Raw genomic sequence first — 1153433 nt, 5'->3', positions numbered from 1 at the left:
GGAGCGCTTTGAGGAAATGCTGTCTTCATTTGTTGTCTCAGCCGTCCTAACAGCACTCCCCCCTGCGTCCTCCAGAAAGAGGAGGAGGCTGAGGAGAACCGACTGTCGGAAGAAGCGGAGCGGACCTTCGACCAGCTAGAGTCTCAGGAGGCGAAGGGCGAGCCAATCGCATCGGCGGACGCGCAGGAGGAGAAGGCGGCGGCGGCGTCCGCTCGCCCCGACGCGAACCGTCAGCCGGAGAACGAGAGTCCGGTGGGTCCGAACACGATCACCGTCCCGGTTGTCGTCACCGCGACCTAACCCTTCCCGAGAGAGAGGACATTTTAGTGTTTGTTCGTCAGTAAAGAAAAGAACATCACCAAACTGTTTGGTTTGTGTATAACACGGCTTTTAATGGGCAGATCGGATTGGACAGGTGGGGCGCGTCAATGTGGGAAATTGGAAACCTTTAAACACATGCAGTCGGGCAGATTTTAGGGAATAAACGCCACTGTAGGTTGCTACAGCAACCCTCCACTCTATGCTATACAGGGAGGACAAAGTGTTGCTCCCCTGTGCCTCAGATTGACCACACAGTGCCTAAACCACCCATACAGCCAGTGCCAGATGTGGGCTGAGCATCTGTTTAACCCTGACCTGATGACCCTGCGGACGGTTTACATTACCCATCTCAAGGTTTAGCAGCCGCTCACGTCTACGTCTGTTAGCGCTGATGTCCTGGATCCACCTGGCTGCACCAAAGAGCTGGCCGTTTTAACGTTCCTTCACCTCGTGTCCATATGCATGCTGTATGTAGACGTGTTTTAATATTACATGTTCAGGCTTGTGTTGCACTTACTGTCTGTGGAAGCACTGAGCACATTAAATGGTGGCTACATTTTAGCCACAGGGTAGGCTAACATTTAGCTAAAAAGAAATGGTGAAAAGTGGGTGTAAGGGTTGTGTGTTGCTGTTTCATCTGCTTTATTTGCTGTGAACATTAAAATAATCTTGTGTAATCTTATGGGTAAACAAATGATGACACTAAGTCTGTTTAAGGACCTACAAAGTTACATTTTTAACCACTTGTAAGCAGTTTTTTACACTTATTTATTTTCTTAACTTATTGAGCTGTTAATTTGAACATTTTCTATTGTTTTTGTAACATGACAATAAACTGTTAACTGATTTTTTTTGTTTAACCATGACTCTCTTTTTAAGTTTTGACAGTTGTCTGCACAACTCCATGTGTATAAAATTAAAATCTTAAAATGTCTAATATTCAGAAAGAAATGTAAATAGTCTTTTATGTTTTATTTGTATTTATTAATCAGTGACAGTATCTGAACACATTAATCTTTACAAAAACAGATTCTTTACATCGGATTTAGCTCAGAAGGCAGGGCATAATTTTGGAATATCTGAGAGGTTACATTAATATCGTAAATATTGTCGTGGCAGGATTATTTTACCGTATGTTTGAGTCGCGCGCAGACATCTTCATTGCGTTCTGTTACTCGAGGCTAGCTGCTAATGTATTCATGCTAGCTAGCCAGCTAGCTTTTCTGCGTCTGTCACGGGTTAAGAGCAAATTTTCTCACTGGTTGACGGACCGACGTTTGTTTACGCCACTGGCCCACTTCTGTTGCTAACGCATACAAAGCTAGGCGCATTATGTGGAAAAAAGAAATGCCCCCAAAGAACAACTACTCTAGCTTAGCACTATAAATTTGATTTGCTGAGACCTACAGATACCCTGTTCACATGGAGACGCGGGCTTTATCTTACCAACGTCACTCGTCTCAGCCATGCTTCGCTTGTGTGCTTGTTCAAAGACTTGGTGCTGCTGTGCAGCATGATTGATGTGAGGGCTTGCTTTGTCAGTGGCAACAAAAGAGGCTGTGTCACTGTGTGCGCAGACTGGCCTGAGGTCAGGGACCCTGTCCGCCCGCCGTACAATGAATCCATTCTGAGTGCAGCGTGGGTTTCTGCGTGCCACGACGACCTCCTCAGCAGTCCTAACCTCGCCGCAGTGGACATGCAGTGATGCTTTAACTCCACTCTGCAGTGAGTCACGGTCAAACAATAGGTAGAGTGCTGGCTTTGAAAGACGAGCTGGCTTCTACAGCTCTTAGGAAGAACTCTCTCCCTTTTCAAACGCATAAACTAGGGAGAACCACATTATTGATAGGTGTTGCTTCTAGCGGTTAGCGCCTCAACCGCTGGCAAATCCCACTGGTTTGCTAACTTTTCAACTTCTACTAAGGACTGACTCCATCTTGTTGAGCCTCGAGTAAAACATGAGATATTAAAATTAGCATCCCTGCAGAGTTTCCCCTCTGCTGTGCTTCTCCAAAGTCTTCTTGCTATATACAATCACATTCATTAAATATGCATTTCTCGCCTGTCTTTATGGTAATAGGAAGCAAATGAACAGACGGCAGAAACATTCCTGTTGGACAATCAGCTGCACTATGGCTGATCTTAGGCATTTATCCGATAAGACTGAAAAACATGATGCCATTTTTGCATTTCGTCTCCAGAAAGCAAACACTTCAAAGACACCAAATCTTACCAAGTGTTTCTGGTCTACTTTCTACTGAAAATGGTCAACTTGAAATAAGACAAGCTTCTAAGCTGGATGTTGCAGATTTGTGTTTTTGTTTATGAGCAGCAGTGAAACCTGTGAGCGCCATGCATCCTCCGTGGTTCTGTTAATGAAATCCTTCATGTTTGCTTGGTTTTTGCGTTTCATTACTTTTGAGTTATGTACATATTTATTTTTGTTTCCGCTCTCAAAGTCTGAGGCGCCGTCACTGCGGTCTCAATCTAAGATTTTGTTTTTGCAAATTAATGAACTCTATTTTTTTGTATTTTTTGAGGGAGCCTTAATTTTAAAATTTATTTTGAAAATTTTAGCCCCTGTTGCTTTCATACCCCCAAATAAAATTGATAGGAATTAACTACCTTCTACGACAGAGGATTAGGGACATACTAATAAAAAATAAAGTCATAAAATTGTGAGACTAAAGTTATAAAAAATACCAGGATAAAACCTGACTTGTAGCTTTCAGAAGTCACATCTTTAGTAAATAAATTCAGAGACGTGCCCTGATAGACACTAGATGGCGCCAATGCACCTGCTCTTTTTTCCACTGGACAAAAAAAAAAGCCCTTCTGAAATAATAGCTTTTTTTTCCTTTCGTCCTTTTGCAGTGCTTGCTGTGAGCCCTAAGCTAGCGATTCCAGATTTTAAATTCTATATCACAAAACCATGGATTATTTTTCTACACACTGAGCGCAAAGCAATTTTCTTTTCTTTTTTTTTTTTAGTATTCTGTTCCTTTTTTTAATGAAAATTATATGAAGAAAATTGTACAAAATTAACGTTGAATGTTGCAACATAAGTTTCATGCTGGTGCTTATTATTAGGTAACGTCTTACGCTTTCTGTCATGTCCTGTATGACGTGTTCACTGGTAAAATAAAAGGTCTAAACTCGTTTAAATGCAGGCAATATTTATAACAAACGGGGTAGAATCCACATAAAACTTCAAATTCAGTTTAGTCCAGGTTAATTGATTGTTTTAGTCTAATCTAATACGATTATTCAGCGATACAGAACCAAACCAGCCATAGTTTTATGCTGTCAGATCTTTATTAAGTCCCTCAGATTCAGCAAAGCGACATTTCACAGCAAGTTGTAAAAGAGGCAAGTACCGCAACCAGCCCACAAGAGGGCAGTATCGTCTTAGATAGGAAAACTCACCGTGCTCCACTTCATGCAAGGACTTCGGTGTGTAAATACACACATATATAGTATTATACTACAAAACAATGACAGCAGTTTGTTTCACTGCTCATCAGTAAACTAAGCATACAATTAAACACGTATAGAAGTATCTTTTTTTCTGCAGGAAAGGGAAGCTTAAGTCATTCTAGATCCAAAACATACGTTTTTCACATTATTAAAAAAAGACATTCAGTTTGCAAATTCTTTAAAAAATGTTTGCATTAAAAATCAGATTTGGGTTCTCTAACATCTGTTTCTAAGTCAGTTGATAAATATTGTCCTATTCACAGTGAAATTAAAGAAAAAGCAAAAAGCATGGTTATTAAAAGAAACGTACTTTGTGTTGTACTTAATATTTTCCATTGTAGAAAATTTTAATTTGTTAGAAATTTGCTCTAATTAAAGCAAAGAATAAAAAGTCTGCATTTGCATCGGCCATCGGTTGCGGCGGGCCGCGTTCACACCGCCCACGTTTAGTCCGCTTTAATCCAACACCGGTTTGTTTGCCTCTACGGTCCAGTTCGGTTGCGGAGGTGTGAATGTGCATGTGGTTTCTGATGCAGACCGAAAAAGTCAAGTCCGGTTCACCTAAAAACACCGAGGTCTCGGATTGGTTGAAGTGAATTCTGTCGAATGCATATGTGAACGCCAAGCGTACCAGAGATCATTCCAAAAGCAGCAAGTGTGCTATAGTGCAGGGCATTTTGGGGTAACTACAACCACAACAAACTCGAGGCTCTAGAGCTAATGGAAGAAATGGCTTGTGGTCTTTCACCAACGACAAAAAAGAATGCAACCTCTAAAATCTGACGCCACTCCATTTTTGTGTACATTTTGTGAAGAAGGACGTAGCTCTCAGTGTCGCCTTCAGAGGTTTTCATGTTGTTTAGTCTCGGTGGTTCTTGGCGCAGCGCCACCACAGGTGAGGAGGGGTTTGAATCGTTTGACACAATGTAGTGTGAAAGAGAACCTCAGCAGCTGAAAATGTCACAAATGTTGCAATTTTGGTCTCCAACCGAAGCGAGTCTACGGAAAACACCCAGAGTCAAACGGCCGCACTTTGGACCCCCCTGGTTTAGTCAGGCCTGGAAACCTCTGAGCTATTTCCTTCCACTTAAAGTACAAAGACAAAAACGGCTCCCCTGGAGTGGGAGAAACCCCTTGGTGGTCTGTGTATCTGGCCCCACAAAGTGGAAGACCAGAAAGGAAACTGACTGACCAACCGGTGCAGCATCCAGGAAGTGTGAGACACACGGCCGTCATCGGACAATCCCTGATTACGAGGGAAAATCCGGAGTCTGAGGATTCACAATGCTGTTCCTTGTGAGTCCTCCGGTCCGTCCCGGAACTATGGATGCAGGCACGTGCATCCACAATCGCACGGCTACGCATCTGCATGCATTAGAAAGAGTCGTTTTTATCGCCCCCCGGCAACCCCGGTCCGCCTTCAGAGTGTCCACGCGTCGCACTCCAGCTCTCCGCTGCTTGGTGCATACCTGACATTTTTGTTGGTTTTGAACCGTGGGGGCTGGGATTAAGGGTGTTAAGTGAAGCAACGTTTTCACTTCAGATTTAGTCAGAGGTTTTAAAGAGGTCTAACCACAAGCGCTAAAAATGTTCTCCAGCCCACCTGACTACCATATGTGCTGCTTCGTCTGATCTGTGAATGATAATAGAGGGGGGGTTTCGATAAATTTACTCACTCTAAACTGCAAAAGCACAAAACCTTGCTAAAGTATTTTTGGTCTAGTTTCTAGTGCAAATGTCCCAGTGCACTTGAAATAAGACAAATTTCACTTACAAGTAACTTTTCAGTAAGATAAAGGAGCTTGTTTTCCTTAACCTTGATGAAAAGGTGCCACTTCCACTGGCAGTTTGTGTCACTTACACAGTGGCTTGCAAAAGTATCCACACCCCTTGAGCTTTTGCATAGTTTGTCACAACCACAAATACAAATATATTTCATTGGAATTTAATGAGAAAGACAAACACAAAGTGGTATAGAACCATGATGCAGAAAGAATATTATACATGATTCAAAACAGTTTTTACAACAAAAAGAAGCTGAAAGGTGCAGCAAACTAAACTTTTCTTTGAGTGCAACCAGTTGTCTTAGGAAGTTGCCTGATGGTTGCTAATGACTAAATAGAGTAACTTGGCAAAGTTACTCTATTTAGTAACTTTGCCACTGGCGGAATAATCCGCCAGTGGAACTAGTACATCTTTATCAATATTAAGAATTATCGACTTAAAACAAGCTAATACATCTTGCACTTATCAGCTAGTTTTGTCTTATTTCGAGCGTCCCAAGATATTTGCACTAAAAACTAGGCCAGAAACACTTGGTGATATTGAACGTATTTGCTGTGTAGAGTGACTCGGACCTTACTTGGAGACATTCTGCCCCGCGGGGACCTTTCTGCACCCGCCTGGTTACGGGCATGCGGGAGGGACGCCGGAGGTCGTCGAGGGTCAGCGGCTCTTTAAGAAACAGCTGCCAGAGTGTGAGAGGCGGGGACGTGTGCTAATGGAAAAAGAAGTCAGAGGGGGTTAAAGAAGCAGATAGAAGAAGATGGGTGGTGGGTTGGAGCGGGGTGGGTTGATGAGAACAGCAGCAGCCCCTTTGATGTGGGCCTCGGCTAGGCTGAGAGAGCCTAAGACGACGCAGACTCGCTGAGGCTGAGGGAAGGGGATTTCCAGCACCAGCGCTGCCTGGGCTCAGTCTCACCCCCTTTTAGTCTGCGCTTCCTTTGTGGGCTTAAAAGCACACAGAGTCTCTGCAGCCAGAGGCTCCTCACTCTCTCTAACGTCAGGGTATGGAACTAAAATGAGGTTCCACCGGTTGCGTCCAATGCAGGTCTTGGCATTGCAGCATCGGTTTCTGGATTTCAGATGCACCAAATTTCATTGCACAAGTGCAAATGCACCTTTGGTAAATTGATTTTTTTTTTCTGTGTGTGTGTTTTTATGAATGTGCTTGAACTCACTAGCAACGGTTGCTGCAGAGAGGGAACCTTCGCCGCTTTGCGACAAAACTGCATCAAACATCCTCGAAGCTGAGGGTCCCGGCGGCTTGCGTGCGCACATCTGCGGACATGACGATTTCTCGACTTGATTCTCTGCAAGAAAACCATCAGAGAACAAAGTGAAATTCCGCATGAAGTACAGGGATGGTTTACCGTCAAAACTACTGGGTCAGGAGTCAAACGTGTGAAAACGTCCTTAAAACTTCTTCCAACACTCCCGAGTCCGATCGGCGCGTTCCCCAGCGTGACAAGGTGTCACACGGCAGAAGCGATAAGGAAGTGGGCAAAAGGATCATAACGAGGAAATTTGGGATTTATGGTCGAGAAACTCCCCTAGATCTCCAACTCCTTTCAGAAACTCTTTATCAGTTCTGAGAAGTCGACAAGCTGTGACTCAGACGCTATTTATAGATCAACACAAATCAATGATTTTCTACTTTTATCTGATAAAACTTCTCAATTGTACTCTGTTTTATTTCAGTCCAACACAGGAGCCTTCGGTAAAATCTATTTTGGCTTGTGGTCATGAGGGAAGAAGTGGGAATAATTTTGCAAAACACTGAAAAAAAAAAAAAACAACCCATAAAGTATCTAATGCAGGGTAAGATGAGGTAGGAAAATCTCCAAATGTGCCACAGGATTTCTTTTATTCTAGGTTTGCATGGGGCCTCTACTGGCTCTGTGCATGATATTACACTGTTGTCCTTCAATAGTCGCTGTTTTTTTGTTGTTGTTTTTTTTACATGCATGTAAAGTTTCCGATGCACACGATTACAGAATGGCCTCTGCTTCCCAGTTTCAGTTCATTTTGCGCTCACAGTATGCTCACTCTCCACATGTAAACACACATGCAACACAGAGCGAGAAAAAAAAAAAAAAAAAAAAAAGAAGCCGTGCGCTCTTATGTGCACGCACGCGCACCACGCGCACAAAAACACACACATCCTCGCAGTGTGTGCGGTGGAAAGTCCCTGGCACTCACTGCCTCCTATCTCACATGCTAGCTTGACGCTACAGGTGGCTGCCACACGGTGACTGCAGCGCTGAGACAAACCGTGACCTATGAACCTCCAGCTGAACCAAACGTGCACATTTCCACTGACGCTGGCTCAAGAACAGGAGCTTTGGAAAAAAATGTAAATAATTGAGGGTGGAAGACGAGCTGTTGGACATTAGCTTCCTTAGCTCATTTGTGCAGAGCTGCTTTCTACTTTGAACTCAGCCTTTCATTTTCATTTGTCAAGCTACCAAACACAAAAAGATCAAGGGACAGTTTTGAAAGCACACACACACACACCCACGCACAAAATAAGTCTTCTCTTGACGAGTTCACCCTTTTTGTTATTAAAAAGTTTCTGCAATTATCTTTGAATCCATTTGCACATGAAAAGGCTTGACCTTCATGCAGCCTTTCTTTGTAGCTCACGTCTTTTTATTGCCACCTTCCTCCTGTTTGCTGCCGTGGTCCGGCTCCACGTTGCCTTTCTCTCCGAGTGGTGCAAAAAAACTTTACACAGTGACTAAACCTCCTGTGTCCTTGTCTTGATGAATGCAGGCTTGCCGTTTGCCTAAAGTCCCAATTTGAACCTCTTTCCAGTTCATTTCAATAAAAAAAAAAAAAAATGTAACTTATCCTAAAAGGAAGTGAAATGTTGTCATAACTCTTGCGGGGCTGAAACGATTAATCTGACTCATTGTGATGAATCGATCAAAGAAATTATCGTCAACTAATTTAGAAATCGATTAATCGTTAGCAGCAGCATACCCACTAAAAATAAAAGCATTTGCTTAAGATGAAAACATCTTTCTTTGTAAATATGTTGTACCCAAAACTCCACAAGCGGTGTAGTTGTTGCTTCACCCGGTTCAAATTCAGTCAAAGAATGCCACGTTGTTGCATTTTAGGCAATAAAATTCTTTATTTTATTCATTTAAGAAAAGGAATTTCGTTATTTGTTTTAATATATTTTAATGTATTTCTTAAATAAAAGAGGCTTAAGTGGTTAGGTAAAAAAAAATCTGTAGAATGTGGATCTTCTTTGATCTGATTAATCATTTAATGGTTCGAATAATCGATAACCAAAATAATTTAGTTTTGAAATATGACCAAAAAAAAGTTTGAGTCTTTTTAACGACAAGTGCCATTGTTTTCTCCTGTTGCATTTTGCAATGCAGTGTTGCCCCTCCTCCACTCGTTGCTTCCAGTTTCCTTCATATGCTGCCTGTTTTTGTTTTGCACCATTTTTTGGCCACAGTTTTCATTACCACTCTGGCCCTGGAGGGCAGGTACCGACGACATCATTTCTGTCAAACGGCATGAAGTCACCTTACGGAAGCTGGCATGAATCAAAGGAGAAGGAAGTTTGAAAAAGTTGCAGTTTACATTTCTACTTAACTGTTCGTTTTGCACAGGATGCCGGGAAAAAAAGTGCAACAGCTGCCTCTTTCTGGAAATTTGTGGTGCACCGAAGGGCAGCTAGCTAAAAGCAGGACGCTACGGTTTTCCAACACTTCGATAAAACAGTAAATGTAACCGTTTGGAGATATCGCCAGCAATGACAAGCGCAGTAAAAACAGTCAGTGTGAAAACTGGGAAGGCTCATACATAAATAACAACAGTGGCAGCCTACAGGCTACTTGTTAACAAGCTTAAGGTGCTGTATTGGTATTAGCTAGCCATCTTTTAGCTAACGTTACCTGCATGGAACAGATTTACTCAACTCAAGTCGGTGAGTTTGGAGGAAAATCTGTGCAAAGTTCTTTGCTGGTTTTGCTGCCATGATTCTAACGCACCTGAGCAGCTCTGCACAGCAGCAGCAGGTCTGCGTCGCTGCCGCACAGGTGGAAACCCGGCGCGAGCGTCTTAGCGCCCGTGTTGCGTTTAAATTCGGCTCGGAAAAACAGGTTACGATTTGTCAACAACGGATTAAACAGTTTTAACTGCTGAAAAAACTGACAGAGGGCACAGATATGGGAAGTGTGGAAGCCCCTACTGTATCAAATTGATATAGGAATAACAGAGAGTTGGACACTTTAATGTAAAAACAACAAACAGCTTCCAGGGAGGGGGGGCACGGCTGACTCTGTGGGCGGGCAATGCCCCCTAATGCCACCCAATGCCCCCTAATGCCCCCTAATGCCCCCCAATGCCGCCGGGCCTGGCTCCAGTGACAGTTGGGAAGCCGTGGCACGTCTGGTGGAACAGACAACCTGAATAATTCACCGGCTGATATCTGCTTCTTATTCTGGAGTCACTCTCCAGACGAGCAGAACTTAAGAAAAAGAAAAGCTTTTCTGTGTCATGAAATCAGCATTTTAGCAGGACAGAATAGATACTTTAAATAAAAAAATGAAATATTACACACACATGTACTGTATATACAGTATATATGAATGTTTCAGGTTTTTTACCATGTTGTCAAAAGTTTCACTAAAATAAAAAATACTGCCCAGAAGCAAATAAATAAATAAATAAAAACAAAGCAATTTTTAAAAACCTGTATCATAAATTATATGTCTAAAGTGGGAAAACCACACCAATGAACTCATTTTTGTTATAAAACTGGAAATAATACATATTATACGTCATTTATTTTCATGAAGTTGGGAAATTTTTTATAACAGAAGCTAAATTAATCTGGATTAAATTTGTTTTGTTTTTTTTAATTTCACAAAACAAACGAAAGAATTTTGCTGTAATTTGTAAAAATAGACATTCAGACATAAACGCAGCATTACTTGAATCTTTGGGTTAATTCAGGTACAGGCGCTGAAATAAGTTGTGAGATTTTTTTTTTTTTTAAAGTAAAATCATATTTTTGAACTTCTCTTGACACTCATCCTTGCTTGGAACAACAACAAAAAAAAATGAACAAAGCTTCTGTTGTTTTTTCACAAAACATCAGAACTTCTTGGAAATGAAATTCTAGGAATAATGAAGATGGAAACGGAGCAAAAACAAACTGTATGTGCGAACGGCATGAATGGGATATGCAAATGAATGATCAAAAAGGGGATGTAAACGTACCACTAAAGTAACCAATAAAAAAGTAATGCCATGCCAAACTGATGCAGCGGAAAGAGGAACAAAGGTCCTGTACGAAGAGATGCGAACGGCCTGCGACGGCCTGCAGCAGCTCTAAAAATAACCGCAGCTGCCACAAAGGATTGATCAGATGGACTTTGTTTGTGTTTGTTTTTGGTGCCTCCCAACTGGGCGAAGGAGCTTAGTTTAAATCCAGGGTGTGAACTCACATCTTAATCTCCCGCGTTAAGAAGTCGTCATTATGCAACAACAAAAAAAACCACACACACAAAAAACGGACGCCGTAGCAACAAGTCGGGTGAATTGTCTTGAGAAGAATCTGACCAGTCACTGGTCAGATGTTTTTCTTTTGTTCTGCAGGGTGGAGGCCCGCTCTGTTTTTTTTTTTTTTGTCAGAATGGCTTATGTAACCGCTGGTCAAGGCGAAAAACAGAAGTGAAACATCCTCTGCAGAATAATGTGTGTGCATGGGCGGAGTGTGGCGCTGCAAAGGACACTGGGCCTAAAAGTACAATTTAGGTACTTTCCTGGGTAAAGAGTAACAACCACCCCTCCCTCCCATGTGTCTGTCACTCTTCTCTATGTCTGACACTCAGCTGGATGTAACCAGAGAGTTGAAAAAAAGAGGAAAAGATAAAATAAAAAAAGGAAACCCCCCTCCTTCCCCTGCAACAAGTAAATCTGACTGAGGTTATTAAAATTACTACATTAAAGAGCCTCAAAAAAAAAGTTTTGTTTTGTTTTTGTTGCTATGGCACAACCACCAACATGAAGGTATTTTACAGGGATTTTATGTGTGACCAACACAACGTAGTGCAAAAAATGTGAACTGAAAGGAATTTTTTTTTTTTTTTTTTTAATTGGAAAATCTTGGCCTGCATTTTAAACGATTCATGATTTCATAACCACGTTTGGCGTCTAAATTGGTGTGGGGGCCATTTATCGTATCGCTTATCATTTATCGGGATACATTTCTTATCGTGGTAACAATTTTGATTTATCGCTGTCACGATAAATTCCAAGCAATAATGTTTATTAAAAAAAATAAATAAAAAATTGTCCTTAACCATTTGGGTTGTTAGTTTTACTATTTCCTCTGCGGTTTGGTCAATAAAAGTATCAAAAAATTACCAATAAATTTGAAAATAAGGTTACTATGTGCAGATCAGCGATACAAATCACACTTCTTGACACGTGACACTCAGCAGCTGGCAGAGCCGCAAAACACCTGGGCGACCCATATCGGTGTTTTGCGCCATTTTGTAGTAATAATTGGATAATATGTAAGATGAGATGAAGGCTTTGTACATGTCTAGCACAGAAAATCATTGTCTGTAGCGTCTTAACGTTTAGAAACTTTTTATTCATGATTTTTTGACACATGCTAATGTGTCACGCGCTCCGTGTTAAATCGCCCCGCGTCCCCTGCTTCCTTAATGTTCATTCGATGAAGCTCGTAACACGTTCGTCCGTTTAACATTTGTGATTTTGGAGCTAAATCTGAACTCCAGAGTGGAATCAAAGGCGAGCCACTTCCACAAAACGTGAAGAGAATCTGGCGGCGCGACATTTTGGCATATTTACAACAAAACAAAGACCTGTCCATATTATCTCATTGTGCCAGCAAAGGAAACGTTTCACCTTCCTGCAACGTCATTTTCTATATATGGTAAGGAGGAATGTTTTTACCATCTGGCTCAAAATGGGATTAAAAATGTTTTTTTTACCTACTTAGCCGTCTTATCTCTTCCTTTTCGTTTAGGTTGGTTTTGAGGTGAAATAAATTACAAATAGTCAAAGACAAGGACTTTAAAAGTCAGTAAAATTAGTGATAAGTGCCTTATGAGGGTGTTTGTACATGATATGGGCACAATAAACTGAATAAAAATGTGTTTTCATGTAACTGAGCTCAATCTATGACTAAAATAATTCAACTGAAATTAAATGTAGTTTGTTTTGTAAATTTTAGTAAATTGTTGCTGCATAAATATATCTTCTACTTAAAAAAAAGAAAAAAAAGAAATAGTCATCTCCAAAACACCCAGACAAGAGTTACAAAAGGTAAAGTTCAAGTCAAAGGAACGAGGATGGGAGTCTTCAGGGACGTCGCCTCCAACAGGCCACACCTAACGAACAAGGAAGAAACCACCTGCATACACACAACAGGACTCGGTTTCCCAGAAAGCCGTGGCTGGGCCAGGCGGCGTGTGACACACAAGGTCATTCTGTCCCAGCGCGAACCGGACAAAGCGAAGAACCACGTGTGCCTGTGAAATCCAGGCACCGAGGCGCATCGACGCTCAGGACACCGTCCGCCAGAACATCGCGTCCTAAATCTTGAAATGCAAATAACAAGGAAATTTGCTCGACATCCTGGTGGCGGTGAAACTCCCTGCTTTTGTTGTGCCGCGGCCGGCCCACGCAGCAGCAGAACAATGGGTATTTTTAGCGCCTTTTGTTAAATATACCGCAGCCACCGGCGTTGCAAAAAAAAAAAAAAAAAGTTTTTATTTTGGGGGCCAAGCGGTGACCCGTCTCCGGCTATAGCCTTTCATGAATCACTTGAGGCTAAAAAAAAAAAAAAATCCACGCGTGTTTTTCCTCCTACTTCTTCTTCTTCGTCACACTAATGACGTGTGTGGCGAAACGAACTGGAAGACAGTAATAACAAACACCGGCCTCGCGAGAACCCACTTGTTATGTCTGCGTCTCGCATGCAGAACGACGCGTTTATAGAAAAGATGAAAGATTCAGCTCTTTCATCTTTTGAAATTTCCTCAACACAAAGTCGGGCCCGGCCTGTTTTTGTCTTGTCGTGACCCACACACACCCACACCCACGCACACACACACACACACACACACAGAGAGAGAGAGAGAGGCAGCCATTAGAGGGGAGAACAGACGGGAGGTGGTAAAGCGTTCACTCCCCCAAGATGAGGAAAAAACACAAGGAGAGGAACACCGAACGAGGAATTTCCCCAGTAAGTTCAAATGATTGCAGATGTGCTCCTGGCTGGCTGCTACCGCCGCACATCTGGACCACAAAGCTCGCGGGCCTTCGCCTTCTGGCCCTCGCGAGAGCGCTCGCGACCTGCGCCCCCATCCTGGAAAAGCGCTGAGGTCGGGAAACTAAGCTCGCCAGGCGGCCCGTCGGCCCGGCTGCGGCGGATCCGCGGCAGGAGCCGGGGGCCAGACGACAGGAGGCCTGAAAAGACCATTATCTCTCTCCGTTCGGGCAGCTGGGAGGAGAGACTTGGCGCGGGGAAAGTTTGGGGGATTTCACAAAGAGGTAGAGAGGCGGCCTCAAATTAGCCAGGCTACTGAAGGTCAGCATCTGCAGAAGCAATCCTCCGCAATGGGGGATTCGCATTTTCATTTCTTTAAATCACTTCTCCTATTCGGTGCCTTTACAAAAAATAAAATCAGAACCTGCTACACATTTTTCCTTCCCCCACAACCAGACATTTCAGAGTATTGTTTTGGGGTTTTAAGCGATAGACCAATAGAAAAACAAAGATTTTCGTAATATTTTATTGCAGAAAAAAACGGCATCATGAAAACCAAGAAACACCACAGACCTGAAATACGACAACTCTTTGATATTTTGAGGTGCAAAATGTACTTTTCTTTTGGGATCAATACAGTGTTTTTGATTTGAACTGAATTTGACTAAATAAGAGACGATAAAAGCAGCGTTAGGTTACAAAGCGATCTGCACAGTAAGGATTATTTCCTTTCAGTTTCGTTTAATCTAGCACGCGCCTAAATTAAATGAAATACAGGCACTTTGCTTTATAATGTCAGTAATCCCCCTTCCACACTGCAGCGTTATTTATTTTCTAGAGTGGGAACTTTTTTAGTCATTTGTGCCCCACGTCAATACGGAAACACAGAAAACTGTTTAAATGGGTTTTTTTTAGGAGTTCCAGAGTGAAACCTTCACCTTCACGTGTTCATATGGACAACAGTTTGTTGACGTGTTACATGTCAACATGTGGGTTACATGTCCACATTATAGATTTTTAGTTTTATAATCCAAGAAGAAGCCCGTCTTCCTCATCACTCCGCGCTCCAAAAGACTCCGCTTTGTTTTTCGCCATTCTTGTTTTTCCCGTTGCGTTTGTCGCTGACGTCACCGGGAGGCGTTATCCACTCGCCCCGTAATCTATGGTTATAGCGCCACTTGCTGGTCTGGGGGAGTAAAAATAGCCTTTTGGGTTGTCCTTGGCCTGTTTTCTGTGTGTGGATATAAATATTTCTGGAAACGATCCGTGTGGACGCAGTAGTTTTCAAACCAGTTGTAGAAGAAAATGTTCCCACGTGGATGAGACCTTAGTTATTGAACAGTGTTGGATTGTGTCTAAGCAGAAAACTCTTTACAGTTTTAATTATCAAACTAGTCTGTTATTTATTTTATTGCTACCTTGCTTAAAGTACCTCTGTTGAATTCATAAATAATACGTATAATGCATAATTTTCAAGTGTTTACCTCAAGTACTTATTTTTTGTACTGTTCAGCGGCCATGATTACTATTTACTGTATGTGTCAAATGTGCTACCCTGGTTGTCACAGGTCTAAAGTTGAATGTGGAACTTACAGCCCAAGACAAAATCCCTCCAAATTGTTTTAATTTTAATCAATACCCAAAACTTCGGGCATCTCACAGAGCGACGTTCAAATCAACATTCATCGTGAATAAGAAGCAGAAATGTAGAAGAAGGAGCTCTGGTCGGATGAGTTCAAGATGAAATTCTTTGGCCTGTGTGCAAAACGCTGCAGAAAACAAACACAGCACTTGGCGTTGTTGTTACAATGCTGTGGGATTGTCTTTTGGCAGCAGACCAAGTTGGTCAGAGTTGATGAAAAGATGGCTGGAGGTAAAGAAAGGGGGCAGAAAACCTGTCAAGAGGGTCGCAAAAGATTCCAGTCAGGAGTGAAGGTTCCACTGAGAAACCTTTTTAAAAGAAATGTACCCAAGTTTCTGCCACCTCACCGTCGCGCGGTGCTTTCCCGAATCCCAACGAAACGCAAATGTGCAAAAGGTTGAAGGGGTATTTCTTGCAAATCCACATAGGTGCAAGTTTTTATTTTTGAGAAGTTGCCACTTGGGTTCCAAAGAAGTTGATTGGAAGGTTTTAAAACAAAAAAACAAAATCTTCATACCAATAGGAATGGTATGGGGGGAATAACCTTCCTTCTTCTGATGAACAGTACAGACCTGGTCTTTATTGAGCCTCGGATACAAACAACGGCTTTTCGGCACGTCTCACCTGACACACACACACACACACACACCCCTGCACACGCACACTTGTTGTCCTCCTCGTAGAGACATGCGCACCTGACACATTCACTTTTGTTTATGCCGACTCAGAGTCATGCACTCAACAGAGGCCGGAGACACACTGTGCGCAAAAGCATAACACACACACACACACACAGAGTGTGGGAAATTCCCAGCAAAAATTCCACTCTAGCAGTCGTCTTTGAGTTACATTCCTGCTGTTCCTAACATCTCACAGCTGAAATGAAAGTCTGGATTTGCAGCCGTGAAGCGGTTCGGCGGATCCAGCGTGCCCTTGAGCAAGCCGTAAATCTAAATGTCAGTGAACCTTTAATCCGATCACCTTTAAGCTTTTTTTTTTTTTACTCCAGCTGGATTTCCTGCATGAAGGAACAAGCAGGCACAGGACGGGACCGCACAAGGAATTCTTTGAATGCCAAAAAATAAATAAATATACCCAGATGAACTTCAGTTGATGGTGTCGGTAATTGTACTGTGATGTTTACCGATGTGTGTGGGGAGACGGGAGGGGACGGAAACACAGCACGTATATCAACCGTTGGATTGAAACGGGACAGTTTTCCCATTCCAAATTTCCCCCAAATTCCCTGCAATGACTTACCATCCTGAATGTGGCTATTTATTCCCGCGAGCTGTGAAATCAGCCGGCGAGACCGTGTTTTCCATTTTTGGATAACGCGGACGCTCCTCTAATGACTTCAGAAGTGTGTGTACGAGAGGGAGGGGGGGGGGATTTCAGAGGCGCGCATTAGTGTGCAGAAAATGAGTCACGTTTGCGGCGACGAGGTCCATTCCTTCCTTCACTACGCCACAGGCATGTCACTCAAAGCTGCGGCCTTCTCCTTCGCCGGGACCCCGACGCGACGTTCCAAGTGTGCCCCCCCCCCCCTCCTCCGTTTTGTTTTCCACCGACCCGGTTTGATCTCCCTCTTTCGTCACGGCGTATCTTAAACGGTCCGAGGGTTTGTTGGTTTTGGCCGAGGCTGCATGGTTTGCATTGCTGCGGGGTGTTTCCTTCTCTTTCTCGAGCTTTCGTTAGATTATGGACTTGACTGTTATTACTGAGGTCACGGGGGAGCCTCCCGCTCTGCACCAACCCCTTCACCTTAAAACCGTCTTTGGTTTTCCATTTGCAAAGACTATAATTTGCCTGAGCCAGTGGAAGGGGCTTCCCGTTCTGCAGCTTCACAGCTTCTTTTGAAGACTTCCCTCAACAACACCTCCCACCTCAACTCTCCTGAACTGCCCAACACGCCTAACTTGAACTCGCTCTGCACCTCCTTGCAAGTCCCGCTTGCTGTTCAGTGTCCTTTAATCAGACGGGAGCTGATCCTTGCAAGACGGTTTGTCATAAGGCTAAAAGTTGATCCTCCCTCATGAGTCATTTGGTTTAAAAACGACTGTGACTAAAAGCAATGCCATGTCGAGTGAGAATCGGCAGAAAAACCCCTTACTTGGCTTGAGAATTTCCTTTTTTAAATATGACAACTGAGGCAACAAATATGCAGCAAATGATCGTCAGAAGTACTCCCACTGCAAACAGCAATGATCAACGATCGATCCATGTGAGGGTATAACTCTCTTTGTCAGGGAGCATAACTTACACACTTCATGGAAAAGACGCAGAAGGATATATTTCTTCTTAGAGTCAAAATATTAACACTTCAGCTTGAGAATGATTGACTGAATTGAAGGTTTATTTAGCTGTGCAATGCAGGAAAGGTACAAAAAAAAAAAACTCTTGCAAATTTCTGCAAAATGTCGCAGAAACACTCAGAAAGGAAAAGAAAAAGATTCATTCCAACATTTAATATCCTCCACATTCTGGTGCTGATCTTGCAAAAAAAAAAAAAAATTAAAAAAATCACATTCTACTTTGGATTATTAAAAAAAAAAAAAAGCAACACACGAGCACAATCTGGCTTTTTGTTGGGTAGGCAAGAAAAGTGACATCATTGCACCAGAACGGTCTGGTTTTCATATTAAAACATAAAAAGCTCACAAGCGAAATGGTTTTCATAAAACTTAGTTTCATTTGACTGGCAACAAGCTGGCCCGTCTAGACGAGGCACAGGTGGCACAAGTCCTACGGAGCGGTTGCCAGAGAGTCCGACGAGTCGGTCTAAATAGTGAGTAAAAAACGTGATGGAGTCACAGTTTGGGTTTGGATTACTCCTCGTATTCTCATCACTCAGCTGCCTGGCAGCTCGGGGTTCAGACATATAGGTGATCCGTCCCAGATCTTCATGAACCTCCACTGGTTCTGAGAGGAAGTTTAGGTCCTTAACCTGCAGTCATTCAGCAGAATTAAGATGTTTGCTGTCTGTTTCACCTCCAAAACGCTCCAAGTCCTCGTGGCATGGATTCAACAAGGTGTTTGAAACACATTTCCCAGAGATTTTGGTCCATATTGACATTATAACAAGGAGTTGTAGTGAGTAGTAGATAGCTGCGTTTCCATTACAAATGAGCAGAAAGCTTTGTCTACTGTATATTCTGCCAATGTTGTGAAAGCACAATTTCACAATCGCTGTGTTTCCATTACATATGAAATTGTAATCATATGCGAATAAGCTTGTCCACACAGTAAGTCGTTAAAAATAATGGCAGAGACTAATGCAAACAGTTACATGAGATATATTTATAATTCAGCCGTTGGAGAGACGAGCCCGCTTTCACTTGGGCAACTGCAGTGCCCAAGCGTTACAGAAGCGTTACGGATTCAATGCATTAGAATGACACAAATTTTTTTTAACCGTGCGATAATGCGAGAGCTCAGGTGGAGCCAGCTGTACGTTGTCCCAAACAAATAAATAAATCAGCCTACTACTACTTCCTGTCGCTTCTGCGTTTTCGCCAGTAGTGCCCTTTGGCTGTTGCTAAAGTTGCGCAAAACGTTTTCCCAAACATGAGGTTTTTTTTCTAAATTGGCATGCTTTCATTAAGCAAATGTATTTTTGCAATTTCAATTTGCGGCAGTTTCATGGAAGAGGAGGAGACTCGTGAACAGGTAACGTCTTTCCAATCTTTTACTGTCTCATTTGGGCGAGTTCAGTTCCCCAGAGTTGGCCTATAAAGAAATCGTTCCACCTTATAGCCGTCTGATGCTGTTGTTCGTCTGGTATTCGACATACCTCGGTTGTAATGAGTGGTAATTTGATCTACTGCTTTCAATCCATAACAAAATCCTCTGATGCTAAGTTTGAACTCAATCACCATGTTTGGACGCCTAAATGCACTGAGCTTGTTGCCATGCGATTTGTTTTGTTACTTTTTGCGTTACCAAAGCCATTGGATGCATGTTCTCAATAAAATGAAACGGGGGGGGGGGTCTGGATTTGCAAATCAAATCCAGAACCAAGCCAGAGCTACCAGTTTCCACGACGACGTCGACTACAGCTCTGACAAAAGCACAAAGTGCCAAGTCAAACCTTTAATAGCGTAGTTATGCAAATGCTGTTCACGCAGCTTATGTTTGCTTACTTTTGCTAAATGATCTCAGAGAGCCTGAGGGGAAGGAGTAAGGTTGCCGTCATCCTGTTAGTGAAATACCCAGAGAGTATCCCGCGTGTCTGCCTGGCGCTGGTAACCAGAGGGATAAAAGGCTTTAAAAAGGTACACATAATGAGGCAGCTCAACATGAGACATCACCTAATGCCACACGGGGTATGAGACATGGCTGACACTCCGAAAAGAACCCGAGAGTTAATGCCTGTCTGAATCCGCCCGGCGCTGCTGTGATTTAGGTTTCCTGCCGGTCCGGAGGGAGGCATATTGACTTTCTCCTGTAGCTGATTGAAAAGAAAGTGCGGTTAAAGTTGTTTTTGTTGGTTAAAGTCACTGTTTGCATTTCAGATCTGGTTCTGCTTTTGTCCCTTTCTTTCTTTCTTTCTTTCTTTTTAGCACTCAGGTTCTTTCATGGAAGCCTGCAGACAACGTGTCTGGTTACAGGATCTACTGTGACCGAACATATTCATCCTGCAGGACGGCTTTGAGTGATGCTGAGCATAAATGGATGAAAGAACTGCTGGCCAAGCTAACCTACGATGCAGCATTATTACACATGGATCTTGTTCACGTCTTGTCACGATACAAGCAAAACATCCGTGTGCATCTTATTTGATAGACCGGCACAAAGAAGTGCATAGATGTGGAGTGGAGGAAAAATGATAAGATAGTTTGTTTTTAACATTTGGGTTGTACAAACTAACATGGACAAAACTGTTGCTGCCCCTCTGTTAATGAGCAAAAAAACTCGCAACTTGAACCAACTTGAAACTGACAAAATTGTTTGTTTTTGATTTTTTTGGTGGCATAATTTTAGTTTTACATGCCATTCCAGGTGGGGCACACAAAGACGTTATATATATGTCTGTATCTATTTTTTTTTTAATGTATTTTTTGGTAAAAACTGAATCACTTTGTGACTGTAAAACCTTATCTTATGTTTCAAGTCGCTTGGGGATTTCGTGGGCCATTTTTCTTTACATGTTACAGGCAAAAACCACGGATACCCGCCCACCTCTCGACTCTCCACAAACCACACCAGCCCCGGTGTTCACACCTGTTCCAAAATGATTCACTGAGTGTAGCAAAGATAGCAGTCAGATTTACTGGAAAAAAAAAAAAAGAGAGGAAACGGCAGAAAGAGGAAGGAGTGGCTGTCACATGCTGACGCTAATGATGCGTTTTTCAAAGGTCTCTGCGAGATAACTTCACCCAAAGCGCCGGGCGATGGAGATCTGGTGGTTTAAAGCTGGAAGATAAAACTTAGCCTGAGAGCTAATGTGAATGTGGTTTATGGGAAAGATTATTCTACAAGTTTATATTTGCTACTGGAAAAAAGGTTGAAAATGCACATTGAAAAACACAGAAGTTTCACGAATGTCCTTCAAGGCTTAAAGGGGAAAACTCATTGTCCAATATGCACTCTGGTGTAAAGATATTGGGGTTACATGTCACCTAAGTTGCACTTTTAGATAAGATTTTAAGTTACATTTTATACAATAAAGGGAAGCCAAATGGCATAGCATGGCTTTCACAATGCTAATTTCCCTACAAATCCAGTAAGAATTATTTATATTCTTACTTGAGGATTTTTTTTTCGTTTCAAAATTTTTCTATGATGACAAAATAATTTTGCCTCAATTACATGAAAATTTTAAGCTAAACATTTCAGGTAAAGCCTCACAGAAATCCTACTTTCACAGAAGTCTGAAAGGTCTAATTCCAAACGCCACAGCTAAAAAAAAAAAAATATCCCATACGTTGAACTAATCTGGATAACGTGTCCGATTGTTTTCGAAGCGTTTGGTAGTCAGTGTGGCGCGGTCGCATTTTCTCCGACTTTGTTGTTGATGTGAGACGTGAATCATGATTACACGCCAGGAGAATCTAGACGAGGTAAATCCATAAGTAAACAATGTCTGAAAATCATAATTATTAACTTAAGGAAGAAGTCTGTGTTATCGAAGCGCATCACATCACATTCCCACCACTCTTTGTCTCTGACTGCACATCCAAACAGACTTTCGCTCCAGAAGTTGCAGTCAATGCTCCAAAGAACGCCCTTGCTATTAGTTGTTCTTTTTTTTATTATTTTATTAGCTTTCTTTGTCTTATCATCTTGTGACAATACTGCCTCTGTCTCATTGCTGAATAAACTTTCAAACTGATTTATAGCCGTCTACTTCCATTGCTGCTTTTGTAAGCGGTGTGAAGTGTGTGTGTTATTCTTCTGCGCATTCGGGTCGCTTCGTGACGACTTTCGCAACGAAGTCTGATGGAGGTCGAGTTTGATCGGTAGTACGAACCACCACGCAAAAAAAAAAAAAAAAAAAAACAGTCGGATTTTAGCAAAAGAAAATCGTAATGGGCTCTTTGCACCTGCCGCGCTGACGTCACAACCGCATGCGCAATTGCGGCTCTCTTTTTTCCGCTTTGAGTTACCGTGACAGCTAGCAAAGACAAAGTCGTATTTCACACGCAAATAAAACAATACTATGAACATTGCTGTCTTCCTAATATAATGGGCTTTTAAGTTTTCATCGATTTCCAAGCGGTCCTGAATTAAGAAGACGGTGGCTTGTAAATATTCGTGGCTACCAGTTAAAGCTAACGCTGCACAGCAAAGTTTACAGCCTTCACTTCACTCCGGATCAGCTTCTTCAGCCTAAAGGAGAAGGTAAAGGCTTCCTGTGTTATTTCCATGGAATCACTTCTGTATTCAGCCTGAAAGAGAGTTTATGGGAACCAGAGAGCAGACCAGAGCCAGACAGCCAAGCTACTGATCCGCCTGTACACACTGCTGTAAACACCGTCCTGCTTCACAAGAAGCATGCAAAACTAATAAAGCGAAGTAACACGGAGACCTTAAGGAACACGGCCATATTTTTCTAAAAGCAACAACTTTGAACCTGAACCGTCAGCTGAACTAGAACTCCGACACCAGAGCTGCTCTACTGTTAAGCTATGGGCTTGTTGTTCCTCAGGCTTCAGAAGCAAAAAGCCTGAACCGTAAAATCCTCCGTTACTTTGTCTCTGACACTAACGACAATAAACGCACATAATATACTTGAAAATATGGTAAAAACATTGTCCGTTAGAATGGATGAAAAATGTTTAGATACTTAAATAGCACATTTTTACAAGAAAAATGTCCGAGAATATTGCCTACTAGCATAAGCTAAAGCTAATGTTAGCCACAAAGTTTAAAGAAAGTAAAACTCACCTTTGTATCTGTGAACGTATAACGAGGCAAACATCTTAAAACCTTTCTCCAGCTACTTGTTGGGGCTTTGGATTGATGTACATCATTAATTGTTACCTTGGACAAGCCCTGCAAACACCCAGTGGAAAGAGTCATTTTCAATAGATCGGAAACAATTGAGCCGCTTTTCCCCGAACGCGGAAGCTGAGGTGCAAAGAGCCCATTGTGCTTCAAGACCTGACCTGTGAATGTAGCTTAATAAGTAAGAATATATCAAATTTTTTGTAGTGCTCAAAGATGCTTAAAATTCTGTTGAATTTCGACATATTTTCATCAACTTGAATGTCTGGTCATGACGTTTAACAGAATGTAATTTGGGACAGAGGCATGAAACTTTATTCATATTTTATGATGCTGTTTGTATTAAGTGAATAAATGAAAAAAAAAAATCACAATACATTCAAGCTTGTTTTTGTTGCAATCATTAAAGTTGTGTGTTGTATGATCATTTCTCCCAGGAGAAAGAACAGGTAAAGATGAAACATTGAAAGTGATTCATTCAGAGGCGAGGATTGATGAAAGCTTTGCCCAAAGCTACATCCTGCTTTCTGTTTTAGGTCATTTACAGTCAATTTTGCATGTTAGCACATCCAAGTTTCCTGCAGCTGTACAGTACAATAGTAGAGCAGCACAAAGGCCAAATTAGTCACGACATCAAAGTTATAGCCATGCGAAAGTTAAAAAAAAAAAAAGAAAGCTAGCAGTGAGCTTCTTCAGGCAACGTTTTAGTATATATTTATTTCAAGAATGATTTAAAAGTTGAACCAGTTTTCATTTTCAGCTTCTGCTCGGTTCCACACTACAAGCATATCTGACCTCTCCAATCTGCCGCTGCTCTGCATGTTGATCTGTGTAAAGTCCCTGGTTGTTTCAGCCCTAATCTTCCACGTTACTACGCCCAAAGTCCCGTCCACACCCAGGTGCTTCGCATCCGTGGAAGAAAACCGGGATGACAACATTCTCTTTCTTTTCCTATTTAAGAACACTAAATGTCCGCGTAATGCCCCGAGGCGCCGCCAACGTCTTGAACTTCAAGACGCTCCTGGCGTGCGGTGTGATCGTTTGATTGGTTTTAACATGCCAACCCGCAAGATAATTCACTAGGAACAAGATGCAAATTCAAAAGAAACTGGTAGTAAACGGAAGCCAGCTCCAGGTGTGAGCGCACGCGTCTTCAGTGGACTTGGCTTTATCGTCTTTGCTCCGCTCAGCACTTTCGTCCTCGGCAGATAAGCAGTTCTTAGAAGCTGCTCACAGTCCGCAGGTTCTTAGAAACCAAACGCGTCATGTGTGCATGAAAACCGACCGAGATGTTGTGTTTTAAAGGTATATTATACATTTGCTTTTTAAAAAAACCGTTTGTACAGCCCTTTAACATTTCCATTTTGTCAAACTTCAATGAATTTTATGTGACAGAGAAACACACAAATGTTCATAATTGTGTGTAATTTTGCAACCAAACTCACTGAAAGTGTGACAAGTCTTCCCCCCCTTTAACCTTTCTTAATTCTGGTATGAAATAGTAAAACAATCTTGAACTTCAGTTCAGTTCATCATTAAAAAACAGAAGTATATGGAGCAAGTGCAAGGATACTAGGACATGGCTGTCCAAGAGAGCATTTATCGGCGAAACATTTGATAAGAGGTTCGGTGCTCAGGTAGAAGAGTCTCAAATATTGCCTGGAAACTCCACAGATTTAGTATTAAAGGGTTTTTTTTTTTCAAACCTGACAGACTCAGTTCGATTGGGGGGGAAAAATTGCAACATTTGCTAGATTTTCGGCTGCTGCAGTTCTCTTTCACGCTATTTTGTGTACAAGGATTCCGACCAATTGAAAAACTTGTTTCCCTCCTCGCCTGTGGTGGCGCTGCACTGGAAGAAACGACACAGAAACCTCTGAAGAAGACTTGAGCGCAACTTCCTTCTTCGTAAAACGCAAACAAAAATGGAGGGTCGTCAAATTCTAGCGGTCGTAGGATTTCTCTTTCATCTTTAATAAAAGACCACGAGCCTTTTCTCCCACTAGTGGTAAACTTGCGTGTTTGTTTTGGTTGCATTTACCCAGGATCCTCTGCGCTGTGGTCCGCTTCCTGCTTTTGGAGCCGTCTCTGGTGCGCTTGGTGTTCACACATGCGTTCGAACTGCGCCAGCGTTCGCTTCACCCAAACCGAGACCTCGGTCTGCTTTTTTTTTTTTGGTTCGCGTCGGAGTTCAACTGCGCATTCGCAGCTCCCCAAACAAACTGGGCTTTCAAAGCAAGTGAACTAGAATTTGATTAGAGCGAACTCAATAGTGCTGCCTGTGAAGAAAGAGGTTTGCCACAAGCCATTCAGTGGACACATTCAAGGCCGGATCTACATGTGGGGCCGCTTCACGTTACAGTCAAGCGACTGAGAAGCTGGAAGCTGAGAGTTCGTGTCCGGGATTTCTTTTCTTTTTTTTTTTTTTCTGTAAGCAAGCACTTCAAAAAATCCATGGTTTCGACTTTTGAAAGCTTTTCACAACAGTTTCTAGAAAATGAGTCACAACTGCTGCGTTCTGTCATACCTAAGAGTCCAGTCATGTTTACCTTTCCCCCTCCCTGTTGCCTAACATCTAAACTTCTGAGCTTGGAAAACATTAGCCACCATGGTGGCTTTGCAATGTGACACAGTATTTTCATAAATGGTGGAGATCCCCCCCCTGAGCACCACCACCACCACCACCTGACACGCTCTAGATATGCCTCCCACGCCTTCTCTCAACGCAGCGCGGGTGGGGGTCTTTCTGGTCTCAAGATGTGAACAGCATACAGTACGATCTGATACCTTATGAATGAGACAAAGTAAGAACAGAAGCGGTGAGGGAGAGACAAAGAGTTGAGGTGGGCAAGAGAACAGGAAGGGGGGAGGAAGGTGAGGTATCAGGATGAAGGGGTAATAATTGTGGGGGTGGGGGGAGGCTTTATGTCTCACTTATGAAATATCAAATAAGCAGTTTTGTGTTTAAACCCATAAACTAAATCGCCGGAGTTAATAATAGATATTGCATTTATGTAAACTAGTGCTTTGCATTCGTTCTGTGTCGATTCAAGTCTAAGCAACTCGACAGGAAACCATCAAAAGCTGCGTTTCCATTCAGAATAAAGTTGCGCTAATTAAAATGACAAAGATAAATTATTTTTGTATAATTGGAATCAAGGGAATTTTTCGGGGGTAAAAAAAACCAAAAACATGTTTTTTTTTTTGGTTTTTTTTGATAAAACAAATTGCGCCAGGATGAGGCGGTTTTTCAGCCGCATCGAAACTCGCGTCACACGAGTCTTGTGATCAACAGCCGGGTGCGAAGAAAACGACAAGTAGCAGTGGGAGGAGGACGGTTCGTGGTTTTTTTGGCTTTTTTTCCTTCTTCTTTTTCGGACAATGTGAATAAAAAGTTGTGTGTCATTCAAACTCTTTTGCAAAATCGCCAACTACAATTTCCACAAAACGTTGCATACTCCAAAGTGCAAGGGGCTTGTAGCTCCAACGCCCGAATGAGACGCCGACGTCTCCTCTGATGGCTGATGAGAGCTACCACCACGGCTGGACGATGAATAAGTCTCTTATTTAACCGTATACATCCGTCGCTGCCATGATTTTTGATAACTCGTCGTTTGAACAAGCTCATTCAAGTGCGATTTTAATTCAATTCCTTATTTAACGGAAGCAACACATTTGCAAACTTGTGTGGTTTTTTTTCCCGACTTTAGCAGGATGGCGACGAAGATCTGTGCACGTTTGCGTCGGAAAAGCAGCTAGTCGTTTGCGATTATAACCCAGTTCTGCACAACGTGTAAAAGAGTCAAACAGGAAGTTGAGACTATAACCAGCAGCCGGGGGACTTTTTGCCTGGAAGTGATCATCAGAACCTTTTAGCCGCGATTATCGGCAGGTGCGTCGCCGAGTCCAGATTCTGCTGATCGCACATCCTGCCACCTCACCGATCCTCCCTCGTGAGTCATTATCCGAATAAGTAAGTAACTTATAAAGAGGAAGCCGACATCCTCTATGTGGCTGCGTTATCTACCTGCAGAGGGAAAATCCCTGATGACACACAGAGTGGACATTAGAGCAAAGGAAGAAGGAAATGGGATTTGGGATTTTACCAAGACACAACAAGTGATTTCTCCTCCCTTGCAGATGACCCTTTGACCTTATCTACCCTGACCACTAGCCATCTGCAGTTATCTATAACCTTTCAGTCCATTTATCCATGAATAACTCTAGAACAGAATGAAAACTTCTTCTCATGCCAGCTTTGAAGCGCAAGCGCGATTATTTACAGTATTTGTTTACAACGTTGTCTTGTAGTTGTGCGGGACGTTACTTAGGCCTCAGTGTTTTGCTCTCGCAGGAAATTGTAACACGCGTCGCTTCCTCATTTGGGTTCCCACAGACTCTTGCGAATACACGGTTGCATACTTGCACGCCCGACGCATGTGCATGCAAATCGGTATTTTTATTCGGCCATCGCAGGCAGCGTCGAGTGAGAAACAATTGAAAAGGACAACGTGTCAATCGACAGTCACCGTGAGGTCGGACTGTTTCTGCATGAGAGTCGCTCGAGATCAAATGTCAGCGTGTGTGAACCGTGTGACTTTTTTTTTCCACTTGTTGGCCCTGAAGTGCTTACTGGAAAAACACCGGGGCTTTTTTTTTTTTTAAAAGACCTTTAGCCCCATATGTGTCTTCTGGTCTGAACCACTCTGTTAGTAAATTGTAAAAAGTCACAGCGGTTGCTGCTCACAAACAGGAACTTTTGTTTCCTCTGCAGCAATAAGCACGGCATTGCAACACTGCAGGTCTTTAAGAAGCTGAACTGGGTCGTAAAACACCAAAATGATGTGAGTCGGTTTAAAAATGACTGCAGTTCATTTGGGATGTATCTGCTAAAGCAGCTATTTTAACGTTACTTCGTGTAGATTGTGTTTCTGAGTGACATTTTGCAAACTTTCCCTTGCAACCTTGCAACTTTACACCTGCCAGAGACTCACTGAGAGCCATTTCGATTCACTCCGTCATATGCACTCTCTTCTTCACCTTTATGTTGCACTCTCACCTTCACTGTAATCTGTCTTGCTTCTTCTTCTCTCCTCCACCTTTCTTCTACCTCCTACTAAAGATTACAGCATCATCTGCAAACATCATAATCTTTCAGACTGCCCTACTTCATCCAGCCACCTTTCTGTCACCAGTAGTCTTAAAGGCAGTGTTGTATAAAGTACTGAAATCTCAGAGTCAAGTAAAAGTACAAGTACCTCTCCAAAATATGACTTTGGTAAAAGTCCAAGTCACTGACTGAAATGTTACTTGAGTAAAAGTCTTAAAGTATTTGAAACTTCTTGTACTTAAGTATGGAAATTACTGTAAAAATGGATGTACTCAAGTAATGTAATGAAAAGTACAAGTAAAAAGTAAAACAAAGCAAATGCAGTTTGAATGACATTTTTTATATTTTGGTAAACTTGTCAAATACACTTAAAATAATGTACACAACCAAGTGCAGGCAAAATTAAACCTGCTAATAGATATGCCTGCAGGCATCATTTAGTTAAGAAAATTAGGTGCTTTACCTATAGCACAAGGTTAACTTAACCGGCTTTACAACTGAACCAGCTTCTTAGTATACCCTCCAGGACAGAAAATACAAAGTTTTTGTAAGCCTTAAGTTTTCCCTTCAAGTAAGGTCAGTGCTGAAAATGAGAAAAATAAATAGTACAGAAAATGCGGCCAACATGAAGAAAAAGATCTGTTACGATTACTCTACTTCACAAATCAGTGAATCAGTCAATCCTACAGTCAGTAGGTGGTGCACACAACTGGTCATTATGCAAAAGAAAAAAAGAACTGGGAGGAAAATGCAGCTTATTGGCATCTGTAAACCTGGTTTTGAACTTGCTTGCCTTTCCTATATTCGTTAAATTTAGTCTAAATTGCTATCGCTATGGCTTCTGTCCCCCCTTGAACAGAGGAGTCTAGGTAGCCTGCTACAGTCAACATTAGGCCTAAGCTAAATACACCACGTGTGGAACTGAAACAATGCCAAACAAAGTTCATTTATGGTCAAGATTTCACAATACAGTAGTGCCTAGTGACCAAGCTATAGTTACTGAAACACGAGGATTATAACCATTTCATAAGAAGTTACCTCGATGTGTTTCTTCAAGTTGGACGGGGAGTTTTTGTAAGATAGAATTTCCATGTGACTGCTACTGATTGCGAGACTTGCTTTGTGTTTAATGGGAGAAGCGAAACAGGTGTATCCTAATTAAAAGTAAAGAAATCAAGAAATGGCAAAAAATGTGGAATGAAGATAAGAAAGGAAGAAGATTATATGAAGTACAAAAGTCAGTTTGAATTCGAAGCATTAATGAACGAAACAGAAGAGAAGAAATAATAATTAGTAGATTAAGAGTAGGTCATACCTACTTAAATGACATGCTTTATAAAATAGGGAGGAAAAATAATGATAAATGTGAGAGATGTGGAGAGAAAGAAAATGTAGAACACATATTGATGAACTGTAAGTCAAATGAACTCAAAAGGGAAGAATTAAAGAGAATAGTTAGAAATATGGGGCATGAATGGAATCTTAAAGGTATATTAGGAAATGAAGGAAACATAACAGATATTCACAAATTAAGGAAAGCATTGTTTATTTATCTTAAGAATACAAAATTAAAAAGTAGAATTTAATAGATATGAAGTAATGCTTCTACACACTCATGTACAGTAGGTGGCGGTATGCACCTTAAAGTTGCTTGTGATCCGCCATAATAGAAAAGAAGAAGAAGAAGAAGTATCCTATTGGTGGTGATGAACAAGCCCAGGCACTTTGTTCGGTAGCCTACTTGCTACTTGCTAATCAGTAGGTGGGGTCAAAACACTTGCGTTTCTCTCTCTCGCTTTTTTGTAACGAGTAACTAAACCACACATTGAAAATGTATCGGAGTAAAAGTACGCAATTAAGTTCGGAAATATAGTGAAGTAAAAGTGAAAGTCATCAAAAATTTTCATACTCCAGGAAAGTATGAAGTACTCCAAAATATACTTAAGTAAAGTAGTGAAGTATTTTTACTTCGTTACTATACAACACTGCTTAAAGGGTCAGAATTATGTATATTGCAGGCACCTAGTTCCATTTTATAGCACACTCAGGTAACTGCGTTACCTTCAGTTGTTATAAACATGCTACATATTAAAATATGCCTTGAAAGAAATTTGAATTTGCAATTTAATGCCTTGAAATTGGGCGTCTGTCTTTTAATTTAATGGTCATTGACAAAAGTGACAATAACAAAAAATTAAATCAGGCAAAAGAAACATTTTACAAATATTTTTCAATAAAAAAACGTACACAGCTTTAACAAAAACTGCAGGTGTGTGTGTGTGTCTGAGTCTGGTGAATTTTCGGTAAAAACGTGTTTGTTATTCTTTCAATGAAGTTACTCAAGTAAAAAAGTAAAAAGCCTAGTAAAAAATATTCCTAAACGTAAATTTTTTCAAAAAAAAGTTGCACAAGTACATGTAACTAGTTACCACCCAACTCCTGATACCCATAAATATAGTTTATAAAATGAAACTAATTTGTTAACATGCTAAAAATTCCCTTTCATAAGTGTAATCACGTTTACACCGTCATTCGTCGGGTTTTTTTCTACTAGAAACCAATAACGCGCGCCGACTTACTTGAATCGCCATGGTAACGCGGCAAGACCTCTCACACCGGATGAAGTTACTCGGCCCCTCAAATCAGTTTCCGGGTGGAAATATTTGTTCATGAAGTGAAGTCTGCTTGCAAATTCATTGGGGGGAAACGAACTTTCCGGACAAAATTTAAGCTCGCAGAATGTCCCGAGGCTCGAGTGCAGGGTTCGACCGACACATCACCATCTTCTCTCCCGAGGGGAGGCTCTATCAAGTCGGTCAGTATCCTGGAGCTGTTCACGTTGGTAGGAGCCGCTTCGTTGGCTCACTTGTTTTCTTGCTAGCTAAATGCTCTGTCATGGTTCGCTGAGGCCGGCTCCTGGCTCGCATTTGACACCCGCCAGAGTGAAAGCAGAGTCGCTTATAAATGTGAAACATAAGGTTAGAGTGTCCGTGCTGTTACATTTGCGTTTCCTTTTATGACGCTGATATGTAACAAAGTAGCGAATGTTAAGAGCGAGCCTGCTTGCTAGGCTAGTTAGCATAGTTAACATCACACTTTACATGGCTTATTTACTACAGAGACAGCTTGCATTTGTGTTTAATATTTAATATTTGGATTTCTAAAGAGTTTATTTTATTGTAGTGTTTTCATTCTGTGAAAAAAAACGTGAGGTGTTTATTATACAGTAGTTGAAGATCTGAATTAGCCCTTCGCCTCTGTAGCCAGTCATGGTGCAGTGTTTTCAGCTGTATGACAATCTTTTACTTCATTTTATTTCTTCATCTTTTTCAGAATATGCTTTCAAAGCTATAAACCAGGGTGGCTTAACGTCGGTAGCGGTCCGAGGGAAGGACTGTGCAGTTGTTGTAACACAAAAGAAAGTACCGGTGAGTGGAGGGATGCTTGCAGTTTCCAGGTCGATAAAGGATGTAGCCATGTTGGCCATTTTCTCACTGCTCCGGTCTTCTTTCTTTCGACAGGATAAGCTTCTGGATGCCTCCACAGTGACCCACCTCTTCAGAATAACAGACAACATCGGATGTGTAATGTCTGGGATGACGGGTGAGGAATTGAGCATTAAGGTCTAATACGTAGGTGTATACAATAAGTAAAGCTTAGCTTAGCATGAGTAGCAATGAGTTTTTTAAACCAACAACATACTTTCATATCAATAACCAATTGATATGCACATAACAACCAGTTATGTGCATGGATGTAAAGATGTAGGTACAAAAACTCCATTATCTTATCTAATTATCTTTCCATATTCCACCCTTGTTTGTTAAGTTTAAGTTAAAAGCAGAAATACTCAACATTTGCTGTATTAGAGACACAATTTTACAATATTGTTTAGTTTTGCTCTTTAAAATAAGACTTGGGTTACTCAGTGAAACGCATCATTACCTAATACATAAAGCTAACACATTGGCAAGAAATATGGGGAAAATTGGCACAATTGAAACATAGAATTTTACAAGACCTTACTGAGCTGTTATTTTGGACACAATTGACTTTCTGCGTCAATTGTTTTATTTATGTTGACATGATGTAGGCTTTTTAACATGTAAAGGAAACATATGAGGCAGGTACATATTTTGTTAAATGTGTTTTTATGCCTCCTCTGAGACACGTAGACTAGCACAGACAAGTAATTATGACTAGACTGTCATTTCTCCTGGTAGTTTAACTGAGAGTTTGTATCTAGTTAGCTGCAGGATTTTGATGAGTCACTTTCTGCCATTTTTATGGGTTCTGATGAAATTCCTAATTCTGAACCGTCCCTTTGGATGTGAAACCACAGAAAGCATCATTTTCAATGTGAATGTGAGCAGGTATGACGATAAAATCGTTGAGGCAAAAGTACCGTATTTTCTGCACTATAAGGCGCACCACATTATAAGGCGCACCTTCAATGAATGGCCTATTTTAAAACTTTTTTCATATATAAGGCGCACCGGATTATAAGGCACACTCTCGGCTTTTTGCCTTATAGTGCGGAAAATACGGTACTCATGGGCCAAGAAAGAAACAAAAACAAAAAGCATAAAGTCAAGTAGATATGGTTGTCCAAGTTTTTTAAATTTATTTATTTATTTGCAGGAAAGGGATATTTTAAGAATTTTGCACGTTTTCTGTTACGTCTAGTTTTTCAATTCTTTTAGGCTTGGTGGAACAAATGTAATCAGTCATTCCAACAGGATTTGGATCGCTTACTTTCAAAACGTTTCTCATATTTAGCTGAGTTTAATAGATTCAATAAAAGTTGATTGATCAAGTGCAGCAAAGTCGACTTTTCGGTAACAGACGTGGTTCTACTTATTATACAAGTTTGCTTGTATAAAGACGGGTACGTGTGTCGTGTTTAACTTTGTAGAAAAATTATGGAAATAACTTTTGACGTAAATCCCTGAAACCTATATCAATTTAAACACATACAATTTTTTTTAGCCTGTTTCAAAGTGAAACTGGAAGCGAATCATGTTTTGTTGTCGTCTCCTCCCTACAGCTGACAGCAGGTCTCAGGTCCAGCGAGCTCGCTACGAGGCGGCCAACTGGCAGTACAAGTACGGTTACGAGATCCCGGTGGACATGCTGTGCAAGAGGATCGCCGACATCTCGCAGGTCTACACGCAGAACGCAGAGATGCGACCGCTGGGCTGCTGTGAGTTGACGCCCCGCGTCCCTGCGTGTTTTTGACCCTCGGAAGCTCCGCCCGGGAGTGAACGCGGGTGCGTGTCCGTATGATCGGCAGGTATGATCGTGATCAGCGTGGACGAGGAGTACGGCCCGCAGGTGTACAAGTGCGACCCGGCCGGCTACTACTGCGGCTTCAAGGCCACCGCCGCCGGAGTGAAGCAGACAGAAGCCACCAGCTTCCTGGAGAAGAAAGTAAAAAAGAAACTGGACTGGACCTTCGAGCAAACGATCGAGGTGAGGTTGTTCTGCCGACGTCGCGCAGGTTAATAAGAAAACAACTTGAATGTGAAAGCAGCTTGCGTAACTTGTGGTGGTTTCCTGCCTTCCTCTAGCACATTATATAACCATCATGTTCTGTTGATAAGAAGCAGAAAAGCACTAAAGGTGTAATAAATCCACATAACTGTGATAAAATGAAACCTGACACTGCTCTGTCTCCTAAACCTTTTTTTTTGTTGTTGTTTTTTTGCTCCGCCTCAGACGGCCATTTCTTGTCTTTCGACTGTCCTTTCCATTGACTTCAAGCCCTCTGAGCTGGAGGTGGGCGTCGTGACAACACAGGAGCCCAAGTTCAGGTACATTTGCAGCAGATGATTGCTTCTCAGAAGTGAAATCAGAGCGCCTCAGAGGCAAACAGCATTACTGTCAGGCTTCTTTGTTTTAAGAGTCTGTATTTTCTCATCAGTCTTGCACAAGTATGAATTCACTAGAGGTGCAAATCTTTCAGTGTAGCGATTCTTAGGGTCACGATTTGATTCAGAAACCATTTTTAATCAGAAACCAGTTTTTCTGTTTAAGTTATGTGAAAGGAAAAGACAGGGTAAACAGACCATTTACTGAAAACATTTCTATAATAACGTTTCATACTGCATCATATTTCTATCAGTTTATATTTAGACAAAAATAGGTTTGTGTATAAAATTCTGTCATTTAAGTTCCCAGTGTTAGGTTAGCTTAGCTGCCTGGTCTTTTCTTAAATAAAGAAAAATCTCATTCAAAATATAATCTGACAAAAAAAAAATATGCAGACTAAAATTGATTTTTGAGCATTTTGAATCGATTCAGAAATTCCAGGACTAAGAATTGCTTTTTTATTTTACTTTTGTCCAGAAACGTTTCTATATTTTAGTTTTTAGAACTACAAGAAAAGGAATTCATAATTTCACACACAAAAAATTATTTAGAAATCTGAATTGTGTGGCGTGCTCCTGTTTTCAATCCCCCTCAATCTTATCCTCCTAAAGTTTGCATTCAGAATTCATAAACGTTTAATTTAATCTCATGACAACTTTTTGACCTTCTGAACTGTGAAAAGTGGCAGTGGCAGCATTATGGTGTGGGAGTGCTGTCCTTCAGTAGGGTCAGGAAAGAGCGATGGAGCTAAATGTGGGTCATGCCTGCAAGAAAACCCTTTAGAGGCCTGATCAGACTTAAGACAAGGGTGGAGAAACAGCCTTTGAACATGAATAAAGGCATATTTATGTGTAAGAACGGCCTAGTCAAAGTCTAGACCTAAATCCATTTGGTCTTGGAGCTTAAACTGCAGCCAGAGATGTTTCTATGAACAGTTGAAAGCCATGTGTCGTTTTTCTTCTGATTTATGACCATGAGTTACTTTGAGTAGGCCAATCTCGTGAGATTCGTGGTTGCAATTCGACAGCGTTCAAGGGTTATAAACGCAACCTGGCGTTAATCTGGGAATCCCACAAACGCCGCCGACCGTCTTTCTGCCGTCGTTTCCTGCAGGATCCTGACAGAGTCTGAAGTAGACACCCACCTCATGTCGTTGGCAGAGCGGGACTGAGCGGGCGCAGAGACGCCACCTGTTTGACTGACGCAGAGCATGATGGGAAGTGCAGTTTTCCCAGATGGAGGCTGGTGTTTATCTTTGTTTGCTGTACATTTATCCTTTCTCTCCCCCTCTCCTCCATATGATTTCATTCAACAATAAAACAAGTTTTTGGAGTAAAACATATTTTTTGTCCTATTTATTGTTCAGCATGCAAGGCTGTATTTAATGTTCAGGTTTGTTTGACAGAAGTGGAAATGGTTATGGGAACATGCAACTGGGCTTCCTGTTGTGGCTTTAGTCATATGACTCTGAAGTTATTTTACTACACTGTCACTGATTTGACCTCTTTTTTTTTTTTTTCTCTGAAGTACATAGATCATGACAAAAGTAGCTCATTTACAACGAACAGGAAACGTTCAGCTGAAATAGGGGAGAGTTTCTCTTATTAGCTCTGAATGGTTTTGTCTCTAAGTTGACACGTGGGCTTCCTTTTAACTGAGAAGGTTCGGGATTCTTATCAATGAACGCATCGAGCTCGGCTCATTCTTTGGCTATTCTGTCACCGGGATTTATCAGAAATTCAAACAATGTGTCAACTTTCACGACATCCACTTTTCTCCTGTACTCTCTGCGGGTGCATTTTTTTTCCATTTTGGTACAGGATTATGAAATTTATCCCAGGAAGCGACCGACACCAGGAACCTGCGGGGAATCCAACGTTTAAGATATTCCAGCTTATCTCCAACAGGAAGTCTTGTACTTCCCAGACTTGAACAGTTTCCCTGTTATGATACAGCAGTAAATCGACTCGGCTTTCTTTTCCACTCTTGCAAAAAAAAAAAAAAAAAAAAGGAACATTTCCTTGTTGCCGCGACTACCCAGCGGTGCCAGTTCCGCGGCTGCCGCTCGGAGTGGAATGTGAGCACGCCGTGTTCCTCCAGCCCAGGGACTTTTCAGCGCGGTGACTCAGAGACCCGCTGACCTCGCCCAACAAAGGAAATCCCATACTGTTCCTACCGGGGCTTACTCTGATCTTTTTTTCTCTCTTTCTCTTTCTGAGTGACTCGGCCTTGTGGTTTTATTGTGAGAAATGACGCTTCTTACAAAGTTTTGGAAAGACCAGCGAAGAGTCATCCTTCATATGGAGGGAAATTCAACTATTGGCTCAGCTGAGGAAAAACCACGAGTCACAACTGTTCATGTTCATAGACTTTTTTTTTTTTTTTATTTGACTTTTTTCAGGATAATAGTGTTTAAATTCACACTTAGTACAAAAATAGGATCTCTGTATTTACAATATGTTACATAGCTTGCATTTATACAATATATTTATATTTTTACACAGTTGCGGACCATACGGAGGTCTCGCCGTGGTTGTTTTTTTCAGCAATCTTGACCGTACAACCATCTTCGTTCCCCGTTTTGCAGTCTCGGGGGGGCCAGCACCCGCGTGCCTGAACCGTTGGAGGAGGGAGCGGGACATGGAGAGGGGGAGCTCGACCGGCTTCTGTACCCCGTTGGGAGCCGTTCTTCGGCAAACCCGTTAGCAGCTTGACGTTCGCACCATGAGCGATGAGGGTGCCTTTTCTACTTCCCGAACACTATGTCGTCATAGACCTAAAGAGATGCAAGACAAGAACTCATGAGAAATCCTGCTTTACTTTGGAAGATCCTACTATATGAGAAGTGTTATCTCAGCGGCGCCAATCCGATAAAGACGCTTACCTCATCCTCCAGCAACTCCAGGTCCTCCATGTCGCTGTCGTCTGACTCGCTCTCGGGCAGCGCCCTCAGCTCCAGCGCCGTCCGCTCGTACAACTGGCAGCGGATCTCGTCGTTCTGCCGCCCGTACGTAAGGTGGTACGGCGTGAAGCCTCCGTAGTTCTGGCAGTTGACCTCTGCGCCGAGGTCAAGAAGGCATCGGACTAGCGTGGGGTTCTGCAGATCGACAGCCAAGTGGAGCGCTGTCCGTCCACTGCAGGGTTCCTGGAGGAAAACCGTAAAAGCCAACAGTTAGATCCGTGTTCGGGTAGCGGTTTCGGAAAGACGTTGCGGAGTTTCGTCTGGACCGAGACCTACCTGTTCGTTGATGTTCGCTCCCAGCTGAACGAGGCTTTCCACCAAGGAAACGTAGCCGTTAATGGACGCCAAGTGGAGGCAGTTGTGTCCTGGGAAAGGCGGAAGAGAAGCTCTGTTAGGGACCCGACTTCGAACACGTTCGATCGAGGTGCAACAGCTCGCACAGGTCGATGCTTACCACTGTAGTTGGGGACGGACAGGACGGAGGTGAGGTGGCGTTGGCAGTTCTGGGTGATGACCCCGAAGCACGCCATGGAGCCGCGTCTGCAGGCGATGTGGAGCGCCGTGTTGCCGCTGTTGTCGGTCAGCAGCGGGTCAGCGCCGGCTTTCAGGAGACAGTCCACCAACTTGGGCTGCTCGGTGATCACTGCCAGGTGGAGGGCAGTCTGAGGAAGAGGACACAGTTATTTAGGCGATGCATGAGACTTAAGATGAGGAACATGTAAGGCTTCTGATCAGCTCTAAAGGGGATGATGTTGATTGTTACCTGTCTTTGGTGGTTCTGTTTGTTGAGGAAAGAGTGACATCTGGAGAGCTGGATCATCTGAAGGGCATGTTCAGTGGCTTCATGAATGATGGCCAAGTGGAGCAGCCTGTTGAGAGGAGGAGGGGGAGAGGGAGTTTTGTTAAAAGAGAGCTTTTAAAAAAAGAAACTACACACAGGGGGAAGTGGTTTCAGTCATATAAGAGAGAACAAAGGCTGAACAGCGGAGCGTTTCGCAACAGTGGAGTTTTGTCGGGTTATTTCCACCAGTTGTGGCTTGACACATCTGATGCTTTATCAGTTCCTGGCATCGGGCCAGGGACTTTCCTGAATGCGCAGAGCGGACTTTAGCACCGCCCCAGACTGCGCGCACACCCCGCACTGCAAAAACTCCTCAATGCCAGTTTGCACGCACTTTTTTTTTTTGTTGTTGTTGTCGTTTGTTTAAAACTTGCACGGTTTGTGCAAACTTTAACCTTCCCAGTGCGCTTTTCTTGTTTTTTGCTTAAATTTGTTTTGCAGCTTTGATCAAATCGCATCCGCATTTACCAACTTCTCCCCTTTTTGAAGCAATGCGCGCAAATTTCCGGAATTTAGATGTTTGTTTGTTTTTGCTTCTCTTTTTGTTTTTTCTTTTGCGCAGATTTGCAACAAAAAAAAAAAAAAAAAAGCAACAAGTACAGTTCAAAACTCCACTTACGTGTCTCCGTCCTCGGTCACCGCGTCCCTCCACGGCTCCCACTCCTCCGTGTTCTCCTCCTTGCATCTCACAGTCAGGTCCTTAAAGTCCTCGATCATCAGGGTTTCGTCCTTTAAGGAGTCCACGCCGCTGTCCAGGCGGTCCTCCAGCATTTTCCCCTGCTTGCTGTCCAAGCTATAATCCATTTGTCCGTGCATTGCGTGAACGGCCATGTTGACGTTGAGAGCGCGCTTATCGGGTCCGCCGCGTCGAGAGGTCAGGGTAGATGTGTCTGCGGAGGGAGACGACGAGCCTTTTTGTGCGCTCTCATGGGCGGAGCCACAGCGGGGGATTTCCGACTGAGTTAGAAACGGCACAAGGGAAATCACATCGGAGCCGTGCTTTTGAGAGAAAAATCCCCCCCCAACTCTCCAAAGGAGACTCAGAATGAAAACCTGTAGTTTCCTATTAGACACCTATTTTCTACCTGCCCTGCGCGTTTGCTCGGGGGCCACATGTCTTCAATGAGACGCGACGGGCATGAATGAGAGGCAAAGACAGCCCCTGACTGGCTCTTGAAGAATTCCCTTCGCGCTCGGGGGAAATTATGTGTTTCAAGTGGCTGACCGAAATGCAGCGCAGCATCATTTTTCCTCACTTGCCGAGTTTAAAACGCGGCGACGCGAGACGCCAGGGGGCCCCGAGTTTCCAGACTTTGACAATTCACACCGACAGTGTAGGAATAACCCGAAGCCGCATCGTCTGCCTCTCTGGTTTGCAAAATTAGTTTGGGTCCAGCGGTTGCCGCAATCACCAAATCACCAAGTGGATTTTTTTTTTTTTTTTTTTACAGCAAAAAGGAAGAAAAAAAAAGTGTGATATTGGGATTGATTCCATGAGCAGTGCATGTTTTGGTAAATGAATTTTCTCCATTTATACGGATGGAGAAAATCCATGTTTCCGAATTTAACATTTTGTGTTGTAGGCCTACATAAAGTTTTTAAATTCAAAAACATGCTTTTGTTTTGTGATCAAATCAGATGAGCAAAAAAAAAAAAAATGATTTTTTGGTTCCCCCCCCTCCCCATAGGCGTAAAAAGTATAAAATAATAATAAGAAATGTACCATTTAAGAAATACAAAAATCGTCCTTGTGACATCAGTTTAGTTCAAATCAGATTCACATTGCGATAATGTAAAAAAAAACAGAAAACTTTTTTGTGCAAACACCTGAACATTTTATATATGTGTTCATTTTACATATTTATTTTCTAGTCGGAGGGGAAAAAAAGACTAGACGTGCATTGGATGGTTTCTGTCTAGAACATGAAAAATTGACACATTTTTTTCTTTTCTTTTTTTTTTTTTTTTACTTGTGCGCTTTACCAGAATTTTGTTTTAAAAAAAAAACAAAAAAAACAACCTTTCAGACATTTCAAAGATTTCACGATGCCATGCACTACAAAGGTTCTCAGGGCCTTTGAAAAAAGAGGAAAAATTCCCACAGCATCACAGATCCTCCGCTGTGCTTACAGCAGTGGGCCTGAGGTGCTTTTCAACAAATTCACCTTTTGTTGAAAGGTGAATTTCAACAAAAGGTTGAAAGTGACAAAGTCACTTGAAAAATATCTTTAAAAAAGAGAAAATAGAAAGCGTTCATCTTAGTTCCATACAGTTCCAGTTAAATTCTCAGTAGAGCTTATAGGAAACTCCATACATTTATATGTATGTGAACTCTCTCATCAGCCTGCACAGTGTTCTTAGTGGTAAAACAAATATGGGTCTTTTGGCTTAAAAAAAAAAAGGTCCCTTGTGTCACATCATATATATACCCAAGTGAAACAGGAACTAATGGAGATGGTCCTGGAACCTCTCATCAACTTACTAAAACATGGATTTAAGGGAATATTTAGGAGTATAGTTGTTTCACCTATATTTTCCAATTATTTCTCAGCATGGGGTCCCCCCCCCCCCCCCCCTCACCGACCTTAACACTCCAATATGTTTGGATTTTTCTGAATTTTCCTGTGTAAAATTATGCTGCTGCAGCAAAAGTGGAATTTACTTTCAGGGGTTGCGAACTGATGTGTCACAGTCAATTTCTGAAAAAGTTCGTCCAGGGGACAAACTGCGTGCTTACATTTCCATGTGTTCCTTTTGTCAAATAGATTTGAAAAAAATAAAATAAATAAATAAAAAAACACACAGTGAAGCTTTAAAGAGACAGAGGATTTCCTCACTTCTCCTGCTTCTTTGTTCTTGGGAAAGAAAGACAGACAGCTGGTTGCTGGGGGTATTCTCTAGTTAGTGGCGCCCTTTTGAAAGCAACAGCTGTTCCACAATGGTGACGGTCTGGAGTTACCCACCTAGTCACGACTTAGTTCCAGCTCGAGGCAAAAACCTGTGCAGGAAAATACTAAAAGTACAAGCCAGAAATTATTTCTTTTGGTAGGAAATTCAAACATGTCCCTGATGTGTGTATATATATATATATATATATATATATATATATATATATATATATATATATACAGTACAGACCAAAAGTTTGGACACACCTTTTAATTCAATGAGTTTCCTTTATTTTCATGACTATTGACATTGTAGATTCACACTGAAGGCATCAAAACTATGAATAACACATGTGGAAATATGCACTAAACAAAAAAGTGTAAAACAACTGAAAATACCCCTTATATTCTAGTTTCTTCAAAGTAGCAACCTTTTGCTGTGATTACTGCTTTGCACACACTCTGCATTTTCTTGATGAGCTTCAAGAGGTAGTCACCTGAAATGGTTTTCACTTCATAGGTGAGCCCTGTCAGGTTAATTTTATATATATATATATATATATATATATATATATATATATATATAATCACAAATGTTTCCCCTCCTGCAGAAGGAAAGCCCTCAGTGTTCTTAGTTCTAGTGCGTGACACAGCTACCTGTCTGGGCTAACCCACATCCCTCTTGACATTTAAGATTAAAAGAAGAAGAAAAATTCCCAGGATCACTTTTTGTTTGCTTTGCGCAAAAAGAGAAAGAAAAAGGTGAGGCTTGGCCGTAAACATAGCAACGGTAACCAAGGAGCGCGATGCAGTCGCACCTCTGTGAGACACGCACACACACACACGCACACACACACACACACACCTTTGCCACACTAACCAGAACGCACGCACACGTCGATACCCGCCCAGAACGGGGCTGTGGTTACCCTGAGATCGCGTCTGACATCAGATAAACGTCAGTTATGTAAGCACGCGCCGTCTCCTCTCTGTCTCCGCTGAATTCCGCACATTCTTGCGCCTCCGCCAACGATCATAATGAGGAATCTGGGGACAAACTGTTCTCTCTCTCTCTCTCTCTCTCTGCTGTGATTTTTCAGATTGCCTGCTTTCATTGTCAGATATTCAGCCCACATGAGAAATACTGGAACTTCCACTTGAAAATGTTTTTTTTTTTCTTCGTCGTCGTCGTTTTCAAGTGTCCCTGTCCATATCTGCTTTGTTTACCCCGCCGGTTGCCTGGATACAAGCAGCTGAGAGCGCAGGTGCTGAATCAGTTGTGTAAATGTGCTGCGCATTGCCCCCTATCTGCGGACTGGGGAAGTGCCGCGTCAGCATTGGTCAGCTGATGCAGTCGGCTGACCCCGTAAAATACTGTAAAAAATAAAAGAACTTTCCCAATTTTTCCCTCATATGGTCAAAAAACAACCACAAGCGTACTTGACTGCTTAAATTTTCAGCCACACAAACGGCTTTTTTGTACTTTGAGACTTTCCCATTCACATGTTGGACTCTTGCAAAAAAATAAAAATAAAAAATTGCCTTAGTTCTATGGCACATTCCATAAATATGAAACTTAAACTTTGAAAATGTCCCCCATTCATAATGGATGTATTACATTTAAGTGAGAAAGGCCAGGGGTGTCAAACTCATTTTCAAATCAAGATCATGAATGTCCTTAAATTGCTGCTTGTGCCAGAATGTATTGATAAAAACCTGCAAACAAAACAGCTAAAATATGAGTCAATTCTTAAAATTAAATAATATTGAAAATCTTTTCAGTCCCTCCAGGATTTTGGAATTGTTTTTGTGAATTTTTTGCAATAAAAATCAAAGTGTTTTTGGTACTAATTTAGAAATGTTTGCGCTTATGTATGATGGGTAAGTGTGACTTTATTACTAACTTGATGTCAAGTTATGGATTATAACTTGACATCAAGTAAAGCAGACGCAGCTGGAAGAGATACTGCCATCTGCAGGTGGGAGTAAACAGTCAATTTCCACGATAATTCGCAAGAAACTGGAGGGGCTGATTGATGTAATTTGGCAGTAAATAAATAAAAACTGCTTTGCTTTGATTGATATAATAATATTTCAGCACAATGTTATCTTGACGGTTCTATTTATGTGTCCCGTCAGTCCAGAGGGCCACGTAAAAACGTATGGCGGGCCGGACATGGCCCGTGGGCCTTGAGTCATTTCCAGGATTAAAGGACTGATGTCTCAGCCAGATCTAGAGAAACTCATCCATGCATTCATCTTCAGTCGTATTGATTATTGCAACAGCGTCTTCACAGGTCTGTCCAACAAATCAATCAAACAGCTGCAGCTGATCCAGAATGCTGCTGCTCGCGTTCTCACTAAAACCAGGAAGATAGAGTACATAACACCAGTTTTAAAGTCCCTCCACTGGCTCCCTGTAGCTCAAAGAATAGACTTTAAAATACTGTTGTTAGTTTATAAATCACTGAACGGCTTAGCACCACAATACATTAAAGATCTGCTTTTATTGTATCAACCTTCCAGACCTCTCAGGTCTTCCGGTTCTGGTCTGCTCTGCATCCCCAGAACCAGAACCAAACGAGGAGAAGCAGCTTTCAGCATCTATGCACCACAAATTTGGAACAAACTTCCAGAAAACTGTAAAACAGCTGAAACACTGACGTCTTTTAAATCTCGACAAAAAACCCACCTGTTTAGAATTGTATTTGAAATGTAATCAATTACAAATTTATTGATGGAACTTGACTTAATGCTTTGTTTTGATTGTTGATTCCATATTGCATTGTGTTTCTGTGTTTGTAATGATGTAAAGCACTTTGAAATGCCTTGCTGCTGAAATGTGCTATACAAATAAAATTTGATTGATTGATTGATTGATTGAGTTTGACACACGTGAGATAAGCGGATATAGAAAACGAAGTGGTTCGATTCTGTAGGGGGGAAAAAATGTGCATTCAAATAAATAGATAAATAAATAAATACAAAAATGTTCTTTTATTTCAGTAACAAACATATGGCAACAAGTGAAACACATTATATAGCTTAATTAAAGAGAAACTGATCTTGCAGATTTTATTTTTATTTATGATGCTTTTTACACACAAAGATTTGCTTATATTTGTAATCAAAATGCAGCTAATATGGCATTAGCATAACTATAAGATATAAACACAGACAACTGCTGCAGTCTACCAAAGACCAGCTCAAATGCTGCAGCAGTTTCCTGACAACATTAACCTCATGTTACGCTATGCAGACACTCTGTCTTCACTGACCTGCTCCAACCGATAGCAGGTTGACCTACTTTCTGTTTAATCAGGCTAACAGTTGGGGATACTTATTGGAGTATTGAGCGCTCACAATACTCCAAGTGAAACATTTGAGTTGTACCTATGGAAATAAATGAACTAAATATAAGATGGTGACATCATCTTAAAAGCAGCACACACCCCATCCTGATGCAGTGACATGCAGTAAATTCGGCTTCATCCGTCCCAGTACGCACCTGCCCGACAAAAGGAAGGAGTGTGAATACGAACTCATCCTTGAGAGACATGATGCAACATGATGTCGTACAAAGTCCACGTACCGTTCTTACCCACGTAGCACATGCTTTCCTCATACGCCACAACGGAGCGGCAGTAAATCTGCAGAGGCTTTTCTCAAGAAGAGATGATGACAAGCCTTACTGACACGTAGAAATATCACATCATGTATTATGTTAGGATATTTTTGAACACGGCTTGTATTGCTTTACGTTTGGTTATATTTTGTGTTAGCGATAATCGTACGAAGCTTGGTATCTTTTTGTCAATAACCAAACAACTGCAAGACTCGAGGGGTTGGGGGAAAGAAATTGAAATGTGTTCTTTGATCACTCATTTCGCTCTACTGATTATTGAAGATTATGATGCAGTTACATCGTTCGGTTTCCCTTTTTCTTTTCTCTTCTTCTCTTTTTCCAAAGGTGGTAAAATTGTGAGTGGGCAGGGTGTGTGTGTGAACGTATATCTATTAATACTGAAATTACATTACTGCATCATGGTTAAATGGTGAAACTGAAACATGTGTAATATCTGGAGAGCACTGACTGTTGTCACTTCAAGGAACACATTGACATTTGTGAAATAAGTGAAAGACTTATTCACTACCCAGCTGTTTATCACCATCCCTTTTTTCACGGGGTGCTAAAGTTAGGTGTGAAGATGTAAATGTTTGAATACAAGGCCGTTGAGATACAGTTAGTTTGATATTTAGATGTTGGAGACTTGATGATTGAGCTTTTTTTTTTTTTTGCTTAGAAGAATTCCTCTTTTTTGGTTGAGTTTTAGAAGTTTTGCTCTTTGGCTTCAGGACTGGACTGAGAATTGCTGACATAATCTGGATTATACGCAAATATTAGATTTAAACTAATATATGCAGCCTTCTATAAAACATCTGGCATGTATGCCAGATGCTTTATATATATGTATATATACATATATATATATATATATATATATATTTTTTTTTTTTTTTACATGGATTTTTCTGAAGAATAAAGGAAAAATACATAAAACATTAATTATTCAATTTATATCGCAAGAAAAACTGGAATTCAGTGTCTGAGCAGCTCGAAGAACAATTTGTGAATTGTCTCAAATGGATCATACAAAACAGTTTAACTGTGACCTGGAGCTCATTTTCTGTTTTAGCATCGAATTATTAGCAAAGGAAGTGTCTAAAACTAGACAGACAATATAATTAAAACAAATAGGCTTTTTGTTTTTTTTAAAAAACCCTTTCCTTGATGCAAATTTTCTAAACTACGTAGTTAAAGGATTCTTGCATAATCCAATCATCCAATGAGATACGTAACAGTATTTGTTTTGTTTTGAACTCCTAGTTTTTCTGAAACTGCCTTAAGGAAGTCATCACAACATGGCTCCACTATTAACCCTTTAACAACGATTTTACCAGCGTTGCTCCAGAGACATAGCTTCTATAAAAAGCTCAGGTGGTGCACAATTTCACCAGGTGTTTGCTAATTGCTGCTGGCTAGTCTGAAGGAGCTGAGTGGGGAGTTGGATGCTTGGAAACTGCAGCTCCAAGGAGAAGATGACGTCTTGAAGGTGGCGCTACATCCACCAGGCGTTTTGCTCAGCTGCATGGTTGCCATGGAGATTAAAAGATTCCTCAAACATGCAAGAAAGTATCAAAGCAGCACTCCAGGTATGTTTTTGATGCAGAAATAACATTATAATGGGATGTAAAGGTAAAAATAAAAGTAGATTTTACACAATACTGCCCCTTCAAGACTGATGTCAGAGAATTTTGTAAGTGGAAATACTTTTAGTAATAACAGCCAATTTTCTTTCTTTTAAGCTAGGAAGCCTTCATTCAGCCAGCTGAATAACTGCACATAATGATGGACAGGGTAGAGGTTACACACAGCTAGAAGTATTTCATTAAAATAAATTAAAAAGAAAGGATGGTTTAGTAGATTTGAAGTCTGTCTTGTGACACATGATCCAGTTGCTACTTTAGTCCAGGCTACTAGGATGCTAACAGGCTAATAAGAACTCTATTTCAGAATGGCTGTAAACAGAAGTTTCTGTCCATTGTAAAGAGCCCAACTACTTAGCCAGCATTCTGAGGAGCCGAAAAAGAAACAAAAAAACTGTGACTGATAAGTTGTGATAGTTTGTAAGCATGTAGCTAAGCATTAGCGCCTAATGACCCTTCACAGATCCCCATCTGAGCTAAACTGGGGCTGTTTCACAGCGTTTAAGAAATCTGGACAGCAAATGTGCACTAAAGGTTCAAAATTTGAAATAGGTAAACAGTTGAAACCTGAAAATTGCACAGTGAACACAGAGGACAAACACGCAAAAACAGAACATTTCCATGTTTTTCTTTAGCATTACAAACATTCCAGAATTTGCCAGAGAAATTCTCACACAGTGACAAGTGTAAGGTTTAGAATATCCTCTGACACCATTACGTTATTTGAATGACAAAATATTTAAAAAAAATTTCCCTAAGGAATATTTGTCTTGGTTTTGCAAAGCTAGCATCATGTGTCATCTTGCTATCTAGATGTATCATCACACCCTTGACTATTACTAAAAATGAGTAGCTACAGAGAGTGCTGGGTTAGGATGTTTTCATCATATTTTTTAAATATCAAAAATAGATTTCGGCTTGATTAGTTATTTAAAGATTATTCACAGTCCTGTCTGATAATTATTTTTTCTTAAAGACAAGTTCCTCCCTCAAGTAATATCTTATTGTTTAGTTTTAGCATCTGCTTTACATGTTTCCTCCTGCCTCCAACCTAACATCCTCCCAGAGCTAGTGCTGGAATTAGCTTGTTAATAAGTCAGTGATTCTTGAGATTAGGGACAAAATGGGTTTAAATTTTTAAATTTTTTTAAAAAAGATTATTCCTCAAGCTTATGTACTCAAATCTGACAATGTTTTGGAAATGTAAAGATGCTAAGGTGCAGGCTCCCAGTTGCAAATGTTTTTTTGTTAGTTGAAAATTACATTTTTAATGCACCTGAACCAGAACTTTGTCAACACCATGTGACAAAAATAAATATAGCATTATTTTTAATAACCCTATTAGTGATATTTTTTACTCAGTTTTACAGACAAACGCTTCTCAAGAAACAAAAAAAATATTATTTAAAACAAGATTTGTCAACACTATAACTGAAAGAGTCACACCGTCAGTTAAAAACTCTGACGAAGTTGACAAAATGCCAAACTACCTCAATTTATACGACGTTACTCTGAAGGAGGCCATATTGTAGCTCGGCAGGTCCATGAAATCTTTACAGTTTACTAAAATTAAGCATTTAGTTCACAAAATTTCATCCAAATTGTCAGTTATGGTGTTGACACATCATGGTTGTAACGAGCAACTTAGGAATAAAACGGAAGAAAAAACTAAAGAATAACGTAAGCTAGCCAGAGCTGCTTAGCCCTCTTAGCAAAGGAAGAGAAAGAAAGACGTCATGGGGTCCTCAGAAGTTCTGATGCCCCCCAATAATGCCTGAATTTTTTTTTTACATTCTTTTTATGTCTGACGGTGTTGACAAAAACTTGGGACAAATTTTAATTGAGTTGGAAAATATAGAAAAATGATTTTTAATTAAACTTTTTGATACTTTTGTAATTATTTATTTGAATACTTATACTTAATTGTCATAGTAGTATTCCTTTATTTGTTTTAAACTATTATAATGTATTGAGTTCTGCTCCAGGACAAGGGCTTTTACAGACACCATCCACCTACAACATAGTTTAAAATAAAAAAATATTCTGCAAACACCAGGAAGACATACATTGTTGCACTGACATGGCCCAGGTTAGTTTAGTCAGATATTTGAAAAAATTATACTTTGTGAATATTTTATTCAAATTTTGTGCTTTAGCCATAGGACCTGTTTTATCCCTCTTCTCAAGAATTACTGAAGCACGTTTTGAACGCGATGACTGTAGCCACCTCCACAATATGTGAGATCTTTTTTATTTTTAATCACATTTCTGAATGTTGCTAAAAACAGCTTCAGCTTCCCAGATGTGTGCATGTCATTCATGACAGATTCCCTCCTTTCAGGAGGAAGCTTTCGCTCCACCTTACAGTAACTGACAGTCAGCCCAAGCCGGTACGTTTCTGGTGTGGGTGCCGTGACACAGCAGTTCAACACCCACATCTTCACAACCTTCACACCCATCTGATAAAGTGAAAGGAAGCAGTGTTTTTTTTGAGGAATGAAATGTTCGCGTCCCTGCTGCGTGTTGCTTGTATTCAGGGGCGCTTCGGGGGAGTTTTTCAAACGGCTAGCCCAGTGAAAACCACTTAGCATCTTGGAGTAGCAGAGGAAAACAGAAAAGAAAACAAAGATTCAACTGCTTAAATCTGCTCTCATTAGATTAAAAGTATAAATAAAGTGGAATTGGGATGAATGAATGAGTGAAATTTAAAATAGACACTGAAGATGATTATGTACTAAGCAGAAAAGGTAAGAAGATTATGTTTGTGTAATGCTTTTTAGCAATAAATCTTGCTCCGTTGGAAATCCTGTTTATTCCCCCTTAAACAGGGCCACACTTTATAAACACAATGGATTTTTGGTCTGAGCAGAAGAGTTGAGTTTGTTGGTTTTATCGTAAAAGATGGTCCAAATCCTCTCTTAGCTTATTCCGCATTTGACTCTTGTTTGGTGTTACTTGTTATCAGATCAGTGAAGTTTAAAGAAAGAGAACATGTTTTGTTTTGTTTTTTAAAATTAATTCATACATTTAACAAACAGGAGGGGAAAAGCACAAAGTCACAACAGTGTGGCACCCGCTCCACTTCCTGGTCACTACCTTGGTCAGACACTGCTGTGGGGTCCCCAGCGGATCCCCCGGGTGTGCGATGGGGTTGAGGTGAGTACAGGCAAAGCCGTCCGCTGCTCTCCCAAAACATGAGAACCAATGATGAACCCGGCTCTGCTGACATCTTGGAGGATAGATCTGCTTAACAGACAAATAGATTTTCCTTACAAATGTGGGATCATATGTAGGAAAATAAACAGGCTGCTCAGTAGCATAACATGTAGCGTTACAAAGCATTGTTGCGTCATAGAAATTAATAGACTTGGCATGTTGTGCTGTTTATTTTAAATAAATAAGTAAATAAAGATATTTATTGTCTGTTTAGGAGGAAAGTGTATGCTGGACATTGGTTCTTGCCCCCTGGCCTCCTCGTGTACGGGGGACAAAACTGACATGATCAAAAATAAAAGCATATTTTTTGGTTCACCTTATAGATGCGTTTTCGCCTTTTAAATTACTTAATCAATTAATTTTCCCCGTGCAAGTATTTCTACTTCCATGTGTTGCTTTTAGCCTCCTGGTTTTACTTTACCGTATGCAAATGAAGAGGGGCGGAATCTTAAGGCTTCAACTTCTTTACATCACACTTTACCGGCCTCAACCAAGATGGCGACCTACGATTAGTTTATCAGATAGCTGAAGCTTAGCAACTTTATTCGAATACAACGCTGCAATTCCTGACTTTATTAGTTTTTATGTGGATGCTCAGACGTGTATAATTTTACTATTATTTTTTAGTTTATGTCCGTTTTCATACTCTTGATCTGACCCTGCATGTTGACGCTGCACAAATTCATCATAAGTAGCAGTTTTTACAGGTATTGGACCATACACTTATATCAGATGCTTATTGTGGGTGATCATGTGACCTTTATATTTATGTCCTTCCAAGAAAAAGAAAAAAAAAAATCTGTTATAAAAGACGCTGACTTGAAAGAGGCAGTTCAAACAGGTTTCTGAACGTGTGTTCTTTATAATGGACTGTTTTCTTGCTTCCTCCTTTGTGTCTCCTGTTATGGTTTTGAAAGCATAACAGGAGACATCTAAGACTCGGTGCATAGATCGATACTGTCAAAGTGAGGCTGAAAAGAGAAAACTGCGACATGCTCCCTCTCTGAAGACTCAGTTTCATGCTGAATGTGCAAATGCATATTTTTTCGGGGAAGCGTGGGCGTTATTCGGAGAAGGGGTAATACCCTGGTTTCCGTCCCGAAGCATTCCCACGGTGTGATAGAAGCTTTTTTTTTTTTTTTTTCTTTTTTTTTTTTTACATTTCCACAGACACACACATACAGTTGTTTGTTTGTTTGTTTTGTTGATAGAAGCCCTACTGAAGACTGTCATCCTTTACCACAATTTTATATGCGATCTACTGGAGCATTTGTAAAACGAGTTGCACGACGCACCACGATAACTTCCTTTACTGCCATAGAGACATGGCTGAAACTGAAACGACAACAGGTAGAGGTGAATGTGTCGAAATGGTAATCTCAATGCAAATTTTTACGCCAAGACAGAGTGTATGTTTTCTTTTAGGCTAAAAAAAAAAGTCAGATCCTCCATATGCAGATATCCATTAAATCTGACAGTCTAAACTTTTTTTTTTTTTTGCCCATTTGCATTCCAACCTTTTAAAATAACCGCCAACATTATGCATTTTATGAATTTAGTCATCCCCCATTACATATTCATCTCTTTATTAAGAAATATGAACATACAAATCTCTAATTCATGTGTTTTTATCTCTGGAAAAGAAAGTGGTCGATAAAGACGTTCTTGCGATAAACGATGACGTTGTTGTTTTGAGACCATTTTCAAGTAATATAATGGCAACGGCATAATAATGCAAGAACATGTATCCTTCAACTTTAAATTCTATTGAACATTTAACACTGGAGAAGGAAGACATTTTAAATATCCAAAAATAAATACACAGAAACAGCCAATGAAATTCATCGTGAAGTCTCTGTAAACAAAATTGTCCTTAACAAAAGGGCTAGTTGAGACCAAACACCAAACTGAAGGCTTTTGTCATCCAGTTTTTGGTAGAAAGAGAGATGCAAATGGAAGTTATTGATTGCCATAACACTTTTATCTTCATGCTTCATATATGATAGAGTCTTTCCCTGGAAAGGCGTATTTAGTTTACGTCAAACATGTCCTCCGTTCTGGTGTCTAAATATGTAAATTCCAGTCCGTCTTTGTGGTTTTATATCTTTAAGCATCTTGCAGTATAGTTTTCTGGGTGAACCCGCTTGAACAGTCAGACCCGGGCATGTTGACTAATGCAGCGCACCGAACTTAGATGTCTGAGGGGCAAAACTCCTTCAAAAATGCAAAGTAATGATGTGTCTATTATGCACACAGGATGTGATGCCCTTATGTGTAACTTTGGGCATTTTGATATGGAATAAGTGTGGGGGCGTTCTAATTTATTTCTCACTAGAGATGACATGTTCAATTACACGCTACAGGCGATGTCAGTTCGGTCTTCTGCTTAGTTTTTAGTGTTGATTTGCACCAAAATCTAACCTGCAAAAGCAGAGCCGGCCCAAGGCTGCTCAAGGCCCCAACACCACCAGGGGGCCCCCAGGAGCATATTTTTTATTTTATTTTGTGGTGATGGATTGAATGCTTGGCACATTTTACACACCTGGTCCAAATTCTAAAAATAAAAGATATTAAACTTGCCAAACCTGTTGTAATGTCTGCAGATGTAACTTTCAAGTAGTTAAATTAATACGTCACAATTAAACACCACTCTGCCTTTCAAAATGATAATTAATTAGAGCAGCCTTGCTTGTTTTTTTGTTGTTGTTGTTTTTTGTGTTGCTTTTATGGGGTGAAATATCAATAACCATAATAGCCCCAGCTAATTACAAATGACAAAGGCTCTCCAACATAAAGCGTCAGTCTTGTTGCCCTAAGATACCCATGTGATTGAGCCAATATGATAATAATCATTTACAGTGGTACCCTGGTGTTCTCGGGGGTCAGGGACCACAACCGCCCCCGAATAGCTGAAATTCAAAACAATTCTCGAGAGACCTCTAAAAACATTCATTAGTGCCTTTTTCAATTGTTCAAACACCTGAAATACCTCAATATGCAGTAATTCACATAGTGGAAACCCTCTTTGCACTGCTATAGAAGCTTATCTCAGGGGTTCAGCACAACCCACACATGGAGGCCTTGGTTCTCGACGTGACAGTCGCAGGTTCGATTCTCGGCCTGGAGACCTCTGCCGCATATCTTCTCCCTTCTCTTATTTCCTGTCGATTCACTATCAAATAAAGCCCACTAGAGCCAATAAAACCTTTAAAAGAAAAATCCAGCTTGCAATTTTTGTTTAATCCTTTTGACGTGCTCTACGAAAGACTCTCTGAATACGCAAATTTTCCACGAATAATTTGGAGCCATGTTTCACAGAACAGCTGGTCCTCAAGCAGGTGTCCATTGTAGTTCGTTAGCTTGGTATTTAACTTGTTAAACAGTTCAAATTCATAATATTGCTTGAGTAAAAGCAGGAAGTAGCCCAGTTTGTAACGGTAAAGTTCGACGGAAACAAATTTAAGCCGACCACCTGAAAGTTCTTTTGGTTTTTCTTTTCAAATGTGAGGAACATTTGAGGAAGCTCAAGTTCAACTTTAAAATCCAAAACGACTGTTTTACATTTAGACCCTGTGCAGTTGTGTCTTCTTGCCTTTTGAAGCCACGGTGTTGGACACTACTGCAGTGACAGAACATAAATGCAGTTGTTTTGGTGTTGTTCTTGTTCAAAAGTCTGTACAGAGCAACCATTTACTCCTGGAAATCTCCGGACTATGTGAGGTATTCATACCTTAAGGATTAAAATTCGAGATTAAATGGATTCAGCCAAGTGGAGGATTTTCTTGATTTCATTGACCTACTTAGTTCAATATTCTAAGGAAAAACCCCAAACAAATATGTCCTTTCAGACATGCAAACAGTGATAACTGTGGTGTTTTTGCCTTTCTGAACAAATGTAGTGACTGGTTCTGTGCAGACTATGTATTTTTTCTGTGCTCAGAAAAGCCGTGTACTGACCAACCGGGTCAGCAAGCTTCTCTGGTTTTTGCACAGGAACAGGTCAAACCAGAGAGTTCCCCAACTTCAAATTTGGACAATGATACAGCACCTTTTATGAAACACATATTCTATATTATTAAACTGAAAAAAAGAGAAATGTTTGAGGGGGTGCACACTTCTGCAGCTAAGGTTGTTGCCGGTTTTTTGGGGGGGATTTTCCTTCTCTAACCCTTTTGTTGGAAGAAGTTGTTTTAAACTAAATGATCAAAACGGGTGTGGAAACGTTTTAAATCCACTGTTGTCCGTACAGAGCTGATGCAGATGAGACAAGAGCACAGTTTTAGATTGCAGAAGTAATTAGAGTTTAAAATAGACTCAGCTGACTATTAGTCACTCTCGTCTTATTTTTAACCTTTCTCCTATTTTCCTCCTTTATTTGTGGCGCACAAATGACAAATGATGAATGACAGTGTGGGGGGGCGGGAGGGAGTGGTGTGAAAAAAAAAAAAACACCAAATGAATCCTCAGACTTTCTGATTCCACACTGTAGTGACCTGGTTACATATTTCAATCACCAAAGTTTCCTGACAGGCCCTGCGAAAACGGACAGGGGCTGGCACAGAATCGCTGCGGCGGCGGCGAGGCAAACCACAAAATCTGCTGAGCAGATTCTTACTGCCGTCTCACATTCTTCTTGTTTTGATTCGACGAGGCCCGGGCCTACGTATTCTGATGCTGTAGGTGTCGCTAGTACCAAGTGGCACAAAGTCCCAGGCTTTAGATCTGATTGCTCTGATTTAATCTGAACTACTTGATCACAATCTGTTTCTAAAACCCCTCAGTAGAAGTCTGAAAATAAGTTGATGGCTTGGGGGGGGTGGGTTACATATTTTGTGCATGAATTTATTTTTTCTCTTTGTTCAGTCCTTTTTACATTATTGATTATTATTATTTTTATTATCTTGAGTTCTTTTGAACTTATCTTACTGTTTACTTTATGACTTGGAGAACAAACTGCAATCAATAGGAATAATTAGAGCACGCATTGTACCCTTCTAAGTTAAAGATCTTGACCGCCCCCATGTGGTAATAATCTAAACTGCAGGTATTCAGGACCCCTGTTACACAGCGCAAATTTAAACTTTATTAGAATTAAGCATTAAAAAATGTAATGTGTCTATTAAAACCATAAGATAACATAACATAACATAACATAACATAACATAACATAACATAACATTTTTTTCCACATTGTAGCCCAAAACCTCTTTGTGTTTCAGTGGAATTTCATGGAACAGACCCAGAAAGTGGTGGATAATTGTCATGTAGCTGGAAATAAAACTATTGTTTTCCTTTTATTTATTTAAAAAAAAAAAAAAAACCTCAATGTTCAATTGTTTTCTGTGTCCCCGCCCCCTCTTTATTGTAATTTCCTCAAAAATCCTTTGGAAATTTGCTACATTCGTGAACAAAAAGCAGATCAGTTAGAATAAAGCTGTGAGCATTAAGGCAGAGTTGGGCTATAAAACAGTATTCCAAGTTTTAGACATGTCACAAACGTTTAGTCCATCAAACGCTTGTTTCTTTCGCCCATCACTTTCAGAGACAACGCCAACATCTCAGGTCTCCATCAGGCGTCAGTCCGTCCATCACTCTGACCCCGGGGCACTACGTGCCTCTTCCACTCTCTCTCTCTCTCACCTCTGCAGCCGCACCTTCGCTGTGAAGACCTGCTGTCACCATGGTGACTCAGCTCCTGTGATTCACTCTCTTTGGTGCTCTACCTTTGTTTTCACCTCCACTGCTTTCAGTTTCCAGCAGGAATACAAACAGATCACAGGCCACACAGTGAAACGCTGAAATTAAAATGATATTCAAAGGAGAAAAATAAAAAGGGGGGTGGGGGGACTTTTTTTTAAAGCTGCGAGTAAAAAAAACATCTTCATATGTCAGATTTACGATGATTTGCATCTGGTTGCCCTCAGGAGAACTGGGGTCTTCTGACTATAAGCACGCCACGCGTTTGTAAATCTGATTTGTTTCATGATGCTGAAATGCGTGCGTCGCTTTTTCCACTTCACAACGACGTCGCTTTTTGTGTTTTTCACAGAAAATACAGAGAAGTGGTTTTACCTTGACAACATTTGAATAGAGTATTTTTACAAAACGCAGCAGAGCAAAACCCTTAGTTTACACTGTAACCCTTATCAGACAAAAACTAAGCAGAAACTCTTCTTAGATTAGAAATTCTTCCTAATCTAAGAAAGAATTTCTTTCTTAGATTAGAAAGAAATCTAAACACTATTGAACATATGAAAAAAAGGGGATCTACAAAACGGCTTATAAAGCCAAGAAACCAGCAGATAAAAGGCATATAAAAGGTTTTCTCTTACTGAAGTATTAACTCCAAGACACAAAGTCTTAATGTTGCAAAACATATTAATAGCAGTCGTTGCAGCCATGATTGAATCCAGAAGGAGAAAGCATTATTTTACAACCAGCTTTAGCCAGGAAGATTTCTGACAGAGCAGACTGTATTTAAAAAAAATTTTTATTATGAAAGCAATAGGTGAATTGCTGAGCTGCAGTGGCATGTGTGCAAGACTCATTACGCAAGACTCTGTTGCTGAAGAAAAACATTAAACACTCGTTTAAAATTCTCAGCAGAAACTTTGGACGAGCCAGTGAAACACCGGCAGAAATTTGTCAGGTCAGATGAGGCCGTAGCTGATCTCTTTGAATGTTTTTGTTGTTGCCCTGCTTGGAATTTTCCAAGTTCCCAGCGGGAGATGCGCAATTCTCCACAATAACAGTTTGATCTCATAAAAGCGGTACATAGAGTACTGTACAACCTCTTTCGGTGAGCATGCTCCTTTTTGTGTTTGAATTCAGAAAATAAAATGGAGATTTTGTAGATTGTAATTGATTCATAGTCCTTCCAGTTACCAGCACCCCATTCCTAGATGCTATTTTTGATTTAGATAGTATAGTATCGCCGATTTACTGAGACCGAATTTGTCTGAACTGTTAATGACAGTTCAGTTTTCACTATTTTAATTCCACTGCAGCCATGATGGACACCAAACCTGCGGTAACTCTCATAACCTCTGGATTTCACCGTCAGAATTCCTGCGATTTTATTGTAGTGACGTCAAGCTTGGAAAATCCTATTTCTAAGTATATCCAGTTGCTTGTAATAAAAAATTATATTAAAAGCTTAACATTTTTGTTTAAATTATACTGAAAAAGACAAACACTTTCATAAAAAAAAAAAAAAAAAAACTGTACAATTTAGTCTTTCTTTAAGAATTATTTAGGTAAAATCTTTGACACTGTTGTCTAAAACATCCAACTACTGCAGGACTCGGCCAATAACAACCATAACAACCATAAACATAAATACGTTTATTCAAGTGTATGCTAACAACGCCTTCGGCGCGTGCACAAACTGTTAACTGTCAGACTCCGGTGCCTGACGCTACAGGACAAAGGAATAAAAACTACAACTCCCCTCCTCTCCGCTCACGTAAGCTACTTCTAATGCCGGCAGCTCATTGGCTGTCATGTGTAGAGTCTGCTGTGATTGGTTGACGGCTCCCATGATCGTGTGTCCAGCTGGGAGAATGCAGAAGAGCGAGGCTGGCTAACCGGCTAGCAGTCTGAGCCGCATTTCCCCTCTTTCCTGGAGGGGGGCTAAGTGTGAAGCCTTTGCCGCGCCGTCAACCCCGGCTGTTCTGATAGCTGCCATGCCGGTCCACTCACGGGAGAAGAAAGAAAGCAACCACGAAGAAATGGAGGTGGACTTTGCGGAGCAAGACGGCAGCAGCACAGACGAGGAGGACACGGTTAGCTCGACCGTGTCTGAAGATGGAGACAGCTCTGGTAAGACGAACAGGCCCTAAACACCAATATACGCCGAAATTAAAATGAAAATGACCTAGGTGGGGTTTTTTTTGCATATGTTGCTAAACAAAATATGTTTTTCCAGCTTTAATTTGTAGGAGTCAGTAATTGAAGGTGTAGGTGGGGGTTAAGAGAGAAACAGTTGATGCGAGGTGATGTCAGACTTGTGATGCGTTCACGTTCACAGAGATGGATGATGAGGACTGTGAGAGGAGGAGGATGGAGTGTCTGGATGAGATGACAACACTAGAAAAACAATTCACCGACCTGAAGGAGCAGTAAGTTATTACATATATATACAGCCAGAGCAAATTGAAGATGTTTGTTATCTCTTCATTTCTGTCAAATGGAAGGAAAACGGTAAATTCTGAAAGGTGTGGTGTGACTTGTAATTCATTTCGTTAGTCTGTTGCAGGTAAATGACTTTAAAAGTAACCTTTAGTGCTAAAGTTTCTAATTTTTAGTGGTTAAAAATATGAAAGCAGTGTAAATTATCTTCCAATTATGCACTAACTTTTGTTACACAGTCACTTACATTAAAGTTTGTGGATGTAGCATACAAAACAGATACAAAACATGCACTGATAATAAATCCGCCTGTTTTCTGCCTTTAAGGCTGTACAAGGAGCGCCTCAGCCAGGTGGAGATAAAGCTTCAGGAGGTGATGGCCGGCTGCGCCCAGGAGTACCTGGAGCCTTTGGCCAACCTGCAGGAGAACATGCAGATCCGGACCAAAGTAGCCGGTCAGTCGAGATGGGGGTTTTCCCCCTTTCAGCGGCTGCTAACCTCAAACAGTCTAACCGCATTCATGCTGTATTTCTAAAGGGATCTACAAAGACTTGTGCCTGGAGTCGGTGAAGAACAAATACGAGTGCGAAATCCAAGCTGCTTGCCAGCACTGGGAGGTGAGAGGTCAAAATGCGGTGGAAAGTGGAAAACATGTGTATGTGTCGGCCTTGTGAGGGGTGTTTTGAAGAAATAGTCAAAGTTTTGCCCTCTGTGTGTATTTTCAGAGTGAGAAGCTGCTGCTTTTTGACACCGTGCAGAGCGAGCTAGAAGAGAAGATACGAAGACTGGAGGAGGACAGGCACAGTATTGACATTACCTCAGGTAATAACAAACCACCATCAGAATAGTTGTACTTTATATACATTTATTTTAAATTGGGGGAAAATGCAGAAATCCAACAAATTATATTTCAGAAAATATTTTTATTTACTTATGGATACTAGTGTGTGATATGCTGTCAGGGTATTTTAAGCCAATATTAAGTTTCTGTGCTACCAATACCATTGAGTCTCGTCAAATTTAAAAAATTTGTGAAGCATTTCAGATGACTGGTCCAGGTCAGGAAAGTTTCCTGACAGAAAGAAAGTCATTATAATGATGCTAATTCAGTTAGTGCCTTTCCTCCTCACAGTTTAGCAAACTCCACATGTATTTGAGCTTTGGATATCCAGTTCTACGTCTCTTACCATCCTCCTCGCTGTGCAGGGTGGAAAGATCAATATTGGTTCTCGTCGATAAGAGTTGGACCTCTGTGTCACATCTAATTAATACCCTAGGAAAGCAAAGGTTCCTAGGAAACCTTGACCAATTTAAAATAGAGAAGTAGAGAATGGGAACTGTCTTTTCCCTGCCTTGGTTGCAAACTTCTGTGGTACTAGTCATAAAATTGTTTTATCTTTCCTCTTTGCCCTCCAGAGTTATGGAATGATGGACTGCAGGCTCGGAAAAACAAGAAAAAAGATCCCTTCTGTCCCGTCAAGAAGAAGAAGCCTGTTGTCGTTTCTGATATCCTTTCCCTTCGCTCATCGCACTCCTCTCGATGCTTCTCATGTGAAGACCGTAGCTTTTTCCTTAGCTTTAGCTGTTTCTACGGCCTTATATTGTTTACATGCTGCAAGACCTGGATATTCTTGAAGACTGGACGGCCATAAGAAAGGTAACATCCTAAAAGCGGACAAAGATCACAGGCGCGAAGGCTTTCTGATCTCTTCCTTTCTTCCTCCCTCAAAGGCGATGGCGTCCTTGGCGCCGCACCGGGTGAAAGTGGATGGTAAGAGTCTTCCCTCGTCCTCGGCTACAGTCAATACCTGGCAGAGCGCCGACATCGACCCAAGCTTAACGCTGGAAGGCTTCACTCAGTGCTTTGTACTTTTTTTCCTTTTTGTTTCACTGGAAAGTCCCTGCAGTGAAACCGGACAGACATCACCATGTGGCGCGCTCCGAGGAAGGTCGGCTTTTCTACGACAACCAGTGGTACTGCAGGGGACAGACCATCTGCATCAACAGAAAAGACGAGTTTCCAACCAGGTACGAGGGGAAGGTGTCGAGTTGGTGAGCAAAAAATAACTAAAACAACAAAATTTGGGGATTTTCGGATTGACAAGAGGTCAGAATACTGCCTGTTGTCTTGTATCAGCCATGTGCCGATATATATCGATCCTCCTCCCAATCATTAAACCAAAGCAACCTTTGTTGTTCTGCTATATGTGATTGAAAGTCAGAGACAGAAGCATAGCTGCAGTAGAAAAGGTGAGACTTGTTCACTCGGCACTGACTATTGAACACGGCTAACCGTACGGGACAAAAACCACGGTTCACACGTTTCATCTGTTGATTGTAAGCATTCAACTTTTCATGTTAAGAGTTCCTACAGTAGAGTAGATGAAGCAGGTGAATGAGGAGCTGCTAGTTCCCTGGAAAATGGACAAAAAGTGTCACTTGATGAGTTTCCATTGATAATACAATTGTGCTAATTGGAATTAAATAAATTTGCTTAATGGAAACAAGGCAATTTAAAAAAAAAAACAACCTCACATTTTTTGATAAGATGAGGTGATTTGTTTTTGGCCTTAAGGTAATTGGTGTGTTTTGCAAAACCTCAATGTAAATACTTTTTTGCATCACACGAGTCACTTTAGGAACAAACAGATACTGGCAGAACCAACGAAGACGATAAGAGGAAGTGATAGGAGGATGAAGGTGTGCCATGTTTTTTTTAATAACTTATTGTGTAAACAAACTTGCTCATGCGTGATTTAAAATAAAAAACAAAAACATTATTTGTTGGAAGCACCACAATTGAAAATTGCAGTTTTTCAACAGTGGAATATCGAAACATTTTTGCCCACATTTGCAGTGAAAATGCAGCTACTTACAATCAAAATTTGGTCTTCCTTCTAGCCATTTTTTCAGGTACTTGCAAGCCCGGAACTTTGTAAAACAGCACCTCCCCCACTATGAAACCTTACCGGCACAGCATAGTTTCTACGAGCTTATAAGAAAGCCCTCTACCTCTAAAAACCTAATTTCTCAGTTTGTTAATCTTTTCAGTTCATCCCCATCTACTAGGCATATAAAAGAGGCCTGGGCTTCTGATCTACTTGGTGAGATTTCGGATGAGCAATGGGATTTGTCTCTTTCAAGAATCAAGACCTGCTCCATTAACTCTAGACTGCAACTTATTCAATTCAAAGTTATCCATCGGCTGCACTTTTCTAAAACTAAACTCAATAGGCTATTCCCCTGCGTCTCACCAAAATGCGACAAATGTAAATTAGATGATGGGACTCTGGGTCACATGTTTTGCTCCTGTCCTAAACTAATGGACTTCTGGTGCAAGATTTTTGAATTTTATAGCAATGCTTATGGCAATCCTCTATGTCCGGATAGGCATTTGATCATTTTGGGTTGCTCTAAATCCTCTCTTGCTCTTCCCATGTCCCTACAACAGTCTCTAATGTTTGGTTTAGTGGTAGCAAAGCGGGTTATTCTACGGGAATGGAAATCCTCTACCCCGCCTTGTTTTAAGAAATGGCTTAATGATATGGTGTCCTGTATCTATCTTGAGGAGATTCGATACTCTTTGTCTGACAATCATCAGAAGTTCCTGGATGTGTGGGGTCCTTTCAATAGATACATACAAAATAATAGGCTAAAATAACTGTCGTTTACATCTGGACCTGTATTTTCTAATAATTTATTTTACTCATTTACCGTTTCGTCATGTTTATTGTGATTATAACTTGTGTTCATCTTTTCTTGTTATTCCATATTCCATGGTGGGCTGTTTGTTTCAATGTCCTCAGAAATGTCTCTTACTCGCTTGGACTCTGTCTCATGCTCGATAACACTCTACAATCTGATGTGCATTTTATCCTCTTATCAGACCCTTTGTTAGCTGACAGTGTTTTGATTGTTCTGTTCTGTGGATTTTTGTTTTGATGATTCTGGTTAGTTTTTTTTTATTTTTATTTTTTTTATCCTTGTTTTGTCCTCTAATTTGCCTGTTTATTCTTGAAAATCATAAAAAAAAATAAAAAAAATAAAAAATGCAGCTACTTACATTATATTTGATCAGAATGCAAAACATGAGAAATCAATAAATAGTCCCTCCCAAAATTCATGCAAAATCAACAGATCCCGACATTTTTTGTGCTAGTGAAAAATTATTAATTCATTGCAGTTTTTACACAAACTGGCCAAAAATGTTGGGTTAAAGTTATGCTCACTCCCACCTGCAGATGGCAGAATTTCTGACTTCTGCTGCCACAGCCTTACTTGAAATCAAGTTATAGTTTGTGATCGAGTTATTTAGGTTCTTTGAAGAATAAAAATGTTTCTGTGTCCAGTCTATCTGCTTCTTAGTTTTTCTCATTTTTTCTCCTACATGTAGATTTTGGAAGGAGTTTAGTAAGGAAAGCATATTATTTATGAAGAAGCACCATAAAATCTGTGATTTTGATTGCAAAAACAATCACTAAAACAATTGCAAAATCCTGGAGGAACTGAATAAATAAAGGGGATCCTAAATAGCCAGGATGCTCTGGTTAGCTTGTTTGTGGTCGACTACCTTTATGTTTATTTTGACGTGCTAACATTGACTCTAGCCAATTGGGATGTAAAGTGAAGGAAGCTATAAGACTGGCACATTTTTATATTGTGTTCATCTTCCTCTCTGGAACAGTCATTATCTATATTCAGAGGAACCAGCATCGCGCCGCACTCTCCATAAACCAGGATTTTACACATATCATAAACTCAGGACCAAATTATTACAGTTTACATTTCGTTCTCTCTTTAGAGAAACTTTTTGTTTTCCTAACCATAAACAGCAGAGATACTTCATTTCTGAGATATCAGGCCAGAATAAACTCCATTCATGCTGCAGAAAATGCAGCTTAATTTTCAGATGGTCATTAACGTGTATATTAATCATGTCTGAATGGTTTGATGCGTACAATAAAGGAGCAAAGCCAGATGAAATACAGCTACAGTTTACAGCACAAACTGTGAAATTAAACTGCAGTAAAATGTTCTTTTGGATTCATGAAACTAGTTATGTAAGATCAACACGTTTCTGCAGAACCTCACAACCTTCTGTTTGAAACGCGGCGTTTTAGCTCTTCGTTCTGCTCAGATTGACACCCGACAACTCTAGAAGTGCTGGTGAGAGCACTGTTAAGACTTCGATATGTGCTCAACGTGTGATTAAATGTGCATTAGGCGAATCCATGTGGAAAATGGAACGGCAGAAAACCCGCGGACTAGAGCCAGGGCATGTCTGAAGCGTCCGTGGGAGAGAATCTCAGAGCTCTTAGATAAACAAAGGGAGAAACGTAATGTGGCCATTTTGAAAACTATTCACTTCCTCACAGACATTCCTCCTTAGATAAACACCCTGTTGTCCAGTTGGATTTCAGGGATCCTTCTTTAGCTTATCTCTCTGTCCAAATATGGTCACATGTGGCTCCAGGAAGATAAAATCAGCAACGCAGAAATTAAACATAAATGTCAAAGGTCATGCCTGCATAAATTTATGATGCACTATGAGGCAGGCTTATGTTCCTCGCAAAAGTAATCATACGCTATCAACTTTTCCACAGTTTGTCTCATTATTTATCATTTTATTAAAATTTTGTGGGATAGACCAACACAAAGTAGCAAATTCTTGTGAACCGGAAGGAAAAAGATTCATATTTTAAAACTTTTGATTTATTACAACAGGCTTACGTCATTCAAGCCTGTAGTGGCTAAAATGATTAATCAATTGTTGAAATAATTGTGAACTAATTTAGTCATCGATTAATTGTTAACTGGAGTATACAAGCTTAAGCAAATGGTCATCTGCTGAAAAAAAACAACCCATATTCATAACAGTAATTAAGCCAAAACTTTACAAAAAGTTTATACATTTTGCATTTAAGATAAATTCATCTTTGTAAGAATGTTTTATCCCAAACTGTTCAAGTGGAAAATTCACTCAGTTCAGATTTACTAAGGGATTGCAAATTTTGTCGCATTTTAAGCAATAATATGTTTATTTTCTTATTGTGTAATAGTTGTGTTTTTTTAATGTATTTCTAATAGTTTAAAAAAATACTTAAATTAAAAATCTGTAGAATTGTTATCCGACTGTCAGAATAATTGATTAAGCAGTTGCTAAAATAATTTAGTTGCCAAGCTTTTTTTTTTTTTTTTTTTTTTTTAAGATTCTCATTTGTCAGACACTTTGAAAACCTTAAATAATTTACGTTCAACTTAGTCGTTTGTCTTGTTGTTGTTCTCTCACTTAAAATCACACAGGGTGATGTTACAAAATTTGAGAAAGTTTCAGGGATACATTTTCAAGGCACAATCATAATACTGATAATACATAGAAAAACATTTTTGTTTATTATCTTGGGTAGCAAATATTCCAGAGAATGTGAGTACATTGATGCTTTTTGCAGCTTTGAAAACCAGTCAAATTCCCAAACACCATAAAATGTTGGTCTAGATCCAACTTTTTATTTTTTTCTTCTCCCGTAACCATGGCAAAGTTTCCGGTGGTTGTTTTCCCATGCAAATACCCAACAATGGAGGCTGAGCACTTAATGGGAAAGTGACTGTCTGTGGTATCACATGCTAATGCTTCGGCTTGTCCTTATATCTGTGTGTGTGTGTGTGTCACCCTGCAGCGCCATCATCACCACCATCAACAACGATGAGGTGTGGTTCAAGCGGCTTGATGGCACCAAGTCCAAGCTGTACATCTCCCAGCTGCAGAAAGGCAAATACACCATCAAGCACTCCTAGAGGAGGCAAGAACAACACTTTAACACCCTCTCCCTCCCCTTTCCTGTATTCATCTCCGCTGTGTCTTTCCTCCATCTTGCATCTCTTTCCATCCTACCACACACAGTCTAAACGCTAACACACACCTACTGACGCTCTCCGTACGAGAGGATCGTCCGTGTTCACGCACGATTCGACACGCCGTTTTCACAAAGCGTCATTTTTCCCTGGAGCGGAGATCAATGCGAAGTGCTGCTAATGAGAAACAAGCGGGGGAGAGGGGGAGTTTTAGAAACTAACTGTGAAGCGCAAAGCTCAGTCGAGTGCCTTTCCGGGTCGGGACGCCGCCGCTGACGGCTGGTGGGAGGGAGGAAGGAGGTCTCGACCTTTCAGCGCAGCGAAGCCTTACTCAGTGCTGCTTTCGCCACCAGGAGGACTGAAGCGGGTCAGTGAGCGTGTGGAAGAAAAACCCTCTGAACTTGAATTTCATGCTCGTAGAGAAATTTAGTTAGAATCTTATTTGGGCAACAAACAGTGTCATAATGTTGAAATCAACTTAGGAACCTTTGTGTTTAATGACCTCTTGATGTTTTTAGTGGAACTTAATACCATTTTCTGTCCTCTAAGCACTACTACCCCTGTACATAGTTGTGTTTTGTGGCTCTTCTTTTCGTCTTGTAATGTTGCCAAATGGCTAATGCTAATGGTACCTCCGCTTTGCGATCAAAGAGGTGGAGTTAAAAATTAGGTTGCGTTTCTGTGACCGGATGTGTAAAGCTTAGTGCCATTCTGCTTCACTTGCTTCGTTCTCTTTCCTGTTTTACGTCATCGTCTTTGTTTAAACTAAAAAAAATAATCCATAAAGCGCATCTGGTCAGAGAAGGAAAAAATACGGAGGATTAAAAAAAAAGAAAAACGTATGATTCATCCATCCCTCCAGCCTTCCTGTGAACATTTATTTGTTTCTTCAGAGCTTTATCTGACTTTGATTTGTCTACATCAAGTATTACCTGCCAGCGGTATTGAACTGAGAGGTATTTGTGCATAAATCATAAGAAAAGTTATACAGGAAGCCTAATGTGGCTTTTTCTGATGAAAACTTTTGACACAAAATCTTGTCATTTTTACTGGGGTTTTTTTTTGTTTTTTGTTGTTTTTTTTTTTACTTAATGCATCATGATTTCTTGTACATGAAACAATCAAAAATAAAAACCTAAAGTCATGCCTATGCTTGTATTAATCATTGAAGATTGACTAAAGCGGGGACACTCAAAGGTTTACAAATGAGTAAAAAAAAGAAAGGGGTGTCTTTACACCCGACAGATCCAAAGCCGTGTCACACACCACAAAACACCCTCTTAGTTTTTAGTTGTGATCGGATAAAAGCACAAGGTAGTTGCTTCTATTGGTGTAACGATGCCTAATCTTCATTATCAGCTCATATCCCGCGTTCAAGGTGGCCTTGCACTTGGAGAAGATTCTGTGCTTTGCAAAACTCTGCTAGCATCATCTAGCTAAAAGCCTCTTCACTTTTTTTCCCACATTACAACTGAACACAATTTACTTGTGTAATACAGCAGGACAAACTAATGCAAAGTCTAAAGATGGTGCATGGATTTCAAAATGTTTTCCTAATGGTAAAAAGTGTTGGCACTATAATGAACGAATTTTTCCCTGCTGTTTCAGCTGCAAGTTTTATCTCCAGCAGCTCTGCAGAAGTCTGGATCCAGACATTTTTATCCATTCCTCTTTCCAAGGACCACAGGCTAAGTTATGTTGGTGGGAGATAATCTTGCCACAAGATTCTTTTGTCTCTCTGTATATACTGTAGGTTTGTATTTTGTCAGTGATGTGCTTTAAACTAAACAATTTTACCATAGGTATTTTTTACTCTCTTAAAATCCCTAACTCTAACCCTTCATTCATCTTCCCATCCACTCTGAACGACTTCTCTGTGCTGAAGAGAAGCAATCCCCCAGCATGATTATTTATACAAAAGAGAAAGACAAGATTGAATTACTCTCAAATATTCGGGACTGGTTCTTGCTAGTAGCGCTCTGTAGCACCGACCTGAAGGTAAAAATCTGCAGTTTGTGTCCAGAATGTGTGGAATCTGAAGGGACGTTAGCTGCACCTTTTCCTGACCCTTGACCCGTACAAGTCCAGGATGGAGGACAGTTGACCGTAATGATCCTCTTGTGCACACCTAGCTACAGTCAGGTCCTACCTGCCTGCCTTGTGGCAGACTATTAAGAGGACTTTCAACAACTTTCTTTCAACAATGCGCACCATTTTGTGTTGGTCTACAACAGAAAATCGTAATACAGTATTTTAAAGTTTGTGGTTGTAATGTGGCAAACTTTTGGAAAGGTGCTAAAAATGACCAACTGCAATGATAACTAAGATATATACATATATATATATATATATATATGTATAATCTTATGTAATAATGCAGTTTAGCAGAGGACAGAGTTTACATCAGTTCTCAACCCCAGTTCACCCCTGGAGTGTGCTGAATCCTGGCTACACTTCACTCCAACAGAACAAGAAGGTTGTGTGTGGGTGTGTGTGTGTGTGTTTGGGGCGGAGGGTATTTAGACGAAAAATGCTGAGCTCGTCCTGTTGGATAATGGCTCGTTTGGTCTGCTGCGCTGTTCAACCTCTCAGTCACCTCTCCCTGCCAGGAGGCCACTCACTAAATTAGCACCACATTCAGTTATCGATTCACGCGCTGCTGTCTTGAAATTCAAGAGTCTGCGGCAATTAGTTGAGATTAATCAAGCTCCGCTTTTGAATACCGTAATTTATTTGGACATGCTTTCACTGAGTTGACACCACGAGATCTGGTTGGTGCCTTGGCTGTGACCAGAAGGTGGCAGTAGAGCTTCGCTGTTGGAGAGGGGTCCAGCCTCTGCACTGGATGGGAGGAGGGGAGGTGGTTTGTTAATCTGGGGCATCCTGCTGCTGAAGCCTTCCAGCTGATGAGAGAAGGAAAGCAAAAGAGGAGGGATGAAAGCTTTTTTTGATCACAGCTCGCTGGCCACGTTTGCTGCTGCAACGGAGAGAGAGTGAAAGAGGAAAATCCCCATCGCCTCGTCAAAGGAAGAAGCAGAGAAGAGAAAAGCAACCTGCCTCTTCTCAGTCCTTGCAGCCCTGAAGCAGCTTCCCATTCTCTTCTAACTTTGCACAGGAGCATGCTTAAATATAGTCTGCAATGAATACAACACAACCTGGAGCAATAGGAAGGAGCTTGCTTTTCTTTCTTTAACCAGATCTTGCTGGGGTTCTGGATGGTTCTGCCGAGCCTCCTCCTGTGACGAGTCAGATCCTGACGGCTGAGAGAGGCTGGCCGTCTTCAGCTCCATCCATACTTAATGAGCAACCAGAACTGCAGGGCCATTGTGGCGTGTTTACTGCAACACTGGGGCTAATTAGACCGTGAAAGTGTCACAATGTGCTAAATTACTTATATCCCCTTTATTCCTGTGTGCTGTCACGCGCAACTCTGGCCAAGCGAGACCCTGCTTGCGCTGTGTACTAAGGCCAGTGCGTTGGCATGGACTTCTGTGGGGGGTGAAAAGATGGTAAGCATACAGTTATCATCAAAGGCATGAGATGAGCTGCCTATCATGGAGGTGATTTTGTCTGGAGCAGCCAGATGAGACCTGTGTCACTTCTCTGAGGGCGTCGGTGCCCCAGAACTGGCCATTAGTATTCAGTGCACTGCGCCATCTTCACCTTATGCCCTCTAAACATTTCTTGCATCATCTGAGCCTTTGCTAAGGGATGTGTTTATTTTCTTCATCTTTGGGATTCAATATATAAACAAAGCAGCTTTCCATCTAGGATACATTAGACATCTATTTTGGTCTCGTGACAGATCCTCAACTGGATTTAAGTTTGGACTAGGGTAAACATCTGCCCCAGGCTCAAGTCTTTTGCAAATCTCTCACAAATTTTCTTCTAGGAATGCTCTCTATTGAGCTTCACCCATTTTCCTAGAAACTCTTGATCACTTTCCCTTTCTGCTGTGAAGACAATCATCCCCCCACTGAGATGCCAACACTGGGTTGTAAGATAGCAATACTCTTCCAGGCGAAAAGGTTGTATGGTTGCCTCATCTGACCAAAGTGCCTACTCTTTCTTCTTTAGTTTTTATTTTTACTTAGAAATTGCGGAGTACTTATTACTTTTACTAAATTAGAACATGCTTTGAAAGTCCAGACATTACATTCTCACTTGTACTTTAGCAATCCAGAACAGGGATTAAAACAAACTTAGAATGCAGAAAAACTCGGAACAGGAATGGATTATCAACATTACTAGATTCTTTCTTTTGCTCTTTCCTTTGGTTTGTTAGTTTGTTTATATTTCCTTTTTAATTTATGTAAAGCACTTTAAATTGCCTTGTTGCTGAAAATGTGCTATATAAATAAAATTACCTTATCTTACCTACCTTAACTTCCACATGTTTGCATTGTCCCCGCATCTCCTCCAGAGTTACCATGGGTCTGTTGGCTGCTTAAGTTTAGGTTAGCAGCCATGGCTTGGTAGGTCTTGAAGTCATGCCATGCTCTTTCCACTTTAAGCTGATGGATTCATGAGATATCCAAAGCTTAGGATATTGTAGTACTAACACATCTGCAATTAGCTGTGCTTACATTATATCATTTCAAATGCCTGTCTTGGAATTTGCAGTCCAAATTACTTCCCCAAATTATGCAAATCTACAATTTTCATTGGGTCTTATCAGAGTTCCTTAGACTTTTTACTTTGTCACTGGTGGTTTTTGATGTGGACAATGTTTCTCATTCTACAATGGATCAGCATAAAAAGAGAGTTCGTCAATCATTAGTTTTCTATTGGTCGTTCCGATGTTCAATTGATTGGTCACGTGTGCCCATTGTTTTGCGCATGTTGCAAAAAGTATAATAGATTACCGATAATTTATGCTGAAGTTGATATCTAATTCATAGATTGTGGCTCAAGACTCCATTTGAACATATTAAATTAAATATCCAAGCTAGTAAGAGCTGCGGTTGGGGTCAGAGTTAGAAAATGAAACAGAGGTCACTTTAAGTGACCTCTGTTTCAGGCTGGCAAACCTTTGCGGAAAAAAAACAAAGTGTTGACTTTTTTTATAACGATTAATGTGTTTTCTGTCCTTCTGGATGATGGAAAATGTTATAGAAATGGGGAACAGCACCTAACAGTGTCATATCTGTGATCAAATCAAGCGCATAAACAATTACCTCAGTGAAGAAGCTGCAGTCGATTTAAATAATGGAAAGTTGAACGACTTCAATAAAAGTGACAGTACTCCAAGCAGTCGTAGGTGATCTGAGGTGAAAGTGGGCATGACTCACAAGCGGAGCTTCACTGATGGATAACCAAATCTTCCCAGAAGCCAGGCTCTAAGAGTTCACAGCAGTGTACAGATTTCCTGCCACTATAGGGTCAATCAGGCTTTGGAACAGATACTTGGGCCGGGCATCGGTCCATGGCCCTGACCTGACCTGACTCCACCCCCTGCTGGGGTGACTAGCAAGAGTGCGCTCACACTGAGACAGTTTGTCAGAGCCTAAATCCCGGCACAAAACGATCCCCTGAGAGGTCTGGTCTGAAAATATAATCTGGACGTCATCAGCTCGGCCTGTCTGCAAGGTAAAATGTCTGCTCTTTTAGAGGCGGAATGATTCAAAGAAGAGAAACTGGTTTGTGTTCCTTTCCTTGTCTGTCACATTGTGCTCTTAAGGTGTATGCATCACTGATCTCTTCTGGTCATGTGGGGCTTGGAAGGAGTTTATTTTTAACCACCCTCCTCTGAATTTGACTGAGGCGGCTCCATCCTATGCCTCATTCCTAGTTTCTACCTCCTGTTGGCACATCTATAGCCGTTATCCGTCAAACAGTGGCAACAGAGCAAACATTCTCATCTTTTGTACCACCCAAACAGCTTTTATATACGAGGCGGTAGGATGTTGTGTAAGCTCACAGTGACGTGGCTTCAGGACTTTCCCCCTCCACCCTCTGCCCCCTTTACTCCACCAGGACACAGAGAAAATAAAAATAGCATTGTCTGTGTCGTGCGTAAGCTTTGGGGTGATGTGCAGCACTTTCTGGGCTGACTTCCGAGCAGACCCCCCTGAGGCTCTACCAGTGGCCGTGCAGAACTATCAAAAAACCCCTCGGCTGTCTGTGTCTGCATGAAGAGGAGTGCAGCAGCAGTGTTCTTGCTCAGAGAAACATCTGTCCAAACATCTGTATGTTGAGTATCCAGTTAAGACTCTGGGAGCACTTTATGAAACGTTTGTAGATCCTTCAGTGGTTCCAGGATTTTTTAAAGACTTTGTCAGATCGTCCAAATCAGAAAAGTCGATAAAAAGATACATGGATTTCTCCAGTTTTTACAAATAAAATACAAGCATTAACTTTCAGCCCCTTTTAATATAAGGCACCTAAATAAAATTCACTTGAATCAATTTCCTCAACTAACTTGTCGGTCTTGAAAACTACCATATCTGTATAAATACAGATCCTCAGATCTGAGACTCTGTTTACAGGGAAACTATTAGTTCCTGTTTGCAGTTCTCCATGAACCATGTAAGAGAAATACTTTAGAGTGGCGCAGAGCTTCACCTTCCAGCAGGACAACAACCCTAACTGAATAGCCAGTGGTACATTGGAGTGACTTAGATCAGGGATCGCCAATGTCCTACAGCTCCTAGATGTGTCCCAGATGTGGTAGTCAAGACCACAGAGTTCAAATACCTTGGCTCGCCGATCACCTCAGAAGCAAACACTGTCTGATGCCCACGGGTGATCCCAACAAGGCATGGCTTAAATGGTGACAAGTCACCAGAGTGCTGTGAAATAAGAAGATGCCGAAAACAAGCAAATCCACAGCACAATAGAAATGAAGGTGCTCAGGTGGTCTGACCAGATTCGACCACCTCATGAACAAGGATGCGAGAGGAAGACTCAAAGTAGCTCCCATCACTGCCAAGATGAAGAAGGACTGGCTGTAGTGGTATGGCCACGCCATTCGCAGCAGTGACGAGTCTGTGGCTAAGACACCACTATGCCTCAACCCTATTGGAAAAAGACGATGTTATCACCCAAAGAAATGCTGGATCACTGGCATTATGCATGACACAAAGACAGAAGACCTAGCCCTGGAGGACACTAGCAACAGGGCCAAGTGGAGACAGAGGACCCTGCACCCCTACAGACTTTAAATTGACAGGAACAGTGTGAGCAAAGAGAGTCTGACTGAGCTTGACCTATTTTGCAAAAAAGAAAGGGTTCCGTCTCTAAATGTGGAAAGCTGGTACAGATGTAATTCTTTCCACTTCATGTTTTCTTCAGACGCAAGTTCTCAACAGCAGTTCTACATTGAGACAATACGAATGCTTCCAGGTGCTGACGATAAAGGTTTAGACCACAGCTTCCTGAGACGGGTGGTCCTTGTCTGCCGCAGCCATCTCTGATGTCTGAAGTTACAGCTCCTCCTTACTCGACAGCCTGAAACTGAGGAGCTCCAACAAGGGTGGTGCTCCTCTGAGTCAGATTTGTTTAGCTGGCCAAACGAGGTGGCAGTATCACCTTCCAACCCCACACCCAACGTCCTCAGACACCGTACAGTATCTCCTCATTATGTCAGGTCTGATATGCAAAGTAACTCCAGGAGCCACTGTTGCATGGCGGTGTCTGACAGGAGCAGCAATTATGAGACTGTGTGTGTGACCTTGTATTTGATACATTGTAAGGACCACTATTCCAACAAATACACCAACCAGGTGTAGATCTTCTTGTGGGATCCTTACAGATCCCACAAGAAGAGTTGCTGTTTTTGGTTTAGGGGTTAGCTTTAGGACAAAGGTGTGAATAGAACTTAGGGTTAGGGTTAGGGTTGGGCATGTACTGATAATGGTTAGGCATAAATGGAGTTACTAAAATGAATGGAACTCATTACAAAGCCTTCAGTACATATACAAGTACAAAGATATGTGTGTGTGTGCCCTTTCCCGTTTCATATTTTCAATGGCCTCACAAGACAGTGGGTCGTGGGTCAAAGACTTTACATGGAGTTTACACCCAGTTCAGCATCATCTCACTGCACCAATAAACAGACACATCTTATCCAGCTCTGGGAGGCTCTTCTTAGTCCCGATCCAATATGGAAATGTAGTCAAATGGTCAACCGGCGCTGGATACTGCCTGGATACAGACACTCTGCACAGTCAGGACACCCCTCCTGTTTCTTCCTCTCAAGCTGTGTTTGTTTACACCTAAAGCACACGTGCGAATAAATCTATGCGGCTACACTTTGTTTAAGCTGAATTTCCACTTGAGTGCTCCTCGGGTCTTTGTCACTCTTTCAGTTTTCATACATCAGGGAAAGTGTGCTTTGTGCTGAAATCAGTGGAGGGAGAAAATCAGCCAGCCATTTGGCTGCAGTCCTAATTGGCAGCGTGTCTGTTGACGGGTTGCTGACGAAGCACAATGCACAGACAGGTCTGGCCTCTCTCTGTTTCTCTTCTCCACTGGGGTTTATAAAAACACGCATCAGAAGAATCTCCTACTAATCTTCAGTAACAAAAAAAAAAACCAAGTGGATCCCTTTGACATTTTGAAGAGGGTGAAAAAAATGGAACAGAGGGTCTAACCAAGGTTGGAGAAAGGCCATCCCTAATGAGGTTGGAGTGTTGGAGTGAGGTTTGGCGTTTATGCTCGGGCCAGTTTCCTGTGTTTGGGTTGACCAAGTTTTTAAAACGTTATGGTTTCAGAACCACTGAAATTAATAGCGTTATTAAAGTCTAAAGAGAAAGAGATTGAGCAACTTTAGTTCTGTCAAGCTAGCCAGCTATGTCTGTTGCTCCAGACGTAGCTGGCTGAAAGAAGGCCAATACAGTTTTCCTTCACTTTCAAAACAAATGCGACTGATGTTGTAAAAATAAAACTCGCCCATTACTGAATAGTAGTTTAATAAACCAGCTACTTACGGTGATGGAAACGTTACATTTTCATTATCATATATGCTGATTTTATTGAGACTCTTGAGCAACAGAGAGTTAAAAAAGACTCAATACAAAGTAACACTCTGGCCCCACACACGTGAATCAGAACATTACAAATTTCAATGTATTTTATTGGGATTTTTTTTTTTTACAAATTAAATATTCATACATATTGATTGAGGCAGTTTGAAGCAGTCTAGTACAAACTATGTTTGGGGCACAGCAAACATGGAAGAAGTCACTCTGACACCGATCATACCTCCACCTGGTGGTGGCAGTATCATGGTGTGGGTAGACTTTTTTTGTTGTTTTTAGCTGGCAGTCCATCAAGAACATTTGTTAGAGGCTTTAAATGAGTTAAGACATTCAACTTTGAGCAAGTTGACCCTAATCGTACAGTGAGAGCAACCGTTGAATGGTTTAGAACTTTGCATGACTGTGGTAGAATGGCAAAGTCAAAGTCCAGATCTGAATCTCATTAAATATATATGGCTAGACTTGAAAATTGTTTTTCAAAGGTGCTCTCCGACCAATCGGACTGAGCTGGAGCTGTTGTCCAATAAAGAATGGACCAAAATGTCAATGAGCAAATAAATATGCACCAAGACTTTCAGCTGTTGAAGCGAAATGGTAAAGAAGTTGGAGAGGAATGAATACTTTTGTGAGGCACTGCATCTCCAGTCAGTCCTCCTCCTCTTCTCATCCTTTTTTACAGTGTTGTTATGTAACCAAGACTTTCAGGCTCTTTGTAAAGACACAAACTCTTCATCTTTGTTGCAGAGTAGGTTCATTTGATGGGTTAATCTGTTTAAAGGTGCAACCAGATGTTGTAAGCATGTCGTTGCCTCTTGTGTTGGCGCACTAACAAAATTTGCACTCTGGACAACCAATAAAACACAGCAAAAAGTGTGCGACAGGAATCCGTCATTAGTAACAATAATTGTTTGCAAGTGTGACAAATAACATATTGTGTTCCAGGAGTTGTTAACGCCATGCCTCTTTCAAGGAATGTTCTAAGAAAAATAAATAGAAGATTAATGTTTCAGGCCCACGGGGGGCTCCGCTTTGAGATCAGCTGAAGCGTTAGTAACTCCTCTAAACGGGAGGGACGGGGGGCGAGTTTAAAAGGTGAAACTGGCTCTTGGCTAAGTGCAAAGGAGAAACAGATGAATGTTGGACCCATCAGGGAATGACCCTACATCTTAAAGTACAGTCTGTTGTTGCTCTGCAGTCCACTCACACCGGCTCTTTTAATGTTACATCACTGTCCTCATGCTGTGAGCGCTCTTTCAGCAGCTCAAAAATGCAGCTTACATTGATGTGACGAAGTCGAAAATGCCAGTGGTGGGTTATTTATTTAGCTTTTTTTTTTAGCACTTTTTGACCCCTCCGGCATAATTGGTAAGGAAATTATCGACACGTCCAGCATGCATTCTTCCTCAGCTCTGCAGCGGTATGAGCGGGGGTTTTCCCTCTGGCGGTGGCGGTGCAGGCCTCTGTTTTTGGTTACGGTCGCACTTGTTTTGCAGGATGTGGTAGTTTCACAAATGCAAATTTAATACTATAAAAAGTTTTCTGTTGACACTATTTGCCTAAATTGACTTTCCGCAACTCCTTGAAACTAAATGTATCATTAGCATACCTTTAAAAAGAATTGGAAAAATATAAGGGTTCTTGTTTAAAAACAAGAAGTTAAAATGGTAAAGGGGTTGACAAAATGTGATGCTAGGTAATGAAACTTCGGGGTTGCTACAAAGCACTATTCCAGTCATACTTACCACTTATTGCACTGTTACGCAAATGATATTCATCTGTCACCACTCAAAAAGTGAAGTTATTTTGTATAGCACATTTCAGCAGCAAGGCAGTTCAAAGTACTTTACATGATTAAAACACAACACTATAACCAGTTACGAAACATATAAAAACACAACACTATAACCAGTTATGAAACATATTTTTTAAAATGCCGTCATCAAACACTTCAAGAATAATCATCGCCAACGCGACTAATGATAAACGCATGGATCAGTTTCTCAAGATTTTGCTGGGAAATTGGCCCTTTAGATGTTCTTCAGTTTATAGAAGGCCGACTTTGTAATCGTCTTTATGTGTGTCTGAAGGTTCACACCAATACACCCTGAGAGGGGGAGGCTGGAATCAAACTCACCAATGTCCGGTTGTCCGACACACAGCTCGTTTGCCTGTTGGGCCTTTCTCAACAGTTCACCAGAAAACTTCAACTTGAACAGATGGGGCAGGTTTTTGTGATTGATCAATTTTTTATGCCAGCTAATATTGAACCAATACAATCAGTACATCATCAGCGTAGAAAGTACTCTAGCTGTTTTACCAGTAAAACATATTAAATTCAATGTATTTATACAGTTTTACATTACATTTTTAAAATTTCTTGTCAAATTTTATACTTAAAATGTCTGCACATTGACAACAAGTTGTAAGTTAATTTCCTTGACCAATAAACTGGATTCTGATTCTGAAAAAAAAATAATAATAATACTAGGGATTTAATTTGTCTTTTTTACTATTGGAAGTCTTGTAACAGTTTAGTTGGTGAGGTATTTCTGAAAAAATATTTGTTTTTAGATCAGGGCAACACTAGTTGTGTCTAGTGCAGTACAGGGTGAATACAGAGATCCTAATGGTGAGGATAATTCATACATCATACAGCTATTGGTGTGTTCCCTGTGCTTGGTAATCGGAACTCGGCTTTGGGAATGACTTCGCATCCACATGCAAGTTGGAAAACCATCGAGATACAAATGGTTGTTTTCATTGGCCAGGCTAGCTGCTATTAGCAAACCAATGATGTATTTCATTCAAAGTCTGTAGCCTCACTATCACCAACAGGTTGTATTTTATTCTTTGTGAGACAAATTTAATGAGACAAAAATCAGCAGAAGATTAAAAAAAGTTTATTGAATAAAGCTGTTGGTATATGTTCGTAAATTAACAGATACTGGATTTCAAGTGGATTTGTGGAGCGACGTCAATGTAGTGGAAGCCAAGGCTTTTCAGATTGTGAAAACTGTGTTTATTTTATTACTCTTTATCAGCTTTGAGGGGAAATGATTTGAGAAACTTTAGGATTCGGGGTTGTCTGGTTTTAATATCCCCCAGACTACTAAGCCTTCAACTCCTGTTACTATAGATAGGCTTAGCATTTTGAAATATTCACATGTCCTTTCAATTTTAATAAACCTCTGCCATCAGAACTGTTAAAACCTACTGTGCAAATAGCATATGACGTGTGAAATCCCTTGGGATTTTCTGTTTCTTCCCCTCTGTTTTTACATGGAATGTGCAGTAACTTCCAGAAGTGTTTGGATTCATATTTTGCATAAAAACGGCTCGCAGACTATAGGATTCACTTAAAATAATTAACTTTTTTTGTCAGATTTGCTTCACCTTAAAATTCAGTCTCATACTTGAAGTTTTCTCATTTCTTGCCAATAATAGTAAAAGATATTTAAACCTTTTTATCAGTCATTGTTTGGACCACTGAAAATAAATGTCTGGTAATAATCATTGGGACTTTTTTCTTCATCCGTTTCCTTTATTTACATTATTTACATTAATACTAAATAAAGTACTAGTGGAAATAAAAATAGGAGGGATTTTTGACACGTATTTAACGCTGATGTCCCTTGTCTTCAAGAAGTCAGTGCGACGCCTTGGTCAGCAACATTTCTATCTCCACAGTAACCGAATGTTATACTGGCTAATGGAGGCTGAAATGCCCCTTCGTTTTAACTTGTACGCACCACAACAACAGGATATCTGTTAGTGGACCCACTGCTCTGTCGTCTGGACGGAGGTGTTGCTGGCTGCCAAGCTCGCAGTACAAGTCCAGCTGGATTCCGACGTGTTGCCATGGAGAGAGTGATAAACAAAAACACAGCAGTCTCTTGCATACGGACGAAAACGCTGTGTGCACTCGCATAGTTTCCATGGGAAAAACATGAGCAGGAAAAAGCAGCGGTCTAGGAGTGTCCAGCTAATGGTCCTGCTGTCCAGCCTCTGTCTTCAGGCAACTCGCATTCAATTCAATTCACAAATATGTTCTACCAAAACGAAATGAAATGTTATCATAACTCATATCATGCAAGTATCTTCAAAGAGACGCTGTGGGGCAAGTAGGGTCTTCGGTAGCAGGTTGTAGGTCAGGTATTTGAGTTTTGAGATGCAATACCTTGTTGCCATGGTTGCTTATTAAAACAAAAGTTAAAAAGTAAAAGCAAAACTCTGTCCAGCTCCTCAGCAGCGATATAAAGAACAAAGCACTTTATTAAATAAGTGTTTGGTAGATTTAACATGGAAGTATAAATCGGACGTTTCAAAGATTTGTCTCATAGGGTGACAAAGTTGTTGTCACCCTACGAGCAACAATTTTGAGATTTTGGTCACATTCCATTTCATTAATGTTTGACTGAATGTTCACTTCTGGGTGGGGTTGTGTGGTGAAGTTCTGTTTCTCTACCCTTAGTGATGTCAAAAGGTTGGTTAAGGGGTGGACTTAACCAACCAGTGGTGTGAGAGTAAAGGTTACGGTAGGAACCAGGAAGTAGTCAGGTGGGGACAAGATATGTGGTATTACCTGTTGTCAGTCACCTTAGTACACAGGTGTCAAACTCCAGTCCTCTAGGGCCGCTGCCCTGAAACTTTTAGATGTGCCTCTGCTGCACCACACCTGAATAGAATAATTAGGTCATTAAGGCTCTGGAAAACTGATCTACACAAGGAGGAGGCAATTAAGCCATTTCATTCCAGTGTTTTGTACCTGTGGCACATCTAAAAACTGCAGGACACCGGGCCCTCAAGGACTGGAGTTTGACACCCCTGCCTTAGGAGCATTTTCACCAATCTTCATATCCATAATTAAAGCATTAATACATCAACTAAAGGTATAAACCAATCATAATGTTATCTAGATGGTTCCTTTCTCCAAAGGCAGTTATCGTTTTCAGGATTCGTGTTAGCTTGACTAAGGATGGGTACATAGTTTTCCGTCTACTTACTAAGCAGGTTGAGCACAAGATGTCCCTGCAAATTTCAAAACCTTCACTATTTCAGTATCTAACGAGGCCACGATGTTTTCCGATGAAACCTGGTTGGTCTCGGTTGAGCAGCTACAGCAGTCCAGCAGTTCTTAGCAGCTCTCCTATAATTGCATTTTTCATTAATTAGATGCCGAATAATCATCTGACTCCAAGTGTCGCATGACTCACCAATGTTTTAATCATTTCTCATGTACGTTTGCTGCTGAAAAATAAAAATCCACATGATTTCCCAAAGGAGCATGTAGGAAGAGAAGAACAACTCATTCGAAAGATTGCGAGAGGTCGAGTGTTCATCGGTCTGGCATACAGTAAACAAAACATCACATCACACGGATTCCACAAAACGCGTGTTTAGCTGTAAATGACTGATGCTGTGAGGAGGATCCAGAAGTCTTACAGGAATCGGAAGACAGTTTTCAATCTCTGCTTCAATCAGCCTCACCTCATCCCTTCTCCCAAGACCCTCAGCTGTTGAGAAGTGATTGCTTGATGGAGTTGTGAACTCTTTTGAGATTTTAAATGTTACCTTTTCGCTAACATTTTCCTGTGATGTATGTAATGTGGCAGTTTGACGCAATGAAGCTTACCGGAAGTCGCCTGCTCTGACTTTATTGATTGCTGGGAGTGTTGTTACAATCTTGTTGGGCTTCGGAGATTATGATTGCCCTCCTTAGTTCCCTACTACAAGTGCACAGGTTTTAAACTTTTAAACATTCATGTACAACTGAAAGGGCTGTACGCAACATCTTTTGTATGAGTACATACATCGCCACACCTCTATTATATATGGTATCAAAAGATAGATAACATAGATATCGCACGATGGTATGAAGGTACGATGATAAACACATCCAACAATATGTACTTTAACGCGCTGTTTTTATTGCAATACATTTCAAAACAACGTAGCTGCACAGAAGCCAAATGAGGATCATCTTTAATTCACTTAATTTTCATTTGGTTTTCAAACTCCAAAGTACAGTATATGTAAGAACATTTAGCACTGCTTTTTGGTGTAATAGTACTAATTGGATTTGGCAGGTAAGAGAAGTGGAAGTCAGTCTTGGCCTGAAAATGCCCGATTGGTCCATCTCCAGATGCAGCAAACTTATTCATCATCTTTAAACAGAGAAGAAATGACTATTTTTTTAAGTAATTCAGAGATATGAATTAGATATTCCCAGTGCAGAAATAATAAATATGAGCAACAAAAAAAAAAAGCAGTCGTTCAGGGGTGGATTCATTCCAACACCTTAAACCTGAATCGCACCGATCAGATGGCGTCAGCCTCTGTACCCAGACATCCTTGGAGGAAAAGTGAGGATGCGGACGTCGGGATCCACCAGCCTGAGCCTGTAAACATGAAAGCGTGTGGGAGGGTTGGATTCTGGGCTTGCGTTTTCAGCATTTAGATGTGCGTGGGTGGGCGAGCTGTTAAGAGGAACGAAGACAGAGGGAGAGAGAGAACGCCCCATGATGCCTGCGTACTGTACTGAGCAGCCCGACTGATCTTGGGTCCTGTTGTTACACAGCAGGGATTTCTGCTGATCTCAGCAGATTCTGTTACGGCTCTGGCAAAGTGGGCCCGCTGAATATTCATGAGGCTCTCTTGTTTTTTGGTAAAAGCCTCGGGTCGTTCCGTGGAGACCTTTGAAGGATCGAGTGGAGGAGGCGGCGGACAGGAGTGGCTCAGGCGGTGGAAATAGTGCTCTGGACACGGATTGTCTTCTAGGAACCCAAGGAAACCCCGTGAGGGTGCTCTCTGGGTACAAGTCTGACAATTTATTCGTGTTCATCTAAAAGCAGACTTTGAGGCCCCTTAATGATTAATCCATCCAGCAATGTCAATCTCTGATAGGGACAGCAATAACAGATTTCAAGACCTATGAAGAATTTACACTTGAAGCTGCTGTAGCTAGCTTATGAAATTTTTCTTTTTACATTTGTTGAAACGGTCACTATGTCATGATGGTATAATATGAGACAGATAATCTGTGACAAAATCAAGCTCCACTGCACATTTAGCAGCACATACATGAGAATGATTTACAGTGCTAAGACCCTCCTCCTGTCTCTGATTGGCTGCTTTTTTGACTGGGAGTGGTGTAGGACTGCAGGTGGCAGTAGGACCACAGAGAAGAGGCAGAAGAGTTTGATTTTTCCGCAGGTTATCTATCACATTATATACTGTCATGACAAAGTAAAAAAAATTTAAGAAATGTGTAAAAAAATTATAATTTATAAAAGTTACATACGTCAGTTTTAAGTTAGACATAGTATTTTCATACAGTGGTGACACTAGCTATATTTCTATTATAAAGGTGCCGACAACTTTGTCAATATTCCACTAAAGTCGAAAAACCACAATTTCACAACTGTGACGTTTCCATTAAGCTAGAACCGCAATGAAAATCACACGTGTGTAAGTTTGTTCACTCAATAAGTCATTAAAAAACTCGGCACTCTGTCATCCTAGCGCACTTCCTGTTGTTGTTTCTTCTTTGTGGTTTGTGCCAAAATCCCGGTGTTGATCATGTGACTCGTGGGACGAAAATAAACGTGTTTCCATCGCTGTTTTGCTAAATAAACCAATTTTGTTCTAAAAAAAACAAAAAACAACTACCTCGTTCTAGCTCTTTTCACCGAAAAACAACAGTTTTTTTTCTAAATTGGCGTGAGTCCATTAAGCAAATTTTTTTCCCCAAATGTCAACTTGTGCAATTATATGGTCAACGAAAACGCAGCTAATGTTTATTAGTGCCATTAAAAAAAAAGGTTCTGGTGTCTTTGTTTGTTTCCGGCCGTTCTGGTCAGGCATTCTGGCGGCCAGCAGATGTCCCGGTGCCTCTCCAGCTCCAGCCCTCCTCTCACACTGTGTGGACGTACCTTTGATGCGAGAGGCACCAACAGTGCTGGTGTGTCTTCCTCTTCTTCTCTTACATAACTCTCTGAAGGAGACTGAGCAGAGGAGCAGGCTCGCTGTCTTTCCACGCCGGCTTCACCGAGCCTCAGTGTTGAGCCTCAGTAATGTATATTTCCTATAAATTAAAATTAAAATGTGAAGGATTTTTGAATTGTATTGTGTCGGAAAAACATCCAGAAGAAAAGAATGAAAAAGATTTTTTGATACTTTAATCAGAAATGTTCGAGTCGTTTTTGAAATTTATTTTGCAGTTTTGATGTTTAACTGTCCAAAAAGACTAGCAAGCTTGCAAAATGAAGAGATTATCAGCATCAAAACATTTTTAAAAAAGGAGAAAATATGGATGCACCTCAATAAATATTAACTGAATTTCGGTAATTCAATTCACAAAGTTAATCTCGTAAATTACAATGAATCATAATGTAGAAAAGAAAGTTAAAATGAGGTTAATTTCCATTCATATTTTTTTGTTTAGAGATTTTATAATCCATTTTATTTATAGTTTTGTGCAGATTTTGTTTTTGTTTTAGTTGCATGGGTTTTATTTATTGATTTGTATTTTTTTTATTTTGTATTTTTAATACAGAACGGCCGGTTAATATATACTGGGCCGAACCCCGCAGACTGGAACATGCATAAAGACAGAAGGCCCTCAGAGCATGAGCACAGCTCTGTCCTCCCAAACCCATCCATCCACATTGTGTTTAAAGCGGAAATGAATAGGTTACGTCTATTTACAAGAAGCAGTTCTCGTTGCTAATGCGCAGAGCTGGAGAACGAGGGAAGCATTGCATCCTTTAACGGATGACGAAACAACTTCCATGAGCGGAAGAGGAAAAGACCCACTAATGGAACCTGAGCATCATCCAATAATTTCCAAGAAGAAATGATTCTTGTAAAACCGCCTCTGCCTCCGGGGCCATTATAATCACACACAGTGTGATGTAACTATTCCTTATGACGGCGTAACATCGGGTGGTGCTCTCCAAAGCGGTGGTTGGATTTTCCAATGAGGTTACTGAGAGGGCATCTGCCCCGGTTAATATTTCATTGGGTCAGCGATGATGGCGACAAAGCCGGGAAATGATAGCCAGCCTCTCTTATTCTATTGTCTGAACAAAATAAGGAGAAGAGGTCAATTCGGGTTTAAGGCAGAACATTTTTCCACCACTGATTAATCTGTCAATGTTAAAATTGCATTTTCCACCTAACCAGTGGTTGTAAGGGATGGTGGCGGTTTTGTGCTGATTATGGTCTTAATTTGATTGGTCAATGCTTAATTTTAAAGCGTTTAGACAGATAAGATCCATTACAGATTCACTACAGTAATGATCAGAGAGAAGGTACATGGCGTACAATAGAGCCCTGCTTGTTTGTGCTTCAGTATTTATGGATTCACCGATACCACGTTGTGTTTACGTGGATTTTTCTGATCAACAGCTGAATGTTACTACTGGTGGAAGCGACAAAGAAGATGACAGGAAGTGGTAGGAGGATGATAGTCTTTTTTTTTTTTTTTTTGGACAATGTGCAGCTGACTCCACCAGAGCTTTTACAGCATTGCGCAGTTCATAAAAATTTGTGTCAATCGAACATGTGGAATCCATTACTCTTCTGTGAAATGGCCGACTACAATTTCCCAAAAACACTGTATACATAGCCGCTCCCAAGTAGGTGGGGCTTGTCACTCCAACGCCTCAATTAGACACCAATGTCTCCTCTGATTGGCTGATAGGGTCATTGTTGAATTATGAACATAATCTCATTTACATCTGTCGCTGTCAATGATTCTCATTGACTTATCACATGAACAAGCTTTTTCACATGTGATTTTTAAGTTTATTTCTTATTGAATGGAAACATTGCACTTGAGAAATTGTGTGGAGTATATATTTTTTTACATTAGCAGAATATAGACAGAGATTTGCGCACGTTTTGTGATGGAAACGTAGCTGGTGGTACTGACCCATGCCTAATGCTAACCACCACCACTCAGGTTCAGTGACCAGCCGATAACAATCTTCTTTGTCTGGGTCTCTGCCATCCCTTGACCTTCGTGTGGCCCTCTCTCCTGTTGCTCTTGTTGAGTGTGTAAACATTGACCTGTGGCTACCCTCCTCCTGCGTTGAGCTCTGACAGCAGCACAGTGACTTCATTTGTCTACGCCCAATAAAAGCCCCTCCATTATTCAACGGCCATCTCACATCACCCCTCATAAACGCCGAGGTATCATTTAGGATCCAATGTCTCATTAGTGGTCCCTTCAGGATCCAGAGGTTCCCTTCAGCTCCATGCATGTACTGCTTGTCTGACTCCAGCAGACCGCCTCGTAGCTGCTGATGGATAACTTTGGGGTTGCTGAGTTGCCACTGCCTCGAATTTCTTAACCGGATCTTAAAGACTTGTCAGTTGACGATGGTGCACCATCTCACCGCAGGTGTTCAAGTGGATTTATGATGTAAACGATCTGCACGACCTCTAGAAATACAAAGTAAAGTTACCTCATCCGCTTTGTTCCAAGTCTTTGATCGTCAGTTGACGATCTGCTTCGGCTTTAGTTTCCCAGGCCACTGCGCTCTCAACACTCATCAACTCTGTTGCCATGTTGTCGTGATGACTTAACTAAATCATGTTTATATGAACAGTGTCAATTATTCCACACAAATGGCCAATAAAGATCTTCTCTAAATTGCAGTCTTTGCTTCTGTCTTAAGCCCGTTTCCCTTCGACTCACCCCAAGGGTTTGTCTAGAGATTGTAAGTGTTTTGACTGAGACGGCCATATAAAAAAAAAGAGGCTGAAATCATGTCTGGTGAACAGTTTTCCAGCAGAGGCCAGCAGGTTTCTACTAAAACATCCTGGTGTTTCAAAAATGTTTACAATTGAATGCACTCTTACAAGTAACTCGTTTTGGAAGGAAAACAGCCTCACAGCATTACACATCCTCCACCATACTTAACAGTGAAAAGGAGATGATTAGTTTCACACGAGCGTCTGTTAATTGTGTCTAACTGTGTTTAAGATTTGCAAAGATAAAGATATTGCTTACCTGCATTGACATTCTGCTTTCTGTTTTTAGTGGCAGGGTAAACTTTGGTCCTTTACTGACTCAGTTCCAGTTGTTTTAAACATTTTAATTATTCCTAGCAACAAGCAAGTAGCCTTTTTGTTTTATTTATTTTATGACCAACATAGTCAAATTTATATCCCAGGACAACAGACCGGCATGGATTTCTCAGTGAAGAGTCATAGACACTCTTCTTTACTTAAAAGATATTGTATTAATTACAAACATTCTTAAAATAAATCAATATAATTTAATTCAATCACATACATTCCAATTATCAAGCATTACAATAAACTAAAGCTAATTATTCATAGTAGTAATGGTTCAGCTTTCTCAAATAAAATAGTAATAAAAGTAAATCCTTTGGTTACATTTGTTTAAACTGGAATCAGTTGCTCAGCTCGTGGTTTTATAAAAAGTAATAAATATTTCTTTAAGTGGTCTATTTTTAACCACTAAACAAATGCAGTCAAATTAAAGGTTGGACTTGTCACACTTTTTCAATGCGAGTCGATGCTGCTGCAGTAACAGACGGATTCATCTGAGTGCGCTGTACCTTTAAGAAAGCCAGTGCCATCCTAAGAGTCTGAGCCTTTCCCACCTTAAATCCTGATGACGTAGTATCGCTGCTTTCCACTTTACAGTCAGTATTATCAAAGCAGACAGTTTAAGGTAAAAGATGTCTATGACCCCCCAGACGCCCCTCACCATCAGTCTGATAATGGCTGCTGCCAATTGTTTCTTTTATTAGACACTATAAAACAAAAACAAGCCAGGGATGCTGCTAATGAAGGATCAGACTGCTGTTTGTATTTAATGAAAGAATCCTCCTCATTAGTTTGCTGGGCAGTAATTAGATGAATTGCAGAAAGATAAAGAAATTAATAACCAAAGCTGCCTCAGCATTAGATGTTGAACACTTGCCACTGTAGAGCTTTTTGTAGACTGCTTTTAGTCCTTTATCGGTTTTAAAATAACAACTTTGGGCCAGATGCCGCCTTTTTGAGGGGATTTATTTGTAGCTTTTTTTGGTCTGAGAGAATGTTGAACTGCTGAAGTGTTTGCAGATTTTTCTGTGTCACTTTACAGGGATTTTAGATGTAATTAGGAACTTTGTTTTTGAGGCCACCCAGTGTTCATTTTTACAGCGGCGGTTCTTTATTGGTCTCCCTTGGCAGAAATTTATGTTGGACAAAGGGTCCAAAGGGACAAAGATGTACCAAGCCACATCAACCGCAACAATAGACGCCAGTTCAAAAGTTCATGATAGAAATCTTGAGTCTGTCGGCTAAAATGTCATTTCTGTTTTTTGTTAAAATGGAGTCATATTGGGGCGTGCTGTGGTGGCGCAGGGGGGTTAGCACGCCCCACGTTTGGAGGCCTTAGGCCTCGACGCGGACGTCGCGGGTTCGACTCCCGGTCCCAACGACCTTTGCCGCATGTCTTCCACCCTCTCCTCACCCTCCTTCCTGTCTGCCTACTGTCTAAAAAAATACGAGCCACTAGCACCGCAAAAACTCTTCGGAGAAGAAAAATTGAAAAACGAAAAAAAATGGAATCTTATCAGATTACTAAATATTATTACATTTAAGTCAACCAATTTGACGCTTTAACTAAATTCTTGTTTTTGGTTTGCGCCAGGTTGTGGTTGCTGATTCTTTAAATGTGACTGTTTTTCCACAATGGTCCAAATTTTCTAACTGCATTTTTTAGGATGAATCTTCCCTGAAAACATGCGACTTCCATCACATAACTGAATTCAATTATAGATGACGTCTTAGGGTGTTACCACCATTTAACTCCATAATTTATGCAAACACTGAACTGCAATGAAAAAGAGAATGTGTTTACAAAGTGGTTTGTATACAGTAAAAAAAAAAGAACAACTTACTGAGTCGTGGTTTTTCAGTGTGCTTGATCCTGATTTATTTCATGGCGTTGGGACGGTGTGGACAATCGGCCACCCACCGCCCACCTGGTGACTGGACCTATGAGTCTGTGGCGCTGCATGGTGAAAAGGTTGTTGATGCTTTTTTCAGTGTACAGTACAGAGTCACACTCACATTACAGCTGTGATGCAGTTCTACGCCACTTAAAACATCTATAAAACCTATTTTAAAAAAACACACATACTAAAACAAGCTGGTTTATGTTTAAAGAAATATAAACAGTTAAATCCTGGAAGAAACCTGAGAAGCTGAACAACACCTGAAACCGAAGTAGAAATTCACCTTCTAGATATCTTTAGCTAGCAGCCAGAGCTACAGTGTGATGTACCGGTATATCTTCAAGCCACCATCTCAGTATCCTAAAATACTAAAATAGATTCATTATTTAATGAAACAGTACGTTTGTTAAAATAATGTTTTTATCTCCACTTCTATTTTCATTGTGACCTGGTTGTTTTCCAGTTGTTGTTCTTTATTTAGTCTAAAGCTAATCTTTGTTAGCTAGAAGCTAATCTCGCCTTATTTTCAAACTCTTCAATATAAACGTTGGCATTTGCAAGCATATATGTTCATATTGAGCTGCGGTATTACCATATATCATTCAATAAGATGTTTTTATTGTCAATTATTGATTTTGATGATAATTGCCCTAAGCAATTATATATAATTATTCATAACCTATTATTCTGCAACGCCAATCCCTAAAAACGCGCATCAGTCTGAGTAATGTTCTCTTAAACGTTAACATCCTTTTATTGTCATTTAATAATTCAGCAAAGCCAAACATAAAACGGCCTGCGCTCTCTCAGTGCTGCCAGGAACGATTCAATGATCCAAATAACGCGTCGAGACAGATTGGTTTCTGCTTACATCCTGTATTTGACTTGTTTTCTATGGCCGACAGCACCTTCGTCTCTTAATTCCACGTTAACTGTACATCTGCGTTCCAAAACCAGCAGAGACAACCGTCCGACTCAGACCTTTTTTTTAAAATAAAAATATCATTATTCTTATTGGCCGTGATCAACTGTGGGCGACATTTTGTGCTGTGTGGAGGTAGAGAGAGAGAGAGAGAAAAAAAACAAACAAAACAACAGAGAAAAAGCTGCTGTCAAAGAGGGTCGCTCAGAGGCACAGCGGGGAGAAATGTGACGGGAATGCAGAGCCCCTGAGTTTTTGGCTGGTATTTTATGGGAAAGATGCTGACAGGCGACAGGATGGGAAGGGCACGGCGTTCGTTCCCCGGATGGGTCAGTCAGCCAGCCGGCTGTCAGTCGTAATCCAAAGCTGTGTTGAGTGACGGAAAGTCAACCGTCAGCAAGTAAAAACAACAACAACAAAAAGAAGAGAAAGGGCTTTGTTCTCCTCTGCTCGGCGGCAGGACCCCCCCCTCATTACCTGACTTTCCACAACGGCTCTTTATAACTCTGAGGACAAAAACACAACCAATTTTTCAATAAATATTGTCACTAAAGATACAGATCCTGCATTTGTGAAAACATGTTATTTTTCTTCTCACTGTATTCAACCATATGCTTTGTTTTTCTCTTTTAACATAATTTTCTATAAATACTATCTTATGGCAAACCGCTTATGTTTTCACTAACACCCCTTCTCCTTTTCAGACAATAAACACACAAACCAATATTTTAGTTTTGGGTCCACACCGACCTGCACGTCCTTTTACCTACCAAAGAGTTATTCGCTTAATTAAAATATATTCATATGCAAAAGCTTCCTATAGCTACCTGTTGAAAATCAGCATGTTTGCTATCACGCCTAAAGAGATCTGGTTTACACCACTGTGTTAGTATTGTCCATATTAATTAAATACATTTATAGATAAAATAGTTTATTTTTTAGCAAATAAATACTTTTCAGTATAACTTTAGGTTATTTTATTTATTTATTTATTTATTTATTTATTTATATATATTTTTTCTGGCCCACAAGTAGTTTGTATATTGTTGTTGCAAAAATGCGTCATACATCAAATATGACGTAAACAAAATTTTACTTTGTAATTTAACACCTTGAATTTGGGTCTTTGTCTCTTTAAGAAACTCCTGCTTTTTTCTGAAACTCCGCCTTCAGGACGTCATCACAACATGGCTCCTCTATTAACCCTTTCACAACATTTTTGCCAGTGTTTCAGTGAAATGAGCTCCTATAATGAGCTCAGCAGGCGATGGTTCCTGGTTCCACCAGGTGTTTGCTAATTGCTGCTGGCTAGTCTGAAGGAGCTGAGTGGAGGAGCAGAGCCGCTGTGTCAGGCATAGGCTTAGAAAATGCAGCTCAGAGGAGGAGCTTCGACCTTGAAGGCGGAGCTAGGTCCACTCATGGGAGATTCAAGGATTTCTCAAACATGCATGAAAGAACCAAAGCAACACTCTGGGTTTTTGATGAGGGACCAACATTATAACAAACGAGTCAATTTTACATCCTACCGCCCCTTTGACTTCTGTAAGCCGTCCCCATGTTGCAGCAGTGACTTGCTCTGCCAGAGGTTCATCTGAGCCTCCTTGCTTGCCGTTCAGGTGGCGGTCATAAATAATTAAGACGCCCAGGCCCGCGTGTGCAGATTTTATGAGGCAGCATTTAAGAGCCGCTGAATGTTTATGTGCTGCTTAGAGGAAGGAGGGCTTGTTGTTGTTGTCGTCGTCGTTTGCGCTGATGTCATGTCCGACCTGCCTGTCTTCTGACGGCGACAAGCCGCCGACATTCTCACTTTCATTCGCGGCATCTGTTGCAAATTTCAATTACATATTAATAAGGAGCGTGCATTATTCCTTTAGATTCACCAAGGTCACCCTATGGGGCCCTCGGTGAGCAGCTTCCTTCTCTTGGACGTCCTTGCCGTGTCTCATCTGCAAGGCCCCCACCCCTCCACAACCCCCACAACCCCAAGCCACTGCATTATGTTGCATTTGCATCGTATTTCCTCCGCACTGCCTCTGCAAGCCTGGCCCTGTTTTGCCTGGCCCTGTTTTTGCTCCTCCGTCTTTCTCTTGCCCTCTCTACGTCTCCCCCTCTTCTCCCTTGTCAGGCCGGTGCCAGCCTGTTGGGTGTGTGTGTGTGTTGGGAGGTGGAGGGGATCGGCAGTGAGCTGTCAGGCGCAAAGGTAGCGGTAAGGACAGGGTTTGGGTAGCCTGCACAGGTGATGGTGCTAGGGAATTGGAGAGGAAATGAGAAATTAGCTTAGCAACAATTGCGTTGCAGTAAAAAATAATAATAAATGAAGAAGAGGAAGAAAAACGTTTGTTGGGAGGACTTGAAGGGGAGAGGGTTCATCATAGAGAGGAAATCCCAAGGAGGAGGATTCCATCTCAGCGTTTTCTCTGACACATTCCTCCTCCTCCTCCTCCTCCTCCTCCTCCTCCTCCTCCTCCTCCTCCTCCTCCTCCTCCTCCTCCTCCTCCTCCTCCTCCTCCTCCTCCTCCTCTTCTTCTTCTTCTTCTTCTTCCCTTACTCAGCCTCATTTTCTCTCCCTGCTTCCTTTTTCCTGTGTGTTAGAATTGTAGCCGGATTGAGCTCTTCATTTGGGTTGGTGATAGACCCTCGGTCTTGGCCCCACCCCCTCAAATTTTGTCCACAAATAGAAAATACCAGTTGACTACAAAATGTAACAGAGCCAGGGACGTGACCGGGTTTTGTTTTTTTTTTTTTCCTTAATGGAGCGAGGTGCTGTACCGGTCCGTCGTGGTGAAGAGAGAGCTGAGCCAAAAAGCGAAGCTCTCGATTTACCAGTCGATCTACGTTCCCACCCTCATCTATGGTCATGACCGAAAGAACGAGATCGCGGATACAAGCGGCCGAAATGGGTTTTCTCCGTAGGGTGTCTGGGCTCTCCCTTAGAGATAGGGTGAGAAGCTCAGTCATCCGGGAGGGACTCAGAGTAGAGCCGCTGCTCCTTCACATCGAAGAGCTGGAAGAAGTGGCCGGGGAGAGGGAAGTCTGGGCCTACCTTCTGAAGCTGCTACCCCCGGAACCCGACTCCGGATAAGCGGAAGTGGGTGGGTGGGTGGGTGGATGGATGGATGGATGGATGGATGGATGGATGGATGGAGAGGCACAAACTGTTGAAGGTGTCACTAAAATGGCAGTTTCATCTAAATGAAATCTAATCTAACTTAGATTACAATGATCAGTGACCAAAACATCAATACAAAATTATTTATTTACCTGAACAAAACACATGGATCTGTTCAGCCTGCAAAAACAATACAATAGATTTGTGTTTTTTTTTTTTTTTTTACAGTGGCCTAAGACACAGGCTAGTTTTTTTTCAGTCCCATGATTAGCCTGTTTAGCTTAGTGTAGCTTAATAGTTGGGGCCTGCCATGCAAAGCAATGGCAGGAACCTATTGCTATTCTCCCAATTCTTTATTTTTTATCCGTAACCGTTAATGCGGCTCGTACCGCTGCGTGCACACCTACAAATGAGGTATCAAAACGTGCAGAAAATTCACGCCATTGGAGCTATTACTTTTGGTGGGATTCGGGGTTAACGTGGCGACATAATTCGCAAAAAACTACGAAAAAAACCCCATTATAAGTCAATGGGAAAAATCCTTCAAATACCGTACTTTTGAGGATTTTCTGTGTCGTCACGAATTCACGTAGAAATGCCATTCAAATTTCATTTTGTAGATACGTCTGTGATCTCTTCGAAAGTGAAGACGGCTCGTCGATACCAATTACGGTTTGTCCACAATTTGTCTCTAAGCGACCCAAAGTTTTTCATTTTTCCTAAAATTAGAGTGAGAGTCAGGGCCATTAGATCTCGGCTAGAGTGAGAAATGAAGAGAATTTTTCACCCCAAAATAATTTTGAAATCGCCATCACGCCCACAAATATCGCACGATTGGTATCAAAATCGGTCCTGACATTGATACGCCTGTCTGCTCCGGTAAAATGTTTTCGAAATTTATCTAGACCGTACGGTTTTCTGTCACGGTGCTTCAGAGCAAAGTCATGCGACAGGATTTTCTGAGGCTCTCAGCCTCTCTCACTAGCAGTTCACACCTTGCTGAGAAACTTATTTACCATAGCAACGGAACTCAAGAGGCTATTGGCTGCTGGTTAGGACTACAAATACGCATCACTGTAGTTCTATCTATCCTCAGTTGAAACAGATCAGGACTGAACTGGCCTTTAGAACTACTTGCTGCTATGGGCTGTATATAACTGATTTAACTCAGTAACTGTTACACATGGGATTAGTTTGGAACTTTAAAATTAAGCATAATAATAATTTCAAAATAAAAGCCTTGAATATTTTTAAATCAGGTTATTGCTCTGTTGAGCATTATATAACTGATTTAACCCAATGACTGTTACACATGGTATTAGTTTGGCCCTTTCAAATGAGGCATACTGAAAATTTCAAATTAAAAGCCTTGAAAAGTTTTAGATCAGGTATTTGCTCTTTTGGGCATTATGTGAATTTTTTATCCAAAGCACTGATACACATAGGATTAGATTGGTGCTTTGAAATGAAGCTTAACAAAAATTTCAAAATAAAAGCTTTTAATATTTTTACATCAACTACTTGCGTTTTCAGCATTATATAACTGATTTAACCCAATGACTATTACACATGGGATTAGTTTGGCCCTTTGAAATGAAGTTTAACAAAAATTCCAAAATAAAAGCCTTGACAAATTTTAAATCATACTGAATGGTGCACGTCCACCTTACTTAACGTTCTTGTGATTCTCCACATGCTATTGATTACATTGCAGCGTTCTTTAGCATCGATGCTACTTTCTAGCATGACAACGCCGGGCCCATACCGACGGACACGCTTTGGCAGGCCCCGGCTAAATTTCTTCAGACATTTTCTAGTATACAACTCTAATTTTAGCGTTGCTGTTTTGCTAAATCCGTTCAACTTAATTATCGACTTAAAGTAAGAATTATTGCGCAATTATAGAGCAAAGATTACAAACAATGTTTAATTATCCGCTTTTCTCCTTTATGATGAGTTTTCTGCGCGATTTGGTCGTCTTCTTACTAAATATTGTAAGCTGCGTTTTGATTACACAATGTGTGCAAAACCTTGTCAATAATGTTGAAAAAACACAATTTTGTAATTGCGGCGTTTCCATTAAAATTAGCAACGCAATTAACGTCACACATGAATACGTTTGTTCACATGATTAGTCGTTAATCAACATGGCCGCTCCATCATCCTCCAACTTCTTTGTTGCCAAAGAAGTTGGCAACAACTTCTTTGTTTGTGCCAGTGGAAATGTCCGGTTGTTGATCATGTGACTAGTGTGATGCAAAAAATGTGTTTCCATTGAAGTTTTGTGAAATAAATCTATTTCGATATGGTCAGAAAAAAAAAAAAAAAAAACATAGCGGCAAAAATGTTTTAGTGAGTTGGTTATTTCCCAATTGCCATTGGTTGCAGTATGTGAATTTATTTTCAAAATGTCAAATTGCACAATGAATGCCGCAACTGGATTGGCTGCTTTGCAAATGTTAGCTGTATCAAAAAAAACTTTGCTAATTTGCACTTATGGTTGAGAGGCAGATTTCGTCTCTAGTGACATCTGCTGTTCGAAACGATAACTGCAGCGTGAGTCGTCAGCCAGAAGCAGCAGATTGAAAGGCATTTCGAACCGTAGATTCCCTTTTTCATTCCTTCGACAAAGTGCTTCTTAAACTGTCTAAATCCACCTTTCTGATTTCAACTCCACAATCAAAGCAGTTGGAGCAGCCACAAACCTTTCCTGGCCAGATATTACTGCTCATCTTTAGTCAAACTGTATTTGTCACTAGCCGTGACATGCGGTACTTGTCTACGTTTTGGACCAATGCGGTGGATTTGCGGCCTGAAGAGCAGACGAGTCGGTGAATGGTGGTGCCCTCGCAGTCAGGCGCCCATCGCTGAGTCACGGGGACTCTCAGCTTCTGCCCAGCGCCGGTTAACTGCACTCCCGAGATCAACAGGGAGCAGGCTGTTCTGCCCGGCCGTTATTAAAGAGCTGTTTGTATTGCCTGCTGTTTTTTTTTCATTAGCAGGAATCTTATATCATCGCCTCTGAATATTGCATGAGGCTCCGAGACGCTCGGTTCTCGTGACAACGCAGTAATTTTTCACAACAATCAAAGATGGATGAGCCTATTGTTCTAGGTAAATAGAGTGAGGCCTGGAGCCGGTGACGGCGACACTGACGCAACCATAAAGCGGGCTGGAGGTTGAGCAAGAATGATTGGAATCTATAAAAAAAAACCACACACACGCACAAAGTGCACCGTCAGACAAATAGAGCGGGCTGAGATGAGGCAGCAAGGTAAATGAGGGGGAAAGAGGAAGGGAGAGGACGAGAGAGGGGGAAGCAGAGCAAGAGATGAAGACAAACATGAGGACACGGCAGGGGGTCGGATTATAAACTCAAACACACCAAAGCAAGAGACGGAGCTTTTGTTGGGTTGGGAAAGTGTTTGGGAGAGAGCAACGCTTGCTGCCAGTACTTGCAAAGGCACCATGACGGGAGCTTAGAGGGTGGAGGTGGAGGGGGCCACGCTGCATTGCAGAGTACGACAAGCAAGACGTGCCAAACCCCTGCGGTGCTTTGCTCCACCACCTCTACAGCTGTCATTAGCACAACATGGAGAAAACGACCCTCCAAGGACCAAAAGAAGCTGCCAGACTGCAGAATCATCCACACCAGCTAACCACTGACAATGCCTCCCATTCTTCTTCTTTTAGCATGAAAGGTGCAGTAAAACACAGAATCATGAAGAATTTAAAAGAAGATGCAATATGATAGTGATGCTGGGTAAAGTTCTCATTGCAGAAGTTAAGGGTGAACAGATAACTTAAGACATAAAGACAAACACTCATACTTCAGAATTTAGTACCCACACAGAGTTCCTGCTGAAACCGAAAGACCCCCACGTTGGGATTTGAACCCAGGACCTTCTTGCTGCAAGACAACCTACAGTTTGTAGAACCACCATTTGCTGAATGTGTAGGGGCGCGCCCTTCAGGGTTTGCCTACCAGCTTCCTGGAGTCTGAAGTTTTTGCCTGTTTTTCTTTGCAAATTAGCTCCTTCTAAGTCAGATTGCGTAGAGAGCATTAGTTGACATCTCTTGTCAAGTCTTGCCACAAATTCTCAATTGGATTTAGGTCTGTATGTTGTGTGAACCTCTTTACTGGATGAATATCTTCAATCTATATCAACAGAACTCACAACTTTGAAATGTGTTAAGATACTTCAAAATGTCCTTCCAATCCACTCATACATACATATCAATCGTTCTGTTGGAGTCTGGACCGTATGCTTAGGGTGAACTTTCCACCCTTCGAGTCTTCTACAACCTCCAACTGGTTTGCTTCAACTATTGTCCTATATTGATGATTCTGGTGCCACTCAAAGTTTTATAGGCCCAAAAGTACAATCTGGGTCTCATGTGGCAGAGAACCTTCTTCTACGTGTTTGCTCTGTCCTCTGTTGTTTGTGGTTAAGCATTTCTTTTATGGCTTCTTGCCATTCGTCTGTAAAAGCCACCGAACTGTTCTTGTGGACAGTACAGCAAAAATCTGTCCATATGCAAAACATTTAATCTTCTTTCCACTTGTTGTTCACATAAAGTCCCAATACAATGTTGATAATTCCATAAAGTATGAATACCTTTACAAGAATTGTATTTGTTTACTGTATTCGCCCATTGCTAACAGAGGTTGGTAGAAGGTGCCAGACGCGCTCTTGTTTTGAAGCTTTGACTGTCTGAGATCATCCTCATCCATTCCCTCGACACGCTAAAGCAACCCAATGCTACACCAACAAACAGAGCTCCACGTCTCTAACACACACACACAGTCCCCGACTCCACCCTCCTCTCTTGCACACGTGTACTATTTGCAGGATGTGTCCTACACAGGCAACACACAGTCACACTGTATGTCATCTCGCAAGCGGGCCTGTTCTTTCCAGGGGTGCTGCTACGCGATAGCCCTGCCCGGTCAGTCCCTCTCACGTTACCGCCTCCACAGTGCGCTGCTTCATTTACACATGAAATATTGATGTTCTTAATTTAACCCGCAGGGTGCTCGGATGTCCCTTCCTCACCTGAAAGGAAGGGACGCCTTTTCCAGGGAACCCATAGCCTCATTACCAAAAACCACACCCTGTCTGAGCCCTCATTGGTTGACGGGCTGTGTTTGGGGTTTGTTTTTTTCTTAATGCTTGGCTGCTGCTGGTCAGTGCAAGCAGCTGGTGGTTGAGAGAGGTGGCACACCCTTTTTTGTACAGGTTCTAGCATGCGCTTGTGTTTGCAAGAGCCGACAGGTGACCGCATACTGTTTTCTCACTGGAGTGTTAGTGTTGCAGAAGTTTCTGAAATTACTTGAATTTCACACTTAACAGGGTAAATGGGTCCAAACAGGAGCTACATAGGAGTGTTTAGGTTCAGGTTGACAAGACACATCCAGGCTTGATTATTGCCCAACCTGTGTGGTCAAGAAATGACTGAAATAGAAGGGAAGTTCATTGTGTTAGTCTATTGCCCCAATGGCTGAAATTACTGGATGCGGGGTTTTTGCGGGTCTCATTGACTCAAATTTAACACTTTTTAAAACCATAATGAATTTATTTTAATACAGCAAAAATGTACAAAAGAAGATTTCATGTTTTATATAGTAGCACCAAGCTTCTGGCAACAGAAGTGAACCAGTGGCAAAGATGAAGGTGGTCTGGCCAACTTGCAATTATTTACGATAACAAACGCAATAAAAAGCTAGCTAGCAGCTAACAAGGATTTATTGGCAGCTAGTTAGCGGTAGCCTCTCACACTAGCCAGCAGCAATAAGCAAACACCTGGTGAAACTGCACATCTCTTGAGCTCATTATAGGAGCTGCTTCTCAGTGAAATGCTGGTAAAAATGTTAAAGGGTTAATAGAGGAGCCATGTTGTGATGACTTCCTGAAGGCGGAGTTTTAGAAAGAGCAGGAGTTTTTAAAGAGACAAAGTCCCAATTTAAGGACAATTAATTATGTAATCAAATTTCTTTTGATTGCATAACATACATAGCATTTTTATAACAACTGACTTTTTACTTAATTTTAATATAAAATACAATGTGACTGGAAAACACATAATACTGGACACTTAATAAAAATAATAAAAAAAAGAATTTAAAACTCAAGGACACACAGGCACCCTTTCCTTCACCCTATGATTTGACAGAAGTATTAGAGATCATAGAATCCATATTTGTTCCCTTGAAAGCCGAATCTCTCCTCTGAGTGGCTTTTCTTCCTCTCTTAAAGGCATATGTGTTTCCTTCTCGCCGTGGCGTGGGTGGCGAGCCGGCCAACACATGCTCAAACAACACTCCCTTCACAGCGAAAGTGATGCGACTCTTTAAGTTTGTAGATATTTAAGTGCAATGCCCTGCAAGTGTTGCAATCAGTGCAGAAAGGAGGATAATGACGAAGCGCAAACCCAGTAGTGCTTTGGCCTGGTTTGCCTTACTAGGACAAGCCAACATGGAGTCATCAGCAGAAGCAGAAAGGTTTATTCAAACTCCCACTTGTCTTTCCAACCTCTCCACCCCCCTACTCCTCCTTCAACATCCCAGTACCAGCATGCTCCTGTTGCCTAGCAACCAGCTGGGTCTTCTTAAAAGGGAAGAGAGCTGGCATAGATGCGTGTGTGTATCCACAGTTGAATGCGAAGGCAAACACACTCCCTTCATAGTTTGACACAGCACAGCTCACCCAGACACATGGAGCTGATTGTAATCGTTTTATTGTTGACACATTTGTCTAGTCAAATAAACATACAGACTTGTTATGCTGTCTTCAGTTATCGCTTTCATAATCGAGCATAAGAAAAATGACATAACGCATGATAAAGTTTATGGTCTTTTATTTGAAAAAAAAAAAAAAAAAAAAATTAAAGACTAGCATGTACAACTTGGAATGAATGTAAACTGAACTCAGGACGAACAGTCGCGCAGACCTGGTGCGGCGCCGGCGAACACAGCGCCGCACCCTCACTATGCTCCCCGTCTGAGTCGAAACAACAGAAGAATAAAAAAAACAAAATAAACGTGAAGGCCAGTGATTCTCTCTTGCAAGAAAAAGAGGACAGACACTCCATCTCAGCGAAAAGAAGAAGAAGAAAAAAGCTCACTGTAAGACTAACTCCTCCCCTCCTTTTGCGTAGGGAAGGACAAACGACTACTAAGATGGCCGTCCGAATAACATAAAAACATGCCAAACGCTTTAAAATGTCATTTTTTTGTACATTTTTTTTTTCCTTTTTTTTATCTAGCATACAATTAAATCCCATTCCACTTTAATGCTTTTGAGTTAGAACCTGGTGTATTCTCTCAACTAACAGTACAGGGTTCCTCTGCGAATACAAAAAAAAACAAAAAAAAAAACTGTACCAAACCAACAAGAGGACAGATTATAGTGGAATCAGCACGCTCTGGTAGTCCGGAGGAGGACGGATGAGTTGGGTGGGGGGCGGAGGGGGTTAGTGCTCCGGTCTCAAGCTGCATGCATGAAGAACAGAAAACAGAGAAGAAGAAGAAGAGAGATGGCCAGCCCAGACGGTTACCACGAGCATATGGAGCTGGGAGGAGTTGGCCCGATGCTTTAAATTTAGTCTGAAGGTTGTAGTTACAGGGTTTGTTATTGTTTTTACTCGTACTGATGCTGAACTGATCTTCATGTTGGGGGGCGGGAGGGACAGGAGAGAGAGGGCAGAATCACTAACCATCATTTTCATGCATTTTTTGTATTTTTTTTTTATATATATTTTTCCTGTGTGGACAGAAGGATATTTTAAGTCAACATTCAATTATTTTCTATACAGAAACAGTATGAATAAATGAACATTTTCTTCCAAGAGGTAAGTAAAACATTTTTTTTTCATGTTTTTTGTTTTGTTTTCTTCTAAGAGGGGAGGGCGAGGGGGGGGTCAGGATGGGGCGGGCAAGCTTCACTTTGCGGTCATCATCTGTACAAACTCTGCAGAGACAAAAAAACCCAAAAAAAACGGACAATGAGGTCACCAGTTTCACAGCTCTGCCGCGATGGGCAGTCACCTGCTAAATTCTTAAATGCTTTATTAATTTTTTAATCAAGCTGAGCAGGTTCAGAACACACATCCTAATTACTGACCCCCCCCCTCTTCCAAACAGCTTCTGCGTTCGGCTCATTAAACCGCCATGATTAAAAATGCAGGGCTTTGTGCACGGGGCGGCGGGGGTACACACACACACACACACACGCACACACGAGCTAAAACGATAAACGTCGTAGAGAACATGCGCCAATACGGCGAGACGGTGCCGCGTTACGACAATGCGTTGTAATCTGGATGTTATGCAACAGAGAAACTCAAAGCAGTGCATAATCGTGAAGCTTTGGTTTCTGAAAAGTATAATATTTAAAACTAGAGACACACTGATCCGATACCGATATCTGTATTGGTTCGGATACAGAGTGTGGCAGATCTATTCAGTCTAATGCTATGGTTTGTTCTGAGCGGTGTCATTCATTATTTATTTTACATTATATTTAGAATTCCTAGTTGGACTTTCTGAACTATTTACAAGAAGGTTTGTTGCAGTGTATTTCTTTACATGTTTGACCAAAGTAGTCAACACAGTTTTTTTGATTTATTTTTGTCAATTTCAGTTTCTCTATTATTGATTTTCCATTGGCTGTTATACTTCTAATTGAACTGACCGAAAAAAGTAAAGTTGTTTTTACATGTTGGACCAAACTTATAAAGCTATTGGTGTATTTAAGTGTGCTGTACTGGTGCAGGATTATCAAATAAATTTGTAATAAAGGAAATGTTTTAAGTTAATCCAGCACTGTTGTATTGGATCGGCATCAGTCGATACCAAACATCAGATATCGGTATCGGAAGTGAAAAAAGTGGATCGGTGCATCCCTGGTTAAAACTTAAGTGCGTGTTCAGCTCCATCCAGCTTCCTCGTCCCTGCTGTAGGAAAGCATTCACACAGCATGATGATGCCACCACCATGTTTTACAGTGGAGAAGGAAGATCAATCCTTTTGGTTACTTTTTAATAACGCTCCTTTTCCAACATTTTAGTTGACGATTACTACTGGGAGGTTTGTACTTATCTCACATTTTTGGTTTTGTTTATTGATATCAGCGTAAACTCCCCCCCGCCCCCAAAAAAACGAGTTAACCTAAAAATCTTGCCACCCTTTCCAGATTCCCACTTCCTCCTCCACAACTCTGCACTACTTTGTATCAGTATAGAAAACATAAAATCCCATTAAACTCTATGGTTATGTGAAAACATGGTGGCTTTTCTCCAAACTTTGAGCGGCAGTTTCCATCCAACGACGGATTCAGGTCACAGTTAGCTTGGAGAGATGAGCCTCAGTCTGATCCCCGTTTGTTAAAAACTTGTGCGTTTCATTTTCAGTGATCCCATACCTTCATAGTTGACCTGTCCGTCTCCGTCGATGTCTGCTTCTCTGATCATCTCGTCCACCTCCTCGTCTGTTAGCTTCTCCCCGAGGTTCGTCATGACGTGGCGCAGCTCTGCGGCGCTGATGTAGCCATTCCCGTCCTGGAAGGAAGTGACAGAATTCATCTTACAGATTATTGTTTAGTAAAAAGACAAAGTTTGCAATGATTTCATGACAAAAACACCAACAACTTTTTCTCTTGTTTTCTTTCTCCTCAAGTCACAGCCTCCCAGCAGAGGTTCTCCTTGCGATATTTCCGTACCTTGTCGAATACCCGGAAAGCCTCGCGGATCTCCTCCTCGCTGTCTGTGTCCTTCATTTTTCTGGCCATCATGGTCAGGAACTCAGGGAAGTCGATGGTTCCGTTACCTGGAAAGGAGTGAGTCAAGGAGGCCTGTTTAATCATCAAAAATGGCAATCAGTTAAAAGGTGACTGATCAGCCGAAATAATGACATTATATCAGCATTTGGCTGATGAGAAGCAGCCAACTGAAAATGTTCATCCAGTGGTTTAGCTCTTTAGAGGCCGCAGCTCTGGATCTGATCCATCACCGTTGCGAATTGGAAGAAAAACGACGCACTGCTCTGAAAATGTTGAAAAGTGTGGCATGCTTTTTTTTCTTTTGCATTTGTCTGATCTGGTTTTAAATCTCCTTGTTTTTTTTAAAAGGATTTTCCAAATGACAAAATATTTTCAAAAAGTGGCTTTAATTGTCCCCTTGTGCAAGTTGTACGACGAGCCGTGCTGTGTTAATTTTTTTTTTTTAATTATGAGAATTTAGTCATAGCATCAAAAGAATAAAGACGCAAATTAATTAGGATGTCTGGAAATTACAAGAAAGTCGTATGGAGGAAAAAATAAAACAACCTTAAATAAAATATTTTTTCCTTGGCTTATTTCAGTATTAAAGGTAAAATACTCATTTTGGATAATTACTATTTTATACTCAATGGAGTACGTCAACATGCTAGTGATACCCCACGTGCTACTGACAGCATTTAAGCTAACCCTGGCCTTTTGACTAATTTTAGCTTATACACTAATGTTTGCATACTGAGTGATCTTAGTCACTTTTAGTCGATGTGCTAGTTGCTCTACATGCTAGTGATAGCCCCATGCTAACATTAGCCTTAAATAACAATAGCAATAACAATAACAAACAACAACAGTAACAATAACAAATAACAGCTAAAATAACAATTTTAGCTAATTGTTGATATATTAGTCACATATACTGTAGCTTACTGTATAGAGCAAGTCGATGAGCGTCCACATTGGTATTGACTTGCTTGCTACCGACACGTCAGACACATGCTACTGACACAATTGAAGCTAACCATAGCATTTTAGCTAATTTTCAGCAATAAAATGCTGGATTCCGATTGACACGCACAGAAATTTTGTAATTCCAACACCATTCTTTTAACATGACATTATTTTTGCATTAAGAAAAACAAACCATTTTGGCCTGACTCTTGTATTTTGTCATAAAGTTGACTTGAATTAAAATTCAAAACAAACAGGTTTGTCAAAGAAGATGGGCTTGATTAAATCCCTCAGATGTCTAGAAACACACAGTGCATTAGTGAAAAAAAAATCCAGATTTTCCAAAAATATAATCTTCAAAAACCAAAAATCTGATTAATGAATAAACTAGATTTATCGCCCATTCCTATGTGTATTCCTTTAAGGGTCTTGAATGAATCGGATCTGGAGAGCAAATCATCGCACACAGGATTCTGCACTTCGAACCAGATGCTACAGCTACACATCCTCGAGTCTTTCCATATCAATGCGAGAGCCAGAATGATTGAACGAGTGGCGGCGCTTCAAGTTGCCCTAACGGCAGCTGCTGTGCCGGTAGTGTCATATGTGTGTACTGTCGGATTAATATCCATGTAGCCGATGTCACAACAGGATTAAACTGGGATCAGACTCTCCTGACTGGAAGGAGCTCATAGGCTCCACGGCAGGAGGGGGAATCTAATGAGAGCTTCCTTTTATCTAGACCTGGAACTGTTAACCATCATAAAATATAAATAAATGGAAAACAAATGCACAGAAATACAGGGTTTTTGCAAGTTTCACCCCATTTTGTGATTCTCTCCAGCCTTAATCATTGTTGCCAAGCTTTTTTGCACAGAATCCACCTAGCTTCATATGGGCTGGCAACAGAAGGTAGCCAATGGCATATGAACGTCATCAAGCCATGACAGACGCAAAAAACCTAGTTAGCAACAATAGATTAGCAGCTAGTTAGCGCTAGCATCAACCAAGTTGAGTCACAGAATGCAATGAAGATGTTTTTGCGTGACTCAAACTTTAGCCAGACGGGAAAAAAATTTTTTTTATAGATTAAACAACGCTACCATGACAGAATATAAGATCTATGATTAGGGCTGCAACTATAGATTATTTTAGTAACCGATTATTCTATTAATTATCCTGGCGATTAATTGGATTGACATTCTACAGATTTTTCATTTAACCACTTATGCCCGTTTCATACAACATCAGAAATACATTAAAAGATACGAATACACAAACAATTCAATTCATTTTTTGAACAACAAACATTTTATCATCTAAAATGCAATAACAGCATTCCAAGATGTCCTAATGCCTTAATTTTAGATAAACGTATTTAAGGATGCATCGACATCCTGAATTAGGTAAAATGTCTGGAACACGAATGAATTAAAGGAGCCAAAACGATTGGTTCTGGGGTGGGCTTGTTTGGCTGATTAACCAATGAGAGCAATCTTTGCAAGACATACAAGTAACTAACTAAAGAGTGTGTGTTTGTGTGTGGAACAAAAAGGAATACGGTGATGTGATGGGGGGCAGATGGTGATCTTATGGCCAGGGGTGATTGTCTGAAACGTAGCAACGAGGAAGACTGGGAAGACTGGTGAGGAGATAACGGTACCAGCTCAACTGGAAAAACACAATCTGAGGGGAAAGGAAGGGAGACGGGAACGCTTCGCTGTTTGATCTGGATCGGTGAGGAAGGATGAAGATGGGGACGAAGGCAGACTAGGAGAGAGAGAAGATGGTGGAAGAGAAAGAAAAAAAAAAGGAGAGAGAGGGCGGAAGGAAGTGAGTGGGCGACAGAGATGTGAAGAGGAGAGAATATAAGGAGTGAACCGAGTGGGAGACGGTGCGATTACACATAAGAGGTGCTGACGCAAACTATAGATGGTTGAGACATCTCGGCACACCCGTATGTGCGGTCATCGAGCTAACCCCCCTCCCCCCCACAGTGGTGGGATTGTGTAATGGAGAGTGATGCGTTTTGGGGTGCATGTTGCTTTATCGCATGTTAACAGCAGGTTGTGTAACAGAACGGCCGAAACCGGTCAGAAACCAGCGTCCGCGTTTCTTCCCAGATCACGTTTTCCACTAACATCGCGCCGCTTCGTCCGTCTTGCTTGGCGCTCGTCATCGTCCGCTTGTTTGGTAAATAAAGCTGATTTTCAATGGACCGGCTCACATCCAATGGGGTACTGGATGTACAGCGGGCAGAGAGGCCTTATGTAACCACTTTTATTTTCCATTACTAGTTTCATTGCCGTCTGACCTAGATTGCATCAGCCAAGGGAGGCAGAGGCAGAACAAGGGAATGTGATGGTGTGTGTGTGTGTTGGCTCTTCAATGCAACTCGTGAGGGTGGCAGGATAATCTATGACTAAAGGGGCAATTGATTCATTCTGATCAATGTGGTTCCTATAAGCGGTCGCAAGGCGAACGCGTTTGGGGAATTGGCATGTTTCATTTTCTACATTCCCTACTTTTTTCATACAGTTTTTGTATCATTCTGCATATCTGGGTACAAAATTTTGGTTTTGGATTCACAACATAATGCTTTAACTGGACATTTGTTTAGCTGTGGTTTTTGGCACCTGGGCCTGCTCTGTCTCAGAATCCACTACCCTTGTACCTGCCTAAAGACGATTGGAGCATCCTGCAGCAAATGCAGATTCAGACAAACAAAAAAAAAAAAAAATCAAAATCACCAGCAGTGGATCATTGTTTGGGAATTTAGCCAAGTTAAAAGCAGAAAGTTGTGAAATGGTACTTCTTCATTCCTAAAAATCGATTTTAAAACCAAAATACTGATGGGTGAAATGATAACATGAAACATTGACGGCAAATCACAGATAAAATAAGTAATTATTTTAATTAACAAATATAAATTCAGTAAAAAGCAGAATTTTGGCCATTTAGAAAAACGGAGAAAGAAATCCTGGGAGTTTAGGCATTTTGCGAATTGATTTGACGTGATTCAGAAGACTAAGATTCGATTACGAATCCGCTGATGGATCGATTGCACAAAGACATGTTGAGTTTAAACGTAGTACATAGGTAGAAATGGATCAGCTGGGCCTCCACCAATTGTCTTTCAAATAATTTTTATCATTCTCTGAAGTTCAGGGCTGCAGCTAATGATTATTCTGAATTTTGTTTTTGCCATATTCTGCAGATTTCTCGTTAAATCACTTCAGCCTTTTTATGCAATATTAGAAGTACATTAAAAGATGCAAATAAAGAACTTAATTCTTTTAGTGTATGTTTTTTTAAACCATTGTTTTAAATGCAAAATGTTTGTATTTTTGTACAGTTTTAGCTTAATTACTGTTACTTCAGCAATTACCTCTTTTTGTGTCCAGTTAATTAATCTATTACTAAATTAGTTGACGACTTCAATAATCAATTAATCATGATTAATCGTTTCAGCACTACTGAAATCTGACGTAGTGATTTTTATTAACTGGAGCACCTTTTGGTTGAGTTCATGTGTTTTGTTGTTTGAAGTGTTTATAAACCGAACATAGATTAGTTTTGTTACAGTTAATAATTTGAGTGTAGGCCTGTCACAATAAGCAATAAATTAATTAATTGCATAATAAATTAAAACAAACACAATTCCCATTTGCATAGTTTATTGGTTTTCTCTTTTCTCTCTTTCTACCAAAAACTGTTTGACTAAAATCCTCAATCTGGTGCTTTGGTCTCAACTAGCGGTTTTTTTGAAGGACACCTTTTTCTTCATAATTCATTTTATTTGTTAGTTTATTTTAAATATCTAAGATGTCTTCTAGTTCCAGTGTTAAACATTGGTTGGAATTTAAAATTTATTGATCTTTGAGAATTATAATGCCATTGAAAATGCTCTCAAAAACCCCCCAATATTATCTTTTATCACAATAACTGATCTCTGGCCGATCCATTAACGCCTTCCTATAAATTAAAAGCGCTAATTCCTAGTACGGCGGCTGTGATCGTGCGGCGCCGAGAAGCAACGCCGACTCTTTGACAAATGGCTTGTTCTGAAAACTCCACCTGCTCATCCATATCAATGACATTGTGGACTCGGATGGAGTCGAACGCGCAGTGACTAAACTGCTGACACAGAGGGATACGTCATCTGACAATAAAGCTGGCCCGCCAGTTGGCTCGGACAGTTGGCGAACAGTTGGCAGAGAAACGCAGGGAGATGGGCAACAACACAGCTGATGTGTTTGGAGGCAGGACAATAATGGATGCCTCAGCTAATCCCCTGTTCTCTGTAACGGGGGGGTTTAACCACTAAAGTCACGCAATGACAGAAAAATCACAGCCGTATCCCTCAGACAACAGCAGCAACTCAAATTAATTCCTAAGAAGAAAAATGGGTTGGGAGCGCTCACTTTCTGCGCTCCTGTAGCAGCTGACAGTCGTTTTGCAGATTAAAAACGAGGGAGCATCATATTAACCTAAATATTAAAAAGCCTTCCATTTCGCTTGCAAAATTTGAGTAAATTTGGGGATTTGCCAGCATGTGGGCCAGAGCAGAGCACTCGCCGTTTCCTGCAACACATTTTGGTTGACTGAACATGACCCACGCAAATGAACCCAAATGGTTCCCGACGCGCCGAAAAATGTTGGCATCAATTATTTTCAAGGTAAATGTGAACAGATGAACTGAACCAAGGAGGAGTTTTGGTGGCAACTTTTGCTGAGTTCGAGTTGCAGCGGCATTCAGAAGTTCTCGGAAAAACATCAAAACCAACTTTAATGAACCAGCTCCCAAAAAAACCCAGTGGGATTCACTTCTTCATATGGTCAACTACTTTTAATAGCACTAGCAACATGTTCATTAAAGGAGGCTACACAGTACTTTGTGTCTATTTTCTATATGCAAGGCAGCCATGTTGGATTGTGGTGTTGGTGAAAACTGCAAGGAAATTTCAACTCCTACGTAACTTTGTTCATTTTTACAACTCCAAAATTGAAATGTTCAAATTTAATAACATTTTTAAACAGTTTATTGAGCCCAAAGGTAAATTAGATGTTATAGCTCATATTAGCCAAGATTCTTTAAGGAGTTATTGTAGAAGCTGATGGGTGTGGGTAGGCTGGATCTCCTGTAGCAGTTTTTATTACAGGGGTTCTACTGAAGCCTCTGACTGAAGACATTCAATTGTAGAACAGGATGATTGTCATTTTATTAATTTGATTAAGAAAATTGTGAAATTCTGCTTACAAAATGACACTAGGGATACTTTTATCAATGAAACCAGACATTTTTCTATAACTGGCTCCAGTCATCAACCCTTCCTTCCTTCCTGTCCATTTAATACATCATTACTAAGATTTTCAGTCTATAAATGCTCCAACTACACTGCAAACTCTTACAATGTATTTTTGGTCTAGTTTGTAGCGTAAATATTTTAGTACACTTAAAATGAGACAAAAATAACAGGGAACTTTTCAGCAAAATGTAGGAGCTTGTTTTGAGTAAATGATTCCTTAACGCTGATGAAAAAGTAATAGTTACAAGTGAAATAATCTAACAGTATAACTATTGTTTTTCCATCAATATAAATGAATTATTGACTTAAAACAAGCTCCTATTGTCTTGCTGAAAAAATACTTGCAAGTTTTGTTTTACTTCAAGTGTACCAAGATATATATCCGATTTGATAAATGAATAAGAATCATATTGTAACTTCTTCATTTTTGGTGCGATTCCAAACTTCCATCACAAAACCTGCAGCACGTTCCTGGCCAGGAAAAGCTTGAGAACGAGTAACGACAGTTGAAACGAAACGAGCGTGTGCCACTGACCGTCAGCATCCACCTCGTTGATCATGTCCTGCAGCTCGGCCTCTGTGGGGTTCTGGCCCAGCGACCTCATGACGGTGCCCAGCTCTTTGGTGGTAATGGTTCCGTCGCCATCCTTGTCGAATAAGGAGAAAGCCTCCTTGAACTCTGCGGGGTCAGAGGAGGGAAACGTGTCTGAGTTTTAGGCAAACACAGTCAGGTGACGCCAGGGCTTTCCAGCAGCTAATCGATTTCCGATTGGGATCGTCTGGAACGCTGTCGTGAATCTGATGAGCTTTGACTTTCTGTCCCCAGAAATCCGGCTGACATTGTGACAGAAAGTTTTAAAAACAACTAAATACATGCAGCAGGGAGGCAGTATGGAGCTTTAGCCTTGGGGGTGTTAGTGTCAGCTAATTAAGCACAAAATGGGGTTCGGCTGAAAAGAAACAAGAGCTTCCAGTTTTAGACCAAAGCGCCACGTTGCGTCTTTATGGTGAGAACATAAAGGTGCTTATTGTGTTTGAAACCAATCAGAGGCCTGGACAGAAAAGTGCCTATTCAGTGCAACTTTGTAGGTTGCAGTTGTGACTCATAACTGCTGTGAATTCTTCATCCCCTTATGTCCTGCTCATTTTGAACAGCTAATGATCTGCCAAGGGAAGAGAAGGGAAGGGAAAGGACAGCCTGCTGCCAAGTCCTTCAATGTTCTGTTTCCCTTCATGTTGATGTGGAAGCAGCCAGAACGCCTAATGAGAGACATTACCTTACACGACTGCTGGACTTTATTGAATAACGCGGAGCTGGATTTAATCCACCGAGAGCTGGTACACAAAACAACAAGGAGGAAAGTTTTGTTGGGAGTGGAGGGAGTTCTTACCTGCAATCTGCTCCTCTGTTAGTTGGTCAGCCTGTGGTTGATTTTGGGGGGGGGGGGGGGGGGGGGGGGGGGGGGGGGAAGAGAGGGAGAAGAGACGGGTTAGTCAACAAGGAAAGCATTTTAGATAACAGAAATTCCTCATGAAGCCCCACCCTGACCGGCTTCACTGCAATCTAAGGAGGCCCTTAGAGGTATGCGTTTGACCTTTAGGGAGGTCAAACACATACAAAAGCAAATATTTTTTAACAAGGCTGAAAGAAACTAGTTTTTTTCCAGCCGTAGCGGTGAGGATGGATTTCTCATATTTGGAGGCTACAAGTCAGAGCAAAATATCTTCACTCAACCTACTTGCTTCAAAATAAAGGCCACAAAAGTATTAGTTTTATATGCAACTGCAACTAACAATTTAGTAAGCGATTATTCAGACTATTAATTATTCTGACAATTAATCGGATAAAAATTGGCGCAAACTGCAAGATTTGTCATTTAACCACTTGAGCCTTTTTTATGCATTAAAAATACACTTAAAAATCCCCCCCAAAAATAAGAAAATAAACATTTTATTGCCTAAAACACAATGACATTATTTATTTAGTGAACGCCTGATCATTTGTAGAAAAGGATGCATTGATTAATGTTTGGATAGCAAAAGATGCTTAATGAGTAGAACATATTTACAGACAAAAGTCTTATTTTTTTTTTTTAAACTTATATGGAAAATGTGTATACATGTTTACAGTTTTGGCTTAATTACTGCTCTGAGGTATGTTATTTTTTCAGCAAATATCCTTGTTTGGAGTTTGTGTACTCCAGTTGACAATTTCTAAATTAGTTGACGATTTCAATAGTCAATTAATCACAATCAATCATTTCAGCCCTACATTTTGGGCTATTTTTGGTCTCAAATCAGCAATAATCAAGAGCCTGACAAACTGCTTGGTTGTTGTTCATCTCCATTTCCCCAAATATTTCTAAGCAGCTGAATTTATATTCCTGGAAAGCAAGGGAGAAATAATAGAAGCTTTCCATCAGCTAGCAGTGCACAGCAACAAGTAGGGGTGGGGCAGTGCTTCCAGGCAAAACCAACTCCTCCAGTGCCAGGTATTTTTGCCGTTTTGAAACAATTTGTCTCCAGTCCAACGTTGGCATAATAAAATAGAATCAGTTATCGGACCTGGCTTGCCCGGACAGTAAAGGCTCATCAAAGCAGTTTCTGAATAGCTGCCTTGTTCGAAAGATAAGAAAAGGTAGATATTGACAATCAAAAAGAAAAAACAAGCAGGCAACACTTCAAGATACTGTAACAAAGCTGTTAAGTTGGCCTTTCACAAGAACAAATTTTGCTGGACAATACATAACCCAAGTAATTACTGCGATAAACGATAATATTGTCGTTTTGAGACCATTTTTAAGAAGCATGTTGACAATGGCACAATTATTCAAGTTCGCTCTCTCAAATTTTGTAAAGAACTTTAACTCAGTAACTGGAAGATATTTTAAACATCCAAAATAAATAAAATAGAACAACCAAAAAACAAACAAAAAAATGAAATAAACACACAAACGAAACCAGGAATAAAACAAAACTGTGTCTGTAAACAAAATCTGACCTTCCAAAAATACTAATCGCGACAATGGAAACGACTGAGCTCATTTTAATTTATCATGTGATTAATTGATGAATTGCTTATGGATAAAGCGTTGCCTCCAGACCAACCAGCTGGCCTGGTCGTCCCCCTCTCACCCCGACCATTATGGCTTCCATCATGCATCAAGCTTCAAATGCTTCCAAACCAGCTTGCCCCCACCCTTTCTTTTTAATCTCATCAAAAAAAAGAAAGAAAAGACTAGAATAAAAGTGTGAAGAAACAGCTAGTGGTGTAAATGACTCTGAAGATATTTTTATTATTATTGTTAACAGACCAGTCTGACTGACATCCGTGTGCTTGGCAGTAAAGAGGGGGAACACACACAGAGCAACTCTTTTATATACACACGCAGTCTTCCTCCACACCAATACTTTCCATCCCTGCGTTTCCTGTGAAGCGCCCAGCCCTGCTTCCATTGTTACGTTTGCGTGTTTATGGAGTGTTTCTCGTGCTGATGCAATGAAGAAATCATCCCGGAGTCCTATGACTCCCGGAGACCAGAACCTCGTAACGAGCGCGGCGCTCCATTTTGGAAATTAAGTCAGCAAATTGAATTTGTTGCATAAGGGTTAGATTAGTTTAGGCTGGGTTGGCATTTAGCAGAGCGCCACATGACCGCGCTGCCAGCTGACCTTTTGCTTCCTCTCAAACAGAGAGGCGTCTCGTCGCGGTGGACCGGGCGGCGGCAGGTATCCATCGGCATGTAGTCGAGTTTCGAATGATTAGATGACCTGACTGAATGAGTCCAGGGTTTCTGCAGGCTTCACCGACGCAAATTTAGGAAAGTAGAGTATATTTTGAGGCCATTAACAATTAAATTTAAGATTTGTATCACAACAGAATTGGACAAAAGAAAATCACAAATTTTATATAGTAGTAGTTTCAAGCTTTTAGAGCAAGACTGTATGAACAGCATCGCACAACAGAAGTGAGCTGATGGCTCAAACATCTGGGATAAATTTGCACTTTACTGATGATAGATGCAAAAAAAAGCCAGCTGGCTAGGTTATAGCAGCTAGTTAGCGGTAGCTGCAACTGCTTCAAGTCTCCGAACACAATGATAATGTTTACAGGTGACTCCAACGTTTGCATTTATGAGATGCCACAACCACATTTAAAGGGGACAATATTGCGTTTTAGAGCTACATGGTGACATTTTATAACATAATCAAAAGCTATGCTAACTTCAGTTGTAATAGAAATGATGTCTATATCAAATATGACTTAGATTGTGCAGTAAATTTTCTTTTATCTTGAAATTGGGATTCTGTCTCTTTGAGAACCTCCACCTTCAGGAAGTCATCACAACATGGCTCCTCTATTAATCCTTTAAAACATTTTTAAAAGCTTTGCACTGAGAAGTAGCTCCTGTAATGAGCACTATACACTATAATGGACAGATGCGCAGTTCCACCAAGTGCTAATTGCTGCTGACTAGTCTGAAGGGGTAGGGATGCTCTGTAAGCTTGGAAACGTCACGTCCTCGAAGGTGGAGCTAGGTCCACCCAGGTGTTTTGCACAGCTGAATGGTTGCTACGGGAGACTAAAGGACATCCATGAAAAAAACAAAGACAACATGTTTTTGTTGAGGGAACAACATTATATCGTGATGTGAAGATTAAAAAAAAGCACTGCCCCTTTAGGACCTGTGATTTAAGTTTTTAAGGCCATCTTACTTTTTCTGTGTGAATTTAAGACATTTTAAGCCCTTAATTTTAAATACATGACTTTAAAACTTAAGGGTGAGGACAATCTGAACTTACAATAAACACAACAATGTGACTGTTTGCTCCGTCTCCATGCAGCCAAAATGAAACAAACCAGATTCCATCTGTGTATTTTCTCCGTCTACCTGGCTCTAAAAAACTGAACAGGGTGTGTGTGAGGGGGGGAAGGGTTTGGTGACTCAGCGCTATGGTTCCTCCCCTGGCTGTGACCCAAGCTGCCGAGGGCTTCTGGTGCCGCAGCAATGCCGGGCCTATTTTTTCCCCCCTTTTCCCCTCTCTGTGTGGCGGTGGCTCTTACTGTTCAGAGGAAACTCCCTGTGATTCACCGTCCGTCGGCCTAAATAACAGCTTGTAGGGGAACAGGAATCTGTGTGTGTTTGTGGATGCTGGCATGACTGGGTCGACCGCATACCCTGTTGCCCATGGCAGCAGTCCAAACAGGCAGGAAGCAGCTCCAGGAGCCGGTAGGGAACAGGCATGGGTTGGTTCCTATTAAGGTTTTCCAAGGTCTAAAAGTTCTTGCTTTAATCTGCGGCTGGGCTACGGATTAAAATTAAAATGTCAGATTTTTTTTTTCCCAGTGCAAGTTAAATTTTTCTTTTTTAAAAGAAAAAAACTACTGAAAACATTTTCAAAAAGTAGTTTTGTTTCAGTCACCCCTTCTCCGAGTTGTACGTCGGAGAATTAGGGCCAGGCTACGAGAATTTTTGAATAATTGTATTAGGAGGAAAAAAAAAAAAAGAGACAATTTCACCAGAAAAAAAAAAAACATCTTAAAATTGCAAGACAAAAAGTTGTTGATGAGAAAAAAAAAGTGTGGTTGTCAGGTTCATGTAGTTCTCTCTTTGACATATACACAGTTGTTTGCACTATTTTAAGTCCTGCTACCAATAATGATTTGATGCTGATGTGTTAAAAGTGTCATCTGTAAAATGTATACCAAAGTATCACTTCACAAGGTGGCTCAAAAATCCTCATCTTAATTTTTTTGTTTTTCGTGTTGAGTTCTACTTCATTGTTATAATATCACCAATTTATACTGATGGTATTATGACTTCACTCTTGTATTAGTTCGACTTAAAAGAAAACCAAATCTTAGCCCGAAATCTGCCACGAATTTCCCATCACAGAATTGACCTGAATTCAAAGTCTAAATAAATGGAAGTTGTAAAAAAATAATGCTCGTCAAACAAGATGGCGACCTTGGGCGTACTAACCTGCACTCGTGTTTCCTGAACTATGGAAACATGAGTGCATTGGTAAAAAACAAAATCCTATTTTTTCAAATATTAACCAATCAGAAACCAAAAATTTGATTAAGCAATATTATCGATTTTTCGCAGTGCCCTACTTTAATGTCTTTCACAGACATATCAAAGGAGCTGTTGGGAAGTTTTGTAGCATACAGTGATAAGCCCCTCCCCCTCCTGTAGCTGCACAATCCAGGTCAGCCAGTCGAGGAAAAAATAAAATAACTAAACTACAGTTTGGTTTTTTTCCTGATATTTTCCGTGATTTGGAAATATTTCAGCTCATAAAACCAACGGAGAGCTAACAGCCACTAAATAGTTGTAAAGCTAAGCTAACTCCTTAGCAGATAGCCACAATAACCAACCAGCAAACATCAACTTGTTAAACCAGAATTTTCCCTTCACGGTGATTGACAACTCATATTTCCTATTTCCTCAAATACGCCAATCATGTTCTCCTGTTAACACATCAACAAAGACTTGCATTGATGCTCTTTTCCCCCTTTCGTTCTCTAGTTTTATTTTGTTTTTAATCAAACTCCGATCAAGGAAACTGCAGCACAGTTCATCCTTTTAACATACAGTTCTTTTTAAGCACACAAAAACATTGTTTTTGTTGTCAGCATGAAAATTGAGTATCAGATTACATCGGGCGAAATCTAAAATATCAGGTATAATAATCGTTTAGTCCGGCCCAGCATTTCTATTCAGCAGTGCTTGTATCCCACAGACTGATCCACTTGTTAATGAATGGGTCAGTTGTTGTCACATCTATTGTTCACTATTATTCTCTGAGTAATATGACTTGATCGAGCCTTTTTCTAGCAATCAACACAACATATGTAATAAAAGTATTTTGGATTGATGTTGATATTGTATTGGGAACGTATCGGCCATTACTCAAAGTATCGTATCGGGAAGCAAAAAAATCGCATCGGGCAAGCCTGCCGTGATAAGCAATTAATCACACATTAAAATGAGCTCGATAATTTGATGATTAATATTTCTTGAAGGGCAATTTTATTTAAAGACCTTAAGAACCCATTTTATTTATAGTTTTGGTTCTGTGTGTGGTTTTTATATCCGTTTTATTTATCGTTTTTCTGGTTGTTGTGTTTTATTTTGAACATATAAAATGTCTCCCAGTTGCAGTGTGGATTGTTCTGTACAAAACTGAAGTTTGTAGATCTTTAAAAGGGAGTACTCGCATTATTGTGGCATTACCGTTATATTACTCAAAAATGGCGTCAAAACGACAAGGTTGTCGTTCATCGTAATAACTTCTGGAACAATTTATCGTCTGGCAAAATTTGTAAATTTGTTACCGCTAGCTAAAGAAAAGAAAAACAGGAATTTGTGTCGTTCAGGAAGAAAGAAATAACAAAAAACAACAAAACATCAATGTTAGATAACTTTAGCAGCAGTAGGGAAATGTGTTCCCATTCTGTTGAACATGAAACCGACTGAATCCTGCTAGTTTTTTGGGGTCTGAATCTGTGTGAACACCATTACACACCAGGGTATGTTGGTGACGTTATCACACTGTGAGAATCACATTCCATCCCAGGCCTCTTTTGCTCTTATGTAATTGGCATTTCCTCCTTTAGAAAACAAGCGTACCAATCACGGATCGTCCTTTCTTTTTCTGTGATCTACTATGGAGGTGGCCGACCAGTTTGTTGAGCTGGATCAAAGCAGCCATCGCCCAGACAGATGGGTGTGACGAGCTGAAACATTCAGGAGGGAAACAAAGACTCCAAGTGTGTGGGGGGGTAGTAGCGGCAGGGCGTTCATTCCACTGTGGGGCAATTCTCTTCATAGCTGGACAAAAGACAAAGAGGCCTCAGGCCCAAGCAGCGCCACACACGCGCACACAGAGAGATGGGGTGTGCAGTGTAAACAACACCACGGTCCTAGGGCGCAGCGACAAGACCCGGTGCACCATATGGCTTGTAGTGGCAGGTGACGGGCTCTCCGCGCCGCAGACGGGACACCGTCGCTCCGAGACGCATGGGGAGGAAGGGGGGGAAGGTGTAGGGCAGGGCTAGGTGTTGCTGCCAAATGCATCAATTATTCACCACGGCGTATCGGATGCGCCGCGAGTTACTAAACATGCAGCAGCAAACAAGAGCCGAGCAGGAACAAGATAGGGCCTCGACACACTTACTCAATACTTCCACCTCAATGCTGGTGGTGGGGGTGGGTGGTTGGAGCGTTTCCACCTGAGTGGACTCAGATAAGGTGATGGTGGGGGGGGGAGGTTTGGAATGAAACTTTTCATGGATTCTGGTGGGTTTATACTCCGGTTGCTGCAGCGTGTTGCAACGTGAACCTGATTGGAAGCTTGATACTGTACAAGGGTCATCTGATCGCGGTGGAGCTGAAAGGTTTACGGCTCGGAGAGGCTTCTGTGCAATATGCAGATTATTTCCAGTTCCTGCGCTGCAGATGTCAAGCTAACGTGTGTACCAAAAAAGGAATTTTTTTTCTGCAAGTCATCGAGGCCTACGGAGATGACCAGAAAGTCAGCTGCAACAGAGTGACATGCAGAATGCATAATTATTAGGAACTGTACAGCAGGGTGGCAGCTAGGTGTGCAGAAGAAGACGAACAAAAAAGTTGATTCAACTTGTTTCCACCTTCTGTTCATGTATTTATTTACACAGAGCTTCTTGCACGAGTCCCACAGGTGCCATATTTGCATAACATCGAGAAATTTGCAAAGAGGCAACCAAATCAGCAGACATAAGCACAACTAGATAACCCAGCCTGCCTGCGATAAAGCCTCGCAGGGCTGCGGGACACCGTCCGATAGCGACTCGTTTTCGGCTCCGACAGCTCCCCTCCTCCCGCTCCCTTCGCTGGAGATGTGACCTCTCAAGTATACGGAGTAGTTATGGTCAATTTCCGTTGCGGAACAGCGACGAGAAGCGCGGAGGTTCAGGCGCGGCAAGGCAAGGCGAAGCTAGGAGGCGGCGGCGCGATGGTGCAACCCCAAGAAAAAAAAAAAAAAAGTGGAAACCAAACATGTTTCTTCACCCAGACTGTACCTTTGTGTGTGTGAGAGAAAAAGAGAACGAAAAATGAAGCATATATTGAGCCGTGTGAATCCATGTGAAGGAAAAATACCAGCGTGTGGCTTCAAGACGGTTTTTTTTTTACTCTCTCAACACGCCTGTGTTCCGGAGGCGCGTTGTGAAAAAGAAGACAAAAAAAAAAGTACCGTATCGCTCATGAACAGAATTATCCCATTATAACCCAGAATAGCTCACCAGTTTCTCCCGACACCTCCAAATGTCGTCCAAGTTTGAATTCGAGCTGCAGCATGGAGGAACTAGCTAATTGCGCAGTTATCAAGCATAGAGTCCACATATGAAGTAGAGCACATTTACAGGCATAAACCCGCAAGGAAAAGGCAAAAAAAGAGGCGAATATTAAGGCCATTTTAATATTCGAATCGGCTGAAACACAGTATGCGCCTCCTGTACGGATACGAGTTGCTCATAACAGGAATCAATGAGTGAACATTGAGTTATAAAGCAAAGGCTCCGACCAGCACGCAGGTGTTCCTACACTTGAAGCGCCATTTTCCCTCCCCTAACGCAAAGAATGAATGACTATACGTACCATGTCGGACGGGTTGTGTGCTTGTTGGTCTGTGGAAGCAGACTAGGAGTGTGCTCGTTCCTTAGATGGAGTTCCACTGGCGGCTTTTGGAGTGGGTATATCGGCCGTGGCCAGAGCGGGGCGGTGGGAGGAGGGGGACGCGGGTTTGTCTTGTGTATCCCTCCGCCACGCTAGCACGTATCACTCACTTCCTTATTGCGATTCAGAGCCGCCTGCGGCAGCGCGCGCCTCCAGCAGCCCGGCGCGCCAATCAGCGCGGCTCAAACGTCTGCAGTGCACAGAAGAGGAGCATCCTGCTGCCCATTTTGACCCGCAATTAATTATTGATCAAATTATCCTGCTTGGACTGTGTTTTCCTCGTGATTATACAGAAAATAGAGCACATAATAACAGCACAAAGAAGCCTGAATTGAGATAAGGAGGAAAATGTATAAATAGTGCGACGAGTGATCTATTGAGCAGTTTTCATATTATTAACACACCAATAAATCTGATATAAATCAAGTTCAAACTGGTGCAATGTTTTAATCTATGCATCTAGACACCGAATAAGTTGAAATAAATGTAAACCTTTTCAATATAGTGACTTATTTTCTCAGTAATAAAAACTAATATTGCTTGTTGGGGTTGCTTGGTAAACATTGACATTTCATTAAAATAGTTTGCCTATATAGCTAGCACATAGTTGTTTACATCTGGAACAACTTTTATTTTGTGGATTATTTCTAATTACATTTAAAAAAAACCACTTAAATATTAATTCACGTTTTGCTAAATTGTCTTATTTTTGTAGCTGTATTTTACTTCATAGCTTCTCACAAAAAAACAATCTCTTCCTTTACATTTTAATCACAAACTTCAACTCCTGCAACTTAACTGAGTGATAACATCCACATGTAAATAAATATCATTCGCTTCCGAGATTAAAAAGAGAGAAATTGAGTTTCTTCAACCACTTCTACGTTTTTCGTGTTTTTTTTTTTTTTTTTTTTGGAAGTTACAATCTCTTGACACAAGGCACTAGTTCGTAGCTGCGGAAGGATAACGTAAAATCTAAGAAGCGCGCTTGACACATGAGATTTTGCTGCGCCTGTATGTAAGGACCTCTCTGATTGGCCAGTGCAGACCTGCAATATTACATTCTGTGTGCCGGACGCATCGATTGGCTACACGGGACCTGCATTGCACCAGGCAGTGGTACTTGATGGAAACGTAATAAATAAAAATACTGGATTTTTTTTTTTTCTTTCTTTACGTGAAAAGCTAAACACTGCTTAATTCCGTCCGCTTAGCGGTATCCATGACTGTTTTATAGTATGTTAATGTTTTTATAACGGAGTCGGATAGAAATGCGACAGGTCTTGTGTTTGATAGGCTCGGTGAAAGAAGTGCGCACATTCACTTTGGACTGGCGAGGCGGTGTGAAACGAGCCATAAACCACGGCAGGACTGCTGGTAGCTTAATGGTACACAAAAACGAGCCTTTTTTTAATTAATATGTAGTCTCGTGGAAATGGTAATTCTTCCAGTCTCCTCAATCATAGGTTGTAACCTGGATTGGTAGAGTGACGATGCAGAAAAGGGGAAAGTAATGTCTCCCCTCACAATTTGTGACTAAAGCGCCCCCTAGCGGACAAATTAATGGAAGCTTTACCGCGTCTCCATTAAAATGAGGGCGCTTTAGTATCTAATGGACCGTGAGGAGCATTCCTAAATAAGCAACAAGGAGCTAAAAAGATTTCTGCTTCTGCATCCCAAAGATAATGTATCTTCAATATTACCATACGATATTTGTTTGTTGCAAAAATGTTCAATTAGCTGTGTACTTTTTACACACTTCAGCGTATTTTATTGTTTTATGTGATTTAGTAACAAAGCAGTGCTGCTGATTGCAAAGTTGAAGCAACATGCCACATTTCCTCTTTGAAACAAACAAAAAAATTTGCTCAGCCTCAGCCAGACTAGGTGAAGAATGGCTGTAAACATTAATTTTTACATCTTGAATTTAAGTCTAGGCCATTCTAACACACAGAAATGCGTCGATCTTGATGTTTGACATGTCACTTTGGCTATGATTCAGCTCCTCACAAGGAATCCACTTCTGAAGGACTTTATTTAGGGCTATCTGAGGAAAGAGGGGTTAATGCAAAAGCATATCAGTTTTCAGTTTTTAAAAAAAAAGTTATTTAAAAAGAAAACAGCTAGCTAGCTTGCTAACTCAGGTTGAGACTTTTTTTTTCTGTTAATTTGCTGAAAGCTAATCAGAACTTTTTGCTGAAATTATTCCGTTTTGCTTCGTTTATTTGCTGCCGTACAGATTTGGAAGCACGGACCTGTTGGTAACCATCACATATTCGATATGACCACATCTTCGCTTATCTCAAAACCAAAGACGTCTAGAAAGGTCTGAACTGGATCTTGGCTCCCTTGATGAGACTTTAAAAAAAAAAAAATTAAGTCTGGTGTGGAGAATTAGTGAGGCAAATAATCAACATTTTGTTTATTCTAACTAATTCAAATAAAAGGCATTTAGGAAGTAATCGAGGACGAACTTGTTGTGATTTATAAAAGTCCCAAAATTTGCCTTGAGCCAACAGGACAGACGCCTCGTTGGAACCAAAACCCATCTTCACAAAGCTGGTTGCAGCTGCTGGGTTACAAGCTACCCCTAACGGGTGCTTGAATTATTATTATTTTTTTGTCCTGAATGTGCTGCATTTAAAATGCCTGATCATTTTTGGATGAGGGTCCTGCAGTGCAGCAGCAAGGGCTCAAGGCCGGCCCTGCATCTTGGCCCGACGCTTGCTGCATGGGGCCACTTTCTGCTGAGCACTGAGTTCCACATGGTTCCACATCAGGGGGAATTAAATCAACGCCGCCGCTGTCCGCATGTCAAGACTGCAGCAACAGCAGCTTGGCTGGATTTACTGAAGTTATGCATCCGCCTACTTGCTTGTAATTGCGCATATAAATGGAAACATGCACAAAATCTTTGCGATTTTTTTCTTTCTTTGAAGCAGACCTTTGTAAACATCTGAGTGTTAATGCTTTGACATACATAATGCAGCTCTTGTAGGTAACCACTAGATGAAATGGTGGATTCGAGTTTTTAAATTACATGCGATCATTGAGTTTATGGCTGTAATATGAAATATTCCAGAAATGACTCAGTAGCTACGTTTCCATTGACCATAAAACTCAGCAAATTGGAATTACAAAAAGAAATTCACTTATTGGAAACAGACCTTTTTTTTTTTTATTTCATGTTTATCAATAAATGTTTGCGCTAGCTTGGGGCGGTTTTTTTGCAAAACTACGACAGAAAACACACCGCATGTCAACGAAAAATTTTCTTTTTATTCTACAACGGCCATTAATTTATTTGTTGTTGATTGTTTCAACATTTTTTTTGTTTTTTTTATAATGGGACATTTCATAGTAGCATTATAGTCAAGTGGTTAATTTCTATCTCTAGTCCCATTGGTAAGCTGATGTATGGAGCAGCGTTTTGAATCACCGTACAATTGCAGCAATTTGATATTTCAAAAATAAATGTGCCAATTGGAAACATGCCAATTTAAAAAAAAAATGGGATGAGGTGTTTTTTGTGGCCATATTGAAATTGGCCACAAATTTTGCAAAACTGCGATGAAAACAATATTTTTTTGGCATGACACGAATCACAGGATCAGCAACCAGTTGTTGCCACTACTGCAATTCACGAGAGGAAGTGGTACTAGGATGATGGCGGCGTATGATTTTAACGACTTATTGCGTGAATGAACTTATTCACGCGTGAAATTGTGTTTTTTTCCAAAATTAGGGGAATATCGACAAAGTCTCACGCACAATTGCAACAGAAACGCAAACGGACACCACTTCTTTGGGTTAAACAAGTCCAATAAAACACGTCGCATTCGTTATATCTGTGGTTATAACGTGACAAAATGTAAAACAGTTCAAAGGAAGTGGCTACAGTTACTACTTTCTACAAAACTGAATGTATGAAAATGATGCAATCCTCCATATGCAGGACGTAAACGTCAGCAGACGGTTAAAGTGCTCCTGTGACCGAAGCTGTTAAAAAGTGATGACTAACACCCCACGCCTGGTTCTATTCATCACTTTTATTAACTGTTTCAACACATAACGGTAACAGGGAAGAGGGGATGGAGCAAGACGTGCACAAGACGTATCAAAGCTTTTTGCTGACGAGCCGAGTCAGCTGCTGCCACTCTTCCACTCGCTAATAAATGACAAAAGGGCCAGGTGGGGGGGTGGTGGGGGAGGAATAAAGAAACAAAAACAACAAATAAAGGTGGGAGCGTTAAAGGTAAAGGCCCTCCGGTGTGCCCTCCTGCTTCTTGTACAGGACGTTCTCCTTGGACTTTTTGAAGTCTTCGTTGGTGACTTTCATGCGGCGCTCTCGCAGCGCCATGAGGCCTGCCTCTGTGCAGATGGCCTGGAGGAGAAACGAGGAAACGGGAGAGGAAAAGTGTCAGACTTGTCTTGTGATGTTTTTTTTTTGTTGTTGTTTTTTTTTAGGCAGCAAAGATGTGAAACAGAATGCAGAAACATAGCCGGACGTGTGTGTGCGGGGGGTTCTATATTTTCCAATGAACTACCACAACAGGAACAATGGTTAGCTTAGCGTGTTCAGCAGGCTCAGCTGTGCAAAAACCTGCTGAAATGTTGAAACAAAACACTACTGACCTGTTCAGTAAAGCTGTATGAAGCGCACATAAATTCCTAAATGTTTCAGGGTTTTTTTTGTTGTAATTCCATCATGTGCCAAGAGATGGCAGCAAAGCCACAGCAGCGACCTGAGCTCCAGCGGAGAGATGCTATTGAATGGAAAGTTCACTTCACCTAATTAACTGCTGGCATCAATTAATTACAAAGCCAGCCGTAGAATTTTCCGTTTGAGCCACTTTGCCTTTGCTCCCCGCCCTCCGTTTGGATGAGGTTGGGATATCTAATCAATAAGTGACTGCAGCGGTAAGCAGAAACACACCAGGAAGAGCAGGAAATACAGAACCAAACACATTCCGGCTGATAAATCCCTGCAGATTACCAGACTGAAAGTACATAACTTTCAATCTGGTAAATAACGTAGAAAGAAAGGTTTTCTACACTGGACTTTTTCAATTTTGTGTGGAGGTCAATGTAGATGCTAAATTTTAATTTGAAGAAGTGCAGCTATGGTGCAGTACATGCCGACAGTTCCGCCTGGTTTATAAGTAAGCAATAAGTCAGTTAATCGCATGATAAATTAGAATAAACTGGATTGTTTCCATCCAGGCAACAATTATTGAAGGACGCTCCCGTTTCATATGGCTGAAATTTTGAAAAATGCTGTAAAACATTTGATTTGCTTCAAATGTCCTTTATTGATCCTGAAGGGAAATTAAATTATTCAGTACTAAGTAAGTAGTTTGCACTGTTATTTTTGTTTGGCAAAAGTCCTACCTGCCACTTTTGCCTGTTTTCCCCGTCTAATCTCAATGATTAAAAACGTTTTGAGACGCAATTTCGGTTACAGAGACTTCGCAATCCATTTTAATAATTGCAGTTTTTCTTTATTTATTTGGGGTACTTAAAATGTTTTCCAGCTCCAGTGTTGAACGTTTTTTTTAGAAATTAATGTGTTTTTTTGATCTTTGAGAGGGTGCAGTCACATTAATGTGCCATTCTTATTATTATATTAGATGAAAATGGTCTCAAAATGACAATATTCTCATTTATCGCAATAGTTTCTGGGACAATTTATCATCCAGCAAAATAGGTTATTGTGACAGGAAATCAGACGTGTCTGGTTCCTGTTTCTTGAGGACGTCTCACCTTAATGTCTGCTCCTGATAGGTCGTCTTTGGCCAAAATGAGGTCGTCCAGGGTGACGTCGTCTGCCACCGTCATTCTGCTGGTGTGGATCTGGAAGATTCTCCTTTTGGTCTTCTCATCCGGCAGAGGAAACTCGATCTTTCTGTCGATTCGCCCTGCGTGTGGAAACAAAAACGGATTAATAACATCTTTACGCACACGGTGCATTTACTAGCATTGAGTCTTTTGGGAATATCTAAGAAATAAACAAGATTGGAGGGGTTGCTATTTAATCTGCAGGATTTTGCTCTTTGTGACTAGATTGTGGAAAAAGAAAGAAAAAATACCTCCCTCTCTTAAAGAGAGCTGTTGATAATGTCAAGTGAATGTAATTCCTGGTGCACGTGACAATCTTTGTTTAAAGGAGCGCTGCCTTAAGGGAACATGCATTATAAATTCACATCTCAAAGCAGAGAAAGGGAAAAGCAGAAGAAAAAAAGACTTGACATTTCAATTTCCCCCTCCCTGCCATGACTCAGCAGAATGGAGCCATTTCCTGAGTGCCAGACAGATTTACAGTACTGCAGATATGAGAGCCAGAGCCGGGCGGCCTCTGAGCCAATCAGACGGTGTGCTGACCGGGTCTGATGAGGGCCGGGTCCAGCGTTTCTATCCGGTTGGTGGCCATGATCACTTTCACGTCGCCCCGCGAGTCGAAGCCGTCCAGCTGGTTGAGCAGCTCCAGCATGGTCCTCTGGATCTCCCTTTCGCCACCCGAGTTGGAGTCGTACCTTAAAAAAGACAGAAAATATGTTTTACAAATATCTACACATCAGTGGAGCTTCAAACCGAACCACGCCTGGTTCGGTTTGAAGCTGATGCCTGAATTATTTGGTACAAAACTCATAAAATCATGAATATTCAGACACTTCCAGCTCTGCCTTCTGCTTGCTTTGTTTCTTCCACTCTTAAAAAATATTTCTAGATACCAGTTGTGAAAATTAATATATCAGTCTATATATATATATATACCTAGAATTTCAAGATACAAGTGCAAGCTTATTTAAAATTCTTCCTCAGTATCAAAAACAATATAACTTTAGCCTATAATGTCAGAAATGCTGCAAGGCAGGTTTTTATATTATAAATGATCCAGGAAACAGAGATTTTGACCAGGATACTTAAATGTTTTTAGCAAATGTTGAATTAAACATATCTTCAACAAGACAATAAAAAGAACAACGCTTGCGCTCTGCATCACCTCGTCTTGTTGAGAATTGGACACAAACACAGAGATTATTTAGTGACACCAATCCAGCACCTTGACATCAGCGCAGGTGATTCATTACCGCTCTCGGTCTGAGTCAGCGCTCAGCAGACCTCCGCGTACCTCTTAGTGCCGATGGCGTCGATCTCGTCGATGAAGACGATGGACGGCGCGTGCTCCTCCGCCACCCGGAACAGCTCCCGCACGAGCTTGGGTCCGTCTCCGAGGTACTTCTGGATCAGCTCCGAGCCGACCACACGCAGGAAGGTGGCCGACGTCTGGTTGGCCACGGCCTTGGCGAGGAGCGTCTTACCTGGGAACGGCAGGACGGAGGTTTAAAACAAACCCTGACTCCAATAGTGTGATGTACGCTCCTCTGATCTGGGACAAACTTCCAGAAAACTGCAAAACAGTCGAAACGCTGAGTTCCCTTTGATTAATAATTACTGGAACATTGATCAATATATTTGCTGAAAGCATTTGACAAAATGTAAAGTTTATTGCTTGTTGAAGCAGTTACTGTGTTATGTTTTTATGGTGTAAAGTGCCTTGTTGATGAAATGTGCTCTACAAATCAACTTGGCTAAATTAATCAGCGTCATGGCGACCAAGGCACACAGCATAACGCATCACAAGCTGTGAACATCTCACCCAGAACGGCTCTGAGAAAGGAAAGAGCATGGCACACCTGTACGGCTGGGCGTTTATCGTATCGTTTAACATTTATCGTGATAAATTTATCATCATGTTAAGAATTTTGATTCGTTTTTCCATTAAATTCAAATTACATTGTTTAAAAAAAAAAATCCCCAAACTGTCAGTTTCGTCACAATTTCTATTTTTACCACTTATCCCAGCGTTTGTTCAATAAAATTGTCAGTCAATACCAATAGATTTGAAAATATGATTGAACGCAGTCATTGTATTGATACAAATCACACTTGTTTGTGTGACTGGTGTGGTAAATTTGTGTATGTGAGGCTGTGACCTTAAACATAAAATAATAAATGGTTTTTAGTGTTACTTTTATCGTTATCACAACTATATCACATAATATTGTGATAAAACTTTAAGTCCATATCGACTGATTACAGAGTTAATAAAAGTTAGCTTAAATCACAAAACCCTCACTTAGACTTTGTTTTACAGGGTTGTACTGAAAATCTTTCAATTATTTTGTGTTGGTTCCTTGCGCCAAAAACAACAAAGAATGTTAAAATGAACAGACCTGTGCCGGGAGGTCCGTACAGGATGACACCTTTGGGAGGCTTGATGCCCATCTCCTCGTAGTATTCAGGGTGTGTGAGCGGCAGCTCCACAGACTCCTAACAGCAAACAGTCAAAGTCAAGACAGCTTTATTCGTAGAGTATATTTCATACAAGAGAGAGATTCAAAAAGTTTTCCCTTTTGTAATGTCGGGCTAAGGTAAATGCTACAAACTGAATTCAAAGTTGTTCCTTTTCTGCTTAAACGCAGAAGGAGCCTAGCTTAAAAAGACACGACAAAAAAATAACTTTGTGTATTTAAGACGTTCGTTTGACTGCGTGCCACGCTGAACCTTAATCTCCTGGATCTGATTGTCCAGTCCTCCTATATCAGCGTAGGTTTCTTGGGGAGCTTTTTCCACTTTCATCACCGTCACCAAGGGGTCGGTGTCGTCCATTAGCACCCCGATCACAGCATGAACCTGCAGGCACACACAACTAGCGTCTACTTTACCGTGGAACAAACATAGATACACACCAGCTGAGGCTTTGCCCACACCTCACCTTGTGGTTGAGCAGAACGGAGCAGCCTGGCTCCAGCAGATCCTTATCCACGAAGGACAGGATGCTGACGTAGTGCTCCGATCCCACCGACGTGGAAACGATGGCGTGGTTGTCGTCTATGATTTCTTCCAGGGTGCCTACCGACATGGGGGTTCCTCGCAGGTCGTCCACCTTTGACCTTTCCTCCTGTTAAAGCAGGAAGGGAGCAAACACTCACACACGTGATCGCCAGAGAGACGAGACAAGAGGCGAGCGTCGGAACGAAGGCTGACCTCCTGTTTCTCTTCTAGAGGCTTCATCTGCTCCTGGTTCCTGATGAACTCCTCCTCCATCAGCAGGTAGTCTTTGATCCGTTCCTGCTTCAGCAGCTTCAAGCGGCACTGAGTGTGAGGTGTGACTGGAACACAGACAGACCGCTTTGTGTGAAATAAACTGGGCTGAAATGATTCATCCGATTAATCGTGATGAATCGATTATCGAATTAATTGCAAACTGATTTGACGATAAATTACTTGTTAACTGGAGATTAATCGTGATTAATCGATTGTCAAAACAATCATCTACTAATTTAGATATTGATTAATTGTTAACTGGTGTTCGTAGACTCAAAAAAGACTAATTGTTGAAAGGACAACACATTTAGAGCAGTAATTAAGCCAAAACTGTAATCATGATGAATCAATTGTTAGCGATTAATCGTTAAATGGAGTAGAAAGACAAAAAGACATAACCAACTGCTGACAGAACAACATGTTCCGGTCAGCAATTAAGTCAAAACTGTACAAAATAAATACATTTTACATTTAAAGAAATAGCAAAAAAAACTCTTCGTCGTCTGTAAATATGTTTTACCTAGATCTTAGCAAATGGCTTATTTTTAGCATTACCTGGTCCAAACTGTGTAAAAAAATTTTTTAAATCCTATTAAGCACGTTCTTCTATCCAATTATTAATCAGCTAATACAAAAATGAATCAACAGATCATCCCTGCTCTGCATTGATGTTAAGTCAGGTGGAAAGGGCTGAACGTTTTGACATTAGAAGTCTTTCTTAGCTGTTTTTTTGCTACAAATGATCAAGCACTCAGTAAATGAATGCTGTTGTTGCATTTTATGCAATAAAATGCTTATTTTCTTATTTTAAAAAGCAATGAAATTATTTGTGTATTTGTATTTTTATGCATTTCTAATACTGTATAAAAATTTGAAGAACATACCAATTTTTAAAAAATCCAATTAATTGATTAATCGTCACAATAATCGACAGAATAAATCACCCAGATGTTGACTTAATGGTTTACTCCTACTTTATATGGATGGACAGTTTGGATTTTAATTTGGACTCGTTCCATTGTAATGCTGCATGCAGCCAGGTTTTTGTACATAATGCCAAAAACGGACATGTTGCCAGATAACAGTGCGTTTTCACTTCTTTACCTAGTGGAAGTTTGCTAGCGGCATCGGGACCCTTTGTCTTCTTCTTCTTCTTCCCCACTCTGGTTGGAATTGGAGGTTCATACTTCTTCTTTTTATCCTTTTAATAGAAATGAATGACAGCAAAATTTTAAAAAAAAAACCCTGTTAAAGACTTGGCAACAGAATATAGTAATGAAGTACTTAAGCGATCACGCTTCACAAAAAAAAAACAAGGATACATAAGTAGTTTATTGTTTGTAGATTTACTATATTGACTGTTTAATTAATCTTCTGCATATAAAATTTTGCTAAATCATTTTTTATGTTGTGTGTTTTCCTACTGAATGGAAGTGGAATCATTTTTACTGTGGTCGATTAATCGACCAATGACGACAGTCTACTCTATAATTTTCTATTATTGTTCTTGTGCTGAAGCAAGTTCAGAACCAGGACTTGGCATCTCAACACGCTGTCCACATGTATTACGATTCTGAAGCTTATTTTCGGAGCACAACTGTTGTGTTAAACTGTTGTGTTAATTGAAGCCAACACCGCAATGTGCGCGATTTTCAGCTGTTATAACAGTTTTGATATGTGCACCAAATAGTAATATCTACCACAACTGGTAGCAAAAAGTCACCTTGTCATCCTTCTTGCCTCCTCCCGGACCGTGACCTCCACTCTGGCTTTGACCCTGGGAAAATAAACAAGATCCAGTAAAGCAGTAATTAAGTTCAGAATGAATTGCCATGAATGTGTTATTTTTCTAAAAGCATTGTTTTCCTTGAGAAAGCTAGCTCGTTGCTATCTGCAACCTGCCAAGTCAGAAGCGACACTTAGCTTTTTACTGTAAATGCAAACTATAAAAATTGTAAAACTATTTAAAAAAACATCAACGAAAACAGAACATTTAATAAAAGTAGAACAACAGACTATAAGTGTAGTTTAAAAATTAATAACTTAGTACATGAAAAAGAGAAACACAAACCCCTCTAGCTAAAAAGAAGCTAATGCTGCTAGCTTTAGGCTAAATGATCGTTTGCTGCCTTTAAAATAGCTAGCCGCTTCACAAATAAAATACGCAGCCATAAATATCGACTACGCGGTGTAAACTGTGACGCTAAAAGTGAAGCCATAGTCACAAAAGTAGGTTTTAGACCACAACTGATATATTAATTATCCGTGGCAAAAATTGCTTGCTCACTTACCATGGTTGCTTGTCGACTGAATGTGACGTCACGTCATACGGCAACAACACAGGGCACAAAAAAAGGCGCCCGTCCTGTCAGCCCACGTGTGTATTGAAACAGTCGTGTGTATCAGCACCGCAAGCCCGGCTAGCTCAGTCGGTAGAGCATGAGACTCTTAATCTCAGGGTCGTGGGTTCGAGCCCCACGTTGGGCGACTGCATTTTTAAATTTGTGATTATGTTGTGACTGTAGTTAGCTTGATAAAATAATAGTACCGTAGGTAATAGTAATAATACAAGAACTCTTTCAAACCCAGTAAGACAGGTTTGTCTAAAAAGATTTGATATTATTTTTGGACATTTTGATGATTATGGCTTACAGATAATAAACTCCAAATCCAGCGTCCCAGAAACCTAGAATATCATATAAGATCATGTAAAACCATATTTCAAACATAAATGTCAGGATTGTACAAAGTATGCTTAATTCTGTGCACTCTGGGTGCAAGTTAAAATGTGGAAAAGATTAAAGGGGCATGAAGTCTTTTGCAATTCACTGTAATGCACTTTCTGTAGAGAATTGACAAAAACGAGGAAAACTTCAAGGTATTGACAAGTGTGTCCTCTATTGGGGTGTGTGTGTGTGTGTGGGTGTGTGTGTGTGTGTGTGTGGGGGTGTGTGTGTGTGTGTGTGTGTGTGTGTGGGTGTGGGTGTGTGTGGGCGTGTGTGGGGGTGTGTGGGCGTGTGTGTGTGTTTCAGCCCTGCATATTGGATGCAGCCCTGCTATCAGTGACTCTCTTGGTGCTGCCGTGTCTCAGAATGGAGCCTCAACAAAAGAGTCTTTGTATGCCAGTCCGAGTCTCCGCTGTCCCACATGCATACATGCATTAGCACATGACATGCTCATTGCACACAAACTGGAGCTAGCAGCACACAGGCACTGGTTCAAAGCTATTATTATCTGTGTAGGCACTGCTTCTCTGACTCCCTGTTAAGAATAATTTTTGAGCTATTCCGTGTGAAAGAGTTTGTCTCCGTAGTGAAAAGGGGATCTTTCAGAATTCAAATTATTTCGGGGCGTTTGTGCCCTGGTGTCAACGCTGAAAAATGTATCAAATTTTCTGTGCTTGCAGGAAGAGAAAAGTTCGCGAAAAAGTTTGAACGTGAATAAAAACAACAGGGATTCACATTGACAGCTTGCGACTGCGGTCCGTAAAGACAGGTGCTCAGCATTGTGCTTGAAATCTTTGTCGTCTTGTCTTACGCCTCCGTTGATTCCCACAGACAAGTGTATAACGGTTTTCACTCAGGGCATCATGTCGTGTTGGAAATTGCTGCTCCTGAGAAAGAACACATTTCGAGTGCAGAGATTCAGCTGCAGCAAAGAAGGCTTAAGGACAGGGGCGTCCAAATATTAGGAACGATTTTTGCGCCAGTTGAAGAACAGAGCAAATGTGACACAGCACAAGCGTACGGTTGAAATTTTAGGTTGTTTAAAAATGGAAGTTATCAGAATTTTTTTTTAAATTTTTCATTAGACACGTAGCTTTAAACAAAAAAAAAAACAACTACAAACAAATGTCAGATGTTTGTGAAAAGTGGTGCCACAAACATTTGGCAACTTTTAACAAAGAATCGACCTTCGCCTTTTCAATTCTTCCCCCACTGTTGTTGACAGAAGACTGAAAACACAACCCACGAAGTCTTACTTTTGTCTAGTTTCATCCTAGTTCACCTGAAATAATTCAAAACTAACTCATAAGTAGCTTTTTAGCAAGATACAGGAGTTTGTTTAGAGTCAATAATTCCTTAATGTTGATGGAAAAGTTCTAGTTCCACTGGCAGATTATTTCATTTAAAACATGGGAACATTTCTTGGCATAAATGAAATTATCTGCCTATGGAACTAGTATGTTTTCATCACTATTAAGGAATTTTTCCACTTACATCAAAGTATTATATCAAATGCTGAAAATGTACTTGTGAGTTAGCTTAGTTTCATATATTTATCAAGTTTTCTACTAATTCTAGACAAAGACCAAGAAAACAGAAAGCCTTCTGTTGTGCACCCAGTTCTTGTTTATTTTACTGATTCTCAGTTATATCTTGTAGTAACAATCCACCAAAACATAGAAATAACTACACAAATCATAAATAAATAAAAAAAACTACTTTCATATGACATTCACATGGAAGGATCAGAACATCATCAGCAACAGAAAGAAAGAAAAAAACTAAGTTCATGAGAAGAAGAGATTATGGTGCAAAATCACTTTATTCCTTTTTCGTTAACAACTCATTTCTTCTTCTCTTTTTTTTTCTATACAAACACTGCATATAAGCCAGGCATTATCGCCCCCTAACAGGCTGTAGTGAGAACTGAATTCTGTTTTTGACCGAAACAACAAGGCTCTTAAACGTTTCTGACACAACATGCCCCTCCCCCTCAGAGAGAGATATTAAGACAATAAGTTAATGATGCCATATATCCAATCACAATGTATATTAAAATACTTGGATAGATTTGAGGTATTTATTTTTATTAAATGTCCGACGATCTGCTTTCGCTCTTTGGTAATCAGAAGCACTTCAGCTCAAGTCTCAGCTGGAAAAGCAAAACGATGGCGGCTGGAAAATGGTCCAGTCCAAGTCACTTCAGCATCTTGACCGATGAAGACAACTGTGCCGCCAGCTCTTTCAAGTGTCAACAAGTCATTTTCCATTTTTTTGCGGTCAGCGACTCCACTGACACTTTAACAACCATCGGGGTCTTCTGTGGTTTTCTGCAATCAGAGCGAGACCACTGGAAAAAAATAAAAATAAATATATATATATATATATACAGTATATATATATATATATATATATATATATATATATATATATAGTTGTGACAAATAGATTGTGCAGGTTTTCAGATCGTATAAATAAACCTGAAGCACTTGGACAAAAGGTGTTGTGTGGCGGGATAAAGGAGTTTTTGCACCTCAAATGGCTGCCATTACTTTCATCGATTGCTCTAGTTACACAGGGAACCTAATGAAATGTCACCAAAATAAACCACGAAATGAAGAGCAGACAGATCCAAACATAAACTCTTTTACAGTTTTTGGTGGCATTTTGAGGAACTAAGAAAGTTGTTTTGTTCAAGCACTTAGGAATTATTATTCCTATGATGCTTTAGGAGACGTTTGTCATCCATCTTTGGGAACGATAAAACAAATCTGACCCAGAGCTCAAACCAAATATACAAAAATATACATATATATGCTGCCGGCTCGGGTTAGAGTCCAGACCAACTGGGGCTTTGGGCTCCTCGTGAGCCGCTAGCAGGCGTTCGTGCGCCGATGCGCCCTGGACAAAGCGAGACCCGGGCGTGGAGGCGCTGGGCGTAGCAGCTGAGGAGGTGGGGGTCTTGTAGGCCACAGAGGGCTGAGGTGTGAGTGGCGTCTGGGGGAGCTGGCGGCGCCCACGGGTCTGAGCGCTGGTACCAGACAGCGGCTTCGTCACTGTGCTTCCCTGCTGGGGAAAAACAACCACACTGTCACTTTAAGGCAGGCCTGGGCAATAATCAATAAGAATATAAATCGCAATAGACACGTGATCAATATCAACGAATAATACGTCCGAACCGCACGGCATTCTGGGAGATCTAGGGAGAGGAAAGGCTTTAGCTAGCTAAGCTAGGCTGGTGGAATCAACTGACTCACTCCCTCTTTGGTTGCCTAGCAACAAAATGCTGGGTAAGAAGCAGTTTCATTTGACAAACTAAGCCTTCAGAAATAAAAAAAAAAAGAAAAAAAGAAAGCAGCGGATTGAGGCGGTGTGAGCTTCACACAAGATGCGCTAAAAACAAAACCTGACGGCTGCGGACGCCGCAAAGCTGCGGGAGTTGCGCCGGGCGAAGAGAGGCGATCAGTTTATCCCAACTGTAAATAATTTAAATAGTTAAATAGATAGTCTGACATGCGCAGTAAAGTGGCTGCTGACGCAATGTGACTTCTTACGTGACGACATAAGGCTGCTGTGCGGGCGGGTTTGATGCCTATGACGTGTGGACGGACGTCATAAAGTCAGGGTCTTTATTTGCTCGTTCTCTTTCCCTAAACGTCACTTCGCACTCGTTCCTTGCAGAGCCGGTTGTTGTAGCAGAAAACCTAAATCTTAACTTCAAACCTGAGGAATAATCATGCCAAGTAGACAGAGTTTGCCATCCGTAGAGACCCAGACCGTCACCGTGGAAGCCCTGATGGCTGCGGTCGACCCGTTTTTCAGAAACATCACGCCGAAGGAGTGGTTGGGACTGGCAGATGGAAACCCAGAACCCAGCACCACCTGTGCTCTGCGTGAGCCTTTTGGAGACATCTTGGAGCTGTTTACATGCAACGTTCTGCATAGTCTCCACAAGGAAAGCTGCACTATGAAGGACTTGAAGGCGGGCGTGGGCAACAAAGTTCCCGAAACCTTCGCTAAAGTCCTGGAGATCGACGAAGACATCAGTACCGAGCACACACAGAATTTAAACAGGCTCATTGTGCAATATCTGCTGGCTAGAGTCAATCACAGCTTGGACTCAGGTGCTCCAAGAGATCATGTTGAGCAAGCACCTTGTATGTCAATAATCAGACATATGGTTGATGAAACCAATTTGGTCATGCAGGACCTTTCGGATAGATTGCGCGCATCTGGTGAGGAATTCAAGAAACCAGCCGACGGTAAAACTTGTGAGCCGAAATCTAAGATTAAAGGTCTGATGGGGAAGATCAAGAAATTTTTCAGAAATTTCACTGGTAAACATTCATCGAAGGTGGCTCCAATGATCATCCAGGAGCAACCAAAAACCTCTCTGGCTGAAAACAAGTACACGCTGAGCATCCAGGTGGAAGATGTCGACAACCTTTCGGACATTAAAGGATGTATAGCAGAAGCTCGGCCGGCCAAAGACAACAACAGAACTACGGCCATGGCAGCCGTTATTTCTCTAGAAGTCCAGGCAACCGCAGAGTTACACAAAGAGCCTAAGGTTGATAAAATCTCACCTGCTGAGCCGTTCGTTCCTCTTGATGTTGCAGATGTGGAGAACTCTGTACCAGAGACTCAGTCAACCAAAGATTCACAGGAAATAGAAGGGAAGCCAAAGTTGGTTGAAATCTCATCCATGGAAGCCTTCTTTCATCCGGTGATCTTGTTGACTGAAAATCTGCTGGAAAACGAACCAGAAACAGAGTCCATCAGCAAACCAGAGGAAGGCCAGTCTGAAGAGGTAGAGATGAGAAAAACGGCCGTGAGAAGCCTGGTCAGAGATGTGATCAAGAAGATTATTGACAAGTCAGGACACAAATACTACCTCTAGAGGAATACAATGCTATCTGTGACCGACTCTTTGAGAAACTCTGGTCTGAAACCAAACCCAGAGTCCTCACCATTAGCCCGGACAAGATTACACACCAGGGAAAGGCCATCTTCAAGGATCTGCTGAAGGTGTGCAACAAGGCAAAGAACATCCTCCTTCTCCTGCAGGCAGGTACACCTGCCTGCAGGAGGTGTACCTGCAGGTGTACACCTCCTGTTGTCAGTACATAGAGAGAAATGTACTGACAACAATGGAAAACCGACTTCAGCCTCGGTGGAAGACGATCAGTCCATTAAAAAGGCTTTCAGGGAAGCGGTAGAAAACCTCCAAGAAAACCAACACAGGCTTTACATTTGGCTGTAATTCATTTACAGCCATATGTAATTCTGAGGGAAATTTAGTATAGTTAGTTCATTTTAGATTTCCCATTGATTTTTCTCCTATTTCAACTCTGCCAGTGCCCATTATGACGCTTTTATATGGCAGCCTAGAGCTTCCCCCTTTTGATTGACACCGCATTCAACCAATAATGTTTTGAAATGGCTTTTACTGAGCCAATAATATCCAGAGAGCGGTTTGAGCTCATTTTGACATGCCTGTATTCTTTCTGGAATATTTCTGACGGGTCAACTCGGAGTCAGGCTCTGTGCGCCCTCATGCGTAACGGAGTTTACAAAACCTTTTCTCACCAACGGAGAGCCACGTTGTCAGAACGTGTCAAAACTGGACGCATTTCTTAAATAGAACTTCAACACAACTCACTGGAGTGGATAATTATGGCCGTAAGAGTGCTGCTAAGTTTTGGATTTTAGAATACCGGAAGCTTTTAGTCATCCGCTGCTACAGTCAGAGCGAGGTGGGTAGAGCGTACCGTACGAGCGCGCGTGGGGGGAGGAAGTAGAAGGTACCGCTAGAGAGCGGGAGAGAGGGGGGGCAAAGTCAGTACGGCTCGAGAGCGGGCCGGGAGGAAGCGGGGCTTATGTACCGTTAGCGGGTTAGGGTTAGCCCTGTTGTAGGGCTAGAAACTGTCGGAACTCTGTCTCATGCCGTCGCAATCACGGAGTTGTCCCATATTTGGCCGTTAAGTGTGCGTCCCGTATTGAACCGATACATAACTGTCCGATAGACACGCCTATAATACACACACCAACACTATGTTTAATAATAATGACCGAAATAAAACACAGGAAATATTAAGGTCAGCTACATTCTCGTGGCGGGAGCTGAAAGGACCCCAGAACGCCGCGCACCGTCGCTGAACGTCACGGTTGCCTAGAGACGAACACTACGCAGCCGCGGTGAGCTGCTATCAACCCGCGTCTTTTTAAAACGTCCACTAACGGATTCCATGTCCTTAGAAGCAAAAACGCTTTCAAAAATACAGACGTGAGTGAAAAGACGCGCATTATGAGCTGAACAATTTCAGAGAGGATGGATACCGTGTACATCGAAAGTCAAAAAAAAAAAAAAAAAAGTGTCCGTCGTGGCGCAGTGTGCTGGACAGAGTGGATCAGGAGAGGAACTGCAGACCCGTCAGAACCTAAAGAACCTGAAATCAGCGTCTCTTCATCTTCAATTATCTCCTGAGGCTGATATGGTACAGAACATTTAGCTATGATTTTAGTTTCTTATTGTGATTTTAGTTGATTTGAGTTTGATTATTATTGCTTAGGATGTTGAGTTTGGATATTTAATAAATAATAGCATTAGCCAAAATAAGTGGCCATTTAAAGAACAAATCATACTGATAGATTAACACTAAATAGATAAATAGTTTCTACATTACATTACTTTCTGTGTGTTTTATTCAAAAATGTTGATATATTTTATAAATAGTTGTCCATTTAATGTATTACTTCATAAATATTTTATTAATGTGGTTTACCAGTTTGGATAATCTGACTTCCTATCAATGAAGAAAAAACATGCTAAGCAAAAATGCACCAGTCTTGCAGGCCAGGGGCTAAGGGGGGTTCTAAAGAAATTATACTAAATAAATGTCTTTTTTAAATATTCAGTGGTAGATATTTTTTAAACTTTCACAATTTTATTTCAACAATGAATTAAAAATTATAGTGCTGCACTTTTAGCTGCTGTATCGAGAAAGAATCACACTTTGCACCTGCTAGATCAGGATCTGCAACCTGAATCCGCTTTTCCATAGATGGACAACATTCTTATATAAAGAAAAAAGGCCAACAGCCATTACCCTTATAAAAAGAAGGGTAATGCAATTTCCAAGTATGATTTTCAAATAAAGTTGAGGTTAATGTCTCATTTTCACTAGTCATTTACCTGAACTTCTACCTTGATAATAAACTGGTTTTAGTCAAATGTTCTTCGAATGACTGGAAATGCATAGTGTTGAGTAGATTTTATTTTAATTTCTGGGGCAGCAGACCCCACTAGGACTGTGTCACTCCACAGCTGCATGTGTCACATTAATGTTAGCAGATGTTGGCAGGCATGATGTGGTCTTGAGATTCTGTTTCAGAGTTTATACACCTCTGGAAAAAATTAAAAGTTTCTCTGATTTTACTCTCTATAGGTATATGTTTGAGTAAAATGAACATTGTTCTTTTATTCTATGAATTACTGACGTGTCTCTAAATTTTGTTTGTGAATGTATGTAAATAAGCAGTTAGATTTAGAAAACCGCACCAACGAATATCTTTTCATGGGTCTTAGACCTGCTGGGGGCTAAGCACCCCTAAATGTCAGATCCTAGAATCGCCTCTGACAGATATGCTATTTTATTTATATAATTATAAGTAATTTCCACTATCAGTAATGTTTGGCCCAACAAACATTACTTGTTCATGTTTAGTAGTTAGGTCATGTGTAGGAGGATTGGCAGTTTCTTTTCGCTTTAATAGATTTAAAAAAAAAAAATGCCAATAGACAAATTACTTATGTGCATTAAAATATCTGAACATAACATCCCAATGGCTGTATTCGGCATCATTTCATTTCCTGAACATAAACCATGTTTTAAACAGACAAACCCAGGATGTTGCGTTTAGGTGAGAAGGAGCTCACAAAACGAAACTCTAGGCAGGCTTATTCCTTTTTTTTATTTATCACCATGGAAACTGGGTTCATCACCAGGGAACATTCCAGCACTCTGGTCCGGATGAAAGATTTCAGCAAACTGACACGGAGTCAAGTTCCTGAAAGGAAAGCGGACAGAGATGGATTCGCTTGCGCCTGCTGAGAGGAGGCTGCTGGGGGTAGAGGGGTTCAGTTAGCCCACGCCCGCCTCGGACTCTTCCTCTTCAATCTTCTGTATCTGTTTTTTTTTTTTTTTAAACAACTCCTTATCTGTCCACGCTGGTCTCTGCCAGCCGGTTGTTCATGATGCCCAGGGCGCCCACCCCTCCCGAGAAGCCGTTCTGATGCGAGCAGGAGCCGCCGGACTGCCGCGGGTGTCCGACCGCCATCTCCGACAGCTGCTTCTGCATGATGGCCAAGTTCACCTGCGGGGGAGGAGAAACTGGTCAGCACGGGAGGGGAAGAAAAAAAAAAAAGCTTGCTTCCTATGTACAGAGGCTGCAACATCCTCCTGTTAAAGCTTCAGTATGTAACTTTTACAAAAATACGTTTTGTTTTTTATCCCCCCCCATATTTATTAAAACTGTGAGCATGGACGTTGTGAGACAGGTAATCTCTGAGCTACTGTTGAGGTCGGAAAAAAATTCAACCAATCAGAGGCAGGAGGAGGGCTTTGGCGCTGTCAATCAACCTCCTGTATGCTAACTTGTGTGCTAATGGCGGAGAAACAACTTACCGTTACAGGGAAACCGCTTATCTGCCGTCATCGAGGGCTATGCTAACTAGCTAACTAGTGTTAGCAGACTACATTATGGTGAGCCAGATATTGATTAGCAAAGAGCAAACAGGAAGGGTGTGAGCATGAGAGTGATTGACAGCGCTAAGACCCTCCTCCTGGCTCTCATTGGTTGTTTCTGACTGGTGTATTTCTGCAGTTGGTACTGGGAGCTCTGGGAGAAGGCAGAAGAGCTTGATTTTCTCAGATTATCTGATAATATATTATACTCTTCAACACAATAATTTTAACAATAATGTAAAAAAGATATTTTTAAAAATAAAAGTTACCCACTTCATCTTTACACCTGCAGAAGCAGATGAATACAAAGTGTTGACACATAGCACGTCCTGTTCTCACAGAAGATATGTAAAGTACGCAGATCTTTTCTTTGCTTAGGTGCGACGATCTGACTAGACAGGAAGGTGATAAATGCTAAACAAGCTTCAGCAGAGGCAACCAGAAGTTGCGGTTCAACAAGGCAACGTTTCGTAGCTCCACATAGAGAAGGACAAGGCGCTAATTTCTTCCTTACGAATATGTTTAACAGGAGCCGGCAGGATGACCACATGGGGAAAGTCTTTAGTTTGCATTCCACCTGACATTTACATTTTTTCCCCCGTATGTTTCATAAAAAGTATTTCCGGCAGCGTGACATTTGTTGCAGGCGCTTATGCTCTGCTTGGAATTTCAATAATAATAATAAAAAAAGGTGAGCAAAGAAGATAACTTGGCTTTTTCTTTTCTTTCTTGGCTTTACCTGGCTAGGCTAGATTTAATAAGGTACACATGCGCTGCTTACACTTCATTATAGTCTGATATACCCATATTTATCTTATTGTAAAATAATTTGCCCACAACTTTGCATAAAATTGTAAGTATTCGAAAAGGTTTTGTTAGAATTGTAATCGTCCTTCTGCTCATCTGTTTAAGGATCTACATATTCTTACTACCAATTTGTATTTTTATGGAATTTATGAAAGTCAAAAAGACTTGAGTGTTATTTTCCTAAATATCACACCAGCAGAAGTCAATTTTTTTCTCTGCTGCAGAAGGAGCTAAGCTTTGGGGTGACGTTTAGCCCCTGGTCTGAGAACTAGCTTAAACGGTATTGGAAACGATACTTAATTAAAGAATTGTGATGAAAATTAAACTTTGTCCACACACAAAACACTAAGAGTAGAACAAAACGAACACGCTCTTCCCCACCGGCATCATAAGGGAAACTGGGCAGAGTTGATGGAGCTAAGTAAAGGGGAATCCATTAGGCAGCGCGATGGTGTAAACATGCAAACAGAGACACGTTTGAACGGTTCTCTGTGGATGAGTTTTTGGTCTCTACACATTGCCTGAATAAACTACGGAGAGGAAGAACCGGCCGGCTTTTTTATAACTTAACAGCAGCAAAGTATGACTCAAAATACAGACTCAATAAAAATGTATGACACACTGTTTAGGTTTAGTTTTTTTTTTTAAGTGTTGTGTTTGTGTCTATCATAAAAATTAAAAAAATACGCGGGTGGTTTGAGGGTAGCGATGTAACAAAACATGAAAAAGGGGGGTGCTGTGGTGGCACAGGGGTCAAGCGCAACCCGCATAAGGAGGCCGTAGTCCTCAACGCGGCCGTCGCAGGTTCGATTCCCGGCCTGGTGACCTTTGCCGCATGTCTTCCCTCTCTCTCATTACCTACATTCCCGTCATAGCACTTTCAAATAAAGGCCATTAGAGCCAAAAAACATGGAAAGAGGTCAGAGGTATGCATGTATACTTTTGGATGGCTCAAATGCTTCAAGCTGAAATACCACACGTTAAAGAAAGCAACGCTTCGTACGTAAAAGTGTTCAAAACACAATATCAGAGAAGGAAAATCAAAAGTGCACAAACTCGTATTTCTTACATCCGAAGGACAAAATCGATGTTGTTTTCCTCGATGTAAGCATTGAATCTAATGAAAGGGCCTTCACTGAGAATGCGGAAACTTCTTGTATATTTACAGTAATACTGCCTTTCAAAAATAGTACAGTGCTTTGGAGACAGAGTGAAACTTAGTTTACATTCAAAATATGAAAACAACTACTACAAGATCTATCAACACAGACAAAAGTCATATTTTCTCATTGAGCATCATAAGGATTTTTTATTTATTTTTACTAACATAATAGCTCTTTTTTTATTGCTTCGTAAAATATTATCATAAGTCAAGAGCGTCCCCCTGGCTCTGATTGGTTGTTTTTGGTAGGGAGCGGTGCACAACTTCAGAGCGTGACAGTGTCTTGGGAAGGAAGTGGAGGAGATCGATCTTTTCACAGATTATCTGTCTCATATTGTATTGACATGACCAGGTGACAGTTTTAACAAATATGAAAAAAAATTTTTTTTTTTTTTTTTATAAGACACTGCAGCTTTAAGTTTTCTTAAGCCTAACATTAGTTAAATATTGGGCTTAGGATATTAAACGTGATAATTGTATCTCTCAGTACCAAGGAATTAAGCTAGAGAACAACAACATTTTTGTTAGGTCTAGTCAGAAAACGAAGGTGTTGGACAAAAAAACGTCTCTGAATGCTCACGCTGCTTTCAGTTGTCGCTGCTCTCACTAGTGACTTTTTGAAAATCAATACGCAGCAAATTGTGTTCTGGGGACGGGTTGGTGGTGCACTGAATGTGTTTTAATTGAGTCTATTCACACGGTTTAAAAAAATATATGTAATAAGATAAAACATAATAAGAGAAACAACAGCTTTAATGAGACCAGATTTGTTTCTGTGTGGGAGGTGGGCTGATGTGAGCGGGCTTTAATCCCTTCCCGGTAAGCGAGGTTGTTGTTCATCAGAGCCTGCTGTTCCTCTGTTTAAATTAAAGCTAGAGTGACCTTCAAGCATTAACTCGTATTCCACGAGAAAAAGAGATTTTTCTTTTAGAGGTAAAACTTAAATTAGAAATTAACTAGAAAGGAGAAATTCAGCTAAAATGCTGGCAACAGACATGCTAGCTTTCTTTCACCCCGCTAACATTAGCAAACAGCTGTTATCTTTCCAAAATTTTCCACCATTATGTTACAATACTTGGGTTGTTTTGCTGTTGCTCAGTTTGTGACTTTATGCCAGAGTGCGGTAGGGTTATACAGGAGATAAATTGTCAAAGCACACCAGAAGGTTCAACTGTGAATACCTAAAATAAGACAAAGGGAAAGTTTTGGACTCAACTCTGACCTTAAGAGACCTCCATCCTCAAAACCCCTTCAATATAGCTAGTACAGTGGACCCCTGCCTATTTGCGGCTAAGTATTCGCAGACTCATCTATTCTTCTGTGGATCATAACTCCAAACTATTTGCGGAAATCCGTCGCCGCCTATTGATGAATTTTGTCCGACAGCATTTCAAAAATATTTGAAGGAAAATTCAGCTCAGGAAGTAGAAATACCACAGGAAACTGCTACTTGACATGTCATTGGCTAGTGTTTGCAAAGCAGCCAATCCAGAAGTCCCATTTATTTTCCTTGCCACTGATTGGCTGTACCCTCAAGAGGGTAAGGAAGACCTTAGATGTTAGCTTAAGCGCTAAGATGGTTTACCCTCTGCACAATAATGCAAATTAAGATACATTTAGTATTTTAACTATTAATATCGGCAGTTAGAAACACTTTTAGAGAAGGTCTTAAGTATTTAGCTATTCATGGGGAGCTGTGGTTCCTAATCCTTTGAGACTACCCAGGTTCTACTGTTCAAACCTGCCACATATCTGACTTAAGATTAGCGTGATTCCATTAAAGGCCCAAGACCGGATGTAAGGCATCTTAAGTTGTTCCTGACATAAGGTTTTCACCTTGTTGGCAGCCAAGAAGTCCCTCATGGAGATCATCTCTCCAGACATCCTGCGGCCCGGGTCGGTCTCGCTCTCGTTGATGGCGTCCGTCTCAATGGAGGGGTCCCTGCGGGCACGGAGATGTCCCGGGGCCACCACGTTCCGGCGAGGGTGCCGGTGTGGGTGAGGACCCTTCCTATAGAAGCAGCAGTGGCAAGAGGCTTCCAACCTCCTGAGCAGCCAATTGAGGACCTGCTTGATGACGATGGAGATGACATTGAAAAGGGAGTAGATGCAGCAGACGCCGGTGAGGATGAAGAAAAAGTTTCCGACCCGGTACGCAGCCGTGGCGTGACCCTCGTAGGAGACCCTCTGACTGCTGACCATATCCCCGAACCCAATGGTGCTGAAGGCCACAAAGCAGAAGTAAAGCGAGTCCAAGTAGCCCCAGCCTTCAGCCGCCGAGTACATCAGCGAGGCGCAACAGGACACCAAGATTGCCGCCGCTCCGAGAATGAACATGACGCAGTAAACCGAGGGTTTCCAGCCGGCGAGGGCCTCACGCTTTCCTACTCCGCCCGCCTCGGCTTCGCCCACCTTCTCGCCGTCAGACGCCCGGCGTCCATTCTGCGGCAGCACAGCCTTGTTGCGGCGCCGTTCATGGAAGGACTTGAGGACAAAGGCGATGACCGTGATGACGCGCTCCAGAAAGAGGTTGAAGAAGAGGATGGTGGCGGCGCAGCCCAGCAGTCCGTAAAACATCAGAAAGATTTTTCCTCCAATGGTGGCGGGAGTGGTCATCCCAAACCCTGACAAATGCACAAAGACATTCAGTAGTGAGTGTTAATCCAGACTACAAGGATTGTACAGCTATCAGTGAGACAAGGGGAGGGGTGGTAGCTTAATTTGAATCTTTGTTTCTCCACAGCATACATAAAAGACTAAAGAGAGAGAGAGAGTAGGACAAAGAGCATTACTGTCTCTAGACAAACACAATATCTAAAAAAAAAAAACCTCCATTTTCATTCACGCACACGGTCTTGCAAATGAATCGCTGCGCTCCTAGGAAACAAATTGATTACTTGCACATAGCAGAGGAGAAATATAACCACTTCCTGTTGCTTTGTCATTTGAACTAAGCATAAAATCTCTTGGCAATGAAAACAATTACCCAGTTACAATTAGGTATCCTCCAAGTTTTAAATTGGATGCTTCCCTTAATGATTCTGACGAGCACCTAAAACGGCTAATGTGATTGAGTCAAGGCTCGTCTCTTTAATACATGGTGGGATTCCAGTTTTCTGGAACTTATTTGGATTCTGTTAGCTAAATAAAAATATTTTTTTCAGACTTACGGTACTTTGAAAGAATTTCCAAACTCCTTGAACCGTTTCACTGTTTGCCATGTTACAGCCACAAACTTCAGTGTGTTTTCACTGGGACTGAATGCAGCAGAGCAACAAAAGGTAATAGCTGAAGCTGTCTGATTCGTAGATTGAGTCCAAATATGTATGATTTTATCTAAGTAGCGGCTAACAGGTGGCAGATGATGCTCTGGTCAGGTGAGAACCAAAGTGAACGTTTGACCATTGCAGTAATCTGCAGTGGAAAGAGACAGATAACATTTTTGCTAAAACACGATGTCACATTTCCATACAGTGAAACTCCTCCTTTTTCATCCTAGAACTGAAGGTGGATTACTGCAGTGCATTCTGGGATTGATCGTTTTTCTACCTCTCTCTTTGGTCCCCGTAGGTACTTCAGTTCGTCATTACTGGATCCCAACAAGATCCAATGCGTCAAAGCATGTTCAGACCCACTTAGAATGTTAGAATGGCCCACTTAAAGTCCAGACCGATTTTAAATCGAGTCTTTAAAGTTGAAGGAGAACAATAAGCTCAACCTGAGTGAGTTTGAACTTCATCACGAAGAAGAATGGGGGAAAATGTTCAGCTTCTAGCTGGTAGAGACACACTCTAAAGACCTGTAGCTCCAGTTACATTGACAGATGGCTCTAAAAAGTATTTACTAAGCTATAAAGTACACTGAAGTATATTAACAAGAAACTTTATGTCATATGATTGAGTACTTTCTGCAGTTTTTGCCATCTAACACCTTTGCTGACGTCAACAGGTACAGTAGCTGTGAATGTGTGCGACGCACGAGGCCTTTTCGGATGGAAAAAGGGAAATTAAATGTTGCGGCCCTTTCTTTTTCTCAGCGTTGAGACGGAAAACAAAAGCTTCAGCCTGACTAATTGGCTGCGCTACACGGTGGCTTCTTGGGGAGCATTTGATTGCCTCTTGATTCAAATTGGTTGTCAAGGTGCTAATTGAGCCAGAGCTTTCTCCCAAACACGACGATAAAGCCGAATGAGCTGGAGTTTATGACTTTGTTTTTCTTCTCTTTGTGTTTCAGGATATCATTTACATGAATGTCACACGCTATTTGACCCATTTAAGATACGGTGGTGGTAATAATAATATTGCAGTCAGACAGACATGAAAGGAACTGCATTATGACACGAGTCAGGATGAAACTAGCTGCTGTCGGTGACGGTTTCTGAGTTGTGCTGCTAACGTCCTAACATCCATACCAAAGATTAACCATGGGGCTCATTTCGAGCTTTAACTCTTGTATTTTTCAGGCAGCTATAGATTATTTACAGAGAAATAGCAATAGCCACATAATAAAGACTTCCATGCAGCCACTGAGGTCATAAACTGTTTGAAAACCAATCTTCAAATCGATCGGCCGGTTAAAGTTGTGGTTGGGCAGAAGAAAAAAATAATCTGAAATGGTAGAAGTAGGTGATAAAATCAGTGGTCTTAGATCTAGTTGACGGAATATTTTATAGCATAATATTTTATAGCATAACCAGGACAAAAAGAGCCATACCTAATGGCCATATTTCAGACATATATTCAATCTTAGACTTTGAATATACGTCTATGATTCGGCTTTAGATACAGATTTTAATTCCTGTTCCAGAGGGCAATTAATTTTACAGCAAGTCACACTAAAAACAACAATGCACCAGCAATTAATACTTAGCTAGAGGGTGTGGCTCTAAATCCTACTGCTTCAACCAATGAAGGATAAAAACACCAGAGTCGTCGATCAAACAGGAAATAAACCAATAATAAACACATAATGCTTAAAAAAATCTTAGTCCCGCTTGAGAGTTAGTTAGAGTTAGCTTTGCTAAATTTAATGCATAGTAGCCCATTGAGCTCCTATTAGTGTAGCATTGGTTAATTTGCATGAGAAATAAATAAAAAAAATCTTAGATTTTTACTCTTATTAAAATGTCACTACATTGAAACTTAAAGGGGACAGTATTGTGTGTTTTCCAGGCATTTTTAAATATTATCAGAACTATCTTACCTTCTGGTGTTATAAAATTGCTACATATATCAAATGTGGCTTATAATAAATTCTACTTCCTGATTTAACACCTTGAAATTGGGCCTCTGTCCCTTTAACAACTCCGGCTCTTTCTGAAACTCCGCCTTCAGGAAGTCATCACAACATGGCTCCACTATTAACCCTTTAACAACATTTTACCAGAGAAGTAGCTCCTATAATGAGCTCAGCTGATAGCAAACACCTGGTGGAACTGCACTAATTGCTGCTGGCTAGTCTGAAGGAGCTGAGTGTGGAAGGCTGCTTGATGAGGAAATAACATTATAACATGATGTAAGTCTTTAAAAAGTCTATTTTACATAACACTGCCCCTTTAAAAAAACAACACATGGAGTTTATACTGCTGCATGTGGTCCACAACTTTTACACATCTTTACCATATTCTTATGGTACAGGTTCTTGTGAACAACCAGATAACACTTTAGAAAAGATCAACAGTGTTTTAGTTCTTTAAAACTATGCTTAGTATTCTCACTGGCAATCTTTCAGAATAAAACGAATGACAAAATGGTTAACTTCTGTGTGTTTATTTTAGAATAATAACTTGATTAGATCGCCTGTGGAGGAAAGGAAACAGTAGCGCCTTAGTTCCTTGTGACTCATCGCCTTTGTTTACCATGTTCTCAAAAAGCCCTTGCTGTTATTTTAATCTGCAACAAAAACAGAAGTCGAAAATATCACTAGATAAATAGACTTGTTTTAATAAGTCGTGGTTGCAGCAACAACCTCTGCACAGCTAATCACTTTCCTGTTTCATGCTTGCGACTTCACAAACCGACGTGTTTGTTGCAAGGTTGGAAATGAAAATAACAAATTCTGACAATAGATATGATTCAAATCCAAATATTGAAATGGAGCCGTGAAAGTGGATTGCTCATGACAAAGACACAGTGTGCTTTTTACTCGGCGCAGTCTCACTCCAACATTTAGAATCCACGGCAAACAACTCCGGTGGAGTCCCGAGCCGCATTGTTATATCGCCATCTGAAGTTGGAAACAGGAAGGAAAAGGTCAAAGCAACAAACTCAGGCTGAATGTTTGCTGATGAGACTGACGCAACTGAAACCTTCCAGTCTTAACTTACTCCTTAAATAACTTGCATACGTTATTTTTTATTACGTACACAGACGAATTAATCGACTGGCACATTTATCCCAACTTAAGACACAAAACAAGGTGCTCTGGTGTTCCGTTCGTGGTCCTTAATAATGTAGGAATTTTCATCTACATAGGATTTTCAGAAGCTTGGCAAAATACATGGCTTTTTATGTTTGTTTGTGTTTTTCTTTTCTAGAGCATTCATGGACTGGAAATGGGTTCTGGTCGCCAGTGTGTCCTGCTGGTTGTCATTTGAAATGGCCTTCAGTAGACAACGGGTGGATGAATTCCATATCACCTCAACTAAATTGGCAGCGAATGGGGATAACATTGTTTCCAAACCAGATAATTCTCCATTAAAATGTAGAAAGGTAGAGAGGTAGAGAGGAAATGCACGGGCATTAAGAGATGCTCTGTGCACTAATGATACCGTCACAATGCAGCACTCTGCTACTGTATGGCACATCAGCCTGTCATGATGCATGCAGTGCTTTTAGAGAAGATCCAATAGGACAGTTTATTTTAAAAAGGCTTTATCAAAGTAACAAAGTGAGAATGGTACGTGGGATTAAAGAGTAGACGAAGGAACAATGAATAAAAGATAAAATTGACCACTCTGCCGTCACATACTGAGCGCCTCATTACTTTTCACTGTCTGAACCCCTTGGACATACACAAGCATTTTGTTCTGTGTCCACACATAGAACATCTGTTTAAATTTTTTTTTTTTTTTTAACTGAGAACTTAATGTAAATGCTTCATACACTTCCTGGTGAAAGTATTCCCAAAGCACTTTCAGATTTTGTCACATTAAAACCTCATATTTCAACTTATTTTGCTGGGATTTTGTGTGATTAGAACAACATGCATTATCAGGGCATAATTCTGAAGTAAAAGCGGCACATATAAAGGGTGTGGCAGCCAGTGGTTCACAGATTGCAGTTTTCTGGCTGGATCGCCAATTACCGATCTTTTAAAAAGCCTAACCTGCCGATTCTGATTTTGGCCGATACCAATTTTTTATATATATATATTTTTTGTCTGAAATGTCGCTAAATATAGCAGTAAAGTAACTGAATTGGCAACAGTGGGGTGACTGTTGTTAACTGTAAACGTGCAGATATGACCTGGTGGGCCGGTCCGTCAGTCAAACCTCTCTGACAGAAGAGCAGAAGAGGACAGAGGTTGATTTTTAGACCTTTGCAGACGAAGATAAGATCGGTGGATAAGATCCGCTTCACATGTAAAAATCTGCCGCTCACCGATATCCCAATAATTAAGGAAATCGTCCGGCCGATAAATCGGTGGCAGCCTCTCTTCACCGTGATATCACTAAATAAAATCCAGTGCATCCAATCGCTTTTCAGTCACGTAATTATCCAGAAGCCTCCATCTCATTTAATACAGCTGGAAACCTAAACCATAAATACTAGACATGTACGATATTGGATCTTTGTTCGATATTCGGTACGCCTATATACTAAAACTAATTTAGCCTATAACCAATACCAATACTGATATTTATCCAAAGCTTGTAGAATGGACTGCTGGTGAGTTTTTTTTTGTCTTCCTGGTTAACCGCTCTCTCACTTTCTCTTTCGGCCACCATAAACTCATCGTAATGGTCGGCACGGCGGTTCTTGAGATGGTTAATCAACTTTGTTGTCTCTCCTCCTCCTATCACCGATGCTGAGCAGTCGAGGCAAATAGCGGTTCTGCTATCAGTTTCCGACACTTTAAAGAACTTCCACACCGCTGACATTTTCACTTGGTCCTGCTCTCCCGCCGTGATCAGATTAGTTTGGCGTCATAACGTCGTGCTGTGCTGCAGGCATCATTGTCACTGGTTTGTTATATAAAAACAACACCTGGTATATCGGTGAATTATTTTGACCTGAATGGCCAATGTCTGGTATTAAAATTTTCAGCCAACATCAGCCGATGCCAATATCATGCCGATAATGTTGTAGTAAATACAACACGCTGCCACCACCATGTTACGGGATGGAGACTGTTAGAACATTTTAAAATGTACCGTAAGCCAAATTTGGACTTCTTGGCATACATTCAAAACCCAAAGTACCGGTAGATGCTTTTCTGAAGAGTGAATATGTGAGCTTGTCAAAGTTGATAGAAGTCACAGGTAGCTGAATAAAGCACCAATCATGACGAAAACCAAGGCTGCGACGGTTTGGGCCAAGTGCAAGACATATTCGCACATCCACCTCGGCTGATCCCTTTCCGATGGGGCTGTAAAGGCAACGCGTGAACAAGTTTGAAGGATTAACCGATGAACTCGTCAGAGAATGATTATTTCCACATTTTAAGCAACATGAGTCTGTGGGGTTCACACCGTGTGACGCAACATGTCTGAAGAGATTGTGATGACTTCATGGATTTCTCCCTCATACACGCCCTGAGCCTGCTATCGATCAGAGGCCCTGCCACGCCGTCTGACGCTGACTGTAAATTTGTTCCAACCATGGCGCTGGAGCGAAATGGAGACACAAATCTGAGGAGAGGTTGTGACAACACAGGATCAATAGTGACAGTTGTGACGGGTTGAGCAGATCTGAAGGACTTCAGGGCTTTGTCTCCGTCTCACACCGACACCAGCGAACCCAGGACTCTGACGGAGGCTGACGGTTCTGAGAATTTTACACAAATACGTCGTTTTTCCATTCCTTTGTTCGCTGCTACTGAGCTATTGAAGGGGATTTCATGGATGGACAGAAATGACAGAACCTTTTCTTTTCTTCATTTTGAATTCAGGTAGAAATTTAGTTCTGGGATAACGACGGTGTTTGTAAAAGGAAAACTGTGAAAGAACAGAACTCAAAGGAAGAGGTGTATAGTTAGAAAACCGCACTGTGCTATTCCAGATTATACTAATAGACTACCTTGTACAATACTGTAGAGCTGAAACAATTTACCAGATTAATCGTGATACAATATAATTGACCTGACAGCAGATGCTTCGTCACACATACTTGTTTGAAGAAGCAAAATGAGCTTCTTCTTAACTGAAGTGCCAAAACCAACCTGCCTTCGACCTGCAGTATTTTATTTATAAAGTGTAAAAGAAAAAAATATTTTTTGACTTTTTTTAAAATCAAAGTTGCACAATTTGGATGGAAATCAGAAACACATTCTCTGACAAGACTTTTCTCTTTTTGGCCGCATCTATTTTTGTAAATCTTAACTCTGTTGAACACAAAAGTTGCTTCTGGTTTCGTCTTCTTCACTTAGACTTTGTTGCCAAGCAATGCGGCTAAATGCAGTTCAGACAAATTCTCATTCTGCGTCCATTTTACTTCATGCAGTAAAGGCGACTGTTAGTGTGCCTCATACTGAAGCACACTGATGATATTACAAAAACAAGAAAAAAAAAAGAGAATTTGGTCTGTTTTGTTTTTTTTTAAATGGTAAATGTTTCATTCGGTTTCCCTTACAGTCTATACAGTCCGCACCCAGAACTCTGAATACAAATGCCTCCATACTTCTCTACATGCGCACCTATTTATAGATCTGTGTGGCCGTCAATTACTGACTGTAATATCCAAAGAGAAGATTTAATAACTTGTTCACAATGCGTTCATTCTGCGGCCGTCTTTGATCCACGTTCCTCTTTTCGAGTAACCTGAGAAATTTCCACAAATCTCTCGATGTCAAACAGTCGCGCAGACCGTTCCTGTTGTCAGGGCTGTTTGGGTCCATCTGAAACACCAACCCTTCTATATTTAGAAACAAGTCGTTCCAATTTACATGTCGTTTAGCTGCCGGGGTGATAACGCCCCTACAATAAGCACTAGTGATGGCACTTATTGTCCACTGTTGCTGTGTGCTGAGGAGAGATAGCGCTGTGCACCGGAGGCCGACTCTTCCCTGTCCCTGGAGAGTTGAGCAACACGTTTTGTGAAAATAAAATAAAAGAAATGCTATTCTGTGGAGAGCGCATTGAAAAACTTTGATTTTGTGAATTCTGTTTTTTTTCTATGTCAGGCTTTTTTTTTTTGTTTTGTCCAAAGCTTGAAATTACGAATGAGCAATGAGTGTTTTTGCGAAACAAAATAACCAAATTGCTTTATAAATTTCAGATCCAGAAATATTTTATTAATCAGACAGGGAATTGACATGTTACTGTAACTCGTATTAGCCCAGGTTTTTAAATGCTGATTGCTGTGGGCAGGAAGGATCTCCTCTAGCAGTCTGTACTACAGCGACTCTTGAAGAACCCTCTGACTGAATGCAACCATCTTACAAAGTCTGAAAATCTGGAAAGTGCGGTGCGTATTTGAATCCGTTTTGCGGCCTTAAGCAGGTTTTCCATCCTCCCATGTTCCCATCAACCAGGCTGAGAAAAGCCTCCCCACAGCATGACGCTGCCACCACCACGTTACGGGATGGAGACTGTTAGAACAGGAGCAGACTCTGTCTTTGTACTTTGGTTTCCACGTACAAATTACATCTAAGCATAATCTGACTGTTCCCTCCTCTTTTCAACGTCAAACCTGATACTTTACTTTGACTGGACTTTAATCATTTTATTCTAACGGTTGTATTTCTACAACGTTATGGCAATGAGTATATTATTTACAAACCTCCCACTATTAATGTTTTCTAATCCAGAACACATTTTATGGGTAGTAATTGTTCTTTTGCTGTATAGAGCAATATACAACAGAACACAGGCCTTGCAAAATTTATGCACCTATATCTTCCCATGTGTTATTTGCTAATTGCTAAAAAAAAAAAGGTTCAGAAGAATCCTCCCATTCCTACACTGTAAAAAAAGTCGCTGTAGAATTTACAGTAACTTACTGGCAGCAGGGTTGCCAGTAAGTTACTGTGATTTTTACGGTAAAGAAATTACAGTAACTTTACGGTAATTTTTTACAGTAGCCTTACTGTAATTCTATTACAGTTTTACTGTAATTTTATTGCAGGTTTTCTGTCATTTTTTATTACTATCTTACTGTAATTTGATTAGTGTTACTGTAATTTCTTTAAAATAGCACAGTAATTATATAACATGGTTACTGTGATTTCATCCCATTTTTATTAAAATAAAATTACATTAAATTAAATTGTAGTAGAATTACAAAAAGTTGTCATTTTACAGTAGTTCATAAAACTGCATACTTTGCTAGCTTTTAAAAGTTTAAATGTGAACTTGCAACATAATTTACCAAACTCACAAAAACTGTTTTATTTTTCTAATTTAAAAAATATACATGTATATTTTAAAATTGCTTTATTTTACTGTCAATTTAACTGTACATTAAAAGTTTACAGTACAGCTGTAAATTTCCGCACGTGATCCAGCGGTCCAATCACGTCCCATATACTTTCCATACGCGTTTCAGATCACAGTGAAGAGCTGTATTTTCAAAACCCAGCCACCTTACTGTATTTTCATGCTGTAGTTTTTACAGCCATTTGTTACAGTGTATATTATGGCAGAGAGTTGATAAATGTGTGAACAGAATCCAAACTATAACTTTTTTTCAAACATTTATAGTTTTTAGCCATTTTCCCCCCTGTGTCTACATGGAAAACACTGTTTTTCTGGGGGGGGGGGGGGAGGGATGACGAAGAGGTTTAAATACGTTCCACAGTGAAAATTTTGCCCTCTCATTCTAATGTGGACAGCAAAAACACATAAAAAAAAAAAAAACTCTTATATATATTAGCCCAACATCTAACCTGATCTATAACCCTAAACGAGTCATACATAACAACAATCGCATATTATCCACTCAGCATCGCACCACTTCTGGTTTGGGGGGAGTAAATACTGCTCTGGGCCGTTCTCGGTGTTTCCATGTGGACGAAAAGATTTCTGGAAACGGTGTGGAACTTGGTGTTTTTGAAATCTGTTGTAGAAAAAAAAAAAAAAAAAAAGCATTCCTTTGTGGACTGTGCCGGGAGGGGAGGCGGGTGAATCTTTCTTTACAGGGAATCAATTATTCATCAGAGCATGTATGAACATTAGATTGAGTGAAGTTGCACAAAAAAGATCAGTAAAGCTGCAGTTTCTAACAACTTTTATTGCTAATTACTGAAGTTAGCATTGGCTAGCTGTAACAGAAACGTCTACATATGTAATTCCTACATTGTAAATTTTTATAACTAGTGTGAAAGCCTTCCAACTGGTCGCAACATACTTATTGTACTGTGGCAGAAAAAGGTTAAAATGTAAAAAAAAAAAAAGAAATGAATACGTACGGAAGCAGTTCTGTTATACGGTTAGCTTTCCTGTTAGCTAACGCTCCTTGTTGCTCCTCTTCAGAGCTACAGTTTTAATGTCAGTTATTATTACTGTAACAATCTAAGGTAGGTTATAATGCTTGAAATGTTTCCATAAAACACATTTTAAAAACATTTAGTTTAAGCTTTCACCATTTCAACACCAAACTATATGCTACAAAGCTAATGCTAACAGGCAGAGTACGCCCTCTGACACCAGTCTGACATCTGCAGGTCTGAACTTTATGTAATTTGTTCAATGTACATAACACTATACAATGAAAACAATCATTTTATGTAAAATAAAAATAAAAGGTGAGATTATTATGTTTATTGAAGTGTGTGAGAATGCTTCTGACTGACAGTTTAACCTGCGTAATCTGGTCAGTGATAGTCACCCTATCAGCCAGACATCAGATTCAGAAATACAGAAGATATAGCAGGCATTCAGAAATAAACATTCGATACCAGTGCTGGATCAGATCATCTCTGCTGAGACCAAATTCCCACTTAATGCCTTACACTAAGCTCTGGAAACCCCACAGTAGGAGAAGCAGTGTGTTTACCAAAAGCAAAAAAAAAATCCCAGAACTTTGGTCGAGACCAATGTGAGAACTACCAATGTAAGCAAACCAGAATATCCTCTCGTTTACAGTCAAAATTATAACCAATTATAACTGATATTGTTATTTTCTGACAAATTTGACAGTTTGACACGTAGTCAAGATGCTTCAGAGCTGTCGATTTATGTCGGATTGATTGTTAATCATTGAATTACTCTCGTATGTTTTAATACTTTTGCTGCATTTAATGACACAAGAATTAATTTATGAGACTGACTTTTCATTTCCAAGTCACTGTCAGCTGTGCCAGGCTTGCTCCTCCCCAGTAATGTGACGAGAAAAGTTAAAAAAATACATTTGCAGCACAACTTTGTCTACGAATGAATGACACAGCTCCCTGCTCTGGGAGGCACAGCAAGCAGGGGGCTGGCACAAGATTTCCACAACATCAGTTGCGCCTTACATCCCAAAAGTGAGTATTTCATTATGTCAACAGGAAATTTGCATAGTTTCCATAATTTGCATAAACGAGGAACAAACTATAACACAAATTAAAGGAATGTTTTGCTGTTTATGAACAAGTCTGTGCTGCATGCTATAGCTAAAAATCTGAGTTGCTTCAACTACTTAAACTTCAGCCAAGTCATTTTTAGACCTGTAACAACAATTAATTTTGCAATAAGTTATTGCGATAAACGATGATATTGTTGCTTTGAGACCGTTCTCAAGTAAAAATAATGCTAGTGGCAGAATATTGCTCAAAGTGTCAGGATCTGTGTTTTTCTGTGTTCATTTAGAGTTTTTTGTGTCCTTAAGTCTCTTCGTTGTCCTGTCCTCCCCTTGATTGTTCCCAGGTGTGTCTCGTTTCTGTGATTACCCTCCCGTGTATTTAACTCCACCTGTGTTCCTTGTTCCTCGTCGGGTCCTCGTCAATTTTTCGTCAATGTTTCGTCAACGTCACGTCAATGTCCAGTCTAGTCGTCCTCAGTGTTTCCTTGTGCCTGCTGTTCGTTGTTGGACTTATTCATCATTCATCTAACCTGGGTCCGCTGCCTCTGCCTCACCACCTCACCCGCACCACTTCATGACAGTAGGACCCGACCATACCGAACGGTGAGAATGCAGCATATGGCCCAGCACGACCAGGAGGCATGGTTCCAGCAGCAGTTGGAGTTGGCTCAGCGGGATCTCTACAAGGACGTAGAGATCCTGCCATCTCCGCTGCTGCTGGAAGAGATGGGACTGGTGTCGGACTACACCCTGGCGATTAGCCAACGCCAGATGCTACCAGTCCCCACCCCAAAGCCCTCCGGATTCGGCCCCCGCCGTTACTCACGCCGGGGGAGACAGCGACGTGAGCCGCCGGTGAACCCGGCCCCTCGTCGCCTTCCGGATCCGTCACCTCCGCTGTCAGCCCGGAGACGGCGACGTGAGCCGCCGGCAGACCCGGCCCCTCGTCGCTTTCCGGAGCCGCCACCTCCGCTGCCCGCTCGGAGACAGCGACGTGAGCCGCCGGCAGACCCGGCCCCTCGTCGCTTTCCGGAGCCACCACCTCCACGGTCAGCCCGGAGACAGCGACGTGAGCCGCCGGTGGACCCGGCCCCTCGTCGCCTTCCGGAGCTGTCACCTCCGCAGCCGTTTCCAAGGCTTCGCTGCGGCTCGCCCCCGCGGCCGTTTCCAAGGCTTCGCTGCGGCTCGCCCCCGCGGCCGTTTCCAAGGCTTCGCTGCGGCTCGCCCCCGCGGCCGTTTCCAAGGCTTCGCTGCGGCTCGCCCCCGCGGCCGGTTCCAAGGCTTCGCTGCGGCTCGCCCCCGCGGCCGGTTCCAAGGCTTCGCTGCGGCTCGCCCCCGCGGCCGGTTCCAAGGCTTCGCTGCGGCTCGCCCCCGCGGCCGGTTCCTAGGCTTCGCTGCGGCTCGCCCCCGCGGCCGGTTCCTAGGCTTCGCTGCGGCTCGCCCCCGCGGCCGGTTCCAAGGCTTCGCTGCGGCTCGCCCCCGCGGCCGGTTCCCAGGCTCCGCTCCGGCTCACCTCCAGCCGGCGCACCCGAGGCCGAATCAGCCGGCGTTCCAGCCGGCGCACCCGAGGCCGAATCAGCCGGCGTTCCAGCCGGCGCACCCGAGGCCGAATCAGCCGGCGTTCCAGCCGGCGCACCCGAGGCCGAATCAGCCGGCGTTCCAGCCGGCGCACCCGAGGCCGAATCAGCCGGCGTTCCAGCCGGCGCACCTTCCGAGACTCCCAGTGTTCCTTCCGAGACTCCCAGTGTTCCTTCCGAGACCCAGACCCCCAGCGTTCCTTCCGAGACTCCCTGCGTTCCGACCCTGACCCTCTGTGTTCCTCCAGAGACTCCCTGCGTTCCGACTCAGACTCCCTGCGTTCCTCCAGAGACTCTCTGCGTTCCACCCGAGACCGAGACCCTCTGCGTTCCACCCGAGACCGAGACCCCCAGTGTTCCACCCGAGACCCTGACCTTCTGCGTTCCTCCAGAGACCCTGACCTTCTGCGTTCCTCCAGAGACCCTGACCTTCTGCGTTCCTCCAGAGACCCCCAGCGTTCCTCCAGAGACTCTGACCCCCAGCGTTCCTCCAGAGACTCTGACCCCCAGCGTTCCTCCAGAGACCGAGACCCCCAGTGTTCCGACCGAGACCCAGTCCCTATCCGTTCTGACCGAGACCCCCAGTGTTCCACCCGAGACCGAGACCCCCAGTGTTCCACCCGAGACCGAGACCCCCAGTGTTCCACCTGAGACCGAGACCCCCTGTGCTCCGACCGAGACCCTGCCTCGGGGGGCTCGTCGTCGCCGTCTGTGGGCGGCCCCCGGGACTCATCATCGCCGCCTCCAGCGCCGCGGACGGCCGCCGGACCGCCTCCGTGGTTCCCGCCTCCAGCGCCGCGGACGGCCGCCGGACCGCCTCCGTGGTTCCCGCCTCCAGCGCCGCGGACGGCCGCCGGACCGCCTCTGTGGTTCCCGCCGCCGCGGACGACCGCCGGACCACCTCCGTGGTTCCCGCCTCCTTTGCCTCCGCCCACCCTGTGGGTAGTTTTTTGTTTCTTTTTGGACTCTTGGCCCTTCCCGTGTTTCCGCCCGCAATGGTGGGTTGTTTTTTGTTATTTTGGACTCTGGCCCGCCGTCCAGCGCCCCTCCGCCCACCCTTGTTGTGTTTTTGTTTTTTGGGCGTCTGGTAGCCGCCCTTGAGGGGGGGGTACTGTCAGGATCTGTGTTTTTCTGTGTTCATTTAGAGTTTTTTGTGTCCTTAAGTCTCTTCGTTGTCCTGTCCTCCCCTTGATTGTTCCCAGGTGTGTCTCGTTTCTGTGATTACCCTCCCGTGTATTTAACTCCACCTGTGTTCCTTGTTCCTCGTCGGGTCCTCGTCAATTTTTCGTCAATGTTTCGTCAACGTCACGTCAATGTCCAGTCTAGTCGTCCTCAGTGTTTCCTTGTGCCTGCTGTTCGTTGTTGGACTTATTCATCATTCATCTAACCTGGGTCCGCTGCCTCTGCCTCACCACCTCACCCGCACCACTTCATGACACAAAGATCAATAAACTTACAATTTTAATTAATATTTTTCACTGAAACTGGTAGACATTTTAAATGGCAAGGCCAGGCAACTTTACTTATATAGCACCTTTCAGCCATAGACAATTCAAAGTGCTTGCACAAGAAAATTTACAACAAAGTCAAGCAGATTAAAAATAAACATTAAAATGTTTAATATAGTGAATGAATAGAATCTAAAAAATGTAAGAATAGGTAATGTCAAATGAGGTTTTTAACCTTGTTTTAAATAAACTCAAGGTAGGGGCAGTCTTACAATGAGCAGGAAGCTTATTAATATCTAAAATAAATAAACAGAACAACAAATAATTTTTTTTTATAACGTTTCATTCTCTAAACAAAATAGTTCTTAAAAAAGGCTAGTTGAGACCAAAGCACCATGACTGAAGAGTTGAGAGAGAGAGAGAGAGAAACGGTTAACCATTTAAATGGAAATTATTAATTTATCATGCGATTGATCGATTAATTGCTTATTGCATCTACGGTTGGTTGTGCAGTTCTGAAGGGATACGAACAGATTTTTCTCTGTGCTTCTCTGTTTGCTCAATCCATGAACAGAAACGAGAGAGAGAGAGAAAATATTACTTTTTTTCCCCTTTTCTTTTTTACATATTTACATTTTGAATTTAGAGGAGACGGCACATTTCACAGTTGGGATAAGTTTGTGCTTATCCCAAGAAGGAAAAGAAAAAGAGTGGGGAAACAAACATTGACCCAAAAGCCGGTTCGGTCAACGCGTTTGACCTGAAACGACCGGCCGGTGCGTGACAGGTTGCTGCAAAAACCTCACCGATTGTCGACACCACGGTCCCCACGAAGTAAAACGCTCCCGTGAAGTCCCACCGGGGTCTGACCGTGTCCACGCGGATGCCCGCCACGTTCGCCTCCTCGTAGCTCCTCAGGAAGTCGCGCAGGTCCCTCCTGCTCAGGTTGTGCTTCAGGGAGAAGTGCTCGAACCTCTGCGCCCAGCGCGCCTTCGCCTCCCGCTCCTTGGGCTGCTCCAGCGCCGAGAAGACGGCGGCGCCGCACAGCAGGTAGAGGACGATGAAGAGCGCCAGCAGCAAGAACCGCGCGTTGTCCTCGTTGATGGGGCCGGAGGAGCCGCAGCAGCAGCCGCTCCTGCGTGCCATTATGTTGCCGTTGTCACCGCGGCGAAGGAGCGGCGGCGGCGGCTGTGGGGGACCGTACGCGCTCCACGGAGGAGACGGAAAAGTCCATCGCCGTGGACTTTCATTGCGTTTCTGGCAACAACCGGTTCCAAAAAAAAAAAAAAAAAAAGTCAAACAAGCGAGATGTTTGCAGCAGTTCCAGAGGCTGGATCTGATCAGAATTAGAAAATGTCAGAAGATATGAGAGAAACAACCTGTACACGCAGCGCGTCGTGCTGTTGTGCTCTGGGGGTTTTTTCTACTGATGCGTCTCCAAAGCTGTCCCCGCCCAGGAGCGCGTCTTTTACGCACCAGAGTCTGATCACCTACTGCTCAGCTGGCGCGCGCTCGAGAGAGAGAGAGACAAGATAATGAGCCTGAACGCAACACCGCCGTCATGTTCGACCCGAGCCAAACTTTTGGAGGTTTGATTCCGACTTTATAGAGCGTGTTTGGGATCGATAACACTTGACCTTTGCGGAGCTCAGATGACCGCCGCATCTTCACCCCGGGACCGCGTGAGCAAATGTCACCGCGGAAATAAATTATTCAGGATCAGAGAGAGGCACCCAAAGAGCTATTTCTGGAAACATGGACGGTCTGTCTAAACAGCCAGGAGCCAACGGACAAGTTCTACCTCAGGTTGTGGATTGAAATTTGAAGTCCTTAAGTTGTGGGAGTTGTTGTAACACTGCAAAAACACAAAATCTTACCAAGTTATTCTGGTTTAGTTTCTTGTGCAAATAAATTAATAACACAAACTAACTTATAAGTAGCTTTTCAGCGAGATAGAAGACAATCATTTCTTAATTTTGACGAAAAAGTGCATGTTTCACTGGCAGATTATTTCACTTATAAAATAGGAAAAATGTCTCGTTATAAAGTATATTTTCATCGTTATCGACTCAAAACAAGCCTCTATATTTTGCTAAAAAGTTACTTATAAGTTAGTTTTGTCTTAAGATATTTGCACAAGAAACTAAACCAAAATAACTTGGTAGGAGTTTGTGTTTTTGTCGTGAATAACAAAAAGTAACAATTGCCAAAGTACTTTTTCCATATCTTATGAAACCAACTTAAACGTCGGTGTACTTTCTTTTTTTTTTTTTTTTACGGCATATTAGTGACCAACACAAAGTAAGACATAATTGTGACGTGGACACAAAAATAAAACTCGGTTTTCGTTCAAGAATAAGTTTTGTTTAGAGATAAAAACCTTAAACTTGTAGCATGGACTTGTGTTTATCACTCCTGATTCGGAGTCACAACTCAACTCAGATTGGCAATTAGTCGATTCCTTACAGCGGCAGTGTACGCTATGTATCAGACTTCCCTATGTTGCATTCCAGTAATCACCTTCCCAGGATTTGAGCATCTCTTGTCAGATCCTTCTTCTGAAATGCCTGGTGCGGCAGCACAAAGTTGATCTGTTTGTTTTAGTAAAAAAAGGAAGAACAGAAACATACGTTCCTTCTGGTCTACAAGCCTGTGACGCTTTGTGTTGTTCTGTCACATAAATTCCCAACAAAATACGCCTAAGACTGTGCTTCTGACATGGAAAAAAAACAAACAAACAGGAAGACGCACAAGGATTAGAAATTCTGTTGAGCATGAATCGAAAAAAATCAACAAAAAAAACGTTTTTTGTGTGTTGGAATTCCAGACTGATAAAGAAACATTTATATTTGTGTTTGTCTCAATAAATTGCGTGAGTCGACAGAAGCCTTTTGACAACGGCCAATCAACGGAGGAGACGAAGGCTAATCGTTTATGTCGGCAGCATGTCCGTTTCCATGGCACTCGGGGAAATTAAGACATTTTGCAACCACAGTAGCAGGTCTGCTGTATCTTTTCCCTTATTTGACTTTTATCCGTAGATTTAGATTCTTCTTTTCGCCAAACTCTGGAAGAAGGCACTTTGCATCATTTCACTCCTGTTTACAAGCACCATGATTAAGCCCATGCCCTCATCTTTCCCCTCTCACACACACACACGCACGCACACACACACACACCGCTAACACACGCACCGGCAGGGCTCTCGGGTCTTTGAGTTTCCACACAAAGTGAAACATCCTCAAGCGGCGTTTCCAGCTTCCCCAGCATAATTGTTGCGCTTATCGTGACCTTTGAACTCCCCTCGGCGGGCGGTGATAAGACACTGCGGGGGTTTTTTTTTGTTTTGTTTTGGGGTTTTTTTATGATGGAGTCAGGTCGATAGGTCAGAGGAGTTTGAAACACAAGCATCCCAAAGGACGAGGCCTGTTCCGCTTTTCAGTCGGATTACGCAGAAACAAAACAAAACAACCGAGGCGCTGATAAAAAAAACAACAACATCTTGATGTTTACTGAATGAACCCAAACGTTAACGAACGTCTTATCTAACTAATTCATTTAATGGTTTGCTACGTGTTCAAGTCAGTTTCTTGTACAGTAAGAAACGTTTTCAGCAAAACCTACCCCACTCTTTCGGCAAGGTGAATCTGAAGCATTTAAGTGGTTTTAATTTCTCTTTCTGGGTCAATCAGGGGGGTTTGGCCAATTTTAATCAGTAGCTAATCTGTAACTTTCATTTCCATTTTCGTAAATGTGACGCGACACGGCATTATTCTTCTAAGACGCCATCCTAGTAAGGCAGATATGTGTTGAACAAACAGAAGAAAATAGCTACTTGTGTATGTTTGATCGAATCTTTGGCCAGAGAAATAATTAAACGTTTATATGACGATGCAGACAAGAATGGACGAGGACCCACGAGAGTCTTGCAGTTACGGAAAGCGACAAGGATGGGAAAGAAGGAACTGCTAGAGGACTAGAGCAAAAAGTGCCAGCTTCAGGTCGCCATAACAACCATTGTATGATTTCTAAATCTAAAAGCCTGTGAGACAACAAAGGGTGTTTCCTGAACTACTGTAACAAAAGTAAACATGTGGAGTTTGCTCAACTCTCACAGGGCCTTAACTGAATATCCTTCCCTCAGTCAGATGAGACTAACTCACTCTCTCTCTAAATGTTAGCGGTGTTGTTGTTGGCGAAACAAAATAACAGCAGCAGTAGGGAAGCCATTGAAAACGGCACCGGTAATTTTGTCAAAAACATTTACTTCTCCCCACTGAATCACTGTACTCAAACTAAAAGGTTATTTTCTTTATTCTCAGTTGTTTTTGGGGTTTTTTGCCGTAGAAGTTTCCATTCTAGACTTTTGTCACTCATCTTGACCAGCGAGGTCAGTACCTGTTGAAAGCAGTTACTGACTACAAACTCCTAAGAGTTTTTGCAGCGCTAGTGGCTCGTATTTTTTGCAACAGTAGGCAGACAGGAAAGAGGGCGAGGAGAGGGGGGAAGACATGCGGCAAAGGCTGCCAGGACCAGGAGTCGAACCCGCGACGTCCGCGTAGAGGACTAAGGCCTCCAAACGAGGGGCGTGCTAACCCCCCTGCGCCACCACAGCACAACCTTTAATTTAAGGCGATGGTTCAGGATTTATATGTAAAATGTTCATAATATTTCGGCCTTTTACACCGCTTTACTTTTCTGTCAGGTAGTTGCACTAAACAGAAATGAATTACACAAGGTGTCGCCGCATCCTTAAGTCTGAAATTTAAGTCCTTAAATTTAGTCCACCAGTTGGTTGGACGAAGTTTGTACTTTTTCTGTGGGGATACGGATTTTAAATTCCATTCGCAATGGCCTTGTAAAATCTTTAATTTAAAATTGATTCATTTTAAAAAGTCAGTTGGCCTTTAAGATATTAATCACACATCGTGAATTTTGTCTTGACGGGACAAAATCTCATATATTTAATGTTATTTTTGCGGGGATTTTCTTTCAGGCAAAAGTTTGAGTCGCACATCTTCATTGCGTTCTGTGACTTGAGACGGTTGAGGCTGCCTTTGCTAGCTGCCTAGCTCTCTAGCTAGCTGGCCTTTTTGTGCCTACCTTGGGTAAATGCAAATTTGTGGCTAGCTGTACATTTCTGTGGAGACATCTATGTTAAATTCCATTCATAATGGTCTTAAAAAGTCTCAAGTTTGAGTTTATGAAACCTGCAGAAACTCAGTCTTTGTTTTGTTACGCTCATAATAGCGTTAGCATGAATCACTTGATTCTACACAAAGCAGCCATGTTTGTTTTAGTCTGCTCACTGTCTCTGCTCTTTCAAACTGAAGTGTGCTGATGTTTTAAGGAGCAGCATTTTTTTTTCTCAAGCTGAATATTTATTTTAAGTTCAACTGTTTTTATCAAAAAATAAAACAAAGATACATGCTGAGCTTCGACGATTATTAAAAATACTAACAATGCCTGCCCTTAACTACAACAGATTAAACACTTCACCAGTAGGAGTCAAGTGAGAGATTAAACTGCTCATCCTGGACGGCCTGATGACTTTACAGGTCAGTAAATGTGTTTTCTGAGAGGACAAAAAAAAAAAACAGAGCAATTGAAATCTTATTTCACTTCAGCTAAATCACGAGATGAAATTGAATTTTGGCGAATACAGTCGCAGTGCACGTCTCCCACTATCGATCTTAAAGGGAGGGGAGATAGCCGTCCTTGCGGCGCAGGGTAACCATAGTAACAGGGAACTAGGTTACAAAGGACAGTATGTAAACAAGAGTAAAGTAGTGCTCAAAGGTGTCAGAGCAGCTAATATTCCGTCAGGAACACGGTCACGAGAAGGTCTTTATCTTCTTTGTCCGTTTTTCTTTTTTTTTTGTGAAACATGGAGAAACTCCAAACTGCAGGGGCGGCTCTACAAGGGGGGGTGAGAGGGCCACTGACACCGTGTTTTAGAGCCTTCCTACCCAGTTTTCTTGTCCTTAAAATGAAACTTGTAATAACAAGTTCAATTTTTTTTTTTTAAATGGGACAATATATATTTATTTACATTTACTGTATATGTACATATATGAGATTATATCCAGGTGGCTAATTTCCATCCCTAGTCGCATTGAAACTAAAAGCAATAAAACCAATCACTTGTTTGTCAAATTAAATATAAATTTGGCAAAAATATATAATTGTAAATGTAATGTTAGGTCCCAGAAAAACACACGCACTGCAGTGTGCGCTGTCTGACTCTCGTCGTTTTTGACTCTGAGAAAAATGTCCTGGAAGCTGTACGATTCTTCATTTCCAGGAAAGACTTTGTGCATTCATGTCCGGCTCAATAAGAGGATCAAAGATGATTGAGTAATTCCAATAATATTGGTCGCGAAAAGGTGATGGGCTTGTCGCTATGTTGGATGTAAAAGACTTCTGGGCAGGTTGTCTCCAGGAACGAGAGGGCTGGAGAAAATCTTACATGAAGCTAATCCATAAAAAGCCGCAGGATTACGTTCTAAGACAGACTTGGATTTCACAGCACTCTCTTTGGGGAGACAAAGATTTTGTCTGTGCATCAGCTGGGGTCATTATAGGAGCTACGACTCAGTGGCAAAAAAACGTTTTTAAAGGGTTAATGTGGTGATGACTTCCTGCACGTGGAGTTTCAGAAAGCGCAGGAGTTTTTAAAGAGAAAAGCGTATGAACAGTTGAGAACAAAGCAACAATAAAACAGCAGCAGCATCATCACACACATATAAAAAAAATGAATGAAACGTATTTGTGACAATTCATTGGACAACATCACTCGGCAGACTAGTCTAGGGAAGTTTGAGGAAGTGATTGCGTCCTTTTCATATTGCCTGCGAGTTTAATTTGCAGAGAAGCCAACTCTCCTCCGGCCTCACCCTTTGAAAAGCAAACGGCTAACCGTGTTGTGCGACAAAGCGCCTCCGTCACCTTCTTCCTCATCCACTGCGCTGCTGCGAAATCAGCAGACTTTATTGCCAGCCGAAGACACCCAGAGGCGGGATTAGCTTGGAGCCAATTAGCTGCTGCAGGTGTTGGTGCTGCTTTAGTGCCAGAGTGAAATTGTACCTCCGTGAGAGGTGTGTGTGCGTGTGTGTGTGCGTGTGCAAAGTTTGGTGGTTTAAGTGAGAGTGTGAAGGACCTTCATCTTCATCATTTGATGCCTCAGAAAGATATATAGGCACCCTTATGACTAAATTTAACCAGTGGAGTGATTTATGGCCCTAATCATTAATTGCTTTTAATTTCCGGTGACCGGATGTGTTCCCCCCTAAAATAAACATTCCTTCGACATCTGTTAATCCCATCTTTGTGACACTTTGTTTTGGTAAACTCCTTCTGACCTCTGAGTTTTAAGAGTAATACAATTAAAGTATGAAAAACAATAAGTGTTAGATAATCAAGAATAATATATATACAGTATAGCATATACTATACTAAGAAAAGTTTAAATAGATTCGGATGTTGTATTTACCTCTGGTTTTAAACAGAAGGTCTTCCTGATACACAGGTGGGAGAGGACTGACCCCAACCCTGCTCAACATGCCATCTGTGTGTGTGTGTGTGTGTGTGTGTGGGAGTGGTCAGGACATTTGCTCACCAACTTTTGTGACACTTTGTTTTGGTAAACTCCTTCCAACCTCTAATAAGGTCTGGAAGCTACAATTGAAACGCCACCACAGGATGATTCTCATGACCTCTGGGGAAAGGTCGATGGCAGTGGTGCTCAGTGTACCGGTGTGTAGGCGCGTGTGGGTGGTGTGTGTGCATAGGTGACCACGTGTGAGGGGTTTAAAGTACAACACATTTAAAGTATGAAAAACAATAAGTGATAATCAGTATCAAGATTATCACATTTCCCAGAGAAGTTTAGATTTAGAATCCTGTAATTACCGAAGGGTTTGGTCACCAAGCCATTTGTGCGTCCGTGCGCGTCCCTGCGTAAGAGTAAACACAAACCTCTAAAGAAAACCTACAGTTTAACTGTTTTACTACATTATTTATGGTAGCACGATTAGCCAGTGCTGACTATGAGTTTGTGATTTCCTTCATCCGTCCCGAAAACTGTCACTTAAATTTGAACCTCTTATAGATTTGTTTTTCTGTAACACTTGCTAGTGTGATACATGTCGGTAAAAGTTCCTCATCTGTAAATTTATTTCTGAAGAATATCCGACAGGGACTTAACAGGCCTAGGTGAGGATACTCTGAGCAAATGCTGTTTGTTTGATGTATTTCACCATGTCCAAATTACAGACAACTATAGACATCATTGTTTATATATATATATATATATATATATATATATATATATATATATATATATATATATATATATATATATATATATATTTCATATATGTGTGTGGGGGGGTGTAATGTACCAATTTCCCTTACGATTAATAAAGCATATATTTGTATTGTAATAAATTCAGCCAATAAGATGGCGAGAAAGCTTACAAGCCCACAAGAGAACCATCACCATCAGTTATGACATCACAGGCCTTTTCATGCATCATACACAAGAATTGTGTCTTATAAAGGCACAAAGTTCCATAGAAATCTACCCACTTTTCACTGTGCGGCTTGTGCGAATTGTGCGGATTTGCGGATTGTGCGGAAAACATTGTTTTGAGCAAAACCTGTTTGAACAAACCAGAATGCAGAAACCAATGGCCTATCACCTAAACAACGAGCTCTTTGACATTTTTCAGCAAGAGATCAAGGAGCTGCACCAAGATGTTGCGGCCATTACGATGGAGAAGTTAGACACAGAGCGCTTCTATGAAGACCTTGTCTCAGAGGAGAGGGAGGAGAAGCAGGCCCTGCTTCTGGAAATCCAGGAGCTTAAGGAGAAGCTGGAGAAAGCTGACTCCAAGAACCAAGGCCTGGTGGGCAGAGATGAGACAACGTGCTGCCCCACAATACAGGAACTCCAACAAGAGTTAAAGGAAATGCAAAAGAAACACCGTCAAGAAATTGAGATGCTCACCATTGAGCATGAAATTGATCTCGCTGTGGCTCAGAAAGAGGTAAAGGAGCTCCAGGAAAAGCTGAAGAATCAAATAAATCTTGGTGCCAAAGGGGAAGCCAGCGAGATTCCCCTACAATTCTCTAGCCACAAGATTCAACTGGAATTCCAACAGCTGGAGAAAACTATCCAAGGAGAAAAAGCACTCAGGGTCCAGGCAGAGAATTTCTTGGAAATATTGGAGAAAGAACTGAAAACAGAACAAGAACATAGAGCCCAAATTGAGGCAGACAAATGGGAAGCAGTGGAGATTGCAGAAAAACTGATTGAAAAGCTTGAGGACGTGGAGAAAACGTCCAAGGAGGCTCCAACTGAGACCAAATTTGAACTGGAACTCCAAAATTTAGAGAAAATGCTCCAAGAGGAGAAACGACTAAGGGTCCAAGGAGAGACTAAAAATGCGGCTCTCTTGAAAACGGTAGAGATCCTTCGGCAGGAAACAATCAAAGAACGGCCGAAACCAGTGGCCTATCACATCAACAATGAGCTCTTTGACATTTTTCAGCAGGAGATCAAGGAGCTGCACCAGGATGTTGCGGCCATTACGGCAGAGAAATTCAATACCAAACGCGACTATGAAGACCTTGTCTCGGAAGAGAGGAAGGAGAAGCAGGCCCTGATTCTGGAAATTCAGGAGCTTAAGGAGAAGCTGGAGAATGAGAAAAATCTTGGTGAAAAAAGGGAAGCCATCAAGATTCCGTTACAATTCTCCAGCCACGGTGAAGGACTGAAGAAAGTTTCCACCGAGTATTCAACAGGAATCAAAGTTCAAGATGAGGACATTCCTTATCCTGATATCCAACAGCTTCAAGAAATGCTGCAGAGAGAGAGAGAGCTCAGGATTCAAGCTGAAAATGAGAACCTGGATCAATTTCAATGTGCGGAGGCGTTCTTTGAAATGATGGAGCAAGAGCTGAAAACCGAAAGAGAACTTAGAGCCCAAATTGAGGCGGAGAAACAAGAAGCCGTGGAGATCGCAGAGCAATTGATCAAAAATCTTGAGGACGTGGAGAACATGTCCAAAGAGGGTCCCACTGAGATCACTTCAGACGATAAGGACAAGATTCAACTGGACCTCCAACAGCTTGAGAAAACCATCCAAGATGAGAAAAGACTAAGGGTCCAGTCAGAGAATTTGTTAGATATATTGGATCAAGAACTAAAAACAGAACAAGAACATAGAGCCCAAATTGAGGCAGACAAGCAGGAAGCAGTGGAGATCGCAGAACAGCTGATTAAAAAGCTTGAGGACATGGAGAAAACGTCCAAGGAGGCTCTATCTGATCGGGACAAATTTAAACTAGAACGCCAAAATTTAGAGAAAATGCTCCAAGAGGAGAAACGACTAAGGATCCAAGGAGAGACTGAAAAAGCTTCTCTCTTAAAAACTGTAGAGTTTCTTCGGCAGGAAGCAATCAAAGAACTGCGGAAAGAAAGAGCATTGAGAGAGGAGGCAGAAAGAGATAAGCTGGAGCACGAAAAGGTAAGTGACAAACTTTACCAGGGTTTCGAGAAAGCCTGCAAGATGACAGAGGCTCTCTCAGCTGAGACAGTACTCCTTACCGACAAGCTTCAGGCAGACGACAAGACACAAAGATCTCTCCTCAAAGACATCCAGGAACTCACCCTCATGCTGGAAAAGGAAAAAACCCTTAGGATCCAGTCAGAGAACTACGAGATGGAGGCCACAGAGATTCTAGAGGCTTTGCAGAAGGAAGCAAAATATAGAACACGGAAGAACAAAGGTTTGAAGAAGGAACGCCATCACATCAAAGTTCAACCTTTTTAAAGTTATATGAATTGCTCCTCGTTGTTGTTAGATTATTAGCACTTTAATTTATGTAAAAATAACTCTGTTATAATCTGTTTCACCACACCTGATTCAAACGATTGCATGACCTCCTCTGCAGCCACCAAATACTGCAAAAGTCTGTAAATCAGCCATTTGAGTCAGGAGAAGGAGACACCTAAAACATGTAGGGCATGAGTACTGGAGGACTAGGGTTGGGAATCACTGCGACGGCGGTCGATTCCCCGTCTGTCTACCCTTTGCCGTTTCTTTTCCCACTTCACCCACCTTGCCTGCTGGTGTTGGTCAGAAGGGCCAATGGCTCAAGAATTTGCAAGCCTCACTTCTGCCAGCCTGTAGCTACAATCCAGTAGCTCGCCATCAGCAGAGTGTGAATGAGTCCTTTAAGATTAGCCCTTTTTCCACTGCAGGGTCCGGCCTGGCCCAGCCCGGCTCCGTTCGACCCGGTCCTATGGCCCCGGTCGTTTTGGATTAAGCGGGATCGTCACGTAAATCGAATTCTGTCTAAAGCTACTGAGGCGATCTCCCCAGCGACCACAGAACAGTTTCCTTCTTGGTTCTCCCGTCCCGCTCTTTCTGAATGCGCTCATGAGCGAGGAAGCTGAGGGAAACACTTACCTCAGCTTTACATTTAATGAAAAAAAGTTACAAAATCATCTGAATGTCGTCTCTGAGCTGAACTACCGCTGTGGGTGGTGGGATTTCCCCGCTGGAGCGACCCTCCTTCACAGCTTTTACGACTTCTGATCGGTTCAGCTGGAGAAATGTTATTTCCATTTACCATTAAAATCTTTGGCTGAAGAGGCGATTGTAATCCCAGTGTAGGGTGAGAATAGATTATGACGAGAATTTATTGATGCAGCATATTGAAATGGCGGCCATCGAGAAAGTCTAGTGCTCCTCTGACCCAGAGATCTGATCTTTGTCCCGCCAATGAACCAATCGACAGCTAACTCCAAACCGGCCCGGTCTGGCCGGCCCGATTGGAACCACAACTCTCGTGTGGTACATGAGAGTCCCACACGAGAGTTGGGACTCTCGTGTGATACATGACACACACGAGAGTCCCTTCAGATACATGAAGTGGCCTGAAACACGCCACACAGTGTCATTTTGTTTTAAATGTTGCAAGTTCTAAGTCAATGTTTCATTGTTATTGTACTTTTTTATATAAAAAAAAATGCTTAAAAACAAACAACAACATAAAAGGAAAGGACAGTTGTTGGTTTTTTTTTACTTGGCATTCAGCCTCTTAATTGTAATATAAATAGGTTCTTGTGTTTGTTTGTGTTTTAAATGTTGAACGTTTTACATCATTGTTGTCTGTATTCAGACTCGTAATGTAATGTAATGTAAATAGCTGTTGATTGTGTTTGTCTTTCTTCGAAATGTTGCAGGTTCTGTGTCGATGTTGCATTTTTATTACGTCCTTTTTGTACAAACAAACGCTAAGAAACAAACAACAGAAAAACGACTAAACAAAAATGGAAAGGTTGGATCTATTCCACCTCTTTACAGTAATGTAAACAGCTTCTTCTTGTGTTTGTTTCTGTTTAAATGATGAAAGTCTTACATCATCATTCCACGTATTCAGACTTTAATGTAATGTAAATAGCTGCTGATTGTGTTTGTCTTTGTTTTAAATGTTGCAGGTATGTTGCATTTTTGTTATTTCTTTTCATTTTAAAAATACACATGCAAACGTTATGTGAATCACGACTCTTTACTCAAACTCTTACAGAGATGTTCAATGCTGAAAAAATAAATAAATACATCCAATAGGTAATTGTCACCATAGCAACCAAGCTTCTAAAATTGCATTTGCTTTGTGACGTCACGAGTTAAAAATTCCCCGTTCTACTTATCAAATAGTGCAGCAATTTAAATGTATTATTTAAGTTAGTAAAAAAAATAGCAGAATGCATCATGTCATTGACTTGACTTGTTTATTTGCTTCTCCCTCTTCAAATGACTTTTACCCTGTAATAACTGATTTTATCCATATTTTCAGGGGAAGCCGGTGGAACCAACATGAACATTTGCTGCCTTCTTTCTCTGTTTCTCTCTTTCTTAGACTAGGACCACAACAAAATGAACAACCTCACTGATCGAGCTCTGAGATTAATAAAAAGTCACTCAGTTAATCCTCCAGCTACATCAGCACAACGTTGACTCTTTCCATCTTTACGATGACTAGAACAAACTCCTCACTGTTGAAGCCAGTGAGGAGTTTGGCTTCAACAGTGCCAAACTCCTGTTGGCAACATCATTATTACATCATTAATAATGATGTAATAATGATGTAATATGTAATGATATTACATCATTATTACATATTAATGTAATGATGATGTAATATCATTACATATTACATCATTATTACATCATTAATAATGATGTAATATGTAATGACATTACATTAATATGTAATGATACATATTAATGTAATGATCTGTAATAATAATGATATTACAGATCATTATTATCTGTAATATCATTATTATTACAGATGATAGTAAATAATTGGAAATGTAGAAATGTAATTCTACCAAGATAGAGCTTAATCTGCTATTACTGGACACTATTATGGAGTATTATGGAGTTCCATAATACTCCATAATATTATCACTTATTGTTTTTTATACTTTAATTGTGTTGTACTTTAAATCCCTCACACGCGCACCCCCCTACACACCTACACACAGGTACACTGAGCACCACTGCCATTGACCCTTCCCCAGAGGTCATGAGAATCATCCTGTGGTGGCGTTTCAATTGTAGCTTCCAGACCTTATTAGAGGTCAGAAGGAGTTTACCAAAACAAAGTGTCACAAAGATGGGATTAACAGATGTCGAAGGAATGTTTATTTTAGGGGGGAACACATCCGGTCACCGGAAATTAAAAGCAATTAATGATTAGGGCCATAAATCACTCCGCTGGTTAAATTTTGTCATAAGGGTGCCTATATATCTCTCTTGCCTCATTGCTGAACACGTGAAGGATATATGGCACTGTGACGCATTAGTGTCTGAAGACAGCGGAGACCACAACCTCCTGAGTCCAGTATAATTGGCCAGAGGAGGGATAACGAGCTTGTTCTATGTGAAGAACAGCTGATTGGCCAAAGAGACACACAGAGAGGAACCTTTGATATCAAACCAAAATCAGAGAGACGTCTGCTTCAGTTTTGGAAACATTAAATTGTTTCGACTCTCCAAACGAAAAGGTGATTACTGGTTTTTTAGTGATTGGCGACCTTTAATCATGTTTTAGCCGCCATTTCTGTTCATGTTTTGGGCTAGAAAATGGAATATGATAGGATAAAATTGAACAATTTGGCTTGCCAATATACTTGATAAAGTAAGATGGAGCAAAAACACCATCCTGATCAATTAGTCCCTCGTCCTACAACGTCTGAATCAACAGCAGGTACAGGTTTTAACTCATCCACTTCTTGTAGCGTTAGCCATAGTTCTGGACACAGGCTGATGCTGTTTTCACATGCAAAATCATCAGGAAACACACCCGCATATTTTCACTTTTATGTAAATGGTACCCAGTTCTAGAAGTCGATTAAGCCTGAGAAAACTAATAAAATGCAGATCTGTATAGCAGATGTAAAGTCCTGTTTGACGATAGCTAGTCTTCGCTAGCCTGGCCATTGGCGTCCTGCACTATTCTGCTCAATTCAAATCTCACTTAAAGCTCAGTAATTGAGATTCGACTTGGATTACTCTGGTGGAAATTCTATGTGTCATAATGGGTTTTAAGTTCTTAGCCCACATGCAGAACAAGCACAGGAGAATAGTAATCAGTTAAATGATTTTATTTGCACAAAATGACAAGATAGTTGAGAGAGAATATATCCGGGATTAGGCTCACGGAGTCGTCGACTCACTAAGGAACAACAGAGGGAGAAGATGAGTTTGTGGTAATGGGAAAACAGAGTTGCGAACAGAATTGGACTGGTCTTACTTTGTGAGATGGTAGGTTCAGTCTGGGAGAGAGTAACTGCCAGTTCGGGTCTTGGTCCACTTGGTTGTGGTGGAAGGCGGACAGGTAAGTTCTGAGCGTGAAGGAAGGGAAAAGGAGCGGTCTGACTGCCAGCTGGGGAAATCTCCGATAACTGTTGGTGATCTGGTTGAGGAGATGACTGTTGGGCTTGGGCAACCAGTGGGTAATTTCCACGGCGTCACGAGGAGTGGAAATCCAGAAGGCCAGAGCTGGGTCTTCACAACGAGAGTACTCAGTATCTCAAGGAAAACACCTGAGAGAGGAAAAGGACAAGGAGAAATTACTCTAGGTATCTCTCAGAGAACCAAATCTCAGACAGGCTCGAGGTACCATCACTGGCAACACTGAGGCGCTGAAGTGCAGGCAGTCCACTCCTCTTAAGCTTCAGGATGATTAGAAGATGAACAACAGGTGCGCTGAATCACGGGCACACCCATCCTTAGAGGCTGCCTCTGGCGCCCTCAGGTGGATGAAATGAGGAACCCCCGATAAACAGGGAGAACAGAAGAAAAACCACAAACAGGGACTAAAAACGCCGGTTCCCAACACTATGGGGCAAATCAGCGGGAAAAAAAGGTGAAGTTGTTAACGTCGATTTTCTGTTTTAGAATTGTGGTCTGACTGTAGTTTCAGCGATGGCAGCGGAGGAAGTGAACGAAGCCGTTCAGTCCCGGTTGGCCAAATGTTGAATCAACATCAACAGCCATGGGGTTTGAGTCGATGCTTCTCTCTGTGCAGTGGAGGAAGGTTGTTTACAGTCAGGCAATTTCTGGTTCGCCTCGTAGCTTCGTACGGGTGCATTAGATAAGTAAAGTTCAAACATTAATGATTGGGTAAAATGTACGACTTCAACAGAGTCCACAGTTGTCTCTCAACAGCCGAGGGTCCAGACCCTCTGGACGGAGCAAAGTACAGTTTCGTTTTTACCAGGCTAAGTCACAGCAGCTCCATTGGTTAAAATGGAACTGTGTCTGTGTTGCCGGCAACTTTACACATTCTGTCACTCAACCTCCTTACGCACCTGCTTTAAGGTTGGATGTGTTGTACATTTGGTGATGGCAATCCTCGTGCATCGGTTGTAAAAAGGGCTCATCTGCACTACTTTCTATCGCCTCATATGAGTCTCCTCTATTAACAATGCCAGGCATTTTAGCCCACACGATTGCCATCAATGGGAGATTTTCTCTCTCTCTCTCTCTCCATCTTTTTTTGGCTTCTTCTTTGTAAATCTGAGAGACTATTGTGCGAGAATCCCAGTAGACCAGCAGTTTTTCTTGGGTCGCATATTGGTTTTTCTTTTTCAAAACAGAGAAAATGAAGAAATGAACTGAAAGAAATCGATTCCTCATTACAAACTTTACACAGCTTGAATGTATTCGTATAACGAAGGGACGAACGATCCAAACATGAACAACAACGAAGTCCCTGAATGCGCCAGAACTCAAAACGTTTACGTCACGCCGGCCTCAGGTTCAACGGGATGAACGAACACAATGGGATGTGAATGAACTTCGGAGGGACCAGACAGGATCACCTTCTCTTTTAAGTGTTGCAGCAGACAAAACTTTGACGGAAAATAAGTAGACAGTACTGGCACAAATGACTGTAAAGCACCAAAATGATTCATACCCCTACCTGCCTCAAAGTCAATTAGAAAATGTTGAAATATGGGAAGTTGCATACAAACAGCTGATCAGTAAGTATAAGAAGGATTTGGTTGCTGTAACAGAAAATTGTGCTTTCTTTTATTATCTTTGTCGAGGCCCTTATGTTACCAGAAACGAACATCTTGATTGGTTTGAAATATTTTGGGCTCGACTGTTTGTTTTGTTTGTTTGTTAACAGAATACAGGGCATAATGTCAAAACTTTTGTCTTACATATTCAAGGGAATGGCTTATAAATGTTCCCGCTCTTATTCAACCATTTAATCTTACATACGAACTAAACACGTATTTAATGGTTAACCCATCAATTTAGTGTCTATGTGATTTTAACTAGAGTGGAAGATCACCCAATAAAACTAAACTAAACAAACCTCCACTAGCATCAGTAACAGAAACACCAACAATTATCGATTAATAATATATATCACAACCAAAAATAATAATGTGTTTATATGATAATTTGAACAGTTTTATGTTTGGACATTGTCTAAGTTTAATATTCAAATAATTCCACTTACTGATACACAAAGGTTTTATCTAGTTGTGATTTCCCCCTTAATTTCTAAATTTGCTACTTTGTCTTAAGCAAATTTTTCCTGCAATAGTTTACTTTTCGCTTCGCAAAGACCTACAGGAGAGCTGTCTGTAGTTCTACATGAATGTTAATCATTTAGATTTTACAAGCAGCGTGTCAGCATTTTCTAAATTTTCCACCTCTTGGATTATTTTTCTTGCTCTCTTCTGGAGTGTTGCTAACACTGAATGAGCGTCAAAGTCGACTTCATCACGTCCTGAGCGTCCAAACGTTTTGTCACATGGGCCAAAAATCATGGAGTTAAAAGTGAAATGGCCAAAATCTACAACTTTTTTAAAAGCTAAAACCACAGAAATTTTATTTTTTTCTTTACTTTTACATACCCGACTATAAACTAAGCGTGCAACATTTTAACAAAACAGAGACGTAGTTTTCGAAGGAAAGCAATGAGTAGATGAGACCTGAAAAAGAATTTTGCATGTTTGTTGTGTAAAATCTAGTTTTTTGAGCTTTACATCACGTTATAAGGTTTTTCCCTCGTCGTAAACATGCCTGGAGTGTTACCTTCAGTCATTCATGCATGTTTGAGAAATCCTTCAATCTCCCTTGGCAACCATTCGTTTGTCCAAAACGTCTAGCTGGACCGAGATCCGCCTTCGAGGACGAAGCTCCTCCTCAGAGCTGCAGTTTCCAAGATTCAGAGCTTCTGCGTCCCAGAGCAGCCCCCCCCCCCCCCCCCCTCCACTCAGCTCCTTCAGACTAGCCAGCAGCAATTAGCAAACACCTGGTGAAACTGTGCATCTGCTGAGCTCATTAAACAAGGCACTTTGGAGTGAAACGCTGGTAAAAAATATTCTGGAAAGGTTAATAGAGGAGAAAGGCGACTACTTCCTGGAGTTTCAGAAAGAGCAGGAGTTCTTAAAGGGACAGAGGCCCAATTTCAAGGTGTTAAGTCATGAAGTAACATTTCTTTTTAAGTCATATTTGATATATGTAGCATTTTTAGAACAACTGAAGGTAACAGTTTTTTGATTACACTTTAAAATGCCACTATGTGCCTGGAAAATACATAATACCGCCCCTTTAAAAGAAAGGCATCAAGTTTGCATATTTAATTACATTATTTGGGGGGGAAATAGTCTATTCTCAGCACAAGAACAGGATTTGGTTCACCTTACCTCAGAAAACATTTGCTGTAGTTGGTTGAGCTTAATAACTGGATTAAATGTGTTTGGATGCGTTAAAGTCTGCCTTAGAGTAAAAATCCCAGGATAAATGTGGTCAGACAATAAAAATGAAAGAAACTGCAAAAAGACTTATCATTAAAGCAAATATTTTGCATTGAACCTAACATTTTTTTTGTTGCATCTCTGATGGGGGGATAAATTTGTCCTAACATTGAATTACAGTAAAGGGTTGTAGAAAATCAGTCCAGAGCCGCACTCTGGACATCCCTGAATTACACTTGGAGTGAAAACGCTTGTAAATTCTGTCCTTCCCATCTCCAAAAAAACCACATCAAGTTTATTGAAGTGTTTATCAGATTTCATCAACGATTCTCCAAGCATGTCCCCTCTGGTCTCCATCGCTGCAGCTCCCGTCCTGCTGATTATCGGTTTTTTTTTGGAGCGATTCCACTGTAGCTGCTCGGTGAGGACACCGACACATGTGACACGCTTGCCTCCGAACAGGGCGGGGAATTCATCGTGGGCTGATATGCATATAATAGAGCAATTACACTATGCAAATCCTGTGCTCTGTGTGCGTCTGGTGAGGATTCAACACAGCGCTGACGGAGCGTTTTGCCCACGGATTCTCATTTAGAACCGACAAAGGTTTTTGCCGCTCTTGTTTTCTTTCTCCGTTTTCTCATGAAGTTTGAATGCACCTGCACTAATAAAGGCAGCTTTAGAGCTTCCATCTTGTTTTTCTAACCCATCGCCACTACCGGTGCTCCAGCTTGACCTTCAGAATCGTGCCGGTTCTTCCTCTATGCATGCTGGCACAGGAAAGTCTTGTCTTCTACAGGCCTATTTGTGTATTTTTGCTAAAGTTCCTCGGAAACACTTGACCGCGAGATGTTCTTGGCACATCCGAAGTTGAATGTGCTAATGAAAGCGCTAACCCTCTGCCTCATTAATATGCAGTTACATGTAGTGGATACATTAGACACAGGAGTTAGAGGGGCAGCACAATGTGTATTCCATGCACAAAATGCCACTTTATTTCACAATCAAGTTACTATGTTAACTTCAGTTGTTAAAAGAAATGCTATAGCTATGAAATGTGACTTAAAAGAAATTCGGCTTCGTAATTTAACGCCTTGAAATTGCGCCTCTTGTCTCTTTGAGAAACTCCAGCTCATTCTGAAACTCAGCCTTTAGGAAGTCATCACAACGTGGCTCCTCTATTAACCCTTTAACTACGTTCTTACCAGCGTTTCACTGAGAAGCAGCTCCTATAATGAGCCCAGCAGTTCCACCAGATGTTTGCTAGTGGCTGCTGAAGGAGCTGAGTGGGGGAAGCGACAGTCGGGATTTGCTCAGAAGCTCGGACACTGCAACTCAGAGGAGGAGCTTCGTCCTTGAAGGCGGAGGCAGGTCCGTCCGGCTGAACGGTTGCCATTGGAGACTAAAGGCTTTCTCAAACATGCATGAAAGAATCAAGGCAACACTCCAGGTACATTTTTGATTAAAGAACAACATTATAACATGATACAACCGTTAGAAAGTCAATTTTACATAATATTACACCTTTAAGAACATTTAAGTGTACTTTTATATTTTGTTTAACCAGCAGTAGTTGGCTATTAGGCTGTTATGACATTAAGCTACAGAAGGAGTCTAGTAAAATATATTTTGCTTAAATACAGTTCAATAATCATGCATATTTTTGCTGTATTTTGACATATCTCTATTGTATCCACATGATTCATTGGTTAAACTATCCCACACAATTCAAAGAGCCGGACTCTATCCTTTTCTTCTGTGCCAGTGAGTCAAGCCTAATATGAAAAAGAAATCCCAAAAGACCACATACAGTGTTTTGTTGCAATGTCATGGTGAGGATGACTGGTTGCCATGGCTACCTCCAGCAGCTGGGCCCTATGATCTGTCAGCCAGCTTTCCCCCCCATCCTCCATGAATGTTTGTACCGCAGCGGCCACTTTGGTAAACCGGACAGAGCCGCGCTGTGACAGGCGCTTTTTGTGCTCTGCAGCTCTGACCTCGAACTCAGCGAGAACAGTGGAATAAGTTCAGAACTTCAACATGTTGTCTCCTCAGAGGTCACAGATAGCGAACCGTGATGAGGTGAGGGCGATCCGAACGTCCGACCGAACTGTGTCGCCGCCAGTGCAGAGCTCGCTCAGACAGCAGCAGGCGGCTGTCAGCTCAGCTGAATGAGCAGGGAGACGAAGCCTGAACAAAAACATCAAAATGGACGACAAATAATGTGAAGAAAAGCGACAGAATACAGTGACCAGGGCCGGATTTACAAGGATGCCGGGCCCTGGGCTGGAGACAGTTTTGGTGCCCAATGTATTTAAGAAAAACTCTTTTACCAATGCAAATTAAAGTACATTAATAGGTACTTCTTTACGTTAGTGGGTATGAACTGATGGCTGACATAATCAGGTTTTTTTTTTGTCGTTAAAAAAGTCATCATGATCATCAACAACTTTATTTATAATGTCATTTAACTCCAGCCGCAGCTAAAACAAAGTCCTGTAATAGATAAATAAGTAATAGGTAAATAAGATAAAGATGGCACTTTAAAAAAATGCAGTTAGGGCGTGCTGTGATGGCGCGACCCACGTTTGGAGGCCCTGAGTCCTCGACGCTGCCGTCGCGGGTTCGATTCCCGGACCTGGCGACATTTGCTGCATGTCTTTCCCCCTTTCCTGTCAGCCTACTTTCTTATAAGGGACACTAGAGCAGTTGCAGTTAGACAGATAATATCAATACCAATAAAACAAATGTGTTATAACTTCAGAAGTTTCAAATACTTGAGAATTGTTTGTTTGTAAAAAAAACACAAATATTTATACCATTCACCTGGGTATGCGTCTGAGTTTTATATAAAGTACAATGTTGGCAAAAAATGCATTCATGAAAAAGAAAAAAAAAGTTAAAAACATTTCTCTGGACCTTGGGCTACTGTCCTCGTTAGCCTAGACTGGCCCAGACGATGATGCTGCCTCTACCGTGTGTAGACTGCAGGTTTGACATTCTTTCATTGAATCGCAGTTGTTTACTTGCACAAGAATAACTTTGGTGAATGACTTTGCGACATGTAGAATCTCTCGGGCTGTGCAGACGTCTCTTGCCCACGACCGTTTTCATCAGGTTTTCCGTCGATTCACGTTTTGGACTCTCAGAATGTTTCTTTCTGCTTCAGACGCCGCTCCTTCGCTTGTTTGGATGCATGTTTGGACTTGTTGCGATGCTGGAAAATAACATCCCCCATTTTGGTTCCCCAGCAGTCCAGAGAGGGTCAGGGGCGACGCTAACTGGTGTTTTTGTTCTTCATTTGATCCTTTGCAACATTTCTGCGAGCCATCGTTTCGGTGAAAGGAATGGGAGATGTCGGCTCAGTGAGACTGGAAGCTAAAAATGAATCCAAAGACTTTTTACACAGAATCAGATGAAGGGTGTCCATACTTTTCCAGCCGGGTTATGTGATCATTTTCTTCCCAAACATATTGATTTTTCAGAAATACTCCACCTCACATTGATGGTGGGAAACGGTGAGGTAACACTTCATCATCGTCCCATTTTTAATTTCACAGCCAACATGTAATTTATGGGTGTGAAGATGTCAGAGAGTCGCTGTGAAAACGAAACCTGTAGAGATTGAAGGCATAAAAGGCGCAAATTGGGAGAGAGATAATGGTGCCGCTGAGCATAGACAGTGAGAAACTCTTTCGTTTTTATGATTACTGTAGAAGAATATGTCATGTTTTTAGTTGGGCAGCCATTAGGTTTTTTTGGAAAATATAATAAATGTTACATCAGAGACTACAGCACCAGCAAAATGAGAAAGAGAGTAAGCAGAACGCCCCGAGGAAGAGATTCAGAGTTAATTACAGTGATTGATTGATCACTCTTCTGTCAGCAGAATACAAAAATAAATAATAATAATTTATACAAAAGAACTTAGCAAATGAAGAGAGAAATGTAGGCTTTAATTATGCTGCTCAAACACCCAATCAAAAATGTTCTTAAGCAAAAAAAAAAAAAACCAGAAAGAAAAGGATTTAACTGGATTTCATTCTCATTCAGTTTGAGGCTCATTTTCAAGTGCGCGTAGTTTCAAGTACAAAATGCTAACGATGCTGGAAGCTGGAAGAGCCGCAGCTTGTTGCCGATGTTCCTCAAAGAACTTCTCTCTTGTTTGTAAAGTTCAAACATTTTCCATCTGAACGCGAGTTTTTACAGAACAGAGGCCGGAACGCAGACATCAGCTGAGAAAATAACCAACAGATTACGTGAACTGAAACAGAGTCCCCCAAAAGCTTTCCATTAATTTCTTACAGGAACATGCAAAGGTATGAATGACGTCTGAATATTAAACGTCTTGCCTTGTAAGGAATAGGAAGTACTTTAAGTAGAGTTAAGAATGCTGCATACTGGTTTGTAAAAGATGGATTTATGAATGATAATTTGGAAAAGGTATTGATAAGTGGCTTCACAGGGCCCCCATGCCACCTAGGGTTTCTTTGGTTTGGTTCCTCTTGGTTTCTTTGGACCAAATTTCTCTTGTGAGACAGTTATTTTTTGTTTTTAAGCATATGCACTGACTGATGGCACATTTTAAATTTCGTTGTCCTTGTGACAATGACAATAAAGATTTATCTTATCTTATCTTATCTACCAAGGGTCCAAACCAAATCATGTTGGTTTGGACCAAACCAACATGATAGACAAATATACATATATTTTAAATAACATTGAATATGGCAAACTAAATGCTATTGCACATGGAAAAAACAATTTATGTATTATTATTATTATTATTTTTTATAAATAATGATTCAGATCTTCCTGTTGATGGCTGCTGCCAATGTTGGGAAAATATAAGTTATTAAATTAAGTGTTTATCAGCGGATGTTACTTTCAAATAGTTAAAATAAAATGGCACACTTAATCACTTAATTTTTGCATTTCAAAATCCAAATAAGGTTAGTTCCCGCATGTTTATATTTTTATATTTTATAGTTTTTTTGGTTTTTTTTTTACTGCATTACTCCTGTAAGGTTAAAATCAATAGCCATAATGGCACTGGTATAATGTATGCTAATTACAAATGATGCTAATGATAGTAGGCGTCTTATACACATTGGAATTATAAATCATCTGGTGTTGATGTGAGGGCCAAAAAACAAAAAGCTGCTTAGGGCCCCATAAAGGCTTGGACCGGCCCTGCCCACAAGTGAAAACATGATTACACTTGAAACAAACAGCCTGTCCTGAATCATGAGAAATAATCAAACACTTTGCCAATAGTACTTATGTTAAACTTAGCACACATCAGCTGAGCAGCTCAGCTTCATTACCATCATATTTGCTGCATCCATCCGACATTAGAGACGATCCGCCTCCCTTCTTCGGTTGCCACGCGCTCGGCTACGGCTCTAAATGAACGCATCCTTCACTCGCGCGCGCTCAGCACCAACACGAAGCTGCGACGAACCTCATCAGGGCCCAGGGGAGGGAGCCGGAGCTACTGGACCGGTATTGAAAGCGGTGAGGGGAAGAGTTATCGACTGAGTATTCTCCCGACAGTTGGAGACTTTTTTCTTTCTTTCTTTTTTTCGCTCCCGAATCGCCGCTTTGAGCAGCGAGTGAACAGATGCGACCGGGTGTTGGAGAGGATCTTGACTTCTCCGTCTCTGGCCACGTCACATTTGACTCACCTGCTGGTTAAGATGCGTTTCAGGTTTGGTTATCGATTGAGCGTAAAATCACTAATGTTTGTGATTTGCTGATTTTTTTTTATTTTTATTTTTTTTTATAGTGTGTGTTTTTGGGCCCCAACTTCTTGGAGTTTGCTCATCTGGTTGCCTGGCAACCATTAGAGACTTTGGGTGGTGTATCGATGAAACGAAGAAGATGTTGCTTGCTAATTAGTGTAGCTTTGGAGGAGTCTTGAACTTTGTGACCTTGCTGCTGTTTGCTGGGGAATAGATTCATATTTTACTGTGTAAAATCTATTTCGCATTGTGATCTTTAAACTTTACTTGTATATACACACAGAGCAACGCCAACAAAGCTGTTTTTAAGTTAAGTTAGGTTGCCATAGAGCCGGTCCAATAAGGGATGTGAGTTCAATTAATCAACCAGCTTTATTTACACCACTAGGAAGATTTAGTTACAGTGAGGCGAGTCAAATCTATTGGAACTACAGGAAACTCTACATCAACTCAACAATAAATAGAAACATAACATAATTCAAAAGGGGCTGGTGCTCAATACTTATAAATATTAAAACTTATAAAAACAACAAAAACTAAATGAATAAGACTCAAATACAATATCCCCGTTAGAACAAAATCAAAAAATAAAACAAGATAAAATGAAACGATATTAAAACTATGCTGAAACGAATTATGGAAGCTTGAGCAGCTGCTTAGAGCATCCACACCACCAGGGGGCGTTCAAGAGCATCAAGCTGGCATAGATAGATAGATAGATAGATAGATAGATAGATAGATAGATAGAAGCAGTTTCAGATAACTTTATAACAACTTATCTATAACTTTAAAAAAAAGCATCCTAAGAGGTTTTCAAGTCGTATTGATCACCATGAAAGGTTCTGTGTACTTGTAGAGTCAGCCTGCAATGCACATTTTGGTTTACAGTCCTGACTGTCTCAGATTGTTTCCTTAATTCAATACAAGCTAAAAGAAACGAATGAAAGCCAGTCGTTTTATTCGTCTCACAGGAAGTTATGATAAACACTCAACTGCCTGCATGCGTTTCTAAGATCTTTACCTGTGAAATTTGATGCTTGCATCAGGTGACAGAGTGTCTGCTTGTTGTTTTGCAGTGTAAAGGCTGTCTGAGCCGACACAGCAGCTGGCAAACAGGATGAAGGGGTGCAGTAGAACACAGACCTTTAAAATATCGATCCGGCTCAAAATCGCTGCTGTAATTATGAACCTAAATCATTTCCATGTAGCAAGAAAACGGCCCATGAACAACTGCACAAGCTTCTCAATGCAGAAGCAGATGCTCAGTAAAATTTAAGAATACAGCGGGCGTAACTCCAAATTATTTATGGAATATTAGTGAATTTGTTTTAGAAGACCATATCTGAAATATTCGAAAGGAAATCCAGCTTGAATAGCTAGCCGTGACGCTAACTGGCACGCTATTAGCTATAGCAGGGGTCTCAAACTCCAGTCCTCGAGGGCCGCTGTCCTGCAGTTTTTAGATGTGCCACAGGTACAAAACGCTGGAATGAAATGACTTAATGACCTCCTCCTTGTGTAGATCAGTTCTCCCAGCCTTGCTAATAACCTAATTATTCTGTTCAGGTGGTGCAGCAGAGGCACATCTAAAAGTTGCAGGACTGCGGCCCTCGAGGACTGGAGTTTGAGACCCCTGAGCTATAGGATTAGCAAAGCATCCAATCCAGGAGTGTCGCTTATTTTCGTTGGTACTGATTGGCTGAACAAAAAAAAGTATAGAAATCTACAACTTGGATCTACAGCTTCCACTGTAGATCCAAGATGGCTTCCACTGTGTTCATTAATGCAGTATGTTCTGTGTTTGGACTATTAATATATGGAGTTGTTTTTAGAGGGAATCTCAAGTTTGTCAGCTATTCACAGTCGAAGTCGACTTCCTGTAGTCGCTAACGTTAGCATTAGCATTAACTTGGAGGTAAATGGAAACCAGCAGAGACGCTATATTTTCAGGAGTTTCTGTCTCCTGCATGTTCTGCTGTTGATTTTAAACTGTTGTGTATGCAGTCCATGTTTCTGGCTGTTTATATGTATTGTATGTGTATTTATTGTCCGTTTGGGCAGCTGCTACTATGCAGTAAGCACCCTCAAGTCCATGATAAGTGGAACCTAGAAGTCAGGACTAAAGAAGAATAAAAATAAAAAAAATACAGAAGTTAGAAAGCCTCAAAGTGCAAACCAGAACCCTTCTTGCAGGGAAATACAAAACATATCATCAGTGGAGTAAAAAGAATAAGTGCACAAATCCATTCATTGCTTGTAGTTTAACACAAGTAAATAAAATCTTTTTCCATGCTGCTGTTATTTGGAAACATACGTCCAAGTCAAGAAAAATTGTGTTACAACAAAAACACTTTGTCAACTGGCAGCTCAGAATATATTTCATCTGGTTGCCGTTTCCTCTTTGCCAGAGGCAGAAGGGCTTCTGTCGGTGTAAAAGGATTTCGTATTTCAGCCCTCCAGACTGCTGCAACAAAAATAATGATAACAGCAGACTCGGTCGGACCACTGAAGGCATTCCCGACGCCGTTATGGTGAGCTGTTTCGTGAGTCAAGTGGGTGTCAAGAGGGAAAGGTACTTGAAGAAACACGCTTGGTTTTAATAGAGTGAAAGTTGCTCTTTCAGGCAGCATTTTTATTGTTTTGCTCTATATCTCCACCGTTTTATATTTATAATTTATTTAGAGTACCGTTTTGTTTTTGTTTGCTGGGGCTGTTTTGTGTCCGATTGGGTATTAAGAACCACACATTTTAAAACCTTTATGTGAGATCACATGTATCGTTTCGAAAAGTTTGTGCTTTGGGGAAACTTCGCTACACATTTTACACATCAGTTTGCTGTGATACACAGAAATCTACAGAGCAGGGACATCCATTGAGGAACTGAGGAATGATGGGAACAAAGACGGGAGGTTTTGTAGCGACAGCGCAAATCTAATTGGGCTCCCACTGTGTCTGACTACCGACTGGGACTGCAGGGAAAAAAAAGATTAAAAAGCTGATCTGGGTAACAAATAGAGTGCTGAAGGCTTTTCGTCTGCCTAAGCCTCGCTTCCCTTTCCTCCATCCACCTAGCCACTTGTCCGCTCGTACTCCCACGCAGTCGTGAGGAGGCGACGTTCCCTGGCAACCTTTGGGGCGGGAGGTGGGATGGCAACGCAGAGTATGGCGTCAGGGAGGATTCAAGGTTGCTGTATCCAAGAAATACAGAAGTGTATTGCAAAAGTATTCAGCCCCTTTTCTCCGAGTGCAACCAATTGTCTTCAGAAGTTGCCTGATGTTTGCCAATTGGCAAACACAGTCCGCCTGCGTGTCATCTAATCTCTCTACCAATCCGGCTGCTCTGTGTCGGCCTCGGAGGTTGGTTAAGAGAATATTGGGGGAGCGAACGGCATCATGAAGTCCAAGAAACATCCCAGACAGGTTAAAGAGAAAGTTGTGCAGATGTTTAAAGTGGGATAAGGCTGTAAAAAGACTTCCAGAGCATTGAACGTCTCGCAGAGCTCTGTTCAATCCATCAATGGAAAGAGTGTGGCACAAATGTACGTTGTAATGTGTGCTTACTTTCACCCTACAAGTGTGTACTGTCACACTTCTAACGACTTCACATTTGAGTAACACTGGGAGATCAATAAACACTTCTGTCCGTCACTCCTGCTCTCCTCAATTTACTTGACTGAAGCAGAAATTGGCTCAACGGGAGCATTCTGCAGCTCTCAATAAAGCGGTCTGTTTTACCCAACCACTGGGTTATTGGGAGCTGCGGAGCCGTGTGCGTGGAAGTACAGCAGAGGCCCGAAAAGAAGCAAAACAGGTGGGAGACGAAGAAAAGACGGCCGAGAACAAGCTGGCGAGTGATTGCGTACAGGCAGACGCAGATGACTCTCACGCTGGGGAAATGAGTCTGCCTGCGAAGGACGCGGGGGGAGAAGTCGATCTTGTTGCTGATAGAGCCGCGTTAGTGCGAGTGTGAAAATGCATGATTTAATGCAGCTCAAGTTCTATTCACAAGTGCTATTTCCATCTTCTCATCCCTCCAGAGGCTCCGTTCCTGAAGGACCCCCAGATATAGGCTATGCGTATCTTGACAACTGTGTTACTGTGCCAATGTTTTTTATAGGCTTTCACCTCGACTGGCTGCCAGATCGACGTCTTCGTCTCGTGACATTGTGAGAAAAAAACAAAACAAAAACGAAGGCTCTTATTGGCCTGTGAGGTCTGGAGTGCCATGAAACGGCTTTTGAGCTTCAAAAAGTCACAGGCAGTCACAGCGGACTAGAACCATGATTTACCATCTGGAGTGTAAATGAAATGCAAAAGGAAGGTAAAAAAAACCCCCAAAAAACTGAAGACTTGTAAGTTGTGAATATCTGCATGGAGATCAGCAGTGGAGCGCACACGCCAACACACAGGTGTTTAGATTCAGGTGTTTGTCAGATACACACTCAGTTGGACTGCGGTTGGCATGAAATATATCTTGTTTCCAATGATGTTCTAACATTATTAGATGTATCCATGTCCATTATTAGATATTGTTTCAGTGTTTTGGTTTTGTTTCCTCTCTTTCTGCAGGTTTAGAGGCAGACTTCTAAACCTCTTCCCTGCCTTTCTCTGTTTTTTATCCTTCCTTCTTCATCTATACGTGTCGTTTACATTTGAAGCGAACCCAAAGAAATTTCTAAAAAGGTTTTCTGTGGATATCAAGTGGAGCATTAAAAGGTGGAAGCCGTAATGCTCCACTTGTGTAAGCAAACATGTTGGGCCTCAACCTGACAGTCGGACAACATTTGGGAGTGCCACACCACCAAACAGGACACGTACAAAAACTAAAAATAATAATAATAATAATAATAAAAGATGAGTCACCTAAGTGGCTTATTTCTATATCTGGACTACTCTCACTGGTTACTAAAGGTTGATTTCATCTGAAGGTGAATTCTTGACTTTTCCATCAAGTCCTTCACAACGGCAATCTTAATTGAAGAGGAAATTTCTTATTATTGTGGTTTTTATTACTATTGCTAGAATAATCAGCAACACTTTATTTCACGGAGTTTGCACAAGACTGATATGACACTGTCATGAACACGAAGGAGTCTTTCTGAATGGTTATGACTGTTGTCATGGAATGTCATTCGATAAATAATGACACTTTTAATATAAAGTTGATTCTTTAAATGGTCTTTTAATGCAGGTTTTAATGTAACTTTACATTAAAAAGTGTCATCATTTACAAAATAATGCAAAGTTGACACTTTCAAATGAATTTTTATGCAGGTTTTAATCCAACTCTGCAATAATAGTGTCATTATTATACATAAACATATATAAAGTGTTACCGAATAAACAAGAAAAACAAAAGTTTACAAAACAACATTGTCACAACCTTCACTGTTCCAGCTAATGCAACTCTGCTCTCTCAAAAACCTACAGACTTAGACTTAGTAAACTCTTAACAACGGAACTGCATGACATTTTAAACTTCCCAAATGAGGCAAAACCAAAAACAAACACACAAAATGGAAACAAGAAAACCCAGTAATGAAATGGTTTATGAATTCTGTAAGCAAAAATGATTTGAGACTGGAAATGATTGAGCTCATTTTAATGCGTCGTGTGACAGACTTGGTTAAGTCTGGTGTTGCTCCCGTCCTCTGCTGGCTGATCGCCGTGACCTGTGACCTGTGACCTGTGCCCCGTCCCATCATCTCCTGCTCTGCTCTCACTCAGTGTTGGATTGTCAGCCGTCCTCTCAGCCTTCCAGCGTTCATGTCTGCCACCCCGATCGTGTATCTGACCGATTTGCTGTCCTCTCTCTGACTCCTGAGTGTCTCTCTCTCTGCCTGTGCTTCAAGCATCTGGATATTGATTACAGCTTCATGGATTTTGGATTTGTTCTGCCTCATTGAGCCTCTTTGTTGCTCCGCTAGACAGTTTACCCGATCACTGAACTTTGGATCATGAGAAGATGAGAATCCCTGAGCAGAAAGGTTTCTGTATCTAGGCATTCTTTTGTGACATACAGAATGCGTGTGATTCAGTTGCTCATAAATAAAAGAAAGAGATAACGCGGCATCACAGGTACAGTGAAAAGAAGAACTCCGCGAAACCATGAAACAATCGAGAAGGACGCTTTGTGATGGTAGTGAGAGAGCCCAGCTCTCCATAAGATGGATGTGTGAAAGCTCGGTGGAAGCATAAAAGGCTGGGTTTTACATAATGCTTTGAAAGAAAAAAAACCAAAAAGGAATAAAATGCTCTAAAAGTTGCTGGAATCCTTTTCTAACTGGATGGAACATGAATACATCGTAAACATAAGCACCTTTTTTCACAGCCTTTCATGCGGGGGAGGAAAAAAAAGGGGGGAAATGACACATTTTATTATTTTTCTCCACACTGTGTTTTTCCTCTCAGCTCCTCTGTTCTGCCACTGATGCGTCCTTTGGGCCTGTAATGAGTGGGACACGAGACAAAAAAGGTAGAAGGTTGTGACGGTAATAAGTGTGACTGTTTCAGACGAAGGCGTCCGCAGAACAAAGTGTTGCAAAAAAGGCTAGGACTAACGAGCCTCCCGTTATTTGAAAGCCATTTTGGGTGACGTGGTTTTTTTCATTCCCTTGGAGTTTAAAAGGATAAGAACTATTTTCGACCCCTGTTTTTTTAAAAGTGCTTAACGCACTCTGCGAGAGGATTCTTAAAAATGGAGTCTCATTTGTCAGATTAAAAAGCACCTTTTGAATAACCTAAATAACCTTTTTAAATTTTTTTACTAAGCCCACATTTCTGTTATTGGTCTAATGTAAAATTGTAATCATGATGCTTAAAGAGGCAGGATTATATCAAATTCACTTTTTTCTTTTAGCTTTACATCATCTTGTGTTCTATTCCCTCATCAAAAACATAGCTGGAGTGTTGCCTTGATTCTTTCACACATGTTGAAGAAATCCAATAATCTCCCGTGGCAACCATTCAGTTGTGGCAAACGTCTGGGTGGACTTAGCTCCGCCTTCGTGGCACAGCTCCTCCTTGGTTTCTAAGCTTCTGAGCATCTGTCCTCCATTTCTCGCCTGCTCAACCCCTGCAGACTAGCTAGCAGCAATTAGCAAACACCTGGTGGAACCACATGAGCTAATCCTCAGCGAAACGCTGGTAGCAATGTTGCTAAAGGATTAATAGAGGAGTGATGCTGTGATGGCTTCAGAAAGAGCAGAAGGTTTTAAAGAGGCAGAGGCCCAATTTCAAAGTACTAAATTACAACGTAATTTTTTATTTTTTTTTAAAGTTGTATTTGACATAGCATCTTTATAACAAGTGAAGGAAATGTAGTTACTTGATTGTGCTATAAAATGGTGCGGAAAACATATAATACTGGCCCTTTAAGAGACGTGTTTCACTTGGTGACGGAGTTACAGAAATAAATAGATTTTTCTATATTATTCTAAGTTACCGAATGGGTCTGTGTCAGTTATGAAGTTGTTTAGAGAAATAATAAAAAATATATATATATATGTTCTATATATGAACTAAAACATTTAAAACCTAGATCAGAAGATCTTTAATCTGTTTTAAAAAAAGGAAGAAAAGTCCCAAAATGATTTCCTGAACACTGTAGGATTCGGTAATCCAAAGGGTCAGTGCTTTATAATTAACGAACGCATCTTCTGTCTTTGAAATGTTCCAGCTACCTACGTATTTTCTGGCTCTGCACACTACAGATAATGGCATTCACCCTTAAAGGTCAGATTGAACAGTCAAATTTCTCTGTCTTTTACAACAGCTTCCCAAAACGTACAGGTAATACATTTGGTTAGGCTAAAATCTGGTCCCCTGAACCGGACTGCCAAACTATTTTGGTGCTCCAACACGTCCACCTTCCAAACAAACAAACATGGATGCACAGAGGTAAACCCGCTCCAAGTAATCATCCTCTCTCTCTATTTCTTTTTTTTTTTATATAGGTTTGAGTTCTCAGAAAAGTCTTGCTCTATTCAAGTAGTTTCTTCTTCTTATGGAAAAAACAAACCGCACAACAGTGATGATGAAAAATGTTGGTGTTGGTATAACCCCGCCTTACGCAAGTAATAATCCATCACACAACAGTTAATGCGAGTGAGATTTATCAAAATTTTTGGGAACGTCGAAACGTTTTGCAGCTCACATTTGTACCACTGCTACTTAAATATGACATCAGTGACCCAACAGTAGCCGCGTTTCCATTTACCTTCAAATTACGAAATTTGACGTTTCGAAAATGAATTCGCTTAATGGGAAACGCGTCAATTTCTCAAAAGCTTGTACGAAGAGAGGTGTTTTTTTTCTGGCCGTACCAAAATTGGTGTGTTTTTGCAAAACTGCGACCGGACACACTTTTTTTCGCATCTCGAGTCCCGCGATGAACAATCGGACGTTGCTACTGGCGCTAACCACAAAGAAGAAGACCACAGGAAGTGCTATGAGGATGGTGTTATTTCTTGAACAAGGTTGTTCACGCGTGACTTTTAATTGTGACTCTTGTCACAATTAACGCAATTGCGAAATTGTGTTTGTTTTTTTACTTTAGCAGAATATAGACAAAGTTTTGAGCACATTTGTTATGCAGATGGAGCTACTAGCTGTATTTACGTCCACACAGTCCTATGCAAACGCTCATTCTGCGCTGATGAAGATTCATTACCTTTGTGACGCCGAATCTGAATTCAAACCGAATCCGATGTACAGTTGATCTGTAACAGGCCAGCTTGGATTTTTAAAAATAATAATAACTTCATTTACAGTAGAAACACAGATGTTGTTTGGTTGAACATCCCAGGAACCAAACTTACCGACGGCCTTTTGTCAATTTGTGAACCATTGATACATGGCCTTAGCGTTGCATTTCTGTGATGTGGATAATTTCAGGTTTTTTGTTTTGAACTACTAAAATGTGCTCAAGCAGATTCTGTTGTCAATGATTAAAAAGTGGAGCAAGGTTTCTGTGGATGCTCCTAATTGAGATATAAAAAAGAAAAATATTTTTGTGTAGTAAAGAATTTCATTAAATGACAAATTCCTTGTAAAAGGTGAAACACACTTACATAAAAAAACAACAACCAGGAAACCACTAAACAGCCAAAAACAAAAAAAAAAGTTCCCTTGTCACATGACGTGTTTAAGTTGTTACAGTGGAATGTGTGAAGTGGTGAGGCAGAACGCGGTGGAACCAGGATAAGATGAAAAAATGTGGTTTTAATGATGAGAACAAGGTGCAAACAAATCCAAAACAGCCCAAAATCCTGGCAGCACAGCAGAGCGGAACGGAAGGCAGAGGCTCAGCACTGGTAGCAACAGGACATACGAGGACAAACGACAACACACGACTGCTGAGACAAGGACCCGAACAAAGACGCAGAGACACAGGTGACACTAAATACAAAGGAGGTAATCAGGGAATGAGACACACCTGAGAGTAATCCAGGGGAGACAGGACAACGAAGAGACTCAAGGACACCGAAAACTCAGAAATAAACACAGAAAAACACAGATCACGACATTTTTTTTCTTTTATTAAAACTGGTATTGTTTCTGTAGCCAGAGGCTGCTGTATTATTTATTAGACTGATGCCAGAATGTGGGTCAAAACCAAACAGGAGAAGAAATCCACGTCTTCTTTTAGATTTGTGGATTATTTCAAATGCTTTAGTAAATTTTACACACAGAGAAAGAAACCAAGTTGTGATAAAAGTGGTACATCTAAAAGCTGAGATATGTGTTTTGTTTTGTCTTTTAAAAAAACATTTTTCCTCAGTAGTGGGTAGATATCAAAGCACAGCTAAAATATGAGTCGAATGAAGACATGTTAATATCTGAGCGGCCCCTTTTTAGCATTTTTCTTTGTTTTAGGTTGGAGGTTTTGTTTGTTTACAAGCAGCAACGAGCCCATACCGTCTCAGAAACCTCGAATAGTAGCCAAGTTCATTTATTCAAGGTTTCCCAGGCAGTGGCTGCAGCAACGCTGACTGTCTTAGGTTCTGTGAATCAGTCCAGAAGCAGCTGTAGTGCAGGTTACTGTTGCCACCTAGTGGAGAAACGTTCACAGTGCAGTTCAAGAGAAATCCCAACATCTAAGCTGTAATTACAAAATGTCTTAATTAGGTTTATTATGAGGTTTTATGTTAAAGTACCATCATTATCTGAAGGATCATTCTAAATTATTATTTGCACCATTGCTTTCTATCATTTCTTTCAATATCAGGGTCATTTTATTATTTCGATATTTCTGATGATCGCAAAAAAGGAAAAATAATAATTTGTGACTCAATAATGTGTGTCCAAGTCCAGGTTTTTCTCTGACTTATAGACATTTTTTGGGTCTGCCTGCTGCTGTGATCTCTCTCTTTTGCAGTTTTTCTTTTATCTTAGCAAATAATTTGCTAGTCGTTACATTATAGTTGATTCCTTTGTCTGCCATGGCAATCGAACACTTAAAGACAAATCTTTTTGAGTATTTTGAGCTTTCATTGCAACAACAACCCAGAAGTTGCACCGAAGGAAGTGATGTAATGTTAGTTCTATTTACGTTCACAGTCTCAGTGCCCCAAGTTTGCAAATAATTATTAGATGAAACGCTCTGTAAGCCGGTAAGACCGCCCTGCCGTGGGAGCCACTCCAAGCATTTGGCATGCTGACGCGAGTAAATATTTCAAGTATTGGAGGTTTTTACTAGCACACGACTTCAGGACTGATTTCTTATTCACCAGTTTGTTGTCAGGTTATTTCCAAGAAAGTTCTTCTAACTTTGCATCCCCTGACATGAAGATCAATTTACTGTATACACAGTCATTACATTTAAATTCCTTAAAGCTGCAGCATGCAACCTTTATGAAAAACATGGTTTTTTTTACATATTTGTTAAAATTTTCATTATGTCGTGACAGTATAGCATGAGACCGATAATCTGTGTAAAAAAATAAATAATAATAAAAAAAATCTAAAATCTGCCTTCTCCCAGTGCTCCCAGTACTAACTGTAGAAACACAAAGCTCGGTCAGAAACAACCAATCACAGCCAGGAGGAGGGCGGTAGCGCTGTCAATGAAGCTTGTGTACATGCCGCTCACAGCTTCCACTTATTTCTAAAACAACAGAGCCTGCCATCAATGCTAGAGCTAGCTAGCCTGGCCACCGATGACGGCAAGTAAATTGTTTTCCTGTAACTACGAGTTGTTTCTCCGACATTAGCACAGTGAGCAGCACATACTAGAGGATGATTGGCAGCACCCAGACCCTCCCTCCTGGCTCTGATTGGTTGTTTTTGACCTGGATCGGTGTATTTCTTCAGATGGTAATCTGAATCATATTATAGTGTTACAACATGGTGACTGTGACAAATATGCAAAAAAACATACCTTTGTAAAAGTTACATACTGCAACTCTAGTGCATTGTAAACTGTCTAAATGATTTTCAAAGAACTGGTGAGCGAATCTTCTCTCATCATCAGTGCAGACAGAGCGTCTGCACAACAAAGCATGAGGTTAAGTACTGTTATTATCATATTTCTGTCTGTGAATGTCAAGGAATATTCAGATGTGGCCATAAAACAGACAGGTTAAGATGGGAGTCAAATTGTGCCGGACAGTAGTAGGCGTATAGTAAGTAAATGCTGGAGTCTTACACCTTCCTACTGCAGTGAAACCCAAGGCAGATCCATGGTAGTCTGATGGGGGTATTACTGAGAATGACCTGTAACCTTATTTCTATTTTTTTAATATCAATATGACTGTGCACTGCATAATTCTAGAGTCTAGTATTTAGATCAAACAAGAAAGCTCTCTCCCAGCACCTCTCCAACCTTCATAGACCTTGCGTCTCATTTGTGACCTTGCCCTCTCCCGTCTGGTGGGATGACTCCGTTCTGCTGCTTCTTCAACCTCCTGCTGTGACCTTGACCCTGAAACCTGGAGAGCGTTTCCAGTTACTCCGCAGTGTCAGTCCCGATGACTTGAGTCCAATCCCCCTCTGGACATGTGTGCCTACCGTCAACTCAGACACTCCATCAAGATATCCTGAACTTGTCCATTGCTCTCTCCATCCACAAGAGGGCGCTGAGATCCTCTTGAATAGCCTTAAATCTCTCAAACCAAACTAGTGTCTCCTCGTTCTTCTTAGCGTCTCTCTTTGCTTTTTACTTTTCCTCTCACTTCTCTCCGTTTCTCTCATGTGTCCACCTCTTTAAGCATCTGTGTGTTGGAGTCGCCCGGCTTGCGTGCCGTCCATGCGTGTGCGCGCGTTGCCGTACGCCCGCACGTGCCTGTTCCGCTCTCTGTTGTGGAACAAATTACACAGCGGCTGGGGAGCCAAATGACTAATCAGTGGTACACAGATTAAAATCCAATTGCCGCAAATTTGAAGCCACACAGGAGCAGTATGAGAAATTAACTGTAACAATACAGCGTCTGCGCCGCTGCCCGCTCCAGGTGAACCTGATGGATGTCGATCTTTTAATTAGCGCCGGGCCCAAAAGAAACCCGCGGATTGAAATCTTGAGATCGGTCGGCCCCGCAGACTCGACGCCTCAACAACCCGACGACCGAATCGAGAATAATTTACGACGTCTAGAGTCCCCCCCGCCCCCCCATTCGCCATAAAGCACCTAGAGCCCTGATTGATGAGTCCCCCGGGTTCCGGGGGTTTAATCCAAGTATGAAATAGAATCAAAACGGTTAACAAAGTTAGAGGAAGGCCACAGATTGTGCTTGAATTCCACGCGGACCCATCCACCAGAAGGAGCGTTAAGAAGATGAAGTGTTGTGTTTATGACAGGATAGGAAAATGGGAAGTTGTCTGCAGCCTCTCATTAGCCGTCGCCGTATCATTCCCTGTTCACAATAACCACCTATCAACCACGGGCTAATGCGGCCATCGCCGGGGCTTTACCGTCTCCGACTTGGAAATAAATTGATAGCGGTGGCTGTTTATTCTGAACTACAGCCTGGCAGACAATTCATTTCTGCCCGCGCAACGGCGTGTTCAGGGGTGTGTGGGGAATGAATGATGTGAATAATGAGCAAGAGCTGGCCGAGCGTGCTCAGCCCTGTAGGTGAAACCAGGCAATTGACTCCTGGTTTTATTACATTATCCTCTCTTCTTCTTCTTCTTCTTCTTTCTTTCCTTCTTTTTTTTTCACCCCCACCTTTTCTTGGATGTGCAGAGCTTCAACAGGCACCCAAAGCAGGACGGAGACACAACACCAGAGCGCTCGGCTGGAATAATCTCAAAGGCAGAAAATAATCTCATTTTAGTCTGGAAGTGTAAAAAATCCCGTTTGCATGGCTGTGGCGTGCGTCTTTGTGCCCGAGTGTCTTATGGCAGGCAGGAGACGGGCGTGTGTGTGTGTGTGGGGGTGGGGGTGTGCGTGTGCGTGTGTGTGGGGGGGTGGGGGTGTGTGTGTGTGTGTGTGTGTGGGTGTGGGGGTGGGGGTGTGTGTGTGTGTGTGTGTGTGGGTGTGTAGGCTGATGCTCAAAGCCTGACAGTCACGCTGGAAGATTTCACTGGAAAGAGCCGGAACACGACAAGGGCACTTTATTATTTTACACATGCGACATGTTTTAGTTGTGCACACAAAGAACAACCTTGTGGTTTCTTTTTTGGGTTTTTTTTAAGACTGAGCCCCGAAAATGGCTGGAAATGTCAAAAGAGCACCTGGTAACACCGATGTTAACCCTATGAAAAGGCTGACTGAACACAACACCAGGCCTTTTTTCTTTTTTCAGCCGCCCTGCATATCCTCATCCAGCCGCCAAACTCGGCACACTTGGGGAGCTGTTACAGCCCCCTTTGGACATTGAGCAAGTCCAGTGGAGCACATCTGAGCTCATACGCCGTTTAAGGATTTTATGTGTTAGGCTGCTGACGGTGTTTATGGATTTTTACCGCCGTCATCAACTGTGTTTTTGAGGAAATGGGGAAAGCAAAGCGAGATCAAGTTATAAGGATCATAACAGCATGAATGCAGTTGCTATTCATTGTGGTTACAAGCTGAAGTTGAGGTACCTGGAAGGCCTCAATAAGTACTTGTTACAATACCAATAAGTCACAATTTAATATCAAAACTACATCTAAGGAGAGCACACTGAATTTCTCTCATTTATTAGGTACGGTTCACCTGAAAGGACCAAGACATGTCAGATTATGGAGAGTCAATGCTGATTTAGCGAATGAGCATAAAAGATATAAAGCGTTAAATAGTGGAAGTATTACTCGTGAAGACATACGAAGGTATGTGCTGGGCTGTTGGTTCTAAACAAATACAGTACGACAAAGAATGAAAAGTTTAATCTTGGCAATTGTTCCCACCTGTCAGTCTGGTAAGGATTATAACAATGGTACACTTACTTAGAGTCCTGGGTTGGCCTTGGGATGAAAAACAAAAGACTCTAGTCTCGACTTGGCCTTGTGATGAATGACTCTAGACTTGACCTGAACAGGAGTTGAAAGACCATCGTCTTGCCTCGGCACAAAATGCTCTAAACTTGAGTTTGGTTTGGGTTTAATTCACAACACCTGACTCAGACATTGGTTATAAGATCTTGACATGACTTGGATTTGAGAAGAAAAACTTGAATGGGAAGAAATGGAGCTTGACTTGTGACAAAAGACTTTAGACCTGACTTGGCAAAAAATGCTCTAAACCTGACTTTCACTTTTTGAGAAGATTCTAGACATGACTTGGGATGGAAGACCAGTTGACTTGAAACTGGGATACAAGAAGTCTCGACTTCAGACTGGACTTGGGATGAAACATCTGGACTTCACTTGAATGTGGGAAAAAGACTTTGTGAACATTTGTGTCAGCACAACAACGTCCAAAGCTGAGCACTGAATCCGACCGACTAGACCAGGGGTGTTAAACCCATTTTCGTTTTGGGCCAAATCTAGATTACGAATGCTCTTAAAGGGCCGGTTGTGCCAGAATGTATTGATAAAACATGTTCACAAACTGTTAAAATATCAATCAATTCTTAAAATTAAATAATATTATTGAACATCTTTTCAGTCCCTCAAGGATTTTGAGATTCTTTTTGTGATTTTCTACAATAACAATCAAAGTGTTTGTGGTAATAATTTGGAAATATTTGCACTTATTTATGATGGTATATGTGAGTTTCTATTACTCACCCTAAAGATCATGGACTATAATCTGACATCAGCTAAGACTGAGGGGCAACTGTCAGAAAGTTTTCGACAATTTTTGAGAAAAATCTGCAATAAACTTCCAATTTTGTACTAGCCCTAAAAAGTGCGGGGATTTGGTGATTTTGTACGATAATTCTCAAGAAACTGGAGGGATTGATTGAAATAATTTGGAAGTAAACAGATAAAAGCTGCATTTATTTGACTGAAAACATGATATTTAAGCACACATGGACAACAAGTGATAAAAACTATTTAAAATTCTCTTTTGATAAAGGTAAAAAGAGGTTCATCCATGGCAGAATAAGAGTCATGGCACTCCCTTTCTGAGATGATCCTTTTGGACACTCTTGTGCGAGACTTCAATCGACAGATCTGATCATCTTAAAATCTCTCCTGAACTCGGCAGGATTTCCCTAAATGCCAAGCTACTCGCAGAATGTAAAAAAATTAAAAAATTAAAACAATATGTGGGCCAAATGTAAATTCAGCACAGCTCGATGATCCCAGCCTGAGGATTGTCCGCTCCCACTTCAGGGAAGCCGTTGCAGCTGAGCAGGACTCACTTTGTGGGCGATGACGTTTGTAGAGCTTCCGATTCACCTTGACCGCTTTCGAGTTCTGTGAACGACACCGGAGAGACATACACGGCAGACACGCATTCAAGCTTTTGAACTTCATTTTTCCACCTTCAAAAGTCTCTGAAGTTGTGGTGTTCTGGTGTCAGTGGAACCGGCTGACCCTGAAGTGCTGCTGCTTGTCGTCGAGGGCTATGACGTAGCCCCGGTAACCTTAGACCGGTGTTTGGTTTCTCAAACCTCAAATTTGGGTGATACCTCGTACATTACACGCACTTGATGTAATGAATAGAAGCTTTAATTTGGATGTAGCCTTAAGGCTTGCCGGCGTCAATAAATCATTAAATCACTGTAACCTCAAGGCTTGGTCAGAGATGCATCCGAAAGCCATTACTCCAGATGGTGCATTAGCATGACTGTCATAATGATGATATCATCCCCCACAGGTCTGTTCTTTCTCTCTCATTCTGTCATGTTTTATGGCCGACCATCACCACATCATTTTTTCGTAATGATTTGTAACTCTCGCCGCACGCTCTCATCTCGCGCCACGACCTGCAGTCCACGCTGCAGCTCCTTTCTCCGGTTGTGGTTTAAAGTCGTTTTTATTCTGAAATTTTACACAGTGCGTTTTCTGCGAAGATGGCATCAGCGGAAAAGTGAGTAAAACCTAAGAGCGTTGGAAGGCTAACAGTTAGCCAGAGGGCCCCGCTGACTTAAGCAATTTAACACAACGCAGACTGAAATTGTCCACGCCGAGTCGAGATCAAACTTCTGTGCTTACAGAAGAAAGCTGCTAAGCTTTCAGCTACAGAATGACTTTTTTTAATCACGTAAAGTTCAGTTACAGAAGTTTGTTGTATCAATCTGCCTGAGAACAAATGACTTAGCAGTCCGCAATAAATCCACTAGGGATGTAACGGTACATATATTTGTACCGTAATTATGTAGAATTTCCTCATCAGTTCTTCACATATACCCAACAAATTCAGCACTGTTTTATATCTGAACATATGCAGAATTTTTATGTGTGGAACTAAGAGTGCAATGGAGCGTGCTTTAAAAAGTGAGACCAAAACAAACCTGCTCTTTGGGAATGTTGATTAAGGTTTTAATGCCGTTAACCGTGGAGAAAGAAAGGTGAAAGAAAATTGTATGTCTGCATACACGTCTTCCAACAGCAGTAAGGCACACAGCTCATTTTGCAAATAGGTGAATTACTCACTCCAAGCGAAATCAAGCCGGACGCAGCATCACTGCTACTGGAGAAAAATCAGATTGCATCCAAATCCAGCAAATACCTGCAGCATGTAGCAAGTCCCAAACATTACACAGCAGAAGAGATGCGACAACACGCCGGGATTTCCCCAACAGCTGACCTTTCATGATGCGTTCAAGTGCATCCCATGCATGGGATTGTCTGGACATCGAAACAATTTTAAACTGATTTAAGCCACTTTTATTTGAAAATGTTGGCGCAGTTTTAGTAAAGGACAACTTTGCGTCATCTGTCAGACATAAATCTGAGCAAATTTATTTGCTCAGATTTAGTTTATATAGATTTATAGATTTAATAAATAAATAAATAAATAGATTTATTTCTATTTAGTTTATAGAAATCTATAAACTAAACTTTGTTTCAATGTTACATTTCTTCAATAGCTGGATCAAAATGTATTTTAACTTAATATAAGATGGGCAGAAATCACTATTTTGGTCCCAAAAAGAAGACCTCAGACATGAACTTTAATAGCTCCACCTGTTTAGCATCTCTGGTCAGAATTTCCAATGTTTCCCACAAATTTACTGACATATTTCTAATCCGGGTAAGGGAACTATTACTGAAATGAAGTAAACAAATCCTCATTAAAAAGAAAAGAAAAAAAAAACAACACCCAACTAATCCTTTAAACTTCTTTAAGGTGTATTAGGGGAAAGCTCTTTCTAAGTCTCGACAGAAAAAGAGAACGATTCCTCGGGGTGGAACCATTTCCGACGATCTCTTCCATTCTCTTTTGGCCATATTTCTAAATTTATCCATCCATTAGCGGGAGACGCAGAAGAGGACAGGGTTACTCGAGCTATTAAGAAGGCTTCTTCTGCTCTTCATTGTCACGCTCCGCTGGGCTTCAAAACACTCGCCGTCCTTTTGTGTCTTTATTACGTCTAAAGCCGACAGAGAGACGGAGGTTGTCGAGTCTTCGTACGTGTGCGGTTGGACAAAAAAAAAAAAAATTCAGGCTAAATATGAGTGGTGCTGTGTGTGTGTGTGAAGGAGGGGGGCTGGTGGTACTTTGCGTGTGTGTGTGTGTTATGTCCCAGTTATCTACAACATATAATTGATGCGGACAAGCTTGACTGAAATCTCTGTGACAGCGACAGCCACGCTGCGTGCTCGCAATTGATGGATGCCCGTGTCAATCGTTCTGACCCCGTCACCCTTCCATTCATACACACACAGACACTCGGGAGGGGGGGTGGGTGGGGCCTTTTCAGCAGGCCACAAAAGGAGCAGCTTTCCTGGCACGCTGGCAAGGAGCTGAGCTTAAAGAGAAGAGTGTTAAGTGGAGGAGGGAGGGCAGTGGAGGCAAGAAACGCTCCGTTGGAGAAGATGGAGGGAGATCCTGGGACGATATTAACGAGGAAGCGGAGGTATAACAAGAGGATTGATGGAGGGGTGTAAAGGCCGTTGAAGTGAGGTGGCTCAGAAAACCCTACCGGGCCACGCTCCCCGGGAGCTTGCCGCCGCTTAGCATTCCTCCTCCCTCTCGAACTCGGCACCAACTTTGCAGCTGACTCAGCAGCGAGTGCGCAGACGTTAAAAGCGGCGTGATTAATTTGGAGAGCGGTCGCGTTCGGGCGCCCACGCAAGCCAACATCTGCGTCCGGACGCGAGAGGAATCGGTTTGCAGAGGAGCGTGATCTGCGTGAGATCCGTCAGCAGCGCCCCCCCCCCGTTGGAGGGCCAGAGTGACACAAATGGGAACCGCAGTTCGGGCTTATCCAAAGGTCGCAGCCGTGCTTCTGAGTCAAAAGGCTGCTTGTAGGAAAGTCAAGATGAGATGATTGTTTCCGCTCTCGACGCTGCACACGTCGACAAGATATGGAGCTCCCGTGGGTGGACGGTTGGTGTCATTATTATGAAAGCAGGGGAAACTACGATCCTGTTCACACGGAGACACTATTCAGTTGAACATTTTTGTTGCGATGCAGCTGCTCGTTTACACAACACCAGTGACCGGAGTCCTTGACACCGGCACCTTCTGAAACCCGGTCTCATAGGTGTGACGTACTCCCCGGACGTGAAAGCGTACATACGCAGAACGCTCAGCTGTAGGGTTTGTTTTATGCACCGATGGGGAGATAACAACAAAATCAATTGCAAACAATATTGGGCTGTTTTTGCGCTACTTGACTTGTTCAATTTGACACATTTTCATAAGGACACGTGTTACATGAGCACTGCATTCATGGGAGATGATGACGGGTTACTGTTTACAATGAGGTGGAAGCTAACGGTCAAAAATGCATGCGCGTACGATTACATGCCAAGATCATAGCGCTGTCTAGAAACATCTGGAAATTTTGCACATGCAAAAGGACTATTATTTTATATGCCCATCCATAGCCACGTTGCCACAGTAAAATTAATTCTGTGTAAATGAAACCTGAAGATGTAGGTATTATTAATTTAGTGCCGTGCGACACAACTAATGCAGAACGACTCAAAACCATTTGTATCCTTTTTGTCCCCCCTCACGCCACACGCAGATCCGTTGTCATAGCAACTGACTGGCAAGAGCTCCACTAATGTATCAGGATTCAACACCAAAAAAAACCCCCAAACATTTCCCACACAATGACCAGAACACTCAGTCCACTACAGTGTTATATTTACAGGCTTGATGTTTATTTTGTGATTATTAATTAGTGATTGTCTGAACGCAGCTGTGGTTGATTAGCCCATTTAAACACCTGCTCCACTGATGATCAGTCGGGATTGGTGTGAGGTAAAAACACAACAAATTCCACAGCATGTCTACATGTTGAGGTTACGAAAGTCAAGCTAGCCCAACTGACCTACTTCCTTCTCCCTCGCTAGTTTCTTTAAAACTTTCTCCTGACCTTGTTTCCTAATTGTTGTAGTGTTAACAACTAGTATCAAAGCACCGCACCATTTTTCTTTCATAGAAGTACATTTAAGATTTAGTGCGTTACGTTGACAACTTGACAGCTGAAACCAATGGGTAAGTCTTCTTTGGTTGAGCAAGATCTTGCACGCATAATGTCATGTTGCAACACGTCTACAGTGGTCTGGCATGACGGCTACAGCTGACTCTTGGCGTCGCTGTCTGAACATGGAACTTGTCCCACATCAACATCTGGAAATACCAGCAGTTTCTAGGAAGCGGTCTCATATAAACATAGCATAAATCTTTTTGTGTAAACGCCAGAGGCCATTACATTACCTTCTACCTGTATACTTTTGGAACAGTACAGTGACATATGACAAAGTCACAGTCTACCTTGAACAAAATTGCTAAATAAAGAAATGTGGGTTCTGTGTTTCTGCATCTGACTACAGCACTCCGGTTTTGCTCAGTTCAGTTTTGTTGTCTGTTAAACAGGAATTGAAGAAATTAAACATGTTTTAAGCAACGTCTAGGACTTTTACATGTTTGAAGTGGAAGTCTCACTTTGCTGCTGTTACTCCTGAATTTCCCCATTTTACTCCCAGAATCCCAATAAAACACGTTTTACACAAACAAACGCGACAGAAATAACTTCCATGCCTGTTGCTCACGTGTTCAGCCACCTGTTGTCGCGGCCCAACGCTTAAAGCGCCAAGCTCCTCTGATTCTCCCAGGCCATCCTCCAGCCATTGAACAGACACAGGGAATTGTGGAGGAAGTGCAAATCCCACCCACATTTCTTTTGGTGACTACGGTGCGAAGTGCTGCGAAAAGCCGGACCCTTCTTCTGGCATTGGTGGCGTTTGTGTTTGTGCTGCCACAGGGGCCTGCGGCGAAGTTCAGGCCTTGCTGGCAGGGCCACGGAAAAAGGCCCATCTGTTGTATGAGATTATTAGGAACCAGGAGCAGCAACCAGGATGTCACCTGTTTGGAGAGACTTGGGGGAGGTGGGATTATGGCGAGTAGCAGGCGGGTAAAAAAGGACGAATTTCACAAAACTGCATCGGTTTGAGTTGCAATCCTTAAATGAATGAGAGCTTACAGATGTCATTGAGATCTTCTTTGAGTTTATAACTGTGTTGCTTTCTGTTAGCCTAACCTAGAAACGAAAATTTTTATTTTTTTTTTAAATTGAAATAAAATGCACATAGCTATAATATTTATTCTAAACCAACATCTGACTTGGCACACAGGGTTGCAAAAAGCATCAATAGATGGGCACCTTGCTCTGAAGTGATAGGCAACTTTGCTACTTTATTTAGTTTAATTAGTGGAGACTTTTGGAAAGTGCGGTAGGAAAACATGCATCACTCTAACGAGCATCAGATGTTGCCGTGGTCACCACCTCCCTCCGTCTCAAACCACTCACAGGCATCACGAGGCCATCGTACCCAGCTGCACCCAGAGTGCAGATTAATCATTCTTTTGCATCGTTGTTGTTGTAGGTTGTTAACTGGACCATGCAAATCAAAATAGACAAAAAAACAACAAAAACTAATAAATACCTAGCTAACTCTGTTTTGCTAAATGACCCACAGTGAAGACAGAGCGGTAGAACTGTGACCTTTATAGAAAAAAACTGATTGACCATTAAAGGCTCAGTTGTCGTTCTAATATTCAGTGTTTTATGCCTCATAGTTTCTTTACTTTGCTTTCACAGCTTTATTCCTCCCTCCTACAGCAGATGGCTAATTACATGCAGATGGCTATTAACCTGCAGACGGCTGATTATGCAAATCAGTTGGTCAGTTACCGATTTATATTAACTTTTAAGACAACCAGTTGCCAGTGGAAATCAACATTTCCTAACTCAGGTTGGCGACACTGGGGCAAGTGGAGCTTGTGTCCTCTCAGTTTCCATGAAATCTTGGATTTATTAATGACTGGTTTTGTAGCAGAAACGATGCTATGCTCCCACAAGGCCGTTGGTTTGGACTCTAAGCGGGACTCTAAATATACGGCTTGAGATCTAGTTTGACTTGCTGCTCAGTCTGGATCAGAGTCCAGACTTTGAGAATTGCTGATGTAAATTGCATTCAGGAATAGATTAGACTTCATTAGTCCCTCAGGAAGGTTCCCTTGGGAAATTTGGTTTCCAGCAGCAGTACATCAACAGAAAAAGCTGCTTATCAATATATATATGAATAAAAGAAACAATGTAATAAATATATAAAGAGGAAACTACAAAGACATAGCAGCAGTATTTACACCAGATCTTAATGATCTGTGTGCTTGACATATAAAATATGTATAATGTGTATGCTAATGTACAATATGAATACATATATATGTATACACACGCCTACACCCATACATACAGCCACATACATAAAAAGTACTTGCGATCAATACATATATTTAAACAATTGCGGAGGAGTAATGCAGCTAATGCACTGTTACTATCTGGGTTTTCGTTACAAAAGTGCACAAAACTGTCGATATTACAATGTCGGGGGAAAAAAACACAATTTCACAATTGCAGTGTTTACAGAACATAAGAAATGCAAGTAAAATCACACTTTAATAAGTTTGTTCAAGCGATAAGTTATTAAAAATCAAGCCGCACCATGATCCTCCAAGAACTTCCTGTCATCGTCTTTTTCGTGGTTTCCGCCAGTGGCAACGTCCGGATTTTGATCAGGGGACTTGGTGTGATGCAAACAAAAAAAGAGCTCCCACTGCAGCTTTGTGAGATTTTGGAATGGCCAAAAGAAAACCACTTTATCGAAGAGCCAAAAAGTTTAGTCAAAATTGGTGTGTTTCCCTGAAGCAAATTTATTTACAAAATGTCAAATTGCGCAATTACATGGTCAGTGACTATTAACAGTGATTAGCCGTACACGTTTGTCCCCCACATTCCTATTCACCCCAGGTAGGAGTTAAAAAGTATGATGGCATAAGAGACAAAAGAGTTTCTGAGTCTGTTGGTCATGGACTTGTGGAGAAGCAACCTTTTGCCAAACAGGCTCCTTTGGTTGATCCGAACCGATCATAAGTTCGGTCCGGACTTCCCCGAGTCCATGATGTCTTCGGTCTGTGAGGCAACACAGTTCCTCACCAGGTTCTCCTACTTTGTCCTGTCCTTTTCTCTTGCTTCACACCAGAACAAAATCATCTGTTCTCTGTACAAGATCATTGCTGGTGCGATGTCTTCTACTATTATTCTTTAGGTGAGCTACAAACAAATATAAGCTGTCAGACGGAACCCCCAAAGGCAGGCGACAAACGTCTAAAAGATGAGCCGCACCTGGAACCAACTGGAGAGAATGGCCCAGGAAGGAAGTCTCTGGATAGTTGATCTATTTTCAGACCAGAACCAATGTGGTTTCACAACGTTTTCTTTCAAAATAAAGGCATTTTTTTCCACATCAGCTTTGTTCTCATCTGGAGTTTTAAAAAAAAAGAATCCTGCATGTTCTTTAAAACATGAATTACAAGCGGATGAAACACTCACTTATCTTTTCCCCATCTCCTGATTTCAAGTGGGCTTTTTTTTAATGTCGGCTCAGATTTAACTCTTTTCTATTTTTAAACAAAATGCTAATGCCATGTGTGTTTATGTTTTGATAGGCAAACTTTTTTTTTAAATTTAGGCTCTAAATGCTATTTTGCATATTTCATGAATAGCAACACTTTTACATATATGCATGAGGTTCATAAATGATTAATTGAAGAATCTCCTCTCTAACAACTTCAATGTAAAATTGCACCTTCTTTTTCAAGTAACGAGCTTAATACACTAACTGCTTTTGTTGTTGAGTTGTCACTATTACGCCACAGTGAGCACTATTATTGAGCAACAACAGGAGGCTGGCACGTGGAGATAAGGAGACGAGAGGCTGTAATTTACAAATGACTAATTTCTTGTAATTCACCATTATCACTTTGTTCAAATTGCAGTGGTTCCAGCTACGTGTTAGAGCAATCAAGTAGGCAAAGGCTCATGTTTTAGGTGATGGAGGGGCCAGCAGAGGGCGAGCTGCTGGTGTCTACCTCATCATTCACAAATCATTTGAAGGAGTTTCTCTTTCTCCATACTGCAGTAGCTGCATTTCTATTACAAATGTGCACAAATCTTTATCAATATTCTGCTGATGTTGGGGAAAAAAAACAACCCCAAAAAACGCAATTTTGCATTGGTGTTGTTTCCGTTAAATAAGAAATTAAGTTAAAATCGCTTAAATAAGTTTGTTCATGTGATAAATCACAAAAAATCATAGCAGTGACAGATGTAAACATTTACAAAAAGATAAAAGTTCCTAATCTTAAGATCTCAAAATGTAATGGGCAGCATAAGACATGCAAGTGTATTTCCTTGTGATAGTTAAGGGGTAAAAGATCTGTGGTCAGCCAGAAATCCTCAATCAGTGAAGCTTTGTTTAAAATACCTCTGGATAATAATTTAGTTCCAGAACTTGTAATTGTTATTATTATTTATTCATCTACCAGCCATCAGAGGAGATGTCGTCGTCTTATTCAAGAGCTGGAGTGACAGCCCCTGATGGTTGGGAGAGGCTACGTTATGCGGCGTTATGGGGAAACTGAAGTCTGTGATTTTTATAGAAGAACTATGGATTCAACACTCAAATCTTTAGAACGATACACAAGTTTTTATGAATTGTCTGATGTTGTGAGAGCGCTGGTGGAGCCAGCTGCACATTGTCCGAAAAAACAAAACCAAAAAAAATAACAACCCTTCAACCTCCTACCACTTCCTGTTGTCGTCTTTGTTGTTTTCACCAGTAGTAGCATCTGATTGGTGACTCGTATGATGCCAAAAAAGTGTTTTGATACGACTGAAAAACCACAATATCCAAAAAAGTTTTTTGTTTCCAAATTGCCATGTTTCCATCCATCCATCCATTTTCTGTTCATCCTTTGTCCCTAATGGGGTCGGGAGGGTTGCTGCTGTCTATCTCCAGCTACGTTCCGGGTGAGAGGCGGGGTTCAGCCTGGACAGGTCGCCAGTCTGTCGCAGGGCAACACAGACAAAACAAACAACCATGCACACACACACACACACACACCCACACACCTAGGGAGAATTTAGAGAGACCAATTAACCTGACAGTCATGTTTTTGGACTGTGGGAGGAAGCCGGAGAACTTGGAGAGAACCCACGCATGCACAGGGAGAACATACAAACTCCATGCAGAAAGACCCCGGCCGGGAATCGAACCCAGGACCTTCTTTCTGCAAGGCAACAGTGCTACCAACTGCGCCACTGTGCAGCCCTGCCATGTTTCCATTAAGCAAATTAATTTTCGGAATTTCAATTTGCACAATTGTGTGGTTAATGGAAATGCAGCTAACTGTTACTGTTCAATCCATGACAGTAATCTTTTCTAGGCAGTGATGGGAGGGAATTTGTGGTTAGCTATGGCCGGGTACATTGTTAGCATGACATTAGTGTCTGTATTATCAAACAGGACTGCCTTAGACATTGCTTACTGAGTAGATAAGGTCTGAAAAGACTAAAAAAAGTTGATTAGTTATGATGCCAAGGAAGATTTTTTAACTATGAGATAAACATATTTAACTCTCCCGTAGTTTTAGCGTGATGCTCAGGTGGAGCGAAGCTAATGTCACGGTCGGACAGCGGGGAAATGTGGCTGGGGGGGGGTTGTCCCGCCAGACCATCAGTTCCCAGAACCACACACACAGAAACCTTGTAAAAACAACAAGTCAATGTTTTTTTTTTCTTTTACATAACAGCCACTGAACACTAATAGAAATCTGAAAGTCAAGCCCACACATAAAAACCGGAATATAGAAATCAGCCACCGATCTCCAATGTCTTAATCTTAAAGTGAGGAAGTTGTTTACTTTTGGGGGGGAATTGCATCCGAAAATGGCTTCTGAATGCAGTAATAAAGTAGTTCAGGATATCAAAAAACATCAGGATCTGAAACAAGGCAGAACACCTCGGAGCGAGTGGCACCTTCAGCCAAGGTTAGAGTGACACACCAGCCGCATACTAATGGCTGCAAAGCAGACTCCCTGTCTGCAGGTGATGAATGAGTGTCATGTCAACAGGGAAGGAGAAGGTGAAGAGGAGGAGGAAGATAAAATTTGGCTCCAGAGATGGTGCCTGCAGGACGCTCAGGCACAGACTTCAGGAAGCCCTAACCCATTCACTTTGCCATCTGTGGCTCAGGGCTGTGTGTTGGTGGGAGTGTGTGTAGGAATGTGTCAGTGCGTTAAGCTCTCATGCTTCCCTTCGATGGCAACCAACAGGAACACTTTGATGGCAGCGTTTGGGTCTTTCTCTTTACATACAGCGCCCTTGTGCCTGCGTTTTTCTTTGGCTTTTTGCCATCGCACCGCGCGCACAAACACACCCAGCAGCTCCGCCACCTCTTGCACCTCCGCCGAGCAGAACAGATGGGAGAACAGGAGAGAGGGTTCCCACGTCCGCTCCTCCGCTTCGTCCAATCTCGCCTCGCCTCATCTCATCTCGGCCCTGCCCACCTCAAACCTGCCGGAGCTGCGGTGACTCAGCCAAACCCGCGCCCACCACACGCACACCGCTGTTTGGACACACAACAGGGCGGGGGATAACGTGTCGTGCTCACAGTTACTGAAAGTGTATTGTCATGCAAAAAAAAAAATCAACCAAAAAACCACAAACGCATGAAGCCAAAATGCGTCATGTGTACATTAAGCACACATGAAGTGCTTTGGCTCTCTGATGGTCCAGAGAGACACTGGAGAGCCAAATTATGATGAGGTAATAAAAACTGCTGTTAGTGGCAAACTATTCCCCATCTATCTTCAGGTATGAGGCAGTCTGCTGCAAAAAAGGCAGGAATAGTTTATTGCAACCGAGTAGTTGGAAGCAACTTTTTTTTTTTTTTTACATCTCATTTAATCTCTTACTTTAAATCAGGAGCGTCAAACTAATTTCCATTTTGTGCCATATCAATCTCAATGTTCTCAAGGGCCCGTTGTTCCAGAACGTATTGATAAAACCCATTGACAAATTGCTAAAATAAGAATAAATAGCTGTCTACGTATCCAGTGAGTAAGGTTGAACATCTTTTCACATTGACCAATACCTTCAGGATTTCACACAATTGTGTTTGTGATGTTTTTGCAATCAAACCCGTAGATTTGTGATGCTAATTTTTAAATATTTGGGAGGAATTTTGCGATGTTTACGCCGATGTATGAAGGCAAATGTGACATTTTGTTACTCGCCGCATCGATCACAGACGATAGCTTAACATCAGGTCAGGCTGAGGCAGTAGTGTCTTAAAAGTAAGAAATACCGTCACCTGCAGGTGGGAGTTAGTCACTTAAGCCCAATGATGTTGACCGTCTTTTTGTGGAAAACTTTCATTAAACTCCCAATTATGCATTAGCGGCAAAAAAAATAAAATAAAATAAAATAAAAATGCAGAGATCTATTGATTTTGCCTGAAAGTCACGAAAGACTAGAGGGACTAATTGATGTAACTCATGTGCAAAAACTGATTTTGCACATGAGACCGTCTCATATTATGCCGTCACATCATGGCGACTCTTTTAGCAAATATGGAAGAACCATATTTTTGTCAAAAGTTAAATACTGCAGCTTTAAGGCTATCAGAGAATACAGTCAGATTGTTCCCAGTTTCCCCATAAGCCATGGGTACACCCTGTCTTTCCGAGGAGCAGAATGGTGTCACCGTCTCTGTGAATCAATGGCTTTTTCATGCAGAAAACCTCGGTTTCCCTCCGGCTGTTTTGTCACCTCCCATGAGGCGAGACGGAGTCCGAGGGACAGCTCGGGGACGGCCGCCAGATATCAAGGAATCGCAGCACACGGCTGCAACGGGGCGGTAATCGATACGGAGCTGGCAAAGGGCCGGGGCTCGGGATAAACAGTGGAGATTGCTCAGAGGGGCTTGCATTGATGTGTGATTAAAGCCAGAGAATTGCCACCTCTCCCTCACAACACCACCACCCCCACCAAGCTACCGACCTGCTCGGAACTTGTGAGTGAGATCTCTGACGGCGGGGTAATTGGTCTCAAGAAAAATCAATGGATGTGGTGAGTGAGCCGGTCACACATTCCCGGGCAGCGCGGACGTTTTCACCTGCGGCTGAACTTGACATTTATGCTTGAATATGCTCAGGGCCTGACCTGACCCAGCTTTATGCAGCTGGCAACAAATATTACAGAGGAGAATAGCTGCCATTGTGAGCACCTTGGGTCGCTTTCGCCTCAGTTATTCTCCTTGGCAACCTGTTGGAACAGTAGCGTTTTCATGCTGAAATCTGGATGCCGTTTCAACCTCACACAGGACAAAAAAAGGAGCACTTCTTAAAGCCTTTAAATATCCGATTTATGCCAAAAAGATTCCCATGTCGCATCCTCTAGTGAAATGAGAAATTTGTGACGGTAACCGGCGACGAGTGGAGTCAGGTCGAATGCTTGATTTGTACAACTGAGGCGCCTCACGCTGTGTACAACAGGACGGCCCTGTGCGGCGCGAGCCTTCGTTTTTCAAAAAGGTCACTGATGATGCGGGGACCCATCAGCGTACATCCCACCAAATGACAGCTGTGCCTGGGAGCCATCTCTCTCTTGCAGGGCGGACCAATTAGAGACGTTCGTGTATCAATCAAATATCAAATAGCATCTCATCACAATGCCTGTCTGTTTTTGATTCCCCCCCCTTCTCACACACACACTCCCACACACCCAGGAGATTCAAGATCCTCCAGCAAATCGCCTTTTGACCCCACAATTCTTTTGGGGTTTTTTCCCCCCCAGACATCCAATAAAAATGGTCGATTGCAGATGCGTAATGGACATGCAACATGTTCTGCAGAGACACATACACACATAGAGAGCAGGTGACCAAACCAATTAACACCATAATGAGGTGGTCTCCAGTCGCAGTTCGACTCTGTCCACAAGCACAGCAGGACGCGTGGCTCTCATCATCTTGGATGTGACACCAATCTTACTGGAACAACTCAACCCTAATGGCTAAACTGTTCTAAAGCAAGAAAAAAAAAGTAATCTCATCATAGAAGGTGAAGGTAAGGTTTAACATTTTAGCACAAAATCAAACAATCTCTTTTTTTCTAAAGATGTACCAACAGAGATCTTTAAGAGCAGAAAGTTGCTTCTTCACTTCTTCGTACTAGTGTGCAAACAAATACAATCCTACATATTTTTCTTCTAAATACTGTACAACGCTTGTTCCTTGCGGTAGCTGCCTCTATGTGTCGTATCAAACTCAATAACTGTGTGTTAGTTCAGGCTCAACATGAATTAAAAGTCCTTTAAAGTCTCGTTATTTCACTACAGCGTTGACTTCGACGTTGACTATTTTTTAAAGACATTTTCATTTGAACACCATTTACTAGTCCCGTCATTTCTACCTTAAGCTAGGTGGCACTCTACCCAACTTTCAAAAAAATCACAAACTTACCAACTATACTTCATGAGGGATAACAGACTACAGGATTTGTCAAACCAACTAAGGCCAACTGGAAGAATTGAACTGGTAAGCAAACTCATCAGGATGATAGTGTGAAGGGTAAATGAAGATACCAGTCAGCTGTTTGCCAGCTGCCAATAAACCATTAAAGAAGAAAAAGTTGAGGAGGAAAAAGTACCCAAACGTACATGAAACTTGGTGTAGAGAACACCTGTTTGCAGCTGGGTGGGGATTTTTCCACTACCTGATTATAAAAGTCGCTGTCCCTACCCGGATTGGCTACTTAGACGTGGCTTCATCGCCATCTTGGTCCCTTCAACACCAAGTGAGACTTGGCCTAAATACATCTGGAGCAACCTACAGTGTTTTGATAAGAAAAAAAGAGGCTTAAGCTTGGAGAGAAAAAAGCTCCCCTGCAAACGGTTATTTGTCTTCAGTAACATCCCTCATCCATGTTCGCTTCTTCTTGCAGGGTCACAGGGGAGCTGGTGCCCATCTCCGGTGGTCGTTGGGTGAGAGGCGGGAGTCACCCTGGACAGGTCGCCCGTCCATCACATGGACAAGGCAGACACACAGGACAAATGCACACACACTTAACTAGAGTGTGTGAGAGATTGGACAAACCTAACAGACATGTTTAGCGAACTGTGCGAGAAAGCTGGAGAAAATGGGGAGAACAAACTCAGTGTTTAGTGCTAGTAACTCTGCGCCATGGTGCAGGTTAACTTTCTTCCATTTCATCTAAATTCTCTAAGTGTTTGTCTTATGTTATGTGTTTGTTTTGTCTTTTTTTACTGTCCTGTATATGGTTTGCACCAGTTTGTTTGAATTACTTTGTCACAGTCTACACAATTTTCCTTTTTCGCCCAAAAGGAGAACGAAGCACAGAGGGCAACAAGGCAGTACTAATTGTTTTTGTAAGAAGCATGATGAGAGTTCACTACAGCCCTTTTATATTTGAATTTTTTTTTTAGATGAAATGACGAGGATGGCAGCTTAGTCACCAAGTATTATCTTACTTACAGTATCAACCTGGTGTGGCCCAATGTGTCACTGGGGCCCCGTAATGCATCCAGGACCACTGCACCATCAAATCCTTCCACATGTTTTTACACTCCGTTTAGCTTAATGGGACGTTTGCTGTGCTCTTCATATGACCCTGAAGACCATCTACATTCTTGCTGCATCTTGATGTCCTATCAAGTTCTTTATCCTCTCTGAAGGAACAAACTTCCAGAAAACTGCTAAAAAGCCAAAACACTGAGTTCCTTTGAATCAAGGCTAAAACCCCCCACCTGTTTAGCGTTGCCATTGATTAATAATAACCGGAACATTGACCGATATATTTACCAGGTACCATTTGACAAAATATAATGTTCATTGCTCATTTCATAATTGGTTATTGCATGTTGTATTTTGTGTGTGTAAAGCAGTTTGAACTGCTGACATGTGCTATGCTAATAAACTTGATTTGAAATGACTTGACTTGAAGAGGGCGTTGAAAAGTTCAGGGCTTAAAGTTGTTCCACTGCTTCTCATCTTGCCATGTATGTTGGCGTATCAAAAATACTGTCACATGTGACTTCATATGGCCTGCCATGTTTAGTTTGTATACATTTGGTTACAGTGTGTAGAATAAACATTTAGTTGCTTTTTCTAAATTTTCACGGTGCCTATAATATGGAGTTGAGCTTTCTATGCATAAGCTAGAGCCTCCAAGTGGTCAAATAATCACTGCAAAAGTAAATAAGGTCAGGCTGTGGTCAGTTGGAGCCACGTCAAGCATCTAGCATCCAGAGGTGAGTGAGTCTTAATCAGAGTAGTCTGTATAATGGGTTTAATAAGGGTTATTTTCAGGGGATTGCTACAATATCCGATTAGTTTTTGGGTAAAATCCCTAGCAGAGATGAATATCTGAATATTTTTGAATGCCTCGTGCCCCCACAAAATAAAACAAAACACTGTGGCAAACTGGTTTAACTGGTGATGGTGTATATTATAGTAATAGCTGTGCAGGGAGGCGATATTAAAACAGCTTCTTGTGCCACTGACACAGAAGTCGCAGAGTGTAAAGTGACAAATTAGGTTCTTTAAGACATCAAACGTGTCTGTCAAGCTCAGGCTCATGGCTGACGGGCAAGAAAGTTACTAAACTGAACCTAATTAGCATTTAGTGTAGGTTGAGGACACCCTGCTGAACACAACAACCAACATCTGCATTCTTTTTTTATTTAATCAACGCATGCAATGGCGGTTCAGTTGGTTTTTTTTTTTTATCTTGCGAGTCTTTAATCTAGCAGCAATTTTCTACATATCAAACACTTACGGACAAACAGAATAAGCCGCGCTGTGAGTATGAATAATCTCTCAAGCACAAGGCAAATCACAGAAGTGTGTAATAGAGTTAGCCAGCAGTGTGCCTTGAGAATTTATTCAAATATCAAATAAAGATTAAGAAAATACAATAATGATCAAGCTTTGGCTAAATTAGGTTACTCGCTGCGTTTGTGCCAGTTCGATAAACCAAACAGATCTCTAGATGCCATCAAATTGATAAGTGCAAGAAAATACAGATGTAAGTGATATCAATGGATTTTATCAGCCGTGTGGGTAGTGACGGCGGTGCAGTCGTGGCATTGGGCGTCTTAAGAGTTTTGCAGCAGCAGCAGCACACAGAGGCGGCGCGATGAGGAGGGAAGATGTTACACTTGAAGTTTTTTCGCTGCTGAAGAAACTTTTGAATCTCTCGCTTGTGATCAAAGAGACAGTGTGAGTCAGTGAGTCAGCCCGAGCTTTAGTTTATCCATCTGGTCTCTCCTCAGAGTTGAAACACAAGTTCGCCCGGAATAATAATAGCACCTTGACGACGCTCCGTGTGGCGCACTGCAGCATCGGGGCAGGCATCTTGATTCATGGCTCTGACAAAAACCCTCTTGTTTATGATCACACAACATCTGTTGATGCTGAATCAGTCCTTGTAATCAGCGCTCGGCTGCCATTTGATCGTTTTATCAGTCCCAACGTGGTGCGACTGCTTCCAGGCACTTTACAACACAGGCTGCCTAATGGGAGGTGTTGTATTTACTGCTATCCAAACAAAAGCTATGGGTTTATGTTCGCTGGCATTTTTTGTCTAAGATGAGCAAGGCCACAATCAGGGTGCAAAAACTGCATAGGAAGCGTTTTTTTTCAGTAAAAACCAAGAAGACCTTCAAGTTTTTTTATTTGTTGTTAAAGATAACTAATTATTCTTCCATGAATAGGTTAGGATAAGTCTACAGGCTGTACGTGTTCATTATGTTTTTGCGCAAAATAATTTCTATGCAATTTTGAGCTGTTTTAGTGTCTATAGTCTCTTTAAATCCAAATAAGCCGCTGATGGCCACGACCACCCAACTCAACTTTTACACTTTCGCGTGAAAATGGCTGCAAACAGACGCGCAGTTATGCAACCGGACGTCTTTGAAAAGCAGAAGTGGAGCTTCCTGCACAACCAACGAATGCGCTAAGTGTCTTCTGGGCGGTAAGTTGGCAACAAAACACTCGTCTTTACCAGCAGCCATTTTACGACGGGTAAAACCGGCTGACCATACCTGCAGGAGATCAGGTTGCGTTGCTAGCTAAGGGGCGGGGCTTCACTGGGGTTGCTAGAGTGACTCGACAATCAGGAGGTTTTCCAGACACCAGAAAATATTAACTTATTGCAAATAAAAAAAACAGCTGGATGGTTTTTGGGCTGTTTTTAGAAGCAGTGAGACCCAAACGGAAGTATAAAAATGTGCAAAATGGGAATTTTGCATGTCACTTTCCCTTTAAATAGATTTTCAGCTGATGACGTTTCAAAATACAGGGAACGATGCATTAAAGGTTACAGAACAGAGCCGAACATATAATGTTGAATCTACCAGGCAATGGCGTGCTTGATCCCTGAGAAACCTCGCAACATGGAGAGAGGCCTTTCTTCTTCATGTGTGTGTTTGCTTTTGTTGTTTTTTTTGTGTGTGGGGGGGGGGTGTGCATGGGTGTGTGTTCTTCCAGTAACGTGTCTCACTCTAAATCTTCCGCTCCCGGTGGAGTCTGAAAGCAGACTGCCAAGCGAGGCTGAGGGGCCAAATACAAGAGACCTTGATCCAAAAAAGCTTAGCCATCAGCCTTCTTGAGGGCTGTCACTGGCCTCCGACTGTGTATGTGCTGAAGTGATTATCTGTGTGGCTTTTATTCTTATTCTGGGCACATGTTGGTGCTAAATGATCACCAACGTGGTGTTTCGCAGAATTCTGCCATACCAATCGCTTTACCACGCTTTAGGAGTTGCTTCGACCTCACTGGACTTGACTCGGGATAATTAGAAACGACTGTAAATAATAGATTGAGACATTAACCTATGGGGATAATAAACAAATCTATATAAAAAAAATTAAAAACGCCATCTTAGCCAGTGGGCAAACTAAGAAATTAGACGTTTTGAATTTACACGGCTCGGCGGTACAGAATCGGGTTTTTACATTTGACACAGTTCATAGTTGCAGGGAAGCTGTGCTCTCATCTTTGTAAACTGCACATGTGATTTTGCTAATTGAATTTCGAAGCAGTGCCTTCACACTGAATGAACATGATATTAAGAAAGAAAAGCTTCCAGAATGGATGACCTCAGCAGAGTCTTCAGGGCTGCGTCAAAAACTCAACGGGCTTCTCACGGCGAGTTGTGTTTATTGTTGTGGTCGCCCTGGGGACAGATGGACGGACACAGACACCAGCACTTAAAGGAATTATGGTGCTTATCATAGCAAGGTTTGCTTCCCTTTAACAGCTTGCCTGTTTATTCTGCCAGATTACCGAAGGGAAAACGGTGGACTTGGATCAAGGTGTGCAAACACACACACCTAAATAGATAACAAACTTTTTGCCCTTTAAAAAAAAAAAAAATGTGAACACTTCCAATTATTTAATTGCTGCTCCCAGAATAATATGTTGATAGTTACACCTGTAATATTACTGACTTAAACATTTGTCTGGTTTTTTGGATTTTACGTGTCAAAGTGTGTGTGAACACGTGTTGAGTCAAGTCAATGAAAATGATTAGCAAATGAGCTTTTTCAGCTAGATTGATTTAAGAATTAACCATTTCCATCACAAGATGTGAGCTACACTTAAACGTTTCTGTCAAAAAATAATTAAAAAAAATAGTCCATGTAAATCTCAAAATGTAGTTAAAGATTTTATATGATTACAATATTAGCATAGTTAGCTAGCATGTTAGTTTGCTACTCAACATACCTGAGGATATAGCATCTTAACATGCTAGTAAGTAAGTAAACTATTTACATTTATAAACTTACAATATTAGCTGGTTAGCTTGCTACGGTAGTAGCACAGTTAGCTAGCATGTAGTTTGCTGCTCAACCTACCTGAGGATATAGTATCTTAGCATGCTAACTGCCCTTTCAAATTAGTTTTAATTTAATAAGAGTGACTGGTGTTTTATTTGACACACCCTGACTTTCCAAATGACCAACTTTGCGTCTAATAAACAAGAGTAGCAGCTGGAAGTGGGTCAAAAAGCAAGACCAGCACAGTCAATAAAGGCAGGGAAAATATTTCCTTTGCTTGGGGTTATAAAAACGAGAAATTTCACACACCACAATAACTCATGTGCACAACTCCTGGGAAATCCTCATACAGTAGTTCCCTCCTAATGTGGCCTTTGTTTATAATAGTCAGAGATAAAAACAAGATGACAAGGACAAGTTGCAAGAACTTTCAGACCTGAGCGACAAGAACACTACGAGGTAATTTTGTTTTGCAGCTCCAGGAGAGAGGACACATCTCTCTGTTCTTGCAGAGTATGTGGTTAAAGAGCACGAAGTTCCTAACCTTTCTAGTTCTGCATGGTGTAAATGAACAGTCTGTGTCAATATCATGACAAAATGTTTGTTACCTTGTGGGTGTGTCTTTCGTGGCAGCCATCTTGGGTCCCTGCTTAAAGAGGTGCCCTGCCTCAAACCTTCCTCTTTTAAAGGGAAGTGCGGCGATAAGCGCTGGAGTCTGATTGGTTGAAACCTAAAGTAATTAAAACAATAAAATGACTTGGAAATTCCCTGATGTTTTACTATTGGCAAATAATTGTTAGAGTTTACATGATGTATGTGACCATTAACCTGGTTTCCTTTTTCCACTCACTGTGGAAGGCCGAGGTGATTGGCCGATTTAAATTGAGAAGGCGGAGTTTAACCTGTACATAGGTGGATTGCTGGATGTGTCAGGAAGACTGACGGGAGGGCCGCCATTTTGAAATCAGCTGTGTTACCTGAGAATAAATAAACCAGCTTTGTTATGAGACTGTTTGGCTGATGACTTGGAGCACAGAACTGCTCATTCCAGAACTTTCTCCTGCATCACAATCAGCATCAGCTTTAATTCACCAAGTTTCTGGGTAAAAACAAGGAACAGCAAAAGGCGCGAATAAGATTTTGTGCGCAAAATATGGCCTCCGCGGTTCGGAAAATACATCAGAATAATCTGTTTAGAAAAGTACTGCCGGCTGCCAATGAAGGTTTTCGAAATATAATGATTGTTGCTAAATAATACAGCCAGGTGTTAAAGTTCCTCTCTCTTGTAAACACACCTGGTTTTATGTTATGATTTCCAACGATGTGCTTAGAGTGAACACAGAACAACTGACCTTAAACACACTTACGCATAAAAAGATGCAAACACGCCAATATTGAGAAATTCCTTCAGTTGACATGACATTGATCTGGATCATCTTTCCTCATTAGGTCGTCCAACGCAATCATGTTCGAAAGATTCAATAAAGTTTGAGTGCTTTTAAAAGTTGTTGATCTTTTGTCTGCTGAGGTTAAAACTCAGTCGAACAGATGGATTTGAAAGATTAGAGACTTAAAACAACATCATGTTATCTTTAATAAGACTAATTCAGTTTTAACACACACTCATGCTTCCCATACATCACGGAAGAGGCTTTATTCATCCATTCACTACGTCTGAAATCTGTTCCTTATTTTCCTGCCCAAGATCCGACTCAGCTTGCTCTCATTTCTTTCTTTCCCCTGGTTGGATGCTGGTGAAATTTGAAAATAAAAATCCCAGGACAAACTCAAGAGAACAGTTTAAAGGCGGAGGACAGAAGGTTTGCTATGCTGTGGGACTTTGTACGTTCGCTGTTCAGTTTCTGCAGATCTTTCTGTGGAACATTAATCCAAATTATTCACAAATTTTCCTAGTTTTTGTAGAGCCTATCTACAATAACTAAAAAAAATACAGCAGCAGGGGAAACTGAGATAAACTGACACAAAACCACATAACATTCTACTGGCTGATGTTTGCAAATCAGCCAATCCAGGAGCACCATTTTACCCCCCATGGCACTGATTGGCTGATCCAGTGTTGCTAGAATGTTTTTCACTGTGCCTATTAATGTATAATGCAGAATATTGTGTGTATGAACCATTAAAAAAGGAGGTTGTAAACATTTTTAGAGCTATTCTCAAGCAGCTGTTATTCCCCAACTCCCATGAACCTCTGCTTGAACTTCCTGGGCCGTGTCTATTCACTGGTGTTCAATTCAGTTAGAAAAATATTTTATCAATACAAGAGGGAAAGAAAATCAGTAACATCTAAAGGGAAAATATTGATTTTCACAGCAAAATCTAAAAAGTCTGTAACATTTGAAAGCGGCTGGGTAGCATAGATCAGAATAAAAACAGAATCCATATTCATAAACAAAATGCCATATTACAGTTAGAGAGCCACTGATCCTATCCTACTGCTTTTACTCCAAAACAGTAACATTTAGTGTTCATGTCAGTTCCAGTGTGTTTTAAAAAATAATGTTTCAAGCTGAAGTGGTTATTGATATTTTGAAATGATTGCGTTACAGTGTGAACTTTTCTCAGCACGAGTCGGCGGGAGTTTGTGAAAAACAGCAACTTTTGCACATAATGACGTATATTGGAGCAGAGCTGCACTGTTTGTTCTCCTGGGTCAGGAGGCAAACACTTTGTTGTCGTTGGATGCAGATTTCCGACCGCGCGCGCAGTCTGGTCTCCTGCATGAAAGTCAAATGTACAGCATTCCCTCCTTCTATTAACCCACTTGTAAATGCACTGCATCCGTCCCTCCTTTGTGAAAGACTTGCACTGCTGCAGTGCGGCGACTTTGGGCGTCTGATCCGAGGTGCCGAACAGTCCAAGGAGATCCGGGCCGACGGAAATGAATCAAGGATTGAGAAAGAACAGAAAACTCCGAACCCCAACTTCTACCTTTTTTAGTTGCTGAAAGACGTTTTGAGCTGAACGTTCGCCATCCCTTCACACACATCTTTGTTTGTCAAACCGTTTCGATGTTAGATGCCATGTCGTGTTTGTTTCATTTTTACTGTCAGATCTCACCCTTAGGTGGCTCGGGCATCTGGTCAGGATTCCTCCTGGTGAAGTGTTCCAGGCACGTCCCACCGGGAGGAGGCCCCGGGGAAGACCCAGGACACGCTGGAGGGACTATGTCTCTCGGCTGGCCTGGGAACGCCTCGGGATTCCCCCGGAAGAGCTGGAAGAAGTGGCAGGGGAGAGGGAAGTCTGGGCCTCCCTTCTGAAGCTGCTACCCCCGCGACCCGACCCCGGATAAGCGGAAGAAGATGGATGGATGGATGGATGGATGGATCTCACCCTTAAAATGAAAAGGTGAATTTTACTTTCTTCCCTTGGAAACGCCAAGTGCTTCTCGTGACGTGCTGGTTGTATCTGCGGTGAGGCCGGCAGGCTTACAGTAACCGTGAGTGAGCTAAAGTACAACTTTGGGAACTCTGCAGTGCATCAGAGCGATTCTCTGAGGTTTATGTTTAGACATGAGAAACCCCCTGAGGCAGAGGTTTGTTTTCTTCAACAGGGACTACAGTTAGGCTATAAAGCCGTGATGAAAGGGTGTCACAAACACAACGGGGCCCCGCTGTGATAAAAGACCCTGACTGACAACTTCACTGGTAAAGAAAAGCGGCCTCCTGCCAAAATATCAGCATTCTGCGACACTGTTCCAAAAATATTACGATGTAAAAGTTTTCTACAGTACGGCTGATGTTTGAGGGAAAATAAATAATCTTGGAGCATGTGTGTGTCGTGGGATTTTTGGTCGTTCGCTCGTGACGGCCAGAAGATTTGCGGCGGTCCAAAGTGTCTAAAAGCGGAAAAAAAAAATCAAATAAAATGCTGCTGCGGTTCGTTTTGGACTCGTCATTCAAAACAGATACAAAGCGAAACATAATTGGCCGTGTAATCTTGGTGTTTGGTTTCTGGTTTTCCTCATTTCCTTAAGATGGTTCGGCATGTTCCAGGACTTACTGAGAAACAAAATACGGCTTCGAAATAGACACTAAGTTTGAAAAGCCCCACCCCAAATCTTTCATGTTTAATCTTGAGTTATTGTCAACATCCAAACTAATGGCCCCAGTGTCAGGATTTGGGTGTGTGAGTGTGTTTCTTGGTTCGAGCGTGAGTCTCACCGCAGAGATGATCTCTGTTTTCTTGATGCTGCGCAACCTGCACACCTGCAGCTGATTCTGTCATCAAGCCTTTGAGGATAAAAGAACTGTTCAAATCTGTAGAATAGGTGTTCCTCAAAGATCCATTCTGGGACCACTGCTGGTTTGTGTACATATTAATAGATTGCCTGACAGCCATAAAAAAAGATTTATTGTACCAAATTTGCATTGTGAGAAAGAGAGAAAAAAAAAAGAAGCCTTGACAGAAAATTACCAGAATATTTTCCATTAATTGTATGAACATTTCTATCAACTCTGAAACAGATTTTTACCAGTTCACCATGTTAAAAATTTTCCCCCCACATCTTTGTTAAAATTTTCCATATTTTATAAACCATATCTCCTGAGACACTCACAAAAATCTGGTGTTTAAAAACCAAAATCTTCTACATTTTTACAGTATATCTCACTAACATTGACATAAATTAGTGAATACAGGAAGTTTCTTTGCCTTTCTACGGTACATTTACCCAATTTTTATGGACTTTTTATTTATTTATGCAGATTTCAAATATTTGGGTGCGTTTCTGGATCCCCAACTCAAATTTCAAGCTTATTTTGGGAAAGTTTCTAAAATTGATTGCCGTCTTCTGATAAGATCATATTTGTCTGTAAATTGTGGTAATATTTTCATGGTTTAATTCTATCAAACCATTTATATATTGTGTGACCAAACAAACCAATCAGTTTTGAAACAGGCATTGTTCTTATGAACACAACCGTTGGGTGTTTTAGATCAGAGACTAATGAAGTGCCATTGTTGTAAAACCCAGAAAACGTATAATCGCTTCAGCTTAGATAGCTTTACACTTCTATCTTTTATTAAATTGACTCATAAATGTGTTTAGAAACTCGTCTCAGAAGTGATTAGTCAAAGGATTTCGAAGCCACCCACAGCAGGAGTCATAAGAAGGAGAGAAGTAGATAAAGATAGAAATATAGGAAGATGCAAAGCATCCTTTGGGAAGTCATCTTTTTCATTTAGTTTGCCACCAATCAGTTTGTAGAGCTAGCTTTAAAGGATAACTTCTTAAAGCTCATCTAGGCACTGAACCTACAAACTAGCCCCTTTGCAAGAGGATCAGTTGACGAGACAAAATATAACATTATTTTTTCACCTTTCTTCACGATTAAGTAAATGCATAAAGCTTCTGTCCGACAGCTGAGACGAATACCGACGTTGTTCGATACATCTGCGAGTCTTGGAAGAGCAGTGGGCATATTGGCACCGTCCGGTCAACAGACAAATCACTCAGCGCTGGAAGCACAGGCATGAAAATCTGCGCACCACCTGGGCCGACTGCAAGAAGGCCTCAGGCTTGATACCACCCACGTGGATCCCCGAACAATAGAAACAGCAAAACATCAACAGGGACACTCCGAGCCTTCATAAAGACCTCAGCGGGAATGTGAGAAAAAAAAAAAATCCACGGGCCAATCCGAAGCCAGTCGCACAGGTTGCCCTCAGGTGCTTTACACCAAGGTGACTCTCACCGCTGAAAGACCGTCACTTCAAGTGGCCGTGGATATGAGAAACGGACTGCAAATGTGCGTGACATTGACTCAGTGGGCACACAGCGGCACCACGGGAACGGCATTCAGACTGTGAATGTTATTCGACAGAATGTGTTAATCACAGCTCAAGGGGTTAAACTGCTGGCAACATCTGGAACTGCAGCTGTTCTGTGCAGCGACGAGTAATTTGGGATCCCACACGCCAAAGAAGAACGTTACGTTCACCTCGCCGCCGCAGAGAGTTTGGCCCGAAGTCCGACATCCTGACGCTGAAGACGAGTGACACCATTGAACTCTGAGCTACAAAGGGAACGTTTTAAGAAGCAGAAAATTCAATGAGGATTTTGATGAGCAAAATGCATAAAAATAGAAATGAAAGTCGCTGTACAGAGTTCAAAACTGGCACAGAAAGTGACTAAAATGGAAAAATCTAACAACCAATGGGAAAAGACCATACTGAAGGACAGCATCACTGTTTAACAGCCAAAAAAAATGTCTGGGGTTTTTTCAACTGTTTTAGGGTAATTTTGATGTGCCAAATTCAAAAATCTCGTTGGTTCTGCTCAACCAGGTCAACTTTCTGAAGTATGGAGCAACATGAGCATCAAAATGCATGACTTGTTCTCATATATGGGTCGGTTACCTGAGAGTCTGGGATCAATGAGTGATGAGCAGGAGAGATTCAACCAGGACAGAAAAGAGACGGAGAACTTAACACAGTGAAGACGTAATGTTCAATTTACATGGACTTACCCTTATCAGTGTTTACTATTCAATTTACAGAAATCCAAGTTTGGAACATTTAATTAACACATTCTGCTGGAAAACATGTTTTTTTTTTCCTCCTACAACCTTTTTTGGATGAGAAATATTAATGGAAATGAATTGATAATGTCACAAAAATGTCATCGATTTAGCAAGAAGATCGGATTTCTCTGGATCAAAGTAGAATGAAAACCTGACCTCGTTGAGAAAAATGGTCGTAATTCGGTTGAAAAAAATATAGACAACGTCCAAAAAGTATTGTTTTGTAACCCAGTGTTATCATTGCAACACAAGCCACACGCATCGCATTTCTATTAGTCAATGAGTGCACAGTGTAGTTGTGTCTGTCCAAAATACTCTAGAAGTGCAAATGGACATTGGTCAAATAAAGTAGCCCAGTTTCTGCTTGGATCGAGCTTCGCTAAAAAAAAACAAGCACATTTGCGATGCATTCAAGTAGCTCGGACATCCCGAATGTGTCCTACAGGGGTCTGCTGTAGCATTTCGCTTGACTTTTTTTTTTTTTTTTTCCACCTGGAAACATAAATCAGAATAAAGCCACCAAAGCAGACATGTCTGGAGAACTTTCTGAACACGCTCAGGTGGATTCAGAAGGCAGTGGTAATACATCAAAAAACGTCTCGTACAATCCGCCATCAAAGTTCTTCAAAGAGATTTAAACAGACGCCCTCGGATGGTGCGCATATCCACTCGCCACTTGTCTTCTCTTTATCCTTCTCTCTGCTACACATCTCCAACTTTACCTTTATATGTATATATATATAAGTAGAGCATTATAGTGAAAGAACTGGACTGGATTTCATTGTTGATTCTGTGCATTTTGTTAATATTTATGTCAAAGATATTAAGCATAGAAACGGTTAATTTGTAATGAACACGTAACGTATAAGCTGAAAAGCTTCGCGATGCACATTTTCAATCTACACGCCACTTATGAAGTATTTTGATTTTGATTTGGATTACACTGATTAAAGTTGGAGTGTTTGACTGCAACAACTATTACTGTTATGATGGGTGTGTGCTTTAAATCTAAAACTAGACCTATAAAATCGCCAAATTGCCCTAATGAGATGAAACAATTGAGCAAGGTAGCGTCTGAACAAAACTAATGTGAGCATTGTAAGTCCAGCAAACTTGCCCATATGTAAACGTGAATTTTTCACTAATTATTTGGAAAGGCATTTCCTAATATTGGCTGCAACCACAGCAACAAAGAACACTACTGTCTACCTTTCCATCAGGTAAACATAAGTCGTTCTGTACTTCATTAATCATTGTCCTTTGCCACAAATTCAATTTCAATTTTCAACATTACTGCAGCTTCTTGTGTTTGGAATATAATACTAACACAGTTTGTTAGGAGTTCGGACCACACCTCGCTGTTTTGGGCAAGTTATCTCTTTTAATACATGCACCACATCAGTCTGTAAACATATTCCCAACACCAGATATCACTGTTCACTGCACAATCATTGCTTGACCAAGCAGTCCCACGCATAATGTGTTGTGGATACCACAACTGTTCCCTGCAGAGTGTTTCAGCACTTTTTCACCAAACACTAAAACTATCTTTACATCTCCGCTGCGCCGATTTGACAGCAACACTCCGAATGAGAGACACGAGCGTCAGCAGGAGCGTCAAGCAGAAAAACCGGTGAAGTAAACTCTTTCTGGCCGGCGGTCATTCAAAAGCGTTTCGTCAGCATCCGCTGCCAGCTGTTGCTGATCTGGCTCGGGGGCTGAAGCTGCGTCACGGCAAACGGCTCAAACGGTGTGGTGAGTGGCAGGTATTGAGTGGGTGGTCAGCTTGACCAGCTAGAGCCGGAGGGCAAAGCCGATAACAGCCTTGAAAGCGCAGAAACTAAACCCACATTGATCAGACGCAGCGTTATGACAGGCGGGGCGAAGAACGCCGATCACCACTTGACCGCTACATCTGTTGTGGACGGGATGATGTGACGGCAGTTGATGTGTTAGAAACAGGAAAAAGCGGGTAAGGCTGAGGTTTTGACCGGGTTTAACAGATTGTGATGCCTGGGTTAAAAACTCTTGTGGGGAGTTCCCCGGTCTGCAGAGGTCAGTGACTTATCAAAAGCTGTCCAACGGTGACGAACCAGCAACAGGGTCAAAGGTGGCTAAGGCCTGTTGATACATGTGGAGAGCAAAGGCCACACAGTGTGATCTGATCCACTGTAGCTGAAACTGCTGATTCTGGTACAGAACAGCAATAGAGTCTCTAGAAGCGCCACAAATTACAACAGTAAAATACCTTTTTATAGGACAGACACTCTTCTCTATTAGGAGTTGTAAGCTTTGAAGACCATAACTCATACCAAGCCAATTCAAGGCTAAAGATCTAGATGAACCAGAATTGTACTCAATTTTAAATATTGTAATTGTTTTGATTCAGTAGTTTTAAATACATTGTTTTGCTTTTTTTTCACTCCATTATTTCATTGCACTTACTTCTGATTTTAACTTTTCATTCAACCCAACCTTCAAATTAGCTCCAAATGCAGGAAGCTAACGATAGTTCTATTCTGTTTTGGTTCTGTTGACCCGGTACGAGTTCGTACCGGGTCAACAGAACCAAAATAAATGTGCGAGTCTAACTCTACGTGGTCTTTTCTCAGAGACAAAAAGGAACCACTAAGGTCTCACTCCACGCCATTTATGTTTACATTTTGCGAAGAAGGAAGTTGTCCTGGTCTTCTTCTGAGGTTTTTGTGTCGTTTCCTTCAGTAGTCCTTGGTGCAGCGCCACCACAGGCGAGGAGGTGAACAGGCCTTTCAATTAGTTTGAATCGTTTGACACAATGCAGTGTGAAAGCGAAACGCACCAGCTGGAAATGTAACACATGATCCAACTTTGGTCCCCAATAGAACCGAGTCACGCGCACCATCAGGTGTGAAAACACCCTGTGACCTCTGACCTACTGCTAACGTTTTAGTACCAGATACCACAGCGCATCTTCAGGTGTCTAGTGTTGCAATATTAGACAGCTGGTCAATGCACTACATCTAATCAGTGTATAACCAAGAGTTAAAGTTATTACATTGGGACCAACATTGTATTTAAAGTAAAAAAACCCCACAAACATCAATCTTATTAAATAAGGTTAAAATAATTGTCTTGTTCTCGTTTTAAATGAGCCAGCGGGGCAAAAGACTTGTTCCGACGGCGACCTGCTGTAACGGCCGCTTCGTAATGAGAGAAATATTACAAAGCTTCTCTGACCCTACTTTAACGCCAAGGACTTCATGTGCCTATTTATGACCACTTCCTTCCTGGGTGCAGCAGAAAGAAGAGCTGGCGAGCCGGCGAGTGCCACTGTGGCTCTATCACTCTATTAACAACGGGAGGACACACAGCAGAGGAGCACATTCATCATCCAGCCAACAGCCGGCCCAGTGGACGGGGGGCAACACACACCGCGCTGAGCTCACGTTTGCTCACCGCGCGCTCAGTGTGTTTGTGTGCGGCCCGATGACGCCGGATCCCCTGTGTAGTTGAGGTAAGTGATGGCGACACCCCACAGATCCTCTCCAGACAGCTGGGGGAAACTCTAATGAGTCCGCGAACCTGGCGAGAGGTGTGTGCGTCGAGCGTCAGCGGACGAGTGAGGGCGTGCGGACATAAATCATCGCTGTTTAAAGAACACCGCTCCCCTCACATCCTCTAAATATCTCTGTAAATCTGAATGCTGAATTCGTCAGGACTGCTGCATCATGCGGTTCCCACGGTAACGCAGGATCCTGTCTGCTTTTCTTTGCACTGTGCGGGTAAAAAAAAAAAAGAAAATCTTCCTTTGCAGCACTTTTTAGTTACCACAGACTGGATAAGTGTGTGTGGCTTATGTTGTGTGTCACTCATGACAGGCGCCCAGCAGGAGGGGACCACGCGCTCCATCTTGTGACCTTCGCCGGTGCGAACGGCGTTGCCATGGCAGCACTGCTTGATGCTTTCTGACAGTCCTGATTCGTCCTTGACAGTAATACAGCTGCAGGCCTTAACGTCCTTCCATTGTCCTTGTCTGGTCTACAATATATATATATATAGACATATATACATATGTAGACTAATATTCACACATACATTCAGATGAGGAAAAGAATTGTTAGAAAAATGCAAAAAGCCTTAAAAGTCATAAATATCTTATTTTAGTGGCACAATCTTACGCCGATTTACAAAATTCATCCTATAATTTGAGCAGTTTTTTTTTTCACTGGAGAAAAAAAAAGCCATATTAAAAAACACAGAATCATTGCCGACCCAGTTATCCCAAACAGTCTATTTCAAATAAATTAAACTGCTTTTTAAAAATAAGACTTTTAGCGGCTCCCATATGTGCTTAAATGTTTTAAAGGGGCAGTATTGTGTAAAATCAACATTTTAGAGCCATCTGATGATGGAGCTAGCATAAACACACACACACACACACACATAGCACTTCCACCGTCACGTCTGCTGTTAATCTCTGTCCGGGCTGCATTGGGACCCTTAGCGCACAACCCTGACGTTGACAAAAAGCTTTGCATGTTTTTGGCGGACCCCCCCCCCAGCCATCCCCAACCCCAGCTACCTGCTCCACACTTTATCAAAACCACAGGAGCCAAAATGGCGAAGGATCCATCAACGTCCCCTGCTGAGAGATGATGTCATCAGTGAGAAACGTCTCCTGGGGGACAGCCGCTGATGGCTGACATGCGTCAGAATCCCAAAGAGCGGCGGGAACCTGGAGACAAACAGCAGATGAAGGTAAAAGCACGGCCGTAAAAATACCCGCTCTCTTCGTGTGCGGAGTAGTTTTTAAATCTCCAACACCCCACGGAGCGAAACTTTCCAAAAGAAAAAGTTTGCAGGCGAACCTAAAAACAGAAAAACATCTTTCTTTCTTTTGATGGTGTAACTCACTGTGGGTTTTTAAAACAAACAAACAAACAAAAAACACTTAAAAATGAGGGAGAATTCAAATACAATCTCTCCAAAGTCACAGAAATCCACAGGAACAAAAATGTATATGATTGAAAACGAGTTCCAACCACACAATAATGAGAAGTTAAAATGATAAACCAAGGAAATGTATATACAAACAGAACATTAAAAAAATGAAAATTAACTATCAAAAAAAAAGTTACTTTAAATATGAAATCCTTTGCTAAAGTTTGCTGTGTCTCCTAAATGTTTTGTGGTAATCTGAAAGTGGGACATATTTGTTTTCTCAGCAATAACTTTGAAATTCTCCCTGGCATAACGGTTGTTCCTTAGTCTTTATGAACCTCAACCATAAAAAATCGGTCAAAATGTCAAAAGCTTCAAGGGAGATGACCATTTTCAAGGTGCTGTTGTACTGAAGTCCACCATTTTGACAGAGTAAATCTGCCATGATCCAAAATAAACCAATTTAATCATTTATTTGCAAACAAAATGAGGAAAAGATTTTTTGAAATTTCAAATGTTTTTTTTTTATTTTTACATTTCTCCTGCATATGTCTAACTGTAACTATTCATTAACTGTTATTTAATGAGTCGCTTTAGTTTTGAACCAGATTTGTTCATATTTATTTCCTTGACATTTTTCACCCATGTATTTATTTCTTAATTAATTTTTACCCTCTCTTCAAAATTTCCTTCAGTTCTCTTCACCAGGCTCGTTCAGCAGATCTTCAATAACATTTGTGACAATTTTCCAAGTAGCTTTTAATTCATAAATAATGTCGTCTGACATAACACCAAATGTCCATCACTAATGTAACAATGTTTTTAAAAAAAAACATACTACAATGACAGATCATGTTCAAGATGAACTAAAATGGACGCTTTATCAAAATTAGCTCAACAAAATTAGCATTTTAATGATATACCAGTAGCAAAGCGTCACTATCAGAGTTGGGATAACTGCTAAAGCTGTGCTATGAATATTATTGCTTGGATAACTAGAATATGGTGGATCATTAATGGAAATTCTCATCAGCAATACTTCCAAGCTTGATTGGCTGATCAATCAAATAAAACAAATTATGATTGAGTTTATTGGTTTTATTTCAACAAGAAAAACAATAGATCTGCTTTAAGACAAAGTGTTTCCTGGTACCTGCACACAGGAATGTCTGGTAAATTTCATACAGTTTTTTTTAAAATTGAGATGAACCCCTTGAATTATTTCTATTGACTTAAATTACAGTTAAAATGCAGTTATGTGTTGTTTTTGTCTTAGCTCTGAATACATGGAATACTCTGCCAGCCTGCCACTCGTATACTACATATTGCCTTTGCGCTCTGATTTGTCTGTTTTCTTTCTTATTCAGGTGGTAATTTGCTCATTTTGTGGCGCGCCGGAAAACGTCTGCCACTGCCTGTGATTCCCTAAACAACAGAACGTAACCGGAAGTCACACTTCAGCAGTGTAACAGTAACTAAGATTGGAAGAGTTAGCTTAGCATTAGCTTAACGTCACATGCACTCTTAAAAAAAACTCGTGGGTAAAACAGGCTTCAAAATGCCCTCGTGTACAAGTAGCTCTGTCTTAATTGCTAGCCCAACATTGAGCTAGCTAGGTAGCTAATAAAAAGATATTATGGGAAAATTAAACAGCACTAGCTTACCCACCATAAATGCAGCATTTATGGATAGCCTACAAGAGCTAACCAGTTAAGCAGAGGCCAAGATCCTTCTTCACACCAGTCAGAAACTTGTGTGAAGAAGGATCCAACCTACCTTCTGTTATAGGTTTATGTTGCTGCTGGTAGTGTGATGCTCTGGAAGTTGTCTTAACACACTTTGAACCCCTACCAATTGATTAACATTCTATGCCACTGAGAAATAAGGCAGATCCGAAGGCAAAAGGAGGTCCAAGCCAGTACAGGAAAAGCGTACCTAATAAAGTGGCCAGTAAGCATAACGTTTCAAAAACAGACCTAAAAGTGGCTCAGGAACATTCAGCCTTCCATAAGGCCTAGCATGAACCAGCATGGTGAGTTTTTGGTCCTGTATCTGGGTCAGCTGCATTCATTAGCATTGTGTGTGTTTTCCACGTGTCTCAGGCTGAGATAAACTTCTCTTAATTACGTGTGTGTGTGTGTGTGGGAGGGGTGAGGATAGTGAGCATAGTACAAGATGTTTATGGTGCTTTGCTAGAAGATGCAAGATGCATTATTCTATGAAACAGCACAGGATGAGCAAGAGGACCAGGGGTTGGTCCTAATATAGGAAGCTTAGAACCTTCAAGATGTGTTGATTTTATCTTGATTTTAAAGAATTAATAAACAAAATGTGTACCTCCTTCAAAAATAGCTTCTTTATCTTACTGGACATATCTTGCTTCTATTTTAATAACCTACTTGTATTTATTTTGAAATAAATTTAAAACAGAAAATTCATAGTGTGTTCCAATAAATTATCTTTAAAGCGAAATAAATGTCTCATTGTTGACACAGGACTTGCATTCACTGACCTGGAGCTAGCATCAGGTGTTACCTTGCTAGCATCAGGTGTTACCTTGCTAGCATCAGGTGTTAACTAGCTAGCATCAGGTGTTAACTAGCTAGCATCAGGTGTTACCTACCTAGCAGCACATGCTACCTTGCTAGAACCTGTACCTGGCTAGCACCAGGTGCTATCAGTTTCTAGCCTTTTCATCGCTTTCTTCACCTTGCTAACTCTAGGCTTCGTTTTGTCTTCAGAACTGCTTTTGTCCCACAAAGTGTGAGAAATATTCTTTGATTGTGGTCCATATTGACACCACTGCATCACACTATTCCTGCTGATTTGTCGTCACCACATCCATGATGAGAATCTCCTGTTCCACCAAGTCCCAAAGCTGCTTTGTTGAACTAAGATCTGGTACCTGTGCAGGGTTGGTGAACTTATAAGTTTTTTGGGGTTTCTAAATAAGTTTTACTTAGAAGTTTTAAGTATACAGTCATGTTAAAGACAGTAGTTTGATTTAAGTTTTGTGAGATGGTGCATTATCCTGCTGGATGTAGAAAATGTGTGAGCTGAGGTCATAAAGGACGGATGTGACTCAGGAAGGATGTGGTAATACTCAATTGATACTAAAGGAGCCATAGTCAAGAAACTACCTCCACACCATTACATCATTCCTGAACTAATGACACACCCAAAATTTGATTCTGCCAGACAGTGTTTCTCCAGTTTGTTATTGTCCCACTCTGGAGAGCTTTTGTGAATTGCAGCCTCGATTTTCTGTTCTCTTGCTAATAGGACGGTCACCCAGTATAGTCTTCTGCTGCTGCACCTCTGCTTCAAGATTTGACAAACTGCACCTTCAAAGATGATAATCTGTACCTCTAACTCGTAACGAGTGGTCATTTCAGCCACTGCTGCCTTTCTGTCATCTCCATCTTCCTCATAACTGCGTCTCGCTGGATATTTCCTCTTTTACAGACCATTGATTGACCAGATGATTGAGAATTAAGACTATGCCTTGTTCAAAGTCTCTTAAATTTTATTTCTTCCCCATTCTGATACTCTGTTTGAACTCTTGAACAGTGTCAGTCGTCAAGGACCGGCATCCTGGGTATTTTGGTCCCTACCCAGGTTCTACACAAATGAATCAAACGATGGTTCATTAGCAGGCCTCTGCAAAACTTTGACATGTTGAGACGGTAGTTTGACCATTTGAGGACAGTACATCCACGATCTTCCCCATGTCCAGTTGCCTAATGCACTGTGTTGCTGCCATGCGATTGGCTGATTTGCGCTAAAAAGTGACGTAACGAGTTCTTTATGGAAGATCAGCCAGTTCTTTGTTTACCAGTTTAAGTCACAAATGGTTGTGTTGACCTGAGACAGCAGTGAGTAACTTTGTTTGTAGTTTGATTACTGGCTAAGTTGAACAAGTTGTAATTTTATAGCCTAAGCAAGGACAGAAAACAATGCCGCTTGTTCTTCTCCAACTGAAATTAAAAAGAAATAGAATTAATTAAAATGAATGAAGCAAATAGAGGCTCATGCTGTTCAGTTTGAACTCACTTGTGTTTTATCGTGGTGTGATTGCTGCCAAGTGATTGATGCAGTATTTGAGTAAGTGACCCATTGTACAGGTGTAAATAAATAACTAAAACAAGAAACAAACAGTGCTCCTCTGCTGGATTGTGAAGTATGGAAGACTAGAACATGACTGTGTACTCTGTAGTATTGAATAATCTCTTACTATGACTGCTATAAATCCTATTTGAGGTAATGTACAACACTTTAAGGCTCCCTAAATCCTCTCGCTTGACATTCATCCTGAATTTGCGTGTTACTCTTCTTCTCCTCTTCTACAGTCTGTCTCTCTACGTGCCATTCGTTTAGTTGCTCAACAGTGATTTCCTTTCCATTAGGAAATTTAAAAAAGATGCTCTTATTACAATCCAATTACCGGAGCCTGCGTCCTCTTCATCGGCATTGTCTCTCTATCGAGGGTGTTCTGGCATGTATTTATGTGTACCTGTGCATTCTCCTCCTCACAAAAACAGTTTGGATCCCTCCAGCTCCGTTCTTCAGTCCCTTAATTGACATAATTACAGGATTACGGTGTAAAGCCGCTGCTCTGTCACTCCCGCACTGCAGCCGGCGAGGTGACAGCGCCAAGGCGGGAGATCCGCGCAGCCTCCCGCTTTGACACCAGCACCCAGAAGGACAACAAAGATAAGGACGGCTGGAGGGAAAACCCTCGTTCTGACAAGAGCAAATTAACCTACTGTGCCACAGAGAGCTGTCGCTTTGCCCCGTTCAGACTCCCTCCGTCTCTCCCTCCCTCCTGCCTTATTGCCACATCTCCTCAGGGCTTCCTTTGAAATGTTTCACAGAAACCCTTTTCGCCCCGTTTGAACAACGACAGCTCCTTTTCCACATCTTGCCACGTTAATGTTATTTACGCACAACACCGGTCACATTAACATCGGTCTCGGCCTGTGTTGGTCCTTTTGCAGCATACCGGTATTGGTGCGACAAGCAAAATTATGTGAATCTCCGATGTTTATTTCCATCTTTTCCAACAGACCAAACTTAATGGTTTAGATTGAAGTGCGCTCTTGTTTTACAATGGCCTAATCCAAGCAACCTGTAGCTCTTTCTATCGCCCACTGTGACTTTTCAAAACTCTATAATAATAAAAAAAAACTAGTTGTTTTTATGTAAGACATACAAAGCATTTTCACAAAGAATAGCACTAATAGTGCAAGAAATAATCTTTTTTTAAAAAGTCTTTTGTTTGGGTGCTTTTTGGAAATAATTTACTGTTAAAAATTTTTCATCACACTATAAAATTGTGTTCATTTCTTCTATGTAAAAAAAAACAACGTATTATTTTAAAACCTAAAAAGAAAAAAAAAGTGCTTTTCTTTCACTTTAAAATCAAACCATCTTAATAAGCTGAGCTAAGTAAGCTAACTTGTTTCAGGTGGGTTTTGTGGCTCTGTGGCGGCGCTCGTTCCAACCAGGCGTCTTGAGCAGCTGAATGGTTGCCATGGGAGATTAAAGGATTTCTCATGAAAGAATCAGGGCAGCACTCCAGATATGGTTTTGATGAGAGAATAACATTATAACATGATGTAAAGCTCAAAAATGTTGATTTTCCCAGTCCTTTAACTGAAGAGTTTTCTGTTAAAGCTGTCAGTGAAGTATGCGCCGTCCTTCTCGTTGTTATGCTACTGAATAATCACCTCCGACCTCCTCTGCTCGCGATTTGTCTCTCCCACTCTAGAGTTTAATTTGACCAAATTGTCCGCCTCGTTCTCGTCTCATTCCAGGAAGCGTTTCATTTCCCCGTGAGCGGACCACTCCCTCCGTCCATCTCCGTATCTCCTCTACTCTTTGTCCCTCTCTAGTCGTCTGCGAAGCGTTGCAGTAGCCTCAGGCGCCTCACCTGGCGCGGTTCTTTACTAATCATATCCTAGAGCTAAACAGACTGGAAATCTCATCTTTATCAAGCCTTTGTTGTCCATAATACCTCTGCAGCATCTGAGGCTTCGATTCGATTTTGATCTGTCCCAGGGAGTCTGCTTGTCAGGTTGGTGCTCGTCTCCACAGGGGAAGCCCAATCAAGAGATGGTACATTCATGGGGAAAAAGTACACCTCATGATAGAATGGCTTTTAAAGATACCCGGTAGATAGCTGGTTGCAGCCTGAAGTAGTGGTTTTCTCTCCAACTCTATCAGTCTCTAATTTACCAGAGAGGATTTTGCCCCAACTGTTCAATACTTTGACTTGCTAATTGCAACATCCGTGCATCCTTTTCAGCCACCCTGTGGCAAATTTGCTGTTGTGCTTTAGAAGATTATCCTGTGAACACATAAAGACAATTACAAAGTCGGTCTTTGTAAAGAACTTTTCTAGGTTTAGAGCACGAATGTCCCAGCAACATCTAGAGAAACTCATTAATGTGTTTATCCTGAGTCACATTGATTATTGCAACATTGTCTTGAACTTTAACATTTAAAGCTAACTATCAAGTCTCACCAGGAGCTCTTGGGGTTTTTTGCAGTTCCTTTGAGTAATTCATACTCTGCAGTACACTCCAGGGAAGATTGGCGAGTTTGAGTTGAGATTGTTTGGAAATGGCCTTATAGCATCTTCCAATTGATGGGCACCAACAATTGTTCTTTAAGGTAATTGCTGGTGTCTTTCCTTCATGCCATAGTGTTAAACCCCACCTGTATGCACCAGATCAGCAAACATACTCCCAGCATGCAAGCTTTTATGTAGGCGGTGATGAATGATCAGCTACATTTGATCACCTGCACCTGGCTACTACTATCCCACTGAAATCCAACAGGAGCCCTTAAGGGTGTACTTAGTTTTGGGTTAAAACTGCTCCACTCCTCTGTCGAGCTCACAATTCCAAGCATGAAAGCATCACCACAAATTCTCCTGCAAACATGTTCACCGTGCATTCCCTCTCAGTTCATTGCACGGGTCTTTTTGACGTCTCTAACTGTGAGATGAAGGTTGAGAAAACATCTTGATGGCAAATATGGCTTACGACGCATAAATTAAAAGTTTCAAAAGTCATACATCTTCAAGACTTCTTCTTTTAGAGTAAAAGAAGTCCAGTTCTGAGAACTTCTGTTGCTGATTAAAGGTGGTTCCAGATTCCCAAATGTCTTCTATTCCAACAGCTGACGGACCCCCATCACAATAGAGAAAACCGTGGAAAGGAAAACAGGCGCAGAGCACCTACAGCTGCAGTCATCGTATTAATTATTTAGGACCTTTGGACTGAAAAGTGCCACATAATGCATCTCTGCCTAATGTTCTGGTAAGAAAGTAGCTATACGTACGTAGGCCTTTGATTATCATAGGAGTAATGGTTAAAGTAAGACAGCTCAATAGTCAACCAAAGGGAATTTGGTGAGGTTGGACGTTCCATCTTGGACGCCAGCTAAATCTCCGGATGCACTCAATCTCTCTCCGTTACCTAAATCGGCGCCGCTGAGCCAATCTAAACAACATCCATTCTTTTTTCTCCCCTCATTCTCCGTGACTCCAAGCGCTCACTCGTCTCCTGCTCATCACGGCCACACGCGTGTCCGGTGTCACGCCTAGTTCGGTCCGTGCGCACTCGGCACGGACATGTTGATTAGCGACTGATGAAAGTCTACAGTTGGAAGGCTGAGCTGTTTGCGTGCTCATCCACGTTCAGGCTTGAAAAACAATCACAATCAGTTTCCCAATGCCTATCGTCATGCAGAAGAGCTAGCAAGATGTCTGAGATCAAATGTACTTTTACATCAGACTGACAGTCACTTTATGCAAGCTTTAAGGAGCGGTAGGCAGAACATAAAGGAGACAGTGAACATTACACTGGATCTCATCCCGTTCTGCTGATTTGTTGGAAAATTGCCGCTCCACAGAGATGGGTATTTACTGTATGTCCTTCAGCTGCTGACAGGTGGAGGTAGCCAAGGTACAATGTTAGCTCTTGAGACTACAAGCGAGTTAAAGGCCATTGAGGCTTTGTCCACATTTGTGCGGATGCTTTCTGAAGTGGTTTTTAAAAACACTTTCCAAAGAGCAGCTTTTTAAATGACCTGTTTGCGGACTGGACATCAGGAGGCCTACTTTGTGTATGTCCTTTGTTCCTTTTTGTGCTAAAAAGTGAATAAGTAGAGCCATTTTTATTGGTGTTTCCAAATCTGTATTGTTTAAGTCTCAAATTAATTTCCAATAAACCTTAATTATAAGTAATAATATTCTTAAACAACTTGCTAACTTCTGGAGCAACACTATCTGGAGCGCTGAAGTCAGCCATGAGATTCCCTAAGGAGCAAATTAACACTTATTGAAGGTATTGGCTGTATCAGAACATCCAAATAAATGTCAATTTTACACATTTTTCAACACTAAAGTCTAAACCAGCCTTCTCAAGCTCTAGTCCTCGAGAGCCAGTGTCCTGCAACTTTTATATGAGCTAATATTGGAGGCAGGTGTGCTGAAGCAGAAAGAAATCTAAAAGTCGCAGGAGACCGGTCCTTGAACACACTTCAGCCAAAATTTGAACTAGAGACCACACACCATTGTTATTTTAATTCTAAACTCCAAATTCAACTTTGTGTTTTAGTTTGCAAAGCAGTTATAAGCTTTCATTCAAAAATCTCTGATTGGGGTAAAAATCTGAAACTATTTCAGGCATTCGGTCATTTTGACTGCTGATTGGTGGTACATTCTATCTGAAAAAGTCAAAATGAGAGGGCATATTAATATAAAATACATCTGAACCAGTGGGTGTTTACAGCAGAAACAGGATTTCCTGTCTCTGGTGAGTTATTTTTGGACATATATGGACTTGTGCGCAACATAATATCATATCATGTTTCTGTAAATTTAAGAAATATGAATCTATGTTTAACGTAAGCATCTCTCTGGTTCCTAATCTGCAGAAGATGTACAATTTATTCTTAAAAACAGGGCAGGAAAGGGAGCGCTTCTGGCTCGGGTACATAACAGAAAATCTTAGTTTGAAGTTACAGCCGTTTTGGAAAAAACAAAAAAACAGCTTCTGCGTTTATCCATTTCTTTTTTATTCCTTCTTGTGTGTTGGATCCAGTTTTGAGATCCCACTGTGATTGCTCAGAAAACATCTACAGCTTCTGAGAGAAACCAAAAGGCCTCCTCATCGCAGACACACACACACACACACACGCAGACATGTGTTTAACCCCGTGCAAAGTGGGGGGTCGCGATCTTCTTGACACGGCCACGTTTGTATTCGGAGGCCCTGCAGCATCAAATCTCATTCTGCCTTGTGGCCTTTTACCCCGACACGGATTGTGTTTTTTCACCTTTCCTTTAACTTTATTCTTTCATATTTTTTTTTGTACTCAATCCCTTGGCTTTCTTCACTCAGCATGATGACTCCAGATAAGCAAAGCCTGGCGATTACCGATCTGAGTCAGCCATTACGGTTCACGCCTCTGCTTCTTTGACCTACATCTTGACTGACAGCTGTGATTCTGAGCAGAGAGACATGATATATATATTCATGTACCACATGGTTCTGTAGAGTTACCTTCCTGGTACCTGCTGTGCTCCAGTGCCTTGTCTAAATATTCCCACTCCTTGAACTTTTCTACACGTCCTCACACAGGATTAAAACCCACAAACCCGTGCCTTTTGTCAGGCATGACAGAAACATGTTTAAGTAAAATTCCAAAAATACGGTCGTTTGCTTGGCTGAGCCTAAATTTGAATCCACTGAACTGCAACCACGGAAAAAAACATATTATGGCAAACTGTAAAGTTTTCAGTTCATTCTTCAGTTCTTTTTGATTTTTAGAGCCACCGAATTTGATTTAAGTGCAAGAAGACAGCAAAAATTCACCTTGCCTTGTATGTTAGATATTAAGATATTAAATGCTAGAGTGGAAAAAATAACACTACATCAGCCTGTAAGCCAAAGGTGGGCAGAAACAAAGTACATTTACTTCAGTACTGTATTTAAGTACACTTTTTGAGAACTTGAGTAGTGTTTTTTGGGGAAACTTTCACTCCACTACATTTCTCTAAAGGCTTCTGTTACTTGTTACTTCCATTGGCCTTGTTTGTGTCAGAACACATTCCCCCTCTGTACAGTAGATGGCGATATGCAGCTTTAAACTATAGGAAGAAGAAGAATTTTTGTCCTACTAGTCTTATACTCAATGCTGCTTGAAACTTTAAAGTAACTCTGAGAGTCAAGACAAGCTAGAAAAAAAAGACTCAAGCATCATCATTGGTGATCTACAATCTGTCCAAATTAGAACATTTTCCAAAATATTCTCGACCACACTCAAAAATCAATGGAAAAAGAAAAGAAAATCACAGTTTTCAAGTATTATTGAGAGCACATACTCCAGTACTTTGACTTGAGTAATAATTTGACAGAACTACTTTTGAGTGCTTTGACTCAAATAATAAAACTGAATGTTTGGTCCACCACTGGCCTGACTGGGCACTATTCACCTGAAACACATCTGTGGAGATGTTCTTCTTCAGGAGGAATGTAGAACCTGGCCTAGTACTTCTAAAAAGCATCAACATGTGAGGGCTTCAGGGTTTGTGGTTTATAATGTTTCCTTAAACATGCCTCCTTTTCCTCCTGCTTCACAATAATCTATAACTCTGTTTGGCCCGATAACATAAAATCCCAGTTCTAGTGCACTAAATGTTTAGATGGAATCTATTTAATCACTTTTCCCTCCCATTTTTCTTCCTCTTGCCTCGTTTCATCACCCCTCCTTGATTAGACGCGTTGACTTTCACCTAATCCTCATCATCGTTCTTCTTCTTCTACTGTCTGTGCGCGTCGTTCCAACGGGAGGAAAGGTGAGTGTTTAAGGTGACGGCGCGTGCTGGGGGTCAGCGAGCAGCGTGTCAACAATGACAGGCCGTCATGTCCGCCAACGAGAATAGTCAAATTTTTTTTAAAAAGCCCGGAGCAATATAAAGAGACAAGAAAGCGAGTTAGGAGAGGAATCTTTCTGACTGACAGTGGGAGTAAGCGAACCAGAAGGGGTCCGGTAACGTACGAAGGGTAGTCCGTTTGTCGCCTGGTCGGAGATTCTTTGCGGCGGCGGAGGGAAAGCATCTGTATCAGCCCACAGGCATGTGGTTGACATAGCAAATAAAAAAAAAGAAAAACGGATGGCCACCAGGGAGCTGTCTCTACACTGTCGGGCTCTTTTCAAGCTTGTTTCTGGTGGTAAGAACACGCTTTAGAGTATTCCCAGCAGGTACAGCAGATAGCCCGCTTTTTGTACCCGCTAGGTGCTGAAACGTAGAAAAACCCTCCTAAAAAAACCGCAGCACTCCAGAAGTTTGTTTATTGTGGTTTACACCACCGAGCACAGTCAGCCTGCTGACTGCACCGAAACCAGCCAAGGCCATCTGCACGCTCACGTTCTGAGCCTGACGGTCTGGGAACTGGATTTGATTTCCTCCCTTTGCTCCGCAGGATGATGAAACAGGTGATCAAATAATCGTGTCACTTATTCATCTCAAATCCGTTTTACTTTTCCTTTTTTTTTCTCCTTCTTTTTATGCTTCCCAGTTCAGCAGGAGGAAAAATGATGCGTGCAACTTGACGGATGGTGATAATAACAGGTTTGTATGAGGAACTGCAGGGCTCCGATGATCTTCAGTAGCCGATATGCTGAAGGGTGCCGTATAAATAGTCTCGGCTTTGCTTCGTCTGCATAGTTTCACAGCCGTGCGGGGGGAAAGTTGGAATGAATCCGATGGCGTTCCGGAGCTCTTGTTTGCTTGGCGTTTGTTCTTCTGAGTATCATGAACACAACGGTACCTAAATGAATTTTACATGTGTTTAGGCTTTTCTTTCTTTCTTTCTTTTTGATCCAGTAGTTAGGGTGCAGCTTTGAAAAGGTTTATTTTGAGACCAAGGCCAGCTCTTTTTAAACAGATCAGGTTGAACGTAGACTGTGCTACCAGGACATTGCTGCATTCTCATGAAACCTCTGCTTACCATACCTTTACTCTATGGTCAGTAGAGCAAAGGTTACTCTACTTACTTCTTTGGCTTTCCACTGTTCCGACAGCCGATGCGGTCACAGGTTCGGACGTTTGGGTTGAGCACGTGCATGGTAAAACCACGGTATGGTGTTTATCGTTGGCGCGCTCGTTGGAGCCATATTTTCCTAAAATGAGCCTTCATAACGGGTTTATGGGAGTGCCAGTGCAAGGGGGTCTGCTCTACACGAGCACCTTCCAAATTGGCCAGTTTATGTAAGGTGGTGTGTGCGCTCCTCGCCGAGTTACAAAAATTAAGAGGTGCACGACCAGGCCAACGCACAGAGGCGTGGACGGCACGTTTGGCGCCATATTCAATGTATCAACTATAAATCTAGCTTAAAGGTAGCGAAGTGCTTATGGAGACAGCGGCACACTTTTCTGCAGACAGCCAGAACTTTTTAGCCACCTGAAAAACTTTGTAGGTAGTTTGTGAGGAATCATACACGTGCACATAATTCCTCACCGCAGCCTTGAAAGTACGCAGGTTGCCTGTGGACACCGAGGCCGGATAGTGGAAGTGGACTTAGTGGAAGGGAAACATCAACATCGGCTTCCGAGAGCATCGGCGCACAAAACACGCCCACAAACCTCTGACCAATCCCACAACGCGCCCAACAATAAAGTAGCTTGACTGCATTTTCATAAAAAAATTGCACAAAAAAATACTCTGATGATGTGGGAAAAACCACAATTTTGCAACGGTGGTGTTTCCATTGAATAAAAAAAAACGCAAGCAAAATCACGCGCGAACAAGTATGTCCACGCGATAAGTCCTTAAAAAACATCAACTACTTCCTGCCGTCTTCTACTTTGTAGTTTGCGTCAGTGACAACATCCGGTTGTTGCTCATGTGACTCGTGTGATGCGGAAAAAAAGTGTTTCCACTCCAGCTTTGTGCAATAAGACAATTTTGATACAGCCACAAAAAAAACCCCCGCCTCATTCTACACCAAAAACTTTTTAGCAAAAAAAATAAGTGTCCTTTTTTTTCAAAATAAGCATGGGTCCATTAAGTGTATTTGTTTTCAAAATGTCAAGTTGCACAAATATATGGCCGATTTGAACATATATGAGGAGAACACTCCTAACACAACTAAGAGGCAGGATTATTTTGACCAAGACAATACAATTTGGCGGTACTAGAGAGTCTCGCCGGTCCTTTTAGAGGATTAGCTGGAGGTGAATGAGCGGCTAACCCTTCCCATTGATCAGCAGCACTGGAAGGGAGGGAGGGGCTAACTACCCCAGGATGACACCAACAACAGTGACCCGATCTCCTCATCTTAAAATATTGATTGGAGCCAAAAACTGTGTTCATCAAAATCAAGCAAAGAATACTCATACGCTGTCTCCAAAAGAACCAAATGGGAAGATTGATTACAGTGATCTAGGCAGTACATTCTGGTACGTCTGGGAGATTCTACAGGTCTTTTTTTTTTCTTGTGAGATTGAGGAAAGAGAAAGAAAACACCCGAACGTGTGACCACCACATGATCAGTTTCTTGTTACACATCTGTAAACGCTTCTATAGATCAACTCCGTCTTCCACAATGACCTAGTTTCCTCAGCGAAAGCCATCGATTGCGACCAAAAACTGTGTTCATCTCAGTCGATGCCTTTCATCCCTCAAAGCATTTATTATCCAATTGGCGCAATTAGCACATTCCTTCGAAAAGATGCTGAAAAATCGTTACAATCTAATGACTCCTTTTCGACATCATCGTCCTTCTTTTTATTATTATTATTATTATTGTTATAGTTGTTGTTGTTTCCAGGCACATCTTTCCGGATTCCGGTTGCGCGGTTATGAAAATCGGTGCATGCAAAGAGTGCTAAAACGTGAGAGCGTATGGTGATGAGGGCCATTGGAAAAGGGATAAGTGATTCAGCAGGCGGATCAATAAGGAAAGATCCATGCCTCCCAGCCGGCTCAATCAAACCCAGAGGGAACGGGGTGAGGAAGAGGTAGAGAAACATTAGGAGACGGACAGATGGACAGAGATTGGCATTGGTGTGAGAGAGAGAGAGAGCCTTTGAGATCTTATTAGGGAAGCAAAGAGAGAAATGTGGATCTTTTGTTTTAACTAGCATGCTTTAAAAAAAAATCTGAAAAGAAATGAATTATACCGAATTAAACTAAACCGAGAGAAGGAGAAAAGTTTGTGATTTGATAATGGATTTGGTTTTCTGAGCCATTTTCCTCCAAATAAATCCCCTGACAATACTGAACTGGAACACGTTCCTTTGAAGCCCAAATTACTTCATTTCCTCCAACTATATGAGTCACTTCAGCGGTTCCCCCACCCCTCCAACTATTCGATGTGGGATTGGTTTTTAGAAAGAAGCCGGTGCGGCGGCGGCACCACCAGCCCGGGAAGCCTCGTCACGCCGCCGATGCCCTGGTGTTAACATCTCGGGCTGCTGGTGTGGATTTCAGGCGTTGACCTCTGCCGAGACGTGCGAGTCAGGCCGGCAGCCACCCCGCTTGTCCTTGTCTGACCGTCACGCTTGAAGCGCCGTCAAGACGTCTCTCGCTCGGCCCTGGCACGCGAGCGCACGCGCCCTCCTGTCTCCCCGCCCGCGAGCGCTCACTCTGAGATGTTTTCCTTACTTGAATAATGTATCAATTTCAACAGGAAAAAAAAAAAGGGCAATGTTTGCATTTCTCCCTGCTTCGCTCCCTTCCTCTCCTCCCGCTCTGGATACTTCTCCTGTTTCGGTCTGAAAATAGAGTGCAGAAGAAGGCTGTTGCTATGGTGATACATCCACTGGCGTTGCCCGGGACATTTTTAGCCACGCGATGCGCGGGGTGGTGGTGGTGATGGAGGGAGGGAGGGAGGGAGGGATAGAGATTTAGCTCGCCTGTAACTTTTTTTTTTTTTTTTTTTTTTTTCCTGTAATTTCCATTCTAATTATATCACTGCTGCCTGCGCTGTGTGCCACCGCACCGGGGGTAAAAGCAGCCGAGCGCGGCGGCTGGCTGAAGATCCCGGTCGCCGCGCTCCCTCCGCTGCCCTCGCGCCACATTACGCCACGCTATCCGTGTAGCATCAAGATGCGTTCACGGACAGGGAGAGCGGGGGCGCGCGCCTGCCTGCGTGCGTGCGTGCGTGCGTGAAAGAGAAACCGGGCGTCGAAGAGAGTAATGCGGCTGCGTAGCTGTAAGTGACAGGATGCTGGTTTTAATACGTGATATTAAGCCAGACTGTCACTTATCTCCGGACAAATTAAAAGAGATTAGCTACAAGCTCTGTTTGCGCTAGCTGGATGTAAAAGTGAGGCCCAGCGGGGGGTCTCAGCCGCCAAAGACCACCGGGCCTGCTGCTATTATTTCATATTTCCTTGAGTATGTGCACTTCACACCAATTAGGAGATTACATGCGTGCTATCTGTCTTGTCTTTTCAGTATTTGTACGTAATGCATTCTAAAATTGTGCTTTAAGCAGTTTTGACTTAGTCAGTCAGTAAGAAGTAAAGCAAATAAAAATGACTGAGATGCAGAATAGCTGAAGCGTCATATCCCATGTGGTTCGGACTCTTTGCTTCTGTTATTTCCCTTTATTGATTTCATTAGTTTCCTTCGTCCAGTTTTATTTCCCAGCTCACTTATTATTATTTCATTTCCCTGTTTAGTTATTATTATTTTAATGTGATCAGCCTTGTCATGTTTCACTCTTCTTAGTCCGCTCTTAGTTTAGTTCAGGCTTATTATTTATTCCTTGAGTTAGTTGCGGTTACAGTTTTATTTCCTGGTTCCTGGACTATTTACGAATAAAGTTGGAAGTTTTCTTAATTTTCAAATGAGCAAAAAATATAAAATAAAATAAAACCCAAAAATTTAAAATAAAACTTTTTTATGTAGGAAAAAGTAGGAAACAAACTTTTTCCACCTCCATGGAATAACACATTATAGTGATTTAGGCACTCTAAAGCAGAGGTGTGACCAAGTCACTGTGTTGCAAGTCTCAAGTAAGTCTCAAGTCTCTGTCCTCAAGTCCGAGTCAAGTCTCAAGTAAAGACAGGCAAAAGTCGAGTCAAGTCTCAAGTCAGGAACCTTTAATTTCAAGTCATTTCGAGTCGTTTTTATTTTATTTTTTTTAATAATTTGCAATTATACATAAAATTCAAATAATAGACCATTTGTTCTTTTTAAAATATGTATTTATCTCAAATGATAGAAATCTGGAAATGGGTTCTGTGCCACATGTGACAGTCACGCCGGTCAGTGCATTAAGTCAAAAACAGTTGACTTAATGCACTGACTGCAGTAAACAATATATTGTCAATATAATTTCCCAACGTAGATGTCTTCAAATACACCAACCATCCTTAGATGATACTAGACCCGCTCATCATCATGATGGGACAGAGAGACTCTGTTCCCTGTGTTCAGGTCCAGAATCTGCTTTCTGTTCCGGAGCCCCGCTCACTATCCACCGGCTTCCTGAGCTAACACGGTGCACATTATTTGTGGAGGCATTTGAAGGACCGGATTTATGGTAAATCATCACCAATTTAACCCGGAGTACACATGCTAACACGAAGTTAGCTAAAGTCAACTATCTTACAGCAAAAGAAAAGTGCCACCTACCGATCTTTGTGAAGCTTCAAATGCCGGACAAAGTTGGACGTCGTGGCATCTCCATCCGATATTCTCTTCTTGCATGTTTTACAAGTTGCAGTTCGTTTTTTAGTCGAAAGTTCATAACCTACGTAGCCAAAAGAAATTACTCGCGGAAGCATATTCGAGCGGTTATTTCGTATTTCGTTCCCTGAGCTCTGTAGCTTTGCCGCGTTTTTTTAAACGTCCAAATCCTGTTAATTTGATTGGTTGTGCTGCAGCTACGTACACATACATACATAAGGAGAGAGGAAAAACATAGTGACGGTCTGCGCATATTGATACGGAATGAGTGAAATTAATTAATGACGCCACTTTATAAATAATGTGTTTTAAATTTTAAGACTTTGAGTGAAAAATATCAAGTCTTTTCAAGTAAACAGCTTCAAGTCGAGTCAAGTCCCAAGTCAATGGCATGAAAGTCAAAGTCAAGTCCGAGTCTTTGAGCATTTTTTCAAGTCAAGTCTCAAGTCGTGATTTTAACGACTCGAGTCTGACTCGAGTCCAAGTCATGTGACTCGAGTCCCCACCTCTGCTCTAAAGGGACCTGGAACAAAAACATACCAATTTTCCGGTTAGGTTTAAAACTCCAACACAGAGCATAAAGTGTTAACCATTATGGAGACCGTTTTAAATAATTAAATAATACAGATGCACTATCCAAACTCTCGCTCTTCTTTTCAAAATTGTACCCCGGAGTTACAAATACAGAGGTCACGCATGGCTGACACACTCCAAGTCGCGACTTCATAGAAAAGCATCTAAAAGAAAGATAAATTGTGCTTGTAGGCGGATTACTTTAGGCACTTGGATGGCTGCACTGACAAACTGTGTAGAAGGAGCTTTGTTCAGAGACGAGACTGTGCCCACCTTTTGGAAATAAAAAGAGACACAATAACAGAACAAAAGCTTATTTAAAACAATTTAACTGGTTTTGAAATATCTTATGGTGGTGATAAAACTCTGTCTCAGTGAGACAGATGTTGTTTCTGGTGTCTGTCTGGATTCCATTATCTGTAGGAATGTTACAACCAGGATTATTAGTATTATTATTAGTTTTGGTCCCAATACTGACCCTTGTTATGCCAATCCAAAAAAGACGTGACAATACAAAGTTCCAGTCCAATACTTGATCAATACATGCAGTGGATATGCTTAAAAATTCTATAGATTTGAATTGTATAAGAAAATTTTTTAAAAAATACTTCCAAGTATTAGCTCAATCATTAATGAGCTTCTGGAGCACAGCGTTTTATTTCTACGATATAGCTGACTCGACCAATACAGCTAGCGCAGTTTGCTAAAGCGAAGCGCTAACTCTAGCAAAGTTTGACACGATAAAGTGTCCTTTAAATACTCTGACATAGTTCACATGTAAACAAAACTTTTTAGAAAAAAAGCTGCTCTGCTTCATAAAGTTGCCGCTTGACTTTTTACTTTGTAAAACGTATCTAGTAATGTTTCAGCTGCTTTCTGAGCAGGCGGCCGAGCAAACGTTCAGACTCTGAACATACTAAAAACATTTAGTAGTGGTCCACATTAAGAAAACTAAAATGAAAATATATATATTTTTTGATGGCCTCACTTCTTGGTAAGAAAACCGGATACTTTAAAGAAAATGCTGAGATTTCTAAAAACTCTGCTTGCGGCGAGTACAGGGTGGACTGGACATGGGAAGATGATTACTTTGCACATTCCCATCCTAACAATGATGTCACAGTTTTTTGTTTTCATCCTCCCTCACTTTATCCTGGTCCTGTTTCCAGTGTAGAAATATAAACTGAAGAAGTTAATAACTTAGACCTGAATATTGTCTAGAGGATATGCAAGCTGTGTTATGATCTGTGGGAGTTTGAGTTCTGGGTTTCATTTGGGTTTCTGTTTTGATCGCTTCGTTGTTGTTTACTTACATTCCTTAGATCCTGCTAAGTCAATTCATTCCTTTGTGTTGGGTTACTTGTTCTTTAGTTCTAATTTTTGCGCTTACTGGATTTTGTTCTCTTAGTTTAACGCTGTTGTTTTTCCCTTTAGTTACTTTCCTTGCGTCTCAGTTCTTCTCTAACGTTTGTCATTCACCTTCCCTCAGCCTGCAGGTTTTGCTCCCCTTCACCGCTGTAGTTAATGGAAATTTAGTTAATTTTCCTCTCATCATTTTCCCCATTGTGATGTCTGCTACTTGTTCAGTTTCCTGCGTGTTATTTTACCTGCTTCCTGAGCCACGTTATAAATTTCCTTTGTCAAATATCAAATGTTTCATCCACTGCCTTCAGTTTTGCTAAGGATCTTCTTTTAATGTTGTCAATTTGATGTTACTGACGTTTGAACAGCAGTATATCTATTACATCGGGTATTAAAATAATTATATATATATATATATATATATATAATTATTTGTTTAAAAATATCCCCAGTTGTGTAGATGGAACCTTAGATTAAGTTGTTAGGTAACTTTATGTCTTTGAGTTATGTGTCTGTTTTGATGTTTCCATTCCGAATAGTTGCATTTTGGGATCAGTGGTGTGCAGTGCACAGTGTCCCGCTGCATCATGACTAGGTATGTTACTTTTCTACCATATCACCAACCCAGGGCCGGCCCAAGGCATATGTGAGCTAAGTGGCTGCTTAGGGCCCCCATGCCACCAGGGGACCCCCAAGAGGACCAAACCAACACGTTAAGACAAATATACATATATTTTAAATAAAATTGAATATGGCAAACTAAATGCTATCACACACTGTATTATTATTTTTTATAAATAATGATTCACATCTTTCTGTTGATGGCTGCTGCCAATGTTGGGGAAATATAAGTTATTAAATTAAGTGTTTATCAGCTGATGGTACTTTCAAATAGTTAAAAGGAAATGGCACACTTAATTACCACTCTGCATTTCAAAATCCAAATGAGGTTATTTATTTATTTTTTACTTCATTACTCCTGTAAGGTTAAAATCAATAGCCAATGGCACTAGTATAATGTATGCTAATTACAAATTATGCTAATGATAGTAGGTGTGTTACACACACAGAGTAGATTTGGAATTATAAATCATCTGGTGTTGATGTGTTGGTGTGGGAGGGCCAAAAACAAGCTGCTTAGGGCAGCCCTGCACCAACCGGTTTGACTTCCTTCCTAAATCAGGATGAAACGATCATCCTGGAATTAAGTTTTCAGTGCTCCACTCATGCCCTCAAGAAGTCGGATAATTATTAGTCAAAACAATCTTACACTGTTATGCTGTCAGATCAAATTAAATTAGGGATGCACCCATTCTCTTATTTTCACTTTCAATACCGATACAGATATCAAGTTTAATGTCGGCCGGTACCGATCCGATACAGAAAAACAGACCTGAATTGACTTGAAATGTTTAAACAAGGAGATAAAAGTACTGATTTACACATTTATTTGATAACTCTGCTCCAGTACACAACATTTAAATACACCAAGTTTCACAAGTTTGGTCAAACATGTAAAAGCAACACAACTTTAATTTGTTTAGTCGATGCAATTAGGAGTAAAGCAGCTAATGTAAAATAAATAATAAAGACCCTGAAACTGACTAAATTAACAGGTTGACTACATTGATCAAACGTAAAAAATAAACTGTAGCAAATCTTTTGAATGATTCAGAAAGTACAATTAGGAATTTTAAATAGAATGTAAAAAAAAAAAGGAAATAAATAAGGCATGACATTGTTTAAAGCACAATGCATAGAGTTAAGAGTAGGTAGATCTGCTGATCTATGGATCAGGCGCATTGTCACCGATACCCAATTTATAATTCTTTTCAGTATCGGGACAGATGCATATCTTAATATTGGATCGGTGCATCTCTAAATTAAAATGTTTGGATCACTGCTGCTACATTTTGGTCACAGTCGTGTGCTTTTGTTGTTATTTTTTGAAGCGGTGCACATGCACAGTGTACATGGTGTGTCAAAGGTTTGCTCAAAAACATCTTTAACAAATCTTTACCACACAAAATGTCTCTCCTGGTACCAATCGTTTGAAAATGCCGTAATCTGAATCGGCATTCAGATTACGGCTTCAGCTTCATCAGATTACTTTATCGAGAAAACACTTGAGCCCTTTTTTTCCCCACAAAGAAAGCTGTAGTTTTTGAAGTTAATCCAAAATAATCAAATACATTTTGAAACAACCGTATCAGAAGGGACTGATCAGGACCTCAAACTCCCCTTAGGCACCAACCCCAAAGGATATCTGTAAGCTTTACCCCCACACTGTTTGAAGCTGTTACGAAAAAAAAGAATAGATTGGATATTTAGCAAAAGTTGGGAACTATTTTTTTTTTTTTTTTTAGAGAAAGAGGGGAAAAAAGTGTTTCCTTTAAATTATTCATGGACATCAAAGGCCTCCCTCGTTGAATTTCATGAATAAACCAAAACCGCGGTCAAGCTCGGCGTTCCACAGCATAAGTTCAGAGAAACCCGGGGAAAACGTTGGACGACATTAAAGCGAAAGAGGAGCAGACAAAAGGAGAGCAGCGTATGTCAAACATCTCAGGCGTTGGCAGCTCTCACTGAGGTAGACAGATCAAGCTGCTCGGGCAGCTTAAGAGTCCAGACGTGTTAAATGAAGCATGCTCAGATGTTTAAATGTAAAAAAAATCTGTTCTGGTACATAAACAGGAATTATGTCCTGGACTGACAGATGAACTGATAAAGGAAACTCAACGCAGATTGTTACACACATATATATATGTATATATATAGCCTATGAGAGGGATGAAAAGACATTTTCTTGAGCTCTGACATAGCTTCTTCTGTAGTTTTTTTTCTTTCTTTTTGGCTCTGTTCAGACTATTGATGTTCATTCAGGATAATGCCCTTCAGCCGGTCAAATACGGTATATTTTTCCTAGGTTTTCGCCCTGCGACTAAACGCTTGGCTTAAAAATCAACATTTTCCCCATCGAAAGAGCCATAAAACCATCAGTCTATCTGACATGCCTTACTTTCTGTTATCATCCTGCAGGTAAAATGCCTTCTTCGTTTTTAATTATTAATTGCATTAGAGGTGTAAGTTTGCAGGGAGCTTCTCTGCTCCACTCAATAATCCATTATCTGATTTCCTGCCTTGTATCGTTTCCTCCCGTGGATTCAGATTCATCCACTTTTGATGGCAACTTTCAATTCTCCCCAGCAAAACTGGTGTTGGTTTAGTTTTTTTGGTATATTATTTGGTACGTTACCTGATTCAATATAATGACTTGAGTACAACGTGAAAAAATCTTTTTCCAAGTCAAATCCTAGTCCTTAAATGACTTAATTTGCTGGCAAGTGTAACGTTTATCTCATGAGAAATATAAATATGTATTTTTTTTTTCTGTGAAAACAGCACTCGCTGATGTTGAATCTTTCAATGACCGTGACGGTAAGAGGCACAGTTTTTGGCGAACCAGAGTAGCGACATAGTGAAGCTAAGGGACAGATTACTTGCACAGACATCACTGTAGATTATTTTTGTGCTAATGTTTGACCCTGGGATAACAGAATGGATTATTTACAGCTGCCTGTGCACAAGCAAGATCAATACCTGCAGGCTAGATACGTAGCAGAGACTCTACCAAGCAATGGCAGAAGCTAACATCCTGCTGTCCACATGGCAAAGTAGCAATGAAGTTATGTTAGCAATGATGCTGCGGTGAATAGTTTTAGTTACAATCACAACCCAGAGTAGAACTGAAAGAAATAAGGAGTATAGTTGCGTCACACTATCGGATATTTTACAGGAAAATACTAATACGGGAGCATGGCGGGGAAGGAGGGTAAAAAACGGTAGTTTCCCGGCCAAAATGGGAGACTTGACAGGTATGTTAACTTACTGCGCATTGACACGGCATAGCCGACAAACATCTGTAGTAATTATGCTCTTTCACTGGAGAATACGTGCAACGACGTGTTATTTGGCTCATTTACTAGATAATTTTGAATTCTGATACTTGTGATAAAGATGGTTCATGTGACTAGCATCTCAAATTTACACAATAATTGTTTATTAACAGAGAAATTAACTGAATATGGAAAGCCCTAAACAACATTCATGCTAATTTTATTTTATTTTTTTAAATAAGAAGAACACCAACATGAAAGAAAACCAAAACATAGACACACATGGCAGTAAAAAAAAACAAACTGTCAAGTTTTTGCAACAGTCGAGTCATTGACAGTATTTCCCACTAACCTCCAGTTTATGTTGTATTTTTTTTCCAGAGATAAAGTCCACAGAGCTTTAAAAAAAAAGGCCGAATCCTTTCACGCTACTTTCTAAAGGACAGTCGGTGGACCAACAGGTGGGCAGCCGATCAGGAAACCAGTAACCAGAACTCTTTCTAAAACACAACTCTTAAACGGGATTTTGTGTTGTCACCTCTCATGCTCTTTCTGTAGTTTATCCAACACATCCAAAAGCCTTTCCTGTTGGGGTCAGCCCTCTCTGAATTGCCTCGCTCTTTGCGCTGAGAGCGAATGCGTTTGCTGCGTAACGCCTGACCCAGTTTTCCCAGCCACCACAATAGAAATCTAAAGCTTCAGCTGCTGCAAACAAATTTCCCCACACCTTTAAATTTCCCTGTATTTGTTTCCAAGATGAAGGACCTTTTAGAGGACTGTCCTTTGCTGCTCTTTTTTTCCTGTGACAAAAATACCATCATAATAAAATTACCCAGTTTTTGTTTGCTTTTGTAGCGGTTCATTTTCTCTCTCTCTCTCTCTCTCTCTCTCTTTCTTATAGGATTCAGAGAGCCAGTCAAGAGAGTTTTGTCTATCTGTGTCTTTGGCATGTTTGCTAGTTTACACTGGACGGTATCCAGGTCTCAATTTCAATTAATTCCAAACAGCGGTCAGCCATTTTGCCTTTTAAAAGCAGTGGCAGCTTTAGGATTTCGGGTAACTACTGCCCAGACTGCAGGCCAATGGTTAAGGATTTTTCCAGCCCGTTCAGATCATGTTCACATGGCCTTTAGCGGCGTTAAAGTGGACACATTACCCAAACGTCCTCTGACAGAGGCTGCACACACTGGCAAATATAGAACACTGCGGTGTTTGAATTTAGCACAAGAGTCCAATCAATAGGATTCTGTGTCTTTCTCCCTCACGCACGCTCTCGGCCCGTCTTCGTCAATCCCCCCTTCGCCCCTCCTGATTGGAAGCGAAGCGGGCAGGCTCGGTTCCATGGGAGGGCCTCTCCGCAGCAGATAATGCTTCATTCCGCTCATTTTGGCTTCCTTTTTATTTGTTCACATCAACATCAAAGCCCGTCTGTATCCTCCGCTGGGAAGCGGAGCTCTAAGTCTTTGACTGATCTGCCTTGTTCGCTCATCGCGCTGCCCTGGTGATGTCCATCCCTCATCGCAGGCGCAGAGAACACACTCACTTACATTGACGGGGATGCGGCCGCTCACACCCACGGGGGACAAGCGGGCCACGGATACAGATGGAGTGTGTGTGCGTGCGTGTGGGTGTGTGGACGGCCTCAGATGCAAAAGACATTTGCATTTGGTCGAATGCGGCGGGAAAGAAACTATCTTCTTAGGAGTTATGATAGTTGTGTTCAGGTGTGCACCAATTGCAGGGGTTTTTTTGGCCGATCCCCCATCACCAATCTTTAAAAAGCCTGACCTGCCAATTCCGATTTTGGACTTTTTTTTTTTTTTAGCAAGAAAGTCGATGCGTTGGAACAAGTTCGGTGACTATTAACTGCAAACGTGCAGACATGACCTGGTGGGCCGGTCTGTCAGTCAAACCTCTCTCACGGTGCAGCAACAGAAGACAGTGGTTGATTTTTAGATCTTTGCTGAGGTAGAAAGCAAAGATCTATCTGCCTGGATAAGATCTGCTTCACATGTAAGCATCGGCTGATCACCGATCTCCCAAAATTAAGGAAGTCGAGGCTGATTTATCAGCTGGACGATTTAATGGTTTGTGTGAACTCACTTTTTACATTATTGTGTTATTGCCCAATAAGACTTCATCCATCCATCAATATCTATCCATTATGAATCCATCCACCTATCCATCTGTTCTTCCTGTCTTCTTTCCTTCCTTCCTTCCTTCCTCTGTACTCAGTCAGTGGGTTTTTGAGGACCCATATCTCTATGAACCTCTTCTGGTTAATTAACTTCTCCAGCCTGGTTAGGAACTACCAGGCCATTGCCTTCCTATGCAATTCCGCCCAATACTAATCACCCTTCCCTGCTCTGTGTAGGATTTTTTCCCATCAACTTAGATTCCTCTAGTAGAATTTCAACCAGCACTGTAGCTCTTATATATATATGCAGTATATATATGTGCCTGGCACACGCATGTATTGCACAAGACTGCCTTTGAACCCTGTGCTGTCCTCACCACTTAGCTGGTTGTGATGTGGGAAGAAGAAATGTCTTGAATAAGGTTACTTCATGTACATTTCCCTCACACTGTCAGCATTACAGAATAATCTGGCTTTAATTCTAAGAAAAGCACAATTTCCCCTAGACTCAGATCAGGACATGAGCTCTGCTGATCGGCATTGTCCTTAAGCTTAACGCCCTGTTCAGAAATTGAACTCCATGGTGTTTAATGGTACGGAATCTCCTTCCTGAAATTGTAGAAATACTTGCACACTCATACCAATGAAGAAGGCACAATGGCACAGGATCAGTGACGGAGCAGACGATGGGATCTTCTTCTCTTGGCTTTCTTTAGAGGACAGCCTCCCCGGTTGTCTGATAATTGGCTCCTAATCGTATCTTTTTCCATATTCTCTTTCTTCCTCTGCCTTACTCTGTCTGTATGGTCTGCTTTCCTTACGACTGTTGTCTGACCTCCCCCCGCCGCCGCACACCCTTCAGTGTCTCTTGACACCGCCGCTAATTACTAAACGCGCGGGGGCCATTAGGGCGGACCTCCAGCCGACGCCTGCTCCTTTTGTCAATTCATCTCCTGCCTTCGGTCGCTATCTCTCCATCTGCGCCCCGCGTCTTTCTCTGTTCTCGGTCAAAAGTTGCTTTGTGTGGAACACATTAGGCGAACAAAGGCAGCGAGCGGCAGCGGCACTCAGAAAGGTCACAGTGATGTACGGCGGCTCAGCGCTGCCGCCGGGGTCAGGCCTGTCGCAACGCAGCCGCACTTAGCACTCATGCAGCCAACAGTATCATGGCCTTTCGAAGGAAATGTACGTACTGCAGCTATCGGTCTATCATAATTGAAAAATGGATTAAAGTGCTTATTGAAGAAGAAATACATAATCTTTCCTCACAAAGTAGTCACACAAAGTAGTCACACCCCTTTTGTCATCATTGATTTTTACAAATAAAACTCTAAAAATGTGGTGGGAATTTGTATTTGGCCCCTCTGACTCACCCCTTAAGGCCCCTTTTGCTGCAATTACAGCTGTAGGTTGCTCTTTGTAGGTCTCTACTGACTTTGCACATGTAGACACTGACATTTTTGCCCATTCTTCTTTTGAAGATGGATAAACATCAGTCAGACTGACTGAAGAGTGCCTATTCAGCCGTCCATTATCTCCTGCTTATTTGGGGACAGCAGCCTAAGCAGGGAGACCCAGGCCTCCCTCTCCCCAGGCTCTTATTACAGCTCCTCCCGGGGAATCCCAAGATATTCCCAGTCCAGTCGAGGAACAGATTCCCTGAAATTTTAATTTGTCCTTTAATGCCTTGAAATTGGGCCTCTGTCTCTTTAAGAAGTTCCTGCTCTTTCCAACACTCGCATAATGAGCTCAGCTGATGCACAGTTCCACCAGGTGTCTGCTAATTGCTGCTGGCTAGTCTGAAGGAGCTGAGTTGGGTGAGTCAGGGAGTTGGGCTGCTCTGTGAGGCGGAAGCTTGGAAACTGCAGTTCCAAGGAGGAGCTACATCCTCGAAGGCGGAGCTATGTCCACCTAGACGTTTTGCACAGCTGAATGGTGGCCAAGAGAAATTCAAGGATTTCTCAAACGCGCATTAAAGTGTTAAACCAACACTCCAGGTATGTGTTTGATGAGGAAATAACATTGTAACATGATGTAAATCTCAAAAAGGTGCACAAAAAAAGTAAACTGTTCTGTGCTTTGTTAATTATTAGTTAGATAAAAGTCATACAAAGTAGAATAAAATAATTGTTGCATTTTACTTTAAGCAATAAATCAGCATTTGTAGCCCTGAAGTACTTTTGATTTTGGTGAAACGGTTTGGACTCCACTGGATCCAACACAAGCGATCTGGATAAAATACATCAAAGTTTGAGGCCGTGGGTAAAAAAAATAATAATAATAAAAATTAAAAAAACCCTGAAAATATTTGAAGGGAATGGATATTTTTTTTCAAAGCACTGTGTGGTCGATTGTGAATTGATGAGCGTCCCATGAGGACAATAAGAAGCATTTCAACTCCTGTCAGAAAATGACTCAGAGTTTGCATGTAAAATGACTCCCAGTGTTCCCAGTGTTACTCCTGCGTGAGCCCGTATAGTAGATGGAAATTTAAAAGCTGGGACTCAAAGATAGAGAGCCTGGCGTAACTTTACACCCCCCTCCACACACACACACCCACCCCCCCACACCCACACCCACACACCCCTACACACACACATGTCTGTTCGATACTGTAGGCTCGTTGGTTTTGTTTATTGTTTGTCTTCAGGCACTGGGAGGCCTTTTTACACTCACGCACGCGAGTACACAACCACACACACACGGATTCTGCCACTTGAAATTGTTCGATTAAGTGGGTCATCCTCTTCTACAGAGAGAAAATCGCTCTCTCTTCCTCTCTCTCTCTCTTTTTTGTTGTTGTTGTGAGTTTCTAGCCAAGAGGCAATCGCACCCTTCCATGGTTTTGGCTGCACCTTTTAAAGAGTATTTATGGAAATGACAGAACAGCAGTCTGGAGCGCCGCACGCTGCTTGTTGCTCTGCCTGCGTCTCACCGTGTTTGGCATGCGGACCGTGCGCGCGCATCAAAGAATTTCAAAAGCAAGGACGGTCGTGCACATTAGCCGGTATCTGTGGCTGTTAGCGCGCACAAAGAGCGTCTGGTTTGTCGTTAGGGACGCTGTGCGGCTCCCTTTTATTTACTCTTCCATGATGAGCTCGGCACAGATCTCTCTCTTGCGCTGCGTTGTGACTCCATGGTAGATTTGGCAGGAGCACACAGACGCAGACCTGTCTGTGCGAATGAAAGCCGAGCGTCTCATAAAACCCCTTCACTTTGGCTGTCCGAGACACTGTGAGCTGAAGTGTCCATCTCTCTCTCTCTCTCTCTCTCCTTTTCTTTTCTTTTTTTTCCCTCTTCCCCCGTCTCCTTTGGACAGCTCTGAGGCAGTCCAGTCAGATCAAGCTTCACCGCCAAGTATTCGGACTGATTGGCCTCCAGCAGCCACAGCTGCACAGGAACCGTTGATGCTGCATGAAATAAACAGGCTTCACAAAACATGAGGGGAGCTTTCCGGGTTTGATACTTCCCACATTAGGCATCTGATTTACAGACACCGAGAGGCCGGCGTGCTAAAGGCTGAAAATGTCCTATAATTCAAATAAAAGTCAAGAGGAAATTGTGGAAAAACCATATTTGTAATCAGAAATGAAAGATGGAATGCATGTTTTCTGCAGTGAAGTCGTATTATTTTACTTTAAGAATCTCATTTCATTATGATCATGACATGAATTGGTGTATTTTTGGGACATGAAGTTACTCATAATATAGAGGTTGCGCTACACCTTTTTGTTGTCCATCATTTTGACAGACGGGGTAAAAAAATATATATAATCATAATCTATATTTATTTGCATTTAAAATCTTTAAATGACATTCAATTGCACTTAATTTTCATTCGGTTTAAATGGTATGCAACAAGCTGAACAGAGGATCCACGTCGCGTCATCACACACCAAGCAGATGAACGTATTTCACTTTTTCTCTGCAGTGACAAGTTTTGAAATCGGGGAACATTTCTCGAACCACCCTAACAGCATGTTTTTGGACCGTGGGGGAAGGCGGAGTACCCCGCATTTTCCAAATAATTCACTACAAAAAATAAAAAATAAAAAAATTTCTTGAAACGAATGCAGCCATATCTTAAATATGTGCTGTGTAAGCATATGCAGCTGGTGCCACCAACTGTTTCGGAGGGGAACTGCTTGTTGCTCTGCTGGTGAGTTACCGCCCCATGGGAACAACCAATCACATGGCAAGGTTGGCCAACGACACCCACCTTGCTCCGCCCCCTGACCAGGCAGAGATAGAAAGAGAGCACACAAGTTTAACTTTGATGGGAACTATTATTTTTCTCTCTGAACGCATAAATGCCAGACTGACTGAATGTTCTTTGGACAAATTAATGTAAAACTGCTTGGACACCAGAACAGAAGAAATGTTTTGCATCAACCAAATTCAGCACACCTTGAAAAAGACTTTGTACCAACAGGTTTGTGTCAATGTCAACTTCTTTTCATTTTCCAGTTTTGCTGGTGAATTAACTCAAATGTGTTGATTGAATCTGTTAACTTAGCAAGATTTGCAGGCTGTTTTTGATCCCTCTTTTCTCGCACTTGCTAAAATGATCTTTCTCTGGCATTAAGATATGCTTAATGATGTGAAATACTTAGGTGGGACAAAAACAGATGACAGAAGAGATCTGCACGGATGCAAATACTTCTGATTTATCAAAGTTTTTTCCTCATCTACGTCTGCATCTGATCCAAACTCCATTTCCGGGAGAGACTGCTGGTAGTTACATCATCGCCATTTAATGTCCTTTTCCAAAAAAAAAAAAAAATCTCTGCTCTAATCCGACACTGCTGCCCAAAATGAAGGAACTCATAAATTTCATTATCCCAACAGAGCAATTTGCTGACAGTGGGGGCTTAGTTTTGGTTCCCACCGGGAACGAGAAGCAGCAGAAGCCTTCAGCTATCGGGCTCCCTTTTTTTTCGTTGGAGCCAGTTCACAGTTTGGCTTAAGGAAGCAGGTATCCTCTCTATTTTTAACATAAGGCTTAAAAAATTCCCAGTTTGTCATGCTGTTCTGAGCCCCGTCTGCTCGTGGACTCCCCGTGACGCTCGGAGTGCCTCTCCTCAACTCTCTTTTACCCTGCATGTATTCATGGCACTTTCTGATGCCACTAGCTCTTGTAGTTTGTTCCCTTTTTTGTCCTTCTGTTCTCCCTCTTTATGCGCCTTTCTGCAGGTATCGCTCGCTCTAAAGCTGCAGGTTTTCTGATGTACTCCAACAGGCGCCACAGGCTTGCCCACTATCATTTCCTTATAGGCGTCATGCACAGTTGTCCTCATAAATTCCCTCTTAATGCCGTGCAACCTGTCTACGGTACAAACGGCCGTCGTCTCTGGCGCGCACGGCTTTTCTGCCCCACTGTGCAGTTTAACAGTACAGACAGTAATTTCATAAGGCCACCCTTCACCTGCTGAGCTCTTCTATTTTTAATATTTACCCGACTCATTCAGTTTAATCCTCAGTCACTCATGTAACCGTTATCCACAAGCTGCCTGTAAAATGTATACAGGCTAAATCTAAGATGTGTTGTTGTGTCGATAAGCTGCTCTTATCTTATCTTTTGTGTTAAAGAAGGTTAGAAATTGAAGGTCGTATGAATCGGTAATGACGTGTTATTGTAAGACAGACACAATTGATAAAACTTAAAACACCAACTATAAAGTCAAAAATGATAATAAGATATATATTTTTTGCGCTTTAGTTAAATCCTAACTAAGTAATCATCCAGTGGATCTTAAGTCTTAATCTTGATATGCTTTACTGAACATTCTTAGGGTACAAAATGTAAGTATAGTAATGGGTTTTCTTGTGTATTCCTAAATCTCACAGTTGTTTTTTTCCCCCCAGGAATTGGAGATGCTGTTTCTTCAAGGTCAGGTTTACCTTAAACAAACAATTTCCACACTATAAACGTGCAACACTTCACAGCTAATGACACGATGACAGCCGTGGTTGTCATCCATCGGTGTGCAGCTTTGCACTCTGAAGGTTCTTAGCAATTAAAAACTTTTGCAGGCGACTTCATTCTCTTCCACGGACAAATGTGGGTGGCCAGGGTGTGGGTGCTGTGTCCTTTTTTTTTCTTCTTTTTTTACACAGCAGTCGCATTGAAATCGCACAAATCTGTTCGCAGTGTTAAATTAAGAGTTATGTAGAAGTAGACCAAAGTTTCGCATACGTGATTCTGTATGGCGTACCTTTGGAGATCGCACCCCGACAGCAAGGTTGACGTGAAGCTGAAGAGGAGCGTGGAGGGCACCGCACCTCAGGAGGAATGACACAACAAACGCTTGCCCACAAACATAGACATACGTGCAAAACACACCTCCTCTCCTCTCCTTTCTTCTCCCTCATCGATGACTCATCCCACTATGGGGACAGCGAGTGAGCGAGAGGCAACGGGAGGGAGGAGGGCGGGAGAAGTGTGAGAGACAACAGTAGAGAGGGGGCCAACGCTAGTTAATAGATTTGCAGAGACGACTTATTGCATAAAGCATCTTCCTGTTGACCTTTTTTGTTTCAGCGCTTTAATAATCCCATAATGTACATCGATGCAAGTGGCAGCCGTTTAATTCCACCAAACACCAGCATTGAGACCGGTCACCCGCGGAGCTGCTTTTCTTGTTCTACTTTTGTTTTTAGCGTCTTTTAAATTTTGTATTTTGTTTTTTTTTTTGGTTTGTCACAACTCAGTTGTAGCTGCGTTTCTGTTGTCCGTATGTCTGCGCAATTTGACATTTCGAAAATAAATTTGCTCAATGGAAACACGTCAGTTTTGAAAAAACTTTTTTTTCAAACCACGAAGAAGAAAACGACAGGAAGTGGCCGGAGGATGATGGCACAGCATGGTTTTTAGTGAGTTATTGCGTGAACAAACTTATTCACGCGTGACTTTAATTGCGGCGTTTTGGCAAAATTGTAGTCTGCGATTTTTTGCAAGAGCTATGGATTCAACATATGCAAATGACAGCATTTTATGAAGCGCGTGATGCTGTGAGAGCTATGGAGGAGTCAGCTGCACATTGAAAAAGCCCCCAACAAAAACATCATCCTCCTACCACTTCCTGTTGTCTTCTTTGTTGTCTTCGCTAGTAGCAACATCCAGCTGTTGGACACGTGACAGGTGTGATGTGAAGAAAGTGTTTCCATTTACGTTTTGCGAAATACATCCATTTTGATGCAGCTGAAAAACTCCTAGCGCAAAGACTTTCTATTGGAAAAGGTGAGTTTTGGCAGGTTTCCATTAAGAGAATATATGTTTGTGATTTAAGTTGGTGCAAATGAAAACGCAGCTTGTGTCACCTGGCAGCTCCAAATCCCTTAATCTCTAATGTCTTTATCTTATGGCATGAGGATATTTGGGCAGACAGATAGACCCTTGAGGAGGAAGGGGTTTTGTCACAAGAGGTGATTCTGCTGCTTTGAAGGAGGAAGGCCGTGGAGCTGGAGGCATCGCCGAGGATAAGGGAGCGTTGCTGCTGAGGGTATGCTGGTGCTGCTGACTCTTGGAAAGCAAACAGACGGTGAAGCAGTCATGTCCCGTGTGGCTGTATGCTACATATAGCATCCCGCCCCCCTTCCCCACTGCACCACACCAGTGCATCCTTTCTAAACATTTTAAAGCCATCGAGGTTATTATAGGATTTAGGGTCTGTAAAATGTATCCTTTATCTGACTGCAGATTAAGTGTGATTAAGTGTGACACTGACCTTGTAATTAAAGCAAAATGTTGGCCGGTTGGCGATTACAATTAATGATACGACTGGAACGCCATGTAGCTGTAATCGTCGTACCATTGGTGAGAACAGCCTTTCATTTTCTTTTTTTCCAGCTAAAGCTGAGTCAAAAAACGGTTTAAGAAAGTATTAGTTTGAGGACGAGCACACCATTAACGTAGCCCAGTCGTTGCAGCTTTCTTTTCCTTTATATGCTTCTACTCAAATGGGCTTGTTTTAGTTTTCAGTTGAACTGTAGGCGATATAAGGCACTGGATGGGAAACGCTGTGAAGGGATTCAACACAAACCCATAGTTTCACATCACAAACACCTGACAGTTTAACAGACTCCTTACTTCTACTCTGCTACTAGACTGCACAGGACAATGCACATGTGGGTGTGTGTGGGTGTGTGTGTGGATTTTCAGGGTTACCAGGCGTCTCTGTGGGAACAATTTTCCAACCAGATATGAAAGCTGAGCCACAAGAAGCAAGCACAGACAAGCCTCAAACAGCATGACGCCAAACAAACCTCTCCCCCAAGAGTTTGTGGTGCGATTACCAGACAAAGCGACTGAACTCATTTTCTGGATTCTATCAGTAATTTTAAAAGCGCCTTTGCAATTATTATTATTATTATTGCTTTAATTATGAGTCGGAGCTGGGTGTTGATTAGAGAACGGAGCAATCATGCCAAGTGGACAAGACAGCGAGTGAGATTGCTCGGCATGTCGCGCCGGGAAGCAGCACAGCGGTGTCTCGGCTGCAGAGCGGATGACAGAAACACTCCTCGGCGGTCTCCTCGGGATCCGTGTCCGTGCCTGTTTGAGTCGGCCACAGCAGCTCGGTCTGGTCAGCAGGGTTCGTCTCAAACCAACTGTAAAAGTAGAATTTAAATCCAGCGACCTACGCGCATTTTAGACCACACCGTCCAATTTAAATCCTAATTTTTACATCTAGAGTTGGTTTTAGATGTTTATTAGAGGTATAAAAGTTTTTGCCAGGATTGAAGTTCCACTCCAAAAAAAAAATAAATAAATAAATAAAGGAACGACATTAGCCTGGTTTTATCTTGTGATCCTTCAATCTCTACTTGTTGTGCTTTCCTAATGGAGCAATTCAGTAGGACCCAACAATCTGTACAAATAACATACAATATAAGACCAAGATCTTTCAACCTGTAAGGGGAAAAGAAACCTGAGCCTGATATGAAAGTAAACAGAAAGAAACACTAATCCAAAGCAACAACTCTGCAACACAAGCAATGTGAGTAGTAAATGAACTGATAAAAGGGACACACCAAAATGGTTAGATGTTAGAAACTAAACAACTAAGAAATTACAAAAACAGAAGCTAAATATCCAAACATCTGCAGATCACGACAGACTTTTAGCGGCTTGGAAAACAGGATGCTAGATGCTAGTTACCAGCATCCTGGTAGCTAGCATCCCTTGAAATTAGCTGCGTTTCCATTAACAATAGAATAGAGTGAATTGAAATTACGAAAATAAACTTGCTTAATGGAAATATGCCAATTTCAAAAAGACTCTTGATTTTTTTTTTTTAAAAGTGCTTTGCTCTAGGATGAGGCGGGTTTTTTAGTTTTATTTAAATAAAAAAATGTATTTCACAAAAATGTAATGGAACACTTTTTTTTTTTGCATCACACAAGTCGCCGCGATTGTGAAATTGTGTTTTTGAGACATTAGCAGAACATAGACAAAGATTTGCTCACATTTGTGATTGAAAGGCAGCTACCGAAGCATCTCGTTCTCTCAGTAGAAAAGGTATCGTTGACCATCGTTGGAGCCTTGCTTTTCAGGCCTAAAGCTTGCAGCCTGCCTACATGTTGTATTTGTCGCTTCGTTTTCACTACTCTGTGCCTTGTTGTGCTCTGCCGCAGGAACAGGGAGATTTTTTTTTTAAAATATATATATATATATATATATATATATATATATCGTTAAATGAATGTGTGAGGGTAAATGTGGATCCTGTCAACCACCACACTTCGCAGGCACTCCAAAATAAACTGCTCCCACCGTGGATTACTATTGATCCGTGTGGAGCACTCAGCTGAATTTGGAAATAAGGAGCCAGAGAGGGAAACTGGGAGAATATACAACTTCCTCTCTCTCGTCAACTTGACCTGTCATCTAAAGGAGTGCCTGTAGAAAATGTGCTTGAGATGATTTAGAAATACAGTTTGACAAGTTGGAAAAATGACAAATGCTCGCCGGCTGTTCTTACATGCAAGGCAAATTACGTTTGCAGACATATGTAATCTGTTCAACTGTATATTTCAGAAACAATATGAAATGGGGGGGAAAAAAATGTGACGTGTCATTTGAATGTTTTAAAATTAAAGGCGAGTCAGAATGTAAATATCCTGAATTTTTATTCGGTTCTTTGATAAAGAATTGATATGACGTTGACAGTGTGAAGTCTTCTGGAAATAATTCCTTGAGTTTTTTTATATATTTTTTTTCATACGTTTTTTTGACAGAGTGGCATGAATAGACTAAGAGTAGTAATATTTCCAGACATTCTTCCGAGTTCAGGGTCGGAGTCTTTGCAGGTTTTTTTAAAAATAGTTTTCTGAAAAACACTCTATGCATTTTCTTTCCTTTTTTTTAATTGAAATGTAAAAGTTCACTTCTTTTTTCAAAGAACCTGAATACATTTTGTCTTCTTTTGTAAGAACAGTTTTTGTTGTTGTGCATTTATTCCACCTTATGCTCCTAATGTTCTCTCTATTCATGTCACAGAAGACGCTCATTATTTGACTGAAGGGACAGAATACTTCGCACATTTTCACTACGAATGCTGTGTTTCCGTTCACCTGAAATCCTGAAATTCACATTCGAGAACGACAGCATGCGCAACATAAGTGAACTGGAAAGAAGTCAATTGTACTTTCGCTATTCAAGGTCAAAACAAATATTCTTACCAATGAATACATTAGAAATGGGATTTGGTTACCTTGGAGACTGAACGCAGACTGGTGAAGAGTTCTTGCTGACCATCGAGTCACGGTCATTTCTAAGACAGAATCTCCAACTGCTTGGACGTAGATTAACATTGTGTACGTTACTTAGTCAATCAGACAACAAAACAAAAAATGTATTAAAAATAAATACTATTTTACAGCAGTTATCCTTTTTCATGCATGCAGGATTTACTCAAAATTTTAACATTGGGCTGATGACAAACCTTTGAATTACGCTTTCATGAAATGTTCTGAATAGTAAGTTCAATATTTGTGTCTTCAATTGATTTTTTACCTTTTATGGTGCAAGAGTCCATATCCTTCCATTTCCTCCTGCCTTACCCTACCCTACCTTACACTCCTACCCTCTGTGCCAGATTGTCCAACTCGTCCCCCCTTTCACATTCCTAGCTGCTATGCTACCACTATTTTCTTGTTGGCCTCTCCCAACTCCTTGGTTCTCTTTAACTACAAGGCTCTGACAGAGCCTCTCTCAGGTCCTCACGCCACTTCATGGTTCAACTGCTGTATTTGCCGTGGGAACTCGCGTCAGCCAGAGGAGATTACCTCTGCTCCCCCACCTCCAGCCAGTTTACCATAACCCACTAGCCTTTCTGCCCTGGCCTTTATACAACAACCAGAATGCAGGAAGCCTGTTTAAGCAAATACCAATCGAATACTTACCAGAATCGACTCCACTATTGCTAATCCACCCTGAGATCAATGGTAATTCCCATGTGTCAGAAGCCATTGTGTCACAATTAAGGTTATACAGTAATTCAGAATACTCACCATCAGGGTACCTGCGGCTCTCCCATCTTCTAAAAAAAACAAAAAACGAACTTCCTACTTTATCAATAAGGTCATGATGAATGTATTTCATCTATTGCCAAACATTTAAACACAATCTTCAACACTGTCTGACACCACATTCATCAAAATGTTACAGTGTAAACCAGAGGTGTGACCAAGTCACTGTGTTGCAAGTCTCAAGTAAGTCTCAAGTCTCTGTCCTCAAGTCCGAGTCAAGTCTCAAGTAAAGACAGGCAAAAGTCGAGTCAAGTCTCAAGTCAGGAACCTTTAATTTCAAGTCATTTCGAGTCGTTTTTATTTTTTATTTTTTTAAATAATTTGCAATTATACATAAAATTCAAATATTAGACCATTTGTTCTTTTTAAAATATGTATTTGAGGTTCATTTGTGATCCTCTTATTCGTCTGGTATTCTTCAAATCTGTCAGAAGTAAACAGATGTCAGAAAATAAATTACAGCCTTTCATGAATTACATTTGACTTCAGTTTACTCCTTCTATTCATAAATAAACATCAACACTACAACAATCATAGTTTTCAAAAAATGAAATAAGTATAAATGAAGTTATCACAAGTAAACTCAGGAAGGTCTGGTGCATTTATTTTTCTGCTTTTATTTCTAAGTATGTTAGTTTCAGTCATCCGTAAATATGGGACAGATATTCTAAACACAAAATTTATTTGGGACAGTCACTGTATTTGGTCTTTTTTTTTTTTTTTTCCAGCAAAGCTATACTACTTGGAAATGGGTTCTGTGCGACATGTGACAGTCACGCCGGTCAGTGCATTAAGTCAAAAACAGTTGACTTAATGCACTGACTGCAGTAAACAATATATTGTCAATATAATTTCCCAACGTAGATGTCTTCAAATACACCAACCATCCTTAGATGATACTAGACCCGGCTCATCATCATGATGGGACAGAGAGACTCTGTTCCCTGTGTTCAGGTCCAGAATCTGCTTTCTGTTCCGGAGCCCCGCTCACTATCCACCGGCTTCCTGAGCTAACACGGTGCACATTATTTGTGGAGGCATTTGAAGGACCGGATTTATGGTAAATCATCACCAATTTAACCCGGAGTACACATGCTAACACGAAGTTAGCTAAAGTCAACTATCTTACAGCAAAAGAAAAATGCCACCTACCGATCTCTGTGAAGCTTCAAATGCCGGACAAAGTTGGACGTCGTGGCATCTCCATCCGATATTCTCTTCTTGCATGTTTTACAAGTTGCAGTTCGTTTTTTAGTCGAAAGTTCATAACCTACGTAGCCAAAAGAAATTACTCGCGGAAGCATATTCGAGCGGTTATTTCGTATTTCGTTCCCTGAGCTCTGTAGCTTTGCCGCGTTTTTTTAAACGCCCAAATCCTGTTAATTTGATTGGTTGTGCTGCAGCTACGTACACATACATACATAAGGAGAGAGGAAAAACATAGTGACGGTCTGCGCATATTGATACGGAATGAGTGAAATTAATTAATGACGCCACTTTATAAATAATGCGTTTTAAATTTTAAGACTTTGAGTAAAAAATATCAAGTCTTTTCAAGTAAACAGCTTCAAGTCGAGTCAAGTCCCAAGTCAATGGCATGAAAGTCAAAGTCAAGTCTGAGTCTTTGACCATTTTTTCAAGTCAAGTCTCAAGTCGTGATTTTAACGACTCGAGTCTGACTCGAGTCCAAGTCATGTGACTCGAGTCCCCACCTCTGGTGTTGTCATGAGGTGTGGTGCGGGTTGGTGAGGCAGACGCTGTGGGCCCAGATGAGGTGAATAATGGAAGTTTAATGATGAAAATAAGTCCGGCAACAAGAAGCAGGCACAAGGAAACACTGACGGAACATAGACGCTAACATTGACGAGGACCCGACGAGGAACAAGGAACACAGGTGGAGTTAAATACACGGGAGGGTAATCACAGAACGAGACACACCTGGGAACAATCAAGGGGAGGACAGGACAACGAAGAGACTCAAGGACACAAAAAACTCTAAATGAACACAGAAAACACAGATCCTGACAGTACCCCCCCCTCAAGGGCAGCTACCAGACACCCCAAAAAAAAAAACCACAACAAGGGTGGGCGGAGGGGCGCCGGATGGGGGGGCCAGAGTCCAGAAAAAACAAAAACACAACAAGGGTGGGCGGAGGGGCGCTGGACGGGGGGCCAGAGTCCAGAAAAACAAAAAACTACCCACCATCGTGGGCGGAAACACAAGAAGGGCCAAGAGTCCATAAACAAACAAAAAACCACCCACAGGGTGGGCGGAGGCAAAGGAGGCAGGAACCACGGAGGTGGTCCGGCGGTCGTCCGCGGCGGCGGGAACCACGGAGGCGGTCCGGCGGCCGTCCGCGGCGCTGGAGGCGGGAACCACGGAGGCGGTCCGGCGGCCGTCCGCGGCGCTGGAGGCGGGAACCACGGAGGCGGTCCGGCGGCCGTCCGCGGCGCTGGAGGCGGGAACCACGGAGGCGGGAACCACGGAGGCAGTCCGGCGGCCGTCCGCGGCGCTGGAGGCGGGAACCACGGAGGCGATCCGGCGGCCGTCCGCAGCGCTGGAGGCGGGAACCACGGAGGCGGTCCGGCGGCCGTCCGCGGCGCTGGAGGCGGGAACCACAGAGGCGGTCTGGCGGCCGTCCGCGGCGCTGGAGGTGGCGATGAGTCCCGGGGGCCGCCCACAGACGGCGACGACGAGCCCCCCGAGGCAGGGTCTCTGGTGGAGCACAGGGGGTCTCGGTCGGAACGCTGGGGGTCTCGGTCTCGGGTGGAATGCAGGGAGTCTCGGTCTCGGGTGGAACGCAGGGAGTCTCGGTCTCGGGTGGAACGCAGGGAGTCTCGGTCTCGGGTGGAACGCAGGGAGTCTCGGTCTCGGGTGGAACGCAGGGAGTCTCGGTCTCGGGTGGAACGCAGGGAGTCTCGGTCTCGGGTGGAACGCAGGGAGTCAGAGTCTCAGGAGGAACGCAGGAGGTCAGAGTCTCAGGAGGAACGCAGGAGGTCAGGGTCTCAGGAGGAACGCAGGAGGTCAGGGTCTCAGGAGGAACGCAGGAGGTCAGGGTCTCAGGAGGAACGCAGGAGGTCAGGGTCTCAGGAGGAACGCAGGAGGTCAGGGTCTCAGGAGGAACGCAGGAGGTCAGGGTCTCAGGAGGAACGCAGAAGGTCAGGGTCTCAGGAGGAACGCAGGAGGTCAGGGTCTCAGGAGGAACGCAGGAGGTCAGGGTCTCAGGAGGAACGCAGAAGGTCAGGGTCTCAGGAGGAACGCAGAAGGTCAGGGTCTCAGGAGGAACGCAGAAGGTCAGGGTCTCAGGAGGAACGCAGGGGGTCTCGGAAGGAACACAGGGAGTCTCGGTAGGAACACAGGGAGTCTCAGTCTCTGGTGCGCCGGCTGGTGTGCCGGCTGATTCGGCCTCGGGTGCGCCGGCTGGAACGCCGGCTGACTCGGCCTCGGGTGCGCCGGCTGGAACGCCGGCTGATTCGGCCTCGGGTGCGCCGGCTGGAACGCCGGCTGATTCGGCCTCGGGTGCGCCGGCTGGAACGCCGGCTGATTCGGCCTCGGGTGCGCCGGCTGGAACGCCGGCTGATTCGGCCTCGGGTGCGCCGGCTGGAACGCCGGCTGATTCGGCCTCGGGTGCGCCGGCTGGAACGCCGGCTGATTCGGCCTCGGGTGCGCCGGCTGGAACGCCGGCAGAAACGGCCTCGGGTGCGCCGGCTGGAACGCCGGCTGATTCGGCCTCGGGTGCGCCGGCTGCGCCGGTTGGGGGTGCTGGTCCCGGAGCTGGAGCTGGATCTGGGCTGGCGGAGAAATTGTGCGGATTGGGAGGCAGAGGGTTACCTCTCAGCACGGCAGCCGCCGTCAGGCACTCCCTCTCTGCCTCCTGTTGCAACTCCGCCAGCCCCAGATGCGGAAGTCGCGGGATCCATTCGTCCAGCATGATCACCAGGCGTGTGGCTATGTTCAGGCGGTGACGGGCGGAGTATGGCCTTGCCACCTCTTCGACATAGTCTTTTATGGTTTTCCGCAAGCCCCCTGGGTCCATGATGTAATAGCGTGCCTCACCGTACTTTTGGTCGGGTCCTTCTGTTATGAGGTGTGGTGCGGGTTGGTGAGGCAGACGCTGTGGGCCCAGATGAGGTGAATAATGGAAGTTTAATGATGAAAATAAGTCCGGCAACAAGAAGCAGGCACAAGGAAACACTGACGGAACATAGACGCTAACATTGACGAGGACCCGACGAGGAACAAGGAACACAGGTGGAGTTAAATACACGGGAGGGTAATCACAGAACGAGACACACCTGGGAACAATCAAGGGGAGGACAGGACAACGAAGAGACTCAAGGACACAAAAAACTCTAAATGAACACAGAAAACACAGATCCTGACAGGTGTAAACTATGGAGTACCCCAAGATCCAGTGTTAGGACCCACTTCATTTCTCTATATCTGTTGGATAGCATACCATTTCTTTTGATAACTGGACATCTGCATTTTTATTACCTCGTGATGACAAGTTGAAGTGCTTTTCAACTGCATTTAAGGTATGGCAGAACATTTTCTTCAGATAAATCTGGAGCAGATCCTTAGTGTGATAAACCCAACCCACCATTTTAAATTCTGGCCATGAACCATCACTTTAAAAAAAAATCATGCTGTTATGTTTAAACCAAATTTTCACAACTCGTGTTAAAAAATGTTTCAAACTATGTGTTTTACCACCTGAAGAACATTGCCAGAGTTTCACCCCCTTTCTCTCTCAGTGCGACGCAAATACTTTGATACATGCTTTTATAATGTGTAGCATTGATCATTGTAACACGATGCTTTCTGGTCTCCCTGGGAGAACTATGGCTCCACTGAAGCTACTTAAAAAAAAAATTCAGCTGCAAAAATGCTGACAAGGGCCAGAAAGCAAGCTCCTGTAACACGTATTTTATTTTTATTACCGCTTTCACCTCTGGTGCAGTCCTTCAGAACAGCTGAGCGCAGCTGGGGGAGTTGATGTTTAAAAATTCATTGTATGTAAATATGTCCCATGAATATGTCTATTCTCTACTTACTTATTGTTTCAAGTTTTGCCGTCTTCTAGATTTTTTTCCTCACTACACCTTGATCAGTTCCTCATTGTTTGATAGATTGAGAACGATGACTAAAATCTGTCTCTGTTGATGATTCCACACCTTTATTTACCGTAATAGGGAGCCATTGTGCTTCAGCTGCATATTCTACATTCTTGCCGAAATCAGTATTGAGACCAATTCTAGTGTCGCAGGTCAAAAAGTCATTGGGGCTAGATGTCCAGGAGAAAATGCCAAACATCGTTTTCGCCAGCGGCACTCTACAGCTCATTCTTGGGGATCCCGAGACATTCCAGAAGGGAACTGTTTGTCTGTCCAGCAGATTAGGTCTGTTCCTGGGTGTTAGGACAGCAGTACATGCCTGGAAGGTAATCCAGAAGGTGATCTTAATCTGAACAACCCCAACTCAACCCATTTCAATGTTAATAGCACTAGCTGCGTTTCCATTAACCATAGAATTGTGTAAATTGAAATTCCGACAATAAACTAGCTTTATGGAAAAACACCAAACTAGAAAAAACTCATGTTTTTTGATCAGACGTTCTTGCACTTTTATGATGTTTTTCTGGCTACCAAAATAGATGTGTTTCACAAAACTGCAACGGAAACACTTTTCCCGCATCATACGAGACACGTGATCAACAGCCGGATGTTACCACTGGCAAAAACCACGAAGACGACAACAGGAAGTGGTAGGAGAATGATAGTTTGGACAATGTGCAGCTGCCTCCACCAGAGCTCACACAGCATCGCTCAGTTCATAAAAAGTTCTGTGTCATTCTAAGGTGCTGAATCCATTGCTCTTCTGGAAAATCGGTGACACCAACTTTCCCAAAACGCTGCATAGGCAGCCGCTCCCAAGTAAAAGGGATTTGTCGCTCTTACACCTGAATATGATGCCGACATCTCTGATGGCTGATAGATGATGAGCGGTAGCACCATGGCTGAATTATAAATATATTTTATGTAACTCTTTACATCCGTCGCTGATTTATCCCATGAACAAGGTTATTCATGAGTGATCAAAATTTTATTTCTTACTTGATGGAAACACAATAATTGCGAAATTGTGCTTTTTTCGACATTAGCAGAATATCGACAAAGATTTATGGAAACACAGCTTTTGTCTCTACATCAATTTCCCCCCAGATGACAGACATCCTCACCTTACTCCGACGTTGTTTTCAGCCACAGGCAGAGGCAGGTCATTGCAGCTGTTTGGGTCTTGTGATCTCAGTCATGAGCCATATCTCTTGACAATAGGCAAGAGTTGGAACTTTGAACCACGACGCCAAACTACAGTGGCTCGTTGCGTCCCAAACAGACGTACACACGTTGCAAGGTTGGTCTGTATTCACGCCAGAAGCAAACCACACTAGAGTTTGTATGGAAGCAGACCCAGACCTCCTCAAAAACTGAGTGTCAGTTTGGTTGTTTGGTCCGCACCAGGACTCGCTTGAGCGTATTCACGCCCTCACACACTGTCCGTACCAACGGGGGAAAGTAATGTTTAAACGTCTCAGGTGTGAAATCAACCACAAACCGCTCCACTTGAAGACTCGAAAAGAACACCATCATGAAAGATGCTGAGATGAAGCCTTGATGGTCCAAAACCAGACGGCTTATTCTCCACAGCTAGACGTTGAGTTTCTTTTCATGAACACCGAAGACATGACAGGAGATTTGGGGTACATTGGAGTCCCATACTGGGAGCTCAACTTTGTGCGGAGAGTCCAGATACTGTTTTGTCCAGAGTCTTCTGATTTGGTTAAAAAACACAAACAGCCTTGAAAAGCATCTTTGGTACTCCATACTCCAACCCACAAGTTAATGACACATTAAACTCCGCGAGGCTAAAGAGCCGGTGTATGTTACCGCAGTCAGAATCGTTATTTTCCAGCATCTTAAATTGAACTTTCTCTGGGATTCTATGAAGAATGTCGCTGATTAGAAGAAAAATAGGTCAATACTCAACATCAAAACATTAGATGCATAAAAAGATCAGTAAGCTTCCCAGGTACACTGCACTGGGAACGGTGGGGGGAAAAAAAAACCCCATCAAATGTCATGACACACTTCTGACTTATGTTCCCGCTTTCAAGTAAAAGAAAAAAATAATTATTTTATTTGCCAGAATTGATGGAGAAACGAGACACCAGGAAGCGGAGAAAAAGCGCAAAGATTGAAACACTGGGAGGGGAAATAAAAAAGGCTTTTTGATTGACAGCCAGTACGCCTGCCCGTTTCCTGCCACACACAAGATTGCTGACCCATCCGACTGCTCGCCTCAGGCCTCCGGGTAGACAAGCAGAGATGGCAGCCCCACTTAAAGAATGAGAGATGATGAAGGGGCGGACGGCGCCTGGGTCGCTTGTTATCTGGAAAAGTCTGTGAACGGCAGGAACGCAAACTGAAGTGCTGCGGTTTGGTGGGTATTTGTTTCTGTTTCGGATACAAGTAGCACATTTTAGACGAGAAGACAGGGCTATGCGCAGTAAATCGGTGATTTCATGAATTTAGACATTCCTAATCAACGCTTCATTGTCTCTTCAATTCTGCGACAAACGGTACGAATGAATACTCTCAGTAATTAAATTTCAACCGATCGTAGTTTATTTGCACTTGCGGATCCAGAATCCAGCCCCCTTTTTGCCCCATTACCATTAGCCTTAATCTCCAGCTCCTAATCCGACCACAATCACAGCTGCAATTTACATTTGCTCCCTGCAAACGTCCAGCCGGAGCCCGCTGACGTAAATAGGACACATAATTTAACAGTCCTGAAAATATTGCACCAAGGGCAGTTCTGTAGGCTCCTGCTTGAAAATCCTCCCAAAAATATCACTTATGGATATACTATTGAGTGTTTCTATGTACATTAATGTGTTTTTTTGTTTTTAATATGTGGTTACCTTCCTAAAATAATGGCCTAAGTCGTTCTTTTTTCCCAAAGTGATTTTGGTAAATAATAATAATAATCACCACCTCTTTATGGCCTAAAGATGATTTACGCAGAAAAAAATTATGCAGCCCATCTTTTAGGAAGGTATACATATACATGTAGACATTTCATGTGAATTCCAACATTAATGAAAAACAGGAGAAAGCAACGTTTAGAATTTTCTGTAAAATGTAATTAAAAATTCAAATTCCTTTTTGGAATAAATTAGTGCACCCATCTAAGGAGTTGAAATCAGCCATTCCTCTCTCTATGGAAACGAGGTTCCAAGAGGAGGAAATTCAAAACAACTCGCCATGCAAGCAACTTCACCCTGAAAGCAGATCGCAAGATGCTAAAAGCCTTCAAAAGTCCTTTAACCTTCAACAGGCTCTTCCTGCTGTTGTAGTGAAAAAGCATGCCTAAAAAAAATACTGCAAAAGTTACATTTTCACAAAACACATTTTCCCCTCTAAGAGAACCAAAAAGGTCACCCAAACGTTTGTCAGAAAAATGTTTTTGTTTTGTTTTTTGACAAATAGCTCTATGAAGACATGGTTGGTGTTGACCAAATCCAACATCCTGTCAAAAAAAACAAACAAAAAAGACAACCTGATGCTAACTGGAGCAGCAGATGTCACGGTTTAGGGATGCTCTGCTAATGACGTAGCAACCGGCTCTGCAGTCCTATAACGTCTCCCTCAGAACGCACATTTCTTTTTAAACGAGCGAAATAAAAAGGTCCATTTTTAATGTTTTCTTGTGAAGAAGTATATTTCCTGTATACATACAAAACAAAATCAAAAGATTAGACATTAGCAATTGAGTATTTACTGTTTAAAGAACAGAATGTTGAAGCTGTCTGAATGTTTTCACAGCATTTCGCATCTGTAATCGCCCTGACGACGACGACAACCACGTTTAAATATGTGCTTATCAACAGTAACTGTCGTATAAACCCCCTCCTTCCTACTAACCCAGAATAAAGCATGCAGTAGTTCCTTGTCTAATAAATGCAGATGCGGTAAAATGTGTGGCTGGAAATTACATAAAAACAATGACAGACATTAACATACTCGATGAGATTTATTATGAGTCTAAATTGTTGAATGTGATATTGTTCAGCTTCAGACCAACAAGCTTCTTTACATTACATCATAAAAAAAAAATGCTTTCCCACATTTGATATTTTCAAACAATTAAAAAAAACGGCCTTTTTTGAAACCTCTAAAGCAGGGGTCTCAAACTCCAGGCCTCGAGGGCCGCAGTCCTGCAGTTTTTAGATGTGCCACAGGTATAAAACGCTGGAATGAAACGGCTTAATTGCCTCCTCCTTGTGTAGATCAGTTTTCCAGAGCTTTAATGACCTAATTATTCTGTTCAGGTGTGGTGCAGCAGAGGCACATCTAAAAGTTGCAGGACTGTGGCCCTCGAGGACTGGAGTTTGAGACCCCTGCTCTAAGGCCTCTCTCTGTCCTCATGTGTACTTATGTTTCCCCAAAGCCGATTGTAGCAATTTCCCACGTTTCAATACGACTGAGATCGATGAAGTCGGGGGAAAATTTCTCCCCACCATCTTTTAAATGAGCCCATAGTCCATCTCCTGCACACACCTGGTCCTCCGACTGAAGGGTCCCTTTGTCGGGCTCCTGCTATGAATCCGTGCTCCGGACCCTTTGAAATCCCCCTAACTTTTCCCCCCTGAAGTCTTTGATTCAGCTGCTATTTCCAGTCTTTTTCATATGGTTCCGTCGTTGGACTTATTTTTCTCTCCCCAATTTGTAGACGTTTTGGAGAACAGATCATAACAAACTAGTCACTATTGTTGGTGAAATATGTCCTTATATAAACTGGTTTAATGCACTAGTATCGTTTTAAAAAGAAAACATTAAAAAAAAAAAACACCTTTTAATTTGAACACAGAGGCACAAAATTTCAATGACTGCAAATATTTGTTTTAAATCACACGTGAGATTATTAGAAGTACCTCAAAAAACTTCTACTCAGGAAATGTGAGTCAGATATGGAAGAGGAGTCGGGCCACTGGGAAAAATAATAATTCTGACTTTAAACTCAGAATTCTGAGAAAAAAGTCAAAATTCCTTTTTTTTTTTCAGTGGCCCTAATCCTCTTCCGTACTCTGACATTTTTGTAATTTCTACCATTGCTTCTTAGGTCAATCAAAAGGTATAGAAACTTCGAATAAGCCTCAACGTTCTATTTTTTATTTATTTATTTTTAATAATGTGCTACAAAACATAAATTTAAAGTTTCACGCTGACTCATAAAACAGAAAGACTTTTTTTTCAGTTTACCATTAGCTCCTTATTCATTTTTGTTTCCTTTTTTTACGGACTGTCTCGTTTGTTTTTAGCCCTCCTGCATTGTTGAATTTCTTGGTTAAACTAAACTTTCTAATTGCAGCCAAATATATATTTTATGCACATGGAGACATATAGTAGTGTACCACCGGCGTTTTGGCAATTAAAATAAAATAAAAAATCGCCACACATATCCATCCTGATTGTGGTTCTTTGTCTCTCTGAGAAGTGAAACCAGTTTGGGTGAAGCCACTGATGGCATCTGTCAAAACGTCTCCAGCTCATCCTTGCATGATCGGCTCCTTTTGGAGGACTGCACTGGGACTGGGGTTCCCCCTCCGGGTCCACTGGGCCCTGATCAGAATCTCACAGAAACATTTGATTTTAACATCGCAAAAAAAAAAAAAAAAAAAAGCAGATTAATCTAATAAATCTGTATTTCTTGGCTTCAGCTGCTGAGATGCACTTAACAAATAAAGTTGAGACAAAGAACTGAGTTTTTTTTTTTTCTTTTAAATTGGCATGAATGGGAATGTTAAGAATCAAAACAGCACGATATTTTTATTGTCTCGGTAAGTATGTTAAAAAGATTTGAGTGCCAAGGCAAAAAATAAAAATAATTTATAAAGCTATTTCATTGTACAACATATCACACTGCTAAAACGCTGGATGACAAGATAGGAAGTAGATTCTGAAGATTTATTTTAAGTTTTAATCAGCCTCCCGGTTGCAACAAATATACAGCAGACACTCTCTTCAGAAAGAACAAACATCATCATAATAAAACGCAAAATCAGAACAAATTTACAAACCAGTGAGTGGAATGACTACTGTAGTCATTATTTATCCAGTAAGAACAACACCCTTCAATATATTTCATTGGGCTTTATCGTGATAGACCAAAACAAAGAGTAATACATTCAGTATTGTTAAACGGGAAGGGGAATGAAAATGAAAAGGAAAGTTTTCAAAGTTTTTTTTAACAAATAAAAAGTGTGTGAGAGTGTGTCTGCAGTTTGCTTCAAGCCGTCAGGTATATGAAGGTGCTCCAGTCAGATGAGTCCAAAATGAATCGGAATCAGTTTTGTTTGTCATGGTTGTCAACTTTGCTGACAATTAAGACATTTTTAAGAGGAAGACGAGGCTGAACTGGTGCAAATATGCAGGCCATCAGTCTGGGCACCCTGACGTTTAATTGTTCATCAGAGAAACAGCCTGGGGGAAAGAAACTGCCTCTGTGGTGGCTGTTTTTTGGGGGTTTTTGGCAAACAGACCTGAAGGTAAAAGTCAAAACAGTTTGTGTCCAGGATGTGTGGGATCTGGGAAATCGCCACACGAAATAGGAAACTAACAATTAGGCCGGGACAATCCATGTCTTCAGCAGACAATGGGAGGCTAGACGATAACGTCAAAAAAGCATATTCTATGTGCTGTATTGGGAATCCGTGGCAAAGAATCTGAGCTTGAGCTATTACGTAAAGAAAACTGGACAAAAAAAACGAAAGCCTCTCGATGGGTAAATATGGTAGAAACACAACCCCAAAAGACCTGTAATTCCAGGTCAGTGGTGCAACTCTGTGCTTTTGGAGGTGTATGCAAACACATTACCACTTACTGCGCCTGCAGTTGTTGTTGTCTTTTGTTGCTAACACAGTTTACTGCTCCATATTTGTAATCTTTCGAGATCAGACCCTTATATTGTGAGTGGGCGAGCGACAAGAGAGGAGGTGAAGGACCTTAGAGGCGCCTAATCAGTGTCTCTGTTATTACTCTTATCATTCACACGTGCGGAAACAGCTGCTAAGTAAAGAAAATGCCCACGAGGAATTATTTTTCCGCCGATGTTTGGCGCCCTCTCTAGCGCGGCACCCACATGCGTCATGCATAGTGCATACCAACTTTTTGTGCCACTGATTCCAGGACTCAGTAGGGTTGAATGCAAATTCTCACCACCTTGTCCTGATGCTGATTTGCTCCAATTGTTTCTAGGCAATGCGTATTTTTATGTCACTTTACGGTACAGTGTGAATCCACAGAAGTCTGTGGTCGGAATGAGACTGACTATGAAAAGGTTCAGCGGATACGAATACTTTTGCAAGGCACTCCACGTGTGAGTGCCTCTGTTATGAATCGTGTAATTTCCACATGCAGAAACAGCTGTTAAATATAGAAAATACCCACAAGAAAGAAATTTGTCAGCCAACATTTTGGCGCCCGCTCTAGCATGGCACCCACATGTCCCATTTATTGCACACCCACTTTTTGTGCTATGGATTCCAGTGAAAGGTGCTTTGACGAAGTACAACTTCTCACCACCTTGCCCTGATGCTGATTTGCTCAAATGTTCTTAGCCATTCGTTTTTTCCTTTCACCGTACAGTTAGTTGTTCAAATCCACAAAGATTTGTGTTTATAACATGACAAATTGTGAAAACGTTAATCAGATATGGATACTTTTGCAAGGTTACCATCTGAGCCAGCTACGGCCCCCCCTATGACTGCTTGTCTTTAATTATTCTCGTCTTCCTGCGTCGCATTTCTTTGCCCCATTTTCTCGATTTTTTATTTTTTTCTATCGGCACTTCGAGATGAGATCTAGCCTCTCTGGAGCCCCGTCTTAAAGATCCCCACTGTCACCTCAGCTTATTGCTGCCTTCTGGGTTGCGCGGCACAAACACAAATACGCTCGTGTACACACATGGCCTCCCACTAATAACACGGGCAGGGAGACGCAGCCCGGATTCAGGGACTTGTAAACACACTTCTCGTTCTCCCAACAATTCTCTTTGATCTCCAGCAAACAAAACAGTTTGCCTGATGCGTTTCCCGCCTCTGAACTTGAACCCGCCGCAGTGCACTTCTCCCACGTCCATTTCCCAGCCCATAAATAAAAGCCCAGTTTGGTTCCCCCCCCCCTCCCCCAGACTGTGGCGCTCGCCGCGCACCGACAGCAGCGCCACGTCTGTGACGCCCATTAAACTCGGCGGCGTTCAAGCAAGTTCTGCTCAAAACGTTTCTGCAGGCTGCATGTTTACATCTCAAAGAAATCCCGTTTTGCATCTGGCTCTTATTTATAGCCACGCAGGGTGGGCTCCTTATGCTTTCCACGAGGATTCAGTGAATTATTGTAACTCAAATCTCTGCATCGCTCCACAGCGGCTGCTCCTCTTGGAGGCGAGTTCACGCTCAAGTTAGGGCTCCCACTTCCTGTGTTAGCAGAAAAAAAATAAAAAAATAAAAATAAAGCCCTTCAGTTTCTGGATCCCATGGTCCATAATGATCTGATCTCTGTCTCCCATAGGCGGGCCGTTGCTGTGGCAACCTGATGACGCTCTGAGGCAGGATCAGGAGGAGAGGGAAGGAGGGAGGAGAGAGGGGCAGACAGATGAAGGAAACGGCAGCCGCACCAAAGATGGGTTGGGTTTGAGCAGATGACTCACACGGAGAGATAAATATAGAACCTAAGCGAAGAGAGAGGGAGAGAGAGGAAGCATTTGCTGCCTTTGCTTTGACCTTCCTTACTCCACAATATTTTGTGAAGGACGATTGGCTATGTTTGTGTTCATCCACATAAATAAAATCATTTTGATTCCCTCTTGACATCACTAATTGGTTGAATATTTGATTTTATGTGTATGTAATATATATATATATTAATTTTACCATTGGATGGCAGTTGTAGTAAGTAAACCTTGAAATCAAGTTTTTCATTGTTTAGTTACATAAAAATCTTTTAACTGAATATGTGCTACCGATTCTTGGAGTTAAAGGCAATTAGAAGTTTATCACTGCACCATTTTAAAAAAACAATATTTTTAACAGGTTACATACACTGAATAAAAAGACACAGACATGATTTTTTTCCCCCTCCTGCAGTTAAATCAGGAATTATTCCAATTTGCTGGAGGAATTTCTTTTTGTTGTTTTAACAATAAGACAATGAAGCGACATGTTTACTAACTGAGGCTCTTCTTAACTCAGCCTGACTTATTTGACAGGATAACAAAGGGCCAAGAAGGTCAAATGAAAAGTTGGAAATACAATTAGATCGCACGCGGAAGTCAGAATTTGATATCAGAAAAAGATTATGACATTGGGTCATATGAAAAAAACAACTCTTTTGATACCTTTTACCTGTTTCAGGTTAAAAAAAACTTACTATTATTAATAACAGTCTTTTTATTATTATTATTTTGTTAAATACCAGAGTAATGGATGAGATAAGAAAAACAAAAAACCTGAGTGACTGTGATAATTCACAAGGAAACCTGCACTCATATGGACTGAAATGCCACTCAGCAAAACAGGAGTCATTATTCCAAAACAGTAAAAAGACCTGCCACACTTTCCAGGGACAAAGACCTGGATGTTGACAATGTGCTCTGTGGTCTGAGGAAAATAAAATTGAAGGATTTGATGATAATGAGCCAGTGGAAAAAAAATTTAATTTTGAAACTCAGACATGTCCAAAACAATTTTTCTAGAAATCTCCTGAGATTAATTGAAAACTTTCTGAGTTTTTCTAGCAAATGTTCAACTTTTCCAACTCAGAAATCTCCTACTTTTCTCTAGAAAATCGACAAGGCTAATCTCAAAACTTCTTAATTTTTTTTAAGCACATTTCAAACTTTTAAACTGAGAAATTTCCAAAAAGTTTTTCTCTAGAACATTTCTGAGACTTTTTTGGGTGGAAATTTCCTATTTTCTTTTCGTATCTAATACGGCCCTAATACGCCGCCGTAGTCCTGTCCGATTCAATGTTAGACAGCGAACAAAATAGATTAAATATTTGATTAGATGTGTCTTTACACGGCACAGCTAACATTCCCATCATGTTTAAATCGGTTTTGGACAAACAATAGACGATCTTTGGCTAAAGCTTTCTGAATACAACGGCATTCTTTCAGTGAACTCAACACTCTTTAGGACCCAGGGCGGCCTCCGGGGGAAGTCCTCAGCCGCTGGCGGGGCAAGGCAGGCAGGCAGAGCCCAGGAACACATCCACGCACATCCACACACATACAGGCAAGCCTAGCTGCTCTCCGGCAGAGGAGAGAGGGATAAACACAGGCAGACCGGAGGAACGCGGCAGCGGCTCTCGTGTGTCTGCTTTGTGTGCGCGTGCGCGCTCGCTCGCTCGCTCGGTGCTCGAGACGACTAGCGGGGCGGAACATGGAGGGGCTCGGGAACAACGCTGGGAAGTGACCTCGAACCGAGGAGGAAAAAATTGGGGGGAGACAAACGAACGGAGAAGAGCGAGAAGAAGGACGGACTGCCGGACGGACGGAAAGGAGGAGAGGAAGGAAGAAAGAGAGAGAGAGAGAGAGGGAGAAGTCTTGACAGAGGAGAAAGAAGAGTGGGGAAGGGGTTCACCTGGAACTCGCAAGGATTTTAAGGTGACTCCATTGGGCTTTTCATGGCCGTGTGTAGCTGTTCTGAAGGTGTGTGTCGCTGACATGTGCTGCGTGGCTCCGCACTTGGAAGGAAAAGTGTGGTGGGTTCGCGGTGTGCGCGCGCGTGTGTGTGTGTGAGTGTGCGCGCAGCGTCGGTTTACGTTAGCGCGAGTTAGTCGTGGAGGTTGTTTTCCCTTTACACGCGTGAAGGAAAAGGGTGCCAAAGTGAGCTGGAAGTGACCACTGTAAACTGGAGTGAAGGGATCAAAAGGAGTGGCTACTTTTTAGGGAACAGCCTGATCCCATTCCAAGACACACACACACCCACACACAATCACAATCACACACTTCTCTGGTATGTTACTTTAAGTTGAGCAACAGTAAAGCAGAGTCCACTTTCACCCTCCCTTTAAAATCCTTCTCTCTCACCATGTGTTTGCATCTAAGTGTGGACTTTTTCTCCCACAAGCCAGTGCACACTTTCAGAAAAAAAAACCCAGCTCAGGGAAATCTTTTTTTTTTTTTTCTGAGAGAGGCTCGATAAGTAGTAGCAGCTCCAGTCAGTGTGTGTGTGTGTGTGAGAGAGAGATACTATGCATTTGTCTGCGTGTTTCTGTGCCATATACGGCAAACAGGTTGAGAGGAGGCAGATCTGATCAGACGCACAGCAACAGAGGAGAGAGCGTGGCACAGGCTGAGCAGCAGCACACTGAATTACACACACACACACACACACACGCACACACACACACACACACACCAGCTCTGGAGCCAGGAGAACAGCTGGGAGAAATGTGTGTGTGTGTGTGTATATGCCCCAAAGCCTTTTCACTTTAATGCATCTGCCTTTACACGTGCAGCACTGTTTGCTCTCATATTATCCTCCTGCCGCCATGTGAGCGTGCATGCGTCCAGCTGAGGCTGTGTAAATATGTAAGAGAATAGGTGGTGGTGTGTGTGTGTAGGGGGGTGTTCGGTCATCTACTCAGGCAGCCTGGACGACAAGGAGCTGGCATGCAGACAACGAGGTGGATGGAAAGCGAGGACGATGGGGATTTTTAGGGTGGAAGAAAAAGGGAGGAAAAAAGAGGAGGCAGGAGGAGAGATGCTCTCTCCAGGAGTGCTCAGAGTGTCGCTCATTCATAATTCACCTCTATGGCAAACGTTCATTCACATATTGACCCCCCACGGCTGCGCTCACCGTCTTCCCTGTCTCTCAATGGACGCCCCCCTATGGCGAAGTGTTCAGTTAGCCCTTCTTTATCCTTTATCACTTTCTCAGACAGGCAGCCTGGGCGCCTCCATGTTTCTTTTTTTTTCTTTTTTATTTTGTTCGGCCGTTCCGGTTGTTCGACGCCAGCAGTTTTACAGCGAGAGCCTCTTGTGTGAAATTGAATCGTGTAAATTGAATATTGAGCTCAGACTCCACCCCTACACACAGATAATTGGTTTGGATGGACCAGTGGGTTAGTGCTCTCAGTACAGCTGTTTGACTGATTCCCTGAACCCCGGCTCAAACAGTCCATAATGGATCCATAATTCATGTGTGAATGAATTGAATCGTCTGTGTTTTGAATACGAGCGTCGAGACGGTTTCCTCTGACCGCCGGCTCATGGTTTATTCGGCGTAAACGTCCCAAAATGGCTGTGTTTTTTTTTTTTCTTCTTTTAATTTGTTTTGTTTTTTAATATTTCTTGTTGTGCTGCTGGGGGGCCCGCCTGGGAGCTGCACAATCATCGCCCACCGCTGAGATTTGGTCAGCTGTGGCTGCCGGCCATATGGCGGTTGAGTCTAAAACGCAATGTCAGGTGAAAGCGTGCAGCCGGGGCCATGGTACATTTAGTTCTGAAAGGTAAACGTTCCACTAAACATTACCTTATCAGCAAAACTGATAAAAATATCCTGACCTCTTAAGTTGTTGGGGGATGATGGAGTGTATTTACTCTGTGAAAAGAGGACAACGTGCGTTGTGCATCTCGCATGGGAAGGCGGCATTTGTTACAAGCCGGTCCTATTTTTACGGAGCAGCAGGCAGGTAGGGAGCGCTGAGCAGGTACATTTATATTTGGGTATAGTTCCAGAAAAAAAACAATAATTTAGTTTATTTGAATTGATTTATACTCGCAGTAGTAGCGATCATTTTAAGTGCCTTTATTTGGCCGTAACTAGGTACTAGAGATGCATCGATCAGATTTTTTCCCGATTTCTAGCTGCCAATTTTTTATGAAGTTTTGACATGCCGATATCAATTGGAACTCTCTTTAATTGGGGCCTGCCATGCAAAGCAATGGCAGGAACCTATTGCTATTCTCCCAATTCTTTATTTTTCATCCGTAACCGTTAATGCGGCTCGTACCGCTGCGTGCACACCTACAAATGAGGTATCAAAACGTGCAGAAAATTCACGCCATTGGAGCTATTACTTTTGGTGGGATTCGGGGTTAACATGGCGACATAATTCGCAAAAAACTACGAAAAAAACCCCATTATAAGTCAATGGGAAAAATCCTAGAAATACCCTATTTTTGAGGATTTTCTGTGTCGTCACGAATTCACGTAGAAATGCCATTCAAATTTCATTTTGTAGATACGTCTGTGATCTCTTCGAAAGTGAAGACAGCTTGTCAATACCAGTTACGGTTTGTCCACAATTTGTCTCCAAGCGACCCAAAGTTTCTCATTTTTCCTAAAATTAGAGTGCGTCTCTCACTGATTAGAGTGAGAAATCAAGAGAACTTTTTCACCCCAAAATAATTTTGAAATCGCCATCACGCCCACAAATATCGCACGATTGGTATCAAAATCGGTCCTGACATTGATACGCCTGTCTGCTCCGGTAAAATGTTTTCGAAATTGATCTAGATCGTACGGTTTTCTGTCACGGTGCTTCAGAGCAAAGTCATGCGACAGGATTTTCTAGGCTGTCTCAGGCTCTGTCACTAACAGTTCACACCTTGGTGAGAAACTTATTTAACATAGCAACGGAACTCAAGAGGCTATTGGCTGCTGATTAGGACTACAAATACGCATCACTGTAGTTCTATCTATAGTGGAAACCTCAGTTGAAACAGATCAGGACTGAACTGGCCTTTAGAACTACTTGCTGCTATGGGCTATATATAACTGATTTAACTCAGTAACTGTTACACATGGGATTAGTTTGGAACTTTAAAATTAAGCATAATAATAATTTCAAAATTAAAGCCTTGAATATAACAAAAATTCCAAAATAAAAGCCTTGAATATTTTTACATCATGTAATTGCTCTTTTTGGCTTTATTTGACTTTTTCATCCAAAGCACTGTTACACATGGTATTAGTTTGGCCCTTTGAAATGAAGCATACTGAAAATTTCAAATTAAAAGCCTTGACAATTTTACATCAGGTATTTGCTCTTTTGGGCATTATGTGAATTTTTTATCCAAAGCACTGATAAACATGGGATTAGTTTGGCGCTTTGAAATGAAGCTTAACAAACATTTCAAAATAAAAGCCTTTAATATTTTTACATCAACTACTTGTGTTTTGAGCATTATATAACTATTTTAACCCAATGACTATTACGCATGGGATTAGTTTGGCCCTTTCAAATGAAGTTTAACAAAACTTCCAAAATAAAAGCCTTGAGAAAATTTTAAATCTTACTGAATGGTGCACGTCCACCTTACTTAACGTTCTTGTGATTCTCCACATGCTATTGATTACGTTGCAGCGTTCTTTAGCATCGATGCTAATTTGTAGCGTGACAACGCCGGGCCCAAACCGACGGGCACGCCTTGGCAGGCCCCGGCTAAATTTCTTCCGAAATTTTCTAGTTTTTAATAATAACTGCATTCAAAATACATTTTCTAACCTTTCTAAATACGAGTATGTTATATTTTACATCATCAGAGGAGGCAACTCTGCCGCATCAGAGGAGTTGTTTGAAAACACAATTTTACAGATTTAAAATGATTTTCAATCGACAAAAAGCTGTTTTTAAGGTGATCTGAAAATTTGAGTATATCTTTATGAAGACAGCACTGGCCTGTATGCTCATTTATTACATCCCACTCAACAACCTCGATGTGACCAATTGCTTTGGGGTAATTTGTGAGTTTAAGGAAATGATGAAAACATTGCCAATATTCCTAAGTATCGTCTTGTCCATTGAGATTTCTGTTTAAAGTGACTTATCCAAACTATGACCAATGGTCTTCTGTCTATGTATGGTTAACACCCACTTCACCTGGTCAACAAGATCTTATGCGGCATCCCCACAGAGGGTCCACTGGGTTATTGAGGGCGATACAGCCGACTTGTATTAGCAGCAATGCATTCGAAGAAGTTGCCACTAAAACTCAAATTCAACGACTATATTGCCAAGACGTTTTAAAGCCAAGAGACTCATTGCCCACCTCAACAACTGTTGTCTTGTTAAGAGGGAGGATGGCCTTTGAATTTGTTCTCTGTTTATGAAATTGATAGTTTGTTTTACTTCTATGGAAAAGACAGAACAGTAGGGTTTGATATTCAGAATGTCGATCAATGACTAACTGAATTTGTCCCGAATGCACCACATTGTGGTAGAATCTCTTGTTCCAATAATCAGGAACTAGATGGTCATCAAGACTGCTTGATTAAGAAAACACGTGACTGTTTTCCTCACTTTTCCTTCTCCTTTATATATTTTTTGCATTGTGAGCATTTCAATCTCTAAACTCTGTATCAAGGTGTTGGCATCAAGGCTTCACTAGCCTGCCCCAAATTTCTTGTGCGTTGGCGTTGCAATGGTACAGACACACTCTCTGTTAACTCCGATGTTCACTATGTAGAAACCTCGCCGTGAATCTTTGGTGGACATACAGGAAAGACATATCTGACTGATTCGGAAACGTCAAATTCAACCTTTGGCCTTCAGATGTTGCATTTAGTTCGGCATATTTTGCAGACTTTCTACACACAGATTAACACATGCCAGTAGTAAGAGTGTGGCACTTGTGTCTCAGCAAAGTAGGTCACTTCCACTGACAACGGTATAATTTCCACTGAATCAAAGAGCTCAAAAAAGTTTATTTCTAATGAAGTAAACTGACGGATAGCTTTACCTATTTAACCTGGTTTAAGTTGACTTATGGTCACAGAAATCTACTATATACCAACATACATAAATAATTGAGTGTTTTTATATTGCTTAAGGGATTTTCCTTATGAAAATTGCAAAACAATGTATATTTTGTCACATTGCAACCAAAACTTTATATAATGTTGCACTTTAAAGGGCTCAGTATTATGTAAAATTAAAATTTTTTTAGCTTTACATCATTTTATGATGTTATTCTCACATCAGAAACATACCTGGAGTGTTGCTTTGATTCTTTCATGTATATTTGAGAAATCCTTTAATCTCCATGGCAACCATTCAGCTGTGCAAAACGTCTAGGTGGACATAGCTCCGCCTTCAAAGATGAAACTCCTCTGAGCGGCAGTTTCCGAACTTCCACCTCATAGAGCAGCCCTTCCCCTTCGAATTGCCCACTCAGCTCCTTCAGACTAGCCAGCAGCAATTAGCAAGCACCTGGTGGAACTGCACATCTGCTTAGCTCATCAGTGAAATGCTGGTAAAAATGTGATGTGCTGACTTCCTGAGAGCAGAGTTTCAGAAAGATATGGAGCTTCTTAATGAGACAGAAGGCCAATTACAAGGTGTTATTACAAGGTGAAGTTTCTTTTAAGTCATTTTTATAACATCTGAAGGTAACGTAGTTTCTCAATCGTGCAATAAATTGGCACTGTGTGCCTGGAAAACATAACACTGCTCATTTAATTAGGTGAATCAGAACGCTAACGCTGTACACTGACAGCCTAACTGGCTGTTGCTGAGTTTTTGAGCATTTAAAAATGCTCTTCTTGGATCCTAATAGGAGGTTGTAAACGCAACATTCAAGAAGCCTTTCCAAGTCAATAAACGGCTTGTCAAATTCAGCACGCTTCTCCTTAGCGCCGCCAAGTATTTGCTTTCCTTGTGTGCTGAGAAGAAGCCTTCTGTTTGTACACACCTCCTGACCAGTACACTGCAAACAAACAAGCAGAAAAAGGCGAGCAGGAGGAAGAAGGTCAGATAAATATAAACTGGGAAGTAGAGCTTATGATATAGTTTGGTTGGATCTCACAGAACAGTTTATGCTGGTGTCATTGGAGCTCGTAGCTTATTATTTTTTAGCTCTAATAGATTAGCAAGTACCTGGCTAATTATTGTGCTAATGTTCATCTTCTACCGTGCATACTTTATATCAAGGTGTAAAACTAATTCTTCCCAAAGGTAGCAGTGACCAGAACTATTTGGCATCAGCCGAGAGGAAGGAGGGTTTAACAGAATGCTTTTCATCTGCAAGAATCCTCAGAGGCATGCAGGACAGAGTCAGGGTTCATAGCACTGCAGCCAAAGCCAACCTGAAGGGGGGGAAAAAAAGTCAGCTTTATCTGGGCTACTGTTCACATCAACCTGAGCATAGGGACAGCAGGAAGACTGTGTTACAGCCAGGGAAAGAGAGAGAGACATTTCTTTATCGCCGCGCATTGAGTTGGTGGTAAAAAGGTCGGTGTGCGTCTAAATATAGGGGAAGGATATAGCGGTTAGGACGGAAGCTTTGTGGCCTAAAATTCAGCTTTCAGAATCATGGGGGGATTTCCCTCATGATTCTGGTTTACATGGGGAGGAATTTATCCACGCATAGGCAAATGTGGGACGTATGAAAAGTCTGAAATTTACGTACTACCTGTTTAATCTGAAGGGTTTTGTTAACAGAATGCATTAATGCAGCTCTGTTTTTTTCACCAGGTGGTTCTGTTTACATGTATCCATCCATTATTGGTGTCGATCTTTAGGAAAAGAGGCAGACCTGGACTGGTCTTCTATTTACATGTGACACTGCATTACAACAGACCCAGTTTAGATCAAAACTACAAGTCACATGAATATTTCCTGATTACATTAAATCCATCCATCCATCCATTTTCTAACACCCTTGTCCCATAGAGGGGTCAGGAGGGCTGCTGGTGTCTATCTCCAGCTACGTTCCGGGCGAGAGGCGGGGTCACCCTGGACAGGTCGCCAGTCTGTTGCAGGGCATATATTAAATACAATATTTCCAAATTAGTACAAAACAGGCAACATAGCTATTGTGTTGATTTGTCTGTTACTTGCTGTCCTATGGCAAAGTTGTTTTCTTTTAACTAGCCAGTAATGTCTTGGAACTGGGGTTACCACAATCTGTTTTCTCACTCTTTGATTCATCAGTTATTAAAAATGATAATTTCCCCCTCCAAACAACATTCTCTACTCAATTAAATGTGATTAAAATGGGTAAAGTAAAGGTAATTTGCACTAATTCACAACACACAGGTGGGTTAATAGTCATTCTTCTGGGAAAAGTGGGACAAAGTAGCTCAAGGACAAGTTCCCCAACCTTAGAATGCCTTTAGCGGCTTCAACAAAAAAGTAAACTGGGAAGTGTGTGTTTGTATTGGTTTGTTTGTTTTTTGTTGTTGTTGTTTTTTGTCGGACTCTTCGATAGACACTGGGTCCATTTCTTCAGCTGTTGGACCATTTAGACTTTAAAGTCTCCTAACTACAGAAATACTTTCACACTTCAGATCACTTTGGCCTTTCACAGCTCTGAGAACCCAGGTGGGTCAGACGCTGCATCCTCCATATTTGCTTGGAAACGTTGACATAGACGGAGACGGTGGATGACTGGAGCCAAACTCTGCTGACTTAAAGGAACAGACACGCACACTCAGTATTACAACTGCAGGGAGGGGACGCTCTTAGCCAGTGGTGTCCAAACTTTCTGCTATGTTGGCCACAATTCTCAGTTTAAAGTTCATTTGCTCCACAACTAAAACTTTTTTTTCCATTTTAAAGCACATAAAATAATTCTGTGAAAGAAAAAAGCTATATTTTACTGCAACAATGTAGTTGATTTCATGTTAAAGGGGATTTGTAAACCAGTGTACATCAAAAACATAAAAAGAGTCTAACCTTTTTTAAATAAAAGCACTATGTTTTATAGAAACGTAGAGGAAAGTAGCTAATTGGAGTCAAAAATTTTGTGTTGTACCAAACAACTTAAATTTTGGTTTGTCAGAGGAAAATGATACCCTAAGAAAATTACAAAAATTATATTCAATGTGCCAGCAAGTCAAATTTCAACCATTCTTGAGTGAAGCTCAAGGGGGGCCATGTAAAACCGTCTCAAGGGCCAACCTTTGGATGTCTTTGCTCTGCAATCTTGAGGAAAACTTTTGCTTACAAATTTTTTGAGACATAAAACGTTGAAGCTATATAAAAAAAAAAAAACACTGTGTCAGCCTAAAGTCTTGATGTGAACTGTTTATTGCAGTTGACTATTATTAGATTCAATTACATCAATGAATCATGGCAGCTGTACAGGGAATTTGTTTAATTTATGAGATCCGTGATTCAGCTGTTTGTGAAGCTTCGTCCACTACTTTAAGCTGTTCTGTCAGTTTGTATTTTACTATGTTGCAGAGATGAAATATAATGTGGTGTAGTAATATCATTTAGTTTATCGAACTACCCAAAAGTCATCTACTCCAGTTACATAAGACTGTTGGCAAAGTTGCAAGCATCTTTTCTTTAGTTTCTCCAGGAGCAGCAAAAGAATAAACACTTTTTTTTGGCGCACTGTTAGTAGGAATAGTTGAAGCTTTACTGTTATGCTCCTAAATGCACTGATTGAAAAAATTAAAGTTGTTTTTACATGTTTGACAAAGCTTGTGAGGCTATTGGTGTATTTAAGTGTGCTGTAGCGGTGCAGAGTTGTAAAATACGTTTGTAGCTCAGTACATGTATGTCTGTGTTTAAAGAAATAAATGCTGTAAGTCAATCCAGCGCTGCTGTTATATATCGAATCGGTATCAGTACATGCTTTATTTTAGGTATCAGTATCGGAAGTGAAAAAGGTGGATCAGTGCATCCTCCATTGTCTTCAGTTGGGTGTTGTTCTGGATTGAAACGCACGCGTTGAAGGGAAGCTACTCGGTTAGCGCCTCTCCGTCGTATCCTTCGCGTTACACAAGTGCACAAGTGTAAGCCCACAATGACACATGCACACATTTTCAGCCTCATGCAGAAAAAGACGTCAGCAGGAACAAAAATAGAGCTTATAAATGGGGGGGGGAAGTGCTTTATGTTTTGCGAGGACTGATGTCATGTTTGGTCTAAATCCACGGCCGACGAATTAGGGGGCAGCTGCGGCGAGTATCCGCCTGCGCTGCGTTAGCTCACTTATCTGCTGTCTCTTTTGGCACTTTCAGAGGCGCACAGTTCAAGGAGTTGCACTTTGGATGTGTATGCTTTTGTATGTGTATGTGGGTCTCTGTCGGCTTGTTTGTGTGTTTTCAGCGGTGGAGGCATGCACACTGTGACGCTGCTCCGGTTGCCACGCAACTCAGGAACGTGGGTGGAAGGATTTCCTGTCCTTAGGAAGCTGTGTTTATAAGGAGGGGGGGAGTGAGAGCGAGCGTGTGTGTGTGTGTGTGTGTTTAGATTTCAGTTTGCATTTCAGCTAAATATGCTCGAGTGCTTGTGTGAATTTAATGCGTTCTCTGCCTGAAGTAAAAGTGCTATAGAATGTCATCAAAGACACACACACACGGCACACGGATAGAGACGGGGCTAAAAAGGCCTTTTCTTGTCCTTTTTGAGTTGCATAACTGCTGTTTGCAGAGCTTTGTGTCTATACGCCCCCCACCACCACCGCCGCCCATGCCCTCACATCCACCCATGATGTCATCAGCTCGCCACATTTCATGTCTCCTCTCGCACACGAGGCTGCAGTTCTGTCTCTCTGCCCTTCACGCAGTCACAGAGACGCACGCAGCAGCTGGCCTGTCCTGCAGCCGTTGGACCCCCTCTGATTACGTAATTGACACTGAGTGAATGGGATGACGTCAGCTTGGCTCTCGATGACTCTCCCTTTCTCTCTGGCTGGCTGCGGTGATGTCATGACTGGATGCAGCCAAAGACATTGAGAGTGTGTGTTGGCATGCAGAGTTGCATGGGGAGAACACAAGTCCCTTTAGAAATTATTTTTATATGGTAAAAAATGGCTCAAATCCTCCTCCTCTTTTCTCTTGCCTGGAAGAAAAATAATTCCCCAACTGTTATTCATGCTTGGACCTTTTGTATGTTTAGATGGTGGCTTGATGAAATGATATCTTGAACTCTTTTACATTTTGCCACGCTGCAACCAAAAAGTCTCTAATGTGTCTTCTTGAGATTTTAAGTGATGGACCAAAACAGAGTAGTGCGTAATTGTGAAGTGGAATGGAAATGATCCATGATATAATAGATCTAAATAGTAAAAAAAAAAAAAAAAAAGTCAATTTGTATTCAATGGAATCCCTGTATAAATGTAGTTGTTTTGTTAAGGTCTTAGAGGTATATTATTCTACTGAGCGGTGCAGTATGGCATGAGTTGGTATACTATTTTGTCCGTTTCCCTTATAAAAATGGACAAAACGTTTTATAACGAATGGATCAACGGCAAAGGTTGATCCATACAATCAACCTTTGCTGTACCATTCCTGTGCTCCCTTCAGTTGTAGGTTCATGGGACAATGGTACGGTTAGGGTAGAGCTAGTGGCGTCACACAGTCCATTTATTGGGGCACAGAAAACGGGAGGCACACTAGTGCATCATGTTTACCATTGCACTAGTATCACACTACGTTAGGCGGTTGAGTTTATCCTCACTTGCCTGGTGAAATTCCTACTGGCAGTGGAAAAGCTCTCTCAATTGTCCCGGACCATAAAATAGAGTACCAAACTTTGCCAACCTCTTCTGTGTTGGCATTGGAGAATGTTAGTCAACAAACGGCTTCCTTAAAACCAAGGAACACAGCAGATAGGTCCGTTATGAAGCAGGGTTAAGTAATAAAACCATACTTCAAGCTTTGAAAGTCTTAAAAAGCATTGTTCAGTCCATCTTCTGGAAACAGACCTACCAAGACTTGGCTGTCCACCTACACTCAAAGATTAGGCACGAAGAGCACTAGTCACAGAAGCAACCAAGAGAGCTCTGGAAGAGCTGCAGAGATCCACAGCCCATTAGGGTGAATCTATCATTAGAAAACATGTTTATCATGTGAAAGAGTGGCAAGGAGAGGGCCGTTGTTGAAAAAATTCAATTAGGCATCCCGTTTGGAGGGGAAGCATGGAAGAAGAAGGTGCTCTGGCCAGATGATTACCCCTCCCCATGGTGGACACCATCCCCTTGGTGAAACATGGTGGTGGAAACATCCATACTATGGGATACTTTTCCCATACTACTATTGATGGGGACATTGATAGCAGTCCTAAAAGGAAAGGCTGTAGGAGACTTGGGACTGGGGCGGAGGATCAGACAACGATCCAGAACTTACGTGGCTAAGATCAGTGCAAATTCACGTAAAAATGGCAAAGTCAAAAGTAGACTTAAATCTAAGTAAGAATCTGCGGGAAGGCTTGAGAGTTGCTCTTCTAAGATGCTCTTCATCCACTCTGATTGAGCTTGAGACATCTTAACAGAAGAATGATAGAGAAAATTGGTTCAACAATGTGCAGTTGTAGGGGACACAGTGAACTTCAGTTTTTTGACAACATATTTAAAAATCGTGTTCCTCTACTTCATAATTGCCCATACTTTATGTTGTTCTATCAATTAAAATCCCAGTGAAAAATATTGACTTTTGTGCCTGTAACGTCACAAAAAAACCGTAAGAGGGTATGTCTGTTTTTGCAAGACGCTGTAGACACATGGGAAATTTAGACAGATTCCTTTGTTGACATAGTGTTACTGCAGGCTCCTGAGACTTCTGTCTGAAACGGGCTCACCAGCGCTACGTAGCTTATTGCCCTTCTTCTGCAACTGTCCTGACCTTTGCTGCCCTCCTCATCCTGGGACTCACCAACAATCAAATGTGGGAAGTGAATGAAATTGGAAGAAGAGATGATGCAGGGCTGTCTCCACAGATGTGGTACACAGCAGTTCCCTATTTTAGCTGAAGTACACATCGTCATGGAGAAGAAAAAGAAGCGATTTAAGTGGTTGGGCTCTTTTTTTATTGCTCAGGAGGAAGAAAAAAAGGCTATATCTGATTTTAGCTCAATGTTTGGGCAATGGCTTTTCGAGACGTCTCTATTTGTGTGTTGGGTAGAACAGACTGCCTGTTGTGGTCTCACAACTGTTGTGGTTGAAGCTCTGAACATCTGCCATCTCACACTGGATGGGAGGACTGGGAGCTTTTAACAGACCTCAACACACACACCCACACACACACACGCTCTAATACACTTTGCGTTTCTTTTGTCCTCCTCTTCCAGCTCCAAAAAGCCATGGGGGAAATCGCACAACGTCCTTGCAGGTCAGATCAAACGGCACACGTGCATTCGTACCAACGCAAAATCAGCAGATTTAGTCTAATAAACTGATTAGCACTAGCTCATTGTGCGTGAGGCCAAAGCACAAACAGAGCGCTGCACATTCCACTGACCAAACAACAGCTTAACGCTAAACAAGGCTGTTTAATAGTGCTTCACAAACACAAAGCAACACAAATCCACACGCACATGGAGGCTGCACCCACCTTTTTAGATCGAAACCGATCAAAAGGCTACCGACTGCTGCATTAATTATATACATGTGCACAAGATACGGATTCACATGTGGCCTCCCCTCGCTCCAAAAGGAGTCCTAGGGCCTTAGTCAGCGTCTGTGTGTCCGTGCGTGGGCCTGTTCCCTGGCACTCTGAGGGGAAAAAATACCTTCCCATATGATGTAAACACCAAAGTCCCTGTTTGTGTATGAGACCGTGCGCCTGTGTGTCTGTGTGTGTTTCTCTGTGCTCTCATAAGCTTCTGCTTCCTAAGTGTGTGTGTGTGTGGGGGTGTACCCGCGCGTTTGTGACTGGCATGCTCGGAGATAGGATTCGCTGTCTTTGACACTTTTCCAAATTATTCCCCAACACTGTGCAGTTTCTTTTTAAAGATAAGTTCCTCTGCCATCTCTGCTTTGTTCCGTGGCGGAAAGCAAACGCGGCGTTGTCAGAGGCGGCTGACGTGTGGCGGCGCCGACTAAAGGGAGGGCGGTCAAGTCAAAACTTGGGCCACCCGTTTGAGTTTAACCTGTAGAAATGTTGGGTTTTGAGTGTTTAAAGTAGCATCCAGGACAAGCCACAGTTGGCAGTATTTGTAAGATCTTTGAAATTAAACAAGAGTTCATTGACATCGTGCTGGTAACAGAAAGGATCTTGAGGCATTGACCTGATCCTTTCTCAACTCATGACTTTCAAAATGAGCTGCATTCGCTACAGTTGGTGCACCGACTGTGTTGGGATCTGCAAATGGCCTTGTAGGGCTGTGTAAAGCTGATGATCGATTGCAGGGATTTTTGACATTCCACTGCATCATTCATCAAGAAGTCCTTGTATCTAAGAGGCTAAATAGGGCTAGAAATTGTGAATTTTATCCCTCCGTATGCTCTAGCTGCATTTCCATTAACTTTACAAATGTGCGATTTGACATTTTGAAAATAAATTTGCTTAATAGAAACTCGCTAATTTCAAGAAATAAAACAACACTTTTTTTCATTGTAAAGTTTTGGTGCTTTGATGAGGTGTTTTTTTTTTGGTCTTATCGAAATTGGTGTATTTCGCGAAGCTGCAGTGGAAACACTCCACGAGTCGTGATCAACAACAAGATGTTACTACTGGGAGAAATGACGAAGAAGACGACTAGAAATGGCATGAGGATGATGGCGCTGCAGGTTTTTTAACGACTTATTGTGTGAAGTAGCTTATTCACATAATTTTAAATTAATGCATCTTGTTTTCTGCTCTTCGACTCACAGTTGAAGGTGTTGAAGATGACTGGACTTTGTGTTTTTGAGAGAAGGAACCACAGAGTTTTGGAAAACTGTGCCCCCAGACAAATACTCTCCATTGTATTACAGACTACACTCAAGCTAATGTCAATGTTTGCACCGACCATATGTCTGTGAATCCATTTGCTCAACAGGTAAAACACAAATGTTGCTCTGTTGTTACCAACATGTGTGAAAGATTTGCTTTGAGTATCCACAGCAGTGCCCAGAGATAATTGTGGAAAACAAAGACACTCAGGTGTCCCACTAATTCTTTGTGACGAATATAAGAAAAAGGACAATTTGAGTAAACAGTAACCCAACAATGATGTTGTGTGACTCTTTGCGGTGATGACGGGTTTAATTTGGCTGTTTTTGCTGAACTGGTTTGCCGTGACCGAACTAGAACATGAAGTTGGATTTGATGTTCTTCCAGGAATCAGTTTCTGACTTCAGAGCTAGAAGATGGTAAACAACCGGGACTTTTTCTTAGGTTGCTGTTGTGTTCTTCAGTTTCTGCTGGCTGGTGGGATGGTACCACTAAAAGTGCCACTATGAACCACCAGTAATATTTCTAACATGGTTTGTGAACCACGACCCTTTAGTTAACAGGTGTGGCCTTTTTACCCCAACTCTGTGGTCAAGTCAGATTTGCAAGAACATTTGAACTCTTCCTATATAAGCAAGTTAACAAGAAAAGTTTTACTGAGATACAATCGGAAAACTCCAATTTAAAGTAAAATTTCTCATCAATATATTTCTAATTGAGAGGGAGCGAGGAAAAAGTTGACAGATGAACCAGAGCTGATTTTTTTAAATTGTTTGATAGAGACATGAATAAAGTAAAAAAGTAAGTTACATGAAAATATGATTAGTTTTTAGTTATCCAGACGATAATGGAGTACCTCTGAGCATTGTTAGGGCTCTGAGCCTCATCAAAAATTTTTATATTAGTAAAAATATGAATGATTTTTTATTTTACCTTGTTTAATTTTATCATTATCACGAACTGTCCAAACCTGAAACAAGGCATTCCTGAAGGAAGCGAAATCCTAATTGATTTCATGCCTTTTCTGCATTTGTGCATCACTAGACGAAGTTTGTATTCTAATGGTTTTGTTTTTTCATAGCGCAGATACATTTTTTTTACCAATTCGGTCTGATTTACCTTTCCGACCAGCAAATCAGGTTTTCAATTTCAATTTACAGCAAAATTTAATTTCTGTTGAAACCCATAACACACTTATACGCTGCTTTTATTTTGAAGTGTCGCTTTGGCAAAGGAAAAAAGCTAGAAAACACCAAACACTTTTTTGACATTTGAATTTATATCATAATTTTACTTGGTTTTAAATATCAAAATTCTCAACAACAACAACAAAAAAAACATTGGCATGTACAGTGTGTGCATTGATTATGGAGTACAGACAGGCTCAAATATATAAAGGATACCCAGCTGTCTCCAGGTTACCACCATTAGCTTTTGACTTAAAAAAATTAAGGATATGGAGGTCTAAAAATAATTCATTCACTTTTTACAATAAACCAGTGGTACTAATAGTAAAAAAGAGCCACAGAAAGATAGTACAATCACCATGGAAGCTGTTATTGCATGCTGAATGTGAGCATTCTCCGACTCTTAACGTTCTCTCTAGGAACAACGTTTTGTTGATTTTGGACCAGGTGCTCATTTCTCAGTTGCTTCCTCTCAATCTATCAATCTGTGGAAAAAGTAACATCATTACAGATGCTTACTCTATAGCTTACTGTTGTAGCGTTGTTTCTGATCAGTTTGAGTTTTGATGGCTGTTCGCAGGACTGAAACAATTAATCAGATTAATCGTGCTGAATCGATGATTGAAATAATCGTCAACAAATTAAGAAATCGATTAACTGCAAATTTTTTGAGCTAAGACTCAAAAGAGGTAATTTCCTGTAAAAAAAAATAAAATACTCAACACAGTGATTAAGGCAGAACTGTACACAATATATATACATTTTGAGTTTAAGATTATAAAAATCCTCTTTTTTCTGTAAACGTGTGCTACCCAAAATGTCTTAAGTGGCATAGTTTTAGGTTCATTCAGTTCAAATTCTGTAAAAAAAACAAAACAAAAATACTTCCTGTTAAGCACCTTTTGCTATCCAATTATCAATAAATAAATAAATAAAACAGATCAGCCTGGAGCTTTTCATATGTTGACATTATCAGTATTATTTTTTAGCTGCAGATGCATCCTTTGCTACAAATGACTAAGCGAACACTAAAGGAACGCTATATTATTACATTTTAGGCGATAAAATGTTTATCTTCTCATTTAAAGACTAAATTAAATCATTTGTCTATTTACATCTTTTAATGTATTTCTAATATTGTATTGTAACGGCTTATGTGGTTAAATTAAAAATCTGCAGAATGTGGCAGATTTTTGTCAGAATAAATGATAGACTAATAGATTACTAAAACAATCGCTAATTGTAGCTGGGGAAAGAGTTGGACATATAGTTGCTTGAACTTGTGCTCTTGATATCTGCATTTACCTCCAAAAAACTGTCCAGCTACCTGCTGTATCCAGACAAAACAACATTTTTTGCAAAGTGACTTTTATGCTGCCTTGTTTGCATTTTTGCATTAATACTTCTGTGATTCATGGGAAAGCCTTAAGCCACAGACTTTCTCTCCAACGTTGCCAGGGGCAAATGTATAATAATAACAATAAGTTTTGAGGGGAAAATGCGATTGAGAAGAGGAACGGGATTTCCGTTGTCTTTCGCCATCCACCAGCTGCAGAGTGAAAAGTGCGAATGTTCCTACGGCCGCGTGTTTTGATTTGACCGCGGAGTGCCAAAGACGGAGCTTTTACTGCGGCCCGTCAAGAAGCGCCGCCACATTCAACATGTTTCTGCTCCAACAGTGAAAGCCAGGTGCAAAACAATCATCAGCTGTCAACACATTCATCACAACCGCGTTCAGATCTGGTCAGGGGCCACACCGGAGCTTGCGCTGGAAGCGATATGTGTCGTGTTCGTTGCTGGGCAACTTTGTCTCAATACTTTGTCACCCCGCCTCCCCTTCCGCCCCTCGCGACCTTGCGACCCTGCCAAGTCTGGCGTTACCGCCGCCCCCCCTCCTCCTCGCCGTGCTAACACTTGTATGAGGCTGTGTGTTATCTGAGACGATGGCGCGACCGCTGCGTGGCAACTGGGAACAGCTGTGATTTCGCTGAGGTTCAGGCAAGTGTGTACCCACGCACACACACGTTGTTTTTTTTAAAAATGTTTTTAGCGCGCGCGTGTTCACGAGACGCTTGCCGTCACTTTTCATCTGCGCGCGGCAGCCACTACGACATAATACGGCACGCAGACACCTCCGCGGCGCGATAGACTCAGTCATCCACGTCGTCAGCTCAAAGCGCGCTCGCGCGCACCCACAACCGTGTTGTCAAATTGCAGCCAAAAATAGCCGAGTCGAGGGAGCGACGGGGAGCAGTCATTTCCCTGAAGATCCATTCATGTAAAATACTGTTATTCAAGCCTCCCTCCCCCTTTGTTCAATAGTCTTATTCATCTCTCTTTTGACTGGAAAACCAAACAGAGCCCCCGTCTTTTGCTTGCCAGCGCGAGGCGTTGTGCATGTGCGCGCGCGTCCTTGTGTACCTGCTCCGCTCTTCTCCATAAGTGGAGTGCCCTTGGCCCGGATGACCTGCGTGCCCCTTACCGAGCCCTCCGCCAAGCACCCCCCGGGGCCTGATCCGGAGCGGCCGCTGGAGCCAATAAGGAGCTCTGGCTGGCAAGTGACATCATTTAACGGGGGATCTTTAGGGCTGGCCCCCTCGAGGTGATTCGTCGCAGTGAGAGGGTGCTCTTATTGTTATTAAGATTGAGTGTTATATGAAGGGCTATCAGAGGAGAGCCCCCTTAATGAAAGTGGAGCATGGAGAGCAGAGGCAGCAGCAGCGGCGGCGGAAGAGCTGCAGGGAAAAACCGCGTGAAGGGGAAGAGCTAGAGCTGGAAGAGGAGGAAGACTGAGGAGAGGGGAGGAAGGAGAGTTTAAGGTGGAAGAGGACAAGCCAAGAAGAAAGAGAGCAAGGGGGTTGGTGGGGTGGAGGGGAGCGGGGGCTGAATATTTAACAGCTGTGTCCAGACTTGCTGACTCCGGGTGTTCATGCTCTGAATCTAGCATGAGATGCAGGCAGTGGGTACAGGAAACCGCCGTTAAAATATATATATATAAAAAAAGAAAAGGCAAAAGTGCAAGACCTAGAGGACGAAAGATCAAGAGCATGTGTTCGTAAATGCATGCAAATTTTCCAGGTTTTTGTCCTTCTCTATTCTTCTGTTCATGGGTGGGTGCATCTAGGAATGTGAGCTTGTGTGTGTGTGTGCGTGCTCCAAGTTTCGCTCAGCATTCGGTGTAAAAGTGGAACGCCCTACCTCTGAGGAAAATTCCACCCTTAGCTGCTCCTACGTTGTTGTAAATCATCAGTTTTGGGATGTCCAGCATCTCCTCTCTCCTTTTTGCGAACATGTAGTTGTTGTTTACTTTCTTTGTCGCATCTGTAGTCTTTTAACTTCCTTTTACACTTTTAATTAAAAGCTTTACTACACTTCCCAGAATGCCTGCTTGGTTGGTGTACTGTCTGTGTTCATGTCAGCCACAACATGCAAGTTTTAGGTAAAGTAGGTAAAGAAAGCAGCTGAAACTTTAGTCATCCAATTTTTCAACGTTCAAATCCAAGCACAACGCTTATGAAGCCGGAGATCATTTCCTCCCATTTTAGTTCTACATGGAACCATGGTAAATGATGTTGGAAGGTAAATTATTGATAAATCATATACAAGTAAGCATGCTAATGTTAGCTTAGCATTTCAGCTAACATAAGATCAATGAAGACTGCGACTGAATGTGTTTAAGTCTTTGGAAACAAAAGGTTGTCCTGAAGAAATTACTCTTGGGGTAAAATATCTGACGGTGTCATGAAAATTGGTACTGGTGGGCCTGTCACAATAAATCAATTAATCACATGATAAACTTACACTCAGTAATTTCCATTTGAATTATTCATGGTTTTTCTCTTTTTTTGCTCTCTTTCCTCCAAAAACTGGATGACAGAAGTCGTCAATCTGGTGCTTTTGTCTCAGCTAGTCTTTTTGTTAAGGACTGTTTTCTTTAGAGTGACTTTATTATTCATTTTATTTGTTGTTTCTGTTGTTTATTTTTTTGGGGGGGGGGATATTTAAAATGTCTTCCAGTTCCAGTGTTAAATGTTCATTAGAATTTAAAGTTTATTGATCTTGGATTATTTTTATGCCATTACCATGGCATAAAAATAATCCAATATTAATAAAAAGAAAAATAATGGCAATATTTTTATGCCATTACCATTAAAAGCCAGCTTACCAAACCACAATATTATTGTTTATCGCAATAACTTCTATGGACAATTTATTGTCCAGCAAAATTTGTTATCATGACAAGCCTAGGTACAGCTGAGTGAGTCAGGAGGGACACAGGAACATTGCTAATGTAGATAATGTAATAGTAACAAAATGCAGCTATTGACGTCTTGTACATTGTATCACATGGGATTGGATTGGTTTTAAAAAATCCTCAATACTTTAAGAAAATTTTATCATCAATTTATTTCCTACGACTCCTCCAAGATGAATTTCTGTCAGAATGCTGAACATCTGAGACTCCTAAAGTCTTTCGAAAGACCACAAAAAGTGAGCTCAAGACTTATTGGTTGTTTCTTGGGATTGTTCTGCCTCTTTATAGCTTTAGTAGATCTACTGCTGTGTGAAGTTGTATTAAGTTTTGCAGCTTGGCCGTCGTCCAGCTCTTCCACCAAATGCTTTTTGTTGTGCATGTTCAAAGGGGTATTTTCTTACTTAAATGCTTTCGAGCAAATCTAAAGCTATTTAATTAGTGCAGGTTCCAATGGAAAGCTGCGGTGTTGGATATCACTTCACAGTTTTAGTGAGGAAAACACCGGAGAGCCTTGTTTTGATTTGCCTGTCAAGCCAACACCTTTTACTACATGCTGCTGTAATTCCCAGGAGCACCGACAGAAATTAACTTTTTGACTCGCCTGCAAACATTTGTGAAACTAAAATAAAACAAACCTTACAGGGAGTTATTTTCATGAGCTGACCAAATGTCACTAATAGTACGTTATACCTGTGGACTGGCGTCCGCTGGCTATCCACCTTTTTGTTTTTGCCATTTGACTGACGATTAAGGAGAATTTCCTTCAATTTAGCTCTTACAAGATTTAATTTGTCCTAAAGGTTGACTAGTTTGGAAAACAATACTGAATAAAACAATTGTGTGTGCCTCTCATGTTGCAGCATTGACCTGATGTCAAGATTACTTTACCACACTCGACTCTACGCAGACATTCTGTCAGCGCTAATGATTCATTCACCTCAGAATGCTGATTCCTTGAAGTTCCTCTAATTTATTTATTAAAACATTCCTTTTGTTTTATAAAAAAGTGTGACAGTGATGCCATTTAAAAGTGACACTGTTTATCCCAATGTACACACACTGTACAAAAGCAGGAAGCTTCATAAGACACTGTATAAATGACGGGACTCGACTTTCCACGAGTCGTGCTTTCTTTCCTCATGTCTAGATTAGCAACGGGCTTTTCTGAAATTTTTACGGTATGATGACCTTGAGATAATAATATATATTGAATTGACTGTAGATTTAAAACAAAAATGCTTGTTAAATTCAACCAGATTTTATCTAGAAATGGTTTATTGTCCAGCTATCCAAAATGGCTACCTTGAGAAAAGCAATAGTTACCACACCTTGACTGTCCGTATCTGTGTTTCCATTTACCATATAACTGCGAAAATTGTAATTACAAAAGCAAATTAGCTAATTGGAAAGATGCCAATATTAAAAAAAATAATAATTTTTGATAAGTTTTTGCACTTGACAGTTTTTTTCTCTCTGTTGAAATTGGTGTGTTTCACACATATTTTTGCTATTGGCAGAAAGGACAAATAAGACTACAGGCAGAGATGGCAGATAATGTTTTTTTTTTTTTGTACCCCATCAGGGGGTCTTTTTGTGGGCTCTAGTGTCCCTTATTTTTTTTGGAAGTAGGCTGACAGGAAAGGGGGGAAGACATGCAGCAAATGTTGCCGGGTCCGGGAGTCGTACCCGCGACGGACGCGTCGAGGACTCAAGGCCTCCAAACATGGGTCGCGCTATCCCCTACGTCACCACGGCACGCCCCAGAGAATGTTTTTTAATGACTTATCACATGAACAAACTTATTCACGTGTGATTTTATCTGCATTTCTTATTTAATGGAAAAACCGCAATTGTGAAATTGCGTTTTTTCGACATTTGCGGAATATCAACAAAGTTTTCTGCACATTTGTACTGGAAACATGACTAGTGTTTTTTGCAATGAGAAATGTTTCCAGACAAATTGCTTGACAAAAACACTTATCATCTTTCAACCAGTTTCCAGTGCGGCAGCAGGTAGGAGAGGGGAAAGGTAGAGCAGCACTACTCTGTTCTCCAAGCAGTCAGGAAAATAAAAAAAGTAATTATTAAAACCTTCCGATACATCCTGATTGTGGTGGCGTTGCTGAAGAATTAAATGTGTTCACCACATCCTTTAAGATGATAGGAGTTGCTGAAAAGCTGTTTATTTTCAGACAAAGCTTATTATGTGGCCTCAGCAGGATTAGATAAACACGCACCCAAAGTGAAACAACACCTATTAACAGGAACCAAAAGAATGAATCAAGACAAACTGGGTGGTCTCTAAATTTGAAGTGACCAATATGTTTGCCAAGTGTACTTTGTCTACAAAACCAAAATCCTTTCCCTGCTGTCAAGGTTCTGCTGTAAACCGTGGGTGTTACAGACCTATGTGTCTGTCGGCAAGCTTTTCTGGTAGCTGTTTGAGATGAATTATAGAATTGGTAGATGTTTGAAAGACTTTGCAACCAAAAATGGGAGTGAGTTGACGAGTGAAACAAAGGTGAATGAAAGAGTAAACCATGAAGGGATGAACTGACTTCTTGAAGTGGTTTCAGAAAGCTCCAAGGATGCAGACCTGTTGCATGAGGCTCAAGGCTGAAAGAAGTGGAGGGGGCGATAAAAAGCACAAGACTCTCCTTGAATTACTCTAAAAATCTCCACTTGATGAGAGGTGCAACGTTAGATATTTTTGCTCTTGCGGAAATGATGCCAGCCCCGTCTCCTTCTCCAACACATCGGCGCTGGGAAGAGGAATGTAAGTGGAAATCAGGGGACGTCAGATAAAAGATCAGAGGCCTTAATGTGAGCCACGTTGTGTGTTGTCCTCCCTCCGCCCCGTCTCCCGAGTTCTCCACATCAGGAGCGAAACAGCCTTTGATGAATATCTACAAAGAGATTTGAGACTTATAAAGCGCGGCAATTTATCCAGGTATGTTATCTTAAGCCTGGTAATTTGGGAATTCAATTCGCTCATCGGGGGAGCCAGAGGGGAGCCTGCGGTGTTTGTATCAGGTGGACTCGTATCAGATTGGTTGGTTTTAAAATAAAAGGTCTTGGGGCTATCCAGTTAATAAGCGGCAGCATCTTACCGCTGTGGTTATCATATTACTTAGTGATGTATTTCTTTGTGCATATATGAGAGCATAACCATGCATCAAGGCCTCAGTTACGCGTCTAATCTGAGCAACATCATCCCTCACCCCTAATTCTGCTGGCAGGACCTGTCAAACAGCATGCGCTGAAAGCAGGGGTGACTTTGAATTGCTGCTAATGACCCTGCGATCTAACCATCCTTTCCATTTTGCTCTTTCTCGCTCGTTCTTGTCTCGTCCGCTGCTGTCAGTAGCATTCACGCTCACCCTCCTTCTCGGGAGGACGAGCACTGCCATCCTCAAGATCTGCCGATTAAAAGTACAACAAACATGGAGTTGTGCGAAAAAGAAGCCCGTTTATTTTTTATTTTGTGAAACGAACCAACCCTGCGTGAGAGCGGAGATTGAAGCCACGGCGTTGCGCGCCAATGAAAAGACAGGTTTTTGACGCTGACCTTTTGTTTAAGCTTGGCAAGGCCTAGTGAGCCAAAGTCTGCTTCATCAGGGGACGCCGAGGAAGACTCTGAAAGACAAACTCACAACAGCAGCATACATCCACAGCCAAGGGAATTCTTTGTTCGCAATCCGTCAGGCAACACTTTTGCTTCAAACATGCAGGCTTGCTGCCAAACCCATTTAAATCTTGACCAAACAAACAAAAAATAGTCATCTCCTTCATTAACAATGTGAATTAACTAAGAGATCCTTGAAATTTTGTAGTATATAAAAGAAAAACCCTTCAGGATAATTCTTGTGGATAAATTAAAACAATAAAAGCACCAAACCAACGTGGTCCTATATTGAATAAAATAATTGTCCCTTGAACCTAAAACCTTGTTGCGCCACGGTCTTGGGCAAAAACTGGTAATCAGTCTTTTAGATCACTATGCAGACATTTTGAGCCACTCTTTGCAGAATTGTTTTAAATCGGCAACATTGGAATATTTTTTAACAGTATTGACCGTTCAAGTTTATGCCGCAGTGTCTCTATAGGGGTTTTAACTAAACCAATCATTTTGCTTTAGCAGAGGAACTTGCTTATGTGCTTCCCGATCATCCTGCAGCAGAACCAAAGCATGCCTGATCCCTGGAGTAGTAGTTGATTTGCTTTACTAGGTTGGTAGTTGCCAACCTAGTTTTGTAAGCTTGGCAACTACCGGCAAGGTTCTACACCGTTTCACAGTTTTCTCCATTTTGCGGATAATGGTTCTCACTGTGTGTTTGTTAGAGTCCCAAAGACTTAGAAGGGACGGTTTAGCCCTTTTCAGATCGACGTATGACAGCAACTTTGTTTCTCATCTGTTCTTGAATCAATTTTAGATTGAGGCATGATGTGTTGCTCCTTAAGATCTTTTAGTCTGCTTCATGTTGTCAGACAGGCTCTTATTTTGTAAAGGCGATGTCTTGGTTCTGCAGAAGTCAATGTTGCTTGTCAAAGCTGAACCTCCAACAATTGCTCATTGAATTCATTTGTGATTTATCAAGGGAAAATCTGCTTTTGTTGACCTGATGATCTGAAAGTTTAGGGGGTTAAATTCTTCTTCACAGCTCTGTATTTGACCAGCGCGCCCTGTATGTCTCTTTTAACAAAACAGTAGCTGGAAAGTGGGTGGACAGCATAAAATATGGAATGTGACATTGATGGGAAGCAGAGGTACAGTCAATAAAGCAGCCGGAGTGCTACAGGCCACGGAAAGAAAAAGTGAAGCCAAGAAAGGTTGGCTCTAAGGGAATTGATGGCTTTCTCCTCTTGTAAAAGTCACCCGAGATTATTTTTGATTAATTGAACGAAACATGAAATAAGATCCGTGAGAAAATGCCATTAACTTTTCTCTTTTAACTGTTAGCAAAGACATGACCTAATTTCATTTTTAAAGGGGCTAAACCCTTTGTGCATTTAATTTCGCTTTACTCCTTTGCACAAGTTTTTCCTACGTCCCAGACAGACATTCTTTCCATTCATCTTCGACAGCGCTGAAATCCAACTGGGAAGAGTTTGAACTCGCTTTTCAGAGACAATTCATCGCAGCGAGCGTCCCCTCGAGTTTCCTTCCCCCCCGGATCAAACTTGCTTTATGCTTCTTAGGTATTTTAGTGGGATGCAGAGACCCCCTCAAGAGTTATACAGAGCTGTTACTGACAATATTGGTGACTTTGAAGCATAATTTAATGGATTTAACTACACGGAAGAGCGTTGAAGTGAATAAATTCACCCATAATCGCAAATATAAGCTTCCATTTGATAATGAAAAGTTAGAGAATCACATATCACAAAAATGCCATGTGTTCGTATGTAATTTTGTTTTATTTATTTGGCTGAATTTGAAAAGCAGCAGTCAAAGATGACGACACCAGTTTGTGACCGATGAGGCCATTCAAGCTGAGAATTGGACACTTTTTCATCATTGTGTAAATAAAATCCAAAATATTGATATGTGTGGCTGTCACTTACCGTTTTCTTTAATTATTATTATTATTATTATTCGCAGTGTGTGTAAGGTAGGGAATGTATTTATTATTCCCCTTTCTATTAATTTCAAATCATTTGGTGAGAAGCCAGTTTGTCAGCATGGTGATGCAGTCATGGATCAGCGTCTGGTCTAAAGTGACGGTGATCACTTAAGGATACCAGCTCGTCTTCTGAAATTTACTTGACAAGCTCTTTAAAGAGCTGAGATGCATTAATTGCGATTTTTCTGGCCAATACCAATTTTTTAATTTTTATTTGGTTTTTTTTGTTTGTTTTTTTTTTTTAAAAAAACCTTACAGTTTTGATTTTTGAGGTGTATACCACATTTTGCACATTTCACAATCACTTTTAGTTCTTGACATGAACTTTTAGCTAGTTTTCAGTGCTTGCTTACCGTTTATTTATTCTTTGTAGGTCAGATATGATCTTGGTATCACAATTGAAACAGTGTTGATCAGTGATATTTAAATCCATGGGGTTGTTTTCACAGATACTCTTGGTTCGATTGGGGAGGAAAGTTGCAACATTTATTACATTTTTCAGCTGCTGCCGTTCTCCTTCACACTACATTGTGTCAAACGATCCAAACTAATTTAGAAACCTGTTCCCCTCCTCACCTGTGGTGGCGCTGCACCAAGAACCACTGAAGGAAACGACATGAAAACCTCTGAAGAAGACACTGAGTTCAACTTCCCTCTTCGCGAAATGTAAACCAAAATGGAGTAGCACCAGATTTTAGTGGTTGTAGGATTTCTCTTTCGTCTTTGGTAAAAGACCACAAGCTATTTTTCCCGCTAGCGCTAGACTCACTTTTGTTTTTATTGTTTTTACCCAGAATGCCCTGCACTATCGTCCGTGTCATGGTTTTGGAGCTTTCTCCGGTCCAATAGCATTCACATATGCATTTCAACCGCACCAGAGTTCACTGCGACAGAGCCAAGAACTGAGTTTTAAGGCGGACCAGGGTTTGGTTTGTTTGGTCCATTCACACCCACCCTAACGAACCGAACGAGTGTTTGATTAAAGCGGACTTAACTGGTCTGAATGCACCCTTAGAGTTGAAACAAGCTAGTTTGCCGCTGTTAAACTCTGTTTAGTTGGCAAGACCATCGGGAAAAAACTTTTAGTCACTTAGGAGAGAGAAAAAAAACACTCCGCAGAAGGGCGAGATCTGATATCATATTTCATTTTTAGCCTGTTTGGGAGTTTGTAAACAGCCTGAATTTAGTTTTGTCAGCATTCGAAGCACGTTTCAGTTGACATAAGGTATCTTGTGCAGTGTTAAAAACAGCTTGTAAGAGTGGGAGGGAGGAGTGAAGGATGTAAGCAGAGTTGTATCATCAGCAGAAGCGCTGGGAGGACCGTCAGCAAAGGCAGGCCGGAGAGGACCGTATAGCTGCCTGACAGATTGCTGCTTCACTCTCTTGTCCTTGTCTGTGCACTTTTTTTCTCCTCTCAGCCAGAACCTCAGTTCGTCAGCCAAAGGTGATCTAATAAACTCCTCAGTCATGAGTTTCCTGGCCAACATCGAGCCGGTCAAATATTTTCTTGATCGCAACCATTTATCTCAAGAGTTTGAGTTTGTTTCGCTTATTGGTTCAAATCCATCCGTTGTTTTTGGCCAAAGAGCTGCTGTGGGTTTCGGTAAGCCGGACTAGATTTGGACCTTTGGAACTGGGTTTGCTCTTCCAGTGGTTTTTTCTTCTTTTCTTTTTTTTTCTTCTTGTCTGGATCAAATTTAGGCCAGTGGCCGAGAGCCCGAGCTGCTGTTTGTTAAAGATAAGTGGGAAAAGCCGGGGGGCGGGGGGGGGGGGTTGAAAGGAGGAGACAACAGAAACAGACACAGAGAGGGAACACGGTTTCATTTCTTGCTATATTTTAACTGCAGGACAAACATCTAAGAAAGAAAGAAAAAAATCCCACACCAGCTCAAAGCATCATCCACCCTCTCTCTCCCCTCAGTGTGGGGATCCCGATAGATGACGCTGCCCTCTTTCAGCAGTTCGCCGAGGCTTCCTCTTTGCTCTTTTGTGGCCTGAACTCCTCTCTGCCCACTATCAAAGCTCTGTTGGCTCTGCACCGGCTGCTTTGATTTATCGTATACTGTTTCTGGCAGTCTCCCTTTCTCTTTCTTTCTTTTTCTTTTCCTTTTTTTCTCCAACGCTCTCTTCCTTCCTCTGCCTCTCTCGCACACACATAGTCTTCGCTTTCCCACAGTAGTGTAAAGGAGCACGAGGCGCCAACTGGGACCTGCTCACTGTCAAAGAGAAAAAGACAGGGAGGCCTCGGAGGAAGTGAGGGAACGTTTGGGTGAAGGATGGAGAGCGCTAAGGAAAAGGTGGAAAATCGGACATGGGCAGTCTTAACTCTGTTGCTATGGGGATTATTAATACCGTTGATGTTTAAAAGCTTTCATCAAAGCTAAATTTAGAATCATATTTAAGACATTTTCTACTCGTTTTGACATTCATCACAAGTATTTTTAATTGGATCGGCAAAAGAACGTTATGGTGGACAGCCAAACATAAAGAGCGACCCCAATTACCAGTGGGACACCTCAAGGCAGTGTTTCCGGCCCCTTTCTGTTCTGGCAGTCAACCTGTAAATCCAATGCACCTGCTAACGCTAATGGGATCGTGAAGTATGCAGCTGGTAAAACATATCGTTACCACGAAATTTCGGTATGCAAGATGCAATATTTCATGAAGAATTGCCTGGATTGAAATAAGCTAACTATTTACGTCCTATGCATTCAGGCTCACTCTGCCTCTTATATGGTTGGTGATGCTCGTTTGATGCACAATGAGAAAATTTAGAAGGTAAAGTCATTTGTGAATATTATTAATACTGTTGATGTCAAAAAGCTTTTATCAACGCTAAATTTAGAATCAGATTTAAGTCCGTAAGTGTTTGTTTCAATGTTTGAATCAATTTGTATCCAATTTAAAGACATTTGTTACTCATTTTGACATTCAATGGATGTCATCTTTACCTGCATCGACAAAAGACACTTAAGGTGTGGGTGTGTGTATACAGATAGACTATCTGTGGTCTAAGTTTGCTATGAAACCCTATAAAACAGATGTATAAACTTCAATTATTTACTTATTGAAAGACATCTCGTTATCGCAACATTCGCCCGTATTACCACATACAGCATGTGTTTGTTTGTTGTGTCATGCTAGTTGTAAATCTCATGCACACAAAACTGAACATTAACAGCTGAATAGAATAATAAAAGCCGCCACCAGAATCCAGAGTTAATGGCAGTGATTTATGAGATTTCCAGTCACTTTCAATAAATTAGAATATTTGTCCCGATGAGTCATGTCAGATTAAACGTACTTTTCAATAAGCCCACATTTCTGTTTTTAAAATACCTTTTTTTTATTGATCTGATGTAATATTCTAATTTCAATGTGACGGAAAATCATCATGATTTAGAGAAGTAAAGAAAAACGATGTTAAAACATCAGTCTTTGTCTAATTAACCTCTACAATTTGTTTCAGTTGGTGATAAAGATACTGAAATTTTTAATAATATTCTAATATATTAAATGGGTCTGTATAGTAAGCTTCTATGACCTGCTCCTGGTCTACTGTAAGGATGTGTGACTCCAGTAAAACCTGTGTTTTACTTGGTTTATAACCTTTATTTCACAAGTCTCAACTGGCCCACAACGATGCATTCGCCATTTCATACATACTTACGGCAATGAGACATTTCATACCCGCTTTGACAATCAATGATTTCAAATAATTATGTGTCATTTATTCCAAGTTGACTGTAAGGAAATTGGATTCTGTGACTCAAATAAAAAAAATTAAAAAAAGAATCTGCAGTCCAGAGGTCGCTCAGAGCTATTTTTATCTGATTACAAGTCATAATCTGTCATGTTACACAAGAGTCATGAGGCCCAACAATGATTTGGTCCACAGTCAGTGGAAATATAGGGTGATGTACAGTTTTTACACATTAGACTTGAGTATTTTAAAAAAAATAATAATTTCTAAGAATTATTTTCTAAATAATTCTTAGAAAATACCACCAAATCCATATTTTCGTGGGTATGAAGTGGTTTGTTTGCTTGGGGAACACATAGGTAAGAAATGCAGATTTTTAAATAGTGAATTTACCCCGAGCCACCAACAGCATCAAAGGTTCAGATTAGATTGAGTTTGATGTATGCAGTGGGGTGGAATAAAGAGCTTCTTGGAAAGTAAAGCAGCTCTTTTAACACCCTTGTGGCCTGACAATCAGTTTTAGATTTAATCCAGAGATTTGGTTTCAAATAAACTTTTCATCCCTGTCTTTCCCCCGGCTTTGGATTTTCTTCCTAATTTGCCAAGAAAACACGGTCAGGTCATCGAAGCTCAGCTTTAAAATGAGGAGGAGAATTAAACCGGCTTTTTCAGCCTGGTCCCTGTACATAACCCGCAGATTTGGGGAATATTTTTCCACCTCTTTTAATCTAGTAGTCTAGCAAAGTTCCTTGTTTTATCTCAGAAGATATAAAAAAATCCTTTGACATTTGAAGGAGACTTAATAAATGCTAATTAAGGGAGAAAACCTTTTCCACGCACCTTTTTTTTTTGAGGTCATATTTTGTGCTAAATTAAGACAGTTGGCAAAATAAGTAATTGCTGTGGATACGGTAATTACTAATCAGGCAATATTGGACTCGTAAAAATAAGCAACAGTTATTTTTAATCAGACTCTTTTCAAGAATTTCTGGAAAATTTAGATTGCATCAACTGGATAGCAAACACTTTTATTTCACTTTAAACCATTGAACCATACTGTAGGCAATACTCGTTTAACGTACATAGCGCCCCCTAGAGGTAAAGTGCAATATTTTAATGGAGGTGCACTAAGTAATTTAAATGTATTTATTTCCGTTAATTGTCAATCTGTCAACACATGTAGCTAAAAAATATATATGTTTGTTGTCCTTTTACATTGTGACACATAAAATGTCATTATTACATAGGGCTGAAATGATTAATCAAATTAATTGTGATTAATCGGTAATCTGAAATAATCGTCAACTGATTCAGCAACCGATTAATCGTTAACTGGAGTATTCAGACTAAAAAAATCCATTTGGTGAAAAACAAAAACATATTCAGAGCAGTAATTAGGCCAAAACATTTTGCGTCTGAGATTAAAACACATTTGACTGTAAATATATTATAGCCAAAACTCCTCAAGTGGTTTAGTTTTAGCTTCTGATCGACAGCAGTTCTGTTTATATTTTATTTGTTTACTTGCATCTTTCAATGTATCTCTAATATTGTAAAAACAAAGCTTAAATAGTAAATTGAAAAATTTGTAGACCATTCCCTTTTTCTATCCGATTAATCGTCATAATAACGATTAATCGATTAATAATAAAAAAAAATCAAGTTACAGCTCTATAATTATCTGGTGATGAGGCAAATTTGCACCAAATTGGTTATTACATAAATGCTCATTTTAAAAAAACAAAAAAACTTTGACGGTTAACTCTTCATGCACGTTTTCTCATGCATGTGTCACTGAAATAAAAATAAAGTTGGCCTGAGACCATTGGGTGACAGGTCAGCTGCAGGGGAGCAAACATGCTTAAAACAATGATTCCAAATGGGAGCAGTGATGTGTCATGGTCATACCCATGCTCTAGACTGCCCCTGGGGCCTTTACTATACTTTACTATATATATATATATATTTTTTTTACTTTGACCTCAGAGTTGCAGGCAGTCCACTACACTTTGCCCTTTCACCACCTCCAGGCACCACACACACGTCACCTTCAGGAAGCCACGTCTGCGGCCTCCGTTTGCCTCCGTGTGTGTCCGTGTTTGTGCGTACATCTCAGTCCAATTGTTTTCCGTCCTCGGAGAGCGAGAGTACGCGTGACTTCATGAGCGCTGGCTGCTGATGAATCAGACCAAACGGACTACGCGTTTGCCCGGTCCAAATGTCTCCTGTTTGCTCTGTCGGTTTAGACCACTTTGAAGGACGGATGCAGTGCGTCTGCACGTGTGTCATCTAAATCACTCACACAATTAGATTTTTTCATTTATTTTTTTATTCTTTATCATGCAAAGAATAAGTTAGTTGCACGTTTGCTCTTCCTGCACTGTTCTGTAGCGCACCAACTTGGACTGGTTCTTTCAGCATAAGCGGCACCGATGTGCTTTATGCTCTCATTTTTCAACTTGAAAGTTCTGGGGCTCGACTCCCCTAACTATACTATCATGATCTTATTATCTGCATTGTAGGGGGAAAAAAGAGGATAATGGTTAATCCTGAGGCAAAGCAGTCTGTGAACTCATACTTAGAAAAGTAGGTATGCAGAGCAAAGGTTCATTTTGTCTCATATTTCATTTTTCTGTCCTATAAATTCGACCATATGTGGTACAGGAAGTTGAAACGATTCCTTATTATTCAGTGACGTAAATGAAGTCGAGCACTGAAAAAAACAAAGTGTACTGTTTGTTTATATTCAACTGGCTTTCCCCTGATGCCCCAAAATAAAATTCAGTTCAACCAGGTGCTGTTAGAAGGTACCTAAGCGGATTCTAACTGACTTTGAGTCCATTTGGAAGGAAAAAGAAAGTTTTTTTTAGACAAATAATCCTCTTTACACAAATAAAAACCTGAAAAGTGTGGTGCGCATTTATATTCCTCTAAGGCTGGCTGGGCTGAACATAAATCTTTTTGATCAATTATCTTTTTCCAGACTATAGAGCGCACCTCACTATAAACCACACACACAAAGTAAAAAACAAAACAAAACTGGAAACGTACACATATAAGCCGCTGGTCTCTCCGCCACTCTCAGTTTTAATAAATCTGCTATTAAGGACGGAGCCCTACGTCTCCAACGCCGACCCATGGATTCATTCATGCCGAGTTTACGTGCAGCGGCTCTATTTCCCTCCTGTACTGCCAGATCGACAGCCCTCAACTTAAAAGCGGCATCATATGAACTTCTTCATGTTGTTTCCATGATGAGGGGGTTTGAGTTTGAAGAAATTTCTCTGTCATGCCTGCTGCTAGCATGTGCTTGTTCTAAATGAAAATCAGCACTTTCTTTGATTTCCAATTTTCACTTCAATGATTCACTTCCTGCTGAAGAGCCCCCTGGTGGTTGAAGAAAAATCCACAGAAAAGCCACACGGGGCTATCTGGATGTTTTTTTTTCCTTTTTCCCACCAATGCAAGCTTTGTGTTTCCATAGTACAGAGCGGTGTTGTTTGACAAGTGCGTTTTAAAACTTCTGTTCATTTAGACTTTGAATTCAGGTTATCTTTATCGCAACAAATTAGTCAAGCTATGATTTAAATTTTTTATTTATTCCAAGAATGAAGTCCTAGTCAATGTTACAAGAACACAGTTGTAGTAATACGTGAATAAAGTCAAAGTAATGCGAAAATTAAGCATTAATATTACCAGAATAAGTTTATAATATTCAGAGAATGAAGTAATAATTTTGGAGTGTTGCCTTGATTCTTTCATGCATGTTTAAGAAATCCTTTAATCATTTCCCATAGCAATCATTCAGCTGTGCAAAACGCCTGGGTGGACCTAGCTCCGCCTTCTAGACAGAGCTCCTCCACATAGATGCAGTTTCCAAGCTTCTGAGCTTCCAGCTCACAGAGCAGCCTTTCCCCACAACTCCCCCACTCAGCTCCTTCAGACTAGCCAGCAGAAATTGGCAAACACCTGATGGAACTGCGCATCTGCTGAGCTCATTATACGAGTTACTTAATAGAGGAGGAATGTTGTGATGACTTCCTGAAGACGGAGTTTCAGAAACAGTCTGACTTTTTAAAGAGACAGAGCTCCAATTTCAAGGCGTTAAATTATGAAGTCATATTTGATACATTGTGTTTTTATAACAGCAGAACCTAACAAAGATAATTGACTGCGCCCTTTAACGCGTGAATACGCTTTGACTTAAACCATTCCGTTGTTTCTGTGGCTGTAGGTTGCTGTTACTGTCTTGCTATAAGGCGAGCCCCTCTGAGACGCAGTCTAAGGGAAACCTTCCCTGTTGCATGATCCCGCCACCGCTGTGTTTTGATACTGTTTTTATTGGGGGGAAATAACACAAAGAGCAATAATACTAAATGTACTGAACCGATGTCCACTGAATGTGTTCCTGTCTATGTGTGTGCGGCTGCTGTTAGCTGCCCGGCAGCACAGAGTACAGCCCAGACACTGGGGGTCAGGAGCGCTCCTCGGGGACACCCCGACCCTGACCTCCATTCCAGAACTCTCGGCTGCTGCAGACGACAGAAAAAATAAGACGCAGTCAAGAACCAATAGGATGTGACCGCTTCCTCAAAGCCCCCTGGAAACCCTGATATTTGTCGCCAGGGAAAGGTCTAATTCCGCGGCTCGGAAACGGAGAACTTCACAAGGCTTCCTGCAAGCCATGCTGACATATATGTAGCCGAAGTTATTATTTTCCAGTCTCTTAGAGACTTCTCATTCCCTCTTCCATCCCCCGTCTCTCTCTGTCCGTCTCCCTTTTCCCCCCCTTTCCCTTCCGTCCATCCGGTCTGTGTGAAGGAAGGATAAAGGTCGTCCTTTTGTCATCAAAACTCCAGATTAGTTTTGCCTCGGTGCATCTGACTCTCTGCTTTATCACTGTGGCCAGAGGAGCCACAAGGTTCAGCTCACGCCTCTGCAAGTAATAACTCCTACCAGCCGCTATTCCATTCTTTGCTGCTATCTCCTACACTACTATTACTACTCCATTCACGGGGTAGAGGGGTGGGGGAATATTTTCACGGCACCGGCTTTATTGTGGCGTAGAGTGAAGACTGACAGGAAAGTGGGGTGCACGAGGATGTGTCACGCAACATATGTCACTAGCTGCAATCAACCTGACAAAGTTCTAATGGTTGCTTTAGTCCTCGGAGGCCCGGAGTTAAGTATAAATGAGCTGCTGACAGCGTGTCACAAGCCAAACTGGGTTGCATTTGAATATTTCTTCATTGATGTGGTTTTTTTTGTGGTGGGGGTCGGGGGGTTCCTGTGACTTGATGACTTGGTGGTTTTTTTGCTAATGGCGCAGCTGCTCTCGGAACGGGTGAAATGAAGGACGTTGCTAGAACGTTTCCTCTGGATTCGGCTCTCGAAAGAAACGCCTGTAGGTCTGACGGGGGGGGATAAAAAAAAAAAAAAGAGCTGCCAAGAGGGATTGGAGATCTTCGGAGGATTACGTAAATATGGCTTGTGATCTAGACAAGTATCTGCGAGAACTCGAATGCGGCATAAGATGATTACACTGTCAATTAGAGCACATGAATTAGCTTACACCCTGTCTGCTCTCAGAGGAGTTTATTAACCTTTTTCCACTCGTGTAAACACCGCCGGCCCCACGGCTTCCAGCCGTAAGGACTTCAGAGGACCGGAGCGGACCGCAGGTCAGCCGGGATACACCGAGGTCACAGACAGCATTCCAATTACATAGCCCTCATGATTCCATGTGATGTCAGCCTCAGTTTGGTCAACTTTAGCATCTACAAGCGTTTTGGATTTCTATTAGTCATTCTGACTAATAGAAGAAGCACCCAAGGGCAGTACGGGGGAAAAATGTTATTTTTTTGTTTGTTTTTGTTTTATCAACCTTAAAAATTTGGTGGAACTAGGTTTTGAACAGGCTGTCTAAAAAAGTCTTTTCAGTCACTTTGTAGCAACAACACTCACAGACTTCTACTGACACAATACATTAAGCCATTTTGCAGACAAATTCAAACTTAAATGATCAAATTGAATAATAACTTATTAGTCTAAAACCTTTAGAGTTTTCTATGTTGAGGAGTAAAGGCCTCGACACTGGAGATGATGTCACGCATTTTTCATTCATTTGCTATTTAACTTAATGCAACCGACAAAATTTGTGCATGTGAAATTTTGAGCTCGTACACGAGAAAGTAGAAACATGTTAAACTTTTGTCGCTGTCATCATCGCGTCCCGTTTATTGGGTTCACCTTGAGTGGCGGAAAACCTTGGCTTTTCGCTATCGTTCGTCGTTCCCATTTGACGAGCCCTTTAGGTTTCTGCGTCTTCTCTTTCATGATTTTATGTATTAGTTTCCATTTCTAGGAGTTAAAAAATAAAATTAAAATAATGCAAAATGTCAGCAATGTTTAGAAAAATGTCTTCTCAGAGGTGTAGAGTACCCAGAAGCTGTACTCAAGTAAGAGTAGAACTACTTCAGTATACTTTTACATTAGTAGTCATAATTAAGGATGCAAATTTAGCTCAATATGATCAAACCACATGTCCAACATTCTACCTCTTCAGAAAGTCAATGTCAATACTGAAATAAACATCGGTTTAAACATCCCAGTTACACCTATCGGACCGATATCGATATGTTAAAAATAGCTACCATCAGGAAGATGCCGATATATCGTTCATCCCTACTCATAACTGACGTGATGAATCCAAGGCTTTCTCTGAATAACCCCCATTCACATTAGCTGTAATTGTTTTGAGTTCACTCATTATTTTAACATCTGCCACAATATTGGTGAAACTCTCCAAGAACCTACTGTACACGCACCGGCGGTACAGTAATAATAGCAACAGTCTGATTTAAGTGAGTGGCGTTTCCAGCGGAGAAAGCCATTTATTGTAAATGAATGGTGTCTTTTAAAGTCCGTACGCTCGGGGTGCAGAGTGCAAACAGAAGCAGCGTGGTGCCAGGGTCACAGAGAGAGAAAAGACGCACAGTACTGACTTTGGCTGCCTTAAATTATGCCGGTTTGCTCCGAGTTTCACAAGAAGAATGTGACCGACTGATCAGACGGCGCGTGCTTTTCCAGTCCGGTGCGCGCGTATATGCAAAACCGGGGAAAAGCGAGGGGAAAGAGGGAGGAAAAAAAACCTCCTAATGTGGACACGCCAAAAAGAGACGAACACAAATCAAAACAAAGCACGCAAACACAAAAGAGATCCAGAGAATGAGGAAGACAGAGAGAACAGCAGAGTCCCATCTGTCAAACAAATGTGAGGATGCTCCTAACTCACACACACACACACCCACACACTCTGATGCACACACCACAGCAAGCATCATTTAGTCTGAACTTGAGCGATATCTGCATTTGTCCTTTAGCAGTGGCTCCTCGGGGGCCACTGTAGAAGTTGCATGGAAGTTTGTTTAGAGCTGAGCAAGTGTGTTAAGCTTTATGAGAGCCCATGGGAGACTCTGTGGCGCGCACACATATCTACACGCAAACATGCAGAAGCTCAGGCACGAGGCTTGGGCGGGAGCTCGCAGTGGCCCCAACCAACAGTGAGGAGTTTGTTGTCATAGCAACAGTAAAATGAGATGACTTTACTGTCAGCCGTAATGTTTCATGGCCCCCTTGCCGCTATGGCAACATAACAAGGAGGAGGAAGAGGAGACGGGAGAGAAAGAGAGCATCAGAGGCATCTCTGCATTCCGGTGAACTCCTACCAGGAACAATCACTGCGATGTCCTTTCTTCCTCCTCAAGACAAACACAGTCAGAAACACACCACCCCGACAAGCCTGTCAGAAACAGGCATCAACACACACACTCACACACACAACTTGAAAAGCCTACCAAACGGCCCCCTCCTCTTCCACCTCGCCCATCGCTTTGATTTGCCCGCTCACTATTTTCAGCTCTGGTGCCATATCGTCACCGGGCCCCAATTTGAATTCATTATGCTCAATGTCAATATTGGTGCAACAACGGCGCACCTCAAGACAGGTACAGCTTGTTGAATGAGCGCGCGCGCTTGTCAGACAGCGGGAGAGGCGAAACGAAGAGGAGGGGGGAGGAGGAAGGAGAGACGAGCGAGATCAAAGAGCCGCACCAACTCCTGCTAAGCGTTTTCCCTTCGCCGTGGAGACGGCGGGGAAGCAGCGGAGCGGTGGGGTGAGTGACTGCGGGCCGGCCCCGGCTATATGCGGCGGCTGTGCATCACAGCTCTATATTTAGCTCAGTCCTTCCACGACGGCCTGTCAACACCGCTAAGCAGCTATCTATGCTGATAAAAGTGTGAAAAACGGAAGATAGGTGGAAGAGGAGCAGACACATAGGAGGGGAGGAGGAAGGAAAAGAGGAAAGGCAAAAAAAAAAAAAAAAAGGCAGACGAGAGTGGAGATGAGTTGTTTTTCTCTGTCGCCATGGCGACGTGGCAGCCGGAGCTGTGGCGCGCTGACAGTTGTCACGCTGCGGCCGGTCGCCGTGGGTGACAGCTGTCAGTCAGCGGCGCAGAGTGAGGGGGGACAGATCGGCCGATGATCACCTTGGATTAGAGAGCGATCGCAGCATACAGGGACGGGCCAGAACATATCGAGGCTTAATCCTCATGTCCTAGTGGCGCTGCTGTGTGCGGCTATCTCTGTGTACATCCATGCACTGATAAAACAAACTGGCAGAATTCAACCCAAATAAAGGGTTGGTCTCTATCTGCGTTTCTGTACGTTAAATACATTTTATCTACTTGCTTAAATGCATTTACTCAACTTCTCTAGTTGTGCATTATTCTGATAATTTTGCCCATCATGTTTGTCCTTCTACTGAAAAAAATGAATAAATAAATAAAATCCCTGACAACCACAGGTTGCAGTTCCAGAGAATCAGAGTGGACTATTGTCTTTCCCCTCTTTGCTTCACGAGTGAGTTTTCCGCAAGCTCCCAGTTCATTGTTTATATAATTACACGCATGTTCTACTACTAGTATATGCTGTTTGGTAAATATCACAGTACTATAACTTAACTAAAAGTTGTCAGTGCTTATCTTCTTAGGGTTCAAATGTAGAACCCATGCAAATGGTTCAGGTATGGAAAATAAACACATCTATTGTTACCACACCAACATGTATTTAATTAAGAAAGCTGCATCTGTCTTCATCAGCTGTTTTGGAGTTTCTCAGTGACATCTTAACCTCCACTGCGTGAAACATTTTCTTCTGCATCTACTGCAAACATTATTTTACAAATGAGAAGATTATTTATTAATCGATAAGTCCAGTTTATTTGTATAACACATTTCAGCAACAAGGCAATTCAAAGTGCTTTTACATCGTAAAGAAAAACATGAGTAAGAAGTCATAAAAACAGCATACAGTCAACAGTTAGCTATTTATTGCTGTGCTCGGCTGTTTATTTTTTAAATTGTCGAAACAATGGTGACAATTCACAAGGTCTGAAATTGTTGCGTCCCGATTTACTTCTGCGTAAAAGACATGAGAAATTGTGACTTAAAGTTGTCACGTTAACTTGTTGGCTTCAAACTGAAATTCTTTCTCAAATACACAGACTGTCTGTCACAATTCTTACTGCAGCTTTTACTGAATAGCATTCATAACAAAACAGCTTTGTTTAAATTACGTTTTACTATTCAGGGCACCGTGTTCCGGCCGGGTTCTTATTTGTGTTGCGCAACGCTCTCATCTTCCGAATGTGAATTGCAAATGCTAAGTGCTGGCAGCATAGCGTTCAATTTTCAAATGCGGTCAAGGGTATTCGGTCGGTGGGATTTCATTGATTGTTCTGAGGTTTTATCGTTTTTTTGGGAGACCAACAATAGACGTTTTTAAAATGACTAGCGCGACGCGTGGAATAAGACAGAGTTTCTCCTCCCAGAGCCACCTGACTAATGGCTGGTTCAGAGCGGACTGGGGGGGGTTTACATATGGATGGAGCAGATAGACTGAACACAGCAGGCTGCCGTATCGGATCCATAGCATAAGTGTAGCTTTACGGGCGAACCGGAAAATAAATTTTATACCATCCATAGCTGACATGCTGTATGTTTCTCTGTTTGTGACAAAGGTGCCAAATCCCTTCACACAAAATCGGAAAACATGGACACAAAAGCTATAACTGGCTGGCAAAAGTGAGAGTTTATCTAATAAATTGGCTAAATATGAATACCAAAATGAAAATCAGGAGTATAGACATTATTATTTTCTTTGTGAACCTGCTGCTTTTTTATTAAATATAACATAATTTCAGATTTTTGTATAATTTTTGTCCAGGTCAACTTAAAAAGTGGGCAATTATTGCTGCAGAAAATTTGAGCCTGAGATCTGATATTAATGCTGCTGTTTTGATAGTATTGACCAATATTTAACTTTTTTAAAAACATTTTATTACTCAATTAATCGTCAGAACTAAACGCGGAGAAGTAGTATTCAGTTTTTATCCTCCACTAATCTAGAACAGGACTGAGGTTTGAGATCTCTGCTTCCAGTTAATAAAGTCAGACCCACAATATGCTGTCTGCCTAAGCTAATAGGAACAAATGATCAACATGTTTAGGTAGGATTTGTCTGTAAGGAAAGCCAATATTTTGGATTAAACCAGTGTTGAAATTCACAGTTACAAACTAATATCCTTGATCATAACATAAATATTTCATTGTTTAAATTGAATGCCAGGCAAAACTCCCTTTTACAGTGTATGTGCTTTAGCTTTCATTCATGTTTGCGTGGGTGTTGCTTTATGCGTAGACGCGCGTGTGTGTGTGTCTCTGTTTTCAGGCTCCAAACGGGTAGAGCAGATTAGGTTTTAGCTGGAGCTGCTGCCGGGCGCCTTCCCACAGCTGTCTGCGCTAGAGGACAATCAAAGGCCCGGTTACGCGCCTTCTTCTGATTGTGGTCTGAAGCTCGGGCCCGTTCCCCTTCAATTACCGCGCTCTGCCTGCGTGTAACGAGCTCAGCATTGCTCTTATGTTGGCAGGATAATGGTCTGATTGGAGCAGGGATGGATTTGAACTCGCACTTTAATTTGTTTCTTTTCTTGGTAAATTACCCCCGATCACGATCATGTCTCGTCACAGATATCCCGCTGTGGAACTAAGTCTCATCATTTGGACGCCGTTTCTGATGTTGTAAAATCCAGGAATTTAAGAAGGGTTTCTTTTCTGCTCTCAATTATCGCGCCAACCCCTGACAATTACATTTTCTCATGCTGCAGAGATGTTAAATCACCGGCACAGTTTCTGAGGCCCCTGCAACCATTAGACCTTTAACGGTTTTCACGTGTTATGACAGCAACCCCGTGTAATGTCAATACTGTGCTGTTACACTGGTAATTAGAGGGGTGGTTGTACAAGGAAAGATTTCCTCAGCCGCTGAAGCACTAAATTTGCCACACCATTCGGAATTAGACGGAAGGCCTCGGAGGGAGATGATAATGCAGATTTTCCCTCAGATGTAATTCTGCCTAATTGCAAAAGTAGTCAAAATCTCCTCCTTTTTGACCTTTAGCAAAAGGGAAGGCTTAATAAAACACAGACAAGCTGACCTTTTTTCTACTCTTTCTGTTTCCTCCCACCTTTGTTGCTTTGCAGGAGTGAGCCCTGGGCTGGATGGGACCCACCATGCCCCCCAGTAAGAAGGCCCAGAGCCCCAGCAGCGGGGCCAGCGCTTCGCAGGGCATGAGCCCGCCCTACCGGCAGGGCGACCCCGCCACGGCGGCGTCCGAGGCCGAGGCGGCCGACCTCTCGCTCTCCCTGTCCGCCTCCTTCTCCAAAGCCGAGGACGAGGAGCTCACCAGCCTCTCCTGGCTCCACGAGAGCACCGACCTCCTCAACAGCTTCAGCCACTCCGGGCTGCGTAGCGTCTCCCCTCTGCAGGATCCCGACAGTCAGCACCCACGCTCGCCTTCCTCCTCGTCGCCGTCCCCGGACGACGCGCTGCTCGGCGACGCGCACTCGGCGTACGACCTGGCGACGGGGGCCAACCGGAAACCGCCGTACTCCTTCAGCTGCCTGATCTTCATGGCCATCGAGGACGCGCCCAACAAGCGGCTGCCGGTGAAGGACATCTACGGCTGGATTCTGGAGCACTTCCCTTACTTTGCGAACGCTCCAACGGGCTGGAAGAACTCGGTGCGGCACAATCTGTCGCTCAACAAGTGTTTCAAGAAGGTGGACAAAGATCGCAGTCAGGTAATGAAATCAACAATCCTTTATACATAGGTCCAGATTAAAACCTTGGGTGTGTTTATTAGGTTTTAATCAAGTGAACTAAAATGATGGGAAGGTTTTGAAGTTGCAGGTGACTTCTCACATCAACTGTGTGAAATAGTTTTTTGTAAAAGTAGACAGACAACATTAGTACATATGTTGGGAAAGTGAGCAGAAATGTCCCGAATACGCTGGAATGAGATGCAAACTCTTTTTCAGAAAAGTTGAGCTTATTTTTATAGCACAGCAACAGTTCAAAATGCTTTACACCACAATAACATAATTATGAAACAAGCAATAAATATTTAGGATTTGTCAAGCGCCATAATCAAAATCATCAAGGCAATATACATACATGCATATTGATCAATGTTCCAATTATTATGACTCAAAGGCAATTCTAAGCAGGTGGGTTAAGCCTTGTTTTGGTTGTTTTGCCGTTTTCTGGTCGTTTGTTCCGGATTTGTGGTGCATAGAAGCTGAATGCTGCTTCTCCAAGTTTGGTTCTGGGGATGACCAGAACCAGAAGACTTGAGAGGTTTGATACAACAGCAGCAGATCTTTAATTCTGCTGGGCCATTCAGTGATTTATAAGTAGAAGTACAGTATGTTAAAAGTATTTCCTTAGAGCTACTGGGAGCCAGTGGAAGGACATTTGAACTGGGCTGATGTGCTTTTTCTTCCCGGTTTTAGTCAGAACTCGATCAGCAGCTTTCCGAATCAGATGCAGCTGTCTGATAAACTGTCTATGCAGATCTAAAAAGTCCTATGCAGTGGCATAATAACATTATTGTTTTTGAATAGTATTCATAATTCTTAAACATTTCAATATATTGTCACATCACATCAAACTCTAACGTGTTTTATTTGGATTTCATATGCTAGACCAACACGTAGTAGCAGATTATTGGAAAGTTGAAGGCAAATCAAAGATACCTTTCACAAAGTGTTAGAATTAAACATTTGAAATGTGGCATTTAATCACTTTGATACCCATTAAAAAAACCTGAAAAGAAGGTGAAAGAATATCCCGGACAAGCCCCCAGTTTGTTTCGGCCAGGCTCTAGGATCATAACAAATAAAGGGAAGCAACAACGCATAGAATAATTTAAAAACTGATTTATTTGCCCAATATCATGGCTGGCTGGAGAAAAAAGGGAAGGAAAGGGAGCACGTCATGAGAACAAGTGGTGGATCTTAAACTGGATCTGAGACACTGACCAGCTGCCTCCAGTTCCAAAAAGCACAAACTAGGAGCTCTGCAACACAGATATGTTACAGAGAGGCCCAGAGGAAAGGCCTTGAGCTTTGGGCCAGTCAGATGACACCAGATTTAGTGATTTTATTGGTTTTTTTAAGAAAAAAAAGGTCATTTTGTCTTACATGCTAAACTCTTGTTCTATTCACTACGAAACATGATGGCAGCGCCTTCTTTTTTCTGCAAAGGTTTTATAATTTTTCTTTATTATCTTCAAAAATAAAATTAAATGGGAGCCTTTAAAAATGACAAAATTCCTGAAAAAATTTACTTTTTAAAAAAAAGTCATGTAACATTTGCGGCTCTAAACGAGTCTAATTCAGCTGGATTGGAGGCTAATATGGATCTTAGGATCGCAAAGGTTGCAGATTTCAGGTTTAAATCAAAGCACATTCATGTTAGAACGGCCTAGTCAAAGTTCAGAGTTAAATCCAGTTGAGAATCAAAGAAGAAAGGGTAACAGTAACACTTTTAGCATTAACAGTTGTGCACTACTTTGTTTTCGTCTGCTAACTTGTATGCACCTTGAGGTTGTAACGTCACGCAACATGAAAAAGAGCAAAGAAAAACTCTCCATCTTGGAGTTAAATACAAAAAATACTTGGAGGTCATCTTAACCTTCCTGCTGCCCAGTCCACCCACCCCCTGCTGGACAGCAGAGGCAACAACAAAATCCACCAAGTAAAATCTTGTGAGGGGAAAAAGGGAAAAAATTAAATAAAATAAGAATTAATTTGCTGATGAAAGCCATCATGCTTTCAAATATTCGCTCTAATTACAACCACAGTCATCGATTAAGAATTTCAGTTCATCCACTGGTTTTTGTTTTGTTTTCGTTGTTGTTTTTTTCATAAAACAACCCTAACCTATAATCACTCCATCATGTGCGGTTAGACCTCATTTCACAGCCAGACGGCTATCAGCCGCTCGCAGACACATTCAACGTGAAGTCAAACACATTCTGTATTTTGTCTACAGCTGTACCAGAATCGGCCTTATCAATAGTTGATGATCTCCGCTTTCATAGTTCTCTTTCACTCCGACGTTCTGTTCCTCCCCGGTGGGAAGAGCGTTTCGCTTTTGATTTAAGTCTTGATGCAGCCCTTTAATACTGGCTTTCCCGAGCAGATTTTTTTTCTTTTTTTTTTTTGTGCTCAGGGTAAACTGGGAGCGAATCCCTCTCTCAATTAGTGCTAAATTAATACCGCAGGATTTAATAACACAGATGCCAACAGCCTTTAGATCCCGTCCTGCCCTAGGGGTTGTTAAGCAGGGTTGGTGGGAGTGAAAGGGTGGAGGGGGGGGGACGACGAGGATCAATGTTCTCGCTGATGGAGATTACACCAGAGGAGAGGCGACTGCTTCTGCTGTCTGGCTTCTTTGACCAGAATGGGATTTGAATCATTTGTGTGTGTATATATGTGTGTGTGGGTGGAGGCGTGTGTGCGTGTGTGTGCATGTGTGGATAAACAAAATGGATGAAGGATGGCGAAAAGTGTGTGTTTGTGCAACGCACACGCCCTCGATCTGTGCTGTCATCTGGCTCTTGACTACGACGGCCCAGAGTTTCTCTTGTATACATATCTCCATAGTAACAAGGTTGCAGTTGACATAAAAGTATGCTGTTGCTGTAGCAACGGGGAAAACTGATTTGGCTTTACCGACTTGTATATGCGTGTGTGTGTGTGCTTCAGAGGTGTTGAGTGGGGAGAAAAAAGAAAGTATATGTCCTCCTCTTACGTGTTTGTGCGCGGAGCAGCTTGTGGAGAGGTGATTCTGGCAAGGACGGCTCGTCTTGTCTTCCTGTCACTGCTCTCTGCTTAAGACAGCATACTCATTAACCCCTCAAACCCTTCCTCTCTCTCTCTGTCTTCTCTTCTTTTCTTTTTTTCTTGCACACACGGGGCAACTCTGACATGCAAACAAACAAACACACACGCACAACCCCTCTCCCCCACCCAAAAACACGCATGAGTGCGTAAAAGGGGCTTGAGCATGCGAGCGCCGCGTCGGTGTGGAAATGAGGGCACATCTCTGCAGACTCTTACTCTACCTGCCAAGAGCCCGGGCTTTATCTGAAGCCGCAATTACAGAATCTCTGTAATTTCACTCAGACTCCTGCCCTTTTTTTTTTTTTCTTCCAAAAACTTTTCACCGAGAATATCTGCATGTGAATACACCTCTCTCTCTCTCCTCTCCTCTACCTGTTTATTTCCTTTGAGCCGAGCGTGCAATTACAGGCTGTAAGATATGTTTCTACTTATACTGCATTGTCTGTTTTTTTTTCTTTTAACTTCCTTCTCACTGTTGGACGAGAGCGAGGGAGTCGCCAAAGGGGACGGGGGAGGTCAAGTTATGGTTACGAGGGACAAATCGAGATCGCGCTCATGAGGGGGAAAGAGGATTCGTGAAAACGGCACCAAGTTAAAATTTCCAGAGGTGGAGAATAATACGCCAGTGGCCTATTTGTTCCAGTGGCTGTATTTCTGGGTCATTCCCAGGCAGATGACAAGATGGGGGTCTGGTTCGGAATAAAGCGCACCGTGCCGCGATGCGTTTGTGTGTGTGGGTGTGTGCGTGCGCGTGTGTGTTTGTGTGGCAACTCAAAGTTGCGAGCGTGAGAGCGAGCGTGAGAGCGAGCGAGCGAGTCTCGCTGTTGCCATGGCTTTGTTTACAAACAGGATTCTTCTCCTCGCTGAATGACATGCCTTAATGGCAAGTGTTGTTGCCCTCAGTCTTGTGGATCAGTGCCGGAGATCAATGTGGTAACGGAGCGACGCGCGCACACGCCCAAACACACATCGACGGAGTCAGCGATATATCTCTCAAAGCCTCTTATGAAATCTCAGCAGAGAGAAAGGCAGTTTTGTAATCCGAGACGCGCTGTGAAGTCTCTCTGCGTCGCACTTAAGTGTGTCACCCCCGAACTTGACCTCACCCTCGTTCAGACGAGAGGCGCTCCTTGATGTTTTTATGCTTAAACGGTTACAGCGTTTCAGGTGAGGGTGAAATTGCCTGGGTAAAAGTGTTTTTTTTGTTTGCTTTTTTTATTACATCTTGCCCACCAGAAGACTGAAACATGTAGATTCTTATTTTTTTTCTAATGTCATACATCTGCTATTTCTCACAGAGATTGCAACATGTTGTCCTGCAAGAGTGCCCACAGCTTTTTCCCTTATTTGGTGGAAAATGACTTTGGATTTTGGGACCCTGTTTCCAATCGTTGGTTGTTTTCCAGTCTTTTAACCAATTCACATTTCTCTATAATAAGAAAGCTAAATGCATTCAAACATTTATTTTCCGGCCTTCCTACCCTCTTAGTCTTGCATAGCAGGAGCAAAGGCGACGTCACACTGTGTGCAGCTGAAGAAACAGGATTTTACAAAGATTTATTTTTAAATTGCAATTTAAAGCTTGCTTGTCACATGTTAGTGATTAGGATGGTGGCTAAGGCTGTAGGGGTGTAACGGTACAACTTGTCCCCAATGAGACAATAACGGTCCACGAGAATGAGACGTCATTGTAGCAACTGTTTTCGGAGAGCTAGCAAACACTTAGAGTAAACGTTTTACAAATGGCCATCTGGGTTTCGAAAACGTGCTTAGTCAGCGTACAATTCTCCAGTTCGGAGAGGTGGCGGACACCGCATGACAAAATCGCACTTTAATTTAACGTCATTAGCATCATTAGCAGCTAATGGTAGGGTAGCGGCGATATTCTTCCAGGGCTTCATGTCTAGTCTGTCTTTTTATTGCCGTTTGATTCGCACAAACAGTTTTAAAAACAATAGAACCGTGAGTCTTCTTCACTGTCAGTACACCTATCAGCGAACATCACTGTCTTATCCTCAAGATCAGCACTTAAAACTTAAGAGTCAGTTGGTTACAGTGAGACTGACTTCACTTTGACGAAAACGTTGCTGCGTTTCATTATTGTGAGGTCTCACACCTTTGAGATCTCGTCACAGCCTCAGACGTTAGCGTAACTGAAACGTTGTGGTGTGTGTGTGTGTGTGAATTCCCCAGCATTTCCAACTTCCTACTTGTTACGCGTGAAAAGTCTTACTCTCTTAATCTCTTCTGCCATTAGCGCCACAACAGGATTCCATGTCCTAAGAATGGCTTTCTCTTTCTCTTGCAACTTCCACGCTAAAGGGTGATAATAGCACGACCTTTAAGAGCTTAGGTATGGTCCGTTCACTGACCAGTTTAGCCAGATATTGTGCTGATTGTCCTGAATAGCCCCTCAGTGCGTCTCTAGTGCCTCTCATGTGAAACGTTTTGAAGCTGTGGGCAACATCTTCATAAAAAAGGGAGTACTTAAGTTTCATCAAGATCTTTATAATCTCTTTTTTTCTTTTTTTAGACGAAGGTTTCCGCTGTTGCAGTCGAGAATAAGAACATAGCCAAATGATCTTAAAGTGGTACTTCATAGCATCTGTAATGCAGAACAGACAGATGGATGAATCTTCAGTCCACCCCTTTGTCGAATAAATTAGATTTAACTGGACTTGCTATAATTTAGAGCAGGGGTGTCCAAAGTCGGTCCTTGAGGGCCGACTTTGGACACCCCTGATTTAGAGCTTTACACACAAACGTATTGAACAAAAACCCAGATTAAGGCAGTTGTAAATAAAATAAAAAAAATGTCTTCAACTGCAGATTATCAGAGCCAGCTGCTGTTTCCAGTGAAAGAGCTCATCTGTGCTCTCACACCTGCCCGACAGCAAGAAATTTAATTAACCACACAGTAAACATAAGAAAGCATTTAGTGCCTAATTAGACCGGTAGTAAACCCAGGTGTCGGTGGAGAAAGGGTGTTAAAAATGCTCCTTGGTGCTTGAATGAAAGACGACTTCCTGTCGATGACCGTCACTGTTGACTTGGATTTTAAATAAAGTCGTCGCTGGTTATAGAGTGTTTATGAAAAGAATTCAACCCTTTGTATGTTTTACTCATTTATTGCTCTTACAAATCAATCAATATAAATAAAATGTGGCCTTTTTTGATAAATGTACAAATATAAATGTGGGCCTCTGTTGAATTGGATCGGATCCAACCTTTAAAAAGGTTGGAAATTTATGCAGTCACTTGTTTTATGGCAAAATATTTTTGTTTAACTGTATTTATTTTTGTAGAAATCTGGTTTTGTTTTGACATTAAAGCTTCTGTTTTTTCTTTTACTTATTTTTTTTACTTTTTTTGTTGCAAAAGCCAAATTATGTTGATCATGACTGATTTGTAAAAGCAATAAAAAAAAGGTAAAACATTCAAGGGAGTGAATATTTATTTAATGGGCTCTGTAACTAGTTCAAATTCATAAATACTTTATTTATCCCAAAGGAAAATTAAATAATAATAATAATAATAATAATAATAATAATAATAATAATAATAGTTAGATGACTGAACATAATCATTCATTAAAGAGAATTCAGCAATTGTCCAAATATTGCAAAGCTTCAATTACAAATGGGCAAACATAAAAAAATATACGTTTATGGCAAATAGAGGACTGAAATGTAAACAAAAAATGCATTTAAAAAACTTTTCTTTTTCAGTTCAGTGATTGAGAAGTTAACTTTTCCATCAACATTTCGTCGTGTTAAAACCACCGATTTCCGTGTATCTTAGATGGATTTTGTGATGGACCAACACAGAGTACTGCATAGTTGAGAAATTGATGATTTAAAATTTTGTAAGAAATAAAAATCTGAAGATTTGGCTAGCATTTGCATTTGTATATAACCCCCTTTTAAGTAACCTCACAAAGTTTCTGTAGTTGTTCTTGCACTCTAACATGGACATGCGCTGCAGCTCTGACTGCTTGCTTGTAGCCAATGTTGGCCTGCAGACAGATGAATCATTTGACCGTTCTGGGGTCATTTTGCAGAACAGAAACCTTCCCGCCCATCGTAAAACCGCCACATAGAGCAAAACAGCCAGACTCCGACTGCTGGCGACACTTTGACATCGGATCACTAAAAAAGACTGCGCTGTGCTCTCATCATCTCCCACCTTCAGCAAGTCAGACTGTCTAAGTTTGGCTGTAGGCAGTTTGGGGTTTTTTTCTTCTCAGTTTAATGTTTATGGAAATGATTCCCTACCGTAAAGATCTAATTCTGAATCTTTATGACAGCCTTTCTTCTCAGTCAAACATCCTCCTCTATGTATTTAGGAAAAACCTTAAAGAAATGTGAAAACTCCTGGTGGCTCCTTATGACATATTTTGTGTCGTCGCATGTCGAAAACCTCGTTGTCGCCATATGCTCCTTCTCACCCAAAGGCTGCAGTTTAAACATCTGTAAGCGGCTTCAGTTCCACATAAAAAAAAGCAACATATTACCAAGTATTTAGGAGTTTAATTCAGTCCAGGCTCGCTATCCTTTTTTTTTTTACGCCTATTTTGGCTGTGATGTAAGAAAACTTAGCAGCAGTTAAACTTTACGTCTCACCAGATGGGCCTGTTGTTGGTACGAGCTGAACGAGGACACACTGGATTTGACACTGGAAAAGTTTTCAGTCCCTAAAAACATCTGCAGATTTTGACAGGCAGATCATTTATGTGTTTTCTCCTAAAATGTCAATAATAAAGAATGAATAGTGAGAAGAATCTAATCATACAAGTCACATTAGAACTTTACACTGCAAAAACACAAAATCCTACTCAGTATTTTTGGTCTAGTTTCTAGAGCAAATATCTTAGTAGGCTTGAAATAGAACAAAATACCTTACAAGTAGCTTTTTAGCAAAAATATGGTGGCTTGTTTTAAGTAAATAATTCCTTAATATTGATTGTTTCAATTACAACATGGAAAAAATATCTTGTTAAAAGTGAAATAACCTGCCAGTGGAAATAGTACTTTTTCATCAATATAAATTATTGGCTTAGAAAAAGCTCCTATATTTAGCTAAAAAAGTTACTTTTAAGTTAATTTTATCTTATTTCAAGTGTACTAAGATATTTGTACTAAAAACTGGACCAAAACTACTTTGTGTAAGATTTTGTGTTTTTACAGTGTACTTCCACAACCCTTCTACTTTACAAAAAGTCACTTTTTTCTGAATAAACATTAAAAATATGCCATAATGCTCAGTCATGTCTCTGATCTGTGCCGCACTACAGCTGCTGTCTTATTTCAGTCCTCTTGTTTATGTGTATACAATGTGTACAGTAATGGTGGATCCTCGTAGCACAGTGATTTTAATCAGGGTTTGTTAAAGCATTTCCGCTGCCTGGGGACGTCATTTATTAAACCTGTATGCAGTTGTAATAATATAGATTGAGTCATGTTGTGCGGATAACAAAGCCAGTTACTCTGATGCTTGCATTTAGAGTTTAACTCTGTGTGTGTGTATGTGTGTGTGTGTGTGTGTAATCTGAGCTTTACATATTATGTCTAATTTCAAACAGAGATTAGGTGCTGGCAGTAAATCCAGAGCTGGAGAGACAAAAGTATAGTAAAAGTGTAGCTGTTGTTTTAGTGGGAGAAATTTGTTTTTCGTAGCGGTGGCCATTTGTTGTATTGTCTATAATTTATCGTGATAAATTTCTTATCAGGGAAAGGATTTTGATTTATTGTTGGCCCAATAAATTTCAATAAATGGTGCTAAAAAAACACCGACAGTATTATAGGAAATGTTATTTTTGCTTTTGCTCCGCCTCTCCTCCAACCTTTTCTTCCACTAGAGCGTCAATAAATATTCCAGAATGTAATTAAATGCTTTTACTGTGTGCAGTTTTTCAGTGGTGTTCTGAATAAGCCAGTTTCAAATGTGAATGCTTTTCAAGAACAATATTTGTGTTTGCCGCACTATGAATGCTGTGCCACCTAAATGATTTAATCATAACTTTTAGCATTATCACAACATAGTGCCACAAAATATCACGATAAAATTAAAATTCTGTGTCGCCAACCTCTAATTTTTTTATACATTTTTTTCACCAAACTAAGACATGTTTGCCATATGTCAAATCTGCGAAGGTTGGCATCAAGAATGCAATGTGATCCATTTTATGAAAGTTCGCAGAATGAGTCGAGAACAAAAAGGCCAAGGTGAGATCTTCTCGGTTTGCTATCGTTGTGGTTTCTTAAGCATCTACAGCAAGTATTTTTGAACTGAATTGAACTTGCTCAAAGGATTAAGCAAGCTAACTGTAGGTTGGCAAGATTATTCAGCAATATCCACATAGGGCTAAATTTGAAAGCTCAGTGGTCTTAAAAGGCTACTTAAGTGTTCAATTTAACATTTAACTAAAACTCTGAAAAACCGTGAAAAATTTTAAGAGTCAAAATAACAACCGCAATTATCACCATCAGTTCTGCGGGTTAGCAACAGCTGGAGCCACAAAATGACTCATCTACTGCAGCCCCCCTGTGAGCAAAGCAGTAATGGCCGCTCCTTTTAAGTTCGGATCATTGGCAGTGAAAACCCAAGCGTGTAAATCCCGTCTAGGTGTTGATGAATGTAATCTCTTCCATGTTTAACTCTGGATTCCATGTTGCCGTGCAGAAATCCCCGATTCAACCCTCGTTTTTAATTTCTTCCATATCTTTTAATTTGGGACTATTTTCACATGAGGATTTATATGTTATTTACTTAGCTACAATAGACTGTCTTTCAGTGATTTACAGTAAACCAATTTTCACTATTGTTTGCACTCATAGCCATTGTGTTGCTTAAAACTAGCTAAGCTAGCTGTTTTTACTGTTTTGGCCATTATTTCAGCTCTATAGCAGAGTAGGCTCATTAGATGCTTAGCTTGATGAAAGCTGCTAATATAGAAAACATTGAATTGTCTCTGTTTTTTCCATACAAAATGCTCAGAGAGAGGACTGCTACCATTTTTCATAGTTCACTGAATATATAGCAGCTGGTTAGCTTAGCTAAGCATGAAGATCAGCAGCTCGCCTCGCTCCGTTCAGGTATGGCGTAATTTGATGCTCGTGTTACTCTCAGGGGTTAACAAGTTTGCTTAGGTGTAAAACAGCAAGGCAGCCCTTTACAGAGCTAACCAACCTCTAAGTATCACATTAGACAAACAGTTCATTGCTCTGCAAAAGTAAGCACACCCTTTCAAATTTTCCACATTTTACTTCTGGTGGAGCAACACAAAGTAGTGCATAATTTTAATTGAAGGGGAAAAACAATGCCTGATTGTGTTTTTGTTTAGTTTTTTTTTTTTCAATTAAATGCCTAAAAAAATATGTTGTGGATCTGTATGAAGCTGCCCATGTGGCAAACCAAATTTCACCCCTACACGAGCCTGAAAATTTTATTTTGCCCTTGTTTGACCAGCACACTTTCCTCATGTTTGATAAGGTTTATGCAGGTTGTGAAAAACTCCAAACAATAGCTATGTCTTTGCCCAGTTGTCATGTAAATTTTAAGCAAATTTTTAAGATGTCTCAAAAAAGAGAGAGAAAATTCTAACTAGGCATTTTTTCATCTACTGGTTTGCAGCAAATCAACCAGGATTTACAAAACATAGTTTTGTCAGATGTTGACATTATTGTGGCTGTGATAAACAGGAAGTGGAGGTTGCAAACCAGCATGGACCACACATCTCAGAAAAATGGAAAGACGTTTTCAGGGAGGTGTTGCTATCAGGCAAGGTGTAATTGTTCTGTAATGTCAGCTAGTATTAGCACTGTTACATGTTTTATTTAACGTAGAGAAAGAAATATGACTTCAGAATGTGCACAGAAATCATTGATGGAAACACTGCTAATGTCGTCTTCTTCTTACTTAACAAAGGCCAAATTTGAGGATTGCTTAATTAATGGTCCTCTAAACAGATACTCCAACCTAAACTGTACGTCTGTTATGATAAGATCACTTGTGAAGGCAATTTGAATGTTTTTTGGGGTATCAGAACAAGAGGGGAAAGAAACAAAAAGGCTTCACCTTTCAACTTCAAGGTGATGTACACCTCTGTGTTGGTTTGTCAGTTTAATCTCAATAAAAAAAAAACATGAATGTTTTTAGCTCTAATAAAATGAATGTTCAATAGTCTAAGGAGTTCAACGGCACTTTCATCTCATTTCTTTCTGTAGGAGTAATTTGTCAAACTGCCCCTTTAACCCAGAATAATTCTAATTGGGTACAGATGACAAAAGGACGAGCTAATCTGAATAGTCTTAGCCGTGGTGAGAGATTGTGTCAGGTAAATGTTCATGCGACAGGATAATCATGCATTCAGGAATGCAGTAGCAGGGCTGTGTGGTTGCTACCAGCAGGGTCAGTGGCAGCAGGACTTTTTAATATCTCCCATTTCCATGGGAGACCAGCCCCCACAGCTTATATAACACAGGAAACAGATGTTAGCAACTCACAATCATTCCTCTATCTGACTTTTTCACCCCCTGCCTCTCTCCTCTCCCCCCCCTCTGCCTTCTAAATCCTATCATAATGTGTCCCAGACATGCCTGTTTTCTTCATCACCTGTATGTTCCAGGACATAAAAGGACTGCTGCTCTCTAAATGAATTCTCAGCCCGTTCTTCTTCTTCTTTTTTTTTTTAAAGTTGTCTATAAAGTCTAATGCGCTGCCTTGTCAGATTTAGTTTTGTACTTTATCGGGTACGTCTCAAAAGTAAGGGGTGAACCTTTCAAAGTGAGGGGATTATTTGTTGTGTAATCCTGCTCGTTCGCTGTGTGGCGCTACGGTTATGTGACTATTTTCAGGAACACGTTGGATGTGGAACACAAATGAGGACAAAAAGAAAAAAAGAATGTGCTCATCGCGACAGAGGACGGAAGAGAGGAGATGGGCAGTTGTTCTTATTAAGCCCGAAGTCCTCAGAAACCGATTCCTGACATCACACGGTCTGCCCGTATCTCAACTTTATGACATTGTTTGAAAATGCAAACTCCATTTTACCTTTGCTTGCTTCCATAATGATGCCTGTTGCCAAGGCGACTGCTATAACCCAGGTTACGGACCCTTCCTGTGAGATGCACCGTGTGATTGGCCTGGCGGCCGAGAAGGAGGGGGGTCCGCGGTTGGAGGAGCGGGATTGGCTGGCTGGTTGGCAGAGGCGAGGGCCCCCCAGCAGACAGACATTCAGGAGAGAGCATTGATTTAATCGGTCGGCAGCCCAGGCAGACACCACTCACACATATAGATACATCTACACAAACACTGGCAGCATGGCAGTGTTATGGGGTGGGGGGGGGTTGGTGGATTTTGGCCCAGTGGGGGTCACCTCTGTGGGAGTTTGTGTATGTGTCTGCAATATCATGCTCTCCAGGAGAAGGCGTTGCTGGCAGTCATAGAAGCACTCCTAGGAGCAGACCATGCTGGGTAATATCACACTCCTCAGGGAACTCACTATGCACACGCACACACACATTCGTTAACCCACGCATACACGCACAGAGCAAGGCTTGACACATATGGACTGCATTCAACACAGCTGACATAACAATGCAAAGACCCAGACAGGGTGGTTGCAGACACAAATCAGCATATGCTCTATTAGCTTCTTAAATTTTCTCAACGTTGCAGGGCTGAAGTTGGCCGGATCATGGGTTGTTGATTCTGCTACACAGGGGGGAAGCAAGGAAATGAGTAGAGGCTCTGTCTGGTCTTCACACAGTAGAAACTACCCATTGAGTATTTAAAAATACATGTCATCAAAGTAACTCAACCCAGTAGAGAAATATTAATACACGACATGACAAAAGTACTTCTTAGCCACTGGCCACTAGCAAAGTAGTCATCTTAGTTGCGCCACAGTACAAAGTAAGCAGGATAGTGAAGGATGGTAAAATAGTAAATGATGTGTACTTGTATAGCCCATAATCAAGTCCAGAGCACAGCACTTCACACTATGTTCAGTTATTCACACATTCACAAGCTGATGGTGACAAGCCACTAGATAGTAGCCACAGCAGTCCTGGGGCAGTCTGATGAGGCAAGGCTGCCATGCACTGGCACCACCGGGCCCTCTGACCAACACCAGCAGGCAAGGCAGGTGAAGAGTGTTGCCCAAGGACGCAACAACAGAGATGGAAGGACTGGGGGTCGAATGGGCACTGATTGTATCGGTAATACAGTCAACTGTACCCATGTGAAGTTTACTAATCCCTGCTGGAACTTTTAACGTAATGGTCAGAAAAGGCAACGTTGAGGTTTGGTCTGCAATGATGTATGAATATGCGGGAAAGCACCTCCCACATATTCATACATGCGGGATGTATGAATGTGCATCCCACATATCCTCCACCATATTCACCACTGTTGAATATGGTGCAGGATCTTTGATGCTTTAGGTCTTTTTCTCTTTTAAAGACACTGCGAACCATGCAATGTTCCTGTCCTGTTTTGCTAAACAGGACAGTTTTAAAAAAAAAGAAACATGGTCTATGACAGTAGACTGAAAAGTAAACTGAAGTCATTAGGATGTTTCGTCATGGTTGTACTCCATAGGCAAAATACCTTCGAACAAGCCTTGAGGTTTACAAACAATCTGAGTAGTTTTTTATCTGCAGCGCTGCTGTGTGAAGTTGTCGACCAACCTGTGGAGATGAAAATGGCCCAGTTTGTATTGACTAATGCAAAAGAATTTCTTCAAAGAATTGATTAGAACCTGCCAGGGCAGCGTCAATCACCAGCAAGGTGGATCAGATGCAGATGTCAATGCAATGTTCAGCAAAGCAATAGTTGCCTTCATCTTGCTCTAGACCTGACCCTGACTGTCAAGAACCAACGTTCAACTCCGACATAGAGTCGATACTGTTGGGCTGAAACCTGGAGGACAAGCAAATTCTCAAACCAGAAAACCCCAAACATTCCTGAACATGTGTCTTAGAAGAATTATCAGTATTTGCTGGCCATACACTATCAGTAACGTCAACCTTCAGGAAACGACTTACAAACTCTCAGTAGCGGCAGAAATCAGGAAGAAAACATGGAGTTGGGTAGGACAGACGCTACGCAAACCGCCAACCAACACAACCAGACTTTCAGGAGGAACCCCCAAGGCAAGCGTAAGAGAGGCCGTCCAAGAAACACCAGGGGAGGCAGACAAAAAAAAAGATTGGCTACACCTGGAACCAACTAGGACGAACTGCTGAGGATGGAAATCTGGAGAGTTCTACCTTTGGCAGCCCATACCCTGGTGAGGAGGACAAAAGATTTTAGAACAAAATATGGATTATTTTGACAACTTTTCTTTGAACAGAAAGTGGTAAAAGACTCTTTTCTCTGCATAATGCCTGCACTGTATTAGGTTGGATCATCTGTGGTGGAATCGTGTTGATTAAAAAAGTCTGGCTGTTTTTAGACTGGCTTACAACTGTATTTAGTCTTATATTATCAGATATATCTCTGGTGACAATAGAAAATACATGATGGGTTTCAGATCAGTCACGACTTAATGCTTCTGGCCCATGTGTCACTTCCCTCTTTGTAGATTACTTGTTATATTTCTAGACAGCAGAAGTCTACAGCCACTTTTGCATGTCGACATCTGCCCAGCGCCCCTATCATTTGACAGTGTGCCGCAAAGCAATCTGAACACAACGACTTACATGGTGTTCATCCTTCGTCCCGCCACGCGCAAAACTTGTTTGATTTTGCCACTTCCACACAGAGTGGTAGATCCACAGACGGGCAGAGTGTTTGCACCGCTGCCTTTCTCTGTAATCTATAGGCTGGCTTCCTTTAGAGTATGAGCTGACAGCTTCATTAGGAGAGGGATGTGGGGTGGGAGAGGGTGCTTTGATCTAAAAATACAGTTGTCGCCTCTGGAGTGGAGAAAGTTCAAGTTTTCCGATCTTCTTCAAAAAGCTTTGTGTTTTGTCTTTGTTGTTTTTTTTTCTTGTTCAAGGAGAGGCTGGCAATGGGAGAACGCAGCTCTGGCATTGAGGGTGTATTAGTTTTCATCCCTCAGAGTGTTGTCTATTTGTGGAACATGTGAGTGTTTGGATGGCAGATGTGATCTGGAATGAGTTTGGGCAGTAATACTTAACACACACCGCTGTTTTTCTCAGAGTCTTTCACTTGGCAGGAATGTAGAATTTGGTCTCTTAACAGGTGGTTTGGCTAATAAGGGAAGTTAACTTCTCCACCTGGTGGCTCCGGTCTGCCTGCTGTGAAGAATCCGACGTGCTTTAAGAGGTTTTATACAACTTCCAATCTGATATCTCTCTTGTTTCTTCTTCTCTTCCCTCTCTCAGAGCATAGGCAAAGGCTCCCTGTGGTCCATAGATCCAGAGTACAGGCACAATCTGATCCAGGCGCTGAAGAAGACGCCGTATCATCCTTATTCGCCCAGTTTGGCCACACCTTCCACCTCCCCGCCCAGCCTGCCTCAGACGTTTCACCACAGGTAAGAAACCAACAGAGAACAGCTGAGATCTTCTGTGACTTTAATCTCCTTTAGAGCTAGATCAAGGTTGTAGAGGCCTTGATTGGAATTTTTCCGTTTTGTATCTCCGTGATTGTTCTTTCCTGTCACACAACTTGTTTTACAGTTGACTATTGAGCCACTGTGTTTTGCTTCATGACCAGGTTTATTTTGGTAGGTAAACAACTTGTGCAATTGTCGATCCGCCATAAACTCAACTTCTCCTGGGTCCTACTAGACCAGAAAGGTGTGCCACTAACCCGGTGCAAAGTTTGCTTACAAGAATTCACAGCTTTTTGAACCAAGTTCAATAAATCCTAATGTATTTCAGTTGGTCTTTGGCTGACAGAAATACACAAAGTAGCACATAATGTCAAAAATAATGCATGATTTTCAACAGTAGAACCACCTTCCTCGTCTTTTTGGGGCATGTCTGACTAAGCCGGCCACAATAGGCAATAACTCAACGAATCACATGATAAATTAAACTGAGTCACAGTTTTCATTTGCATTCTTGTTTGTGTTGTTCGCTTAATCTTTTAATAAAAGCTGCCCTTTAATATTAATGAAAAGCCGTCATTTTGAGAAATGCTGCAAACATTTGTTTTTTTGCTGAAGTCCAAACTGGCAGTTTTGCATGTTTTTCCCGTTTGAACCTCATGATGAATCTCTTTTGAAAGACAATTTATTTTGTTTAAAACTTAATTATCCTTTTTATTTATTGCTTTGTTTAATTATTTTGAATGTTTAAAAAATGTCCTCAAGTTCCAGTGTTAAATGTTCTTTGGAAATGAACGTTTATTGATCTGTGAGAGTGTGTGCCTGAAATCTTATCAGTATACTAGTTGAAAACGGTCTCACAACAACAATATCATCTTTTATTGCAATAATCTTTGGGACAATATATAATCCAGTAAAATATGTTATTGGCTAAAACTGAAAAAAACTACAAGTTTTGACCATTGTTCTGTGTGAAATAACTCAATCTGAGTAGATTGTCAGATTGTGAATGTGCATTTCCCAGCCTAACACTGATTTTGATGTGGATTTAGTGGTTTTGGACTTTGACTGGGCCATTCTGACACCTCCATATGATTTGATTTAAACGATTCAGTTGTAAATCTTGCTGTATGTTTTGGTGTTAGGTTAGGTTTTCTCTATGGAATATCCTGTATTTTATTATTATTATTTTTTTTAAACCACAGCATAATTCTACCAACACCATGCTTTCACAGAACAGCTGTATTAAGAAGAGATCAAGTCACCCACAGGTGGACTCTATTTACAAACTAGGGAGACTTCTAAAGGCATTTTTGGGCATTTTTTTGTATTTTTATTTGTAAGAACAAATAAAAACCATATATCTTTTTTATCCCACTTCATAATAATGCTCATATTCGTTTCTACCTCTAACATACTATGGCTTAGTCAAGGTGATGGATTACCTTGACCTTTGGCTGGTCTCTGATGTGGTACCACTGTTATATTATCCCATAGTTTTACATGAATTTGATGAAAATGAACTATTTATTTCTAATAAGAAGTAGAAAATCAAACAGCTGTACCTGATAAAACAGTAAAACCTCCTACCGAATCAAATACACCAAACACGCATATTAATTAGTAGCTGGTGTGAACTAATTTGCCAATATATGAACCCTATTTATTTAACTTTTTTTTTATCATGGAGGCATTTCTTTTATTAAGTTAACCTAAAATATGAATGTACAAAGTGCAATTTCCTGCTTAAATATTGCAAAAATGTAGAAAATATTTATGACTCAGACACTCTTGTAATACTTTAGGTAATGAATGAGTCCTTTGACTCTTTCATAAATAAAAAAACAACAAATTCTGGAGGAAAAAAGTTAACTGAAAATTTTGAATGAGTTTTCTCCTCTACTTTCACATGTACATGTACTTCAGATGTTTTCCTTTGGAGCAAAAGTTTCCAACTACGACACCAGGTATATTGATTACAGGTAGTGGGGTGAAAAAATCAAAATCAAACACCGTTTTTCCCACGATAAATGACTCAGATATACGTTTCTATTAGAGTGCATAGGATTTTAAGTGGATCGCCGAAAATTAAAGACCACCAATCAAACGTGTCGTGCCAATATCCAATTATAACATAAAACCTACAGCGTGCATGCACCTCCCTGTCTCCCATCTGTCGCTGGCGCTCTGCATCGGCGCGCTGCAGGCGTCGGAGCTGACCCGCTCCATCCTCTCCTCCAATCCTTTTTATTTTTATTTTTTATTTTTTGCACGCTGCTTTCATGCAACAACAGTCCTGTCTTTCTCGCCCTCAGGCGCATCTCAGGTAAAGAAGAAGGGGGAAAAAAGCCCCTTTTTATTCTTTTTTTTCCTGGCACATGTTCGCTCCATCAACCCCTCCGCCCCCCACCCCCACCAGCCTCCAACCGCTCTCTGCCGCATCTCCTCCGGCTTCTTCCACACCTCCCTCTCCCTTTTTTCTCTTGTCTCCCCTTTTATTGTCCCGCACACACCCTCCCGTTCGTCCTCAGGCATACAATTGCGACCGGCGAGGCAGCCTCCTCTTCATCTTCTTTATTTATCCCTGCTGTAATTCATCTCTTCTTTCTACTCTTTCCCCCTCTCCCTCCATCACTTTATCATTCAATTAAATCCTCCTTTGTCTACGCTCACTTTTCCACACCGCGCAGCGAGAGCATCCTCTCATCCTCTCAGCCTCACTTTATGACCTCTCCACCTTCCTCCATCATCCCCCCCTTTTGCTAACTTCTCAGTGTCCTGCACCTCCATCTATCCCTGCGGATATGTCAGAGAGAGGTACCATTAGTTTTTTTCCCTTTCTTCTTCTTCTTCCCTTTTGCTGTGTCCAAGCAGCAGCAGCAGCCCTCCAGCCCCCCCACCCACCCAGCCGATCTGGGCAGGTTGGCTCGCAGAGCCAGCGGACTGTGTAAGACAGAATAATTGGTTCACCATAAAATGTAAAAGTGTCATTTTGAACAATGAGGTATGGGGAAGTGGAACAAATTGGAGGCTGGATTCGGAACATGGAGGGGTGCGGGGGGATGAGGCTGTTCATTTGCATTCTGACGCACACAGAGGGGAAGCGGGAGAGAGAGAGTAAGGGGAACTGGAGGTCCCCATGTGATGCAGCACCTGCACTCTCTCCGTGTGTGTGTGTGTTTGTACTGTATTCACTTCAGTTACAGTACACAGTTATTATATTTATAAAACGTCCTTCACAGCGTGTTGTAACGTGAGATGTCTGTTTCCACAAACTCCAGCGAACGGGTTTGTGATGGAAGTCAGCGGTGAAGAGTTCCTTTTTAATCGCGCTTAAATTTTTAGTTTTTACAAAAAACAGGTTTCAAATAATGATTTTATATACTAATGTGGGGAAAAAGGTGTACAAATCAGCTTGGTATTATGTGAAAAGTAGCTTCAACCTAAACCAAATAACTGGTTGTCTCACATTTGGTGGCGGCTACTTGCACCAAGTGTTAGCTATCACTGGTAATGAATATTTTACGTAACCGTTCAGAAGTTTTGGCACACGGTTCCTTGTGAAAATGTTTTGAAGCGGCCACAATCAAGACACGTCAACTATATCTGGACTTTGACCGGGCCACTCTAAAACTGTTTTTTTCATTCATATTGAGGCACTAAGAGGAAGAGTTACACTGAAAAAGACAAAATCTTACCTAGTATTTTTTTTGTTAATATCTCAGTATACTTGAAATAAGACAACTTACTTATTAGTAACTTTTCATCAAGATATGGTAACTTAAGCCAATAATTCCTCAATATTGTATTGATAAAAAAAAAGGTTCTAATTTCACTGGCAGATTATTTTACTTACAACAAGACATTTTCCCCATATACCAGTAGTAGTAGTAATTTTTTTTTTTATCAATATAATGGAATCAATATAATTGACTTAAAACAAGTGCATATATCTTGCTGAAAATCTATTGGTAAGTTAGTTTTGATTATCAATAATTACCAGAGCTCGACAATCGCAGTGCAGGTTTTGCATTAGATGAGATTGTCCTCGCATGAGGTTACTCGGTATGTGGGGTGTACAGCTTTCACTGCGGCTAGTTGTTGAAATCAACGACAGAGGTCGTGAAAGATGTCGATCAGCTAGTGAAGAAAAGCCAAATAGACGATTGTGTAGAATTTGCATCTTAACTTACAGAATCACACGTCTTGTGTGATTGACTTCCAGACAACAGATCTTGGACTGACGTGACACGTCTTTGGTATCTTGCACAGGTTTTGCTCAACAGCGATGTGAATCCAATTTGCAGCACTAGAACCTGGACACGGTTCGGTTGTAACCTCTTGTGACCAGACTTCCCTCTTTCAAAGATGCCCTGCGAGAAACTCCAAATAAGACTTCTTAAGGGCTTCCAACAATGGTTTTCTTCTTTTATAAAACCCAGATTCATCCGATGAGACGACCCAACAAGCAGGGGAGAGTGTTACGGAGGAAAACCCCGACTGCAGATCCTTGTATCTGCGCCTCTCTGCTCTTCAGACAGGGTTGTGTTCCAGTTGAGCTGCTCCTCTCTGCCTTTCACTGACCGGTAGCTTTCTCAGCTTTCGGGGGTGGAGGGGTTGATAGTTTGAGATGGTAATTTGAACAGATGTTCTCTCCCAGCACAATACAGATACTGCTGAGGCATTTCGGGCTAAAACAAAGATGAAAGGGCTCTCTTACACGTCACTAGCAATACCAAAAGCAGTTTCACATTGACGAGACATTTGAGAGTACACTCGTATTTCAGTGCAAGTGCACCTGCTTTTCTTACTTCTTTCAATTGGCTGTTCTTTCCTTTCTGTTTCTGGGATTTTATTTTATTGACATGTTGCAAACCGCATGCGTTTTACATATAGGTTATACTATACTATAAATCTGCTTATTTGCGGATTTCTTCTTGGAGCACACCAAAAATTTTCAAAAGAAAATGCATCTTGGGAAACTGAAATACCCAAACTGCTATTGGCTGCCACTTGTAAAGCAGCCAATCAAGGAGTCCTATTTGTTTTCCTTGACACTGATTGGCTGTACCACCAAAAGCGGAGGGAGATGAGGAAGACTGTGCAGGTTAGCTCATGTGGAAGTGCTAAGACGGTTTCCACTGTGTGTATTAATGCAAGTTAAGTTATACTTAGTGTTCGAACTATTAAAATAAGGAGTTAGAAGAATCTTTAGAAGGAATCTCAAGTATTCATGGATTACAATATTTCATCTTTTCATTGGTGGCTGTGCTACCAAACTGTGGCAAATATTTTTATGTTTTACAACACTCCCTTGACACTTTTGCGTAATATTATTATATAATTCCTTTCTCTGTGGTGCTGACCTATGACCTACCAACAGTTGGACCATGCCCTACCACAGCTTGAACCTCTGCAGTTCTTCTGGTGTCACTCTTTTGTATTATTTTCTCAGTAGTGACACCTACTGTTTAGGAAGAGTTCTAACAGTAACTATTAGTAAACTGCAATTACCTTGCAAAGTATTCATACTTGAACTTTTTCACTTTTTATTTTATTTTTTTTACAAATTACAACCACAAATGTCAGTGTATTTTATTGGAACCAAAGTTTCCAAATGTTTTGAAGAGGAGAGAAAATTATACGTGGCTTTTCAAATCATTTTTGCTTTTGTGTTTTGCCCTCTTGATTTGGATGTGCTGAAATAAAACTCAGGAGTTAGTTAAATAAACAGGTGGAGATACCAGGCGTACAGATATTAGGTATAAATACATAACCTTTAGAAGAAACGCAGAATTTTTCATAGCATTTTCTGCAAATCTCAACATCCCACAGAAGAAAGTGTATCCACTCACTTTATTGCAAAAATGCTGCATTTTTCTTTGCTTAAAACCTAAAAATAGGAATAAAACGATGGTTCAGAACACATTTTCTGTAGTAGATGTTTATCATAAATAAAGATCATTGAAACACTTGAGGCCCTAAACAAGTTTTATTTAACCGACTCTTTTTCAATTACAAAGGTTACAGACTCCAATCTACCAGAACAGTGACCCTAAAGTTTCACCTTGATATACACAGGAATTATTTGGATAAAAAAATCTATAGCCTAGAGTAGCCTAGTCAAAGTTCAAACCTAAATCCAATGAAGAGCTAGGGTACTGTGATGGAAAAATTACATTAAGGTCACATCTGCTAGTCATGTTATATGAATGATTGTGAACTTTCACCAAAAGAACTATTTAGGTTACATGTAGAAGGTTGGAAGTTGTTTTCTACAGCTGCATCAGAACCAGACTGTCTCTCCCTTTGTTGTTAATTCTTTATCCTTGGTATAAAACTCATGTGTTGTCCTTGCCTGACAGAGCTTTTCATCCAGACCTGCTTCATTACTGATTGTCCTATGAGCTCTCTGTATTGTGCACGTATACTTTTGTCTGCTTTTTAGGTTGTTTTATGTTAAATATTGGCTTCAAAACTTGCCTTTAGTTTGGAAACCGTAAGTCGACACGTTCAGCTGCCGTCTTAAGATGTTGGCCGTTCTCTGCCTAAGAAGTAAAGCTTGATCAATAGGAAATGATATCTCTCTGTCAAGAGCACTCACTCTGAAGAACAGCATGTATGAAGCTAAATGACCGTGAATGGTTGTGCTGCATGTCTATTACGTTAAGGTCAAGGACCGTCTCCGGCAGTCCGACGCAGCAACTGATAGAGACGGATCATAAAGGACGTGGGGGGTGACGGGACGGTGGTGAAAGTTAAACCTGAACTGCCTCTTCTTCTTCTTTGTCCTGTTTCCTGTACGGACCGTACTACTGAGTCCTGCCACCCCCTGCACGACCCCACCCACCTGTGCCTGGAGGAGCAGCTGGATGTTTTCAGTCCAGCTGAGTGCGTTCAATACGAGCATCATCAGATGGGTGTGAGTGGACGCAGAGAGAGTGAGAGGGAGGCAGTAAGAGACAGAGCATGCTGGGTAGGAGGTCAGCCCTATGGTGCATTCCTTCACACCCCATCAGCATCTGGATGAGAGGAAGAGGGGAGGGGGAAGGATGGATGGAAGGAGTGCGTCTCTAGGGGGAGGGGATGGTGAAGGAGCTCTCCTCTCTCTCCTTTTTTTTCCCTTCCTTCCTCCTCCGGCATCCCTTCGAGGAATAAAAGCCGGACGAAGACGATGTGACGGTAGTCAGAGGGCTGGTGGGAGTGGGTGAGGTGGGGGGGTTTGAAGATGGCGGGGGGTAGGTTAAGTTGGCCGCCGTCGCGCCGCCAAGTCGTTTGCTGGGAGGAAGAGAGAGGGAAGAATGAGATGGGTGCGGGGTGGGGGTGGCTGGGAAAACAGACAGGCTGTTAGCGCAGGAAAAATATGTTATCGCCGTGGCAACGCAATGTGGCAACTCTCCATGGCAACAGCAGGTGGCTCAGGGCTAAAATTTGCGTTCCTTGCTGTTGCTTTGCCTGTGTGCGTGTGTGTGTGTGTGTGAACGTGGCTTTGTATTTGATACATTGTAAGGACCATTTGTCTAACAAATTCGACGTAGCGGGGACCAACTGCCCCTTGTGGGTCCCAAACACAAGGCCCCATAAGAAGTACTGCATATACAGGTGACGGTTACAGTTTGGGTTAGGCTGTAGAAATGAATGGAAGTCAATGAAAAGTCCCAGTAAAGATAGAAAGACATACTATTTGAGTGTGTGTCTGTGGGTGTGTGTGTGGGTGTACACGTCTGCACGTGTGCCTCCTTCAGCTGCTTAGTCCAACATAAAACACAACTTGCATTACAAAGACAGCTCGGCAGATGAGTGGAAACAAGTGCTGCTTTTGGACTTTCCAGCTTCTCCAGGTGTTTTCTGTTTTCTCTCTTCTGTGTGTGTGTGTGTGTGGGTGTGTGTGTGTGTTTGCATACAGTATAATAAACTGTCCACGTTGTCGCTGACTGTGTTAGGGAGGGCAGCCTCTCCTGACTGCAGAGTTGGGGGGAAGCAGTCAAACGTGCAGTCTGACGGAGAGCTAAAGACTACTCAACCTGGAAAAGCTCTTCCACTCTCCCCCTCCTCCTCTGTCCGTATCCCTCCATCTTTCTGTCTGAATTATGGCCTCGCCAGCAGAACTGCACCCATTGTCTTCTCGCGTGACTGTGCTCGTGAGTGAAGATATCTCCGTCTATGTGAGAAATGCTGTCATTACCTCCCTCATTAGTGGTGCAATGATCACCTAAAGTGAGTCCCCAGCTTTGTGTGTGTGTGCGTGTGTAGGGGTGTGCACTGAGTGCTTTTTTTTTTGTACAGTTTCAATGGCTTCTTGAGGGTTTAAACTTGGATTTATGGTTAGGGGGATTTGATTGACTGTTGGCATGGGATTTTTTGAAATAGAGATGCACAAATCATACATTTTCTGGCTGATTTCTTATCCCTGGTTCCGGTACTGTTAGCCATGCTAAAACTGTCTCTACAAGTTTTTCCTGGATAATATAGATCCTTACCACAATTTGAGCCTATGTTGACACAGCAGGCAGATGTGACCCAAATCTGACTTTTTTTGCCCAAATACAACCTACACCATGTTCCATTATTATGCAAATTGGATTTAAGTGTCATAAAGATTACATTTTTTGTTGTGCTATTGAATTTATAGATGGTATTGTGTGTCAGGGCTCTTCGAATCACTATAATTAATTTCAGAGAGCTGGTTGATTAGTTTGTCTGGTGAGCTCAATTAAAGGACATCTACTTAAGAAGGATGTTCCACATTATTAAGCAGGCCACAGGTTTCAAGCAATATGGGAAAGAGAAAGGATCTCTGCTGACGAAAATCATCAGATAGTGTAGTGCCATCTGACAAGGTATGAAAACATTAGATATTTAACGAAACCTGAAGCGTTATCTTACTGTGAAAATATTTGTGGCTGATTCAGAACAAAGATGGGTTTGTGCAGATAAAGGCATAATGAGGAAGGTTTCTGTTAGACAAATTCATCGGATTAAGAAAGCAGCTGTTAAAATGCCCTGACAAAGCAGCAAACAGGCGTTTGAAGCTGCTGGAGCCTCTGGAACCTCAAGGTGGAGGATCCTCCAGAGGCTTGAGGTGCTTGAACCTAATATTGGGCCCCCTAACCAGAGCTCACAAGCAGAAACGGTCGCAGTGGGCCCAGCCGTACATGAAGATTAATTTTCAAACAGACTTGTTCACTGATGACTGCTGTGCAACCCTGGATGGTTCAGATGGACGCAGTAGTGGATTGGTGGTGGATGACCACCACATCCCAACACGGCTGTGATGTCAGCAAGGAGGTGGTGGAGTCATGCTTTGGGCCAAAGTCATGGGGAGAGAATCATTGGTCGGCCCCTTCAGAGACCCTGAAGGTGTGAAAATGACCTCAGCAAAGTATATGGACTTTTTGACTGATCACTTTCTTTCATGGTTCAAAAAGAAGAGCCATACCTTCAGTAGCAAAATTATCTTCATGCATGACAATGCATCATCTCATGCTACAAGGAATACCACTGTGTCATTGGCTGCTATGGGCATAAAAGGGGAGAAACTCATGGTGTGGTCACCATCCTCCTCTGACCTCTGACCTCAACCCTATTGAGAACCTTTGGAGTTTCCTCAAGCAGAAGATCTGAATGCAGTTCATATCAAACCAGCAGCTCTGGGAAGATATTCTGACATCCTGCAAAGAAATTCAAGCAGAAACTTTCCACAAACTCACAAGTTCAATGGATGCAAGAATAGTGCAGGTGATATCAAAGTAGGGGTCCTATGTTAACATGTAACTTTGTCTGTTAAGATGTTTTTGATTGAAATAGCTTTTGATTTTAGCACATGTGACCACTTAATGCTGCACATTCAAAGAATGACCGTTTGCAGGTCTTTATAATGCATAAAATGTTTAGAAAATCTCATGTGCATAATAATTTGGAACAGTTCATTTTGAGTTTTTTATTTTTGAAAAAAATACTGTTCTAATGGGGAACTTTATTCAGTATAATTTGATTTATACTGTAGTAGTTCGTGACTTGAAAATTATACTGACCATCATTTGCTTTGAACATTTAAGAAAATCTGAGAAAAATATCACTTGTATAATAATTTGGAACACGGTGTATATCCAAATTTTTCACAGTAATCTGAAAGGCCCAATTTGGATCTTCTCACCTTAAAACAAATCTCATTTCAGCCACTGCCATATGTTGAACTAAATCTGATAAATAGTTTTCGAAGTGTCTGCAGTATGAACGGTCATGTCGCCTTTAATCTGACATTTACGTCATTGGTGTGAGACGTAATTCTGCACCAGATGAGGCCAAGAAATTTAGACATAAACAATGGCTGAAAAATTGTAATCATAAAATTATGAATGAAATTTGTCTCCCTGATGCGCATCACTTCACAATCCCACCACTCTTGTCTCTGACTATGTATCCAAACAGACTTCACTACCGAAACTGCAGTCAATGCTCCACAAAATGCCGTTTCTACTAGTTTTTTTTTATTAGTTCCCTTTGTGTTTGTTATGATCTTGTGACAATCATATCGGCTCTAATTGCTAAATAAACTTTAAAATCAATCCTTAAATGGCTTCATCCATTATTACCTACATAAACAAGTTCTTATGTTCCTCTCACGCTTGCAGGTCCCTTTGTGGTTATAAACCGTTCAGACAGAAACCTGATTATATTCACATTTCATTATTAGAATAACTGACTATTCAAAAAAATAATATGATTTCAGCAAAAAATCTGAATCAAGACCTGCTTTGTGATCGTAGCCTGAGATTTCCGAAAGGCTGCTGATATTTCTGAATGTTTTCTGCTGAAAGTCTTGCCTTCTCTTGCGCAACCTGAAGGATTAACTCCCGATGTTAGAACTCGAGTTAGCGATGTAATTGTTGAAAACTGCAATGACCAAATTGATTATAGTTAACCAACATTTCTTTTTTTGTGGGCGAAAAGGGCAGAGAAAGTCTGTCAGTGTTTAAATACTTATTAGAATAATTATTAGAAAGCAATATTTTGCTTATCCTTGAAATATTGCAACAATTATTAATACTACTGCTAAAATAATGTAAGATTTTTTTATAGTTATTATAATGATATGTATGGCATTTAAATGTTGTGGCTTAATACCTGAACGAAGGCAAAAATATGAATTATACACCTGATAAATTTTGTAGTTTTCAGGTGGTTGTTTTGTAGAAGTCAAGAAGTCGTTTTTGTTTTTATATTTATTTTTCTTTATAGAGGCTGTTTCATTCGCAGCGTGGGCAACACAAAGATGTGTCTGTATGATAAAAACAAGAACAAATGAAAAAGTATGTCAAAAGAGATCAAATAGAAATATTAAGTTATGTTCTTAAAGAGACAGAGGCCTAATTTCAAGGCTTCAAATTGCGAAGTCAAATTTCTTTTAAGTGATGTTTCAGATATATAATGTTTTATAATATAGTTACTTGATTTGTGCCATGAAATGGCAACATGTACCTGGAAAATACATAATACTGCCCTTTTAACGAATGGAGTTTTAGAAAAGCACTACATCAGTAAAGTGACGGATGATGCACGTTTAGTATCCACGCAATGGCTACCCTGTCAACGAGACAGGTGGCTGGACTGGCAGCAACAAGTTGGGGAAGGGTAATTCTGCTTTCCTCTTTGCTCCAAACAGCCTGAAGACATGCTGACCTCTTATTGTAGACTGAAAGGATCTTAATCTGTTTGTATGATGTGATGTAAATCCTTAGCTGGTTATAACCCTGGTTTACCTCAATGCCAACAGATAACAGATTAGTTTTTCGCTTCAAAATGCGTCAGCCTGGACGCACATCGTCCGTCTTAAACGTGCCGTTAAATGCACACGTGCCAGTGAGGGCCGGCCGCGTGCGAGCGTACCGGCGGCAGGCGGTTGGAGGGGACTGGGGTGGGGGGGCTGTCATGAGAAATTACCCCCGTGGACTGCAGCGTGGAGGCTGTAATTCTCCGAGGTAATCACAGGGAATAATGGCAACAGTGGGACACCCGGGATTCTAATCACTATAATCAGAAGCATTGGCTTATGGACTCAAATTCCTGCCTCGCGACGAAGCCGGCTGGGCTCGTCTGGCTGCTGCCGCGAGATCAAATGATTGACCAGTTCTCTCTCTCTCTCTCTGTCTGTCTCTCTCTCTTCCTCTTTCCTTCTCCTTCCTCTCCAGTCCTCCATTGTGGTCAGGGAGCCCCCTCTTCAGAAAGAACGGAGGAGTTCTGCTACAAGGTACGGTCTCACCTCCGCAAGTCCCATTCTTGTTTATGTGTGTGATCTCTCTCGCTCTCTTTTGTTCTCTTTCTTTTGTCTTTTTCACTCCCTCGCCCTCTTTCTCCCTTCTTCCCCACTCCACCTTCCACGGATGTGCCAACTCCAATCATCTCAGTTCCAAATCCCTTCTTTTTTAGAGGCGCACCTTGAGAATACCAAGCTGAGATCTGACTCTTGGCCTGCAGCCAGAGGAGGAATGCTTTTGTTTTTCTGTCTACAGAAACATATTTCAGAGTTGTTCTTTTTTTTCTTTATTTTTTTTAAATAAAAAAGAATGAGACAATAAGAAAGAACGAAACCGGAGACCACCTTTCCACCGCCCTCTCCCCTCATTTAGCGTAACATATGTCCACTCTCACTTCCTTTTCCCTGTATTTTCCATTATTCCTCTCCTCCTCCGCCTCCTCCTGCGGTGGCTGGACGGCAGTTAAAATGAACATTCAATCCCAATCAGGGAGCACTCCGGGAGCTCGCCGGGCCGCCGAGCCCTAAATGGAGGGGGAAATGGATACATTAGGTGTCTGAGGCGAGCCCTCCATCGCCGCTAATAATGGAGTAGTAATGGTCAAGGAGCCGGAGTTGGAGAGAAGAGAGGAGAGGATGGGGGGGGCTGAGAAACTGGACTCCCTCTAGTCTGAGTGATGACTCAACGCGGACGGACGGCAGAAAGGGAGGCAAGCGAGGATTGACTTGGAGTGCAGGAAAGGACAGGAAATGTGTCGTTTTTTTCCATTTTTTTTAAAGGAAAGAGTGCAGGACTGGTCAGGTGTGATGTTCAGAGGCAGCAGGGAGAAAGGAAGTTGTGACAGACAGCCAGAGGCAACGACAAGCAGAGGGTAGGAGGACGGTGGTGGTGGGAGGGGGTGGGGAAGGGCCGTTAGTGGCCTCACTTATTACTTCCATCTCCCATTCCCAGAGCTTTCAGAGCTGCTCTGCTCTGAGCTGATCTGGCCTGAAGTCTGTCTGTCCCTGTCACCAAGACAGCAGCAGTAAGAACACAGCGACAGTCTCTGGGAGATGAAGCCCCATTCTGACAGATTACCTCCCTTACCCCCCCAAGTTACCCAATCACAGGGTCAAAAGAATAAAACACATGTTAAAAGGGCAGAATTATGTAAAATTCATGTTTTTAGCAAACTTAACTGTGCATTTGCTGAGCTCGTTTTAAGAGCTACTTCTCAGTGAAACGTTGGTTTAAAAAAAAGTACCCTAAAATACACAATACTGTCTCTTTAAATAGAAAGCAACTGACATACAAAAGATTAAAATGTCAAAACTGTTTCTGTAACAGCAATATAAGCTCTCTAGAAGTTAATACACTTAAAAAAAATACACAGAAAGTGAGTCTTTCTGAAATAATCTACAAATAATTTCCTGATACCAAAGGTGTAAAAAGTTAGATTTTTGCAGCTGATTTTGTCTGTAGTAAGTTAATAGAGCCATAAAGCATGATATAATTTTTTTACAGACGCCACAACATTTTTACTTTTCGCCCACATTATTTAATTTTATTCACCTTCAAAATCAATGTGCTTTTCATTTAAATTCAGCAGAGTATTAAATTAAACTCTTTATAATATGAAGCTGATCCTTTCACATTCACCTCGAGTAGCTCAGGTAATAAATTTCCTTATGGTAATTAAGGATACTGATATGTCATATTAAAACCTATAGTCCCTTGCTAAAGTATTAATACCCGTTCAACGTTATTCATACTTTCTCTTGTTACCATGACGAATGTGTGTTTTACTGGGATTTTATGACAGGCAAATTCAAAGTGCCTGATACAGTATATAGTGAAGGGAAAAGTTTGTTTTCATGCAGAAATCTGCAGTGTGACTTGTATTTGCCTGTAGTTACCCCTTTACGTTGACTCCCTTAAATAAAATGTCAATGCAGGTTCCAAAATATGAAATGCTTTTAAGTTTGGATTTACAGCTACAGATGACAGACTCCTAGAGATTACATGATTTAAAATAAAGCAGAAATATATAAATAGTCCAGTAAATAAATCAATGCACTGAATAATTTTAAAAAGGAGGGTGTATCTCATGTTGTATAATTTAATAGACATTCATTGTTTCAGTTTAGTTCTAACAACTCATAGTCATAATGTAAATTTGACTGTTTTTAAAATTCTTCTATTTACTCATAGATCCATTTAGTTCTATTTTTTATTATTTAACTTTTTATATTGTTTTCCCCCCTCCACTCTATTTTATGTCTATGCTGTCTCCTATTTTTATTTTACCTATAAATTTCTGCCTCATTATGCAAATGAGGAGGGGCGGAGTCGTAAGGCTTCCCCTTCTGCCTATTGGTTGGTTAGCGTTACACTGCATAGACCAAATCTACCTGCTATCTATCTTTGTTGTGGCTACTGGCCACAAAGGGACTCAAAGTTTTATCTCCTGAGAGATTAATTATCCAAACGGTCTAAACAACGATCTCAACTCACTATGTTTCTTAAAAAGCTTCACCGCTGTCTCTGCTGATCATCATCAAACTCTTGGGGTGTTCTGTAACGGTAGTGTTTGGCGCCTCCCTGTGGATGGGAGTGCTATTGTTGCTGTCATTTCTTTCACCAAAATAGAAGCGACACGTCCTTAAAACTTTTGAATTCATGTATCTTAAACTAAGACCTTAAAATATATTTAATTAATAAAAAAAAACAGAATAATTTGGCTTTAAATATGCAATTTACAGGTCTTAAATTTTGCCTTTACAGGCCTATTTAATCTTGAATATTCACTGGGGGTTTTTTCTTGCTGGACTTTTCTATCAGGCAAAACATATTCATTGTTTGCCTGATTCATTGTTTGTGAGACAATAAATCAGACAATCAGGTCAGTAGGCAAACGCTTACTAGCTGCCAACATACTCTTGTTAGCAAGCTAGCTTTTTTGCATTTTTCCTGGGTAAGTCCAAAGTTATTCCCAGTTGTCTGGACGACGTTTGTACATTTCTGTGGTGATATAAGTCTTGAATTCAATTCATATTAGCAAACACCTGGTGGAACTGCATCTGCTGAGCTCATTATATGAGATATTTCTCAGTGAAACGCTGGTAAAAACGTTAAAGTGTTAATAGAAGAGTTGTTGTGATGACATCCTGAAGGCGGAGTTTCAGAAAGAGCAAGAGTTTTTAAAGAGACAGAGGCCCAATTTCAAGGACTTAATTTACAAAGTCAAATTTGATGTGTACAGCATTTTTATAACAACCGAAGGTAACATAGTTACTTGATTGTGCTATAAAATGTCACCATATGCCTTGATGATGTATAATGCTGCCCCTTTAAAAAGTCTTAAATTTGAATTGGTGAAACCTACAACAACCTTGTTGGTAGCAACTCAGATATTTCCTAGGAGTCCTATTTCCAACGTTGATCAAACAGAAAGTGGATTTATCTGAGCATCTCCAATGGTTAACTTTAGGCTCGTTTGACAGGAAAGAAGAGACTTGTTTACAAAGCTGCATTATATTACCGTAATCTAGCGCTACTTTCCTTTTCTCCCCTCTACAAGTTCCAGCACATGTCAGTCAGCCAAGCTCTTAAACTCTCCGCCCAAGTGTCGGATAGACAAGCCGGTTAGTCGTCCAGTTAAACTGCCAGCAACTTCATCCCACCAGAAATCCAGGCTGTCATTCAACCAGTCAGTCAGGCAGCATTAGCATGCATCCTGCCCTCAGACTCTGTTCTGGGTTTAACACACAGCAGCCAGGCGGACAACGGACAGGGAGGGGAGACGGAAGAGGGGAACGGAGGGGGAGTGCCTGTTTTGACTGAGCGAGAGGCCGCCTTCAAACGGTTGCAATCTCAAGGTCTGCCGGGAGTGACCTGTGAATCCGTGGGGCTGTGAGAGCGAAAGCTGAGCGAGCGCTCCTCTGCCGGACAAGGCGAGACTGTGCAGCCCTGAGGGCCATGTGGAACTCATTTAGGAAGAGACAGGATGGAGGCAGGGAGAAGACGCAGGAAGCAGACAGAAGAGAGGGCAGCTGACCATACTTAAGGGGGAAGGGGGAAAAAAAAGCAAACATTCTTTCTAGGAAAATGCCTCGGATGCAAACAGTGTGTTCTCTTACCATCAAAAAGAATTTTTTACAGTTGAACGGCTTGAGGCTTTTAAGAGCGAACTGCTCAGTGTCGGTGCGGTTTTGTCGCCTCATCTCCGCAGCATATGTCCCAGGCTTTTCACCTGCAGAGACGGCATACATGCTCAGTAGGAGATATGAGTCACCAGTGTACACAGAATGGCAGCCAGATCAATACAGAGGGTGGTTGGCTGGGGGCTACGGAGGGGGGGAAATATCAACAAGAGGGTGGAATTAGATGGACAAACAGGGTTTATGAACAAGTGCAAATACGAAAATAGAGAGAGGAAGAGGGGGAAGAGTTGCCCACGCTTGGACTTGGCAGCCATGTGTTTGTGGGTGTGTGTTTGTGTCCACAGTTCCTACGCCGTCTGGATGGAAGTCTTTTAGAAAATAAAGTATGGAAGTGTAGTGGTGTTTCCCCCTCAGGCCGATTCACTAAGTATCCATCCGTCCACTAATCTATCCATCTGTTAGTCTGTATATTCATCATCTTCCCATCCATCTGTCCTTCCATCCATATATCTCTGTTCATTTGTCAACTACCCATCCATCGATGATCTATAGGTCAATGCATTGATTGTTTTCCCTTCCATCCATCTAGAAGTCCATCCATTAGACATCTACCCATTCATCCATCTCTAAGTCTATCCACTAGCCATCCATCCATCTATTTATCCATTCATCCATCTAGAAGTCCATCCATTAGTCATCCATCCATCTAGAAGTTTGTCCATTAGTCATCCATCCATTAATCTATTCATCCATCCACCCAAGTTCCTTCATTAGTTGTCCATCCATCTATTCATCCATCTACAAGTCCATCCTTTAGTCAGCCATCCATCTAGAAGATTGTCCAATAGTCATCCACCCATCCATCCATCCATCCATCCACCCACCCAGACATTCATCCATCCATCGTGTAGTCTATCCAATAGTCATCCATCCATCTAGAACTCTATCCTCCATCCATTCATCCATTAGTTATATTTATATATATCCTTCCATCTGGTTTTGAATACAGCTCAGAGGTTTGTGTCGTAAATTCTTAGTGAGTTTTTGTATATCTCCTCTCAGACTGGCTTACAGAGGCACAGAGGACTCTGGATCTGTGTGTCTGGAGCAGCGCGGGGTTTCTCTGTATGTTGAAGCGAAACATCCTCGGGTTGGTTCGCTGTCGCTGTGTCAAACACAGCCTGGTATTTCCTCTCGCCCCCCTGCTTCTTTCTATCACTTTCCCTTCTGATGCCCGATCCTCCACTCTGTGGCATGTTGCTATGGCAACGCAAAGCCCGATTGGAGCGAACGGGTGGGGAAGGAGCGGACGTTCACACGTCAACCCGGGAAGACCTAATGCGCTGCCCACACACTCACACACACTCATATTACATCTTTCTATTTTCACAAGGACTTTGCATTAACTTCCATTCATTTTTTATTCATTTCTACAGCCTAACGCTTAACCTAACCATTGCCAGTACATGCTTAACCCTAAACCTTACCTAAACTCAACTCACACTTTAGTCCTAAACCTAATTACCAACACAAAAACAGCACATCTTCTTATGGGGTCTGGTTTTTGGGCTCTATAATGAGTATTGGGTCCTCACAGTGTAGTATTCGTTAGAAAAATGGACTTTACAAGGTGAGAAATACTAAAACACACACACACACAGAACCATGCAGCAAGTGATCAAGATTACAAAAGAGACTCTGTGCAGGGACTTACTTATAAGGTTATGGAGAGCAGCGCTGGCGATATCAGGGGCACGGCCATGCTAACAGCAGTCAATGAGATTACTGTGGACACAGCGGGCCGGGGGAGAGACTGAAAAACACACTACCAACGACAAAAGCACCAGCAACTCCCATCATATTTCATCTGGTTGCCCGACTCGCGTGTGCTACAACACGAGCCAAATACACCAGGCTGTTTTCTGGGGGGGCCTCACCGTGACAACTTGTATGTTTTAATGAGCTTGCGGCTCCTGGGGCGAATTAAATTTCTCCTCATGACATCAATCATAAATTTAGCATTTGGGCTCAGATTTAACATTGGGGTGGGGGTGTTGGTGGTGGTGGTGGTGGGGGATACAGGCTTCAGCTGCAGCGTGTTTGTGCTGCGGTACATGTTCGCTGGCATTTGCACCTCAACAAATGCGTCTGTGGCAGACAAAAGGCAAACAGCGGGTCATCATTTGCAAAACACGCGCTGACCCCAGAGATGACAGCTGTTTTAGTGAACTGGGACGGCTCGTGGTGAGCAGTCTGCTTTGAATAATAAGAGCTTTGGGCTCAGATCTTTTCTTCTTCTTCTGACTTTCGGGAAGCTTCCCAGTTCGGTCCTTTCGCAGAATCAGGACGGATGCCTTTAGACGGCACGGCCTTGGAGGAGAATCCAGAAATTGCTGAGTTTTATTTGGAGCTTGTTAATGTTTCTCTCAATTCTGACTTTAGTTTTATATTTAGACACATTTAGCTTACACGCATTGAGTATTCAAGCTTTTAATACGGCATTTTATTTTTCTTCTTTTATTTCTTGTCAGTCTCAAAACACACAGTAAAGCCTGGCTTTATAGGCGTAAAATAAATACTTGGATTATTTTACTTTTACATGATGTGCAGGTCTTAAACTCCACATTTCTAGTGCACAATTGGAAAATAGGCTGGTGTTTGTTCTTAAGCACTTACTTTGAGATCTATTCACATAATGCCTCAGTATGATGAGCATTTAAGCCTGGAAGAGTTGGGCAGTACCTATTAAGTTTTCTTCATATAAAGCAGTGTGTGACATGAGAGTTGTTAAAAGTTATATTCTTATGGAAACATTGAGTAAAATACCAAACTCTTTACAGTTTATATGGTATTAAACTTTTTAAAAAATGTTTAAATACTTTTAGAAAGTTCTCCGTATGACATCAATCATAATTGATTAGAATTTGGGTTTTCTAAACTTTTCTTTAAAGTGTAAATCCTTTTGCCTGTTACTTAATGCAAAAGCAACAATATTCCTTTTACATTATTTTTTGGAAATAAAATAACACTATTTTGTCTTCCTTTAAAAAGCAAAAAAGAAAAACAGACCTCTCTGTATCCAGCTGGGTTGCAGTGCACAGTTGGCGGAGAGGTAAGTGTTGGGCTCAGAATTTTATGCCGATTTTTTTTTTTTTTGTTCTCTAATTTTTCACTTCCAACAATCCGTCAAGCACAGCAACCCAGAAGCTCCATGGAAACAGTGCAGAAATCCACAGTTTAGTAGAACTAGTAGTCCTCAGACCTTGCCTGTATGAAAAGTGGATATTAGTAAGTTAAAAGAAGTCCACGTTAACTTCTTCTGAACATTATGGTATGGGTTTTATTTTTCCACCAAGAACATGGAATCTCGTCAAAGTTGACCTGTTGCCAAGGCGATAGACTCTAAATAAATCTTTATGTTCTTGTCGCATGACATGAATTATTTCAACTATTCAATGTCCTTTGGGTGGACTTCTCATTGAGATATCCTTTTCTTTGAAAATGTCTGAGTTCACATGTTCCACTGGGAGCCATCTACAATCTTTCTAGCACTTCCTGCTCCTTACTTTGACATTTACCGTAATCTAAGGACATAATTAGCGCAAACGCGTGTATCTCCAAATTGTCGCCAGTAGATCACCTTTGAGTTAAGTACCGTCGATGGAGGGAAAAGGAAATGATGTAATTTAGCCCGGCTTAAACAGGTCATTATTAGGCAGGTTGTTCGGTGCACTGCAAAAATTAACAAATACAAGTTGGACTGACTAAGTATTAAAAATTAAATAAACATCTTGTACATTTTTCTTTCTTTAAGTTACCCTTTTGCTGCTTTAAATTTGCACATTTCTTTTACTCTGAGCATGCTGTCTTGAATGTCTGTACAGTGTTATTTTTATTATTATAATATTATAATTTGTCCTTACTGTACAGTCTCTTACGCTTCTTATTTTTGGGGGTTTTTTGTTGTTTGGGTGAATAATTATTTTTGAAACTTTCTTGGAAATCAGTTTTTCATAGCACCAATATTCAAATGCCCATGTCTTCTACATTTTTAACATTTATTTTTGATTTTCATGTCTCTGACATTATTGGAAAGCTTAGAACTCACATTTTCAGAATCTGCAAATAACTCAAAACCAGTCACATGTGCATGCTTTTACCCGTTTCAAATTGCTGCCTTGACACCTGAATTCTTTCACCTTTAGACAATAAACTTTCATACACATCCACACATCTTTAAAAAGTCTTAAATTAATTTTTCTAAAAGGTAATTTGGCCTTAGATGCACTAATCACAGGTCTTTAATTTTGTACTTGCAGGACTATTGAATCTTGTAAGTAACTTTTTTTTTTTGCAGGACTTTATACCTTCTTGCAGGACTAATATAACTTTGCTAACCAGTAAATCAATCAATCAAATTTTATTTGTATAGCACATTTCAGCAGCAAAGCATTTCAAAGTGCTTTACATCATTACAAACACAGAAACACAATGCAACAGTAAACTAGGTAGCTAGCAAAGGTATATTAGAGGTATAAGGCTAGCAAAGGTTACCAATTGATAACCAGGCTGTCGCTAACTCTCTTTTAATATACCTTTGCTAACTATGCTAGCTATATACCTAGTTAGCAAAGGTATATTAGAGGTATAAGGCTAAGTAAGGTATAAAAGTTAGCAAGCTGCCCCTTTTGAGTGCAAATGTATCACTAATTATCTGGACAATGTTTGTTTTTACCACTGGCTCACTTCTATTGCCTGTCGATATGAAGATTCTCTAATCATCCCGCATAATTAGATTTCTTTTGGTTGCATATCTCATTTAGTCTGTCTTAAAGTTTCTTAAAAATTTAATTTATAACAACTACCCTGTTATAAACTGTCATTGAAGAAGCTTCCAGCAAAAATGCTGGGATCACATTTATTTACTGAGCATCAGCTGCTTTTTATAGTTTATTTTCGGAAAGCGGGTAACTCTAAGGAGGTTTTACAATGGGTGTAGCTACTTTAAAAATCAGTTTACGGTGTGGGTTATCATGGACATTGTCTTCTTTTTATGCTGGTCTCTGACTCATGACGTTTATTGAGTGGAGATGTCGACCTGCCGGTTCATTTGTAGGGTAAATACTGCCCAAATCCCCAACTCATGAGCAAAACAGGAGTACTTCAGGTCCAGTTTGAAGTGCCGCCACCGCCGCTTCCCCTACACGGCGTCAGACGGGCTGCATTTAGCCGCGCTCGGCGGTCGTTGCTAATCGAATGAATCAAAGCGGCCCTAACTCATTTATAACGCTTTCCCGCTCAATTTAAGCTCGCCTTGCTCATCAATATCGCCCCGCCGTCCTCCTCGGACGGCTGCTGAATTCTCATCGAGGCCCGATCAAATTTTTTCGAGACGGTTCCTCTATTTTTATCTCTCCCTCCTTCATAAACTGATTTAAGGGTTACAGGTTGCAGGAAGGATCTGTATCAATGTCCTTTTCTTTTTTTCTTAAGTGTTTATAAATGCTTCTCTCTTCCAGTTCCCCGCGGCGTGATCCAGAACGGCGCTCGCGTCAGGAGCCAGGCCCTCTTCCCTGTCATCAGACCCCTTCCCGTAAGCCCCGTGGGGAGCAGAACCTCGGCTATAAGGTCGGTAAACTTTGCCCTCAGACATATAATTAATGGGATTTCCCGGCGCAAACGGATCCACCTACACCCGCAAAAAAAGAAACAAATTTCCACTCGTAGTTTACATAATTACATCTTTATTGTCTCCAAAAGTCAGGCTTTCACACGCTCCCCCTGTTGCTCTGAACATTTGATCCAGGTGTGTTTATGTAATGCGCTCCTTTCCTCAAAAACACACACAAACAGGTTTATTAGAGGGAAAGGCTTTTTGATCCGGAGAACATATGCGGCATGCACGGACACGCACATCCATCACCAGAGCATAAGAGTATAATGGTCGGCGCGGCGTAATGAATTAAACATAGCCGAGGGCTCACTGGAGGTATGCAGTGAATATTTGATCACTGCGAGGGGCGCGTGTTTTGCTTATAAGATATTAATATGCTAACTCTCTCATTCTGAAGGAGAGGATGTCTGTGGGACGATGCACGCTCCTGAAGCTGCTGCTGATTTATGGCTTTGCAGGATACCCCTCACCTCACCTCCCTCCGCCTCCTTTAGTGCTGTACACAACACAATTCTCTCACTACTACAGCAAAATAGTGAGGGAATGATGCTCAGGGCTTGACAAGAATGAGCATCCCTTGAACTTCTCAGAAATTGATCAGTTTCTGATAGGTCAAAATAAATCAGTTCTTAATTGTGAGATGTTTAAAGGTGCAGTACCATGTAAAATTGACTTGTTTTTTTGTTGTTTTTTAGCTTTACATCATGTTATGTTGTTCCCTCATCAAAAACACACCTGGAGTGTTGCTTTGATTCTTTCATGCATGCTTGAGAAACCCTTGAATCTCCCATGGCAACCATTCAACTGTGCAAAACGCACTCAGCTCCTTCAGACTAGCCAGCAGCAATTAGCAAACACCTGGTAGTACCACACATCTGCTGAGCTTATTATAGGAGCTCATCTCACTGAAACACTGGTAAAAATGTTAAGGGGTTAATAGAGGAGCCATGTTGTGATGACTTCCTGAAGGCGGAGTTTCAGAAAGAGCAGGAGTTTCTTAAAGAGACAGAGGCCCAATTTTCCAGTTGTTAAATCATGTAATCAAATTCCTTTATGTTTGATGTATACAGCATTTTTATAACAACTGGAGGTAACATATTTACTTGCTTGTGCTACAAAATGATACCAGGAAAACGCATCATACTGTCCCTTTAAATAACTAAAGTCAGGTCTCCATTTGCATTCAGCCTCCTTCACTTTGATAACTCTAAGGATAACGCTAAGGGGGTTTTCACATAGTTTGGTAGACTCAGCTCAACTAGAGACCAGTATTGCAGCATTCAGCTGTTCTGGTTCTCTTTCACACTGCACTGTGTCAAACAATCCAAACCCTTTGAAAAAACGTGTGGTGGCGCTGCACCAAGAACCACTGAGGGAAACTATATGAGAACCTTAGAAGAAGACATGAGCGCAACTTTCTTCTTCGTAAAATGTAAACGAAACATTTTGCGAAGATTTCTCTTCTGTCATTGGTAACAAACCATGAGTCATTTCTCCCGCTAGCACAAGACTAAACATTTGTTTTGGTTGTATTTACCCAGAATACTTTGCACTCCTCCTGAGTTACCATTGATATATTGGCTGATTCTTTGATTGAAGCTTCTTGGTTTGCAGTCGTGTCATTGATTAAAGGTCTGAAGACATTGGGTTTTATTTGTCAAAGTAGAGGGCAGTTTGCTACAAATGTATTGTCCAAATTGATGCATCCTTTTTCTTACACTTCACACAAAAATTACTTTGTGATCTATCAAAACCCAAAAAATTCCCCTAGAACGCATAAAGGTGTATCATGAGGAAAATGGGAAAATATTGAACGGGGTTTGAATGTTATACCTTCAGTGTTAAATTGCCACCTTCAAATCAAATCAAATCAAATTTTATTTGTATAGCACATTTCAGCAGCAAGGCATTTCAAAGTGCTTTACATCATTATAAACACAGAAACACAAAGCAACATAGAATCAACAATCAAAACACAGCATTAAGTCAAGTTCCATCAATAAATTTGTAATTGATTACGTTTCAAATACAATTCTAAACAGGTGGGTTTTTAGTTGAGATTTAAAAGAAGTCAGTGTTTCAGATGTTTTACAGTTTTCTGGAAGTTTGTTCCAAATTTGTGGTGCATAGATGCTGAAAGCTGCTTCTCCTCGTTTGGTTCTGGTTCTGGGGATGCAGAGCAGAACCAGAACCAGAAGACCTGAGAGGTCTGGAAGGTTCATACAATAAAAGCAGATCTTTAATGTATTGTGGTGCTGAGCCGTTCAGTGATTTGTAAACTAACAACAGTATTTTAAAGTCTATTCTTTGAGCTACAGGGAGCCAGTGGAGGGACTTTAAAACTGGTGTTATGTTCTCTATCTTCCTGGTTTTAGTGAGAACGCGAGCAGCAGCATTCTGGATCAGCTGCAGCTGTTTGATTGATTTGTTGGACAGACCTGTGAAGATGCTGTTGCAATAATCAATACGACTGAAGATGAACGCATGGATGAGTTTCTCTAGATCTGGCTGAGACATTAGTCCTTTAATCCTGGAAATGTTCTTCAGGTGATAGAAGGCCGACTTTGTAACTGTCTTTATGTGGCTCTGGAGGTTCAGGTCAGAGTTCATCACTACTCCTAGGTTTCGGGCCTGATCGCTGGTTTTTAGTTGTATTTTAGTTGACGTGTTCTGATGCTGCACCTTTGTGCTGAGCAGGTTCCCCAGGTTTAAAGCCGCTCAGAAGGCTCAGTGTCATCTGAAATATGCATGGGTGACAGTCTGATGATGACTGCCGACCTTAAACGGGAAAGGCTGACTTTTTTATTTTTATTTCCAGGGATACAAGGTTTTTGTCGGACTTGAGAGATGTGTACCTCAGGTCTGGAGGAGTGAAAGATTTACCTCCTACCTTTCTTCTACTTCCCAGCAGTTTCAGTAGAACATGGCTCCACACTATCAGACTGTGGATGTAGTGATGGACTCAGATCTGAACCTCCATAGCCAGTTAAAGATAATTACAAAGTCAGCCTTCTATCAGCTGTCAGTAATTCTTACTCGTCGATCACGTTATCGATCAAGGCCGATAGCTAGACATCAAGTAAGGCAGAGCCAAGGAGTTTAGCAGAAATGTAACATACCGCCACCTGCAGGTTTAAGTTAGCAGTCGCCTAACATCAATGTGTTTGACCGTTTTGTGGAAAACTTGATATATACTCACAAATAAGCAAGTAGCATGAAAACGTTAGGGAATCTGTCGCATGAATTTCCTCAATTACAGAATCACGAAAAAACTGGAGACACTGATTGACGTAATTTCACAGAATGTTATGTTGAAGGTGGTCATGGTGGACGGGATTCAGACGCCAGGACTTGCGTTTGACACATGTACTGAGTTATGCTTTTATGGTGTAAAGCATTTTGAACTGCCTCGTTGTTCCTGAAATGTGCTATACAACTTGATGAACTTGATTTTGACTTCCCGACCAGAGAAGTAACAACATCCTCTCCTGTTTCATGTCCAGATCATCCCTGGGAGATTACCTTAGCCGGGGAAAGGACAGCCCATCCCGCTACTCCCCCATCCCCTGCGGCGAGGACCTCCAGGATGACCACACCTACAGCACCGCCAAGTCCCCCAGCAGCCTGTCCCCCTCCGAGATCACCAACCCTTCCTCCGCGCTGGAAGACGACGACATCATCGCCGTGGAGATCCAGTCGGACGTCAAGCCGGAGCCCCGGGAGATCCCGCTGGACTCTCACATAGCCACAGCCGCCGCCGCCGCCTACGTTTCCCAGCAGCCCCCGCGCGGACAAAGACGCAGCTCGGCAGCCGGAGCCGGGACTCTGCCGGGCAGCAGCCTGCCCTGGACCAAAAGCCGAGCGAGGGGCATTAGCGACACGCTGCCGCTGAAGAAGCGGCGCGCGCCGGAGAAGCCGCCGGAGAGCGACGACGAGGAGATGAAGGAGGCGGCGGGGTCGCTGCTCCACCTGGCCGGCGTCAGAGCCTGCCTCAACAACATCACAAACCGCGCCGCCAAGGGCCAGAAGGAGCAGAAAGAGGCCCTAAGAAACTAAAAAAAAAAAACATACGCATTCAGAAACCTCCAGGCACGCACACCCAACACACACACACCCCCCCACACACACACCCCCACACACGTACACAAATAGGTCAACAGGTAACGTTACTACAGCATTAGTCTCGACAGACACTCGTCATCTCCCTCTATCTATCTGCAGGGCATTAGGTGAATCCTACTTATTTGTGGCAATATCAAAAATCAATGTTTTCCTACATGTTCAGCAACACTAACATCAATGGGTATCTCTCATATGTCTATGTTGGGTTTTTTGTTGTCGTTTTAAAAAGGGGATGAAAGCCATAAAAAAAAAAAGAAGCATGTTTTGTCACTAATTCGGGGCGAGCAGAGGAAGTACGCCGCGCAGCGAGCGGAGGATGGCTGTTTGTCCTTTCCTGGTTTCGGTTCTTTTTTTTTTTTTCTTTTTTTTTTTCTCACATTGAATCTGTAGCAATCTCTCAGCGATGCCAGCTAACGCGGCGGAGACCCACCTCTTCAGGGGGCAGGGGGCATCGCTCTCCGACACCCACGAGCACAAACGTGAGACTGTGCCAAAGATACGCGACCAGGTTGCTTCATGTAGCCGATGCGACAGCCGACGGAGAAGAAGGACAAAAAAAAGAAAAACGGAGAAGGCATTGTGGTAAAGAGCTGAAGAGAGGAGTGACCTCAAGTGTCAAAGTTAAAACCCAATGTGATGTATATTCAATGCACTTAAAATTATTTTATGCCACTTACATGGAGAAAAAAAACAAACTTGGTTTATTTCGAGAGCACTCATAGTATTTAAGAATAAAATATCTTAAAATTAAAAAAATGTAAAAAAAATAGAAAAAAAAAAAGAAGTCATGTTTATCACAATAGAGACAGATAGCAAGCCGGGTCTGAGGCAATATCTTCTTCATTTCGTTGTTCTTGTTGCATCACGTAGTCGTCGTCCCTGAAACTCGCTCAGTTCCTCCGTTCAGAGATCATAGCTATACCCAGTAGCTGCCACAACTTCCTGTCCAGCCGACAGCGCCAACTTTCCACGTCCGACCCGCTGGGCTCGGGCCTCTCCTGACCGTCGTGTCCCCGTCTCTAAACCCTCTCACTCTACCTTCATAAAGATATAAGCAATTTGTCCCGCGCGGGCAACTCTGTACAAAGGTTAGAAAATATTTTATTTTTTTTCCCCTTTTTCTTAATTGAAGCAATTTGACCTGCAGGACTTTCTCAGTTATATTGCATGGGTGCTTGTAAATAAGATGAGAAGCAAAATCTTTTTTATTCAAAGATTCATGTAAGATAAACGATGTATTTAGCATGAAGCATGACTTATTTTCATATAAACCTTGATCCTACAGGAAAGGAAAAAAAAAAAACGATTTTTTTTTTTTCTGCCAATTCTAATACCTGTGATTATTATGGAGATTTTTGTTTTGTTTTATCAGGGTTTTTTGTTTGTTTTTTTTCCTTTGGAGTGGGCATGTCTTCAGGCAGGAAACGTAGATTAGAGACCTCCACCCCCCGTTGAAGGGCGGGGGCTGAAACCTCTAGGCTTCGGATTTCAGGGCCAGCAGAAGCGCCTCTTTTGAGGGGTGGCGGGATGAGGGGGTGTAGGGTGGGCTTCCGTCTACTTCTGCCTGTTGGTCTTGTCTCTTTTCAGCGTTTTAGTTTTGGATTTGTCGGAGTGGGCTTTTCAACGACACGTCTTCAGGCAGGAACAATTAGAAAACCCCCCCTTTGCGCCCCCTCCCCCAAGGGTGCCACCGTTGAGCTTCGGGTTTGACCACCTCTTTTTGGGGAGGGTGGGCTTCTGTCTTCCTCTACCTGACTGTCTTTCTTTTTTTGTTTGTGTTTGTTTTTTTGTTGATTTTTCTTGTAGGTGTTCAGTGTTATCCCCACATCCCCTCCCACCCCCGGTGTGTCACTACAGGTCTCGTCTGTGGAGTGTGTGAGCCAGTGTGTCCGAGAACACACACACCCTTTAACGTTGTGCCTGCCTCCCTGCCTGCCGTCAGTCCGCTCTATTTACACAACAGAGCGCCACCTGTATTTATTTATAACAGTTTTGTTTTGGTTTTTGTTGGGGGGGGGGGATTTTTTTCTCTCTCTTTTCCAGCGTGTAGATGTACATGTGATCTTACTTTCCATTGACATTGTTCAGTGTAAATGTATGAATCAGTTGGGCATGGAAAACTCTGTAGGTGTCCTGAATAAATCTCATGTCCCCCCCCAACCCCTTCAAAATGGAAAAAAAATGGCTACCTTGTAGGAAACAAAGAGGAAGAAATGTTGTTTTCTAAGTTAAATACAGTATTTTAAATTCTGTAATTTAAGGAGAGGTTTGCTGCCATTGTAGAGGACAAAACCCGGTAGGAAACTTTAAAGGGCATATATTATTATTATTTTTATTTTCTTACCAAAATCAAGAAATGTGTAAAGATTCAAAGTGACGAAGCAGCCAAACGTTCCCCGAAGAGCGACGCCAAACACAGGCATCAGTGCGAAATACGAAGGCACCAAAGACGAGTGTCGTGATTTGCAAAGAGTACAGCTTGAGGTCAAAACGTGAAAAATTGTATGATTAACCTCATAAGGCCTAAGTTTCAAATGTCCGGCTGGATGTTTTTTTGCTTATTTTAATTGTATTTTAATTGTTCTTTAAATGTCCTGTGAGTAAACATGTTTGCCCATTTATCCGTAACAACTGGAACTTTCGATATCTAGCGAGTATCTGGCCAGTAAAATTTGAAGTCAGCCTAACCAGAGAGGTCTGAAGTTTGTCCCTTCAAACAGCATGCTGTTTCACACTAAAACAGAACTTTAATCCTCATATACGACCAAACTGCAATTAGTTCATTTCTCTTCTTCATTTGGCTCCGACACGGAGAAACAGCTGAAGCTATTTAGCATTTTGTACTGACATAACAGAAAAGTGTTGTGGACGGCAGCATTTTCTTATCTGACACACTTTATGCTCACAAACAGCAAGCTACTGTTGCCTCTGCATAAACTGTATTTTATCACCTTCTCTCAATTTCGGGGTTGTTCCTTCCCTGAAGTCCCAAAAAATTCAGAGTGTTTCCAACATAGAAACTTTTTCAATTGTTTGACTCCAACATGCGGCTACACACGAACTCGACAAGTCCCGGTTGATGAGGCCTATCAGACACCATACATGGCGCTTCCTGTTTTTAGATAATTGTCGACTTTTATTTTACTGTCAAAAAGGTGAATTGGATTTATTTGTTTAGAAAAACAACGGAAAGGCACACTTTCAACATTTTGTATTTTTAAACAGTCTTTGCTTTGCTTTTTTTTTGTTTTTATGAGAAATGATGTAAAACATTAAAGGAGAGCGCGTCAAAGTGCTAATATTCTGTCATCTGGGGTTGTTTAGAGTAGCAGAGACAGAAGAGGTGTGTGTGTGTGTGTTTTTTTGTTCTTTTTTTAAGTTGACTAGACACTGAGCGATTATGAGCAGGTCGAGCCGGAAAAACAAATGCATGTCCCATTCACCGGTATGCTCCTTTTGCCACCTGTAGCATGCATCGCTGACTTTCCATTCCTCGCATACGGAAAAAGAGGCCAAGAGGAAAGCGCAGTCGGAGCGTCTGGCCGTGTGCCATCCGTCTCGTTTCTGTCTGAGGGTTCCCGCGGCCCCGGGTCGATGATGATCACTCGGCTGCGTTCGACGTAATAACCCCCCCCCCCCCCCCTCCCCCCCCACACACACACACACACACACACACACTCGCCCCTGCATTGACGAGTAAAACAAAAAAACACACAAAAAAAGAGTTGGTTTAACAGACGCTCGTTGCGACTCCCCTTGTATTTTGTCGTAGAGATGAAATCTGGCTTTTAACGTCCTGGAAAAAACTCAAATTAATTTTTTTCCACTGCCTGAAAAAGCGCTCAAGACGAGTGATTTTAATTTTTCACACCTGCCAAACGGAACCCATTCATAAACAAATGAACGGTTTTTGCCAACTTTTTTTTTGTTTTTGGATAGTTTTTAATCCCTTTTTATTATTATTATTATTATCATTATTATTATGATTATTATTTCTCTTGTTCAAAATTCCTTAAAATTCTGCCATTGTTTCTGCAGAGCTGAATCTTGGAAAGCCATAGGTTCATGTTTGTGAGCGAGATGTGATGCGGAGTGCACCCGGGTGTTGGTTCCTATTTTCATTTTATTTTCATTTTATTTCTTTGGTTTGGTTTTATCTCAGTAAGTGTTCGGTTCTCTCCTTATCGTGCAATCATGTTGCCAAAGAATGATTTCAAGACCTACTTCATCACTACATGTAAATATCAACGTTGTCCAATGCCGTGGCAAAAAATATATAAATGTCGTTTTTCTTTTCTTTGTTGTTTTGTTTTCCATTCTCTGAGAAACTACGATGATGTTTATGTGATGTATTGTCTTCCAGTTGGTTGCAATAATAAAAAAAAATACAAGTTGCAGAGAAGCTCGGCTGTTTATTTCTCCATGGACGGTGATTTGTCATCATTGGACGAGTATTTCCTCCAGTTTTGGATGCTGTGCAGCTGGAAAGATTATTGCTCTTACTTTTGTGCCTTAAGACAGTTGTTGTGTGTAACCGTGGCAACAAGGCGGCACAGCAGCAGGGTCCTCAAGTCAGAGTCTTCTTCAAATTCGCTGCGAGACTGACTGCTACCTGCTCCCCGGGTCGTCTGAATTACAACATTTGATTTTCTTCTGAGATAAACTGTTTCTGAACTGAACTAAATAAAAGCAAGAAATCAGAAAGTTTGCACTGTCGCATGAAAGTATTAAACCCTTTGATAAAAAAAAAAAAAAACTTCCCACATTTTCTCATATTGCAACCACAAACTATCTTTATTAACGTAACAAACCAACACAAAGACGTTTGTGACTAGAAAGTGGCAGGAAGATCATAGATGGTTTTCAAAAAGATTTTCACAAAAAGAAAGAAAAAATCTGAATCTGAAAAGTGTGGCTTGCATTTGCACATCTACAAACCGAATCTGTTGGCCGCCCTTCTTTTTAAGATAAGTTCGGGATTTTTTCAGACCGAGTACAGAGTGTCCGGGAGAGTGTCCAGTTTTCAAGTTCCGACAGATTTTCCTCGTCGAGGAAAAGCAAACACACACAGCATGATGCTGCCACCACCGTGTTTCACCAGCTGAATGTTGTCGTCGGGGCAACGCCAGCTTTCCACCACACGTACTGTTGTTTTGCATCTTGGTTTTTTCTTTTTCTATCAGTTCTTAACGCGTTTGCTGCGTCCGTCGTACGTAGCACGTGGCAAACTGAAACCAAAACTTCCAACCTGAACTGCACAGATAATAGTTATCAAGTCAGCAGGTTCTCCCACCTGAGCTGCACTTTAAAATAAGTAACTAAAATAAATAACTAAAATTGATAACTTAAATAAATTGCATCTCATTTTCTTTCCAGGTCAAAATTAAACCCTACATATTGTTGTTCTGTCACATAAAGTAGCAAGAGGTTTGTGGTGGTATCAAGACAAAATGTCACATGGGTGTGAATATATATATATATTTTTAAGCACTGCACATTCCCCCACACTTCGACTAATCCATTGAGCTGACCGAAGACCAGTGGGCATTGGGTCTCATTCAATCGTCTTCCACTCCAAATCTTAAGTTAAATATAGTCGAGGACTAACCGCGAGAAAGCAGCAGGCCTCTCTTCGCCTTCGCCTTCACGCCGCTACCCACACTTGCACGGCGGCTCCCCACTCCCCGCTACCGGGGGCCCGCCTTTGTGAGATTTGAGAACTCTTTAATTTGCTCTCCAGCCTGACCCCAATCATTAACCTCGCATATTCCCCATCAACAAGGGTCTTATCATAACCGCCGCTCCTCTTCCCAGTTAATTATTCATTTACCTCCTCTAATCGTTTAAGTTCAATACATTGCGATTAAAGTCTTGCCCACCTCCACCTTGGGGAGAGAAGTGTGTGTAGGAGTGTGTGTGTGTGTGTGTGTGTGTTGGGGGGGGGGGGGGGTGAAAGAAACAGTTAGGAGTACCGAAGAGTTCCTCAATGCATTTTCAGTCTAAGTGGTGCCATTTCGGAGTCGTGTGGCGGTGGAAGCCCATTCATAATTGAAGCGGAGAGACCGGCTTAATCTTGAGCCACTGTGCAGCACGCTCCCACCACAACACAACTGGAGCCAGCAGCTCCTCTGTTGCTATGCAACTATAGCAAAGAAGAACAGGGGTGCGTGCAGTTGGGTGTGGAGCGGGGGCGAGGGGGGTGGGGAGGGGGGGCACGTTTTCAACATCTTTTGGAGGGCATGCTCGGGAAACAGCCGTGGCCGACTTTTTCCTGCTTAATCACATCCACAAACACTCCAGATGAGTCACGTGGCCTCCGAGCACGTTTCACCTCAAAATCTTGAAAGCAGCCAACAGAAAGGTGAGTGGATTCAAGGGAACGTGGCAGATGACCTTCTGTTTAAAATAAAATTTTTAAAAATAATAATAATAATAATAAATGGGTGCCACGCCGAAGCGTCAGGTGGGCCGCTGCAGAACGGGTTACCTTCCTCATTTTCCCCCTGCTCCATATCATCCATAACCATAGAATGACCAGCGAAGCAAGTTTCCATGGAGACTGAAGTGGAGGTTACGGTTCTCCTGTCAGCTTGGATTTATTGCAAAGGTTTTATGTATATATATTTATTGTTGTAAATTTCCTCAGATACTCACAAGGATGTCTGCATATCATGAAGGAATTTTTTTTTTAAAAATCACTTTTCTTTCTTTTTTTTTTTTGTTAATGAATGCCATTTAAAATAGTTGGATGCTATGATATTGTGCTCTGGAATTGGAAAGAGATGCGGTTCTCCTTCTATGTGGTGTGATCGCCCTCTGGTGGCAGCACAAAATAACTACATGAAAAAGTGATAAGCAAGCAAGAACACATCCAAAATACAGTATAAGCGTAATCTTAATTTACCCATTAATGATCCGTTTGACTGATGTTGATACTAATCTTGAAATTAATCTGAACCAGAATCTGTGGAGGGAGCTGCAAAAGAAGAACGCTGATTCAATTCAATTCAATTTAAAATACTACATATAAAACACTTCACAAACCGGAATCAATGTGACAGTGTCATTATTTATTTCTCACCAGAAAGTTTTTTGTAGTAAATTTTACATCACATTTCTTCTAAAAAGTATTTTCTTCCATTATTGCTATTTATGGGACGATTATTAGCATTATATGTTTTATTAGTAGTAGCAAATATCTTCATATATTAACATCTGAGGTCAACTATGTCTACTTCCTGGCAGAATGTGATTAATTCCTGACATACATTAAGTCTTATTATTTTCAGTTGGCCTAATTAAACAAATTAACATCACAAAGCATTACTAAGCTAACGCGACAGTCGAGTTGTATCGTTTACTCCCTTTTCACGTGTGAACTACGTTTCCCAGCAGTCGCCGTGGCGATTAGTCATCGTTTCCCTCGTGAAGTCTCGCGATACGCGACACTTGACCCTGCCCTATGTTCGGCGCACTCGCAGCTCCATCGCTCAGTATATAAAGCAGGACAACGACGGGAGGAAGACGGCTGGGGAGTCGCAGCCCGGGGATTGTAAATAAGACCGCAAAAACTGTGTTTTATTTACAAAAGCGATACCGGCTCTTTTAAAAGTACCGCTCACAGTCGTTTTAAGTCTTTTTTTTGTCGTATTTTTTGGCTCTGTCTCTCGCCAATTTCCGTGTGGTTTGTACACTACGCGTATAATGGCGAGCTCGGCTAACTCGAACCAAGTGGTAAGGATCAATCTCCGAGGACTGTCAGTGAGAGGGGAAGAATTGGGGGGGTAAAGTTTATTTCTCGCAGTCAGATGAATATGCTGTAACCAACTCACCACTGTTTAAGTCCATTAAAATGACAGAATCAACGTTCAGTCAAGCAGCCATTATCTTCATTTTGCGAAACTCGAGTTGTTAAACAGACTACCATTGCTGAGGCAAAATTTAACAAAAAACACTAAAGAATCAAGTTTTAAATGCAGATTAGGATTAAAAGTTGTTTATTTTGTTAGGTTAAAGCTTTATAAATTAAGTTAGTTTGATTTGTTTGCTACAGTTTTTTCTTTGTTTTTTTTTGTGTTGGTACTGGAGATATAAGATATTTAGCGTTTAGCTGGTTAATATTAAAAGACTTATGAAACGCAGATGTACCCAAAGCACAGTCACCATCCACTCTGACTGAAATAAGCTTAATTTTCAAACATTAAAGCCTCATTTTGTGGAAAGTCTTCGACGACCAGTCAGCTGCCTCATCTTTGTCCACCATTTCCACGACGAGAGGGCGCCGAAAAGACGTCCTAAACCACACATTTTATCCACAAAACGCCAAATAAGTCCTGCTCCCTAACGTCAAAAGCCAAATTGCTTTTGTCTAAACCGAATATTTTAGGTAAAAGACGGAGGATATCTCCTCACGAAGCGTAGAAGAAGGCGGCTGTTCGCGCTGCTCCGTAAAATGGCCTCCCCGGTCTGCTCTCCTCTCTCGCGCTTCTGGCCCTCCTCCTCTCCGCCGCCTGGTTTTATAGCGCCATATTGGCCGTCTAATATAGACTGGCCGGGATGGGACGGTGCTACACGACGCTACGTCACTGGCTCTACATATAAACACCACACTGTGCTTTAAATAGTGGAGGAAACCGACGGGGGCCGAGTGGGGAGGGAAGGAAGGAGAAGACCGAGGTGTCCGCTGCGGACATCGGGGCAGTGCGGCGCGGCGGCCTCGGCGGCTGGCCGCTCTCGGACCCACGCTGCCCCGCGGTGTCGTCGTGGACATTTTAACCGTGTTTGCTGTCGTGAGTGCTGGAGCTCAGCTGCCATTATCCATCAGCTATACGTTCACACTAGCTGTGCTTCCCATCTCGAACACAATGTATTTTAACTCACAACATGTTAAATTCAACATTAGCATCTGATTCTGGCTATTTAAAAGGCATTTTTAACATCACATCCTCAGTTGGTTTTTCTCCCAATTGCCAGTTACTTGTTATTAATCTTATAAAATATGTTATTTAACATCAATGAAGCCCTCTTTTGCGTCCTCTTTAAAATAAAAATGTTTTGTTTGCCTCCTCCTAGCCTAAATTGTACAGGGGTGTAATCGAAGATGTGATCAACGAGGTGCGGGAGCTGTTCCTGGATGAGGGAGTGGATGAGCAGGTTCTCCTGGAGCTGAAAACGGTAAACCCAAACTACAGAAACAACGTTGCACGCCCCCTCCACCCTAGTTAGTCCTCTAAAGCGTCCGTTCAATGCTGCAGCTGTGGGAGAACAAGCTGCTGCAGTCCAAGGCAGTGGAGGGCTTCCACACGGACGAGCAGGCGGCCCTGCAGGCCACTCAGCAGCAGCAGGTTCAGCACGTCCCGCAGGTCCAGCAGGTGACGCAGCCAACGCAGGCCCAGCAGGTCCTCCTGCCCCCCCAGCAGCAGCAAGGTAGGCTCCCAGGAGTGAAAAAAGCACCACCATTAAAACACATTCCTCATGGAGATGCAGTGGAAATGAGTGCATCTTTGATTTATGAGTAGTAGTAGTAATAACAATAATAACAGTCACCTTGGGGGCCATGATGTTGAGCTGAGCAGGCTTCTCTTTTTGTTTTTTTCTTCCCCTACAGCAACCCCGCAGCAAGTCATTGTTCAGGATCCGAAGATTCTCCAGCACATGAGTGCAACGGGGATGGTGAGACGCTGTCTTTTTTTTCTTTTTTTTTAAGTTAATCTCATATTTATACATCTTTTATGACTTCCTCAATAGGAACGATGCAGGTTTTTCAAATGCTTTTACTAGTTGAACATCTGACAATGGTGGCAGTTTGCCACAAGCTAGCAACAACGGGGAACAAAGCAAATATGCGGAAGAAGGTGCTCTGATTAGATGACGACAAACCTGCACACGTCATGCCAGCTGCTTTAAAATGATGGCGGCAAGGAAGCTTTATTTATGTAAAATGGAAATAACCAGCGCTCCAAAGATATGGAAAGGTTTTAATGCGGGCAAAAAATTGAAAACGTTTTGGCCGTCAACAGCTTGTACTCATTCATGTTTTTCTTCTTTGCCCACATTAAAATCTTTACACATTTTTGGAGCGCTGGTTATTTCCAATTTACTTTTTCTCTTTCTTTTTTTTTTTCTTTTTCTACTTTCCTCCTCCACCAAATCCAATTCATACATTAATACACATCAAAACAGATTTAGATCAGACAGATTTAAAAGTAAAGTAAAGTGGTCGTCTTTCGCCTGGACAACCCCTAAACATGAAGCCATCGTAGAATCAAACATAGAATGGCCTAGTCAAAGTCAAAACCTGAATCCCGGACGATGCGTCGTCCCAGAATAAACAATATCACTGTTGTTTTCGAGACCATTTTCCAGTAATATAATGCTAACGGCATGATAATGCACGCTCACCCTCTCAAAGATCAACAAACTTTTAATTTATATCAAACACTGGAACTGGAAGACATGTGAAATGTCCTAAATAAATAAACAAAACAAATAAAATTAACAAAGTCTCTGTAAACAAAATTGTCCCTTAAAACCTGGACCAGACTGAAGAACTTTTGTCATCCAGTCTCTGGCAGAAAGAGAGACACGAGAAAAACAATCAGTTGTGCAAAAGCTTGTTTTAATTTCTCATCTGATTAATTGATTTATTGCAACAGGCCTATTAAATGTATTAAAGTTGTGGTTGTTTTTTTTGTTCACTCTGCTTCATCAGCTTTTATCTCGTTTATTAATAAAGAAAAAAAAATTGAAAACCTTATCTCTTACCTGTTGAATAGATAATGTTCTTTTCCCTCAGACAGTATTTACACGCATTCATGACTCTGTGCTGTGAAACAAATGGTGCGTTTATCACGTCAACCAGCAGAATAAGGGTGAAACTGTGTCTAATTGTTTTTTCCTTCCTGTTTCCTACTTTTTTAAATCCCTCATCTTTTTGTTTTGTGTGCACCCCCACCTTCCTCCTCTAGAGCGCAGCAGCTACCGCAGCCACTCTAGCTTTACCCACAGGGGTCACCCCATACCAACAGATCATCACCAGCCAAGGTAAAGCACTCGCATTAATCTGCACCAATATTAGCCTTTTAAACAGTTGCTTTTTAGCTCCAACCTGTCCTGGTCTTGGTCAGGATGTTTTTTTTTTGTTCTTTTAGTTTTTAGTTGGGTTTTTTTTTTTTAACTTTTTGCGTTTGCTGATACAGGTCAGATCCTGCAGGTGGTGCGTGCTCCTAACGGCACTCAGTACATCATCCAACAGTCCCAGCAGCCAATCGTTCTGCAGCAGCCGATGCAGCCTGGTGGCGTTCAGGCTCCCGTTATACAGCAGGTTAGGAGACGAGGTCTTTTTGTATGTGAAAGCGACAAAAAGATGGCATGCTGGGTAAGTTCTTCACTTTTATTTTTTTTCTTGTTTTCTAGGTGCTGGCTCCCCTGCAGGGAGGTCTGCCCCAGCAAACCGGAGTCATCATCCAGCCGCAGCAGATCGTTTTAGCTTCAGGAAACAAAGTCCAAGGCAACACGCAGGTCAGAGCTCCGTCGCTCCAAAGGGGAGATTCTCCACTGGCTAGCTGGGAGTTTCTAATGTTAATGTATTTGTAATATGCCTTTCCACCAGCAGGTGGTGCAAACGGCAACCATGGTGCAGCAGACCGGTCAGATGGCGGTGGCCGCTGCAGCAGCAGGAGGGGCGGCGGCAGTTCAGGTCCAGCAAGCCCAGGGCGCAGCTGCTCCGCAGGCCCCCCCGCAGGCGCAGCAGCAGAGCCAGCCGCAACCTCAGGCACAGCAGCCTCCCATGATGCTGCAGGTGGACGGGGCGGGGGACACCTCGTCTGAGGAGGACGAGGACGAAGAGGAGGAGTACGACGAGGACGAGGAGGAAGAGAAAGACAAGGACGGTGGCGAAGACGGACAGGTTGAAGAGGTGGGCTTCCTTCTCTACTCTCTGTTCTGTTACTCCAAACATGGCCGCCTTGTGTTGGTATGGAGACCAGAAACAGAAGATTGACGCTGATGGGTTTTGGTTTCCGCTTTAGGAGCCCTTGAACAGCGAAGACGATGTCAGCGAAGACGAAGATCAGGAGCTGTTTGATACAGAGAATGTTGTGGTGTGCCAGTACGATAAGGTAAGACACTAAATTTAATTAATTAATTATGATTAATCGATCGGTGAAATGATGGTCTAATTTAGTAATGGATTAAAAATGTAGTTTGCTAAAGAATAACAACATATTGAGAGCAGTAATTGATCCAAAGCTATACAAACATATCTACATTTTGCATATAAGATGAAAACACCTTTGTCTGTAAAAATCTTCTCAAGGTTCAGACTTACTATAATAATTCTGTGATGTTCCATTTTAGGCAATAAAATGCAAGACAGGGATTGAATTATTTGTTTATTTTCATGCATTTCCTATGATGTATAAAAAGGCATGAGTGGCTAAGCAAAGAATCTGTTGAATGTGCCATTTCTATACAATTAATCGTCAAAACAATTGATTAATCGGTTACTAAAAGTTAGAAATCGATTAATCGTTAGTTGCAGCCCTACTAGAAATTCCATCATAGTGAGGGAAGCTGTGTGATCCGTCTGTGTGCGTGAGATGAAGAGATTTGATCCCCTAAAAATGCCGTCCATCTGTTCTCTACGCCCCCGACTCATTTCCTCTCCCCCGCACCCCTCACCCCGCTCCCCCACCTACAGATTCACAGAAGTAAGACCAAATGGAAATTCCACCTGAAGGACGGGATCATGAATCTCAACGGCAGAGATTTCGTCTTTTCCAAAGCCACCGGAGACGCCGAGTGGTGAAGAAGGAAAAAGGAAAGTCAAAAAGAAAAAAAGAAAAAACCCCAACAAAAAAACAAAACTCTGGAACTCCTCCTGTCCATTTAACAAGACAGTCGAGCATCCTTCCTTCCATACTCCGTGACTGGAGAGAACTCCTAGAACCCAAAGGATGGGGAGGTTCCGTAAAAAAAAATAACAACCCTGGATGTCAGCCTTGTTTGGGGGGTGGAAACACTCAATCTATGCCTTGCGGGATGAGAAACCAACAGAGGAAGGAGGGAGAGGCTGGAAATGAAGAGTTTTCTTTCTTCTTTTTTTTTTTTTTAGTTCCGTCTTCATCCTCCAGGGGGCTCCTCTGCCCTTTTTTTTTCTGGACAGAATTCACACACACACACACAAAAAAAAAAAAAAGCATTTCACATGAAACAGGTGTAGTGGACCAGGGCGAGGTGACCCCCGTCTGGCCGCAGGAGGACCGAGGTCGTTCACAACAAGCCCATAGATGAGAAAAATAATCTTTCTAATGCACTGTAGTCGGTTGACTGGGTTGACTCGTGTCTACGTGGAAGTCCAAACTTAGTGCCACCAGTCGAATGCGCTGCCTTCTAGAACAATCCCAGTCACCTTTTTGACCTTTTGGCTTCTGTGTTGTTGTTTTTTTTTTTCTTCTTCTTCTTCTTCTTCTGTTTTTGTTGTTGTCGAGTCGTAGTTTCTCATCACGTTTAGTCAAAAATGGTGCTCCAGAGTGTTTTATTGTAGTTAATCTGTTATTGTTTTAGGGATTTTTTTTTAAAGTAAATGAAGAACAAGAAAGTAAAGTAACATCCTTAAAAAAGAAAAGTTTTAAATAATATCTCTCGAATTCAAATGATATTTTTTTTTCCCGCTTCTTGCTTTTCTGGAGCTTCATTCCATCTTTTATCCCTCCATCCTTCCCCCCCCCCCCCCCAAAAAAAATCACCAAACTAAAAAAAATTCATTTAAGATTTGTATAAATGGGAAGTTTGCCATTTCAGTGGTTTGTCTTCGCTCTTATTTAAATTTTCTGCAGCCGTCTAAAAAAAAAAAAAAAGAAAGAAAAAGAAAAATTTGCACTGTTAGTTTATCGATGTGTTGTGAGGTCAGCCAGTTCCAATAATCAATAATGGCGTCTTCTGTTCTATTTGTGTGTGTATGTGTGTGTGTGTGTGTGTGTGTGTGAGTGAAAGAGAGCCACTGTGACTGATTGTACAGACGTTGGAAGCAGTGTGAATGTTTGCGCCACTCCTCCCTGGAAGGAAAATTAGTTTTGTCCCTCCCCCCCACCGTAACGTCAACGCGCCACAGGAATAAGCGTCGAGGATGGTGTTCTCTTATCTATTTATTGCTCAAAGTTTGTGAAATGTTCTATTTTTTCAGCACCAAACTGTGCTCTTATTATCTCATAAGTGTTCCTTTTTATTCTCGATTTTTTTTTTTTTTTTTTTTTTTTCCGTCTGTTGGTTGATTGAAAGCTACATGACGTTGTTGGAAATCATTTCATCCACTATATGTTCTCCTGTGCTTTCATTGTACTCAGAACTTTTAAAATCATACGTTTTCTATCACTGTAAGTTTAACTTTGTGGGGGGGCGGGGAGGCTGTGTGTATTTCTGCAGTTTTGTTTTTAGTGCCCCGTCACAGCAGTTTGAAATAAAAATGTTTCTTGACTCACTCCTGGAGTTCTTTTTCCTTCTCAACATTTCATATTTCATTCCTAGAATTGCGCCGCTCATGGTGGCAGCACGTCTTTGTAATGTTTTATGTTCGTAGTGGCCAGGCAGCAGTTTTAAAGAGGAGTGGCAAAAGCAAATAAGGTGGATTAGCAGCGGTTGCTAACACCTGATGGCGTCATCCAGGACATGTTACTGTGGAATAGCGTCTGCTCCCTGGAATGTGACGACAGTGATAAAGCTGTCATACACCAACAGTCTTCAGTCAGAGGCCTTTTCAGATTAGTTGGAAGACTGACTGCTACTGGAGGTCCTTCCTATCCACAGTATCCAGAATGACCCTGCATGACATGCTACGACATTCGTTTTACCTTTTAGGATTTTTTAAATGTATTATTATTTAATAATTTGTGACTTTATCATCACAGATTTCCTAAAATTTACTTTAAAATTCTTTGGAATCACAAATTTACATTATATACAACTAATTCTATGAGTGTATTTATAAATTCAAGCTTTTGGTAGTCTGTAATTTTTGGGGGGTTGTAAATAATGACAGACTGGTAGTGAGTTTCTCCACTTTAGGTCACTTCTGGCAAAAGTGAACTATTCTACAGCTGTTTTAGGGAAACTTTAGATAACTGGTGGTAGATGGCAGCAAAGTTCAAAAAGCAAGAATAAGGATTGCAAAGTGAAGTGTAACTAGCTGAAATTGCACCAACTTGCCTTTCCTCTTGGGTTTTGCGTACAGCCTCGTCTTCGGCGTGGTGCGTTAATCCAGTCAGCTTGAAACAGAAGATGTGGATCTGTGTGTTTCTGCATCTCTTTCTGTCACAGACTGACACTGTAAGGACAATTTGCAGCAGACTCTGAATTAGCCATGAGGTTGGACTTTTGACTGTTGCAACTTGGGATATTCTTTTTCTGAGCCAACTCTTCCTTGAACATCTTCACAACTTCCTCCCTGACCCGTCCACTCTCTTCCGTGGTCGTCATGATGCTGTTTGTTCTCTAATCTTCTCCAGCTCTTATAACTCCCACCTGAACCACCTCAATCCCTGTGACTTTCCTTCAGCGTAATCAGTAGGAAAGGTGTGGTGGTGTTCGGGATTACAGCCGAGTCAGACTCTACTCTGGGAGTTGGTTGTAAATGGATTGGAAGCTAAATAAAACATCCATCTCACTTCACAAGGCTGTATTGACCCTCGGACAGACCCAGTGGAGGAGTGATGGCTCCCCAGCTGCCTCTGATCAAGTGGCTCCTCCTGACCACTTCAAGACTGAGCTGCTGGCCAGTGGAGATGTTTACCTTTGGCCACAGTCACTGCTAATCAGCAGCGGGTGTTGGATTCAGTGGAGTTTGTTCAGGGACTGTTGACTGTTTCGTCGTTTTAAAAATAAGGATTCAAGCGGACAAAGACCTTTCCGGTTGTATTATTTCTTTTCATGCTAGACCTTCTGAATTATCTGTATCTATAGACTTGGAGTACAGGTGTTTTACACATTTTGCTTTAGTCAGATGTGAACAAATCTCAGTTCGTCTTTGGAGCTAGCTTAACTTTGTATTTTCCGGAGGTAGAAGGAGGAAGTTCAACCCAACTCCTTCAACAATCATAATCGGAAGGGATCATATCCCCAACTCTAGCATCTCGCTGCCGGGCTTTCTAACCATACAACCAGATAAAGGTTGAAAGAGAAGTGGCAATAGCAAATGAGGTGGATTAGTAGTGCTTGGCCACAACGCATGGTGTGTTGCAGTGGAATTTCATCTCTGCTCCCTGGAAATTGAGCTATTAGCATCCCACGGTTGTCATGCACTAACAGCATGACAGTAAGTAATAAGATTCAGTTTTTGTAAAAATGTAATCTTTAGATGCTATTCTAACATATTGAGATGGACCTGGAGTTGTCTAAACTTTCTGTAGTAGTATGTGTTGATGTTTACATTTTATTTTATGTTTTTTAACTTCAGGGTACTGCCAACCTTTCTTGTAGACCAGTGAAATCAAACGAAGCTGCTAGTTAACACGCAGAGGCTTCAGGGGGGTTTAAGGAGAATCCTTTTGTGCTACATTTGAAGCTGTCTATAATTACAGGGGTCTACACCAGATATCTGGATGTGATGATGCCTCTTCAAAGCTTTGTTGCATTCTTGCTCCTTACTTCAGTTTTGTGCTTTCCATTAAGCAAATCTTGAGAAAATTAGAAAGAGCCAAAACAGTCCTTCTTAGAAATCAGCAGGCAAACAATTAGAACCATCCTTTATGTAGCTCTCAAGTTTATATTTCTGAGAAAAAAAAAAAAAATTTTTTTTTGGTCACATATTTCCCACTTTTTTCTTTGTTAGGGAACCCAGTGGAATTTCAGGTATGCTTTCCATATGTATGGAGATTACAGGATGTAATGGAGAGGGCTTATTTTTCTTTCTTTTTTTTTTTTACAGCATGTCTATAGAATATACCATGACCAGCATTCATATCTATTTATTTATGTACAGAATATCTGCTGTTAAACCCTAAACAAGTTCCACCAGAGCTCCCTCAAGAGCTTGACACAAGGAAAAAAACACATAAACAAGAAAAAGTAACTTCGGACATTTAGCCAACTTCACCAGCCAAGCTTGTGCATTCCTCCGGCCACTGGTGGCGCTGTACAAGTCTGTCACTTTCGCGTCCCAAAATTTGACGAAAACGTGATATTGAGTTGCCAGATTCGTCGGTGAGTTGCTTTACTTTCAGGTTCTTTGGATTCTTTTGTCCAGGGTTGGTAAATTTACCCCTAGGACTTGTTTTAGCCTATTTTACCACTTCTGCGATCACAGAACATAACTCCTTAATTTTTGATAGGTGTATAGTTATTTATAAATAGTTGGTTATAAAACCATTTAAGGTCCTGAAGGAGGACTACTGATTATTTGTGGTTAATATTTTGGGGGTTTGGCATATTTTTTGACATCTTTTGAAATGCTAACGTTTGTAGCATTGTTAGCTCCTGTGGTGCCTGGGGTTATTTACAGTTTATGCTAAAAGAATATTTTTAATGAATGACTTAATGCTTGTTGCGCAACATATGATTAATAAATTATTGATCTAGCTAATTTGTGGTTAATGTAAAACGCAAATATTAATTTAGTTCTTGGATGTATGAAACATTCCTGGAAACTATATTTGATTTATCTGCCGATTGCTGATAACCTATAGGACCATTTATTACTTTATTCAATACATTTTTGCAGTTGTTCTCTAACAAACTTCTGCAGACTTCACAGATCGGCTGGGTTATACTGAGATTAAATTACACACAAGTGGACTCAACTAAGTTTTATTATATTTAATCTAGGGGAGTCAGAGTAAAGGGGGTTAAATACATATTAACGGCAGACTTCCCTGATTTTTGTTTGCGAAACAAATATTGCAAATCCTATATGTGTTGGTCTATCACATAAAATCCCAATAAAAATATTTCAGTTTAAGGTTTTAATGTGTAAAAATTAGAGTGGGATATTTTTATAAGGTAGCAGAAGTGAAACCACTTGCGAATCAATAGATGTTTTAACTCTTCTCTCCACTTTACTCGTCACTCAAGAGCTTTCTCGGAGAGACAGGAGCTTCACAATGACCATCCAAGCAACGTGAGGAGTGACGACATCAAGGGAAGGACTTCAAGAGCTAAATCTTACTCCAGTTCCTTAAAACAACCACAGTTTTTTTTTCCTTCAGTTTTTTTTGTGTGTAGAAACCAAATCTGTTTCTGGTGAGGTGCATCTTGGGTCATGGCTTGCTTATTTGAGGAGCAATTCAGATACTGGTTTATTTGTAGTAAGGGGAAAGGAATGATCAGCAGATCCTGAGAACCAGCAGGAGGAAGAATTTTCAAATAAACTGAGTCTCATTCCGTCCAATAATTAGACTACGAGTCTACCCATGTTTCAGAGTGAAATTACACATAATCCCAAATAGGAAAACACTCTAAAGTTCATGCCACCGTCTCAAACACCTTCCAGTTGCTTTGTGTTTCTCCAACGTTTACACTGACTTTGATTTCAACCTTCTTTGACTGAACTGTGAGCTGTAGTAGCAGAGGACTAGATGAGAGGCCCTCATGAAAGCAGCCAGACACATCATCTCTTCAGCTCTCTAAAGATCCACATCTCAACGCTGGACTGATTTTAGTGACTGATTGGAAGATATAGAAGATGTGGAAAATATAGACGCCTTGTTAGAAATTGAAAACTAGACCTTCCAGTTTTATGATTTTGGGTCATTTAGGTTTAGTTATGTGGCACATTTAGCCACCCCAATTTTTAGTTCATAAATTTCTTTGTGTGGTCAAAGCTTTGGGGAGGCCATTAAGAAAGCCAAATATGCAATCACTTTCCAAAACCAGCTTGGATGTGCATTTGAATTATTGTCCAGTTGGACAACCATTTCTCCCAAACTCTCAACATCTGATGAAGAGAAATTGCTTTTGGTGTCCAGGAACAATCAAGGATCCAGCAAGGCTATTGTGCCACCAGTGTCCCTGTCCACAATGAAGTTAACTTGCCATCAACATGGGCTGAGAGGGTGTAGCCCAAGAAAGAATCCCCTGCCCCATAACTAAAATCTTGAAACTTGAATTACATTCTCAGCAGCCCACAAGGCCAGGCCATATCATTTCTGGTAAAAGGTTTAATGGCCAAATGAAACAAGACTGACATTTGGAGTCAATGTGAGGCTTTCAAACTTAAGAAGTCTGTATCAACTGTCAAGCATGGTGAGAGTTTGCTTTCTCGTTAGAGTTACTGGTATATTGAACAAGGCCGCTGGAGGAATGAAGGATGACTCCCTCCAAACCCTTACAACTTTCCCTAAAAGTCAACAGCTGCAGTTAATTCCAGAAGTTTACATAAACTCTCAGAAACTGATCATCAGGTGCGTGGTGCAACATTGTGGTTTCAGTGTTGTGCATAACGCGCATGTGGGCAGCATTTGTGTGGGTAAGGTACATTGTGCTGGTTTTGTGCTTCACACGCATAATGGGCGTTGGGGATGTGGTTGCTTTTATGTGTGCCCTCTTGGATGAAGGGGTCCCTCCCATCAGACACACTTCCACAGTCTCTCTTTTGTTGTTGCTTTCCATAACACCTATGTCTTTTTTACGTTTTTACCTTACATCTCTCGCTTGATTTTGTTCTATTTTCACTTATCACTTTAAAGTTAGAAAGCCTGCTTGCCATCATCTTAATCCTCTGCAGATTCAAGTCAAGACTCCGATTGGGCCACGCCAAAGCATCTGTGTTACTTCCAGCCCATAGAAACATGCCATTAAACTTAAAAAATTACTTTAAGCCCAACTCTGCCAGGAGTATGAATAATTTTTAACTTAACTGTATCATTGCACCGTCTTAAGCTGAATCAGCAAACAAAAAGATACCATATGGGATCACATTCCACAAAATTCAACACTATAAAGAACAGAAGTGAATAAGTACTTTATTATTATCCACACATGCCACTAAAACAGGTTTCCAAAGACTTATGCATACTGCAAATACTTGTATCTGCTTTAAAACATCAAATTAAAGTACAGACTCAATTTCCCAGAAGAAGCATTCAGTAAAATATGGACAAAATCCATATATTTTTCTGTCGCTGTTGTATTGTTTTTCATAATCTACAGAGTTGTGAGTAATGGTAAATTAAACTATTTTTTCATACTTTAAATAAATTGTGTATGTATGAAGTTTCCACTGAGCCAGCAGGCAGTTGAAGATAATATACGTTCAAATAATGGATTTCAAATAGCTCAAATTAATGTGATACATTTGTAATATTTAACCTATGCTAAATATAGAAGAGAGAAACTTTTGTCTACGCTTTTCTATTTTACTTAGTAAATACTTTCAGGGGTGTTCTACAAATGCTATTAAAATACAAGTTGGATTGCATTTAATTAAATTTATAGAGATTGAAATTCCATAAACAGGGTCTGAAAAATAAAGCCGACGCAGATTACGGAGCTTTCTGTTTAATACTTTAACAGATCTGTCCAGAACTATTTCAAGGCTCCATCAAAATGAACCTTTCTAGGCTTTTCTTCCTCAAGCTGATGGTCAGAGCTCACGTGTCCAGGTCTTGGTTATCGTCAGGTTTGATTCCTGGGTGATAGGCTTGTCTGGAGAGGCTCTTCAGGTTGATGGGTACTTCTTCTTGTCCAAGGCTTCCGCCTTTCCTAACCTTTTCCCTCCGCACCAGAGAATTCCCACTGCCCTTCGACGAGACAGTCTGGCCTCTAAACAGCTGCGCCTGCTGCTGACACAGTCCTACCTTGCTGAGGAGAATGAATATGTCCCCTCTGAAGGCCTTTGTGAATATGGCATACAAGAATGGATTGGCACAGGAGTTGAGCGGGTAAAAGAGCACCAATAAGATCTTGGAGTTGGAAACAGTGATAAGAGGTCGGTTCAGAGCAGCCGACATGGCGTAGAAGGAAATGGGAGCCATGCATAAGAAGTCAGTGAAGATGAGGATAGCCATGCGCTTGGCAATGTTGGTGTCCTTGGATCCAGAGTGGTACTGGGGGTTGTGGACTGTACAGTAGATCTTAAAGTAGCAGGCACAGATGACAAAGAAAGCCAGAATGTTTAGGACCAACACCAGCAAGACGTAGACCTGAGCTGCGGTAGACTGAGTGTCCATTGGGAGGCAGATGCTGACCTTCTGGTAACTGCTCACTCCAACCAGTGGCAGTAGAGCGAGTAGGAGGCAGAGGACCCAGCCAGCCACCATTACGGCTGCTGCGTGGTGTAGACGGAGTTTGCGGTCCAGCCGCATGGCGAAGGTGATGGCGTACCACCTCTCTAGAGTGATCACTGTCAGGGTGTAAACGGACAGCTCGCTGGCGAAGACTGTGAAGAACCCGGCGAGTCCGCAACCGGGGCCTGTCTGCCAGTCGATGGCATGGTTGAAGTACTCAGAGCGGGTGTAGAGGTCCACGGAGGCAATGAGCAGCAGGTAAATCCCCATGCAAAGATCGGCGAAGGCCAGGTGGCACATGAGGAAGCGAGAGACCGAGAGCTTGTAGTGGCTGGTGAGCAGCACCAGGAGCACCACCACATTCCCCAAAACAGCCAGCAAGCTCACGAACCACACCGACACCCGAAGGAAGCCGAAGCCCATAATGTCCTCACAGGGATTGAACTCATCAGGCACCGGTGCACACTCCACTTCCCCTCCCTCCTCGCACACCACATAATCATAACGACTGTCAAAGTCTTGGCTGTTGTCCTCCTGGGGGTTCTTGAGGGTCTCTCCGAAGCCCACTTCCTCGTCTGGCTGGCCTCCAAAGTAGGCGTGGTAGTAAAGGTTGCCGTGGAAGTCTCCTCTTCTCCAGTCCTGCTGCGGCTCTTCGTGACCTTCGTTTCTCTGCTCATGCTCCGGAAGCGTTTCCACGACTCCGTCTACTTGAAGTGTTGGCGTGTCAAGGGGTCCCACAGAGCGCTTGTGGTAGTGGTCATAGAAAGCGGTTAGGTTACAGATGATGTACTCCAAAAAGCTGGGAAACACAAACAGAGAATTCAATAAGACTGGGCTCAGTAAATAATGTTCCAAGTAACCCAGCAATCTTAAATGTTTCCACATTTTCTTGTGTTTCAACCACACACTTAAAGCCATAATCTGCATCAACTTTTTAAAGTTCAAATTTGCTCTCATTTCATGGACCACCATCGCATTTTCTGTGTCCTCCACATGGCCTGTGGCAAACTGTAAAACAAATTTCTTATAGCCTTTTTCATCGATAGCCCATTGTTCTATGCTTTGCTTCATCCAAAGGATCTGAACCCTCATTGAAAAAAGATTGCTTCCTGGAGGTGTGGACACTGTTGAAGTTTTAAACAACTGAATCTTAATTTACCCAATCACTAATGTTTGGTTGTGGTGTATGTAATGCTACAGAGGTTATGAAGTTTACCGGAAATTACATGCATAGTAAACAACCATCCTCCATTGTGAAGAGAGTAGTGCCGAGCCGATCAACGTTTTCCAGCAATAATGTCTTGAACATTTCTCTTGTTCCAACTTGAATTGTTAAATATTTGGAAGCGTGATCAACATGGATTTAATGGCTTCGCCTGCTAAAACTACAGATAGACTGCAATTCTGAAATGATATAGAAAACTGACGTCATCATTCCCAACTCCTCCTCTTCCCTGATTGGCCTGGCTGAAATTCAACTAGAGAAATTGAGCTCAATGGGAGAAATCCCAGACTGTGCAGTGAAGGAAGATGAGAATTGAGCGAAATTGTGTAGGAAGGCAAATCTGGATTTATTCTGAAGTTAAATTACAAATGTCTAAGTTGCACTGAATTTTATATTGGGGAATCCAAGTACAGGGAGCTTAATAAAAAGGCATGCCACACTTTTCAGATGTTTATATTTCCCTTCTACTTCCTGGTTATGTGCTGCTTTCTGTTGATCTCAGTGGATATGTTTTTCATGCAGCTAGCCGTTTGCCCTGCTGGGCGGTAAGTGGGCTATTAAACCGTTTACATATACAGATGAGGACTTCTGTTTTTGGAATCATTATGTGACTCAACCGTTTTTTCCTCCAATAACACCAGAGAGTGACACTAATTATGGGAGCGCTGTGAGGAGCTATAGGTAAAGGCATCAGAGACTTGATTCAATCCCTGCCAAGATCCACACTTTACAAGTGCGGTAGCCTCCCACTCGCTGTGGGAGATCATCCAACCCTACGCTACATGCAAACACTTCTGAAACCCCCACTTCCCTTACGTTTTAGCCTCCGGTAACTGAGCTGATTTTAAGAAAAAAAGAAAAAACTTCACCCTCGTTTCTTTTTGAGGTTTTTGAAGCCGCAGCAGTGGCTCGGGTAGGTGAGATCAGCCGTCGTGAGGTGCTTGAAGGCCTTGATGGGCGGCAGCTTCTTGAGGGACCAGGTGTCGGTCGCCTTCAGCTTCCGCAGGGAGCCCATGCCTGTGGAGGGCAGCGATGTGATTCTTGTCTGGGAGACGTCTCTGAAAGCAACAGAAGGATTACAACACCTGAAAATAACTACGCAATATGCCCGGAGAACTAGCAGTGGTTTGAGGTACAAGATATGATGTGTTGCGCAACTGACAAATTAAAACAGCACATAGCGCTGTGTTCAATTTCATATGGCCGACTTGGGTCGTGACACGACTCGAGGTAACCAATCAATGGTGGTTTTCTTACGTCAAAAGCAACCGATTGTTTACAGTTTCTTTTGCACGACGGTGCAAAAAAACAGCATGCAGGGATCCTGTTATCAGTGGTTCTTAACAGTATCAAGAAGCTCAATAGGGAACTGATTCAAGGCATTTAAGGGAAAACTACACAATAAAAGTCTGCCAAGTTTGGTTCAGAACCATAATAGTCCATTATGATCCATGTCTGTGTTCACACACCACTGCGCATTTTTACTTTTTGTTTGGTGCACATTGTTAACAAGATTTTATGGAGAAGCTGATTTTTTACAAGGTTTTATAGCAACATAAATTCATTTAAAGAGTGTAATTTATCTATTTGCGTATTAAAGTTGGCACCTTTTAGTGAAAATTACCAACAGGAACAACTCAGTTTTATGTTGGATAGGGCAAAGATTGTCCATTCTGTCAAAAAGACAAAAAGTATCGTAAGAAGCAGTTTAGAAGCACACAATCTTACACAAAAGTTGCTAAAAAAAATTCTTCATGGAGATGCAGTTTTTTCCTCAGTATACTCTACAGACAATAACAGAACTTTTAGAAGTTGTAGTTAATCTGTCTATTTATGAATTATGTATAAGAATCGGTATCTTCAAACTAATTCGTTTGGGGAGATGTGAATGTGCAATCGAATTCTGAACCAAAAAAAAGTTAACTCTGGTCCGTCTTGGTTTGGTTGAAGTGAACTCTGGCGACGTTTGAATGCATGTGTGAATGCCTAGCAGACCGGAGACTGCTACAAAAACAGGAAGAGAATTATAGCACAGGGCATTCTGGGTAAATACGACAAAACAAACACTCAAGTCTAGCGCTGGTGGGCGTAAAGGCTCTTTGGTCTTTTACCAGAGAGAAAAGAGAAATCCTACAACCGCTAAAAGATGACGCCACTCCATTTTTGTTTATATTTTGTGAATAAGGAAGCTGCAGTCAGTGTCTTCTTCAAGAGGTTTTCCGATTGTTTCCTTCAGTGGTTCTTGGTGCAGCGCCACCACAGTCGACAGGGGGAACGGGTTCTTCAAAGAGTTTGGACCGTTTGACACAGTGAAGTGACAAGGCAAACTGCACCAGCTAAAAATGTGATTTTGGTCCCCAATCGAACCGAGTCTACCGGACTATCAGGTGTGAAAACACTCCAAGTCATGACAGTGGAGGTCTAGACCCATCACCATGCGGGGTGATGAGGAGGGGTTGGTCATGGTGAGTCCAGAGGGCTCAGTGACAGCCCAGACAATAGTCTCCATCTGTTTCCTCACATGAACTCCTCAGTCCTTCATCTTTCAGTAATTACATTTGGTATTTATTAAACCAACATGCCAAAGTCAGGCCAACCTCGCTAATGACAGAGACATGCAGGGGAGTGCCAACTGCATCGACATCCTCCAAGACTCCAAGCTCTCTATTGCATCTTTTTTAGTTTCCTTAACACATCTTAACTCAACTTAATGATTAATTTGATAAAATAAAGAAACAGCTCTGCATATTTTCGAAGAATCTGTCCTATTTTTTTGCTGTCCCATTTCCACACACTTCTCCGTCCTCTGCTCTCCTTTCCTCCCACGGGGCTCATTGTGCGAGGCAGCGCAGATTCTAGTGTAGGTCTGATTTTGTCATTTCCAGATGTTTAACTCGTGACCTCATGAAGGTGACCTCACTCAGGACATGTTCCTTCGTGGAACAGAAGTAAACGACCTGCGTGCAAATCTGTTTACCGAGCCGGATAAGATGCGGCTAAGACTAAACGGTTGTGTCATTGAGGATGCTTCAGTAAGAAAGGAGAGCAGAAAATAACAGCAACGTCCGGCTGAACTTTCTTCATCGCGTTTGCACACAGTGGGTGTCCGATTTCCCCGTCACACCATCCCATCGCAGCTGTGGGGGAAAGATCTTTTACTTTATCCCGTCCTGCAGGCATCGCTCGTCTAGCCAGCGTAGTACGAAGAAGGACTTTGATGAATTTTCACAGGAACTTGACACAGTGTGAATAATTAGCAGACCAGTAAGACGCCTATTAGTTAGCGTTTTATTCGTTTGCCACATTTGAGAGTAAAAAAAATATGGGAACTTTTTAATTTCTAAAAACACGTATGAAAAAAACAAAACCAAATGTTGCATAAACAAAGCAAAGCAAAAAGCAATGCGATGTTTTCTTCAAAACCTGGCATAAAATGTAAGGATATTTGTCACACAATGATCTTCATGTTTAACTTACAAATCATGTCAAAGGAAAAACTGCAGATTGCTGCATCCGCGGTGCACAAAAAAAAGCGTTACCCCAGATCCTTCCGCAAAGAAGGTGTTTTACTTTATAACCATTACTGTTCCCAACAAAACTCAACAAGCCTTTATGACTGCTGTTATTTGCCGTTTTATTATTCCAAATAGCTTTTCTACTGTTGTTTGCACAAATACTTTTGTAAAATGTCTACCACTGTTTTCTATGCAGAAATACACATGCTGTCCATTTTTCTAAATACCATACTTATTTGTACTTGTTCAGTGTGTTTTTTGTTTGTCATGTTGTTTTTGAGACTATTTGCAAGTAATGATAATGGGATAATAATACAAGTTCAAATCTCTAAAAGACTTTAATTTTGTAAATAATGCCTCACACTTGAACTGGAAGACATTTTAAATATCCAAAATAAAACACAATAAATAAATAAAACTGAACTAAATAACCACACACAACCGAAGCTATAAGTAAAATGGATTGGGATGTTTCTGTAAGCAAAACCGCTCTTCATAAAATATGAATCATCTCAATGGAAATTATTGAGCTCATTTTAATTCATCACACAATTAAGAGATCAATAGCTTATTGCGACAGGTTTAATACAAACAGTTGACTTTCTGAAGCTGGCTGGTTACTTACAGAAGTGTTGGGCCACTGATGGTTCCTGCAAAAGCCCGGCCGTCCATCCTGGTCAAAAACACGTTTCTGTGTAGATCGCTGGACGAAAGAGAGCACAGAAATTCACAGGAGAAGAAGAAATGCTGCGCATTTCTGTCCGGTGTGCCATAATATTTTCTCAAGCCTCATCACTCCACATTCCTGTTTATTTTCCAATCATCAGACGGGGCGAAACAGGACAGATGAAGGTCTCACTGACTTACCGCATGTTGTTGATTCTAATTGGAAACGATGAGGTACGAAGGTATTCTCCTTAAACGTGGAGCACCTTCAGACACGTCTCCCCAAATCCCTTAAATCTAATTAGAATAATAGACCAACGGAGGGGTGTGTTTATCTTGGTCAAGCTGTGCTGGGATCGGTTCTTCTCTCGGAGGAAATCGGACTCCCAACACAAGCACCCGTGTGGTAAGACTCACTAGTTGCAGACCAGTGCTTTAATTGGACTCTTACAAAGACACGAGGACAGCGTTGGGAAGTGAGGAAATAGTCTTAATTTAATATCACTAATACCTCATATCCAAAACATGCAGGTCCCTGGACCAGAGGGCGAAAAGTGGATGAGGGGGGAAGAAAAAGGAGTGTGTTTCTGCTTCCTTATGAGTGTCTTACAACATAAATAAGCATTTAAGTGCTTTTTTTAGTCACACTTAAATGTTTCTGATCTTCACATTTTAAGATCAGACAAAGATAACCTGAGTAGATGCAAAATATGTTGCTATGGGAACATATACATACATGGTTGTACCAGATAGTGCGTCCCACTTTCAATTGGATTTAAATCTAGACTTATCATTAAATCATCTTTTTTTAAAGCTATTCTGAGGTAGACTTCCTGCTGTGCCAGACCATTGGCATTTTCCTTCAGGATTTCCTGTGAAGCCAGTGGTCCATCAGTTTTCACAACTAGTTGGAGGATGTGTTCCATTCTTTAATTTTGTTATAGCCTACTAAAAGTTGGCAGACTAGAATGTTGCTACACCTGATAGTTTGATAGACTCGGTTCGACTGGGGACCAAAATTGCAACTCTTGTTACAGCTGGTGCAGCTCGATTTCACAGTGGCACCACATCAAACGATCCAAACTAATTGAAAAAGCTGTTCACCTCCTCACCTGCGGAGGTGCACCAAGAACCACTGAAGGAAACAACATGAAAACCTCTGACGAAGACACTGAGCGCAACTTCCTTCTTCACGAAATGTAAACAAAGATGGAGTCGCATTAAAACTTTAGCAGTTGTAGTATTTCTTTTTTGTCTTTAGCAAAAAACCACGTACCGTTTCTTTTACTATTTACACTCTTGCGTTTGTTTTTGTCGTATTTACCCAGGATGCTTGGCGCTGTAATTCGCTTAATGCTTTTGGAGCGATCCCCGGTCCGCTTGGCGTTCAGATATGCATTCGAACTGTGTTCATGGTTCAATTCAACCGAACCGAGACCTAGGTTTTTAGGCGGATCAGAGTTCGCTTTTTAGATCCGCATCACAGTTCGATTACGTGTTCACATTTACCCAAACGGATTGGATTTTTTAGACAAACAAATTAAAGTTTGAGCAAAGCAAGCTGATCTGGGCTGGTGTGAATGCACACCATGTGATTCCTTGTTTCTACAGGTTTGGGTGTGCCTGGTGAAATCGAACCAAAATATGTTGTTAATTCATGGTTTAACAAGAGATTGCTAGCTACATTTTCATACTGAGACTTATTGATTTGTACATCATCTTTTTCTTTTCATTCATTATGAGATCTTTATTTGAAACAAATGGTTGCATTGATTCTGATTAATTTTGTCTGATTATAGAATTTGTTTGATGATCCGAAACATTTAAGCGTGACCCAAAAAAAAGCAAAAATGGGAGAAATAGTTTCTCGCATGACTGACTTCCACAAACGTAAGAAGGAATCTCACTTTGTGTATATTAGAGGAGATCTCTTTCACTGGTCTTCCTGTTAGCCACTCTTGGATTTTTTTTTTCTTCTTCCACACAAAAATTCCTCTTTTCTAATCAAGAGCTGGACACGGGCATTTTGAAGTATATATGAGACGACTCAAAGAGAACCAGCTTTGATCCCTTTGCTTTCATAGTACAGTTCTGGGTAAGGAAACACACATCCCAGATGTCAGGGGTGGCTTAATCCAAGCAAAATGATATTTAATGCAATTCTGGACAAGATGGAAGGTCCCTAATTGAACTAAAACCCCAAATCAAAAAGTTGGAATGCGTGTATGATGGAGATTCAGAGTAGTGATGCTTAACTGAACTACTGCATTTATGTACTATGTGTTGTACAGCAGTTTAAGATTTAGATTTTAACAGTATTTAATATTCTGGATAGTTCTTTTCTGCTCTTTGCTTTTCAAAAGGTCAACGTCTGACAACTTATTAGCTCAAATTCTGAATGACCTACACATAATACATAATTTCCAATTCTTGACGGTATTTTCCTCTTGATAAAAATTAATGCAAGACTCCAAGGTAGTATTTTTGAATTCAAAACATGTTGTGATGCTTCCCAAAATAATATTTTGTCCACGCGGTTGCGACTATTGAAACCACCCCGAGAGCATGACGATGACGGGAAACCACGTCTGGCATCTGCCCCTGGCCTTTACCAGGAAATTCCTTCAGATTTCTGCAGTTGTTTATTAAAGTTATATTCTCTGATGGGAGAAATCTCCTAATCTCTCCCTATCATACTTTGATTAGCCCAGAATCTTAATCTCTCACACACATTTGCTGAGACACTGGACATTTCCAGCATATTTAGCTTGTTGTAAATGGCTTTTTTTAAATTCTTTTTTTTATCAGGATTGACATTATAGTCAAAGTAGAACCAAATCAGATTATGCATTTTACCAGGAAACTTGTCGCAAGCTACATTTCAATCCAATTCGTCATGCGAATTTTAAGAAAGCGTTTAAAATGTTCCAAAAAACAAACAAAAAAAAGCTAATTAATTGTGTTTCCATCTATTGTACTTGTAGTGAATCAGTCAGGCTACGCAGAGAGACATCGAGGTCTCAGAAGAATTTTGGAAAATTGAGGTCATTACTTTGAATTTTGACATTTCCATCAATCTTTTCGAATGTGATACTTAAAAATGCACATAAAAAGAAGTCGATGGAAACATCATCAGAGTCACACCAGGGGCCTTTGTGTATAAACGTTTGCGTACGCACAAAGAACGTTGCGGCGTACGCACAAGTCGGCGTGAAAACGTGCAGCATTAACGCAAACCTTTTGATTCAAAAATAACAAACTTCTGTGAAATTCCCTGAAATATGACTACACTCTGTTACTTTAGTTAAGGTGCATTGAACCCTTGATTTTATCTTAAATGGTTTAAATCTAATCAGTGAAACTGAGCCACATTTAGCACCATTCTTAATACACCAAAAATTAAAATAAAATGATGAGAGAACATCAATTGGATGTAGAGAGTAAAATACTTCAGTTTTTGTCAGATTACTGTAGATGAAAATGCACATCGGACCGTGAGCTGATGCGCTTGAAATGTATAAAAGTTATTTAATGGGCACTTAGATTCTCACTAAAAAAATCATTTTTTTTTGTAAGTTTTCTGGGCAGGTCCACAAAATGTGGGTGGCTTGAATAATGAGCTCAGAGCTGAGGATTGTGTCAGGCTCCAAGAAGACTTTGAAGATGAATAGACTGCCATCACTCTTATGCTTGTTCATAAAAGAGGAGGAAAAACTAAACCATGAGTTAGCTTAGCTTCTAGTTAGCCTTAAAACATCAAACAGCTCCGATGGTCTCATGCTTAATCAACGCTGTAACAACAATCGTCTCCATTACTCTTCAGATTTTTAAAGCAGATATAGCCTGTCGATGAAGTTAGAACCTGCACATTCCAAACAAAGCCCAAACTGTTTTCGTCTACACGCCGTGGAAACGTATCCGCACCGCTTGAACATTCTCCCATTTTGTAACGCTACATTAACAAAGTTACATAATGCATTTTACTGGGATTTTATGTGGAAGAGAAGCAAAACTTTGAAAAAAAACATTTTTGAATTCAACTACAGTGGCAATTGTACAGTTTAACCCCACCTCCTCAAAAACTCATATAACAACCTATTTTAATAGTTCGAACATTAAATATACTTTAAGATGTATATAAGGCTTCACAAAGTAGAAGCCTTTTTATCATTACCAGAGAAGTTAACATCCATGGTCTTTGTCAGCTCTGCTCTTAAAGGTACAGCACTTTGCAAACCGCAACCAATAACATGTTGAGTAGCACTGCACGTCTGCGCCCTGGTGTTAAAGCTTTCCAAGCTGCATTTCATTTAGAAGATCTTACGTAATTTCTACGAAAAAACATTCGCAATCAAATTCGCTGGATTTTCTGCCAATTACTTGGCGTTACGTTCCACAGAAAAATTCGCAAATAGGTGAATCCGCAAAAACGAAACCGTAAATAGCTGAAGCTCCACCGTTCGGGTCTACCAGTTTAATCACCTACCGATGATTAGGTGTTAATCATCAGGTCATTAACACCTAATGATGTTAGGTGACATCATTTGTTTCCAGTTTGTTTGTTTTTTTTACCCCTCCAGGGGGTCTTTTGTGGGCTCTAGTGTCCCTTATATGACAGTAGGCTGACAGGAAACGGGGAAGGAAAGGGAGGAAGACATGCGGCAAATGTCGTCGGATCCAGGAGTCCGAACCCGCGACGGCCGCGTCGAGGACTCAAGGCCTCCAAATATGGGTCGTGCTATCCCCTACGCCACCACGGCACACCCTGTTTCCAGTTTTTTTATTTAAAAATAGCTAAAGCTCAATCAGACTGGATGAAGAGCATCTGCTAACAGCAGTTTTCAGATCTAGCTACAGATACACAACTGCGACATTAGACCTAAACCTTTGTCCACTTGTAAATTAGGCTTGAATTAACCAAACAGACGTTGGAGTGTTTTTAGCTGTTTATAAGAAGCTGAATAAAAAGAAATTCCCTGAAACTGATTCATATAAATTAATACAAGAATTAAGATAAGGCAAATTAAAAACATTATCCTGTTAGACCATGATGTAAATACTCACACTTGATCCAGCTTTGTCCCGTTAAAGGCGTGATGCCGTATCTCTCTGAAGCCATTTCCATACAGCATTCTGGATAAAAACGAAGCTCCATATTAAAAAACCCCATTGAAGGTGGTATAATAAATGTTCTTGGATGGAAATACTTTCCATCTGCCTCGCCAATCAGTCTCGTCTTTACCAGCCGAGCTCAGAGGAATCGTCTTATTTCTCACTTTGGAGTAAAACCGTCTGTGTAATTTTGTGGCTTTTACACCAAACATTTAGCTCGCTTCCCACACACGTGAACACGAGCGACCGTCTGTGTACTTGTTTATGTTGTCGGCGTTCATGTGAGAACGTGTTTATAAAGTGAGGTCAAGCTGTGCGTTTCTTGAAGAGCCTATCTTAAGGATTTGGCTGGATTTAGAGATAATGTTCCTTAAGTATTTATCTTATCTACGTATTTATGTTTGTTTTGCGGGGCTTTTTCTGCATATTTATTTTTCTAATATAGATGTTTGGACATATAGTTGCTGTTGGTGGCGTGCAAATGTCTCACACTGTCAGGAACTCGCTCGTGATGCCCTGGAATGAGTTGGCGGGGATCTCGGTAATGGAGGGATGATTAACAATTTCCCTGCAAACGAGATGAAAAGAACAGAGAGGAAATGAAATATGCAACAAATAAGAGGAAGAGTTACATCTGGGAATTAGATTCGGACAACAAAGGAGGAATTGCAGTTTATTTATCAAAAAGCATGAGGGTAATGGGATTGGAGGCAACATTCCAGGATACAAATGCAAATGGAGACGTAACTCCAGGTTCATCCGACCAATACCGGCGATGGTAGAAAAATTGTCAAGGAAAACCTTCTGAGATATTTGAGCTAAGTTCCAAAGTCGCGCTACGTCACTCTGTGACCGAACCGTCTATCAAATTTTGATACATATTGGGCTTCATGACAGAGGATCAAAAACACAAAAAAAGTTACACGCTGACATGTCCCAGAGATTTTGGGGTCATAATAAAACATATACTTTAGGTACACAAGTCTTTAATTTACTGGTGAAAGTTACAACGTATTCTCAGAACTCTGAAATAACTATACTGTAAAAAAAAAACAACTGACTCTTTTACAAAGACTTGATGCTTTTCTTGTGATGTAAAGCAGAAACTGATGGTAACAACCTTTTTGCCAGTTACTCACTATGCAAACATGGTGTGTATGAATCCTTCTGCTTAACATCTGGCTTTCTAGAACTGACTAACGGTACATAGTTAGCTCTTATTGACTGTAAAGCAAAACTTACAGTATGAAGTTCATGTCGTTTGAGTGGATGCTGTTTAAAGCAGGGAAGAAAGTCAGGCCAGTATTCAAAATCCCCCTGAATTACAAGAGAGTGACAAAGTTCATAATACAAAGTGCAAAAATAGAGATTTAAACACATCTTTTCATAATTTCTTATTGCTCAATTATATCTTTAAAATGTAGCACAACTGACAGCCATTAGGAAACACATTCAAATATATATATATAAATATATATATATTTGCTTCATTTAAGATATACACGCTGGAGGTCCATCTGAAAATTATCCTACAGTTTTGAGATTGGTATCATCATAGATAAATATTCCATGACTCCCCTCTCTTGTTCATTTCATGTCTCATTTAAAAAGATTCTTTAATTCTGGATTTTCTTTTGGGACTGCAAACCTGACGTGTAAAAACTGGTATATAAAAAATCAGTGCCGTAAAAACAAAGAGTGTTTGATTGAACTGATCTGATATTTTAGAAAGGAGTTGCTTTAAGATGACTATTTCCAGTCAGAACGTATCTCTGTTTCTCCAAAGTTAGACAACTCTGAATACTAATAGGAACTCCACAGAACACCACTTTTTAAAAACATCTAAACAATGTTTTCAATTTTAGTACCATTAGAGGGCGGAAGTAACTTCTGAGAATACTTACAGGTACTTGAGGTTCGGGAGATGCTTAAAGGCTTCTGGATCGACATACGTCAACATTTTTGTGTTCCGAATCTCTCTGAAAAATAAAGAGAGGTTTCAGAAACTAGAAATATATTTTACTAAATGACCTAATTGCAAGTCTAATTAAGAGGCGGCTGAGTCTAATTTTTGGTTTTAGATCCTAAAAATTGGCATCCAACAGAGGTGGGGCTGACATCCAAGAGAGGAAAAACTGCACTGGAAACAGGCTAATTAGTGTTTAATTAGCATATTTCCCGTGTCGCCCGAACCAGAACAAACACCAACCAAAGCCATGTGGCATTTAGGACTGCGGATTTATTTTACGTCTACTCTGGCTCTTAATTTCACTCCTTAAAATCATATTCAATTCAAAAATATGAATATGACAAGACTGTTTAACAATTGATAGTATAGTAAAGATCCTTTGCCACTATTAAACTGTGAAGGATATTCCCAGCTGCAGAGGATATTAAATGTTAAAACAATGACTGCAAGTAGGTTGAAAGATATAAAGGTGTGCATATTGCCAATGAATAATAAATACAGACAAACCTAAAACATAAAAATTTAACAGAAGCCTTTAAGTTCTACCAATTATTCAGTGGGTGTCTCCATTGGCTTCTTCCCAGGGCAGCATGGTGAATTAAACAACGGTGTACTAAAATACATTTCTATTTTGGTGGTTTAAAAAGAAAATTGGAACATGTTTGACCATCATCAAACATGTTCCAATCTGAACAGCTCAGATTTCTTTATGATATTCTACACTGAACATGAAATCTTTAACGCAGTTTGAATTTTTTATTTTTTACCCCTCCAGGGGGTCTTTTGTGGGCTCTAGTGTCCCTTATGTGATAGTAGGCTGACAGGAAATGGGGAAGGAGAGGGGGGAAGACATGCGGCAAATGTCATCGGGTCCGGGAGTCGAACCTGCGACGGCCACGTCGAGGACTCAAGGCCTCCAAATACGGGTCGCGCTAACCACTACGCCACCACGGCATGCCCCGCAGTTTGAATTTTGAAGCATTTTAATGACATTTGTGAATACACAAGTGTTCTTAATGGCTTCTTGGCCTTAGAACCACCACAGGTTAAGAAAAGCGTTGTGTAGATATAGTTTATACTGGCCAACTCTAGACAGAGTTACACTACCCTGATTTATGGATGTTTTTACCAGTTTGCGGCAACATATGGCATAGCGGTAGAGTGGGAACCATACAGTATATATGGAAGCTATTTGTCCCCAAGAGATCTGTTGCACCTTTGTTGCATGTCTTCCTGTTTTTCTCAACCCATTTCCTGCCTGATTACTTTGAATAAAGGCAAAAAGTGCCTTTAGCTATCATTGAACGAAGTGTTAGGTATATTTTGACACGATCTGGCCAAGGCTGGAAATTAGCACCCGCCACTGGCCAAATGCGGGTAAAAGTATTAAGTATCGGGTAAATTGAAGCAACACACAGTGGCGGGTTGACAATTTGAACCGAAAAAAAAAAAAGCTTTTTTTTGAACTTCTGTCCAGGGGAGGACTGACCGTCTGGGATACAGACGGTCAGTCTTCTTCTTCATTTATTCCCGAAAGCCGCAAATCCCATCTTCTTTTATAACGTGAAAGTTCGAGCAGCTTATTTTCCATTTGCAGCACCTTTTTTTCTGATTTCTCAACTCTCCTGACGGTTTCTGTCATCTTTTCTTGCATTTCAGCATGGATATAATCCACTGAATCTCTGAGATCATATATGCTTGCTTGAAGACCGTCCGCTCTCTCGTTTATCGTCAACTTTGCTATGATATTTTCAGCGAAGTCATGGTCTTCCGTCGGTTTGTGACTTTTAGCCAACATCTTAGTTGGTGTATTTTCTGTGCTCACTTTTTCAACTCCTCCCGACTCGGAGGGCCTCAGAGGCCTGTCCTGACTCAGAGGGACTCGGTGGCAGGTGCCGATTGGGAAGACGATTCCGACTCAGAGGGACTCGGTGGCAGGTGCCGATTGTGAAGACGATTCCGACTCAGACGATTCCAACTCAGCCTGACTCGGAGGACGGTCCCGTCTCAGAGGTCGGTCCAGACTCGGAGGGACTTAGAGGCCGGTCCCGACTCAGAGGGACTCGGTGGCAGGTGCCGATTGGGAAGACGATTCCGACTCAGAGGGACTCAGAGGCCGATCCCAACTCGGAGGTCGGTCCAGACTCGGAGGCCAGTCCGGACTCAGAGGTCGGTCCAGACTCAGAGGCTGGTCCCGTCTGAGGCTGGTCCCGACTCAGAGGACTTTCCCAACTCAGCGGCCTGTACCGACTCGGAGGCCGGTCCCGTCTCAGAGGACAGTCCCGAGTCAGAGGCCAGTCCCGACTGAGAGGCTGGTCCTGTCTCAGAGGCCGGTCTCGACTCAGAGGCCGGTACCGACTCAGAGGCCAGTCCTGTCTCAGAGGCCGATCCTGACTCAGAGGCCAGTCCTGACTCAGAGGCAGGTCCCCACTCAGATCCCGGTCCAGACTCAGAGGCGGGTCCCGACTCAGAGGCGGGTCCTGACTCAGAGGCGGGTCCTGACTCAGAGGCAGGTCCCGACTCAGAGGCCGGTCCCGACTCAGATCCCGGTCCTGACTCAGAGGCCAATACCGACTCAGAGGCAGGTCCCGACTCAGAGGCCAGTCCTGACTCAGAGGCAGGTCCTGACTCGGAGGCAGGTCCCGACTCAGGTCCCGGTCCTGACTCAAGAGGCCAGTACCGACTCAGAGGCAGGTCCCGACTCAGAAGCCAGTACCGACTCAGAGGCAGGTCCCGACTCAGAGGCAGGTCCTGACTCAGATTCCAGTTCTGACTCAGAGGTCAGTTCTGACTCAGATCCTAGACCTGACTTGGAGGTCCATTCTGACTCGGAGGTCCATCCTGATTCGGAGGTCCATTCTGACTCGGAGGTCCATCCTGATTCGGAGGTCCATTCTGACTCGGGGGTCCATCCTGAATCGGAGGTCCATTCTGACTCGGGGGTCCATCCTGAATCGGAGGTCCATTCTGACTCGGAGGTCCATTCTGACTCGGAGGTCCGTTCTGACTCGGAGGTCCGTTCTGACTCGGAGGTCCGTCCTGACTCGGAGGCTGGCTCAACGTCTCCTCCACTCTTACAGGGTTCTTGAGTCTGAGCAACGTCTGAGTCGTCTCCACAACAGACAGCATGTTGAATCCACCTCCAAGCCTCTCTAAGATAATCTTTCTTCAGGTGAATTTTCCTGGGTCGTGCCAGGGTTCTTCGGAAACACTGTGTGAGCTTGTAAAAAACTATCGGGTTGCCACCTTTTATCATCTTAAACAGCAATTTTCTAACTACGTCATCATTGCCGCCGAGAAGTTTAAAGATGTCTTCGGAGAGTTTTATTTCCATCTCATCAAAAAAGATAAAATCTATGTCCTTTAATTCTTTCCACAGTTTTGGGGCAAGCTTTTTGTGGACGGAGTGGGTGTGCTTCATTCTGTAAGCGGCATATCTAGATCTATGACAAGACTTATAAATCAATCGCCAAAGAATTTTTTCCACCATATCTCTCCTTTCATCCTCGGTTCCCCGTTTGATACCCATCTCATTCGAGTCCGTCAAAAATTGTTCAGGATCCATATCTGCCTGAGTGTAATCCTCACTCAGGCAATTTTCATCTGAATACAAATCCTTATTGGGGAAAAAAGTCTTTCTGATCTTTCTTTTTGTAGATGTAAATATTTTCCTGGGGGGAACAGGATTGTCCAGGTGACGTTTGAATTTTTTCACAATAACTGCGTGTCCATCTGGGTAATCAAGAAGGGCAGTTAAATTCAGTCCAGAAGAGTAGTGGAAAGCATCTCTAGAGAGACTTTTGAAAATCCTTTCACTGAGTTCCTCCGATACTTCTGATAGAACAGCCACATTTACTTCTCCTGTTTTTCTCAACAGTAAAAGCAAAACTTTGCGGTGTTGCTCGCAAAAGGTTTCTTTGACAAGATGAAGAGTTGGTCCATCAGCCACTCTTTCAATGACTTGCCACAAAAGTTGACTGAGAAATTTTCTCTTTCTATAATCTGGGGTTGTTTGACCTGGATGGACTTTGTTTGAGCAAGTTTTTTTAACTTTTACCCAAAAAGAGACCTTAGGTCTCACATAAACTTCACTCTGGGAGCTTTCGTCACTCATCTTTAATGCGCTGTCCAAAATGTCCAAATGAATTTTGTGTTGACTGACCAGAGAATTAACTGATCAGTTGGTGATGTCATGGACTTTATGACATCACAATGGCATCCTTAGAAGGGCCTCATGACACAGACATTTGAAGTCACGCTGATGACATCATTGTCAGCAGCATGGCAACTGTTGCTGGGGTACTAATAGCTCACAGTGAACATGCGCTATGAAAAAAAAAGATTTTGTGGGCACTAAATAAATTTTTCCCACAAGTCTGAACTGGAAGTGACCTGCGCAGGTTCGCCGGAACATGGGGGGCCAGGGAACCATTGGTCCCTCCTCTTTACCCCCCCTACCCATTTTTATTAGTGTGAATGCTGTAGGCATTCATTCACACAATGGGCTCTTTGCACCTCAGCTTCCGCGTTCGGGGAAAAGCGGCTCAATCGTTTCCGATCTATTGAAAATGGCTCTTTACACTGGGTGTTTGCAGGGCTTGTCCAAGGTAACAATTAATGATGTACATCAATCCAAAGCCCCAACAAGTAAGCTGGAGAAAGGTTTTAAGATGTTCACCTCGTTATACGTTCACAGATACAAAGGTGAGTTTTACTTTCTTTAAACTTTGTGGCTAACATTAGCTTTAGCTTATGCTAGTAGGCAATATTCTCTGACATTTTTCTTGTAGAAATGTGCTATTTAAGTATCTAAACATTTTTCATCCATTCTAACGGACAATGTTTTTACCTTGTTTTCAAGTATATTACCTGGTTTATTGTCGTTAGTGTCAGAGACCAAGTAACGGGGATTTTACGGTTCAGGCTTTTTGCTTCTGAAGCCTGAGGAACAACAAGCCCATAGCTTAACAGTAGAGCAGCTCTGGTGTCGGAGTTCTAGTTCAGCTGACGGTTCAGGTTCAAAGTTGTTGCTTTTAGATAAATATTTTCACCATTCAACTTTTATGCTACTCAGCTTGCTCTCCTAATGCCGGCTAAATCTCTTGGTATTCATAACCTTCATACTTTGTATAATATTCAGCATTTTAAGAATTTTTCACCCATGGGGAAACCGCTTCATCCTGTGGCAGAATTGAGAATTACAATATAAAATGTCCGTTGTGTTTCACAGTTCATGTCTCAGGTCCGCTTCAAACGCTTTAGCCATTTTCACCAAAAGCATTCAGCTTGAGCATTCAGCATTCACACTTGCATTTTTATTGGAAATACACATTTTCTAGTTTTCTAGCATAAAGTTTTCTAGAACCGTGTTTGTATTTGTATTAGCCTTTGGAGGAAATCTATCTAATGCATCATTAAGATTCGAATTGAAGTCCCCACCAATAATAATATTCATATTATGATATTTTCCACAGAGAAGGAGGGGGAATTAGCGATTCAGGGGATTTATTATCGTTGGAGGAGGATGATGAGGTAGACGTGACGAGGGACAGATTGAGGAAGAGTTCAGATTAGCTGCTGCTGCTCGGTGAAAAGGAGTGAACATGTTCACGAAGAGATAGGAGGGCAGGTGTGAGTGAGTGGGGAAAGCTAACGCTAAGCTAGCAGGTAGTCAGAAAAACTCTGGGATAACACAGAAATAATGACGGCTGTGGAATTAATAATGAACACGTTCTGAGATGTTTTTAGTAAAAGTAAGAATAATTGTGAATTTCAATAGAAAACATAATAAGTAAGGGGAAACAAATAGAACAGTTAGAGAACAGCTATTGAAACCATTTAAAAATGTTTTTAAAAAATCACTAGACACATCTTAACTTAATACTATCTGGGGGAGTTGTAGCCTAAATGTGGAAATGTTTAACATCAGAAATGAATTTTAGGGTTAGTTAAATTTGCTGTTAGTAATTACTTCAAGTGAACTTATTGCTTTACACCTCTGTTAAGGTGTCCACGCCTTGTTATGTTAAATTAGTCTGTACACGTACATATGTATGGCAACCTTATTGTCAGTAAATCGGTTTTCATAGATTTAAGAATAAACCGTATATTTTATATAATTTGCTTATACAGGTGGGGTTTGTAATCCAAAGGAAAAAAAAAAACAGTGGCTGGTGAAATGTCTGAGTGGCTGGTAAAAAAAAATTCCCTGCCAGCCACTGTGGCTGGTGGAGAAAAATTTTAATTTCCACCCCTGGATCTAGCTTCAGATCAAGTACCAAGTCCTTTCTTCTGCATGTTGCCTTCTAGTTCCTTGTCTTATTTTCCCAAAACAGAAGTCAACATACCTGAATAGAAGAACAATTCTCTTTGCTTTAAAGTCTCCACAGTAAGTGCAATATTACCAAAGAAGGCATTACATCAGGGAAGATTTCTGAAGCCGTGGAATGACGCCTGTGCTTCCAATCGTTTCATGAGCTGATTGCTCTAGATTGCAGACATTTCGTTTCAGCATTTGGGAACAGCTTGAGCATTTCAGTGTTCTTATGATGAGGAAGAGAAGCCTGCGCAGGGGGCATTGGGTTTGAAGGTACCAGTGAAGGCGTGGGATAAATCAATCCCTCGAGTCGATTCTGGCTTTACTAACACCCAATACAGACGGATACAAGTCGTGCTTGAACTCCACTGGCCTAAACTAAACGGCATGTACCCTTCAATCTTCTCTGTGTGATGTCACTAAGTGTCAAGTCTACATTTCGGACTGCAGTTTTCCAGTGGCTTTCGAGATTATATTCAAAATCGCCACAAACCACAGCCTGGCAATAATCTTCCTCAGAGTCACTTCGGCTTCCATTCCATTTACCGCGATTGCTGTGCAACTTGGAATAAGGGTGTCAATCTTCTACCCAACCAATCTTTGTCAAACAAATGGAAAAACTACATCTGCACACTGGGCACAAACAGGGACAGATTTAGGAGAAAGTCAGATCCTGAAGGTTCCAGAGTGGCTTTTAACTGGACAAGGCCAAGGCTCGCCGCCATCTTGAGTGCAGTTTCTCTTTTGCCAGTATAGAAAGGTCATTTTTTTGACAACACTCATTGGATTGACCAGTGCTCGGAACCTGTAAAAGTCCAGGCAACTGAGAAAATGTAAGAAGTAAAGCACCATCTTCAACTACTACATCTTCCTTCTACCACTTCCTGTCGTCGTCTTCGTCGTTTCCACCAGTACATCTGGTTGTTGATCGCATGACTCATATGATGCGAAAACAGTGTTTCCATTGCAGTTTTGTGAAATACACCGATTTGGATACAGCCACAAAAAAAAACAAAAAACCCGGCTGTGCAGAAATTGACAAAAAACGTGAGTTTTTTTGGAAATTGCTATATTTCCATCCATCCATCCATCCATTGTCTGTTCACCCTTGTCCCTAATGGGGTCGGGAGGGTTGCTGGTGCCCATCTCCAGCTATGTTCCAGGCGGGAGGCGGGGTACGCCCTGGACAGGTCGCCAGTCTGTCGCAGGGCAACACAAAGACATACAGGACAAACAACCATGCACACACACACCTAGGGAGAATTTAGATAGACCAATTAACCTAACAGTCATGTTTTTGGACTGTGGGAGGAAGCCGGAGTACCCGGAGAGAACCCACGCATGCACAGGGAGAACATGCAAACTCCATGCAGAAAGACCCCGGCCGGGAATCGAACCCAGGACCTTCTTGCTGCAAGGCAACAGTGCTACCAACTGCGCCACTGTGCAGCCCTTGCTATATTTCCATTAAGCAAATTTATTTTCGTAATACCAATTTGCGCAAATTTATGGTCAATGGAAATGCAGCAGATGAACTAATAACAGGAAATTTACTACAGTTGTGACTAGGAGAAAACAGGGAAACTGAGGGAGGGAAACTAATGAACACGGGGAGCCGGACTAACACTCAACGACCAACAAAACAAAAGAAAGGAACAATAACAAACTAAGAAGATAAACACAACAGAATAAGCTTATATGGAAACACCTTCCTAACAATAAAGAGCAGATAAATGAACTGAATATACAATATAAATAAAAAAACAACAAGAAAGGGATCAAAACGCAAAGACCTGCGAATAGTGACGATAAGCTAAGATCTCGAAAATGAAAAGGATTTGCATTGCCATTACTCATGAAATGGATGTCTCAAATTAAACAACTGCACAAAAAAAACCTCAGAGTCTCCCTCCCCTGCTCCAGTCCTTCATACACAGCTGCCGTCTGCCTGGCGCAGCCGGCAGGAAAAGGAGCATTCATTTTTGTCTGACCCTGAAGGAAACCTGAGAGAGATCCCATTATCTTAGGTATGGCGCTAGATTGTACCAATCAGTGGCAAATGGGCCCAGAAGATCCAAAAACACACACCCTCCTAACCCAGATACGGCCCTCAGCTGGCAGTTTGGATTACGGCTCCCGTCTGTGATGCCGAGCTCTGGAACTCAGCAGCTTTAAAGGAAAGACGAAGGCAATTAAGACGGAAGCGTCGGCCAAATGCGGATTTAGGTCATTTAAGCTTGATTTCTGTAGTCGCGCTCCCTATATGTTAACACGGATCGTTGTTTTAGAAAGTGCTCCAACTTGTAGCGACTAATCTTATATTATAGAACACACAAGTGGATGTTCCAGTGGAAAATGTTTTATTCAGACAAATGTGCAGCCATAAATCTCTCACTGATATAAGCTGCTGTTTACATGGATATGTAAACATGGAGATGTCCTCCATAACACGCTTTAAAGAGTGAAACCAAGAATAACATAGCTCACTTTAGTTAAACTCACTGGATTTGTTGCAAATCAGCATCAGGAAATCCCCAAAATGACAATTTTTTTTAGGCTCTTTAAATTTGTGGAGTTTAGCCACAGCAACTTCTGTGGCTAATGAACTTAGCTACCGACTCTCATTAGCCACAAGGCAGCCTTCGAAATGAAGCATTCTGTTCCTCTCCACTAAGCAAATGGATCGGTTTCGTCAATAGGGGATCGATAAAGAGCGCATTTCCTTCCCCGTTAGCGACTTACATGTGGGTGATTTTCCTCAGGTTGTAAAACGAGTGCCTCTCCAGCCGCTGCAGCTTCTTATCCACGTAGATGTATCTGGAAGACAGAATCCAGCAAATATTGTCCGTTTTCTTCAAAACATGCATTGGGATTTCATGTTGTAGATCAGCAGAAAGTAGTGCATGATTGTGAAGCGTGAGGAAAATAATATATGGCTTTTTATTTGCATGTTCGGTTTCTTGTCTTCTGACTGGAGAACCTTTGTCCACATGACTTATAACATTAATATGACTTCTTATAGTTTTGTGTCACATATGGCTGCTTTTCCATAAAGGTCAGATTTGTAGTGAATGGCTAACAGTTCTATAAGATTCTCCCAACTGATCTGTGGATTTCTGCTGCTCATATAAAGTTATACCTTTGACTCCTGGGCTGCATGTGTTACCAGTTTGCATCTGTACTTTGTTGTAATTAGGCCTGTCACAATAACACATTTGGATGGACAAAAAAGTGTCCCAGTATTTAGTGTGATAAATGATAACATTGTTGTTTTGAGACCATATTCAAGTAATAAGTTGATCATTGCATACTAACACAAATGCGCATTTCTACCAGGTGTTTGCTAATTGCTGCTGGCTAGTCTGAAGGAGCTGAGCGAGGGAGTTGTGGGGGAGAGCTGCTTTGGGAAGCGGAAGCTCGGGAACTGCAAATCTGAGGATGAGCTACGTCTTGAAGGCGGGGCTAGGTCCACCCAGGTGTTTTGCACAACTCAATGGTTGCCATGGGAGATTAAAGGATTTCTCAAACATGCATGAAAAAATCAAAGCAACAATCCAGGTATGTTTTTGATGATGGAATATAACATTATGACATGATGTCAAGCAGAAAAAAGAGTCAATTTTACCTAACACTGGCCCCTTAAGTTTTCTTTCTTCAGTAGGAACTTTAGCTAGAGACACTTGAGGCTCACAGAAAACTTCTCGTCCAAGTCCATCTCCACTCATGCGGATCTTGGACATGCACCAGACAGCTGAAGAGCAAGACTCGAGGGCACTGAAATGTCACGTCTTACTTCAAGAGAAAATCTCCACCCCTACTGGGAGTCCAACACACACTCAAAGCTCCTCCCCAGGGAATGTCCGAGCCTGCTGTGGTTTAAGGGCCAACATTCCTACTGAAGAAAACCTTCTATAGGTTTAATTAGGGCTCAGCAATGATACTGAAAAGAGAGCAGATACTGTACTTGGGTGGAGAGGCAAAGGGTAAAACATGGCAGTAAGGTAAGGTGTTGCAAAAACAGCAAGAGCAAAAAAAAAGAGATGTGAAGATGCATAGACGTGCATATAAGAGAGAAAAATAAGCACTTACATCCCTGAGATGTTGACCACGCTGGCAAAAGAATTCGCTGGAATAGACGAGAGTTTGGTGTCAGAAAGCAATCTGGTGAAAGAAAGCAAAAAACATATCGATCCTTCGTTAATTTTCTCTGCCGGCCTAATTCTGTTCAGTGTGGCAGGAGGATTTGTGTCCATTTACAGGAATCACAAGGTGAGATGGAGAGGTTACCCAAACAGGCAACCTGTCCATCACAGAGCCGACAAAGACGTTTCAGACGATCATGTAAGAGGAAAAGAGAAGAGTGGGGGAAAGAAATAAGTATGTTATGTTTCACTATCTTTGCAGGAACTTCCCATTGACTGGGAAAGGTGTGAATATTTATACAATCACATATTTTATGTTAAATAAATTTTTATTGCTGTTATAGTGTAGAAATCAGTTTTCACTTTGACATCAAAGGGGTTTTGTTGCATTTCTTTTCATCAAAAAAGTCACAATCTGTTGATTGAGATAAATAATCTAAAAAAATCTACGGGGTGAATACTTTTTATTGGGACTGTATGTATACATATAAAAAAACATCAATCACAATTTAGTAAAATAATGTTTTTGTTTGACAAGTAAAGCCTATTAGCTTAGCTAGGCAAATGTCACCTTAGTTTAGCTTAGCGTAGCGTAGCATTGAGAAATACTCAAAACTCACAATAAACATTAACATTGTAAACAGTGATTTAAAAGTACACAAAGATGCTTTGTAACATACTGTATATTACATCAAACTTTAATGCAAGGCTAATTATCGCAGGATTTCTTTCTGGATTCTTTTTATTTATTAAAGACACTATTTCTCTACCAGCATCACCAAAAACTAGACCGTTTTTAAGATCAGGCGCCTGCAACCTAAAATCTATCAAATGGCCGTTAAAAAAGTGTTTGAGTAGTTATGAGAGAGACAATAAAGCTACTTTCGAATGAATTTCACGCAAAAACCTAGACTTTTAAATTCAAACGCAAATAAAGAACACTATTTTAAGATAAATGGGTAATAATAAGAGGAAAATTGGCTGTACACATCTTTCATGTGACCTTGGTAGGTAACTTTCTTGTGGTGGATTGAGGAGTCTTAACTGGGAATCGAGATTGTAGCCACATGCGACTCTGACATGCTGAATTCCTGGCACCGAGGACATGCAGACAGAGTTAATTCTGTCTCAGCTATGGACAATGTGTAGAATATACCTCTTCTAAAAGCAAGTTTTAAAGCCAGTCTCTTTGTGTCCCTCTCGTTATTCAGAGAAACAATCGGTGAATTCAGAAACCGAGATCTGGACTACAGGTCTGAATGAATCAGAGTGATGTGGGCAGATCAGTAGTCGGCAGACGGTGGAGCACGGCCCTCCGCACGCGCTCTGACAAACTCACACAAACAGAGGGACACAGAACAGATCCTGGCACCAAAACACCGTAGCTGGAAACAGAATGCTGTTTCCCCCAGGAATGTAAGGAGACGTCCGCCAAGCCCACCTTAAAGATTTAAGGAGAAAACTACCACAAGTTATTCTTCAGGATGGAATGTGTTCTAACTAGTTTGACCAGGGAGCTTTTTATCAAGAGATTTGTCTCATTTTAGTGTAGAAATAGTCAATATTTCAAAGCATGAGTTGCATATTATAATACAGATCTCACCCTCTGAAAGGTTTAAACTCCCTTCATTTCCTTCTTTATGTCCTAACCAGGGTGCGTAGATGTCCCATGCAAGGCATTTTCAAGTTATTTATTAAGTTGTTTATAAATTATTCCCAACGGTCATTTATTTATCAGTTTGAGAAACAGGATTAGGACTTTTTAGGGATCTATGCCGAACTAAGTTCAGAATTTATCTCATTCAAACTCCAGTCATAAAACTCAGAGGTTGCTCTGAGACTAAAACTATCCAACCGTTTTTCTTGGAGACTATTTTTCCCTCACTAAATTATTCTCAAATGGTATTCTCGGGGTGTTTAAGGAACGTGCTGTAAAAGGTAAACATTATATCTGAATGCATCGTCCAGATGCAGAAGGGTGTCACACTATGCCGCCCTCTTAGCATACTTTGCTTTGCTTTCCACATCTCTGACTGCCAGTGACACATGGAGTAACCTTCACACATAAACGCACTTGCACACACACAAACACCCCCCCACCCCCCACCCCTCACACACACACACACAAAGGACTCCAAACTGTAGAGGGCAAAGTCACCGGAAAAAACACAAAACACATTTGTCTGTCATGCATTCACATTTCGTTCTTAAAAAACATACTTTCAGTCATTTTTCTGAAAAAAAATTCATTCCACCGACTGCGGCAGATCCTTCTCTTTCTGGTAAATGTTAATGTTTGTATTGCACAGCTTCCAAGACTGTAATTAGTATGTCTTTAATATTTTTATCTTTACAATAAATGGCAGTAATAATTACTGGCCTGGAAAAACATCTACAAGAAATCATATCCACTTTAAACTCCTTAAAAAGAGTACGGCTTTCCATCTTAACAGTTTACTGAAGTAGTTTTGGACATTTCTTTCATGCGGATTAATGCACTTGTTCCTCTGGATTTATTAAGGAATATGTGTAATTATGTCAGAATACTTGTTGATGGAGCCCTTCTCAAAGAAGAACTTCTGTCACCAGTAAGGGGAAAGATAATAAAGTTTCCCATTCCATTCAATAGAAATAATGCTACATTAACCGTAGATATCCTTCTTACAGACTCAATTTACGTAAAACTGTTTCGAAAGTCGAAGCTCATAAATGATGTCGCACCTTAGTTGAGTCTTAATTACAAGCCGGAAAACCAGTGAGATTTGCTAACCTTTATGCTAGTGACCAGGCTACATTCTATTAGCAATTCAAGCTAACAAAATCTGCCCGAAATTCTGATTTCCAAGAACAAACAATACACAAGAACTTAGCTTGTCGTAGAGACAGATAACATAGAGAAAATTTGTGCTGTCACTGTTCCCTCATTAATATAGCTTGTTTTGCTAATCTTAGCTAACTGGTTGTTAACAAATTGTCTCGAAAGTTGGATTTTCTGCAAGGGAATTGCTAAATATTTGAGGTATGTTAGCTAACTAGCTATGTTAGCTATGAGCGAGCTAATTTTCTATTTCACCTGCACACTTTTCATACTCTTGATTCCCTATGCCTTAGGTGTATGTGAACACAAAATTATGTAGTTTTAACAGATGAAAGTCTCAACGGCCAGTATGTCAGATGGGTCGTTTATTTCTCAGCAAGAATACAACAAAGTACAAATTCCTAACGTTTAATTTCCTGGCACATGCCAGTCAATATGTGATCTATTTCAGGCTTATTTGGCAGATATTTATACCCGAGAGTTTTATAGCGCTTGAGGGATGGATTCATGTCTTTTGTTCTCCTGAGGTTGCTGGGTAAACTTTGGGCAGGAATGTGAGGAAACTAAAGTGGACACTCAAGGCATGTGGGCCGGTGAATTGAAGCAGTGATCAGGGCATAATTTTATGTGATGGCTGCAACGCAAAGGGTTGTGGAAGGGATGAAGGGATCCTGCGAAACACTACAAGGCAGGAATGAAGATTATGACAACATAGCAGAGAACCCTCTTTATAACTAGGGCTGCACTGAGTGAGTCCATCGCAAACTAATTATAAGCCAGAGAAGGATCCGTGTAATAACTTGGAAGCTTCATAGTTGTTTTTAGATTTCCAACAATTAGAAAAACCTTTAGGACACAAGAAAGAGGATAGGAAGGTATGGCATAGAAGACCAGGGAACATGGCAGACTGATCAGGTATAAAGCTATGGAGGAGTTTCTAGCAGACTGGTAATGGCTGTCTATCTAAACTAAAAGGCTGGAAAAAAGAACATGTATCAGAGAAACGGTGGAAGAGGGATGTGGTAACTCTGGAGGAGCTGCAGAGATCTGCACTCTACAAATCTGATTTGATCAGTTCCATTGTTTCGCTTTTTGTGTGTACACTCTGTTTTCTCATGGCAGACATCTGTTCACCCTGAGCCAGGTTTAGGTTCTGCTAAAAGTTTCTTCTTGTTAAAGAGGAGTTTTTCCTCCCAAATGTCACCGCATGCATGCCAAGTGTGAGGGATTGCTGTAGTGAATGCTGTAATCAACACGATTCAGTCCTCTGGGTTTCTTTCAACGGAGCACATTTTTACCAAATGGAGTAATGAACTAAACTTGTCTGCACTGTTTGATAATTGGCTTTATTAGTAAAGTGCCTTGAGATAATGTTGTGAATCAGCCTCGTATAAATAAACTGAAATAAATTGAATTAAATGAACCAAGAAGATGTTGCAAGACTTTAAAACCGATGCTCTCTGACACTCGCCATCAAATCCGACAGAGCTTGAGCTGTTTTGCAGAGAAAAATGGGCAAAAATACCGAGTCCAAAATTAGCACAAGCAAATCCCAGAAGACCTAGAGCTTCTGGGATTTGAAAATGAATTTTCATATTCATTTTACTATTGTTTCGGTGTTACTAGAAGTTCTGTTTTTGGGAAAGGGAGGAGAATCGCTTTCTGGCAACTCTGGTCAGTAGCACTTTGGCTGTTAATTCATGCCGTTTTTCCCAATATATTAATTCCCCATATGGAAGACTGTAAAACGTTACGAACATACTGAACGTCTGATTTCCTCCTCTTTCAACAATCACACGATACCATCTGGTCAATTTCTGTAGGTTAGAAAAACAAAATGCTGGCTAGCCTTCTGCAACAAAAAATAACACACACGTAAATAGACTTCCGGGAGTCAACATGTGTTAATTGGAAAGTTGGCTTCCCTGTTTTCCTACAGCTTGCGTGACAAATGCTGAAGTTAATTATTCAGTGCCATCATATTACGCCCGAACTCACCTTGAAATTTTGCTTTTTCTTCTTTTATTTATTTATTTTAAAAAAGACGTGTTCAGACATTTCAAAGTAGAAAAATAGGTTAGAAAAGCTGAATCTGCCTTAACACTAATGGACAGAATAATACCTGAAAAGAGAATAACTGCTTAGTAAAAGACGGCCCTTAAAATCCCCGTGGGTGCACTTTGATGGAATATTATAGCGTAATGGTTTTCTTTCTTCTTTTTTTTTTTTTTTTTTACCTCGGGGTTAAGAGCCCTTTTAACATTCAAAATGCATGGGGGGAAAAAAAGAAAGAAAGAGAGACAGCAGAATAGCTTTTGCAGATGCGTTTAGTACGCCTACTACTTACAGTGTTTCTGTGCTTGCTGGGAACCTCGGGAGAATATCAATGTCACTGCAGCAGATCGTGTGAGCTCTCCACTCGGAGCAGTTGCCCCTGACCGGGCAGGAGTAAGGCTGCAGCTCGGTGCCGCTGATGGGGAGAGTGATGAGGGTCAGCAGCGCGCATGTTGTTAGCACCTGCGTGCTGGGGCGCGGCCGGGTGGAAGAAGTGCCGATGTCCGAGCAGGTCGCCCGCCTCCCAAATGTCCGCAGCAACATTTTTGTTTTTACCTGCTGGACGTTGCGTGATTTCCTTTTTGTTGTGGTTGGTGTGTTAGTCCTGAGTGCTCGCCGTGTCTTGCAGGGGCCCCAGACTGGAGGAGCTGAGACGGGTGTTTTTTGGGGGAGGGATGCTGCACCTCTGTGGTGGGTTTTAGGAGGTGGTCTCCGACTTAAGGAGAGGGTGGGCTTACAAAAGGCAGAGTTAGAATGCCCCCATCCAGGTTTCCCCTCCTTCTGTGTGGCGTTGTCGGTAAAAAAAAAAAAAAAAAAGGTGCGTATTTTTTGCCTGGTGTAGCCGCAGGGCCGGATTTTAAAGGACAAGGGACACTTGGGTAGAGCTGGTTTTGGTCCCCTAACCAACAAACAAACAAACAAACAAACATTTTACTTTCAATAATGTTTTTTTATCCACATATTTGTTAAAACTGTCATCATGTCATGATAGTATTCACATTTAGTAACTTTTTTGGGGAAAAAATTTTTTGCTTTTATGAGTAGTTTTACTTCACTGTACTTTTTACTTTTACTTGAGGAATATTGTTATATTATTATTATTATTATTATTATTATTATTATTATTATTATGTTGACATTAATTGAGTAAATCTTCTTCAAAAAACTTAAGTGAAGAAAGTACAAACATATTACAACCAAAAATTAGATTACACCCACGGAGCTCTTGGTTTTACACCAGCGTTGTTGTTGTAATGTTATTTTTTTTTTATCTGCCGATAAGATAGTAGACTTCCTCTGACATATGGTGGAGACAAAAGGGGTAAAAAAAAAAAAAAAAAAACCCAAAGAGAAAAATGTTAATGTTTTTATCTTTTATGGGTCTTTAATTTGTTTTGATAATATCATATGTATTATTATTATATATTCTAGGATTTCGTTATATAATATATAAAAATCATATATTCATATATTTATGTATATATTTATATATTATTATTATCATCATTATTATTACTACTATTATTATTATTTAATATTTCTTTATTTGTAGAATTGACTATTTATTTAATTATTTGTTATGTATTTTCAGTAGTTGTAGGCGTTCTTTTCTTGTTTTCTTTCTAAAGAGCGGCAGCTCCGGCGCAAATGCGCCCTTTTGGACAATGTAGTCCAACTATTACACATTCTTACACCGTTCTAATGCCAAGAGCCTACACTTCCCAGCGTTCCTCGGGGACGCTGCGCTCCGTTGTTTTCCCAGCTCAGACGCGGCTAGTTCAAGTTGCCATAGCAGAATGAAGCAAGGAGACTCTTCTGTTACTTATCAGTGCTGAAAGAAAGTCCACCGGCTCCGTCTTTACAGTACATTTCTCGCATTATTAATTTACCTCATTATTTTTTTATCTAATCGTTTTGACGTTTTATCCTAGGGTTTAATTTGTAGGCGAACGTTTGGTTAGCTAGGCGGCTAACGTTCCCTGTAGTTTCCACTTGTTGCTAACCAGCCGGAGCATCCTTCACAACAATGAGCTGGACTGCGGTTTACGGGCTCAAGCGCAGTTTCAGCCGTCGTCACTTAGTCGGATAGCACTGAGTCTTAGCTTAAAACTAAAATGACAAAGCGTAAGTGTAGTTTTCCGACGTCATGTGTTTGGTCAGTAAAAAAAAAAAGAAAAGTTCTCAACTATCCCACCCTGCCGATTAACGTTAGAGCGAACAGTTGGCGTTTCTAGTTGTGGTCGCTTTGCTCGTCGCTTTACGCGGTCCGCTGGATATGTCTCAAGCCATGGACACGTCCAGCGAGTCAGAGTCGTACGGAAGGAAGGTGCGGGGACACAGGGCGCGGGGCCGTGAGACCCACCGCAGGTCCATACGGGACAGAAGACATGTCAGCGGGGGCAGAGAAGACGGGCGAGCCGCGGTGATCTCGGACAAAATCAGCACCCTCGCCGACACCTTGCAGGTATGGTTACAGACGATGCTGGGATTTTTTTTTTTTACACACGTGTTGGCGTAGATTTATTCTGCGCTAATAAATGTTCCAACAGCCTGCGGACAAAGTAATGTGAATATTTAATCTAATAATCTCTTAAATTTGCACTTTGGATAAACTTTGATTTGCATATGTTTCAGGACACGAGTAGGAACCTGACCAAAGTTGACAAAATGTTGGGTCAGTACAGGGATCACGCAGATGATCAAGCTGAAGCCATGACACTGGTGAGGCATGTTTTTATTTATTATGTATGTATTTAAAAGTCTTAATAAAGATGCTGACTTGGAAGATGCCCACTTTGTTAGGCACACCTGTTTAGCTTTGTGACAAGGTTATGTTCTTTCTATAAGGTTGGGCAGTAGATATGTGGCTTAGAAATAAAATATAGATTTTTCTTCTTGCTTACTTTTCTAAAAAAATTAAACTACAAATAACAGGAAAAGTGGCATTTATTTTTATTGTCCCTTCTGTGACTTTTATGATGGAGAATTAGAGCCTGGCTGCGAAAATGTTTTGTGTAACTACAAGAATATAGTCATAATATTTAGCGGAATGGTTTTACCAGAAGAACATCTTAAAATTCCGAAGAAGAAAAAAACAACCAAACAAAAAAACTGTCTATTTAAAACTACTACTTCATTCTTCTAATATTATGACTTTATTCTGGTAATATCAAGACTATTCTCATATTATTTTGACTTTATTGCCATGTGACTTAATTCTTGTATTACTACCACTATGTTCTTCTAACATTATGGCTTTATCCTCATAAAAAAAAAAGAATCTTATCCGGACCCTTATATTTTATTGTAGAGTTGACCTGTACTAGCTGTAAAGATGGCTGCTTGTAGTGCAATCTTGAATATACCGAGTATTGCTGCTGAAAAATACTTTATTTTTTCCCATTAGGTAAATTTAGATACAGTGAGATGAGTCAGCTTTCTTGCCAAACAGTGAATTTCACATAAGCCTGCAATAAATGTGATTAAAAGTGACCACATGCTAAATACATTTAAACATATATATATATAATCCCCATAAAAACACACAGACTTAAGTACAGTATCCTCATTGGGACAAAAATAATAAAAAATGAAAAGGAAAGTGTTCATAGACTGCTTTCCAAAATAAAATTCAACCCCTTTTCAGGCATTTTCAAGGTAAGTTTTTAAACTTTTTTCCATCCAAACCAATACAGATGAATTACAAAAAGACTTTCAATTTGCTATTATATCATATATCATTTATTATTGTTATTAATTACGTCTTTTTCTACATTCTACAACAGGGACAAATCAGACTAATATACAACAAAAGGTTATGTTCTGAATCTGAAATGTCTCTCTCACACACACACACACGCCCACACACTGTCCACCCGAAGGTCCGATAACAAAACAAAAATTTAACAAAAAAACCCTCCCAATTTCAATAAAGTTGTTTAATGTTTAAAGTATAAGACAACCTTTATTTGAGTAACATTGATCAATAACTCATTGAGCCATTAGGAATAATAAATATTCATCATATTGAAATAATCCAAGTAAATGTTGTTAAGATAAATGACTGCTTCATTCTCAAATTAAGTGCTTAAACACAATATACAGAGAAAAATAATTTTTAAAAAAGCTCTAAAAATGTTCTCTCTAAATTTATTTGCATTTAGCAAATAGAAATTCTATAAAGCAAGAAAAGTTTGGTCTGATTTTAACTTCAGACAGTGAGAAAATAATGTGTTCGTGTCTCTTTGTTTGCTGTATGGAAATTTCTAGTTTAAATTGTAAATGACGCAAATGTTAAATTGCAATTTGTTACGAAGCTCTGCACTTTGACATTCAAGCACTTTCATGGACTCTATACAAAAATCAAGGACTTTCCAAACCTTGAAAACACCTAATTGAACTTCGAGCCTTTTCAAGGAATTCAAGCACCCATTAAATAAAAACCCTTCAGAAGAAAAAGATAAACAATGTTTAAAGTATGCTAGGTAGAGGCATTGGGTTTTAGGAAAACATGACGTTAGATAAGAATATTTTTGGAAAATTGTGATGATGATTTGAAGTGAAATGAGCCCACGTTTCCCTGGTGATCACAATGTTTACGTCACTGTCTCTGAGCTTTAACATGTGACTCAATTAAATTCTAGATCCATATAAGTTATTGCTGAGCAGGTCTACTTCAAAAGCAGTAAGCAAGCTAATTTGTATGAATAGACGAAGTTTGAATTTTTTTGTTACTAAATCTGTGTTTTTGGTAGAACTCTGCGACTTAATTAGTACCTTGTTATTTAATGACGCTGAAATATATGATTGTAATAATGAAGGACTGGAATGCTTCTCAGAAAAAGGAAGGATTGCGAGATGTGTAAAAAAAAAAAAACTATTATTAGTGTCGAAGATTTGTGAGAAGTGTGAAGAAAAGAAACCCGGATCACTGTGAGAGCCAAATGGATCGTAGCCCACCACGACTCCGTTTAGCCCCTCTCCCATGCAGTTATCTCCTTATTTATTCTGCTCTCATCATTAATTTCAAGCCCTCGTTCTTTTGTATCACGCTGTCCCGTTCTCATCTGCAGTTATTTCATTTAGGATGCATGTTCTGCCCGTTTTTATTTAATCACTTTTTGTTTTTCGCCGCTCGCTCGCCTCGCTAAAGTGATTTCTGTCTTTGTGATTTGTCAGTAATGCGTATTATCTTTTTTTTCCTTCGTTTTTTTCCCCCTGTCTATCAGCTCAGGGAGAGCTTAGAGGATTCAATCAATCAGCTGCAGACACGGAGGCTGAGCAGGACCAACGGGGTCCGCAGTTCCTCCGTCTCTTCCCTCCACAACAGTGACCTTGAGGCCTACTCAGGGTCAGGTATGGTAAACAACTGATGCTTTTCTTGTCTGTTTGCTTATTATGTCCTTTTTACGTATGTGAAATTAGGCCCTCGTTGTTCATGCAAAACGATTAATCAGTAGCAGAATTCCTGTATTGTCCTTGTGCAAGAAAGCACAATGAAATTTACAAAATAGCGGTGAAAATAAATAAATTATTATTAGTGTATTTAGATAAATATATAAAATATAAGTAGAAACACACAGAAACAACAGGGATGTTAAGAAAATGATGATCAGAGTTTGATGAATAAGCGCTGTTCATGGCAACAACACCTCCTGAGTAGAAACTGGTTTTTAGTCTTTGTTCTAACCCTTGATTAATCGATTAATGAAAATCAATAAATTGTGATTACTTGATTCTTGAAACAATCAATTAACTGTGATTAATTAATTATTGGAATAATCAACCTTTAGTATTTAATCAATTATCACAACAATCAATTAATCGTGATTAATCGAGTTCCGAAATTATCAATCCGGATCAATTGATTAGCGAAATGATCAATTGATTCTTGAAACAATGAATTAATCTATTACCAAACTAATCAATTAATTGTGATTAATCAATCAATCATTTCCATTTGGTTGTCATAATAATTGATTACTAACTTAATGGTTAGTGTCACCTTTACATTTTTACCATAACTTAAGGCATCATTGTGTTTCCAGAGGAGAAGCGCTTCCATCCCACCTCCCCGCTCAAGGATTATGACGGCAGCCCCAAAGGCAGGAGGAGGTCTCAGTCTGCTGGCGTTCGCTTCAAGGATTCCACCCAGGCAGCAGACGTAAGCAACAGTCGCAGCATGATTATTACTGCTTTGCAGTTCCGTAAACCGGCCACAAGAGGGCACCACTGAGTCAGCAACATCAGTCATTGTGTTCTGCTGGCTTTGAGACAGAATCTGTGTTTTTTTGTTTTGTTTTGTTTTTTTCTTCTTTTCAGATTAGTAAAATGTGTGAAGAATTCAGATCGTGGTGTGTTTAAGTCAGCCTCTGACGGTTTGAATTGAGTCTGAACTTGTGTGTGTGTGTGTTTTTCTCACAGATTCATTCGGTGCACCAGACCCTGCGGGACCTGTGCTCCGACCAGCAGAGGCTGTCTGATGACCTGGATAGAGAAATCCTGCGGAGGAACAGGTACCTGCTGCTTTTAACGGCGCTCTATTCAACACTGCAGTTTACGCACGGCTGATAGGGTTTTTTCTTGAAATGCTCTTAATCAATTAACATAACTTAGTAATTAGTGGAAGAGGAAAAATGTCCAATTTGAAAAGCTTGTAGTACATGGAGAAATGTTTTCATAGCCTGACTGGCCTGAAGCCTGTAATGGATGCTCATTGTACCAGGCTCTGTTCACTAACTACTGCTGCATATTAACTAGACTGAGGCAGATCTGTCTCTGTTACATTGAAACTCTTTGTTCCCTAACCTTGGACTAAAGTATCCTTCCTTCCTTCTTTGCTTCTTCCCTTCTGTCCTTCCTTCCTTTCTTTTTCATCTCTGCAGCTTTATCCTATCTTCCTTGCTGCCTCTGTCCTTACTTCCTTCTGTCCTTTGCTTTTCTGAAATATCAGATTTTCAAAGTACAGCTTGGACTCAGTCTTTTCAAAGTTACAGTTTTAAAAGTGTCATGCATCCACACTCTGTACATTTATCTTATATTTATACAGTGGGTTTGAGTCTAACTGCCTTTAGTTCCCACCTTGATGCAAGTTTGTAGTGACCAAGTTTGTGTAGAGTCACGGCAGCAAATCATAACCATACCGAATGAAAAGTGTCATGGAAACGGTGGGTTCATCATAACTGATGCCTTCATATATTAGTCATCATCAGTTTTAAAAGTCTTATCTGTTGGTTTTGTAGCTAAAGTCTTTTCCTGTAAACCCGTATTTATCATGTTTACTATTATTAAGGTTTTACTTTAATCTTCCACTAAATCTTTGATTCCAACGTCATTAAACCACCTTAAAAATGACCAAAAGTCGATGGAAATCAGAAGAGACGCAGCAGAGTCGTGCGACGGCAGATCATTCCCCCAGCATAGATTAGAGTTTGACATTTTGAAGTTATTAAAAAAAAAAAACCTCTCTCCTCCCTCCCGCTGCTGACCAGAGCAAATTGATCCCCCGTCATATTTCAACATCCGAAGCTGAGTAATTATTTTCCCGCCGCTTCAGATTTTGCCTTCACATCCAGATCGATCTTGTCGCGAAAGAGAGAATCTTTTCCGAGGAGTTTCTGTCGCTTCGATTTTTTTCTCTTTTTCGCAGGTCGGACATCGACACCAGGCGGGCGATGGAGAACCTGTCGGAACACGTGACGGTTTCCCAGAGGCAGGACTCGGTGAGTAGCAGGTGGAAGACGGTATTCACACATGGAAACTGATGCATTCAACGTATTTAATGCTGATGTTTTATGTCGAAGTGGAAAAAGCTGACGGTGTGGATAAATAGTTCATTCTAATTTCCAAGCACATCGTCGTCGTCATCATCAGCGCTCTGGCAAACACGCCAAATGACAGCCAGTATGTGTAATATTTGTTATCTGGTCCTGTCTGCGGACGTGACGAGATAAAGGTATTAGCTGTCCTTTACAGGACGACGTGCTGCTTCCTGATTAACATGGGGGATGTCAGGGGCGGGTGAGGGGGGTGGGGGGCGGGGGGGGTGTATTACTTCCAGCCAGGCACAGTAGAGTTTTTTTTTCTTCTTCACTCCCACACATTCATTTCACGTCGTCTCATTAATCGAGCCGCCGCGGTGCCGGTGACGTTCGCGTGACCCGAGACGTCTTCGCTCTTCTCCTGCAGGTGTCATCCCGTGTGGAGCGACGTCTGCAGGAGCTGGAGAGAGAGATGAACGTCGAGAGAGAGAGGAGGGCGGAGTGGCAGGCGGCTGGGGACGACGACCAGCAGGAGGTGAACCTCCACCCCGTCCCCCTTCTTATCTCATCTGCTGCCATCCCTCCATCACACTTTAGAAAGAGCTTGTTGTAAAGAGAAACCCAGCATCACAGCCTGCTAGATTTCAAAAGGCGTGGGTAGAGGCTCAACTTCCTGCAGGATGGTGACCCTATAGCCTCACAGTATATTAGATCACATGTGTCAAACTCAAGGCCCGGGGACCAAATATGGCCCGCCGTAGCTTTTTATGTGGCCCTCTAAACCCCGAATTACATCAATAAGTCCCTCCAGTTCTTCACAAATCCATAAAATTCACACAAAATCAACAGATCTTCACATTTTGTTTCTGATTTCACTGCAAATGTTTCTCAAAATTGGTCAAAACATTGGGTTTAAGTGACTACTGCCTCTGCATTACTTGATGTCAAGTTGTAGTCTATGATTAACACGGCAATTAGAAAATAAAGTCACATTTGACATCATACATTAGCACAAATATCACAAATTTTCCCTCATCTAAAACATACCTGGAGTGTTGCCTTGATCTTTTTCATGCATGCTTGAGAAATCCTTGAATCACCCGTGGCAACAATTAGCAGTACAAAATGCTAATGGTTTAGCCTCGTCTTAGCTGCAGAGGAGGAGCTACTCCCTTTACTCCCTCTACTCAGCTCCTTCAGACTAGCTAGTAGCAATTAGCAAGCGCCTGGTGGAACTGCAACAGTTTAAAAAAGCGGATTGTGAAATCTCTATAAACAAAAGCTCCCTTCAAGAATTGTTAATCATTAAACTGAGACAGGGAAAACAGGCAAAACTGCCACAAAAACAGTCCGTTTGAATAACTCAACCTGCATTTTTCTGGCCTGTGACTCGTAATGAGACTCATACAGAAAGTGTAATAAAGAAATGAGTCCAAAATATTTGGGGTTAATCACAATCGGTTGCCATAAGTATGGTCTTGGGGAGCTAAGTACATGTGCAAGTTACCAGATTCCCTTCTACTATACAATTCTTTGTGTTGCTGTGTTGCATAAATCCCACCAAAATAATTTGACGTTTATTGTTGTGACGCGACAAAAAACGACATAGCCAGACTTCCTGCTTACGTCGACATGCAGCTAAATCAGTTCGGTTCTCTAAGTATTTCAACTCCATCGAGACCGTCGAAGATTCAAGCGCTGAGAGACGGAGATTATCCTTCACCGGCACCGTCTGCTGGACGGACTTTGATGCTAATTTTCCCCTCACAAGTCTCTGGTGAGTCACTCCCTTCTACAGATGTAGAAATTCTGCTGATAAAAGAATGTCAGCAGCACTTCACTTCGCGTAATAAAGGACTTGCCGCGGCAGAGTGATTTTTTTTATTTTTTATTTTTTTTTACACATTGCTGGTATTTATACAGTTTAATGAGGCTCAATTTTCCAAGAAGGCGCCAGCCATCGGAGGCGCCGTCTCTCTGGGAAGGAAAGAAACGGTATAATTGCGATTCTAAATGACAGCTGAGTTATTTTTGTGATCTCTCCTGAGAAATTCTTCCTCACTCAAACGAAGTCGCAGAAGATTTCCTCCACCACATTAATAAAGCGGTGTGATTAGAAACAAGAAACAGTGAATTGGTTAATTCAGTGCTTTTTAATGCTTTCTTTTTTAATATTGTCAGGACGCCTTTTCCTTCCACAGCTGTTCTTCAAACCCCAAACTAACTACCCTAGAGCATCCAAAGCAAATTGAACTTTCTACTTTAACTAGACCACTGCGAAGCTTGTGTTTCCTTTATATTTCAGCCTTTTAAAAATTTTATACATATATAGTTTTTTTAAATTATTGTTTCAGCCATTTTAATTTCTTTTTCTTTTTTTTCTTTTTATACATTATTTTTATGTCAGCTATTTAAAGAAACATCTATTTTTTTATTTATTGTATTTTTAAGTTTTAGTTTAAAATTTTTATATTTCAACTATTTTAAAAATTAATTTATCTTTAGTTTTTATATACATTTTTTGTTTATTTCATTTTTTAAAAATTATTTTATACTTCAGCCATTAAAAACATTTATTTTTCTTTTTATTTATTTACATTTTTCATTATATTAGCATTTTAATATTTCATCCATTTTTTCCCTTTATCTTCATTTTAGTTTTTCTTTTTTTTTATTATTTCAACCATTTAATAAAGAGGCCTTTGCTTTTTCACACCGGGTCAGGTTTGGATAGCTTTTTTCCATCATCATTATGTAAAACTGAAGGTTTTCTTCATATTAAAACTATTTTCATAGTCTAAAAATGTCATATGTGACAAAAATGCCAAGCTAGAAGAAGTTCATAATGGCACTTTTTAACTGTGCTTTAAAAAAAAGCACTGTTCAAATTCAGCCTCCAGGTTAATATAAAAACATTTGGTGATGCATTGCATGTTGCCATGGCTACAACATGAACTTTAGTTCAGCACATGTATTGTTGACGTTATCACCCATAATAATATAATAAACTGGCTGTATTCAACAGTTTCCCACTTCAGGGCATAGAAAGGCCGCTGAGAGCAAGATGGATCTTAACTAACGCTTGTTAAATCAATTCTAATTATCATTATATGATGGAGTCGACTCATAAGGGCCTTCATAATCTGACTCCCTCTTTTCCTCCCCACCCTTGACTAAAATTAGGTGCACAAGTGTGACATTTTGCAGCACTTTTGAACAAAGCGAGCGATAGAGAGCGCCGCAATTGGGTTGACTTTAAACTGATTGGCGATATCCACTTGGCCACAGAAATGATTCACACCGCAAACGCTCACGCTCATGTTTGCTAATTTTTTAAATTACCCCAAGCACTTTTGTCTCTGACTCTCTCCTCCTTCCCGCGTTCTCCCAGTTGAACCACAGAGGGGCGCTGTGTAGTCATACGCCGTCCCACAAAACCTTCTTGCGAGCAAGAAAGAGTTTTCTCCCGATTCATTTGCATCCCTCTACAGAACATTTCCCTAATGGGACACCAGTGGCTCCCCAGGGTGACGGGACATAGTGCATTTGTCCTAAAAAAAAAAAAAAGAAAAATCCAGGGTAAATAAACAACCGAGAAGAAACGAAGAGGAAAATAATCTCTTATGCCTCTAAAGGAGTAGGAGAAGGAGAGCAGGGGGCGCATTTCTTTCCCACCGATGGGCCCGCTGTGATGTGAATCAAACAGATGATGAGTCACTCGGGTGGTTGTTATTGCGAGCAGGCGGTAATTCATCACCGTGGCCCGCTACGGATGCTTTGGATTGAGTGGGATCTAAGCTCTTGTTACACATCCGACTTAATGCCTCTACGCTGTTCCAAGAAAATTAAAGTGAGTAGGTTTGTTGGGATGGTTGAGGGGAAGAGAATCAACGGTGTAGCAACAGCACTTCTTGTGTTGCGTTCTTACATACTTGATTCTTTTTTTTGTTTTGTTTTCGTAGAATTTAGGGAGGTGCCAAGTTCGACCCGATGAGAGGGAAGAAGCCTTGACGGCGAGATTTGCGCGAGCAGAGAGGGAGAAGTCCAAGGTAAAAATCTTGAGTTTTCACCACAAGATGTTGCAGAAGTATTCAAAATACTCCTTAAACATCTACACAACTAGTCTTGTCACAGCCGGAGGGTTTGGTGGATCTTCTTGTTTGGATTATATGTGAAGCAAAATATAAAATAGCTAGTAGGCCTCGTTATGATAAATTTCCCTGGGCGATAAAGTGTCCCAGACGTTATGGGGATAAACTTTAATTTCTAATAAACATTTGATACTGATACATGAAGACATTTTAAGTATCCAAAATAAATCTACAAACAAAATGGCTGGCACTTAAGTACATTAAGTTAAATCCTCATTAATAACTCATTATTGTGTAAGAGTTTATCATTTTCTATACATTTTTGAATTCATTTTTTTAAGCTGTTCCATAGTTTTTAAAGTAGTGCAGGCGGTTTTATTTCTGTTATTTCTATCACTTGAGCTTAAGACAAAAAACTTTTGTTTACTAACTGTTGATAATCTCTTTCTAGCTTTAAACATAACTAACAGCCTTTTTATATTAACAAAGTCCCTTAATTTCAAGACATTTAATTAAATAAACAATTCATTAGTCAAGTTTATTTGTAAAGCATGTCATAAAAACAATACAGTCACTAATTATGAAATGAAATATAAACATATTCTATCAAATCCCTTCATCAAGCAAATACAAATGAAATATATTGAACGATATTCCAGTTATGGTGAATCAAAGGCGACTCTAAACGGGTGGAGTTTTTAGCCTTGATGTAAAGGAACTTGGTGCCTACAAAATATGTTTTCGTTTTGAGGGGTATGAATAGTCTTAGGAAGCATTTTGGGTTTGCCATCGTCTCTTAGTCCAGATCGTTGCTGTTTTCCTCCTAGATGGAGCAGGAGCTGGGCAGAGCCAGGAGGTTACTGGAGCAGTCGGAGGACAGCAAGGAGTCCCTCGTTCAGCAGGTGTGTGTCAGTGCCTGATTAACGGGGGAAGGAGGCAAATCGTCACAAAACGAAGCAAGTCGTGAAATGTCTCCCCTCCCCACCCCGTCCTCCAGGTAGAAAACATGCGTGGCGAGCTGCTGAGGACGAGGGCAGAGAAGACGGCGGTTCACCGGCCGCCAACGGAGACGTCTCAGCTCGGCACCCAGCTGTGTTCCAGCCACTCCGAGCGAGAAGGAGGAAGAGGTCAGCTACACGGGTCGGGTAGCCAGGTTGTCAGGGGAACGGAAGGCAGAGGGAAATGATCGGTTTAAAGACTCCCCCTGCCGGGTCTGTGATTTTTGAAAGCAACACCTGTTTCCTCCTGTGTTACGACTTCATTTTCATATTTGTGTCCTTGAAATGACACTTTAGATCATTGCTCAGTGTGATCGAACAACTTCTTCAAATGTCTTTTTTATTGACTATTAGAAATACATTGATAGGTATAATGCAAAATGACATGATCAAGTTTAAACAGATTTTAACCCATGAACAGATCCACAGACATCAAACACACACACACACACACGCAAAACTAAACAGAGGTAAAATAAAAAATACATGTGCACAAAGTAGAAAAACAAATACAACAAATGAAGTTTAGATAAACCTATGACAGTAAAATGTGTTATCCACAAATATGTAGGAAGAGGAAAATAATAATAAAAATTAATAAATTACATAAACGTGAGAAGGGGGACCATTCAGAGACAATAGTAGTACATTTCTCATAAGGGTGCCAAACTTTATAAAATCCATTTTCTGAACCTCGGACAGTAAAAGTCCACACACAACATAATAAACTTTATCCAGCGTGAATGAGAATGTAGAGCTGGATTTTTCTGTGTGACCAAACTTCCAGCGAATTATTGAGAAACCTGACTAAACAGAGAAAAAAGAAAAAAAAAAAGATTTTTCTTTCACTAAATCATCCACTAACATGTTGATTCTGGTAAAGATTTCAGCTGAAATCCATCTTGCTAACTGAATTAAGAGACGGTTTCCAATGAAATAGAGACAAACAGAACAAATTATTGTTTAGAAAGTGTGCAGATATTATCATTTTGCACACTTCAGAGTGTTGAAAAGGGTTGCACACGGTGGTAGCAGGTGAGTGGGAGAGCATATGGAAGGACAATGAAGAGGCGACCTTCAAACCAGCGTCCTTGTGGCAAGAAGCAAAGCCACATCTGTCAACGAAAACTACAAGGACACACTGAAGTTCTGCCGGAAGTACACAAATAAAAAGGAGAACATTTATTCTGATACATAGAAGGTCATTTTTTTTCCCCCCGCAAAAAAGAAAGGAAAAAGAAAATCAAAATCTTTCATTAATCAGGCGATCAACTGCGTGCTTTCCAGTATGACAAAGCAAAGTATCACGAGGCAAAAGTAATAAAATTCACTAAGCCAACAAAGTGTGATCAGCTCCGAGCACAAAGAAGGATATGACTCAGAGATTGATACCCAGCCAGTGAAAACGCAGAAATTACAAAGAAAGTTTTGATGCGATTTTTCCAACTCCAAACATAAATTTGAAGTATTTCATTAGAAAAAGGTTGGAAATATCATAAAAGGTTTTAGGTGTTTTTCAGGGGAACGAATACGTGTTGAAGCTTTTTGAATGTGTTCTCCTTTGCTGCTCAGACCTTTTGGACATGGATTCAGCCGGCGGGGGTGTGGGTGTGTGTGTGTGTGTGTCACACAGATTACAGTGAGCTGGAAAAAGAGGTGGCTGAGCTGCGGGCGCAGCTCCTCAAGGCCTCTGTCCGGAGCGAGGTGGAAGAGCTGAGGAGGACCCTGGAGAGTAAGGAGAGAGAGAATCTGCGACTCAGTTTACAGGTCAAGGTGCGTTTCAGAGAGTCAGGTGTCGGCCATCTTTTTATTTTCTCTGGAGATACATGAGCATGTGAGGTTCCTACGCAGTCTGGAATTTGACTCAAGTATTTTCCAGATCTGCCATAAGAATGGGCAAACTCTGTTCCTGGTCTCATTGTCTACATCCTTCCTTTTTTCTTTCTTCTCTTCCTTTTTTGTTTCTTCCTTATTTTCTTATTTCCTTTGTTTGTTCCATCCTCCCTTCTTTCAGTTTTTCTTTCATTCAATTATTCTGTACTTCAATTATTCCTTCCTACTTTCCTTCCTTACTTCAATCCGTCCTTTCCTCCTTACTTCTTTCTTTTCTTCTTCACTTCTTTCCCTCCTTGACCCTTCTGTCCTTCATTCAATCCTTCAGTCCTTTCCTTCTGTAGATCCTTCCCTCCTTTCTTCGTGCTATTTTTCCCTCTTTTATTCTTTCCTTCTACTCTTCCTGCAATTTATTCTTCCATGCTTCTTTTCCTCCCCATTTTCTTCTCCCCTTCCTTCTCTCCTTTCATCCCGTGTCCCTTTGTTCCCTGTGTCCTTCTCTTCTTTCATCCATACTTTTGTTCAATTCTTTGCTTCCTTCCTACTTTTCTCTTTTCCTTCCTTCTTTCCTTCCCCCTGTCCTTTTTTCTTACTTTCCTTCCTTTTGAGAAAGATATGTAGGAACACAGTTAAAAAATAAACACAATTTTTAGCTTAAGCGTTAATGGGGATGAACTCCAGATTTGGTGACTGTCCAAGTAGAGGGTCAGATGTTATGACTTCTTCTTCTACTGTATTATATCGCTTATAATTCAGTAGAAGACAGACTGTATTACACACTTGACTGTAAAAAGGAAATCCCAACATTTCACGTTGAAACTCCAGATTGAGTTTGGTTCCAGCGATGCCAACAATTGGCTACGTTTTAAGCTTTTCGGCACCATCGTCTGAGCTCATTGAAATCGTGTCTAAACTCCCACACCCAGCCCGTAACAGATCAGGTGTGAAGCCATGTGGTGGGTGTCTGCATGCATCACCTGGGGCTCTTCTCATGGATTTTACACTTGGATCAAATAGACAAAAAGAAATGTTTCCCTTTGGAGGTAAGCGAACAAAAATGAAGCATAATGAGCCGGATGGGTTTATATGTAGAAGACTAATGAGCGTTTAGTCTAACATCCTTATTCAGTGGAAGCATCAAAATGGCAGCTATGTTGCTTTGCCTTGTCTTTATTCCGCTGCCAAACTTGAAACTTCAAAGTCGTCTTGATTTTCTCTGGGCCACTTTTCAGCGTTTAATCGTAAGACATCCAGATGTTGGAACGACTGAACCTTCTCTGACCTGTCTTTGAGAGAAGATGAAGAGAAACGGTTGCTAGGCGGAGCACGGACAGGGACAGAAAGTTCCCAAAGTGTTTTTATTTTTTTTTAATTTTCTCCAACTGAGGTTTCTCGCATGACCTTTCTTCTCCCCAACATGGAAGGAGTTCTCATCTGACATGGAGGGGCGGGAAGAGCAGCATCTGCGAATTCTGGACCAGCTGAAAAGCCTGCAGGTAATTTAAATTCAATCAAAAGCCTGCCACGTGTAAATGTAGTGTAGTACCTCTGTTCTGGGACAAAGCATTGTAAAAACGGGAGCTGTAAATCTTTTTCTTTCCCCTTCCATTGCGGTTACGGGGTCTTGAGGAACGAATGTGGGCTTTATTGAGGAGTTGAATGGTCGTTTCAGAGCCGCGGGCAGACAGAGAGGAGGGAGATGGAGGCCTTGGTGCTGGAGAGCACGAGGAGCAAAAACGAGCTGAAGACCAGGGCCCAAGAAGCGGTGCGCCAGTGGAGGGCGAAGTGCAGGAGGCTGCAGAAGGAGCTGGAGGATGCTGAGGTTCAAGGTCGACTCCATGAAGAGAAGGCCCTGCAGGTCGGTCCAGCCATCACTCACAAACTTCTCCACAGTTTCAGTCCAGCTTCAGTTATGTGCTTTCAATATTTGGGGTGAAACAAAATAGTTCTTACTGTTTCACAACAACAAAACTGACTGACTGCTAGCTTTGTTACACAGCATGTGTAATGCTGCCAAGAAGCAAAGTGCAGTTCTGTCCATGAGTTTCTGCTGGTTGTATCGTACATGTGACGACAGTCTCCTGTTTTCTCCATGTGTCTGGAATGAGCTGTAAATTTACAGATGATAGAAGAAGTTTTTTTTTCTTTTCAAAGAAAAACATTCAGACCAAGGTTAACTAAAACTAAACAAAATAACAAAAGCTGGAACTGCGAAATCGTTAACCGTCATAAATAAAAACAGTAATTAATGGGGGAAAACTATGACCAACTGGGACTATATTGTATGTTTATAAAACTAACTAAAACATACTGAATTTAGAGAGCTAATATTCCTTGGTTTGGTGTTTGTGAATCTATTTATCGGCTGCCACATTAACCAAAAGAACACTATAGCTACAGGGAAACATGGTGGTGGCAGTGTCATGCTTAGGTAGGTTTGCTCCAAAACTTTTTGATATCTCTATAGAACTGATCTGTTGACTATTTTCTTGATTAACTGAGTAATGATTTTATATCCACATTTGCTCAATAGGAGATTTTCTTTTTACAAAATTTGATCCAGGTGAAGCTCAAGTTATATCACTTGAGGAGTTCTGGGTAGAATATATTTGCAGACAATGTTTTGGTTTATTCTAAAAAACAAAGTGTATACATTTTGTACCGTTTTGGCTTAATTACTACTTTGAGGGTGTTATTCTATCCAAAAATACTATTTTTAAGCCTTTATATTGCAATTAGTGATTAATCAATGACTAAATTAGTTGACAATTATTTCAATAATGGATTCCTCACAGTTACTTCGAATAATCGTTTCAACCCTGGCTGGTAGCCTCAACAGATGTGGTGGTTTGTCATGGTTGTGTACATATTGGTTAACTACAGTATAAAAAGCGCTACAGCAGTGTGCCGTCTCTTATTTGCTTTCTAACTCGCATTCTGTTTTTTGCTGACTTCCTCACACTTCCTTTTAGGTTGGAACGTCAAAAAGGTCTGAGAAACTAATTTGACTTTAGACAAACTTTCCCATAAGACCCCTGTAGGTGAGACAAACTTTTTTCCACTCATTCACCAAAGTGAAACAGCCGAGTTCTGTTTCACCGTGTGCTGAAATTCAACAGAAGAGAGAAACAGCTGGTTGAATCCTGGATTGTGTGACGGTGCCCAGTCAGATCAGCCAAAAGGCAGCAGATTGGGATGGTGTCCCACAGTACAAAATGATCCAATTACCAAGTCCGTCACTCCGCCAGATTTACCGAGCTGTGTGCTTCCACCTGAAAAGGAAACAAAAAGACAGGAAGATTCCTTTACCTGCCGTCGAATACCGTCCGGCCAACAAAAACACGAGTGTGGAAAGCAGAAATAAAGCACCAACGAGCTGGAAAAATACCGACTTTCATCCAAGAGAGCAAGCATGTCACACCAGGCTCCTCAGTGTCTGCAGGAAGTGGTAGCTTAGCTGGGCTGAAGATACACAAGCAACAAGAGGCTGCAGATAAAAGCTAAGCTTAGTCATTCTTAAATAACCCATTTCAATGCACCATTTAGGTAAAGTAGTTCCAGTAAGAACACAGTTTTTACTAATACTAATTATTTTTATAACAAGAAACTGTGACAGTCGCTAAGTTGGAAGTAGTGGGGTGACTATTGCTAACTGAGCATGTGCAGATGTAACCTGGTGGGTGGGTCCGGTAGTTTTTTAAATATATGTTTACTTTGCAATTTAATGCCTTGAAATACGGTATTGATATTAACTGATGCTCTTTTGGAACGAGGACTGCTATTTGGTATTTTATGATTAAACTGCAGTAGAATCCAAACTATGAAATCAGTATTTGGGTTTTGCAAGCATTATTAATTAGAACTTACTATTTTCAGAATAAGACACAATTATTATCCCAATTTTCTTCAATCTAAATGATAAATAATACTTGGAGAGGCACAACATATCAGCACTAACATCGGACAATATCGCAATTTTTTTTTTTTTTTTTACCATATTGGTGGTGTTCCGATAATTAAAAGTTGCCAACATTAAAAACAGGAAAAAATCAATTTTGTGATTTCCAGAAGGGGAGTGGAGGAGGTTGGACATTTGATATTTGTTTGGTCAGGTGACAGTGATGCAGCGCTGGATTGTGGGAAGTTTAAAATGAAGTATTGGTGAAGCCAGCAGTGTGGTCGTTGCTTTTCAAAATTTCGAAAAGGTTGTGATATGTTTATAATATATACAATATTAGTAAATATTGGTTATTGTCTGTAACAACAGTATTGGTTTCGGATATCGATATTGGCCCAAATTTTCAGATTGAAACAACCATTGGCTCAGTTTCCAGATGTTATTGGTATTTATTGGGCTTACACACAAACTCTTGATAGCAAAATCAACATAAACAAGCACACAGATTCAAACTCTGCAGTCAGTTATCTTTTTATGTCTTTCAGCCTTCATCTACTCTAGCTCAACCTCTCTATCTCGTTCTATATTTCACAGCATATTGACCGGGTTGGCCGGACCAATGATCATGTAGGTCTCGGCTTTCTTTGTTGCATCATCTTAGAGAGAAACTGTGGCTGATGCACGACTTCTATAGCGTTGATGCTCTGAGACGTGAGGAGATCAATGATTCTATAGTTCTTCTCAAATCCAAAAGTGATGCCTTCGGGCTATGAGGAGAAAACCAAATATTTCTCTACCAGACTCTCTTTCTGCAGTTCTGAAAGTCAGATTTGTAGAGAACGGATAGTTTAAGACATTTTAGACACTATACAACATGTAACGGAGTATTCACTTTGATTTGATACGTGAAATACTTACCATTTTTGGCCTCTGTTTTTCACCCTTGGCATTAGTTTTATTTTGAGCTTTTCTCTCCTATTTTTTTTTTAAATTTAAAATATGTATCTTTGATCTGTTGAACCTTGCGAGGCACCAATAGACTGAACTTTATCAACCATTTATGAAACACACTTGCCTCTTTTCAGTATTAATAGTTTTCTAGTTTTTTTTTAGTTTTACATCATATATATGATGTTATTCCCTTATCAAAAACATACCTGGATTGTTGCACCTTTCCTCCGCGTCTGCCCCACTCAGCTCCTTCAGACTAGCCAGCAGCAATTAGCAAACACCTGATAAAACTGCGCATCTGCTGAGCTCATTATAGGAGCTATTTGGCAGTGCAACGCTGGCAAAGGGTTTATAAAGGGTTAATAGAGGAGCAATGTTGTGATGACTTCCTGTAGGCAGAGAGAATTAGATGTAGGCCCAATTTCAAGGCATTAAATTGCAAAGTAAAATTTCTTTTAAGTCTTATTTGATATACCTATAGCAATTTTATAGCAACTGAAGGTAATTATGGTATAAAATGGCACTATGTACCTGGAAAATACAAAATACTGCCCCTTTAATTGTTTGTATCTGATTTTGTTTAGAAACCTGAGTGAAAAGCGAGCAATTATGAACTATTTGGTCACATAAAATCCCAATCAAATGTATTAAAGTTTGTGGTTTTAACATGAAAAAAATGGAAAGGATTAGGGCTATGAACACTTTCTCCAATGCTCGGTACATGTGTGCTTCAAGAAACGCTTCAGTTAGTTCAGAGCTGGTAGTCGGTAACAAGGTTTACTGACAGATTCTTTGTAAATTTAGCTCAGTGTGAAGCTGTGCTCCTCATACAGCCCTCTGTTTCTCCACTGGTCTCTCATTGCCGGCACTCCTTTGTGTGACTGGAGCTCTCTTTAGCACAGCATCCCATCTATTTCATTCAATTTGAAGTCTCAGGTTTTTTTTTTCCCCTGACTGATCCCTCCATCTGTCTCACTGAAACTCAACATAATGTCTCCGAGTATAGACATGAGGTGCTTTCAACACCCACATCCTCCAGACGCACTAATCAGCATAACAAGGCTGCACTCTTTCCATTTTTGCATTTCTAAATGTGAAAACACTCATAACACAGAAAGGAAGATTAACAAATTTACCTGAGACTTTCTGCATATGTCTGAATCAAGCTGTGTCCCCCTCCTCCCCCCTGTCTGCTTCCCTATTAATTAAACTCTTGATCATGTATCTTAAAATGACCTGCACTTGCCTTTTTTTCCCTGTGATGGCTAAAAAAAATAGGAACGCATAAAGAAGAGCTAAAAAAAGACAATATGACAGATGACAAATAAATTAGGCCCAGTTTTCCTGATGAGTTTTATTTAGTTTGTTAAAGATCAAATCACTGAAACTGAATGTGAAACTGAATATTTTCATTTTATTGGTTGGTTATGATTCTCTTTTTTCCAACATTGTCTTTATCTTCAAATTCAAGATAAAACTGCGGAGTGATAACTATGGAATGTTCAAAAAAATGTAACATGCTACAGAGCTAGCTACAGAGGTCATGCACTTATGTCAATTTTCCAGGTTGCGTTGCTAATACTATTGCTCCTGAGTAGCAACACATTCAACATGGCTCCCTTTGTTGGTTGCTGGATTTGGAAAATAATAAAATAATTCCCAGTGATTGACATAAAGGTGAGAGAATTTTTTATTTAGCGGTTTAGCTATTTTTAGCACGCTTACCTTCCCCATTCAAATTATTACAGATAAATTTTAAAGCTCTAATTTTCTTGGCCATTTTGTAAATGTTCAGTTGAATAAAATTCTACATCTGTGTTAAAGTTTTGGGTATTGACTCTTAAGCCCAACTATGTGGTTGATTTGGAAAAATTAGCAACAGAGTTAGCAATGCTCAACGACTATAAAACTGAAACCATGTGTGCAAGGACTGTTCCAAAGAATCACTTCCTGGAGTGCCGCCATACAGGTAACTGTGTAATAACAAATGCTCAGTAAAATGCTTTTTGACAGTGTTTCCAGAACAAATTATGGAACTGTAAATAGAACATAGAAATGAACCTCTGATATTGCGCAATTATTCTACATTATGCCATTGTTAACCAAGCTACACATGCCTGACTGAAGCTAAAACAATCATCCATAAAACGTACTCAAATAAAATTAGGACTCAAAATGTACAATACTGATTCTTCTACGTAAAATATAAACTATCACCTTACAAACAAAGCTTAGCCAAGTCCCTACACAGGTGGATGGATAATACTCTGCCTTTCTTTGCATGCTTTCCATAAGCAAAATGGCTGATCACAAAAATGCAATCGTTGCAGTACCTAATCCTGTCACTATGAGCGCTATAACATGTGGGTAACATGACATTTGTTGAGCTTTCCAGGATTCCCCCAGAAAACTTGCTAAGCCCCGGTGGTTGAGCGCTAGGGCAGTCATTCATCCAGCGGCCCGCCGTGTTTTTGAGTTAAAAAGTGTTTAAAGTTGACAGAAAATTTCAAAATATCACTTGATGATTACCGGTATGTGTTATTAAAAGACTGGAATATTAATACCTGAACACCAACTATAAAGTCTTAAAAAATGCAAACATTTTTTAAAAACTTAAAAAAAATAAGCAATGCTTAGCCTGGGGAGGAGGGGCATAAGTAAAGCCTGGTGGCCCACCAGGCTTATAATGCACTGGAGGAAACCCTGAGATTTATTCTTCATATTTACTCCATTACTGCTCAGTTTGTGTCAGTTTGAACAAACCAACCAAACAAAACAGAACAAGAAAAAACCTAAACATGGTGTGAGACCGTTTTATTTACAGTGACCTTCTATGACCTACCCTCCTTGTGAATGGGCTTAATTACTGTTTGCTGGATGACTGTCAAATCAGGAGGTTTCTCCATGAAGGCATAAGGTTTTGCATAACATTTCTGTATTCATATTTTGTGTCATTTTTACTTATTTTTCAGGTACTAGTTTCATTTTTTTTAATCCTTCTAATGATATTCTACTTTGAGATGCAGTATGCAATCATCTCTTGATAAATGGAGAGCCCTGGATTTCTTCTGAGTTTTAAAACACGACGCAGCGTTACAGACCCAAATGTACTTCATTACAGCAATACATTTGCTCGGTTTTGTTCCAGTGGTTGGATTTAGCGGAATAATTAATAGCTGACAGTTTTCATTAGCTTAAAAAGTCACCTCCCAGTGTTTTTTCCAGTCCATTTGTACAGAGAGTCACCTCCAAACTCCCAGTAAGCAACCGTCACGCTTCTTATACCAGGAAGACAAGACAAGACAGACTCCCACCTGGCGTATTCTACGTGACGTGAATTAATTACAAAATAATTTCTGCCCTCTTAATAAATTAGGGGAGAGAATCAAGTGCTCAATTAAATGATTAGGTTCTGAGCTGCTGCAAAGTCTTTGCAAATTCCAGTCAAAGCTGGAGCATTAGCAGCAATCTGCCTGGAACAGACCTGACCATTGTCCCTTTATCGGAACGCTGAGTGTTGGCGTTTTCCTATCAGCTAAGACCTGGTACTGCATATGTTCCTCTCCCTCTGTCTCTCTGTCATTCTTTTCTTCCTCACATCATTATTGTTAGAGCTCCTCTGCGTACCTTCTTCTCTTCATTTGTCATTACTCATGTCTTCCTCTTCCCCCCCCCTCCGACTAGTACCCCTCTTATCGTCTCCTCCACCTCCCTCATTTGGTTGTGATTTTCTCCCTTTAGGTCTCCAGGGAGAAGGAGAGCTCCCAGGCCCAGCTGAAGGCGCTGAGCCAGCAGGCCGAGGCGTCCCGCAGGGAGCTGGGCGAGGCCCTCGGCCGTTTGTCCCAGCGCGAGGAGGAGCTCCACCGTAAGGGCGTGGAGCTGTCGGAGGCCCACCAGAGGCAACTGGCGCTGCAGCAGGAGATCCGAGAGGTGTGTGGCTCACCATCTAGAGATAGCTCTGTTCTCATAGTCATCAGAGAAACAAAGCATTTATCAGGAGTCTGGAGATGTCTGGGATGATAATAGAAGCTGTTAAGTTTGGACGGCGTGCTGTTGTTGAAAATAGTATAAATATGGAGACATAATATAGAAAAGGTGTTTGTATTTACAACCTTTAAATTGTCATTGTCATAGAAGTTTCTCATCTTTCCTTCCTCTCATCTTTCTTTACTTTCTGCCTTTTTGTAATTTCTTTCCTTTCGTCCATCCTTCCTTCCCTACTTTTTCCCTCCTTCTTGCCTTCTTTTCTCTGTCCTTTCCTCCCTTCCTCCCTTACCTGCTTCATTTCTTCCCTCTGTCCTTTCCTTCTGTCCTTTATTCCTTCATTCCTTCCTCTTCCCATCCTTCCTTCTTTCCCTCAATTCCTTCCAGCTATCTTCCTTCCTCCTGCCTTTCTTTCCTTCCTTCTTTCTGGCCTTACCTCCTTTCCATACTTTTTTTCCTCTCTCCTTCTTTTCTTCTTTTCCTCAGTTCTTTCCTCCTGTCCTCGCTTTCTCTCTTTTGTCCTTGTATCCTTTCGTCCCATGAAAGGTCAAAACTAAAGCCAAAGGCATTAGCTGAATCCTATAAGGTGCTAACATTGATTTTAACCCCAGGTGAAGGAGGCCTCAGCCGCCTTGCAGCAGGAGTCTCAGCGTCAGACCTCCACCATTGCGAGACTGAGAGAAGAGAACCACATACTGGAGGAACAAGCTGATGTTCAAGCCCGCCGCCTTCAGAGGGACCAGGAGGCTAAGGCCGAGGTCCAGACCACCTTAAAGCAGATGACCGCCGCGCACGCCCAGCTGTCCCTGCGACTGGCCGATGAGGAGAACGCCCGGAAGGACGTGCAGAGGGCCACAACGGAGCTGCAGGCCAAGCTGACGCTGCTACAGGAGGAGCGCGCCACTCTGAGCCAGCAGCTGCAGCTGGAGCGAGAGGTCCATCAGAAGGAACTGAATAACATGGCAGTGACAGTCAAAGACGACCGGACCAGGAAGGATCGGGAAGTGCAGGAAATGCTCAGACTCTGCCGACAGGAAAATGATGAACTGACTACACAACTAAGAGAAGTTAAGGTAGGAGATTTGCTCTTCATTACATCTGAGCTATTTTAAAAGTTTATCTCAGCTTAAGGAATATGACCTGTAGCTCGTTAATTTGTATGTTTAGAAGCATCAGAACATTGCAGTTCATTAAAAAATGTAAAGCTGGCCTTAAATACATTAATCACAGCTCTTAAATTTTGTCCTGGCAGGACTGTCTAGTTAGTCTATGTAGTTTTTTTTTCTTGCAGGACTTTTCTGTAACACAAACGATTGAGTCCCACGACCAGGCATCTTTATTATGTTCTTTGACTTGAGTCAGTTGAGGTTGCCACTAACTAGTTGACAATATAACTTTGCTAGCTATTTTTTTTGTGTCATTTGTAAGTCTAATTTTATCACCAGTTACTGGACACTTCTGTTGCCAACCTATAAAAAACTAGATGCTTTCTGTGCAAAACCCCCCCAAACTTTTAAGCTTGGCACTAAGGGGGTTAAGGCTCTAGAGAGCAATATGCATTGTAAGTGAAGGATCCCCCAACTATCCTATATTTTCATGTTTTTATATAAAAAATTTAAAAAAAAAATTGTATGCTGGCCTTAAATTCATTTTTCATAGGTCTTAAATTTTGTCTTTGCAGGACTATTTAATCGCGTACATTCCTTTATTTAATTTCTCCTGGGACTTTTAGTTTTTAGATTGAGTCACTTGCAGACATCTTTATTGCGTTCTGTGACGCAAGGCGGTTGGGGCTGCTGCTAACCACCTGCTAATATATTCTTGTAGCTACCTAGCTAGCTAGCTTTTTTGTGTCTTATCATGGATTAGAGCAAATTTATGTACCAGTTTGCTGCATAAATTCGCAGTGATCAAAATCTACATCTTTTAAGCTTGACACCTGGGGTAAAGGCAGAAAGCAACATGAACTATGATAAAGCAGGATGCCCCAACAACTGCCTCTATTTACCATTTTTTCAGTCTTAAAATTCATTCAAAGTGGCTTTACAAAAGGTTTTAAAAGTCTTAAATTAGATTTTCTGAAACCTCTAGTTCATGCCTCCAACCCTAAGCAACCCCTCTCACAACGCTGGTCGTAATCTCTTTATCTGACTCTTGTCAGGGGAAATTATTTAGTATTTCTTATGAAATCCCGATCAAATCCTCTTAAATATCCAATGCCGCCTCTATCGCCGCATAATGTTTCAGGTGTAACTGGCGTCCTTAATTTGTGTAAATCTCCTTAAATGTTTAAAATCACAAACCAGCCGCAGGGATTCTGTTCACCTCCCGCCCACAACGTGCTTCGCGCCTATTAGCAATCAGAATCCGATTGGTTCTCGCTGAACATCTGGGATATTTCCGACCCGGCGACACACGGAGGAAATGCTCTCATTTAAAGTAATTTCTTTCGTCGGCTGAAGCTCTGTCCTCCACATACACCCAAGGATCACCGGCGTTCTTAATGGCGTGCGGCGCACCCGCGGTTCTTCAGGGGCCTCGCCAAACCTCCAAGCGTGAATGTTTAAAAAGAAAAAAAAAAAAAAACTCCACAGAGATCAGACCTCGGTCGTCTCATCAAGGCTGCATCAGAGATGGCAGAGGATCTGCTTACCTCGCCCTCCTCCCTGATGTTCAGTATCTCCGATGATGAGCCGCTCCTCCTTCCACCCCCCCGGGTGTACGGCTTCTTGAGGGGCGCGGCCCTCCCTGATATGCTTGAGTTTAGCCCATTAGCCGCTCAAACGGCATTAATATCTGACATAGCTCATTGAAATGGTGTCATTTCTGAGTGCGGGAAGGACAAGGGCATTTGCTGGAATGTTCTTAAAAACTTGCCTGAGGGTGTGCACCAGATGTCCCAAAGAACCCCCCACCACACCACCACCACACACACACACACACACACCTCTCCATACACATCCAGAAAGCACATATTGCTGTTACGATACAGTTATCCGTCAGAAAATAGCTTAAAATATTCTAATTTCCTTGTTCGCTCGCATCATATTTTTTCTCCACTCTGTCTTCCCCCTACTGCGACCTCTCTCTATCTTAATCCTTTTCTTTCTGCTTCCCTTCAGTTCTAATTCGGTATTTTGCATTTCCAGTTCCCGCTTTGTTTTTTTATTTTTTAGCCCTGTTTTTTTGTTTCTAGTCGCTCTTATCTCTTCTTGTCTTTTGTCACTGTTTTTCCTAACACTTTGATTTGTTTGAGAGTGTAGTGTTATTTTTCTTTTATGAAACTCGCCCTTCTGAAGCTTTTCTTTAAAACTTTTCAGACATTGTGGACAGACACAGAGTCAGCAAACGTAGTATTATTCTTTGAGCTTTTTCATGTGTTACAACCACCAAGTTGAACGTATCTTTTGGGAAGGTGGGGAGGAGTCATATGATGCACCAATGCAAAGTGAAGACATTATGAAGTGGATAAAAAAACAGGCGTTGTAATTTTATTTTGGTACTTTATTTATACAGGAACCTGGAGTTTATTAACTGACTGAAGACATATGCATGACTTTACGCACACACCATCCCGCTCATTGTACTAATGCTTTAATTTGCCATTTGTCCAACCTTTGCAGCTACAATAATGCCATTCCTTATGGCATGGCTTTTCACAAAGTTTAGTAGTAACTTTATGGGAAATCCTTCTAGAAGAGGAATTGTGAGGTCAAACACTGATGTTAGATAAGTTTCAGCTCTAATCGATTCCTAAAGGTGTTCTGTTGCATTGAGATCAAGAATATGACTTCAGCATCAAGGCTGAAATGATTAATCATGATGAATCAATTACTGAAATAATTGTTCACTAACTTAGTAATTGATTAATCGCTAGCTGGAGTATACAGACAAAAAAAAGGCCAATTACTGAGAGAACAACATATTCAGAGTTGTAATTTAGCCCTAGCTGTTCAAAAAATAAATAAATATATATATATACATATATATATATATATATGTATATATATATATATATATATATATATATATATATATATATATATATTACGTTTTAGATTTTAAAAAAGCTTTGTAAATATTTTCTACCTAGAACTTATAGGTAAAAGTTTTAGCTTCACTCATTTCAAATTCTATAGAAAGAAAATCTATTAAGTATCTTTTGATGTCCAGTCAGTTACCTGACAGAACATAAGTAAGTTCATTGATGCGCGACTACTTTCGAAACCACGTCATGTTTCCGTTTTGACCTTTTTTGACCTGCAAAATCCCGCTAGCATGAGCTGAAATGATTACCCGTTTGTACACGGCGGTTCTGAAAACCCGTCCCTTCCTGTCCTCCTGCAGGCGGACGCAGCGTCAGACAAGGAGCTCCGCGTGGCGCTGCACATCAAGTTGGACAAGATGAAGGATGAGTGTGATAAGCTGGTGGCGCAGCTGCACACTAAAGACGGCGCACATTCTCTTCTGCAGAGAAAATACCAGCAACTCAAGCAGGAACTAAAAGACAAAGTAAGCCAAGCTTGCCTCGTTGGGATTTGGGGTTTGTATTTGTGAATGGAGGCCATTTTATTTTACAACAGTATCTGCATAGTGCAACCTAAAAACATGCAGGACTGACTTCAAACATCACCGGCTTAATGCGTCATATTGAAAGCAAACATGTATATCTTGTCCTTCTTTATTCCTTTCATTTCCTTTTATAAATGTTTGGATTATATGATCATATTATCCCAGCTATTGCTAAAAAAAATCCTATTTATCAGTGTGACTTTAGGCGTTTTCATAAAGTATTGATGCCAGCTCATCTCCTCGACACAGACCTGATAAGTTGCATGTGGATTTTTCCTGGGCAGACGTGTATTGATTTGTAATTTGGCTTGTGCAGAAAACCCGGTTCCTATTCATGAAACATGGGAGGGTTATTATCTCGGCGTAGAGATAATGATTCGTATTCCCACGGCGGCGCTGTTCACTGAGGTTGCTGTCCTGTGACGTATTGATTGGTTTTGTCCTGGAAGAAACCCTGAAATATTGGCGATACTACCCAAATATAAAGAACACTTCTGTATGTTTGACTTTGTTTTTTCTCTCTCTATTTTTAAACATTGGAACCTCAAGATTTCAGAGTGTTTCAGTAGAATTTTACAGTGCCCTTAAAAAGTATTCACCCCCTTGAATGTTTCACCCTTATATTACTTTTACAAATAATTCCTGATAAACATAGTTTGGCTTTTTTTTTTGATGAAAAAAATACCACAAAAAAACCCCTTTTATGTCAAAATAAAAACTAATTTCTACAAAATAGTAACAAATAAAAATAAGTGATTGCACAAATATTTCCTCCATTTAAAGTGACTGACCTAATTCAACAGAGGTCCAGTTAATTGGTGCCAGTAGTCTCACAATAAGTGGAATGGAGATTACCTTAGTGGAGTGAGCATGTCTCAAATAATTGTAGCATAACGACACTAATATCTGGATGAATCACTATCCCTGGCTACCATAACGGTATGAAGACAAAAAACACTCCATGATATTTTGTGCTACTATTTAGCCTATCAGGCTAACAAATTTTGGTGGATGATAAATTGCCCCAGTAATTATCACAATAAATGATAATGTTATTTTGAGACCATTTTCAGTATATTAATAATGGCTTAATGATGCCATTATCTAAGACCAATAAACTTTAACGTAATTCACAGTGGTCTTAAAAAGTCTTATTCCGAACTAGGGCTGTGGTAAACGAATATTTTAGTAATCGAGTAATCTGTCAATTATTCTTACGATTAATCGAGTAATCGGATAAAAAAAGATAAAGTAAAACATTGGTAAATATAACATAACAGCAGTATTACTATCGCTTATCAACATCAGTCCAATTTTTCACAGTTGAGCTTCCCTAACAATAACTTTTCTGTAGTTCAGAAAATTATCTCGTAACAACAACAGCTCACTTTCCAAGTTAACCTGAAGAAAAGTTATAGAAAAATCTGAAATTATATTCAATTCAATAATAAAGAGACATGCTCACAAATGCTCTTATAATAAAATGTCTATACTCCTTTTTTTTTGCATTCATCTTCAGTCAATTTAACAGATGAACTCTCACTTTGCACAGACATCTATAGCTTTTGTGTTTATGTTAGTGACGGGATTTGACACCTTTTTTGTCACACACAGAAACTTATCTACCAGCTACGTGGCGTCACGATGCTCTCCGCCACCCATTTGTTGAGACGGGGATGATATGAAAATTTTTTTTCTGTTCGTCCGTAAAGCTACACTTACGATAATTATCTAATGCGCAGCCGCCCGCCGTGTTCAGTTTATCCACTCACCTGCATAAATACACCTTCAACGTTCTTCCCTGCTGTTCGCTCTGAACCGCCACCAGGAAGCAGCTCCGGGAGGAGAAAAGACTACAGTACTCCAGGCATCGCACCAGTTATTTTAAGGATGCTTAATGGTCCCCCGAAAAACAACAAAGACCCAGACATTATCATCAATCAATAACATTCTCCCAGGGTGAACTTGAAAACTGGACGTTATGCGGCTAACACTTAGCTTTCGTCAACAACTCAGGCGGAAGTGAGAGCGCTATGCAACGCAAGTAACAACCAGGCCGGAACACGGTGCGCTAAATAATAAAATATCATTTAACGAAGCTTCGAGGCAGATAAATTTTTCTCAAGGAATTTTAATAATCGAGGTACTCGAATCGCTCGAGGAATCGTTTCAGCCCTATTCCGAACACAAATACACTCCGCATTTTCTCTGACTTTTCATTTTGAAGAAAATGTTTGAAACCCATTTTCCCTCCGCTTCTCCAACTCTTTAAAAACGCAAACAATATTAAGAATGCTGATGATGAACAAAGTTATTGCTGATTTCTGATGAACAAACTCGACTCTGCCATCCTAATCAGGTGAGCGTTGATGAGCAGAGACGTGTTTCCGAGTCTGAGCTTTTGAGGCTGGAGACGAAGATTGTGACGATGGAAGCAGACCGAGAGACGGTCCTCGCTTCCCTCGGGGAGGAACTGGATGAAGTCTGTCGGGGCCTGGCGAGGAACGGACAAGACAAACTGCAGGTACTGGTTTTAGTTGTTTTACTTTTTTGTTTTTTGTACTCTAAAGGCTAAATTTAAAATACCTATAAGCCACCAATTTTATTTGAATACCTCATAGAAATCCTTTTGAAATCAACTAGAGATAAAATACGAACAAGCAAACTAGTAGCTTGACCCCTCATGCTGACCTATTATTATTATTGCTCAGTGTTCAGGAAAATTTTTTATTATGAAAGATAATAAAAGTTGGTTCACTTGGTTTGAGGCACCCTGTGTCCTGATTTACAATCCATTCCTGAATGTTAGTTCATTAGAATTTCCTAACAGGCATCGTTCTGTTTGAGAACGCAGGAAAATCTTCTGGAAGGTGGAGGTGGGGTTGCTTTGGATACAGATGAGAGAAATTCCCGTATAAAGGTTTGATTATGCCTCTTGTGTATCTTTGGTTAGACGGCCAAAACAGTAACTGTGAAAATATGTGGACTCATTTAATTACTCCCAGGTGGAGTTTCAAGTTATTTTTTGATCTGATAATCACATAAGCGTGCTTTGTTGGGTCGAGTCCTTAATTGCTGGACTCAACGGCCTGTTGAAATGTAACACACTCCTTCAGTTTTGGCACCCTTTGTTTAAGATGTTAAAGATGTAAACAGCCCTAAAATAAACCCTATAGCTTCATATCACAATGGATGTCTCTTTCCACACTATTTATTATATATATATTCTTTTCCTAAGACTTCTTACAGTTTTTTTTATACATACAAGTTTAAGGTCTGGGTAGTGGGATGACTTGAAAGAAGGTTGAACTGAGCGATTTCTGCGTTAATTTGGCCAGATATGTGGATTCTCTTGAAAGATCGGGCTTCAGTTTTATTTAAAACATTCTGTTGTCTTAAAGAGTTTATGGTGTCAGGCACTTTAACAATGTTTCTAAGGTCTTAGGAAGAGAAAGATGCCCAGAGCATCACAGGTCCTCCACCAGACTTAAAAGTGTGCATTGTTATTTTCACTCCAGACACATCTGGAGTGTTTTTTATACAAGAAGTTTAATCTTTCAATCAAAAAGTTTAATCTTTTGCAACTTCAAGCAAGATCTGACTTTTCTTTTCTTTCCTCAGTTTTGACTTTTTCATTTGAGCCGTATCGGCCCAATTCCGATCTTTTCACCAGAAATAAATCAGATTTTTTTTTTTTTTTTGTACCCCTCCAGGGGGTCTTTTTTGTGGGCTCTAGTGTCCCTTATATGACAGTAGGCTGACAGGAAAATGGGGAAGGAGAGGGGGAAGACATGTGGCAAATATCGTCGGGTCTGGGAGTCGAACCCGCGACGGCCGCGTCAAGGACTGAAGGCCTCCAAATATGGGTCGCGCTAACCACTACGCCACCACGGCACGCCCAGAAATAAATCAGATTTGAGCCATTTCCATATGCAGTGCTAAATTGGATATGTTTCAAATTTTTCAAAGCATTTTTAGTCTGAACAGTTGTGTCAGATTTTGTAAGATTTTTACATCATTGATGTGAGACGTGCGCCATATTTCTGCTCCAGAAGAAGTCTGAAGCAGAGAATACGAGCCTAAACGATGGTTGAAGTAGGGATGGGCGACTTAGAATTTTGTCACAATGTTTTGTGGCGCTATTGTGATAATGACAAAGATTATGATTTAAAAAAACTGCTTATTGGGGCGTGCCATGGTGGCGTAGCGGTTAGCGCGACCCGTATTTGGAGGCCTTGAGTCCTCGACGCGGCCGTCGCGGGTTCGACTCCCGGACCCGACGACATTTGCCGCATGTCTTCCCCCCTCTCTTTTCCCGTTTCCTGTCAGCCTACTATCATATAAGGGACACTAGAGCCCACAAAAGACCCCCTCGAGGGGTAAAAAAAACCCCCAAAAAACTGTTTATTACCTACTTGCATGGTTGTGTCTTCATGGCACATCATCGCATCATTCTTATTGATGGGATTTTTAACAAATATTGTGCAAATATTGTTCTTAAAAAAACATTCACATTTGTCATCTACTTAAAAAAAAGTCTGATTTATATCACTAAATTACACACAGTAACTGCATTTAATCATATTTTCAAATTTACTGATATTTATTGATGGTCTGGTGGAACAAGCAGTAGAGAAAATAGCGAAAATAACATTTCTGATCATAGTGTCAGTTTAGTTTTTTATGCATCAAAACTAAAGTGCAATGATAAATCAAGATTTTAATCGAGTTTACATGTCGGTCGCGTTAAATTAGTAGCATCAAGGACTATGCAAAAAATATATACACATAATTCGAGCAAAAGATTGGAATTGAGCATTAAGACCTGCTGTGTGAACGTAGCTTTAGTCTCCTTAGTGGACCAAAAGGGCAGTTTTCACTCACAAACAACTTGTTAGCGTCGAGGTAGCGTCTAATGGTTGGTATGGAGACCGAGGGCTGGGGAATTGTTGAGGCCCCACCTGCGTCTTCTGGAGTTTCTGATGTAACAGATCAGGATGAATTGTGTTAAGTGCACTGGAGAAGTCAATATTATTTATTTTCTGTCTTCGCTGTCAGCCCATCAATTCCCCCTAGATGTCAATTCACACACATCACTTCTGATTCACTACTAAACCTGACGAAGCATCCAAACCTGCTGGTTTTCATCGCCTAATTTACAGCACTGCTATACTTAAGACTCTTGGCCTTCAGGAATTTTTATATCTGTGCTCATTTAATAATGAGTCATACACTTTCTCTGCCATGCTTGATTTAACATTAACGCTCTGACAAATAAATGAACACGGCTGGCTGTTGCAACACACACACACACGCACACACACACTGAACTAAATGTGCTGACTGCAGCCGGGGGATTCTGCTAGCGCACGGCAAACAAAACCTGCAGTAATAGTTTAAATTTTTAAGAAAATAAACAAAAGGAAGAAAAAACCTTGTTAGCAAAATTAAATATTGATTCAAATGGATTATCACAGTTTACTTCTTGTGCCAGCCTTGATAAATAGCAATAAGGCTGCAGTTTATTGTTTTTACTAATTGAAGACATTATCATTGATTTAGCAGCTAACATTATTGCTTTGCGCATGTTCCCCCTCATGTTTACATGGCACACACACTCTTAGATTCTTGCTCCTAGTGTCCCAACCCTGGTGAAAGCTGATGAAGGCAGCCTGTTTTATCTGCTTATAGATTTCTCGCTCTGGTCCAGTGGTGATGCAGTCTGACAGCCAACACCTTGCCTCATTGCTCATCCATCACGTTTAAAAGAAGTCAAACTTAGTAGTGATCAACTTAATGAGGGGTATTATTACCAGTAAAAGGGTTTATTAGCAGTAGATTTTTTCCCTGTACAGCCTCCACCTTGGTCATTTTGACTACAATGATGTGTTCAACAACTGGCAAGTCGCCAAATGTGAACTAAGAAAGAACTGGGAATTTAGTACGGGATTGCTGATGATTAATTAATCGTAGATTATTTCGTGTGTCAAGAAAAAACTGGAAAAGACAACCAGGGGGGCAGGCGGGCGTAGGGAGAAAAACTGAAACCTATGCTGTTTGTGGGCTCAATGTTGCAGCACAAGACGCAACCCACAGAGTCCGGTTAAAGGATTTTCAAAATCAAAGATCCTCCAGACTCAATACATAACACGGAAATATTTAATTATTTCTTGCGCGGCCCGGTACCAATTGGCCCGGGGGTTGGGGACCACTGCTCTAGAGTACACTCTTGACGATTTTTCAGCCCATGACAGGTTTTATGTGGAGTGTCAAAGCAAAAAACACCAAATAAAACAACAAGCTGAACAAGGACAAAATCAGACATGGTAACTCTGGTGTAAGAATATGTCAACATGGACAACTATTTATCTTGCTGGTCCACAAATCTGAACTTTTATTGAAAATGGACATAATAGGACAAATGACAGAGGCTTTCCTTCCAATCTAACTCCAAACAGTCCAATCGTAATACATTAAAGGCTGTGATTGTAACTTGACAAGATGTAAGGTTTGAATATTCTTCTAAAGCATTGCATCATTTAACTTCACGCACATTTTTTTTCCTGCATATCCTTTCTTTGCGCCTGTTCTCTTTCATTTCTACTGTCTTTGTCAGATGATTAGCGAAGAGAAATACCAAAGTGGAGATCTCGTTGAAAACTTCCTTCTTTGTCATCTACGCTGCCTTGTTAGTCTGAGCGTTTCCCTCCATCTGCTTCTATCTCAGCGTTCCCGTCTCTTTCCATTTTCCCAGTGGGAGGTGAAACAAACATATGGCTTCCAACAAAAAAAAAAAAAACACACACCACCACACACCCCCTCACACTCTGAAAGAGACATAAACCAGGCAGTCATATATTTAAATTAGAGGTGGCAAAACCTCCTACTCCACGGCGGCTCTGTTTTAATAAAATAAAATAAAGAAAGAAAGAAGTAGTGGCAATATATTTTTTCCCCCACTTCTAGCCCACAGACAGCACTTTCAACTCCCTGCCTACTTGTTACATTTTTCAGCAGTTTTGCCTCCTTTTTTGTCTGCCGCCAAGCCAAACAGGCTTTGATGGTTGGAGGGAAAAGTTAAGAGGAGCCGAGACGTGTCTCATCCTCCTCCTACGCGGTCACATGCTCGGGCGTATCGCCGCGCTCTCCCAGAGATGGAGACCTTTGCACGGCGGTGCCGCGCTTTGAGACGCCAAAGCAAGAGAACCTTGAGGAATTCATCTTGCCTGGTTTCGAATGACAGTCAGAGGCGGGGTAGAGGGAGAAGGATCTTTGAACATGTGCAACAGCATTGTTGTTTGGTACAACTCAGGACAGAGGGAGGTTCAAGAAAAGTCTTCTGTTTATCCTGTTCAGTGTGCATAAACACCTTGTCACAAAGGTGTTTACAACAAGAAGGTGTGTTATTTTTGTTAGTTGTTTTTTTTCAATATTTTGTCAATGCTTCTCTGGTTGTGTGTTGTTGTTTTTTTTTCATCCATTGCACTCTGAGGAGATTTATGGTTTTGTTTTAGTGATAAAGAGATGGATCCAGCACAACCTCGAGTGATATTTTTCCGTTTTACATATTGCAGCTTTAGTGGCACCAACGTTTTGTACCTGTTTTTACAGGTATGAACTTGGCCTTTTGTTTGTATTACTTATTTTATTTTTTTTCCCTATGAAAATAAAAGATTTGCTAATGCACTTTTTCCTCCCAGTCTTTGGAAGTGAAAGGAGCATTCTATCCATTGTTGCCGCTTTCAATTTGAGCAGATAAAAATTAGTCAGTTAAGGTCAGTATTTGGATATCTTTGATTTTAGATACATTTCAACTAAAGGTCGCAATTGCTCTTACATACAAACTTCTGACAAGAGTAATAACTGCCATGCAGTGGACAGTCACTCAGTGACGGGATTCAGATTCCAGAATTACTTATCGTTTCTTATCGGGGTTTCTCAAAGTTTTAAAATGTTACAACAAATTTTGTTTTGTATACCAGAGTAATGCAGCTTTGCCTCAGGCTGCTTAAAATATCATGAACATAATCATCATTGCAGTATTTGCAATAATGCAATAAATGTTGGAATGCAATAATTATAAAGTTAAAACTTTGATTACAAAATTTGTAGTAGGTGCCCACACCTTATACAGATTTAGTTCCCGGGTTTCTAAAGGCGACGGAAAGTTGCACGCACAGTAAAATATCAGGAACATGTAGACATAGAGCCATGAGATTTATTGAGATTTCTTCATAAATTACCAATAATTATAATTTAGCTACCAAACATCTTTACTCCTCTTTTTTCATTCATGTTCTTAGAATGCAATATAATGAGTTTTGAATAACACTCTAGCTCTCAGATACAGTCTGTTTGTTCTTGTTTCTAGAAAAGAATCATAGACGGACCTTTGACCACGATTTAGTGGCTAAAAAGTAGCTAAAAAAGACAGAAACTCCAAGTTGCCAAATAAGTTTTCCTCCAGCTCCTGATCATGTATTGATTTAGTGTCTGTGGTGTTTATTATGGAGCAGATGGAACGTTGTGTGCATGCATGTGTGTGTACATTTGTGATGTAGACAGGGTGTGAATCAATATGTTTCCTGCAGCAGAAAAAGACAAAACCTTTGTATTTTTGGGTAGTTGGAAAGTTACTAGGCTGCCCGCTAAGCGACACATGGGTGATTTGCAAAACGTGTTTCAAGAATTTAAAGTTAAAGGAAAGGAAAGTTATCTTACTTAGCCCCTGAGTAAGTCAGGCTACAGTATCAGTGGCAGTTATAGGCTACATGAAACAAAAATGTTTTTTGTTTTTTTTTTACAAACTAAAGCTGAGTTATTTAACTTAACCATCGTCTAATTTAAGAGATTGTCTTTTTTTTCTTTTTTTTTTTTTAGACAAAACATGCTAACTAGCTTGGAGTATACTCTGCCTCTGGTGTCCACATTACACACCACCCTCTCAGTTTTGGTGAAGTGGAACGGATTTATAACATATAACTTGAGTTTATGGCAGACTACTACAGGGTGAAGAAAAGCCAATACCTTCTTTATGCTATAAATTACAAAACCAATTTTCTTTTAAGTCATATTTGACATATATAGCATTTTTATAACAACTTAAGTCAACATAGTTATCTGATTGTGCTAAATAATGGCACTATTTGGCTGGAAAATACATGATACTGCCCCTTTAATTTTGGTCTTTCACAATTGAGGCATCCCACACCTTTTGAAGCTACTAAAAATTAAAACACACAACTAAACTTAATGAACTCATTGTTTTATTGTAGAGAGAATTGCTCTATTGCTCTATTACAGTGACATGCTCACATAGACACTAGGTGGTGCTAGAGCACCTGTCCTTTTTCCTCTGGACAAAGTGTCCCTCTGAAATCTTTCCTTCTTTATTCCTTTTTTTTTTTAAAAACAGTGTAGTGTGTTAAAATGTGTGCACACACCACTGCTCTACACAGGGAAAGCTTTTGGAAAAAATGTGTTTTCTATTATTCTTTTTTCTACTATTCTTTTTTATGTACCAATGTGAACATGTGTTTGCTGTTTCATGCAACAGAGGTGATGAAACATTGAGTGGGCTGGTAACCCGCGCAGCTGGCTCATCTAAGCATTGATGGACGGACGCTCTCCAACGAGCATCACAGTTTTGCTTATCTGTGTATTGTTTTCTGTGTGTGTGCGTGTGAATGTCAGCACTCATTAAGAGCTGGCAGTCAGTTTGCATCACTGATGCTGTCAAGCTTGTCCAAGAAGACTGAAACACAGTCCCTGAGCTCATTTTTATCACACACAACCTCTTTTCAAAGGTGGGCGTGCACAAGTGTGTAGGCAGGTGTGCGTGTGTGTGTGTGTGTATAGTGTCATACGCTGTTAAACACATGTACTGCAATTTAAGTTGGCAGGAGCTTCTCACTGAGGTTAAGGGTTTCGACATCTTTATCTGGTTTGTCTGCCCATCTTTAGTTTTTTTTTCCTTTATGTTTTGTAACTGGTAGTTTCTCTTTAGATATCTCTTGGTCCGTGCTGAAACTTCCCTAATATTCAGACTTCAGAATGGGCAGCAGGATTCTGCTCATATTTGCATTTGTTTTTATTCTGGTTTAACAGGCGATCTCCCAGAGACCCGGATTAGTGAAGGATCCGCATCTTTGGCTTGCTGAGACAAAGGTATGCTAGCTTTGTCAGAACTCACGCAATGATGCAGATGTTTCTGTATCATTTGTGTTTAGATATGTTTTGCATAGAACCTGAAAACTTGTAAAATTTCACTGTTTATTTTTTTCTTCTTCCGGATTCTTCCCCAAGTGTATTTCTGCTTTAAAGTGAGCCACAAAATAAAGGCAGTGGAATTGACGTAGGTAGCAGTGTACTGGTAGCTTACAACAAAAACTGGGTTATAACACACCCAGTTGCACAGACATATACACATATACGAAAGAGATAAAATCAAACTGACAAACGAACAAAAACAGATAAATCAAAGAATGAATATATTCTTCTTCCGTTTTCTAACGGAAAAAAAAGGAACAACATTTGATAAATTTGGTGGTTTTTCATGTTGGTTTCTGTTAAGTTGCTATATCTTTTATTTTCCTTATCAGAACTTCATTTGAACATTTTAGCCATTAGCCGTTTGGTGCGTACACAATCCAAAATTTAGAAAAAAAGGCCATTTTACTTTGTTTTTTGGTCCCTACAATTTTAAATTCAAATTGAATTGGATCTGTGGTTCGTAGATGGGTCTGAAATGTCAAACAAAGAACTTAAAATTATATTTTATAAACAAAGTTTAAATACTTTGCTCAAAAAGTCTTCACTAGATATCCACCGATATGAAAATTTTGACTGATATCCAATATTATTGTTGGTTTCATGGCCGATAACCAATATTTACAGTTACTACAAGTATTCTTATACTGTTTCAAGACCGTGAAATAAACAATAAACTATGGGTACCCAAGTCAATGCAGATGTATTATTCGTAATCTGCATTTAGTCTACGATAAATTTTTAACATTTTGATGTAAAACTGAGATCTAGGTTAAGTTGGCCTGTTTGGACTGCCTTTTATATCAATGATGACATATAAATAAACCAGCCTTGACTGGCCTTGTCCATATTTCAGAAGTGGTGAATAAAGTGATCAAAAGCTTACTTAATAAACCTTAATGATGACCATTTATGGGATAAAAAAAATCTAAGCAAATGAAAGACTTTAAGTAAACTGATACATGTTATTTTAAAATATAAACATGTGCTGGTTCCAGCATAAAGTAATGTAGTGATAAATTTAGTTTTGCTCAAACTGTCTTTTGTGAAGACACTGAAATTTGCATCTACTGCTTTTATTCTTTCTTTATGGATTTCTGAAACTATAAAACACGAATAAGCCTCAGAATAGATGTGTGAGAAAGTAAAAAAGGTTTGTTGTTTTTTGATTGGTCAACTGAGGATTAACTTTTCCAACTGTTATAGCGTTTATGTTACCGCCTTTTAAACAAAAAACAACAACAACAATAATTTCTCCACAATCTATTTCCCACATCAAAACTCTCTCCACCGTCGGTCCTTCTTATAGTTATTTTTGTGAACATAATGCTTTGTCACAAAGCTCGTATCAAACTAAAGCACACTGCTGCTTAGTTTCACCCAAAGCAGAACTGGGAGAGAGGACGGTTAAAAATACTGGTTTATAATTAGGCTGAAAACAGAGAAAAGATGTGAAGAAAGAAAAAAAGCCCAGTGAAGTGTTGATGCTAATTATCATGCATAAAATCGGTGTGAACATTTGTCTAATTAACCCACTGCTACTGTCTGTATATGTTCCCCACGTGTTGCGACTGTGTGCACTGTATGTAAAAATGTTCCAACTAGTTTGATTGCTTTGTAAAACTCATAGGTAAGTATCAGGTACAATATTTTAGTGTGATTTTTTTCTTCTTTTTTTTAGCAGAAAAGGCCAAGCTTTTCACTAAATAGTTGAAGTATTTTTTTTTAGTTAAAGATACATCCCTTGCTACAAATAATTAAATGCACACTAAAGGAATGCCATGTTATTGCATTTTAGGAAATAAAGTGTTTCTTTTTTCTTTAAAAAAAGAATGGAATCATTTGAGTTAAATGTGATTTCATTACTGCGTAAAATTGCCTTAAGTGGCTACATGAAAAATCTGCAGAAGGGGTCAGTTTTTTTTATTCTGTTTATTGTCAGCATAATTGATTAAGGTTGGGCGATATGGTCTTAAAGTTTTATCACAATATTTTCTGGTACTATTATGATAATAAAAGTGACGATAAAAACTAACTAGAAAATTTCTGAAGAAATTTAAACGGTGTTTCCCGTCGGTTGGAACCCAGCGTTCTGATGTTAAAATTAGCATCAATGCTAGAGTAGGCTATAATGTACATGTGGAGAGTCACAAGCATGTTGAGTAACATGGACCTACTCCATTCAGTATGCTAAAATTAGTGTGGAAGCTAAAATGAGCCAAAATGCTAATGTTAGTTTCCCTGCGACAGACTGGCGACCTATCCAGGGTGACCCCGCCTCTCGCCCGGAACGTTAGCTGGAGCTAGGCACCAGCACCCCTCCTGACCCCTCTAAGGGACAAGGGTGTACAGAAAATGGATGGATGGATGGCTAATGTTAGCCTAAATGCTGCCAGTGGCATGTGGGGGCATCACAAGCATGTTGTCTTACAATGACTTCCTCCATTCAGTATGCTAAACATGGATAATAAATTTTAAAAATTGCTGAAACGCTTAATTTAGGGAAAAGGCTAGGAAAATGTTTGTGCTAATGTTAATGAAATGCCTTCTGATTTTTAATTTAGCAAAAGTAAAAATCACATTTACTTTGTGGCACTTAGTTACCAGAAAATGCGCTCATCTCTTAGCAACAGATTGATAACAAATACTGTTATTGTTAAAAAAAAAACATAGGATTCCTTCTGCTCTTTTGAAAAACTACTCTTTTTATACTACTAAACACAAACTGTGCATTTGGTGAATTTGGCAGAAAAGTGAAATTTTTAATTTATTTATTTTGTCATTGGTGGTAAATATATTATAAAACAGACATTCAACACAAAAGTAAAAATCAGATTCATACTTCGTGGCAGTTTGTTACCAGTAAAAAAAGCCCCGCCCATCTCTTATCACCAAATTAATAACAATTGATATTACTGTTTATAAAACATAAACTCTTTTGAAATACTGCTTATCTGCTTAGACACAAGAAATTTACAGTTGGTAAATTTTGCAAAAGTAAAAATCAGATGTTTACTTCGTGGCACTTAGTTACCAGAAAATGCACTCATCTCTTAGCAACAGATAAACAACAAATATTGTTATTGTTCAAAAAAAACATAAGATTTCTTCTGCTCTTTTGAAATACTACTTATCAGGTTCTATGCAAGGCATTTAAATACTCTGCTGTGCATTGCTATGGCAGGCCCTTATTATTGCTTCTTTTTTTAGGGTAACTGTAACTGTGTGTCACATCACAAATACTGCTCTTGAAAAACATTCCCATTTGTAAAGCGCGTCTTTAGGACACCAGTTATTTAATGAAGTGACATTGTATCACTAAACTGGTCGCAGTTTATTCATATTTTTTATATTTATTGATGATTTCATTGAACAAACAGTTGAGAAAAAAAGTATAACTAAGAATCCCGATGGTATGGACAATTTTGGTGGATTTTAAAAGTCATTAAATGGAATTTATCTCAACTATAAATCCAAATTCTTATCATGAAAAGTATCACGATAAATGATAAACGATACGATACAATATAGTACAATAAATGCCCACCAGTATCACCAACGCACAAACCAGCCCAGAACAGCAGTTTCAGTGTACACATTTTTCATTTTCCTTGCACGCTACGCATGAACCCAACCAGACCAAGCTGCGCTGGCTGAGCGAGGAAGTGCGAGAGCGCGACACGAAGGAGCGGCGGCTGAGGAAGCAGCATCAGCAGACCAGAGACGAGCTGAAAGTTCTCAGGCAGAGCCGCGACTCGGAGCAGGAAACCCTCCTGCAGCGCATGGACCAGCAGGAGAAGCTGCTGCTCTCCCTCAGCACGGAGAAGAAAGGTAGTCCTTAACCAAAAAAAAGCATCTTTATGATGATGATAAATCACTTGGCCCCTCCATATATGCTAAACTTGTGATGACAAAAAAATAAAATAAAAGATAGGTGAGGATCTCTCCTGCCTTTGATTCACAGACTCCTCCAGCTGATCTCTCTAACACGGCTGAGTCAGACTCGCATCTTTCTGTCTGCTCACACCATCTGTATGAGCGGTAATCCCTTTAATTGGACGCTTTTTGGCACTGTTTTGTTTTCATGGACGCTTACAAAGATGCCTGCCTGTGCCCTCATGTGAACTTAGTTTTATCTTTCTTACTGTTTTTATCCGTCTGTATCCTTGACATTATAAATGTTTTAGAAAGCATCTTAATGATTTTGTATTGGAGTTCTTTTTTGCCTACAGCCTCTATTTTTTTTTCTTTCTTTCTTGCTTTCTTTTCATCTTATTTTTTTCTTTTCTTTTTGATTTTTCCCTTTCTTGTTTTCTTTCGCTATGATGCGTTTCATTAAGAAGAGAAGAGGAGTTTAAAGACAGGGAGACAGGTAGAGTTGGGGAGCAATTATGAAAACAGTCATGTCACTTTTTTATGGTGTTTTGTAGCAAAATTATAAACATCGAATAAATAGGCTAAATTAAAGAAACCCTATGCATGGTGCCTCTTGTCGTACAGACGGTAATTAAACGCATGCTGTTTACAACTACAGAACATATGCTTCTAATAATAAAAAAAATGGCTGAAAGATGCTGTGTTTAACATAATCTCTGTGCAAAGCTTGGTTTAAAGATGAGATTACCTCTCTTGTATACTGCTGTCATGTATAGTTAAGGTCAAACATATGTTAGATTTCTTTTTTCTTTTTTTAGGTTTTATATTTCAATGTTAACACTGAAGATTCTTGTTTTATTCTTCTCATAAACACAGAATTTTGTAGTTTGACCCGACTTCGTACCTCAAATCATTCTAAAACTAAAGTAATCTTCATAAAGAACATTTATTAAACTGCAGCAAAAATCCATATACAACATTTAATAATGGGATCCAATAGGCATTTGTTGAAAGTAAATACATTCACACACACACATTCTTACATTTGTTTTTTCCTTGACTCGATATTATCCCCCTTCTCCGCAGAGAAACAGTACTTTTATTGGCTTCTAGCAGCAATCTGTCTGTTTTGTACAGTTCCTATTCATTCGCCTCTTCACTTGAAAGCCACTCTGCCCTGCATGCAGAGATAAGAGCGGTTCTGGTGTTGTGGAACCCAGCACGGCTTTCAGGTAAAATGGGACTGAGCTTGAGTCAGCAAAGATTGCAGTAGGCCACTATGACTATCATCCTCCAGCTGGTTCCAGGCCTGATTAAAACAGACTCGTACTATGGAGGCTCCAGAAAGTTGTTCCACAGTAAAAAATTATCTTTTTGACTTTAGTCTTTTTTTTTGTTTCTGTACAATTGGCTGTGGCCAGATTTGTTACAGGAAGAAAACATTCATCTTCAGGATTTTATATATTTATGAGACATAAACTGATGTAAGCTGTCACATAAATGATATAATATTGCTGGAGGCAGGAAGAATCTCCGGTAGCAGTCAGTCTTACAACAAATCTGAAGAAGCCTCTGACTGAAGACTGTTACTCTATGATTTGTGACTATCATCACATGCTAACTAATTATCATTGATATTCTTTATAACTTACTTTATAGTTATGAGTTCTGTTTTGTTGCGATCTGTCTGAAAAAATGTGTTTCTGATTACACACTTGGGACTTTGTATCGATTTCCATTCATTTTAATAAGTGCATTTATGTCTAACACTAACAGTATATTTCTAAGCTTAACCTAAACTTGATTCACGTCATACCTCTAAACCAGGGGTGCTCAAAGTCGGTCCTCGAAGGCCGGCATCCTGCATGTTTTAGGTTTCTTCCTGGTAATAACAACCTTTTCAGCATGTCAATGTTCTTCTTAGGCCTTTTGATGAGTCATCATTTGATCCAGGTGCGTTACACCAGGGGGAGAACTAAAATGTGCAGGATGCCGGCCCTCGAGGACCGACTTTGGGCAGCCCTGCTCTAAACCTAGCTCTTGACCCTGAAAAATAGGGTTCAGTTTATTGGGCCCCAGCTTTGGTCCCATAAGGTCCATCAGTCCTCAGAAGGTTAGTAAATATACCAAAGAAGGTTCTAGAAAAGCTACATAAACAAGTATACACACACATCAATATGCACATTCACACAAGGAGCTGCCAAACCGCTCATATTTAAACTTAGACGTCGACCAATATTATCGGCCCACTAATATTAGATTTTTTTTTTTTTTAAGAGTCTTGACATTGCACACAGTTTATCTGTAAACAGGCACATCTTTAGACAGCACATCATGTTGACACAGGAATGTAGTCAGTCTTACACAATCTGTCAGACAGTTCCCAGAGGATGTGCTCACTTCTAAAAATAAAAACATTATTATCAGTAAAACAGGAAGACATCTTGCTATTATTTTTATATCAATCTGTATTTATAAATACAAGAAAAAATAACAGGTGTATCATCTTTAGCTTGTTATATCAGCTAGATATAGAGCGCTAGCAGCGGTTTTGCCGTTTTTGCTGAATGGAAAAAAATGTGATTACAGGTGAATTTTTTTAAAATTATTTAAATAAAAACATGTAATCTAAATTAAGCATAAACTATTAGCTGTAAACATGGTTAATCAGATTCCTTTATATTTACTTTTTTTAAACTTTGCAAAACAAAATATTCACTTTGATTTCTAGTTAAAAACACTGATTTGTTTGCTCTACAAAACAATCAAATACAATTTCGCAAACTGGGTTCAGAAAGATATGCTGTGACTTTTAAAAAGAAATTAAATTAGCCCTACGAAATTACGCCCCTAAGTTCTGTCACCATGGGAACGTATGCAGATTGCTTGAGCCAAGTCCAGTCATTTTCAAGAAAACTGTGAAAGCTCCGTTCTAAAGATTTCAGAATAAAATTGAACCGTTTGCCATTTTTGTATTGGCCGTAGCTTCACAAGTCGCACAGCAGGAACTGGATGTTGGAGAAAACAAAAACAAAACCAGCAAACGAGCAGAGCGCACTCTGGATTAATAACGCTAGCTTGGATTTCAGGGAGCGTTTTCAAAGTGAGCGTGGATCTAAGAGCTCTGCTTATCAGCCACAGCATCTTATCTCACGCAGTCTCCTCGTTTTCAGAGCTGCTGGCGAGGAGTCGCGCGAAAGAGGAAGAAATGAGAAGCCTTCAGGTCAGATTCATGTATTTTCATTAATCTGTGCTGGATTTGTTTGTAGATTTATTTTTTATTTGTTTCCGTCTTTCCACTTCAGAAAGAGACAACACACTTTTCCCTTTGTCTTTTTCTGCACGTCAGCTGTTTTTCCAGCAGAATCACATTTCTCTGATGCTGCCCCCCCATCCGCCCCTACCCCACTCTGCTGCACAGCTGTGCGCCTGGCAGACTCCTCCAGGGCTTGCTTGAGCAAATAGCTAATTACTGCAGACACGAGGCCTTGGAGTTTAAAAGTCACTAAAGGCCTTGTCATTTTTTTTTCTCCTCTTGGCAGGCCACCCACTCACCTAAGCCGGAGTGGACCGGCCCCCGCCGGAGCCTCGCTGGCGCTTTTACACCCCATTAAAATGCAAAGCAGATGCGTGTACGCATATAAACACACTGAAGCACGTCTGCAAGGACAATTTACATGTGAAGAGCCAGAAAACGGAAAGCACGAGGGACACAGATGAGTTAAAACGAAAGATGGGTGGGGTAAATAAAAAGGACCCTTGCTGGAAAGCATCAACACATTGCAGAAAAAGAGGGAGAGGAATGCCCGCTGCAGGGAGAAGCAGGTGTGCGTTTGAGTGGCAGATAAGAGCCAGAGCATCACTTATGCATCGTTAGCGAGGGAACATCAGTCAGGAGCTGGAGGAGAGGATGGAGCATTTTGTCTTTGTGAGCGTGATAAGAAGAACTCTCCCCAGCCGCTGCGTTTACTTCCCTTGTTATGTTAGAACACCCTATTCCTCTCTTCTTTCAAGGTTTTTTTTTTTCTTCTACATGCATCTGCTGAGTTGTTTTTTTTCTTGCTCGTGCTGAGCTGTTACCTGGACTTAGTTTCGCACACATGGAAGCATCCTGTGTTTGAACTTCACTTGTTCACGTTCAGGTTTCAATTCACCCTTAATCCTAATCTGTCGCGTTTTTATTTCTGTTTTAGGATCGTGTGTTGGATCTGGAGATGGTAAGATTTGATTTCTTGTAGTGTGTTACTGTGGAAGTTCAATTAAGATTTTATTTAAATGTCATATTGAAGTTAAAATTATACTAGCATGATTTTATTTAGCCATATAAGCTGGTTCATCTGTAAGTTTAGGTGGAAAGGTCAAACTTTAAGACTTTTCCGTGCTACAGTTTTCAAATATTTGTTGATTTTTAGACAGATTTTAACACAAATATCCAGCGTGAGTTGGTGTAATGTAGAATCACAGCCACCTATAAAAGCCATACATCTTTATGAATAAGCATGTGTTTGTGCATCAAAAAATCCAGATGTTGTGCACAGAAATTTATTTTCAGTTGCTCACATTATGAGATAATGACTGTTTTATTATCTCGCTATGTTGAAATAAAGAGACCCAATCTTGCCCTGTGGAGGAAGCCACCAAAACATCTCACCTCAAAATAACACCTCAAGCTTTTTCATTATAACCCCATATATCACTTAGCTTAGAGTCTTCCAGTGTTCTGGTATCTTTGATTAAATGTGATTTTTAGTTCTCATTATGTTGAGATAACAATGCCATAAGCTCTTTTACCTTTGCCGGCTTTAAATCTCATTATTTGGTGATAGAAATATCGTAACCTTGTTTCATTTTTGATACATTTCAGTTGTTTTAGCTGAAACTAAAACTTTCCCCTTTTTTGTGATTTTATTTTATTTCACTATTGCAGTGGGATAATGTGATCTTAAACTTCTTTGTGCCTGTTCCAGTTTTACTTTCTCATTATTTGTGAAATAATGGGGTCTCGAGCTTGTTTTTCTTTTCTTTGACACAGTAAGTTTATTAAGTTTCTGAAACTTAGTCCATTTATTTTAGAAAGTTAGATTTTCATATTTTCTCTATGTTTTCTTTTCCATACTGATATTGAAAATGCTGGAAGGAAATTCCATATTTTGAAAACTATGTAGTAACCCTAGAGATTTCTTTGTTTGACTGCCCATGAAGTCTAACCCAGGGTGAGAAATGATTGTTTTAGTCGAGGCTCAGAGACTCCATTAATCATTACAAGTCTTGCTGATGGTGCCCAGAAGTGAGCCTTGCTGACAATATGGTATTGATTCTACCATCCGCACTCTTAATGACCACCGCCAACATCCTTAATCAGCAATTAGATGTCAGATAGGAATTCGTTTGCGCTGATCAAAGGTTGCGTTGACCCGAAGCCTTTAACAGCCCTAAGAATAAATAAATAAGTGTAGGAACCTGTCTAACACACGGCGACCCACCTGTCACAATTATACGCCACACTTGTCAGCTTCAGCCTTCAGTTCGCTGCTACAAGACGGAATAGGAGATGTCTCGAACCTCCATCAACTCCCGCATTTTCTGCCGGCAGTGGGGACACATCGACCCCTTCTCCACTCAGCCCAGCTGCTCAGGATCACCCAGCAAATCTTACTAATATGTCAGCGTGACAGTCGGTGATGCCTCCTAACAGCCAGCTTCCTTTTGCTGCTTAAACACACCAACCCTGAGTAGGAACAGGGCGATTTCTGAAGCTAACCACGGAGGTGTGAATATAGCAGCGCAGCCAGATCTCTGCTGATGTAAAGATAGGGTTTCGATGAGTGAGTTGAGACAAAAGTCCTTGATTGCAATTTGAATCGACCAGGTAGTATACAGTTTGTTGCCACACTTTCAGGGTTGTCCGCACATCCTTAAAACGTCCCGAAAAGTCTTACGATTGTGCATCTAAAAGTAAGGCTTTAAAACAGGGGTTCCCAAAGTCTGTCCTCGAGGGCCGGCATCCTGCATGTTTTAGTTCTCTCTCTGGTTTAACACACCTGGATCAAATGATGACTCATTAGAAGGCTTAAGAAGAACATTGACTTGCTGAAAAGGTTGTTGGTACTACCAGGGAGAGAACTAAAACATGCAGGATGCCGGCCTTCGAGGACCGACTTTGGGCACCCCTGCTTTAAAATATCTTAAACTCATTAAAAAAAAAAAAAATCTAAGTTGGCCTTATATGTTCATCCCAGGTCTTAAATTTGTTGTGGCACGACTATTTAATCTCGTCTATTCTGCATAGTATTTATTTTTGTTCTGTCAGGCAAAAGTTTGAGTGGTGCACAGACATCTTCATTGCGTTCTGTGACTCAAGGCCACTAACTAGCTAGGTTTTTTTGTGTTAATCATGGATAATTGAAAATGTATTGCTTGTTGACTAGACGACATTGGCCCTCACCATTGGCTCACTTCTGTTGCCAACCCCATTTGAGGCTCAGTGTGCAAAAATGCTCAGCACTAGGGCTTAAGTCTGTAACTGTAAATGCAATTTTCTTCATTTCTGTCATGGATCAGAAATGAAGACCTGATCCAGGTCTTAATGAATGGTCTTTAAAAGTCTTAAATTTGAGTTGGTGAAACCTACCAATATCCTGTTATTACTACAAAGTACAAAGTCAGTGTAAAGTTGAATTTCTGTAAAATAATAAAATATTCTGCCACAATCTAATCATTTAAAAGCAGAAATTATATTTAGTGTTTCCCATTAACAAATGTTATCCATTAGGGAAATAAGAATACTGTCGTTCTGCCTGACTGATAAATTGTCTCCTAATCATGAATTATCTACTGTACATCTAACCCTACACCTAATGTTTGAATACCTTTAAAAAAAGATGTTCTAATTTGTTCCTTATGTTTTTCTTCCAATGATCTGGACTTTGGGTGCTCTCCACCCAAAGTCTCTCTCTGGACAATGGGTCGATGAGGAAATCAGTGTCCTCATGGACCCATTGGTTAGGGGGCTAGGGGTTTTCAGCTTCCGTTGTGTCCATTTTCTGTACTGATTGTAGTTTTGTACTGCATTGTCTGAAAATGAGCAAAGGCAGACAAATGGATGACAAAATATGGGGTGTCAGGTCTAAAAGTTGTTTGCAGCAAATACTAGTATCCGAAAGTCACAATTTTGGGAAATTGTTAAGAATCTTATCAAGACCCAACTGTGGGCCAGACAAATCTGTCACTGTTTAGCTAAGACTGATACAGTAGTTCTCAAATTTTTGAAAGCTTGTATCATCCCTGTATATATGAGTTTTCCAAATAGCACACCGACAGATAACTGTAGTGTTATAGTAACTGGCTGGTTCTGCTTGTCAAAAAGAGAAAAATAAAAGTCTCCATTCATTGTCATTGCATTTTGGTTGAAGGTTGCATTTTAACTGCATTGTGTTTTACTTCAGTCAAAAATTAAAAGTTCTAAATTAAAACAAAAAGAAATCTGATTGAAAAACTCAAAGTAGACATGCCTGACATTTCTCACCAGCCCCATCCTCTATACCCAATTTGGCAGTCTTGCATTTAAAACATTGTAGTGTATAGCAATGTGTAAAAGTTGATCTTCAATATACTTATTCTTACTCCTGTGGAAATACTTAATTATATTAATTGTAAAAACATCTTAGGGTAACACTAGATTAAACCAAATACTGCTCTTTAGCTTGCCCAGATGCAGTGACTACAAATGCAGCATTGTTCCCTCCTTTGTTATCAATATCTCAGAGAATGTGAGGTGTTGAAGTAAAACACTGGCCCCAGATGGTGATATTCTTATACATTTTGAAATTGTCAGCTCTCTGGAAAGAGTAAACAAATGGTGCTGAAAAATAGTAGAATATTTTTCTGAGCAATTATCTATTATTATTATTATTATCTATCAATTATCAATCAATCATCTATCAATTATCTATCAATTATCAGAGTCAGGGATGGGATGTGATGTAGCATGGGGAAAAGATGATTGACTGACCAGCCAGCTCAAGCCGAGACGAGACGATGCGCCCATTCAGACTAACCTGGCCTGGATCAACTTGGTTAAAGTTCGATTGCATTGTTTTATTTACCAAAACTTCTCAGTCTCCCAACAGGATAGTTTTCTCAGAATGCTTAATATTTGAAATTCCAATAGAAAGAAATATTGCACATCCTTCCAGCCTCAGAGTGAACTCCCTGGTTGGACAGCTCTTTGGTGAGTAGCTGGCAAATCTTTCTGGCCGAGAGAGTTGACAGAACCTGAAGCAGAACCCCAGGCTTGTTCTCAGAAAGTAAACAGCATCTGAGCTAAAATGGAAGCACTTCCTGTCCTGTCTCATGATAAGGTTGTTTTCTAACTACCAACCTCCAGGCTTTCCTCTGTTGCAGCCCCTCTTGTTAAACCCTCAAATGATATATCGGCATTAACATTGTTACCAGCTGATGTTAGTCATTTTTTAACATCTAGGTATTGGCTCAATAAGTAAAACTAGGCTAATGTTAACAATCAAATGTTTTATTTTCAACTTGTTGCCATTTGTATTTCTGGAAGAGTTGGTCATGTGGTTTTTGTTTGGTCATGTGACCGTGACAGTAATGCAGCGCAAGACTGAGGAGTTTTTAACTGAAGCAGAGAAGCAATGCCAATGGTGTGGTTGTTTTTTCAATGTCGAAAGGGTAGGAAAATATTTAATACAATATATGTAAATATCAGTAAGAAAAATAATAAGAATAATTCTGGATATCAACATTGGTCCAAATTTTTACTTCTTAGGATTGTTACGTGTTATTTTGCTGGATGAATTGTCCCAAAAGTTATTGCGATAAAAGAGAACATTGTTGTTTTGAGACCATTTTCAAGTAATATTATAATGCTAATGCCATAATAATGCAAGAACACAATCTCAGAAACCAATAAACTTTGAATTATAATGAATAATTAACACTACACTATACATTACTCTGGAACTGGAAGACATTTTAAATATCCAAAATATATTAACAAAACAACAGAAACAACAAATTAAATGAATTATGCCCTTCATAAAAAAGACCTGGTTGAGAGCAAATCATAAGACTGAAATCTTTTGTCATCCAGTTTTTAGGAGAAAGAGAGAAAAGAGAAAAACTAGAAATCACATAAGTTGAGTTTGTTTTAATTTCTCATGCGATTAATTGATTTAGTGCTTATTGCGACAGGCCTAATTGTTACCCAATAGTTTTTCCAAAGTTACGTCTAGTATTTAGAAATCTAAATTAGATATGTAAACTGAGTTTAACCATTTTGATGAAATTTAATACTATCACAGATAAGAAAACAAGAACATTTTTTATCCAACCCTTTAAGAAATCTTGTTGATGCTGAAATTTGATTTTGTCTATCAATCTTTTCTGTCCAAAATGGAGAACAATTTTTGTAACAGACTGTTGATATTGAATAACCAAATCATTCAAATCAAAGTTTTCTATTTGCTTAGACAAAATATGAAAACAATAAATGGCTGATGTTCAGAAAGCCAGGAAATATACTGATTAGACAGCTTCAAATCTTTTTGACAGGCAAGACTTGTTTCTGAGAGACAATCTAAAGAAATCAGAGGGGAAGCACATTTTGGTACACTAGAGACAAAATCATTATATTTTGTAGAATGATACTGATTTACTAGTTAAAGTTGTTGTAGCTAAACAAAATAAAACTATTCTTTACTTTTGAATACCTAAAAACTGCCTGGAAAAACACTGCATATAGTCTAGGTAAAGCTTTCTATGTGCATAACTTTTCAATTTCTTCTAAAGCAGTTAATCTTTCCAAAATGTCTAATAACATGAAACTGTAAAAATAGAAAGGCATGAAATTTAGGCAACTATACAGCTAAAAGAGTTGGCTTTAGACTCTTTACTTTATCTGTTTTTATAAATCTGCCAGTTGACTCTGCAGAGCTGAAACTCCCATAAATATCTCATCAGAGTGTGCAGCTGTCAGAAGTTATCTTGTTTTAATGTGAACCTTGAACAATCTCATTTCACGCTATTTGATTATTCCATCCTCGCTACTCTTTTTTTTTCCAGGTTTTTCTTGGTTATGCTTGCACTTATTTTTAATTTCTAGATTTTCTTTCGTACCTTATGTACCTTGAAGGTATCATTAAGTAACAGATTTATACACAATGTATAGAAAGTAAAAAAACTTGAATATTTTTTAGACAAGTTCTGAAGTATTGCAGTTCTTATCTTTTAATTACAAGATTCAGATCCCAATATGAGATAAGTGGATTATGTTTCCTTGAACTCCCTCCCTGTTAGATTGATTTTATATACATCTACATATGTGTGTGTGCCTGCGGATAGAACACGAGAATAGCACTGGAGCACTTGGAGTCGGTTCCAGAAAAACAGTGTCTGCTAGACGACTTCAAAGATTTCGAGGTGGGTTGAAGTCAGGTCCATGTGGATCTTTATTCTAACTGTTTTGAATTCAGTGCTCAGCACTGCTGAGGCTTTAGGAAGCTCCACTTGGTTGGAAACAGCCGAGTCTCACGTCTGCTTGGTTGTGACAACAGCCTCTGTTCGGTTTATTCAGGAATCACGGCAGCAGATGGCGTTTGTAGAGCAGCGCTGTGGTAGATACAGAGAGATCGTCCGGGACCTGCAGGACCAGCTGGACGAGTCCAAACGCAGAATCCAAGAGTACAGAGTAGGACACAATATAGACACACACATTTGTATTTATGTCTTTAAGCTGTTGCATTGACTTTGATTCATTTATATAATGCCATTTGTCCCAAACTCTATCCTTCAACTTACCCAACACCGCAACATACTGTCTTCTTGTAAACGCTCAGAGACCTGACACTTTGATCAACACCTTTGAAACTCCTAGCCCTTGGTCCACTACTAAGCATTACTTTAAACTTCCCAAATCCATAGGGGGCAGTGTTGCGCAAAGATATGCCAGCCAATCAAATTGCTTCAAAGCGACAGCTTTCTGTTAAGAATTAAAGCACCAAGAAGTTAATTTGTGTGGACAGTTATATAGGTTGAACTATTTTTAGATAGCATATTAGAATATAAAGTTATTAAAACACAATCCGATGTTTGTTGAGAATTGTGTCAAAACAAGCATGTGGCTATATTGGCGCATTACATGTTGCAGAATGTAATGCAAGAAACCCTAAATCTCTGTTTTCCCATTTCACTTTGGTTGGAGTTTTTATAAATAATTGTTTTTAATGATATTAATCAAAGTTTTTGCATGATGAAAAACCAAAACACATTTAAAATATGTTTTCCCAGATATCAGACTATGTGTTGACTAGGCCTTAGACATTGGCAAAAAAGGCATTCATTGTGTCATGAAATTTAGATGATTTTAAATCTTTTAATTAAAATCTACTTTAGTTATCTTTCTCAGAATATCACGTTGAGATCAAAATTGTAAAATGAGAAAGATCTGTAATATTATCATGGATTTAAACTTAAAAAACGTTATGAACTCTAAAAAACTGAAACACCAGTTAGTTTTTTTCTCATAGTATCATGTTTGTGCTTTTGTCAGTTTCTGCTGTAAAAAACGTTCCCAATGGTGTTGACCTTTTTTCACGTCGCTCCTGGGTGTCGTTGCAGAAAACAGGGAAATCTCCACCTTGCTCAAGAGGACTCAGTCTCATTGGCAACTTGTCCAGTCTTCTTCGTCTACGGACCAGTTATTGGTGATAGGGACAGTGGCATTGCTTCTCTGCTGACTAGTTGTCCCTGACAAAATTTGTTTCCCCCTATGGCTATGGGAGTATTTACCAGGGGTGTCCAATTTGTGGCCCTTAGAATGGTTTTATGTGGCCCTCGATCCAAATTTGGCTCATCAGCACAGGTGTTTCATATATAGGGACACTTTTTAAAGAACTTTTTTTGTGGCAAGGTTTTTACAAATTAAATTTTTCATAAACTGGAAAATTATAGGTACAATACTAGATATTTTAATTAATCACATTTTAGGAAATGTAGAAAACTGGATTAATTTCTTTTAATGCAGCATTGTTATGTTTTGTATTGATGTGATTTAGAGTTCTATTCACCAATCATACCACTTTGTTCATTTCATGAAAACATCATGTTTAGTTGATTTTATGGGGGGATGGAATAATGGATGTATTTCTGCATTTCTAATTTAAAAAAAAAAAAGATTTTTATGCAATTCAAATACATTCATCTTGAAATTCCACATGGCTAAGAGCTTGGACAACTCTGCTTTTGAAAATGGATTGTTGTATTTTATTTAGAGTAATTTCTGCTCTTTGATGTTTGTTGTTTAATCAGGGAATCCAACTTTTGTCCCAGTAAGGCCTGTTGATCTGAAAAGGCCCGGGATGTCACATAAACAAGAACGCACACACAAAGTGAAATGTTTAATTCCTTTAAAACAACTGGGCTTTCTCAGCAACACCACCCTTTATCCAGGTCCACCTAATAGCACTGCTTTGTTCGAGCAGCGGCTGTTTGGATAAGGATTTTCTAACTCTGACAGCATTTTCATGAATAACTCCCCCACACACAGAAGCTACTGCATGTACTGCACCTCATTTACAAGTTCTATGAATAAATGAATAATTTCAGGTGGCGGTAATGTCTCGTAGAAGGTCCGAGTGCACAGCAGCACAAGTGGACGTTCAAATGAAACCTAACGATTACCAGTCTCCTTTAATTGCCCCGTTTATGTTCTTTGCTGGAAAAACAGTCGGGGGAGCCATTAAAACATCACTGTTGACAGCTGATTGCTATCAGCAGTCTGTAACCTCCTCTAAATAGTCGTGCAGTCACTCTTTAAGTGGTTTTGCTCTTCTAGATTACCTCTCACTTTGCTTAATGACTCCCATGATAAGTGATAAGTGACATTTGCATCAGCTTAATGGCTGCTGCTCACTTGTGGTTTGTTTAAACAAAAACAGGTGGAAGAAAACGTTCACACAGGTTCAAATGTTGATCTGTAATGTATGTACAGTTCCAGTCAGATGCTTATATACTCACATTATCAGCAAGAATGGTAACTTGCTGATATTAATGATTCATTTGAATTTTACTTTTTCAGGGTTGACTTTAAGACATTCTTGAAGAATTTGTTGCACTAATTTCAATTTTGTATTTTCTTTGGAAATATATAGTAGTATGCCTTAATATGTAAAGTTCTGTAAATATATGTATTTCTTTTGGTGGTATATTTGACCGTCTGATGAGAATTAATAGAGCTTACTTAAAAAAGTTAGTGTCCCGTCATAGACCTTGTCCTTAAGTATGTTTAGATTATTAGTTGGGTTGAGGGCCCTTTCAGAAGGCTAATGTTAGCGTGCTAAATCTATTGTTGTGTTGTTGGAACAGCAAAACTGTCTGCCTCAGATTAAAGAAAATAGAGGTCTAAAATCTTAGTTGCATTAACCCTAAAGCAGGAGTAATGAACATTAGTTTCACTGACGGTAAAGCGCTGTGCCAGCACAGTGTGTAGCAGAAGCTAATGCTAACTTCAAGTTACAGTTAATGGGGGAATAAAAAAAATAACGTGAAAAGAGTTTGCTACGTAAACTGTCTTCATCCACTTTTGGAAAACAAAGGATGAAGATTTAATATCAGGATGCACTGAAAAGTTGCTAAGCAAGCTCCAAATACAACAGCGTCAATTTGTTTGTCACAATATCAGGAGGAATAGTTGGAAGAGCCAAGGTCGGGCTTTAAAACCTGTACCATCTTTTACCTGCTAAAAACAAATTGTTGTTGGCCACATTGTGCTTTTTCCTATGCTTGCTTTTCTCGAGTATTTCCATCTCAAAACAAAAGCTAGATTGTTGAAATTTTACAACAATCAAAAAACATACATCAGAACAGTATTTTGGAATTAAATCAGGCAAACATTAGTTTTGTAAAACAACCTGTCTTGACCCTATTGAAAATTTGCAAACTATACTTAAAAGCCAGGACCGTACCGGGAAAACCAACTAATTAAAATAGGCCTACCACTTGAGATAAAATGAGTACTCAAATATGCAATTAAAATTATACCAAGAGCTTGAGTGCTACAAAAAGTGTGTGATTTCTGCCTAACCGCCATTTAATCAGATGTAGCTAAGAAAGTATATTTATTGGAACCCGCATTAATCATTTTGACGTTATGTGAATTATTCAGAAATAATGTAACTGGTGCTTCTAGTTCATGTTTTTTGTTTTTTTTTAAACAACTTCAACAAGTTGTAGTCTTTATTATAAACCCAGCTGGGGAAAAAAAGTTCAAATAAATCATTAAAATCCTCAAATTAATCTGATTTCGTGCAGATGTAAACTTAAGCAAAACAACTACAAAGCTGAGTAATGGTTTTAAGGGACAGTGGGTTTGATTTCCTTTAGTCTTCATGTTGTTTTTGCTGTGAATCAACACTACTAAACATAGCTACATAGTTGTTGCTTTAGATGTAACATGATGTAAAATGCACCTTTTTTTTTTTTAGCTCAAATTGTGTTGATCCCATATTTCCATTTTTCTTGCAAACTTAGTTTCATTTTTGACTGTTTGTTCAGTTTGCCACCAGGTAAGCAAACAACATTGTCGGACAACATTTTAGAAATGCAACAGTTGCACAAACCCGGAGACTGACCTGCAGTGACCACACACATCTGAATCAATTATCTTTGTGAGAGTTTCCATAAAAGCTCGATTAGTCTCGCCTCTGATTTCCAGCAGTGATAAAGCGACTGAAGTTTGGCCTTAAAAAAAGTTATTTCAGGTACCCAGCAGAGAAAGTTGCCCCACTATTTACGCCTCATAATGACAGTCTAGTTTTCCCACAAAGTTTTTTTCTCTTCTATCCTTCTGTATTTCCAGGAAGAGAAGTTGGATGCCACCTCCAGGAGTCTGAGACTAGCTGCTCTTTCTTCTTCCATCAAAGGCCCCAGCACTTTCCCGAGCAGCACAGTGAGGCCCGACTGTCTCTGTGAGCGTGCATCCCTTTCTCTCTGGGAACCTTTTGATCACAGCTCTCCTTCCTCCTTTTAATCTTTTCCTTTTGTAATCAGATTTTGAATCTCCCATCTTCTCCACCTGCACATTCATTTCTCAGTACTTTCTCGGGTCTCATGAGGATATTTATTTTCTTCAGTCTTCCCGAGCCAAGTCGAGTAGAGGGCAGCTGCCGCACGCTGAAAAACCTAAGTCCAGCTGGATTTGAGTGTGTCTGTCAAAACAGTGCGGCGTGAATGCAGCAGATTTTATCAAATCTGTTTGAAAACATTGACGTTCCCTGCAGAAGGACCTCGCCTCCTTCTCTAAAAGTGTGAAAAGATGCTAACACGTAGATTTCAACATTTAGTTTGCTAATTCTTGCTTAAAGATTAAATATTTAAATATGCATCATAAAAATCAGAGAACTGCCTGTTCTTATTTTTTCCACAAGCACAAATCTGAAGATTTTTATATTCCAAAATATCCAAAGACTCACATTTACCTTGACATATCATTAGTGTTGTGGTAACACATTTCACATTGTGCCTCATCCCAATTTCTAACCTGTAACATGTGGGAACAATGTCTTGCTGTAAATAAAATGATCTGCCAGTGGAACTGGAATGTTTTTATCAACAATATTGAGGAATCATTGACTTAAAAAAAGCTTCTATTTGTTGCTGAAAGGTTACTTGTAAGTTATTTTTTGAAGCGTACTAAGATATCTACATTAGAAACTAGACCAAAAGTACTTGGTACTTGCACCACTTGACACACCTAGCAAAGAACCAACTGTTTATCAAAACTGGCAGATTTTTACTGGTATTTCCATTCTGCTTTTTACAATTGCCTATTTTCTGAGTGAGAAAGCGTGACAACATTCAGAAGACGGAGCAGAACCCTGATCAAGCACTAAAATACTGAGCATGTCTGTTTATGTTTGGCTTGTTGTGCTTTATTCCTCCTTGCTGCAGCTCCTCCCAGACGCCTGACCACCACAGACCTGGATGACGGCCAAGGCAAGGGGTCTTGACCGCTAACGCATTAGTTCAGGGATGAGCGAACCTTTACGCAGATCGCTACAAACCTCAGCATCTCTTGCCGCCTGGTGCTCACCCACAACCCGCTCCGCTGTGGTAAGAGGTCCCCGGTTCAACGCTAATCCCCCTCCAAGTACCTCAGGAACGTTACAGAGACATTTCTTAAACACTGAAGGAGTAACGGCTTGTCTTTTCGCTGCGAGGGAAGCACAACTGTGAAGACTTTTGATGTCATTTAAAAGAACCTGTATTTAAAATATTTATATTTTAAATGAGACCAAAAAAATGAGACCAAAATATATTTTACTGTTATACTGCTTGTCATCTGTCGTCATGCCAATGTGTTTGTGCTAAAACTTTCGAGCGAGCAACAAAACTCTGGTGCCTTTTCAACAAGCTGCAGTTGTTTTTCCTAACTTCTAGTACTGTGTTCATCATGAAATGTTTGACCATCTCTTCATTTTTGTGCGATGCCGTATACATTTGTTAAGGAAACGAGCACAGATGTCTGGTTTTATGAATTGTTCCACAAGTGCACTGCGAATTAAGTTCGCAGTTTCTAATATGTACTTTTTAAAACGTCTTTGCTTTTAAATGTTCCTTGTTTTTAACTCAGAAACTTTAAATTTATCAAATAAAATTTATATTTTAAGCATTTATTACCATAAGCTGTCATCAAAGTATGTTTTTACTAATATGTCAGAAATGAAGTTACTTAAAATCCATCCATCCATCCATCCATCTTCTTCCGCTTATCCGAGGTCGGGTCGCGGGGGTAGCAGCTTCAGAAGGGAGGCCCAGACTTCCCTCTCCCCAGCCACTTCTTCTAGCTCCTCCGGGGGAATCCCGAGGCGTTCCCAGGCCAGCCGAGAGACATAGTCCCTCCAGCGTGTCCTGGGTCTTCCCCGGGGCCTCCTCCCGGTGGGACGTGCCCGGAACACCTCACCAGGGAGGCGTCTAGGAGGCATCCTGACCAGATGCCCGAGCCACCTCAACTGGCTCCTCTCGATGTGAAGGAGCAGCGGCTCTACTCTGAGTCCCTCCCGGATGACTGAGCTTCTCACCCTATCTCTAAGGGAGAGCCCAGCCACCCTACGGAGAAAACCCATTTCGGCCGCTTGTATCCGCGATCTCGTTCTTTCGGTCATGACCCAAAGCTCATGACCATAGATGAGGGTGGGAACGTAGATCGACCGGTAAATCGAGAGCTTCGCTTTTTGGCTCAGCTCTCTCTTCACCACGACGGACCGGTACAGCGCCCGCTTGACAGCAGACGCTGCGCCAATCCGCCTGTCGATCTCCCGCTCCCTTCTTCCCCCATTCGTGAACAAGATCCCGAGATACTTAAACTCCTCCACTTGGGGCAGGACACCCCCCCTGACCCGGAGAAGGCACTCTACCCTTTTCCGGCTCAAGACCATGGCCTCGGATTTGGAGGCACTGATCCTCATCCCGGCCGCGTCACACTCGGCTGCGAACCGCTCCAGCGAGAGCTGCAGATCACGATCTGATGAAGCCAAAAGGACCACATCGTCTGCAAAAAGCAGAGATGAGATCCTAAGGCCACCAAATCGGATCCCCTCAACACCTTGGCTGCGCCTAGAAATTCTGTCCATGAAAGTGATGAACAGAATCGGTGACAAAGGGCAGCCCTGGCGGAGTCCAACTCTCACCGGAAACGAGCCCGACTTACTGCCGGCAATGCGGACCAGACTCTGACACCGGTCATACAGGGACCTGACAGCCCGTATCAAAGGGCCCGGTACCCCATACTCCCGGAGAACCCCCCACAGGGCTCCCCGAGGGACACGGTCGAACGCCTTCTCCAGGTCCACAAAACACATGTAGACTGGTTGGGCGAACTCCCATGCACCCTCCAGGACCCTGCCGAGGGTGTAGAGCTGGTCCAGCGTTCCACGACCAGGACGAAAACCACACTGCTCTTCCTGAATCCGAGGTTCGACTATCCGACGGACCCTCCTCTCCAGGACCCCTGAATAGACCTTGCCAGGGAGGCTTAAGAGTGTGACCCCTCTATAATTGGAGCACACCCTCCGGTCCCCCTTTTTGAACAGGGGGACCACCACCCCAGTCTGCCAATCCAGGGGAACTGCCCCCGATGTCCATGCGACATTGCAGAGTCGCGTCAACCAACACAACCCTACAACATCCAGAGCCTTAAGGAACTCCGGGCGGATCTCATCCACCCCCGGGGCCCTGCCACCGAGGAGCTTTTTAACCACCTCGGCGACCTCGTCCCCAGAGATTGGAGAGCCCAACCCAGAGTCCCCAGGCTCCGCTTCCTCAGTGGAAGGCATGTTGGTGGGATTGAGGAGGTCTTCGAAGTACTCTGCCCACCGGCCCACAACGTCCCGAGTAGAGGTCAGCAGCACACCATCCCCACTATAAACAGTGTTGGTGCTGCACCGCTTCCCCCCCCTGAGACGCCGGATGGTGGACCAGAATCGCCTCGAAGCCGTACGGAAGTCTTTCTCCATGGCCTCTCCAAACTCCTCCCACGCCCGGGTTTTTGCCTCAGCAACCGCCCGAGCCGCATGCCGCTTCGCCCGCCGGTACCCATCAGCTGCTTCCGGAGTCCCACAGGCCAAAAAGGCCCGATAGGACTCCTTCTTCAGCCTGACGGCATCCCTCACCGAAGGTGTCCACCAGCGGGTTCGAGGGTTGCCGCCGCGACAGGCACCGACAACCTTGCGGCCACAGCTCCGATCGGCCGCCTCGACAATGGAGGCACGGAACACGGTCCACTCAGACTCCATGTCCCCCACCTCCCCCGGGACGTGTTCGAAGTTTTGCCGGAGATGGGAGTTAAAGCTCCGTCTCACAGGGGATTCCGCCAGACGTTCCCAGCAGACCCTCACAACACGTTTGGGCCTGCCAGGTCTGACCGGCTTTCGCCCCCACCACCGGAGCCAACTCACCACCAGGTAGTGGTCAGTGGACAGCTCCGCACCTCTCTTCACCCGAGTGTCCAAGACATACGGCCGCAGATCCGATGAAACGATGACAAAGTCGATCATCGAACTGCGGCCTAGGGTGTCCTGGTGCCAAGTGCACATATGGACACCCTTATGCTTGAACATGGTGTTCGTTATGGACAATCCATGGCGAGCACAGAAGTCCAGCAACAGAACACCGCTCGAGTTCAGGTCGGGCGGGCCGTTCCTCCCAACCACGCCCCTCCAGGTCTCACTGTCATTGCCCACGTGAGCGTTGAAGTCCCCCAGCAGAACAAGGGAGTCCCCAGGAGGAGCACTCTCCAGTACCCCCTCTAAGGACTCCAAAAAGGGTGGGTAATCTGAACTGTCGTTCGGCCCGTAAGCACAAACGACAGTCAGAACCCGTCCCCCCACCCGTAGGCGGAGGGATGCTACCCTCTCGTTCACCGGGGTAAACCCCAACGTACAGGCGCCGAGATGGGGAGCAACAAGTATGCCCACTCCTGCCCGACGCCTCTCACCTTGGGCAACTCCAGAGTGGAAGTATGTCCAGCCCCTCTCAAGGAGACTGGTTCCAGAACCAGAGCCGTGCGTCGAGGTGAGACCGACTATTTCTAGCCGGAACCTCTCGACCTCACGCACTAGCTCCGGCTCCTTCCCCACCAGAGAGGTGACATTCCACGTCCCAAGAGCCAGTTTCTGCAACCGAGGATCGGACCGCCAGGGTCCCCTCCCTCTGCTGCCACCCATCCCACACTGCACCCGACCCCTTTGGCCCCTCCCACGGGTGGTGGGCCCATGGGAGGGGGGGCCCATGTTTCCTCTTCGGGCTGAGCCCGGCCGGGCTCCATGGGTAAAAGCCCGGCCACCAGACGCTCGCCATCGTGCCCCCCCTCCAGGCCTGGCTCCAGAGTGGGGCCCCGGTGACCCGCGTCCGGGCGAGGGAACACCAAGTCCAAAGTTTTCCTTTATCATTGGGGTCTTTGGGCTGCTCTTTGTCTGGTCCCTCACCTAGGACCTGTCTGCCTTGGGTGACCCTACCAGGGGCATGAAGCCCCAGACAGCATAGCTCCTAGGATCATTGGGACACTCAAACCCCTCCACCACGATAAGGTGGCAGCCCATGGAGGAGTATTAGTATGTTTTTACTAATATGTCAGAAATGAAGTTACTTAAAATCATTACTTTTTTTTTTTTTTTACATTTATGTTAAAAATAACGAATAGTAAATTATTTTTGCTATTTTTTTAATTGTATTAAAGCATGTTTCTAGTAATAGTAATATTCATATCCAAGCAAAAGGCAGCTGAGAACACGAGCTTTAAAAAGGTTTTACTTTTTGATTATCGAGCGCCGACATCGCTGCATAAAACAAAATCAGTGACACCAGCTCGAATTTCAGGTTATAAAATGAAGATTTAGATGGAGATTTTTCCAGTTAAGAGAAGAAAGGAGAAATGTCAAAGATATTAATAAACTGGCACCCTGTGGAGGGATTTAAGAACATTTTCATGAGCCCAGTTTGGCTGCAATTCTTCACCGTGACAACCAGAATAACCTGGTTTTTGTAAGCAGCGGTGTAGCAAGTTTCACTTTTCTCCTCCCCAATCAATCTGTTTTCCTTCAGAGGGTTAAGCTACACTTTAAACTGTGAAAAGATTTTTCAAGGACATCTATAGCTGCGTTTTCATTAACCCAAAAGAAAGAAAGAAAAAAAAAAAATCCAATTAGAAAGATAAATTCGCTTAATGGAAACATGCCCGTTTTGAAATAAATGGAAACACTTTTTGTGTGTCGCACCAGTTTGCGCGCACGCTTATTTGTAGATGCTGTCCTGCCTTGACGATGTGCAGCTCAGTTCTTGTGTAGTTCACCAAAAGTTGAGTTTGTCATTCAAAAGTGTTGAATTCATAGCTTTTCTAGATCCCAAGGTCCCAAAAATAAGGACCTCGTCGCTCCAATGCCTGAATAAGACGACGACGTCTCTTTTTATGGCTGCTGATGAGCAGCAGCGCATGGCTGAAATATGGATATAGCTCACGTATTTACATCTGTCACCGCCATCAATTTTAATGACTTAAATGTTAAGTTTCTTCATGTAATGGAAACACAGCAATTGCAAAATTGTGTTCGTTTGACATTAGCAGATTATCAACAAAGTTTGCACTCATTTGTAATGGATACACAGCTGTTGACTGGTTCTAAAACGTCACTTCAAATCATTGCTACTGCTCTCAAGTCAGACAGCAGCTGGAATCAAGCAGAGAGCTGGAATCTCAGTGTCATTTGGCTCAGACACTGAGAAAATCCCCTTTTTGCAATTGAAGCATGTTTGGAAACAGCTGTTTCTGATTTAAGGCAATCTGTTGAACATCATATGTTTTGTACTCACAGAGGACACAAGTGAAAAACACTGTAAAGGAAAGTTGCTTTTTTTGTTTGTTTTTTTACCTGCTTAACTTTAACGGCAGTTGCAGCTACCTCGGTGGCCTTTGCTTGCTTCCTGTCCAAAAAGTGCTTTAAAATCATGATCTACTTAGAAATCATTTCAATATTTTCATTTTTATGGCTCTAAAAATAAGTTATTAAAACTTCCTACAGAATACAAGAACATTGAAAATGTTATAGGCTCCAAACCCCTTTGGCAGTGTGAACGTTTGCCTCTTCCTGCTAGCAGAGAATTCAGGTATAAATATTAGGAGGGTAGAGACACTTCCTGCTTTTCCTCATACAGAGTTCCAGATTTTCTGTGGAACTTGAGTCTGAGACTTTTCTGACACAATTCCTCAGTCCTTGTTTAAAATTTTAATTAATGGTCCATAGGGACTCAAAAAAGACAAGAGCAGGTCTTTCTTGACTACTTATAAGAGGTTACATGGTTACTGTACATGGTTATAAGATTTAGCAGTTACTTAAAGGAAGTCACAGGATACGTTTTCTTGGACATGTTCTCTGATCGGCCTTGGAGAGGTTTCTTCTTATTCCAGCTGCTTCTTCTATTGGAAAGTGTTTCAGTGCAATCCTTTCACCTCCTGGTAAAAAATACACTCAATGCTGCATCTTGTGCACCTCTCTCTCTCTCTATTTTTTGAAATCTATTTTTGACTAATCAGACACAGGGCCTTTTTCTTATTTTATTATGTTGCAACCACAAATTTTACAGCATTTCTACTGATTGTTGTGCATATTTCATAAGTATCCACTACATTGTGTCGATGTGGAATATAAAATCCTAACACGACACATTGAAGTTTCTAGTTTTAATGTGACAAACTGAAAAAAGTTGCTCACATTTGTCGATATTTTCCTAACACTTATAGCTTGGCTCTCTGGTTCTGGTAGTTTGTTGACTGATCCTTCACTTCCTCTCGAGTTGTATGTTGCTCTTAATCTTTAGGGGGGGGGGAAGAAAACACATTTACTACTCCCAACTTGTTAAGAGAGTCCTCGTGGTGCTTTAAAGGAGCCAGAGCTTTGTGTTCCTGTGTTTGAAGCTGCTGTGGGTGTCTTTTGTGCTGCAGAATATAATATTCAGAGAATGACAGAGAGAGAGAAAAAATTGTGACAGCTAAGTGGCCGCTTCTAAAAGTCAAAGCTTATGAAAGCTTTGGCATTTTGCAGTTCTAAAGCCCTCTTATCTAAACATTTTCTAAATGGAAATGTCTCATTTTTTAAGGACTTAATAAAGTGGAAACAAATTGCCGTGCAATTATGGCGCCGTGTTACGAGTCCTCGCTTTATGAGGCAAAGTCAGCTGAGCCCGGAGCTGCAAGGCTCCATTCAGGCCTCACCTCAATGTTCCCTCCCCAAACTTCTGACTTAATCTCAAACACAGGTCCAGTGGGAAAACAAAGTCACTCTTGAGTATACAGTACCTGAAGTATTTGGACCTTTGAGGGTACGAACTTCAGTGTCATAATGGGACAGCAAGACAGTAGAACATGGGCAGTGTTATGTGTTTTTCAGCCACAAAGTGCCATTTTAACAACGGATGTTAACAGAGTATAGAGAGTACAAATATATGTATACATATACCAAATATTACTTAAAAGAAATTTGTAATTTAACGCCTTGAAATTGTGCCTCTCCCTCTTTAAGAAACTCCTGCTCTTTCTGAAACTCTGCCTTCAGCAAGTTGTCACAACATGGCTCCTCTATTAACTCTTTAACAACGTTTTTACCAGTGTTTCACTGAGAAGCAGATTCTACAATGAGATCAGCTGATGTGCTGTTCCACCAGGTGTTTGCTAATTGCTGTTGGCTAGTCTGAAAGAACTGAATGGGGAGGTCACAGTGGTAAGCTGCTCTGAGAGGCGGGAGTTTAGAAACTGAGCTCAGAGGAGGAGCTGCGCCTTGAAGGCGGAGCTATGTCCATCCAGGCGTTTTGCACAGCTAAATGGTTGCCACAGGAGAATAAAGGATTTCTCAAACGTATATGAAAGAATCAAGGTAACACTCCAGGTATGTTTTTGATGAGGGATTAACTTTATAACATGATAAAAGCGCCACAAAAATCCTTTTAAAGAAAAGGATAAATGTATTTGTTTGGGGGGAGGGGCAGAAATGTATGGTACACATTTGTTTTCATTCCTTTTTGCTCCTAAAGGCCCCAAAATATATGAAGCTTGGTGAGACCCAGATGTTTTGGGAAAGCCTCCGCATCTTGATAGAGAACATTGCTGTCACAAAAAACAAACTACAGGCAAAACATGTTAGAAAATTAGCACTGCGCATCTGCGCATGGATGTGGATGAGTACAAACACCACTCGTTTTATGCTTCAGATTCACCTGCCTGTTTTTTCCTCTCCTTCAAACTCTGCTCAGGCTTACATAACGATGATGAGTAATCTGAAAGTCATTCATCCTCACGCTGATATCCTCACATCCGCTGAAGCACGTAAACTCTGCTATGTTTGGCTGAGTCACTTGTGCACAATCACAAGTAATCAGCCTTCCGTTCTTGTGATCTATGTTTTGGTGACACGGTAGGTACGTCCTGTGGAAAAGCAGCCCCACTTTGTAAAGCGCATTCAGACTACAGGATCAGTTCTGCAGCTCCCAACAGACTGCTCTCCGCATTTATATTCTGCCCCACCATTAGTCTAACTTAACTCCACTTTATCCGGGTAAGACACTGATGAATAAATTTGCCGCCTCGCCTTTGGTTCGTGTTTTTGTTTCCCAGCAGAGGAAGATCTACCGTCTACATGAAACAACAACTATAGCTATATTTTGGAATCCTCCGACCTGAGCCCACGTCTGTCAGAATGGATTGCTGTGTGACATTCAGAATAATTCAGCTCTCAGACTTATTCATGAGCTCACAATCGATATCTCCACGCACACACATCCATCCCTGCATGCATTTTTCTATACCAACCACAAATGTATATGCAAATTTGCTGAGCAATCAGGGCCTAAGCTGAGTCGGAGGCGGTGATGAAAACATGCAAATGCACAAAAATATCCCAACTTAAACGTGTGTAGACAGTTTGAGCCTACTCCTGACCTCCTCTCTCCCAGCTGGCACATCTTCTCCCTCAGGTCTGTGCCACCGGTAGCTTATTAAGAAACAGACGACCCCTCGCCCTCTGCACTGACCTCGGCTCTGACCTCTCCAATCTGTTCCTGCACCCTGAACAACACAGTGATTTAACTGTGATCATCCAGTGGGGCACTTTCTGAAGTCACCTTGTGCCTGTTGCTTCCAAAGATCCTTTACCTAGTAAGTAAGTAAGTATGTAGCCACCATCCTGGCTAGATACATTGCAATGAGGTTGAAATAATCCCTTTCACACTGCACTTCGTCATACAATCCAAAACAATTGAAAAATCTGTTCTCCTCGCTTTTGGTGGCGTTGCACCGAGAAACGACAGAAATCCCTAGAGCTGGACATGCTGTTTGTTTTGGTTGGATTTACCCAGAATGCCCTGCGCTATAGTCTGCTTCCTGTTTTTAGAGCGGTTTCTGATCTGTTTGGCATTTACCAGAGCCACACCAGAGTTCACTTCAACTGAAACAAGACCTAGAGTTTTAGGGGCACCAGAGTTCACAGGGAGGGTACATCTGTTCTTGGTACAGTGCCACGACAGGAGAGGGGGCGAACAGGTTGACACAGTCACACCTAAGTCCATAACTAAATTTAAGTGGACAAATGAACCCAACAAGGATGGCCCTATCTTGACAACCTGTATGGATAGAAAGTTTTAGTTTCCCTGTAACTTTTGGCTGTTTAAGGAAACAGTTGTGTCTATTTGATCTAAAAAAGGAAAAGGAAATTGCAAAGCATTACGAGGGCCTGCTAATTAACTAACTCTTGTTTGGTTCTTTCAAAGTTAAGTCTGCAGTGAAAAGATATCTAATCTTCACTAATGGTCTGTCAGAATCAAGTGACTCAGGATTTAAAGCTGCAACATCGCATTCATCACCTTTTGCTTCCAGCTAATATTTGCAAGTTTAAGGCTCACTGGATATTATCCCGCTAAAACGACCATTAGTAAGCACAGCAACTCCTCGGCGTTGCTTCTGCTGCTCACAGGCAATCAGGACATGATGGGGTGGTTGCCATTTCTGTTTACTGCTGTTCTAATGCTGGCGTAAGCCTCTGCAGCCATCACCTCCGCTGATTCCCATTAGAACAAATCTATTTGGCTTGCATTACAAACCCATTCAATCAGACAAGCCGGGCCCGCTCTTTCATTTAAGCCAGAAGGACTGAGTGTGTATCCAGCCGCTGCCTTTTCAATAAGCGAACGGGTTATTGCACCCGAGTCTCAACATCAGGCTCATTTTCTCTCCGGAGCCTAAAGAAAATATGTTTCTGTGCAATTGTTTGCTCTCTATTTGTATTTATAACCCGCGTCGAAATAGAATATGGCGCTGGATAATGTCTGTGGAAGCTGGAAATATGCAAATGTCACAGGGCAGAGAGGAGTGATTTTCATGTTTAATGGCAGACAGGTGGAGATGCAGGCAGCCACTCGGCCTGCCGATCGTTATGGCAGAATGACCTCTCCTGGCGCTCTGAGTGGGAGACTCATCTCCCCCCTTTTGCCTCCATCAAGCGTCATTACGTGTAAGGACCAATGACTGCGCTAAATCACGCACAGAAGCCTCGCGTGCGCGCGCAGCTCCACGGCGACCGTTAGGATGAAGCTAGCACTCGGCGTTGTGAGGCTAGCTATCACTCAGCACTCGCCACGTCTTCTGGAAATGAGCCGAGCCTGGAGTCCAGGGCTTTCCGTATTACCGGTGTGTATGTTCTTAGTTGGCTTATTATACTTTTATTTCATGCCGCTCTGCTCTTTTCGGAAGGTGCGCGGATGAAATTTAGAGAGCAAACGAAATAAAGCTAGGTCGGTGCGGCCGCTGAATGATGCGTGACGAACCGGAACCAGCAGGAATTGGTTGTGAACAGATAGGAAAAGAGGAGAGAAGGAAGTTTTTTTTAAAAGTATCGCTACGTTTTTCAAGCAAAAAATTCCAGACTTAACTTTCCAGATTTAGATTTATAAAATCTAATATATATTTTAATTTTTTTTAATGAAGGAGAAGGAAAAAAATTCTAATGTGGAATTATTATTGAAGATATTTCTTGGGTGGGCAGGTTTTACGAGTCAGATATAAAAACGAAACACATAATGAAAGAAGGGAGGTAGGGCACAGAAGGAATTAAGGGAGGTAAGCAGATAGGAGACAGAAGGACGGATGAAAGGGAGGGCAAACAGAAGGAAGAGAGGAACCAATTAAGGTCTCAAGGGAGGAAGGGAAGGAGGTAAGTCGGAAGTAATGAACAGACCAGGAAAGGAAGGATGGAAGGACACAAGGGAGGGAGGCAGAAGACACGGAAATGAAAAAAAGACAAACAAATGAAGGAATGAATTACTGATGCATGGAAGGAAGGGAGGCAGGAAACAAAAGAAATTAAGGGAGGAAGGAAAGGAGGTAGGACACGGAAGGAAGCTAGAAATAAAGGATAAGGAAAGGAGTGGAAGAGAGGGAGGTCACAAGAAAGGGATATGGAACAAACAAGCAAGAAAGGAATGAATTAGGGACTCACAAAAGGAAGGAAGGTAGTAAACAGAAGAAAATAAGAAAGGAAGTGAATTAGGTCACAGAAGGAAGGAAAGGAAAGATGGAAGAAGGGAGGCAGAAGACAGGAAGAATGCAGAAGAAACGAACAAAATTAATTAGGAATTCAAAGACAGAAGGAAGAAGGCCATAAGGAAAGGGAGGTAGGAAGGATAAAAAGAAGGAAGACACTAGATAATATCTACTGTTGTCTATGTTTTCCATAGCAGGCTGGGAAAATAAGAATTAGGATTTTTTATTTTTCCTCTCTTCAGTCCATGTTTGGGTTTGAAAACTTAAACTCATGTTGGGTTAATCGACCGAGGGCTGAATGAATCTGTTTATTTTTACCCAAAACTGTGTTAGAAAAATGAGTATAATAGCTTGTTTTTATTGCTACTGGTGGAAACGACAAGACGTCAGAAATATCACAGTAATATGTAAGATTATTCCTAACTGAGTTAGGTTGAAAATGAGTATTTGTCCAAGGTTATCTAATTGGATTTCTAGTCTCTCCAACACGACACAGTTTTCACAGAATGTCAGGAATAAAATCAAAATATCCGACTGAAAAAGAAAAACAGCAAACACACTAGTTTTTAGTTGAGGATGAGTGAACAGTATGAGGAAGAGGTTAGGTCTGTTTTGACAGCAGTATTTTTTAGCCCCTGGGTTTTTGGACAGATTTAACTAGACCATATTTTATAGAATTGTTTTCTCCCAGTCATCAACAAGTCCTGATTCTTCCGCCTCATCTAAACCATCAGATTGTTTTTAAGACTTTCATCCCAACCCGGCCGCTGAACGAGGGTTTCTATCTAAATTAACGCAAGAAATTTTGGATCTGATCAATTCATCTTTGTGTGTTTGTGTAACACATACCTTTAGGCTCAGCGTAATTAAACTTTTTACTTAGAAACCCAGCAGTCTCGGCTCGTTGGAAATCGATAACTAATTTGAAAAAGTCTCGGACAAAACACGTCGCAAATCAACAACACGACCATAAACGGCGCCGACGTGTCTGGACCCGGTGTGCTCTTCCTGCTGGAGATTGCACCATGAATGCTTCCAACAATACTGAACTTCAAATCAGAGCGTTGATTTTACACACAGGGGAGCAGTTTAGTCCAAAATAATTCACACAATTGATAGATTTAAAGTAATTTTTATCCAACCATGTTGTTCCCTGAATTAATATATACAAGATATATATACAGTATATATATACATATATGTACATATATATGTATATACTGTACATATACATACAAGATGTATTATTGTTTTAAAAAAAGTTACTCACACTTGAATTGTTCCAAGTTCAAAAGTACTCATACTCTTCTCAATAATCAACCTAACAACCTTAACAACAAGCAAGAGTCACATGATCGGCTGTTGCTACCGCTGGAAACGACAAAGAAGATGTCAGAAAATTTTTTGTTTTTTGGGGAGGTTTTCGGACAAAGCTGTCTCCACCAGAGCTCTCACAGCATCACACAGTTCATAAAAAGTTGTGTGTCAAACATGTTGAATCCATAGCTCTTCTGTAAAATCGCCAACTATAATTTCTCCAAAACACCACATTTGTAGCCGCTCCAAAGTATAAGCTTGTTGGTCTGATGCTTAGATAAGACATTGACGTCTCTTGATGGCTGAATTATGAATATAATCTCTGCTTACTTCCAACAATGCCATGATTTTAAATGGTTTATGGTGTGAACAAACTTACTCACGCGTGAACTTAAATACATTTTTTATTTAATGAAAACACCGCAATTGCAAAATTGTGCTTTTTTGACATTAGCAGAATATTGACAAGGACTTGCGCACAAGTTTAAAGATTACTTTAGATCTCCAACTACCACAAGTATTAATATTTCTGGACCTAACTGTGGTGTTTATTCAGAACCCTTCACAACTAGGATCTGCAATCTTATAGCTGAGTTTCTGTGCACTAAATATATCCATCCAGGAAAGTTCAAAGAAAAGCTTCAATTAAACGAAAGAGTCAAAATGAGGATTTTTCTTTCCCACCGCCATGATGAGAATGCCTGTTTGTGGCAGCCAGGTCAAACCGGCGCTGCTTTCAAAGCGCAGCAGAACCAATTTGAGTGGCATACAAAACCGCCTCTTTAGACAGCATCACCAATTATCTGCCAGCGTCAATTATCATGTTTTCCTGCTGCTTTTGCCGCAGTCACCTTCACCTGTTTGAAGTTTGCTCGTCTTGTTGCATTCCCAGATTTCAGTGCTTCCCATCTGGTTCAGGTTGGGGTGTAAGGAGATGGCGTGTGGGCCGGAGGTTGGAAGTTTCTGGGGTTGAGACGCTTATTACTTCATTGGGATTCTCGCAAGATTCAATCACACTTGTCAAGTTTGGACAGGAGGCCCGTCTTCCCAAAGCGGCGGGTGAATTACGCATCGAGTTGCAGGCAGAGTTTTGAACACGGCTTCCTGACAAGTACAGCTTGACGTACTCATGGAGCCGCTGCCGGCGCCACGGTCTGCTGTCTGCAGCCTCGCACGCATGCCGATGCTCAACAGATGACAGCGGAGCAACAGCAAAGCAGGTGTTTTCATATGTAGCTCACGCGCCCTCAGCCTCATTTGAGGAAATGTTTCTTCTTAATTATCTAACAGAATTCACACCACTTGAACTTTTTCACACTTTGTCACTTTGCAGCCGCAAATTTGTTGTTACTTTATTGGGAGCCTAGGTGGCAGACCGACTGAAAGGAATTGAAATGAAAAGGAAAAACAATTCCAAGATCCTTTACAGATAAAGATATAAAAAAATAAACAGTTTGGCTAAAGCAATATATCAATATGGTATTTGGTTGAAGCTAATGCTAAAGCGCTAATTTCAATGCAAATTATATTTGCCCTTAAAAGAATATAACCTTTGAGCATCAAATTAATTGTTGTATTATGCCTTTGTATATTGTATATATGTTGATATCCTGTTGTGCACAATTAGTCTTTTCTATTGTTCTTGTTTCTTGTATGGTTCCTAAACTTTATTCAACTCAAACATTAGAAAACCAAGTATATTAACGCTTAATTTAAGAATTTATAACACTTTATTTGACGGGGTGTGCATGACATGACATTGTCATAAATATGAAGGACTCTTCATGAATGTTTACGACTGTTGTCATGAAGTATCATTCAGTAAATAATGACACTTTTAGTGCAAAGTTGCATTAAAACTTGTATTAAAAGTCCATTAAAATGGTCAACTTTGCAATATAAGTGCAAAGACTCCTTCATGTTCATAACAGGTGTTATGTCATGTATATGACATTGTCACGTCAGTCTTATGCACACTTAATCAAACAAAGTGTTACCAAATTTATACAAGAAAATTAATTTGGGGGAAGCTAAGTGTGGTAAACATTTTCAAAGTTAGCAAAAATGCTAAACAAAAAATTAGCTTCACTAATTAGCGCCTTAAGACTGGGAACTCTGGAAAATCTGAAATTTTTGCATGAAAAGTCATATGTATATATGAGGCAGAACAGTTTGGTTGATATGTATATGGTTGGTACCTTATATGAAAATGCGACCTTTTGACCTCCATTACAAAATAGGTGTAGGTCCCAGCATTTTTCCCAGCAGTAACAGGGTAGTTATTTTAGAGATGTTTGGAGTAGATGTACCATATGGAGTTTAGGTGAAGATTTAGCTTCAAGCAGGAGAGCCACAACAGAATCTGGAGCTTTTTCACGTGCTTAGAATGGTCCAGTCAAAGTCCAGAGCGAAATGCAATTTTCTGTGGTAAAAGAATGGCTCTCTCTATCCAGTCCAAATCCAGATGAGCTATTTTGTTTATGTAGATGTAACCGCCAACAAATGCAGCAGTAGTAGGCGAGATGTTTTCAACAAGTTTAGACGACTTCCTATTGGTCAAGTACGCAAAATCTGAAGAAAACACATTTCCGTTTGTGTTGGTTCTGTTACAAAAAAAAAAAAAAAAGGTGAAAAGTACTTCTGCAAGCCAACACAGTTATTATTACTATACATCCATTGCAACAAACTCTCTGAGCCCCTGACCCAACCGGATCTGCTCCCTAGATGGCGCTGTGTCCACCAGGCAGCAGAAAGCCAGTTCTGCTATTTATCATGCAGTTGTGGCAGCCTGAAAAAAAAGCTTTTGTCAGAGGAACTGAAGATTTAAGCCCAGATTAGCGCATTCATATCTCTGCAGTTAATTAGGAGCGAGGCGCTAACTGAAAGCTGAGCACTGGAGTGGAAGAATAGGAGGAGGTGTGGCCCTCGCAGAGACACACAAAAAGAAAGAAGTGCATTTATGTATACCTGACTGTTCTGCTAATGTATCACCTAGCGCGCCTGCTGAGACGGATGAATATGAATGCTTAACCCACACTTACCTTTTTATTTATTTGATTTTTTTTTTTCCTCCTGCAAACTTTGATTTAACAATGCCACACGCGCACACACACCTCGGCAGCGAGTCGCACTTCTACCTGAGGTTCACGCATGACTGTTTGTATGTGCGTGTCCTTCATAACGCCGGTGCTAAGGTCAGCGGGCTCATATTTTACCTGTCAGGAGTGATCACCGTCGCCTTCACAGCTGCTTTGCTTTTCGGTCTGTGGAGGATTCAGCTGTCCTCCTAAATCTTTATCGAGAGAGATAGAAAAAAAAAAAAAAAAAACAACAACACAACTGAATCCCGCAACCTATTCAGCGGATCCATCAAAATGCAGATGTGGAAGGCGCTTTTAGTACGTCAGAAGCCGCAATCGGCGACGGATCAGCTGCCGTTTTATATGGAGAAAAACATCCCATAAAGTGTTTAAATGGGATTAACCAGATCATTAGCTGGAGTAAAAATTTCATGACAGGTCAGCTGTCAGCTGTTTAATGCATGAGGGGGAGCCGGTTTCTGCTCCGCGGAGCCCACAGGCCCGCAGGGAGAAGGGCCCGGCTAATGCTGCCGAACGCACGCAGAAAGCCATTAGCAAATGTAGATTGTTTTTCTGTCAATTAAGATATGAATTATCCAGCTGACATCAGCGCGACTGATGTAATCCACTTCTATTAATTCGACTAAAAGGACGAAGTCGTCACTACACGAAATCCAATCAATAAACTTTGTCTGCCAACAGCCGTGTGAGCAAATTAATATTCGATGGATACGTTTTGTCGGCCGGCTTCCTGTTGATGCAAGTGGTGGACAAAATGGCCAGTAACAAGCTTTCTGATTTAAAGATCATGATGAAGACGTTCGTTTTTATTCCAGGAAATGCTTCACTAAGATAGCATGTCTTCTATTAATTTAGTTTCCTTGAGCTGTTATTAATGCTTTAATCACCATCACTGTGATTGTTTTCATTTCTCAGTTTGAGCATCCTAATTGTTTAATTACAGTGGCTTGCAAAAGTATTTTTTCACAATTTGTTACAAGAAAACCCAACAAGAAACTGCATTTTGGGATTTTAAACAGACCAGCTTCAGTCCCGCCATTTTCAGACCAACTACATCTATCCTCAGCATGTCAGACATCTGCTAACGAACAATCATTTCAATCAGGGGAAAAAACAAAAACGATACAGGCTTTTGAGAACTTTAAATTGATTAAAAATCAATTTAGCTGAAGCTAAGTGTGCTAAACATTTTGATAGCTAGCAAAAATGCTAAAGCGCTAGACATTTTATAAGGTAGCAGAAATGGCAAAGCGCTAAACGTATCGCAAGTTAGCAAAAAGTACAAAGCGCACTAAGCGTTTTGGAAGTTAGAAAAAATGCTAAATCCCTAAATCTTTTGTAAGTTAGCAAAGATGCTAAAGGACAAAATGAAAAATTAGCTCCGCTATTAGTGCATTAGCATAAGTGTGCCCGCCACCGATTCATTGTTATTGATGTTTTTATATAATAAAATCTGGAAAATCTTGCCTGCATTCTTATTCAGCCCCATTTTCTTTAAATCCACTAAGTAAAATGATGTGCCACCAACAATGAATATTGTATGTCCATGCATCATATACATACTCTTGTGACTCTTGTTAAATAGAGTCACACTAGGAAATAAAAATATATAGCATATACTCAAAAGGCTATCTCATGGAAAACAAGCACTGGATACACCTTAATCACATGGTGGTTGCAGTCATGTTGGAAAAAAACAACAAAGAAAACAAACTTTGAGAGAAAGAGAGAGAAATATGAGTTTAGTCAAGCTTAATGTAACCATTTACATGCAGATTTGGATGCACCAGCTGGATTTTAGAATAAAAGTTGCTGGATATTTGTGGTCCTAATTAAACTGATTAGTGTGACAAATTTAGAGCTGAATCTATGAACATTATTTCTAATTCAACTTGCAAGCTCTGTCAGTCTTCTAGATCCTGCTTGATATATTGCGTTTGACTCCCATTTGCAATCTAACTGGTTAATACTGATCAAAAAGCAGCAAATTGGGATTGTAAAAAGCATTCACAAACACTACAGGTAACAGAAAATTGCATTTATAAATGTACCTTCTTCTATTAAGATGGTATTTGCTGGAGTACTGAGAGAAATAATTGGATTTGTGTAGTAGAAAGTGTTTCGCTACACTCCGATTCTCTCCAAACGCTCGTTTTTGGCGCGGTAATGATTGGAGCACCACACTGATTCTCCGGCTGTGGAAAACCAAGCTGGTTTTTAACTGTTTTTGTAAAACAAATTAAGAACTGGAACTGCTCTGCTGGAAAACGCCCTACACCTTGAAAGTAGAGGGAGCAATGACGACGCTGAAAGATACTGGAGCATCTTAGAAAACGCTTTAAAAGAGCTAAAAGGGGCGGGGAGGGGAGATATCCACTTGTAACACAAATGACAAACTCCTGTATCGATTTAGCTGCTTCCGCAGTTGCCATTATTGTAGCGATACGTCTTGGACCGAGCGCCGCCGCTTGTTCAAATTAATATACATTAGCCGCCATCGTACTGACTCAAACAATATAAATCTCTTTTTTTTTTGAAGGAGCAAATACAATTTCTCATTGTAAATGGCTCAGACTGGGGAAAAAGTCCCCTCAGTTGAATGGATCTCCGCCGGCCCCTCCGGCTCCCTTTTCGCCTGTGGCAGGATGAATGAGTTAATATGCAGTCATTGTGAGAGCTGGATATACTCACACATGGTGCACTGATATCCTACATCAATGGGCTATTGCAAGTTAATGACCAGCTCTGCAAAGGCCCATTTGCAAGAAATATGGCCAGAGTTAGGAAAAAAAAAAAAAGAGAAAGGAAGCAGGGAAAGCAGGTGCTCCTGCGGTCGAGGAGCTCATAACGGAGCGGAGTGGTTGCGGGGATTCTCATTTGGCTGTGTGATCTCTCACAAAGTCTCAGCTCAAGCTGAAAGCCATTCCTAGCACGTTGCAAAGACTTCGGACCCTCAAAATTCTCTTGTTGCTTGAGAATGTGCATGTGGATTTGCATAATCGTCTGTAGGTAAATGACAGTTCTGAGCTGCTCTGCGCTTTGTCTGAATAGAAACGGTAGCACTTTTAGGGTATAAAAGGAAATCGGCGAAGCAACGGCAAACGGGATGAGTCTTTGGCATCCATCTTGTTGCGGCACCGCCTCCTGCTTTCATAGCGTGAGGTGAACGATTGAGTGACAGACACCCACAGCTGAACATCCAAAACATTTGGGAACATTTTCTTTTTTATTTCTGGGAATTGTTTGAAGTCAAGGGAGCAGAAGACAATAATTAACTGGTTTAAAAAGCCAAGTACCAACACACACACGCACTCACGCACACACACACACACACACAAAAAAAAACAATGAAAAAGAAAAATACACACTGATTTGCATGTCAACGAATGACAGCTAATTTCTTCAATAAATAAAGACATAAAAAACATTGAATTCCTGGAACATAATGTCATATAAATGAGACGTGAAATTAACTATACAACTGAAAAAAAGAGCGAAAAAAGCAAATTGACAAGTTGAGCGGACAAGACGGTAACGTCACAGTAAAAACGAAATCAAAAAACAAAGAAAGTCAGTAAGGTGCCAGCACAGATCTCCAAATCCGCCATAATCAGTCTTTATTATCTTATACTGGTATTTTTTGTTTGTTTTAGATTTCCAATAAAAAAATAAATAACATGATGAAAACATAATTTCAGAAGAAGACCCTCACTGAGATCCGAGGGTTGGTGTAGACGGCGTCAGATGGTTGAATTTTCATGCGACTGAAGAGAAACGCCATCCGGAGAGACTAGACTTCCTGTCTCTCCGGACTACTTCCTGTGGACATCCATTATTCACTCCAGGGCAAACAAATAACAATAAAAAAAAAACATGTTGCTACAGCAAAAAAAAAAATTAAATTAAATCTAGTCAAATGTACAACTGTCTGGACATCAGGAGGACAAAAGAAAGAAAAACCTACAGAAAATTGCCCTTTTCTGTACAGTAATGCGTCACCAAGCACACTGGCTAGCTGTAATAAAGTATGTAAACATTTTTTGTTTTTGACACAGTTTTCAGTGAAAACTGAAGAAAAAAAATGTACTTGGTCACACTGCGGTAAGTTTTTAAATCTACGTTTTACTTTTACCAAACTTTGACCGTGACAGTTACACTGTTTGCAGACACAAAGTATGTTTCATTTTAACACAGCAGGTCAGTTAAAAATGTAAAATAAAGGAGAAATATGTCAGATTTTTTTTATACTAAAAATCAAATTTGAATAAATTACAATATATTTACCTTCTTTGAAAGCTTAACTTGCTCCTGCAAGATTGAGGACCATCTAAAATTTGGTTGCCGAGAGAGCAAAGAAATTTGATACACGACTAGCGGCGACTGACACTGACTAGTCAACCTCAACTGGCCATTAGTTTCTTTGACAACAGACAGAAAATCATTCATCTTAATAAATAGATACACAAGTAAAGGGATAAATGAAAACAACCGATAAAAAAAAGACTTTTAAGCACATTTATACGTTACCTCATGTCGCGTCCATGACGGCTACATTTAATGAACCATTTGAATAGCAAAAAAAGAAAAAGAAAAATAGTGTTTTGACTTCCAACTTTCCCCAACAATCATGATTTCTTGAGGTCCCTCACTTACACAGATGCCAGCACCACATCACATACACCTCACATGCATGCTCAGAATGGCCAAAATGACAGTGATCGTATTTTACAGGGTTACAATGGACGGGGGGGTCAGTAGAACTCCAAGGATTACACACCTCTTCACAGTCACTTGGGGTCGTGTCGGGGTGTTCGAGTGATAATTCACACCGTCGAATGTCTCCAGCGGGAACTTTTCAAATCGTCCCGATGGAGTCGTACTGCATCGTCTCTTTGTAACGCTTACAATAGTAAGTGAGCTCCCGTGAGCTGAAGTTCGTCTGTAAGCGACTCCGCGAGTCTAGAGTTCTCAAGAAAATGTGTTCTTTTTAAATCACAGTTGCCAATATGGTACTGTCAAAATGTTTTTTAGCTTTGTTCCAAACAGTTTATTCAGGTGTTTGTGAAATGATTCGATTTCTATACATAATATTCCTTATCCTTGTCTTTCGGTCTCTTACTACTGCCGCTGCCTTTAGCGCTGCCACTGGGCGTTTTATCCTTCACCACAGCGCCATTGGTTTGCGCAGAGTTGCTGATGTAGTTGCGCGTTTCATCCACCTGGTAGGAACCCTCGTCCCTGTTTCTGTACTTGTACATAGCGTAGAGGAGGATGAGGATGCAGAGGGCGGCGGCTGACACAATGCCCACCACCATGCCCGTGGTACTGCTGGATTCACGGATCACCTCCGAGGCTCCGGGCGGCACGCGCCTCACCACGCCGGGCACTGTGGGCAAGGCGGCGGGTACTGTGCGCAGCATGGGTGAGGTGATGAAGGGGCCCCTTGGCTTGGTGCCGTCCACATCGAAGGATGTCGGCCGGGGCAGCAGGACTGGCATGTCTGGCTGCAGAGGTTTGACCTCGCGATTGTCCATTTTCCCTGCAGGCAGCTTGGGTGGCATGTCCGAGGGAACCGCCGCCGCCGGAGTGCCCCGGATGTCCGGCAGAGGCGAGGCGGGTGTAGTCCTGCCTGCCTCTGAGGCCTTGCTAGGCCTCAAGTCCTTGGGTTCCCACTTGGGCACGAGAGCTTTGTAGCCGCCTTCATAAGCCGATGTGGTCAAGATCTTATCTGTTACCAGGGAGAAGGTGGTGTAAAAATCTTCATCGTCAGTCGGGGGCAGGCTAGAGTCGAAAGCTTCGCCAGAGCCAAACCCCGAAATCACCATGCCATCATCATCATCATCACCACCATCATCACCACCATCACAATCATCGCTGCCTCGGTCCGACAAGCAAGGTACCCCCGCCTCAGTGGCCATGGCCAAGGATTCTTTGGTGGTGTCGATAATGGTGAGGACGGGGCGGAGGGTCGGGGGAAGGGGGATGAAGGGTGAACGGGTGGATACAGAAGGGATGTCTATGGGGTCCTCAACTAGCACGGGGACGACTAGCTCCCCTCCTGCAAAGCGGAAACAGAGAGAAAGAAGTCAGGGGGATAGAAAGGTTCCCGCCACCAAAGCAAGAAGCAAGTCAAACACACACACACACCAAAAAAAACAAAAAAAAAAACAAAAAGAGAAAACTGAAAAATGCAAGAAGCAAAGCTCGATATGAAACAAAGAAAACCAAAAATTAAATGATGAAAGAATAGAAACACTGTACCAGTGCAAAACCAATGAAACTCAGAACCGAACAAGACCAAAACTAAAAAGGAACAAAAGAAACAGAAAAACAGCCATAAATTAAGTTTACATTGCATCAAAAGGCTTTGAGGGATGCACAAGGGTGAGCCACATCAAACTGATACCTCATTTTAACTCCTAGATCTCCTTTACATTCAAACTGCAACAGAATTTTTGTTCTGAGATTCATGCTGACCCGTTTTCTTATGCAGTGAGCTATAATTGCTACCTTTACATGATTCTGTCAGCAGTTACTTAAATGGGCTGTTTTATTATCGCTTGAGTGTTGACATCAAAAGGTGGACTGTTGAGTATAGAAAGAAGTCATACTACAATCTGTTTGTAATAGATTGTATGTTGGATGTTATTGGGCCTAAACCAAAGTCAAAAAAAGCTTTAGCAAAAAAAGAACTGCTCTGTAAATTCTAGGATTTTCACATAAAATTTCTAACTTCAAGATTTCATTCCCGCACACAACAGAGTCAGATTCTTGTTTATTGATTCATGAAGAAATGGAAATAGAAAAGTTTTTAATGCATGCAAAATGTGAATCTCAAACATTTAGAAGGGATCTACCTTCATCTTTGAGCGGCTTTAAGATAAAATAAGTTAACCTTTTCTGGTGTTTTTGTGTTGTATTTTTACAGTTCTACAGATTGTTCCATGTTTGGACAGTGTTGAATAGTTATACTGTTTGTATACTGTACGATATTTGTATAATCTTTGTAAGGGGCTTGTGCTGCATTTGTACAGTGTTTGAATGATATTTGTACGATGTTTGTGTTGTATTTTGGAGTGTCGTACCAACCCTGTGTGTTTGTACACACAGGGTTGGTACTGTATTTTAGATTGGAATTGACTAAACCTGTGTAAGAAATTACCAGGCTAGGTATCAGTTAGTATTGGTACAATGCTTGTGGACTCCTGGGAAGGGTTTGTATGATAATTGTACAATCTTGTTTTCTTTTAAATAACATATGGCGATGGATAGTGTATAGAGATTGTACAGTGAACTGCTTTGGAGAAGGTTTTTTTAAGCTGTCAATATGTTCTTTGAGTGGTGTTGGGCTGCATTTGCACAGGTTTGGTGCAATGTTTGAGCCTTTTTGGCTTGTTGTTTACCCATCTTTGTGTATTTGGATTTCCTTTTTAGCCCTAAAGGCTACTTGAAGTAACAAAAAAAAATTAAAGGGTTTTGGAGTAGAACCACTCCAAAGTATGACAGGATAATCTAGTTGCCTTGGCTTCAGTGGGCTCCCCTAGTTATCCTAGCCTCTTGCCTTTTGACCCTACAGTTACCACAATGGCACCGGGTATTTCAGCGACACCTGAATGTTTCCTGACTTGGTGTGACTTGCTTTAATAACTTGTGCTCCCCATTTTGGCATATAAACAAGAGAAATTAATTCCTTCCCCATAATTGTCTATTTCTAATACACAAATTTACCAACAGGGCGCTACTACAAAGAGTCTGAAACATTCAGATGTCAATTGAAACTGCATTTCGTTCTGCCAAAGTGGCTTGTTTGTACATTGCAAAGGCTCACAAACGGCACTATAAAGAGATGCAAACCTTTTGGAACAATAAAGAAAATCAGAATGGAAGTGAAAACAAAAGAAACAATAAAATAACAAAATAGTAATTAAGGCATTGCAAAAAAGACTTTGGAATTAGAGCAAACATTGTACTAAAAGAAAGAATAAAACATTCACAAAGTAAAGCCACAGATAGAGCTAGTCAGATAAAGGATTAGTAGTAGGTAAGAAGGAAAACAGGTAAAGAAAACCAAAAGTCAGCTTGGAAAATCATAAAAGCCTACAAAAGAAGGAAGAAAGCATACCATCGGCTTTTTTCAACTTACATCAACAAATTGCCCGCATGATTTTGGCAGGAAGAAAACAAAATTTACAAAAAAAAGTTGTGTAAGAATGCCTTCGGACAGGTTAGATTCTCTTTAACAGCTTCTGGTTACGTAGTATATTATTCTCTGTTTAGACAGGATGGTATAGGGAGGCAACAACACATACATCCACACACATGACATGAAAATAATCTTCGCCATTCTGCTCTTTTTTTTCCTTTCTATTTTTAAAATTTATTCCGTCTTATAAAAAAAGAAAAACTGTACATTTATGATTCCTACTTTTATCGTTAAATCTTGGTAAATATCTACAGCCTGATCAGACGACTCTAGCTTTTTTTTTTTTTTTTCTGCTTCTTTTTGCTCAACATTTACTTGTTCATCAGTTGTGAACAAAAATGAACTGTACATATCTTAAGAGTCTCTACATAAAGGGTTTGGGAGGAGGGAGCGTGAGACGGGGTGGGACCTATGAACATACTAGGAAGGAAATGACATAGATGGGGGTGAACGTGTACATCAGTTGCCATGTCCATGTAAAGGCGGCACGAAGCGGTCGGGCGGCATTAGAGCTTTTGGCTGTAAGGAAGGGATGGGGATATACAAACAATGAGCATATACATGCCCATCTACAAAAGAGAACAGCACTCTCAACACTGACAGTTTTACAAACCCTAAGCTGCAACTTCTTTGCCATGCACAAAAATATTTGACATTCATTGATTTCAATCCCAAATTCCAAATTAGAGATAGCTACTCAAGAACAGGTGAATGTTAAAGATAAGCACATAAACAGTTTGGAAGAACTTTTTCAGTAACAGTGGCAGGAGGTTTGGGGGGGAGTCTACTTTGGAGGTGGCTTCTCTTTTTTCTCCATGAAAGCGTCAATTTGAAACTCAAATAAAGGCGCAACAATTTGAAACCCAATGTTAAAAACCGGAAACAGGAAGAACTTCATAGGGAAAAGAGGAAGCGTTATTCTAATAAAAGGGACAATTGGAGACTTTTTGAAGTGAGGTTCTGTTTTATGGATGTGAGGAGTTAATGTCTTATCTACAGTAGATGACTGTTTTGGCATCTTCATTTGGGATGAACACAGAATGAAGCTAACGGCCAGTCTGACATGGGCCAAGACCAAAGTGAACAACTCCAATAAAAAAATAAAATGAAATATTCTTAGCACTTTCCATTTACCTTCAAACTGTTGTCATGTTTTTCTAGCGAGCGTTAAGATATATTTAACTATATGATCTCTTGGGTCTCTTTAGTCATGCAGCTAAATGAAGTTAAAAATTTGTTTTATCACAATATTCCTTAAAAGAGATAAATTTAGGAATAAGTTAGCCAAAATTAGGCTCAACTTCAACCACTAGATGGCAGCACAGAGTTTTGAATAAGGTCCTACATTTGTGTGGGATAAGCATAACCCGACTGTGGAACAGCAGATCGTCTGGGCTAAGACTAAATCATTTGAGATTAATTCACGACAATAGTCAACATAGGATTAAGTTTAATTACCCAGTAATATCAAAATAAGTCTAAAGGACACATGTCAGTAGAATCTTTAGATTTTGGTACTAAATAACTTTTAGAAACTATTTAAGTTATTTAGAGAGTTCCTAAGTGTCAACTTAGAAACTTGTTTCTCAATATTAGAGAAAAAAGGGAATCTTGCACAGACTGGTCAGAGCAGGGAGTAGGTAGAGACCTCCAGTAAGACCAACCAGTAAGATCTCTTCATGATGGGTTTTAAAGTTTGTTCCCAAAACCTTTCATCTCCTCACCAGTGGCTGCTGCCAGGGGGAGGAAACATCCCAAGGTCTCAGCTAACCAATCAGAAACAGCCAATTGAGATAGCCAATGAAAAATTAACTCTATGATTTCCTTCGGCATGTTTTTAGAAACAGAAAGAGAAAAAAAAATCATGACAGTATCTTTCTAAATTTATGAAAAAAAAGACGAAAGACATAATGAAAATAAAACTAAGCATAACAACCGATGAGGTCATTGGGGGAAACCACCTGCAAAGATATTTTGATGCATTAAGAAACACAGTTCTTGTAGGTTATAGGTCAAAATAAAGTGATTGTGTGCATGTGATTATGATTTAAAAGTCAATAACATAAACCACTGTGACTCTTTTGTAGATTAAAGTGATTTTAAGAAAGATAATTGTCCACTTTGGTCTTGCCCTCTCTTTGGTTCGCTGCGAGCTTCGGCTTCCAGGAGCAACTAAACCTGGATCTATTCTAAATGAAGGCGACAAGAAATGCATCCACAGAAGAAAAGACACTAAAGGCTCAACCTTTTGACAGAACCCCACTTTAAAACATCCTGAACTGCCCCTTTCAGGAAGAAAAGAAAAATCATCAAAACATCAGCAGTTCTCATGAAATTAGCTGAAAAGTTTAAAAATCTGACATTATCAGAAAAAAAGGAACAGTTTTGCATATATGTGCGTTGACATATATGCACAAAAAAAGACAAGAAGCAAGCAAGAAACAAAGAAAGAAAGGCATTGAATTTCTCACACTATCAAAGATGAACAACCAGAAAGCACACACTGAGGCAGACAAAGAGAGGGGGGGACAGCTTATAGGTAAAATGTCACCACCTTCATATAACTAATAATAATACGCTTATTATTAGTTACTTCGTTACATTTCTCTTGTTAGTATTTTTAAACACGGGACAGGGCGTGCAGTCTGGATGTACGTCAGAGAAAGAGAGGGGGGGGGAAACAAGTGGGTTCTTTCGTTTGATTCTTTGGATTTCGTAGTTCCACTGTAAGAAGTTGGGTTAATGCATGCTTTAAGTAAGTTGCATTTAGGGAGAGTAAGATACAATAACAAATACAACAAGCTAGGGGGGATGAAGAGGAGGGTCTACGGTCAGTAAAGGGCACTGCCATCAAGGGCTGTGGGATATTTTCTCAAGCAAAAACCATTCATTAGTGGTTAAGGGGGAGAGAAGGTGCATTATGGGTGATGTATAACCAACATTAAATGGCATTTAAGCCCACCACATCCGCCAATTAATCAAGAGGTGGAGCACAGCGGTAATTAATGAGCTCCCTTTTTTTTTTTTTAGTAAAATGATTTGATGCTTTGTGTTGCGTGCATAACCAACAGCCTTTGTTTGACAGCTAAACATCTGGAGTTCCACAAGAGGGCGCCGGGCGGCGAGTTTATTCACGCCTCCGGGGGATTTAAAGAGACGCGCGCATTCGTCTTCACATATCAGCTTGGGGTTCCTGGAAAAGAACGGCAGCGCTGCTCATCTAGCATAAAAAAAAACAAACTCCAGGAACGTATCGGAGTGAATTTGTGGTCTGTCGTCGCTGCGATGATATTCCAATAACATAAACTGCCCCGTTGGATGAACAACAGTAACACTGCAGCTGATTCCGTCTCATGGCCTTATTTATCCAGCACTTCCCTGCTTGTTTGCTTCCTTTCGCTCGCTGCTTGGCAATCGGCTCTCGGCAACTGTTAGCTTTTACTCTGTATCAACAAAACGCTTGGATGAGGGGTGGAGTGGGCGGGTGGTGCGGTTAGGGGGTCTCCAGTAAAAGGCAGTGCAGAAGACCTTGATGTTGGGTAAACACTTTAATCCTGTGTAAGCTCCTGCACAAGCAGCGGTCGTCTTGCTGCGTATCTGAGGCAGACAAATTACAATGCTAATAAGTTTGCTCAACCAGATTGGGTTTGTTTCCCAAACTTTGCCTGATGGATGAGGATTTTTCATTTTTTATTACGAGGCTTTTTTAGCTCTTAATTATCCCCTGCGCCACCCTCCACCTGGACCTGCTGCCACTTACTCAGTTGTTTCTTCCCATTTAACTAAAACGTATTCAGGACCTTTGAAGAAACAGCGGGTGCTTCTGACTAAACTTCCTGACTTATGAACATAACTGTGACACTGAACTTAAATTACTAAACATTTCATTATTATTCATAAAAAAATACAAATTAATATTGCTGTAGATTTTTTTCTTTTTGTAATTATTCCAATTTTCTCCAGATTTTTACATCAAATGCCAAACTGTATGAATTTGGCATTTTGATAGAAATAAATGCTTTTTTAAAATTTTCCCATTTAATCATAAACATTCCAATAATCCTAGATATTTATTTACTTTATGAATAAACTTTCCAACTTTATTTAACTGATCACAAGTAGAAATATTCACTAAGATACACATTTATATTCTCCATTTATTCTGTTTGGCCTTAAAAGTTAAAAGCTTGATCAATTATTGGGCTGCGGTTGTGTTGCTGTGCAGGTTGACTGATCTTATCTTAGGGTCTATTTGATGGGATAATAATTAGACATGGAATATTTAAACCGAAACTGAAGTAGCTTTTAATTAGTTTTAAAGATTAATTTTAGTATTCAGTTATTGTATTTATGCATAAGTCTTTGCTTGTCATGTGTGATACTTAGGACCCTTAGTTTCTGCTGGATATGTTCCTACCGTTTTCTTAAAAAACAACTTAACTTGCTCGATCTGATTGGCTACATCAGCAGCTTCAGGGCTCCAGACACAGAAAACTCAGAGCAACACTTTTTCCTACACTTTCCACCCCTCCCCTCCCTCTTTTCTCTGCCCAGCTCGATCAGCCTGTCTATCCGCTGTTTGCTGAGGTTTCCGGATGGAGATGAATCCTGGCGTTGTGCGAGGGATTTCGACAATGCAGCGCGGCGAAAGCGGGCCGCTGAACTGAGTCAATGAGATTTTGATGTGGCAAGATGTGGGGGAGACAAGTGGTTCTGGGCCCTGAAATCCCATTATGACGCATCCATTGTACCTCGAAACCTGCTGTAGCAGATTCTTTCACCTCCACCGAGGTGCCGAACTGATTAGCAGGGAGCCATCGGCTCACACTCAGAGTCATGACAGGGATTGTGCCGGTGTGCTGAGCTTCCCCAAAAACTTGCTCCTCGAAAGCCTTCTGCCTCATTTAAATATCTTATCTTGTCCCTGCATGCTACGCTTCAGCCAATAGATGCCTAAATTGCCACCGATGGTCATTCATTCCAATCTGTAAAAGCTTGCTCTGACGAGTGAAGACCCCGTTTTCAGGAATGGAAGAGCCACCCAACGACTCTGTTCCGGAGCTTCCAGAAGGTCCTAATCTGTCATCCTGTGGCTGGCAGCCTGCTGGTGCATTGAAATGGCATCTCCGGCGGGCGTGGCGACTCACCCCCCCCCCGTCAGCCGCTCCATTTGCTGCACGGCCATTAGTCCGCGCCCCTGCGCTCGGCGGACATGTGTCAGCTGGATAACCTTTAAACTGATCTCAGCTCGGCGTCGAAGTGACAGCCGACCCAGCGGGCCGTAACCAAGGCCAGAGTCGTCGCCACGAGGAAACCCACTGATGCATCCCTATCATACCTCATCCTCTACCTCCTCGCTCTCACTCTTCACAGGCGGTAATGGGAAGATCCTTGCCTTTCCGTCTAAGCAGTGGTGTGAGTAATAGACCCCAAATGTTACCCATCCAAAGCCGACGAGATGAGGAGACGTTTATGCTTATATCACTCTTATTTATGTGCTCCATCTGTTTGATCCGTGTTCCACTTGATCAAAGGGTGAGGGTAATGGTGCCTGCAGGACCATTTATGGCCTGTTTGTTAAAAACACTGTCTCTTTAATGATGGGCTTGACTTGCGCACGGATAGTGAGTCCCCCTGGAGGAAAATTACATCTATGTGTTTAAAAAAAAAAGAGCGAAACAGCCTACTTTTGCATGTTTATATTGAGACGGGAGCCAGGAAGAAGTAGAAACTGAGTCAATCTAGGCGGAACGCCACATCCTTGGCGACACCACAATCACAAATCAGCGCTGGATTTTGTTGGAATTGATCGACAAGCTAAAATATCACCAATGCTCACACTAATGACATATTTCCATTTCTTTTTCATCTCTAAAGATGATCTTTTCATTTCAGTTAATGCCTTTGATGGAGCTCTACCCTGTTGCCTCATTTAATATGCATGGAACCAGGCAAATGCAAATCAGCTCTGCCACTACTTCCACCAATTTGCCTGTAGCTGCTCATACTGGACTTGTGAGAACACTTATGCTTCTTTGGCCACATTATTGAACAGCTAATGAAGTGTCGCTGATGTTAGATAAACTTTATCCCCCATTACTAGCTCTTGACAAGTCCCAGCCTGACAGATGGCATATTGGGTTGCTACATAAAAAACCCTGGCTGTTCCTAAGATGCGCATCAGTGACTGATTCTGGAACAGCCAGGCTGCTTGTATTGTTCATAAGGAATCAAATATTGGTTTTAATTAGGAGCTAAAAACTCTAAGCTAGCTTGAAGTCAGTCATTTGAAAGAAAAACAAAAGAAATATTAGCATGACATTTGATGTGGCGAGTTCTGTTTTCTGTACTTCATCCAAAACCGAACAGTCCATGTGGTTACGACGGTGTCCCAGCTCCTTGTGGTTTTACCATTTGACAGTCTTACTGTTAACATAGTGATTTAGTTAAGAATTGTACAAATGCACACAATTCCTCAATGCGTCAGATTAACTTTCTTCAAAAATATTTATGTCTCCTATGGATACAAAAAGCCGGATCAGCAACGGAAGCAGACTAGTTTAAGCAAAATATGCTGTCTGAGTGCATTTCTACTTAAAACATGGCAACAAACTTCTGACTAACCACACAGAGCTCTGTCGAAATAGTTGGCCGCTGGTCTGGTGCCGAGTTTGGTAGGAGTCACAGGGGAGTCATTGGTAGGCGGATGCCTCTATGCGAACAACAAGACAATTTTTGTTCCTGGTCTACATCAATGAGAACCAATTTCAGTATTTTAGAAGAAGTATCTTGGGGTTGTTAATCCAAACAAGGACATTATTCTAAAGCATTTCAGAGCTACATCTACATTTGTTGGGAGATTGGTGTCTGTTTTAAATACTCCATACTTGTAGATAATGTTTCTCTGACATTATGAACTTCAAATGGTTTAGAAATGGCCTAACTCCTCCCAAATTGATGCACAGCAACTATTTCTTATTTAAAGTAATTGCTGATATCTTTCCACCATTGTCCTTTGACATTGTGCTTCCTTTTTGCAACCCTCCCTCAACATGCCATACTTGTTCAGTCTTTTTTGATTGCACTGTCATGAGCTTCCACATTTAATATGCTAACATAGGCGTGTAGAGTTTGAGATGTAGAACTTTGTTTTATCAGTTTTTCTGAACTTTGTCAGTCTAATGTTTTGGCAACTACTTTCCACCTCCACCTGATGCTTCTTTATGTCATGGACTTTAAATAGTTTAAAAAGGACTGCATATCCCTTCTCAGATTGATGGGCAGCGACAATTGCTGCTTCAGGGATGCCCCTATGTGGTCCAGACTACCAAACAAAGAGAGCTGCTTCCACAGTGATGCTCAAATTTGCTGTTTTGGAGGCATCCAAGTGTCTTTGCCAAGTTTCTATATAATTTCCTATGACTGACTCCTTTTAAACCGGTCGGGTGCTTCATCTCATAATAAGTCTGTCACTTTATCGATAGCATAGGAATAAACACGTTTAGATTCAAAAATATAACTAAAACTCAAAAGTTGGGGCTCACTTTTACATATTCCAAAATCTGTCTCAGTTTCTGGCGTGACGTCTACCGTTGCCGTGATATTTTGACAAGCCGAATCAGAATTGAAACTAATAACAGTGACGACGGCTCTGATCCTTTTAGGAATTCCTAGAGTCTTGCTGAGCTGTCGCCCCGATTCAACTCCTGGGAAACTGTTGATACAAAAGCAATAAAGACTTGATTAATGTTATCAACATGCCCTCTCCTCACCTCTTCAGAGCAGGTGGGAAAAAGAACCTCTCTTTTTTTTTATTTAATTTTGCTTATTATGGGCTGCAACAACAACAAAATTAATATCTTTAACAGGGACTGTAGCGCTCTGTACCTACCAATCAAACATTAGGGGTTTCTATTTGTAGATTTATGAGTCATTTGCATTAATTGCAATCATGCAGTTATGTATTAATCACAAAATTGCTCTGACTACATGGTAATGAGCCGCCACGCAGTTAATCAGTGGAAAACGAAACCAGAATCGACTTTTTTTCTTTTCTCTAAACTTATGTTTCTCCAATAATTTCATTACAGTTTGACACCTCTAACATGTTGCTAGGTAAATGTGCACAGAGGACTTTCACTGCAGTCCTTGTTTGCTCTCTCCCTCTCATGTGGAACTCCCGGTGGGGCGGGTAAAGTACGGGGGCAAAGGGGTTAGGTTTAACAGATTTGTTTTTTAAACAGACGACACGAGCACAAGACGAAGAGCAGACAAGACAGGCTGTTTTGGCAGACGGAGCAAAACACACAACAGGAGACGCCTCGGGATGCTGCGGGGTACGTCGGCGGGGCTCGGACCTGCCGCCGCCGCAGCCCCCAGCATGCACACTGACACGTAGCCGAAGCCAGGGGGGGGAGGGTAGAGGGGGAGTTAGCCTGGGATTTATGGGTGGAAAGACAGCAGTACAAAATATGGATGCCAATCATGTCCATGCAGAAGCAGAAGGGGTGACGATTAGGGCGCAGCGGGGAGGTACTGACAGCAGTTAGTCTGGGTCGAAGCATGCCACAAATGCCTTCTACTTGGAGCAACAGATAGAATAGAAAAACAGATATACTTTGTGGCAATAAAAGTCTTTTTATGCCATCTGCATTCAAACAGACATGTATATGCAGAGAGGCTGACTCAGAATGGAGGGAAAGGAAGGGGTTAACACTCAGAAAGGGTGAAGAGAAGGTGTACGTGGTTGGGGGAAAGGGGCGAGGGGAGGTCAGTCTTTCACACACGACTTTCTCAAGACAGTATGGGGTTGTCGGCACGAAGACCCAAAACAAACCAGAAAATGATGGCAAGAAAAGATTTTTGTTGCCGTTCGTTTCCCTACGTTGTGCTGAAAATGAGGTCAGGGGATGTTTCTGTCGGAGCCACACGGCACAAAGTTGATGATGGGAGGGAGTGAGAGGGGAAGGGGGGCGAGGGGAGGAGTTTGAGTTTGAGTTTAGTTTTTTTTTTTTTTTTTCCAACCACCAAAAGTTCATGCGGCACGAGATGAGGCAAAAACATGGGAGGAGCGGCTCTAGCCTTGCTTGGAGGATGGTCGACGGATGGCGATGATGATGATGGCGATGATGTCAAAATCAGTACAACACGATAAACAAAAGAATGAAATAAAATAATAATAAAAAATATCACATCACTCTACCCACCTTGGCACCCCCCAAAGATTAATAACAAACACACCAAAAAAACAAAAAAAAGTTGAAATCTTACACAAACCCAGCTCATGTTCACATGTGCACCACAGAAAACAAACAAAAACAATGTGACAGAAAAGAACGGACAGCAGGTCATGCAGCTGGAGGTGGAGTGAGGAATGAGGGGATGAATTTCTGTGTCAACATGGTGGAATGCACGGTTGGTATGGGTGTGTCTATGTTGCCACTATATGAGGGGAGGGTACCGTGTTCTACAGAGATAAAAAAAAAAAAGCTTGCACTTTGACCTTTTGAGAACACTTGGGTTTGATATTTTAAGAAAAGAAACACTTGCAGTGTGTTCTAGTGAAAGTATTCACACTGCTGGAGCTTTTTTGGGTTTTGCAACATTTCAGTCACAAACTTCACAGTTTGTGGTGAATTATTGTGAAGTGGAAGAAAATTAAAAATATATATATTACATGAATAAGATCTGAAAAACGAGGCGTGTTTTTGTAATCAGCCCCTATGACTCTTCCAATCAACTCCGACCAGGTTCCCTGTGCCTGCTGAGGAAACGCATTCCCATAGCATGATGCTGCCACCAACATGCTTCACAGTGATGTGGATTCATGGTGTTTTAATTTCGGCTGCAGGTTTACCTTTCTGTTTTCGGAAGACGCTCTGTGACATATTGAAACGCTTAGGATGTTATTTTCTACCCTCAACCTGTTTTACAGTTTTTTACCTAAAGTTGGTTGATTCTCGTTCTTTATGACGCTGTTTGTTCACTGCAGTTCTCCAACAAAAACTCTAGAAGGCACTAGGGAGGCCCCAGAAAATTGGAGAGAGACGGTAAAAAAAAAAAATGCATAAACTAAAGAACTGAATCTAATAATATTTTAAATGTACATGTTAAGTATATTTGCTTCGTCATAAAATCTCATCTTTTTCAATAATTATTCTAAAAAATAATAATGGCTGCCAGTTTAATTTCGGGGGCCATGGCATGGAGAAGCTTAGGAGCCCCTGCTCTAAGGCAAGCGTCAAACTTGGGACCTGGGGGCCAAATCCGGCCCATAGGAGCAAATAATATGGCCCTCTAGGCTCGAGAGAACTTGTAAACAGTTGTGTGTTTAAATATTGTTTCATCTATCAAATCAACGATGTTTTTCTACATACTGCCAAATTACATTAATTTAAAAAGATGTTTAATATTTAACAATGTGTTAATAGGTTTTATTGTACCCATTCTGCGACAACCTTTGAAATGAAATATAATTTTGACACCGTGTCTCTAAGGTCTTCACAGAAAAGCTGGATTTATACCCAGATTAAATTAAACACAGGAGGATTCTTTAGTAATTCAACGACTTATGAAGGCTGTTTATTTTTGTTAGAGCAAAGGGAGCTGAATATAAAAACACGTCATACTTTTCAGATTTTTCCAAAAGTAAACTTGAAATCAGCCTTGCATGCATGCACTACTTTGTGTTGCTGCATCATAAAATCCCAATAAAACACATTGAAATCAGGGCTGCAATTATAATAACAATTATTTCAATTATCAATTAATCTATCAATTGTTCTGATTAATCAATTAATCAGATACATTTTTTGCCACATTCTGCAGCTTCTTAATTTAAGCCTTTTTTTTTTATACAATATTAGAAATAATTTAAAAGATACAAATAAATAATTCCATTCCTTTTTTAAAAAAATAATAAAATAAACATTTTATTGGCTGAATGTGATAACAGTATTCTTTTATCTGCAGCGGAGAAATACTTCTAACAACGTGTGAAAAACTCAGTCAGCCTTTTCTCCTTGACTTTACATCAACACAGAGTAGAGATAATCTGTTGATTTATTTTTGGATAGCAAAAGGCGCCTAAGAGGTTTTACAGAGTTTAAACCAAGTGAAGTTAAAACTGCCACTAGAGGAGCTTTGGGCAAAAAAATATTTACAGACAAAGAAGGTTTTTTCCAACTTAAATAAAGATTTATCCACTTCTTCAATAGTTTTGGCTTAATTATTATTATTCTTATTTTGGTGTTCTTTCCACAATTGGCATTTTTTGAGCCTGTATAGTTAATGATTATTTCAGTAATTGATTCGTCATAATTAATCCGATTGCTCGTTTCAGTTTTAATTGAAATGTGGCGAAATCTAGAAAGGTAGAAGTGCTGTGGATGTTTCCTTTTAGATAATCTATTGAATACAGCAACACATGCTAGCTGAAGCCTGCCGATACAGGAAGTTACTTTGTGGACATATGCTCGGCGTTCGGCGGGGCCGTGTTTGGCCAGATTAGCGCAGCATCAATTAGTCTGCGGTGATGGTATTTCGAAGGACAGTGAAGCAATCAAATAGCCTGAGCTGTTAATGATTTCCTGAGGGCCTGAAGGGAGCAGCTTGTCAAACGCTGAGCCGGTTTTAATACGGCTCGCAGTCTCCTGGTTCTTACCACATTATTAGGATGTGTGCCAGCTGCTCTCAGGGCTGAAAGTGTGACTGACAGCTGCTTCCTCACAAAAAAAAAAAAAAAAGTCCTCCAAACCCAAGTTGCCTCAAAATTACCACTCCTTTTGAATCTGGGGTGCAGGAGGGGGCTTATTTTCAGCTCTGTTTTTATTTTCAATCTCCTCTGAGTGTCTTATCACTTTGATGCGATCACAAAGTGATACCTGTGAAGGGGTGTGTGGGTGGGTGTGCGTGTGTGTGGTGTAAAAGGCAAAAAAGGGTGAGGGGGGGAGGAGAGACGGTGCCCACAGAAATTCGAGGATATCTGTTCTCTATCAGAATGTCTCAGGTAAGGCAAGCCTCCGACGAGGAAACAGAGGTACAAACAAGAGAAAGAAGAAGAAGAAGGAGGGAGAGAGGGAGTGGAGGAAGGAAGAGGCTCTGTTGCAGTTAGTCTGCTACATATCACAGTATCTAAAAGGCTGAAAGCATCTTTGTTCTCGAAAGAATCTCAAAATGTATCCTCTGTCGGGAGAGAAAGGCAACACACGCACAGCAAGGGGGGTTTCAACCATGTACAGGGGGGGAACAGATACATTTTGAAGCATCAATGCAAGGCGACATGCGGCTTGATGCTAATTTCGCACTTTGTTCAGTAAAGTTTTGCTCTCAATCGGTGCTGAGAAGACAAAATTAGCATCAACGCTGCGTCATGTCTGCGACCAGTGGCCCCCATAGCTCAGTGTAACTTGTTTCAGAGTTCCCTGACGATGTTCACCGTTAAAAGGTTCGTGGCTGGGGGGGGAGAGGGGGGTTACGTTTACGCATCTCCAAAAAACAGTTCTGAAAACTGCGGAGAAGTCCCCGCATAAATGTTTTGTTTTCTTTTTCTTCACTGTGGTGGGTGGGACTGTGGGTGGTGGTGGGGGGGGCTGCTATTTTTTTTTTTGCTTGTTTCAAAGTTACACTTGAAGCTCCCATGGGGGGGGTGGAGGGGGAGGGCATGATGCTGAGAGGAGGAGCTCCTCGGTGGCAAATCAAAGAAATCAAAGGAGGAAATAGACCAGATCTCAGAGCAAGCACAACTCAACACACTCATCCCACCTGCATGTCCCGAGTCGCACTCCTCCAGGTCCTCGTCGTCGCTGGAGCACTCGGCTGACGAGACGATGTCGTCCGTCGTCTGCGGGGAAACGAAACCCGATCGTTGGTTCGGTTATTTAAACGGGTTCGTCCCGTTGGGATCAGGATCTCAACACAATTCAGTTAGAGCGAACACAGCAAACTAGTAAGGCGAGTAAAAACATATTTATGGATTTTATTTAGATCTTTGACAGGTTTATATTGCTAACTGAATTCTAAAAGTAGATGCGTTGGAAGTAAAATTGCACAAATTGGGATCACAAGAAATATTTCAGTAACAAGTTATTGTACTAGGATGAGAGAAAGAAGGTTTATGTAAATTTAACAAAACCAAAATGGAAACACTTTTTTCACATCTTACCAGTCATGTGATCAACAACTGGATGTTATTACTGGTGGACGATTGTGTGGCCTGGTTTTTAATGACTTATTGCGAGAACAAACTTATTCACATGGGATTTTTAGTAGCATTTTTTATTTAACGGAAGCACCTCAAGTGTGTAAATTGTTTTGTTATTTTCCATTAGCGCAATATCGTCTAAGTTTTGCGCACATTTGTAATGAATCTTTGTTATATACAGTGAACCCAAAATTCAGTTTTGCTGTGAAATCTTTAAATGACATCTTAAAACTGTTGCCTGTGCAGAGTTTTTCTTTCCACTCAACTTTCCATTGACATACTGCACTGATACAGCAATTTGATCAGTTAGCTTCTATCCAGTGACTTTTTTTTTTCAGGTTTACCCAGAAGGTATCAATAATAGCAGCAGCAATGACTGTGTAGCCTATTACATGACATAACATGTCTACATTATTTAATATTCTAGTTTTCTGCCAGAAAATGTGGGGGTTTCATAGCTACGATAAGCAAAATGTACTGAATCCCTCTGCGTGTAATGAAATTATAAAATATTAGACTCGCCTTTTGAAACAAATTGTTGAAATAAATTAACTTTTAGTTATTTTACTTTATCATCTACTATACTGATGAAGTGTTTTCACACTCGCCACAGTTGAAACAAGGTGTTGAACATTACTCATTGAGTAAAAATAAGGTTATTTTAATTTATTGATTAACACGGTAAAATGTGTTAATCATAACAGATAAAATGGTTGATTCTTCAAAATTAGGTTATAGAAGAAAGAGGTAGATTTTTTTTCTAAAATAAAATCATAGCAGCTTCAACTTTTTCATGTGAAAATAAAGTTACTCTTTACACAACAAGGCATCATTAATTTAAGAACCTGTTAAAGGTTTCCCAAATATTGCCGACTCAGCTTTTCTTGAAGAAGTAACAAACTGGTTATTGGTTTTCCCTGCATTTACAGTAAGTATTAAGTTACAAAGCTGCTGTTGTTGTACAGCGACAGCGGCGTATTTGAGTTGACCGTAAACGTCCACAGGAGCAGGAAATGACTAAAGAAACAGGAATGAAAAAAATGAGTTTGAATCGCTCAGTCTTAGGTCATTTATATAAGAAAATAAAAAGCCAACAAATGAACCTTGCGGAGCACCATCTAGTACTTGGCTAAGATAGATGTGGTTAACATACAGAGCTGTAAATTATAGTATCATCAACATAGAATTGAAAAGTCGAGTTAAATACACAGAAAACAACAGGAAGCCAAGAACTTGGTCCTGTGGAACCCCATCGCAGTAAATTCCCTGAGTTGTACCTGCAAAATAATTTGCAAACCAAGCAACTGTTTCTAAAAAAACCTCAAAACAAAACTCTTCTAGAGTTTCTGAAACGCGTGCAGCAGGTTGCGGTTGGACCTGGAGCAGCCGCTCCCTCCCAAGGATATCTCGACGCTCACAGACCTCCCTGCCCGTCCTTCGGCTCCAATATATCACTGGGAGTCAATCATATTTCACAGTGTTTATCATTCTTCACTTTATGTGCTTTCCACCTCCACAGATAATTGTTTTCCTTCACCCTCCACACTCTGCCTCCGATTATTTATCGCCCCTCTCCTCCTCCGTCGTCCACAATCAATGGACCCAGTGAGCCCGCACAGATCAACAGCTTCCCCAGCCGCTGATTTGTGCTGCAGGGGTGCAGGAAGAAGGGAGGAGGGAGTGGTGTGTAGGTGTGTGTGTGTGAGGGAATGGGGGGGCCGGGAGGGTTAGTGGGCAAACTTACTGGCTACACCTGGCCCAGCGATGGATTATCTACACCCTCCAGTTCCCACATTTCTGATTTATTCCCACTCCACACCCTCCTCTCCTCTTCTCTTTTCTTTTTTTTTTGGGTCGACCCATGGAGGACAGAAGGAGGAAGGAGTGGCTGTATTTCAGCGGCGGCGTGCTGGGCAGACGGCATTTATTAGAATGAATCAGCGGGGCGATAAAATAAGCCCTGTCACCGAGCCGGGTTATGAAATCAGAGTGCTGATTGAGTTTTCCAGCGCTGGCCAGGGGAGTGGGGCTCTAAATATCATTGAGTTTGACAGACTAATGAAACGCGCCCCCGTGCTTGTTCCACCGTAGTCAACAGGCCCGATAGAAAGTCAGGCCTCGTGCTGCGCGTTGGGGGAAGAGAAAAAAAAGAGACGATTTTTCAAAGAATACTCCTTACGCGCGCTGAGATTACACATGATGGGGTTGGGCTATTTGTCTGTAGCAGTGGGTTTGTAAATGTGCTTATGCACGTCGGCGTTCATGATACGCCGCGTTACATACTGCACTCCGTCCGCAAAACGAAGCAAGAGGGGAGGAAGTAAACTGCTGTAAAATACGGGCCCCTCCGTCAACACGGCGTTATTTATTGAAGCCACATTAGGGGCGTAAAAAGTCTCGCTCATTGGCGAAAACGAGCCACTGCTTGTTATTGTGATGGCAGCAGATGTGGGAGGCAGGCGCACGCGGAGGGAGACGAAACGCCTGAGCCACTTCAAAGTCTGCTCCAGCGTTTCTAGCCCGAGACCATCTCAGCGCAAGACAGAAGAAGAAAAGAAGAGAGAATGACACGGAGCGAAGAACACTGATGCTCTGTTGTCCGTTCACGCTGCGCATCTCTGCAGCTGAAGCTGATGGCATCTCAGCTCAGGAGACATTTTCACACTGTCGGCTGCGCTGCATTTCGTTAGCTCTGTGTCTCTGTATTAAAAAAAAACTAAAAAACAAATGCTAAAGCTAGTCGTGAAAACAGAGACGGGGTGTGCAGCACCAGGTGATCAGAGATTTCTGCTTGCAGAAAGGATCAATGTTGTGAATTCATAGCATACAAGCTTCGGAAAACATATTCACCGCCATGTAACTTTCCCACAATTTGTCAGTGTACAACAGCAAACACAATTTATTGGGATTTTCATAAATCAATGAATGCTTCTCTACATTTTTTTTAAAGGTTTTATTGGCTCTAGTGGCCTTTATCTGATAGTGAATTGACAGGAAAGAGGGTAATGAGAGAAAGGGAAGACATGTAGTAAAGGTCGCCAGGCCGGGAATCGAACCTGCGACGGCCGCTTCGAGGACTAAGGCCTCCATATGTTGGTTGTGCTTATCCAGCGCCACCACAGCACCCCAACTTCTGTACATTTTTGGGGCCATGTGCTAAAACAGGGGAAATAAAGGCCTCCTTGTCCAGCGCATTAGATTGGTAGAAACCAGCTCCTTTTTGCTTCGTCCAGAGGGTCTGGAGCTTTGGCTATTGGGAAAACAATTGCTTCCTGGAGATGTGGACTCTTGGATTTTTAAACTTTACTTTATTTCTCCCTGATATATATAATGCGCCACTTTGATGTCGTGAAACTTACAGGAAATAGACTGTGCTGTAAACAACCGTCCTCCGATGCAAAGAGGAAAGTCCCAGGCTGAACGTGGCGGCTGTTAATGTCAACTCAGGAAGTGGAAATGTGGCCGACACTGACTGAAAGGATTCGTTCACTTCCTCCGCTGCCAATGCTAAAACTACAGGCAGCTCAGAAAAATCAACGCCATCGTTAACAATTTCTCCTTCTGTGTGCCAATTGGCCCAGTAGAAATTCTCCCTGAGGGAATCCAAGTGAATGGGAGAAATAACAGACTGCCTGTGAAGAGAGATTAGAATCAAGCAGAATTACATAGGATGGAAAAGGCCTCCTGCCTGAGTGGTGTGAGGTTTTTTTTACTTGACCATGTGAGTGTATAGCTATTTCAAATCAATGGTCATGTACTCTACTGGAACACACAGGGCACACTGTAAAAAATCATTCGAATGGGTCAATGTATGAATGTAAGGTAAGATAAAGTAATTTTATTTATGTAACACATTTTCAGCAACAGTTCAGGTGAAAGTGTGCTTTGATACAGCTCTACATACCACTTACAAAGCTGGTAGAGACATATTTTAACATATTTAAAATTTCTGCCCTGTTGAAATTAGTGAAAAACCTTAAAAATTTTGCCAAAATCTGTAAAACCCTTGTGCTCGTTTGACAGCTTACAGCTTCTGCACACTTCAACGTAGAAACTCTATTCAACTTTTAAGCAACTTAGACATTTGAACTATCATCGTGTAATTCAGGTTTTTGAAATGTCACACTTTTTATTCCACGATTTAAGTTTTACACAAATTTGTGGTCATTTTCAATTGTATACTGGAATCCAGTGATGGATTCTTCAACTGCTCTGATTGAGGCAGAAGCCAGTTGTACCAAACACCGACTCAGGGGAACCGAATAGAAATGGATGCCACACATTATAGACTCCTACCGGGGGGATGGGGAACACCGAAAAAACATTTCTAGCCCATAACATCCCAATAAGACACACACAGATTTGTGCTTGTAACATGACAAAATCTGGAAAAGTTCAAGCAGTATAAACACGTTTGTGAGGTGCTGTCATGTGATCGGTTGTATGACTAGAGAAGGGCTTAGTCACATTAGCGTCAGAAGAGATCGAGCTTGGACTGCGTTTAAGAAGATGTCTGGCAGGCAGATCAGTGTAACTGCTTAGCTTCGAGCCAGGCCTTGTCACACATTTTATAATCTTCGCTCTCGTGACTTGTTGCTAGAAGCCAAAGCTGCTTCCTGCAGCTGAAAACGCATTACCGCATGGTGGAGGTTGCACATAAATGGCAGAGAGAGACACAGTCTGAAGCCTTCCGCTAACTCAAAGCAAGAGATCCTCTCATCTGGATGACTCTGAGTCCACTCAGAGAAATTGAAGAGAGCCCTTGAAGTGTGATGTTTGACATTTGGAGATCCACCGTGTGCACGCTCCATTAATTAATTTTTTTTTCTTACGCAACACGAGATGCATCTCGCGTGTCCGGATTGAAGCGGTCCGTATGAAAAGGGCTTTCGGTGCCAATTCTCCGTCTGTGAGCAAAGGCAGGTCTGTTAAAGTGACCCGTGCGGCTAATGCTGACCCAAGACGCTTAATGCTGCAAATGGGCAAAAAAAGGCATCTAATGGGGGGAAAAAAAACGGAAGAAAAAAAACCGCAGGTCCCGAATGTGCAGCGGTGTAGCATGATGATGCGGTTGGCCAACGGGACCACAAAAACTGATTTCACAGCTGGGGAAATCCAATTCTCTGTCTAAATCTCCTTAGCACGGCGTGGTGTGCGTTTTGGCAGCAATATGTTTGCTTCTTTTTTTTTTTAATGCAATTATTCCCTGCAAATTTCACAATCATCATTTTCAAGAGTCTGTTTGGCAGGATTTCCTTTCACACGCAAGTTTGCTCTACTTCAAGCAAATTATTCATGATGACTATAACACAGGACAAAAAAAAAAAAAAAAAAGAACAACAGTACGTGCATAATGTCTGATTATCTTGTTTACCCAGCTTCCAGTCGACTCAAATTCCACAAACAGCAAAGACAGATCAATAGGCGGACTTCATTAAAACAGCATTTACCTCTGACCACTTCAGCACAACAACCAACAGGATCACGCCGGCGATCGATGGAGATGGACAGCCTCCTTAAAAAGCCACAGCTTTCACTTCACAACTGATGGGCCTGACTCAGTCAAAAAGGGGAATCGGCGTTGGTGCAGGAGTGCTTTTGACTCTGCTGAAGCTGTTTAGTCATGAGTTCTTCGCCGACTACTGGGAATCAACCTGAGCTATAAATGGTCTGCCTCTGCTAGCTAACCAGCTGAAAGCTACGTCGCTACTGTGGTCTGGATTAAGTCAAAGATTTTGACTGACGTTACAAAGTGCTTCATGCAGCAGAAATCTAACAGGAAACATGATGGTGGCAGCATCACACTCTGCATGTTCAGAGTGTGATGGGAAGACAGCCTAAGCCCGACACGGGCTAGAATTATTTTCTTGATGGGTTAAATTGGGCTTCTGTAGCTCAATACATACAGCACAGGGAAAAGCAAATGAGGATTTACGATATAAAGTTGTGTTAATCTGCTTTTTATTGTGTAAATAGAGGAGTAGATAAATAAAGTGAGGAAATAAAGACAATAAGTACAGTGCAGAAGTCTTATCATCTCCGCTTGAGGAGATAAGATCCTTTCAATCACACATCCGGGGTTTTCTGCACTTGAGTCACGCTTTGGTGACAAGTGACAAGATGGGGCAGGAAGACATTTTCAAAACCCTAAAAACGGAAGTTTTCACTAATTTTTGGCACTAATGCCATAAAACTACACTGACGTTCACTGAAGGTTACCATATTTATCAAATTCAATACAACCACATCTCTTATTTCATGTTGTAGCACAGTTTTCGATCTGCTCACCTGTCTTTAGCTAGCATACAGAAGAAGTTTGTTCTTAAAACATCACTGCATTAGATTTGTCTTCTATGAAAGTGTCTTTTGTGTGCAGATCACTTTGAAACGTACCATTTTCTCTCTTTAAAAAAAAACATACTTTAAGCACATACCGCGCCTGGAAACATTTTGGTCTGGACACTGATGGAGGCCTACCGCTGTAGCTGCCTCGCTGCTAATGTGCTAGTTTTGCCAGAGGGCCGTCAGTCATCGTTACTCCTGAATCACATCAAGGGGGAATCGTTTCCCGGAAATGGACGGGCAGAGCACTCTAAGCAAGCAGAGAAGCTGCAAAAAACAGACTTACGCTTTCATTTCGGCACATTAGGAGAGAAAATAATCTCTCCGTATTAGTATCAGCTGGAGCAGCGCTGCCACACTCTGCTCCGTCAAGCAGGAAAACGGAGCAGGTGTCTGATGAATTCCTTCCAAAAGCAAATGAAACCCCAGAGAAGTTGCACTTTTCACAGGTTTAAAGAGTTCCCTTCAGATCACACACACAGCTTGGTGGGGGGGTTAAAAAAGGAGACCTGTGAATCTAATTATGTTCATCCCTTTGTCTTCCACGCCGAGGCGGTGTGTCTAAAACTAGGTCTGCGGAAACAAAAAGTGCATCGGCACCATCTTCTCGCGGAGGCGCTGCCTAATAATAAATCGGTACTGGAGAAGAAATCCGGCGGCTGCCATGTGCGGCGACTGCAGCACCTGCTCAGAAAACCACTGAGGAGTAAACCGCCGCATTCAAACCACATATCAGACTGTTTGGTTTCTGCCCGCGGGCCAAAGACAGAATGGAGACGTATCAGTGCGTATCTGGCAACAAAAAGACTCACAAGAAAAGTAGCGCGGTGTGAGCTAATGACCGCAGCTATTCCTAAGCTAGCGTAGCACTTGACAGCCGAGTCGCCGGGGTCGCTCCAATTAGACAAGAAACGTTTCAAGTTGGAACAATCCTCATCAAACGCACGGACAGCGACAAGAGCAGCTGCTTCATCTGCGGCTGAATATTCCGCTGAGCGTGACAATGATTTGATCGGCCACATCAAAGCTATATTCCTCCCCTCCTCTGGGTCAGTGGGAGCAGCGTAGAGGCTGAAACTCGGCCGCCGCGCTGCCCTCCCTCCACCCCCAGGGTTACAAACACGACATGAATGTGAGTGCGAACGGAGCCGCGTCTCCGAGAGACTCCGGGCTGCACATGCTCCAGCGAACCACACTGAGTCACAGAGACGTACGGCGGCCTTATCATAACAAATGACCTTCATGTGTTTTTATGCCCCACGGGGTTCAGGAGGCTGGAGGGGGAAACGTTCAGTAGCAAAGCCTGCAACCGTAATAGATCCACATTACAGCCTCGCTATCAAACCCGGTTTGGTTTATTTACAACGCCGGGGTGCTGGAGGCCGGGAGCGGATTCTGTTTTCACTGATGGGAACAAACCCAAACAAATCCAATTTCCCCAACACGCCGTCCCGCAGCCCGAGGTGACGCCAAGGGGAGGAAGTGAATAGGAAAGCAGATTAATGTTCATAAGTCAAAACAACTGTTAGAATCAAAGCAATAAAACTAATGTCAACATTTGTTTGGGTTGGTTTTAATCAATCATTTTCACTGAAAAATATGCAAATATAACAGCTATAAGTCACCAATAAACCAACTGTTTAATATATTCAATTTTTTAAAAACATTCCAAGCAATTTTGGGGATACATGTTACTAAATGTGTAATATTCCTAATTAGGAAGATTATTTTCTGCAAGCAGTATTTAGGCTTCTTTAGCAGCTGAGTATCAATAATTAGTAAGGCAGCTTGTCACGTGACTCACAAATCAAAATCGGTAAGAAGTTTAGGTTTCTAAAAAAGAAACCTAAACCTAACCTAAAGGTTTCTGGGCGACTGTGGCTCTTTGGTAGAGTAGTCATCTTGCGATCGGAAGGTTGTAGTTTCGATTCCAGCTTTCTCCTGCCACATGTCGATGTGCCTCTGGGCAAGGCACTTAATCCCAAATTGCCTACCAATCTGCATATCGGTGTATAAATGTGTGTGTGTTTGTGACTCTAGTGCAGGGGTCTCAAACTCCAGTCCTCGAGGGCTGCAGTCCTGCAGTTTTTAGATGCGCCACAGGTACAAAACACTGGAATGAAATGGCTTAATGACCTCCTCCTTGTGTAGATCAGTTCTCCAGAGCCTTAATGACCTAATTATTCTATTCAGGTGTGGTGCAGCAGAGGCACATCTAAAGGTTGCAGGACAGCGGCCTTTGAGGACTGGAGTTTGAAACCCCTGCATCTAGTGTAAAGCGCTTTGAGTGGTCAAAATGACTGGAAAAGCGCTATATAAGTTCAGTCCATTTACCATTTAAAAGTTGTGATTAGCTCGCAGACTGTGACCAGTTCAAAAAACACAAATATGGATTTGGTTAGCATGATTCTGATTGGACAGATGTCACAGCTCTGTTCTCAGGTTGAAATATTTTTAACTTAAGCGGCTTTTTTTCCTCACTTCAGTCATTGAGAAAGTCGCTAAATTGTCAAATTTTCTTGTAATCTCTGAACTAGCATTAGCGCTATCGCTAATCTAGCTTGCTATCTAATTACATTTCGGTTCTTGCTCCAACACAGCATCTTTCTCAAGTCTTAACAGCTCTTAATTTTCACTTTGCAAATTCATCCATAACGCATATATAAATATTGTTAGCTTTACAGTTCTCTGCTAGACACTGCACACAATCAGTGATGCTAATTGGTTGACTAAAACCTTTAGTTCAGTTTTATTCAAAAAGTTGAAGTAGGGTTTGTTATTGTTGGAATTTAACTGTTTCTTTGCATTCACAAACACCTTTAAAACTATGGTTTAAAGTTCAAATAAAACGTAACCTCCCCTGAAATCCATTTTTACAGTGCACATTTTCAAGAAGAACCCTTTTGTTTGAGCTGAACATTAAAAAATAAATAAATAAAGTGACAGAGATGTGAGGTCTCTTATCCTTTACTTCTCGTTATCTCTCCCGTCCGTATCGCCTCTCTTCGCAGGCCCCAACACCAAAATAGGACAATCATCTCAGCGGCGAAAGCTTAGCCCTTCTATTGACGGCTTTGCTATGCGCGTGTTATCATGTCCGATCTGAGCTTTGACAAGCCGACAAGGGAGAGGCTTGTATTACAAGGGGAATCAATGGCACCAGGCCATATCCCTATCAATGGGCTGCCACTACTCTTTTTGCTCTTGTTCTCGCTCTGTGACAGATAAGATGCTTTATCTGGAAATGGAAAAAAAATGGAACAACAGCACAGAGGCATGGTAAAAATAACCCACAGCAGTGATTATAATCAAATGTGTTATCATGAGGTGTAATTTTTTATTAGTAGCAACCCTGCCTGAAGAGGCAAGCGAACAAAAGAACCTGCACGTGAAGGCTGGGAGCCCCGCGGACCCTCGATTTAGTGAATAAATTACGACAAAATGAGCTCCCGCACCAACTTGTTGTGCCAAAACCATATGCTAAACGACTCCCAAGATCAAGTATTGATATTTGAAATGAGCAACCATGGTGGGCCTTTCCTTAGCAGCCCCCTGTAGTCAGCACATTTCTTTTTTTCTACTCAGGTTTATGGAGTGGGTGAGTGGAGGGGGAAGAGCTGGGGGGGGAGGAAAAGAAAATGAAAATGCATTTAATTTGTCCAGCCATCAGCAGGTTGGTTTCAGCAGAATGGGTTATGTACAGAGCATTTCTCTGTTTCTCAAGAACCCACCTTTGTACACGGAGCAGCGAGGGCCGGTGCTTCACAGCGACGTCTAATTGCCCTCAGGCCACAGGCAGCCACTTCCAAGCAGGGTCATTCATCTTCCGACGGAAAAGGAAATGGTCTTTGGCCCTGAGCCTTAATCACCCCCATGCCACAAGGTCATCAAGGAAGGCCCGGTGCGAGCCGTACAGCGCGCCGTGTACATCCACAAACGCGGTCACGTGAACAGGCGTCGGAACATGAGAGGGAACGTCTTCTCCTCCGTGTGAGGCCGTCCTCAGGTGAAATTGGGATTATGGATTGTGTTACCGTTTTGTAGTTCTGTCTTCAAAGAGGAGGAGAGGGACTCGTGCGGATTGGATGTTAAGGTTTGCTAAGCGCTGTGACCGGGGCAGAAGATGAGAGCAAAACGTGGGCGAGGGAGGAAGAGGGGACGGATGCTGTGCCTGAGAAAATTGAAAATTTCTCTCAACTTAAAGAAGTGGCAGGGTTAGCAGGTAGCAACAAAGTATGCTTGTTCTTGCGGTGTGACCACACCAGTTTTGAAAAGGTATTCACGTCTGGACGCAAGTCACAAGGTTAAGCTAGTTTGTGAGACGGACCAACAGAAAAAGGACACAATTATGAATTCGTTTTTAGAAATACAGTCTGCATATTGCGCATTTCTAAACAGTATCCCTGAGTTAATACTTTGCATTGTTGCACCTAATGACTATTTCATTAATTGATTCTGACGATTAATCGATTAAGTGGATAAAAAAAAGTGCATATACCACAGATTTTCCACTTATGCCTGTTTTTATAAAATTTTGGAAATACATTAAAAGAAACAAATAAACAACTAATTAAATTCCTTTTTAAAATATTGCATAAAATGCAACAACATAGCTTTCCTTTAGTAAATCTGAACTGGTGAAGCTAAAACTATGCCATCTGAGGAGTTTTGCATAAAAAATATTTAAAAAGATGTTTTTTTTATGCTAAATGCAAAATGTATGTTTTTGTACAATTTTGGCCTAATTACTGCTTTGAATATGTTGGGGGGTTTTCCAGGAAATGGCACTTTTTGAGTCTGAATCGCCCAGTTAATGATTAATCGATTAGTAAAATAGTTGGCGATCATTTCGACAACCGATTAATCACGGTTAATTTGATTAATTGTTTCACAGCTAATATTTCGCAAAGCCATCTTTTATTGGAACTACATTTGCCCATTCTTTTTTGCAAAAATGTTTTTTGTAGCCTCCAGCAAACTTTCAAACAGGATTGCCTGGTTTTGAAGTGATTGTTCATTCACTGTAATTAAGATTAAATTACTTACTATATATATTCAAGTGTTAACTATTAATTATGGGTTTAATTGTTATATGATTATGCGTCTAATAAATGTAAGATTATGTAGTTGGATAAGTAGTGGAAATATTAATAACTTTATGCTTCTACCCTCTCCTTTGAATATGTAAAACAATTTTTTTTTGCTGTATGCTATAAGTACTGCATTTTTTGTACATACTCAAAAAACAATTATCCACTTTTGTTTTTTTTTATTTTGGTCTCAAAATCACGAGTTACTCTGACATTTTCAGTTGTAACGTGACAGAAAACAAAATAGTCCAAGAGAAAAAAAAACATCTCAAGCTCTGCATGTGCCTGTTTTGCTTTTTTTTTCTTGTACATTTTAGGAATCCGTTTTCCTTTCTGATTGATCTGCCTTTTTGAACGTCTTCGCTATTCGATAATGGATTTTCTAAAAGCGGCGGAGAGCATCTGTCACATGAGCGTGGAATCTCGTTATGTCCCAGAACCCATGCTGACACTTAGCGGGGCAGCCGATGAGCGTCTAAGCAGAGAGGTTATCACAATCCCTGACAATTAATCCCAGTCGTTCATTCTGGGCTCCGTTCACTTTTAATGTGATCACCAGGGATCGCTGTGCAGAGGCGTCGTTTACAGCAACGACCTGCAAACATTCTGGATGGAAATCCTCCCAACCCCCTCAAAAAAACCCCAAAGATTAACTGTAGCACTTCTACACATTTACGCGCTGTGATTTATTGGACTTGTTTATTCCAGGCGGGTTCGTGCTGCATCACGGATCTCTTTTGAACATCTGTGTTTTCGTTGTGAATTGGTGGGAGCTGTTCTCTTGAGATGCGTGTTATGAAACGGAGGCTCTGCGTATTTTAGAGAGCCAGAGCCAGCAAATCGGCAGAATCCGGCTCGGATTTATGGAAAAAGTTCAAATTCCACACGACTTCGGCTCACGTCGATGATTTGTACTTTTAATTTCCGCTGACGAAGCGCGCCGCGAGTCTCTGTAGACACATCTGTGATGGCGGAAGAGACCAGCTACGGACTAAATAAGCTGTAGATTTACTTGTCATTTACTGCTTCATGTGCTTTTTCTTTTATGTTTAGCACTATGTATTGTCTTCACTGTTGTCCACCGCAAACATTTTCTACAGAAGTAAAAACACGTTTGGTTTCCTCCAGGAATTCGCTCGTTTTGAATTTTCTCGGCAAACAGCTTAATTATCGTCACATTTTTAAATGCTGCTTTCATTCTGTGCTCCAGTTACCTTCTGGTGAACCAATTTGCATCAGCAACAAGCACACAAGTTCAGAAAGTGAATCACTAATGAGTTTGAAACTTCATTTTAAAGGAGTAGTTCGGAAATTTGAAAGACAAAAGCCTCAATTTTAGCTGAAACTAGTAATTTAACTTTAACTGTTCACATTAGTGGGACACGGGGCTGTAGTGGCAGACATTCAATGTCTAAACCTATCAAAGAAATCATTAAAAAGACTGTGTGGAGTGAAAATATAATTTTGATAACTAACTTTAGCAATTCACTTAAATTACGATTTAACTGAATTAAATTTACATTTACATCAAAGCAGTTCCCACATTTTGTAAAAGCGATATCTATTTTATTCATTTAGATTTTAAAATGAACATGTCACATGTTGACATAAACAAATATTTTGATATATATATTTGTTAAGTAGATAAAGTGGGATTATGCTCCTGAGACGAAGAAGGAAACTTTATTAGTCTCCTTCTTGCCATTTCCCGTCAAACAGACTTGGACTGGCAATTGTGGCACAATGTTACCAACCACACCCCTCCAAGGTATTTCATAGATTCATTTTTTCTCCCTTTTTTCTTCCATTTCCATGTCACTAATTGTAAATCAGTCAATGTGTAGATTCAGCAGGTTCAGTTGGGAGGACTGCTGGCTTCCTGTTGGAAATGTGTGTAAAACCGGACGAGGCTTTTTCTCCTCGTGGAACACACATTCCTCTCGCCGTTCGATCCTTTTCACTAAACTTTTGCATCTGTGACAATCAAACGCTATTATGACTTCTAGCTGTAATGCAAAAATCAATGTGGGCGCTGCTGATGCCGACAGCAGCACGTGTTGCATATTAATATTAAGAAGGAGAACCGATTGGCTGCGGTTCCTAACGAGCGCCGGCCAAATTAAACATTCGATTTGGTCTCTTTTTAGAATTTGAAAGTTGGAGCATAATCACTAACCGGCGGAGAGACGACTTAAAATGTGGCGAGCATTGCGAGCGTTCCCCTACATGCTTGAACACACAAACACACATCTTTTCAATTATCCTTCACTGTTCACTATTACAAGCAACAAGTTGGTAGCAACTCTCTGCGGATAGAAACATTATGGGGCCTTGCCAAGAAAAAACAAATAGTCAAGCAATGAAACAGAAGCAACAATATCTGTGGAGCAGGTGATGCTGTGTATGATATCTAATTAAATGCTTTAGTTATGTTGTTGCTGGTTCTGGATATTAGGCTCATACAAGTCAGGATTTGGTCTAAGAAGATTTAAATTAACTTTGCATTCATACATGTGGAACTTCGTTCACATTTTGTTCCCATTACAATTGAAAATGTTCCTGTATTTCAATTGGATTGTTTGCCAGACTCCATATTAAAATACAGCTGTAAATAATGTTAAGATCCTTATAGCACCACAAGCTTCGTACATCTAAGCACCAAACGTTTATGAGCTGTTCTTTTTTTTTTTTTGACTCAGTTCTTTTAAATCGGATGGAAAGTTTTGGTTTTTATACTTGGACAAACATCCCGAGCTTTTTGGTCTAATTCAGGACCAGAAAATGTCAACAATCAACTTAGCAACATAAACAATAGAAAAACAACAAGAACAATGTGCCTGCAGTTTTTTTTCAAAAATTAAAAAATTGCAAAAAATAATAATTTCAGACAAAACATTTTTGTCGAGAAGCTACAATACAAAAATAAAATATGTTTTCAAGAGGGAGTCTGAAACCTAAGAACTGATCTTACCACTCTAGTACTGATTCACTAGTGAAATGGTATCAATATTATCCATATTTTAGAACTGCCCACTTTCTACTGTTTTTTTATGAAGGGCAAAAAATTCAGCTCTCATCTTATCTGACCAGGGAATCTTTTTCTATAAACGCCCAAAGCAAACTTTAAAAAGGAAGTACTTCTGTCTTCTTTTCCTGCAAAACAGCAAATCTAATTACCCTTTCGTCAGATTACAAACTTAAGCATTTGATTTTTCTCTTTTACAACTATGCTCTACCTTTTCTTTGGTATATCAGATACAATCCCCGAAACAATAAGCCAAAGGTTTTGGTTTTAATATGAGAAAATGAGAAACAGTTCAAAGGGTCTGAACACTTTGCAGGTCACTGCAGAACGGGCCGCTTCAACTGAACAGGTCTTTGCTCCGGACAAACAAGAAATCTGAAGCTCTCTCAGTCTTACATAAACAAACTTACAAAGTGTCAAGTGGAAATTAAAAAAAAAACTGCTGGCAGCAGCACTTAAACTTTTGTAATAGTTTTGTTCCCAGAATCGTCGCGCAGAAAAAGAAAAAAAAAGTTAATTAAACACCATGAGTGTACGGGATCTCGCAGCAACCTCACAACTCTTTAAAATGACTTGGCACAGAATGTAATACCAACTGTTCCACTTTGATTAACCGTGTAAAGTCTACAGGCTGGAGTCTGGTGGGGAAGGCGGGGTGGTGGGGGGGTGGGGGGGATGACATCTGTAGTGTGAGAAGAAGAGACAAAATGGGACCTGTGAAGCTTTGAATAGCATCAGAGATGTTTTTACTCCTAAGTTTATGATTAATTAGAAGAAATCTGAAACATTCTGATTGCAAATATGCTCAGTGGATCTTCTAAGTAATGGCATGCCAATGTTATATCCTCTGTAAAATGTATTTTGAATGGTGTGTTGATATGGTGCGAGTAATCCATAAATACAAAGAGATCCCAGCAAATCAGTTCAGTAATGAAGTTATTTGTAATAACAGCACATGAACTAAGTATTGAAGATGGCTACAGAGGTGTGTTGAATAGTTAGTAGGAAAGTCTTTATGCATGTTCAAGACGTCTCATGTGTGCAGAAAGCGCTTGTCTGCATCGGTCGGTTGTCGTTCTTTCGAACACAGAGGGGAGACAGCGGATATGTGGAGTGTGAGAAGTTCTGCAACTTTCTGCAAAGGCAGTAGCTACACACTTCCAAAGAGACAATCTCTGGGGTCCAGATTAACTCAAGCCACCATGAGCTTCATGGAACAAGGTTCCAAGTAGTTTCATCCATGCCTTAAAGTACATGGCCAAGTTTAGCGCAAAGAATTGTAACACTTAGATCTACAGAAGTTGAGAAATTCTCCAAAGTGTAGAGCTGTTTTTCAGGACTTGAGTTAGGCCCCTTGGTTCTAACTAAAGGGACTGTAATCTAGTAGACTCAGTTTAATTTATGTAACATTTCTTCAGTTGGTTCGTTTACACAACGCACTGTGTCAAACGATCCAAACTCTTGTGGAAAACCTGTGTTGGTGCTGCACCAAGAACCCCTCAAGGAAACAACATAAAAACTTCTGAAGACACTGAGCTCAACTTCCAAACATCCCATGGGGTCCAAACTCCCTTCTTTGCAAAATGTAAGCAAAAATGGAGCGGAGTCAGATGTTGGCAGTTGGAGGATTTCTCTTATGTCTTTGGCAAAGACCCACCAGCTTCTTTGGCAAAAGACACAAGAGAAATCAAAGGTTTACATGTTTGTTTTGGTTGCATTTACCCAGAATGCCACACACTATAGTCCTAATGCAGCTTTTGGAGCAGTTTCCAGTCCACTTGGTGTTCACATATGCATTTAAACAAGGCAAACGAACTAGAGTTTGATTAACGAGAAGCAAACAGGTCCGGTGTGAATTGACCCTTAATGCTTCAACATCAGATATTTTGGACAATTTAATGTTCTTTATTTTGTGGAAACAGTTTGATGACAGCCCCTTACAAGACTCATACGAATGTAAAGGGAGATGAAATACTTTTGACAATATGATGTGTCTTTTGCTTTTTGTGAATTTCTTATGCATACTTTATAGACTATTTTGCTTTGGTTTGCGTTGACATGGTGTGACTTTCAAGTCATCCGCCACATTAACAATTTATTTATCGAAGAAATAATAATAATAAAAAAAAAACAGTTCAGTCATGAACTGGGGTTTTTTTTTTAAACCAGAAGTGTCAGGTTCTTCTGGGTTTGTAGTTGGACAGAGATATTGTTTGGTAACCAGTCAGACCATCTCTGGATGAGAACCTCTGCACTGCGCGTTGACGTGGTCACCTCAGAACCCAGCCACACACGATGTGTTTGCAAATGATGCACGTCTGTGGAAATGCCCCTGCTGCGCCGGCTGACATGACAGGTTTACACACCTACACACAAACACACACCATCTTCTTTCCTCGAGGATCTAGATAAGCTGTGTTGTGAGGCAAGGATGTAAGGGTGGGTGGGTAAGTCGGGTGTGTGTTAGGGTACATCCATTACACAAACCCCCGTTGTCTAAAAACCCCGGAGCGATCTAACACACCCAGAGACAAACTGCCCCGAATACACACCCCCACACACACCCCCGCAAACACATGATGTACTGACATGAAATTGCAAACCTCTACAAACACTCTCACACAGAGAATTCTAATGGAAACAGCTCTATGTACATATTCTGTTGCACGCCGAGTGGCATGAAAAATTCATAAAGGGAATTACAAACGTGGTGGTGAATACAAACCGACGAGAGCAAAGGCAAGACTATCGAGAAACTCCTGGAATGAACATGTCATGTTGGTGCTGGTGGAGGTAGTGAGGGGGGTTTGACAATGAAAAGGTGGAATATTGTGACAGGAGCATGAGGAGATGTGACTGCAACCGAGCTGACTGTTATTTGATATGGGTTTGCACAAACGTGCCTCGTTTATGATAACTCAGCTGTATGTTGGAGAGATTAGGAGATCCTCGAGGACACTCTCGGTGTGTGTGGGTGGGTGTGTGTGTGTGTGTGTGTGGGGGGGGGGGTGCACGGCGTGTGTAGCCCATTTAATGAGCCACACTCACACCAGAAGGTTCGCCATCACTCTGCTGTCTCTTAATTGGACACACTGAGCAACCGGCCCACCAACAGCATTTATCTTCAACAACTCCCTGGAAGCAGAGGTGTCTGGCAGGGGCAACCAAAAAAATAGAATGGTTGAAGATAAGTTCTCTAGGAATACCTGCTCTCTTGTTTGACCTTTCTGCAATTAGTTGTGTGGGTGTGAGGGAAGCTGAGCACAACAGTGCAGAAAAGGTGACCAAAAATAGGAAGCGATATCTCCCCGTTTGATTAGGAACACATCAAATATTCCCATACATGTGGAGGCGCAGCATGATGCAAGCCTCACTAAGGTGAAGAATAAATAAGTGGTCATCATGTATCCTAATGATGAGGCTACATTCAAGCTTAACGAAAGCTATAGGATGTAATGCTTAAAGGGGCGGCGGGATGTTTTTTCCAGGCACATAGTGCCATTTTATAGCACAATCAAGTAACTGTGTTGCCTTCAGTTGTTATAAAAATGCTGCATAACTTTGAAATTTGACCTTTTATAGACTATTAAGTCACTCTCCACAGTGACTTTACAAAAGTTTTACAAAAGTTTTCATATCCTTTTCCCTTTTCCACAGTTTGTAACCGTTCAGCTACAAACCTCAGTGCGTTTTATCTGGATATTATGTAACAGATTGGCACAAGTGAAAATAAGAAAAGAAATGACCCGGAATTTTCCATTTTCTTCTTCTAAAGTAGTTCTGAAATTTTGTCAGGCATATATACTGTATTTAGCCCAGCTGAGTCATTACTTTGAAGAAGCACTTTCACTGCTAACCCAGTGCCTCTTAAAATGTACATTCTTTCCCATTTTTCTTTGCAAAATACCTCAGTCAAATCGTTTGGCTAGCGTCTGTGAAAACCAATCTCTATGATTTGCCACTGATTCTCACTTAGACTAAAATCTCAACTTTGATTCTATAACAAGAACATGGTTTGTCCTAAACCACTATTACTTTGGGTGTACATTAAATGTCAAAGTTTTTCACCATCCAACAGGTTTGCTTCCAGGTTTCTCAGACACTTAGATCCATCAGAAATGACCTGGTTCTCAATCCCAGCCAAAGACCAGTATGATGCTACCACCGCCACTCTGTGGGGATCTCTGTGTTTTCACGGGTCAAAATACCAATTCACAACATTTTTTCTCTTGAAAACCAGGTGTAATTTTCACAATCATGTATGTATTTGTGAGGCTTAAAATCTAGAGAAAACACATTAACTCTAAGTTTGGTTTATTACGATTTTTGCTCTTGTTTCTTCCAAATAAAATGTGTGAAGAGAAGCAAAAGTTTTTAAATACCAAATGGATATACTGTATATATACAGTATATATACAGTATATATATATATATATATATATATATATATATATATATATATATATATATATATATATATATTAGCAGCTTAATTAATTAATACTATTTATACGCAATGGAAGAATGAAAGAAGAAATAATAATCTACAAATTGTTTAAATGGAATTTTCAATATTCATTGAAAAGAAAGAAAAAGATGACAAAAATATAGAGAAATGATAAAAAAAGAGAGTGACAAAGGGACGACAGAAAAGAAATCTATTCCTTATTTGAACAAAATCATTCTGTTGTGAAAAGAACCATAGACAGTATATATATATATATATATATATATATATATATATATATATATATATATATATATATATATATATATATATGTGTGTGTGTGTGTGTATAGATAGATATATCTATACATATATTCTTTTCAGGCTTTCTTTAGTGATAAAAACACCATAGACATACTGAAATAGAACTGAGAAATAGACTAATCCTTACTGATTCAACAAAAACTTATCATTGAAAATGTATCCAAGCCTGAGCAAAAAAGTATGATAAAATCCCACTTATACAACAAACAATTTGCTTCTCATTCTCCATCTCCTGAGCAAAAGGAAACCAGCTGAAGATGATGGACGCGAGCAATTTCTTTAAAATGGCAAACATGCAAATCACTTTGCGGTGTCTCTCCCTCGCCACTTTCCCCCCACGGTACTCTAGATTGCAGCCCTCCCGTTCTAATTGTTCCCAAACATCTCACGTGAGCGCAGCGAGTTAATTGCGGACAGGAGACGCTGATCTCCCATGATGCAGTGCCCAGAATAAATGAATATTCCCAGTTTGACTATCCACGTCAAATCAGGCAGTGTTAAAATAAAGGAAAAGTGCTTCAGTGCATTCACTCTAAAATCAGTTTATCTAGAGAGCCTTTAGAGCCACTTGAAAAGGAATACCTGCTGTAGTTTATCACTTTGTTGTTGTTTTTTTAAGTGTGTTTTGTACTTTTATAATGGAAACTTTTAAGCATTCAAGGTTACAAGTGACGAGCATCTCTTGAAGAGAAATTTGTATCAGTCATTAACTGGAGTGAAAAGGGAGAATCTATTTCTTCTCTTATTATATCTTTTTTTAAAAACAAAAAGTCCTACATGAAAAGAAAAATTCACGTCATCATGTGAAAATGTCAGGTGAGGGCAGTATCACGTTAGCGTTATGTTGGTTATCGGCAGCATATTTAGCTTTTGTAAACGCTAGTAGTCAAGTAGCCCTTTTGACATGTGAATGATAAGCTTTAAAAGTCTGGAAAACGCACATCTTTCTGTCTCCCAGTAGTGTCAGACTTGTTGAAATAAGATTAGTGGTTTTTAAAGCTACATTGCTAATGTGAAGAAATCGTCCCTTGAAACAGTTACCTGCTCCCCTTAGAGTCACACTTTTGAATTTGTTTTACATACCATTTATGTAAATTTTCTAAAAAGCCCTTCAAGACAACTAGAACTGCTTCATTTTGTAAAGCTAACAGAGCTAAACCTTTTCTGTCTCTTTCTCTTTCCTTTCTCTAGTTTGCTAACTTGTTACCTTGCTAGCTAGTTAGCTGGTAGGATTAATCCTTAAGTAAACATAATGTTCTTGTCTTGCTAGTTCAGTGAAATGCTACAAAACAAGGTAATAGAATAGATTCAGTTACAGTAAAGTTTTAAGTATACACCGCAAATGTCAAAAAGTAGCAGTGTGGGCAGAACTAAACAATACACGGTACAAAACGAATGCCTGTAGGGAGCTTAAACTGCATTTGTCACCCTTGTTTACAGAACATGATCAAAGAAAATGTTCTCAATTCTAAATGGATAAAGCACAGAAAGATGAATCTTCAGAAGACACTGAGATCTTGACAACAAAGCAGCTGGCAAACATGAAGAAGGAAAAGTAACTTGCTGACATATTCAGTGTCAGGTCTCAGATTATTTAGTCAAGAAGAAACAAAGGGGACATAGTAAAAACCATTTAAAATCGCTCCTGTAGCTGCGCAGCTGATAAACAAACTGAATGCAGGCACATCTAAATCGACTGAAAGGGAGATTTCTTTTGTTCTTGTAGGCAAGATTAAGGAGAAAATATGCATTTTTCCCCCCCCAGAATTCCGCAGCAACAAATATACGACAAAGAGTTACTGAAACTTTAAGCTCCAAGTGTGAAATTATGGATATTAGAAAATGATGGAAAAGTTCAGTTTAAAAATGTACTTGGTTCAAAAAATCTACGCTGAGATACTTCCTTCTAAACAAAAGTTAACAAGTTAGTATGAAAATAACCAGGCCAGTTAAAAACCACAAAAAAAAACACAAAACAAAACAAAACAAAAAAACAAACAAAATACAAAACACCAATTCTCTGCACAAAGTCAATAAAAACTTGTTGAAAATGTCAAAGTGGTGCTTTTTTTCCTGGTAATGACCCGGGTGTCCCACAAAACAACCAAACACGACAGCGGTAGTAAGAGAAAATAAAAAGAAAATGAAAGGTGTTTGTCATGTCGGTGCATGTCCCTCCCCACGGAGCCATCATTAATTAAGCGTGAGATTGGTCTCTCCACTTCACACCCCTGCCTCTCGTCCTGTTGAAGCAGAGATGTCAGGGGACGAGCCGCTTCTCGTCTCGGAACGGCAAAACAGGTAGAGTCGGTTCAGTGGACCTAAAATAGACATCTGTGAACACACCTCGGTCGCATATGCACACGCACACACATTTTAGTCCACCTAGGCACCCCGGCTTTGGAAACAGCTGCTCATGTGCTCGAGTCCAGTACCGCGACAGGGGCCTATAGCTCTTTCCAGCACCGCAGTACATCACTAATGATAGCTCAACTCCCTAAACTCCCCTATACTACCCAGAGGGGTGGGGGAAATCTGCCAAACGGGTACAGGTCCTCTCCTTACCGCTCGCGCCACGGTGTCTGACAGCCGGCTGGGGAACTGTAAAATTAAAGGCCTTGGCAAATGAAATACTGCGACGCGGCAACGTGAATCAAAGTCGGGCCTGTCATGGTGGCTGGTGGAAGAAGAATGACCAAGGCGTGTTCTCAGAAGGAATACAAAAATAAAATGGAAAGTTGGAGAGGGCAGGCAACTACATTGTTATTGTTGAGTTACCAAGAAGCATTGTCTGGCGTCTAATGGCGGCATTAAGGATATCGACGAGAGAGGTATTTGCTCGTTTCACCTTGAAAAGTCGAGCGCATTGTCAAAAAGGTCTTTCCGAGGAAGAACTTTATTGACTTCCCTTGATATTAATATTTGCCTGAGACGACACAAGCCTTTTTCTTTATGATGTGACCTTGCTGTTACTGCCAGAGACGGTAATGTATCTCGGCTAAGTCATCATCGCTGACTCATGGAGGGGAAGGAAATGGATTGCTTTGTTTCTGTCGCACATCTTTCTATCTTCACTTCGGCCTGGCATTTTGCACAGAGAGGTAGAAGTGTCAGCACTGACATGGAGGGTCATCATGACTGCGCAGGAGACAATCTGATGCTGAGGTGCAGAAGGAGATAACAGTGGTCTGTCATCCACAACAGCCAAACCTCCCCTCCACAACAGCCACGTCTCACTCATGAGGGAGAGTTATTGCTTTAATATAGACAATGAAGGGTTCAATTTGTGCTCCGGGTGTCAAAGGACTGCTGGGCGTGATTGCTTTCTTGGCACGGCTGTGACATTCATTGGCTCGGACTCGGAGCGTATTGGAGGAAGCCCTCTCTCTCGGTCCTGAAACGCGTTGCATGACAGATAAGAGGTGGAGGAGAAGGGAGATTGGTGGATGGGGAAGCAGAAAAGGCACGGCTCGTCGAACAGCAGCACTTCGATCCCTGGCAGAATGAGAAATACAGTGTCCTGACCTTGGCTGATCAAGCAGAGGGAAAAGAAAAAGGGAGGGCAGACGTAATCCAAACCGCGGTCCGTTCCAAAAACACATTAAATAGTAAAGAGAAGGGAACGGTTCTCGTGTTTGCACTTTGGGGCATTTTTAAACCTTTAAGCGAAAACTGAACCTCTATCTGTTCGAATTGTTGCTTTTTCTACAAAATACAAAAGTTTTTTTTTTGTAAGAATCCTATTTGAAAGGAAACCAGTGCCTACTGCACAGTACATTTATGTTGTTGGGTTTGGATCATTGCTAAACAGAAAAGGCTAAGATAATGCCATTTATATATGAGCAGTTTTTATTAATACTGTCTAACAATTAAAAAATGCAATTAGATGACTCACACTCGAGCATCGTGATTAATCACGATGCTTAACTTTGTAAGCTTGAAATGTAAAACAAAAATATTTAAGAAAATGTCTCATTTTCTCAAACTCAACATCTTTTTCCAGATTTTCATAGTTGGGAAGCTTTAAAAGAAGTTATTTTGCTTCAAACGTAATTTAGAAATGCTAACTATAAGCTGGCTGTGGTTTGGTGGAAGGATAATTCATCATTGCTACTACCTTGGTTTCATAAAAAAAATTTCAACAAGATGTTATTTTTTAAAAGAATTTCTTTGGTACTAGTGGACTTTATTTGACAATAATTTGAGAGAAAGGGCGAAAGACAAGCAGCTAAGGAGCTGAGGACGGGATTTGAAATCTGGACGGACACAGACACACCAATGTCTACAGTACCTGCTCTAACCATTGTGTTTTTTAAAGCAAAATTTACCGCTGAGCAAACATCTTTTCACTTGTGTTTGTCACTCTGCATTGTTGACCGCAGTACGAGACTGTGTAACGTGCAGATTTCATTTCAGGTAATCCTCTGCGGGAGAAAGGCTTTTAGGCCAAAATAGGTGATGCGATTAATCTGCATTACTAATATTAACGCGTTAACGTCGACAGCACTAGTTTTAACGCAACATACGTTTGCATATTTCTACACATCAATTTCTTCTGTGGATGTCCATCCTGGATTTTGAACGTATCTTTTTTCCACTCTAACAGCCAATGTTGTCAAGGAAGAGCATTATCAGCTGCTGCAGCTTCCACACATGCTAGCGTTAGCCTCCCGCACTTGGGAACGCTTGGGAACCGATTTAAAACGCAACACCTCACCACGTACACCTTCATTAGTCTGAAAAAGAGCTGTACCTGAATAGATGGTGGCGAGCGCTGTTTGCGGGTGGTTGTGGTGGACAGCGTGGTGGTGGTCTCAATGAAGGTGGTGGACATCTCCGGAGGCATCGACGTGGTGGTGCGCGTCGCACCACGGCTGGTGGGCACGTCTCCCACGAGCCGCACGCTCCCGTTCACCTTGATGTTAGGGTGGCCCTCCGCGGCCATGTTGAGAACCTTGAGGCCGTTGTAATAGAGGCCGGAGAGCTGGCCTTGGTAGGGCCGCTTTCGGTCATTTCCTCCGATAGAAATAGTGGCCTGGGTGTTGAAGATTGTCAGCTGCCGGCCTGGGACAGGAAGAAGAGGAAAAGGGTGAAGAGGCAAACAAGAAAGGTATCTAATGCAAGACATAGGGGTGTCTGTCTCTTCGCCCTTTCGCCAGTTTATACATTTTTAGATTTGGTCGTCGTACACTAAAAATGTTCAGGTACAAAAATCAACAACATGGTACTTCAACATCAAGAAGGTTTAGTGAAGTAAGTCTGTTTGTATATTTGTCTTTAGTTACGCAACAAATAGCATGAATGATATGTTTTGCTTATGGGTGAAAATCTATTATGTCTGGTTTGTACCGTCAATTGACTCAAACAAGAATCCGAATCCCAATTGATTAAAAACAGAAGTTTCAAAAATAACATATATATATTGATATAAACTGTATATATTGATAAGAATACTAATTTACAAGGAAGAAATTAACTATTACACACCTTAAGACAGACCTGTGCAAAGTATAAAGTACAAAGCTTTCGGGTTTGAATTGGAAATAGGAAGGAACTTAATGGAGACGCTTGGGTACAAAGTTGGCGATGGAGCAATTTGACAGAGAGCCCACAAAAGTTGTTCAGTAAACAACAGAAATTACCTTTAAGTGCAACATTTGTACATGATTTACAGTGATTCAAAAAAAATGCTTATGTAAAGCAATGTATTGTTTCAGTTCACAATTAAATTAGGTTCTAAATGCTGAAAACGAACTGCACATTTACTCAAAGCAAGTAGCAGAGCTAAATAACCATTCGCCCTCCTACAATACTATAAACACATTTAAATGGAGAACATGCACATTTGAAAGTAACATCTAAAAAATGAGCTGGAAAGTTTACTCCATGGATAATATATTCCCGACTAAACGCCGGACTTTGTGCGGGGAAATGATGAATAAATACATACACGGGCTTTGGCGTGTTATAACGACAAAATGAGTCCTAATGTGTCGTGCGAATTTGATTAGACGACGGCTAAATATTACAGTCAAAACACACTGCTCATGCATTAATTATGAAATTGAAATGCATGGAACTTCCACAAAACAAGAACCATAATTACATTTCTCATTTGTGCAATTCACAGACTAGCAACACTGCAAGCTTTGCTCCACTATGTTTGCTATACAGCACAGAACACATTAGGTATGGAGGGAGACGGGGCGTGGTGGGTGGAGGTGGGGGGTGGCGTTCATATCACAGAGAATGAAATAACACGTGTGGAGCCATGCATGCAGCAGTAATGGGATATTTTCTTTATTTTTTTTTGTCTCCCAAAACCTGTCAGTGTTTTTAGTGGTTGTTAAAGGGACTTTATGAAAAGGTTAAGACGTTTATGTGCTGTGAATTTTAAAAAGGCAGTTTATAGTGGCATTACGTAGCGCGAGAAGGTCGCGTTGTGGTGGGGGGAGGGAGGAGAGCGGGCTCCCTCGACATCCACCCACACGTGTGTGTGTGTGTGTGTTTAAGACAGACGAGAGGCCAGCTTCGACAATCCAAGGGATTAGTAAGCACGGCTCTGTCGGGCGGCGGCGCACCTTGGAACTCGCGCCGTGACACTCCGCTGTCAGAAAGCCTCCAATTATCTCTCCATTATCAAAATAGGCTGGATTTCCATTTTGTGTGATAAGTACATGAAGATAAATTACAGCAGAGAGGATCCCCCTCTTACCCCCACACATACACTCCTGTTATTAGGGAAGTTTTCAGGGGGGGATATGCCAGCTGCTTAGTTTATTCTCAAACACTGTGGAGGTTTTGAGTCAGAGGAGTTAAGCCTCCTCTCCAAAAAATCACCCTACTGTAGCTGCAGAGCTAATGCCTCCTCTCAGTCAAATTCAATGTGATCAAGAGCATCTGATCTGTCTGTCGCAGTCCCTTTAACTGGACACCATGATTGGACAAGATAAAAAAAAAAAAAGGTGATGATGGTAAAAAAAAACAAAAAACGAGGGGTTAAAAAAAAAATCACATAAAAGTGATTTATTTTATCGATTTTTTAAGGGGTTTAAGGGATGGTTTTCTCATTCTCGGAGGTTGAAAGGGAGCAAGCCGATGAAATGGCTGGAAAAAAAATTAAAGAAAGAAACATTCTAGAAGTTAAATAAAGGTTTACCTTTCTCCTGAAGCCAATCCTCTACTGGCCGGGTATATTTGAACGGGATTTTCTTATTTGCCATTTGATAGCGCTCAATGTCGCTGTTGCCTTTGGAGTTCGAGAGTTTAACAAACAGCTTGAAACAGTTGGCAACAGACAACAAACATTTATACAGTGGTTTATGATGAGGTTTAGCTGCGTTTAGAATGATTTAGAAAAGCTTTAGGAGGTTGTTTTTTTTTTTTTTTTTGCTTTCCACAATTTAGTTGAACTTTAAGCTTTACATTTGTTTAAAACACTCCACATTCAAAGAATTACACATCATATGCATGAAACAAAAGCAGAAAATCACCTGCAGGAAAGAGTAAAAACAGCAAATACATCATAAATTCACAATAGCAGATAAATGAAGCACAAACAAAACTTAACCGGCTTTATGAGAGGTAAAAATTTAGTTATTTGTGAGCACTAATTCTCCTACTGGACACCATCTGCTTTTTTTTAGATTTCAAGAGGGCAGCAAACGGTTTTGTGTGACTCGTCGTTTGGACGGATGGAGCTTTGAGAGGAAAGGAGGGCAACGTTAGGGGAGCAAAGTGGTAATTCTAAGTATGGCAAACCCATTGGGGTTGGGATCCCACAGTGGCACAGATTTCAAGAGGACAATGCATACAAATGAGATCATTACTGACTTAGTGGGAGGTCTTTTGGGGTAAAGAATAATAATAAAAAAAATGTTTTAAAAAACTCTGCCATACTTGCTTCTCTCCAGAGCACAGCTAACATGTTGTAAGTATTTATAGCCCCTTACATTTTTTCACACTCTTCACGTTCCGACCACAAACCCTGAAATGTATCCCACTGGGATACATTTCAGGGTTTGAATCAACTGAAAAGGACGCGTGGCTTTTGATAGCTTTTAGAAGTAAACTCTGAAAAGTGTGGCGTGCATGTGTTTTCAGCCTCATTTGATGGTAACAAGATTCCCAGTGTTGAAAGAAAGACGTTGAAGGTCTGTTTGGAGTTTGGGACAAGCATCGCACCTTAATCAGATAAGATCAAAATGAAAAGTTTTTCCACCTACATGCAAAGCAACGTGTAGCAAACAACTAAAACTGTACATCATCATGGTGGCAGCATCATGAGGGGGGGTGCCAAGGGGTCTTAACCACTACAATAATAATAAAAAAAAAACACTTTTGTCCTGTTTTTGAAAGAATAAATTTTCTTGAACATCGTGGATTTATCCAAAGTTAAGAAAAAAGTATAAAGTTTGTAACCTAATGACAAAGAAACACAAAGCAGTCAACTTTTGCCTTTTTGTTATCTTTAAATTACTATTTTTACAATTGCACTGTTCGATTGAAAGAACAGCATCATGTAAACTCCACATGGTGCCATTTTATAGAACAATCTATTAACTGTGTTTCCTCCATTTGTTATAAAAATGATGCATATATCAAATATGACTAAAAAGAAATTTGACTTTGTAATTTGGCGCCTTAAAATTGGGCCTCTGTGTCTTTAAGAAGGTCCTGCCTTCAGCACATCGTCACAACAATGCTCCTCCTTCAGGCCGTTTACAACCATTCTTAGGAGCTTTGAACTCAGAAGTAGTTTGTATGGTGAGCTCAGCAGACACCCAGCTCCACCAGGTGTTTGCTAATTGCTGCTGGCTAGTCTGAAGGAGCTGAATGGGGGAGGAGCTTCATGGACATAGGCGGAGCTTTGTGATAATAAGTGTTAAGGCATCTCGAATGGTTGCCAGGGGAGATTCAAACATACATTAAAGAATCAAAGCAACACTCCAGGGGTTTTTTGGATGAGGGAATTCTAATATGATATAGAGCTCACAAACGTTAATGCTACATAATGTCTCCTCTTTAAAAAAACAAAAACAAAAAATAATATATAGCCCACAAAAGGGCAATAAGGGCCACATTTGACTCCGAGTCACAGCTTACAGACTTCAAGCCTATTATATAGATTTCCAATAAAACAAAACGAAATAAAACACTAAAGTTTGTGGTTGTAACATGAGAACTGCTACAAACGTCAAGGGTTACAATAAGTCAATTATAAATATAATAAACCACCTTTTGGAGAGGAAGTGGTGTGTGAGAACTTTGTAGTATTTCAGGCGCAACACCTTCCCCCACTGCGTGTGTGCCACGTTTTGTTTGACAATGGCAGGAGAGCGGAGGATTGAGACGTGGAAGTCTGTCTTCAAACGACACAAAGAGCCCACAAAGAAATATAGATGACAGCATGACGTCAGCCAGTAACCTGGCGAGAATAAAAAAAAAAAAAAAAGGAACGGAAACCCATCATGGTATATTAACATGGTTTCATAACTGTGCAGCGTGTGGTGTTGTCTCAAGTGATTTAGGCGGTGAATGTTAACTTTACGTGTGTGTCTGGGGAGGGAGCCGCATATCGTATTCTGCTCGTCCTCACACCCACCCGGTGCGCAGTTCAGATATTTGCCTTCATTACAATAAATTACACCTGGCTGGGAACGCGACGCAATCACATAAAGCCGCAGCGTTCCTTCCTGCCTGACCCCCTTTTTTTTTTTTTTTATATTCAGAGGAAAATCTAGCCAATTGCTCCGTTTATATCCAGCTGGGAAGGAGCGTGATTATGGCTGCGAGGGAGCTGAGGGAGCTAAAGGACTCTGCCAGTAGTGTGCCAGCAGGTTAATCAGCTACGTGCAGGACTCCCTCCTCCTTCCTTTGATCTCAGGCAGGTTTCAGGTGGCAGCCAAATACACTCTCCTCTGGACAAGGGCCACAGAGGAAGCCATTATGGTTGGAAGTGAAATCAGAAGGCGAACGGGAAAGTTGGGATATTAATGCAGCAGACTTTTCATTTTTCTTCTCTCTCTCTCTTTCTCTCTCTTCTTAGCTACTTGAAAGTGTCCTCTCAACCCCGAACCTGAGAGAAGAATCCATGAGCTTGTCGCGGATTGCTAATGGCAACAGTCCCAGGTACAGCTCTATCACTGTTCCAAGTGATTAATGAGGTTGACGGTTCTTCGGTAATGAATACACCACAAGCTAATTGTCCACCTAATGAAAAAAATCTCTATAGTTTGTCAATTTAATATTTAGTTTTCCAGAGGTGACTCCACACTGGGTAACCTTGCCAATAAAGGTTTATTGTTGATCATAAAAATCTGTCTGCCTTTCAAGCTTCATTGTTTTGTGGTCAGGTTGTTCTTCAGAAACACTTTTATCAACTTTTGACATTAAAAGATGGCGAATAAGAGACAACAAAATGAGCTCAGTATTACCTTTGACTGAAGGAGAGGTATTATGTATATTCCAGCCACAATGTGGCATTTTATAGCATAATCAAGTCACTGTGTTACATTCAGTTGGAAAAATGGTCTCTGTCTCTTTAAAAACTTTTGCTCTTCCTGAACCTCCGCCTTCAGAAAGCCATCACAACATGGCTCCTCTATTAACTCTTTCATTACGTTTTTACTGAGAAGTAGCCTGTATAATGAGCTCAGCTGATGTGCAGTTTCACCAGGTGTTTGCTAATTGTTGCTGGCTAGTTTGAAGGAGCTGAGTCTGATATAAAAGAAGGTCTTTGCCTTAATGGTGAAGCATTTTGTTATATTTCTATTCCAATCAGGACTAGCTTCAATTATTAGATTGAAGCCTTCATTTCTAGTCATGTTTATTAGCTCACACCCATGCTGCCGCTAGAATAACACCCATATGCAACATTTTCTCTCGTGGCAACTTGTTTTTTGTTTTGTTTTTTTCATTTCAACAGCGATATGTGCAAAAGATTAATTAGAAATTTGCTCTTCTCCAGAGTGACGTAGTATCTCAGCGTGCATATGCTCGAACTGAGCTAACCTCTTTAATCCTCTAATAACCTATTTCCCTTATGTTTAATAAGATTTATGTACATAAACACTTCGCTTGTACCTATTTCCACCCTCCTGCATGCCTTCACCATTTTTTTTCTCCCAGCCAAAACAATGTTTAGCTTTTTTTTTTATTTTTTTTTTTTATTCCTGTCGGTGGCAGCCATTCAGTCAGCACAAACACTGGCAGGGCGACAGTCATCTGCTGATTTGCCGCTTCGTTCTACTCAGTTTGTTTGCCAGACTGATATCAGCAGGGCTCCATCACGGGGGCCAGAGCCGAGAGCACATCAGAACGGTGAAAATGTCTACAGTGACAGGCTCCTGGAATTTTTTTATTTCATTTTTTTTTTAAGGGAGGAGGCGAACGTTGAGTGTATTTAATACTGTCCCAAAAAAGACTCAAATCTGCAGCTAGCCACTGTTTATGAATCCCCACCCGGTTCTCTGTAATCTACACCGGACTTTCACCGCTGGTTCTCTCTCCCTCTCTCTCCCTGTCCTCATCCTCAGGTCATTCATCCTCGTTCTTTTTTTCTCATCCAGTCGTATTCCGCTCCTTCATTCTCTCCCTCTCTGTGTCTCAGCAATCAGCCCGCCGCACTCATCTCGGGTGATATAAGCCTCTTCAACTGCTGTCATCCATCTACTTTTTTCCTCATTCACAATTGCATTTCTCTCCATCAGTTCACCCGCGTCTGCTTTTTCTGCCCTACGCCAACGAATGTTTTCTACTATATCAAAACCGTTGTTTTTTTTTTTTTGGTATGTGTGTTTGTTTTGTTATTTAGCATTTTTCAGGTCATCTTCAGATGTTGTTGCAGGAATAAATTAGGGCTCAGAGCAAAAAGAATCAAAAGATGGTGTTTCAGATGGGGCTAACCGCGTTTGGCCCACGGACACCCTGGGATTTGTCTCGCTCATGAGGAATTGTTCGTTTTTCTCCATCACTGTGATTGTAGAAAAATAAAAAGATCGTCTGATGTCTGTGTCAGGTTGTAGAATCGCACGTATGTGTTTTAAAATGAAAGTGGGATTGTTGCTGCTACGGCTAACTAGCTAGCACGCGCCACGAGCGATGAAACGCGCACGCACACACCCGCACACACACCCAGAAAGACGTAGCTTCCCTCAGGCACTGACTGAGTAGTTAGGCTAATGGCCATTCATCTGAGACAATGCGTGAACCGCAGCCAGCTCAAGGCAAAAGGGCGATGTGCAATTTCTGCCCAGTTGGATCTTGTAATTCTTTGATTCAAAGATTCAAACTCGTGCACGAAAAAAATAAATAAATTGAGACCGTGTAATCAAAGAGTACAGCGATTCTGAATGTTATATAAGGAAATTGGAGCCCTCTCACTACACAAAAGGCGAGCCCCTGCAGGAATGTGGGCTGTCACACAAGTACACGGGACTGTGGGAGAGATGCGAAACCCGTGATGAGCTGCGACTGGAAGGAGGAGGAGAAAACACGGATGGAGGAAAAGAAAAGAGGAAAAAGAAGAACAGAGATCTGAGAGGGCTCCGACAGAGGGGGGGGGGAGAGAATAATTAGAGAAAAGGAAGAGACAAAGCAGTCAACACTCACGCAAATCCAACGCCCACACGCAGGCGTAAGCCCCCCCCTCTCCTTCCGAAAGCATGACGGAAACGTTCCTGTATGGGATCAGAGCTGGGGATATTGTTGTACGGATGAGCGGCGCTGCTGAGGACTCCGATTTCTTAATACAAAAAGCATTAAAGGGCTCTATTTTTATGTTGGGAAACCGCTGTGTGAATGTCACCCTGCGTTCGACTGCGCTAATAAAATCTCGATATCTCGGGAGCACAGATGGCTCAACATCAACAGTGTGGATATTAGTCTCCTGTCGTGTTTTCCATCAAATAAAATAAGGTTACAATAAACGTTTTATTCCCCAGCAATTAAATTTAGATGCTAAATTCACACCAGATCTTGGCAACGACTCCGAGTAATCGACTGATACAAACAAATCAGTCCACAAAAGAAGTTTTGACAAAGAAGGCAAGATACAGCACGGAATAAGAATTGATTGATAATTTGATCCAATGGTGGCCTGTTTAACGGTTTCTCTTTACCAAAGTGTTGTATATTGTTATGATTGATGACAGTAAAAAAAAAAGAAAATAGTTATACTGTTTGGTTGCCACATTTTCTAAAATTCTGAATGTTGTGGTGAGAGTCGTTGGAGTGATAATAACTGAGGAAAGAAAAATGATTTCACCACCTCTTAAGATTTCTGACAGTAAGACCTGAAATGATGAGCAAAAGCTGTCCAAGAGATTCAGTAAGATACAAAAACCTCAGCTACAATTTTCCCCATGAAAATAATAAGTAATGCACTCAACTGCAATCTCCTCGCAATTTCAATAGCATCCCCATATAGCTATTTTAGAGCAGGTGTGTCAAACCTGTTTCCTTTTTGAGCCATATCAAAAATCTGAATGTTCTTAAAGGGCCGGTGTTTTGATAAGACCCATTAAACTGCTAAAATATCAATAAATAGACATATTTTTCAGTATTCAATAAGTGTTTCTTACAATTAAATAATATTGAACATCTTTTCACACTGATCAGTCCCTCCAGCATATTGTGGTTGTTTTTGCAGTTTTAAAAAAAATTGAAAATAACAGATTTTCTAGAATTATTTGTGAGGAATTTTTACAATATTTGCGCTACTGTATGATGTTAATTGTGACTTTTTATTAACCGCCATAGCAGTCATGGACAATAAAGCCGCATCAAGTAAGGCTGATGTCACTTAAATCCAATGTTTTTGGCCAATTTGGAGAAAAATCAGCAGTAAAACTCAGAAAAGTTTTTTTTTTGATTTTGTGTGAATTTTGCAGATTTGTGAAAAATCTGAGGGCTAGAAAAAAAAGGTCAGACGGACCAGATTTGGTCCCCGGGCCTTGAGTTTGACACGTGTTTTAGAGCAAAATATGCCCAGGTACAAGTAGGCAAATAGTTTCTTCACGTAAGAAGCTAATAAAAAAACACAAAATCCTTTATGTACACTCACTGCGCACCCCTCCACTGCTGAAGAAAATGCATGGTTAGGCGTGTTTAAGTTTTGCTGAAAGAAGATTTTGCTTCAGACAGTGAAATAATGGGAGAGCGTCGTCAGATCAGCTGAACTCTTTGGGCGTCACTCCACACACCACGTTCAGAGGAAGAATAGTTCTACAAATCACCCCAAAAAACACCAAAGGTTTACAGGTAGAAGCATCATGGTGGAGGCTGATTTATAGCATTTGGTCCTTCATAACACTGAAAGTAGGAAGATTGTACTGGGATGTTCTTGGTAAAAGTTTAAAGAGTAAACAAGTATGGATTTCCAAATGAGACAATCTGAGTGGAATAATGGGTCAAATTCACACCAGAGTAATGTTTGTGACTAGTTTCTCCATGCAGATGTCTTTAAGTATGTCCAGTATTTATTTTCTGTCATTCCAGTTTCTTTACCCATATAAAATCATACCAACTAATTTTATTTGGTTTGTGTGTGTAGATTACCAATGTGTGATGAATGTGATGAGAATGTTCTCAACAAAAATGATACAAATATATTCAGTAAAGACCATTTTTATATCCAAAGCACTTGTTACCTTTCTTGTTCTATTCTTAAGAAATGCTTCTTGTTTTTGCTGCTCTTCCTACTTATTGGCCTGCTGAACACCGACTTTAGCTAATAAACTTTGCTTTTCTATAATCTACAAAACGTTCAATCTTCACTTTATTGCATTTGCTGTCTTCGCTCTGTCTTGACAGTGTTTAAGCGATTCCATCTATTTTTTCATAATGCTGATATTCCCAATTTGTCAACGCTGCACATGTTGTCAAAACTCGAACGCCTGTTTCTCTCTGAACTGCTGACGTACTAATGAAAACAGAAGCTGAGGCGTATGTACGCTCTCAGACTGTCTTATCGGGCACAGCAGGGAAATAAATCTAACGTACAGTAAATATCTTATCGAGCTTATTTGCCAACCATTGTACAAACTTTTAGAAATGTATCACATAAACTGTGTACACCAAACTACGGTAGGTGTAAATGTGCTTTTAATATACTTCCTCTATCGTGTTAGAATAATTTGTCACCGTAGTCTTGGTCCTGGCAGCACCACTGCAAACTACATCATCAAAAAATTTAAAATTCATCTTTATTTATTACCTGTGGTTATAATCAAAAATAAGTTGCATGGCAAAAAAGCTAAAGTTGTTCTCTGCTTTTATACTGTGTATTTGTATGTATTCGCAAAACTGATTCCTATCTGCTAACTGATGCTCACACATTGTCCCAGATCCTGGCTTTAAAAATTCATTTAATGAAATATAAATGATTGGTCTTTGGATGTTTCTAAACAAGATGTGAACCTAATGAAGTTATAAAAAAAAAATGATACCAAAGAAGTGAAAGAAAAGTTTGTTTAAATCTGAATGTTGTCTGACTTGAACTGATCTTTTGCAGAATCCACAGTGTTGGCACAAAAAGTAAAATTTTCACCTCTCTACTTTTATACTTTGTATACTGGAGCATTTTGGCCGCTATTCCCGTTGAGTAAAGCATTAGGAGTTAGAGAAAGCATGAGCCTGGACTCTAATATGCAATTACTCACAAGATGTGAGGAGAAGACTTTTATAGGGTGGAAGCAGGGAAGGGCACTGAGGGCTCCTGCAGCTTTATTACCAACACTTAGGATCGGTGCAGAAGTCAACTGCGACACTTTTGATTGCCTGAGCACAACAACTGGTAGACAGAAATGAGATCTTTGTAACATCCAGGGGTAAAAAAATATCCCCGATTGGCTAATGATAGTAAAATTTGGTGAAATATGAAAGTTATATCTACATGATACACCAGTGATGAATATGTCTGTCTGGTAACACTTTATTTGACTGAGTGTACATAAAACTGACATGACACTGTCATAAACATGACATAACACTCGTCATGAACATGAAGGAGTCTTTATGAATGTTTATGACTGTTCTCATAAAGTGCCATTCGCTAAATAATGATACTTTTAATGCAAAGTTGCTGTAAAAGTTGTATTAAAAGTCCATTAAAAGTGCCAACTTTGCATTAAAGTGTCATTATTTACAAAAGTACTTAGTGTTAATTTCTTGCTTAAAACAGGTAAAGAACAGTTTTTTGACCTTCTAGCAAATGTGCTTTAGTAAAATGTTGAAAAGAAAAAATACCACCAGCACGCTTCTATAACTCTAATTTGTTGATGTTACTTTTGACTCCACAATGCATTGGTTTGTTTCATCGTTTTGCCCCATTACTCAGGCTGGAATGGAGTTATGAAACCTGTCTGAAGTCATCTGGTCAACTAAAAGCGAAAAACAGCCAAAAGCAAAAGAAAGCCCGAGACAGAAGAGATTAGCGTCACCTGCGCTGGCTCTGAACCAAAACCACCCGGCATGCCAGGTTGCGCCAAGAAAGGAAGCAGTTCTGTGGTTGGTGAAGACATGCTACTGGGAGCATCATGTGGGGGCTAAAATGGTCAACTCAGATTTGCTATCTTTTCAGAATTCTGCGGTTTTTCTGTTTGATTTTGGCCGAGTGTGCACCTGATATATTTCAGTTTATGACTGCACCATTCCTTGGTAGAACAACACAACCAAAGCGACTGCAATCTTGCCTTTATGCCACTATTTTACTAAGATAGTCAAGGAAGTTTGTGCCATCTTATATCACGCCATCTAAATTGGAGAACATGAAAGAAGGAAACAATGTAGCTTTCTGAAAGTTGGGCGACTTCAAGACAGAAATTGAAGAGAGTCAGTCCAATTTACCGGACTCAAGTGGAAGCAGGAAGAGATTTTTCTTCTCGTCCTTCCACTCTGTCAGTCTCTCCTCACTTGGAGAGCAGCACACAGGTATCTGCTACAGAGAAGCAGAGTTCCCAGACCTCCAAACGGAGCGGGTTCTGTTTGATGAGCCTATTTGTATTCTGCTGCCGTGCCGCTTCTGCTGACCTGGGAATGAGAGATACAGGGAGGCAGTGGTGTTATCTGGCCAACAGGCCACCCTAGGTTCTCTGCCTCCACCTCCTTCTCGCCTCTCCATCGACCAAAATGCCTCTGGGTGCCTTTGAATCCCTGTTTTCGTATTGAGCTGGCCAAATGTTGCACAGTTAATGCCTCTTGCAAGACAAAGGATCCTGGCTCAGAGTGTTCCCACCCCCATCCACTCAGGTATGGTAGCGTGAAAGGACTGACGTATTTTGAGTCATAGTTTGTCAAACAAGCATTTTGTGACCGCTAGCCTCCCAGACTGTCAACTCAAATGTTGACCGCCCTTGAAAATAAATTTAAAAAAATAGATGGTGTCCAGTGATTCTTAGGCTGTATAGAACTATCACTTTTATGTTACGAGACAAATGATAAACGATGTACCTGAGGGAAAGTGCTCGTTGACCGGCCAGTTGTCCACTTGCAAGGTCGCATTGCCCCCGTTTCTCGTGAATCGAACCAAATGGTACTTGCCGTCGTTTACCTCTGTGTTTGACTCCTTGACGCTTATGTCCACTGTCCCGATGTTAAACGTCACGCCGATTTTACCTTGTTCCTGAAAGAGACACACACAAATAAAGACTGAAGGCCTTCTCGAGCTTTTTACAACAAGAGCTCCCTTATTGAAAACCAAGGTTTCTGGAAACACTGACAGAAATTTAAAAAAGAAACACAATACAAGTTGAAAATTTCTACTTTGTTTGACTATTTGCTTGATTCAAGGATATGGTTTTATTTCAGTTCCTTTGTCCCCACACACAAATCAAACTTTTCAAAATTCTAAGTAACACTGACAGAAATGTAAAGAAATAATATAATAAAAGTTGGAGTTTTTCACTTTGTATCATTTGCTTGATTGAAGGATATGTTTTTATTTTTAGTTTCTTTTTTCCTCACACAGAAATGGAGCTTTTAAAAATTCCAAGTTAGAAACAAAAGGAGAGTTTTTGTCCATGTCTATAGTCACGAGTTTGCTGTAAAGCACTTTGATGCAGCCTCTTATAAAGCGCTACAAACATAAAATTGTCATTAATAAATACTTTTGCACACATTGTAAAATATAACTGCCGTTTGTGAACAAGTTCCTAAGTGTTTGAATCCGTAAAATGCAAAAAGCTACACATTTTGCATCGGATTTGTTGTCATACCCACATCCTTATTCTGAGCTAAAAGGTTAGCTAGTAGCAAGCAGCAACTACCAAGCCATCCAATTTGATTTCTATTTGAAGTTCTGGACATAGTCCTCCCCAAAGCTCTTCTTTAGAGCCGTTTCCATTGGAAACCAAGATCAGTGTTCTTGAACAACTCATCTTTTTGGCAGTCACTAAGCTTTTGTGTTGAGACTAAATTGTCTCCAGAGTACCACCAGAGACAATCCAAGTACTTGAGAGTCTTTGCCACATTAAAACCTGCTAAAACATGTAGCTGAGGCAGCGACAACCAATGTGAAAACAGACCCACAGTTATTCATTTCAGGGAAAACATGGCGCCATCACAACTGAATGTTTTCCCAATATGCAATGGTGCTAGACGAAGAACATGGAATATGTGATGACATCACATAAGGTACAAAAGGCACCTTATTGTCCAAGGACACTGAGAGTGAATGTCTCTGAAGTAGTGGGAAAAAGAAGCTGGTGGTGTGATTTTAAAACACAAATTCACCTGAGGAGAACACTGTATCATGTCATGGTTACCCATTTCTATGTGACGACGGACAACAGTTCATGATATAAGGTAATATTTCATTTGTCATGTAATTTGACATGCCAACAGTTTAATATCCGCACAGCAGAGACAACATTTCACAGCAATGTGCCCTAGATTACACCATTAGTTCTTGGCAAGCACTGCTAATCCACTCCATTTGCTCCTGCCGCGCCTCTTTCAATCTCTGCTTGGCAGTGTGGTCAGAAAGCCAGGCAGAGAGACATTTGAGACACACATTGAATCCTTGACCGATGTGATCGATGGTTTGAACTTTCTCCTTTTCTCACTGCTCTGCATTCAAGAAATCCCGTTTTCAACTCCTCCGGGTTTTGGGGTTGTAGCTCCGGCATTATTTGAGATTTTGAGATGCTAATCCGCTGCACCCAGTTGTAAAGCACCTTGTTATCACGGTTATGCATCATAACGACTGTAGGACAGTCAAAAAGCTGCGCAGCATCCGACACCGGAGGGAATAATTGTCCAAACATGCAACAACGCCTCAACCAAATACAATGTGAACAAAAGTCTAAAAAAAGAACAAATCTGAACAAATTGAACTGAGCTGCTCCAAGACGCTGCCACTATCAGCGGTGCAACTTTAGAGTTCTGGAGAGGGAGATTTTATTCATTTGCCTTCCTTCCTTCCATCCTTCCATTTCTCCTTCCTTGGAATGGATTTTCGTTTTCTTTTTCCTAATTCCTATGTCTTTTGCAGATCGCAGCATAATGACATTTCCCATTTTGAAGACCAATAACAAACTAGAGGTGGTTACCATAGTAAAGGATTGCATGCCACAGCAGAATATATAATAATCCTGTTGAAGAAAATATTTTGTTGCCAATTGATTACTCTTTATTCAAAGTAAAATATAACAAAGCTCTAGAGCTGCCATTTTTATTCATTTTTCTTTATATTTTGAGTCTATATTTTATACAATTTTCTATTTTTTAAATTGATTTTTCATTATTCCACCTGCCTCTATGTACCTATTTACCTACCAACACACTTCTACCTGGTCACATTGTGCAACTAGGTGATTAGGCACACCTACCTACCTACTAATTGATTACTTTACATTAGTAAAATATAAAAGAAAGGCATTTTAAAAGTACTTTCATCTTATTGACAGAGTGCCTTTGATAATTTTCATGGCCACTTGCTTCATCCATACAGGGAGGTAAGAACCCTTAAGCGCGACCCACAGAATCAAGGCCACCCGAAGCATCAAAGGAGCGGCGCCGTGAGGCTCCGACAGACCCAGCGGTGCTTTCCATTACCTAGATGAACTTGTGAATGTCATCAAAAGTCAGAGAGCGAGCGGCACCGTCTTAAAAAAACCCCCCAACATCAAATGGACCGCAACTCCCAGAGACATCTGAACTGCATCACGGCCATGTTTTCCACTACATGTATTGTTGCGCAGTAATGTATTAATTACACAGTAAACTAAGTGTAAAAGGTTCAATAAAGCGACTTGGATGAATGCCCGCGGCTGGTGCTAATGGTAAACCGCACGGAGAACCCGAGGACGCTTCATTATACAAGTGTAATGTGATGAAAATAGGCTGCCAGCAGAGATTGTAATGATGAGTAATACTCCCTGCAGCCTGTCTCTATATGAAACTGGCAGGACAGATGCCTTCTTCAGCCGCCGTCTCCAACGAAGCCGTACGAAAGCCGTATGTTTTGCTTAGCCCTCGACGCTACGAGTTACATCACGCCCGTAAATCGCGTCGGCTCTTCCTTGTAAATTTCGGATTCCTCTCCCTTTTCAAACCCCACTAATTTTCACGAGCGTTGCTTTACTGCGACAGCTCCTGTCTTCACGGCCGTGTAGGCGGTTATAGGCAAGAGGCTTCAGAGCCCGAGTGAGTGACGTGCGGCGGGGAAGAGCTGTGTTTTCTGTGTCATTTGCTTTAATCCCCCATAGGGAGTCTTCTCTGTGTAATTACTTTCTTTAGAAGCCGGCAGCGGAGGGACCATTTCTCATAACGAATCCAAAATGAGGAGGCTTTGAACGGGGGTGCGGGGGGGGGAACGGACACATATTGCTAATTGATCAGCCGAGGCTCTGACCCCGCATGGCTGACTGTTCAGAGTGCGGACCCTGATTATGCTGAGTGGAAGCCTAACAGTGTTTGTCAGCGTGACACCGCTAGACGATAAGCTCCGGCGTACAGTGGATGACACATCGCTTAAACCTGCTGACCTCCATTAAATGTCACACTCTTCTCATAGCGCAGAGGAGCACTTCATCAGATTTCTGATGCGGCTACTACGGTCGCATTCTCACACAGAGATCGCATCAGCATTGACAAAAAAAACTAAGAAAAAAAAAATGATTTGGAAAATGAGGAGCAGATTTGTGTTTACCTCCCTTGCGTCAATTCTTTATTTAAGAACTTTTCACAGCATTTAGAGATTCAACACTTTTCAGCCATTTTTAACTTTAAAGTCTCAATTGCATCAACGCTACTGAGATAAACTTTTATAAAAATATGTTTTTTTTTAAACATATTTCTTAAAACTTTCATCATCTCGTGACAGCACAACATGGGATTTAATTCCCTGTGGTGGTTCTGTCATCTCAGACAGGAGGAGGGTCTTAGCGCTGCCAATCAACCTTGTGTACACGCTGCTCACACCATGCCCTTTTCGCTCTGCTATGCTTCTTCTTCTTCTTCTTCATAACAGAGCCAGCACTGAATGCTAAGGCTAGTTAGCATGAACACAGATGACGGTGGATAAACTCGAGCCTGACTGACAGCACCGAGACTCCTCCTGGCTCTGATCGGCACTTTCAGTCTTGTTAGTTTTAGTATTTTCTCTACTGTTTGTTCAATGATTGTATCAATAAATACCAATATATAAAAAAAGATTAAATGCAGTCACCTTAGTGATATAAATCACACTTCTTTATCTGACTGGTGTCCTAAAGAAGCATATTTTAAATGGGAATGTTTCTTAAGAGCAACATTTATGTTTGCAGGGCTCTGATGCATAGCCAGACACTTACCTAAAAAAGAAGCAATAAATAGTTCTTATCGTCAATTTTATCACAATCGTACCACAAAATATTGTGATAAAACTTTAAGTCCACATCGCCCATCCCTGGGCAGGATAGTGGCAAAAAAGTCGATCACCTATAAAAGCTTAGACAAAAAAGTGAAACTCATTTGAGTTGGGAACTGATTTCAGCTTCTAAGCAAATCTTTTTTAGGCTTAAGAGGACAGGAGCATTTTTTTTCCTCTTGATGAAAGGCACAGTGCAACATTTTCCCTCTGGGGGGTTTGAAAAGACAAAGTTTCTAGAGCAAAACACAGTCAAATTCCAGACTAGGCCCTCTTTCATTTTTAACTTCAAAGTTACAGTTAAAACGTCTTCATTTCTTCACAAATACGAGAAACGGGATGAGACGGCATCGACAGAGCAGATCTCCTCGGCCCGGTTAATAATGGAAAAGACACGAGAAAGCCATTTCCTAAAAGCAGCGCAGAACTTCGATGAGCCGAACGCTCCGCTGTGCGCTTCACCTCTTTGTCACTACGGCTATAAATCGGCTCTTAATATAAGCACTTGTCATTAAAACTCAGACGGACGCACGGCTGGATGCGAGGAAAGCGTGGGCGCGGGCGTGCCGACATGCACGGAGCAAAACGCACATAATCGATGCATCCCAGACACGAAGCAACAATCTGCTGATGATTTAATGTGACAGGCGGATGTTCTGTGCTTTGTTTCGTGGAAGATATTATTAAATCATCTGGGCCTGACTGGGGAAAAACAAACAACAACAAGAAAAAAAAAAAACATATTTGATGGGTGAAGTACATGTAAAAGCACACGCAGTATACTGGTATATCCGCTGTGACCTTCAGAGGATCTGGCAGCCATTGCTCTCCTGTGAAGCTGCATCAAAGCCACATCGGCGACCCACTAATACCTACAAATAACAGCAGATTGTCCCGCAGTTGTTGTAGGATTTCTCTTTTGTTTTTGCTAAAAGACCACGAGCCATTTCCCCTGCTAGCGCTAGATTTGCGTGTTTTAATAAAAAAAAGGGGAAAAAGGAGGAAACATGTTAAGAAGGTGTTATGTCACGATTAAAAGTGCACTTTTTTTATTTTCTTACGGACACATGTAAAGGACAGATCAGTTGTTATACAAAAAAACAATATATATATGAAATATGACTTAGAAGAAATTTGAATTTGTAACAGCGCCTTGAAATTGGGCCTCTGTCTCTTTAAAAATTCCTGCTTTTTCTGAAACTCCGCTTTCAGGAAGTCATCACAACATAACTCCACTATTAACCCTTTAGCAATGTTTTTATCAGCATTTCACTGAGAAGTAGCTCCTATAATGAGCTCAGCAGATGTGTGGTTCCATCAGGTGTTTGCTAATTGCTGCTGGCTAGTCTGAAGGAGCTGAGTGGAGGAGTCACAGGGAAGGGCTGCTGTGTAATGCGGAACCTCAGAAGCTTGGAAACTGCAGCTGTGAGTGGGAGCTGTGCTAGGTCCACCCAGGCACCTTTCACAGCTGAATGGTTGCCATGGGAGATTCAAGGATTTCTCAAACATGCATGAAAGAATCAAGGCAACACTCCATGTATGTTTATGATGAGGGAATAACATTATAACATGATGTAAAACAAAACAAAAAATCCACTTTCGTACCACTGCCTCTAAAAGATCAGTTTGAATCCCTAATGTTGCCAGAAAACAATGAAACCAAGTTAAATATTCAACAACCAGTTGGAAAAACTGCATCCTGTCTCTCAGTTACAGTCACATTTGCTTATTACCAGCCCCTGCTGCAGGTGGCGCGCAAAAACAGCACCTGTGGTCTAAACGATGGCACCCCTCTGTCTCGTTTTTCTGTCTTTCTCCGTGTTGACCAGCTTCCTCGCTGCATCTGCCACCGCCACCCACCTGCCTTGCCCACCACAGCACTGCAGCACAGTTTGAGTGACAGATCCAATTACGTTTTTTATTGGCCTGTCGCTCTCAAGGCGGGAAGGCACTTCATTGTCTCCAGAGCAAAAGGGGAAAAATGGCTATTGTTCTGTTAGTGGAAAAGATGATGGCCTCTGTTCTGGCTGTAAACAAATGATGCGTGCGGAGCGGCTTCCAAGCGCCAACCCGCCCTCTCTCACATGACGCAAAGTCATAAACTGACCCTCTTGTGTCACAAGAGAACACAGAAGCATCCAAACATTCAATCAGCTGCCCTCGTTTCAAAAAACGGAACCCTACAGCGATGAAAATCTCTGCAAATTACTGGTGTGATACGCAAAAAAGCCTTTGGCTTGGCCTTTAATGCCCCCACAGTGTTTATTCGGAAAACGCTAAATCGGTTTCACCGCCATAGAAACGGATCCAGATCGTGCCGACAATGTTGGGACGCTTGCTCGTTTTAAGCTGTACAGTACGTGTAGGCATGATGCCTTCGCAATCTAACGCCGCCGACCGCCCCCGCCTCTCTCTCCAGCTGCGGGTTTGGCACGCGGAGCCCCGCCGCTCCCACATGCTCCGGCGCACGCTGACATCAGTAATCAGGCCTGCCGCAGTCCAATTCAGGACCGATCAATGCTTCCAACTCACGGAGCGCTGCTGGCAGAGCCACAGAGAGAGACAGAGAGAGAGGAATGAGAGAGGGAGAATCAGCGGCGACGGTGGGCGATCCTGCAGACAGCCATCGCAGACCTCAGCGGACAGCTGCTTTACAGAGGACCAGACGCTCCACAATAGGCTCGGTCCCCTTGGCGGCTCGCTGAATGGTCATTCTGCCACCAGACAGATAAATGCTTCTGACAGACATTTTGTGGAGGTGAGATGGGCTGAATTGAGTATGCTTAGCTTGGGTGCGGAGAAAAACAGCTGACAAAACAATGAACCCAAGCAAGAAAAAGAGTATTAACACACACACTGGGAGGCATTTGTTCCCCTACAGCAGGGATGTCCAATGTGGGGCCCTTGAGGCCATTTGCGGCCCCAGGAATAGTTCTGTGTGGCCTCCTGCCCCGACTGTAGTTCAACAAATTCAGGCACATAAAATTCAAGCTGCCAGTTGATGCAAAGAAGGATTTTTTGCTTTTGTCACGGACAAATCAAAATGTCTTCAGATTGAAAATGCTTTCTAAAACCACTGAAGGAAACTACAAGAAAATCTTAGAAGTAGTAGTAAATTTCTTCTTCATGAAATACAAAGAAAAGTGTTAGGACCCACAGAAAGTATTCATCTTCTAATAACCGTAGGTTTTTGTTTTGCATCTCCGATGATTTAGATGATTTGTTCTTTCTGCAAAAAGTAGACCCTAGTTTTTTTTTCCATTCATATAATTTCTGTTTAGTTTATCCCCAAGCATTTAAAAGTTTCAAAATTTGTTGGTTTTGCTGTTTTTAATAATAAAAATATCTTCTTTTTCAGTCCTTGAGTATTTACAAAGTCAGAATTTTGGCCTACATGGTGAAAGGCTCAGATAGATGCACAGACAGATTCTGCCACATCTTACAGATTTGCATTGTTTTTGCTTTTTTGTCACACTTACAAGTTTCAGATTAACAAACAAACAAAAAAGAAACTTGGACTTAAGAAATTCAAGTTTTTAAACATTTTTTAGATTTATCAAGGAAAAAGAGCTATCCATACCAATAAGGACTGTGTAAAAAGGATCAATCACAGGTTGTTGTAGCCAGTGACGCCATTTTAAATGATACAAATAAAAATGTACATTTTTTTCCTGCTTTTGGTCCAAAAATCACTACTTGAAATCAGCGTTTTGTATTTATTCATATTATCTTCAGCTGATATTAAAAATGGGTTGATGATTTGCAAAGAGTGAAACAAAAAAGCTCTGCATATGCCAGACATACGATCCTAAAGACGCTCAATGAAAGCACTTTAGAGTCAGACAACGCTATCAAAGAGGAAGCTTTCAGCCTACTGAAATAAAATAAATAAATAAAAATATTGCAATCCAATCAAAGCCTGATTGAAATCTGGGTGGTTTGCAGTAGAACGGCTCAGCTGAATCCATACAGAGTCCTGGCTGTAGGGGGACCGAGGGGGGCTTGGGTTACACTCCCTTCTTCTCATCTGACATCAGTGCTCAAGTTAGCTTCTGCGGTCAGAGGCCATCAGAAGTGGATCAAGGAAGCTGTGGAAGCAGAATCAATAGAGTGCAGAAGCTAGGACAAATGTGAGACACGGCGGATTGATGGGCCCGGCCTTCGCTGTGCCAAAGCCATTTATCTTGAGTAATTGACAGCGATAACTCAAAGACGTCACTGTGATTTCGAGCCGTCTTGATCTCGAGGTTTACAGTCACAAATTTGCACAGGGGCAGAATGTTTTTTAAAAGGCCTTTTTTTTTTTAAAGGGATGTTTGTGTCTATGGTGGCCTTTAATACAAATAATTTCATCATGCAAACAGAACGCTGACGGCTGAATAGGCCTTGGTGCTCAGAGAGAGCCTGGTGTACTTTGCAACGGAGTGGAAAACACCACTGAAACCGAAAACCATAATTACAGTCACAATTACCATCCTACAGTGACAAAAACAATTAAATAAATAAATAACGTCTACAAAATAAACACGTGAAACCAAGCAAGAATGAAAAACGGAGGCTGCTGCCATGGAGATGCAATTTCAAATAACAAACATACAAACAAGCATACCTGTAACTCTACGAAAAACACGGTGATTCCTCTGCCAATGCAAAGCACGCCTTTTGTTTGTGTTGTATCTGTTTACCTGTGTAATTTTGTACAGATGTTGTGAAGGTTTAAAGGTTGTTTTTTTTACAGAACATTAGGAAACAGCATTCTTAAGACAAAGATAACCAGACAACATCCTACATTTTGCGCTCAGTATGTATCATAGAGTAGTTTGTAGAGTCAAGTCAAGCTGTTAGCTGCTAAAGGAAAGGGGCCAGTAGAGGACGCTATTTATGGGACTTTCTGTGGACATGCTCTTTGTGAAATCCTTTTGAATTATATTTTTCAAAAGAATTTCAATAAGTTTTAAAGCTTCACGGAGTGGAATGCCATTTCTTAGCTTAGTTTAAAGACATATGAGGTCTTTATGGGTTAAGGCACTAAACCTGAGTCAGGATGTCAAGTTTCCCAACAAAACAGATCAAGGATATGAAAAACATCTCAACTTCATTTAACTTTCTAACTAAACTTGTATATCCCAAAAAAAAAAAAGAGTAAAAAAAGCGAACCAAGACAACCCTATGATGGTGAATTATGCATCCAGATAGCGTTCAAAGCACAGTACTTCATCCTGAGATATTCTCAGTTTGGGGAAACACTCAAGCCCATCCAAAAATAATGGCTGTGAGCTCCTGAATCAGATCACAAGCAATCAATTCATTCTTTTGAGCTGTTTGGAGATCCCCAGGGGAGACACTTCTCAGACTTTGAGAACTTCTCGGTGAGAGCAGAAACCGAGAGATTTTCAATATTTTTTCTTTTCCTAGCAGTTTCCCGATGAAAAAACTTGCATAGAATCAATATGAATTGGTTTTGCATTCAAAAACTTAGCTGTTGTATCTTGTTCTCATCTTTCACTAACATCCACAAACAATTAAAGACAAACAGAAGACGACAAATATGGCCGCTGTTGCTCGAGTCAATTCCATCTGCAGTAGTTATTCAATAGGAAAAAAAACAAAACAAATGAGGTTGAATGCAGCCCTGAATGCGGCGGCAACACAATTCGTCCTTGTTTAGGTAATATTCATTAAAGGCTGTCGAGGACAAATGTTGCCCCAGTACAACCACAAAATAATCAGGCAAAAAGAGACCTACTCTAAAAACGTGCACAAAACTTTTTAGATATCACACTAATGTCAAAAAACACAATTTAGCAAATGTGTGTTTGAAACACATCTAAAATCACACGTGAATACGTTTGTTGAGGCAACAAACATAGCTGCATTATCATCCTTCTCCCGCTTCCTGTTGTCGTCTTCTTCGCCTTTTCTGCCAGTAGTAACTTCCAGTTGTTGATCACGACTTACGATGCGAATAGTGTCTTGATTCAAATGTGCTAATTTCAATTGATAGGTATTTTTCAAACCTACATAAAAGAGAACCACAGACAACGTTTTAGTTTTCAATAAAGTCTTTTGCAAAAGGAGAAAACATAGCAAACCACTTCTCCAAGGAGTTTACCATGCGTTCTGACTCTCTGCATCAGAACTAGTCTTATTACAAAACAGAGCAGGAATGGAACGAGGAGGTAATAAATCAAAGAAGGAGGGTTATTCTGAACAAAGAAGAAAGAGAACACAGAAACTAACACACCGGCCCTTTAAGGAGTATCTCTAGATTAGAAAGCAGCTGCAGCTTCAAGGTTTAGGGAAAAAGCAAGTTTTGTCTTTCACACGGTTTAACAGATTCTTCCTCTCTGGGGTGTGAATACTAAACCTATGAATTAAAAACAAACTAGTAAAACCAGTAATGTAAGAATGATAACAATACATAATTATTCTAACATCGATACAGCCAAAAAGCCAAGTTACTGTAGCGTAAAAACTGTGAGCTTTTTCGTAATTGCTCATTTATTTTCGTATTTCCAATTTGCACAATTTTATGGTCAAATGAGCCAACAAGGACTATTAGCTATAGGTTCAGCTGCGGTGGCAAAAATTGCTGAAAGAAACCTTAAACTACTTTTTGGCCTGCACGTCAATGCAAGTCTAAGCTTGGTGGTTTTCCTAGTGGTTCAATAATTAAACATCTTTTGTTTTGGTTTATCACATAAAACCTGTAAGAGGGACATAAAGCAGTTGATTTGCACGTCAAACACGAGATATATTCATGGAAAGTTCAACCAAAAGTTTCAGAATCAGCCAACACAATCCATCCACCCCCTTTGATTTCACAATGGGTCATTTATAACACAAGTGCGACTACGGCTTCGATCTAATTAGGCAGCTGGGAAGCGATACTCTCACACCAATGCTTCAGAGAGGCAATGCAAAAGGCTTCAAAGGGCCGGAAAGTAAAGAAATACAGGCAGTATTTTTCCATTATGAATAAAGTAGTTTTATGCAGGCCATCAAAGTGCTCACAGCAGTGATGCATAAACTTGTGCGGCGGACATGAAAAAGTCATGAAAAAAAGAGACGAAAAAAAAAAAAGGCCCTGCACATTTTGGAGAGATGTGTGCATAAAACATTGCGGACATGGTTATACTTTCACACGTTTAGAGCCGACCCTGCAGGCTTCGGGCTTCGTGCTTTGTGTACTAACGGCGCCGGTGCACAATTCAAATAAACACTCCTCTGAAAAACTGTGAAACGTCATAAATGATTAACCGGCTCCACTGTTCATTCACATGTACATAATCAGCTGCAGAAGTGTTGTGAGAGGCCACGTGTGAGGATACACGACGCCGAGGCCTGGGCTGCCTCTGAAATATTGATCGTGTCTAAAAGAAGCCGGCAGCCTCAACGCAGGCTGGATTTTACACCTGAGAGGCCCGGGAACAGCTTCATCAACTGGACGGGAACAAAATGGCCTCCACCACCGCTCCAGCTCTCGCTCTCCGCCAGGGTAAATTGTCGGGCTAATACCGGCGAGTCCATTAGCCAGCTGGTTAATGCCTGGTCGTACTGGCTTATATTTAGTCCACGCCAGAGAGCCATTGCATTTTTAATAGGAACACAAGCGGCAGAAGCATTGCCGGGCCAGGAAGCGGCTTTGACTCCTACACTCGGCTCAATGTCAAACGTCGAGCCTTGCTCTTTTGATCTGCTGCCGTGGAAAATGAATCGCGCGGGGTCAGCCTTATCAATTATTTATGCCCACTCTTTCTCTGTTTCCTGTTTGTCCGCTCCCGTGGCTGTAACTTGCCCTGACAGTAATGGCGGACGACCTGGTGAAAACATTTATCAGTGTTACCGCAGAGTCCTCTGCAGCTCTGCGCTATCATTTTCAGCCTTTTGGAACTTAGACTACTGACAGTGCACTGATCATTATCATCGCTGCCATATTCTTTTTTTTACTGCACGTCTCCGGGATGCATTGTGTCAGTGGAGTAGTTGGATCCAGGAAGTTGTTTTGATCACTGCATCTTGAATAACTAATACATTTTAAAAGATCTTCCCTCTTCCGGTTGCCATTTAATTCATTTATAAAGAGCAAGTAAAACTTTATTTATGTAGCACCTACTCAAGATAACAACCACAAAGTGCTTCAACAAACAAAATCAACACACAAAGCAAATTTAAGCAAAAGCAGATTTAAAAAGTCACGTTTAAAGAAAGCAACAGAGTCAGATGAAGGGGATTCCAGCGTCTTGGAAACACAAAAGAAAAGCTCTCTCCTTCAGAGTTTTCAGTCGTGTATGTTGGACAATCAGCAAGTCCTGATCACAGGACCTCAACATCCTAATGGGGAGAGCAGGGACTTAAGAGTTCTGAGATGTAGATTGGTGTCTGTCCATGCAGAGCTCAACAAGTCAAAACCAATATCTTGAATTGCACTCCACAATGAGCCGGGAGCAAATAAAGTTGCACTAAAGTGGAGTTACAAGACAAAAGTTTGGAGATCCAGCCTGAAGCCTAGCAGAAGCATTGTGTGTGGACCGTAACCGATGTAGGGAGGTTTTGGTAAGACGTCTGTACAGCGCATTGTGAAAATCTAGACGAGACAAACAAAAACATGAATTAAGATTTCAATTATTGGACGAGAAACAATAGGGAATAGTTTGGCAATACTTTGCAGATGGTCAAAACCGGAACAAACCAGAGATTTCACATGGCTTTCCAGTGTAAAACTAGAGCTGAAGGTTATGCCAAGTTTTCTAACCAAAGATTTAGCCAAATAACCAGCAGGCCCTTGTGCCTGCTGGTTATTTTATTACACCAAAATGAACAGGCCAGGAACGTGGTCTGTATGTAGATGCAGCGACTGAAAGAAAAAACATGAAAACCTCAGAAGAAAACACTAAGCGCAACTTTCTTCTTCACAAAACGTAAACTAAAGTGGAATGGCGTCAGATTTTAGCCGTTGCATGTTTTTTGTCATTAATATAAAAAGACGAGCCATTTCTCTGTGAAAGCCCTGAGCTACTGACCGATTCCCTCTTTTGGAGAGGTCTCCAGTCTGCTCAATAGTCTCATGCGCATTCGAACTGTGCCAGAGTTCACTTCAACCAAACCGAGACCAGATTTAGCTCTTTTGGTCCACATTAGAGTTTGAGTTTCTAGATAAACAGACTAGAATTTGATTAAAGCAGACTAAAGGGTGAATGCACCGTAAGCTAGTGTCTGACATAATGTTCCTTTCCCATGATCCCCTCAGGATACAGACACCATCCAGGATGGTGACGTCTATGTTTAGCAGTCTTGTTGCCTGTGAAATGAAGTTCTGGGACCAGCTCCGTTTTATTTTCTGACACAACACTCTTCAACAAATGGAAGATGACTTTGGCGGACATAAAAATAAAACACACTGTAATGTTGATATGGTTTCACAGCACAGTAAGAGAGTTAAAACATAAAACAAAACCACTCAAAGGTTCTGAAGGTATCGTTCCATCTCTTTTTACGGTTAGAAGAGCAGACAGCTGTGATAATTGCAATGCGTACCACATGATTGCTGCTTTGCTAAATCACACCACTGTGGTAAAACTTCAGCCATGAATTTTCATCAGTCTGCTGCCACACCACTCCTTTTCCTCCATCGTGGTGATGCATAACCAGTGATCAGCTGCAATCTTTCTGATTGATTTCTTACGGCAGATGTTAAGCAGCTATTGTAAATCTCAAGTGTGATCACATTTGGACAATGTGCTTTCAAAATGTGACTGTAGGAGAAAAAAAATAATGTGCGTGACCTCACAGTGGGCTGCGTTGGAGCACATGGCCTCCATGCATCATGGGGCTCATTATATGGGGTGGGGGGAAGCCAATGAATAGGATTTGTGTGAGATGGAATAATATGCTGTGAAAGTCCATTAGGGACCAGGCTAATGAAATTGAAACAGCTTGGTGATCAAATTAGAATCTGTTCGGCACATATTTAATTTAATGTGCTGCTGAATTTGAGCACTTTCATTCTGGGGCTACCAAATGGAAAGAGTCGCCCAATAAATCAAGCGGTCACATAATTCATCCTGCATTTTTTTTTCTCCGCCACCATCATTTTTCTGAAACAAACAACTGCCTAATGTATTCTAGAACCCACTACCGCCAACATTTTTCTCCAGCGGCACGCCGTTTAAGCAGAGACAAATGGAAAAGAGGTAAAAACATGCCACCATACAACAATCGTTATGTGCCGTGCGTTTGTGGGGGTTTTTTTTCCCCACATGCACCGCCACGGCTGCTTGGTATGGGGTGAAATTATTTGAGAAGACGCAAAGGAATTCAGCTCGTTTGAAGAGCAGCTTCCTGCGTTTGGCGCACGCTTGTTACCAAATCTGGTGTTGGATGCAAAACAAAACTGCGCTTTGAGGCAGCGAGGGGAGGGAAGGGGAAAACCACACAGCTACACATCGTTCCAATTAGCAAAATGGAACGCAGTTATTTGGGATAGAGACTCAAAGTCTAAATTAAAGAGGAAATCTCAGTCCTGTGAGTCCTTTTTGTGAAACAACTGTGGAATATACAGTGCCATGCAAAAGTATATGAAATTTTCAACATTTTGTCATTTTATCACCACAAACTTTGGTGTATTTTATGGGACTTGATGTGATGGAAAGGAACGTGTGTTGATAACTGTAAGGACGAAGATAAATGTGAATGCAGATCAAAATTTGATGCAAACCAAAAAAGCAAACTCTGATCCACCTACAAACCTTGGTCTTGTTTGGCTGAAGTGAACTCTGGTGCAGTTCGAATGCATATGTGGATGGCAAGCGGGCCGGAGACTGCTCCAAAAGCAGAAAGTGGACTATGTGGGCATTCTGGGTAAATACAACACAAATAAATGTTCGAGTCTAGTGCCGGTGGGAGAAATGCCTTGTGGTATTATACCAAAGACAAAAGGGAAATCCTATAACCAGTTAAATTTGGCGCTCATGGAGGTTTGGTTCATGTCTTCTTCAGAGGTTTTCAAGTTGTTTCTTTCATTGGTGCGGGTGAGGAGAGGAACACGGTTTTCAAAAGCTTTTGTTAATTTTACTCAGTGCTGTACGAAACCGAATCACAGCAGCTGAAAACAATGTAACAATGTTGTAATTTCGGTCCCCAACTGAACTGAGTCTATGGGACTATCAGGTATAAAAACACCCTTACAATGCACTTCATGACCCGTCCTCTGACTGAAAGACTCAGGAAGTCTTGTTTAAAGATTGCAACAAGTCATGTAAGAAACTCAGCAAACGTGGAGGAAAATCCTTTGGTCAGAAGTGACCAAATCTGAACTTATCCACCCACAATGTGGGTGGAAAACTGAACACTTCTCATCAACCTGGAGACTTCATCCCCTCAGTAAAACAAAGTGGAGGCAGTATCATGATGTGGCGATGCTTTTCTTCGGTAGTGACAGCAGGTCAGAGTTGATGGGAACATAGAAGAAACTCTTTCAGATTGGAGCGTAGGTTCATCTTCAAGTATGGCAGTGATCCTGAACGTACAAGCTAGATTTACAATGGCATGGTTTAGGTCACAGCATATACTTGAGTTAGAATGGCCCAGTCAAAGTCCAGAACTAAATCCAATTGTTAATCTCTAGAAAACCTTGAAAATTGATGTTCATAGATTCAATCTGAGTTTGAGCGGTTCACCATGAAGAAGTTGGATATGCCAAAGCCTCTGATTCCAGCTTCCCTTTCCTTGTACATCATAGTAATACTAATTTATGTTGCTCTATTACATACAATTACAATAAAATACATTAAGTTTGTGAAACATTTAAGAAGACTCAACGCAGCAGCAGCAGCTCCCTCGCCTAATGTAGTTGTCAATATGTTCTTAGTGACTGAACAGAGGTTGAACCACAGTTCAATGACTGTGACGGAGATGCAGCTCACACACAACTCACAAGAACACCCCCAAACACACACGCACACACAGGCAGATAATTGTTTTTCCATTTTCCATTTAGATCCAACCCATGTTTGTTCAACGCTTTCATGCGAACCACATCAAAATTAGAGGCGCTCCGCCTCACGTATGCATGAACAGGTGTTCGAACGCTCGCGCTAATGGCTGCCGTGGTGATCCCTCGCTGCATGCTTCACGTTCTTTGAGGGCAAACAGGAAAATGAAGGTGATGATGCAGGGGGAAAAAAAAGGGATTTCTCTGTTTCTTTATATTAAGGTCAGGCGAGGGGGTGGTTGTCAAAGTTGGCGCTTAAACCTGCCGGATTGCCCCCGAAAACCCTGACAACAGAGGGGTGGGTGGTCTGGAGCAAAGAATAACCTGCTTCGGATCAAGACTCTACCTTCCACCTCTCCTGCTGAGGTGTCGGGGGCAGATGCGGTGAAAAAAAAAAAAAAAAAAGAACGAAAAAAAGAGACCCAGCACAGAGAGGATAAGCTCTGAAAAATAAGAAGGCATATGAGAAGCGAGAGAGGCTCTGAGGTGAAGCAGACAAAGAAAAATGATTAACAGAAGAAAGTGCATCAGCCACCCCGGCTCTAGTTCGCTCCTCTTCCTTTAATTCTTTCTCCTCTTCTGTCGAAGAGATTCATTTTATTTTGATTTGAGATTCATTTAGTTTCTAATCCTCCAAGTCTCTCCGTGGTAATACCAACCCACGGGTTACTCTCTGCCACTGTGCACCAAAGACGCAGAATGCTGCCGTTTAAATTTACCCAATTTGCGCCGTAATTGCTTCGACTTGGAGAGATTATGATTCAGAACTGAGATAAAGAGAATCTCCAGTTGCAGGCGTGTGCGTGTAACAGAGATAAATTAGTCCTCTGCGCGATCCGGACCATACCTGTACATATCAGTAAGATCACATCTAAGGCAGCAGCTGATTATCGTTTCAGTGAAAACAGTTGAAAAAGTTGTTAATTTCAAGTAAAGATGTTACAGTTTCTTTTATTCCGAATGAAAAAATAGACAGAGGGGATTTGTTTGGGTTTTTTTTTTTTTTTTTGGCACCTTTATTGAAGTGTGGTTCGACAGAAAAGAGATCGTTGCAAATAGAGCAGGGGGATTCATGAATCTCAGTGTAGCTTCAAAGAATCTGTTTACTGAGAATCATCCTACTATAGATTGACCCTCAGTATTTCAACTTTCGAACCACACATGGTTGTGCACACTCTTGGGAAACAATATTATCGCTCTCCAGGTTAGCACCAATTATATGTACCAATTATAGATCGTTCACATCATGTTTGCGACTCTGTTTCTATTTTTCTGCAGACTCAAAATGGCTGCAGATAAACAAATTACGAATATTAAAGTCTTGATGCAGTGCTTATGTAGTGTTGCCGCTCAGGAGGGCAAGCTTTTTGCGTGCAGAATCTGTCATTAGCTGGGTTTCCATTGATCATATAGTTCTGCAATTTGACAGTTTTGGCTCTAGAGTGAGGTGTTTTTTTTCTTTTTCGCTGCATCAGAATGGAATGGAAACACTTTCTTCACATGAGTCACACGATGACCAGATGTTGCCACTGGCGCAAACCATAAAGATGAAGACAGGAACTATTTGGACGATCAAGGCACGGCAGAATTTTTACTTCTTTTTTTTTTTTACCCGTCCAGGGGGTCTTTTGTGGGCTCTAGTGTCCCTTATATGAAAGTAGGCTGACAGGAAAGGAGGAAGGAAAGGGGGAAGACATGCGGCAAATATCGTCGGGTCCGGGAGTTGAACCCGCGACAGGCGCATCGAGGACTCAAGGCCTCCAAACATGGGCCGCGCTAACCGCTACGCCATCACAGCACACCCCACGGCAGGATTTTTAATAACTTATGTGAACAAACTTATTCACATGTGATTTTAATTCTTATTGAATAGAAGCATCACAATTGCCAAATTGTGATTTTTCAACATTAGTGTGACAGACAAAGTTTTGAGCACATTTGTAAAGGAAACGCAGATAATGCGACAACTCAATAACTACTTTCCTTCTTGCTTCAAAGTAAGACTTACAAAAGTGTCAAACCTAAAGTTGGGCGTAATGATAAGCACCCCACTTCAAATATATTGATAAAATGGCAGCTTTTGTTTATAACAATGGCAGTGTTATTATCCATTATCTTAAGCATTTTGACCCGGCACCTTAAAATGTATTTACACTTGTTGTTTTGTGTGGAACTATTATGATTTTACATAAAGTTGGAACAAGCCCCTCGTGAAAACGAGAAATTATTTTCTCAATAAGATTTATTCTGAATCAAAAAAGGTAAAAAAATAAAATTAAAACGTATCTATCAGAGGTGAAGTCACATGATGACAAGATCTTTTTACAGCCCTAAATATCAAAAGATCTTTGTATGAAAATGCTTTAAAAACCTCTTTAACCCTGGTAATCCAATGCTTAGTAAGCTTCATTTTCAGTGCTTGCACAAGCTGATTAAATTATGTGAAAAAAATAAATAAATACAGGCAATGATATTTTGTTTTTTTCAATTTTTTTTTCCTGATAGCTTGAAGGAATACTAAACTGATTTCATGAGTGTAGAAAAGGAATGAATCGACATCGGCTTTCGTCCCCCACTTACCGACTTTCCTAATTTTTTATTTAAAGCTGCACAACATGCTACTTCAGTCAGGTAGTGGACTGAAAATGTGAGAGAAAGCAGTCCAAACAAGAACCAAAGGGCATTTTAAAGGATTTACAAGACGCTGTGGCTCCTTGGTTCCTCAGACGTCACGGCAACAAGTAAACTAAGCTAAGTCTGAATGTATGTGTAAGAAGAGAAAAGCAACAGACAGAAATTGGTCCTGTGGCGATGGTTCAGAATCCACACTGAGCACCATATGCCATCTCTGTGTGTATGAGCTGTCACATCCGCTGGATACTGGTCCACTGTCCAAGACTCATTTAGCATTCAATCATTTCTAATTCATGACTGCATCCGGCGCCTAAAAGCTGAGGTGAATCAGCTGGAACCACACCAAAGTTCCCATGAATCCGTAAAACTGGGAAAATCTGTTGATAGACGCGCCAGCGTTTGAGCGATCTTTAAAATTTAGTCCACTGTGATTTGTCACGATCAGCAGAGGAGGAACGACAGTAGCAAAAGTCCACAAAAGCGGCGTGATGACCCTCGCCTGCAGTCTAAATGTGTCACCGGAGTGTTTTCAGCGATGGAGAAAGAGCTGTAAAATCGGACAAAGTGGAAGAGGGGGTGGGAGGAGCGCCGAAATGGAGACGTGAATAGCCAGCACCTAAAATGGCTGAATAAACAGGAGGAAATCTAGGTCGGTCTGTCTCTCCCACTTGAAGGAACATTGAGGCAAGTGACCTACTTCTTGACTGCTTTGGACACTTTCAGGCCAAGCTGTTGTCAAACGCACCGCCCCCCTCCCCTTTAAACTGACAAATAAAGATCAGCGGGTTTTATTTATGAGTTGTAAATCTACAGCAAATTTGTATTCACGTCTACAAAACACACCCTCCCTCGTGCGCTTGTCTTTCCCTGCCAATTATCCTCCATAATTATTTTTCCTATTTCAAAAGGGCATTTTTAAAATGTTTTTTTTGGGGGGGTGAAATTAATTGGCCCAATAGTAATAAGGCACCATTCATTTTTAAAGGCAATTTCCCCCCCCCCCAATACGAAACTGCTAAAAGATAAGCGCATATCAAAGGCTCAGCAGATAGCGCTCGTTGCCGCGCTCCTCTCCCCACAATTAACAGGACGGCCTGCAGAGAGAGGCATGAAATTTTGGGTGATTGGAATGCAAGCAGACGCTGGCAGAATTCTGGGAAACATCATTAATGTTAATCAGCGGCTTCGTGTGATTGATTATGTCGAGGCCTTCGAGCACATGCGGAGCGCTTTGCGTGCGTGGTCGCGTCGTAAGCATGCCGCATGTATAACAGGGACAACAATGGGAGCTGCTGTCGTTAGTGTTGGCGTTTTAGGATTCTGGTTTAAGAAGGTTGGATGATGGTCACAACAGGTCAGGAGTGGTTCAGTGGGATACCAGCAAATAGAAATGATACAAAGCTGAACTACAGTGGAGCCTCTCTTTTTTGCGATTCAGTATTTGCAGATTCACCTATCTGTGGAGTTTTCAGGAATTATTTAAGACAAGTTTGCCTATTTTTCGGTGGCCATATGTAAAATATTCTGACATAAACTGCAGCTCAGGGAGCTGAAATACGTTTGTGCAATGCTGCTTGACATGCTATTGGCTAGCATTTTAAAAGCAGCCAATCCAGAAGCACCGTTCGTTTTCCTTGGCAGTGATTGGCTGTACAACAGTGGAGATAAGGAAGACTATAAATATTCACTTCAACAGTTTCCTCAGTGGGCATCAATGCATATTAAGGCATATTTTCTGTTTGAACTATTAAAGGGGCAGTATTGTGTTTTTTCCAGGCACATAGTGGCATTATATAGCACAATCAAGTAACTATGTGATGTTCAGTTGTTATAAAAATGCTGTATATCAAACATAACTTAAAATAAATTTGAATTTGTAATTTGACACCTTGAAATTGGGCCTCTGTCTCTTTAAGAAGCTCCTACTCCTTTCCGACACTCGGCTTTCAGCACATGATCACCCCATTTCTCATTATGACGTTTACAGAGCGTTGGACTAAGAAGACTATAGTTTAGCGGATCCCTACACTACAGTAAAGGCGTATTATTAGGGATATTATATTGTTATTATTATTTGTTCTTATTTATTGTTATGTGATGTTTTTTGTTTGGCAAAAAACGTACCTTTGATTCCTTGTATTTCTAGTACATATGATGAAATGACAACAAAGTACCGTGTACAACCGTCTCCAAAAGGAGAAAATCAATGACTGCATGAGTCTTTCTCATCACCCTAGAGAAACTCTGGTCTTCTCTTTGCTGGTTCAGTCCATTGAGGCTGGCACATATGTTTATACCTGCAAACCTAGCTAAAGTCAACACACCTCCAACATGTGTTCGTGAGATGTTTGTCTCGACACACCATGTTTGGGTTGCGTTTTTCAAGCTGAACTTTAATATTTAACACACCAGCTGATGCCTCTGAGACGGAGCTCTCTGGTCTTTGCATCTTCTCTTAGCATAGCCTGATCTCAGCCTGGGGTGATTTTCAGGGATGTCCAGCAGTGGGAAGATTGGTAGCTGTCTCAAATGGTTTTCCTTTTCTCAGTAAGATTCCACATTGGGGGATGATTGGTAGTAAATTGTTTGGAAATTGCCCTGGAACCCTTTAGAGATTGATGATTCGCAACACATTTTTTTCGCACAGCTATTTGAAAGTGTCTCGTCACCTTTAAAGAGGCAGACACTACTGCTGATAATCGCTTAATGAGGATTTTTATGAACAACCTTTTCAATTTCACTTCTTCTACTTCAAGATTTACAAGTGGTATTAAATTGAACAAAACAGACAATGAAGAATATATTCTCTTTCTTACAAAAAATTGAGAGTTTCTATCTAAATGTCATGGTGATCCTGGAGGTCTTTCACAGACAACAGGAATAAAAAAAAAGGCACATACTCACAAAAAATCAAATATTAAATATTGGCCACCTTTTCTCTGACTTAAAACTGAAACCCCGTCTACAGAAGGGCCATCATGGTGAGAAAACCTCGATCTACAAAAGATTCTTCTAATAGCCAGAAATTCTTCACAACGTGTCAAGAAAGCAGTAAAAAAAAAAGAAACTTTTTTCTCTTGGTTTGTCCTTTGCCACCCGAAATCAGATTCTTGAGTTTAATCTCTACAAAAATCCCCCACAAAAACTACTCATCATTATTATCCGCCTTGTCTGGCCGAGTCGCTTCCATAGAAGAGAACGATCCAAAAAAGCCAAACCGAGAACAAGGCTTCCTGTTGCTTCTGTTGCATCTGTGGGGAACATTTCTCTGCCCACACTTCTGTTTTTTTGTGTTCGCCTCACGGTTTTGCTGCTTTGCTAACGATACCCGCCCTCCCTCTGCCATCTCCAACGCTCCTGCCCTTCCCACCGGAGCTGGATGGTAACCAGGTGCAGCCTCCTCATCCTCCTTCCTCCTCTTGCCAGATGCTCCGGAGGATCCCGGGCCAAATCGGGCGCTGTCAGTTCGGGGCTCGCTGTCGGGCGGGTTTATCTGTCACGGACGGCTCGGCGCCCCCGAAGGGAGATTAGACACACTGCACCGACTCGCTCCACCTCTATCTCGGTTTCCCCTCCACCCTCTCTCTACATATCTCCAGCCTTTGTCTGCTGCTCTTCCCTATCAACATTATTTCTCACTCGCCTTCTCTGTCTCTGCCCCCTATCTCATCCTCCATACTCCTCCCTCCTGCTATTTGTCAGCTTGTGCTCCACTGAGCCAGGACTGTGAACAAGTTGCAGTAGTCAGAGGACGACGGTAAGGCGGCTGGCACCAGAATCAGCCGTGCAAAGCTGAGACAAGCTTCCATATCCATTTAGCGGGTCTGTCGGTACAGGTTATGGAATAAAATTGGCCAGAAAGCCCCACTTTGGCCATTATTTTGTAGATAAGGCAGATAATGCTGCGTGTAATGGTAAAAGTACATGTTTGTCCCTGAAAATGGCACCATTTTTTTTCAAAAAATCGTTAGTAAATTTGGTCATATTAATGTCTATCTGCCTTGCCTTTTGATGCCGTAGGGAACTACACCGTCCTCAGTAAATAAAGCTCCAGCGTTGCTGGTGAATTGTTGCCTGTGCAACAATTCAAGGGATTTTGGAGCTTATGGAGCTCTAAACTGGGTAAACTGGGCCTTGGTTTGCTTATAACTCAGATTGGCTCTGCTGCCACCCAAAAATGACTACGAAAACCAAAACCCTACTGTGTCTGCATAACAGCAATAAAGTTCAAATACTGCATGGTTAATACCCAAAATGAATTTAGGCCACAAAAAGGATTAATCTCATCCCTGCTAGCTCTGCAGGAAGCATTTCTTGAATGGGGATTTTATAATTAGAATGTTATCCAACTTGCGCCGTGCTGCTCCCACTAGCTGCATTTGACACACAAGAGGAGAGGGGGCCCCGTGAGGCCTTTAAGAGCAAAAAAGCATATGTAATGAGTCATGAGGTCCCTCTTCACTCTGAATGATGTTAATTGCTGTCCAGGCAGAAACCTGCTGGAAACTAACCAACACATGCGCAAGCCAGGCTAGCTGAACGGGGAAGCGTAGTGGTTCCTTCAGTAAGTCGTGTGGAAATGCATCAGATATTGTTACACAAAACAAAGACCCTTTTTGTAAAAGAAGACAATGCTTCTTGTCAAGCAAGCAAGAAAAGACGAGTTTAGTGTTTCTGAGTGAATACTTCAAGAGAAAGTGTTGGTTTGAGCTGTCAAAGAACTCCTGGAAAGTATGTCTTCCTTTTCTCTCCTCTTGCGTCGTCTGGCATGTTCCGGCGAGATGGGAATGAATTAAAGATAACGTGGGATGAATTAAGCATGTCAAATCGACTTTATCAAAGAGGTCTGGTGAAATCCGGAGCGAGGGGAGCGGAAGGGTCACGGGAACCGTCCTTAACATCTGTCATCTTTGTGCTGACTTCCTGTCATGGCCGCGAGGAGGAGACCGGAGGGCGTGGGTGAACCAGTTCTACGCACACAACTGGCGACCCACTGGGGGTTGCTTGATGAGGCTTGGCCCTGTTTCACTTCATATGTGCACACATTACCATAATCTTAAAGGAAATCTGACTTTAAAATTTCCTCCATGTTTTCTTTTTCTTCCTGCTTTAAGAATGTCGGCTTCTATATTTCATAAACAGGAGAAATCAGTGGAGCTCGGCCTGAAATCGCCCGACTTTTCGCCATGAATAGGCGGAGTGGAGTTAAAAGTCAAAATCACTGAATCATTTATTCTTCTTGAATGTTTCTTGGAGAAGGAGCAAATGGAAGATCAGACGTTCACAGTGTGAATACAACTTCATAAAGAAGTGTTTAAAGTATTAAATGTTACAAGTGCTTACAACGGAGGTGGCTGTACAAACTCTACACACCCCCGGTTACAAGGCCAGGGTTTTGTGATATAAAAAACTCAAAGGAAGGTAAATCACTTTTGAACGCTTTTCAGCCTTTTTATAGCACATCTGACATAATTCAACTGAAAAGCAGTAGTTGGTCATCTTGTGTCATTTATAGCGAATCAAATTAACCTGTAAAACTGTTCATCTGTTCAAGCCTTACTTAGTATTTTTTCCATTAGTATCTTTTAGCTAAACCCGTAGTTGGTAAAAGGTCTCAAGGGTATAATGACTTTATTGTACAATGGAGAGTGGTAGAAAACACACCTTTATGTATATATAATAGCACAGGGAAGACAATAGCCAGTGTTTTGAGAAAAATATGGAATGCCAGTGAGATTATGAAAACTAACATCTCTCCAAAACAGATTTAAATAAAGAGCAGAGAAAATGGCTGCTAAGAGCAAGAGCGTAACAATGAAGGAACAGCAGGAAATTCTGGTTATTTTTTGTATTTGTCTTATGCGTAGGATCAGACACAAACATTTTCTAAAACCTCCCAAAAACCTTATGGGAGAACGTGTAATGACATGAGGGAAACAAACTTGAAGTTTTAGGCGGCCATAGTTCCAAAGGGCATATTTATGCACAAAAACAAAGCAGTCAAAACAACTGCCCATAGTGAGACATGGTGGTGGCAGTATCATGATCCGCAGATGTGGCGAGCCTAACTCTAAAGAAAAATATTTTTCTTAGAATTATTTCTAAGTTATTTTTCTTTAGAGTTAGGCTCTCTTGTCAAGTCGGATTAGACCATAAATCATTTTAAGAGTTTTGTTATTTTATTTTATTTTTTTTTACTAAAGTTCTTTTAGTGCCTGAAGTGTCTTTTCAGCATCATTGTGAATCCGCTCCATACACTCAAATGGAAAATGAAGGACCTTACCAAAAGAAAATCAAAGTTCTGGAATTGCTTAGCCGGAGTCCAAAGAATAAATCTCAAAAGTTCTTCTCATATAGAAAAACTTTTGGAAGATAGAGGGTGGGACAAAATCACAAAGTCAAAATTTTGGCTGCAGATGGACCAAAGAAATCGTAACAAGTGGAACCGAGTCAAAAGACGCTTCATTGAAGTACAACTTGTGGATGTGAAACTTGGCTATTGCTGCTTTTTATTCTTTCATGTTTTACCCTCTGTGATATTTGTCTTTCGACTGAATTGTACAAGATATGCATCACATTAAAAATGTAAAATAAGCTTTGAAATTATTTATGACCTCACAAAAAGCCGGCATGTTTAGAATGATGATATCCACATCTGCGGAAAATATTCAGGCTGAAAACACAAAGCATTAAAAAAACCTGAGCTGCATTCAATTACATCCAGACAGACACACAGACAGGCAGAGATGCAGCTCCGTCACACTGTAGCGGATGCCTTCCGGCTTAAGGACGCCGACATTCCAGAGAATAAAAGCACGCCGATGTATTCAAAGGCTTTTAATTGCGCAAAAAAAAACAAAAAAGAAAAACTTGAGGACCTTGGCTGTGAATGAAGACGCACTGCTGTTTGGTCCGTTTGCACATAAAGGCGGCGAATTAACTCGCCATGCTTCAAGCGCTCTTTATTATCTTGAAGAATGCTAATTAACATATCAGGTAGCTTTAACATGTACAAAAAGCCCATGTTGTATTTGCTGATTGAGCATTATTGTGTTACTACTTGCTTTTAAGTTCTGTGGCTGAGCAACCAATTAATTAGGAAAAGGCAGCGTGTTTGTAATTTAAGTTTTATGGGAGCAGAAACAAAGAAAAAAAAAAACCATTTCAACATTCGGAGAAATATGCAAACATTGGTGAGCCGTACGATTATGAGGCCTCATATGAAGTTTTTCATATTTTAGCATGTTATGAGTACAAATTTCAATGATTTTTGGAAATTTTACATGATAGAACAGCATTTAACAGTGAAGTGGAAGGAAAATTAGGATTTTGATGATGGCATTTGCCAAAATGTAATGTTTATTGTACTGTACTGTGTTTTTATGGTGTAAAGAACTGCCTTGTCGCTGAAATTTGCCACACAAATTGATTAACACAACGCTTTCGAATCGTTTTTTTACAAATAAAAATCTGAAAAGTCGCTGGATATTTGCAACCCTCTTTACTCTGAAGCCCCTAAAAAAAATGAAGTGTAACCACTTGCCTTCAGAAGTTACCCGATTAGCAAGTTGGATGAGACAAAAAAAATGACCCAACACTGCAAATCAGCCTTGGTAAAACATGGTGGTGGCAACATCATGCTGTGGAGACGCAGGGATAGAGAAACTGATGAGAGATGCCGTCGCAGTTTTAAAAACTGGTCACAAAATGAAAAGTTGCAGTCAATATTTTAAAATGTTCAATTATTTGTTGTCTATTGCAGGAAGGCATATTATTAAAAGGGCAGCATTATGTAATATTGACTTTTTTGAGCTTTCTATTATGTTATAAACACCTGGTTGAACTGAATATCTACTTCCCAGTGCAAACATTCCCAAAAACATTGAAGGCTTATAGACAAAACTTTGTTGTGATGGTGGAGGATCGGAAAGAGCAGGAACTTTTTAAAGAGACAGAGGCCCAATTTCAAGACGTCAAATTAAAAAAAAAAAAGTATGTCATGTTTGACATTTACATTGTCTTTATAACAACTCAAAGTAACATAGTTACTTGATTACTCTATAAAATGGAATAATATGACTGGAGAGTACATAATACCGCCCCTTTAAATGGAAATAGAAAGTATTTTCAACAATATAGATCTTATAAAACCTAAATCTTTTATTTTTCCAATGGTATCATTTACATAAGGTGTTATGGAGTCATAACTAAGCTAGGATTTTTGAATTCCAAGTAAAATATATATTTTGGACGTTAATGTGTATCAATATTGAAATTTTGACTAGAACAAGAGCAATTTGTGTACTTATTTATTTATTTTTTTACAATCAGCAGCTCATTAGAACAGCAGAGTTCAGCTCCTAACAAGGCAGGGAATACACTAACTAGGTCCCTGAATGTCATTAAGATAAAAAGGTCAGAATCCTATTGATTCCTCTGGACATTTGGTCAAATTGGATTGTATTGGGGCGGAGGGTGTAATCTCTTCTGAGAATCCTCTGACCTGAAACGGAAACGTGTCTTCTTCTCTGTGTGTGCATGTTTGCCAAGAGACAGACAGAGTTGCTCTGAAAAACTAGATCTTTCACTAAAAATAGACAATATCTTACATATATATTTTTTTCTTCTTCTCTTTCCTTTTCCAGCACAATAAAGGGACATGGAAAATGGCCGGGAGCAATGGAGAGGCAGAAAATGAAATGTAGGGAAAGGAATAGTTGGCTGTCAGCGTCCTTGGCTCTGTGCCTCGTTGCCTGGCCAAAAACGTTTGGGGATCAATAAAAACGATGACATCCTCTCCATAACCTTCAGTGCTGAGAATCTTTTTTTTTTTTTTTTTTTTTTAGAAGAACAGCCTAATCGGAAATATCTTTTATGGATATAGACTGGTGCTGCTGGTGATTTTCACAGTAAAAAAAAGAACAGAAAAGAAAAGAAAAAGTGATATAGCTTTTTTTGTCTCCTCGTCAATAGAGCTTTGTCATGGAGAGAGTCAATAGTGGGGGGATTAAATAAACACCAACTCGCTCTCGGTAAAATAGCTTTCTTTCACAGTCACTCCATCTGTGAAGGAGCTTCGCGCTCACAATTTGATCCCCTCATTTTTTTATCAGCGCGAAAGAAAAACAACTTCTTGCTGCTCCTTCTTTTTTTTTTTTTTAAACCAGCAGGTGCTTAATCCTCACTGAACGCATTTGCAGAGCGCGCGTGGCGGTGGCGTTCGCGCACGAACACGCGTGTCTGTGAGCGACACCGATGACGGATTTTTTATTTTTCTGCAAGATTTATTTTCTAATGTTGACGTTTATCACTTGAGCAGACCTGCAATTCGTCAACTCTCCCTCTCCCCCCCCTCCTATTCGCTTTCTCGTCGATAATCCGAAAGGCAGTCGATTTGCTAAAATGTGAATCTCTTTCTCACGTTTGCTTTTTCTTTCTTCCCCCTCTCTCCCTGACTTTTCATTCGTCTGTCCTCCATCTAACTACTTGGCAGTTAAGGTAAGAGCTGGCGGGGAAGCAGATAGCAGCTCCAACATGGGGCGGGGGGAATGCTGGGCCTTACAGGGGGGATTTAGGGAAGTCTGTGGCGCTGATTTGGCAGCAGGCCTCGTGTTTGAGATCCACCTCAACCGCTTCCAGATCCCTCTGATCCTTCATTAGGTTCTGCTCAGAAAGTGTCCCGCAACAACCGACATGGAAGGACACAGCGAGTGTGAACGTTCACACTTTGTCCCGTCAGAACCACAAACTTGTACGGTATTTCGCCGTTATAGACCAACACAAATGAGTGCATTAATGTGAAGTGAAAGCAATAATATAGATGGTTTTTATTTGTTTATTTCTGTCTTACAAATAAAGATGCTTTATTATTACAAAATATAAACTGGAACCAAGTAATACTCAAAGTATTATTACAATACTTTGAGGTACCATTGTGATACTGATAAAAGTGGCGATAAAAAAATTCTTTTTTTTTACTATTTTCTTTAGGTAACTTTCTGTTTCTCACAAACACAAATACTTCTTCCAGAAAGCAAATCACTTGCAATGCGCTTCTTTAGGACACCAGTCACACGAAGACGAGATTTTCATCAATAAAACGAACACAGGAACTGCATTTGATTATATTATCAAGTTAACTATTGATACAGCTACATCAAAAAGTGGAGAAACAGTGGAGAAAAATAGCAAAACTAACAATCCCGACAAAACAGAGTTTTGGGGAATTTTAAACATTATTTTGAATTTATCGATAAATCGAATTCTTATGATAGGAAGAAACTTATCACGATAAATGATAAACGATATGATAAATACCCACCTCTAATGTGACGTGCATTTGTATTTAATTCCCACTCAATTTGATGTTTTGCACAATTGATTGCAATAAGAACTGCAAGTCTTTTGGGGCCTTGACTCCACCAGCTTTGTACATGTACACACTTAAACTCTCAACCATTCTTTGTAAAACAACTATTTGCTTCTTAGATGCTGCTGCTTCATCTTTGTTGAAATAGGAAATATGTAGTTTGTCCATCAGTTGTTTCCAGTTTCTGTGCCAGATTCTGGCACAGAAATTGTGCAGGGATGAGATTTAACTGCGTCCTCATTTATTGATAACTGATGGGGGGAAAAAAAATCCCCTGATCTTACTTTGCTTCTGCCGCATTTTCAACACAGGCAAGATTAGATTTGTCTGATTAGGTGCAAACTATTTAACAAGTAAGAAAGATATACGATCACAGAAATGGACAGAAAAGGAAATAATAACTGAACTGCAAGGTAGGGAGTTTAAAAAAAAAAACAAGCTACCAAAACAGATCACTTTACTGCAGCTCCAAGCGGCCTGCAAGTAAAAACTTCTACGGCAACATAACATAGGATAAGATGGGCAGAACTACATTTACACTGTGTTTGATACTTTTTGATGACATTAAACATTTCTACTTGGCACCGCTTCTCCCTGGTGGCAAGCTGCATGGCAAGTGTCCCTTTGTGTGTCTGCTTTTACGACGCTGTGCCGATTTAGCTGACCATTTTATCCCTAGCAAGTGAAGAAGATAACAGAGTGTCATTGCACTGTGTAAATTTGCAGCCGTCTGTAACCTGTTACAGCCAGATAGATTTTTGGGAGGAATCAGAACAGCTTTGCAGAGCTCATCTGTGGTAAACAGAGAAGGAAAGATTTAGTGACGAACGTGTAATTGTTATTAGACACGAGGAGTGTATTGCGAGGAGGACTGGGTTGTTAAATGTGTGACACATTTTTAAAAAAAAATAGCATTATGGAACAAAATTTTAGTCCAATCCCCAATCAGTAGTGTTTCCCCGACAAAAAGAGGAACCAGTTTTGTCAATATTTGGGCCAAAGACTAATAAAAAAAAGAAGACAAGGAAGGTGATACATTTTCATTGAATTTTGTTATCCTAACAAAAGTAACAAAAAACTCCCACAAAGTGCAGTTGAAAGTTCCCCATAGAACCTCAAGGACATATTAAACATGGATGTATTGCTGAAAACTGTTAAAATACACTTTATTGTCAAAGCAATCATTTGTACTTAGAACAAAACTGTTCCTGATATTCTCTAGGTTTTCCAGAGGCTGTTTCAGCTTTACCAATTTTCTGTTTTCACCGATAAATCATCATCATGCATATTTTTTCCTTTGTTACCTAAAAATAAAATATTTAAAGTGAAACTCAGTAGCTTTAAATATTTTAACTGTTTGGCAGCATTTCACAGTTTTGTTTAAAAAACCCCCCAACAATCTCCACATCAGCTCTGCCACCATTTTTATGGTTTTCTGAACACGTTTCCCCTGATTCCTTAGTAATTTCCTTCTTCACCTTATGGAAGAAAGAAAAAGGTATTTTGAGATAATATTTAGCCCACTGCTGCGCTAGGTTACATTCAAACTGGGTTGGGAAAGAACCATGACATTAAAAGTCAGAGAGAACGTCGATGGATTGGATTGGTCCCCATTATGTGTGAAGGAGGATGAGAGTTTCTTGACCATTTTGAACAAACCCAAAACATCCGTGGCATTATTATAACAGCAGCAAATATGGTTCCTATGTGTTGGATGGAAGAATCTGTAGCCTGCACACACCAATGTGGATTGGTCATTAGAGCATTTGAAGATCAGCCTCAGGCTTGTCTCATCCCCAGCTGCCAGCATGCAGTGCTCAAAGTATTTGCTCGCGGCATCTCGCTTGTGCTTCTCACTGCCATAATTTCATAAGCCACAACAAGCAATCCACATTCAAAAACAAACAAAAGAAAGAAATGAAAAAACACGTTAGCTATGACCTCTCAAAGCAAGACCGTTATGTTGTGGTACTATTCTTGACGTAGAACTCCCAGTGAAAGAATTGGAGATGTGTACACGCCTCCAAATTGCGCATACTGGATGGCTGATGCAATGTAACTGTTGCAACAGTTTCAGAGATTTTTAAAGAGAGTCTCACTCCGGTGTAAAGCGGGCCTCAGTGTGTTGTTCCTTTTTGAAATTTCAATGTTGAGTCGACAACACCACCCGGTGATGCGTTAGACTTTTGGACTGAAATCCTCCATTTTGGAGAAAAAAAAAAAAACAGGATATTTTTAAATGATGTGAAGAACATCTCTTCCATCTAGTCACAACTGACAAACCAGTCAGTGAGACTCTAACTATCTTCAAAAGTTATTTTATGAGCAGTTGAGTTGAGAAATATTTGTTAGAGGAAGGGGCTTTGACTTTGTTTAACAAAGAAGAATGACTTAACAAAGGCCAATTGTACTTTTGGATTCTAAGTGTGTCTTAAAGAGACAGTAGTATGTTTTTCATTCACACAGTGCCATTTTATAGCACAATAAAGTACTATAAAATGGCAGTTTCAGTTGTTCTAAAATTGCTACACATATCATTCATGACAAAAGAAAGTTAACTTTGTAATTTAACCCCTTGAAATTGGGCCTCTGTCTCTTTAAAAAAAAACTAACGTTCTTTCTGAAACTCCACCTTCAGGAAGTCATCACAACATAACTCCTCTATTAACCCTTTAAAAACATTTTTACCAGCGTTGCACTGAAAAGTGGCTCCTATAATGAGCTCAGCAGATACGCAGCTCTACCAGGTGTTTACTAATTGCTGCTGGCTAGTCTGAAGGAGCTGAGAGGGGGGAGTTGCAGGGGAGGGCTGCTCTGTGAGGCCGAAGCTCGGAAGCTTGGAAGCTGCAGCTCAGAGGAGGAGCTTCGTCCTCCAAGGCGGGGCTAGGTCCAGCCAGGCGTTTTGCACAGCTGAATGGTTGCCACAGGAGATTCAAGGATTTCTCAAACATCCATGAAAGAATCAAGGCAACACTCCAGGTATGTTTTTGATAATCGCATAACATTATAAGATGATGCAAAGTCAATCTTACATAATACCGCCCCTTTAACTGTACTATATAAAAAGAGAATATGTTTATTAAGACAGTAGATATCAAAATATTGACCATTTTCAGAGTTTAGTGTCACGTAACTTGTGGTTTGGCGATAAAACAGCTGGCCTAATAACACCATTTGATCCACACCTGGGTGAGGTTGACCCGTATCACAGCCTGCCGCCGCAGCGGAATCCAAACTGATTGACCGACCCGCTCCCAGAGTTCAATCCAGGCTTTAGTGTGAAAACAATAGCGCCGTGGCTCTAGTGCAGAAAAAGAAAGATGGAGAGATAAGAAGAAGCAAGAGATAGCACGGAGAAAAAGAGAGAGAGTGCGACTGCTGGGGCGTCGGACCGAGGCAGAGAAGCAACATATAATTTGGAATTCAGAGCCAATGTGCCTGTGTGCTGAGACCTATCTGAGCCAAGTTTGCCTCTGATCCTGCTCTGAATTCTAAAATACCCACATCTCACTATATCTCCTTTCCTCCCACCCTTCCTTGTTCTTTCCCTCCAACCTCCCCTCTTACCCCTTCCCCATCAGAGCTATGTATTTGTTCTACTTTTGGATGTACATGATGCTCAGCTCTCTTGTCTCTTTCATCCTTCCTTTCTGTCTCTTCATCACCGTGTGAATGGGATTCATGTCCTACCATGAAGCTGTGAAAACACGGGCATCCCTCTGGGATTCGGCTGTCAGAAACGGAGAGGAGATAGAGGCGGGCGTGCTGGATTATTATCCTTTCCTTTTTGTGGTTGTGTCTCATTGAATTTTTCATCTTAATCTATGAAAAATACATCGGCGGAGCCGGGGGCAGAGGCCGCAAGACCACATGGGGAGCGTAACGATGCCGCTGCTCCGTCTGTCCGACTCGAGCGCTTATTATTACTTGCTGTTGGTTACGCGGGATGGTGGCAGAACAGGGTGAAACTGTGTGTGTGTGCGTTTGTGTGTGATGCTCTGTTGCCCCCGTAGCGCCTCTGGTTGACATGACAGGCAGATGTCCCCGAAGAGCTCTTGTATCATGTCTGAAGCGCTCGTGGCAGCACTCCACGGGGTGAAAATTTGTTGAAGGAGCCCTTGGAAATGTGTGTGTTTGTTTGCTTTCTAAACGTGCAGGAGTGCACTGGAGAGAGGTGAGGATGCAGGAGGAGGATGGAGACATGGAGGGGGAAGTAAAAAAAGAAGAAAGGAATGTTTTACAGATGTTTATGTGCACTGGAGCATGTTGTGGTTGGGAAAATACAAGACACGAGAAAGGGTTTTGTTGTAATGTAGCTATGTCAATGCGACAACTTCTGTGTTGTTTTTCTCTTCTTTCTTTTAATTTCAGTCAGAGTAAGAAACTCTCTTTAAATTATTGAGATTGACTCGCACCAAACTCTCCTGAGCTCTTCGCCGATTCCGTTTCAACTTTTTGAACATCGGCGACAGGGCCGAGCACAAACAGTCTGTAAGCAAAAAGACGTGTTTTTTTTGTTTTGATTTCTTTTTCTGTAGTGTTCTGAAGCTTCAATAGGTACAGACATGTTTTAAGAGTAAATGCTTGATAAATTCAGAAGCCAGATCAAACGAGGTGGAACTTGTACACTCAGAAGCTGCAGGATTTTTTTTTTCTTTAATCCAAATGAGGGGGTTTGTGTTTTTTGCGAAGCAGTTTGTCAGAAGCTAGCAGGAGCCTCATTGTTGCTAACACACATTTTGAATTAAACTTCTTCCATAGAAGAAAGAAAAAACTAGCAAGCTGGTTTAATACTGTTATGTAAACCTGTTAATGTCGCTGGATTATGTTAATGACTTTAGTTCACACTATGGAACAAGTTTTTGCCTCATGGTAGCATTAGCCTTGTAGCTGCTAAATGTTAGCACGAGTTAAGGCTAGCTTGAAAACATTCACAATTTGGCCAAAGAATTAGCCATAAAGACAACATAAAAACACGGAATATTTTTGATGTTGAGAATAAACTTTGTTCTACTGCTATGTGCTGCATAGTGGTACAGATGGTAGGTTTTTAGCCAATGAGGTCTTAGGTTTGAATCCCATCCTGATGTCTTTTAATGTGGACTTGGCATGTTCTCCCTGTAGATGTATTTGTTCTCTTCATTTTTTTTTACTGCACACCTGTATGTTCTCCAACTTTTTAGGTTTTCTAAACTTAAAACGACATACAATTTATCTGAAAGAGCCTTAAAATAAATTTCAATTGGCACAAAGATGATGTACAAGACGCACCTTCAAAATTATGAGAGGTACGGAGTTCTAAAAATTGCAATTCAGGACAAAATTAAGTTGAAACCTGAAAAATTTTGTGACTGAAAATCCCCAAAAGTTGATCACTTTCAAAAATAATTAGGTTTTGCCTTTCTAGTGTTCAGAACAGACCAGTTCGGGTTTTTTTACGTTCCAAAGCCGCATGACCTTCTCATGAAGGTGAGACATGAGCTAAAACACAACAATCGAGAATAGTCAGCCTCGAGACAAAGACATTCAGCAACTTTTCCCTCTCCTAAATAAAACATACATAAATCCTTAAAGATATAAATTGTGTAAGATTAACCATGGTTTTAGCAGTAAGATCTGGCTCTGTCATTTACAGGAATAAAAATAAAACCCCTAAAAAAAATGTATTTTTGGTCTGTTTATTACTATTATTTTTAAATTCTTGAAATCCATAAAAAAGCAGCTTTAGAGGCAAAGGCGCAGCAGGAAGTATAATCCCCCGTCTATGTTTGGAGCATAAAAGCCGCTGCAGGCTCGCCGATGGTAACCTACCAACTTATAGAAAGGAATATTCAGCTGCTCTTCTTCCTCGTTTCTGTTTATTCATATTTCCATGATGGAAACATCATACAAAGGTTCTGTAAACATCGTCTGAAAGGACGCAACGCCAGCATCATTGTCAACTCACTCACAGTGTTCAACCCCATTTAGCACCCAGAGTTCAGGGCTAATAAGGAGGAATTTTTAAAAAAAACTGTTTTTCAATCAGTGGAGGTGCGAATTTATTAAAATATGAAAGAAATTCATCAGGATGGAGCCACCACTCAAATTAGTTTCATTTTAGCTTGATGAACAATTGAAATTACCCAGAACTATTAGGTTTACTAGCTCTGTAACACTCAGTACAGCTTTTAGTGAGGCAGCCATTTCTTTTTCTAATTTTCAGTGTTGGTTTGGGAGAAGGACACATGGAATCATTCATCTTAAGACAGCTCTCTGTGGCCTGATGATAATGACAGGGAGACTTACTACAGTGTCTATCAAAGTGGTTGCGGGTGATCATTTATATCTAACTGTTATTGAGCGTCTGTTGCTGAGTGAAGCATTACACACAAGTGGAAAAAATACCCCTGGGGGCTATTTTGGTTAAAAAGCTGCAGTCATTCATGAAAGACATAAAAATGTTCCTTACACTAATCATTTTCTAAAGACTGCTCCATCGGAGTGCTGGCAAATTTTCACAACAATGTCTCTAATCTTGTACTCTCTTTAAAGAACGCTTCATATTTATTTTAGCATGTGTTTTTTTCTTCTTCTTCTTCTCTGCTTTGCAAATGAGTCGGCTCTTTACTTAGAAGTTAATTACCAAAGAAGGCAGGGCTGACACTTGCCTAGAGGCCCCCACACTCCCTAAAGCCCTGCATGTCCCAGGTTGGGTTACATGACTTCTTCTAATTAGTTCATAAACTTTCTTCTTTTTAAAAAAAAATCTAAATTTTAAACAGTTGTATGCTATGTAGTTTGTTTTCTGTTTTTTATTTTTGTGGTTCCTTGTTTTTTTTTTTTTTTAAGTCAACTGTTGTATTCTGCAAATTCCTCAAACATTTTTTTAAATTCAGTTCTCTGCTTCCATCAGTGCCAGAATATCACCAAATAATCCAAGTCACGTGTGAAAACTCAAGCAAAATTTAGATTTTACTTTATATCAAAATTCCCTTTTTGCCATCATCCAACAGTTTTGACCACATTTTAGAGTTTCTGTTAGTAGCTTTTGTCAGTAATTTAACTAATAACCAACAAAGTCCCAATCAGATACTTCATTTTTACTTTACAAGTGTCCTGTTTCAGTGTTGTAGTAAAAAAACACTTTACATTCAGCCAGTGAGCAGCATGTCTAGACCCCCCAAAGGCCCTCATTCATTAAACATGCCCAGAACAGGAGGGGGAAAAATTGTCTGTGTGGGCATTTTGAGGCAAATTGCAGGATTTATCAGTCTGGATTGTAAGATATAATGAAATCCCACACAAGGATTCAGGTTGTGTACCAAAGTTTATATCAGTCTGGACCTGGGATGCAATATGACTGTATGTCGGATATATCCGGTTTTGTTTCTTTAGCAAAAGATGTCATGTTGTTTGTTTGCTTTGAGCTATATTTGAGCAATTACTATTTTAAAGACAATCTAAGATCAGAAAAGGTTACATAACATTCCAGACCAATCGAGAAACAAGAGAATATGTTAATGAGTTAAAAGTTTTGGACTGGTCCAACAAGAGTTCGGAACTACATCTGATGTGTGGTTTCCTGAAAAAAGGTTTTGGACAAGATAGTTCCTCAAAATCTGACAGACTGAAAAATTTTGCAAGGCAGAGCGAGCAAATATCAACAAGTTTAGATGTTGGATGCTGAGAGACAAAGACGACTAAGGGCTAAAATTGACCTAAAAGTTGTTACAATTTAAAAGTATCGATGCTTTTGTAACCAAGTAATTGCACTTTCTCTTAATCTTTACATTTAATTTACTGTGTAATTTGTATTTTTAGTCAAATTATACATTCATTGATATTAAAAGTGTAAATGTTTAAAAATATTTGGAAAATTAACAGGGGTCTGTCTATACACTGTGAGATCCACAACATATTTGCAGATAATTCCTACAAACATTTGTATATAGTAGTGTGTCCTTTAGATGATCGATAAATCAACTGCATCTACTGGTATTATACATATACTGACCTCATACAAAGCAATGCTGATAACAGAGATGAAACTTTAAAGCAACAGGCTTGAGTTCATATTAAACTAGCAAAAATCAAATCAGCAAAAAAAAACCCCAACAAATATCTAAATCTTCCTGTTGCAGAGATAAAAATGAATCAGTTGTTCAGGTATAAATGCTGAATGAATGTACTGCAAGTGGGAGACATTTTCTCCCAGTTACTTATATCTATGACGGCGGAATCAAAAGAGGGAGGTGAGAAAACACAAAACGAAAAAAACTACGTCAAATACGAAGCTGTAATGTTATCAGAGGCTGTGAGCCATAACCATGATAATATCTATCTTTCCCCTGCAGAGGTTGGGGTAACTTGATAGAAGCAATACATCGCTGGCCGTATACGCGCTGATGCACACAGGTACACATCAAACATCTTATATTAGGTCTGTCAGGCGGTGAGGGGCAGGCAGGGGAGGCAGATGGGGAAACAGACACTGCTTGACATAAACACAGTGACAGAGACGGCCCGGTGATGGATGGATCCTGACAGGAACGAGGAAAAACAAGCATGCTTCCACAACAATTCATTAAACTCCACGTACAGTTTCGCACATGTGCATACATACGTGCGCGCGTCACGTGTTACGGCATAGCGCCTCGCCTCGTTCAGCGTCTTGTTTTTCCGTTTCTGCGTGTAGGTTTTCAATTATCCGGCGGTCGCACCTTTCTCGCAGCGAATTAGCGTGAGAGGGGTTGGGGAGAACAACCTCAAACGGATAATGAGATTCGGCGTGGGTGAGCCCTATTAGAAAGCAAGACCCTAGCTGATCGTCGTGTTTTTGAGTGTGACTGAAGGTGAGGGAACGAGGCGTCCCGCTGAGCAATCTCGGTTAAAAATACATTTCGGCGACATCTAAATTATACCCACAGACATCCAAGCTGAAATCGGAACAAACTGTGTGGAAACATGAAAGTTTGTTGAAGTTTAAATCACGTTATAGAAAACTGTTAGATCTATGTGCAGCTGAGAGTGGCTGAGAGAAATAACAGTGAAACAGATCAGACCTGTCAGCTCCGTTTGCCTGGGAATGACATCACACACTAGTTGAAACCATGCTAGTTGGAAGCTAGCTTTTCAGCAATGCTAATCACTATTAGCTACGCCAGTACAATGTACAGCTCTCATTCTATCAATTTAAATGTGCAAGTAGAGGTTGTATAATACTATGGATGACTTCAGTCAATAAGATAAAACATTAGCAGTGCATATACACAGTTGCCTTAATTTTCCTACCATATTTGTAAAGTATGGCAAACCATTATGAATCTGAACTCTAGGTTGGCGGGGACCGCTCCCTTCCCAAGCCGGGACTTCAACTTAAAAACAAAAATTCTGTTTCTGAGTTTTAACTGGGTGTACCATTACAATCAGTATCTCCTGTATTATCAACACGCACAGCTACGCAGATGACATTCTGTTATGTTATAGTTTTGACTAGCAAACGTCCAGCGGTTCGGCTCGACATTGTGGTTCTCTCTGAATTGTTGTCATTCTATCTTACAATTACAACTTCAGCCGCGTTCATCATATTACAGAGACATCTAGACGTTCTCTTGCTGCTACAAGTACTAATTGCTGCTCAGTAAGCTGGAATGTTTTGTTATTAAGTTTTCTGAAAACTTTTGCCTGACTGCTAGAGACTGCTTTCCCAAATGTTCACTTGTGTCCATACAATATGAAAATACAGTTATAATGGTCCACAACCTCGGCTTAATGCAGTTTAAACTTTTATTTTTGTCTAAATAGAGGCTATAATTGGCTTCAATGTTGAAATTGGGTCTCCTGCGCAGTGTTGTGAAAAGTTTATGAATCTTAAATTGTCTTTAAAAACTTGTTTAGTGTAGAAATTTCCAATCTAGTCAAGACTAGTCTAGGTATTATGTATATTTTAAACTACAGATTCCAAATTATTACAATAATTACAAGAACTGTGAACCAGACCTTAGTTTTGAATATTATTTGCCAGCCACCTTTGAAAACATATTTTCAATCAGCGTTCACGGTCCAAAACACACAAGGACATTCACTAACCCTTTTGCATGAACCGACAATAAACCAGAGATCGAGACTGGACTCATATTGGCCATTCTCACCTCGACAGCGAGATTCAGCTGGTCTTCATACAGTTGGGCGATTCTAGAGTCCGGAACGCAGCACCACGTGAGAAATGCTCTACACAAACAACCCTGGAGGACATGGAAGCTATTTTAAACAATCTGCTCATTGTCCTTTAAATGGTGGGTCGGATTATTGTAAGGGAGTCACTTCTGTGATGCAACTAGTGACTCCAACCTTAGGCAGTCGGGGATCGACAGTCTATTGAAGTTGCATTTTCAGCCTGACTGTGCATAACTTGGAACCCCATCAAAGGTACCAGCCTTTATTGGGCCGGTACCAAGTAATCATAGAAAACCCTTGGAAAGCTGAGTTGAGCCACAATGAGTAGGCGCTAGAGGAAAAGGAACATTAGTTTTGTCTTGAGTCTCACTTAGGTTGCAGAAACAGTCAAATTTCACTTAGATTTGGACCCTAAAGATTCAAGACTTGACTAAGACATGGTCTGGAGCTCATGTTTCATGAATTTTCATTTTGTTTGTAAGTAAAGTCTTTTTCTTCCCCAAGTGCTCATGCCGTACTCTGATGGAATGGCGCCCTGGGCAGCGAGGCATCACAAAATGAAAGCGAAAGTGGTCTCAGAGAGAAAACACATTTTGGAAGATCTTAAGCAAAAACATTGTTCAGGGTTTCATCTTTGCATTTTCTTCAGGGCAGCTTTTTTTCCCCCTTAGAAGCTGACAAAGTTCTTTATCCGTTGCACGCTCCACATTCAGATCAACTGAACTCGCAAATGAGATGCCAGCAGGGGCAAAATGTCCCGCTCACCTTCGCAAATTGCCCCCGCGATTTCAACCCAAGCGTGCAGTTGTTCTTAGCAGTTAAAATGTAAACACTACAATCAGCATTTTAATTTGTGATTGCCAAACAAGCTGTAAGCTAATCACGGGGAAGAGATAATGAGGGAAGCAAAAGAGGGAGCGAGGCTGGAGAGAGAGAGTCTGTGATTAGCTCATCCCTCGGAATTCTGTTTTTCTTTTCCTCACAGCTAAGGGCTTTGCATGTTAAACAAAGTGCTGTGTATGCCCTGATAATCCACTGTTATCTACAAATCTGCTTAAGGTGTTTTCTTTTTCTGTTGACATTTCCCTGCCATATACTCAGCTATCAAAGACGTTACAGTGCCGCCGCTGTGCGCTGATGCTCCGACAACGACCCAATAATTGTAACAGTTAAGGTGATAGCCCAGAGCATGACGAGACCTTTGGTTGGACGTACGTCCTCCATCGACAGGCGTAATGCCTTTAACCTTTCGCTTCGGATTCATTAAGAAGCTCACGCCGCCGAGAGCGAGGACCGAATGTGTGCCATTAGAAATGATTACAACATTGCAGTTTATTATAGTCTAATTGTAAAGCATCTCTGTATACATATTGGTAAAAATGTTTTAGAAGTGAGTTACACCATTCACGTACGCTGCCAACATTTCCTCCTCCCTGTGTTTTAGTAGAAATGAAAGAAGGTAGAGAGGATTTTCCTCTAAAATATTCAAACATAAATATTCACCCAAGGTTTAATGCAACTTAATACCAGTGTAAAAAAATAAAAATAAAATAAAAAATTAGCCTCCCTCATTTAATTTCTGCTCAAGTGCAATTGCAGAACAAAGGAAGCATACAGTACCTTGGTTTGGCCACTTTATTCAACAATCATTGTTGAAATTAAATCGAAACCCCCGTCTTTGTTTACCCACCCTCGGATGTCAATAAATAAATCATTTAAAAATATCAGCAGTATAACACTGCTCACATTGCAAAAAGAAGCCAAGTTCACGCCTATTTTGTGAAATCACCATATGCCTCTTTGCTATTAATACATTTACTAGAGTGGGTGAATGAAGACGTTCCATATCTAACGAATTGAAGCCAATTTACAGGAGATATCATGCTTGGCTAGCTCTGCTATACTATCTCAAATGCGGGATTAAAAATGCATTCATTTCACTTCCTTAAGAGGTTACTCCAATTATCCGTTTGGTTAGAACCACGTAGGGAGGCGTTTTCCCACATCCCCCACACAATTTACTGTACATCTTTATCGCTTTCTCTACATCCACTCCAATTCACTTCACTCCCTTTTTCCACCCAATCATACATGCAAGCCCACGCGCATACATACACTTCTTTTTTTCCCCCCCTTTCTGTTCTGTACTGTAAAGCAGGCTCAGAACTTTCTTGCTGTTGGCCCTCATCTCTGCAGAGCAGATGGTTGGTTTTCTGCGCCACATGGCTAGCACTCAGGAGACGCGGGGTGCTCTTTAAGAAAAAAAAGACTTTCAATCTGCTTTAGCAACTGTAGCACCCCCACCGCCATCACATCATCTTTTTTTTGTCAGCAGCGACTTTCCTCCGTCTCCAGCAAACACCGCCTTGTTGTACCGCCACTGCAGCGATTTGATTGCCCCGGCTAGAGTTGATTGTTATGCTAATAGTTGATGCTTACATGAGTGAGTCGACACGCAAGGTCGTGACGAGAGGTTATTAAGATGCTGTGCCTGGTTCGCCCGGTCTGCCGGCCGTGAACTCCTTCGCGAGTTTTCCGTCGAGTTTCACCAACGTGAGGTAGAAGAGTCCATATATATGGAGAGCCGCATTTATTATTCATGCTTAGAGTTGGTTTGAATGTGCTGGAGAGGTGGGATTATATGGAAGGGGTGGTGGTGAGAGAGTACAGTACTTTACTTTCTCTTAGCATTTTAATCATAGATCAGTTTGAGAAACACAGGCTGTGTTTGCCCTGAGGCCTGCCATGAGAATTTAAATTATGCAAGTCTGTTTGTTAAATTCGACTTGGTTTGAATATCTGTGCGCGACATACGGCGCCTTGAACAGATATTTAAACTCCATGACTTTTTTTTTTTCTTTTACATTTTGCTACATTACAAGGCTTCAACTTTGGATTCCTAAGTGCATCAAATCTGTCAACCTTCTCACAGCATGATGTGTATTAATTTCCCACCACATGTTGTAGTTTGCCTACAGATCCGAGTGGAGCATCCCTCTTCAGACCTAAAAATCTGTGCTTGTGATGGTTTGTGTAAAGTAATGCGTTTGTGATGCTTTTATTTAAGATATTAAATAATGATTCATAATAGGTAGCTCTTCAAAATGTTACCCGTCTTCAATAGTACCTGAATTGAACTCAGTTGTACTTGATTTGTGCTGTGAAACCCGTGTGCTTAGAGTGGTCTTTAAGTTTTTGTAACTTTTAAACTATTCTGCCACCATCTAGCAAAACCGATTGATTTATGTAATGTAGAGGAACACATTATATAAATCATAATTCAGCCAACCACCAACAAAGAGTCAAATCTTGAAAAATCCTTTTAAATGTTTCTGTTGTGTTGGGTAGTGTTGGTTTGTGCCACTATCGTATAAACCAGTTCCTCTAAATTAAATAAAGGGCTCTGTATGGTCGAACCAAACTGCCAAAATCGGTACTCATTGTCGCAGTTGTGTGATGAAAGTCGCGTCATTTTGTTCTCAGCCTCGTGTCGTCAGCCCCTAAAACTCCCCTGATGAGAAACTATTGTGTGATTGGTCTGAATTTTGTGCGTGTTTGTTTTTGTGGAAAACAACCCCAAATACTCAACTTACTGATGTCGGTTTTTCAGTCATAGAGTAGGATGGCTAGTTTTGAGGAGCAATTGTTCAAGCTTGTGAGGAAAAACGTACTGAAACATTAAAACCTTCATGCTCAGTTCTGATCCAATGCAGCGGGAGAACGTTTCACCGAGGCTTTCCATTCCTATTATCTGATAACATGGAAAATAAAACAGGATATTCCAGCTTTTATTTCCTCCTTTGAACTTCTTGTGAACTCGTAATAGTTGTTCCTTCCTGTCATGATCGCCGTGTTTACTGTACTGCTGTAAACCACACATACGACCAAACACCTTGACGTACACTCCTGCCAGAGGGGTTTCTCATGGGGAGCAAAGATCTGAAAACCATGTGACCGCACCTCGACAATTTGACTTTGGTCCGATCATGACGGGCCTCAAGTCAACCACTTGTTGACTTAAGGGTGTTTAAAACTGGATTCATTTAATTTCATAACCCTGGTTGCAAAAAATTTAATTCCTTGCAACCAATTTGCTCTAGAAATCCCCCCTATTGGACAAAATAAATATAGTATAAAGGCTTACAGATAGCACAAACATAAAAAAAAACACACACACAAAGTAAAAAAAGATAAGAATAATACATACAATGTGGAGCATGATGTAGTCACCCAGGCGTGGGGCACTGTCGATGCGAACAAGGATGGCATCCTTGATGGTGGTGCTGAAACCCACCGCCAGCCGGTCTGTCCGTGTGCTCGGCCTCTCGTTGTTGGGCCATGTGTAGGTGATCAGGCCTCCTCCTTTGCCAAAGATGTAGGTGGTGCCAGCTATTATAGCAAAGGACAAGAAAAAATAAAATAAAATTTTTAATTCACAAAACATTGTTAAGGCTTTTTAAATCAACCAACAATGAATAAAGAGGGTTAAGTCTATAGAAGTATTAAATGCAAGTGTGTTCATTTCTGTTTCAGGACTTTGTTGAACCACTGCCACAATTGTAGGCAGAAGTCAGCGTCTCCACTGAATCAAACTCCTGCCTCTCCAGCTCTTAAATATAGCCCCTTTCTTGGGAATAGGAGCCAGTGTGGACCGAATGGGATAAGTCTCCCAATCCTCATGTATTATATATGAGACCTGTAACCAAAGAACAAAGCTTGGCAGAGGAAAATAGAGAAGGGCTTGTGCAGGAGGTCTTGGAACAGAGATTGAAGAACTTTCATTGAGCTTAATTTGATAAATGGGTCTCACTAACAGTAGGGAGGGAAGACTTTGCCAAAAATGTAGCTTTTGCATCATGTAGATGTGTGTCAGATGTGCGCCTCTGACTTAATCAAACCTGGCCCGAAGCCACGGGGGCTGTGAAAACAGCTCGTGCATTTCCATTTTTATTTTTTGCCACAGCCTGGTAACATTTCACTGCCTGGTTGCAGGGTCGGATTCCGTTTCAGCTTCTGACTGTTCCCTAAGGTGGGTCAGAATTAAGGCGCTGAATCAATGCGCCGCTCAGCCATCCAGTTCACGTTTAGGCAAAGAAATAATCAAGAGATCAAAGGCATTAGACCTTAGAGAAGATAGAGCGCGGTATCTGAATCCGCATGCGAGGCAAAACCGACGTCTTAGGCTGTGGGAGGGTGGAAAGCATTTGGCCCACCTTGCAGGCTGACGGGGGATTGCTAATGAAGCCTCCGAGTCCTTGCATCGGTGTATTAATTCATTTTTTCTGCCTCCATCAACACTCTCCGTCTTCCGCATCACCTCCCACCCACTGCCATTACCATTCACTTCCTCTCCGAGTCACCTGAACATCTGTTTGGCCGTGTGATGGGTGCCCAGCTGTCTCTCTGTTTCCCCTATGATGCGGCCAACAATCTGCTCCATGGTCCGTTATACCCGGGAGACTGGGAGAACATATGGACGGGAAAGTCTACGGACGCAGGAGAGGCACTGTTGGCGAGATGAACATCTCTATTTGCCTTCAAACATAAAAAAAAGGTCTGCTTTTCAGACAGCTCAGGTGTCAGCACCGCAAACCACCAACTTCTGTCGTCTATGTGGCACAGCAAAAATATCCAAACCAGTAAAGCATTCCAGGCGTCAAACAGCTGCTTATAACTAATTATTCTAAACTGATGGCTGCTCTTCATTTTTCCTTCAAAGAGAACAATGTCCCTGGATTTACTTTAGTAAATGCTGCAACATCTCCAGTTGGGAATTTTTTTCACAAACAGTTTGGTCACGCCGTAACATATCTACTTCGTCTTACTCAGTCATCTGTGGTCGTCCATCAATTACTATTTAAGTTATTGCGTATCGTTTGTGGCCATCGCCTTCCTACACAATTCTTCTAGTGTCCCTGTAGCTGAGGTTTGGCAATGGCGTCGGAGGAAGTTAAAGTTATTCGTTCAGGCAAATTTCCACATTTAAGGACACTCAATTGTGTCCTCAAATGTGTCCACATTTGCGGATCTGTCTGTGTTGGCCACTCTTCCAAATATCTAGTAAATAAAATCAGAGCAAGAGAAATGTCTAAGACATTGTATTACAGGCAAAGACGTTCTGCCCCTACTCTCCACCAGGTTCAGCAAAAGTCTAATTTTCCAGCTGACTCCATTGAAGTCAGCATCACAACATAGCTTCCTTCACAAGTGAAAAGGTGCATTGCACACGTCAAACATTAGCAATTGGGTAAAATCACATCCAATTGTTTAAAACTCCAAGAGTCCACGCCTCCGGAAAGAAATCGTTTCTCAATAGCTGAGGGTCCAGACCTTTTGTACGAAGCAAAACGTAGAACAAGGGGCTGGTTTTCACCAGGCTAAAGCAAAGGAAGCATGGGATGAAACTCAACACTGTAGATATAACACATACTCTCTTGAAATCACTTATTGATGCACCATTCCCGTAAACTTGTTTCAATTTGTATATTAGAAAATACATTGTAGCTGGGCTTGCATGCCTAGACAAAGACTGCATCTGATCTTAAGAGTTTTATTCCAGGTTCATACTTCATTTAATTAAATAACATTAACAACACAACCTGTAAAAACGTTAATAATTTTCAAAATTACTGTCTCTATTTAAACAATATCATTTCCAAACACATGAAAAGTAAAGGAGTTTAAAATGGGAGTACCACCGTCTCCAAAAACCAGCCCTAGAAAGCTGCTCTGGATCCTGTAAAACATTCATCGACCTTAACTGTCAGAATACAAGCACCTGACTCCCTGATGGCAGCAGACAGCATTCAGCAGACCTGCTTGCACAAGAGCTGGCCCCATGGTGTCGCCTCCAAATTTTTCCTCGCAAGCCAGAGTTGAGCCCGAGTTGGGATGCATTTCCCAGACATCTGCGCAAACTTCGCCTATCTCATCTCCCAAACACTCTTGTTTTTTTCTTCAGGAGATAACGATGAGCAGCAAAGATACAAGCACCCCGGGGAGCCAATTATCACATTGAGGAGATTTGCTTAGTGTTTCAAGAAGACAATGTTCCCCATGAAACATACACACACACACGCGCGCGCCAACAGGCGGGGTGACGGAGGCACAAATGTACATCGTGACGCTCGAGTAAGAATGTGTGCAAACACGCGTGCATATCGACGGAGCCTCCTCATGCGCCGTCACGCAAGTGGGTGATTATCGGCATAAGTGCAAAGAGAAGGCGGAGAACCCGAGATCGCCGGGATGTAGCGCCTTTCCACTAACAACCTGCCAGGGCCCAGACCGCTCCGGGAGGAAATACGCTGCATATCAATTTGTGCAGCTTTTGCCTAAAAACACACCAGAGTAAGGCGCCGTCGCTGACATCCGCATCAAGATTCAAAAGGCAACGACACATAGTGTGCAACGTTGCCGGTGTGGCAGCCTGGCTAAACAAGCGAGGTCAAGAGTCGCTGTCGAATAACCTCGCTGAAACGTGAGGGCTCTGCCACTCCGGGTGTAGATGGTGTCAGCACCAATGATTTGTGGGACGCCTAATTACGGCGTCGATTTTGCTGGCATAATTTGGACGTTAGCGCAGTAACTCTCTGAACTACTGCACCTCGCAAAGACTATTCATACTCTTGAATTTGTCAGGTTGGATAAAGTCAGATAATTTGGGCAAATATGAAAAGGAAAGACTTTGATAAACTTCAAATGATGAAGAAAAAACCCTCCCACTTAGCATCAAATTGTTCTTACAGGACTAATATAAATATTGTGCACTCAGGTTTTGACTGGCTAAATTCCTATAGCTTCATTACTATCCTACTACTACATTTTAAAATTCAAAATGTTTTTCTTTTTCTCAGTTAAAGAACAATTTAAATTCATATGTATATGTCACCATACATCCAGTTAAAAGACATTTTCAAATTCCTTAGGCAAATAAATTGTCTCAAAATCACTTTTTACTTTCAGAGCAATGAAAGAGCAGAACGCTTTGCCATTAACTCCCATAAGAGCTGAACAGAAGGCAGTTTTTAAAAAGAAGCCGGAAGGCGTTTTTAGGAGCAACGTACTTAAAACTGAAATGGTTAATTATTGAATATTTTCTAAATTTATCAACATTTGCATGAACTATAATTGATTTTTATTGCTATGTATTTCAAATCTGTCACATATTTAAATGATTTCTACTGTATAATGTACAGTGTGTTATTAATGATGGAAATCCAGGAAGAGTAGCTGGGTACAAAGCCTGGCTAATGGAGATCCTACACAACACACATCAAAACCCTCTTATGCAACAACAGACCAAATCCAACGAAAACGACACATTTTGTGTAGCTTGCATTTATATGTAGCTTAGTTTTATCTAGTAAATAAATACAATAAAATCCAAAGCAATCAATTGCCTTCAGAAGTCACCTAATTAGCTAACAGAGTCAACGTGGATGCAGCTTAAGCTCATTATAGCCACAGATGTTCTGTGAAGACTTCTGAGGTTTGTTAGAGAACAGTAGGGACCAAACGGCGTCATGAAGACCAAGAAACACAGCAGGAAGGTCAGGGATGGTGCCAAATGGTCTAAAAGCTAGAGTTAGGCTAAAAAACAATAAAACCATCTTTAAACATTTCATGGAAATTGGTCCAATCCCTAATCAAAAAAGGAAAAGGGGATTATGGCACACCTGAAAACTGATTTTAAGATCTTGCTTTTAGTTTTTCAATGTTTAATTGGTCTGGCACATCTGATGATGAACCATGGTGGTGGCAGCGTCTTGCTCTGGAGATGTTTTCTTTTATTAGTGCGAACAAGGAACACATTTTTTGGATATTTATTTATTTATTACAAAATATCACAGAAATCATGTATTTTCTTTTTACCTCATTAAATCTGTCATTTCACATCAACCCGTTGCATAAAATATGATTGGTTGTAAAATGGAAAAACGTAGCTCAACTTCTCCTCTTGAGGACTTCCAGCTAGTCCTCAAGGCTCTTTGGAGTCAATATTCCCATTTATAGTCTCGGCTCAATTACCAACATAGTATGTGGTGATAATTTTGGTGAAAGCATACTGTGTGACGCAGTGTTTTATCTTAATTTCCTTGGCTAAGAGTGCAACAAAGGCTTTAATAAAATGTTTTGAGATTGCTCCAGCTCATAGATTGATTTCTGAAAGCAGAGTAAAGGCAGATACAAAAATAATCTTTGTCACAGTTGGCACAGAATATGGAATGATTTTGAGAATTAACGCGATCAACGCTGGCAAAACAGAGATTTTGGAGCACGGAGCAGCAGGAATGACTGATTCAGTGTCGGCATTGTAGCTAAGAGGCCTGGTGAGAAGCCAGCCGCTAGAACAGTATCATCAAAAGGAATTAAATCTACAATCTAATCATAGTACCGCAAAGGCTGTATATTTTTGGTGAATCAGGAGCGGCTTTCATCTGCGTCTTTGAATAATGCAATTGTGCTATGGCCATTGGGTACAAAAGAGTGGCCATCTGAAATGCTGCAGTAGCGCTGGAGATGCTCTATTTATTTGAGAGAAGAAGATTTGAAGCAAACTGGCCAACATAGAGAGAGATTTTATATTCTGTTTTGGACCTAGAAGGAAATCATAAGATAAAATATTCCAGAAAAACAAACAAAAAAAAACAAAACAAAACACTGAGGTTGTTTTTAAACTAAAGCTAAATGCATAAATGCATTACTTCCTCCTCGCCCCAGCTCCTCGTGTTATGATTCATTGCATCTGCAGCATGACTCGGTTTAGACGCAAACAGTGGATGAGAGAGTGGGTCAAAGCCATAGCCTCTATTTCACAGAGGTCCCCCGAGGCGTGGCAGCGCAGGCAGAAGGTTGGGACACCTGTCTTTGGACAGATATGTCCTTCAGGCCACAACATGACATCAACCAAACCAGATAAAAACTGAAGAAGAAGAAAAAAAACATTTATGCAGAAAAAAAATCAGAAGGTCACTGCTTTCAATGAGCTTAACCAGCAAAAATCTAAAAACAAAAATAAAAATTGGGAGAACAAAAACAAGATGTCAGCTCTCACCTTGATGAAAATGTTTCACATTCATTGTTTAATGTATTGTGCACTCACTCAGTCTCTATCCTCTAAGCGTTTCAACATCGCAAGGTTAGGAAGCTACCCTGTAACGGGAGCAGAGTGGAGAAGAAGAAAAAAAAAAGGAAGCAGAGCGGCTGCCATGATGCGGTTGTGTTATAACTGGGTAATTGGTTGTAGTCAGACTTCAGCGCCACGCTGTGATAAAAGCCTCTGTTTAGATGTAGCAGACTTACAGGAAAAGACTGGGGCTGCCTGTCCTACTGTAAAAGAAATGGTTGTTAACTCATTAAACTCCACACTGCAAAGGCAGACAATCTAAACATGCGTGTGTTCATCCATCAGGGTTTTAGCAGGTGTCGGTTTAGTGTTTTACTCACAATATGCATGTGGAAGTTTTGAAAATCGAAAAAAACAGGCAAAACTCAATCAGCCTTTGGAAATTTTTGACATATAGCTCACTGCCCAGGGCACCAATCTGTCTTGGGGTGGCTTGGGTCCTCAAAAGACACCTGTCAGTTGCAACCCTAATAAGTTCTCTATTGCTGATTTGCATGTCCAGCAATGGGGAGCAGGTGTTCTCCAGTGCTATTTGCAGAATACGGACCAAGAATGCTATTTTCCATTAAGATTATCTGATTGGAAGGTCTGTTGAAAAGGACTGTTTTAAAGAAATATTGATTGTCACTAAAAAGCAGTTTTGTGAAAACTTAATCCCAAAAGGTGATTCTTGGTTTTCCTGAAAGACGTAAGAGAATTAGTGTCATGATTAAATACACAGAGGGTAAACAGGGAAACGAGACACAACTGGGAACAATCAAGGGGTAGACAGGACAAAAATAGACACAAAAACCTAAATGAATACACAGAAAAAAACCAAATCCTTACAATTAGGGTGCATTCACACCAGCCTTTTTAGTCCACTTTAATTTAACTTGTTTGGGTAGGTGTAGATGCTCTGATGTGGACGAAAAACCCTAACTCAGGTCCCCCTTAAAGCACTTGGTTTCAGTTCAATTAGAGTGAACTCTGGTGCGGTTCAAATGCATATGTGAACGCAAGCAAACCGGAGACCGCTCCAAAACCAGGAAGCGGTCTAAAGCGCAGTATGTTCTGGGTAAACAAAACCAAAGCAAACGTGAGAGTCTAACACTGTGGCTCGTGGCCTTTTATCAAAGATAAAAGAGAAATCCTAAAACCACTAAAATTTGACGCCACACCATTTTTGTGTACATTTTGTTGAGAAAGAAGTTGCTCTCACATCTACTTCTCACATCTACTGTAGTATATCAAAAGAACACCTACGGCATGTGGTGAAACAGAAGTCTTGGATCACAGATGTTCAGTCAACAAATCTGTAGCAAATGTGCAATGCCATCATGGGAATATGAACCAAATCTTGGAGTAAAGGCTCATACTGTCAAGAATTAAAGCTGTTCTAAGGGTAAAAGAGTTGTATTAGAAGGTGTATCTAATAAAGTAGATGGTGAGTTTAGATATGGTGTAGAAGGAAGGGCTTGCCAGTCTTTAAAGAATCATCATTGCCTTGAACTGCCCTCTAGGTAAGGCCAAACTCATCGTCTATGCACAAACGACATCTTGAAGCCATCAGACAGACATTCACAAGGTTTGTACCGCATCTCTCACATCCTCAAGCGCACACCCTTCCCCTCCTTCCTCCTTGCGGGTTTTGTGTGTTGTTTGTGTGCTTTTATGTTTTTCCTCTTGTTATCTCTTGGGTTTTCTGCAGCTTGCACCCCAGGGGATGCAAAAAAGAAGACAAACATGGTTTGATGTGGTCAAATTTCCTGCCATCGGAGACTTGGGGGGGAGTAGTAAAAAAACAAAAAAAGAGTAAGTCTTGGACAGAAATACAACCAGATAGTGAGATTCAAAATGTAATTGCCTCCTCAATCATTTTTCAAAAGGACTTTGTCATTACAACCCTTCCCTTCGCCATGCTTTATACATGGGGGATTATTAGGCGTGCTGTCCTTCACATGAGTCCAATGAAGATTCATTGACAGAGGAATCAAATTGTGAGATACTGAGCTGTGTAATCGCTGGGATTTATCTCCATTTTGCAAGCTTTTATCAATTCATAATTCGCATCTCCAACTGTTGCCTCTCCCCTCTGGGAAAAGAAGAGAAAAGAACTGATGATTGGGATTGTTTGCCCTCGTATTTTCTCCCCGGCATTATGTTCAATCAGCCTCCAGCAGCAAATCTTTAAAGGAATGTCTGCGACACTATGCACGTTCTTTCGGAAATGTGGACAGAAAACGCGTGGCGCTTGCATTTATCCCTAAGTTTCCTTCACATGTTGTGGCCGTGCATCTCCGTCGCTCAGCGGCTAAACTGAACGAAAAGACCGGAATATGATTGATGAAGGGCAGTGTGTCGTGAAGAATAGCTACGCGGAGAGAACAGCCAGTCTTGAATGATTTACGCTGTTTGTTTCTCCCGTTATAATAAGCTATAGCATTACCGCACTGTATGGGTTTACGCACCGAGAGGCAGGGGTAATGGAAGTGGCAGGAACACTGAAACGAAAGACAGAACGGACAGAGCATGCCAAAAGAAAAGTGGAGGGGTTTTGTCTTTGGCAGCCGGAGCTGTGCTATGATATATGTGCAAACACCGAATTGTGAAAATCATCAAGTTTGGGGATTACAACAAGGATTTGTTAGTTTTTCTTCAAGATTTGGCCAGAGGACAATCAATCACATTCACACTAATTACTTTCCGTACTGGGTTATGAAACTATTAACATCCTGTTGAGTGCTTTTAGTCTTTTATTTTACATCCACAACATTAGATGAATTTCATAGAGTTTTGTTTTTGGGATACCAGGCAGTGCGTTTTCTTTGGGGTGTGTCTCTTCACATCTAGAGAATGAAAATTAGCTCAAGGTCAGCCAGATAAAATCCAGAGTGTCTTATAACATCATTTGTGTTTATCTAATTATTTTAATGTAAACTATTCATTTGTAGTTTTGGCTGCGTGTTTAGGATCATTTTACTGTGACAATTTCTCAGATACCCAATAACATACATTTCAGTTTTCTACTGTATTTTTAAGCAACCATATCTATGCGCTGTTTAAGTATTCAAAGCTTTATGTAAATGGCTGAATATGGTAGAAAAACAATGTAATGACATAAAGAGGGTACTGAAAACTACCTAGCTTAGGCTCACATCTTACAACATTTAGTTGGAATAATAAAACTTTATGACCCAGGGTGCTTTAAGAATTGCATCACAGTGACACAGAAGCACAGACAGACTTTGCTTTTGCAGCCCGTGCGGCAAAGTGTCACCATCAGCCGAGATAATAAAGTCTAAGCCCGTGGGCAGTCGCTCCATTCGCTGGAAATGAGAAGTCAAACACATTGTTAGTGTGTGTGCTACCGTTGCAACAACAAGGCCCACTGTAGTTCTGGCCTCTCTGCTTCTGCAAGGTTTAGTGCTGACAGGTTTGTCAGAGTGGGTTATTGGTGCCAGTGCGCTGGGATAGAAGGTGAGTGACGGGAAACAGCTGGCCAGAAACACGAAACCATGTTTAACTTGACTTTTGGCACTTTCAATTTAAAGCGGACAGAGAATATCTTTAAACAAATTATGTTACATGAAAGGGCTCTGGGTCGTTTCAACCTTTCACCAATTCGTTCCCCATTTTGTACCCACATATTGGCATTTAGTCCCTTCCTACTCCCATTTCATTCTGGTTAAGAAACCCGTATTGACCTAAAACTCTTGCTTAGGAGTGTTTTATTTTCTTATTCCCATGAATTATGGAGATAATTTGTCATGAAGCTGCTTAAATACCATCTAAGTCAACTTTAATGGTGTTATATTTCACACTAATTTTACTTCTCACTCTATTACCATTCATTGTGGTCCTGATCCCTTTTTGACTAGCTGTGAAATTATGACCCTTGATCAAACCAAAATAAATATGAACCCCCTTCTTGCTGGGGGTTATTTAATGGAGTTATGCAACCACATTTCCTTGTAATTACAGGAAATTACTTTAAATCACTGGTTCTCTAAGTGGGTACAAAATGTCCCAAAGGTAGGTACGCACTGAAACATAGTGGGTGTCAAACGCCTCGTCATTTGACCACTTTGCCTTATTAAAAACTCCAAAAGAAAAATAAGACAAAAGTGTTTTACTTCATGGCATTAGTTTTCAATACAGACCATTAGTCAAATATTTGGAACATACTAATAGACCAGCCAATCACGGGCTCTCTTCTGCCTATCCGAGATTGGGTAGAGAGGGTAACACTCTACAACCTTAAGGCGCTGCCATGCTAGAAGGGAAATATAGTTCCTCCAGTGTCTTTTTGGTCTGTCCCAAGGTCACATTTCACTGATAAGTGTGAAGAAAACTAACTTTTTCTCAAAAGCGAATCAAAGTCGCATAAATTGGAAAGCAAATTACAGCTACATGTATTGTAATTTTAAGAGATCGATAAATTGAGAGCTTATCCTTTTGGTTCTGCTATTTCTTCATCATGAAAGACACAATCAACACGAACAGTACTGCAGAGGAGGCCCGAATGCATCTGTCTGCTGCTCCATCCTACCACAAACGCCGAAAACACTACCAAGACACTCCTATGCTTGATGCTGTCATCTTGGATTCAATGCACCTTGAAAGTTAGAGCTTTGAATTAGGAAGGATAACACATCAGAGTTGAGAGTGCTTCTAGTTATGTGCCCAATAACAATGTTCATATTAGTAGCCATAAAAGCTAATGACATTTTTCTTTTAATTGTATAGATGAAACAAGTAAAGGAACATCTTCACAAACCGATTACTTTTCAGCACAGGTTGCCATTGGTTTAAAGAGATGCAAACTGCAGAGAAGGAATGGCAACTTTTACTATAGTCTACATACTTTGACGTTATACCAGATACAAAGGAAACTAACTCTAACTCTATAGACAAATGACATTGTTTCAACAGGAATCTTAGAAAACCCGACTTCTACGTACAAAGCGAACACATGATCTCTCATGGATGGAGAAATCCTCCCAACAGTGCAGCGTCGTACGATCAAATGACATAATTTCAGGAACCGTGTCCCTCCATGTGGCGTCGGTACAGACCAAATTTTCCACACTGTACACCTCTAAAATTTTGTAGCTCTGTGGAAAGATTCATATGGAAAATGGTGGACATGCAAGAGCTCCTCCTAGCAGACTCTTTAATGATTCACGGCAGTATGAACATGCTGCGTAGTATTGTATGCTTGCCATACAATTCTGCCCCCAGAGTCTAACAGTATATAGGCTAAAGTGGGGACGAGCCAACGTAAAAATGCTGCAAAACCTGTGTCCGCCTAATTTTGCATGTTTATTTTCTGCAAAGAATGTATATGCGTCATGGGTAAAGCAAGCTTTAAAGCAAGTTTTAAACTGCAAACTGTTCCAGTACACAGTGAAGGCTGCTGCATGAACATCCCAGCAGAAACCCTTTATCTGTAAAAGGCAGACATGAGACTCTAAGGTTCCCAAACCGAACACTGTTTTCTCCTGACAAAGTCCAAGTCCCACAAGTAACAAGCTTGACTTTGTGTTGAGAATACGGACACAGCTCTTGCTTTAATTAAAGAGGAAGCAAATAACTTTTTTAAAGGCATCCCTACCAATGACGTATGATTAGAAACGGTTCTAAAGTGTTTTCTGAACGCACTACAAACATATTCTTTCATTTGCATTTCAGAAATCATCTACATATTTTAGACTAAAGTTCAGTAAACAAAGTTAACTGAAGTTAACGGAAACTTCTTTAATCCATGCAATTTGGCCAAAAGAACACTATCTCCCCACTTTGGAACACTATTACCCAGACAAAATATGTCCACTGTGACAAACAAGCTCAATGATACAACACACAGCCAGGGGGCTCAGCCAGAGAGTTCCTCACATCACCCCTCATTGACAGGGAACGTACAGTACTTGACATGTTGTGTTTTGAGGAAGAACAGCTTGATTTGTCATCTGTGTCGTGTTACACACAGACGAGCAGGGGGACTGTGGAGATGCGACCCGAGAAAGAGTCACTCTTTGCAGGAGGGGAGTGAGAAGACGTGAAGGGATAGAGAGAGCTGCAGTTGACGTGTGATGTCCTCGGAAACCTCGGCCCAACTCTTTTGGAACAGCAGGGGGGGGAAAGGGTTCTTACTCATCTCTCAGATCTTCACAGATGAACAGGAAGCGCCACTCCTAGATCCCTCTCCTCCCACACTTTTAACGAAGTATTCGTGTATCTCTACTTCGGCTTCGAGTAACACTGCAAAGGAGCCAACGTGAGTACACAGAGGAGCCACACGTACAAAGAGCAGCAGAAGGTGAGCTTTAACAACTCTCAGCTCATTACAGCCAGCCTCAACCCCCTCCCCCCCCGGACCCTCCTCCACACACACATACCTCCCGGTCTCTCCTCCTGCTGCATTACTGACACTCCTCTCCGTTGTAGCAGCAATCGAACAGAGAGGAAGGGCTTTAAATGATTTTTTTTCTCGGTTCTCTGGAGATGTCAGCTCCTATTCTCTCCGCTTGGAAAAAGGAAGGGGAAGAAGCAGTGGGAGAGGGTTGGAGGGGGTCCTGAAGAGGTTTTCTAAGGCTTGGAGAGTAGGGGAAAGGAGGTGTGTGTGTGGGGGGGCGGAGGGGGCAGCAGCTGAGATCTACACAGCACTCTCGGCTACAAAGAAGACCTGTCTGCTGACTTTAATGCCGCTCGCTGCCACCAGTAGAATCTTCCAAGAGGGGAGAGCAACGCAACCGAGAGATGAAAGCAAGGGAGTTACAAGGCAGAAGAGAGGCAGAAGGAAAGCAGGGTAAAAGAAGAAAAGGCAGACAGAAAAAGAAGGCCAGCGAAGGAAGAGGGGGGAGGGGGGGTTGAAAATCTCCATGGGATGGTGTAAATGCACACAAGATTTCTAAATGTAATGATGGGGCACTTCCACACCGGATTTCTGACTCAATCTCACTCCTCTGTGATGACAATTAGCATTTAGTCAGCTCCAATGTTGTTGACATTTATGCCGCTGTAAGCAAAATTAGGACACAAGTGTCCCCGTCTCGTCATACATAATCCATGACGGGCAAAGCACGTGAGGCGTGTCACTTCAGAGGCAAATCTCGCCGAGGATTACGTGAAGATCTCAAGAACGAGGAATTCCAAGATGGCTCCAGGTGGGAGCATCGTTTATTATCAAATCTCTCCAAGAGGACCTGGAGTGCCTGGCTTTTTTTTTGTAAAGCTTCAAGGAGAGAACAGAATTTCACTTGCCTTCTCTAGCTCTTTTTCCCAGTATCACCCTGCCTCTCTCTCTCTCCACCCTTTCTCCCCCCGGACCCTGAAAGGCCTTCATGCACAGCACAGCAACCTCGACCATGATCTTATGCCTGGGCAGTTGTGACTCATAGCTCAGTTGGACACATTTACTCATTCTGAACTTCTTTAAACTTGCCTTTTTTCAGTTAGAGGAGTGGGGAAAGATAGGAAATGACAAAGGCTGCAACAGAGCGATTGCGTGTTTGCGTTATCCTCCACAGCGCCAGGCAATAATGAGTTGGGTGATGTCAGCAAACGTGCCCCATCTGCACAAGGCACAAGCAAAATCTTCATCTTTGCTGAAATTGAGAGTCGATGCAAAGATACAATCACAAAAGAATGAAAAGGCCTGCATTACAGGAGAAGATATTGCACAGAATGCACAGTGTAAATACTTTTTAGTGGTAAAATATTCCACAATGAACTCGCTTTTCATTGGGATTGATAAGATTATGTTGCAGCTGAGAAAACAGGTTTTCTGGATTCACGATCTCAGGCGCTTGCATCCCGGAGAGTTATTTAATAAAAAAAAAACAAAAAAAAAAACATGGCTTTGCACTTTGTCAGCAATTTCTGAGTGAACCAATCGTTATTTGTTTGTATAAAGCGCACACAAATAGCAATGCAAATTCCTGCTGCTGTTATAAAGCCATTCCTCTAACAAAGAATTGGCAGTGGTATTTGAAGCGGGCTATACAACAACTCCAAACATGCAAATGTAGATGTAAACACTGCATTATTTGATTTTCCCTACTTACTTATTCATTCAGTTTCCCTAACCACTTTTGTCCTGCACGAGGCTGTGGGAACAAGAGAGTATCCCAAAAGTCATCAGGCAAGAGGCGGAATACACCTTGTGCAAAGCAGCTGTCCATCACAATGTCTTTCCGCTTTATTTCAATGTGAAATGGAACAAAATGTGTCCAATAAGTTGCATTTCTGCTTCCTCGAATTCTGCATATGTTTGATCAGAAGAAGTGTTCGGTAGTCTGGAGCTCTTGGTTTGGGCATTTTTATGCTGGAGGAAACAACCCATCCAGGGTGAATCAGCCTCTTGCTCCACTGACTACTGGAGACAAGATCCAGCAGACAAAGGAAATTGGTGGTTGAGATGATACATCATCATATTAATGGCTAAATCCAACGATTTATATCTAAGCAAACCGTCTAACTCCCTTTGCCTCTGCCTTAAAGGTCAGTGTTTCAGATTTCTTCTCTGACATTATTAAGACCCAAATCAGAGTTGGAGCCAGAATATGATGCCAGGAATTGGATCTTCACTTTGCAATGGAAGACCCTACTAGAAAACATAGCCCCAAGATCAAAGGAATACTCAAAGTCTTTCCAGTACATTACAGGACGTTGGTGGTAATAGTCTGTCCCACAATTAGTGGGTTGTCGGTTCAATCCCTGCTCCATCTGTCTCTATGGCTGTGTCCTATGCCAAGACGCTTCACCTGCCTTGCCTGCTGCTGGTGGTCAGCCTTGCCTCTGTCCCAGGGCAGCTGTGGCTACTATCAAGTAGCTTGCTATCATCAGCATGTGAATGTGTGTGTGAATGAATGTAGTATGAAGTGCAGAGCAGATTAGGGATCAGTCTCTGCCTCAGGAAGAGGAATTCCTGTATCTTAGCATCTTGTTCACAAGTATTGGAAGAACCAAACAGGAGACTAATAAACCATCTGGGGCCTCCACTCTTGTTTTGTTATGAAGAAACAGCTGAGGTCAAAATGTAAAGCTCTACATTTCAGCCATGAAATATGGATCATGATGAAAAAAACAAGATCCCCATTAGAGGGTGACTGAGCTCAGCCTTAGCGATGGGCCAATGACCTCTGTCATCTGGGGGTGAACTTGGAGTAGAATTGCTGCTCCTCCATGACAAAAAGGAGTTAGCCAACGTGGTTTGTGCATCTGATCAGGATATCTGGGGGCCATGTTCATTTGGAAGCTAATTGGACCGATACTATTGGGAACAGAACCTGGAACACAGACACGGAACATGTTGTAGGGGAGGGTGATGTCTGGGTTTCCCTCCTGGACTCAATAACCCTGCAACTCAATCCGTTAAATGTTAAAATCTTAACATCAGGAAACTTCTAAATGTTATTTATCAGGTTTCTATTGTTTTTCCTCAACTTTTGTTGCCTGGTCAGCTTTTTACTAAACAGATAGGAGTATTTTTTCCCACTTTATGGGTTGATAAAGGCCCTTTCTTGTTGCACGCTGGCGGAATAAAGACCAGACCCTCACTGAGAGGAAGATGGGATAGCCGAGTTATTTTTCACACCATGTCAACAAACCACTGCAACAAATTGATTTTGCCTGTTGTGTTTGTTTGCCGCTAGTAGTGTACAGGATGTAATAAGTCGAGATGGATTGGGTGTCTGTCCGACTGGCTGACAATGGTTCTCCATCCAGAAAACTGCCTCGGCATTAGAGGTGACTACCACAGGAATTACCTCGTCTGTGGTATTGATAAGAACCTTTATTTGAATTTGCCAAAGTTAAATTACGACTATTACAGATTTAATGTTTATTTCTTCGAGGACGTCTCGCTTTTGATTGAGCAGCTTAGTAAAATGGTAGAAAAATAAACTTAATTGAAAACATCAGCTTCTTGGACAAACATTACCAAGCATCTCTAAAGGAATGAAACAATAGAAATTGGTTTTACTCTTAAAAATACCAGGTTGTTAAAACCACAGCAGTTATTTGCACATCATATATGAAATATGTTAAAGATCTCTGCATAATTTGACTTGAATTAGAACATGTGCCATGTAACAATCCCAGCAGCACATCTGTATGCGCTTTTCTTTGACTTGCACTTTTTTGGTTTTGGCAGTTTTCATAAAAACATATCTTGAAAACTCAAGGAGAAAACGGGCTAAAATTTTCAATTTCATCCCTGTCAATTCATTCATTGTTCTGACCTGCGAGCCGTGGATTTCTGTTGCAGGTAAATTGTATTTATATAAAATAAACTGCCTGGGCTCAGATGCCCTTGAGCCTTTGAGGAATATAGATTGGAGAGCTGGATGGACAGACGCTAAAAGGAATCAGTGTCTCCCGTGAAAGCGGGGCAAATCTTCTCTTTGATATTGACAACATCAAATAGAAAAAAAAAATACTTCAGCCTTAAATGCAGTATACAGAGCTGGTTCTTCCTCAAGTGGGAAAACAAACAACACAATCAAACCAACAATGCGGACCTGTGTTTGCGAGATCCAAATCAAGCCGTGAATAAACGTGCCTGATGACCTTTTTTTTTTGGTTTGTTTGTTTGCTCGGTGCTCTCCCTTTGTCTGAATTTGATGATTGCCCGCTGAAACACAGGCTCATTGTGTTTTCTAAAGATAGAGCAGATGTGTTTCGGTTGGCATGGCAACTCTCAAATCCTTGCCACCGGCGTATGCGACACACCGCACACGGTTTTCCAGCCCTAACCTACATCAAACACCTGTATGTCTCATTGATTACTCGTGAATCCCTGGTACTGATGAACAGTACAATCTAAAAAGTACATTGCAAGGCGCCGCTCATGTATCGCGTATCTTCAGCATAGCTTAACATGAAAGCTGCTATGCGAGGCAGAAAAAAAAAAAAAATTCAATCAACTTTGTACTTTAGAGAAGTTTACTCAGCTGCCTCCCTCTGAGTCAAGGACTTCAATTCCACAGTAACATTTAAGCCCGCGCTCACTGTGGTCCTGCTGTTCTCTCTAAACAACTTTCCAATTCGAGCTGAGGCCTGTCATCAGCACCAACCTTGATGAAGTGATTGGTTTTGATGTGCAGCTCCTATTCCGACATGACTGGCTCCGAGACCTTTAAGACACACATAGGCCACGGCTAAGTGCGGAGGTCTGACGTTCTTTTTATGGGTGCAATCAGCACATTAATGCCCAAGAATCAACACCCGTCTCTTGGCCCGACTTGGCCGAATGCCTCACTTACCTGCGCACTCAAACTCAGGTGTTATTTCATTCAGCGGGAGGTGAGAGTGTTCACGCAAAAGTTTCTGACTAGGCCTGTCGCAATAAAGAATAAATCAATTAATCGCATGATAAATTAAAAGAAACTCCAATTTCATTTGCTTGATTTATCGTTTTTCTCTTTTTACCAAAACCTGAATAATAAAAATCATCAGTTTGGTGTTTAATTAATTCTATTAGTTGTTTCTGTTGTTTTCTTTATTTATTTTGGACATTTAAAATGTCTTCCAGTTCTAGTCTTTAAATGTTATTATAATTTAAAGGTCATTTATCTTTGAGAATGTGTTCTTGCATTATTGTGCCATTATTACTATTGTATTACTTGAAAATGGTCTGAAAATAACAATATTATCGTTTATCGCAATAAGTTCTGGGACAATTTATTGTCTAGCAAAATTTTGTTATCGTGACAGGCCTATTTCTGACGGACGGATTTTTCCTCTGGCATTCAAAGAAAACCCTTGACAAGTTGTGAAAGGAAAAATTCATTAATTACGCTACCTTTACAAGTCGGCCAACTACGGAAGAAAAATCAGCAATAGGAATACAAAAGATGAAGGAGGCTTCAACTTTCAGCCGGAAAACAACCTAAAACATATAACTGGAGCTACAATTAATTAGTTTAGATGAAAGCATGTTCGGCGTTATAACGGCTCAGTCAAAGCCCAGAACTAAACCATATTGAGGAAATGTGGGAATAATCTTTAAAAAAAAGAAGCTGTCCAGAGATTATTTTAAATCAATATGAGCAAAAATTTCAGTATCCGCTGTGCAAAGTTGTTAGAAACACACGCCAAAAGACATGTAGCTGCAAGAAATACTTCCACAAAATATTGACGTTAGAGGGGAGGGTGAATAATCCATGCCACACTTTTGAGATTTTTATTTGTAAAAAATGTAATATTTTTCTCCCACCTAACAGTTAGGCAGCATTTCATGTCGGTTTATTACACAAAATCCCAATAACATTTGCGGGTATAAAGTGATACAATGTGAAACGGCAAACTAGCCCGAGGGGTATAAATACTTTTGGAATGCTGCTGTAAATCAATGAAAAGGCAGGAAGAATGTGAAGAACCACTACGCTCGCCTTTATTGAAGGGTCTGCTCAGTTCTGATTTGCAGTACTTCACATCGCAACCAGCAACCAGCACTGCATTCTGAAACGGTTAGCGCTTTCTGCGGGGCAATAACAAGGGGATGTCAAACGGTCTGACTTTTTAACCCACTCTGTAGGTCAGAGTTATGTTGAGTGTCAACCATGTATTTTTTATATTTATTTATTTATGTATTTATTTTTTCCCTTAAAAATTGTGGTACTTCGTGTCTGTCTGTCACATAAAACGTCAGCGAAATACACTAGAGGCTGTGTTTGTAATTGTGACAAAGTGTGAAGAGTTCTGCAAGGCTCCATACTTTGGAATGCAAAAAACAAACAAGCGTGTTAGGTGAAACGACTAAATATTAAAGGATGACAATACCATTTCCCCTTTAGTCCTCTTTGTGTCGATACCTTAGAGCTGCAGACATGGCAGAAGACAAATGCCACATTCACCGACTGAGTCTTTATCACTGCAGCTGCGTTCCGATATTGGAATGGCGCCTTTATAGCTGCTCTTCTCCAATTCCCTCTGGCAGGTGGTTTGACTTCACCCCTCTATTGATGGTGTCAACCTTATAATTAATGTCCTTCCTCTCTTCAATTCACCTCCATTCCGTCCTCTCCATTCTTCTCCTCCAAACCGCTCTTCATCCACCATTGACCGGAGTCTCTGGCGGACTCGTGTTGGTCGTTCTTCCCCGACGCGCCAAGGACACTGAGGCTGAAACAATACCCAACGGTGACCTAAACCCAGAGAGGAAAATTGTGCAGGGGCGCAATCCATCTCCTGGCAGTGATTTAGCCACAAAAGCCACGGAGAGGTCGCCGCTGCGCAACCTCTTTTGTTATCTGTTTCCAATCCCTTATCAGAAACGGGGGAGAATGGCTTTGGTGGAGGTGCAGGAAGAGAGGGGAGAAAAACAATATAGATACATGCTTAAAAGGCGACTGGCCCCAGAAGGGCTCCCTACAAATAAACAGGGAGAAGATGTGGTCAATAAAAACAGGAAGGAAGGGGACAAGCAGAGGGTAAAGGGTTTTCCAGAAAGCAGTAATTAACAGAATCCACTAGCAAGCGTCACGGATTGGTAATAGGCAGGATGGCATATGCCAGCCCGACTGAAGATGAGACAAAGGCGCCAAGTGAGCACATGCTGGGAGCCAGTGTGCATCCACAGAGGATATGGGACGAGCGGGAGGGGAAGTGTGTGTGGATGTTTACCCTGATCAGAGGCCAAGGCTTAGCTGAATTTGCCTAGAGTGAGCTTGAGAGGGCCTGAGGGAGTTTTGGAGGGCAGCCGGATGGAACATGCCGGCCCCTCAGTGCTTCTAAGTGCTGGCCTAATTAAAAGCTAAGCCAATAGGTCCTCCATGTTGTTGCTTCTGTTGTGTTTAAGCATGAAAACGAACGCAATTTAAATTCCTGTTGATGTGTAAGGGTTTAATGAGTGACGTGCTCCTATCTATTTTCTTTCCCTTTCTCTTTTCTTAAACTTCCTCTGACCCATAAGCAGAGATGACATCACACAGCTCCACAAAAATAAACAGAGAAATTTGATAACTAAGAAATATGGTGGAATACTAAAATGAACTGACTAATTGACATGGTTTACTGAAGCGCTCTTTCTTTGAATATGATTGATATGATTCATAAATGAGGAGATTTCAACATAGGTCCAAGCCGATAAATATTGCATAAAGTATGTGTTAAAAAAATATTGTTTCGCAAACACACTTAAATCTTTCTTGAAAAGTTCAGAAGTCAATGCTAAAACTCTGGAGTCTCCATAGAAAACAAATTCAAAAGCCTTTCATAAAAGCTCTATTTGTGTCCAAAAAGCTGGAACTTAAACTTATGAAACTATATCAGTTCTGTCATTTCTTTGAGATTTGTATGTGAATTCTTCTGTTGAGTCAGGCCTGTGGTGCCAAGGTTTGATTTTGAAAAACATTTTTCATATTAAATGATTGGTTGACCCTTTCTGTGTTGCAAGTTTCCCCTAAGCGGTCAAATAATAATTTGGTGAAATAATTAGAAAACAGGCCAGAACATCTTATCACTGATGCTTCTTGAAACATGGAATGTGAGCAAATTCTCATAAGTACAAACAGAGAGTCTGAACAGTGTAGTGTGAAATATATTTAGCCTTATTTAGCTAGATAACAAAATATGTGTTTGACATACAAGATCCAAAAAAGGCAACCTAAAGATCTTTCCTATTTAAATCTACACAGGTAAGGTGAAAACTGAGCTATGAAGAAGTAATATTTTCTGCAAAATTCGGTATTAAAACAATTCACAGGGTGGATATTTGAGAATCGTAGCACTGCTAATACTATGCTAGCAAGAAGAAAACAGAGGTGCAATGCTAACTCCAGGTTTTTATTAGGGAGCTAAGATTTTCATTTCTATAAATGGCTAACAGTGGCTACTGAAGCAGAATGCAAGTAATAATTCTAGTTAAAAATATAAACGTATTAAGTCCAGAATGCAATGGATAAAGTTAGCTAAATCAAAGCAACTCAATCTTCACTGGAAAAGCTAAAATAATAGTCAGTCAGTTTAAATGTCGCTGTAAAATATTAATTCCCAAGCAAAAAGAAACAAGAACATTTGCAACTTCCTTTTCAGCCCATCCACCCAGGTGAAAATTAATATAATCTAAAATTAAAAGATGTAAAATAAAATTTCCAAGATCTGATCTATTTCAGACTAAAAACTAAGGTGTCTCTAACTTATCTCTAACCCCTTTCTTTCAATTCCTCACAGGCCTTCATCCAACACCACCAGCATTTCCCAAGTTAATGTTTTTGAAGATGCACTTAGAGGGATTGATAAGAAATTTAAAGTGATCGTCGGAAAATTTGAGCAACTTATGAAGAAACAAACCTTGGCTCAGAATGGTGCAAATAAATACAAGAAACTTAGCTGTGTGATTATTTTTGGTCCAAGAACATAGTGATAGCAGAGGCGTTAAACTTGTTTCAAAAGATCAAATTTGATTCTATTCCATTATTATTTGTCAAAACCTTTACTTTACTTTCCCTGTACAGACCTAACTGCAGAAACACTATCAACTTTAAAAGAGTGGGAATGCTAAGTGCAACAGAGAGATAAGGGGATCTGTCCCATTGTGTAGTCTAGGCAGGAGCGCTAGCTTTATCAAAGGGAAAACATCAATCGGTGGGCCACGCCAATAATGCATCGGGTGCCTCAGTCATACAATGGCTTTCAAGATCCGACTTCATCTTACAGTGGCATTGGATGTGAATACTGATAGGGAGATGTTTCACTTTGGCAAATGGGGACCTGAATAGCTGAACAGCTAAACATGTCACGCTAGCATAGCAATAAATATGCCTGGGATCTTGCTGCAGGCTCACCTTCGGATACGTGCGGCCGCTATTATTACATTGCATGTCGGTTATTGGACTTAATAAAAGGAGGTTCAATAACACATCTACTGTCTCCCGTTTGCAACTGTAAACAAATGTGTTTTGCATTATATGCAGAAACACTGCTCACCTTCAGATGAAGTCACATGCTGCAGGGGTAGGATAATAAGATATAGAGTGTGATCTGCAACTTAATGATTTGCTTGAAGAGTATGCAAAGAAACTGACTGGAAATTTCCACTGCACCTCTTTCAAACCCATAACTCGTCCGCAGAGAAACCGAGAACATCGTACACATTCTGGGGCGACAGGAAAGAGAAGTTTGTCCTGTAAAAGATAGGTTGCCGGTTTGAACCCCAACTCCGTCTGTCTAAGTCTTCGTGTGCTTAGGCAAGACACTTCACCCGTCTTACCAACTGGATGTAGTCATATTGTATGGTAGCCTCGGGTCCGTCAGCCTGACCCAAAATGTGACTCAAAAAAATTAAATAAAGCATCTATCCTACCTAGAACCTGGTATCTGTCAAACCCAGCACAGCTGTTTCCCCAAAGCCCAACTGGATAGATGGCAGATGTTGAGTGCCAAGTGTGAATTTCTAGGTTATGGCAGACTAAGAGACTGGCAGGTTTTCATCATGAGTTTGAGAAATTGTTCAAGTAAGACAGTATAGTCATGCTCGTCAATCAAAAGTCAGTTGAACAAAAGAATATACATGGAAGTCCAAAATTATTCGTACTGCCGACATTTCTCAAAATATAGTAAAACGACATAACAGGAGACTATATTTAGATTGTTTTAACATGTTGAGTTTTATTTACATCTGATGGAGAAACTTTTGCCACCACTACAAAAATAACACCCTCTGGTAAATACTGACCAGATTTGTACATCTGTTCACTTGTATTATGATGATTGAGCTGCAAGTTTTTGAGATTAGAAGGTCTCTTTTCATATCACCCTAACAGATTATCTGTCAGGACTCTGACTGGGTTACTCCAAAATGTTAATATCACTTCTTCTCAGAATAAAAAAGTTGGTCAAATCAAAGGATCAGTTTAAATCTAAATCTTCTAAGGGTATCAACAATTTTGGGCTTAATGCATACTGTACAAACAGGGAAGAAGATGAAAAACAGGCTTGGATTAGGATTTGGTGGATTGAAAAACCCAAACTGTTCAGAAACTGGTGTTACCTTTAAATCAGGACTAAAAATATGTTTGTTTACAGGTTGTTTCATGCCTACTTCCTTTTTATTACATTTTCTAGCATTTCAAATTACCTTGTGTATCAATGATGCTATTAAAAGTATGTGCTTCCCTGAGTGTATATACAGTATATATGTATATATATATACTATATATATATAATCACAAAATCTTACGATATGAAGATTAAGTTCAAATGCTAAATGTCCATGAATATAGACCAAGGTTGATTAAGATTTATTTTTTCTAAGAAATTTATCTCACACTAGATTGGTGGAAAGAAAAACATCGGATTTTTCTACTGCTATATTGTTGTTATTTTTACTTCAATAGTTTTGTTTAATCGCTTAACATTATGAGTAAGCTCTGCACTACAGCAGTAGCAGTCATTATGTAACATTTGCATGCTCCAATCTGGAGCTCATCCTCCTGTCCAGCCCCCTTGGCTGCTCAGTGAACCAGAGTCACTGATCAGAGTAGTGGGGAGTAGGTCGGGGTGGGGGGGATAAAGTGTGAGTGTGTGTTGTTAATTGATACAATGATGTTGTCCTTTTGGCACTTCCCTCCATGGGGTTGCCAGTGCCACAGCACAGCAGCCTCCACCACTCCACAGCTGCGTGCGCACAAACTTGGCAGATGTTTTACCATGAGTGTCCTTCCGGATACAAGAAGGAATGGGATTCAAACCAGGAACCTCTGGGGTTCAGGACCACCTGCTCTACCACCCGAGCCACTGCTGAGCTTTGCTATGCTTACTGAACTTATTTGAGAACGGTGCACCAGTACAGAACATTTAAATGCACCAATAGCTCCAAAAGCTTGGTCAAACATGTAAAAACAGAAAATGTAAAATAAAGAAAGAAAATGAAACTGACCAAAACAATAGGTTGACTGCCTTTGACAAAACATGCAAAATATAAACTGCAAATGGTTCAGAAAGTGCAATTTGGATTTATAAATATAATATAAAATAAATAATAAAGCATGATGTAGCTAAAAGGACAAAGCATAGAAATAGACTGAAGAGATTCGCCCTTATGGATCGGCACACTGTCACAGATACCCAATCTAGAGTTTTTTTCAATATCGAGACAGATGCAGATATTAACATTAGATCAGTGCATTTCTAAAGCTATAGTTATACAGAGCTTGTAGAGTTCTGTTTTAAAGCTTCATTCATGCCGAAACATAAAATAAAAGACCTAAATAACTCTGCAGACCAATTTGGCTCCTGCCACAACAAGCTGTGATGATAAAAAGAAACACTCACAACTCATGATTCTGGTCAGAAACCCTTAGAAATGATTTTATTGAAGAAGTGCACCGTCTTGCATTTTAAAATATTTCCTGAACAAGCCCGGAGGAAAGACAATTATGTCTGACAGCTTGTCTGCTTTCAGTCTCCTGTGCATGAAGTCCAAGGTAGTGGATAAGCTAATGAAATGTCAGGTCCAAAGCATTTGTCCACTTCCTGCGTGCATATGCTCAGCTCTTTTGTTTGAATATTTCATTATCACTATACATACATACATATATATATTTCTTTATTTTATTTTAAGAAAACAATGTTTTCTAGATCCAATATCTAGTTTTTAGCCAACATCAGCTTGTTAGCCTGCCCAAGTTACTTCAAATATAACAGATTAAATAGTCACTGTTAGAAGTAGGTTTACTTTTAAATTTAAATTTGATATTTAATCTATTGAAAACCCAAACCTCTGCTAAAAAAAATTCTTTTACACTGCCTCAACAGTGATGTAGCTCACTCTATCTTTCAGCTTCAATTAAATTAATTTAATTTCTCTCCTCATCAATAAAAAAAAAAAGACTCAAATTGACAGACTAATTGATCTCATGAGTATTTTGTAAAGGTAATGCATATTTGACATGAAGCGACTGTCAGAACACTGACCAGGGTTCTGTCACCTTTTGTTTATCATAATGAAAATAATTAGAAATATTCTGGATTACATTATAGTTATGATAATACAGCAATTCAATCTCAATATGCATTTCTACATTTTAATGCTCTATTTTTGTTGTTCAGTGTAAGTACAAAATACACAAACTGCTTCATAAGGAACACAACCACGGGAAAGAGGTTAATTTTAACTATTTTTAACTGCAATTTCATTTATAGTGACACCATTATCTTTTAGAAAGTGTACAGCAGAGTAAGTAGGCCATTTGGGAGAAAACGAGCAGTGTGACTATTACTCTAAAATCACCACAAAAAGAAAAACTCAGGTTAGACTGATTACTGCAAACTGGATTCTGCTTTAACAAAACAACAACAAAAAAAAACATACATTACTGCAATTGCATTTTTAATATGAAAAGGTGTCAAAGACGGAAATACAGATCAAAGATCAGACTGGGAGGTTGTTTTTTTTTCTCTTCGCGTTACAACACAACATGTGCATTCATCTACCCAACAAGCCGCCCCGTCATCAAACATCGGAATAAAGTGAAAACATCAAAGCCGGGCTGAGAGCGGCGTTGTGTTTCGCTCCGCCAAATTTCACGTTACCTTGATCAGGTTAAAATTTCAATTTGTTCCATCAAGTGTGCCAGAAGGAGCCCGTCAGCAAGCACGACTAAACTTCTTTATCCAGACCCTCAACACTCGCACCCTCATAAATAAGCGTTGTAGCGGTTCAGATAAAGACCTCATCATATGTGCAGGTGCTCATGTATTCATGAGCCTGATTGCATATTGAGTTTTCAGAATAGATTTAAGCCGTAAAGCACAATTTTTTCCTGATGGCTGAGGGTCTTTCTCAAACATCCCCAGGCAAATATTTACTCTGTGCTATGCAGATTACTTCACTAATGAGTGGTTTAGAGTGCTCTATTGTGGCGAGACACGGGGTCCAGAGTGGCGACGTCCCATTAATGCATGACTAAAGGGGGCAGGAGTGAGAGGGCTAATGTTTGGAAATAAACTGTTAATGTGCTTGTCTGGCAGAAGAAGAGGGATGGGAACATATGAAGCCTCACATCCCATTAAGCACAGACACTTTCTCCAGTGCAAATGTTCTCTGCACATGGCTCCCGTGACTAACCACCCTGCTCCTTCTGGCCAGCTGTGTTTGTATGTAAGAATGAGTAAAAATAATAATAATTTTAAAAGGAAACCCAGATCTAGTACTCATGAGGAGTAATTTGTGCCAGAATTAGCGGTACACACACACACACACGAAAAAGAGCATTAGTCAAATTTTAAATATCCCCGGTTTTAGCCCGTCTACTCTGTGGGTTGTTCCAGCCGCTCGAATTCTAATGAAAGATTTATTAGCTATCTGAGCTCGCGAAACCAAGCGGGAGAGATTAGACTAACAAACTCTAAAGAGGACTATTTTCTGCCCTTATCTCGTGCTCTTTCCAAGCAACTTTCCACAAAATACAATTTCAATCAAGAGCGTTATAAAAAAAAAAGGTGATGCAATCATTATTCCTAATTTCTTTCTTTTTATTTCTTACAGACTTGCTGTTTTTGAGCTGCTAGGTCTCGGAGCGTGCGTCTGGGCTGATATTTGAGGACGGAGGAAGAAGCAAAGTCGATATTAGCGCCGTGACTGTAGAGCTAAGGGTCATTTCTCTGCATGCAAAGCTATCGCACTTATCAGGGAGGAAACCGAAACGTTATGGATTGCTTCTCTCATCACCAACTCTTTAATTGGATATGTTAGCACTAATCTACTATTGCTGTTTTCATTAAAGAAGCACCATAATAAATTTCATTAGGAGGTTCTTAAAATTCAATTAATCTTGAAAACGGATTGGGTTTATGGATAACCCATGGTAAAACCTACCCCGTCATCCTGGTGCCTCATTTAGATGCCACTTCTATAACAGACCCACCCTCCACTCCCCACCCCAAAACAGTCCAATCACCTCATCCTGACACTCCTTGACTTCGACTAATACCGGGATTATTCAGCCAGAACACATCAACGACACTCATATTTCTCCCAGAGAAGCGGGATAAATAGACCGTTCTCACACTGCCAATAAATCAATAAAACATTTTTGCTCTTGCAAAGAATACCCAAAGAGTTCCCACGGGAAAGGTGACAGCCAGGGAGGGGCCAACTAAAACACCGTCTTTCGCCCGGCTTATTTCTGCTTTTCCATATATCTTGCTTATACTGTAGATGGTCTAAGACACAGACAGCGAAATAGAAGATGCAAAGACAAGAATTAGATACGATATTCCAGTTTAGGCTTCCATAGTGACCTCAACTATGGGGACTGGGTTAATTCTCTCATCGCCCCAACACAAAACATGAGTGCCAGGTGAAATGTCCAATTTAAATTGATCTTAGGTGAGAAAGTGCGTCTGCATGTCCGTGCCTGTCCTGTGATCAATCGGTGTATGATAGATCCCGATTCTTGTCTATTCACCACTAAGTATTTATCGAATCATTTATCATTTATCGTGATAAATTTCTTATCACAATAATTCTGATTTATTGCTCTAGCAATAAATTTCACTAAATGTTAGTTTTCTTGTTTTCTCCACAGTTTGTTTAATGAAAGCGTTAAGAAATTCTTAGAAATTGGAAAATACAGTTACTGTGTGCAGATTAATGATTCAAATCTCACTTCTTTATGTAAACGATTTCCTAAATAACAGCCCGACGAGGATTAAATAGGGATAGAAAATGAATGGATAGATTGATTCATATTTCCTCACAGCAAAAGAAACTCGACCTTACATCAATAAACCACAGCCTAATGACCAACCACCAAATATTAAGTAGAAGACAAGCAACTAATGGTAGCCTGTGGTATCCAGAGCCCACATGGATTCATTAAACCTTAAGAATTGAAGTGTATACCTCCTTAAACTGCGCTTACTTCTCATCAGCTTTATAGAACCGAGTGATTTGGATGGAAAACATGTTAAGTCACTTCATGAGATTCTGGAAACAATTCCCAGATTCAACTGTGGATATAGATGAGAAATTTTGGTGAAGCTGCTACATAGGAGAATTTGATGGATCTATGAAAATATAAACTGTAGATGGACTAAATTTATTTAGCGCTTTCCAAAGCATTTCACACTATAGCCACACTCATCCAATCGTACTCACTCATGCGCACCCATTCATACACCGTCTGTTAAGTGAGTTGCCTAGAGACGCATCAATGTGTGTCGAAGGGAAGCTGGAATCAAACCCATAACTTAGAGATTGCAAGACGACAAACTCTACCTACAGACTCACAGTCGCCTCAGGTAGTAAAAATACATATATATCACATGAAAGCAGATTTTACAGATTTTACTCTGTCGTACTTACCTCTAGGTGGTCATAATGTTATGGCAGATCAATACATTGGTTAAACAACACTCCACAGAAGGAGGGACCTATTAACACACCCTGTGGGAGCAAAAAAAAAAAAAATTGCCTATACTGATCCATGCTGCTGACAGTGTGCAAACTTGTGCAAAGCCTAAGTGAGCGATCTCTAAGTACTAGCCAATGAGGGTCTGGCTATTGCCTCACTTACGACCACTTACAGCCGTCACATTGAATGAATGGCTGGGGATTGTTTGACTGAGCAATACTCCACGCCTCGCCAAAGCAAACCCGGCCTCCTAGCGTACATCGCTTTTTTTCCTCTGCACTGCCTCCTACCCAACCATGTCTGCTGCCCGAGGGCGCTTTATAATTCTATTAGAAGATTTTAATACTCTTTAATGATAGGCATCTAACACAGTGCCCTTAACCCTAATCACTCTCTACCTCCTCCCTTTTTCTATGCTCTGGCATCGAGGAGACACATTAAAGTAGGCATTAGGGCTAATTATAAGGCTTCTAATACAAGCCCTCCTATGTGCTACAAGCGTTAAGGAGATGTTGTTATTGGAATCGTCCTTGAACCTTGAGTATTTTCAATTCTGTGATTTGATAGTAAAAATCTAATGAGGGTCAGAAATATTAATGTATGAAGGCTTTTCTGAGGCTTTTCACTGCTACGTCACTTGGGAGGAACCAGAAAAAACAGCATAGAGTTTGTTGCAGACAAATTATTTAATCAAGCATTCGCGTTAATATTATCCACCCACCTATAAACCACCTTTTAGGCACTTGATAGCTATCCTTAATAGGGTTCACTAGTTTAAGACTACTACTCGAAACCAACCGTATTTAGACAGAACATCAGGTCGCTGAGTGTCTGCAGAAACTCCAGGATGGAGACGGCTGGGAAGCAAGTAAGAGAAAGAAAGAGGAGAATCACTTTCCATAAGGTCTTGATGACAACAGAGAAATGTTGCTGACAGGAAGCACAAAAACTGATTTGGATACGAAAAGCAATGAGGAGTGGGGCGAGAAGACGGGGAGAAAATGTGACGAGAAGGACAAAAAAAAAAAGAGAGAGAGAGAGGGAAACTACCAAAATTGCTGCAGTAAGGATCTTTGGGAGTTGCAGAAGGAGCGATAAAATGCAGAGCAAAAATTGTGAGCGATGGTAAACTTTTTGGTTTCATTTAGACGGGGGGGGGCGCTGATTTTTCACGGACGGCTCGAATTCCCTGTATGCCGGCAACCCATCTGATACCTTTGTGTGCCTGGGTGTGAGCTGAACAGGCTCTCTACCTTGCCAATTATGTCCTTGAGTCAGAGCCATCTCCCCGTCCCTGACCTTTACCGGCAAGCTCCCACAGGACCGCCCTCCACTCCACCTTTCCGTTTGAATGACAGTGCCACTATCATTCTTGGCTGGCCCACTAAAACAGCAGAATAGAAAAGAGGGCCATTTTCTTTCTTCATTTACTCTCACCGGCTACTTTTGTAGGTATACTCTTCAACTGCTTGCAACACCCAATCACCCAAACTCAATGCATTTTGGCCCCTGGACATGCCGTCAGGTTGTTGTTCAAACCAGGTGTCAGAATAGAAACAAAAAGGGGGGTAAGTGACTTGTAACTCAACGTGTAAGATGTTTTAAAATATTTTATAATATTTATAAAGAATAGAAGAATAGAAGGTACAGATCTACTGAAATTTCTATTCACAACAATTTCTTGGGTTCACAAGAATGATCAAAAAAGAGAAAATACCTAGGTGGAAGGCAAAAACTACTTTCTGATGTCAGAGTCCATAGGCAGAGTGGTTTGAGATTATAGAAAAGAAATAGATCAATAACAACACCTCTTGTTGTTAAAGATTGTGTATTCACCATCTCTGAATACACAACTTGTCAAACGTTTTCTCGAGAAAACCATCAAGAGATTAACTCGCTATCTTGAGAAATTCATAACGAAAAAGAATTTGTGGAAAATAGGAAATTAACTCCTTATGACGAGAAAAAGTATATGTGGAAAATATCCGCTCTTCCGTAGGGCAGTTCAGACAACTACAAAGAGGAAACTGTGGCTATGATTTGCTCAAGTTCACTATAATCTTTGCTTGATTTGGCGAGTCTCAAATTAGTTTAGCACAAATGCCAAAAGAGTCTCTCCCTTCTGCGTAAAATCAATGTTCAGTCTGCTGGTGGTGGTGGCGTACTTTAGGTCTATTAGTACCAGTTGCTGCTAAACATCGCTTGATATTCAAAGTGCATCATCTTCGATTGGCTAATTCCAGCAGGATAATGCATGTTGTAAGAAAGCTAAAAATTTCTGAAACCGGTTTCTTGAATTTCAGTTCTCCGACTCCTGACAAAGTCAACAAATCTCAATTTTTTAGATCACGTCTGAAAGGAATGGAGTGGAAATGGGGTTTCGGGGTAATGGATATGCCGCCACCAAATCAGCAGGAACAATGTGATGCCATCATGTTTATGTTGACCAAAATCTCTTGGGAGCTTTTCAAACACTATGTTGAGTCAATGCTATGAAGAATTAAAGCAGTTTTGTACCCAAAAGGAGTTCTTATCCACAACCAGGTAGGAGTATCTAATAAAGAGGACAAGTGTAATAGAATAATAATAGTTTTCCAGGGCACACACACTCTAAAGTCTACCCTTTTACTTTGATGTGCTCCCGTTTGTGTACGTGAATGCTTCTCCTGGTAAGGACAAAACAAATTAAATGACCAGATCTGTCCATGATTTTTAGTGGCTACACCTCAGCAGGGCTCCACAATGCAATCAAAAAGCAGATAATGGAAACAGGATACCAATTTAAAACTTGAAGATCCCACTAAAAGGAGAAACATAAAGCAAACCTGCTATCATTAGAGCATTTTTACATTTTCCTCCCTTCAATTTCATACCTGTCCTCCATTTTTTTCACATTTCAGGCTTTATGGCTTCGTTTTTGTTTTTTTTTTCTCCCCTGCCTCAGATGCATCACTTTGTCTCCGTCATTGCAGTGCAGGATAATTAAAGTTCTTTGATGCTGTACCCCGCCAACTACTTCAGAGGGACAGAGTTAATGGAAGTCACTGGCTTCCACCAGACCCCAGAGTTTAAATTGAATGTCTCCACTCCATTTGAGAGCTGTTCGTAGATAAAAGGGCAAAGTGATAGGCTCTTTGCTTCCTGCTCACAGGACGCTAACTAGAAAACTGGAGACATTTTAATGGCCACTCCTCTGCATCGTGTTTGTGACAAATGAATATCCCGGGAATATGAGTGTCAATGAAAAGGGTTACTGCTAAAGAGTGATTTGACATGTACGCTTTAATGTTTGGACGCTAATAAGACGGAGCAAACGGTCCCTTTTCAAATCAGAGTGCATTTAGGTTTTCAAAACATAAAAAAAAATCAATCCGTCTGGGCTGCTATTCTGTTTTGTCTTTGCATTTCTCATTCAAAGCTTTCAGACCGTACAAGCCTGGCAACGGAGAAATAAAAGGGGAGAAGTGATGTCCTTACGGTTGAAAAGAGTGGGACATTCTCTGAACTGGCGCAGAAATGTCTTTGGTGTGGTTTTTTTTTTTTAATGTAACGTCAACATTTAAACTTTTCTTTTTTCCTATCACTATGTGCCACCATCAAAGCTTACTGGGGTTAAGACAACAAGCTGCCAGGAGCTTTCTTGCTGTCTGCTACACTTTATGCTGACTTCTCATTAGGAGCCTGGAATGAATCCTGAGCGCTAACGATGGGGGACGTATCTTTTACCACATGTAATTTCCATAATTACGTCTATATTTGCACACCTCTAAAAGGCTCTTTCTGCCACGATTGCACACTAAATGGGCTTGAGTAAAGCGCGCGGGCTTTGATGTATCCTTCAGCTCGAGGTGAAAACACAGACGCATACAGCGCCACTCCACGCAAATGCACACATAAACATATCAATTTGTTCACCCACACACTTCAGCTCTGTGCAGCATCAAAGCACAGGCAGCGCACCGACCGCTCGTCGCTGATTAGCGAGGCTTGATTCCGTCGCGCAAAGAGGAGTCCGGAGCAGAAAAGGCCACGTGTATGTTTTGTTGATTTTGGCGCCGATAATCAGGAACAATGCACACAGTTCAAACCAGACATTTACATAAAATGTATAGTTGTCGATGTGTTTTAAAATAAAATCTGCGTATCAACCAAGAGCAAAAGACCTTGTGAAGATGATGGCTTGATGTGGTAAACAGGGAGATGAGTCCTATCTCAACACAGGCTGGAAGAGGCCATGACTTGCAAAAGCAGCTTAACAAACTGAATTATATATTGGATATACATTCAGAGATAGAAAATCTTAGCCTTTCCAGACATGTTCTGTGGTCTAATGAAACAGAAATTAAAACTTTTGACCATATGGAAGAAGAAAAGTTTGGCAAATTAACTAAATACTAGGAAAATGTGTGTAAAATAAATGAATAAAAAAATTCTCTAAAACGTTTTCATATTACTATATCAAAAATATTTGGCAAAACCTCACTGTTCTTAGAAAGCAATTATTACTTTTTATAAAATATATGCTAATATGAAACTTTAATTATACGTTGTTTTCTTTATGATCGGTATATATGCGTGGTGTACATCTACATCCAAGCCTGTTCTCCTGGCTTGTTGATTTTGAAAGAAATGTCACCTTGGAGATGTTTACCCGTGTGCAGATGTGGAGGAGACCTGAAGTGTAGATCTACGCTGGGGGAAGAAGCGCTCCTGGTAAAACCAGCACAGTGAAAACAAGCACATGCAGACGCATGCATTATACACATGGACAGAAAAAGTTAGAGGCAGTCCAAAACTGTGGAGTGACAGCATATCATAGGACAGGAGAGCAGGCTGCAGGCAGATACCTGCCACTTCCTGTATATATGGGCGAATGCTAGAAACCAGACCTGACCAGATTTGCCACGTATTGGAGTTTCTTTCTAGTTTTACTTTCTTTTGGGATTTTGAGAAAGAAAGAAAAAAGAAAGAAAGAAGGAAAAGCACCCAGCAGTGGGCTTGCTTTGTCGTCTTTGTCAGGAAAATACTCAGGGATAGAAACTGCAAATGCAGAATATTAATGAGAAAAGCAAACCGCTTTAGTTGGTATTCTTGAACATGATAAAAAAAAAAATCACTTTCTAAAAAGTATAAATTATGTATGAAAAGACATGGAAAGAAATGTGTCACCAAAACTGTTAAATGTGGTCTTAAAATAAATCAAAAAGTATGCATATCGTATTCATCATTTTTTGAAATATTGGTCAAAGAAACAATGTTTTCCGCAGAAATATTGACTTCTGCTTATAGATGTTCTTAAAAATTGAGCAAGAAAAGCTCAAGAATGAGTTTTTTAAATGAGCTTTCAGTAACATGGACTTAAAGTTTTAGTACAATATTTTGTAGTACCATTGTAAAAACGATGAGAAGTATTTATTACCTCCTTCTTAGGTAACTATGTGACTGTAACTGTGTGTCACAGCAATTATAGCCCCTCAAACACAAATACTGCTTTTGAAAAACATTCCCATTTCATACAGAAGTGATACACTTCTGTAACTGTGATGCAAATCAAATGTATTGGTAATTGTCGATACTTTCATTGAGCAGACAGTGGAGAAAATAGTAAAACTACCAAACCCAACAATAATGACAGTTTTGGGCGGTTATAAAACAGCATTAATTGGAAATTATTGTGACAACGATAAATCTAAATTCTTATTATTAAAGGAACATTCTCACTATAAACGATACGCTACACGTCCACCCATAATCTGTATTAATAACAACGTATACAAAGGTAAAGAACAGGGCAACACAGCAACGCCGACGCTAAGTTTCTAATAAGCGCCGAAGGTTTGAAGTTTTCCGAACGTTCACTGCACAGGAGTCCCAACCTCGGAGCAAAGAGCCGTCTGCTCACTGAACTGTTGTCCTGTGCTCATCTCCCAATTGGCACAATAAGCCTTTTTCACTTCATCACCAACTACCATAAGGATCAATACAGCACTTCAGTATTGATCCCGCATGCTGTGTTCAATGCCAACTCCAATAATCACCTCGGTTTGCACATCAATTCTGCCTGTTCCACAGGTAGATGTTAGCCAAGATCTAGTTGTTGTGTTTTTTCTCTTTCTCCAGCCAATGAAGAACCAATAGGACTGAGAAAAGTTTAAGAATTAAAGTCAAAACTTTGTTTTTGAAGATTTGGCATGTATGTGATTTTCGGTCAGTAAGTTTGTAACATTGAGAACAAAAAGGTAACATGGGCCATTAATTCATTTCATAATGAATTAATGTAGCCTGAAGCTTACTCAAAGTTTCAGGCTTGAAAATATGTTTTCATATTCACGCCCATATGCACTCCATGTTACTGCAGTGGGGGTACATTTCCACCTTTCTTTGCTCTCCTTTAGCAGAGTGTGATAAGCTTTCGGCCCAATAGACAAGACGGGGGCTGGATTTTTTATTTTTTTTTTCCTCTGCTGCATGTCCTAGATGTCTGCACGCAGTGGCAGCATTGCGTTAATTCACTCAGACGCTGTCACAAATGCGGATCAACGTATCCCGAGTCTGCCACTTGGCACGTCGGTTAAAAATGGAGAGAGAGAAAGAGAGAGAGAAAAGGGCAAAAAAAAAATAATCAGTGTGCCGTGATGGGTAGGAAGGAATGAATGAAAAGCACAGATAAAACAAGAGAATTAGACACACGATAAGGAAGAAAACCACCATGGATTGGAAGACGATACATATACTTATATATATATACATATAGTGAACAGGGGCTATTTATGAAAATGAGTGGCTCGAGATGTGGGCTGGAGGAATTAATGCTAGTGACAAATCATGCGTGGGCATCAGTGTTAAATTCCATTCAGACGACACACGGCTTATGTCTATGGATCTACAAGGGGTAATACTGCTGTGGGATAAGCCTTTTTCTCTTCACTGCATTTAAAGATTTGTAATATGTGCTGTATACTGCCTATACTCACCGGATCAACAATGTGAAACAGAGCCTCCACTCCTTGAGTAACCAAACCAGAAACAATTCAAACATTAGTTAGCAACGCATGTCAAAGTATAAGCATGGCTCCAGCTCAATTCGCCGATTTACTAATTTGGTCCCTATTTAGTACCAACTTCATTTCATCCCTTACTCCTGTTTTTGGAGGATGATTCTATTCTAGAAGTTCTCCAGTCTAGTTTATATTGAACTTTTAAATGTTTTTAAGGACATCTTTCCAGCGACTGCATTTGATTCTGTTCACCACAGTATTCTTATTTCTCTATTTGAGAATTTTTTGATTTGGAGTTCCTCAGGGCACAATTGTAGCACCTCTTCTTTTTTTCGTCTTAACACCTGGTTCCGTTTGGTTCTATGCTGAGGAAATAAGGCGCAGTCTTTCACTTCTATACTGACGTCAAATTTGCCTGACATTGTCTTAATTATATCAAGGTGTTTAAAATGTGTTTGATTTTATTGAAAGATATCAGATTACAATTTTTAGCTCAAACAGCATCTCTATCAACACACATTCCCAAAAAGTGTATTTCTTATAGACTCAGGGTTTTAATTCTTCAAATAAATCAATTCTTTTCTGCAAAAAAAACAACTTTTTTCCAGAAATACAATCTCTACCTCCCTTTCTTACTGTAATCTACTTTAAAATAGATTTTATCTTACCTCAATATCATGTTTAAGCCCAATTAAAAAATACATCTCCTTGTCTTTACTGAATGAGAGTCTCATACCTGTGCTATCCAGAAATTCACCAGCCTCCAGTTTATCAAAGAATAGATTTAGTGTCTAAAGTCTCCTTACGGGCACCAGGATCATCTAAGAAGCTGCTTTAGGCTACCCCGAGTCAAGGCCAAAGCTCAGAGGAGGCAACTTCAATTCCAGTGTCTTACTTTACAACTCTTTGATTTTTTTTGGTGACATTTAATACTGAACAAGTCGTTTTGTCCGAATGTAATTTTTTTAGTGGACTACTATGTTCTAAAGGAAATCTGAAATGACTCTTAAATTAATAGTCAGACCAGTTCTTAACTCTGTTAGCTTCTAGCTAGCAAGAAACCCTGGTGGCCTAGCATCGGAAATCTAATAAGCTAACTAGATAAAAAATAAAAAGTAAGACCTTTAATTATATTTCAAGCGGTATATATTTAACTGTGATCAGCAGGAATATCTTGAAACTCCTCATCTGGGTCAACAAACCCCAACTAGTTTTGAAACATAAATACAGTATTTCAAAATTGCTTCTTGACTTATAGAAGTTACTGTTTCTAAGTTGGCTTAATTGTCCAAAGTAAACTTCTTCCCGTGGCAACTTTATGGCTGTTCAACTTCTTTCAGTCTGGAAGTGTGAGGCAATTAAAAACGTAGCCCTTTTAGAGTAGTTTCTAAAACAACGTGCGACTCTGCAGTCATAACAGTGAAAAAGCCTTCTAAAAGGTTTATGCTACACACAGCAGGTGATTAATTTACACTACTAAGAGCAACATTTCCATTAAGCAGTCATTTCTTGTCAGTTCGATGTTCGGATTTAGTTTAAATGCTGTAACATCATATGGATAATTAATCTCTGGATTTCCTGCCGAGCTTCACATTAAAAATGTTCAAGCAGCTCAGTGTTCTAGGTGCTTCTCTGACAGGGACTCGAGGATCAAAAACAAGCAAAGTAGAAGCAATTGTGATTGGTGTGAGTGCAAAAGAAATTATATATATATATATATATATATATATATATATACTTCTCAGTCACTGTGCTGGTGAGTGTGGCATCACGATGCACCGTTACTGATGCAATTAGCTGAAACACCACAGGATAAATTCACAATAAGGCCTGTGCTTTATTAACCCGGCTTCTGTTAGCTCACTCATTAGACTTATCTAAGCAGTTCATTGTCATTTCTAAATCAAAGTTAACAACTTGTATTGAAGAAAAATGGCTTAATGGGAGATCTTTGTTGGGAAACAAAGTCTCCTTGGTTTACATTCAGATTTGATAAGGGCAGGCAGAGGTAAGGGTAGAGCAAGGATCAAATGCGGTGGCTAGAGGACGGTCGTAAAGAGGAGAAAATCAATTAAAGAGCGAAATGAGAGAGCGGGGGGTTGAGAGTTTTTTTTTTTTCCATACATGTCTGTGTCTGATAGCATCATCAAGTTCACGGCACCGAATACAGAGTTGAGTAATTGAATGTGAATGATAAAGAACAGGAATGGGAAGGGGGTGCAGGGAGCTTCATTAGCACCGAAGTCCGCGTGTGCACCTCACAACGGACCCTTTCTGGAATGGCGATATGTTTGTAAAATCCTTTTGATGTGCCTATAATTTAAACCGTTCGCCATGAGAGAGAGAGATAGAGAGCTGAAACACAGACGGGAAAAGTTCTGCACAATACATGGGCAAAACTCGAACTTCGTCTAATGGCGCTTTCTGACACAAAGTCAGTACCAAGCCAGAGTCAGCATCTTTAAAATACAACAGCAGATAATAGCTTGGCATGCTATCCTTGCAGTGATTAAGCCTCTGTCCTCCTTTTGAGCACTTGATGAATCAAATCAAGGAAACACCCATTCGCAGCGCCCTCTGCTCACCCACACAAATGCACGCACACACACCGGCGCAAGAACACAAGGAGTAATGAGCATCTAATCAATCTTCCTCTGGAGGGGTTGTTGCAGTTTCATCCTGCTAGCTTGGCGAAATTGCTCCTTGCACTCCTCGTTCTGACGAATATGGGACATACATTGTTTACGTCAAAAGCGCCCTGGGGGGCTTTTCGGATCCATATGAATTATCCATATCCACTAAGTGCCTTGTAAAATAAGACGAATCATAGGGAGAGTGATCTGGAGTTGGTTATGCAAGACTCGGGTGATGGGAAAGTCTGCCTTCCCCTCTGTCTCTTCTATCCTTCTTATGTTATTCTTCTAGTTTAGACCACTGTCAGAGCTGGTACAAAATAAAGAAGGGTGATTTGTCCCCTGAATGTACAACACTTTAGTCATGACTCCGAGCAATAGGAGTTGAGGACTGGGTTAACAAGTCTGACCCTTTGACTTGTACTGATGATTTAGGATTGGACATAATGCCCCACAGGAGGTGCTAACCATTCCCGGCTTGCTGCTAGAACTGGGTTTGATGAAAACTGTTGTGTCGAGATGACCGTTCAGTAAAGTCAGACGGAGTGGTTCTTTATGTTCTTCTTAGATTTTTATTGATAGAGTCTTCCAAATATTTTGATACTCCAAGGCTTCCCCAAGTGCATGATAAGACTAGCGGGTCACCAGGCTTTAATCCCCCCCCACCATCAGACTAAATTTGTTAATTTCAAACGGTGACAGTAAAGACGGATTAAGCTACGTTGCTACTTAGCGCATTGAACTGGGCGTGAGGGAGTGCGCAACAATTCCGCCATAAGAGGGCAAGCTATTGTTTCCAAATTATTACGCCTGCTCATGCAACTCTGAATCTTTGCAAATTTTAACATTTTTGATCACGAAGACACAGTGGGTCGCTGTTGGACTGCCCTAGCGCTCCTACCATGGGGCTTAGCAGGTTTCTGGGGGAAACCCTGTAACTCTTTCCAGTTAAAACTTAGAAAAGCTTTCATTTTGTTCCACAAGAGCCAAATTTGGGAAGCGTGTGGCTGACGCTTGTGCCGTAAAGTCATTCTTCCATCTAAACTATGGATCTCTCTGAGTCCTCCAGAGCTACTATGGGCCTCTTTGCCTCCTCTGCTTCCCAAATGGGGGACTTCTGGAAGAGGGTTTCAGTAGATTTTATTTAGGGGCAGTGAAAATCACCAATCGTTTAACATGTACTTATCAACTAAGTGATTATTTGTCACTTATCATATTAAATGCCAAGAAAATACAGTGAAATGTGTTGCTGTGCTGGGACAAAATGTAATAACAGTCATACCTTTTGTAGGCAGTGTTTATGGTAGGTAAACACTGGTAGGTATGGTAGGTAGTTCAGGCAACAGAAACATTAAAAAATGATAAAAAGCACCACTAAAAAGCACAAAGGCTACAGCAAACACTGGTGTATTTTCTCTGCTACACATTTCCTCCACATTTTATCCCCATTAGGACAGGCAAGAATGAGCCATGAAACTGTTGTCGCAGTCAGAACAATTGGATGTTTGGCTGGCTGTGTCCCTGCATTCAAAGCCGTTGGTACAAAGGTTTTAAGATTTGACAGTCCACAGAGGCTTTCCAGTGTCAAAGACATTTCCATGACCGTAAATCAGAAGCCAGCTACACCACCACCACCACCACGAGCTCTGTGACACTTATTCCAATGTATAAAGGTAAAGTGTCAGAAAAGGAAGCAGTTTGTATTGTCACTGTGCAATGCGTGGGCCTGTAAAGTTGTCATGCTTCAGAAGCTTGCCCATCCTTCCACGAGTTTGAATGCGCATCAGGACGGGAAAACACACGTGTCAGAACACTTCCAATAAACCACTGGTTTGCTCGACAAAGTCTTGTCACTGGCGTATCACAGGGTCTGTCAGAAGTGGGATTTCGCCTGACTTTTCTCTAGCTCTGGCTCTCTGTCCACATCAGAGGTGCTAGCGAGATGATATCATGTTTCAGGCTAGCCAGCAAGCCTCTCTGCCAACACTGGCTGTCTGTTTGCTCAGGGACTGCAGGAAGTCCCAACGCAATATCCACTCAGTGCGTCTGGGCAAGCCCATTAGCTACTTTAGACTGGACTGAAGTGGGTTAGAGAGGCTATCCCAATCTCTCTCTTTTTTTCACTGCCTTGCCTCTCTGTTGGACCTCTGCTTCTTTACGTGTACCACGCTCTCCATCTTCCCCTTTCTTTTACCCACTGCCGCTTTGCTATTTCTCCTCTCCAAATAGTTCTCTATCTCTCCTGTTTATTTACAGTTTACGTCCCCATGCTTTGTTCTCTCTCTACAGTTTTCTTTACCCCTCTCCCCCTCTCCCCCTCTTTCTGGTGTGTTAAAGCACAATGAGAGAGAAACAGCGCTCCGGAAACATCGCAGGGCCAGAGATATTTATCCAGGGCCTCGCTGGACAAGATGGAGAGGATTACAAATATCACATTTAGCTTGGCTGCAAACATAATATCAGCGGGTGGATTATCAGAGGGTTGTGTGCATGTTTGCCTGGATGGACATTCATTTGCAGCTTCGAAAGCAGGATGCCACAGATTTAAGTTCAGGTCTATTTTGTCAGCAGCTCAGTAATTTCAACAATTCATTTAGTTATAAATGAAATTTCTGTTCATTCATAACTAGGTAGTCAGTGTCGGAAGATGCATATTTATATCAAACGTAATATTATGAGCCATAAGTATACAGATGAGCGCTTTAGACCACATTTCCAACATCTTGCTCTAAACTACATCTATACATTCATCTCTCTGCCTTGTATCTGAGTTTTTCCCACAAGACAATTCCAAACCCCAGCGGTGGTAACCTTTTTTCATTTTTTATATATACTGTAACTTGATGTTGAACCTCTTGCTTCATTCAAATGCAACCATTATTTTTTTTTTTACTTTCAAAATGTTAAAGTTTTTTACATGTCGCCACCTGTCTATGGCTAATGCTAACTCAGGAAAGGTTTACCTCGATGTATTCGCCCTTTCAGAGTCTGTTTGTCAGTTGTAGTATTGGGGAAGATCTGCTTTCAAACAAGTTTGGGTTCACCTACATTTTATGTAAGTGACTGACCCTAATTGAAAAAGGGTCACCACTGCAGCCAGATCCTGTGAACCAATAAATAAATCAATAAGCATGATAACTTCCAATTGCATGATTTATTGTTTTTCCTCGTTTCTCTCTCTCTTTCTACCAAAAACTGGATGACAAAAGTCCTCAATCTGGTGCTTTTGTCTCAACTAGACCCCGTTTTTCAAGGACAGTTTTGTTTACAGAGACTTTATAATTAATTTTTATCTGTTGTTTCTGTTGTTTTGTTTATTTATTTTGGATATTTAAAATGTCTTTAGTTCCAGAGCTAAATGTTAATTAGAATTTAAAGTTTTTTGGTCTTTGAGAATGTGTTCTTAAATTATTCCGTTATAACGTCAATATATTACTAAGGAAATGGTCTCAAAACAACAATATCGTTTATCACAATAACTTCTGGGATAATTTATCGTCAAGAAAGATTTGTTATCGTGACAGGTCCAGTCCTGTGTTCACTCGGGTAAGGTGGTCTTGACTACAACACTCTATTGTTATATATATGTTAAAGACCCGTATTTATAAGCTGAATCTGTGAACACAACACGGCACCTCAGGAGCTAGTCCCCTTCTAAGTTTAAAATATGTCTTTGGTTGCAAAAGACTCAAAGATTCAACCACCACTTTTTTAAAGTGTGTATGGCAGCACAATAGAATAAAATGCCACTGTTAGCAACCTTTCGAAAGTACTAAAATGTCTCTAATGACTTTTTTTTCCCTCAAAAAGCAATTCTCAACTAATCTATTGACTTAGCAGGCTCCTAAGTGAGCTATAAAATTCAAACACCAAACCAGAAAAGTCAGCAGACAAAAATAAATACATACAGAAACCCAGAGTCATTTCACCGGTGTTTCTTTTCTGGATTAATTTTGCTGGTCTCCAGCCCAGATAAAGGTAAAGGATGGAAATGTGACAATAAAATAAACAAGAATCAACAGAAGGGAAGAAAGTATTTTTTTTTAGAGGGTTTCCCACAACATTATTATTCTTTTCAATAGCATCTACTACGCTGAGATGGTTATGGTCATTTAAGCAAATTAAACATTGACATCATTTAGCAATGCTATTATAAAGTCATTTAGTGGCTTTTAGGAGAAGCAACTATAAAAATACTGCCACTGGTCTAATTTTAGATCTTGATGCCATTATGAGCCCTAGATATGAAAGTCGAGTCATCAGATTACAACTGGCGTCTGTTTTGGAGGTTTTAACTACTGAATTTACTTAACTTTACTTCAAAATTTAAACACTTTGATTAAACCTGAACCGCACAACTCCAGAGATTTTATCTGTGAACAAAGAAAAATGGTAAATTTTACACTTAGACACAAGTCATTAAGCATAAAAACAGTCAAGGCTGGACTGAAACGCTCAACACTACAGACAGATCAACAAATAAGTAGTCTCCGTTTTTCCATACATAATGCCAAAACTACATTTTCCCTCATTCCACCCTTAAGATATACTTCTTAGCTCCATCTTTTTTACCTTCAAATGTGCTAAAACTCTCAGAGAATAAAAAAAAGTTATAAAAATATACCACTGAAGTGCTAATTACTGCCCAGGGACAGGCATCCTGAGGAGACGTCTGAGCTCAAGGAATGGTGGTCTGCAGTAAATCATTCATCTGGCTCCCTCAAGGTCACCGTCTGCTGTGCAAACGCACCTAATCATCTTGTGCTGTTTCGATGAAAAGCCCGGCTGCAGGTGGACGAGCCTACCGCGCGGCAGATCTGAATGAGGAAAGCGAGCGCTTCAAAGGCACAACCGCCGCGTTCCTGCCGCCAGTTGTGACGGGAGACCGTAATGAGCGGGGAAGGGAAGTCGGCGGAAACGGTGCAGGGATACGAAGGAGCGAGCCGTTAGTTAACCTTATGATGTCAGCGCCGGTCACACTCTACATGATTCATGACCTCTGAGGGAAATTTTCCATTCAGTTCAGTCTGGAGGGCTGTGTGGCGGTCTCCATGGAGACAGACTCGACACGAGAACAAAACCATTTAAAGTAATTGGCTTTGGAAGGAGGTAAAGTAAGTATTCCTCTTCCCAATCATGGACTGAGAAGATCAGAGAGAAAAATCTTTCCAGATGATAAAAAAAGTAACATAAGAAGAGATTTGCAGACTTCAATCAGTGGCTTCACTTTCTACACATGTATCTACACAGTTACATGTTGGGGCTTGTAATCAATAGGGTGGGGGAGTTGCTTAAAGGGGCTGTATTATGAGTTTTCCAGACACAAAGTGCCAATTTATAGCACAATCAAGAAATTATGTTAACTTCAGTTGTTAAAAATATGATAAATGTATATCAGATATGACTTAAACATTTCACTTTGTAATTTAACGTCTTAAAATTGGGCCCCTGTCTCCTTAAGAAACTCCAGCTCTTTGTGAAACTCCGCCTTCAGGAAGTCATCACAACATGATTCCCCTATTCATCCTTTACCAACGTTTTAACCAGCATTTCACTGAAAAGCAGCTCCTATAATGAACCCAGCTGGTGCACAGTTCCACCAAATGTTTACTAATTACTGCTGGCTAGTCTGAAGGAGTTGAAAAAAAACATATTGACTACCCTTTTAGACATTTGGCAAAAAAAAAGATTTGTGGCCTGACAAGACAAGATTTTCAAAAGTGTGCGTCTGGTTACATTTGGCATAAAACCGACAGCACTTCACAAACAAACTAATTTCAAAAGTCAAACATGGTGGTGGTGGCATGGTGGTCTGGGACTGTTTTGCTGCTTCTCGACCTTGATGACTTACAATAATAATAAATTAAACCTAAGAAAATAAGGCTGAATTAAAATTACTAAGTAAATGTAAATGTAGGAGACATTTGCAACATTCAAGTGGTAAAAAAAATGCAAAAACAATAGCAAAGTGTAAGAGGCAACGATTTAGAATCAATAAGTCAAGAACTAGAGGGTGGAGAGGAAGCAAGCCTTTTTTTTTTCCCCCAAGGTGAAAGTTTGAGGATCGACTTCCTGTGTCATTTGCAGAGCAAGCAGATTCAGAGGGGGAAAAAAGAGACATCAAAGAGCACACAGCTCTGGAGAAAACAGAGATCCTTGTCTTTATGTTGTGAAAGAAAAGACATATAGGGAAAGAGAAGCAGGGGGTAAAAAATGGAGGCTGTAAGCTGAGCAGGCATTAGGAAAAAAAAGGTCAGAATAAACAGGAAATGCAAGAGGGCAGCCACTACTATGTCAATGTCAACCTTTTCCCCAACTCCTCTTTCACACTTTTTCTTTAATTTTGTCTTGTTTCGTTCCGTCGCTTAACCTTTCCACTCCTCCCCACCGCCGTCCTCCCTTCTCTCCTTCCATCTCCGGAGAGGATGAAAAACGTCTTTTGTCTGCTCGGAGATAAAACGCTTGAACGTGCGAGGGCAAAGCAAAAAAACAAGAGACGGAGAAAAATATATATATATATAAAAAAAGAAAACCTCCCTAAAATAACTACACAATCGAGCCTCCTAAACAGGTTTTTCTATCGATTTTCTGTCGGGAGCATAAACGGGGCTGCAAAAAAAAAAAAAAGAGGACGGGAAGTTTAGCTTCGAAGAGCAGAATGAAGATGGAAGAGAGGCGAGCGAGGGATGTTTTTAAATGAGAACACAGCTTGTCGCACCGAGGAAAACAGAAACCGGCAGTTCCTTTTCCCGTCCTTCACCTGTCATGCTCTCTTTTTCTTCACTCCATCTTTAAATTCAATCGTCTACCCCCCTCCAATGAGTTGCCGGAGGGCAATATCATTTTATTCCTACAGAAACGCTGCATGATGCCCGCATACATGCTCCTGCTACTTGGAATATTTCCTCAGTGAGACACATGTGGAACAAGAATTATAAAGCTGGGACACCTATATGCTCTACACAAGACCTGAAAACGGTTCAAAACCGCGTTCAGACCTTCAGCTGAGACTGCAAAGCTTTTCAAATGCAATTCAAAGATTCCTCCAAATGCAATCGAGAACCACAAAGTACCAAAGTATAACTAAAATGGCAATAATTTGGGCGTTTGCCCCAGAAAATGGGAAATGTGTGTGTGGTGGCTAGTTAACAAGTTGGCTCTGTTTAACAGCAGTAGCTGCGGTTCCATTACAAATGTGTGCAGATCTTTGTCTACACTGCAAAAGCACAGAATCTTACCAAGTAATTTTTTTTTTTCCTTCTTTTTTTTTTCTCCGAAGAGTTTTTGAGGCGCTAGTGGCTCGTATTTTTTCGACAGTGGGCAGACAGGAAGGAGGGTGAGGAGAGGGGGGAAGACATGCGGCAAAGGTCGTCGGGACCGAGAGTCGAACCCGTGACGTCCGCGTCGAGGACTAAGGCCTCCAAACGTGGGGCGTGCTAACCCGCTGCGCCACCACAGCACGCCCCCTTACCAAGTAATTTTGGTAAGATTTACAAGTAACTTTTCCAGCAAGATATAGGAGCTTGTTTTGAATAAATAACTACTTAGTACTGATGAAAACGAACTTGTCCCATTGGTAGATTATTTCACTTATAACATGGGAAAAATGCTTTGTTATAAGTCACGTGTCAAACTCAAGGCCCAGGGGCCAAATCCAGCCCGCCATAACTTTTTATGTGGCCCTTTAAACTCTAAAGGGACACATAAATAGAACCATCAAGATAACGGTGTGCTTAAATATTATTTTAGCAATCAATTCAAAGCGGTTTTTATCCATTTACCACCAAATTGCGTCAATTAGTTCATCAAGTGTCTTGTGAATTATCATGGAAATTCACGCAAAATCAACCAATCCCTGCACTTTTTCACGCTAATACACAAGTGTGAGTTCATTGCAGATTTTTCGCAAAAATGGTGAAAAACATTGGCTCTAAGTGATGGCAGCATTCTTACTTCTACTAAACAGCTGCCTCAGCCTTGCTTAATGTCGAGTTATAATCTATGATGATACGGCAAGTAACAAAAAGTCGCATTTACATCATTGACAAGTGCAAATATATTTCTAAATTACTACATAAACACTTTTTTATTGCAAAAAAAAATCACAAAGGCAATTGCAAAATCATGGATAGACTGAAAAGATGTTCAATATTATATAATTTTAACAGTTTATTTATATTTTAACTGTTTAACAGGTTTTATCAATACACTCTGGCACAACCAGCCCTTTAGGACCATTCATGATCTTGACTTGGCCCAAAAGGAAAATGAGTTTGACACCCTGTTATAAGTGAAATAATCTTCCAATGGGACTATTTCCTCAATATTAAGCAGTTATTGACTCAAAACAAACCCCTTTATCTTGCTGAGAAGTTATTGCCCCTTTAAGAAGATTGTTAAGTCTTGGTAGCGTGTGAGCTAAAGTTTGAAACATCCCCCTAAACCAACCAACAGCTAAGTTCAAAACATCAAATTGCTTTTCACTTCTCTTCTGAATTACTGTTCCCACAGCAAAACTAATCCGCCTTTCAGTCAAACTAAACTCCCACTTTTTCTCCAAACCGTCTCAGTCGCCCGAAGAACACAGACAGCCCAAACTGTCAGTGCTTTTGATTATTTGTGAAAGAAAGGGAGGATTTGGCGCAGACTGAGATTATCTCTGGAAGTAACGCGACTGTATCTCTGCCTCCTGTCGCCCCGCCTCTACTTTAACCTTCTCGAGACTTTTCGGTCCCGCACAGGTCCATTCGGCGTGGAAGAGGGCGCTGCCAAAGTCACTCTCTTCAAGGTGATCCCACATCAAACGACCGGCACACATGCCCACATAGGCAAACAACACACACTCCCCCCTCTGCCTCGCTTTTATTCCCCCCTAAGTGCTGAGGGCAAAGCTTCAAAGCGGGTCAAAACACTCTCACAATTGTTATTCAGTCGGCTCGTTCGCTCCCAGACATCGTCTGCTCGACTTATGGAGAAGCGGCAATGCTTTAATATCACTTTTACTGTACCCACGGCCTATATGATTAGTCACCTACATCTGTTTGTGCTACAGCAGAGGTCCATTAAGAATACACTCCTCGGCTGGAATGATTACATATAATAGCAGAAGCAATGTAACGGGGACGTTTCTGTTCAACTTAGAGCCTGAATAATTCATGAGTCAGGTCACTTATGAGCATCAAAACACTGACTTTAAGCTGCTGCAGGGAACATGCAATGTTCTGAATACTGTTTGTGTCAGCTCAGTTTAATTTACAGCCACATGACTAAACATACACAAACCCCACTGAGCTGATGGGGACACTATGGGTGAAGGGAAAACACCACACACCGTGGCACTCAGGCTTTCCAGCACAAAGGAAATTATGGAAATGGACTCTTTTTTTTTTTGTTTATGTTATTCCTAAAACACTTAGTTAAACACAGCAAAAAATCTTACCAAGTGTTTTTGGTCTAGTTTTCTAGTACAAATATCTCAGTACACTTGAAATAAGACTAAACTGCCTTCTAAGTAACTTTTCGGCAAGAAACAGGAGCTTGTTTTGAATCAATAATTCCCTAATATTGATGAAAAAGTTCTAGTTCCAGTGGCAGATTATTCACTTATAATATGGGGAAATGTCTTGTTCTGAGTAAAATGATCTGCCATTGGAACTAGTACTTTGACTTAAAACAAATTCCTATTTCTTTCTGAAACATAATTTGTCAGTTAACTTCATTTCATTTCAAATGTACTAAGATATTTGCACAAGAAACTAGACAAAAAAAAAATAGTATAGTATACCTAGTATAGTAGGTAAGATTTTGTGTTTTTACAGTGGGCGTTGCTGGTTGAGTTTTATTAAAATGACAAATACCATGCAGCCTTTTAATGCTAATGATGTCTGAACACTTCTTGTTTTTTGTCTGCTACTAAAACATGCTGGGAGTAGGGCGGGTTATTTCTATCAAGGGATCCCAAGGTAATAATTAGATGCCAGAGTGTTCCCAAGGGACTAAAGTGCTCTCCTACTGTCTCTCATATGAATATCCTCCACCTGTTGCTGCACCCCGCCTGACAGCTGGCTTAAATAAGACTAATTAGGCTCATTTGAAGTAATTTTAGATTTTGATTACAACCAATTTAATGATGGTAGCACTCCTTCAAAGTATAGGTTATACCCTGAATAACTAACAAGCTAATGCTATGCTAGTATTACTCAATTAGGCAAAACAGAAATTCAAAAAGGTGTAACTCCTGGTCAATATGAACTTCAACAACTAGCTTTTCCATTTGTTTGTTATTTTTTAAAAACTATATCAAAATGTATTAGTTAAGTAAAAATATTACAAATAATATTATAAAAATGTGGAATTCTTTTAGAAGTAGTGGGAATAGTTGTTGTGAATCCATTTTAAATAAAAGGTGTTTGATTATGGTATACATTGTTTGTTAAAAATTTGGTTTTATGATGCAATGAAATCAAAGGATTTTTAATCGTACCTCCATCACATGACTGAACACCTAACTCTGTTCTTTTGCACATCCGACACTCTAGACTACCCCTATTAGACCGGCATTTTAGACATGTTAAAACATTTTTCTGTACCAACACCGCACTTCACGCACACCATGTAGTCTGTACTGCACACACCACTTTAAATATTTCAATGCAATTATGATTAATTACTAATCCAATGCCATCTGCATTGATGAAGAGTCACTAAACCTGCCAGAAACTACAAGTAAAACTGACGGCTTGACCTATTTTTTGATTAATTCAAGTGGAAATGATCTGACCAACTGGGGGAATTGAGATCACTGAGATTTCATTCCCAAAATAAACTCTCTCCATTATCACATTGACAGACTGAGGCCTCATCCACATATGTTTTTGGGGCGTTTTTTTAAACAGGAATGTCTGTAACTGCTTTTGCCCCACATCCTCAGGCAGACGGCATTTTAGAGGACATTTTTATGAATGCGCTCATGTATTAGCCCAACCTCTAACCTGACTTCTTACCCCAAACACACCACACGAAAACAACAACAATGTCTGTTGTGGTGCTGCAGCTCCTGTGGGACCTAATTGAGGATTCTGCAGTAGCTGCAAAACGTGCTACAAAAAAACTCCATTGTATGTGGAGGATGAGGGAGTGAAAAACTGGATTTAGGGCTGTTCTCAGTGTTTCCGTGTGGATGAAAACAATATTCAGAGATCAGTCCCATGTAGATGTGTTTGAACACATCTGTTTTAGGAAAATAAAAATAAAATAAATACCTGTGTAGACATGACCTAAATTCTACACCCTTGATCCCAATACACGTCAACTATTCACAATTTCAATCACATTAAAAATATTACATGCTGCAAAAAAAAAAAAAAAAAATCTAGTTTCTAGTGCAAATACCTTAGTACACTTCAAATAAAACAAAGCTAACATAAGTATTTTTTTCTGCAATTTATAATAGCTCATTTTGAGCCGATGATTCATTAATATTGATGAAAAAGTACTTATATAAAATATGTCTTATTATAAGTGAAACAGTCTTCATCAATATTAAGGAATTATTAACTTAAAAGAAGCTCCTATATTGTGCTGAAAAGTTATTTGTAAGTTGGTTTTGTCTTTTCTTAAGTGTACTGAGGTACTTGCACTAGAAACTAGACCAAAATTAGTGTTAGACCAAGATTTAGTGCTTTTGTGGTGCAGAGAAGTAACAGGACCACAAGTTCCACAGAATTCACTCATTTTCCCAACACGTGACATGTTTCATTCAATATGCCGTGACGCACGGCACCATAAGAAATCATCTGACAGCAGCTTCAAGGTAATCACACAGTGATGATCTGTGCATGCCAATAACACACACGATAAATCAGTCTCCTTAGGTGTGCGAGTTCTCATTTTGTCCAAGTGCCTCAACAGATGAACTTTAGCATGCAGCTACGCTCTCTTTGCTTTCTACCAAAGTTTCTTCTGAATCTAATTACAGTCACACACACAAAAAAGGAGGGTCAGTCTGTTGCAGATGAATTGCTAATAGGCTGCACGTACACACACATATCCTAATCTCCTGATTTTATCCTCTCTCTTATCTCACTCTGCACTGAGTCACCACATTCTGTATGCAAATTCACACAAAGTCAACCAGAACCAACTCCAGCCAAGAAATATCCAGTTATAAAACTCTGTTGCACAGACATGGAGCTATGTGCTGGACAACTAAAGCCCTGTTTGCTCGCAGCACGTATGAGCAAACATAGTGTGGATAGAGAACTTTTACGCGTGAAAGCCTTGAAAAATGTTTTAGATTTTTAGTAGAGATGCACCTATCAGTCAGACAGTAATCGGAACTGGCTAATTATGCCTTGATTAGTTCATCAAGAACATAAAAATCAGATTTCATGTTAAATGAATCAGAAATAAGAACTCACATAATTGTCTTTCTATAAATGTATCAACCAACAGAACATAGTTTGATTGGCTTTATTTTTAACTAATGGATCATCTTGTAATTCCATTATTTTTAGTTCAAACTACTAAACATTTTCTGTCATTCATGTTATAGTCCTATGAATGAAAAAAAAACAAAAAAAACAGAACAGGTCAAAATCTGAATCTGCCAAATCTCAGAAACCTGAAGGTTGGGATCGGCCAGAAAAGGTTCTTATTCACTGTAAAAACATTTGAACACAAAAGATAGTAAAGTATAATTTTCCAGCTTATCTGCACATGCAGCTAAGGTTGAAATAAAGAATTGAACGTATTTTTCTAGGCCATTATGTTATCAGGTTTTTCTTTTAAAGAACATTCCTGCCCCATCTTAGATTTTTGTTTGTCCTGCACATGTCACATTAGCGATGCAGAGCTCTCACTTCCTCTGTCTCTGCCCGTCAACCTAATCTGTGCTGAGAGTCCTCGACGAGCTAAAATCACCCTACGTCATTAGTAGGAATCAAACAGAGAGCGGGGTCAAACCAATTTTTAAGAGATGCTATTCAGTGGATCTTATGCAACACCAAGCAAAGAAGCTTCTAGATGCTACTGTAAAGTACAGTATGAATAAAGACAAAAACACAGGTGAAAGTTTAGATTTGTCATTTTTAAATAACATCTCAAGCTATTTTGTTGTCCTAGAAGTCAAAAGTTACGCTGATGACTGTGTAATTTCAGCAGTAATTCGGTTTTTAAACCTTGCACTTGTTTCTGATCCATCGACTCTTTTCTTCAATAACTGAGAAAACTAGAGCCAAAGAGAAACATGACAATGGTACGAAAAGGCCTGCTCAGTTATTGAATTTGGGTGCAAACAGAAAAAAAACCTGCAAAGCGTGTAAAGCCTTGACAAAGTGCTCGACCACCCATTTTCATTCAGCTCGAAAAGCTCACACAGCCGCCAGATGACATAACAGATGCTTAAAATTAATAATGAGCCTTTTTAAACGGGGCTGTTAAATTTTAAGCCTTCCTCCAAATGCCAGATGCCGTAGTGCATCTTGTCTTACAGAGCCCTAACACGGAAAAGGACAAGGCTCATGGCAAAACCGGGAAAAAGAAGAAAAAGAAAAGCAGGATTAGTAGCACACTTATTAAAGATGAGCAGAACCATCTTCCAGTTCTTGAGTGTCCATCAATCATCAATTACGGCTGCATTAACCCGTTTGGGGACCTTGATAATTCAGAGTCACCGCTTGATCCTCGCCTGATAGAGTCGCTGTGGGTGTTTGGCTTGTCAACGCTCTTCACTGACAATTAAACCTATAATTTCATCGACGATATACGGCTCTGTGATGCAGAGCAGCTGTCAGCTATCGTTAGCTGTCCGAGCTGGAACGAGAGGGAGAGCGAGGCGGAAGATACAAAGATTGAGGGACAGAGGGAGGGAGGAACTGAGTTAGTTATAAAGAGGGGGGGCAAAAAATGATAGAGAGGCATCTACAGATAGCTTCTTTTGCTGCGATAAGTCATGATGATAAATGGACAGAGGGAGCAGAGCCCGACAGCAGGGTGAAAAAGAAGAGATGTTTGGCAGGGACTCACCGTGACCAGCTCGTAGTCCCATTGGGGAGCGGTGTATTGGCACAGGCGGCTGATGGTGCCTTGGCCCCTGAGGGCCGTGCGGGTGATCAGGCCGGGGCAGCGCGGGGGCCACAGGGGCGCCAGAGGTAGGGGACAACAGGTGGAGGTCTGGAGATAAGGAACCCCATGCAGAACCCAGCGTCATCCACCCCACGGCCAGAAGCAACATCCAGAACAGTTGGCCCTCCTGGGGCTTTCCTTCGGGGAGCATCACGCCCTCCTCCCCCTCTCACAGGATATTTAAAAGAAAGTGAAGAAGCAGGCGTGATCGGTTCTCAGAAAAAGTGAGTTTCGGGTTGCTGGTGAAAAGCAGCAAACTCCATAACAAGAGAGAAATCGAGACAAGATCCCCGATAGGGTAGGATCCCTCCAAACAAGACGCAGCCGAGCCAGGTCTCGAGGACTCCACTCATTGGAATTCTCCAGATATCCCGTTGCTCTCCGTTTGCTCGCTGGCTCTTTGAACCAGAATCCAATATGTCTTTACTTTCTTTTCTCGGCAGGATTGCCCCGTGGCAGTTCCTTTGATGACCACGTAACCCTGCTGGTGCGCGTACACGCACACGCTTGTGGATGACACCTGGAACGCGTCCCTTTGCGCCCTTTGGGTGTATGAGAGAGCGACGGTGAGAGTGAAGAACCCGCTGCTGCAGCCCCTCCGCCTCGCTTGCGCCGCTTCGCTGTGCTGTGCTCTGCACAACTCCGCTCGTCAAGCCACAGATAACACACAAGGCTCAGCTATGAGCCTGAGGAGGAGGGAGAGGCGGAGGGAGGGAACGGCGGGGAAGATGCGGAGCTCCACGCACTCCGGCACGAACTGTCAGTTTTCTGTTTTTCTACCGTCTCAGCGGAGGCGCACTTTCCACATCCTTATAGCTCAGCCACAGACTCTCAACGCGAGGTTGAGATCTTTTCTCTTCCTAGAGTTTGGATCCAACATTTGCCTGACTTCTCCAATCTCTTTCTCTAGCTTTCGCTTTATTTCGCCCCCTGAAGACGAGAGGCAGTCTGGCTTGTTAACCCGGGGAGACCAAGACTGATAGCTCTTTGTATTACTCCACAAGAGAACGAGAGAGATTTTCAGACTTGATAACGAAAGAAGGAAAAAAAGGAGATGAGAAAATGAAGGGACTGGTAAGAAGAGTTGGGAGGGTGAGATGGAGGAGTGGGGGCAAAAAAAGAGAGGAGAAGGGATTGGGAGGATGCAAGAATGACGGAAAGGGAGAGAAAGAGGAGGACGGGAGCGAGCTCAGGTGAAACTAAGCGAAGATGATGGGACAGAGGAAGGAAGGGGAGGGCAGGGGAGGGAAAGGGGAAGGGCAGAAGCACCAAGTGGGCCAGTCTATGCAAATCCTCCCCGAGCAGCGAGCAAATCAGGGAGCCAGACAGCCACTGCAGAGGAGTGGGCTGCCTTTAGTCACAGGGAGGAAAGAGGTAAGAGAGGATCCAGGGATTGAATGGTGGAGGGAAAGAAGTATGAGAGGTAGATTTGTGATTGTAGTCCTTCTATATGGTATTCCCGGAATTCCATTTTTAGAGCCGGCAACGCAAAGCCACTTTTCCCCCGCAACGCTATGTGACTTCTTCTCCCTCTATGTTTTGATGATTGTCAAAGTCTATTGAAGCCCCATCACTGAACGAGGAGAAGAAGAAGAAGAAGAAGAAGAAAAAAATCCATGCATAATGCACACAGTAAGAGATTTGGTGAATTTCAAAAGAGTAAAATCTCTCTCCTCTCCGCAGCGATGACAGAAAAGAAAGCTTGGTGCTCCCTGCTCTGTCAATCTTTTCTTCTGTTGTAGAAAGAGAGAGTGGGGTGCGGGGGAACTGTCTCCAGGCCTTGGGAGAAATTCACACTGAAAAGTCAAATAGCAGTTTAATCATGTTTGCTTTCAAACTTTAATTTGATCTGACTCCAGCGCTCACAGTTTGCTGCTGACCTTTTGGATTAAATTGTAGAAATTCCAAGACGACAGAAGCTGCTACGGCGCGGCGGAGGGTTCATTGTTGTTCTCCAATCGAGGCAAAAGCAGCTTTGTGGAGCGGCAGAGCACGGCCGGGAACCCAGGGCTCTGGCATCGGTTTGTTTTTTGTTGCGTTCGCCTGTCTGTCTGTGATTTCACGTTTGGGAGGAGTGCTTTATCTGACACACCTGGTGGCACGGTCCTTTTGGCGCTCGTTGTGAGCGCACAAACATTTCATAGGCAAATAAATGCCAGAGGAGAGGGAACAATCTGCCACTCACTGATCCACAGAGGAGAAATGTCTCAAAGGCGCAGAATGTTCAGCTAAGCTAGTTATTGCACACAGAAAAGGGGCGAAAGCATGTGCACTTGAGTTCTACATCAATGCAAGAAGAAAGCATGTTTGAGTGTGTGTACTTCAGGTCAAGTCAGGTTTATTTGTATTGCACATAATACAAATAAACTCAGTGACAAAGCAGTTCAAAGTGCTTTAGATCAGTGGTCCCCAACCTTATTACCGCGGACAGGTCAATACTTGGCAATTTTGCTGCGGCCCCGGGGGAAATATTTAATTATTTTATTATTAATAATTATTTTTTGTCAAATATCAGCATCAGAATGGTAACATTAAATATGTTGATGAATGTTCCACTTACTTCTACAACTCTAAACAGGTGGGTTTCAGTCTCGATTTAAAGGAACGCAGTGTTTCAGCTGTTTTGCAGTTTTATGGAAGTTTATTCCAGATTTAAATACCAAAGTAATACCAAAGCGCTGAAGTGAGCAAAAAGTTCTCTAGCTGTACAGAGTAACATAATACTTCCCCTCCTCCATCTACTGCTACTCATAGACAAACAACCTGACTCCTACACTCTTCCCTTGCAATAAACAAAGACAGGTTTGGCTATTTTTGATGTTTCAGCTCCTAAACATCAGATTTTACTCTCCATATAAAGTTTCCAATGTATTTTTAATCATCAAAGCCAGATTTTACTGGAGGGCATTGTTGTACTTTTCCATGTGCAAGATTTAGCTAAATGTCAGCAAATGGTGCAGAGCTGTGCGCAGAGTCTTTGTTAAACATCTCAGAGAGAGAACAGACTGAGCTAAATATATTGCGATGAAGATTGAATCTGAATGTGGCTATTCTCAGATTAATCTGAGCACAATTTGGTAAAGAAAGAACAAACAATGAAGTCGGTGCTAGGGTAACGCAGCAACTCTAAGACCGCCTGTGTCATGCTGTTGATTGAAATCTTTCAGAGAAAAATTGATGAAATCAACCTTACAAAAACACATGCCACCTCTAATATTTTGTACAAATGCTCTGTCCATACATATAGATTTATTTGATTAAAAAGAGATATGACTACACCTTAATTAAAACTGAAATTGCGTTACTCTATATATAGATCGGGCAATAAGTCGACCCACATGCAATAGTGACTTAAAGTGCTTTCAAACAAAAAAAATAGATACCCACAAGCAGAGAACAGAGCATAATTCTGAAATGAAAGGAAAATGATGCATCTTTGTTGTATTTTTATATATAGATGAAAGTAAAAATGTGAGTTGGGCATTTTTATGTATTGTAGTGAGAAATTTAAAGAAAATGCTAAAATCAAAGTGTATTTTTATTCAGTTGTACATTTCTGTCTCAAAAAGCTTTGTATTAAACCTTATTTCTATTTTATAAATTCTATTTCCGACCTCTTTACAAACTATTAAACTTTTATAAAATTACAACTCACGATCCCTGATCCAAACACAATAACTAAGTGACCTCCTGGTGGGGGATAGTATTTATTGGAGTCATGTAACCGCTTTTAAAATTGTATAAAATGCCCGGCAGCAGACGGCTCCATTTGAGAGCCAAAGATGTTGGGTTCAAATGATAAAAACTTGTAAGATACAAATGACAAAGCTCACTTTGTAGAAGCACCCTTCTTTCTCTGCCTTTACGTCTGCAAGTCTTTCGGTATCTGGTTCTACCGTTTCTGAAAATCCAAAAACTGAAATATTTGCCTTCTCTTTTGACTTTTAAATCACAAACGATCTCCTCCTCAGTCAGATTGGATTGAAAGATGCTCAGTTAGTTTGAGATGTGGACTTTGATTGGCCTATTTTAGCACATACTGTGATCTAAATGCTTTCATTATAGAACCAGCTGTCTGTTTTCCAGCCTTGATGAGGTTTTATTTTCTAGGATTTCCTTATATGTAAAGCCATCATTTTTTTCTAACGGTTCTGAAGAGCTCCTTTGTCCCTGAAGCAAAGCAACCCCACAGGATAATGCCATGTTTGTTGCTTTTTGTTCTCAGTAAGCTAATATCAGAATGTGCATCAATGAGAAGCTCTTTTTAGCTACATCAAGTCTATCACAAAACCACTCGGCAGCGACAGCCACATGCCAGCCGCCACCTGCAGGAGAGCTTCAGATAATTGGTGTGGCTGGGAAATCTGACAACTTTATGTTTAAAATGCATTATAGTGTGTAAAAACATCTAAGCACTCAAATTCTCTTTAGTTTAAGACCAAATGAGAGTGTTATTGTAGTGAACAGAAGTATGAGATCATAACCCTCCGTCCCCCTGCGGCTAAAACGAACAATCTAAAAGGCAGCTACCGTCTTTACAGCGCTGCACAGTATACAATCTTCTTGAAATAACAATGGCTGTGCGCTGTGCTCTGGCTTTCAACAGATTCAAATATCTGGACATGAAATGGGCACGCTTGGTCGCCTGCATGCCAGCCGCAACAGCAGCTCTGCGGCCACTTTTCTTTTTTCTTTTTCTTTATATTTGCATAGACGTTCACTGAGGCGTAGGCAAACAAGCCACCTGTATACCACAGGCACAGGGGAGCGGATTATACCATGACCCAAAACTTGATCTCCGGTTGCAGAGCCACACCTGAAATACCTGAATCTGAAATCTTCCGCTAGTTTTTTTTTCCCCCTTTCTCCCTTTCCTCCCCTTCCGAAGTCGACAACCGCAAAAAAAAAAAGAAAAAAATCTTTGGGAGCGTGCCGTCTCATGCTGACTCGGTAATGAAGTCTCGTCAGGATCGGAGCTAATTAGTGTTTTACATTATGATTCCTCGGCGGTGTCTGTGTGTGACAGATGAAGTCTGCTCCACTTTGCCCTGCGTGCAGGCAAATGGAGCGCAAAACATCTTAATGTTACAGAAGAGTGGGAACGGAGGAGAGAGGAACTCTATTAACATCAGAGAGTGATTCATAACTAAAAACAACCCTCCAGAACAAAACAGGCAGCACTTTCTGTATGACAGAATAAAAAGGTACAGTGATGGGAACCAGTATTTACCCCCTTCTGTTTTTGATTATTACGTCACACTTACTTGGTTCAGATCATCAAATAAATAAAGATTTCTTATTTTTGTTTGATATTAAAATTAGTTTGGTGATTTGTTCATTAGCCCTGCGACAGACTGGCGACATGTCCAGGGTGACCCCGCCTCTCGCCCGAAACGTTTGCTGGAGATCGGCGCCAGCAGCCCTCCCGACCCACTGGGGACAAGGGTGTACAGAAAATTAATGGATGGACTTGTTCATTATCTGTGCCAAAAAAAGGAAAACAAGAGGGCAAAAAGTGTTTCACAGAATTGCATATGATTGAAAATATATATATGTAAAATGCGTTCAAATAAGATGCTACATTTGGCTAATAGTAGTTAGGGGTGAGCATTTATTGTATAGCTTATCATTTATCGTGATAAATTTTCTTTTGATTTATCATTGTCACGATAAATTTCGATTAACGATGTTTAAAACCAGTACCTTATTAACAGGATTGATAGTTTTATTATTCTCTCCACTGCTTGTTCAATGAAAGCACCAAAAAGCACCAATAAACTCGAAAATACAGTCACCATGTGCAGTTTAGTGATACAAATCCCACTTCTTTATGTGACGGACGTCCTAAAGAAGAGAATTACGAAAAGTAAAGCTTTTCAAGAACATTGTTTATGTTTGTGGGGCTGTAATTGTTGAAACACACGGTCACAGTCATGTAGTTATATTGCGATAAAACTTTAAGTCCAGATCGCAGACATACCATATTTATAAATACTAATGACACTGTCACGGTGTTGGTGTTTCTTCCTATAGTTTCCTCCAGTAAGTCTAAAATAACTGTTGTAGAGGGATGTTTCAAGATTTAGCTCCCCACCCTCCACATACAAACAGCTCCAAACCTCTGATCCAGGCAAGTGACAGGCATTAAAGGAGGATTGGCAGAGGACAAAGCCCGTCGCCTGGTACTCGGAGCATCACAGTCTGACACAGGAGACACATGACGAACTCTCAAGTGAAATGAAACAACAAGAAGAAGCCGATGTCAACGGCGGCACAGCAAACAGCATTTGAAGCAAGCTTTTAAAGGAAGCTTCCACTCTGAAGCGAATGTGCCCATTTGTGTGTGCGTGCGTGTTGGGGTGTGTGTGTGAAGTCGTTTTATCTGCTACTCAGCGGTTTGCAACCTTTTGGTGTCGCTAATCTTTCATACGTTCAAGTCAGGAGACGATAAGCTGCTGTTGCGTTTCAAGCAAAATAACTGACTATTTACAGAAGAAGGGGCAGCTGTGTTCTGGAGCTGGCTGTAACAGAACGAACAATACCAGCCCAGAGACTTCCTGAATGGACGTTAATTACAGACTGCAATGTGTTAAAAGTACCCACCACAGATTGGTCGCAAAATCTGTCTGGTTAATATTCAGGGGAAAGGTAAAACAAAAGTCAAACAGGGATCAGCGCCAAATCAGACCAGCGGCATTGGTCTGATTTGGACCAGCGCCGCCCACAAATAGCTAAAATCCACAAATAGTCTAGACTCCTTATAAATTGCTTAGAACTCCCTTTTTTAATGGTCCAAACACCAAATATACCTTAATACAGATTAAAACATGCAGTAGAAGTCGTCTTAGCACAACCGCAGAAGCTAACGTCTATAGTCTTCTTCATCTCTTGGGATACCAAGGAAAATAAATGCCACGCCTGAATTGGCTGCGTTACAAATGCCAGCCAATAGCATGCCAGTTGGTATTCCCCTTTGTTATTTCAGCTTCCTAAGGGTTATTTTCCGTCAAATATTTTTGATACTGTGTACGGAGAAATTAGTCAATGGGCAGGTTTTCCACGCATAATTTGGAGTTTAAAGATACATTATGCAGGATTCACTCACCTCAGCATAATGAGAACTTGAAGTGACTCCAACAAAAGAGTAGCTGGACCTATTTTCTGATTTATCCAGCTAATAATTGCTTGACCAATTTAAGGGGTTTTTCCCGTCATTTCATATATGCATGAATTTTGCATATGTGCATACATTTTTTTTCTGAAGAGGTTTTCTTCAGAAAAAAATGGACAGGGGGTAGATGCTTTTAGTGGAGAAGTTATTTTAAAACTGGTGCCATCGGGGCGTGCTGTGGTGGCGCAGGGGGTTAGCACGCCCCACGTTTGGAGGCCTTAGTCCTCGACGCAGACGTCGCGGGTTCGACTCCCGGTCCCAACGACCTTTACCGCATGTCTTCTCCCCTCTCCTCACCCTCCTTCCTGTCTGCCTACTGTAGAAAAAATATGAGCCACTAGCGCCGCAAAAACTCTTCGGAGAAAAAAATGGGAAAAAAAACAAAACAAAAAAAAAACTGGTGCCATTAATATGAATATTTAGGCTTTAAATATTTTGCAGCTTGCCTCTGACCTGACCTAGCATAGCATAAAAAATAAATGTTGCAAAAAAAATATAAGCCTAACCCTAATCTATCTTAAAGCAATATTTCCATCTCTTTAGGCTGCCTACGCCCACACTAAGTGCTGCTATACCTCACCTATGGATAAAGAGCAGTGATCCAGTCATTGTACTGCACCGAAGCCTCACACACTTAATAATGAATGAGCGATAGAATTAAAACTGACAGGCAGCAAATGAAACGTTGCCATTTGTTTTCAAAGATTCAAAATGTAGCAAACCAACGTTTTACTTATACATGAAGCCCAAAACCTCAACCAGACGGCAGCGACTCGGGGGTGAGCTGAGCTGAGCCTAGAAAACAATATAAACAAGCAGACAAATGCATCACCGAACATTTGCAGTAAGAATGACCACATGAAGTTGCCAGCTTTTAAAAACCGTGCATGCATTTATGAGTCAGACAACACTGGAGATGAAGGAATCGATTAAAAATGAATGACGATCCGCCACAAATGTATTTTTGCTCTTGTAGATGTGAGATACAGTACCCCTCACAATTATTGTTTTGTTTTTGGAGAAGGTGTGTTTCAGGCTTTTATGGCTTCAATAACGTCACGTCTCATTGAAAAAGTTTGAAGAATCATAAGGCTGCTGACCTGTTTCCTCGTCTTTCATCGTACTCCAAATGCTTATGACGACTTCAAAAAAGAAACTTTAAGTTTATTGAAGAAAGTGCAGAGAAATTACGCAAGTAGAGTCACGTGCGGGAAACGCGTGCACTCTCAAAACCAAACACAAAAATCTAAACCATCACATGCTGATACTGCTTAGTTCTGGCTCAAAGACACACCACGGGCACTGGATCCAATTTTTTCTTACCACCACCAGATACAAGTAAAAACAAAGTAAGGCTGTCTCTTTGGTAAAAGACCATTCATCCTTGTAAACTGAATTCAACTCTCAAGTCGGCTAGAATGTACAAAACCGTAGAGATATTGAGAAATTTAAAGCCCCATTTCACACAGGAGTCAGTGCAAGTAACAGCCAGCGTGCAATGGACACCGGCACTGTTTTCACACCTTGAATTCCTCGTCATACTTCTGGGATGTTATCTGAAAGCCAACAAGTCGGACGGAATGACTCCTCCTCTTCTGGCCGGCACAAACAAGCAGAGATAAGCAATGCCGGCTGGAACCAGGGACTAATTTTTTTTTTTTTTTATGTTGCATTGCAGTGTGATGGCTGTGCAAAAAGGGCTTAGGATACCAGAAGGAGTGACCAATGAAGTTAACACACTCACACAAAGGGTTTTACTCGGTGTGAAACTGCTGCAGTTGGCGGGAACAGACACCAAACAACTACCGCGTACCTTCTCGCCATACAGAACAGGCTGCAGACTAAAGAAGTTTTTTTGACATTAGCTTTGATAACAGCTCTCCGCAGTCAATCTGCACAAGTAAGCAGGCACCACTTTGCAAACATAGTTCATGCTCTGCACAAACACACAGCCTCGCCTGTAGATATTACTTTGAGAAATAGCAGATGTGAATTGATTTGGCCCGCCTTGGCAAAAGAAAGGAATAAATTACCTCGAGAGGGGAGGCTATCTCCACTTTTTTTTTGCCCCCAGCCTCGTAGTTATCACAAAGAGCTCCAAAGTGAAACTACAGCCGCTCACTTAAAGACCGGCTAACTGTTCTGCGTTAAGAGTCACGCCGACTTAACCCGCAACCCACAATTTGAGTTCAATCAAAACAACAAGGTGGTATTGTTTGTCAAAATATACTACGACAATCTTCCACAATAAATGAATGCTGACCTATAAGGTATGAGGTTTAAAATAAACTCAACAGATGTGCTACTTTAAGGGCATACAGAACCTGATATTGCTCCTACACACCATCGTGCCTTTTACCAGACGCAGAGACAAGCTGATGATATCAAGCAGCATTTTAAATAATGGGATGTCACATCAGCAAGTTGTCCTCATAAAGGTCCAAGATATAAATATAAGGTATTTAAAAAAAAGAGAGCTAAAACACTGACATTAAGCTCAGTTGAATAAGTTGCATAATAATGCAAGTTCACACTCTTGCAGGCCGATAAAATTTAACACTGGAACCGGGAGATATGTTAAATATCCTGTAGGTTATCCTGCAATAGTCAGCCCCGCCCACTCCTCACTACTCCCCAGGGCTGCCTACTGACCAGTTCTCCGTCTAACAGGTCCGGAAAATCTCTGAGTCCTGGGTATTACCCTAAGAGTACTCTATAAGAGATAATCTATTTAAACTGGTGGCGAAAGTGATTCGTCTAGCTCTAACTACCTCCAATCCAGAAGTTATGACCCTTTACAGTTAAGAAACAATCAGCTGAGTAGCCCTCACAGCTGCATAATTCCAATAACCACTTCTGTTAACGGTAGCCCACTTTCTAAATCATAACTTGCACTTGGAATCGGCTAGATTATGTTTAGTGACTTAGATGTAAGTCCCAGGGTCATTATTTACTCTCACCAAAGGAAATTATGAAGCCTCCTATTTACTGGAATCATGTACATTAGTTTTACCTTGATTAAAAGAACTGGACAAAGATTAAATGACTCTATTAATTCCAATGTCCACCAACCTCATCAGAATTTTATAGTATAAATTTATTAAGCAAGCTTAAGCAGGGATATGCGACATACAGATCAATAATCAATTGTAAATAGATCAAAAACAGTGTAATAAAATTTACATGTACAATCATACTACTCTGTCTCCTTTCCCTAAGAGTTAAGTCGCAAGTTCTGAAATAGAATTTCAATGAGCAGATTCAACTCATACCCAGACGATGGTGGATCTTTTGGCAACAGGAATTTCTTGCATCCTTGGTTGAGGTCTTTGCCTTGTGTGGAAAAACCCTCCTCAGAAAGGAAGCAAAGCAGAAAGGGTCTGAATCCTTTTGCAAAACCCAGTTCTTTATCCCTGAGGGACCTTTGTCCTTCCTCCAAGTCTTGTTGCAGAGTTTGGAAAGGCTGGGTTGAGACGAGACCAGCGGTCGAATAAAGAACCAGAGATGGGGCGATGGGACCCAGTCCTTTGTTAGCGATGTGAAGTCCGAGCTTCCCCGTGGTTCTGAAGTGTGGTCCGTAGCTTAATCTGCTCCTCTGTGAGTTGTTTCTCCTTCTGCGCCGCCGGACTGGGAACGGTTGGTTCCTCTTTTCAGCCCCTTTTTATGCCTCTCCTCACCATGTGTGTGTATGGGAAGGTTTGGCCTACGTGACTTCCTTCACGGCCGCTGTGTCTCATGAAAAAGTCCCCCCCATTTCTCAACCTGCCTGCTGACCACAGTGGAAGTTCCCGTACTTCCCCTTTCTTCCTGTGCTTCTTGGCCATCTGTTCAGAACTGCTTGCGACATTTCCTGTTTTCAGGGCTGTACTGCACATTCGTCTTCTCTATATTCTATAACTCACTTTATCTATTAAAACTCAGTAAACACATTCAACTTGTTGTTAAATTGATTTCAGATGATTATAACTTCATATTCATTGACAATAAATCACATCTTTTCCTTGTTGTTAATCATTAACATAATCATTACATATTTAAATCATTACAGATCATTAATCAGAGATGCTTTGCAGAAAGTTATTGAGTGATTACTTATATTCATGTTATTCAGACTTATTCAACTTAATTAACTTTTAATCAAACTTCAGGATTACTTTATTTCTTCCAAGCCATCATGCATCTTTTTCTGCGTGTGCCTGGAAAGATCTCATACCCTTATGCCAGTTTTCTTGACACCCCCTCCATGAGATCGGACGGTGCTGCGCAGAAAACACAGAGTCCAAAGTCAAAAGAGATCAAGTCCATCACCACAAGTGGCAGTGAGGATGTCCCGCTCATAGCAGGTAACCGGAGACGATGAAGGTGTCCAGGAATCCACAACCTCATACTCCGACAGATTGGATGGCGGAGAAAGCCAGTGTTCTGCACCCAAATCGTTGTCAAGGGTAGTTTCACCTGAGACGGAAAGGGTGGAACGCAGAGGCGAAGGCAAGTCCATGCCGAAGTCTGGCAGCGCGGACGGGTTGTTGCAGTAGCCTTCCAATTCAGCCAGCAGATTCTGGAAATCCATATCACTTGGTGATGGAGATGAAGGGGAAAGGATGTCCTCAGTCTGGCATGCTTGGGGAGATGAACTGAGGTTCTCAGTTTGGGTACCTCTCTCGTTAGTCGCACTGCTGGTTTGGCATCCGACGTCGATAAACAAATCTGGAGACCCGGGACGTGTAGGCGGAAGGTAGTCGCCCACCGCCACAAGTCGGCCGTCCAACAGATGTAAAGTTGGGAGGCATTGCCGAGTAATTTGGTGTTCCCATAATTTATGAATCACGGGCAGCCGTAGTCCCGTATACAACGGAGATGTGGTGAAGTCGTCGTCGTCTAGGCCAAACGCAGAGGTCCACACGATTTTGTGCACCCGTTCCAGGGATCTAGAGGTGGAATCCGCTATGTAGGGCAAATCCTCCAGCCCTGTGGCGCAGAGGATTGCCGTTACATTGCTAAAATTGGCGTTCACGCATTTGTGACACCAGCGGGAAGACGATGCAACCCAAATGAATCCATAAGATTCTGCAGTTATTCCACACCCCACACAGCAGGTTGATGCCTGAGGAGAAACAGTAACCCAGGTAACTTCATGATCAGTGGTTATTGATTAACTACATGTACTTACAACGACGAAAATGCAAAAGCGAAAGCTGAGAGAGTAGGCTGGTTTAAGCCCGTGAGCCGGCGTATTTTGCGAGCCAAGGTGAATTAATCACAGGAGCCGGAATGTCATGACCCGGAGCGGGTTCACCTCGATCATAGACATGAGCTGAATCATGGAATGTTGCCGCGTAGGTCATCAGCCATACAACAATGGCTAGGTCCGAGGTCTCACGGAGCCAGTAGAGGACCACCAGGATCCCCCAAACCGTTGCCCAAAGAGCCAGAATTATCCATTTCTGCATCCAAATTCGCCTTCCCCGACCCTTGATAGACAAGGCCTGGCGCGCTAAATAGATGAGGATAGATACTGCGAATAGCCCTTCTAGAATAGCTGTGAGGATCTTAAATGGGGCGGCTCGGGTAGCTTGTGTGCCCCCAATGACCAATTCCAGTATCAGGGCTATGGTGTCGGTGATGAGCCATAGGCAAACCACAACACCCCTGCGCCAATTAATGCGGGTACGGCCCATCAGGTAACAAGCGAAAAGGGATGAAGCCAACCCCCATTTGTGGAGAACGATGGGACGGAGGATCAGCTTGGCATATCCTTGTAGCGCGACAAAGATCCTCATAGGGTGTTCCTTAGGCCAAGGACCGGTGTGGCAGAAGACTACCCAGGCCAGGGTAATCCCTAAATGCTCAAGGGTACTCACTTGAATCGGTGCAAAAAGTGAGTTGGGGTTTGATGAGTTGGTTGAAGAGTTGGACGAAGAGTTGGTTTCCATGATGTCCGATGATGGTTGCTCTGGATCAGGTCTTCTCAGCAGCTGCGGTGAAGGTTGAATGGCTCGCAGGCACACGGCAGCTCTCTCTTATGCAGAAGTAGGCTCCTCCTTCGGGGGGAGGGGCTGGTAGTTCCTCTTTTTACAACGACACAGTGCTTTTAGCCACGCCTCCAGGACGATTTTACCGATGATCAACGCCACAGCGACGCCCAGGAGGCCCAAGAGGTATGGCCACAGCAGACTCAAAGCACTCATTAACCATTGTTCAACAATGTTGAGGCCCTCTTCCACCACATGAGCAACTTCTTCCGCAACCTCAGAAATGGCGGCCACCAATGTTGCCCCCATAGTCTCGTACCAGTAACAATCATGTTGATCAGGGCCTTCGCCACATTGCTGCCAATTCTCCGTAGTGGTGGAGCAGGTGAGATTGGAATACAAAAGGTTAGGTCCTACCCAGTCAAACCCTGAATCTATGTTGCCATCACACAGACTTTTACGGAAAGCATGTCCTTCCGCGATGGCCATAAGGGAGTCTGGGATGAACGGAACAGGGAGACCAAGTATACTCTTGCGCTTCTGGAGATGATATCCTAGAATTGCATCGGTGCAGGTCCGTCCGCTCACTATCGCCCTTCGCCATGTTCCATTGAACTTTCGCCAAGTAACCTCAGAAGAGTGAGTGTCATACTCGTCTGCATAGTGGTCTTTGCAGTGACTTTCCCAACCTCGGAGCTCTCCGCAGGGTCGTCTGGCCAAACCTATTACACACTCAAGGATATTTCTGGTGTTGTTTTTACAAGTCATGCGCCAAGGTCTTGGGCTGACGTAACTATCCGGTCTCCAAAAAATCGTAGGCCAAATCATGCGTTCCTTAGAGTAGACCGTAGCAATGTACTGGTACTTTACCCAGTAGTTTGTTGATTCTGTAAGGCATGGTGTTACCCAGGCTTCAAACTCATGTTGTTGGAGTCCCCACCATTCATAGTCCCATTTTCGATAGTAATCCTCGTACCAGGCTCGTAGGGCCCACTTAGCCGTAGGAGCTTTATCAGGATCAGGGCAGTTATACCTCCAGGTAGAGTGCAAAGCGTTGCCGACCTGCCAGAGGTCGCACCGTGGCGATGAGAGGGTTTTCTTCCAGCAGGTGTCATTTAGGCTCTCAAAAATTCTTTTTGCGACACACTTGTCTATTTTTGCAAAGTCCGTTTTAGGAACGGTGAGAAGGTCATCAGGAGTCGGAAGGCGCTGCGTACGCAAGTTGGCAATGTATAGATCCGTTAATCCAGTGTGAGAACGAACTGTCCCCTCTGGGAAGTCTCCCATAAAGAACGTTTGGTCTTTGGCTATGTATGTCCACGGGAACGTGTTGTTCAGCCAGGGTTCAATTTCCGTACGGTGTGGACGTGTAGAGTGCCAAAAATCAGCCCAATACTCTTCTATGGCTGATACTATATAATTCTGTCCTACACATTTCACAAACTTGTTCCAGAGGCAAGGATTTAACCAAAGAAAGTGGTGTTTGTAACAGTGCTGTTGCTCGGCCTGATACATAAACTGTCTAGGTCCTTGTCTGATCAGGAAAGCCGTCATGTTAGTCAAATTGGCTGATGTAGGCGAAATCGTTGCATTGACTGGAAGATTACCTCGGGAGGCATTTCGGTAGGTCCAGTTCCCCGGCGGTGCAGTTGGGATGGTGTCATCCACCCTGCAATTCAGGTGATAATCTCCCCAAAACTCCTCTCGGGGAAGCCAGGCTCGACAGCCTGAGGACCTGTGTGGGGCTGGGTATACTACTTCGGTATCCCAGTACCCTTGATTTGGCAACAGTAGCAGCGACCTACAGGCCATGTTGCAATGCCATTCTGGCATACCTCGGTCTGGGTGAATCCAGTTGCATCTGACGGTCCGTCGTTCTTTGTTTTGCAGAACCCGTATCCAGCAGAGCACTCCGGTGTCGAGGAAGTCATAGTTGTAGATCTCCCAGGTGCGATTCAGAAGGTCGTCCAGAGTGGAGTCGTTCAATCCGAAAGCTCGGCGTTCCACGTACTTTTTACCGTTGTCTTTGGCGAACAGTCCGGTTCGATTATGGGCAGAAGTTTCGTCGTCCCATGGTACAAAAATAGCCGTGGTGCTTGTATTCCAACAATTGAAGTTGGCGTATTTGGAATGTCCGTAGGTGACTCTTGTATGCGTGAGATACCACGGTCCAACTCCGATGAAGTAGAAGATAGTAGCAAGAACAGCAGCAGCAAACAGCAGGGCAAGGAGCGTTAGCAGCCCTTTCAGGCATAGGGATTTTCCGGTTATCGTAGTCGTTTTCCGTAGCAATGGTTCGTTAGAGGTTTCCGAGTCGTCGTCAGTGTCAGTAGAGCTGTCTGAGTCCGATGTAACATCCAGCAACTCCGGGTCTGCAGGCCGGCGTCTCATGCCGATAGCATCCATCTTGGCCAGATTAGTGCTTCTCTGGGGTCTGATGAATCAGGCTTTGCGCAGACTTTCCTCAAAGCCTTGAGGTGGCCCTGGGTGGCAGGGTTCTTTCCAACCCGTCTGGTGGCTCTTCTCTGCTGCAGGGCTGTAAATATGGGAGAGGGGTAGGGTAAATCAGGCTCCAACCCCCTCCACACCCACTTCCAGTGGAACACCCTCCAGTAGTCCGGGCGAGGAAACGGGCCTTGGGCGGTGCCAGTTTTCAGCGCCTGGTCATACCAGGATTCGTGTTTGTACCCTATTGGGGCAGGCACTGAAATGTAGGTGTACAATGATTGTCCATGCAGAGTTAGCCTGGTGCGGTACCCCCAGGATGACGGAGTATAAATCCTCTGGTGTGGTGGATTGGGGTAGACCCTGTCAATTTCCAATTTCAATGGAAGCCTGGTGTTATTAAATATATAACATTCTGGATTCGTTTCCCTCTGTATTATGGTTTTCGCCATGCTTGGTGATGTGGTCCAAATGATCATGTCATTAACTGTAATTTCACAATACAGTCCTTGCAGTGGTTCAAGATAATGGGGACCCCACCTAACCCGCAGCTCGATCCCCCGTACCCTGAAATACACTGTATTAAAAGTCCATGGTAGAGATCTTGGACACATAGGGGAGATTGATGCAAAATTAACCGTGTTTTCAGATCCTCTTCCTTGCCAAGCAGGCGGTGCGGTAGGGATAAATATATGTGGCTTCGTGGGAGGGGGCGTCGTGTATTCTTCACTCTCCTCCACCTGTTTCGTGTTTTGGAAATTGGTGGGTCGGAGATATATGAGATATTTGAGAAAATAGGCCTCGGTAAGCGGATTGGAAACAGTGAAATCTTCTCTTGGCATATCGAGTAGAATGGAGGTGGTAGGGAGTCTTAAAAACGGGCCTCTGTCTGATAGTCCCGATGAGACTCCAACCCCCACTTTGAACAATCTAGTCACAAAACACTGTCTCCCCTTTCGCTTTTTGGTTTTTTGCTGACCTTTAGACTTGACGACTCGTTTTTCTCCTTCCGGTGCGTCCATCAGTTTTGGTTTGTCTTTCTCCATGGAAATGCTAAGGCGAGCTTCTGCCAGGCGTGAGTTTTGGGTTTCTTCTTGGGAGGCTCCGACTCCGTACTGGACACGGTGGCGTAAGTCTGCTCGTCTGGTACCACTTTGATGGCGGCTCCGACTGAATAGATCCCTTTATAGGGGACGGTGATCATGCGCACTGACAGCTGGACTTGACAGGAGGTGCTAGGATCAGAGGGCGTGCCCGCCCTGTGAGCCACGCCTCCCGGGTGTTGCAAAACTCCATCCCGAAACTGGGATTCCGCTGTCACCCAGTAGAGGCAAGACTTCTCCTTTGGTCTTACCGCATTGCTGCCCCATCCGTCCACTTCAGTGGTGTAGTAATACATATCTGAGCTGCGCACCCCATCTTCTCTTGGTACATCCGGCAGATCTACTATTGGTATTGTGCAGTCGTTGATGACCTCCAAAATTAGATGTGCCCAGGTGGTCAATTCCCAGGGGCCTGTCCACCCACCGTTAATGGCTTGCTCTCGGGCGTCATCTGGGAGTGCACTGAGCTCCTCGGCTGATGGTTGGTATGCATGAGGCCGATGTACCCGGAAGACCACAGGAGAGTGGTTGGCATTCAATGGTGGAAATGACAGGGAAGCTCTAGCAGCGTCATACGGCCAGGCGGCTTGAACAGAATCCCACAGGACATCATGCGGTCCTTCTTCCCTCCTCCATACCCATGGGTCCAGTTCTTCTGGAGTGTTCGGAGGAGCGGAAGGTCCTGGTAATATTATCGGTATGGGGCTCCCATAGTTCGATTGCACTCGCCCGTAGGTTCTGTAATACCGCAGCGAGCTGTAGAACCTTGTCACTTGCCACCCTTCCGCTTCGCCTGTCAGTGTTACCTCTCCGCTCCTTAGCTGTTCCTCGCACACAGGACAGTGGTGTAGCTCATTTCCATCCCACGTGCAATAACAAGTTCTTGGTTCTTCCTTGAGCAACCCCCATTGGGTTTCCAACTTAAGCCGGGGCAGGTAACCCACTCGGCAGTTCCCACAGATTGTATTGTTCAACACCGTGACCGGGGAGACGCGAAGATGTTGTAGCATCTCTGCGGTAGCCCCCTGGTGCCTTGGCTTCTCACGGCCTGGTCCTTCCCAGATAATGGGGAGATGGTGGTCCGTTAAACAAACCGGACAGCCGCTTTTAGCTTTCCCCCAAACCAGCATCTCTCTCTCCTCCGACAGGACTCCATTTTTAGCCCAATCCAATTTCTTCAGGGCTCGTCCTGCCCAAATCCCTGAAGGTGTTCTTCTAACTACAACCACCCCTTTCACGGTGGCCAGTCCGAGATAGGGTGGAATGGTACATGATTCACTGGCCATTTCACCGGCTTCTGTTTCACTTTAGTCAGGAACTGGCTTGAGCTGCTCAACTCCTTGGATCCCTTTTCGTTCCAGCAATACTGTGTTCCTATCCAGTACTTTCTTGACGATGTCAGTTGTCTCAAACTTGGGTTTTACTGCTGCATGTACAGGTTGCTCTCTTGCTTTGACCCACACGCGCTGTCCCTCTCGGAATGGCACTCTGGGCGTCAGCTTCTCCTTTTTGTCGCTGGAGCCCCGCCCCACTTCCTTCGTGGTGAACGGCCGTTGGTTGAGTTCCATCGCGGGGGCGGGTCTTTCGGCTCTGCTTCTGTCATTCAGGGCCTGCCCTATTTCCACCGCTTGGGTGCTCCAGCTGTTGGTGTTAGCATTTTTAGCTATCCAGCTTTTCACTAACCCAATGGCTCGTTCCACCACTCCGTTAGCTTGTGGGGTGTAGGGTGGCGAGTAAACTCGCATCACTCCATACTTCTGACACCACTGGTCAACCTGTGAATTACGGAAATGAGTCCCATTGTCCGTACGCAGCTCTTTCGGGATTCCCAGGGCACTGCATACTTGTTCCAGCATGCCGACAACACTATTGCCGTTCGCTTTCCTGGCTGCTTTTGTAGTTACAAACCCCGACATAGAATCCACCAGCACTAAGAGGTACTTCTCACCTCTCCTTCCTGTTATCCCCATGGGACCTGCAACATCCATGCAGACTGAGCCCCAGGGGACCGTGCTTTTGATGGACAACCCATCCATCCGCTGCCCTCGGCGACCTGCGTTGTATTGACCACACACTTCACAGTCCCTTAGCACGCGTTGGACTTGTTTTACTGGGATCCAAAGATCTTGCTCCTCCAGTTCCTTACGTGTAGGTCGCACGCCTGCATGTCCAAGGGCCTCATGCACGCTCCGCACGACCTCGACCACGTACTCTTCTGGGACCTCCCGTCCTCTGGGAGTACTGTCCCACTTCTCGGTACCGACAAAGACGATCTTTCTTTGTTGGACATAACAGTCCACTTCATCATTCCCACGCCAATGAGCTCCCTCATGCGTGTGTGCTCTTTGATGCTCAACATCTATTTCCAACTGCAGTTTTAGCTCAGCAATCTTTTTCCACAAATCTTTGTGTGCCACTGGCTTGCCCTTTGCTGTCTCGAACCCATTTTCTTCCCATATGGCCAAGTCCTCTCTAAGGGCCTGAGCACAGTAGTAACTGTCGGTTACTAACCTGGCACTTTTGATTTTCCTTTTCACCAGCTCCAGCAATCCTTCCAGTACTGCCGTCACTTCTCCGGCTTGAGCGCTACCGGGGGCTTTTCCTTTCTGACGGCATTTCTCTTTGCCATCCTGCTTCAGAATAAATCCCCAGTATGCCGACTGGTCGGACCCCTTTCTGGATCCATCGGTGTAGATTGTCCATTCCGGTTGTCCTGGCTTCTCAGGTGTTTCTTGTGGTTTTTTCTTACTGGTGGGTTGTGCTGGCCCAATCTCAAGCTCCGGGTCCAGCAGGATGTCCTCCCATCTTCCCCACCGAGTATTGGTTGCTTTAGTACTTTCCACAGTCCCTTTTCTTAGGTATTTGTGAACTTGGCTTTGTGTGATGACTTTAACTGGTTGCCCTTGTGCCAAATCCTTCAGCACACCCCAATATCGAGCTAACACCGCTAGCTCCTTCTCCTCCTGCGGGTATTTCTTCTCTACAGAAGTCAGGGTGTAACTCCACAGGGTAACCAAGCCTCCATTTTCGTTACTCACTTTGATCATGGCGTCGTCATTCTCGCAGCTGATCTCTGCCACTAGTCTTTCTGATAAACTTCTTGGCTCCAGTCTCACGGCTGCTTGAATGGCCCTTCTCAGTTCCTCTAGGTTCTGTTGATTGGCTGCTGTCCAAACCCAGGGTCTTTTTCCGTCTTTCTCATCGTCCTCACTTTTCCTCAGGCAGTGGTACAAGGGTTTGGCATATTTCTGATAGTTGGGCACATGGTCTCTGACATAGTTGCACAATCCCAATATTTTCTGTAAGTCATTTTCTGACTGAGGTGGTTGAATGTTCGCGAGCTTTTCTCTGTATCCATCCGAGAGTCCTAAGTCCGACGTGACTTCGAAACCCAGATAGTTCACTTGGAACTGTCCAAATTGACATTTCTTGAGGTTTAGTTTCAAACCTGCCTTAGTGAGGTTTTCAACTACTTTTTGTAGCCTTTCTAAGTGTTCTTCTTCTGTGTCATCGGCAATAAAAACATCATCAATGTACACAGTGGCACCTACGTCCCCCAGTACTTCCATCACTGCTGACTGGAACACATTTGGGGAGTTCTTATAGCCCTGGGGTAACCTTTGCCACACATAGCTTTTGCCTTTGTGGGTGAATGCAGTTTTACCCTGCGATTGTCTGGCGAGGCGTAAGGAGAAAAATCCATTAGCTAGATCGATGCAGGACTTGAATTTCTTGACTCGAAGAGTTTTCAGCGCTCCTTGTGGATTGATCAAACTGGCTCGGTTTGCTATTGTTCTCCGATTCAGGGCCTTGAAGTTGATAACTGGCCTCCAACCCCCTCCAGCCGATTCAGGTTTCTTCACCGCCTGGATGGGGCTGTTGGTGATCGGGTTGAGTTCCTCTCTGATGATCTCTAGGGCACCCAGTTCCTTCACGATCTTGTCCATCTCCTCGACTGCTCCTGGGTTCAGCGGATACTGCCGAACAGGTGGATGAACCCCACCTTCGATGTGATGAACAAACTTTGGGCCCAAATCTCCACAATCGTTCTTGAACCGTGCCACCTGCGCCGTAACGATGATCTCACGCAGCTTCTCTTTCCCAGCCGGGGAGAAGTCACTCTCTTCAAGTTTCTGTTCTATCACCGTTGGTAAGTCAACTGGTTTGTACCAGTCTTGCTTTTCCGATCCTGCTTGGGTCGGGCCGACTTTCACTAATCTTGCTTTCAAGCTCGTCAGCCTTCGCTCCAGTCGGCGATGTGTGCCTTTCTTTTTACTGAGTTCGTCTAAGTCTTTTACTGTGAGGAGATTGTAGGGACCTTTCACCCACACTACTCCTTTCCAGGTCCCATACGGCATTTCTTCTATTTTTCCATTAGCAAACTGAACCTTCAGGTGTCCTGCTGTTTTTAGGTCTTTGCGGGTCATAGACACCTCCGCTCCTGTGTCCACCAGGTAGGGTACTCCCTCCACTTTAGCGTAGATTTCGTCCCCCTCCCAGTAGGCATTTTCTAGAATGACCCGCGACCTGGACGCCATTACTTTGGTGACCCTCCGGCCCCGGCTTTACGGGACTCACGGAGGGCCGTCCTCTCTTCTGGGCTCAATTTCCTATACTCCTCATCTGTCAAGAACTGACCTTTTCCTGGCTGGTTTGATGAAGCCGGCGGGTTGGTCGGTTTCCCTTGTGGTCCTGGTGGTTTCTGCTGGAACGGCTGGTTCCGGAAGTTGGATGGCGGTGCTCCTTGTTGAAACGGTCTGCTCTGGAAGTTGGATGGCGGTGCTCCTTGCTGGAACGGTCTACCCTGGAAGTTAGATGGTTGTCTGATGTTAACCCTTCCAGGTGGCTTTGCCGGTTGGCTAGCCTCCTTCTTCCTTTTGTCCTCGTAGTACTGCTGTTCCAGGTCGAATCCTTGCACTGCTACATCCATCTGAGCGATTGTTGTGCTTCTCACTGGCAACTTGACGAACACGATCTCTCCTCTGCGTCCTTTGGTCACCTCACGCAGTACCTTCACATATCTCGCAGGGGAAACGGTCTGCTTAAGTGTGTGCCACAGCGGTTCCAACCGGCTTCCCTTGTCCAGCCGTCCTCTGGCTCTCTTCACCTGGGACTCTTCATCATCCATGTCCTCCAACACCAGCCTTTCATAGTTGCTCTGCGCTGAATCTGTTCCAACCATCGGGTCCGAGGTCACGCTGGTCAGCCACAACTTTTTGGCCCCCTCGTGGTTGGTGGTGGACAGCACGGTTGGCCAAACATCTTTCAGATACTCCTCATTGTTTTCGTCTGCGTTTTTACTCCTAATCACCAGCCTTAGATTCTTCAGCTCGGCGTAAGCGTCCTGTCCCGTATTAGTGGCAGGTAGCTGAGCTGACACCTCTGGTTGTCTCGCCGGGATCTGCGGTCCTGGCTCCGAAGACGTCGCCTGAGGTTCCTCTTCATCAGCCGACACTTCGTCCAGCTGCTGTTGAGTTTCCCTGGAGTACTTGTAGGCGGCTTTCTTCAGTCGTCGCAGCATCACATCATACATGATTCCAATGTATGCGTTCCTGAAGTTGGTGGTCAGGGAATAGTGTGCTGTCAGGGTGGAGCAGGATGGTGTCATCAGGATGTTGGCCCATTCTCCGATTGTCGCTTCCACCTCGAGCTGCACCCGGTCTCCCAATCTGCTGGCCCATCCTGCCGGGATCTGGTACTCAGTTTGGCCGACCTCGGGTACATACGTACGCCGTCCGTCCTTAGCCTGCACTGGACCCCAGGTCACGTCTCTTGCCAGTCTTTCAGAAGATTTCTCGATGTCAAAGGTTTCCATTTCTTTCTTCTTACCCCGGTGCTGTCCTGTTCGGAGTGTCTTGTGCTCTGTCGGTGGTTGCTTCGGGTCGGAGAAGACACTGCCGTGATCACTTTCCTCTTCTTCTTCTCCAGGATGTTCGATCTCCGGTTGCTCTTCTTCGTCCTCCGAGTCGCTGATGTCCTCATACTGTTGTTGTCGAAGAGGTTCTCTCCCAGGGGAGTTCAGCGGTCGAATCTTAGCTGGTTTCATCGGTCCTTCTTCTTTCGGGACCGTCGGCTGCTCATTCTTGACTCTTCCCACATTGGGTTTTTTCGGTTCACTGCGGCTCTCTTCAAACGAGAACTCCTTAACGTACCTTGCTGCGGAGAACCCTGGTTCAACAGATGCCTCCTTTATCTTTATCCTGGGTGGCTGCACGGCTTTGGCTTTACCTTTCTGGGTGGTGTTTGAAACCTCACTCTGGGGAATTTTTAAGGGATATTTCCTGATCTCTTGTGATGGATGGCTAATGCGGCATTGCTCCTCCATCTCAGCCGCCAATTGCACCCCTCGCTCAGTGCGGAGTCGATGCAGACGGGGGTCCACCACCACCACCACCTCTTTGAACACGAAGAAATGACTGTTGGTCCTGGTTATATTCACCACTCCGCTCTCTGCAATCGACCTGGCGGTGTCCCTTGGTAAGTCCGGTGATCTCAGTCCCTGCACGCTCACCATTACTCTTCTCATGCTTTCGTTGCTGGCCATCACTAGGCCCCGCTCGAGTCCGTGCCACATCTTCTTCCGATATTCTTCTAGACTCTCTCCTTTTTGGTATACGCCAATCGGGACTAGGATTACAGCGCCATAAGGGAGACCGTAGCCTTTCATTATTATTACGTCTCCTCGAGTTGCTGGACTACAAGAGGCTTCCAGCAATCTTAAATCCGCTTTGTAACATTTTCCTGCCTGGTCCTTAAGGTTGCGACGGAAGTTTTTGTTGTGGATCTTGTATCTGTCATCGGTGAACACAACTAGTCCATCACCCTCAAGATCCCATATTCCTCCAATAAACTGATAAATCATGAGCCCGGATTGCAGCCTTATGCTACCGGTCCCTGGTGGTATTTCGGCCAATTCTCGGGCCATCCTCCAGGTGTCCGATTTCTGAGTCCTCTTCTTGGGGCGGCCGGGGCCCCACTGCTCCTCGTCCGATTCCTCTTCGTCCTCGTCGGAACTGCTGGCCGCTGAAGTTTTCGTAGGTGGCTGTGGAGGCCTCCTCTCCGTGCTGTGGACTCGGGGATGAAACCCGAGCTCCGGGTCCCGTTGAGGGGACCATTCCTTGGCTGCATCCTCCCACTGCTCCTCTGTGAGTCCGCCGACGAGCGCTCCCTCGGGGTCGTCCTCATTGGCCGGTGCAGGTGGGATGTCCTCGTTCCGCGATGGACCAGGTGGAGCTGAGGGACCCTCATCGTTGTCGTCGCTGCCGCTGTCGCTGCTGTTACCGCCGTCGTTGTCGTCGCTGCCGCCCGTCAGGTCTATCAGAACCCTCGAAGGTTGCTCCCGCTGGTGAGTCGGTGTCGTGGCTCTGCTGGGCAGTCGGGACGGAGCCTCGGCCACCTCCGACCCTGCCTCTTCGAGGGCCCGCTCCTTCTTCTTGGTTTCCTTGAAGGTCAGGAGCCTCTGTAGGGCCTCCTTGCATTCTTTGTACTGACTCACCCCCCTAGCGAGATGGTTCACCAGGATCCCGTCGATGCCTGCTGCCAAAGTAGCGGTTTTCACTACTCTGTCGTACTTTTCAGAGGGGCTGTAGACAATCCGCAACTCGCCAGCCGTCCATCCCTCCAGGAGCTCGGCGAACCATTCCAGCCATCCTTTAACCTCCGGCTTCTTGGTAACTTTCACCGGGCATTTGACGACCCCCAGTCGGTGACCATTCCTAAGCCGGGAGCAGTAGTACATCTGAGTCTGTATCAAGTATTTCATTGTGTCCAGAGCAGTGTCCTGATTGTAGTGAGACTCAAAGAACATCTTCTTATTTGTCTCAATCCAGGATTCTAATCCATCACCGAGTAATATTAACATTACCGGTAAGTGTGACAATGTGGATTGGGAAAGAAGGGATTGACGAATCTTCCCGCCTTGGCCGATGTTGCTTGCCTCTTGTTCCATTGCTGGCTTTTGTAGGGGCTTCAGTCCCCCTCCTTCTTCTTCACTCATAGTTGTCTTTGTCTTCGAGTCGCCTATCCCCCAAAGCCTCTCTTTGCGCTTTCGAGTAGGGATGGGTCCAGGCTGTGTTGGCTACTGGCTTCACTGTCTGGATCTGGTCATTCTATCCTCAGTAGAAGCTTTCCCTCACCTGTATGCTATACAGTTACTGCGAGGGTTGTGGCTGATGGCCTTATCAGTCACCACTAACTCTCTCCCCTAAGAGTTAGCAACCCAAGTGAGCTATTCAGAGTCTCACATCTGTTTTTACTGACTTGGTGTCTTTGGGGCCCGCCTACTCAGTTGTGCGCCGCCCCACGTTGGGCGCCATGTAGGTTATCCTGCAATAGTCAGCCCCGCCCACTCCTCACTACTCCCCAGGGCTGCCTACTGACCAGTTCTCCGTCTAACAGGTCCGGAAAATCTCTGAGTCCTGGGTATTACCCTAAGAGTACTCTATAAGAGATAATCTATTTAAACTGGTGGCGAAAGTGATTCGTCTAGCTCTAACTACCTCCAATCCAGAAGTTATGACCCTTTACAGTTAAGAAACAATCAGCTGAGTAGCCCTCACAGCTGCATAATTCCAATAACCACTTCTGTTAACGGTAGCCCACTTTCTAAATCATAACTTGCACTTGGAATCGGCTAGATTATGTTTAGTGACTTAGATGTAAGTCCCAGGGTCATTATTTACTCTCACCAAAGGAAATTATGAAGCCTCCTATTTACTGGAATCATGTACATTAGTTTTACCTTGATTAAAAGAACTGGACAAAGATTAAATGACTCTATTAATTCCAATGTCCACCAACCTCATCAGAATTTTATAGTATAAATTTATTAAGCAAGCTTAAGCAGGGATATGCAACATACAGATCAATAATCAATTGTAAATAGATCAAAAACAGTGTAATAAAATTTACATGTACAATCATACTACTCTGTCTCCTTTCCCTAAGAGTTAAGTCGCAAGTTCTGAAATAGAATTTCAATGAGCAGATTCAACTCATACCCAGACGATGGTGGATCTTTTGGCAACAGGAATTTCTTGCATCCTTGGTTGAGGTCTTTGCCTTGTGTGGAAAAACCCTCCTCAGAAAGGAAGCAAAGCAGAAAGGGTCTGAATCCTTTTGCAAAACCCAGTTCTTTATCCCTGAGGGACCTTTGTCCTTCCTCCAAGTCTTGTTGCAGAGTTTGGAAAGGCTGGGTTGAGACGAGACCAGCGGTCGAATAAAGAACCAGAGATGGGGCGATGGGACCCAGTCCTTTGTTAGCGATGTGAAGTCCGAGCTTCCCCGTGGTTCTGAAGTGTGGTCCGTAGCTTAATCTGCTCCTCTGTGAGTTGTTTCTCCTTCTGCGCCGCCGGACTGGGAACGGTTGGTTCCTCTTTTCAGCCCCTTTTTATGCCTCTCCTCACCATGTGTGTGTATGGGAAGGTTTGGCCTACGTGACTTCCTTCACGGCCGCTGTGTCTCATGAAAAAGTCCCCCCCATTTCTCAACCTGCCTGCTGACCACAGTGGAAGTTCCCGTACTTCCCCTTTCTTCCTGTGCTTCTTGGCCATCTGTTCAGAACTGCTTGCGACATTTCCTGTTTTCAGGGCTGTACTGCACATTCGTCTTCTCTATATTCTATAACTCACTTTATCTATTAAAACTCAGTAAACACATTCAACTTGTTGTTAAATTGATTTCAGATGATTATAACTTCATATTCATTGACAATAAATCACATCTTTTCCTTGTTGTTAATCATTAACATAATCATTACATATTTAAATCATTACAGATCATTAATCAGAGATGCTTTGCAGAAAGTTATTGAGTGATTACTTATATTCATGTTATTCAGACTTATTCAACTTAATTAACTTTTAATCAAACTTCAGGATTACTTTATTTCTTCCAAGCCATCATGCATCTTTTTCTGCGTGTGCCTGGAAAGATCTCATACCCTTATGCCAGTTTTCTTGACAATCCAAAATGAAAAACAACCAAAAACAATAAATATAAAGGAAAGAAAAAGAAAAACCACACACAACCGAAACTAAAACTATCAATCAGAATGGAAATTGAGCTCACTTTAATTTAGTGTGCAATTAATTGATTTTTTGCTTATTATGACGGGCATACTTGTTAAAATGTGGTAATATCTGACAGGAGAACATTCCCAGACGAGTTGTGTCCCCTACGTGATTCTTTTCAAACCATGTGGAGTTTATTTACTTGTAAAATGAACTGTAAATCAGCAGCATTTTCCTTTAGCTTGATACATTTTACATTTTGTTTTCAGTCCATAACGCAAAATCCCCCCAAAACAAAAAAGTTCCAATGAAGTTTGTGATTATGTTAAGATCAGAAATGTAGCATGAATACTTTGCAAGGCATTGTATAAGATTTATAAATAAAAGAAAACAGGTTTTTAACTGGATTTGAGTAGTTTATGGTTGCTTCCTATGGCAATCAATACATATAATAACACACTTCTGTACTTTGGGAAATACATTTAAAGTTTATTTGATAGGGACAGACACACATCGACAAAAACAAACTGAACAAAACAGCAGTCCTATGTTTGCGTCATAGTACAATAGCAACAGCTAATTCGCAGCACTTGTCCCTAAATGGGCTTTTAAAAAGTACCTCTAAAAAATGTAAGTGATAATCATTTAAAATAGCACAACATAATGTTGACAACATCTACAAACAAAGAGTGAAACACAAAAATATCAAAAATGGATACAGTTCTGTTTTTGACATAACCAGAGCTTTGTTTGTTTTTTGAACGTACTAAAACTGGTTACAGACTTTAAATCAACAGGAAGTGAGTTCCAAACTGCAGATCTTCTCACAGACAGAGCACTTTGAGCAAAAGTGGTTCTTCAAAAGGGAACCTTACTATTTCCATCTAAAGCCGCTCTAATACATCTGCTATTGCCCTGCAGTCTCTGTATGCCGTCGCTGAATGGTGTAGGTGCATATCCATTTAAACACTTAAAAATCAATTTTAAAAGATTATACTTTATAAAATTAGGAAAGTCAAAAATGCCAAATTTAGCCAAAATGTGACAATGATGGAATCTGATTGGCTTTTGATATGCATCCATTCAATATGTAGCTCATGCCAGGAGCTACATATTGAATTAGTTAGCATTAGGAGCTACTGTACAGATTGAGCCAGTTAGCATTGTTCAGTGTGTAGACCTGAAATCAAGGGTAGCAAAACTGCCCTATTGACATTTTCAGAGTTCACTCATCATAGTTTATGTAACATTTGTTTACACATTAGAAACTGAAAAATACATGAAGCTCAGCTTCGTATTGAACGGCAGTTGTGTCGGGCTGCAAAAATATCCAAGAGGGGTGGGGAGGGAAGAAAAGAAGATTATGCCTTTAACTGTGAGAGGTTGGAACTAATATAAAAATCTCGTTTTTAAGCGAGCTGATCTCCCCGAGCATTAGCCTATAGCAGGCACACGTTACAGGCTCGGGTGCGTTTGCTATCTGCACACCCCCTTTCCCACACAACGGCGACAGAGAAACTGTCCCCAAGCTGATCTGGGATCAAAGGGCTGAGCAAGTGGAAATTCAAAGAGCCGGGTATCCTCGTATACGCACAAACACATAGCTGAGTCCCTCCATCAAAGGAGAAGTGATAAATTTTGACGCCCGGGGATAAAGTGTTACACTTGAGGAGCTCCGAGGACTCGGATGACTTGACATAATGGTTATATGCAAAAAAGAAAAAAATAAATAAATCACGCCCCGTATGAACAAACTATACGATATTTGATGTGAAAATGAAAGGGGGGGAGAGGGTTTGTGGAATTAGCACTACTTTCTGGCAAAATGGGACTTTGATTGCTCTATTTCACGAAGCCTCATGATGCCTTTTTCCCCGTTTCCCAACATTTTAATCCCCCTCCATCTTAATGCACTCTACAAATTGGTTCCAATGAATGCACCCCGGTTTGCCAAGTATAAACCGGCGCAACACGCAAAACTGTGAAGAAATAGTTCAACCTTGAAGGCTGACACCCATATACAGCGTTTTACAGTTCTACAGGAAGGCTTGTTTGTATTCTTGGTACAGTAGGAGTCAGCCACGCAAGCCAATCTGCTCCCTCCAACCCCCCACACACACCCCTCCCCACCACATTCAGGCCTTTGTCATAACAGTTCTGGCCAAAGCGATTTACAGGCAATATATGAAATATGGATCACACCTCGTTGAGGGAAAAAGTGCCCCGAGATTTTCTGCTGTGTGTGTGATAAACGTGGAGGCTGAGAGACAGATGATTGCTTATGGGATGGCAAAAGGAATGAGAAACCATTACCAGTGCAATATGTTCGCTCATCTGCACACACACATACACACACACACCCTTAAGCACAGATAACCCCAATTTCCAGGACAGAAACTGATGCAGAGGTTGGAACTTGTGCTCTCTCTCAAAAAAATAAAGGAATTTTAGGGTATTAAATATTATATGTTGGAATTATTTAAATTTAAATCAATAATATTTGTGATTTTTTTTTTAAATGTGCCTTTCATTTTAATAGCAGACACAACGCTACATGGAAAAAAAACCCTACAGGACTTGCAACCTATACGACATGTAAAGTGATTGTACCCAACTGTGTCAGAAATGGTCCAACTGCTATTCAAATGTCACAGCAATTACCCATTAATAGCACTTATTAAAGCAGTATGTAAAGTTTATCTTAAAAATAGTTTCTTTTAACATATTTTTTAAAACTATTGTCATGACAGCATGGTAGGAGACAGAAAATATATGAACAAAAATTAGATACTCTGCCTTTATCTTGCTAATCCAATCCAATTACAGAAATACACCGCTGGGTCAGAAACAACCAGAGCAGGGAGGAGGAATTTGCGCTGTTAATTATCCTTGTGTACGCGCTGTTCACAGCCTCAGCCTGGCTCTCTGCAGGGCTACAGCTCCTGTACTTGGGCAGATCCTGCTAGTACACAAGAGTGGTTGACAGCGCTACAACCCTCTTTCTGGATTCTGATTGGTTGTTTTCGACCGAGCGGAGCATTTCTGCAGATGGCAGTGGGATCACAAAGAGGCAGGGAAGCACAATTTATTTTTCACTATTATCTGTCTTATATTAAATTGGCAGGACAGAGACAGTTTTAACAAATGTGTCAAACATATTTTTGTAAGTTACCTACTGCAGCTTTGATTAAATAAATAAAAATAGATATCAAATAAGAACCACTCTGAATTTCATACCATTGATCCAAATACAAATACTATTCAGAGTGGGTGCAAATTAAGGCAACACAAATAGTTCAACAATTCCCCACCCCCATTTATAGACCCACACATTATTACATATTAGGCCTGGTGCAATACACAATAAATCAATTAACTGCACAATGAAATAATTTCCTTTTGCATGAGTTAGCATTTTTTTCCTTTTCTCTCTCTCTTTCTACCAACAACTGGATGACAAAAGTGTTCAACCTGGTGCTTTGGTCTCAACTAGCCCCTTCTTTTCAAGGACAATTTTGTTTTTTGTGTCTTCATAATTGATTTTTGTTTGTTGTTTCTATTGTTTTATTTATTTTGGATATTTAAAATGTTTTCCACTTCCAGTGTTAAATGACCATTAGAATTTACAGTTTATTGATCTTTGATGCATAACATTACTTGAAAATGGTTTCAAAACAACAATATAGTAATTTTTGGGACAATTCATCGTCCAGCAAAACTTGTTATTGTGACAGGCCTATTAAATATCTCGTCAAAGTTAATATAAAAGCATCTGGCTCTTAATTTTTAATATAAAGCATAATGTCCAAAGACCAAGAGAGACATCTCAATTGAAAACCGTTCTACTCCTCGTTTGGAAAACGGCCATTTTGTTCAAGAACTCAATGGTCACATTTCCCACTTGTGTTGGACACACAATGCGGATGGCGTGGTTTTAAAATGTGCCACAAGTGCCACAAAGAGAAACTATTCAAACGACGCCTCTGCTGCCATCAACAGCTCAATTTTGTCTGTTTTTTGACAAAAGCAATACGGAGCGCCATCATCGCTCTCAAACCGCTCACACCTGCCACTCGGCCCACATGTGTCACCCCCACAGGATAGGCTCTGGGGGTGGGGGAGGGCGAGGATGGAAGAGGAGGAGATAATTTGAAGAACAATCACCTGCCCGGCTCGACTCTTGCGTACAGTACTCCACACACCGCAGCAGCTCAAATGTCACTCTCTCCCCGGCTTTATTCACTCGTCAAACCGACAAGAATGGTCGACACTCGGCTGCTGGAGCGTCTCTTTGCTCCGTGCGTGTGGAACAGAAACTAAAGCAGATCCAGGTGCACAGTGGGCATGCAGACTCCTCTGCCAGGTGCATTTCTACAACACTGCAGTCGCTGCAAAAACTGGCCAGCACAGTGGATATGTAGAAATATTTTGCAGTCATATCCCTGAGGACCAAAAAGGTTGATAAAGAACAACAGATTTTAAATTTTTTTTTACTATTGGGGGAGGGAAAAAAAAGGTGCGTAAAAAGGGTAATAGGTTTCCACTGACTTACAGTTGGCGATTCTAAAACACAGCAGATAATGTCCATAATAACCTTGAATTATAATGCTTTCTAATAATGATATCACGCTTCACCAGGCGGTGTAAATTAAACAGAGGACCATTTTAATCACCTCGGGGGAGCTGAATATTGGCCATCCCTGTCCTGGTTAGACGCGACGCTGATACTGTGGCGGGGTGATAAATTTCAGCCACAGGCCTCTCTGACCAAACGCCAGCCTGGCTTCCATTTCTCCCCACACCCGGGCCCAACTGCGACGCCGCATGTGGAGCCGGTCGATGGTGGGATGAAGCATAAATACGCTGTAGAAGAAGTTATATCTCACTGAGAGAATAGAAAGATTTCAGGGATCTGAAATGTACACAGACATATAAGATAGGTAGAGAGTGACGCAAAAGCAGATTTTTACTTATTTTGTTCTTTTACACATTCGAGAAAGTATATTGCCCTCGCCTGTTACAGTTTGCAGAACTCGTACTATTTAAAATTAGACAAAGATTATGTAATAGCTTAATTGCTGCAAACAACTTGCCGTTTGGCTTTTATGATCAGAAAACAAAAGCTGCTTTTTAAATTCAGCCAAACTACCTGAATTATAATTGCCTTGTTTGATTAAATCTGCCTATTTTGTGTTGTCACAGGACTGCCTTCCTCACCGCAACAACAAAGTCGAGCAACGCTGTGCTCCGATGTTGTTTATTCAGAGGACCGAGTTACATATAACGCTGTTACAACAAGCTCTTTGTTTCCTGTGTGTGAAATGTCAGGCTCACCACTCCCTCCAGATGTTCTGCAGTAAAGGCCTTCGAAGATTAGCAGAACATCTGCATGGCTGAGCAAAAAAAAAAACAAAAAACGCTGAAAAACAAAAATATGCAGAACTGAACGCCAAGTATGTGTATAAAGAAATGTCTTAAATATGACAAAAATTGTTTCACAGCTGTTACTGTGAGCCAAATAGAAAACGTTTCATCTTTACTAAGTAATTTTATCAAATTGCACATAATGTATGAAACAAAAGGGGCTAGCAACTGAATACATTCCACAGAAGTCATGCTCTACAAACTGATTTTAGTCCTATTTATTTCATTATTACCAGCGGTTAAGTTTTTTGTTTTTTTCACTAAAAATGGTTTTCAAATGTTAAATATTTGCTGAGTTCAATCAGTCCATTCTGAAATTGAAGAAAAGAAACAGAGAAGAAAGAAAGAAAGAAAGAAACAGAAAAAGAGAAAGAAAAGAAAGCAACCTTTTGAAACGTTGTATGTCAAAAGCAGCAGCTAGCTTGTTTAGCAAGGGAAAAACCCCACTTGTAATTCAAATTTAAGTTCGCTTTCAAAATTGAGTAATCAAAGAGGTATGTTGACCAAAACCAGTCTAATGTTTATTTAATTATGTACTAAAATCCAAAGGCTACAGATAAAAACTAATCTTTTTAACAAAAAGGTCCCATTTGTTTATAAAAAAAAGTTATCTTATTATGTACCAAATAGAAGTACGAAAAAACAAAACAGCAAAGAGTTGCTAAAAATGGGTGGTGTGAATTGGCAAAGGGTTAGAAATGTCTCAGGTATAAAACGCTGCAGTACCTATGCCAGGCCTTTATATGGTGCTCTCACACTGATAGGTAAATACACCAAAAACAGAGATGAAGGAGTGCAGCTGCATTTTCTAAGATTTTTCCCTATGGAGCCTATTTTTCTTTATATTGCTTTGACAAGTTTTAATAAACTTGCCTACTCACATCACATATTTCCTACACTTTCATGACACATAAAATCTTTACATGGCAACACTTACTGGTTAGAGGTCAGCGTTATGTAAAGGCTTGTGTGTGAAAGCAAATAGTTTGGTCATTTTTAAGTTGCTCCTTCGCAATCAAGTAGCATCATCTAGTTGAAAATAACAAAAACATTATCAGGGGCATAAACTAGTCCAACTAATTCTTGCCCTGAACCGACAGAGCAGCGTCAATTATTCAGCTTCTCCTAATGGAGGAGCTGAGCGCAGCTAAAATAACTCAGGCTTGTATGTCTTTTTTTGTCAGCTTTAGCCAGGGTAAGTGCAATCCCTGATGGGCCTCGGTGAAGGCAATCAAGCTTGAGCGGGAACATCTGCCTGGATGTCTCTGAAACATTGTGTACGCTGACGATAGCTCCGGGCTTTTAAGAACACGCTAGCTTCCATGAATGCTTTGTCTCATGCTCAGTTTATGCCATGTCACGGCATTCTCTCACCTTTTAAGGGAGAAAAGGAGCGCTGGCTGCCACAGTGTAACTGCAGAATCATTTATGAAAACATGAAGGGATTGGTTTGTTCCCTTTACTGCATCTGACAAATGGAAATCTTGCATCGGAAAGAAGGCTTTTAGGTTTTATTTTTGGTGAGTGGAGCTCTTTAGTAGTTGATTACAGCGCTGCGAAGAGGTATTTCCCCTCTTGATTTTCTGTGCAGCACTGTTGAATCTGTGGTTATCTTTGTATGATAACCCAAATTATGATTTCATTTCTGAAGGGAATAAAGGCATCTTCTAAGAATGCCAAATTAGTTGGATTATGAACATTAATTATAAGTGAGGTAAATAAGGCATGCAGATTTCCTGGGTTTGGTTTCTGACATTTTTAAATGAGTTGTTGATGGGTTCTTGGGGTAATTGTGGGCAATCATACACATCTGGGAAGCTTTTCTCCATTTATATATAAAACCTCAATGCTTGCTACTGGAAGCCCAAAGCTTTAGAAATGGTTTTCCATTTTTTAAAGACTTCAATGACTTTTTCCACATCTGTTCCTTAGTAGTCCCATATTGGTCATAAAGTGTTGGTTTAAAATAAAAGACAACTTCTAACTTACTTTATGTTGTCAGACAAGTGTTTAAACACTACATATACTTCACATATGTGATGCTGCTACAAAAGTGATGACGTTCATACTCAAACATTTGTGGCAGTGACCCAACAACATCTCTATTCATCTCATGCTATGCTATGCAGAGTCTCAGTCTTCACTGAAGAAGATTACTTCATCCCAAATGATGGAAGTCCGACCACGTTTTTTATTCAGATAATTACTTGACCATTCAGGGTACTAATAAAGCATTGGAGCATTGTGGGCATTAGACTTGCAAACAAATAAGTTGATGACATTACAGGAAAAAGTTAAGTATCATATCTTACTGAATGGCCAAAGCTCTAGAAATGGTTTTCCAGACTGAAAGATGAATGACTTTTTCCCCCTCATCTGTTCCTTGATACTCTCATAATGGTCATGATGTTACTTAAAAAAACAAACAACAAATGTTTAGCCTACTTCATATTGTCTGACAAGTATTTGTTTGATTCCACAGATCCAATATTCATTAGGCTAGGGTGTGGCCAGTGAAGCTTAGCTCAGGTTTTGAGGTTAATCAGATTTTTTCAAGAGTTTTTTTCAAATTCTCCAAATTAGGGGTGTGCAAACCGCTTTTCTGCGTCTCTTTGAGTGAAATTTGCCTTTTGAAGCAAGTAGACTTTTACAACCAGACTGGTAGCCAACTATAGAAGTGTTTTAAGGTAATTTTGCTGTTCTTGTTAAGTTTGCCTACGCAGCGACTCAGATAATAAGTAACTGCCGTCTCATCTCACCACCATCTTCATGCATCTTTAGGAAGCTAACAGGATTCAAGGGTATGTTTAAACTGTATTTATTGCTTTCCTAATCTCCGATAATCCCCAACCAAAGCGGCATACTTGTTCTAAAATAAGAAGATTTATCCAGATCTCACACCAATTGTGAGAGTTTTCTCAAATTCATCACAGCATCTCCCGTTGCTATCACTGATTTGCAGCTACCTCTGAAAAAAGGGATACCTTGGCAGGCGCCCATCTGTGAGAGCGGCTAAGACTTGAGTAGCTGCAAAGTGCTATTGTCAGATTTAGATTTCTAAGCAGATATGCCTTCTTTTGTCAACAGCAGTCACCCAAAAACAGCTGAATGTATTTTAAGTGCACAATTGTGCAATAATTCTTTAAAATCTTTACACTTGGTTCATAAATCACATGTGTCATCTGTCAGTCTTGCACAAAACAAAGAAAAATAAGGGGGAGACAACCGTAGGGGAAGGGATTTATAAAGACAAGTAAACAAACACTGAATGACTTGAAGAAATTTTAAGTGGCTCCAATAATCAGGAGATATTCGGTCAAGGTAACATCTAGTTTACCTCATGCGAGTCCTACTTACATCTGTGGAAAAGAGCAACGAGACGAGTGCCGGTTTTCTACTTAATTATCTCTCTAATGAAGAAAGAGAATGGCATTTAATTACTCGGCCCCAGATTTAGACTCCTGGCGTGCAAGAGGTAAATGGATTTAATGTTGCGAGGATAAATGGAGCTACAGCGATGATATGCAGATGTTTGCACATGTGCAGCAGGCGTAACAAACTACCACACGGCGTTTGATGTGCCGTTGCGGCCTCAAAGATAAATCTGCTCTGTATTTTAGGAGCTGTAAGGAGGAATCAAATGCCATTAGGAAAGCCTGAGCACAGCCGTAAAAAGTATGACTCCTATTTGTGGCTTCGAGTTATTATAAAGGCTGAAAGTCTGGTAAAAATACACCTATGCAGAGGAGGCCCGGGAACTGATGCCTGGGGAGTTCTGGAAGCAAGTTCCAATTTCGAGGTATAGCTGCCATTGATGATTTGTTCAAGTTCTGCATTGTGGGGTGGGAGTGTGGAGGTGTAAATAGGGGAAAAAAATATTTAAGTAAATAGCAAACACTCTGCCCTGAGCCATCAGCGTAGCAGCATCTGTAATGGGAACTGATATGGATAATGGAACTAGGATATTTCGGTGGAAATCCACTCATAACACAGGGACATGCTTTCAAACGATCAAAAATAGTTGCCGATTCAAGCATGTTTAAGATTATTATTTAATGTTGAATTTTGCCAATTAAATAACTAAAATAAAATGTGATTTTCAAATAATGAGCACACTGAAGTCAGCTGATTTAGAAGATCAAAACCAAACCAAAATCCAAGAAGGGAAGCTCTGTCTAAATCAGTCAGAGACCAGTAGAAACACAAGTTACATATAAGATTTTCTACACAACTTACACAATATAAACCCCATAATTGGAGGAAAACAAAAATAATTTTTACATCCTACAGACAATGTAAAAATTGCTCACTCTAGCCTTTCCAAACATCTCATTTTCCACTGATTTATACAAAAACATGCATAACTGGGTTTCCGTCGTCTTGTAAATGTCAAAAATAGACACACAAATCCGTGGAACAAACAAATCCAAAGCACTGTTAGTAATTAATTTGCCATATTTTTGATGCTGTTTGAGGATATCGAGAAGGTTTTTTAGATAACACTCCTATATGTTTAGAACACCCCCACTAAGGTATTATGTATCTACCTTGGCTTGAGAAGATACACTGCCTTGGGATAATATTGGTATAGCATTGTCTAACTCATATGATGCCATGACATATGCAACATTTCAAACAATTCTGCAACATCAAAGCCAAAAGTCTTATCAAGTTCCTACTCATAAAATTATAGCAATGTCCCAACAATAAACCTATTTATCTCATGCTTCACTATGCAGATTCTCAGTCTGCACCGATGAAGATGAATTCACTCCAAATGATGGAAGTAAAACCTACTTTCTCATTCAGATAATTACTTGACCATTCAGGGACAGAATAACTCTGAATTAGACATGGAAACAAACGAGATGAAAACACTCCAGGAAAAAGTTGAGTATTATATCCAGAAACAACAAGACAAGGATGTCTGCGCTTTTGAACCCAGTATGCACCATTCAGAACAGGAGGGCATCAAAAGCCACACATATAATTCAAAGATATGATAAAAGTTAATGTTCAATAAAACACATTTCATCTATATCTCCCTAGATACACTTAACATATGTTTTTCAATATAGTATCATACGTTGTAAGTTGGGAAACAACTTGAAGGTAGCTTTATGATGAGGTTTTCAACATGTAACATTCATGACCCCGTTTTTCTTTAAATGGAGAGGTACAGTACTTATAATTTTTACATTATCTGTAGAATGTAACTTTTATATCAGCGATTCAACTGTATTTCCAAAAAAAGGAAGCTTCTATGTGGTTCAGACAGGAATTTCAGGAAATGTCAAAACAATCTGGCTGTGCACTATGATTAAAACTGTGGTATATTGTGGTTACTGCTATTTTCCAAAAGTCCCATTCCTCTGTACCTCCATTCATCCCCAACATCGGGTTAGACAGCTCATAAGTCAAAGAGGGAAACACAAACACAGACATCCCTCTTAAGCAGTGACACTTTTTTTCAATCTTTTCTTGGGGATCCCAAGGTTTCCCAAGGCCAATAGGGAAATACAGTGCCCTTAGCAAGTACTGACCCAAAACTACTCAAAGTGGATCATGCCTTAAAATCCTCCAAAGAGAAATGCCCAAGGAGAAATTCCTAAGCAGAGGGGAAAAACCCAACATAAACAAACCCCTTTAAAGTCAGCCATTTGCAGTTTTGTCACACCTTAAATCATTCATTTACAAAAGCCTTACTTCACCATTCTCTCATCTAGTCCATAAAAGTAGTACATATTTTATACTTCTGCATTTGATCCTTCCTTGGATAAAAAATACAGCGAAGGCTTCCTCTAAATGCAAAATGCTGAATGCACATCGAGGTTGTGTCCATGCACATCTTCCTGAGCATACATCATCTGCAATAGAGTAGAAAGCGAGACCAACATCCACTGAGCGGCCCACGCGATACCTTCCAGAAGCTTCAGCATCGGGCTACTGAACTGTTATCCAAAGCCTCGGTTCGCCTCTCGGTCAACTCATCAGAAAAGTTTGCATGCCTGAATTATACATGCCAGCCTCTGTAGATCATAAATCTTAAATGTCGCCCTTACATGCGAGAAATGACACAGCAAAGATAGAAATAAGATAAATAAGAAAGCTCTGAGGAAATATTGAGCTTTAACACCAGGGCTGGTTGATTTTTCTTACAATTGTTAGAATTTTCTGAACCTTCATCCTTAATACAATCAAACGGCAAACATCATTTAACAATTATCTGCAGAAACAAGTATTGCTATTGATGCAGAAACATAGAAAATAACTCAAATATCTTTTACTGAATTGTGATCATTCTCTCATCCAACTCAGATTCCTTATTTTTTTCTCCTTTTTTGGAGATGATCTCATTCACGCTGGCATCTCAAGATGGAGCCTTCAGCTGTCAGGTTCCAGTGTCAGACTCTTGCTGTGAACTCAAATGAGCAAATCAATAGCGCATCGAGTGAGGTCAGCCTCCTTGAACTCTCGCTCTCCGCTTCACTCGCTTCGGCGGTGTGTGCCTCTGTCTGCGCAACTCTTGCCTTTACCTCACACACGCTTTTAATCTCGCCGGAGAAGGAAAGGAGATGTGAGGGCGGCCGATAACCAGACGAGCAAAGGCTACCAGACATGTGACAGAACCCACGAACAGACACACACATCTCTCAAAGCTTTACCATATCAAGAACTTCATTTCCCATGTCAGCCCCGTACATTGTGCCGTGCAAAGTCACTCAGATCCCTTGAATTTCCTCAAATTTTGACACATTACAGCCACAAAGTTCAATGGAAGTTTATGCTTCATCAACACAAACTATTACATATTTGTGAAGCTACAGGAATACTTTGCCTACCCTATTGACTTGGACAGGCAAGTCAACTTTTAAGCAATTATTTTCACCTCTTCTTTTGCAATCACACGTACAACTCTTTCTGGGCCGTATTTAATTTCCCTTTGGGATCAATAAAGTATATTAGAATTTGAATTTTGCCTGTGCACTTTTGCCCAACTAAAGACTGAGTTGTTGTTTTTTTCTTTGTTCTTTTGCAAAGTAGCTCAAACTGAGTCACACTGGACAGAAAGTCAATACACAACAATTTGCAAGTCCTGCCACATATTCTTAATTTAGTTTAAGTCTGGACTAGTCCTCAATATCAATAACATTTGTTCTAAGACTTAAAATTGTACCTCTGGTGTGTCTGGAGTAATTGTCCTGTCGTAAGGTAAATCTCTGACTCAGTCTACGTGTTTTTCAGCCTCCAACAGCTTTTCTTCTTGGATTAACCTGAACTTAGCTCCTTCCATATCCCCATCAACTCGTACAAGTTGTCCTTTCTCTACTAAAGAAAATCCTGTCAACTGAATGATGTTACCACCACCACCACATGTCCCCAATGTGCAGTTACTTTTCCAATATGCATGGCATAATCCTTGTATGAGAAATTGTTCATACAACAGCATTCAACAGCACTTTCTTTAAGATTGATATATCTCCTTACTGATTTCCATTGTGCCACTTTTCCAAAAGAAAGGGTAGACTTTTAGAACACTTGAAAAACATTTGTCCTGTTGACTGATTCTCCCACATGAGCTGTGAATCCCTGAAACTAATCCACAGTTACATCATGGGACTTTTGGCTGCTTCTCTGACAAATGCTCTCTTCATTTTGCCAGTCAATTTTGGTGGATGGCCATGTCTTGGTAGGTTTGTAGTTGTGCCATGCTCTTCCATTTTCAAGTGAACAATAGTCTGTGAGACATCCAAAGCTAAGGACATTGCAACCCTGCTTTAAACCTTTCCACAACCTTCTTCCTAACCCCTCAGTTGTAATCCCTGGTGTTTATGATGCTGTTTGATTACCATTTGTACTGAGGTTAATTTATATTCAGGTGGAGCCTACTAATTGGGTAACTTTTACAGGAAGTTCATTAAGGAGTATCTTAGTAAGGAAGGGTGTAGTGCATTAGCAAAATTTGAAAATACATCAAAGTTTATGGACGCAACATGACAAGATGTTGGAAAAGGTATGAATTCTTGTGCGAAGCTCTAACACTTATAGTCCAGCACAGACCAGACCGTGATGTCTGTATGACTCAGATTATTTAAACAGCTTGGTAGGTACTTAAAAGTCTCCCTTAATAACGTAAGCCCATAAAATATTTAGCAGTTACTCATTTAAATATGCTTAATGGCTCTGGTTAATGCTCTTTTGAATTAATTGAAGTAAAAACTGAACCGACTGTTCAGACGCATGAGAAGTTTCCCCCTTCACATTTCTGCTCTTTGGGCTACAGAGCTTTTCATTTCCTCCCAACAGGCCAATGAGTCATAATGCTGGAGACAGAGGCGCATTGGAGAAGATTAAACCTAAATGTGCCACCGTTGAGATTGCCACCTGAGTAGCTGATCGGCTATTGATTTTCCACCGGGCGGGGCTTGGAGACTGATGGCGAACGGGACAAAAGGTGGCAGCGAGTTCGTCTTTTCCGCCAGCGGAATGAAAAAGGACCAATTAGAGTGGTGTCGAGCGGCTGCGCAACCCTGTGCTCCACACCGCATACCCAACTCGCAACTCCTTCAGGGCCAGGACTGATGCCTGCCCAGAGCATGTCATTGTGGAGCTGACAGGTAAAAGTTATGGCACCCTATGTTGGAGAGGTGTGTAACGTTGACAATGATGAGATTTTTTCCTGCCCATCTTTTGTTAGGAAAGCACCACGGTTATATCCCATAAATAAAAGGCAAGTCACAGTTAATATCGGTGACTGTGTCCATTCCTCCCTGTCTCCTATTATTAGGCCATCTGCATCCATCAATACATGTGTCCCTCTCATAGAGGCTGCTGCAGATCCATCAGGCAGAGCGAGGATGGCAGCTATCATTCCCTTAGCCTGCCAATAAAGCCTGTTTTGCTTCAGTGAGGTCATAAGGATAGCAGTGGCATGTGTGCCGACACATTGGCTAACAGAGGCAAACACACATTTGGGATGCTGTGGTGTCTTGTAACAGATGACAGCAAAGTTGAGCAGAGAAACACACACACACCCACCCACCCCTATTTTTGTATATCCTCTTTTTCTTTTTTTTCTCAGCAAGCATCTCTGCACAAGTTTTCCTGTCAAAATGGAAACCGGTGTCTCTTGAGTTGGAAAATTGCCTCTTTTTTTGTCCACATAAACACACACACAGAGATATTTAGGCTCATATCTCATCTGCTCAAGGGTGCGATCAGTCTCTGACGTGTTATTATGAGTGTAAAAACAGAATGAGACGGTACTGCTGTAGCAGAGGTTATGACCATTCATGCTTGTTTTGAACTGTGTTGGTCTCCAGTGGGTCATTAGTATCGTATACCTCACTCTGTACCTTTGCTGGTCTCCTCTTAACACTATTTACTATATAAGCTAGGGTTATTCCTGTTTGTTTAATTCATTTATGTGGACTTTTCTAAATCCACATAAGGTCAAAAGCATCTTTTATACCTGTTGGTTTTCTGGACATTCAATGAGGTTGAGGTCTGGGCTTTTTGCAGACCATTCAGGAAGCTGAATGTAAGCCTTCCAAAGCCTGTTTTCTACTTGAAAAACCCAACTGTGTCAAAGTTTCAACTCTCTGAACCCAAACTGTCACTCCTGCATGAAAAGAAATGTGTTGGGACACTTAGGAACAACACTGGAATGCTCGAGACTCAAGCCACTCCTAAGATGGTAAATGCTAGAACACCCGTGTTATTGTCCACCGTGAAGCCAGGTTAACATTCAATGGAGAGTGCGCTAACCACAAAGTAAGCCCATACTTCAAAACTGACACTTTCTCTCAAAAATTTCAGCTGCAGATACAGAAGCTTTTTGTTCAGAGGTGATAAAGTTTGAGCTAAATTGTCAAAACAACAAGAACAAAAGCTTGGACATGTCAAAAGTCACTTTCAGATCCAAGTTAATTACTGATAATTTTGTTTTTTCACATCATCATGCAAATTAATTCACTGGGATCACAGGCCAGGTGACCTTTGCGGATCATGCAGCGGGTATCGCAGATGCATTGGAGTGTGACTTCCAACTTGTACTTGCCTCACGGCTATGCATAAGCTCAGCTTTGTGTCACGGAAACGCGTCAAGAGATTTAAATACAAGCAAAGTTGCAGCACCCGTCCTCAATATGTTGTCACCTGCTTCAGATTCTGCTGAACAATGCATTTCTATGGTCAGATGGACAGAGGTGTATTAAATAGTGTGTCTGCTCATTCAGAGCAAAGGCACTTGCAGACTTGTTCTGCTGCTATCACCATTATTTCTTTGTACGGTATCACTAAGCCCAATTCATGAAATAGGCTTGTATTACAAAATAACCATGGTCTAACCTTATCGGTCCAACCTGTGACTTTCTTTCCGTGTCATCCTTTCGTCAGTTAACTGCGACAAAATAGGAACATTTTAACCCATAAGAACACTGTACCACCTGCCTTGCATGTTGGTGGCAACATCATGGTGCAGAGTTCGGTTTCTGTCAATGGATGCTGGTAACTGGATTGACTGATTAAGACCACCTCTCCCAAATTTATTGCCTTTACTTTAACCGAGAAGCTAGTCAGTTAAAACTTGGATACAGTTCAGTGTTCAGAAAGGACTGTGATCCCAAACTCAGGTCACAATTGGGTTTAGAGTGGAAGAAGTTTGAAATGAAATTGACCTCAATTTTATTTTAAAAAATTGTCAAATGTACCCAAATGTTAAATCAGAAAATCGGCAAATATACGTACATTGGATCCTTGCATTTGCAGGAGTTATGGACGACAATCGCCAGAGAGGAGCTGAAATCTGCAAATCTTTGAGGTCCCCTCTAAAAGTGTTTATAACTGCCTAGTTTAACAACTCAAACACCAGATACACTTTAATGTGCATTAATGCTCACAGTGAAGACAGTTGTTCAAGGAAGAGCTCTGAAGATTGACTCTTGTATACGAATGGTTCTTTTGCAAATCTCAGCCAATAGCATGTCAAGAAGCATTGTGGCTCGGTATTTCAGCCTCCAAAGTTGCATTTTCTTTCAAATATTTTAGATATGCGCTATGAAAAAAATCCACCAAAAATCCACCAATTTGTTTGTGAAGCAAATTGTTTGTGAATAATTTAGATTTATTTCCACAGAACTCTGTGAATTTCAAATTGCTAATACACAGGAGTCCATTGTATTGTAAGTGTTGGCCCAGTACGGATTGGAGCAAGTCTTGTGAACCCTATTCTTTTTTTTTTTTTTTTATTATTGCTGGTAAATCATGTATTATCATTCCTCCTCCATAAAAAGAACTGGTAAAATAAATCTTCTAAAGCTTAATATGACTTTCAGACTTAAGACGAGTCTATACCAAGTTTTGAACGGATCCCAGTAATCCTGTGAGTTCATTATCTCAAATCCCTATAAATAATCAATCCATCATTTAATTCATCAGTTATTTCATGTTCACTTCCACCAGTTTAATAGCTGCAAGTTTTTCACCTTCCAGGAAGGCAGTAAAAAGGGGCAGACAGCCAAACACCTTTGTTATTAGACGTGTGCTTCTGTGTGGCAGGGGATGGGGATTTGGGGCAACAGGGGCATGTTTGGCTCAGCGCTGTTTGCTGCAGAGCTCTCTGTGGACCTGCCTGGGGTTGACTCTGAGTATTACTGAATCAGAGGCAACTCTCAGCCCACTGGGTGAACTCTTCAACTTCGTGCTGAGGGGCCTCCAGAGCTCAAGCTGTGGCCCCGAGATAGCCACTCGTCGTGCACATTAACATACAAGCCGCGGTTGGTGTGGGTAAGGCTGTACTCGGCTGATAAAGTGCTACCCGGCAGTACACCTCCACCCTCTACATCTTCTAACTCTCGCTCTCTGCTTCCCTCCTACCGCCGTCCAGCGCCGTTGCCGTACACGACCTCTCTGACCCAGTCGTTGGCTTGCGTCGCCGCACGAGGTGTTAAGAGGCGGCCGCCGCGCCGGTCGAGGGTCAGGCTTTAATGGGGTCCGGCTTTTCGAAAGCATGGATGCAAATGGACGACGTTTGCAGCAACAGGGTTCAAAAGTGGCGTCGAATCTGAGCCCATTACAGCATCAGGATGAAAAGTCGTGGTCAAACAGCCACTTAGCAGTACGGCCTTAAGAAGCCTCGGCCTTTTTAAGTCAGCTGCTCTCCTCTGCAGTTTGCATTTCAGAGGAGCGCTGCAGGAGGTAATTGGCCCGTGATGGAACAAACACATCTGGCTGTGCCGTCACGAGAGCACCCCAGATGGACTGAAGCGCAATTATAGGTGCTGGATTAATTATGAGTTCTTATGCCGTTGCTACATTGTTGCTTCGTAGCAACATGAGTGAAGGAAGAATAAAAAACATATGCACAAAGGAGAGGAACTGTAGAAACAGATGTGCTGAGCATATTGATAACAGTGATTCTAACACCAACGCTGCCTCACTTTGAAGACTAAATAGCTCAGTTCTGGCAGAAAGCCAAGGAGATGCATACATATTTGCTATTTGAGGGCGATGAGGGACTGGCTTTTATATGCCGCAAGAGTCTAATTAAGTCAACACTTACAAATATATATATTCATAGATATGTAATTTGCTACATTTACAATTTTTCTCATAAAATTCACAGTATATTTAAATGGGATACAATTCTTTCAGATGCCAAACTCCTTTCACTGTGATATGGTGCATTTATCAGAATAGGCGGAAAAACCAGAAGTAAACAATCAATAGGAGACTCAAAAGCAAATAACTCATATGTTTAATTTTAAAGAAATTTGGTAAAAATTGCATCATAAGTCAAAAAATTGAGAAATTGTCAAATGAAAATAAATAAATTTGGTTTAAAATATTGGCAGTCTGCCATGAACTTTAAATGGAAAATGAAATGGAAAAATCCATATTAGTTGACTTTTTGTATCGGGAGGCAAAGAGCCATCGCCACATGGTGGCGTCATCATGTTCTGGGGCTTTTCTTCAGCAGGGACACTGAAGATGATCAGAGTTTATGGAAGATGGTTGGAGATAAATACAGTTCAGAAGAAAATCCAAATATGTACGCCAAAAAACCCCCAAAACACTAAAATAGAGGGTTACCGTGTCGAAAGGAATAACTCTCAACATACAGAAAGACCTTCAATAGAATGTTTTAGATTAAATCCCAGTAATGTATTAATGTAATGTAGTATGGTCTAATCAAAGTCCAAACATAAATCCAATTCATGTGGCAAGAGCTCAAAACTGGTGTTTGGATGGAGGTGGTAAAAATGCAGTTTCTAAATCTAAAGTACATCTAGATAAAAACGTTTTATGAAAATTCTCAAAAGCCTAGCATAATTTTCCTCCCACTTTATGATTGTGTGTTACTTTCCGTTTCTCGTTCACACAAAATCCTAAAAAGTACAATGATGTCTGCGGTTGCAAAGTGACAAACTTCAAGTGACAAAGTTCAAGAGATAAACAGTCTTCCTGGGTATGGTGTGCATGCCACGAGAACTTTAAATGAGCAGGTAAACCGGAGAAGGATCATTAAGCAGTTTCTTTTAAAGCCACCTGTTCACCAGTAGGAGGGGAAGGAATCACGCTGTTCTAACTGCCAACATGACAAAGGGAAGGGTTATCGAGAGCCGATGTGAGTGCTACTACTTTGGTAGTCAGGCATAAAGGCTCTGTGCTTGCTCAGTGAGCAGTCCTTCAAGTAAAACCCTTTCTTTAAAAGAAAGATCAACAACAGATAGAGAAGAAGAACCTCAAAGTCACCAGAAGCATTCAATTCAAATCAACCCTGCTTTTTACCTACAAAACGTCTCCGTACATTGATTTCTCACAAATGGCCCGGCTGCGTGTTTCATCGCACGTTGCCTCTAAACCTTGGCGAAAGGAAAAAAAAAAAAGAAGAAAGAAAAGAAGAGGTTGACCTCTCTTTTTTCAGTAGCGAACAGCAGAGAAAGATGTGTTTTCTCTCCAGGGAGCTGTCTTTGACTGCGTCTCCTTCGGCTGGCAACATCCAAGCTCTATCTGGTGTGGATGCCATTAAATGAACAGACCATTAAATGAACAGTTGCATTGAGTGTACCGGCATCTGCTCGCTGAGCCGTATTAGACAGCAGCTCGACAGCCTTTGAGCGGCTGCCAAATTCAATTGTGCCGCGCGTAACCTGAAACCCCAAATGGAGGCATATCCTCGATAAGGCAGGATGTTTTGTGCCTTCCATGAATATATAGTTTACATTTTAAAAAGCTCAATATGCGCCTCATTTTCTCTAAATGTGTCCCTCTAGACTGTACGTAGGGACTGCTATCCCTAAGCAGCCACAAACAAATGAGTGCGGCGCATAGAATTGCTTCGACCGCGACACAATTGACCCCCTCAAAAGCTTTTCCGGCAGCAGGAAAACAACCTGAAAATGAAAAACCGCTTATTTAGGACAGGGGGGGGGGGGGGGGGGGACAAACTGGAGACGATGGGAGAATAGAAGAGGGGAGACTTTGAAAGTTGTTAAAGTTTGGCTGAAGCCTGCATTGTAATCACAGCTCTCCTTTCTTACTGTGGTTGAGCAAAATCAATCCAGTGCGATTTGTGTGCCCGACAGGCTTCTAACAGGAGCAGCCAGCTGGAAAATGGGTCCGCCGTCACCGCGCAACACCTGGCCAGGCCTGACACTCCTCGGGTGCTTCCTTTTTGGAGAGCAACATGTGTGCAGCCACCCACACGCACGTGCCAGCAGCGGCAACCTTTGGCTTTGTAATCTAAGTGATGATGATGTGGGTGGCCGACAGATCTGTTGATTGTTACACACAGAGCAACTGGACCACAGCGGGGTCCGCGCCGGCTGTGAAGTCTGTAGAAGTGGAGACGATTTGGACACACGCTGGACAATCGTTGCCAACTGGCGACACGATCGCATCCTGTTAAGGTTTACGAAAAAGAAGGACGAATGTAGGTCGCACGTATCAGGGTTGATGCTTATGTCGCACGGCTCGATTGATTCCAGCTTTAAGGGTGATGCAGAGATCATTTCAGATTTAGAAATAATATTATTTTGTTCTTAAAGTGCCGAGAAATAGGCTGGTGACCAGCGTTGAAGAGTTTTCAGCTTGAATGAACCATGACTGGTGACCAGTCAGTTGGAAACGCAAAATCTAACCTAATCAATAGCAACAGACGCACGATCAATATCAATAGATAATAGGGTCTGGTAGAATAATTTCACTGAACTGTGATCTAGAACTGCTCTGCATTCTGGGCAATGTAGGCAGAGGAAAGACTTTAGCCACTCAATCTCTCACAGTCAGCCAAGCTAGTTTGGCATCAACGGGCTCCCTCACTCTTTGGTTACCTGGCAACCATGTGCTTAGTAACTTGCTCAGCAGCAGTAAAAGGTTTTGCCACTGTGCCTCATAGCTGCTTAAAAATAAACCACAATGGAGTGGAGTGAAAACTCTGGACAAAACCAGTTCATGCCACCAGGTTGGCAGTATTTACAACATTTAAAACAAAAAAGTAATTAATAATTATTGATATCGACTGATATAAAATGATTATATTGTGATACTGTTTTCCAGCTATATCTACCAGCCCTAATCCAAACTTGTGGTCAGTCTAAGCTCTGGTTGTCTTTTCTAAAAGATCTTGATGTTAATTATTTTCATTATTTGTAAGTAATGCTAATGATGCTAATGGCTATAATAAATGGTAAAAATAGCTCTAAATGTCAGACATTGGCCTGACAACTTTAATCATCTATCCACTTTTTTGGATCCAGGAGGGAAACCCAGATAGCCTATTCTCCAGTTCATTCTGGGAAAAATCCAGATGCTGGAACTCCCAAAATTATCTCAGAAAACAAAATATCCTGTCCGATCTAGTGTGGCTTTTACCCTGGGTGTGGACCAGTGACTTTACCCTTGCTGTGTTGCTCAGGTGTTCCTAGAAGTTTAGTTGTCTAATGGAAGTGTATTTTTTTAGATCTGATGAAGGCTCAACTCTGTCCCCAAGCTGCTGTTGGGTTGCTTTGGAAAAAAAAGTGGAACCTCCACATATGAGCCACAGTTTTGGTCCATATTCTTGTCTGGAATACGAGCAAAGATCTGCATTATGAGTTGTGCTTTGGGACATCAGTGCGGGTTGCCGTCTCGTTCAGCCACATAAAGAGAAGGATGATGTTTATTGAACTGAAACGGGAATTCAGTTGGTGGCGGTCCAACCAACCGTCAAAAAACCCTAAAAGAAGAAGAAGAACTGAAGCAGGAGGTGATCAAAAAAGATTAGCGCGAGTTATTGAACTGGCAAGGCAGAGCGTGTTTCAATGTGTGCAGGCAAGCCTTCCTCCCTCCCATCTCTGGTCTGTTTCCAATGTAAGAAACCTTAAGAAAACATTTTTCTTTTATTTTATACATCTCATTATGCATGGATAAAGTATACATCTCTGTATATTTTGATACTTTAGTGTCATTTGGTTATTTTTTACAAGGCTGGAACAAATTTAAAATATTTTAGTTATTTTAAATGGGGAAAATTTGCTTGAAATACGAGCAGATTTGCTTATGAGCTTGATTATGGAACAAATTAAACTTGTATCTCGAGTTTCCACTGCACTGGGAGGAACAGAAGTTTCACTCTTGCAGTCCTATGTGCAGCAATGTAGGTAATGTGCCAGTCTATTTTGTTTCTTTTGCTTTACAATGCATCAGTGGGTATTTTTAACCTAAATATGCTTACAGCGTTAAATAAAATGACATAAAACCAGCCGTCCAAACAGAATGTCTGACAGATGTGATGGCTCTTTGTAATGGAAAAAGAAAATACTACTGATCAATCCGTTTTCAAGGCTGGTCCAGAAAGATGATTCAGTCAAACTGCATATGAAAAACCACACTGCAATAAACGAATGAATGCTTGTGCATGGTTTTTCAGTAATGAGCACTTATTGTGTTGATAGCAGTAATTATGTTTTCCTGGACATTTCCAGGAAGTTAAAACACAATAAGAACAGTTTGGCTGAGGCCCTCTGCCAGTGTTTTTTTTTTTTTTGTTTATTTGTTATTTTTCTTCCCCTTTATCCCCGCACAAGGTTCATGGGCAGCATCCAATTGCACATCTGACTCCAGCCATGAGAAGGCAATATCTGGCTCGCAATATAATGCATCGCCAGTCCCATCAGAGCCTGCAATGCAGAACGCTAACCACAGCCCAAGCACCTGCCTCCCGAGACAGAACGGCGTGCCAGAGGAGAGTCGGGAGACACGATGACACAGAGAGGCAAAGCGGCGGGAAGAGACAAGGGGGATTGGGGGGAAAGAAAACAAACAATTAGAAATTGCGAAGCGTGCGCTCGTCATCCCCCCGGCGGGGCTCGGGGTGACTTCAGTTTCAAATTGTTAAAGCGAGACAGATAACAAATGGAAGAATTCATAAAGAAAAATGTGGATTCTCGCTTCTTTCATGCACATCAAAGGACGCATTTTCGCTCGAGCAGCAGGGGGGTGAAATCGCGCGTGGCGCACTTCGGCGCGCTGGTGCACTTTCATGAGTTCTCCCTTAACATTACAGTCTTTAATGAAGTCAAATTATAGTGGGGCTTCCGAAGGGAAAAGCGCTGCCTGAAACATCATTTATAACTGAAATAACAGGAGACTGAATAATGTGTTTATCACAAATAGCTGTTGCTAGCTAAGAAAGCTCTAAATATCATATTAGGGGGTTATTAAGATGCGGCGAAGCTTTCATCCATCCTTCTGAAAGCGGTTCGTAAAAACTAAAGAAAACACAGCATACCGCCAAGATCCAGCCATTTTTGAAATTCTTCTCTCTAACTGGAGGTCTCTGAACTGCGCTTAGCTGCCTTTGTTAACAAAACAATGTTGTAGAGTTTCCAGTTACAGTTCACACCTGGAATAGAGCGCTACTGGAAACAAAGAGCGGGTTTCTCTTGAGCAGCAGGAGGTAAATAACCGGTTCGCTTTTGTGACTTTAACCTTAACATTACATTTAAAATGCATCAGCAAGACTAATTAAATGTACCAGAACAGATACGTAACATCTAATCTGCATAATAGGCGACTGGAAAAAGGTAAAGTAATGACAGTTTGATGTAATGACAGATGCTTTTTTTTTTATTCTACAGGACCTGTTGCTAGGGAACAATATGAAAGCAGTAAAGGTGAAAAAGTGCAGAGAGAAGTACTTAAAAAAAAATAACAGGGTTGTGTTAAGCACTTATTTAAAGTCATTAGCATTCGGTAGATATTAGCAGTGAAAAGCTGTTAGCATGACGCTAGTTTGTAGATTCCCTGTAAAATTATGTTTATACAGCAACAGAAGTTTATACAGTGAGTAGCAGAAGTACTCACACCAATTTATCTTAGTCATATTTTGTCCTGTTGTAACCTCAAACTTTAATGCAATTTATTGTATTTTTTTTTTTTTTTTGGCTAGACAACCATAGTAGCTCTCGCACTGCACCGATTGCCATTTTCTGGTCGATTATTGGTTTTCAAAAAGCCTGACCTGCAGATTCAGATTTTGGCGAATACAATTTTTTTAAATTTTGTTTTTGGTATATAAATATAGCAACAAAGTCACTACTTTGGCAACGGTCGGGTGACTACTGTGAGCAAATTTTTAAGTCAGTTAATTCGTAACTTAATGTAATTTAATTGTATTTTATGCCATTTACCCTTCACATCGAGTTGGAGTATAACATATAATCCTAATACAAAACTTTGAAATTTATGATTTTAACATAGTAAGATGTGAAAAAATACAAGGAGTACGAATATTTTCATTACATTATTGTGACAGCTGTGCTTAGATACTATTATGAACATTTCTGACTGGTGTAAAAGTTTTGCCTACAATCCTTCAAATTAAGATCCACATTCCACAGGAGTATAGTAACAGGGATGTCGCGCCTCGAGAGGTTTTATTCTGTATTGAAAGGCCAAAATTAATAAGTTGTGTTTTCTTCACTCATTCATTCAACCAGGCCAGATCAATAACAAAATAGATATTTTTTTTCCCCTTAAATGACCCAAATCTTCAAAAGCTGTTAGTATCTCCAATGTTGTGCTTCCCAAACTGTTAATCCTGCTGGTGATTTATCATGTTGTGTATGATTCCATCCCTATGTTCTGCTGTTTTCCCAAAAATATTTTTGACAGCAGTTTCACTAGGTTGAACCACGCAACATGCTTGTCTCATTTCGGCATGACACAGATCTGAGCTGCTGTTGTCCAGTCAACGACACACACACACACACAAACACACAAACAATCCCACGGTACCAACGAGTAATTCTGGGTTCAGAGAAACCGAACAGATTGCTATTAAATAAATAACAGAACTGTCCAAACTTTCATACTCCGTGCTTTTATCTGTAATAATTAGCTGCAACACGGAGCCGTCTCAACATCTGCTCAGTCTGGCCAATTTTCAAAGCTCTTATCACCTACCATTTTGTTTTGACAGTGCAGCATGTGGTTAGTTTAACATGAACTTTGGTCAACTTTAAGGCAGATGCTCAACAGATTTTATTTTTTTTAGGATGTGCAACTTATCTACACAGCGGTGACAGAAGAAGTTGTTACTGTATCTTTTTTTTTAAGGTAATAAACTGATACTTTCTGTAGAGCTCTTAACTTTTCCCAGTTCAATAAGCGCCAACATATAAAAAGGCTTCAAACCACTAACTTTGAGCACTTTGCATGCAACAGTTCCATTCCAATAACTTACAACAGGATTTATGAAAGTGTGAGGATTTCTTTCGATTGGGACTCCCCCATTGATTTATTCTCTTTAAACAATGATCACCCTACTGTATATGTGCCTTATAAGATACATCTTATGCTCTGATGTAAACGCGAAGCAAATTTTACTTAATTTGCTTCGCGTAATTTGCTTGTGTAAAAAAATTTTACACAAGCAGACAGTGCTTGTGCAGACAGTGCACAAGCACTGTCTGCTCTCATGAAGATTTACTAAAATTAATATGATAAATATTTGGGTCCAACACTGGAGTTAGGCTGCTCTTACGGTCAATTCACCTAATATTTACTTGACCACTGGGGAACATATAGAATGTGCACAGAACATTATATTTTTAGCTAAAGACAAAGTATGTAGTATCAATTATAAAAAACAAGATAACGATGCAAAAAAATGGGTTACTATGTCACAAAAAGGTCTCACACTGCACATTTAACTCCCTTCATACCAATACATGAAGACTATAAATACATAGACACATCTAATGTGACATACGTATAACAGAACATGGAGGCATGCACAACATGATAAACACTGTTGATCTAAAAAAAAACAACAAAAAAAACAGGCTCAATTTGTTTCAACTCGGTGAATTATCCAACCCTACTCTATTTTGACAGCTCTAGGTGGCTAACCTAATTCTTTTCTATGCTAAATAAAACATTTCAAAGGGTAAGGTGTTCCAATGCAGCGCAGCAGATGGACGAGTTGAGTCTGAAAAAACCCTCTGGAGTATTTTATTGGTAAGGGCAGCAATTTCTGAATGACAGCACTTATTAAGGCGTAACAAAATCCAACCACCATATCTTACGACAAAGTGAAATCTGAAGTCTTGTAAGGTGCTCTCTAGTTGATGCTAATATGTAGCTTTGTCTCCTTAAGTAATTCAACAAGAAAATGATTGCTTTAAGCTTCACACCCATTTCAAACATTTTAAAATGACCAATCAAACCTGGACAACATTATTCTACAGTGACTACAGATTCTTCCAAATGTTTTCAATTAGTAAAAATTTTCTTTTATTGTTTTTGTGGAAGCAAATACAAAAAATTTAAAGCAGAGACTTTTCGTCTCGAAATTTGATGTGATGTCATTCTTTTAACCCCATTATCATGTATTGTACTATTTTGTCTTGTGACAAAATAATGTGTTGGTACACTTTGACCCATTACATTGATTAAATGCATAAGAATAATGGTTTTATGTTAAAACAAAAGAAAGAAAGAAAAAAAAAAAGATTTAGTGACAAGTGAAGGTCTAATAACTGGTAGTGGTGTTAAAATAAGTTAAATAGTTGGAGTACCCATGGATCCATTAGTATATATTATTGAATTTCAGTTTTCTCATCTAAATGAACAGTGATATTTGTAGGTAGGTAACCTTTTCAATATCTGCTTCACTATTTGTTGATAACTAATACCGGATGTTTAGGTCAGTAAAATGGTTTTGCTGCCTACCAAATGACCCCAGAACACCTATACAAATCCAAGTCAACCATCATGATATATGTTCTGACATCTCCAGAGAGCTTGTGTAGCCTAATTTGCAACACGGAGAGGTGACGCATGCATGTGTATGTCAGCAAGGAAGGGGGGCCCATGGCGTGGCTCCCGCCCCCGATTCCTCCCTCAGACTCTCCCTCCGCTTCTGTCTCTTGTGATGTCTCTCATCCTCCATTCCTCCCCTTTAACTTCCCTCTGCCCTTCCCTCCACCTCTGTCATCCCCCCTGCTCCCCTACGCCGCCACCCCCCCATTTCTGCTTGTCCCATTTTTTGCGCGAGAAAGGCAGGAGGCGCTGTGGGAAGCTCTGATGGTGTATGCTGCTCATGTAAGCTGTCTGAGGCAACAAGACGGAGGGTAAGAATGGGAAAACAACCGTTGAAGACTGCTGTGTTGCAGCACTGCGATGAATCTGAATTTACATAAATAGCAAGATCCGAGAGCAAAAAAAAAAAACAATTTTTTTGCATGTTTGCTATGAGTGTCATCATGTTATGACAGTATAATATGAGCCAGATAATCCAGGACAGGATCGAGCTCCTCCGCCTCCTCTCTGAGCTGCTACTTCCATCTGGAGAAACGGACCACTCCTAGTAAAAAGAAAACCAATCAGATCTTAGCGCTGTCAGTCAACCCTGTGTATGTGCTGCTAAATGTGTCAATGAAGGAGAAACAACTCAGCGTTACAGGAAAGCTATTTATTCGGCATGCTAATTAGCCTTAGCATTCATGGTAGGCTCTATTGTCAGGAAAAATCTAGCAGAGAGCAAGGGGGAGAGTGTGACAAGCATGACTGACCCTACTAAGACCAATCAGAACCTCCTGGCTCAAAAAAAAAAAAATCATCAAAGTTGCATACCTCAGCTTTAATGCTCCAATAATAATAAAAAAAACCTTCTACCTCATTAGTAACAGAAAATATCCATGTTAGAGATCTGAACGTTGTAGATCTGAACAAATACACACATCAAGATGAATTTCTTTTGGATGTTAAGCGGCCCTTATTTACATCACGATGGCCTAAAAGCTCAAATATGAAACCAAAAACATGGCAGCTCTCCTGAAACAACCTACATAGCAGCTCCCGTCTTCTCTTCCAATTCTTATCTCGTTCCAAATATGGCTCGGGGAGGGCAGCATTCATCATTTGCCAGTGGCACATCCTAATGAAGTCGTCGTTTGTCTGCCTAATGGCACCTGGGTTCCATCCGTCATTTGCGTGCCAGTGCAGAAAGAGAGACGCGGCGCTCACCTTGCCAGCTCCTGTTTGCCGACACGGAGGGGACGGGGTTCGACCTTACCCTGCAGGCGTGTGCAAGTGTGTGTGCCTGTTTCCCATCGCTGTCACAACAGTGGTGTAAGACACGCCCCCTAATCTGAACTCATCCGGAAGAGGTTTTACGGCCGAGCGAAAACGTGCCGCTGCCTCTGCGCCGCCGTTCGCCCCCACGCCGCCCCGTTGTGGCTCGGACGTGGATTGTGACATATGTCTGTGTTGTCAGGAGGACGGGCGTGCGGGGGTGAGTGTGTGTGCGGCTCGACAGCTGGAGCTGGGCTCAGCGCCCTCTCTTATGGGAGCACTTCATGGCTCCTGCGTCGACCACACAGCCATGGCCGGAAGGCTGGTTTGACAACAGTTAACCTTGGATTTATCTGGCTCACTCCTTGGTTCACAAACACAGAAACACACATAAAGACACACGCGGTTACAGGAAGACTAAAACGACACATTTTGCAGCACTTCCAAAGATGCAGTAAGAAAAACTTCGAAAAAGGGGGTTTACTCTTAACAGTGGAAGCATCATGAACTATGCAACATATGCACAGCATTTATTTTATTTTTCCCACATATAAAGGTTTCTAGGAAAACCCACCAATAGGCCTTGAAATTTCTCCTGTCTTTAATTCAATGGAATTCTGGATAATTTAGTGTAAAACTGAACAAAAATTAAAACAACGTGGTTTTAATTGGAGATGCACCGATGCGATATAAATATCTGTTATTAGTCCCACTATTGAAAAGAATCTAGATCGCTTATCAATGACAATGTGCCTAATCCTTTAGGGCAGATCTATTCAGTGTAATTCTATGCTTTGTGCTCGGTGACGTCATGCTTTAGCATTTATTTCACATTATATTTACAATTACTTATTGCACTTTTTGAAACATTTGCTGTTTATTTTTTGCATGTTTGTTGAAGGTAGTCAGCCTCTTGTTTTTGTCAGTACAAGTTTCATTATTTATTTTCCATTGGCTGCTTTACTCATAATTGAACTGTCTGAACAAATGAAAGTTGTTTTTACACGATTGACCGAGCTTGTGAAGTTACTAGTGCACTTAAGAGTGCTGTGCTGGTGCAGTTGTCAAATAAATGTGTAGTTTAGTACATTTATGTCTGTGCTTGAATAAAGAAAAAGAAGAAAGATTTTAAGTCAAATCAGCTGTTTTACTGTACTGGATTGGTATCGGCCAATATTAAAAGTCAAATATCTGTATCGTATCAGAAGTGGAAAAAAAAGTGCATCGGTGAATTCCTAGATTTACATTTCCTTTTTTTTTCTTTCCAAAATGGCTGCACATCTGCAGTCGAATACATGAACATGCATAGATCTAAAAGGCACAGTTTCAGTTTTGGCCATAAGTTAAGGGTCATCTTCATCTTTAGGAGAAGATTTATAAGATTTATTTTCTTCAAACTACTTTTTTTCATTCAAAACTTTTGTTTGGGTTGACATGTTCACTTTAAACTGCAACTGAATTAATAAAAACAAACAACCAAAAATAAGTAAAGCAAAAGTACCCAGAAAAGTAAGAAAACATCTGACTCAACTAACTAAACAGTGCTGACTTTTCTGCTTCGGGTTTATTGACGAGACAGACCTCATTGTAAGATATTGAACGACAGACAGCTTAAGTTGCTTTAGTTTTCCTGTCCTTCTAAAACATTTTCTGTTGTATTAAATAACAAGCCACACCAATTACACTTCAATAAATTAGAATCCAGCCTTTTTTCTGTTAACAATGACAATTTTCTCCTTACAGGTATAGAAAACATGACATTTCAAATTAAATCAATAAAAAAACAAAAAATTTAAAGGCAGAAAAATGTGCTAAATGAAACATATCAATACCTGCTTACAGGTTAGTATTTTCAAGCGGTACTTTTAATATGAAAAACAGGCCTCATCTAAATACCGTGCCTCAATGCAGCGTACCCAACAAATTATGTTTGACCTTGATTTCACTGGCTTTTATTCAGGGGCATCAGAGTACAGTGGGCTGCATACAAATACACATTTTCTTTTCTGTGTCACACTTTTGTGGTGCAGTTTAAAAAAAAAAAAAAAACCCCAACAAAAACACTTTTGGGTTTACGATTACGTGGCAAAAACATGAAACATTCAAAGGAATAAACACAAAGAAAAAAAAAACAAAAGAAGAAGAACGCCAGCCTTGATTTGAATGCATTGAACAAACTAAAGTTGATCACATAAAAATACTCCTTAGATTTACTCTTCAAGTTATCCCCGTCGAGTTGCCAGGAATATTTGCTTGGCCGGTGGACAGTCCATTACGTTACTTTATGATCCTACATATGTTCAGCCATGCCTGCAAATTAAAGCACCTCCAAGTAGGCTCATCTCTCAGCACACTCAATTAAAATAACATCGTCTCATGCAAAGACGCTCTTCCTGAGCCAACTTTGTTGTTTTTTTCCCCCCCCCTCTCTCTCTTTGCACCAAAAGAAGGAGTGAGATAAAGACAAATAGATTAAAGTGAAAATGTGAGCATTTGTCAGGGATGGAGTTGAATTATTGTTCCATTATTTTCCAGGGGTAGTTGATTAGTGTGCGCGAGGCAAATCGAGAAGAGCGCGGATGTGCGATGGCACCCGGGCATTTTTAATACATATTTATCCGCCACGCGCTCATAAATTCCTGGAAGCATTGCATATTCATGAACTCATGTATGTGGTGGAGTGCCGGCGATGAACCGCCACGACGATCCGCTGAGAAGCCGATGCGCCGGCGTGCGATGGAAACGAGCGAAACGTGAGGTTTTTTTACATGTGCAATCTGCTATGACAAAAATAAAAAATAAACTAATTAATTTGATTGGGGATGTTATTTAAACGTGTTAATTAATGGGTTTTATGGAGCATCCCAATCGTGCCTGGTTCCTCTGCGCTCGCTTGATTAGTTCAGTAAATCTGAACTGGGTGTAATTAGCAGTAAAATTTCAGCAGATGAAGCCGTCGTCACAGCCGGCGTCACCGGCGCGCCCCAACGCGGCGCCGGGATTTGAGGATTGTTCGCAAGGGTTTAAAAGGGAAGAAAAACAAGAAGCCCAAATCTCCACCTCGCCCTCTCACTTTCCCTTCCTCTCTCTCTCTTCTTTTCTTTTTGTTTCCCCCCTAAACCTGCACCTTATTGAAGCTGACAATGGACAAGAGCAGCATGGCAAAAAGTAATTATGAGGAAAAACTGCATAGCTGCCCACGCAATCATCTGTGTCAGAGGCCACACAATGAAGCATGCCACGTGCCTAAATGAGCCTGACGAGCCCGGAGAATAATAATGTTCTGTCTGTTGATTTTTATCTCTTAGCACACGTCGTCGAGCCTCTCCTCGTCAAGGCCAACAATATGTAAAATGAGGAACGCTTCCCCAGATTTTCCTCTTAGAGGTGAACTGTGATACAGAGGGAGGCTGGGTTGCCAGATCTGACCGACAGTTTGCAGAAAAAAAAAAAAAACACAATGTAAACCATACAATTTCAGTATAAATGTCAACCTCTAATGAAACTCATGTTCCTGATATAGTCTTATGTAAATACTATTGATAAGGAAGTTTATTCAGATTAATCACACTCCAGGTCTGTGATTAATCACGATTAAACACTTTGCCTAACTTTGTAAAACTTGAAATGTAAATATGCAAGCAGTTGTGGTTCTTGTAGGAATTATCCCCTCCTTACAGCCAATTAAAAAATGCAAGGCATTATCTGATTTTTTTTTTTCTTGGCTTTGCAGCAGAAAACAGGTAATGTAGTCTCCCAGAACGAAGGGATGCCTACTCCACGACACAAGCATACAAGTAGAAGCAAACTTATTCAGGGGACAACAAAAAAGAAAAAAAAATATATATATATATGTGTGCAAAATTATATATATACACATATATATATAGATCTAGATCTAGATATATATCTAGATCTATATATATATATATATATATACAGTACAGACCAAAAGTTTGGACACACCTTTTAATCCAATGAGTTTCCTTTATTTTCATGACTATTGACATTGTAGATTCACACTGAAGGCATCAAAACTATGAATAACACATGTGGAAATATGCACTAAACAAAAAAGTGTAAAACAACTGAAAATACCCCTTATACCCCTATATTCTAGTTTCTTCAAAGTAACAACCTTTTGCTGTGATTACTGCTTTGCACACACTCTGCATTTTCTTGATGAGCTTCAAGAGGTCGTCACCTGAAATGGTTTTCACTTCATAGGTGTGCCCTGTCAGGTTAATAAGTGGGATTTCTTGCCTTATAAATAGTCATGAAAATAAAGAAAACCCATTGAATTAGAAGGTGTGTCCAAACTTTTGGTCTGTACTGTATGTATATATATATATTTCTTTGGTGCCCAGCTGCAGATTGGGGCACCACTCCAGAAAGCGGCTGGCTAAAAGCCTCTCTCCCGCAGGGGGTTGGCTAGTTCACAGCAGAGCGGTCTTGTACTGCGGTCAACAACAAACACGAGTGAAAAGAAGAGCAAGTTGAGTCAGACTGGTGTGCTCAACGGCAAATTTCGCTTCAGAAAACACACTCTACCTTGGAAAAACCAAGGTAGAGAGTAGCGTAGTTATAGAAATGATGAATTATCCTTCCACTGAAGAACAAACCAGTTTAAAGTTAGCATTTATAAATTACGTTTGAAACAAAATGACATCTTCTAAACTGTTCAGGACTACGATTAGGATGATTAGAAAAGGACTAGGAGCATTTTTGCGTTTCAAGCATGGTCATTAGTCGTAATTAATCACAGCGCTAACGTGTGATCAATCTGATAAAATTTTACTACTACTAAAATAACATGGCATTTAATTTAAATGAGTTTTGTGCTCTTCTGCCATACAATGACAACTATTTCGCAAGTGTTTTCCTCTGAACGCTTTCTAAAATCCCCACCAAATGTTGGGAAAAACAGGCCAAATTTTAACAACCCTCCCAAAGCCTGTTTGTTTTCCAGCCAAAAGCAGCCCAATTGGGTGGAAACCCACCCAATCTGCCAACTCTGGAGTGTACATTCAAACACGAACACGGTGCCACACACACACACCCACAATCCGAAGACATGGCTAACCTGCAGAGGGTGGTCGGCTAGGTCTGATTGGGGTGCTGACCAAAATGAGATGGTGGACGCCCTCCTACCCTTGCGCTGAATAGCGAGGACACAGCCTGTAATAACTGCCACTTATGGGCAGTCGCATGAACACACGAGTGCGCACATAAGCTGCGCAGCACGCACTGCGGCCTGAAGAAGTCAGAAGTTGGAATTACAGGTTCTCCCCTCTGATTGCGGACCCCTCGGAGCGTGCAGGCTCTGTCAGCTCCGTGCAGGTACACAAAGACTCATTACATGCTGCACAGGCCCAATCAGCACACCTCTGCATTTGGAAAAAAGGATCCTAGCAGGTGCGCAGGGGCTGCAGAGGCTAATAACCACGTTGGAGGAAAAAGGAGGGAAAAAAAAAAGCCACTCAACTTGTTTTCATACGAAAATAGAAACCAGGAATAAAAGTCTCTTGCTTCGACTTTATAATGTTGACTTATACACATGCATGAATGTGTTTTCTTGTTCCGCACATCACTGATTGCCACACGGTCTTGATTGTTGCGAGTTTACCTCTGCAAGAAGACTGTAAAAATCCAAGTTTTGGATCACCGGGCGTATTTTTTGCAAGTTAAGAAAGCAGTGAAATCCAGTTTGAAGTGCCACTGAAGAGCGAGTGTTCATTTCTAGACCTAACAACCTACCATGTTTAAACCCCTTAAAGGTTTGTGTCACCAGAACAGAATAGTCTTTTGTTGAAGCTTTTACTGTCACACACAGGTTGTTTTTCTTCTGAAAATCTGACAAAAAGTCCAGATTAGCTGTGTTTCCTTTACAAATGTGTGCAAAACATTAAGATGTTTCCATAAATAAAAAAAAACGCAAATAAAATCACATCTGAATATTTGTAGGTACGGACTTTTCTTTCACTTTTAATCTTGTGGGGACATTATCGTCAGACAAAAACAACTGCTTCATTCATTACTCCAGAAACAATCGGATCTTCTTCCGAGGTCAAACATTGCTGCTGCATGATTTCATTGATAAGGCGGACTGTGAATACATTTTATTCACGCAATGTCATCGAAAAATTATCCTACTTCCTGTTGTCTTCTTCAGCTTTTCCATCTGTAGTAACATCATGTCATCATGATCATGTCTCGTGTGATACAAAAAAAACTGTTTCCATTGCAGTTCTTGAATTACACTAATTTCCACACAACGTAGCACAAATTTTTTTTAATGAAAAATGGGTTTTTATTCAAAGTTGGTGTGTTTCTTTGTTTCTATTAAGCAAATTTAATAGTTAAGCTTTATAATAAAAAATTATAATCAATTTTCTACAAAGTCTGGTTTATGTCTGTAGTAAAATGAAGTTTAAAGTACTGCTGAAAAATAACCAAAAGAAAAAAACAAACAAACTTATGAGAAGTTTTGATTGAGAACAGTACCTGGGAGACTTAAAAGACCGGCACCATACCTGGTGACTGAAAGCACTCCTGTAATTTGCCTCAGTGGTGAATAACTACTTGTGATTAAAAAAAAATAGGACTGAAAGGATGATGAAGAAACTGCCCTAAAATTCTGGCAGCATTCAGACAGAATCCTCCATTTTTGACCAGAATTGTTACTCCGGTACACAAAAATGCCAGTGCTAGTTCTTTAAAAAAAAAATAGAATAAAATAAAAACACTCCCCTTTGATACAACAAAGCTGACTTTCATAAAAGAGTTTTTTTTTCTTTTTCATTTTGCAAATCATTTGTGGGGTTTTTTTACTACTTTTTCAGCAGTAAATTGGGTTTAATTTTATGTTTCACAGACTCAAGATTACCATGTTTTCTGGCTCCGAAACAGGAAATTTCTCAATTAAATAAAATGCAAAGCTTAAAACTGAAGCAAAATAAATTAAAAAAAAAATTCTTCTAACCTCTGCTGGCAAAAAGATTCAAATAACAGGAACATTTTTTCATCGTCACAATGTTTTCGTTAAATCTTCCCAGCCACCACCACAGACTCTTTGGGAGAAGATGCTCATTTGCGGGGGGGGGAAGCAATCCCGTTTCCTGAAAGGACGCTTCTATAGGCAAAACACGGTAGACTAACAACCACTGTGAACTTATCACAGCATTGTGTTGCAAGTCATTCTAAAGCAAATGTATTGTGACTAATGGAACGTTGTGTTAATGTCAGGACGATCTATTCAAATTAAACTGCGGCTATACGAAGCCGGATCGCAACGTATTCTGCTGGCGTCATTATGCAGTGAAATAGAGATGCCAGATAATGTGTGTCTACACTTTGAATCTGTCAGATCCCCCATGTATTAAACATATCATTTCCCTCCTTATGGCCCCACTCTGACTTTCTCTCCACCCCTCGGCCGTCAATCTGCACGACTGGAGGTTCCATGAGGATGCGCCGTCTCAGGGATGCTGAGCACACGATCTAAGGCACATCCGCATGTACACACGAACAAAACTGATATGGTTTCTCCAGAAAGCTAAATGATGAGAAGCTTCTAGAATTGCAGTGAGCACGAGAGAGAGAGAGAAAGTGTGAGGGGGAGAGAGAGAGAGACAGAGAAAAGCAAGAATTATTTCTTTCATCTGCCATCACAACACATCTCAGTGGGGGATGTGTATCAGGGTAGCAGCATGATTCTGAAGGAGCATAGTAAAATGGAAATTAATAGTAAAGCAGTAGCTTGACAGGCTTCATTGAGTTGAGCTCAGCAAATCTAAAGATCCTGTCTGCCATGTGAGCAATCAAATCAGCTGGGAAGAATTTATGAAGAAATGGGGATTTTATTCACAATCATCCCCCTGTTCAACCGTGTTTGGACATTTTGTTGTGAAGGCTAATGAGTCATGGGCAGCAAGTTAAATACTGCACATCACTGCATGTTTACAGTGCAAATGTCACCAACTTTGATTGGGTTGCCAGTACAGGACAACAGCACAACTATGCAAATGGGATTAGTTTTAGGGAACACAAGGTATTTGTAGTAATCGAGGAGTTTGTCTGTGTTGTTAATCTCTTGTGAATCAGCCATGCGTCAGTAATGTGTAAAGTAAAAATCCCAAAAGACCTATTATATTTTGCTGAACTTCGAGGTCACGTGATAGTACAAATTCAATGAGAATAGGTATCTCTGTGACTTGAAACAAAATGGGCGGGATCTGAAACGTAATTAAGGCGGTTTTTGTTTTCCCAGTCATATTTTGGTTTGCTCTCGGCAAGCTAGCTAACCCGTATCAACCCGTAACGTACAGCGTCTAAAAGAAAGGCTGAAGAGAAGGAGCAAAGTCAGATGCAAATAGTGGCTCACATCATGGATTACACTGCGCTGTATGAATAATTTTCTCTTGTTTATAACTTTCTGGCAGTAACTGTGCACCGCGATGTCATCGTAGCCTGAAAACTAGTTTTGACGTCGACTTGCGTCGTTCCTCGAGTCAAGCAAAACGGCACGTTTTATGGAGATGTTTGTAAATTTCAGTCTTTGGTTATCCTTGTGAATGCGCCACATAAAAAGCAGACTTTGGGGAATAGTTTGTTTCTTAAATGGTATCCTCAGATAATGAGTATCCCGTGCGAATGGGGCAGAAGACAGAATTGCGAAAAATAGAGAAATTGCGAAACAAAACTGAAATTCAAAGATGTAGTTTCAGACATCGATAATCCAGGTTTTTTTTTGGTAGATACTAAACAAATTTTCTTCTTTTATACAGTGTTTACACATGAGAGAGACGGGTTTTGTCCCATTTATTCTCTCCATCCATATAATCTTTATCAATCCATCCTAGCAGTGTCCAAACTAAAAGGTTTTACGGAGCCCTCTGAAAATACACATCTAAAATACAAAATGTAAAAAGACTTTTTAAGCAACATTTTCCAATCTGTCTCCAACAGATTGGAGCTGGCAGTATATTTCATGTCTAAAAGTATAGACGCCTGGTGAATATTTTATACAAAATGTGGAGAAACTGCTTCAGCACACTGAATAACTACATTACATTGTCTGCTATTATATAAAGTGCTCTTGTTCACACCCCACAGCCCACTTTTATGTGACATATCAGCTGCTATCGCCGAGCAATCTTCTATACTGCTTTATCTACTGTACCCTCTGGCTTTTTCCACAGCCAGTAAACCCCTTGATTTCTTTCTGCAGCATCCAACTTCAACCGTCACATTGTCATTCCGGCGGAAAGCTTTCTGTTGCATTAAGAAACAGGCGGGGTTGGTTTTTGCAATTTCTTTTGCAAATGAAAAAGCTTAATTAGCAAAAAAAAAAAAGTGACATCTGAGCTAATGACATCTCAATATTTCCACCTGGAGCAGAAATATTACGAAATCCCCACTTGGCCGAGACATGAACTTTTTACACCCGATTAGCGCCACTGGATTCATTTATACGGCCATTTTCCTTCTTAGCAAAGCTGCGGCATCAGTATTTATTTCTGGGTAAAGAGGTCAAGAGTACTCACTTGTGCAAAAGTATTCTCTAGCAATACGAGCAAATTAACCTTTGGGAGCGGGAATTTTAGCTGCTCGTTCACAGCGGCTCCCTTAAAGATCTGATCCCCTCCCCACTCCGCAGCCACCCATTCAGACAGATTTACAAACGCTCGCCTTCTGCACAATCAGCTACACCGAGAGAACACACGTGTCGGGCCGGCGTGTCCTGGGGATACCGACGCATCCGACGGGCAGCGACTCTGCTGAGCCCAAACAAAATCAGCGGACCCCCCAACCGTTAAATGAGGCGTGACTGCGTGATTTCTCTTGATGGTGTCTCAACGTGTTTTAAAGTCATTTATGTAATGGCGCCGGTGATTCACCGAGGGACAGGGGGGAGCAGAAATGGAGCAGAAAAACAGCATATTGACTCTGCTGAGGGTCCCGCAAGTTGTGTCCCTCCCCACACCCCCCATAATCCCCGTCTCCTCTCGCACGTACAATAAGGCAGTTAGCAGAAGGTCAGCGTCGAGATGTAAGCTCTCGGGGTCGGCACTGCGACACCGTGGCACCAACAAAGCAAAAGAACGTTAGCGTCTCTTCTTTTCAATTACCTTTGGGGGGGAAACACAGTAGTAAAAATGTAATTGAAAGACACATCCCCGCCCAGAACACTGGAATAATTCTGCCTGCCGCAGAAATAGGAGAAGACGGAAAAAAACCCCAGTGTTTACGCGCTCGGTTGCCTTTTCAGACAAAGCAAAGTGAGAATTATCTCCTTACGCCAATCTAGCACGTGCGACACCTTATCGCGATAGGCCAAATATATATACAGTGGAGTCTCTGGTGTCTCTCCCTTGTGAGGTGAAAATGAGCTAGGAAACGTTAAAAAAAAGAAAAAAAAGACAGAAAGTAGAGACAAAAGTGGAGAGTAAGTAGAATAAACTTTCCTGAGAAAAAAAAAAAGAGCACAGTCAGCTGTCAGATAGGACACCTTGTGCTGCCTCTCTGTGTTTTCTGGCACATGTTGGGAGAAGCCAGGTGGCTTTGCTCTAACCGTAGGATCATGGAAGTGGAGATTAAGAATGGCTTGGAACGCTCCACCAGCCAGGGATGTTCTCCGTGATTAGAGGAGCTTAGGCTGCCGCGCTGCCAAAAAGGAGATACTAAATCATCACTTTTTGGTGCTATTCACCGACTGAGAGCATTCAGAACGACTTACGCTACCAACGCCGGGGAGTATTCTTAGCACCGTTTGCCGTAGTCGTGGATGATGTTAAAATGCATGAAGTCTTCACGCCGTGCTATCGAGAAACCTGTCAGAGATGGGAGGGCGATCACTTATTGGCGAATCAAACTAAACTACTGCAAGTGTCAGGAGAAACAAACTGGCAGAGAGATGAAAGATTCACCAGTTTGCAGGGTAAAAAGTATAAACACCTTGACTGGGGAGGCTACGTCTGCGTGATTGTGGAGGTGTTTAATTATAATGTCAATGTTCTGACTTTTGGAGGAACTTGAACGGAAACTCTTAAAACATCAAATGTAGCTTTTTTTCATACAAATATGCATCACTACAGTAATTACCAAATGTTACGGTAAAAAATATGAAACAATCTCAACTTTAAAAGATGAACATTTTAAACAGATTTTTTTTCTAACTTCCTGTGGCGCCCAGCTGTGCAGCAGTGGTAGCTCTGGCTTGAAGGTTAACAATTATAGTAATCCAAATTTCACGGCAGCTGCTGTTTTTTTGTTTTCCATCTGTCCTCCTCTTGAACTGACAACAAGCCTGAGGAGCCGCTCTGCTACCACCGCTAATAAAAAAAGATTTATGTCACACAAATCGTGCAAGTGCCATTATGTCAGTGGAAGAATGTACAAATGCCTACTGAATTTTACCAATAAAAATGACCAATTGTTTCAAAAATACATCCTAAAAAGGGTACACACGGCAATTTCAAATTAATAGAATTTGTTTTGTAAAAATTTTATATTTGATAAATACTTTCAAACTATGTAATGAGGTTAAAAGCAAACCTCATTACATAGAACACAAAGGTCTTCAATAAATTTAGTGCAACTGTGTACAGTCTAGTCTTAAATCCACAATTCTAGCAAAATTGATGAATCTGAAATGAAGTTCAGGTATATTAACAAGAGCTTCCCTACATCTACCCATTTGCGTTCCTTTAGAAAGCAATGATTCCAATATGCAAATGTATCAGTCAGGAGAAGAGGGGGGGGAAAAATCCTTAGAATTACATAGTATATATGTGACATTCTGCCAAAACGAAAGTAATATCCTTAACAACGACAACAACAAAAAAAAAGAATCAGGGTTGCTAATATATTACAGCAATGGCTAATTTCAGTTGTGAACTTCACACTTCCCGTGGGATCCAGCTGTGCAGCGGCGCCAACTTTAGAATGTACACTAGATATTTGTCGTAATCTCCAACATCTTTTTCAGAATGCGCTCCCCCCATGGCAAATCTAGAGCAAACTAACCTCTCTGATGTATGGAGGAAAAAAAACACGGCTCTTGCTGCTTTGTTTGCATTTTTTCCCGTCGAGTTAATTTGCCATGACTGCAGCCCAGGGAGCCAATCTTCCACCAGCGGCAACAGAACATTCAGTTTTGGTGAGTCTCACTTCTTGTAGGATTCAGCTGTGCTGCAGTACTAACTCCAATTGGTACATAAACACCAAACAATTGTGGAAAATTTCAGTAAGAAAAGCTTCAATAATATTCTTTACCATCACAAAAAAACACGGTTACTGCTGCATGTGTAAATTTTTAAGTTAAGTTGAAATGACTGCAGCCTCAGGAGAACCTTCTTCCCCTTCTTGCTGACACACGCACACACACTTTCATCATTAATGGACATCACCTATTCTGTCTCATAACTCTTTTGGTGAGTTTTACTGTCCTAAAGTGAACTAACAGTGGATTTACTTTTTACCGATAAAAATGATTTGAATAACCCAACCACTTACACTTTGAACCGAACATATAACTCTTCTCTTTTTTTGCTTTTAACGGCTGTATAAACTTGAGCTTTAGATGCATTATAAGGCCATTAAGGTTCGACACTTGACGCATTTCAGGATACCTCGATTACATCACTCCCAATGTCTGACCGCAGTCTGGTTGTATATTATCTTCACTGTGCCACCAGGTCTCCTTTTTAGGTTTTCGGTCGCTCTTTAACGAGAGGAATCATTGCTAATGGCTGCCATACTCGAGCCTCCTCCTCCAGAGCCGCAGATGAGCAAATCAATGGAACGTTGACAAGCAATATCACCCCAAACACGCATCAGATTACCAACAGCAGAGAGCGTCTAACAGAGGCGATAAAACATCGATCTCCTGCCTTTGATTTACAGAAAAGTTAGCTTATTATATATTTTGCAAACGCGTCGAATTTCTTCAAAATTTGTCCCGCTTAAATCCTGACTTTAAGCTCACGCATAAACGACAGAAACACAATTCTACCCTGTGATCCATAAGCATGAGATAATTAGCGAGTAGATAGCAAATGTTTTAATAAACAGCGATGCAAAAGATAAAGTGATAAAATCTCCACCTTATCAATTATTCCTTCTCAGATTCAGAGGGTGCTAGAGCATGCAGAGATGTCAATGAAAAAAATACATGTGGAGAGAGCTGGAGGGCTTGAATCTTTGCAAATGAGAGTTGGGGGGAGATAGAAGAAAGAACAGTTTCTCGAGGGAAGTCTAATCACGCTCACTTTGCATCTCTAAAGTAAAACAGACCAGTGCTACCACGAAGGCAAGCAGAGAGTGATGCACACCCTGAGATGGGATTAGGTGGATGGCTTTATCCTCTAGGTCGTTAAATAATTATCTCGTCTTAGGTTTGACGGCCCCAGTTCTAAGTGGAACATTAAGCCGATCCTGGTTTTTTTTCTAAAATATGAGCGTTTTGTGATCTGGAGCAAAGATTGAGTTTTATCAGTGAGATGCTGGGATGTTTGAAAAAGGAACGGTGGACGCATGTAGCAGTGCCGACATTCTTCAAACACATAATTTTAAAAAATGCACCAAATCTCTTTTTTTTTTTTTAAATTGCCATTCCTTATTTAGTTAGTAATAAAGTCTTCTGTGTGCTTTGGTTTTGTTAGCGCCCCCTCTACTCCCTGGGCTTTACTTGAACAAATCATTAGTTATACCTGCTGCTGTTTTCTCTTGGTGAGCCAGGCTAATTTTGACACGCTCATTATTCCTTCTCTCTCTCTCATTTTCTCCGTCTTCCTTTTTTCTCCAACTAAAGCAAGAAAAACCCGCTCCCCGTTTTAATCCCTGACCTCCCTCCTTCCCTTGATGCTGAGCACCGCACCGCTTAATACATCACTGCTGAAGCTGCCAACCTCTTAAGGGTGGGGGCGCCAGAGGTGAACGCCCCGCCCATGTAAGGGTCAAACTCGGGTTGTGGACCCATCTCTTAGTAAAGACTCGAGGTGTCAGTAGGATTAGACTGAACCTGACGGCGCTGACTAACGTTTTTGTTCTTTAATTTAACTAGTGTCTGTTCAATTTAGGCGATTTTAAAAAGTTGTGTCAATATCAGACTTATACAGCAAATCTTGACTTTACTAAGCCTCTCAACTCTTATATTTATAACTTCACAGATTTTTGTCCGGATGTTTGGGCAATCAAGCAACACAAAGTGCATAACTGTCATGCCGAAGGAAAAAATTACATGGCTTTAACATTTTTGTACAAATTACCATATTTTCCGCACTATAAGGCGCACCTAAAAACCTTCAATTTTCTCAAAAGCCGAGAGTGCGCCTTATAATCCGGTGCGCCTTATATATGGACCAATATTGAGCCACAACAGGTCTCGCAACTACGGTAAGCAGCCGCCGACTTCATTTTCCCCCGTAGAAGAAGAAGCGCGCGGTGCACGCTGGGTTTTGTGTAAAGACCCCAAAATGGCTCCTATTAAGAGACACGCTTACGATGCAGAGTTTAAGCTCAAGGCGATCAGTCACGCAGTAGAACACGGGAATAGAGCAGCAGAGAAAGAATTTAACATGAACGAATCAATGGTGCGGAAGTGGATATATATTGTGATTGCACTAACGTTTGATTTACCGTAACAGTATCAGACTGTTTTTTACGTGTTTATTGAATCGAGGAAAAGTTCCCCTCCACTATATGTTATACCTTGCTGTTGTTAAAAGATAAACTGTGTCACAAAAATACCATGTCACTTACTTTACCTCGGGAAAATAATAAAACAGCTGTTTATTCATTTTGGGGATGAACGGAGTTTTCAGAACGCTGGTTTGTAATCTATTAATAAAGTTTGACTGACCTATCTGACTGTTTTGTTGACATTCCCTTTAACACAGGTCCATCTAATGGATGCATAACGTAACCCCAGCCTCTACTGTAGCGTCTATTCTATGCGCCTTATAATGCGGTGCGCCTTATATATGAAAAAAGTTTTAAACTAGGCCATTCATTGAAGGTGCGCCTTATAATGTTCTGCGCTTTATAGTGCGGAAAATACGGTAGTGTGAAAATTAGGCGTGCACCATTGGTCTGTCCCATTTACTCTGATACTACTAAATACAGCCAAGAGCAACAATTTTGGAAGCAAGTTGCAAGCAAGGACTGGTTTGTACAACAATATCCCAATACTTTAATATCCCTGAACATGCCTACACTGGAAAACCACAAAATTTTACCAAGTTTTTATTTTCTAGATTCTAGTGTAAATATCTTGGCATTCTTGAAAAAGGACAAAACTAACTTATGAGTGACTTTTCAGCAAGATATAAGAGCTTGTTACAAGTTAATAATCTCTTAATATTTATTAAGTACTACTTCCACTGACAGATTTTTAATTTATAGCAAGACAAGGTAAGTGTAATAATCTGCCACTGGAATTAGTATTTGTTCATCAATGTTGAGTTAAAACAAGCTCCTGTATCTTGCTGAAAAGTCAGTTTTTTCTTATTTCAAGTGTACCAAGATATTTGCACTAGAAAGTAGACTAAAAATACTTTGTAAGATTTTGTGTTTTTCTATTGTCCTTGTAGCTATACAAGAACAGTGTAGCTTGCTAAACATCATGAAAAAATGAACATAATGTAATTCTGTAAGTAAAGCTGTTGGAGGCTGCCAAGACTCACAATTTGAGTGAAAACTTTTAGCCAGACTTAGAATGGAATGGTTTGCATCAAAGTATTTTCATGTGTTGTGATGATTCATACCTAAATCCAGATGAGAATCCCAAAGTTTGTTCTCCGTTCAGTTTGATGAGCTTCGGTTATTTTGCTGAGATGTAGTGTGAGAGCTACAAACAGATAATTCACAAAATTTTCACACCAGTGAAAAACCAGTTTTTCACATAATCTCATAATTTTCACACCACACTACTGAAAAACAAACAGATAAAAAAAAGCTTTAAAAACATCCCATCCACTTTCTTCCCTTTTAAAATTAAGCCACACTGCGTTGATCTCACACAGCATTCTAATAAAATATATTTAAATTTCCGTTTCAAGCAATGCGAGTACTTCAGTACTCAAAGACAGGGGTGTGGGAAGCAGATGCTTTCTGCGACAACGTAGGAGGAGAAATGAGAGTTAATACGACAGATTTGCAATCAGTAAGGCAAAGAGTACACAGCCCACTTATGCACATGTCTGCAGAACAGAGAGCGAGTAACAAGCCGACGAAGGCCCGAGGCCAGTCTCATATTCATGAAACTCCCGATTGAAAATGAATAGATTACTATCATCGTCAGTAACGTATAGAACAAATGAAAATCGTCCAAAAATAAAACCACCGGTACTCTCTCTGTGAAATATTCACTTAAAAAAACAAACATCCCATCATGTATCTGGGGGAATCAGCTCAGCCAAAAAAAAAAGAAAAAGAAAGAAAGAAAAACAGGCTGGCACTCGCGACTGCTCTGTCTCATGCCAGGACGACACATATGACATCCCAGCGTGTTCCTGGAGCCCGCCCTCTAATACACACGCAAGGCCTTTCAAAAACATTACCCCGCCAACGGGAGACGTTTATATCGCGGCAGACATTTCCATGAGAAGGGGAGGGGAGGTGGAGGGTAGTCCGCTATACCAGAGCAAGGGTACTTGGGATGAGAGGGGGGAAACAAACGGTGCTCGCCGTGCGTTGGCAGGGCGGGGAGGGTTCACGTTGCCGCATAGGCGCTTCGAGAAGTGGGGCAGAGGAGAGGGTGCACGGTGAAGTGAACAAGGTTTGAAAATAGCCCAAGATAAAACAGAGACAGCACAGCTGCTAATGCGGTCTGCCACGATGCAGAGCAAAAGGGTAAAAAAATAAATAAAAAGAAGAAGAAAGAGAGAAAAGGAAAAGTGCAAACAGCGCTGCGCAAAAAAAAGAGCAAGCGTGCATAAACAAAGATGCACGGACACAAGCAGGCATGACACTCAATTTATCCAAACGGAATGCAGTCGAAATCCTAAGCTGCAGAATGCGCCGCAGCGCAGGCTGAGGAGGATTGATTACAATCGATCACGCCACCACAGGAAGTGGTATGTCTTTTTTAAGGCCTGCTGATCAATCTGCTGCGTCAGATTTAGTTAAGACAGAAGTCAATCAGAGGAAAAATTTAGAGAACAACGGGACAGACGTAAAATGATCGGACGGGAAAACTACATTCCTTAGAGTCAGCTTAGACTTGTGTTTGGTGATCGCCGTTTAAGTTACCAAAAAAATTAGGATTGCTTCTAAAAATGATGGCAAAAGAAAGTGTTACAATGATTGTACAAGATTAAAATACTAAAGAAAAATACTGAAGAGAAAATCGGGTAGAAAAGTAGATTTTTTTGCATACCTCAAAAGTGGATGTACATAAAACCACACACACTTAAACCAAAAAAAAATCCATACTTCTGTCTGATATAAACATTTAAAGTTATCTTTTACCAATATTTGTCTTCTGACTACATGTAAAATTTAAGTTTTGAAGTGGCCCAATCAGAGTCCTGATTGAATCTGTGTATTCAGTTCCTAATACTAATAAAAAATGGGGGCAGCAATTAAAACAAGCTGTTATTTTAATAGAGAAATTCTAATTGGTTTTTGAGAAAGTCAATAAATAACTTACTAGGCCATTTTAATAAAATCTAAATGATAAAATCTATTTTATTGTGCAATGTTGGTAAAATTGTATAACATTTTGCTGTAGATGTGAGATGTCTGTTTCAATTTCTGTCAGGATAAGATAAAACATCCTGCACTGAATAAACACAAAATCTACCCAAGTAATGTTTGCCTACTTTTTAGTGGAAATATCTTTGTACACTTGAAATAATACAAAACTAACTTACAAGTAACTTCTGCAAAATACAGGAGCTTCTTTTAAGTAAATAATTTCTTAATATTGATGAAAAGGTAATTGCTTAATTAATTATTTTAATTATAACAAGACGTTTTTCCTATAAGTGAAATAATCTGCCAATGGAACTAACCCCAACCCTTCCCTTGGGGTATTTATGTTCTCACCATGAATGTTTATGTTTTTGTCAGGTACGTTGGTTTCCTTCCCAAAGTTCAATACATGAATTGTAGGTTAAATGGTCTCCATTACTGCAAACCAGGGATGCATCATGTGCTTAAATGTTAAGGTCAGTACAATTTCAATAAGTGCGTTATTGCAACATAAGTGACTGCTTTGAGGGAGTATTTCTCATACTGCCTCATACTGCTTTGTATACAATATTTCTGATACCGCACATTCCAACTCTGCTTATCAATATCCTATTTTGCCAGTTGGATGAACTTGCACTGTGCACCGTCTTTAATGGACCAAAGCTGCTGTAGATCTTACAGAACAAGATCGTACAGTTCATGAAGACCAAATGGTGAATCTCGCAACTACTGCAGAATTAAATTACTATTATGTATAAAATGGGAAGCTTAGTTCGCAGTGGTTCCCACAAAGCTAGACAAACGCCAATGTTTGTGTATGTGTGTCAGATTTTGAAGCTTGAATCTTCAGACTGACATGAGTCAGTTTGCATCACGTTCTCCGAAGCAGTGATGTGTTTGACCCTAGTACGTCTCCTAGCCCCACTCTCAATCACGCGAACCCACAGTGACACACTTTACAGTCACTAACACATATTACCGTCACACTAATACAAACACATCCACGATTACAAATTTTCCTATTCCCCGCTTGGCGCCTGGGAGACGATTTGAAACGGAGGGGTCCGTGGACGATCGGCCCTCCGCAGTAATTGGGTCCCCTGTCACCCGGCAAATTCATGTCAGCATCGGTCACATGGGATACTAATCTAAATGGCATCAGTGTCCTACTTTGTGTGCGCGAGAAAAAGGGGAACTTTGGAGAGAGCAGGCGAGGTGTCAAAACTTTCAGAGCACAAGTGAGAGGCTGCCTGAAAATTAAGTGTGGAGCTTGTCACCTGGCTGCATTTGCAGCGTCGCTGCCATCTGAGCAGCCGATGTGACAGGCGCATTTACAGTGTGCTTCAATTAGCCTGCGGAGGACAGAAATATTACCATTCTGCCACTGATTTAGTGCACCTTTTTCGATAAAGTTTTAAGACTTTGAAAAGGAATAACGAAGGCAAAATTGGAGAGAGAGAAAACGATGAAATGAAATTGGATTCGAGGTCAGTTTAGAAATGATGTGTGGAGCTTCCAAGTGAGGTGAAAGGTGCGCTGAACAAACTCTTTCTAGAGAGCTATATAAAGGTCTTAATTTTTTTTATTATTATTTTGGTTAATAGCTTTCCATAAAAATGTAACTTCATACAAGAAAAAACTTTTCTTTTTTTTATGTGGAAGCAGTCAGTGAGTTAGACAAAAGCTCTTTAATATTCACTTGAAAATCATTTATTGGGATTTTATTTTAGGCTTTCTTGTGGTGTGCAATAGCAATGTTTCACTTTTTCACTTTATGAATACATACCTAGTTCTTCTATTAAGAAAACATGATTCAAGTAAATACTGCTGCAACCTCGCCTGTGGTGTGGCTGGTTCAGTCACAAGTTATTGTCCAGCTAATCCAGGCTGCCAATGATTTTAAAGGCGTAAAGTTCTATGGCATGATCATCTCCTTTTAAATGTGCCATTTAGGGAGTTGACACGTGTTAAAAAGTACAGCAATAACCGGAAAAAAAATTCCACAATCTCATGCTGCGATATGCAGAGGCTTTGTCTGCGCCATTGAAGATTCCATGGTTTCAGCAGTGTGATGTATCTTTTGATTGATTCAGCTAAAAAATTGTTTGACTACATGGGAGCTAAGTTTGTGTAAAGAGTATTAAGCTTCCACATATTCCATACTATCCATAATTACTTTCTAACTATGCATAGAAAATAAAACAAGACGTAGCGAAAGTAACTTACTTGATTATGACGCAGAAGCATATTTTACATTTTATACCCTTTACCAAGCACACCAACTATAACAAGTGGAAAGATATTAGGAGACACTGATTCTTCATAGATGTGATGGGACTTTGTATATGCTAAAAAATGGCAAGAAAAGAAAAACACCACTGCTTTAGAGTTCTTTTGTTCCTGTGATGCTTTTTAAATCATTTTTAGTCCAATGCATGACTGTTTCCATGTGAATGTTGTTTTGTGTCATTTATTCATTGTTGTTTGCCGCTTAGCTATGATTTCAGAATCATTCATGCATCAAAACGCCTAAACTTGAAGGAAGCAATATCTTGTCTACACAGACAACCTAGCAAGGCAATTATATCTTTTGGCACTTTGCAATGAGAAAATAGTCAAAAAAGACAATTCATTCCTGTTTCCTTGCTTGAATCTGACACTGTTTTTAGCAACAGAAAACCTTATTCTTAAATCTAAAAATGTGGCCAATTTTCATCACTCGTCCAGAAACCTTTGGGGGCGCACTTTGCACAATATCCTGTCATGGTCAGGTACAAGGACAGGAGAAGAAATGAATTAAAAACAGCCAAAGGGCAAGGTTTAAAATAAACCCACATAGTCGCTGCAGAACTACTAATCGAGGCTGCTTCAGAAGATAACACACAATTCTGACACTTTGAAGTAAAGTATGGCAAAAATTAAAACGGTGGAGGAGATATCTGACATGTCCTTTTCTCCAAAAGACACAAACACAGATAATTCCTTGATCTACTGAAAAATTCACATCTGGTAATGTCAAATTTATGCCCTCCTGTTTGACAAAAATCGTTCCTGAAAACATCCTAGAAGGATTAGACAAAACAGGACAAGGACTCTCTGTGTGTAGAAGTGCTGTTATGTGAAATTAATCAACAGCCCTTGAGCAAATCAGAATTACATATTCATGTGGGCTATTGTATAATGAATATAAATTATGACCTTTAGATGACAGGATTTTTTTTTATTTTTTCCATGTCGTGTTTCCTTAAATAAATCCAAGAAGAACCACTTTGGTGGAAATAGAAGAATAAAAAAAATAAAGGAACTGCCTTTTGTACTGATGAGTACATTAGAGGCATACTAGAGATTTACTAGGACGCACGTTTTAAAAGCTCCATCTCTGCTGGGGTTTCTGGATTTTAAAAGGACAGTGAAATCAAGCAAACTAAGTCAGCAAGGAGTGATTTCAGAAAACTCCTCTGAAGGACGACCTCACGTGCTTCGGAACACATTCGGCTTTGAACGGGAGCCATCAGGCGTCGGCGCCTCAGCCTGGATGGCAACAATGAAGCCAGGTGGGAAAGTCTGTACGTTGTGACAGCAAATTCCGAAAAGCGAGTTATTACATTCGGGCTGTGAAAGTCTGCAGCAGCCATCTGCGGAGGGGGAAAGGGGCGGCGTGGGGTGGGGTGGCAAAACGATGAACTAGGAAGCCGTTGACACAATAATTGTAGACATTTAGGAAAGGAGACCAAGAAAACGGAACGGCAGGGGAGAAAAAAAAAAAAGGAGTGGGAAGTAAAGTGGTTGAAAGAGACAGCATGGGTAGAGAGAGCAACAAGCGGAGTGAAAGGTTGATAATTAGCAGGAGGTGAACATTAAGCACTGAGCGTGTGGTCTTTCTCAGCTTTAAACACTGTACTCGGTGACAATCAGGACATGAGTCACGGTCGGCTCGAGGGGGTGGGGTGTGTGTGTGTGTGTGTGTGTGTGTGTGATGCTTCTGTACCTTCACAGTCGATTTCAACATTGCTCAAAATTATTAAATAGTATCAGCCTTTTCATCAGTTTTGGGGGAATTAGTTTTTTTGCACAGAAGGCAGTGTACAGTGTTAAAATAAATCCCTGTTACAATTACACACAGTTAGATGGGCAACACTTTATTTGAAGGGGTGTTCATAAGACATAACACCTGTTATGAACATGAAGGAGTTTTTATGAATATATATATATATATATATATATATATATATATATATATATATATATATATATATATATATATATATGTGTGTGTGTGTGTGTGGGTGTGTGTGTGTGTCCGGTTTCAACTATTCATCCATTTGGACGATTTTTAAAAAAATTTTTTTTTTTAAATTAGCTCAAGATTGAATCAGTACAACAAAAGGACTGAATAGATTTACTTCTAGCTGACAAAATGTGAGATGTGTAGCATGCACCTCAAGGGAATAAATTGGCACTTTCGGTAATTGCTGGGCAGAATTTCAGAGCAATGCAGAGGGATTTCACAGCTAAGCTCTGAATAAATCCATGCATTTTAAATTACTGTTGCAAAAGTTAGTGTACCATAAAAATCACAGTCGATAAATCAAGTGAATATGTAATTAGATTTCAATGTAGCGCTCAAATCTATCATTAGTTCTTTTTTAGATATATATTGATTCCTCAAGACGAATTCGGAGGCTACAAATGCTAGGACCTGAATCTTTATAAAGTTATTTCTTGTCAAATGTTGCAAACTACAGTGCATGCAGAAAATGTTTTAAACCTAAAAACAAAAACATTTTCCATTCTGAATTACTTCAGAATTAAAATTTTTTTCATAGGAGGCCATTCTGTTTCCAAAAGCTGAGTTGCTTTTGTGGTGTTAGCCAAACATTTTTCTTTAGCTGGATGGAAAGCAAGTAGGACTGAGGTTAAAGTTTCTAAATGATAAAGTCCAATCAATAAAAACGCCTAAAGTCTGATTTTTTAACATTTAAATTTTAGCCCCTTAAGCAGTTTTGATTTTTGAAAGCTTTGACAACCTTTTGCCATTTCAGTATCCTAAGTTTAGTTTGTCCATCTCTGTTTGCTAAATACAACTTAATTACATCAAGATCTTGAAACATTGATGGAGCTAAACAATAAATAATTCTATCATTTGAAAAAAAAATTCTATTAAATTTAGCAGATAAATTATCACAAAAATAATTTCTGTAGGAAATAAAAAGCAGGGGTCCAAATACACATCCCTGAGTAACTCCTTTGAAACACTGAGAGCAAAGAGGAAAAGGACGCAGCATGGACGACATTATGTTTTATCAGTATGTTATTTGGAAAAAAGAGCAACTCAACCCACACAAATCTGAGCCAATAAGACGCGAGTTGTTCACCAAAATTGTCAAAAAGCTTTTGACATACCAAAGAAAATAGGATAACTAATGAGAGAAGGTGGTGTCAAACTTGAGGACATCTTAAACTCCGATCCATGTCGGCATAAAAAGCCAGAGAGGACAGTCGGCTCCTGCTGGAAATAAATGTCAGAGGTAATTGCTTGTAAAAATGCCTCCACCTGATGAAAACCATCACTTTTGTCCAATGGAGAATGAGCCTTTCTGCCTGCTTCTTGCTGTGCTCCTCAGATACACCACAGGGTTCTTCAACTGAGAGCCTTTAATGACTAAAATTAATGGCTGCAAGCTATCAACCTGCTGCAATTTCATCTTTTTTTATTGCTCGAAGGGCCAAACTGCTTCCTCTCGCATCCTTCCAAAATGTAACAAGCCTCACTGTGACAATTGAATTTAGTGAATGACATGACTGCTCTGTTGGGAAACCCACACCTCCGAACTGCAAGCACTAGCCAGGAATGAGCTGAAAGGGACCGGGGGAGAACCGAAGCCTGTGTGCGAGGCGTGAGCTAAATGTTGCCTGACAGGAGGCATCAGACACTATGCAGTTTTTATCAGGTGTTTCTGAGCTTCCAGCTTGTTTAAGTCCAGTCAGAAAGGCAGTTCTCACATGAGGTGAACACAAACAGGCCAATGCACACAGAGCTCCTTGTTCCTGATGAAGCACCACGCTTTGAGTGCTGTACAGCGGAGAACTATATTCTTTCAGGTGTGTTTGGAGCAGTTTAGCGCCTTGCTGCTGATGACTGCCTATCAGCTTCACAGCCGAGGGACAAAATAGAAAAAGCAGGGAGTAAATAGGAGTGCAGGAACAATGATGCAATGAAATGAGACCAAGTCACCTCATTCTGTGAAGCACACACACACACACACATCAAAACTGCTGCTGTAAACACTTGGAGAGTTATTGTATGTACTTGGGAGCGCAATTGAGAGCCGGGCGGGAATGCTGTCCACCAATGACAAATTGCTTTTATTTGTGTGGCATTTCAAAAACTGTCCACCGCACAGTACAAAGAGCATAGGTGGGAGTAACGGTGAACCGAACCAATGAGAAGATGTCTATTGATCACAGCAGGTTAACAAATATGTCATGAAGACAATGTGAGGGAACATGCATAGACCTAAGGTTAGACCCCCATCAAACTACTTTCTAGCTTTTGTTTCAATAACACATGATGACTAAGAACTCACATATTACTAGCAGTGATCTAATAATTAACAATTCATAGTCTTATGGAACACCATAGAAAAGTCTTACTCACTTCGGCATGCAGGATGCTTGAACTGAGCTGATCGGCTATTTAATCCAACAACTTCATAGTTAGGTTTTCCTTACATATGTAGAAGCTGCAATAAGACAACCACACCATGGAGAAATAATGTACCTGGTCATGATGCAGCTGGATCCTGTGAATTCCAGCCCAGGTACTACTCAAAACGGGCGCACATCACAAACACCACCAAAACCTCAACGATGTGAGAGGTTTTCATGTTCCAGAAAAACCCCTTCATTTCATCATGGTTGCTTACTAGCTGAAACAACATTTTAAGATGATGGCTAAAACCACAAATGATTTTAAAAAGCAGCTTTTATTTGAACAATGCAAAACGGAGATGTTACAAGTATTTTTTTAATTTTAGTGTAAATCTACATGCTTGAACTTGCCTGTTACTTTGCTGCTGGTACACTTGGATCTACCCATTGAGGGACAGTAAAGAATTTTTTTGTTCTATTCTATTATAAAACTGCACATGGATGGTTTATGAAATAGGTTTTTGTCCTCAGTATTTGCAGAAAGAAAAGCCTCAAACGTAACTTTCCCTAAATATTTTTAGGTCTATTACATTGTTGCCAAGTCCACAGATTTGTCAGCATTCTAGCCAGGGATCTCCTTAAAGTTTCTAGAATAGCTAAGAAAATAGGAAATGTCATAGTTGAAGCACTTCCATGAGCATCTTTTTTATTAGAAGTGTCACTAGATGAGATGACCTAAGACAAAAACTACTGCAAACATTCACAATATGAGCCTTTACAAAAAATATTTGTTAAGGCAGTTCTTTGAACTGTCAAAGAACGTATTTTGAAGATAAATACAATTTTACGACCCTGAAAGGATTTCAAACGGCTGGCGTCACCAATTTAAGATGGAATTTTAGTTAAAATCATCTATAATAAAAACTTTCAGCTTCACTGTTGAACAAGGCGCCTCCAACAACTATTTCAGACACCTGAAATATGAAGCGTTACGTGCTGCCGTACTTCTGTCTTTTAATTGAATAAGAAAGGCATTTAGGATTCTTTCACAAGTAGCCATCTGCCTCTAGCAGCCCAGCAGATAAAAGAAAAACCAAACAAGTTTTAGCCTGTTGTCTACAATCTGTAGAAGTGTCTGGATTGTGTCTTGGTCAGTATTGTAGCCGAAGGTCTGCTTACACTCACCAGTACAATCAAAAGTAAAAAAGCTTATTGCCTGAAGCAGCTGGATGAGTTTCCACTTTGTTAGAAGTATCAATACAGCAGATGAACTAAAACAGAACTTATTGCAAAACTCTCACAATAAGAGCCTCAAGCTGAAATTTACCACCTTCTGAACTTCAAATGACAAATCTTGATGCTGCCAGCATTCTTTATGCTTGAACAAAGTCAATGCTGGATGCATTGTGTATAGATTGAAGACTGAATAATCTCTGACATCATTCAACAAAGGCAACATGTCAAATCTGCTACGATATAGAATATATATTATGTAATACAAATACTACTAAAAATGATCATATTTTTGCTGTCGCCTTCACTCTTACTACAGCAACTTCAGTTTGTTGAAATACTTTTTGCATTTAAACAGAAACAGAAACATTGATAGCCATGAGTTTGCACATAATAAACACAATGAAAACATTCATAGCATTACATCACAAGCAGCTATTTGTACACAAGAGGATGCGTGTTAAATAATGGCTCAAGGCCAAAACGGAGCCCGCACACATTGAAAAATGAATATGTGAGAGAAGGAAGTGAAATTAAAGAAAAATCCTAGCAAATGAGCAGCCATTAAAACAGGGCTGAAAGGAAGCCACTGCAGAAGTAACTTGAATAAGGGCATTCCTTGTTAAAATTTTATTTTCTTCCACTTTAACCTCCCCACCCAATTTTTTTTAAATGAAACTATGAGAGATGTGTTTGCCAATGATCTCATTGATAAAATAAATGTAAAAAAAAGACAAATACATAAAACCTGTGTGCCAGAAACCCGCGTGCTACTGTTTCACAACAAAAACCCTGAAGTTCAGGCAAGGTGTCAGAGGTATTGATTGGGTGATTTGTATGTGTTGCTGGGGCTCCTGAAATGTGTCTGAGAACACGCGTTGATGGATGTGTCTGTGGCCAGGCGCTGAGCCTTCGAGAGGGGCCGATGTGGGTGCTGGGAACGTTCAGACAGCCTCAAGGTTACCCGCCTGGCACCAAAACAGATGGATGCCCCTCATCGTAACTGTCTGTAATGTGTGCAGCTCAATCATCCCCTTCCCTCCCGCTCTACGTCTCTCTCTTGTTGGCCCGTGGAGGCAGCCTGCAGAGTGTCGGAGCAGGAGTGTGTAAGCAGAGACAGCGGTCGAAGGTATGATTTTATTTATCACACTGGGAAGGCTTCCACATATTTTCTTGGCTGGAATGTCTATAGTGCGAGGTGTTAAGTTGTGTGTGTGCTTTTTTTTTATGTGATTGGAGGAGAACAGTAGCTGCGTTTCCATCTATCAGATAATTGCACAGTTTGGATGGAAACACGGCGATTTATTTTTGCAAAACCGCATCACACGAGTCACGTGATCAGCAACAGGATGTTGAAGCTGGCGCAAAGCATGAAGGAGAAGACAGCAAGTGGTTGCAGGATTGTTTTTGACTGACTTATTGTGTTAAACTTATTCATGTGTGATTTTCAGTAAGTTTCTTATTTACTGGAAACACCGCAACTGCAAAATTGTGTTGTTGGTTTTTTTTTTGGCATTAGCGGAATAAAACTTTGTGAACAGCTCATAAAAGTCAAAGAGGGCCGGGATTTTCCTACGGAGCGCAACTTTACACATATTATGAAAAACTCTGCGTATATACAATTTTTTTTGTAGAGCAAATGTAAAATATTTGAAAGAAAATGCAACTTTTGAAGCTGAAGTACCTAGAAACAATGCTATTGGCTGGCGTTTCCAAACCATCCAATTCAGCAACAGCTTTATTTCAGTTGGCGCTGATTGGCTGCAGCCCTATGAGTGTCGATAAGGACATCCACAGATATTAGCTTCTGTGATAATGCCACAGTGATTTTTAATATAGGGCACATTTAATGCACCTTAAAGTATATTTTGTGTTAGTATTAGATTTCAGCTACTTGTAGGTGGTTGTGGTCCAACAAAAATCGATAGAGCATTAATGTGACACTGGTGTCAATGATGCATGAATGGAACTAAATTTGTAACATTAACCCACTTAGTTTTAAGATCTATAGAGCCAGGGTCATAAAACCGTGGACCAAAAAATAAAAAAGTTACATTGTGCTAGATGCTCAGCTAGGCCAAATTTGAAATACTTAATCTGAGGTTGTTATGGCATGTTAGCAAACCTTTCCTGTTCTGTGGCTACCCGATAGCCATCATATACTGTACATTACTGTAGAAGGCTGCATAATGTGCTCCTGTGCGAGTCGATCTTGCTTTGAACCAGTCGCACTCCGTGTCTCACAATCACAGTCAAGCGCGTTTGGTTTCACTATGTACTGCTGATACAGCAACAGAAAAACAGCGAAGGTCACTGTGAGCTGTGCAAAGAATGCATAAATGTGAGAGAAACGGAGAGGAAGCTCGGGAACCTTTTGATGGTTCACAAGGAACTTCTGTCAGAAACCTTAATCAGTTCAGGCTTATGAGTAAGAGAAAGAGAAGTCAGCAAGGAGAAAGTGAAGAAAACACTGCGCAGAGTTATCATTTCGAGCAGCAACTTTCACATCAGATTTAGATCTAGATCTGTTTGATTCAATGTTGGTCCTGCAGGAAGTCTAATGGCTTAGGGATATGTGGTCCATAATAAATATAAATGATCCAAAGACAAACCGCTACATCTCCTCTATCTTCTAAACCCTTCTTTTTTCTTTTTACATTCCCTTTATTCTGACTGGGGAACTTCACACCACAGCGCTGCGTACATCCAATTAGACCGAGGCTTTGAGCGCCATGGTGACACATCGATTGACACAAGCAACGCCCCATCTCATCACCGGGACACGGCGCAGTGCTGGACAAGCATCATTAACCTCGCCGGCACACCTCCGCGTCCTCGCCCCAGACAAACTGGGAATGCAGGTCTCGTTTTTTTTTTTTTTTTAAACGCGGATAAAATATTCGAGATATCACAGAAACACGAAGATGAAAGATGAAGGCAGAAAAGAAGTACCTGCATTTGTATGTACCTCCACTGGGTGGACGCCACATCAGGCGGCAAAATGATCTGGAGTGACTACGGAGCAGGCATGCTAAAATTCCAGATCCACTGTGCACCCCTGCATTGGGTAAGGTGTGTTTATCTGAAATTTGTTGAACAGGTAGAGCACTGGGTTTATTAATAATAAATAGGCAAAAAAGAAACGATACAGAGATAAATGAATAGAAACTGAAGGTTGCCAAAGGGTGGCGACAGTGTCCCAGGAATGGAGGCATAAATATGATAAATAACAAAAAACAAAAAGCTTTTCTACAGAGGCTCAAACCCCATTGAGTCCATGAAGTAGAAAAATATCCATTCATCCTCAAAGGGGCATTAGAGAGTTTTGATATCTTACAGAAGGATCATGGTCTCAAAAAGATGATTTATTTTTAGCTACCTCCAAATAAGACTATATTTTAATAAAAGTCTTAAAGGCCAATTTAGGTTGGAGAAGGTGTTTCTATCATTAACTAAGTCCAGATCAGGCAGGAAAATTATCTCAAACTTATTTAACGCCATCTAGTTATCTAAACAAGAGAATACAGAATACGTAACAGCAGAAATGGTGAAAAAGAAATGATGACATGAGAGAGCTGGGAGGAAATATGCCAACTACAGCGGATCTCGAACAGGTCAAACACATGGCGGAAAAATATTGCAGGATTTTTTTTGTGTGTTACACCAATTCAGAAACGACATCAAGGTAACAGGGACGATTGTTGGAAACTTTGTGGGTCAAAGGAAGCCAATCGCTTTGATCATTTTTGGGATTGCCAGAAAATATGACAATCCCAAAAAATATGGGATTGCCATACGAACATTTGAGATAGTATGTTTGTGGTAACAGATCCACTAACATATTAAAAAAATATTTTACGTAAATGTCATCCAAATGTGAAACTTTGTATTTGGACAATTTCATGTTTGAAACATGGACCAACAAGGACAAAAATTCTGTCACAAGGAAGAGATTAAAAGCAGAACCACCCGCTCTTGATGAATGGATTGAAGTTTATCACATGTTATGGAAAAGGTTGAAAAAAGAACATTTTATAGGACCTGGACCAAATGGAGCGAGTATGCAGAACCAACTAGATCTCATTTCATTTGACTGTACTTCGTTTTTATTGTCTGAGTTGATGCGCTCCACGGTTTTGTTCTATTCTGTAAAAATTTTTATTGTTCACTGTAAAATTAAGTAGTGGTCCATAAAGGAAAATTCCAGGAAGGCAGTATGGATAAAATCACTTGGACGTTCTACTTCCATCCTTTTCTATGATCTTGAATGGCTAAAGCTGTAATCAAGACACACACCTGCGTCTACAAATATTTGACTATTCCCTCGAGCTTGCCCTGAAGATACATAATCCTCTATGTAACATCATCCACCTTAAAGTCTTCAATCTCAACAGATGTTGGGAGTTTTGCCATTTTGCGTACATTGACTGATTATTAGCATACCAAGAAAAAAGAATCCTAACCAAACATTTGGGGACATCCCCTCCTATACAACTTCTCAAATAACTTCTCATGGTTTACATAATCAAAGGCCTTTGAGGCATCAATAAAACGTGTGTGTTGTGTCTGTTGTGTAGATATAAAGTTTCTTTCAAAGCAAAAATTATTTCATGTTTACACCTAAAACCAAACTGGTTGTCAGAGGTCAGCAAGAAACTTTCCAATTTGTTCAAAACAGCCCTTCTCAAGTGCTTTAGAGAAGTGTTGGCCAAAGCTATTGGCCTGTAATCATCTTAATTTGACCAGATTTATCTTCCACAGTTGGAACTAGAATGACAATAATGTGGCCAGCAGAGGGGAGAGGTTTCTTGCTCGTATATTTTAAATACTCATCCGTCATCTGACCCACATGCCTTGTTGTTTGACACCAGCAAAACAATTTCATCATTGGCCAGAGTTCTCATTACAGAGACAATAAACTTCAAAAGCTCATCCTCAAATATTATTTTGCCATCTGTCGTTTTGTGACCACAGATCTCAGATTTTATTCATGGGCATCCTGCCGTGCCCGACGCCATCGTCCTTTCCAGAGAGTCTCCACCACCTAGAGACTCACATTCTGCTGAGAGGCAAACAACAGTCAAATTGCTTTCAGCTATAAAGACGGCGGGGGAAGAGCTGTACGGTAACAATAATTGAGAATATCATGTGGTTTTAAGTGGAGATTTGATGGCTAGTGATGGGGAGACGGTGCACATAATGCGCACTGCTCAATACATCCTAAGAAAGTATTGTACCAAAGAGAGCATGACTGTTTCCAAGTGTGCTTTTGGGATAAGCTATGCCCTGAGGATACATGATCCTCTATGGAACACTTTTGGCCCATTTTTGATCTACCTGTGGTATCTATAGGGAAGTGCTCTACTTATAAGTGTTCTCTTGGAAAAGGTTACTTAAGGGGCACTGTTATGTATTTTCCAGGCTTGTAGAGCCACTTTATGGAACAATTAAGAAACTATGTTACCTTCAGATGATATCAAATACATCTTAAAATAAATTTGACATTGTAACTTTGTAACTCAAATTGGGCCTCTGATCTTTTAATAAACTCCTGCTCTTTCTGACACTCCACCTTCAGGAAGTCATGACAACATGGCTCCTCTATTAACCCTTTAGCAACCAGCTTTGCACTCATTAGTAGCTCATATAATTACCTTGGCAAATATGAAGTAGCACCAGATGTTGGCTAATTGCTGTTGGCTAGTCTGAAGGAACTCAATAGAGGAGGTGGAAGCTTCTGTAACGCAGAAGCTTGTTAGATTGGAAACCTCCAACTCAGAGGAGGAGCTTCACCCTTTAAGGTGGAGCTAGGTCCACCCAGGTATTTTGCGCAACTGAGTGGTTGCCATGGGAAATAAAAGGATTTCTCAAACATGCATGAAAGAATCAGGGCACCACCCCAGGTATGTTTTTAATGAGAGAATAACATTACAACACAATATAGAGTTAAAAAAAGTCAGTTTTACATAACACTGCCCCTTTCAGATTCTCCAAGAAACTGAAGACAACCATTGTTTATTTTCCTCTCAAAACCTTGACCTTGTAATTGCATCTGCTGCTTGAGAAGGCAGTTGGGTTTTTTTGGTAAAACTATCATCTAAAAAAAAAGCCAACATCTGTGTCCAGCTGACAACAAGCCAGATTCATAGATGCCCAGGGTTGCTCTCCAGCCAAGCTAGCCTCGGCTCAACACCTGGCCGGCCAGTTCCAGCCAGCTCCAGCTACTTAATCCCTTTTTACAGAGACAGCCGGGTAAATTATTCAACCTCTTCAATAAAAATTCCTTCAATAGTCATAAGCTCTCCTCTCCATTTCCACAAAGGGAGGAGTGTGTACGTGTTTGGATGGGTGCGTATACGGTTTGTTTATCCTCAGAAATTCTCACTCAACCCTGACGTCATGCCAAACCGACTGCTGCTGCTGCTGCGTGTTTGTATCCTCCTGGTTCAATGGCGTGAAGCAGCCACTTCGATATAAAAAAACAACAAACAAAAAAAATGGGGGGCTTGGATGTCAGTGGAATTATCTTGGATTGTCTGCTCTGAACAACACAGTCTGACCATTTCTGTTTCTCCCTTTTCTAGTTCTTTCTTCTTTTTTTTGCTGCATAACAAGAGATGAGTACACCATGGATATTTCCCCCCTTGCTCCCCAATAGTGAAAGGAGCAATGCTGCCACTGCTGTGTTGTCATTTATGTAAGCAGTTAGCCAGATATGGTTACAGCCCTCTGAGCACGCCTTGGAAAATAAATCATGGCCATTGGGTTAAGCAGGAGCAGAGGGTTGCTGCTGGAATCGTGCTGACAGAGAAATTCATTCACTTCCAAAAAATCTATCTGTGCAATTACTGATGTCAGCATCAAACCAAGAGAGAGTAGGGTTCTGTCTCCCGCCGCCTGCCCCTTCCCCTCCCTACCCCCGCGTCTTCGTTCTGTTTACCACACACATGACTCAGTGACCTTTGCGGAGATAATTCCGTTACGTAAGCCGGGTAATTGTTGTAGCTTCGGAGTGTCCAAGTGGCCCAAAGCTTTGATGGCCTTGCAGTCAAAAACGAAAACTCGGTGGCATTAATGAAACCTGTCATAAAGAAGAGGAGGGGAAAAGGAGGCAGAAACGAGCACGACACTGTGCCAGAACCAAAATGGGACAGAAACGGCACGTACGCTCCCCCTTGTTTCATTGTGGCAGCGCCAAAAAATGGCCCCCTGTTTGCTGCAGAGATCCCAGCGAATACTCTTTGCGTTTCAGTGAGATGTGCGAGAACAAACCGGGGGTGAAATGATTTTCTCCTGCCGAGGTGCTTTTTACATTCCCTGCTAGCTGCAAAGGCTCAACGGCTCAAACCAATCAAACTTGGAGCGACATAACTGGCAGAAGAGTTCACTTTCCTTTTAACTAAGTTCCTTTCGTTGTGGACAATGTCGGAGTCAGAGAGGGAGACAATTACTGATATTTGCTGCCAGCCATCAGAGGAAGAAAGGCCGAGAGATACAGAGGCAGAAGCTCCATTTCCACATTGTTAATTAGAAACTCTCCCTCAGCACTGTCCTCGCCGAATGAAAGAAGTCACACAGTCGCACTGTGCACACACACCTTTTTTTTCTTTTAATCAAGCCACTTCAACCAAGCAGTAAAACTGATGGCAATAAGGCCGACAGTGAAGTTTGCATCACTCAGGAAACTGCTTCTTTTTTTTTTTTTTTTTTTAAATGATCATCAAGTGTAGTTGTTGAAAAGGCAGTTGGTTTATATAGAGGGAATGGAGGGATGAGAAGGGGAGGGGTGTAAAAAATGAGGGAGCAACAAGAGGCAAAAGCAGGAGAACAACTGGGAAGCTGATTTCATGCTTGGGGAATTGCATCTCATTTTCTCCCAGCATGGACACACAGTGTGTGGTCTTGCTTGTGCCTTTATTGCCATCTGGTGGTGAAAGAAAAATATTGCAAGTACAGAACAGAGTCGGCTAAGGAGGTTTGGTTGAATCCAGGGTAACTCAGCTCCGGCATACATGAGATTTATGTTAAATGCGAGTCATTTCTATACTATCCGTTTCTATGAACAACAAAGTGGAACGTAAGATGTATAGCTGCAATGTCATAAAGAGGGAAAATAAACAAGTCTCAGCTTCTGCATTTCAAGAAGTTATGTTTGTTTGTGTAGATCTGAAATCAATTAAACCACTTTCAATGTCACCACTGACTGAACTGGTATGTGGATTAATGAAGGCTTCGCCAGTAATTAACATTCTGCTCCAAACACCATGCTAGAGCTACAGCCATTTACTCTGTCTGTGTGAAAGTCCAATAAAAACAACATCAGATAAAGAGGGTAAAGTGGCGGTAAATAGAAAGAGGGAGCGAGAGACAGAGAAATAAAATTATCTAAGCAATATAAAGTCGCACCCAGCAGCCAGCTCTGACACAAGAAAGGCCTGGATGATTAGCGGACGCCGGCGCTCACAGATAGCAGTTCCGCTAACAGCCTCTACCACCTCATTAGTCGGGGCCCGGCAGCACCGTGCCCCCTCTATTAAACGCTAAATGAAAGACCACCAAGCGTGATTACCGAGGGGGAGTCCCCAGTCGTCATGGGGATAAGAGATCTGAGCTCACCCACACATGCATGCACGCGCCCACAGTCACACTTTTACATCTCCTGTGATAGACATTTAGTAGAAGATGCCTGAGCATCATCAAACACAGAATGTCACTCTGAAACGTGAACCTTAGAGGCTTGAAACCTCAGGAAACAGAAATACAAGACATTTCCTTTTAAATATGAAAAAATATCGCAAATGAGACCAATAAGCTAAGTGAGCAAGCCTTGGAGCGGGTTATGGAGATGAAAATGTGGCTCTTACCACTGAGGAGTACTGAGCCCCACAAGGGATATTGGAGGGGGGGAAAAAAGTCAAATGTACATTTGCTTGTTCTCTCAAAAGTTTTGTAGGATCCTGCAGGAGTTTCCAGCATCTGGGGAGGTGCATTGTGTAGAAGTAGAGCAGCTCCCACATATTAGTTGCCATTTGGGGTTTGATTTCCTATCAAGGGCCCTTTGTTGCATGTCTTCCCCCATTTTATCTCTGCCCACTTCCTGTCTAATCTACCTGTCTTGGCCACAAGCGCCAGAAAAACCTGCATCTAGCTGCAGATACAGTTAGGTCTTGTGCTTCTGACAGAGAATCATCGAATAATATTCGCTGCCAATATTGACAGCAAATCGCAACTCTGCGGTCAAAGTTGCAATTTTTTTAAGCTTTATTGTTGCCATAATGTGGTTTTACATAAAATTTTAAATTGCTGCACATAACCTTCCCTTTCATTCTCTTTTTCTCATCAAGTAATAATCCCTCCATACCTGATGAAACCCGGCATCATCATCCTGCTTCTGCCCTCTAGTCTAATGTCTCCATCCTGACTATTTGCTCTTTCTACTGTAACTATAAAGATTTCTTATAAATACGTGGAAAGAGTAGCAGTGACCACAACTTCTGTACAGAAATGAAAGAGGATTGTGATTATTCCTGGCAATAACTAACTAGCAAGGGATGTAAAATAGGTAACAACAACATTAGTCTTCTTAACAAGCCTAATATGATAGAGTACAGTGGAACTGACTAAACATGATTTAGCTAATATCTACATTCAGCAGCATTACTCAACTTGCACGGCTTGTTCGGAAGAAAACTCAGTATAGTCTCTTTTGCCTTTTGGCTCTGGCCAGTTGTTGAACATGACTCAGGCCAGTTCAGTTCGGCTCAGCAGCAGGTCTCCCCTTTGGTGCAACATAGCATGTATACACTCATGGTGCGTTTAAAGACAGCTCACAAAATCACAATAATGCATCTAAACAAAAAATTAAGTAATTGGTCAGATTTATGGAAAAACTGAGAGGATTAGCAAAAATCGCAAGTCCGTGTATGGCTGAATTTGCTCTAACCGCAACTTCCTGGAGGGATCTTGCAAACTTTTTGTGAGATTTCTCCAAATTAGTGTGCTTTAGTGCTCCAAAATATGATGGGATCATGAAAAAGTTACCAATCTTTCTCTGGACATTTCAAAAGTAAATTGGGATATATAAAAAAAAACTTTTGGGAGATTTTTCCCAACCCTCTCAGTGTCTCTTGCAGGGTTCAGTAGCAGACATCATAAACCCTCCTCAGCAGTTATTACATGCAGTAGGTGCCTGCGTGCAAGCCTGTGTGTTGCACTATGAATAACTTTATAAAATTACTAATTTGGTCTACTGCTGATTAATCCTCCTGTGGAAAAAAGAGATGGGGTCATGTGAACCCCACAAGTTTTTTACTTGTGCGCTTTCATGATTTTTTTTTTGTTTGTTTTTTTAATGTCTGGCTTCGGGAACTGACAGTCTAATGGGACACCTTCTCGGCTTCCCCATGGCCCGACCGTGACATCTACCGCGCTCCTCCTGAGAGTTGCGCTAAGGCCACGGTTGGGTTAATAAGTGAAGCATTAATCATCTTGCCAAAGGTATTCTCTGCAAAAGAAATTAAAAGCTAAACCGGGAGAGCGAGCAGTACTCACGGTCGTTGCAGTGGGTGCCTGTGTACGACGTCATGGAGCAGTCGCAGGTGAAGTTCTCCCACTGCTGGATGCACACACCCATGTTAGCGCACGAGTCATCCTGGCAGGTGGTACTCGGACCTAAAGAGGAGAGAGACAAAGAGAGAGAAAAATAACAGATACCACCGGTGTGCAGTCAGGCAATGGTGAAGGAAGCTATTGAGCCTAAAGAGAGAAGGACCCATGCAGAAGATATGCACTCCAGAGAGACAGATTACTACTCAGGAGGAGCAGACAGTGCCGCCACAGGAAGCCTGACCCGAGTACAGATCGGTTAAAGGCTGTCTCAGGAATCCCGCCTCATGCCGGACGAAGCTGCAGTCGTGCTGGCATGTCAATGTAAAGGCGCCAGGTTCCTCCGCAGCATGCTCTTTAAGCAGAACGAGCTGAAGCGTACACTGTGATGCAATTATAGTGAATCCTGACTGAGAGCGAGCAAAAAGGGTTACACTGAAGAGTTTTTTTATTTATTTTATTTTCCTTTATTTAACCAGGTAAACCCCGTTGAGATCTAGATCTCATTTTCAAGAGGGACCTGGGCAAAAAAATTTGCAATACATAGTAACCTGGTTACAAGATAAAAAAAAAACAACTCAGGAGGCCCATCTGCAGTTGCTGCTGCAGACGGGTCAGCCAGCTGATGTGATGACACTGTCAACGTCCTCCGGTTTCATTCTCTTTTTCTTTTAGAACAGCAAGTGAGCGAGAGACCCTTGCATGCAACGTTTTCAACATTCCGACATGGTTCGGGAAAGTTTTATCGGAGTAAAACTTCTAAACGCTGCATTCCCTCTGCGAACAAGCAAGACAAGACTCAAACAGGTAAAAAAAAAAAAAAGAAAGAAAAAAAACAACCCCAGGTAACAATAACCATATAAAAAACCCCGCCAAAAATGGGGCGTTGGTTACATTTCTAAACATCAGTGTCAGAGTACAAGATGAACACTAGATCCACTAGACAGACAAAAGTCATGAGGAGAAAAGAAACAAATACGAAGCACTTAATAACACATGGCGCATATCTGAAAGTATGCACCAGAGCCAGACGAGAATCGAGGAGGGTATTCAAAGTCAAACTGGATGTGTGTTTGCTATTCCTCACACCACACATAGCTCTCACTTTTGAATACTTCTATAGAGAGAGGGAATGCAGATAAGGACAAGTGCACTGCATAGATAACGAGATAAACAATCCGGCATTAAGAGTCTGCACAGACAAAGGAGAAGAAACCTCGACAGTAATCCTCTTTAATAACCAGATACAGTAGGAAACAAGCTCAAGTAAATAAAACAAACTACAGATAAATAAATGAATAAATAAATAATAGACAAATGCAAGTAAACTTCGTTTAAGAGCAGTTGTCTTGTGCAAGACGACGTGAAGAGAAGAAGAGGACATTTTAAGTGGAAAAAATAAAAATAAACAGAGCAAGTTCGCCAGCTGAAAGTGCATTTACTGTGTAATGTACTGTAATGGTAGTCTACCAGGCATCCCGAGTGCTGTGCACATGTATGTACAGTGTTCATATCAAGGCAAATGGAATGTGTGCGTTCCAGTGTTGGAGCAGGAGACTCGCTCTCTTGGAAAAGGAAAAAAAAAAAAAGTATCCAAGTAGGAGATGTGACTGATTTTTAAAGTCAGAAGTTTGATGCTGCAGCGGCACAGTGACGGTTCTGATCTGCAGCCGCAGCCTCTGCAGCGTCACAGCGTGGCTTTTGGCTGCGATTAACATGCATCTACAGTGCCAAAAGTATTCACACTCTTTGAGCTTTTTTGCATGTTTGTCACAATATAAATACATATTTTACATTCCTTATGGAACCTTTCACTCCTATTAAAGCTACAAAATCTTTTGGCCTACGTCTCTAACAGCTTTGGATATGTTGAGTCATATTCTTCCCACGTAAAATCAAGTTTTAAATATTGCCATGGACTTGGACTAGGTCATTCTAACATAGAAATAGGTGCTGAATTACATCATCCCATCATAGCTGGGGCTGGATTTTTGTGGCACTCTTGCAGGAAGATGAACTTGGCCAGTCTGCAGCAGGTTTTACTCTAGATTTGGCCTGTACGCATCTTCGTCCACCTTTCCTCTCCTAGCTTAAAAAGAGCATATCACAGCATGATGCAGCAGCTTTATGCATTTAGGTCAAAAGGTTTAATTTTAACCTGAATGAACCACAGGCCAGTTTTCCATGTTTGCTGTCCCTCTGCAGAGGCTTGTGGGAAGCCTTGAAGGGATTTCATATGGTTTTCAATTGGAATCGGCTTCTTTTTGTCACTCTTTTATGAATGCTAGAACTGTGGAACACTTTAGTATTACTTGTCAACAAATTCTCCCACTTCGATGGAGATCACTAAATACTTTCATTTAGATTGAACTCTTACTGTTGGGCATTTATCGTATCGATTATCATTTATCATTTATCTTGACAAATTTCTTACATTGCCACAATAATTACAATTTCCAATTGATGATGTTTAAAACGGGTAAATCTGTTCATATTGCCAGGATTGTTAGTTGCACTATTTTCTCTCCACTGGCTGTTCAATTAGAGAATCAATGACTTTCAATGAATTTGAAAATGTTATTAAATGCAGTTATTGTTTGCAATTTAGAGATACAAATCACACTTCTTTAAACACAGGTGTTCTAAAGAAGGTATTTTTATTTAAGAACTGGATTTGTGTTTGTGGGGCTATCACCATCTACAATATCCCTATAATTAAATGAGTCACGACATTTAATTTACATTTGGAATCCAAAAAGTATTTTTTGGAATTTGAATCTGAAATATTAGTACAAGCTAACTCTTGTTTAAACTTTTTCCTGACCTGTCTGCTGTGTCTTTTGGTCTTCATGATGTTTGTTGTGTTTACTAAAGCGACTTCTAAAGTGAATTGTTACGCAGGATTTTATTTGAAGTTATCAGAGTAAATGAGGCTGTATAGATTTGCCAGCCACAGCTAAAAAGCTTGTATCTTTTTACTACAGTGTTTTTATTACTTTGTTTCGCTTTATCATATAAAATCAGAATAAAATACATTAAGATGGTCGCAACATAACGTGTGTAAAAGTTCCAGGGGTCTAAATACTTTTTCAAGGCGCTGCAAAACTTTAATTTAGCAATCAGTTTTTTTTCCCCCCTGCTTATTTATATTTTTCCACATCAGAGAGCAAGTTCCCCCGCCGCAGCACCTGGAAGACATTATTGCCATGGTGACACCCACGATGCATTGCACACAGCAACCTTTCAGGCGAGCTGGCCTTCGAGAGGCGGAGTTGAACCCTCTACCTTGCAGATCGGCTTTGGTGAAACCAACTTTGTTGACGCAGAAAGAAAAAACAACAGAACAGAACAGAGCAGAGCAGGAAACAAGAGCAAAAGATTAGTGAGGCAGCGGCATCGTTAGTGGTCAGAAAACTTGTTTACGCTTGCCCCTCAGACAACATGGGAAACCTTGCAGAATGGGAGAGGAGCTTTACTGCTAGATGTGAAAATGTGTGGGCATCTCTGAATGTAAGCTCTTCTGACCTTATGAAAATCTTCTGCTGCCCTCTAGAGAAAATAGAAGGAACTACAGCCACCAAATACTCTGGTAGAAGATGCAGTTGTAGAAAGTTTACAGATATTTATTGGGAACATAAACGTCATATTGCATCCGAATCATTTTCTGGGTTGCACGACATACAACAACTTTCATGAATTTTAAGATAAGAATTTTAGTTTGAATTCAGGTTTAAAATTTTGCACATTAAAACAGTACGAATTCTTAATATTTAGTAAAACATTTCTTCTGAAGATAAAGGAAACAACACATTTTATAGTCATAGGCAAGGTCCTGACAATATTCTGGTTGGATATTTGATCACAAATCATCCTTATCATAATGAACAAAAGGCTTAATTTTTGTCCTGATTGGTTATAAACTTCTCCCCAGTGGTGATTTGGTTTGTGTGTGCACAACATTCCTCTATTAACCCTCTAACAATGTTTTACCAGCATTTTACTGAGAACTAGCTCCTACAGTGAGCTTAGTAGATGCACAATTTCATCAGATGTTTGCTAATTACTACTGGCTAGTCTGAAGGAGCTGAGTGGGGGAGTTGTTGAGGTGGAAGCTCGGGTTAGACTGCAGCTACAGAGACTAACGTCGTCAAAAAGGCAGTTGCCATGGGAGATTAAATGATTCCTTAAACATCCATAACAGAATCAAAGCAACTTTTTGATTATGGAATGACATTATAACTTAATGTAAAGCTCAAAGTCGATTCCATAATACTGCCCCAATAGCTTGAGCCTTGACGGTTTCTGGGTTGTTCTTGAACATCCTGACCAATTTTTCTTTCATCTGATTGTCAGATGGCTGTAGTCTGGATATCACTGGGTGTTTCAACAGAACAGTTATCCTAAACACATCTATGTGGTTAAAGCAGACTAACATTAAGCTTCCAAAACTACAACTACCTAATGCCGATTTAAAATGTATGACCTATATCTAAAACTTGAGTCTGTGCTGGGAAATTAGAGGATTAAGGAGTTTTCAAATACCCAGCAATAATTTTGCCTGGATGTTGTTGATGGCTATATCAAAAAAAGAAAACCACCAAATTTGTACAATTTGTACCTTCACAGCCACGCTCTACATGCCCGCTGCGGAACAGGGCGTCGCTGATGAGGTCTGGCAGGCGCCCGTTGAGATCTACGGATGCCAAGCAGCCCTGGAAGCCTTCCCGGGAAACCACCAGCTTAGGGAGGTTTTGATACATGTTGGGTCCCAAACCTCCGACAAACAGGTCACCTGACGGGACACAAAATGGAACCACGTGATTAACTTTTCATATTCTGGATGGTCGCCAAAAAGATAGGAGACACGGTTTCTCCATGTTGTACCTTTGAGGTCGAGGTTTTTGGCCCCGTTGACATTCTGCGTGACCGACTTGGTGTCTACTTTGAGAGTGTGCGTGTTGGAGGCATCGCGCGTGATGACCACGTTGTGCCACTGGTTGTCGTTCAGTGGGTTGTCGCTGTTTCCCTTCAGCAGGCTGGGCCCGTTCCCCAGGTCGAACACATAGTGGATGAACCTGGCAGGAGAAAGGCGGCAGCAGATGGGTTGAAAATGAGTGGAAATGCAGCCAAGCTTTGAAAGGACTTCAGAAAGCCTGCAGAACTACTGATCAAGTAACTACAAGTCCTACAGGAGGAACAGCAGGTGTGGAAAGAGGAGGTCTGGTCAGATGAGACCAAAAATTCCCTTTGTGGCCTAAATGTAAAACGATATCAGAGGAAACTTAACGTTGCACATCACCCAGACCATACCATCCCCCTGCAAAAACATGCTTAGTAACAGTGAAGTGTATCACAGTTGATGAAAAGATGGATGGAAGTAAAGGACAATTCTGGAAGAACGCCTGTTACAGCATTGCTCCCTCTCCATTAATTTTGTATGTAAGTTGCATGATGATCGCTTACCATCTTCTAGCCAGGCAACCAGCGACATTTGTGCATGTGAAATTTCGTGCTTGAACACGCTGACATGCACATGCGGGTTTATGATGCGACGCCATCCCACTCACCCTTTGACAAGCTCCACGGCGATAAAGTCGTTCCCATCTCCGCTGTTGAAGAGGATGAAGCCGTCAGGCGAGGTGGTTTTGAACTGGAAGAACAGGTGCATGGTGGTGTACGCCTGCAGGGTGGCCAAGCCCAGATAGCTGCCTTTGGTCTTGAAAGTGACGGGATCGGCGACGATGAAGCGCATGCCGAAGCGGGCGTTGAGCTCGCAGAAATCGATGTCGCCGTTCTTGCACATGTCGATGTACTGCATACCGTTGAACTTGAGGCTCTGGGGAGAGGTCGGACCGAATTTTCAATAAATGATAAGGGTTCAAGTACAATGAGGAAAAAAAAAATCTTTTCGCCAATTGTTTTTCTCTTATTACCTGTAGGTGGCCAATAAAAGGGGAGGGTGTTGACGAAACGAAACGTTTCTCAGTCAAGATGCCCGTTTCCACGTTGCTGAATTCCAGGCGGGTGTGGTCACCTGCCATCTGACCTGAAGGGAGGCGAAAGAGAGAAACTGAGGAAGAGTCAACTGTGGCAGAAAAGGATGGCACACTGCTAGCAACCCTTTATCTGTTCAATCTATATCTGTAGATGAAGAATTCTGAACATTTTTTGTAAACTTTGTGTAAAAAATGAAAAAAACAAAAAAGCAACCAATTAATTAGTAAGTAAGCTTCATCAAACTAAGTCAGTCATTTCTCTGCTTTTCTTATAGTATTTTAACAAGATGCAGAAGAAAAGAAGAAATTAACCTTCAAATAAACATACAGCACTCTCCAGAGTTTTATGGACATCTTGTAAAGACGTGTATAATAAAAATAAATAACTTGTAGTTTTTTTTATTTATTTAAAAGTCCCAAAAAATTTTTAATTTAAACACCTGCAACTTTTACAAACCAGGGTGGATGAAGATCCCAGTTTGTTTTGCCAAAACGCACAGCAAGACAGATGTCAACTGGGATAAGAAAAAAAATCTTCAAGTTGCCTGTTAGATCTTGACATCACCTGGCTTTTGTTTAAACCTCAATGTCACTTTGCATCAGTGTTGCAGTGTTGAACAATTTAATTTATTACTACTTATTCTAAAGGTTTAAAAGATTTTTATTTCCTTTTGCCATTTTCTAGTTTATTCTGATTTCACAGATATATGTCTTTTTAAAAGTCCACTGACGAATAAAAGTAGATTATTCTGATTTGTTTTGTTTGGTTTGATGGCACAACGAGAGGCACATGAATCATAAAGGCCAGCTCATCGTTGGAAATGCCTTTGAAGGAGCAATTTGAATAAAATATGCAAATAAATGAGAAAAAAAGAAACTTACTGATCTTTTATCAGGGGTACGCCGGTGTGAAAGTTTGTTTACTGGATAAGTTTAATGTGGGGAGAAAATGATTAAAAAAAAAAGAACTACAAAAGCTAACAATGGCATGATATTCTACAGGTGACAATTAAAAGCTAATTTTAGTTTCACTGATTTTACAAAATAAGTCTGGCTTGTACCTTTAACTTAATCATCCCATCGTATTTATTTTTTCCACAATCACTATATATGACAACGTAGTGCACACATCTTTTATTTAGGCTGTTGGTTAAGAGTGGCCCTTGACATAAACCCAATTAATTTATTATTTTCTTACAGTTTCTTGTAATTCCCTGGGTGAGATTGTACTGCTGTTGTCTAATTTCTTAAATTGTTCTGTACCAACAACTTTTCACTCCTCTGTATTTTAACACTATTGTAAACCACAACATGCAGTAAGCAAATGAGAAATTTAGAGTTCTGGCATTCCATTGATTTTATTTGTGCAATGTTACTTTTCAGTAATGGAGAAAAAAAAATCTATTTAAGAAATGTGTTTCCCAAGAGCAAGTGATAAAATTTTACATACTCGTATAATACATATTCAAACAATGGAAACTACACACAGAAGCGTGCATATCAGGCACAGCATGAGAAACGTCAATACCTTCGGCCATGTCGTCGTCCACAATGAGTTTGAAGTTTTTACCGCGGCGGACCACTCGCACCGAGTGCCACTCATTGTCGTTGAGCTTTTGTCCGGCATAAAGAACCTCAGGGCCCTTGCCTGAAGATGAGGGTCAGTTAGTGGAGGGACGGGGAAGGCACAAGCAAAAGCAAAACCAAATCTTTGTTTGTTTAGAAATATGAAGCACAGATCACTCACTAATAGAGCATTCTGGCTTTCAGGGTCTAAGATTTTAATTTTCTTTCCTTCTAATCGCATGAAGTGCTGTTCCTACTTTAGATTTCAACTGTAGGCATAAAACAAAGATTTGGCTTTGTTTTTGACAACAAAGGAAAAATAATATTTGATGTTACTCACACAAACACTCAACTAGAAGAATTCATTAAAACATTTTTTTTGTTGCTTCTATCCTTTATACTAGCATTTTCCAGATACTTGATGTTCACAGAAAGTGCCTTTCATTGTGTGTAGTGATAACTCTTAATGCCACTAGGGGGCAATGCAGCTCCATCTAGTTTCTTACAGAAGCAGCTGTGGCATTTGCCCTCAAATTATTGGATGTGATGCATCAAAATGAAACCAGTTCTTAAATCTTTATAAGCAATGATGGCTAGAGAGACTTCTTCACCAGAATTTAAGACTTTAATTTGCCGTGTGTAATTATGCACTTCATTGTTGTTGTCTGCGGGTTCAAAGTGGTATTTATTATGGACATGGTACTGAAATAAAACAACTGCTTGCTTCTATCTGCGCCATTAACAATGATCAGAATTTAGAGTTCTATTGGGAGTTCACACACATGTAATGTCAGACTCATTTGGGAGTTTTAAAGCTGCGTAGGAATCAGTCTGTATTCCAGGTTGGAGTGACAATACTAAATGTAGTGTTGGATGGACATAGTGGAATGTGTTGTGGATTCTCTTGAATTACCAAGGGTCAAAGTATACCTGGTATTATTTGGATAAGTGTCCCATAGCTATTAGTAGGGAGGCAACTCACTTTTTGTTAGCATGGTTATAAATTATGTAAGAAACTCATTTAAATTGTTGGATTTCTTGGCATGGACCCAAATTGTAACCCCACTAGTGTTGATGTTGGAGCCTTTCCAGAACCTTCAACCATATATTTATTGAGTTGAGGTGAAATGTAAGAATTTTAAGGTAGTCCTACTTCACCATTCCACCCTTTTCACAAATATCATTTGTCACAATAAGGTCCGACAGCACTATGCTTGAAAACTGGAAAGGCGTTCTTAGGTTTGTAAGCTTCAAAAAGCATTGTTTTGTATTGTAACTAAATACCTCTATCTTTGCTTGCTCTAACAGTTTAAACTATTTTCTACTAGGCATTTGGATTGTCTCTGAGGGTAGCTGCAAACTTTAGTCGACCTTCAAGTTGTTGAAGGTACTTGGCTGTTGGTCGGCACGCTCTTAAATCACGTGTGTCCATCTCCAGTTATCAAAGGGTCGGCGTTCTACCAGTTTTAGATAAGTCTGTGAACCAACAAGGCGAGTTTAAATAGTCCAACTACCTCCTCAGGATGCCTGTAAAGTTTTGCTAATAACCCATCATTTGATTTCGGTGTGTTAAACTAGAGAAAAAACTAAAACATGCAGGGTACCGGCCATTGAAGATGGATTTTGGACGCCCCTAGTACTCTAAGTCTACGGCGACATAAATATGTCTTAACTACATTGACGTTGACAGTGGCTTTCCAGCTGTTTGGAGTTAATGATAGGCTTGAACATTGATGCGGCTTTGTTGTTTTGAATGTCTGAACTAAGGCAGCCCGGTTGGGTCAGACGGTTAAAACGCAGAGGCAATTGGCTGTTTCAACAGGGCAATGATCTTGACACTTGGTTTTAGAAAGGCTAAAGTAGACAAACATTAATCTTCTAGACCCACCCTGACATCAACTGCACTAAAAATTTGTAAAGTACGTCTGATAGTGAAGTCCATGTGAAAAAGCCAAACAATTTTAAGTAACTCCGTAATTGTGTACGTTATAGCTTATATGTGTGATTTTTCCTTTGTGTGGATTAATAAGAGAAAGGCCATGAGAAATTCAAATGAGTCCACTCAATTCATGGTTTTTCATAATTACTGAAGTTGCATGCAGTGTGATCATTAGGACCCTGAAATGTGAACTACACAAATAAACCATTAAAAGCTCAAAGTAGGTGGCATTCATGTCAATGGTGAGTGGATGTGAAAGTCAGTTTGGGCATGTAAGTGACTAATTTGTGCACAGTTGCTTTATTATATGCATATACATCTATATAAACAAGCTGTCTCAATGAAAACTCTCCTGAATGCCCTCGCCTCTGTTAATTTTTTCTCTCTGTCATTACAAGGCTGGTGAGGAAGAAGAAAAAAAAAAACACTCCAGGTCATAAAACACCATCCGCATCAGCATGTTGATTTAAATACTACAGCATGGATTAACACTATACAAGTACAGGACATTTCACTGAAATATCTGAGTAAATATAAAACCAATATTCCCTATAAAGACTGAGAGTGCAGATGTTCAGTTAGTTGCTACAGGCATGCAGGAAAAAAACGATTCAGAGCTAGCTGCTTGACTTAATTTGAAAATGGGCCATTTAAAATATAGAAAGTATATTAAGCCCGATTTGCATGACTTTGATCTCTGGCTATTCCTCATTTTCCCCTCCACTTTTATCTAAGAAATCCTCTTATTAGCTCCCAATGCCCCCCCCCCCCCCCCCCCCCCGCCAACCCTCTGCATTCACACATTCCTACCTCCACACCTAGCACACAGACCACAATCAAATATTGACGGAAGGAGAAAAGGCTGCAGAAGAAGAATGTTGACTTACTGGTGTTACAGTTTATCCTGACACAGTCTAGATGGGGAGGGGAGAACAAGTGACAGATGAAATCGCATCCTTCAAGGTTACAGCTGCAGACATCCAAAAGCAAGTAAAGCCACCTTCCGGGGACGGACACATGACGCCAGCGGCCATTTTTCCCCCTCCCATCCCTAGCCAATTTGCAAACTGATCAATATGATTAAAGCAGTAATCTGATGTAGCTCAAGTCAAAGCAATGAATGTGTCCAGAGCCGGCCAAAGATTTTACAAGGCCTTTAGCTGAATTTTTAACGGGGGGGCCCATTTTTGATTAGCCTATTAGCCAAAAGTTAAGCAGATCACAGAATAGGTTTTTATTTGTTAGTTTTGATAAATTATTGCTGTGAATAAATTTTAGATAAAAGTTTATCTGATTTTAGGGTTCCATACCATTTTAGTACATTACTGGAGACTTAACTATATCTTACCTTCAGTTACTTTGTAAAATACAAATGTCATTATTAGAGTTTTTTATATGAAATATTTTGATTTGGTAAACCATACATTTGTTGTTAATAGTTAGTTATACTGTAGTAGTTATCACTTTTTAAAAGTTAAAGCTACTTTTAGTTGTAAATAAAAGTAAGCTACAACTCTGTTGTAGCCCATTCAGAAGACCAAACATGAATTTGGATGAATGAGAACAAGGATCAATGTTAGCAAACCTACCCCAATTTTCCATCGTTGCACAAAAATATTAAGGGTTTCATAAATTTAAAAACTGTGTTTTAAAACATATATAGTCAGCGTTGAATAATTCAGTTCAGGTTTGGATAATTCATAGTCATATACATTTTGGCTTTGTTTTGTCCAAATTACAAGGGGATTCTAAATCTCTAACATTTATTAAAAATTCTGCCTTTTTGCATTTTCAACAATAGAGAAAAGGTTTCATACCTCCATTCATTCACAGTTTAGCAGGAATATCTGCTGCGTGCAGAACTGACTGCTAGGTAACTTTCATCCAGAGGTGCACAACAGCTCGTAATTATACATTTTAAGACTTCTTGGGGCCTTTTTAGATGACTATATAACCAGGTGAATGCGGCTTGTCCATTGTGAATTATTATTAAAATGGAAATGGACTGAACTTATATAGCGCTTTTCCAGTCATTTTGACCACTCAAAGCGCTTTACACTAGAGTCACATTCACCCAGTCGCACTCACCAACACACACACATTTATACACCGATACGCAGATCGGTAGGCAATTTGGGGTTAAGTGCCTTGCCCAGAGGCACATCGACATGTGGCAGGAGGAAGCTGGAATCGAACCTACAACCTTCCGATTGCAAGACGACTACTCTACCATAGAGCCACAGTCGCCCCCACAGTCGATTACATCCCACAACCGTGCAACTACTGAAGAGCTACTTCCTGTATTACTTGGAAAAAAAGAACACAGGCACAAGATGTTAAGTTTAGAGCTCTTACCTTTATGTGGGTAATAGTTTCAGAAGAAATATATTGTTGTAATATCGCAAGACCTGATGCTATTAGATCTTGTTACATGTCTAAATATTATTTTGTTTTAAACAACACACTACAGTCTTTACATCAGGAGGATGGATTAGAAATAAAATCTATCAGGTATGATTAAGCTAGTAGCATTAAATTATAACTGTTGACACAACTTCCAATCTAGGACATGTTTGTAGGTCCCATTATAAATAAATCTAGACTTAATTTTCAAAGAATTTTAAAGTATTTTAAACGTTATGTTAAGAAAGCTTTAAATTCAAAAGAAGGTCTTTTTATTGATCTTATAGTTTCCAAGTAGCAGCTTGGCTTGCTTATGATCTGGGCCGACTCTGACATTACCCAAAATTACTCTACCTCTACTATATCAGATGACTATTTTTGTATAATTATGTACTTTTTTCTTTTTTGTGTTCATTTCAAAATGGTCACAAGCTGTTTTAAGACCACATTGACTTTGCAACCCAGCTTCTGGAGCCCAAAAAGTTTGACTCATTCTCAGTGTCGCTTTAAAAATAAAGTCCTATTTGCTAAAAGCCAGGCCTAATAATCAGAGCAGTGGGTTCGTCAGGACGTGGGCTGAAACCAATGTGACCGTGTTGTGTTCATGTGCCGTCAACCGCAACAGAAAAGTGGGAGCAAACAGCCGCGCGCCACGTAGCACCAACACCCCACTGAGGCCTAAAGACACCCGTGAAAGGCATCTGGTGTCATCTATTGCTACCTTTAGCTAAACTAGCTTATTTACTAACTTATTCAGACTTTTGCTTGTTTTTCATTGTAGCAGCTTATAGGATGAATCAGACTCTTGTTATCCGTTTCCTGGTAGTCACTCCAGGCTAGATGCTATGTCCTGCTGCTGCTGCCATGCGCGGGCGTGCTGGCCGCTGTGGCTTCGGGCTGTTTGCCAGATGGGCCGCAGGCTCTGGGCCTTTGAAGGGATGAGTGCCATCTTTGAACAAGGCCTAGGAGATGCCAGCTAGGCCAACGGTGGACCTTCTAACATGAGGGAAAAGAAAATAAATAAATAGATGGTGAAAAAGACCACAGGAAATGGAGCGCCAAAATAAAAATGCTAACTGAGCTACTTCTGAATAGACAGCAAAACAACCATCTACATGCTGCTGATAAGACTACTGTGTACGGGGTGAAACTGTACAAAATAATAAGAAAGATATGAAACTACTTTGACTAAATGATCTATGATGTGTTCAAAAGAGGCGCGGCAGAGCATGGCTAACTTTGTTAAGTGTTAGATCAATGCACCTTTTTATTTTCTTTTTACAAAGACATCAAGGCATCCAGGCAGAAGAACTTACAGTTCAGGCAAGTCGGAAACATTAACATGCAACTACAAGGACGGACTACACATCTGGTTTAGTACATGTTAGATCAGATTAAAAAAAAGAAATAAAAATAAAAAAAGCTTAAAAAAAAAAAAAGAGCGCGGGCTCCTGCCTGAGCCAGAGGAGACGGTTTATACGATACCTAGGTTGACCGTCAGTTTGACCCTCCCGCTGTCCAGCTCGAGCCGCAGAGTGTCCGCTGACTCGCGGGACGTGGCGGCCATGAGCAGGCCGAAGGCCCGCTGGGACATGAAGCGCAGGGAGACGTCCTCGGCCTCTGTGTGCATGATGTTCGGGATCACCACTTTCATGTACATGCTGCCGTCGTAAGACAAGATGGAAGCCTCTGTGAAGACAAAGAGAGAATTTTTTTTTTTGGCATTTTAAGTGTTACACTGCAAAAACACAATATATCACCAAGTACTTTTGGTCTTGTTTTAAGCTCAAATATCTTACACTTCGAATAAAACAAAAACTAACTGATAAGTAACTTTTTAAACATGGTTTTAATCATTTCTTAATACTGAAGAAAAACTAGTTATGTGTGAAATAATCTGCCAGAGGAACAAGACATTTTAATTTATAATATGGGAAAAATATGTTATTCCAAGGGCAGATTATTTCAGTCATAGCTAGTACTTTTTCACCAATATAAAAGAAATATTGACTTAAAACCAGCTCCTATTTATTGCTGTAAAGTTACTTGTCAGTTTTGTCTTATTTCAAGGACACAAAGATGTTTGAAGTAGAAACTAGACCAAACTAGACTAAACACAGATCGCAAAAATTCACATTCTGCAGAATACTTTTACATTTGAAGGCTTTGCACAAAAATATAATTTATTTAAGAATTTTTTCAATTATTTGAAATATGTTCTTTCATATCTTTGCTTAGGTGAATAACAAATGTTGAAACCTAACATAACATAAGAGCTAATAACACTTTATCATGTATTTTACCTGCATTTTAGCTTTACTAGACCTCAGTTAATTGAATTTTGTATTCTATGGTAGAGGGTCATCCTGACTTCACAGAGTTTATGTTGATAAGATTTGGTCGGTATAAATGTTGGCATACCGGTAAACGCTAACGCCAAGTACCCCAGTGTTAAAGCTGAGATATTTAACTTTTATAACAAAAAATATGCTTTTTTTGCTAAAACTGTCACTATGTTGTGACAGTTTATTATGAGACACAATCTGTGAAAAAAAATCAGGCTCCTCTACCATCTTCCAGCATTCCCAGTGCTAACTACAGAAACATATAGCCCCATTAGAAACAACCAAACACAGCAAGGAGGACGGTCTTAGCGCCGTCAATCATGCTAATGTATGTGCTGCTCACACTCATCACCTTGCTCTCTGCTATGCTAAAGCTTCTCCCCATAGGCAGAGCCTGCCATGAATGCTAAGGCTAGTTAGCATGGCCAGCGATGACGACAGATAAACAGTTTTTCTGGGACAGTAAGTCGTTCCTCCACCATTAGTACATTGAGTGGCGCATACATGAGATTGATAGACAGCACTGTGATGCTTCTCCTGCCTTGATTTTTTTTTTTTTTCTGATTATGTCTCATATTATACTGTCACGACATGGTGACAATTTGAGTAAAAAATTTTGTTTGTTTTTTTTAAAATAAAGTTGCATACTCCAGATTTGAAGGCCACCTAAAAAAAAAGTGTGGGTCACAGGCTTAACTGGGAGTGGGGCACCCAAAAATATTCTGTTCATTGATCCGTCTCCGGTTTGTAAGATCCGACGCAGTTGAAAACAAGAGAGCCTGAGATGCCAATTTGACGGAAGAAAATAGAGCTCTAGCCGTTGTGTTTATGCCCCTGGAACGTCTGCAAACATGCTCAGTGAAGAAAGCAGAAAAGGCTCCACCACTGGAACATGAACGCCTCCGTGTCGCTCATATTTTATTAACAGGAAACACACGAGTGTTCATGCCCTGCATGCCTACGCAGCCGCGTTGCTGAATGACGAGTCTGACGGAGCAGGCTGCAAATCGCCGAGCTACTTTTAGCTGGTGCCTTTCCCCCTTCCCTTTGTGCACTGTATACAATCCACGGAGCATAAGCAAACACACTGCAACGCACACGAAAACATTCACTCCATCATCAAACAATGCACAGAGAGAGATGTCATGGGGTTATGGAGGCTGCAGAGCCAGACTAATTTGTTCTCTTGCTTTAGAGTTCAAACAGAACGAAAGAACCGGAGTGAGAAGGGGGAACGCTTGCAGAGCACTGGAAAGCCTCTCACGGAGGGAGAGACAGATTAAAAAAAAGCACCCAACCGTGAAATACGTGGTTTTGGCACCGAAGCTTTTAAAAGAAAATATATGAACCTTGGTAACACTTTCGAGTGGACCAAAGCCAAGGATGACGATGAGAAATTCCACGAGAAAGGCAGATATACACGTTAAAAAGAGGAAGTCAATCCAGCTGCTTGATGGAAAAGGATGCCGAAACCTGCAAAAAGTTGGATTTTTCACATGTCAACTTGTAAAATTCATGAAATAAAGTCAAACAGTCCGAGCAGCAAACTGCTATTGAGGGTCCACAAAGGTTTGCCTGCGTACGTTTTAGGGCCGTTGTTGGATCCATTCCGTGAACAAGCTGTCTGCTGCGTGAGTACTGTTGCCTAGAGGATAATGAAACCTCGGCTCGCCATTGTTCTACTCGGCTTTAGATTGCGCCGAGTTCTCTTCTCTCCTCAAAGGCACGTGCAGATTTTAAAAAGCCAGTAAAACATTCATATGTGCATGAAGAGAAGTCTGTTCGCAGACAACTCTGCTGACTGACGGGGGGATTGATTGATTGATTTGAAAGGCCAGATGAGGTCCCGCATGGTGGGCTAGCAGTCTAACATTAGGAGAGAGAAAAAAAAACATGAACAGCAAACTAAAAAATGGTTTGAAAAGATTCTCTGATGATGATGTGAGAGAGAAAAGAAAATCTTGATGCAGTTCTCCTATGAGATTTTTCTCTACGCATTTAGAACCTAAATCTAAAATGAAAATTGCTCTCTTGAAATGAAAATTGTAATCATTTCAAACTATTTGGCGAAAAAAACAAAACTAAGCCTCGAGAAGGAGAACATTAGGGAATTTTCACATCTGTAGCTCCTTCACTATAGCTCAAAAAAGCTGAGTTTGTTGTCTTCTAACTTTTTCTAATGATTCTGTCTCCAAGGAAACCAAACCACGCTCTGGCGGTCAGTCTGTTCATAGCGCAGATGTAAATAAAGGGAAATGGATTTTATGTTTGAGCTAGTCAGAAAATGTAGTTATGAAAGTAAATAATATATTTCTCAAATTTGTTCCTGGCATAATTTGATGTAGTGAGATGTACAGTAGTTATGCTTTATAAACACGACACACGACCTTCGTTTAACCCCACAACGCAACACAAACCTGATGACGGGAAGGCTTTTTTTATGTGTCCTCTGTTGACACAAAAACTAAATTTATCCTGCAACAGGGAACTTTTTCTCAGTGCCTAAGCCGAGTGAATGACTTTATTTATATTTTTATTTTCACTCATTTTCAACCACAACATGTGTACCATTAGCCTCAAGAAATTTTGCGGGGAAAATCATGAATTTATAAATGTGGCAGGACAGACGATGCCCTCAGAATATTGCTCAGATGTCTACATCAAGTAAATTAATTACATGGTAGCGTACTTGGTGTAGAAACTGAAAGTGGGACTTTCAGTTTCTTCCTTTCACTGTTGCTAAGTTTTACAAAACCTTAGCACAGCTGACAAATGTAAAGTACTTCGCTAATACAACTGTCCAGAAGAAGAAGAGTGCTGATGAGAATGTAACGACGTCACAATACTGCAGACTTTTGGTCTTTTAGCTTACATTTTTGTGTTTTTGTCAGAAGCAGTAGCTGTGATTTCATCAGGCGAATTTCAAGCAAACTTTTAAAATGTTGCAAAAAAAGAGAAAACCAGAAAATGAGTGTTGGGCGTGTTTCCACATCCTAGTTTAGAGCTAACCAACCAGGCCACGCAAGGCGGAATTTCGTCAGATGTTGACGCTACGAGTGGCTGAAATAAGATGCAAAGAGTGGAACGTAGTATGGAGCACACATGTCAGAAAAATGGAGAGTTCTCACCTGGAAACTGGAGGTTTGGATTTTGACATTTTCAGAAAGTCGTGCCTCAAGTAAGGATGTAAGAATGAGGAAGTTCTCAGTAAGTTAGAATATATTCAGCAAATGTGTTCCGTCTTGTGAATCAACTCTTTCTCGGAAATACTGAAGACCACCTCAAGCAAGTATGAAGCTTTTTTTTTTTTAATTAAAGAAGTTTTTTACACTTTGCTGTTTAATCCTTTTCTAATGCAATACTTAAACATGTGCAGAAAAAGAAGACTGATGTAAACACAACTAGTGCTTCACTGCTGTGATAAATTACCGGCTCACTGGCATTACATTGGAGAGCTTTTAAATCTCTCTGTAGGATGCCAGTTTGTTATGTCTCCAAACTTCTATTTCTCACATTTCTCTAGACTTCTTCTTCAAAACTAGACAAAATTCTCACATAAATCTTCGTCAAATGAACTCACTCACCCTTAAGTGAATGAACTTCAGGGTGAGTCACTCACCACCTCTCTCCAATCAGTATGTTTTTCATCTTAGGCAGCCATTTGCACCAAAACCTCAGTTTGGCTCTGTGCATAATATTCTTTCCGTGTATTTCTGTTCCTTTTTCCTATGATTATTTTTTATATTCCTCTTTTCTTTTTCTTTTTTTTGTCACGGAAATGAATGCAACTTGTCCTGAACTTACAAGGCGACTAATGGTAAATCAGAGAAAGCTGGAACCCCGTGCAAAGACAAACAACACTTCTCTCAGCAGAGCTGGGACTTGAAAGAAGTCGAAGCAGCTAAATCTGCCAAATCTGAGCTAATCACAATGTTACACTGGCAAAGAGAACATGGGAGTGCTGCAGAATGTGAGGGGCTGCTGCTGAGATAAACATCATTCATACAAAGTCGTGAGTTAATAACACACATCTGCTGACAAAACAGGTGACAGCACTCCGTGGAAAGGCAGACTGGTTGCGTTTAAAGTTGTATGAACACGGCAGCCTCCGTGTTTGCTCCTCCATAATTTGGCATTTCTTAAGAGAGTTATCAGCGGCGCTGAGGATGTCGTTTCAGACGGTAATTAAGCTGCCGCTTGTCATTGAGAGTGTTGGCGTGTGCATGTGCTTTTCAATGAACCCCTCACTACATAATTAGCAGCCCGTTTCAAGGAGAAGATAGAGGAGGAGGAACGCTATTAAGTGATGAGCTTCACAGATATTGTGGGTTTGGATGAGGGAGTGAGCTAGTCGATTTATTTTCAACTTGGGCACACACACACAATCAGCTTTCCTTTGTATTCACTTCTGTTTTATCCAGGCTCCTTTTTACTTTAGCTGCAAATGTGCATGAGTAAACAACTTTCTTCTGCCTCAAGAAGGTGGGAAGCTTTAGTTCATGCTCACTAAACTATTGCACTTTTAAAACAGATGCAGGGGGGCAAAATGAGGAGAAAAATGGACCTCAACCTTCATTTATTTTCTTGAAATTCTTAATTCTCACACCCGTTCACTCAGCTAGATTCCGCTAAATGCCAAATTACTTTCATTTCAACACTAATACTGCAGAGGAATATAAGGTATTTGAATAGGATCTCATGCAATTAGTCAACCTTAAGTAAAATTTCACAATTCCCCCCACCCAAAAAAAATCTCTCTCCAAAATCGGCCCATTTCACATTAGCAAATGCATCTAACCTGCTGTAGTCTCAACTTCTTACGGGGCAGAAAAAGCTAAAAGATTCTTTGAACGTCTGTCTGTTGGCAGGCAAAGAGATGAACAGTTTTCTTTACTGGACATCAAGTATCTTTAATCTTACATCTCATGCCAAAAAATACCTTTAGAGTGATTATTAATTGGCTGTTTGAGAGGCTCAAAAACCATCAAATGCACCTATCAGCTTTGGACATGATCAGAACACGTTAGGATTGTTTGTAACATCGCTAATTAAATGGTTAGTGTAACTTTAATTTGATATAAAAAAACTTTTGTAGTGTTTCTTCCACCCAATAAGTACAGACTACATAGTGTTTATTGAGGTTTTGAATCGTGATAACCTTGCACTGGCTTTTTCTTTGTGTGTTTTTTGCCACAATTTCTCTTTTTATTCTGTTTTTTTAAAGACTTTGTGATTTTTTAACTACGTCCACTGTTTTGAGCGTAGTTTCCAATCCTGCTTTAAAATGTGAAATGTGATGAGCATATTTCAGATCTTTTGTTCCCCAGTAACAAATTGGGAACATTTAAAATGCACAGACATAAGCTTGAATTTATATTTTTGGTAATATAACATCTTGCTCATAGTTGTCAATAGAACAGAAAAAAGTGAAAATGGATAAATAAGTAATTTTTACTTGCTAACTTTTGTACCTTTATCATCTTTACAGAGCAAAGAATGGTTTCATAGATCATAAACCAGTGGAGCTGCAGCAGCTTTCTGAGTCTTGAGTGTCAAAATGACAAAATTCATAAGAGAAGCAAGTCATGGACGGATGTTTCTGAACAGCCCCTGGAGTAGCCAATGCCACCAAAAGATGAATTGTTCCAAACAAAGTGGCAATGTGCTCCCTGAAGGGTTTAAAACTTGTAATTAATGAGAGTCCGTGGTGACTGATGAGAGGTAAACTCTCCGTTTAAAGCGGCTCACGTAATTTGCAAGCCTTTCCCATCGTACAATAATGTTCACCTGCGGTGTAAACGTAAATGTCTCCAAAAGTTTTTGGCAAACTTTTTCCCTATTGAGTGTGTTGCAGGGTGAGAGGTCTTAGACAGTAAAAAATGGTGGTGCTTTGTTATTACACTGGCAGTGTTTCGGGGTCTCGAACTCCTGTTTTTTTTTATTATTATTATTTTTAGGAAGCTGCTGTTGTTTTGTTGGTCTTTTGTCTTTATGTTTTAACTTGTCCTGTACATTGTCCTCGAGTGTTTTGAAAGGAGCTTTAAATATAATTATTAATAATACTAAGGAGGAAAAAAAAAAGTGCACTCCTTCTAGAACATCCCATCTTCTGCATCTCGTTTTTACAGCATGCAGCCTCAGATATGGAGACTTGATGAATTGATTACTGCAATAGTTTCTTCAAAGATCTGCCTTAAAAAAATCAATCAGACAGCTACTCATGTTCTCACCAAAACCAGGAAAATAGAGCAATTCACTCCAGTTCTAAGGTCTTTACACTGGTTCCCCGTAGCTCAGAGAATAGACTTTTAAAAACTTGTGTTAGTTTCACTAAATGGTTTAGTATCAACCTTCCAGACCACTCAGACCTTCTGGTTCAAGTCTACTCTGAATCTCCAGAACCAAAACCAAACATGGAGAAGCAGCATTCAGTAATATGAAACAAACTTTTAGAAAACTGCAGAACATCCGAAACACTCATGGCCTTCAAATCTACTCTAAAATCCAACCTGTTTGAGTTGCCTTGAGCATTAAGTGGAACACCTGATTAATGTGCTTGATGTACAGTATATTTGATGATTATTCTTGATTATTTTGATTGTGAAATTTGACCAAATGTATTGTTTGCTTCTTGTTTCATAAATGGTTACTGTATTATGTTTAGATAATGTAAAGCAATTTGAACTGTCCTGTTGATGAAATGTGCTAAGCAGCAAAAACAAAAACTCTTACAAAATAGTTTCACTTATGAGAAGTTATTTTTCCATTGTTAAATAATGTGCCAATAGAACTAGTTACTTTTTCATCAAACTTAAGGAATTTACTTAAAACAAGCTTCTATCTTATTGAAAGGTTGCTTGTAAGTTAGTTTTGCCTTATTTAAAGTGTAAAATTATACACTTTGTCTATACACAAGAAACTGGACCAAAGAATACTTGGTAAGATTTTGTGTTTTTGCAGTGTATACAAATAAACATGACTTAATAGCACATCGCCAGTACTTAGGGTGTTAAAATTATTACTGTTATATGGAAAAGCAGCTTTCCTTGCAACTTCCACATGCTCCTCCTGACAGTAAAACTAATGCTAACCAAAAAAAATCTTGTCCTCACGCCACGTTATGGGTCACCATCAGCAGGCAGCAAAAGCAAAAACAGCTAGCTGCTTTTCACTGAAATTAACAAAAGGTGAAAATAAAGAGGTAAAAATAAATTAAAGCTGCAAGCAGCCTCGGGCGGCCCTCGCAGCAAGCGCCGCTCCGGCCTATTGGCCACCGCGGGGGTTCCGGCCAGCGCAGAAGCTCTCGCGCGTTTTCCAGAGCCGCAGCCAACTCCCCACCGCGGAAGCTCTGCCGCAGTTTCCAGCATCGCCGCCCGCTAGCCGCCGCAGAAGCTGTCGCGCGTTTTCCCCGCCCGTCCACTGGGCGACAGGCGTGAATGCGTTCGGCGGCGCTCCCCGACGACTGTCGAAAAATCTGGCGCAGATCGGTCGATGCGTCGAGGAGATACAGCCCATGTATTAACTTAGGGGGCGCAGTGGAGCCAAATTACATTTCAAACCCGTTGGGCTCTTTAGAGGTGAACAAAGGTCATACATATCCAGTTTGGAGCCAATCGGATGATCCATGCCTGAATTAGAGCCAAACGTATGAATATGGCGAGGGACTGATATTCGCCATTTGGCCACGCCCACACGGTTCAGCCCGCAGCGAGCAATGACAGAGCTCATCATCCGAATCATCTTGATTAGGTCAAGAGAGCCATAAACGGAGCTTTCCAAGGAAAAAAACGGCACTTCCGGTTCCGAGGGGGCGGGGCTTAGATGACGTCATAATGTGATGACGTAGGATCGACGGGCAAGCCTCCAGGATCACTCAGGCCAAGTTTGATGCAGCTCGGTCAAAATATGTGGAATGTAGAGGCAAACGTATACGAACGGCGTTGCCGCCATTGAAAACTCTTGGCACTTTAAAGCAAGCGAGACCAACTTCCTATCTGTCATCCAACACAGAATCACCTTGATTAGGTCAAGAGAGCCATAAACAGAGCTTTCCAAGGAAAAAAACGGCACTTCCGGTTCCGAGGGGGCGGGGCTTAGATGACGTCATAATCTGATGACATAGAATTTTCAGACATCACACCAGCATCACTCAAGCCAAGTTTGGTGCAGCTCGGTCGAAACATGTGGAATCTAGAAGCAAAAGTATAGCATCGGCGTTACAGGTCACTTCGCCACGCCGCCACGCCCAGCTGCTATCTCAAAGCCGGTCAGGGTTGGAAACCTCAACACACCAACATGTCTTCTGTCTCTGGACACAGGTTCATGTTGATTAGGTCAAAGGGCTAAGAGAGCGACCGTTCACAGTAAAACATGACACTTCCTGTTCTCAGGGGGCGTGGCCTACGTGATGTCATCATTTGACCATATGGTATTGTAGGCCACCTGATGACGATCAATCACTGAAAGTTTGGAGTCTCTGTGAGTTTTTGTGTTAGAAATACCAATTTTTCATTTTTTCCTGTGTATTACAAAATCGAAGAATTTCATCTGCAGGGCAATGCTGCCCTCTGGTGTCGAATTACTGAAATAATGAAACTATTTCAGTGGCCAGCAGAGGGCAGCATTGCCCTACAAACGACGAACATGTACTGTTTATTATGTAATTACACAGAAGATCTCTCTAATTCATTCTGAGGGGGCGGGGCTTAGATGACGTCATAATATGATGACATAGCATTGTCAGGCATTACAACAGCATCACTGAGGCCAAGTTTGGTGCAGCTCAGTCGAAACATGTGGAATCTAGAAGCAAACGTATGGCATCGGCGTTACAGGTCACTTCGCCACGCCGCCTCACCCAGCTGCTTCATCGCAGCCGGTCAGGGCTTGAATCCACAACACACCAACATGTCTTCTGTCTCTGGACACAGTTTCATGTTGATTAGGTCAAAGGGCTAAAATAGCGACCGTTCACAGTAAAACATGACACTTCCTGTTCTCAGGGGGCGTGGCCTAAGCGATGTCATAATTTCACCACAGGGTATTTTAGGACACCTATTGTTGATCAATAACTGAAAATTTGGTGTCTCTGTGAGTTTCTGTGCAGGATATATAAGAGTTTCGTGTTTCATGGCGAGTAGGTGAACTTTGACCCCTGGTAACCCCCCTTCAGCAAGCTCATACAGTCACCAATTTGATAACTTTAAATCAGACATGCCTTATGATCAGACTGACCGAGTTTGAAGCCGATCAATCGAAATCCCTAGGAGGAGTTCGATCAAATACGAATGCTGTGAACGTCAAAATCGAGGTCAAATGAAATTCAATCTAAAATGGCCGACTTCCTGTTGGGTTTAGAGCATGGCTCTAAGAGACTTTTTTGTACGGCCCGACAAGATACACATGTGTACCAAGTTTCGTAATTCTAGGTTTAAGCATGGCTTGGGGCTGTTCATTTAAAATACTCTAGGGGTCGCTATAGAGAAATTAGGCCACGCCCACCAAATTTTGTTATGAATTCCTATCGGTGGGTGGATAAGGATCCATCCTAGTGAGTTTGGAGCAGCTGGGCCCGAAATTGTGGAATTCAGAGCCAAACGTATGGCAACGGCGTTACAGGTCACTTCGCCACGCCGCCACGCCCACCTGCTATGTCAAAGCCGGTCAGGGTTGGAATCCTCAACACACCAACATGTCTTCTGTCTCTGGACACAGTTTCATGTTGATTAGGTGAAAGGGCTAAGATAGCGACCGTTCACAGTAAAACATGACACTTCCTGTTCTCAGGGGGCGTGGCCTAAGTGATGTCATCATTTGACCATAGGGTAGTGTAGGGCACCCGATGACGATCAATCACTGAAAGTTTGGTCCCTCTATGTGTTTTTGTATAGGAAATATAAGAGTTTCGTGTTTCATGGCGAGTAGGTGAACTTTGACCCCTGCTAACCCCCCTTCAACATGCTCCAAAACTCACCAATTTGATAACTTTAAATCAAACATGCCTTATGATCAGACTGACCGAGTTTGAAGCCGATCAATCGAAATCCCTAGGAGGAGTTCGATCAAATACGAAGGCTGTAAACGTCAAAATCGAGGTAAAAAATGGACGTTCAATACAAAATGGCCGACTTCCTGTGATAGTTGCACTATGAAATCTATACCAAATTCTGAATGTCTTTTTGAGCTCTACATGTGTACCAAATTTCATGTCTGTACGATGAAATAAATGAATTGCAAAGGTTCCGTTGAAAATTGCTAGTTGCCGCCGTTGAGCAATTTTTTTTGCGATTTTTGCAACGACCTTAAAATTCAAAATTTTTAAACCGCCTAGTCGCGACCGCCAAGTTTGGTGAGTTTTTGAATATGATAAAGCCCCCAAAAAGGCGCACGAAGAGGGGGTAAGAATAATAATAATAATTAAAGCTGCAAGCAGCCTCGGGCGGCCCTCGCAGCAAGCGCCGCTCCGGCCTATTGGCCACCGCGGGGGTTCCGGCCAGCGCAGAAGCTCTCGCACGTTTTCCAGAGCCGCAGCCCGCTCCCCACCGCAGAAGCTCTGCCGCAGTTTCCAGCATCGCCGCCCGCTAGCCGCCGCAGAAGCTGTCGCGCGTTTTCCCCGCCCGTCCACCGGGCGACAGGCGTGAATGCGTTCGGCGGCGCTCCCCGACGACTGTCGAAAAATCTGGCGCAGATCGGTCGATGCGTCGAGGAGATACAACCCATGTATTAACTTAGGGGGCGCAGTGGAGCCAAATTACATTTCAAACCCGTTGGGCTCTTTAGAGGTGAACAAAGGTCATACATATCCAGTTTGGCGCCAATCGGATGATCCATGCCTGAATAAGAGCCAAACGTATGCATATGGCGAGGGACTGATATTCGCCATTTGGCCACGCCCACACGGTTCAGCCAGCAGCGAGCATTGACAGAGTTTATCATCCGAATCATCTTGATTAGGTCAAGAGAGCCATAAACGGAGCTTTCCAAGTAAAAAAACGGCACTTCCTGTTCTGAGGGGGCGGGGCTTAGATGACGTCATAATATGATGACATAGGGTCGTCAAGGATCCCACCAGGGTCACTCGTGCAAAGTTTGGTGCAGAAGCTATCGACCGTTCACAGTAAAATACAAGACTTCCTGTTGTCAGAGGGCGTGGCCTACGTGATGTCATCATTTAACCATTGGATATTATTCTACACCCGAGGATGATCAATAACTCAAACTTTGGTGTCTCTGTCAGTTTTTGTGTTAGAATTACAAATTATTTAATTTTTTCCTCTATAATTCAACATTGAACTGTCATTCCGTAGGGCAATGCTGCCCTCTGGTGTCGAATTACTGAAATTACTGAAATAGTTTCATTATTTCAGTAATTCGACACCAGAGGGCAGCATTGCCCTACACATGACAAAGCCCTTTGTATTACACAGTCGATCACAGGGGAACTTTGAGCCTTGCTAACCCCCCTTCAACATGCTCCAAAACTCACCAATTTGATAACTTTAAATCAGACATGCCTTATGATCAGACTGACCAAGTTTGAAGTCGATCAATCGAAATCCCTAGGAGGAGTTTGATCAAATACGAAGGCTGTAAACGTCAAAATCGAGGTCAAATGAACTTCAATCTAAAATGGCCGACTTCCTGTTGGGTTTAGAGCATGGCTCCAAGAGACTTTTTTGTACGTCCTGACAAGATACACATGTGTACCAAGTTTCGTAATTCTAAGCTAAAGCATGGCTTGGGGCTGATTTTTTGAAATATTCTAGGGGGCGATATAGAGAAATTAGGCCACGCCCACCAAATTTTGTTATGAATTCCTGTTGGCGGGTCAATAAGGATCCATCCTAGTGAGTTTGGAGCAGCTCACCCCGAAACTGTGGAATTCAGAGCCAAACGAAATTTGACGGCGTTCGCAACGCCGCCACGCCCACCTGCTTCATCGCAGCCGGTCGGGGTTGGAATCCACAACACACCAACATGTCTTCTGTCTCTGGACACAGTTTCATGTTGATTAGGTCAAAGGGCTAAGATAGCGACCGTTCACAGTAAAACATGACACTTCCTGTTCTCAGGGGGCGTGGCCTACGTAAAAAAATAATTTCACCACAGGGTATTTTAGGACACGCGATGACGATCAATCCCAGAAAGTTTGGTCCCTCTATGTGTTTTTGTATAGGAAATATAAGAGTTTCGTGTTTCATGGCGAGTAGGTGAACTTTGACCCCTGGTAACCCCCCTTCAGCAAGCTCATACAGTCACCAATTTGATAACTTTAAATCAGACATGCCTTATGATCAGACTGACCAAGTTTGAAGCCGATCAATCGAAATCCCTAGGAGGAGTTCGATCAAATGCAAAGGCTGTAAACGTCAAACTCGAGGTCCAAAATGGACCTTCAATACAAAATGGCCGACTTCCTGTTGGGTTTAGAGCATGGCTCCAAGAGACTTTTTTGTACGTCCTGACAAGATACACATGTGTACCAAGTTTCGTAATTCTAGGATAAAGCATGGCATGGGGCTGTTCATTTAAAATACTCTAGGGGTCGCTATAGAGAAATTAGGCCACGCCCACCAAATTTTGTTATGAATTCCTGTCGGTGGGTGGATAAGGATCCATCCTAGTGAGTTAGGAGGAGCGGGGCCCGAAATTGTGGAATTCAGAGCCAAACGAAATTCGACGGCGTTCACAACGCCGCCACGCCCACCTGCTTCATCGCAGCCGGTCGGGGTTGGATTACTCAACACACCAACATGTCTTCTGTCTCTGGACACAGTTTCATGTTGATTAGGTCAAAGGGCTAAGATAGCGGCCGTTCACAGTAAAACATGACACTTCCTGTTCTCAGGGGGCGTGGCCTACTTAAAAAAATAATTTCACCACAGGGTATTTTAGGACACCCGATGACAATCAATCAATGAAAGTTTGGTCCCTCTCTGTGTTTTTGTATAGGAACTATAAGAGTTTCGTGTTTCATGGCGAGTAGGTGAACTTTGACCCCTGCTAACCCCCCTTCAACATGCTCCAAAACTCACCAATTTGATAACTTTAAATCAGACATGCCTTATGATCAGACTGACCGAGTTTGAAGCCGATCAATCAAAATCCCTAGGAGGAGTTCGATCAAATACGAAGGCTGTAAACGTCAAAATCGAGGTAAAAAATGGACTTTCAATACAAAATGGCCGACTTCCTGTGATAGTTGGCTTATAACATTAAATGTAAGTTCTGAGTCTTTTGGTGAGCTCTACAAGTGTACCAAATTTCATATCTCTACGATGAAGTACGTTCATACCATTGTGTCAACAGAAAATTGCTAGTTGCCGCCGTTGAGCAATTTTTTTTGCGATTTTTGTGACAACCTTAAAATTCAAAATTTTGAATTTTTCTAGTCGCGACCGCCAAGTTTGGTGAGTTTTTGAATATGATAAAGCCCCCAAAAAGGCAATTCATTTGGGTGGAAGAATAATAAGAATAATAATAATAATAATAATAATAAACAGTACAGATACAATAGGCCTTCGCAGCGCTTTGCTGCTCGGGCCTAATTAAAGCTGCAAGCAGCCTCGGGCGGCCCTCGCAGCAAGCGCCGCTCCGGCCTATTGGCCACCGTGGGGGTTCCAGCCACCGCAGAAGCTCTCGCACGATTTCCAGAGCCGCAGCCAACTCCCCACCGCAGAAGCTCTGCCGCAGTTTCCAGCACCGCCGCCCGCTAGCCGCCGCAGAAGCTGTCGCGCATTTTCCATGCCCGTCCACCGGGCGACACGCGTGAATGCGTTCGGCGGCGCTCCCCGACGACTGTCAAAAAATCTGGTGCAGATCGGTCGATGCATCGAGGAGATACAGCCGATGTATTAACTTAGGGGGCGCAGTGGAGCCAAATTACATCTCAATCCTGTTGGGCTCTTTAGAGGTGAACAAAGGTCATACATATCCAGTTTGGAGCCAATCGGATGATCCATGCTTGAATTAGAGCCAAACGTATGAATATGGCGAGGGACTGATATTCGCCATTTGGCCACGCCCACACGGTTCAGCCAGCAGCGAGCAATGACAGAGCTCATCATCCGAATCATCTTGATTAGGTCAAGAGAGCCATAAACGGAGCTTTCCAAGGAAAAAAACGGCACTTCCGGTTCCGAGGGGGCGGGGCTTAGATGACGTCATAATGTGATGACGTAGGATCGACGGGCAAGCCTCCAGGATCACTCAGGCCAAGTTTGATGCAGCTCGGTCAAAATATGTGGAATGTAGAGGCAAACGTATACGAACGGCGTTGCCGCCATTGAAAACTCTTGGCACTTTAAAGCAAGCGAGACCAACTTCCTATCTGTCATCCAACACAGAATCACCTTGATTAGGTCAAGAGAGCCATAAAAAGAGCTTTCCAAGGAAAAAAACGGCACTTCCGGTTCCGAGGGGGCGGGGCTTAGATGACGTCATAATGTGATGACGTAGGATTGACGGGCAAGCCTCCAGGATCACTCAGGCCAAGTTTGATGCAGCTCGGTCAAAATATGTGGAATGTAGAGGCAAACGTATACGAACGGCGTTGCCGCCATTGAAAACTCTTGGCACTTTAAAGCAAGCGAGACCAACTTCCTATCTGTCATCCAACACAGAATCACCTTGATTAGGTCAAGAGAGCCATAAACAGAGCTTTCCAAGGAAAAAAACGGCACTTCCGGTTCCGAGGGGGCGGGGCTTAGATGACGTCATAATGTGATGACGTAGGATTGACGGGCAAGCCTCCAGGATCACTCAGGCCAAGTTTGATGCAGCTCGGTCAAAATATGTGGAATGTAGAGGCAAACGTATACGAACGGCGTTGCCGCCATTGAAAACTCTTGGCACTTTAAAGCAAGCGAGACCAACTTCCTATCTGTCATCCAACACAGAATCACCTTGATTAGGTCAAGAGAGCCATAGATGAAAGTTTCCAAGGAAAAAAATAGCACTTCCTGTTCTGAGGGGGCGGGGCTTAGATGACGTCATAATCTGATGACATAGAATTTTCAGGTATCACACCAGCATCACTCAAGCCAAGTTTGGTGCAGCTCGGTCGAAACATGTGGAATCTAGAAGCAAACGTATGGCATCGGCGTTACAGGTCACTTCGCCACGCCGCCACGCCCAGCTGCTATCTCAAAGCCGGTCAGGGTTGGAATCCTCAACACACCAACATGTCTTCTGTGTCTGGACACAGTTTCATGTTGATTAGGTCAAAGGGCTAAGAGAGCGACCGCTCACAGTAAAACATGACACTTCCTGTTCTCAGGGGGCGTGGCTTAAGTGATGTCATCATTTCACCACAGGGTATTTTAGGACATCCGATGCCGATCAATCACTGAAAGTTTGGTCCCTCTATGTGTTTTTTTATAGGAAATATAAGAGTTTCGTGTTTCATGGCGAGTAGGTGAACTTTGACCCCTGCTAACCCCCCTTCAACATACTCCAAAACTCACCAATTTGATAACTTTAAATCAAACATGCCTTATGATCAGACTGACCGAGTTTGAAGTCGATCAATCGAAATCCCTAGGAGGAGTTCGATCAAATACGAAGGCTGTAAACGTCAAAATCGAGGAAAAAAATGGACGTTCAATACAAAATGGCCGACTTCCTGTGATAGTTGGCTAATAACATTAAATGTAAGTTCTGAGTCTTTTGGTGAGCTCTACAAGTGTACCAAATTTCATGTCTCTACGATGAAATACGTTCATAACATTGTGTCAACAGAAAATTGCTAGTTGCCGCCGTTGAGCAATTTTTTTTGCGATTTTTGCGACAACCTTAAAATTCAAAATTTTTAAATTTTCTAGTCGCGACCGCCAAGTTTGGTGAGTTTTTGAATATGATAAAGCCCCCAAAAAGGCGCCTCTTTGGGGGGGCAGAATCGTAATAATAATAATAATAAGAAACAGTACAGAAACAATAGGCCTTCGCAGCGCTTTGCTGCTCGGGCCTAATTAAAGCTGCAAGCAGCCTCGGGCGGCCCTCGCAGCAAGCGCCGCTCCGGCCTATTGGCCACCGTGGGGGTTCCAGCCACCGCAGAAGCTCTCGCACGATTTCCAGAGCCGCAGCCAACTCCCCACCGCAGAAGCTCTGCCGCAGTTTCCAGCACCGCCGCCCGCTAGCCGCCGCAGAAGCTGTCGCGCATTTTCCATGCCCGTCCACCGGGCGACACGCGTGAATGCGTTCGGCGGCGCTCCCCGACGACTGTCAAAAAATCTGGTGCAGATCGGTCGATGCATCGAGGAGATACAGCCGATGTATTAACTTAGGGGGCGCAGTGGAGCCAAATTACATCTCAATCCCGTTGGGCTCTTTAGAGGTGAACAAAGGTCATACATATCCAGTTTGGAGCCAATCGGATGATCCATGCTTGAATTAGAGCCAAACGTATGAATATGGCGAGGGACTGATATTCGCCATTTGGCCACGCCCACACGGTTCAGCCAGCAGCGAGCAATGACAGAGCTCATCATCCGAATCATCTTGATTAGGTCAAGAGAGCCATAAACGGAGCTTTCCAAGGAAAAAAACGGCACTTCCGGTTCCGAGGGGGCGGGGCTTAGATGACGTCATAATGTGATGACGTAGGATCGACGGGCAAGCCTCCAGGATCACTCAGGCCAAGTTTGATGCAGCTCGGTCAAAATATGTGGAATGTAGAGGCAAACGTATACGAACGGCGTTGCCGCCATTGAAAACTCTTGGCACTTTAAAGCAAGCGAGACCAACTTCCTATCTGTCATCCAACACAGAATCACCTTGATTAGGTCAAGAGAGCCATAAAAAGAGCTTTCCAAGGAAAAAAACGGCACTTCCGGTTCCGAGGGGGCGGGGCTTAGATGACGTCATAATGTGATGACGTAGGATTGACGGGCAAGCCTCCAGGATCACTCAGGCCAAGTTTGATGCAGCTCGGTCAAAATATGTGGAATGTAGAGGCAAACGTATACGAACGGCGTTGCCGCCATTGAAAACTCTTGGCACTTTAAAGCAAGCGAGACCAACTTCCTATCTGTCATCCAACACAGAATCACCTTGATTAGGTCAAGAGAGCCATAAACAGAGCTTTCCAAGGAAAAAAACGGCACTTCCGGTTCCGAGGGGGCGGGGCTTAGATGACGTCATAATGTGATGACGTAGGATTGACGGGCAAGCCTCCAGGATCACTCAGGCCAAGTTTGATGCAGCTCGGTCAAAATATGTGGAATGTAGAGGCAAACGTATACGAACGGCGTTGCCGCCATTGAAAACTCTTGGCACTTTAAAGCAAGCGAGACCAACTTCCTATCTGTCATCCAACACAGAATCACCTTGATTAGGTCAAGAGAGCCATAGATGAAAGTTTCCAAGGAAAAAAATAGCACTTCCTGTTCTGAGGGGGCGGGGCTTAGATGACGTCATAATCTGATGACATAGAATTTTCAGGTATCACACCAGCATCACTCAAGCCAAGTTTGGTGCAGCTCGGTCGAAACATGTGGAATCTAGAAGCAAACGTATGGCATCGGCGTTACAGGTCACTTCGCCACGCCGCCACGCCCAGCTGCTATCTCAAAGCCGGTCAGGGTTGGAATCCTCAACACACCAACATGTCTTCTGTGTCTGGACACAGTTTCATGTTGATTAGGTCAAAGGGCTAAGAGAGCGACCGCTCACAGTAAAACATGACACTTCCTGTTCTCAGGGGGCGTGGCTTAAGTGATGTCATCATTTCACCACAGGGTATTTTAGGACATCCGATGCCGATCAATCACTGAAAGTTTGGTCCCTCTATGTGTTTTTTTATAGGAAATATAAGAGTTTCGTGTTTCATGGCGAGTAGGTGAACTTTGACCCCTGCTAACCCCCCTTCAACATACTCCAAAACTCACCAATTTGATAACTTTAAATCAAACATGCCTTATGATCAGACTGACCGAGTTTGAAGTCGATCAATCGAAATCCCTAGGAGGAGTTCGATCAAATACGAAGGCTGTAAACGTCAAAATCGAGGAAAAAAATGGACGTTCAATACAAAATGGCCGACTTCCTGTGATAGTTGGCTAATAACATTAAATGTAAGTTCTGAGTCTTTTGGTGAGCTCTACAAGTGTACCAAATTTCATGTCTCTACGATGAAATACGTTCATAACATTGTGTCAACAGAAAATTGCTAGTTGCCGCCGTTGAGCAATTTTTTTTGCGATTTTTGCGACAACCTTAAAATTCAAAATTTTTAAATTTTCTAGTCGCGACCGCCAAGTTTGGTGAGTTTTTGAATATGATAAAGCCCCCAAAAAGGCGCCTCTTTGGGGGGGCAGAATCGTAATAATAATAATAATAAGAAACAGTACAGAAACAATAGGCCTTCGCAGCGCTTTGCTGCTCGGGCCTAATAAACAGTACAGATACAATAGGCCTTCGCAGCGCTTTGCTGCTCGGGCCTAATAACAATTGAGAAATCAACTGGATCTGAATAAGCAGAGACTGTAGGATAATTCACAGCTATGTCAAGGTGAACCATTATGTGAACTAACAATGCAATGCACATTTATGCAAGCTTAAATTGGATTTCTAATTTGAAACTGTTTAATCCATATGAACTATATAAAGAACTAGAGTAAAGAACATTCTCTTGTCATTTTTTTTCCTTTCTCTGGGAATCTTTTTGTGTTCTGCTGGGAAAAGTTTAGAAATTTGTTGATTTCTCACATGGCCAAACATGCTAAAAGCTTGATTTCCTCCACTTTCTCCTTTCATATAAAGGGAAATTTAGGTAAGAAACAAAGGACAAAAGGCAAAAGATGAATTGTTGAATGCTGCACATTCTGCACAATGTGTCACAACGAGAGCCTGGCTTTATGTAACCAGGCCGGCACGCTTTCTCTGCACACATTTAATTACAAATGGGGATTAGGGAGTAACAGTGTGGCGTTCCAAATGGTGGAGAAGAAAAGAAGAAGAAAAAAAAAACAAACACCTAAATGAACAGATCGTTCTAAAGTGCAGGAAGATCCGGCGCTCTCCTGGGTAAACACTGTAAAACAAGTTCATGTCTCCGGTATATTTAGCAGCAAAGACTTTGTACTTCGTTCTCCTGCTCCCAGCCGCCGCCTCGTTCTTTTTCTGTTTCATTTGTTTTTATTGTACTAAATGAATTTGTACAGTGCTGCGTCAGGCACCACTGAACTGGCGTTGCGTTTCAGCACAACTCAGCACAAGTTTAGCACCGGAGGCAGGACGCTTTCATCTTTATTGACAGGTAACAAAAAAAAGAAAACGAGGACCGGGCTCCATTGCCGCTCTATGTTTTGAAGGCAAATCGCCACAGCTGCAAACGAAGAGCATTAAAATTCCATCTACATTCCCAACCTCCGTAAACACTTTTCAGGAAATTGAAAGTAGACAGTTGTAATTATCATAAATCTATTTTTGAGAAAAGAAAAAATAATCTGTTCTGCCTCATCTCCAAAGCACATGAAACGGTCGATAACGCGGAAGATACCGAACCAATTACTGCGCACGATTCCAAAGGCATTTAACCTTCAGAAGGAGATAAGAGTTTAAAGACAAAGCCGAAATGAGGGGACTGAATAGACAGACATTGTTGGGACTGAAAAAGGATTCTGAATCTGCTGTCTCAGGCATTTTGAAGCTCCAGCTCAAAACAAGCACACTTTGTCTCCAAATTTAAAAAAAAACAGAAAAAAAGAAAGAAGAAAAAGAACATCTCTGCCCTGATTCTGAAACAGCAAAACAGCTTAAACAGAAGCACGCAATGTCTGCAGTATTTGTGTTGGACTACAATTTCTGTTGAAAGTTTATGCAATAAAAAAACTTTTTTTTCCCCCACTGTTCATTGGATTAAATGTACAATTATGAATTTATCAGACTAATTATGTAGTGATAATAGGGCCATGGCTTAATAATACCTAACAGTTTAGCAACTGTTCTTATTAGACATCTTTATCTCAGGCATTTAAGCAGTGCAGGTTGTCAGGTTTAGCATTTCAGCAGAGTTTGAGGGATTGTTTGGGAGCAGAAGTTTCCTTTGTGGCTGGTTCCCTCTAACTTCCTCTAGATGTTGAACTTAAAGCTAATGTTGGACATTAAGAAATTGAGATTGTTTTCTAAATGTGGTTTAGAAAACACAGTCAGGAGTAAAGAAACATGTAGAACAAACTTAGATATTCATAAAATGTCCAGTGTTTGGAAGTTTCTACCTCCCAACAGGACAATGATCACCAAACTGTGATTCAATTCTCTTGCCCTGATCCAATTAACTATTTTAGCTACATCAACAACACGGCTAATTTTTAGCAATGACTTTTACAGCATCTTCTGATGAATAATGCAATGCAAAACATAGTGCCTTTCGTTGGCGGAGTGGCTCCTCATCTCAAAGTCTTTTCTTAATCCAAGGACAAAGAAAAGTAACTGATCTTCATCAACAACACAAATCGTAACCAAGGAAAGTGAGTTAAAACTGTTCAATTCTTGCAGCTGAATTTCTCTATGATCTCTTCGAATCGCCGAGAGAGAGAGAGACATTTTAAAATGTGTCGTTTTTCTCAAGGGTAAATCCAACAAAAAGTCTTTGATAAACTCCCCATCAGAAAATGGCTTACCATATCTTGCAATTTTGTGGGATACAACAAAGCTGGTCTTGACTGCTCTATTCCTGGAAGAATGGAGTTTTCTAGAAACAATCCTTGTTTTCTCAGTTTAGCTAGCAAATCTGCTAATGTTCGTCCCCACGCTCCAAACGTCAGATTATTATACGTCTCTCCGTGTTTATTCTCATAGTGCCGGTTGAAACTGTCCTCCATCCAATCGATTAAAATTATTAGAAATCCATGTCTTGCTAAAAACTCTGCATTCTGCAAAAATTTTAACTTTTTTAATGTTACCCGACATATTTAAGTGCCAAGAGATAATTTCTGAAAAGTGTTCAGCACCTTTACTTTAGCACATAAGAGCACAAGTGACATTAAGACAGTAATAGTATCTAGATGTATTTAGGCCAGTCACAAAAATCAATAAATCGCATAATAAATTAAAACAGACTCAATTTCCATTGGCATGATTTTTTTTTTTATTTCTCTATTAAAATCTGGATGTTAAAAGTTAGTTTGGTGCTTTGGTCTCAACTAGCCATTTGTAAGGACACTTCTGTTTGCAAAGACTTCAGCTTTGTTTTATTTATTTTAGATATTTAAAATGTCTTCCAGTTCCAGTGTTAAATGTTCATTAGAATTTAAAGTTTGCTGATCTTTTGGAATGTGTTCTTGCACTATTATTTTGCCATTACCGTTATATTACTTAAAAATGGTCTCAAAATGACAATATTATCGTTTATCGCAATAGCTTCTGGGGCAATTTATCATCCAGCAAAATTTGTCATCATGAAAGGCTTAGCTATATCATTGTATTTTGTGCATCTATGATAAATTAGTGGGATTTACATGTTTAGTACAAACCCACACGGGCCGATCAAAGGTCGCCAGCCCAGGTCTGCTTTAGAGGGTCAACACTTTCAATCTTCTTATACTCTGTGCAGAGATGTCTATTAAAACGAATCAATGTTTTGTGTCTTTGTGTTTTCCAACACATACATGAGGGAAAACCCAGAGGAAGGAATCAGAAGTTTGCTGTTGTGGCTTTCAAAAGCTCAGAGTGTGGTACAGACTTCAAGCAGAGCGTTGGAGTTCCTCGGAACGTTCGTTCCAAACTTAGTCAAGCGGTTCGCGGTATCACAGCGACTCCTGTCACCTTGTAAGATGCATGGACATGAAAGCATATTATTTATTTCTCTGTACCTGGATGTTGCGACAATGTTCTGCCCCCACGGCCCCCCACACATACACACACATACACTTATGTCAATCCCACCGTTTGCTTGTTAGCTACACAGCATAGGAGAAACGAATACATTTCACGTTGCGACAGGAAGACGGGTGATTTGTCATGAGTAATGCATGAGGTGAATAGATAAAATATGAAGTGTCAGTCCTCACTGCTCACAACAGGTCTGTATTATTATTGACGGTAGGGTGAGTATGATTAAATGATATTATTTGGATTAGCAAATGCTTTAAAAGTAACACCTGCTGAGGCACCACTGAGACTTCACACTATTAAACAAATCAATAATACTTATTATAATAATACTATTTCTGGCTATATTTGAGATAATAAAAAGCGTGTGGACAGTTGGACCGCGAGGTTTAATGAAACTGCTGCCAGGATTCTTCAGATCTGCACACAGTCATTTTGCACTTGTTTTGTACAATGCTTATACTCACTTTGAATATCAGCTACAACTACAATTCTCAAGTTTAAGACATTTTAAGTTGCTTCCATGAGATAAGGATTTTCTGGGTGTGGACATGTGTCCTGCCTGACTAAAGTTTGGTCAAGTCAACCAACATTGCCTATCACCTCAATGACACTGAAATGTGCAAATCTGCAATCCAGTTGAGAGATGTCTCCAGTCATGTGGCACCAGGAAACTCTCTTATGCTGTTTACATCAACATCAACTGTTTGTTTGCCTGCAACATCCCAAAGACTTTTTCTCCCAAACATTCAGGAGAAGAGATTGAGTTCCCTTATCCACAGAGGAAACTCTAGTTGCTAAATCCTGCAAGTAACTATTCTTTTATCACTTTTATACTTGGTCCTTGCTGTTATCTGAAGTATCCATCAGGCAAGGCTCTTTGGGTAAAAAAATAAAATAAAATAGTGAGCTGGTCTGTCATCCTTCCTGTTGGCTCATATCAAGAAAGCTAGCAGCTATCATTTCTAGCCAGACATTATAAGACGGCGTTAAATCAGACGAAACTTCTCTTGTTTTAGGTCAGTTAGAATTTCCAAAATTATTCCCATTTGTTGAACACCAGAAAACTTAGCGAGAACATTTATTTTTTAGATTTTGCTTTGTAACTTTCATCAAAGTCACGAGTTTACATAAGTGTCGCTTTAATCAATGAGGGAAAGCCCAGATGATCATAATATCCACTGCATTAAAAGTGTTGAAGTCTAGTCTGGTCATTGTCAAAGTCTCTCTTACCCTGCCACCACCATGTAGATGAAGCCAGAAGGTACACCACATAATGGCTGTAAAGTCAGAGTTAAAAAATATGTATGAGAGCTAAATCTTGTTTCACATGGCTCATTGATCAACCATCATTTTCTTTTAGCCTATAGCTCTTCCTCTCATCAGTCTCCGCCCTGCCGCTTTACCTCACTTTGTGTCCCGGCCTCGCTCTTTTCTCCTCTTTTCTTTCCGATGCGTCTGCCACGCTCCGTTTTACAGCCGTTCCTCCTTGTTGTCTCGTGTACAGCATGTACCAGTTTGCTGGCCTGTTAGCCCAGTTAGTCCTTTAAGTGTCATTTTCCCCGTCCGCTGGGACGAACGTCCCTCGCACAGGTAGTTATTTTCTGTTAAAGGTGAGAAGCACGGATGGGAGAGGGCGAGAGAGTCGCAAAGGCAACAGGGAATTACAGAGTGTCAGATTAATGAACGGATCGGAGACGGGAGATAGCTTTTGGTTTTGGATCTTTTTTTTTTTTGAGAAACAGAAAAGGAACTTACAGACTTAAAAAATGACACTGTCCACCTTCAATGAGACATTTATCTTTTAAAGAATGTTATTCTTAAAATGTACTTTTACAATGATGAACGAGGCTTTTCTAATTTAGTGAATTTGACTGTAAACAACTAGGTAGACCACAACAGTAGAGAAATAGCTTCCGTCTTGAACCTTCATCCATTTTGGGAAAAACAACCTGTTTTTGCTCATGTTGTCCTGTCCTTTATATTCCCAGTCATTATTAACAGTCTTCACTATGCTAGGGCGTGTGGGTGTGTGTTTCTGTGGGGTGTGCAGACTTTTGAGTCTGAAGTATCTGAGGGTCCAATATAAAAGAAAACATTGAAATTTAGGTTCTGTTCGTGTGCTAAGACAGCCAGATGTTTGTGACCTTGAGGCAATGTTCTTTGACTGAAATCAAACTGTCAGATGTTAGATGGAAGCTTTATGACCCCGTCAGTAATGTGACCTTACACAAAACCCTGTGTGCTTTTTTTTTTTTTACAATTTTATTTTAGGATTTACACATTTTGTCAAATAAAAGCCAAACTAGTGCAACCTGTTAATGTCAAGTACTTGAGTGAAGGTTAATTATAACATTCACTTTTACCATTCAACAACATTCAGGGGTAAATCAAAAATGCACATTTTCAGTGGTAATAAAAACTGCCATAAAGTTGCGTATGAAAGGTTTAACAAACAAACATAAAAAGATCTTCCAGATTTCATGATTTTAGTTGATTTGGTCTGGCAGGGCTTAAAATGTATTTCTGCCAAGAAAAACAAACTGGGAAATCTTCAAGGGTAATTCCATGTCTTTGAAATGAGTTTCCGTGAAGTTATTACCAGTAACAGTTTTCATTCCTTCTCCAGACAGATTTATATTAAGAGTCTGTAGAAAAACAAATCAAAAACAAAACCAATATCTAGTCATTTCTTTATTTTAGAGGGATATTTGTGCGAAACTTTAGCTTCAGAGTCTCTGTAGGATCTACGTTTAACCTGGAAATTATTCATACGCTTCATGGATTCAGATTTCAAATATTCTTATTCAAACAAGGAATTTGGTTTTGACCCCAAAATGTCTCTAAAAGGATAAAACAATAAGAAAAACAAAACAAAAAGAATAATTTATTTGTTTTATTTACATTTTTAAAAAAAGCAATGTAATATAATTATATCCTATAATATATTTCACACACGAACTATTTTTTCAGGTGCAGAAATGGAGTCCAAATCTACACATTGTGACATATGGAACCATTAAAATGATCGGTGCTCAGACAGTCTCAATCATGCAGCAACTATGAAAAGATACAAGGAATAAAAAGGGCTACACATTTTCACTTTGTTTTGTGGGTAGAAAAGGAATCTAAACAAGCATTTGAAACATGTCATTACCTCTTCTGGAAGGTGACAGTTAGCTTATCTGAGAAACCAAGCTCATCAGATTTGCACTCGTTTCTGTACATTTTCTATACTTTTTAACACACCAGACAGTAAAAGACAATAGGTGATGATTAGCTCTCACAGTTCCAGAGTAAAAATTAGGCTCTAAATGATCATCACATCTTGCTGCAGTGATAAAGCATGGTTATTTCTGTGGTATTGTTCCTTTGAAGTGGATTTTTGATTATGTTGGTAAAACTAGGGGTTTTTTTCCTTACATAAATTTTAAAAGTTTCTTTTTTGAATGATTGTACCGTCCATTCCAGCAATTGCAGGTAAGGGAAGTTTAGGTTATTTCCAGGTTGTTAGATCTCATAAGGTGGCAACTTCAATGTCACCTCACCTCTCTGATCTACAATTACTGTCTGCGATTAAACTGTGAGAGCTGATGGCAGCCTATTATTTTAATGCCACTATAAATGAACATGGAGCCAAGTGAGTGTAGATTTAGAAAGCTGGTGAATTGCATTTGAGTCTTTGTGTGATGCAACTGAAACATTGAACTAAAATGTCCATAAATGGGGAGGTGTGAATGCGTAATCAAACGCTGATGCGGATCAGAAAAAGTGAACTTTGGTCCAGTTCGATTTCATATGTGAATGCCAGGTGGACTGGAGGTCACTCCCAAAGCAGGAAGTGGGCTATAGAGTAGGGAATTCTGGGTAAAAACAGCCAAAACAAATGTCTGGTCTAGCGCTAGCAGGAGAAACGCCTCGTGGTCTTTTGTCAAAGAAAAAAGGAAAATCGTATAACCGCTAAAATCTGACGCTACTCTATTTTCATTAACATTTAGCAAAGAAAGAAGTTGCGATCATGTCTTCTTCAGAGGTTTTCCTGTCTTTCTGCAGCGCCTCCTCAGGCGAGGGGGTGAACGGATCTTCTAAAAAAATTTGGACCGTTTGACACAGCGCAGTGTGAAAGCAAACCACACCAGCTGACATTGCAACAAATGTTGCAATTCTGGCCCACAATCAAAATGAGCCTACTGGACTATATGGTGTTTAAAAAAAACAAACTTGGAAAACTTTGTATTAGTTCTCCTTAAAACTCTTAGAATCAAATTTTTGGATGGAATACAAACACCAACCATTAAATAAAGTTTTAACAGAGCATTGTCTCTGGAAAAAAATACAATAAACATCAAGACAGAGGAAGCTGGTTCTGTAACGAAAGATGTCATCTCTGATCTGTGGTGGACACACTTCCAGCCATCAGCTCAGACTTGGAGCCATTATCTCCGCCGTCCACAGACAGCCGGGAAAACACGGGCACTTACAGTATGTGGGCGGTGGCATCTTGTCAGGGAAAATGCAATATGCATTAGACACAATTCAATCTGTCTCCGGCGGATTGAATGTGTGTGTTTGTACGGGTGGTGCTGGTGCTGGTGGGGTGTGTGAATGTAAGCGTGCGTGCAGCGCCGAGCCAGAAAGAGGAGAGTCTCAGTGGGATCGTCTGGCACTGGGCTGGCACACCGTCAGACAAACGCACTTCATTACAGGCCTATTTACCTGATTAACTGGGCTACTTTATCAGCTACACAGGACTCTGCAATGCACAACTGTCAGCACCACCCTGATTCCCTTAAAAGCTACTCTCCCACACCCACTCCAACACATCCAAACGCTAATGCGCAAGCTTCTCTTAATGTCTTACTGCCGACCGACTGACTGGCTTGCTAAACCGAATCCGAGGACAGCGTCTTCCCGCAGATGACATCAAATACACTTCCCTGTAGTCTTGAATTAATGTCACCTCTTACAAGCCGAGGCTCAAACGCGACCTGAATAATCTGTTGCAGTCGAGTCCCCCTTATGGGGGAATAACATTTGAGTAACAGTCTTTATGTAATGGGATGTAACAATCAAAAAGAAATAAAGCCCCGAGCAGTCTGCCAAAGATGAGAGAGGACAAAGCCCACCTTGAAACATTATCATTATGGGAGAGTAATGACTTCCTCTTGCTTTAGCTCTGGGTGGATCTGACTGCGAGCTACTCAGAAACAAAAATCATTTTTCAGTATCACTTTTAAGGTACCAGACAGAGCTAAACGTGCATGGATGACTAGACAAATCAAAGAAAATGGCACAGAGTTACCAAAAATGCTTTCTGCACCATTTTACATTGTTAATGTTGGCATAGTAGGATTTGAAATAGAGTGGTAAGTTTGAGATCCTCAACCACATTCGCATGGTATCAACATGTTGAATAATCTATCAAAACAAACATTTTTTGGCCAGGCAACACACCATGTGGAAGCACTTTAGGTTTCCCTGGTAACACTCTTCGGTGTATAAGTTGTACCACCTGGAAGAAACACTCACTATTTTCTATCTAATCAAAGTTTCTTAAGCGTGCATCCATCCCTTTGTTTTCAGTGCATGTTATTGCTTTTAGGGTCAGAATGGAGATAAGACTGACATGACATTGTCCTAAACATGACATAGCAACAGTCATGAACATCAAGGAGTCTTCATGAATGTTGTCATTAAATGTCTTTCAGTAAATAATGACACTTTTAATGCAAATGTGGATTAAAAGTTGCACTGAAAGTGTACTAAAAGTATCAACTTAGCATTATTTGGTAAATAGTTAGATTTTTACGCAAAGCTGCATTAAAACTTACATTAAAAGTCATTTAAAAGAGTCAACTTTGCATTAAAAGTGTCACTATTTACCGAATGATGCTTCATGATAACAGTTGTAAACATTCATGAAGACTCCTTCATGTTTTATGACAGTGTAGTGTTAGTCTTAATCATACCCTGTCAAATAAAGTGTTACCAAAAACTTTAACCGTAGCAAAGGTATAATAAAGTTCACCTTATTCCCCCATGAGGTGAACATTTTAGCAACTTTCAAACAGTAACTTTTTAAAACCTTAATTTATCTTCATACCACAAACCCCCTTTAAATGTCTAAAAGTAAACAACTTATTCAACAAATTAATACTGGTCTCTCTTGCAACATAGCCCAAAGGCTACAATTGTGTGTACGTTTTGGTAATATATTTAAACAGAGTTGTATTTTAAGCGAGCAGCTATTTTTTTCCCCCCTCTCTGTTCCACGGAGCTCTGTTGGGGCTGCACCAAGCCAAGCTGCCGCATTGAAATTCAGATCACAAGCAGACAGGTTTCTTTGGCCGACCCAAACTCCCGGTCACGACCTAGACAAAATGGGTCTACAAGGGCCAGAGCCCAGGTATTTTGCACATGAACATTGCAGAGACGCTGGCAGGGCAGGTGGCAAGCAGGCACAAACAATAAAAATAATTTAAAAAAATTTAAACATGCTGGTTATCATCTGTAACACAATTGTAATCATGCAAATAGATGTAAACAAGGTAAGGTCAAAGAGTGATACCTTAAAAAGCAGAGAGATAATACTTCATTTTTATGTATCATATTGAGCAGGTGCAAAAATAATATCCATGCAAAACCATACACAGTGACAGCCCGGCTCCCCATGCTGGCACCACATCTGTTTGGATGATAGCAAGGCAGACCTCTGATCACAGGTGCTGTCATGTCTCATGGGTGGGATTAGGGAGACATGCCAAACAAAAGCTTGGCAATTTTTTCGTGTCTGTATGTATGTGTGTGTGTGTGTGTGTTGGTGGGACCCGGGGACAGGAGAGGGAAAATATGGAATAAGTGTAATGAAAAGTGAACTGTAGGAAGTGGAGCATGAGCAGGTTTATGTGAAATATAAGGGGGGGAAAAAAAGAGGTAAAAAACAGACTTGAGACAGAAATCAACGTCATAGTTGACTTGGCGGAGACATGTCAGATAAAAACAGCGAGCAAACAGCTCTGTTGTTGTCTGTTAGTCGTCGCCTGCTACCATCTTTGATCATTTCAAAACCTCTAAAATTATCTGTCACGTTGCATTTTTTTACTTTTTATTCCCCCCCTCCCCTTCTGGTAAACGGAGTGAGAAAATTGCCAGCGCTTTAAGCTCCCACCAGAGAAGAAGGAACTTCACGAGCAGCGGTGTGCGCCGCTCAATACAAACATGATGAGATCATTCCCAGACTTCTTTTTGTTGACTCCAGAAACATGAACAGAGAGGAAGGAAATGTAGTCTGTGAAATCAGGAGTAGTTTGTGATCGTTTTTGGAAATCCCATAGTATACGTAATGTTTGTTATCTTTCAGTACTTTGAGGGCTCTCGAAAATGCCTCATTAAACGACCAAGGTGGTCGTTGGTCCAAGTATATTTTTGAATTTATGTCACAAGACAATGCTGTGAAAAATTATCTAATTTTCATTTCTTGAGCTTTGCCATTTTTGCCACTCATTATTAATTTGTAATAGAGATATCAGGCAGTTTGAATAAATTAATTTCTTTAACTAGGTTTTTGTCATAAAATAAAAATGTTAATAGTCAAAGTATATACAGCTGCGCAGAGGGAAAGATTTTTACCCCAACCTATTTACTTTCTAAAGTGTTACCTTGGCAACAAGGTTTTTTTGTTGGGCTCCCACCCCCAGCCCCCAAATGTGAGCAGCAAATTGACCTGCTAGCATGTCATTATTTAGTCTTCAGTCAGAGGCCTCTCAGGATTTGATGCAAGACTGACTGCTACTGAAGATTCTTCTTGCCCACAGCGTCACCATCCACAGTGACTCTTTGAAGATAGTTTGATGATACGAGTTATGACAACATTTAATTTCCCTTTGGAATAAATACAGTATTACTGAATTAAAGAGAACCAAAAGCTATCCCAATCAACCAACCACTATGTGAAACAGCAATTGCCTTCCCTTGAATGGTGAATGAAATGCTAATGACGCAGACATCGTTACTTGTGTAGAATCACAAGGCAGTAGGCTAAAATATTTGAAAAGTAACACATCGTCCACTGGAGGAAATGCAAGCACAGAGGCAAAATAAAGTCATTGCGATCAGTACATACAAAGATACAAAAGAACCAAGAATATGGTTCATGATTCAGCACTGAAAAAGAAACTGGACAAAATGTCATCCATGGAAGAGTTCAAAAAGAAAAACACCAAGAAATGTTTCACCATTTTAAAAATATATCCTGTTTCTCCCAGAGACATTTCAACTGATTGGACAAAAGTGAAACATTTTGGAAAGGGTGTGTCCAGTTACACCTGGCATAATAGCATTTCACCAAAAGAAAATAATACCCATAAGTTTAACCAATCATAGTTTTTGTTCTTTCTGAACCAAAAATTTTATGCTCATATCGTAATCTGAAGTTTAAGAGACCTAGTCCAACTTGAATCCAATCAAAATGGTTTGGAAATCAACTCTAATAGTTTTTTTTTTATCAATGTAAGCTATAACTGATATTAACATTTGGCATACAAGATAAAAGACTTTTTATTTATCATTATGTTTCCAGAACATAACAAAAATGGAGTGGTACCCTCAATGATAAATATAAGCAGAAACCTTTTATTATTTTTGTAATAAAAAGGCAAAAATATGAATGCCGCAAATACATTTTCACAGTATTGCTCATGCTGTAGCAGCTACATTAGATTTAATGTAGCACATTAGCCTACAATTTAGCATGAATGCTAGTAAACACACATGCCATCCTTTTGGAGTCTGCCAGTTTATACTGCAATTTTCCAGTAGATTCAAAGCAGTTTTTTTTCTCTCCCAGAGCAAATACAAACACATCAACTCTTCTGCACACCAACACACAATCCTATTTCTCTGTTAATGGCTTTAGAGAGCCGATAGCTGACCTCCATTTCTTGTGGCTCAGTCATATGTGGGAGACAGGCAGTCATATAGCTGAATGATGGAAAAACAGAGAGGAACACTGCAGTGCAATATTGGGCAGCAAACAGCTTGGCATGCATCTTCTAAGCTTTATGGTGATAAATGCAACAGATTGTAAAAGAAAAAATCTTTGCGGAAAGTCAACAGAAAAACTCATGATCAAGATTAATCAGAGAACCTTATTGGTGGATTTTATATATTAAACTGGAGGGCAGTATTATATATAGTGAATAAATGACTGACCTCGTGAGCTGGATGTGTTATTACAAATATATATCAGGGTAAAACAAATCTTTCTAAAAGTATGAATGGATGAAGGTTATTGTATCCGAACAGATCGATGCAGCGTACCTTTGTTGATGAAATAATAAAGAAAAAAAAAACAACAAGCAGATAGTGAGAAAGAGAAAACATGCTCCTTTTCCTGTTCAGTTATTTACTCAGTATTTGGTGATAATATGCTCTTCACTTCTGAATCAGCAGACTCTGTGTTTGTCATAGAAACACCAACAACACAGGTATTCTTTTTTGCAACCATTTCTTAGCCACAACAACATATAAAGCCAGAAAAGATGGATGAAGCTTTTTTTTTCCTCACTTTTTTTGTAATGTTATCGAGATAGTACAACTGTCTTAAAAAGCATGCCAATTCCAATAATAAAAATGAAAATGACAAAATGCCAGAGCTACAACCAGCTATCTGGGATCTGTAAGAGGAAACAAGTAGCAGGCAATGTCACTGCTGCAAAGATGAACTCAATTTCAAGTAGCAGTGCGTGTTTCTTTGCTTCCTTATATAACATAATATCTTTATCTGATAGCTACTATATTGGACCAAGTCACAAAGCTCAAAATGTCTGAGACAGATTTTTCTTTTCATCTGTCGTCACCATATCTCAATCTAACAAAGCGTCTTTGGGAATGAAAGATTTGTACCATTGATGTGCATTTGATGAGTCTACAGCAACTAATGAACAACTAAAGAGGAGTCCTTTCAAAGAGGTCATCTGCAGTAGATAATTCATATTTCCTTCACTTTAAGGAAACAGAAAGGAAGCAGCCAGCCTAAGGGCTACAAAGGGACAAAAGATCAATTCTGCCAACATATGCCAATATCAGTCTCCATCATGTTTAAACGCATAAAAATGTGCCACACGAATATTCGCTGGATACTACAATAAAGATCATGGGTTTTGTGACATTTCCTATAAACTACACTGTTGGGCATATCCAACCAGATTGATGTGCTTCAAAAAACAAATCAAAGTAGAACAAGCAAGCCTTTACCTAAGATAGCTTTATTCATTCCCAACATGCACAAACCATTACTGAAACAAAAATCCGTTTCTGCACTCTGCACAATGACTGTAGCTAAACAGTGAATTGTTTTTTAGGTGAAAAATACATTTTTCATCAGAATATGTTCACATCTAAAGGTGAATTAAGTAAGTTTTTGTCATATACCAAGTCATTTGCCAATGTGGTAACTTAAAAGCATATTGGGCACAACACAGTGCTTTTAGATTCCTCTCCAGAGTGCCAGTTTGATAGGTCTCTAATGCTTTGTTCCACTCAGCAGTACCTCTAGAACTGGTGTGGTTTGGTATGCTATTTTGTCTGTTTCTATTACAAAAGTGACCCATATAACTGACCTGTACCTCACCCTGTACAAATTAGTTGTAGGTCTGTAGGACAGTGGTACGGATCGGTTAGGGTGGAGCAACTGCACAGTCCACCGACTACAAGACAGAAAAACATCACTGCTTGCCACAAGCACGTCCGTCACATTTGTCATCGCACTAATATGACGCCATGCTAGCAGTTTGGGTTTAATGATTAAGCTGCTAATGCTACATAAGAAACACATTTAAAGACTCCTGGAGCGAAATCCGATTCAATCAAACAACATCGCAAAATGGTGTTAGACTGATCTCCAACTGCTTCAAGCCGCAGACAGACAAATAAACATTTATATTCTTTCAGCAATTCACCACTGAAGGCCAAACGTTGTCATGTAAATTCATAACCTCTGTTACATCCACCGAGAGAGTATTGATCTCATCATTTCTACCCTCTCTCTCATCACACCAGCGCAAGCATAGCTCTCAGCTACAAATGTACTGTATAGTTTCGGTGAGATCAAGAGCCTGTACCACGTGTGAATACATCTCAGTGGCTGTTTGATATTGTCACCAGGGAGCTCTGGGGTCTGCTGAAAAGCACAGAGCAGGAGGAGAAAAAGCTGCTCTGCCAGTTTGACTAGAAGATTTCAAGTCGCTCCTTTTGAAAAGACAAAATACCGCACGAAGTTTCACGCACAACATCTCAATCCAAAGGGCTCTCGTCATTCTGAGGGGTACAATTTTATCACTAGACGAGAATAAAATTGACAAACTTGCATTCTGGAGAGTACTGCAAATTTAGGGATGGAAAGCGGGCCAACATGTTGACGAGCTCACACAAAAATTCATTTCGAGGGTCATTATGAGGCCAAGAAACAGAATATAACTTTAAGCTTCAAAGATTTCCTTGCCAGAGAATAAGCCCTGTATGAGTCTTTAGCTGAAAATAAAACTCTCGGGTTTTCTGATTCTACTTCAACTGTTTCCTTGCGGTTACAGGCGTTGGGATCGCTGACACCAGCTCTCTGAGAAGACATCCCTCCGCATGCTTGATGGCCTCACTCTACTGTGGGTGAGAATGAGAGGAGCAAAGTGATACGGCATCCGTATCGAGCTGTGGTGTATTTGTGCAAACAGAAGGTAGTTCAGTGTGTTGAGACCTGACCACCGAGCAGGCCCCTTTAACGATCACTGATCTTCCAACATGAACAAGAGGAAGATGTGGGAAGGAAACGAGACCCAGGCAGCTTCCATTATTGGTGGTAAGTTAGAAGAATGTTAATCCATCTTAGTTTTTTACAGACCTTTGAAAGACAAGGAGGCTCTTTGCCAATTAAAAGTAGGAAGACGTGATGCCAAAGGAAAATAACACTCCCATATTGTGTTACTAGGCGTTTGACACTAGAGAAATGCCATTTTGTTATGTAAGTTTCATGTATACAGCAAATGTGCAACCAATCAGATGAAAATGAGACCCACTATACCCAATCCAACCATCGCATCCAGATGTAATCTTTCGTTCAATGTAATTATTTCTTGAGAGTAAGAGTGGCACAACTTTATTAATTTGATTAATCTGAGAACTTGAATATATTTATAGAGCATTACAATTTAACTCTCAAATGGTCACGTAATCATTAATAATAATTTTAAAAAGTGATGGTGATTCCACATAAAAAGTAATGTGCCCCATCTAAACTCCTAGTAAATACCACACTTTTGATCCTTATACATGCATAGTATTGAAGGAGAGACTAAATGCAAAATTGACATTAGTACTTCAAGGACATGACAGAATCTGATTTTCCACAAAATCTCCTTTACTTCATCACATTTAGAATTGTGTCAAATTATGTGCCATAGTAACGCAAACCTTTCAATAAGATAGCATGAAAGGAAAAATAGAAAATGACCTAAATTCTTAAAAAGAACAAAAGTTGGTGTGGTATGTCCATATCTATTAGGTATTGTCACATTGGCTTGTATTTTATATCCCAACTGGAGAGCATGAACTTCAATATTTTTCTCACTCAGTGAGTGAACTTCTAAATTTTCCATCGAGTCAAGAAGAAGCCCAAAGTTGAAAAAAAATAAACGTAAATTGTTATTTCAGTCTCAACACAATAATAAATTAGATGTCTCTCTGTAGCAGCAAGTTTTGAATCCAGGGTTTCATAAGTCAAAGAAGAAGAAGCAGCTAGAAGTAGCTGCATTAACAGGTTCAGTCCAGATCTTTAACTCATGGAAGCTGTACAATTGGCAATTCAAGACTATGCAAAGCCTAAATATAAATATTTATTTAAGTCCACATTGGTTTTTGTTTTTCTACTTTTGTTGAGAAAAAGTGACAACTTTTTGGTCAAAAGTCCCCAGTCACTTAGGGATTAATATGACTTATCATTTACATAACCAGAATCCGTCATTAAGTTGGTAATTATCTGATAACAGTTCTATTCAAGTCTTATATTTTACAGATGTTGCCTTACAAAGGTCAATTTGAATTAAAGCTACTTTATTGTTGATTGTTTTTCTTTAAGACTTCTTAAGCCACAATGTATTATTCATACAACATTATTTCCCTCAGATCGGTGGAACTTTCAATCTAATTGCTATTAATTAATCATTCAAAGTCACCTTTCACCTGCTTCTGTGAGATTCTGGTTTTCTTTGAAATGATCCATAATTACCTGTTGATGCAGGTTGGTTTAATCTGGTGATAAATATTCATTATCTAATCATTTAAATTCTCAGATTTTCTGCATTTATTAGAAAAACAATGCCAAGAAGTCATACTAAATATGTCTGATCACCCCAAACGTTTATGTATCTCAATTAAAAAGAGTAACATCCGTATCGTACACCAAGTCTAACAGGAGAGTAGAAATCCTGCTCTGAACAGGCTGAAGCTTTTGTTCTCCACCTCCAGAAGTTGAAGGCAGACTTGCCGTCCTATGGGTTATCACCCAGCGGCAACGGCGCTCATTGAAAACAGATATATGACCATTCAGAGACCGATGTGTGGGAGGAAGCGGAACGGGACAACAGAAGAATAATGTGAGGGTGTGGAGTGGTGGGGGCATAAAACTTAATGTTTTTCTTCCTGTGGGTGGAAGACAGGCCACACTGGTGTTCTTTTTGTTTTATGTGTGTGTGTTGCTGTGCATCAGAAACAGTGTATTGCCTCCTATTTCTTTGGATCTGAAATGTTAGAGAGAAAGCAAGAAAATGAGCAATTTCAGCAAAGCAAATTCATAATATTCCAAGAATAAAATTTTAAAAATATGAGAATAAAGTTGTAATAATGAGAATGAAATCATATTTCTATAATGAAGTCTAAAAAATACAAGAAATAGCTTGCAATAAAATGAGAATAAAGTCAAAATATTACGAGAATAAAGTAATATTACGCAAATAAAGTCGTATAAGACAGTCATATTATGACAAGAAAAAAGAGATAATATTATATTATTATAATGTCATAATGTCAGAATAGTCATAAATTTATTAGAATAATGTCATAATGTGAGAATAGTCACAAAATTACAAGAATAAAGTCATATATATATATATATATATATATATATATATATATATATATATATATATGTAACTTAGACTACTCCATTTATTTTTTAAACTGCTTCATCTGGGACTTAAGTACAAATTTTGCACCACAAGCAAGCCATTGCATACCATTGAAATGGTATGACAATAAAAGAATCCTTGAGTATTATGATTTTATTCTCATAACTTTATTGTATTACTCTTGTGATTTCTTTTTCATTTTCTTACCATGACCCTAATACTCCATCATCCTTCACATACTGTAGTTGCAATGAAAATACATTTAAAGTCGCCTGCGCCTCTGCATTTCCTTCAGCTGACTTTCCGTCAACTTTCTCAGAACACGACAAACACTAAACAAGCCCCACTTCTGTGTGTATGTGAGACGCAGCCTTTCAGGTTGTACATGTTGATATTCTCCACTGACTCTGTTAATGACAAATTATCCTCTCTCCACCTAATGTCACCGCTTGCTTCAACAGCCTGGTCTCCAGATGCTCATTACTCGCCATACAAGCAAGGTTCTTTACAGGCCCCGGGCTCTTGTGAGAGTGCTGTGAGACCTCTGCTGAACCGAGCAAATCTCTGTAAAATCGTGAAAAAGCCAGGAACAATCTGAACAATAGCCTGATAACACACTCTCCCACAGCCTGGAGTGTCCCCCATCTCCTCTGCTTCATAAAAACTTTATGCAGCCAATCTCTTAAAAACTGAGACAAGAAGAGCCCATTTCACCAGCAGGAAGTGCAACTTATCCACGCAGGGCGTCACGAACGACAAGAAAAACCTGGCAAAGGAAAGTGAAATCCTATTAAATCTTTCAGCAAAAGCCTTCCATAAATAATGCGAGGGGAAGTGTCCCGAGTCGCATTTCTGGCTTTTTGCTGAAACGGAACGCCGTCCACCTCTGCAGAAAAGCTATCGTTAGTCGGCCACCTCCGTCACGTCTGCGAGATTTGAGGAAGGAGGAAATCTATTTTCAGTCATTTTAGCTTTACTGTGCATGTTTTCCAACCTGTTAAATGCACACTAGGTTTTGCACACACTGAGATGCACCAAAACATCAGCCAGTGATCAATTTTCATCTTCAACGCTGATCTTTTTCCAATCCTGGAACAAAAAAACCCTCTTTGGTGAGGAAGTTGATGCCGTGAGAAGCTTGGTAATAAAGAACGTAACAAGGACAGGGTTCATACACATTTCAAAATGTCCGTATTTTTAGGTTTGAAGTGTTAAAATTTTATTCTGATGTTCTTACAGCATTATTGACATTTTATTTAAAAAAATATTAACCTTTATATATTATTGATTTTTGATATGATATGAAGCCATTTAACTACGTTAAATTAGAAAATTTTCAAAACTGGATTGTCTCACACTAAATGCAAATTCTTTAAAGCCTAGTCTCTGAACTTTGCACTTAGAAATAATTTGCATAAGATTAAGAAAAAAAAATTAAGCTTTTGCATTTCAGCTACACCTACTTACAGATTCAATTTCAGGTTTTATAGAGAACAAAAAAGTGGAGAAATTACCTTTTGTTTGATTTGTAAATGAGTGTGTCGGTCATTTAGTCAGTGAGTCAAAAAAAAAACTTATGGAAAAAATCAATTATTCAACATGTATGTTTCAAATCAGAAATAAAACATGTCAATGGAATAAAAATTAATGGAACGACTGCAATATTGAGAATTATTAGATTTTTGTGTCTAGAAAATGGAAGGAAAAGAGAATGAAACATTAACTTTTTTCTCCTTACTTATTCAGTTCTGAAAAGAAATCATGAAATCAAACTCTGCATTTATCCAGGCTGCTAACAGTGAATAGGAGTTTTGTAAACTGACAGAAAACTAGGTGCTAGCAATTCTCTTCCTTCACTGTTTATTACTTTTGAAAGCTCTCTACCTCAATTTTTTAAGCATAAAACGGAGCCGATAATTTGTACCCACCTTGGGGAGGTATTATTAAACTGCTGTATCAGTGGACTGACCCAGAGCAGAAATCAGCAGTTAACAGCAGGGTTGAAAGTATGTCAGGAAAGTTGCCATTATTAGGCCTTCATATACTCTGCTTAAAACAGAGAAGTTTGCTCTCACATGTAAGAATTTGCATTTTTATATGTGGAGCACATTTTTCCCCCTCTAAAATCTCACACTTAAAAATAAACTTCATTATAGGGAAAGGTCAGACATTTTTTGAAGTGGGTCTCTGTGAAGAGGCTTAAGAAGAGTTCCACCTAATCGGCAGTAGATAACTCTCTTTGTGACCGCACTTTAAAGAAAGGGGAAGGGAAGGAGGGGCCGGTCTGATCCAGTCAGAGACAAAGCATGATTTATTTTAAAATAATCTCAATTATGCTGTAGCACCTCAAACACAAAAGAGTATCACTGCCACATTAGATGGATATTTACGGTGAAGACGGAGGTAGTTTGTGGCCCATGACGATCACCTTCTCATGGGAAGCACATAGTGCAGAACTGAATTTATTCGGAGCTTCCACCTATAAAGCCTGCATGAAATCTGCAATGACTAATAAATATGTTCTCTCTCCCGGAGCTGCAGGAAAAGGATGATGTCATTCTTCTCCTGCAGGTTGTAGTTCGGGGTTTTCACAGCTTGTTCTCCATATCTTGGCAGAACTCCCGTCTCATGCGGTGTTCTACAACCATTTATGTCCACATGTTTTACAGGCTACACAATGCTAAAGGTGTACGTTGCTAACATCAGATGTTATAAACAGCTGGAATGTAAACGGTACTCGCTAGCTGCGTTCCCATTAGAAATTTGTGCAAACATTGAGTAAAAAACACAATTCCACATTTGAGGTGTTTCCATTAAGCAAGAAACGCGATTAAAGTCACACGTGAATACGTTTGTTCACGCAACAAGTCATTAAAAACATGACGTGCCATCATCCTCCAACTACTTCCTGTTGTCTTCTTCTTCTTGGTTTACGACAGTGGGAACATCTGGTTGTTGATCATGACTCGGGTATAAAAAAGTGTTTTGCCAAATAAACCAATTTTATTCCAACCTAAAAGTAAAACTAATTCAAGCACCAAAACATTTGACTGAAAAACAAAAATTTTTTTCAAAATTGCTATGTTTCTATTAAGCAAATTTATTTTCAAAAAGTCAAATTGTGCAATTGTGTGGATAATGGAAACGCGGCCACTGTGTCTTAAAAAATAAAGCAAAATCCTTCTCTGTCTGTCCCACATAGTGTGGCATCGCTTCTCATTTGGATATAAATGATCATTAATGACAGAAAAACTAGATAAAATTTTAAATGCCGTTAATGATAGTTCTTCGGGGGAAAGTGGAAAAATCTTTGATCAATGCACCTCTAACACACACACGAAACAGCTTGCAGCATATAAAATAAAACAAAAAAAAATGCTTTATCCTCCTTCAGCCTTCTTAAGTGAGAAATCAATAAACCTCCAAGTAAAAACAAACAGATTTATAAAGTTAATCTCTAAACAGATATACAAAATTAACAGAGTTTACAAAGCAGGAGTTAAAAGACGACTGACCTCTCTCGCAGGTGCTGTCCCAGAAGCCCGTTCCGGTGCAGTCGCAGATAAACCGGTTCCATCCCTCCTTACACATGCCGCTGTTCTTGCAGGGGCTGCTGTCGCACTGCTTCCCCGTCATCTTGCTGCACGATGACTTGATGCCAGTCACGTTCTGCGACTGCGAGATCTGCCGGATGTCCTTGCTGCGTCCGTCGATGAACAGGTCCCGGATGCAGCCCACATAGCCGTAGTCGAGCATAGCGGTCCAGAGCTCGGTAGGGAGCACCAAGCCCGCCCGGCTGTCGGGCAAACCTCCCAGGTAAAGGTCCCCTTCCAAGTCCAAGATCTCGTTTTCCCCGCTGGCTGTGAAAGGGGTCCGGCGGCTGTTCACCGAGATGATGCCTGGGTTGAAGAGAAGCGATTATTATTCCTTTTTTACTTTATTCTTCTTAAATCGAATATTGTTTGCAGTAGTATTCTTGCTCCCCCAAACCTTTACTTTTCAAGCTGTCATATTTCAAGTCATCAACTTTAGGCCAGGGGTGTTGAATGTTTTACCCAAAGAATTAAGACAAAGCAGAGCTGCACCTGGAGGTGTAAAAAAGTGTGATGATAAGAGTACAACGCTTTGCTCTGACGGTGCTGAACCATCATCTTTGCAGATGGTGCTGAAAACCCATTTCTGGAACCTTGATTTGCTTTGATCGCTGACACTCTACTTCAGGGAACCCCTAATGAGTCCCAAAACCACAGAAGAAGAGAACAAAATAAGAATAAATAGTTACACACTGTTTTTTTGCGTCAGGCGTCAAGTCTCTATTCAATCAAAATATAAAATTTGCCTTGCAGAAAGATCGGAGGAAGTCCACTAGAATTCTTTGCCCTCTTTTTTGTTTGAATGTATTTCTTAGGTATGATTCACAGTGAAACTGCTGTGGAAATGCATTTTAATACCCAGGTATGGTTTTTTGTGTCGGTGTATGATTGTTGGCGAAATAAAAACTGCACCAGTTGATTGTATTTTTTATTTCTGTCTACGTTCATTTTATTACTAGATGGAGCAGGTCGCACAATTTCCAACAATTCCCACATTTGTCTCGTCGGTCTACAGAATATTTTCCAAAAAGTCTTAGGGAACATCAAGATGGTTTTTTTTCTGAATGAGTAGCAGGCCTTTGTGTCTATTTTTGAAGAGTTTTTCATCTCGAAACGCTCTCATGGACGCCATTTTTGCCAAGTCTCTCTTCTATTGTTGAATCGTGAACACTGGCCTTAAATGACAAGATTGAGGCCCGGCTTGATGCTTTTCAGGGCTCTTTTGTGAATCTCATTTTGATTCGCTGGAGTCCAAAATCCCAGGAAATTGCTTTGTAGCCCTTTCCAGCCTGAAAAATGTCAATAACTAATACTTCGCTACAGTCCTTGAATCCTTTAGATTGGACCATGAGGTATTACTTTTTTTATAGAGCTTGTAGGCTTGTTTTCCAAATCTTTACAAAAACTTTTTCCATCGTGTATCTGAAAAAAATCCGCATTTACACATCAATGGAATGAAAACGCGAATAGGACTGGAAATCATGCAGTGAGTATAGAAAGCCTATAGGAGGTGGTGTAAGTTTGAACAGTTTCTGATCCACAGGAACGTTGTCATAATCCTTTGATTGTATAGAGGCGCATGTGCAATCTGTATATACTTCAAGCAAATCAGCGGATTTTGCTTAAACACGGCAAATAATCCAGTCCACTGTCATTGTGAATGCGTTGTTTGAAAACTGGATGAATGATGACGTGACTGGCATCATCGTTTGCTTATGTTTTCGATTTACCTTTGTAGTTTTGTCCATCCAAAACGTTGTTACCATGTGAACGAGAGGACAAAACATTTGTTTTACTGTCCTGGCGTTGTAGTGTAAATGGAGCCTTAGCCTACTAGATGACATCGGATTCTATTCAAGTGATTTCTTGAAGTGTTTGGGTGTGGCTAGTGGAATGAAAGAAAAAATGTGTGTATTCTCCGTTAAATCATGATTTAAAAAGACAGGCATTTCATTTACTTACATAGGGTCAGGTTAGTTCGGATACCTTTTTCCCTTAAATGAAATCTGAAAAGAGCCTTTTGTGTCGACTTATGTCATCTTTGTTCGGTGTTGAAATTTGCTTCACAAGCTCAGATATGCCAGAGTGACAAGTAATGAAAGCGTAGGAATATTCTAAGAAGACAGATGTCTGGGCCTGTATTACTTTCATTTTGCCTTATAGTTGTTATATCTTAATTGCCACCTTAAATATTTTACTTTTTTCTTTTTTAAATAGAAACGGACGTATTATTCAGCAGGCGGACTCTGCTCATATCACATAGCCTATGCTGTACAGGATATCTTCTTCAGCCTCTGTTGAGGTCAAAAGCATATGGTATAGGAGATAAAGAAAAATATCTCGTTTTTCCCTCACAGCCTACCATTAGCTTGCACGAGAACAGTGAAATATGAGTTCCCAAATGTTATATTCATCTTGCAGCGCGGCAGAAACCCAAGCTCTTTGTGGACATGAAATTTAATTCACCCAGACTTCTTATTAACATTTCACTCATGCCACAAGTGTGATTATGCCTGTTCTTAACCATCTTTCAGTCTGCTATCCATTTATCTGTCTCATTCCTCTTTTTCCCAGTGAAGAAATCCAACTTTCTGCTCCGCTATCGCACTTGGGGGCTGTGCCGGTGATTAATCAAAGCAGCGAGCTCTGACACATGGCTAAATTGGCTGCTCCAACCTGATATATAACACAGCAACTAACACAACCGTGTTCTCTGGAGGATCTCTCCTAATGCAGAGATTGTATTGAGTCTGGAGCTTAAGGCAAGAGAAGTTTCAACCCCTGTTCGCCAATACAATCTTCCTCAAGCATTTTCTGTGTATTTAGCTATGTTTTGAGGTCAGGAAACCAACAGATGGAAGGAAGCCAGAAAAAAATAGAAGGGGCTCAGTTGCTATTTAGAGAAGAAGAGAACTTTACCCTGGCAATAAATCATTTTGAGCCATCTATTTCTATTAAAGCTTTATAACATTCTAAGGTTGGGAATCCCAGGAAGCTAAAACAAGCTAGTGCATAATTACTTTACCGAGTGCTGTGGTAGGCAAAATGTTTCCAATAATTTCATTGTAACTTAATGTGCAGCAGTGGTTCAAAGTTTTGACAAGATGATAAATGTTGTGTCTGCAAGCTTCAGTTTTTGTTAGGGAAAGGTCAGGGTTTGGTTGTTAGATGTTTACACTATATAATCAGATTAAAATAATATATTCATATTTTTGATATGGATCATTATTAACTGATAAAAACATCTGACAGCTGGCTTTAAGATGGGATATGTAACTTTTATTTAAACAAATACGTTTTTTCCATATTTGTTAAAACAGTCACTATGTTGTGACAGTGTAGTACGAGACAAATGCACAGCTTGGTCAGAAAAAAACAATCACAGCCAGGAGGAAGAACTTAGCGCTGTCAATCATGCTCTCTGCTATGCTACAGCTTCTTCCAGTCAGCAGAATCTGCCATGAATGCTCGGGCTAAGAAGCATAGCCAACGATAATGGTGGATGAACAGTTTTCCTGTAATGGTAAGTTGTTTCTCCACCATTGGCACACTGAGCAGCGTGTATCTGAGGTTGATTGACAGCCTATGACCCTCCTCCTGGCCCTGATTTGTTGGTTTTGACCAGAAGTGGTTAATTTCTTCAGACACCAATAGTAGCCCAGAGAGACAGTGGAAGACTTTAATCTTTTCACACATTATTTGTCTCATATTATACTGTGATGATACAATGACGGTTTTTACCAAAATGTAAAAGGAAAGACCCCAACATATTTTTGAAAAAGTTACATACTAAATCCTGAAAACTGCACAACAAAATGTTCTCAAAGTACTCCCTCCCCTACTTTATTGTTTTCAGCATCCTTACCAGAGCGGCCGTCCCTCTGGATGTCCACATGGTGCCAGGCCCCGTCGCTGACTTTAGCCTGAGTGGCCTTGACCTTGATGGTCCCGGAGCCCATGTCCAGAAGAAGGTACAGCCCTCCATCTAGCAGCTCCACTGCAAAGAAGTCCACCTTGTTGTTCTTCTGGCCCTTGGCGTCGCGCCGGTTTTGCGGTTTGCCGTGGGTGAAGAGTATCAACCCATTGGGTTCCGAAGTGCGGAAGTCAAAGGATATGGAGCCGACGCGCTTGGTGTTCCACTTGGGCAAGGCCAGGAAGGAGTCGGGGGTCTCGAAGTTGATGGGGTCGAGAGTGGGAACGTTTTCACACTTGAAAACCACGTCTCCTTGGAGCTTCATCTTAGGGTCAACGATGCGGGCCAGGCGAGAGAGCTCCAGTCGGATATCGTTGTTCTTGTACACCACCTGAGGTGGGTAGAGAAAAACAAACAAAAACAGAAAGGAGAAACTTAAATGTGAACGGCAAGCTGAAAACCTGGTGCGAGGAGCGTTTTCCTTTAATAATCTTTTAGTGCAGTCATGAGTGAAGATTTAATCTCTCTCTATAAATGAATTGAACTCCATTGCCAACTGTGATATTATGGAATCACACTCTGGTATTATTAGACGTTGCAGATGCGAGGACAGCCGGATCGATAAAACTAATATCTTCGAGGATTTGTTTGTCTCAGTGATCTTCTATTTCAGCTTCAATTTATTCAAGATGGAAAAAAAGAGATTGTAAACAAAAGCAGGAGTGCATTTCTGTTCGATTGAACATCTACTCACTGAGTGAAGTGATGGCTAAATTATTGGTGAGTCATTCTTTGCGAGGCCAGGGGAAAAAAAACAACAACCACCAAAAAATAAAGGAGTTTGCGAATTGAAAGTGAAGGCCCAGGGGAAATTCATGACTCCCGAAGAATATTGCCGTTTACTCACAATAAATTCACACCAACCCTATAATCATTCACAGAAGAAATCAGCATCACATGCAAGTCAAATACAACAAAACACCAAAGAAGAAATGGAGAAAAATAGCATCAAATTGGAATCCACTGATGCAGAAAATTAATATTTCCCCTCCCCCACCCCCTTTTTTTCTCAGAAAGGAGTCGAGCTTTTTCTGGTATGTAGGGCAGAGTTTGTACAGGAAGCGACAACACTGTTAGGAAGAGCACAGCTGTCGGCAAACAGATTTTACTGCTGCGGGATTACTGGTAATCCTAGAAGATTTGTCATTAGATCGACACAGGTGACCCCTATTTCTGAAGTGGACTCATGAGGCAGGGGCCAAACCAAGAGAAGAGGAGAAATGAGGAAGAGATTAATGGAGAGGCATCGATCTGATATTAATATCCATATTGGTGCTGATATTGAAAAAAAATGGGGGTATCAGTGACAGTGTGCCCAATCCATAAGGATGGATCTATTCACTCTTTCTTTGTACTCTGAGCGATATCATGCTTTATTATTATTTAACATTATATTTATAATTCCTAATTGCACTTTCTGAATCATTTGAAAGAAGATTTGTTGCAGTTTATTTTTACATGTTTAACTAAGGTCAAACATGTCAGTTTTTCTATTATTTATCTTACTTTGGCTGTTTTACTCCTATGACTGAAAAAATTCAAGTTGTTTTTACATGTTTGACCAAGCTTGAGAAGCTTTGGTGTATTTAAGTGTGCTGTACTGGTGCAGAATTATCTCAAATTTGTGATTCAATACATTTATGTCTGTGTTTAAAAAAAAATTAAAAAATTCAAGTCATTTCAGCTTGTTTTTGTTTTTTCTGTATTGGGTCGGAATCAGCCAATACTAAACCTCGGGTGTCGGTATCGGAAGTGGAAAAAAGGGGATCAGTGCATCTCTAAATGTTAATACAAGTATTTTTAAACAATCTTAATTCTCCTGGCAATAATGTGTATAATGGCACATTTGAGCTTTAAAAGGTATGGCAGAGTACCAGTGAAAAGTCAACTTTCTTTTTTGTTGATTGTGCTGTGTGGATCTTCAGTGTTGTGTGTTTTGTATCGGCATCTTTTACTGCGCCGGAAGAAGTCAAAACCCGACTTCTCTGAGGTCAACAACAAGGTTGACCTGGAAAGAATTAACAAGTTTTGGTCTTAATTTTATCTGGATATTTGATCATGCTGTTCTCATGAAATGGTAGAGCTCACTTCTGCGATAGCCTGGGCTTTCAAGCAACGTCCAAAATATTTCTACAGGGTTCAGGTTGGAAGTTAAGTGGATCTGTGTTATTGTCCTGATACAGTACTCCATTGGCTCCAAGTTTTAACCCAGCTGGCCCAAAATGTGCCCCTCAGATGGATTGAAATGGGTCAGGAGGTTCTAATACAAACCAAGAATCACGTAAATTCATGCCTACCATAAGCCGGAAACAGCTGAAACAGCAGTATCTTTGTCTGCAGTGAATCCACTTTTATATCAGCATTACCTGACAGAACACCAACCAAGAGAGAAGCACCTCAACAACCTGAAGCACCACTGAAATCTTAAGCTGACCTCATGCCCAATACAAATTTCTCTATAGGAAAGGCTGTATTGTAGATTAAAGGTTGAGTAATGACATGGAGTATGTTTATATCAGTCAAAGTGAAGTTTAAAAGGATAACTATTACAAATATGGTGAGTAGGGATGCTCTGATCAAGTTTTTTTCTGCCGATTCCAATTCCAATCATCCATGAGGGCCGATCACCGATCATTGCCGATCATCTGGATTGGCTGTTAATTTTTTGCGTTAGGTATAAATGCTACTATGTGATCTGGCAAAATCACGATCTGGTAATAAATTCACCTAATTAAGATGTAAATATGCAAATACTTGCAGGCACAATACAGCAGCTATTCAGTCAAAAGGACAACTGAAAAACCTGCAATCAGTAAAACAATATTTAACAGTAAGGTTCTTAAATAAATCTCACAACACTGCATATGACAAATAAAGTCATGTAAAAAAGGAAACATTCATTCAATGTTAAACACAGATTGCATCAAAATAAACAATAATGAGTTACTAAATCAAAACGTCCTGAGAACATGGCTAGCTGATTATTGCTAGCTCTGACTGGCTGTTTCTGACCAAGCTGAGTAATTCTGCAGAACATAAGGAGGAGGCGGAGGAGATTGATTATTTTTCAGGGATAATCTGTTTTATGTTAGGACATAGTGAAAGTTTTAATACATATGTAAAATCTTTTGTTTGTTTACGTTACATGCTGCAACTTTAAGCAGACGTTCAGAGTGAGAGTTTACTGTCTGGTGGAGCAGAAACGGCACCACAGTAGTGAAATATTACTACACGTAGTGGCGGTCAACAGCAAGAGCAGAATCCAGGATCTTACACCTCTAGGTCGTTGACTTAAATATTTTTTGGTTTATTTGTTTAGCTTTTCTGACCATCACACTAATCCGGGTGAGTGTTGGTAGTTGTGCGCTGCTTTACTTGCTGTTTGATTGCTCCGGATGTATGTTTTACCTGCAGTGAGCCTCAATCTAGTCATGCTCCGTCAAGTGTTTGTTTTTTAAATGTCATATTAAATTCGGTGTGTTGATGCATTTTGACGTGCTTCATCCCCGAGGTAATTTTCCGTCGCAACACGCAAGCTTCCCCATTCGCTCTGAGCGTTAAAGTTCCTCACCACATTCCTTAGGATTTGGTGCTGCGTGCTTGTGCAGTGTGAAGAGGAGATAAGCTGCAGACGCAGGTTGTGAAGTAAAATGCAGGTGATCGGTTTTGGTGATCGGCAACACGAGACAGTGATCGGCGATCACCGATAATACACTTTTTCACGGAAATCGGCCGTGATCTGTGACCGATTGATCGGCACACCTCTAATGGTGAGTATGGTATCAAGTTCAAGGCCTATTTAGCTCCCAGTGGTACACATACATTGCCAAGAGTAAAAGAGGAAGACTTCCTCCCTTTTTCTTGCTTCACCTCAAATATACGAAAAGGTGGTTGAATCTTGGACAAAATTGGTTGTCAATGATGCCAGACAAACATCAAAACTGATTTTGGAATAAATGAAACAAGTTGACCTTAAACTACTGCCATATATCCAAACTTAGCCCACACAAAACACATAAAATATGCGGTCTAATTAGGAAGACTGATGAATTAACGTAAATCGTACCACTATTTCCAATAAGAACGGTCAACATTGGGCCAGAATTATGCCAGAAACTTGCTGGTGAAAACAAAAAGTGTGTGGTTTCTCTACAGCCAGCCTAGTGGAAATATTCCAAATATCACATGGATATACGCATATTTTGGAACTTTTACCTGTAATTGTGATCTTGTGTGCATTCTCAAATCTCATTTCCGATTTTTGATTTTGGATACAATTAAGGTTAACGTTTTTTTTGTACAATCATTTATGCCAGAAAAGGGAGGTTTCTATGGCACCGTAACAGTAGCTGCACTAACTATCAAGTGCAGGAAAACGTAGGTCTGGCAAATATTTAGTCTGTTTCTTCTTGATCAAGTTGCACAAAGGACATTTGATTTGGTGAAACTTTATCAGAAACTACATCCTTTAAAGTCGAGAGCCTTGTTTCTGAAACGCACCTCCTTGTGAAACTGTTTCCAGATAATACCATCTGTATGCAGATTTTTAAATCAATACCACCGTATCAAAACGCAATTACACAAACAGTTAAATGTAGATTGAATTAATAAATAAACAAAAGCAGAGAAACAGATGGATTTTTAGCTACGCAAGATAATTTGGCGCAAAAGGATTGAGAAATGGATCTACTTATACACCAGTAAACATTAGCGGTCCCTGAGTACTTGTTATCCTCTAATCCCTTCATTGTCATGCTCTACCCAGCTCCTCACAGAGTCTTAATTCACTCCAATTAGACAATAGCTGATGACCACCATTAGGTAAAATGAAAAACCTTATCTCAACAGAGAGGCACCTGGAAATGGCAGGCAATAAACCTTCTGCCCTTCATTTTGGTTTGATGAAAGTGGAAGGATATGAACTAGAAGCAAAGGTGGATCGGACAGCAAGTTGACAACTGAACCTATTGTAGGAGGATTCAGATGTCAAAAACATAAATCTTGTTAAATCTGTGAAAGGGTGATTAATGCAAGACGGGACTGAAGGCTGGCAGTTGAAGTACATTGAATATAGTAACCGCAATGCAGGGAAAGTTGATGCTGGTCTCCGTGGAGAGAAGTCTGACCAGACAAAACACTTCAGTTAAATCTTCAATCTGCCTACTTGTGTAAAAATAAACCCTTTTTATATTAAACAATTACCAACTTCCTAAAAACCCACCACTATACTCTGTTGTTCAGTATGTTTTGGCATTTGGTCATTTGGGAAAAAGTTCAGGGCAGCGCACATTAGCAGTGTTACACACACACACACCCACACCCAAAAGAATACACTATTATTTTCTATCAAACACGCCAGTAGAGTCTGGTAGCAGTGTGATGCCCCAGCCTCACACCCAGTGAGCCTCTTTACACCTGTCCTGTTCAGAAGTGTTGACACCTCCGATGAAATTATTCAAGGCTGAATCCCAGTAAACTGTTATGTCTTTTCAGCACAACACATCTAATGTGTGTCAAAAGGTGCCAACTGACAAATGTTAAATGATGAGACGAACAGCTGCGCTCTCAATGTATGTTCCCTTTTAAAGCTCTGGGGTTTTTTTTTTTTTTTTTTTTTAAATCAACAAAGAAGTAAAACCAAAGAGTTTGAAACGTGAACAAAAAGCCAGAGTCTGTGAATCTGTGATATTGAACAAGCCATGGGGAAAAAGTGCTCAAGACTATCAAGATAGTGGGATGGTCATATAGATGTAAACCAATTGAACATCATTATGATTTATAAACAGACTTGACAGGCAAATTTTACTATGACAGTTGAGACACAGCTATAAATGCGTAAGCAATGGATATGAAGACGACCCACAAATTGAGCTGCCAATAAAAGCGTAGATGTTTAGAGATTGGTATGTTGAACCGGTTTTAGTGATTTTAATAGACACCATGTAACGTCACATCATGTAATAACGTAATGAAATCGGGTTTTCAAACGTAAAACAATTAATACAGCATTATGTAATAATAGATGCAAAATGTAATAAAATTCTTGAACGTATTTTTAATCGTTTTGCCCTGAACAACATCAAGGTTTAACCGAGAAATCTTGCTAAGCCCGGTGGTCAGGGCGCCGAGGAGGTCCACCGGCGGTCCACCGGCAGCCCACCGTGTTTTTGTAGTAAGAGATGTTAAGTAGACAGGAAAAGTAAAAATATTACTGGGTAATTATATGTTACAGGAATACATCGTCAGTGAAACAATATTTAGACTCACAACTAGTGTTAAAAGCAACAAATCAAAAAACACAATTAAAATGAATAGCAATTATTTGCACTTCTGTTTAATCCAAATTAAGTCAGCAGCTCCATAAGGCCCCCAGGGCTTTAATTATGTTTTATTACATTTTGAAGCCTGATTTTGTTACATTAATTCCATGTTGCAGCGTTATTACACTATGCGATGTTACAAAACAGAATAAATCTTTAGACTCTAAAAATTAAAACCCATAGCAAAGCACAGAAGTAAAAACAAACAAAAGCTATATATCGCCGCTGACTTCATCCCGCTTATGTTCCTTACTAAAATACAACGTTTGTTATTTACAGCTGCAAGTACATATATGGGCAAATCAAGGGTGTGCTTTTGTTTTTGACTGGCTCCATGGCAACGTCTTTATCTCTATAATTTACCTCAACATGCTAGCTGTGCTGCCAGCAATAATTTCAAGCCGACCAAACAACGCGTCTGCTGACTTATCTTGATGGAACGTTAGAAAAGTATTAAAAACTGCAAACACAAAACATCGTGCTATCAAACAATGGGGAAATCATGCTTAACGGCTGAGAAACAAACTTGGCAGTCGTCAAAAACGTACAATTTGCCCACAGTTGGATATAATGAGAAGGAAAATGCAGTTTCTTAACGGTACAGCCTGCTAAGATACAGTAATAGCTTGTATATAAAATGCAATGCCATGGTGTAAAACATTATGATTTCCTTACTTTGACATTTACCGCCTACATAATCACTTCAAAGCCAAGCATGTTTTGTCTCAATGCATTTATATATTTAGATAAGAAGTCATTTATATTTCACCATCATCCAATTTAAAAGCATATCTTCAGAGGGGGAAATTATGTAAAGTATAAGAATGTCTGCCTAATTTCTGAGATCCTTCACAGCCTAGCTTCCTAGTTTCAAGCAGATTTAGTTTATTCCAACTAATGAACTGTAAGCAGAGCTGCAAGAGGAGCAATGAAGGACTGGACTAACTAGCAAAAAAAAATAACACTCAAGTTTTTCTTTTTTGATGTTGTTTGAAGCATTTAAACATAACCCATAATATGATATTCCACTTTAGTTTGGCCTTCAAGTTCTCCTGATCTCAAACCAAACAACCTTAACCCCTAAACTGAGATCTACTGACAACTCAACTCACAATTAATGTAATTTGCAGGATCTGACACTGACCTAGATATTACACTCCATCTTTAGAGCTATAATGGAAATGATGGCTCAATTAGTTGGAGGCAGCTTCAGCAAAAACAATGTTAGCAAGCTTTAGGGAGGACTCATAACTTTAAGGTAGAATGGTGATTTTGGAGACTTTCCAATTTATTGAAATGTGCCTGTAATTGAGCCTCTTGAAAAGTTCATTTTGAAATATGGTTTATTTAATCACAACATTTCTTACAATATTTTTTGAAATGAAGTACTGTGCACACAATCTAAGTCGCTGCCACCTGCGGTGACAGCAGAACGGAAGAAAAAGAAAACATTGAATTGTGTACTTGAGAAAACATGTTTAAAGCGTTTGTTTTGCCAGACAAACTTCAATTCTGTAATATTACTAATTCACTGGCATTTCTATTGCAGGTCAATAAAAAAACTAATGTTTTATGAAAACACAGGCTGACAAAATTCTCTTGATCCTTTCGGCTGCACAGGCAGCAAATTTGAAAACCTAACCTTTACGACTGTTCGGCTTTTGTGCGAGCTAATATGATTTGCTTCTGCTCGTTGCGTTCATTTGCTCCTGCTTTCAGCTAACCGCTCACTCGGAGAAAATCAAGGCATCGCTTTATAAGTAGCAATTAACCAAGCAACCACTCAAATGAGATCATAGTGCCAAATCGTAAACGGGGATTTCACACAAAATGCTGCTGGAGCTCTGTAGGTGAAATCTGAACCCTGGTTACCAGTCTCTCTCTCTCTCTTCAATGCGCTTTAACACCTTGTATTCTACTTCCAGCACACTTTTTCAGACCTCTCTTGGGTGGGAGAACAACATGAATATTACATGAAAAGAGAAGGAGAGGAGCTTTAATGTTTCTCATTTGCTATGAAGAACATTTTACTCACAGCTCTGTGATGGTCACCGTACATGTCTTAGGTGTAAAGTTGCTCAGAGACCCTTCGTCTTTGGTTCTAAGACACATCTGGCAAAATTTAATAAACATGGAACGAATGTTTATGAAGAGTAAAACCTTACAACAGGCTTTACAGCCTTCAGGTTTGCTGTGAAAAAAATAATCTTTGATACAGCAAACAAAGATACAGCCATGCTGTTGTGATATGTACTAATCAAGCATCCCATTTCTGCGTTGGGATTACGATTTCATCCAGCCTGTTACGGGCCGATCGATAACGCAATCGAAAGGATGTCATAAAAGAAGCAAAGAGTACTGCGGCTTATATATATATATAAAAATATATATACACCTCCATCTTAGGGTTTGTCATGGCTGAACTATCCGTTAGCTTATCAACAGCCTTATGGGCCTCATTCGTAATGCCACACACAGGAGGCCTGAAACGACTCCATAAAGCCAAGATGTAGCATCTCTGCTTCCAGGATGTTTCATCGATCCAGCCTTGGTGAGGCTGCGAGGAGAGAGGTGAGGGAAGGGAAAAGGGCAGGTGGGTTGAAGCGCTGAGGCGGCGCACAGGACCCGTAGTATGCAATCACACAACCTAATCTGCTTCAGATCAGTGATCGTGTCCCTTTTGGCTGCAGCTGCAGCTGCTGTCTGTTGCTGATTTAACCTCGGTGTTAATGAAGGAGCTGGGTAAACGCACTGAGGTAAACAGAAGATACGAGAAGGTGAGGCGCTGCAGAGGAGACGGATTGTTCAGATGCACAGATAGATACATGGGAAGCAAATGTCTTTAGTTGCCTGCAAGCAAAGGGAAAAGAAATGCAACATACCTAATATTTTAGATTTTTGCTTCTAAGCTACTTAAAGGGGCAGTTATATGCGTTTTCCAGGCACATGGTGCCATTTTATAGCATAATCATATAACTATGTTACCTTCAATACTTATATGATTGTCCAATATGACTTAAAAGAAATTTGACTTTCGGATTTAACGCCTTGAAATTGGGCCTCTGTCCCTTTAAAAACTCCTGCTCTTTCTGAAACTATGCCTTCAGGAAGTCATCATAACATGGCCTCTCTATTAAACCTTTAATAACATTTTTACCAACGTTGTGCAAAGAAGCAGCTTGTGCAATCATCTTAGCTGATGCACAGTTCCTCCAGGTGTTTGCTAATTGCTGCTGGCTAGTCTGGAGGAGCTGAGTGGGGTGAGTCAGGGAGTTGGGCTGCTCTGTGAGGCGGAAGCTTGGAAACTGCAGCTCAGAGGAGGAGCTGCGTCTTGAAGGCGGGGTTAGGTCCACCCAAGTGTTTTTCACAGCTTAATAGTTGCCGTGGGAGATTCAAGGATTTCCTCAAACATCCATGTAAGAATCAAGGCAACACAGCAGTTATGTATTTGATGAGGGAATGACATAATAAAATGACGGAAAGCTCAAAATCGTCAACTGTACGTGATACTGCCCCTTCAAATATAGAATGCAGTGTCTTGAGACATACATTTGAATCCGTTGACGAAACAAACGTCTCCTAACAGACTTAAACTTAAATAGCTACAATACATCAAAGCATATGTATATTAATATGGCCCTGCCAAAGTTCAGACCTAAATCCAATTCTTCTGTAGTACAGCCCCATCAGACAACCAGACTGATTATCTTAAAAATAGAAATGGACAAAATATCCATTGTTGTCCATGTGCAGCTACAGGAAAATACCCAAACTGACATCTGGTTCTAAATGCATATCATATCTCAGGTTTATATTGGTAAAAAAATAAATAAAAAAAAAAACAGGAAAAAAATCATGAATCATTTTCCTTTCAAATTCACAGCTAAAACTGAATTGGAATATCACATAGAATCCGATTAAAATAAATCAAAGTCAAATGTGGCAAAGTGAATAAAGGGTAAGGGCTGAGAATACTTTTGCAAGGCACTATATAAAAAGAATAAATTTAGTTTGTAGAGTTGAACTTAAGAAAAAAAAAAGAGAGAATTGTAAAAAGCACTGCAGTGGCAGGTCACTCCAAAACAACGTCCTTGTGACACAGTGTGAGGATATTTTTTGTGATTTGTGTGAAATGAGCCTTTAATTTGACAAAATAAAGAGAATGGGGCTAAGCTCGTCTAAGCAGGCAGCTTCACCGTTGCCACATGATGCACTATTCACGACGACGCGCATGGCGCCCCCCAACCACAACCACAAATCCATACACACACACACACACACACAGAGAGAGAGAAAGCGTCCCTTTCAATCTGTCACATTAACTTGTCCATGAACTCACTGAGAATGCTGCTGAGGCTGCTGCTCTGCGGCTCAAAACAAAACCCTTTACCCTCCACAGCGCAGATCCACCCACCCCCAACTCTAACATCCTTCAGAATCTCAGCTGCAACGTGGCTTTTCATTACTTTTGTGTAAAAAAAAAAAAAATCAGAAACAGAAAAAAAATAATAAAAATTTGTTTACCCCTTCAGTTACAAAAATCATCTCTGAAATACTTAATATGCAATATTTTGAGTTCCTCCTGCATCTACCATTGAAAAGTCAGTGTTTTCTAGACATGGCGCTAGGCATTCCAAACAGCAGCTGCTTATTTATTCATACTGAATTAGATTAACCAACCCCAAGAGAGGATGCCATGATTGGAAGCAAATTCAACTTGTCATCTTTGTAAATTACCTAAAAATGACTTTTGTTCTAAACAAATCACTTCATGATAGACTTTCACCCTTCTGCTGCTGGCAGGATTACAGAGTTGTACTTTTTTTTTTTTTTTTCTTCTTCCTGGGAATAATACTCAGATGCCCACGTGATTTGCTTTGTTTTGTTTGTGCCATTAGTTTCTTTCACACATTAGGAGAAAATTGTGTAAAAAAACCAAACAAAAAACAACAACAAAAACCCCCAAAACGTTTAGACAGACTTTTATTCTTTCCACATTACCACAACTACACGTGGATATGACAGAGGGGAGTGTAGACTTCAGCTTCAGTAATTATTTCCACTGACAATTTGCTTATTAAATCTAACAAAAACATGTGTATTGTCTTATTCACAATTAAGTGGTTTCATGTGCTAGTTTTCTAACTTTCTGTAGCTGCTAATGAAGCTACAATGCTAAAGCCAAATTGTATGAAAACAGGAAGTTAATGTTTGGCTTGAAATATTATTAATCTCCCATATATTAGTGTTACTACTAACAGCATTTCATTACCGCTTTCCTTGATGATAATATACAATGTTCTTTGCCACTGTAACATTTCTGCTGTGTCCCTAAATTACCACAAGGGGGTGTGCAGCTTAAGAAGCCCTCCATTTTCTGAGCTAATTGCTATGTCTCTTGTGTATTTTGGTCAAAAGGCCTCGTGGCGTAGCCTGAAGCAGAGGAAAAGTCCAAATAAAACACTCCCTGATTTGAAATTACCATATGAATTGATGATCACAGTCTCTATCCGAACTTTTTCTTTATTTGTGTGAGTGTGCTAACAATGAAAGCTCTCCAGGTGGATAGTTGAAATTTAATAACACAGAATTTCATACTTTGCTAAAACAGAAAGATGGAAACGAGCTCCCATGACACTCGAAACACTTCCAGATACCAGACAAGCAGCCCACTGATTATTTTTTATTTAGTATCGGCAAAAGGGTTTCATTGTAAGTGGCAGTGAAGGTAATTTCTGAATATCTATAAGAACATGGGGGTTTCGCTGTGGCCGCAGGCAGAGTACAAAAAACAAATACTCATGTTCCAGCTATAAATAGGGCTCAGAATGGAAGGTAACGATTTTCTTTTGTTTGTTCCACCTGCGCCCACACAAAAGCAGCGTCGGCCAAGGCTACAGACCTCCCAGAGCTCCCAGGTGGGAGAAGTCTGGGAGAACTCAAACCAGTCAAGCAGGGTGACCTGCCAGCCTACCCATGACCCCAAAAACCATGCAGGCTCCGGCAGGCACACCCAGCCTCCAACCCATTTGAGCATAAGCCAAAACTCCTTTTCCCCAGAACGCTATTCTGTCACAATTATGCCCCGACCACTTCAGTCACCATGGACTCAATGCCACCTCACAGCAGCATGTCGATGTCCGATCCACTTAGGGAAAGTACCGCCCTTTTATCCCCCATCCCTAGATCCTTTAGTAATGATGTTTAGTTAAGGTCTTTACTTCAAACTTATCTTTTCCTCTTTGCATCCCCTCCATGAGGAGAGTACTGAAAGTGTTAGCACTTTGTTTAGAACAGCCCGCAACATATTGTGTGACTAAACCCACAACAATGTTCCTCAGGACCATTTCATCGACTTTGAAAATCATATTTTACTCTCATCTATCCGACATGTACCCGTCTTTCCCTGTCATCTGCCAGCCTCTTTTTGTCAATAATCTACTTCCACATTACATTGTTTGCCTCTCACTCACGTGGCTCTTCCTCTTCCTGCCTCTGCTCAAGGGTCTAGTGTTTTCAGAAGGACCCACAAAGAAAAACGCAAGATTGAAGGATGTGGCAACAGTGGGACAGTCCTGTCTGCACTGTGCGGATGCTACGTACTTCCTCCTTGAGTGGCTCATTGGTGAAAGAAAACCAAACACTTGAAAGAGTTGTAATGGTAGTGACAAAATTTTTGCGCAAGAGTCATATCTTGTCAGGAAGAATGTTTAAGTTGCAGTGCCTTGCAAAATTGTCCATTCTACTGAACGCTAATACATTTTGTCTTCTTTTTTTATGGGGATGTTGTATGGTACAAAGTAGAACATAGTTGGAAAGGTGAAAGAAAGGAAATCATATCCAGTACATTTTTACTCTACTGCTCCTAATTAGTAATGGCAAATTAGTAATTAGAAATTGATACTGAGACTCAAGAGCATCTTTTGCAAAAGTGAAGTGAGGTGTTCCGCAATCCAAGCTCAAATCATTTAAACTTGGGTGACAAATTACACACAATGCCATCTGGGATCTGTTGCTAATGGAGAAATGTGGCAGCTCAAGGCAAGCAGAGCACATTTGCCCCCCAATGCAATTGTATTCGACCCACAAGATGATTTCACATATCTATTATTAATGGCCTACCAGACCAACCAAACTACAAATACCATAGTGCAGTGGTCTCCAACCTTTTTATTACTGCGGACCGGTCAAGACTTAGCAATTTTGCTGCGGCCCGGGGTGGGAGGGAGGAGAAACCGTCAGAAACTGCTTCTGCACTTGGTGTTCCCGCTGAAGCCTCTTTTTTTTTGCCCCGATTTTCCCTTTATGACAATCCTATACCGTCCTGCAGTGCATGGTGTGTTGAACATGCCCAATCTGTGGGGGTTTCAAACCTGTGGGGTTTTCCCTGACTGGGAGCGAGGACGCAGCCTGTTGAATGTGACAGGTAGCCAATCAGAAAGCGCGGTGACAGGGCGTGCCGTGGTGGCGTAGTGGTTAGCGCGACCCGTATTTGGAGGCCTTGAGTCCTCGACGCGGCAGTCCCGGGTTTGACTCCCGGACCCGACGACATTTGCCGCATGTCTTCCCCCCTCTCCTTCCCTGTTTCCTGTCAGCCCACTATCACATAAGGGACACTAGAGCCCACAAAAGACCCCCTGGAGGGGTAAAAAAAAAAAAAAAAAAAGAAAGCGCGGTGATGTAAGAACGGAGGGGAATCAAAAACAGTTGACATGGCAACTGAGAGTCCGGTGGACATCAGAGGTGATATGTGGAAATGTTTATTACTACATGTAAAGATCATTTTTATATATGTTTATAATATGTGGTTATGTTTATTCAGTTAAAACTTAACTACAAAAAAACATAACTCGCCTCCAAATCGTAGTGCAGCAAATAGAGCGGCTCCGTCTTTTATCAAACGCCTTTTCTTTTTTTATCGCTTAAAATTAGTCCACAAACTATCACAACTGCTTCTACATTGTCATGTTCAGAAGGGGCTTCATTTACCTTTATCAAAAGAAAAGGAAGAAGACAAAGACCGGGTAAAAAGATTTAATGCGACTGTTTCTCCAGCCCCTCCTCTCAAAAGCGATTAAGGTGCTTTCACAGAGGAGCTAGAAATTTCTAATTTAGTTAAGAAAAATATCCTTGATGAGAAAATAACCGAGCATTTTGAGGCTGGAGACGTTTCAGTAACTGGGACACAACATGTGTTGTTGAATTCAGTTACTTAAACATTCATGACAAGAGACACAAAATTTCTGGGATCAAAGGGTAAAAAGATTAGACAAGTATCCTGTTTGCAGGTTTCTCTCCAGGCGCTCCGGCTTCCTGCCACAGTCTAAAATCATGACTGCTTGGTTAATTGGCCTCTAAATTCTCCTTAGATGTTAATAAAACATTAATTTTGTGAATAAAACGGTTGGACAGTGGCTCAGTTGGGAGCACTGTTGCCTTGCAGCAACAAAGTACTGGGTTTGAATCCCCTCTCTCATAACTCACTTTCCTGTCTATTACTATTAAATAAAGGCCACTAGAGCCTTTATTTCACAATAAAGGCTCAGAAATAATTAAATGTATTTCTGACATTTAATTACAAAATGTCAGAAATACATTTTGTAATTACATTTCATGAATAAAATATCAAAAAGAAATTTGCAGGTTTCTCTCCGGGCACGCCGGTTTCCTGCTACACTTTAAAATTATGACTGTAAATACATTATATATAGAGTGTATATATATATATATATATATATATATATATATATATATATATATACATATATATATATACATATATATATACATATATAGTTAAAGCATGATGGGCCGCCAGGCTTATAATACACTGAGGGAAACCCTGATAAAGTGTCTTAATCTGTAGATCACTGGTCACTTAAGAATGATATCTTTTTAAATAAGCTTTCTAAGAGTATAAGAAAGAAAGCAACAGGCTGCCCATGGGAGGAAAACAGAGCACTGAAGAGCTGAGGGAAAGTTACTGAATGAAATGACAAAACAACTTCACGCAGAAATACAACCCATCCATCCATCCATCCATCCATCTTCTTCCGCTTATCCGAGGTCGGGTCGCGGGGGTAGCAGCTTCAGAAGGGAGGCCCAGACTTCCCTCTCCCCAGCCACTTCTTCTAGCTCCTCCGGGGGAATCCCGAGGCGTTCCCAGGCCAGCCGAGAGACATAGTCCCTCCAGCGTGTCCTGGGTCTTCCCCGGGGCCTCCTCCCGGTGGGACGTGCCCGGAACACCTCACCAGGGAGGCGTCTAGGAGGCATCCTGACCAGATGCCCGAGCCACCTCAACTGGCTCCTCTCGATGTGAAGGAGCAGCGGCTCTACTCTGAGTCCCTCCCGGATGACTGAGCTTCTCACCCTATCTCTAAGGGAGAGCCCAGCCACCCTACGGAGAAAACCCATTTCGGCCGCTTGTATCCGCGATCTCGTTCTTTCGGTCATGACCCAAAGCTCATGACCATAGATGAGGGTGGGAACGTAGATCGACCGGTAAATCGAGAGCTTCGCTTTTTGGCTCAGCTCTCTCTTCACCACGACGGACCGGTACAGCGCCCGCTTGACAGCAGACGCTGCGCCAATCCGCCTGTCGATCTCCCGCTCCCTTCTTCCCCCATTCGTGAACAAGATCCCGAGATACTTAAACTCCTCCACTTGGGGCAGGACACCCCCCCTGACCCGGAGAAGGCACTCTACCCTTTTCCGGCTCAAGACCATGGCCTCGGATTTGGAGGCACTGATCCTCATCCCGGCCGCGTCACACTCGGCTGCGAACCGCTCCAGCGAGAGCTGCAGATCACGATCTGATGAAGCCAAAAGGACCACATCGTCTGCAAAAAGCAGAGATGAGATCCTAAGGCCACCAAATCGGATCCCCTCAACACCTTGGCTGCGCCTAGAAATTCTGTCCATGAAAGTGATGAACAGAATCGGTGACAAAGGGCAGCCCTGGCGGAGTCCAACTCTCACCGGAAACGAGCCCGACTTACTGCCGGCAATGCGGACCAGACTCTGACACCGGTCATACAGGGACCTGACAGCCCGTATCAAAGGGCCCGGTACCCCATACTCCCGGAGAACCCCCCACAGGGCTCCCCGAGGGACACGGTCGAACGCCTTCTCCAGGTCCACAAAACACATGTAGACTGGTTGGGCGAACTCCCATGCACCCTCCAGGACCCTGCCGAGGGTGTAGAGCTGGTCCAGCGTTCCACGACCAGGACGAAAACCACACTGCTCTTCCTGAATCCGAGGTTCGACTATCCGACGGACCCTCCTCTCCAGGACCCCTGAATAGACCTTGCCAGGGAGGCTTAAGAGTGTGACCCCTCTATAATTGGAGCACACCCTCCGGTCCCCCTTTTTGAACAGGGGGACCACCACCCCAGTCTGCCAATCCAGGGGAACTGCCCCCGATGTCCATGCGACATTGCAGAGTCGCGTCAACCAACACAACCCTACAACATCCAGAGCCTTAAGAAACTCCGGGCGGATCTCATCCACCCCCGGGGCCCTGCCACCGAGGAGCTTTTTAACCACCTCGGCGACCTCGTCCCCAGAGATTGGAGAGCCCAACCCAGAGTCCCCAGGCTCCGCTTCCTCAGTGGAAGGCATGTTGGTGGGATTGAGGAGGTCTTCGAAGTACTCTGCCCACCGGCCCACAACGTCCCGAGTAGAGGTCAGCAGCACACCATCCCCACTATAAACAGTGTTGGTGCTGCACCGCTTCCCCCCCCTGAGACGCCGGATGGTGGACCAGAATCGCCTCGAAGCCGTACGGAAGTCTTTCTCCATGGCCTCTCCAAACTCCTCCCACGCCCGGGTTTTTGCCTCAGCAACCGCCCGAGCCGCATGCCGCTTCGCCCGCCGGTACCCATCAGCTGCTTCCGGAGTCCCACAGGCCAAAAAGGCCCGATAGGACTCCTTCTTCAGCCTGACGGCATCCCTCACCGAAGGTGTCCACCAGCGGGTTCGAGGGTTGCCGCCGCGACAGGCACCGACAACCTTGCGGCCACAGCTCCGATCGGCCGCCTCGACAATGGAGGCACGGAACACGGTCCACTCAGACTCCATGTCCCCCACCTCCCCCGGGACGTGTTCGAAGTTTTGCCGGAGATGGGAGTTAAAGCTCCGTCTCACAGGGGATTCCGCCAGACGTTCCCAGCAGACCCTCACAACACGTTTGGGCCTGCCAGGTCTGACCGGCTTTCGCCCCCACCACCGGAGCCAACTCACCACCAGGTAGTGGTCAGTGGACAGCTCCGCACCTCTCTTCACCCGAGTGTCCAAGACATACGGCCGCAGATCCGATGAAACGATGACAAAGTCGATCATCGAACTGCGGCCTAGGGTGTCCTGGTGCCAAGTGCACATATGGACACCCTTATGCTTGAACATGGTGTTCGTTATGGACAATCCATGGCGAGCACAGAAGTCCAGCAACAGAACACCGCTCGAGTTCAGGTCGGGCGGGCCGTTCCTCCCAACCACGCCCCTCCAGGTCTCACTGTCATTGCCCACGTGAGCGTTGAAGTCCCCCAGCAGAACAAGGGAGTCCCCAGGAGGAGCACTCTCCAGTACCCCCTCTAAGGACTCCAAAAAGGGTGGGTAATCTGAACTGTCGTTCGGCCCGTAAGCACAAACGACAGTCAGAACCCGTCCCCCCACCCGTAGGCGGAGGGATGCTACCCTCTCGTTCACCGGGGTAAACCCCAACGTACAGGCGCCGAGATGGGGAGCAACAAGTATGCCCACTCCTGCCCGACGCCTCTCACCTTGGGCAACTCCAGAGTGGAAGTATGTCCAGCCCCTCTCAAGGAGACTGGTTCCAGAACCAGAGCCGTGCGTCGAGGTGAGACCGACTATTTCTAGCCGGAACCTCTCGACCTCACGCACTAGCTCCGGCTCCTTCCCCACCAGAGAGGTGACATTCCACGTCCCAAGAGCCAGTTTCTGCAACCGAGGATCGGACCGCCAGGGTCCCCTCCCTCTGCTGCCACCCATCCCACACTGCACCCGACCCCTTTGGCCCCTCCCACGGGTGGTGGGCCCATGGGAGGGGGGGCCCATGTTTCCTCTTCGGGCTGAGCCCGGCCGGGCTCCATGGGTAAAAGCCCGGCCACCAGACGCTCGCCATCGTGCCCCCCCTCCAGGCCTGGCTCCAGAGTGGGGCCCCGGTGACCCGCGTCCGGGCGAGGGAACACCAAGTCCAAAGTTTTCCTTCATCATTGGGGTCTTTGGGCTGCTCTTTGTCTGGTCTCTCACCTAGGACCTGTCTGCCTTGGGTGACCCTACCAGGGGCATGAAGCCCCAGACAGCATAGCTCCTAGGATCATTGGGACACTCAAACCCCTCCACCACGATAAGGTGGCAGCCCATGGAGGAGCAGAAATACAACCATATGAGAAATTCTTTGGCCAAAAGTGACAAAAGGACAAGGATGATAGAAATGACAGAATACTGACATAAACCAAGAACTTCAGTCCACAAAAAGGGACAATAGCTAATACTAAAAATCTAAGCCTAAAAGTAGAATTGAACATCAAACCACATGATGAGACATAAAGAAACAGCACTTCCAATTTTCTTTAGATGTCATTATTACGTAGGAAGTTCATCTGCATCATTTCATCTCAGTATGGAAGAGGATTAGAACCACTGAAATATTGTTTTTCTCAGATTTCTGACCAATCACTGAATTCTGACTTATTCTCAGAATTCTGAGATTAAAGTGTCTATTCCTTTTTTACCCCCATCCACTCTAATCCTCCTATGTAGTTGTGTGAAGGACTCAAGGTTATCATTAGAGAGCATTAGTCAACAAACAGCATCAAGATTTAGAATGATCTGGTTAAAGTTCGCTTCTAAATACAATTGAGAATCTGTGGCAAGTCACAATAAACAATAAATCAATTAATGATAAATTAAAATGAGTTCAATCATTTTCCTTTGCATGATTTATCATTTTTCTCTTTCTACTAAAAACTGGATGATAAAAGTTTTCAGTTTGGTGCTTTGGTCTTAACTTGTCCTTTGTTTTTATAATGACAATTCTGTTTACAAAAAGTTCATAATTAATTTTATTGTTTTTTTCTGTTTATTTTGGATATTTAAAATTTCTTCAAGTTCCAGTCTTAAATGTTCATTAAAATTGTAAGTTTATTAGCCTTTGAGAATGTGTTCTTTCATTATTATGCCTTCACCATTATATTGCTTGGAAATTGTCTCTAAGCAACAATGTTATCGTTTATCGCAATATCTTCTGGGACAATTTATCGTCCAGTAAATATTTGTTATTGTGACAGACCTAGTGGCAAAGCCTGAAAATTGAAATTCACAGACACTCTGCACTCAATCAGACTGAGCTTGATCTATTTAGAAGAACTGCAGTGCAAAACCATTAGAAGTATACCCTCAACACACAGCAGCTGCAATTACAGAGAAAGACAGTTCTACAAAGGGTTTGAATGCAAATGCATGTTCACAATGGAAGACGTTCAAGTTTGCGATTGCAGTATGACAAAATGTGGGAAAAAGTTCAAGAGGTACAAAACACTTTAGAGATTATGTACACTGACTGAGAGAAATCCTGACTTGCTGTTATGAATAAAGGAGAACAGAACATTTAGTCATTTTAATGGGAAACTGAATTGGAAGGAAAAAAAGGGGCAGGAAGGAATGAATATGTTTTGAGGAGCAAAAGCCATAATGCAAATGGATTATATGTGCAAATACTTGGCAGTGAATCAAACAATATGAAAGAAACAATAAATAGAGTAAAAGGCAGATCACATGGTGTGATGTGATCTAGGGAGCAGACAGCATCATGTCACTCTAATGGAACAACATATGATAAACAGTCAGCGATCAAGCAGCACCACCACGACTCCGGAGTCCTCTGATTCACGTCCGCAAAGTCAAGGGCCAACTCACGCTGAGTCGCACTTCCTCACATAATATTGGAAACGCACAAAAGGACACAAATGCCTATGCAAAGCCAGGGGAAAGTTAGCGAGCGCCTAATGAACACAGCTAAACACTGAGCTGCTAAGGAGCCAGATATTTCCCCCAGGAAGTGACGGGAGCCAAAGCGCAGCTCGAAGGAGAGCGAATATTGAATATTTGCAGCACATCTCTCGGTTTTGCTGGAGGCCAGACTCCAAATTACCACTAACATCTGGATATGTAAACAGACAACTGGCTGCCGAAGTGCGTGATTTAAATTATGGAAGAACCAAGCGGCTCACTGAAGAGAGCAGCACACGTGTGACTGAAAAAAGAAATAATCAATCTATCCAGCTGGAGGCAATTTTAAAGAAATTGTAAAAGTTAAATGAGATCTGCGCTAATGATTTTTATTAAACCAGATGTTCTATGAACTTTTTTTGATGGTAATCTCTTATGTATCATAGGTGAATCCTTGAAAATGAATGCTTCTTTTACTGCGTAAAGTGCCTGTTTGGGCCCATATTTGTGTTTTGGAGTGAGTGCACACATACATACATAACATAATTAACCTGACAAATTATGAGTAGACAGAAGCTGTGCTGAAATATTGGTGAGAAAGCTTGGATGTGAACTCACTGTGCATCAGTAAGCAGAACACTGGACCACACGACTTCTCCACAGAACTTTCATTAATCATTTGGAGCAAATTAAAACACTGTGGGATTATTCTAAGGCAAGCAATTAGCCCAAACTTGAGGAGTTTATACAGCTGAGTCTGTTATCTGAACAACACATCGCATATTTTAGCTACTGGATGTAGCTAAATCCTTTCAGGATGCAAAATGGAAGCGAAGACAAATTTTTCAAGGATGAAAACTTTATGAAGTAATATTGATCAGAAGGAAGAAATTAATGCTCTTTCTTTATCAATATTTACCATGATGCAAGAGGTTAAAATACCAAAGTTTTCATACTCATTTAAATTTGGCTATCATTAGCATGTTCTAACCACATACTGTCCTGAATTTTATTTTGATTTTATGTGACAGACCTAGACAAAACAGAGCCTGAATTCAGCCTCCAGATCAACATTACAATTCATGCCTATGTTTATAAATGAGTAGACACAGCTTCTGAGTAGAAGTGCCATCATTTCATTTCCTTGTTTATATGTACTGTAGTTACCAAGGCCACAGTCAGTGTGTTTTGTCAATCAGAAAAAATGTATATGCATTTGTCTGATGACATAATGTGGATTCTCTGCTCAGCTTGTTGCTTATTAAACTGAATGAACATGAAATAAATATGTCACTATTATCATTTTAAAAAATAACAGGTAGAAATAGGTTATGAAGGAATTTTTTCTGTCAAAATGGTGGACAACAAAAACCTCTAATGCAACCTCTGGTCTACACTGAAGAAAAGCGTTTCACCTCGGCATGCTAAATGCTTAAAGTGGTTCCAATAGCCTGGTTTTGACCAGCAATCTTAAATGGCAGTCAGTGCAAGAATGGTTGGAAAAAACTGTTAATATGTAATTTCTCTGAAACCCTCGCAGAGGTCATAGCACTTAGAGATTATTGACCGACGGAACAACTGTGTGAGATTCACAGGCAGTCTGAAGAAATTCACATCACTGTGGACAAGGTGACTTTTCATAAACCATACCAAACCTGGCAGCTACAGCAGCTGTGTGAGAGTATATTGTTCTTTGTGTGCCAGGTGTGTACCATCTTGTTTTTGGTTGGTAGCTCACTCAACTAGTCAGAACATTAATAGATTTACCAGCTTTGAAAAAAAAGTACATAAAACACCCAGGATGAATAGGGTGAAAAATTGTTTTGATAACATAAGATTTTATATTAATGCCAAAATAATAAACCTAAAGATATGAGAAAGAGTTTTGAAATACAGTAAAAAACAAAAACAAATATAAAAATAAAAAAAACACTTTGATATCTTTATACAGAAAACTAAAATAAACTGTACTATGGACTTGAAGCACAAAATAACATTCTCTCCTCTAACGGGTCAGATTGATCTGTTCTGTTAGCTTCAGGGGAAAAGATTGTGCTAAAATGTAAACTTACAGTTGTTGATTTTATATGGTTATATGTTTTGTGGCAGTGATTCCACAGCTATCCTCTGAGACATAGGTTCACACTGACATGAGAGCATCATGACGTTACATAATATCTTCTGTCATTGTAAAGCTCGTCACAAGAGGGGGAAAAAAGAGGTTCATTTTTCAAAGTCATATTTATACCATTGTATTCCTAAAAGTCAAACTAAATATTTAATTGATCACTTAACTATTTAGCTATGTTGTAGCTGAGTGTTTAATTAGCTAAATAATAAGGAAATATACAAATGTACTTGCCAATGAGCAGAAGTAGACTATCAAAACAAAAGCTAGGTCTTGCAGGCCTCTGGGTAAACTCATGTGGGTCAGGCTGGTAGAGATCTGTATTTAAAATGGCTCATCCTCTGTTTTGAGCTAAAATGTTCAAAAACTGAAAAAAAAACAAAGATAAAGAGGCAACTCCTGAACCTTGCGAGCAGGAGTTCCAGAAAAGAGGTTAGCAAGACCCAGGTTTATTTTAGTAGTCAATTTTTTTTTAAGCTTTTAGCTAAATGTTTAGCTTCAAACTAAATATTTTGCTTGCTTACTAAATTTGTCATTTGTATAAATAGCATGGTGGAAATATGACTATGGAAAATGAAACCCCGTGCTTTTTCCTCTTACAACAAACAACTGAAATTATTTTATTATCTTTGACTGTGTAACTATGGAAACGACACCCTGTATGATGTTGTCTCATGTGGTTCTAAGGGGAAACAATAAAATCCATCACGTCATTATTACAAGTAACAAGGAACTGAGAAGTTTAAACGAACGTAAAAGGCGATACAATTCTTCAAACAGCAGAGATTACTTCAGTTAGCAAGGTTGAAAATGTTTTAAACACCAGCAATTAGTACATGCTTTCTCACAACAAAGAGCCAACATATATGTTCCAGTTTTGCCTTGTTTCATCAGAAGCAGATATCTCTTTGAAAACGCTGCCCATCGAGAGGCGTTTTAGCCACACACTCAAGCCAATTCTGCAAATTGCCTGTGACAGAAGCAATTTTGGGGTATTTTCTTGCTCACCAACTGCAGTAAGTGTTATGAATTAGATTAAGTGAAGGGATATTGAAAGTCTGATTCCTCCTTTGCTAACTCAGCACCTTTAATTGATAATTCAATTTTTCAGCCCCCCTTGCCCTCCTGGGCCTGTCGAAGGGTTTTGATAGCCATTTTTGTGCATTTCAAAAAAAGCTTTTCCGTTTAACAGAGCGCCAACAGCTGCTTACATGACAGCACGCCTCCAAAATTGTTGTTTTTGTGACTGCATTGAGCATAAGATGTAGTAATACACCTGCTCTCTTGATAATGTCTCTTTACCTCTTTGAGGCAGCCCATGAAATTGTTGCTAACGGGAGATCCCGGCAGGTCCGCCGTGCTGGGGCTCCCGCCCACGTAGAAGAAGTCGTCGGAGCCCAGCATGGTGTAGTCCTCCTGAGTGTAGCCGGTGGTGGTGAGGATGCCGTCCACGGAGATTGTCACCTGTCGGGGCGTAACACATAGCCAAAGCCAAGCCATTACACTCTGGAATTCGCTCCTGTGTTGTTTACAAAGCACATTTCCTTCCTTGGTCTGCATTTCAACTCAAGTTTATGAACGTTTTTTTTTTTTTTCTTTTGGTACCTTGAAGCTTTTTCTTGTTTTGGACCAGAGAATGGTTAGATTTTTTTGGGGGGGGGGGTTAATGGAATTTTTTGTTGCCAAAGGATTCACAGGACAGGTAAAGAAAATATGACACAGGCATATTTTCTTTATCTTTGATGGGGGTAAGAGTATGGATCTTAGGTTTGATTCTGAAACTTCAGGTTGGGAGAGGGTTAGTACAATGTTCAAACCAAGGACAAATTGATCCCACTTGTCTTAGGTTTCGGGATTTATCTCTTACTGCAGACACACACCCATACATACACAGTCCAACACACACCTTCACTCACGCCAATTGTCTCACACACTCCTCTGGACATCTACATCTGTAAATCCACGCACATGCAAAACAAAGGGAGGCTTTTTTTCTTTTTTTTTAACACCACATCAATGTGCAAACCAAAGGCAAAACTCTTAGAAAAGCAAATTAAGCACACTTTAACTGGAGATGGAACATGGATTTGATGGTGGCATACAGATCTGGAACATGCACACATGGTACAGAGGCTCATGCAAGACCGGAACCCATACACGAGCAAGATCGCAGAGTAGCAGAGTCTGATCTCTGATCAGGTTTAGATCGAGTGTCATGCTTTTTTTTTTGTCTGTTTTTTGCTAGAGATGTACCAATCAATTGGCACAATTAGCCAGGTCAAATACTGAAAAATTGTTTGTTTCTTTATTGTTTTTGTTAAACGTATCCAAACTAATAACTGCAACTTGTTTTGATTTCTAACCTCATCAACCATCAACACATTTTGTGAATGCTTTTAGTTGGATGTACATAAAAGTTAAGGTGCCTATTCAGTCTTAGGTGGTGGAAAAGTGCAGACTCTAATTTTATCACCGTGAAAGTCTTAATGAGTTTCCAGGCTCTATTTCTTATTCAGTTGCTTAAAACATCAAATTTAATTTCCTACAAAAATGAATACTTATTTTACATAGATTCATATTTGTAATATATATATATATATATATATATATATATATATATATATATATATATATATATATATATATATATATATATATAAAGCTTTCAGTTTTGTTCCAGTTACTAACAGTTTGTGATTTTAAAACAAATAATCACAAAAATAGTTATGTATTTTTTGGCCTGTTGATTATTTTAACTTGGGTTTTAATCTGGAGTCAAGGCTACTGAATTTAGCTAAAAGTAAATATCGCAATTCTTTTTTAATTTGGGAAAAGTAGAGTATTAATGATCACTGACGCGTGAATTGGGATAATCTTATAATTTTCTATTTTATTTAAAACTACTATATCTCCTGAAAAGAAACAGAGGTTATGCCATACTCTATTTTCAAACGATGAATTGAACAACACTTTATGAGATGTTCAAAAACTTGGGATATATTAGAATTCAATCCTGCTTTAAACATCCCAACAATTGATCATTATGACGATGTTTGTTCACCTAGGATATCCAACAAAGCTTCACAGATCATTCATAAATATTCTGACATTAAAATACATGTGAATTCTGATTGTAAAACACAACTAGTGATTTAAAGATTACATAGTAACCCAGTCCAGATTTCTCTAAGTATTTTAAACTGGTGTACAGAGTTACTTGAAGCTCTTTTCTACACCGATGAATGGAAACCAACTTTAATATTTTGTTATTTCATAATCTGTGAGGAGAAAAAAAAACATATAAAAAGAAATTTACTCCCCTAATGACAGAAAATTTGAGAATTTAGATTTTGGAAGAAATAATTGAAATGTAGGTTTTTTTTAATAACACGAGAAGACATTTTATTTTTACCATTTTCTGTTGGATTTATAGCAACTACATCTATTCTATTTATCCTTTTACATTTCAAAAATGAATTAAAAAAAAAAAAAAAAAAAAAAAAAAAGACGGACATATCAGTATCGGCCAGTAAAGCCTTGATCGGTGCATCTCTAGTATTTCTTTTGTCAGTGTCACCAGACCAGACCGGTAATCCAAGATCAGTGTGCTGGTTCTTTGAAATGTTACGCGTATGGGCCCAGGGGTTATCGAAACACACAGACACCTTTTCACCAGCATGCTACAAAAACCTACAGACAGGGAGGGCAGAGTGAGTGGTACAGTGAGAGGTGGAGGGTGAGTGAATGGATTAGAGTGTTAGTGGTTATTCTGGGTGGTAGGGCTGAGGATCTATGAGTTTGGCAGATGACAGGTCGATTGATGAGGTGTGGGCATGCCATGCGCCATAGTGAGTTGGAAACAACTGTCAGAGCTCCCGCAATTGAGGTTAAGGGATGCCTTTTTTTTTTTCTTTTTTTTTTTTTATGGCGGCGTCTCTTTTAGGGCTCGGTGTCACCAACTTGGAGATTGTGGTAAGCTTCTGTCAGTTCTTGACGACAGTCCTCACAAAAAATGGGGACTTTCTTGTGTGAAAAATTAACATAAAAAGTACATTGCCCTGTTAAAGGCAAAGAAGTAATTTCTTTTTCTTTTCCTTTATTTAACTTGTCGGAAATCTGTAGTAATGTGGAAGAAACAAAGAGAAAAAAAGTAAAAGCCAAAGTGAAAAGAACAGGATGGGGGATTGTGGGGTAAAGAAGGAGGTTGTTGGCAGGTCAGGGAGGAAATTGAGAAGAAGCGAAGAAAGAATTGCCTGGTAATACAAACCCATCTCCTCATTTTTTGATAAGAGTGTCTAGGATGGAACTCAAAGAGAACGAATAAAAGAAGAGAGGGGGGAGGGGACACACGGCAAACCCAAAAAAAAGACAATAAGAATGATATCTACCAGACAATGTAGTTTGTTTACCATAGCGTGTCCAATGCCTGATTGCTTTCCAGAAAAAGGGGAAGAAAGGAAATCAACAGAATAGTGAACAAAAAAGGTTGTTAATAAGGATGGACAGAAAACAAAAAACCAAAAGCAACGATGAAGAATTAGGATGTCAGTTAGTACATTAGTTGGTTAGAAATTGGTTAGTAGTAAAGAAAACAAAAGAAATGGAATTCAACATGGATGAGTTAGTATAGCTGTGAATAAACACTACGTGATTCGTCAGAGATCAGGCAGCGGTAATCCAGTGCCTTCGCGCCATCCAAAGCAAATTTCCTACACCGGAGTCCTGCGAGAACACAAGCTAAACGGACGTCCTGTCAGATATTTGCATGGGATGGCTCAGATTCCAGCAAAAACCTGCAGTGTTTTTCCACCTTTGGTCTAACAAAGTGCTCCTTTGAAAGAGGAAAGGAAATGACAGAGAAAGAAAGAGAGACAGTGAGGAAAAGTGACAAGCTTCAGCTCTTAGCCTATAACCAAGCCTCTGTTGGGAATTTCTGCTACGACTACTTGCTAACTTGTGGGACAAGGCTTACTGTCAGAAAGGGTTAGAAAAGCAGCACTTACTTGTATTTCTGCTCTGACAGCAACACTAAATGCTGTCTTACCTGACAAACTAAAGGTCAACCGGGACAATGAACAAACCCAACATCCTGCTAGAGTTACCTTCACGTGCCGCTAGCTCTGTTAAGTCCGTTGGCATCTTTCTACAGCCGTCACAAGGACTCCGCTGACTCATATTAGCTTCACTGAACCGCAAAATACAAGCTAATTATAAATAATTGGAAAATATAAAACAGTAATTGTAGCAAAGCAGTAATGGATGACTCTAACACTTTCTACTTGGCTTTAAATTAAAATTTAAACGCTACACCTCAACAGAAACCGTTTTCCTAATTAAGGCAAGGAGACAGCAAAGGAACCCAGAAACAGTGTCAGCTTACATAATTACAAAAGTACAAGAGCGTTATTGAACATCGTTGAGCTGCAGAAAACAACAGGCCCTATGCCAATAGAAAGAATTTCTTAACTCCTAACGTCAAGTAGAGATTTTATTATTTCACTCACTTGTAAAACAAGCTGCCAAGCAGAAGGTTTAGCACCCAGAAGTTTGTGCTGGATCTAATGTGGTTCACATGAAGACCAGAGATGGGTCTCAAAAGGCTTTTCTGTGAAAAGAGCTGTCAAATGATGTGATCAAGCAGTAGTGAGGGGATCTTATAGTAATTTAAAACATTTAGTGCCACAGATCTCTTCTTTGTAGATGCATTACAATTATTTTGTGGGATTACTTACAGCTGAGTGGTCTTGTTGTACAGCTATACATGGAGGGAATTACCTCAGTGGCCCAAATTTTACTGCTAAAATTGGCTTTAAACGTGCAGCCAGAAGTACAATGAAACAGTTTCCCTGCATAAAGACAGACTTTCAACCCTGTTTTTTGGACTGTCCTGTATTTCACTTCATCCATCTTCTTATTAATGCTAACAAGCTTCTCTGTTCTGCCAAAGAATGGTTTGGTTTGCTAGTCTGTACTAGCAGACTAGCTAGTCCTCTACTAGCGGTGTAGCTTGCTATCAGAAAGCAAGTTGCTGCTATCTGATAGCTGAATCTAGTACAAACAGATGTCACAAACTGGATTCTCTATTCTCTATATGAGGACATTCTAAGTCAGGAATATGGATTACATTGGTCCTTTGCCGCTCTGGATACACCTGCATAAAGGTCCATCCCTGCTCTATCCTCCAATCTTTTGCTGCTCAAACAAGTTTCCTTGTAGGATTACCCCGACAACTCACTGCAGTTTCTTAGTTCTATTGGAGAACATTACTCCTCAATTATGACACTGTTCTTGGCTGTAAAACTCTTTGGCAACTCCATTCTAAAACTACTCCTTTACTCATCATGTTAGCTCAATACGAATCAAAAAAGTACCAATAACTGGTCTGTATGTGGACCAAATAATACCCAAACCCTTACCGATTTTCTTTTATTTTTTTATTAGTGAGTGTAATAATCAAATCTCATACCCCTAGATTGCTACTTTGCCTATTCACTAAATTACCATATAATAAACAAGGCAATGAATATAGCATAGAAGGAATTTGTGTGAATTTAACAATTAAAAGAAAAATGAAATCTGTTTTCTTAATAATGTTTCCAAACTGTAGAGATGAAATGACAACCAATAAGATAAAAATGAGTTTCTTAAAGCTTTCTCCAAAGCTCTTCAAGGCAGCTTCTCTAAGGAACAAAAAAAAGAAAAGAAAACCTCAAACTCCATCCATCACCGTTACCCCCGATTACCTGTCTCAGGTTGCGTGTCACTTTGATGTCGTGCCAGGAGTTGTCATTGAATTTTCCATTGACTGGCTCTACGATGGCCTCGAAGGCCCCAGAACCGAGGTTGATGACGAGGGAAACCGCCCCGTCTTTCAGGGCCAGATTGACATAGTCGGCGGACTTCCCCGTGTGCAGGAGGAGGCCGTTCCGCTGCCACGTCTTGAAAGACAGCGTGATCTCGTCGCTGCTGCTCTGAATGGGGTTCTGCGATAGATCGTAGCAGAAGTACTCCGAGCCGCGGAAGGTGGCCACATTCTCCTCTCGTGCTGAAATGACAAGATAGGGAAACCTGAACGTTACTGTTGCGCATTACCAACTGGAACCAACTACATCTTACTGGTTGTAACCACAAATATTTGTCCATTTATCTTAGGGTCTTGAAAGGTCCTGAAATTGATCATATTAGCACCTTAAAAGTCTAGTATAATTACCAACTGTGACGAAGAATTAAATAAAATGCATTGCAAAAGTATTGAAACTCATTTTCACATCATGACATGTTGTAACAACAAACTTGATACATCCTTATTTAATGCGTTTGACTGTCGGTGGATTATAGTTTGTTTAGGGCAGGGGTCGGCAACCAATGGCTCCGGAGCCACGTGTGGCTCTTTCATCCTTCTGTTGTGGCTCCCAGTGACTTTGGGAAATAGAATATTTTTTTAAAATTAAATCATTAAAAAATTATAAATTAAAATCATTTTAAAATAAATTTCTAAATCTGAACATTATGGTAAACTTGTAACATTAAAACAAAAGTTTTGAACATTTTTAGCACCCAAAATATACGTCATGTCCGCCGATGTGCGACAGGCATTCCTGGCGTACCCCACATGTCTGGCAGACCGCATTTTTTTAGCACACTGATTTATTGACTTTTTGACCCTTGCCTGGAAGATACATCATGAATAAATCCGAGAAAAGGAAACATTCTGAAGATGGCAGAACATTTAATGGTACGTGGACAGATAATTTTGCTTTTACCGCTGATGAAACTGGTTCACCAGTCTGCTTAATATGTGGCGAAAGACTGGCAAACAACAAGAAGTCAAATGTTGAAAGACATTTCGAGAACAAACACTCTGTCTTTCCTAAAAAATATCCCCGAGGGAGAGGAGAGAAAAAAGGCCGTTTCGGAGCTGATGCGGAAGGCTGAAGCGAGCAGGAGTCACTTCAAGAAGTGGATTAAGACGCAAATTCCGCTACATGTGCCAGTTTCGTGGTTACTCAGGAAATAATCAAGCATGGCAAGCCATTTACAGATGGAGATTATCTACAAATATAAATACATAACTATATATTGTTAAGTGAAATAGTCTTTTTTTTTTAATTCAGGAGGACAGGTGACCTCACACACGCGATGGGACACAGAAGCAGACTGCGCATTTTTTGGTTTGCTTGGTTCGTTCAGTGCCGGTGGATAATATTTGGATAAGTTTTGATTTTTATCTCCTGAATGAGAGGAGGACAGGTGACTGCATTCTGTTTCTATTTCTCCTTCAGTGCGGGTTGGGTAAGTGATAGGTATTTTCCTTTCGAACCTAAATAATAGAAAGAACCACAGACAACGTATATGAATTTTACGTGGAGCTTTTGCAAAAGGGAAGGCTCTGCCAAACTTCTCCTCCGAGCAGTTTTACAGAGCGTTCTGATCTGCTCTCACATGAGCTCCTGTTTTTATTGTCAAAGAAGAACAGGCAAGGGGGCAGTCAGGAAAAACAACAGAGGTCGTAAAGCTTCTAACCCAAACATCTAACAACCCAGTTCCAGATGTGTTATCTGATCAAAGGTCTGAGCCCGGTTCAAATCTCGGTCAGTACTGTCAATAAAACAAAATACGACTGCTCACAGGTAGTTACTAAATTAGGAGGTGCGTAAAGTTGAACAGACAGTAGTGACCTCCATACACACGTAAGGAAGAGAACACTTTAAACAGAAAATCACAATGATCTATAGGCTGAATGTGCACTAAAGTAAGAATAAAATGATAATACCAAAAAATCTCTAACAGTAAGTTTCGATTTTTATTTCTTAAATACAAAGACCCAAATAGACAGAGGGTATTTTGTTTGAAATTGAGCATCAACAAAGTGTAAAATGCGTTTTGTAACATGGAGAAATAAAATTTTGTGTTCTCTGCAGCAGTTCGTTGATTTCGTAAACGCAACATAGTATCGATTTTTGTACATAGCATATACTGTAGGTTTTACTATATGCAGTTCAGACCAAAAGTTTGGACACACCTTCTCATTGAATTCAATGAGAAAGTGTGTCCAAACTTTTGGTCTGTATTGAGTACAGACCAAAAGTTTGGACACACAGTTGTGTCCAAACTTTTGGTCTGTACTGTATATGACGTCAAAATGGGTTGTGGCTCCAAGTGCTTTCTTTTTATTGGGAGGTGGTCCCAAATGGCTCTTTGAATAGAAAAGGTTGCCGACCCCTGGTTTAGGGGTATCAGAAGTAGAAATGTATGCCGCATCTTCTATACTTTAGATGTAAAGCATCTATAATTTGTCTTCTACTTCACAATTCTGCACTGTTTTGTGTTGGTCCATCACAAAAAGAATTCCACACAAATTCTGAAATTATTGGTGGTAACAAAGCAAAATGCGAAATAAGTTCAAGGGGTGAAAACATATTTTTTTTAATAAAATAAAAAAAAGTCACAGTATAAGGAATGGCGTTATACAAGATGACTATCAATCTGGTACACACATCAATAAAAATCCACACACACACACTGCTCCACATAATTAGAGCTGCAATAACCTATCATTCAGTTCAGATCATAAAATCCTATCTGTATGACCAAGGCGTCAGGTTTCACGTACGACCCTTTAGACAGACAGACTACTTATAATGGAACACAATTCCTCGCTAATGGCATGCATAAATCAAACATAGTCCGATTTTACAGTTTTTACATTACCCTGTTGTTACAAGGTCACTTTCTGATCCTGTTTCTTTTCAGATAAGCACACAGCGTAACGTGAGATGAGGCGGGGGCTCAATTCAGAGAGCAAAAATAAAGTTGCCGTTTTGACGGAAAGTGAAAGAGGGGTACTGTTTCCATAAAGTAAAGAATAATATGTGCTAATGGTTGACAGTTTCTATGATTTTTAAAAAAAAATGTGGATCAGGTTATCTCACGCAGGAAGTATTAATTACATCCTGTGCTGAAGCCTCGCATCCAAAAAGAACATTTAGTTCTATCCCATTCTTTGAAAAGTTCTTGATCAAGTTGTTTTCATCCCAACTCAAATTTTCTTAGGTAACACCACATCTGTGTGAAGATTTAGTCTGACTACAAAATGTACTGCTGCACACTTCCTCTAGATTTTTTTTCATAATCCTAATTGCTACCTTCAACACCTTAGATCACAACATTCTTTTATCGCAACCTCAAGGTGGAGACGGGAAAGTCATTTGGATATCAAGAGATTTGTTCTAGAGGAGTTGAGAACTTATTTAAGGATAGAAGCTTTGTACTTAGCAAATAAATATTGTTCACCAGTAATAAAAGTTTTCCATGTGGCGTTCCACAAGGTTCTACTCTAAGGCCTGTTTTGATCTCATTATATTTTGCTTCTAAATATCTATGGTTTTTTATAAATGTGATGCTTCTTTTGACTTTTTACCAATATTGAAACATGGATGAAATAAAATGATCTTCATCAACACAACTAAATGAAGGTAACTTCATTTGAGAGATCAGACTCCTTGCAACTTTCTTTTCATACTAAATATATTTAGTTTTGACTACAGATGTATCAGAGTTTCCCCACAATGTATTATAAGCCTGGTAGCCCACCAGGCTTTACTTGTGCCCCCACTAGGCTTAACATTGTTTATTTATTTTAGTTTTTTTTATTATTGTCTTTTTAACACTTTGTAGTTGGTGTTTAGGCATTAATATTCCGGTCTTCCAATAACGCATAGCTATAAAGTAATATTTTCAAGTTTTCCGTCAACTTTAAACATTTTTAACTCAAAAACATGGTGGCCGGCTGGATGACTGCCCTAGCACCCCAAGAACTGGGCTTAGCAAGTTTTCTGGGGGAAGCCCTGTATATGATTGGACAGCGCATTTAGAATCATCAGTATGAGTTTTGTATCATGATTTTGGCTACATCATATTTAAAGATTATAAATCATTACACAACCACATGAACAAGGACACCAAGAAACCATTTACTCTCAGATGTTCTTAGGTTCAAACAGAAAAGCAGACGTGATTTCTCTTTCTCAGTTGATGCCCCATAATTCCCGAAGAATTTACCAATCCATAAAAAGAGACTTTGAAGACTCTTCTAAAGATCCACCTCTAATCTTTGGTTTTTCACTTAATAGAGTCTGACATTTGGATTTTATAACCACAGCTTGTCATTAAAGGACACTCTGTCTTGATCTTTGAGAAAAAAAAATACTGAAATCTCTTTTAGATTGAGAATGTAAGGCAACAGAAAGAAGGAACAGTAAAGTGGTGTGAATACTTTCTGTGACTGAAGTTGACAACTGACGTAGCAAGCACACAGCACCCATTGTGAGACTCTTCAAAAGAAGACATGTTAGCATACCAAACCAATGTGTTGCTATGGCATTCTGATATGGTGAAGCCATTACCTGCCAGCAGACAGGAAAAGAGAAGTTCAAATAGTCATTTCATTTCCACTGTGTCCTGCAATTCCCTTTGTGTGGTCAGAAGAAAAATGACATGGAGCGCAAGACTGGGGGAAAACTGAAATGAAAGGGAAACCTAGCACATGCGTCCGTTTGTTGTGCCGGATCAGTCGGTCTGTAAACATGAGGGAGCGGTGTTGTGCAGCTGGCAAAGACACAGATGAATGGAAAAACGAGAAGGTAAACACCGCGAGAAAAACAAATGGGACGAGGCAGCGGTGCTGCGGGGACGACGGGCCGCGCATTCCAGCCATTGAGAAATTCTCCCCGCAGTTTCAAAACCAAAGTCTTGACGCGGCAGACAAAAGGAAATATTACAGGAGGCAACAAAGGCACAGTAAAATAATTCCTTCCTGTGCCAGGAGAATAAATAGAAAGCCATTATTACAACAGAGGCATGATGACAGAGGGATACACAGAGGATTCCTCGTCTTCTCATTCTCGCACGGAATCTAAGAAAATGATCAGGCGTCGACAGCGCCGCAAAAACCTTGCCTATTACGCTCGGGTAATATTGCACTTTTCTGTGTTCAACAATTGGGTTGAACACCGACGGCAAAATGATAATGCTGCAGTTACTCAATATGAGACATGTCAGTTCCATCTTCATCATCTGCCAGAGCCATTTCTCCAAAAAGTCTTTCAGAAGACTAATGAAATATTGATGCTTATCTCAACAATGTGGTTATACTGGCTCGATGCCCGAGCTGGCGTCACTGGGCATCCGGAGTAGAGTAGGCTAAACCCAGAGATGGTCGTGAGACAATTTCCCCCTAGAAACTACAATGAGTTTAAAAAACAACAACAAAAAAGTATGGTCTTCCTTACAGATTTCTTCTAGGTTTGTCACAGTTAAAGGTACATCTCAAAACTTAAACATAAATACAAAGAAATTATTTTTCAATTGATTAATTAATTTATTAAGCTATTAACCAATGCCATCAAAGTATTTGCTGTTACTGGCCATGTGTTCTTGACACATTGCCAGTTAATTTAGATGAAATAACGTCCGTTTTAGGATTATACCTAAAAAGGATGTTCAAGTCAGCTTAAAAAAATATTGCTAATCATAGTTAATTGATAAGTTACTAGTTGGTTTGGATAGCTTTTCCCTTTAATACATGAAAATATTAATTTGGAAGCTCCATTTCATTTTTTCTCACATCCTCTCTGACTCATATTACATGACTTATTGTTGCAAGCATGATGATAGTTTCTCAACATTACTTATAAAAGCAAAACTAACTAAAAACTAATTATGAAGTGTGTTTCTATGCAAAGCAACAGCATCAAAATCCAGCCAGAAACCCGAGCCCCGTGCTGCTCTCACCTGACCCAAGCTGCAAAGGTGATCGCCATGGCAACTCCTCTTATCTATCCTCCTTTCTCTAATTAGCTCGTCGGAGAACCGCAGCTCAGATTGCAAAACAGGTTTCAGTAGTTCAGAAGGATTCCTCTTGACATGATTATTATAATCAAATGTAGCATTTTTGTTTACTTCTTCTCAGCTGGCAGCCTTTAAGGGGAGGAATGAACTGAAGCCAAAGCTGGAGTGCCAGACATCGCAGTGAGTCAATCCTCAGGCTGAAATGCTCAACTTGGTTGTGGAAATAATCCTCTGAACAGCCAAATACCAAAATATAATAAATAAATACTGGTTTGATCTCAGAGCTAGTTTTTAAGATTAGCTCTGATCTTCGCACAAAAATCAGGATTTAATGCCTCTTGTACAAATGAGATTAGGTCCCAGGTATGAGTTTGTGACAGAAAAAGCAACATTCGCTTTAAAAACTATGATTCAGATCCAGCTCGGTCGTTCCATTTGCCACAAGCTGCAGCAACAGAAAAAGAAGCAACCATCGCAAACATGTCTTCCATACGCACATTAACTACTACGATGGAATTACAAACCATCAAATAATTACGATGCAATTACAAAGCATCGATAAAGCATCTCTGCTGCGAATAAAGGAGAGTGCAAATTGATACAAGGTAGCATTTGCGCACCTCAGCAGAGTCATATCTGGGCATAAGTGTATACTGATCCATAAAAACTGGGGGGAAATGTATTGCCTGTTGAGACACGTTGCACACAGATATGTGGCTTTCATATTGATCATAAAGTGGGGTCATTTTCCCTCTTATTTTCGCCACGGTCATCAATATTCCATTTGTGTGCTGCCTGGACCGAGCACTGGGGGCCGGAGTTCGATTTCAAAATCCACTGGAAGCAATTAGCTCCTTCATTACCATCTCCCTTTCTCTTCCGCTCACCCTCACCTACACACAAAATGCCTGAGCAAATTCTTTTTATTCTTTTTTTTCCCAATTTGACCTCAAGGACTGTTAAGGAAGAAGATGTGCCACTTCCCTCTTCTACCTCCTTCTAGGATCACCCCAGGACGTTACGACTTCTTAACACGAACATTGTTTTTTAGCCAAGTGGTACCTTGCTTTGGCAATTTAATGTTGGTATAAGAGAGCTGCTGGTAAACAAGAGGTTTAAAGTTGGGTTAAAAGGGCCAGGGCAGTATGGTTTTGAAAAATAATCTTAAGATTTTTTTTATACCTGGTTACATTTTTTACATTATTTTCCTGCTTAATTATTTGTAAAATTAAAATTACAAATAAAAGAAAAATATTTTTAAAAAGTGTTGATTAAAATCATCCCTTACGGAAGTTGTACGAGGGCCATGCTACGAGAAGTTTTGCTTAATTACAAAAATATAGTCATAATAATAGGAGAAAGAAGATGCAAATTTACCTTCTAAAAAAATCCTTTTAAAATGACAAGAAAAAAAGTTTTGATGAGGAAAAAAGCTTCAACAGAGTAATCAGGATCTGATGCAATCAGCTCGGTTTCTTGTTTTTCTTCAAAATAGACAAAGTTGTTAACACTACCCTTTCAAAGTCCTGCTTCTGTTAATAACTCGATACTAATGTGTTGAATGATCAAATATTTCTATTAAGTAGTACCTGTACAACTTATACCAAAGTGTAGCTTCACAAGATGCTCAACTTTCCTCGTTTTAATTGTTATTTTTCTCATAAAACTACTGTCTTGATGAACGCATATACATAACCAAAACTCTTGCAGCTGCAGATAGAAGTAGTTCTGCTGACTTATGAGGCTGAATACAAATGTGTGCCACATCTTTTTCCAATACTGGATTTAAAATAAAGTTGAAAATGATATATTATTTGTTATCTACAGCCATTTTTGGTCTTAGTCTGGCTAATGAAAGTCGTTTAGAGCCGCAAACAATACAGAATAAATTTTATTATCTACTATAAGAATTTTGTCGTCATTTTTATAGAACAGCTATTTTATTTCTACTTTTTAGGTTTTAAAATAAAGAAAAACAAAACTTTTGCAAAGAAAAAGTTTGATACATTTTCTGCTAAATGTTGACATTTGTGAAAAATGATGCAAAAAAAAAAAAAAAAAGAAGAGCACAATTTACAGCCCAATGACAGAAAAAATAGATCAACAAAAATATTATTGGCACTTTTAGAGTTATTCCATTATAAAAACAAAAACAAAAAAAAACCTGCATTTGGTATTGTCTGTGTTAAAAAAATTTGCCAAAATTATTACAAGCCATTGTAAAAGGTCCAAACAGCTACTTGCTGCTTCAGAGCTGAAGGTTGCACATAAAAATCTCCATAAAAAAAACAAAACACAAATACATTGCAGATATAGTTAGACAAAATGTAAAAAAAAAAAAAAAAAAATCCAAGGAATAGAAGGGGACTTTAATATAACACTGGGTTTGCCATTGATTTTTGCTGGAGATGCTACAGGTTTAACAGCCTTCCTGCACGCGGAAAGCCCGCCCGGTTCCCTGGGAGACGTCCCCTATGAAGTGAACTGTAATGACGTCCAACACGTCAAACGCATGTTTGCACCACAATCGCTGCCGAACAGGCCTCAAGTCTGTGACCTAAACAGCGAGAGCTTACATCTGCTTTTAGTTGCAGCCCTCAGTGAGACATCCTCGGGGATGGAGGTCATTCAAGGTTGCAAACTTGCAAGTTGTCACACACACACGCACACACCAACAAGCTGAGATGCTAAGCCTCCCTGCAAAGGCATTCTCTAATTTTTTCCCCCCTGTAAGACAAAGAAATTACAGCTCGTCTTTTGAAAATAAGACTAGAATTAGCATGGCTAGCTAAAATGAAAGAATGCATTGTGCAGTTTTTCAGTAGAGGAGGTAAAGCAAATCATGCAACTGCGATTTTAAGCTCAACGGTAACCCACAACATGTCAAATGAATTTGGAGCATCATGGGTGATGTCTTTCTTCAAATGCAGGCGGCTCTATCAGACAGGATTATGTCGGAGAGAGATTTGCTAGAATATGTTGCACGTTAAAACGTTACAGCCCAACCTTTTGAATGGCTTTTTTTGTGTGCAGCAATTAAAAATCAGTCAGTGTACGAAAGTTTTGACGTTAGTTCTTGTGAATGCAATTTCTTTTTGGATTTTTACAAGTCGAACTAAGAAAACCGTGCCAACTGCATCCTGCTCGTGACAGCCTCAAAAAATGTCAAAAGACATATCTAAGAGGTTAAAGTGAATAGTCACCCTGACATGTCTCTCCTCGTCTGGTTTTTCATGTAACCTTGTGAAGCTCCGGCAGACGACCTGTCTGAGTCTGCCTCGGATCTCTGCACGCCCCGACCGGCAAGGGAAGAGTGACAGAGAGACGGCAGGAGAGATAAATGTAAACAGAAGTGACATGGAGAAAACAAAAGAGACAAGGACAAAAAGGAAGCTGGAGACAGAAGTCGAAGGAGTGAAGAGGGGAAGGGAAGAGAGAGCAAAAAAAAAAAAAAGAGTTCGGGGGACAAGAGTAACAGAGAGAGTCGGGGGGCCAGGAGAGGCAGGTGGAGGGGAGGAGAGATGGAGGCGCATCCATTGGCTCTCAGGAGAAACAAAGTGACACAGTGTGTTAGGATGAGCAGAGCAGAGCTGTCCCCTTGGTTTGGGATTCTGAAATACTGCACCTGATAACCGAATGTCTCTCTTCCTCTGCAACTCTCACTGTTCTGTTCAAAATAACAGTGTGTTCAAAAAAAGTAAGCAAAAAAGCTCAAAATGCTACTTATAGCGTCAATTACCATACATGAAAAACAACTAGAAATATATCAGTTCAACATAAAGGTGAGCAAATTGGAATTATTGAGGCAATTTCGAAAAACAAACTGTGATTTTTGATCATGTTTTTGAGCTAGGACGAAAGGGTTTTTCAGCCGTATTGAAATTTGTGGATTTTGCACTTTGTTCACATCACAGCAGTTTGTATACAGCAGCAACACGCTTATTTTGTAGTCAACAGAAGTCACCAAAATTTGAGTTTTGTCATTTTAAAACGTTGAATCCATAGCTCCTCTGTAAAATCGCCGACTACAATTTCCCCAAAATGCTGCATACATAGGTGGCCAATCACAATTGTAAGGCACTTCTCTCTTCAACTCCTGAATAAAACGCCGACGTCTCCGCTGATGGATGATAGACGAGCAATATGGAGGAATGTCCACATTCAATGCCTCAATAACTCCAAATGACTAGTTGAGTGTACAGACTTATTCTTGTGCGATTTCAATTCCATTTCTTATTTAAAATTGAAATTGTGGGTTTTTTTTGACAACATTATTATGTTGAAAGTGGAAAAGGCATATTAGGTTGTTCATTCTTCCTTTCAAAGCTCAAAAATTAGCTGTGTGAACTGACAACAATCTTTAGTGGTAAAATCATTGTTACTTTTATATCCCAACACCATCAACAACCAACGTTATGATACCTCATCGTAATCATTGTACATTACTGTTCTGAACAATGTCAGGAATGATTCATCTTATGATTTACATTAAGGAATTCACTGTAGCCAGAGTTCCACCTGTTTGTAACTCCAGTCTGTCTGTTGGGTTTGTTGTTTTAAATTATTTGCCATGTAAAAATATTATTTCTAATTCTTTCTACCCAAAAAGGAAGTGATCTGGTTATTGGCGACTGCTTTTATCACAAGTACAGCGTAGATGATGGATATCCAAAGGAATTCAGCAACGTTTAGACATTTCCCATTAAAAAACCTTTCTGAATCATGAAATAATCCTGGTGGATTGTTTTTAAACAACATTTGGATGATTCAGACAGAGATTCATCAGTTGAAAAAAATGTATTTAGAGTACAGAAGTATTTTTCATATAACTACAAAACCTCACTGTCTTGCATTATTTAAAAAGTGCATGAATAAAGTAAAGGGTCTTTGAACTTAAAGCTTCAGGTATGGGGGGAAAGAAGTAAGGCTGCAGAAAGCAACATCTTGACTTGTTTGACTCGTCATACAAACCGCACATGGAGTACAAGTAATACAGTTACCTTCAACTCTAAAAAGCTTTTCAACCTGACAGCCCTGTGATTATCCACCTGGAAACTTGATGTGAAAAACAAGCCTGAAAATAAAAGTAACTTTTATTGCAGAAGCATAATCTCACTCTGAAAAACCTTTACTTTACCTGGAGGTTGTTATTTTATCGAGTACTTTTTACCACAGGGGATAGGGGCGTGGAATACCATTATTGCTCTCAAACCACTGCATAATCTGCCTTTCTTTTCAATGAAAAAACATGGTGAAACACAATGCAACATGATTATATTGCATGACCTTTGCATGCGTCTAACGCTATACCATATGCAATGTAGATCATCAGCAACAACGGGCTGCTGAAATGTTTTCTAAAAAAGTTGAAGTCTGCCAGATGAACTCTGTAGCACTCACACCCCACATATGCAATACATGTACGTCATTGCTGTAGGATCATACTGCAAACTGAAAGTGACACTGGCAGCATGGCCAACTTTTGTGTTGAATTTGACTACTTAACTGCACTCATTGAGCATTTAAATGGATTTTCTACATTGTCAGTTAAACGTAAATGAAAAAATAAATAAATAAGCGAAGAATTAAAAAGGGGCAGTGATAACATCTGGTGAATCAGAACCCCCCAACTTCCACAACTCTGCAATATTCAGAACTGGAAGCATTTACTTCAAAGTCATAACGTGATTTGATGTTCCACAAAATACTCTGGAAAACACGATTTTGAATATGCCAGCAAACAGCAAGGTGGTAAACAATTATCAAAACAAGTAAAATTATTGGCACAATTATCAAAACTTTTACAATTATTGATGTACCTCACATGTACTGGAGACCAGACTTCATTTTAAGATAGCCTATTTAAAATTTCATGGTGTCAAAAAGTCTTTTTGGTAATCTAGGTACCTTTGTATAAGAAGAAGGACAAAAACATCACAGATCCCCAACCCATATTTAGCAATGGACATGAGGCACTTTCCACATTGTCCTTCTCTGCTTATAAACAAAATTACTATTAGTGTTTATTCTTATATTTCATTTTAGTCGTATCAGCCCAGAGTATACAGTTCAAGTAGATCTCAGCATGGCAGGACAGAGACGTTTTTTGTTTGTTTCTGTTTTTCTGAAGTGTCTCTTAATTAGTGTGTAATGGTTGTCATGGAAAGTTCGTTTTCCCTTTGCTACTCTTTTCCAAGACTAAACTTTGGAAGTATTTTTTTTCTCCACTGCCATCCTGTTTAGAATGTAAGGTGGCAAGATAATTATGCGCCGTCATTCATTCTTGTTTATGACGGCTCCGTTTTAATTACTGTTCTGACTGTGGATATTTGTTTCTTTTTCTCCTGTATCTGTCTTCTGGTTGATGCATACCAACACGCTGCTGCTCAACTTTAATCTCAATTTTTCGTTTTTTACCCATTTAAGGGAGATATGCGTCTCTGTGTCACGGAAGTCTTGCGTAATACAGTGAACCCTCGTTTTTCACGGGGGTTAGGTTCCAAAAAGAACCCGTGATAGGAGAAATCCGTGAAGTAGTTACCTTTATTTTTTACAATTATTATACAGCATAATTAGATACTCTACGTTGAAACCAAAGAACAAAACAAAACAGAACCAAAGCCTGTTTTCAGGCCCAAGCATTTTTAAACAAATAACACTTTTTTACAAATAGCTACAGTAAAATAATCATTTTAGACATCAATACGAAGTACAATAGGACAAATTGTGACTCGCGTATTTCTCTGTTCCTCTGACTGTGACGCTGCAGCCTGACTCCGCTCTCTAGTGGCTTTTTCTTCTGAAGCCTGTGGTGCAGGTGTGTTTTATCGAGAGAAGATCATAGTTATCGGTAGTTGTTGTCGCTCTTTTTTCTTCTGGGCAAAAATATTTGCCAAAAATTTGCCAAGCTGTATTACGTACATGTAAATACCGTAACGTTATTGGCACACAGGTAGAGAAGAAGCGCGGAGACTGTTTAGCCAATCAGGACGCAGAACACAACGCACTGTGAAAAAAAACTGCACAAAAAACTCCACGAAGCAGCGAGGCCGTGAAAGGTGAACCGCGTTATAGCGAGGGTTCACTGTACTTTAAAAGCACGTAGATACTCTGACCAACATAAAAAAGCAAGCAATAAATTAATCACTGCTTAATTTACATGCGTTTTTAAAGGGATTTATAGTTGTACCAACAAGTACTGTATGTCATCAGCAATTTTGCTAAAAACAACAATTTTATACTATGGGACTTTTTTCACTCAAATGAAACATTTATTATGCTACTTCAATTAAAGATTGGTTTATTTCAAGCTATTTTACATTTCACCATTCACTTTTTCATGTCTGTATTAAAAAATTGATTACCTGTAAGCTGATGCTATTTTTTGATGCATGGGAGAGTTGAAAATGTTTCTTTCTTTCAAGAGAATGGAGCTTTAAAGCTTTGATGTAAAAAAAAATAAAAATCTTCCAGCAGAACTAATCAATACTTTTACATTAACAATGGATCAGATTTCTATAAAATGTCAGTTTTCCAATTTTTTTGATAATTAGACATGAAATTCCTTGACGGGAGTATTGCATTTCTCCGTGTGAGATTTTTCCTTTCCATCTTTAAGACGTTCGACTCGTTGGTCTTTGGTACGTCGTTCTGAGAATGACATAACCTTTCAGATCCAAGAGGGAACGAGCTTCTAGAAATGTCATAAAGCCTCCGCCTCCAGCAGGATAATATGAAGTTCCTTCTTTGTAAACAGCAAAAGTGAATTGTAAATCTTTGGACTGATAAATGTCTCTTCTTTTTATAAAAAAAAAATTCATCAGCATTAGTCTGGAGATGGGCAGAGGCAGCCCTCTGGCTACTGGCTTTGACAATCTACTCACTGTCAGTTTCTCTGAGTATATGTCTATATATGTGCTGGATGCGTGCTACCGGGGCTCCTTATTTCGCTGCTGATGGTGAAGTCTAATGGAGTGAGCTATAAGGTTTGGAGTGACAGCAAAAGGGTGGGTGGGGACTGACGGGGCTTGAAAGGCAGGAGAGTGAAAGACGGAGGGATGGAGGGTGTCTGAAGAATGGGGGCAGGCGCCTGAGGTCCAATTCCATCAACTGAGGAAATTGTGCGGAGAGAACGCTGGAATGAGGAGGAGTTCGGAAAGGGGAGAAAAAGAGAGACACTGCGACTGCAGAGTCCCCATTGGTAACGTTGAGCAGTTATTAGTAGAAGTTATGTTTCGGGATAACCCTCTTTCTTCTGATGCATATTCAGTGTGAAAGGCCTGCTGTTCTTTTTTTCCCCCCTGTATCCAAATATTAAAAGTTCTTCCGTATCTATTTAAAGCAGACCAAGTTTCTTGTAATCTCTAGATATTCATGCTCAGTCCAGTAGTTGATTAATTTCAAATTAATATTTCAATGGATCAATTCAAATTCAAAGCACTCAATTCTGACCTTTTAAACACTGGGAACACATCTGCATAGTTACCTATATCTATTGAACATTTTGCCAAATTATAGCCACAAATGTTTAGATTTTATAAAAATGTAATTTTATATAATCATAGTGTTCCTTCCAAATCCCATTTTAAACCAATTTGTGTTCATTTATCATGTAAAAATCACATTAAATTTATTAAAGTTTGAGGTTTTTATGTGACAAAATGTAAACTAGTGCCACAAAGAATATTTTAAATTGTTTCCTTCACCATTTTATTAACCCTATCTTGTTTTAAGTAAGCACTATGTTCTATTTGTACTGTTCAATGTTTTGCTGCAGCTTTTAAATATTTTAAATCTAACGCCAATAAAACTGTTGATGTCCCATCCCACTTTTATACGATAAATTGTAATTTCACTCTTTCAAGAAAATTTTCCTTCCAAACCAAAAGCCACCTAGGTCTTAAATACGTTTGTCCAGATATGAGTTGTCAGAACATCTGAAGCACCAACTTAAAAGCTGTTCATTCTCATGGTTTGCACAGAGAGAGCAACCTAAAGCTCATTGTAGATCATGCATGCAACTCAAGGTACAATGATAATGTAAAATTGTTTGTCTCTGTTCCTTTGAACTTATACATAGGCAAAACACACAGCAATGGATGTCAATGAATAATGGGCATGTAGAAAATGGACAGTAGCCTACGTGGAAAGTTGTACCTCTTGATTTGCCATAAGAAAAATAAGATTAATTACAAGGAATTCTGACTTCCCAGTTAGATAAAACAACTCAAAACACCCTCCAAAGTTGGAATTTCTGGGAAAGTGGGAGCAACTTCGACTATCCATAGTTACGACTTGCAAGGACAACTTTGTTTCAATATGACCGGTCCTTGGATCAACAGAAGTAAATTGTGGCGGAAACTTGTTTGTATCAGAAGACACTCTTGCAAGACTACATCTATGTCAATGTTACATCTAGCGCCTGCAACTAAACTGAACAAATTAAAAGTGGTGTTTGCTTATGGAAAGTAAAGCATAAAATGATGTTTGTAATAGGTTCTGCAAACAATGTCTTTGGGCATCGCCATGTTGAGATCCCAACTACTTTGACTATGTTAACTTGAATGCTGTTAGTTTGGCTGTGACATCAAACCAAGCTCAGACTTCAGATAAGTCCGCTGAGGTGTAGTCTTTGGAGTATAGAGAAAATAGTAGGGGAGAGAAGGGTTTGAATGGCATAGAATAAGGTGAGGTATCATCTTTGGGTCATAACTGTAATGTCTCAGCCTCAGATTTGTTGATTCTTGAGCAGAGGTACACATACGTCTGTCTTAGCTGGTAATCAAATGGTGTATAATATAACAAAGACCGTGTCTTCCTGTGTCACATAAAGTAGCATAAAGGGAAAATGTGTTTCTTGATATTTTTTTTAAGGTCCCGTAACTTCATTTCTTCCATAGGTTCAAGAATTGTTCTTACGTGAAGTCAGAGGTAAAATTATACAAGGTTTTCCAAGTGGAAGTTTCAAACTCTACAACTTCAGAGTTTAATACAGGCAATTACTGACAGTGAGCTGTGAACGCAGCATTCGGGAACCACTTAAGCACTTCCTGTTTTGAATGACTGACTGCGGAAAACAATGAAGTCATCAGCAGCCCGTATTATTTCCATCTCCAATTCTAAAATCTCTTGACAAGTGTGTCTCCGGAATGTCGACCGTTGCATCAGCCCGACAGCTGCCATCCTCGGTCGAAATGGAGGGTGACGTCTGTGAGGATTGCAGAGGTCTCATATTCTCCAGCACTCTGCAGATCGGTGTCTTTTGATAGACTTGCATCACTTATCATCGGTTTGGGTTTGTGGGCTCATCACTGCATGCCTGCCATATTTGTTTTTAACTTAAAAGTCTTTAAGCAGGATAACTATTACTTTACAGAAAACTTTGGGTGTTACAATTGTGCCCACATGCATTTACTGAACAGTAAAGAAATGTGTCTTCAATTGGGAAGGTTTTCCTGTGCAAGTATATATAAGCATGAACAAGGATCTGTTTTTGTGGGTGTGTGTCATTGTTTGAGCAGAGTCTTTCTGTATGAATCAGGCCTTCCACGGAGCCTGTCAATCATTCAGAGTGGCGGCGCCTTATTGGCTATTATCTGTGCTGTCAGGGGCCCGGCTATGCCTCCACCTAAACACATCAGTCTCTGTCAGCTCACATGCTGCTTGTGGATGGAGCTGCGGAGCATGAAGCCGCATGCTACTGTTATCATTATTTAAAGTGGCAGATGCTGCTTCAAGATGAAATTTCAACAACAAATAGGTCTTGATGTAGAGTCTGCCTTCCCATCTTTGGCTTTCCCCCCACACAAATAAATGGAGTTGGACTAGATGCGGAAACAATTAAGTAATGCGGTGGAATCGCACTAAATGTATTCAAATTGCTGCAACTGAAGGATAACTCCATTTCTTTTGGTCTTTATTGACTGGGTTTTTTAATAAAATCAAATCCTGCACTGAGTCTGATCCCCGTGTACAGTAGGATTCACTGTATTTCTCTGGCTATCATTATGCCAAGAACATAGCAGACTCCTCTGTATGTTTACTACAGAGGCTGACACAGATTCCAAATTTGCCATGCCTCGTGGGAAATATAAGAGCCAAATTTAAATTAACTCTTGCAATTACTGGGATGCAGTTTGGGTAATGGTTTCCTAGGAAGCTATACTCTCAAGACTTCCATAATGTGTCTCAGTCCAACATGTGCTGAGACAATATTAGGCGACAAAAAATGAAAGCTGCAAAACAAAAAGCACTGATATCCAAAATATTCGCGCTGACCTTGAGCTGTTTTTGCAAAATATATCAGTCAGAGTGAATGGAGATGCATCTGGAAACATTTTCTTTCACACAGATTCTCAATTTAATCCGGATCTGGATCTTAACAGAGAAATACACTGTATCTCTGGATGTATGTTTAGTGCCATAAGTGTCATTAATCTGTGAGATGTTGTACCTCCAACCTCGTCTCAAGTCTTTTGCAGTTTTTAACAGAAGCTCTCAGTTTTTAGCTCTATACATCACCTCTGACATATTTGGCTCCTCCAAGGGGACAGTGCGCCTCCTGGCAACGTATCCTTCTCTACATGATGCTACAGAGCAATTGGGAGTAAATTCAAAATAGCAGAACACTTTTAAGAATTTTATTTGCAAAAAGTAGTTACAATTTGGCTGAAAAATGTATCGCGATATAAGTCGTTATTGATAATTAATGACTCATTGTTGTTTGAAATATCTGAAATACTGACAAACAGATGGTTTGTACTTTTACGTTTGTTTTTCTAAAAAAAAAAATGTAAAAAAATTATATTGTATTTTATTATTTAAAACAACCCTGCCAGTGACCGCAAAAAAAGTCCATTAATATATCTCCAGCACTTGTGGGGGAAAAAAAAAAAGATTATCAGGCATTTCTAGTCAAACTGAAGCCATCTAATATTTATTACCTGCATAACTGGCTCTCTTGTGTACTGCTAGAACATTTAGCCGCTTGCAGGAAGATGAGAGGTTAAAAGGGGAACAGTGGTGCCATAAAAGAAACAATGAAATAAACATGACTCACAGTGAAAGAGCCGGCATAACCTCGACAGCAGGGAGGACCGTGCTGGCAGCGAACAACAAGCCGTTGTCTCAGGCTCAAACTTTGACCTTGTCTCATGACACAATCAGACAACTGTTATGGTATAGGAAAAAAAAACCTGCAACCAATTGGTTCCATTAGGGCTGATATAGAGGGGTAATATTCCCTTTACAATGCAATTTTTTGGATAAAAAAAAAGAAGACTAAAATGAAAGAATCTCTACTTCCTTATACAAATGTATGCACAATAACTTTTTTCTTAAGCAGCGGAATATTTAGAGAGGAAGCCGTAGATGACCCAGGGAAACAGCTTCAGCACTAACCTTAACAAAATGAGGAGCAAAAAAAAAAAAAGAAGCTTCTGTAGCTTTAAATCCAGCTGGAACCAGTTGTAGCCTGTAGCCAAAACAATGTGGGTCTCTCACACTGTGTGTGTATGAGCCCGTGAAGCTAATGTGTGTGTAGCCATTCGCAACAAAGTGCTTCTTTAAGAGATAAGAAAACAACGGATTACGATCACCTCTTTTTCTGCTTTGTTTTTTTTTTTTAATCTTTATCTGCAGAGCTGCTTGAACATAAGGATACAGTGTCTTCTGAAAGTATTAATAATAACCTGAAATTTCTTCAGAGTTTGAAAAATGACAAAACTACACAAAGTGGTACTTAATTTCAAAGTGAAAGTTTGTAGTTTGTCACAGATTATATGCTGAACTTGATTTGATAATTTGTGGCCAAATAATGCAATATATTTCTATTTTTTCAGTGCACAGACAGACACCATGCATGTAGAAGAAGGTCGTCCAAATTGGAACATTTTTATGGTGGAGAGAAACACTGCACATCTCTTTAAATGCACCATGCAGAACACAGTAGTGGCAGCATTATGCTGGATGGAGTTAGAAGGGGTTATTTAGGAAGACAATCTTATAGAAGATGCAGAAGACTTGAGACTGGAATGCTATTTCACCCGAAATATGAAACATCTGGAAGAAAAAACAAAACAAAATTCAAACTACATAACTACCTAAATAACTAACTCTAGTTTATTTGGACCAATTTACAGCAAATGTCATCTTTAGCCACTTTTTTTTACAAATAATTATGTAACCAATCCAATCCAGTAACAGCTGTAACTACTTTCTTTTTGGTGTATTGCATAGAAACCATATAGCCTCCAATAAAATACAGTTAGGTTTATGGTTGTTATGGGAAAAAATGAGCACAAGTTCAAAGAGATTGAGTATGTTTTGTAAGAAGCACAAGTATAATAGCATTGTCTCTCATACTCTGTCTGAATTCAGGCTTTTACATGTTTGTGCCGCACCAGTTCCATTTCTTGACGCATTCTTCAAGAAATGGAAACGGTTTAAGCCTCGTCGTTGCATCCCGAGCTTGAGCTAGCTGCTCCAAAGACAGCAATTTCATCCTAAGGCATCTGTTCACTCGTCTAAAATTAGAGAAGATCCAAAGTCTTTTCAAGGAGAACCAGCCTGAGTCAGCGGTCTCCTGGGAACATCGGAACGTTTAGCCCCTATCAATCATTTTACGCCCGATCTGCAGCGAGCTTGAAACGGGAATTTTTGCTTCGTAGCTCGTGCAGCAATGCAGAGATGATGCAATGTATGAGACGAGAGAGAGAGTGGCTATTGGTTTACCAAAAAAAGCAAAAAAAAACAAACACTAGCTGCTTTCCCAAATCCTGTTTGACTACAATCAACTCAAGTGATCCTGAAATACAGAGTTGAATATGGAATTACTGTCAGAGAGGAAAATAGTATTTACTATTTGTGGAGCTCAGCTCACCAGAACTATGCTAATCCAAGATTGTTAGTGCGGCGCCACTGACCATATAGCTTCGTGCCGAGTGAAAATAGTTAAGCTTTACTTGTGTGTACTGCAAGTGAAACAAAGAGCAAGTAGAAAATAAAACGAAATAAATAAATAATTGATCTGGACAACAACTACAAATCAAGCATCTCAAACCAAGTCCATTGCATGCCAGACGCTGTATGTCTGTCGAGAGCATCATCTTGGTACATCTCTAATGCCAAAAATGTTCGTCTGGTATAAAACTGACGCAGGGATAAATCAGCATCCTGACAGGGTGGGTGTAAAAGGGGGAGTGGGAGAGAATAGGAATTAAAATACGAATCACATAAGAGAGGATAAGAGAGAGAATCACTCCCAGGCTCGGACTCTGACGCAGAGAGTCGGTTAAGTCAGGGTGGTATGACTTCAGAAGATGTGAAGACAAGTCTCTCTGAAATGCACGGACTGATGTTCAGTCTCACAAATCTCCTTTTTTTTTTTTTTTTTGAATGCCGCACCCAGGCATTCTCTCTCCCTCTCTTTCGTGCTCTCCTTTTTGCTTCATCAAATAGCAAAAGGTGCTTTATATGGTCTGGTGCTCTAAAAGCATCTCTTTTGTCTATTTCACCAGCTCCCCTCTCCGTTTCACCCTGTTCTCTCTCCCAGGGGAGGCTTCAAACTACAAGGGAAGAGGAACAAACGCCAGAGGGATTACTGCCTGTTGGATAACACAGAGAGCGAACGCCTCGTTTTACTTCTGTGCCCTGTTTCCACTAGCGCTAAGGACCTTACATTAAAAACTTTCGGTATGTTTTAGGAAGTCAAAGAGAGAGAAAAAAGGGAGCCACTCGACGTGTTTCCTCATAATTTCGCATTTCATATCTAAGCAAGAATGGACGAAGCACTTCAACGTTGATAAATAGGCGTGTATGTTTACAACTTTTATTTATGAGAAAAACTGAAAATAAGTTGAGCTTTGAAAAGTGTTTTTACCTTCTTTACCGTCTTCCTCACTTTGCATGGTAGCAAGTTCTATGTAGACCCTCATCTAGCCTCCTGTTAGAGAAACTAGGGCAAAAGGCCAAAGACTCTCTTCATGTGTCCACTTGCTGACATTTGCTTTTCCTGAATAACTTTTTTCTTGTCTCACCCATTTTGATGAGCAGCTAAGAATATGCAAGCCTCTGTTAATTAAAATCTCATACATCACTCAAATGTAACAAAAACTTCAGTTACATGTAATTGAACTATTTGTAGCACTAGGTATTTCAAAATACATTTTTAAATTTCGAAATAACTCTGCAGGACTATGGATTTGAAAAACTTTCATAAGTTCATAATATACACACACACCCCAAAAGAGTGAGTGTTGTTGCTTTCAGCATTTACTGGCTGTGTCCTAATAAACTAGATGGACCTAATTATATCTACACTGCCAACATGTAGGGCAGGATACAATGAGTACAAAGGCATATATAATATGACATCAGCTATACAGTCTGTGAAACGTAAAGTACACCCCCCTTTTAGTTCTTTGACTTTATGAAAGCGATAATAAAAATAACATGCCTATTTGAGATTTCAAAATTTTTAACTGTACCCTACAGAGTACCTGAACACAGATTTCACACCGTCATTATTCATCAAGTTAAAACAAAAGTGAGTGTAGGTAGAGCATGTATACTCCACAATTCAATGAGTTAATTCAGTTGGTGGGATCATTTATTTCACATATGGTTTCTTGCTGTAAAGACGCACAAATTTGTCTGTCAAGTAATTGCAAGAGCTAATTTGATGCAGACAACTGGACTGACAGATTTAGGGGGGAAAAAAATAACATTTTTTCCAATATTGCAATAAATACAAAAAATATTCTCATGTGCCAACATTTCAATCACACTGAGGTCTTGACTGTGACTAGGCCACGACAGTTTTCTTGTACAGCAGCCAATTACCAAAGCTCATGCTTGTAATATAGATATGGTTCCACTTGATGATTGTTTAATGTAGTGCCATTGGATCAGCAGCACTTTGGTGCCACTGTTGATACTGAGCAAAAGAAACACAACAGAAGCAGCAAAGATGTACTTAGCTTAATATTTGCATGTTTTTGTTTAGAATAAATGGATATGGTTGGTGTTGTGTATTTAAATAGACTTGAGGTGAGATCTAATTAATTTAAGTAAACACTACCTGGTAAACACTACCAGATTTTTTTTGTTCTTTTTTTGCATTTAGAACATTCCTAGCAGTGTGCTTTCTGAATCAGTGATATAGAAATGTGTGCTTATGCATACATTTGAACCTGTCAACATTAAAGCCAATTCCTGTGGGAGAGTTACTGTAGTTCTTCGGTACAGCGGTCAGCTCAATCCTGCGGGCTATCGCTCCAAAATGTCTATTTCTGGAATCTGCTTGCGAGCGCGTCTCTGTGCATGAGTGTTTCACCCGTTAAGAGAGGGTGGCCATGAAAATTCGTCGCTCTCGCCGTAGTCCAGGTGTGCCAATTACGAAGCCGTACGAGCGTGACAGTATTAGGAGGCTGAGCACCGGGTGCAGTTGCAGGATTTGCGGTTTATGGAGTGAAAAGGGTGAGCTTCAGTGTCATAGTCACCAGCACTAAGTGATTTCACGTAACACAAAGAGTTATTTTGCTTCTTTTTTTTCCCTACGCCTACACCACTTCATTGGTTTAAAGCTGTGAAAGCTTTAAACCAATATCTCTCTCACTCACACGCAGAGAGTTGTGAAAAAGGATTCAAACTATTTTTTTGGTCATACTTTGAGGTCAAACTAATTATTGTAGTAGACAAAGATAACCACGGCGAATTTAAAATGAAGCTTGCCAATTATTTCATTTATTCAGGGAAAAATAAGGTTAGAAAATGAACCAAGCCGTATTGTGCCATCTTTGGTAAATCCTGAATTAAATCGAGATTAGCAAAATTATTCTTTGGCTGGTTTTACTAGATACAAAGAAGAAAGGGAGACATTTTACATCTGGAGTAAAACTAGCATAGCACTGCAGAAAAATAGCATTGTGACTTGAAAGTTCACCTCTGAATTGCTCCTAAAATAAACTTTTGGGGTGGTCTCATCAAATCTGAGCTTACATTCCAACTGAAATGCTGTGGCATAACTTTTAACAAACCACTCATTCTAAAAAAAAAACTCAGAGTATTGTTGAATTTAAACTATACCCAGGAAGAATGGGCAACATTTCTACTACAGTGATGTTAAAAATATAGAATAAGGGCGTGCCGTAGGACGTAGCGCGACCCGTATTTGGAGGCCTTGAGTCCTCGACGCGGCCGTTACGGGTTCGACTCCCGGACCCGACGACATTTGCCGCATGTCTTCCCCCCTCTCCTTCCCTGTTTCCTGTCAGCCCACTATCACATAAGGGACACTAGAGCCCACAAAAGACCCCCCTGGAGGGGTAAAAAAAAAAAAAAAATAGAATAAAAAAATGTTTCCTCAGATATTGTAAATTCTTCATAGCAGTTGCCAAGGGTGACAATTTAGGAGGCAATTCTGATAACTTCCCATCTGACAAATTGTCATTTGAAAACATTTTGTATTTATTTGGCTATCCTTGTCTAATGTGAACATTTATTTGACAATTTGGAAAAATGGAATAGTGACTAAACAGCAAAAACAGAAGAAATCTGTAAGGTGACAAATACATTTTCACAGCAGTGATTCCATGATTCAGCAGCTGAGCTGAGGATAATCATAATGGTTTATTTCATTTTGTCAAGGCATTACTGTAAGAGCTGGAGGAGGTAATTTACACTGAGAAGAACCAGAGAAGAGAATAAAAAAACAGGACCCTAATGGTGTGCATGATCACGAAACCAGAGCTCATAGTCTGTGTGACTTTGTGTGTTTAGTCAAACACTTTAACCTCTTTGTGCGAGAGATGAAACATTAATCAGCAATGGTGAGGTGAGAGGATAAAAATTCTCCGGAGTGTCTAAATGAACACATTTCATGTGTAATTATTCATGGTGAAATGTTTAATCTGATGTCGCTCAGGAATGGAGACATTCTGGAAGCTTTTCAGGAGAAGCAATCGCTATCAAAATGAGCAGGATGCTAAAACTGAAGCAATCATTTTGGTTAGACTCTCCAAGTTTCAGTGGCATTCTGGTAGAAAAGCAACAACTGTCGGATCTTTGCTCCGGGCTAGAAGCCAAAATGGATAAACTAAACCTAACAATGTGTAACAAGTTACTCAAATTTAACAGTGCAATTAATATACAGCAACTACCAAGATAGAGATATTTTAATTGTTTATGATAATTTTGGTTACTACAATTTCCTGCCAACTCTAACTTCATCTCCAGTTCTTGAATTAAATTACTAAAATAGCTTGTCAGAACAATTTGTTTTAGGTACAACTGAATGTTTGACAAAAACATTTCTATTTATTTTTTCCAACTGACGTTATTTGGGAAATAAAAAGACATTTTCATGATGGTAAAAAGCGGCAGCTTTATTTTAAGCTGTTAGTGACGTACACTGAGTAACAGGAAAAATTTATATTTATGTTCTGTCATGCTTACATGAAAAACTAAATAAAGCTTTCATATATACACAAAAAGGCATAAAACCCAAAGCTCTCACAAATCAAAATAAGATGAGCTCACCAGCAAGAACAGTAAATGGTGGATGGCAGTAGTCCATTAACGAAAAACTCCAGAGATTAAGGCCTTTTCCTAACGTTCACATTAAAGGACATACAGGATAGAACACAGCATAAATACTCCCAAACTTATTGGACCATAAATTTATGCCAGTAATTCATAAAAGATGACCTCAAAGCCAGTGATAGCTGAGCATAACAAATGAGGAGCGCCAAGGCCGGGGGCTGGGAGAGAAATCTCAAGGCGAGCCGTGGGGATCGGTGTGTTTGTGCATTTGAATGGCGTTCTTGCACTGAACTTTCAGTTTCAATTTATGATCCATTAGCTTATAATAAGTGTCGCGCGTTCCCTCCTGCCCTGAGTGGCAACAGCCGGGGGTAAGAGGGGAGGGGGAGCAAGCAGGAGAAGTGAAAGGGCATTTAGAAGTCGGTGGCACGGCAACGCAATCCAGTGATTAGAGCACTTCTGGTAAATATTGTGACATTTAACAACATAGTAAGCATGGCGCAAATGCAGGTCATGCAGAAGTCCCTTTACAAGGCTTCCTCTATGTGGCTCACGTCAATATAAAAGCCGCAATAAGTTCAGAATTAAGTTTTTTAATTGTTTTTTGAGTTGTTTTTTTTACATATATATACTAAAACAAAGTAAAGCACATGATAAATATATCCCTTTCATGTATAGTGGTCACTGAAGTGGACTAAAAGTCATTTTCTTGTGCTTCTTGTGGATTTGTATGTTATAAATGCACACAGACGTTTGAAGTGGACACTAGTGCATCGTACAACACACTATCAACTACTGGCCATCCACTGCAAGTGCAAGAACATTTTTGTTAAATCCAATATGGCAGACAGATGAAAAAGCAACTCAGGGATATCAGTCACCCCTTCTATCGCAGTGGACTCTTGCATGTAAAAAAGAAAAAATATTGTGACATCAAGTAACCCCTAAAGACAAATATTACTGATTTATTTTCCAAATAACTTTGTATTTGGAGAAAATTACAACCGATCACCTAGAAAAAAAAATTCGAGAAATTGTTTTCCTACCTTTTTTTATGCCTGAAGAAAATCAACCTAACCCTAACCATAACCAAGAGTTTGAAGTGAACTTAAAAACCTTTTGACTGCTGACTCCAGCCTGTCAGGCTTTAAAGTTAGTTAATGTGTGCTGCTTTCAGGAGTGAAGAAAAACTAGAGACAAAATCCGAAGTAGAGGAAGAAAAAAGGCGAAAAATGTACACAAGTTAAGTTGAACGCATTTTTAATTAACGCCTATGACCCTAATGTTTTTAACGACAGTAATGTAGTTAATAGAGTTTTTCTTGATCTGTAATGTTTCAAATATGTTTTTAAGGCTTCGACAACCATGGTTTAAATAACAAAACTCCTAGAGGAAATCCAGCTTCATCCATGATTCAAAATGCTTGTGGACCAAGCACAAGCTGCCACCATGTAGCTATCATTTTATCATCTGCAATAAGTAATCTCCTGGCCTTAACACCAGACAGAGTGATCCACTTCAAACGCAGCCTCGCTCTGTCGATCTTCGCGGCCTTTAATGTTGCCGAGAAAATTATTAGTAGCTTGATTTCGAGATCAAACGAACAGAGGTACTCCTCCACTAGCTTGTCCTCTTATCAGCGAGGCTCATTGAGGAGAAAGTCCTCCAGGTTGAGGGCTGCATTCATCCAGCGCCCCTCCAGAATGACAGCAGGCAGCCTGCCTGTCAGCATCAGTTTTCTTGGTTCCAGGACTGATCCTCTCCTGTGAAGTTTCTTGTATTCGGGGAGCATGCAGAGAGCAGACTGAGATTTGACAGTTCCTTTGTTGTTACTCTCGCTTTTTTTTTTTTTTCACGACGAAGATGAGAAACGGAGGAGGATGAGATGAGTGTTCCTTGAGTTGTCTGACCACCTGCAATTATGTCTTGCACATAAAACCAGGACAGATGTAGTAGTCAAGACAACACTCATACACTCATGTTTACTTACATATCTAGCACAGGTGGGGGAATCTATCTATGCATTCAAAAAACTAGGCTTTACGAAAAGGCAGCAACAAGTTCCCCTTTAAAAGAAAACAGCAAGTCTCCTTTTGCAATGTGAGAGACAGTAATTATTAGGAAGGAATTTGTTCTTTGAAAAATGGAGATGAGAGACTTTTACTGTGCTTTTCACCAACATGGACAGAGAAGTGGGTAAAGATTTATAAGAATATGAATGCAGGTAAACGCAGGTCCAAGCATTGAACAAACTAAAGGTTGCAGTATGTTTGAGAAGTTGCATAAATACTTCATCAAGTTGACTTGTGTGTAAATTCTCCTAAGTATAAGTTCTGTGATGTTAGCGGAGGTACATAGAAAATGCTGTGTGGATTGAACATCACTCTCAATAAAACATGGTGGTGGCACAATAATGCTGTGGGGATGTTGGGAAGAGACATGGGAAAAGAAATGCAAAAGCCACATCAATAATAAATGCCATAACAGCAATTACACTAGCATATCATTTATGCTAAAACTGAGTTTATGCTACAATAAACTTACAAGCACAAAAACATTTGCACAACTTCCATTGTGGGTTTTTGCTGTTGCGTTGTTTACCCTTCTGGGATACCGCAGGATAACAACTCTAAACATACAGCCTATTTTACAACACAATGGTTTAGATCAAATAGTATCCACGTGTTACGGAGGCCCGAACATGTTTAATGTCCAGACCTAAATCCAATTGAGGATTTGATGTTCACAGAAGCTCTCTGCCCAATCTAAGGTTTGACTCAAGCTTCTTTGTAAAGAAGAATGAACAAAAAAAAATTACAGTCTCTTCTATGAGCATCAGTCTCATAGAAACACATTCCAATTGCAGGGAAAGAGATCTCCACAAACTATTGACACAAAGTAGCTTCATACAGATAAATGCTACATTTGAAATAATGAATGTTTTGTCTTTCACTTGAATTTTCTACTACCCTTTGTTGGTCCGCTACATTAAAGCCTAACAAAAACGCTTACAAATCTGTGGCTGTAATGAGCCAGGATGGATGGAAAAACATTCAAGGGGTATTAACCTAAAGGGCCTCAAAGTAGTTTGTGCACTCACAAAAATAAACTGTTGATATCTACGTGACTCTGCACACTACTTTTTTGTCAGTTTGATGCCTCTATATAATGAGTCAAGATGTGACCTCTGTGCAAGATTTTATTTTTTTTTTTCGTTTTGCTCTCCACTTGTAGTCCAGTTTCAACGTGAGGAGACCTACACAGGTCCAGGCCCATTTTTCTTCTTCATCTGCGAGTTCATCGAGTGGAACAAGTGGAATGTTTTAATTAAACTGCACAAATCAAGTTCAAGGTGTGAAAGTGCCAAGACTGAATTAATTCACCGCGTAAAAAAAAAAGAAAAAAAGTGCATCCCAAGATTCTTAAAACCTGCACATTTCAACGCGCGAGACAGATTGTGACAGCTACACGCCGAAGCCCCTCAGCGGGAGGAATAATAGACAGAAACCAAGCTGAAATCCTTGAGCACATTAACATTTAAAGTAGGTCAGAATCTCCCCATTGTTTGGCCCAATTTTCAAACATGAAATTACAATTGGTCGTGAGCAGGGCTTTGCGGTCATCCGCAGCATATGTAATCTGAGGAGAGGATTATGTGTTTTAAACTGCGGCAAATGAAAACCAGAACCAAACGTAATATGATGAAAAGCTTATTTTATCAGTTTGATTCATCCGAAAGGCAGAATTAAGAAAAAAAATAGAGAAATACTTTTCTTTTAAAAAAGGCTGTAAACATTTTCAACAGCAGCTTTAGGCTGTCTCTGCTGATTCTTGGTTTTGTTTCTACCTAATTACAGTCTGTCAAGATGTTTTGCTCTGTGGTGGATATGCAATCTGCTGTGTTCATCTATTCATGGAAGAGTCAATAAAATACTTTTTTTTGTTATGAGTAGGCCTGTCACGATAGCAAATTTTGCTCAACGATTAATTGTCTCAAAAATTATTGCAATAAACGATAATATTGTTTGAAGACCTTTTTACACTGATTTAATGGAAATGACGTAATAATGCATGCGATTTCCTGCCAAAGATAGATATACTTTGTTTTCAAAAGAACACTAAACACTGGAACTGATAAACAAAATAAACAAAACAACCAAAAACAAAAATAAAATGGATTCTCAGTCTCCATTAACAAAAAACTCACTTGAAAAAAAAAAACTAAACAACATAAAGCCAAAGTGGAAATAAATACTGCATTCAACCAAAAGAGTGCAGATTACGAAGTCTGTATATTATATTGCCCTTCAGTAATAATTAGATTTAAATAGAGAAGATGGGCACATCGACTACCTGATGCAATAATTCACACTACATGATTTTTTGCTCCTATTTTTCCCCTTACCACAGTCTTAAAACGTTGGTCTTTCTAAGATTGTGTGGTGTGTTATGGTAGATCGTCGTTGCCGCTCCGATCTAAATCAGGAGTTTTCCCCGACTGACAGAGTTAACGCAGCCTGTCGAATGTGACAGGTAGCCAATCAGAAAGCACGGATTCTCCTCCGTGTTTTCTGAGGGGAAATTACGGAGGGGAATCCCAAACAGCTGACACGGCGCAACCCGAAGTCCAGCGGACATTGGAGATGATATGTGGAAACAACATTAATGTTTATTCAACATGCAAAGAATATAGAAATGGGGGCGTGCCGTGGTGGCATAGGGGTTAGCGCGACCCATATTTGGAGGCCTTGAGTCCTTGACGCGGCCGTCGCGGGTTCGACTCCCGGACCCGACGACATTTGCCGCGTGTCTTCCCCCTCTCCTTCCCTGTTTCCTGTCAGCCTACTATCACATAAGGGACACCAGAGCCCACAAAAGACCCCCTGGAGGGGTAAAAAAAAAAAAAGAATATAGAAATGACAAGGGGAGGAGTTGGAGCGAAATTGCTACCGCAGTTGATAAACCCGGTAACTTTTCAGCTGTTCTTCGTTAACGTGACGTAAATAGGTTCTAATGATTTTCATTCAGTCAGGACTTTACGCTGACACTAGCAACATGCATTGCAGGTAGATTGTAGTAAAGCATTGATTAATGCCTGGTTTTAAAATTAGTTCACTGGACTTGTAGCCATTATTTTGTGCCCATTGTTGGACACCACACTTTCTGTCGGCTAATGTGTGATCTGTCAGGTTTTGAAAATGGGCCGACAACTGTAAGATCGTGTAGTGTGCGCTGGGCTTTACACTAAGGAAATGAGGAAGGGGGGGTCAGTGGAGAGCACTGGAGTTGAGCCTTTTTTCATTCGGTGTCATTAACAGAAAGAAAAAGGCCGGAAGAGACGATAATGCCGATAATTAAAATGACGTTGATAGTTTTAATTTATCGTACGATTAATTGATTTATCGTTTATCGCGACAGGCCTAGTTATGAGTCATGGCAGGTATCAGGTAAAATATTCAAAGAGATTGAACGGTTTCCCATTTTGGAATCTCAAACATCAGTGTATATTGTTAATTATTATTTCAAAGTGATATCTTAGGTTATCAGACTGTTTAAAAAAAAAACAATCAGGACAGCATGCAGAGCATTATTCACCCACTTTCAATGCCATTACAGCTGTGGGTCTTTTTGCTCATTCTTTCATAAATAGCTCAGGCCCAGGCAAATTGGGTGGAAAGCACCTTTGAACATCCGTGTTTAAATCTCCCACAGTCCCAATTATAGCCCTTTTCCACTAGAACCTATAAAGGGCATTGGAAGCATTTGTAATGTAGGAGGGGCATATTGGTTAGGGCAGACCAGCCAACACTTGGCTTGCTAACCACATGAGACTTTTATTTTGTCTCGCTTGCGCCAACTTAACTGGTTTGTCTTGGTTCTCATTTTAACTGCATTTTTATTTAGAGTATTTTCCATCCATCCATCCATTTTCTGTTCACCCTTTGTCCCTAATGGGGTCAGGAGGGTTGCCGGTGCCTATCTCCAGCTACGTTCCGGGCGAGAGGCGGGGTACACCCTGGACAGGTCGCCAGTCTGTCGCAGGGCAACACAGACATACAGGACAAACAACCATGCACACACACTAGGGAGAATTTAGAGAGAGAGACCAATTAACCTGACAGTCATGTTTTTGGACTGTGGGAGGAAGCCGGAGTACCCGGAGAGAACCCACGCATGTACAGGGAGAACATGCTGGGGTGCAGAAAGACCCCAGCCGGGAATTGAACCCAGGACCTTCTTGCTGCAAGGCAACAGTGCTACCAACTGCGCCACTGTGCCACTAGAATAGCTTGAGTTAGTCCACTTTGACGTATACCTATTTCGGCTTCGATAGTCCAACTGGCCTGAAGGATTTTATCTAGCAGGTGCTTTTGTTCAGTAAATAGGGCCATTACCTTATCAGTACCCTGGTAATGGCCTCAACGCATCTCACAGTTGCACAATTGTTCCTTAGACTTCGACTTCGACTGACTTTGTTGTCATTTTCAACAGTATAAAATATGAATATAAATCTAAATATAAAATATAAAGTGCAGGACTGACAGTAAAATAGAAGTTATTTAGCTCTGTACATGTGCAAGGTATAAAGTGGAGACCAGTTTTTGAGTGCAGTCCAGTTAAGAGTTCAGCAGTCTGATGGCAAGTAGGAAAAAGCTGTTTCGGAACCAGGTGGACCTGCACCGGATGCTGCAGAACCTCTTTCCAGAGGGCAGCAGGGAGAACAGTCCATGGTGGGAGTGTGAGGGGTCACTGATGATGTTTCAGCCTCAGGACACGCATCCTGCATCGATGGTTGACCTGACACTTCGCCCTTTTGCCTGAGCTGGGTGTGGAAGGTTGTTGCCGAAGCAGTTTCTCCTTGTGTGCCTTCTTCTCACTCACATGAGAGTTACCGAACTCTTTTGCAAGCTCAACCAGGAAGTCCACCCGTCTCTCCTGCACCCCAATGCATGCCTGATAAAGCACATGTGCATTCAGTACTGCCATGTCAATCATGTTTGCCAGGTTTGCTGACCAGCTGTCACATAGTGATGGAACCTTGGTCACCCCCCGCAAGATTATGACTGAAATAAATGCCATTAGTTCTTGTGAACTAAATAGGTGAAGCAGTCACCTATTTATCCTCCACAGCACAAAAGGCTGCATGCAAATTTGCATGTGCAAAGTCTCCCAGATTTCTTTTGCTTACACTTTTTGCATGATTTTTTTGAGGTGGATCAACACAATTAATTTGGTTAGTTTATTTCTAAACTGTCATTTTAAACCCTCTTAGCTTTATTTCAAAGAGAAACATTACTAATTTCTTTTAGAAAAACCTTTGCATATTTTTTGAAACAGATTCTATGTTTTGCAAACTCTATGTACATTTGGCAAAATGACCTGGATAATGCAGCACAACATCATGGATCAGCTGCAAAAGGTCACATCTCTCCAAAAACACTTCATGTATGCTTCAAAACTAAACTGAAGAGCATTACCTACAGGAGACCTGATCTCCTGCTGGTATCATAGATACCCACCCCCAACATGGACTATTCACACTCCTACCTTCTGGCCTGACGGTCAACGACCACATTTACAATTGAAGAAGGGATGCTAATTTGAGCCATCAGAGTCGTCAGGGTGGACTCCGGCCTTTTGGCCCTGTTGAGCCGATATGGGAAGGACTCGAAAACCGAGCTATCCCAGTGCTAATAGAGTATTTTATTTTGAAAAAATATTAACTCTGTAAGACTCTGTAAGACTTCTTCTAGGCACACGTGACGTTCAAAGATCTCTATTGTGGCTTCATCAGTTGAACCACTAGCACAGTAAAACCAGAAAGTTCAACCACACAAGCTATGTGAGATGTCAGTAATATTGACATTTTGTCAGGTTTTCGGCAGCTTGTGCTAGTTGCTTTTTGTTTATGTTCTGAGCAAGCATTGCAGTGAGCTGCTGTAGGAAATCAGAAAAACTTGGAGTGGAGGTATCAGTCTTCCATCAATCAAGAGGAATGTATTATTTTGTGATGCAATAGAAATAGAATTTTGTTGTAAATGTGAGGTGGTCCAAATGAATGTGTTTCAAATGTTATTGGGACACATCCCCTTCATACATAGTTATTGCAATCCCAATGGCACTTACTCTGTTCTATGATGTGACAAGGGTTTTCCACTAGTAACTGCTATGGGTTATCAGTCCTTTTTTGAGAACCCACTTCAGTGGGGTTCCAAGATTCGGGCTGACTATGCGATGTCAAAATCGGTTAGTACTGGAGTCACTAGTTGCGTCACATGAGCAGCTCCCTTAAAAGAATCCCACCTGTCATTTGAAAAAAAAACTTGTCCAGAGAGTTTTGTCTCACTGGCTTAGTGTAATTCGCTTCTTTTTTGAGTTCGACTTTTCAGACTCTGGGATCGTCCTGCTATGATGACCTCACCCACTACAGCTGTTAATCAATTGTAATGGAAAACCACCCAAATCATATAAAGTAGGACTGAAATGCATCAAGCCACACTGTGAAGGTATAATGGAAAAGAAGCTTTAGATTTTGTACTATGACAGGGTTATTTAGGTACAATTTATTTTAATCAAAACACATTACTGTTGAAAGGGGAACCTCCATTCCAGTCTAAGCTATTTTGTGGCTTCTGACAACTTTTCAGCCTAAACAGGTTCGAGTCCCAGCCTGATGAACTTTGTCGCATCTCTTCCCCCTCTCTCAAAATCCCCATTCTACTGCGACAACTTTCAAATAAAGGCAACTAGAGCTGACAAAACCTTTAAAAAAGTCAAATAAATAAGAGTACTTCAAAAGCAATAACTATCTGTAACTAGGCAACTGTTTTCCTGACCTGATATGGTCCTTGGTCTTCATGATACTGTTTCTTCTCTAAGGTTTATACTCATTACATTACACACAGGTGGGCTGTATTTAATAATTAGGGGATCATTGAGGACAATTTGTTAAACTTTATTTCAGGATTAAAAAGCAAAGGGGGTTATAAAAATATGCATGCAAAAAGTTTTTTGTTTTTCTTTTTGGAAAACATTTTAAATCTTTTGTTTCCCTTCAACTGTATATGTTCTAATTTGTGTGAATCTGATACGTAAAATCCCATTAGAAGGGTTTTATGTCTAAAGTTTGTGGCTGAATCACAAAAACCTTCCCACAAATTTAAGTGGATTTCTCAAGCTGCTGTACTGCATGTTACAAAACTGTTGCTTGTCAGTTACATAAGCTCACATTATGTTGTCACATAATATTTACATAGAGGTGAAAAGTGAGGTGAGAGTGTAACTGCTGTTTAAAATGTGGGAAATAAAGCCGTAATTTAATTTTCACGGAGCCCACTGGCAGGCGAAATGATGACGAGGGTATTATTCAGGTCTATAGAGGTAATCACTGCATTTTCTTGAGCAAACACCAAAGAAAAGCATGGAAGGCTAAAGAAAGAAAAATCAAATACTGGCTAGATTAACAAACTTGAAACCACTGGTGCTATGAATATTCCCTGGTATCCCTGGAGGGGCAAGGCTACACAAGGATCCATTTACTCTCGCTCCCCTCTTTCCCTTCTTCTCCAGTATGACTTCAAAGGCCGACTCCCCTTTGCAAAATCCAAAGTCAGGTGGGGTGGGTGCAGCGCACAAATAGAATCACCCATCTCACGCCCCTTTTAAGTGCTAATCACCATCACTTGCCGAATCAAGTTGATGACAAATTAGAATCTAACAAAGGTTTAGGTCATGGGAAGTGACGCGCCCACCGCTAACCCTCCTCAACAAAACCTCCGTGACATCTGCTTGCTCCGTGTTTCGTAATCACTTATGTTGCTATCGGCAAAAAGTTTGGCATATGGCTCTGAAAAAGGAAAACATTTCGCCCTATCCAGTTCTATCACAAACCCTGACGGCAGTGGTAAACTGCTGACACCTCGACTAGTGAATCTTTGAAACATTCCGAGGTAAAAGTTGGGAGGCACCTTCCTGTCACACTGGTGAGAGGAGGGAGATGGGGGCATGGATAAGAAAATGATTTCTTATACATTAAGAGGAAGGGCCTCTCTTTTGGGATAATAAAAAAAAGCAAAGCTTTAAACTGGCAGGCAGAAAGCTCTATCAGGGCCAAGGCACACATCTATCAGGAAAAGGCACTAAGGCAACTGGGGATAAAGCACAGAGGCATGAAGAGAGGCTATTTCCATGGGGAGTTCTTGGAGAGGCCAGACCCAAACTACTACTGAAGCCTAGCAATGAGAGGTCTCTCTCAGGGGGGGCTGCAAAGGATAAGAGGCCCTGGTGGAAGAACTCTCACGTCAGCACTTCAATCACGTCTAATCCCTGCTTAGTACACCCACTGCTATGGCAAGGAGAGAGTGAGGAAAAGGAGGGGTGGTGAGGATGATGAGAGGGGAGGCCAGGAGAGAGACAGATGAACTGGAGCAAAAGGAGGATAAAGGAGAAAAAGATTAAGAGAAGGAGGAAGATGGAAGACAATGGGAAAAATTGCCAATGGGGGCATCAAAGGTGAGCAAGAAGGGGAGGGACATTTTGGAAACAGAATAATACTATCATGTGAGTGTTTTCTTTTATAAATTAAAGCAGCCAAGTACCACATATACCAGTTCAAAACCTTGATCTCGATCAGAAGGAAACCAGAGCAAATGCAAGTCATGGATATGATTTCTTTTAGACTACAATGTTGTTAAAATATATATTTTCCCCTTACTTATCTTTGGTTTTTAGCTTTTTTGCTACATTTAAATGTTTCAGACCATGAAGCAAACTTTACTCCAGAGAATGACAACCTGAATAAAACCAAAAAAGTAGTTTTCAAATGATTCTTTGCACACCCAAGTCTGATTGCCAGACCTGTAGAATCAACTTATTACAGCAGCTAACCTTCCTAAGTAAACAATGAACCTTCCTAAAAGGAGGCCAGCCCACCAAAATTCCTGCAAGAGTCCATAGATGATTCATAAGGCATCTGAAGCACTACAGACCTTACTTACCTCAGTCAAAGGCAGAGTTGACTAAACAATAAGACATAGACTTACATTTCTCAACAAACTCTTTCATGATCTCAAAAACATTTGGGACAATATTCTTTGACTGAGGAGGAAAAACTAAAACTTTTAAGAACAAGTGAGTCTTGTTACACCTTCTGTACAAATGACAGCTATTGTGAAAAATAACATCATACAGGCTGTCAAAACTGGTGGTATTGTCAGGGGCTGCTTTGTTTCCTGGAGGTCATCCAAATGTGCTTGCTCTCTGGTAGAGAGGGAACCATGAGTTCTGCTCTCTACCAGGAAGTCATGAAGGAAAGTTTCTGGCTGTCAGTTTGTGACTCAAGTAACTTGAGCTCAAATGCACTTAGTTGATGCAACAAGATTCAACAAGCAAGTCTCTGGATGGATAAAAAAAAAATAATAATAATAATAATAATAATAAAGTCTCGACTGAAATCTAATTGAGATCTTCTGGCATGAACATAAAAATGCCACCCCATGCCTGAAAACTGGTAAATGTGGATCAATGAAACCTAATTTGTAAAGACTGGGACCAATTTTAACTACAGTAGTGTAAAAAAAATAATTTACTTTTAATATAGGTTTCTAACCAAATTAAACTTATTAACATATGGAAGGCTATGCCTTTTTCACATTAGATTAGGTTGTTTTGGATTTATTTTTGGAGATCTACGTTTTGGATTTAATCAGATTATCTCCGATTACATAAGAATTGATAGGATGGTTTGAAAGATTTAGGTCTAGCAAAAAAGCAACATGGTAGCACTGTATAATTGTAATCACAGAATAAAAATACTCTAAATTATTCTTATTTTGGAAATTTTACTAAAGGGGAAAATCCAACAGAAAGCACGTAAAAACTAATCCAGCGAACACTTTTCACATTTATACTTCCGTGTTGCCCGTTTATTTACATGCCCGTATGCATCTACATACGCACAATTTTATTTTCTATTTTTTGTGCCCAAATTGAGTGGTCGGACAGGGGAAGGGGAGGAGAGAAAAAGAAGGATGGAGATGAAGCAGATGGACGAGGGGAGATCAGGGAAAGAGGATTACGGCACGTCAAACCATCATCGCACTCATAAAAATCAGTCCACCCACATTGCCTGAGAGGGTTTGGAGCCAATGTGGAGCAGGGGATGATTTAAGGCTCTAAGTCCATCTCCCTGTCTCGCCCCACGTAGTAAACTGCTTTTGGGAGGAAGATGGTTTAAATTAAGTGTAGGGATTCAGCAAGAAAGGGCAACAGAGAATATGCTGGGTAAAATTGTGAAGTGTGATTGTGGAGAGGATTTTCATCCAAGAGGTCCCAGTTGGATAGAAATCCAGGCGGAGTGAAGTTGCAAAATTGCAAATATTTGTTTAAATCTGCACTTGATCTTTGATTTACACTGATCTGCGGTGCTTTGCAAACGTGGTTAATCCTCTTGAACTTTTCACAGTTTCTCGTGTTATATAGCCACAAACGTCAGCTTACCTCTAAGGAAAACGATAAATAGTAACCAAAGTCTTTACAAGTACATCTCTGTAGTATGTATTTTTATTCAACTTCCCTTCTGCTAACACTTTGTAGAACCTTCTTCTGCTGCAAGTACAACTGCAGGTCTTTTGGGTTACGTTTTGTCCGGGTTTGCATGTCCAGGAACTGACATTTTTTGCTAAAATCCCAAGAATTTGCTACGCAAAACTCGCTTTTAAATTCAGCAGCCCAATACAATGGAATACACATTTGCTGTAGATATGTATGCATTTATAAAAGGAATGTGAGCAATCCAAAGAGGAAAAACAACAGCATGAGCCGACATTATAGACCTACGTGAGGCATTTCCTGGCAGCAAACATGGTGCTGGGAGGTTATATCTCACAGTTTTTACTGCCACAGGGAGCAGGTCTCTTCTACTTGCAGCCTTGCCAAAAAGCAAGCATATCTGACTCTCCCGGTCAATTATGTAAACATGCTTATCCCATCCCACTGTCCAACCTACCACCTTGCCTGTGAACGAATAAACAGCAGGCTGAGTGACAACAGGGGGCCTCGGGCGAGCCTTATTCTTATTTATTAATGTACTCCTAAGCTATTGGGTCACACACGACATTCCACATTTAGACACTCTGACAAGTTGAACAATGTGTATGCTATATTGAACACAGAGAACATGTTTTCACATTATTTAGACAGACAGGGTTTAAAGATTCCAGTATTACACCGCTCATGGTGGCAGCATGTTGGAGTAGTTCTGTTAGTTCTGATTTGTTCTTTTTCGAGACTTATCTATGTTTGTGTCTAAAATGTTTTCGGTGTAAGCATTGCATGGCATTGCATGTTCGGACCGTTATTCCCTCTGGCTTTGGATGCTGGGAGAATTTCTGCTCTCACCATTTTACTTTTGGATATTTGTTGCGATGAATAACCATGCCGACAAGATACTGTTTTTAAACCTGGTAGCAGCTGATTGAGAAAGCTATATCTCAAAAGTTCAACTAATAACTCAACTACGAACCCAATTTCCAGAGGAGTTGAAACAGAAGTCATTATGGACGCACAGCAGGACCAAAAAGAAGGGAGAGGAGGAGGAAGTTCAAACCATCACTTCCATCAACACTAACAGCCAAGGATGATGTATCCCAGACTTCAACATCTCTCTGCCCAGATTTTTAACCATATGGCTAGACAGAAATTTAGAGAGGAGCAGCAAAAGCAAACGAGGTGGATTAGAAGTGCTTACAAACAGCTGATGTAACTGTAAAATATTATCTCTGCTGCTCAGAAATTGAGCTGTTAGCAATTCATGACATTCATGAGACTGTCAGTCAGAGACTTCTTCAGATTTGTTGCAAGTCATCCACAACAACCTTTGAAGATTTTTGGATGATGTGATTTACAGCAACATTTATTGTCCTTTTGGGATTATTAAAATATTGAATTAAAATGGATCATGGTCTACTTTTACATTTACAACAGCCCGCATATTAATGGTTGATGATTTACGCCATCTGCAGTGAGCAGCAAAATGCCAACACCCCAAAATGGAACGGTTGAAGCATTCCAGCTCCATCTGTGTCTTCACATATAGATACATAGACAAGGGAGGAATGCACATGTTGTGTATGTACACAAATAAAGCGATGCACATAAATCATCAAACCACAAACAGATCAGGACAGAATGAGGAGTGGACATAAACTGGCACCAAACATCAGTAAAAAAAAAAAAAAAGAAAATCTGGTTTGATTTTTTTTCTCGCTTTTTTTTGTAAAGGAAAAAAAAAAACAACACCCCATCACTTTGTGTCCCTGGCAGGCATTCTCAGCAGAAACATTCTGCAGCCCATCCAAAACAGCAAGAAAAGCAGACGGATATTAATTAGCACTGAGTGAGACTGGGTAGAGCCATTTCACAGAAGCATGTGCCCATTCAGGGTCAGGACAAGCAAACACAAAAAGGAACACAACAAGAACTTCGTGTCGATGTAGCTTTCTTTTCTCCTCCCCCTTTTTTTGTACGCGTTATTTTTAGTTCTTCATAATCATGACTCATTCAGCTGATCTGAGTTACCAATTAGACCCTGAGCAAAACACGACTTAAAGGATGAACATGATTCATTCATGCTCCAGACTGGCTTTTTCTCGTTTTGAGTAGCGATGGGGTGGAGGGATGCAGTGGCAGGTTGGATAGGTTAAAAGGGATAGTTTCTTGTGTCTTGCTTAGAAATGCAAGTTATCGATTAATGACTTAATCTAAAATTGATTGATATTATTGATCAACTAACTCTTTTCATAACATAAAGGAATATTTTTTTATAATATGCTGAATTAAAAAAACATCATGAAAATGTTGTTTCATGATGCTAATAAGCATTATGTTGTGTCAGCTATATTAAATACTAACAGAATAAACAGAAAATTGTGATTTTGTCACATTATTATGCTCATTTCTAAAATATAACACGACAGAAACCTAAGTCATTGTACAGAAAAATAAATGGTGATAACTTAAAGAGCTTGTCAAGTGTTTATATTTCAAAACAGAACAGCATAAAGTGCAATTTGCATCCCACACTGTTTCTCTTCCACGTTCTGGAATAGCCCTGCCGCCATCTTTATTCCTCTATCAACCAGCTGCACTTGGTGGTAGAAAGCCCAACTATGCACAATGTTAAAAACAGACAAATATGAATGGAGTGTTGTGTCCATCTTCCACAGCCATTTTGTCCATATAATCCATCAGAGACTTTGCGGAGATGTACCCAAACAAAACAGACGGCCCAATATCACTGATAACCAAAGAGGCACAATATATCTCACCTACATTAAACAAAAGAAATTCAAACAAAAATGGTGATATAGATGGTGGAAATTTCCCAAACCACCCTCATCTACTATAATGCCTCTTTTGTATCTTTCTGAAAATGTACATTATCACAACTTCCTCTGCTTTCCCCATGTTGGCTGTTGTCTGAAATTTCCCCCCTGAATTTGGAAGTTAACTCAGAAGTACCCCATAGTCTCTACATGGCAAACAACAATGCCAACTTAATAAAGGCACAAGCCTGATGACCAACCTATTGATGCGCAGAAATTGGGCTTCATATCCTTGGAGTACAACACAGCTGCAAGACGGTTGCCTGCAAGACTATCTTGCACTGAATAGCAAGATAGTCAGTGGCCAAAGTCTAGACAGCATGGAGTTTGCATGCCAGCATGCATATATGTGATCTCTCTGGGTACTCCGTCTTGTCACAGTCCGAAAACCATCCCAGTTACTTGCTGAAAGGCCTTTTAGTGTTAGTGTGTGGATATATGCCTGTTTGTTATTAGGCAACCTGCCAAGATTAGCTGATTGGGAGTCTGCCAGGATAATGTCCAAATGATGATATCAAGAAAAGTTCAGGAACATACATTCTTTGACAGCTTAACACGATACAAATTTTAAGTAAGATTTTTGAGTACTGAGAAATTGTAGCTGATCAGGTACAGTGACACAACCAGCAGCCTCTATGAACACAGTATTGCATTGTAGCAACAAAATTAGTCAAAACGTAGGCCGTAGTCATTTAATATCTTCTAATATTAAGTTTTATTCGAGAAAGCAATGAATATTGGAGTTATTTGTGATGACTAAAATAAACACAAATGAGACCAGCTGTCTTCACTTTTCTGCAAACTCATTCTGACTTGGCTCGTCTCCGACAAATGAAGGAAATTATTACTATTATTAACTTCACAGAGCTGCACTTTTCCTCACTGTTCTTTTAACTGTGCGCCAAGGGGGAACACATGAGACAAACCAGCACACACGCATTCAGGTTTACAGTCGATTTAGAATAACAAATTAACTTAATGTGAGGAAACAATGGAAAACAAGAGGAAACCGGAGAACCTGGAAAAAGAAAAAATCCATGCACTCAGGAGGAGAGACTGTCTGCAAAAAAGGTGGCTTGACACTTGAACCAGGGTCCCTCTTGCCGTGAGGCGACAGCGCAAACAACCGCATCGCCTCGCCGCCGGATGCGCGCGGCGCATTTGACAAATGAACTTGTACTTCATCTTCAAAGAAAAGCTAGTTCTACACGAGGAAATGCTATATCCCCTCTCACATCCTGGACCATCACCGGCTCTCCATTATTTATGTTACCGTAGGCATTTAGAGTCCATTATGCAAAAGGGTCAAGGTGCTGAAAGATGCTTTATTTGAGTGACATAATAGCTCCAACGCTCCCAGGCAAAGAGGAACGGGAGAATTATGCTGCTTTCAGAAGAGCCATTTCTCATCCCTTTTTCTTTTTAGCTTTTCAGTTGGCCTGCTTTCCCGTGTCTATCTGTTTGTTTATAGCTTCTCTTTTTTTTTTCTCTTTTTTTCTCCTTTCTACTTCCCTACGCTAAAAGGAAGATGAATTCATTTTGTGCTTTAGTGTGTGGGAAAATTTCCAGCAACAAACGTTTTTACAGCCCTCCCTGGTCGTGGGAGCTAAGAGGAGCTCAGCCTTTTTAGCTGCGGGGGAGACTAGACGATGCATGTGGAAGCTCACTCGATGGTTGGAAAGATGGGAAAAAGATAAACGACTTTGTTCTTTATAGACTTCTGGTGGTGCAAAAACTCACTCTTTCATTCTTTTTCTTTTTTTTTTTACCCCCCGGAGTACAAGCATTGCGGATAAGGCTTTTGTTACATCATGCATCACATGACGGCGAAGATATGGATTCGTGGGGAAAGGGGCTTTTTATTCCTGAGCTGAAGAAAAACAAGAGATTCATGAGAAAACTTAAATAGAAAGAGCTCATTCATATTCAAAATGACAAACAAACCCTGGTGGAGTGTGGGAGAGAGAGTAGGACACTTCTGAAGGGGAGGCGAGGCTGAGATTGGACAGGGACGATGGGGCACAGGGAGGCTATTCCCTCCCAAACCTTTAGCATCGCAACGAAGTTGAAGTTCTTAAGCGAAGATCGTTGAAAATGGAGACAGTTGAGGTTTACTGTAATGTGCAAGTGCGCAGAATGTCCCAAGAGCTGCTGATTTTAAAACGGGGATTGAGATGATGTAGCAATGAAGCTGAGGGTGACATTGATAGATGATTTAAAAATTTTCAAAAATAAAAAAGCATTGGCATATTTTTACTCTGCATTTCCCACTTAAACTGAGTCAATGGCCAGTGAAAAATGGAAATCAAGTGTTTCATACCTCATTACCCACCCACCCTATTCCTACACAGCACTCAGGTGTGACATTAAATCTCTCAGGGGTTTTTTTCCCTACACATGCTGTGATGTGCAAGTCACTAATTTGAAAACTGTTATCACACATTATGCTGTTACTCTATGTGGATTTTAAATACCTACAAATGAGCTTGGGCTGGTAGGACATTCTCACAATCGGCCAGAGTAGAAAGTCGTTTTTAATGGTATAAAAAGATTTGCACAAACATTTAAAGAAAAAAATTTAAAATGTGATTAAAATAATTTATCATAAAGGTAATTGAGTTTTAGTACAATTATTGGTCGTGTTTTCATGACTGAATATTTCCAAACAGGCAGATTTGTCTTTCTTATCAGGAACAGAAGAGAAAACACTTTCGTTCAGCCCTCTGATTATCACTGGGGAAAGGTTAGCAGTTAAAGATACAGTAATCAGTTCTGTAATTTTAATTTGATAAAATTTGATTGTTGATTGGGACGCCAAATAAAACAGATTACTCTTTTTAAACTAATATCAGATGCTTTGATGCAAAGACAGTAATACTACATATCCTGTTCCTTTTCTGCTGGGTTCAAAACTACCATCTCCAAGCACTTGCAATGTTTTCTTTGCCACCTGCGTTACAGTTCTTAGACGTATAAACGAACCAGAATACAGTGTTCACACACTCAGGCATTTGCAGATTTTTTAATTGTTAATATTGTTTTGGGTGAAACTTAACGACAAATAACTCCTGGAAAATTCAGCTATTCGTGGATTTGTTAGTATCTAAAATATTTGAAAGAAAATTCAGATTGGGAATCTGAACTGCGTAAGAACAAGACTACTTGACATGTTATTGGTTGCCATTTGCAAGGCAGCCAATCAAGACGCGCCATTCATTTTCCTTGCCACTGTTTGGCTGTATGTCCAAGAACAGTGATAAGGAAGACAACTGACGTCATCTTCGGCAGCAGTGCTAAAATGGTTTGCTATTTACGTAGTAATCCATTTGTGTTTCATCAATCTGTGGTACTGATGTGTTGCATTATGCTCCAACCAGTGAGAGAAAACACTCACATCGGCACTTTCTCCTCATCTCATTAAAGAGGCACAGCTCAAATTTTTATTTGCTTTTTTTTATCAATTTAAATACCATAAAGTCATAAATGGGTCTGTGCTCACCCACAGCAAGTCCAAATAACCTGAATTCTTTGTTAGAAGTACTAAATGCAAAAGAACCCGATGCGCAACGGTCTACAAATTTGCATTTAACATTACAAAGATGTGGCATAAAATGCATTATAAAAACTGTGAAACTTGCATTTTTATAGCTTTCATTTAAAACGGGAGTGTCAAGGAGATCATTAAGTTGAAAAATGGGGATTCCAACAGACCACTTTTGAAATTAAGACATTTATTAAGTCAATACATTCAGTCCGGGTAGACTTTCATCAAATCCTTTAGTTTTATTTGCTCCCATTGTCCCATTTATTCTTCATCGCCTTTCTTTTCCCTGCCTGCCCCCAATCTCATCACACGATCTTCACCTGTCAAAGATGATTTATGCAATCTGAGGGAGAAATAACGTTTCACCAAAGCTTTAATCAGTGTTTTGCCCGGTATGTGAGAGGAATAAGGAATTATAATATGGTGTGACAGCAGACCTACACAAAGGAAACCAACCATAAAGGCTCATCAGATTAAGTGTGCCAAATCCTTACTCTGGATTTATTATGATTTTTATCATTATTATTAGCATTACTACTGCTACTAATAGTAGTAATATAACAGACCATGTATTGGTGCATACTGCCTGCATTTAAATGAGGAACCTGGAATTAGATGTTAGATTGGATCACACTCCATTAAGTTTTACAGGATGTGTGTGCAGGTGTCTACATGCGATAGTGTGGAAACTGTAATTCCATGCTTTCACTGACATTGTCTGTGTGATTGTATCCAAAGAGATGGTGTTTAGAAAGAGTGGAGTGGGCGATATGGACTTAAACTTTTATTACAATATTTTGTGGTAATATTGTTATAATGATAAAAGTGACACTAAGAACTATTTATTGCTATTTTTTTTAAGAAAATTGAATGGCTGACACATCAATTACAGCCTCACAAACACAAACACTGCTCTTGAAAAATATTCCCTTTTTTTTTTTTTTTTTTACCCCTCCAGGGGGTCTTTTGTGGGCTTTAGTGTCCCTTATATGACAGTGGGCTGACAGGAAACGGGGAAGGAGAGGGGGGAAGACATGCGGCAAATATCGTAGGGTCCGGGAGTCGAACCCGCGACGGCCGCGTCGAGGACTCAAGGCCTCCAAATACGGGTCACGCTAACCACTACGCCACCACGGCACGCCAATATTCCCATTTTTAATATGCTTCTTTAGGACACCAGCAACATAAAAAAGTGGGATTCGCATCACTAAACTGTTAAACTCTCATGCTAAGAAATTTATCACGATATATGATAAAAGATAAACAATACGATAAACGATCATGTTTGGAGTCAGAAAAATTGTGGAACAAGTAGGTGAAAAGTCTGTAAGCTCATGTCCTTTCTGTTGTTCTTTTCCTGCACCTAAAAACAGTTTCTCCACATGCAAATAAAAACATTTAAATAAAATAATTTTTTTAAAAAACAGACATTTCCGACATGCTGTCCGCACCAGCAACCTGCAGAGGATAGATTCATTTGCATTCATATCAGAGGCCCGTCTCACCGCAATGTTGGCACAAAATGTGCTAAAGTGAGCCGTGTTTGTTCTCCTGCAAATTCAGCCTTGTGTACATTTTCCCTACAAGCGCAACCTTGAGCACACCTATAGCGTATATGAGCGTATAAATGGTAAGCCATTTCCAACCACCCTGCGGGTGGCAAACTGTAATTTTTCTTTTTCAACTTTTAGCTGCCTTTTTTTCCCCCCTCCTGGTGTTAAACTTAAAGGTTTTTTTTCGTCAAACATCTGCTTGCTCTTCTAAATCTCGTCTTTTCTCTATTTCTTTCTTTCACTACATCTCCATTTCTCAAAGTGCAGTGGTTCAAAAGACGCATTTGGTGACTGAAAACACAGCTGCACACTTATAAGATTTCTAAAAGTCAAGGCAACTCAGTCAGCCAATAGAAAAAAGCAACTGAAAGGCAGATATGGGAGACGCAGAAGGAAGTCTGAAGGTGAGAATGAAAGACTTTGTTAAATGCAGAGTCGTTTACAGTTTGATGGAGTTTTGTCTGAAAGTTTAGACGTTTAAAGACTTTGCCTCCAGATGATTTTAGAAAGGGAGACTCAAGATGGAAACACCTGTTATCACAGTGAAATTGAGCAATTTTTATGCTGCTAAGACATATTATACATTTCAATGACTTCTAGAAAAGAGGATCTTGATTAATCAGAATCCATTACTATGTAATTGTGTGTATCTAGTGAATGCTGTGTAACTGCAACACAGCTTATGACATTTCTTACAAAAATGAAACCAAATTTAAAAAATACCTCAAAGAAAATCTGTATGTTTACATAAATATACAGATTCAATTATGCGTTAATTGAATCTGTATATTCAATTAACATACTTTTGTTAATTGTTTTGTCTTTTTGTTTCATACAAAAAGTATGTTTTTCAACATATTTCTTTTGCCATTTCTTGAATCAAATAATGTTAATATTTACTGTGAAAACAGTACATATTTTATAAGGATTTTAACACAAAATTCTTATGTGTTAAAGTCTTTAACACATAAGGATTTTTAAGGAAGATAAACCTAAAAACCTCTTAAGATGACTACCACCTAAAATTCACTACTGTTCAGCAAATTCAATATGCAAAGAACTGCTACTGAAATGTGACTTTTTCTACTGATGAGTCGGGTTTTTTAAGATAAAATAAGCTAAGATTTTAATTTAGATTTTAATTAATCTGCAACCGTCATTTGCTCCGTCGGCATACTTTCTGCTCAACCATAAGGTGTTGTAGATTCTAATTACCCCTCAAAAGCGCACTACAAAACAAAGTGTTGGAAAATACAGCCCAACAGTAGCGAATATCCCTAAGCACAATAACAATTTTTTTTTTAAAGTTTTCTTAAGATATAATTTAATACCTTTCTGCATTATAATTGATATAAATTGGAAAATGTTGAATTCATCAGAATAAAAATATAACAGCTGTTTTCTCAATGTTTAGCTTTGATGATTAGTAGAAGAGTAGGCGTTTGGTACATGAGGTCTTATGCTGAAACATGCAATACCTTTCAGTTAACACCAGTTATGAACTCACATCTATTACATTTCATCTACCAGGGGAGAACATAACAGCATATTGGCACTTTACAGCTCTGTAGCAGACTGGGCCCCCCAAAAAAGGCTTCTGCAACATCAACTTGTTACCACTTGATTTATTTCAGCATAAGCAAAAAATGTGGGTGACAATACGGCTCATCTGGTTATCATTTAATTTATTAACTTATCTACTCGAGGGCTTAGGTGCCAAGGAGGATAAATGTATACCAATCGTGCATTTCCTGTTTCTCCAGTGCTTCAGCTCGGTAAAAATCAATTTAAACAAATAACAGTAGCTAGATAGACTTTCTTGAAAGTAGCCAGAGATTATTGCCTGGGGATATTTTTCAGCTGAGTCATTTTAACAGGAGCTTTTAGTAAACCCTCACCTTAAATGTATCCTCCCCCTCCACTCCCCTCGGGTGCATTGTGGCACAGCAAATCTGACAACACAAGTGCCTAAAGCCATGTTTTCTTTTTTGTTCTACCCAACAACTTTCCAAAGACAAAGCAGAAAATAATTTGTTGACCAGCAGGTGAAGCTCCCCCCGCCCAAGTAAACAAATGAGGAAAAAAAGAATGAGGTGGAGATGCTGAAAGGAAAAGAAAATTAAAATGGAGGCTGAATGAAACACACTGTCAAAACACAGAAAGAGACATTGGAAAAAAACACAGGGGTGAAGCGTGAGCGGCACAAGAGTCGTGATCGCATCTGGAGGAGGGAAGATGAATGACGGAAGCTAAATGAAACACCACTCCGAGTAATAAGAAAGAGCCGGCATCAGGAAGGCCGGTCACTTGAATAGCGGGAGATGTTCTTGGAGTGGCTTGCTTGGCCTTCGAGCCATGTTCGTTCAAGCTTTCTCCTCAAGAGTCAATAATATTCCCTCTGAACAAGCAAAAATACACAAAGAAGCGCATTTGCCAATTAAGCCGACCTGGATCCAAATCCTCGGCAGCCTGAAGTAAACTTCATCTGATGGTTTTGATTTATATTTTAGAATAGTCTGGAATAGAGTAGAATCATGATTCTCTATGTTTTGACCGGTAAAGTAAATAGCCAGAATTTCCCTTTCAATAATTGTACTTTGTAATAAAAACACAGCAAAATAATAAATCGAAAATGATCTCTCCAGGATTACACGTACAATACAAAGTTTTGATCAAACACAATTCCGTTTTATGGCATAACCCCTTTGTTTCCAAATTATCACCATCTGTTTCATTGATTTCACAAGACTGCAAGAATAGCTGTAGAAAAGAGGGAAAAAAAACTTTTAAGGCGATTTGTCGGTTCTATTTAAGACCTTCAAACTTGGATCCTGAAGAGTTTTCATCTAGTTTGACTTTTTTCCTGAGGAATCCAACTCTGATGGAGATTAACACGACAAAGATCATACAGGGGCAGGATTTAGGTTTCAAGGGGTGTTATCTTATGTGTTTGAGCTAAAGTATGCCTCTAATGATGCAAACAGTAAAAAAGATTTGGTGATGATCTTCAGGAGTTAGAAATCTGTTAGCATTCCTTTTTGAAGTTTTTTACTTGATTAGTTTCTGCACATTTTCATGACTTGTAAAGATTATATTCTGCTGGTATCCCCTGCCTCCTGACAAGCCACGACAACAATTTGGCAAATAAGATGCAAATTAAATGGAACAAACTCTAACCAGTCACTTTAATAGATACACTTTGCATAGTGGTGGATTGGATCTCCGTTTTTCCTGAACCGCTTCAAGAAGTGATTCAGCCTTGTCAGCCTTGGACATTTTGGTGCAAATTTTCAAGCATATCCAATAGAGGTGTTTGCTGATCAAAATCGGCCGATTTCCGTGAAAAAGTGTAGGATCGGTGATCGCCGATCACGGGCTCTTATTGCCGATCACCAAAACCGATCACCTGTATCTCACTTCGCAACACATCCTAAGCGATGCCATGTGGCTCTGAGAGTGAATGGGGACGTTTGCATGTTGCAGCGGAAAGTTCGGGGTTGAAGCACGTCAAAATGTATCAACACAACGAATCTAATGTGACATTTAAAAAACAACTAACTGACGGAGTTTGGCTACATCGAGGCTTACTGCAGGAAAAATATCTAATATTTGAATTATATATTTCAAGACATACCCATGTTCAAAAAAACCAATCTAAGATGTTCTGAGCTTTGCAACACGGTAATCTCCAGAAAGTCACAATCGGAATGTGGGTATGCTGTGTTTATAAAGAAATGGACATGGCATAGCAACATTACTTGGACAATATCCCAACACCATTACAGTACCTAATAGCCTGAACCATTGATATGTGACACTACCATGACCCTACCATGTGAATGCTGCAGATAAAAATCCCAATTCGTCTCATAATCTTAGGACATTTGAGCAAGAATTGCCTTACAATCATCTAAAACCAGTCTGGTCATTCCCATTTTCATCCAGAAATGTTCACGCACACAAACACACGCAACGTCTGCTAACCAGATATTTTCTACTTTTCCCTGCAATCTGCAGGACTGTTTGGTGTTTCAATCAAAAGTTTCTGAATACCCAGACTGTCTGTTACCAAGAACCGTAAAAGTGCTCAAAGTCTTTTACATCCCTTTTTTTCCCGCCCGTTCCAATGCTCGGTTTGTACTTGAGGCACATCTAGATGCCGGGATGCTTTGAGTTACTGCCACGTGATTGGTTGATTTGCATTTTGCGTTAACAAGCAGGCAGAGGACTCTTGTGACTTGTTGGTACTTGAGTCTCGGTTGCTGCGCTTTAATGTTCGGTGCAATGCAACTTGGTCTTTATGGTTTAAATGCTTTGTTTGAACCCTGGAGGTTCACTTTTGGCAGTAGTTGTTGAGCAGAAGATACAGCTGGTACAATTAAAGATGGTCATTCTACTCCATCCTAGTCTTCTTCACATACAGTTTTCATGCACTTTTGTTGTTCTTGTTCTCATTGCCAATTTATCCAAACAATATTTGCAGTGTTCTACAATACATCTGAGGATTTTGTGCAGCCCTTTAAGTAAATATCACTGAAGAATTATTGTGAAAAAAACTAAGAAAAAACCCCCATTTGTCCTACTAGTCTCTTTGCACCATTTCCTTATGTAGACTATCACCTCTTATGATGTAAAATCCAGTTTTTGGATTGTGTTTTATAGAGGGTGAACAGTATGTGCTGGGAGTCTGAATGATATTAAAAATTTGGGAAAAACCTGGGAAGTAAGTTCAACGCCTGATTCTCTGACCTCTCTCTCTTTTGTGTGCTGTTTGTGTATTTTCCTCCTCTGTCTCACTCCACACCCTCCATCCCTCTGACCTGGATTACACAGCTTTTTTTCAGCTGGCTGAGCTAAACAATATGCCCCACCATATTAGCATGCAGCATGGCCAAAAAAATGTATAAATAAAAAAATGAAATCCAGCTTAGGTTCCTTTTCTTTGAGATTCACTCTCATCCTTTCTGTTTCTCCCTCCATCTTATAATTAACGTCTCCCATGTAGTCTTTCTTGTCACTTTACATTTTCACTCTTTTTCTCTTTGTCCAAGCGGCCTTCGTCCAACTGTTTGGTCCTCTTTATGCCAAGCCTCGTCTTCCCTTGCCTGTTCTGTAACCCAGTTTTGTTTCCCCCAGCCATGCCGCATCTGTCCTCTCTGCTACTCGTCCTTTACTCCCCCCCCCAATTAGCTTTCTGTTCCTTTCTCTTCCCCTCACTTAGGCAACCCTGCCACCGGAGTGCTAGAAAGAGAGAGAAACAAGTGGCGTGCTTCATTTAATGACAATAATTAATTCTCCTTCTCCTGATTTTAATGAGCCAAATCAGTCACACACCAAGGAAAAGACAGACATGAGAGGAAGTAAGGAAATGATGGAGAGAAGGAAATTCTAGATGGTTCATCTTCACATGAGGCTTTAGTCAGCACATAGCTTACCTGGTGAATATAGATCATCCTATAAATTATATTTAAGTATACAAAGTCTACCTCTTAAACCAGGTCTTTGTTCTGTTGCCAAAATCTGGTGCCGACTGATTCCAGAATTGAACCTCTAACGTCGGGCTAGCTCTGTTGCACAAGTTCTGATCTGTTTTTTTGTAGACTTCTGTTCACAAATCTTTTGGTTTGGCATCGCAAGTTTGAACAATTACTGCTACAACTGGTAGCAGCTGATTAGCATCTCAAAAGTTCAAATGCTACCTGAACTATGACCTGAAATCCCAAAAGATTTCAGGTCATTTTCTGGGAGAGAGAGAGAGAAAGAGGAGGTATAAATTATCTCTTCCATCAAATACAAAAGGGCAAGGATCATATTCCTGACTCCATGGTCTTTTTAACCTTTTTATCGTTATTGCCCAGAAAACTTCCCGTTACCATGTCATGAAAAATCTTCAGAATGTCACACACCAACAGTCCTCTTCAGATTTGTTGCAAGACTGACTGCTACCCGAGATCCTCCTACCTACAGACTCGAAGACTCTTTAAATACACTTTGATGACATGAATTGAAGTAAACTTAATTTCAGTGGTGGACAGGGGTCAACATGGGGACTCTAACTGCTCTGCTGCCTGATAAGCAACAGTCTGAAGTGAACCGTGTATTTTGACACCTCTCCATAAGAACCAGCATTAACCTTTTGAGCAGTTTCTTCTGCAGTAGCTTATCTGTTGGAACACACCACAGAGGACAACCCGTATGTGCCAATAAGCCTTGACCCTGTTTCTGTTGCTCATTCACCACTGTTCTTTTGTAGGACCACTTTTAACAGACTACAAACATCCCAGGCTTATAATTGCTCTATCTTACATATCAACTTTTAAGCACAATATGTTCACCTGCTGTCGAATATGTCACACCTACAAGCAGAATATTATTGGGATAACCAAATTAGTTAGTGCTATCGTACCACTTTCTCATTTAAGATTCTGCACTCAACCCATGTTACATGCACATTGTATCTGCAAATAACTCTAGATGAATAACTGACCATCTTCTGCGGTTGCTTGTAGGTGTAAGCCAGTTCAACGTGGGCCCCTGCTGTTATTATTTTTAATCATTATAACAATAGTACCACAGAATATTGTGATAAAACTTTAACTTCATATCGCCCATTCTTGCTCTCCACCATTCAATGACTATTGCGTAACTGCTAACCAACTTGTAAACCATGAAATAAGGATTGTGTACAATCCCTGGAGTATTCCTGGAGTCACTGGTTAGTGACGGACTCAACTGGACGCGTGTCCCCCCCAAAAAGTTAAATTCTACTAAGGATCCCACACAATTTTGTCCTGACGCTGCTTGCAATATTGCGTTCCTTTCCTGCTATAAGTAATGTCACTGATCAGTGACAGACAGTTACATGTGTTTGACCAACAGAGGATGACACATCCGCCACTGGACATGACTAAGCACATACAAGCATCCGACCCATGCACCCTCACCACCGCCATGAAACACTGCAGAGCTCCAACACAGCCGCTGTGACTCCTAACCTGAAGGCTCGCTTTGAAGCCAGGAGCTATAAATGACTCTTAAGGTCAACGGCGAGCTCATATAACCACGGGCAGCGTGGCCTCTCTGTCATCTAACGCACACCGTTTCAGCATGGCCAATTTGAAGTACTAACAACCTTTTATGGGAATTGTTCAACTTCTCATCAGTGTTCAAGCCCAACTGGAGGTCAGGACTCCATTTCCCTAATAGCATCTTGTGGCTGAGATAACTGTAAAATCCATTTTACGGGCCTTCTCAGACTGGGATGTGTTTGACCAAAGCACTAAATGAAGCTCTTAAATTTTACAACACCTTCTATTTCGCCGCAAAGATAAAGGATTTTAATTCCGTTTGGACAGATGTTTGTATAATCAGTAGAATCACATCAAAATTATGTACATAAAGTTAATTGGAGTGCTGGTAAATAAAGAGTGTTGCTGTTAAGTTTTAGTTAATACTTAGTGTTGTTGCTGCAATATATATATTTGTTGATTTCTATAATTTATAATGTAAAACTGTCAGAGTAGCTTGCCTCATAGAAGTACAAAAATGACGACAGAAACGGCAACAAAAGGAGTACCTGTGAAAAACAACCATGTTATTGAGACAGCTAAATTTTTTATCAGAAATTCCTAGAGGATATCATAAACCTTGTTCGCCTTGATTTTTATCCAGGAAATATGGACCTGCCCTTTCTAATGTTAAGTAGAAATAACAGAACACAGAAAAATCCTACTTCCCATTTATATTTCATTATATCCCATTTACTTACACCACTGCATTTGAGCTTAATGTTCTTTGAAGGTACATGTTTTGTTATGGTTGAGATATCTAAATTATCTTCACAATCTCAAAAGTCATGTATAATTACATTTTGGACTACACACCTATTTCCATTTCTTTTGGAAAGTGTGTGAATGGGTGAATGACTGAATGTAGTGTGAAGCGCTTTGGGGTCTCTGAACTTGATAAAGCGCTACACAAGTACAGGCCATTTATTTACCATTTTACTTCTGATGTCTGTTGAGCCCAGCTGACTCTCATGACATTGAACAAATCATGATCCTTTATCAAACCAAAAGAAGTAAACAACATCCTAAATGACACAACTTACTGCATATATTAGTCATAATAACACATTTCCTAATAGTGGTTATGACTGAATAGAAAACTACTTTATCTTGATAAAATATCCGCCTCGACAAAACAATGCCTGATGGTTGTGGAACATTGCATGACAACTGTTTTATATTCAGAAATTTTCAGACAAAACGTGACAAAAACTAGTGAAGTGTGACATGAAGAAGTAGTGAAATAATTACCAAACCGCAATGAAACCTCAATATCCATCTCCAAAATATTTTATTTTTGTTCTACATAGGGTTGGTTTGTGCAGATATTCCCATGGTTACCAGTTCCTTTTGGTGGATTAAACTGGTGAGATGCACCCAGTACAGAATTGATATGTAATTCTTCCAGGTAGTTCTGGGTCTGCTCCTCCCAGTGAGTTGCCATGGAAACATTCAAAGGGATTCTCCCAGCAGGGATCTTGTTCAGATGTCTTGTCCAACTGACCCCCCTTTGATGTAGATAAGGGGCTTTTGAGAGTTTCCCCCAGACAAAACAACTTCTCCACCTTTTGTCATCCTATGGGAAAAGCCCATTTCAGAACCTTGTGTCTGGGATCTTGCTCTTTCAGTCCTGGTCCATTTATCATGACTACTGGTGAGGACTGGAGTAATTCAAGACCTTTGCCTTTTGCCTTAGCCCCTTCTTGACTGTGACAGATTGGAACAGTGCCTTCATTGCTGCAGACAAAGTCCATTAATTATAATCGAAAGCACCATGCGCCTAGTCTTATTTAATGTTTTGTCAAGTTAGACAGTCAACATCTGTGAACTGTGACAAAATAGAGTCTTTAAAAAAACTGAACTCGTCTTGAATATCACTGTATAGTTCTGGGTATGGTACGTTTCTATACTTGCAAAGCAAATGGGAAAGAAACATTCATCATGATCAATTCATGATGAAATAGGTAATTTCAATAATTAAAATGAATTAACTATGCTAGGTCATGAATTCATGATGATTGATAATATAGCTTTGGTTCAGTTTTGTTAGCCACATCTAGACCTGATTATTACGACACCAACAAAATCAAGAAATCTTTTTAATAGAGCCTGTCTAACAAGACGAAGTATACTGAAGGAGGTAAAAAAGAAACACATGCTCTGATCAAAAGAAATTTAAGAAGAGATAAGAAAGAAATTCATTATCTATTGCTCTGAAAGACAATGTTTCACTAATCCACAGCAAGAGCCATTGTTCACAAATGGAGAATGTACACCAATGGTGAACCGACCCAGCAGTGTCCTGCCTAAAAAAATACTCCAAGAGTGATTTGATGAATCATCCAAGTGACCATAAAAGAACCCAGAAAAGTAATTTAAAATTTAAAACAGGCATTTTGTATTTAATCTAAATATTTTGATCTGGTATTTATAAGTTTGGTTATCCAGAAACATTTAAGTGTAAATAGCTAAAAACACAAGAAATTTGTAAGGGCACAAATGCTTTTTCACACCACTGTAACTTCCTCTTTGGTTTGATTTTTTACTTTTTTTCAGCTCAATTACCAGCTTGGTCTCACAGCTCCACTTCTTTTTGCCTCACTTAAATGAAAAGACATAAAGATGTCAAGTAGCGAAACAGAAAGGCTTGTCATTGCGGATAATCGAGAAATGGCTGAATGATGTTTAACTGCAGTTTAATGAGGCTTCTTACAAAACTCCACTGATACAATGATTGACTGACAAGATTGGGGTAGTTTATATAAAGACTATGCCAAGCGGCAGCTTTGTTTCAAGGAGAGGACAAAACAGACGCATTCTTTGGTTTCCCTACGGCTGTGTTAGGAGAGGACAAAGTGAGACGGACACTTTCTGGGAGGGAACGGACAAAAAAAACGAAGGTTCAGCTACAGCATTACATCATTACATGCATCGCCGTGCCTCCTTTGCCTCCTCACTGACATTTTGGACTGCGCAGGCATGGCATGCAGGGTCGGGGATGATGTCTCAACGCCACGGCTGACCCATTACGTCGCTCGAGAGGCAGTGATTATGTCGGCAAGCTAGCGAGACTAAAACACACAGGCCCAAACAATAGCAGGGGAGGGGGTCACCTTGATACAGCTGCCTGCCGGAGACGGTGCACCAACGAGGAGAAAATTACTCTATTATGAGCAGGCACACAGTGGAGAGCGAAGGGATACAGACAGAGAAAAAGAGAATTCAAAACAAAATCCAGATGTTAGATTTAAAAACCTCTCGCCATTTATTGTGTAGTGCGTCAACGTTTAAGTAAGATGTTTAAACCGAGAAGTCTGAGCATTATTGGCTTTAAAAACAACAAACTGATTGAACAGAGACTCTGCCAGGCATTTGTAGACAAAAGAAACCAACAAAAATTATAACATTTCAATATATTTCAGATATGAAATATATCTACAGGTCTTCACATCTCTGAGCGTCCTTAAGCTCACGCCACTTGGACACTGTGGTAGATTTATAGTTACCACCAGTCCTAGTGGGACTGCTTGGGGACAATTACCACAGAAAAATCTGCCATCTATGAATCTAACCTGCATTGCTCCATTAATTTTGTCAATAGCTCCCTGAGGCAAGGTCACACATCTCCGACTCTTTTCAGTCTGCCTTTCCAAAATGGTAACTCCTCTAGAACTGGTTTAGTAAAAGTTTGCGATGATCTCTTAATGGCTGCTGATACCTGAAGATGTTCTGTGTTGGTCCTATTTGATCTCAGCACATTCTTTGATATTGTCGACATCATAACTTGGTTACACAGGCTAAAGTTTCTCACTGGTATTTGTGGCTCTTTGTTGGACTGGATTTCTTCTTAACAAAAAGTTCTTCTTGTAACATATGGGTTTCCACAAAATTCAGTACCAGGTCCATTAATATCTTTTCACATTCTTCCGTTAGCTAGCACTGTTTAGTCTTTTTCTGATATTTCTTATCACATCTATGGAGATGACAGATTTTTTTGTCATTTTTAAACTGCACCAGCTAAATGGTCTATCCACACTGTTTATCTCAGATCAATGACTGGCTTTTCAGCAGGTTTCTGGTTTTAAGCACATCAAATCTTGGAAATGTCTACAGGTCATATTTTTGTTCAATGTAGAGAAATCTAGGAATTACATGTCACTCCTCATTAGGCTTTGGCTCACACATCAGATCCATTTATCATTCCAGTTTCTTTAACTTAAACATGTATAAGATATGAGACATGGTCTCCCTTGTAGATTTAGAGAACATTATTCATGGAATTGTGTTATTGTGTTTTGACTACTTTAACGCTGTTCTTACTGGTCTAGACAGATCATTACTTTCACATATACAAGCTACTCAAAGCACGACCGCCAGACTTTTTACTAAATCTATTAAACACACTACAGTCACCTTGGTTTTATACTCTCTACACTGGCTCCCTTTGGATTTCAGAAGTCTGTTTAAAGCTCTTGTTCTCTCCTACGGGTCTCTGAACGGCAAGGCTTCTGATTGTTTGCATGAGTTTTTAACCAAACACTCTGCTGCTCACAGCCTTAAATCCAAAGCTAAGAGTTTACAGGTTGTCCCTCATACCTGGCTAAAAACTAAGCAGGTCCAGGTCTATAACTCCTAAACTGTGGAACAGTTTGCCCCTGCGCCTTGATTTTGTTGACTCTGTGGACATTATTAAAAACTTCATGGGTTTTTTTTGTGCTTTTTATGCTCATTTTTATACTATGTGTAACAACCGTGCTTCATGCCGTCTTAGCATGATTGATTGTTTTCCTAGATTAATCATTCAGAGTGTTTTTTGTATTTCTGTTTTTGATTTCCCTGTCGCACTTACCAGTGTGAGAAATGTTGAATAAATAAAATGTGAAGGATTAACGTAGACTTTAGAGCTCATAAACCAAGTGATATATAGACTAGTCAAAGTTTGTGCAACCTTCCAGTTTGCCTCATTCTTAACAACATAGTGTTTTTGCATTGTCTCACCTCATGAGTTGAATATATCAGGAGCTAAGGCTTTTAAAGTGTTTTCATATTTTTGTTTAAAACAACATGCTAATCTTAACTGTACAAAAAGTACAGCAACATTTTCTCAAACGTGCTGCAGGACTAGAAAGTTCTTGTCCTTTAAGGTTGACATTTTGCCCTTTAAGCTATAACCCTGGTTTTATAGTAATGATTTAGTTTAACAGGTTAACAGACCTTGTAGAGTGAGGAGATATGTCAACTATTTGAATCTGGTGTTTGCAAACTTTCATACAGCTGATCTACTAATCTGTTTTTATTTCATGTAAAAGAAAAACAAGGGTTTTCTTCAATTATAGATCCTTTTGTAATCAATCCAAAGCTATGCATGAGCTAAAGTTACATTTTATGAAGCCATCATATTTTGAATATTATCTTTGTTCCAAAATAATCACTATTTTCAGTTTGAGAATTTCTTTTGGCATATTACAAACTCCAAAATATTAAGGACTTGTAACTTTTTTTTTTTAGAACCCTCCATGTCTGACAAGATTTTATTCCATGAAATAGGCCCATCTCCTTGGAATTATCCGCCTTTCTCGTCTCTTATCTCTGCCCACCTTCGGTTTCCACTCACCCTGAATTCCCTGTATTTCCGAATTGGAGAGCAAAAACTCTTTTGCTTTTTCACATGCCATTTACAGCAAAAAATTCCCTTCACAAGTAAAAATAACCACTTTAAAGCAAAAATGTTGACAATGCTGCCATCAGCACATCAAGGCAGGAAGCCATGAATTGAAGTTGCAGGCCTCCTTTGGAGAGAGGACTACAGGGTGAAAAGCAACCCCATTAAGCCAGGTGGTGCAGCAAGTGACTGAGGTCACACCTCACAGATGACTTCAGTGTCAAGGATCTAAAAGTGATGAGAAGCCAACTTGCGCTATATTTTTTCTTCCTACATTATATTTTTTCTTCAGTAAACCAATGATAACTTCAATGAAAATTGTGATTCCCCAAAAAGTGTCCGTCTCTACATGTTAGCACCAAGTAGTGCATGAAACATCCTCCTTGGGGAAACCGATCTAAAAATGTATGATCACGTTAAGAAATTAAAGAATTCTGTTGCAATTTTGCCAAACCTCCACAAAAAAGTACTTTCCCTTCACACACTTGAAGTATATTTGCTACCAGCTATACGTATGACCGCATAAACTGTAAGAGATTCACAAAAGTTTGGAGGCAGGGAAAGATTAGAAACACGAAGACCTTAGATGGTTATGGTTAAGTGCATTATTCTGTCAAGCCACATCTTTTCTGCACAATATCAACTTCAAAAATCTTGACAGTTCCACAGAAGAGGCAGTGGAGTAAAAGCATACTGCATGTGCCTGAGGGCAGCCTAGGCTTTTGCAGCACTTCCGTACAACTCTGACCACGTACGCATACATCGATATGTGGACATTTATCACCCAGCAGTCTCGAGAATGTGAGCACCAGGACTTCATGTGAATTTATCAGAGCAAAAGATGGAAAAGGCTGCCAAACAGACTTTTCAGGGACAAACAAAAAATGACTGATCAGGCCAAATCTCATTGGGCGTGTCAATGAAGGTTAAGTCATGTTCTTCCACGGCCATGTGAGTGTAAAGAATGACCCTGCTACTGAGTCAAGCTGCTCATAAAACAGACTCCTTTGTCCTGCCTCATATACCTTTTGTCTTCAATTCTCCTCACATGTTTGGCACATGGATTAGATCTAGGGACCGATTCCCATGGAAGAATGTTGATTTTGTATCTGGGGAGCCATTTCTGAGGTTGAATGTTTTGGGGTTATTCTAGTGAAGACAAAATGGCCTCGCTTGCTCAAAGAGTTGAGGATTCTGAATACCTTCAGAATCCCTGGCTTTTTGAACGTGAAAGAGGCTCAAGGCATTATAAGTTCCTCTACTTACTGTTGAAAGGTTTGCTTTTTCACCTTCATTGTTTGATTCACATCAGATCCACATGGATTACTTATTTCTACAAGACTTTGTCTTCAGCTTCATCAGACCACAGCACATGGTTACTTTCAAGGTTCCAGTAGCATTTTAAACTTGCCGTTTTCCATCCCAAAAATTGGTTGGCATGTAGTTTGTGTCTAATGGCTGTTAGAAAGACTTTGTGCACCTAAGATAAAGGTTAATTTTGCATATTTTTTGTACTCTATGCCATTCAGCTCATTGAGCACATTCATTGTTTTCAGCTTTTTATAATATAGGCTGGCTCTTTTTTTGGTTGCTGAACTTACTAAAATCAACAGACATCTGCTTCATTAAAATTACATATCTTCTTGTCTTTCCCATTTTCAAGAGGGACTAGTATGGAGATCTGTGCCACGTAGTTCTACCTCAGAGAAATAAGAAGTCATGAATTAATAACTAAAAATTAAAAGGCACTCTGTTCACCTTAAAAAGTAAAACCAGTTAGTTTCAATACTTTCAACACCCGATAGAGACCAATCATTTAATCATCTGACCCATTAATTCGCCAAAAGCTCAACACTAGGGTCCCACAATTATAAGAATGTGCAACCAATCACGCAACCAAAAATAACTACCCACATAACATCAGAACACAGATTAATATTAAAATCAGCGCAAAGAGAAAGAGACTTATTTTTCATATTATAGTAATAATATGCACTTCAAAATATCTCTGAACTAAAAAAAGAAACCCAATTGTTTAGATGATGCTTTTACATCAAACTGAAAGAAACATGAGCAAATTCACAACACACTTCTTCTCATGTGGGCAGATTAAATTAGCAGAATAAATATTCTGGAGACATGTCCCTCAGTAGAAAGTTCCAGAGCTCCATAAACTGTTTTCCTGTTAATTATTAATCAGCGATGGACAGCGAGTCAGCGGTCAGCACCACAGATAGGCTAAGCTTTCTACCCCTCGGTTTCTTCTTACTACCATCACTCAAACTTGAAGACAAACAGATAGGCTAATGCTAAACAAGGGCATACAATCCTACATACAGACTCGTTGGGAATCTTTTGGATTAGTAGTGCAAGCACTCATTCGTTTCTCTCCTGAATTAGGTGTTCCTTAGATTTAAACATTGCTTGGCTGTCTTTGGGCCAAATGTGTTGCATTTTAAAGAAACCCTCTGCAGATTCTCCTGTATGCTCGATCTGTCCCTGCAGGACTAGCTAATGAGCCTAATGAGAATAGAGATGGAGCAGGAAGGAGGAGAGGAGGAAGAAGAGGGGAAACAATCAGACGTAGCTCTGGCGAGCCTTTGGCAATGACAGAACGGAGAAATTATGCATGAAGGCTGTGACATTGACTGTGGCATCACCTAGTCTGCTGAGCTGCTGAGAAAAAAAAAAGAAGAAAAAAAGCAAACAGACTCCATAAATTCAGCGGAGCGCTCAGTCACGCGTACGGGCGAGCAGACATCTCTCTGTCAAAAGCGTTCAAGGACTAAGATGATCACAGTTTGACAAGTTAACACGTCTCCACGCGCACATGTATGTCGGCAGGCTGGTGCAAACATTTCACAGGTCAGCAGAGGGTCGGAGCTTCTTCAAATCTCTCACCCGGTGGATCTGTTAGGCACTGTGAGAGGAAAGCTTTCCCATCATGACTCCATCACCTAAGTTTAGCTTCCAATCTCTCCCTCTCTGAACACACAGATACGCTCAAGCTTACCCTTTCACAAAGTGCATGCCCACGGCCCCACAGTCGCTCTTTGCTGCCCCACTTGCCTGCCTGCATGGTGATGCTTGACGGAAATATTGATCACACACAAGAAGGAACCTGCAGTGTCACACTTTGAATAACGTGTTTCTAAACTTTCGCTCGTACAATGTCTCTACAGTAGTAGACGTACAGTATGCGACAATTCAGGAGCGCTACAAGTAAGTAATGTCAAAAAAACCACCACCTACACCTATACACAATCACTTGAACTGTTTGATAGTTTGCCACAAACGCTAGGCAAACTTAAAAGTAATTCACAAATATAAAATGAAAGGAAAAGGATACATGGTAGGTCTGGACAGTAAATCAATATATTTCACAATAGACATGTGATCAATATCAACAGATAACACGTCTGATAAAATTTTCAATAGTTTCACCGACTTCCGATCCAGAACTATACGGCATTCTGGGGGATGTAGGCAGAGGAAAGACTTTAGCTGCTCAACCTCTCAAGGTCAGCTAAGCTAGGTTGACAGCATACACTAACTCACTCACTCTTTGGTTACCTAGCAACAACCTGTTGAGTAACTTGGCAGCAGCAGTTTCAGGTTTCATCACTGTCTCTCATAACTGCTTAAAAATAAAAATAACCATGCTAACATATCTGTTAGATAGGGCTTAAACCAACTTTAACTGAGAACCATTTGACAAGGCTTGAAAATTGCTGTTCGAAACTCTCTCCTTTCAGACTTACAGAGTCTTTTCCAGTAATCAGCAGGCAACATCCAGGGTCAACTAGAGGGCCAGTAAAGAGAGCCACACACTCACAGCTAACAATACATCTCCAATTAACCCAGAATGCTTCTGTTAAGAGAGCATCTAACAACCAGGAAAAACCCACACATGTACAAACACAACACACAAACTCCCAACCCAGCCCCAGACATTTTGAATAAAGTGTCTATAACTTACTGAAGGAAGATGTACATCAAGTCATGTCAGCTTGACGATTACCCTAAATTGAAAAGTAAGTGACTGCGGTTATGTACAGACTCTACAATATCAGTGAAATATTGCAATTTCAAAGGGCAGCTTGAATCCAAAAGTTCGTAGGTAACATCTTTAAAGTCAGTCTTTCATGATCTACATATCTTTAGTGTATACTGCCAGTTGTATCGACTTTAAACTGCCCTTAAAGCTATATTTAGTGACTGAGGTGATAAAAATATTGTGGAGAAGTAGGAACATTATGTAATTGTAAAGAAAGGAAACAGTCACAGTGTTAGTTAATCATAATAAGTATGTTCATTGTAAGTTTTATCAATGATATAATAATACAGGACTACCTAAACATTGTGTGACATGTTATTTTCTGATAATAAAAACAGCAGCAAGAAATTATGTTATGGAAATCATGAGAGAATCTACAGAAGACACAAATAATAAAAAAGTAGATTAATCCAGATTGTGCTTTTCTTCAGAAAAAAAGAATATTATCAAAAATAACCACTAATAAAGAAAAACAGGAACACTCATCAGAAGTGGGGGTGCACTCACAAACACTCACACCACTCCAAAATCTGGATTAAAAAAAAAAAGAAGTGTAGTATAGCTCAGCATATTTCCATGCAACTGATCAGCCAATTACCGAACTAATCATCACCTCTTGCAGATCTGTCACACTGCGCGAGCGAGCCGGCATCAATAGCGCGTGCTAATCCGAGCAACACACACAAACCCACATGCACGGGCCTCGCTTAAAGGGAAGAAGACGATCAAACGGGATCAAATGCCTCCGCGCCTCCCTCTCAGGACCCCAGTGAGGCGCTGAGGCAGTGGAGGTTAATGGGTGTGCAGAAGCACTTTGAGATTCACCTACGAGAACATGCAAGCTGAATCCATTATCTACTAAGCTACAGATGTTCTGAAAAATTAGAAAATAAATTAGTGAAATGATGTTATGTTTACTTGGAGCTCGGGGGCGGGTCAGAGTAAACACTACTGTGGAACTGAACACAAATGTGATCTGATGGAAGGGATGGGGAGCGCTACAAAGCAGAGGAACGGAAAGAGACGGACGAATAGCTACTTTTGCATATTACATAGAAGACGGAGGCAGGAAAGAAGGAGCTGAAAGAGGCGGATGGGGGAGAGTGACAATGCAAAGGTAGCTGATGAGTGTGTGTGATAAGCTAATAATAGGAATCACAGGGGTGGCTGTGTGACTCATGACTGAAGGTGAAATGGTGACAGGAGAATGAGCAGAAGATAGGGGGGATGTGGGACAAAGGGGAGGACAGAGAAGACAAAACAAAGGTGAACGGAAGTGAAATGAAGTGGAGAATAAAGAAAAAACTCATACAAGACAAGAGGAGCTGAACTATGGGAAATGGGAGAAAAAAAGAAAGCAAAACAAACACAACAGAACAGAACACTGGTACATTAGTTGTGACAGCACCAGGGATGAAGCTCACTCTGCAGACGGTAAGGTCCTGTTCTTTTTTTTTCTGGGTGTATGCTTTGCTTTAGCAACGAAAGTCTAGTATCAGCAGCTTTCCAATATCATAGTTTGAAAAAGGAAAAAAATAAAATCAACCTCTTAAAGATGGACCTAAGCACAAAGACGGGTCTCAGTTTCATTGATATTTGGTTTAAACCGCAAAGCTACCAACCGTCCATCCATTTATCCATATCCAGTGGTAATTGGATGAGAGGCGAGAGCAACCTGGACAGGTCACCAGTAGACGCCGACTGTTGGACTAAAAAAATGTTACTGTTTGCAGCTAAATCTTAAGGAATCATTTCTTTTTCACGGTGTTGTCAGGGGGTTGTGACCTCAGGAAAAGCAACACAATACTTCTGGAAAATATTGTTCTATTTCCAAGTTTGAAATATTAGAAAATGTTAACCCAAAATCATATTTACCAGTGTTAGAAAATTGTAATGTGTATTTATTTCATATGCAAATGTAGAGGTCAGGGTGGGCAATGAATCAATAATATTTATATTGCGATAGGTGTACAGATAAAACGTCTATAAGAATATTCAATTTACAGCATATTCACTGAACTCTGATCCAAAACCGCACAGCATTCTGGGGGATGTAGGCAAAGGAAAGGCTTTAACCACTCAACCTCTCACAAGGTCGATGGCATCTACTAACTCATTCACTCTTTAAGCAACCACCAGGTTGCTAGGTAACAAAGAGCAGCTTCAGGTTTTGCCAAAATGCCTTACAAAAAAGTGAATAAAACAGGAAATGTCACACCACCAGTTTAAACAATAATTATCTATAGACTGATGTGAAAACCCTTATTTCGTTAAATGTTTTTCAGCCATATTATTCAGCCATATGTTGCGATTAAAAAAAAAAAGGACCAGATTTTCTAGTCCATTGAATGAAAAGATCCAGTCACATGTGGGCCGACAGCAAGGACATTGCTGAAATTGGATTCTTGCTCAACTGCAGCAATGACAGAAAGGCAGAGTGAAATGACGGAAAGCAAACACTGTCGTTTGCCCGCTTGAAACGTGCTTACCAAGATCTGCACAAGTGGTTCGAAACAGGAAAACTGTTTAACTTGAAAATTTGATAAAGAGATTTAGTGACCACTCAACAAAAACAGATTAGAGCTAATCAAATAGCCATGAAGCACAGATCCGATGTGCCTGGTGCCATTTTAAAATAAAATGAAGTCCTAACTTTGTTAGTTTTACAGGCAAGAGCACTCAGACTTTAAACTTCTGCCAAGGCTAGGGGAAAAAAAAAATGGTTGAATCAAGATGAGGATCACGATCAATATCAGACTGTACTTCCTTGGAACACAAGCTCTGGCATATGCTCACAAATAAACTGAAGTTCGGCTAAGGTAAAAGCATTGTTTGATTGTGCGTTACAGATTAGGTCAGTTTCCTTTGCGAGCACAGCTTCCAAAATTTATGCAAGAGCAGTTATTTACACAGACGTAAACAACTAAAAGGTGAATGCAGACGAAACATACAGAGCTTGTGTGCATAAAACTGTTTTTAGTTTTCACCTAAGGCCACCCAACACAAAATGGTGGTTCGGTTAGGCCGAGCAGCGGCACACACAGTGAGTTCGGCACTGGGAGCTGATCAACGCTTGATTATCTCCCTTCAACGCAGCACACTCCAAGCAGAACTGAATCAGATGACTTCATTAGCATATAATCTGCATAATGGCTGAGGCAGAACAAGGGCATTTGCCTCCTATGTGGCCTCCACAATGTTCCAGTCTTGAAGGGGAGAGGGGCTGTTTGCTATGACTTAACGTGGTTGGCTTCTGTTTAATCCCATGGCTATTTCAGACATCACAGTTGGCCAGTTAATTGAGAGCAAAACAAATGATGAACATAAATCAAATTCAATTTTCCCTCCGGAGCAAACCGGGGAAGCTTTAACCAAAGGTAGATGATTTTTTTTGCGTTCTACGTTGAAAATTAACCACAGGGGTATTTCATTTTGCTACACAACTAACACTGGCTGGCTGGGTTTTAGCTTTATAAATATACTTTACCTGAACGCAATTATCCCCCAACCAAAAAAAAAACTAACTGTTTTGGATTTTCTCATTGCATAATCGCAAAACGATGACCAGAGCCAATTTAATGTCCTTTGCTAAAAGTCTCCCAAGGATAGAATGTCAGGCAGCATAATAAGAGCTCTTAGAATATTTATTCCATTTATGAGCTAAGCAAAGAAAGTCTGCCCTTGTTCAATATTACAAGAATGAGTCTTTTTCCCCCCACCTTTTTACTATTTCATACGCTGCCTTTCCTTCCCTATGTTCAATAAAAGAGGGACCGACAGCAGGTTTCCGTACTCCCCCCCCCCCCCCCCCCCCCGATACTCTGGAGGAACGCTGCTATTCATTCATAAGTTTAATATTGTAAAAAGTCAAGAAAAAAAATTGTTTTATATTTAAACTATAGTCAATGCATCATTCTGTGTAAGTAAGTCACTTCGTATAGCGTTGGATACATTTCAATATATATGACAAGACGCTAATGAGTGTGAAAACATGTCGAAATAAATTTTCAACCTATGTAAAATTTTTAAAAAAGAAAATATTTTTAAAAAGTATGAGCTCCAAAGTTTGGATAAATACAAATTAATAATACAGACATGTTCCCACTTGATCAACTCCTGACAGTCACTTAATTAATTTTTACAAATTAACTTTTCATGTAATCAACAGTTTTTAAACTATTTTCAGAGAAAATGCAACACATCTGTATCCGAACTCTTCCCATCTGTCAGGATCTAACAACTTTACAAGCAAGCTGCACATAACAGCTACAAAAACGCCACTTGATAAATAAGATAAATACAATTTTTAATTGGTGCCTCAGCAGCAGTTTAGTTCCATCTTTTCATGAAAACATTAAAAAAGAGGTTTTTTGTTGTTCGTTTGAACAAACGAACACGAAGCGGTAGGCGACAAAATTTGCTCAGCAGATAAACCTGCTTATTACAGACCATTTGGACATATTAAGAACTTTTGCAAGCTAGTAAAAAGGATTCAATTCAGTTCTAAAATACTTTATTTATCCAAAAGTGAAAAGAAAAGTTGTTGTAGCTCATCATCAACATATCTTTAAAAAAAATTTTATACATGGTGATGCTGTTCCCGGTTGTAAAAACAGCAACAGTAACCGCAGCACGTTATAACAACTGTCCAAAAGTTAAGTATGAACAGAAATCCTCCCAGCTGCACAGCATCCAAAAGCCAGAAGGTAAGGAAAAAATGTCAGAAAAAGCAGTGTTCCAACCAAAATAATAATAAAAAAACTAAAATAAAAAAGTAACAAAACAGAACTAACCCAGCAGAGTCACTCCAACATGAGGCCAAACTTTTAAACTCAGGCATTAATAGTAAGACAAGAATGTTCTCGATTCAAACTCAGGCCACTGCGATCCAGCAAGTTAACTTACAGAGATGGAAAAAGCATCCATGTCCAGTATTTTAAAGGAAAAGCTATTATGCAGCACCAGGACACAATCACTGTTATGAAAGCTTTGAATCCCAAAGATTTGTCACATATCTTTTGAATTACAGTTGTTCCACATGATTAATTTAAGCCTTGTAGGTCAAACAGGCCAAGGTTTCATTAATGGATAAGCTTAGTCTTAGACGTAAACTAGAAAACTTAAGGAATTCTCCTAAAATCATTGAAGAAGTTGGTTTACAGTGCAACACACAAACTAAACCCAGTTGTAAAAGTTGTGGAGTAACATTACATTATGGCTACTACTGAATACTATTTCTAAAAAATAAAAAAACTATTCATTCCCACTGCAGCATTCTAGCAATAATGTTTTGCTGAACTCCGGTTATTAAAACCCAACATGGCAGCAAATAAAAATAAAAATCCCAACAGCAACAGAACCCATTAATTACAAAAGGAAACGGCTGAGAATAAGTAAATGGAAAGTAGGCGGTGTTCTCCAGCACTGGCCGCAGCATTTCTAAACCATTCGGCTGCCATGTTTGTTTACTTTCTCCCTGGTGTGAACATCCATGCATGGCTGAAGACATCACATCTACACATGTCACCCCCTTTTGCACAAACGGACTCACTCCCACATATTCCTAAGCCTTCCTGCGCTCACTTGTACTCTCACAATACAGGCCTTGGAGCCACATCTTAACCCACTTCTGCTCAGAAAATCCCACTCAAGGTTTAAGGCACTTCAAAGACAAAGCAGCATTCCTGAAATTTTTGACAAATGCGTGTCACCCCCCCCTCGAATAAGGATGACATTAAAAGAACCGGGATTTACATTTATTTATATTTTCAACACTGTCAGGATGTGTATGTCTAGACATGTCATGCTGTAAGCAAGTCTTACAATATATGTGTATTTTATGGTTACCCAACCAATAGAAGTATTCTATATCCAGTGAGCTAGATTATTTACCAGTAATCTTTTAGTGAGGTCATGTAAGTAAGCACAGACAAATATGTTGCCAACATATTTGCATGTTCTCTTCTCTCCCTCTCTCTCCCCCTGCCTGGGTTGCATAACCACTGACGCACTCATGATCCGTGAAAAAGAGGGAATCAGTTTTGCTCGGTTGATCTCAGAGGTCAGCAGCTCTGAGTGAGATTGGAGGAGAAGAGTATAGATTATAGCAGGCCACATAAAGCGCAAAAAAAGAAAGAAAAGAAAAGTGTCATGTTGTCAATAAGCAGACTTTACTGAGGGTAAGAATGTCCATTGACATTGTTTTCTGAATCCCCAACCTTAACGTTCCCACATACTTCGTCCGAAGCCGAACAGTTGACATGTGATCACGTAGTTTCTGCTTCAGTATTTGTAAAGTCCATACCTGCCAGGGTTCTCGCTTCCTCACTGCGCTTTTATGAAACAATTTGAAGTTAGAAACTCCTTTGGGGTAGAGACTGGTTATTTCCTGATATCTCTACATTTCTTGAAGTTAATTAACCATTTTATATAAATTATGACACAAAATATCTGCTCCAGCAAACTCAATTTCAAAACATCCATACTTTAAATCAAGTTTGCTGTTGCCTCCATTTTTATTCGGAGTTTCAAGTTGTGTTCTGGCCACAGTGAGAAAGAAAGGCAAGGTCTGCAAGCGTAAATCATGAATAGAGAAAAGTCTCAATATCATATTGTCTGAAATCCTTTTGGAACAATCAGTCACACCAATATGACCAGCGTTCTTATTTTACTAGAAACATTGAAATACATCTTAAGGACTGCAGCGTGGTCTTAGAATGATTAATAAGAGATGGCAAAGCTAAACTCAATATCAGGTTGAATACTTAGAGAGTTATAACCTTTTATCAATCTAAACATGTTCTGCATACTGTGGTTGTAATATCTACTTGAGTTACTGTTGCCTCTCTACCATCTCAGACCAGTCTTTCTATGTTTACACAAACAATGACTTTACATCCCCACAGCTATTTTTCACTAGCATTGTTATTGATGGAGAACTCCAGAAAGTCATTGGTTTCTGTAATAGTTAGATCTGCTAGCGCCAATAACCACTGAAACATTTAAAGTCACTGAAATTCAACATGCTGCCAGGGTATGTGGCCAACTTTACCAACTTACAGTCTGAACTTTACCAAGTTGTTAGAAATACAACTAACATGCAAAGCATAAACTTGTCTTTTGTCTTATTTTATTTGCAAAAAATTAGCTAAATCAATGCCAAGACAGCAGATATATCTTTTTTGAAAATGCTCTCTTCTCATCAATACCTGGCTACTAGAGTTACTCAAGACATATGCAATTCATTGCAAGATTTTCAAAGTATTTGCTAACAGCAGCAAATCCATAGTCTCACACAAACATAAGTAGACTTTTACCAACATCTGAAGACATCCTTCCAACCGTATTCTCTCTTTACCCCCCACTCCATGAATTTTCACCCTCTGACTCCTCAGCCCTGATAAACACATACTCAAGCGTCACAACACAAAAAGACAAATAATTCTCATTTAGCCACTCCGGTCGATAAAGTGCTCATTGGCAACGTGGGACTGTTCTGAAAATGGCAGACATCAGTGTTTTATGTGTAAACTCACCCTCTCGTTGCATTTTGTCACGTATCAACGTTTTATTATATTTCACTGGTGAATTATTTGGGCTTGATACACATCAGCACTCCAAAAACCTCCAGTTTTGGCATTTCATCTATTGGCTTTTCAACAGCAATATATAGAGAGTAAAACTACACAATTTAAAGCAAAAAAAAAAAAAGATTTCAATGCAGGTCCATTTTTACACGCATCTGCATTTTTTTAAACGGCAGAATAAATATTTTATGTTCTTTGCAAACTCTTTCTTGTTTTATCACATTAAATAACTTTCAATGTACTTCCACTTGATTTTATGGGTCAGACCAACACAAAGTTGTTCACAATAGTCAACAAAAATGATGTAAATTCTTTTACAGATAAAAATCTGAGAATAGTATTTTCTTTCTGTGGCCCTCAATCAGCACCACCGTCTGGATTCAAACAACCCTCAGACATCCTCATGTTTGACGGTGTTGCATCACAGAGATATTCAGCGCTGACATTTTTTCACCGATAGCATTTGGGTTTTAGGATCCCGATTCAATTCACAAACAATTTTCGATTTAGAAACCAATTTTTCAATTCAGCCTACACATTTCGTTTAAATTTTGTGTCTAACAAGAGTGTGAACACATAAAACATTTATTTAAAACAATTCTATAACGTTTATATTTACACAAAAATAGGTTTGTGCATTTAATTCTGCAACCAGTGTTGGGTTAGCTTAGCAGCGTGGTTTCTTCTTAAATAAAAAATACCAGAGTTATTCAAAATATATACGGTGGCCGAGTGAACGAGTAATATACTTTCAATATACTTGCCATTAAGAGCAGCAAAGACGTACAACTTAAACGTGTTTTCAAATCGTTTTTTTTAACATCATCTGATTCATAATTCCCAGGACTAGAATTTGCGATTCTCAATAGAATTTCTTTTTCTAATGACTTCAATTTTGTCCGTTTTTCATAAATGTTAGTCTTAGGGCTCCTGTAAAAGAATATTTTAGTAATAAAGTACTCTATAGAATATTTTTGCGATTATCCGAGGAATCGGATCGCTCTCTGTCTCATTCATTCCTACCGTTCGCTCCAAACTCATGACGAAGCGATTCCGACACCACAAAACCTGTCATAGTCCAACCATTCTACCGCAAAATTCAACAATCCTTATTTCTCTCCCAAACCCTCACAAAGCGCAGCACATTTCATCACCATGCTGCTAGCACTTCACAACAACTTATAGGTGGAAGTAAGGCCGGATGAACACAAATAGTCATCTGGCCGGAACATGGTGCGCTACATAATAAACTATAATTTAACGAAGCTTTGAGTCAGACAAATTTTCCTCTAGGAATTTTAATAATCGAGGTACTCGAATCATTCGAGGAATCGTTTCAGCCCTAGTTAGTTTTGTTGAGTACACAACTCACAGTTGTCCTCACAGATTCTTACACCTTTCAGCAGGTCTTCCAGAGTTATCTTGGGCTTTTCCTTTCCTACAATGTTGCCTAACACCATCAGTGCATGAACGGGTGAATGACTGATCGGAGTCCTTGGACTTGATAAAGCCCTATACAAGTACAAGCCATTTATTCTTGTCCTGTCAGTTTAAGTGTACTGTCATTTTTTGCAAACCTTTTCATTTTCAGATGATTGATTGAACAGTGCGTCATAAGATGGTCAAAGCTTGGGAGATTGTTTTATAATATAACCTTGCTTAAAACGTATCCACATCTTTATTCGGTAACCTTTTTCCTGTGAACAGCAGGATTCATGCTGAAATTATATTATACACATGTAGACTACTTTTTATTTAGGGGTATTAGAATAAAGGTACACCATACTTCTTAGATTTTTATTTCTGAAACTGTCAAAAAAAACACATAAATCCCTTTTGTTCCACAATTACGCAATACTTTGTGTTGGTCTGTCTCATAAAATCTAAATCTATATGTGGTTCCAAGATGACAAGGAGCGAGAAAACTTCAACTGTTACCGAAACTCTGAACAACAAATCTGTATAAACAACGCTGAAACAGTTTAACAACCAAGATCCCAAGATCAGTAGGCTGTCAGAGAGTCTCTGACAAAGTTCTATCCAAGTCTATCAAACCAACCAAAAGCTGTGAGCAGTGTGGACCGAGCTGTTCACAAATCCCCTTGAAGCATGCCAGTATCTCTGGACAGGCAGTGAGCATTCCTTTCTTGAGCCTGACTGTGATGTGAGCCTCATGATGTCCACAGAGCTTTGAACTGGAGAGAGAAGAAAGAGGACGGAGGAGGAGAGAGTAAGGGAGGAAGGCTACTGCAGCATGAATCCTGAGGCAGACAGAGATGAATAGTCGAAGGAGTCAGAGAAGGGGTGACAGCTAGGAAGAGAATATATATCTATGCAGAGAAACGGAGGGAGGGGACGGAATAAGTGCCACGGAGGCAGAAAGCAAAAATTGTGTCTGCGAGAACTTTGTGGCAAGACTTTGAGGAGCTAATTAGCAAGTGTCTCCAGAAGTGGTGAGTAAGTTCCCAGTACTGAGCTTTCATGCAGATATACTACTCTTGGACTGAACTACTTCTTCCCTACCTGTATATCTCACCCTTCCCATCCTGAAGTGGACCACAGAAAATGTGGCAATGCAGTACTTCTTCTCTCGCCATAGTTTCATTACAGGATAAGATCATTTCTCGGGCATGTACAGCACAAAGAAGTCAGCGCAGCAAAACGGAAACAAACATCACATTAAGGTGTAGTAATGTAGCAGCATATTTACTTGCTCCTGAGTAAAATTCACTTGGGGTTTGTTATCACCACCAACACATGGGAAGGCAAAGTATAAAAGGAAAAATATCACAGCGAACAAATGTTGGACTTTATATTTTCTGCATTACTGAGCTTTTGCTACTCACGACATAGATCATGTTTCTCTGACTTGAGGAAAGCCATCACAGAATGCTGTCAGTGGGACCTGCAGACTGCCTTCTAGGTTCAGCTCTGACATTTGAGTTAAGCTTTTACAGTCTAATGAACACCATCTAAATGTACAGCAGGAGGACATGCTTTACTGTAACATGGGGAGAAAACTAGTAATGTTTTAAGCAACCGTCTTTAACTATGGCTAAACAGTTCAAGATTCAATTTTTGGAGAAATTGCACTCCATCTCCTTTACTCAAATATAATTGCTAAGACCAAATAATAATAAAATGTCTTAATCTCATACAACCTAATGCAGAAACTTCACTTACTTCCCCATACCTGTAGCGTGTACACGAAGTCTGCGTTCAGCTAAACCGCTCATCGACTTTCACCTTTCACTTAAAATTAAACAAATACTCACCTAACTACAAAACGCTCCTGCAGACAAGTTGTGACCAGCACAATTTGTACATTGTGCTCGTTACAACTCCATATTACGGTGATATTTGTCTCTCTAATGCTAGACGCTAAAGGCAGCTCGTTTATTTCAAGACGGCATTTTCTTTACCTTGCGTTGAGTTTATGGCGTCGCCTTCTCTCGCCGCCACCATGTTTTGCCAGTAAGGTGAACCTTCTTCCTCCAAGTCGCCGTCTGTTTTCCCGTCTTCTTTACGATAGCCGAAGTATTCCAACATGGCGGACTTCTTCCCACGCGAGCGGTTCGGGGGACTTCTTTGAACTTGCAGAGCTAAGCTAATAGCGAGGCGCGGCTGCGCAAAGGGGCGAGGGGGCGCGCAGGTCACGTGACCAGTGGCATTTGACCTGAACTTTATCTTTGACCGTTTAAAAGAAAGAGAGAGAGAGAGAGAGAGAGAGAGAGAGAGAGAGAGAAAACCACTCGTACCGAAAAAACGATAAAAAAAAATAAAAAAAAGAAAATTCTAACGAGTAATTTTTTTACGGTGCGGTTATGAGTTTCCATGAAAGAATTAACATAATTAACACGTTGACCTTTGATAGTAGTGGCGATTATTAAATGTAATATTTCATAAAGCTGTTTTACTGTCCAAAAGTTTACATCCAATAAACGAGAATGGATACAATAAAAAAAAAAGTGAAATCTGAGGAGTTTTGTTGTACTAATTTATTAAAATACTTAACTGGAGTTAAAAATGAACTGATATCAAAAGGTTTGAGTGCATGAGTGCCTTTTAGGACAGTAAATCAGATAATGTTATAGTTCTTCAGTGAGTCTGGACTGCATTTGACCACCTCTAATTCAAAAACTGATATTACTGAAACTGCAATGTATGAAATCCTTATTCTATTTGTGAAAACACTAAGAGGGAACATTTTAGGGTTTTTTTATTTAGTCAGTAAGATCATGTTAAAGTATAAAAACAGCAATTGACTAGTCATATATAACAAACAGTGATTTTTTTAAAAATAGTGTGTGATTTGTGATACCTTAATTCTTGAACGAAAGAAAACCCTAGCTTCCCCACTGAAAGAAATTTGCTAATATCTTGTTCACATAAACCCATGAGCTGAATTTTACGTAACACCTCTAATGCGTGGTGGTGCGGAGGCAGCGTCTGCTGGTCAGAAATCCAACTTGTGCCGAGACCTTGAGAATGTTACCTTGTCACATCACATCAAAGCCTCGCAGAACGAAGGTGGCCAACGGCAGCACAGGTGAGGTGCTTCCAAGATCTTAGCACATCTGACACTTGTATTGTCAGATCTTCAGATTGCATTAGAATGAAAATGTTCACATTCCTCTATAGTATTTCCTATTGATTTTCCACATCTACATTCATACAAGTAAAATGAAGCAACCACCTGGTTTTTTTTTAAATGTTAAATTATAAACAAATGTATGCATTGTTTAGAATAAAACAGACAACATAGGAAGCCGGTAAAAAAGCATGATAAAATGAGAAATGTTTGGAATCTTTGTACACATTCATGACATTCGATGGTCATGCTGGTTGTACAGATCGGTTATGTTCTTTTCTCTTTGCTGAGAGCAAAGTTTTGTTATTCAGCACAACAAAATTTGACAGCACTCTTCATAAACTCTATAATAATTGAAGTTCGACAAAGGCGGACGAAAGTGCGCGTTATTGTGCCTTCTGTCGGCTAAGTGGTTTTCCTCTAACAAGGTGATTGATCTGATTACCCTCTGCCAACATGGAAAGCCATTTAGTTTTAGAAAGAAAATTGACAACCAGAATAAAGATGGGGTTCACTGCCCACCTGAGTCTCTGTAAACAGCTCTTAGAAAATATGTCTCAGAAGGATCTAGAGTGGAAACCAGACGAAGAATTTGAATTCAGGACATCAAAAACAAACAAACAGTGAAACATCTAAGTAGTTTTTTTTGTTTGATTTTCTTTTGATACACTCAATTCTGTCATAAAGAATGTTGGATTTAAAATAAGAGTGTTTTGGAAGTATCGCAATTAAGAGTCTCCGGTGTCTATTGAACATAGACTGCAGAGCTGTGTAATGCTGGCTGCTCTCTCAAACACACAATATGATGCTTCCTATAGATTATTATTCTTCATTCAAAAAAGGGCATTTTAGCCTCCAAGCTACAATATACAAATAAAATCAAAACAGATTCTCTTCATAAATTGTTGAAGATCTTGATATGGTGTGCAAAAAAAATAAAATAAATTATTGTAAAAAAAAAACCCCACTGCAACATGTTTTGATTTGCCATGAAGTACCTTTATCCCACAATGAGCTAATGATAAAACATCTTACTGTATTTATATAATCTGATTCAGAATAAGGCTGCTCATAATTGTTGATATTTTAATTTCACATTTTCAAATAGAAAAATAACATTTTGTTTATTTATAATCATGGTTAAAACAGCATTGATTAAAACTGGTACTGGCAGAGCTGAACCTTACAAAATTGGTGATTGGAAATGTGCCCCACAAGTCCCAAATTGCGCATCTATAATACAGATGTTGCAATATATATATAAAAAACATGAATAGTTAAAATAATGGAAACTGCATTACATTACAACGAGACCTCATTATCTGGATGACACACAACAATATGACCACATTTGGATTGCCAGATGTAAATGGGGTTACTAATTGGTACTTGCGCCCTCTACATGTATTTCACTTGTGTATTCTATTTTCAGTTTCATGTACCCCCCTCCCAGTATTTATTGGTAGAAAATGGTCAATTTGTACATGAGAATGCATCTCAAATAGAGTTGCACGATCAGGAAATACATACAAAAATAGCCCTGAAAGCAACAACAGCAGGCTTTAGCGTATTGTGATGCTAACTGGACCAATGTTGGTAACTGGAGCAAAGTCACTGCTTTGCTGCCACGCCTTTTAAAAAGTTTTCTATATAGCCAAACTATGCATCAAAGAAAGCTGCATCTCAGGGCCTAAGACAATGGGGTCCTCTTTCATTGTAGTGGACTAAAACTTTCTCCTAAGATGGCTCATGGCCAGCTTGGAGTACGGGGCCCAGATTTTAGAGCAGGGATGACAAGGTGCCCCATATTTTCTGTAAGAAATATGTGTCCTCAAAGAAAAAAGGGAAGTTCTTGCATAGCCTCTTCAGCTAGAGGTTTTTTTTTTGCTTCTTTTGACCTTCTGTCTCAATCTGTGTCTGTATTTCACTTTTAATTCCTCTCCCCAACTCTCTCAGTAACTGTTCTCTCTGACTGCCGTGCCATTTATAGTACTTCCACACAATGGAGACATTAATCTAATTGGACAGAGAGTAAAGCGTACCCCCAACACTCCCCTCCCCCCTTTTGTAAACGTCTCATTTTAGCCCCAATCAAAGGTCCTGTAATTAATTCAAATTCCCATTTTATGGATCAGTCATATTTTGTTCTCTGCATTCTATTCAAGGTTTAATACAGATGAAGGGGAATCATTAACATCAACACCTAGGATTCACTTAGAGTCCCATTGCTGTTGGATTGAATTTGCATGTCCTTGGACAGCTGCAGGAAACTGGAGCACACGGAGGAAACCCCCACGGACCCGCACTGTGAAAGAAGCGAAACCACGTAATAAAGCTGGGACCTTGTTGTCATGTTATGCAATAAAACTAATGACTGAACCGCTGTACGACTGCTCACTACAAACGATCAGCATGTTGCTACCTAATATGCTGATGTGAGACAAGTGTAGGGGCATCTATTTTGGTTCTAACCCAGTTTCTTTTATTATTTAAACCTGACGTGAAGGCAATACAGTTACCTCAGGGAAGTTCAGTGAAAATCTGCAAAGAATGTGTTACTATTTTCTGGCTTTGACTGTGTGTAATGTAACAAGGAGCTATTGTAAGGAAGTGCAACTTTGCATTTCATATGCTAATTGAATTGAATTTACAAAGTAAGCCGATGACAAAAACATTATGATTTATGTATAAAAGTGAATCATCATCTTTTTGTTTAGCTTAAAAAATGGTGAGTGTTATTAAAGAATAAACAACAAAACATTCTTCAGTATTTCACCTGCAGATCATTGGCTACAGTCAATCAAGGGTAGATTTCTGGTAAAGGCAATTTCTGGTAACTTGACTGGTGGTGTGTAGGGTACATCGTTGGGTTACTTTAATAAAATGAGGTCAAAAAAAAGAAAAGAAAGAAAATTGATCAGAATAATGCCAGAAATGTTCAGAAGATCAAGTGTGTAACCCCTTTTGTAGAAGGGACATTGAACACATCAAGAAAATGTAAAAAAAAGAGCATAGTCCAAGGTGAACAGAAATTGAAAGACTGGTGGAGTGTATCATGGTACGTGGAGAAGACAGGGTAGCTGCTTAGAAAGCTCAGACTTGAAGGTGGCAGGAACTTTTTGGAAACTTGTTTCAAAGATAATCAGAAGCGAAAGTGATTTAACAAAATCAAAACACAGACTTTCCAGAAAGGTGATATTGTGTGGAGTTTTGAACTGGTTTCCAAGTAAAACTCAAATGCTTTCATGCATACACATCATTTTTTTCTAAAGCAGAGTAAGCATTTGGCTGTATGAATGAAATGCAGGTAGCAGTTAGCTACCTTTTCCAGCTGAAAAACCAAGAGTTAGCTAGCTCTTAGAGTTAGCTAGTTAGCGATAGCTGGAAGAGTTAGCTTTTCCAGCTAGCTAACTGCTAGCTAGTAACTCTATGTTATCAGCTGCAAACAAAAAGATTTTTTTTATAAAACAACACAACTATTTAGGGTTCAATGAGAGATTTTGATTAAGATTCAGTTTGTTGCAAACTTTTACATGCTTAAACAAAACCAACTTTAGGTTTTATAGATGCCTTGTGAACAGCCTCGCTTTTTAAAGTGGTCTAGCTATTTCAATATGATCTGGAAGGCTGCTGGGCTACCACGTCTTATTAGAAATGGGTCTGCAGTCCGAAATTTTTAATGTTGATTTTGTGAAATTGTCTTTAATTATACAAATAGAAAAGCCTAAAGTATGTATGCTGACAAATTTTGGCCAAACAGAGCCTAAACTGAAAGAAACCCTTAATTTTCACCTCCTCGGGTTGATCATTTTGCCTTCATATTGGCTGAGGTTTTGTAGTTTATATATGAATGGCTTTTTTTTTTTTTCAAAGAAAGTGCAATATTCAGCACAATTGGGAAAACACTCCCTCCAGACCAAACAGGAACTCGCACTAATCAACATGTCAGACCGACTGCCACATCTTAGAACAAAGCAGCTTAAATTACACGACAAACAGAAAGCCATTTCCTTCTTTGATAAAAATTTAAGTAAACTGTTGCGTCGTCACAAAGCAAACTATGCAAACGTGTGATTCATCTTAAAGTCAGGCAGACCTACATAATGATTTTATGTAGGAATGCTGGAAGTGTGAACAGGTGCAGGGGCGGTAAACATCAGGTTTAAAAATAAACATCTGCCCACCCACTACTCCTGCTCCTCAGAGAAACAGAACTTCATTTAAAACAAACAAGCCACGGTTGGCGCGTGTGCACACGCAGGTTTAAAACAGGCACGCACACGACACGGCAACAGGACGCATACAGCATGGTGGCGATAAAAGAATAATGGGGGAATCGTATGCACAGCTGCAAACCACGACGACTGCTACAATGGCCCATTTTAAACGACTGTCAGATCAAATTCAGAAGTCATCTTTTCTCCAACACGCACATAACCTATGAATGAACGTTAAATCTGCATGCACACGCTCCATTATTAATATCTAGTGTTTGGAATCCATTAAACATTCCAGTCCAAAGCTCACTCTCATCATTGTACATTGCAATTTGGTATTTATGAGGGAAAATCATTTAGTCTCAAGCACCGGCTGCATTTCTGCCGTCTGCAAGCGACTGTCTTCAGTCAGTGCAAGAGTGGATGTGAGCCCTCATTAACTGGAAAACATCAGTTCCCTTGATTTTACCTTTTCCTAAAAAATAAAATAAAATAAAATCCACATAGGAGCATCTGAATTCCTTTAATGAACAGACATCATGAATGATTAACGAGGGGCTAGCACAAGTTTTACAGAGAGATGGAGTAACACACGCAAACACACACGGTTCTCATATCTCACATGAAAGAGCTGTAAGAAAGAAAAAAAATGTTGCTGTACCTTTGTTTCTACCTACAGATTTTGAAGAAAGAATCCATGGAGATTAAAGTAGGAAGAGAGATCCCAGGAAGAGCACAAGAGAGAGAGAGAGAGAGAGAGACAATAAAAAGCAGGGTTTAGCTCTCGTGTTAATCCTATACACTGCCAAATGATGCTTGCATGCAAAAGGGTTCATGACAATCATGCAAATGGCAAAGAAGAGCAAAAAACATGCATGGATAGAGCACAAAAACATGTCAGAGTTTTATCATTTCTTTCCTATATATGTTTATATATATTCTTTGCATAAGCCAACTGGGTCTGGGCCAGTAAGAGATTACCACAGTAATATTCCATCCATAATATACCTTGATAAAATGTGTACATGTGTCCTCAATAAAGCACCTCTAACTCTAAGAGGTAACTTAGCTGCTTTGGTTTGACCAGAGGTCATGATTACAATCCTTAATTTTTTATGAGTCATTCAACCAAAATGAGGATCAAATGAATAGGAACAGTAAGTTTTCAGGTAAGAAATGCAGTCTTGAAAAAGATAACCATCGTTTATCCTTCAAACCCCTGGGGACGTTATTTCTACACAAGAAAATTGAAAATCTGTTTTAAAAAATAACCTCAAAAAAGCTAAAAATGTAACATTGTTGCGTAATAGATTTAATTGGATGCAATTCCATAAAACCATTTTTTAAAACCCCAATCATCATTGAGTTTTGCATGCAAGCCACATTGGATTTTGAGGTTGTAATTGTGAAACGCCTTCAACTTTCCCCACTTGGAGTTTTGACTTCATTGACCTTCTGGTGAAATTTATGTCCAAAACTTTCAACTTCTAAGTGACGATGCAACCAATCATTTGTTGACAATTGAAACTGTTTTTTTTCTATCCCTATTTTAAAGACAAACTTCCAACACTCCAAGTCCTGTTGAACCTCTTTTGAAATCCCCTGACGGTGTTATTTAAACTACTCGGTACTATTTACAGAAGTGGTGATTATAAAGTTTGACAAGCACTGCTCTAGATGAAACACTCATCCTTCGGTGACTCCGGTAACACTGCAGGTACTTTGAGTTTACATATTAAACAGCAGCTTAGTCAAACAGAATATAAAAACCCTGTAAACAGCGACACTCGTTTCACTTTGTACTTGCCGATGACACGTCCTATTCTGTAACTTCAATATGAATTTTCGGCCGAGCGTAAACCGTGCCCTCAAATTACAGTCATTTTCTTTCTTCCTCCCCAAAAACTCTGGACCGTGTCAGTGCACATTTGCCGTGGAACTGAGACAATTACACAGTTATGTAGTACGAAAAAAGAGAGATACAGATGGAGGTGAGACGTAGGACATGCCATGGAGTCATGCGGCTCCTCCTTAGCAACACACACACACAAACACACAAAAACGTCCCCCACCACTTCTCTGCAGTGGCGGTGGGAGACGTCCAGCACACAAATGTGCACGGACAGGTAGGAGGCACACAGAGTAAATCCCTCCCACCCCCCAAAACTAGACCAGTAGGTGAGTGAAGGAAAAACAATGGAGATCTTGACTAAAAAACAAAAAGAAGAGAGTACCTTGGTCTGCCTTCAGGTGTGCGAGTTCTTGAAGAGAGATAAACCAAACAGACGGGGTACAGAGAGAGAAAAGTCAGCACACCAATACGACACTTGTATTGCCACTAAACATGCTTTGCATGATGGCAAACCATGACTATCACACAAATATCAAAGCTTTGCAAAAGAGTGCATCTGAAAGCTTTTTTTTTTCTTTAGTCAAAGCGCAGAAATGACTAACTATGGCAGCACTTTACATGAGGTAGCTGCAGAAATCGTTTACTACATACTTTGGCATTTCGCTTGCTATTTTTCTGGGATTTTTTTTCGCTTGCCTTTACAGGTAAGCACATGAATAATTAAGAGAGCACAACATGAACTGTTACTATTTTTTAACTGAAGTTCTGACTAATTCCTCTTGAGACTCACCTGGTTTTCTCTGGACTGCTGCGTGGTTGTCGCAAGGAAAAACAAGAGAGAAAGGCAGAGAGAAGTGTTGCATTAGCGTCACACTGCAGCTGGGTTTGCATGTGGATCTAACATGCAAAACATACCACACTTCTTATCACCGGAACGTCATGTAAGGCGCAAAGACGTGCGCCTTGACATGCCCGATTCAATTAGCTACTTTCATTAACAACCCTGTAAAGAGAAACACCAACATTTTCATCTGTCCCGTCCGTTTAGGGAGCCAGATTCGCATTAGTTTCTGTATAAAGCTTTTCACATTTGATGCGATCGCACTGTAATGTTTAGCATCTTGTATCGCACAGATTCCCGCACACCCTTGAAAGGAAACATAAATCCATGCTCTTGAGGATTTATGGAGTTGTGAGGTTTGTGGATCTCGAGATGCCCGTTTTCAGACCCATGTTGTGTTTTTGCCTCCACGTTAACATTTCCACCTCCACTCCAATGTTTGTGGTTTCATAATTTGTGCCAACTTTGTAGTTTCTCAGAGGAATGCTCACTTGTATGATACATGTTGTCGTAGACAGAACGGTATTTTAACAGCAAGACAAAAAAAACAAAAAAAAAACAAAACGACATTAGCCCTCTTTGCTCATGGCCAAAATGCTCAGCAGGGTCTGACCTGAGGATGACATCGATCGCACTTCCCAGCGTGATTCAGGGACTGAACCACTGAGTGAGTTCAGCATAAGTTAAGTTATTTTTATACAGTTATTTCTGCTGCAGTTTCAGTATCAATGGTCTGTTCAGGTAGTTGTCATTTGTGCATGTGAGACCCGGAAGGAGAAAATGACAGAAGTCAAGTTATCCACAGTATTTTGTATTGTACAAAAATTTACACCCAGTCATCTTTGGCATGAATGTCAAAGAATAGAAATGTATTGTATTTTCCAGACTATGAGTCGCTTCTGCCAAAAAAAATGCACTGTGAAGAGGGAAAACATTTATTTCGAAATTATCAAATGTGAAGGGGACCTCATCTATTTTGATAGTATGACCAGTGACGACGTGTTCTGTTGCTTTTCAATAAACTCATGGAAACTGTGAACCTGACAGTTAGGGACGGACCAGTGTCTGTGTTCTAAATCAGGAACATCTTCCAGTGAAGTGCGCAGCAGAGCGGTGTAAATCTGGGGTGATAGAGAGGCGGTTCCGTTGCATGAAGCAGTAACACCATGAAGGCCCAAATCCAAAGTCATCTTTATTCATCTCTGTAGCAACTACCAGGGCATGGAAACCTAAGTACTACTTCCCTTGGCAACCTGTTCTTCAAGCACCCAACTATGAATTTGTTCATTCAGCTCTGGCAATCTTCCTTTCAGAGCTTTCCTCTCGGCTGCTGATGGTAATGTTCAATCCATGGCTCCTGTCTGTCAGCACGAATTAACCTTTACCACATCTGTCAAAAAAGGCTTAATGGAGAGGAAAAATAACATACACATCGCTTGACTTTTCATCGCTTCAAGTCAAGCGATGAAAAAAAAGTGTGAGTTATCCCTCAAATATGGCAGTCTTCCTTAATAGCCCATCTACTTTATGCATTTCACCTTTACCCACTGGCAGAATCTAAGACTATTCTTGGAAGGTGGAGACTTTAGGTTTGAAAGCCTCACCAACGCAACTAACATGTGGATTCATTTCTTCTTCACTATCCTTTTCAATCAACTGAAGCTCTGAATTTTGCGTCACTGTGAAAAACGACGCTGGTTTTCCAGGATCTTCTAGTGTATGGTTGTTGAAACGTGAACACAGTTGGGCATCAATTAACCCAATTTACACATCAAATCTGGTTTCTGAATGAAAACAGAAGGATGACATTAATCTTATGGAATGGTTCTGCCTTCAAAGTTACTGACAATTTATTGACTGTCTAAACATCGGGTCGTCGCCAAGAAACCAATCAGTTCAGATAATCCCTAAAAATTCTGATCACTGAACTGGCCAAAGAACCAGTCAGAACTGTGCCAGGTTCTCTGCGGCTTGCCATGGCACATTAATCGGAGCGTTACTTGGGACACGTGGAGATATTTGAGCCATTACGTATAGTTTTGTCTCTGCGTAGATTAGAGAAAATTCACAGTTAAAATACATCCAATACAAGATGGATGACATTGAGAAAGGAAAAAAAAAAAAGAAGGTCAAAGCTTGAGAGAGGGGGATGTGAGGAGCAGGGGATTGTCCAGCTGATGGACAGCAGGCGCTGTTCAAACTCAAGAACTACCAGCTTTAAAGCGCCAAAATGACGTGCCTGACTCAGCAGGTACGCGTTTTTCCTACTGACATGGCGGATGCTTTCACCTATAAATATGCACATACTGCTCGCTTGTTAAATTGCCAACTTTTCTATGTAGATTAAACCCTCGCTCTTGATGCGGCAGCACTGAGAACAAGCCAATGTGCTGCGGAGGACATGTGGTCCAGGCGTAATCCCCTGCTCTATTTTACCAGCAGCTTCGCCACTCAAATCCAAACATAATTTTCAGCTCGGCCGCTACACACAAATGCCCTCTGCACTGGAATCAGGCAAGTCCCTGCGGCTTTTTTTTTTTTTTTCCCACCCTGACCTACTTTTATAGTAAGATTATTGCAACTGTCATTTTTTCCATGTCTGTTTATTAATCCCCAGAGCTAAGCCCAAAGGCACTATTTCAGCACTTACTTAACACTTTAGGTTTTTTTTTTTCTTTTGGTCTTCAATTATACACCCTTCTGTCAAGTCACTGCATAGTGTTTTTAAAAAATTTTTTTAACATATGCAGCCCTAAGTGCTTCATTGTAAATGCAAGGTGTGGATTTCTGAGAAATATGAAAAAGGTGATCATTTTACGTCTGTGTTATGCAGGCCAGTGTAGCTCTTACCAGCTTTGACCTTATGCAGCCCTTCTTGTAATGGAAAACCTCAAAGGTATTCAGAGATTTCAAAGTGCTGTGAACAAGAAGTTGACTACCCCAAATCAGGTTGAATTACCAGGTGGGTTGTATATCTATAAAGCATTGCATTTGACCAAAGATAAGTTTGAAAACAAAGAAGAAAATTAACCGTGCATTTCAAGCACAATTTAACCCCTCAACCTTCACTTTTTGTCATGCGAGAACTCAAAATTTCCATGTATTTTATTCTGATTTTGTAAAAGACTGCCATATTTAGAGTGTCATTATGAAGAGACGGATAATATCATGTCATTTTTAAAATTATTTGCAAACAAAATTCAGAAATGTAAGGGTGTGCAGTTCATGGAGTCATCACTTTTTTTTGTCTTCATCAGCTTTGCACATTGAGAGACCAAAGTTTTATTTTCTTCTTCTTATTATTATTATTATTTTAATCATTTCCCCCCGCTCTCAGCGTTATGTTGCCATCTTTAACAGTGTGGAAGGTGTATTCACAGAAATTTTGTCGTTTTAGTTTTCATCCATTCTGTCTGTTGTTTTTGATGTTAGCCAAAATGTTCAATTTTGGTCTCTTCTGGCCATTTCTCCACAGGTTTGCTTTTCCGCCAACATCATGGCAGACTGGTATTGAACTATGGTAAAAAATATTTTTTGGCCACAGGGAAAATTACATTTTACTTTAATCTCCACTCTATTAATGATGTTTATGACAGAGAGGTTGTCCTTTGTACTTCTCTATCTATACAACATGGCAGTTCATCCACCTAGTTCACTTGGTTAGTGGTAAATAATAACTAGCTAAAGCTCTGCTATATTGTGTCAAACATTACAGAGCAGTTTTTGTTGCTATTTTTTAACCAATGCTCTTATTCTTGCTACACTATAGGAGCCAGATTTCTATTTCTTTCCATTCATAATTATCCATTATTTTGTACTGACTTATTACATGGGATCTAATAAAATATACTGAAATTTAAAGAGAGGGTACTATGTATTTTCCAGGCACATGGTGCATGTAAGCATGTTACATTTAGTTGTTATAAAAATTCTGTATATCTTAAACATAAGAAATTTGACTTTATAATTCAACAGCTTTAAACCGGGCCTCTGTCTCTTTAAGAAGCTCCTACTCTTTCTGACGCGCCATCTTCAGCACACTTTTTGTGGAAATAGGCGGAGCTTTGAGGGAGGAACTGCTGAGGCACTCCCAACTGGTTGCCATGGGAGATTAAAGGATTCCTCAAACATCCATGAAAGAATCAAATCAACACCCCAGGAATGTTTTTGATAAATGAGCATTATAACATGATTTACAGTTTTAAAAAAGGTTGATTTTACATGTTACCTCCCCTCTGTTTTAAGGGTGCAGCATGACAAAATGTGAAAAGCGGATTAGAAAAGCACTGTAGTTTAAAACAGCGAAGAAATTTTGAATTTGTCTGTCAAACATTGCACATCAACGTCGGACAACGATCACTTAAAGGGAGACATCCTGACCCAACTGGAAGAAACACCAAAAAAAAAAAAAAAAAGGTGTTCTGTGACCATGTCGAATAGTTTGGATAAAATATCTCATCTATCTTCACGGGAACATTTTTAACGAGCATAAAGTGAACCGATCCATTGGTCTCAAACGCGGAACGTTTCTCAAGCCTAGCAGCATCAACAGGCTTCACCCCGCTTCCCTTTTTTTAAATCCTCCAATTTTCTCATGTTTCATCTCAGATGGTAAGTCAGCTCACTCCCCCTCTCGCTCCTCTGCCAGGCCAGTGGGCTACTATTAGGAGTGCGGCTGGCGAAATGCTTTCAAGGCCCAGCCTGCTCAGTCAGTCAGTCAACCATCTGCCCGCTTTAACGAGTGGCTAGAGGGCCTCGTCCGCGTTAATGCGTGTGATTGCACGTACGCCGCTGAACGTGGCGTGTTTGAGCGCAAGACCACACTGCATGATAATGCAACACGTAAATATTCACAGGTTTGACAGATTGCACGCATTGCTCGTTATTCAGTCTCCAGTCTACAGACACAGACAGGTGTGCTAAGCAGTCGGTCATATGTTGCTGCGACCAAATGGTTGGAATGCAGTCGCTGCTAAATTGCCCTCCAAAAACGCTCCATTCAGTCGAGCATTGCTCGAACAACAAGTGCTTTGCCACTTGAAGACATGTGGCCATGATAATAAAAGAACTGCAGCTTATTTGCCAACAGACAGCCTGAAATTGACGGTGGCGTTTGCGCAGCCATTTTCCAGGCAAATTGGCTGTCTCTGTTCTCATTATCTCTCTAATTATAGTCCCACGTCTCCGCGGCATAATCAACAATCAGCCACATCAGTTAATGGCGAAGTAGGGAAGAGCAGCAGTTGGATGAAGCGTGTGCACACTCCCCCCACCCCACCCAACCCTCCATCTCAATCGTTTTCCCATTGAAGCCGGAGGAAAATGGAAGAAGATTTCAAAACAGATGACGGAGAAGGAGGCAAACCGGAGCCCGACGGCTGACCTCCCGGGACAAATTAGGTTACAAGGCACTGTCGCTGAATTTACTCGTCACACTTCCTCTGCCCTGAGGCGGCAAAATGACAGCCTTTTCTCCCCCCGTCCGTCTGAGCTATTATTTGGCCTGAGTCGTAAGTGCCCTCTTAAAAACCTGGGTTGTTTTTACACAAAGATGTCACGGTTCCCCCCGTCAGCTCTCAGACAAATGGACCACCTACCTACTTCTCTGTTGACTCTTCAGCTCCGACAGTGAGCAAATGGGATGAAGCGAAAAAGAGGTCAAGTCCACTCAGTTCGCTTGGCTGCTCTGCAACCAGCACATCGTGTGCTGTCCTGAACAATGCCACAGGCGTGCGCCGGAGATTTAAGCTCAGAACAGCTTCATTTTTAGCAGCAAACGTTGGAGCATATTAGGAAGCCAAACATAGCAGAAACCATTAAGAGAAATAGCAAATTCTCCGTATTGGATGCAGTTCGAAATAGCTTGGAATCAGCGCAAGTGTTCAGTGAGCATTCCTCTAAATTTTTTTTACATTCTTTTTATTTTTGGCAAAGTGGAGTCATCTCTGAACCATGTCAGTCTGATTCAGACACACAGGAAATGGGTCAACAGTGGAGGGTTCTCAACATGGGTCTGTTCACACAATCTACAATCCTTAAAAGTGAAGAAAGGTGCAAGGTTGGAGTGAAATTGTTTTATTGATGCTCTAAAAGCTACTTGTAAACAACCCTTAACCTTTTTCATGTTTTGCCACGTCATACAAACTTTAATGTTCAGTTTTTTAGGGGTTTTATGTGATGGACCTTCATCTAAACCCTTCCCTATCGTAGCTGTATGTATATTGTTTGAGGTGTTGTGCTGCTGGCAGGTGAAACTCCAGTCTGAACTCATTGGTAGTTTCTAGAATATTTTCAACTACAGATGCAGACATTTATTTTGCCCCACAAATTCTGACGCAAAAACAAACAAAAAAACTTTAGGTCTCATTGAACCATGGCAAATGAGATTTCTTATAACTTTGTCTCAAAAACTACTTTCTTTTTTTTCATCCTTCAATAATGGCCACTCAAGGGTTATCATGGGTGTCTGGGTTGAATCCAAAGATTGACCGATACACTGAGAGACATTTAGCATTTGGGATACTTTTTATATAGTAACATTTCTGGAAACTTCTTCACAATTCACCCTCGTACCCGGTCTTCATGGTGCTATTTATTCTTCAGTGTTCTCTATCAAACCTTTAAGGTCTTCACAAAACAGCTGAAACTACGCTGAGATTTCACTACACACTGGTGGACTGTATTATTACCAGTTTCACTTCTGAAGCTGTTCAGTTGCACTTTGTTGTGATTGCGGGGTATCAAAGTAAAGGGGACTAAATACAAACGCAAGCAACACATTAACATGCTGATTTGTGTTGGTGTATCACATAAAATCCTGGTGAAATACACTAAAGTTTGCAGAAATATACAAAACATGAACAAGTACAAGGGGTTTAAATACATTTTTGAAAGGCTCTACATGTATGAAAATGCAAATGTTATGACTTAAAAAAACATAATGAAGGAACTTATTCCTTGAATCAGATGGTTATCCTCTCAACGTTTCAGCAGTAGAGTGTTCAGAAAGATTAAGCTAACATTAAGTAACCTTGATGCAGAAGTAGTGGCGTCATAAAACAAGAGAAATCAGTTTTATGTGTATAATATTGTCACTGGGCTATTTGAGATTATGTGCAAGAAAGAAGGAAGGCTTTAATGTCTAAATCTTCAAATACTGTCAAAGAGGTGCATCTCATTACACTCCCCAAGGAAGAGATGGCCTTGGCCCAGAAGCAGAGCAAAAATAGGTGATGTTGTTTCTTATCCACACGTTGTGTATACCTTGAGGCCTCCGCATCACCTTGCCAAATCTGAATACATTTAATGAAGAAAAAAAAAAAACAGGAGAAAGAACTTAGAGTTGTAATTTTAGTCACATCAGCTAATAGCGTATCCACCGCTGCCTCATCAAATGTAATAACTGTGAAGGGAGCGGAAATGCTGAGCCCATCACCTCCAATTTAACTCCCACGTGAAATACAGAGAGTTGCTGGGCTGTATGTGCAACAGCCCACAAAGAAATATTCAGACTCCCAAGTCCTGCAAGATCTGCAGTAAATATTTCAAACGCAGAGCTGCTCTGGCTTGATAGAAATTATGCTGATTTGGGAAGGCATCACTGCAAACAATGCAGGTTTTTCTTTTAGTTTTTTTTTTTTTTCCAAGGCACTTTATAAATGAAGAGTGGTTGTGGCACAGATCACATTAAGTGAATGGCAATGCAGTTATGGAGATTACGTCTAATTCCAGAAGCTTCTATTGAGATTTATGATGTAGCAAAATACTTTGAGGTCTAAGCCACATGATGGGAGATGGTTAAGAATATATGCAAAAAAAAAATAGAATAATGAGATTTTTTCTCTCGCTCTTAGAAGCTCGAAAAAAAACACAAACCTTGTATTAGGTCAGTTCTATATTTGAAAGAAACCCCTTTTGAATTTTTCACAAAGGCCTTAATCAATATTTATTGCTCGACACAGAAAACAACGAAGCCAGCCCTCTTACCTTCCGTGCAGTATCGACCTACATATCCAGTTTTGGAGCAGTCACAGTAGACTTCTCCATCTGCCAGTGAGCAGATCCCGCCGTTCTCGCAGGGATTCTCCGTGCAAAGGCCCATCATCTCCAGACGGACCTTCTGGCTATTGACCAACGTTGGCAACTTACTCCCGTAACTGAGGTTGGTGATAATCCCTTTGAACGGCGGAAGCTCGCGGACCGAGGGCAGGGTGATGGCGGCCGTGCGGATATCCCTCGGAAGCCCCCCGAGAAAGAGGTCGCTGACGATCTTCATGAACTGCCGCTGGGGGCGCACCTCGCCCGTCTTGCTCTGACCGTCCACGGCCAAGCCAGTCCACAGGTTCTCCCTGTTGATGGCAGCGAAGTGCCAGCGGCTGTCGTTGACCGGCTTGTCCGAGGTGATGGTGGTCTCGGCGCAGTCGATGCTGACATGGAGCTGGAGCTTGCCCTCGGACAGGGCGAGCAGCAGAAAGTCACAGTATCCGCCGTCGTCGAAGTAGAGCAGCAGGCCGTCCGATTGCGAGGTCTTGAACTGAAACGTCAGGTCGCCCCTGGAGCTGGCATCCCAGCGCACGTAGCGAGCCCACTGGCCTTGAGAACCGGTAAACTCCAAGCCTGCGCTCAGGCTCAGCAGGGTACTTAGAAGCAGACAAAAATGCCCAGGAAGGCTGTAGGGATTCATTGTAGAAAAACCAAAGGGTGTCGAAAAGAAGGGTTGGAATTTGGGGATAGATCCTCAAAGTGATGGAACCATTTGGTAACAGTTTAGCTCCAGCATTTACCTGCTGACTCTTATACTCCCCATAGGTTACTTAAATATTCTTTGCTTTAAGATCTAATGTTGATAATAGATTGAATCTTGATCTTGTCCGGCCAAGTCTATGGTGGGATATATGTATATAAAAAAAGGTGAAAGTGCGATGATGACGTCAGTGATTCAGAGCTGTGTCTGATGATTTAGGGTTAGCCCTTTGAACCAACTTCCTGCTTTGAAGCATGTAACAATCACTGTTGGCCCAGTTTCACGCCCCATGATTTGGTACTCAGCTTCAAAAACAACTTGGACAGACCTGGTGGGGGGGACAAAAATAGCGTATGAATACATTTCTTTGAGCAGAACTCTATCATCTTGCAACAGACTATTCCCAGATGAATGAATATCTGATTTATGCAACACACAGATCATTTGTAATGCATACTGGGAGTTTTGATTCAGCTCTAAAGTATGTAGTCATAATAAAAGTCGCATTTAGTGGAATACAAGCGAAAATCATCCCTTTGGGCTAGACAGACAAGATACTGCAAACCCCATCCAATACAAATCTGACGTTTTTATGCCTACAAGCAACTAAACACCCACTAATAACACCCATAAAGATCTCATGAGCCTTTCTTGCTAGGTGCCATGTCTTCCAATTGCTCTCTTTAAACTGAAGATCATCTCTGCGGTTTCAGCTTGATCCGAGATCCGATTTCTCGATTAACTTATCCATGAGTGATGCAAGCAAACAAATTAATCTTGGAGACCGCTGCCGCTGACTTCCTGACCACTGGAAAGCCCGCTGAGCCGAAGCCGAACACGCGTTCACCTTCAAATGTTAGGCTGCTATCTGCAAGGGGCTGCTGGGATTCTGATTAGTATGACTAATTATCCACCGCCACTCTTTCTCTCTCAGTTTCTCCCATTTGCATGCCTTTGAGGGATTACAGCCACAAACACAGATCCAGAAAGATGTAAGGATGGATCGAGGTGGGTGGGGGGACATTTCATGTTTGAATCCCACTTGTTCTCTTGGTAAATAGATATCTAAATCGTTTCTATCACCGAGGAAGAGTGTCAAAGCATATCAACTAGGACACAATTGTCGCTTGCTGCAGCTCCACTTATAGACTTCTGTTTAATTTTGCTCAGCAGAGCTACAAATGATGTACAAGGTGAAACCTTATATGTGTGTGTACTCTTCCAGCCCTTTGCCCTTGCAATTGTTTTGGCAGTGGTCTGCCAACCAGACAAATGCATTGTCCAATCATGACAGCAGCACAGAACCAGGAAACACAATAGGCCCTTTAACCACCTGCCCTGAATAGTTAATCTTGCTGCAGCAGGCGAGCTATTGAATTCAGGAAACCGATACCTATGTTAATGCACCGCATGTGTGTGTGTCCTAGTGCAGCTCTGTCTCTGACGACGCCGGGTTGCCTAAATGGATGATTGTCTTTGTCTTAAAAAGAGATTCGATGAGAGGTTAAAAGGTTCTGCTTGGAAAAAGAATCCTCAACACCGCCGTGTTAGTCCGGCCCACTATAAGGACAAGGCATAGATGGAGTACGTGGATATGGGATGGGAGGGTTAGGCGCTAGGTCTCTTGAATAGGTAAAGCCGTATGATATCTGAGATGGAAGTTTGGTATACCAACAAGCCAAGCCTCTATTCAATCAACATGACTCAATGTGTGTAATACCTGACTGGGTCATCAGATATCCCTGAACGCCATCGATTTACGGAGAACGCCTACATTGCCATTGTATGGTATTTGTCTTCTTTTAACTTAAGCACTGAAGATTTGTTTGTGTATATCTGATTTGCACTCCCTAAAATGTTTCAGATTTTGTCACATTACATAAACAAACTTTAACATTTGTATTCTACGTTTGAAACCTCAGTTGTGCATAGTTTCATTTTTGAAATTGTAAAATAAACTGCAGAAATATCAGGTACAAATTTGTATTTATCCCCTTTAGTCAATTTATAGAACCACATTTTGTTGCAACAATGGCAGTTAATCTTTTGGAGTTGAATCTGTCAACTGTCCAGAGCATGAAGCTGCCATTTCCATGTTTCATCATGGTGAAAGCTGTGGATGTCTTTCAGCTACGCCTTTAGTCTTGGGTAGTTCTATTTGAACTGAGAACAAGAAAAATGCTGGGTTTAGCAACTGCCTTTCCATTACAAATGTGAGAAAAACTTTGTTGATAATATATACATATAAAAATACACAATTTTGTAATTGTGTTTTCATTGAGAAAGAAACGCAAATGTGAATAAGTTTGTCATTAAAAAAACATCACGTGCCGTCATCCTCCATCCTCCTGTCATCTTCTTCTTCCTCTTTTCCACCAGTAGTAACATCTGGTTGTTGATCATGTGACTTGTGTGATGAAAAAGGTATTTCTACTACAGTTTTGTGTGAATAACCAAATGTTGAGACAGTCGAAAAAACCACCTCATCCTAGCGCAAAAACTTTTAATGAAAAACTTGGTTTGTTTCCATTTCGCTAATTTATTTTAGTAATTTCAATTTACGCAACTATATATGGTCAGTGGAAATGGGGCTAATTACTATCCTGTTGATTTCTGACAACAATAACTTGTTTTGGATTGAATTTAAGAATACCAGAGTAAAGGAGATGAGTGCACGACTGAAAACTGTAACATTTCCTTCCACTTTCTAACAATATTTTTCTTTTCATTGGTCCAAATTAAATACATTGCCTCTTTGTGGTCATAATGTTAAAAAATGTGGAGAAGCTCAAGGATATCAACAATTTTTTTTAAAGCTAGCCATTTAGTGCTTTAGTGCTATGACATTTTGCAAATGAATTTTTAATTTAACTAAATTAAAAAAAAAAAAAGTGCAAGCCTGTTGGCAAACCTGTAGGCTGAGACAAACAAGCCTTGATGTGGTAACACACCAATTGAATATGACATATTTTACTGACGCTCTTCCAGGGTTTTTATGAAAGATGCCCTTTGGCTAACCTCATCACTGCAGAGGGCAGAAATTAGCTGTTGGAAGAAATTTTTTTTGATGTGATTTAAGAAGAGAAATGCATTCCCAATGAGACAGAAGCGTGATTTTATTCCCTTCTCCGTCTTTCTCCTTGCTCCATTTCTCAATGCTCTGGCATTGCTGTCCTTTTTGTCATGCTCAATCCTCAGTGATGGGGGCCGGTTTGTCACAACTCTGCTAGCATAAGAACATATTTTCCTAGATATACACATTGAATTATTAAATAGCACAAGGATATGAGATGACCTGCATGGGTACTGTCACACACTGGCAATAAATGATGCATTGGAACTGCAGCAGATTTATTGACATGTTTTGTAATGCAGTCGAGTCTCCCCCGACGCAAAGGAGACCACCCCCACTGCCTGCTCCTACTTCCCCCTCTGTTTCTCGCTGAACTTCCCGTCTATCACAAGCGTCAGCCTGGAGCAACGATTTAATCCGACATCAGTCACAGCAGACACAAGTGTGCGAGGTTAGGAGCGGGTCCGAACCCTTTGGTCTACTGGTTGGTCAAAGCAAGGGAGCACACTACGGTAACAGAGGAGCAGAACTATGCTATAAGCTAATAGGTTACGTCCACATGTGTTGGACCTGCTAAATCAAATATACGTGGCACAAATAAGACAAAAGAGCGATGTTTTATTTGGGGTTTACTCTTTAACAGTCGTGTCCCACTTTACCTGTTAATGTCTTTGTTTTGTTCACTTTATCTGGGGTGTTTCTTTTTTTATCATTAAAAAAGACTGAACAAAAGCATTGTTAAAAGAACACAACATTATTTTCTTTTATTTTAACACAGAAAACTAAACAATTTGCAAGAACTTTGAGAGTGCCATGACTAGCCAATTGCTAAGCTAGCATTAGCATCCTTGACAGAGCTTCCAAATGAAGTGAAAATAAAATAATTGCTCACAAAGACGTGTGATGATAACACATCCATGTCATGAGATGAGGTAGAGAAATTGAATTCACGAGAACAAGGCAAGATTTTAGAATTATGTTGCGCAAAACTGAAATTCCTAATTTGCTTTCACGACTTGCGTAAATGTCTCACAAACCATAAAGTCTTTTAAAAGAACTGACAATAAGTTTAGAATAATTTTGTCTAGATTTGACCGATTTATGACATTTTTAGACTTTTCTGATGATATTCATTTATATTCTTGCTTCAGTGTTTCTTTTAATTCTGATAGGTTTGATTAGTTTAGGTAGCTTTCTAGGTTTTTAACAAGAAAGGATAAACTACATAGTAATCAAAAATTGTTAAATATTAACCATCAACGGTAAGAAACTTAAGGTTATCCAGTTCACATTTAAACGCCGTTTAGGCTCCTTTCATGTTATTATCTAGTCGTAATGATTTGACTCGGTCAAACTGAAGAACTACTTCCTTTCTTCCATCAAAATAAAAGTCTCAAGCATGGACACAACAGGAAGCCTTCTTCGCATTTGGAGCTTACTTAATTTACCAGACTGATGGCAACTGGGGGTGAGACAGACTTTGCATTGATATCGCGAGATCTCGTGGTACACATGGCCTGGCCTAAAATTCTCTAAAGTAGAGTTTGCGAATTGTAAAATAATCATTTTGTTGCGGGAAACAGATTTTTTTTTTTTTTTTTTACTTTGGCACTAGTGGAGAACCATGTTGGTTGTCACTTTTTTGCTTTCATTGAAATTCCAAAAAAATAATACTATGCTTAGTCAACCCCATTTCATCATGGAAACTTTAAAGTATCTGGTCGGAACACGGTAACATTTTTCAATTCGATTAAGATGCACCGCCAAAATACAACTCAGTTTGTGACAACTGAATGGTGTTTAGCGAATGGCATTTTTTTAACGGCTTGATTTTTAGAAAGCTTTACCCAGTTTGTTTAATTTTATTAAAAAGGCATCGATTTTTTTCACCCTCAAAATAGTTAAAAATCACAACTCCTCTTGATCTCGTGCACCTATCGTGTAGAGTCGCGAGCTAGATAAATCTTCTTGTCTCTGTAAATAAGGATGAATGTCGAGAATGAATATGGATAAGAGGTCATCGTTACCTCTACAGGAAGCTCAGAACCAATTAGTTGGATTATCCAACAACGGAACAAGTCAAACACAGCTTTTCCCCATGTCCGATAAAGGATGTACCATTTAAAATTCAGTCAAATGCGCCAAAGAAAAACACTTAATAGGACAAAAAACCCACGAGCCCTGCACCGATCACGAAGATTTTTTTCCCACCACCAGCTTTCCCTCGGCTCCTCGCACGGTGGCAGCCTGACCGCCGCTCCACAGACTGCGGGATGCACAATTTAGCTTCGTCAATTTAGATGCGAAATTCCAACAAGAGATTATTGTCACTGGGACCCATTTCCAAATCAACTCCAGGTCGACTGCTGATGCAGTCACGTCAGAGCAGCGACGACTCGGGCAGCTGAAACTTTCCGCCTCGGTCGCTTTTCTTCCCTCTCGCCATGAAAACGACTCTTGTTTGGGGATCTCTAGTCAAATCAAGCTGGACTTGGAGGCGAAACAACTGGAGATATCAAACTATGACCCAAAGCTTTCTCTTACTGCGCCCAAATCCGCATCTCTGCCCCTCACTCAGTCCAAATATGAGAGAGAGAGAGAGAGAGAGAGAGAGGGGAGGGGGAGGGGGGGGGGGGACTTCACTATTTGGCGAAACAGCTTAATACAACATCTACGCTGTCATTTAATTTTATTTAAAAGAATTACAACGAGTGTCCATTAAAAAAAATAAATAAATGTTTTCTTACCGCTTTCGACTCCGGACGGATGAAGTCCGAGTGTAAAACAAAACAAATAAAATAAATAAAATCAGATTATTCCAGAGCAGAATTCCATTCGCATATATATATATATATTTTCTCTTCCCCAGTTTAAAAAAAAAGAAAGAAAAAAGAAGGTGCAGATGCTCTTGATTAGGCAGTGATTGTAGCAGTGAGGCGCGGTGGAAGTGGGGGGGGGGGGAAAAAACCCGGTCCTTCTCTCTCCTCTCCGGCTCAGTGAACGCGCATCGCTCCGCTCGGCGCTGTACTGCTGACGGGCCCCAGGATTTCTCCCACACTGACCCGCCTTCTTCCACAGCACTCAGCGCGACGGGGGGAGAGAGAGAGAGAGAGAGAGAGAGAGAGCGGGGAGAAAACGTGGTGGAGGAGGGCGGGGTGGAAATCACTCCATTTGTAGAGGAAGTTACCCCTCAAGACAAATTAGAAAAAGAAAAATTAAACGGGATTTAAAAAAACAACAACAACAACAAAAAAAAACATAGACTTTTGGTCCATTCAACCCACGTGTTTCGAGGAGTATTCGTGAACATGTGCCGAGTTTGGAAGGAGTGGGGGGGGATGTAGAGGTTTCACTTGTGAAGAGAGCCGTTCAGATGGATTCGGCCCCGGTAAGAGCAGGAAGTTATTCCTCGTGCTGCAGTTTCCACGCAGGAGGAATAGTTTCCTGTCACAGCAGCGCCGGTTCATTGCTGCTGTCCGTGGTGCTGGAAGCTCCCTTCGCTCGGAGGGAGAGAAGGGGAGCCGGAGGAGAAACCAAGACAATGATGTTCATACTTTATTTATCACCGCAGCACATGGGAATCTTGTGTTTAGTCTTGTGTAGAGAGATGTAGCCTATACGTATAAAGATAAAAACAAATGAGCGCTATCTTTTTACGAGTGGGTAATAATGATTAGCACGTCTGAGGCTGTAATCAGGGCTTGTGTATTAAATTATGTTTTTTTTTTACAGTGGTATCTCTTGGTTCGCTGTTAACTCGAGGAGGGGATGCTGCTCCCTGGAGCTCGCATGAACCCAGGTGTAGCCAATAAAGCTAATGATCCAGAATGTTCTCCGCCATTATGGCTTCTTTGCCCTGCAAGCATTGCTGTTCGATAAGAAAGCACAACTAGAAACATATCTACTGATGACTCAAACATCTGTTTTCAAGGTAAATTTCTAAACCTATTCATATTTTTACTCAGTTTTTTTTTTTTTTTTTAAATCGATGTGTGTACAGCTCTGTGAAGTCGAATGAGAGTTATATGCGATTTTCAGATTCACGAGCAAAACTTTTTCCGTTCTTTTGAAAAAAAATAAAAAAAATCTGAAATGTGTGGCGTGCACGTGTTTACTCTCATGTCCTAAAAAACGACATTTTCGAGGTGTACGTCATTTAATGTCAGCATAAACCCAAACTGCTCTGGTCTCAATTTTTATAAATGACTACAAAAGAAGTCTAGAAGAGTTTTACGAAAGAGTTGAGAACGACTGCAAAGACTGTCCCAACACGACACGGTGGTGGCAGCATCCTGCTGTGGGAATGTTCTTGTACAACAGGAAAGTTGGTTAGAGATGATGGGAAAACTCCAACTAATTCTTTTTCTCAAGAAAAAAAAAGGTTGTAATGAGGCAGAATTGTGGGACAAAACTAAATCAAGAGGTATGAATACTTTAGGTCACCAAGGAAAGAATTTGAATAAATCAAAAATGATTGTTTTTTTCCCCAACAAGATCTCTCAGCTGCGTTGCAAAGCGAGAACTCAACGTTACACTATAACCAACAGATCAAGTTCAAACAGCAGTTGAACAAACAAAGAGCTAAATCTGGAGATGTGTGGAGTCTCATTGTTTTGGCACCAGCTCAAACCCAAGCGTTTGCATCCAGAGTGGCTTGATGCTCCGCAGTAATGGAGGGAGCTGAGTGGAGCAGAACGGGAAGGGTCAGAATCTGAGAATATTGTAGGAGGATCTGAAAATTTTAAGAAGTGCAATGTCTGAAATATTATTTTGTGTGTGTGTGTGTTCTGCTTTTCCAGCATGACCTGTTAGTTACAGTTGCAGATTTTCACTTATGTAAAAGTAAATCAAATTAAGTCCTCCTATATCAGAGGCATACATACAGTACATTCGTTCGTTTAAGATCTTCTTAAATTATGCAGGTGTTTTTTGTTGTTTTATGTTTTTCTAAAGGCATTATCTGATGATAAATATGACACAAATTATTTATGGTTTTACCTCAGATAGGAGAGTGATGGTAACCATGAGGTTTTATGGGCTGAAAGTGCTTCAGTTGTCAAAGCATCGTTGCTGTTTTGCCATATTTCACCTCTGTGGCCGTTTGTGGCTTATTCTAGGTGTGGCTAATTGAAATGGATCCTGTTATTCATTTGGAGTGCGCTTTAGACTAGTCATCTTTCCTGCTCTGCAGAGCAGGGATAGACAACTCTAGTCTATTGTTTGTCAAAGCGGAGGCCGCAGCATTGTGGGGAGCCGCCAAGGGGCCCTGCTGGGGACCAGAGAGTTGGAGGGAAGATGAGGAAAAGTAACTACATTGAATCCATGAAATTTTTAAATCATTTCTTTATGCAATATGATTTGTCATTGAGTCAATATTCTACAACATAAGTTAAAGAAAGTTTAACTCCACATGCTATCATAGCAAGTGGAAAATAGAAATAGAAACTTTTTTTCAACAGTGGAGGACACTGCTGGAAAAAAACCCTAAAAACTCATGAAGGTACGAGGCAACATTTATGCTAAACACATCTAATAACTGCTGAATAGTGAACAAAAGTGAACCTCCCCCCCATATTTCTTCACATATTTTGGAGCATTGTTTGTGGGTTTACCTACAAGCTAATACTGTTTGGGAAGCCTCGTTCTAGTCTGCTGCTTGTTTTCTATGCCTTCCTGATTGAAAAGATCTCACTAAAATGACCGAATCCTCAGTAGTCCCTTTCAAAACTTACTAAGTGGCTTAGGAAATGCCTTTAAACCTTGACATTGGGCCCCTGTCTCTTTAAGAAATGCCTGCTCTTTCTGAAACTCCGCCTTCAGGAAGTAACCACATCGCTCCTGTATTAACCCTTTAACAACATTTCACAAGCGTTTCACTGAGAAGTAGCTCACATAATGAGCTCAGCAGATGTGCAGTTCCACCAGGAGTTTGCTAATTGCTGCCGGCTAGTTTGCAGGAGCTGAGTGTAAGGCGTCGCGGGGAGGTGCTGCGCTCTGTGAGAGAGGAGGCTCGCAAACCGCAGTTCCGAGGGGGAGTTTCGTCTTCCAAAGTGGAGCTCGCCATCACCGAATGTTTTTGCACAGCTCAATGGTTGCCACGGGAGATTAAAAGTTTTCTCAAGCATGCGTGAAAGAATCAAGGCAACACTCCGGGTATGTGTTTGACGAGGGAACAACATCATAACATGATGTAAAACTCAAAAAAGGTCGATTTTACATAGTACTGCCCCTTTAAAAATGTATCATGCGTGTATGTAAGCTGCTCTGCTGGCTTCATCAGTAAGCCAACCTGGTACCATGACATGTCGCTGCTTTCATGCCATCACTAACCAGCTCCTCTGCCTGTCTTGTGCTTTCCCGTGCTCACCCGTCTGCCCTCACCTTGCCCAAGGAGATTAAGATCTGTCGCTTCAGGCATGATGGGTCCTATACGGAACAACTCGCCACGCACCAATGTGAGGCCGGATTAGCTCCTTGAAAGAGTGGAGTAAATCTGAAAGGATTGAATTGAATTTAAATGCTACTTAAAACACGCTTTTTAAACCAGCCCATTGTCATTCCAAAGAGTTTCTTTTTTTTCTTCTTTTTTTTGTGGAAAATGTTTTCCCCGGCGAACCGATGCATGTGGAATACATCAGTTTATCCGTCCTCACATCTCCCGCCTGTGCAAAGATCATACCGTTTAGACGCAGCGTGAGGCGTCTGTGGTGTTTTAAAAGACAAGGACTTCGTCGAGACCTTGAAACGCTTCGCCGGGGAAGGTGAACCAGAACCGCGCGATGAACCGTTTGGAACGAGGCACCAGGGTATGAGCGGGGGACTCGGGGGAAAAAAACAATTCCCCGCAACTGCTGCGGGAGAAACAGAAAATAAATAAAAAACATCGGGGTCATTTGTTACTTTGAATAGAGCTACGGGTTTGAAGCAACATCTGGGCTACTTGGGTTGCCCTGCTGTTGTTGCTGCAACGCTGACCTAGATAGGAGTCTAAAAAAAAAGAAGCGACTGGGATTAGGGTAGCAAAGATGGGTGACCAGTTTCTTGCTTTACGGTTACCGCGGCAATAAAAACGGCTTAATGGAGGATTTCTTTCGCAGTGCTCTGCAGACAGGTTGAGCAACGCCTCGTTTATTAATTTTTTCAAGGATATTGCTTTCAACTTTTTGAAAGACTTTCCAGGTTTATCTTTTGAAATTGGATGATTTTTGCTCTTCAGGTAAAAAAGTCAGCTCTGACCAGCACAAACCTCTTTTAGTGAGTTCAGTGAAAAGAAAGAAAGAAAATACTAATGTTGCAACATTGAGGCAAAAATCAGATTTTTTCCCCCATCACCTAAAGATACAACCTCCACATATCAATAAGTGGCAGATAGTTCGTTAGCCCTGAAACATATTTAGTCCTCCAGACTCATTTCTTGAAGCACAAACTTTAAACATCCCCAATATTTATTATTTATTCATTCTTCTACATTTATATATGTATATATATATATATTTTTTCCAGAACAGAATATAATACGGAACTAACTTCATGATTAAAAAATGAGAGTTAAACTAACTCTAATAAGCCTTGGGTCATATCATTTATTAACACTATTCTATTAAGATATTGCAAAATTCAATATGTAATCTTCAAACAGCGGCGTCTTTAAAAAAAATAATAGTAATAAAAAGAAAAATCACTCATGATCATGAAAGGGAACCTCTTAGATCATCTCCTGGTGGCATCCAGGAGTTTGATATGAAAGATCATTTAGTGATCTATTAACAAGCTTTTAGGAGCTAATTAAATCAGAGCTGCGATAAGGTTAATAGCTCTCTGTTATTAACAGGAGGACTGAAACACAAAGAGGACTAAGCCAGGTTTTGAGGTAAGAAAGTGAAGACTTAACCCCTCTCTCATTTTCTACAGCGGCATCAACCCAAGCTTGATCATTACTGGAGCATCTCCAGCAGTCAGTGAGAAAGAGATTGATTATTCAGTTGTCAGTCCATCACAGAAACATAAAAAAAAAGACAAACATTCGCAAACAAGCAGAATGTTAAACGGTGATTTGGAAACTAAATGGAGTATCGCGGATGCTTTTTTTGGACTGATGGGGGAAGTTGGAGAAAAGGTTATAGGTCACTATAGTTAATTAAAACTATAGTTAAGGAAAACTGAAGCTGAGGAAACATTTTTTTTGTTAACTACAGTAAATAAGAACTGTAACTAGTGGGGAAAAGCTAAGTGGAGCTGTTGCATGTATTTATAAAACGTAAGCTTAAACTTTCACAATACCTAACCCCAACCCTAACATACTGAAATTACAGACAGAATTCCTTTTGTGTTTATTTATTAGCCTTTCAAACTCATGTAAATGACTTTTTTTCCCTTACACAGTTTATGTCAGTTGTTGGCAATTTACAGGGGTCCAGAGCACCCCTTCAATCCATTGGGCTTTTGATGGAAAGTTGTTTGGTTTTTTAATGAAAAAACTAAAACCACTACCTAATAAAAACTGAACTAAGACAATATTTAATTGATTAAAAATTTATAAAAACTAGCAAACGCAGTCTAAAATTTAGTTAAAACTAACTGAATTAGAAAAAGTCACAAAGAAAATATTACAACCCCCCCCAAAAAATATCCCAAATAAACTCATGCATGAGAACTTGACACCTGGAGATTATTAGTTTATTTGTTTTGGGGTTTTTTTAGAGGCAATTTGTTGTTAATTAGCATGTATCCCCAACAACCGGATGGATGGATGGATGGATGGATGGATGGATGGATGGATGGATGGATGGAGTTTCTTGCTTAAGATCTTCAACCCTCCTTTCTGCTGAACAAAAAAGGATTATAAATGACTAATAACCCTTTCATAAGACTTCAAACTGAATTCAAGAGGAGCCTCTGGTTTACTTGAACAATTCCCCAGTTATTTGTTCTGTGATTAACAACTGTTGCAATATTAACCAGGTTTTGCATACATACGGTACAACGCAAAAAATAAAAAAAGATCCATTATAGATGAGGTGTTTTTCTGCTGCATTCTTCATGTGTTGTGTGCTTTACCAAGTTGTCATGGTGAGACAAAGAGAAGGAGTTTTGTTTTCCTTTTAAAGTGCTTCCTCTTCTACGTAATTGTAATTTTCACTTTTAAGAACAAAGAACACAGTTCCATGGCTCATCCTGTAAAGCTGTTGTTCTGGATCGACGGACTCATGGCCCGACTTCGTCCAACAATAAGATGTTTGGTTCTTCTTTGACTTCTCTGCTCTCAATAGTCGTAACCAAAGATCAAAGTGCCAGGGCTCAACTTACTGAAGACACAGCAGATGAACTGCGGACCACAGATATACTTTACCATTTCCCACCACTGTTGGGCGAGTGTTTGTGGTGTGTGTGGTCTTGTATTTGATACATTGTAAGAACCATTTTCCTAACATTTAGATGTGGGGACCAACAAGCGTAAGTGAAAGCGCACTGATTTCATCTTGTGATCATTTCTTCTCTTACAATTGTCCTCTTATAAGGGTGTTCACATGCATTCGAACAGCATCAGAGTTCACTTTAATTGAACCAAAACTTCGGTTTTTAGGCAGATCAGAGTTTGAGCATGATCCCAAAACGAACCAGATATGCTAGGCGAACGGACAAGAGTTCAACTAAAGCGGACTAAACAGGGCTGGTGTGGATGCACCCTTACAGTAGGTTCTTCTAATACATAAATATGCTCTGATCTAAAGCCATCAGCTGTAGCTATGGTTGTATGGTTGGGGTTATTGCTCTGCAGGAAGCAGTAGGAGGTATTTTCCAACCCCTAAAAGGTTTCTCTTTTGGTTTTTCTCTGTATTTAGCTTCCATCATCTCCTCATCAGATTTGATCAGCTATAAATAAAGTCACACAACACCTATATGTGGAAAGATACCTCTTTATATAAAGCCTGGCATCAGTGCAAAGTGATTGGTGGAAGAGTTTATCAAAAATGACTGTAGAAAGCCATCCATTACTTGTCGGCTTGTTAGGAGGCGACGGCCTGACTGAAAAGGTGCCCAAGTCTTACTGCTGACATCTTCAGTAAAATGAATGATACATTTTTAATCGTGTCGGCTTTCTTTTCTGGCTGTACCTTGATCTTTACCAGAACCAATTTCACAGCTACGCAGTTTTTAAGGTACAAAAATATCATTTGTACAACTGCAGGTGTGAACAATATATTCCGATGAGCCTTCTGCAAGCGGGTGCCACCTGCCATGATGGTGTCAATAATCCATGAGGATCCTAATAATGCATCATTGTTTGCGACCCACTCACTAAAGGTCACATGTGTTTTCTCTCTCTCTCTCTGCCTCAGCAAAAACACACACACACATCCAGACAATGATGCCCATTGATCCTAATTGGGCTCATATTTATAGCAAATCCCTGCCATCTGAATGCCTGCTTGGCTGGTCACCGAAACGACTGTTAGCGGGTCATCGTGATTACACCGTCAAGGACATCTATTAGGGTCCAATTTGGCCGGGTCGGATCGTCGAACGGGCTCGCCTCGCCTCCATAATGGGTATTCATTTATCTCCCGTTGTTTGGGAAACGTTGCGTGCGAGCTCCATGGCTTTGGTGCTAAGCAGGATGAATGTGATATTTAGATCAATAGTTCCAGCTTACAGAGAAAAATGTGACGGTATACAGATGATAAGAGGGTGATATTTCATTGTAAATGTCAGCGTAATGTAGCCATTGGTTGCCCAGGGTGGGTGTGTGTATGTGGGGTGGGGGTACAGACTCCAGACAAAATATACTATATGCATATGCTCCGACACCCGGCTTAAGACTAGACAGTTTTACTGTATATGCAACGCGAGGGCACTTCATCTATCACCCCGTTTCATAGAGAGGGGAATCTATTTGAATAATGAGGAAAAGCACCTGCCAGGCTCTGTTATCTTGACTCATGAACTATCGTCCCAACACCTCCATACGTCTGAAGGGTAAAAAAGAGAGAAACAAAGAGTCCAAGAGTATAGTCACCGCACTGCAGGCTACCTGCATGTTATTTTAAACACATACCTTCAAGCCTGAATAGACAAGTAGACACGAAGCAGAGAGGCGTTGCTGTCACGACGCTGCATCAATCACTGGACACAAAACCACGAGACCACGCTGCCCCCGAGAACGGAGCCGTTGTCCTTTCCTCATCCTGTGAGAGATTGCTGAGTTCATAGGTTTTTAGCGTCACAAATACCCGCCATGTGCTAGAGTTTTTTTGCGTTTTTTTTTTAAGTCTGGTACACCACAAGATTCTTCTTTGTGTTTGTCCTCAACAGCAGCACTTTGTTCAGAAAGTAAAGCCCATTTATTGCATCACATCCACCAAAAATGGTTTAAAAGAATTCATATCAAAGACGGATCAAGAATCTAGATGACTAGAAGGCTGGAGCAAGAAGCTAAAGCGGTTTTTTTTTTTACTAAAGTGCCTTGTCATAACCTCTCTAGTCTTCTAGTATTCCTATGGAAGTCGGAATGAAGTAAAAAAAAAAGGAACCCACATCAATAAGCTTTCAAATACAAGTTACTTGCGCATTTCAGAAATTTGAAAACCGAAAAGGTTAAGAGTTGTACAAAACACAGACGGCCTGCTGTTGCTGACTTCTTGAGCAGTAATTTCTCAAAAAGACCAATTTATATTCAATTTAAACCGTGTGAAAATGTCTCTGAAAAGAGACAGTTAAAAGACATCCATATAAAGACGGGTAGTGATGCATTAGTGATGTTGAAGGGTGCCTGGAGTTGATCAAAGGGCTTTTACCTGGTCTAACCTTTCAATGTTTTAGTTTAGACTAGATTTGGAAGGGACCTGTGTGTTAAATAAAACTGAAAACATATTTTTCTAACACTAAAGAAGTACAAGGACTGGCTAGACTTATGTAACCATAAAAAAATAATAATAAAAAAATAATAATCAAGATTTCCTCTAGTGTTTGGAATGAAAGGGCAGCAGCCAAATGAGCCGAATCAAAAGGATCAATGGAGGTTTTTATACTTATTGAATGCTTTTACATATTGTGAAGGTACACCCAATGCAAGATATTTTTATTGGGTTTTTATGTGATGGAGCAATACAAAAAGAGCACACAATTTTGTAATAGATATAAAGTATACTGAAAACACCTTCTCCACCAGGATAAATGGTGGTGGCAACATCATGCCGTAGGGTGGGAAGATGGATGGAGATAAAGAATGGAAGATCTCAGAGAAAAACAAATACGATTAAAGACTGTAAAAAATTCAAGTCCTATCTCATCCCAACTCCAACCATGCAGCTTGAGTGACAGTATTCCTACCAAAGCATAATAATGTGCTGAAATAGCCCAGTCAAAGTCTGTGGCATAACTCAAAAACTAAAGCTAATAAAGGAACAAACAAAAATGCTCATAACTAGGCATACTAAGCCAGTAGAAGCTGTAGAAATTTGCCAATGCATTTGAAACAAATTTTCATTATTTTGTAAAACTACTTGATCATGTGTCATTTTAACTTCCAAGACGTTCTGCCGCAACTTGCATTGTGTTGGTTTATCACACAAAAGCAAAATAAAAGTTTAAATGGTACAAATTATATCGCATTCACTGTAATGCTAGCTGACTCCTCACCGTGGGGTGCAAACCTCGGTTTAGACGCATTTACATGCTCTACGATCTGGACAGGTAAAACGGTTCGGCGGGACAAACCCTGCCACCTGGCCGCCAACGGCACGGCGCCCTGACACCTGGCAGGGCCACCTGCGATCCGCCGACAGAGAACGTTTCAGACTCTCGCCAGATGGTTGTGTGAGGAGATATAACACACAAAGGAGAAAGAAAAAAAAAACCCTCACACACACGCACTCACTCGTAAACACACGCAACCCGTTTACGGTTTCCTTAAACAAATAATTCATGCGAGCCAGGTGCGCTGCAGCTCTTCGCTCTTGGACACAGACATAGAAATTGATCCTGCTCATGTTCTGCCGTGTGACATTGTGAAAGTCAAAGACTTTTTTTTTTTATTGCACTTGACATGTAATATACAGGTCTGGGCGTTATTTTAAAGGTTAAAGAACTGCCCTTCATACAGAACAGAGTGTTGCGTTTTGTGTGCATATCGCTCAAAGTTTAAGTCCGGAGACGTCTGCAGACCCATCTGTTTTCCCACCCACCTCCTTGTGGACAGACTGGAAAATTTCCTGCGAGAACAAAAAAACCCCAACAAAAAACAACAACAAAGGCCTGACTCCAGACTCTGAATAAGGAGCATGACAAAGAACTGGGGGGAGGGAGGAGAAGATATCAGACACAGAAATCCACAACGAGGCTCCTCAAACTACTAGAGAGACTCAGTGGGTGAAACAAAAGCATGTGCTAAGGGACAAACAAGATGATGAAAGCTTGGTGGAGGTTTGAAAAAGATGACACATTTCTTTCATTTCGGAGTGAATGCCTGCTTATCAGAGCAAATACAATACCTCTGAATTACCAGTCACTTTTCCTTTTGTCCTGGCCGTGACTCTACTGCAAATCATGTGGCATATAAGTCATGAGGGCGTTTCCTTATGTTTTAACGTATCTGCCACCGCTGTACATTCTCAAGGGGGGAAACTATTTGTTTTTCAGGACTCCTCAAAGGACCTAAAAGGAAAGGATAAAAGTGGATAACAAAAGGCATGTTTTACAGAAATTGGTAAAGTATTCAAAGCTTTCCAACTTTTCACAATCTCAAGTGTTTTTGTGACAGATAAGCACAATACAGCCAATAAGACGGAAAAAAAAAAGGCTTGTATTATCCGAATTTCTTTTGTATTATTTCATTTTGTCTTACGTTGTTATGCATGTTAATTAATTTGGTATATTTTGTGTAATTTATGACATTTTAAATGAATTGGACGTTTTTAATTTGAATAACTGTAACATTTGTTTAAAAAAATGCAATACAAATAAAGTTTTTTATTATTATTATTATTAACTGAATTGGAAAGAAATTGATGTGATGCGCTGTTTCAGTCTGATATCTCCAATTAAAATCCAGTGCAACTTCATGAGTCACCGAATAAGTAAGTAGAATATGGAAGGACGCATTTGACAACAACCTGAAAACACTATCTCCATGGCAACAAGAGGGACATATAGTGGTGCTAGCATTATGCTGTTGGGATGACTTGGAGAAAAAAAAAATTACTTCGAGAAGACAATGATCCAAAAACATGCAGTTAAGAGCCACAATGCAATGCAATGTTTTAGTTAAGGAATATTGTTTTGTTAGAATGGCCTAGTCAAAGTACAGACCCAAGTACAAATTAAAATTTGAGCAAGTCTTGCTTTTTCATAGGCAGTCTCTCTCCTGACTTTGAGTCATTTTGCAAGCGAGAGCCGGCAAAACACTTGTGGTTAAAGCGGTTCAACAAGCGCTTGAATGAAACCAAAAGTTTCTGACAAAAGGAGAATTTATTCAGCTTCCAGTCTTCAAGAGTTTTCACCACAGAAAGCAGCCCCATTTCAAACAAAAGAGCAGTTCATTCATATTTTCTACCGTCCGCCGTCCGGGGCCATCCCTTCTGTAATGGAAGTTTGAGCAGTCGCTTCGACCCAGTGTGAGACAACTCCTATTATTTCCTCATTGGGCTGACAGATGATTCCTGGACACCACGATAAGAGGGGGGGATAAAGAGACCCATAACGTAGAGAGAGAGAAAGAGATAAAACATAAGAGAGGGATAAAGTGCCGGGCACTAATGTTTGCTTTCAGATCTGAAATAAAGCTGCTGCGGGAAAATAGAGGAGAGATCAATCACCGCGCAGAGAGCGGTGGTTAGCGTTCTGGGTCCGAGCGGGTGATTTGTCTACAGGCTGTAATAGAATTGGACGTTCATGCAGGCATGCTTATGAATATGGAACCAGGCAGTGGCTTTGAAAATTGAGCAGTTCAGGATGAAGAGCTTTGTTAAGCTACAAAGAGTGTAGGTGAGAACACGTTATGAAGGCTGCGAGGCTGCCATTTTTCATCGGCCGCGTGTAAATTCACAGAAGAGGGGCTCGGGCTCGCCTCCGCTGGCACTTTACGTGCTGTGATCTCTCATTCTCCAGCCGACAGCTCAGCTTTTATGTGAACCGCGCTCAAGGAGAGGAGTCAGGAAATGCAAAACCGAGGTCCAGAGTTCCTCGTTTAGTGTTGGGATTCTAAATGCTTGAACTCACCTATGTGGATGTTAAATTTAACTCCAAGTTAACGCTGAAAATAGTCCAAAGGAGAAAATCAGGTTGACCTTCCATTGCAAATATGTGCCCTCTCTTACCCCTAGTGTAACTTTTGCAAAAATGTTGTTTTTCTTTATTTGTTAAAACTGTCACCATGTTGTGACTGTATAAAATGAGAGATAATCTGAAAAGAGAGATCCTCCAACTCCTCCCTGAGCTACTATAACAAATATACACTGCTCCCGGTCAAAAACAACCAATCAGAGACAGAAGGAGGGTCTTAGCACTGTCAATCATGCTCGTACATGCCGCTAAATGTGCTGATGGAGGAAATTACTTAACGTTCCAGGAAAAACTGTTTATATGCCATCGTTGGTAGCCATGCTGACTAGTCATTATGGGGTTTAAAGCTTCCTTAAAACCCCATAATGCTGCGTTAGCATTATCTCATCATTATCTCATGAATGTGCTGTTGGTCACATTCTTGCACAGTGCCACACACCGTTCAGTACAGTTTATCCACGAAAAGTTGGGGAAAAAAAGTCCATCAGTAGGAGGTGAAACTGCTCTGTAGTGAAAGGGATGAGAAGAATGACCGAGCGGCCGCAGTACAGACCCGTTTGCTCTGCACTCAATCACAGAAACAGATACAGCTGCCATTAGACTTCAACCCTCCTCCTCCAGCAAACAGCGCTGTGGCTTCAACGCTGCTATAAGTCAGAGAGCAGTTCCCTCCTGACCGGTGGGCAGTTTAGAGCTCTTCTCTGCAAGTGAAACACCTGCTGAGCAACTCTTATAGTGTGAGGCAATTTGTGAGAAGACCAGCTGTGTGTGTGGTTATTTTTTTTTAGTTCAGGGATCATGTCACCCTCTCACAGAGACAAACAGAGTAGCCCAACTATTAGATTGATACGGAATATTTGGCTTAAAACCCTCTTTTCTTTATTTGTTTTTATCAGTCTTCTTACAAGGCTCCATTTGATGTATTTTTCCAGTTGTGTGTCATTATGTGGGAAGAACAGAAATAAATCCTTCTTTTTAATTTCTTATTCTGTACCTGATAGCACGGACATGAGGTTAGACAGAGCTGAAACATTTCTGGCCTTTCCTAAAGCCTTGTGCTAACCTGCTTTTATACATTCATTTATGAAATAATCAACATGTCGAGAAATGTTTTATAGACTGAAGATTGATGTTTGTTCAGAATTATCCTTCCTGAAACCTCAAGAAATAAAAAAATAACACTTGCTAAGAGGCATTTGGGGAAATATTAGCAGGGGGTGTATGTAAATATTTGAGGCTTTAAGTATAATTCTGACCAAGGGTGAATTCACATAAAATTTAACTTGTGTAATTGTTTTACAGATTCTTTTAATATATAGAATATGGCTAAAAAAAAATCCTTCAAGGCCTAAAAAAAAAATTATAGCACTCTTGCCTATATTTAAAAGGTATGTAAACTTTTCACTAGTTGAAAAGATTTCAACCTTTTAGGCGATCTTGTCAGTGCGTCTTACAAAGAAACATTCAGGTTGTGGTGTTAACTTCAGGCACAAACTCAGGAGAAAATACGCCATGTGATAACTGTGGAGATACGTTTCTGAAATATAAACAGAAAGAAAAAAGAAATTCCCATAGTATTAAAAAAAGGAGATGAAAAAGGATCCATGTTAATATTTATGCAACACAAAGGTGATTCCAATCTTAAAAGAAAGCAAAGTAGGCAAATATTCCAGAGGGGAAGAAAAGGGAAAACCTTTAATATAGAAACAATTCTGCTACTAATGTCATCTGTGTGCTTTTGTCTGGGTCACAGATATATTTTAATATTACACAAACATACCTAAACTATACAAAAGGAATTTTGCAGAGGATGCTTTTATTTGGAGCCACAATGCCGATCCAAACCAAGGTGTGCCTCATGGGGCAAAAACTAAATGCCTCCTAAACCAAGTTCATGTATATTCTTCCTGCAAAGATTCATTTTCTGTGTCTGTTTTCTATTGATTACACATATTTTTTAGGGCAAATTTATAATCAATCGTTGAAAAAAAAAAAAAAAAAAAACTATTATAAAAAGTTTGAGTTTCTCGTGTTGCATTTGCATGTGAGCGCGCCAGTGTCGCTAGATGCAATTCATCAAAGCTGAATTGTTGAATCGCGTCCATCCAGCCCCATGAATCAGCAGAGCCTCTGTAATTCGTTTCAGCTGATTTGGATCTGAAACGTTCCTCCCTCCCATTTACGCTATCTGATCGGCTTCCTGCTGCAGCTCCCTCCCATCTCCTTCCATTTATGTAATGAAGAGACTATTGATTACTCATACCTGCCGATGGAAAGACAGATGGACACGGAGACGGTGATGGAGGAAGAGAAATCTGAAAACAAGGGAAGCAAAAGGAAGATGTGTAACCAAGTAGAAAAGTTTCACAGTATAAAGTTTTCATAAAAGGAAAGGTCAAAATAAAGAAGCACAGTGATTAAATAAGCAAATAAAGAGGAGAAAGGCCCAATAATGTCACTACAAAAGTGTAAATCCCAGATGTATAGTTGCTAAATTAATAATCATAATGTATAATCCCACAATTTAGTACAGTTCTTGTACTATGTTGAATTCTTCAACAGCAGAATTGTTATGACAACATAATTCCTTATAATCTCTCCCATCATCATTCATGTGAACTTGACAAACTATAAAATGTTTTCAGTTTTTGCCCCCTTTTTTTGTGGGCCAAATTTTCTTCTAGGAGCTTGGGTTGTCTTCTGTGTTTTCAAAGTTTTTGAAGACTTTTATGAAGATATAGGCAATATCTCTCTGATATCTTACAGATATGAACACAGAATTGAATTAAATAAATTAAATTGGATTTTGTGGAAAGTTTTAATATGTTAGTCAAATTATTTTTAGAATAATAATAAGTACTGCTGGTGGTAATTGGGATGTTATTCAAGGAATTTTGGTAGTTACTGGTGAAATAAATGAGAACAAATGAACCGAGAGCTAACGAGCAGAAACAGCCTAAAAGATGAATTATTCAGGTACAACTATCAGAAACTGGTCATTAAAATGTCCATGTCCAAAATAGTAAAAAGCCCTTTGGATGCAATCTGAAGTGGATAAATATGAATCTGAAATGTCCCGATTAGTGTTAAATTTACCTCTAACTGCAGACTGTGAATCACATCTAACCCAGCTCAGCTCTATTCTGATTTTAAGTTGGAAAACCATTTGTGATGTTTTTATTCAAATTGACATACAAATGCATTTTCTTCTTGAGATTTTGTATTTTTGAATTCTGGGACATGTGCACTTAAACCTGTAGCTATGCGAACCAAACAATAAGCCGGGCTAATGAATGATTTTTTTTTTCTCCCCGTTTAACTTAGCTTTTGTAAGAAATCAACTGAAACAGTCCAATTTCTCCTGCAGAGCAATTTTAAAATGCCTGTCCAGATAGTGGCATTTCAGAAACCAATTGACCAAAACTGTTTTCTCTTATGAAAAATCCCAATTCAGAACAAATTACATTAAATCTTGCGCTTGAAAACGTCTCTAAAAAAAATCATTTTTAGCGTTTATTTCTTTGGTTGCACAAACAAAATGAGGAAACTTTCCCCTTTCCTAGAATAACCATCAGAGTTACATCTGTCTTTTAAAATTGCATTACATCACCAATATAAAAAAATCTAGTTGACACAATACATTCCAAAATATGCAGCATGCTAACATTTACTTAGTGGCATATAATGTGAATAATGGCATCCATTACTTCCTGTCAGACAGGTAAACACATTTTTAGTCTAACACGTTCTAAATGTTTTCATTTGGATTTTGCCAATAGTGTTAAAAAGTTACTGTTGTGCTTTTATGAATACACTGAGTGGGTTGGTGTAATGGACCTTACCAGAGGGGCCGCGTTTCATTGGCTGATGCCCATTCTACGTGGTCACGTGCGTGGCCGTCTCACAAACACACTTAGCTTCCCGTTAGCTAAGTGCAGCATAATGGCAGCACTGATACAACTTCTACACCTTGAAGCCTGTCTGCTACACAGTCTTACGTTAGCTAAACAGATCAATATGCAATGTGTCTGTATCTGACATACACTAAAGATTTTATTTTAGCAGAAAAGGCTTTGGACTAAACTGTTACTCGTGTTAGCCACGTTAGCACCAAGTACAGCTAGTTAATCAACCATCGCTGTGTTCAGGTGATTAATAATCGAGAAATAAATATCAAGCCTGGAAACTTGATATCGTAACGGACTGAATGTTATGTTTTTAACGTAATCTTTACTCGTCTTGCGGGGCGCAGGCGGTTGCCACGGTAACAGGTGAGCTTAAACTACAAAGATTATATGGATTATGACAAAACTTAATGAATGTAAACAAACAAGACACAAATAGAAAAGATTCCATACAGTCGAAGCTAGCTACAAGGTAGCTAGATAGTTATTCCTGTTATTGCTAGCTAACAGTTAGCTAGAAATATGTGTTGTTGCATTTATGGATGGATGGATGAATGGAAGTTTTTTGCTGCTTAAAGTAAGTATAAGTATGGTAATTGGGGCTATTTGGAGAGGCCTAACATATTCACTGAATTGATGATGGCAAAACCTAATGAAAAAAACAAACAAAATAAACAAGACGAATAGAAAAGATTCCAGCTACAACTCTAGCTAATAGCTAGCTAGTTATTCTTGTTATTCCTAGCTAGGAATAACTAGCTAGCGCTTAAATACTGTAGTTATTCCTACTACCTAGCTAGCTTTTAGTTGTAGACTAGCTAACAGTAGCTAGAAATAGGTGTTCTTAATTTTTATTTATTTATTTTGAACATGATAGAAGTATAAAATCACACACATGAACAAGGATTTCAAAAGACACTTTTGTGCCACAATAATCTTATGCTTGAAAAGTAGTAGAAATTAGTAGGAAACTTATGAACTCCTACCCCATGAACTCATACCATATTTTCAGCTGGATCCTCCTTATTAAATAAAATAAACAGGTTAATTTTCCTTTTTTTTTTTTTTTTTACATCTTTATGTCTAAATGCATCCATACACATTCATACCCAGACACACTGATTTGCGTTAGTCTCAATTTACATATACACAATAGTGCCATCTCTCACCCATAGTTCTACATCTTGTGAAATTTGTTTTAATTTTTTATTTATGATCTCCTTATATTTACTTTTAAATTATATTAAATTTAATAAATTCCATAATTTTACACCATGAATTGAAATACAAATTCATGTATGGATTTAAGGAAGTTTTTGATAACTGGGACTATTTGGTGAGGCTTAAAAAAAAAATTCTGTCATTTTTCAAATGTTCCCGTCAGGAGGACACGAGTGCCCAAGCACAGACTTACAGACAACAAACTCCTTCTGTTTCTAAAAACCTACACGTTTAGAGAACAAGGCAAAAACCCATGAATATATTTCATTACTATCGTCAGAAGTTCTCAGGAGTGCCCTCTGAGTTACTTCTGGGAGAGGAGTACCCTCACCCCCACTCACCCAACCCTTCACTTGCCTTCCTCTGTAGTCAAGCCCCTCTAAGACAAGGCTGTACAGGAACTGATCTTCTTTGATTCACTTGGACTAGGATGGGGAGGGAGAAAGCGAGGATTCACACAGCAGCAGCCCCGTTATTCACATTCTGCCGCTGGAGTGCACTTGTTTCCCTCAGAACCTCTGTATTCTACAGAGAGGTTTGCGGGAGATGGAGGAAGGTGCAGCAAGATGCCAGAACAGAACAGGCTCTGCATGCAAAAACAGAGCTGAGACAAAAAACAAAAAAAACAAGAGTAAGCATAGCAAGATAAAGACTAACAAAAATGTGATGGAGTGGATCTGAAGACAGATCTGAACAAACTTGGCTGAACTGTTTTCAAACTGACCAGGTTTGCTTATTTCATTAGACGTATAGCTGTAAAGGCTTTCTAGTATTCCTTGAACTTAAATTAAAAAACAAAAATTGCAATGCAATCCATGATTTAATGTGGAAACAGAGTTAGTATTTACCCAGTAATATTTACTTGAGTAACTTTGGAAAATTACTCTGAGGAGTACTTTTACTATGCTGTATTTTATTTGAGTAACTTTACTACAAAGTGCCACTTCTCTTACTTGAGCAAAATTTCTATATACTCAACCCACTGAATATAGAATAAACTTATTTTAAAGAGCCAGCATTAGATATTTTCCAGGCACATTATGCCATTTCATTGCATAATCTATAAGATGGCAACTATGTTACCTTCAGTTGTTATAAAAATGCTATATCAAATATGACTTAAAAGAAGTTTGACTTCCTGATTTAATGCTTTGAAATTGGGCATCTGTGTCCTTAAAATCTCCTCTTCTTTCTGAAACTCCGCCTTCAGAAAGCCATCACAGCATGGCTCCTCTATTAACCCTTTCACAACTTTTTCACTGAGAAGTAGCTCGTATAATGAGCTCAACTTATGTCCTGTTCCACCAGGTGTTTGCGTAGAGGAGCTGGGGGGGCGGGGCTAAGTCCACCCAGGCGTTTTGCACAGCTGAGATCAGAGGATTTCTCAAGCATGCATGAAAGAATCAAGGCAACACTCCAGGTATGTTTTTGATGAGCTAATAACATTACAACATGATGTACAGCTCGAAAAAGTCGACATTATGTAACACTGCCACTTTAACCAGAAATTCACCAAACACAGACACACACCGGCAACTTTTATATTGAACAAAATTTACTTAAATCAGTTTTCTTTTACCCAATTCTGTTATTTTGCAGTTAGGTTACAAAATGACCTATTTTCATTTTGCTCCTTAGAATACCAACATTTCCACATAGCTTTATAGTTAGGTTTGTCTGATGTAGTTTTGAAATATTGCATGATTGACATTTTGATTAGTTGCTCAGTACTTGCATAGCCTTTTTTTCTTACCCTTACTTGGGTCATTTCTCGGATGGCCACTTTTTATCTTCGCTCGAGTAAAAATACTTTGAAGTAGTGCTGCTCTTGAGTACAACTGTTTCATACTCCCCTCTCAGTATGGAAATTACAGAGCAACACAAATAAGCATTTCATTGATGATTTAAAAAAAAATTCTGCATGGTTTTGTTTCTTTTTTTAACGTGTAAATTGAAATGTGATCTAAAAATTTGTATTCATCTCTCCCAAGTCACCCAGCCTGTCGGTTTGGGGGGACGACCACAACTTGGCAGGCTTGCAGTCGTGTTTTTCTTTCCTTTTGCAGATGATGGAATAAATGGAGCTCTGTGAGAGCCCCAACTTTGCCTAAAGCCATTTATCTCTTTGGTGTTAGTTGGTCTGTCACATAAATTCCCTCTTAAAGACATTACAGGTTTAATTGAACCGTGATAACAGAAAACCTACTTTCGTAAATACTTGACAAGGCACTTCATTATTGGTTCTCATTTAAATGTGCTTCTTTCCAAAAACACTTAAAAGTTGTTCCAGTTCCTCATCTGTAATTAATTATAATTACAAGCCTTTTGACCCTGCCTACTCGCCATAATGCCATTAAGAACCCGTTGTCTTTAGCTGCATGGAGAGAGGAGGGGAGTAAGTGAGAGGGAAGTGGAGATAGCTGCTTCTTAGCCTCAGCTTCTAATTGATTTGCTTCCTTAATCCCCTTTGGATTAAGTTAGGGAAAGAGTTCAGCCTGATTGAGGCTTCTGAATTCCATCGGTGAGACTCGGTGGCGGCGTGGAGGTCATTTAAATTGAAAGTGGATCAGTCACCGCTCGTGTTTACACGGAGGGTGGGGAGGATTTGACTCCCGCTGACAGCCACTCAGCTCGGCCCCGTTAGGACGGATCATCGGCGAAGGCCCATCGGCTCGTTCGTTTGCTCCTGTGCAAACAAATCTCGGAAAATGCCCGGCCGTTTTAACGAGTTTCGCTCATTTTTCACACTGTTCCTTCTCCGTCCTCTGTGCTGCTTTAGAGGAGTGGAGCAGCTAACTTTCCTCAAAGAGAATATTCATGCCAGAAGTGACTATGTGTCTCTTGACATTATGAGGTTAAGCACAAAAGAAACACATTTTGAGGCTTAGCTCTGGACTAATATTGGAATGTGACCATGAAAGACATTTCTAATCTGCTCAGCCCAAAATCACATTAGCTCCCTTAATGTATTTTCTCCACTTTAACCGAACTGGGTTTGGGAACAATTTTTAATAGGGAAACTTTTTTCTTTGCGCTACCGAAGGAGAGAGAGAGGGGGAGAGAGAAAAGGCCTGCTCTGTAACTAATCTATCCTGATTTAAGGAGCTGAGCTTTATATATATATATATATATATATATATATATATATATATATATATATATATATATATATATATATATATATATATATATATATATATATATATATATATATATATATATATATCTGAGCATGCATGGATGTCTGGAAACAAAAGCTCTGCAAATTTCCCCTGAAAACAAACAGAGCGCAGATCTGTCAAGAGGGCGAGTAACACGTCAGGGCGAAGAAAAACCACCAGTCTGTTCGAAACATGAAGAAAAATACTCTCCGGGCAGGAGTGTAAGGAATGGCACCGTCCTGCAATGTGAAGCCAAGCAGGATGCCACAAGAAGACGGATGATTGGTTGTCGAGATCTGGCTAAGACTCACTGATCATCACACGGAGCACGCAGACTCTCATTCTCTCTCTCTCTCCCCTGGGGACTGTGAGAACTCAGCAAAGCAAGAGCAAGAGGAAAAGGGTGAAAGTAAAGAGGTCATTATGAGCTTCTTTAGCAGGGCGCCAAACAACGCTATGAAAAGTCTGACATGGACATCAGTTTTGCTTTAATCAGACTGGATATATTTAATACGGATACCCTGTGCTGTCCACAATATGTTCTATCTGTGTGATCGTTTTCCCTTTGCAGCCGCTGGGGATGAGCAAACTAAAGTCCATCCATCCGTCTGTCCGTCATGACTGAGAGGTGGAGCACATCGGAGAATCAACTCAATGTTTTTGTTAAGGAGTTAATTTATTGTTTTTAATTATTATTTATTTCTGATTTTTTTAACATAACAATGAACACTATATATATATATATATATACATTGAATTTATGACCTTAGACTGGCAGACACGAACGAAGAAATGACAAAACAAAAACAAGGCAAACAAAAAACAGCAATTATTTCCATAAGTAGGTGGGTAAAAAGTAGATAACTAAAAAAAATAAACAAGCAAACAGAAGTTGCAGACTTCAGAAAGCAAATAATACGGTTATAATGGCTAAATAAAGAGTGTATGCCGTTACACCAGATAATTGAAAATGGGATTTCAGAGCCTTTGAGAGAAGGCCTAATTTTTTTTTTACAAATTCATGAACAAAAGGGGAAGGAGTTAATTTAACAACAACGCATAGTAGCTTCTTTTAAAAACTCATTTCTGTTTTCTGAAAAAAATAAAATAAAATAAAAAAGACAACTTCAAAATATCAGTTTCACAAACTAGAAACAGCTGATGTGGCTCCATGTGACTGTTTTCACCAGAGACGTGGACTCAGAGTTATAGTTCAGTTTCACAAACAAAGAATCTAAACTTGACTTTAACTCAAAGTTTAGGAATTGAGTCTCAAAAAATCTTTCGCACATGTAACTGGAGTGAAACCCAAGATATATAGACTGTTTAGACTTGACAGCAAAGCAGATGTGGGTCTAGTAAACGCAAAAAAAAAAAAAAATCCTTTTCATGAGGATTAAGGCAAAGACAAAAAACTCTAAACCTAACAAACTCTAAATATAATGCACTATGAATTGCAAGAATGGACATTCAAAGTTAGGAAATAAAAGGCATTAAACCAATGCTAACCCCAAGAGATAGCCAGTTCTTCAAAATAAAAGCCAAACCTGTTAGATTCAGTCAACAGTTTGACATTACCAGGCGTTTCTGTTAGCAGAAATGTGTGTTAGTGTTTCTAACCAATTTGTAGCTCCTCTGTCGAGAAATGGAGAAACTCCAGCCAGTCCAGATCGTCAGCAGATAGAAGCTCATGGGATTTCCATTCCCCAACTTTGGTCCCAAGTCGTTTTATTATCATCAGTTAAATGCAGCTGTTGTGGCTGGGATCAAAATGCAGTAGCAACCTTTGGCGTTTGAGAGGAAATGAAATACACACACAGCTGTTGCAGGAGGCAGATTCAGGAACTCGTATAATAGGTCAGGTGTGTGCAAACAGAAGAAAGCGAAGGTATGAGGAGACGCACGGAAAACAAACAAAAGCACAACAAGTCAAAGGTCAAGATGGTAGAATTTAAGAAAACCAACGACAAAAATAAGTATAACTGAACCATGACAGTAAGGCGAAATGTTCTTGTCCAAATAACAGTTTTTAAAACCACAAAAAAAGTTACGTTGACATTGTTTTCAACACCCATCCATCCACCTTTCAGCTCCTTTCCTGACTTATTTGAGGATTAAATGCCTTGTGTGGTTTGGAGTTGTGCCATGCTGTATTTTAAGATAACAGATTGAGAGGACATCTACAAATTACAACGCACTACTTTGTCTTGATCACCTAAATTTCCAGCTCTACACGTAAATATACGACGGTTTTAGAATTAAATGGCGAATCATCTATACAATATTGCAAAACAAATCAACTTTACACCTGTTGTTTTCAGGTCTTTTTCCTAAACCTTATAATTTATTTTGCTCGTGTTGCATCTTCAGTATGCAATAGGCTGCACAGGCGGACTCAAACCAGCATGCTGACAGGAGAAATTGGGTCAGGAAGGGATTTGCAGGGTCGCTTTCAGCTGTGGAGTCACACCATTGGTCAAAATGTAATTCCGATGACTTCTCTGGCTATTAAAAGTTACAGAAGAAATGCATTATGTCTCGAGACGGCAAAGGAAAAGGAAATTGTTTCATTTATATTATTCAGTTTGCAGCTACTGAATGCAGATGGACTTTGCAAAATTGAGTCTGGAGTCTACTTGAATTGCAAATTTGTTTTGTCTCATTCTGCAGAATAAGACAGGTTACGCAGGTTACATCGCCTATAATTTGTAGCATTAGTGAATCTGTCAGTCACCCCTGAAGCTTCGATGCCAAGGAAAGCTGATGGGAGATAAGGCAGCTCTGGAAGTTGCTAAGAGTTCTAGGTTAACAGTAGAGGGACAGGTAGAGATTAGAAGGGTGGATGTTGAGGATGTAAGACGTGACGGAGGAGGCGGAGTGGGGATCTGATACCCAGCGTGAGCTTTTCCAAAATAGAACCAAATCAGATACAGACTCTACTGTCAGTAACGCTCCAAGTGGTTTTGGAAAGGAATGCAGGTCAGTTATTCACAAGCTATTTTGTAATCCCAAACAACAAAATGGTTCAGATGGAGGGAACATGGCTTTCTTCAGGGAACAGAACTCTTCCAGGTGCATGAGTGTTTCTCATGTTCTCAGTTCTTTGGTTCACAAAATCTTTTGCCCCTAACCTTAACTCTTCTCCTACAACTAACCTCAAATAAACTACACTGATAAGTCGTCAAAGTATATATTGTTTATCCTATGTGCGTCAAAAGAGACAGGTTTTGTTGAGGGTAACTGAAAATAACATTATATACAATCCACTGTACTATAAGCCTGGCAGGCCACCAGGCTGAGCGTCGTTTGTTTATTTTAAATAGGGGTTTTTATACACCAGATGATAGATCAAGCTAGGTTTATAGTTGACCTTGAATCATTCCCACATCAACCCGTTGGCCTCACATGCTATTACACTTATAATGCCTCCTTGTGTACCTCCAAATTTTTGTAACTTTTAAAACATTTTAACACAATAACATGGTGGGCTGCTGGTGTGTATGGAGTTGTTGACTACTGGGATCACACACACACACACTTTTCACAGAAACAGAAATTGAATTACCTGGCACAGCATAACGTATTGGTCCAAAGATCTCCGAAGTGCTGTGCGTATGTTTTGTAAACTTCATCTAATCGCAGATTACCCTAAGAGACAAAATGGATTCCAAATGTATACTGCCAGAAGAACTAATGAAACAATTTAAGATGAGAACAGTTTTGATGCAATTAACAATGCAGAAACTGGGGTGGAAAAAATGCAAATGGATCGGCTCTCAAAGTCAGGTGGTGATAACGCCGGGACGCAACAAGTCAGAAGGGAGCGTTGTTCCCATGAAGAATTCAAGCACCTAATTATTTCTTTCTGAGCTGGCTCAATCAACACCTCACTCATTAAGGGAGCAGAAAGTAAAGGAGAGCAATTTGGAAAAGTGGAATGAATTAGGAAGACAGTAATGCAGAAAGAGACCTAGAGAGAGATAAAAATGAAAAAACAAAATGTTGCTTGTAGATTACTATGTTCTTTCCTGACCTGGAATTTGCTAACATTTCATGAATTTCTGCTGGAATGGGCTACATTATGCTGCGACCATTGTAAACGCAGGCTGAGCAAAACCTCTAGCACTCCTCCTTTGCTGCTTAGTTCAGCAAAACCCACTTCATTACACCGCCACCCTCAACCCTTCTATTATGCACAGAAATGTTTGATCAAATACAACATTCAGTTTTAATAAGGTAAATACTGAAAGTCGCCACAGCAAATACAATGGCATATTGAGTCGTGCTTTATTAAATTCACTGTAAATCTAATTTTGTTACTCGAAGAGCGCTATTTACATATGTACTAATCACTGCCTTTATCTACTGAGCACAGATTACGTCATTATCGTTTATCTGTGGGAGAATAAATTTCAGACAGTTTGGTGTTCATGGGTCACCTCCTCTCAGAGAAGTAAATGAAAACTAGAGCAAAGTTGCAGGATGGATCCAAATACAATGACTGTTAATGGAGTAATTCTCAATTGTGGAATTTTAATTAAAAAAAATTACTCACTGTTAAATCAGAAGGCAAACTTTAACAGCAGAAAACATTTTTGACCATTTTAAGCCTCCTCATGACTTTATCTTGAATGTTTTATAAACTGACTCTTTTCAGTCATGTTGATTCTTTGGTTTGAGTTTTCATGAAGGGACCTGACGGTTTATATTTGTCTGTGGTGACTATTTATTTGTTTTGAATGTGCTGCAAATACCAATAATTTGGCTCTGTTTAAGGAAAAAAAAAAGACCCTCAGTTTTCTTTTCAGAACTTATAAATATACTCTGACTGCACAAAAAAAACAACTAGTGATGGATGTAGGATGGAATTATGTCATCGCAAAAGATACTAATGAGGATGCAGAGTCGGTGTCACCTTTTGATAATAAGGTCAAAAAAACAAACAAAAAAACCCCTCCAAACCCACCACCATGTTTGCGTGTCACCTTCACAGCTCCCATCTGTTTTGGCGATATATTCACAACACTCGCCGACTGCTGGGTGGTAGACTGAGGAGCAGTGATTCCAAGTGTGACAAAACATGTCAGCAGCAGACGAGAGAGAAGAGTCATTCCTGTCTGGCTCAACGAACCACCAGCAGCGCCACCGCAGGCATCACCTCTCACTTCCGAAGGGTAAAAGCGAAGGCTCGGCAAGCAAGTCCAGAAAACAAACTCTACCAACTTTTGCTAGACCTAAAACCTTCCCACACTTTCCCATTTCGTACCTTGATTTGCCCGTTGAGGCCCATGTCAACACCTTGGCTCACCGGCCGAATCGCAGTGTGAAAACTGCAGGGAGGGGAAAAAGGCTGAATCAGCCCGATGACACATTAAATAGCCAGGAATATAATTGAGGGATCAAAGACAGAAATGATATAGGAACTGCAATGGCCTTTGCTGAGAACACACTGAGCAGCCACTTTCACAGCTACACCTTACTGGTACAAAGTTAGATTTCTTTTTGCCTTCAGAACAGAACTACCCTTAATTATTTGTGACACAGATTCAACAAGGCGTTAGAAACATTTCCCAGAGATCTTGATCTACGCGGTTGCTGCAGGTTTGTTAAAGGGGTTGAGATCTGGGGACTATTGTTTCCGACAGTACAGTAAGCTAATTGTCATTTCTGTGAAATCAGTTGGAGATTGCAGCTGCATTTACGGTGGCCATATAATTGTGCAATTTGGCATTTGAAAATAAATTTACAAGAGTAAATTTGCAACTTTGAAAAAAAACCAACTCTTTTTCGCTAAAAAGTTTTGGCAGTAGGATGAGGTGGATTTTTTTAGCCGTATCAAAATGTAATTCCCTTTTTTTCACAAAACTGCAATGAAAACACGTGATCAACATCCAGATGTTGCCGCTGGCGAAAACCATGAAGAAGGTGACGACAGGAAGTGGTAGAAGAATGATAGCACCGTGTTTTTTTTAATGACTTATTGCATGAACAAACGTATTCACTTGTGATTGTAATTGCGCTTCTTATTTAATGGAAATTAAAGTTTTTTCTACATTGGCAGAATACTGACAAAGTGTTGCACACATTTGTCATGGAAACGCAGCTAGTTTTAGTCAAAAGAAGTTGGGTACAGTGTGGCCGTAAAGGGATGAACATAGACATTATCAATATTATACGTTTTTTTTTTCAAAAGATCCCTCCAGGGGGTCTTTTGTGGGCTCTAGTGTCCCTTATATGATAGTAGGCTGACAGGAAACGGGGAAGGAGAGGGGGGAAGACATGCGGCAAATGTCGTCGGGTCCGGGAGTCGAACCCGCGACGGCCGCGTCGAGGACTCAAGGCCTCCAAATACGGGTCGCGCTAACCCCTACGCCACCACGGCATGCCCATTATACGGGTTTTAAACCATCACCACAATTGGAAGTGTTGTTAGAAGGTTGGCCAGAAGAATGTTACATTTCTTGATGCTTATTCTAAACTCTTACCCTGAGTTTAGTTTTAGTAATTTAGTTTTAAACTAAAGTAATCATACCAGGCAAAGTGTTTGCAACCCGTTGTCTGTCTGTGCAAATTGTACTTTTCTTCTCTTAGCAAACACGAGTGATTATCTGCTGCTGTAGTCCATCGCTTTCAGAGAGGGCATTCCGAAACTCTTGGTTGTAATGATAGCCTGATCTTTGCCATCAGCAAGGCATTTTCATCCACTCAACTGCAGGAAGTCCATTTTTTTGCAGACCTAGAACATGACTCGGTGTTACAAGCCCAATAGATGAGCAGCTTTTGAAACATTTAAGCCAGCCTGTCTAGCATCAACAACCACACCACGTTCAGTGTCTGGAAAATCCTTTGCCTTCCATATTCTGACGCTCAGTCTGAATTTCAGCAGGCCACCTTTACCATTTCCAAAAGCCAAAACGCATCGAGTTGCTGCCATGACTGATTCACTATTTGTGGCGCCAAGCGACTCAACAGGTGTACCTCATAATGGGCCTCAAGAGTGCAGCTCTTTGTTAGGATCGTTTTCTGAAAGCAAAACTGTCGGCGTCGTTGCATTTTACACATCGGACGGGTTTTGACAGTGAACTTTGAGATTTTTCAGTCTCGGGGAAAGCTGTGTCCTGGTGACTGCCATTGCTGTCCCAAGACACATAGTTATCCACTGAATGGGTTATCCTCAAAATCATCAGAGCAGTATTGAACCTTACTGTCATCGAAGTTGAAAGTGTAACACAATAACAAATTTCTCTATAGGATTTAGGCAATCCCTTGCAGAAGACTGTAACCTTTTAGTCCATGGTGGCCACTTTGGTAACTCAGTAGGAACGCAGGGTTGGAGTCAGCGCTCAGTTGGCACGCCTCAGGCTTTCACAGGCTTACTGCATTACAAACCACCTCGGCAGGAAAAGTGGGACAGAATATTTATTTAGAGATCATCTATATGCGGCGTATTAAGGTTCATAATGTGTCCAGCACCGGGGAGAGAGAGAGGTTGATGTTCGGAGCATATAGGAGCATTGTAACAATTGGAATAACTTCACAAAATCTCCGTGAAATAATGCATTTACAGGGGATAAGCTAAGCTTTTGGAGATTTCCCCTGGCCCCATTTGCGGCATTTTTTTTCTCCTGTCATGAAAAGAAAATAAGATCAGATGAGTTGCATCAAATATTCATGAGCTATTTGTCGTTTTTTTTTTTTTTTCTGGTTTGTTGTACTTTTTGTCTTTCCCATATCAGTGTTTTTTTTTTTTTTTTGCAACAATAGAAGAACGAGATGAGCAAGATGTGTGTGTGCGGGCTTTGGTGTACCTGTGGGGGTAGACATCGGCCCTATAAGCTCCTTTGGCTGCAGATCGCTCTGTGAGTAGATTAGTTAGTGGAGTGAAAAGGGGGGGAGGAGTTAAGACCAGTTACACTCTGTGTTACGTCTCTGTGCTCAGATTGTGGATATTAAAAAAAACAAAACACAAAATCCCTGCTATATCCAGGCTACAAAGTCAAACAGCGACCCTGTCGATGCAAAACATACATAAACCCACGAGCCATAAAACTACAGACACACAACTTGAACATGCTGGTACCAACAAAAAACTAGCAATGTCTTCGATTTAACTTATGAGGTGAAGTGCTTTGTTCGAAACAGTAAAAGTACAACTCAAACTAAGTTAATAGGTCAGCTTGGGTCATATTATAATCGTAATATTTGCCAGAATACTGAGAGAATTTTCATTCATTTTTATTTTCTGTAGCTTTCTTTAAACATTCGTCTATTACTTCAGGGGAAAATGTGTTGTTCTTGGACTGCTCTGCCGCCAGGAGTGGCACAGTGGCAGAGAATTGTACATAGCAAACAGCTCTGGTTCGTTTCGCAACAATTTATTAACACAAACAGTTTTTTTATGTCATGCTCCAGAAAAAGTGTGACTTCACTTTACTGCAAGACAAATTGTACCTTGTAGAAAGGCACCATTTACTAAAAATCGAAGTGTTGCATTCAAAGAAATCAGGAGATTACAGTGTATCTGTACTGTGTTAAAAATCTCCAAGACAGGCGCAGCGAATGGTGCAGCAATTGAGAAAAACAAAGGCTTTTTGAAAAGTAGACACCTTCAGAAAGAAAAGTACAATTTTGCTCAACAGGCAGCAGGTTTTACTGAGAACATAGTAAAAGTTGTCTTAATGTTAAGGTTTGGTTTCCAGACCAGGAAGGTAAAAACAACCAGGTTTGAAAAACTGCCGTCTAGTTTTTTTTATTCATCAGCAAAAAACCCCCCAGACAAATCAAAATCAGTGGCTGTGCTTCTCCCAGTATGTTCTGTGCCACTCTACGTCTCTACACTTAAGTCACAAACACTCTGTGACAGAATAAACCTTCCATTTTGCTGCTCTGCTTATAATTAAATCAACAGCTGAAGCGGCAAACATCCCTGCTGTCAGTGAGATTGTGCTTCTAACAGTTTTAATAGAAGACAATCACGCGTAGTTCAAATCCGACTTTGACAAAAGAGAAACATCTGTTAAACACACACACCCCAACATGTCCCCAACATGATTATCTGACATGGTAATATCAACATCCCACAATCAGAGGTTTTCCCTTTTAGTTCACTCTTTAGCTGCTATTTTAATATATTCTTCACACTACCTAAAAGACTCTGTCTGCATCAAAATAGTGTTGTTTTTATTTGTTTAGGTAAGTAACAACCCCCTTTTTTTTAGCTTACCACCTAGCTAAAGCTAAAGCCAAGACAGTAGAGCACATCACCACAGTTCTAAAGTCCTTATAATGGCTGCCTATAGCTCAGGAAATAGACTTAACCAGAAACTTCAAAGACGAGTTGTCGTTGCATCAACCTTCCAGACCGCTCATGTCTTCTAGTTCAAGTCGACTCTGCATCTCCAGAATCGGAACCAGAGATGAAGAAGCAGCTTTTGGTCACAGAAAACTGCAAAAATGGTTTAAATCAATAATAAAACCTGTTTGTTTAGTATTGTCTTCACTGTTTCACTTATAAAAATAACTAAAATATCATTAATTTTAGTTTGTAGTCCAATATTTGTTTTTCTTTCCTTGAAGGCGTCACTGCAATGTGCTCTTATGTTTTCATCATGTAAAGCAATTAAATAAGCAGGTTGGATGGCTGGTTGTTGGGCTTTTAGGCATTCTGCATTTCTAACTTAAATCTGTTTTTACACAATTGAAGCACAAATGTGCAGGATGTTAGATCAATATTAATTATATATGTCCCCAAACTGTTGACAGTAATCAAGATGTTGTAAAAAGTTTTAATTATTTGACTATTGTCATAAAACATTCAGAAAGAAAGACTTGATCCAATAATGGATTTATTTTAAGCACAATGTCCTTTTCAGCAAATTGCACCACAGCATGACACCAAAAAGAAGGCAGTGAGCTGAGGTTGCTAGCATGTTATCATATCTTTTTGCACATTTTATTTCCAAGAGATGTTTTTTTTTATTATTTTGACAGCGTTGCTCATACTTTCACATTGTTAAAAAGCTTTTTGCCAAAGTCTTACTTTATCTAATGCCTGTACTCATCCACCAGTGGTGGTTTTCTTCCTTATACAGAAGAACAAGACAGGGTCTTAAAAAAAGTTGGACTGCAAATGATGGGAGAAGAGATGCGTGCAAGAGTTAGACTGTAAGAAAGGTTTGGGAAAAGTGAATCCTGCAGACCCAAGACATTGGTTGAAATATAGAAAGTGAGGGTGAAGTGCAGAGACGGATGAAGTCAGACTGAGTCAAAGTGAGAGGCAGACTGAGATGGGCTGTCTGCTGAATCTTCACCAGCTCTGGCTCTGGATTGATCGCTGTACCCTGCTGAGACACGTCAAACCCTGAAGGGCTAAAGTTACACCTACTTATTAGCCTGACCAATACCTTCCTGTGCAACTCTGCTCGATTCTCATCTCCCTTCAGTTCTCCGTCTTGGGTTTATCCCATTGAGATTTTCATAGTCTGTCTATGGTCGTAGCTTGCCTGTGGCAGCGGAGAAAGTGAACAAAAACATTTGTTCCTTTAATATTTGCCAACTTTATATTGAGCAAATATTGAGCATTTAAAGTCATAGCGATTGAATAAAATCCCACCAGGGTTAAAATAGTTCTGGGGTTTTCCTTATAGCTCAGTTTTATTTCGTTGTAACTCTTTGATGGTCTGGTTTTAATTCATTTTTAAGAGTGTTTGCTAGTTTTCATCAGTTGTAGTAGTAGGTTTTTCATACCTTATTTAATTTTTAGGTGCAGAAATCAATAAGGTCAAAGCATTGTGATTATGTATACATTGATTAGGTAATGATTACTCGAAAGAAGATACCATTTTCAAATTGTTGTTGAACAACAAATGACTCTGGCGTTTTCTCCCATTTTTTGTTGCTGCCATTTTGTGGACTAGCATAAGTGCCGCCAGGAGGAGTCTGGAGCTGACAGCTGACATAAACTGCTGGTTTTGGCAGTTGAGTCTATTTCACATCAGTTCAAAAGTGAATGATATTAAATCTATAACTTCAGTATGTTTTAATTAGTTTGATAGCTCTAGTTTCCCCCCATTATTAACAGCTTTTAAATGTTTTCTAGGTTACAGTTTTTATTTTTCCATTGTTTTTAGTTCACTAACTATAATAACCATGAATCAAATTCAAATGTTTAAAACTTCAGTCCACACCTCCAGCAAGTAATCGTTTCTCAGTAGCCAATGATCCAGGGCCTCTGGACGTAGCAAAGCGTAGAGCAAGGCTCTGGTTTTTACCAGGCTACCTACTGAAGTGCTCAAGTGTCATTTTTTTAAGGAGTTTTTTGGCTGTAGTGGCCTTTTTTTTATTTTTATTTTTTTATTGCCCTGCAAGGGGTCTTTTTGTGGGCTCTAGTGTCCCTTTTTTCAAAGTAGGCTGACAGGAAAGGGGGAAGGAGAGGGGAGAAGACATGCGGTAAACGTCGTCAGGTCTGGGAGTCGAACCCGAGACAGCGGCGTCGAGGCTACGTTTGCCTGAATGTGGGTCGCGCTAACCCCTCCGCCACCACGGCGCGGCTGTAGTGGCCTTTTTTTGACCATAACTTTATAGGAGTGTGGCTTATGAGAGAGGGAGAAGACATGCGGAAAAGGTCAACGGACCGGGACTTGACATTTTTTAAGTTTGCTTCCATGAGAGCTAAAAGAAAGTTTTTTTCTTTTTAAATTGCATTGAGACAGCCCGTTATCTGTTGTCATTGACCTAGCACGAGAAGCAAAGATGCACCAAGGGAATTTTTTAAGGGGTCCATCAAGATTTCATGTGAATATGCTCATGTGGAAGGTTTCACTTTAGGGTGTGAGTGTACGTGAACGCTGTACATAAGCACCTGAAGATGATAAGTTGTTATTTTTACAGCTTTATGGAGGATAATGGAAAATGTGTCTAATGGAAATGGAAAGCCCGTGAACTCACTAACACATGCAGATTCAGGAAACCGGCTCTATCTAAAGTGTTATGCCAGAAAAAGAAATCACGTCGTGAAAGTTAATTAGGTTGCTTTATTCTCTGAATTGTCTGCGCTTCTCCTCAGTTAATTGCTGATTTTGTTCGATAGCTGTGTCTAAAAGCTTTTTGATGGAGTAAACTCTGGAAGACCGTCTCCCCGCCTACTCTCCATCGATAGAATATTGAAAAAAAAAAATGGTTTAAACTTATTGGAATTTGGGAGCTATATCTGCTACGTGTCTCTGCTCTACTTATTTTAGTTACTTCTTTCTGGGTTATTTTGAAAATATGACAGAGATGAATGTTTGTATTCTTTGGGTTGCATTGTATCACTGTTATGAGGCTTTTAAACAACAACTGGGCCCATTTTTGGTTCTGGCTTGCACACTTCCTTGAAGCCTAAGGGTGAGACTCGAATGCTGTCAAAATACTGGAATGTCAAACTCCATGCCAATAATCTGAACAATACTAGGAGCTTGTTCTTTTTAGCAGATTTTTGTTTCTTTCTGAAAAACAAAAAAAGCCAAAACAAAACAAAAAAACTCATAAAACTGAATGTTTTTGAGTCATTAGCTCAAAAAAAAAAATTCAGATGCTGTTTAGCAAAAAAAAAAAAAAAAATATCACACAACAGTGTTACTTTCCTTTGTAGCTTAACAGCAGACAAAAGTTTCGAAGGTAAAAACGTTAAAAGGTTAATTGAGGAATGCTTCCTGAAGGCAGAGTCTCAGAAAGAGTTTCTTAAAGAGACAGACCCCCAATTTCAAGACGCAAAATTACAAAGTCAAATTTCTTCTAAGTCATTTCTGATATATATACAGCATTTTTACAACAACTGAAGAAAACTTAGTCATATGACTCTGCTTTAAAATCATACTTTGTGGCTGTAAAACATAACATCTCAAACTCACTTGTAAAACAGGGCTGTTTCTGCTCCTGTCTTTTCACGTCTCCAGCACAAAGTGACTGTGAATTAAAAGGAGCTGTGAGAAGTAATTAACACCCAAAAGAACAAGGCAACAGCAGGCTGGATTAACCTTGTTAAAGTCCTGAGCGCGTCTGTGTATTTGAATCTGTCTTCACAGTCCAAACAGGAAGGATGAGGATGAGTCAGCCGTACCGCTGTGCTGGAGTTTCCCTTCTTGACACCGCCATGAGAGGTCACCTGACTTCAGACCAGACGGGATATTTGATGTTAGAGCAACACATGCTGATGGTTCACATACCTTTTTGCCTGTGTTTTATTTCAGCATTGATCTACGTTCACTTTGTTTCTCATTACATCCTCCCTCTCTGACCCTTCCCCTTTCACTGCCCATCTTCTCTCTGATGATGATAATGGTCCATGTCTGTTTTCTGATGCACAAACTCTCATGAAGCGTCCAACCATCTCCTCCGCTAACAATTCAGCTGTAACAGAAACCTCCGATATTGCATGTAGAAGGCCCTCAGGGTGCTTTTGATGTCCCGTTGTTAGATTTTGTCAGGAATGAGAGGTTCGCAGCCGGGGCAAAACGAGAGGCTTGCTAAGGTGCTGAGAAATGAAAATACGGGGCTGGCTCTGGAGGAAACATGCAAAAGCCACACAAACATAAATAAAGACGAGAGAGAGAGAGATCTGAGCACTTCCTGAAAGTGCTCTGCAAAATTATTCATGCCGTTTGGAATTGTTCACATTTTGGCTCATAACGACCACGAGCTTCAGCATATTTTGTTGAGAGTAGCTTCACTGAGCCATTCAAAACTTTGCAAAATCATGCTTCAATTAGAACGAGAAACATTTCCGGGGTTTGTCTCCATCAGATGCAGATATTTAGGGCTCGTGTCTTGCTAGAAGAAGAAACTCCAGTCCAGTCTACCAATTTTTTGCAACCTGGAACAAGTTTTCTTCCAGGATTGCTGTTTTTTTGGGGCTGGGGGGTTTAAGCCTCATCCATTTACTACTACAGTTTCCTGTCCCTAGATGCATTTGCATTAACCATAGATTTGCGCAAATTGAAATTACGAAAATAAATTCTGAAAAAATACCAATTTCGAAAAAACAAATTTTCAACCGTGTCGAATTCAGAACTGCAATGGAAATACATTTTTTCTCATCACACGAGTCACGTGATCAACAGCTGGAGGTTACTACTGGCGAAAACCACAAAGAAGAAGCCAGGAAGTGGCAGGATGCTGATTTTTTTTAATTTATTTTTTGACAATGTGCAGCTGGTTCCAGCAGAGGTTCTCATCTAACCAGAGCATCTTCTTCCATTTGCTTGATATGCACATCACATTAGGAAAATTGTAAATATGACATCCAGCTTCCTTTTTTTTCCCATTTGGTGACTACTCAAGGCGTCCATTAGCACCGTTTGTAGGGGCATCAGAATAAAGGGGCCGAATACAAAAACGAACAAATATTTTTTCATTGTTGCTGTGAAAGTCATGTTTGCCTTTACTTGAGGTCAGTGTATCGGTCAATATCTGTGTTTCTGTCAACTATATAAATGCGAAACTTGACGTTTTGCATTTAAATTTGCTTAATGTAAAGATGCTAATATAAAAAAAACAACTCATTTTTCAATAAAAATGTTGCCACCAGCATTGGGTAGTTAATTATTTTTTTTTGGCCGTATTAAAATTGGTTTTATTTTGCAAAACTGCGATGGAAATGCATGTTGTTGATCATGCATTTCCATCGCACGAATCACATGATCAACAACTAGATGATTGATGATGATTGACGGTTTTGTCGCATTTTGTGTTTGTCTTTGCTTGCTTTGTCAGGTGTCAGAATCTGCAGCTGCTTTCCAGAACACGTTTTGGCCTAAACACAAAAAATTCAGGCACAATCCATTTCAAATGAATGTGAAGCGCCACGGCACGCTCTGAACACAGAGGAGATCCAGAGGAGTCCTGTTGGTTCTTGACCAGCTGATCACAGATTCTAAAACAAACCTCCAAAGAGGAGAGCTGATTGCAGTGTTTCTCCTCATAAATATTTTTGCAGCCTTAACACAAACTCTCATGTGCCATTCATCACGTAATATTTAATTCATTTCGTTTTTGCAGCTGAAAACCGGTCCTTGGCACAAAAAAATAAAAGCCGACGGGCTCTCTGAAAGCGGCCTTGGTTTAGCAGCTCACCTCCAGCAGGTGAAAGCAAGAGCCAGAGGGAATCCTGTTTACACCCGCTCTGTTCCCACAGAACGGGCTGCAGCGGGATTAAGCAAAACCTCACTTATTGCACCTGACAGCAAAAAAAAAAAGAAGAAAAGTAGAGACCTTTGATGTAAAAAAACAACCTTATTACTGTTTTCTGTCTTGGAAAGAGGAAGGCTGTTTCTGTGCTGTCTTATTTAGGAGTTGCAGATGTCTCAGGTGATGGCTAAAGTACTCGCATTGTGCAACGTGGCAATCAACTAAAGATAAAAATCCGAAACGTGTAACTGTACAGGGTCTTTCAAGGTTTTCATTACATTTAACAATATTCTTCCTCTCATCTAACCAACTTTGTAGTTTCTGACTTGTAAAAAAAGTGCTATGGAAATAAAGTTGACTTACTTTCACAGATTACCTGTCTCATATTACACTGTCATGACATGGTGACACTTTCAACAAATATGTAAAAACAACATTAAAAAAAAGTGACATACTGCAGCTTTAAAAGTGAATCCTGCAGACCCAAGACATTGGTTGAAATATAGAAAGTGAGGGTGAAGTGCAGAGACGGATGAAGCCAGACTGAGTCAAAGTGAGAGGCAGACTGAGATGGGCTGTCTGCTGAATCTTCACCAGCTCTGGCTCTGGATTGATCGCTGTACCCTGCTGAGACACGTCAAACCCTGAAGGGCTAAAGTTACACCTACTTATTAGCCTGACCAATACCTTCCTGTGCAACTCTGCTCGATTCTCATCTCCCTTCAGTACTCCGTCTTGGGTTTATCCCATTGAGATTTTCGTAGTCTGTCTATGGTCGTAGTTTGCCTGTGGCAGCGGAGAAAGTGAACAAAAGCATTTGATCCCTTAATATTTGGCAACTTTATATTGAGCAAATATTGAGAATTTTAAGTCATAGCGATTGAATAAAATCCCACCAGGGTTAAAATAGTTCTGGGGTTTTCCTTATAGCTCAGTTTTATTTCGTTGTAACTCTTTGATGTTACAACGAAACTCTTTGATGTTTCGTTGTAATTCATGGTTTTAATTCATTTTTAAGAGTGTTTGCTAGTTTTCATCAGTTGTAGTAGTAGGTTTGTCATACTTTAGTTAATTTTTAGGTGCAGAAATCAATAAGGTCAAAGCATTGTGATTATGTATACATCGATTAGGTAATGATTACTCGAAAGAAGATACCTTTTTCAAATTGTTGTTGAACAACAAATGACTCTGGCGTTTTCTCCCATTTTTTGTTGCTGCCATTTTGTGGACTAGCATAAGTGCCGCCAGGAGGAGCCTGGAGCTGACAGCTGACATAAACTGCTGGTTTTGGGTGTTGAGGAGGTGAGTCTATTTCACATCAGTTCAAAAGTGAATGATATTAAATCTATAACTTCAGTATGTTTTAATTAGTTTGATAGCTCTAGTTTCCCCCATTATTATTATTATTATTATTATTATTATTATTTTGGCCGTATTGAAATTGGCTTTATTTTGCAAAACTGCGATGGAAATCCATGTTGTTGATCATGTGACTCACATCGCACGAGTCACATGATCAACAACTATCATGTGGACAGTTGTTGGCTGTCCAACAACTGTCAGGAAGACTTCTTCCTGTCGATGGACAGGAAGAAGACGACAGGAAGTAGCTGGAGGAAGATGGCTGGGGATATATTTTATTGACTCAATGTGTGATAAGATTTATTCAAGTGTGATTTTCACTTTAATGGAAACACTAAAACTGCGTAATTATGTTTTTTTGACATTAACGGAACAGAAACATTCTGTGCATTTTAACAAGTTCTGTTTTCTTGAACAAAACTTGAGTGACATTTTGTCTTTTTTTTTACTGCTGCTCTGACAGGAAATTTAGGCTCAAGATTGATGGTTTTGTCGCATTTTGTGTTTTTCTTTGCTTGCTTTGTCAGGTTTCAGAATCTGCAGCTGCTGTCCGGAACATGTTTTGGCCAGCTTCAAGGTGGGGATGATAACCCATCTGGATGATGTTTCCAGAGTGATGTCAGCAGTGTTTCTTGGGCATGTCACATTAACTGTAACAAAGTAATAGTTGTTGTTTTTTTCTTACTTGAATACGTGCCTCTGCCTCTCTTGCAGGCTTTGAACTCTCCAAAACAAAAAAGAGAAAAAAGAGAAAGCTCTTTTCTTTTTGGGGGTTGGGGGAGAAGCTCATTCAAAATAATTTTGCATCTTTCTTTTTTTCTATTTATCTGCTTCCCTGCTGCACCCTCCACTCCCATAACCTGTACCCCCATAGCAACAAAGCCTCAGCACATACAGTGATGCGTGCACACAAACTGTGGTGGATTGCAGAAGTGCGTCACAATACACAGAGATAAAAGAGTGAGGTGGAGGGAAGGGAGGCGAGGGCGGGGGGTTGAGAGAGAGAGAGAACGAGCATCACTGATAGGTTTGAGGCACCGAGGCTGCTGCTGCTCAACAAGCCCCAGGGAGAAACCTATTTCCTCCCATTAAGGACTATTTGCTATGATCCAATATTTGAAAAGCACTACAGGAAAAACATCTCTACTGTAATACAGATCAGCTTTCATATTTCAGAGCTTTGCAGAAATAAGTTAGTTTTCGCAAAAAAAACAACAACATATATATATATATATATATATAGATAGATATATGTCTATATATAGATATATTTGATAAATATGACTCAGTGTAAAAAATTCTCTTCAGAAACTGTCATCTAGTAATGTATAGCACCTACTGGCGTCTGGAAAAAAGTCTCATTCAGCGTGTTTTTTATTTATTTTTTCTTGGTTACAATTTTACGACCATAAACTTCTATATATTTGTGATTTTATGTCTCGGACCCAGTCCTCTTGTGAGTGATTTAATTTCAGTACCTTACAGGATTTATATATATATATTTTAAAGAATATTAGTAAACAAACATTGTGGAGACTAAGGAACAGCTGCTATGCACCACAAATCTGGAACAAACTTCCTGTAAACTGTAAGACAGCTGAAACACTGAGTTCCTTTATATCCAGCCTTAAACACACCTGCTTAGAGCTGCTTCTCAAACATTATGAATGAAACATTGATAAACATTCTGGTGTGCAATAACACCAACAGACAAAATGTTATGTTTCAATTGTTGACTGCGTCTTCTTTGACTGTATTTTCGTGTTTTTATGATGTAAAGCACTGTGAACTGCCTTGTTGCTGAAATGACAGGGTTAAGTTACAAAACCATTTCTCACCGACCACTGCAGACAAAGAAAATTCATTCTTGGCCTTTATACAAGATGCAATGTGGTGGAGTGAAAACTAAAAATGCACATCACCTTGAATGCATCATCCCCTCCGTGAAACACGGTGGCGGCAGCAGATGGAGCTAAATATGAGGCAACTCTTAAAGATAAACTGGTCAGCAGTGAAAAAGTCTTGGGGCCTGGCTAGAAGATCCCTTCACAACAAACTAAAACATACATTTAGAACTAAAGTGGAACGCTTTCATCAAATCAAAAGCATGTTTCAGAATGTCCCCAGGTTTAACTCCGGTAGAAAAACCACAACTTGAATCTTTTTCTTTGTCTTTCTACAAGCAACCTAACTGAGATGGAGCACTTTTTCAAAGATCAATGGGTAAAATTTCAGTCACTAGATGTGTAAATCTGGTAGACATCGCCCCTCAAAAATTGCAGTTCCAGCTGATGTGAAAGATGTTTCTACAAAGGATCGACTGAGGCGGGAGGAATGCAAATTGCAAAGCGAGTTTTAATGTCACAACGTTTCATTCACCTTTTCGTAGCTTACAGGTACTGAACAGCAAAAGATTATGGCTTCCGGTGCTCTGAATCATATGTAATAACATGTTCAAAGATGATATTCTGCATACTATACCGAGTGCATTTTTAAGCTATTGTTGTCTTGAACCAAACGTCATTGACGTCAAGGAATTTTTGACCACTCAACATCTGCTACCTGGACATTGTCCATTTTGTAAGGCTTCTTTTGTTCGGGACAAAAAGATGTCTGCTTTGTAAAATCTTTAGTTTCTAAAATACTCAGACTATCTCATCTGTCTAGGATAGCAAGAAAGAAAGAAAGAAAGAAAGAAAGGTTTTACAAACCACACTGAAAACTGGATTTCATTAAACTTCGACAAGACCTTTTTTTTCGTGTAAAACTCTTTTCGGTGCGGTTTCCGGCAATACTTCAATCTCTCTACTGGTAGCAAACAAAAGGGAAGTTTCTGTTATGTCTGCCGGGGTAATTATTTTGGCGATGCACAGAGTATTTCATAGACTGTGCACCATTCCTTCGTAGCTTAGGGGAGGCAAACCTGGCTGTTCCTGCTGCAGCATCAGAAAAGTTTTATAGGGGTGGCCGAGCAGGGACTATTACTCTCGCTGATGTGGAACAAAAACAGGTATCTTAGTTTCTTTCCGTTTTGGTGCATAGCTGTTGGGTGTGTATATATGTGTATTCTGTTTGGGCTCTATTCTTAAAAAGACAAACACGACTGCATTGAGGAGTGCACCGTTTTATAAACCCCACCGTTAGTCAGAGGAGATCTGGATCGGTTTAATCTTTCAGACAGACTCCAATGCTCTCTGAAGAGTCCATGGACAAACCCATTGGGTCCTATTAAGAAGAGTCCATGAACGCCTATGGTGAGAGGTGGGGTGCATAGTAGACAGCTTTCCCTCTGGGACAACAGATATATGTTCTCGAAGCAGAACCATCTGAGAACATGGAGAACTATAAACATAAAGGCTTCAGTCTGGTGAGCTTACAGCTGTGTGGAGGCAAAAAAAAAAAAACAGTCCCCTATGTCAGTTAATCTGTCAAAACACGTACGACTTCTTACAAAAACATTTTTATGCTGTGAATCTTTTCACGTGAGTAACATTGAAACCACGAAGCTGAATGGTATTTAATTAGGATTTCATGTGTAAGACCAAATTGTCCAGGTCGTGACACCAAATGTTTGCAACAGAACGTCGTCAAGTCACAGTTTATACATATTAAACATTTACAACAACTTCAGCTGACCAAGGGGTTCACCATAGATATAAGAAATAAAAAGAAATAAAATGGAAATTAATAAAAATATAATAACAATGGCAATAAAATACCAATCAACTTCTTTTCCTTCTGGCTTTCTCCCTGTAGGGGGCGCCACAGCAAATCTTCTGTCTCCATGTAACGCTCTTCTCTCCTCTTTTCTCACACCAAAATACCTTCATGTCCTCTTTTGCTCCATCCATACCTCTCCTCTTTGGTCTCCCTCTAGGTCTCTTGCCTTTCGAATACCAATACTTGACAAATACAAAGACAAATGCTTGTCTTTAAAATACCAATTAACAACGGGAATAAAAACCAATACATTTTTTATTTCAGTTGCAGCAAAAACTGATAAATTACACATTTCCCCCCCAAGGAATACACCAGACAGGTCAGGGGTAAAGAAGTGAGCGACAGATTATAAAACAAAACAGAACTCTTCATTCCATCATCTGAAAATGGAAATAGTTTGATATACCGGCAAACGTATTGAGACATTCACTACTCTAACAGGTCGAGTAAAGAGATCAACAATCAGAGAAGCAGCCAAGAGTCCAATGTTTACCCTATAGAAACTGAGGAGATCCTCCACTCAGGAAAGAATCTGGTGAGAGTTGTTCTACTATTGAAGAGCGGCATAAAGATATAAAGTCACTGGTAAAATAAAGCCCTAAGAATAATCAATGTAGGACTGCAGAAGAGCTGTTGTTCCTTGAAATTGTGAATGATACCGTTCTCTTGACGGTAGATGCACATCAAACATTTATAGATACCGCTACACATGGAAAGAGTTTAAGATCGCCTGCTTTAGATCAAGGCGTATCCGTGCCTTTGAATAGTCCGGTCCAAGTCCTAGCTAGACCTGAGTGTAGTTCAGAATGACTGTTGATGTTCACCGCAACTAAAACACAAATCATTCAGATTTTCATCAATAAAAATCTTCAAATCAAAGTGAAAGAGGGTAATAATAGTTTTTCTAGGACGTGCAGGCCAAGAACATGTGCAAAAATGCTTCATGAAACAAAGACACTGTTTTACCACCTATCAAACACCAATCTGGATTTTGTTTCGTACTCACTTTTGAATGGTCGCTCGTACTTGTCTGGCTCATTTCAATTGCATGTTTAAATACAATAAATAAACTCAGAAAACTTCAGTTTTTTTGTGTTAGAAAACAATTGAACTGGGGCTATCTGACTCATGGACAGTTCAATGTCTGAGCGTAATAAGTAGAAACAAACAGAGTTGGGAAAATAAAAGTCTTTCCCCCAATATTTGTAGTATTAGAAACCTACTTTTATATATGAATATTTATACCTAATACCTGTTGGCAGCATAACTTTCTAATGCTTAAACTTGTTTCTACCATATTCAGTTGATGTTGGCTTGTCATTTCACATTAAATGTATTCTACAACAAGCTGAGTAGTTTTACAAAGTTGTCACAATGTTATAATTTATGCTGATAATTTGAGTATGAACCAATTCACTTAACAAAACTCTGTTTTCATTCCAATAACACTCCTATTGGCCAATATCGGATGATGGAGTACATAACAAAAGTATTATACAGTCACCATCTTTATCTGCATTTCTTGACTCCTAACAATACAAGAACGAATAAGCATAAATCTTTCCCGACAGATGCTGGACTAAGAATGCATAGCTGAGCAGTAATGCTTCCTCAGCACTGCAGTGACAAAAAGAAGAAGAAAAAAAAAGGTTTCAGACGGACAAAAAGATACAAGGCTGTGCAAAAAGTCATCTTTCATTCCTTTGCGTTTCGCTCTGAGAAGTCAGACTGTATTATAATCTTTTCAAGTGATCTCAAGCAAAATATCTGCAGGCTTTCTGAAGGTCTTACATATTTATTTTGTTATTTTGTACTTGTCTCTTTTTGTTCTTTGTGTTTTAGACCTGACACTTCTTTAGTCCTCCACTTTGATTTATTAAGAATTATGTCCACATTTTGTCCCTTTACAACCTCGAGCTTTAAGCTCCTTGGCCTTGATTCCCCTGACCACACCGTAGCAACCAATAATCTGTTTCTAAAGCGACGGGTCTTCTGAGGATACAGTTATCGTCAGGATTATCTAACACGTATTGTCTGATAACCCTGTATTTAAAACAAAAAGAAAGAAAGAAAGAAAAAACTTTGCTCCCAATGATTCAAACAAGCAGCACAAATCAAAAGTTTTAGCTAGAAATAATGACTAGCTTCATTTTTACTTCACTGGTATTTCATGTGCTAGACCAACACAAATTAGAAAAGAGGACGCTTGGTTATAGAGTCGCTACAAATATTTATTTATATTCAGCTTCACAATGTAAAAACTTTGTAGAGCCACGTCTTTTAGCAATTACCGCAGCAAGAGGCCTTTTTTGTTTTGGAGTTTGTGTCTTTCCTTTTGTGTGAGTGTTTTCCCATTTTCGTTTCGTTCAGCTCAGACTGGACATGTCTATGAACATCCATTATTCTTGTTGGTCTTCTTGTGTCCTGTTATGGCATTTCAGAAATACCGTACAGAGAATGTGACTCCCTTTATTTAGAACGTTGTTTTCTACATAAAGGATGCCAGGATGTTATCCTAACATCTTGATTAATTTCATTCAAACGTGGAATTTGTCATCAGACGAACACATTACACATGATGGTAGACATGGAAATTATTACGGATAACCTCAGCCCCTTCTTCATGTAACAACAGAGTGTCTTCAGTCAGAGGCATCTTCAGGACAGCTGTAACACAGTCCGCTACGGAGGACTGTTCCTACCCAGAGCCATTAGCACAACTCTTTATAGCAACTTGGAGAATACAAGCTATGGCAACATTCCTTTTGGAATTGAAATGAATTGAAAACAAAAAAAAAGAAACAAGAACTAAATCTACAAAACTACACAAACTGCCCAAGCACTGACCATCTGCTTTATGAATCTTTAAGGTCTGCAAGCACGGTGACTTATTTTAGCTCTCGAAACAAATATGTCCAAATAAAGAAAGAATTAAGTTTGGCTTGTTCAACCAAACCACATTTACGCACGAACAAACATCTGCATGTCGGCTTGTTCTGTTTAGTATTCACTCCTCAAATGTAATTTTGTCTTGTGGAAGACAAAACAGTCTTTTTGTGCAGTGATATATGAAGAACTGTTTACAAGTTTAATCGTGAATGAACTGTTTAAGGTCAGGCCGCTGCATTTCAATCAGATTAAAGTCCAGACTTTCACTAAACCAATCAAATCAAATTTTTATTATTTTTTTCCCCTCTCTTTCTGAAGTCGTGTGTGTTGGCATTAAAACAGAAGAGTTGTGTGCTCCCACGTCATCGTTTCAGCCGGGATATCAGAAAAATTCACAATTTTTCCTTGTTTTGTTTTTATTCAGCAGCTCAATTTGTCGAGCTTCACTCCACTTCTCCTTTGTGGCCCGGCAGAATTTACATAAGCAGCAGTTCAACCCTCGTTCTGGTCCACCATCAAAACAGCCGCAGAGGCTCGAAACACGAGCTGCTCGCCCGCCAGTCCTGCACTGACAAACAGCCAGACACGTCCATGTGGCGGGCGTCCATTTTGTTCAAGGCTGCATGTTGCGAGTGCTTCCCGCTGCAGCCGGCTGTGTCAGGATTAGTCGTTGTGGTCGAAGAGGCGTGGAGGGACTCAAAATTGAGATGATTCATAAAATAAAATAGTCTGAGTAAGCAGCAGGGGGCTGGAGTTTATTCAGCGAATAAACTTTAACCAGAAATATGCCCTGACATTACTTATGCAATGCGATGAGACACATTAGGGTTGCTCTCCCCCCCCCGTCTCTCTCTTGCTTTCAATTTTTCTTTTTTTTTTCCTCCCTCATCCCCTTCTTTTCTTTCCGATCTGGACTCACACCCAGTCACAGTGGTCAGTGGTAACAGGATTATCCGGGGGGGAGAGGGAGAGCGTGACGACGAGCCAGTTTGCCGCCAAGAGCCGTCATTATTGAAATACATTACGGACTCGGAACGAAGCTGCTGGAGCCAAGCTGCTGTCGACTTAATTATCGCGAGAGCACTTTCGACTGTGGCACATTTTAATAATTCCTTCCCTCTCTCGCCCTCCTGTTTCCGCTCATTGCGTCGGGAGACGTTTGACAACGGTTGCTCCGTGTAGACTCCTTGATTTACTGCTCAGCTGTTAATTTTATTGGATCTTTTTTCTATTGTCGTGTTTCACATAGCAGAGATAAAGGGCCAAGTCCACAGTTCTGCTTAGTAGTTTACATATATGTAGTAAATATATCATTTGAATTCTATATTAAATTTGGTCTTTTAACAACGTGTGTGGACTGTATTATATTTTTAGGGTGCGATGATTATGCAAAACTCCAAAACTTTCCTCCTGTTTTCAACCGAGTTTTAATTCAGAACATTTCAGAAGTCTGAGTTATTCATTCAGAAGAAGCTTAGGATCGTTGAGTTGTTTTCTGACCAAAACCCTCTGGTCAAAGGAAAATTGGTCAGAATGTTGAACAACCCAGCAACCACCGATGCTAAAGCTAACCATCCACTGGAAGACGCCCGTGTCAATGTTCTACAGGGAAGCTAATGCAACGGGAGGGCATCGACCAAGAAAAAAACACCTGACTGAAATCTTTAAATACCCTGTGGGGCAATTATTTATGTTGAGATGTGACAAAAATTGGCCATAGCAATTAGAAGATACTCAAATCAAATCAAATCAAATCAAATTTTATTTGTATAGCACATTTCAGCAGCAAGGCATTTCAAAGTGCTTCAAAGGAGTCAACGTGAGGCTTTCAAATCTAAGAACACTTTGCCGACTGTCAAGCATGATGGCAGCAGGAAGAGGAGCATGCTGGGAGTCGGTTTTTCTGCTAGTGGTATTGGCGCTCAGGAGAAGGATATAGCAATCCTACAGACTCATCAGAACTATTTCTGGGGCGTGCCGTGGTGGCGTAGTGGTTAGCGCGACCCATGTTTGGAGGCCTTGAGTCCTCGACGCGGCCGTCACGGGTTCGACTCCCGGACCAGACGATATTTGCCGCATGTCTTCCCCTCTCTCCTTCCCCCTTTCCTGTCAGCATACTTTCATATAAGGGGCACTAGAGCCCACAAAAGACCCCCCGGAGGGGTAAAAAAAAAAAAAAATTTCTGGAATGAATAAAGCAGAATGTTATCAATACTGTGTAATGGCCGACCCATAATTTAGGCTTAAAAACAGAGTCTGTGCCAGGAAATCATATTTTGACCATATAGGGTCAAAATATGCTTTGACCCTATGTTGTTTAGAGATATAATGCACCTATTTGTTTTGTTTAATACCACTGAAGCTGTGTTATTTAAAAACTATACTTCATCAATAAAGTCTTGAATGAATATGACATTAATGCCCATATTGACCTTAAAGGGACAGTATTATGGAAAATACACCTGGAGTGTTTCCTTGATTCTTTCATGCACGCTTGAGAATTTTTTTTATCTCCCATGGCAACCATTCAGCTGTGCAAAACAGTTGGGGGAACCGAGCGCCGCCTTCGAGGACCAATCTCCTTTGAACTGAACCGAGCTGCAGTTTCCGAGCTTCTGCTTCACAGAGCAGAGCCCCGCCCCCACGATTCCTGCACTCAGCTCCTTCAGACTAGCCAGCATCGATTAGCAAACATCTGATTGAGCTGGGCATCATTGTAGGAGCTACTTCACAGTGCGACGCTGTTAAAAACGTTAGATGTTTTAAAAACGAGCAATGTTGTGATGACTTCCTGAAGGGAGAGTGTCAGAAAGTACAAGAATTTTTTAAAGAGACATAGGCTCAATTTCCAATTTCAAGGCGTTAAATTACAAAGTAAAATTTCTTTTAAGACATGTTTGATATATATGGCATTTTCATAAAAACTGAAGGTAACATAGTTACTTCATTTTGCTATAAAATGCCACCTTGTGGCTGGAAAACACATAACACTGCCCATTTAAGTAAACCTGTGACCAAAAGTGTATGTGCGTGGAGGACAAGCTTTATTTATTTATTTTTATTAACAGAGGAGTTAAACTAAAGTGCTTTTGTTACAGGTAAATCAATTTTCCTTTACAGCACATGCACACTTTAAGACCCCCTGGAAACCTTCTGGACCAATCATTTTATCAAAGTACCTCTTTATTCAGGGGGATTATGCCTACACATGATAATCTCTTATTGCCCTTTCAACACACACCATGTTGCACTTTTCCTCATATCACATCACATAACTCTTAGATCAAATGTTACGACAGGCAAAGTGTCACGCTGGTGGCCCCACATGAACTTCCTCCTGAAGGTTTCTACGGTGAATGTTCACGACTGCGTCACGCGAGGCCTGGACGCTACAACTTGACTCCATGAATAATTTATTGGGTCCTATTCTGCTCAGACAAAACACACTGCAACTGTCACGAGCGTCTGTGGCCAACTACTAACCAACAGGAGCTTGTGATCGGTACTGCATCACATAATCCCCGGAGGTGAGAAGTCGCAGTGGTTTGAGCGTTGGTAGATAATGTTACCGGTTACAAGTTGGAAGGTCCTCAGAGAGGAGCGGGACAAGATAACCCGGGGAGGTGTGGCTTTAGAGGCCAATGGATAAGGATATAGGAGGAGGGGAAAGCCACAAAACGTGGCAGTGAAGGAGCAGCAGCAGTGGCGGCAGAGTCAGAGTCACGCGAGCAGGAATGCAAATGCCATCTCTGTGAGGGAAAAACCCCAGGGGGTGTGAACACATCACAGGGCAGAATCGCCACTTTCATCCACGAGGCTGAATCACACAAACACATGCAGGGAAGTTGTCGTGTTACAGTGGCTGAGCGCTTCTTTATTTGCATCAAGTGGCGTCATCGCACAGACCAGATATAGTTCATAATTAAAGACGTGTTTTGGAGTCTTTTTGAATATAACTTGAGTAAAGGGGCAGTATCATGCATTTTCCAGGCACAAAGTGCCAGTTTATGGCACAATCAAGTAGCTGTGTTACTTGTTATATAAATTATGTATATGTGTATATTATGTGTATGTATATGTTTCTTAAGTCAAAATTTTTGATTTTGTAATTTGACACCTTGAAATTGGGTGTCTATCTCTTTAAAAACCCTGCTGTTTCTGAAGCTCCGCCTTCAGGAAGTCATCACAACATGGCTCAATTACAGTATTAACCCTTTAACAACATTTTTACCAGTGTTTCACTGAGAAGTAACTAATTGATTTTACATAATACTGCCTCTTTAAGCCCTGCAGTTTGCTTTCAAAATTAAGTTCTTTAAACCCTCTTAAAACTGCTGGATAAAACCCCCCTGAAATATTACTATAATCCGTTTGGAGAACTCTAGAAAGGTATGGTTTTGATTGAAATATCACTTTTCTAGGCTATAAAGTGGTAAAGTCATAAGCTCTGTTATCTTGCAATAAGAATTTTGGTCGGGACCCTTTTGCCTGGTGTATATGCGATTAAAGCACTTTACAAATCAGACAGATCCAATCTATATACAGAAATATATATTAATTTATTCTTATCAAACAAGTATATTTTCATATGATTCAAAATTTTGATTCAAAAGTGCATCAAAGTGCCTACTGTTTTACTTTGAAGCACTCAGACTGGGTTGGAAAAAGTAATCTGTTACCTTGACAACTGGACAAGAGAGATTTGGATTAAAGTGAATGATCCAGTCTTTCATGGCTTTTATTAATTTAATCCCATAAGAGTCATTTGCTGTGTCTCCATTGACCATATAATTACAAAAATTGGAACTACAAAAATAAATTTGTTTAATGGAAACACGCCACTTTTGAAAGAGGAAAACTCCTGTTTTTTGACTAAATGTATTCTCATAGTGGTCTATGGGCTGTATTGAATGTAGTGTATTTTGTAGTGTATTGGCCAACAACCAGATGCTACTGCTAGGAAGCAAAAGATGAGGAAGACGACAGGAAGTGGTACGAGGATGATGGCGCGCCATGTTTTTAATGATTTTAATTGCATTTCTTATTTAATGGAAACGCAGCTAGTATCTGGTGGCTATCGCCAATAGTCAATGTACAAGACGTGATACACGTTGGAAAAGCAAACTTCCTGTCCGTCTAAACAGTATGAACTCAGCAATCGGGTTAAAGAAATAACCCTAGAGTGCATTAACATAAACTCATGCAAAACTCTTCTATTGAGATGAATAAAATATGTACGGCTGAAGCTTGATGCATTGAGAATTAAAAGCACTGGAAGCACAAACAGTGGATTCCCCCTCTCGCCTCCATAAGGCAGAGCAGCGGGTCACATACGGTAAGGTAGACTTACCTCATTCTAAGAAGAGCATTTATCTACTTTAGAAGTCGTTCTGGATGAGATAAATGATAGCACCTGTGGTCTCCAAGGAAATTAAATAGATTATTTTCTTAGTACAGATGGCACAGGAGCTTCAACTTCTAATTGTGTATTCATGCATTCGCTGCTCGAGATTTATTTTCTTTGTGTCGTCTTTTCTTTTTTCTGTTTTTTATTTCTCTTGTTGTCCATCTAAGAAAGGCTAATGCATATCACAGCTTGTGCAATGACAGGCACTTTGAGCAAAGCCATAGGCCGCAGTGGAAGTTACAGCAGATGAGCGCTGAATTGCACAAATCCATTTCAAACGGACCTGAACCGAGTACGGCTCTTTCCAGCAACATCTGATAAGATTCCTTTAGGCTCCTGATATTCTCTATGCTAATATTCTAGTATCTGTATAAATATGTATACTATAATTCTATTTGATTGTAGAGTTTGTAATGTCTTCCTGTTTGGTTTTGTGTGCCTTCTGCATAGCAGATAACAGAAAAGTTACAAAAATCGACTGTTTAAAGAACAAAAATCCAGACATTTGGTCTTTTTCAGATGTGAAACTGCGTAACCCAGAGTGTTTAAAAACACACAACAGATTTTATGCTGTCATCATTTACAAAATGCAAATGAAGCCAAAATAGTATTAAATGTGTGTTTTTAAAAAAAACAAAAAACAACTAAGTACAGCCTCACTACTTCCATAGGCTTTAACAAAAAAAGTAGCACCCAAGATGTTGCTTTTCAACTGCATTTTATCAACTCACTGGTACTCTATTTAGTATCATGCCCTCCACTCCTCTAGGGAACATAAATCTTTTCCACCTCCTGTTGTGAATCTGGTCAATTTATTTATTTATCTGTAAAGGCGACTGTATAAGTTTCTTGCACCGGCTTTCTGCACACACGCCTCCCCACAAATAAACTATCCACCATCAACTTTGGTAAGGCTCATAACTCTACAAAAGAAAGATTATTCACACTGTGAAAGAAATATACCTGGAGGGACCCTCCCAGGGAATTCCCTCAACTCATCAGTGCATACAATGTCCACAGAAATTGTCAAAAAGTCTTTTCAGACTCTAAAGGTCTCACTCAGCATGATAAATGTTGACGTGTGTGGCAGAACATCAGAGAGTGACTGAACCAATACGGCCTGTTCAGGGGGGTTCCCAAGAGAAAGCCTCCTCTCTCCAAAAAGAATAACGTCAGCACAACTTAAGTGTCCAAATCTTTATCATAATGAACAAATTTCATGTGAAAGGGCATCCTTTGAGCAGATCATATCAAGTTAACAATTTTTTTAAAGACAAACAGAACACATCATGTCAGCACAAATACATCCAATTAACTTCCATGCATGGTGGTGGCAGGGTGATTTGGACTGTTTTTCATTAGCACTAACTAAACCTGGGCAACCGGTGAAAACCAGATCATGTTTATTACGTCCTCACATGTAAAACCCTAGAGCTGAAAGCAGGTGGTTGGTTGGATGGATCCTAACAGGGATCTGTCTGACTTGTTCATATGATTTTTGTTTAATAGAAAAAAAAAGGATTTCACCATGAAGCAACAAACATGTAAACGAGTACATTTTTACTATACCTACAACAAATATGAAAAATAAAAATGAAAATTAGTTCAAATTTAGGCCATAAATTTAGTCTATTACTAGGAACTACCGAAAACACGAACCTAAACTATTTCCATTTCAACAGTCTGAGCTGAACTTTGAACTAATTCTTCTGGAGGGTCTCACACAACCCCAGGGAGTGGCAACAACCCAGAAGACAGGCATGTGTTAACTAGACCCAGTGGACCAATAACTGTATAATTACACAACAGCCAAGGATAGACTCAAGAACACACACGGGGAAGGTGGGGGAGAAATGCAATAACATGTGCATACAAAATGCAAAACACATAACAAGTGAAGAATCACATGCGATGAAGAGGGCGGCCTGTGCAGCTCACAGAGGGAGAAACTGCAGACATCATTAGAACTTAAATAAGGCGCGATGAGACACGATAGCTATATGTTCTGTTAAATCAGAGCTATGGTTCGAAGCTGAGCTGTAATCAAGGTTAAATTGAAATAATACAGAAAAACAAACAGCTATTTTGACACGGTGTTCTTCTCCATGAATAATTCAGATTCAAACAGATTCAACTGCTGTCTGTTTTCAGTGATTCGGTACCCGCGGCGTATTCGGCCTGCTCAAATGTGTCGTTTATGTCATTCAATTAGATCCCGTTGAGTTGGTGGGAGGTTTGTTCTCAGCAGCTTTCACTGCTGACATTCGTTAACCAGCCTCCCGCTCAGCTGGCCGTGCTTCAGCTGATGTGCGCTCTGCATTTGGCGAAACATACAACGGAAACGATAAAACCTGTGACTGCTTAATGTTAGCAGTTCAAAAAGTGAGCGTATGCCGTTTATGCTTTGATATTAGCGTTTGCACAAAGCAAAGAACGGCAGTTGTAGTTTGAACTTCATCACAAAAGAAATGCAGCTATATCATTAGGTAGTTCTTCTTTTGCTTCTTTTGATCCTGCTTTATTGGATTCACCAAGCAGTTGACGCTAAACACGAGCAGGAAAAAAGTCTCACCTCCGAATTTGTAAGAGTCTGATGTCAAAATATTTATCTAAGCCAAATGAGAGATTGGAGATTACACACCTAAAAACTGCACTTTGTCCAGGACTACACAGACTACGTCACATGTCAAACCAAGTAAAGCCAAATGAATGCATCGAGCTTTCCCAAAGTGAACACTGAAACCAGCAGAACGAGTTATTAGGACCGTTTGTCAGAGGAGCCTGGGCAATGGCAAACATGATATTTCATTTTGATTCACTTCAACCATTTTACAAATGACCATCACTTAAAATAAAACTAAAATCTTCCAACATTTCACTCAGTATTTCCCCCACATCCAAAGCTGCTGGTTTGAGAAGACAGCATAACATTTTCTCAACCAATTAACTCGTTTCCCCTTTTTAACAAATCCGTCTTACTTAGCACGTCTGACCTCATGTCCACCCATTTTGAGGATTGTATTGGCAATTTTCAAAACATGTTAGTGTTAGTCAGTGAATATATCTACATCCTTTTATCCCTTTTATTGTATCAGTATCTCAATTTTTCAGCTCCGCTAAAGATTCTCTTCAACACTTAGCCTCTATGCCGTCTTTGAAGTCGGCTTCAAAGACCCCCGTCTCTTACCACAGAACATGTTTCTCCGTGTGTGAGGAAAATATCAATAAGACCCCAGCCTCTTCTAGCATGATTTGTTGGCGACGTTATTGAACAAGCTGAGTTGAAGAATTTCTAATTGGTTTTGTTAAAAAAAAAGAAGAGAAAAAAAATCATTTCCATTTGATTAGTTCAGCTCTCGTGTATTTCTGCCACACACTTTTTGCATAATGATTGGATGCGTGCTTGAGAAATAGGCGTGTGTGTGTGTGTGTGTGAATGCTGGTTATTTTTGTCTTCAGGGGCTGGAAGCAATATTTGCACTTATTTGTGTGAATTTCATAGACTCTGTGTTCTTTTTATTGTTTGGTTCTGTGTTGATTTAGTTTTCTGTTTGTCTGCCAGACAGAGTCGTAAAATCTGTTTGAGCTCTGAAACACGAACCAGTGAGAAACCTATTCATGTTTAACACCATCCACAGTTGTTCCTTTGTAACAGCGAAGAGGAATGTGTGTCAGGCTGGAAGACTGTCCTGTCTTGGCGGTGCTATCACTTAACACAAATTGTTGCATACACAAGCACAGCTAAAATATCATGAAAAAGTTCATAACAGACCTAAAGAGCCTTTTTCTTGTCATTTAGATTTTTATGGATTACCCCCCAAAATTCTGTGTCTCAGAAAATTTGAATATTGTAAAATATCTATACAGTAGAGTCTTCTGGTGTCACACCTTATTCGGCTAATTAGCTGAAACAGCCTCTAAATGGTCTGCTAGTCTGGGTCAGTGGGCTGCACAGCCAAGGGGAAGACAGATGTCCAGAAGACAGTCTGCAGCTGCGTTTCCGTTACAAATGTGCGCAAAACTTTGTCAATATTCTGCTTACGTAAAAAAAAGAAGACAAGACATGCGATTAAAATCCCGTGAATACGCTTGTTTGTGTGATAAGTCATTAAAAAAGAAAGACTTCCTGTTGTCTTCTTTCTCGTTTCCACCAGTAATAACATCCAGTTGTCGATCACAGGACTCGTGTGATGAGAAAGAAGTGTTTCCTTTGCAGTTTTGCAAAATACACTTATTTTGATATAGTTGAAACACCACACATAGTCCTCGCGCCAAAGTTTGATATCGAAAAACAAGAGTTTTTTTTTCTAAATTGGAGTGTCTCCGTTCCGCAGATTTGTTCTCCAAATATCAATTTGCGCAATTTTAAAGTTAATGGAAATGCAGCTACTGACCACCCTACATTGGGACAGGAATATGTAAAAGCTAATTGTTCAAAAAGCTCACACAGTTCTCTATCTAAGCATTGAGAGTTGAGTGGAAGGAATCGGTGACCCATCAGCAGGGATAATAGCAACCCTTGAGTCAAGCAAATCCTTTCAAAAAATTTGGGTGAGCTTCACAGGGAGCGGATTGACAACAGAGTCAGGGACACCACACCCAAACAAATCCTACACTTTGGCTACAAATGCTGTATTCCTCATCAAGTCACTCCTGAACCAGAAACTGTCAGGATCTGTGTTTTCTGTGTTCATTTAGAGTTTTTTGTGTCCTTAAGTCTCTTCGTTGTCCTGTCCTCCCCTTGATTGTTCCCAGGTGTGTCTCGTCTCTGTGATTACCCTCCTGTGTATTTAACTCCACCTGTGTTCCTTGTTCCTCGTCGGGTCCTCGTCAATGTTAGCTTCTTCGTCGTTCTGTGTTTCCTTGTGCCTGCTGCTTGTTCCCGGACTTATTTATCATTAAACATCCCTTATTCATCTCATCTGGGTCTACAGCGTCTGCCTCACCACCTCACCCGCACCGCTTCCTGACAGAAGGACCCGACCTGACAGTACGGTGAGGCACGCTGGTTTTATTTTCCATCATGGACCCAGATGAGTTTAAGGAGCTGACGGAAACCATCAGGGAGTACGAGGAGGCAATGGCCAAGCCGTACGCTGCCATCCGACGCCTCGGTTTCGCCATCCGCTTGGGACACCTGCTGGACTACTGGGTTCCTCGCTTTCCGCACCCGGGGTTGGTGGAGTTGCAGAGGGAGGCAGAGTGGGAGCGTATAGCGGCTCTAGCCGTCATGGCTGGCGAACCTCTGCCTCCCAAACCGCACAGTTTCTCCGCCAGCCCAGATCCTGCTCCAGCTCCACCGGAGGCCGTTCCAGCCGGCGCTCCAGCCGGCGCACCGGAGGCCGTTCCAGCCGGCGTTCCAGCCGGCGCACCGGAGGCCGTTCCAGCCGGCGTTCCAGCCGGTGCACCGGAGGCCGTTCCAGCCGGCGTTCCAGCCGGCGCACCGGAGGCCGTTCCAGCCGGCGTTCCAGCCGGCGCACCGGAGGCCGTTCCAGCCGGCGTTCCAGCCGGCGCACCGCAGGCCGAATCAGCCGGTGTTCCAGCCGGCGCACCCCAGGCCGCCCGGAGACAGCGACGTGAGCCGCCGGTGGACCCGGCCCCTCGTCGCCTTCCGGAGCTGTCACCTCCGCTGCCGGTTCCCAGGCTCCGCTGCAGCTCGCCCCCGCAGCCGGTTCCCAGGCTTCGCTGCGGCTCGCCCCCGCAGCCGGTTCCCAGGCTTCGCTGCGGCTCGCCCCCGCAGCCGGCCCCGAGGCTCCGCTCCGGCTCACCTCCAGCCGGCGCACCCGAGGCCGAATCAGCCGGCGTTCCAGCCGGCGCACCCGAGGCCGAATCAGCCGGCGTTCCAGCCGGCGCACCCGAGGCCGAATCAGCCGGCGTTCCAGCCGGCGCACCCGAGGCCGAATCAGCCGGCGTTCCAGCCGGCGCACCCGAGGCCGAGTCAGCCGGCGTTCCAGCCGGCGTTCCTTCCGAGACTCCCAGTGTTCCTTCCGAGACCCAGACCCCCAGCGCTCCGACTCAGACTCCCTGTGTTCCTCCAGAGACTCCCTGTGTTCCTACCGAGACCCAGACCCTCTACGTTCCTTCCGAGACCCCGACTCCCGAGACCCTCTACGTTCCCTCCGAGACCCCGACTCCCGAGACCCTCTGCGTTCCTCCTGAGACCCTGACCTTCTGCGTTCCTCCTGAGACCCTGACCTTCTGCGTTCCTCCTGAGACCCTGACCTTCTGCGTTCCTCCTGAGACCCTGACTTCCAGCGTTCCTCCTGAGACCCTGACTTCCAGCGTTCCTCCTGAGACCCTGACCTCCTGCGTTCCTCCTGAGACCCTGACCTCCTGCGTTCCTCCTGAGACCCTGACCTCCTGCGTTCCTCCTGAGACCCTGACCTCCTGCGTTCCACCCGAGACCGAGACTCCCTGCGTTCCACCCGAGACTGAGACTCCCTGCGTTCCACCCGAGACTGAGACTCCCTGCGTTCCACCCGAGACCGAGACCCCCAGCGTTCCGACCGAGACCCCCTGTGCTCCACCAGAGACCCTGCCTCGGGGGGCTCGTCGTCGCCGTCTGTGGGCGGCCCCCGGGACTCATCGCCACCTCCAGCGCCGCGGACGGCCGCCGGACCGCCTCCGTGGTTCCCGCCTCCAGCGCCGCGGACGGCCGCCGGACCGCCTCCGTGGTTCCCGCCTCCAGCGCCGCGGACGGCCGCCGGACCGCCTCCGTGGTTCCCGCCTCCAGCGCCGCGGACGGCCGCCGGACCGCCTCCGTGGTTCCCGCCGCCGCGGACGACCGCCGGACCACCTCCGTGGTTCCTGCCTCCTTTGCCTCCGCCCACCCTGTGGGTAGTTTTTTGTTTGTTTTTGGACTCTTGGCCCTTCTTGTGTTTCCGCCCACGATGGTGGGTTGTTTTTTGTTTTTCTGGACTCTGGCCCCCCGTCCAGCGCCCCTCCGCCCACCCTTGTTGTGTTTTTGTTTTTTCTGGACTCTGGCCCCCCATCCGGCGCCCCTCCGCCCACCCTTGTTGTGGTTTTTTTTTTTTGGGCGTCTGGTAGCCGCCCTTGAGGGGGGGGTACTGTCAGGATCTGTGTTTTCTGTGTTCATTTAGAGTTTTTTGTGTCCTTAAGTCTCTTCGTTGTCCTGTCCTCCCCTTGATTGTTCCCAGGTGTGTCTCGTCTCTGTGATTACCCTCCTGTGTATTTAACTCCACCTGTGTTCCTTGTTCCTCGTCGGGTCCTCGTCAATGTTAGCTTCTTCGTCGTTCTGTGTTTCCTTGTGCCTGCTGCTTGTTCCCGGACTTATTTATCATTAAACATCCCTTATTCATCTCATCTGGGTCTACAGCGTCTGCCTCACCACCTCACCCGCACCGCTTCCTGACAGAAACACTGTCAGAATTGCCGTACCTGGTTTAAAGGGTTGCTCAGTGGTCCAGATGACAGGAAATTTAGCATTGTCATTTGGAACTCAAGGTCCTACAATCCGGAGGAAGAGCAGAGAGGCGTAGGATCGACTTTTACTTTAAGTCCATCTTGGTTACCTTTGACAGAAGACAGATATGTTACGCCAATAAGAGGTCAAAACCGAACCGAAACCTAATTTCAGCAATTCAAAAATCACAGTGAATCTATTTAATCAAGCGAACAGACATGTGCTGGTGTACCTCTGCGGCTGCACAAGGCAATTTCCTATTACTCCCATTCAGTATGAGAGGTTAACCTGCCAGACTGCTGTATGATGTCTTCGGACTGGTGGGCAATGTATGCAGCCTCTACAGAACTGCCTGCACCGACTTGTGTCACTTATCCCAGCGGAACAAGAGTGATGGGAAACTAATTGACAGCTGTGCTTCAAAATAGCTTTAGTGTGAAGCGAGAGGCAAAGGAGGAGTCTGTCACCTTTAAACAATGTGAGGATAAGAGCAGGAACTCAGAAAAACAAGCACGTTGAAGCCATGCATTTTAATCACTGACGGATGGCTTGAAAAGACACTTTCGCGAGCTGCAGTTCGGGAAAGGCCTGAACGGCAGCCCGACGATGGGGGCGAACATGTTGTGCCAGATCAATTCTGAGACTGATAGGTGCTCCCTGTGTGCACCGAGTCTCTATTTGAGCCCCCATGCTGTGAGACCTGTCATCTCCCGGGCTTCCTCTGACTTGCCTGAGGAAATTAAAAACAAGCAGACAGGTAGATGGATGGCCCTGCTAGCTTTCCTGCGAGCGCTCCAGTGGAACAGTTGGGGAAAATAAATTACTGTGAGATGATCGCCTGCTGCTGGATGCCGTTTAATCTGAAACAAAGCTCAAGTTATATATTGTCAAAACGATATGTTGTACGGCGGAATGCAAATGAATTCTGTTCAAAAAGTTCATGTTTATCAATGGAGGGATTTTATTTGCCTGTAACTTATTCAGACTTTGCAAGCTTTATTAGATTAAGAGTAGCAAAAAAAAACTAATTGTAACAATTGTCATTCAACATTTCGTAGACTTTCCTACGTCGTATTGTAGCTGTCTAAATTTTGAAAAATGAATGGTTTCCTAACAATAAATAAATCCCTGGACAGTGTGGCATGAATCTGTATACCGCACCACGATGCTTTTTAGCGTGTTTTCATACCTGACAGCCAGGTTGACTCGATTTGATTGGGGACCAAAACTCCAACATTTGCTACATTTTGAGTTGGCACGGTTTGCTTTCACGTTGTATCAAATGATCCAAACCCACTGAAAAGCCTGTTCGCCTCCTCGCCTGTGGAGGCACTGCACCAAAACGTACTGAAGAAAACAACGCAAAAACCACAGAAGAAGACAATGTAAACAAAAATGGAGTAGCATCAGATTTTAGCAATGGTAGGATTTCTCTTTTGTCTTTAATAAAGTTCACAAGAAATTCCTCCTGCTCGAGTTAGGCTCTCGTGTTTATTTTGGCTGTAATAACCCAGAATGCCCTGCGCTATTGACTGCTTCCTGCTTTTTCAATTAGAGTGGACTAAATTTTTTTTCATCATCCAAAAACTGAGTGTACGCAAAAACTGGAAATCTACCAAATCGTGGCTGTCCGACTAACACAGCACATCCCTATTGCCACTGTAAAGCATAACAGTAACAACACCATGCTGTGGGATGCTTCTCTATTGCAGGGTCAGAGAGTTTTTAGTGTCAGCTTCATTTGCATTGCACTGTATGACAATAGGTGTTGGACAAAGATGCCTAGAGTAAGCAATACAGATGGAAAAGAGATGGAAAAGCTTAATTCTTGGAATTAAGCTTTTAATTCCGGGAAAGTATTAAAAGCTTTAAAAAATACATTAAAAACAAACAAAAGGCTTAGGAACAAAATCCCGTTAAAAAGGCAGTGAGTAGAGGTGGGTCTTTAAGAGTTTCTTGAAATAATCAATGCTCTTGTTCCAGAGAACAGGGGCAGCTACTGCAAATGCACCGTTTCCTCTGCTTTTCATTTTTGGTTATTTGACCTTTGGAGTCCCAAATGGAGTGTGGATTTGTCAAATGTCCTGGAAAGAGGACACTGCCAGACAATGCTGAGCTTTAAACACCAACAACAAAACCTTGAAATCAATCCTGTATTGGACAGGAGGCCAATAGCCCAAAGCCAGCACAGTTATGTGCTCGTGTTTTCTTGTGCTTGTTAGACTATTAGCATATTGAAGGACCTGTAGCGGATGCAGGAAGGACCGATCCAAACTTTTATGTAGGGGGTTGTAATAATCCCCCCCAGTTGTGAATGAAAATTGTTTGGAGCGCTGATCTGTTTGTTGAATTTAAGGGAAGAGCTATTAACAGTGGGTGAACTGAAGGGAGCAAGAGGCCCAAGAGTACAGCCTTACTTCCAAATAAGATGACATCTGATGGAGAAAATTTGAGTTTCTCAAGGTTTTAATGTCATTTAGATAGTGCAACAGAAGTTTCAGTGATTCAATTGTTCTTATTTTTAATGCAAAGTAAATGGAACATCTTTCTGAGGATATATCCTAATTGTAGCATGCAGAAAGAGAAAATGAGAGGTCACAGAATAGAGGAATATTAATGGTGAATCAGGTAAATAGAGGGCAGTCCAGGAAAAAAGAAAAACTTATTGAAGGCTGCAAGTCTGGGAAAATGCAGCCTGATCTGCAATAAATCCCAACAGACAAACAAACACTTTCATTTAATTAAATGTTTGTGGATTTTAACTGGCCTGGGAATGAGCTACAGGGCGTGTCCAAACTTTTTGCACAAAGGGCCAAAATCCCCGAGTTGAAAGAATTGAGAGACCAACATGTTACCCCCTCCCAATTAAGAACGTAAAAACATTATTGTGAATTCTTTCTCTTTTGCCTGCATAACAATAAATGAATCATGTAATATGTTATGTTTCCCTTAGTATTTACAGTTATTTAACTTTTTTGCTAACTACTTTCTATTATGTTGGTCTATGAACCATTTGCTGTTTTTAGCAAAGTATAATGGATGTACTGTATGTCCCTAAGTCTGCTTGAGTAAAAAACTAAACCAAACTAGATATTAGTGGCATGACTTACTATTAAAGAGAAATAATAATAAATAAAAAAAGTTAAGTTCTTTGTGTATACTTAACATTTTTCGCTTGAGAAGATACAAACTTCAAAAATTACAAAAAGCGTCAACGTCGACTTCATTTGCCGGAGAGCCAAATGAATGAAGGCGCTCAATTTTTTCTCCCAACTGTTTCAACACTTTAACATGTTATTGTGCGTCGTTATGTCCAGATTTTGATGTGTAATTGTGGAGGGAGGGAGGAAGCTCCGTCTCGGTGTTGCATTTGTTCCAACAATTGTTTTATGAACGGATAAAACAGTAGAAGCGTTGGATGCTGGCGTCACATTAAATCAAGGCAGAACCGGAACCAACAGTTTTCAGGAAAAAGAAAAACAAACCCAGAGTGGAACAAGTGCCTGACATTCCCTTTGAATGTACAAAAGTATGCCTGAAAATAGTCATTTTATTATTATTATTATTCTGATATCTTTAAAAAGATGAGGTATGTTTGATTATGCAAATATCAAAAAGGTTTCCTGCCACGCCTAGTTCGGTTCTGGTTCTTTTTAAAGTTGCTGCAAAAGTATCCGACGTCTGTTTGTTTGTTGTTTATTTCCGGTGCTCTAGAGAAAACAGAGCAGCATCCATGCAGTTTTATGTGAAGGCAGCAGCTGAGGTCTTCAGAAAAAAAAAAAAAAAGCTGCCTACATATTATTATTACACTGTTTGATGAAAAGGGTTCTCGTGTTTTTTAAACTGCGTGCAGCTGAATCAGGTGCTTTACAGAACAAAGACAGCAAAAAGATAAAAGCCCCCATTATTTCTCCCTTTTAATTACATAATTATCCTTTGTTTGGATGACCGACATCCGCGACGCGGCTCCGCACTCACACAAAAACAAAGAAGGACCTGACTTTGAGTTACTTTGATGGGGAAAAACTGCTGTCAAAGAGCGAGCTTTGATGTGTCACTTTTTTCTGCCTCCACAACGAATTAAGGAGAGAATCACTGCTAAATCTGTTCCTGTTTAACAATGTCAAAAAATAGGGAGCAGGAAAAATTACTTTTAATTCTTTTGCATTAGAATTAGACTTGAACTCAATAACAAAAAATTTAAAACAAAATAGAGTCGGAATTTCTTTAAAAAGTTCTTTTGTCCAGATTTGGCTTTTTTTATGCTCAGATATGTATTTCGATGCAACTGTTTGGCCTTCTTGTTGTGCGACTCTAAACACAAGAGTAAATTAGCCACAGTACTTTTGAAATAAAACTTGGATATTGCAGAGAAAAGCAGGAGGCGAGAGATCATTCTTATTTTGTTTTGCGGTTTCAGCCACTGAAATGTCAGTTTCACCTCCAGTAACTTGAAAGATGTGGGATGTTTGTTTTTTTCCCCCCTCCAATACAATTCACATAGATAATATTGCCTTTGATGCACGTTGTCATTACCGATGGAGGAAAAACTCAAAGTCGACGCTACACTGGCGGACAATTTTTAAGTACGTTTTCAGTACATCAACTACAGTCAAAATATTTACTGCTTAGATTTAAAAACTCAAAGGCAGACTAGAATATATATATATATTTTTTGCTTTATGTCCAATATGCTAAAATACTCAATGAGTTTGTACTCTTTCTAAAGCGCTTAAATGCAAGTTGGTTGAACAAATTTGCTTTAATGCTGAAAGCTAAAAGCACCACAGAAAGATCTAATTAAAATTCACTGATGCAAGAGCAAAAACACCCACTCACAAAAAAATGTAATGTTTGGTTTGACTTTGACTCATTCTGATGCATTCCATGCGGAAGCATATCCCTGTTCCTCTTTAATGATCATAAACAATACTACATAAGCCGATTGTCAAGATCCTGTCCTGTTTTCATTATTTACCCATCATGCCACTGCCGGACTCTTCACTGCTATTTGATCCGCCACAAATAGCAGCAGGGGGCTGCATTTTGGGCTTCATTTTCTCACCTCACAAATCATGACACTGATGTCTAAAGTGAGACTGTAGACAAAGGGGATATTAGCTGATTTATTTTTAGAAAGAATCAAGGCGGAAACTAATGCTGAATCAGTATTTTGAGGAAAAACAGTCAATTTACTCAGTGGAAAGTTTTATGGACAGTTTCCTCTCATGGTGTGGAACCAGCCAAATATGTCTAAATCATCCCACTGTGACCACATCTCAGTACACTTTTTTATTTTGTTCATTCACACTACTTGGTTATTTCTAAACTGGTGATCTCAAATTTTCTCTGACAATAAAAAGTTAGAATATGGCATTGCCCTCCATTTGCTCCCTTCCTATAACTGGGGCATTTTCTCACAAACTCCTCTGGATTTGAGGGGGGTTTTTATGCGCTGGATTTCCTTGGGCTTTCAAACGCTTAATTAACTGCTCCAAAGCGGAAATAACTTTCCCCCCTCTTTTTTTCCCCCCCATGTTGATGCATCACATCAATTGTTCGAATGTGGAGAAAGTACCAGCAGAAATCATTTCAGCTGCATTTATACAGACTAAAATGGAGTTGATCAGCATGATTACAAAGAGGGAAACATACCAGAGTGACTTCAAACAGCTGCCACAAGTGCAGCGATTTTTGTGAAATTGACATTATCTTTGGAGATGATGGTGACGTGCTTGAATAGGAATCAGTCAAAAACCCTCAGGTCTTATCTATAAAGTGAATAGAGTTCATTTGAGTATAACTTAAACTGTTTCAAAAGCTTGGTAGGGGACAAAATTAGTACTTTGGTCAGATTTTACTGAAAAAAACCCAAACCCAAACCCAAATTAATACTGTGCATCATCCTGAACTCTTCACCGTGAGAGTGAACCATGGAGGTAGCGCCGTGGTGTGTGGATGCTTTTCTTTACTATGGTCAGGAAGCTGTGGTAGGAGTAGGGCCGTTGTAAATGAATATTTTAGTAATCGAGTAATCTATCGATTATTCTTGTGATTAATAGGATTTTAAAAATGATCAAATAAAATACTGGTATATCTAATATAACAGCAGTGTTACAATCAAATACCAACATCAGTCCAATTGTTCATATTTGAACTTCCCTAACAATAACTTTTCTATAGTTTAGAAAATTAACCTGTAATAATAATAGCTCACTTTCTAAGTTGACCTGAAGAAAAGTTATACAAAAATATGAAATTATGTTAAATTTAATAATATAGAAGCATGCTCATAAAAATGCTCATATTTGAAAAAAAAAAAAAAAAGTGTATACTCCAGCTTTTTGTTTATGGGTTAACCTCCAGTCAATTTAACAGATGAACTCTCACCTTGCCCAAACATTTACACCGTGTTCCAAATTATTATGCAAATTGGATTTAAGTGTCAGAAAGATTACATTTTTTGCTGTGCTATTAAATTTATAGATGGTATTGTGTGTCAGGGCTCTTTGAATCACTAAGGGGAGAAACTCATGGTGTGGTCACCATCCTCCTCTGATCCCAACCCTATTGAGAACCTTTGGAGTTTCCTCAAGCAGAAGATCTGAGGGTGGAATGCAGTTCATATCAAAACAGCAGCTCTGGGAAGGTTTTCTGACATCCTGCAAAGAAATTCAAGCAGAAACTTTCCACCAACTCTCAAGTTCAATGGATGCAAGAATTGTGCTGTGATATCAAAGAAGGGCTCCTATGTTAACATATAACTTGGTCTGTTAAGATGTTTTTGATTGAAATAGCTTTTGATTTTAGCACATGTGACCACTTAATGCTGCACATTCAAAGAATGACCGTTTGCAGTTCTTTATAATGCATAAAATGTTTAGAAAATCTCATGTGCATAATAATTTGAAACAGTGCATTTTGAGTTTTTTATGTTTGAAAAAAATACTGTTCTCATGGGGAGTTTTGTTCAGTATAATTTGATTTATACTGTAATAGTTCATGACTTGAAAATTATACTGACCATCTTTTGCATTGACCATTTAAGAAAATCTGAGAAAATATCACTTGCATAATAATTTGGAACACGGTGTATAGCTTTTCTGTTTATGTTAGCGACGGAATTTGGCTCCTTAGTTCGTCACAAAAACTCATCTACCAGCTTTGTACCGCCACTATGCGTTTCGCCACCCGTTTGTTGAAACCGGGATGATATGAAATTAATTTTTCAGTTCGTCCGTAAAGCTACAGTTACAGTATAAGCATCAACTACAGAACAGCCGCCCGCAGTGTTCAGTCTATCCGCTCACCTGTATAAATACACCTGCAGCGTTCTTCCCCGCTGTTCGGCCACCAGGCAGCAGCTCCGGGAGGAGAAAAGCTGCCGTACTCCAGGCATTGTGCCAGTTATTTTAAGGATGCCTATTGGTCCCCCAAAAACAATAAACGCCCGAACATTATCATGAATCAATAAAATCTTCCCAGAGCGAACTTGAACACTTAGCTTTCATCATCTACCAGCACTCAGGCAGAAGTGAGAGCGCTGTGCAATGCTAATATTGACCCGGCCGCAACGCGGTGCGCTAAATAATAAAACATAAATTAACGAAGTTCCGAGGCAGATAAATTTTCCTCAAGGAATTTTAATAATCGAATTACTCGAATCACTCGAGGAATCGTTTCAGCCCTAGGTAGAAGGAATAAATGGAGTTAAATCCAAATGCCTGAAGGCTGTAAAAGACTTCCAACTGGTGTAAATGTTCACCTTCACACCAATGAAATAACCCTTAACATACAGCAAGACCCACACTGGAATGGTCACAGCATGTTCATGTGTTGGGATGGAGTAGTCATTGTTCAGACCAAAATCCAAATGAGAATCTTTTGAAAATGGACATTCAGATGAATGTCCAAAGGCGCTCTTCATCCAGTCTGATAGAGGATGACCTATTTTGCAAAGAAGAAGGTTTTGCTGTTTGAAACTTACCCCCAAAATACTTGCAGCAGTGCTGTCTATGTACTAATTAGGTCACTTATAAAGAAAACTTATAATGGCTGGGTTTTTAGTTGTGTGAGAGTAAGAGTGGTTGAATGCAAATGTATGCCACACTGTCTCGCAATGGTTTTTTTGGGGGGGAAAATAGTTTGAAAGCTGTGTTTCATACTCCTTGGACTTCACAATAATGTACTAATTCGGGTTTATCAAAACAAACCCGACTCCACAATGTTTTATGGTTGTAAAGTGATAAAATGTGAAAAAGTGCCAGAGGCATTCAGTACTTTTGCAAAACTGAAGCTTCTGTTTAAAAAAAATACAATGATTTATTACAAACAATAAAGGCCTCCCTCACCCCCCAAAGAGTTATGTTAAAATAATTTTTAAAATAGCAACATGTGGCCTTGGTGACTAAAGAGAATGCAGCCAAAAGGAACTAAGAGGGTTTGGAAATGCTTGAATAAAAGAACATCTGGAGTGCAAGCCTCAAATTTACAGAAGATAAGTCAGCATATGATGCTGGATTGTTTCCTAGTGGCAGGGGTATTCTTCTGCTTCTTAGTCAAAAATATGCAAGTCTCTTGGACGGGGTTTGTTAAAAAAAAAACGAAGAAAGATCTTTGCTTTTGTCCTCATTGTCTGTACCGGTGTCTCAGCAGGCTGAGTGTGGGAATATATGGCCTTGTTTTTATTTCACCCTTTGTTATTCCGTCTATTGGCCGTCTTTGTGCTTCCCTTCAATTCTGTTCTGGATTGTAGAGAAAATATGACAAATAAATGTATTCTCCAGCTAGAGGTTTTTGTATGGGCCCTTTCATGTGGAAATGAAAGTGCACACTTTTAGGTTTTAAGGAGTTTTTAGGACAAAAAAAAGAAGGAGGAGGATTGCAACACTGGGAACAGTTTGGAGAAATAATTCTGTATCTATTCTAACATGTAGAACAAAATAGAAAGGATGTTCAACGGTTATTTTGCAATGCCAAATCAGGCACAAAAACTATGTATTTATGTTTGAATAACAGAATTTGCAAAAGGCATTTAAGTGGAATAACTGGACAAGAAGCAATTTGAACTTCAGCCACACAGACAGATTAAACTAAGGTTCCGATAAAATGAACTCAATCTCTTTTTACCCTTTTATTGCTTTTACAAAGCAACCATACGCAACAAAATTTGTCTTTTTTTCTTACAAGTCAGACAAAAAACCTGTAATGTCACAGTTAACATAAATAGTAAATGGCCTGCACTTGTATAGCGATTTATAAAGACCAAAGGACCCCAAAGCGCTTCACACTACACTTATTCACCCATTCATGCACTGGTGGTGGGCGAGCTACTGGACAGTAGCCACAGCTGACCCGCAACAGTCTGACACAAGAAACATTCACCCCCATTAAAGATATGACCTAATTTGACTGAGGTCCAGATAATTAGTGAGTAGTCTCACAAGAATCTGTTTCCATTAAACATGTTCGTCCATCTTTGTCTATTTTCTGCCAGTGTTGAAAAAACACAATTTCGCATTTGACGTATTTCCATTAAATAAGAAATGAAGTTAACCCTTCCTGACCGAACGTAGCGCCGGCGATTCAGCCAAATGTGCAGTACCGTAATTCCGCCACACTTTGCGCTATCTGAAAAATTTAAATTGTTTCTGAAAGGGGAGACGTTGCGCTTTCCAGCCAATTTCAGGTTGTCGTGCTAATTTCACCCCCACTGTAGCAGGGAGTGAAATTAATCTGAGGGGCTTTCTTTTAATAGTTAGAAATTCTAGCTTCTATTTTTAATAAAATTGTAAAAATCTCCACACTCCCATAGCGGGGTATTTTTGTGTGGAATTTCAAGGAAAGACGGGCTGCACAGTGGAGCAGTTGGTAGCACTGTTGCCTTGCAGCAAGAAGGTCCTGGGTTCGATTCCCGGCCCGGGGTCTTTCTGTGTGGAGTTTACATGTTCTCCGGCTTCCTCCCACAGTCCAAAAACATGTCAATTGGTCTCTCTAAATTCTCCCTAGGCGTGAGTGAGTGTGTGTGTGCATGGTTGTTGGTGTGTGCATGTCCTGTCTGTCTCTGTGTTGATAGGCACCAGCACCCCTCCTGACCCCACTAGGGACAAGTGTGTAAGAAAATGGATGGATGGATTTCAAGGAAAGATATTGGATTAATACAATTTGTAATAAGGCTGTAAATGAAAGAGTGAAGCACTGTGAACACTTTCTGGATGCAATGAGTACGACAATGGTTATTTATTTATTTTTTTTCCACATATTTCCTTTTTTTTCTTCTCCCTGCCTGATAATCTGGATCACTCTTTTCCATGTCCGTCTCATTTACACGGGAGAACCACAAGAGGAGCAGCAGCTGTTCACCTCATTGTCATCCGTGTCTACTGTTTCGAAAAAAACAAAAAAAAAACAACCACCTGCTAGCTAGGAAGGAGCAGTGGAAAGCTATGTATAGAGCGATTCATAATTGCCACTTGGGGGCTGGTAAATAGCAGCGTGCTATTTCAGAGGCTCAGCCCCGCACACTGTAATAAGCCACAGTGCAGCTTCCACTTTTCATTACAGAAGGTCAGAGCTAATTTAGGACGTTTTGCTTAGAAATGGGGAAGAGGGAGGCGGCGAACGCGGGAGAGCGGAGGATAGGATGGCGACAAGGTGGGAGGAGGCATTCAGTTTGATTGTAGATGGTGTTTGAGTACACTTTTTCTTTTTTTTTTTTTAAAATAATGCAGCAGGTAAGCAAAACATGGCTGCCAACACACATTCATGCTTGGTTCTCCCAAAACCGCCACAGGCAGCTGTTGTCAGTAACCTGTGCCGGAGTAATCCATCCCCGATGACACAAGGCACAAAGCAATTTACACTCATCAGTGACAAGTGTGGAGCATTAGAATGATTTAGTATGTGAACATGTATTACAGCCTTAAGCTCGTAATATTCTGGAGACAAACCGCTGTCGAACAGGTCCGGGTGTAATCTCTGTGAGCGCTGAGACTTGCAAATGTTTGGTTAATTACATGGCCCACTAGTTAGGGAAGCTAGTAGAGGAAACTATGGGAGGCGATGGTAAGAAAGCAGAGTTTTGTGTGATTTTTTAAATTTATTTATTTTTTGGTTTCATAGTCCTGAATTTTTTTTAATCTGTTCGGAAAAAAAATCAGCGGCATGAAAATGTAATTTCTGGGAGGCATCGTCGCTTATCGCCACCTGCGAAACCCATCTGGTGCCTTTGTTAGAGCGGAATTGGGATGCGTCTGACATACATCCGACATTCAGCAAAAAAAAAAAGAAGAAAAAAGCCTGTGAAAATGATCTTCTGTGTGACCTGTGGAGTTACTGTTCCACTGCAGATTTCTGACACTGCAGTTGTGAGACAGTCACCCAGTTCCGTATGCGTCTGTAATCGTCAAATATAAATTTGTTGGGTTTTGTTCCACTGGCGTTACATTTTCCACAAAAAAAAAAAAGTCTATGCTGTTCTTTGTTCAAATTGTTTGTGGACAACAGAAGGAAATGTAAACATTTACAGAGCTAAATGTTTAAGTTTAGCACATTTTTTTAGTACGGGAAGTCAGAGGCTCCTCACAAAGAAGTTTGAAGTTCCAACAAAAAGGGGCACTGGTAAGGAATGATGGGACAGAACAGAAACAACACAGGGACCAAAGAGAAACGTCTTGAGAAACCGACTATCATTGCGAGTGAGTCGTCAGTTCTTTATATACATTTTTAGATATTTCTCCTCAATTCAGAACTTTACTGTTTGAAGTGATATTAAACTCTGTGGAGAATCTATAAACCTCTCACAAAGTCATACAGCGTCTTTTTATAACTGCCTCCGGGAAGAACCAATAAAGAGAGATGAAACTGTGAAGATAAATGCCAAGTGAAGCACTAGCATAAAGAAAAACACAGCAGAGGACGCAAACACACTCCTTTGATACGCGGAAGATAGAGATGAAGTCGAAAAAAGAAGTGGGAGAACATTGAATACGTTAACTTGAACTTCCAAACAGAAAAACATTTCTTAAATTTCTACTTTCGCTGCCGTAGTTTGAAGATGTCTTCACATAAAGACAAAGCGTACACTACAACATGCAACAACAAACCTACCAAGACATCACCGCTCACCTGAACCAAATTTTTTTTTATAGAAAAAGAAAAATCTGTTTCTAAAGAGATTTTTCCTTTTATCTGCGTATAAGACACAAAATACTAATGTGAGAAAATGGCTCAAACAAAGATAAACATGTGAACAATAAAACTTAGCACTGTAAATTTATTTTCTTAAAGTCTTACTATACGTTTAGTTTCAAATAAGTTTGTTTGCATTAAAATTGATTCTTTTGAGCTTTACTATAACATATATAGTAAAGTATTATAGTGTTAATCCCTCATCAAAAACATACCAGGAGTGTTGCCTTGATTCTTTCATGCATGTTTGAGAAATCTTTTAATCTCCAGTGGCAACCATTCAGCTGCTCAAAACACCTGAGTGGACCTAGCTCCGCCTTCAAAGACAAAGCTCCTCCTCTGAGCTGCAGCTTCTGAGATCCGGCCTCACAAAGCAGCCTTCCTAGGAGCTACAGTACGTTTCAATGCTGTTGATGGAGGAGAGATTTTGTGATGGCTTCCTGAAGGCGGAGTTTCAGAAAGATCAGGAGTTTTTAAAGTGACAGAGACCCAGTTTCAAGGCATTAAATCAGGAAGTCAAATTTTTTTTTAGTCTTTTTATCTTTGATGTGAAAGCATTTTTAGAACAACTGAAGGTGCTATAGTTACTTGATTGTAGTATAAAATGAAATTATATGCCTGGAAAACACATAACACCGACCCTTTAAGAGATTGTGGTCCAAGATGCACTGATGAGATCTGGAAATAGCCTGGTAATCTTTAGGTTTTTATAATTGGATGAAGTTCATAATGCAATGTGTTGTGCAGAAATTATTTTTCAAAGACTTGTCCAATATATAAAACGTATAACCTTGGCTTCCAAACAACATTTTTGTCTTTTCTTGGTTGGCAGCAGAAGGAAATGCTTGGAAGAAACAGGAACCTTGACACTTAGTTGTACACTAAATTGTTTATGGAATATCTCTTCAATTTTTCATTTGACCAACTCGCATCCCTGAGTTTCTGCTCCTCCTGTATGAGGAGGCATACTTTTGAACTGTGAAAACTCTGCCTCTTTTCTGATCCCCTCCTCTTCCTCATTTGTCAAGCTCTTGGGGATCTGTGTCGGTTTTGCTCTACGTCTCGTCGTCTCTTGGTTTCCTTTCTTATCCTCTTCAGATGTGAACATAAAGACGATACAGTCACAAAGCAACAATAATTTTAATTGATTTACCCTCCCGATTAGTTTTATTTAGTCTAAAGCTGGCAAAAAAAAAAACAACAAAAAAAACACAACTCAATTAGAAGTGCTTGTTTACCACTTTCACACAGTCTCAGTAGCTGGCAATCTTTGTTTCCTTTCTTTCGGTGTTGGTGAAGGAGAATAAATGAAACTTTGAAACTTTAGAACTTTTTCACATTTGCAAAAGCAACATTCAGTGGGTTTAATGTGAAAGATCGGCAAAAGCTAACACATAATAAAGTCAAAGGAAGTTATTTCTGTTTCTTTTTAAAAAAATTTACAAACAGAAATTTAGAATGAGTGCTATGTTTTAATATTTAGCCATTTTTTCATCAACATAGAGTATGTGGCCTACGGTCTGCACATTTAGAAGCACAATATTTTGCTTAATAGGTGATATGTATTTTTTAGGTATACAGTGATATTTTATAGCACAATCAAGTAACTGTGTAACCTTCAGTTAATTAAAATGTTGTACATATCAAACGTAGCCAATTTGACGTCTTGAAATTAGCCTTTGTCTCTTTAAGAGGCTCCTACTCTGGCACTCGGCATTCAGCACATTATCACAACAATGCCTTTCCGTTATGCTGTTTACAACCGTGCTCAGGAATGTTGGACCATGAAGGAGTTTGTAAAAACTCAGCAGATATGCAGTTCTACCAGTTGTTTGCTAATTGCTGTTGGATAGTCTGAAGGAGTATGAGGGGGAGTCGCAGGGGAGGGCTGCTCTTAGAGGCAGAATGTAATGCTAGATAATTATGCTAAAAATTATGCTAGAAAAACACAACAAAATTAGTCCCATTCCAGAAACATGGCTTCTTTTGTTTGTAGCAAAAAAAAATAAAGCTTTCATACACCATGAACTTTTATTCCTGTTTACTTTTCCTAAAAGGTGAAATCTAAAAATCACCGAAGCTCTAGTTTTGCGATGCAAATTTGGCCGTGTCCTCGTGACCTTGACCCTAAAAGGAGCAAGTGGCTGTACGACGTTTCTTATCCAGCATTTAACCATTCGACGAGAAAGTAAAAATAAGTCGTCTCGAGTTAGTTGCGACAAAACGCCGGAGTGTTCGAGCAGCTAAAGCGTCTCCTTACATCTTATTTTATTGAGCAGCCATTAATAAACTCTTGTTTTCATGGACTGTAGATGACAGCTATGGAAAAATGTGATGTCTTACTGATGATGCAGCTGGCACCTCGCTGCGCAGAGAAGCCGCTTCACCCCTAAAACCATGTCTGTGTCAGCGCGTCCTAAAAGCTCTTTCATCTCGGAGCCAAATACGTCGCTCGGTTGTTGGGTACACACAACTACCACGGTCACATTTTGTGTTTGCCTCCTAATACGGTTAAGAAAATAAAGAGGCGTTGTTAAGAACACGTCTGTTACGGCAATCACATGTTCCTTAATGCACAGCTACTGTTCGAGACAGAAGTCGCAACCTGCTTTGGTATGCTTTCAAATGCACATTTTATTGCCGCACCATGAGGTTCACACGATCATTTACAGAGTCTGTAATGGTTCAGTAATCCATTTTGCTTTTTATGTCGAGTTTGCTCCTGTTCACGTCCACACTGAGTTTATAGAACTGCAGATTAACAAGACTTGCCATGTGTTTCCCTCCTTTTGCCCCCAGAGATGTTAAACTAACTCTGCCTCTGAAATGCTTTAGTGCTTCACAGGTTTGGTAGTAATAACCTATGTGAAAATAGAAATGCAGCACAAAGAAACTGTCCTACCGGTGTAAACCTCCGAAGGATGCTACGCTTCAGAACTAAACACCGAACACTAATAAAGTTGACGCAAAGTAACGATGTCAAGCAAGTTCCCCAGACAAAATTGACAAATATTTTGTTGTTGCTGCTTGCATTTTTCTTGCAAAAGCTGCCAAAATAGATTTATTTTTAGTGCTATTTATGTATATTGTTAAATATATTCACATTTTATTTTTCATTCAACCAATAGATTTGTTTGTCACAGGAAATCTCCCGGAGGATAAGGTAGTAAAAAAAAGAAGTACCTTTTTTTTATTATTTTTAAATGAAGTATCTTTATTGAAATTTCAACAATAAATAATGTATTCCCTGAAAAACCATTTATTGGCTTTATTCATAAAATATTTCCTACAAATGCTTGAAAAGTTTCTAACATGTTTCCACTGGCGTTATTGACAATTTATTTATTTGCAAATATAAATATGGCATCTGAACATGTACACATCCTGCCCTAAATGAAATTGACATGGACATTTAATTGCACCACCTTCAGTTTGGATTATGGCATGTAGTCATTTTGGAATCATTTCAATAAGCTTCTACAATTTCACCATATTTATTTCTATCTAGAGTTGTGTTGATTTTATTGCCAAAATCTTGTAGAGGTGATCAGGTGATCAGAAAGTTTATTGCAGAAATTTTCTCCAGTATATTGCAAAAATTCTCACTGTGATTAAAGCTGCAGAATGTAACTTTGATAAAGAATATGCTTTTTTCACATATTTGTTAAAACTGTCTTCATAGTATAAGACAAATCTGTGAAAAAATCGATCTTGTCCACCTCCTTTCTGAGCTACTATTGCAGTCTGAAGAACTGCTCCAATCAGGGCCAGGAGGAGGGTCTTAATGCTGCCAATCAACCTCATGTACTCGTTGCTAAGTATGCTAATGTCTGAGAAACAACTTACTGTTACAGAAATAACCGTCTCTCTGCCATCATCGTGGTCATGCTAACTAGCCTGAGCATTCACAACATGTTATGCTAGCTGAAGTGTAGTGGAGAGCAAGGAAGGAGAGGGAAGGGGGATGAGCAACGTCATACAAGATTGTGATTGACAGCACCTTGACCCTCCTCCTGGCTCTGATTTGTTGTTTCTAGTTAGAATTGGGAGAAGACAGAGGAACTAAATTTGTACAAAGCTGTCACGACATAGTGACACTTTCAACAAATATGAAAAAAAAAAAAAATTCTTAGAAAAGTTACTGCAGCTTTAAGTTTGGACTCTGTGGTGGCCAATATTGATAATCTATAGTATTTGTACCTAGCGGCGTAAATGAGGTCTAACACAATGCTCACGCTGCCGAATTTTTCAGCATGTATAAAAACTTTATGACAGTCTGCATAATCCGGTCACCTAAGCTACAGAAGCTTCCTGTGCTTCTGTAATTCCAGACAGGTGTGCATTAGTGTGATGAAGCAAAATTTATTCCTATTGTATCCTAAAGTTTGTCCTGCTTACATCCGTTCCATTGTTCATAATGAACTAAATTCTCATAAAAGACAGTTCATGTTCCTTACAATACCCGGCTATAGTGATATTTAAACCCAATATGCTTAATATTTTCTTCCTTCTCCCAAAGCGGTGCTCATTCTGGCAGAACATGTTTAAATATTATGCACTTACTCGGCTGTAAGGAGTTGTACAATGCTGCACATTTATACAATAGTACACACCGGCTCATTTCTCAATGCATTAACCTGCATACATTATAAAATATTGTTCTTCTTGTGGGTAGCTAAAAAAAAGCTTCTTTGTCAGCAGATTATTGAGCAGGATCATTGTGGTTGTTGGAATCACTTCTGATTTTTTTTTTCTTTTCTTTTTTCAGGCAGCTTAGAGCAACGAATGTCGTTTTATTGCTCTTTGGCAGTCTGTTTGTTTCCTGTCTGATTGTGGATGTAATGATGGCTCCATTTGTGCCATCAGACATTTAGTAAGTACCCCTTCTGCCATCTCGTCATCGTGTGCGCATTCTGAGTCCAACGGTGAAGCCTTGTACCAACTCCCAGCTTGCGCGTTAGTGGGTGGTGAGAATCAAAGAGTAAATATTGATCTGTGTGCGTGGGGTTGTCTGTCTGTTCTGTTCAGAGTGCGCTACACAGTCCAACATGGGCCAGACTGATTCTTTGAACAGGCAAGACCGCTGTTCTGTAAAGGTACAGGCATAGCTAAAGGTAAAATACCACCTGGTTAGGGATGGTAAATAATACATTTACCATCCCTTAAAAGGGAGAGTTTGCAACAGGAGTGAAAACCTTAATCTGTTTTAAAGTGGAAGAACCATCAGCAAAGAGTTAGTGGTTGAGCCCCCCGCCCCCAATAATTACTGAGTTACAGTAGCCTTTATCGACATATTGAAACATGCTAGCCGACGATTACTACCATTAGTTTTAACCATCAAGTCAAATAATGCACTAAATTTTAAATTTATGTGTCATATGTATAAAAGAAAAAAGGTTGCATTATTTTGTTATTAATTGTCAACACTATGACAATTAGAAACCAAGATTCAAGGGTATCAAATTTCACAAGTCAGTATAAAGTTTCCATTAAAATATAGCAAGGCAGAGGGTCAGCTATGCTAGCTTGACTTTGACAACCTTAACATGTAGACATGCTGTGGAGTTTGATGTGTTTGGGTTCAGTTAAAAAAATTAATAAGTCGACCCACACACCAACTCTGACAGATCATCAGTAGAGCAGGTGCTTAAATAAAACCACTAGACACATTAGACCACTAATTTGCAATGGTCCGTCACATAAAATCCAGACAAAATACAAGTATGTGGGTGTAACATGAGAAAACGCAAAAATTCAAATGGCACTATTCAAGAAATACCTTCCACCCAACACAGCCATGCTTCCAGCTGACTCATTAAACTGGCCAGTCGCCGTCTGCACAGTCTCCTCTCTGATTGTTACGGAAACACGTCTTACCTGGCTATCGGACTTTACAGAACAGCTTTGTAAGCAACCATACATGAGCTAGACAGATGCAGGTGTTGAAGAGTCTAGCATTTAAATCTTAATAATAAAGCTTACGATGTTGATGACTTCAAGCATTTGAACTTTTGTAAAAAAAAAACAAAAAAAAACAACAACTGTCAGACATGAAACCTAAAGTGCGACACAGGTCAATGCTACAATGACATTCCAGTTTTCGAGTCGAAGTTCTGTGGCCCTATCTGGGCTGGAGGTGATTCTGAGCTGCACATCAAAGTCCAGTCTGATTCAGAGGGAGGGGGAAACAGCCGAGGGCTGCGATGCTATCAGTCCACCCTGATGCTCCCAAACAGCAGATCTAAGCAGAGATGTGAAAAGAGCAGACTGTGTGTCCTAATGGGACTGCAGATCTACACTATCTTGGAATCCTAATGTCTCTGCAGGCATTCAGATGGTAAACACTGACTGATTTAACGGATGATGAATGAACGTCTACATTCCCCTCCGCTCCCCCGGACTGTCAGGGGAAGGGTCAAACAAGAGGCACAATTTGTGCTGAAGTAGTTTAACTACGTCAGCATGAAGGGGTTTGCTTAAAACCTGACGAATGCGACATTTTATACTTCAAAAAACCAAAAACTTTTAACATTTAACTGGATGAAATTGGAGGAGGTTTTTTTTTTTGTAACCCACAGCAAAAATGTATAGAAAAACAATAAAATACTTGCAAAATTAATTAATCATTTGCCCTTGATTAGTTTTCTTCTTTAGCACAATGCAGAATGTAATGAAGTTGGAATATTTAATACAATCTGAAGACTGGAGGCAATGTTATCTAAAAAAAACAACAACAAATAAATAAAAAAATCATGGCCATATCAGTGTTGTTACTCACATTATTGTGTAACCATGGAAATTACCCGGTATTATTTCTTCATAAATAAAAAATATATACATTCTAACGTTTCTCTGTTAACTTCCTTTTTGCTGTCATTTTATTTTCAACGCATCCTTATTAAAACGGAAAAAGCTTGTTCTTATTGAGTCTTCCCTCTCCAGGTTCATCCCGTTTGCTTTAATTATCAATCTAAAAGCGTCTCCGTTAGAGCTGACAGGATTAAGCCTCGAAAGGCACACTGGTGAATGTCAAGTCCAGACCCACAATTCCAAATTGCGCATAAGGACAAACACCAAGTAATGGAGCCTATGGAGAACATGTTGAAAGTTTATAATGGCCCAGATTAGAGGAGGAGCTTTTAAACATGAGCAAAGCGGTCTGCATCGCTGATTGGAAGGCAGGTTAGAATGTCAAAGACGTTTTTTAAAAACAGTTTTTCTCAGGCTAAGTTTTGTAAAATCTTTGAATGTATCAAACAGCACATGATGTAACAAACTGAAAGTTGGTCAAACTGTAATTTAACGGCTATGGCGGGATGAGACAGAAAAAAAAAAAAAACAGTCACACCTTTCACAGGGAAAATAGTTAAATAATTTTGTGTCAGGCAGACAGCAGACTAGCTGCCACCAGATCAACCTCTGCTGAAGCAGAGTTGTTGTAGCATAAAACTGTAGAACGGCTTTTATTACCTTTTCTCCACTGAAGGAAAAAACAAATACCACTACAATATTAAAAATGAGTTAAAATAAACATTTCTACTTTATCTAATCTTTTTATAGTTAGCCGTGATGCTTTAGTTGCTGTTGTAACCTTGTCTTGCTAACCCAGGTTTAGCATTGCGTTGCAGTTTACATCCATTCACGTTTTTAAAACCAACACTACTAAACCATCAGGTCATTTGTGTATTTCTTGTATGATTTCCGATAAATGACTGTGTTCCTCTGTTTTTACTCACCGCTGTTTGTCCCTTTGCTCAGATCCTACAGCCACAACAGCACTTCCTGTTGATGATGTCACGGATTGGCTCACCTGGCACAACAAAATGGAGGGTCTTAATTTTTATATAGCATTGCTTATTGGCTTTAAGGTAACATTTTGAGTAGTGCTATGTAGTACATTATGTTTTGGAGATTTTGTTGCTTGGTTTAGCCGGTTTTCCACTAGCGCAGACCTATGAGGTGCAGGCATGGCTGCAGTTCTGTATAAAACCACTAAGATTCTGGCTGCTGAAAATTTAAGGTGGCAGAAAATTAAAGAAAAATATGCTCATACCGTTTACTTAACACCTTTCTTGACTCTTGTACAATACTACGCTACTTCACAGCATGCTAAGGACAAAATGGCATCCTCCCATTATGTGTAATGGAGGTTGACAGTATGGAAGGCTTTAAGGTTGCACAGAGCCCCTGTTTATCATTTACACTGGCAGCATGTTGGAGTCCTGTGGTCATTTATTTAATGCACCGCTGGTCCTAATTGAAATAAGTCACTGCAACCAGCTGGAGGAGAGAACCATCTTAAAGAAAACTCATTTGGTTGTTGGATTTACTTTCCCTGAAGGAAGTTTTCCAAATCCGGCGTTAACCCACAACAGTCTCGCATCCCATTTTAGTCATTAGCTTCGTCTTCATTCTGAAGGGGAAGAATCAGTTGTAAAAGTGGGACAAATCCGGGCAAAACTTGGGACATTCTTAATCCGAGACTGAGGTCGCAATCCGTCTTCGGCACACAGACATGAGGCAAAAACACGGTCTGCTGGTGAGGTCGCAGAAGTAGACTTTTGAGTTAGTAAGCATAAAAGCCACGTGCATACAAACCCAAGGTAGTGCAGTAGCACAGAGGTCGCTGTAATCATTATCTGAATTCAGCCTGAATGAAGGCATTGTGCTCTCCAGATCTTGGAAGTTCAAATCAAAGGTTTTCTGAATGCTGAAAATACAGCAACAGCAATACATTCAGCAGGTAAAATCATGCTTCTCTACTTGTTTTATACTTCATTAACTATTTAAATAATCACCCTTCAGTCTTTCTCTGATCAACACAAGACTGCTCAAACTACTCGGCTGAGAATGCTATAAAGTAAAACTGCCAGAAGAGGAGGCGAAATGCTCATTGGATACGTTTGGAGAAATACTCTGTCATTCTGTGCAGACGGAACAAAGCGCTGCTTCCCTTGTTCCACCATCACTGTCAGTGTGAGCCCTACCCATCAACAGCCCAGTGCCTAATAAGGCCTGTTCAATTACTCTCTGAATTGTTAATTAGCCACAACTGATGCCGTGGAGCAACCCGGGTGGACGTGAACAGAGACGATCAATCCTGGCTACAGTTGAGAGTTTTCCACGTTGTTTTGTCCAATTCTCCTTTTTTCTTTTTTTTTTGATGAAACACAGATGCAAAATAATGACTTAGATAAAGCAAACTGCTTAGAGATTTTCGCCAATTTGGTATATGTTTCATGCTAACGCAGCTCATTAATGCATATGATTACCGTTTTAGCATTTACGACACTGGTCAACAACCAAAAGATTGTCTGGGTTTTTCAACTGTTATGGTAATTTTGATGTGCTGAATCCAAAAATCCCATTGGTTTTGCTCAACCAGGTCAACCTTCTGAACTATGGAGCAACATGAGCACCAAAATGCATCACTTGTTCTCATAAAAGGGTCGGTTTCCTGAGAATCTGGATCAATGAGTGATGAGCAGGAGGAGAGATGATGACGTAATGTTCAATTTATATGTACTTACCTTTTTCTCCTAAAACCTTTTTTGGATGAGAAATACGGAAATGAACTGATAATAGCACAAAACGTAATCAATTTAGTTTGAAGATCGGATTTCTCTAAATCAAATTAGAAAGACCAATTCATCTAACATGTTCATTTTTGGACTGTAGGAGGAAGCTGGAGCACCCTGAAAGAAACCCCACAGGCACAGGGAGAACACAAAGTACTCCATGGAGAAAATTACCAGGTAAGGATTTGAGCCAACGTCATTTCTGTTAGCAAGGCAGCACAGCTTGAAACTGATCTACAGCTCAACCTTCGAACAATTATTACACTTTTGTATCGTTTTTGTCGCCAGAAAAGTGCATCTCAAACTCATACTACCATCTCATCCTGCTCTATATCTATATTTTTTACATATTTTAAAGAAAATGTTTCTCACGTGTTCTATATTATGTTAACCCTATCCAGGTGTACAAAGAAAAGCACAAGAAAAATGCCATCTGAACTTTTTTTTTCCGGAGCAGTCCTTTCCTCTTCTAAATTTCTTCCACATTTTCTCTTCCCAACTTGCCCAACATTTTAGAAAACGCCTGACAAGCATATTGGATTTGCAAGAATGCATCTCCCGCTTGGCCGGTGGGATTGTATCTTCCCAGGTCATCCATCCATGAGGTGCAACTTGAAATGGATTCCTTCTCCTCTGGGGCTAGTGTGTGTGTGTGTGTGTGTGTGGGGGGGTGTGTGTGTCCCACAACTCATTACATGACCCAACATTCCCAGTTGGAATATTTCACCCTTCATGTCTCAAAGAGGGCTACATTTCTAAAAAAAAAAAAAAAGTAATGTAGATGTCAAAAAAGAAAAATGTAGATCACCGAATGTGAAGTTTATAAAAGTACAAAATTAAATATATTTACCATGCATGATGTGTTTAGATGTTGGAACCTATTTAAGCCTAGTAGTTTTTTTTTTACTCTTCCAAAACTGATTTTATTCATTTAAATTTGTCTAATTTATACAGTTTTTTAGAAACCTTATTTATTGGAAGGTAAAAAGCTTTCGCTGCTAACAGCGACTGACATATTATGACCAGACTTTGGAAACTGTCAATAAAAAATTTGAAAGCATTACATTTGTCAGAGGCATGTGAATAAATGGCTAAATAAAACATTTATTCAGCGCCGAGTTCTGCTCCATCGGTAGTGCCACAGCTTGTGCCGTTTGTTCAGAATTTGAATTAGAAATGGGGCGTTTAGCTTTTGTTTCGTTTTTTTGTTTGTTTGTTTGATCTTGTGGGGTTTTTTGTATTTTCGCAGCTTTCATGGCTGCGTGGGTCTGAATATTGGGCGAGTAAATCTGGGAGCGGGACTCTGGTGCCACGTTGTGTGGAGATAAAGGCCCGTTGTGTTTGTGGCATGCTTCGTTAGCCTCAGCTGCAACATGAACTCATCCGTCCTCAGCCATGTGGACAGTTGAAACCAGATCTATGTATAATTTGTATGGAAAGACAACCTGTGTTTTTCCTCATTGTTTGGCTTAAATTGAACTAAAAATCTTCTATATTTGGACAGTTAGGATTACCAAAACGCATTAATATGTACCACATTCCAGAATAAAGAGTGTGTCCTGATGCCAAGGACACACATTTGAGGCAAAACTTTAACTTCCTGGGGAATGTCTTGAGATGTTGCTTCGATATTTTAAAATAATGTCATTTTCTCACGATGCCATCCATTTTCTGAAGTGCACCAGTCCCACCTGCCGCAAAACATCCATAGCACAAGTCTGCTATCCCAACCTTTGCAACTGGGATGGCGTTGTCAAGTTTGGAAGCTTTACTCTTATTTTTTCTCTCTAAATGTAATAATCAGGAGGGCCAAAAAGTTACATTTTACACTAAGATCACAAAATGTTTCAGAAAACGAGGCTCTCTGCAAACAGTAGTCTGTTTTTCTATGCAGCATTTGGACTAATGATAACTTCTGCTACTAAGCTGCAAGTGTTAGCCCATGTGAACTCATTTTACTGTTTGGTATAGGTGTGTCTATATATGGTCTTTCCTTTTTTTTTTACATTTTGTATCAAAACATAACCTATATCCTTCCTAAACGATACGATTGGACATTCCTCTGTTACGAGGGAATGACGTCAATAACCAAAAAGATTTGTGGGGGCTTACAATTCTCTTCCGGACAGCTTTCCCGGTTTGATTTTTTTAGTGCTATCACAGGCTTTTAAGGTGTTGCCTCTAATTTACTCAAATGTCTCGACTAACACCATTAAGAGCGTATAAAGCCATTACATTATTTTAGACTTCCCAAATTGTTTTAAAGCATGCAAAGGACAGAATTTGAGGAAAGCAATGCAAAAATCTAAAGCGTTTCATGTTGTGGCTCAACTCGACCCTGGTGTGAGTAACTTTAAACAGCATAAAAGTGTAGGTAGTTTATTGAAAAGTGTCATTGGGAGTGGATGTTCGCCTGAGGATGAAAGGTAAGTGGATATGAAGGTCAGTTATGATCGGCAGCAGACAAGATGAAGGAGCTATCTGGCATCTGCCTCTGGGGAATCTACTCCTCTTAAAGCCGCAGTATGCAACTTTTATTAAAAAAAAGTGATATTTTTATGTATTTGTTAAAATTACCATCATGTTGTGACAGTTTGCTACTATTGCACCACTCAAAGAAACCAATCAGAGCCAGGTGGAAGGTCTTAGCGCTGTCAATCAACCTTGAGTAGGCGCTGCTCAATGTGCAGAAGGTGGCAAAACGACATACTGCGCCACAAAAACTGTTTATCCGTCGTCATTGGTGGCTAAGCTAACTAGCCTGAGCATTCCTGATAGACTCTGATATCAGGAAAAAGTTGTTGTGTAACGTGCAAAGCTGCGCACACACAAGTATGACTGACGGTGGTAAAACCTTCCTCCCGGCTCTGATTGGTTGATTCTAGTTAGAATTGGGAGAAGGCAGAGAACCTCAATTTTTTTCACAGATCATCTGTCTCACATTATCATAACATAGTGACAGTTTCAGCGAATATTAAAAACCCCCGAAAAAAAAAACGTACTGCAGCTCTGTATATATAACAAAAAAAATGATCATTGTCAGATATAATTTTGCTAATCCTAGCTGACAAAACAAAATGTCAATGTGTTTCCTTTTTTATGTCTGCTTTCGAGAACAAACCGACCCATTTACACAGAGGATGTCTGTGTGGTTTCACATTCACAGCCAACGTGTTGAACGTGTCTGAATAGCTGGAGGACCTCTGCGTGTTCAGGAGGAGGCGACTCGACACGATTAGCGCTGCGAGAGCGAGAGACTGGGAGCCGACGACACGCATTGCCCAGCCATTGGCTCAAATCTGTTGCAGCCATCTGTTTTTTGGCTCGCTCGTTTAAAAGACTCTCTCTTTAACGGCGGCGAACATCCTGCAGGATGCTGCGGGCGTTCAAACACGAAAGGGGCCTTAAAGTGGGTCCAAAGAGCCAACGGTTTAATGAAGAATAAACAGCCTTTGCAAAAGCAGAGCGATCAAACAAATTTGCAGATCTAAGCACAATTTAAATGCTGTGACACTCCTGATGCAGCCGAATCAATAATTCAGTAAGACCTAACGTGGATTTGATGAACATCTTTTACATTCTTTGAAGGCTGCGTCTTATTGCTCTGAAATCAATAGGTTATTTAAAGAGCGCCTTTCCTCCTGAACAGCAATAACCTTCCTGATGGGAAACTGACGTCTGAGTCATGTTCCCAACTATGCAAAGTGCAGGTTTAGTAATAATAAACACGCATTTCAGTATATAAATATTATGTATATTAGATGTTAGGTGTTCGTAACTCTCTGTGCACTGGGTTTTGAAAAATGCTTGCTGCTATTTAGACATGGCAACAAAGGTAAACACACATGCAAATTTACTGCACAGTTTCCAAATCAGTGTATAAATTCTTCGACTCGGAGTAAGAAGAAGAAATCATTCAAACTCTTTACTTTGCACTGTATAGGAAAAGGAGTAGACTCTTTGAAAACAGGCATTAACGAAGACAGCTATTGTTCTTTAAAACAAAAGCACGTCCTTATTTACATTTATTTAACCAGGTGAGGAGATCAAGAACAAATTCTCATTTTCAACTTGACTTCCTGGATAATTTATAACGTTTTTTGCCACCAATTTCTACAAATTTTCTTTACGTATTAAACCATGTTCTTATTTTCAATGGCTAAGCGTTCTCAGTTTTCAAACCAGGGATGTAATAAGGCTTTGAGCAACAAGGCCTGGATTTGAATCCCAGTCTTGCTGCATGGAGTTAGCATGTTCTCCCTATGAATCCATATGTTCTCTCCAGGTACTCTGGATTCCTCTCTCACTCCAGAAACGTAACTGTTGGTTTAATGGAGTATTTCAGCTCAACACCACCTGCTCTTCCTTCCGATTTATTGTTAAAACTCGGCTCTTTTTTGTCAAAGTCTGTGCTTTGAGTTTGTTACTAACCTTAAAACAAGACGTGTGGAACTTAAGATTTGAAAAAAGTGGATCCAAAAACATCAAGTAAACTTGATGAAATAGGCAAATATGTGCAGATTTCCACTGAAAACTCGTGTTTTAACCTTTGATTTCCCAGACAGCATTTTTTCCAAGATCAATATGGCAACATAACCTCCCACTGAGTCTGTACCTGCAGCTGTATTGTCATAAAGTTGGGATGTAACAAAGTGCCTCCAGCTTCAGACTTGAACTCAAATCCCACGTAAGTAACCCACATAACTAACACAGACGTGTTAATTTCTTTATGTTAGTTCTTTAAATATTGCTATTATTCTAGGCTTATATATTTCATACTATTCAGCTGTGCAAAACACCTGGGTTTAAACATTTTCAAAATAATTCCAATCATTTTCAAAGTGATTTAAAGCACATTACAATGTGTGATTTTTTTGTATTTTGAGAGAAAAGATAAGAAAAATAGGGACAAAGGTTCATTTTTCAGTTCGCTTGAGGACAAACAGTACCAAGTTTGAATTAATAATCATAAAATACTTTATTTTAATGACTAGAAACCAGGCTTTGGGTAAACATTTCTGATAGTTTAGCCAAACTGGACAGTCCTTTGGCCATTAACTTCTCCAAATGGAAAAGAACTTAAAGTTACAAAGGACAAATTTCATGTAGCACCTTTACTTTTATTTTGCTCTTTCAGAAAGGAGGAAGAGCATCAAGACTGTTAATAGTAAATTGATTAAAGTTTGGCTTGCATGTGTGAATAGGCCATTTGAAGTAGAACTGTGCCTCTTCATTCCAGAAGAATAAAGAGGCACAAATATTTTTGCAACACCCTGGCTTTATACATAAAGTGCTTGACTGATTTTTCAGCAGGCCAGACCAGCATGCCTAATGAAAAAATGCATCATGTATCAAAACAAGATGATCAGAAAACAAGGAAAACTGTGGCTCAATCTGGAGCAAAAAAAAGTATCGTTTATTTCTAAACAAAAAGTGTGTCAAGAGTCCAAACGCTGCAACATGTGTAGAGCTCAGCTGAAGCACAGTTCCAACAGGTGTTCACTAATTGCTGCTGGCTAGTCTGAAGGAGCAGAGTGGGGTTGCTTTGTGAAGCGGAAGCTGGGAAGCTTGGAAAGTGCAGCTTCAAGGAGGAGTTTCATCTCGACCGGTCCAACCAGATATTTTTCCAGCCCAATCTCCACAGGAGATTTAAGGATTTCTCATACATGCACGAACGAATTAAAGCAACATTCCAGGTATGTTTTTGATAAGGGAACAACTTTAAAACATTATGAAAAGCTAAAAAAAAATGGTCAATTTGACGTAATATTGAACTTTTTAAATAGTAATTTAAATACTATTTGCTCAAGTTATCTTTGCCTGATATTGAAATTTGATTGATCTGAAACACTGAAGTGTGACAACAAAGCAAACACAGAAGCAATCTGCGTGCGGTCAGACACTTTTCATAGCACTCTATATGCAATTCACCGGGGGAAATGCTGGTGTACTCCCAGTGCAGGGCGGCACAGAGGAAAGCAGAAGAAGCCAGACAGAAGTAATTGAGTTTCAGCACAAAGTGACTGAGCCAAAGGGAGACAAACTTTACACAGCCCATGTTGTTTCAATAGAAACTACCGGGAACCTGCTGGCATGCTGCGCAGAGACCCGGGTTCGTGTTATAGCGACTGTAGCAATGGCCCTTGGGAAATGGAGCCTAGCTTTTAAAACAGAACATTTTACTTTCAACCGTCTTCTAGAGATGGTGACATGAAAACAGCTCAACGAAGATGGAAATTCTCTGGATGTTTTTGAAGATTTAACTCTGCTAGCATGTCTTTGTAATCTGTGTCGTCGTTAGTTATTCTTTGTTCTTGTTTCCATAAAGATTAGACTTGCGTCCACCCACCCGTTCATTGTGAGTAAACACTGAATGACCCATGCACCGGAGCCTGCTCTGCATTAAGTATTTAATTAGAAAACAATGCTAAAATCAGATGTGTTCATATCTGATTCAACATTTACATTCAGTCACACCGTGAAGAAAATTTATTTTATTGGATTTTATGTGATCCACCACACAAAGTAGTGCGAAGTCCAATAAGTATCTTAAAAGTGATGTGCATGGTTCTTTTCATGCCATCCTGAGTCAAAACTTCCATAAAAAATGCTTTCTCAATTTATGTCCATTTCTCTCTCATTCTTTCTCTCCTAGCTTTTGTTTTTCCTGTCTTCTGTTTTTTTTTCTGCATCCTACTTTTACTCATTCTTTCTTCAATATTTCCTAGCTGCTTTAATTCTTTTGATATTTTACTTCCTTCCTTTTTCTCTTTCTTTTGCGCGTCTCTATCTCTTTTTCTTCTTGAGGCCTAATTTATATGTGAATTAGAATCTAACTTGTATAATGAATACCTGGGAAAGTTTCGGGAATAATGAGCGAATATATTCCAACTGTGTGGCAGCACTTATTTTCATCAAGTCAGTTTAACTTTTTTGCTCAAACTTCAATATTTATAGGTAAATAATTCCATCAAATTATCTCTTCCATCCCATTTACATTGTGGACAAATCAAACAAACATTAAATAAACCAAAAAACACAAAGGAGTAAAATTGCTAAATAAAGACTGACACGAATGACTTTAAAACTATTACCACTCACTGCTTTTTTTTTTTTTTTTTAGCTCCTATTCAAGTCTGTGATGTAAAATCATTCCCTAAAGCAGGAATATTTTCTTTCCAAATGGGATTCAGCGTCAAGGCCCTGAGAATTTAAAGTTGCTTCTTGAACATCTGCGCAGCACACAGGCAATCTGCAATAAACCCTGCGCAGGGGAAGTTAATTAGCATTATAGATCCACACTAATGAATACATGACGTGTTTCTCGAGATGTAATCGGACTGGATGCATCTATTAAATCCAACTTTTCTTTTCTTCCCCCATGTGCCATCGCAAAGAGCACACACAAGCATTTTTTTTTTCTCTTTACAATTAGCCACATTTGCCGGATCCACCCTGCGCACAGCACCAGTCGTCCCGGTGTGTGAGCCTCCACATGGCAGCTTCGCTATGATTCACAGAAAAGACACACTGATTTCTCTTATTCATTACATCTTTTTTCTTTTTTTATCAGTGCGATGGGAAGTAATTTACAGTAATGCGGGGATCAGGCTGTTTTTCAGAAAGCCATTTCATCTCGGCGCGCCGGTCCCTTTCTCCACAGGTGAGCCGCGGCTGTTCCTGTTCCTCCATCAACACCAGCCACCGGAGCTGAAGGATTTTTCTGCCTCTAAACCTAAATGAGACGTCACGTCCCTGTGCTTCCTATTTCTTGGTTTTTTTGGCTTCTCTGTCTGGGTTACTCTGGCTTACTAATTCTGAATTTGTCTCATAGGTGTCTTCCCTAAATTTGACAAATTTTTTAACAATATATTGGAAAAAAAACAACGGTAAAAACTGAATATGTAAAATGAAATACGGATTATTTACTTAAAGTATTTGCTAATACTGTCACTATGATGTGGCAATATGATATGAAACAGATATTCTGTGAAAAAAAAATTAATGAGCTTCTCTTCTTTCTCCCAGAGCTAACTAGAAACAACCAATCAGAGTCAGGGGGCGGGTCTTAGTGTGGCACTGCTCACCTTCCCTTCCTCTCTGCGGAGCTTTAGCTCAGGCTAGTTAGCTCGGCCACTGTGGATGACAGATAAATGGTTTTTCTGTAGCGACAAGTTGTTTCTCTGATATTAACACATTTAGTAGCCCATTCACAAGGATGATTGACAGCACTAAAACACTCCTCTTGGCTTTGATTGGTTGCTTTTGGTTGATTTCTTCAGACGGCAGTAGTAGCTCAGGGAGGAGGAGATTGATCTTTCACTATCAGATTATCAGACTATCAGATCTGTATCATAAAATAAAATCACAGCACGGTGACAGTTTGACAATATTTCTACAACAAGTTCTTTCACTGTTAAATTTCACCGCTCAATACTATTCCAGTTGTATTGATATCTTCATTATTCACCCAGAAAAAGCTTAGTCTCCTGTTACCGCTGTTTTCACAGACGTTTTAAAAGCAAAAGGAACTGTATTTTGGCTGAAAACAGGATTGTGATACTGAAAAAAACGAATAAAAATGTATTGAGCAAAAGTACTTTTTAATACACCATTCACTCAGATCTATTGTTCTTAGAAGGAAACACTTCCAGAGAAAATCTATAAATCTTTGAGTGGCTGAAATACTGTATGTCCAGCCAACAGTGAGGTTCGTTTATCCGAGCAGAAAGTTGCCTGCAAAAGTCAGTGATGCTTAAAATGCTAGTCTAACAGCATTTAGACTAGCATGCAGCAGACACTCACACTGTCTGCTGTCTGTGCATCCCACTGAATGGCAAATGCTGTTTTTCTATTTAAAGTGATGTGTGTGTGTTTGAGCTGTGCTGTTTTTGAGCTTTGTGGTCAGACGGCATCATTGTTCCAATGACCCTTTGTCAGTGATAGCCTTTCCATAATAACAAAAGGCTTTACCAGAAAGAATATGCTCAGGTTGTACAGACTGTCTGCTGTAATGCTGTGTGACATTTCTTTATAGAACGATTCATTCAAATAAACGACTCTAACCATTTTCTTTTCTGCTGTGCTTATTGTTTCAGTCTCTTTAAATGTGTTCTCAAGCTGAGCGTTACGTGCCTATTGTTGGATTCTTCATAATATGTTCACCGCAAAGAGTAAAACGTATTCTGACATGACAGTGACACACACACACAAACAAAACAAAAAAAGATTTAAGTCAAGCCACGATCCTACACAATAGCTGAGAAGGCACTGCTGTCAAAAATTTAAATGTCATCGCAACACTATATAATCACATGCATTATGAAAACTGTGCCATCACCTCTGTGGAGACATTGAGTGACATGTAGTTTACTGGCAGTGGTTTAGCATAATGGGAAATCAGATTAGTGTAGATGTGACTAATCTCTGTTTGGGAATTTTACCTTATGTTGTTGTTTTTTGTGTTGAAACTTGAAGAAGTCGCATGTTTTCTTTCACATAGCTACACAGCTCTTCTTAAAACAATGAGAAGTGGAGAATGACTCTGAGAAAGCTTTGATAATAAAGATTATGTTCATTAACTTTACAAAGGTCAGCCTGCTAAAACTGGTATGCTTTTTACTTTGAAACAGGTTCAGAAGAGAAAAATAGCTCTATGCACCTCTTTGTTAGTCTGATTTAGTTATGTTTTTTAAGCTTGATGATTTCACTTTTGCAACCCAAAAATGGTCCAAAAGCAAAGGCTCATATTTTTCCAACTGTTCATGGTTCAGTATCTTCAAAAAGAAAAAACTGACCATTTCTTCTTTTATTAATACACCCAGTAACTCCTTCAGATCTTCACTTTTCTTGTTCACCCTAACTTTTCTTCTGTCAAAAAGAAACAAGCTTAAGCTGAATGGTGGTCTTGGACAGGGGTGGATTTTTCTAAAAGAAGCCTATTGATTCCTTTATTCCTAATATAATTTGTATGGCCTGGCAACCGGGGCATCATCTCTTATCAATGTCTGCCAAAAGCCAGGCAGTGGCCTCTTGGGTTTATAAAGCTCTAAGAAATAATGTTTCTCATCACCAACTACAAATGGCAGGAGGAGAGAAAGGGAAAGGAGCAACAGCGAGAGACGGAGCGCTCGGGGAAAGAGGCAGCATGAGACGGAACAACAGAAATGAGGCAAAGACTAAGAAAACAGCGAGATGGAGTTAAACTTTTCGACTTACAGAGGAGGCGGATGTGGTAATAGGTAAGGTAACGGTGTTTGAAGAAAAGGGATATCCAGGTCTTCTTAGGCAAATGTGAAAAAAATATGTTCAAAGTGCAAGGAATTATTAACCTCTGCCTAAAGTCAAAATAAACTGTTCTCATAAAGTCAGTAAACGGCCACAAGCTTTCCTACTTTATCTATTTCAGAGAAAAAAGTATCATGGATTTTGATGTTGCTATGCAACGGTAATAAATGCAAATATTTTGATTACCTTAGTGAAATAAATGCACAACTTATTATCAACAGACTGGTTATTTATCAGCTACTTTTCTGTGGGAGTTTGTCCAAAACTGACTCAGAAATGCAACATGTACTGTGAAATGGTAAATGGCCTGTAGCGCTTTATCAAGTTTAAGAAGTCCAAAGTGCTTTACACTACAATCAGTCACTCACCTATTCATGCACACATCCACAAACTGATGGTTAGGCTATGTAGCGTACTTCAGACCAGCCTAACGGAGACCGTCATGTATCTTCACATACTGATGGCGACCAATAAGGTAGTCCAGGGTCCACTGGGGCGTGTGGTGGTCCACTCCTGACAGCTCCAGCTTGTCCCTTACAAGTCCTGGCTGGATGGCATTGACAGCACTGGAGAAATCAAAGAACATGATCCTCATAGTGCCTATTGGCTTCTCCAGGTGCATCAGAGAGATAGATGATGGCGTCATCCACCTTGAAGCCTTCTAGGCTTCTAGGCGAACTGCAGCAGATCCAATGAAGACCTCGCCAGGGCGCAAACATGGCTGAGGACGAGCCTCTCGAAGGTCTTCATCAGATGTGACGTCAGGGCTACCGGGAATGTAGCTTCGGAGGTTCTGGATGTTTGGCACTGGTAGCACATACAGTAGAAGGTCTTTCGTAGTTGTGGTACTTTCCCCAGCTTCTGGAGGTGAATAACGCCAGAGAGCAGAGAGGTGTGAAGTCCTGCAAAGAAAAGCAAGCAGTCATCAAAGATGAGGGGGGTACAAGCAAGGGAGACTGGTCAAAGTTGGTTCAATGTTTCACCCAGCGTGCGTCCGCTGAAAACCAACTCTCGTAACTTTTGTTTCTGTCTGCAGCATGGCTGTGTGAACATATGTGCCAACTTTGGGAGATGAAAACAGGTCAGTTTATATTGATGAGTATTTTCAAAAAATATAAATGTTTTGCATTGGGTTGATCAACATAACCATTCTTCATAAACCTTAAAGTGCTATAGTGTGCATTGACTGAATACGAATTAGGTTTAGCTAAAGGTTAGCCCAATATAAAAACAAAATGAGTCACCAGTCTATTATCTGGAAGTATTACAACTGAAATAACTGTCATTCTTAAACTGATTCAGTCTGGATGACTTTGAAATGCCATCATTTGTTGACAGCCGACACCCGTTTCCACCAGTTTGGGTAACCAGGGTTGCATCATCAAAAGTGCGTGTTACACAAGGCAGCAGGAGAACGTAGCACCAAGCTGGTAGTGCTAACGGAGTTGTGTGCGTTACGTCTTTGTTTACAGATTTTCCTTGCAATGCAGCGAGAAATCACACAAATTCTCCAATAGACACAGAAAAGAGACCAAGGAGAACGGTGACATACGGATATACAAATGTTCATGTCACCACATGTCAAATGCAAACTGGGTACATACACAATGTGAATACAATGCATACGTAGATGTAGATTGTTTAGTTAGATGTTTTATTTTAATGTCATTGGCATGGTTAAACATCATTAAAAGGAAAAGGTGCTGCTGTTTGGGCATACATCATGCTATTGTCCCAGAAATGGCCGGCGAACAGTTCGTCAGGGACACATTCTGCTGTATTTTTCAGAGTCTTGCCCTCTTTCTGCCGAGGAGAGACACAAACCTACCATTTGTGTGCCTGTGGATGAAAGAGTCGCCGTCACATTGTGGAAACCGGCTACTAATAGTCAATATAGGACTCTGAGTCATCTTTTTGACATAGGTGTTTCAAATGTTTACAATTGTCTACAGCAGTGGTTCCCAACGCTGGTCCTCGGGGACCGCTGTCCTGCATGTTTTTGATGAGTTCGAACTCCAGCACAGCTGATTCATATGATTGCATTACCTCTTTTGCATTCCTGCAATTGCTGCAGAAGCTGCTTAATCACCTGTTCATTTAACCCAGGTGTGCAGCAGCATGGAAGCACCTAAAATATGCAGGGCAGTGGGCCCTGAGGACCAGGGTTGGGGACCACTGGTCTACAGGACTTTTGCAATGATGTCATAACATTCCTGCATCTTGTGCACATTAGGATGCCAGACAGCCGTCAGAGCTGGCAATGTGTTTTAAAGACAAATGGGAAGCACTGCAATATGCTGGGGCAATAGACGGCAGTCACATTCCTATTATAGCGCCTACAGAGTACCCACATGGCTATTTCAGTGGGAGAGGATGGCATTCTATCACATCACAGACAGTTGTTGATGGAAAGGGCCTATTTTAAAAAGTGTGGGTCGGCTTTCCTGGGAGCGCGCATGATTCAAGCGTCCTAAATCAGTCTAAGCTGTGGGTGGTGGTCAACATCCTAACCAAAATGCTGTCAGTATTGCTGGTCATAATGTAGAACCTGCATACTTTCTGAAAACTTGGCTTATGAAACTGTTCTCAGAAAATGGTTGACTTACCCAGTAAAAACAGTGATACAATCTTAGAATAAGGAGTGCAAGGTCAGTCGTGGAAGCTGCTTTTGGGAGACTAGAGGGTAGATGAAGGTGTCTCTTGAAGAGAAATGACTGCATGCTGAACCTTATGAATATGGTTATGACATGTTGTGTGTTACCCCATATTTGTGAAGTACATTGATGAGGTTGCTTTTCACTCTTACAGCAATTCAGCCACCAGGTTGTGTATTACAAGAGTGTAACCAGCTGGAGTGAACTGAAGTGTAAGTGGCATTTTAGGAGTAATTAAACTACTGCAACTCTGTTGGATATTGACAGCTGAATGTGTTTTTTCTGCATTGTTTTTCTAATTTATTTATCAATGATTCCCCCCCTTGTAATTTCATTTGTTTAGTCTTCTTTAATTTATTGCCTGTGTTTTTAAACTTTTACTCTTGAGTTTTCTGTAGAGCACTTTGGATTGTCTTGTACATGGAATGTGCTATACAGATGTCTTTTCTAAAGATGTCTTCATCTAAAGATGAAATTGTTTGTTGACCAGCCTTTATTCTGCAATGCCAAAGTTGAACCACAGTTCGTGCTGTGAAACTTCTGTATTTTTTCAATCTATTGAAACACAAAACACTTGTTCGAGAACACATTCAGGAATTGGTACTGGCTCTGAACCCCATTGGTGGAAAAGGCCTGTGGATGAAAGCAAGCCAAAAAGGTAGACTGTCCCTTGGCAGACATCTCTGAGATTATTTTTGTGTCAAGTTTCAAAGAAACTGACACTTGCATGGATGATGATGTTCAACAATGACATGTAAAAGCAAATTACGGTGTGGCAGGAGGCCCAGACAATTTCAGCAGACATTAACCAGACTTTCTGCTCGGCTATCTAAACAATTACGTTATTAAATGACAAAAAGAGGGTATGATTATGAGTCAGCATGGAAAACGTAACATGAGAATGCTTGTTCAGACTTACTTGTACCTAACCATTTTTTTAAAAAAGCATAAGATGTTCAGACCTGGTCTCATTCATTGTTGTACTGGTCTCAAACAAACACACCACACTGACATTAGGATTCAGCTCCTACGCTCCTGGCTGTTAGCAAAAACTGCCATTTTGATAGATGCATTGCTGTGAGGATGAAAGCTTCCTGGAGAGAAAGGAAGGGCTGAGGCAACGCATCAGACATCAGATTTCCAGCGTAGACAGTTATGGCATCCAACAGGGCATAAAGCTTATTAATTAGCCTTGCAGATAACAGCAGCAGTTGGTGAAGCATCGCCATTCTTACCAGGCTGAGTTTGGTGGAAGATTTGTTCTTTGACGGGTTTATAGCACAGACGTTACATCAATCTCTTTGCCTTTGGAAATAATGACACAAATCCTTTGGAGGGGTAATTTGTTAAACGAGGAACCCATTTCTTTTATCCTTAAATTCAAATTTATGTTAATGATAATCATGTTTATCGCTATTCATAAATGAACGACTTTCTGAACACAATCCACTGCGCGTCATCTAAAACCAACATGAGAGCAGTGGGGAGGGGAGATGGAGCTATTGGAGGAACATGAAACAGTACAGTACAGAACCCCTCAGCATAGTCCATCACAGGTTGCCAAGCTGCCTTCAACGTTTCTGTGTCAACAAATGCTTACATCCCCTTATTAGCATTCCTGAGGTGAAAAGTGAAAAGAGCTAATCTTTGAAGTCTATTCCTCCACTTCACAGTGGTTTAGCAGCCTTGAGTTGGCCTGTCAGAGGTAGATGCAGGTGACAAAACATCCAGTGTTTGCTCGTCTGCTTATTAAAGATGCAACACTGTCTTTGCAAGTTAATTTCTTTTCCCCCAAATAAGGCAAATGATTGCTCGATCGTTCACTGGATCAATCAGTCAATATCCGGAGGCACGTTCACACAGAGCTGCTGTTCGTTTAAAGTGGCAGCGTGATGTAAAAATTGACATTTTTTAGCTTGACATCATGTTATGATGTTATTCCCTCATCAAAAACATGCTTTGAGTCTTGCCTTGATTCTTTCTTGTGAGTTTGAGAAATCCTTTAATCTCCCGTGGCAACCATTCAGCCATCCACAACGCATGGCTGGACCTCGCTTCGCCTTCGAGGATTTAGGTCCTCCTTGGAACTGCAGTTGTCCAAACGTCACTAAGCTCCTTCAGACTAGCCAGCAGCAATTAGCAAACACCTGGTTGAGCTGCAAATCTACTGAGCTCATTCAATGAACTACTTCTCAGTGCTATGCTGGTAAGAACATTGTTAAAGGGTTAACAGAGGAGCCATTTTGTGATGACTTCCTGAAGGCGGAGTTTCAGAAAGAACAGGAGCCTCCTCAAATTTGGTTGCTCTGTAATTTGGAAGCAATTCCGAGGATTTCTCAAACATGCATGAAATAATCAAAGCAACACTCCAGGTATGCTTTTGATGAGGGAAAAACATTACAACGTGATGTAAAGCTCAGAAAAGTCGATTTTACATGATACTACCTTTTTAATGGTTACCACAAATATGTCAAGGGATTGCACCTTATCTCGCCTCCATTTTCTTATTGTGCTTAAAAATTGATCCATAACATAATAAACAGAGAGACTGAAAACAAGCAGTCAGCACAAACCTATTCTTTCCCCCGGAGTTTCTTTTTCTTATAAACAGATTGTGTCCAAAGTTCTGGTAATAAATTCAACAACAAAGCACTGAAAACTTTCATTACACTTCATGTAGCACTAGCTGGATTTCTTTAACATGGTTTGAGCCTCCTATTTGCTGGTGTCAGCATAAACTCTACATGCCTAGTCCAAGTCTTTGAGAGGCAAGTTCAGGTCAAGTGTCGAGTCTCTAAAGAGGTAAAGGGGGAAACGAGGGAGGGTGTAAAAATCGAGCTTTATGTCATGTTATAATGTTATTCCCTCAGGTTCAATTTCAAGGTATCAAATTACAAAGTACTTTTTTTTTTACTAAAACTGTGTTTTTATAAGACCTGAACGTAACATAGTAAATTGATTGTGCTAAAAAAAAAAAAATCGTACTATGTATCTGAAAAATTCATAATACTGCCCCTTTAAACTCAATTCAGAGTCAAGCCTCTAATGGCTAAAATAAAATGTTTTTTCATCAAATCCAGGTCTAAGTCCAGGAATGCTGTAGGATTCCAAACCTGCACCGTTCCTCTTTAACCCCATATTGCTCAGCCACTTTTTAAAGCCGAAATACAAAATATGCAACCAGATTTACTCCAGTTCAAATAATAACAAAAAAAAGGACTACAAGTAAATAAAAAACAACGCACATCTGCATTAGCATAGAATAAAATTTAGCAGAGGGGGAATCTGTCCACACTGTTTTAAAGTTTCCAGGTGAAGCTGTGCGGTGCGGGTCAGTGCTCTGCCAGAATGTAGCTCATGATGAGGGCCAAGCTAAGGACGCTGACCTTTAAATGGTTGTGTTAAATTGACTTGAGTTAAAGGGCAGTGCTTCCCACGTAAATGTCACCGCTGGATGATCCCTCTTGTCCGTCCCCGGTTGAGCATGAGCAGTCCTTCCATCTGGTAAGTCTTCCATGCTGTTCGACATGACGTCCCTCTGGAAAAATGCATGATGTTGCAATGTTCTCCCAAAGTAGCACGTAGATACAAGTAAAGAAGAACCCCGAAACAAAACACTTTTGCTACTTTTAACTTGCATCTATATGTGTATATATCTCTGGACAGGAGATTTAAATGAGAATAAATATTTTATGCAGCTTTTCCCTGGTGGTGGTGTAAGAAAAACACTGATTTAAATCAAATTTGACATTGATTGAAGAAGAAGGAGTCTGGGAGGAGAGAAAAAAAACAGAGATTACATCCACTGGATCAAAAAGAGAAAAAGACAGGGCTACCAAAGTATGACATCTGCTTTGGTTTTCATTACAGCGAATGCGGATATCTAGATGGAAGCCCGTGTGAAAACAATAAACAGAATTGTAAGTTAAAAGGTATTTTGTTTGGGTATGGTGTGAAGTCCTTATATTTCATCTGGAACACTTGGCTCTTTACATGAGCTTACAACCTCACTGTAACAAAACATACATGATTGCTAACAACAAAACGCTAAAAGAAAATAAAATGCAGATTTAATTCATAAATAAAAGACAAAGCAAAACGGGCATAAAAAAACCTAATATTGATTACATCTCTAGTCTACAAAACAAAAGTTATATCAGATCATTGTTTTCTAAAATCTGTTTGCAAAATCTACAAAAATATATTTGCTGGTACATACAGTACAGTACATTGTATTTATGTACTTATTTGAAAAAAAAAAAATTACTTGCAAAACAAGACAAGAGAGAGATGATACAGGTTTCAGCCACAACTGTGTGTTATCTTAACTGATGCACCGCTGCTCTGCCACTGAGACGCCGAGCGGCAGCTTCGGCAATAAAACGCAGAGAACGGAGAGAGTCAGACAGCTCCTTTAGATGTAGCTATTCTATCAGGAAGAGCAAACACTCCCACGTTTTAATATTTAATACGGCAAACAGTCTCACAGTGAATGTCTGCAAACACGCACAGTCGAATAAAGTTGGGAGGACATGGGATATGAAAACAGTTCTCATACGAGCACAAAAGCACAGACTCTGCTGCGACAAGAGCAAAAGGAAAGGAAATTATGTCGCTCATCTTCGTACGTCTTCCAATGTGTCCGTGCGAAAAGGACTTGAAAGGACCACAAGCAAAAACTGTTCTTTTAGCTTCCAGAGCAGAAGGTCAATTGCCTTGCTGTGTTTGACATAATTACAGTGACATAGTAACATATTTAAAGGTGACCATCCATACATGTTAGATACAATGTGATGGTTAAAACTGCAATTTTATATTTTTCGCTTTAGTAAGGATGTTGCAAAACCTTATGTAAATCTGATCAACAATATGATAAACCTGAACAAAAAGTGACTAATAAAGATTAACAGCTGTAAATCTATTGTTCCAAGCCCCCTTGAGTTGATAAAGGAGAATTATTAAAACTATCAGGTTAATTATTTATGTCAAACACTTTATATTGTGACTGAATTTTTTAAGTCGCTATAATATCAGTATTTGCACATAATCTATGATTGTTTTTCTTCGTCTGATTGCATCATTTTCCATAATTACCAAATACTTCTACACTCTAACTTGCATATTTTTCTTATTATTGGATGACTACTTCCTGACTACTTTCCTGTTACTTAAATGAAAATATGCTTAAGCTGTGTACTGCTACTTGAGTTCAATTCCTAGCTACTCTACCCAACTTTGATCACTCGTTACCATCTTGTACCTTGTTTTGTTTTCTTGTCTGGGAACTTCCACAACTCTGGACTTCCAGTTTCTGGTTCCATTGGCAAGACAAAATGCTTTCACAAACATTTCCAGGAATGAAATCCAGTTAAAGTGCAAGCTGTGGTTTTTCCCATATGCATCGGTTTGTTTCCCTTCTCTATAATGGTGGCGAGCAGCTCTCTGCTCTTCCTCTCTCTTTTTATGCTTGCTTCCGCTCTATCCTTTGGATAATCGCTCCATTATTCTACAAAATTTGCTTTTCCCACCTGCATTGGAAAAAGCTTCGAAAGACAAGACGTAGTGGTGGAACTTATACATCACTTCTACTGTTAGGAAAAAGTGATATGTAGTACTTATTGTAATTCAGGTGTACTGTAAGAAAAGGCTGCAATGTGCCCAATGAAAATAAAATTGCCTTTTTCACATGTAAACTGTGTCGATCAACAGAATCAAATGTATTATGGAGTTGCAAGCATCATCTCCAAAATCTTAGACTCAATTCATACACTTTTCTTCATTTCCGAGCAGAAAACTTTGACAGCCTACAGTAGATTAAATTAATGAAAGAATATGAAATAAAAGACACTGACACTGTATAAATCTCGAAGAATAATACTTCAGTTTCACAGTGTTGTAGTGCTACAGCTACATACTCTGAAAAAAAAAAGTCGCATAATCTGATCAAATTTATTTCAAAAATTAAATACAAGTACGTTTACTCCTGGAGGCGAAAATAAAACTTTTCCCCAAAATACTGGAAATTTGTATAATTTTACAATTATACTAACCTCAGACATGTATGTAGGATGTCTGAGGTAAGTGTGTTGCCATTGGTCAGTTATTTTATGTGTTTATGACATTGATTTTAAATTAGTACCATTATTAGTGAGTTTGAATATAAAAGTATCTCCCAATATAGAGATGACGTTCAAAGTTAGCTAAAAATGTAAATTTTTAAAGAATGTTATTCTTATGTTTGCATAAACCACTAATAATCAAAATACATACAATATAAACATATATACTTAGCTGTAAATGTAAAGGGAATATATTTAATGAGCAGAATATTGTTTTTGTCCTAATCAAGATTGGGAATCAAACATATCAATGCCAACCTGATCATTGATAAACAGTGAAATGCGCAGTATGCTGTTCATTTTTACCAACAGACACGCTTATTTTCACAAATTGGCACCAGGCTTTGTTAAACCAGCATTATAACAAAATGGTGATGCTCCTCTGGTGATGACTATTTCCGCAACTGGAAAAATCTCAACCAACTTAATTTTTTTTTTTTTTTTTTTTGTCGGGGTGAAAAGTTTAGGTGGCTCCCTCACACTCGGCAGGCTGATTTAAAGCCCACTCCGATCGTTGGGGCGAAGACGTGTAAACAAGACGTGTAAACTCTGCTCTCGCGCCTCAGCAACCGAGTTTAACTCGGAGGAAAGCAAAGTCTAATGGAATTTGAAGCATGAATTTTTAAAACAATAAAACCTGTCCGTGGCTGCTTCTTGCTTTGTCGAACACTGAAAAAGCACTCAGCTAGAATCTATTATCTCTGCCTGCAAAAGGAGACTTAACTGTGCAGTGATAAACATAAAGGCTATTCAGAAGTGGGTTAATAAAACTAGTGAATTGTTCATTAACTTAAATACAACCAATGGATATTGTTCTGTAGTTACGACATAACCTAGAACTATGAAATCGTCTACCATCTCTCAATTTGATGTATTCTGCTGACTATCTCCAAAGGTCACTGTGTGAAATGGTGAGTGCCAGAGGACAACACCTGGACAAACGGGGTGAACAACCATGTCCACACACATGCATACCTAACGTGTCAAAAAAAAAAACATTTGTTTTGAAGATCAGAAATTGGCAGTTTTTTTCTAGTAAATTTTCAGCTTTTCAAACTCAAATTTCCTTGTTTTTCTTTTCTAGAAAATTTCCGAGATTAATAGTAAAATTTCTGAGTTTTTTGGCGGAAATGTACCCCTCCTTTTCTTTTTTTCTATCCACAATGGCCCTAATATATTGCTGCCGTAAACATCACCAAAAATCATCGATAAAGCTTGTCTTCTGGGAACTACGGTGACGAGAAACCTTCTGTTTGTCTACATTTGGAGGCATTATGAGGACACACAAATGCAGTCGAATAGTGGTAGGAAATGAATTGTTTCTTTAGTTTCTGTTTCTTCTTCTTCTAGAAGCAGAAACTGAACAGCCAACACTTTATCGCCCCCAAGAGGCTCCAGTGTAGTACTACTACTACAGTGTCAGGCAGTGGATCAGCGGGGCTAAAGAACACTACGGACGGGGATGGCGGCTTCTTGACCCGCACACTTGGATGTGTAGAGGTGGGTCACATCAATCCAAGGTCGCTGATGACTAAGCTAAATCGGCAGACGTCCTTCATTCAAGTCTTCTCATTCTATTGTGCTGAAACGAACGAAGAAGCTTGCAAGTCTGCAAGATGGAAAGACGACGTGCTGTAGTGAAAACAACAAGGAGGAGATAGATGAGGGAAAAGCATTCAGATGAGAAAAAGGGGCCGGTTCATTTCGGGGTTGGGGAAAAAAAAAAGATTGCAGAAGTATGACCGCGTCCACTTAAGGAGGCCTGACAAGAGAAATCTTCCCAGCCGTCAGTCTCTGGGAGTCAGCTCGGGGTACGGAAAGGAAGGAACTGAAAAAGGAGTATTATAAATTTCTTAGAGTTCTTCTTCAAACATCTGTCATCTGCAAAAACATTTGTTATAAATTTTGCATCAGTCATGACGGATGACTTTTCTTTTTTTTTTTTTTATATATTAATCTTCCAATTACACTGACTTGTAGAATTAATCACACCCGTTTGCCTTGTCCAGATTGTGTTATTTCAAAACGAGAAACTTAAATGTATTTGTTGGGAATTTTTTCTGGTGATAGAGAAAGTATTGAATAACAGTAAAGTGAAGGGAAAATCATGCATTCAGCCACCCTGAGTCAATACACTGTAGAAGCACATTTTGCTGCAATTACTGCTGTTATTCTATTGGACTGGGTCTCCAACGGGTTTACAAATCTCTGCATTCAAATGGTCAGTCAGACTGAATCAACAATATCTGCATTTCCTTTACAAATGTGCATAAAACTGTCAATATTCCGCGAATGTCAAAAAAATCCCCACAATTTTGCAATTGTGGTGTTTCCCTTAAATAAGAAATGCATTTAAAATCCCACGTGAATAAGTTTGTTCTCATCCTAAAACTACTTCCTGTCTTCTTATTGATGGTTTACGACAGTGGTAACATCCAATTGTTTATTATGTGACTTGTGTGATTAGAAAGGAAAAAAGTATTTCCATTGCAGTTTTGCAAAATAAACCAATTTTGATAATTGAACAAGAGTTTTTTCAAAACTGGCATGTTTCCATTAAGCAAATTTATTTTTCAAATGTCAAATTGCGCAACTATGTGGTCGAAGGAGACATAGCAGTAGTGTCTGTGAACTGTGATTTTCAAATTTTGCTCTAAATTTAAATTGGATGTAGGGCTTGACTTTGACTAGGCCATTCTAAGATACAGACAAGTTTTGACCTAACCCAGACTCTGTTTAGTAAATTAGAGAACTTCTGAAAGCAATTAGTTGCACTGGTTTTTGTTTGAGGATAAAAGAGTAAAATAGACTTTATCTCAGGGGTCTCAAACTCCAGTCCTCGAGGGCCGCAGTCCTGCAACCTTTAGATGTGCCTCTGCTGCACCACACCTGAATAGAATAATTAGGTCATTAAGGCTCTGGAGAACTGATCTACACAAGGAGGAGGTAATTAAGCCATTTCATTCCAGCGTTTTGTACATATGGCACATCTAAAAACTGTAGGACACCGGCCCTCGAGGACTGGAGTTTGAGACCCCTGCTTTATCTAATCCATGACACTCTAAAAAAGAAGCAATCTTTTCACTTTATAGCTATGCTCAACTTTGTGTTGGTCTAATACATAATAACCTCATACAATCCACTGAAGTTTGCGGCTGTAACCGGACAGAATATTCGATCATGTCGATTCTGCTTAACATCACACCGAACACACCAGCCAGTTTTAGTTTATGCAAAAATATGAAGACAAAACGTAAACAACGCTGCTCTTCCCTCCCTAGGCAGAACGAGACGAACCCCCTGCTTCCGCTTTGAGATAAAAAATAAAAATGAATTAACTATAAGGCCCACCGCTGCTAAACCCTTCATGCAAATATGCCCATACCTTTTTAACTAATCCAAAGAGACTAACTGTACCAGCCACTTGTAGAGATAATCAAAAGCAGGGAAACAAATGTGGCGGGAAAAGACTGAGTCGAAACAAAATCCGACAGGAAACGTACAAAACTTAACATGAAAAACAAAGATAAGGCAGCAGCCGACACAGCGAGACGCAGGAGTTGACTGGGAAACAGCATGCAGGAGATGCTAGCAAGTTATAAAGCAAGTAAAGAGGCTACACATGTCGCGGGTAAAACTCAAGCTACTACTAAAAAAGGAAATGGTTACGCATATTGCACAAATGCATTTCCCTGCTGTGTTCCTGTACTTCTAATTTGGGTGTAGCAATTATTTATTTATATCTCATTTTGAAGACACAATTTTAAAAGCCACTTACTATAAAAAACATTAAATATAATGCTGCCACCGATGAGAGCAGCTGATACACAGATGATGCCACTTGAGTGTAAACTGAATTCGTTTTATTTGGCTTAGAGCTTCGTACTGCATGAGGCAGAGTGTGTGAATATGTGAAGGTCCAGAAATGCCAACTAATAGAAAGGGTTGACAAGTCTGGATCAGAGCTTTCATGCACTTGGTGATGCTATAGGGATGCTCTATTTTAGCAGACAGGAAAGCCTGTCAGGGGGGGAGGAATCTCAAAACATTTGAGCAGCTCTTTGTAAGTTGGAACAGTGAGGAAAAAGTGAAGAGTGGAAAAGTGTTTGTGTGTCTAAACTGTTCAGTGTGTTTCATTTACCAAATGACAAAATGTAAATCAAGGTCTCAAGCACAACTGCAGTCATATTCCAGTAAAAGCAAACCTACAGTATGTCTAATATTTGTTACTGTATCACACACCTCATATCCTCATCATGTCACATAACATGATGAAGAGGAATAACTAATAAACTCTACTATCTTCTCCAATAGGAAAGCTCCAACATGTCTGTGATGCTTTTGGCAAAGATTTTTTAAAGGGTTTACATTCCCATATGGATTGTCCGGATAAAAATTATTTTTTTCTTGAAGCTGGATCGTCAGCTGCTCATCTGAGTCTTTTTGTTGGTATTTTAAAAACGGCAGAAAGACATTACCACTGTTTAAATGTGTGCTTATTTACCACAAACCATTTTTTTTGTCATCACATTTACCAACATTAATCCATTCCAGACAAATATCGTACAGGCCAAATTACTGCCCAGATTCAGACAGGATAACAAATTATTTTAAGTTGTTGTTTAAAGAAAACTAACTTCGATGTCTCAACATGGTCAAATCGAAACATAAAAACTTCCTACTAATTAGTTACCATCTGGTCAAAATTTTATTTATCTTTATAGGTTGAAATAACGAAATTGTTATCTCGATGTAGGGCAATAATTTAACAGTTGTCTCACCAAAATAAGTCCAATCTTGTTATGTAGATCTACCTGAACGGCTTCTAGCTGTAATTGGATCATTGTTACACAAAGTGTTAACTCAAGAAGGCCGAGTACGAATGTATGTCAAACCTTTGATTTTTATTTTTAAATGGTTTGGAAAACTTACAATTACTCTCTCCTTTGCGTTGGCCTATCATCAAAAATCCTGATGCATTGCCGTTTGTGGTTATAACAAAACAAAACTAATAAATTCACAATACAAAAACTTCTGTAAGGTACTAAAACATTGAACCTGTGACAAAATGGGGTCTTTTGCGAGAGAAAAACAGTGCGCATTAACTGAGATTGACCCCTTTTTCATGCTCGTGGCAGGTCACCAACTTTTACAGTAAAACGGTGCGTGAAAAAGAACAAGATCTCACGTCTGACTTTCCCCTTCTCGTCATAATGATTTTTTTTTTGCTTGCCCCAGAAGAGAAGCCGTGGGGAAGGCTGCTTCAGATAATTGACATGAGACATTATACGAGCTAACTGAGAACATAGCGCCGCATTCTAAAATGAGAGCTCCAATTCGATATTAAACTAATCCATCTGCCGTGTGCCACTGAATGCAGATGGCTATCATGACCAGAAACAACCTTGAGCCCAAAGACAAACAGCGACTCTCATTACCCAGCCTTGATCACTCTCTTGCAGTGTCACTCTGGCTTTATTATAATGCATTTATTGTGTCTGGCCTTGTGGTTGTCCCACTGCTTCAGCTCTCTTGACTGTCTCTTGATGCTTATCTACTGTTGAATTAAATGATGGTTATTGTGGAGAAAAAAAAGAAAAAGAACAATTTATTTTCAGTCTTATTGCAGAGTAACTCAGGGCACTGAAGGCTTTCAATGAGAGCGGCAGTAATGTTCCTAAACTGTGCCGATGTTCTGGTTGATGGAATGGTTTGTAATAATAATTTTAAAAAAACATTTCCCAAGTTTTAAAATCATTGTACTTGTAAGCTCACGCAATAATGAGAAAAACAGAAATAAATCAGGCATGTATGGACTTCCTTTTAATAAGGTTGGTCAGTGTTTGTCTAGAGGCAATATAATGATAATAGTTGTAGCCAACAGGTCCCATTAGCCTGTTTGATTAACCCTGACCATGATTTAGTCACATGCAGATGACAAGAAATGTTTATTATTAATTATTATTATTATTATTAATGTAAGGCGATACCATCATTTCTATGTCAAAAGCAATTTCCTCTGGTGACATTATTATATTTTGGCTTGTGCAGAAGAACACAAACCAAGTTGTAACCTCACAAACAGAAGACGATCACTTCCACATCTCCCAACTCTGCATGTTTCTATAACCAACTAAATGCAAAGGTAATTTTTTCACTCAGTGACTGTGTGTTTTTCTTCTCCATCAATCCTGTTTACAAAGGTAACAGGTGTAGAAGGGAAGCCCAGAAATCCCAGCTATATTCAATTCATTGAGATGATTTCATGGTATCTCAAACCTAGAACCACTATAATGTCACGTAAGTGAATTCTATCTCTACTCTGTGTTATAACCCCACTGCCAAAGTGAGGGCCCTAGGGCCCCCAGGGTGAGCAAAACCAGACAGAAAAAGCTTTATAGTATTCTTTTGGTCATGACCCATATCTGATTGACCATAGGTGAGGTTTACATCATGAACAGGCTGGACAGGTGAGAGCTGGTGTTTTTGACTCTGCTTTCTTTTTTTTTTTTTTTTTTACAACAGACCAGAGCAGCGCCTGAGTTACCTGCATCTTCCACTCTATCCTCTTTTCACTTATCAGCAAGAAACCAACAGAATTTTCCACTGAGGCAGAGACGAAACCCCAAGCAGACAGGAACAATCCACCAGCAGAGAACCATGGTATCAAACCTAAAATTTGTCAACACAAACACATCATCTGCAACTATTAAAGATAAGAACCTGAAATTTCCAAATGCAAGACTTTCCTTTCTGATGGCGCATGAAAATCCTGTCCATGAACACCACAAACAAAATTAATGCCAAGAATGCAGCTCTTTTTTTCGCAGTTAACACCACAAGTCACCACATACCTCTACAACACCATCCACAAAATTCTTTAGAGTCACAATTATAACCTTATTCAGACCTACGACATACTTAACAGACACTCTCAGGAAGACGACATGAGGGTAAAGATCTGCTCCACTGTTCCAGGGCAGAAATCCTTGGAACAGTGGGAAACGTAAACGGCTTCCCTTGAATCAATTGAATTTTGCTTAGTTTCTGTTAAATAGAAATTGTGAAAGTCTAGCTACTGGACCTGATTATGATCCATAGCACAGAGGGGGTTCCAATGTAAGCCATGCAAATTGATTTAGATTTCAATTAGTTGAGGCATTTACAGTAAAAAGTAAATGTTTGTGCGGCCTTTATAAACGAGTAATGGAGAGCGCTGATTATCAATTGGATCAATTTCTACAGAACCTTCTACCTCTGTAGAGAAGAAATCCAGACTAAAGAGTATTTCTTTCCAGTGCTTGTTTGGAGTCTTGTCTTGTTTACCTTATGCCACTCTTTCATCAACCATCACTAGTTTATGTTCCATCCACTTCTCTCTCGCACTTTTGTTTTCCATCACGTCTGCTCTCCCCTGAGCTTCATCCCTTCATTCCCTCCCTTGTCGTCACATCATTTCTTCTCTTTGTTTCCATCCGTCTTGGTCTTTCTCTCCTCTCCCTGCTTCTGTAATCAGAGCTGTGATTGAGCAGTTTTCAAGATCTTCCCAGGGGCTTGCCAGCGTGGAACAGTCTCTTTAAAACAACTCAGCCTCTACTCCCTTGTTTTTCATTCAGCACTTTACAGAGGGCGAAGTACAAAACAGCTTGCCTACTTCAATTTTTCCAACCAGAGCCTCCATGGAGCCCTAAGCGAAATATTGTTTTGGGGCCCTCTATTTGGATTTCTGGAATCATCAGTTAGACAATTAGATCACTCGCACACCTGCTATAAACTTATTCCATCTGATGGTGCTGTTTGCATTATACCCCATGTATGTATAATATAGGATACACTTATCAGCCAGTCGATTTCTGGGTTAATTTTGGGGGATTGTGATCGGCTGATACTTACATATGAAGCCCATCTTATCGACTGATCTTATTTTCGTCAGCAAAGGTTTACAAATCGGCCTCTGTCCTCTTCTGCTCTGCAGTGTGACTGACAGACCGACCCACCAGGTCAGATCTACACGTTTACAATTAACAATAGTCACCCCTCTGTTGCCAACTCACCGATTTTCTTGCTACATTTCAGACAAAAAAAAAAATGGCATCGGCCAAAATCAAAATAGACAGGTCAGGCTCTTTAAAGATCGGTAACAGGATCGGCCAGAAAACTGGCATCGGTGCAGCCCTACACACATATTCATGACATTCTATGATTAAAGCAATTTCTCTTAAGCGTAACTCCACTAGCTAAAATGTTCATGTACACCAGGCGAGTTTTTCTCCCGAGAATGTGGACCGGTACCGGTACTGGACTGATTCTGAGCCTTGAAATGATTTTAACAGAAGTTTCACATACCTTATAAGGTGATGTAAAAATATTGTTTGTTTTAGCCACATAAATTATAAGCAGCAAACAACATATCACCTACTACAGCTTAGAGCAGCTCATTGACATATTAATGCAGCAGCCATGTAGCCTGTTGGAGAAGTTTTAATTATTGTTATCAAACGTCATCAAACATGTTGTTTTGAAGCCAAAATACCTCAGAAATATACAGAGTGAAGCAGGAGAATCAACTCATTTCAAGTTAAAACTCAGCTTCACACAAAGACGCTAGCATAAATGTTTGGCTGTTGAACTGAACCGTTCAAAGTAGCTACAAAGCTAACTTTCTATTAGCAGCTTCACAAATCTTTTTTTATAAACATTACATTACAAAGACATATTAAAACATACCTTTATCTTGGCTTTTTTCTATTCTTCCTCTTTCCTCCCTCCCTGAAGGATGAATCCCTTTTTGATACATTGTTTTGCTAACGTATCATCTTCTACCGGGGCTTTGGGTGTTTGGTTGCGCTCTGCACGCTGCACGGCAGCTCACATTACCAGCTAAGCGTGCGGTACTTACCGCGGCCACCAGGGGGCCCCCAAGAGTAATTTCTTTTTTGTCTTTTTGTCCATAAAATAATGATTTCTACAAACATTATCAAATATATTATTGGAAAAACAAATCACTTCATGATGAAATTGTGTGTTTGTCATTATAATGACATAGAAGTCGTTACTAAAAAATAAATAAATCAGCTCTACTGAGGGGGCCCCTTGGTGGCCCTAAGCGGCTGCTTAGTTTGCTTATGCCTTGGGACGGCCCTGTTTCCAACTCTTTGTTTATTCACCCTTGACCCCCTTCTGATGCGTCTGCAGGATGCGGTGTTTCTGTTCCGCTTTAACGGACCCTCTTCACTTCTGCCACCTTGACAAGAAAACATTATTCAAAATCGTTTGAGCGAATCATGTAAAACGGGACACAAGCTTGGTCTGTTATGCACACCAGCATAGACTCTGAAGGACAATAAACATCGGCAGCATATGACAGGCATAAAAAAGAAAGCATGTCGCTTTTACTTTCTGTTAAACACCCCACACCAAAGGCTTCTGGTTGGCAGCGGATGATCCGAGGCTCAGCGCACAGTGATTATTATGAGAACTCTTCTGTTCAGAACTGACAATGATTGGAATAAAATCGCCCACAGTAATCTGTTTGTATTAGCACACTTCAGAGCCATACATCAACGTGTGTTTCAAGGTGTTGCTCTGAAGGCTCTGGCTGCACTATTTCAATGCATGATTTTAGACAAATTGCTGTAATACCATTTCTTAAGCAGTAGGCGGCAGCAACGTTGACTTAATTCAAAAGAAAAAAAAATACACAGCATGGCTAAAGAAGTGCAAGCCTAAAGAGTCGCAAGATTCTTCAAAAGCAATTCTAGCGCCGTCTGTGATAAGGTTTGTCTTTTTTTCCTCATTCATTTCATTTTTGAGCAGACGTTTGCCCAAACCACATCCTTCTTTCTCTTGAATAGTATATTGCTTGGGTTTAGCATCGCTGTTCATACATCCATATAATTGTTACAAACAAAAGATAAAATGCAAAAAGTGCACAGCACTGCTGAGGTCCACAATTCTTCTCTTTTCCAAATGTCATGCCAGGAAGCAGTTTGTTTGAGGTGTTACCTCAAAATACACCAACAGCTGTGCCTCATACCAAATTAGTTGTTTTAATTAATATATCAGATGACTCCATAAAGCCAGAACATGATTATCTGGGCTTTCTCTGATTGATCGGTTTGACCCGCGTCTGGGCTGGGCCTCAAAGATGTGGGTTAGCTTTATTTGGTCCATGATTTGCATTCAAACTCAAGGAGATAATACGTGCCTGCCGTTTTCACACAAAGCACAAAGCCTCCATTTTTATCCTGAGAACTGGAGACACCAAAAAGCTGGCGTGTTACAGCAGGGGTGGAGGGAAGGGGGCTTTGACGTGTCTATTTGTGTGAGCATCAGATGAGCTGATTGGCACAAGAACTGACTGATTGCTCTTGGGGGAAGGTGGTAATTTCCCTGTCATATTGTGACTGATTATGGGCCTGAAACATGTCACTGTTCGAACTCCATCAGAAGTTTCTGACAGGAGGCCTTGACGGGCGTTCTTACACTCGCAAGACAAACAGCCATCTACCACCGGCAAACACAGGAAGTACCACAACTGCTCTTAACTTTCTGTCGGTGCGTGCCATGAAAGCTCTGCTCAGTTGGAGATGAGTACACAATTTTCACCCCTTGTCTTCTTGAAATTGCCCCTTTATGTTGAAGATTGCATGTTGAGTTGATGACCAGTCCAACACACATTGTCAAAGGGACAATATTCCTCCTCCCTTAGACCAAGTGCTGAATATATAGAAGGTATCGGAAGATCAAGACAAAAACAAACACATTATGTAATGATTTGTGCTCAGCTTAAAAACACATTTCCAAGCTCATTTCAATCCTGCAGGGGAGGAAATTGGAAGTCTGAGGAGATCAAATAATCTCCCCAGTTTTTGCCTGCAGGCTGCCAGAACAGCATAGCGGCAGACATTTTATGGGGGAGCACTTCATAAGCCAATGTTCCACTGGGGACGCGGAACATGAAAAGTGAATCACACTCCTTGCTTATGGGCACAATGCTTAGCATATTTATTTATTTGCCTCACAACAGACTAATAAATTTGGTTGATGCTTTCGGAGCCCGAGCGCACCTTGCAGGTGTGTTCAATATGGATTTAGATTCCCTCGATATATCTGGGAAACGTATCTGTTTTAAGAATGTTGCAACACCTCCGTTACGCACCCTGCTGATAAATCATTTTGATCTTATGGCATAATAATTTCATACTGGAGTTCTTTTAAAGCAATTACTTTTGATTCAAGTGATTTTTCTCATGGGTTTTTCCCTGGATAAGGCTATATGGGCATTCAATACATTTCACAGCCCAGGATGGAGGAAATTCAATCCCATCATCGCAGTGAATTTGAATGAGGTGGTTGTGGGTCAGAATGTTGGTCATTATCATATTCCTTATTTTCACTAGCCTGGTGGATTCAGATCAGGTTTCCTTGACTGGTCCTGTAGCAGAGCGAGAAAGAGGAAGCAGCTAACCCAAACATCATCATCCAGAATGATGGAGGAGGCGAAGGTGAACTGGATAACCGAGAGCAAGAGTATGACAGAGTGGAGGCTTGCACGCGGGGTGAATTTCACCCTTGTTAAATGCATACTTGCTGTAACATCTTCTCCTTGTTAACAAGAGGAGAAGCCTCCCGGGGTACTTACAGAGTAATGGCAAGTTTGACGGAACAGAAATCGACTCCATCCAATGGAGGAAACAAATACTACGGGGAACAGCCGGGGTCAGATTCCTCTGTGGTGTGTGATTCTTCTCCGTATGCATGTCTCACACAGATCCTCATGGGGTATGGCATCGATATTCTTTTTTATGTTGTGAGACAGCGATCAATGGATCTCTCTTTCCCCGAACGGAAGCACTCCATAATCAGTGGTTAAATTCATGGCTGGATATCCGACACGCCGCTTAATGGACGGCTGAGAGCATGTGTCTGTGGACGGTCTCTGTGGCCCGGTCGTACGGTGTTGGAATTTAAGGTGATGAATTAGCACGGTGTGTTTACTGAACTCATGAGGAGTGACATTTAAAGAACAGAAACCGTACTTGGTCTGTTTGGGTGGCTGTGTTGTGATTTATCAGTATATACATAAATATGTTGTGTGGTTCTGATGTGGATTTACCACTTTTCTGCTGCAAAAAGTGGTAAATCCTAGTGAAGGTAACACTGTTGTAATTTTTTGTATGCAAGTCTTCTTTAAAGGTGACCTATTATGGTAAACAGGTCAGGATAGCTCCATCTGCTATGCAGAATATGTTAATTACATTTTTTGCTCAAAATTATTCTTAGATAATGAGAGTTTGTTCAGCTCTGCCTACTTTGAGCTCCTTTCAGAATGAGCTGTTTTAGGGTCTCGTCAGTGAAATAAGAGCAATGCACACTAAATATTTATGGTTCTTGAACTGACTACTAGTGATTATTATTATATAGAAAGCAAAAAAGAGGAACTGGATCAGTAATCTAATTCATTTCAGAAATCTGGTCCACATGACTAAAATTATTGAAACATTTTTGTTCCCAAAACTGATGTATGCCTAAAGGTTTGAATTAAAAGTCCAAGTATTTTTATATATAAACTTGCATTTTCACTGACAATCAATAAAACAAAACGAGGAAGCATTTCAGAGATCAATGTTTAAACTCACATGTGAAAATGGCTGCAAACAGATCTGCAATTACACAATACGTCTTTGAAAAGCAGAAGGAGCCTCCTGTATAACAAACAAGAGTGCAGAAAGTGGTTTCTAGATGGTAAGTCATCAACAAAACACTTGTGTTTTCCAGCAGCCACTGTACAGCGCACACAGCAGTAAAACCAGCTGACCAAACATGCTGGAACACTGCTTGGGTTGCTAGGTAACATGTGCATGTCAACTGGGACTCAACATTCGAGAGGTTTTGGAAGCGGCTTGTTTTCTAGACATACAAAAACCATTTACTTACTACAAAAAAGTGGCAGGGTGGTATTTTTTTAAGCGCTTTTTAAGGATGTTTATAGAAGCATTCAGAACCAAATGGAAATATAAAAACATACAAAATTTGCATAAAAGGTCCCTTTAAGGTTTACTCCGCTTAGTTCCACTAATCATCTCCTTTAAGTTCTTTGAGAGGACTCAGTCATGTTGAAGAACATGACCACGATGCTGCAACCACCATATTTTACAATGGCGATGGTGGATTCAGATTGACGTGCCGTGTAAGATTTCAGCCACACCAAGACTTGCATGTAATCCATAAAATAGAATTTTTGGTCTTATCTGACCAAAGCACCTTTTCCCACCTGTTTGTTGTGTCCTCTACATTGCTTGTTGTAAACTACACTCAATAATGGCTTTTTTTCCCTAGTCACTCATATAAAAACCAGATTTGTAGAGTGTAGGACTAGGAGATATTGTGTCAACGGATTTCTCCACCTGCGCAGTGGATCTCAGCTGCTTCTCTCGAGTTGCCACAGGCCTATTGATTGCATATCTGATTAACACTCGTCTTGCCCAGTCTGTTAATTTCAGTTGAAGGCCATGTCTTAGTTCCGGTATAGAGGACCGAATACCAATGTCTGCCTCAGCATCCTGTTCTACTTTGTGTTCATCTCTCATTCAAAAATAAAATAAACTGGGTAATATGTGAAACTTAAAGGCATAGTATATTCATAGCAGGATCTGCATAGTACTTTTACAGCAGTGATTTCAAAGCAGGTTTGTGCAGTGGTGCAAATATATTATTAATCAACAATAAAAGTCCTACAATTGCTATTGTCCATCTTTCAGGCTGCAATATCTCTCTTGAAATCACTTAAGGGCACCTGAGATGTGATGAAGACAAGCATTTAATAGCAGGTGACTGCTTTCTTTTACTCCATGCTGTGAAAAAGTCTGCAGAGAGCAGTAAATGTCTCATGCTTTAAGTAAGAAACCAAATCGTACAAGCGTTTTTTCTTGGAGGCTTATTGCATGTCAAACGGCACTGCTGACACAATCACCTCATGAGGCAACAAATACCTTTGTTTGCACATTAAAGCAACTATGTCCACCTCTAATGTATGAGTTTCTTTTTTTTTTTTAGGAAAAATGAAAATGACAAATATGTGTGCAGAAGGTCTAAAAGTGTCCATTTTACTTTAACAACCAATGATTTATTTATTTTTGCCATCATTAACTCAAATTGAGAATTTCTTTATAGTAATATAGTGTTTGCTAATGGACACTAAGTATTTCTGGACAACTCTTACGCCATCTAACAAAAACTGCAGCAACTGATTGAACACCAGATTACTTTAAACTCAGTAGATTGAAGAAATTCCTTCTACAAACAAAAAATAAAACAATTACCCCCCCCTCATATCTCTTCAGAAAAAAAAATTCTTCTGTTATTTCACCTACTTCCTGTGATACAGATTCTATTTTAGAGGTTTATTGATTCTTCAGACTTGTGAAATTGAACCAGAATTTGTGGCTCATCAAGGGTCATTCATAATTTAATAAGGTAGCAATTAAACACAGAGAACCAGGCAACTAAATTTAAGACCTCATTTTTGGTACCTTAATGAATAAAAACCTATTTGAAATGTGCCTTTTAGGACTGAAACACATGTAGCATAGGTAAAGATGCCAGCACATGGGTACAAATTGAGCTACAAAGTGGTGAAAGGACAAACTGCTGTGAAACTTAAAACTACAGTATGGTAACAATTTGGCTACTGTGTGTTCAATTAGCTTTTTTGAAACACGTACCGTATAACCCGCAAAAGTTATGTGGTCATTTGGACCCTACAAACACTAACCCTGCATGCGCTTTTCTAAGGTTTTTTTTGTGTGTGTTGTTTCAGGAACTGATGCTCTGATGCCCCCTGAATGTCATGCCAAGACCGCAGGAGGGCAAATATCAGATTGGTTAACTTAACATTAAATATAGAACATGTATAGCCAACGTTTTTTCAGTCTTCCCTTTTGGTGCTCCAAGTCTAAATATTCAAATCGTGATGAATATTTAAAATTCTGTAAGATACTTTTAGAAGTCACACCTGAATTATGCACCCACACAGGTACTAGGTTATTGTCTGAACATCCTGCTTTCTGATACCTTGTCTCCGATGGGTGCCGATGCACACTCGTGCACCCACAACCAGCGCATCGAGACACACCAATTGCTTGTAAATTAAGGGTGTAAATCACACCCTTAATGGCCTGGGGCACAGGCTGAGGCAAAGAGGCTCCGTTTCAACTCTATGAATAGGAAAGCAGATCCAGCTGGGACTGCCAGTCATCAGCATAAACAGCAGACTACCATCTTTTCATTTACAGATTAAACATTATCTTCCCTTGCCTGCTAAATGAATTGCTGCAATTCAGACGGTGCTTATTTAGAATGGGTCCAGGATAGAGCACAAGGGCTGTGTTACTTTTTGATGGAGCTGGAAGTTATTAAAGGCAGGGATGCAAAGCTAGCAAAAGTATTCCTCAATGAGCTCCTCCTCTTTTGCACTGCGTGAGATCGGATACCAAAGAAAAACTGACACAGGTGAACTGATTATCTAAAATGAGTTACAATGCCTTGCAAAAAGTATTCACGCTGCCATGTATTTTTCACATTTTGATCATTTAAATACGCTGCAATGCATTTTATTGCTATTTATGCGATTTTATGACAGTGTGATTCCCATTTACTTCCTGTCATCTTTTTCGTGACTTGTGTGATGTGATAACAAAAAAAGTGGAATTTTTGATGGATGATGAACGCTAGCGCCACGACTGAATTCTGAATATATATCATGTAACGTGTACTTTTAATTTCACCCTCGTGTACCTCATTTCAAAATATAAATCTCGTTCTGTGCATTTGTGCATCTTGAGCGTTTGTGGATCTCATCTTGTGCATTTGTAAATTATGAGACTGTTTTAGCTCCATAAAAAAAATTTTTGGATGCAAAAACATTCACTGGCTTTGAGCAGTTTTTAAGGGATTGTGAATTTATTGGTTTTTCAATTATAACTGTAGTAAGTTCATTTGTTTGTCCACAGATGTACCAGGAGGCTTTGGCTTTGTACAGCAGAAAGCCAGGCCAGTGAAACACCCACAGCATCTATGAAATCTCTGAAAATCAGATTCTGTTTTCATATTAACGGAATACGCATCACTGCGTGCGCCAGCTGCTGCCTTCCACATTACAAATGCTGCAAAGGAAATTGTGTCTCTACATCCTAAGTAAAACGGGGCTCACAAGACGAGGCGGCGCGAAGCCATCGACGGCAGATGACACACCGGTCAGTATTTACACACTAGAGCAGGCCTCCACAGATGAGGGAGGCCCAGCACTGTGCATCTCAGCACTGAGATCCACTCTCTAAAAGAGAGAGGCTGCAGCGATGGGTGGGGTATCGGCAATTTGATGGGTACATGCTGCTCCGACACCAAATGTCCGCTGGGAGCGATTGTGTAAAAGACGGACTGTTCACAGAATGCAAGAGCGAAACGCATGACACCTTCGAGGGACTGACTTCTCATTGTGACATGATATCACATTTCGAAGCGTCGAATTGGCAGGTTTTTTATGAGCGCCCCAGGTTTTTCCTTCTGAACACTTCTCTAAAATAGTTATCGCTATTCTATTTGTATTTTTTCCCCTTTCTGTGAGACTAATAATGCAATGGAAGCTGTTCTTTATTTGTCATCACACAATGATGATTGTGTTCTTCTCTTGGCCTGCAGGTGGGCAACAGGTTAACGCAGAACAGGTTGTGCTGGCAGCAGAGAAATGTAGATGTGGCGTCCCTTCAGCTGAAATAACTGTTCCTCCCCAAAGGTTTACGGCTGTCGGTCAGGTTGCTTCCTGCACAAACAGAGCTGTTGGGGAAGACTAGTAAATCAAAAACAAAGCGGTTTTAAAACTAGACAGTTTGTGCCCCAGTTATCATGACTGTTTTGCTAACTTTATATATATGTTTTGAAAAAGTATGTGGCTAATCATAGTTAATTACTGATTGAACAATAGGTTGGGGTCTGGCCACCTCCTCCCCCTCCCTTTATAAATGAAATCATCATTTAGAAACAGCTTTTTTGGATTCTCCTACACTATTTTTGTCTTACAGGAAGTTGTTTAACAACAAGAAATATTTAAGTGTGACAAAAAAGTAAAATCTGTGAGAGGAAACATGTTTCCACAATTAGTGGACCATAGTGCTCTACTATTACCCAGTAGTAGAGCAAAGTGGAATAAAGTCACTCTCTAAAAGTGTAAATCAGAAATAAATACCACATCTCGCTGGATCACACCTTTCGGTTTCATCATTGACCAAGCTGCCTCTCAGCAGCAGCAGTTGTACGGCACCATACTGCAACATGCAACCGTAAATCTTTAATAAAAAAATATTTTCTTTTGTATGTTTGAATTTCTGCTGTTAATAATGCCATTATGAAGTCTAATTGTCTCCATATCTTCTCTCTTTGCATGTGTCTTGAGGTTTTGTGTCACAACTACAACTACATCTCTTAGCATCTTTGCCCAAAATGACTTATGGCCTATTAATGTTCACATTTGTTTGATGATGGTTAAAAAGCTTTCTTTCTGAATCAAATTTGAAATTCAACAAATCAGAAACTTCAATAAATGTCTAGTTGTCATATACTGACATGGAGCATCCAGGCAGTTAATTCTACCAAAAGCAACAATAGTAACGTGGACACAAATGGAAACGGATAATAAAACAATAAATTTCTTTAAAAAGATTAAAACCATAAGGCAGATTTCACAATAATGAGAATGAATGTGTCAATATGTCCAGATCAGCAGTTTAAAAGATTAACATTACATCAAAAGAACATGCATTCAAGTCACAAATTGACTCCATTCAGGCCATACTGAGAAAGACGATAGCCTGAATGCTTGATTAAATAAATACCTTTTATATTGAGAATTAAATAAATATCATGATAGAAATCAGGCTTTGATCAACTCCTGTGGCTGAAAGCCAATTGGATCATTTACAATGACACGCAGTAACATCTGAAAATTAAAAGTGTCACCTCTGACTTGTTTCAATGACACACTTTCATACTTCAGACCAAAATGGCATACTCCAAGTTCAGTTTGAATAGAAAGGTTATAAAAACATCCTGAAGGAAGATAAATCCTCAGAAAAGTCTATTGGACAAACAAGGGACCAACAAAACGGAGGTAGAAACTGGACAATGAGATTCAAGTGCAATAAAGCTTCTTCTAAATTTTCTAAAAGTTGCTTTAAGCACTCAGGAATAAACCACACTGCAAGGCATGCAGTTAAATCCCTTTTATGCACAATGATGAATAAACATATGGATTAAAAATCTCTCCTTACTTCTAAAGAATTCGCTAGAGGAGTAATGGATTCCCTGCCCACTGTTTGAAATTATTGTCTGCAAATTAGGATTGCGTGACATTGGTGCATAGATTTAATTAGAAGGTACACGGCTGGCAGGATTCAACCCCATTTAGCCGACGCATCAATAATGCCCCTTTTCCAGTAGCGCAGGCCGAGATGAACCGCAGCTGTGAAATTCCAAGACGTTTTCCAGTTAAATAGACTTGCGTCATTTTTTAGGTTTCTTCCAATTTGTAAAGATTTTGTATTTAAGCAAACACAGCTAAATGGTTAAATTACTTTCAGCGTTTCCATGCTCGTCATGCTAAATATAAGATTATTCAACTCACCCCTATTAAAATGCAGAGATTTTCCTCCAATATGAATATATTGAGAACTTTTTAATGTGATGCATATACCGCATTATTTAAATGAAAGGCAGGCAAAATATGTTAGAGGAAAACAAATAAATAAATCAAAACCAAACTCCAGTATCCCATTTACACAAGTGTACACTTCCTTAAACGAATACTTTGTCACAGCAACTTTTAATTCGGTTTCAGAGTTCAGCCTTTTGGGACACGCACCTAACATTAATTACAGACAATCTGATTACTTGCAAATAATGTTCAGCCGTCCTTGTGGGATTATCTTGACATCTGCTCACTTGCGTTCCCTAGCTCAATCAATCGTTTGTGAAGAGGTTATAATAACAATCATCATTGCATTGCATAAAGCAATCAGTCAGGAGGAGAGTGGAACAAATCCACAGCTTAAATATCTATCAAGCGCTGGACGTTTCCCCACATTCGATGAAACAAAGTTCAGATTGAATCTGGTCATGAAAGCTGCCCAGAGCCTTACAGTAACCGTGAAAGAGCTGCAGGAAGGTGCGACTCACACTGACCATGTTCCACATTTGCAAACATTGTCTCGTGTTCTCTGTACGTCGGAAATAAAGAGGAGGTTTGAAAGACAGGAACATTTTCTACAGCAGACATTGTAAGCTCAAGGACCTTTGGCTACTTCCTCTGTAGCAGAACAACAACAAAAAGAACATAAAGCTGCTCCGGAATGCATGTACTTCTGACATGGATAGCACCTGCAAAACATCCACATGGAGTTTATGCAGCTACCATGGAAAAGCACACTCAGGTTACAAAACCATTATTGGACAAGAAATTATGCCAAGCATGGCAGTGAGAGTGAAGAAAACTAGATACATCTGTTTAAAAATCTAGATTTTTTTTTGCTTTTAATCCTGCAATGAACTAGATAGTTCTGATTTTGTTTGCCACCTCCTTCATGTATCGAATATGCTGTTCTTGTTTGGATTCATTTTTTAATCACTATATATATACAGTATATATTTCTTACTGTGGAAAAATTTGTTCTGATTCTTAGATTATTTTTTCACAAACATTAAATACCTACAGAAAAATATGGTGGTAGTCACGTCATGCCCCTCAGATGGAACTAGATTTTTTCATTCAAGTCGGACGTGACCATAGCTAGTTCTAATCACTTTTAGTATTCAATATTTATAAGAATTAAAAAGAAAAAAAGAGCAAATAATATCAACCAATTTTTGACAGAAAATACTTGGGTCTGCTAGAAACCATGAGAGGAAATCTGATTTTACTCTTCATCATAGTCAGTCCTAGGGTACATTGAAATATTCCACTAAAAGAAAATTTAAATTTAAAAATGGCCTTGCCAGAGTCCAGGTGTAAATCTGACAGAGACTGCAGGGTCACCTGAAGAAAAGCTCTGGACACGAAACACTCTCCCAGTCTGACAGACTGGAGGAATTTTTTATAAAGCAAACAATACCAAGTCAACATGTAGGAGGCTGCAAAATACTGAAAGGTGGTTTATTAAATTATTAGCTTACAGGTACAGCTGTGCAACCACACCATTGCACCTTTTTTGGGGGGAGAGGGGTTATGTTGTTCCTTTGAACAGATTTGTTTTTCTCTTTTGAATTGGATATTAAACATATTACATTAAAAAGGTGAAAAGTTGTTTTTTTTAATTCAGATATGCTACTTTTTTTTAAATCATGAAAGCAATTCACAGCTTCTGAGAGCCGCTGTAAGAAGCGTCGACGCTGCAGCAGTGCTTTAATTTCTTCTGTCAGCCAGTCCAGATGGCAAATCAGAGACCCTGTAGTAAGACATTAACTTTAACAACACCACCGCACGCAGCTACGAGCTGTTGTGCATCACCAGTTGGTGCATTAACAGCCGCGAATCAAGCGGAGCGGTATCAGTCTCCGAATGGTCTTCCAAACAAAGCACATCGTTTTTAATAGGATCCTGGGGGCCCCTGGTGCTCTCAAAGATCGGGGCTGCGCCGTGGATCACCCGTTTCTGTGGCAAAATAATAATAATAATAATAATAATAATAATAATAATAAGGTCACTTATAATGAGGCAAGTGATGTTGTGGAGTGTAGCGAGACGGCAGGGATTTCAGGCTCTCCTCAACGTCAATTTGTCAAAGCAGGTTTCGCGTTGCGGTCTCCCTCCGCATGCTTCCACTGTCCCGCTCCACTCCTCTTACTGTCTTTAACACGCTCTAATTTTGACGTGTCATCAGTACCGGCAGGGTGTGACAACCCGCTGCTTTTAATCATTCTCAATCAGGGGGGACTGTCTCTTTCTCTCTCTCTCTCTCTCCATCTTTTTTTTCCCCGTTCTGCCCCTCTCCTTTCCGCCGCACCCCCACCGGCTAGAGACAGACAAAATGGAGAAGAATGAAACATGCGAGCAACCTTTTCAAGGACGGCAGTGAGGATGGGCTGTCTGGCTGCAAAGCACTTTAGGAAAAGAAAACCGCTGGTGCGGTTAATACAGAAAAGAAGAAGAAGAAGAAGGGAAGCGAAAATATATGAAAGGGGAGGTGGAGGAGGGCCCTGAAAGCCGAATATGATGACTTCTATATTTAGCTGCTGGAGCTTCGTGATGAGGGCCTCCAATGCTAAGACAGCGTGCTCTTCCAGCTAAAGGGATTTCACTGAAAATACACGCGCGTGCATACGCATGGGGGTGCACGTGCGCATGTGTTTATTAAGGCCGGGGATTACACTGAGCACTGCTGCCGACATGAGGAGAGGAAGAGAGGAAGTGGAGGAGGAGAGTCATTTAGCTGCAGGAGCTGTGTCGTCCTTAATTACACAGCAAACAACTAAAGGCCTTTCGCCTCGTAGCCTAAATGCTTATGTATTTTTCCTGAAGGGCTATTATGTATTCTAATTCTAATAATTAGGACTTCCAAGGACCAATTTTATGGTGCATATTTTCGGTTTTGTATCACCCAAGACACTTTTTTCCCCCCCAGTACTTATTTGTGCACAGAAACATCCAAATAGCAGATGCACAGAGCCGGATATAACATGCAAGCAACAGAGAAGGAAGAATGTGGATCATTGGGCTGCAGTCGACCCTAGCGACCAACCCCCTGGTGGTTGCTGGAGGACATTGCAACTCTTAGGAAACCTTTCACAAAAAGAATCAGTGGTAGCTCTGTACGACTAGGGCCACAGTAGATAGAAAAACAGGAGTAAATTTCCGCCAGAAACTCAAATTTTTTAATAAATAAAAAAAAATTTCAAGAAAAAAAAAATCTTAGAAATGTCGGAGTTTGAAACGTCAAAACTTTGCAAGAGAAAAAAAAGATTAATCTGAAGCTTTGAGATCTCAGAGACTTTCTAGACAAAACATGCAAATTCCTGAGTTTAAAAAGTAAAAAAAATTCACATTTTTTCTGTAGAAAATTTCTGGAACTAATCTCAAAAGTTGAGTTTTTTTGATGGAAATTAACTTCTTTTTTTTAAATAAAAAAGATGCCTTAATATGCTGCTGTAGCTCTGTTATGGAGGACGTAAATAAAGAAAAACAGTTTGGAAAACCAAACCTACCCCTATTTCTGTAAGCTAGCTGTAGCACAGCTAGCCCCTACAGGAAGTTAGAAAACTATTGCTATGAAAGTGGAACTGTTTGAAATTAACCTTTTTTTTTGCCATGTCACAATTATCTATTCAAGATATGGTTATTGCAGTGACATTTTAAACATTTTAAAATTAGCAATGCTAAGGATGTTGCTTTAAAGCTACTTGTCAAACTCAACATAGTTAGTCACCTACAGAACATGCTATGCCTTGCTTTACCATTTGTTCTGCTATTATGTCATAAATAAGCTAAGCTATCCTGTGACTGGTAAAGCATGTATTTATTTGGTGTTAACAGAGAACGACCAACGTCACAGCGCAGCTGCCACACGCATCCTCGTGTTATCATCACTTAAGTGACTGATCACAGCATCTAATATTAAGAAGAGTATGTCTTCTAAAAAGAGACGTATTCTCTATATGGTGTGTGTGTATGTGTGTGTGAGTTTCTTGTGAGCTGGATGGTCAAAATATCTGTAAAAACAGAGGCAGACATATGATGAAGATACGCTTTTTGATAAACTGAAAACACTTACAAAGCTTGGGAAGACAGTGCAACCAGGGTGATGTAATGGAGAACCTAGCAAGGAACAGTAAGGACTGATGAGTGTATGAGGAAAGACAAAGCAACCAGGATAACCAATCAGGGGCAAATGGGTTGCAGCTGAGGCAGAGTGCATGCAGAGGAAAATCAGGTGAAAGACAACAGCTGTGAAGGGGAGCAATTCCCTTTGTGAATAATTGACAAAGAAAATTGGACTGGGACTTACAGAAATGGTAAAATAAAGGAGAAGAATAATAGTAATCAAAGGGAACAAAATCCAAAAAGCAGAAGGACACGAACTAACAAATACATAAACTAACACGAAGATGTGAAGGATGCAAATAAACCTCAAGGAAAGGATCAAAACTCTAACCCATATGAAACCGAAACCTCTCATACCTGAGGATCATAGCATCTGCATTATGACCGAAATATCTTATATTACTCATTTTAACACTAGAAGGTGTTCAAAGTCAAACATCTGGCTCAAATATGTAAGGTTGAACCCCCCTTCCAAATTGAATGCCTAGAATTGGACAAAAATCAGTCGACCTCTTCAGTGTTTGCTGATGTCTATTCCATTTTTGTCATCTACTCAGATACGCATAAAAATACAGCACTTAATTGTACTCCATGTGCAATTTAAAAACATACTACTATTACTTATTGTACTTCTTTAGTTAGCTCTATTTCTACTGCGATTCATCCATAAGTTAATACCAAACCGGATGGTTTCTATTTAATCTTGTCATCATTGAAAAAGGTTTGGTCGGCAGTGAGGGATCCATGGCCTTTGTTCACATTATAAGCAAGTCTAAAACTGTCCGATCATAATTTAATAGTCAAAACATAACCATGAACTCCCCTATTGCAATGTTGTCCTTTCACATCACATAAGTCATGCTTTCAAAGCATGTATGCGGGGACAGCAGAAACAAAAGGGTGTGGCTGAAACTTTCAGCTTTCATCAGAGCGATGTGTGCGCATGAGTGTGTGTAGGGGGAAGAGTCTTTTGGGTTTTTTTGTATCTTTTTCTCATGTGTCAATGGCGAGTCAGGGAAACCATATGGAGAAGCCGGTTGCCTCAATATGCCAGGGTAGTTTCGCTCAACATGAAGCATTGCTCAAGATGGTATCCTAAACGCATAATTGACTTTATTAAATCAAGAATGCATTTGCAACCAAAGTAGACAGGTCACTTTGATGGAATCGGAGCGCGTGTTCGTTCTGTCCTTGAAACAGAGAAATTATTTGCATATGTGTGTGTGTGAATGTAGGTGTGTGTTTATTGCATGGAGCTTCAAAGCTGTTGGGATCACGAGAAACCCAAGAGCACCAAAGGGCAGGTGTTTCTCTTGTATGTGACTGAGTTGTGTGTCATAGTCCTTGTGCAAGCTTCCTACATACATCCACTGCTTCAAATACAAGAAAACGTGAACTCTATCTCTATTTATGTGATATTCTGCTGATCAACACATTTCTCAGATTAAACAGAAATGGGTTGCGTAGAGACTTCTACCGAAATTGGCAACTGTTCTCCAAATGCACCCACGGATCCACCCTTCAGCTGCCTTCTATGCTCTGTATCATATTACGACACATATAAGCATACATTGATATTTTTATCTTTCATTTTGTTTACTCTAAAACAGGGGTGCCCAAAGTCGGTGCTCAGGGCCGGCATCCTGAATGTTTTAGTTCTCTCCCTGGTGGTACCAACAACCTTTTCAGCAAGTCAATGTTCTTCTTAGGCCTTCTAATGAGCCATCATTTGATCCAGGTGTGTTAAACCAGGGAGAGAACTAAAACATGCAGGATGCCGGCCCTCGAGGACCCACTTTAGGCACCCCTGCTCTAAAGTTTGTATGTTTATACCAAATGTGTGCAAACAGTGAGCTTTTGATACTGACATCGCATTCTGTTTCTTTTGCAGACAAACTTGGCCCAATACAGCTGATTCTGATTCGAATTTAACATCAAACTTATTTTGCAATGCAGAGTCACTGTTTTCAGTTCATAATCTTTAGGGACTTAGTATTACTTTCCAAGTTGAACTAAGGGTGTAACTCTAAAATGTCAGGAACTTTGAGTTTATGGTGAAGCATGGCCTGAATAAGACTTATGCTAAGCTAATCCAGTATAACTGTCATAGACATTTACATAAAAAGCATTTATATTTTTTTCTTTACGAAATGGCAGGGTTGTTATTGTTACTGGAGCTACTGACAGTTCTTGACATGGGCAATGTGGTTGACCTCCCAACACTGTGGATATGCCTTAGGGTTGGCAAGAATGTTGTGGAAGACAAACAGCCATGTCAGCTGCAGCACAAACATGTTTTTCATTGCCAATTTGCATGTCTTGCATCAGACAGGGTGCCCCGTTGTTTGATGCAGGTTCCCCAGCTGGCTGCTATGATGGTGTGGAAAAATGAGAAAAGGCAAGAGACAGGAAAGATTCATCTGTCGAAGTTGGATATATCTACAAATGTCTAACGTCGAATCTGAGACACTTTCCATCTCATGACTGTTCAAAAAAAATAATAGAAAAATATAACTTAACACATTTTCTTTGAAATCTGTGTTGTAGGGTTAGGAGAAGTGTGTCAAGACGCTAGTTAGGCCTCAGGATGGAGAACACTGGGAGCCCAAGAACGATCTCTACAGCCTGATAAGACCCATGTTTCCATGGTGATGTCATAGGCAAGATCTACCACTGCCCATAATACTTAGTCCTAACAAATCTCTAGGACTGAGGGATGTGTTCTGGCCAATTAATTGGCTAATCGGTTTCTAATCAATTGGAAATCAATTGGCCCAATTGGTTTCTAGAACTCTGGGCTCAATTGAACAGAAACCAACTGAGCAATAATAAATACTGTCAGATTTGGTACGGTGTTAAAATCCATGGCAACTCTTGATTTTGACTGATAAAAAAAGACACTAATTCATTTTCAGTTCTTTGTTCAGCATTCACTGGCTATTAAGAGACTAAACTAACAATAAATGTCCATGTTTTACATAAAAGAATGCCATAAATCTTAAGTCTTATATAATATGAAAGTGGGGAATGTCTTTAAACTAACTGCGCCTATTCATGGTTCATTTAACCGTAAGAAAGCTCGATTGACTAAACACAACTATAAGTTTGTCCAACTGTTCCTGTCATGCTCATATTGTCGTATAAAATATAAGAGTAAGAATGTCTCAGAGTTTTTAATTTCCAAAAGCTAAACACAACAGTATTTTTAACAGGTGAAAGTGGTTTAAAAAAGAAAAAATCATTTTCATTTTAACCCAACCATCTGAGGACACGACGCAGGGATTTGCAAATTCACGCCACCTCATTTGGAGCGTGGTCAGGGCACTTCACTGCTGTCCAACTCATTCTTGTTCTTCATTTTGCTTGAATGATAAAAACATTACCATTAGTTCCCACAGAGCCTGTGAATGGTTACTGAAGGTAAATAAAAGATCTAGATTGTGAAATAATGAGTGGGCCAGTTGCTGCCTGCGAGCCAGCTGCTGCTGTCAGCAGGTTCTGAATCACTGTGAAAAGCAGTGGAACGGCAGCATAATGAGAGTTATTAAAATTGCTATAAAGATCACCAACATGGCCCCCTGCCAGACACTTCTCCTGAAGAATAGAGATTGGCAGATATGCATCTGACACATCGGTTCATTACACCCAAGATATAAAATCATTTAGAACATTAACAAAGTCTTATAGTCTGAGTGCACACCCCCCCACCCAGAGGTGGATGACAAGGGACCTGTCAGTCCTTGGACTGATGGGAATATTATGGAAGATTTGTCTTTTTTTCCAGTCGCTTGTTTGTCAGAGTGGTAGAAAAGATCGCCGTTCCTGTAACAGGTTCATGTTTATAGTCCAGGCACATTTTTCATTTCAAGCTGCTACATAATTCATCGCTAAGAATTTGAAAATTTCACAAGGCTCAGAGATAAAAAAATCACTGCCAGCACAGGATTATCCATTCCGCATTTAAAGTTTTCCATGCAACCGGTGCTATAAAAACCTTCAACTGTTTATGCTAAGCCAATGATATACAGCCTATCCAGCCAATAAAACAGAGAGTGCAAGTAAAATAGTTGACTACAAAGAGCTGCCAGGAGCCTGGATACGTGTGGACACTTTTATCTGCTTACCAAGTCAAAGACTTCATCCAGGAATATATTTTTTAAGAGGTTGATGTTGTGGATCAGGCTGAAATATAAAAGTGCTCCTTGTGTAAACATGAGCGCATTCTTATTCATAAATTTACCAAAGATTTCAGGAAGGTTTAAAATGCTCACCATTCTAAAATAATAGCCCAAGTCATTTTTTTTGTTGTCGCCTAAATTATTTTTTGGAAAAAATGACTTGGTGGTGAAGGTGATGAAATCCTTTCCAAATTACTACTGTGCTAAAAACAAATTAAAACAAAACAAAAATCAATAAAATTGTTTTCAAATTAAAGTTGTTGTTTTTTTTTTCCAGAGAAAAGAAATTCTTAAAACGTCACATCTGCTTTAGGAGATGGTGACCAGTACACAACTTTTTAAAAAATACAGCATCATAATGCCACAATGAAAATTATATACACACTGCCTTTTGTCTTTTCTTTTTTTTTTTTCATGGACCACATGAAAAACCACATATAAATTTGTTGTTGTTTTTTTAAGGAAGTTTTTGGAAACAACAAAATCTCATGTTGTTGCGTTGTGAAGGACCCAACACACAAACAAGGCTGGCAGGATCATGTTTCTCAAAATAAAATTAAAAAAAATGAACCAAAAATAAACAGAGAAATTTAAAAATCCACTGAGTTAGAGTGACCGTTCAAAGAGAGTCAACAATGTCCTTGTGTTTTGCAAACACTTTTCCTGTTTGCAGTGAGATTTTTCTGGGTAAATTGACAGAGATAGTCTTGTCAGACCCGTGAGAGTTGACGACTCTGATGTTGGAAATTCTAAACCTTTTACTTGCAGTAGATTTCTTTCGTGGGAATTAGATGACAGCTTTTTCATTTGCTAACACAAACTTAAACAAGGCCAAAAAAAAGCTTAACAAATACCCTGAATGAAGAAATGCTCTGTATGAAGAAAAAAAAAAAATTTTCTCCCACTTCTTCAGCTGTAATTACCAAGAAATATTAGTTAAGAACACAACAAATATTTGCTTGGCAGTAGTAGATGTTGCAACTTCCCCCCCCCTGCTTGGCTACAAACATATCTGGCATTACTCATATCCTCACTCTTCTTATTTTATTAAATTTCCACAAGACATATCCCAAGTGCTGGAGAGCAGATTGCAGAGATAATTAACTGTACAAAAAAATATTTTCCTTTCCTTAGTTGTGTGGCTCTGAGTTAGATTTTAATGACTCTCCCCCACTCAGATGTGCTGTCTGATCTGAACCGAAGAGCCTATTTGAAATTGCAGAACGGGGGATTAGGTTCATGCCTCTTGGGTCTGCGTTGTAGCATCAAGAAGGAAGTAGTGTCTTAGTTGTAACTTACAGGAAGCTGATTACAAGCAGGTATGCTTGTATGCAAATTCGTGCCGCAGCCTGCTTTGGCAACAATGAAATCAAGTGATTTCTAGATTAAAGGAGTTTTGGAACCGAGCACTTTCATTTTGTTCGGTCTTAAATGCCGCCTGATAGTATTTAGCCTGGATAGTAAATATGCCTCCCCGAGCGTCCATATTGTAAATACATATGGACGCGCGGGAACACACGGGGCGCCCATGTGTCTGGGCCGAGCCCCTGACTCCACGGGCACCAGACCAGAGTTATTGAGAGCGGTTAATGAGAGAGCTGGCAGAGTTATTAGCTGATCGCTGTAAGTCAGCGATCTGTGTTAGTGGAGATTAAGGTCACACACATCTCGCACAACCTCCTGGTGGAGCCAGGAGTTCGGTCTTGTTAGATTTAAATATGGTTGTCTGGAGTGAACGGCGGAGCGAGATGGATGCAGAGTCGTATTACAGCGATGTTAAATTTCATACGGCCTTAAATGCCTGCGAGAGCGTGTGTGAGAAAGTGTGTGTGCATGCTTATAGGCAGTGCCTGTCTAGCCTGAGCATTAAGGAAAGGATCTGCTGACAGGGAGGAGCTGAATTCTGATTGGTTGTTTCCGGCCTAGGCAGTGTATTACTGCAGATCTTTGTAGGACCACAGGGAGGAGGAGCTCGTTTTTGTTTTGTCACATATTTATCTGTCTGTATTATACTATCACCACAAAGAGACAGCTTTAACGGATATGTAAAAGACATCATTCATAAAAGTTAGATATCGCAGATTTAAAGCAGTTTGTTTACATGGGTTATATCAGACATACATCCATGTCTTCTAATGTGGTCTCGTTTCTGTTGATGGGCTTTGCTTAGTCGATTCTTGCGTTGCAATTTGGAGATATAGCACAGCGAATGGATTTTAGAAGATGCTATGATCCAGCTGTCCAGGCATCAAATCTGAACTGTGTTTGACCTGCCTGAATATATCCATACGATGATCTATAGGACTTTACCTTATATAGCTGTTTTAGTCATCTTTGTTGTGGCTGTTTAGTTCTTGCTTTAGTTTCCCCCTGAACTCTGTGTTTCCCTTGTGCGTTCGTGTTGCTTGCTTTCTCATTAGTTCCACCGAGTTGTCGCTTGCTTCTTTCTTCCCAACAGGTGCAGCACAGTCAGTCAATTAGACTTAACCACTCATTTTTCCAGTTATCAGCTTTATCTGCATGTCTGCTTCTGAATCCTTTTTAAATCGTTTGTTTTAGTCTCCTGGTTCTCTCCATGTTCTTTCCCAGTTTGCTTCTTGTGGGATTCTCATCAGCATATTGTTACCTTGCTTCATTACTTTATTATTATTCATTAAAATCTTGTCTCTCGCCTATGTTTGGGCGCTTAACAACCGCTGTTCATGACGACTGGATTTTTTTCATGCTGAGCACCATCACCTTGAAACGTATTCGATCTAGTTATTCAGTCCCTTCTGCAACCATTGGTCATAATGTTGTGGCTAGCTGGATTGTAAGTGTCCATTGCCAAAACTTAACACCAAATGCATTTTCACATAAGCATATTCTTACAAAAGTTAATCAAATATAAATGTAAAGTAGCAATTAGGCAAAAACACACTGACATTTTTCACTTTAATGCACACCATTAAAAAAGTTAGTGTGGCCACCGATGACGGCGGGAAAACAGTTTTCCTGTAATGGTAGGTTGTTTCTCCGCCATTAGCACAGTAAGTAGGGCATACACAAGCATGATTAACGGCGCTGAGACAGTCCTCCTGGCTCTGATTGGTTATATCTTACCAGAAGCAATGTATTTCTGCAGATGGCAATAGGAACACTGGGAGAAGGAAAAGGAAATTGTTTTCCCTCGGATTAGCTATCTAATGCTAATCTGAGCATTAGACAGCTCAGATGTCACCATACAACATGGCGACAGTGTTAACAAATACGTTAAAAAAACCCTTAAAAAAACCATATTGTTTATAAAAGTTACATACTTCAGCTTTAAAACCTCTTATATGTGGTCTTTTTAGCCTGATAGCATTTAGGTGGCAAAGGTTAAGCCAGGTCCCACTTCCAGAAGCAGCTGGACATATCAGCATTAGATCTGAGTGATGATATGTTGTCTATACAACAGGGTGTCCTTGTCTACCAAGTCACATTTTCCTTTAAATGACATGTACGCTGTGTCACCTATGTACACGTAATATCAGCAGTATGTCTATATGAATTGTGAATTAGATTAATGTTGATTTTTGTTTTGTTTTGTTTGCTCAGAAGCTGAATATTTCATAATACATTCTGTTCCTTCAATGACCTGAATGTAAACTAAGGGGTATGTATGGAGTTAAATGTGTCCTTGGTTATTATATAATAACAAATTCTTCTTTCAGGCATTATGTAACACAACAATGAATCATGGAGATTATCACCCAATGTTGAGGAATGTGCTCTGCTATAAAACAGTACAGTATACCTTATTGTTTCTTAATAGTTCCCCCAAAATATCTCGTAGATCTCCCCTTTCTCATTGTTTTGTCCTTGGTTTTTATTCAGTTTAAAGCACTCTGCTTATCACTTTATAAGAATCTGATAGTTTTTGCTGTGAAGCCATATATGCCCAGAAAATGTTAACTTTCTTCGCTTTCTTCAATAGGAATTAAAATATTATTTTTTTCCTATAATTGAATGCAGCCAACATGCACAGGACCTTTCAAACGTATTTATAACCAGTGAATACCAATCAAATCAGGTTTAACCAGAAGGAAAATGATACATGAAAGTTTTTTAAATAAATAAAATCTGTATGGTGTAGAGATATGGGCATGATGTTTTGGTTCTATTTTAGCAAGACTTAAATACATTTTTATTATTATTAACTGCAGCAATTTCTGTTTTTATGTTTGTTTGTTGTTGTTTTATGTGGCTTTTTGTTTGTTTGTTTTGCACGTTCTTGCCTAAATATTTAAACTTTTTTTTTTCCTCATACAAAATGCTCCACAAACAAAACTTGTGTGCTAGTGAGGGAGAAAAGGCAAAAATGATGGGCATTTGAAAAAATGACAGTCCGAAAACCAGACAGAAAACAGGGGTTTGGTCTACGCAATGAATAACTTAATTTACAACGATGTAGATGTGCTTCGGTGGATACGTTTCACGGAAGAAATCTGTATTTTTACAACCTGCTGACCTCTTGGCTCATGCGAGAGTTATTTACTTGGTGTGCACACCCCACTGTTTGCTCTCCACATTCTCTGGCAATCTTTCTTAGTCAATATAGCATTTGCAAATTGCCATTTCTTTTCCCTCTCCCCGGCCCAGCTCCTCCTCTCCACAGTCCACCAGAGTGAGCCAGTCCAGAAGAAGCAGGATAATGAATTACATAACAGCTTCAATGTAATTGGTCTCCTTATCTGACTCTGCGTGTGCCCTTGGGTACGGGGACACTTCGAACAGGGAGAGGCAGACTGTCAAAGGATGGGAGAGGCTCAGACTCGGGTGAAGATTGGAGAAGAAACAAATTGAAATGAAAAAAAGAGAACGGGGTAAAAAAAAAAAAAAAGTGACAGTACACATTTGACATTTAGGATGATTGTTTTGAGTCTCCCCAAAGCTCACGTGGCACGTTCCATTTATAGTTCACATTTTGAAAGAGGTAATCTCTATTAAAATTTCCCGAATGCAGAATATCGCAGTCACAACACGATAACAGTGCAGCTTTATTCACACACACACGCGCACGCACGCCCACATCGCAAAGATGAAAAGAGTGAAAATGTCGCCTGCAACTGATGTAGTTAGACTTCAAACAGTGGATATGGTCTCTGTTCTCTAACTAAGAAAAATAGTAATAAGTATTGCCTGTAACTCAGCCAAGTTGTTTACAGAACGTGGGATTCATACTGGATCACAACAACCTTCTTATATGGGACTGATTAGGAAGGACTAACTATACCGCAAGTTTGCAAAATTAGTTGAATATCCCTTGTTAGAGCTAGTTTTTAAATGGATTTGGGGGAAATCTGTTCAAATTGAACAATACATCTAGGAGCCATGTGGGTCCCACTTTTTTATTCTCATAAGACTTGGGATTCTTTAAAGTACTAGACCAAAACTATCATTTCAGCTTGGTTACAATATTATTTAAAATCATCAAACTTATCTTAAGTAGCTATTGTCCTTTTAACAAAAATAATTCTGAGTAATGGCGGCACAAACAACAACTTCCTCAGAGCAATCTTCAGAAAGGCTCACAGCTACTCAGAGAGCATTCTAGTTACTTCTAGTTTCTTAAAATAATTCCAACTAATTAAGGTCATACTGTTAAAATTATTCGTACTCTTGGCAAATTTAGATTTGCAATTTGTCTTCATTCAACCGAGGAGTTTGAGTCTGATTGGAAATCACACAGCCATCACAAAAAAAAAACAACACAAACTGAAATTAAATTTTTTTATACTATTCCTAATATGATGAAAAAGTAGAACCAAATATGAAGGTTTTAATGCCATTACATCAGTCAAAGAATTCTGATAATTGCTGATGTTTGCATGTCTCCACTGGCATTTTGGATTATTCATGTTTTGCAGGTTGTCTTGCCATCACTCTATTTTTTCTATTTTGCAAGATTTTAAGTTAAGATTCAAGTTAGGACTCTGACAGGGCCACACAAAAACGTTAAATATAACGTCCATGTACCAGCACCCCTCCCGACCCCACTAGGGACAAGGGTGCAAGAAAATGGATGGATAACGTCCATGTAAAAGAGTGCAAGTTTATTTCTATAGCACAATTCATAGACAAAGTTTCAGAGGAAATAAGAGAAAATACTTTAAAATAACCCAAATCTTAAAGCTATGCTTTAAAATAAATAACTGAATAAAATATTTAAAAGCATAGCTAAAAATATATATAATTTGAATTGGCATTGATCACACACTTCAGTCTGACATCAGCAATCAGTTCATTAGAGGGTACTTCTAACCAAGTAAAGTCAATTTATTCATAAGCTCTTTTAAAACAGCAAGACTGACCAAAGTGCTGGTAATTAATTTTAATGGTAACTTTAAAGGATTACTTAAACCTCAATCTGCCCGGGGTAGGAATAATTTTGGGCTTAGCTGTATCTGTGGGATATTAATCATCTGCACCCTTACAAGAGACCGTTGTTGCTGCTAGTACAGCCTCAAGTCTCAGTAAATAAAATTTCACGTAGTGGCATGGATGTTGTTCAGCTGAAAAAGCAACAACATTTTCCAACAATCTGCTGTAAAAATGCCACAATATGATATCTGTTTGCTCTCCTTGTTGTTTATGTTGCTTCACTTTATTGAATTGTAAAGCACTTTGATCAACGTCTATTGTCTTTTTGTGCTAAATAAATTGACATTGACATTGTAGCATTTCATCCAGTCTGAACATTTTCAGTTTCCATTGTTTTAAATTGATAACGTTAGCTAAAACAGGAGTCCGTACGACTTCAGTTCCTAAGATCTCACTGTAATATGAAGAGTTTACATTCACAGAAACTGACTTCCAAAATATGAGCTGTCACTTTAAAACTTTGTGTCTTTGTGTAGGGCAAATTTTATATTATGCTTACTGCGGCAGGGAAGACCTCCGCCATTTAATCTGAAGTTGAAGCTTGCTGTGTTAACATTAAAAGGTTTGGCATAGAGGTCACAGAGAGACTTTCTTTGAAATTTGGATGCACTGTAACATCTTGTAACATTTACCCCTTTCAGTTTCTGAGCCACATCAAGGTCACTTCCTTCATATATTGGCCCTTTTCTGTAGGTATATGGAAATTTAAAAACTCATTCATTGCAAATGTCAAAGTGACATGAAGCAGATAATTTTACATTTGCATAACAGTAAACATATTGTAACTTTTTAGGAGCATAGCAGGGGTGGGGTTGGAGGGGACGGGATTTTAATGCCACCCGCAGGCAAATTCATTGTGCGACAGGGAGTGTGTAGGAGGCGCGGAGCAAGGGTCGGGTTTGGCACTGGACTGCTTGCCATTCTAGTTTTATTTCTTTTTTTCATGTGATGGAATTTAATTTTAAAGTCATTTCCACAGATCACAAAAAAAATGTATAACAGATGGGCTAACGTATTTTACTTCCAAAAATGTCCAAACAATGAAGTCATTTGGCCTTCACAGCACCCTTACAATAGCTGCTGAAATAGAGAGAAAATCTCACTAAACATGAAACTGAATGTGCATTAAAATGTTTAATGATTGCTTTTATTTATTTTTTTGTTGTTACTTGGCTGCATTGACCCACATAACTTAGTAGTCTGATGCTAGTCCAGGTTCACACTTATTTTTTATTTTACATTATTTAAGTATCATGGAGTTGGAGAAATGTGAGGTCCATATTTTCTCACCAGGATGAAATGCAGCAACAACAAAAAAAGCAGGTAGAGACAGTCTGACTCTTTAGGGAATGGTCAGCTGCCGTTTACAACTAAATACGTTTTACACAGCTTACATAATCATCTGGTTTCAAATGTATGCAACCGTTTACAGGTGTAGCTGTATCTGTAGTCAGATCAGAAGCTGATGCACCTGTACATGGTCAGAAAGGGGTCTGCATGATACCATAAAATCTATCTTTGTAGTTTCTGACAGACTGAGATTTGGGGTATTGGGTATAGCCTACTCCTTGATACGTGCTCTGCATTAATTATTTAAAAGCAAATGCTGAGTGAAAAAAAAAAAAAAACCAAAAGCAAAGTAAGATACTGCAGAGATAGGAATCCCTGCTGCATTCCAGTAAAGACAGAGGAATCACAAGCTGAAACTGTATAGACTTTCCAGTAATTAAAAAACATTGACGTCCAAAGCTCAATTTATTTGGAGTGCACGCGCAAAAATCAATACTCTGATTTGAAAAGTCTGTCTTCTAAGAGATTTTGTCATGAGTGGGAGCCAAAAGCCTCCCTGTGGGAGTATGATTCCTATAGCCTACTGCTCACCTCCTCTTACGACAGGAATATTTAAAAAGCATAAAAAACTAACACAATTCTACCAAAGAATATTAGTTGTATTTTAAGATCCCGAATAATAGAAAGGAACAAACAAGCATTTTATTACCTTAGCAGAGGCAAAATGCAGATTTTGCACCTGTTCTCCTCGCAGTGTGGCAGACCTATACACAAATAAATGCAAGTCCACTTGGCAGAATTGGTGCGTACATGAAAATTCAACAGTTGGTTGTCTGCACAGGAGTGGCCCTACCGAAGGAAGCTACTGTCTTTTTCCAACTAGCTTGAATACCGCTATCCTTACAACCTGTTTCCTAAGGGACGTTTCATTGTCGGCTTGTTCAGGGGAATCCCAGTGCGTTCCCATTCCAGCAGAGACACTAACGTCCCTCCAAAGTGTGTTGGATATTCCCAGACACCCTGGGAGGAAACTCATTTCAGCCACTTGTATCCACTATCTTATTCTTTTGGTCACTACAGAGAGCTCATGACCTTATCATGTAGATAAGGACAGGAACGTAGATCAACCGGTACATAGAGAGCGTCGCCTTTCAGATCAGCTTTTTCTTCACCACAACAAACAAGCATAGCGCACACATCACAGCAAGCGAAACACCAATCCAGCTATCAATCACCGGTTACATTTTGTCCCCCATTCGTGAACAAGATCCCGAAACACTAATGCTCCCCCATTTGGGGCAAGACTGGTTTTTGTGTCATTGAAACGAGGTTTGGGGAAAAGTATCATCTATAAGCTCTGCATCAGTGATTTTAAAAGAAGGAAAAAATTGGTGCAGAAATGTGGATTTAATTCAACGGATCTTTAATAGCTCCTTAAAGGTTGTTTTTTTTTCAAAAGGTACAAACAAGCTTCATTGCTGATTCTAATTTGTTAAATACAACTGGATATATTTTTTTATTGTAGGTTCTTAATGCTTGTTTTTTTTTTTTTTCCAGCAAGCACTTAAATTAAATGTTTGTTTTTTATAGCGTGATTAGATTGCTGCAATAAAAGCTGAATACGATTTAATGCTTCTTTTTTTTCCCCTCCACATCTTCTCCAAGCATGCCAAGGAGCGCGGAGGGCGCTGAATTAAACATGCAAGTAATTTTTCTATAACATTCACAACCGTTTAGCCGTGTTGTGGGGTTGTAAGCCGCTTCTAATTTATAGCATTTTTTCGAGCAGAAATTAAAAGGTAATCAATTCTCTTTCGTTTAGTCATAAACCCTCCTCGCGAATTCAGAGAGGAAAAGCCATCAATGGTACCGCGAAGCACAGTTCGACAGAAATTTTCTCAGAGCCGTTTTAAGGAAAGCCTTGGCTTCTCATCCTCAGCATAAACCAACTTAAAGTTGATGAGCTGTTGAAAAATGACGGTACTCGCTGCTCAGCTACACGATTGGTCATGGTGGCTTCCAGGTCTATATATATATATATTAAAGGAGCATAGAGAATACAATTGATATAATGGTGCTCAACAATGTTTGTTTTTTTTGCCAACAAGCGCTTTTGAAGAATCATGCAACACCCAAAGGAAAGCTACTTGTATTCATTTTAATATATTTAACTCTGTGTTAGTTTGGACAGATTTGCATTACAACTCATCAGTAAAGATGTGCAAGTTCAGCTTCAGGTCACAGATTAAAACTCAATTAATACATGTTCCCCCTATTTAAAATTCTGAGCTAATTTCACTTTGCATTCATTCATTTTTCATGAGATAAAGTCTTTCAAAGTGTTTTTGGAGTTTTGTAGATAATGCTATCAGCTGGCGCTTTATTTGCGTCATTAAGAAGTTTTTTGCAATCTGGTCTCTGGCAGCTTATTTTAGATTTATTTCGCTGGCAGCCGTTGCTCACATGGCCCACGTATGCTGCAGTAAAAACATTGCTGGGTTCTTATCTGATCTGATGATTCACATATTTTTTCTGATTTTGTTTCATGAATAGAAAAGAAAATACAGAAATGCCAACTGAAAAGCAGGAAGTTTTAATCAGTCAGTGTCTTCCACAATTTAAGTGAGGTGATTATTTTTTAAGTGCATTATCTTAAAAATAATGCACAGTGTTTGGGTTTTGGCTGAACTTAACTCCTTTCCTAATGTGTTTATATCACTCTAAGCAACAATTAACTCAAAGATTTGCTTTTTTGTTTTTGATCAGCTATCATATGTCTCATTTTCTAGGAGTAAACAGGCAAAATGGCTACCAGAACACAAATAAATGAGATGAAGCTGCAATAAAATCTCCCGGAAATGACGCACGGTTTAAATTACATGTGAGATTTAATCATTTTTATATTTGATCCAATATAAAAATACATTTTAAAAAAGCAAGCACATGGCAACTGAGGTTTTGTTTGTCAGAATGAAGAAAAAAGTCAGAACTCTGACTTCAGGAAAGTTTCAGAACTAACTGAGGAGAACTAACATCCCAGAGTAACATGTTGGATTTAAATATTTACTCATATAGCTGATTTAAATCAGAATTCTGACAGTAAAGTCAGAGTTATTTTTTTTAGTGGCCTTAATCCTTGTTTGAAATTTACTGACTTAAGGTTGTAACCTTGTCGCAATGTTTACATGGACACGTTTGCAAAGACACATCTAAAGTCACAAGTTTTAACCACATGTTGTACGCACACAGCTAATATATGTGTCCTGCCACAAGAGCAAAATATATAAATATAAAAAATAATATTTTTTTCCAAAATACTTTTGATATTTGCCCTTTATGTCTCAAGGTTTTACAGGCGTTCCTCCCAATAGAATGCTTACTGTCACTGCAGTCTGAGAAGTCAGTCAGGTAAATAAAAATCAGTCATTTAAAGTTCAAAATTCTCATCTGCTCGTCGGCACTTACTGGTGCGGAAGGCTGCTCTCATCGCTCAACAAGTTTACACTCTCCAAGCGATTCTCCATGAATGACTTGAAAACTGCATAAAAAAAAAAAAAAGAAACATTGGGGCGACTCAAAAGTAATGCAATTAAATTGCAGGTCAGCCCCGAAGAAAGAAGGTGACACAGACACGTGAGAAGTTGAACTCCTCAGGTGAAATACGGAGGAGTAAGATAAATTAAAAAAAAAAAAAAAAAAAAGAGTGAAGAGAAATAGACGACAAAAAATAAAAAATAGAGAAGTGAAGAGGAAGTGGGGTTTGAATGATAAAGGGGAAAGCATCACTGAGAGGTCGATCGAAAAATGCCGGCTGTATGAAGACAGACTGGAAAAAAAGAAGATAAGGTGGAGACTCAAGTCTGCTCTCTGTGGTGTGGATAAGATTAACAAAAAAAAAAAAAAAGAGGAGCACCAAAGTTTCAGACGGAGGCGCGGTCTGAGCTGTAAAATCTGATAATACTTAAATGGCACTAAGTGGATTACTATCATCTCCTCTGCTTCTGACGACAAATGTAGGACATCGCGTTCAGAATGGCAATTAGCTGCTTGACGGGCAGCTTCTTGTCTTTCGGGAGTCGTCTCCTTTTGCTCTCGCTGTAGTACCACAGAGCATCACGCGCGCTACAAATCAGAGGCCACGCTGTAATTTGGCTCTGCTTAAGAGCGACTCTGACTGCTTGGCAGGCATGTATGACACAGAGCAAAAATGCCATCCAATTTCCTTTTCGCTGCGGGAAAAAGGGCTCCTTAATATCAAACATCTCTCTGAGCCTGTCAAAACAGATTGCTCAGACACAAGCAAGGGCATCCTTCATTCCACAGAGAGGTTCGGAAGAAGATACGGAGATGTAGAGACAGACAGCTCTCATGAAACCTTCCTTCGGTGATAAAGCTCATCCCTCGACGGAGAGGGCGCCAAGAAATTGACACATAACTTCACCGTGTGTGTCAGCATCTCTCATTTTCTGATATATTAACCCTCACCCAGAACTCAACAAGACAGCCGAGCAAAAAGTGTGGCGCTTTTGAGAGGTTTTTCTTTTTTAATGATAACTCTCATTGATGTTAAATTACACGCCACGTGTATGCGGGCCAACATGCAACTCTGGGCCTCACATTTCGCTGATGGCATCAAAAAGCAATCACAAATTGGCACTCGGAGCATACCTGTCGCCGTGGCAGCTGCGTGGGCTGATTATAATCACACAATCAGCCGGGGCTCGTGGGAAATAAGAGTGAGAAGAACGAGCTTTCCCAGGAAACAGAAAAGAAACGGGCCGACTGAGTGGGGAAAAAAAACAAAAATCAGGGAGAAGGGCAGATGAAGGCAAAGAGTCGGAGCAGAAACAAAAATTGTCTGCAGCGACGAAAAAACAGATATAAGACTTAGCGAGTTTAGTCACCAGGCTGACAGATGTCATGAAACGGTGGTGTTGAGGTGGTGAGGCAGAACGCTGTAGACCCAGGATGCGATAACAAATGATTTTAATAATGAATGTCCATAATAACACAGTCCAACATGGTCCAAACAACGGGCAGCACGGCCGAGCGGAAGCCAGGGCTCGACGCCGGTAGCAACCGTTAACACAAAGGACGAGACGACGGACTGGGAACACAGATGACAGAGACTAGACGCCAAATGAGACGAGGACCCGACAAAGACATAGACATAGACACACAGGTGACACTAAATACACAGGAGGTAATTAGGGAACGAGAAACACCTGGGAGTAATCGAGGGGAGAACAGGAGAACACAGAGACACAGAAAACTCAAAATAAACACACAGAAAAACATGGAACATGACAACAGAACGAGCATTTGGTTACAAACGGTGCTTTGTAGCAACATTCAAGCAGACCGAAGTTATCATTGTAAGCAGTTTAATCCCTAGAGAGTTTTTACTGGCGCGATGTAACTTTAATCTTCACTATTTTAGTACTTTTATGCCTCCTCGGGCACAAAAGTGCCTGGAAAGGCCCGTTAAAACTTAACCACATAAAGACTTGACATATTTATTTTCTTCAGCACAAAGATACTAAATTCTTTGCTGTAAGACGAAAACATCATCTACTAGATTATTCCTGAGAGGGTTAGAGAAAACGGTGGAAGTTTTACACACAATCAGGAGCCAGGAAACCGTTTAAGCATTTAGCTTTTTAATGCAATCCCAAAGGTATGCGAGTTTGCAAATATCCAAATTAGTCCAGATTTGCTGCTCTGCACATTAAAAAAAAAAAAAAATAATCACACCGCCAGCACTGTAGTGCAAACTCAACTTATAAACCCATTTAAAAAAGATATGCTCTGCAGCATTCACACTGACCAAGTGGATAGATCGCATTATGTGGGTCATGTTTAACTTCAGCCACAACTGTAAGTGCAACTTACATGTTACCATAGTGACAATGATGTTATGTAATGTTTCATTGACCATGGGTGAGCTCAACTCGTTCTTTTTAAGAGGCCATTGAGAGCTTCCAGTTCCCTCAAATGTTTACACCTAAAGTAAAGTAGCAGCTATCTCCCAGATTCAGTTTTACCTGGATCGCAAACTTAGGAAAACATTCCTTGCTTAAGAAGAGAACGCCAACTACCAGTCTGGACAAGAAAAAAAGTGAGTAGACGCATGGACAACAAACAACCGCATCCCTTCCGTTTTGAACAGACCTATTGTGGACGTACACACTCAACAGGAATACCTCCTGAAAGTTGAGATGTTGCGATCGCAACTCCTAGTGCAAATTCACTCATCGTTCGCAAATTTTGCACAGACTTGCAATTTTCACCGGTCATCGCAACTTTTCTGCAAATTTGACTAATCACCTTAGTCACCTTCTGGTAACTGGTCAAATTTGACTTTCTGTTTCACGACGTCTCTTGAAAGTCAAACAAGACAAAAGCATGCGTGACGCTAAACAGGCAAGTGGTATTTGAGACACAAAACAACTTTAACATCTTCTGTGCATTTTGGATTCTTTGCCCTAATGCCGTTCATTCAGGATGATTAAATCAATATTGTCCTGTCTGATGTTCTGGAGGTAATTCTTCACCATTAGCAGTAGTTTTCAGGCTTTTGTCACACTGGAAGAGCAGGTGTTGAACAAGAACCAGTTTGGCAGCTGGATTGTTTGACCTTCCTTTCAAAATCTTTGTATTTCCTACATTCAATAGGAGTCATTCCACCTTGACAAGACTTCTAGTTTGAAGCGTACTTCATGTTTCTGTATGGGAACAGTTTCCTTCGGGTGACTGTCCTCGCCTTCATTACTCCAAGCATAGACATCGCTCTGTGGCCAACAAATTCTCATTTTGTCTCATCCGCCTGAACGACATGCTTAAAATATTCAAAGTCCGTCCTTAGCATGGCTTAGTCCTGCTTGAAAGTGTCTCTTCTGCAGAAGTGGTGTTTTGTTTGTTCGGCAGCCTTGCAGCGTATTGCTGTGCAGAGCTCTAGCGATTGTCTGCAAGGTCATTCATTAGTGTCTTGTCTAGGGTCTTTAGAGACGTCTCTCACTTGTTTCTTTTCAGGACCTTTAAAATGTTTCTCTTTCTTGCTCTTCCAGGGTCATCTTGTGCTTGTGTTGCTCTCTTTGAATTACTTGGTGATACTTCTCTCTACCAGTTCTTGACATTTAAAAATGCTGCAGTAGCTATATTTCTCCTCCTTCCCTGTGAGCATCAAAAATGATGTGTTTCTAATTGACAGCTCCAACCTGTAACAAAGTTCTTATTTTACGTGTAAATTACTTTTTTTTTTTTTAAAAGAAAAGTTTTCACAGTGGGTTTTGCTACTGCTAATTGACAAAGTTCTTGTAGGGGCAGAATTTGGAGACTGGATTTTGCAAAATCATTTCACTTTTGCATTTAAAATAAAAATAACGGAGGTCCAACTACAGCAACAGACCTAACTTTACTAGGTTAACCAGTTTGAACTGATTAGCTAATAAAGCCGATTCTGATTCATATTTGTAGCTCATCAGTGATAAACTAAAAGCACATTCACACAGCCAGCACACTCATTTTTCTACACCGACGGGTCAGAAGGTAATTGCACCAAACTCGCTACCCAGGCTTTCTCTAATTTAAACAAATGTCACACACGCACAATATATTCAGCTGTAACCGCAGAGCTGACAAAGTGAAATGTCATGAATTAAAAAGAGTAAGCATAAAAAATCATTTTAAGTCACGTTGAAAATGGAAACTTGGCACATCTTCATACAATTACTGCAGGACAAAAAACAACAGCATAAAAAAAAAATCTGTTTTAGTCACCATAGCTGTTCATTTGAAACAGAATCCACGTTGTGCATTTTGGATAAGTCTGTGAGGAATCCATCAGTGTGCTTCCAAACTGTCACTGTGATTGTTTGCATGAATCTGTCTTAGCACATCGTGCAGCTTTAATTAAACAGTTCCAGTCTCAAATCCTTTCCAGTTTCTAACAGTTGTCTGTTAGAAACTAGAAACACTTTTTTTTCCTAGCTGATTTTATTCTTTCCAGATTCTAACAAAAATATTGCCACCACATCCAGAGCTGGAAAGCAGGATGTTTTCTAAACTATATATCTTTGTACAGTTTATCAATTATAATTGAAAAGGAAAATTGTTCTGGCCATGTTCTTAAGCCATGTAAAGCACCAACATACTTGGGCATACTTCACTCCAAGGATATCTGGTTTTACTCGAAGATGACTGAAAAGTGCACGACACGTCTGTGCAAAGGTACATTTTCATGACCGTGTACGCATACTCAGTGTCACACAGTAAACTTCTCTGTGAGAAATCGTGTTAACTTCAGACTGTTTTAGATGCAACATTGAGGAGACAGCGCAAGTCTCAAGGATGATCTAGCTGAGAAGAAACAGGGTTTGGTGCCCAACTAGCTAATCAAACTTGCTCGTATCCATTGGGATTGTGGAGAATGAAGGAATTTTTTAAGAGAAATGTATGCAATCGGTACGCGTGACTATGAAATCTCAACTGTCCGTGGACAGTGTGTCCGCACGGTTGACGGAATACACACCGTACGCCCAAGTATGTGGGAGGCAAACTTTAGGTTGGTAGACGGTGCACCAACAATGAGCTGAAACAACACACAAAACGTTTCTGGTCTGAGTGAATCAAAATGTGCAGCTATGTTCTGATTACAGGTTGTAATATAATTAGACATATGAATCATTGTGATGATGATGCTTTGTCAGGCTATTCCACATGGCTTGAATGTACACATATGGTTTCAAGAAGTAAAAGAGTAATCACATGTACCTCTAAGGTCAGCTGTATGAAATAGCAAATGGATAGCTAAGTGTGGTGTGTGAGGAAAAATTGCCAAAACAATGCACCTTCTGGGTGACAGTGTAGTTTGTGGAGCAGGTCTCCATCCTGAGGCTAAAGTCACAGACTGTGGCTTGACCTGACAGAGGTGTGTGGAATAATGATGCCTTTGAGTTGCTGGGCAGGTGCTAAAGATTGATTAGGCTACAGAGAAACCCTCACTGATTCCTTTAGGGGGGAAAAAAACAACATCTTACCCAATCTTTTGCTTTTTGAAGCTTGAATTCCTCAACATCTTACCTTATAAGTTCTAGAAAATTATGGTTTTTTTAATGTTGTTTGACTGTAAAATTAACAACACCAGTGCATTTTATTGGGTAGTCCAAAACAAAGTAGCGCATGATTATCAACTGCAAGGATAATTGGAAAACTAGTTATTAATCTAAAAGGGGTGCGTGTATTCATATTCAGGACCCTTTGTTCTGAAATCCTTAATTACTAACTTAGTCAGTTAATTAGTTTCCACCTGTGTGTAATTTAATCTCAGCACAAATCCAACTGTTGTGTAGAAATTTCAGAGGTTTCTTGGAGAAGATTACTATCCTTACATCCTGTATCCTGACAGTTTACCATTAAGACCAGAAAACAAAAGGCTCTATTAAGCTTGTTTTTTACTATTTGACTTTTCTTTATCCAGGTTAGTCACACTGAAGATGGAAGACATACAAGGGCGATCTAGCCAAGACAGCAGGACCTTAAGTAAAGTAAAAAAGAAACAATATACACTAAAATCTTCTCACAGAAAACACTTGCTCTCCCACAACGTAAACTGCAATGACGTTGTAGAATTTTCAAACAACTTTGATGTAACAAGGAATAGTTTGAGAAATTAATGACTTAGTTGTCTATATATAAAGATCCTCAGTTAATTTTAGAATAGAGAACACAAAGACGGCCACATTTGGCAATACACCATGTTATGCGCTATCCATACCAAGATGCATTACCAAATATAGTAGCTGCGTTTTTATATTGACCAAAAAAACCTGCAGAAATTGGGATCACAAAAATAAATGTGCTCAATCAAAACACGGCAATTTCAAAAAGACGTTTTTTGCAATTGAAACACTTCCTCCCAATCACACGAGTCATGTGATCAACTACCAGACCTTACTATGGGCGCAAGAGACGAAGAAGACGATGACAGGAAGTGGTTGGAGGATGATGTCGCAGCATGTTTCTTAATGACTTATCACATGAATAAACGTGATTTTAATTGCATTTCTTATTTAATGGAAACACAGCAGTTGCGAAATTGTGTTTTTAGCAGAATATTGGCAAAGTTTTGCGCACACCTGTAATGAAAACGCAGCTGGTGAAGAAAGGTGTTTGTTCATGATACATCTCCACTCATGTTTGTCGATTGAAGTAGGATCTAAAATGCAGTAGAGGCAGACGCAGAAAGTCTTTCTCCTCTCCTTTTCATTTGAAATTTCAAATTAACCTCTACCCCGCTGAGCTGCTGTGGAACATGACAGCACGATTCACCCTTTCCCCCACCCATTCACCCTCATTCACCCATCTCTGTCTCTTCTCCTCATTCCCAATAAGTCCCGATGTGTGCTCACATCACATTTTACAAGCTTCCCCGTATCTTCCCCTCTATTTTTGGCAGTTACATAAAGCAAGAAGAAGCAGATCCATCAGTTACTGCGGGAGCTTTTGCTGAGCGTTATTCAGGTGACGTTTCACACAAGGGTTACTCCTGGGAGAGTGTAGGTATGTGATTTTGCAACTACATGGCTCAAACTGACCAGGTGCTCCATGGGGAGATGAAACAGCAAGCGCAGCAATTCTAACAGAGCCACTTTTACTTCACGCCTTGCAGGAGAACGATGAGAAGAGGAGGGGAACACATAGTGAAGCCACATCTCCGCTTAAGATCTGCCGGGCTTCTGAGAGTCAGGGCAGACATCGTGGAGGTCTTACTGGGATTTTTGCCACCAAAATTTATGGATTAAGTTGAGTTTGACAGATTTTTTCTCCCCCCCCCCTTCCTCCTCCCATCTGTGAGAGGTGAAGGATCACGCCTCTCTGTGACTGACTGACTGTCCACAGACAGGTTCTGTCAGCCTCAGCAGAGTCAATAAAAGCACAAGCAGAGTGGAAATACTGCTGCCCCGGGCGTGCTTGTCCTAGCCCTGCAGTGCAGCCAGAGTTTCACTGCCAAACAAAAAATACAATGATCTCCAGCCCCCTGAATAGCGGAGAGAAACAGAGGCCAAAAAACAAAGAACAAAAAAAAAAGACACAACAGCCAATTCCAGGGAGTTAATTAAGGTTCGAATGACTGAATGTAGACGACGTGGATGAGCAATGTGCTGCTCGCCGATAAAGACGATTGGCTGTGTTTATTGTTGTTTTTGCTGTCTTTGTCACCCCTCTTCAATCTCCGCACCCCCAAAATCGTTCTTCTTTTGGGTCGGATAATTAATGCCGATTGCCGGATTGTTTTATTAATCCGATTAGGACTGGCAGGACTGTCGCTTATCGCTGTCAGGATTCAGGACATTACAAGTGCATTTAGGGAGAAAATGTGTGTATTCTTATGTCAAAACCACCGACTTTGCTGTATTTTATAGAGATCGTTTGTCACAGACCAACACAAAGAAGTGCAAAGTCATTAGGTGGTTCATGGTTTCCTTAAATATGTCAAAATAAAATTCTGAAACGTGTGACATGCAATTGTCGTCAGACCACGGCAAGTTTGGGAAAGTATCAGATTTCTGGTATTTCCCAAAATACCAGAAATGTTGTATATTTGCCACCAAAGTATACAATATATTTATGTATTAAGTTGAGTATGACAGATTCAAACTCTATGAAGAAGAGAAGCTGATGCAGTTTTCCAAAATCCAGGCAGTCTGTAAAGGTGGTTCCTTTATATACGAAGTCGTGGAAATAAATGTAAATGTACCTCATGCTTTTCAGATTTGTATCTCATTTTCCTTCCACTTTACAATTATTTGCCTTTATATAACAGACAGTGGAGAAAGATGGTAAAAACAACAATCCCGATAATACGGAAAGTCTCAGGGAGGTATTAAATATCATTCAGTGCAGTTTATCGTGACAACAGTAAATAAAAACCCACCCCTACTACTAGGTGACAAATTGCCCCGTATTTTTAAATAATCAAACACGAGTTCTTTTTAACAATTGCTGAATTGTTCTGTTCATAAACAATATCCCATGAATTCCCATAAGAATAGCAAGATAACTTGATGCCATCTGAGGGACTTTCCATAAAAATTGCCATTCATCTGTTGATTGTACCCACTTCATCCTGCTCTGGGTCATGGGGGAACTGGAGCCCATCTCAGCACTGCATGGGTAAGAAGCTGTAAGACTCATGGACAGGGTAATTAATTCTGCCAGATTCTGTCTCTGTCTCTGCAGCATTTTACAGTAACAATAAGACCCTGACAAGTTTGCCTGGGAGTTTCAGACTGACATGAACAACATGAATGATATTAGAAACCATATTATTATTAATTTATATATGAGTCCAACACAGGAATGTAATGGGGATCAGTTAGAGACATCATGGTGTACCAAAGTTTTTAAAAGTTATGGTTTCAAAGCTACTAAACCATTCTTTAAAGTCCAGTAATGAGGTGAACACTGAAAGTTTTAACTTAACCACACTTTCCTTTGGCTCTTAAGGCATTTCCTGTTCCTATGTACCGCCTACTAATTACTAAAGCTGATTACTGATTCAAAGAGGCAGGTTGATGTTGAGGGGAAGAGTTCCTGGCAGAAGGCATTAGAATATGACTTTGAGCAAAGGAGGTGACTGAGGTTTGGATTCCACAGGATTTTCTCCTGTTTATTATAAGCCTGGTGGGCCACCAGGCTTTACTTGTGCCCCCACCAGGCATTACTTATTAATTAATTTATTTTATATGTTTGCATTTTTTAAGACTGCAAAAATGGAGCAGATGGTTTGTGAGACTGTCTTTGAAACAAGAGTGGTGGCAGCTGAGGACGATGGATCAGATGAAAGAGATCTGGTACGGTGAGGTTTGGTGTAAGGTTCAAGGGTTGGTGTCAAAACCAGCTAGCTGTCTTCAACTTGGTAAGCACAGAAAACTGGAGGAATGTAACAGGAAGCATAAACACCACCGCTGCTCCCCCACTCAGTTCATTACGACTAGCCATCAGCAATTAGCAAACACCTGGTGGAACGGCGCATCTGCAAAGTTCATCATAGGAGCTACTTCTCAGTGCAGTGTTGGTAAAAAATATTTTTAAATGGTTAATAGAGGAGCGTTGTTGTGATGACCACCTGGAGGAGGAATTTCAGAAAGAGCAGAAGTTTTTAAAGAGACAGAGGCCCAATTTCAAGGTGTTAAATAACAAAGACAAATTTATTTTAAGTCATAGCTGATAAATATACAGCATTTTTATAACCACTGAAGCTAACATAGTTACTTGGTTGTACTATAAAATGGCACTATGTGCCTGGAAAATACATAATATTGGCTCTTTAACCATTTTTACACTCAGTACAAGAAAACACGAAGCTTGCGCTGCGTTTTTTTACTCCTATCCTCCTAAATGTTATGCTGTGCTACGTTTAATTAAAAAGTTATTTCAGTTTCAGAACCCTATACCGTGTGACTCAGAACAAACTAAATGTTAAACCCAGTCAACTTCCACCTCATATCAAGCTTGTTCTTGACATTTAAAATTCCCTCGTGCTTGGAAGGGGTCTTGAGGTCTTTGACATTGTGAGCAGAGTTTCTATTGACAGCCCATTCATATTTCAATCGGCCCTCTGCGCTCTAATCAATGGACGCTAATGCTTCTATTATAATCCGTGCTCTCGAATTAAGGTTGCATTGATCAACGGTTTCTACAGACGGAAGCAGCATGAGGGGCTGCAGGGTGACTGCAGGCAGAAAGAGAGGTTGGCAGGAGAGCAATTCTGGTTACATGTGTGTGGTTGTGTTGTTGTTTTTTTCTCCCCCTGCTCCGTTTTTAATTTCGAGAATTTCCCCAAGGTTTTTAACAATATGCGCCGTCTCGATCAGTTTAGATCGCGGTGAGAAAAGGCATTGTGCATGTCAATAAAAGGTGCGCTGGATTTTAAACACCGCTGAGCCTTGGCGCGATCGGTAAAGACGTTGCTCCGGGTGTGTTTTGAGCAGAACAACATTGCATCAGGAAGCCTCTGAGCTACAGCTTATATGTTTCTTTTTTTCTTGAGTGTTTAGGATGAAATACAAAACAGATGTGCAGTTGCTGCAGAGTGACAGGGCACGTCAGACCTGTCAAGTTCTCTATAGACTTGAACGTAAGTCTTTACAGAGACAAAATGACTGCTCCCTTTAATTACTATCTTTGACATTTTGATCCACTTTTCCCTGAATTTACTTGAATTTTATTTATTAACTCTTTTGTAGGGAGGGAAAAAATCAATTAGTTTTAGTTTAGAACTAAGGGATAGAAAATAGACTTAACAAATCATTGACATCAGAGCTATAAGCAGTGGTGGAGAAAGTACTCAAAAAATGTACTTAAGTAAAAGTACAAATACACAGGCAAAAATGTACTCAAGTAAAAGTCAAAGTACCACATTAACATTTTACTTAAGTAAAAGTAAAAAAGTACTGGCTTTTAAAAATACTTAAGTATTAAAAGTAAAAGTACTTGCTGAATACATAACCTAATCGCTAATATCATTAAGTGTGCCGATAGTATTTAATTTGAATACATCATAAATGTGCCATTTTAATAAATAATGTCACAGATTAAACATGTTCTTATTGTGTTTATTCTCTGTAAGAGTTTAGACTTAAATATGTGATTCTATGCATCATAATTTCAGGGATGGAAACATCTTATTTCCTGTCCTAACGTAGCATGAACTTCATTAGTGACATTTATTTAGAAAGAAATCCAACTGAAAGGGGATGGAACGAAGGTGTGGGGGGGAAGACATGCAATCGAGGAGCCACGTAGCAGAGTTGTAGTCAAGACCACTGAACACGAGACCAAGACCAGCGCCCTGCGCTACATGACACAATAAAATGAAGTGCACCTATCAAAATTGGTTCTCAGATTGATCTGAAAGATCCACATTTCCATAAAAACACCTAGATATAAATACTTAGAGCTGAAATATATTTAACCAGTATCAATTACAACTCATTTCATTCTGTTTTGCTTTCATCGCTGTGCTACAATCCGCAGAGGTCGCCTGCCATCCCTATAAAAATAACGCCCTGGGCGGTTGCCCATATCAGAAACCACAACTGTCTGCACCATTAAACCATGAAACATAGCAATTAACTGTAATTGCTATGTTACAATTACAGTTGTAATTGTAACATTACAACAACACTATGAACACTGTCCAACGGCGCAACAAGCAGAAGGAGCACCATGACTGTTCTCATCCTCCCTCCCACTGCATGTTTGCCACCATGACAGGAGACAAAATCAATCAATGAGCATGCTCTGTGTTCATACGTTCAACTTTTACTTATTCGGCAATTAAATAAATGTGTGTGTGTGTGTGTATATATATATATATATATATATATATATATATATATATATATATATATATATATATATATATATATATATATAGCTATATATAGCTATTGCAGTGTATACAAGAACAAAGAACGGCTCTCAGTGAGGCTTCAGTCCCATCAACCTTAGTGAAGATCCGTCCAGAAGAATCGGATCGTTCCTGAATCCACACAATAATTCAGCGCATGAGTGACAACTTTTTTTCATCGCAGATGCAACATGTGTCTCAGTACAGCTAGCTTTGCTAGCATCACGTCCACAGATCTTACCTTTCTTTAAGCTTTCCTTCCAAGTGACGCTAAAAGTTGGACAAAGTCCCACCGTCTGTGAAAGCGAAGCGCTGCTGGTTTTACATGTCGTCATATCTTATGATTTATGCAGCTATTATCGATTAGTTAGACATCTTCTCCCGCTCAGAGGAAACCACTGCGCATGTCTGGAGCTCCGCGCTAGTAAAGGGGGAGGCGATGGGTGACAACAGACACTAAGTCACGTTATTGCTTGGATTTTACGGCGCCACCTTAAAGTCCCTGAACTTCATATTTTAACGGACAAAAAGAGAGCAGTGCGACTTGGATGTAACGAGTAACGCGACACTTTTGTAGAAATGTAGTGAAGTAGAAAGTACAGATACTTACTGTAAAATGTAGTGGAGTAAAAGTAGAAAGTACCCATTATTAAATCTACTTAAGTAAAGTACAGATACATGAAAATTGTACTTAAGTACAGTAACGAAGTACTTGTACTTCGTTACTTCCCACCACTGGCTATAAGACAGGAAATCCCATGACATCAGGTAAAGCACCCCATTAGATTATTTCTCTGCCTAGCTACGCAAACGCACACCAACCAGCAGATAGCAGTTGGAGCAATTTACATTTTGAAAATCCACATTTCCAATTTAATGGTTATTTAGAGCAGGATTCATTCAAGAGTAAATTCCACCAACCTGCTGTGCTTTGCTGGAGCTTTCATGCTGCTTGCCTCTTGCCTCATCTGCGTTTTGTCACATAGCCAACATAAACCCAGTGTGTTTCAAGGAGATTTTTGGCTCTAAACCACCAAAAAGTCATGGATAACTGTGAAGTGGATGAAAAAGATGCAGCGGGTCCCCATTATCCCTGGGGGGAAGGTTGGAGAACGATCAAAGACTATCTTTTGTACCTTTCCTAACCCAGAACTTGTCAGGATCAAACCAGTCCTCTTTGACGTCAAACGGACAACTCCCTTTTCCTAACAAAAGGCAAATGGCAAGATCATCTGTGCTGAGCTCCACAAAATCCTTGATGCACAATAATCCACAGCTTCACACCTGTAGTTCAATCTCTTCTCTTAGTTAGAAAACACCCACAATCTGCTGTCACGAGATCTACAGACCAGAACCTCTAAAGGTTGGTCAGAATCATCTGTTAGCTAGAACAGACTTGAGAGACTCCTTTGACTTTGCGTTTTTGTTGTCACATTGCAAGGTTCTAATAAATTTGTTACTTCTTTAAATTCAGACTCTTGTTATAGTAATTTGTTTAGCAACAGCAAAGGCACGCCACAGTTTTCGCATTTTTATCTCCAAAAATGTGAAACTATCTTAGAAAATGACAATAAAACATGTCAAAGTTTGAGTTTATAAAGTGACAAACATTGAAAAACTGTAGAAGAGCCGATTCTTAATCTTTGCGTTCAAATGACTATTTCTTGCTCTCTGTTTCATTTGTCCAACATATTGCAACAAAATTGGAAATTAACTAAATTTATTTCGCTGAGCACTTTTAAGTCCAGACTCAGAGCACTAGAGATGACTTATTTAAATTGTGGCTGGTTTTGATAATTATTTGTATGACATTTTATTTGTGTAACCACTTGTAATTTTTGCATAATATTTGGAAAGGATTCCTTTGAAAAATAAAAAAAGAAAGAGTTTGGGACTCACTTGCTTACAGAAAACATAAATGTAAAATAAAATAAAAAAATACAAAAAAGTCCAAGGGATATAAATACTTTTACAAGGCATTGTAAAACAGCAAGGTTGGCAGAAAGGTCAAAAGTATCCAGAATACTATCAGCTTTGGTACGCTTTATATAAGTTAAAGACCGACAGGATAATTGGGATTATTCCTTTTGTTCTGGTAACCAGTGCCCTTGAAAACAGCCATAGTTCTTATATCATCACTCAAAGAGTAAGAGCGTTCAGCCCAACCCTTTTATTACATGTTGCTCTCTGGCTGCTCATTTCCACCTCTCTTCTGTCTCTCTATTCTTTTCTTGCACCTCCTCTGTACTTATCTCACATTTTCCTTTGCGCTGGTGACATTAATTGCAATGATGGGCCAAGCAAAGGCACTCAGTGCTTCCGTGTTGCAGCGTGCGCGTTCAGAGAATGCACAGGCCGATCAAGCGTCTACTTCCCGCCGCTTTGCGATTCATCACTCGTCTCTGTCACGGTTCTTAAGCCAATAATCGTCCTCTACGGCATATGGCTGCAGACTGTGTCATCTCCGTTTAAGCATTTGATGTTCTTTAAGCAAGAGTAAATAAACGAATGTAGGAGAAAAACTGAGACGAGCGACAGAGGCTGAAGGCGGTATGGAATGAGTGATCTGGGTGAAACAAAACAGATGTCGGTGTCCAAACGGATCGAAAAACAACGCAAAAACAGATCACGGTGGAGAGGCAGGCATTGCCAAGGTGTGATTTATTGGTTTAAATTAGTTTAGTCTGAGAGTCTGTAATCCTTTTCCCTCCCCTTAGGTCTTAAATCACCTGCCATCCACAAAGTCACCGTCCATCCCACAGGAAAACACTCATTATAGGCTGCCATTACGTTTGACTGCATCTCTCTGCATAACCTTGAAACACTGTTCACCCAGCCAAAAACACCTCGATCCGGTGGGAGAGCCGGGTCAATTGAGTCAGAGCATAGCGACTCCTTTCTTGCCCCCGGCACATGATTTTTTAAATTTTTACTACTGCTGTTATTAATGTTATTTTATTAAGTGAAGGCCCTCAAACACCTTTTTACACACTGTTGAGTGCCTCCGCTGTCTTTCAGCCTCCTATGGGATTAACTCACCCCAAAGAATTAATCACAGACAAATTTCCTGCAGTCGGTGCCCTTGAAGATTTCCATAAAGACGCCGTTTTATAACAGTAACGTGTAATGAGTCCCGTTATCAGTAACCTGAAGCAGCTGAGAATCACATCCAAAGACATCCGCTGGCTTACTGAAGGATGATACTTGTTTCTCACTTTTAGTCATTTTTCAACCATGAACTTGATCGTATTTTACTGAGACTATGTTCATAAACGAGAGCTGGAAGAAAATTGATTCACAAACATTTTTTAAAATGTGTGGCCCAGATTTGTATTTTGCCACCTCGATTCATTATTTTGTTGAACATTCGGCTGCAAATGCTAATGAGCTGACTATTTTTCCCTTTTGTAAGAAAAAATCTATTAGATTTGATCGGCAGGATGAGTAAAAAGCATTTTCAAGTTTTAGACCGACAAACCTGTAGAATAGTTTTGGACTTTGACTGGGCCCTTTTAAAATATCAATATGCCTATTGCTCCATCCAACTCCCCATCTACTAAGACCAATTATTCTGTCCTCACAGCATGATGCTGCTACCACCATCCTTAATGGTGTGTTCAAATTGATGTGCAGTGTTAGTTTGCGTAGAGTTTGAATGCTGGCCGAAAGGTTCTGCTATGGTTATGTTAGCGTGTTCTTGGACACGTTTGCTGTGACCGCTACATGGCTTGTGGCTAACTCCAAACATTATGCATTTTTGCTATTTTTTTTAATACCATTCTTCCTGAATCCTTTATAAACTATTATCTCAAATTGGCCTCAAGCCAAATTTGAGATTTATACAGATCCATCAAAGTTATACCATTAATGCCTGTTGATGTACATTTAACACATACCAGGGATTGTATTGAAAACATTTTGCCATCATCTAGCGGCCTGAGTTATCCCAATTATGAAAATGTTTACCAGTTTGTAAAGGAAATACATACATTTATATCCTTTGAATGTGCTGCATTGTGATTCAAACAAATTAGCAATATGTACTTGGATTCAAACCTATTTGACAGCAAAATTACAAACTATCTGGATTTCTCCTATCACTTGGTTGATTCTGACTCTTTCTTCTTTCTCAGCCTGGTTTTGGTGCAGAGCCATGTGTTGGTCGGTTTGTAGCTGTGCAGCATTTCTCCCATCTTCAGTCAATGCCTTGAACGGTGCTCCATGAGACGTTCAAAGCTTGCAACATTGTTTACTCCAGCCCTGGTTTAAGCTTCTCCACACAATTATTCCTAAATTATTGCTTTTGATGTAAAATTGCACACCGGGGGACTCCATTTATTAATATGTTGTCTTTTGAAGGCCATCGGTAAAACTGGGATTTAGTAGTGACGGAATGAAGTAAAAATTCTAATTTGCGTTGGTTTATGACATAACGTGAAAGTATTTCAGTGGTATAAACCACTCATAATCAAGAAACGCATAGAACAGCAACGTAAAGAGTTAAAGTGTATGCTTTCGTTCGATATGCATCACACATCCCGCTTTTCTTTATCTTTTGCAGCATGAAATTGTACGTCTGCGCCACGCCGAATGTATCTCCATAAACATCTCTTTAGTGCTTATCCCAAAGAAACCATCTAATCTGTATTTTTCTGCCTCTTCATTTGTAATGGCGGTGGGGGGAAAAAAACACCTAAGGAGACGGATCACAGAGGACAGGAGCTGCAGCTAATTTCATGCCTTGTATTTTTACTGTCATGCATTGCTAATTTAAAGTCTGACCAACGGAAAGAAACGCACTTATGATGTCTCACAGCAGCCTGTTCCTCCTTCGCCTTGACCACAAAATGCTAAGGCCTGTGTGGAAAGCTTGGCAATTCATATTCAGGAGGAGCTTAATAAAACCAGGGAGGAGACAGTGGTGGCACTTCCATTTGGGTTCACTACCCTTCACTGGCTTGGAGATGGTAATAACTACCCACCCCCACTATCTCATATGACATCTCTGGTCTGGCTGTATTTTGTAATTTAATCCTTCTGACAGGGATTCATTTTTAAAATAAATAAATAAATATTGGAAATGCGACTCACATATTTGTTTTATGAGCTCAAAGATGGAGGAGGGCGTAGGAACCCGATAGGTTTTATTGTTTGTGCAACAAAATACCAAACCTCTTCAACAAACCAATTACCGTGTTGTATGCGGCTTATTTATTTGTCTTCATGAATATAGAGGCTCTGTTTTGGTAGTGAGCGCTGTTAAAACAGCCTACACACCACTGCAATGTTTAGTGCATGAGCAAATTTAAAAAATACAAAAAGGTATGTTAAAGAGAAGTTTGCACAAATGGAACAACACAGATTATTTTTCAAACTGCCAGTGGCAGAGAATGAGTTCTCATTTAGGAAAGTTGTCCTCGTCAGATGAAACAAAAATAAATATAAATCACCATGTGTGAAAGAAACTCTAGACCAGTGGTTCTTAACCTGGGTTCGATGAGTCGGTCTCAGGGGTTCGGCGGAGCCTCTGCCGCGGAGGTATAGACACACTTGTGTAAAGTCGTGATGACACGCCCCGCTTGGCCATCACTTGCTGCAGAGGATCATGTTACATTGCTCGGCCAATCAGTGCTGCGGGGAATTTAGTGCACGCAGTATCAGCGGCTGTCGTAGTTGTACGTCGCGTGGTTTCTTTCTTAATATTTTGATCCATACTAAATATGTCGAGCAAAAAAATAAGAAAGTGAACAGACTTTGCTCTGAAGATGCACTTGCCAAGGTGAAGCCACGCCTCTCTGAACTGGTCTCCCAAAGACAAACAGCAGAAGTCACATTGATTTGCAGGTATGTCATTTGTGCAATACTTTATTTTGACCCCAAAAAAGTATTTTGTGGATTCAAAATGACAAAAAAACAAATTTAATTTAAAATAAGAAAAAATTAAGCAAACTTTTTTATTCTGTGAAAAAATGCAAATTTATTTTTAATTAGTAAAATAGTAAAAAAAATATTTTGGGGGCTGAAATTCTTTTATGGGGCCGAAATATTTTTTGGGGGCCAGAATAAAGTAATACTGTAACTTGCTGTGAGTTCATGGTTTTGTTCTTTGAGCAAAGGTGACGTTCATGCATTGCTCATTTTGTGCACCAGCAAAAAAACATATACCTACAGTATGTCTTGAATTTGGAAGAAAAAAAATTTTTTATTTATCACTAAAGAAGGGTTCGGTGAATGCGCATATGAAACTGATGGGTTCGGTACCTCAAAAAAGGTTAAGAACCACTGCTCTAGACATGCCATCCTCATAGGGAAGCATAGTGGAGACAGCATCATGCTGTGGATCGCTGCCCAGAATGAGGGACTGACAGAAGACATTGATCCTAAATATATAGGCAGAGCTACAACAGCATGGTTTAGATCAAAGAACATGCATGATAGAACGGCCTATTCAAAGTCCAATTAAATTTAATTAAGAATTTGTCAGGATTCAAATATGCTCCCTTTTCAATCTGTCTGTGCTTGAGCCAAGATATTTACCTCTACAAAAGAAAAAAAAATCACAATCCATTATTTTGTTGCTACGTTGATGTAGCATCGTTTCAATAAGCTCTTGCATTGTAACAACATTTACTTCTTCCCAGCATGGCATTAATTATTCACCATAATCTTGAGGCAGTGATGGAAAAGTTGAACCAAAGTGCAAATTATTCTCAATGGGATTATGGACTGAACTCATTGGTGACCAATCTATTTTTTGAAAGAAGCTGACTCATGGTCTTTAAAACACTCTAGCATAATTTGAGCATGCTGAATTGTGGAATTGTCATTTTGAAATCTGACCATCCTATCAGGACGGGAGAAAAAGGGGAAGTAACCTAAGACTGGCCATTTAATTCCTGCGCAATTCTGCTCGATTCTAATCGCGCTTCACATCTCCGTCTAGGATTTCTCCCATTGACTGGGAATTCTTCCGGTAGAATATATTTTTCAAATTAGCCTCCCTGATTACTGGTTTTCTTACTGTCAATCCTTAGACTCCTCCTACTTTTTACTGCTGAATGAAGCTATGACTTCTGGTGTATTTTACAACCTTATTTTACGCAATAATTGATGGTGATAATGCCGGATTGTTTTCCAGCAATGTTTCTCCAATAATGTTGATGATTCCCCACTATTCTCATAATCATATGAGAATAGTGTAGAATAGTGTAGTTTTTAATCCAACTTTTAGCAATTTCAGAAAAAGTCCTTACATAATTTCTTGATCTTCATTTTGCACAGTCACAGGATTTGTGATAGATAGGCCAAAAAGTTCAGCCTCAATAGCTATGTTCTGATAATGACAGCAGACATACACCACTTAAAGTAAACATACTGTGGCATTATACATTTAATTAACTACATCGTGTTTCTGCATTTAAGTATTTTGCTTGTTTCTCCCATTTCCCCTTCCTACAGGTTTGTTGTAAACCTTCTCACAGATGATTAACGGTAAAGTAGAAGACAATTATCTGACAAACACATCATCAAACCCTTTGCATTACCCGCAGCTAATTTTCACGTTTTGTTTTGTTTATAATCTACTCCCCTCTCCCCCCCGCACACACACCCCCACACACCTACAAGTTATTACCTCACAATCTCAAGTCACAATATTAGTTAAAAATATGTAGTACGCATTATTGCAGAAATTCAACTGGCAACACAACATGTTCCTTCGCCTTTGACGTCGTCGCAACACTTTGTGTTTTGCTTCATCATCTCAGCCATTATCGTCTAAATTAGAAATTTAAATGGCAGGTTGATGAGCTGAAATGGGAAGATGCATCCCCAACTAACTTAAGCCTCTGGTGCTGGCAGCAATCACAAACACAAAATATTTGAAAAGGCTTATTGATGCAGTTGGAAGGGGTCTTTCTGGTTTATGATGGAGGTCCAGATTGGCACTGAAGAGGAGAGGCACTGAGTGATTACTGTGTGACAAAGGAACCGGTGAATAACATTGTAGATTATTAGAAAGGAGACGCTCGCTGGTAACGGCAGCTTTGGGAAAGATGAGTAATAACCCACAGACTCTGAGGCTATTGTGACAGGAAAGATAAGCACCAGACCATTAGGAGTGACACTACAAAGGTAGGCCTGATCACCAGGGATGTGAGTAGGCCTGTCACGATAGCAAATTTTGCTGAGCGATTAATTGTCTCAAAAAATTATTGCGATAAACGATAATATTGTCTGAAGACCTTTTTACACTGATTTAATGGAAATGATGTAATAATGCATGTGATTTCCTGCCAAAGATAGATACACTTTATTTTCAAAAGAATATTTAACACTGGAACTGATAAACAAAATAAACAAAACAACCAAAAACAAAATGGATTCTCAGTCTCCATTAACAAAAAATGTACTTGATAAAAACTAAACAACATAAAACCAAAGTGGAAATAAATACTGCATTCAACCAAAAGAGTGCAGATTATGAAGTCTGTATACTATGTTGCCCTTCAGTAATAATTAGATTTAAATAGAGAAGATGGGCACATCGACTACCTGATGCAATAGTTCACACTACATGATTTTTTGCTCCTATTTTTCCCGTTACGACAATCTTAGAACCTTGGTCTTTCTAAGATTGTGTGGTGTGTTACGGTAGATCGTCGTTGCCGCTCCGATCTAAATCAGGGGTTTTCCCAGACTGGGAGCTTAACGCAGCCTGTTGAATGTGACAGGCAGCCAATCAGAAAGAACGGATTCTCCTCCGTGTTTTCTGAGGGGAAATTACATTGGGGAATCCCAAACAGCTGACACGGCGCAACCCGAAGTCCAGCGGACATTGGAGATGATACGTGGAAACAACATTAATGTTTATTCAACATGCAAAGAATATAGAAATAACAAGGGGAGGAGTTGGAGCGAAATTGCTACCGCAGTTGATAAACCCGGTAACTTTTCAGCTGTTCTTCGTTAACGTGACGTAAATAGGTTATAATGATTTTCATTCAGTCAGGACTTTACGCTGACACTAGCAACATGCATTGCAGGTAGATTGTAGTAAAGCATTGATTAATGCCTGATTTTAAAATTAGTTAATTGAACTTGTAGCCATTATTTTGTGCCCATTGTTGGACACCACACAGCAGGACCGAACCCGATCGAACCGTTATACCTAGGATTTCGGTCGGCTCATGTGTGGTCTGTCAGGTTTTAAAAATGGGCCGACAATCAGCCGACAGCTCTAAGATCGTGTAGTGTGCGCTGGGCTTTACACTGAGGAAATGAGAAAGGAGGGTCAGTGGAGAGCACCGGAGTTGAGCCTTTTTTCATTCGGTGTCATTAACAGAAAGAGAAAAAGGCCGGAAGAGACGATAATGCCGATAATTGAAATGACGTCGATAGTTTTAATTTATCGTACATTAATCGATTTATCGTTTATCGCGACAGGCCTAGATGTGAGCAAAACAATTTAGCATCTGCCTCAAAGAATTAGTATGAGTTGGTTATTACATTTTCCTTACTTCCATCAGACCCCACGTCTGCTTTCTCTTTTTCCTCGTGCTACACTAAAATAGAGCTCTTCAAATCTTTTGTCACCTTTAAGAGAGGCATCAATGTTTTATTATGTAACCCAATGTTTAATGAAAAAGGTTAGCTTGAGTTTGATGTATAGCAGTTCGGGTAGAAAAAAAAAAAGAAAACTTCAAGATTGCAGCTGTGTCCCTTCCTCCTCAGGAGATGATGCCAGCTGACCTACTACCAGGTAGGTGTAGAGCACAGCTGCAAATCCTGCCTCCAACCTCCTTCATCTGTCGAAAACAGTTACAGCGGAGTGGCCCCATTGCAAGCACCTCCCACCTAAACATGTCGAGCAGTTGCAGCTGTCCCCAGGTAACCCTTACTGGCACTTTATGATAATCAGGCCCATTTTCAGAACACTGTTTCCCTGTGGTGAAGAAGTGAAGGGTCAGTTTGCACGGGGCGGGGGTGGAGAGACGACGAGCTGGAGATTGAAGGGAATCGCAGGAAAATTGGGGGGGAGAGGAAGAGATGCTTTGGGGAACGTCCATGCATAAAGATGAAAGCACAAACAAATCAATCAGGCAGGAGTTGCAGGGAGCAGCTGGACTGGCACTTCTCCATATTCACAGTAATATATTCTATACGGAGTCACACATGTGACTGAATAGAAGTGTGAGTGAGCATATCCACTCAAGAATATGTTTTTTATGTTCCAACGTAACATCAGGCTCCTCCTTAATGTATGCAAAACCTCCCAACAAAATCAAAGAGAGGCCTGGAGAAATCCAGGTTGCTTATATCAGGAAAATTTCATTCAGGACTCAAAATCTCTGTTCGTTCGAGCACTTGTTTAAGTCTAAGAGGCATCATTCATTGACATAAGGCATAAGCAATGGTTTTTAATGTGATCTTAAATAGAAGACATAATAGATTACTTTTGCTGAATCTTACCATCTTGTTATGTTCTTACATGCTTAATGATTGACTGGCAATCTGAAAATGAAAGTTCATGGCTCCATGCACAGTGTAAGTACGCCCTGAAGTGAGCAAAAACATTATTAGGTGAAATAATCAAAAACAAGGTCTAAATCCTCTACCATGGCAACCATTCCAAGAATTCAGTATTTCTGTGTTACCCTTCATCAGTGTCAGAGAGAGAGAAATATCAGATATTTAACAAAGCAAATTATATCATCTGAACACTTCCACAAGCAGGCATCCTTCAGTGTGGGGAAGAGTTGACAAAACTTGACATTTTTTTCAATGAAACACAATGTCTTACATGGAGGTTTTATAAATGAGACCAAATATTTGGGTTTATGGACTAATTGCACGTTTATGTTTTCTTACATTCAACTTGGTAGAAACCAGGAGAGCACTGTCATATCAGTACTTACAAGAAACGTTTGACAAAAGTGGACATTTTCCAACAATGTTGTGATGAATGCACTATTTTTTGTTTTGGGAGGCACATTCAGTCCAAAATAAGTACATGCGGTCAGCAAGTGGACAAAGGTGTCACAGGAGGCTATGAAAGTGGACAAACTGTCGAACTTTGCTGTTATTGTCACCAAGGGTATTTTCACGGCACAGCCCAAAAGGCGGGTTATGGTTGTGTGATTCATCACTGTTTTACTCACCTGCAAAACTTACTGAACTCCACAACACACCATTAGTCAACTGACTTCTGCTAAACTTACTCGCTACTTTACCCACTGTTCTTCCCCAGTGCTAGAATTACTCATCCTGCAAGTAAGATATCTTCTATCCATAATTCACTTACTACTGTATTACCTGAGCTCTTCTAATCAGCCTCTCCCTTTCTTTAGACAATCTCCCAGGCTGCTCATACATATCTCCAATATTTCAATAAACATCATTAATCACTTAAACAGGTCTTGTACGTGTCTGCTTTAGACACCATAGAGCAGAGTTAAATATTCACAGAAAGCCTCTGAGAGGATAGTTTTATTAAATGAAGCTCTATCCAGACACACTGGCAGGGATATGCTGATGCTCCTAGACAGTCTCTGAACTTTTCAAAATTGGCCCTAAAGCTTGACAACTCTTCTGTATAACAAGCCCCCCCAAATTTGAATGCAAAAGACCTTCAAGAATGCTTACTTAGTTGCTTCATCCCTTCATCTTATGTTATTTTTTTTTACAATGTTGAAAGCTGAATATTCAAGCAAGTAGCTCCTGCAGTACCTGAATCTGAATCACCACAGACTTCTAACATACAACAGCTTTAACATTGTTTTCACCATGTAGAAACAGTGTTCTACACGGTGACTGGCATTATTGTGCTTTTGCTATTGCCAGAATTTCATATTATTTAATTTCTGAAGAGAATCTCTATGCCACACACTTTTGGATTTGCAAACCTAAATGGGAAACATAGGGTTAGAATACTGTCCTTTCCCTGTTCCTGCCATGTCTCATGTTGCTCCTTTAAGTTGCCCCTTTTGCTCCTGCGGGTTGCCATTGCTACTAGGATTCTGATTGAAACCTCACAGATTCTGGATCTTTTTTTTTTTTTTTCATCTTTGCCTCCCCTGTTGCTGAGCTGAACTGTTTCCCCAACCATTAAGTTTTGAATTGTGGACACAGTTGCCTCTGATTCTTCCATAGTTTGGGCCGTGAAGATAAGTGTGTTTACAGCAACTTACCCTAAAACCGTAGTTTCCTCTGTCCACGACGTCATCGTCTCTGGTTTCCAGCGTATGGAGTCTCCCACCCTATTCAATCCTGTGGGTGAAACAATCCCTGGTAAAGTCACAACCTGTAATATTTTCATGTACAGTTACGTCTCAGAGGAAGCAAGTTTGCTATAGTCCGATTCTCTGTGGAAACTGATTAAACTTCAGCTTTAATAACATAAAACTACATAATCTTTAGAGTTTAATCAGTAATACTTTTATAACAAATTTATGTCAGATCATGATTTCTTGGTTAATGACAAGTTGTCATAATGAAGACATTTTGAATAATGTCAACTTTGTATTAAAAGTGTCATGATATACCAAATGACACTTTATGACCACAGTCATAAATATTCATGAAGACTTACTCGTGTTCATGACAGGCGTTATGTCATGTTTATGACGGTGTCATGACAGTCTTATTCACAATCCGTCAAATAAAGTGTTACCGTTTACCCTTTTGTGTTTAGTTTCTCGGTTTATTCTTGTATTCTGTATACTTTATTTCTTAAACTGTTGATGGGCTTCTTATCTTTTGATTTCCTCACATTCTCAGGCCCACTTCAGATCCTGTTCTGATTCATTCGTCTGCATTATCACCAGTAATCAAGCTCATTCACCCTGCCTGTGTCTGCCATGATTATGCTTCTCCTGTTCCATCTGCTACTTAACTTCCTGGTTTTTCTTTGTTTCCAGCGCTGGATTGTTCAGTGTCCTGTGCTCTGTTCCATGGTCCATACATGTTGTTTTTGTCCACGATTCACTACTCTGACTCTGCATATTTTCTTTTTATTACAATTTTTTTTAGAATTATTATTTTCAGTATCCATTATCTTAGTGGGTGTTCAGCGTCAATCTCCCTCCTCATGATGAATTCAAAATGTTTTCCACCCGTAATGTGACCAACATCCCGTGCAATTATCTGGTTTATGGTGAAGCCGTTGTTTTGTTGATTTCCCTGGCTTGACTGAGATTATTTCAGCCTTTAAACAGTTACCTGAAGGTTTTGATTCAAAACTGAGAGACATGTAAAGGTGCTTATGATTTCATCCTACATAAAAAATAACTAGTCATTTCTGAACTGATGAAAAAAAAATTAATATCTAGAAGCAGTTTTTGGAAAGTCTGTTCTTTTCTGTAATTATTAGAGTTGTCTTCTCTGTGCCATGTTGTGTACATATTGTGGATTTCTTTGTTCCTTAATCCTGACTGATACATATGTACAATCATTTTAATTCCTTTTAATTCCAAATGAACAAATGTCAAGAAAATCTTACTGGAACAGGTGAAAGATATTTACTGGCAATCACTAAAAAATGCCACTAAAGAAACCTGAATGCTGAAACTGCAGTAAAGGCAGTTGAACAAAGTAACCAGTTTATGGCAAGTTCAAGAAAAGTTGTTTTTTTAAAAATATATATATCTAAGTCTCATTGTTTGCACCAATAAACTCTTAGTATTTTAACAGGGTTGTGTAGACTTTATATCTGTTGTATGCCTTGTGATGGAAAAATTACAATAAGGCAGCGTTTCTCAATTCCGGTCCTCAGGCCCCCATGCCCTGCATGTTTTAGGTGTTTCCCTTCTGCTACACACCTGGATTGAATCTATGGGTGATCAACAGGTTTCTGCAGCACTTGATGGTCATGCAATCATTTGAATCAGATGTTCTGGAATAGAGGCACATCTAAAACATGCAGAGCAGGGGGTCCTGAGGACTGGAATTGAGAAGCACTGCAATAAGGTCACATCTGCTAGTCATGTTATATGAAATGCTTATGAACTCTCACCAAAAGAACTATTTGGGTTACATGTAGAAGGTTGGAAGTCGTTTTCTACAGCTGCATCAGAACCAGGCTGTCTCGCCCCTTGTTGTTAATTCTTTATCTTTGGTATAAAACTCATGTGTTGTCTCTGCCTGACAGAGCTTTTCATCCAGACCTGCTTCATTACTGATTGTCCTACAAGCTCTCTGTATTGTGCACAATATATGAATAAACCTGATTGAGTGATTTCACCTGAACAGTGCTTGGAAATAATATTTTTTTCCCACGACAGCCTCAAACAGCATATATGTCCAACTTTCCCTTCAAACATTGCGTGTACTACTTCTTTGTAAAACAGCTTCACTTGTATGCATCCCAGGAAACCTTCCATGGACTATAGCTGAACTCTTACCTCCGAAAACATTTTTTTTAAAATGAAGCTAAACCGCTTCAGTATGTTGTCCTTCGGGGCAGGGGGAGCTCTCTCTCTCTCTCTCTGAAATCCGGAGCGGTAGCCTACATATTTTCGCTGCTGGAGAAAGTGGCGCCGCACTCTATCAGCAGTTCTCATCAGCAGCAACAGGCTCTGGAGGCTGCCTATGGTGGTGCTGCTGGCTCCACCGGCTCGGCGGGCATCTCCCCTTCCCGGTGTCAAGGTCAGATGAATGTGGCGCGCGGAGCCCTGGCAGCGTGCGCGTGAGGGCACGAGCACGGCGCGATACAAGAGGTTCATCAATGTGCAGCTCCACTTACTTGCTTAGACAGGCTGTGTAACTGTGTAAGAAGAAGAAAAAAAGCTGTCAATGTGTGCTGGGAGCATTTTTAATTAGCTCTTGTTCTCAACCACAAGCTCTCTTCAAGTTATGGAACCTTTTTTTTTTTTTTTCATCGATTGGAAAATTAATGCCCCTCCTCCCCCCTCTTTAAATTGGAATGGAAAGGGATGGGACTACCGGTGCTGATGGGAGTTCATTTTCTCTCCCAGCAGCACCCTGAATAGGCTGTCCAAGTTGGAAAAAGCCCAAACAGAGAGGAGGGAATAGTATCTCCGACAAGCCGCCTGCTGATATAAAGAGGCCCTTACTGGCTGCTGCTGCTGCTGCTGCTGGCTCCCTCTATCTCACGCTCACCTAATGCATTTTTTGGCACTCGCACAGATCCTGTGCACAAGCACCACTTGCAGAGACAAAACCCAGACTGCAGTTGCCCACAACAGCATCTTGCCATTTCTCCGTGCCTGTCCCTCCTTTAATTAATTAATTTATTTTTTATGCACATTCGACGGTGCCGAGGAGCTCCAGACTCCTGGAATCACCTGCAGGCGTCTTTTGTTGTCACTTGCGGAAAGCAGATGTGCTTGGATTTTAAGAGTTCGTCTCACACTCGCAGTTCTTTTTGTGTTGGTGGTGCCATCTAGTGGCGAAAAGAGTCATTGAATGAATGGTTGACTATATACAGTAGCCCCAGGGTTAAATAAGCATTGCACTATTAGGTCTTTCTCTTTAATTCATATGAATTTCTAAGCGCAATTTCTTTGTCCCGGGTAAATAAAGTGAATCCCAAAACTGAGCAACAGTATAATGAGTATAATATCTAATCCTGTTTGCTTCTTACCAAAACATTGTCATCAACTCTCATAAAGGTCTGATTTGTAAATTTTCAAAAACAGCTCCCATGATGCAGAACGTAAAGGGTTACATTCAGCCAACAAATAAAAGGCGATGTACAGAGTTCAGAGGATAGTTGTAACAAAAAGTGAAGTAAAAGTAGATCAACAAATTACCTACATTGCAAAGTAAAAAAAAAAAATGCAAACAGGCACAATTTAGTTTTTTAAAAATATATTTTACCTCAAGCAAGTCTTATTTTTTTTCAACCATTGTCATTAAGTCTAATAAAGGTCTGATTACAAATCAGCAAAAACAGCTCCCTGATGCAGATCATCATAGATATTTTTATTTTTATTTTAATAGCTCTGAAATTCTTTGGGAAAATGACAAAAACACATTAGAAGGAGCGTCTATCTGTGTCGGACATCAAATCCACCATTTTCCTGAGGCTGCACAGCGCCCCTTCCTTAACCTTTAAGACTTTCTGGATCTTTATAGAGTTCATGTCGACTTCTTGAGCCAGACAATACCTCTCTACTAACCCATTTTGCCCAGTTCAGAGTCAAGGCCAGACACCGCTGCTGGAAACTCCAGCGAAGCAAGGTTAAAGGTCACAGCGAGTTTTAAAGGAGCAGCTAGGAAGCAAGTCCTCATGTGATGAGAATTCCTAACTGCCCACAGGATACGGGCGTGTCTATGGATAGACATTGCAAAAGCATTCAACTTTAAATGTATTTTATTGGGATTTTATGTGATTTGGTAATCCCTCCCTGATTTAAACTTTAAATTCTGTTCAACAACTTTCTTCCTACTGTGTAGATAATTCTGTTTTTGTTTCAGTCATGATCCGTAACAAAAACATCTGAGGCCTTCACAGAAAAATTTACACCACATTTCAATTCTTATTTCTTAAATAATTTTTTGGTCCACTTCAGAATATATATATAAGCTATTTTTTCTTGATCCCTAATGTCCCCCCCCCAAAAAAAGCATTAAGACGTCACGCTGTAACAAACGGTGAAAAAGTTAAAGCGGTAGAAAGGCACTATACGCGTTGGCTGTTCCTGATCACTCCATCAGCCATCCATAACCCCAAATGGGAACAAGCAGGTGAAGCAGATGGATGAAACTTTGAAAAGCCTAAAACAAATGGGTGCAAAAAAGCAATTCAGTTCAGTTCAGTGGCAGTTAGAGATGAGCAGGCAGCGTAGCAGCACACAGTGGCTCTGGCTCTGCACACCTGCCCACTGGATTTCTGAATATTGTTCCCAATATACCCCAAATCCCATCCATGTAATTCGGACCGATTCCCCTGATCAAACACCTGCAGAAGGGGACCGCTCCGGCGTTCTCTGTGTAAGCTTTTTCGACAGCTAAATGAAAACAGACTTTCTGTCATTTAAGAGCCTCTGTCTGCCCATGAAAAAAACAAAAAAAACAATGTGACCCATGGCAACAAAGCTGTACATGACTGTTAGATCAGGTGGACAACTGGGTAAATAAAGTGCCACAAAGACATTGCCTTTCTGTATCAGACGCGCTTTGTCTGATGCAGTAAACATCCCCCGGAAGTGGCTGTGTTTGCTGAATATTACGCATCATAATGTGTGTATGTTCCATCATTAGACAAGGAGTTCACAGTCTGCTGGCCCACTTTGAGCTGTTTTCTTTTTTTTTTTTCATTTTCTCTCCATGAGAGCAATCAAAGATTTAGCTTTCTCTACATAGATTGACAGTTTTTTGTCTTTTTCTTTGAAGTTCTTCTGTTCTCCTGCCAGCATTTACCTGCAGTAATTGTGATATGAATCCTTTCCAGCAGACAGGAGCTCAGCGTTTGGGAAACAGATGCCCTAAAGCCAAGAGGTACAAGAAAAAAAAAGTCCTATTTCCCACAGATGATCGGTGAATGAGTATAGAAGTAGCTGCCTCTCATATATCGAACGTTTTAAGAGACTGCAGCAAAGTCGACTTCAGCGTTGCACTTTACTTTCAACACTTGTTTTACACTAAAACAAAACAAAAATATATTGACGGTGTATTGAAAAAACAAACTGGACAAGGAACCAGCCAGTCATCCAATAATTGGATACCAAAGTCATCAACGCTGATTTTCACAAAGAAATCGTTACTTTGTTTGTGAAAATCAGCTTTCATTGGTCATCACTACAATTAAACACGATTCATTGCCTATTAGTGCTCTATTATTAATGCGCACACACACATGACGTAGTGGTAGGAGTTTGCCCTGCAATGGCCCGCCTCTGTCCTTGAGTCCTTGGTCAAGACACTTCTCCCACCTTTCCTGCTGGGTTTGGTCAGACGAGGCAATGGCGCGATGTAACGGCTGTGGCTACAAACCATTAGCGTTTCACCATGAACGTGTGCATGAATGCAAATTACTGATATTATGTAAAGCGTCTTCGAGTGTCCTAATAAACCGGTCATTTCCATGGAAACCAAATATGTTTATGAGGGCATTTTTCAAATAATAAAAAAGTAACAACCAAGAACCATCTAATTTTCCAAGAATTGGACAGACATTCAACTGTTTTTTCAAAGGCTACTATAAGGGACATACAATTTTTAAATGTTTTTTTTTTTTAAATTAAATAATTAACCTATTTCATTTAGCGTATCCATGGAAACTCATTGTTCATCACGCATTTTTCAAAAAATAACGGTCAAATCATAAGCTGGTTTTCCAAGAATTTGACCATAATTAACTAAAAACATATATTTCGTAAATCACTACACCACAGTTGAACATTCCTGACATTTACAGCGAATTTCAGTCAAGAAAAAGGCACATTAAATAAAAAGGATTTATGCTAGCAAAGTATGCTAATTATCTTTTTTTTTCTGTACAGCAGTCGGAATTTCTTTAAAAACGCACACAAACATCAAATAAACTAAACAATTCACTAATATCTTAGTAATAACTTGCTTTCGTTTATTAAAAATTGTAGAAGAATGACATTAACCTTCCGGCTGGTCGCCCTGCTGGTGCTTGTCCTGACCAGGATCCATCTTTCGCAGGTTTTTCAACCGCAGGCTTCGTCAGCAAAGTGCTTCTTCAGCGAGTTTTGCTAAGCAGACTTTCTCAACAAGCTCAAACCTTCCGGGGCTGTTAAGGCTCTATCAGGCGTCTCCTTCAAAAGTCCAGTCCAGTCAAAAGTCCATAAATCGACGGTCACGGCGATTTATAGGGTTGCCAACGGAAACGTCGTTTCCATGACTATCATCGACGAACGCACGCGCTGGTGCGTGAGTGATATAATGCAAGTATCGAGTTGTCTCGTTTATCACTCCTTATGCTGCCACCTACTGGCCAACCAGTTTGAGTCCACAATGAAATCTTTAAAACTCACATTACTGGTGTGATATAGTTCTGCTTTCATTCTTAACTGTGTCAGTTTCGGTTCTTCAAATGGGAAAACTTCTCTCTGACGTGAAGCCTGGATTGACACACACACAAAAAAGAAGGTATAATTCAAAATCAAAAATACTACATTGATCCCAAAGGGAAATTAAAAGTTGCTGTAAGTCATTAATTCAGATTCTTCAAAGAGTTATTGTGAATGGTGAGGGCTGTTGTCAGGAAAGGTCTTTTGTAGCAGTCTGTATTACAGCAAATTTGAAGAAGCCTCTGACTGAAGGTATTCTATTTTCCCTAGACGGTCTCATGAAGAGGATGGTCAGGAATGGCCATAATTCCTCCACCACAGAGGTGGATAAGGATAAGGGAACCCAGTTGACAAAAAAGTAAGAAAACATATTTTTACCCAACTAACAATTTTAAATATGGATGAATTTGAGGCCAAATGTCAAAACTGTTCTTTCTTCTGTCCATGTATATTGTCTTTATTTAACCCTGTTTTCTCTTCTCTGTATTTCATTTCTCCGTCAACTCATGTCACACGATTTGAGTTGACCAACACCTGAAGCAGATTGCCACCACAGGCGAGGAAAGGAACAAGTTTTTCAAGTAGCTTGGTTGGTTTGAGGCACTGCAGTGAGAAAATGAACCCTAGCAGCTGAAACTGTAACAAATGTTGTAATTTTGGTCCCCAGTTAAACCGAGTTTACCACACTATCAAAGACCTAATTATGCAACCTTTTCTGTCCTTTGAATGTGTATGGTTTTATTCTGACTAGTTGCTCTCCGGCTTGCTTCAGCTAACCAACAACGTTTTATTTATTTATTTATTTATTTATTTATATTATTATTTAGTCAGGTCTGGGTCGAGTTCAGATTGAATGGACAGTAAATCACTATACTGTATAACCAAGAAACAAGTGATAAACCATCTGTATCAACAAGGTTATCACCAAGAAACAATGCGTAGTAGAAAGAGCGACTGCTAGCTGTTTTTAAACAACTAAATAACCAACCAGAACCAAAGCAAGAGCAAAGATAGCCTCTGGATTTGTAAACGTTCATGGTTTGCTGTTTTAGGTTGAAATCCAAATTTTTCAGGAGCAGTCTGAAAGATTATATCAGCGAATAATTACTGTGAGACATAGGCGTGATATCAGCAATGGAGGCCGACTTTCAGCCAATGTTTTGGTAATATCATTAGCTATATGAGACCAGTCAGGGAATAAAGCTCATGAGCTCAGTCCTTACATAACGTCTGCTTCAAAGCATGGAAACTCTTCACAGTCGTTGGGACTGACACACCATTAGTCATAATAAGTTTATGACAAAATTATTTTATGACTTTAATGTGTTTTCCCCATATTTTGCAGAAATGTTATCTTCCACAATGATATTCAGATCTATTAAATCACAGTATATCCTATTTCCTACGCGATTAACACGCTAGTAGATTTTTTATCTTCAAAGCATTCAAACTTTGACTCCAGAATATATGCTTATAAAATGCTTAGATCATTCAAACTAATTAACAATGACTGTCTTCAACTGTCATGTACAGCTGTTTTATGATTTTTCCAAGGAAATACTTTCTTATGCAACGATACTAAATAGTGACAACTGATGCTCTTGTGGGGAAAAAAGCAGTGGAAAAGAAAAGCAAAAATAACATTTTTGCTTCTTTGCAACTTTAACCGAAATTTATCAAGACGACGATAAATCGAAATTCGCATCATGATTAGAAATTTTTTAACGATAAATGATAAAAGATACGATAGATGCCAACTCACTGCAGCTGAGCCTGTTGCTTGTTTGCCTTCTTAAAACGCTCCATGTCTTGGTAGATTTGAATTTGGTAGATTTTATTTGGGAATGTTTGATTAAAAAAAAAAAAAAAAAGTAGACAGTTGCATGTGTAAGCCACACTTTTCAGATTTTTTTTGGGGGGGGGGGGAAAGTAAAAGCAAAAACAAACATATATTTTTGGTTCCAGTTGATTGTAAAAATCCAAAGGGGTGTGAAAACTCCTGTGTGTAACTCCTCTTATCTGTAGAAAAGAAAACAAACAAACAAAAAAAGTCCCACCCAAATCTGCTTGCATCTACTCCCGTCGCTGCGATTTGCTGTTAGGCACATCTTCCCTTATCCGGGCAGGGCCTCATGCTGATGACCATGAAAATAGTTTTCCTCCTTGTCACGGTCTGACCTTTAGCTGATGAATGCATCCTATTAAATGCTGATTTTCAGATTAAAGACAATTAGCCTTCACGGTGGCCTCTATCCTTCATGTCCACAAATCCTGCTTCACAGTATAAACTAAATGTTATATGTACCTGTTGGGGATTTAAAACAACAACAACAACAAAAAGTTAATCTGCAACGCTTTTTGCTTGAGGAATATGAAACCAATCTTGTTCTATCGCATCTAAATTTAAGTCCAAACATCACCTGTCAGCCAGAATGAAAACACCAGGGACCGACTTTTGCTAGAGAGACATGCCGCGTGTCATTAATGGCGATGCGGCAGAAAGGGTACCTCACAGAGAGGGAGAACACAACAACGCACCACGATGATTGGGTTTATTAAAAGCTTTCTCGTCCTGTGCCACGGCCGTGTGATTGATCTCCCCTGACGTGTCCTTTTACCCCGTGTCACATTAATAAACTATCTGTCTGACTGACAGACTGCTCTCTCTCCAGACGGAAGGAAAGAAGATAAAATGAGAGGACCTCCGAATTAAACCCTTTCACTGAAGGAAAATCTTTTCTTTTTTTTTTTTATTGCTCACATTCATCATATCAGCAGAGTCTATTAGGGGGACGTTACACAGCTCTTCTCTTCCACGACAAAACTCACACTGCGAGCTTTTGTCCCCTCCAATACTCCAGCGATCTTAAACAGCTCGGCGTGTCCTTCAGGCTGCGTTGCCCAGAGCAATGCAGGCTCTGCTTTGCCTCGGTAAAAGACTACTGTGTGAATGATAACGTGGCGGGGATTTCTTTGTGCTTTCTTCATGCAGTACTGATCAACAGGAGCAATTGGCGATTCTTATGTTGCAAATTACTGAAGGCAAAAAACAAATCAAGACAAACAAACAAACAAAAAAACTCTCAACTTTTCTCTCAAAACAAGTGTTACAGTCGTGACCCAAACTTAAAGGAATCAATTTTTTTGTAAAATAAATACATATTTTTTGGATTCCCCCCCTACATACACAACGCAATGGGGGAAAAAACTAATTACAAGCTGAGTAGGACAATATACAATACAGACCAAAAGTTTGGACACACCTTTTAATTCAATGAGTTTCCTTTATTTTCATGACTATTGACATTGTAGAGTCACACTGAAGGCATCAAAACTATGAATAACACATGTGGAAATATGCACTAAACAAAAAAGTGTAAAACAACTGAAAATACCCCTTATATTCTAGTTTCTTCAAAGTAGCAACCGTTTGCTGTGATTACTGCTTTGTACACACTCTGCATTTTCTTGATGAGCTTCAAGAGGTAGTCACCTGAAATGGTTTTCACTTCATAGGTGTGCCCTGTCAGGTTAATAAGTGGGATTTCTTGCCTTATAAATAGTCATGAAATTAAAGAAAACCCATTGAATTAGAAAGGTGTGTCCAAACGTTTGGTCTGTACTGTATATTTTTTGCACTTCACAATTCTGTACGACGTTTTTTTTTTCTTCCATGTATCTTATGAAAGGGATATTGACAATTTGAAAGGACACAAATCTAACAAAGTTCAAGGCGTATGAACATTTTTCAAGGCATTATGTGCGATGGGCATGTCTAATTTTCATATTTATTGACATCTACTGGCCATTTACAGAGATGCAAATAACTACTGCGTAGGATATATTTCGCGTCAACATTCTTAATAAAATAAAATAAAATGAAATATATTTCTCTGGTATGTTACTTAAATATTTAAGTCGAAACATGCATACATTTAGTCTTACCTGACATGCATGCAGTGTCTTGGGACAACTGTTTTCACTGTGTTTGAACTTTATTTTTGTTGATTTATTTTGTAACGGACCAACATAAAGTGAAGCACGGTGGTAAAGTTGTAGGAAAAGGTGCATATTTTTCACAATTATTTTCGCAGATGCAATTCTGAAAAGTGTGGCGTACGTTCGTATTCTGCCTGTAAATGTATAATGTCACAACAAGGGTTCCACTTCGTGTTGCCTTCATTTCCTGCAAAATACATTTTTGGTTCCATCACTTTGCTCATGGGGTGAGAATGCTTTAGTAATGCACTGTGCAAGTTAAATCAGAGAAGAATTAAACTATGTTCACACACACAATCAATCTTAATTGAATTATATGTGATTGATCCTTCTACAGCAACTGTGATCCGTGTACCTGAACTCACCATGGTCACCCACACGTCGCCTCCCAGTTCCACACAGTTTGAGGCTGTTGTTTCTCAGCTGCTGCTTAAAGAGAGCCAGTAAAACACAGCAGCTAATTTCCAAACACTGGCACTGAAGTAAACATCAATCTTTGACGCCTAACAGCCGTCTGCAGCCCGACCGAGGCGCGACGAGAGGGACGGCTCGGTGCGCAGTCTCCAGTCCGCTGGGCTGCGTAACACCGCGGCAATCGCTTTCCTAAAAGCATGGAGAAAATAAAAGTGTCAGGCAGCATGAATCATAGTTAATTGGAATTAATTGAGCCAGCCATAGTCTAATCATCACATAAATCGCGGAGCCTGATTTTTTTTTATTTTTCTTTCTTGCAAAAAACCAAAACTCCCAACTCCTTACGAGATGTAATCGACGGCTTCTGCGAAGCGTTTAATAACCTTAATAATCCGTGTTAATGAGCTGCATAACACAGGAAAAGAGTAGAATAACTAGTAGCTGACATGAGCAACTAATAATCACTCGTATTCAAATAATTCGAGGTTTGATGTGTTTTATGAACAGGGTTTCTGCTGGCTTCGCAAACCCAAAATAAAAGGTTTTTTTAAGTCCATTATGAAGGAAATTTAAGACCTGTGTGGCGACAGAAATGTACAAAAGATGATAAATTGGTGACAAACTTGCACTTTACATGACGGTTGTAAAAGAAAAAAAAAAGAAGCTAGTTAGCACCTAGCTACTGGTAACCTCAACTGATTATGCAACAAAGACCTCTATGGGTGACTCAAACTGTAGCCTGATAGAAAAGATCAATAAAAAAAAAAACTTACACAATGGAGCAGACAAAATTTAAGACTTGAGATGAATGTATTTAAGGCCATCTAGCATTTTTAAAATGAATTTAAGACAATTTAAGACCTCAGTTTTAGATACATTAAGACTTTATAAGGATGTGCGGCTAACCTTAATAAAGTTTTCAGCGATGAAATTTGGAAAAATCAGCATCAAAAATCCAAATAATGAGAAAAGTCGACTTTACTAAACAAAGCACAGGCACCAAATGTTAACACAATATGTATTTTATTCCAGTGCTATCAATGTACAGCATTTATAAAGCTTGTTCCTCTAGATAGTGATAGAAACCTGCTGGGCAGTGATCAAGCAGATACTTTTAAATAAAACACAAGATAACGAAGGGAAAAAAGAGAAAGGAAGAAAGCTAAAAAAAAGACAGCAATAGTTCTAGCTATGTAAAAAAAAAAAAAAGAGGAGAGAGATCTGGACAATATTTCCAGAGAACATTTACAGAAATTATCTGAAGTAACACTGGCTTTAATGTACAGACTTCCAAAAGTTTCGCTCCGTTGGTTTTATATTTGCCCTGTTCAATCATCACTGTTCAACAGACTAACAAGAGTCGTGTTAACGACACCAGAGGGAGAAAAATAAATCTTATATAGTACAACGTTTTGAGGCAAAGACAATCTGATGCACTCTCATCCAAAATGCTGATTCCAGACTTTCCTCAGAGATACGGAGAAAAGTAACTGTCAAAAAGACCTGTGCACGATTGTAACATTCATATTTCGATGTCAATAAAAGTTGTTGTGTCCACACAGCAGGGGAGACTTCATGGACCTTTAAAGCACTTGACCTGACATAAATGTTACAATCAAGCACACATCATTTTTGACAACAATCGCATTCCGTAGGGGTACTATGACTGGCTTCTCATTCCTTCCTGCGTTTCTTGTCGTGGTAGTCGTCCTTGGAGCGGTTGCTGGTGGACGGCCTCTTGGAGCCGCCGTGCTGTTTGGCCTGCTCCAGAAACTTATCCAGACCGAAGGGATCCTCTTCAAACTGCACAGGCCCGTCACGCCTCTGCCCGTGGTCTGAGCCGGAGAACTCTTTGTCTGGAGCGAATCTGACACACACACACACACACGCACACACACACACACAAAAAAAGGAAAATAATTGTTTGGGGGTTTTTTTTTCAGTCAGCAGAATGCTCAACGGACTATTTCACGCTAAAGAGATAATGAAAAAGTTAAACAATCCTGGGAATTGTTGGAAAGTTTCCGTCACTTTTTTTATCCATCAGAAATTTAAATTGTTTTTTTTCATAGCTCGAGTCAATTTAATTTGTTTATTCTTAAAGGAAAACACTAACTAAAATGATTAATCCTTATTAGGAGCTCTGGCGAAGAGGTTAGTGGGTGCAGAAAAAGAAAAATGAGTCACCTCCTAGCACTGAGCAGTAAAAAAAACAACCAAAAAAAACAAAAAAAGGCTACCTGTTGTTCTGCATGAGAGAGTCGAAGTCATCCGCGTAGGCTTCTTTGTCGACGTTCTTGGTGGGTCTGTAGATGTTGGAGGCCATGTCTCTGCCGCTGCGGAACGGCTGGTCGTACACGTTGTAGGTCTCATCTTCGCCGCCAGCAAAACCGCTGTCCATACCCTGAAAATTAAATTAAAAAATGGAGAATTTACACATTTACCTGCAGGATATAAACATTTTATAAATTAAGTTATGCTGGTTTTCAATTTTAACATGAAGGGAAAGCAGAATTTAGGTTTTTTTTCGGCACAAATCGTGAACGCGAGGCTAAATTCGTGCAGTTTCAGTTTTTTGTGCGCTCCAACCTTGCTCTGGTTGAAGAGTCGCTGGTCGTACTGAGCTTCGCTGGTGGTACGAGGGTTGGGCTTGCCCAGAGCGATGAGCTCGCTGACGTCTCTGTCCTGATCTCTCTGGAGCTTCGATCTGAGGGGGAAACAAAGAAACAAAGGAAACATACAAGAGATGAAACATTTATGTCAGAGGATACAATATGCAGGATCCCCATCAGTAGCAAAATGATCTTAAGGTTCTATTGAGGGGTAAACAAATAACGTGAAAATAACATAAATAAAACTCCAGGAAAATGTCAGTCTGTTGAAAGGAAATGAATCAAAATTAAACTGCAGCTACTCTTTGAGCAACAGCTGAATATTACACATTACTGTATGCAATGTTTGTAATCATTTCCGCTAGTATGCTAATAGAGGAGCTAACTTTTTTTTTTGTTTAGCTCCTTTGCTAACTTTGAACACATCTAGTGCACTTAACTTTCCCTAAACAAATTTTTCCAAATAAATTCTAAAGTGTGAATTTCCTCGACTATTTTGTAAACTCTCAGTTAAAATCACATGACCTTCTTACATCTACAGTCCAATCAGAATGCTCCCTTGCAAACCGCAGCCTTTTTCTCCGGTTTGCAGCTTTCCGATGCCTATTCAGCTGTTCAGTGCCAAGCTCTAGGATTCCCTTCGCATACAGTGTGTATGGAAATGCTCTAACTTTTTCTTACATACAGTGCCAAGTTCTACTGTTGTTTTCTTCTTTTGGTGAACACGATTTGATGACTGCAGTCATTCACCTTTTATTTCTGACCAAGTTTCATCCTCGAAGACAATGGTTCACCGCTCCTTCCAGTCTTTAATAAATGTTGGACAGTTCTCAACTCAATTTTAGTAGTTTCTGTATCTCCTTGGATGTTTTTAAAAATTATTATTTCTGCCTGCCAGGCATTTTTCACAGATTAAACAATCTCCCAAACATGCATAAAAATAAAAATAAAAAAAAAATTGATGAGGGAGTAACATAACATGATGTAGAATTACAAAACCAAGGCCAAATTGACGTAATACTGCCCCTTTAATAAATGAGAAGATACTCATTGCATAAGTTATCATTACAAAACCAGAAGCTTAGCTGCTGTGGGGACTTTCTTATGTACTTTATTGCTAAAAAGAGAAAAAAACAGCAGAAGGAACAGCTACAAAAAGCTCTTTTTGAAGAGTAAACATTTGGCGTGCTTTTTAATCAGCAAACAGTATTTTCAGATTGAACTCAGGAGCCATTTTTACACAACAGTAATGGGCTTCCCTGTGAATTTCACTTTCTCTACCTTTCCAGGGACTCACACCCCCCATCACCAAACAAGCTGACAGAGCAAATGGATTCCTAACACACACACACACACACACACTGATCATACATAAAACCTACAGATATGGAAGTGCTACAGCACCGCCACCGCTGCGTGATTCAGCAGGATGCGGAGCATTTCAGTGTGTGGAACTGAGAAGATGACTTCGCATGCTGTGTGTTTAGAGAGTGTTTTCCAGCACCTCTTATCAGGAGCCGCCCTGGAAATGTTCCTGTCGTGCTGTCGGTCTTTCCTCCTGTCGTGGCGGATCATGTCACGCTCCCTGGCCTCGTTGTCCTCACCGCCTGAGGAGAAGATGAGAAGTGAGAAAACGTTCCATTGGCGCGAGTCGCGCTGCAGTTCAGGACCCACCTTTGTCGCCGTGGCTCTTGATCCCGGCCCTCTGGTCTCGGGCCATCTGAGCCAGCTCCCTCAGCTTCTCCTCCTTCTTCTCCTTCTCCTTTTGAGCCATCTTCTTCTCCACCTGCGCTCGCATCTCCACCGCTTCTCTGGCCTGATCGCGACATCGGCGTTAACATTTGCTCACTGCATATGGAGGCACCTGGCGAAACTACTCACACCCACCGAACTTTGTTTTACATTTTGCTGTGCTACGATCACAAACTTTAATGCATTTCATTGGGATTTAGTATGCTCAATTTTTTTTTAATTTATGATCATTTGCCATACTGCAATAAAAAAAACTTACACTACATGCTGCGTTTTTGCCTAATATTTTACATGGGGGTGAAAAAAATTTAAACAAAGTTGCAAAATTGCCCCACTCCATCCCCGTTTGTGGTTGGAACGTGACCAAATACGGAAAATTCAAGGGGTTATGAATAGCTTTGCAAGGCCCTGTATATTTGTAAACGCAAGATATTTACAACTTATCACTTTTAATGACACGTCACCTTTCTGTCTGCAATATAGAGAGCCTCGGCCAGCTTGGCAAAGTTCTCGTTAATGTGAACTGTTTGCAGACCCCTTCCATCAGCAGCCAGCCGTTTGTCTAGTGGGATGGTGTAGCCCTGAAGGAAAACATCAAATTAGCAGGAAAAGATAAAAAAGTAAATAAATAAATAAAATACTCTCAGTGTCGGTATGAATGAGGGAAGAGAAGGCATTACCTTTGCGTTCTTCCAGTTGGAGATGCACGGAGGAATCTTCCACTCCTGCTGCTCTTTGACCGTCATCTGGAACAAAGAGGGAGAACTGTCCCGAAACAATCCTACTTTGATTCATATTTTAGACCTGAAAGGCTGAAAAGCAGGATGAATCGGGAAGAGTATTTCCGCTGAATCCTACTTTTCTGCTGGGAGAATGCATGACGGGGGCCGGCGGTGACGGAGGTCCTCTGGGAATCTTCTTGTTGATTCTGGAACACAAATTTATCCACGTTACATACAGAAGTGCAACGTTTTCCTTCAGAAAATAAAACAAAGAGTTGTGCTTTTAAAGGCAACTGAAGAGTCAGGCGCGGCGCACTTACTTAAAGCGAGGAGGCTCCATGGGGTCTTTCTGCATCTCCACCATACGGATCACTCTCTGTTTGGCTCCAGAATTAAAAGCCACTCCCTGCTGGGACGGCGTATATCTAAAAGAGGGGGAGAGAAGCAAACGTTTTATCAGACGTAAACGCTGGACTTTAAAGGAGACGCACCAACTGGGGCCAAATGGAGAACGATAAACGCTGTACCAGCATGAGAGTTATCGACGCAACAAGTTGCAGATTTACATTTTAAAGTAAATGCCACAAATATAAAAATTCTTATCACAACAAAAATAAAAAATAACGTGAAAAGCTTCTAAAGCAATACCAACATGATTTTAATGAATTTAAGTGGTAACACTGACAATTCAGACTCATTGTTAAGGACGATTTTCTTTGGAGCCGGAGGCTGTTTAAGGAGTTATGAAACTGCAGTCAAAAATATGATTATTTTTGATTATAATATGCAGTAACGGAGTAGACCGCATTAGATTCTTAAAAACAAGTCATGAGCCTTTCTCAGCTCATCTTCATTGTGGCTAGAAATCAAGTTTTCTAAATGAAATGATGCTAATAGTAAGCCAGCTTTGATGAGTCTTTGTTAAAAACAATAAATGTTTATTTTAATACAAAAATGGTGATCACTTAAGACTAAGAATATTGGTAGTAATATCTAATAAGGGATGACAAAATGTCAAAGCTTCATAATGTTTGATGACATAAAATGCGGGTGCCCTTAAATGGCAAAAAATGTAATCTAAGAAGATAACCTGAGTTTTTCTTAGAACCCACTGCAATCTGAATTAAAAGCTAGTTGCTTTCTTTTTTTTTTTTTGACAAATCTAAAGTGTTGCAACTCATCAACCAACTAAAACACAAACCTGATGTATTGTGCAGGGGCCTGCTTGTCCGCAGCTCTTACAGGCATGGCGGCAGCAATCTTTTGAGAAACCTGCTTCTCCAGGGCGGATCGGGTTTTCTCTGTCAGCTAGGAAAACAACAACAACAACAAAAAAAAGCATAGAACCATGTCAAAAAAAGACAATCCGGTAAATTACCCAGCCCCTTAGTGCTTCAATAAGAGAAAAACAAACTTGTGTTTAATATTTTAGGGTTTGAAGAATCCAACAGACAGATAAGAATTTCTTATTTTATTTTTTTGCTTTTTCTAAGCCTTCAATACCTATTGGCAGATGATGGAGGAACTATCCTGACCTGGATGACTGTAACTCAGGACAGACGCAATCAATCATCTTTTCTAGTAACAGACTTAAATGCTCTTGGAAAAAAAATACTTCTATATGCATGGATGACAGAAATTACAACATTACAACTAGAATATTTGATGGAAACCTGGCTGTAGCTCTTGACAGACAGGTAAAAGATGCATGTAGCACTGTACCTCTCTCACAGCCTCCTCATCAGGTCTCTGGAGCTCCTGAGCATCATCTTTAAGAACTTCCTTCGGGAGCAGGTCCGTGTATTTGCTGAAGATCACCTGAAACGACGAAAGACATTTGATTTTGCAACAAATCAGAAGACATTTTGTACAGCGAAATCTATTACACCTGGAAAGCAACAGACCTTCTCCTTCCCCTGGCTTTGCCTCGCGATGGCGTCATATTTGATTTTTCCTTCTGCGTCCACTTGTACTGCCAGGGCATTGGACGTTTTCTTCTTCCTGCCCATCTCCAGCGGAAACTGGGCCACGTGGATTTCTGGGAAAGCGCCTCCATCTCCAAAATCCTACAAAATACAGATCACTCAAAGTTTGCAACGACTTCCAAGCGCATAATAAAACGACTGGGTTTGATTAAAGCAGCCGGAACAACAGGTAGGCACAGAGAAAAACCTGGTGTCATATCGGACACTCGGAAGTGCGCACCTCAAGCGAGCGGGGCACCCAGCCTTTTCTGTGTCCGTAAGGAGGCGGCTCTCTGCGGGATGCCACCAGTGCGGTGGAGAGGGACTTTTGGGCCCGGAGCCTCTCCTCTGCCTCCAGCTGGTCCTGCGACAGCTGAGTCGGGGCTGGTAAAAAGCTTCACAAACAACACATACCTCCTCAGCTTTACTAATGAAAGGAATAAATAAAACACCCTCGTCAGTTTTACTGTTATATAAAAAGGCCAAATACTGGAGTCAAACAACACCGTTAGCCGGCTGCGACTGTTCCATTTTTTAAGGTGAAGACCAACAAGAGCGATATTTAACCATGTTACATATTGTAATAAATAGCTAAAAAAACAACGAGCCATAGCTTTGTCGAACTAAAACATAGCGTGAAATAGAAACACATCACTTTTTAACCACCTGCTACTGCGTGAACATGCTAAGCTAATGCTCACGTTAAGCCGTAGTTTTACTCGCTAGCCGCAGCTAAAGCCGATAGCATTAATTAAGCAAAAGAATAGCGGACATCTGGGATTTTTAAAACCCTACACGTTCTACCAACATAACGGGGAGCACAAATCAGATCGTAAAGATGACATATTTTTCGCTTATGAAGCCGTAAAGCTCAGTTGATTAAGGACTCACCTAGTAAGAGACATTTTCCTTTCTTCCTTACCGATTAACTGGGCATGCGCGGTGACAGGCTGCAACAGGAAACGCGAACAGAATAGGTACGGAGTGGCAAAAGGGCCAAAATTCAACAATCAAGCAAGACGTTACATAAAAACGTCCATTCCATCTATCCGTTATCATACACAATTATTTAATGGCGTTGCGAGGGGAGCTGGTGCCGATCTCCAGCGGTCAACAGGCGAGAGACGGGGCACACCCTGGACAGGAGTACATTAAAACATCATTATTCAAATTAAATGGAATATACATTCCCGTTGTCACGAAATAAATATGTCAATGTAGGAATTGGTAGTTAGAATTTATATTCATTATATTGTTAAAGTGTGACTATTTCAATATTGACTGTTATTATTTATTTATTTATCATGATAAGCACTGTTCAACAATGTTACACAAAAGGTGACTATTTGCAGGAAAGCTAGTCTAACTAATCAGTATGAAAGAGTATTTCATGAGCCACGCTTACAGTAATGGAAAATATTAAATACTTAAACAACCACTGACGCTACTGTGCAAAGACTTAAAATATAATCAGTTGATGTTTTGAGTGACACGTTAAACTATGTATTTTTTTTTTTTTACAAACATTTCTGTTTTTATTTTTTCATGCATTTATAGAAGGTATAGTTGCAGTCTTTTTAAACTTACAAATAAATGAAAATTTATCTTACAAATTAATATATGTTGGTTGGATTGTGGCACGTTTTGGGGGACTGTATCTGCCTCTCTGTGCCTCTGATTTATTGTGCTATCCTATGATTGAAAAAAAAAGCTTGAAGATTTTCCATCCAGCCTCCTCGCACTGGTGGCTTGAAGATTTTGTTTGCTTTTTTTTTTAGCATTAAAAAAGAGAAAATGTCTAAATTATGTTTTGGATGTTTCACCTCATAATTGTTCCTTACAAGGCTCTATGCTAAACAGGGATGAATAGTTTTCAAAGTATTTATTTGACACCGCTCTCTAGAGGAACAAGCTTTACAAATTTACTACAATTAATTTTATACTGTGATAGCATTTGATGCATGTTCTTATTATTGAGTAATTTTTTTTGTTGTTTTGTTGATCACACTTGTAAAAAAAAAAAATCTTACATGTAAAAACTTTTTATTATTATTATTGATTATTTGTGAAATTATTAATATGGTCACATCAGCTTCCAATTACTCTGATAATTTCCTGTGCAGTGCAACTCATGAAGCAGATGATTTCATCTCTGGAATGCTTCACAGAAGCCGTCGATTACATCTTGTAAAGAGTTGAAACTTTTTGCTTTTACAAAGAAAGGATTCTGCAATTTATGTGATGATTGGACTACGGCTGGCTCAATTAATTCCAATTAACTATGATTCATGTGGCCTGACACTTTTATTTTCTTCATGCTTTGGAATGCCATCGCCGTGGTGTTATGCAGCTCAGCGGACTGGAGACTGCGCACCGAGCCGTCTCTCTCGTCACGCCTCGGTCGGCTGTTAGGCGTCAAAGATTGATGCTTACTTCGGTGCCAGTGTTTGGAAATTAGCTGCTGTGTTTTACTGGCTCTCTTTAAGCAGCAGCTGAGAAACAGCAACTTCAAACTGTGTCAACTCGAGAGGCGATGTGCGAGTGACGTGTTCGCACAGTCATGGCCGTGTACTGTGCATTGATTCAGGCACAGCACTCAGCTAACACAATGTAAACCGAAAACAGTCACTCTGTAAGGATCAGTCACAAGTTTGAAGCCACAGACAAAGCTATCAAGGTTGAACATGTGACTGTTATTTAACTTTAAGACGGAAACCTTTCATTTTGACTTATACATCGCCTTTTACTTCTTGAACGTTTCATACTTCCATACAAGTCATTTCATACTTGTGTTTGTGTTTTAAACACAAACTTCTACGTATTTTGTTTGGATTTTAGGAAATAGAACAAGCCAAAGGAGCACACCTATCAGTTTTTTTTTTCAAAATAAAATCTGAAAACTTTGGCATGTTTTTTCCTCCAATTTTGAACTTGAACATATAAGAACAGGGGGTTTTGTATAACCCGATACAAAACCTTTGCCCTCTATTCCAATGCCTAAATCCTTGTACTACTTGTACCTTTATAAGACACTTTGCTATTAAATATCTGTTAGCAACTGAGTTTTCAAAAAACAGCAGTATTTCCTGGGGCGGCGCTCTTAGAAAAAAGGTTGAGAGCCTCTGCTCTCCAACAAAATGCTCTTCTTATCAAGGCCCTGACCTACAATCAGCTCTATCCTGCAAATCTGATGTTTTTTTTCTTTTTTACTGAGACATGACAGGTGGGTTGAGATTCACAGACGGATTTTTTTATTATTATTATTCAGAGATGAATAATAGATGGAGTACGTAACCACCTGGATCAGAAGAAAAACTCCACATCCGACTTCTTTCTTTTCCCTTCTAACAGAAAGCCTTCAGAAAGTCAGTCAGTGTCAGCAGGGTCGTTATAGAATTACTTAACCTTTGCATATACCGGTAGAAAAATGAGCCAACATGCAGCAGTTTCTTTGGTACTTTTAGTCACAGGCAGCATTTTTCTCCAGTTTCCCTCTTGTCCCCTGAGAAAAAAAACCCCTGAATAACACAAAAATAAAGTCGGACAGTCACAAATTTACATCCAAACATCATATGCGCACAGTGCTGGCTCTTGGCGTAGGCCACAAAGGCGGTTGCCCGGGGCTGCAACTTCTGTGGGCCGTGAGAATAATAGCAATTGACTGGCACTCTTTGTTTAAAATAAAGGATGTTTTCCTAATAAAGCTACTGAAGCTGCTGCATAACATGTTATAAGTAAGGATTTTTTTTTTCATACTGCTCTAATCATAGGTAAAAATCCAATATGAAAACATGAGTCAAGCATAAGTCGTCACTTATTAAAACAGAAAAACAAAAAATGGTTGTAACTAGACTTTACGTGTTTGGAATGATTTTTATTTTGTAACACCTAACTGGGTCAACATTTCAATCATCCAAACTCAATTGTCGGATTCAGATTTAAACAAAAATAAAAAAAAATAAAATGTTTGTAATATTCAGCAACAGCACAAGAACCTGTTGGGGTCAAGCTTCAAATTTGTCAACTTCACCTCAGATCAGCAGCTACAGTTAACTGGTTGAACATAACCGGGTCGTCTAACAGGACAGTTATTCCAAACACATGAAGATCAATTTTGGGATTTGTTAAGAAGGCTTCGGCCATACGTACTAGATGCCTCGTAAATCTCCCACAAATTCTTAAATGTGTTTGAGCTGCCAACCCTTTCAAGGCTGCGGATATCCTTACTGCTTTCCCTCCACTCAACCTTCCATTAATAAGCATGTGTCTGGCACTCAGTGAGCAACCAAAAAAATGATTGTTTTGTGGCTTATTCTTCCTGTGAAGGGTGTATCCCTAAACACGCCACATTTTCTCTTCTTTACTTGACAACAAAAAAAATGAATGGAAATTTACTCAGCAACCAAAAAAAACTGCAGGTGCTTTATTGAGGAGATGGGACAAGAGAATCGACACAAAGAGGCCCATTTTGGGCGGCTGAATAACAAGGGTTGTAATAATTGTTGCAGAAGCTTTGCAGATGCACGTGTGAAGAAAGTGCCCCTCCGTGGAAAAAGCCTAACTCCGCTCAAGCCTCCCCATTTAGCAGCCTTCCTATCTCCAAAGAGCACAGCCGACATGCCTCCATCAGCCTGCGTTTGTGCTCAGCTGGTTGCCGGGCGGCCGGAGACAGCTTGATAATGGGCCTCCGCTCAGCGCGTCTGCTTTTTATAAATGTGCACGGTCGGAAGATGAATGAGATTCCTTATTCAATGAGGTAAGAGGAAATTGGTTCTTTGGCACTGCCTTTGTGCGCGGGCTCGATGTAAACAGTGAACATATTGTTTGGGCCCTAATGGAATCCTCGGGTCGAGGGCGGAGGCCCGTGATGGATGGCTCCTTATCTCGGCTCCACAAGGAAGCAAACCCAAAAGTATTAAGCCGCGTTGAGTCGCTGCGGCGCGGCTTTCTGCCCGCTGGAGTCGAAGGAGGAGGAGAGGTTAGTTTGTCTTGCGACGCCTTTTGGTGATGCTTCGCTGTTATATCTCTGTTCAGAGGCAGCAGGGCAATAAGACGTGTTCTCACACTGCTGCTGCAGGAGAGTGAGCAGAGGAGAGAGCGAGATCTTTTCTTCTTTAGTCTTCTGTTAGCTATTTGTCTTAACTAAAAAAAAAATAGTCAACTCATCCTGTTACATTAAATGACAAATTATATATATATATATTAAAAAAAAAACCTTGATTCCTATAAAGAGCAGTCAATGTAGTAGATAGGGGGTTTCATATTGCTTTAATTTTTTTTTTACCTGTTATGAAACCAAGAATTATAATAAACAAAGTAAAAAAGAAACAAGAAAATAAACCTCCATTCCTATTAACAGCAGGCAATGCCATAGTTGGGAATTTCATATTGTTTTTAAAATATATATTTATTTTATCTGTTATGAAACCAAGAATTACATTAGGTAAAGGGGAAAAAAAGAAACAAGAAAGAAAATAAAGTTTGATCCCTATTAAAAGCAGGCCGTGTAATAGTTGGGGGTTCTATATTGTTTTTAAAAAGTTTCTCTCTTTTTTTTAGATCTATTATGAAATCTAGGATATTGATGGATGGTGGGCGCACCTTTGGCCAACTTATCATTTAACTGCGCACATTCTTCAATGCAAATGAATTCTTTCTGATTAAAGTGAACATTTCAGCTATTCAGAAGCTCATTAGCTTTATTAGATTGATATTGAAGGAAAAGCTCCGATGGTCTCCATTGGTTCCCTGTGGAAAAAGGAGACACATCTAAGCTGTCAACCATTGTTAGAAATCTCCAACAAGTCGACCTTTAAGAGGCTGATTGAATTTTACAAAATAAGTTAAGAACAAAAAACACTTTAGAGACTGTCGGATCAGGAGGAACCAAATTATTTTGGACATGTTTGGCCTACAGAACAGCTACTGATCATAGCTTTATCTCTTCCGTATTGCATGGTGTTGGTTGTATTATGATGTTGAGATGCTTTGCTCAAAATGTGTGTGGATTTAATTCAAATTAACCATCTGAAATTACATAAATCATCTGCTCTGTTTTAGAATCTACAACATGTCAATTTAGGTAGTATGAAGTTGTTACTTTAAGTCCGTTTTACTGCCAAAAGTCTCTGAATTTATTTTATTTATTTATTTATTTTATTTTAACATTTCTGAGTTTGGAAAGTCAAAAACTTGCTTGAAAAAAATTTTTTTTTGAAAAAGAAAAATTCTTGGAAATTTTAGTTTCACACGTCCAAAAATGTCAACTTTTGGAAAACATTCCGATTTCCAACTTTTGAAACACAGAACTCTTCAAACTGTTTGTAGAATATTTTTCAGACTAATCTCAAAATGTCTTAGTGTTTTGGCAGAAATGTACTCCGTATGTTCTCATCAACAATGGCCCTAATACACCATCATAAGAATGTCTGCGCACTCTGAAGAATTTGAATTTACGTCAGTTTCAATAACACTTAATTTCCCTTTGAATCTAGTTGAGTTTGAATTTAAAAAGCGAAGGGGTGTGAATATTTTTTGAGTGACACTGCGATCCCTGAGCCAATCAGAGCAGGAAGGACAAACAACTGAGGACATTGGAGGGAATATGTGACAAATCATATAACCTTAGGTTCATCAACATAGAACATAAAAGGAGAAAATTGCCAAACTTGCTGTGTTGGTTGGTGAGACCATATAAGCAATGAATAGCAGGCACAGTAAAGCTCTTCCTGTTTTTCGCCATTAGAGATTGTTACACCTGTCTAATTCTTCCCTCCGTGAGAGATTATCCAGACCGGAGGCTTCCTCTTTCCGGGTCGTGGGTCAATCAAGCATGATAGACAGACTTGACAGGCAGACTATTTCGCAGAGAGCCGCAGCCACTGTGCGCCTCTGAGCTGCTCGGGTATTGATGAATGAGTCCTGGCCTGCATATGCACAGGAGAGGAACTAATGATGAGAACACGTTTGAGTGACAGCCGGAAAGACGAGCTGCCCAGGTGCGTGCTGCTGGCACAGGATGCGGGTTTGACAGATTCAATTTGAATATTGGGCCCGCTGAGCAAAGCCTCACGCTGAATTACAATGGAAAAAGTAAAGTCGGTTCTAAAAAGGAATCGGCGTACTGTCACAAAAGGCCCAAGCTGTGAAACCCTTAAACGCAATTAGAGAACGCCTGGTGGCACAGAAACAAACTAGCCTTTCACAAACACACCAAATAAAACAAGACACACACCCATTTACAACGACCCGTTACCGTGCCGTCGTGGTCGGCTGTGTTGAAGGAGGATCCAAACGCAGCGAGGCTGAGACGGCGAGTAGATTGGATGTTTTAATGAAAAACGAAGAGCAAAAAATAAATAAATACATGAAAAGTTCACAGGGAGCCAGAGCAGAACAAAAAAACACAGGAAGCAGGAACAAATCCAGCAGAGTGAAACAGGTGGAGAAATAAACATAAACTAGACTAAGAAGAACTGAATTAAGTTAAAAAAAAAAGAAACAAAGCTGATCTAATCAAAGAAAGAGACTAAAGAATGAAACTAGAATCAATCATTCAAACCGCAAAGCTCCTCAAAACAGGACAGTGGCTTCGTTTCCATGGACCACAAAATTACGTTGAAAAATGGCTCCAATACCTATTGTGTGTAAACTTTACAAAGCTACTAAAATTGCTAAGAGCGCACTTCTATATTATCAGAAATAATAATGAAAAAGTTAACTATGCTTACCTCAATTTGAGAACAAACTGGAAACATCAAAAAGTAGAAAAAAAATGACAGAGTATGAATACGTTCTGGTGACATTGTAGCAGATCGTTTCTCAGGATGTGAATGCCGACGAGCATAATTCATAGCAGTGAGTACAGTCATGCTAATCACTATGGTTACTGGTGTGCTAGTGTTATTTCATCACGTCTTATTTACCCCACTTTAGATGCCACTGAAGTATGGAAAAATGGTTGCTTGCCAAGACTTCCCATCGCGACGACTCTTAATGCGCTGTCAGGGGGAACGGGAGGAGGAACCGGTTCTCCTGGCAATTTCATTAGATGACATCAAAGCAGGAAAACTGCAAAAGAGAGCGGGAACGGGTGTTCTGTGATGAGGAAATATCAGGCCATTAGAGTTTTACTGCGAGAAAAAAAAAAAAAATCAGAAGTGACATGGAGAAGTTGTAGATTTTATTATTATTATTTTTTTTTATATACGACGCTTTTCTCCACAGGGGAAAAATAGCGTTTGCTGGCTTTCGGATCGTGATGCAACACAGAGCAAATACATCATTTTATCTTTTAAAAGCGTGTTTGTGTGAACGGAGGCATTTAGGAATCACTGCCAAACCAAAAGGGGTTTTATGGCTGCCTGTCACCGCCTGATGCGAGCCTCTGAGTGATGTAAGTCACTACCGGCTGTGAGTCGGGAGGAAGTTAATACCTGATGGGAATTGAGAATCCAAACAACGCCATCTTCTCTCCACTTGGAGATATGTCGTGCCTTGAGACAATATTGATTTCCCCCGCGACTCCGAGCTTTACTCGGACTTTATGGCGTAGTGGGCCGACACAAAGCAGCTGTGAAGTCAAGGAAAAAACGACAACTGGCTTTCAAAACACCTTACAAGTGAAAACTTGATAATCTTAGCGCACAATTTACATTTAGTTCTCTTTGCTTTTAGATCTCTGTGAAGGCCTCAGAGGTTTCACAGAGATCATTGGAGAACAAAACAGCCTCGGAAATGCCAAAAGTAACAGCAAATAGGATATAAATGCTATAAATTTGAAGATAAAGTTGTTAGATGACTTAGTAATATTCCAAAATGTCTCTTAGGGGAATGTTCAACATCTTAAAAATGGAAGGAGTATTGCTAAAATTGAGATCTACCAATTTGCAGATTTGGTTTCTCTTTTAAACAAGAAGTAATAATAATGTTCTGGAGCCGCCAAGCCAGAGTCGTGGCGTAAATATGATAGATTATCTGAAAGAGGAGCTAAAAATGAAGATGGTGTGGAGACAAGCCTTCCAACCTCGATTAATACCAGTCAAAATATGCTAAAAAAAAAAAAAAATCTGATCAGTAATCCTACGAAAGGTTATATTGCTGCAATTCCAATAAGGATTTTACCTTTGATCATTAAAATGGATATAAATGAATTCCAGCATACTATTTCATTTCATGAATTGCAAATAAAAACTGTGAGGATTTGGGTTTTTCTCTGTTAATTTAGGTTTCTGTGTCTTTTTCAGTTCATTTAGTCTCCGTGTTGTCCTGTCTACCCCATGATTGTTCCCAGATGTGTCTCATTTTCCTGATTACCCTCTGTGTATTTAATCCCACCTGTGTTCCTTGTTCCTTGGTGGGTCCTTGTCTGATCTGTCTTGTCGCGTCTGTTGTCAGAAGTCTCTTGTTTTCCAGTTGCTACCAGTTTTGAGCCTTAGCCTTCTACTCAATCTGTGCTGCCTGGATTTTCAGACTTATACTTATTTCATTGTTAAAATGATCATTCCTTCACACCAACCTGGGTCCTCTGCGTCTGCCTCACCACCGCTGACCGCAAATCATGACAAAAATGGAGAATTATAAACAAATGCTACCCGTTTTACACTGTCCTGTTTTATCTTTTCTGATATCTCCCTCTCAGTTCCTATCAGCAACACACTTGATCGAATTAAAATGCGTATGAATAAGTTGGTGCTTGACATTGCCTGCTTTTAGCACTTGCACTTCAAAAAAATGGATATAGAAAAACCAGAGAACTCTGGAAGTCAGAAAAAGTAACGGCGCAGACATGGAAAAAAATGTGTCCTAACCTGATTCAGTCTGTTTGACAAACAGCAGCTCTGATTAGGAGTTAACACATAGTTGTGAGCGCGGTGTAGAGATAAAAACCGTCACCGATTTCTTCTCCATTCAATTCGGTATGATTTTCCATTTTATCAGAAGGATTTTTGCAGCCATTTTCAAGAGCTGAAGCCCGATTCAACTATATTTTCCTTTTAACCCCCTGCTTTGACCCTATTAGTGCTGAGTCCTTATCAGCTCCATCAGGCTGGAAATGGAGAGACACTCAGTAGCCTTCATGTGCGATAAGAGCTAACCAGGCTAAGAGTCCATTATCCCAAACCAGAGGTCACGACCTTGAGAGGAATGTTAGAAAGAGTTAGGAATCAAATCATGAGCTGTTATCAGTGTCTTTAGGTGAAACATCCACTAAAACACACCGATTGGCTAACCAGCGTCACCTAATGCTGCATTAACTCACTCCTCTGATTGTAAATTTGCTGAGACACGGGACTCTTGCTCTTTAAGCTGTCCAACAGCGCCATCTAGGAGGTTGAGACAAAAAAAAAGGAAAAAGGGGTGTTTGCAAATGTAGTTGCCTATTTTGCATTTGAAGAGTCTGCAAAAGACTCCACTTGCACACCGAAATGCAAATACATCCAAATAGGAAGGGCAGGATTTGCGCTGCTGCCACACCGCACGGACAATCACTGACTCGCATGCTGACAGGCACGTTTCACACCACCACACCTTCCGAACAGGAAGAGGGAAGGAGGCGAGACTTGGAATTCTGTCTCCAGTTTCCCAGCACTAAACGAATAATCAACTCTGCATGGGGTACTGCTGTGAAATGCATCTGCAAGTCAATGCTGAACATGATCTTGTTAATATTACAATTACCGTGTGCGCTTTGAAGTAGGACGATTTTGTTGGACAGTTTAGCCGTCACACGAGGTTTGTTGCATTATAAGTTGAAATGGACTTTCTTTAAGAATTCTGCAGGAGATCAGATGACAACATCACTGTGGAAAATGCTGACGCGCAACTTACACATGTATTTTGTTTGCAAAATTGCAATCAAATTGCTGCACACCAGGATTGCGGTGCAATAACAAGGCAGTATTTAATGTTTTAAAATAAAATAAAAGCAAAATAAAATCCCTGAAAATAACACAAAAACAGTAAAAGTAAAGATAAAAGTAATTAAATCTATAAAAAAATAAATAATCGGAATAAATATTGAAACACATCCACTAAGAATAAGCAATTCTGTGATGTCATCATTGACAGTAGTTGCCTTACCTGTAATAGAAAGATGTTATAACACCATGAACTTGTCAATTTAAGCTAGTAAGTCAAATCTGTGCTACGTTAATCCAAAAATATTAGCTGATGTAGTTGATCAGCTGATTGTGAGGCCTTTGGAATAAACAGGCCTCCTGTTTGTACACAACATTGCCAGAAGTATGAACTTGAGAGACAACCCATTCTCAATCTACTATGATGCAGTCTCCCAGTCTTTTTTCAGTTATAAGGTTTAGGAGTTCCTCTATGGAAATTGTTTACTGTTCCTCCAGAGGCGCATAAGCCACCTAGAGTAATTTGCAGATCGCCAAATCATAGAAACACGATTCTCCATCACGCGTCGACACTTTGCATTGCACCTGGTTATGTAAGGCTTGAATGCAGAGTTTTCGCAGAGCCAATCTGCAGGCTTTGGTGCTTGATTTTTGTGCTTTTGGCCCTGGGAGTGGCTGCATGCAACACGTGAATTCAGTGATTTGAATGCGTGAGTGAATATTTCTGTCACTACAATGTAACCTAACGTAAGAACTAAAACCAACAGTGAGCTGTTGTTTAGTTTTCATTCTTGGAAGCGTTTCACAAGATCTAAGGACAGCTGAGAGTGTTAATGATCGCAAATGTTAATGAAATTACCAAGGCTATCTTTTTTTAGAGAGATATTTTTGTTTTTACTTTTTCTGCTAGTCTAATTTAATTATCTTTATTTGTTTCTATTGCACTATCACTAATTAAAAGGTCACCATAAGTGAAATGTAATTGAAGACTTGTCTCTTCTTTTGTGTTAAAGTCAACGTATTAAAGTACATTTTTATTGTTTTAGAATTGCTTTGTTGTTTAACTATTTACATTTTTTACTGGCATTTCCTAGTTACAATTACAAATAGAAAAGTGATATTTTACGTGTGATTGTATTCTATACATTGTAAATTAAGATTCAGTTATTTATTTAATATTTGGTTTCGCATTTACAAGCGACACTTTTGAATTGTGATTATTTTAGAGCTATAGAGAGTATAAGTCTGGAAAGTTCTCTATAAACCAAATCTGATTCATATTTGCTGAACGAACGGGCAAACAAAACGATATTATGGTGATGATGAAGACGCTATTTCTCTCCTCTCCGCTTCCATAACTTTACTTTACTTGTATACCCCACCTTTACTCCTGTGTATTTTTCCAATTCAACCCAGCAGCGTCACTGGAAAAGGTTCGCCGTCCTAAAAGGTTACCATAGGTTATATCTATGTGGGCTGAACTTCACAGCGTCTCACGCTAAAGAGAGACTGAAAAAATGTAAGAGCTCTCACAGTGTTCCAAAAGACGACGAATGAGCTTCGGCAAATAAAATGCTGCCCAGATTCTGATAATAATGATTACTGTTTAAATAGACGATCTTCGCATTGACTTCACGCTATTGGTTGATAGAACCACACAGGGGCGTGAATTTCCGGCAACCTCGGAGCGGTCACAGGGCAGCGGCAGAGTGGGCGTTGAATCCGTCTCCCCCCCCCCTCCTTATCTCAAATCCCGACTTCACATTCTCAATCGCTACAGAAGTTGAGTCCACTCAGTTCGTGAAATTTCCCCGGGGGAAACATGACGGAAAGCTCCTCGACGAAGCTGCTGAACGGAGACGCCTGCCGCCGGACGTTAAACGGGAAAACCGCGAGTAAAAATGGCTACGTGAAGAACCACTGTCTGTTTCAGCAGCCACAGAAGTGCCGTCGCTCCGGGGAGAAGGTAAGGCCCAACCGTCACGGAGAGAAGACCGGAAGAGGCTAGTAACAAACGGTTACTTTCTATTTTATATTTTGTAAATTAAACATAGTATCCGATTCGTTCAATCATATATATATATATATTTGCCGTGTTTATATAGCGGCTAAATTCTTGTGTGGGAGTGGTTTCCCTGAGCAGGAACGTGTGAGGCGCGGCTACTTGTCAGTATAACAATATGTCTCTGCTAATATCACTGCAATTACCTTGTACAGCTAGCTTCTAACGCTCTTTAGTGGGACTTGACGCAAATATTTGTATTAGACATTAGCTGTGTCGTATAGCACACACATTTTCTATTTCTTGTTCGAAATGTAAATTCTGAAATGCCAGTGTTATTTTCCTAATTGTCCGTTTCATAGGGGGCTACTGGAACGGCCACCCTTACCTTGTGTACTTTCAACACTGTTGTGGACTGAGAAACCTGATCAGGGACGATTGTAGTGATGACTCCCCCCCCCTCACCTTCCTCCATCTCCTGTAACTTTACACCCTGTTGTTTCCATACCGTGTTCGCCGCTTAGTCAGGTCTCTGTTTACTGACTTGAGTTTGAAGAGAACAAGTGTCCTGTAGTGTCGGAGGTGGTGTCTGTTCCCAGGGAGAGGGAGGCTCAGCGGTGCTTTGACTTGTCCCATCAGCTGGATATCTCCAGGCTTGAAAGGGCGCGGTCCGTTTTAATAGTTTGATTTTTTTTTTTTTTTTTTAAAACAGTACACATTCTTCATTCGGGTGTGAGGGTGGGAACTCTCTCCAGAAGAAGATCAAATACGCTGGAGTGAACGTCATATTCCACTGGTTCAATTGTCTTCATCCATTGGGTTCATGTTTTGAGCACAAAAAAAAAAAAACAGGTCAGCCTACAGGAGGTTAAGGCAGAGATGCAATCTTATCACAGCTCAAATTGCTTTCAGTAAGAGGTGGGATTTATGGCGTCAAAAGGAAGAATGTTTCCTAGCTAGTTACCATCTGGAGTTGTAAATAGCAATCAGTCTAAAGTCGAAATGCACCACCAACATAATATTTGTGAATGACTTCCAGATGGAGTATTTTGTAATCGCTGAAGTTGCTGGTTCTGACTCCAAACCGTCTCTTCCATCAAGGACGACGGTCTTCTGACAGCGATTTAAAGAGCAGCAGCAAAAGCAAACGAGGTGGATTAGCAGCGCTTGCTAGCAACCGATTGCGTCATCTGTGGAATATGGAAAATTGAGCTACTGCATGGGTCACAACAACGTATTTTACTGGACCATAAATGGTCTCGGAGATTAAACGATAACATTGTTGTTTGGAAATATAATGTAAGTTCACTCTCTCAAACATCTATAAACTTTAATTTTGTAAAGATCGTGTTACATTGGAATTGGAAGATATTGTAAACAGAAATAACAATAATGGCCAATAAATTACACATCACAAAAAACAAATAAAATGGACAACAAAGTCTCTCTAAACCACAATAGCCCTTCAAAAAATATTAATCATCAGAATGGAAATTGTTGCACTCCTTTTATTTGATCAGGCAATGAATTGATTTATTGCTTATTGCGACAGGTTTAGTCATGACAGACATGGCACTGTCATAGAACAACAATGTCTCCAGTCAGAGGCTTCTTTAGATTCTTTGCAAGCCTGACTGCTACTGGAGATCCTTCCTGCTCACAGCCTCATCACTCGAAACAACTCTTTGAAGATAATTTGATGATATTAGTTATGGTATTTGATTTCCCTCTGGGATAAAAGAAGTATTTTTGATTTGAAGAGATTTTGGACTACCTGATCACTGGTCAGAGCATGTCCGGCTGAAAATTGCACGTCCAAATTTCTAACCATTTTTGTGTGGTCTCGTCATAAACGGGGTTGCTGCTCCTTATATTGGGTTTGGTCAATAGAAGGATCCAAAGAGCGATGCTGTGTAATTTCACTTTTACATAAAGTTAGATATTATTAAAAACTCTAATCGACTTCTAGTTGTAAATGTTTTTAGCCCTGAATTTTTTCTTAACACATTTGACATAACTCTGACGTGGGAAAAGCGTCCCGATACGGGAATCTGAAAGGCATGTAAACAATCCCTGCTGTACTTCAGATTGTCTCCACACTGGATCAGCATTTTTAATTTTATTTTATTCTTTTATTTTTATTTATTTATTTATTTTTGTGCAAACAGAATTCTGGCTTGCTTACTTATTGTCCAGCTTGAACCAAACACAGTGTGCTTACACCACAAGCTTCCCCCTATTGTGTACACAATGTACCGTAATCTGATCGTCTGCCACCGAGATGCAGAACAAGCAAGTGAAACATTCTCTTCACTTCTTCTGGTGCCCACTTCACTTTAATCTCTGTTTAGCTGCTTAATTCATTGGTATCATTTGCTCTAAGAGGCTCATTTTGAGTTTTTTTTTTTTTTTTTCTTCTCCATAAACTCCCAACTGTCCACCATGTCGAGTATTTTCTCGGCTGCTTCAGAGCTGAACCTGTTTGGCAGACTTTTGAGTGCACAAACGATACACACTGTGCACTTTGAGCAGCTCTGAGGTATTTCATTGAGAAGCATGACCGGTCACATGAGAAGTGGCTGCTCAGCTGCTGGGCAGAGCTAGTTTGTAATACGTAATGAGCGACTGCACTCGAGTAGAAATTCCTCCCATTTAGCTCGAAATTCTGCTTACATGTTCTCCTCCGACAAGATTTAAGTTCTCCTGCATTCCAAGATCAATACATTTTCGACTCTGGATTAATAACTTCTTTGCTAACCGGTGTGTGCAACAGACGGGGTCTTTGTAAAAGAAAATGCATTGGAGTCTCGATTTACTGTTTAACCTTTCCTAAGATAAAGAGTTTAATAAGTAATCCCTGCTGTTCTGTAACCCACGAGGAGCCTGTGTCCTTTCCATGACTTTTCTGACCTCAAGGATAGATAAACAGTTATCTTTTTTAATAATGTGACGTTATGTTTAACGTCACTTTATGGTTCAAATACGCAAGTAGTAATTAAAGTTGGCACATTCCTTTTTTGTATTTATCCTTTAAAACTTAGCAAAAATTGGATTGAGAGTTCTTTGAAAGTCAGAAAGTCAAATTAAGACAGGAAAATGTGTAGAAACCCCGTTTATAGAAGAATCAGGGCTTGTGTGCAGCATAAACGTTGCTTTCATTTGGACTTCTGCCTTGGAAGTCACTGAAAACGTCCCTTTCTTGTTCCTCAGAAGCAAAATGCGACCCATAATCCCAGTTTGTACAAGAAGCCCTTCGTGGAGTCGTTCGAGGAGACGCCTCTGCTGGTGGCTGTGCTCACCTACATGGGCTACGGCATCCTCACCATCTTCGGCTACCTCAGAGACTTCCTCCGCCACTGGAACGTCGAGAAGTGCCACGTGGCTCGAGAGCGAGACGAGCAGAAGGTGAAGCAGCTTTTTTGCGCGTTTGATACGTGCAAAGTGTCGGATATCGTAGTGGGTTCTTTGAGTAGTTTTGACAGAAATCGAAGCGTTTCCCTCTGTCTGGTTTGTGTTTTAACAACGATTTAACAGCATTTTCCGGAAAACGCTGTTAAAAGAATCTTTCTGCTAAGAAGCTACTGGCTCTTCACTGCAAAAGCTCTACATTTTACCAAGTGTTTTTTTTTTTTTGTCCAGTTTCTATTGCAAATTTCCCAGTACACTTGAAATGAGATAAAAACTAACTTACAAGTAACTTTTCAGCGAGAAATAGGATCTTGTTTTGAGTCAATAATTCCTTAATGTTGATGAAAAAGTGCTAGCCATGACATTTTTCCCACATTGTAAGTTGAAGTGTATTGTTCCACTGGGAGGTTATTTCACTTGTACTGTAGTTAGCACTTTATCAATATTAAGGAATTATTGACTTAAAACAAGCTCCTACTTTGTGCTGTAAGTTATTATTATTTTTTTAAATCTTATTTCAAGTGTATTAAGATATTTGCACTAGAAACTAGACCAAAAATACTTGATAACATTTTGTGTTTTTGTAGTTTTATCATTTTGTCAGTGTTTTACGCCTTTCATTGCCTTCAGACCGATTTATCTTGTCAAACTGTAAATATTTCCTTTTGCTCGGAACAATGATAACTTGTGCGTACTGGAATGTCACGATAAACCTAGAAATATTTCCTCCACTCTCCACAGGATTTCGTCCCTCTCTATCAGGACTTTGAAAACTTCTACACCAGGAACCTGTACATGCGGATCCGGGACAACTGGAACCGGCCCATCTGCAGCGTCCCCGGAGCCAAGATGGACCTCGTAGAGAGAGTCACCCACAACTACAACTGGACGTTTGAGTAGGTTGCTGCGTTGTGTATTGCTGTTGACGTTTGTTTGTTCATTTTGAGGAAAGTGTCTCAAAATGAAAATAAGTTCATGTTCTCTTCTACCGACTGGGCTACATTCCACATCTGTCATTACAAAGTAGATATAGTTGTGGTTTTCCCCGCGTACAGTGGCAGTTTGTGATGATGCTGATCTAGGATCATGCCCAGTGGTTGCGTAATTGGCACCCTGAACCGAGTGACTTCATTTGTGATTCAGGAAGCTATTTTGTACGCACCAGTATCTGTCACATGGTCTTTATCTTAAACTATAAAGACATTAAAACAACGTTTGTTGTGTCTAAATGTGGTTACAGTGACCCTGTAAATCAGCTTGGAAAGCGTTAAAAGGCGTGGCGCCAATCTAATTATATCCCACTATCTGTGATCGTCTGTCATCTCAAGAAAATGGAATGCGTCTTTATCACATTTATATACTGGCCACTGATAATTCTGCTTATAATTCTGATAATTCAAAACATTAACGTTAGTGAATATCTCAACTGTTTCACAACAACTAAAAGGAGTGCAGGGCATTCATCACTATTTATGTAGACAAACAGCTCTGTTAAAATTCTGGCTGAGTCATACACCTTCCTGTTTATCACGCTAGTATGAGAAGTACCTACAAGAGCGCTGGAAGCTTTTTAAAAATTTTTTAAAATAAACTCTTATTGTTAGTATAGATGAAGACAAAGGCAGGTAAAGCATAAACGGTTAAAAATAAAAGCAGACGCACCAAGCAGACACGCAAATGTAGTCAAAGTCTGACCCAATCTTAGCTTTTATATTCTTCTTAGTAATTATAAATAACTAAATTAGAATAAAAAATAAATAAAAACTGAACTTTCGCAACAATTAAATGTTTATAGAGAAATAAACCAAACACTGATTTCTCATAAACAACCCAAAGTCATACAGACTTATCTATCTAAAGACGAAGAGATGTAGCCGAATCCTCCAGGTTATTAGACATATGTAAGATCTACAATTTCTTTCTACTATATCATTACTAAAACTGTCTCTGTTGAATATTGAATGAGAAAAAGCTCAGATTTACTATTTGTCTTTAAACCAAAAATGTATTTAAAAAACAAAAACCCATAAGCATCTGTCTGTCATGGTCTATCATTATTTGTCATCCAGGCTGAAGTCGCATTTTGTGGGAGAGCAGTCAACGTTACATAGTTCCTCTGATATAAAGGATTCCACTATTATTATTATTATTGTTGGAGTTGCCATTTTAAAGTGTCTGTAGCAACTGTATATGAGCGATTGGTGCTGTTAGCATTAGCAAAAACAGCAGTCTCTTTTTATCGCCTGTAGTGTTGGTTTACCGTTAACTGCTATATTTGGGGGGGAAAAAAAGACAATTGGATTCCACTAAATCGTGAAACAGAGTGGCTTTGCTATGATTTGTTCATCTTTCTGTCATTTTCTGACATCTAACTTCCTGTTTCAGGAAGCAGCCTGAATGAAAACAAACCCGTCACCGCAAAAACATGGTTTCCTTTCCAGAAGCCTCCTACATTCTTTGTGCTTCCTCTTGCTTGATTTTTCAAAATGCCAGTGCAGAAAACAGCTAGCTAAATCCCCTTCCTGCAGTAACAAACTCCTGACTGAAGAGTGTTGTTACCGTAACCTCCAGACGTTTAGGTATGGTGCGTTCACAGACTCGGAGGGTAGGGGGAAAAAATGATATGTTGCCGTTTCCAGCCAACTGTTTATAGTGAACGTAAAATCAATGCTCTGGCAATTAAAGCAGACATTCTCCTGATTTTTTGACCCTTTATTTATTTATTTATTTATTTTGGTTTCAGGCACACCGGCAAGGTGGTGAAGGACGTCATCAATATGGGGTCATACAACTACCTCGGCTTTGCTGAGAACACTGGCACTTGTGCTGATGCTGCTATCGAAGTCACACAGAAGTATGGAGTCGGCGTGGGAAGCACTCGCTGTGAGATGGGTAGGTTAATCATCCTGCAAGTTGGTTTTTGGAGGAATTTCCAAAATTTAAAAGTTAATTTTATGTTGATTTTTGTTTCCAGTCGCTATATCAGTTTTTAACAAATACCAGTCATTTATTTCATAAATAAAAGGCTGCAGCTAGGATTAAAATTGAACACTCTCTCTTCTTCTTCTTTTTTTTTTTTTTTTACAGGCAACCTGGACATCCACGAGGAGTTGGAAGAGTTGGTGGCCAGGTTTCTGGGTGTCGAGTCGTCCATGGCCTTTGGGATGGGCTTTGCTACCAACTCCATGAACATTCCTGCTCTCACTGGGAAGGTGGGGGTGGGAGAGTTTTTGTCTCTTCCTTTATGTTTTGTTTTTTTGTTCCCTGCTGAATCTGGCGTAACTCCTTCCTTTGATCCTGTCCAGTTATTGTGGCCTTCTTCCAGCAACAAGTTTCACTGTTACTGGAAAACCTGCCGCATCGTCTGCGTAAATGGTTCAGTCGCGTGTTCAAAGAGGAAGGCCGGCAGCTTCCGGTCCAAGCTCTGAAAGCACTCTGAGTGCAAAGGGTTGACGACTGATGTCAGGGCCGCTTTGACTGGATTCATTGTACGCAGCGCGAGCCAACAGAATTATTTCCCGACAGAAAACAAGTGGAGAACAATTAAGAGTCGGAGAGCGGAGCAAGACGCGCACAAGTTGAAGTCACAAGGGGTTCATAAATTCCCAGCTCTGACTTTCTTTGCTAGTTTACATCCATACGAGCCCACCTTTACGGCTTAAATCTGCGTTATGCAACATGCTTGTTTGCTCTTTGGCCACAGGAAGTTACGTAAACTAAATCATTTCTTTTGTAGAATGTTTGCCTTTGTATTTATTTCTATGGGCTTTTCAGGTTTTGGGATATCACTAATTGAAATCCCGCAACATTCACCATGCAAAGACAGATAATTGTGTGTCTACTTGACTCTCTGTTTAAGATTAAACTCAAAGCGCAAAGTAGTGATTGAACTAAGACTAGTCAGGGTTCATACAGGTGCTTGAAATCCCTGAAAATGCTTGGATTTCATTTCAATGTTTGGAAAGTGCTTGGTTTCTGTATTCGGTCCTTAAATGTGCTTTATACTCATACTGCGTAGATTTGTAAGAAAATGCAATCTAACGTTTTAAAAGTCTAAATTTGGGAAGCGTTATTTACAGTTGAAACCAGATATTTTAAGACGCAAAATAAAAAAACAGACATATTGTTTTTTCTGTCTGTCTGAAGTTAAATCAGACCCAACTTTTCTTGTTTTGGGTCAGTTAGAATGACCAAAATTATTTGTGTTTGCCTAATACCATGTCATTTAACAAAAAACTTTAGGATTTTTTTTTTTCTAACCTTCTTTTTGTGGATTGTGTTCAAGCATTTAATTTGAGCAGGAAAGTCATTTACCTTAGTAATAATTGAATTGCTTCAATGCAGTGAATATTTACTATTCGTAATGGCTCAATAAGTTATTGATCTGTGTAATTGAAATGCAGCTTTTCTTATTTTTTTATACTTTAAACAAAGTTATTGGAATTGGTTATTGTTAAATAATGTTTTAACAGTAATAAACAATGTCACATCATAGGGAATGAAACAGATTTTTTATTTATTTTTTTGTTTATTGGTACTGTTTTCATCTCCAAGGTGTGGCGGTGGAAAAGTTTAAAAACTCCCCTTGGAATTGCCTGTAAAGTGCTTCGGTTTTACTGTGGGATTCGTATTTGAACCCTGAATAATATAATCACGAGGCCAAAAAGGTTGTTGCTCAACACCCAACAACTCAAGCATATGAATCCCCGGATTAGCTGGTTTTGCAAGTGATGATGATAGAGAATGTTTGCACGTGGGTGCATAAAATAAAAATAATGTACAAAATGGAGCCTAACTCCTGTTTCTTGCCGTAGGGTTGTCTCATCCTGAGTGACGAGCTGAACCACGCTTCGCTGGTACTGGGCGCTCGGCTGTCTGGCTCCACGATCCGAGTCTTCAAGCACAACAGTGAGTGACTTCTCTCACTTCTGTCTTAAATGGAAACGAAACACACGGCGTGAGAGAACACCCAGAGTGTGTAGAAATGCTAACCCTCTTGATTACACCCACTCTTTCGACAGCATTCAACAATTACCTGTAAAAAGGCTTTATCCAGGAGGCGAGGACAGACGTAATGACATGGGTGTGTGTAGATCGCTGCTAATTTCACATTGTCTCGACTTGCCCAGCTCACTCTTCCACCAAGTTTTTCGACTGACATTCTAAAAGATGAGAGAATCTATATGATGTTTGTTTTCCACAAGTCTGCAAAAATTCAATTGGCATTCATTTCCCCAACGTCGACACTTTGAAGAGCTGCCACTTCCTGCTTCTCAATTTGTGTCGATTCATTTATTAAATAAAAATATAGATTTTCTTCTTTTTTTTTCCGGAAGTATTTAGATTTCTTTTTACGTACCTCGAGTTAAAATGTCGACAATTATGCTTTTCATATTTATCTCTTTCCTAGGGCCACGCTGAGAAAATATAAAAAAATAATAATTTTGCCAGACTATAGTAAAAAAGATTGCGAGAGAAAAAAAGTCCTAATATTGCCAGAATAAAATCAAAATATTTTGGTAAAGTCAGAATACATTGACTTTATAATAAACTATTCTCATAATTTTATTTTTTTATTTTTTTCTCAGCATGGCCCTAATACTCTGTCACACTTGCTAAATAGAAGGCCCTGCTCTTTTAGCACATGAAATGTGAGACTGAACTATAATTGTAAAATTGCTATTATTTATCAATTGGGTATATATAATTTTTTTATCAGTTGCACCGGCGGTGATCAGATATATGGATTTCAAATGTAATAGTTGTAAATTTTCTTTTCTAAAGTCTTCAGCTGGTAACGGAACTGTTCCCCTCTCCTACTCTCCTCTGCAGACATGCAAAGCCTGGAGAAGCTGCTAAGAGACGCTATTGTTCACGGACAGCCCAGAACCCACAGACCCTGGAAGAAAATCCTGATTGTGGTGGAGGGCATTTACAGGTATGTCTACTGGTAGCGCGAATGTTGGCTGAGTTCGTAACTCCATCAGTTCGGTAATTAAGTTAATATGATTGAAAAAGAGACTGAAGATTTTTCTTTCCTCCCGTTTTACTACCAGACAAACCATTTTCAGGCAGGTTGTGTTCTAAATGAAATAACCATGAAATTGCCGTTAGCCTTCCGAACGCAGTAAACATCTGAAATATTTTCTACCAAGTCCCAGTCTGAAGCAGACAGAAGCAGATTGAAGAATGTCTCTAAATATATTTGCGTGCTCCAGATATCACAATGGTTCTTTCAAATGCACTTGTTAGGGAAGCTGCGTTGCTATTACTTGCTTAATAAAATCCAAGGAGCAACAAAGATAAACTCACTTTAACGAGTGTTGCCGTTTGGTTGGAAAGGAAGTTAACACTTTTGAATGCATTTTATTTCATCAAAATGGCTGCTGACATCCCCGCTAGGTATTAGTTTCCACTAATCAGGACCAAACTATTGCCACGCAGTTTTTGATTTAACTTTCTCTTCTTGATTTAAAAAGAATCCTGTGCTTTTGAAAAGAACATTTGTGCATTATTGAAAATGTATTGAGCAAATTTCTTGTATCTGTGTTGAGCGTAGCATTTTGTGTTGTGAATTTTTGGTATCTAATAATATTGCGCTTTAATATTATTGGATATCTTTCAAGGTAATGGCTCTTACCTTGAAAGGTGCGTTCAAGGTGAAACGAGTTGTTAATGTTGTCTTTTTGTTGCGTTCATCGAATTCATTAATTTACAAAAGTTCTTTGTCTTAAGACCAAGTGATAGAAATAAGAGAAGGAAGATTTCAAAAGTAAAAGTACGGAACAGTTTGGATGAGGAAATGAAAACATGCTTGACTGTAAATCAATTCAAAACTCTTTATGAGAGAAAAAAAAATAAAGTGTTACACCCTTTTGAGCTAATGATGAGGAAAATCATATATTTTGAAATTTTTATTGATAATTTAATATATAAAGCTGTAAAAATTCATTATGTAATCATTGAGAAAGGGACCAGATTTTTTTGTCATCTTCCTGTTCCCTTTTCACTTACGTATAGTAAGGGTTGTTGTAGGAGAGTGTTTGTGGGTTGGTGGTGAAATTTAAACTGAGTGAATAAACTGACTGATTTAGATTTCTTTAAACCTCAAAGCATGGAGGGGTCCATCATCCGCCTGCCTGAGGTCATCGCCCTGAAGAAGCGCTACAAGGCGTACCTGTACCTGGACGAGGCCCACAGCATCGGCGCTCTCGGCCCAAACGGCAAAGGAGTGGTGGACTACTTCGGCCTGGACCCCAAGGACGTTGACATCATGATGGGAACCTTCACAAAGAGCTTCGGGGCTGCTGGTGGATACATCGGAGGCAAAAAGGTCAGCAGCGAAACCTCTGGAGGGATGGCTGTGAAAACCCGTAAAAAACGTTACCCGTAAAAGTAGAAGTTGTGATTCAAATAGTTTGAGTGCTTAATCATCCTCAGCAGATTGGGCAAGTTTCCTGTCTTTCCTTCGTCATATGGTGTTGGTCAACACTGTTGCCAAAAAAAAAAAGAAAAGAAACTGAAATCCAGCTTTTTGTGTTTTTCAAAAGTTGAGCTCGGATCATCCAGTCGTTGTTTTAACCACTCAAGAAGAAAAGGCGTACTAGATTTTGTTGTTTCAAAGCACTTTACCTCCAAATAGCAGAGCTCCTAAGGTCGTGAAAAGTCTATAGAAGCACAATTTGCTACTTTCAAATTTGCGTTTCCAGACAATATTTATTCCAATTTCAATATGAGGAAAAAATGTCCAAGTACCAAGTTGTATTTGTCCTTATATACTTAAATCACACATGTTTTCTTCAATTTGCCACATCATAATTCACAATGTTTTGACCCCCTAATCCTCTTTAAACTGGGTCTGTACTTCTAACACCAAACGCAAATAAAAGGTGATTTAGATGTCAAACTAAGCGCTAAAACAGATGGTTTTTTTTACATTTTCTTTTTACAAACAAGTAGAGGTTTCAAAGTTCATAAACTATTTTAAAGAATCCGTTCTCATTTGAGAAAACTAAGTCTCATAGATGTTGAAATGGACCTTATGTAAGTAATCCAAGTTGCTAATCAGAATCCACTTTCAGTGTTAATTTAAGATTGGGAGACAATGGAGATAAAACCAACGAGCACTTTAAATTGAAATGTTTGGTCTGGAATTATCAAATTGGATCATGAAAAGAAGAAAATGGTTAGGAAACGTAATATTAGACAACAATGTATCTCTGTAAAACTAAAAAGCTAATTTGACTGATTTCTCTGTCAGGAGCTGATTGACTACCTGCGCAGCCACTCTCACAGTGCTGTGTACGCCACCTCTATGCCCCCTCCTGTGGCCCAGCAGATAATCACCTCCATGAAGATCATTATGGGAGAGGATGGAACAACGCTGGGTATGTGTCAGAAAAGCACCAGTAGGAAAAAGCTATCAAATTAAACCAATATATCACCTCGCATTGAGATTCTTGCTTTCTTTTGATTAGTAAATATGCAACCTGCATACGTGGTTTCAGTTTCTTGGTTTTAAAAAAAAAAAAAAAAAAAAAAAAAAACTGGCTGCAAGTGTTTGGTTCGACCACAAGATGGCGGTAAGCCCGTACTTTACATTGTGACACTGCAGCAGAGAATTGATTCCCCGGCCAAAGATTGTTCCTCTCAGTTCCCATGAGACCTGCCAGACTCACCAGCACATAAAAAGTAGCAGGACTGCTTTATTACAAATTAAGACATCTGTGATGTACTTCTAAACACTGCATTAAGCAAAGTCTAATTAAATTCAAAGTTCTTTTAAACTCGTCGGCTTTTGAAGAGCGCTGTTATTAGAAGATTCCTTTCAGTAAAAATGACATCTTTTTCTTCATAAGTTCACCTTTTTTTTTTTTTTTTTTTGTTAATCTTAAACCCTCCCCTTGTTTCTTTGTTCAGCTTTGGGCCAGACTATTGGAAAGTAGTACAATAGTGTACTTTTGGACTGCCCTTTTATCACTTTCACATGTGTGCTCCGTTTTTTTTGTTGTTGCTTTCACACTGTGGGTGCAAAGCAGCATGATGCCTCAGGACCAGAGGCCTCTGCAGACCCAACTCTGCTGGACTCTCCTACACACACAAATAAACGACAAGGTCTTGTTATTCTTTCTGGGGCGGCACCTTCTTTACTTTTTACGAAGCGTGATTGATTCAAACCCCCCTCCCCCCCCCTTCCCTCAACCCGTCCAAAAGCTGATCTAAGATCAGGTTACGCTACTTTCAAGCCTCCCAGTTGATGGGTACAAGAATAACAACTCCCGCTGCAATCTTTGTAGTGTGCTCTTTCTACAGTAGTGTGTCTTCTTTTGTGTTTTTTTTTCCAAGAAGAGAAGGCCTGACCTTGCAGCAAGGATATTAGCTTGACAAGTTTTTCCCACACCCTTCCCCCGTGGAAAGAGCACCAGTGACAGTATGATTAGTTGCAGCTCAGTCACTGTTTGCAATTCAAGCCCTTTGAAGTTTCAGATGCTGACACAGAGTCAAAGTGACAGTCGGAGTTGCCTGTTAAAGGCCTGTTGGTTTCCACATGTCGCGCACAAAAGGGACGCCAGACGCATGCCTGAATTGAAAACGGAAGCTTTAATTAAACGTGAACGAGAGGGGCAGAAAAAGTGACGCGCTCCTGTCCGTGTTCTCCCCCCCCCCCCCCCCGAACAGGACGGCTAAGGCGTGTGAACGCCAGCTTTCTGTTTTTGGCCAGCGGATCACTCTGGGCCAGGAATACCTGTGGATTTCTTCACAATGGAAAATATGTGCGGGTAAATATAAAGCCGGAGTTTGTTGTGTCTCAGGTTGCTTTGAAGCTCCGCTGTTTCTGTTGTGGCTTTTTGAGCGCGGCCCGGGCAGATGTGTGTTGCTGTTGGCACTTTGGGGCACATGGCTATTTGTTTGGTTGGGACGCAAGTTGTGTGAATCCGCAGCGTGACATGGCATCGTCCAATATCTGTTTAGTTTCAGCTTGTTGACTACGAACCAAAATAATTTTGTTTGTGTTCAACACTTTTTTTTTTTTTTTTTTTACCCCCCCCCCCCTAATAGATAACGGTCAAGGTAAAGATTTTCTCTTTATCCGTTGAATTGACCTCTTACATGAAAGAGTTGGGTTCGGATTTCATTTTTCAATTTGTGTCAAATGTGCTGAAAATCATTCTTAATAATTAAGGATGTTTTCATGAATAAAAGCTGGATAAAAATAACGTTTTGCTACATTGTGCCATCTTTAAAAAAGAAAAAGAAAAACGAGAAAAAAATGTATATTCTGATTGACTATTGTGTCACTACTTTACTTTCCACTCAGGCCTTCCACTTCTTTTTCACGACTTGAAATACATTCAAGCAGATTAATGTGTCTGTCGAGTGCGGAAAAAGTGCAAAAGAGTTCTTTCAGCCAGCTGGCAAGTAGTACAAAGCATCAGGTTGGGGAGGGGAAGCGCTTCAGTAGTCATTGCTTTAAAAGTCGTAAAAAAAGTCTGATCAGTTTGGACCTTTCTTTTTTTGTTTGTTTTCTGCTATTTCTCTAACAACAATTCAAACCACAAGAACATTATGATGCAAAATGGTTTAGAAACAATAACCTTGGAATACTTTGATAATAATGATAACCGGCCCATGCTTGCTTTAAATGAGCAAAACTGTTAGAGACAAGTTTTATAAAGTTATAACTCATTTTTAAAGGTGTTCGTTGGCAGTGTTTGTCTTTTGTTTGCTACCTCCTTGTGTATTTTAAGGAATTTTTATTTTTGAAATTTTCTGAAATCATATAAAGAAATGAGGACCATCTGTTCTCAAATAAAATGCAATTCACAAATATAAAATCCCAATAATACACATTCAATTTTGAACTACACATACACTTTGTGAATAAAGTACTATAAATTGATAGTTTTCGTATTCATATTTTCACATTGAGTCTCTTGTCTTTTACGTTTTCTAGGCGCTGATCGCCTCAGGCAGCTTTCGGAGAACACCAACTACTTCCGCAGGAGGCTCTGCGAGATGGGCTTCATCATCTACGGCAACGACGACTCGCCCGTCGTGCCGCTGATGCTCTACATGCCGGCCAAAATCGGGTAAGCATCGCCGGTTTCGAGTCCCCGTCGAAGCCATAAGTTTAGTTTTGTTTTTTGCCGCCTTGACGCGAACAGCTCGGGTTGCCTTCGTGTTTCAGGGCTTTCGGCCGGGAGATGGTGAAGAGGAACATCGGCACCGTGGTCGTCGGCTTCCCGGCCACGCCTATCATCGAGTCGAGAGCGCGCTTCTGTGTTTCAGCCGCTCACACCAGAGAAATGCTCGATACTGTAAGTGAATCGCAAACTGCTGTTCAGCGGCGATGTTGGTTGAAACGATGGAGCTGTAGGCCAGGCTAGAAGTTGTATTCCAGTCCAGTTTTCAAAAAATACAAAATGAAATTACAAGAAGGATGACGATAAAAGCTTATTCTGATTCTGACATGATCAAAATAGGGCCTGTCTTAATTTATGAGTCAGGAAAACTTGTTTAGGAAGAATTCTCTAAACTTTCTAGGTTTGCATTTTCTACCAAATAAAATAAAAACCGCCTCACTGTGGACTTTGTAACCTACTTTTCTTGACTTTCTCTAAATTCCTTTCCATGATTTGTGGTTCCTTGAGTTGCTTTCTCACTGGAATACCTAACCTTTTTATATATATTCTGTCTTGCACCTCAAATATTATTTAAAGCACCTGCAAGGCCAAACCGTCTTTAAATATTACTGCGTAGCGTAGCTTTAAAATTTGTCATTTTTATTGAGCCTTTGCTCCACTTCTCCAAAGACGCTTTGCTCATCTGTCAGAGGAGCACATCATCAGCGGCGTTTGTAAATCGTCCATTTAACGGGCATCGGCCTGCTTTTGTGAGGCACACCGAGGAGCCGCTTTTTCCGTCTTTGGAAAAGCCAGCCCTCTCCATTTCTCTCTCCCTGTTCCTCAAAGCGTGGAATCAGGAAAATGAAAAAAAAAAAAGGTCAGGAGGAAGGTAAATTGTTTCCAGGTGCCCTGCAGTATGTTGCAATACTGATAGGGTCTCTGGTGGAAAGGAGTGGTGATGAGAAGGGGGGGGGGGAGTTTTTTTTTTTTTTTTTTTGTTCAATGCTGTTTTTGTTTTTTACACTGAGCCTTCTGTTCACCTTTCACCTCCACTTTCCTCCACTCTGACATGTCAAAACATCCCCACCTACATTTGACTGGCACAAATAAAGTCTCTTTGAGTCCTTATTAATATCAATCTCCTATTTCCTGTTTTTTTTTTTTTTTGTTTGTTTTGTTTTTAAGGCTCTGGAGGCCATTAGTGAAGTGGGCGACCTGCTGCAGCTGAAGTACTCCAGACGGGAACAACCTCTTCCCTCTATGGGCTGGATGTCTGAAGAGAGCCTCCTTCAGGACTGAACCAGCTCCATCTTTTATTTCCTCCTTTCTAACCTCTCTGCACAACACACATCCCATTAGATGAATTTATCTGATAACAAACACTTGGAGCCAGTGTCACCCACTCAGCTGCTCCGTATCTGCGAGAAGCGAACCTGTGACCCGCGAACTGTTCGCACGTCTCGTCACGAAGTGTTTCCGGAGCATTGCTCGCTTCCTCTCACGTCATGTCTTAAATCTTATATATATATACGTATATATATATATATATATATATAACGTTTTATTTGTGCAATAAAAGAAGAGAAAAAATTTCAAGAAGCCTAAAACAAAGTAGGGGGAGCTCTGTTGCGGAGAAGAGACCTGATCCTAGCCTTTTTGTACGAGACAAACCTGATGCGTGTAGATATTATTTATCGCAAAAGCAAAGGTGTGTTATTTCTCACACACACACAGACGGTTCCCGGTGTGTATTGATCCGATCGCTTCTACTTGAATCTGCTTATAGAATATTGGATTTTCTTTTTTTTTGTTTTGTTTGTTCCCCCCAACCAAAGGTTGTTGCATATGTATAGATACATTTTCTATATTTCTCTTGAAATGCCAAGCAGATGTTTCCAAAAGAAAAACATGTAACGGAATGGGGGAGCGGGGGGGAGACAAGAAATTTCCAGGAGCAAGACTGACAAAATATTTTTTTACCACTTATTTTCTATTAATAGTCCTGCAGCCTAAGTTTTTACTGTTTACACCTGCACTCAAACACTTGGGCCAAGTGTCTTTAACATTTCTTTGAGGTAAATGGCCTACATGTATATATTTTTCCCCTCCATTCTGCTCACTAAAGTGCTTCTATGCCGAGCATGACGACGCGCTGCAACTTCGATCTGTATGCATGACGATGCTGCTTCAAAACTCGTCCGATATGTACAGAACAGTTTTTATTTATTGAAGAAAGGCATCTTCTCCTTTTGCCAATCTGTTTTTGAAAGGCAGCTCTAAAACATGCTACAGTTGAGAGTATATATTTGAACCAATCACACGGTCTTAACATCCGGACTGTACCACTGACAGGCGCTCTAAATGCCGAATGACGTTGGTAGGAAAGTTTTATGTATATCTGCATAAATATATACTCTGAATGTTCTTTATTTATTGTTTTTTTTTTTTACCATAATTTTTACATTTTGTGATCATCCACTGAAACAGCATTCCATAATCATTTTTTGCTTTCAGTGTGTAGCTGTCATTTTGATCTGTTGTTTGTTTTTGGTAAACAGTCTGCTGTCCAGTTTCAATGTGAGTCATTTTTGTTCCGTCACTACTGACGTCAGCCCAAGGTGGTGGTTGTTGGTCAGAAAGTTGTCTGTTGTCTGCCAATGTGTTCTTTTATGCTGATAAAAAAAAAAAAAATCAAAAAACATCAACGGCTTTGTTTTCTTTTTTGCTTTTTTCGCCCTCTACACATCCATCATGTGTAGAGGATGGATGTGTATCCTCTACACAGTGGCGCATTTATCCGATGCATTTCACCTCATCCTTTAGTAATTTGAACAGTCACTTTGGGGGAAGGGAGAGGTGAAGTTTATAAAATGTGGAAAACATGATTATAAGTGCATAAAAAAAAGTGCTCTGACAAAGGATTTTCTTCCCAGGAGACGTTTCTCGTCGAGTGGACCGTTGGCAGTTTGCAGTTGCGCCTTGGTTGCAAATTAGTTTTATTGTTGAAAGAAAAGCTCAAGTTGGTCAGGTGCTTGCACTAAACAGCAGAAACTGTTTGGAAAAGCCTGCTATTACGAGAACTTCGTCAACATTCAACGCTACATAACAGCAAACGTTTGGAAATTGGGAGTAGTCTAATGCAACGGCTTCATTTAGCTGCACCAGGTGGAGACACATCGCCTCAAATACCTGGACGGTCCACAGGAACATTTCATTGCGTATTGAAAATATTGTGGGTACAAAGTTCAGACGTCATCCAAACTACAGAAACATAGCAAAGACCTTGACTTGTCCTACAGATACAAATGGAAGCATAGTTTGCAATTTTTCAAATAAGGACCTACGCTACCTGGTCAAGGTGGCCATTATCGTTTGCCACCAGATTACCGTGGAAACAGGTGGTCAACAAACCGCGGTTGGTGTCGATTCGACTTCTAAACGGGGAAATGACTTAAAGTACAACAAGGCTTTGGTTTCGGAGGAAGTCCTGGACGATGCTGGAGTGGCCCATCATATAGTTGCCTGACTTGAACTTTGTTGAAAATCTCTGGTGTGGTTTGAAAAGGTGGTTGCAGCAGCCCAGCCTAACATTAGAAAGGAACTGGAGGATTTTGCTTGTAATTAATCGGGTTCCTCAGGAACACTGCTACTAGCTGCTATCTGACTACTAATCACGTTTGCAGTAGCGATGGTTTTTTGTATATATTTTTTTGAGACTTGAGTAGTCATGAAATGTAAAATTCAGCGTTTGATGTGGAGAAGTCACTCATATTAGTTGTGAGCTCTTTAAATAGTTCTTTTTTTCACATTATTATTGCAAACAGCTGCTAGTTTGTTCGTTTTACCAATAAACCTAATTTGCAGCTGGTGTTACTTACTACTTTCCATATACGAATCTGTGCATTTAGTCTTTAATGAATACGTTCAAAGTCTGGGTTTTGGGAACAAAATAATGTGACCTTTACTTTCCTAACCAAACTGTTTTGACCACAGGAAACTGATCAGCCACGTCTGTCTTTGGAACTGTATTCTGGTTGCCGGATCTGTAAAGCCATGATGTTTCTGAACCATGCTGCTAGAAAACTGTGCCACGAAAATTAAATCAGTTTTGAAGTTGAATGCTTTTCTGACTAGTCTCGTTTTATTTACTGAAATAAATGAGGACCGAAACTTTTAGAGCTAAAATGGCAAATTACAAAGGACAAGTCATTAACTTTATTCACTAGACTTTAGAGGGTTTTAATGTTTTAGGGTGCAACAATTTAAAATAATGTTTCAAATCGACTTCAACTATAAAAACACAGTAGGCAGATATCCCTGTCATTAAAAAAATAAACCCAAAGTGGAACAGCAGATTTATTTACATGATGCCAACCGGGAATGTCATCATCGACGATACTCAGGACGCCATTATGGATTCTCATCAATCGGGGAAGGAATACAAGACCATTTCCAAACAACTAAATGTCTTTTTTATACCTCAGTCAACTGACTTGTCTCGGTTTCTCAATTGGATTTCGATCTGGACTTTGACTAGGTCATTCTAACACATGGCTATGCTTTGATCTGAACCATTACATCATACCCGGATTGCTTTCCTGATGTGAGGTGGACTTCTACGCCTGTCTAATCTTCTTGAGCCTCTAACAGGTTTCCTTTCAAGTTTGCAGCTTGTATTGAGCTCCACCCATCATCTCAACTCAGTTTCCCCGTTCCTGCATGTTGTTGCCACCTCCATGTTTCACTGTGCAGTTGGTAAGTTCAAGGTCTTCATGCCGCTCCTTAATAAGGTCTGATTCGTGGACTTATCTACTTATTGTTGTGGTTTTCTCGTTTGTCGTTGCTGGGTGTGCTTGCGTCCTCTCTCCAGAACCTCCAGGTCTAGGCGCCGGGGACAGTGTGTGTGTGTGTGTGTGTGTCTGAGTGCTGCCATCACACCTGACTGCTATCAACTAATTCACATCTGAGTTAAAAGGGTCTCAAGATAATTCCTTGCCTGGTGGTCAGCCACTGATGGTAGAAGTCAACCTTTGACCTCCATTGAGATTTTTTGGTGAAAACTCATTGTTCTTGGCATTCATGTTTGTCTTTTGCAGTCCTCCAGAATGCAACTTGGACACTTACCTGACCAAGCTCTTTGAGTGGCTTCCTCCTCCGATTCCATCTCTTTCCCTCTTCTAGAGCGTACATTTGTCTTCAGACACAGCCGTAATGCTCCACTCGTGAAAGTAAATCTGTCCGGCTTCTACTTTGCACTCAAGACAACAATTCTGGGTGCTGCTCTGCCAGCAGGAAACATAAAAAATAAATAAATAAATCGTACCCCTCAACTCCTCGGCCTGCCTGCTCTCCAACAGACCATGCACCTGCACTTCCAGGAATCCTCGCCGTCTGGATCGCACCCAGCGAGACATCTCCAAGTCGGACTGATCCGTTGTTCCCTCAGAACAACATTCACCAAATCCACTTACTTCTGTTGTAAATAGACTTCTAAATCTAAACTGGATCTCAATATGTAGACTTGTCCAATTCTCTCACCTGAACTCTGGATTTCTGTAAGACTTTCAGATGATAAGCACTTAAACTAATTGATCCCTGATCGGCCTGCTGGTGCTTGTTGGTCATAACGAGGGACGTTCGATATGTCAGAATTAACATCAGGCGTGGCCGATATTAGTCGTCCTTTTAACATATCGATATCGGCCCAAAAAAATAAAACTGGGCCAAACTAATATTTATCTCCATCTTGTTGCTGTCTGTTTCTGGTATTTTTTCACCCCCAAATGTGTAAAAACAGTAGAGAAATATATATGATATGGGTAAATATAGTTTATCAGAAATAATAGCAATATTAATATTAGATATTGATATTAACCCGAATTTTCATATCGATATATCCTTAATCATAATGATGTTGTTTATCCACTAATGTTCTCTGATTTTTGAGTCCTTCCCAGTACACTGAAATTAAATGACATTTGTTGATTAGGTAACTTTTGAATGCAATCGTATTTTATTTAGAGCAGATATTTTATTCAGAGTAAAGTGAATGAAAAAACAAAAACAAATGTACACCACATTTGGACTTTTTTTTTTTTTATCAATACACTTCACTATTTTGAGACTTTGTGATGGTCTGTCACATAAAAAAAAAACAACTAGTGAAACAAATTGAAGTTTATGGTAAAGTGACTTACTGTGAAAAGTTGGGTTTATAATGCTATGCAACTGACTTTGCCTGCCTTCAGTCAGTTTTACTGAACAAACTATTGCTTTCACCTTGTCAAGCTCCTCAGTGGCCCCACTGCACCCTCTCCACACAGCTGTGAGCAATCCCACCCCCAACTCCCACAGCGTGAAACCTCTTAATGCGTGCGTAAAAGAGGCAAGTTTGCCTCAACCGTTTGGCTAGGCGGGACGCGCGCACAAACACGTCGTATAAAACCGTTGGATGAACCTTGGCTTGATAATGGATTAACGAATCAAACAGACAACCAGCGAGAGGAACCCTTAACGCCCTGATATCAATGTATTGGAAGAGAAAACCCATCCACCCACTGACGAGGAGTGAGTCACAGTTTAAAGCAGCTGAATAAGCGTGCGCCGGTGCGGACGGGGAGATTCAGCGTGGGGTATTACACTCTTTTTTCTTTTTTTCTTTTCTTTTTTCGGGTACTTAAAGCCCGCAGCCGCAGCGGTTTTTATGGGGAAGAGAAGCGTGGAGCTCGCGCCGCCGAACGGACCCACAGCTGCTGCGCGAGCCTCTGGTGTATCCGACATGGACAGTGCGCGGGATGCCGTCGCACGCTGCTGGTGCGCATCTTTATAAAGAGCGACGAGACTTCAAATCTCCATCTGTTCTGAGCTAAAAGTCAGACGAGAGTTTGACGACGAGCGTTTCTCCCGAACCAGCCGGCCGCCTCACCGAGAGCAAACCAGAGAAAAGCACTTTTAAAGGAACTTCAAAGGGAACACCGCCGCAGAGAAGATGCGTGGAGAGGTCGCGAGGAGATTTCAGATGCTGCTCGCGCTTTGCTCGATTCTTCTCGTCAGTTTGGGAACGGGCTTTCCAACAAAACGCAAGAGTTTTACCCATAAAGTAAGAAACTTTTAGTTAAACCTATAATTTTGTTGCTAAGAAGGTTAAACAATAAAAATGGTTTATCTTGATCAAATCTTCACTTAGTTAATGCATTTTGGTTTTTATATCAGCTTCCTGGCTATTTTTTATTAGCAGGTAACTGTTTTTAAAGAGATAACATGGGTTGTAGAAAGTTAATGTAATTCTGTTATTCCAGAGACGGAACAAAATTGTACAGGGGCTTAGACGGAAGTTAAGTTTGATACCTTCCCAACAGGATTGGGTGACATGGACTTAAGTTTTCTTGTAATATTATGTGGTATTTATTGTGATAATGATAAATGTGATGCTAGAAGTTATTTAATATCCTCATCTTTTGGCAAAAAATCTGCAACTTCATTGTCAGATCTCCACAAATGCAAACACTACTCTACTACCTTTAAAATAATTTGTGTAGTTAATATTCTAGCAGCACAAAATAAGAGCATTCTTCACCATTTCTAGGATACTAATATTTATTCATGCTCTCATGAAACTAAGCCAGTGGAAAGTGGGGGGATTCAAACAATCACAACCACATCTCAGGCTTCATTGTTAATAAAAACAAGTCATTAACTTTTCATCATTATAATTAACTCCATGTAATTAATCACTTATTGCCTCTTCCTGCTTCCCAATGCTCTACCAATATTGTCTTTACATATGTTTGAAAGATTGTCGCAAAAGAAATTTTGGGGAAACAAATGGTTTCGTTTTGAAGAGCATCAAAGTCTTTTGAATGACACCAAAATCAAAAGTTATGTTAAAAATAATAAAGTGTCACCAGTTTTGTATCTAAAATTTGGGAATTTGTGGAAATTTCATGATTGACTTGAAATTAAAACTTAAAATTTGGCACAGTTTCAGTATTTATTTATTTATTTTTTTAGATATTTTCATGATACTTGTGAAGGAAGTCAGATTATGTAAAATATGTTAAGACAATTATGATTGATTGTCGTCCTGTTATTTATAATAGTTACAATAACATTGGCTTTGGGTAAATTTGACCCAAATAGGATTTTTTTTTCTCACATATGCGACCCATATCTGACTTTTCATGGCTGTCTGAATGGCCCATTTCCAATCTGTTCATCCAAAATACCCCCAGTTTAGTCCCTTTTCCATACTAACTTGTATAAATATCTAACAGTTTTCAAAGCTTCTGTAGTCAGAACAGTCATATTGCATCGACAATGAAGTGTCCATCACTACTACTACTACAACTTTTAGACATTTTGACACGGATATAGTTTTTTTTCTCAAATGTGAAAAGAATGTACCTAATTGCGCAAGTTGATTTTGGTTTTAAAATGAACTACAAGCGAAAAGGCTGATTTAAGCAACGCTGTCCTGACTTGAGATCCTCCAAATGTAAAAAAAAAAAAAAATGGACGTAACAGGAAGTAAATAAATAAACCAGTATAATTCTGAGTATGCTTTGTTTTTAGAAATTCACGGTCTTGACTTGCAGCACTCCAAACTTTCCACGAGGGTGGCTGATGAATCACTTCAGTGATGATTTTCGTGCCCTTGGGGGCCCTCTGCTGGCTTGGGGGCCAAAGTGATCTGTTTAGTTTGGCTACGCCTGGGGCCAGCTCTGTATTATTGCAACAAAAAAGCAAATCTTAAATGTGTTTCCAATAATAATGCTGAATGAGTACTATAAACAACTTACTCCTCTTTAAAATGTTAATCTTTTCTCAATCACTCCAGTAGGATTTGTGTGCAATGTAAAAATAACAGCTTTCTTGTGGAATATATGGCACAAGCATGACATGCACAGTTTAAGCGCTGTAATTTATACTCTGGTAATTGATTACATGAATCTATCATGATTTAGTTTTCCAAAAATAATTAGCTGATTTCCACCTTTCGACTCAGATCATGTTGCTCTGTTTTTCCTCCTACTCTCTTTCCATGTATAGTAACGTTTGTCATGACCGGGCACACACCCTGCCGTCATAAATCCAAACTCGGTGCGTAGCTTGGCACGCCGCGCAATGTGTGTGGCGTGTCTATCTAAGGGGAATGTTTGTGTTATGCGCAGACATATTTGGAAATCAAAGTCTGTTGGTGGATGTGTGTGTGTCTTTGATCTCTCCATCTTGTGTGGCCTCCCATTGATGCCCTGTTGGGACTTTCTCTCTCATCATCTGTCTGATTGATGTAAAAGCATAAAGGGGCAGAGAGGAAACAGAAGGAAGGAAAAGAAAGGAGTCATTAGAGTAAGATAGAGGAGAAAAGAAAATCCCTGTAGAGTGTGTGACGGTTCATTTCTATCCCCAGCGGTTTGTGGAAGATGACTCCCTACCTGTGCTTGTGACCTGCAGGGTGTAGCAGGCTAAGACAGAGGGGAAGGAGAAAGTGGAAGCTAAGATCGGTAGAGTAACTAGATGCTTATGTAACCAGAATAAGGCAGGCCTTCAGTATCTCCCTTACTGGGGCTCAGGTCAAGTGTCATTCGTCTGGCTGTTTACGTTGGCTCTTTTTTTTTGTGTGTGTTAATGTGGAATTTCCTGTTTTTGAGTTTTGCCCCCATCTCTCTTCAAAGTGGAGAAAGAGGAGGATTGTGTCGGAGTGGCCTGTTTTCCCCAAATATCAGGACCTGTTTGCTCTGTTCACTCTCTGCCCTCCTTTGCTCCCCCCTTTCCAAAGCTCCACGAGCTCACCCCAGTTCATCTGAGCATGCATTCGCTGTCCTGTTTCTATTTGACAAAGATGCCGATCAAAGAGCATCCATAGTTTATTGTTCTTCTGTAATGGTTTGGAAACAGCCAAGTGCAGGGGCCTTTGATTTCTGCCTGCCACTCTGCGTGCCTTCCCAGACTCCCCGCCAATCCTACCGGATCTCATCCCTAGCTCTTTACTTTGGTCCCCCCTCACCCCCACGTTGGCTTCGCCCAGCCTTCCAACCTTCTCTTCCCTAACCCGAATGTGTGTCATCATCAGCAGTAGCAATGGCAGTAGCCCTAATTGGGCGTAATCTTTTAAATCGCTTTCAAGCGGCGCTCTCTGCTTATCTTCAAGAGAGACTGCAGTCTCCAGGTCAGGACTGGTGTACCCCTATGCATTTTGTGCAGTCTCCCTGTTAAACACGCCACATGCCATCAGCCACGGGGCCTTTGATCAGGGGAGCCCCACTACCAAGTAAGGAGGAGAGGAGGAGAGCAGGATCAGAGAGAACAAGGGGGAGGAAGAAAGGAGGAGGAGAGTGATATACAGGGCGAAGGAATACAAGATCCAGATGTGAAACAAGACGAGATGAGGAGGGTGTGAAAGTATGTGGCCTCTTTCATGGCTCTGGACTTCAAGCTTTTTGTGTTTTCATGGTTGTGTTGGATATATGTGAGTCTTAGGTGAGAACGGTCTGATCCGATATAACAGATATAGCATTGTTGGACAATATTACAGTGTTGGACAACGATTCTTTGTAGGTATTTGAATAAGTCCTGAACATTGGATTGACATCTTCTTTATGGTTATTTTAGGTGGAAAACTTGTTGTCTTTGTTGAGCCCAGAAATAAAAGTATGTCCTACGTCTGAGAGAGTAGTGAACTAAAAGCTGGATTTTATTCATTTAAAACAATACTGATAAGAGTGGACGTTGCCAACTGCCTTTAGCATCTTATGTTAGCTATTAGCATCATTAGCAATATTAACTGTGAACAAGAATCTCTGTGTGTATTATCCAGAGAACATAGACCCTTAAATCTGAGATTTCCAAAGACACAGCTTGTCTCTACTCTGTTCAGCAACCAGCTCAGGGTCAATTTGCTGCTCTGCCGATTCAACGAAACGTCTATAAGGAGGGTATGAATTGATGCTCTGTTTAAGACAGCTCCTCTTTGTACCTGGAAAAAGTCATGTACAACACAACCAACTGCCAGACCAACCTAAATAAACACACAAATCGCCTCTGCATATCCTTTAAAAATTGACTTTTGGTCCTCCTTTTGCCTTATTTTGAACATCTACGTCCTACATTTAATTGAAAATGGATAACTTTCAGGATACCTCCCTCTGTAACAACTTCCACTATGAAGAATGTGGTTAGTGTGATCTAATTGAGCTTAAATACTGAGTGTTTTTTGTTGTTGCGTTTGTTTGTTTTTCTGACTTGCAGGTTCCCAGTCAGGACATGCAAACAAAAATTGTCCATTTTAAGTCACCAGCAAAAGTTTTCAGTGAATCTCTGATGAAACTACCAAAATCTCGACTCAGCCTGTTTGATCAACTCAAACAACCTTTCACCCACATTTAGATATTTATACATCTATTTTATCAACCATGTGTTTCAAAGCAGTGATGTCCTTTGCATGTCTTTCAGCTAATTTCCATTTGTGGTGGGGGTGTAATATTTTACAATTTGGTCAAAAACGTCAGAATAAAATTAAATACCAAAAACCTAAACATAATACCAAGTAACTTCATATCACAACACATTCAAATGCTTCTTTTCCCATGAGTTTTAGTTAGAAACACGCATAACTAACACGCAGTAGTTAAATTTTTTGCAAAATATTGAAGTGAATCTTCATCCTAAAACATGTCATAATGCATTGCTAAATGATTAAGTTTTTGTTTTGCATCATCTGTCATTTGTATTAGTTTAATTAGTCTACTTTGCTAGACGTTGAGCTGTTCACTTTTAATTTAATTTATGAATTGTGCTTGCTTGAGATATTCCCCAATAATGGATTCCGTCTAGGGTTGAAAGGAAAAATGATCCTTAATATCTATCCTGTTTGTCACCATTACTTTAAGTCTATTTGAGGAACAAGGCTGAGTTCATCATTTATCATGTCTGGGCTGAGTTATCTTCTTTGCACGCTTCATGTGTCTGCATTCTCGAACAGTGGCACGAGATCTTTATGGGACAATCGCAGGCATCGAAAAGTACATCGTCTTCTGGAGGCCATAACTACAAATCATCAACTCGCTGTTCATGCGTTCAGACAGTTCTCCTCTTCGGCCTTTCAGCTGCCCCTGTTTTGCTGGGCATGACCGCAAGCTGGATCATCTCCAGTCGTATACAAGGACCGGCGTAGCATATGACACATAAAAGACGAGAATCAAACCAACAGAAACGAGATGCGGGTGCACATTTTCACCGTTCGCCGTCACTCTTTCTGTCAATTCCTCTTTGTGGCTGTAAGACCCTTCAAAGTCACATACAGTGGGGGAATAAAAACAGCAGCAGGTTCAGACACCCTCGCATCAGCCCTGGAGTCCCACGCCTCCCAGGCCCTCTAATTAAAGCTAAAAGAGGATCTCGCCGGCACAGGACCCCCTTTGTCCACAGCTTGGATGCCATGACTGTTGTGGGAAAAAAAAAAGAAAAAAAAAAAAGGAACGAATGCTGGTTGATCACTTGGCTAGTAATTTGGATGCCTCAAGTCTTTTACAAACTGCTGACATTGCAACAAAACGAAGAATAGTAGTTATTACAGAGAAGTACTACACTGGCTATGTTCCCCAAGTCAGTAGTTTGCAGAACCAAGTCTCTACCAGCGTTGCACATTGCCTATCGCAATAAGCACTGAATGTATTAATCCCTTGACAAATTAACAAGGTGCTTGATCATTTTCACTTGCATGGTTGGTTGTTTTTTCTCATATCTCTCTTTCTACCAAAGACTGATTGACAAAAGTCTTCAGTCTGGTGCATTGGCCTCAACTAGCCCCTTTTTTGAAAGACAACTTTGTTTACAGGGACTTCAGTGTTCATTTTATCTGTTGTTTCGGTTGTTTTGTTTATTTATTTTGGACATTTAAAATGCCTTCCAGTTCCAGTGATAAATGTTTGTCAGAAATTAAAGTTTTATTTATCTCTGGGATGACGTACTGTATGACTTGAAAATGGTCTCAAAGCAACAATATCTTTCTCTATAGTAATAACTTCTGGCACAATTAATCGCCCAGCAAAATTTGTTGTCATGATAGGCGACAAATATGGACATGTTTGCTTATTTTTGCAAAACAGGGTCAATGTCCAACAGGAACATGGACTTCTGACCCAGGATCAAATATTTTAGCAAGTTTTCTTTTCAAGATTGCCCAGGTTTTATAGCTCCATCCAGGTTTATAACTCCTGTAATTCCCATTAATTACTTCCCTGTTCCTACTGAAAAAAAACCATCCCCACAGAAGGATCCCATATTTGACCGTGGGATGGTTCTTCCAAGATGATGTGGGCGAGATTACATAACAAATTTGAGAAAATGTTATTTGACAAAGTTTTGAAAGGTTTAAGGCGTACCTACAAGTCACTGTAACTGTTAAAAAGTGATATTTATCACAACCTTCTTGATGAAATGTTTTGTGCCTGTGCCAGAGAGTTCAACTGTATGTATATATTTTTGTGTTTTCCATCAGATTCATGGCCATCCAGTTCACACTGGTGGGATCCAGCACGTCTCTGAGGAGCAGCAGAACCAGGTCCAGAGCATTCTGCCTGAGCCGCACAGCCACCAGAGGAGGTGGTCTCACCCCCAGCACCGCTCCGCTGGTGTTCTACCACAGCCCGAGCCCGAGGAGGAGACCAAGCCTTTTATCTTCGACCTGAACAACTTTCCAGACCTCGCCAACGCTGACATTAACTCTCAGAACCCCAACATACAGGCACGTGTGAAGAGGGCACACACACTTTGAAATGTTAAATTAGTACTTTGTTGAAGCAGCTTATCTGTCTGTAGGATAAATTATTAATGCTGTCAATCGATAGAAAAACCGAATCAGATGAATCACATTTGGACATTTTGATTAATCGCGCCTAATCACCAATTCTATGAGCTTGAAATGTCAAAATTCACGTTTTTAAAACATGTTTAAGAAACGTTTTCATTGCCTCAAACTAAATGTCTGAAGATTTTCCGTTGTCCAGGTTTTCATTTTCAGGACGATTTTTTGAAAAAGTAATTTGTTTCAATCTAAGTTTAGAAATGTTAATTGATTGTGCGTCAACAGAAGGATAATTCGACGGAAGGATAATTCGCTGTCGCAAAAAAACTACATCCAACCAGGGTTTTATCCAAACGTCCATTGTCATGTTGTTTAATAAATTTTTTGCCACTAGTTGGACAGAGGGAAGAGGGGAAGACATTTAGAAAAGGAACCGTGGACAGGATTCAAACTCAAGATGTCTGCATCGATGTCTATAGCTTCGCGGCACCTGCTGTAACCGCTGTGTTTTTTAAAGCGAAATTTGCCGCTGAGCAAAACAGCCTGACTCCTCAACAATCTCCTCACTCGACATTGCTAATAGTAGCATCTTTGAACTAAAGCTTAAATTAATTGCGTGCGTTATCGCATTACCACTGACACCCCTATAAATTACTAAAAAGCTTTAAATTAAAAGAAACAAATGGGTGTTGCAGAGAAAAGTATGGGTTAGTTTACTTTTTCTTTAAAGTCTCCTATCCTCATCTTTTTGCTTCATACTTCTGTTGAAATTTGAAGGCAGATATCTCTATAATCATGTATCTATTTAGCCTCACAATTTAGGATAAACAAAAAGTTCAACATTTTCCAATAAACTTATTCTGTCCAACTCTGGGTAGCTAAAGGGCCATTATGACGTAAGATATGCTGATCAGCTACAGCTAATGTAGCTTTTTCTCCTGCAGCTTTTCCTCCTGTTCAAGTCGTACTCGCTTCGCCTTTTCAGTGATGATTAAATCTTTTGTGAGTTACCATATAAACACTTAAAACAGCAGGTTGTACAGTTTATATTCAAACAAACATAGTTTTAGGTCTGATGAATGTGCTGAATTTGGCTTTGGGAAATGCAGTTGCATCTAGGATGAGTCATCTTTGGGTAATAAGAGGTGTTTATCCAGAATGAAGCTTCACTACTTCCCTGAGAGAGTTGTTTGATCTACTGACTGCTCATGCCCACCGATTGACTTTAAATCTGTGGAAAGATTCAGTCATAAGCTTAGTCACCTAATGATTTGACAGGAGTGGGTTTCGGACTACAGCTCGCCAGTTATGTGATGCTTTAAACGTGCATAAATACTTTGCTGAACTTAACGTTTGTAAATGTGTATAAATTCAAAATCAAACTTTGTGCAGGAAAAATGAAACTTTTTAGAGATGCATAGAGAAATCAGCTGTTGCCTAGAATTGGAAAATGTTCATGTTTATTGGCTTATGAAAATCCAGCCAGACAGTCCAAAATCAGATCTGTTTTTTTATTAGCGAGCTTACCATACTTATGACACTGAAAACACCCCTCTTCGGTGTTGAAGTTGTTTTTTATTATGTTTAAAATGCAGCTGAAACTATATAATCCAAGACATGTTGACATAAATTTGCTGTTAAAAATGAGAGAAAGAGACGTATCAGATAAAAGAGTGAAATACAACAATGCTTTTATTGTATCATTTTGAAATTTTAACACCTGTGTGACATGAAACACATTGGATTTTGAAAGACTGGCAGCTTTCTAGAGTCAACTTAAACCTCCGACTCCTTTAGGGAATACAGAGGGAGACTTCTAGTGACCCATGCTGAGTCATCTGTACTAATTACCAAAAGTAAATCGTCTCGAGTTGTGGCAGTATCCACAGGTCAAATCTTTGAAAAGAAAGTCTGGAAATTGGCCCAAAATCAGTTTCACCGAAGTTTTTACTGTCTATGTTTGGAAGCACCTGGTTAACAAAGCTTCTCCAATTGTTCCACGCAGGTAACCATAGAAGTTGTTGACGATCCTCAGATGGAGGTAGAGATGGACCTGGCCAATGAAAAAGACTGGCTACCTTCCTCCTCCTCCTCCCCGTCGTCCACAGTGGATTGGATCGGAGGCAAGAAGCTCTTCTGGCCCCTCTTCTGGAGCTACACCGATTCCAGCGAGGAAAGCAACAGTCGGTCGGGCGCAGAAGACACCGGCGAGGAAGAGGGGGAAGACGATTACTCTCTAGATTATGGAAGCGAAGAACCCCTTCCCAGCGGAGTGGGGGGAGACTGGGACACTCGCTGGAATGAGGGTTGGGATCCCATGGAAAGCTATTTTGGTAAGCTTTACATCTACTAGAAATGGCACAAAAAAAATAAATAAAAAGCTTAAAGTAAAACAAACATAGCGGAGTGATAAGATCAGAATGGATGGACAAGAATTACTTATTTAGTAGAATTGCTTTTCACTGTCAGATCGAGCCGAACGATGCCAGCATATGAGGAAGCACGAGCACTCGACCATGAGGACATTTGCGGGCCGCGGCCGCTTTGAAGTCGACACTGTCGTGCCGGTCTCAGAGGCCCGCCGTTTAAAGATGCCTTCCGATGGGCTCGCTAATAACAGCGTGAGGCCGTCACTGTTCTCTGGGACAAAACATCCCTCTGCTTGTGGACAATTAGAGGGCAGATTGGGAACAGAGAATGGCAGGGACCATTTGGCCGGCTCTTTCATCCCTCCCCGGGACCCTTTGGGCCCCCTCCCTCCACTTCTCCCTAACCTCCCCCTGTTTTACGCCCTCACTGTCCTGCGCGGCGCAGCCTTTTAGGCGAGTTCAAGAATTTGGGAGGTTGTAAGGGCACCGCATAACTTGTTTTGTGTCTCAGCTTTCACAGACAACGTACTCAGGGATAAAAATAGTAAAAAAAAAAAAAAGAAAAGAGAGAGACAAAGAATCGTGAGGTGTGCACTGTCAGAGTTTGGAAAAGGAAGTGAATCCCAAATGCAGAGCCCCAATCGGATTGGTATTTAGGCAGTTTTGAGGGTTGTTCGAAGCTCTCCTCAAATAGAGCCAAATATGTTATAGTTGAGGAAGACTCTGCAGGTGAACGTACCGTCTCTTCGCTTGTGAATTAAGCCATTATGCATATTTTAATCTCTTTCGATGTTGCGTATACAGGAGGGAATCAGTAAAGGGCAACAATGCAGCCTAAATGGTCACATCTAACGACATAGTGAACATAAATTAAGGGTGCCAACCTTAGCTCATTCTGTAATTACAACCTCCCTGAGACCTCATGCCCCTATGGCCACATGGCGAGCTGGCGTTGCCCACAAAGTCAAATTGGGTGCCTGCTACACCCAGGCTGGTATTTCTGCACCCACCTCGCCTTTAATCAAGAATGACTTGTTTTCAGTGTTATTAACACCACAAGGAAATATGGTGCGGAGGCGGACAGCCACAGCACAACCTCTCTCCCTCTAATTTCACTCAAGCCTGCTTAAAAAGAGCAACGGATTGCATGGGAAAGGTTAAACCAGGAGAAAATTGTCATGTGTATAGCCTAAGACGTTTAGGAAACTTTGAAAGCTTGTTCTGGATTAGAGCGTTCGAGTACACAGATTCCTGTCAAAACAAAACTTCTGTTTTGTTTTGTTTTGTTTTTTTTGCTCTGTTTTTACACTGATCTAATCACAGAGCGTATAGCTGGCTTTGATCTCCAGGAAATAAATCACAAGCGCTTATGCTGGGTTTGGAGTGCGTGGTGATTTTTGGATTTGTTTTCTCTCCCACAGAGAAGGAGACAGATGAATGGACTCCTTGGTCTCCATGCTCGGTGACATGTGGACACGGTGAAAGAAAGAGGACGAAATCCTGTGGCTACTCCTGCACACTGACTGAAGCTTCAAAGTGTGACCTGGAGCCTTGCCCTGGTAGCGTTTTACTTCTAGCTTCGTTTTGAAGAATTTTTTTTTTTTGGTCTGATTTCTAATCTAATTTCACCCTTTTCCTTTTGTCCTCGTAGGTGACGTCAACGCTGTGGTGGAACCATTCCCTTTTGAGATGGAGAACGGCACTGAACCGTTTGGAACAGGTGGGTTCTTTCTAGGAAAAACTGGAAGAAAATCTGTTAGAGACTGTAAAATACATAAGGCTATGGTGAAGGTATACTTTCTAGTAGGGCAGCAACTCAAAGCACACAGTAGAGTTGGGTGGATCTATCCAAAAAAATCAATTATAATGATACCAAGTCATGATTTCATTTTGATTTTCTCTCTAATTAAAATTTGTTGCACTGTATTTAGGAAAAATGCACACAAATCATGCTAATTTGGCATTAAAGTATTTTGCAGATACCTATAAACTTTGTCGAAATTATGTTTGAACAAGTTGATTCAAAGGAGAAACTACTAAAATCAGAAGTTTGGTCATATATGCATGTATTGATATCAGCAGTACTGGCCGTGTATTTAGCTGGCATGGGTTCGATACCAGAAAATGCTGTATCACACACTTCTAACATGCAGCCAAAGTTACAATGGGTCAGATCAAGTCACACTGTTGGATTAGAATGGTGAAATCCATTTGAGAATCTGTGATAGAACTTGAAAATGGAGGCTCAAAGGTCGTGTCTGGGCATTCTTAAAAAGTCTGAAATTTAAGTATCTAAAATTAAGGCCCTAAAATGTCTTTAATTTGTTTAAAAAAATCAAGTGACCTCAAATATGTTAATCAAAGGTCTTAAATTTTTGTTGCAGCAGAACTATTTAACATTGTGTCGTCTGTGTGGTTTTAAAAATGTTTTCACACAGAACTTTTCTGTCAGGCAAAAATTTGAGTCGCGCAAACATGGTCTTTGCTTTTTGTGACTTTGAGGGTTTGCGTTTGAGGCTACCTGTAAGCAATATGCCACAGCTAGTTGTGGCAAAACTTACCAGTTTTTCTGTCACTGGTAAGTATAAATTTATTGCCAGTCGGCTGGATGACATTCGTCTTTGCCATTGACTCACTTCTGTTGCCAACTCCATACCAAGGTAAGTGCTTTATGTGCAAAAAAGCATGGGGATGGGGGTTAAGACCGTAGGCGACTTTCTTTAAATTTCTGTTGTGATACGGTTCTTGAATTTCATTCATAAAGGCCTTAAAAAGGTTTTAAAAACTCTTAAATTCCAGAAATCCTATCATAGATTCTGTCCATATAATCTGATTGACTTTAGGTTATTTTGCAAAGAGAGACAGGCAAGAAAAACTAGTAGAGACTTACCCTAAAAGACTTGAAGCTGTAGTTGTTAGAAGGTCAGTTAGCACTTAACTTCAGCTTCACAATTATCCAGTACTTCGTGTTGGTCTACTACCAAAAATCCCAATAACATTACTCAGAAGTTTGTGAAAAAGCATTGGGATTGTTGGGTAGTGAGTCACGATGCTACATAGCTGATATATTTTCCCTCGAGAAAGCAGATTGTTCTTGTTCTTAACTGTAATGTAAAGGTTTAGGAAAGGCACCCATAAGATTTCAGCTTGGCTCCATTCTGGCACCTGTTCATTCTATCAGCAGAGCTCCTGTAAACTACTAAAGACACAGCGTTGCTTCCTCTGTTCTCTTTCCCGACAGATGTGGACAGCTGTGAGAAGTGGCTGAACTGCAAGAGTGACTTTCTCCAGAGGTATCTGCAGCAGGTCTTGTCTGAGCTGCCCAGCTGCCCCTGCTCGTACCCGTCCGAAGCGGCGTACACCGTGGTGAGCCTCTACGACGAGACCCGAGGGCGGCCTTTCCGCTGGCGCGACGCCAGCGGCCCGACGGAGCGACTGGACATCTACAAGCCCTCGGCGCGCAGCTGCATTCGCTCGGCGCTTTCCAGCGACTCGTCCACTCTGGCGGCGCAGCATTGTTGCTACAGCGACCGCGGGCGCCTGATCACGCGGGGGAAGGGCGCGGGCACGCCGAACCTCATCAGCACCGAGTTCTCGCAGGAGCTGCACTTCAAGGTGGACGTCCTGCCTTGGATCCTGTGCAAAGGGGACTGGAGCCGCTTCCACGTGGTGCGGCCGCCGAATAACGGACTGAGTTGCCCAGAAAACCCCCATGAAGACGTGTTTATGAATGAACTTGAAGAGGCCAGAGAGTACTGAGTTACTACAGCCAAAACAACTACAGTCCTAATTTATGATGAAACAGCCTCTGCTAAAAAAATAAACATTACCCTAAAGCCACATATGAGCTATTAATCATGCAAAACCCTCAAAGAACCTTTTCATTTGTGATTGTGAACTTTGATGAGGTTTGTGCCCACAGCATCATTGTCCTATATCCAGGCTCGGCCAACTGATTTACATGAAAGGATGAGGGGGGGAAAATGGTCGGTTTTCATCTTCCCACACATTTGGTGTTGTATCAATTTCTTTCTTTCTAAAGTTCATTCCCTCTGAGGCTTGTTTTCTTGTGTCCTGTAGTTATTGTCTAATATTGGATGATAACATATGGCCTAAATCCTATATTGCTTCGTAAAAATGTAAATGTTATGTTAATAAAGTGGTCCTTTTCAAGATACAAACAAAGGTATGGTAAGCTAATCACTCATCTTAACGCTGCTACAACGTAAAAACCCTCAGACCTTATGAGGATTTTAACAAACGGACACACAGATCCAAAAGACAACACGTGCATTCAGTGCTTCTCCCCTCCCCGCCCCCATCACTACTGCAAACTATAAAGGAATATGGATCTGAATATGAGTGATTCGAAAGGCAAAGCGACTTTTCGCAGTCAATTGTCCTTGTAAGACTTGTTAGATAGCAATACGAGAGTAGCCTTTAGGCGGAAATGATCCAGAAAAATCCCATTCGATTTTAAACGTTTTGTGGCGCTGACTCGATTTCAGCCGTTTCCTTTCACGACCAGGAAAAATACATAATCCGGGTGCCAAAGAGATACAAATCAGACTGTTGGTGCCAGTGTAAATCCAGCCTCCACATCTCTACCGTGCAGATGTAGACGAGGAGCAAGTTGGGCAATGGTTAGATTGTGCATGTAGGTGTGTCTCTACAATGTTCTCAGGGGGGGGGGACTAACTGATCATGCTAAATGAAATCGGTTCATTTACCTCATCAACAGGATACTTTGTGGATCTTGTACAGAAGCATGTTGGGGCAAGAATTAGTCGATGTGTAATCCAGATAGAAAGCGATGAACTGATGATGCTTTTTCAGAAGGCATTTGGATCCTTTACGTTTGGTTAATTCTTTCAAGCTGCTGGATAGAACCGGATTGGATAGAAAAGACATTCCTTCCTAAATAAAGTCAGGAAGTCGGCTGACACAGGATATTGGTACTGGCAACAGGAATAATGCGGTACGACCAAATATTTCAGGCTTTAGCCATTATGTATGGTGCATGATATTAAAAAAAATAAGTTTTTACCTGTGGCCAAACATGTTTCAGCTTTGTGATGGATACACATAAAACGTGACCGCTGGACTTGTCCTTTCTATCCAACCTTATTCCACGGATATTCGCAACAGACCTCTTTTCAGGAAATCTGCCTCCACGCGCATACAGGCATTTGTACTTTGAAATAGCCAATTTTAAAGTAAGGCACTTTATTTTATTTTACTTTGTTGTTTTTATTTTTTGCCATTTATTAACAATTTTGTTATTGTGAAGGTAAGCTCAACAGAAATGCTGCGTTATTTCATGAAGTTTCATAACATGTAAGAAGTGTTGATATATATATATATATATATATATATAAAAACAAAGCATGATCTTTTTGTGATTTCTGGGTCTAGTATTACGTATTATGGTGTTGTACAGTATTTATTTGTCTGTTCTGTTTTGTTTTTAAGTTTGCTGAAGCTTTGAACTGTCTCTACGCTCAGCATGGTGCACTAATTGAATTGAACAAATGAAGGCACCCGGTTACAAGGGAAGCATTTTTGCCTCATATCACTTTAAACAGCAAACAGTGTGTCTGTGTTTCAGGTTTTTGTTTTGTTGGACTGCTCTATGAATATGTTGTTGCAATTATACTGAAGAAATATATAAATATATATATATATATATATATAAATATATATATAAAGAGTTTGCATTCATCATCTGACATCTTAATGTGTTTTCTTTCATCACACCTTAGATAAAGGTGATTTCAAATCGCCTTTAGTTTGCTGAGTCGAATTTTCCAAGACAATTTCCGAACACATGAGACATAAGTCATCATAAAACAGTGTTACTATTTTAAAACAAAGACAGAGACTTCTGTTTAAAACTGTTTTAGCGTCTTATGTTATCAATTAGCTTGGTTAGATAAGTGTGAACAGTAGTCTGAGTGTTTTGCCTGGATAATGCAGAGCTAGACTTGAAATCAGCTTTTGAATGTTCAATAAAAATAAAAAAAACCCAGACATTTAATGATCAAAAGAATAAAACAGTCAGCTCCTCCTGAATCCTGCTCCAGATTAATTCTCCTCCTTTTTTGCTAGTTCAACAAAACGTCCTCAAGTCAGAATTGATGTCCCGCGGCAGACATAAACTTTTGCAAGTTGAAAAAGTTGTGTGTGTGAAACGGCCAAAGCCACAAAAGCAAAATGACCAGCACCCGCCAAAGTCTATTTTCCATTGTAATAGCCTGACAGAAAAGCCAGCGGGCCAAATAGAAAATAATATTTTCAGTAGCTTCTTACAACTTTTGTCGTGCTTCTGACTTAAACACCTGAGTTAAACACTGAAAATCACTAGCGTTGCATCTTCTTCCCATTGCAAAAGAGTGTTGTGGTTAGCACAACCTGGCGCATATATGGTTCATTCACTGATCAGAAAAATAATTACATTTTCTCAGCAGTTGGCAGTCAGACCTTATCGAGCTGAAAATCTATCAATTCCAATTTAGTCACCTCAGTAATACTGAAAATTGTAAACTTTGAATTTAACAGCTTCGACACTGAAGAGTGTTGTGATGTGACTTAATAAGTACGGTGCGTTTGGTGATTACAAAAAAGATTAGACGTTTAAGTTTCCAACCTTGGTCGGTAATGCCAAGAAGAGTGTTGCATTCTGCATGATCTGGTACATGTAATGCATTCACTGATCAGTAAAACACTGGATTCTTTTGAGTTCCTGAACATCGTCACAGTCCTAACAATTGTCAGACCAACAATTTACTTGTCTAAAAAGAACAACACCAACAAATTAGTCACAGTTAAATTCTGATAAGAAAATAAGTGTGGGCTCCTTTTAACGTTGTTTGTTCCATTGAATGGGATTTAATGAGAAACCACAATGTAGGAAGCCAAAGGAAGGTCCATGTTTCATGTTGCTCGGTCTGTCCACTGCACAGAACTGATGGAAACTAGAAAGCTGCGCAATCTGTAAGAAAAAAAAAAACCAGTTAGTGGTTTTGTGAGTTAATGACCACTCTGATGAGGAGCAATCAGAATGAGCCTGTAATCTTTTCCCGTCAAAGCTACGTTTTCCACATGCAACAGATCCTGAAAATAACAGGAGCCGGCTACATGTTGCAAAACTCGCAAACTTAGAATGCAATCGCTAATTTCATCCGAGCCACGGGGTTTTCCCCCCTGCAGGTTTATTTGATGTGTTCAAGTCATTGGTCATACGCATTCTCTACTCAAAACAACCACCCACACCCTTGCATTCACTCATCCGGGGTTTCTTCTGGTGGTTTATGAAAGCGACAAATTTTCAAGATTGTGATGAGAGGAATCATGGCCGATGCTAGGACGCTCAATTGAACATGTCGTCCAAAATTCAGCTGTTCTTTGTAAAAGCTCTTAAGCCCCTTTATGCCTTAACTTACAGCCAGCATCCATGTGGTTTCTAGGCTGATCTATGCCGGCCACAACGTTGTCTGAGGCAATAGTCTTTCTAGAGGATTAAATAACCTTGAGATTATAAGATGAAAGGTCAGAGTAATGCAAAACCGTAGGCTTAGGCAATGCAAAGAGTACTCTCAAATGCTCTACTTTCAGTTGGTCATGACATCCATACTTCTCTTACTGTTCCCTTTGACCCATGATTAGAGGTTCATACACTAGCTATAAAAACAAATCACAACCAACAAAGACTCCAAGTAGTACCTGTCCCTCTGCAGTGTTTGCTTTTAAACGAACAACAACAAGCATAATTCCGTCCCCCATGTGGTTCTGACGTTGACTACAAATGGGTAGCGAGTGAAGGAGAGCCAGACAGATGCTGACCACATTGCTGCCACAGAATAACAGATAAATAACCACAGATGTGTAGACGGAGGAGAAAGTCAGAGCAGGGGGGGAAGTGAGGAGAAAGAGAGAGAGAGAAAATAGGGAGGCGAACGAGGGACATGAAAGACGAAGGGGGTGGTTTGGAAACACCGTGGCTAGGAGATGTTATCTGACACACTGAATGAAGCGGGAGTTTTTTTAAAAAAAATTATTTTTACGGACAGATGCGTTTTTTAAAAACAGCGAGGTGCGTTTCCCCCCTCCGCCCCCCACCCCGCAGCGTGTGAAGGGGGCATGCGCATCACTTGCAGAGAACGCTGTGATTACACAGAAGTTTAAAACTGTTCGGTTGGAATGAGTTTGGCTAAAAAAAGAGAGAAAAAATAACAACAACAACAAAAAAGGCTGAACGATGAGTCAAAATTTCTAACGCGGGGCTCTGCCGCTTATTTCAGATAGTTAAATGATTCACCTCTTTAGTTGAGCGCTGGTGGCTATACGGCCCGGTGCCAGCCAATGGTGGTTACAGATATGTTTACTTTCGTAGGCTGGCAGGAACACGATATTTCCTCTGGGCGCACCGCGGCTGCCTGACCCTGCACACAGCGTGGCCCCTGCTCCTGTTGCAAACTGCAGCGACCCCAACCCCCAACGGCGAGCGCTCGCACGACGCCGCACCAACATTGACCTGCAGAGGTTTTTTTTTTTTTTTTGAAATCATGGAAAGCACACATGCACACACACACCCCCACACGCACACACACCCAAACACACACACACACACACACACACCATATGGATGTCGACAAATTCATACGTGCGTTTTAGCAGCTCCATCTACATGGGAATGCCAAAGGGCTTTAGGATTTTAATGGATTATCTCCAGCTTGAATTATCCCATTCCTTAACCCACTTGACACAGAGGAACTCCTTGTTCTGGAATGATCAGCAGTACTAATCTTAAAAAGGCAGCTTCTGTTCAGGAGATCACCAGAAAGAAAGAAGCTTCACAATAGTTATAGCTTATAAGGAGGTTCTTTTTTTATTTTTTATTTTTTTTATTTACTGTCACTGGACAAATGTCCAGTGACAGTAAAATCATTGTAGGAGGGCTTAAAAGTGCATCTTACATTCAGAAATAGTCAAGTAAGGAGATTCATGTCATCCGTTTATTTCTTTTGAAATATCCCCAGTGTATGCAATCTGCATTTATAGGTTGAGCAAAGATATGCGGTCCAAAATGACGACGCTCGCCCCCCACAGAGTAGGGTTCGATGGAGAGACTTCCTCCAGAATTTGGGATTGGAGGTGCTGGAATTGCTAACTCAACTCTGTTGAACTCTTGCCTCCAATAATTTAAAGCCTTGTTCTTCCAATGAATGATGATGCCACCCCATACCATAACACTGCCTCCACCAAAACTGTCTTGGAGGCAAATCTGGAAAACTTCTCATGAACACCATCCACATACTCCGCTCGGCTCCTCAAATGCCTTTTAATTACACGTGTGTGTCCCTAAATAAGCAAGCTTTCCAACAGTAAAGAATAATTCAGGGCAAAAAAAAAAGCACTAATACAGCAAAATATAAATTATCAATAAAGAACACATTTCCTGACTTTCTGTAGGCTTATTAATTTTGGATCATATAAAGGCGGTAAACTCAATGTTCTGTCAACCTTAATGTGATTATTTTACACTTTTCAAAACGTAGAAATTTTGAAAACCAATGTACGGTGGACCCTGGTCTAGTCTCGGTTCAGTATTTGAAGATTTTTTTTCTTAGAGAAAATCAAAAATATTGGAAAGAAAACTCAGCTTGGGACGCTGAGATGCTTAGCCACTAAAACGCTATGCTACTTGGCTCACTATTGGCTGGAATTTGCAAAGCAGCCAATCGAGGAGCGCCATTCATTTCCCTTCGCGCTGATTGGCTGTATCCCCAATTAGGAGATCAGAAAGATAAGCGCTGAGACGGTTTCAGCTGTGAGTATTAACGGACACTGAGACATATTTGATGTTTGAACTATTAAAATAGGCAGTTATGGGCGTTTTTTTGAGGGGGTCCGAAACATTAGTGGATTTTAGCTATTCGTCCCTAACCCAGAAACATACCGTGGATCCAGCACCCTACGAACTGACCTGTCCTCTTTGAGCTGCTTTACCTTTTGTCACATCATAATAACCACAAATGTAAATATATTACATTCAGTAAATTGGGATTTTATGTAACAGACCAAAAGAGTAGAAGCCAAAAGAACTGAGCCTCCTGCACTCGACCACTAAATCCAGTGAAACCATTGGAGATATGGTTTAATTAGCCACGTCATTCAATTTCCTCTTGGTTTAAATCTGGCAGTTTCATTGAGGGCCAGAGAGAATTAGTGAACAAACAGCATCAAGAAGACCAAGAAACACGGCAGACATAGAAACCGCGCTGGGTTATGAAATAATACCCCGCGCTTTGAAAATGTTTGTTGTTCTATCCAGAGATGCTAGCTGGATGGAGGTTCATTACAGAACAATCCTGAAAGTGCAATTTCTTCTATCAATCCTGGAAGAAAACCTATTAGAGGCTTGTTAGAGGTTTTCCCTCCTTCTAGCCAGACAACAATCTTAAATATCCAGCCAGAGCTGCAATGGAACGGTCAAAGTCAAACTACGCTAACGTGTTAGAATAGTCAAGTCAAAGTCCAGAGCTAAATTTAATCAAGAATGCGTGGAAAGTCTCGGAAAGAATGCTGTTCATAGACACACTACTTCCAATCTGACTGGGGTTCAGCTGTTTTCTATTGAAGAATGGGCAGAAAGTTCAGCGTCTAAATGTGCAAAAGCTGGTAGAGACGTACAACAAACGACTTGCAGCTGTAACGGCAGTGAAAGGTGGTTCTACAAAGCACTGAAGGCATTTTTATTTGCAAAAACTTGCAAATCGTGTATCATTTTTCCCAGTATTTCCTGATTCCATACTACCTTGGGTTGGCATATCACCTGAAATGTCAATGAGAGGCATTGAGGCATTTGTCCACATATGTACATTTCTGGAATATTTTGACAATCGCAAGATTCTGAGGAGCATGTGCATATGTGAGCTACAGTTAGCAACGTAGCTTGTTCAGAAATCTTTACCAGTGGACTCTCAACCAAACCAATTGGTTCCCAAGCCTTACCAGTGAAAGGTCGTGTCTAAACTTGTCAGAGTGTTTTTTTTTTGTGCCTCATCCTCCGTCGATTCGTTGCAACTGAAGCGACAACTGATGACTTTCTTGTACTTTTAGAACATTTGGATATATTTTTTTCTTTATTATTGTCCAAACTCCCCACCTCAAGCCATGGCAGCTTTTTATTTTATTTTATTTTTTTACAGAAGACGACCAACAATGAGTATGACAACCCTAACACTCCACACTGAACATCAATATCCTCAGAGAAGTCTGAATAACTTGCATTCTTTGGATGAATCCAGACTCTACAAACTTTTGTTTGTTTACTCATGTCCAGAGGGAGTCTTAATTTTCCCCAACTAGCACTCTATGTTGATAATATAATCAAAAGAAAGGCCAACACAATACATTTGGACTTGAGGGGGGGAGTGTGGGGTGGCTGCCTGCATTCAGTTCTGCGGCGGCAGCCAGCCAGTCATAACAACATCAAACGGCCCCCGTAGCCTGCAGTGCTTACACGGAGCCAAGACCCTGGACCTGAAATATGATTGCTCCATCTTTTTAAGATAAGAATGCAGACGAGCTTAAAAGTTATTGCGGACAATATGTCCAGGTATGAGGCGGCCATAAACGTTGAAGAGGCTGCATCGGGCTGAACAAAATTGGAATAAAGCGGTGGTTAAGATCAAGGCAGGAATCTTGATATCTTGTCTTGGATCAATATGAATAATCCTCTTGTTTTGAAAGGAAATGGAGGGAACGAATGCCTCATCGCAACACACAGGTGCGCTTTCACAGAGAACACGTTATGATCTGGTCTGCTGCTGCTGCTGCGTGTATACCTTTCCTTCCAGCCAGTTCAAGAGGAGGACAGTAAAGGGAGAATGGAACACCACCACCTTCTGGTCTCCATGAGTAAGTGCTGTTAATGTGTCCTTAAAGTACTTCACTTATAATTTGCGAGTTATTTATAATCAGTATAATTCTGTATGTATGACATCAGAAACCAAAGACTTGTGTGTGGGTGCCTGTGATTGTGTGTTAGAGTGATGCATTGAGCTGGAACACATGGACCAGCAAACACTGTGTGTCATGCTTGACACTGTTTAGCACTTGAGTGGCCACATGTTCGATCGGAAGGCATGTTAAACTGAAAGAAAGTCATTCCATATATTAATACAAGTACTTCCACAGGCGAGAAATCAGTTAATGGGTCAAACTACTTTCCTGCTTACTCTGTCATGGCTCCTTAGTTAGTTTTTACCATTTAAAAATCCACCTAGTGTTCAACCAATACATTCACACGAGCAAAAATAAATAGCGAATTGGAAATGCAATGTTTATTTGCATCACCTGGTCCATTTCCTTTTCTACTCTTCTTTGGCAAGTATGTGTAATATTCTGGGCTGATTCAGACAATTACTGTGTTTTTTTTCAGCATCTTTGGCGATGTGTGCAATTGCATGAGCTATAACTGGGTTTGTCAGCTTCACCAGCCCAGTGATAAGTAAGAGGGAAATTATGCATAAAGCACGTCTCGCTACGTAGTTGCATGCTGTAGTTGGCAATATCAAACCTCCTAAAAGCTGAAATTATCCCCTGCGTCATGTGCAGAATGAGCTGAAGTGTAAATCTTATGCGAAAGCGACATTGTTTTTTCCCCCCAGTTACTGTGTTGACTTATTGCTATTTGTAGGATACACTAGCAAAATATGTTTGTCAGAAGTGGGATTCGAACCCACGCCTCCAGGGGAGACTGCGACCTGAACGCAGCGCCTTAGACCGCTCGGCCATCCTGACATAACACCCCATTGTTCCGCACACGTATTTCATAGAGGGTGCCCGTAGTCCTGCGTAATGTTTCTGTTTTTCAATGTTTTGGTACTGTGTACTTCATTTCCGTAAACAACATATACAGTATTTAATTTTTACTTTAAGAAGAACAAATTTTAATAAAGTCATCATTACAAATCTGAGATTTTTGCCTCGTAGTCCCTGCTAACTTCCTCGTAAGGTAAGATAAGATAATACTTTATTGATCCCGTAAGGGAAGGGGAGTTTGTTTGTCCCAGCATAGCACATAATAAAAATTAAAATACATAAATAAAGCAATAAAAATAAACATACAATGCATACCTTCCAACGAAAACGGTCAGGAACAATTCACAAATGGACAACTCGACATAACTTTCCACATCCGTCTTTACACCTGTCTAAAGAAAAGAAATAACCATGCAGGCCCCAGCGAGGATCGAACTCGCGACCCCTGGTTTACAAGACCAGTGCTCTAACCACTGCGCCAAAGTTGGGGAACAATAGTCTGCTTGGGGGGGGGAAGAAAGGAAGGAAGGGGGAAGAAAGGGAGGGGAGAAGAAAGGGGAAGAGTGAGGCCGATCCCAGAGTCGCGAGTTCGATCCTACCAGTCGCCATACTATGTTTTAGTGAAAAGATTTCCCACAATTAATGTTTAAGTGTTATGAAGTAACGGCTGTTTTTTTGTATCTTGAAAACATTTTAAATGCTTTTTTGTACAGATAGTGTAGTACTGTAAACTAAAACCCAACACTTGTCATAAAAGGCTTTCTTTTTAAAACTTTGAATTGCTTAATTAATTTTGCTTTTTTATTCTGATATATTCAAATTAATGTGTTAAATTATACTGTATACTATATACTTGATGTATATTTTAATGTCCTTAATCATACCCAGTGCTTATTTTCATTTTTCACAGCAAAACAGTGACTGAAACTAAAATTGCAAGTGTCTTTCCTAAAGTACTTTGAGTGAAGTGAATGATATCTTTTTTCTAGTGTATGCTTAAATTACCAATAATTCAGAATTTGAAGCAGCTAATATTAACTCACAAAAGACCATAGACCTTATCGGTTTAAAAGAACCAAATATTTATTCAACAATTAAGACAGTGAATTAAACATTTTTAGTTAGTCCCAAAACATTGTAGCATTTGGATGCAACACATTTCCATTGAAGTCTCCCATTTCTTTTTCTTAACCAAGAAATTTGTGGTTTGCTGAAGGACTTAAATCCTTTTACTGTATGGTTTGTTGAATTACTTTGTGTACACAATGACAATAAGAATAAATATCTGTATCATTAACCCAAAACAAAATAAACACACTATGAACTAAATAAAACTTATATACAGTGAAGTTATTTAAAATAAAGAAAATGTTTATTTTTTCTTTTTAATTTGTTCCAGCCACTGCTCTTTAGTGAGACTTTCATTAGAGGGACAGTAAATTTGCCCTCTATATTGGCTGTGTCCTGTTTCAGCTATTCTAAACTGCCCGCATTTTTTGCATGTGTTGTGCAAAACTTTGCGAGTCAATTTTCGAGGTTCTCTACCAGGTTGAGCAGGGGCTGCTCTGGGAGCCAGAGCAGGGGCCAGAGCAGGGGCCAGAGCAGGGGCCAGAGCAGGGGCCACAGGATAAGCATGTGGAGGAGGGGTGGAGAGGTTCCACAAACTCTGTTGCTGTTGGGTAGTGAGGATAACAGATCCCTGTGGTGCCATTGGAGTAATTGCCACTAGCTGAGGCCTTTTGGGTGGGGCAGGGAGAAGCTGCCGCTGTCCTGATGGATTTGTCCCATCAGTGAATTGTAGCTTTCTTTTTAATTTTGACTGCCCCACAGTGTTGGATGGTAGCCTATATGTATGCAGTGGCCCTGAATGTGGTACGCCGTAATGCGGGCGTATATTTGCAGGCAGAAGCGGGTCAGCAGCTACAGAAAACTGGCTGGGAAGGTTTAGCCCTTGAAGTACCACAGCGGTCTCTTGCCTTTTGACCCTTCTGTTATGCCACTGAACCAGGGTGGTGTAGCTAACATCCACTAGCTGCAAATGTGTCTGCCCCATCACAGCTCCATTCGCCAGAACGAGCTGCCTGATCTTTCTATAGTCTTGTAGGATCAAATCCCACCTGGAGACTGTGCCTGCTCCTCTTTTCTTTGGACTACGATGGATATTGCACAGTCGGACAAAGATGGTCTCCACCAAGCGGCAGCAGTCTGGCCATTGGGCAGATGGGGCTGGAGTGGTTAGAGCATGCCTCTTTACACTCTCAACCCCAGGAGTAAATTCTTGCCTCTTCTTGGGGGACCGAAACCTCCCAGTGTTCAATCTTTCTTGATGTCTTGCAGCAAATACCGTTCTCTGTTTATCAAACTCCAGCAGGTTCTGCCACAGAGCAACAATGCAGCTCACCTAAACAGGAAAATAAAACAATTTTACATTAGGACAACAATATGCAAGTGAGGTGAAAGGCGTGTGCATGTCTGCAGCAAGCAACAATGCATGTTACTGACCTCCTGGTTGGTCAGCACCAGTGAGGTTTTGCTCCTTAGCTCCACCAGATACTCAGCCAAGCTGTCAACTTTGTCCAGGCCTGGTACACCGGCCTCATCTAAACCCTGAGAAAACATAAATAATGTTGAAGTTATTTGAAGTTTTATTAAATTTTTCTTCAATTCTACAGCTTACTATGAATGCCCACCTCTGACATAGGCTCAGCAATGCCAGGCTGGGTGGAGGCAGCAGACAGGGTGGAGGGAGCTGGCTGGGTGGAGGGAGCTGGCTGGGTGGAGGGAGCAGGCTGGGTGGAGGCAGCACGCTGGGTGGAGGCAGCAGACAGGGTGGAGGGAGCACGCTGGGTGGAGGGAGCACGCTGGGTGGAGGCAGCAGACAGGGTGGAGGGAGCACGCTGGGTGGAGGGAGCACGCTGGGTGGAGGCAGCTGACTGAGTGGAGGCAGCTGACTGAGTGGAGGCAGCACGCTGGGTGGAGGCAGCACGCTGGGTGGAGGCAGCTGACTGAGTGGAGGCAGCAGGCTGGGTGGAGGCAGCAGGCTGGGTGGAGGGAGCTGGCTGGGTGGAGGCAGCAGGCTGGGTGGAGGCAGCAGACTGAGTGGAGGCAGCAGGCTGAGTGGAGGCAGCAGGCTGGGTGGAGGCAGCACGCTGGGTGGAGGCAGCTGACTGAGTGGAGGCAGCAGGCTGGGTGGAGGCAGCAGGCTGGGTGGAGGGAGCTGGCTGGGTGGAGGCAGCACGCTGGGTGGAGGCAGCACGCTGGGTGGAGGCAGCTGACTGAGTGGAGGCAGCAGGCTGGGTGGAGGCAGCAGGCTGGGTGGAGGCAGCAGACTGAGTGGAGGCAGCAGGCTGAGTGGAGGCAGCAGGCTGGGTGGAGGCAGCAGGCTGGGTGGAGGCAGCACGCTGGGTGGAGGGAGCTGGCTGGGTGGAGGCAGCACGCTGAGTGGAGGCAGCTGACTGAGTGGAGGCAGCTGACTGAGTGGAGGCAGCTGACTGAGTGGAGGCAGCACGCTGAGTGGAGGCAGCTGGCTGGGTGGAGGGAGCTGGCTGGGTGGAGGCAGCAGGCTGGGAGGAGGATTCGAGATGTGATGTAGCTGAGAAAAGGGTCTCATCGTCTAGCTCTGATACTAGAAAGTCCAAAGCTTCTTCGTCCACAAAGCCTTCATCTTCCTCTGCTACATTAGCCTCCACATCTTCCAGCAGAACATCTGTCTCTTCTGAGTCAGGCTGGGGTTTCAGTGGCTTTCCTGTTTGACTTAGAAGGTAGTCAACGCCCAGTAGCTCACCTATGGAAAATCAAACATATTGATAGTAAAACATTCCAAAACATGTTACATATTATTGATTTTTTTATACTATAGTTTATCTTAAACTGTTTATCCTTCACATATTTCATTTGTACCTGTGTACTTTGAAGGGGGCATAAATTGTGGGACGTACTCTCGTCCCAGCACCTTCAAGCTGTTCTGATTTATGGACTGAGTCATGTCTCCAGCATATGTCAGAAGAGACGATGGTTTGTTGGTCACTGCTGCAGAACCCCGATCCTGATTCCATCTATTCAGGCCTTCCAGGAGGTAGAGCTGGAAATTCAGTAAGTTTGCACTGGTTCCTGTAAAAAAAGGAAAAAAACAACACATCATATTAATGTCTTTGAAACAATACTGGTTGATCCAGTTTTGCAAAAAATATACAGTAAAGTGTTGTAGTCATGTTAGAAAGCGACTTACCTGGAATAAACCTGTTTAAATGACAATGAAATGACTCCAGGGATGTAGAGCCTCGTGAACAGCGATAACGTGTCAACTTGATTCCGCTCTTGTTGACACTGCCCACCTCAGTGTACAACTGAATCCCTGCAACATCCTGAATGCATTTCACATGCCGTTTTTGGACACCCCAGATGTGTTTTATCCTGACTTCATCCAGTAAGGGAACCCCCATCAAATCTCTCCCTTTTGGACCATTCAGCTCCTCCAGCAGTCGTTCAATAAGGACAGTAGTGATGTCCTCTCCCCGTGTCCTCCTACGACAGAAATTACTCAACTCCTTCTTGGTTATCTGCCTGTCCACCATGGTGTTGGTTATACCTGGCCTCTGTTCCTGCTGGAGCTGCCTTTCTTTCGCTCGTCGAAGAAGGTCAAGGTCCCCTGCATCCCACTCAAAAATGCAGGAGGACAGTGCCCGCATGAAAGCAGGATACAGAGGGTGGGCATCCGTGGTACAACCAACAGCCAGCCTCCGCATAAAGTGCCAAATGTCCAGGCGAATGTAAATATCTGGCCACCCTCCAAACCTGGCCTGCAGCTTGCTGAGGCCTTCACTAATACAGCAGCCACAGTCCACATACAGCACCTTTGGAGGTGCAGCCCCAGCCTGGCGGTACCGCTCCATCAGTCCTGCAGCCATTTTGTCCAGTCCTGGACCCTCCTGGACAGTCAGGACACTATTCAATATTTGGCCCAGCTCATTGCTGACTGACGACACCCACAGAGCCGTTCCTTTGCTGTGGCCAGCCAGCTTTTTGGTGATCTACAATAGAAAGTGTGGAATTAAATCTTGCCGTTTCTCATGTCTACAGAAACCACTGCCGGCTGTGTATTTCATAACATTTTCAATGTACTTAGAACAATAAACTTTTCACAAGTTTAATTGTTTGTGAAACAGAAAAAAAGTTATCCCAAACATTTTTAAAATTATTAGCGTTTTAAATTTAGTAGTGTACAACTTTTTTTCCAAGTAGGATATAATAATCAATATTATTATTGTCAAGTTTTTTGCTCTCTTTAAACCACCTCAGCTTCTGCCCAAACTTGAAAAAGCTTGCTTCCCTCAAAGAAATGCAGGAACCACTCATTTCAGCGACATCTTTTATTCATCTTTTCTTTTTGTCTTTAGATTAGTTCAATTAACAGTGTAAGACCACCATGATTTTGTAGAAGTAGTCACAGAGAGTCACAGAGCAGTTTGAAAACCTACAAACAAATGAAACAAAATCAATTACAGATCACAATGAACTAATGAACTAGTTTTCCAGGTAATGTTAATCTACTTTTAAGTGAACAGTGAATGAACAAACAAACTACATTCCACACACATAAATCCCATTTCATCACCAAGGCTAATTTGGTCTTCTGAATGCAGATTAAATGATATAAACTGTGCATAATGTCCAGTTCCTACCAGTGGTGTCTTTGTGGAAGCTTGAAGCTGAGGCTCTTTGTCTGAAGAGATCATTGTGAGCACAGGTGTGCCAAGTTACCTTATAGACTTCAGATAGGCCTAATTGAAAGGGAGGGGTGCGCTTGATTCTCTGTGATGTGTGTGCCAGTTGGGTGGAGATAGTAAATGCACTCACAAATGTACCATTTGCTGTTTTAACTTGACGATTATCATTACATGGTTACTAACCTTTTTGGTGGAGTCCAGCTTCAGAACTGTCCCCAAGGTGGAGGTGATGCTGGCTTTTATGTGTTCTATGCGTGACAGAATATCTCTGCCATACACTGACAACAACCAGCGATCAGTGGGGATGTCAGCTGGTTCTGGGGGCTCCTGGCACACCACAGGGAAAAGGCTGGGTCTATTTACAAAGTTAGCGCACTCCTCCAGATAGTGCCCCAACCTGTTCAGCCACTCCTCCCCGTGGTTTTCTTTCAGCTGCTTCAGCAGCCGTGCTGAACTGTTGCCCTGTGTCCTGTCTCTCATCAGCCTGATCACTCGTATGTCACAAGCATACCTGGAAGGCAGATTAACAAAGTATTTATTTTGCAGTTACATTTGCATGTAATGTAATATCTTCATTCCTTCAGTTAGCATTTTACTAAATGTTTTACTCACTTTTGGGTGAGGATGAGCCGAAATAGTTTCTGGTGCGGCAAGTCCAGCTGGTCTCGGATGCTCTGGGATGTTGATAGATACGTGAGATTACACCCGCTGCACCTGAGTGTCTCCGTCACAAGGAGGTAATACCTATCAATATCCAGGACTTTCCGAGCCCTCTTGTGGATGCCAGCACCTGTAAGATGATTCCCACAAGTTTTGCAGAACACCCTGACCTTCCACTGATGGTAGGGCATCCATACGAGGAGCCGATGTGAAAAAAACCTCTCAGGTGTTGGCACCTGATGGTAAATGAGGGCCGGCGCAGGAGGCTCGTACCACAGCTTTAAATCTGGGCGCAGTTTGCCAGATTTAAAGAGGGTATTTGAGATCCATCTTTGATCCTGCACAGGGATGGTTTTCCTCATCTCACTCGGCAACCAGAAAGAAGCTGCATTATCACCTGCAGCTGGTTGTAACAGAGACGTTGAAGGCTGTTCCTAAAAACAACAGAACATAAATATGTTTGAAAACAGATATCTTAGAACTGCTTTACTTTAATGAATATACAATGCTGTACTCACAGATGCAACTGTCTTGCCGGAGTGTGTCTGGGAGGATGGAGCAACACTAGGGCTCCTCACAGAGGGTGGAGAAGGACTTGGGCTCCTCACAGAGGATGGAAAGGGACTTGGGCTCCTCACGGAGGATGGAAAGGGACTTGGGCTCCTCACGGAGGATGGAGAGGGACTTGGGCTCCTCACAGAGGGTGGAGAAGGACTTGGGCTCCTCACAGAGGATGGAAAGGGACTTGGGCTCCTCACAGAGGATGGAGAGGGACTCGGTGTCTTCCGGGCCACCAAGTTTGGCTTCACTGAATCCGAAAGAGAACCCCCAAAATAGGACTTAGTGAACTGAAACGAGAAATGTACAATCATGTGAAGTATATACTTTATAAATCACTACATCAAAATAAGCACAAGAAAATGTTTTGTTCAAAAACTATTATAGTTTGTTGCCAAGACAGAATCAATAATATAAAGTATTGAGCAAACAAACAAGAACATTTACCCTTGACAAAGATGGAGGGGACCTCAGGAAACAGCGGGTGGCTGTTGCTGTATCTCCAGAATTAGATTGTGAACCCACAGACTGTGGGGTCAAAGAAGGAGGTGCAGAAGGAGGCTGCAGTGCAGGCTACCAAAACAAAGATATTTTAAGTATAAAAGTCACCATTCACCAGAATTGCAAGAGACAAGACATAGCTTCAAATTTGACTAAGAAGTGATTGTTATTAGATATTATTTTAAACCAGCTTACTTTAACAGTGTGAAAGCCACAGTCACAAGTGACAGACGCTCCAAAAAGGGTGGTCTGTCCCCGAACTTGCATGGGGCATTTTTCTATCTGAAACAGTGTAACATAATCTTATTAATGACAGCTACTCAAGTCTGTCCTTTTTTATAAACATATCTACACACACAAGTGAATGAAACAGTGACTTCACTTTACCTTCTGATAGATATCATGCCATTTCTTCTGCCTTGGGGCTGGTCTATTCCCTGCATTGGAAGGCCAAACCCCAGTGCTGGCAAATGCCTTAAGCCTTGCCATCCACTCCCCATCCCCCATACCTTTGTGGCTCTTTGGCTTGGTGCTCATCTGAAGATAACATTGGGAATTAGCAGAATCAAATTCCATAAACTAATGATGCACTTTGTGCACAACTAACAATGGGTATGACATAAAAGCATTTAAAAGTAAAATCAAAGCCATAGTTTTCTGTGCTAATTATGATGAGGTAAAAAAAAAAAAACTATAAACCTCGATCGATCGATCGATCGATCGAGGTCGGTCTATATATAGGTTGATATCTATGTATGCATTTACATTTTAACTTAAAATGTTACTACTATATTATAAAATAAAATGTGTCCTTACTCTTGCACTCAGAACATGACATCATTATGTCGCCCTTTTATTTAACCCACAATATATTATTTTAGCTGATGTACAATTATAAATACGAAATCTGTTTGAACGACAACAGACAATAAACAATATTAATGGGTACTCACAGCAAGATCGTTTAGGTCGAGAGATCAATGATGTGATGACGAATCCTTCTTCAACGAAGCTAGGCTACTGACATCTGACTTTCAGAATCTTCCAACGGTTTTTATTTTTAAAAATAAAATTCGAAATTTGTTTTGTTTGTGGTGGTGGGGGGCGTGAGGGCGTCTGAGGGAGGGAGGGGTCACGGTGATTGGCCGATTTCCATTGTGAGCGCGGACATTGATAGGTTCGCATGTCGCCACGGTGATTGGCCGATTTCCATTGTGAGCGCGGACATTGATAGGTTCGCATGTCGCCACGGTGATTGGCCGATTTCCATTGTGAGCGCGGACATTGATAGGTTCGCATGTCGCCACGGTGATTGGC

At 40.7% G+C, this 1153433-nt stretch overlaps 16 protein-coding genes, 2 long non-coding RNA genes and 2 other non-coding genes across 41 annotated transcripts in view; 12 read left to right on the top strand and 8 right to left on the bottom strand.

The window, feature by feature from the left end:
- The window catches only part of LOC116734537 (protein FAM177A1-like), a 2970-nt gene extending 1802 nt beyond the window's left edge, over window positions 1–1168 (top strand). For both annotated transcript variants that reach the window (XM_032586005.1, XM_032586004.1), the window contains exon 5: window positions 76–1168. In XM_032586005.1, coding sequence (XP_032441896.1) covers window positions 76–300 — 225 coding nt within the window. In that variant the 3' untranslated portion in view covers window positions 301–1168. The remainder of the gene's footprint in view (window positions 1–75) is intronic.
- Window positions 1169–30682: 29514 nt separating this feature from the next.
- Window positions 30683–35261, top strand: LOC116734359 (proteasome subunit alpha type-6). The gene is made up of 7 exons (XM_032585701.1): window positions 30683–30865; window positions 31384–31478; window positions 31572–31653; window positions 33098–33253; window positions 33344–33522; window positions 33769–33863; window positions 35035–35261. The coding sequence occupies exons 1-7, from the start codon at window positions 30790–30792 to the stop codon at window positions 35090–35092; spliced, it is 741 nt and encodes a 246-aa protein (XP_032441592.1). The 5' UTR covers window positions 30683–30789; the 3' UTR covers window positions 35093–35261.
- Window positions 35262–36282: 1021 nt separating this feature from the next.
- Window positions 36283–38627, bottom strand: LOC116734358 (NF-kappa-B inhibitor alpha-like). The gene is made up of 6 exons (XM_032585700.1): window positions 38344–38627; window positions 37647–37752; window positions 37338–37545; window positions 37160–37248; window positions 36806–37066; window positions 36283–36697 (listed from the first exon to the last, which is right to left on the bottom strand). Exons 1-6 carry the CDS (start codon window positions 38553–38555, stop codon window positions 36668–36670), a joined length of 906 nt encoding a protein of 301 aa, XP_032441591.1. The 5' UTR covers window positions 38556–38627; the 3' UTR covers window positions 36283–36667.
- An 18007-nt stretch (window positions 38628–56634) lies between these two features.
- LOC116734387 (breast cancer metastasis-suppressor 1-like protein-A) lies at window positions 56635–65223 on the top strand. Its single transcript, XM_032585741.1, has 11 exons — window positions 56635–56917; window positions 57126–57216; window positions 57554–57681; window positions 57764–57843; window positions 57952–58048; window positions 58643–58732; window positions 58819–58883; window positions 58958–58997; window positions 59125–59254; window positions 63904–64026; window positions 64128–65223. Exons 1-10 carry the CDS (start codon window positions 56782–56784, stop codon window positions 64019–64021), a joined length of 975 nt encoding a protein of 324 aa, XP_032441632.1. The 5' UTR covers window positions 56635–56781; the 3' UTR covers window positions 64022–64026; window positions 64128–65223.
- Window positions 65224–96914: 31691 nt separating this feature from the next.
- Window positions 96915–115938, bottom strand: LOC116733986 (calmodulin-1). Its single transcript, XM_032585034.1, has 6 exons — window positions 115751–115938; window positions 107498–107528; window positions 106642–106785; window positions 99793–99899; window positions 99496–99631; window positions 96915–98043 (listed from the first exon to the last, which is right to left on the bottom strand). The coding sequence occupies exons 1-6, from the start codon at window positions 115751–115753 to the stop codon at window positions 98015–98017; spliced, it is 450 nt and encodes a 149-aa protein (XP_032440925.1). The 5' UTR covers window positions 115754–115938; the 3' UTR covers window positions 96915–98014.
- A 3919-nt stretch (window positions 115939–119857) lies between these two features.
- On the bottom strand, window positions 119858–127292 carry LOC116734493 (26S proteasome regulatory subunit 4). Its single transcript, XM_032585925.1, has 11 exons — window positions 127231–127292; window positions 126663–126716; window positions 126044–126140; window positions 124880–125004; window positions 124608–124793; window positions 124397–124525; window positions 124066–124162; window positions 122961–123150; window positions 122210–122361; window positions 121592–121746; window positions 119858–120212 (listed from the first exon to the last, which is right to left on the bottom strand). Exons 1-11 carry the CDS (start codon window positions 127231–127233, stop codon window positions 120078–120080), a joined length of 1323 nt encoding a protein of 440 aa, XP_032441816.1. The 5' UTR covers window positions 127234–127292; the 3' UTR covers window positions 119858–120077.
- Window positions 127293–127353: 61 nt separating this feature from the next.
- On the top strand, window positions 127354–127426 carry trnak-cuu (transfer RNA lysine (anticodon CUU)). The gene has a single exon. It is a non-coding gene; the product is annotated as a tRNA-Lys (tRNA).
- A 2667-nt stretch (window positions 127427–130093) lies between these two features.
- Window positions 130094–132565, top strand: LOC116734615 (uncharacterized). Its single transcript, XM_032586104.1, has 2 exons — window positions 130094–130547; window positions 131286–132565. The coding sequence occupies exon 2, from the start codon at window positions 131402–131404 to the stop codon at window positions 132563–132565; it is 1164 nt and encodes a 387-aa protein (XP_032441995.1). The 5' UTR covers window positions 130094–130547; window positions 131286–131401.
- A 3055-nt stretch (window positions 132566–135620) lies between these two features.
- On the bottom strand, window positions 135621–156739 carry kcnk13b (potassium channel, subfamily K, member 13b). Its single transcript, XM_032586310.1, has 3 exons — window positions 155874–156739; window positions 140218–141005; window positions 135621–136041 (listed from the first exon to the last, which is right to left on the bottom strand). The coding sequence occupies exons 1-3, from the start codon at window positions 156211–156213 to the stop codon at window positions 135883–135885; spliced, it is 1287 nt and encodes a 428-aa protein (XP_032442201.1). The 5' UTR covers window positions 156214–156739; the 3' UTR covers window positions 135621–135882.
- A 120073-nt stretch (window positions 156740–276812) lies between these two features.
- On the top strand, window positions 276813–364383 carry ches1 (checkpoint suppressor 1). The gene is made up of 6 exons (XM_032586308.1): window positions 276813–277231; window positions 317556–318155; window positions 333617–333768; window positions 345978–346036; window positions 355705–355813; window positions 359363–364383. Exons 2-6 carry the CDS (start codon window positions 317574–317576, stop codon window positions 359913–359915), a joined length of 1455 nt encoding a protein of 484 aa, XP_032442199.1. The 5' UTR covers window positions 276813–277231; window positions 317556–317573; the 3' UTR covers window positions 359916–364383.
- Window positions 364384–367464: 3081 nt separating this feature from the next.
- On the top strand, window positions 367465–374461 carry gtf2a1 (general transcription factor IIA, 1). Of its 2 annotated transcripts, none has more exons than XM_032586306.1 (10): window positions 367465–367715; window positions 369054–369155; window positions 369236–369407; window positions 369589–369653; window positions 370949–371024; window positions 371180–371304; window positions 371397–371501; window positions 371593–371898; window positions 372011–372100; window positions 372682–374461. In XM_032586306.1, exons 1-10 carry the CDS (start codon window positions 367686–367688, stop codon window positions 372787–372789), a joined length of 1179 nt encoding a protein of 392 aa, XP_032442197.1. In that variant the 5' UTR covers window positions 367465–367685; the 3' UTR covers window positions 372790–374461. The 2 variants fall into 2 exon arrangements, with proteins under 2 accessions (XP_032442197.1, XP_032442198.1); XM_032586307.1 differs by having other exon boundaries at window positions 367468–367715; window positions 371596–371898.
- Window positions 374462–379908: 5447 nt separating this feature from the next.
- Window positions 379909–409854, bottom strand: tshr (thyroid stimulating hormone receptor). The gene is made up of 10 exons (XM_032586015.1): window positions 409307–409854; window positions 404089–404160; window positions 402742–402816; window positions 393619–393693; window positions 392957–393031; window positions 392205–392282; window positions 391667–391735; window positions 386562–386639; window positions 383291–383479; window positions 379909–381995 (listed from the first exon to the last, which is right to left on the bottom strand). Exons 1-10 carry the CDS (start codon window positions 409555–409557, stop codon window positions 380561–380563), a joined length of 2397 nt encoding a protein of 798 aa, XP_032441906.1. The 5' UTR covers window positions 409558–409854; the 3' UTR covers window positions 379909–380560.
- A 705-nt stretch (window positions 409855–410559) lies between these two features.
- Window positions 410560–467940, top strand: cep128 (centrosomal protein 128). Of its 11 annotated transcripts, none has more exons than XR_004342195.1 (25): window positions 410560–411478; window positions 411649–411735; window positions 414243–414369; window positions 415062–415177; window positions 415438–415529; window positions 416663–416735; window positions 417202–417309; window positions 420737–420823; window positions 421693–421767; window positions 421863–421992; window positions 423497–423636; window positions 425121–425192; window positions 425369–425554; window positions 432287–432475; window positions 433141–433602; window positions 436877–437041; window positions 439461–439625; window positions 447209–447268; window positions 451009–451201; window positions 454420–454469; window positions 455440–455463; window positions 461609–461686; window positions 461841–461954; window positions 465818–466023; window positions 466122–466230. XR_004342195.1 is itself a non-coding variant. In XM_032585563.1 (25 exons), the coding sequence occupies exons 1-25, from the start codon at window positions 411290–411292 to the stop codon at window positions 467269–467271; spliced, it is 3150 nt and encodes a 1049-aa protein (XP_032441454.1). In that variant the 5' UTR covers window positions 410562–411289; the 3' UTR covers window positions 467272–467940. The 11 variants fall into 11 exon arrangements, 7 of the variants coding, with proteins under 7 accessions (XP_032441459.1, XP_032441456.1, XP_032441457.1 ...); XM_032585563.1 differs by lacking the exon at window positions 465818–466023 and adding an exon at window positions 467213–467940 and having other exon boundaries at window positions 410562–411478; XR_004342197.1 differs by lacking the exon at window positions 454420–454469.
- Window positions 467941–485965: 18025 nt separating this feature from the next.
- Window positions 485966–910354, bottom strand: nrxn3b (neurexin 3b). 10 transcript variants are annotated; one of them, XM_032584558.1, is made up of 25 exons: window positions 910045–910349; window positions 903468–904552; window positions 895431–895448; window positions 895023–895049; window positions 893450–893461; window positions 814483–814784; window positions 812128–812172; window positions 809042–809203; window positions 785210–785648; window positions 781267–781650; window positions 740887–741090; window positions 737886–737912; window positions 735022–735141; window positions 733431–733543; window positions 733065–733333; window positions 732382–732572; window positions 732116–732289; window positions 730783–730809; window positions 727444–727563; window positions 584601–584782; window positions 540842–541013; window positions 530550–530639; window positions 528144–528454; window positions 503724–503802; window positions 485966–488816 (listed from the first exon to the last, which is right to left on the bottom strand). In XM_032584558.1, exons 2-25 carry the CDS (start codon window positions 904162–904164, stop codon window positions 487837–487839), a joined length of 5145 nt encoding a protein of 1714 aa, XP_032440449.1. In that variant the 5' UTR covers window positions 904165–904552; window positions 910045–910349; the 3' UTR covers window positions 485966–487836. The 10 variants fall into 10 exon arrangements, with proteins under 10 accessions (XP_032440449.1, XP_032440456.1, XP_032440451.1 ...); XM_032584565.1 differs by having other exon boundaries at window positions 485966–488486; XM_032584560.1 differs by having other exon boundaries at window positions 812149–812172; window positions 910045–910348.
- LOC116733755 (uncharacterized) lies at window positions 625797–642484 on the top strand. The gene is made up of 3 exons (XR_004342106.1): window positions 625797–625806; window positions 634099–634101; window positions 641966–642484. It is a non-coding gene; the product is annotated as an uncharacterized LOC116733755 (long non-coding RNA).
- A 14778-nt stretch (window positions 910355–925132) lies between the features above and the next one.
- LOC116733783 (uncharacterized) lies at window positions 925133–936974 on the top strand. The gene is made up of 3 exons (XR_004342114.1): window positions 925133–925145; window positions 926829–926831; window positions 936907–936974. It is a non-coding gene; the product is annotated as an uncharacterized LOC116733783 (long non-coding RNA).
- Window positions 936975–1082231: 145257 nt separating this feature from the next.
- snw1 (SNW domain containing 1) lies at window positions 1082232–1089292 on the bottom strand. Its single transcript, XM_032585783.1, has 14 exons — window positions 1089167–1089292; window positions 1088517–1088670; window positions 1088216–1088377; window positions 1088034–1088129; window positions 1087513–1087619; window positions 1086632–1086736; window positions 1086448–1086517; window positions 1086270–1086335; window positions 1086054–1086170; window positions 1085512–1085653; window positions 1085342–1085444; window positions 1083815–1083932; window positions 1083466–1083629; window positions 1082232–1083092 (listed from the first exon to the last, which is right to left on the bottom strand). The coding sequence occupies exons 1-14, from the start codon at window positions 1089178–1089180 to the stop codon at window positions 1082900–1082902; spliced, it is 1611 nt and encodes a 536-aa protein (XP_032441674.1). The 5' UTR covers window positions 1089181–1089292; the 3' UTR covers window positions 1082232–1082899.
- An 11567-nt stretch (window positions 1089293–1100859) lies between these two features.
- sptlc2b (serine palmitoyltransferase, long chain base subunit 2b) lies at window positions 1100860–1118371 on the top strand. Its single transcript, XM_032585430.1, has 12 exons — window positions 1100860–1101100; window positions 1104347–1104541; window positions 1105286–1105440; window positions 1107288–1107436; window positions 1107632–1107756; window positions 1109359–1109452; window positions 1110377–1110482; window positions 1111658–1111877; window positions 1112805–1112931; window positions 1115499–1115634; window positions 1115733–1115862; window positions 1116856–1118371. Exons 1-12 carry the CDS (start codon window positions 1100957–1100959, stop codon window positions 1116967–1116969), a joined length of 1695 nt encoding a protein of 564 aa, XP_032441321.1. The 5' UTR covers window positions 1100860–1100956; the 3' UTR covers window positions 1116970–1118371.
- A 3563-nt stretch (window positions 1118372–1121934) lies between these two features.
- Window positions 1121935–1137567, top strand: ism2b (isthmin 2b). Its single transcript, XM_032586035.1, has 6 exons — window positions 1121935–1122769; window positions 1129169–1129414; window positions 1131480–1131807; window positions 1133265–1133402; window positions 1133495–1133563; window positions 1135085–1137567. Exons 1-6 carry the CDS (start codon window positions 1122659–1122661, stop codon window positions 1135600–1135602), a joined length of 1410 nt encoding a protein of 469 aa, XP_032441926.1. The 5' UTR covers window positions 1121935–1122658; the 3' UTR covers window positions 1135603–1137567.
- A 7000-nt stretch (window positions 1137568–1144567) lies between these two features.
- trnal-cag (transfer RNA leucine (anticodon CAG)) lies at window positions 1144568–1144650 on the bottom strand. The gene has a single exon. It is a non-coding gene; the product is annotated as a tRNA-Leu (tRNA).
- Between the last annotated feature and the right edge of the window lie 8783 nt (window positions 1144651–1153433).

This window comes from Xiphophorus hellerii, chromosome 15 (assembly GCF_003331165.1).
Source record: "Xiphophorus hellerii strain 12219 chromosome 15, Xiphophorus_hellerii-4.1, whole genome shotgun sequence".
NCBI classification, from domain to species: domain Eukaryota; kingdom Metazoa; phylum Chordata; class Actinopteri; order Cyprinodontiformes; family Poeciliidae; genus Xiphophorus; species Xiphophorus hellerii.
The sequence above is the reverse complement of the archived record's forward strand: the minus strand, read 5'-3'. Positions and strand labels throughout refer to the sequence as shown.

Coding starts and splice junctions, on each gene's coding strand:
- ism2b (XM_032586035.1), top strand. CDS start 1,122,659: ATGCGTGGAGAGGTCGCGAGGAGATTTCAGATGCTGCTCGCGCTTTGC. Junction 1,131,808..1,133,264: donor TCCCATGGAAAGCTATTTTG/GTAAGCTTTACA, acceptor TCTCTCCCACAG/AGAAGGAGACAGATGAATGG. Junction 1,133,403..1,133,494: donor TGACCTGGAGCCTTGCCCTG/GTAGCGTTTTAC, acceptor TTGTCCTCGTAG/GTGACGTCAACGCTGTGGTG.
- nrxn3b (XM_032584558.1), bottom strand. CDS start 904,164: ATGAATCCCTACAGCCTTCCTGGGCATTTTTGTCTGCTTCTAAGTACC. Junction 781,651..785,209: donor CCAGAGGGACGGCCGCTCTG/GTAAGGATGCTG, acceptor TCTTCAACCCAG/GCATCATCTCGGTGAACAGC. Junction 735,142..737,885: donor CAGGATAAACTGTAACACCA/GTAAGTCAACAT, acceptor CCTCATCTTCAG/GCAAGGGCCCTGAGGTTCTT.
- tshr (XM_032586015.1), bottom strand. CDS start 409,557: ATGTTGCTGCGGACATTTGGGAGGCGGGCGACCTGCTCGGACATCGGC. Junction 393,032..393,618: donor CTCCCGAACCTCAAGTACCT/GTAAGTATTCTC, acceptor CTTGTAATTCAG/GGGGATTTTGAATACTGGCC. Junction 391,736..392,204: donor ACGAGCGAGTTCCTGACAGT/GTGAGACATTTG, acceptor GTTTTTATCCAG/AATGCTGTATGGAAATGGCT.
- LOC116734359 (XM_032585701.1), top strand. CDS start 30,790: ATGTCCCGAGGCTCGAGTGCAGGGTTCGACCGACACATCACCATCTTC. Junction 30,866..31,383: donor GGGGAGGCTCTATCAAGTCG/GTCAGTATCCTG, acceptor CATCTTTTTCAG/AATATGCTTTCAAAGCTATA. Junction 33,864..35,034: donor ACACAGGAGCCCAAGTTCAG/GTACATTTGCAG, acceptor CGTTTCCTGCAG/GATCCTGACAGAGTCTGAAG.
- cep128 (XM_032585563.1), top strand. CDS start 411,290: ATGTCTCAAGCCATGGACACGTCCAGCGAGTCAGAGTCGTACGGAAGG. Junction 414,370..415,061: donor TGAGGCCTACTCAGGGTCAG/GTATGGTAAACA, acceptor TTGTGTTTCCAG/AGGAGAAGCGCTTCCATCCC. Junction 420,824..421,692: donor CAGAGAGGGAGAAGTCCAAG/GTAAAAATCTTG, acceptor TTTTCCTCCTAG/ATGGAGCAGGAGCTGGGCAG.
- LOC116734387 (XM_032585741.1), top strand. CDS start 56,782: ATGCCGGTCCACTCACGGGAGAAGAAAGAAAGCAACCACGAAGAAATG. Junction 56,918..57,125: donor TGAAGATGGAGACAGCTCTG/GTAAGACGAACA, acceptor TCACGTTCACAG/AGATGGATGATGAGGACTGT. Junction 57,844..57,951: donor CTGCTTGCCAGCACTGGGAG/GTGAGAGGTCAA, acceptor GTGTATTTTCAG/AGTGAGAAGCTGCTGCTTTT.
- sptlc2b (XM_032585430.1), top strand. CDS start 1,100,957: ATGACGGAAAGCTCCTCGACGAAGCTGCTGAACGGAGACGCCTGCCGC. Junction 1,110,483..1,111,657: donor GTGGTGGAGGGCATTTACAG/GTATGTCTACTG, acceptor TAAACCTCAAAG/CATGGAGGGGTCCATCATCC. Junction 1,111,878..1,112,804: donor GATACATCGGAGGCAAAAAG/GTCAGCAGCGAA, acceptor TTTCTCTGTCAG/GAGCTGATTGACTACCTGCG.
- ches1 (XM_032586308.1), top strand. CDS start 317,574: ATGGGACCCACCATGCCCCCCAGTAAGAAGGCCCAGAGCCCCAGCAGC. Junction 318,156..333,616: donor TGGACAAAGATCGCAGTCAG/GTAATGAAATCA, acceptor TCCCTCTCTCAG/AGCATAGGCAAAGGCTCCCT. Junction 355,814..359,362: donor AGCAGAACCTCGGCTATAAG/GTCGGTAAACTT, acceptor TTTCATGTCCAG/ATCATCCCTGGGAGATTACC.
- kcnk13b (XM_032586310.1), bottom strand. CDS start 156,213: ATGGCACGCAGGAGCGGCTGCTGCTGCGGCTCCTCCGGCCCCATCAAC. Junction 141,006..155,873: donor GACCGTGGTGTCGACAATCG/GTGAGGTTTTTG, acceptor TGCATTTGTCAG/GGTTTGGGATGACCACTCCC. Junction 136,042..140,217: donor ACTTCTTGGCTGCCAACAAG/GTGAAAACCTTA, acceptor CCTCCCCCGCAG/GTGAACTTGGCCATCATGCA.
- snw1 (XM_032585783.1), bottom strand. Junction 1,086,737..1,087,512: donor GCCCCTGCACAATACATCAG/GTTTGTGTTTTA, acceptor CCCCTCTTTTAG/ATATACGCCGTCCCAGCAGG. Junction 1,086,336..1,086,447: donor TGCATTCTCCCAGCAGAAAA/GTAGGATTCAGC, acceptor TCTTTGTTCCAG/ATGACGGTCAAAGAGCAGCA.
- LOC116733986 (XM_032585034.1), bottom strand. Junction 106,786..107,497: donor AACAGAGGAGCAGATTGCAG/GTAAGAACTCCC, acceptor CTGACCCCGCAG/AGTTCAAGGAGGCTTTCTCC. Junction 99,900..106,641: donor CAACGAGGTGGATGCTGACG/GTCAGTGGCACA, acceptor ACTCCTTTCCAG/GTAACGGAACCATCGACTTC.
- LOC116734358 (XM_032585700.1), bottom strand. CDS start 38,555: ATGGCCGTTCACGCAATGCACGGACAAATGGATTATAGCTTGGACAGC. Junction 37,753..38,343: donor GTGACCGAGGACGGAGACAC/GTAAGTGGAGTT, acceptor TCCTCTCAACAG/GCTGCTCCACTTGGCCATCA. Junction 36,698..36,805: donor TGGAGTTGCTGGAGGATGAG/GTAAGCGTCTTT, acceptor GCATCTCTTTAG/GTCTATGACGACATAGTGTT.
- LOC116734493 (XM_032585925.1), bottom strand. Junction 124,163..124,396: donor ATCAGATCCAGGAGATTAAG/GTTCAGCGTGGC, acceptor GTTTGCTGTTAG/GAGTCTGTGGAGCTGCCGCT. Junction 122,362..122,960: donor GACGCCATCGGCACTAAGAG/GTACGCGGAGGT, acceptor GTCTTTTTTAAG/GTACGACTCCAACTCGGGTG.
- LOC116734615 (XM_032586104.1), top strand. CDS start 131,402: ATGCCAAGTAGACAGAGTTTGCCATCCGTAGAGACCCAGACCGTCACC.
- gtf2a1 (XM_032586306.1), top strand. CDS start 367,686: ATGGCGAGCTCGGCTAACTCGAACCAAGTG. Junction 367,716..369,053: donor CGGCTAACTCGAACCAAGTG/GTAAGGATCAAT, acceptor GCCTCCTCCTAG/CCTAAATTGTACAGGGGTGT. Junction 372,101..372,681: donor TGGTGTGCCAGTACGATAAG/GTAAGACACTAA, acceptor CCCCACCTACAG/ATTCACAGAAGTAAGACCAA.